Source organism: Carcharodon carcharias, chromosome X (assembly GCF_017639515.1).
Source record: "Carcharodon carcharias isolate sCarCar2 chromosome X, sCarCar2.pri, whole genome shotgun sequence".
Taxonomy (NCBI): Eukaryota; Metazoa; Chordata; class Chondrichthyes; order Lamniformes; family Lamnidae; genus Carcharodon; species Carcharodon carcharias.
The window spans coordinates 22,899,968-23,937,402 of NC_054507.1; the positions used below are offsets into that span (position 1 = coordinate 22,899,968).

General features: G+C 48.2%; 6 protein-coding genes and 1 long non-coding RNA gene across 44 annotated transcripts; 5 read left to right on the forward strand and 2 right to left on the reverse strand.

Moving 5' to 3' along the window:
* Positions 1 to 4,712: 4,712 nt before the first annotated feature.
* LOC121273345 (zinc finger CCCH domain-containing protein 10-like) lies at positions 4,713 to 88,039 on the forward strand. Of its 37 annotated transcripts, none has more exons than XR_005941983.1 (9): positions 38,397 to 38,619; positions 40,564 to 40,777; positions 59,855 to 59,903; positions 60,029 to 60,061; positions 61,563 to 61,641; positions 74,349 to 74,448; positions 75,318 to 75,492; positions 77,391 to 77,471; positions 86,751 to 88,039. XR_005941983.1 is itself a non-coding variant. In XM_041180502.1 (5 exons), exon 5 carries the CDS (start codon positions 65,508 to 65,510, stop codon positions 66,345 to 66,347), a length of 840 nt encoding a protein of 279 aa, XP_041036436.1. In that variant the 5' UTR covers positions 38,385 to 38,619; positions 59,855 to 59,903; positions 60,029 to 60,061; positions 61,563 to 61,641; positions 65,473 to 65,507; the 3' UTR covers positions 66,348 to 69,365. The 37 variants fall into 37 exon arrangements, 15 of the variants coding, with proteins under 15 accessions (XP_041036445.1, XP_041036446.1, XP_041036447.1 ...); XR_005941985.1 differs by having other exon boundaries at positions 38,398 to 38,619; positions 75,363 to 75,492; XR_005941986.1 differs by having other exon boundaries at positions 38,400 to 38,619; positions 75,435 to 75,492.
* A 22,316-nt stretch (positions 88,040 to 110,355) lies between these two features.
* Positions 110,356 to 210,082, forward strand: esyt1a (extended synaptotagmin-like protein 1a). Its single transcript, XM_041180233.1, has 31 exons — positions 110,356 to 111,260; positions 156,932 to 156,973; positions 166,201 to 166,335; positions 167,665 to 167,738; positions 173,592 to 173,664; positions 175,986 to 176,075; positions 178,516 to 178,571; positions 179,142 to 179,262; positions 180,038 to 180,214; positions 181,680 to 181,762; positions 182,736 to 182,784; positions 184,154 to 184,243; positions 186,073 to 186,168; positions 188,886 to 188,957; positions 189,353 to 189,439; positions 190,002 to 190,151; positions 192,259 to 192,456; positions 194,529 to 194,705; positions 195,000 to 195,082; positions 195,677 to 195,725; positions 196,618 to 196,707; positions 197,381 to 197,476; positions 197,906 to 197,977; positions 201,423 to 201,509; positions 201,745 to 201,888; positions 202,112 to 202,359; positions 202,759 to 202,851; positions 204,387 to 204,518; positions 205,163 to 205,259; positions 205,590 to 205,639; positions 206,244 to 210,082. Exons 1-31 carry the CDS (start codon positions 110,934 to 110,936, stop codon positions 206,263 to 206,265), a joined length of 3,360 nt encoding a protein of 1,119 aa, XP_041036167.1. The 5' UTR covers positions 110,356 to 110,933; the 3' UTR covers positions 206,266 to 210,082.
* On the reverse strand, positions 120,874 to 121,029 carry LOC121273220 (ATP synthase subunit epsilon, mitochondrial-like). Its single transcript, XM_041180234.1, is given in 1 exon segment — positions 120,874 to 121,029. A coding segment is annotated over 1 exon segment (156 nt).
* Positions 210,083 to 228,048: 17,966 nt separating the features above from the next.
* LOC121273248 (protein S100-B-like) lies at positions 228,049 to 231,438 on the forward strand. Its single transcript, XM_041180278.1, has 2 exons — positions 228,049 to 228,180; positions 231,295 to 231,438. Exons 1-2 carry the CDS (start codon positions 228,049 to 228,051, stop codon positions 231,436 to 231,438), a joined length of 276 nt encoding a protein of 91 aa, XP_041036212.1.
* An 11,419-nt stretch (positions 231,439 to 242,857) lies between these two features.
* On the reverse strand, positions 242,858 to 838,729 carry LOC121273232 (electroneutral sodium bicarbonate exchanger 1-like). Its single transcript, XM_041180250.1, has 29 exons — positions 838,670 to 838,729; positions 731,615 to 731,699; positions 666,694 to 666,837; positions 653,224 to 653,359; positions 652,477 to 652,637; positions 626,209 to 626,397; positions 623,582 to 623,670; positions 612,227 to 612,384; positions 605,638 to 605,725; positions 596,910 to 597,056; positions 596,461 to 596,561; positions 594,402 to 594,576; positions 580,935 to 581,068; positions 577,175 to 577,420; positions 574,982 to 575,087; positions 572,456 to 572,617; positions 571,603 to 571,716; positions 560,837 to 560,846; positions 361,471 to 361,480; positions 334,058 to 334,064; positions 292,533 to 292,694; positions 291,956 to 292,207; positions 278,973 to 279,041; positions 276,854 to 277,027; positions 259,002 to 259,136; positions 255,384 to 255,481; positions 252,587 to 252,700; positions 250,829 to 250,872; positions 242,858 to 242,990 (listed from the first exon to the last, which is right to left on the reverse strand). The coding sequence occupies exons 1-28, from the start codon at positions 838,712 to 838,714 to the stop codon at positions 250,848 to 250,850; spliced, it is 3,336 nt and encodes a 1,111-aa protein (XP_041036184.1). The 5' UTR covers positions 838,715 to 838,729; the 3' UTR covers positions 242,858 to 242,990; positions 250,829 to 250,847.
* Positions 838,730 to 921,394: 82,665 nt separating this feature from the next.
* LOC121273238 (polypeptide N-acetylgalactosaminyltransferase 6-like) lies at positions 921,395 to 996,063 on the forward strand. Of its 2 annotated transcripts, XM_041180264.1 has the most exons (12): positions 921,395 to 921,619; positions 921,835 to 921,905; positions 954,813 to 955,444; positions 956,901 to 957,073; positions 964,568 to 964,717; positions 971,919 to 972,153; positions 979,442 to 979,559; positions 983,686 to 983,886; positions 985,152 to 985,283; positions 987,582 to 987,683; positions 989,163 to 989,315; positions 991,245 to 996,063. In XM_041180264.1, exons 3-12 carry the CDS (start codon positions 954,954 to 954,956, stop codon positions 991,353 to 991,355), a joined length of 1,866 nt encoding a protein of 621 aa, XP_041036198.1. In that variant the 5' UTR covers positions 921,395 to 921,619; positions 921,835 to 921,905; positions 954,813 to 954,953; the 3' UTR covers positions 991,356 to 996,063. The 2 variants fall into 2 exon arrangements, with proteins under 2 accessions (XP_041036198.1, XP_041036197.1); XM_041180263.1 differs by lacking the exon at positions 921,835 to 921,905.
* Positions 996,064 to 999,622: 3,559 nt separating this feature from the next.
* LOC121273173 lies at positions 999,623 to 1,011,511 on the forward strand. The gene is made up of 3 exons (XR_005941955.1): positions 999,623 to 1,005,066; positions 1,005,357 to 1,005,481; positions 1,010,169 to 1,011,511. It is a non-coding gene; the product is annotated as an uncharacterized LOC121273173 (long non-coding RNA).
* Positions 1,011,512 to 1,037,435: the final 25,924 nt, after the last annotated feature.

A 1,037,435-nucleotide genomic window follows, 5' to 3' on the forward strand; every position in this document is an offset into this window, starting at 1 on the left:
TTCCTCCTCACCCGGAACATAACAAAATTGGGGTCCCGTTCTGGAAGTTTACAAATTGGGGGACTTCGCTTCGTGACTGGTCGTAACAAATTTGGGGCTAGGCGTTGGGATAGTTCCCACAGATGAAACGAAAGTATTAGAATGGCGTAAGTAAATTATTCCTTTGAAACCAATTTTTAAAAAAAAGCACAAAAAGGTTTTCTTGAGTCTGCCCTACTAAAGTGTAAAAATGTCCACATTTGATGCCGGTGTTTTTACAGACGGAAGGGACGTTACTTATGAAGACATAACAGTTCTGTCCCTTGAAGAGTTAAAAGAGCTAGTGAGGCACTTAGGATTAGAATTTTGCCCAAAAGCCAGAAAACCTGAAATTTTAACATGGGTGGCCAACGGTCTACAGGTGGAAATTGAGGACGATGAAATGGATAGAGTAGCAGGAGAGAGATTAAAATTGGAGCAGCGGAAATTAGAATTTCAGGAAAGAGAAAAGGAAAGGGAAAGAGAAAGAGGCAAGGGAAAAAGGGAAAGAGAGAAAGAGGAAAGACAGGAAAGGGCACAGAGCGAAAGAGAGAATTTCAGGAAAGAGATAGGTAAAGGGAGTTTAAACTAAAACAATTGGAGCTGAGGGGCAGGAATCCTACTGTGTCCCTTGAAGACACCAATAGCTCAGACCTAAGGGCTGAGACACTCCGCTTTGCTCATTTAATCCCTAAGTTTAATGAAGCAGAGGTGGAAGACTTCTTTATCTCTTTCGAGCGGTTAGCATAGTAGTTAAAATGGCCAATCCAAAATTGGTCCCTACTACTGCAAAGTAAGCTTTCAGAAAAAGCTCACAAGGTTTACTCCTTCTTGTCTGAGGAAAGTACCACTGACTATGAAGCAGCAAAAAGGCCAATTTTAAGTGCATACCAGTTAGTGCCAATGACGTACCGTTGGAAATTCTGTACCCTCAGGAAATGGCCTGACCAGACGTACCTGGAATTTGAAAGACTTAAGCAACTTGCTTTTGGCCACTTAAAACAGAAGCCACTTACAAAAACCTCTGTGAAATAATCCTCCTTGAGGGGTTTAAAAACTCCATACTCTTCCCAATAAGAACATAGAGGCACATAGGCTAACAGGGGCCAGGCAGGCAGCCACATTGGCTGATGATTATGAGCTGATCCACAAACCCTTGTCCCAGAAGAGTCACCCCCTGCCAACTGGAAGGGATAGAGGTGGAGAGAGTGATAGAAAACTGAGCACCCATGGGAGAGAAAGAAATGCTGGGAGCCCTCCTCAGGACAGAAGGAGTGGTGCTGAGATGAAAAGTGAGGCCAAGAAACCTGTGTGTTTTCAGTGCTTAAAGGTAGGGCACCTCTGGGCCAACTGCTGGAGGTTACAGGAAAAAAACAGTGAGATTTATCGGGGTAGAGAATGGCAGTCAATCAGAGAGCATAGCAGACCAGGCTATGGCTCTGACTGCGGCTGTGAATCCCTGTAGGGGCACTTCTGAGTGTGGATGAGGTTAAACAAATCCCTGAGAGTTACAAAGATTTTGAATCCGAAGGAAGGGTAGCCACATTTCCCCAGGGTGAGGCAAGCAAGCCTATAGTGATACTGAGAGATACAGGGGCCAGCCAAACTGTACTGCTGAGAATAGGCATGACCTTTCCACCAGAGGGTGCAGTAAGTGCCAAGGTGTTGGTAAAGGGGATTGAAGGAGGGTACATGCCCATCCTCTTATACTGGGTGCATCTGGAGTGTAGCCTTGTGTCAGGACCAGTGACCGTGGGAGTCGTCCCCAGTTTGCCTGTGGACCAGGTCGACCTGCTCCTTGGCAATGACCTCGTGGGATCAAAGGTAATAGTATCCTCAGTGGCCTCAGAGAAGCCAACTGAGGTCAGGGAAACAGAACAGCTGCAGGAGAAAGTGCCTGGCATTTTCCCTGACTGTGTGGTAATATGGTCTATGGCCAGACAAGCTCCGTCGGTGGAGGCTGAAGTGGCACTGTAGACAGAAGACCCTATGGTCTAGTTATCTGAAACCTTTATTGGGAGTTTAGAAGACCCTAAGGAGGTAATAAATAGATCTTCCTTGGTAGCGGCCCAGCAAGCCGACCCTCTGTTTAAAAAATTAGCTCAGACTGCCCATACTGAAGCTGAGGCAGAAGCAGTACCCTGAATCCTACTACATTAAAAATGAGGTGCAAATGAAAAAATGGAGACCCCCCTCACAGACCTGCAAACGAGGAGTGGACAGTTGTGACGTCGGGACGCCTGCCCGATGTCACCACACGTCATTTTACATGTCTGCAAGCAGGCCCTGCCGGCATTCACCGACGGGAAAATTATTCCCTTTAGACTCCTTATTCGCCCACCTAAGTGCAGAACAACAAGCCAACTTTACAACACTGCTCACTACATTTAAAGGCTTATGCAGAGACAAGCCAGGCTGCACCACACTAGCTCTGTATGATGTGGATGTGGGAGAAGTCCCTCCCATAAGGCAACATCCCTATCATCTAGGCCCAGAGAAGCTGGCTCAGGTTCGGGAGGAGATTAAATACATGCTGTAGCACCAACTAATAGCGCCTAACAGCAGTAGCTGGAGTTCCCCAGTTGTGCTCGTGCTCAAGCCAGACAGCTCCATAAGGTTCTGCATGGACTACTGAAAAGTTAATGCAGTGACCAGAGTGGACGCCTATCCGATACCCTGCCTGGAAGACTGCACAGATAGGGGAGGTAAAGCAGCCTACATTACAAAGATGGATTTACTCGAGGGAAACTGACAGGTTCCCTTGACTGCCCATACAAAGGACATCTCTGCCTTCATGACTCCGGATGGGTTATACCAGTGTCAAGGCACGCCATTTGGACTCAAAAATGTCCCAGCCACTTTTCAAAGGCTGATAAATCAGGTAGTGGTGGCTTATCCAATTGCGTAGTGTACCTAGAGGACCTCTGAGTGTACAGTGACACCTGGGAAACTCACTTGGAGCAACTGGAAACCCTCTTCCAGAAAGTACAGTCAGCTGACCAATCTGGTCAATCTTGCAAAGAGCAAGTTCGCTGAGGCTCAGGTGACCTATCTAGGACACATAATGCTCAGAGTTGCAAATTTATAAGCGGTAGCACAGTTCCCCATTCCCACAACGAAACGGGAAATCATGAGGTTCTTGGGGATGTGTGGGTTCTACCGCAAGTTCGTCCCAAACTTCAGTACAGTAGGCGCCCCGCTGACAGACCTACTACAGAAAAAAGGAAAGGTAGTATGGACTGAGAAATGCCAGACAGCTTTCTAAAGGTTGAAAGCCATTTTAAAGGCAAGCCTGTGCTTGCAGCTCCGGACTTTAACCAAACATTTAAAGTAGCCATTGATGCGAGTGACGTCAGGGTAGTGACTGCCCTCCTCCATGAAGACGAATCAGGGATAGAGAGGCCAATCAGGCACTTCTCCAAAAAAACTAAACAAGCATCAGAAACAGTAACCACAATGGAGAAGAACCCCTCCGTTTATTACTGGTTCTCAAACACTTTGAGATATATGTCTGAAATGGATACAGAAAGACCACGGTCTATACTGACCACAACCCTTTCACCTTTGTGGAAAAGTTTAAGACGCAGGATGCCGGGTTATTCCATTGGAGTTTGTTTCTCCAACCGTACCACCAGCTAAAAATCACCCACATTGCCGTGAAATCAAATGTGATCACAGATGCCCTGTCCAAAACTTTAAAGATACCCGATTAGAACTGAAGAGATAATATTGATCAAGACTAGGGGAATGAATGTGTGTGTGTGTTTGTTTTTTATATTTTTTTTCCTTTGTAATCAAATTCATTTCATTTGTGGTGTGGGAGAAGTGTCATGAAAAGACGATTACAGCCACAAATTACTTACGGGCATTTTGAACTTTTTAAGGAGACGTGTGTGTTTTTAGAGAAATACAAGCAAGGACACTGAGCAAAAGATGGCTAATAATGCAAAGTGACCACTTTCTGGAAAATTCCTATGTGAATGTCCTGACCTGAAAGAACATCTTCAACAGAGTCATATGGACTCGAAACGTTAACTGCATTCCTCTCCGCAGATGCTGTCAGACCTGCTGAGTTTTTCCAGGTATTTTTATTTTGTTTTTGCCTCACGGACCAAATCAAAGACTGATTTGTGTATCTTTTTTAACTTTTATTTGGACTCCTAACTTCTCATTTCTGATCTGTGTGTATGTGTGTTGCGTTCTTATTATTTTTCTTGGGTTTTGGTAACTTAGGAACTTACTCTTTCTTTGAATCAAGAAAACCTGGTTAAATTGGCTCCTTCTAAAAGTAAATACATTTGAACTGGGAAAAGGTATTGAGAGGTGGAGGGTTCCATTTTAAATTAACCTTGTTGCGATCCACTGAGGGGGTTCAATAAAGAAGGGGAGCCAGCTCATACCTCCTCACCCCGGAGCATAATAAAATTGAGGGATCGGTCGTAACAAGTGGAAGGATTTGACGACTAAATATTCATAAACATCAGCACTCCAGACACAATCCAAATACTTGTTCAGAGATATCAGATGTTTTTTAAAAAAACGGTAGTTATAATTGCAAAAATATTTTATGTAGAGAGTGCTGTGTTTTCTAAATGACGTCTGTCAAAATATCACATTTTAAATCAAAATTGGTGATTTCCATTTGGCAGCTGATGTTTGGTGTTTACTCGTAACCGACATTTTCCATTGTCGAAGTCTCTTGTGTTGCGCCTCTTTCACTCTGGAGTCCCTCTTGACTGGGAGGACCTAGTTTGATGCTCTTTGTCGTGAAGTTACCCTTGACTGGGAGGACTTGCGTTGAGCCTCTTTGTGTCGGAGCTTGTGAGGGAAGGAGCTGTGCTGTGCTGTGCTGTATAGGTAAACCCACCCCTGGTTTGTGAGTTTTAATACATGTTACAGTTTCGGGCTCAGTGAGATTATTACAATATTTTAATGTGCACACGCTGTATGGAGAAGATTCGTGTTTGTTTGCGGGCTGGGGTTTATTTTAATTTGTAACAGGAAGTCGAGGCCTAAAGGCGCCATTACAGCCTGAAATCCAGCGAGCGCGTTTGAGAGGCCCTCGGTTCAACAGCTGTAATCTGGAGGGGCTGGGGCTGCCGAATCACGTTGTTGAGTAATTTGACCGTGAAGTCTAATTCGCAGAATAATAAATGATTTTATTTGCGTTCATTTATCGACTTTGGGTGCAGTTTATTTTCCAAAAGGCCCCTTTCTTAGAATCTTAGAGCAATAGATTCTCACGAGATTCAAGAAAGGAAGCCGGGTCATCAGAGTTGGGTTTATTGTTGATAGCAAAAGTCTACCGAACCTGCTCTTGATATTTTTAGATGAGGACATTCGATTGATGTCTAGGATTTAACAGTTGCTCTCCTTTGGCGTTGCTCATGACATTTTTTAAACAGCCTTACTATAACTGATTTCCACTTCTCTCGTACTCTTTATCTACTTTCTTGCCTTTCACTTTGCCCTTTTTCTTTCTCTTATGTTTGTCTCACAATTACATTGCCTCTGTCCCTTGGCCTTTAATTATATTGTTGCTTGGGCTTTAAAAATAAAGGGTTTAGTACTTTGAATTGTAAAAACCCCTCACCTTGCTTTGGTATTCTCGCTGCCAAGATCTGAGCCCTAACTTATCTCTCTGACTGAAGTGATTGAATTATATGCTTAAACCCACAACTGATCACATCACCCGTACACTATCCTGGCACAGTTTCTAGCCATGTGCTATGGTCCCAGTGTTTCCTGATATAACTATAGTAACTGAGGTAAAATAAAACTTAAATACATTGCCTGCAAAACTAACCATGTCGCACATCGAATGAGTCAGTTTGGTGATTTTTTACTAATTGAGCCTGTTTGCAGACCTTTGATGTGGCTGTTAAGCTTAAGTTCTTCTTTCAGTGGAGGGGCACTAATAGTTATTGTCTAAAATAGTAGATATAAATGGACTACTGTGTACCAATGGAACTAGTAAACAATTCTGTATAGTTTTTAAAGTAATTTTCAGATTTAAAATCAAGCTATTAATTGGTCTAGGCTAATTAAAATAGTTATTTTGTGTTAAACCCATTTTCAGGTGTATTAATAAAACTGCATCACTCCTATATGAAGGAATACTTTTTAATGCAAAAAGCATTACTTTCTAAATTGTTGTCCGATTGCATTGGCTCATAGAAAATTTTGCTTGCTAATGAGTTTGAGTAAGCAAAAAATTCAATTCAGAAAATCAGTCCTATTTGCCTTTGGATCAATGTCCCCAAAGCAAAAAGTATACTCCACTCTCTGCCCTCCCTATTCCATCAAACAGGAACTCTCCCTGACCTTGTGGTGTAGCCCAAGAAATACATATGTAACTTAAAAGATTAACTTGCCTGTATTGATGACATGAATATGTGAAATAATTAGTGTGGCCAAAAGAGTAAACGCATTGAAATTCAGGACCTTTTTATTCCAACCCACCTAACTTGAGTTATGCTGTAGTCATTCCAGAACTTGCAATTTTTTTGCTTACTTGGTTACTTTTGAGTAATAAGCATACATAATACAGTACAAAATATAAAGACTTAAAGTTGTTCCTGCTCATATTCTCCCACACTAACTAGTTTTATTCTTGGTTTTATGTGTTCAGCAGTCTTACAGAACTTTCTGAATATGGTTGTGGGTAATCAGCTAATGTACAAGCTCTTTTTGCTTTCAGAATTACTTAAGAAGTTGGAGTTCACATCATGTCTCTCTTGTACTCAAAAGTGAAATGTTACTTTCTCTGCATAATTGAATAATTCCCTGGGGGGCTTTATTGTGTGCAGTAACTAGCCATCAATACATGGGAGTGGAAGAGAGTTCAGGACTTAGAAACAGCAAATCCAGGCACACACTGGCTGGTCTACTGTTAATCATTTAAAAGCACCTTCCAGAAGCTGTTGCATGATGGGAGTTGTCTGCTGCTTGTGAGTTTCTTTAACCGAGAGTGATGTCTTTCAATGTGAACTTCAGGCTCGGGCTTTTTAGATGTGTAGAACCACAAATGGAAAATATTGTTGGAGGCAATTTGAACAGAAGGTACTATTGTAGTATAGGCAAGTTTAATAACATTATTGGTTTAAATTTTCCTCTTTGTTTATTTATTTCAGTGGTTTGCTGTTGTATGAAACTGAAACTTGAGGCAAACGGGTGTAAGTGTGGTGCAAGATTTTCAAATGGAATACTGATGTGTGAGGTGTGATGGACTAAAGGTGTGCTGAAAGGTGTTAATGTTGATCTGCCAACTGATGTTGCATGCTGTTCCATATGGGGAATCAGATAAAGTCAGATTAGAGCAATGGGAATAATTGAACCAGTGTGTGCAGCTGTTACTCAGTCCCCATTTTAAAGTCAAATTAGGTTCTTACTGAAGGGAATGGAAGAAGGATATGGAAATAGAGCAGGAAAAGGGAGTTGAATGGGATCAGCCATGATATTAGATGGAGGAGTGGGCTCAAGGGCCCCTATAATGTACTGCTGCTCCTTTCTCTTATGTTCTTATTATAAATCCCTGTGCATATTTATAATCAAAACTATTTGTAGTCTTGCTGCATTGTAATTACACCCTCCTATTTTTTGGTGCATAGTGCCTCTACTTGCAGGGAGGTGTAATTTTAGTGACAAATTTTCATAGTTTTGCATTATAAATGTTAACATAGGAATTTTTAATATTAACAAATCAACATACCCATATTGAATATTAATTTTGCATCTACACTTTGTCTAGCAGATCCATTGTAAATTGGTATGTTCGCATTTATAATTGAAACTTTCTCAGTGGCGGCATTGCAATGCCACTACCAGCCAGAGGATCTGGTTACATTGTGGTTTATGTCAACATAACAGATGTGGAAACTTAGAATGGGAATGCAAAAACAAGATCAGAATATACAATTTTAAAATGTGGATTGAATTATGTCTTTGTCCCTTGGCCCAATTATCCCTTTGCCTCTAATCCTGCTTCATCTAAAGAATACACTTTGTCCTGTCTACAAAGCATGACTCAACATTACATACCTACACCAGTTATTTCATTTTTGTGTCCACGGTTACAATAGAAAAATTATACGTAGGCTGGGTCCTGTGTGTGGCTACTAGATTGTACTGTGGTATTTTTCCCTACAAATCCCTCAAAAAAAGCATTTCTTTCCCCCTAACAATTATCTTCAGCTGCTTCATCAAAAACCCTCCCTCTATCTGAAAGTTGGAAGTGAGGCTATCTGTTTGCTAACAAGTATTCACCTGTATTCACAACTCCAATTAATGAAGCAACCAGTGAGCATCTGTAACAAGAAAAAGGCCAACTGATGGCATCACCTCTGCCACAGTCTTCCACTAACAGTGACTCGGTGTAACCATTGATCAGAATTCTAACCAAACCAGTTGTATTAATGCATTGACTACTAGAGCAGGACAGTTGGGGTCTGCTGATTTGAGAGGTGTTTCACCTTCTGAGTCTTCAAAGCTGCTACTTCATCAATAAGGCTCAAATCAGGACGAATGAAATAATTGCTCACCTAGATGGTGGACTCCAACAATTCTGAAGACACCTTCAGACAGGTGTTGACCTATGCTCCTGCCACAGGATTGAATGCACACTGTGGGTGCAATATGTACTTCCATATGATGCATTGCAACAATTCACCAAGTTTTCTTTGACAGCCACCTGTCAACCCTGCAATTTCTGTCACCATGAAGGATAAGAACAGCAATATCATGGTAATGCCATAATTGCCCAGCCCCACTCTTAGTCATGCATCATCCTGACTTGGGCACATATTGTCAAACCTCCATTGTCACTGGGTCAAGATCTTGGAATTTCTAACCCATCATTTGTTGTGGTTATACTTCAAGGAGAAAAGTGATCATGGCAACCAGGGGATGGGCAGATAGGCAATAAATGTGACCTTAACAGCATTGCCCACATGTGAAAAAGAATTTAAATGTGTTCCATCTCAATTCAAATTTCTTATTTGATTGGCTCGTATGTAAAATTTGTTATTTCATTATAACAGTGTGATCCTGATACACGGAGGGAAAAGATAACACTGGGGAGCGAGTGGACAACAAGGTGAGGGCTAACCAAGCTTCGAGGGACTCCTGCTTAGAATGCTGCCTGCTTTCCTTTCCTTCCCCTTTACCCCCTTCCGCTACTATCTTGCATGCATGAGCATACTTAACAATACCAACTAAAAAACAGTTCACCAGCTCAAACATTGGAAATCCTGTCAATGGAAATGTGCAGCATTTTCCACTGTAACACCTTTCCTTACAAATGCATAATTTCTGACTCTGAGCAACACCAATGGAGACCTGCTAGATTGAATTGAACATCTCTGATTAATTTAATTAAGTTTTAAATGCAGTAATTTGTCAAATATAGCTGTAGGCTTGCCTCACCCCTTGTAAATAATGGGATTGGCTTCTTAATAGCAGTAAGAATACAGCATTTTGGAATAAATGATTTATGGGCTAGCTTGGGATGGAGAATGGATTCCAAGCAAAGTTCCTCCATGATCCAGTTGAGTAATATCATTCTACTGGATATCTTATGTGGGTAAGTGACAACTGCATTATTTGAAATTTTTTTTTTTGCCTTGCACGATGATTCGCATTGATACTTGTCCCAAAACAAAGGGAACGAATGTTTACGTGTGAAAGCCATTCTTGCGTGAAAATTGATAATTTTTTGCCTGTCACATTGTTTGCAACAGGAGTATACACTTAAATGTGTTAGTGAATTATGACGTACACTGTTCGTTCAAGCTGAAAAACTGTTTTACCACTTGGAGTGAAACACGAGATGTCAAGCAGGAAGTGATGCAGCTTAATTTGAAATGGCCACTAGATGGAGTCAGTGTACCAATTGGCGTGTTATCACATTTTGGTGCACTGTTGTATTTCATACTGCTTATTTACAATGGCCTCATGTTCAATTGATTTCCCTCAATGGTCATTTGAAATTCTTCAAAGTGGCTGATAATTGCTATTTTGATCTTATTTTCAATAAATTTAAGAATGGTAGCATTATGTAAAATAAGTTGCATTTCTGCTGTTTACATTAGAAATAGCTAGTCTCAGCGCATAAAGACGCATTTGTGTTGTTTACACAGATTAGAAACAACTAGTCTCAGCGCATAAAGACGCATAAAGGCCTTATCAGTCAAGAATTAAACATGCTAAGCATGTGTTTTTTGCAACGTGGCAGGCTGAATGTAACGGGTCAACTTTCTGCAAGTATTAACAAAAATGCAAAAATTTCACTTGCAGTTCTTGCCGTTTTTATGAAAACGTCTCATGATTTTTCTGTCTATATTTTTATGCTCATTTAAAAGTTTAATTTTAAATGATTCATATTCAGGCTTCTATTTAAAGCTGCAAATCTCTTGAATTCTATTTCACTGTAATTCTGCCTCAATATTGATCATCTTATTGATGTTTCCATGTTACAGGGGAACAAACAGAATTGTCCTCAGCTCATTAGATAGGTTCTTTTATTGGCTTATTGCCTTCATAAGCAGTGAAAAAGGTAACATTTCTTGCCTTCTGGGTACTTTTCCACACAGACCTGTTAGTGTTGGACTGTGTTTTGTTAAATTATACTCATGTTCTATCTATGAATTATCACCTCTTGTGTTTGAAAGGTTTCATCATTAGTATGGCTTAGAATGGTTATAGGGTGCTAAAATGGAAAATGTTTCTGGTGGTCTGATGTGTTATGCATCAAAGTGGTTGGTATGTATCTGTTTAATACCTCCATGGCATCACAAAGCATGTATCTGATTGCTTCTAAGGGAGGTGTGGTGAAGGTTCTGATTTTCTCCAGTGGGCAAGTCACTATAGCTTGCTTAGCCATCTTCCAGTGACTGATTAAAGATTAGCACTGGAGTGCTTTGGTTTTGTATTGAGTCCAGTCGACCAACAAGGTTCCCGATTCAATCTCTGACCCTGATTTTTGCTGATCTTAGCTAGAATAGTTGTGAGAACTTTATAACTGGTTTCAATGTTCTTAGGCTATGGGAAAAAAATCAGTCAAATTTCCTGCTTCCAATTAATAGTCAATGATCCCCATTGAATGGCGCATGTGGGTAGACTATTCAATGTGATTTTTTTTTCCAATTTGCATGTAATCCATAGAAGTAAATTGGGGCACTCCCCTGATGACTCAGTTTATTTAGAACACAAGTAGCTGGGCTATTAAGGCTAAAAGTCCCATGTTTTGATCCCTGATATCGGAACATAGGACTTAGGAGCAGGAGTAGGCCATTTGGCACTTCACACCTCTCCCCCCCCCCCCCCCCCCCCCCCCCCCCCCCCCCCCCCCCCACCCACCCATGGCTGATCTGGTTGTGGTCTCAACTCCACTTTCCTGTCTGCCCCCCATAACCCTTGACTCTGTTGTCTAGCAAAAATCTATCTAACTCAGCCTTGAATAAATTTGGTGACCCAGCCTCCACTGCTTTCTGAGGAAGAGAATTCCACATACTAATGAACCTCAGAGAAAAAAATTCTCCTGATTTCCGTCCTAAAAGGGAGACCTCTTACACTTAAACTTTGTCCTCTGGTTCTAGCCTCTCCCACAAGAGGAAACATCCTCCTGGTATGCACCCTATCAAGTCCCCTCAGGATCTTAAGATCACCTCTCATTCTTCTAAACTCAAATGAGTATAGGCCCAGTCTGTTCAACACTTCCTCATAGGGTAAGCTCTTCATCCCTGGAATGAGGAGAGTGAACCTTCTCTGAACTGTTAACACAATCATATATTTTTTTCAAATAAGGAGACCATCTGATAGGCACAATATCAGAAATCTACCAAATCTGGTACATCTGTACTGCCTTTGGGAATGCAGAGAAGAAATTGGGTGGGGGTAGAAAGCTGAAATTCCATTATTCCTTGTATGTACATCCTCGATTAAATCAACAGTGTACTTTAGATTAATGTTTTAATCATTGTGAGATGGGTGAATCAGTTATTTTGTGAATAATTCCCGCTTTCTTTGTAAAGATATGATTTGTTTTTCTTTTGCAGTTCCTTGTTGAGCATCTTGACTGAGCAGCGCTGAATTAATCTATAAAACTGTCAGGTACAGATCATTTAGTCAACAGTGGCAACAGCAAGGCTGCCAATAGCATTGATGACATTTGCTGAGACGTCTTGCGCAACCTCTGCATCTGCGGCAAGCGCTGCAAGTTTTGTCATCCAAACGCTAATGAGTGTTCTGAACTTAGCATTTTGTCTTATGACCTGCCTCTAAATAAAGGCTGGATTACAGTCTTCCACAGCTATCAGAAGGATGGATGTCAGAGGCCCAAATGTAATTTATTGCATGTTAACTGTGATGGGTATAATTATGAAAATTGCTGCATGGAAAGCATGTATTATTGCCAAGTACTTTTTCCCTGTAATGAGTAGATCAGATCCCCATCAAGGAGATATCTATCTGAAGACAATAACGATTCTTGCTGAGATAGGAATATGGCAGCCCAAGTTCACATCCAGTTGTTTTATAATTTCAAGAGAACCTTATTGTGCAAAATTTCAGTAGGGAACTCCCTACAGGTGTCAAACAAATAACAATGGGAATGCTGATCTCCACACTCTTGAAAACAGCTGCGATGCACTTCTCCCAGTAATGGCAGGGAGTGATACTCTGAGAAAGGGTGTGACTAAGGCCTGGCATTTTTTTCTTATCCTTTCTTATGCCTAATAAATAGACCCTGGTTTCATTCTGATCTCAGCAGGTTATCCTGGAGGAGTCTGCATTCAAAAAAACAAGTTTATAAACGAAGCTCATTGTGAACATATACTCATTGTTAACTTTTGTTCACCAAACTTGAAGTTGATCAATTTAGCAGTGGGCAAGTGACAACATAGGGTGCATTGAAGTGTATACTTGTGTTCATTGCATTCATTCCACTTCTAGGCAATTGGTGAAATCTTTCTTTGTACCTATAATGATGGGTTAGTAGGCTTATTTGCTGCAAAACTAGTTGTCTTTTATTAGTTGCTGTTCTCTGGTAGCTTGTTCTTCATCTTGAGCTGCTACCCCAGTAGATTATAATGTTATTTTCAAATATTGTTCTTAACATTAAGTTGAACATAACCATCTGATATTTTCTATTTTTCTTGTTTTTGAAACCAAGTATGTCAGTATATTTTTAAATCATCCTGGAACATATAAATCTCGTGTTGGTTAAATGGAAGGTTTGTTTCTTTAAGTTATTACTAATTTGAATAGAAATGTATATGGTTAGTATAAAAAGGAACTTTGACTTTTAACAGCCTCCAACACATGTTTATAATAGAGCAGCTGTTGTGGACAAGTTCTTGTGCAGAATTGTGAAGTATGCAGGGAGTGTTACCATGTTATAATCGTCACACATTTCTAAATACTCTGTGATTCTGAACATCCAGATTTACTTAAAGCTTTGAACCACCTTCTCACATTGATTATCTATTGACAGTGTTTTCTATTTCCCCTACCCATCCAATTATGCAGGTTAAGGTTTGTAGAAGAGGGATTTGTTTTCATTTATTTTGAAGGATAAAAGTGATTAGATTACTGATTTTTGCATCTGTAGTTTTTGGTTGTTCTTTAAACTTGAGAAAATGCATTAGAGGCAAAGTGCCTTTCCTCATTATAATTTGAGTTAATTTCTTGAAGCAAACAGCTTGATTGTCAGCTGTGTTGACGGTTATAAAAAATAAACATTCTAATGATCCTCGGCCATCAGTGTTCCTCATCTAAATTCAGATTCTTTTCCCAGTGCAAACCAAATGTTTTGTTGATGGCTTGGTTTGAGACACGAGTGGTCATGAAAAGTGCTATATAAATTCAAGTCTTTTAATTATTACAATATTTACATTTTCTTAACCGTGGGAGAGACAGAATCAATCACAAAACACAGTATTCAGTGCTTGCAAAGATTCCTCAAAGTGATGGAAGCGCTGTAAGATGTGAGAGCCCCAAAACATGAATTATCAGGTGCTTGTTGTATTCCTCCCCTCAACTGTCTCTACTGCTTCTGGCATACCAAGCTAAACTTCTGCCTCTTTTGTTCCCTCTCTCACGCGCATGTCCCTGCCGAGCTAATCACTTATTTGAAGCTGAGATCCTTGTGATACACCTCCCACTCCTACAAGCCTAATCCCATTAAACTGCTGATCACCCAACATCCCATATACAAAGGCAAGATACTGTGGATGTGGGGAATATGAAATAAAACTCCCAAGTGCTGCAGGAACTGCTGAGTGTTTCTAGCATTGTCTGTTTTTATTACCCAACTTCCCTTTCTTGCAGTGTGAAGCAGAGACGCATTTGCATCAGAAACCAATCACAAACACAAGTTTACTGTTTAGGGATTTCTTGTGCTTGGCCGCACTGTTTTGTGCCTGAGATCCCTGCACTCACCAGTTTTAGTGTCACAACTGTCCCTCCCCTTACTGTTGACGGAACCATGAATCTGCCGCTAAGTTAAAGCTCACATTCAATTTACAGTTGTGCTTAATCTCGGGTTTGCCTCCCACATTTCTACCATACCCTAGGTTTCCTGTGAATGTTGATACCAGATAAAAGAATCCTCATGCTGCCAAACCTCGACAGCAGTGCTATCAAACTTCAGGACCTCTGCCAGTTCTTCAATGAACTATTCTGCCATGCTGTTCAAGTCAAGGATAATCCCCATGTGCTACCTCAGTACAGCTGCATCCCATTTCTCCTCAGTACTGCTAACGACCAGATACCTATTTCCATTTGTTGCATGTTACCTACCATCTTGCTGTGTATTTTTAGCTTTATAAAAGGCAAGGGCTAAAAATTAAATACTTAAAAATGAATCTCTACAAAATGAAGACCGCTCATTTGCAGTTTTCACAGAATAATAGAATAAGCTATGGAATTTAATCCCTGCAGCACCAGGAAAAATCCCACAACAGCATGCAATAAAAATATAATTTCCCTACACAGTTTAAACAGCCCTATTGTCACAAAATGCAGTAACATCACCAGTGATCCACTGTTAAAGGTTTTGCATTGATTGTATCCACCACCCATCCAAGAATGTGTTGCATTTGCACATAATTTGCTCAGATATATTCATAGACCAACAATAACTTTCAACTGTTCATTGGTAGAATCCCTAACAGCATGGAAAAATCATGGTGTATTGCTCAGTCAACAGTGAAATTGGTTGGGACTTAATAGTTTAGACGTGCATAAAATAGCAATGGTTCTTCTAGTACTGAATAAATCAAAGAATTTGGGAACACTTAAGTTTGCTGATGCAGTTTCTCTCAAAGCAAGTTCGAACGTAAGCATAATCCTTCAGGATTTTCTGATTTTTGACCTCCACTATAAACAATAGCTATACTTGGTGAAATGCTAATAGGACAAAAAGTATAAACTCCTTGGTTATGACAAATATTTCTGGTAAATTTTTCAGTACCTTTTGAGTATTAATAAATCTAAATTTTCACTGAGTATATCGCTAATTATTCTGACCATTGATTGGAGCTTTGTCTGCAATACTGATGCAATGGAAGCTGCTTTCTTTGACTTGACTAAGAGTGCTATGCTTGCCTGTCAAGATCAACATGTATATCTCAAACTATGAAAGCTGTTTTTAAATTTCTGTAAAATAACATTTCCAATCATTTGAAAGTCGGTTTTGTCAACTGTGATGGGGATAGCGTTGAACTTCATAAGGACATAGACATGTTGGTGGATTGGGCAGACAAGTGACAGATGAAATTCAATGCAGAGAAGTGAGGGGTGATTCATTTTGGCAGGAAATCTGTGGTGAGACAGTATGACGTAAAGGGAGAGCCTCTAAAGGAGGTGCAGGAGCAGAGGGACCTCGGTGTATATGTACATTGGTCATTGAAGATGGCAGGGCATGTTGAGAGAGCTGTTAATAAAGCATATAGTATTTTAGGTTTTATTAACATGGGCATTGAGTACAAGAGTAAGGAGGTCATGTTGAACTTGTATATGACACTAGTTAGGCCTCATGTGGAACTGCGTCCAGTTCTGGGCGCCAAACTTGAGAAAGGATGTGAAGGCATTGGAGAGAGTACAGAGGAGATTCACAAGAATGATACCCAGGATGAAGAACTGTGGCTATGAGAATAGATTGGAGAATTTGGGACTGTTTTCCTTGGAGGAAAGAAGGCTGAAAGGAGACTTGATAGAGGTATTCAAGATCCTGAGGGGTATGGACAGGGTAAATAGTGAGAAACTGTTCCCACTCAAGACTACTAGAGGCACAGTTTCAAAATAATTGGCAGAAGGAGTAAATATGATGTGAGGAAAAAAAATTCTCACCTAGAGGGTGGTTGGAGTCTGGAACAAACTTCCTGAAAGGGTGGTGGAGGCAGGTTTGATCGAGGTATTCAAAAAGGAATTGGATTGCTACCTGAAAAGTGTGTGCAAGGTTACAGGGATAAGGGAGGGGAGTGAGACTATTGGAATCCCCTTTAATAGCCAGTGCAGACTTGATGGGCCTAATGGCCACCTCCTGTACTGTAATGATACTGAGAAATGCACCCCATGTCTAAATACATTTATTGACAAGTAAGAAATTGCATTGGTAAAATTGCATAAAAGGTCTGTACTGAAGGAACTGTTGTTGCATTAGTGTTTGTAAATTAGAGATTTCTTTGGAGAGATTTCTTTTGGACTTAAATTCCAAATCCATTAGGATCTTCATGCTGGCTTATACCTTCCGTTCTGATTCTTGGATTCAGGTGGCAACCATCCACTGGAGTACACACTGTTTTAGGGGCTTGTATGATACTTGGGGCCCAGAAAACTAGGTTTTACATGTTGAATTTGTATTGTTCTGAAAATGTACTGATACATTTTTCATAGTTTAAGCTCAACAGTTTATCATATATGTATTATGGGGCTACAGTCCATTTAATTCTCTGCTAGTTTATATTGCTTCTAGTAACACACTCACTTCTGAGTCAGAAGGTTGTGGGTTCAAGTCCTACTCCAGGAACTTGAGCACAAAAATCTAGGCTGACACTTCTATCACCATCAGAGATGCCATCTCTCAGATGAGGTGTTAAACCAAGGCCCCATCTGCCCCCTCAGTTGGACATAAAAGATCCTATTGCACTATTCGGAAGAAGAGCAGGGGAATTCCCCCTGATGTTCTGGCCAATATTTATCCCTCAATCAGGCATTGCCAAAACAGATTATCTAGACATTATCATGGTGCTGTTTATGGGTCTTTTCCATGCCTGATGCATTTCCAACATTACAACCGTGGCTGTACTTCAAAAGTACTTCATTAAGTTGTGAAAGGTACTATGTAAATGTAGGTCTTCCTTTTTTTAACTTGGGTTTTTTCTGTATAAAGTTGACCCTAAAACATTGTCCAATGTTTAGAAACACTGGTTCACTTTCCAGTTTTCTCTACACAGCCAGTCAGCCGAGTTCATGTGCTTACGTGCAGGGAAAGAGCGCAACATCAGATTATTCTAGAACATCTCTTTACAACTGAATTAAGAATAGCATAGGCAGATTCTGTGAACAGGTAAGCTTTCTGCCGCCTTAGTATGGGGAAAGTTGGAGCAAATGTCTTGAATGCAGCTCAGGTATCCTGCATCTAAGGTCAGTAAGATCTGTCTCATTCAAGTTTGTATTTATTAATATAAAATATTACTTAGGAACAGAATTTAATTTATTTTCTAGGAATACACCGTTCAAGTTATTTCCTCTGTTTACCTTTGTATTTTCATTCGTCTTTCTTCTGCCTATCCTGGTGCTGAGAGAGGGGTTGCATAGCCTGCTCCCTGTAGCTACCAACTCTGTCAAAAGCCTGGCCCTGTTTAATGCAGCTCAACTCAGAACATTTTAAGTTTGCCATTAGTACTCCTAATGGTATTCCACATATTTAGTAAAGATGCTGCTCAAGTTTTGTGTTGCTTCCATTTAATAATTTATTTTATGTTTTTAAGACCTAGTTTCTAGATTTTCCTGACCAATTGGGTACAGCAGTTGTCTGGTATTTTTTTAAGTTGACTCTTGCAGAATCAGATCTTGCACCTCAAAGGGTGGGTTTAAGGGTGAAATTTGCATTTGAAGTTGACAGATATCTCAATTTGAAAAGTCCTCTTAGGACTTAAAAATCAATCAGTAAACTTAACATTAATGTTAATTTACAACTTTCTGTTCACCTCTGAAACTAGATTGCGTCTTGTTGGCTTATTGAAAAAGTTTATCTTTGGCCTGTGGATACGCATAAATTGTATGAATCATTTCCAGCCAAAGGCCAGACCATACCTTTTATACCACACTAGGTATATTAGTTTCATTATTAATACCTGAAGCTCTAAATCCCCTGATGGTTTAGTAGGTTAATACATTTCCATTGTGGTACTGAGTCATACACACCCTAGGTTCGATTCCTGGTCTGTGCTGAAGTACCTGATCTCAGCTAGTATGATGCTAGAGGGTACAGTTAGTCTCTTAATATCCAGGTTAATGTGGGTTGAATCCATGACCAACTTCTATCCAGTGACCTGTGATGGAACCTGCACGCACATGGACATTGGATTTAGGAGAGGGAAGAAATCTGGTTTGGTTCTGCCTTCCCAAGTTGAATAGCCTACTGACACTAATTGTTTGGCTCATCAATAAAGAATAAAGATGTCTTGGACAGGTTAGTTGAAGGCTGCTTATGCCTGTGGAATTTGTCTCCTCCTTGGGAGGGGTGGTGGGATGTGAATAATGGAATTTCAAAATGCTACGAATGATGCAATAAATGTACTTCAATTTCAGCTGAATTTCAGTAGAATTATAACTTTGATTTCCAATCTAATCCTATGCTGCTGTTTCTCTAAGCCCTCACTAATTTATTTGTATCTCTGGAGTACTTTGGATAGTGGAATTATACCCCATAGATTGTAAATTCATGTTAATATAAATTCTTAAAATGTGTGTATATATAAATAGTAAAAGCACAGTTGACATCAGTGGGATTAACATTTAGTGAAATAGTCACATGTAGGTTTATGTATGCTGCAAAAGATTACTGGTCTAGATATTGATCAGGAAAATTACTGAAGATGCTTCACCTGGTGCGTGAGAAAGGTTTAATATGCATAATGACACTACATGTGTTATAAAGTGAAACCATCCGTGCTTTCTATGAGATTGCACATGGAATGTTACTTGCCAAGTTGCAATTATTGCTTTCAAAAATGCTATTTTTAATTTCACTCCCCCCCCCCCCCCCCCCCAACCACCCAAAACCCCGACAACCCCCTTCCCTGTCAATAGTAATACAGCTCTTGTCCCCTAAGATCCAGAAATGCATTTATGAATTCTGGTCTCAGATAAGTCACTTGGCTCTAGATTAACAATTACTCTAATTGCAGTAGAAAACCTAGCACATTCTGTGTCTGAATACTTTAGTAGACATATGTCACCACATTGCAATATTTCTTTACAAAACTCTGTAATCTTAGCACTGAAATGCTACAGAATGCAGATAATGCAATTGCAACGCATGGCAATTTTTAAACTAGTTGTCTGCAGCAGAAGTAGTCTTTTGTCGTTTCAGCAAGGTCTACACAATTGTCTTTCTGCCATGTTACTTTTCCTTCAGATTGTCCAAATCCATGAAGAAAGTTTCAGATAGCCAAATACCTGTTTGTGGTGCCAGTTTTACCTCTGATGATGGAACTTGTTTAGCCATTGCTCGGGTCACTACACAAGAAGGAAAAATTCCTGGAACCTTTTCCTGTAACTGCTCTATCTTCTTCACTTCACTTGGTCTTTCCATAACTACTGCTTTCCCTCTGGCTAAATCATTTTCGAGGATTAAGTAAACTCAGTCTACAGGCAAACTGAACAACTCTTACTGTTACCATTCCTGACATTACCTCACACTCCAGGTGCACCTGATACAAAGGTGTGGGTATTTTCTCCCCGCCAATACCATTCACTAAAACCTTGGCATTTAGTGAACTCTCTGGTGGAAAAACTCAGGCCTTTCCCCAGTGACAGAGTTTGGGTAGCCCCTGTATCCCTAAGTATAATTATAAGTTTACCTGCTTCACTTGAGGAATAAGGAGTTACTTTTCCTTCTGACAATTTCCCTGTAGCTTTCAGGTATCTTTTCACTTCACCTGCACACTCAGCAGTGTTCACATTCAGAGTCACAGCTGCCGTTAATATTGCAACTTGATCAGTTGTATTTTCAGTCGGGACTTTTTTCCCTGAATCATCCTTATGTACCTCAATAAGTCCCATGGATTTCGCACGCAACTTCTAGCAATTTTCCCAAATGTGTCCAATGGAAACACTTGGGCCTTTAGACGTCACTTCCACCCTCAGCACTTTCCTTTCTGGCCTGAGATGGAGATTTTAGCACATTCTAAGTTGTCCCTTCTCTTCCCTGGCTACTTGCCTTCCTTTGACCTTCCCACATACTATCCTTCTTGGGTTTGTGGGGGTGATGGAAAAAGGGTTTGGCTTTATGAACAAGCTCGTAATCATCAGCGATCTCCACTGTCTGTCTAGCTGTTGAAACCTCCTGATTCTCTACATGAGTTCTTACTACTGGAGGGAGTGAATTTTTAAATTTCTCCAGGAGAATTATTTCCCTTAGGGTCTCGTACGTGGCCTCCACCTTTAGTGACCGTATCCAACGATCAAAGCTAGTTCTCTTATATTTTGAAATTTTTGCTTGTGTGCCTCAGGGGCCAACTCACATGTACTAACAATAGCCGCCTTTACTGCATCATAATCCATAGACACCTCTTCAGAAAGCGATGCATAAACATTGAGCTCTGGCCACTAACCTATTTTGCAGGAGCAATCTCCAGTTTCCTTTTGGCCACTTCATTTGCTTAGCTACCTTCTGAAACTAAATGAAATATGCCTCTACATCCCTTTCCTCAAACTTTAGAAGGGCATGCACAAATTTAAATATATCCCAACCCAGAGTCCAGTGGAAAAAAGTTCTTCCATCTGCAAAACATTCCCCAGCATCTGGTGTCTCTGTTTTAAATTTCAGCTTTTTAAGCTGGTGTTCCTTTTCTCTTGCCTGAAATTTCAGTTATAGCTGCTTAAATGTTCTTTCTCTTTCTGCTCTTTTCTGTTTTAAGTTTCTCCATTTTTTCATGTTCAAGCTGCTTCATTTGCAACCGAATCCTAGCTAACTCAATTGACTCACCCCCTGGAGAATGTGATCACTCTTGTATCCCTTCCAATTTCAAATGCTGTGCTATTACCTCAACTATGTCTGCTTTCCTCGCCTCTTTGGTTAATTCTAACCTCAATTTATCTGCCAATTCCCTTAGTTTAGCCTTGGGTGGTACTTGTAAACCAATCAGGGATAAGTCTTCCAACTTTAAAAAAAAAAAGTCATAGCAACTTCCAAAGCCATGTCAGTTACCAATGGATCAGAAACCTGGTATCTGTCTTTTTATCCATTTAATAATTATTATTAATCACTCGTCTGCACTTCAAATCCTGTGAGAGATCCCAATCTTATGTTAGGAAACGTGATGGGAGGAGTGCGCAATTAATTCTAGCCCCACTTCTCTGCAGGTCGCAACAATAGTTTAAATGTTAAATTCATCCACAAAACTGGTCAGTTGTTTACCTTTGATACTGTTATTCCTAGCATAAAAATACTCTAACCAGGCTTCTTTCAATAAACACAAAAAAAACATTGATTTATTATAAAACAAACTTTATAAAACTGGTTAACATACAAGTTGTAGTTAAGAAGTGTAACGATTTCCCCCTTTTAAAAAAACACATTCGTATCCCCATACACTTGCACACAAAACAAGACAAAACAAACGCAGTCCCTTGCAGACACTGGAGAATGGGAACATTTCTTTTAAAAGGATAAAATTCAAAAAGATTTCGACGCTGTTGATCTGACAGAATTCTGGTCATAATAGATCTGGAAGTTCCTTCCGATGGATTTTTTGGTGAAACTGTCCTTGACGATTCTTCCTTGTCACAACTTTGCAGACTTTCAAGAAAACACGAGTTATCGTGATGAGATGTTTCTGAGGAAAGTTTAACACAAAGGTGGGGCAGAGAGAGGAAATGTCTTTTTCTTGCAGCCTGCTTCTAAGGCACTGACACCAAGTTTTAAAGACTAAGATGTTGAAAGAATACTTCACTTGGGCCAGTTGTTTTTGACCAATCAGTGGGAGTTTTTAGCCTGGCAACAGCAGTTCTTTGTTAACTTAGATATCTAAAGTATCTCTTCCCTCACTAGGTATTCCCTGCTGGATATCTATTTTGACCCAAGGTTTCTTGGAGAATGGCATGTTCACAGCCCTGAATTAATATTGCAAACTTTTAAATATAAATCAGGAGGAAGAATGTCCAAAATTCAATGTCCTTCAATTTTTCCAAAAACTGGCTCTTCACACTTGGAGCCTTCAATTTTTGAGAATAAATCTTTTTCGATGTGTAATTTATAATCAATTTTAATGAAGTTGACTACAAATAAGCACAGTAAGGATATGAAATTCAGAACAGAAAATGACCATTTGATTCATCGAGCCCTTATTCATTCGTGGTAGCATACTGATCCTTTGATCAGTAATTAGGGTCCGTGTTCCACTGTGACTAAACAAGTCAAATTCTATTTTTATCATGTGGGATTACAGGAATTTTACTAATGTAATGCAATTCTCAAAACATGCTTCTATCAGTTAGGCCTATTGAATTATATTGACCCGAGTCAAATTCTGTCCTGATTAAGGGATCATGGGACTTTGCAGACTAAATGTTTTGAGGCTCAATCCATTTTTATGTGAAAACCGTAAATCAGTAGCTTCATGATGCTGTTAAGCAAATGATAACAAGATTCAATGACTGCCACCAAAAATGACCATTTTTAACACTGCAGTATAATACATAAACTGATGAACCTTTCATAACCAAATGTTGGAGTTGTATAGAACCTTGGTGAGGCCACAGCTGGAGTACTGTGTGCAGTTCTGGTCGCCACATTATAGGAAGGATGTGATTGCACTGGAGGGGGTGCAGAGGAGATTCACCAGGATGTTGCCTGGGATGAAACATTTAAGTAATGAATGATAGACTTGGGTTGTTTTCGTTGGAGCAGAGAATACCGAGGGGCGACCTGATCGAGGTGTACAAGATTATGAGGGGCATGGACAGGGTGGATAGGGAGCAGCTGTTCCCCTTAGTTGAAGGGTCAGTCACAAGGGGGCATAAGTTCAAGGTAAGGGGCAGGAGGTTTAGGGGGGATGTGAGGAAAAATTTATTACCCAGAGGGTGGTGACGGTCTGGAATGCACTGCCTGGGAGGGTGGTGGAGGCGGAGTTGCCTCACATCCTTTAAAATGTACCTGGATGAGCATTTGGCACATCATAACATTCAAGGCTATGGGCCAAGTGCTGGTAAATGAGTTTAGGTAGGTAGGTCAGGTGTTTCTCACGTGTCGGTGCAGACTCGATGGGCTGAAGGGCCTCTTCTGTGCTGTGATTCTGTGATTAATTCTCCATTTATGCAGAAATGGTTGCTTTCTTTTGTAGCCTCACATCCCCAAATCTTTAAAAATTCCATGCATTTCTCCTCCCTCTTCATAATTCTAGTTCATTGAGCAGTAAGTTTTGAAAAAAGCTGACTAACTTAATAGACCATACCAAGGAGTTTATGCACTGTGGGCATGACATGCCCTCAAAAGTTGATACTTTTCATGTTGTCAAGTCCTAGCTTGCACCAGGTTCCATTTACCCAATACCCATGTGCTCACTGACCTATGTTGGCTTCTGGTCTGCCAATGCCTTAATTTAAAATTCTCATTCTTGTTTTCAAATCCCTCTGTGGCCTCACTCCTCCCCTGTAACCTACAGCCCTCAGATATTTGCACTCCTCCAATTCTAGCCTCTTGCACATCTCTGATTTTCTTTGTGCCACCATTGGTGGCTGTGCCCTCAGCGTCCTTGGCCCAAAGCTCTGGAATACACTCCCTAAAGCTCTTTACCTCTTTCTCCTCTCACTCCTTAAAACTTACTCTTTGGCCTCAACTGTCCTGATTATCTCCTTATGTGACTCAAGTGTCAAATCTTGTTTGCGCTCCTGTAACGTACCTTGGGGCATTTTAATACATTAAAGAAGCTATATAAATGTAAATTGTAGTTATGTTGTCAACAAAAGTCAAATCAGTGATTCATAATACACATTTATCTTTGTTTATTGGACTTTTCTAGTAACCATCTGAAGTCTCATCTTGTTTTTGTTTGAACAAATCCTGCATTCTTAAGCCATCTGTTGATGTCTAGTCCTTTTACTGTTTCTTTCAATCTTAAGAATTTGTTCTAATATGCTCATATGGATTTTTAAATGATATACGGTCTACTCTTTTTAAGCCACTTAATTAGAATTACCTGTTAATTCAAATCTGTTCAGAGTACCAAAACGTGCTATATTAATTATTTTGATTTGAATTACTTAATTGTTTTTGCATAAATTTTTGAACGACTTCAAGTTGACAGGAATAGACTACAATTGTAGCTGAAGTAATGCTAAAGTAAAGCTGTAAGAATCTAACTTCAATGTACATAACTTTTTTCATTGAAGTTCAGTTGCTAGAAATTTGAAGATGCTACTAATTTGTTAAAATAGCTTCCATTAACAAACTGTACCTTAATTCCCTACTGGGTGATTTGAAATGTTTCATTGTACTGTTTATGACTTGAGTGCAAAAAAATCCATAATTTACACTTCAGATTTCCCTTTTTTGGGAAATTTATTTTCCAGTCATTTAACTTTTTTTCTTTACAGTAGTGCAGTTAATATTTTTAGTGTTTCAGCCCAGTCCTGATCTGGTGGCTTCCTAGCAAACAGCCTAATTTTTGAAGAAGACCCTTCATTCCTGTGTAAATGTTCCTTTACTTTTCACTGGAGAGAATTTTTTTGCATGTGCTTCGACCTAAACTTGGCTGAGTACCTTTTTAGCGTGACAAATTTTTGTTGTGTGTTTGGGGTCTAGGTGGGATCCCTTGGTTGCTCATTTAAGACTGAGATGAGAAATTTTTTGAGGGTTGAGAGTCTGGAACGCTCTTCCTCAAAAGGCGGTGAAAGCAGAGTCTTTGAATATTTTTAAGGCAGAGCTAGGTAAATTCTTGATTAACAAGGGGGTGAAAGGTTATCGGGGGTAGGCAGGAACCTGGGGTTGAGGTTACATTCAGATCAGCCATGATCTTATTGAATGGCGGAGCAGGCTTGAGGGGCTGAGTGGCCTACTCCTAACTCGTATGTTGTCTATTCTCCCAAAGTATACTGCATGAGACTTGTAGTTTGTTAAAACCATTACTCTTTATTTGCAACTGCTCTATACGTATTGGGACCTGTACACGAGGTTGCTCCCTCCAGATCTCTGTTACTCAATCATGTGATGTTACATTGTCATTACATCATGTGCTTCTGATGTTAACCCTTTACATCACTCCTCAAGTCTTCATCCCAATTATATACATCCTCCTACATCTCCCCAAAGTCTCGGACTTCACAGGGTTAGTCTCTGAGATGCCTTGACCGATCTCCCTGATCTTGTTCTGATCTCTTTCTGAAGTTGAGAACATTCTGCACTCTCCCGACTGTCGGTGTGAATGTCCTTCTCCTGGGTGGCTGTAGAGCTTTGTCTTGTTGCTTCTCTTTCATCTCCGTCAGGATCTAAGTAGTAAGCCCAAGTTTTTATTGGCTTTATTTCCAAGGATTTTAAGGCTCTGCAGTTTCTCCTTATAATTCCCTTATCTGTATCAATCCTGTACGATCTCAGTTGTGAGCTCTTTTGATTATTATACTTTCTGTTGGTCTCGTACTCTCTACCCAAGCTTCAGCACTGATGAGTGTCATGCTCTGTGTTTGAAGTTAAAGTTATGAACCTGCTTGTTTCTCTGTTCTTCTTCATGCTGTTTTACCCTCATGAGGTCGTTTGAGATAATATTGGGTTTTAGTTTAAAACAAGAACAGAATTACCTGGAAAAAAGGTCATGAGGACTGGAAACGTCAACTCTTTTCTTCTCCGCCGATGCTGCCAGACCTGCTGAGTTTTTCCAGTTAATTCTGCTTTTATTTTGGATTTCCAGCATCTGCAGTTTTTTTGTTTTTATCTTTTGGGTTTTAGTTTCTTTTGCAGAGCTGAAAGTTATTCTCAAGTTCCTTCCCATTCACACCTCTAACGGTGAGAAACCATTTTGTTGTGGTGAGGTTCCGTAACTTGAGCTAAATTAAAATCTTATTTCTTCAAGTCTTGATTCATACACCTCTCTCAGCTCCTCCATTTGAGGATAACGAGGTGAGCTAGTTACGTGAATTAATCCGTATTCCGTCATAAAAATTTTGAAATAATTCATTAGCAAATTATGGCCCATTTACCAACACCACAATATCTGGAATGCCGTGTGTTGCATAAATTCTCTTAAGCGATTGAATGACTGGACAACAATATGGTGGAAGCAATCTGTTCACTTCAATCCACCGTAAGTAGTGATCAACGATAAGGAATATTTTGCCTTTAAAATCGAATAAATCTATTCCCAGGTGCTCCCATGGCCTTAATGGAAAAGCTCTTGGCTGTTCACTGCACAAGTAAGACAATTAAAAATATTTTCTTCTATAGGACGAGTAATTTCTGGCCACCAGACTGATTGCTGGGCTCTCGCTCAACATTTTGCTATGCCTAGGTGACCTTGGTGAAGTCTTCGAAGAATATCAAACCGAAGTGTTCTCGGAATGACTATTGTCATTTAAAAACTAGGTGGTCATCATTGATTGATTGAGGTGCTTTCTTTGTTTGAAGTACTGGATTGTTAGAAGTATAGTCTGGCCATACCCCCAGACAGCAATTTCTTATCTGGATACATTTGTCATCTTGTTGCTGTGCTTGTTTTATCCCCTGCAACTTCTTTACTCAACACCTACCAACTGCTGCAGTGAGAGATGCATGCGCTTCCACCTCCTCAATGAAATGCAAATCCTCCAGATTGGTTCCTTAACTGGTACCCTTGATAGTGTATATGCTGTCACCTGGTACTTCCCTTGAATGTACTCTGTTATGGAGTTGTGTCTCATTAATCTTAATCTGAACTGTTGGATTCGAGACGGATTCTTTTCAATCTCTTTCATGTTCAGAAGAGTGACTAGTGGCCTATGGTCTGTTTCACTTTCAAACCACAGTCCCGTTATGTAGTCTGAGAATTTCTCTCACACCCATATTGTTGCCAGTGCTTCCTTCTCAATTGTAACACATCTTTTCTGTGTCTGTGAGTGACCTTGAGGCATAGTAAACTGGTCTATGTTTACTGTTTCTCTGTACTTGAAGTAATACTGCACCCAGACCTGTAGATGATGCATCTGTTGCTACTGCGGTTGGTAGTGCTAAAATTTCAGAGGAAGTTAAAAGATTTTTGATTTTTTGTCAAAAACATTTTGCTGGTCCACATTCTAGCACCTCTGTTGACCCAATCTGAACAGCTATCTTAAAGGCTCATTGACCTCTGCCAAATTTGGTAGGAACTTAGCTATTTGGTTGACCATCCCAAGTTATCTCTGAAGCTCAGTAATGTTCCAGGGTTGTGGAAACTCTGATACCTTTGTTTTTTATGGGTTGACTGTTATTCGGGAGGCTTGTGCATTGTGACCTAGAAATTTAATCATAGGCTTGGCAAGCTCACGTTTTTCATTCAATGTTAGGCTTACAATGTAAGACTCTCAGGACTGTCTATGGTCATGCTCTTCTCTCATGGAGCCCCGTACAAGTATGTCATCTGTATGGCATATTACTTCTTCCATGTCTTCTCGGTTTGAGACATTGTCCTTTGGAAAATTTCAGAAGTGGACACGTTTCTGAAAGGTAATTTAGTAAAGCAGTTACAACTGAATAGTGTTATAAAAATGGTCAGCAATCTGGATTCTTTGTCTAGAGGCAGCTGCCAAAATCTGCTGTTTGCATCTAATTTGGTAAATAGAGTACTCTTGGCTAGCTTGACAAGACTCTCATCCACTGAGGCCATCCGGTGGATCTCATTCCACCGATTTTGTTTAGATGAATTAAATCCACGCAGATTCTAATTGATCCAATTGGTATTTGGCACTGTAACCATTCTTTAACACCACTTTGTTGGCATGGTCACCGATGATATAATTCTTTGCTGTTGCATCTTCTCAATTTCACCCTTGACTTTGTTCAAGAGTGGATAGGGACTTTCCTTGGTGTAAAGAGGCAGGCTGGTTTAACATCAGCTCTTAAGGTGATGTGGTACCCTGTCTTCAGTTTTTCCAAGACTATAAATAACCGTAGAAATTTATTCATAAATGTACTGCTATAAAAGTGATCAGTGACTTTTTCAACTTTACAGATAAGCTTAACTTTTAAGCATGCCTTCCAGCTTGGTAAAGAAGATTCTTGATTCTGGATGACATATGGAGGCTCAATAATTTCTCCATATTTGTACTTCAATTTTGCCATGTGTTGGCCTATGACTTTGCGTAGTCCCATCTGGACCCTGTAACTTGATTGAAGGCTGTAATGTAATATGCTTAATCCATTTTACTTTGTCAGATAAGACAGAAACTTTTGCCGTATCTAATTTAAACTCCATGGGGTGTCCGTGCACTTCAAGTTTAATACTCCAGTATTTATTTTCCATCTCATTTACTTCCCCTAAGAAAATTATTTCCTTTCTCTGGTTCTTCCACTTCTTGTAAGTGGTTTGGCTTTAATAATTTTCCTCCTTTTTGCAGGTTTTTAGTGTTTTTGATTGGCAGACTGTTTTAAAATGTCCTATTTTTCCACAGTTGTAGCACTCTGTTTTCCCTGCTGGGCATTCTTCCCGCTTGTGCAGGTTTTTTCCATCACACAATGTTTCAAGATCGCGGTTGGTGCACTTTTCACCACTTCTGCTTTGGTGCGCTTTCCCTCTTATGGCCTACATACTAAACTACCTCACTCATTCTTTTCCATGGGACCTCACCTTCTCCATGCTCTATTTGGTTTTCTGAGCTCAATTTGTCTCGTCATTTGTACTGTCATGACTAGTGTTAAATTCCCTCTCGGCTGCAAGAAATCTGATAAAGTTTCATCTAAGACCCAGCTACTATTTGATCACTAATCAATTTACCCCTCAATGTTCTGTAGTCGCAATTTTCTGCCAGCCTCCTTAAATCATTGATGAATGAATCCATGTTCTCGTCTGGTCTTTGCTTTTGCTTGTTAAATTTCGCCCCCTTTAATTACATTTTTGCAAATGCTGAAATATGAATCAAGTGCTTGCAGGACTTCTTCGTAAGAAGTTAAGGTCTCTTCGACTCCCTGCCTCACTATTATGTCATCGTCAGTAGCACCAACTGCACAGAGCAATGTACTGACCTGATCGTTTTGTTCTTTTTGGTGCAAGCCAGAAGCACTTCTATACCTGGAAAACCACTTTCTTCAGTTGTCCCAGTGCTGAGCCTGTAGTGAGCATTCAGTGCTCTGGAATGGTTCTGGGAGTGGTAGTGTGGCTTCCATACTTCTACCAAGTCCTGGAATCATTTCTGCTTCACTGGTGTTGCTTGTTAATTCTGGTCTGTGCTCACTTCTGTCTGGACTCCGGTTCTGTGTCTCAGCTTGCATCTGCTGCACCAGTGGTGCTCTTGACTTTTTGGTGAGTTTTGAATCTGCTACTTTTAAGGATCCCTTGACCTGCCAGGTCTGTAGCTGCTACTTAGAGTTTTTTTTTGGGTCTTTTACTCGCTGTCCACTGCCATCATGTTTTGTCGTATGTTCAGGGTCTAGATGGGGTTCCAAAAGTTTAGTGTCTTCAGAGTATATGGGTTCCATACCATTCCCTCACTCTGTTATCAGTCAACTTTGTATAGCATTTCAGACTTTTAATTTTATTCTTTAGTAAAAATATGTGGTTCTGTTTTCCTTGCTGCACATCTCTGTCTGGTCCTTTTTATTGTTTCTTTCACTCTTAAGGATTTGTACTATTTTGCCTTAATGCCAGATCCTGTAGGGCCTTTCTGGAAGAATTATTTGCTATTTCACATATTACCCTGTCCCTTTAGTGATCGTGTTCAACAAATTAATGAGATTTGCTTTGAGTTCTTAATTCAATTAATATATTAATATATTGATCAATAGTTTATCTCGTTTTATGCATAAGTGCTTTGGTCTCTAGTTTCAGATTTATGTCAAGTACAGTCCAGGACTCTTTCCATTGAAGTTGAAAATATCTTAAATAGTCTTCAATAACTGGAAAATGGATACATTCAACTTAATTTTTTATTAGTTGTACCCACAAATCATATCCTTTTTATATTGTTTACACTACCGAGTCAGTTTATTGTAGTAATTATTTAGTTAATTTCCTTCCTGACATTGGCGGCTGTTTCTTGTTCAATACTTTGTAAAATTAGTCTCACCTTTTTTGGGTCAGTTGTAGATTGTAATACATGAAAAACATTTATTTTCAAACGTTGCATTTTTTTCAGCAGGTCAATTTATACGTGCAGCCTCTATGTTGTATGCCAGTGTTCTGTGCTGGTAAACTGCACAGCTTTTAACCAACAGTACTTAAGGGAATCTCTGAGCTGTACCTCAGTTCCTTAGACTTATATAATGCAGTAAATAGAAAACGCACCTGCGTAAGTTTCTCAGTAATTTCGTTTGAAAAGTCGCTAACACGCTAATAGGGTTTTGCACATCAGATTCACGTCTTGCTTTTTATTTTAAAAAATAGGGTGTTTACAAAAGTAATCATCACCTCTAGTGGGTTACTTGTGCTCAGACACCTTATTTAGTATTTTTTATAATTTTTATATTTTTAAATCATTTTTATAAAGTTATTTTCCCTTCAATTCCGTTACAGTCATTATTATAGTTTAGTTTTGTACTACAGTGTAACTTGATAGGACACTCGACCTTAGATGTGGTGGTTGCTATGCTCTTAATTCCCTTGCTTGAAGTGTCTTTGTGTTTGCATGAATGGGGCGGAGGGGGTGGTATTGATGCGCCATTTTAAAATCGGCTTTCCAGCCGCAATTTTTTCGCCTACAAAATGGCGCCTGACACCATCTAAACTGACTGTCGGTTAGCTTAGCCAATGGGAGGTCCGTGTTCCCCGGAAATGCCCGCCCAGGTCGGGCCTTTTGCCGAGCAGTTATTTAATCGTCACTTTCCAAGCGTAGTTTCTCACTGAGTTAGATGTGTCAAGGTGAGATATGGAGTTTTTTTTGTCCTTGGCGCTGTTTCTGGTCACTTGTTTCGGGCAGCAGCCTGGAAACTTGGTGACTGCTCCAGCTCTGCTCCTCACTCTCACCAGTTTATGCGTTCGCCCAGCCTTAAATTACTGTTCTCATGACGGAGATTTTAATCGATGTGGGTTTCACAATGTTGCAAGAGTCAGGAGCAGTCACCAAGCTTGTCTGCTCTCGGCAGAAGTATCATAATTGGCCGGAAACAAGCGCCAAGGACAAAAAAATCCCCATCTCCATTTTCAAAGTCCGTCGCAAAATTAGTAACTGAATACACTACAAACTTCCAGAATTATTTAAATTGTTCTGACCAACATATTGCAATGCCAAAAGTAATCCTATTAATAAGCAAATAGATCAACAAGTGATAGGAACTGATGAGTGAATTGTTTTACATGCTACAGATGGTTAATACGAAATTCTGAAACCTGTAATCCGAATTTTAAGATTTTTATTAGAACGTGTTAGTTTCCTGTTGAGATTTATTATAAATTTAGTTCAACAACCAATTATAAGATTGGTTCCATGGAGCACAAATGTATTAAAATTTCAAGTTAAAACGTTATACTTGTTGCCAGCAGGATTGATGCATGTTGGGAGTCAAAATTACTCCCGACTTGTGTGAAGCAAAAAGAGTAACATTGGTGTAATTGAGCCACACAGATGCAAAGATCCCAGTCCTGGTTACAGAACTGAATGAGCTGATCTCCATAGGCCTGACAAAGGTGTTTAACACCCCTGGACTAGGTAGCAGAGAAAGCAGACAGGTTTCCCAGTACCTCTGACAGCATCTGTGGAGAGAGAGTTGGTATGACCCTTCTTCAGAGCTATAAGAGGATTTTAAAAAGGGGATAAAACAATGATAAATGAATAAAAATAAATATAAAAAAGGGGTTGCGATTGAGGAGAGTTCATGGTCTGAAGTTGTTGAACTCAATGTTAAGTCCGGAAGGTTGTAAAGTACTTAATCGGAAGATGAGGTGGTGTTTGTCCAATTCTTCCATATGGACTTGAAGAGTTAATTCTGTTTCTCTCTCCACAGATGCTGTCAGACCTGCTGAGGTTTTCCAGCATTTTCTGTTTTTATTTGATTTCCAGCATCCACTGTATTTTGCTTTTTTCCCAGTACCTACTTGTTATCCAGTAAACCCTTCCTGAAGTGGGTGTTCAATCTGGTGAGGGGATTGGACTTGGCTGTGGTCTGCTTCTGATGGCATCCTGCCCAACATGCCACTAATTTATTTCTGATTTCCAGCATCCGCCGTATTTTGCTTTTATGCCATTAAATTTGTTTATGTTATGCTCCTCCTCCCATCTTGCTCCTGGTCCACTTCACTCTCCTCTTGGAAATTTACTGTATTCACCCTACCTTAAATGTGAACCTTCTTATGCAAATTGCCATTTATCACCCAAACATTGATTTTTATTATAAAGTTATGGAAGTTGACAGTTATTAAATGACCCGTTTGCTTAAATTCTGACCTGATCTCTCTCTCTGGAGAAAATGCAAGAAGAACATTGGTGTTAAGAATTCAGGCTGCCATAGGTACCTTCTCTGGTTAAGTGGTACCAGTCCTTCCTGAAGGTAGTCCAAGCACCTTGCATTTATGGACATTGACTCCTGCTGCTCTTTATTTAACCTGTATGGTAGGTGAACCTAGGAATATATCCACGAAACTTGGTATTCTCGACTAGCTTTCCATGTTTTAGCATGTACTCCTTCAGTTTCTCTGAAGGCAGGCTGAGTTAACATAGGTGAAGCAAAGTTTGACCTTAAGATAAAAGCAAAAAAACAAAAACAGAAAATGCTGGAAAAACTCAGCAGGTCTAACAGCATCTGTGGAGAGAACAGCGTGAACTCTGTTTTTCCCTCCACAGATGCTGTTAGACCTGAGTTTTTCCAACATTTTCTGTTTTTGTAGGCTGCTTTATTCCAGTGTGGTAAAATGTACAGAGCAAAGGGTCTAATCAGAATAGCTTAGTTCAATTAATAGAACTTATATTGGCATAGTGTTATTGATTTAAGACGACTTTGGTGGGTCATTTTATTTAACCTCTCTACATCCTGTCATACAGCCTTGAAAGCTTTAAACTATAAATTGTTCTAACTTGTGGCATTGTAAAGGTCCTTGGAGATCTTCTAAGCACAGTAGGATTCAAGCATTGTTGCGGCATGTATGATTTTTGCTCTGTCCATTTTATACTTGGAGAAAGTTCAGAGAAGCAATTATCGTTTATGTGCAGAGAGCATTTTGAGCCAAATAACGTAGGGTAATGTATTTTGAACACTTTGTGAGATGAATTAAGAGAAGCATATTGGCTTATATTTTATTTCTTGGTGGATATTACCTATGCAATTTTCTAAATGTATGAATTCATAGCATTCCATTTAATAGGATGGATAGGAGTGATTTTCTGACCATAACTCTGATCTTGTACTAGGGTGACAAGAGCTTTCCCCATCCAAACCTAATGGTTGCCTTTCTCTCCTAGGGCTGCTGCCGTCCAGACCTGGTTACACTGCCTTTGAGCTATCTAGTTCACGCTGATGATTCCTTCATGCATTGACAAATCTCTTGGGTTGCACAGTAATTAGTTTGTGAAAAACTTGCGCCCACTCTCTTCAAATTGTACTTAATGGCTGTGTATCAATCAGGAGTGGAAAGTTGGCTGATTATTCAGTTCCTAACTTGGGGCAAAAGGTCATTTGTAGTGCCTTTGTTATTTCCTAAGGTCAAGATCAGTAAAAACCAGGATCTAACCTCGGATTTCCTTGTCTCTGTATGGCTCAAGCTTTACTTCTGTGCCATTTGGATGGCTTAAAAAGCATTTTGAACTTGCAGTCTTTAATTTTTTAAAAAGGATACTTTTAAGGCCTCTGCATTTTTTTTTAAATTCTAGTGATTTGGGAGTAGCATCCAGTGCCCAGGTGCCAATTCCTTCTGCTTCATCCAGCTTTTGACAGACTGATCATTTGCTAATATATAAGCAGAAGATGCTGGAAATACTCAGCAAACCAAGCAGCATCTGCAGACATAAACTATTAAATTCCAGATTTCCAGTATTCAGTAGTTTGCCTTTTGGTCATTTATTATGTTAGTTGAGCATTTCTGTTCACCTCAGAGCAGAAATGTTGAGTCCCCATGAGCCTGTTGGTGAGACATTCCTCAGTCCAGTTTCTTTATTTGAAGGTGCACTGATATTACATTTGATTGTTTTGGTGCATTTTTGTGCATATCTATCAAACTGAGGGATTATTATTAGTACAAGGAACATTTTCTCTTAGTAAACACCAGACATTTCAAACTTAGGAATGTTATAACCATTTCATACAACCTAGCGCTAACTTGTGGACAGATTTTCTAAATTATGCACAATATACACATATTTGTGCATGTTTTGTGACCACCAGTATGAGAAATGCAAGTCGAATGCAGAGTGGATAATCGCAGCCCCTGGTGTCTGCATCAGGTGCTCTGAAAACAATTACTGCATGGTTTAGATACTACACTGCTCCGAACAAAATGCTTTAACCTCAGCCTTCAAAGTTATTCCATGGCTGCACCAGTATAAATTTTCCCATTTTTCATACTAGCCATTTTATGGCCTTTGATCCATATTTCCATATTATGGGTACTTTAGTGCTATGCACGCATGCTTACTTGAAATGTTTACAACTGCCTGCATTCCTTTAACCAGGTATAAATCAGGAACTCGACTAGTTGATATGAGCTGCATTTCAAATCTCATGCATGAGAAATGGTTAAGTTTGAACTCAATAAAAATCTGGAATTAAAAGTGATGACTCAAACCATTGCCGATTGTCATTAAAAACCCAGCTGGTTCACTAATGTCCCTTAGGGAAGGAAGTCTGCCTTCCTTACCTGGCCTGGCCTACATGTGACTCCAGACCCACAGCAATGTGGTTGACTCTTAAATGCCCTCTGAGCAAGGGCAATTCAGGATGGGCAATAAATGCTGGCAAGCCAACAATGCCCACATCCCTTGAATGAATAAAAATAAAGATAAAATGAGAATGTGCTGGCCCACTGTTCTGCTGACCCTTGACACAGCTTTGAACGGGGACCAGTGTTTTGTCCTTGGAGGGAATACAAAGGAGGGCAACTAAATTGGGTGTGCTGAGCTGTGAGGAAATATGAGTGTTAATAGGAATGCTTGTACTGTATTGGAATAAGGTGGCTTTGAGTTGATATTGAGGCATTTGAGATTTTAATTTTCTATGTTCCTACATTACAACAATGACTACACTTCAGAAGTTCTTCATTGGCTGTAAAGTAATTGGGATTTCCTGAGGTAATGAAAGGTGCTTTTTAATGAGATTTTCTACAGGAGAGAAATCTAATCCAAAAATAGTTAGTGTTAGCACAAGGTTCAGTATAAGAAAATATAGATGCAGGCTTAGATAAGCAAGGAGGTGTAGTTTAGGTGCAACTTTGTGCAAACATGAGATGGTGAAAATGTGGACTAGCTGACCAAAGACCAGACTCTGGAGCTAGCAGCAGAGTTAGAAATGTCAAAAGCACGATGGATATGTTTTTGAAAGACGGGGCGACTGAAGTTGCTATATCTGTGGCCTTGGAGATTAGCCTGATGCATATAAATATTGTTTTCTAGTCCTGTTCAGAGTACAGTGTTCCAAAAGCCATTAGGACATAGCTGGAGGGGGGTGGGGAGAGTTGTAGATAACAATGTATCATGGATAATTTAAGCTTCTGTAAATTACTTGGACCTTTATTTGGGTTTTTGACAAGACAAAAAGTTGGCAGACAGTAGTTTTAGTGTAACAAACTAAGAGGATTTATTAAGTAATACAGCAATACTTAACCTGCCGATAGTTTGAGTCACACACTGCCTTTACTTACCAGAGCAGCTCAGACACAGGTCAACACTAGTTTTGGCCTGGCCTGACTTACTTCTGTTTCTTTCCTTCTCTCTTCTGTCTGATTTGTAAACCTGTACACCTGCGTACTGGACCCTTTCGGAGAGTCCTTTTTTTTTATCCCCCTCTTGCTCTGGTATCCAGGAATTCCCCTACCATAATAATAAAAGCAAAATAGTGCAGATGCTGGAAATCTGGAATAAAAACAAAGTGCTGGAAAAACTTAGGTCTGACAGCATCTGTGGAGAGAAAAACAAGAGTCAATGTTTTGAGTTGAATATAGCTTTTTTGCAAAGAAGAGTAATTTTCGACTTGAAATGCTGACTCTTTTTCGCCACAGATACTGTCAGACCACCTGAGTTTCTCTGACCATGTTTGATAAAAACAGTTGACTTGTTCCATTCATAACACAATCAATATGATTGATACTGCATTCACACTTGCATCAATATACCATTGATATTCCATTCACATTTGGATCAATGGACCATCGATGTACAATCAATAGCTACATTGTGGACTACAATTAATGAAGTCTAAGGCATGCAGGTATTTGGAGTCTAAATTGTTCTTTGGTCACAGTTAATATGCAGACAGAACCATTTAACTGTTTTCCTGACTCTTACCAATAGACTATACGCTCTGCAGATAGACTCTGTTTTCATTTCCATTTAGTTTTGCTGAATTGTTCTAACATCCCACCCTTTGTTTTTATAACTCTCCAGATTCGTGCAATATGCTATCTCTGATGCCTAACTTAACCTATGCAAAAAGTTAATCACATACCAATAGTTAACTCTTTGCTTACCAAAAGCCCACACAAACATTTATAAAGTACAGTACCTAAAGTTCTGGGTTTGAGGGAAAATATATAAAGCCATACTTCATATAATAACCACAGTCTCCCGGAACAAGAGAGAAACTAAGTATAGTTTTCCTTGAAGTTGGCTGCAAGTTTTTCTGTTTGTGTTTCCCAGGAGTTAGCATCGCAATGATTGCGAAAGATTGTGCACCATGGAAAGGATAAGGATTATTACAGATGGGCCTTTCCTAGTTTTGTAAATGGCTTGAAACAGGAGGTTAATTCAAATGACTGCACAGTAATGTTTGTGAATGTAAAGGTGATCACAGAATTGTCAAATTGTTCCTTTTCTAACAATTGAAGTAAAATACTAACGGAAAATGATAAATATTCCACGCTTGAGTATTGTGGAATGGTAGGCGTCCATAACTGAGGCCATAGCTGGTGCCTTTTCAAGTTGTCCTGTTCATTTCATTTGCATTTAAGCACAGCTTATAAGAGAATCTCAATGGCATAGGGAAAGTTAAATCTTTTCCTTCAGTGACACTGGTGTTTACTTGTACTGCTCTGTGAAGGCCAAGTTCCTCCTATAGCAAGTAAGGGAAATCGGTGAACAATCCTTGGTTATGTGCCAGCTCAGGGAGACCTTAGAATAAAACAAAAACAGAATTACCTGGAAAAACTCAGCAGGTCTGGCAGCATCGGCGGAGAAGAAAAGAGTTGACGTTTCGAGTCCTCATGACCCTTTCATGAGGACTTTTCATGAGGGTCATGAGGACTCGAAACGTCAACTCTTTTCTTCTCCGCCGATGCTGCCAGACCTGCTGAGTTTTTCCAGGTAATTCTGTTTTTGTTTTGGATTTCCAGCATCCGCAGTTTTTTTGTTTTTAGACCTTAGAATAAGTTGCCTGCCTGCTTTGACCAGAAATTGTAAATGGCCCTAAGACACTTTAGGGATTAGATTTAAATAAAAACATTTGATAACCTTGTTAAATGTAGTAAACGTTGAAAACAGTGAATCAAATGTTGACTTTTAACAAATAAATGTTGTGACAGTAAATGCCACACGTGCTGTCAAAATGTTAAAAATGACCTTTACGGCAGCAAGAGTGACAGATTGCAGCTAGGCTTGCTTCATCCTCCCTTAAATTGGGCTGCCAAAAGTTACGTTTTTAAAATAAAATTCAGTTTCCATTTTCATGTTTATTCTAGTGGAAGGATTTGACGACTAAATATTCATAAACATCAGCACTCCAGACACAATCCAAATACTTGTTCAGAGATATCAGATCTGTTTTTAAAAAAACGGTAGTTATAATTGCAAAAATATTTTATGTAGAGAGTGCTGTGTTTTCTAAATGACGTCTGTCAAAATATCACATTTTAAATCAAAATTGGTGATTTCCATTTGGCAGCTGATGTTTGGTGTTTACTCGTAACCGACATTTTCCGTTGTCGAAGTCTCTTGTGTTGCGCCTCTTTCACTCTGGAGTCCCTCTTGACTGGGAGGACCTAGTTTGATGCTCTTTGTCGTGAAGTTACCCTTGACTGGGAGGACTTGCGTTGAGCCTCTTTGTGTCGGAGCTTGTGAGGGAAGGAGCTGTGCTGTGCTGTATAGGTAAACCCACCCCTGGTTTGTGAGTTTTAATACATGTTACAGTTTCGGGCTCAGTGAGATTATTACAATATTTTAATGTGCACACGCTGTATGGAGAAGATTCGTGTTTGTTTGCGGGCTGGGGTTTATTTTAATTTGTAACAGGAAGTCGAGGCCTAAAGGCGCCATTACAGCCTGAAATCCAGCGAGCGCGTTTGAGAGGCCCTCGGTTCAACAGCTGTAATCTGGAGGGGCTGGGGCTGCCGAATCACGTTGTTGAGTAATTTGGTTAAAGGTAGATTGGAGACATAAGTATCCGTCGAATAAAGTGCGTTAGTTGGGTGCGTGGCACGCAGGATAAAATCAGCCGCTTGTGTGGGGGAGGGGAGGACAATTCTGTTAAAAGATCGGCTTTTTTACATAAATTACATTCTTTTACCGTATTTAAACGATAGTTTTTCCACAATATTTGGAATAAATTTAACCTTGTTTGAGACGTCTAGAGTTGCAGTTCTCTTGACGCGCTAAGGCGCTCATGTCTGGCGGGGGGTGGGATTTGTTCGTGATTTGGAAGAGCTGAACCGTCTATGCAAACATGTTGCTGTTTTCTGTTGCCTTTACCCGCGACCCACTTCGTTGATTACTTTAACTGTTTAAATGTTCGGGTTGTGTGTTTAATTCTATGTTCTTGTGTATCCAATTGCTTCATGCAGCAGAAAGTTAAGGCCTCTGAGTCTTTAATCTGTAAAGCTATGTTGAAAATGGTTGTGTACGATACGGGAAGTGTAAAAATGACTGGCTCATATGGCAAGTACAGAAAGTGGGGCTGTTACCCACACCTGAAGAGTTAAATACATATTTAGTATTTCAGTATGAGTCAGTGGGAAAAAAATGACCCCCATCCCATGCCATTTTATCAAAGTAATGTACAAAATTAAACTTGGGTGCAAGTATGGTGACCTGAGTTTGGTTTTCCTTGCTGTTGGATGTACTCTGATCAGATTCATCTGAAACAGCTCCGTAGGAAACTGATGAAGCAGTAAGATCAGCCCCAAGAGCCATCCTGCACAGCTTGATGAAATGTTGCGGTAGGGTGGGAAATCTGCACCCCCAAATTTCTGAAATCAGGTGGCTCTTGGGCCATCAGTCTCATGTCATGCCGACTGCTGACTTTCATGGAATCACAAGATATTCTCAATGATCACTCGAGGAGCTTCACAGGGAAACGTGGACTCTCAGGTCTTCATGCTGATAAGATGCTTCACTTTTAAAAAATATTTCACGTTTGAGGCTACATTGCTTGTTTTTTCAATTAGTCTGCGGTGTAAGTTTATAAAAGAACAAAATTCCTGCAATATTAGAACATTCACGTGCATACTGGGCTCATTGATGTTGGTTTTGAGAAGTTAGCTGAGAGTTGCAAAATGATTACCTGGGATGACTTCACAATTTTCCTCTGTAGAAGTGCGCCTACCCTCTGTGCATTGGTACAGTTGAGATTGTAACTTGTGTGGAGGACTACCATTATGATATAGTCTGGCACCATTTGTTTGGATACCGATATATTGCATTACCTTTTTTGAGTGCACTTTTAGAGTTTACCTGTCGTACTCCTTTCAAAAGGAAAAGTTTAAATCAGCGCACCAGGAATCAATCTGTTCTGGCATTGTCCATATAATTTTTAAAAAACGCTACAAATTGGAAAACTTAGATAACCCCAAACACAGAACAGTGTGTATTTTTTGTGCACATCACACTTGTGGATCTCACTGATTCATTTGTGAGCTCTGTGTTTTTTCAGTTGTGCAAACACATATCGCACAGATTTCTTCAGTGCTAATTGTCACTTGATAATGTTGCTGCTGCGACGACTATGAATTCAATGTTTTATGGAATGCGCAATAGTTACTTTGTAAATGAATCGCTCATTCTCTGTAAAGACCTGCCTTTTTTTTTCTTTTGCAGTTGCTTGCGTAGCGCCTTGGCTAAACAGCGCAGAATTAATCTATAAAAATGCCAGATAACGGCACCGAGGAGGCTGGCCCCAGTACAGATGATATTTGCCGTGACTTCCTGCGCAACGTCTGCAACCGCGGTAAGCGCTGCAAGTTCCGCCACCCAGACGCTAATGAGATGTCCACCCTTGGCCTTTTATCTTCTGATCTACCCGTTAATAAAGGTGAGATTCCGATCTGCCACGACTATCAGAAGGGTGACTGTCAAAGAGGGCCCAAATGTAAGTTCCTGCACGTAAAGCGCGACGAGTATGGTTATGAAAACCAAGGTATGGCGCACAGCCAGGTGTTTTCTCCCTTGGCACGCAGATATGACCGCTATGATGACCTCTACTCTAGAGGTTATGATGCTGACCACTACGATGGCTACGACGCCCACATGAAGAGGAGAAGGATGGAGGGCATGGGGTTTGAAGTATACGACTACGGCATGCAGAATCCAGGCGCAGCTGACTACCGGTTTCTGAAGGAAGAGAATCTCATGCTGCAAAAGCGCGTTGAGGATCTCCAAAAACAGGTGTCAAACCTGATGGCCACCAATGAGCTCCTCCTGGAGCAGAATGCAAATCTCCGCAACCAAGTGAAGATGGGAATGATGACTCCCATGACCCCCATGACCTCCATGACACCTATGACCCCCACACCCACTGCAACAGCTGGGAGATTCACCACCCAGTGACATTGGAGTTGATCACCTGAAAGAGGTGTGACTCAACTCCTTAAATACTTGTTTGTCACTTCAGTATACTAATAAAGAAACCTATGTAGTTTGTCAGATCTGAGAATGTTGTGCTGGGACTCTGCTTTACAGATGCAAATTTACAAATTGACCTATGAAAGACCACAAGCTCAATTGATACAAGGCAGTTTTACCATACCACTACCTTGAATTTATAAATGAGGGAGGGGGTGAGGCGAAAAGTAAACAATGGTTATCAGTAGCTTGAGCACTTGTAGCTCAGGTTGCTGTGACACCCTTTCTAACTTTGAGGGGGTGGGTGGGTGTGAAGTAAGAACGATATCAAAAATTATGATATTTGTTCATGATTATACCCCAGTTCCCTGCAGTGAACATTTAAGCCACTTTGTATAATTTGACTTTTTCTCTTCACCTCCATCCTTCCCTCCCATCCAAAAAAAAAATGGGAGAACCTTGAAAATATTTAACAAATGTGTGAGAAGTTGGGTTATAATCCAGCGTTGGGTTTATGCAATTTTCCAAGTGACACATTGTGAAAATTTTACATCCATTGACTGGATTATGGCCATATGTGCACAGATTTGAGAGTATTCTCTCACTGTTTCACACATTTTGCTTTTCGGAAAACCTGTTGAAAGATTTAGGATGTGCCAGTTTGTCTTTGGCAAAACATAGTGGCAGAAGTGAGTTAAGTGGCAAAATTGGCCACTAATTGAGCTACCTGTACTGCAAAGCTTTCCAGTGTGTTATAGTGAGGTGCCTTGGTATGTGTTGCAAGCTGTAACAGTCTTGGGTACTGAAGGGTTGTAAAAGTCTAGATCAATTTTATTGTCCTGATCTATTATGTCAGCTAAATCCAACAAATGGAGTACAGCCTTTAATACACCCAAATCATTTAAATATGTAGCTGCCTCCTATGTATCTGTTGTTCTGTATGTGACTGACTTTTATGAAAACCAAGTCAATCATTTGCAAGCCAATCAACTCTTAACTCAGAACCTGTCTCAAAAGCCACAGAAAATGAGGCATTTTTAATGCTTTGCATAGTAGGTATTGTTGGGTTGGTGGTCCTTTGGTCTATGGAAATCTGTATTGTAGTGAGTTTTTTTTTGCATTGGTGGTGGGAACCCAGGACCACTGCATGGCACCTCATGCAGTTTTTCCTGTTACTCTTCTTGCATTGCTTTCTACTTTAAAACTCAATTTAAAATAGTTGAATGAGTGTAGATATTAGTTGCCATATTTTCACTGATCTCTGGTGAACAGATAATTCTGCCTGCTTTTAGTAATCCCTAGCTACTATGCATAAGTTTTAACTTTTTCTTCTTGCTCTGCTGTTCCCATTGGAGGCCAGACATCTTGGTCCCAAGCCTCTGAAAATCTTGATCTTGCACTTGCTGTTGCAGGAAATAAAGCCTACATAAACCTTCTTCTGATTCTCTTCTCTTCCCCTGTTTGAAGAAGCACCTGGTCTTCACTCAGCAGGTCCAACTGGGAATGATGGACACAGACTAGCCCCTACTGCTACTGTATTTCTAATTTCCTTTTGTCCAGATGCTTCCATTTCCCTCTACATGCCTTCACTCAAGCTCAAGGGATATAATTCAGCATTGTGTTGCAAAATGCAATTCATTGCATTACCACTAGGTATTAGTGATGATGGATATCAAGCTAATACTACAACTACCAGATACTTTTGGAATTCCTCTCTTATAGTCCAGGAATATTAATTATTTTAGTTATAACTGGCACACAGGGATGGATGAATCATAGTTTGGTGTACAGTAGAACCCTGTTTGGTAGATAGGACAAGATAAAAGCTTATTCATCAGACTTGCATAGAAGACTGCTTAAGTCAGTAATGATTTGTCACAGCAGGACTTTGGCAGGACTCTGCTTATTAATGTATCTGATTTAAATTTGCATGGATTTGACTGTACAGCTTCTTTCAGTTCCTCAAACCACAGTGCTTGAAGTATCGCTTGCTCTTGTAGTGTTCATTTTAGATTCTTGCACTGAAACACACTATGATACTATTTATAGTCATAACTGGCATCAGTGGTTTAAGATTCTGGCATCCATCTATCCCTCGTTCTGGTGTTTGTACGTATGATGTGAGTTTAGTTCTTTTCAAGTTAAAGCTTGGGGTCAATATTTTAACAGTTGACATTTCTTCTCCTCCCCACCCCCATATTTACCTAAAATCTTTGGGCACCACCCAAGCTAAAGTTAACTGTCTAGGGGGGGCAGGGGCAGTTATTTGTCTGGCTATTCATCAGTTATTGTTAATCCTTTCCAGTCAAGAAACCAGACATGCAACATTTTTTTTTTCTGGGTTGCGCTAAAACTTCAGACTAGAATGGTTACACCACGATATGTCTAGTGATCTAGAAGGAAAGAAGTAATCAGATTTCTTGGAATAGTATCACAATGAAATTGTTTTTTCACAGCCTACACAGACCCCCATCATAATCATTCACATTTTTTTGTACAAAAGAATTGTGATTGAAGTAGGTTTAATGTGGCCATAGTGAGGTCTGTGCAGCTGGAGAATGTTAATGTTCCAGAAAACATGGGATTATCTTGCAGCACTTGTAATAGTTGATAGTGTACTCATTCTATCTGCCATTGATCTGAACTGAATTTTTGTTCCTTCAGTTTGAATTTTGGCTTTCACTTGATTGCTAACTAGTTTTAATTTTTTATTTCAGTTTTTAATGTTTTATTACTGTGCTACCAAAATACATTGTTTCCTACATTGAACTTAATTTGCAGTGAAATGGTTATCGGGATGGATTACTAAATACTTCGGTTGTCTATCTAGCCATGTCAATAAAATGGAAACCATCGCTGCTTTAGTTGCATCTTCTGGGCTGGAAAGGCTTAATGGTACAGTATATGTATAATGTGTATATATTGATTGCTACATAATTCTTTGCTATGGTTAATGCTTTTCTATGCGATTACATGTAGACTGTTCTTTCCCATGGTTAATCGTTCCACTGATGCAGACCTCCAGGACAACAGAACCTATACAGTCCTAAACTAAGTGTACTTTGTTTAATTGTAGACCTTTTAAAGCAAAAATGTGTTCACCTTCATTTCTATGGAAGTCTGTTGAGTGTATAACAATAAAGCAAATTTTCATTTGTGTATTGTTTTGTATTCCTTGTGTTTATAGTGCACACTTAAATAGCATTGCCTGTTCTGGGATGTGATGGTGCAGTGAGTTAAAATGCTATCCTTACCTCTGGGACATGAGTTTAAACTCAACTCGGCCCAATCTAATAATATTAGAAAGTGGTTCTGAACATTCTGGAAGTGATGGCTCCTGTTGGTAAAACTGCCAGTTTAACTAGCAGGAGGGAGAAAATGGTAGCTGTGGCATTGATAAGAAAAGATTGCCACCTACCTTCTCTGCTACTTATACCCTGAATGCAGTCAGTGGTTTGATGTATTTTTTGTGACCCACTTAGGATGGGGCACTCTTGTTTATGGTTTAAAACCTAGAAATGTATGTTTTTTTTTAATTGAAGCGATGTTCAGGAAGGTTCTATCTTGAAAAAGTATGGAGCAGAAGCAGGTGAGTTGGCTGTTCTTAGCCTGATTTTAAACTGGGGCATTTTCTTCTATTCATTCAAATACAGGTTATGCCAGAGGACTGGAAGATCGCACATGCAATTCCATTGTTCAAAAAAAATCTAATGTCTGTTCATTCAGTGCAAGAGCTTCACAACAAAATTTGATCCTGTCCTTGACACTCATATGCACTTCCATCAAGGGTCATGGGACAGTGTTCAGGATTGGGAACCCTACCTGTTCTCATCCATCCCTGGGTTGCTGAGGCAAGTTGGTGGTGGTGGGAGGTGTGTGTTGGAGTCATTCCACCATAGCTAAAATTAACAAACTCGGTACAGACTAAGCACCATCCCTAAGATGTCTGTAGTCTGTATGGCTCCATAGATAAACTGAATTATCAGGGACCCTGATTGTTACTTAGATGAAAAACAATTTTGTCTATTGGGAATTTGAGCCCTGTTTGCCGTTTTTCCAATTATGCTTAATGAGTTTTATCTTCAGGGAAGAAATTTAAGATAAGCAAATCTCTAGGTAGATGGGTCTGTAAAAAGGTAGATCATGCCTGGTAAGTTTGTTTTTTCACTGTGTATTAGAAGATGTGGCTATTTATCTTGCAGAAAACATTTGAGACAGCAGAGAAGCAGTGATGAGTAATGGATGATCCAGTTGGTTAGAGAAACAGCCTTTTTACTTCTGGGACTAGGCCCAAGTTTCTTTGAGCTTCTAGGTATGAGTATCTGTTAGAAATCTTCATTCTTGGGTTGTAGGTGTCGCTGGCAAGGCTAGCGTTTATTGCCCATTCTTATTTGCGTAACATTTGCAGAATATGTGGCACAGAAATGGGCCATTCCACCCAACTAGTTTGTTGGAATTAATACTCCCACACAAGTCTCTTCACTCATATCTTTCTATTCTCCTTCCTCTCATGTGTTTGCAGAGTTTCCTTTTGAAAGCATCTAAGCTATTTACTACAACTACATCTTGAGGTAAAAACAAAAAAACTGCAGATGCTGGAAATCCAAAACAAAAACAGAATTACCTGGAAAAACTCAGCAGGTCTGGCAGCATCGGCGGAGAAGAAAAGAGTTGACGTTTCGAGTCCTCATGACCCTACACACACACCTTAAACCAGCTTATATTTCAACTCTTTCTTGGACTCGAATGCAAGTTCTGTCGAAGGGTCATGAGAACTCGAAACGTCAACTCTTTTCTTCTCCGCCGATGCTGCCAGACCTGCTGAGTTTTTCCAGGTAATTCTGTTTTTGTTTTACATCTTGTGGTAGATGGCTCCACGTTCTACCACTCGAGTAAAGAAATGTCTATTTCTCTATTGGATTTATTTAAAACTACCTTGTATTTATGGTCCCTAGTTTTGGATTCTGCCATAAATGGAAGCATTCTCTCCACAGCTACCCTGTCTAGTTCAATCATAATTTTCAAGAACACTATCAGGTCTTTTTGATTTTTTTTCCCCCCCGATAGCTATAATCTCTGAGTTCTGGTACCATTCTTGAAATTGTTTTTTTTCCCCCCATTTTCTCTAACTTTAATGTGGCATAGAGACCTGAACTCCGCACAGTACACCCTGACCAGGGTTCTAGTTTAACTTGTATTTACAAATTCTATGCCCATAGGAATAAATCCCAGTGTTTTGTAAGCATTTTAATTGTTTTGTTGACCAGCATTGCTTTTTATGATTTGTTCACCTGTATCCCTAGACCCATTTGTTCCTGTACCTCATTCAATTTCATATTTTCTAAAGTGTAGGTAATTTTTCTGTTTTTCTGAACAAAGTACGTGCCCTCATTTATCCATGTTAAAGTTTGTTTATCACTTAACTGCAAGTTTTCTAATGTCTCATAATTGCATTTTTCCTCAATGTTGACTATACCTCCCCATTTGGTATCATCTGCAAGTTTTGATATTTATTCCTAAATCCAAATCATTGATGTGAATTATAACAGTTGTCTCAGCACTGATCCCTGTAGAACACTGGTTTCTACCTTCCTCCAATCTAAATGACTGCTCTTTACACCATCCTCTGCTTTCTTGAGATGTTGCCCTGAGATATTAACTGAGTACCCTGCTAGGCCACTTCAGATGAACCATGACCATGTGGTACAAGAGTTGCACACAGGCCAGACTGAATAAGGATGACATTTCTTTCTGTAATGGACATAAACCCAGTTGGGATTTTATAGCTGTTAGAAAATTTCATGATACTATTTTCCAAACCTAAATTAAAATTTTGTCATGGTGGGATTTTAGTTCTAATCTCCTTTCTAGTCCTGTAACGTGACTAGCTACTGCACCCACTTTATGAAATTAACATCTATAGACTGATACCAGTTTGTAATGGGAATAGATTCACGGGGTAACTTGCCTGAAATTCAGCACTAAATGAATTATCTGAGGTCACCGTGCAAAATGGAAATGTTATGCCAAATGCCAAGGATTCTCTGCTAAAGATTGGTTTTGACAGAGAGGAAAGGGGAAGCATTGCCCTGTATCTCACTGTTGTACCTGACCTGGAAGTGCTTAATGAGTGCCTAAAATGGAAAGTGCTTCATTCCCCAGCACACATCTTGATGAGAATACAACTCAGTAAATAGGGAAGCTTGTAAGTGCCACTGTGGTTACATTTCTTTAAAAAAAAAGGCTTTGGAACAATTCCAAAAAAGTGGAATAATGCTTAATAATTTGGTGACTGGATATGAGAAAGATGGAATTTCCCTGAACAGGCACTGTTCATGTAGCTAAACTAGTATTTTTGCTTCTTGCAGTGTACTAGGAATTACACTTGAAGATGGAATACAGTTTAATTTCAAATTTCATTTTTTTTCATGCATAAAGGCATGTATTGTTACCACTATATTGATCCTGTGTCACAGAAGGGTGCGTTTGTCTTTTTCCCAACTTTATTTTCTCAACTTTTTCTTGGCAACTGAGAAGTGGTTGTTTTCTCTGCCTCTCAATATTGGCTAGATTGCAGTTCTACAAATGGCAATTGCCTTTCAGTAACTCTCCCAGGTGGTCATTATGTGCAAAACTCAACAGTGGCCTGTAAACCTCAGTTGTTTGGTTAAACATGCCTGCCATTTGGGAAAACAAAAAATGGCTGCCTGCCATCAAAGTATAACTTTGAAGGGGGTGAAGTTTGTTCCAATTACGTTGGCGCTTGTTCTAAATATTGATGGGCAGCAGGGCCAACATTGATGTTGGAGCACAAGCCTTAAAAGTCCTCTGATAGGGTATTGGGCTCCTTCCTATTGCTGATTGCAAGAATTTCTGACTGTAGCCTGTAGTTACCCATGCTGGTTCCAGGTAGCCTGTGAATTGGAGGATACTTTGATCAGCATGGTGCAGAAACAGTTGATAGCATAACCCAAGATTCACTATCTCTAGGAGCTTTTCAGCAAAATGGCAGTCATCTCTGCTCTGATCACAAAACTGGAACTAATCCTAGTAAAGAATTAGCTTTTTTGGTTAAATCTGCAAGACTTTTGGTCTCGATTATTCTGTTGAGTACCTTCTGGCCCTCCAGCCAGTTTTTCTTGCCATACAGGTTGCTCTGTGATTTGGGATGAGTTGAGAGAAGAAATTGTTATGCTCTTTGGTGGCACTTCAGTCCCCAAATAGAATTCATTTAGGACTCTTCACTGCTATTCCTGAAATCATAACTACATGAAAAAGCCATACAGATGTGTCATTCTTTTCCCCTTCAGTCTCCTTTGTAGTTGTTAATTAGGCATGAAAGAGTTTGAATGAATTCACCTATGGTGGATAAACAACAGATGAAATGTGGTCATAAAAACTGCCATGTTGAAAATCATTGCAATGCAGAACCGTTCTTCATTCCCATCAAACAAAATACATTTTCATGAAGTTAGTGTCACTGATAAATGTCAACACTTAATCGCAAATAAGCTGCACAGTCTAGTTCTACCAGAACTCCTGGCTTCAGCCTAATCTTGGCCTTGATACAGATATGGATTTGAGAGCTGAATGCCAGAGTAGCAGCCTTCCACAACAAGGCAGTATTTGAGTAGAGGAGTCTGGACCCTTAGCAAATATGAACTGGGGGCAGAGGGGAAATTGGGGTGAATGGGCTTCAGTTGTACTTGATGCAAAGGAAGTTGGTTGTTAGGCAGACACTGCATCTACAGAACATCACTGCAAGAGGTCTTAAGGGAAGTGTCCTCGACCCACTCATCTTGTCAATGACCTTTCCTCTGCAAAAGCTGAGTGGAGCTGGGTGTTGCTGATTATTAGTGTTCAGCTCCATTCACAACCCCAGATAACGAAGTAGCCTATGTCCAACTAGAGGACCTGCAGAAGATCCAGGCTTGGCACTTGATTGGCTTCTTCCTACTGGTCTTCATACCTACCACCGGTCCACTGTGGCTGCAGATATGTAAGGTGTTCAGAAAGCTTTGAATGCCTCCCTGAGGCTCCTTTCATTGAAAAGGATGAGAACATTAAGAAAATGGGATAACATCACTTTCAAGTTCCCCCCCACATTGCACGCTATTCTGGCTTGAACAGGTATTGTCTCTAAATACATATCCTAATATTCCCTACTTAACATAATTGAGAGAGAACACCACAAGGACTGCGGCATTTGAAGGTCCACCACCTCCGGGCAACCAGGGATGGGCTGCAAATGGTACAGTAGCAGCATTTGCCCGTAATCACAAATTTTTAAAGAAAGTTGAAGACACTTTAGTAAACAGCTGAATCATCTAGCTCTGAAGGCTGTTCACCCACCTAAGGTAAGATGGATTTGTGTATGGAGGCATTGAGGCGCTTCCTAATATGACAAGAACATGGGTATACATTTGGGTAAGCAAGGTGAAGGGTCAAGGCTTCTAGTTGAGGAAACTTTGTCGATTAGGCAAAGACTACTTAAGCCATGAGTCAGTTAATGCCAAACTTGGGATTTAAAAGCCTTTACGTATAAGAAAAAGGAATGAGAAGCCATCTTGATCTCAACCTAGTGAAGATAGATAAATAGCACGTGGGGTTCTATAATGGGATGGGATAAAGGTGAACGTATTAAGATTATGTCAGCAATATAAGGTCACCAAGGGACTGGAGTCTAGAAAGAACTTTTTAATGAACTTTTCATTGCTCCGTTCAAGAATATGAAGATCAAGGTGTAGTGATTGTGCAGTGAGGGCATGCATCTGAAAGAAGTTGGGTGTCAAATGGAATATTGAGTAGTGGATAAGATTTGATATTGAGCAGAATAAGAAATTAATGAGTAGGGTAGAGTGGGAAAGTAAAAAATTAAACCGCCTGAAGGCGAAAGTATAACCTTGTTAGGTATATTTTTCATTTACTGTTGGCCATTTCATCATTTTGTTACGACGAATAAGGTTCTACTGAAAGTTAGGCTCATGCGGCTTTGAAGGAAAGAACGGTCCAGAAAATTCTTCCTTTCAAAAGAATTTATCGAATAGAGACAGTTTTGGGGCTAGGGAAGTTAAAGATCTTGTTCACAGTATTTTGCTGTGTTCCAAAACGGTAGGTCATTAATGCATACTGCATGTGAATTTAGGCTAATAAAATAAGCCCATGGACAGTTTGGTAGTAGATAGTTTTGTAGGTTTATACAAAAGTACTTCAAGGCCAATGCATAAGGAGTTGGTCACACTCATCCAGCAAATCTTCCTATTCTGGTTTTGTTAACCAAAATGTTATAATTTACTTTCTTAGAGCATCCCCGGTATCTGTTTGTATATTTCATCTAAGTTGTTTAATTTTTATTTTATTCGTTCATGGGATGTAGTTGTCGCTGGCTAGGCAAGCATTTATTACCCATCCTTAAATTGCCCTTTTTTCCCCAGAGGGCATTTAAGAGTCAACCATATTGCTGTATTTCTGGAGTCACATGTAGGCTAGACCAGGTAAAGGTGGCAGATTTCCTTCCCTAAAGGACATTAGTGAACCAGATGGGTTTTTACAACAATCGGCAATGGTTTCATGACCATCACGAGACTCTTTAATTCCAGATTTTTATTCAATTTATATTTCACCATCTGCTGTGGTGGGATTCAAATCCAGGTCCCCAGAGCATTTCCCTGGGTCTTTGGAATACCAGTCCGATGAAAATACTCGGATCTAGCAGCATCTGTGGAGAGAGAAACAAGAGTTAAAGTTTCAGGTCGTGACCTTTAATCAGAACTTTTGGAATATGGATGTCAGTTGACAACTAGGATAAACCTTAAAAGGGGTTCTCACTAGTTCTGTTTACTGATCTGTTTTTTTATTCTGTACCTTATCTTTTTTAGATCCTGATCAAAATTGCAAGAAGCAGACAGTGCAACAAATAATTTTGATTTGACAAACCACAATTTTAATTTAAAATAGGGTTTTATGCTGGTGACCAGTTGACAATTTTCTTAGCAGTTGATAACTTCCACATAACTTGCTTTAGATCCAGTGATGGTAGCATCGTGGGTTCCTATGGATTCTACAGCTTAATTCAACTCCAGTACCTACAGAAAAGATTAAATTAGTTGGAGGAGCTTGAAGGAAAATATACTGAACAATTTTATTTTTATGTGGCATTAGTTTGTGTTTTGCAGAGGAATAAACTGGAAAACTATGCCTCAGGTGCTTCTTGAATTCAAAAATATGTATTTCTCTGCAACCCTATTTTTGCATGCAGTCCTCTCCTATGAGAGTCTGTTGTGCTGCTGCTTCTAAACAATTATCCAATGCTTAGGCCCCTCTAGATAGATTTACTAGCCTGTGTTTCAAACTTGCAGTCAACCAGAGCTAGGTTAGAGGCTATACGGAGCAGTGAGTTGCATCATTGGTGCAGGAGTTTTTATTTAACAGTTTAGCTGTTACCTTTTGATGTAGACATTGGGGTCTTCAAAGTCTAAATTCCGATTGAGACATGCAGCAGACTGTGATCAGGTTTCTTTTAGCTGTGGGATAGAAGTACAGAAAAGGCAAATTTTTTTTTGTTTGGGGGTGGTAAACAATTGAACCATGAGGGCATCACTTGTTCTTGTATGCTTACAGTAAATGACAATCAGGCGTGGAACGGATGTTATTAGCACCAGCAGAGGCACAACAATAGCAATTGCCTAGGTTTGTAACATTTTGGAAAATCTAAGACCGGGCAGGTTAAATGTGGGACTGCGGCTCAAGTTCTTATGTTTTGCTGCTAATAATGCATTGAAAATCTTAGTAATCTAATAAGCATAATAATGCTAATACTCCATCAGAAGACGTGAGTGAAAGTAGGGAACTGCAACACATCTTGATTTCAGCACTTTGGGGATGCAAGGAAGGGAAGAACACGTAGAAAAGTGCATCGGACTGTATATTTTCAGGGGAATATTGGCCATTTCAGTAGAGAGAGGTAAGGAAATGCCCAAAGGTGAGAGGGAGATTGGAGGATAGGTGAGAGAGGGATCACCTATCAGATAACAATCTTCAGACGTATTAAACCCAAGGTTCGCCTCAAGTCATCTCTACTACCTCATTTAGCTGTTTTTCTTTCAGCCTTGCTGGTATCTCCAAATTGGCCTTGCCCCTTTACTTTCTTAGTTTTTTTTAAGCAATGGTGTTAGGGGTAATTCACTTTATCTTCATTTTTAGAAAGCTTCAGAAATAACATTTTTAAAAAATGGACTCTGAAACCTATTTGAAGAATTAGGGTGCTCATAGCACCACCCCACTGAATCGTCTTGAGAAGGGAAGGAAACTAAGGGTTTTTTTTTCCCTTTTTAATTCCAAAATTCAATTAAGTCTCCTATTTAGCTGTTTATTTTTCTATAATTCACAAATTGCTACTTTGCATGTAATAATTAATAGTGGGATGATTCCAAATGTTCCTTTTTGTTGGGAGAGGCTTGTTAGCGCCCTTGTGAAGTTACCCTTTGACTGGGAGGTCTTTCTCTCAGCCTCATTGTGTTAGAGCTATGAGAAAAGGTGATGGGTTGTGTTGGTAATCCTGTCCCTGGTTTGTTGATAAAGTTTTAGGCTCAGTGGGATTATTCTAAGACTTTATTGTACATGCGCTGTTTGGAGTGAGTATGTTAAATTGGCTGGGAGTCACTTTGAGTGGTTCTTCATACAGTATACTGGAACTACTGGTATTGCAATTGCTCAGACTCATTGGAAAAAGAAACAAATTAATTTACAAAATAATAATGGCATTTGGTTCAGTACAATTGGATTACTAAATTTATGGCTTTTGAAAACTCTTCCTTGTCAGTTTTTTTGTGATACTTAAATGTTTAGTCACTTTTAAGCAAAGCTCTCATGGCAGCACATCTGTAAATAAATGTTTTTACTGGAATACAATTGGCTTCAGCCCTGCCTAGTTATACACACTGAAGAGTTACAACTTTACTGAATTGATGTGCACATAGGGTGCATCCCCACTCTGACATAGTTATCCCATGAAATTAAACTCTGCAGATCACATTTTACAGTTTTTAAACATAACATTAATAATTGCAAACTGGAAACCATGCTGTAAACTACATGCTTCATTTCAGATGTTGGGAAAGATCAAAATGCGTTACTAAGGGGAAAATTTTGATGCATATATGCAGATTTTCTGAAAGAAAACAACTAGGTTATGGCCACATTCATTGGAACTGGAGTTTCTAAGTTTTTAGTTATTAGCTATAATCAAGCAGAGAATCCTCACTTCTATCCATGTTATTGGCGATACAGAAACTTTTAAATCCCTGCTTAAAAGATTTCAGTCTGGCCTATTCCCCATACTCATCTGAAGTTGTGCAGGTTTCTTCAGCTGTACTTTTGGTTCCCTTATCTCAAATTTAAAGCCAGTTGTGGTACAAAACATGGTTTAATGCCTTACAGCCACATTAATGACTTTTAGTTGCCTAATGGTTCCTCTTGCATGGCTGTGTCAGTTTTGCATCAATGAATTAGCTAAATTTAAATGACCGCAGTATCCATTATTAGTAGAACCTGTTAACATTTCAATGTATCAGGCCTTTGATTTCATGCAGTTCTTATCCATTTCCTGCTACCCTCCCACTGTATTCATCTGTATTGACCATTAGGTCTAAGATATAGCCATCATGCTGTTTACACAGCCTTGTGATGTAGCCCTGGCATTTCATTAACATATTTAGCAAATTCCTGCTGTTGATTCCTGCTGTTGATTATTCTTTAGGGGAAAAAACAATCTCGGATCATCCCCTTTCTTGCTTTCTCTATTTCCACTGCACACAACTCCTGATTACTCAACTACTTCCCCTGCCCCAGTGCTCGCTAGCAAAGTTGATTGCTTCCTTTGTATAGGCACTGTTCCTTATGTCCTCTCAAGCTATTGCTGCAGAACTATTTTCCCTTTCCTCTTCAAGGCCCTTGAATGCATTGCTTTTGAATGCTTAGCTTTACACTTGCCGTTCCCACAATTCTCTTTGAACCCGTTTGGTCTAGATTTTGTTCTCGCAGCATTAAAACCTCTCTTCAAAGCTAATAACAACGCTTGTGTCAATAACATTATCACCTGTCCTCAAACTCTAATGTTTCTTGTTTTACTTGCATAAGTGGGATTTCATGTTCCATATGTGTGCTGATGGCACCCTGCTCTACCTCTCTATTACCACTATTGACTTCAAAACCACTTTAGTATCATGGGACTGCTGGCCTGACATTTAGCTATACATGAGCCGAAACTTTTACCAATTTAAAATCGGGAAGATCAAATATATTTATGCTGTGCCCACCAAAGACCATTAAGACCTCTGACTTAATTCCCCTCCAGCTGAATGCTCAGGTTGAACTATAAGATGCACCATGGCTCTTTGCTTCCACCTCAATAACTTTGCTAGCCTCTGCAGTTAACTCTTCTCCTCCCCCACTGCTGCTGAAATCCGTTTCTGCACTTTAATTACTTCTGGACTCAACTTCACAAATTCTCCCCTTGACAATTTCTCCATGTCCACTCTACATGAGATGTTTTCCAAAACTGCAGTTTGCATCCTATTCCATGCTAAGCACTACTCGCTTATTTGCCACGATCCCTTAAAAAGAAAGGAGTGGAAATGGAAAGAAAACCACTGGGCAAGATTTCACTTTAAACCTTTTACTGTAACAAACCCAACTAAAATCAACATAACTGAAACATTAACAGGTGAAGGATATTTTAAGTAAAATGGTAAATTTTGCTATAGTCAATATGACAAAGATACTCCTCACGTAGTTACAAGTACCCACATCCTGCGTGAATGTGGGACCGCATGCAATCTGTCTTTCCAATTCAGTCTCTGTAGGATTTTTCACTTCCCATCCAATCATTTTGGCTCTTGAGTTGCATCTACCAGCAGCCATATTCCACCTGAACTCCCTGGACATGATTACCATTGACAAGGTGCATGTCTATGAGCCCCCTCTCACCTGGGCTACAACAGTCCTGATGGAACAGAAACCCCAGGGACTCCCTTCTCTGATACCTTTAAATGGCCTGGTGGGCTCTGGCACTGGTGGGTATTGTCCAATCCACCATCTCTCGCTCTTTCTGTCTTCAGCGTTCTGTCCTTTCCAACTGTATAACACACACAGTAGCACAGCCTTTGCTCTATACTCCAAAGATCTGCTTCAATACCAGGATCCATTTGAAAACTGCCAAATAGAAAACTTCCATTCAGAGAGCCTTGCTTGTTTTCTCTTTGGGCAGTTAAAAACACTGGGAATTCGTGCAAAGGGGAAAAAGAATTGGATGACCCCATCCCACTGCAATTAGCTTTCTATTTTCCCTTTGCTTCTTAACTGTTCATCCTATGGTAACCCAAGGTCACATGGACATTTCTTGGAATATAATGATATCCGAATCAGAAAACCAATTAATTATTTCTCAATATACACCCCAACACAATCTGTTCTTGAAGGGAAATTGCACAAAAGACCATGCTGGCTTTCCAGCACATGGGTCATCTCACATCCCCATCATTGTTTACAAATCCTTCATGACCTTACCTATCCTATCTCTAGAACCTCATCCAGCCTTTCTAGCGCTTTTGTCCGAATAGCCTTGATTGTCACTGCATAGCTATTTTGCCATATCACTTGCACAAGCTGCTTCATCTTGTGCTTAATTTCCAGGTAGGTCTCATAATTGTGTTCTAAAAATACTTTCCATAGTGAAGAGTTTATCTTTAAGCTTTCTCCAACTGCATTTTTTCATGCTGGCTGAATTAATGCACATCAACAGAATTAACCTTATTTTCGGTCAAACCTACTACTTTCTGACTTGGTGTGCTTCTGGTGCTTTTGCTTCTGGTGCTTTTGCTTCTTTGTGCTAATAAGTTTACCAGTACTGTTGCATGTCTCATGGAACCAATCTTAGCATCTCCATTCATATGTTCTTGTCTTGGCTTCGTTGTATAGGTGTCCATGTGATAAACTGGACAAGCCACCATGACCTTTAGAAAGTTAAGTCTTTGTTTATAGGCAGACCTAGAATACTCAACAATTTTTGTGTTCCAAAAAATGCAATGTGTGTGTTAATGATACTTGATAGTGGTGATTAAGTTTGCAGAGAGCGTAAAAAGGATGTCCACCCCATTAGTTGGCCTGATAAAACTGATCCACCATTGATTGGAGTACTCTGACAGTCTTAGCAACAACTTACGATTATATAGTACCTTTAACTTTGAAAATGTTACAATGTGCTTCAGAGGTGTTTGAAAAAAGTCAATTAGGATTTTGTGCATGATGGGAAGTGGGCAGTAGAGTTTTGGATAAGCTGGTGTACTGAGCAAGGAGAATGGGAGAGCCGTGGAATAATGGGAGTCCAAAGATAATGAGTTAGAGATGAAGGTTTCAGTAGCAGATGGATTAAAGTAGGCGTAGAGATGGGGAAGTCCATCATTGTAATGGAGAGCATACAAACTCAGAAGCTCATCTCCAGTTGAATTGGATACTGAGGCAGTGAACAATGGAAATAGGAAAAGAAGCTATTTCGGTAGATGCTCTTGGTATAGTGGCTAGGTAAGAGTGGAAGCAAGAAGTGCAAGCCCATCAAGCTAGACAACAGAGAAATGTTGGTGAAGGATGAAGAAGGATAATGCACCTTCACAGTCACAGAGAATGTAAATTGTACCTGTGTTTGAGGATGTTTTAGTGTTGAGAGCAGCCAGGACCATTTCAGAGAGATTCAGGAGGACTTGCAGCAGAAATGGGCATAGATTTTGGAGGCCACAACCCATTTAGTGAATTTGAAGAGCACAGACAGGTGGGAGATAGAGTGGTAGTTTTGAAGGACACAGCTTGAGGTAGGTTTTTTCTTGAAGAGGCGGGGTGATGGCAGACCTTTTCAAAAGGCAGTGGGGAGATATTATCTGAGGCGAGGGAACCAATGCAATGTTAGCTAGTGTGAGACCAGGAAGGGACATTTTAGTGGAAATTTCTATTGTCATCCTCCTGAGCATCACTATGTAAACTCCAGTTTTTTTTCTATCTGTGTCTAATTGTTACTAAGGCCCACACTCAAATTACCTACAGCTCTAATGGCCTGCATCCTCCATTCTTCTGATGCTGGTCTGCTGCCATCTGGTCCTGCCCTGTTCCATTGCATCATTTATGGCAGAATCCTCTAATCACTGCCCTGCACTCTGCAAGGGTATTCCTCCATTTTGCCTCCTCTCTCCCCATTTTCAAAACCTTCATAATTTACCTCTTCTTACTTTTTACCACTACCCTTAAATCTTCTCCAAAACTTCCATCACTGAGCAGTTAAAGCAGGGAAGGAAGCCGAAAGCAATGGCCTTGAAGCTGCTGCAACAAAATAGAACAGAAATTATTCTTTGCACTCTCCCAACAGACTTTTCATGTCCTCAGCATGTATATAATGGGGCATGGCTTTATCTAGGTTTGGGAAATACGAAGTTTACAAAAGTGAATAATTCAGATAATGGTAATGTGATCATATTTAGCTCTGAAATTATTAAATAAGTAGGGTAAGCTGGGAGGCCTAGCCACTTCAGTTAAGTGGATAAGGGGCATCCCAAGTTATTAACACCGATTTATTTTTTTTTTTTTGTGAAGTTGCTAATTTGAATGCTTTTTAATGTTGCTATTTTGAGCATGGTGTAGTTACCAATAGCAAATCGGATCTTGTTTTAAAACAAATGCTGCAAACTGGAAGGTGACAGTACCCGCCTTTTAGTAACTGGGATCTGAAAGACAAATTAGCTTGTATCAAGGCCTGAGATGTGAGATTCACTGCAAAAGCAGGCTTGGGGACTTGAAATACTTATATTTAACGGAAGTGAGTCTTGTAAATTAGATGATGAGTTACCTTGCCAAAGCAAATGGAAAAACTATCTTTTGCTAAGCCCGTCACTTTGCGGCATCAGATAGGAAGGATAGATGGTACAAATAGAATGTGCCATGCAATGATGGAACTTTGGTTCATGCACGGGGCCCCACAATAAATATTTCTAAATTAATGTCCTTTTATATATAGAATCACTATCAGTAAAGAAGTAGTTTTCTAAAACGTTGAAGCTGCTAATACTGTAATAGTAACACAACTTTCTTGAAACCCTAGTCGTAGTCGGGTGCCAAATCTTTCCAATAGTTCCCAGTTTCGGGAGGAAAATTGAAATTGCTAGGTATTTGGTTGGGTAGCTGTGTTTGACAGTGATTCATTCAACGCTTTGACTATTTAATGCAGGGCATTTCTGTCTGACATGCTGCTACCCTTTCCAGCTGATGGAGCTGCATTCAGTTGTAATGCTTTTGTTACCAGCCTAATCGCTAATTGATTAGCAAACAGTACAAACCACGGATAAATCTACTTCCTGGTCTGTGTAGCAATACTTAAGTGTATTTACTCACTGGGAGGCTGCTATTGTGTTTGAAGTTACATTCTGCCAACTTGTGTTTCAAACCGTAAGAAAATTTTGCAGACAAATTTGGTTTAAATATCAATTTATATCTTAAAAATGTTATGTTAATGCTTTTAGGTTTGGCTTCACTTAGTATATTAAGCTGTGGGTACAAGATGCAAAGAACTAGTCAATTTAAACAAAATCATTCAACACATCACAATATTGTGGGTAGATTGGGAAAGGGAATTTCAATACATTGGTAGGTCAGATTTTTCTTCTGCAGGAGAAAGAAATCTTGTGCGTTTACATTTTATTGATCGATACCTTTTAATTGAAAACATTCTAGACTTTCTTCATAGCTGCACAATCTGACTTCTGTCTCATTTAGGCATCATTGCCTAGTAGGAATAAATCCAGATTATCAGCCAACGGAAAACAAGTGTGGACATATCCTTTTAAGAAACACCTGCTTTAGGAAACACAAAATACTCTTTTCCTGTACTGTATAAGGGCACCTTCCTTTTGCTCATGTGCTAGTTCTTTTCCATTGTTGCGCAAAGTGGTACTGCTGTTCAGGAGGTCTAAATTCTTTATCTTTAGATTTTCCTTTTGCAAAACTGTTTTTCACTTTGATGGAGAATGTCTGCTTTCACTAAGTATTTTGTAAAATGTGATTTGGTGTTTGACAGCCACTCCTCATGCTTATTGATGAGATACCATAAAAATGACCCATTGTTATGTACCATGTTTGTGTATCTTTATTAAGCAACACATTATTAATATTGTGCTACATGTATTACTCTTTGTTTTACTTGCTGTGGAAAATTATGCATCAAATGAATGGTGTCACTATAAGGGTACTGGATGGGAAAAGCTTATGGGCAACATCATCAAAGTGAAACGTCCGAAGGGATTGTGTTCATGTAGGTAACCTGTACTCTCTCCTGAGGTATATGAAGGATACTTTTATTTGAAGAAATGAGAAAGACCTTACAATGTAGGTAATGTTATTTCTTTGATTATATTCTGGATTGTATTATAATATATTGTTTCAAGTGAATTATTAACCGTATGTTACACACCTAGGTGGTATAATGTGCCTTTTTTATTACCATGAAAATTAGGTCCAATGGAGCACCTCCAGAGCAATTCTCAGAACTCTGTAATAAAAAAGTAAGTAGATTTTTCAGTTTTGTGGCTCTGCATTCAATTCACTAAGAGGTGCATATACTTATGTCTCATTCAACCTTTATTTTGATTATTCTGGTCACCTTGCCTTTTGATTTTGGTTTGCCTAGCTGGCGCAGAATGAGGAATACTGGCAACAGGTGGTGAGTCCTACAGGTTCTTTAAATGTCTAGAAATCCTGTGCTGCTTTGTCATTTAAAAACAACATAACATGAATTAAGCAAATTCTTATTTAAAAAGAAACTGATCTGGAGTTTATAAATTTGCTAATTGTGATTAGTAGTACACATGGTGCTGCAAGCTCTAATGTCACGTCATTTTAAAAACACAACACTGCTTCTGAAATTTAATTGAAACATTCTCTTGTCCTCAAGTGCTATGTTCCTTTAAATAATGGGCCTGTTTGGAACAGTAGAATTCTCCCGATTGTATCTCTTCAGTGAGCAATGGGGAAAGACTGCAGGGGGACTTGGACTAAAAAATAGGCAGACAAGTGGCAAATGCAACTCGATGTAGAATAGCACACTTTTAAGGAAAGAGGAAGGAAGTACACTGTAAAAAGTCAAATTTTAGCAGGGATAGAAGGACCTTGATGTGTGATACACAGGTCATTGAAGGTAGAAGTCCAGGTGCATAAGGTGATAGATAAGGCACACACAATCCTTGGTCTTTTTTTAAATCTAAAGAGAGGTCAGAAAGTGGATGTTGAACTTGTACAAAACCTTAGGCTGTAGTTAGAGTATTCTGTTCAGTTTTTTTTGGCCATACCATTTATAAGAAGGATTTTGAAAGCAATAGGTGTAACAGATTCACTAGAACGTTACCAGAGATGAGGAGATGTCATCAAGAGAGCCTTAAGAAGTTAAAGCTGTTTTTCATGAGTTCATTGGTCTGTCGTTAAGATTAAAACAGTAATGGGAGAGCACAAATTTAAGATAATCACAGAAACAGAGTTGGGGGGGCGGGGGGTGGTGGAGTTGAACCATTTAAGTGCAAGAATGTTGAATCCTCTTAATGAAGCAGAGTACCTAAATTATTTTAAAAGAAACTTGGGATTGTTGCTTGAAAAAGAGGAATGTTAAAAGATTTGGGGTGCAACAGGAAAATGGGATTAAACCAGGTGAGATATTAAAGAGCATGGTGAATGAGCAAGAATGGGATTAGACTAGGTGGATTGAGGAGAAAAACGTGGGCGCAGACCAAATGGGACCAGTTTCTGTGCTGACACACACGTGGAATTTCTTTTGTACCAATTTATCACCCAAGTAACCAAACTTCAAACCCACAGGGATTTTTATCAGCCTTTTGGCTCTCTCTGCTATTAGGCAAACTGGAAGATGCACATAATTTTATTTGTTTCAAAAACACTAAATTATGCCCTCAGTAAGATAAGAATTTCAGTAGGCTTTAGTCAGATTTATGTAATTTTTCACACTAAATTTATTAAAAACAAAATAACCACATTGCACACTTTCCATTTGTGCATGATTACTGCTAGCATAACTCACGAAGTGTTACACAGAATTCTATGTGTTTTTGGCATGAAATATTCCATGTACTTGATAGCCTGAAACAAATTACTTTCCAGCTTTGCCCTGAAAACTCAGCAGCTTGCAAATAATTCTGCTCTTGTTTTTCTCTCAGTACACCTGATCCTTTTATGGACAGTTGGAGCTTTTTGCCTTCCATAAAAACATAAGGGACTTTGTCTCATCGGACTCTGGTGGGTTCCTTTCAGTATTATTTAAAGTGAAAACCATATTTGATGATGTAATAGACACTGGCTAATGATCTCAAGGAGTTAAGATTTTCATTCAATTTGAAGTGATTTTTGTCAAAATGCAATTTGTACAATGCAAGTGAACATAATACAAATGTTGGATTGTGTGCTAGTGCTTAATAACATAACTTCCTAAACAGTGTGCTAAATCTGTAGTCAAATCTTTTGGCATCCATTTGATCAATTTGTGCTTTAATTCTCAAAACTACATAAGCTGTCATTTGAATCCCTGCTTGCAGTCATACTGAATGTTTGCACTAATGTAACAAATGGAGGAAAGTACATCTTAATTAAAGCCAGATCCTCTGCTGCTGATTGCTGCTTCTGAGAGTGTTAGCCAGGTTCCTTCAGATTTTCATTATGAAAAGTCTTAAGCTTGGCTCCCAATATTATAAGAAAGTACCCTTCCTGTCAACTGGTGCTGTTCTGTGCTGCCTTTAATTTGCTGTATGATGTTCATTTCAGCCTTTGAACGTCAGTTGCTAAATTTCCTTAAGGATAAAGATGCTGGCTTTAAATATGAATCTAGCGTAAAATGGGGTACTTTCAGACTTTCTGGTTTGAAACCTGCATGAAGAGAGGGAGCTGTTCAGGACGATTTACAGAATGCTGAATTTTTGGAGCTGCAGCTTTTATTTCATCATCGTACTGCTATTTAAACTGCAAGCAATGCCTTTTTTTCTCATGGCAAACAACTAACAGGTCTGAAAGCGGCTATGAGCAAAACTATTGCTAGTTCTGGATCGCACAAGTCATGCGCAAAAAAAAAAATTTTAGCATTATCCTGGCAAGTAGCTATTAAACCCATATCAGTGGCTAAGACGCAAAACCAGTGCCAATTCCAGATAGCAGTAGTCATGCGCAAAAAAAGAAGGAATAATTATAGTAATATCCTGGCAGCTATGAGTTACAGTTCCTCTATAAACATACTTGCTCGTCCACTGGTTACTGGCAAAATAAAAACAATACCTCAGTCCAGTGGTGTCAGCGATTGAGTGACCTCAAAAGACAGTTTGTCTGCCATTCTGAGTGAGTGATTATGTGCCTGGTCACATCACTCAACATTTACACCTCTGGGGTTGAATTATGCGAGAATATTCAGTGTTCTGGGTAGGGAATCACTTTCAAAGGAAGCACAGATTGGAGATTGGGCTGCAACTCTTTGGCACTGATTCTTGAACCTGTGCTTCCTTGGACCAGGAGGTTGTGAATTTACCCCATGATTTTTATGTGCAATAAATAAAATGCTCCCATGTGAATGTTATGCATTTATTTTTGTTTGTCTTCATATATTATCATCATATAGAATATAATCTGCAATAAAATGTGCTGCTTCTGGAACATGCTTTACAAAGTGACAGCTTTGATAGTTTACAGAAACTTAGTGTTCTCGTATTGTTTTGCAATCTTTCTTTCTCTGGAGGATTGCTTGTGACACTGTGACATGATTTGATTATTTGCGTGCTGGGCCTGTGACTCAGAAGGTTGTGGGTTTGAGCCCACTCTCGGACTTGAGCACGTAATCTAATCTGACACTTCAGTGCAGTACTGAGGGCATGCTACATTGCCAGGAATGGCTCTTTTGGCTGAGATGTTAAACTGCAGCCCCATATGCCTGTCCAAGCAGGTGTAAAAGACCCTGGCGCAAAATTTGAGGAGCACGGGTGTTATCCCAGTGTCGTGGGCAACAAATATCCCTTGTCAAACACAAAAAACAGATTATCTTGCCACTTATCTCAATTGCTGTTAGTGAAACTTTGCTGTGCGCAAATAGGCTGCAGTGTTTGGCTACAAAACAACAGTGACTGCAATGCAAAAGCAATTCCTTAGTTTTAGGATATCCTGAAAGCACGAAAGGTGCTATTTAAATGTAAGTCCTTTCTCTCAAGGGTGTTATATCATGACTTGGAGAATTATTTCACTAACTAGGTTACAGGGAAATAGTTTTGCTTCTGTGTGTACTGTGATACTCTACACACCTTCCATCAGATTATAAGAATAATTATGTCATTGTTTCAATTGAGAAATAAAAGAAAAATCAACTTTTCAATTTGAAAAATGATGATCGCAGTCGATCAAAATGTGCGCCTGCAGAAAGCATTCTACATCTCTAGCTACTTCCCCAGTTTTTCAGGCATTTATCATTTGCACAGGCCACCCAAGTTTTAACAATTTAAATAACAATTCTTAGAAATGATAACGGATATAAGGCAATAATTCAGTTGAGCAGTTCTTCTGTTGTAGTAAACCAGCAGAGATGGTAAAAGAGTTGTTGACTGCCAGAAGAACCCCTGAGGTTAAATGAAAGTTTTAAAGTTGTCATCAATTATTTGCAGTGGCTCCCCATAACTGAGTGACAGTGCATTGGTGTAACTTTCAGCTTTGACACACTGCCTCTGGACAGTCATACAAGCTATAATCTTCTTACCTTGGAGTTGTGAGATGGAGGTGGTATGCTGAAGGTGAAATATAATGCCAGTACATTGCAGAAAAAAAAATAGTAAGTAATGAATTTAGTCCCATGTTTCTTGAGGTGCTTTCCTTACAGGAAGGCATGAAAGTTATCCTTCTTTGTCAGGAAATGGTGCATGGGGGAGGGAGAAAGGTAACAAAATTAGTCATTACATAGGACCTAGAATTAGCAAGCTTTGTTCAAAAGGTTCCATTTATAAATCCTTATTGTGCTTTGCCGGCAATTTTCCATCTTGGCTGCGTGCCCCCTATTACCTGCAATGGGAAAACAGATCAAATTGGTGCCTTAATGGGCTTTAATTAAGTTTGCTTCCTCTGGGTGCTGTGTTGTGGCCTGCTTTTAGGCTAAGCTATGAACTTTCCCATAATTCTTCCGTGCACCTCCTGACTGCTCCACTGGAGTGGTATTGATTCTGCTGATAAAGTAGTGCATAGACTCTCCAAACTCAAGAGAATAACATGCTTAGGGGAGGAGAAGGAAAGCCATTCAAAATACATCCATATCAATAAGAGTATTGTGTAAGTTATAACTCATAGGGAAGTGTTTTAACATTTTAAAATACTTTGCATATCCTGGGAAAATTCCAGGCTGTCTAGGCTAACCACATCCTTTTAAGTTTTCAGCCTATATATTGTGGTGCTGACTCATACCCTAATATTACAATAATAAGGATAATTAAAAGTCAGTAGTTCATTAATTTAAAAAATTCATAAAACAATTTAACATAGAATATTTTAAAAAATATTTTCACCCTTCGAATTTTAGCTCTTTTTTTCTTTGTCCACACTCCCCCTCAGTTTGCTATTTTTATTTGAATTATTTTCTGTCTAATGCAGCCCATCTTAAACCAAAGTATTGCGCTTAAAATTTAATTAACTTTTGTCTTCTGGACCTTGTCAACTGAGGGCAAATAATCTAAAGGTTAAGATAGTCATAGATATCATCATGTGCGTTTTTGCTGCAATTTTCTGTCAAATTCAATCATATCAACAGCTGGAAAGTGAGATCACACCCCAATCAGACAACTTGGCGCTATAAAAAATGGCTAATACTGGCATATTGAAGCCTCATACAAACACCTTTCTTAATGCTACTGCTTTTACAAAACAAGATGGCTAATAAACATGAGTGCTTACAAATTGAGAGATTTTTTCACACTCTTGGTATAAATCCTCGTTGTGTATCCTCGATTAAGTCACCTTTGCATGGGATTTTTTTTTTTAGAGGGGGTAGCGAAGATGAACCACACTTACTTTGTGGTCGGTCCCTTTTCTCTGACATGATTCATTCTTCTTTTGCAGTTGTTTGTTGAGCAGCGCAGAAATAATCGGTAAAAATGGCAGACAATAATGTTGTTAACAATGGCAAAGACGGGGCTGGCCAGAGCACGGAAGACGTTTGCCGGGACTACCTGCGCAATGTCTGCTATCGCGGCAAGACCTGCAAATACCTCCACCCGGACATAAATGAGGTACATGACCTAGGTGTGAAAAAGAATGAGTTTGTCTTCTGTCATTACTTTATGAATAATGTTTGTACCCGTGCAAAGTGCACATTCATACACGGGACAGCAGAGGATGAGGAATACTACAAAAAAACAGGGGAGCTTCCTTTGCACTTGCGTTCCAAGGTGGCTGAAACCTATGGTCTGTCAGTTTCTGACTTGTCTGCTGATAAAAGTGAGATTCCAGTATGCCGTGACTACCTTAAAGGTGATTGTCAAAGAGGTTCAAAATGTAGATTCCGGCACTTCAAACGTGACAATTCAGAACATGATATCAGACCGTCACGAGACCCCCCACTTTCTCAGCCATTGCGTAGATATGATCGATTGGATAATAACAGTGGTATCAATTGTTATGAGTATGATCACCGCTTGAAGAGGAGAAAATTGGAAGGGTTTGAGTTTGAAGTGTACGAGTATGATCTCACAAGTCGACGGTCAGTTGACTCTGGATACCTGGAAGAGGAGAACCTTATGCTGCGAAACCGGAATGAGGAACTCAAAAAGCAGGTGTCAAATTTGATGGGTAACAATGAGGTGCTTTTGGAGCAGAACGCATTTCTCCGCAACCAAATAAAGGCAGCAATGGTGAACTCTTTGCCCACAACAACAGCTGGGAGATTCGGCCACTGCACTTCTCCAGGAATTAAAACAAGGGGACTTTGGGAGTAAAATTATTTCCAAAAATTGCAAAATCAAAAAGTTAGTCAAATGGTTCTAATGAGCTGACTTCCAAAATTCTTAACATCTCAGCAGTGACCCAAAATGCATCAGACTCTCTGCTTCCTGTGATGTTGGGTGGGGGGGTGGTGGGTGTGGAATATCCTTGACGAATGCTATTCAAATCCTTAAACTGTTGTTTATTGCTTCAGTGTATCCAATCAAGGAACATACCAAGCTTCTTGGCAATTTGAAAAGGCCATGCAGGAAACATCTATGGATTGTAGCTGGATTAGCTTTTGCTTGATGCTGGCAGCAGTTGCTAATTGAAGCCATATTGGGAAAAATTGCTACTTGGAAGAGCAGTTGAAGAGCTAGCACCAATGATAGTTGCGAAAGTATGTCAGCATCATAGGAACTGCAAATCTTTAGCAAACTTTGTTGAAATGCAGTTTGTGTCTTAAGACAATACATAATGCCTAGCAAGGTTAATTTCAAGGTTGTACTCGCTGTACGTGAGGGAGTGTTACCACAGAGTTTTAGTGGTGATTTTGGTTAAAATGTAATTGAAACTAGAATGGTGATGACTATGCTGCCTTTGAACTGAGCTGGACCAGACTCAAGTATACCAACGTTAGTGTTCCAAAAACTCCTCTAAGTGAGTGAGCTGGAACAACTCCTAATATGTGTAAAACAATAACGTAAAACATTACAAAGGAACTCAGATAATGGACAATACCAGTCAAGTGAGTACCCTGAAATATAATGACACAATGCAGCTGCAGTACTTTTTCCCCTGAAGGTATGGTGCCCTGCAAATCAAACAGTGCGTTTGGCATGTAATGAAAAAAAAATTGTGGGTTATCCCTATGTTGTCCAACGTGGACACTCATCTTTTCTGAAGACATAATTGTACTTTTTAAGCAATCTGCACATCTTGATTTGCTAAGAAATTTCCCCTCAGCCCCTTGAAACACTAGAGGATCCTTACTGTACTACTATTTCTGCTTCTTCCCCTCCCTGCAAACCCCCCCCCCCCCCGACACGCACACGCACACGCACACGCACACACGTGCACGCACACACGCACACGCACACGCACACACACACGCACACACACACGCACGCACACGCACACGCACACGCACACGCACACACACACGCACACACACACACACACACACACACACACACACACACTATAAGGTACAAGTAACACTGGGTAATGGTCAAATTGGATATCGGTAACTAAATACGTAGATACCAGGTGCTATGGAATTCCTTTCTATCTTGTTCCAAAAAGGCATGAGAATTTGCAGTTCTAAGGGTGTATAGGAATAAATGTAATTATTGAGTGAAGGAGTCTGTGTAACTGAAATTTGATGTTATTTCTATTCAGTTGCTCTAATATTGTGTACACTGTAGTTGTAATCCAATAATGTTACATAAAATGGTAACTAGTGTTCACAGTTCAGCTGCACAAGATATAGAATCAGCACAAGGCGGTGTCTGTATGTTCCCAGTTCTGTTATGCTAACTAATCTCTCAGCCTCGTTTAAGGAAATACCAGGCTGGGGCAGGAGCAGAACTTGTATGCAAAAAGGCGCATAATGCCATTTCTCGAGAGGTACCTTTTCAGAACTGAAACATTCTTTGGGTCCTTTAGATGCCTTTGGCTGTTTTGAATGTCACGTGTATTAAACCTTTTGCTACTCAACATCAGTACACTGAAATGTTGTCTTTCTCTGTCCCAAATATATTTATTATTACACAACCCTGTGTGAACTTGCTGCATGAGCTTAGTTGTTTGCCTGAGAGTATTCGGGCATAATATTATTAACCCCTTTCCAGCCAAGGAAACCTTGACCTAACCATTGAATATTAAGACTGGCAGTTCCGAAATGTTATTTTTTGATGTTTATATGATAATGACAAAACTTTCCAGGAATATTTTGTTAGCAGATGGTGGTCAACTTAGTATGAGCATCAAGTATACCCAAGGTGCCCTGGAATTCCAATAGGATTAGTTTCATGAAGCACTTACCAAAACAACCACAACACAATTTCTTAAATACATTTGGTGAGTTTAAGAGACCATTAGACTTTTAGTGAGAAAACGGTTGTGATGTTCAATTATTACGACCTTGTGTTTGTGACATACATAGTCTCAATAATGGTATTTTACTTTTCTCTTGCAGCTCTTAGTTACAGTATTGGTAAAGCTTGAAATTTTATACCATGCTAATTGTGATACATTAATCCAAAAAAGAGTTAAGGTCCATGGGTTTAGGCACTTGGACAAATGTGCATTTTTTTAAAAAAAGACTTCCATAATAGTGTTGTAATATTGAATACATATATCTGAGTTATAATAATTAAGCCACATTTATGTCTCTTTTTTGAGTTCAGTTTTTCCTAGTTTGAATTTGTTTTCCTGAAAACATTCGATGTTCTTGAATTTAATTTAAATTCTCTGAAATGGTTAGTAGACTAGTAGATACTGCAAATGGCAAATAGTCTGGATTTCAGAGGTAATAAAATTGTTGAGCTTTGCCTTTATTTTGTGGCTGGAAAGGTTTAATGATACAGTATATGTGTTTTTATATAATACATATATATATATATATATATAAAATATATATATATAAAATATATATATATATTTTTTTTGCTATGGTATTTACTGTCAGTGCTTTCCTATGCGATCACATCAATGTTCTTTCTCAAGGTTAATCTTTCCACAGATAGAAAGACCTTCAGGGCTCCAAATACCTAGTTTTTAATCAACAGGGATTATTCCAGTGTGTAGAGATCCTACATTGAAATCACAGTCCCCGACATTGAAGTTTGGCCACATCATAAAAACATATACCCTTTTAATTTGTTCATGCCTGCCATCTATTAACCTCTGCATTGATACCTAATTGGGAAGACCCCTCTATCCATTTACTGTTAATTGTACACTTTTTAAAAGTAGAAATTTATGAAAGCCTATTAGTGAGTGTAAAACAATAAAATAATTTTTTCACATATTAAGTGCACTGTCTTTTTATTTTTACATTGTGCGCACAGATCACAGGAGGGTAGAATTGGTGTTCAGCTCACCCAGAGCTACTCTTATGCAGACTGGCAGAAACCTGAATACAGATGAACTACCTGCCCTTTTGCCTAAGAAATGCTTAGGGACACTCTTGGGTTAGGAAGGACAAGGGACAAGAAATGTCACTGAAATTAATTTGTTGCACGTACCTGATTGGAAAGGAGATACTTACATAAACCATCTGCCCTGCATAATTAAGAACTCAACATATGATTCTGAGAGGTCACTTTTACGAGAAGATTCTTATGATTTACATATATTTTGAGACTAGTCAAATATTTAGGAAGTTGGATGTGTTTGAAAATATTGCCTTGATTGATGTATCTTAGATGTGACTTATTGTGCTCATCAGGTGGGAGATCTCCCATTCTAGGCACTCGATATTAAGCAGCCCCTCGTCAGTTACAGGTACAAAAGAAAGCTTTTTCTCTTTGAGGTTTTCAAACTTTTCAGTGTAGTGATCTCTTAAAAATATGACACTGCCAAGGCTCACCAGCTCCAAATTTCCCAAAAGAGTGTCAGCTACCCAACGGAAACAGATATCAGTGTAGCAAATTCACTCATTTGTGTTCAGTGATACAAATAATGTACCAGTAAGTCACAAATAGCAAATCTGGTGACCTCATAGAGCTGGTATTACCTTGAAGGCATCTCAGATAGAGGCTGTTCGAAGGTTGGGGCTAACGAGTATACATTTCTCGCACCTAGCCATCCTTTGCATCTTAGTGAGATTGATATTTAATATTAAACTAGGAGCAGTTTGTATTTAGTTCCACACCACCTATCATCTGAGCCGAGATGGGCCAAACTTGTTTTTCATAGAGCTCTTGCAGGCAAAGGAGAGAAAAGACTATCATTCTATCAGTTTGAACTTGATTTAAAACTGGGTTCTGATCCCAGTCCTGCCAAGATCAGAAACCCTCACATGGGAATCATGGGTGAGGACTTGCATCTGAAGACTCCATAGTGTAAAAAGTCAGTGTAATGACAATTTGAAGAAGCTTTAGTTCTCTCTGCCACTTTCCTCCCTTGCTTCCGTAATCTTAGACTCTGTTCAGATGCAATTCCTAATGCACCACATTCTCTATTTACGAGATGCCCATTATTCAAATGTGAGCCTAGATGGTGAGCATTGACAAGCTATTTAATCATGGGGCGAGTATCACAGCCCAATCATATCTCCAACCAACATTCACATATGTAGGATTCCACCATGGATCTCAGGATAGTGAACAATTGCCCTGGATGTTACTCTCCTTAATCAAGACATGTAGATGCCAATTGCAACACCCAACCACTTTGCAGTCAGCGATCAGTTAGCTCAACAAAAGGCGGGGAACAAATCTGATAAATCATAAGAATTAAATTGCAAGATGCAGTGGATTATCATACCTACTTGTGTTTCAGACATAGACCATTAAGCTGTATTGTCTTCACTCTGGCAGGATTCACTGTCATGTTGGTTGTTGCCATTTTTTCTCCCAACAAAAACAATCTGCCTCAGTCTGGCAAATAGCCCCATGCTTAGGTGTTTTTAGACCTCAGTAATCTCTTCTCCTCCTCCTCCTCCTCCTCCTCCTCCTCCTCTCCTCCCCCCCCCCCCCATATTTTGGAATAAATGTTATTCCCATTTAAATATTTGAATCAAAATAACTGAGCCAGCTCATGGTTGCCATTTTGTTATGTAAACATGTAACAAATCAATTCGTAGTGATTTCTTTCTTAGCACTGTCAAATCTACATAAAAATTTTGCACCTCATGGAAAGTCTGTCTATAAGACTTCAAATTTCACATTCACAAAAGCAGCAATCATGAACACATGAATACTGACAAACAAGTACGTGGAACTCCACTGTCTGAAAAAAAAAGTCACTTTTGGGGGAAAAAAGGGACCAAGCACATCCCACAAAAAATGAGAAACTCGATGGATGTTAGATTTTTCCACTTTCCCTATCTTTTAATTCTTGCCCTCAACACACACACCATTTTAGAAACTTTTGGCATGGAAATATTGATTCTCCAACATGCTCTATCTCCTGTGCACTACTTATGTATTTCTTCAGAAACCTCACTGACCTTATCCCTGTCATGAGTCTTCCCTCTCTCACCAATCTCAACCTCTATTTTGCTTAACAGAGCTCTCGTTTTCTTAGGTCTATATTTGCAATATTTTTGCGGCCAGACATGTTAACCTGTGCCATGCAAATTTTCCAGGCCAGGAGGTTTTAGCATCACAGTGTCACTTCTGGTAATCTGCTTTCAGGTGGAGACGACAAAAAGCTAATAGAGTCTCTCCCCAAAAAAAGCAAGCAACAGGACTGAAAAGAAAAAAAGGGAAAATGTAGAGAAGAAAAAAATGAAAATTTAGAGAACAAAATTGTACATTTGGAAAGAAGGGAGAAAAATGAAGCAATACTAGGAAAAAGAAGATTGAGGAATACTGAGCCAAAAAGAACAGCGAAGTAGAAAATAAAAGGATTAAGAAAAGAACAGTAGTAAGCATAGTAGACTGGCAAGTCAAATATAAGTCTGAGCTTAAACTGCCACTTTGATGTATTGACTTTGAGTACACAGTGACAGTATAATTCTGAAGTCAGCGCCTAAACTAAAGCCAAGCACTCAATGATGAAAATAGAAATTGTTGCCTTGATCTTATGATATTGGATAAAGCAAATCGAATTTTAAAATAGCATTAGCCAGCTGAGACTCTGGGGTGACTGAAACATCCTTTGTTCTATGTCTAAAGCACTTGGATGGTTGCATACAATCTTCAGCTTGCTTAATGCAAATACATTTTTTATGGTTATTTCATATCTATGTCTAGTTGGCAAAATGCAGTCCATTATTTATGTGAGATCCTTTATGGTGTATTTCTGTGAATCTCAGTGCGGGTGTCTAAAATGTAATTTCTGTTAATGAGTGTTTAAAAACTGGCCAGGCTGGGAGAGGGAAGACCATTGAAAGGGGATACAGTTCCAAGCCGTTAACTTGTGTACTTTAAGTCTGCTTGAATCTTGTTTGTTGAAGACTATCTTCAGAGCGACTGCTTCTACTCCAATGGAAAAGACATTCCTATAATTCAGGAACTTTCTTGTGGTCTTCAGTCCTCTATTTGTTGCATCTCTCTGTGAAGTCGGCAATAAAGGCTCAAAGAATAATCCTACATATTTACTGGCCATGGCAGTGTGTTTCTAAAGACTTTCTGAGAGGAACTATAAGAACAATGGACACTGTCTTTTCAAGGAGTCAACCCCCCATTTGGCTATGTTGTAAGTTTGATTATTATGCTGTATTGTATCTTGCCACTCTTTGTCTCTATTATATTGTCCTGAAATAAATCTGGGCGAATTGTTTTTGCTCATATGCAGTGGTTTGGTGGTGTGGTAAGTGGTTTACTATGATCAGAGTTAATAGTTAGACCTGGGTAATGCTAATTTGCACAAGGCAGAGTATAAAGATTGGCTTCACAAAAGATTATTTATGGAAATCATCCAGCCATAAAGACAAAAAGATGTCGTTAAAAATACAAACTAGCAATCACCAGGGGCCCATCTTAAACTGCCTGTGCTTGGCAACAGATGGAATATAAATGCAGTCCATGATTATAGTGTCTGCTATTAAACGTCCATTTTTTTTTTATCTTTTTCTTCGTTGGTTAGGTGTCTTTTCTTCATTGGCTGAGTCCAGGAACTACTCAGAAGCATTTTTGACATCTGAGTCGGGCCACTCTTGGAGTGAGAACAAGAAGTCTCAGAGCAAGGCTGCGGTAAAAATAATTTAAAAAAATCTTCATGGAAAGCATCAGTAGAGATCAGGAGTCACGGATTAACTTATTTTGAGGATTGAATATATTTCCCCTTCAGTTGACAAAAGAATGCTGTGAGGGAAATTAAGCTACATAATGACCAGATAGGTTTATGTTGAAACTGGATCTGTCCATAATAATCAATGTAGTGCCAAGATGAGCAGTCTTTCATCTTCAAGTATAGTGTAACTAAAGCAGGAGTTTCCCAAGTTTTTTTTACCTTTGAGCTGCATTGTGGATACCATGGAACCATCATGGGCTGCATATCAAGTTTAAACTAATTCACGTTAATTTGCAGATATACCACGTTGCAGATACTAACAGATATTGGTGTTCTGATTTAGGATTTATCCACCACTGAGGTAACAGCGCTGAAAACGGCTATTTCTAAAACCTGCAGGTATCCAAAATTCAAACAGGACAAACCAACAAGTAAGAAATATTAGCGCAAATAGAGCTGAATTTTGAGGCTGGACTACTAGGGCTTGCAAGTTGCATTTGACCCTCTTGCCATAATTGGTACATCTCAACATTAATGGCTGCTATGATGTTTCTGTTCTAAAAGCAAAACAGAAGGTTGAGTTTTTGTTATGAACTGACATGATTCGGTAAAGACAGGAGTCTTTGTGTCATATACTGAAAGTAACTAATTATCCCAATTTAAATAGTCTTCCTCTACCCTCTTCCCTTTTCTCCTCTCCCTTCCATTTTTTTAATGGTCCCAGGTCAAGATGATGGGCAGGCACTGGCCTCTGCTATTATTAAAGCGGCTACTAGGAGGTGCGCGAAAGCAGGAAGATTCACTTAATTTGTTTTCTTTCTCTCTCCTCCACCCACCCTTGCCCCCACCACCACCATGAACCCAACTGAGATTGTGACGTTTCTTTACATAGTTTTAATTATATTTGCTAATATGCTTTGCTCTAATTATATTGTATAACCCTCACGTGAAAGGTAAGCTGTGGAAAAAATTGCATATGATTCAACATTTGCCATACAAATATATTGGATAGTATATGATTATTAAGCCCTCTTGTAGCACCGCTCATAATAAGCCACTGAGGGAAGCAGGTTAACTGTTGCTCCAAATTTATCTTTCCTTTTTAGGGCGAAAGGCTTGCCTGCTCAGTTAGCCCAACTGAGATCAACAACTTAGCTGTAGGAAATTGAACTGTGGACCCTACCACTCTATAAGAGTGATAACAAGGTGCTCTGCTCTGCCATCCTATTTCTGTATATTAATAATAAAATATTTTGTATTTATAACTTTAAGGACATGCAACACCACTCATTTTATTTCTCCAAAGTGCCAATGCTGCAGCTATTTATAAATTAAGGTGTAAACTCGATAAAGGACTGCCTGATGGTGGTTTCCTGGGCGTACTTTTTAAGGTTGAAGTGTTATGGGTCAGCTTGGATCAGTTGTTAGCACTTTAGCCTGAGTCAGAAGGTTGGTGGTTTGAACCCAACTCAAGTGCACTACAGAGTGGGGTACTGCATTATTGGGAGTGCCGTCCTTTTGATGAGTGTATATTAAAATCCCAAGGCACTATTTGAAAAAGAGTAGGGAGATGGCCTGGCCAACATTCCTCTCTGAACCAACATGACAAAAAAATGAACTGGCTATTTGTTCATTGCTGTTCATGGAATATTGCTGTGCAAAATGGCTGCTACATTTGCTTATATAATAATCACTGCCGTTCAGAGTAATTCATCCGGTTTTGGCGCTATATAAAATGCAACTCTTTATTTAAGCTGATATGCTGAGGTTTAAAAATCACCTCATTATATAACATGCAGCACAGAAACAATGCTGAGATCTCACAAGAATCTTTACTATTGTGATATTGCTATCATATTAATACATATTAAACCATTATGAAACAGTTACTTCTGTGCTGTCTTGTCTTTTTCCTCCTGGTATTCTCCATTTTATCTTAATTTTTTAAAATTTCAATTTAGCTTATCATTTAGTTTTATATAAACTGCAATAGAACAGAACATAGAATTGTTTAGTTATATCTAGTAAATTTACCTGTTTTCCTGTGGCTCTGTGACTTGTCTATTTTGGAGCAGGCACCACACTGTTTAAAATCATCCTAAGGCCGATTTTTTTAGCAGAATGGGAGACAGATCGCTGGAGTCTGATCTGACCGGGTCTGAGTGAAGGATCAAAATTTTGATGTTTTTCAGCTGACTGCTTACGCCAAAAAATGCAAAGCTCCCAGCAAGATATTTATTAGCAGCCAAGGTAAGAGCATGCGCAGAAAGAAAACATTTGATTAGTGGAATTCTGAGGGTTAAGCACGAAGAAATAAACTTGTACACCTAATTTATAGTCACAACTGGAAGACAAATTGCTAGAAAAAAGGGATTAATTTGCTCCTGATTGCAGCTTAAAGCAAATTTAGTGCATTCATTGGCGGCATTGAACTTAAATAGAACACTAAGGTGGTTGGCATGTTGCAAGCTGTTCTGCATAAATCCTTTCACTAAATTAATAGCGATAAGGAAACTCTGAATCTTGAAAGAGCTGCTGGAAGCCATTACCTGAAGGCCAAGTATGAGAAAATGCACTCATTTCCAAAGCTCAGTGCTTGCCACAATTTAGCTTTCAAAAGAATGGTGGCTGCTGCTGACGATATGCAGCCCCAACTAGTGGAACCATCATTTAATGGAATATGATATGTACTCATGCTAAGGTCAGGAGAATTGTGAGAATGCACTAACACATATTGCAGTGAATTCTGCTGCTTGCCACATTGCTTGTGAGGAGTTCCTGGTACCTGCTATCTGCATCATAAAGCCTTTTCAGTTGCTTATTGCTCAGTTAGTGACGATTCCATTTGGGGAGGGAAGGAAGTTTAGCAGGGTTTCAGAGGGTTGTTAGTCCTTGGAATTCTCTTTCATAGAAAGCAGTGGAGACATTGATTATGTTCAAGGCAGAATTAGATTTTTAATTGCTATGGGAGTCGAGGGCTATGGGGGACAGGCAGGAAAGTGGAGTTAAGGCCGCAATCAGATCAGCCATAATCTTATTGAATGGCAGAGCAGGCTCGATGGACTGAATGACCAATTCTGTTGCTATTTCTTATGTTCACTTTGTGGGCTGAATTGGCTCCAAGATAACACACCTGATGATGGAAGATTGGAACCAAGTCAATTGTCTGGTGGATATCTTTGCCAGGCTGGCCAACACTACTCCAGGATACAAATGGTGATTGACTAGCCAGACTGGCTCATTACTGGAACCTGTAGGGTTTGTTGTCTCTGTGGGGTCTATGATGCTTCCCATCCGGCTTCCACAAGCAAATGCTTAATAGACAGGTGATTGAAAGCATACCAGTGTTCCATTCTAGTAAGTTGTGCAGTTTTAGAAACTCCAACAGTGCCCTGCGCACACTAAGGGGGTGCTGAGCCTTGGCTTTTGATAAGCTGTGCTCTTTGGATGTAGGTAAGTGGGATGTATCACCAGATTTTACAGGAAAGCTACTTTAAGAAATTAAGGATCATTTTCCACAACATCTCACCAGTGATGGTAAAATCTAGACCATAAACCCACTTTTGAGGACATCAAATTAATACTAGCAGAGCTCACATGTTACGGGCTTTTTATATGCTAGAAAACACATGGACAATGTACTCTCTTTGGTTTGCTTCTAATTAATCATTTATCTTCCAGATAAGTGAGTTTTTCCGATGGAACTGCTTTTTAACCCCCTATATGCAACCTACCTACCCTCTAATTTATTTTTGTCGTGCGCAGACAATTTAAGTGCGCAGACCCTTTTAAAATTTTTTTTGTGCGTTAACATAAAAGGGCCAACTTCTGCAAGGCCCGCATGGAAACTTAGTCGCGCAGCATAGAGGGAACATTGCCTGTTTATGCTTGTTTTATCTCTCGTCTTAAAATCTGACCATATAAGCTCACCTCATCTGTTTTGCTCTTATTGTTCTGTTCTCCATCTTCGCTTTTCTCAGTTCTCTTTCATCCCTCGATTTGATTATCCACCTCATTTCACTTTTTCATATCAACTTGAAGCATATGCTTTCCTTGCTATTGTACCATTTACCTGCTTCTCGCCACCTTCTTGTACGTGTGTCTTTATATTTACACCCCTGTGTATGAATCTTATTTTTCTTTTCCAGGGCCTTGACTCGTGCTGGGGTACAACTCCATGGCCACTGCCAGCTATCCGGTGCCTTGACCAAATGAGAATGTATGAGATAGTGAGTATTGGCAGGTTAGAAGTATTACAGCAAAAATCAATTCTGTCCTAACCCAATATTTACATACAGAGTCATGGATATCGATAAGCTGGAACCTTGACTCTTGTTTTGCCCCTCTTTAATGCATATTGTGTAAGTTGGCTGTTGTGTTTGCCTGTGTAACAGTAAAACAGTGACTATGCTTCAGAAGTGATCCATTAGTTGTAAAGGCCTTTAAACATGGAAGAGCATAACATAAGAAGCAGGAGTAGGCTACTTAGCCCTTTGAGCCTGCTCCACCATTTAATAAGATCACGTCTGATATTCTACCTCAACTCCACCTTCTTGTGCTATCTCCAAATCCCTTGATTCCTTTATGTATCCAAAAATCTCTTGATCTCTGTCTTGAATATACTCAGTGCTTGAACATCCACACCCAACTGGGATAAAGAATTGCAAAGATTCACACCCCTTTTAATTGAATTTCTTCTCATCTCAGTCCTAAATAGTGAACTCCCTAATTGTAGGCTCCACCAGCCAGGGGAAACAAATTCCCAACAGCTACCCTATTATCCCCACTTAAGAATTTTATATGATTCAATGAGATCACCCCTCATTCTTCTAAACTCAAGGGAATATAGGCCTAATCTACTCAAACTCATCTCCTACAACAATCCCCGTATCCTGGAATCAGTGAAGTGAACTTTCATTGCACTCCCTCTAAGGTAAGTAAATCTTTCCTTGGGTAAGGAGCTCAAACTATACACAGTACTCCAGGTGTGGTCTCACCAAACCCCTATATGATTGCAGTAAGACCTTTTTACTCTGACACCACAATCCCTTTGCAATAAAGGCCAACATACCATTTGCTTTCCATATTGCTTACTGCATCTGCATGTTAACTTTGGTGGCATAGATTACAAAAGTAGGGAGGTCATGTTGGAGTTGTATAGAACCTTGGTGAGGCCACAGCTGGAGTACTGTGTGCAGTTCTGGTCGCCACATTATAGGAAGGATGTGATTGCACTGGAGGGGGTACAGAGGAGATTCACCAGGATGTTGCCTGGGATGAAACATTTAAGTTATGAAGAGAGGTTGGATAGACTTGGGTTGTTTTTGTTGGAGCAGAGAAGACTGAGGGGCGACCTGATCGAGGTGTACAAGATTATGGGGGGCGTGGATAGGGTGGATAGGGAGCAGCTGTTCCCTCTTAGTTGAAGGGTCAGTCACGAGGAGGACATAAGTTCAAGGTGAGGGGCAGGAGGTTTAGGGGGGGGTGTGAGGGAAACCTTTTGTACCCAGAGGGTGGTGACGGTCTGGAATGCACTGCCTGGGAGGGAGGTGGAGGCGGGTTGCCTCACATCCTTTAAAAAGTACCTGGATGAGCACTTGGCATGTCATAACATTCAAGGCTATGGGCCAAGTGCTGGTAAATGGGATTAGGTAGGTAGGTCAGGTGTTTCTCACGTGTCGGTGCAGACTCGAAGGGCCTCTTCTGCACTGAGATTCTGAGATACAAGGACACACAGATCCCTCTGAAAACTACCATTTCCCAATCTCTCTCCATTTAAGAAAATATTCTGCTTTTCTATTTTTCTTTCCAAAATGGATAACTTCACACTTCTCCTCATATTTTATCTGTCATGTTTTTACCCACTTGCTTAACCTGTTGTGTTGACGTGGCAGATGATGAGTGCCAGGCGGACCAAATCCACGAGTGAAATTTGGTCGCGCTATCACAATGGGTTTGCAATTTCTATTTAGAAACTAGGAGCAAGAGTAGGCTGTTCGGCCCTTTGAGTCTGCTTTGCCATTCAATACGATCATGGCTGACCCTCTATCAATGCCATATTCACACTCTCCGTACCCCTAATATCCAGAAATTTATCAATTTCTTTCTTGAATATACTCAGTGACCCGGCCTCCACAGCTTCTGCAGTAGAGAATTCCACAGGTTGACCACCCTCTGAGTGAAGAAATATTTTCTCATCTCAGTCCTAAATGTCCTGTCCCATATCCTGAGACTGTGACCCCCGGTTCTAGACTCCCCAACCATGGGAAACATCCTCCCTGCATCTAGTCTGTCTAGCCCTGTTAGAATTTTATACATTTCAATCAGATCCCCTCTCATTCTTCTAAACTCTAGTGAATACAGGCCCAATGGAACCAATCCCTCCTCATACGACTGTCCTGTCATCCCCAGTATCAGTCTAGTGAACCTTCGCTGCACTCCCTTTATGGCAAGTATATCTTGTCTTAGGTAGGGAGACCAAAACTGCAGGCAATACTCCAGGTGCGGTCTCACCAAGGCCCTGTATAACTGCAGTAAGACATCCCTACTCCTGAACTCAAACCCTCTTGCAATGAAGGCCAACATACCATTTGCCTTCCTAATTGCTTGCTGCACCTGTCTGTTTACTTTCAGTACACCCAGATCTTTGTACATCCACATTTCCCAATATATCACCATTTAAATAATGCTCTGCCTTTGTTTTTCACACCGAAGTGTATAACTTCACATTTATCCACAATATACTGCATCTGCCATGTGTTTGCCCACACACACAACTTGTCTAAATCACCCTGAAGCCTCTTTGCATCCTCTGCACAACCCTGCCCAGTGTTGTGTCATCAGTACACTTGGAAATATTGCATTTGGCTTCCTCATCCAAGTCATATGATCACCAATGCATCCAATATTTCCAGGGCCATTTCCTTTAGTCTTTGTTATTCTTTTTCTCTTCACTTATTTATAGAAGCTTTTACAGTCAGTTTTATGTTCGTTGCAAGTTTACTCTCATACTCCATTTTCCCCTTTTTGATCAATCTTTTTGTTCACTTTTGCTGAATTCTAAACTGCTCCCAATCCTCAGGCTTGCTACTTTTTCTGGCAATTTTATGCGTCTCCTCTTTGGATCTAATATTATTGCTAATTTCTTTGTACTCTGGTTGAGCCACCTTTCCTGTTTTATTTTTGCGTCAGACAGGAATTAATAATTGTTGTAATTCATAGAGTCATAGTTATACAGCACAGAAACAGGCCCTTTGGCCCATCATGTCCATGCTGGCCATCAAGCACCTATCTATTCTAATCCCATTTTCCAGCACTTGGCTTGTAGCCATGTATGCTATGGCATTTCGAGCGCTCATCTAAATACTTCTTAAATGTTGTGAGCGTTCCTGCCTCTACCGCTCCCTCAGGCAGGAGGGGTGGGGATAAACAGGTCTGTTACTCTGTTGGGGATGAGTGGGATCTTGGTTCCTGTAGAACTGAGATACTCGAAAAATTCTCAGGCCTTTCGGCCAAAGAGAAGAACTTTTTACACCGACCTTCCTCTCCCAGAGGGGAATTCACAAGTACTGAAGCTCCGTTTCATAGACACGTGCTTGTGTCCTGGTCAAAATGTTGAGCACCCAACTTACGTTGACAGGCCAACGCACACACATTCACAATGACTGCTTACCTGCCTTCCCAGCTTGTTGTTGTGGAGTCTCATTCTCCCGTGGATGTCTCTCGATGTCTCCCAGGAGTCCAGAAAGTCCCTGGAAAACTTCTCCCCGAATTCGATGTCGTGGTTGCAGTCACCCCGCTCCCAGGAGTCCTGGATGCCAGGGAAACGCTTCTCGGGCTCAGGGATGGAGACAGGGAGACCCTGGGTCAGGGCCTCCACCCGGAGCTGGTGAAGCTTGAAGTGCAGGTTCTGGTCGTCTTCTCTCCGCTTCTGGCCGCAGCCCTTGAGCTTTCCCAGGCTGCAAGCGGTAGCCACCGATTGCAAACATTCCTTAAATATTAGTCATTGCCTATCCACCGTCAACCCTTTTAGTAAGGCTCCCCAATCCATCATTGCCAATTTGTGCCTCTTACCCTTGTAGTTCCCTTTATTTAGATTTTCTGATTCAACTTCTTCACTCTCCATCTTAATTAACAATTCTATCATTTTATGGTCGCTGTTCCCCAAGGGACAATGAGATTGTTAATTAATCCTTTCCCATTGCACAATTCCCAGTCTAGGAAAGCCTGCCCTTAGTTGGTTCCTCAACATATTGGTCTAAAAAAGCCATCACGTGCACACTCCATGAGATCCTCCTCCACAGTATTATTGCTAGTTTGATTTGTCCAATATAGATGTAAAGTCATCCATGATTACACTTGTACCCTTATTGCATATGTCTCTAATTTCCTGTTTAATGCCTTCCCTTACATCTCCATTACTGTTTGGGAGCCTATAGACATCCCCCACCAAGATTTTCTGCCCCTTGGTGTTTCTTATCTCCACTTGAACAGATTCCACATCATGATTTTCCGAGCCAATATCCTTCCTCACTATTGCATTGATTTCCTCCTTTACTAACAATGCTACCCCACCTTCTTTCCCTATTTGTCTGTCCTTCCTAAATATTGAATGCCCCTGGATGTTTAGTTCACATCCTTGGTCACCTTGCAGCCATATCTCCATAATTGCAACTATATCATAACCATTTATATCTATTTGCGCTGTTAATCCATCTCATTTATTATGAATGCTCCATACATTAAGATACAATGCCTTTAGACTTTTTATCTAGATTGTCCTCTTAGCTTTATTTTGTACTATGACTCCATTTGTTTTTCACCCTTGTATTTTCTGCCTTCCACTTTTGCTTCTTACTTTTCTGTCTTTCGTTTCTATTGTTTCCCCCTCCTCTGCCTCCCTGGTCAGGTTCCCATCCCCCTACCATTCAAGTGTAAACCCTCCCCAGGACAGCACTTGCAAACACCACGCCCCCCACCCGAGGACTTTGGTCCCAGTCTTGCACAGATGTAACCCTTCCTGTTTGTACTGGTCCCAATGTCCCAGGAATCTGAATCCCTCCCTTCTACACCATTTCTTCAGCCATGTATTCATCCGATATATCCTTTTCTTGGTCGCATGTGACACTGGTAGTAAGCCTGAGCTTACTACCTTTTTGAAGTCCTACTTTTTTATTTATGTCCTAATCCCCTATATTCAGCTTGTAGGACCTCATCCCTTTTTTTAACCTATGTCGTTGGTACCAATATGTACCACGACCACTGGCTGTTCACCCTCCCCCTTCAGAATGCCCCGTGGCCTCTCAGAGACATCCCTGACCCTGGGACCAGGGAGGCAACATACCATCCTGGAGTCTCTTTTGCAGCCACAGAAATGCCTGTCTGTTCCCCTTACTATTGAATCCCCTATCACTATAGCCCTGCCACTCTTTTTCCTCCCCTCTTATGCAGCAGAGCCACCTGTGGACTCGGCTCCTGCTGCTTTCCCCTGAGAAGTCGTCTCACCCAACAATATCCAAAACAGTATATCTGTTAGAGAGTGGGACGGCCACATGGGACTCCTGCACTACCTGCCTTCCTCTACTCTGCCTGGTGGTTACCCATTCCCTTTCTGCCTGTTCAGTCTTTACCTGTGGTGTGACCACCTCACGGAACGTGCTGTCCACGACAATCTCAGCATCATGGATGCTCCACAGTGAATCCACCCGCAGCTCCAGTTTTGAAATGCGGTTAACCTGTAGTTGCAGCTGGACACACTTGCTCCACACATGGTCACCAGGGACACTGGAAGTGTCCATGACTTCCCTCATTGCGCAGGAGGAGCATATCACGGTTGTGAGCTCTCCTGCCATGACTTCCATTTAGATTAAGCTCGTTAGTCACTCCCTTTCAAGAGTACTAACTACACTAGGGGCCTTATTCCACTCCATACACTCCCACTACAGTCTAAAGTCCTCACCTTATTTTGTTTAAGCTAATGGACTGCAGCAGTTTAATTAGTAGAAAAAGTAGAAGTACTCACCTGACCCTACTTACCAATCAGCTGCCTCCTCTGTGTCGCATCATTTTTTTGAATTGTGACATTACTTTGAACTCCACCGCCTGAAGGTCCTGAGGGTAAGCCTCTCCTCTCCAGTCTTGGCCTCTGTTTTTCATGCCCTTTTATACCGCTCTTGCTGGCCTCTCCGGTCTAAAACTCACCTTCTTCCAACCCTGACAGCAACTTTTAGTTCTTTGCTAAATTAAAGAGAGACTAGACTTTTTAGCTGGAATTTAACCCTTAAACTCCCTCAGCCACCAATCTCCAACTGAAGCTCTCTACTGCAACCAAACACAGCACTCCTATGCAGACTGAGATGTGTGCACTGAATTCAGAAGTAATGAGTCCACCAAGACCTTTTGAGATTTTAAAAAATAAATTTAAATATTTATTAACAAAATAAAAGGTTCACATACATACGACTACAGTTACTACTATAACACTATAACAGATCCTAAAATTCCTAACTGACCTGACTCCCAGTTACAAACCACCTTTAAGGCAACAATCCAAAACACATTTTAGATTTAAAACAAGCTCAGCAAGTTAACACAGTACCCACTTGACAGTGGAATTCCAAATGGGCGTCTCCAACTTCAGTTACTTTGCACAGCAGATTTATGCACAAATAGCTGGAGGCTTCTTGAAGACTGTTGCACACTCCTGTTAGATCTTACATGGCCTTCTCTCACATTGCCTTTCATTCTCCTTTATATATGTTTCTCTATTTTTAATATGTAAATTCTATTGTTCCATATGTCTTTGAAACGGTATCTTCCTCATAACATAAAAACCTCATAACAAAAAACTTTCATATGTTGCCAATGTTGCCAGTAACCTTTGGGGAAAAATAAACACACTGCTTAGCCTTGCTTATCTGGCTAGTTGTAAACAGACTAAGATCCCTTTTGAAATCCAACAATCTATTCATTTATCTAAAAATGCAAATTCTCTTCACACCTTACATGCTAAGCCAACATCCATGTTTACTCATTAGCATGTCAAGCACATTTCTACCCTAGCTGCTTTTGATGATTTCAAGTTTGCAGTCTACTTGACTCCAAATGTAGTTAAATCACACACAACCACCACAATTTCCCCCCCCGTAAACCTACTTCACAATAAACCAGAAAAATATTATGAAAATTATTGCACTCTCGTCACACTGACCATTTCCCTTTGCACCTATTAGTGAGAGTGGTTATATTTTAATCAGTATAAGTAAGACTTAACACATACTAATGTCTGAGTAGTGGTATCAATGCACAGCAGCATTACCATTATGTCCTGAGTAAAAGCACATTCTCCATCTATACACACAATGCAACACCCAAAACTTCTCAAGTTCTGCGCTCAGCGAATTTCCTCTTAAACATTTTTGTGTTTAAAAAAAAAAGTATATGGAGACCAATTTAGTCCAGTCATTACCTCACTCACTTTGAACAGCCCAATTACAAAAGATTTAATGAAACAGTTTGTGCCTGGCCCCAGCCAGATCAAACTCTCAAGACCTTGGTCTCCTTATGTTCAGACTCTTAGCTTGTAAACATTTCAGTGATAAGCTTGAAAAACATGGTGGCCTTGACAACCAGGTGTCTTGTCTAGAATTCAAGGCATTATCGTTTTCTCTGCCGTCTATCTGGGCCTCGAATTCTGCTGAACTGTTTATTTTTTGTTCCTACACAGCAGACTGCCTGTGCACTGTGCTATATTTCTGCTGAAGTTTACCTATTTGCGATTTGGTCAATGAAGGCCCAAACCATAATACCCCATCAAGTTGTCTCAGCCAACTTGATTTTATCCAGAGTGTATCACAAGCGGGAATAAAAGTAATTCAGTATAAAAACATGTGTAACAACAAAACTAAAATAGTGTACAGCCAGACATAGTATTTAAGTTAGTTCTTGTGAATTAGCAAGAAAATCTGAAGCGGGATTCCTCAGAATTCTATACTGGGGCCTAGGCAACTGAAGGCCCAGCCAGCAACAGTAGAACAGTCAAGAGGCCGGAATTAGATGAGTGCCGATATCTCAGGGTTGTGGGGCTGGAAGGGATTGCAGAGATAGGAATAGATTAGGCCATAAAATTTGAGTGCCAGTGTGAACTAATCTGCTTCATAGTCCAGGACAGGTCCAAGGTCAGGAAGTAATTCTTACTCTGAACTTTGAACTAAATTCTTGACCATTTAGTGTTGTTTGCAACAAACACTTTTTTCACTTGTATCAATATGCTAATTTTAGGTAAGATAAATTTATAGCCTGTTAAGAAAACTCAGGCTACATATAGGCAGTTGGTAAGTTTTCACTTTTGGATGGTGTGGAACATAAATTGTCTATAAATATAACCAGACTAATTGATCTTTCATGGTATTACTTAAAGAGGAAATTAAAATCAAAATTGATTCTTCCTGTAACTGCCTGTTGTTTTTCTGCTAATTCATTTAAATTATTCTGTCTTTCTCCACTCATTTTTATCTTTCTATGGATCTCACATTTTTCATTTCATTCTCAATTTGTCTGACTCTTTCTCATTCTCACTCTGAAAGGTTGAGAGAAGTATGAGTGATCAATATACCTTAACTGCCTCAAAAGTGGTACACCTACCTCCCAAGTCAGAAGATATAGGTTCAAAGACCACTACAGGCATCACTTCATAATCTAGGTTGATGCTTCAGTGCTGTGTTTACAAAGTGCTCTAGGCAGCACGCCTTTTAGCTGAGAGATTAAACAAAGGCCTGGTTTGCATGTTTAGGTGAATGCAAAAGATCCCATGGCACTTTATTTTTACAAAGCAAGGATATCTTCCAGTGTCCTCGCCAACAGTTCTCCCCCAGCCAACGCCACCAAAACAGATCTTTTGCAAATTGGATTCTGCATTTGTCCCCACAATTATTATAGTTAATACACTTACCAAGTAGTTTGTTGGCTGTAAACCACTTTTAAATGTCTAAAGAATTTGAGAAGCACTATGCAAATGCAGAATCTTTCTTTATGCAGAATTGCAAATTACCTCTCATTGCTGTACAGCTTGATTGGATAGATTGCTTTGTTAATTTGTAATTATCTATGCAATATATTGAAACCAGTTTTCAGCTGTAGTATCTACATTAAAGACGTATGGTGCTTTATGTCCAGTATGTTGGGTGGTGAAATAGATGCCTGAAGAATATGGACAATGTGGATGCTTTTATTACTATTAAAGTTTCAGGAAATCTAATTCAATATCTCCCCAACTAACAAATTGCTGCAATTTTTAAGCATGCATTGCTCCCAGTGAATGTGCAACCATTGCCAGTAAACCCAGCATACTCTGTTCAAGCACCATGCAAAGTGTACAACTGTTTCAAAAACTATGTTTTGAGTATGTAACTGTTGGTGATTTCATTTTCTCTGTTTTAGCACACTAATCAGATGGTGTTAACCTCGTGCAGACAGAAAGTTAACACAGTTGTTAAACCCTCTCTCATCAGCATTATCCTGGGATTCCATTGCTTGAACACCAGAAGTTGGGGGCGGATGAATTCAATGCCATTCCCAGAGCTCAGCCTTTGAAACTCGTTGCCTGTCAAACGCTCAGCCTTTAGGTTGCATTAAGGAAATAGAAGAGTTGAACACAGGGCTAAAATGGAGTCTGAGCAACATGTCAACATCTTTGCTCTGAGGTTGCATGAAGGGAACGGATGAACTGAACAAAATGATTAATCTACAATTATACAAGAAGTGGAGGCCTAGGAATAAGTAGCCATGGAAATACTGGGGAGGCTAGAAGTGCAGTGGTAAAAAGGTTTGGTGTGATTGAGCTCTGACCGTATTTTCTGATTGGTTAAACACACTTTACACCTATTTACTTAGAAAAATTGATCAGAAGAACTATCCTTCTCTCTGCCCTTTAAATCTGTCTATTCTTCCCCCCTGTAATTCTCTCTCTCTTGTTATTTCTGTCTCTCTTGTTCTCCTCATTTGCATTCTGCTCTTCTCTACATTTTTTACCTTTTAGTGCACACTTAGGACTTGGATTGGGTGAACAGGGAGCACTTGGGGCAGGTAGATGGATGGGTGCGCAAAAGGGCTTGTGAAGCAACTGGTGGAAGTCAGTGGGCCATGAAGCTCTTGAGTGGGCAGGTGTGCAAACAGACAGATGGAACTGTGCATTCAGCTCCCAATACACTGCTCGCAACGCAAGGTTTTCTCACAGTATTGTAAGTACGGAGCCAAACATACCTGAACTGCAGGAAATGTACCCAGGTTGAGATAACTTTGAGATGGGTGGGAATAGTTTAGAGGGGCTCTGATTAGCTGGGTTGGGGAAGACATGGATTGAGGCAGATAGGTGTGCCTGTGCCTGATTAAGAATAACTCTGGGCAGATCAGGACCAGCTGCTGGGTGGAGACAAACTTACTATTCAAAAAAATGAAAGATCTCCCATAGCATTGCTCATGGGTGCCCCAGGACCACAGATAGCAACCTTAGCGGCCTCAGATCACTTAGAGACTAGGCCTCACAGCAAAATTTAGTAGACACATTCTTTATGGGGTAGGCTTTTACACACTGAGTGACTTCTCATGCTCTGTGATTTCAAGCTTTTTATTCATTCATGACATGTGGAATTCATTGGCCAGGCTTGGATTTGTTGCCCGTTCCTAACTGCCCTTGAGAAGGTGGTGGTGAGCCACCTTGAACCACTGCAGTACATGTGTAGGTATGACCGTAGTGCTGTTGGGGAGGGAGTTCCAGTGTTTTGACCTAGCGACAGTGAAGGAATTAATATATTTTCAAGTCAGGATGTGATTTGGAGAGCAACTTGCAGGTGGAGATGTTCCCATGCATCTGAGCCATTGTCCTTCTAGGTGGTAGAGGTCACAGTTTTGAGGGGTGCTGTCGAAGGAGTCTTGGCAAGTTGCTGCAGTGCTTCTTGAAGATAGTGTATGCTGCTGCTATTGTGCATCCATAGCCTTTGCAGTATCCAGTGCATTCAAACGTTTCTTGATATTATGTGGACTAAATTGAATTGGTTGAAGACTGGCATATGTGACCTGGTGGGGGGGAGGGGGAGGCCAGGATGGATCATTCACCCTGCACATCTGGCTGAAGGTGGTGCACATGCTTCAGCCTTGTCTTTTGCACTGATGTGCTGGGCTCCCCCATCAGTGAGGATGGGGATATTTGTGGAGCCTCCTCCTCCATTGAGTTGTTTAATTGTCCATCACCATTCATGACTGGATGTGGCAGGACTGCAGAGCTTAGATCTCCTCTGTTGGTTGTGGGATCACTTAGCTCTGTCTGTTGCCTGCTTTTGCTGTTTGACACGCAAGTAATCCTGTGTTGTAACTTCACCCAGGTTGGCCTGGTGCTGCTCCTGGCATGCTCTCTTGCACTCATTGAACTAACATTGATCCCTTGCCCTGATAGTAATGGTAGAGTGAGAAATATGCTGGGCCACAAAATTCCAAATTGTTATTGAATACAATTCTGCTGATGGCCCACAGTGCCTCATGGATGCCCAGTTTTGAGCTGCCAGATATGTTCTGAATCTATCCCATTTAGCACACTGGTAGTACCACAGAACATGATAGACTGTGTCCTTAGTGTGAAGACTGCATTTCGCCTCCACAAGGACCTTGTGTGGTGATTTCTACCAATACTGTCATGGACAGATGCACTTGCAACAGGTAGATTGGTGAGGATGAGGTCAAATTGATTTTTCCTTGTTGGTGCCCTCAGTAGCTGCTGCGAGCTTAGTCTGGCAGCCATGTCCTTTAGGGTTTGGCCAGATCGGTCATTAGTGATGTTACCAAACCCCTCTCGGTGATAGACATTGAAGTTCGCCACCAAGAGTACATTCTATGCCCTCTCTCCTTTTGGTTCCCTGCACTCCTGTCCTCCCTTCTGTTAGAACCTAATAGGTTCTGTTGATGGATATAAAATACCCAGTAGATTAAGGTAATAAGTTTAACAGGTGTTGGGTATTGATTAGTTAATTATACTCAGGTGCATATATAAAGAAGAGTAAGCCAGTACTTGGGTAGGGGTAGTCAGGGGATTGTTAGAGTGGAGAAGTAAGCTCTGTTAATAGTGTCCATCAAAAGCATCTGAGTCTGTGTCGTCTTCACAACCAGACTTGGGAGTTTCTCTGACATTGGCAGCAGAGAATGGTTGCCTGAAAGTGAAGATTGGAGTCGTCTAAGATTTAATTCCAGACAGAAGGTTAAAATTGGAGTTAATTTTTTTTTTGAGGGAAGATTGTAATTGGAGACTTTTTGAAGAAAGATGACTGAAACCAGGTATAGGGTGGCAGGATATGATTTTCCACCACTGTTTTGTGAAACGGAACCTTATGAATGGAAAAATAGAGTTGATGCATGGACATGGGTAATGTCTCTACCGAAAAGAAAATAAGAGATAGCTCTGGCACTTTTGCTTCTTGCCAGGAGCAAGATCAGCTGTACAGTGTTCTTGGAACTAGGCACTCAGGAACTGGACAATGAAGAAGGTTTGGACATTCTCTTAAAGTTCATGGATAAAATTTATATGAAAAATGACTTATTGAATGCCTATGAGGCTTGGTCGGACTTTGATAAATTTAGAAAAATGGATAATTCTTCCGTGGAAGAATACATCATGGAGTTTAACTTGACTATATACAAGATTGCAGCGATTCCACTTGGCGAATTCCTAAATCAGTACTTGCCTTTAAACATTGGACTGTGCCAGGATATCAAACATGGATAGGCTCCAGGTTTTAACCGGAGTTAGATTCAAAGAGAGAGAGATGCTTTTGGATCAAATGTCCGAAGCTTTTAAAAAAACTTTCTGGGAAAGCATTCATTTCCGGCTGCTTTTATGGTGCAAATGGGCTCTTCAGAAGTGACGCCAAAGATGGAGGATACAATGCTAGTAGCATTTCGAGATTGTCCAAATATAGGGTCCAAACGAAGAAGAATTGTAAACAGAAAGTGAAGACCTTTTGGGAGCTATAACAGGCGGCAGGAGCTGGGCAATTATGGAAGGAAGATGAACCCCAGGAATAACGAAGGGGTGGTCAACAGGTTCTTCAAATGTGACTCCCAAGTATCATTATGCGTTGAATTTTCCAAAGATGAAAAACAGAATTTTTGAGACAACACATGACGTGGAAGGTACAGAAGACTGGGAAGATGATGCCAGCCGATCAGAAGGAACCATATTGGTCATCAGAAGCTTCAGTCTGGTAATGAGTATCCTGGTCGCAAATTCATTTAATTGTGCAATTCTAGATCGTGGGTGTATGTCCAAAGTATATGGAGTGGACTGGCTAAATTGTTGCATGGATCCTTTAAGTAAGAAACACTAAAGTAAAGTCAAAGAATATGACAGTTTTACTTGTTTCAGGTTTGGTGATGGCAACGTGTTGAAATCACTGAAAAGAATAATAATTCAGAGTAAAATAGCAGGGGTAAATTACTTTATCAGTACTGATGTTGTATTGAATGAAATACCTTGACTGTTAAGTAAGCCTTCAATGAAAAAGGCCCGAATAAAGTTGGACATGGAACATGATAAAGCGATTGTTTTTGAGAGATCATTTGGGACGTTACTGTATTCCATTAAAGCTTATCATCTCTAGACAATGTTAGAGATAATAATGGCATTTGGGGACAGGAATTTAAAGGAGAAAAAACCAATTATTACCAAACTACATCGACAATTTATGCATCCCTCTGGTCATAGGTTGGAGATTCTGTTAAAGGATGCAGGGGTACTGGATGAGGAATGCAAGAGACCTATCCAGGATGTTAGTGAAAAATGTGATATTTGGAAGAAGTATAGGAGAACACCAGCATGACCAGTAGTAAGTCTTCCATTGGCGAGAGACTTTAATGAAATCATAGTGATAGACCTCAGAATATGGGGTAAAGAAAAAATAATTTTCTTCTACATTTTGTAAGACATAGTAACAGTAATTTTTAGTAAAGACCAAAAGGTAATTATCGATAAAATAATGGAAAGGGGGATGGGGCAGGGTGGGCACACCAGCTAAATCTTAACGGACAATGGAGGAGAATTTGCCAATGATGAATTCAGGAATATGTCCGAAAATTTGAATATTGTAGCAATGTATACAGCAGCAGAAAGTTCTTTTAGCAGTGGGATATGTGGAAGAAATCATGCCGTGATTGACAAAATGCTCTGAAAATTTTTAGCTGACCAACTGAATTGTAAATTAACTGCTCCAGCATGGGCTGTGCATGCAAAAAACATGCTCAAGATGTTTGAGGGCCACAGCCCCTATCCATCAGTTTATAGCAGGAATCCGAAGATATCTTCAGTAATGTGGGACCATCCCCTGGCTTTGGAGGGGACCACCATTAGTTTAGTTTTTACAGAACATTTGCATGTCATTGCATGCAGGGAGGAGAGCTTTTATTAAGACAGAGGTTTCAGAAAAAAAGCAGGAGAGCTTTGAGGTATTGAATCAGGCCGTCAGAAATGCATTTTAAGCCCAGGGAGAGGCCAAGGAACAGTTATAGGCAGTGATGGCAAAACTATAATCTTACAACATGGTAACCAAACTACATTTCATGCGACTTACTGGCACTGATTACACATTGACCGAACCTGAACAGATGATGGAAACTGAAGATGCACCACGCACTTTGCACACATATATGACCAACCTATACGGACAACAGATTGTGGCAGATAACGGGTTAACTGAGTGTAGACCAAGTGATAGCGAAGATCAGGACAGGGCCATTTATCACAAAGATCAACTACTGAAAATTGGAACTAGGGTGGCAAATATGTCAGAAGGGACCAGTAAGTGGAGGGAAGCCACCATAGTAGGAAGGACAGGAAAGGCCATGTGGAAATACAAAAACTGGCTGAATGTATAAGACAAGGTGCAGAATATCAGATCAATGGATTGGCAGAAGAAAGTAAAAATGTAGAAAGCCAGGAAATGTAGTGTAAGTTTAGACAGCGGGCCTACTGGTGATCACAGCCCAAGGAAAAGATCAAGAACTTGTGAAAGGAAGTCTAGTCACAGGAGGGACAGCTTGAGTAGCAGTCAGATAGGGGCAGGAGATCTAGTAGGGGATGCGGTTTAACAAGAGCAAGGACCAAAGAACAGGTGAGAAAAAACACGAAGTAGGAGCCCATACGATAAGAGAAGCTCTAGTGGCTACTAACAAGTTGGATAGTAAATTGGTAAAATGAGGCAAAACAAAAGATAATTTGACAATTGGAGAGAGTTTGGCGTTTACGTGGAGGTACCAAAGGACAGCCAGCGTTGTCCCATAGGTGGATATGTACAGAGGAAGTACTCCTTGATGGTACACACAAACCTAAGGCCAGACTTGTAGCTCAGGGATTTGAGGAATAATGAGGTGACCAGGAAGTTAGACTTCCCAACAGCAGGAAAAGTAAGCTTCAGGATTTTCCTAGCACTTTTAACGACATACTCATGGGAATGTAAATCTATTGACGTCAAAGCATTTTTGCATGGGGAATAATTTCAGAGAAGTATTCTTAAAGCTACCAAAAGAAGCTGGAGATATAGAAGTGAAATTATGGAGGCTGAACAAGTGTGTTTACAAGCTAAACGATGCATCCATGGTATTTTATTTAGTGAAGTCCATCCTACTAAAAGCTGGTTGTCTTCAGCTAAAAGCAGATCCAGCAATATTTTGTTAGAACTTTTGAAGGAAAACCAGCAGGCATTCTCTTAATGCATGTAGATTTCCTGTTGGCGGGTGGGATCTGCAACATTTGAGAAGTTTATGATAAATAAAATTGCAAAGGAATTCAAAATTGTAAGTCAGCTTTTGGAGCTTTTAAGTAAATAGGGTTGGATATTAGGAACTCACCAGTCTTGCCTACAGAATGTTAATAGGATCCTGATAAATTGGGCCAGATCCTCAAAAGGAAGACTCTACAACCAAGGAAGAAGCAGATCAATTAGAAGCTTAATTAGGCAATCAAACAGGTTATGCACACAAACTAGACCTGATGCGTGCTATGATTTATTAGAATTGAGCACTATGCTGAAATATGCTACTGTTGGGGAAGTGCTAAAAGCAAATAAGACATTGAAGACACTAAGTTTAGAAGAACGTGTGCTCTGATTTCCAAACCTGGGTGATCCAGAAGGGATGAAATTAGACATTTTTTAGTGACGCCTCACACTCTAACCTTCCCGATGATTATTCAAGTACAGTGAGATTCATATTTTAGTGGGAAGAAACAATGAATGTTGCTCATGAGCTTGAGAGTCAAAGAAAATAGAGTAGTTAAAAGCACTTTTGCTGTGGAGACACTTGCACTGGTAGATATGGCCTTGTATTTACCGAGTATTTTAAAGGAACTTGAGGCAACCAGGGGAAAATGTGCATATAGCATGCTATTATCAATAACCGTTCGTTCTGGGACAAAGAGTGTCATGGAAAAGAGGTTGAGGATTGTTCTCATGAGTATAAAAGATGCTGGAAAGGAAAGAGACTTCAAAACTAAAGGGTCGACGCCTGTCACCAGTTGTCGGATTGTTTCACAAAAAGAACTGCTTGTCCAAAGAAATTGTTGGATATCCTTGAAGAGGGACATCTTGTGGTCTAATGAATTATGAGAACATGGAAATTTTCATGTACCTTTTAATTTTTTTTTGTTTTAAGATGAGGGGAGGAATGTGGTGTATGTTGAAGATTGATTGTATAATAATGCATTATCATTTTGTATCATAATTTTTGTTTGTATATCAATTTAAAGAGAAGAGGGGAATCTGTTAGAATCTAATAGCTCCTGTGGATGGATGTAAAATACCCAGTAGTTTAAGGCAATAAGGTGAACAGGTGTTGGGTATTGATGAGTTAATTATACTCGGATGTAAATATAAAGTAGAGTCAGTCAGCACTGGGTGTTTGGTGTTAGGATGGAAAAGTAAATTCTGTGGGGAGCAATAAACAGTCTCTACTTCACAACCAGGCTTGGGAATTTCTCTGACACCTTCCTCCATATAAACGCTCCTATCAATATCTACAATCATCATCTCAATCTTGTCATCTCACTGACCTCTCTATTCCCATCAACTCATTCACAGACAAGGTCATCTCTGAATACTTCCCTGTGTCCCTCTCCATTTACATCCTCTTTCCTAACCCACTTCCTTCTGTATCTGCCCTGGAAAAAACTTCCAAGTCCCTTACAACAGCACTCCCAACTGTTGACCAGCTCAATAATATCTTTACTTTCACCTTTGATGCCCTTGTCCCTAATAAAACCTTTACTCTACCACCCAGCTGTTCCCTGATGTGATCCCCATCTTTGCTCCCTTAAGCCCAAGAGTTGCAGGCTTGGCATATATCATGTGCAACTGGTTTAACCATTCATCGCCAGATTAGGCTGGACTACATCAAACACCAACCTCTCTTATAATTAAACTGCCGACCACCCAATTTTCTTTCTTGGCCCTCATGTTAACTGATATTTGGCTCCCTCTCCTGCCTTTCAAATCTGCCATCATCCCCTCAAAAAAAATCCAACTTTGACCTCTCTGTCCTTGAATCCTACCACACCATCTCCAATCTGCCTTTCTTCTCCCAATTGTTGAATATGTTTCCTCATAAATCCATGTCTATTTTTACTGCAACTCCATATTTCAGCATCTCCAATCTGGATTCTGCCCCTGCCACACCACTAAAATGACCATAATTCAAGTCATAAATGATATCCTATGTGACTTACTGTGGCGCATTATTCCTCATCCTTCTCAAATATCTGCAGCCTTTGAAACAGTTGTTCATGCCATTTTCCTCCAGCGCTTCTCTTCCATTGTCTAGCTGAGTGGGACTGCCCTTGCCTCAATCCAGTCTTACCTATCCATCTGTAGCTAGAGAATTTAATGGCTTCCCTTCCCGCTCCTGTAAGTTTTACCTTTAATGTTCATCGAAGATCTATTTAACCCCAACCCCCCTTTCTATTTTTCATCTGCATGATATCAGCTGAAGACATGACATCAGACTCTATAAGCTGATGACACCCAGCTTTACCTCACCATCACCTCTTTACAACCCTCCCAACATCCTCTGTTGTCAGTCCTTTTTCAACATCCAGTTGTGGATAAGCTAAAATTTCCTCCAATTAAAATTGGAAAACTGAAGCAACTGTCTTCAGTTTGTGCCACAATTTTCTCTCTGCCAATTTTGCTTCCTCCTTGGCCATTGTCCAAGGCTGGATCAGACTGGCTGCAGCCATGTCATCCGACTTGACCCTGAGCTGAGCTTCCAACCCCATATACTCCACCACAAAGACTACCTACTTCAACCTCAGAAACATCCCCTGTTTGCACCCTGAAACCCTTATGCATGATTTTGCTACCTTGAAATCCAACTATTCAAATGTTGTTTTAGCTGGGCTGCCATCTTCTACCCTCCATAAACTTGCACGCATTGAAAACTCTGCTGTGCATACCCTAAATCATACCAAGCCACCCATCATCCCAATGCTCGCTGATGTACAGTGGCTTCTGGTCTACTGATGCCTATAGACTCTAAAATGCACACGTGTTCAAATCCCTCTATTGCCTTGCACTGGCCCTGTCTCCATAGCCACCTCTAGCCTTACATCCCTCCTAAGAACTCTGTTCTAATTCTGACCTATTGTGCATCTCCACTCCCTTTAACCTGCTGGTCATGGCCATACCTTCAGCTGCCTGGTCCCTAAGCTTGGAGTTCCCACCCTAAACCTCTCCACCTCTCTCAACTCCTTGAAACTGTTTATTGCTCACCACAGAACTTACTTTTCCACCCTAACACCAGACTCCTTGAAGCCTACCTCCTCAAACCAAACTTTTAGCCTCTCCTTTGGCTCCTGTGAAGTGCCTTGGGATGTTTTACTATATTAAAGGTGCTATATAAATGTAAGATGTAATAATCTTTACACACATTTCCAGCAGGAGTAATTGGACAGCTATCAGGAACACTGTCCCTGGCTATTCCCCCTTTCTAACTGTGGGGTGCTGAGACCAATTGTAATCCCCTCACTGTTGCCTCAGCCCACTCAGCACAAAGTGGTGATCAAACCTGGGATGATCTTGGTCTGTGTCATTCAGCACTATACAATTAAACCATCAGGGCACTTGCATTTTTTTTAAGGACATAACTTGAGACTGATGCCAGATTGCCCTTTATATTATCTATTTATGATATCCTTTTTGATTCTATGCATATGTATAAAAGCAATGAACTTTTTTTTATTAATGAACAGTTTCTATATTTATACTGTGCTGTTTAAGTTCTTTTGAAAGTAGTAATGTAAAGGTCCCAGGGGCCAACTGATGCACAGCCATGTTAGATAATATTGAGTGGTTGATTTGTATGTACTTTACAATCTTGTGAATGCATAGAAACTGCATTAATGAAATTTCTCTTTTTTTAAGTAAAATTTTCTTTTAAATTTGAGTCCTTATTTTAATCACTTACAACACACTGACTGCATGGCATAACAAAGCACCTACCTTATGATGGCTGTTGAGGCCTCCATGAGATCCTACAGACCAATATCTCAAAATCCTCTTTCGAGTAATCACAGGAGTTTGTAGAGTGTTGTTACCCAAGTAACAATTGAATAAATTGAATAAATAAAGGCTTTGACTCTTGGCAAGGGTGCAGTTCCACAGGTGCTGGTACCTCACTTCATGTGTGAGTCTTGATGGAGCTTCCATCAACTATTCAATTTGGAGAAAATCACAGCTGAAGCTTGACCTCACCTGACGTCAACACAGCTACGCTCCTGCCTGATTTTTTTTTTCCCCCTTCCCTCTCCTCGCCCAGAAGTGCTGAGGTCAATTATCCTATAAGTGTGTTAGCTAAGCTCAACAAACTCAGCGCAGGCCAGGCTTGAGCAGATGCTGGAAGTCTGGAAGCAAAACAGAAAGTGCTATAAATACTCAGGTCTGACAGCACCTGCGGAGAGAAAAACTGTTAACGTTTCAGGTTGATAACCTTTCATCAAAACTGACATTGATATTTGGAGGGTCTAGCAATAGTGTTTGAATCAATTGAGGAAGTAGACTGGTAGGGCTGCTTACTATCAGTATACCTATGGGAGATGAATGCATGCTGGACCATGGATGGACCCCTGGCTTCCACTGGAGGTAACTGCAGGAAAAGAAGGACTTGTGATTAGAGGTGATGTTAATACCTGCACTGTGATAGATACAAGAAGAGCCAAAAGTCAGCAGTGCTCAAAGGAAAGATTAAGAAACATGGAATGGTCAACACATTAGGAATGAGGAGAGACATACAACCATGTTATGGTCACACTGCATGTCATTTGTGACTTTGACCAGTGCAGTTTCAGTGCTGTGGACAATTTTCAACAATGTTAATATAATTTTCTTTTTAACTTTTACTATGTTGGGAGCAAATCCATACAGAAAAGATTGGTTTCTGGTCAACATTGTACTGTGCATCATAAGAACTTAGTGCCAGTGAAATATTTTAATATGGATTCTGATGGGGCATGACGGACTGGGTCACTGGTGGAGGAGAGAGAGGTTTGCTAGATCCTCTCACATTCATAGTGCAAGGGAAAAATGAATATCAGTGCACCCCAGGATGTAAATGATTTCCTTAAGCCACTCCTCTCCTGTCACTATGTCTCTTAACAATAAGTGAAAAGGATTTGTGGAAAATGCTTTCTTTCAAATAATATGGTGTAATGACATTTCACTATTTACTGAACAACTGTCAACAGTATATTGAAATTAAAATCAGCTGCTCTTTTTGTCTGCACGCTTCAGTCTCTTTGTGTACAAAGCACACCTATAAGTCTGTATGACTTCCTTTGTCTCTTAGGAGGAACTAAATACCCTTTAAAAGATGGTAGATACCAAGCAAGAGCAATGTCTAAAAATAGGAATTGAGTGACAACATTTGAATTTCACGTCATTTTGCAAACACTTCTATAATTTAATTAAATCAGACAGGTTTGTTTTTAGATGATGTTGCATTTGACTCAGCCATTACCAAGAGTCACCTGGAACCTTGACCAGACATGAAAATACCTGAGTTAAACTGTGATTGCTGTGGCTCAGGTAGATAACATGGTGTGATCTGATTCCCTAAACACGTTGACCAGCACAAGTAACAGTGCATTGAAATGCATTAGAGCTCCAAAATAACAATGCTCTGGACAGCCATGATGAAGGCTTTAATCCTTCACTCCATGGTACAATCTGTTGGAGCTTTGCCCCATTGAAAAACATTTTGGAGATGAAGATGTTGTGATTTGAACATTGCAAACGCAACAGCCAGTTTCCACATAGGAAGAAGATTTGAAACTGAATATGAAGGTTGTGATCACATAGGCTGTATGACATGAAGGAAATTGGTGACTGCAATTGTCTACAAAAGAATGGATATGATTGGATGTGTATTGAATATCAAGTGAAAAGGAAAATATAGCCCTGAAGAACCTCCGAGTTGACAGAGACATACATTCAGCGATCAAACAAAGCAATTTGAGAAGGAACTTTTTTATTTGTCCATTCATGGATGTGGGTGTTGCTAGCAAAGTCATCCCTAATTGCCCTTGAGAAGGTGCTGGTGACAAGTGAGTGGCTTGTTAGGCCATTTCAAAGGGCGATTAAGAGTCAATCACATTGCTGTGACTGGGGTAAGGATAACAGATTTTTTTTCCCCTGAAAGGCATTAGGCAGATTTTTTTTCCTGACCAAATTAGTTTCATGGTCACCATAACTGATATTGGCTTTTAAATCCAGATTTATTTAATTAACTGAATTTGAATTCCCCAGCTGTCACGGTGGGATTTGAACTCATGTCCCCAGATTATTAGTCCAGGATTACTAGGCTAGCACCATAACCACTGTACTACTGTCCTCTACGACCCTAGCTATAACCTTGTTGGAAGGCCAAATGAGAAGTTACTATTATATGATGCCAGACCCTGATAAATATGCTTTGGAAAATTCTATCAAATAAATCACCAAAGTGTTTCAGAGCAGAACAAAAACAAAAATACCTGGAAAAACTCAACAGGTCTGGCAGCATCTGTGGAGAGGAACACAGTTAACGTTTTGAGTCCGAATGACCTTTCAACAGAACTAAGTAAAAATAGAAGGGAGGTGAAATATATGCTGGTTTAAGGGGGTTTGGGGGGGGGGGGGGGGGTGGTGATGGGGACAAGTAGAGCTGGATAGGGGGCCAGTGATAGATGGAGATAACCAAAAGATGTCACGGACAAAAGGACAAAGCAGTGTTGAAGGTGGTGATATTATCTAAGGAATGTGCTACATAAGGGTAGAAAGCAGGACAAGCAAGGTACAAATAGCCTTGTGGGGGTGGGGTGAAGGAATCAAAAAAGGCAAGAAAGGTAGAGATAAAAGGATGGAAATACATTTAAAAATAATGGAAATAGGTGGGAAAACAAAAATCTATATAAATTATTGGAAAAAAGTGGGGGGGGGGGTGGGTTGGAAATCAGAAAGGGGGGTGGGGATGGAGGAGAGAGTTCATGATCTAAAATTGTTGAACTCAATATTCAATCCGGAAGGCTATAAAGTACCTAGTCGGGAGATGAGGTGCTGTTCCTCCAGTTTGCGTTGAGCTTCACTGGAACATTGCAGCAGGCCAAGGACAGACATGTGGGCAAGAGAGCAGGGTGGAGTGTTAAAATGGCAAGCGACAGGGAGGTCTGGGTAATGCTTGCGGACAGACCGAAGGTGTTCTGCAAAGCGGTCACCCAGTCTGCATTTGGTCTCTCCAATGTAGAGGAAACCGCATTGGGAGCAACGAATGCTGTAGACTAAATTGAAGGAAGTGCAAATGAAATGTTGCTTCACTTGAAAGGAGTATTTGGGCCCTTGGACGGTGAGGAGAGGGGAAGTGAAGGGGCAGGTGTTGCACCTTCTGCGGTTTCATGGGAAGGTGCCGTGGGAGGGGGTTGAGGTATAGGGAGTGATGGAGGAGTGGACCAGGGTGTCCTGGAGGGAATGATCCCTGCGGAATGCCGCCGAGGGGCTGAAGGGAAGATGTGTTTGGTGATGGCATCATGCTGGAGTTGGCGGAAATGGCGGAGGATGATCCTTTGAATGCGGAGGTTGCTGGGGTGATAACTGAGGACAAGGGGGACCCTATCATAGTTCTGGGAGGGAGAAGAAGGTGTGAGGGCGGATGCGCGGGAGATGAGCTGGACACGGTTGAGGGCCCTGTCAACCACCGTGGGTGGAAAACCTCGGTTAAGGAAGAAGGAAGACACGTCAAAGGAACTGTTTTTGAAAGTGGCATAATCAGAACAGATGCGATGGAGGCGAAGGAACTGAGAGAATGGGATGGAGTCCTTACAGGAAGCAGGCTGTAGTTGAGATAGCTGTGGGAATCGGTAGGCTTGTAATGGATATTGATGGACAGTCTATCACCAGAAATTGAGACCAAGAGGTCAAGGAAGGGAAGGGAAATGTCAGAGATGGACCATGTGAAAATGATTGGAAGCAAAATTAATAAATTTTTCCAGGTCCACACGAGAGCATGAAGTAGCAACAAAGTAATCATCGATGTACCGGATAAAGAGTTGTGGGTGGGGGCCGGAGTAGGACTGGAACAAGGAGTGTTCCACATACCCCATAAAGAGACAGGCATAGCTGGGGCCCATGCAGGTACCCATAGCCACACCTTTTATTTGGAGGAAGTGAGAGGAGTTTAAGGAGAAATTGTTCAGTGCGAGAACAAGTTCAGCCAGACAGAGGAGAGTAGTGGTGGATGGGGATTGTTCTGGCCTCTGTTCGAGGAAGAAGCTAAGGGCCCTCAGACCATCCTGGTGGGGGATGGAGGTGTAGAGGGATTGGACGTCCATGGTGAAGAGGAAGCGGTTGGGGTCAGGGAACTGGAAATTGTTGATATGTAGGGTGTCAGAGGAATCACAGATGTAGGTGGGAAGGGACTGGACAAGGGGAGAGAGAAGGGAGTCAAGATAACGAGAAATAAGTTCCATGGGGCAGGAATAGCTGACACGATCGGTCTGCCGGGACAGTCCTGTTTGTGGATTTTGGGTAGGAGGTAGAAGCGGGCCATCCGAGGTTGGGAGACTATCAGGTTGGAAGCTGTGGAAGGAAGATCTCCAGAGGAGATGAGGTCAGTAACAGTCCTGGAAACAATGGCTTGATGTTCAGTGGTGGGGTCATGGTCCAGGGGAGGTAGGAGGAAGTCTGCGAGTTGACGCTCAGCCTCTGCAAGGTAGATGTCAGTGCGCCAGACAACAACAGCACCACCCTTGTCAGCGGGTTTGATGACAATGTCAGGGTTGGACCTGAGAGAATGGAGTGCAGTAAGTTCAGAGAGAGACAGGTTAGAGTGGGTGAGAGGAGCTGAGAAATTGAGACGACTAATGTCACACTGACAGTTCTCAATGAAAAGATCAAGAGAAGGTAAGAATCCAGAGGGAGGGGTCCAGGTGGAGGGAGAATATTGGAGGTGGGTAAAAAGATCCATTGAACAGGGAGAGGACTCCTGCCCAAAGAAGTGAGCCCGGAGACGAAGACGGCGGAAGAAGATAAAAACAAAAAACTGTGGATGCTGGAAATCCAAAACAAAAACAGAATTACCTGGAAAAACTCAGCAGGTCTGGCAGCATCGGCAGAGAAGAAAAGAGTTGATGTTTCGAGTCCTCATGACCCTTCAACAGAACTAGGTGAATCCAAGGAAGGGGTGAAATATAAGCTGGTTTAAGGTGTGTGTGTGTGTGTGTGTGTGTGGGGGGGGGGCGGGGGGGGGGGGGGGGGGGGGGTGGAGAGGGGGGGGGGGTTGGGTAGGGGGAGAGAAGTGGAGGGGGTGGGGTGGTTGTAGGGACAAGCAAGCAGTGATAGAAGCAGATCATCAAAAGATGTCACAGACAAAAGAACATATAGGTGTTGAAGTTGGTGATATTATCTGAACGAATGTGCTAATTAAAAATGGATGGTAGGGCACTCAAGGTATAGCTCTAGTTGGGGTGGGGGGAGCATAAAAGATTTAAAAATAATGGAAATAGGTGGGAAAAGAAAAATCTATATAATTTATTGGAAAAAACAAAAGGAAGGGGGAAGAAACAGAAAGGGGGTGGGGTTGGAGGAGGGAGTTCAAGACCTAAAGTTGTTGAATTCAATATTCAGTCCGGAAGGCTGTAAAGTGCCTAGTCGGAAGATGAGGTGCTGTGCCTTCCTTTTGTTTTTTCCAATAAATTATATAGATTTTTCTTTTCCCACCTATTTCCATTATTTTTAAATATGCTTAAATCTTTTATGCTCCCCCCATCCCCACTAGAGCTAAACCTTGAGTGCCCTACCATCCATTCTTAATTAGCACATTCGTTTAGCTAATATCACCAACTTCAACACCAATGTGTTCTTTTGTTCTTTTGTCTGTGACATCTTTTGATGATCTGCTTCTATCACTGCTTGCTTGTCCCTACAACCACAACCCCCCCTCCACTTCTCCCCCCCACCCCCCCCCCCCCCCCCCCCCCCCCCCCCCCCCCCCCCCCCCCCCCCCCCCCCCCCCCCCCCCCCCCCCACCTTAAACCAGCTTATATTTCACCCCTTCCTTGGATTCACCTAGTTCTGTTGAAGGGTCATGAGGACTCGAAACGTCAACTCTTTTCTTCTCCGCCGATGCTGCCAGACCTGCTGAGTTTTTCCAGGTAATTCTGTTTTTGCAGCGGAAGAAGAGTTCAGCATCGTGCCGAGCCCGAAATTCATTGAGATGAGGGCGTAAGGGTATGAAACTAAGTCCTTTGCTGAGCACTGAACATTCAGCATCGGAGAGGGGAAGGTCAGGGGATATAGTGAATACACGGCTGGGGCTGGGATTGGAAGACGGGATGGGGACAGAGGGACAGGCAGTGGTGGAGGGTCCTGGATGGGTGTTGGTGTCAATGACTTGTTGGAGCTTGCGTTCCTTTGCACCTGAGAGAAAGAGAATAAGTTTCTTGTTGAGGCGTCGGATAAGACGAAGAATAAAATGAAACTGGGAGCACGCGCAGCTTTGAAAAAGGGTGCAGCGGTGCTGCTGGAGGGAGAGGTCGAGTGTGTTCATATGGCGGTGCATGGCACTAAGTGTGGGTCTCAGAATGCGATGAGAACAGCAGTCCAAGGAGCGTTGTATGTCCCAGAGTTACCTGTAATCCTGGGTGGGTTTGAAACATGAGGGATGGAACTTCAGTTGAAATCCACGTGGAGTAAGTCAGAGACAGGACAGTCACTGAGGAAGGAAATATGGCTGTGAAAGCGAGTTTTAGTAAACACTTTGTCAAACACCAGGAGAGAAATGGAAAGCAATGAAGGTGAACAAGGCAAAAGAGAGATACGGATATCCTGTCAGAGAGAAGAGCAATCCTTCTTCAAAGTAGGCATTCCTTGAAGAGAAGTGGCAGTCAATTAAACACTAAGATAAAAGCAAAAAACTGCGGATGCTGAAAATCCAAAACAAAAACAAAAATACCTGGAAATACTCAGCAGGTCTGGCAGCATCTGCGGAGAGGAACACAGTTAACGTTTCGAGTCCAAATGACCCTTCAACAGAACTAAGTAAAAATAGAAGAGAGGTGAAATATAAGCTGGTTGAAGGGAGTGGGGTGGTGGGAAAAGTAGAACTGGATAGAGGGCCAGTGATAGGTGGAGCTAACCAAAAGATGTCACAGACAAAAGGACAAAGAGGTGTTGAAGGTGGTGATATTATCTAAGGGTAGAAAGCAGGACAAGCAAGGTACAGATAGCCCTAGTGGGGGTGGGGTGAAGGGAAGGAATCAAAATCAAAAGAATCATCTTTTTTGATTCCTACACCCCACCCCACCCCCACTAGGGCTATCTGGACCTTGCTCGTCCTGCTTTCTACCCTTAATTAGCACATTCCTTAGATAATATCACCACCTTCAACACCTCTTTGCCCTTTTGTCTGTGACATCTTTTGGTTATCTCCACCTATCACTGGCCCTCTATCCAGTTCTACTTTTCCCACCACCCCACTCCCTTCAACCAGCTTATATTTCACCTCTCTTATATTTTTAATTAGTTCTGTTGAAAGGTCATTTGGACTCGAAATGTTAACTGTGTTCCTCTCCACAGATGCTGCCAGACCTGCTGAGTTTTTCCAGGTATTTTTGTTTTTGTTTTGGATTTCCAGCATCTGCAGTTTTTTTGCTTTTATCTTAGTGTTTGAGAGCAGAGTTTGAAATAATGGGTCATGGGAATGTAGCAGGGGAGGTGAGCTCGCCCTCAGCATCTTGACTTCTGGCTTCTGACTTTGGAACGTGGTCAGAGGCTGGACCACACCCACTGCAGGGCATTCTCTGCAGGCCATTAGGTCCCCGCCAGCAGAGGTCATTGGCCTGGCAGGAGCCCAGGCAGGGGATTCAGTTGGCCCTAGGGGCTCCCCTCGGTACAAGAGCCAACATTCTTGGCAAACTAAGGCAGACCCTAGCCCAGGAGCATAGGCTGAAGCGATCTAGAGGTGGGGCATGAGCTGGCAACACAGGCTGGTGGAGAAGGAGGGATCAGAAGCCTCATGGAGAGGGAGAGAGCGTGGGACTGCAGTCAGAAGCTGGAGCAACAGTTCAAAGCTGGAGTCACTGCATTGAGGAGCTGAGGCCACAAATAGGGCAGACCAAGGCCTCTGATGGTGGCTGGAGAGCTGGGAAGTGGCCGTGGGGTGGCAGCTGCTGGAGACGCAGGTGGATCACCTGGACAGCAACCCTGAGTTTAAGAGACCATGAGGAGAGGAAGACCCTGCATTGTGGCTAGGGGACTGGGTAATCGAGTTCATGTGGTCACGGGAAGTTAGCAAAAGCCAATTGATCTCTGCTATCTGGCTGATTAGAGATCAGGAGTTAAGCTCTCGACAATATTCAGGTAGATCTGGAGCATCGGCCGTGAAAATTCACTGTAAATAGTTTGTTCCTTTAAGTTAAGCTTTCCCTTGAGCGTTTATACAGATTCAATGCCAATGGAATAAAGAATCCCAGTTTTATAATCATCATGCAGCCTGTGTGATTGAATGTCATGTTACATTTTGGTGTCAGGAGTGGGATTCCACAACACAGGCATCGAATCATGATAGATGAAATGGAAATGCACCTGGCCAAGATTGAGTTGATCCTGAAAGAACTGAAACTGGCCCTGTTAGAGAGGGAGGCCAAAGTAACTACAGCTCTCGCTGAGGCACAGACTTCACAGGATGATGTTGAGTCAAAGCAGTGACCAAGAAATGGATTCCAGTGTGCTCTCCTTTAACGTAGCAGGAGAAGGACAGAATATTCCGTCACGGATATTCTACCTACCAATGGGTAGGGAGCTGGGATGTCAAGAGATATACAGGATTGGATAAAGAGAAAAAGGGAGGCTTATGGCAGCCTGCAAGGAGCATAGAATGTGTAGGGAAAAAGGAAATTAGGAGAGCAAAAAGGGGGCATGAAAAAACATTGGCAGGTAAAATAAAGGAAAATCCAAAGTTATTTTACACGTACATTAAAAGTAAGATAATAACTAGGGAAAGAATAGAGCCCATTAAGGACTATAGTGGTAATTTGTGCTTGGAGCCAGAAGATGTAGGTAGGGTTCTAAATGAATACTTTGTGTCGGTGTTCACAAGTGAGAGGGACGACGTGGGTATGGAAATCAGGCAGAAGGACTGTGATATAATTAAAGAAATTAGCATAGAAAGGGAGGAGGTTCTAAGTGGTCTGGCAGGCTTAAAAATAGATAGATCTCCAGGCCAGGATGAAATGTATCCCAGGCTGTTGAGCGATGCAAGGGAGGAGATAGCAGGGGCGCTGGCAATAATTTTCAATACCTCTCTGGCCACAGGAGAGGTGCCAGAGGACTGGAGGACAGCCAATGGGGGACTGTTATTCAAGAAGGGAGGAAGGGATAAACCAGGGAACCACAGGCCAGTCAGTCGAACCTCAGTGGTGGGGAAACTATTGGAAGCAATTCTGAGGGACAGAATTAATCTACACGGAGGGGCAGAGATTAATCAAGGACAGTCAGCATGGTTTTGTTAAGGGGAGGTCATGTCTGACCAATTTGATTGAATTTTTTGAAGAGGTGACCAGGTGTGTAGATGAGGGCAATGCATTTGACGTAGACTACTTGGACTTCAGCAAGGCTTTTGATAAGGCCCCGCATGGGAGACTGATAACGAAGGTAAGAGCCCATGGGATCCAAGGCAATTTGGCAAATTGGATCCAGAATTGGCTGAGTGGCAGGAAGCAGAGGGTGATGATCAAGGGGTGTTTTTGTGATTGGATGCCTGTGTCTAGTGGGGTTCCACAAGGATCGGTGTTGGGTCCCTTGCTGTTTGTGGTATATATGAACGATTTAGACTTGAATGTAGGAGGGTTGATCAGTAAGTTTGCGGATGACACAAAAATTGGTGGGGTGGTAAATAGTGAGGAGGATAGCCTTGGATTACAGGAGGATATAGACGGACTGGTCAGATGGGCTGATCAGTGGCAAATGGAATTTAATCTGGATAAGTGTAAGGTGATGCACTTATGCAGGACAAACAAGGCACGGGAACACACGATGAATGGTAGGACCCTGGACCCTGGGAAGTACCGAGGATCAGAGGGACCTTGGTGTGCATGTCCACCGGTCCCTTAAGGTAGCAGGACAGGTAGATAAGGTGGTTAAGAAGGCATATGGGATACTTGCCTTTATTAGCCGAGGCATAGAATATAAGAGCAGGGAAGTTATGCTGGAACTGCATAAAGCACTGGTTAGGCCACAGCTACAGTATTGCATGCTGAAGAATCGCCTAGCTGAAACGATGAAGGATGAAGACATATGGATTGAGTTGAGGGGACTTAACAGTGACAAACCCTGACTGTCCTTCTTTGATGCATGTGATTACATCATCATCAAGATCATAGAGAAAGACCAGATTACTAAGATCAGAAATGAGGCCACCATCAGGGAGGAGACTCAACACGGGTAGGAATGTAAACATCAAGCTGAAGAGGCAGGCAGAACAGATTTCTGCACTGAAAGCACAAATCCAATCCTTGCTGTCCTATCTCCACAGCAAGCCTCAAGGCTGAGCACGCCCAAGGGATACTCCATAGAGGTGCTGGAATTGTAACAGGGTTAGACACTTCAAATGAAACTGCCCTCAACAACAACAGACATCAGGTATGATGACCCTGACCAGCACAACTCCATTCCTCACCTCTCACCAGAGAAGATACAGGCCCGGCAAAGGTAATGGAAACACTGAGGCCCTCAGATGGAACACTGACCATGGAAGGGAATGCACCTTTGCCGGTTTAGAGAAGATTACTGCTGATGCTATGCCCAGGCCTCAAGCAGATGGCAGCATCCACATTCCAATCCCCTGTGGAGTCTGGGCAAGAAGTCATCAAAGTATCATTTCTGTCCTTATAAGGGAGATCTGGGAGTAGAGCCATGTACAGTTTCACCTTTGCCATCCATCTCAAAACAGGACCTCAGACAGCTTCAACTGGTCGATGAAAACATTGGTAAACTTCACTTCTACTGGAAGATTAAATGTCCACCGACCCAATGCTGCCTAATGAAGGAGTCCAAATGGGTGCATAAACTGTTGGAGTGCTGGAAGAGGATCAGTGAGGAGGGTGGGATTCTCCATTGGCTGGTCCATGACAATGGGAGAGAGGTGAAGCAACTCCTGCTTCCCAGCAGTCTCAAGCTTCAAGTATTGGAAGCAGTCCACAAGCGGATGGGACAGCAAGCATTGGAAAAGGCAGCTGCACTGACAAAAAATTGGTGTTACTGGTCAGGGACGGCTCCTGATATTACCGATTACAGCCAGAACTGAGAGAGGGGCACTTTGGCCAAAACAGGCAAGTGGCTCGACATGATCACACCCACGACATTGAACCCGTAGCTGGAGGTCAACCTTATGAAGACTGTTCCCAGAGGGGAGTGGCTTGATGCTAAAAGTCTGGTAGATGATGTGGGGTCAAGCAGCCCATTTAATACCGTAGCGGAACCTGAAGCGACAGTCAGCAGTGGCCTGAATGAAGAGGAGTCGGATAGCATTGGGGAATACTACAATGTGTGTCAGGGATTCTGGTAGTGCATCCAGTGTGAAGAGGCCGACTCCAGGGCCAGAAGGAGATACCAAGACGTCAGGCAAAGGAGGCTGCAACTGCAACCACCAGTGCTGCTGATCACATGGTCCCTGGAGATGACTCTGTGGCTGACCCATCATAAAGGCTAGTTTCTATTGAAAGTACCAGTTCAGAGGAGGGGCTGAAAAGGTCACCTCAAGCAAACGCTGGATATCATCCCAGTCCTTTCTTTTTCCCCAGTTTGGTGATGCATGAAGAAAATACTGCCACCAATGTGGATTTGAACGTGCTAGCTATCATAGCTCAATCGAACCTGGTGATCATGCGATTGCTTAGTAAACAGTCACTATGTGATATGTGTAGTTACTACGACGACAACTCTCAAACAGGGTGGGGGGAGGTATAGCGGGCCCTTGGTATCCTGACTTCTGGCTTCCGACTTTGAGGCAAAGCCGGAGAGTGAGCCCTGCCCACTGCGGGGCACTAGGTTCCCGGCAGCAGCGGTCGTCAGCTTGGGAGGATGTTGTCTCGTGGAGAGAGAGAGAGAGAGAGAGCAAGATTGTAGTTACATCATCATCAAGGTCATAGGGAAAGACCGGACTACTAAGATCAGAAATGAGGCCACCATCAGGGAGGAGACTCAACACGGGTGGGAATGTAAACATCAAGCTGAAGAGGCAGGCAGAACAGATTTCTGCACTGAAAGCACAAATCCAATCCTTGCTGTCCTATCTCCACAGCAAGCCTCAAGGCTGAGCACACCCACACATCCAGGAGTTGGAGCAGCAGTTCAAAGCTGGTGAGTCACTGTATTGAGGCCACAAATAGGGCTGATGGTGGCTGGAGAGCTGGGCGTGGCAGCAGGGTAGACGAACAACTGCTGGTGAAGTCACCGGACCGCCTGGACAACATCCCTAAGTTCGAGAGGTTACCCCTTCGTGTCTAGGCAAATAGGTAATTGGATTGCCGTGATCAAGAAAGTTAGCAATAGGAGCTCCGTTAATTGATCCCTGCTTTCTGGCTGATTAGCGACAATATCCGGGTGGATCTGGAGCATCGACAATAAATATTAATTGTAAATAATTCAACCCTTTCAGTTACGCTTTCCCTTAAGAGTTTATGCAGATTTGATGCCAGTGGCATTAAGGATCCCTGTTTTATAATCTTTGTGCGGTCCATGTGTTTGAATCACACATTACAGGAAGATTATCAGTGGAATAGCCATACCAGAACTATAAAGAATTAAACCAGAATTTTCAGTGTGATGGTTAATTTGAGCATTAATAATCTTCCTCCTACTTTGTGCAAATTGTCTGTCACGTTTCCTACATTACAACAGTAACTACACTTCAAAAATATTTCATTGGTTGTAAAGTGCTTTGAGACGTCCAGTGGTCATGAAAGTTTTATTTTCCCTATAGCATCAGGAAATGTTGTATTATCATCTGTGCTTTGGCATCACTATACTTTTTGGAAGGATGAGGTTAGGTATCAATTATTAGGAGTGGCGCTCAATTTGGTTTTACAAGGTAATTCATTTTGACAGGTGTCACATAGTAATGAGCATAGTTCCATGTGGGTAGGGGAAAATTCCTCAACTCGTATCAAATCCGAAGCACATTTGGGTTACCATTTCACGGCACACAGCGGTCAGAGGAATTCCTCCCCCTTATATGGGTTTGCTGCTGTGTCACTCCGTTTACGGGGTGTTGACAATTCGCTAGGTGTGCAAAAACCTTAAAATCAGTAATATTTCCCAATGAGTCCATAATAAACCTGGTAACTGCATATGGAAAATAGATTTATTTTTGGTCATGATTGTAAAGGTGACCTTTAACAAGCTGTGTTCGGTGTCGTACCGCGGGCTGTGTCTGAGAAACTGTTGGTTACTTTTTAAAAATAACAAACATGTTTAAGAACAAGATGGTACTTTTAGTTAAAAAAAAATGCGAGAGACTGAACGGATGTGACGGAAGTTTTATTCAGGACTGTGAATGTGGAGGCATGGTCTGGTCTTCACTTTGGGACCAAAGTTTCAGACTCCAAAAAAAATCCCACAACAGATAAGTAACCGTCTCGAAGAAGCTACGCGGATATAGTATGAATTAAGTATATTTTGCTTGACTTTTGAGTGAGTTGAGGGGAAAGGCGTGATTATAAATGGAGTTGAGATTTACAGCCACTTCCAAATTCCCTTAAAAAAAGAGCCGTGAATCTGAGAAAAGTATTTCTTCAGGATGCAGACGCCAGTAACGCCCTCTAGCAAAAGGCTATAAGAGAGAGGGAGGAGAGCTCGGTTTCACTTCTTACTGCTGACAGGCGGTGGGGTAGCATTCGACCGCGATTCCTCCTGCTCAAGTGCGACTCATTTTTAGTAAATCGTGTTTCGACCGAAGGCTTCGCTATTTTCCGGAACCCAGATCGCTGCAGTTAGGGAGGAACCCCAGCCGCTCGCGCCGAGATGATTTGCCGTGCTCTTCACTGATACTGGTCCACTTTTTTTTTCATTTCTTGTGTTTGTTCTGTTGTGTTATTTTATTTTAAAATCCCTTTTTTATCCAAAACAAAAAAAAATCGCCTCATGGATCGAAAGCCCAGCACTCGCGAGGAGGGGGCGTCCGCCTCAGTTGGCGGGACCCCTGAGGAAACCGGGGTTCCGAGCCTGGCCGTCACCGACATGATGGTTCTGTTAACCCGGTTCGGCAAAACGCTCCTGTGGCTCATGCTGATCTATCTGACCGGTTACTTCGGGCTGAGTGTGAGCTTTCTGGTTTTCGGGCTGATGCTGTGGATGGGCTGGAAAATGCGGAGGGAAAACAAGCGGAGTAAACTGAGGGACGCCTTCTACCTCCTGGAAAACGAAGAGATCGTCACCAGGAAGAGAGCAAACAAGAGCCTTCCAGCCTGGGTAAGGGACAGTCAGCAAGAAGTCTCGCTGTGCATCAAGTACAAGAGTTTTTTTTAGTTACAAAGTTTCTGTCTGCATCTGTGGGGAATCGCAATCTCAGTCAGAAATATTGCTGCAGAGGGAGGGATGCGCAGGTCCTAGTGCGAGTGTAATTTTCCTCCCCAGTTTTGCGTTCCTATAAAGAGATCTGCAGCAGTAATGACAATTTTAAAAACATTCAGATGTAAGATGTACGTGCTATAGAGAAATATATCGCGAGTAATGTTAAATTTCGATGTTATTTCACACAATGGCTTAATGTGTATTTTTTTTTACATATAAAACATATCCCTCTTTATGAAAGATGATTTGGCATTATGTTTCTGAGGATAGAGGTTGCCAAGTGGTGGGATAGGAATTCCAATAGGGTGAAGTCATAATATATTTTTTCATGTTGCATGTCTTTATTGACACTATTATTTAATTGTAACAGATTTTAGGATGTTCCTTTGTATAATTTTGACTGGATCTGGTAGAAATTCCTTACTGAAAGGTTGCTGTGCATGAGACACCGAGTGTGGAATGCATCTTTCCTTCCTAGTGCAGAGGTAGTTCTCAAGCAAAAACATGTTTTTAATGTAGTTACAAGTTTTGATACAAGCTTGCAGTTCCATGGAGCATGAAAATCTCCATCCCAGAGATTGCAACCTCTGTTCATTAAAGTAGAGCTATCTGCATCAGTATAGATGTTGAGGTAGTTAATGTGAGCGGGAGGAGAGGTTGGAGACAATAGAGGTTACAATGCCTGTTCCTCCCTCATTATAGGCATCACATATACCATACGGTTGAAAATAATGAAAGATGGGTGCAGAGTCTACGTATTATGGAACACTTGACTTTTGTAGGATTTGGTCTCACTGGATGGCTTTGGTGCACTGAAGCTCTAATTTACTGCATCACAAACAGATGGGATTTGTGTTCCCACCATGATTGTTCAGGGGAAGGAGCTAAGTAAAAGCATTTTGCTACAAGGAGGGAGGGAATAACAGACCTTTCCTACTTCTCCACTCCCCCCGCCCAATGCCTGCCTTCAAAACATGCCCACTGTGCATTCCCCAGTGGCTGAGAAGCAGCTTACCTGCCTGATTTTTCTGCTGGTGGAGGATATGTGGCATGGTGTGACCCAAGTCCAGGGGCAATCAAATAACCTGTAAATCAAACAAAACAGGAGTTTATCTCCTCTCTTGATTCTCCCAGCACCTGAGAATCTGTGTGTAGTAGGCACTTAGCTTTTTTCAGTCCATTCTTTAGGGGCTGCAGTGTATCACACTGATTGATACACTGAAGCTGCATTGCACACGCAATGGCACATTGGGAAAATTGAAGGAAGTGTTGGAACAAAAATGAAATACTGAAGGAACTTGGCATGAATTTAACTTGGTAACTACTATGAAAGGTACGCTGTAAAAATCAGTTCTTTAATGGCTACAAGGGAACAATTCAGTGACATTCTGAAACACTAATATTTGATAATGGAGAATCTGCTGGTAAATTGGAAGCAGTATTGTTAGGGAACAAATACCAGCTCCTTTCAGTGTCTAGGATTAAACAGATGCTGATCAATGTTCTCAATGCAGACACTTATTGATAGAATCAGTGGGCGATATTAATGGACATCAAAATTGGAGCCTTTACCTGACTTAAATCATGGGTCCTTTTAAGTGTTTCATTATTTTCAAGTGAAGGCTGTAACTGAGGAAAATACTTTTTTGTGAATGTAATGCTCATCAGGGCAAGGCATGCTGTTGCTGGGGAATAAAGCATTTCATTGTGGCATCCAGTATTAGCATCAGTCTCTGTTGGGTCAGACACTGGAGAGTGAAGCTTCCTTTGGTTTGCCTCAACAATGTCCCTCAGTCTGCATCCCAGAAGAACACCTCTGGATACATTAGTGAGGTATTTCCATTTAATTACCTTGTGGCCTTTCTGAATAATGTTAATTTAATGAATTGCCCCTGTATGGACAGTTTTGTGTAATGAATTTGTACCCGAAGTCTCGCAGTCTCTGAAATCATATACATTATTATGCTGTGTGAAATTTCTCTTTCAACAATAATGTTTATATTTTTGCAATAAATAACAGGAATGCATGAGTTATGAGAATGCATTTTTGATGACTATTAAGAAAAACAGACTTTCTTCCACTTTGCATCGAGGCATTTCATCCCATTATCTTAACATACACTCCTAGGCCCAGCTGTCTTCAGCTGCTTCATCAATGACCTTCCTTCCATCATAAGGTCAGAAGTGGGGATGTGCAATCATCAGTGAGCAATGTTCAGCACCATTCTCGACACCCCAGATGCTGAAGAAGTCCATGTCCAAATGCAGCAAGACCTAGACAATATCCAGACTTGGGCTGACAAGTGGCAAGTAACATTAGCACCACACGAGTGCCAGGCAATGACCATCTCCAACAAGAGAGAATCTAACCATTGCCCCTTGACGTTCAATGGCATTACCATCACTGAATCCCCCACCGTCAACATCCTGGGGGTTGCTGTTGACCAGAAACTGAACTGGACTAGCCATATAAATACTGTGGCTACGAGAGTAGGTTAGTGGCTAGGAATCCTGTGATGAGTAACTTGCCTCCTGACTCCCCAAAAGCCTGTCCATCATCTACAAGTCAGGAATGTGATGGAATACTCTCCACTTGCCTGGATGAGTACAGCTTCAACAACATTCAAGAAGCTTGACACCATCCAAGACAAAGCAGCTCACGTGATTGGCACCTCATCCACAAATATTCACTCCCTCCAACACTGAAGCATAGTAACAGCAGTGTGTACCATCTACAAGATGCACTGCAGGAACTCACCAAGGATCCTTAGGTAGCACCTTCCAAACCCACGACTGCTACCATCTAGAAGGACAAGGGCAGCAGACGCATGGGAACACCACCACCTGCAAGTTCCCCTCCAAGCAACTCATCATTCTGACTTGGAAATATATTGCTGTTCCTTTCACATTCGCTGGGTCAAAGTCCAGGAACTCCTTCCCTAACAGCACTGAGTGTATCTACAGCACTGGGACTGCAGTGGTTCAAGAAGGCAGCTCACCACCACCTTCTCAAGGGCAACTAGGGAAGGGCAATAAATGCTGTCCTAGCCAGCGATGCTGGTAAATGAATTTTTAGAAATCTCCTTGCTGTATTTATATTTCATTAGCTCTGAATTAACAAGTATTTATGGCTTTGGCATCAGTAAGTCATTTTTTTTCTCCTCTTCCCAAACATTTGCTTATACTGTTGTGAACCAGCTGCTAGAAGGTACCCAAGAGTGGCTTGGGGATAATCCCAGCTACTTCATGAATCGTCGTCCTGGCAACAAGCTGCAGGTCAGGAACCTAGTAAAATGGGGGATCAACGTGTGTTCCACCACCATGGCAGCACCTATTTTCTCAGACTAGTTCACTTTATTTCATCTCTGCTATCTAACCAGTCTTCAGGATGTGTCCCCTTATTTGATCAAAGCTATCAAGTGCTTTAGCATGATTGTTACTTCCCCATTTTAAGCAGAGGACAGCCCTCTCCTTGTTGCTGGTTGAACATCAGCATTTAAAAAAAAAACTACTTACGTTTCTCTCTCTAATAACATTCTGACTCTATTTTACAACTAACTTTGATTTTATCCTATCACTTTTTTCAAGATCCTTTTAATATTCTGGTTCTAATTCATCCATTTGCTCTCACGCTCTTCCCCAACACACATGCCCAAAACCTTTTTCATCAACATGCACTTCTGGGATGTTTTTAACAGAAGTGTATTTTGTGATCTTTTTTACATAGTGTCCAGAGTAAAACAAAAATGGCCCACAATCTAGGCCAGCATTGTGTATGTATGTCCAGTCCTCCCCCACCCTCTGAGCTCCTTGTGAACATGATTACTGTATTTCCAAAAGAGTTCACCTCTTTCACCTTGACTTTCAAACTGCTTCACTCAGTTTAAGAAATCTGACACCCCTCTGTTGAGCATTCTGATTTTCCCATGTATCTCATCATCAGCAACAAACGGTGACACAAGCTGGAATAGCAAATGGCTGCGACAGGAAAGTGGAAATCGTACTCTTTCAAAATGCTTAAATAAACTAATTAATGCCAGAAACACACTAGTGGAGAAAAGCACTTAAGTTTCAATAGAAAGTTATTTGGAGTTAAAAAATACCCTTTTTAAGACTCTTTTAAAAACGGAGGTCAAAACTTGGTGTAATTTTGATTTACATTTCCCATGTAATAAGACCTATGCAGAGGTATTGGGTAAAATTGGAGCAACGTTCATTTTGAATATATTTCTGTACAGCACTTCATCTACCAGATCTCTTCTGCTCCCCACCCTCCAGCACCTCTGTTCTCCATCACCAAGACTATACATAGTAATTGATGCATTAATATAATAAAAATGTTCAGCTAGTTTAAGAGGCACAAGGTAGGGTAAACTACTAGGATGTAAAGACTTGTTTTACTCGATGCAGGAGCAATATGTGTGTAATTGAAAATCAGCTGTGGGAGCAGCTCTTAAATTAATTTTCACCTGATTGCTGCCGTCTGAAGCAATGTTTCACTATTTATGTGACATTAACAGATTGTGACGTACCCAATTTTGGCAAGACTATCATTGAAACATTGATTGTATGTATATATGTTAATGAATACTAAAAATCCCAAGTCACGGACTGAGTAATGTCCTGATGCGTTGAAAGATCATGCAGGGGTGGATTAATGCAGAGGTCGATAGTCTGTGCCCTCTGCAAATGAAGCAGTTTAATTTCAGTGTAGTATAGTGTAATGAGATTTGCTTTATTGTTAATGCCTTGTGTAAACATTCTCGGGCGTATTTCTCGACACATTTGTGCTTTTAATGGATCAGGGTGGTGGGTGTTGTATAAATTGGGTTTGTGGAGGGGCCTTGGATATTCTTAGTGAACCTCCTCACCCCACACACAATTGTCTTGACCGTTCTCTGTTCCCATTTTGAAAAGGGTTCCTGAACATAAAAAGCATCAGCTGAATGGAAGGATGTGGTGGATACAAATTCAGTAGTAGCCTCCAACAAAAGGGAATTTGATAAATTCTTGAAGGAGAACAAAATTGCAGAAATATGGGAAAAGAATGGGACTAACTGGATTGCTCTTTGAACGAGTCCCTGTCGACTTAATAGGCTGAATGGCCTCCTGTGTTGTGCTATTCCATGATTCTATGTCTGAGGAACACTAAAGATTCTAATTCAGATATTGGATTCTGTGCCGTTATTTTCAGATTCAAGCTCTTATTTTTGTGTAGTTAAGGTTGGAAGCAGAAATTATTATTTTTAATGTGATTTTAAGTATTGCTTACAGAATTTGCAGGCTTAAAGTGGAGCGTCATGTTGGATTGGAATGCAAGTCATGGAGGTCAAAAGACATTGTCTGAATACACTGTTCCATGGTTCTTTACAGTGATAATTATCTAAATTATTGCAGCAGTGGAACTTTGAGTTGCCATAAGTGTTCAAACAGAGGATCAGTGACTTGGAAGCCACTGGCTTGAATCCCAGTCTAATTGGCAAAGGTGTGGTGAGATCAGTAGATGGCGGATAATTTTTCTGTGACAAAGATGAATTTGTGCAAAGATGGGTAGAAACCAGCCATGTCCTAACTTGTCTGTCAGAAGTCAAAGAGCAAGCGATCAATGAAATTTGGTAGCAATTGGTTCATGAATGACTGTGAGCCTCACCCAAAATTGATGAACTCAAACGCTGTGCAAGTTGTATAGATTGGTAAGGCATCTGGGAAATGATGGTATCCTCACAGTTATAGATGTGCTGTTGAGCTTATCATCTCGCAGCTAAAGAGGACATTTCAAAAGAAATGGACAGCAGAAGTATGCCATAAGATTTGAAGGATATCCTGCTTATTGTCCTCTTAAGTGTGAGAGATTTGTCAAACTCCAACCATAGTGGCTAGCTTTCTTATCATTTGAAAGATGCTTGTCAGAGTGATCTTGAATGGGATCATTATGATACCTTAATAGATGTTTTGTCCAAGAGTCAGTTGGTTTTCAAGCTAACCATAGCACCACTGACACTTTCTTCACGCTTGCTCAAGTGAAATAGAATGCTATTGAGTAGAATCAAGTTTTGTTAATGATGTTTGTTGACCTAACAAGTGTCCAACACAGTGAACAGGTGAGAGTTGTGGGATACCCTGGCTAAGTTCAGATGGTATGCAATGTTTGTCAGCATTGCCAAGTTTGTCAACATGGCCAAAGGGCACCAAGATCTCGAAATACTTTCCAAGTTAGCAGTGAAGTGAAACAAGGTGATTTTAGAAGTCTTAAACGGCATTTCATGGAATACACAGTTTCTTGATAATCCTGGCATCTGCAGAACAAGTAGCAATCCTTTCAAATTGAATCTGTGGGCATGAGCAAATATCTGTGAAGAGGACATGTCTGCTGTTGGGCACTCCCTGTCAGCTTAGTCAGAGCATGACTTCCAATTCCTTGTGGAAAATTTCTGTTAGCAGCTAGAAATGTACCTTCTGCCACTGGGCTTTACTGTCAGCCCTTACAAAACAGGGGTGACATTTCACCCTGCTCCTGATGATATAACAGGAACCTTAGCATCAAGTTGAAGGCCAACAGCTGAAAACAGATCAGTTCGCCTGTCTTGTTTAGCATTATTACAGCTGGCATTATAACAATGATGATAACTGTGTGATAAAGGCATAAGTTGCATTTGAATGTAGCAGGATTGATTTTTTTGAAAAGCATTACATGAAGCTGTTGATGGAAATCAAGACGTACCAAGTTATGATTCTTGCCACTCTTCTGTACAGCTGAGAGATATGGACTGAAGAACTCAAAAGTATCATCCTGGACCATTACATTGTGGCATGATTACATAAGACACACAAGTTCTCAAATGACAAACACAGGCAGCATACAGTTAATGGCGATGAAGACACCGCTTCAATGGTCAGGTAATGTCATCCAAATGGACAACACAAACTTGCCCAAGTGCTTAACAGCGTAAGCAACTGATGACCAATGAAAGCATTATTAAGATATTTGAAGACAATTCTTAAGTTCTGCAGAACAAACGAGGAAGTAGTAGCCATGGGTCACTGGAGATGGCACAGTCCAGTCCTAGCTGGTATAGTTGACTTCAAGATGATGAATGATATGAAAATTTTAAATGAAAGGGGCAGTTGCAGGGCTTGGCATGGAGCATTAGTGATTTTCTGTCTTTCAAGAATTGCCCACTCTGCCTATATGTTGCAGCAGAAATCAATGTTTAGAATTACAGCTTTTCTAACATTGTTACAGTGTCAGTGATGTGACTTTGATAACTCCATTTTGAGGTTTCACAGGAACACTATCAACATTCATCACAGTCAATTGAACAGTCATCCAACACATTTAACATTGAATAGAACAACTTATTATCCTGGATCAAAAGCTGGCCCAGGCAGTTTTTACTGAGATTCAGAAATGTTGCTATTGTGAGGAAGCCTGTGAACTTGGATAACCACTGCAACAATACTCTGGAGTTTTTGTTTTACAAGGCAACACTGGAGTAGGCTAGTCAGAGAAGACCCTAACTAATTAATTCAGGAATATGGATTGTTACTAGAGGCCTCTGACAGCTGTTTCTGAACATCAGTTGGAAAGCCTGAATGCCAGCAGGCTTCCCTGATGCTGAGCAGTGCCAGGGGATAGGCCTGAACCTTTGTAAATAACCTAAACCTGGAAGCACAAAGAAACTTTGGGTCGTTGCAGACAGAGTGCACTTTCTTCAATGTTTTTAATTCTATTACGAAAGAAAGTACATTTTGTTCCAAGTCAAGGCAATACTGCTGATAAAACAATGAGCTGAGGAGCTCTTTCCTGCCAATGTCAAGCTGTGGTCTCGGGGGGGGGGGGGGGCATTGATTAAAATTAATTGAGAACTTTCATAATTTTAGGAATTAAGGCCCCCACATCTTAGTAAAAGAGTAGACTTTCTGTATTTACAAGAGGCTTTAGGTGACCAGTTTACATTGTCGAAATCTTAAACTGTTGGTGTAAAGGTGGACAGGTGGCAGCTGTCTGGAGCTGCTGTTATTTAATTATTTACACATACAGCTCCATTCATTAAAATTAGCTGAGTGTATTGTTACAATTTGCCTTTATACCATTATTCAGCTAAATAAAATTCTTATGATCAGTCAGTATGCCACTAGCAAAGGTGCTAGGCTGAAGTCAGAAAATGCACTGAGCTTTCCACAGTATGTATTCTGTTAGAAAGGTCTTGCCATTGGAATGAGATCTGGTAGCTGTTGTGGAAGTTCATGATCGTAGGACCTGCTGGTTTTTGTGTACGGATTCCGTTTGGGAGTGAACAAATGAGTATGGGTAGCACTAGTGAGGGAAGTGGTAACATGGGAGTGGGAACTAGTTTAACTAGTCAATACCTTTTTAGGGAACCTGAATTCCTCAGTGAGATTCCCTCAGAGTCTATACTACACACAGACTTGTTCCTGTTGCTTCTCCTTAAAGCTCAGGTGGCTGATGGCAATATCTTTAAGAAGCTACCCCTTTCCCAGTGCCATAATGTCCTTCCTTCAAACTTACTGCAGATGGATAGGACCCTGTACAGGTTCAGTATCTCACCTGTAACTTGTCTGCTAATTCATGTGCTCTACAATCCAAGATCCTGTTTGCTTTATTTACTGTTGCTGTTCGCTTCAACAAGGTAATTTCAACAATCTTTCCACCAACTCCCTGCCCCATCCCCTTTCCTTGTGCTGTACCCTGTCGATATTCCAAATCAATCTCGTGTTTATTCTCCTTCCCTCACCTTATCACTTTGCACTTTGCTGATAATGAATTTCATGTCATTTCTCAGCCTAGCTCCTAATCTACCTGCACCTGATTGCAACCCCTCCTCCACATCAGTATCATCAGCAAAGTTGACAGTGTTGTCTTTAACCATACTTTTTTGAAACATTAAGACAAATCATGGTTAACACTTTTATAAAAACAGAAAATACTGGAAGTAGTCAGGTGTCTCAGCACCTGTGGAGAGCGAAACAGAGTTAATGGTCAGAATTTTACCAGCCCTGTGGTGGCTTGGGATGGCTCCCTGGCACATTTCCGCCACTGGAGAAGTTTCCTAGCAGTGGGCTGGGATGTGGATCAGCTACCCGCACTGTGAGGGTGAATTTTAATATTCAAGGATCCAATTGAGGTCGATTCTGCAGTCCCACGCTGTGTGGGAAGGCCACCAGCTTAATGGAGGAGGCCTCCCTGTGACATTCCGAGGACCATCGGAGCTGGAGGCCCAAACGCTCTCCTGAGTGGGCTTTTCTGTCTGCTCTGAGGGGCCTCAGAATTTTTTTTTTACTTGCCCCTCTGAGGGTCATTTTGAGGCATCCTTGTGGTCCCAGATTGCTGCTGGTGGGGCTGCCGAGGCTCCAGAGCTTCTGGCCTTTTATTTTTAATTAGCATTTGGTCAGTTTTGCAAATACTGCCTTCAAATGGATTCACAATTCCATATTTCAGGTTGATGGGTCAAAGTTCTCACATTCAAAAACTCAGGTCTGTGGAAGCTGCTCATGTCTCTTTCAGCTTGTTGACTTTGACATTTACATCTGCCACTTTCTTTGCCTCTGCTTGGTACTGGGTCTTTAGGGTAGCCCTCACTGCTTGTGAACAGATTCAAGAGTACTGAATGTAGCTGAGGCCGGCCTGCCTCCAGAACGCCACCATCTTTTCTTCGCTCCTTTCACCGCCTCGACCAAGAATTAGGCTGGCAGTATCAGGAGCCTGCCACTGTCCTTAATTGGACAGTGAGGCTGGAGATGGCCAATTAGGAGACTGATTAAAATTGTTGAGCTGGTCCCACTGTCAGCAAGTGTGGGCTTTGGACCCCCTTTTTGTCTTGATGTCAGGGTCCTGAAGCCCACCGTAACCTTTCATGAGAACCTCCGGTTAACTCTTAACTACTTTCTGGTGGCCTAGCAATCCACCCAGTTGAGGGCACCTAAGGATGGGCAGTAAGTGGTGACTTGCCAATGATGGTCATATTCAGAGAATGAATTTTAAAAAAGCAAATGGAATCGATCTTTGGGCCAACCAAGTCATTTCCCATCCCAGCTCCATTCGTGATCGTTCTCCATCTCCTTTGCAGCCCCCTGAAAATCCCCTTAGCCCAGCTATTCTGTGCTTTTTAAAAAATGTTAAGATCTCCTATGTGATACTCTATCAAAAGCCTTACTGAGTTCAGATATCTGTGGAATTTCCTTTAGCAACAAGCTCAAATACATGCTGAAAGAATTCTAACAGGTTTGTCAAGCATGGTTACAAGTGTGTAGATTTCTTTAGTCGATCTCTCCATACAACCTCAACAAGTTGTTTAGTAAATGGCTGACACTACACAAGTGACAGGTAGAGGTGCATGTTTTATTCAGCAATTTTTCCAGTTACATGACCCAACCACACAGTGCAGTAAAAACAGCATAAGCCGGACTGGAATATTCCCTGGAATCATCAGTGACAAGCAACCAGTTAAGTAAGGATCACTTACAGTTGATAAACTGTTTGTTTATCAAGCCCCTCCCTATTCACAGTCTTTTGGATATAAACTGTTTCGAGGTCACTGGGTTTTGGCTCCTGACTACTCCTCTTAAATGCTGTTTTATGGTATTAGCTGGGATTTGGTGTTACATGGATCCAAGCCAGATGGTGAAGCGCAAAACAAGACACAGAGCTTTTCTTTGATAGTAGGTTTATTTGCAGAAAGCAGCATTACAGATCTGTCTCCCAACTACTAACTCATTATCCCAGCCATCCCTCCTTATACTCTTTTGAGTACCAATAAAAATAAACAAATTGACAAATTAGCTAATTGACAGCCCTTTTAAAAGGGCACTGTAACAAAAAGACACAACTTTTAAAGGACCATCCCTTTTTATATGTGCTCTGTCATTAATCCACCAGTGCCCATCACCTGCGTGTCTTTAACAACGTAAATCAACCCATCATTAACATTGTTTCTTTCCTTTAATCTCTCAAACCTGTTTTTGGTAGTTTGGTGAGTGAATGCTCCATGTGCCAATGTAGACAAGAAAGGTCCCAGGTTCAATCCCTAGTCTGTGCTACGTTTGCTGATCTCAGCTGGGGCATTGGAGGGGACATTGCACTTAACCTCAGCACTCGTATGCATGTGAGGGTGAAAGCTTAATAGGTTTCCCGTTCTTGATCGCTACCTAGTTACACTTGCTGGAAAATACACTTGTAGATGTCAAGAGATACTAAAATTGGAACTCTGCTGTGATGTTCAGTAACTGCCTAGGCTCACGCCAGAAGAATGGATGAGGGGCAGGAGGGCTGCTGGTGGAACCATCTTCCAGCTAGAGGCAGCACCATCAGGAGAGGAGGAGAGACCCTGGTGAAGTAAAGCAAATGCACAAAAATCACCCCACTGACTTGAATGGAGCATAAAATTGGGCATCTAGAAACCTGCAGCATTCCCTCTGGGTGAGTTAGGTTAAAATTAGGGCTTGAGTCATATGTGCATTAAACATGTCAGGTATTATGATAGTTGATAATACTGAAGTGCTCCTCATATGCAACTTAGAAGGTACATCTATGGCTTTTTTTGATTCACGGATGTACTACTTTGCTAGAATGGAAGGATCTGTTTGCAAGTGGAGATCCATGTTCTCACAACAGTTCCGACAGCCTCACTGAGATCATGTATGGACATGACAAAAAACAAACTGGTTCCATTTAAGTTGTTGTTTAGACAGCAGTGAGGTTTTGCTTTAGGCACCAAGGTTGGAAATTGTTCTGAAGCGTAGGTGTGGGCTGTGCAAACAGGCTAGGGAACATCTGTTCAATAAGCCACAGAAAAAGAAACCACTTCACCTAAAATTTAGAATGAGAAGCTCTCTTGTTCACCGTTTCTCCATTGCATCCCTCAGATGGAGCACCACTATTTCTGGCAATTGTCTTTGCAATATTTCGAAATGGGGAAAAAGAGGAGACATGTATATTGCATGCTGCCTTTCCAGGGTTGGGGAAGAGTGCCACATCGGTTTTTGTTTTTTAAAGAAACTTAGATCTTTTTTCCCTCCCTACCCCAAGGGACATTGAGGCTTGTTGTACAACTGCTACTGGTGTCGCAGCTGAGATCATTTGACTCCAGAGATTAAACATGGGACTTGGCTAATGTGTAAGATTTGGTCCCATGCTGACCACTTAAAAATCAGGGTTGTTCAGGGAAAAATTGGATATCGTAAGATTAGACAACATCTCCCAAGTGCACCCATGGAACAGCAAATTTTGTTCCTTGGTCAAGGCATCACGTGGGCGCTGACCAGAAACTAGGTGTACCATAATGAGAGGATGAAGAGGGTATGCTGTCTTTTGGTTTGTATTGTACTGGTTTGTTCTGTGGGATTGGTCTTGGTGAAACACATCCATGTTGGGGGAATGGTTGTCACTATACCTGAAAGCCTTTGGGAAATGAGGGACCAAAACTTCACTCTCTTCCGATTGTTGTACCTGAAAACCATCATCTTGTTTTATGGCATTTTTACATAATTCAATGCAAGTTTGGGAGAGCAGCAACTATGCTGGCCTCTTGATACCATTCTTCCCACTTTACAATTCCACATTGAGCCATGGTGCCTGATGGAGAATGCATTCAATGTGTTGGTGGTAGTAGTAAACTGAGGGGGTGGAGGAGGTGGTGGAAGAAAGGTACTTAACACTATTTTAATGAATAAAAGCAAAATACTGCGGATGCTGGAAATATGAAATAAAAACAGAAAATGCTGAAAAAACTCAGTAGGTCTAACAGCATCCGTGGATAGAGTAACGGTTAAAGTTTCAAGTCTGTATTACTCTTCAGAGCTAAAGAGAAGGAGAAATGTGATGGAATTTATACTGTTTTAAGGTTCGGAGGGGGGGGTGGGGGGTGTTGTGGAGCAGGTGAAGCTGGAAAGCGCAGTGATAAGTGGGGACCAAGGAGAGATTGACAAAGATGTCATGCACAAAAAGACGGAGTCTTAATGGTAGTGGTAAAGGCTAAAGGAGGTGCTGACAGTGGCGTTAAGGTAAGAAAGCAGAATGTGTGAATTGCAGAACAAGGGTCAGCACTCTGTGAAAGAACAACATGAAACAAGTAACAGATGGCCCTTTTGGAGGTGGGTGGGGGAGGGAGGTTAGGGGAAAAAGGGATAAAAAGGATTAAACAATGAATAAATGATAAAAATAAGTTTTTAAGAAAAGGGATAAAAAAGGGGGTGAGGATAGAGGAGTTCATGGTCTAATATTGTTGAACTCAATATTCAGTCTGGAAGGTTGTAAAGTGTCTAGTCGGAAGATGAAGTGCTGTTCCTCCAGTTTGTGTTGGGCTTCTCTGGAACATTGCAGCAGGCCAAGGGCAGAAATGTGGACATGAGAGCAGGGTGTTATGTTGAAATGGCAAGCGACAAGAAGGTTGCTTGCCATTTCAACATGGGGGCCCAAACGCTCCTTTCAGGTGAAGCAGCACTTTGCTTGCATCTCCTTCAATTTGGTCTGCTGCATTTGCTGCTCCCAATGTGGCCTCCTCTACAACGAGGGGACCAAACGCCACTTTGGGTGTGGCCACTTTGCGGAACACCTTCGGTCTGTCTGCAAGTATGACCCAGACCTTCCAGTCGCTTGCCTTTTCAACGCTGCACCCTGCTCTCATTTCTATTTCCCTTTAGCTCTGAAGAAGAATCGTATGAACACAAAACGTTAACTCTGTTTCTCTCTCTACAGATGCTGTCAGACCTGCTGAGTTTTTCAGCACTTTTTGTTTCTGTTATGTTTTAATGAATTATCTACTCCTTATGTGATACTCTGAATTTATCCCCTCAAATAATTCCAACCACCAGGAGTGCCCTGTGATGTTATCAGCTTAAAAATCCTCTCCCTTGGTACCACCCAAGTTTGAAGGACAGAAGCTTATAGCTATATTGCTGGGTGTCCAGAAGAAGGGGGCATTACTTTATAATTGGATTGAGGCTATTCAGGTGATGTTAGGAAGCACTTCCTCACAAAAGGGTAGTAGAAATTTGGTTGTTAGAAGTTGGTGCCTATTTAGGAACGTTTGAGGACTCTGGGTCTATACTCAATGGAGTTTAGAAGGATGAGGGGGGATCTGATTGAAACTTACAGAATACTGAAAGGCCTGGATAGAGTGGATGTGGGGAAGGTGTTTCCATTAGGAGAGACTAGGACCCCAGGGCACAGCCTCAGAACAGAGATGAGGAGAAACTTCTTTAGCCAGAGAGTGGTGAGTCTATGGAATTCATTGCCACAGAAGGCTGTGGAGGCCAGGTCATTGCATGTATTTAAGACCGAGATAGATAGGTTCTTGATTGGTAAGGGGATCAAAGGTTACGGGGAGAAGGCAGGAGAATGGGGTTGAGAAACTTATCAGCCATGATTGAATGGTGGAGCAGACTCAATGGGCCGATTGGCCTAATTTCTTATGGTCTTAACTGAGTTTATCTTTTTCTTATGTGAATTCTCACTAACCCATGAATCAAAATAAGGCCTGCCTAATGTTGATGAGTACTGGCAGTAACATTCTTTGTAACACTACAGCATAAATAAGCACAACCTCATGCAAATAAAAATGGAAATTATTCAGACTAATGAGGAGCAGCTGATCCAGGTTAGTCAGTTTCTTATCCATTTGCAGTTTCAATGGAGATCTGAACCCAACAGCTTTATATTATCTTCAGCTTGAGATACCAAGGAGAGTGGTGTTATGACAATCTTGGTGTATTACTCCCCCCCCAGTTATTAATCATCATCTGGCTTCTGACAGGCTTACAGGGAGTGGTGCCAATGTGGGGAGACTTCAGTGGACTTTACAAAGCAGGTACACAGGATCCGATCTCCTGGTTCAGCAGCTCGTCAATGGTGTTATGAGAGACTCCGGATTAAAATCGGGTGACCAATTCCACTGGAATTGTGGAGGTCACACCATTTAAGTTTCATTGTAACCGACAGCAAGAGAATTTCACATCTTCAGTAACAGGTAGAGAGGTGTTAATGAAAGCTGTTGGAGGCTTGTGAAAACTGGAGGCATGGCCAAACTGTCCTGGAACAGCGTCCAAACAAATGCTGCCATCAGGAGCGAGATGGAAACCTGAAGAAAAGTTTTTTTTCCCTTCTGATCCTCCTGAAGGTGCTGACTCTTGCTGGAATATAGTTACACAGATGGCAGCTATTCTCTGGTACTTGACCTATGTGGCCATTTTTCATTTGTGAACCCAGTTGGTAAATGTTGGTAGGCCATTTACCCAAATTCAGGCTTGTATACATCACACACGCACATATCTTCCAACAGGAAACAGTGATCAGATTTGGAACTAGCTGATATTTGCACCATCCACCCCCACCCCCTGAACCCAGTAGGGCTGATGCCATTTGCCTTAGTTCCTAGTGACCACCCAGCTGAGATCAGCTAACCCAACATAAACCTTGGGATTGAATATGGAACCTTTCTTGGCTGTATGGTTTGATTCCAGTGTATTTGAGCCAAGAAGGTAGTGTGGTCAAGTATAAGTATGTATGTGTACAGAATTATATTTAACTTGATGCTGGGTCCTTAAGCACTGACTTACAATAGCAAGTTTAGGAAGCCAGCTGATTTAGAACTTTGTGTTCTTAATACTGCTGCCCTGTGCAAGGACTCCAGCCTTATAACCTTCTGAGATCTCGGTGATGCTTCAATTCTGGTCTCTTGAGCATCCCCAATTTCTATCACTTCACCATTGGTGGCTGTGCCTTCAGCTGCTTGGGCCCTAAGCTCTGGAATTTCCTCCCTACGCCTCTCCACACTCTCTCTTCTCCCTTTAAGATGCTTTTTAAAGATCTCTTTGACCAAGCTTTTGGCCACCTGTTCTTATGTGGCCTGGTGTCAAATTTTGTTTTATAATGTTCCTGTGAAGCACCTTGGAATGTTTCACTGTGTTAAAGGTGATGTTTAAAAAGAAGTTGGTGGTGGTAAAGGGTAGTACTTACATTTAGCTCTTTGGACTTGAAAATCAGAAGCTCGAGCACTGAAATGGACAGAGCCTGACACTGATAATTACATTGAAAATCTGGCACACAATACATCTTTGTGGTCATGTTGCTACTGGCTTCTCGCACTGTTTGAAGATGAAAGCAATGGAAGATTTGAGGAAGCATCTGAGGTTTCTGAGTGACAGATTAAAGCAGATGAATACCCATCAAGTCTGGGAGGAGGTAGCCAGTCTTATTTTAGTTTAGGTTTGGGCTTCAGTAATATCAGTTAAGGAATTTGCAGCATGTTTCTTTTTTTAAAAAAAAAATCCATTTTGATCATCTATTTCTTCCCCTCCTACAAGAAATGCACCATTTTGCAGACCGGAAGATTGCTCTACACCCATCACTACAAGTCTCACTCTCTAACGGTCAAGAGGATGAATGTAGTAGCAGGATCTAACTGTCTAATCTCATTCAATCTCTTGCAGTATTTTTTTTTTGACAAACCTAAGTGAGATGCCATGGATAAATAGTTGTGCTCCTTTCTGAACTGTAACTATCAGTAAGTGAAACCATTACAATTGACAAGTATTCAGAATAGAAGCTGGGGGTGAACTGTTGTTTTCCTCTCTCCATCTCTTGCTGAGATAAAGTGCCAGTCAGGTATTTCACCCAAATGGCCAATCCTCATGTACGACGCTGGACAGTGAATGTTAATGAAGCAATGCCCTGGGTGGTTGAATCAAGTCCTCTTCTACAATGTCCACATATGGATACTTTTTAGTGGGGGTCATTGGACAGCAGGAGCTTTCCCTAATCCAAGGGTGTTGAGGCTTATTGTAGCAATCCAAGGATGTGATAAAGAAGAAAAAACTTGCTTTTGTGTAACATTTTTCACGACCTCAAAACTTCCCAAAGTGCTTCACTGCCAATGAAGGACAGTGTTGTAATATAGGAAAGGTGGCAGGTGATTTGCGCACAGCAAGCTCCCACAAACAGCCATGTGACAATGACCAGATGATCAGTTTTTGTGATGTTGATTGGGGGATAAATATTGGCCAGGATACCAGCGATAACTCCACTGCTCTTCTTTGAAACAAGTGTCATGGGATCTTTTACATCTGCCCAAGCAGGTAGACATAACCTTGGTTTAACGTCTCATCCAAAATATGACACTTTGTACAGTGCTCCACTCCCTAGATATTGCACTGGAGTGTAAAGGTGCCATATAAGTATCACAGAGTGATTGACTGAAAGTAAAATCAACATTATGCTGCCCTTGTTCCACTATGGTGCCTGTGTTTGAAAACTGTGTTCATACTAGATGTCAATGAAGTAGAACTTATTAAAAACCATGCTCATACAGTTTATCCTGTGAGTAAGATGACAAACAAGTACTCCAAAAGGGACCTTGTGGTAAATGTGCTGACTCAGAGTGTTCACTGGGTCAGGCAGGTATCAGGAAAAGCCAAAGCAAAGGCTTCCAAATAAGTACAAGAAAAACCCATGTGAGACTTAGACTGAGTCTGTTAAATACAATTCAACAGCCAAAGCAAGGGTACTGTTTTTAGAGTCTATGCCAGTTAAAACGAGCAGGCTGGCCCCTCTATCTTTGCCTAAAATTAGAACCCAATTGCTTCACCTTTACTATCTGCTTGTTATCTGTTGCCACAAAATACATGTGGAATGTGGTAAGAGGGGACGTGACTCAATTCTCGATGCTGGATGGATGTTTCAAGAGGGTTTCATAGAAATGTACTGGATAGGGAGAAGAGCCAGCAGAACTTAAAAAGGGCATTGTAATTCTATTTGAGACTTTCAATGGTTGGGAACATTCCATCCAGCCAGATGGAGTCAGAAACACTCAACTGACCTGAGCTAGGTCAGTTCCCTTGATTACCCTCAACCAGCACAGTGCCTAGTCCTGGACGACTTTCCACGTGGTCAACATAGGCCATCGCTCATTCACATTGGCCTTTGCCTTCCAGTCATCAACAACACAAGGAAGATGTGATGGAGCTTCCGTAAAGCAGATTTGCCAAAATACAGTGAGACTTTGGGCAGCATCATTGTAACTATACCCACTCATCATATACTTGTGGATGAGACATATAACCACTTCTGTAGTGCTACCCACAAAGCTGTTTGCACAGCCATCCCTCATGGCTGTCGACTCTCATGTGTCCCATACATTGATGCAGAGTGTATAACTCCTAAAGGAATGTGAATCATCTGGTGACCCTGACATAGCAGACCACCTCATCGAGTGTCTCAATATTGCTCGTCGCACCAGATAGGAAACAACAGCTCAATTTTACTCGCTCTAGTTGGAAATGCTGGAGCCTGATTTGCTGTCTTGGAGCAGCCCAAAAATCACCTGTACTAAAGTCATCCATCAGTCAGCCTGAATCAAGTTGCAGTTCCCTGCTCCATGTTGTGAGGAAGCTCGGAAAATAAAATAAAACACATCACCTGTAACGAACTGAAAAAACAATGCCAGCAACATGCAGAATAGATTGGGATGGTGGTCCCAATCCCTCAAGATCACAGAACTGGAGACAGCATTAAGGGACCTGAAATGCAGCAAGGCAGCGGGATATGACAACATTGCACTAGAATTCTTGCAACAAGTCAACCCCTATGCTCATGCCTGGCTGACTCAGTTCTACACAAGAATCATCAGCTGAAACTCACCCCCGAAGATGTGGCATATGGCAAAAATTATTGCTATCCCAAAACCGGAAAAGATCCCAAGCTGGCGGCCAGCCATCAACCGATTTTGCTACTTTGTGTCCTTTAAGGTCTTAAGAGTGTCTTATCCTACAACGCATATCTCTGGAAGTAGAGACCATCCTCTGTTGACCAAGCTGGTTTCCATAAGGGCTGTAGCACATGTGATCAAGTACTGGCACTCACCACCTACCTCAAAAATGGCTTCCAAAAGAAACTGAAGACGGGCATAGTGCTGCTAGACAGTGGCATATCTGTTGTGCCACCCAAGCTCCATCCTCCTGCACTCTGGACCAGACCCTTAACGAAGACATTTCAAAGTTGGCGGACTACTGCAGCACATGGCATCTCTCATTGAATCCAGCCATATCTGGTGTATTCCACCTCCACAATGCTCGTGCTAAAAAAGAATTGCATATCTATATGAATGGCCAGCGATTAAAGCTTGATCCTAACCCAACATACTTGGGAATGACTGTGGAGGGGACCTCGTCCTTCCAGGAACATCTGAAGAAAACAGCAGTAAAAAATCAAAACCAAAAACAACCTACTAACCAAACTTGAACGATCTATGTGGGGCGCTGCTGCTACAACATTTGGGGCAAGTGCTGAGGTCCTATCATACTCCACAGCAGAGTACTGTGCACCTGTCTGGCAAAAGTCATCACACCCATATCTTGTTGACAATCAATTGAACACAACAATGCACATCATAACTCAAGAACCCTCCACTCAACACCCCTCCCCTGGTTTCCTGTCCTCTCAAACATCACCCCCCTATACATCTGCTGACTAATGAAAACCCACAAGCTGGTTGAAACCATCTATGCTGCACTTCACTTACCACTCCATGATGACCTGTTCAACCTACCTCCTGCCTGCCTTCCATCTTGGCACCCCATATGCAGACATCTTGCTGGGCAAGATCCATCAACAAACATCCTTTGAATCAAGAAATAGGAAACGCTATAAGTCACTAACCAGTTCCTTGTGACAAATCCCATCTGTCAAGTGGCAGGCTTTTGATGTGTCAATAAGACATGAAAGAAATCAAAACTGTGTACGTCAAACTTTATTCTTTTTCTTTGCTATTTTAAAATGGACCTTTGCTGACCCAAAAGATGGCTGCTACAGGTCACATGACTATCAGGATTGGTCATCTGTCCTGGAAGCTTCCAACAGGCATTACAAGAACAAAAGAGTTCTCCTCTCACCCTTGTGGAATCTCTCACCCCATTGTAAGGGCATTATAATCACAAAACCAGGGGACTCTCAAAGATCGAAACAGCAATAATGAGTTAACAGACCCATCTCACACCTGGGACTGTCCAGGCCGATTTCAAAAGGGGACCATTGAGGGGAAAATAGATGTCATTTGCATCTTGATGTGCTTACCCTCTAGTGGAGTCATAGGGTCTGTCCAGACAATGGCTTTCTTCGACATGGATGGTGACTCTGTCAGAGGCTAATGACTGGGATATTATAAATCATAAAACAAAAGTTAGTCCCAGACACCAGGTAAACATCCCTTTTGAAATCATTGTGGAGGAAGGACTCGAGTGAACTTTTTGAAATCCCTATATTCAGTTGAGAACTGAGAAACGAGCAGTCTGTGGATTACCTTCACTCTGAAAAGAACAATAGCAGAATTCCCGGCTGACCAAGCAGTGGTCAACACATCTCAACCCCTCGAAGCCTGTTTCATTTTAAAGGCATCTGACCATCACCTGCCAAGCAGTCTATGTACAGAAATCTCATTGTGCTGCATCATCATTCCCTTTAAAGGACTTTTGTGCTGCTGTCTCCAACCAGGGACTCATCTAAACTGAACTCCTCCATGAAGGAAACTCCCTCTGGACTTTAACTTTCTGGACTCTGAAATTCACATGAACTGGTATTAGTTTCTGTGGTTCTTTTACTGTTGTCCATAGTTGTAAAACTCCCCTCTTTTCTATCCCTCTTCCAGAATATGTGTGCATGTGTGGTTGCGTAAACCAAACCCTCTCCTCCCTGGGTTTGAATGTGAAATAACCTAACCTTCCGAATTTATAGTAAAGAGAGTATGCTGCAAGTTACTTATAAAATTAGACCCCACAAACTGAGGGTTTTGGAAAACCCGCCACAGTCTAGTTTTAAAACAATTAAAAACACCTCTCTTCAGGGACAGATGGTGAGACGATGAAGTTCAGTTTTTCCCCCTCCTGTCTGTAACACTTTGAATTACCATGACGAGAATGGTCCTTACTAAACAGGATCAGGACAGGTCAGGGCCCCTGTGCAGCTAACCTCCATTGCTGAGGCCTCAGTGTATCTACAAAAGTGTCACAAACAATACTGCACGTTACTGAGGAGAGTCCCCTCTACAGACTAAGTGATGGAGTGTTCACATTAAACTCAGCAAATGAGGCTATTGCTTGCCTTTGGGGATTTGCATTCACTAAATAAATAAATGGTTGGGCTCAGTTTTCGGAACGATCAGCTCCTAAATGTTGACACATTAGCTGCAAAAAAGACAACTCCAGATGAGATCTGATGAATGTTTGAGCTTTAACATTTTAGCCACAGATGAAATTGGAGGTGTACTTATGAGATTGAAGTATCAGTTGTGCTATTTACATTCCTGGTAAAGTATCCTAGCCAGTATCCCTTTTTAAAGAAACACTCCTTGTTTAAGATAAAAACAAAAAAACTGCGGATGCTGGAAATCCAAAACAAAAACAGAATTACCTGGAAAAACTCAGCAGGTCTTGTTTAAGTGCAGGCTTCAGTAGAGCACCTTGCATGTAACATAATCTAATATGTAATTGGACCCTGACTGAATGAATAATTTACCATAAACCATCAGGACAAGAATAAAATTTGTAATATTATTGACCAGAAAGTCGTCAAAAAACACACTGAACAGCATCAATGTCTAGATATATCTGGAAACCACATGAATCAGGAGATCTCCAAGGATACGAGTGACCTATGACAGTTTTTTTTTGTGCGAGCTAGAGACACATCAGTGGTGCAACATTCTGTTTCTGGGTGGAGTTTGAAATATGTTTTGAAATGAGTCCTGTGAATGCCAACAGTTATGTGAAGGCCAGTGCAGTTTTAGATATTTTTTTTTCAGAGATGGACTCCTCTCTGTTTGTGTAGTTCGCTCCGTCATCTATTCCTCACTTTTAAACAGGAAGCAAAAAAAATAAAATAATTGAAGTTAAGGGCAGGACATCATCAAAATCGAGAAGAGTCAGAGAGAACATGGGTGTTACCTAACTTGGTTTATCCCAATTTGGGCTTCAAAACCATGCAGACTTGAGAAAGGTAAGGAAACTCGCCATACTGAGAGAGAATGAGGTAGAATTGGACAGAACTATCATCTATTATTTTGCAAAAGAAGCTTACATTCCCTCACACTAACAAAGCTGTGCTACAGTGGCTTCCTTCTCTCTTCATTGCTTTGTCGACATCACAGAGAGAGAAGAATCACTTGCATCCAGATTGACTCCATTTATTTTAATGCAAGTCATAACTTTGCACCAATCATAGAAACTTACAGCACAGGTGCGTTGTGCACGTGCTAGCTTTTTGGAAGAGCAGTCATGCTTAAGTCCCTCACCCTTGCTTTTTGTCCGTAACCCTGTAGGCTTCTCATCCTTGAGTATTTTCCAACTCACATCAAAATTATTTATGGAATCCTTTCCACCACTTATTCAGATGGAGCATTCCAGATTCCAACAATTCCCCTCATTCCCCACTTAATCTCCAGGCACTGTTTTTCAATGTATGACCTCTGATCATTGATCCACTTGCTGAGAAATGCCCAGTTCCAGGCAACCGTGGTACTGGCTGTGAGGATACTTCACATTTTCCCTTTCTAATGACAACTGCTCAGAGGCGCTCTTCAGAAAGATATTTGAAAAGCTCTCTGTGACATTACATTGGGCTGCACTCTCCAATTATAACTGATCCTGTTTCCTGTTCATAGAACAGGAGCAGAGTTCTGTGATTATCTAACTGAGCTCCCAGCTGGATAACATCACAGATTCATAGTGAATCCCTGGGAAAACGAGTGGATTTTTCTGTAAAATGATTGGCGCCAGAGATATTTTAAATATGGTAGTATTTCACACCCGCACACACTGAGTGGGTCTATGTCGATGCCAGTTGCTCCATGGAGGGGGTAGGTCTTGTGTTTGGGATTCTTCAAATGGACCTTGTCCAGGTTACCAGAAAGTTGCAGAGCAGAGTTATAGGATTTCCCAATGGGTGAGGAAAAACAACATTCCAGGACCGGCCAAGCTGTACTCTTCATCTCAGCAGTGGTAGAGTCTGGGTGCTGCTCACCCATCCCACCCTGTGGAAATCCTATGGAAACCTGAAGAAGGAGAGCTTAGAAAATCATTGTGTTAGGGGAAATGAAGAGAATTGAGAGGTAAAGTCAGGAATCTGATCTGACTGAAGCGTACAGAATGGGTGGATGTTGAGCAACGGGGATTGTTCCTGTACAGTCTCAAATTTGAAGTTTGGTTCCTAGGAAGTAAATATTGCTTTTGAGATTAATAAGACAATAAAGTGAAACAGAAGTACTATTCAGTTATTCTTTTGTGTTGCATCTTCCCATAGACCTCATGCTTTCAGTTATAAACAAAACTGTCTTTTCGTAGAGAACTGCTTGTAAGCAGCTCTAGAAATTTGCTAATGAAATGTGAAACTTGGCATCTGCTGTGGTCCCAGGAAACTGGCTGCTGAAGATTTTTCAGGAAACTGTACCTTGGGATGACTCATGCTCTCTATGTTAATGACCCTGTTCATCCAAAACAAAAGGTGCTTTTGATTTTCTAATTTTCATCTAGGCCATTAGGTCCATTGTGACTATTCTGGCTCTTGAACAGAGCTATCCAATTAGTCCTATAGTTCTGCAGTTATTTTTCCTTTTCAACTCCATTAAAATTCCTTTGAAAGTTGTTATTGAATCTGTTTACAGCATTGCATTCCAGATCATGATAACTTGCTGCATTAAAAAAAATTCTCCTTATTGCCACTCTGCAATTATCTTAAATCTATATCCTGATGATGATGCTACTGCCACTGGGAACAGTTTGTCCTGATCTATTCCATCAAAAATCCTTCAATACTGAAGACCTCTACTAAATCACCCCTTCTCTTTCATTGTTCTCAGGAGAACAATCCCAGTTTGTGTAGTCATTCTAGATAATCTCAGTACTATTTTTGTAAATCTCCACTGCACCTTTGCCAAGGCCTTGACATCCTTCCTAAAGTGTTTCCCCTCCGTTAATTTTTTAAAATAAAATCATCACCTCCTTTCCATTTTGAGAGTTATTTTTCAGTTTCCTCTGGGTGGGGTGTGGATTCCCCCATGTCTGCTAACACCAGTCTGTGCCGTGCTGAGCTGAAATTACTGAAGTAAATGGACAACCTACAGCAAATTCAAGCCCAGCTGTTAATATTCTTTTGGCTATTAATATGATTGACAACCCTCCTAGATTTTTCTGGAGCTTCCTGGAAATTCCTGCAGACAACCTGAGAAAAAAATGATGGGGATGATTTTTTTAAAAAAATCTGGTTTGGGGAAAAGTTAACAGAGTCTGCTTGTTTTCTTGTTGATACGGAAGGTGGAGCATTAGGAGCTAATGTGATGAAACCTTTTGGAATACCAGAATTTAAAATATTTAGTTATTTTATTAAAGATTAAAAAGTTATTAGAAGATTTTATCATGATGGTCCTGAGCGATTGGCCAAACCATACCGTGCTGCCAAAAGATACTAAGTAGATGCTAAGTTCCCTGGAATGAATGTTTCCATGTTAGTGCTCAGTACTACTTGTTCAAGTTGCTTGCTAGAACATGAATTTGGTTTGCATAGTCATGCAGAGCTGAGTAAGGCAGTGGACATGTTCCAAGTATTTGCCTGAATAGCGAGAGTTGAGAATGTGATCTTTTTAACATGAATTTACTTTTAGGCTCCCTGTTTTTGTCATACAAAGACCATTGATATCCTATGTGACTGTGGTAAAGATAAACTATCCTTCCTAGTCCTTCTGGACCTGTCTGCAGACTTTGACACAATTTACGACACCATTCTCCTTCACTACCTTTCCACTGTCATCTGACTAGGTGGGATTGGAATCACCTGGGGTTTCATTCTTATCACAGACATTGAATTTCATGAATGACTGCTGCTCCTCCTCCTCCTCCTGCTCACACATCATTACCTCTAGTGTCCCCGAAGGATCTATTCTTAACATGTAGATGAGAATTGGATGAGGCTAACTGTTGGCAACAATTGGGGGAGGCAATGGTACAGTTATAATGTCACTGGACTAGTAATCCAGAGGCCTAGGATAATGCCCTGGGGATATGGGTTCAAATCCCACTATGCAGCTGGTGGAATTTAAATTCAATTAATAAATCTGGAATTAAAAGCTAGCCCAAGTAATGGTGACCATAAAGCCATTGTCGTAAAAACCCATTTGGTTCACTAATGTCCTTTAGGGAAGGAAATCTGCTGTCCTTACCTGATCTGGCCTACATGTGACTCCAGACCCACAGCAATGTGGTTATCAAATGCCCTCTGAAATGGCCTAACAAGCCACTTAGTTGTATCAAATCGCTCCAAAGTTAAAAAGGAATGAAACTGGACAGACCACCAGCATCGACCGAGACACCAGAAACCGAATGGCACACCTAGCCCTGTCGACACTGCAAAGTCGTCCTTACATCTGGGGGCTCATGCCAAAATTGGGAGAGCTGTCTCATATACTAGTCAAACAACAGCCTTGCATTGTCATACTTACTGAATCGTACCTTAAAGCCAATGTCCCAGACAACACCATCACCAGTCCTGGGTATGTCCTGTTCCACCGGCAGGACAGACCCAGCAGATGTGGCAGCACAGTGGTAGACAGTCAGGAGGGAGTTGACCTGGGAGTTCTCAACATCGACTCTGGCCCCCATGAAGTCTCATGGCATCAGGTCAAACATGGGCAAGGAAACCTCCTGCTGATTACCCTCCCTTAGCTGATGAATCAGTGCTCCTCCGTGTTGAACATCAATTGGAAGAAGCACCGAGGGTGGCAATGGACACAGAATCTACTCTGGGTGGGGGATAGCTCTGCTACAAACCGAGCTGGCCGAGTCCTAAAGGACTTAGATGCTAGACTGTGTCTGTGGCAGGTGGTAAGGGAACCAACAAGGAGGAAAAACCTGTTCGACCTCGTCCTCACCAATCTACTTGTCGCAGATGTATCTGTCCATAATGTATTGGTAAGAGTGACCATCGCTTGGTCCTTGCGGAAACTAAGTCCTGTTTTCACATTGAGGAAAACCCTCCATTGTGTTGTGTGACACTGTGTATTCAACTACAATAATTCCTCATAGCCTGGCATGTCCCCCACTCCTCCATTGCCATCAAACTGTGGAATCAACCTTGGCTCAATGAAGAGGCAGGAGGGCATGTCAGTAGCAGCACCAGATATACCCAAAAATGAGGTATCAGCCTGTTGAAGCTATAACACAGGACTACTTGCATGCTGAATATTGGAAGCGGCATGCAATAGACAGAGCTAAGTGATCCCACAACCAACGGATCAGATCTGAGCTCTGCAGTCTTGCCACATTCAGTCGTGAATGGTGGTGGACAATTAAACAACTAACTGGAGGAGGAAGATCCACAGAGATTCTCTTCCTCCAATGTTGGGGGAGCCCAGCACATCAATGCAAAAGACAAGGCTGTATCATCTGGCTGGAGGTGGTCGCAAAAGTGCTGAGTGGATGATCCATCCACAAGATTCCACGGTTTTTGAACAAAGAAAAATACATTTTACAAGGGTCAGAAAGATTTTAAAAAAAAGTACAATATCTGTTATTAACCCTGAATATTAGAGTAAATGAGGTACATGTGAATTGACAGGCAAGCTGTGGTCGAACACACCGTGATACACAACAGATGGTAGATGCGACCAAGGCAAAGTCCATGGATTTCTCAACAACCCACCCAGACTTTAGTAAACGCTGAGTTATCCAATCTCACTGAAACTGTGTGTCTCGTGAAAGATTCTAGTCATCACTTTCGAACATCTAACCTGAGAACTCTCTCCAAAGGTCACTCCGACGTGGATGACATCAACAATGGCCCACCTTGCAGGGTTTCAATCTTGCCTGATACTCCTCTCCTCTGGATTTCCGAGTATGCGTTCGAGCACCAACTCAAGCACGACTTCAGATCTTTGGCATCACTGAGCAGAACGCTACTGCTCCAATTACCTTTGCCCAACAACCTGCAACATAGGGTTACCAGCCTTCTGCTGTCATCTTGTATTTTCAGGGCTTCTCCTGAGCCCTCTTCACTTAATGTCTGCTAACCGCAATCTTTTCTCGAATTTTAACTTAACTATGACTTGCTCCTATCCCTGTCCCCTGCCTGGTTCATTTCTTTTGGGACCTCTCCTTGTCCCCTTTCCCTCTTTCCTGCCTGAGACATTTGTTTTCAATGGCATGCTGCTCCCAGTCACGTGACACAGTTTTCACTTTGCTTTCATTTTCCACACAAGTGCGCCTGGGCCCATCCGCAGCCCAAAGAACTCAGAATGCTGAACAGTGCATGTGCAGCCCACTCCCAGTCTGTACATGTAAGGAAACTCTGAGGTCTGTTGGGGTTTGGAGTTCCTGACCTCTGCACTCGACAAGAAGCTTTTATAACAAGCTGCAATGCCAAAGGTGCTTTCGCTTTTACAGAACTGCAGCCTCTCGGCAACATCCATTGGTGTAAATAGCAGGACCTTCAAGGAGCTCTCAGCAGTGCAATATGGATCTAGCAATTTCCCAGAAGATTTTTTTAGATGCTACATCTATTGCCTCACCTTAGTTTCTCAGAGAGCATTAAAGTTATCCACGTATTGTGGGTCTGAAATCACAAGTAGGGTTTGTAGGCCATTAGTTCACTGGTTGGGCTCTTATGATAGTCTGGTAACTTTCATGGTCATAATTTGTGGGCTGGCATCAGAATAATCAGATTTAATTGTTCAGTGTCATATCTTTCCATGATGGGATTCGAACCCATAATTGTTGGGTTACCAGTTAATCAGCATAAAAAAACTCGCTTTTATACAGTGCAGTTCATGACCTCAGGATGTCCAAAAGCATTTTACAACTAACTAAGTGTTTTTTGCAGTGTAGTCAATGTTGGAATGAAGGAAACGCAGCAGCCAATTTGTGCAGAGCAATGTCCCACAAATAGGGATGTGTTAATAACCAGATAATCCACTTTTAGCATTGTTTAATTGAGGAATAAATATTGGCCAGGCCATCAGGGATAATTCTGCTGCTGTTCAAAATGGTGCCATGCGTTCTTCTATGCCCAGCTGAGAGGGCAGATCGGGCTTCGGGTTAGCATCTCTTCTGAAAGGCAGCGCCTTTAACAGTGCAGCAGTCCCTCAGTATTGCACCAGAGAGTTGGCCTAGATTTTTGTACTCAAGTCTCTGGAATGGGACTTGAACCCTCAACTTGGAAACAAGAGTGCTACCCACTGATCTGCAGCTGACACTGATAACCAATCATATCCTTGGGTTAAGGCCACCCTGTTCCACCTAGGTAAATGCCAAGTGCCAAACCCAAAGGACTGCACCCTGGGAGTTCACTCTTACGCAGTGGAATCCAGTGTGCTTATGGAGATTGGCACCTGGTGCTGAGTGTATAAAAAGGCAGGGTCATGTATGCCCCAAGAAACCCAGTAATGGTAAAGTACCTTTACTCTGATGACAAGTGACATGACTAAAGCAGTGCTTTGAGGTAGGGAACCAGTATGTTCATGAAAATGATGCTTTTACAACCTTGGAATGAATTAGGAGCAAAAAAACTTCAAGGAGCTCATGGTGTAGGGGGTAACATATTAACACGGAGAGATTGGTTAGCTAACAGGAAACTGAGATTAGGCATTAATGGTACATTCTTGGCTTGGCAAGATGTGACGAGCAGAGTGCCACAGGAATCAGTGCTGGGGCCTCGGCTATTTACAATCTATATCAATAATTTGGATGAGGGGAGCAAATGTATGGTTACGAAATTTGCTGATGACACAAAGATAGGAAAATAAATTGCGAAGAGAACATAACGAGTCTACAAAGGGACAAAGGTTAAGTGAGTGGGCAAAAATTTGGCAGATGGAGTATAATATGGGAAAATGTAAACTTTGGCAGGAAGAATAGAAAAGCAGCAAGTTATTTAAATGGAGAGAGATTGTAGAACTCTGCAGTACAGAGGGATCTGGATATCCTGATCACATGAATCACGAAAAGTTAGTGTGCAGCAAGTGATTAGGAAGGCAAATTGAAGGGGAAATAGAATACAAAAGTAGGGATGTTTTGTTAGTCATACAGGGTGTTGGTGAGACCACACCTGGAGCACTGTATAGTTTTGGTTGTCTTATTTAAGAAAGGATATAAATGTGTTAGAAGCAGTTCAGAGAAGGTTCACTCGACTGATACCTGGGAAGGGGAGGTTATCTTGTGAGGAAAGGTTGAACAGGCTGGGCCTGTATCCATTCGAGTTTAGAAGGATGAGAGTTGATCTTATTGAAACATATAAGATCCTGAAGGAACTTGACCGGGTGGGTACTGAAAGGATGTCTCCCTTTGTGGGAGAGACTAGAATGAGGGGACAGAGTTTAAAAATAAGGGATCTCCCTTTCAAGACTGGGATGAGGAGGAATTTTTTTCTGAGTGTCATTAGTCTTTGGAACTCTCTTCCCCAGAGAGTGGTGGAGGCAGGCCAATGAATACATTTAAGGCAGAGGTAGATTGATTCCTTTGTTAGTCAAAAATCTAAGGTTATCGGGGATAGTAGGTGGGAATATGGAGTTAAGGCCACAATCGGATCAGCCATGATCTTATTAAATGGCGGAGCAGGCCCAAGGGGCCGAATGGCCTACTCCTGCCCCTAGTTTGTATGTAATGACCTAAATCACAAGCTTTTCAAAAATATTTTTCATGTTGTGTTACTGTGGTAAAAGATTATGTTTGTATGGTGCGCTGGCCCCAAATTAAAAGTTTGCCCAGCACTTTTTTCCTCTAAGGCTTTTGATGGAAAACATCCAAATTGGCCTGCAGAGGAATAGAATTTTTTTTGACGATGAGTCACTTTTAATGGGCAGCTAGCTTTATTACTCATTCTATTCTCCAAACCAGTCATAACTGCATTGAAGCATTTAATCAACATGAAGGAAATTGGATCAAGGAGGTTTCCCCACCACCCAACAGATGAAAGACAAGTTTTCTTGTTAGCAAACTTTTGGAGAGAGGCACGAGAGAAAAAGATGAAACCGAACTGTTAACCAATGCTGCTGTTAAGAATAGCACTTGGTAAATACTTTAATACAGCCCATCCTGCCCCACCCCACACTAAGGAAATGCTCACGCTGTAGAGCTGGTTTCTTGGGATTCGTTTTTCTGGTGGCATTGTCAGTTCATTCAGTTTGTGCTTTCTTTTTTTGTTGCTTTGGTGACCTACTATATTGTAGGACCCTGTTCTGCTCTCTCCAGAATGATACGGTAAATACTGGCACTGTAGCCTGCCCAGTCCCTTTTACTTTCACAAGCTCCTGATAGAGGAAGAATTCTGTTGCATAAAAGCTACAGTTTAAACAAGAAACCATTCTGGGAGGGATTCTAGGACCAAAATTGAATTACTTGACACCATTGACTGTACCATCTACAAGATGCACTGCAGGAATACACCAAGGTTCCTTAGGCAGCACCTTCCAAACACACGACTACCATCTAGAAGGACAAAGGCAGTAGACACTTGGGAACACCACCACCTTGAAGGTCCCCTCCCAGTCACTCACCATCCTGACTTGGAAATATATTACTGTTCCTTCACTGTCGCTGGGTCAAAATCCTGGAACACACTAACAGCACTGTGGGTGTACCTATACCACATGGACTGCAGCGGTTCAAGAAGGCAGGTCACCACCACCTTCTCAAGGCCAACTAGGGATGGGAAATAAATGCTGGCCCAGCCAGCGAAGCCCACATCCTGTGAATGAATTTTTAAAAATCAGTTAAGTTCCGGTTCTTCATTCTGAATTCCAGAATGAGATTAGAATTTTGGATTGACACGCAGTTTTCCATTACTTAGTTTTGAGTCATTATGCAGAGTTTTGAGTCATTATGCAGGCAATGAGGTCAGTGTGAATAACTCTACTAGAAGAGATGGCAAAGGCATCAGCCTGTGTGTGGACTGAAAGCTCTATGGTTCCATGGTTTCCTTTAACCAATGTGAGGGTCTTGGCATTGACACTGACCAGTGTATTGCCTGTTACTGGTGTGCAAGGGGGTGTGCTTCAAACAATTGCATGTTTATTGAGTGACACTAATAACTGACATTCGCTTAAGGGGAAGTAATACTGCATACTGTTTATGCTACCAGCTGATTGCCTGTGGTGTTTCCCATGTGAAGTTTGGGTCTTGAAGTGCAGGTGCTAACAAGGGGCAAAGTGTAAACTAGCCTGGCCCTTGGATGCTAACTGTGAGAAAGAGTTTCAAATGGGCATAGCCTGATAATTGGATGCTAATTGATATTGTTAATTTCTTCATCTGGCTGCTTCTTGACTCCTATCTTGGAGATGGGCCAGATTATCTTGGTCAGAAAAAACAAAGAAATGACTTGCCACACTCTTCATTTTTGCCTACCAATAGTATAAACTTATGATTTCTTCCTATTTTTGACCATGTCATGGACATGTTGCTACCTCCCATAGTGCTGCTCATGGTAACTCAGATGAAATGCTGATGTGTAAGAAAAGCAAGTTATACTATGTACATGTAATGCAGTATCGTGGAGCAGTAGTGACCCCTTAGGGCCATAAAATCTAGTTTTAAGTAAATAAAGCCTCATCAGCGATCAACCGGAGTATAATTGTTTGGTCAGAGGACTTTGCATCATGAATGAACCTAAACACAGGCTGGCAAGGCATGGCCTGTTGGAGGGAAAGAAGGTTTCCGGGAAACAGTGAAAGGAACACTAACAGAATGAAGAATGTTCGGGGCACAGCTAAAGCAAACGGTGCCGGCAAAAAGTAACATGGGAATGACACTGAAGGTTCCTTGAAATGCTAAGTTATCCATGGATCACTATCTGTAATTATTTGTCTACATCCTCAAATAAATGCTACTAAAAAAATGAAATAATGGAAGTGTAGCATCTTGTGTGTGTGACATCTGTGTGACCACTTTTAATATTAAATAATAGATTATAGGTATGAATAGAATGGAGTGCTTTATATCATAAATTGTCAGTATCTATTATAAATGTTCACAGTATGTCGTCTTAATCTATTATACAAATTCTTGTTACAGAGCCATCTAAAATTAAACAATGTGAAAAATCTTAATTATTTATAATAATATTATATGCATCTCTAACCTCCAGTTCCAGTTTTCTGATACATTACAGGCCCATGCAACCAATCAGTCAGACAGGAAAAGTAATTGGTTGTTTAAGAAAAATTATCAGATACAAGGAATAAAGTTCAGTTTCTTTTCAGCCCCCCTGACTGTTCCCTGCTGACAGCTTGGCAAAAGGTGAGTCACCGTCCTAAATCATGCCTACAACGAACCTTCCTCCTTGGAATTCCCAGCTGCATTCCTGCCCTTCTGTATCGTTCACTCTTGGGCCTCCTAATCTGTGATGAGCATTGGTACTTGTCTGGCACTTGCCACTCAAATGTTTGTTCCTACAACAGCACAAGGAATATAATAGCTGGTTTAAAAAGCTGTTAATCATACATGGAGTAATGCTTCAGTCTTGTAAATGATTCAGGAAACTGCAGATGCACATTCCTGATCACCTACAGTTCATTGGACCCTATTTCCTAGGCAGTGAGAGGTGGTGCAAGGGGATGACAAGGAACTAAGACAGTACCAGATTTCTGTCTGCCTGGGGCCAGATGGCGACCAGAATGCCTTGAGAATTCTGTAATTTATATTCCATCTTTTCTTCTCCATATAGTACTGTTGTGTTGTTTTTGTTACAATGTTCTAATAACAAACATTTTGTGCAATTATAGCAACACTGTTTTGTTTGGGTAGCTGGGGCTATTTTTCAGAAGTTGAGGACACTTCTTGGGTTGTGAGGCAATATTTACAGATGGTCCCCAGTGTCATTATTTACAGGAGGCCCCTGAGTGTCAGACTTGACACGGGGGTCCCCAGGGAGTGTTGGTATTTATAGGGGGTCCCTGGAGTGTAAGGATTTACAGGATGTCCCCGGGGAGTGAGTATTTACAGGATGTCCCCGGGGAGTGTCTCAGTACAGAGTGACACTGCCTTCAGAAGAGGAGGGGAAAGGGAAATGTTGGTTTGTCCAGATCACACTTTTTCTTGTCTTACTAATGGCACCCCATGTTCTAATAGAATCCTAGAATCACTTTGAGTGCATAGGGGGATTTGAAATACAGTGCAATATAGGGTGGTGGATACCCATTCAATAGTAGCCTACAAAAGGAAATACATTTTTGAAAGAGAAAAGATTGCAAGAATATGGGGAAAGAGTGGGAGAGTAGAAGTAACTGGATTGCTCTTTGAAAGAGACAGAACAGACCATCTCATATTTATTTAAAAAATTCAGCCCACAAAACTTTGCTTTGTTTACATTAGATAAGGGCCAGAGTCAGAATTGGTAGTTTGAATATCCCTGACTGCGGTCTCAGCTGATTAATTTGATTCAGTTGTAAGGTGATTTGTGTCCTGTGACAACAGCACAGGGAGAGGGAATTGACATTTTTATCTATTTCCTGAACCTCATGGCTGTTCTTTAAAAATTCTATTTTTCAATCCGTCTCCAACATTAAGTGAGAATAACCTTCTCCAGGGCAAATGGGTGTTTGTAATGTGATCTGGACACCAGCCAGATCTGAATCATCACGTCAACGAGCAGCTGCATATCATGTTATGCACCTCGAGCTTTATCCATCAAAATTATGGTATTGTTTTAACTTTGCATAAAAGTAATGCAAAATGGAACTTGTCATTGCCTGTACAAGCCAGTGTTTTAACAAAAACAGAAAATGCTGGAAAATCTCAGCAGGTCTAACAGCATCTGTGGAGAGAAAGAAAGAGTTAACCTTTTGAGTCTGTATGACTCTTCTTCAGTCATACAGACTCGAAACGTTAACTCTCTTTCCCTGCTGAGTTTTTCCAGTATTTTTAGTTTTTGTTTCAGATTTCCAGTATCTGCAGTATTTTGCTTTTATCCCAATGATATCCTTCCCTGGCTAATCAACAGCAGTATCATGTGAGATATAGCACAGTACTATTTTGCAGTACTGTGGTCCCACAGTTCATACAAACCCATTATGTAATTGTGTGGTCCCTCTCAGGACAGCTGTGCTTTTCCATTTTAACAAACCTGCTTTTGAATGCGAATCTTCAATTTTAGAAATATTGATAAAAATGATTTTGCAGTTATTTTTTGTTATTTTTAAGTCAGTTAAAATCAAACACAAAATGTTACTGCTGAAAATTTTGCACAGTTCTATTTACCAGGAAATTTGGCCCAAACCAGCTCGAACTAAATCGAAGGCAAATCAATTCATTGATTAATTAGTACAGGCCTCAAGGAGAATAACTCTGAGAGGAGTTGAATCATTAAAATGATTTACTAAGGAAATGCAGGCAATAGAAGTTCTGCTGAGATCAGCAGCTGTTCCATTGATTGACTTTGGATAGGATGCTGCATTATTATAACAGAATTGATCCATATTATGTCTGCAACTTAGCTCAAGATAACTCAGCATTATCATAAATAAAGCCGGAGTTTCAACTGACGTCAATGTAGAAGCAACAAAATGGAGGGTAATGGAAGCAATAGGAAAGCCATTGAGTGGCATTAATTCTACTCCATGGTTCTTATACCCCTGTTTCCCCCCACTTCCCCCCAACAAACACTCTCTCTCTTTGCCTCTTCTTTCCTGAAGTGTTGTATTTCCTATGATAAATTCAAGCAAGCTTCTGATACCTCCCATGAAACTATTCTCCATGGTTTAGCCCAGTCAGAGTCAATAGCATATAAAGTTGGACAGAATGTAAAACAGGCATCTGACCTGAACCTGACCTGGTCTACAGATAAGATTACGTTAAAATCAGTATGAATAGAATATACAGCACAGAAACAGGCTATTTAGCCCAACTGATCAGAGCAGGTGTTTATATTCCACACGAGTCAACATTGCTATGCACTTCTCAAGAGACCCTCAATGACCTTAAACTGTTAAATTTTTTATCTCATTCAGAAGATCCTTCTGAGGAGCTTTGGTTCAACTTCAGACAGCTACTGTAGAAATGTCAGAAAAGATAATACCTCCATTTTACCAAGTAGTCATCTAAATAAACTTTCTTAAAAGCATCCAGTGCTATAGTTGTTTATTCTTCTGCTTCTGAAGTTAAGGAAACCAATCTCAGTTAGTAGAAGAATAAACTTTATCAGACTATGGCATATGCTATAAACTATTTGGCAAATTTATTGAAACATCGAGCCCAATAGGAAGGACTCTGTTTTCAACCTTTGGGCTTGCTTAACAAGATACTAGGTGAGCTTAACTCTAACCCTGTGAGCAGATTGCAGTCCACACACAGCAAAATGCAGAGCCCAGAGAAACAGCTGTAATGTGTGCAATGCCTACACTGTATTAATACATTCTTTCCTGGTCACTGGGTATGTTGATATATGCAGGAACCCCATTTGTGGGGCTCAGGCAAACAATACTCCCCTTCCTGCTCAGTTATTCATCTGATTCAGCATAGCACTCACGTTCAGACACATCCCAGTGAAGCTTTTTTTAACCACTTCATTTCCCCATATCCATTAATGTTTTTATTTGCTTTTTTTAGGCTCCCCCCTTTTTTTTTATCATGCACTATACCCAAACTGAGAGCACGGGGACGTAGCTGCTTTAATGTCTCCAGCTCTCTCAGGGATGTTCTCAAACTGACCAGTGTAAAGTAAGTAACCCAGGTTGGTTTTGCTTTCCCATCCACCCTGTAGGGGTATCCAGTATCTATTCAGTGCTTGTGCATCTGAGGCCAGGGAACTTGGCACCTGGGGAGTGCACAGTCGGAGCCTCTTGCTTTGATGACTTCTTCATAGTTACAAGACTGTATATTTAGCACTGCACAGTCATTGATACAGGTAAGGGCCAGGTTTGATTCCCCCAGTCTGTGCTAAGTTAATGGGAGTGCCACAGCTGGCCTCAGGCCAGCTGTCATGCCTTGGCAACGCTTGCTGTCTGGACTCCACATGAAGAATAGTCCCTTGTTTGTGGAAACTCCAGCCTGGCAATGGTTGGTGCATTCAGGAGAGGAACAATGGGGAAAAAATGTAGATCCAAAAGCACAAATCTCAAAGCATTATAAAGAGGAAGATGGACAATGTGCTTGTGTGAGGTGTGGCTGCTTAATCAGCTGACTAATTGTCCAGGAATGTATGAGCTGTGTTATAGAGACCAACCTGACATAACACCAAGAACTTAATAAGCAGGGACAGTAATGGAAAAGTTTTTTTAAAAAAAATTGTGAGCCCTTCCTTCTCACTGTCAAGTACTCTAGATAGAATGGGGTCCACTTGTACTGGATACAGATGTGAGGGGTGATTCTCAGCTGGGTGCCATATGTGGATGGAGTTTGGTGCAAAGTTAGGACCACAATACTATAGCCCTGATTCACCAGGCTTCTGTTAAGTGCTGCTGGGGGCACTGAATCACCCCTTGAGCAGACAGTCAGTTACTTTGCCCAAAATTGTGAATCCTAAACCAAAATTTTTAAGCGTTCAATGCTACTGCCATTACTGTTGTATTTGCATGCAATATGAAACAGTCCCAAGGCACTTCACAGCGACATAATCAGAAAAAGTGGAATTCAGCCAAAGAAGGAAATGTTAAGAAGGGCGACAAAAAGCTTGGCCAGATTGGCTTTTAAGGAGGGCCTTAAAAGGAGAGGATGGTGATTCCAGAACTTAGAACCTAAACGACTAATGGCACAGCTGACAATGGTGAAGTAAAGAGAGGGAGGAGGAGGGGATGCACTCGGGACTATAGTCAGAGGGACAGAGTTCAGTGAGGGTAATGGTTCTGGGGGGGTGTGGGTGGATAGTGGTTGGAGTGTTAGCGGAAGTTACTAAGAAGAGGAAGGCCGAGGGCATGAAAGGATTAAAACACAAGTGAACGTTTTAAGTAGAAGGCATTGGGGAATCAAGAGCCAATGTAGACCATTAAGGACAGGAATAATGGGTCAGGGCTTAGTGTGGGAAAGGGTAAGGATAGCAGAATGTTGAATAAGCTGAAGTTTACAGAAGGTGGAGCATGCAAAACCGGCCAGAACAGCATTGGAATAGTCAAGTCTGGCGGTTACAGAGGCATGGATGAGGGTTTTGGCTGAAGTAGGGGCAGAGATGGGCAATGTTACATAGTCAGTTTTTGTGATGGAGGGGATATGGAGTCAGAAGCCCAGCTTGGGTTGAGTAGAATGTTGAGGTTGTAACCAGTTTGAGACAGTGGGCCAAGTAAGAGCGGGAGGGGATGGGGAACGAAATTGGTGAGGAGGGTATGTAGTTTGAGGCAGGCACCAAAGCCCCAATGTTTTCAGTCTTCCCAAAGTTTAATTGGAGGCAATTGTCTGACATCCAGTCTTGGATGGGCTACAAGCAGTCTGACTTCACAAAGGAAGTGGAGGGGTCTAGAGAGGGTGTCATCAGTGTTCATGTGGAAGCTGAACCCATATCTGCTGATGATGTCAGCAGTATGTAGATAAGGAAGAGGGGAGAATGGATAGATCCATTGGGAGCAAACTATGTGGGGCAGGAACAGAAGCTATTTCAGAAGGTTCCCTGGCTATGACAAGATCAGCAAAGAGTGGAACTAGGTAATGACAATCTCATTCAGCTGGACAACAGAGGAAAAACGTTGCAGGAGGATGGTGTGGTTGACCATGTTAACAATGCAGTGAGATCAAGGAGGACAGGGAGGGGTAATGCACCATTGCCACAGTTATTGCGAATGTTATTCGTGACTTTGGTTAGGACTATGGTGGGGTGGAAACCTGATCTGAGAGATTCAGGGATTTGCAGTGAGATGTCAATGATTTGGGAGGCAATAACATTTTCAAGGACTTTGTAGAGGCAAGGGAGGTTATAGATGGGATGGTAATTTGAAAGGGCATAGAGATTGCAAGTGGATTTTTTTTTTGAGCTGGGGGTGATGATGACTATTGTGAAAGGGACGAGGACCATACTTGAGTTGAGGGAACCAGTTGCATTATCAGCTAACATGGAGTGCAGAAAGAGAAGTTGACTGGTTTAATTTTGAACCACTTTTCATTGGTGTTTGAATTTGCAGTTTAACTGTTGCATATTGGGATCAAATGTTCTTTTCCAGTCTCATTGGTGATTGACAAGAAATTGGTTGTTTTTGATGACTTTTCCTGCATCCAGAGTCAGAAATAAATGCACTAATGCATATTTTGGCACAGAGACAGATCAATCACAAGGATTGAGAGAGGCATGTCATCTGCATCAGTTCCCAGCAGGGATGTAAAAGGCAGGAGGTAATTCAATCATTTGGATGGGTACTTATCGATCGACTCTCTTCATGCTACAAAATAAAACAATTTTCATGCTCCCAAGATGAAATGAATTTATTTTGATATGAGACGACCTTGCCATATCTGACTTCAACTCCGTCATTTTGAGATCAGGCACAAAACTTTGCCATCACAAAAAAGTATAAGTGACTTAGCTCCTCCAGTCCCATACAGGATAATGGGTAGCATGATTTTAGAGTAATATTTCTGCAGACATTTAAGAATTCAACAAACACTTGGGGCTGAAAGCTCATCCATTGCTGAAACCCTCATTCGTGCCTTTGTTATCTTTAGACTTGACTATTCCAATGCACTTCTGGCTGGTCTCCCACATTCCACCCTCTGTAAAAGTGAGGTCATCTAAAACTCTGCCCATGTCTTAATTCGCAGGAAGTTCCATTCCCCTATTACCCCTGTGCCCACTGAGCTACATTGACTCCTGGTCAAGCAACACCTTGATTTTAAAATTCTCAATCTTGTTTTCAAATTCCTCCTTCCCTGGCCTTGCCCCTCCCTATCTCTGTAACCTTCTGTAGCCCCCCAACCCTCTGAGATATCAGTGCTCTTCTAATTTTGGGCTGTTGTGCGTCCCCAGTTATAATTGTTCCACCACTGGCAGCTGTGCCTTCAGCTCCCTAGGCCCCAAGCTCTGGAAACAACCCCCCCCCACCTTCACAGCTCTTTAAAGCACGCCTTAAAACCTACCTCTTTGGCCAAGCCTTTGGTCATCTGACCCAATATCGCCTTATGTGGTTCAGTTTCTTGCTTTGTTTTACAGTGCTCCTGTGAAACACCTTGGGATGTTTCATTATGTTAAAGGTGCTATATAAATATAAGTTGTTGTTGTTGAAACACTTCAGGACATGATTCAAGTGTTAATGTCAGGATTGAGCCTGAGAGTATTCTCCATTGCTGAACTCAATGGGGTTTGCAGGGTCAGTAGGAGAACACTTCATTTGCTGAGGGCAAGTGGGTGCAAGTGGCAAGAGCACATTTCTGGTTTCCTCTGTGTGGTCAGAAATGCTGGCACCTTCCCACTGTGGGCCTAGGCCCCCCCTCAGTTGTGGATGTCCCTCCCAGTCCCCTGTGAAAGGGGACCAACTAGCTTTTTATTTTTTTTTTAATTCTGCCATTTCTTCAGGTCAGGGCATGACATAAATGCCAGTTAATTTTGTTTATATGTTGGTGCAAGAACATTGAGCCCTTGAAGGATAAGTTTGAAGATTCATCATTCAGTCTGTTTCCTTTGTTTGTGGGAAGTATGATTTATACCAATTACTGTATTACCATTAGTGAGTAAAAGACTACAGCAAATGCAAGAACTTGTATCTATATAGCACCTTTAATGTAGTAAAATGTCCCAGGGTGCTTCAAAAGAGCATTAGAAACAAAATTTGATACTGAGCCACATAAGGAGATATTGGGGCAGATCAAGATAGGTTTAAGGAACATCATAAGAAAAGGAGGAAAGAGAGGTAGAGGAGCAAAGAAGAATGTCTTAAAGGAGGAAAGAAAGTTAAACAGGGGAAGAGGTTTACGGAGGGAAGTCCAGAGCACAGGGCCATGGCAGCTGAAGGCATAGCAACCAATGATGAAACAATTAAAATCTGGGATGCTCAAGAGCCCAGAATTAGAAGAGCCCAGAGACCTTGGAGGGTTGTGGGGCTGGAGGAGTTACAGAGCTAGGGAAGGATGAGGCCATGGAGCAATTTGAAAACAAGAATGAGAATTTTAAAATAAAAACATTGCTTAACTGGGAGCCAATGTAGGTGAATGAGCACAGGGTTGGTGATTGAATGGAACTTGGTGTGAGTTAGGACATGGGTAGCAGAGTTTTGGATGATCTCAAGTTTATGGAGGGTTTCAGCAGCAGATGAGCTGAGATGAGCGATTGTATGGAGGTGAAAATAGGTGGTCTTGGTGAAGGCATTGGAAGCTTATTGTGGAGTCAAGTATGACACTGAGGTTGCGAACAGTCTGATTCAGCCTCAGACAGTTGCCACGGAGTGGGATGGAGTTGATGGCTAGGGAGTGGAGTTTGTGGCGGGGACTGAAGATAATGGATTCAGCTTTCCCAATATTTAGTTTATTCAACAACTTTTTCCCAGTTCTTGGTTTGTATTTGTTTCCACTAACAACTATCTTCCAAACAGCATTGTGGGTGTACCTACATCACATGGACTGCAGCGGTTCAAGAAGACAGCTCACCACCACCTTCTCAAGGGCAACTAGGGATGGGCAATAAATGCTGGTCCAGCCAGTGAAGCTCACATTCTGTGAATGAATTTTTAAAAAAAAAGTCGGGTCTGAACGTGGGCGAGCCTAAGTGAATGTTCCAGAGATTTTTTTGTTAGGATGTGCTTTGGAATTCAGATTGAATAGGAACACTCAAAAGTTTTCTCTCTTAATAAATTATCTGATAAATTCCAAAAAATGTATTTGCAGCACTTTAATAGGGAATTGCAGATATCTGCTCAGAAGAATGGATAAATTGTTAACTGTAGAAAAGCAACTTGTGTATTATCATCTTAATTTGCATAATCTTAGTGTTGATGCAATGCATTTCAAAGATAAATTGAAGGGAGACTGTAAAGTAAGTCATGCTCAATATAGTAATGTGGTGGATGGAGGGATGTGGCTAAATTTAAGCCAGAAAATAATTGTGTGTGGAACAGTTAATTGCTTTTTAAATTGCTGTTGTTTTGAGTTCAAATTTCCAGGGATTCCGTATCCAACTGCTAATATTCACACAACTAAACCCAGCTTGCTCATTCAGTTTTCCATAGACTAGTGATTTTTGCCACTGGGGTAAGTGTAAACATTGGGATTCAACTCTCAGACACTGGTCTCCTAGGGTCCGAAGCAAAACAGCAGCAGCTTCAGACCGAGGCTTACAATATATGGAGAAGAAATTTGCCCACTTATTGGAACATGTACCATACATACTGTACTCAGGTTTTTCTGTTCTTGCCGCAGCCTAAATGGTGGTTAAGGGGAATGCTGGAGGTTATTAAAAAAAATTGGGTAACTTTATAACTTGCCTACATGTGGATGCCGAAGGAGCAAGTGTTTCTCCTGACTCCACAGCAATCACGAGGGTCGCAGTTGGCTTGTGTTCTCCTCCCATCTTGTTCTTTCCTGCCCCATTCATTCCCCTCTTCTTTCCTCCTATACTCCCCAGGATCTACCAGAGCTGGCCTAAATTGGTGGTGAACTGCCTCTGGATGCCCAATTGACTCACTGAAATTATGAAGAAGAGGCCTGATGGCTAAATTGGGCCTCTGGCTTCTTCACTGCTTCAAGAGTGCCTTCAAATTCAGGCTTGAGAACTGCCCTAATCTAACTTCTAGCCCAAGGAGTCCACTGAAACACATGCTCTGCAACAATTTAAAGAAATCCAAAGTGAAGAAAAGATTGATGCCAGAATGAAGATCTGTCCTAGATATTTTTTGGATGCCTAGAAATAAGATACAATTTAATACTGTCTGTTGTTTGTCATCCCAGATGGCAGAACATTGAGTACTGTACATTCCTCAGCATCTCTCTGCTTCTGCTGTGTCTGATTTTAAATGCCAGTTGATCATTGGACACTTGGGCATGGCCACAGATCTAATGTTGAGGGGCAATATTTTCTTTGTTAGCTCAATACTCTCTCCTCTGGTCCTACGTCACAGACTCCTGGTGAGTGACTATTCCACAGGCAGTAATGGTCATCCATTTGGCCATTCTTTATGAGTGAGTCAGTCCATAGGAAAAGGCATTTCTGTCTGCATAAACCGTTACCAAGTTTCCAGACAAATGGGTCCGTCATCTAAACTGTCACCAGACAATTGTAATGGGCACGTAATTGGCTTCGTCAGATTACAGAGATCCCCCTGCTATTTACACTGATGCAGCCATCAGCAATTTAAATCCCTTGAATAAAACTGATGTTGGATTAAAAAATGTTTCTTTAATTAAGATATGAATGATGCATTCTTGAGTGAGGTTCAGTGTCTTGCATTCAGAGCAGGGAAGGCTGGAATGTGTGGCTTATTGAGTTGACACAGTGGATACTATTCTAACACTGAAACATTAAGGGGATCAAGTGAAAAGCAAGCATTTTATCAGTAACCTTGACCCTGAGATGTGCTACATCCTGGAAACAGTTATTTGATGAGTGTACAAGTGCAGCTTGCAGCATAGCTGTTGCTTGAGTACACTGTGATTTCCAGGAATGTCTTTGAATGGTCATGATTCACATGGAAAATGTAATTGTAGCTTTCTGCATGTTAAAATCTTCTGGTTGAATCATGTGCAAAGAGCCTGCAGAGTAAGTGAGCGACCTTGAATGTTGCCAGTGCTGAGTTTCTATTATGTGGTGGGGTAGTGATGTTGTTTACTCAATTTCAGGGTCAAGTTCTGTTGGTGGTTGCAGGAGCTAACAACAAGCGACAGACCGACACAACTACACGATGTGATGTGAACCGACGTGTTACTGGGTTTTATTTCATTGCTTTTACAGGGAAAAACTCACCCTCTATAATTTTGGTGAAGTAAATTACTTAGCAAATTTTTTTCTGCCCATTGTAGCTCCTCCAGGTACAGGGGCTGGAGGTCCCTCTACCTCTCTCATATCCACTGTTAATACATGTTGAGATGTGCCTAAGAGCAGGAAGTGGCCTGGGATGCCTTGTTCTTCATCCATTTTCTTTGAGCATCTAGTCTCCACCCAGTGTTGATGGGAGGACTGAGACTGGGAACTCAGTGTGCAGGGAGTTATGGGCACAGATTCATATCTTCTAGTTAGATGTGCATAACTCTGAAATAGGAGCATCCTACTCCATTTCAGATGCACAAACCTACTTGCAGACGCTCTCTGTCAGAGGTGTTTAACATCTTAATAACAAAACATTGAACAAATGTTCGATGTGGTTTCCTTTTTGAGTCTGAACCTGACGCTATTGCCACAGTGGCAGCTGTTTATTTTTTGCTATGAGGTTTTTTTGTCATGACTGTGTGCACGCTATCTTATCAACAGTACCAGGCAGCAGTGATGACTCACATCAAAAAGGCTACATTTCCTCAAATAGACAAAAGTATTTCAACGGAAGCTGTAACCATTTTCCATTGAGCTATCAATGCTGACAGGAGTGCTGGATACTCAGAATATCTACAGTAATGTGGGGCACAATATTTAAAAAAAAAAGCATATACATCACAGTGTTGTAAAGTCACAATCTCTTGGTGTCAGATTTACATTCCAAAAATATTGCAGACTCAAATTTGGTCCAATCCCAAAGGAAAGCTACCTCGGAACAGAAGTTCCATTCAGCCCCTTGAATCTGTTCTGCCATTGAATTAAATCATGATCTGCATGCCAATTCCTTTTACCTACCCAACAAAAGTCTAAATTCCAATTGACCCCCAGTGTCCACGACCTTCTTGGAAAGAGAAAGCTTCATAATTGCCTGCAGTTTGATGAATTAGTCTTTTCTAGACTTAAGTTAAATCTTGGCTATTAGAGCCGTACCATATCCATGTGAAAGTTGATGATGGTAACAAGAAGAGGATGAGAGGTATGATAGAAACAAGAATTGGAGACGCGATAGGGTAAACACACTGCTTCCTGTTGTCTGAACTCTGAAAGTTGGGAATAAATATGATCACTTTTTGTCTAACTTCAAAACTGTTGAGTGTGCAGGGTTCAGGAGAATGGTTTGAATTCTGAGGTTTATCTTGCTAATGAGTTAAGTTGATCAAAAACTTTAGTAACTAACATCCACAGACCTTTGGATGCACCCAGATATGGAGAAAAAATTGCATTTCTTATTTGTATAAATTTAGTTTGAAAATGATGTGACAATTCCACACAAAAATTATGCATAACTCTATGGCCTCCCTACTCGCTGTTGGTAGTTCAGAAATTAATGCTGTGAACAAATAACTGGGGATCTCCCTGTCACCGCCTCCTCCTCTCTCCCCCCACTATCCCCCCTCCCCCCCTGCCCCGCCGCCCCCCAAATTTCAAACACACCATTGTTTAAAATCATGGTTGAGGTGGAATTACCTCTTTAATTCGTCCGCCTCTTCCCACAACTTTTACCTTATCTGTTTTCAGCCTTAAATGAGGAAGAGAGCAGTGGACTACATTTTTAAGTAACAGATACATAAATGCCCCAGAATCCTGTGTCAAGTGTTGTGAAAAGTGTACTGTTCTTTGAAAGATTCTAGTTTCAAACACTTACATGTTTTTTAACTGGGATGGGGAAGAGGAAATGCTTTTGATTTGTGCAATGTACTCTGGGAAGGATGCCATAATTGTGGCCATGTGTGCGCAAGCAGATTCTGGAACTTTCCACTGAGTTTTGTCTTGGAATCAGAACAGTTGCTGTTTTTTTAATTGTTTATAACAGCAATAAGATGCAAATCAGTACTGTATTGTCAATTCTTTCCAAATTGCATTGCATTTGTTCTGTGAGCAAAGCCTTTCTAGATGTTTCATGCATATTTTGGGGATGAAATTTGTATAGGGCAGTAGTGCAAAATGGGTGATAGCAAATCAGCTGCCAGCTATCTTAAGAAAATCTCTATTGCCAGTTTTGTGCTACTCCCAGGCCATTAAAATGTTAAAGTTAGCTGAGTATTCTAAAGTTCAGCTTTATTTCTCCTTTTGGGGGCATGGGGTAAAGAGAAGCTTTATAAACCCTTTCCCTGAGAGATTACACTTGTTGGGTAGAATCTCTGGAAGGAATTGGCTCGAGGAGCTGGATAGCTTTTCTCATTCCATGAATTCTTGTGTTTTGAGGCCTCCCTTTATGACCAAGATGATGGGGCAGGGGAGCCTGTTCCAGTGCCATCAATGTGTACGAGAGCTCACTGCCTGTCTTATGTGACAGGCATATGGTATTGTATGAGGTGACATGACATTTGACAAAAATCAAATGGTGATTTACTTACTTTGACTACCAGCTGATTGTTGTTCTATCCAATACTAAGGCCGTTCCTCTGGTAACTTGTAGCAACATTATAAGAGCCTTTTGTGAAGATTTCCACCTTAAAACTCAATGTGTTTATAATGAGAAATATTGGAGACAAAAATTTCCCAGAGTTTATGAGTAAGGGTAGTTTTTATGCAATCCCAGGCAGAATCTTGTTTACTGGGGATCTAAATTATTAGACAGCAAATTGTGTGAGGTACACTGATTTTTATCAATCAGTTTATTAAAAGATTAACAAACTGATGATGCATTCTCTCTTCACAGATTAACTTCCAGGATCTTGAGCGTGCAGACTGGCTAAACAAGGTAGAAACTGTTCTTTAATGACTTCCTTTGAGTTCGAGGAGTTTTTTCTGCTTTTTCAATGGAAGGTTGTTCCTGCAGGGAGGTTGCACAAGGTGCAGTCTGATCCAGTGTTGTCACAGACACCAACTCAAATCTGCAGCAAATGTGGGCAAACATGATGAATGCAGTGGGGGAAGACATGTGTTTAATCTAATTTTCAATTTTTATTGCATATATTTATTTTGTTTCAATCATTAATAAATTGTTTCCTTTTCTCCCTTGATATTGCTCAACATCAAATCCAGTTAACGCTTGCAATTTGCTTACAAATATTTTGAATGCTCACAACTCAGGGGGAGTTTTAAATGGAGCTTTCAACTTTCATGAATTGGGCATGTTGAACGAATCTCTTGTGAGTTATGGATGTTAGTGATGGTGAGCATCCTTTTCTCCAACAAGGCATTCGGTTGAAGACCAAGTTACAAGCCTCTGAGGTATTAGTGGGAGCAGCCTAGGGCAGCACACGCTGGTTCTTGCGCTCTCCATTTGATGCCTCCACAGCGACTTGACTAAGATCGTAAAGCTGGCCATGTGAGCAGTTTGCAGGCATGGACCAATGTCCTACCACTGTATAATTATTGGAACTCCTTTAAAAGAAAATCACAGGACCATGCAGATTTTTCCCCTTACCAATGTTTCCCTCCCTTCTCATGGAAATTCTGCCCATTGTTGGGTCACAGGTTGATGGATGCCAGTTGCTCTCTATTCAGTCTTTCTCTCCCTCCCCCCATAACAACCCTGAGGCCAGTTGTAGCATTCCAAAAACAGCCCCAGCAGAGACCAACAAACTGGGTTCAACTGGGTCTTTGTGGTCTGTATGCCTTTGTACCACATTAAGCAATGCCTTTAGCTACTTAAAGTAACGTAATCCAGCTTCTGTAAAGGTTAAGTGAAGTATAACTGCAGATCTTTGATTTTCAGTTAGGCTATCTTCTGGCACCTTGGCAAATGCAATGCAGCCAACTAACTGAGTGAAGACTTGGAGTTTGGTGGGAGGGGAGTTATGTGTTAATTTTGTTTTAAATTTTGCTCTTAAAATCTATCTAGTCCGTAACTAACAGTAACAGGAAAATGCTATCTAAGCAGGTTAAGGTCTTTCTTTCTTGTAGTTTAGACACTCAGCTATAGGAGCTGAATTAGCTAACTGGGTGAATCTGGTTACTGTAGCCCCAGTTCAGTTTACTATAAATTCATGGATCTTTTGTGTAGCCTTGGCTAATGGAGTGCAGCTGACTAACTGAGTGAAGACTTGGTGTTTGGTGAGAGGGGAGTTCAGTGAAGGGGGAGAAAGAGTTGCTCATTTCCTCTTTCTCACTCCATAGAAATTGGTTTTTGCTCAACTATGGGGAAAAGAGCTAGCTCTTTGGTGAGTATCTGGTAAGTTCTATTCTATTCTATCCCTAAGGTTTAAAATAGTACATAATTTGGTAAAGTTAATAAAATATATAAGAAAGCAACATTAAATAAGTGATTAATATAATTAATTATTTAAAACACATTAAGGATGGCAGGACAGGTGATGTGTCAAGGCTGCAGCATGTGGGAGCTCCTGGATAACATTGTAATCCAGGGCAAACATGTCTGCAGTAAGTGTTTGCGGCTCGAGGAGCTTCGGCTCAGAGTCATTGAGCTGGAGGCCGAGCTGCAGACACTGTGACACATCAGGAAGGGGGAAGGTTACCTGGATGCTTTGGACCAGGAGGCAGTCACACCACTTGGGATAGGGTCTTCTGATTTGGTCAGTGGCCAGGGATAGGAAGATGTGACTGCGAGTGAGGCAGGTAAGGGGACCCAGAGTGCAGGAGTGTGAGCCTCTGCAATTGTCCAACAGGTTTGATGTTCTCTCAGCTTGCTTGGATGAAAATTGGAGGCTGCAGAGTGGATGAGCAAACCGACCATGGCACTGTGGTACAGGAAGCCATTCAAGTGAGGGTAGCAAAAAGGAATGTAGTGGTAGTTGGGGACAGTGTAGTGAGGGGGATTGACACTTCTCTGCAGCAAAGAGCGAGAGTCCAGAAGGCTGTGTTGCCTGGCTAGTGTCAGGATTTGGGAAATTTGCTCAAGGCTGGAGAGGAACTTGCAGTGGGAGGGGGAGGATCCAGTGGTTGTGGTCCATGTAGGTACCAATGACCTGAGGTTCTGAGAGCACACAGAGAATGAGAGAACTCTGTGGCACCTGCCCACTACATTCTGGCAGCAATGACAAGCACCACTGAGGTGCAGGCATCAGTAATGTTTCCAGGGAGTGAGAGGCTGGACCATCACTTTGGTCTGAAGGCTGCACAGAGCACAGGGGAGAGGCCCTGGACTGAGACACCTGCCTTTATCTTGTGCAGAAAGATTTCACACCTGAGTGACAAGAACACTGCTCATCAGAACAAGGAGCCATAGGCAGGTAGACATTCTTGGGAGTTTATTGACAATAGTAAACAGTATGTACAAGTGATTAATACTCGTGCCAGGGCTGTGCCACTAATTCTCCTTAACTATCCTAACCCTGCTGCTACGTCTTGGTGTTCCCTGGGCATTCACAGCGGAGGTGGAGGCAGCCTGCTGACTGTGACACCCTGTCTGTGGTGACTTTGGTGGGCATCCTCTGGAGGGCTGAGACCTGGAGGGCCCCGGCCTGCTTTCAGGGTCCTGCTGTGTGGCAGTGGCACCCTCCTCGGCCTGTGGAGCTGGAGCTGGAGCTGCTGGGGTCACAAGAAGATGGGATTCGGATGGGCAGTCACTCCCAGAGTCACTTGGGTGGATGGCCCCGGAGTGTGCACCTGCTGATCCTCCTCCCTATGAGTGCCTGAGGGACCCTGGCTGACTCCTTGAGGAGAAGGGGTAGCTGGGGTGAGATCGAGTTGCCCAGCACCCCTCTCACGTACACACTGTTGGAGGCCAACTATGGCATCAGCGATGGAGTTAAGCCCGTGTAGCAGTGCAGGAGCAAAGTCCTGGGCCAAGGTCTCCATGGCGGCCGCCATCCTACCAGCGTTGACCTCGGTGCGTTGCAATGCCGGCCCTATCACCTCAGCCTGAAGACGGACAGATTCCTCCATCAAGCCTTGAAATCCGAGGAATGCAGCGGGTATCCCTTCCTGATGTTCCCAAGATTGCCTTTGTAGCTCCAGCAACTGAGACATGACCAAGTCCTGACTTGGACTCAGCAATGTTCTTTCCTCCAGCAGTCCTCCGAGTGCTGGACACCTGGGAAGTCCTTGCCTCCACCTGCTGTGGATCAGTGTGATATGCTCACCAGATTGTGATCCCAGGGCTACTCTAAAGCTAGGTCCCACCGAGGTGTGTGTCTCTGCACTGGTGGAGGGTGTGGGTGAGCACTGTGACGGGACTTCAAGGAGGGTGCCTCCAGATTCCTCTTCAGAGGTTTCTCCAGGGCTTGACTGGAGGTCCTGTGTCTTGGACTCTATCGGCTGTTTCCCAGATGTGCCTGCGAAAGCAAGGGGAGATAATTAGTGCATGGCAGTTGCCTGTGAAAGAGGACACATCAGTCACAGCATGGTTGTCTGATGGATGTTGCACTGCTGGATCCTCACTTGGTAAAGCAGCGCTGACCTCACCACCAGCACAGGACCAGTCCAGATCGAGGCCGGCCAGCTGCTTGGCTCTGTTTTCAAAGCCCGTGAGGACCTTGATTTTGGGCATTCCGCCACCGGTCTGCAACCTCTCTCTCTCTCGTGTGCCAGCTTGTCCTGCATGTGTGCCAACCTCTCTCTCTCTTGTGTGCCAGTTTGTCCTGCATGTGTGCCAACCTCTCTCTCTCTCTCTCTCTCTCTGTGTGCCAGTTTGTCCTGCATGTGTGCCAACCTCTCTCTCGTGTGCTAGCTTGTCCTGCATGTGTGCCAACCTCTCTCTCTCGTGTGCCAGTTTGTCCTGCATGTGTGCCAACCTCTCTCTCTCTGTGCCAGTTTGTCCTGCATGTGTGCCAACCTCTCTCTCTCGTGTGCCAGTTTGTCCTGCATGTGTGCCAACCTCTCTCTCTCTTTCTCTCTCTCATTGTGTGCCAGTTTGTCCTGCATGTGTGCCAACCTCTTTCTCTCTCTCGTGCCAGTTTGTCCTGCATGTGTGCCAACCTCTCTCTCTCTTGTGTGCCAACCTCTCTCTCGTGTGCCGGTTTGTCCTGCACGTGTGTCAACCTCTCTCTCTCTCTCTCTCTCTCACGTGTGCCAGTTTGTCCTGCATGTGTGCCAACTTCTCTCTTTCTCTCTCTTGTGTGCCAGTTTGTCCTGCATGTGTGCCAACCTCTCTCTCTCTCTCGTGTGCCAGTTTGTCCTGCATGTGTGCCAACCTCTCTCTCTCGTGTGCCAGTTTGTCCTGCATGTGTGCCAACCTCTCTGTGCCAGTTTGTCCTGCATGTGTGCCAACCTCTCTCTCTCGTGTGCCAGTTTGTCCTGCATGTGTGCCAACCTCTCGTGTGCCAGTTTGTCCTGCATGTGTGCCAACCTCTCTCTCATTGTGTGCCAGTTTGTCCTGCATGTGTGCCAACCTCTCTCTCTCGTGTGCTAGCTTGTCCTGCATGTGTGCCAACCTCTCTCTCTCTCTCGTGTGCTAGCTTGTCCTGCATGTGTGCCAACCTCTCTCTCTCTTGTGTGCCAGTTTGTCCTGCATGTGTGCCAACCTCTCTCTCTCATGTGCCAGTTTGTCCTGCATGTGTGCCAACCTCTCTCTCTCTTGTGTGCCAGTTTGTCCTGCATGTGTGCCAACCTCTCTCTCTCTCTCTCTCGTGCCAGTTTGTCCTGCATGTGTGCCAACCTCTCTCTCTCTCTTGTGTGCCAACCTCTCTCTCGTGTGCCGGTTTGTCCTGCACGTGTGTCAACCTCTCTCTCTCTCTCTCACGTGTGCCAGTTTGTCCTGCATGTGTGCCAACCTCTCTCTCTCTCGTGCCAGTTTGTCCTGCATGTGTGCCAACCTCTCTCTCTCTTGTGTGCCAACCTCTCTCTCGTGTGCCGGTTTGTCCTGCACGTGTGTCAACCTCTCTCTCTCTCTCACACGTGTGCCAGTTTGTCCTGCATGTGTGCCAACTTCTCTCTCTCTCTCTCTCTCTCTCTCTCTCGTGTGCCAGTTTGTCCTGCATGTGTGCCAACCTCTCTCTTTCGTGTGCCAGCTTGTCCTGCATGTGTGCCAACCTCTCTCTGTGTGCCAGTTTGTCCTGCATGTGTGCCAACTTCTCTCTCTCTCTCTCTCTCTCATGTGCCAGTTTGTCCTGCATGTGTGCCAACCTCTCTCTCTCTTGTGTGCCAACCTCTCTCTCGTGTGCCGGTTTGTCCTGCACGTGTGTCAACCTCTCTCTCTCACGTGTGCCAGTTTGTCCTGCATGTGTGCCAACCTCTCTCTCTCTCTCTCTCTCTCTCTCTCTCTCTCTCTCTCGTGTGCCAGTTTGTCCTGCATGTGTGCCAACCTCTCTCTCTCTCTCTTTCGTGTGCCAGTTTGTCCTGCATGTGTGCCAACCTCTCTCTCTCTTTCGTGTGCCAGTTTGTCCTGCATGTGTGCCAACCTCTCTCTCTCTTGTGTGCCAGTTTGTCCTGCATGTGTGCCAACCTCTCTCTCTCTCGTGTGCCAGTTTGTCCTGCATGTGTGCCAACCTCTCTCGTGTGCCAGTTTGTCCTGCATGTGTGCCAACCTCTCTCGTTGTGTGCCGGTTTGTCCTGCATGTGTGCCAACCTTTCTCTCTCTCTCTCTCTCTCGTGTGCCAGCTTGTCCTGCATGTGTGCCAACCTTTCTCTCTCTCTCGTGTGCCAGTTTGTCCTGCATGGGTACAGATGGAGAGAGTGTAAGTAAGACGTCTGCTGGGCCAGATGATAGATATGCCTGGCCTGTGTGGGTGGTGGGTGGTCCCATGGACAGGATGAGGATATTGATGGTGTGTGTGAGAGAGTGATTGGTGATGTCCCTTGAACTGGCAGTGAGTGAGGGCCCTGTGGGTGTGTGATGGGTTTGAGTGTGAGAGAGTTGAGGGTGATGAGATGAGTGACTTACCCTGGCGGAACAGAGGAGATCATTTATCCTCTTGTGGCACTGGGTGGCTGTCCTCTTTTGAAGGGCATTGGCACTGACCACCACTGCCATCGCCTCCCAAGCTGGATTGGTCATGTTGTTGCCCATCTACAGCCAGAGCTGGGCTACAGGACATCCCAGTGGGCCTCCACAGCATCCAGCAGTCGCTCGAAGGACCCGTCATTAAACCAGGGGGCTGCAGTCTTCTTCTGTTCCAAAGCCATGTCTCCCAGGCAGCAGTGGTGATCTGGAAGCACTGAGATGTGTGCTTATGGCTGGATTTTAAACATGGTGCCCGGCATGATGCAGCGGCAGGGTGATGGCTGGTGGGTGTATGAGAGACCGCCCGCCGTGGAGTGCATAAATAATGAGGCAAGTTCGGGACGATATGGCGTGAAAATCCACCATCGCGGCTGGTGGGTAAAAGGTTGTTTTATGCACCCCCTATCGCACTTAACTGCCTAGTCACTGCTGGAATGCGCCCATGGCTGGAGCGATGGAGTACAAGTTCGAGAGCATATCCACTGTGCATTCTGCTGGACCTGGGTCTCCAAAGATGCCCCCTCCCTTTCACTGCAGGCAGCCAAGCGCTTGCATGCCTGAGTCATGATATCAGACAGAACGTGGAGGAACTCCTTCAGCCTTTGGTCCAGTCTGTGCGTGGCCTCTGGAATTGTTGCCTGATGTTCCCTGGCCTGTTTCTGCATCTGCATGGGACTCAAAAAAAGGCCTGTTCTCCAGCAGTCCTCCCAAGTGTCAAAGACCTTAATTGTCACTTCCTCCATCAGCTGTGGACCCGTGTCAATGATGTGTCCACCAGATTATGAACCTGAGCCTGCTCTGGAACCTGCACCCAGAGGTAAATGTCTCTGCTGATGGAGGATGCAGATGAACGTCATGATTTTGTTTCTTCTGTGGATCCTGAGGCATCATCCTTAGAGGAGCAGGAGCTGTGGTGGATGGCCTTTTCTTTCCTCCCCTTTTCTTGCTGGTACCTGGGGTGGAGGAGAGAAGGATTTAGTGGATGCCTAAGCATCCTTATTAAAATCATGTGTTACTCTGTCAGCGCATCTGACAACTGCAAACTGGAGGCATCCTCACTGGCTTCCTGGGGGAATCCTGTTTATTCTTCGGTGCAGGAATGGTCCTGGTCCTCGCCGGGTTGTTGTTTGGCCCCCTCCTTGAAAGTGGTTAGGACTCCATTATTGGGCATGCCGTGTCAGTCTGGGCCCATTCCCTCCTGTTGTGAGCGTCCTTGTCCTGCAGACAGACGGAAGGATTGAGTGTCATCCCAATGGATGTATGAGTAGTTTAGGAGTTTGCATGTCTATGGCAGCTCCTGAGCCCTCCCCAGTAAGTGATTAATGAGCTCCATGTCCTGCAATTGATAATACATTGACAGCAGGAAATGGCTGGCACTCATTAGTGCACATGGCCCATCTGCTGCTGAGTCCTGCAACCCAACTCCTGTCTGACACCCCTGTGCGCTTGTACACTTAAACTGCCTTAAGCCCTTATGAGTGTTACTTTGAAGTGAGTATATGGTACCACTTACTCTGGCAGAGTGCAGCAAATCAGTCATCTTTTTCCTGCACTGCAGGCTGGTTCTTTTGTGGGCCCCACCCAGGCTGTATTGATCTGACAGGAGGGCCTCCTGCAGCCTTCTTTGGGAAACGAGACCTCCCACCTTTTCTGGAAAGCCTGGAAGAGAACCTGCAGGGAGGCTTCGCTGAACAGTGGGGCCACATGTTGTCTGCTCTGGGACATTCTGGTAAGTGCAGAATCTTAAATGACAGCCAGATTGATGCTCCTGGCTTGCAGTGAGTAAATAGCTGTCTGAGTGCCCTTTAAATATGGCGCCAGGACCTTCAACCCCGAGAGGTAAGGGTGGAGATGGTGACTTCCTGCCCACCCATGCATCAAGATTTGCCATGCTCCTCATACATGCATATGTAATGAGCTGAACAGTGAGATCGCAGAGAGCCGGCCGTCTAGCCCCTCCCCCAAAGCAGAAATGACCCTCATTTTCAGTCCCGCCTCCCAGCTTCTACTCCAGAATGGAAGATGTCACCCTTGATGTGTCCTTTATATAAATAATCAGCATAAAGTATGACAGTAATAATCCTTCTAAAAGGATTAGAGGATTTTGTACAGATCAATAAAGTAATGAGAAACTAAAAGGAACAAGTCTTGAAAAAAACTTAAGAATTAGGAGGTTATATTTTCTTGTGTTAAATAATTGGAATAAGTGAATACTCCAGTTTGCAATATGACCTTGGTTTGGGTGTGGTGCAGAACAAATGGTTTATTTGTACAGAAAAATGTATTTGTGTTTCAAACACATGGCTCCAAGTACTCTCTTCAACTTGGGAGGCCAGGGCTGTCCAGTCTCTGTCATGGCTGCCCTGTGTGTGTGTCTGATAACCACTTCCACAGTAGGGAAGACGTAGCTCATGGTTTGTGTTGTTTTCCTCTGGCTCATTGCCACAACCCACTCCTGTAAGCTGTTGTTTCCTACTAACTGGAGTGTGTTTTTACCCACTCAATATGTAGCCTTGCTACTGTATTCTGGCTATCCATGTGAGGTCATGTTGCTTCCTTCACTTCAATACACAGGAGAATGAACAGTCTACCAGACCCTGGCTCGGGCTATAAAATAGCAGACGTTATTGAATAGATAATGGGTAAATGAACAGTATTGAATGCTACACTAGTTGTAAACTTTACTATTCTACTATTCTTCATGTACCATCAAATATAAAGGTGCTCTGCCTGTGTTAAAATGCAGTATGTCTATGTAAGACTGACCCAAGCCTGCTCCATTACTGCCAGGTGAGTTGGCTTTAATTCCTGGCTACTCAACTCTGGTTAAGCCTGATTAGGTTACTCAGAATTGGATCTGAAATTGCTTATACAGCGAGTGGCTATTCTCTGCTTAGGAAGGGGCTGACCAGATGTCTGCCGTCGCCCCTCTGGGAGAAGAGTAAGTTTGGAGGGCAAGTTTCCATGGGATTGGTCTTGCATATTGTTGAGCAACCAGTTACTGAGCAATCTGGAATTCTAAAATATTTTTGACTGTCCTGTCAACTGGGGAGGATCATATTGCCTAGGGATAGGTGCGATTGTTAGATCCAAGAGTAAATTCATAAATGTAACAATCTAATAGAAAGACTCTTTATTGGTAGGTTCTGCAGCAAGCATGGCCATTTGTTGGTCAGTACCTGGAGAAGCTGTTGGTGAACTCCATTGCTCCCATTATTCGAAGTTCGAACAACCATCTACAGACCTTTGCCTTCACAAAAGTCAGCTTTGGAGTGAAGGTAATTCCATATCTGTGTAAATTAAATGGTGTTTCTCTAACAAGCATTAATTTCCACGTTATTTCAGTCTGAGTTTTTTCAGTGTTTAATACAGTGAATCCCACAGGTACGTTTTTGTTTCATCATCCCCCTAATGAAGGTGCTGACTCGCTGCAGTACAGTTCCATGCACACCCTTGTGTACTTTGCTCAAGTGGTGGTTCTTCTTGTCTGAGCCTTGGCCATGAGTGCCGGCAGGCTGTTTGACTATACAGTCCAAACTTGTCCTTGTTTGACAGCAAATTTGGGTTTTGTATGAAGAGAACATTTTGAGCTGTGTAACACACCGAAGTGACGTACTGGTGGTTTTAGAAAGTACTCAGTCTGATATTCCTCAGTAAACCATATGCAGGATGTGTGTGCCTTCATGACTTCCCCTGCATTATTAACCAGAATAAAAATCTACTGAGGTATTAATGAATGTGTAGATGTAAATGATGAATGTGCCAAATAAGTGACTAATTTCCATCAAAAGAGATGTCATACTGGAATGTGTACCCGAGAACCGTTTATACAACTGAAAACTCACCATGGGTACTGGTCCCTTCAGTACCTTATCATGGTGGATCATGGGCACTGATCACTCTCCTATACCTCATGATGGTGGCCATTATTTGGGTCTGAATCTAGGCAATGAATGGTGGTGGGTTTTTTTTTTGACTATCAGGACCATGACTGCTAAAGCTAACCCTGCCTTCACTTGACATTTACACACGAGCACTTCTTGGTAGGAATCACTGGATAACAATCATCCTGGTCAATATACCCCTCTCTAATGTAGGGTGTTGTGGTCAATTGTTAACACTGACCCATGTCCCAGTGGAAGCTGAGGGGAAGCTGGTGGCGTAGTATTATTGTCACCAGACTGTTAACCTGGAAACTAGAAAAATGCTCTGGGAACCCAGGTTTGAATCCCACCACAGCAGATGGTGGAATATGAATCCAATAAAAATCTGCAATTAAAAGTCTAATGATGACTGTGCTGATTGTTGTAAAAATCCATCTGGTTCACTAATGCCAATCCCATTAGGGAAGGAAATCTGCCACCCTTACCTGGTCTGGCCAACATGTGACTCTAGACCCACGGCAATGTGGCTGACTCTTAATAAGGGGGGAAAAAAAGCAGCTAACTCGGCACTAATCTGGGACCTTCAGCTGCTAAATTTGAGGAGCCATCTAGGGAGCTTTTACTTTAAGCAGCAGGAGTCTTTACTGTGGACCAAACTAACTGAACTAGATTCCAGATATATCAAGGAAGTGCTAGTAATCATACCTCTGAAATGTCTTTCAGCCTCTGAAGGTTCATGGAGTACAGGTGCATACAGGTACAGACAAACGACAGGTCACACTTGACCTGCATATCAGGTAACTGACTTGCTGTTCAATTCCACTTTCCTGCTTAAACTCCATGCTCTTTGCATATAGAAGCACATGCTGGATGTCATATTTGTAATTTATTTGCCTGTTCCTGCTTGAAATATTAATCTAATGCATTTCCCAGTTCCTGTAATCTTGATACTTTGTTTTTCTATTCCTTCACAACTGCTTTCTGAAAAACTGTGGTCTATTGGTGAAATGATGCTACCCCATTTTTAAAAACCACTCCTAGGCCTTTGCCAATGTTGCTGGGGAGGCAGAAGGGCAGTCAGGAGAGACTTGCCTGCCCAACCTTCTCTCTCTCAGCCTGTGTTTTTAGACTAGGGTTCACTGCTTGGGCAAGTGAGGGCCAAACCCATGTTGCCAACAAGCTGCCCCTCAGCTATGCTGTGGGCAGTAAATGGAAAGGTATATGGAATAACTTATAGTATCAGGGATGATACTATACTGTTAGCAGTTTTTAAATCTTGGAGAATGTAGAAAAATATATACAACACCATAACTTACATCTAAAACTCTGTGTAGGAAACTGTTCATCAGTGAGTACTTTGAGATTTGAATTTATCTAGGAGCCTCAGATATGTGCCCTGCATTAGTTTTGGTTACTTTCATTTCCCAAAGTCATTACTATATTATGTTGCAATTACTTTAGACAAGTGTCTCACAAGGATTCTGCTTGATTAATAGTTGCATAATGTTTAACAATGATATAACCTAATAGCTGCATTGCTATTGACTGAATATTACCATTAAATGTAAATGAAATAGTCCTGACTGGTGAGGTAGCTGTTGCATGCTTGTGACCAGAATGGCAATGAACTGAATAGAAAATGGTGAAGAAAAGTGGATAATGGATGCAAGAAGTGCAAAGACCTTGTCAAAGCAACAGCTCATCAGTACCACTTAGAACTTCTTGATTTTTTTTTATTATTGGTAAGTATGTTATGAAACTGCCATGTGGTTATCCAAATTTCTTTTTAGAAAAAGAGGTAGCTTATCATTAAAGTAATTAGTGTGGTCACAGACTGAGGTTGTCTGATGTCAGATGAGTTCGACTGTTGCCTCATTGACTTAGCCTGAAATGTCAGTTTGCCACACTGCACCAACAGCAATAAAAACTAGGACATTACCTTATAGCTAAAAGAGGTTTTAAATATGTTGGACCCCAAAATAAAGGAGCACTTTATATCGAAACCTTCCTTCCCCCACGTGTGCAGTAATGTTCTTTAAGAATAACTGGTCACCAGGTGGTCCACTTGAATATCTATTTGCAGAATGAAAAGTGGTGGGATGCTCCAAGTTGTTGATCTCAGACAGTCTAAATGGGAATGGGGCATTCTAATAGAATTTCCAGGCTTATCTATACAGAAGAAGGAAAATCAAAATGTCACTTATGGGCTGCACATTAGTGTTTCTAAATTAGGGACTCATTGAATGCAGAAAATTGAAGGGCTGCCTCTTGTTTGCCTCTCTGTGCTCCCACTCACCAACAAGTTGACCCCAACCATTACTCAAGTGATGCAGGAGGCATACAGTGTACGTTATGTGATGGATGAAATGATAATGAGGGTACCAGTGTTGTGAATAGTGGTTTTGGGGGAGATGTAGGAGTAATTTGTGGGAATCATTTGGGAGGGAGCGGGTGGTGCCAGGAGTTGTTGTGGGGAGACAGACAGACAGAGAGAGATCAGGATGATCTGGTGAGAAATAAACAAGAGGTTTTGTAGAGGAAAATAACTACATCCCAATGCAAAAGGCATGAAAATGTACCAGCTATTCACTTAAATATTTTGGCATGCATTTTGGGGCTCTAATGAGGCTCTGGCACAAGAACATTAGCAGCTGGCGCAAAATCATGGGCGGAAGGAATTGGACGCAAAGTATGCAGAAGGCCAGATCGTCCAAATGTTTGCTACACCTTGTACAGCTGAGCGCAAAATCTGTCCTACAACAGCCAGATGTGACCAAATAATCATGTGAATTTGTTTTTTTTTTTGACACTGACAAACTCTGGGGTAAATATCAAGGCTCATAGTCAGTACTGTGAACAGAGTGAGACACTCTGGTTGTCACTTCAGCGGTTTAAACAAAACTTATTCAATAAGTAGTGTATCAGACACACGATTCTAAGGGCACTTCCTATTTTTGAGCACTTTCAACTGTCTTTAAGCAGCTTCCTGGCATTTTTTGTAGTGGGTGGTTCAATAGCATTTCTCAGGATTCCTTGCAATGTTCTGAGGAGAAGCAGCTTTTCAGTATCAGCCAATGGATCTGCTGGGTTAGTCAAATGTTTCATATTTACCCCAAAGCAAAACATCCCCTTTGGCATTAGGCCCTGCTTCCTGTAAATGCAGCAGTTCAAGCTGCTTGGAAGGAGATGGCAAATCATGTTAACATAATGGTCAAGATCACTGGACCTTGGAGCAAATGTACAAAATATTTTTCAAGTATTCAAAGACATGGTGCCACCACTCTGCAAGTATTCTTGTTTGACATCTTTCTCACTCTTCTTCTGATGAGGCTACCTCACACACAAAATACCTTTATTATATTCTCTAGGGGATGCAATGTAATTGGCTGTCATTTTCTCTTTTTATATATTCTTCCTAATATGAAGGCCCAGAACCAAGTGACACCATGATCTCTTGCACATCACACCAGGTTGCATCAAGTACTGTCCTCTGCTCTACACCTGTCCAGCTACTTGTTTCAGTTAATTAATTTGAGGAAGGGGTATCTGGTAAAGCACTAAGCACAAGGGAGAAGGAGCAAGTGGAGGGAACAGGAGAAGAGTCTATATCAGAGTGTCTCCTGTCCATGGGCAAAGGATTGCTTTCCTCCTAATTCTGCTTTCAGAAATAGGTTGATGCAAGAGCACAAGGCATTAAGTTTATGTGTCCATGAACAGCATGCAGCAGAGCACCTTTGATTTCCTCTGCAATGCTGTAGGAGGGATTTATTCAAGTGCAAAGTACAAGGAGGTACTTTGTCATCTTCACAGTCCTCTGTAGGGGATCCCTAACCTGTGAGGGGATAAGGAGAGAACTGTGTTCCAAGCTACATCTCAAACCATGGGGATCTGCAGCATCCAGTTTCAGGAGCTGCTGGTTTTCAAATGGCTGGAAAGACGCCTGGCTGAAATAGCATTCAAGACACCCAATGGAGCCAACACTGGGTGTCCACTTGCAGTGCCCATCACCGATGGTATGGTTGCAGAAGAGGTTCGCTTCCTCTCTCAAAGCTCTGATGTTCACCCAGTCCAGCCCCCATAAAAGCCTGAACAAGTGCCTGAGACTGAGACATCTGTAGCTCCTGCATCCAGTTGATCACAGCAGTGACCATTCCAGGAGGCTAGCACCTCCTCCTGTCACCACAGTTGCTTTCCTCACTTGGACAGTACCTCGTGACACTTGAGGTTAAGATATGGCGCTAGCCTGTCTTACACAGTCATCAAGAAAAAGCTTTGTACAGGCACTGAACTAATGAAACTTTATTTTCCCCTTTCTTTGATGTTTCAGAGCTGTTTTTGGTTGAAAGCTGAGAGTGAGGGTAATGATGGGTAACCTGCCAAATCAGCATAGCAACAGGGAATATGCTGTTCCTGTATCTGGCGCTGTGTGAGATATGTTTGGTGAAAGATGGTAGGAGGGAGTAAGTGTTGGTTACCAGGAGTAGTTCTGTAAGAACTTTGGACCACCCTCTCTACCTAAACATCATGACCTTCCACCTCTGCCTCCTTTCTATCTTATGTGGACCTTCATTGGACTACTCCATCTTCCAGCTTCATGCTCATCTCTCTCCAAAACTGTGCAGGCAGTAATAATTTTGTAGACCTTGGGTGGAGTGTACAGCATCTCACCGAACAGAACTGTTGCTTCAATATCCCAATGGCCTGCTCCACAGTGACATGGGCCTCATCATAGTATCTGCTTTGTTTGTGTTTCCAACTGCAGTCAGGTATGGGTACAAAGGGTAACCCTCATCTCTGTAGAGAGCACTCTGATTGTTCTCTTAGTACCTTCAAACAATGCAGATAATGTGGATTGTTGCAGGATTAAAGCATTGTGAGCACTCCATGGGTAATGGCTAATAAGAGATGGCATTGTTGCAGTGGGAAACTACCATGCATATTAATGGAGCGATGCCCCTTCTATGATGGCAGTGGAGTTATTGTGGGGAGTGTTTATGGCTATATAGGTGCCATCTAAGCCTCCCAGATTGTAAATTCCTGTGTCTGCTCCAGTGGCTCTCTCTTTTCTACTGGACAAGCATGGCATCTTCTGTGCAGATGAGTTGCAGCTGGTTAATCTGGTAGATGTCCTTCTATTGTTGTCCTGGAAGGATTAATGTACTAGTAATTTTGGCAGCAACAGGAAGAATGGTCCCAGCTTGTGTCATCCGCTGCAGTCTAATGTGCAGACCTTGCCTGTAAATCAAGCTGCAGTAAAGCAGAGGTGTGGCTCACCTGGCATGCCCAGGTAGGAATGGCATGTGCATAAGTGCCTTTGAGGTACCTTTGGATCTGCAGATGATGTCGTCTCATAGTTGGCACTCCTCATCCAGATCTCTTGTAGTCTGGCAGTAGACACTGAATCCAATCCTGCCAACCTCCCTGGATGCCATTTGTATCACTGCAGCTATATTTACCGCTCGAAATGCAATTTTGTTTTATTCATTCATTGGATCTGGGCATCGCTGGCTAGGCCAGCATTTATTGCCCATCCCTAATTGCCCTTGCAACATTGGTGGTGAGCTGCCTTCTTGAACCGCTGCAGTCTGTTCGAGAAGGCAGCTCACCACCACCTTCTCGAGGGAAATTAGGGATGGGCAATGGATGCTGGCCTAGCCAGCGACACCCACATCCTGTGAAAGAAAAAAATTGCAATGCTGCATGGAAAAAGGGGTGATCGTACACGAATGCAGCATCAGGAAAAAATTGTTTCAAAATGTTCAATGCACTGCCTTCAAAGTTTCCCAGGAACAAAGTGAATTTGAAAATCCAGCCAAAGCAACAAACTTTACACAGACTTATGAAGCAGGCTTGCATTAGCATCATTTTGTCCAGATTTCACACCCCAACATGGATACCAATTTGGTTACTAGAAAGAAAAAACTTTAATTTGCTTATTTCAAAACCTTAGAATATCTCAAAGTGCTTCATTGTCAACGAGGCACTTTTGCCACATCTCCTACATTACAACATTGACTGCACTCCAAAAGTACTACATTGGCTGGGTAGTGCTTTGGGATGCTCGAAATGTAAGCTCATACTTTTTTTTCCCCCCACAGAATTTCTCAAGTTTGATGTGCATACTTCTACATTTAATGTAATATGTCTCACAATTAAGGTGATAAACAATTGATTTTTTTTAATATAACTGGGTTTGGACAGTTTTCAAATTAGCAAAATTTGAGGAAAAGCTGCAATGAATTTAGCTTCTCATCTCAGCACCTTTCCCCAACCCCTCCCAACACCATTGCTACATGAGAGGGCAGTTCGTGTCACACCCCTGGCCTCTGCCAGTGTCGCTCTATAATTGGACTTTGGCAGATGTGACTCCCCTCAGTGCTTCCTTCTAACGATCTGACAAAGAAAATCTGCTAGTGCACTTAACCTTGGGTAACTAGCTACTCTGTATGACATTAGGCCTATGAATCTAGGGACACCTGATCAAACACTGCCTTCAGCTCACTAACTGACGAGCCCGGGGTCACAATTGAATGGATTACCTAAACAATCCCAAAAAAAGACACAGTCTGCCCCATGCTTTTGAAGCCAGTATACTGTACACTTCCAGATTCTCTAAAATGGGGTTTCCTCTGTTGTCTTTCCCTCTGTAGTTACATTGGTGACTGTGAAATCAATGTTGAAGTGAAGAAGTATTTCTGCAAAGCTGGAGTGAATGGTATTCAGGTAGGTAATTTGATGGGAAATAATACAGCTCAGCGCACCTTATAAACTTGTGCCCATTTCATAGCACCTTTATTACAACTGACACTTGAAAAGAAATACCAAACTATTTAAAATGTCACCCTCAATAGCACAGTGGGCTCTGAGCCACACAGACTTGGAAGGTTCCAGGTTTGACCCTTGGCCTGTGCCCAGATCATTGATAGAAGCTACTGTAACAGTGAGGGATGACACCTGGTCTTAATATGCCCTGGCTAGAGAAGGGGAAAACTGGTCAAGGGACTTTTGATGGAAAGCATGTGGGTGTGGAGGTCAGATCAGATATGGTGGTAATGGCTCTCATCATTCACCAAGCCGCCTTTGACAGCCCCTTCCATACCTGCGACCTCCTCCACCTAGAAAGACAAGGACAGCAGACGCATGCACCTGCAAGTTCCCCTCCCAAGTTACACACCATCCTGACTTGGAATAAATCGCTGTTACTTCACTGTCACTGGATCAAAATTCTGGAACACCCTTTCTAACAGCACTGTGGGTGTACCTATACCACATGGCCTGCAGCGGTTCAAGAAGGCAGCTCACCATCACCTCTCAAGGGCAATTAGGATTGGGCAATAAATGGCTGGCCCAGCCAGTGACACCCACATCCCAGGAATAAATATACTTTTAAAAACTGAATAACTATTCAATCCCTTCCTCAGAGCCATTAATTATAGAGAACAGAGAAGCACCAGAGTTGTTAAGACCCTGCATTGACATCAGCTTTCAAATAAAGGAACAAGCAGCACAAGATTGAACCGGAAGAAGTCACTTAGTATTTCCTGTAAGACTGCAGGTTGAATGAATGAATGAATATCAGCATCTTAATGTTTGTAAGCCATTATTGAACAGTGAGTGGGCTGACACTGAACAAGGCAGGCCCTTGTTACTATATATTGACTTCCATATCACTTTTAGTTGAGCAGCAATTTCTGGAGCTTTCTCCTAGATTAAACCTTTCTTAAACATTAGTGCTTCTCAGTATAGAGCTATCATAATCATGAGGAGGTTGCAATATAAACCTGTAGTATCTCATAATACCCTGACAATGCAGTCCCTAGTTGCAGTATTAAGTAACAACCCTGACCACTTTGTCCTTCCAGCCAAAAAGTAGTGAAAAAAGTAATGTGATTGTGAGGGAGTTATGAAATAAGAAAGACTGATTTAAGAAATAAAATTAAATGCTATTACTGCCCCAAAAATAAATTAAAGCAATTCTGTAGAATACAAATAAGGTATCAGGAACAGAACCTTGCACAGGGCTAACATGGCAAACACATACAAGTAGATGTGTGTGAATATAAAGTGTAGATAGCCTCCTGCCTCAGAAGTTTTAAAAGACTGTCCCTAAAATTAGCAATGACTGACAAAATTATGGTAGAAACCACACTCCAGACACAATGAACCCACTCTCATGTCCTACCCATGTGCCTTTTTAGCTCTTATTAACCTTGCTGGCACCCAGGGAATACGCCAGTGCTATCTAATAATGTCATTAGCAGCCAATCTGTAGCCAATTAACAGCAACCAATCTGATAGCATCTGTGGAGAGAAAAACAGAATTAACTTTTCAGGTTGATGACCTTTCATCATATGTTACTTTTGTTTATCTCTCTACAGATACCAGCTGAGCATTTCCAGCATTTTTTGTCTTTTATTTCAGATTTGCAGCAACATCCACAGTATTTTGCTCAAGTACCAGCAGCCAATCTGCAACCAGCCGCCAGCAGCCAATCCGCAGCAGCTAATCCGCAGCCAGCCAATTGCAGCCAATCACTCAGCCAGCATCAGCTAATTTTCAGCAATCAGACTGCTGCCAGCTACTTGTAGCAGGAGGGTTGGTTTCAGACAGCTCAGGTTACAAAAGAATTGGGGTCAGAGAAAGAGCAATGATGGGATGAAAGAATGGAACTACTAGAAGTGGGAGTGGGTGAGGGAACAGAGCTAACGGAATTGTGTATGGAAGGGGAGGAACAGGAGCACTGGTACAGTTGATTTTGACAGTAAGTTTCTAAATAAATACTGAAATATGATAGTAGGAGAAACAGTGAAACACTTCGGAATCAATCAAAATATTGCTGCAGCAGCCGATATTATGTAAATTGCCTGGTTGACATGACTACACCGTGTGAGGCAAGCTTGAGGAGAAAACCGCAAGCTTATAGGTAATCTTGTCCACGAACTTAACTATATTGCATGCAACACATTTCTCCTGAGGTGTCCTGGAGTTTATTATTAGTGTCTGTTCCTTCACTCATTGATTCCTTTGCCCATCTGTCCTGCAGCTCCATGGGATGCTTCGCGTGATCCTTGAGCCCTTGATTGGAAATATGCCTTTAGTGGGAGCAGTGACCCTGTTCTTCGTCCGCCGCCCAGTAAGTGTGTTGTGGAAGCAAAAAAACAAACCACCATTGTAACAGAAGATGAGGGATTAATACAGGACTGTTTAATGAGGGATCAGTGAGATCTTGACTTGAGGTTATTCCAGCTCTTTTGTAAATAATTTTGGGCTGTCCTCTGTAGGAGTGATATACAAGGAGCTAAGTCATGTTGAATGTGTTAATTTCATATTATTTGCTGTTAAATAACTCCCATATCGAATAGCCTGTGGACACTCGCTACCTGACCTTGCGCATGAAGAGTGGCCATTTGGTGAGGTACTGGAGCGCCACCCCAGCAGGGGTCAGTGTTGGTACAAATAAGTGGTAGAGAGAAATTGACAAAAGAAGCAAACACATACCTAATATGGACAACAGTTGGGCTGAGGGTGTATTGCCAACCTATCAATTAAGGGATGGATTACGAATCAGGAAAGGTTGCTGTTAAAAACAGTGATCAGACCCCATTTGGGACCCTTCTCATTAACTAATCATAAGAAATGTATTATTGCATTGGAAAGGTTTGAGATGAGCAATGCAGATAATTCCTGGTATCAAGATTTGAAGTTACATGGAAAGGTTAAGGAGATTGGGGTTGGGAGGTTGGGTGTGTTCTCTTTGAAATTGGCGGTGGGGGGGGGTGGGGGGGGGTGTCGAAGGAGACTTGAAACTGACCTAATTGAGGTTTTCAATATCATGAAGTTGACAACATTGGAAAAATCTTTGGAGTGAGATGATCATAAAAAGTGGCAAAAATTTAAAAACCTTTTAAACCGAACGAGGGTGTGGTTGTGTAGTGGTTACATATGATTACGTAAGAATACATAGGATATGTGGCACAGAAGCAGGCCATTCAGCCCAACCAATCCATGTTTGCATTTATACTGCACTTGAGCCTCCTCCCATCTTTCCTGACTAAATTTATCATCAGAACCCTCATTCCCTTCTCCCTTATATGCTTGTCTAGTTTCTCCTTAAATGCATCTTTACTATTTTCTTCAATCACATTCTCCCCACTATTTGGGTGAAGAAGTTTCTTCTGAATTCCCTATTGGACTTCTTGGTGACTATCTTATATTGACAGTCTCTAGTTATGCTCTTCCCCACAAGAGGAAACACTCTCTCTATATGTGTGCTATCAAAACCTTGCATAATCTTAAAGACCTTTATTAGTTTAGCCCTCAGCTGCCTTTTCCAATAGAAAAGAGACCCAGCCTGTCTATCCTTTCCTGACATATAAACCCACACATTTCTGGTATATCCTTGTAAATCTTCTCTGCACCTTCTCCAGTGCTTCTAGATCCTTTTTATGATATGGCGACCAGAACTGTACGCAGTAACCTATGTGTGGTGTAACCAAGATTCAATACAGCTTTAGCATAACATCCCTACTTTTCAATTCTAACCCTCTAGCAATAGACTAGTGCTTGATTTTTTTCTTATTGTTGCAGACAGGAGAGAGGGAGACAGGCAAACTATATTTATTTCCTTTCACCAACTGTCCGTAAGCAGAAGGTGTTTCGAGTTATTTACGAAGTAAGGCTGTGGCGTGTTTTCCCAAACCCTCCATTTGTGTGATCCGATTTACTAAACTCACTGCAAACTCGTGTTATGATTAACTCAGAAGGTTAATTTATTCCATATTCAAACCCAGAGGAGGAGTGTTTGCAACTTCCCACTTCATGTGGTGATAGAGTGGTATTGTCATTGGACTAGTGTTCCAGAGACCCAGGGTAATGCTCTGGGGTCCAGGGTTCAAATCCCACCATGGGAGATGGTGAAATTTGAATTCAGTAAAAATCTGGAATTAAAGTCTGATGATGACCACAAAGCCATTGCTGTAAAAACCCATCTGGTTCACTAATGTCCTTTAGGAAAGGAAATCTGCCATCCTTACTGGGTCTGGCCTACATGTGACTCCAGACCCACAGCAATGTAGCTGACTCTTAAAATGCTTTCTGAACAAGGGCAACTAGGGATGGGCGATAAATGCTGGCCGAGCCAGTGATGCCCAAATCCCATGAACGAATTAAAAAAACACACTCCCTCTCTCACCCTCCCACTCTTAAGTGGGGAGGATAAAAAAAGAGTTTTACAACTATGGATAGTAACAGTACAAGAGCCACAGAAATGAATATTAGCTCATGATTTTGAAAGTCCAAAGGCTGTTTCCTTCGTGACTGAGTTCAGTCCTGAAGTTTCTGGTTGGAGACAACAACATGAAAATCCTTGAAATGAATGGCACTGCAACACGATAGGCTTTCTATGCTTAGACCACTTGGCAGGTGTTGTTCAAAGACTTTTAAAATCAGACTGGTTTTATGGAATTGAGAGATGGTAACTGTTTGCTCAGCCAAGTGGCTGGAGTCCTGATGCACACTGAATTGAACTACAGTTTGAGATTCTGAAATTGATTTAGACACTTATGCCCTTTCAGGTACTGGACATTAACTGGACGGGACTCACCAACCTGTTGGATATTCCAGGGCTGAGGTATTGATCGTTCATAGGAACAAAACAGAATTAATCCTGAGGATCAAAAATAAAATCAAAGCGTTTGAAAGATTATTCCAAGAATAACATGAATTACATTCTAGAGTTTTGGGTGTTTCTCACCTTTTTTCCAAAAATGTTGTACAATATACAAGCAAAACCAAAGCATATTGGAAAATGTAATCAATGATACAATTTCACAAATATACAGCATTTGAGAGTCACTTGGTTTAATAAGAATTTTAATGTGTGCATAAAAAAAAGATGAGCACAAGGGCCTACTGGGAATCCTGTAAATAAAATAGATCCAAAAGCAGTACATTTGAAAACACTGCAAACAGCCAAAAATGCCAGAGAGTATACCCGAAATGTTTCAGTAAAAAGTAATTATTCTTCAGAGTGCTGACCTCTAGTTACCCTTGTGCCTCTTTTAAATTTATATCCTGTATGTTATATTCCTTTGCAGCTGAAGCCTCTGATAAATGTTTTCTCTCTCTCTATTACACTATTTCCCTCCATCTCTCCCTCACTACTCCCTTGCCTTGCTCTGCCTCTTTTCTCCTTGGACAGCTCGAAGTCTGACACCGTACTTATGGACACCATTGCCTCTTTCCTGGTTTTGCCAAACCGGATCACTTGCCCTCTTGTTGGAGAACTCCACGTGGCTGAGCTCCGTTCTCCCTTGCCTCGGGTAGGTATCACACTGTGTATGTTTTCACCAAATCATTGCCAACAAAATTGTTTCCTGTGGTGGAATTGCTCCAAGGTGGTGCTGTTATCGTAGTGTATAAGCATGAAGCCCACCTATTTACAGCCCAATGTTTAAGCCTTGATATCCTGTTGAGAGCAGTGATGTCCTAATGCAATTGGTAAAAGCTCCTGGCCGGCCAATCATAGTGTTGTGTTTAGTGGTTTGCTTTGTTTGTACTAATAAAACATGGGGAGGGAGAGTTTCATTTTTAACTTCACCACCTGAGCACTAACCAGGTGGAGCAGATTGGACACCCGCTTTGTAGAACCTGGCAATTCTTTGTTGCGTTGGTCTCAATGGGATGAAATCAGGGCAGGTTCTACAAAAGATAGGTAATCTGCTCAGCCAGCTTACTGCCCAAGTGGAGATGAAAATGACCTCTCCCCCACCAGTCTTTTTAATTGATGGAAGTTCCAATGTCCATGAATACCAAGAAACCAGAGTGTCAACTCTTCTGGGAAGCAAACTCCAATCTGGGGATAACTACTAGAAAGGGGGAAATTCCAGTGCTGCTACCATGTGATATGGTGCAGTCCTATTTTGCTCCTGACACCAAGTAACTACAAACTCTTATGCTGCCCAGGTATGTGACTTGTATTAAGCTGTCAGCACTCAGTTAATCTCCACACCTCTCTCTCTGCAGCATTTCAGTGCCCTACATGCAATTACCCACCCCTTCAGAAGGGGAGGTTTGAACTTGTCTATTTATTCTTAGGGAATAGTACGGATCCACCTAATTGAAGCAGCGAGCCTGGAGTCAAAGGACACCTATGTCAAGGGATTCATCAAAGGAAAGTCTGATCCGTATGCAATTGTACGAGTGGGCACACAGGCATTTATGAGCAAGACCATCAGTGAGTCCGTGAATCCCAAGTGGAATGAAATGTATGAGGTGAGTGAATATGACTCTTATGTTTCATTCATTCATCAGAACCTTTAAAGGCCTGGCATCTCTGCTGGTTGAAATATTGGCTCCGTAATTCCCAGGAGCACGGTTTTGTGGTGTAGTGGCTGAAGGAGACTGGGATCTGGAGCAGTGCTCAAATTTGTGCCTGTCAGGAAATCCTGGCATTTTCACCGCATTATGATCATATTCTTGAGGAAGATTCTAGGATGGAATTGCAGCAAAATCTGCCTCCCCCTTCTTTCCCACCTGTCCTCTTCACAGTTAGATAAGAAACTTTAGATATATCAGAACTGTAACTAACATACGAGTTTGTGGCACAGGTATTCTAATAGGTCGAGCAGGTAGGGCTCATCAAACCTTACGTGAAACATTGTCTGGCCTATTTATTTTTAAGGAGATAGATGACCTTTCATTGAAGGTATAAGCCTCTCCTTCTCTCTTGTCCCTCGGAGCCTTACACCATACGTGGTACCTTTGGCGACCTGTGTGTTCTCTACCACTGACACTCTTGGGGGGGAGGGGACGGCGGTAGCATTCTGGCAGGGTGGAACTTCTGTCTAATGCTACGGAAAGGCTTTTCCATCAGCCATGCTTGTTGGTAACTGAGGTGAGAGTAGAGAGCATATGGATACTCCATAGACGGGAGGTAGTGTTGTAGTGGTATTGTCACTGGACTGGTAATCCAGAGATCCAGGGTAATGCTCTGGAGACCTGAGTTTGGATCCCACCACAGCAGATGGTGGAATTTGAATTCAATAAATATCTGGAATTAATTAAAAGTGTAATGATGAATCCATTGTCAATTAATGAAGGAAATCTGCTGTCCTCACCTGGTGTGATTCCAGACCCACAGAAATGTGGCTGACTCTTAAAAATGGGCAATTAGGGATGGGGAATAAATGCTGGCCTAGCCAACGAATATAAAAAAAGTATTTGCTTTGCTGATCAATAATATGTGCACAAGATCCTCTCCTGGATAGCATTTCCTTCCTGCAGTGCCCATCTTTAAATCAGCAATATCATCTACTAATTTAACAAAATCCTTTGCTACTGGCATCAAATTTTGCTTCATTGAGCACATTGCTGACATCTAGTGCTAGAAAGCAATATAGATGAAATAAGTTCAACTTTAGAATCAGATGGATGTATTTTTCTCCATTTGCTAATCTTAGTAAGTGTTATAATCATGCAGTGGGGAAAATCACCCATAGATTTTCAAGCTGTTTCAGACAGCTGGAATTTATCTTTTAAAATTTATTTGTCAGGTTGGATTAGTGTATTACAGAACTGGACTACAATCCTGGAGCAAAAAACCTGAGAAAATCAATTTCTGAGAGATGGAGAATCCATTTAAATAATAAGTTCTTAGAATTTACAGAAAAGGATAGTTTTAAGTAGCAGTGTATCCTGTTTGTTCTCTTTCTGATTTGTGGCTTTCTATGCTCCACAGGTGATTGTCCACGAAGTCCCTGGTCAGCTGTTGGAAATTGAGATGTTTGATAAAGACCCAGATCAGGACGACTTCCTGGGCAGGTGAGAGCACTATGTGTCTGTGTACATGTATGTATCAGCTTGTGTGTAGGAATGCGAGAGTGTATGTGCGTCTGTTTGGCTTTATGTTGATACCTTGTCTCCAATTACTCCTGCCCCCAATTTTCATTATTTTCCTTGCCTATTATACTCAAACTGTTTACTGTCCCCACAAATTCTGACCCAGCACCTCAATACTAAACAACAAATCTGCTTCATTATCATGAAATGAATGGAATGAAAATCAGGCATATTCTATAATGGGCAAGAAAGCCATTCATGCAGATCACTATCCAAGCAATGTAAAACTAAACCAAACCAAAATATACCCTGTTGTGCATTGCATTGTGTAATTCTTCTTATAAAGCAACACATCACCTGTGCCACGGAAGAAACATTAATAATTTTAAAATAACATTTTGAGGGGAAATTGATGAAGTATCGCAAGATGCAGATATCTGAGGCAATGTTTGTGTCCTGTGCTGCTGTAACTAAAACTGTTGCTGTAATACTCAATATATCAGAAGCAAACTCAACAAGGCTCACCTCTGAGGCTATGTTGGTTCTATATCAGGAAAACAGCTCAATGGGTTATAGCGGATTGTGGTATATGGAAGAGTTATATTGAGCTCTCTCAAAAAGAAAAGATTTGATTTGGACATTAAATGTAGCTACTTTTAATTTAAATCAAATGAGATTTAGTAAAATATTATAAACAGATGTACATTCTAATAATACTACAAGCAGGTTTTCTGCTGTTATAGCTCAACAGGAAACCTGTTGAAAATAGTACCCTCTCCCTCTATGCTTTTACACGGCCCCCCCACCATTTACCGTACACTTTATGGTTGACTCCTACAGTCTCCCCATGTTTTATTATTGCTTTTTCTCAGTGTCTCATGTGGCCTTGATTGTTTCTTGCACTGAGGGAACGGGAGTTGAGAAGGTAATATCAGAATTTTTTTTTTGCTTTCAGAATGCAGCTAGACCTTGGGGAAGTGATGAAAAATCAAATAGTGGAAGAGGTAAGGAATTGTGGAGATGCTGAAATAACTGCTGGTCAGGGAAGAAAATTTAAGAGGCACTGTCTTCATGGAAAACTATCAGACAAAAAAAAGAGTAGAAGTTACTTCTGGTGATGATGTCATATGAATGTTTGACGAGATTGTACCATCTTAAAAGAGGCCTTAATTTATTTTGAACAAGTTAACAGCTCCATTAAAATGAAGGAATTTGATCAGAATGCATATGCTAACATCATTCTGTCATTTTTAGCCATACCCTGTTTGAGGAGGGAGGAGAACTGGAAGAGCTGTGCATCATTTGTGGCATGATTATTTCAGCATTGTGTTTTGAGCTTGCAAACAACTGAAACAACGGTTTGGGAAACTTGTTTTGTGAAGACAAGTCATCTTTTAATTTCCAAAATCATTGGCTGTTGCTGATGGCTGTACATTACCAGGCATTATCTTTCTGTGCGTTTGCAATGGTCAGGGTGGCAAGGGAATGGAATGTTTTCTTATTTCAGGCACCCAGTGTCAACATTAAGCACTTCCAGGTTAGGTATAGGACAGTTGCATGCAGATTTTAAAGCTCCTTCTGCTTTGCCCCTAAATAAATGTGGGTTCAGCCCTTGAAAGAATGCTTATGCTGGGAAATTACTGAGTTTAGAAGTATATGTTGATGGGGTGGGAGTAGACATGTGTGGAGCATAAATGCCAACAGAGACCATCTGAGATGAATAGCTTGTTTCTGTATGGCAGGAACCCATTCAAGACATTTAAATGCAGATTAAAGCTTCCTCCATTCTGCCCCACTAATGTCCTTCAGCCCTTAAAAGAATACTTAGGCCAGGAACTTCCTGGAAGTCAATGATGATTATACATTACTGCGCATCATCTCTCCATCAGTTTTGCTGTTTTTGTAGATTTTCCCAGATTTCCATCACTCCACTGTTGCTGGCTGTGCCTTCTGCCAAGGTCCCAAGCTCTTCCTAAATCTCTCTCTAGCTTTCTTTCCTCCTTAAACCTACCTCTTTGACCAAACTTTTGGTCATCTGGCCAAATATCTCCTTATGTGGCTCTGTGTCAAATTTTGTTTAGCTCTCCTATGAAACGCTTTGGAATGTTTTATCATGTGAAAGATGCTGTATAAATACAAGTTGTTGTTATTTATGTCAGACTTTCAACAACGTTATGGTAGCAGAACAGGAACAGCTCTGAGGAAATTTATATTCATTTACTAAAGTTCCTTTTTTTTTTCTATGGTTACATTTAGACCTGATATGTATGAACTATTTTTTGTTGTACCTTGCTTTATAATACTCAGCTCTGGCCTGTCTTGTGATGTTTGCTCTGTGCCTGACCCTAACCCTGTTTCTGTTCTCTTATGTAGTGGTTCACTCTGAAGGATGTGGAGAGAGGAAAAGTTCGTCTGAAACTGGAGTGGTTGTCCCTGTACTCTGACCCAGCAAAACTAGAGCAGGTAATATCAAAGATTAGAGCTCACCTTTGAAATCGCAGTTTGATTGACCATCACCTAATTTGAGATGATACTTTTTTTTCAAATTATTGGATAATTGAATTTTTAGCTCAAAAATAACTTCGAATTTATCAAATCTAGACCAAAAGCATGACTAGGATCACTCTTGAGATATCGTGTAACTCTGCATTGCCTTTGAGATGATAGTTGAGTCATAGTCATAGAGGTCTGCAGCACAGAAAAAGGCCCTTCGGCCCATCGAGTCTGCGCCAGTCAAACAAATACCTAACTATTCTAATCCCATTTTCCAGCACCAGGCCCATAGCCTTGTACGCCATGGCATCGCAAGTACACATCCAAATACTTCTTAAATGTTATAAGGGTTTCTGCCTCTACCACTCTTTCAGGCAGTGAGTTCCAGATTCCCACCACCCTCTGGATGAAAAAATTCTTCCTAACATTCCCTCTAAACCTCCTGCCACATAAATCTATGGCTACTGGTTATTGATCCCTCCACCAAGGGGAAAAATTCCTTCCTGTCTACCCTAGCTATGCCCCTCATAATTTTATACACGGTTGACTCAACATCACCTTCATAACTCTTGTAAAACAGTATTGATATCTTGTGAGATTACAACTGGAATATCACCAGTTAACTGTTGATTGTAAATGAGAGATTGATTCTCTATTTAATGTTACATGTAGAATTGTGGATGATGAGAATGAATGAGCCCTGCAATTTATTCATAAGCTTCAGTGATGTCCTAAGAGAACATAGTTGAAATAAGGTACTTTTTAAATAATTGTACACCCTTATCAGACTTTTACCCCCTTTCCTGAAGGCTCTAGTACCATGCTCAAGTGTCCATTCTTCATGTGAATGTCATAAGGCTATTCCATTGAAGGAGGCATCAGAGCCAAATGTCCTCACTTGACCTCCACACATGCACTTTCCAGCAGGGGTCACTGGATAGCGACCTAAGAGCAGGAACCCTGGCTGATTTTTCTGCTTACTAGTCCTGGAAGGCATAGGGTACTTGGAGCATCCATACCACTGCACACACTGAGATTAGTTATCTTAGCTTGATTAAGATTGATTCTGGGACCTCTGGTCTGTAGAGCTCAGTTGCACACTACCTTTATCATCTAACCCATCGCAGAGCACTAAATGGAATAGTTTTAAATGCCATATGAGTCTTGACTCTCAATCATTTGTATTTTTCTAAATATACACTGTAGTGACAATACAATTACAGCACTATAATGGATAGCCCAAGCTCCACTTAACAGCTTCCTAAAGAGAGTGGAGGGGAGCAAATTAGAGAGCAAGTCATTGTGAGGCCACAATTGCACACCTTTAAGCTCGAGCTTAAGACTAGCACTGGTGGAGGGCTGGAAAGGAGGCTACTCTCCCATGGTCATAACACATGAAAAATACTGGACAGCAAAAAGACCAGCTGGTCAACTGAGTCTGACCCATCACAGTTGTGATGCTTTATGGTTCATGTCTAAGACATTCCCTACCCATTGGGTCCATAGAATCTCCTGGGAAAGGCAAAATAGAGTGAATAAATCCCCAAGGCCAATTAGGGGAAAAGAAATCTGGAAAATTTCTCTGATCCCCTTGGATGATTGAAACTATTCCAGCAGATCATGTTGACCATGACTTATGTTACTTGATACCTGTCCCATGTATGACATGATCTCCACCCTAGCCAGTAACGATGGTGAGTGTATGGTCAGTGACGCATGCAGGAAAAGGGAAAAAAGGGACTGCATCCCCTCAAAAACTGTGATTTAAGAAAAATATTAATTGTGTTTGTTATCTTTAGGCACTTATGGTTAATAGCTCCATCACTGTACAGAACAGTGAGGAACCCTCTGCTGCCATCATGGTTGTTTATGTGGACCAAGCACAGGATCTCCCGGTATGTATAATGGTCATAGGATGCAAAGCTCCGATCAGCAATATGAACTATGAGAATGAGACACCAGCAGTATCTTCAAATCTCAATCCTGGTGTTACACTACACTGCTGAGTTCTGCATTTGGTGGGGGTGTGTTTCAACCTGACAGTAATAATATCTACCAGACGAAACCCTCTTGGTGTCGGGGTCCACCCTGCTGCATGGTCCACCAATGGTGTGAATGCAATAAGGTAATCAGAGGCAGTGTGAATAAATCCCCATTCTGGACGCAACTTCTGTTTTATCTGTGATTCAGCAGTTGATATTTTTAACTACATCTGTTTTGTCTACTGGAGTCAAGTCCTCAGCTGGGCTGACCCTTGCCACCTACACAAGGAAATCAGCACTCACATCATAAAATGATAGATTATTGATTTCCAAAGTTCAACCTGAACATATTTCTTCTTTTCCTCTTTTACTTCCCTTCCCCTCGGGGAGGCGGTGGTGTAGTGGTATTGACACTGACTAGTAATCCAGAGACCCAGGGTAATGCTCTGGGGACCTGCGTTCAAATTCCATCATGGCAGATGCTGAAATTTGAATTAGGTAAAAATCTGGAAGAAAAAGTCTGATGATGACCATGAAACCATTGCCAAATGTTGTAAAAACCCATCTGGTTCATTAATATCTTTTAGGGAAGGAAATCTGCCATTCTTACCTGGTCTGGCTTACATGTGACTCCAGGCCCACAGCTCTCTTAACTGCCAGGCTGATTTGAGTTTTTTGATGTGGTAACAGAGATGACTGACGAAGGTAATGCAGTTAATGTGGTGTACATGAACTTCCAAAAGGCATGATAAAATACCATATTAACAGGCTTGTCAGCAAAGTTCAATCCCATGGAATAAAAGCGACAGCAGCAGTATGGACATAAGGTTGATGAATGACAGGAAACAGAGTGTAGTAATGAACTGTTGTTTTTCAGACTGTAGGATGGTATATAACGGGGTTCCCCAGGGATTGGTATTAGGACCACTGCTTTTCTTGATACATATTAATGACTTAAACTTGGATGTGCATGTCAATGTATCAGTAATTACATTGTCAAGGTCTAATAACTGCTTGTTGACTGAATTACATTAAGATAACTGCTTGTTAAAACAGGTGATGTGCATTGGTTCACCTATAAATGAGTACAGTGGTAACACTCCAGTGTGGAAGGGGCTGGGAGAGTTTGTTACACTGAAGAACTGTCTTGAGAATAAACCAGCTTGGGGTAAAAGACTGGCTTTAGACTCGTTCTTCCACACCAAGCACTTACTGTGTCTAACAGTGCAGGGTGCAATTTTAAAATTTGTGGATGACACAAACTTGGAAATATTGTGAATTGTGAAGAGGACAGTGATAGACTTCAAAAGGAATGGGTGGACAAGTGGCAGATGAAATTTAACACCAAGAAATGTGAAGTGAAATATTTTGGTAGGAAGGGCAAGGACAGGCAATATAAAATAAAGAGTAGAATTCTAAAGTGGATGCGGGAGCAGAGGAACCTGGGCGTATATGTGCCCAAATCATTGAAAGTGTCAGGACAGGTTGAGAGAGCAGTTAATAAGGCATGCTGGATCCTGGACTTTATAAATAGAGGTATAGAGTACAAAAGCACAGAAGTTATGAAGAACCTTTATAAGACACTGGCTCGGCCTCAGCTGGAATGTTGTGTCCAATTCTGGGGCACAACACTTTAGGAATGATGTGAAGGCATTAGAGGGTACAGAAAAGATTCAAGAGAATGGTTCCAGAGATGCGGGGCTTCAGTTACATGGATAGAATGGGGAAGCTGAGGATGTTCTTTATAGAAGAGAAGGTTGAGTGCAGATCTGGAGAGTTATTCAAAATCATGAGTGGTCTGGACAGAGTAGATAGAGAAAAACTGTTCCCAGTGGTGGAAGGGTTAAGAAACAGAGGACACCAACTTAAGGTGATTGGCAAAGCAACCAAAATGACATCATGAAAAACTTTCTTACATAGTGAGTAGTTAGGATCTAGGATGTTTGAAGGAGGCAGATTCAACTGGGATTTTCAAGAGAATTGGATAGGCACCTGAGGAGAAATTTTGCAGGGCTACGGGGGAAAAGGATAGAGAAGTGGGTCCAGCTGATTGCTCTTGCAGGAAGCTGGCACGGATACAATTTGAATGGCCTCCTTCTGTGCTGTAACCATTCTATGATTAAATGCCACCTACCGTCCTCCTGCCCAGAGACCAGTTAAGTGATGGGTCCAGCTACTGGGCCATTTCATGGGGTCCGTGTGATCAGGAGGGGCAAGATCACACAGAGGAGGCCTAAGCTATCCTTGAGAGGCCCAAAGACGCAATCCTTTCCTCTAGGCCCCACGAGGAATGTAAAACCTACCTTGCATAGCTTCTACAGACCCCAGTCTACCTCGCTGGGTCATCATCAGATCTGAAATTCAAATGTTAAAAAGAACGTTGCCAACTTTGGGCAGGTATCCGCAGAAGCTGGTGAAATTCACAGCTGCCAGCTCTTGGCAGCTATGGAGAGGCTAAGTGGCCTAGGCAATTTTAATTGCCCACTTGTCTGGTTTCCATTCTCTCTATATTTCTTTCTGTTCATCTCTGTTTCTCTTTCTGTTTGTCTCACTCTGTTTCTCTCTCAGTTCCTGTATCCACCTTCAGGAGTTGCTGTTTCACTAACTGTTATTTTTCTTTTTGTGCACAGCTAAAGCAAGGGACCAGGGAACCGAATGCACTGGTCCAGGTCTCGTTATTGGACAAAACCTTCGAGAGCAGGGTATGGATGGACACTTGGTCCATTACTTAAGGTCAATACAGTGCAATGTGATATAGAGCAGGGAAGGACTGCCAACATGTTCTCCATTACAGACCTTTGCGCACACCCTCATTGTAATCAGTTACTCACGTGGAACTTGCTTTCCTTCAGATTAGCTGCTGCCCTCATTTACATTATAATTCCTAACAGATACTCTCCAGTATGGCTTACAGTCCATGCACACAATTACTCAGGTATCTAGTCCTCATACATCAGTATTTTACTATCAGAACAAAGTGAGCATCATCATCTTGGATATTTCACGGTGCCATTTATAGTTATTTTTTTAAAACCGAGGAACCAAGTTGATGGGTTTCTGCCTCTCCAAAATGTCAGATTATCATCTCTCCCCACAGACCGTGTATAACACAAACGCCCCAGTTTGGGAGGATGCCTTTACATTCTTTGTTCAGAATCCGAATCAACAAGACCTCGATATACAGGTACCTTTCTTGACCTTTCCAGAGGGATTTTTATTTGTTGACTGTAGCTTAACACCAAACTGGGTTTTGTCCAAATATTGTTATCCTTGCAGGAAGTTTAAATTGTATCTAACAATTTTTCTTTCTCCAAAGAACTCTTGGTTTGGGGTTTGCATTTTCTGTGGGTTTTGTAGTGAACTGCAACCAGTGGATTTCAATATTTACGAATAGGTTAGATAGATGGTTTAAGGAAAGGGAATAAAGGGATGTGGGAACACAGCAAGTACAGAATTTACTATCCCTGTAGGGGATAAACACCAACATGGACTGGTGGGTTTGAACAACCTGTTTTTGTTTTGTCATTTTTAATGTTACTGTACATAATGGGCAGGATGTAACGACCCCAAAAGATTTTTAAAGCAACATTACTAATATATGGTATAGTACGAGAGGGGAGAGCAATAACTGAAAATGGGCTAAAGATAAAATAAGGGAAATTAAGGGTTAGAAATTACATAAACATTAATTACAAGTCCACAGTTTGTGTTTCAATTAAACCTGTTCATTTTACTTTTTCTTCTAGGTTAAGGATGATGACCGTCAGTTGAGTCTGGGGTCATTGTCCATATCTCTGTCACAGTTGCTGATGAGCCCAGATATGAGCTTTGACCAGTGGTTCCCACTAGAACATTCTGGGCCCAATAGCCAGATTTATCTAAAGATCATAATGCGGGTGAGTGAGACCAACAGCTCAGAGATATTGGGCCTTTTATTGTGGCCTGGAACTGAAAGAACAGTGTTGAGACTAACACCAGGAACAATCAGGTGGCCTGACCACTGATTTCAAGGAGAAAAACCAGGAGGCAAACATTGAGGTGCATTTTTATCTTCGCTGCTTGGACAGTAATCTGGTGCTCGCCTTTTATAGAACCCATGTAACACTCATCCCACTGATTACAAAAGAATGAAAATCGGGTGGGTTCTTTAAAAGGTGGGGGTTCCACTCCACTAGATTGATGCCCAGGTGCTAATGGTGAAAATCTGCCCCTTTTGTGTGGGAATGTCAATGTTCCCCTCTTTTAGCTCACTAACTCCCTCTAATTGCATGGCCAAGAAGGGAATATTGCCACATGAGGAATGGAAGACATGAAGTTGCACTTTAGAGTTAGCTGTTCAGTTTTTTTTAATTATCAGAGTTTTTTTTCCAGCCTCTCACTTTCCCTCTGTCTGTCTTCTCCCTTGGACTTCAGGCCATTATTCAGTCTGTTCTGTTGCTGTTTCAGGAACAGTTCAATGTAAAAGCTTTTTGGTATATTGACAGGTTTTAAACCTTAAAAGTAATTGGCATTACTTTTTTGGTCAGTGATAGAATTACACATCACCTAATCTACAAAGAAAGTATCAGGCTCTAATCCATCCTACAACTACAGCAGAAAGGCTGTCATTATAAGCCCAAAGTGTCTAATTGCCTGAAAGGGGCACTTTATATGGCCAGATCACTGTTCCTTGCTTTCTCTGTGATTTGCCTTGTGTCTATTCACCACTTGCTGTTTCTCTCTTGGATCCATTGCAGCTTAATTTCCTCTGACAGCATACTATTTAATCTGTTCTCTTAAAATGATTGTAATGTAATCATTAACTCAATAACTTGATTAGTGTTAAAATTGAACACAGGCATTTTATGCAAACAGACAAAGGAGCATGCTCCCAAATGAAACGCACCCCTCTGTGTATCACCTCCCCTTCTTTCGTACTGTCTCACTTGTACTCTTTCTATCTCTATCATTGGCCTCTTGTGCACATCTGTCTCACGTTCCAGCTAGGTGGTGTGTGCAAGTGAAAAATGCAATGAATTGGAGACAGGATTCACTAGCATTTTCACTGGACAAAAAAAAAAACTGGGCAATAAGCTGACAAATGGAGCATACATGAGTAAGTGTGAAATTGTCCACTTTGGTAGATAGAATGGAAAAGCAGGATTTTTTTAAAAAAGGTGAGACACTAGCAAATGTTGGTATTCAGAGGGATTTGGGTGTCCTTGTACATGAATCATAAAGTTAACATGCAGGTGCTGCAAGTAATCAGGGAAGAAAATTGTATGTTAGTCTTTATTGCAAGGGGTGTTGGAGTATAAGAGTAATGAGGTCTTCCTACAATTATACAGTGCTTTGATGAGATCACACCCTGGAGTACCAAGTGCAATTTTGGTCTCCTTTCCTAAGGGATGATATACTTGCCTTAGAGGGGCACAACAAAGGTTCACTGGTTGATTCCTAGAATAAGAGGGTTGTCCTATGAGGAGAGATTGAGTAGAGTGGGACTATATTCTCTGGAGTTTAGAAGAATGAGAGGTGATCTCATTGAAATATATAAAATGCTTAAAAGGGTAAATGCTGAGAGGCTGTTTCCTTCCGACTGAAGGATTCACAGTCTCAGGATAAGGAGTGAGCCATTTTGGACTGAGATGAGGAGAAATTTCTTCATTCAGGGTTGTGAATCTTTGGAATTCTGTACCCCAGAGGGCTGTGCATGCTCAGCCATTCAGTATATTCAGAACGGAGATCGATAGATTTTTGGACACAGTCAAGGGAGCTGGGGATCGGACAAAAAATGAAATTGATCTAGAAGATCAGCTATGATACTGAATGGTGGAGCAGGCTTGAGGGGTTGTATGGCTTGCTCTTCTATTTCTTATGGCGTTAGATTTGAACTAAGAACCCTTTAAATTCTGGACACAAATCACTTGTTCTTTTGGAGTTTAAAATAAGGCAGAATAAATTGGATGTCACACTGTTTCTCTTCTTGTTTTTACCATGGCTATGTGTTTGTTTCTTTGGCAGATCCTGATTTCTGAAATGGTTGACCTGGAGAAGCTTCCCAGAACTCGGAAATCCACACTGGAACAAAAACAGGGACCAACAAAGTCTGACAAGATCAATATGACTGCAACTAAGTTGATGGAGGCAGCAGGAGTGGGAAGTCTGATCCAAGTTCCCTTACCAACTGAAAGCAGTGCCCCCAGCAGTGTGGGGACTGAGGTACTTGGTCAATTACAAGGCCGCTTTATATTTCCACATGTGTAAGGATTCACCATTGCAGTTGACGTGGATCAAGCTGATAGTTGGCGAAATGCATCATCTATGGCAATAAGATTTGTCACTGTTTTGCTGGTCAGTCATTGATTTTGAATTACAGGGCAACACTAGGGTCAAGGTCATCAAGCATTGCAGGTGTCCCATCAGCAGCTCTAGTGAGCAAGAACGCTTGGAAGACCAAAGTTGGACCCCATTTGTGGAAGTATTGATTCAAACTCCAGTTTGAAATGCTTGAACTGACTGAACGTTCTGTTCTAGCCAAGATCAGGAGCTCAATTCACCTGCCCTGTTTAGAACAGATTCAGTACTTCACACCCATTGCTAGGATTGGATAGCAGTAGCTGTGAGTAACTTGGCAACAGTTGGAAGTGCCACGCATATAAATCCACTTTCTGTACCAAAGACAGAACAGGACTGGTATTAATTTTGGAGATGTGCATGACATATTCAGTGAGACTTTAAGAGCAGGCCTGGCTGAAGTAAGAAAAAGTGAACGTAAAAAGAAAGCTGAGAAGGGTGAAATGAAAAAATGGAGAGTACAGGATTGAATGGGGGGCAGGGGGAGATGGTGTGTTGGACTGTGGAGATGCATTATGGTGATGGATTCTAGGCTGCTTCCACAAGACTCTGAACCTCAGCACTTGCCCTATTGTAGACAGCAGTAGAGTACTGTGCACCTGTCTGACAAAGGTCATCACACACAACATTTGTTGACATTAGTTGAATGCAACAATGCACATCATAATTGGAAACCCCTGCTCAACATCCCTCCCCTGGCTTCCTGTCCTCTCACTCCCCCACACATTTGCCGACTGACATAAACCCACAAGCTGGTTGAAACCATCCATTCTGCACCCCACTTGCCACTCCATGATGACCTGTTCAACTCCCGTCCCATCTCAGTTCCCCATAAGGAGAAACCTTCCTGAGCATGATCTACCAGCAAACAGCCTTTGGATCAAGGAATGGGAAACATGGGAAGTCACTAACAAGCTCCTTGTGACAAATCCCAGCTGTCAAATGGCAGGCTTTGAACTACCATGGCAAGAATGGTCCTTACTAAATAGGTTCAGGACAGGTCAGGGCCCCTGTGCAGCCAACCTCCATTGCTGGGGCCTGAGTGCATTTACAAAGTGTCACAAATGATACTGCATGTTACCGAGGAGAGTCCCCTCTACAGACTAAGTGATGGAGTAATCATCCTAAACTCAGCAAATGAGGCTATTGCTTGCCTTTTGGGATTTGCATTCACTAAATAAATAAATTCTAAGGGTCAAATGTGGCGATTGATGAGAAAGATTGTCTATGGTGACTGAATTTAGGATTCAATTTTCAGTTCATTTCACCTTGTATCTTTTTATGGATTGGTGGGTAGGGATGGATTAGGAAGGGATGAATTGATGGGCAGAATGATTAAGGGGATTTATGGATAACAGGGATTAACTGGTGGAAATTGATGGCAGGGATTGGTTGACTGAGCAGAAAACATTCATATAAAAAACAGAGAGCAATGTAATTTGTGCAAGCTAATCCAGAATGTACCATGCTGTTTTGAAGATGCTGCGCCTTTGATGTTATGCAGGAAGTAAAACAGTCAGACTGTCAAAACTGAAGAATCTGATTCCAATTTGGAGATTTACTTTAAACAATTTGTTTTTGCTGACATCCATTGAAATATAATATTGCCAAGAGATTTTTTTATATAAATCTGAGAGATGAAAAAGTGCACTTTTAAACAAATGATCATTGGGGAGAAACAAAGGTTCTTAAGTGGGTGTGTAGAGGGCCAGTCAAACATTTTTCTGGTCACTACTTTCTAGATGGTGACAAACTAAACTGCAGGAACAAAGATTTGGGAGTCCAAGTTGAAAAATACTTAACTAGTGGATAGGTACAAAAAGCACTCAAACATGGAGTTGAGGTACAGATCAGTAATGATCCAGTTGAATAGTGGAGCAGGCTCAAGGGGCTGAATGGCCTACCTATGTTGCAGTCATTAAATTTTGCTCTTTCAGGGCGTGATACGGATTCATCTGCTAGAAGCTGAGAATCTAATTGCAAAGGACAACTTCATGAAAGGAATGGTGAAAGGAAAGTCGGATCCCTATGTCAAATTGCGAGCAGGAGCCCAAAGCTTCCGGAGCAGAACAATTAAAGAAAACCTTAATCCCAAGTGGCATGAACTATACGAGGTCAGTATGTTCAGATGATGCACTTTGAAACCAAAGGGCAATAAAATAAAAATCCTTTATCCTGCAGGACCATGAAGGGTGCCAGATGGATGGGCCTGGGTAACAAGTGGGCAGGTCCTGTGTCCAGGACCTTCACTGTGCCACCTTTTTCACTCAGTCCTGATCTTGCTTAGTGTTGGATTATTTCACACTTAGGAGCAAACATCTGGCCCTGTTAATCCCTGTTGTTTTTTAATCAGTTGCTACTCTCTTCCTAAGGAAGGTTCTGACCTGTGGTAATCTCTCTCCTCTTAGGTCATTGTAAATCACATTCCAGGCCAGGAGCTGGAGTTTGAGCTCTTTGATAAGGACATAGACAAGGATGATTTCCTTGGAAGGTACGTTGCTCCATCAGAAAATTCAGAAAAGATGTCATAACAATGTTGAGACAGCATTGGAACAAAGAAAATGCCATTCAGTTAGTGCTTTGACCTTCTATAGGACCAGGAACTTGTTCACCCAAAATGATTGAGGAACACCCCCAGGGCAGGTACAGCACGGGGTTAGATACAGAGTAAAGCTCCCTCTACACTGTCCCCATCAGACACCCCCCAGGGCAGGTACAGCACAGGGTTAGATACAGAGTAAAGCCCCCTCTACACTGTCCTCATCAAACACTCCCAGGACAGGTACAGGACAGGGTTAGATACGGGGTAAAGCTCCCTCTACACTGTCCCCATCAAATTCTCCCAGCATGCGATTAGATACAGAGTAAAGCTCCCTCTACAATGGTCTATCAATAAGTAAACAAAACACTATAAACCTGTGAGAAACATAGTTTGAAACTTCTGTGGGTGGTCATGGAAATTCCACTACATTTCTACTTGCAAATGAACTGCTTTTTAGGAAGGTCTATGGTTGGTTGCATTTGCTTGTAATGTAAAAGAATTTTCTTGATGTGCTTGACTTAAATTGTAATCTCTTACATGCAGATTGAAGATCAGCTACAAGGACATCATGAACAGTAAAGTTATGGATGAGGTATTAAAAAATCTGGTTAACTCAAATCATATAATGAGACAGATTTTCCTTTTCCTGCAGCCAGGAGTATTGGATCCCCTGAGTGTGGTAGCCAAGGGTAAATCAGGCAAAGAAGAGGAGTATACATCAGGAAGGGAGCCTTTCTGATTTTTGATCCATTTAAATTAATGTATAGAAATTGGGCAGCTCCAATGAGCTTCTACAAAATTGGAGTTTCTGTTTGGCTGATACAGATCGCTCACACTCTCCCACCACAACACCCCATACTTAACTAAACTTTCAAACACAGGTTGGGGAACCAAGTAGCTTACCAGCAACGAGTGCTTGTCTAGCCAGGGCATTCTATCCATTAGAGTATTGGCTTTCAAGAGTTATCTGGGAGAGAGCAGTAAGAATCCTGGATACATGTTTTCCAGACAGTAAGGCAGCTGAAAATAGTCTCCCTGGTTTGTCAAAATGCCAAGTCAGGCCATTCAACCTGTTTAATCTGTACCACTGTTTCACTCCACATGAAGTCTAGTCTAATCTCACTCCAGCTGTTCCTCTAACTTCTGATGGTGGTAAACTTAATTTTGAGATCCTGATGATTTTGCAGCTGCTGGTCAAGTGTTGATATTTTACTGTAAGCTCCACAATATAAAAAACGCAAACACCCAGAAAACTAGACTTTGGCTGTCAGGTTTCCATTAATGAAATTTCACAGCCAGCCCCAAGAATGGAGTGTCTAACTGAGAGCGATTCAGGTGGCAGTCTTTTCTACAACCAGTAGGTCCAAGGATCATTTGAATACATGACATTATGCAGGCCAATTCCCCATTCAAGTTGGAGAATTAGGTAAACATCATAATTGCTATGCTACCCAATTCTGTTTCTTTTCCTTGTCCAACTGTAGTGGTTCATGCTGAATGATGTCAAATCAGGAAAACTTCATCTCAAGTTAGAATGGTTGCCACCAGGCATGGATTCAGTCATCCTAGAACAGGTGAGATTGGTACCAGTTTTCTTCCTGCTTAGTGTCCAGCTTTAATTTCTCAGGTGATTTTGTCTCGTTGCCTAAGAGGACATGGCACAGTGCCTTACGGGTGTGATTTAGTGTTGGTGGTGCCAGCTGCAGGCTCTCAATGAATTCCAAATAACGGGATGAAAATCTACTACTTCAGGTTGAGTCTGTGTTTAATTGTATGTAGCTGGTTGAGGGGGAGAACAAATAATTTTGGAAGCTGAACATTGTGCTTTCATGTTTCAAAGTCACAAGCGTACACCTTAGTTATTATGTTTGAAGCAGCTGTGCAGACATAGTGGGTTTCAGTCTGATCATAGCCATTGACCTGTCACACCCATGTAGATTAGCAATTACCATCAACAGGTCTAGGGGCTGCTTTTTATTTTAAAGTAATTTTAGCATATACTGCGGAATGAAATTGGGATTGTAAAATTCCTACATATTTCTCAACCTGCACCAGCCTCTAGTATCAAATGAGGGACACTGCGACCAGCCAGACTTGAAGGGAGTCTAGATGAAGGATTTTGCATTGCTGGGTTTTATTCTGTTAATGGAAAATTGTAAAGAAGCTGCTTATCTCTATTTTTCAGTCACTTCCAAGAGCTGGTATTTTAATTTAAATGGTTTTATTCTCCTATCCATCTCTTCTCAGGTCCTTCAGGCTAACAGGACCATCTTCACACAGAACGAGGTGGAACCATCTGCAGCCATCTTGACCGTCTACCTGGACAGGGCACATGAACTTCCTGTAGGCCTCAGGCTTGTTGATTCCCAATAAAATGGCGATTCTATCCCAGCCATAATGTCTGAAGTTGTTTGGTCCCTACTGCTGTATGGGCGAGTCTGCATCTAGGCTTGTTAGAGATATAATTGGAAAGAGAGGGATCTATGTTTCCTAGCAATCTAGCAAGGTTCATGTATTAATTTATACAGGGCATCTTGTCCAAGGCCCTGACTCCAAAAGCAAGACCCAACTAATCATCCAAATAGGGTTTGTGTATGAATGCATGGTATTGTGTTATATTCTAATCTTGGCCATTCAAGACCGATCTTTTCCCAATGGCTGTGGTCAATCTTAATCTCCAAATAGAAAAAGACCATTGACGAGAGTTGAGTTAAGTTGCTAGCTCTTGTTCATTGCTGTGATTGTAATTATGGATCTTACATGTTCACGCAGATGAAGAAAGGGAAGAAGCACCCCAGTCCAATGGTTCAGATAACTGTCAATCGCACCTCGTTTAAAAGTCAGGTAAGAGACTGACCACCTTAATGGTTAATTAGCTTTGGAGCTTCCAAAATGCACATATTTCTGGCATCTGGTGAAAATATTACTCTCCAAGATGAGCCTGTGCCTGAATAAAGGCCAAAGGCATAGAAGGGAGGATTCCCCTGTCTCCATGTCAATGTGTCATCTTAAACGTTGAAGTTAAGGTTGTTTTGTCATTATAAAATATGCCAGATATCATTGCTGGCAAAATCACGAATTCTTCAATAAGCAGACCTTAGGAGTGACGTAATCAGTATTCTGACCCCTGCTGTATCATATTCTGCAAGTAAACTCCGTCATTAGAGTGTACTATAGGCTCCCAAACAGTAATAGAAAAAGAAGAGCAGATATGTAGGCAAATTTCAGAGAAGTGTAAAAATAATAGGGTAGTAATAGTGGTGGATTTCAACTTCCCCAACAATAACTGGGTTAGTCATAGTGTGATAGGTTTAGAGGGAGTGGAATTCTTAAAATGCATCCAGGAGAGCCAGTAGGTAGAAGGTTCTACAAGAGAGGGGGTGGTCCTGGACTTAATTTTTGGGAATGAAGCCGGGCAAGTGGCAGAGGTATCAGTGGGGGAGCATTTTGCAGATAGTGATCATAATTCCATTAGGTTCAAGATTGTTATGGAAAAGGACAAGAATGGGCCAGAAATCAGAGTTCTAAATTGGGGGAAGGCCGATTTTAATAAGATCAGATATGGTTTGGCCAGAGTGGAGTGGGAGCAGCTACTTTTAGGTAAATCTGAGTCAGAACAGTGGGACTCATTCAAGAAGGAAATAGGGAGAGTACAGGGCCATCATATTCCAGTAAAGACAAAGGGTGGGCCCAAGAAATCCAGGGAACCCTGTATTTCAAGGGATACACAGGATTGGATAAAGAGAAAAAGGGAGGCTTATGGCAGATACCGAGGGCTCAAAACAGCAGAAGCCCTAGAGGAGTATAGAATATGTAGGTGGGGAAACTTAAAAAGGAAATTAGGAGAGCAAAAGGGGGGCATGATAAAACACTGGCAGGTAAAATAAAATCCAAAATTATTTTACAAGTACATTAAGAGTAAGAGGATAACTAGGGAAAGAGTAGGCAAGGACCATAGTGGTAATGTGTGTGGAGCCAGAAGACGTGGGTACGGAAATCAGACAGAAGGACTGTGACATAATTAAAGAAATTAGCATAGAAAGGGAGGAGGTTCTAAGTGTTCTGGCAGGCAGAAAAGTAGATAAATCTCCAGGCCCGGATGAAATGTATCCCAGGCTGTTGAGTGAGGCAAGGGAGGAGATAGCAGGTGCACTGACAATAGTTTCCAATACCTCTCTGGCCACAGGAGAGGTGCCAGAGGACTGGAGGACAGCCAATGTGGTACCGTTATTCAAGGGAGGAAGGGATAAACCAGGGAACTACAGGCCACTCAGTCTAACCTCAATGGTGGGAAAACTATTGGAAGCAATTCTGGGGGACAGAATTATTCTACACTTGGAGAGGTAGCATGGTTTTGTTAAGGGGAGGTCATGTCTGACCAAGTTGATTGAATTTTTTGAAGAGGTGACCAGGTGTGTAGATGAGGGCAATGCATTTGACATAGTCTACTTGGACTTCAGCAAGGCTTTTGATAAGGTCCCACATGGGAGACTGATAACGAAGGTAAGAGCCCATGGGATCCAAGGCAATTTGGCAAATTGGATCCAGAATTGGCTGATTGGCAGGAAGCAGAGGGTGATGGTCGAGGGGTGTTTTTGTGACTGGATGCCTGTGTCCAGTGGGGTACCACATGGATCGGTGTTGGGTCCCTTGCTGTTTGTGGTATATATAAAAGATTTAGACTTGAATGTAGGAGGATTGATAAGTAAGTTCTCAGATGTACGAAAATTGGTGGGGTGGTAAACAGCGAGGAGAATAGCCTTATATTACAGGAGGATATAGACAGGCTGGTCAGATGGGCTGATCAGTGGCAAATGGAATTTAATCTGGATAAGTGTGAGGTGATGCACTTGGGCAGGACAAACGAGGCATGGGAATACATGATAAATGGCAGGACCCTGGGAAGTACCGAGGATCAGAGGGACCTTGGTATGCATGTCCACTGGTCCCTCAAGGTAGTGGGACAGGTAGATAAGGTGGTTAAGAAGGCATATGGGATACTTGCCTTTATTAGCTGAGGCATAGAATATAAGAGCTGGGAGGTTATGCTGGAACTGTATAAAATGCTGGTTAGGCCCCAGCTAGAGTATTGCATGCAGTTCTGGAATCTGCATTATAGGAAGGATGTGATTGCACTAGAGAGAGTGCAGAGGAGATTTACCAGGATGTTGCCTGGGCTGGAGAGTTTTAGTTATGAAGAAAGATTGGATAGACTAGGGATGTTTTCTCTGGAGCAGAGGAGATTGAGGGGGGACATGATTGAAGTGTATAAAATTATGAGGGGCATAGATAGGGTAGACAGGAAGGAACTTTTCCCCTTGATGGAGGGATCAATAACCAGGGGGCATAGATTTAAGGTGAGGGGAGGCGAGGAAGAATTTTTTCACCCAGAGGGTGGTGGGAATCTAGAACTCACTGCCTGAAAGGGTGGTAGAGGTAGAAACCTTCATAACATTTAAGAAGTATTTGGATGTGCACTTGCGATGCCATGGCATACAAGGCTATGGGCCTGGTGCTGGAAAATGGGATTAGAATAGTTAGGTACTTGTTTGACCGGTGCAGATTCGATGGGCCAAAGGGCCTTTTTCTGTGCTGTAGACCTCTGACTCTATGACAAACAACCACTCCAACAGCAAAAAACATTTCCTCAGATGGATTCCATTGGACAACTTCCTTATCAGTTCACAACTAAGCCTGCAGCACGATTTAGTATCAATTCTCAGTTCCATTTCACAAACCAACATCTACATGGCGGTGGTGAGAACCACAATAAAGCAGTTACAGTAACAACCTGATAACATATGAAATCATGATCTCACTCCTCATCTGGGTGATATTAATTCTGCACCAATTATTTGCAGCTTGGTCAGAAAGGCTGTAAGGATGGCTGTTAAGGGAGATGGAGATACTCGTGTCACACTAATATGGTATATGGATTTTGAGATTAGGTTGAGGAACATCACAGGACTGAGTAAGGGAACTCTACTCGACTCTAACCCATGTTTTACCTGCCCTGTGAGTGTTTGATTCCATTCCTGATGATGAGACTCCCACTTTTATGACCAGAGAATTAACCTCTCCTCCAGAACCTATTTTAAAGAAGGCAGAAAGAGTATCTTTAAAGCAAAGTGGAACTTAGTATGTTAGAGGGAACTGGATGGTGCAATGGTTAGATTCTACTGTCAGAGTTTTAAGATTGGAGGTTACGTTGCTGAAGCTCCCACTTAATAAACATTTTTGTTCTTTGTACACAATTACAAACTGTTAATGGTGTCCTTCTCTTTTGCAGGTTATTAGTAGCACAGAACTACCCATTTGGGAGGAGTCATTTTCATTCCTTATAGGGAATCCAAACAAGGAATGTTTGGAGGTTCAGGTAAACTGCAGGAATGCCAGAGCATGAAATGCTATTGTTAATCGGCTATTTTACATCTTAGGTTTGCTGAGATGATATAACTAACTCAATGGGACAGGAACACCATACCATTGTAGTAGATTTTATTTTTGTCTTATTTTAAACTACTATATATCTCTCATCCCTTTACTTGATTGCAATGGTTCTAGCATGTGATATTTTCATTTTAAAAAGTATTTTCAAAATTGTTCCCTAGGTTAAGGATGACAGTTATGTCCTGGGGACTCTGACATTTCCACTCTCCCAACTGCTGGCCAGCAAGAATCTGACCTTGGACAAATGGTTTCAGTTGGAAAATTCAGGACCCAATAGTAAAATCATGTTAAAAGTCATGCTGGGGGTAAGATAATATGAATCAAGTATTGACTATTTGGGTGAAAATGCTTTCTATTGTGATTAATGGCCCTTAGCACTTAATGGGGCTTGTGTTGGAGTTGCTCTGATTGTTCTCTTAATCATGAGGCAGCTCCAAGTGTTCTGTTATATGTGGATGCTCTGTTTTAAAGAATGCTCCAACTGTTCGTTATATAATGTCAATGCTCTTTGTTTTTATTATGCCACAGATCCTAGTTTCTGAGCATTCCAGGGAGCTTTTCTCAATTCAGACCGCAGCACAGGAACCAGCTAACTATGAGGTGGAGAATGTATCCTTCTCGCCTTCAGTTAGTGACGAGAGTGAATCGAAACCCATTTCATCATTAGCGAATGATCCCAGCAACCATTCAGTGTCCTCCTTTGCTTCCGAGCACAACATCATTTCAACCAGCGAATCAGCGTCATCTGAACTGGATCTGCGACAGAGAATGAATCGGTAGACAGCAACTTTATATTTTCATACCAATTGCATAAATTCTACACTGGAATTTGCCTATGTTGATGACACTTTGTGTGGCATGACCAAGGGTTAAATCATACAGGCACAGGGCACTTTAGGGGAACAGGGCATTGTGGTAAGAGAATGGAAGCATGTTGTTTTTCTGCCCTTGGTGAACCCCCAGCCCCACGCCTCCCACTACTGCACTTTGCACCGGAAAATCAGGGACGAAATTGGAGTGCAGCTGTGGGCTTCTTAACATTTGAGTTATTGAGGGTCCACACAACTGGAGGGCGAACCGGAGTTGATGGCTAACTTGTTGGCTTAGAAACCATGCTCTGCAGTTGTTGCTTGTCTTTTCATATAACCACAGTTGCTGTCCTCTTTGTGTTTCAGTAAAATGGATGTTTCAGAGTCGCCACAGATCAAGCTGACACTGCAGTACAATGTGCAGCAAAGGAGACTGCTGCTTGTAGTACATTCCTGCAGGTAAGGGTTTGGGAGGCAGTAATTGCATTTTACTAATAAATCATTATACTGTACAAATCATAGTTAAAATCATCTGTGGACAGTTTCATATATCCTGTACTGAATCACCTACACCTTTTAGTCACTCAATGAATGGAATGCCACAGGATATGCACTTTGTATGCTCTTTTTCTCTCCTCCATCAGAATATAATGGCACCTTTATGCAGTAGTTCTAGATTTGGGAATACCGTAGCTGCAGCGTTTAGTCAGATCAATTTCCAAATGTAAGAATGTTCAGATATTGGAACATTTCACTTAGCTGTAGTAAATTATCAAATGTTTTAAGAATGTGCAGATGGTAATTCCTAAATTGAAAATTATGTAATCTAGTGTAGAATCACTTTAATCATTATTGTGCCCCTTCCAAGGTCTGGTGATCCTTCTTCAATAACATGCTACTTCGATCATTTAAAAACACTTCACCCACGATTCCTAGTTTTGTGTAAAATTATCTTCACAGAATAACAGCTTTCATTGTTTAAATGGGAAATCATTTATATAGCATTGACAGGCTGTAGTGACACTGTCTTTACATAAACAGCATAGAAACAGACCATTTGGCTCAATTGGTCAATGCTGGTGTTTATGCTCCAGCTAAGCTGTATCCATATGTCATTCATTTTATTCCTTTCCCTCTCAAGTACTTAGCTAGCTTCCCTCAAATGCACCTACGCTATTCACTTCAACTACTTCGTGGTAGTGATCACTGCTAAATGGTTTATCATGATTCTTAGCAGACTGAATAAGAAATAACAATGGAAAATGCAACGCATCAGTGCAGCACTAGAGCCCTGAGTTTTGATCCCAACCACAGTTACTTCGTTGGTGGAATCAGGACTAATTTTGTGTTGATTTTAGTGGACAATAAGTTTTACTAGATTCCTCTGAGCTTGCAGAACTTAACATGAAAGACGTTCAGGTGCAGCTCCAAGGCAAAAGAGCTACTTGGGAGCATGAGAGATGATTGACTGTGATTCTACCTCATCAGCGATTGCCTTCCCCCCCACACACACACGTGAATGTAATCATTTAGTTGTATGCGGCCCAGGAGACTATTCTGATAATTTTATCCTGTTGCAGATTTTTTAAAAAAGGATAAAACAGTTTAGAGACATTTGTAATAATTAAGAGCAGAGAATGGTGTTACTGTAACAAAAGAAAATGACCTGTATCTTGGGTTTAATTTGCCTCCAAACACTGGCTTCCTATTCCAATAGTTGTGGATACAAGTTACAGCCACCCTTCAGCTAGGAGCAGCAGTAGATAGTGCTTCACAACGTAGAATATTCTGGCTCATGGGGAATGAGGAGAAAAAAAACAAGGGCATAGGGTAGCTACAAGAGTGCCTGTATCCACTGGCATTGGAAAGAGTTATGGAGGAGAGTCAAATGTTGGAGAAGGCAGTTTCCATGAAAGACAGCAGAGATCATGTTCAATCTTACCACACAATATGAACAAAAACTTTGCTAAATATTGATTGGTTGTTTGTTGCAGGAATCTGAAGCTCCATTCCAAGGAGATCCCTGACCCATATGTGTCTCTAATTCTACTCCCTGACAAAAATCGAGTGACAAAGAGAAAAACGAGTGTAAAGAAGAAAACAATCAATCCTGAGTATAATGACAAGTAAGGAGTGAAGAATAGATGAGAAACTGAAGGAAAAGAGATCCAAGGCAAAGTGAATAGAAAACAGGGAAATGGGAACGACCCATACATATCATCAGGATACTTGAGTAGTAGGGGTAACATAGATAGCAGTTCTTTGAACACCCTGTTGTGCTGAACTTTATTTCATTTCAACAGTAAAATCATAAGCACAAAATCCAATCTTTGCATATATTTATGACTTCCAACTATACAGGAGAAATGAGAGATTTAAGAGAGTATGTTAGTGAAATAACAGGTACATAACTTGTATATTGCTATGTTTTACAAATAATAATCCAATTGCCTCCATAGCTGTGAAAATGTTTTTCTACACACTGCCCCCATACATATGCTCTAAGCAGAAGAAATCTGTCCTTTGTTCCCCCCGCGTGTGGAACCTCCCAAATTGCAAAGTTAGGTCTGGGGTCAAAAGGAAGTGGATCAAAATCTGTCGAGAAGGGGGATAATTGGCAACATTGCTTGATTTCTTTTTCCCCTGAACAGGTAGCCTTAAAATAAGAGAACAACAATTAGTACGGGAGGGAGTCTATAATAGAATCAACAGGAGCTGAGCTAATGGGGCTGAATGGCCTTTTCTCATTCTAGACTTCATGTTCTTCCAGATTTGAGTTTGAATTACCATTAGAGGAAGCACAGAAGAGAAAGCTGGACCTTACTGTGAAGAACAATGTTTCCTTCATGTCCAGAGAGATTGGAAAGGTATTGTATGTACTGCACAACTTTCAAAACCCAAAGATACAAAAAAATTCTAATTCATATAACAAATCCAACATTTGCAATTCTACTGCAATTATTTTAAATGATCCTGATTGATCTGGAATAATTGAATATCTACAAATTGTATCAATTGAGAATTTTAAAAAAATCTTTAGGCAAATCATGAACACTGTTGGTAGTTGAGAATGTTCTCGAGGTCGTGATCATTCTAAGCCCCTCTTGTAATTACTTCTGGGTATTTACTTTGTGCCCTGTCATAATTTTACTGAATCTGGGTTCTAACCAGATCCCTTATCTCTGTTTCTCTTCTAGCTCTGTTTTGATCTCTCTCAGCTTAATCTGACTCAGGAGATAACACAGTGGTAAGTGAGCAAGCCATATTGTGGGAGAATAAGACAACATGAGCCAAGCAGTTGTGTGTTATTATCCGTTAACTATTTTCTTACTGGAACTTACCATGTTATCACTAACATAAATCTCCCCATTTTCTTAAATCACACTAGTAGAGATTTCCATTCAGCTGAAGTTTAGAGAATATGGTCCATCATCTCATGGTGAATGTAGGAGATTTAGATTCATGATTTGAGAGAATGAGGGAAATGCAACCCAGACTGATTAGCAGTTTAGTAGAACTTCTTGTCTAAACTTCTCTCAAACAGTAAGGTGCAATTTGATTATCAGAATCTGGTAGGGGGTATTACCATCTAGTCATCACAAGTCTCCCCACTACAAGCTGTGGGCCATTGTATCAGGCTCACAGCTGTGATGTCCTTAACAATTGAAACTTGACATATAACGTATAAACCACTTTTGCGAGGCACTGGAGGGTGGCCAGTTTCTGAAACTGTACCCCAATGAGGAGTCTGTATCTTTAGGAGAGGATGTGAGAAAACATTTTTCTAAAGATATGGTACATATGATTTTACAAAATTGCAAATTAAAATAAAACTTTTCTTCATGTTACAGGTTCGATTTGAAGGAAGAATAGTGGCTCAGTGGCCTTAAGCCCATTTCACAATTGTTTTTGTTCATGAATGGTTTTATTTCCATTGAAGTATTTTATACCGCTTAAAGTATTATGTCACAATTTTTAATGGTATTTTGTATTCAATTACTATGTTTTTGTTTTAATTCACAAAGTTTGAGTATCAAGAGTGCCACATTTTTCATCCACTATTAACAACATTAGGCCCCTCCCATTTGAAAACAGTTTAAGTTTATCTAAACATCTATACAATACCTGTGGTTCTCAGGATCCTTACAATTACTTCCAAAACCTAAGTTCCGATGTGAAAGAAGTTCAGGAGTTTTCAGTGCAATGCTGCCTGTCACTTAACATAAAAACAGACATGTCCCACTGGCACAGCAGAAATTGGAACTAAGCCATGACAGAATTTTATAGTAAGCGTTATGTTGGGTATTACATAACTTAGACCCATAGTAAGTGTGCTGATCTGTGGGGGTGGAAAAGTGTTTCATTTCTGTTCTTTAGACCTGGTGCAAGCATATTGGCCTTGGGCTTCATTAATGTTTTATATGCTGGTGCACCACAATCAGGCTGCCTGCATTACCATGAGCTACTTATTATCTTTACTCCTGTTTTTTTTTCCTGAATTAATGAAAAAATGTGGCTTTCTGATGCTTTGGGCAGGCTGTGTGTGAACAGCTCAGAGTAGAATTGCTCTGGGGTCTGTGAAGTTCCCAAGTGTCAAAACGTGTGAATTGTTAAATTGCATATGTAGCCATTAATGAATTTTGCTGTGTTCAGTGTCTTTTAAAAGCAACCCACTTCTGGAATTCTGCACCGTCCAAAAACTAAGAGGTGTGTCAGAACTGGGAAAACTTGCTCCACTGGAGTGTTTGTTGTGCAAGATCTGGCAGTTTTAGCAGAAGTCTGTTGAGGGGCATAGCCCCACACCTGGCCTCCTATGTTTCTCGTTGCTATGAGCAGTGCCCGAGGCTCCATGGTGAATAAAATTGTATTAAGTGCCAAGTTCAACAATGGGTTGCTTGAAGCCATTGTGTACAGTATTAAGATGCTTTTATAACTAATAGTTTGTAGTTTGGAGGTTTGCATAAATGTACAAACATTTTCTACTACATACCAGGTTTTTCTTTTTATGTGATTAGCTTTGAGAAAGCCTGTACATTTCACGTTCTCAAACATCAAGAGGGTGTGGTGACATGGTGGCTATGTTAGCAGCCTAATAATCCCACAATGAGTGTTTAAATCCAACCTCGCCAGTTGCGGAATTTAAATTAATTAAATAAATGGTGATGATGAACCTACTGTATTGTTGTAAAGGCCCAACTGGTTCACTAATAATGTCTTTTTGCAGAAGGAAACGTGTTGTCCTTACCAGTCTGACTCCAGATCCACAGCAATGTGGTTGTCTCTCGACTACACTCTGAAATGGCATAGCAAGCCAGTCAGTTTATGAAAAACCGCAAGGAGATTGCAGCAACTCAAAAAAACGGCTTTACCAGAAACTGACCTATGAAATTAGTAATATGTTGAAAATATGTACCTGACAATGGAGGCTTTAGGTTCACTCAAAATCACTCCGCCATAGTACCAGCGAGTTAAACACTCCAGTGTAGTTTACCAGTCTGTGCAAACTCTCAGCCAGCTTGGGTGCTACAAGTAGATCCTGTGAAGCGGTACATGCTCTGCTCACTTTTTGCACAATCTGATATTAGCATATTCAAGTGACCTAGTGCCTATTTGAAGCAGGCACTTCAAGTCACTAATTGCAGTACTTTTAGGGTGGGGGGGTGGGCATGCCCAACTACATTTCTCCATTCATTTTGAGCCCAAAAGCTGGAGCAACAAGACCCTGCCCTAAAGTGCTCCAGATTTTTCATGAGAGCAATTTCATGGTCACATGTTGGATCTCCTGGCTGGAAAAGGCCCACTGTGCTCATGTATTCAAGGGGCCTGTATCTAATCAGCTGTCACAGACATGAAATGGGGGTCAGTCTCACCCACCCAAGCATAGCAGACCCAGTATTTAAGCAGAAAGCAAGGATTCAGTACCTATTGTAATTGTAGTTCATCTATATAAACCTAGGTCCTCAGTCAACAAGTTTGTGACCTCTAGAATCTGAGCAGGTCTCGATCAGTGGCTATCACATAAGTAAGATCAGAATCATTCCAATGGTGAAACACCCACACACCCTTCAGTGCAATTGATGTCCAGTCATATTATTTGGGAAACAAAGCTAAGATTTTATAGCCATTTGGTCACTGGCCCATTAAGCTCACTCTATCCAAAGTCCATGAATGATTAGTTGAGCAAGGATTCCCTTCTCCCAGCCCTTGCTGTTACAATCTCTGTGACCCTCAACCATCCGTTTCAATGAGTTAACTGACTTGAGTCAACTACCTCCTTTCTCTAGGAGTCTGTTTTGCATGTTCATCTTTGAGTAGTTGAGTAAAGCTGAGACTGAGGTTTAACGGTTGGGATTTTGGTGACTTCAATACATAATCTCACATTGAAAAGGACAGTTGTTTAACTGCATACACTGCTAAAGAACTTCAAACTATAAGTTTCTAATTCAGAAATGCCCAGACCTATGCTTTTTAATTCAATAAAAAGGTGTTGCTAATAATAACTACGGACTTTAAAACGTTCACTAGTGACAGATTATCATGACTAAATATGTGTTTATCACTAAGAGGTGATGCTGTGCTGCTTCTGAATGTTGGATAGCTTTGTAAATCTACATGCAAAAATCACAAACAATTCTGGCTTCTCAGATTTATATAGCAAAACTATCAATTTGGATTTTTCTTTGTTGCTTTTTTCACTTTCATAAATTTTGAATGCTTTAATTTGGAACTTATATTTTGTATCAACCAACATCACTAAAAACAGATTATCTGCTCATTTGTCTCAATGCTGTTTGTGGGAGCTTGCTGTGTGCAAATTGGCTGCTATGTTTCCCTGCATTATAACAGTGACTACACTTCAAAAACACTATTAGCGGTGAAGCATTTTGGAATGCCCTATGGTTGTGAAAGGTGTTATATAAATATTTTCTTCACTGACATACAGCTTGGATCATGCTGTCCGTGTTTGCCAACCTGACAAAAACCAACGGGTCTAGGTTTGTCTTTAACTCCAATATATCATGTTGCATAACTTTTGTATAATGGTATAGTATATGAAGCAAGGTTTGAAAGGCTGCACCATAAAATATTTGATAAACAGTCGAGTGACCAGTGTAAATCTATAGACATAGTTTATCAAGATAACGTAAACTATTGATAATCAAGCTCAGTTTAGTACTCGCACCTCCAAGTTTTATTTTTTAGGTGGACAAACTGGAGATAAACTTGCTAAACTTGGCTCCAGATCTGACTTTCATGGGCTTCTTCCGACAATCCCTAGATTCAAAGTTGGTGCAATTCAATGGTTTCATTCTGGTTCCTGCTCCTCTTCCTTATATGTCAGAAGTGTGCTACATGGTGAAAAATAACTTCATAATATAAATTTTTACCTTCGATATTTAGAGCATTCCTTTCATATGAATTATGTAGCCATTATTTTGTTTGTTACGTGATAAATAAAACATCGCAATTTTAGTTGGAAATATCGCAACAGTTAAACAGCATAAAATAAACAGCCACATTTATGGTTAAATTTTGCCAAATGATATAGTTCCATAATACTACTATGATTTGGACACTTGATTATGTAGATCACTGTTCATGATGGATATAGTTGAATACTTCTGCATGTACATTTATTGTATTGCTATATATACACAGATATACATAACAATAAAGTAACAAAAATGCAGCTACAGTCTTTTATAGTTTTGATCATTTACTTTCTCTTGTATTAAATGGGGTAGCTTGGCTCAGTGGTAGTGCTCTGGCCTTGGAATCAGAATATTGTGGGTTTAAGCCAAGGACTAAAGTACATAGTTTAAGTTGACATTTCAGTGCAGGACTTGGAGTGTAGCATTGTTGAGTGTGTTATTTTTCAGATGTTATACCTGACCAGACAGGGTTTCAGTTTATGTAGATGATCTTGGGGAAAACTTGGATAAGGCCCAAAAACAGGTGTGTGGATTATGATGCATAATTAACCACAGATGCAGGCAGCAAATAAACTTCTGCTACCTGCTTCTTTACATGATTGCAACATGCAGTCAGCACTGCACGAGTAGTTGCACACCCGAGTAGGGAGGCAAGATCTTGAGGGGCTAGCAGGGGTTCAAGCAAGCCTGCAGCTCTTAAAAGACGGTGCATTTTAGTTTAAGCAGGCATTGAAATTCATTGTAGAAGTAATTTGGACCTGGAAAGAGACAGAAATAGCACAACAAGGCAGAACACAGGCTCCTAGGTACTCTGACAGTCCTGGAGGCCTTGGTGCAATAGATAGAGCAGAGACGTCCTCTATCCACAGGGCGACAGACAACCATTGAGGTCAATGCAAGAAGTGTAGCCCCGAGGACCTGCAGTTCCAAAAGAAATTCAATTATTTTGAATGAGTGATCAAGGTCAGTGAATGTATCTTCAAATGCTGCATTCCATTAGATGCTCACACTGCATTCCATTAGATGCTCACACTGCTCAATGCTCCATACCCCTATCACTCAACTACCAACAATCTCCAATCATGACTCATCTCAATTTCACAGCTTCACTTCACCTGCACGCTAAACACTGCTGCAAATCTCATACCTTTGGCACACACTGCAAGCTGTAGAACCATGACAACCACTTCAGCCAAACGCATTACATGGCTGCATGTCCTCATCTAGTGGAAGAGATGGTGCTTGCCATGACTCAGGCTCTGGCCAGCAGCAAGGTTTAAAAGGATTGACGTTGATATGATGTTCCTACTTAATTCATCCTTCACACATCTCTCAATCTCTTCTGCTTCCCTCACTACAACCCTACCCTTGTGTCCTTCTCCTTTCAAATACCCAAGAACTGCCATCTGGCCAAGCAGCAGTACCAGAGACTGAATGAAACAGTCAATCTGATATTTGTAGTCACCAACTATGACACCGGCATTGCTCATACTTTAGGAGGATAGAGAATCTACACGTGATGAATCATGGGGCACAAGCGGTCGACAGGTAACCACTCCCCAGAGGTAGGTCGGGCCTTCCCTCAGCTGCTACAAGTCCTGTTCTCTTAGCTCCACCGCAACCTGAAAACCTGCCCCAGTCAACAGCTGGCTTGTTATTGAAATAAATATTTCTAAGCACATTGCCCATTTCAAGCTTTGGGAACCGTCCTAGGAGACACAAACCTACAACACATGAAATACAGTGACTTAGTTATTAATAAAATTCATTTGGGATTATAAATAACTGAAATAATTATTCAATAACATTATTTGAAGGATATTTCCAGTACACATACCCAAATAAAATTTGCAACTTCTCTTAATCCCCAGAATTGCCTACAAGGCCATCATTGCACCATGACACAAGGTCATGAGAGATCCAAGAGATGACCTCTTGCATTACAGGAGGCACTGCCTCTTTATCTTTATTCTCTGCGTTTTCAGTGTTGATGATGTCAATTAAAACTAAAGATTCAAAGCTTACTGCAGCCTCAAACAAGACTGCTCCATCTTCTGCTTCCTCGTCTCACTTTAACCTACACCTTTGCAATATGTTGCCTCTTCTCAAATTTTATATTCTGTCTAATTCCATCTGTGATCCTGTAATAAATACCAAGCTGGATGTAGGTTGGATAGGAGGTGGTTTTGGCAGACAGCTTTGGAAAGGACATGGCTGCTGGAGGGTACAAAGGCAGCAATGTTAGTTACCACTGACAAGGACCCACAGGAACAGACCCTGGCAACCAAGTGCATCACACAGTGCAGAAGAGGCCCTTCGGCCCATCAAGTCTGCACCGACACGTGAGAAACACCTGACCTACCTACCTAATCCCATTTACCAGCACTTGGCTCATAGCCTTGAATGTTATGACATGCCAAGTGCTCATCGAGGTACTTTGTAAAGGACATGAGGCAACCCGCCTCCACCACCCTCCCAGGCAGCACATTCCAGGCCATCACCACCCTCGAGGTAAAAAAGTTTTTCCTCACATCCCCCCAAATCTCCTGCCCCTCACCTTGAACTTGTGTCCCCTCGTGACTGACCCTTCGATTAAGGTGAGGGAGTCCCAAATGTGATCAGAGGAGGAGAGATCCAAAGTTTCCTTCTGAGACCCAGAGGATACCTCATCAGACCTGGCCCGTTGCACTGAGGCCAGTCATAGCACCCCCTACGGCAGCTCCATGGAATGTCAGCTAACTAAACATAGACCAGGAATCAACCTGGGACCTTCAAAATTTTAAAACGGAGGTGTTGCTGTATTAGGAGCCATGTAGGTCAGCAGATAGAAAGTAATGAAAAAAAAGGCCAAATCGCATGGACTGCACAGATAGATACTATTTAACCATAGTCCCAGTGATTGATATCACGAACTATTTGACCAACTCATTTTAGATACTTTGCAAATTGCTACTTAAGAGAATGGGGGGTTGAAATTGTTCCATCTGCTGCATATCGGCTGATTATTGATATTAAGATTACAGCTCATAGATTGTCACAAATATTCTAAAAGGTGTCGAAGATTAATCACACCGAGGCATCACTTTGCACGTAGAAACCCCATTTATTACTTGTGCACAAGGGAGAGCAATACAGCGAGAGCTATTGTACTGTCTCAAAGCAGAATACACAAACACTTGCTTAAAAGCATTTTACAGCCAATCAGTAAATTTTGCACATCTCAATCCGCTTATTTGCATATGTTAACTGACCAATCCATGTTTTAGTTCATTTCCATTCCCATCACAACAGACATTGCGGTTACGCAAATGCTTATCACAACTTTAATTACATTCGGCCTGAGAAATAACAACATGGAATGGCTCAGGGCTCATCCTACAGTGGTCAGACAAGATGGTATTGTTCTTCAAGATTGCAGTATTTTTCTTTTAGGCCTAAGCATTTAATTCAATTTTTCCATTAACCTTTTCAGTACTAAGTGGATTCCCTATTTGTCTAGGCCACCACACTTCCCTCCCCTGCTTTGTCCTACAAGGACAATCCACCACCCTTAGCCAAGTACTATGTATCCTAGCTGCCGGGCTTCATCCTCAGTGGAATCCTGATTCCTGAGGAGAGGGAGGGAATAGTTAACTGGCATGCCACCAGCAAGGTGGGCACAGGAACCCAATGGCAACTCACCCACCCAAGTACTACCCTTGGTATAATTTCTCCTGACGCATAGCCATGCCTCTCGTCTCCAAATGGGCGTTTGCTGAACGAGGGCCCCTGTATTACCTAGGGACCATGCGGAATCTGAGGGGAAAGCCAGAAAATGCATCGCAGAGGAGGAGGGGTTAACAGGAAAATGAATACAAATCCAACATTTAGTCCGATTAACTTGCGAGGCTACGGCCTGCATTCGTTGAACTGCAGAATTGGTAGTCCATGTCCCCGCAAGGACCACACAGGTCAAGATCCAAATCAGAGTCAGCATTCTGACGGCTCAGTTAAGGTTCATGCACAAGCACTTCCGTCTGAGGTCAGCGTCCGCTTGATGTGTGATGCATGGATCCACAAGGGATGTCCTTCAACCTTCACGGCCGAATGGGTAGTGAGCAGGACTTGGAAAGGCCCCTCCCATCGAGGTTCCAAACAGTTATTTCTCCTGAAGGTTTTTACCAGGACTAGGTCCCATGGCTGGTATTGATGGCAATCTTCAATGGTGGGCTTTTTCTGAGCTTCTACTACTTGTATTTGCAAGCTCTTGAGAGAATTAGTGAGCGCTATACAGTATGTAATCATTCCCTCATCCAAAGCGTGGATGTCCATTTCCCTAGCAGACAAAGGTAGGGCCACTGGGAGGCACATAGGACGCCCCATTACAACTTCATAAGGAGAAAGGGAGGTGGTACAGTTAGGGTGAGAGCGCATAGTCATGAGCGCCAGGGGTAGAGCTTCAGGCTATTTCAAACTGGTTTCTTCACATAATTTAGCTAGTTTGTTTTTCAGAATACCATTTTGTCTTTCTACCGCCCCAGTAGACTGGGGGTGGTATGGGCATGAAAGGTGATGGTTGCATTGTAAGGCCTTCAACGGTTCCTTTATCACTTTAGCGGTAAAATGAGGCCCATTATCGTTCGACAAAATCTCGGGTATCCCAAATCTGGGTATGTATTCACGCAACAACAATTTTACAATAACTAAAACATAATTATATCCCATATATTTAGGCATTTGTATAAAGTCCATTTGTAGGTGTACAAACGGGCCCCATGGCTGGGGTCCCATACCAGCAGTCACTGTGGGCGTCTTGCCTGGGTTATGTCATTGACATAGGTATGACAGGTATTACTAATACAATGCCTTTTAGCATATTACTATTCACTATACATTCAACATTCATTCTATATACACATGTTAAACCTTTGAGCTGGCAACCGGTCAAGTCATGATTCTTGTCCATAGGTGCTGCATACATCATTTCTGCTCACTTCGTCTGAAATATTTTTCCCTACTTCAATTAATTTATTGATAGTCCCCGCATGACTTTCGGGCACGGTAGCCAGGCTTTGGATTAACCAATGATGGCCCTATATTGAATATCGTAGCGGCATCATTTATCAGGCTGCGCTTAACGCGGTTCCCTCCCAAGCCTGATCGCATCTTGCCATTGAACTGAGCTGCTTCAGTCATCAATTGGTGCATCAGAGCCGTATAGAGTGCTTGGGCATGGGTTGAGCACCACTGGGGCAGGATGACACCGGATACATTCAAGACTATGGGTACCAGCTTGTGGTGTACATTATCATACAAAACTTCTGATTAACCAGTACCAAACCATTCGTTGGTCCTGGATGCATAGTCGGACAAGGTGGGTCAGTCGGTGTGGTTTGGGGCTTCAATTATCTCTACTCGGACTGTGAAAGTAAAGGTGGGAGGTGGCTGGGTAGTGGTGGACCTCCCATGCTCGATCTGAAGCAAACCCTTACTACAATTTGAAAGCACTTGTTCTCCTACTATTACATTTATCATTCCACGTTGCGTGTCGCATTCAGCACTGTCCATGCTGTACCAAAGTTCCTCCTGCGGTGCGGGATGCGCAGTGATGATCCCCGACCTTGTTGCCAGTACTGATACGCCGACGACCAGGATCGTAGATCTGTGGAGACATTAACATAGGCTCTCGTTCTCATATCTACAAGTGCGCATGTATCACCTGTCATAATTACCTCGTATGGTCCATGCCTGTTCACTCCGAGCTCAACCCTGACCATCACCTTATTCCCCACTTGGGGGCCGGGGGGTGGTCCATTGTTGCTCCTTGGATTTGCCTGTTTCCATATCCTTAATCATCTGTCAGTCTCTAACTTCCTCTCGCAACTCATGTTATTGCCTACTTAATTCCCTTACATTGTCCTGTATTTTTCCTTTCTGTGACCCTACACCTCCTACTATAATACCTTCAGGTAATTGCATGGCCCTTACCTGTTATCATTTCAAATGGGGTGAACCTGGCGGTCCTGCTTGGGGTAGCCCACAGCGCATTAGAATATTGGGCTGTTCCCTGTCTCTTGATTGATTTTTTTTTAAAAAGTTCAGTTCATCCTTTCCACCATCCCTGGACTCTGGGGGTGGTAAGGAATATGGAATTTCTGTTTAATCTCCATAAACTTACACACTTCTTTAATGACTCTCCCTGTGAAATGAGTTCCCTGATCTGAATCCATCTGGGTAGGCACTCCCACTCCTTCCAGTTTACTCCCTCCTGCTGCTGTCTCATGACAGACCTCAATTCCTTAAACAACACTACAGTGCACCTTCTTATCATATCTTTCAATGGCTCAGTATCTTCACTCCCAGTGATGGTTCTCTCTGAGAACTGCTTAACTCTGCCTGTCATCAAGGTGCTAATCCTGTGGTCTTACTTTTTGTAGCTCACAGGCACATTGACATAAGCAGTAATACATCTATTTAGCCTTTTTCCAGCTTTCCCTTTACCTGTATCCATCTTGTGGTAAATTGTTGTTAAGTATTATTTCTCCTTACATTTCAATTCCTGAACTACAGATTCCACAGTTTTACCTCTAAGTTTTCTTTCCTGACCATGATCATCCTAAGATTCTCTTGAGTTCAGTTTGTCTTGATTGTTTAAAATGTTTCCTTACTCTTTAGGTCATATTAACTATTCCATTTCAACAGGGATCTCTGTGTCTAGATCTTTGCTTATCTCCCGCTGTGCAGTCCCAATGCCTCAGTTGATGGCCAGATTATCAAATTCATTTCCCTTAAAACAGTTTGTACATTATGTCCTCTTTCCCTAACTCATTCTCCTACTTGCCTCATACCATATTACACTTGCAACAGCTACCATCTTGTTCAGGTTGCCTGGAGAGACTTTAAAATAAAATATTCTCATAACAGTTTTAAAAGCAGAAATTGGTATTGACATGTTTTGCTTCCTTTTCTTCTTCTCAAACATTTTATTGTCTTAAAAGTAACCCACTAAATTGTGTCTGATCTTTTTCTTTTAGAATTATCCCAGATTCATTAACTCGGCCAAAAATTGGATTTCTGCCAAACTTTGCCAAGGTCTTGAGCTTAGCTTCATATTTTGGGAACAGACTTACAAATACAAAAGCTTGCAGCATTTGAATTAGTGCCAATTGTTGTCAAACCTTTTAAAATGAAAATTCCCTTTTGACAACCTTATCAAGAGCCAAACCTCAAATTTTTAAACTTTGTAAGAACTGTAATTTACACTATCAAAATTAAAACAACCACTTTTTCATGTGTAACGATTTGTATCCAAGTTATAATTTCCATATGTTTATCGACACATTCTTTATCTTAAAAAGCATCCTAGTGATTCAAAAGTAACCTGTTAAATTACACTGCACTTTACATCTCAAGATTGTCCCAAATTCAAATTCCAGTGCTTTTTGGAAAGCAGATTGCTTTTAATATTTAATTCATCTCCTCATAAGAAACCCCTTTTTATCCATTGGAACCATCTAGACCTTGTGTTTATGTCTTTTGGTTTTCCTAGAATCCTTCTGAATTTCAAGTAATTTTTTTCTCTCAGAATTTTAGAATACTAACTCGTATGTATCAATTCCAATCAGCTTGGAAGCTGATGATGAGGGTTATTCCCTACTAGTCTGCAAGGGGGTAGTACAAGGGTTGGTTCATCTCAAACAAAGGCAAGCCCTGTTTTATCTTTACACTACCTTCAAATTATGATTTTTGTCAGAAATCTCAACTCAAACCTTATACTCAAAACTTTGGAATATTTGAATAAACTTTTCCTTTAATCTAATATGGGGCTTTCGACTCTAAAGTGCTCAACTATACACACAACAGACAATTCAGGGAAAAAAACACATTAAAGCTCACATACAAATGCTTCATTGCACACAATCAAATATATAAAGGTATGTATCGATACTCCTATAATATTGAACTTAACTCTAAACGAAGCTTCGAGTAGCAGTGGAGGGAATAAAGGGATCTTGAAGGTTCCACCTATAGGGACCTTCAAACTGACGAAAGCTCACATCTTCTCTGCTGCTGCTTGTCAATTGCTTATTAACCCCCTAGGGGTACCCTCCCCCTCTCTCACTTCAGCACAAACAGCTCTTATAACTTAGATCAATTAAATTTTTTAAAAAAAAGTTACCGAAAATTCAGTAGCGGACTATCTACCTCCCTTAAAACATATTATAAGCACTCAATTCTGTCCCGATTAAAAGTTCCAGTTGGTGGGAAGCTCTCTCCTTTACCTTGGGTCCATTTTACCCAATCAGAAACATGTTGGACACTTTCAGACCCATAATGGACATACATGTATGCATTTGGGGTTCCTTTCAAAGGGGGAACCTGGGGTTTCTTTGATACCATATTTCCCATTTTTACTTAATAATATACACAAAAAAAACACAGAAATTACTTATTTTTCACCTCCAGGGGACTCGAACCCCTGGGTATACTACTACTATTTTTCACCTCCAGGGGACTCGAACCCCTGGGTATAATATTACTAACTTTTTCACCTCCGGGGACTCGAACCCCTGGGTATACTACTACTACTACTACTACTACTGAGTACAATAAATTACTGGCCAGACTAATCTCCTAAATACTTAAATAGATGACTTACCCTAAGAGTCAGCCACAGGCAGGCGAAGGCAGATCGCAGGTCAACGAACCCCAGAAGCCCAAATGGGGCTACCGCGGACTGAGTAGTCCTTGAACTGCGAGGTCCTAATGCTGGTGCTCCGTGACTCAACCCCAGGGGTTAGTCATCTCGGTGGAACCTCCAGAAACTGTCGGAGATTAATCACACCAAGATATCATTAACACATAGAAACCCCATTTATTACTTGTGCACAAGGGAGAGCAATACAGCGAGAGCTATTGTACTGTCTCAAAGCAGAATACTCAAACACTTGCTTAAAAGCATTTTGCAGCCAATCAGTAAATTTTGCACATCTCAATCCACTTATTTGCATACATTAACTGACCAATCCATGTTTTAGTTAATTTCCATTCCCATCACAACAGACATTGTGGTTACGCAAATGCTTATCACAACTTTAATTACATTCGGCCTGAGAAAGAACAACATGGAATGTCTCAGGGCTCATCCTACACAGTGGTCAGACAAGATGGTATCGTTCTTCAAGATTGCAGTATTTTTCTCTTAGGCCTAAGCATTTAATTCAATTTCTCCATTAACCCTTTCAGTACTAAGTTTGTCTAGGCCACCACAAAGGGTCATACTATGATTACCAACTATCCAACTAACCATTTGAATTTCATGGCAAACTTTCATTGCATACTTTGCTGTCGCATCGCTTTCCTTTCACAAAAACAACATTGCAAGAACTATTATTTTGTCACGGTAAAAGACTCATGGCGCTATTCAAAAGTTCAGCAGACAAAATCTAATTCCTGGCCAGTATTTATCCCTCAGCCAACATGATAAAAACAGATTATCTGGTTATCATACTGCTGTCTGTGGGAACCGTGCTGTGTGCAAATTGGCTGCTAGGTTTTCTACATTACAACCGTGACTGCACTTCAAAAGTTCTTAACTGGGCGTAAAACATTAAAATGTCGTGAAAGGCACTATATAAGTGCAAGTTCTTCCTTTCTAGTCCAGAGACAGAGAAACTATTTCCTCTACTGGGGGAATGCAGAACAAATAATCTTAGAATTAGAACCAGGAGTGAAATCAGGAAACAAATTTTAACACAAAGGGTAGTGGAAATCTGAAACTCACTCCCCAAGGTATTATAAACGTTGGGTCAAATAAAATTATCACAACTTAAGATCGATATAATTTTGTTGGATAAGGCATCAAGGGATATGAACATATGAATTAGGAGCAAGAGTAGGCCATTTGGCCCCTTGAGCCTGCTCTGCCAAAGAGATCATGGCTGCTTGTATTTCTAATTCCACATTCCCATCTACCCCCAATAACCTTTGATTCCCTTGCCTAACAAGAATCTACCTACCTCTGCTTTAAAAATATTCAATGACCCCGCCTCCACCGCCTTCTGAGGCAGAGTTCCAAAGTTGCACAACGCTCAGAGAGACGATTTCTCCTCATCTCTGTCCAAAAAGGGCGCCCCCTAATTTTAAAAACAGTGCCCCCTAGTTCTGGACTCTCTCACAAAAGGAAACATCTTTTCTGCGTCCACCTTGTCAAGACTGTTCAGGATCTTATATATTTCAATCAAGTCGCCCCTCTTCTAAACTCCAGTGGAAACAAGCTCAGTCTGTCCAACTTATCCTCATAAGACAACCCGCTCATTCTAGGTGTCAATCTAGTAAACCTCCTCAGAATCTCCTCCAACGTATTTACATCCTTTGTTAGAGACCAAAACGGCACACAGTATTCGAAATGCGGTCTCACCAATGCCCTATCTAACTGAAGCATAACATCTTACTTTATGTTCAATTCCTCTTGTAATAAAGGATAGCATTCTGTTAGCCTTCTTAATTACTTGTTGTACCTGCGTGCTAACTTTTTGTGACTCATGCACAAGAACGCCTAGATCCCTCTGCACCTCGGAATTCTGCAGCCATTCTCCGTTTAAGTCATACTCTGCTTTCTTATTCTTCCTGCCAAGTGAACAGCTTCACATTTTCCCATATAAGACTCAAGTTGCCAGATCTTTGGCCACTTAACCTATGTCCATCTGCAACCTCGTGTCCTCTTCACGACACATTTTCCTATGTTTGTGTCATCCGCAAATTTAGCTACCATGCCTTCGCTCCCTCATCTAAGTCATTGATATAAATTGTAAACAGTTGAGGCTCCAGCTGCAGGGCTCCATTTGTTACATCCTGCCAATCAGAAAATTACCCATTAATGTACAGTTTTCTTCCAGCCAGCCAATCTTCTATCCATGCTAATATGTTACTTTCTACACCATGAGCTTTTATTTTCTGCAATAACCTTTGATGTGGCACCTTATCAAATGCCTTCTGGAAATCCAAGTACAGCACGTCTACAGGCTCCCCTTTGTCCATGGTGCATAGTACTCCTTCAAAGAACTCCAATAAATTGGTTAAACATGATTTCCTTTACTAACACAAAACCATGCTGACTCTTCCCAATTACCTTGAGATTTTCTAAGTGCCCAGCTATAACCTCCATGATGATCGATTCTAGCGCCTTCCCCACGACAGATGTCAGGCTAACTGGCCTGTAGTTACCTGTTTTCTGCTTCCCTCCCTTCTTGAACTGCTAATTTTTAACTCTATAACCTAAACTCTACCTGTTCTTGAATCCCTACACACAGACACACACACACATAAGACACAAAAAAACATGGATTTTAAGGATGGGACAAGACAGTTCAATAGCACCAATTCCGGAGTACAGGATTTGATGGGCTGATTTTGAATGCTGTCTTCCAAATTCCTTTCAGTTCTTGTTGATAACACGAGGTGGCCTTCCAGCACTTTCAGTATTTAGTTCACTGGTTGAGCACTGTCTCTAACAGTGATGTTCCCCTTTGCCTCTTGTCATGGGTTTTCAGAGAGCAAATTATAGATATATGAGAAGAAAAGCCAGCTAGCTATTATTGTGGAATTACTGGAATCTTCCACACACGGGAGAAAGAGGTTTTAGGTCATGTTCCTTCCAGGCTAGGAGCTATTCAGCTACATTGTTTCTCACAAAACCTGGTCACCTGGTCAGAAGCCAATTAAAACATTGTTGCCAGGCAGCTCCCTTGGTCCAGGACTCCTTTCCGGCACCATCTTGTCTTTCATGGCACACTCTGTTCCAGGACTGCAACATTGTATATATATCGCATCCTGTTCCAGTGGACATGTCTTTTGACCTGAGGAGAGTGCAAGAGGACCATCCTGGGACAGACAGTCAGCAGCACCTAGATGGGAGAACTCTGGGACAGGCTGTCAGCAACACCTAGAGGAGAGCGCGAGGGGACCGCCTGTTTTTACCTGTCGGAGCCGAAGTGTGACGACAAAGGAAAACAGGTAGGTGATTGCTGGGTATTTCTTCCATGTCTCTTTTGTTTGGCCATGTCGTTTAAATCAGGAGACGTTATTACAGCTGAAGAAATTCACTTTTAAAATATTTAACAGCCAAATTAATTAATTAAATAGAATAGAGATGGCTGGACAGGTCGCTTTGCAGAACACCTGCGGTCTGTCCGCAAGAATGACCCAAACCTCCCTGTCGCTTGCCATTTTAACACTCCACCCTGCTCTCTTGCCCACATGTCTGTCCTTGGCTTGCTGCATTGTTCCAGTGAAGCCCAACGCAAACTGGAGGAACAACACCTCATCTTCCGACTAGGGACTTTACAGCCTTCCGGACTGAATATTGAATTCAACAACTTTAGGTCGTGAGCTCCCTCCCCCATCCCCACCCCCTTTCTGTTTCCCCCTTCCCTTTTTTTTATCCAATAAATTATAAAGATTTTCCTTTTCCCACCTATTTCCATTATATAATAAAAAAAACCCCACTAGACCTATACCTTGAGTGGCCTACCATCCATTCTTAATTAGCACATTCGTTTAGATAATATCACCAACTTTAACTCTAACACCTATGTGTTCTATTGTACTATTGTCGTTGACATCTTTTGATGATCTGCTTCTATCACTGCTTGTTTGTCCTTTCAACCACACCACCACCCCCCCTCCACCTCTCTGTCTCTCTATGTCTCCGCCCCCCACACACACACCTTAAACCAGCTTATATTTCAACTCTTTCTTGGACTCGAACTCAAGTTCTGTCGAAGGGTCATGAGGACTCGAAACGTCAACTCTTTTCTTCTCCGCCGATGCTGCCAGACCTGCTGAGTTTTTCCAGGTAATTCTGTTTTTGTTATGGCTGGACAGGTGATGTGTTACAGCTGTAGTACGTGGTTGCTGGTGGATGCATCTGCAGCAATTGTTGGCTGCTTGAGGAACTTCGGCTCAGAGTTCATAAGCTGGAGTCTGAGCTGCGGACACTACAACACATCAGGGAGGGGGGGTGGAGTTACCTGATAGTGGGGTCTGGGACATTATCTATAAGTTATAATTCCGTGAGGATGACTATGTCAGGCTGTTGCTTAACTAGTCTGAGACAGCTCTCCCAATTTTGGTACTAGTCCCCAGATGTTTGTCAGGAGGGCTTTGCAGGGCCGACAGGGCTGAGTTTGCTGTTGTTGTTTCTGGTGCCTCAGTCGATGCCGGGTGGTCCATTCAGTTTCATTTCTTTTTTGAGACTTTGTAGCGGTTTGATACAACTGAGTGGCTTGCTAGGCCATTTCAGAGGGCATTTAAGAGTCAACCACATTGCTGTGGGCCTGGAGTCACATGTAGGCCAGACCAGGTAAGAATGGCAGATTTCTTTTCCTAAAGGACATTAGTGAACCAGATGGGTTTTTACAACAATCAACAATGGTTTCATGGTCATCATTAGACTTTTTAATTCCAGATTTTTTATTGAATTCAAATTCCACCATCTATCACGGTGGGAAGCAAACCCAGGTCCCCAGACCATTACTCTGGATCTCTGGATAACTTCATGCCCTCTCTGAACTTGCTCACCGATTCCATGTTCCAGTTTCAAGTAAACCCCAGAGTAGTGCTTGCAGGATATGCATAGCAGGAAATTGTGGACACCATGATTACCTGTTATGTGCTCCCTGCTGCAAGTATAAGATTGCAGTCCTTCAGTTCAAATTGCTAAATTCATTTCATTTAGGACTCTTACAATTAGCAGAGAGAATAGACTATTATTGCATTAGTCTGGGCTGGATCTGTGGGGTAAGAGGCAGTGCTCTAATCAACATGCAAACTTACTCCCCTCAAATGTTACTGTCATGTCTGATTCCATTGCACCATCATTCCATACCCAGTATTGTGTCCAGTCCTTGTTCTCAATACTCAATGGATAATTTCAAAACTTTGCTTTGAATAACACGAGGGTATATGCAGCTAGGCATAGAATTCGGCCTAATAGGTCTATGCCAGTGCTTATGTTTCACATGAGCCTCCTCCTATCTTACTTCTTCTCACTCTATTAACATATCCTTCTATTCCTTTCTCCCTCCTGTACTTATCTAATGCATTGATGAAATGCATAGGCTTCTAAGTTTGTTTTGGAAATTGACAGTGACTTAGCAGAAAATGTGCCTAATGCACTTTTACACTAAGTGATCCATTAAAGCATTGAAAGCACAGTATCTAAAACAAATCAAAGGCAATTAGCAGCAAGCCCAGGTCCATTGGTGCTCTACACTTACGAGAAATGTTGACAGTAAAACTTGGTTCTTACAATGCACCAATGAATAATGAAGGATACTATGTTTCAGACTGAGCATGCTCAGAACAAAGATAAGCAAAAAAGGAATCAAAGCTGCTGAGTCCAACTCACTGCATCCAAGCAGCAAGCAAAGATAGACCCAGAAGTAAAATACAAGGTGAGTACAGTACTTCGCACAAAAATATTTCTTCCAAATTGCAATGCTGCAGTTTGGGAAACAATGAATTTCATGATTAATCTTTCAGCATCTTGTTTAGTTCATCTTTGTTAAAAATTAATCACATTAATAATGTCACAGAAATAATAGCTAGAAATGTGGCCATGCAGTGCTTGCATTTAAAAGGCTAAAAGGCCTGCTATTTGGCAGGCAGGAAGCACACGCTCATTACAAGCCAGAGGTGTGCCACCTGCCCTATTGGTAAATGCCAAAAAAGGATGTGTAGTTCCCACAACCGAAACAGATTAATGCCTTTGCAAATGCAAATAAGGTGCTAACATCTGTTTGAGGCCACTTGTCCAAGATTGGTTAACCCTGGGGCAGCTGACGCCAGCACTCAGAAAAAACCAGGCTTATGTAGCCTAACAGGTGTTTAAAGTGACTGCTGTAAGCCACAACCAAAAAGATAAGTTTTAAAAATATGCTGAGCTAATGTGGAGCCAGGAGGAGCAGGAGGTCTCCTACTCACCACACATGGGGTAAACATGGGTTCCCTCAAATATTTTACTGGCAGGTTGTGTCAATGTTGATATTTTATTTTGTAACAAAAGATGAATGCCAGTCCAGTTCCCAGGTACAAATATGGCAAGGGTTGTGTTTCCAAGTGTACAAACAGGGGGATATGATTTAAATTAATGTAGGAGTGTTACTGCATTAGCATAGCTGGGGGAGTGAGATTACATGACCAATGCGGGCCTCACTAAGTGTTTTCATAAGTATAGCAGAGGGATAAGATTGGGTATTTTCATCAAATGAAACTATAACATATTTATTCAATTCAGGAGTTCTTACGCATTCCCTTGTGCACTTTTAGACACAACCAGAAATATAATCAGCCTGGCTACAGTTTTTTGCATTTTATTTAAATAATGTTGCATGTAATTAAGGATGTGCTCACACTACAACTATAGCATCGGTGTGGAGTGACTTTTCTTTGCACCAATAAGCACCTAGTCCCATTTACCCATCACGCATGTTTGTTGATCTACATTGGCTCCTGGTCCAGCGACACCTCAATTTGAATGCTGCTAGGCCTCCTGGGTTTTACCAGCACTTTGTTTTTATTTCCGATTTCCAGCATCCACAGTATTTTGCTTGTGCCTCAATTTTAAAAATCTGTTTCAAATCCCTCCATGGATCATCCCTCCCTCTTCTCTCCATTCAGTGCAGAGGGGGAAGGAGGTGCTGTTTTTCACCTCTAATATTGTAGTGGTTTGTGTTAAAAGTAAATATTTCATTTAATCTACTTATAACTTAAACTAGATCAAGTAATCAGTTAGAAAACTAAAAACTATGAGCTAAGTTGATTACATACAAAATTTTGTTAATAAATGAATAAAACAAGATTAGATAGGGATAGCAGTGCAACTGCAGCATGTGGGAGTTTCTGAAGAACACTGCAAACCCAGACAACCATATCTGTATTAAGTATCTGCACCTCGAGGAACTTAAACTCAGAATTGTTGAGCTGGTGTCCAAGGTGTAAACATTGTAGGGTATCAAGGAGAGGGAGAGTTACATTGACACTTTGATCTAGGAGGCAGTCACACCCCTTAGGTTAGGAAGTGGTAGTGATCATGACAGGAAGGCGTGACCGAGTCAGGCAGATAAGGGGACCCCAGGTGCAATGCTGGAGGAGCCTTGGCCTTTGCCCTTACCCAACAGGTATAAAATTCTTGCTGCCTTCGTAGATGAGAGCAAAGTCTTAAGCGCGGTTGAGCAAGCCAACCATGGCACCATGGTACAGGACGAATAAGGTCCTGCTGAGGAGCTAGGATCCAAATTAATAAGCAAAACCTCAAAGGGTCATCTTTGGATTACCAGCTGACCCATGTGCAAATTCACATAGGGTCAAACAGGTCAGAGAGATGAATGTGTGGCTCAACGAGTGGTGTGGGAGACAAGGTGTTTCAATTCACAGGGCAATGGTACCAGTATTGGGGAAAGAAGAAGTTGTTCCATTGGGACAGGCTCCACTTAAACCAGCCTGGGACCAGTGTTCTTGCAAATCAAATAACTAGGGCTGTAGATTGGGCTTTAAACTAAAAATCTGGGGCTGGGGAAGATGTAGGAACGTGTAAAGGGCAGTTTATAAATCTATAGAGAAAAGTCAAGGCCATGAAGATAAGCAGAGCATGACAGGGAGGAACAAAACATTTAACAGTAATAGTGCATCAGTGAATGAGGTCAAGGCAGGGGAAAATGGTAGGAAGTTAAAATTAAAGGCACTTTATCTAAATGCACAAAGCATTTCTAACAAGATAGATAAATTAATGGCACAAAGATAAATAAATGTGTTTGATCTAATAGGCAATTCAGAAACATGGTTACATGGTGATCAAAAGAGTACTTAATATTTCAAAAAGCCTATCAAATGGAAATGCAGGGACAGGTTGTGTGTAGGGGACAGGGGAGCACTGATCATAAAGGATGACATGAGGATACTGAGAAGGGTCTTGACTCAGAAGACCAGGAAGTTGAATTAGAATAGGTAGAGATAAGGAATAAGGAGGAGCAAAAAAAAAACTAGTGGGAGTGGGTTATAGGCCCCCATAACAGTAGCTATACTGTTGGACAGAATATTAGTTAAGAAATAAGAAGAGCTTGTAACAAAGTCAGTTAGGTTATCATGGGGGAGTTCAATCTTTGTGGAATGGACAAATCAAAAACAAAAGTAGTTTCATGGAATGCATTTGAGACGGCTTCCTAGAGAAATACATCATGGAACCAACCAGGGAAGAGGCTATTTTAGATGTTGTCTTGTTATATGCAAGACAATAGGGGTAATTAGTAATGTCATAGTTTGAGATCCTCTAATATAATGAATTTCACATCAAGTTTGAGTGTGACATAAGTCCAAAGCTAGAGTATTACACTTAAATAAAGCCAGTTCGAGTCTGCTAAGATAGATTGGGAAATTTATGATGGTAGATTGGGAAATTTATGATGGTAGATTGGGAAATTTATGATGGTAGATTGGGAAATTTATGATGGTAGGTAAGCAATGACAAATATTTAAAGAAATATTTCATAATTCTCAATAAACATATATTCTTTTGAGAAATAAAAACTCCATGGGAAAAGCGATCCATCCGTGGCTAACTAAAGAGGTTAAAAGATAGTATTAGATTAAAAGAAACTTATAACATTACCAAGAAGAATAATAAACCCAAGGATTGGGAGGGTTTAGAAAGCAGCAAGAGAGGTCCAAAAATTGATAGAGGGAGTAAAAAGAATAGGAGTCAACTAGCAAGAAATATAAAAACAGATCGCAAGAGCTTCTACAAGTATGTACAAAGGAAGGGAGTAGCAAAGGTAAACATGGGTCCCTTAAGAGGCTGAGACAGGAGACATTATAATGGGGAATAAGGAAATGACAGAGATGTGAAACAAATATTGTTTTGTTTGGTGGATTGATGTGCCAAAGGTCAAAGTATAAAATAGCCCATAATTTGTCCTCCAATTCCAAATTTCTTTCAGACAAACCATTAGGACGGTTGATGTGGGAAATGGGCATAGCATAATGAAGTTTGTTTAAGAAACGGTTGGGGAGCAGTAATGGGGACTTTAATCTTGATTTGAACCTGTTATACATAGCCTTCGAGTGCCTGATTCAAACTCCACATACAAATAGCAAGACAAAATGTTATTTTTCTAGTCTCGTCAAAGTACATATTCATTATCTTCCCATCTACTCTCTTTCTTAACAGGAAAATTGATCGGGCGGAATGTCTGACCTGGAGAATGCATTGATTGCAATCATAAACGTCTTTCACAAGTATACAGAATTCAAGAGAGATAAACTCAAGAAAGCGCAGTTAAAGGCTCTCGTCAACAATGAGTTAAGCCAGTTTATTGAGGTAGAAAAAAATTATAAACAGTTACTAAATATGTAATAACGTGGTTATTTGTGCAGCTTGCCTGGGAATATTGCTCACGTAATGCACTTCTGATATGCTGCTCCAAAAATATACTTCCAGTTTTTACAACTATCTTTCATTGGATTGCAAATTTTCACAGTAATTGAATTTTGTAGATTTATTAGATCCAGAGCTGGACGTAGTGGGAAAATAGTCCAAATAGTATTTTCATTAGCACTAGGTAACATGAAGACTTCACATAAGAGCATAAGAAATTGAAGCAATAGACGACCATACAGCCCCTCCAGCCCGTTCTGCCAATACGGTCATGGCTGATCTTCTGCCTCAACTCCACTTTCCACTCACTCCCCATTTCCCTTGATTCCCTGGAAGACCAAAAATCAATCTGTCTCAGTCTTGAATATACTTGACATTGGAGCATACACAATTCTCTGGGGTAGAGGATTCCAAGGATTCACAATCCTCAGTGAAGAAGTTTCTTCTCATCTCAGTCCTAAACGATCAACAACTTATCCTGAGATCCACTCTCAGTATTTGCCTTGTCAAGCCCCCTCAGAATTTTACATGTATCAATGTGAGTGCCTCCCATTTTTCTAAACATCAGAGTATATGCCCAATTTACGCAATCTCTCCTCATAGGAGAACCCTCTTATCCCAGGAACCAATCCAATGAACTTTCACTGCACTGCCTCCAAGGTAAGTATATCCTTCCTGAGATACGGAGACTAAAGCTACACACAGTGCACCAGGTGTGATCTCACTAAAACCTTACAATTATATTAAGACTCCCTCATTCTTGTACTCCAATCCCCTTCCAATAAAGGGCAATATGCTTTTGCCCTTCTAATTGCTGGTCACAGCTGCATGCTAACTTTCTTTGTTCCTTGTATGTGTGCACCCAACTCTCTCTGAACATCAACATTTGGAGTTCTGCACCTAAAAATGTTTTGCTTTTCTATTCTTACTACCAAAGTCAATGACCTTACTCCTCCCCACATTACACTCCACCTGCTACCTTGTTGCCCACTCATATAGCCTGTCTATATCACTTTTATAGCCTCTGTGTCCTCCTCACTGCTTGCATTCCCACCTAGCTTTGTACATTACTCAGTCTCTTCATCTAAGTCATTAATCTTGTCGTTTTGCATGAACAAAAAAAAAGACGAACCAATTCGTCCACTCAAAACATGCAAAATGTTATAGTACAGACTTGTTAATTAGGGATAGACAATAAACACTGGCCTTGCTAGCAATGCCCACATCCCAAGAGTAAATTTTTAAAAATCATGAGGTTGGTAGAACATTATATAAATAGCAGGTTCTTATGGGTATACACAGATTGCAATTAAAATCTCAATGAAAAGTGGATGAGCAGTTTTTTCTTCTGTAGCTAATAAATCACTAGAGATTGCAGGAATGCATGGCTTTGAAAAATTGTGATTTCTGAGAGTCCGATTTTGTTAGTGAGTTATCAATTACTGAGAAAAGCCATATTTTATTAAAAGAGGAATTTCATCAATGTCCCATCTAAACACTGCCACCACACAGAAATGCAGGGAAGAAACAGACCATGCACAACCAACGTTCCCTTTAAGGTGTGCACAAGCACAGTCATGCAGCAATCTTAAAAGAATCGCACAGTGCAACAAGTAGGCTGCGCACAGTGAAGAGAAATTAGAGGGAACACTGAAATTCACCCTCCATAAAGATTGGCAGAGTTGTGTTCTAGAGTTGATACGTCGTCATGAAATGATAAATTTGCTCACAGTTCTCAGATTTAAAAAAGCAGATAAAACAGTTTCCTATATTTTTTTAAATTTTCCTTTGAGTTTTGACCTGAATTAGATTAATATTTGAAAATAGTGGCCAAAATTCTGTTCAAAAATTTACCAAGTTCTCAGTATTCCTTGTCATTAGAAATTATGCTTAAACCAGGCCTAACTAAAGTCTCATGCTGGTATGACTCAGTTGCTAGTCTTGCTTATTTCTAACCAAATTTCCTGAACAGGTAATGTTCCCTTCTATCAGACAATACATCTCTATACACCGCCCACTACTGTTTTCTCAATGATAAGCTTCAGATTTCCTGCTTCCTTACTTCCTTCCACAGCTCGGAGGCTGAATAATCCAGGCTGTGGACTCTTCCACACCCACTAAGATTGATTGATAGTGCACACAATAGATCTTCCTTATTGATCTTAACCCATATAAAGGAGCAGAAATCGGCAGGCATCGTTTTGGGCATAAAATTGGCACAAAGCATACAAAGTTAGCAATGGGCCGGTCTGCACCCAATCAGGTTCTGCTAAATTCGTGGAGGCCCTTTTTTTAAAAAAAAATGGTGTGCTTGACAGATGACTACTTAATTAATAACATAGCACCCATTTTAAATTAGGGGCTTTTGTTTGTTCAAATTTCATGGAGGATAAGTGGGAAGACATAAGGGAAGTAATGAAAGGTTTGGGGGGGGGGGGAGGGAGAAATTCATGTGGAGCCAGGAGGAGTGGGAGTAGTCTGACTCAACAGGAGTCATAATCATCCCTCCCAGGACTTACCCAAAGACCACAGCCAGCCAGGAAGGTGGCCTGATCATGCCTTTGCTCAGGTTAGCTTCCTGTGGAGGTGTGACCACTACTGGCAGCTTGTGTCGAGAATGCTACAACCAATTCCACTGAACCTTGAGCTTCTTGGTTTGGGTGCATGCTGGTCACATAGCCTACCCTTAATGCTTGCTACATTATAGTTTGAATGGAGTGTCGACATGAAAGGTAAAATAAAGACAGTTTCTCAAACACAAGGGAAACATCTACACTTCACTTGGTATAGAGTCCTATATAGATTTGTATTCCAAATTATTATATTGGATATGAGTCCAATAACAGGCCCAGACCAAAAGTGAACCCAGAATCTCCCTTTTTAGCAACCCAACCAAGAACAAGTGAAATACTCCAATTGTGTTTGACTGAGAGTGAACAAGTTTAAGATTAGATTTGATCTGAGACCAGGCATTGCAGTCTACCATTCCAATTGTTTGTTAGTGCTTATTTGTTTGAATAAAGTGTCTATTTTTTTTTGTCTATCGATCCTACAAAGAATATAAAAGACCAAGAGACTCTGGATACACTCATGCTGGACTTGGATGAAAATGGTGACATGGAAATTGATTTTCAAGAATTTGCCACTTTTGTTGCTATGATTACTTCAGCATGTCATGGCTTCTTTGCTCCTCAGGAGTGAACTTCGGAACCATGAGCAAAAAGTGTACATTGCGTACAGAAATGAGTTGAAGAACCTCAACTAGAACAACTTTTCAAGCAGATAGAAACATAACCATCAGATCAGAACAAAAAGTACTTTGAAGAAGCTTAGGAGGGCCAAGAGTATTCCATTCCTTAAAACTAGCTTTCCACACTCTTGACAAACCCAACAATGTATACAAATATGTTTTAAAATTGAAAGTATTCTAAACTGGGCTTCAGTTGTAAATGCAGCACTTCAAGAAATGTACACATTATGGCTGCCTTTAAATGTTGTTGTCTGTTTTAAAATAACTAAATTGTGTCAGTTATTGATCTTTTGGAAAATCTGAACAGATCAAATGGATGTTGCCCAAATGGAAAGTTTTATTGACTGAATGAATAAAGAGAGTGAAATAAAGGGCAAGATCATTACTGTGGTACATCAGAGCTCCCCAGGCAGCAGGTAGTGTTCTGATAGACTAACGTGTAATATTCTTCAAAGCATCAGTTTAATGATAACAGAGTGCTTCATTCTCTAAACATGTCAACAGCCCATTGCTTGGCACTAGGTACCCAATCTTCTTGCTTCCATGACATGGCAGACTTCAGTCACATGGTCCACCTTTATGCTCACTATAGTTCTTTCTTACTACATGACAGTTTGAGTGGAGTGTAGACATGAAAGGTAAAACAAAAACAGTTCATCAAAATACAAGGGAAGCAGCTGCAACTCACTTGGTATAGTGTCTTATATGGATATGTATTACCAGTTATTCCAAAGTATTATACTGGACAACATTTTAAACAATACATTTTTCCTGGAAAGGTTTCCCAGATTTTGGGTTCCGAGCACTTTGACATCCACAGCAAATTTAAATCAAATAATTTAAAAACTTAAGAGCAAGTGATATTTTATTTTAAAATATTCATCCATTGACCTATTAAAAAGATGCATTTAGTTATGCAACAACTGCAACAATTCCTACAACATACAACATGTAACTTCCAATATCATTACAATTTAGCATATCATCTTTATACATCAGATTGAAATGCTAGAAAACTTCAGAGACAAAGTTATAGGGATTTTGAGTTATGTATGTATGTTATATTTAACAGAAATGGTAGCCAAACCTATACTGATATATAATTCACTTGGCAGCAAAATTCATTAACCTTGCTCAAATTTAGTGATTAATAAAAATTTCAGCTCCACAACTCTATTATGCAAACAGCTGCACCATTTTCTATTAAACTCCTAAAAGCAACATTACTGTTGCTACTTACCAAAATTGACAGTGCTCTAAAGTTATCAAGTCTAAAACTCCTATGACAGGTAGACACCTAATTATCTGCATCTCTAACAGGAACCCCAATTACAACCTTTAAAAAGCGGAGGTGCATGTAGGAAAGTCCATTAAAAGCAAATAAAAAGGGATTTTCTACATTGGGACATCGAATACAAGAGCAAAAGTGGTTTTGAATTTGTACATTATGTCAGTCAGGCCACAGTTGGTGTATTGTGTACAGGTTTAGGAAGGACGTTAGATTCATAAAAAGGACTTAGCGAAGATTCATTAGAATATCAGAAAAGAGGGGGTTATAATTATAACACAAGGCTTAAAAAAGTGTTTTAATGAAAAAGGTCCCTAAAAGTTAGGGGAAATCTAACAGAGATTTTCAAAGTTATGAAAAGTTTTGAGAGTGTAAATGGTAGAAGAGCTTTTCTACTGGCTAATGGGCTGGTAACAAGGAGGTATAAATTCATATGAACAGAAAATGGAACGTGTGATACAACTGTGTGCCCATTTCTAGAAGACATCAATATATTCATGCATGCAAAACTCATGCATCAGGTTTTACAAAAAACAATCCTAAAATATAGATATTAAACACAGTCTTTTTAGCCTATTTTGCAACTAATAGTATCTTCCCATAGGTTACCTTAAAATTATACCAAGCAACTAACAATGCCACAGGAAACATTTGAATTCCAATCTAGACTTGCTTTAAGTGCAAACCATTTCAGGAATTCTACTCCTTCCCAACACTTTGTTTTCGTATTACTTTCTGTTGCTTGCCTGTGCTAATCTTCGAAGGCTTCTTGTCTAACAAGGGCACAATTTGTATCACTGAACAAAAGCACAAAGATATTACAAAAATTACAAACAGAAAAATAGCTCCCTACAGCCTAACACATCACATGACTTACATAAGAAATATAGATACTATAGTTTTAAATAGTATTGGGCACCATGCAACTCAATTGGTTAAGTCGATGAACACCAGGCCAGAAGTCTGGGGCTTGAATCAGAGTAGGATTCTAGTCTTTCTGGAGCATTTTTATATTGCTAAGCACCACCGGCTCGACAAACAACTATACACAGCCAGATTTGCTAGGGCCAGGAGACAAAACTACCCAGCCTTAACAAATCTGGTACGTTAGTTGCTGTTAGAGCTGGCCATTTGAGATGTGCACATTGGGAACTGAAGGCACTAACAAAACATAAAGCTGTTATGATTGGATAAGATCAATACCATATCTTAGAGCATGGGAAGAAAGCAGGAAATTTTGCATGCTGTCATAATATCTGTTCTGAGATACTCCTTAGATATTCGGCACTGGAATTGCAGCTCAGCACTGCATTGTACATAATGGAGATAAATTACAGGCTTGCATGTCAAGCAAAATAAATATAGGTAAGACAAGGAGTGGCACAAGTGATCAGCTGCAGTGAAGTCCGTATACCAATAATTTGGATACAAGCAATTCATTGTGCCAAATTCACACACGGACTGACTGTCAGGCATGCTTTACAAGTCGAGCAGGGTTAGCCGGTAGGTAAACAATTGAAGCGGCAGGAAAGGGGGCGGCACAGGAGGGCGCTTGTGCGCACGAGGCAGCACGTGCGCGCGAGGCGGAGGCCAGGGGGAGAGGGCGCGTACGCGCAACTCGGGGGCAGCGGGAGAGGGCGAATTTACTCATCTGGTGGTCGCTGTTCCAGACATACCTCACTTTACACTGGGCTTTTTTTTGGGGGGGGGGGCAAGAAAATAAAGGAGTCTTTCAGATCTAGACTTAAGGCATTCCACGTTGAATATTATGTTGAATTATGAATTATAATTACGTTGAATTGTGCACGCAATTCTGGCAAGGCTCCATTTATTGCACGTTTCTAGTTGCTCTGGGAATGTATTAGTGAGCCCTTTTCTTTCCCTGCTGCAGTACTTGTGATGGTGCTTTCGCAATAAAGTTAGGTACGAAATAAAATCAAGTCTCAAATTTGGAGGTGATGTTGTTCCCCATATATTGCTGCTCTTGTCCTTCTCTGCGGTTGCTGTTGCAGTCCTGGGAGGCGCTGTTTAAGTCAGTTTGGTGCGTTGCTGCAGTGCTTTCTTGGGGAAAAATGCCCCCTCCCCACAACAATTACGGAAACCCATTTTGCGTCATTTCCCTAGTTTTGACATCAACATATTGGTTACAAATCTAACAGTGAACTGCATTCCAAAATGTTTCAACTTGAATGTTCCTTTGAGGATAAATAATACAAAAATGTAGTCAAATCCTGGGCAACTTCTTGATAAAAGTCAATATTTTCCTGCCTGGAAGACTAAAAATGCCAAGAAAGTAGTAAGATACTTAGATTCTTTCTCTTACCCTGAGGGGACAGCTTCTGAGCACAAGTTTTATCACTAGCAGAAACCATCTCTTGCAGTTTAAGATCGATTGGGGTTAAAGGTACTGTAAAATCTGAAAATTAACAAATCGTAGCTTGAAGTAAATGCTAATCAATATGCTAGTACCTTAAATGAAGCTTCTGGGCGGATCTAATGCAAGCACCCAACACACAAAACTCCATGGATAACACATTCATGATCAAAGTCTGAGTGAAGTATATACTAACTGTATTTAAAGACTAAGAACTTCCAAAAGGTTTCTTCCAATCTCCTGCAGAAATGTAACTAAGATTGATGAAAACACCAGAGAAACAGTGTAAATGGCCATTTTAACCATTTCTGTAGGGTTTCTGCTGAGTCCAAAGTTACAATGGAAGCTAAGGGAACTCCTACCAGAAATTCTGCTCCATAGTCTTGCATTAAAACGTTTCATAATTTATGCAATTGCTTGCTTTTGAAATGCAGAACTGCAATCATGCAGGCAAATTAACAAACATTGTTAAATAAAAAGAGAAAATGCTGGAAATACTAATTTCAGTTAGCATCTGGAGAGAGAGAAACAGTTAATGTTTCAGATCAACAGCCTTTCATCAGAACTAATCAGTTATTTCAGAAAGGTCATTGGCCCCAATTGTTAACTCTTTCTCTTTCCACAGATGCTGCCTGATCTGAGTATTTCCAGCATTTTATGTTTTTATTTCAGATTTCCAGCAGTATTTCGCTTTTATAACAGCATTGTTAACATTTGATACAGTATAATGCTCCACCAAGTATTTGGTAAAACCCAAGTGGAGAACAGGCACTAGCCTATAGGACAAATAAATTACGGATTAATTCATTTTATGTAGCTAGGTCTAGATTAATATTGCAACAGCTGTCTGCCAGCTCTCTGGGCTAGAGACTGTAGGAGGGCACATTAGTAACAAATACACTAATTTGGAGGGGAAAAAAATGAACATTTACCTGAATCCTGGGAATTCAGCATTTTCTCAGCAGTGTCATTGAAAGGCGAGGATGGCACATCTTGATCCCTGTTACCAACTGAAGAATGGAAGAAAAATCAGTTTCATATAAGATCAGCTTTCTCATTTGTAATATTTAGTAGCTTTATGCAAAATTACCTGCTTCCATCATTTCAAAAACTCGGACATCAAACCATTCAAGACCAGATCTTTCAACATCAGGCACCAGATGTAAGGGCGACTCTGGTAACAGAAGTGCAAGCCGATGACTGTATGGAGAGTAATAACTAGAAGCTGTTTGATGAGGCGGTCTGTGCTCCATCTCAAACACTGGAATAGTAAAAAGGCAAAACTATTGGTGTATATCTTAAGAATATGGAATTTGTAACTTGTAATTTTTAAACAGTTTGCTCTTTGAGGTGACAGATATAACAGATGAGAGAAATGCAGTGGATGTGGTAGATATGGTCTTTCAGAGAGCCTTTGATAGGTAAATACCCATCTGGTTCACTAGTGTCCTTTAGGGAAAGAAATCTGCTGTCCTTACCTGGTCTGGCCTGCATGTGACTCCAGACCCACAGCAATGTTGTTGACTCTTAACTGCCCTCTGAACAAGGGCAATTAGGGATGGGCAATAAATGTTGGCCTAGCCAGCAATGCCCACATCCCATGAGTGAAAAAAAAACTAATTCTGGAACACGAGTCTTCAGGACCACTGCTGGGATGTTGTCAGGGGAGCCCATAGCCTTTTTGTATCATGTCGGAGATGACTAGGAGAAATTCACAAAATCTCAGATTGTTTTTGCGCAGGTGGCTGCCATTTGGCCCATCATGTCTGCACCGGCTCTCTGAATGGCACTAAATGAAGTACTCATTCTCCCCGTGCATTCCTTTTCAGATAACTTTCTAATTCCCTTCTGAATACGTCAATTGAACCTACCTCCACCACACTATCAGGCAGTGCATTCCAGACCTTAGCCATTCGCTGCATGAAAAAGTTTCTTCTCATATAACTTTTGCTTCTTTTACCAATTATTTTAAATCTGTGCCCTCTCATTCTCGATCATTTCACAAGAATAGTTTCGCCCTATCTACTCTGTCCCGACCCCTCATGATTTTGAGTACCTCTGTCAAATCTCCCCTCAGCTTTCTTTTCTCCAAGGAAAACAGTCCTAACTTCTCCAATCTATCTTCACAACTGAAATTCCCCATTCCGAGAACCATTCTCATGAATCTTTTCTGCACTCTCTCCAATGCTTTCACATTGGGGGTATGGAATTAGGGGAGGGGCAGAAAATAGGTTAATAACTGATTAGAAGGGAGGAAGCAGAGAGGATGAATTAAGTGCAGTTTAAGCATAGTTGGAATGGGTAGCAGTATCCCAGCGTACTGCTCTGAGACCATGTCTGTTTGCTGTGTACAATAATGATTTTAATATAGGGCCAGATGGTGTGGTGTCCATACTTTCATCACAGCTCATACAGGAAACCATTCAGCCCACAGTGCCTGCATTAAGGATACAGGATAATGCAGGAAAATGGTATTGAAGTATAAGATCAGCCATTATCTTATTGGATGGCAGAGCAGACTTGAAGGGCTGAATGGCCTACTCCTGCTTCGATTTCTTATGTTCTTAAAAACTATCCAATGAGCCCCATTTCCCTGTCCTGTTCCGAGAGCCCTGGAAAATTTTCCCTTTCAAGTATTCACCCAATTCTCCTTTGAAGGTTACTACTTAATCTGTTTCCACCATCCTTTCAGGTCATAACTTTATGTAAAAAAAAATTGATATATTAAAAACTTGTTATTTTGGCAACTATCTTAAATCTGTGTCCTTTGGTTACTAACTCTCCTTACTAGTGAAACAGTTTCTCCCTATTACTCTAGCAAAACCCTTCGTAATTTTGAACACCTCTATCAAATTGCTTCTTAAGCTTCTCTGCTCCAAAGAGAAAATCCATGTAATTGTAGTTCCTCATCCCTGGCACCGTTTAATAAATCTATCTTCATTCTTGATTACCAAAAATATTTTTGGCAATTGCTTCCACTTTTGTAGTCAACTTGCACATCTTGGCTTCATACGGATTGCAGATAACTCAACCTTGGACACAGTTCCTTAGAAGCTAAACCCATAAATTATGAATGGAAATCCATAAAACACTAGAACATAATAATGAAGCCTAATTAGCGTAGCCAACATTGGACAACAAATAAATCCAACCAATTAGACGATTTTTTGCTATCAGGATTATTGATTCGAACAAAATTACATTTTAAAATATAAATAAAAACTACAGCCAGTTTTTCTTCCTCACGTATTCACAGAATCGTACATTTAAAGAGTGAAGTACCTGTAGTATCAGCACAAAAACATAACTAAATCACGTCAGGCGCTTTTCACGCGGCTCCTCCTCGCGCCACCCGCTTTAAACTGAAGCATCGAAAAGCCAAAAATTGCGCGAACAAGGCATGCTAGCGCATGCGCTCCATCTTCAAAGCAAACATCACTGGCGGGACATGAAGAGCTACGGGGTGAGCAGGGCGGAAGTAATAAGGGCGGCGAGGGATGGATTGTACAAGAGAGAGCCCTTTTCTTGTTGTAAATGTCCCGTTTGCATGTAGGTGCAAAAGTTTCTAAACCATCTGACAATATTAAGTGTATCGATCTCCAGTTGGAAACAAAATAAAAAAAGTTAGTAAAGAATAGAGTGAACATCCAGATAAATTATGGGGAAACTAGTGAAATAAGCCCCAATGAATGAAAACCAGAAAATATGACGTCTGGAAGTACTGGCCCCTAGATTCAGGAAGTACTGAGATTTACCTACCTCAGCTGAATAACTGCTACCTAAAAGTGGTGACATTTAATAAACTTCAACGCCATTTTTTTTGTATTCGGGTGCACTACCAAACATGGAAACACTTGATTGCCCTGGCACGCCTTGTTTTATGCAGTACCAGTGATTGGGATGCTTCTGAAAAACATTTCATTGTGGTGCCGCTGGAGGTCGGCTGGCACAGCCATCTTTGGAAAAGGAGCCTCCAAGAACATATGCCAAAGCAAGGAATGTCAGCTCTGCAGATGTGGCAACATAGGCACAGGGAGGATATGTCTTAAGTTCCCCTTTTTCTCTAGCAACACCAACTTGAAAGATTCTTGGTAGCAAACCAGGAGCCAATAGTGGCACCTGAGGCCAAAAAGTACCACAATTTTTTGATGGGAGGTTCTTACAGGAAAATATAGTGGGTCCCAAAGCCAGTGGGTTTATGGTGAAATTGATTTCTGCTGGATTCACCCAAGTTCCAACTGCCCCATTAGTACCCTGGGATGAAAATTACCTCCCAAATTTTTAAACACTCACTTAACAATTGTCTGTTAGGATTTTCAAAGGAGTTTTTTTGTTGTCGTGTTAAATTAAACACTCCCCTGCAAATGCCATACATTTTTGGTCTTTCAATGTACCTTAAATTAAAGAATCATAATTTCAAATAAATAATTGAGTGATTCAAAATGTATTGCAAAGTTCTATAAGTGATATTGTGTTGAGTGATACTTTATTTCTTATGTGCAAAAAAGATGTTATTAATTGTAAATAGTATCAGTCTCTATTGTAGGACTTGAAATATTGCAGACAATATGGTTGTGGTTAAACATTTCCTTTACTCACTATTTCATCAACTGGTTCACATATATGAGTCTTTTCCCTTCAAATTATTTAATTGTGCACATCTGTTTAAAATGTTGTGATGTTTAAGATGTACAAATATTTAAGTATTATACAAATAGATTATTGTAAATTAAGGATTCTTTTGGTCCTCACTTTTAAGTTATTTTCACTTCTTTTTAAATTCTCTCGTACCAGACAACAAATGGGACCAGCTTAAAAGCTCTTCCGGTGCTACTCCAAAGCCAGGTAGCAGTGAGGCTTGGGTGATTCACCTCATTTTCCCTTGTTTCTTGTGAGGAAATACTTAGTTTTAGATGACACGTGTCAGATTGGAAACACGGAATATTGGGAATCACAAGCACAAATGCATGTCCTACCACTCTAAGATTGCATATTAACGGATCATTTCATTATATCACCTGCACTATTTTAAATCAAATCTCTCTTTTGTCAAAGCAATAATCAAATCATTGTATTTTAATCACTTTTATTTCCTTATAGAAATAAATTACAATTGTTCCATTCACATTTACATTATGTAAGTTGACAGAATTCCTGCTCTTGGTCTAAAAAGGCTGCATTTTATGACCTAATGCACGTGGTTAATAAACGTTCATATTAACATTTTGAACAGAAATAAAACATGTTTCATCACATTTATTGATGTTCACAACAGGCAAAGAGGAAAGGAAATTCATTCTAAGTTTTGCAAAATGCAGGCCTATTTAAATAAGAGGAATGTTGTCTCTTTAAAAAGATACATTTCTTCATCTGTTACAGTTTAGATGTACACTTAACTGCATCTCTATTTTCACAGCGAGTGTGCAATAAAACAAAATACAAGATTAAACAACAGTATTACCTGACTGTACAGCACTTTTACACAACAATTCCGCCAGTATATCATAAACAACTTTTACACCCACCTTGAACTGAAACTGCAATTACATTACTCCACTTAAACAATACTGTAAACAAACAATTATATACCTGGGTCTTCACATCTAAATGTCCAGGACTAATAAACAGAAACAAAAATAGCATCACTAAAATATAAGCCACATTGGCTTTTACTATAGGTTTCTATTTCTTAGTTCAAGGGGTCTGTGGTCATCATGTGTATGTCAACTATTAGCCCAACCTTCAGATTTAAGCCAACAAGCTTCTAATTGGTGGACCAGGTGGAATTGATTTCTGCTTTTACTTTTATTTACATTATAAGTGTCATAAGACTATAGGTTTTCTGCAACAAAATAATCTATTAATATATTTCTTTAAGTCTCTTCTAAAATAAAATAACGCGTCTCTATTTCTACATGTAGTCCACTAGAAAGAAGCTATATTAAAAATTTGTGCCTGCACTTTTTAAATTCACTAAGGATATATTTTCATATTTTTATTTTCTTTTGGTATGTATTACATTCAAAATCATAAAATCATGGAAATTGCTTGTTTTGATAGCTGTGTTTCTCCAGGAAATCAGACAAAAACAATGTCCTACAAGTGTGACAGAACAGTACTGGATTCTAAAGTTATGAACTGAAGTATTTGAAGTAATGGGTTTTACCATCAGAATAGAGAGATTTATTTTTATTGCCAGGTGCCCTCAACAGCCTGCAACCAGCACAGTTTCTGTGTAGTCTTAATGGATAATCCTTTGAGGACTGTAGTGGCACTTCAGTCCATAACTTAGGTCTGTCTATCTCAATATTTGCAGAGTGAAGGGATGTTTGCCATGTTCTCCCCCAAAACACCATTTTTTCCCACCCAGACACTATCTTGTCCCCTTTCAGCTAAAACTTTCTTGACTTTTAGGGTTCAGGGGTATATGGTGATTTGCAAGTATATTTGACAATCTCTGCTGACTGTGGATGTTCCCATTCAGCAGCAGACCTTACTTGCTCACCGCTTGTCCTCAACAGCTTATTTTGATTTTGTTCCATTTTTGGATATGATACTATTATAAGAGTAGAATTTGCATTTTTAATTCTCTCCCATCTAATGATTTTCTGATATTTTTCCCTGACACTAAAGAATAAAGAATAAGCATTGTGTATTGCTATATTATTGCACTGGAACCTTCCCATCCTCTCAAAAATAGTGATTTAAGAAACAGTAAACAGTTAATAAACTGTACTTTATGATATAGAAGTGAAATTATCTGACAATATATAGGTAATTTGAAATGTGGCTACAGAAAGTCCTTTGGAGAATTTGGCAGTGGATGCCTTTGGTGGGAGCAACTTAAATCAATGTGCAAGTTAAGGTGTTTTATGTACTTTGTACTTCATTTCATGAGGTATGTTTTTGCAGGTCTTTTTTTAAAATTGTACTTTTTAAAGTAGTTTGGAGTTTTCATATTGTTACTATACAACATTCTAAAATAATTCTTCCCTCCTGGCAAAGTATATTTTACTTCAGCGTAAAAACAAATATTAACCAAATTTTATTTTTCATGTCAATGCCATACAATTGCTCACCACACCCCAACCCTCCCACCCCCAAGGCTCACAATAGGGATATTACTGCCAGCAGGCTGATGAGGGTTTCAAGTGACAGAAGCCTCTCAATTTCTGTTGATAAGGAATTCTTAGAGAGCATTTTCAACATTATTTTTTACTAGCCATGTAGTATGTTAGTAGTGATTTTAATTTGTACAATATATTGCACTGCAAGTTGCTTTATTACTTAGGAAGCTAACACTTAGTGATCAAGGTACATGTAAACATCATTGATAAACAAGAATTTTTTCGTGCAGACATGAAAACATACATTGAAATGTAGAAAGCATATGAAACAGCACTGATAATCACGATAATTGTGATACAGTACATTTTCACAAATCTAATTATTCTTACTGTCTACATGTCAAGCATCTCAAATTATATGCTGGTTAAAGATTAAGGCCTTTCAAAAGGTCTATTTTGTCAGTCAGGCTTTGTATTACAAAACTGAATTTTTTTAAAAATACACAAACTACACTGATTTTCTTTCAAAAGTTCAAACTTCTATTCTGGACAATCTAAACACTTGCAAAAAAAAATTTGACTTAAAAGTTCAGACTTCCCTTTGAAAGGTCTTAATGGGTACTTAAAAAGGACAATGTGCTGCCTTCAATATATTTTATTTTCCAAGGACGTTCCAGGACGCAGTGTGGATGTTTGATTGAAAACCTCTCTGTTTTGGCTCTTCCCTGAGTCAATTACAACTTCATCCTTCTCTGTCAACGTTGGGATTTAAACCTAAGAATAAACAAGAAACATGCATTTATACCATGCTACTTTTATAAAAGAATGTCTTGGATCACTATTTGAGGCAGAAGAGGTGAGGAGGAAGAGAAGACTGAAGGTGTGATTATAGAGATTTTTTTTTAAAAAGGATGCTCTTGAAGGCAGGGAGAGGTAGCAAAGCAGTGACTTTGGAAAAGAGATGCAGAGGACAAAGACAATGTCTGGAAGATGGAATGGAATGGATGGCACGTGGAATGGAGGGGGGCAAGGAACATGTTGCAGTATTGAGTTAAATGAATTTAGGGTGCAAGCTGAGATATACAGCTGAAGAAAATTTTCCAAATAGGATGGGGTGAGGCCATGTAGGGATTCGAAAACTTGGATCATGAAATTAACCTTTTGGGTTACAGGGAATCAGTGGAGTTCAGAGAAGAATTGGGTTACAGATTTACAGATCAGTTGAAGTTTTGTGGAGGCTGGTGAAGACAGCATATTTAAGAAATTGATTCTCCAGGTGACAGCTGCATGGTTAAAGAGTTTTTGCAGCTGACATGAAGTAATGAAATTAGCAGAGAATGTTCTGGAGGTGAAATAGGGTGGTCTTGAGGACAAACCATATGATGGAGGTGGAATTTCAGCTCCAAGCCAAAGGTAGGATTAAAGAGAAGACTGAAGAATATAGTTGATGGTGATGATTCTGGATATCAAGAATTTAAGTTCTGAGGACATGTGAAGTTGGGCTTATGTTATGAAGAGTTTAAAAAGCAGGATAAAATTAAAATTAGGAAGTTGGGAGTAAGATGGGATGTTAGGTAGAACCCTTCCATTAGTAATAAGCTTGTGAAGTAAATCACCATTGAATATCATAAATGAACATATAAATGGTTTCAAGAGACAATGAGGTGTGCTTCTGAAGAGAAAGGATTGAACAATGTGGTGAGGATGTAGGGTTGGATCAAAAAGAGAGGCTTGTTCGACATAATAACTTTTGTTTGTGAAAATTCTTATAGAAAGCAGAAACAAAGAACTAGCATCTTTCATGACCTCAGGGCATTGTTGTTCAAATGTAGGAAATGCAGCAGTCAATATGCACATAGCAAGGTCCCACAAACAGCAATGTAATAATGACCAGATAATCTGTTTTTTTTAGTAGATGTTGGTTGATGCCAGGACACCTGGGAAAACTGTCCTGCTCTTCTTCAAAATAGTGTCATGAGATCTTTTGTATCCATCGAGAGGAGGACCCTGGGACAGGCAGTCAGCAGCACCTAGAGGAGAGTGCAGGAGGACGACCCTGGGACAGGCAGTCAAAACCACCTAGAGGATCTATATCTAGAGAATTTAGCATTCAGTCTGTACTCAAGTAGGAGCAAGGGTAAAATAAAAGCAAGGGTCCATATTCTATTTAGCTAAGATATGTCTGGGGAGCTCAGTCTCGTGATTTGCATATCCTGCGCTATATGGGAAATCCTAGTCACTCCTGGCTGTCTGGATATGCAGGAAGCACCTCCGATTGGAGCAACTCGAGCTCCGGGTTTTGAAGCTTGTGTGGCAGCTGGGGGCACTACGGTGTATTCACAAGGCTGAGGTTCGTGGATAGCACGTTTCAGGATGTGGTCATACCACATCCTGCAGCTTAATGAAGTGCAAGCAGACAGGGAATGGGTGACTGCCAGACAGAAGAGGGGGACCAGGCAGGTAGTGAGGGAATCCCCCGAGTACATCTCGCTCACAAACCGTTTATCAGCCTTGGAAGACAGTGAGAGTGATGGCTCCTCTGTGGAGGCCAGCCAGAGGCAAGGTCATGGCACTGTGGGTGGTCCAGCAGACTTTAGGGAGTTAGGTAGGAAATTTAAAAGCAGGACTTCAAAGGTAGTAATCTCCAGATTACTCCCAGTGCCACACAGTAGTGAGTATAGGAACAGAAGGATAGAGCAGATGAACGTGTGGCTGGACAGTTGGTGCAGGAGGGAGGGCTTTAGATTCCTGGGGTCTTGGGATTGTTTCTAGGGGAGATGGAACCTGTACAAGTTGGACGGGTTACATCTGAACAGGAACAGGACCAACATCCTGACGGGGAGTTTGCTGATGCTGTTGGGGTGGATTTAAACACAATTGGCAGAGGGATAGAATCCTGAAAAGTAGTTCAGAGGGGAGAGAAGCTGAGATGGAATTAGAAGGTAAAACGCTAGTGAGTGAGTCTGGAAGGCAGAGGAAACATAGGCTAGAGAAGAAAGAAGTGAGTTTAGCAAGGCTAAATGGAATATATTTTAATGCAAGGAGCTTGAGGAATAAGACAGACGGGCTGAGGGCACAGAAAGGCACGTGGGATATCATAGCTATGACCGAGACTTGTCTAAAAGTAGGGCAGGATTGGCAGCTCAACATTCCTGGTTATAGAGTATTCAGACTAGATAGAGAGGGGGAGGGTGGAGGGTGGGGGTGGGGGATGGGGGGTCGGGGGGGGTCACATATGGATCAAAGAATCAATTATAGCAGTGAAGAGGGATGATATCCTGGAAGGATCAAATGAGGCCATATGTGTAGAAGTAAAGAACAAAAATGGGGCAAACACGCTGTTGGGTGTACCATGGGCCCCCAAACAGTCAGGTAGAGACAGATGATCAAATATGTAATCAAGTTTCAGAGAAGTATAAGAATAATAAGGCAGTAATTGTTAGGGGATTTTAACTACCCAAATATTAACTGGGATAGTTTTAGTGTGCAAGGTAGGGAAGGAGAAAATTTTTTAAGTTAATCCAGGAGAACTTTTTTAGCCAGTATGTAGAAAGCCGAACAAAGGAGGGGACAGTTCTGGACCTGATATTTGGAAACGAGCCTGGGTAGGCGGAAGGCATAACAGTAGGGGAGCATTTTGGATACAGTGACAATAACTCAGTCAGATTTAGGATAGTTATGGAAAAGGATAAAGTTGGGCCGGGAATAAAAGTTCCAAAATGGGGAAAGGCTAATTTTACTAAGATGAAATACGATTTGGCCCAAGTGGACTGCAGCTACTTGCAAATAAAGTTGTGTCAGAGCAGTGGGAGGCATTCAAGGAGGAAACAGCAAATATGTTCCCGTAAAGATAAAGGAAGGGGGAACCAAGTCCGGCGAACCATGGACGTCAAAGGACATGAAGGTTAGGATTAAGAAAAAAAGAGAAGCTTATGGCAGATACCAAGGGCTCAATACAGCAGAGTCCCTAGAGGAGTATAAAAAGTGCAGGGTGGAACTTAAAAAAGAAATTAGGAAAACTAAGAGAGTGCATGAGAAAGCATTGGTTGGCAGAATAAAGGAAAACCCAAAGGGTTTTTTAAATATATAAAGAGCAAGAGAATAACTAGGGCAAGAGTAGGGCCAATTAGGGACCATAGAGGTAATGTGTGTGTGGACCCAGAAGACGTGGGTACAGAACTCAATGAATACTTTGCATTAGTCTTCACAATGGAAAAGGACAATGCAGGTATAGACATCAGGATGGAAGACTGTGAAATATTAGAGGAAATTAACAGAGAGAGAAAGTGTACTAGCGGGTTTAGCGGCCTTAAAAGTGGATAAATCCGCATGCCCGGATGAGATGTATCCCAGGCTGTTGAGGGAGGCAAGGGAAGAGATATCAGGAGCCCTGGCAGTAATTTTCAAACTCTCTCTGGCCACAGGTAAGGTGCCAGAGGACTGGAGGACTGCTAATGTTGTCCCATTATTAAAAAAGGGAGAAAGGGATGGACCAGGAAATTACAGGCCAGTCAGTCTAACCTCGGTGATGGGAAAGTTACTAGAAAGAATTTTGAGGGACAGAATATATCTGCACTTGGAGAGACATGGATTAATCAGGGATAGTCAGCATGGATTTGTTGAGGGAAGGTCGTATTTGACAAATTTGATCGAATTTTTTGAGGAGGTAACCAGAAGTGTTGATGAGGGTAATGCATTTAATGTGGTCTACATAGACTTTAGCAAGGCTTTTGATAAGGTCCCTCATGGCAGACTGGTCAAGAAAGTAAGAGCCCATGGGATCCAAGGCAAAGTGGCACATTGGGTCCAGAATTGATTGAGAGGCAGGAAGCAGAGGGTGATGGTAGAGGGATGTTTCTGTGACTGGAAATCTGTTTCCAGTGGGGTCCCGCAGGACTCGGTGCTGGGGCTCTTGCTGTTTGTGCTGTACATAAATGATTTGGACTTAAATGTAGTGGATATGATCAAGAAGTTCGCAGATGACAAGAAAATTGGCAAGGCGGTAAATAGTGAAGAGGAAAGCTGTAAACTGCAGGAGGATGTCAATGGATTGGTCAGGCGGGCAGAGCAGTGGCAAATGGAATTCAACCCAGAAAAGTGTGAGGTAATGCACTTGGGGAGGGCTAACAAGGCAAGGGATTACACCATGAATGGTAGGATCCTGGAAAATACAGAAGATCAGAGGGACCTTGGTGTGCATATCCACAGATCCCTGAAGGTAGCAGGGCAAGTAGATAAGGTGGTTAAGAAGGCATATGGGATACTTACCTTTATTAGCTGAGGCATAGAATACGAGAGCAGGGAGGTTATGCTGAAACTGAATAAAATGCTGGTTAGGTGGTTACTGGAGTACTGCGTGTAGCTGTGGTCACCACATTATAGGAAGGATGTGATTGTACTGGAGAGGGTGCAGAGGACATTTACCAGTGCTGGAGGGTCTGAGCTATAAGGAAAAATTGGATAGGCTGGGATTGTTTTCCTTGGAACAGCGAAGGTTCAGAGGGGACCTGATAGAGGTGTATAAGATTGAGGGGCATAGATAGGGTGGATATGAATGCACTTTTTCCATTAGTGGAGGGGTCAATAACCAGGAGGCATAGATTTAAGGTAAGAGGTAGAAGGCTAAGAGGGGAGTTGAGGAGAAATGTTTTCACCCAGAGGGCGGTGGGAGTCTGGAACTTACTGCCTGAAAGGGTGGTTGAGTCAGAAACTCTTGTAACATTTAAAAAGTATTTAGATATTCACTTGTGTTGCCATAGTCTCCAGGGCTATGGGCCAAGTGTTGGAAAATGGGATTAGTGCAGTCAGATATTTGTTAACCGGCATGGACATGAGGGGCCAAATGGCCTCCTTCTGTGCTGTAAATGTCTATGAGTCTATGGGTAAAATGTTTAGCTCAGCGGGTGGGCATGCATCCGACCCGACCATGTGTAAAATGATGTGTAGTGACATCAGGTGTGCGTCTTGACATCATTGCGCAGTCGTGCGATACCTTTGTTGGCAGGTGCATGCCGGAGTTGGCAGCGCGCCTGCCGACAATTAAAAGGCTTATTAAGGCCATTAAAAAGCAATTAACCTAAAATTTTCGTTGCTCGTCCAACCTAACGGTTGGTGGGCAGGCAAAAAGGCCAAGTGGCCTTTGCACTTTTTTGGAAACCTCATCCATGGGCGGGATGAGGTTATTTCCAAAAGCAAATAAAAATCAAATTAAAACTTTATTTTTTCATTAATAACATGTCCCTGCTCATGTGACAGAGTCACATGAGGAGGCATGTTTCATTACATTTATAAAATCTTTAATATTTCTTCTGAAATCAGTTCATCTGCCTGAGGCAGCTCTCTGCCCCAGGGAGATTGTGTAGCGCATACTTGCACTACCCACCCCCCCAACCGCCTGCAGAGGCAGCGCTTGGCGCTGCCACTGGTGTTTCATGCTGGGCGGACCTTAATTGGCTTCCTGCCTGCACCCACCGAGCCCACACGCCAAGGGCAAATTTCTGCCCTACAAGAATCTGAGAGGATTACCGAGTCTCTGTTTAACATATCTGAAATATTTCAGATGACTGCACGATTTTTTTTGAGCTCCTGTGTCAGTGGGAGTGCTTCGTTAGCTGTCAGCCGGTGGTGTTCTTTGATGAGATATGTTCCCTACGGACACCAGGAATTCCAATATGTACTAGCACAGGAAGCCACTCGAGCTGTGTTGGTCTCAATGTCCCAAAAATAATCCTTATGACTTCGCGGAGGTGGATATCTGCCACATTTGTGTGGTGGCTCCTGAGCCAGGTTGAGCAGAAGCACTCTGCTGTTGGGGAGACCAGGGCGAGTAAAGCAGTGCATAGTGTGTTGGTTCTCCCACCCCAGCTGGCACCCACTGGTTTCCTTATGAGATTCACTCTTATCTTGACCTTAGCTCTGGTGTTTTGGAGTGTTGCCGGCGCCAGTGTTCTGGGCATGTTACCGGTAGGTCAATGTACGTTCAAGGGTGATGTCAAGATAATGTGGTGTTGGGACATGGGTGAGTGGTTGGCCACAGAACTGGACACGAAGTTCTTCCCTGGCCTTTGTGTTGACCAGGTGGAAGGCTGAAGTGGCAGTTTTGGCAGTGTTTGGTAGAAGTCTCCATTTTCTGAAGTAGGCTGAAATCCTGTAGTTCCTGGAACGCACTCTACACTCTACAAACTGATGACAGCCCCACCTCTCGATGGCACACTGCCTGGTTGATTGCAAACATCACCAACCCCAAACTGGTAACTGACCTGGTGGTGAAATCCCATGTTTCAACCTTCCACGGAAATCTAAACAACCCTCAGCAGCTTGAGGATGGACCAGGGAAGAGTGGTACAATGGTCCATAGTGTTATATGAAGAACAGCTCAAATTGTGATTGTGGCCTCCAAGTCCATCGCCCACATACTGAACTTCTGCCCCAAGAGATCTATTCCTGGTGGCATCACAACCATTCACACTGTGGAGCTGTTGAATGGATTGTTAATGTTGACATCGAACTATAATTGATTTCCCAAACATACAAATAAAAAAAACTGAAATATGGCACTTTCAACACCTGAAGTTTCAGTCTAAATGATATGCTTTTGGAGTGGGACTTGAACCCACACCCTCAGAAGCAAAGGTGCTCCCCACAGAGCTCTACTGATTAATGAGGGAATTTTTTGCTTCCAACTTAAACTTGTGATCTGGTTTTGAAGTTCAGAATGTTAAGATTTAATTTATCAAAAATTAAGGGGTCAAATTACAAGACCAAAGCAACAATTAAAGGCATTGAAGAAAGGGAGCTAAACACAACTCATCTAGAGAATGAAGGTGTCAACAAACACTCATATTTACATAGTACCTACAGCACTTCATAAAGTGTAATGAAAGAGAAAGATGCAGCCAAAGAAGGAGGTTTTGGGTTTTTTTTGGGGGAGGGGGGGGGCGGTGACCAAAAGCTTGACAAAGGGGTGGTTTTCAGGAGGACCTTAAAGGACAAGAGGGAGGTAGAGATTCAGACAGGTTTAGAGAGAGAATTCAGAGCGGATTATAGGGTCAGAGAAAGTTTAAGATATAGGGATTTAAACACAAGGATTAGAATTTTAAATGTGAGGCATTGCGAGACAGTCTGAGTCACTGAAGACAAGGGTGATGGGTGAGCAGGACTTAGTGAGGATACAATATTGAGTGGATCAGCACAAGCCAGTTGAAAATCGCTCCCATTGGGTTAATAACACTATTCTCTTCATCAGGAATCAGAGTTAAAATCTAGACCAGACTGATAGGATGGAAGTCTCTTCTCTTTGCCAACTGTAAGGGTTGAATGTGAAATCAATTTAGATATTTTGAACCTAATTCATGTGCATATAGGTCTACAGCACAAAAGTGTTCATTTTTGCCAGAAATGGTATCAACTTAAGAGGCTGGTGTGTGAAATGGCAATATCAAACTGGTGCTGAAGCTATTGTTCTGAGACTAGGGTTAATATTACTTGTTGAAGCAGAGTGGAGTGAACTTTAGCTGCAACTGGCTCATGGTGTACCAAACGGACATGATTCATCTTAATGAGCACCAAACTTCACTTTTTTTCCAAATAAAAGAACATGAAGAATGACTCACCTGAACCAGGACTATCAATTTACATTGATTTTTGAATGGAACTGCTGTAAAAAGAAATTAGTATTACTAAGATATCAAACGTGTTCTTTTCAATATTTAGGGGGCAATTTTCATATTGAATGCACATTGGGGAGAGCAATCACACTGTTCACCCAATGGCAATAGCAAGAGGTCTGAACCATTTTCATGCTCAGACCTTACTGGGGTTGGCAAGCTGCCAGTGCTAAACAAGTACTGGTGGATAACTTGCCAATCAGAGTGGGGAAGGGTGAGATCCAGTGACTCCTCTGCAGAGCCAAATGTTTGGGAATAGGAGGACACCCAAGTCACCATCAGTAGGAGAAAAGATTTTGTGAGGCCTGAAGAAGCATTCATATTGCATTCTTTCAATCCCCTCAAAAATCAGTGCCACAGATATTTTGGGTGCATTTTGGAGCTACCTCCTGCAATCCCTTTAAGGACTACTGGTTAGGTGGCTCTAAGCCCGGTACCAAAGGGCAGAGCATGCACACAGTCAGCCCATCAGTATCTGAAAATTGAGTTGGTGTCCTACAACCAGTCTAGGACCTAATTCAAATGTTTTAATAAGGGTGCCACCTGATTCAGGTAGGAGCACTGGCTACCTATTTAGAGCTTCACTCGAAAATTAAGTTGATCATCTGGTTGGCAGCTCTCAGCGGGCAGGACCTCCGCCCCAGGGTCCTTGATTCCGGGAAAGGCCCGCCACTGCCCAGTTAAGTGCATGATTGGCACTTAATGCGGTGGGCCTTCCTGAAGCCACCTGGGGCTCTCGTTGGCTCTCCAGTGAGACCCCCATTTCCTATATTAAATTCTGCCCAATGTTTTTGTTTATCCACCACCCATACTTTAAAATGAATAGAGTGCTAGTTAGATTAAAATTTCCTCTTAGGCTCCAGAGTTAAATGCTATTATCTGATTAAAAAAAAATTATGAAATAACTCAGAAGATTCTCTCGGGAGTGGAGTATGCTACCTGGCATTGTTATATATTGAGGTTAATAACAAAACTGCTGGTTGTTTTTGTATATTTAATAACAGAATACAAATAGAAATAACTAACAAGAATCTATACCTGACAAAACCTGTTGTTAAGTTTCTTCATCCTGAGGATGCTGACTTTTATTGGGGTACACAGTTGTGAAGATGCCAATCGTCCTGAATTAGCCAAGGCAACTTATCATTCACATGTGAACATAAACAGTAAAGGTTGACAAGCTATTTGACCATGAGCTGAGCCGGAGTCTGTCTCTGTGGATGACCACACACTCGTTTTCCAGCAGAGGTTACAAGATAGCAGGCAGCAGTGAGAACCTTTGCTGATCGTTTCTTCTGTAACCACGGCTGAGGTCAATTGAAGGTCCACTCTCCCATCACTTCTGCTACCCTGAGATCAACCAACTCAGCACAGACCAGTGTTGGACCAGACTTCCCAACCTGTATAGTTTGATTATATAATACCTTTATTAACTGAGTCAGCAGGGAGGGGAAATTTGAATCCCTGTCTCAAACACTTGCACTAGGGACAAGTTTGCTCATATAACTGGGTTGTCAGAGGAGGAAAAGGCAAACTAACTGGATGGGGACCTTTTCCTTGTTCAAGAATATTTCCTGGTGAATAAACCAGGAATTACAAACTACAGATTAGCCTACTCTATATTTTTGATCCAATGGGATACAATGGCTATGTGGCTGGAATTATAGAAATGTTAAAGTTGCATTGAATGAACACTAGTTTTACCTTTTTGAAGTTGTGTTATCCTTAGTCTTGTTGCTCTCTGTATTCATACTGAGTGCCTTCCAAACTGTTGATTTAGACATTTCATCAGAGATATTAATTTCAGACGGATCACACCTATAAACAAAGTTTAGGTGCCACAATCAAGAAAGAGGTTATCAAGATTTTAAGCAAAAAACTAACAGATTAACACATGATCACCTCAATTGTGGTTTTTTTCCCATTTTCCCAGAAGAGAATCTTCTCAGCTCAGAGAATGGGCAAGTGAGCTGCAGCTCTGTTTAATGCCACTGCTGCTGCACCTCCTGAGTGGTGGTGTTGACCATGAGCGGTGGCACTGTTTTATTTTCACTACTGGGAAAATTTCCCCTCTCAACGTCAGTTTACAAGACCCTTAATGGAGCATGCATCCAAACTTGGACACTACTGCTTATATTAAATTGCTGAGTTTTTGCAAAACAAAAATAAACTTGTTTTCAATTACACTTTATAAGTTATTTTGATACAGGAATCAGCATGTCTGCGTGACTGAAGTATACCTTTTCACATGATAAAGCCATGACTCACTTCAGTAGGGCACCAATTACTTTATATGTCAGCAGGGAGAAGATTCTTAAACGTTGCGTTAGAAATTCACATCTAGAGTTTCTCCCAATTTATTTTATTTATTTCATAAGCAAAATAAGTGTTAATGTAGAGGAATTTGTATTGCGTGCACTAGTTCAGCATTTGCCAGCTTTTTGCGCTTACTTCAAAATTGCTTCGCTTATCAGCAGTAGTAAGGGAGGTTCTGTGGCCAGATGCAGTCTGTATGATCAGTGTTCTTGCCATTGGACTTATCATTAGCACACTGTGGTTGCAGTATGTACTGCAGCCACTCACTAAGCTTACTGCAATAGCATCTTTCAGCTCCATGACCTTTAGCACCAAGAAGGCCAAGAGCATTAATGTCTTGGGAACAGCATCACCTCCAATTTCCTATTCAAGGCACACATCATCCTGATTTGACATTATGGCCATTGCTTCAACATCACTGGGAGAAATTCCTGGGATTCCTTACCTTCACCAGAACAGCAGCAACAGTTCAAGGAGGAGGCCCATCACCACTTCCTCACGGTAATAAGCAAGCCCTTGTCATTGTGGCAAAATCGCTCCCAAAAAACTGAAGCATAGCACAATGATTGGCCATGCAGAATACTGTCAGGTTATAAACTGAAATTTATTTTATTCTGTATTGTGACTTGTTACACATGATTTTGAAAAATAAGAAAATAAAACTGTAATTATTCCATGACAATGAACATTCCATTCAAGTCTAGTAATACTTCCATGCTTATTTAAATAACTTAGCCGAAAATATTTTTAGAACAAAATGAATTTTGCACCCAAACATTTACCAAGTTCCTAATTTCAGAAGCACAACACATACATTTCCTGTATAACAGTGTAAAATCTTCCACTTCCAACACAGAACTCTTCATGAGGTATGCAATCTGATTTGCTGCTCATTTAAAAATTTACTAACCTGCTCCAGGACTTGGTGGATATGCATGTTGGATCTGTTAATAAGCATCGTCAAATAAGCAACAAGAAGCATTGTTGCAAACCATTTTAAACTTAGGCAGCAACGTTTTATTTACAAAAAAGGTGAAGGATCCGAGCAAATGAAGGGCCTTTAGGATTTCCCACATTTTCAGCTTGTTAACCAGAAGAATGAAAAATAGATCTACGCACACTGTACAGCAGCATTAGCAAAATTTTGCAGATTTCAGCGCATTAAACGCATGGTTAACAGCTTAACAAATGGTGCCGCAGCTTTATTGCAGTGTGATATGGTTGACTCTTCAATTGTGTGCCCATTGCAATGCATTTTACTCTGCAAAAGTTCCATTCAGAAAAATAGCGCAAATCTGCAAGTGAGTTAGATGTCACGGAATTCAAAAGTAATCCAGTTTTCATACATTTTTATCACACATGTCTGGAACATAATTGTAACAGATAATTCGCCGATTCCACAAAAGGCCATAGGCATTTCTCTTCTTTAGAGAGAGACAATTGGTTATATAGGGGCACCACACCGCAAGTGTGGCGCAAAGTGAGGAGGTAGGCCTCCATAAACTACCAATTGTAACATGCGGACAAAGAATTGAGACGATACTAGCCTAGACAGTACTCTTTTGGTGCACGCATTGCACTTTTTGTAATACTGCTAGTATCCAGTGCTTCCAGTACATTCTTGCATTGTTTTACCATAAACATGTTATTTGTCACCAGGCTATGAAGCTGCAAGATATGAAATGTTTTTTTTGAATATATTGGTTGGAGTCATGCCCCAAAATAATAGTGCAGTAATGTGAAGTGTAATCTCACTGATCAGAGAAACCTTTGGATGACAGGTCATTAATTGTGCTGGTCCACCTACATTTAACCAATCCTGCTGCTTTGGTGGTTTGGCATTACTATCATTAATAATAATGGAAAACATCATTTTACCTGGTAGACAAGCGAACTTTAAGAACAAAATACTCAAAAATTGGGAACATATTTATCGGTATTCTCTGTATACTTAGAGAGAATATCTAATCTGATCTATTTACAAATACTGGTATTTTTAGGACGTAAAAATATTCTGTATTAACTAACTAATAAGTTATGTATTCCAGTTTGGCATCTGATATCATTTGGGTAAGAAATGGCTGAAAATGTTCAATGCAAACAGCATGAAAAACATCTATATGGCAACCACTGAAACTGTATGAGATTAATTGTGAAGTATTAGAAGCACTATTGACTAGATTACCTATAAATATTACTCTTTACTGGGCTTTGAAGCAGTTTTCTACTTTCCATTGGTAGTTGCACACCACTGTCCCCTGGTTCCAGCATTTTCTCTGATTCCTAGATTAGAGAGAGAGATACAAACACTGTACTTGATAAAAAAAAACACATCCTGCCCATAATGATTTACTGATCTGCTAAAAATGTTTTCCACAACGTGATACAAATGATGATATGTAGAAATCCAGGATATTATTGTACAGAAACGCAATTAGAGGGTGTATTTTTTCTGTAATATGAGGTAGGTGGTTCTGAGAAATAAAAACCTCATCATGGCAGAATTCCACAGTTTATTCTGCACATTCTATTATCACATGTAGCCCTGAACACTAGAAAATACCAAATTGTTGTTAAGAAAAAAACCAAATGTCCTATCTTATGAAACTTTTCTTTGCCAGCTTTATTCAGAATTTTCTAAATTATACAAAAATGAATTGTACATTTAAATTTTGTAACCACAGAATAGGATGATCTATGAATTCCTTTATCATGTTTCAGAATTTCTAATTATTTATTTCATGGAAAGAAATTGCAAAAGAATTATGTTTAGTATTGTTCTTCAAAAGCAAACTTGCTCAGATTTAAAAAGCCACTGCAGCCACTGAGACAAGAAGGGAATTAATGGATATGGAAGTTAATATGTAGAAGGTCAGTCTTTGCAGTTAGAAGTTATTGAAAAAGAAAGTAAGTGCCAAAAAAAGTAAATCGGCCCACAAAAGGCATGTTGTGTGGATTATTATTCTTTTCTTATTATTTTTCAAAGAGGGACATGAAATTGTACAGAGAAAGTGAGTTTTATTTACAACCATTACTCCATATGCTCACTTGCTATTTGTAAAATAAAACAGTTTAATGATTTGAGTCAGGCTTTGTCTTAATGAAGCGTTTATCAGTTTCTTTCCTGGGAAAGACTAGGGGCAGGATTTTTATCTTGTCAGGCGGGTGCCACGGGCCGACCCGAGAGCAGCTGCGAAACTAACCACCACCTGCGATCGGGCCCCGACTGCAATTTCACACTGGCTAGCCAATTAACAGCCAGCCAGTGTGAAACACACGCTGCAGTACTCAGTGCTACCGGCGCGGGGAGGGGAGTAGGGTAAGCGTGGGTGTGCACACTGAAAGCTCCCTGAAGGCACAGAGCTGCCTCAGGGAACTGAAGATTTATAACATTGCAAATAAAGGTTTAAAAATTATGTCCCCTCATGTAACATGAACGGGGACATGTTATAAATGAGATTTAAACATTTTTATTTTATTTTTAATTCCTGTTGGAAACCACATCCTGCCCATGGATGAGGTTTCATAAAAAATCCAAAGGCTACCTAGTTGATTCGCCTGCCCAACTGTAGGGTTCGACGGGCAGCGAAAAATTGCATTTAATTATTACTTTATTGTCCTTAATAGGCCTGTTAATTGTCGGCAGGCATGCTGCCAACTCCCACACATGCCCGCTGACTGAAGTATCGCACGAGTGCACAATGACATCAGGACACTCGTCATTTTACACTTGAACATATGCCCGCACGCCAAGTAAAAAGTTCTGGCCTTGGGGTAGAATTTTACACTCAGAGTGCAGGCGTACGCCCGACACACTCAAGCGTAAAATAACACATGATGATGTCGGGCGAGCATCCCGATGTCATCGTGCACTTGTGATATTTCAGTTGACAGGCATGCGCAAAGGTCAGCAGCGTGTCCACTGACAACAAGGAGGCCTGTTAAGGACATTAAAGTAGTAATTGACGGCGATTTTTCGCTGCCTGTCCAATGTAATGCAACGGTTGGTGGGTGGATAAATCTGTCTGGCAGACTTTGCCTTTTTGATGAAACTTCATCTAAGGGCAGGATGAGGTTTCCGCTATTAATTAAAAAAATTGTTTGGACACAATTTTCATCCCCTATATTTTCATGTGAGTGAATCTGATGTGTGGACATTATTTTCTGCAGTTTCAAATATTTATTGATTGGTTTTAAATTCTTCAGCTCCCTGAGCATCTGCTTCCAGGGAGCCTTCATTGTGTGCTCCCCTGCGCCCATACAGATTTCAGCACTCGCCCTCCTCCCACCCCCACCCCAGCAGTGCTGAGCCTTGACCGTTAATTGACCAGCCAGCATGAAAATGCAGTTGGGGGCCGATCGCTGTCAACAGTCAGTTCCCCAGCCGCTCCCAGGCCTGCCGGCCTGAAAATTCTATACTCTGTAACTTTAGAAAATGTGATTTGAAGTGTTTGAAAGATACAATTATCTAGTTCAGATTACAAGGAGGTCCTATTCTTACACCCTGGATTACAGTATATAATTAGATATTGGGCAGTATAGGCACACTGCTGGATGTTAAGATGTTCAGATTGTTGAGGGGAATGACCAGTAATTGGTAAGGAGTGTACCAATACAAAACTGCAGTATTGACAAGACATCTATATGAAACTCCTATCAAATAGCCCCCATAGAAAAAGTAACATTTTAACAGCATTTACAGAACAAAAAGTTATGTGATATTAAGGTGTTTCATTAATGCAAACCAGGTGCGATTAGCAACGTAAGCAATGAGCAGTAGTTAGTCTCAGTACCCATGCTAATCATTTCATACCTTCATGTACACCCACAATCTCTAGCTGAAGGTCAAAGATAAAAGCAGGATTAAGAGATCTTTAACCAATACAACCTCATCCTCACAACCTCATTCTCAAGACAAGTCTCTTGTTGTGATCTAAAATAAGGTTTAAATGACCAGTGACTCCAATTATTCCATGCAGTACTTAGTAAGTGGTGTGATGGCACAGCAGTTTTTCATATCAATACACTGTCATGTTGTGGTAGGAAATGTAGTTTTAACTGCAATTCCTCACACTGAATTCAGCTGAAGTCCCCTTGACAGAGGCAGGGAGTAAGGGTAAAGGCAGCAAAATGTATAACAAGCCAACATTTTGATTACTCTTTTGGCTGATTTCAACTTATCATTTGTAAAGCTTAGGGAAGATTGACAAATTGTTTCCATTAGGTGGGGAAGGCAATGGAGTTCAATGAAGGGAAGAAAAGTACATCTAAAAAAAGGGAGAAAAATAGCATATTGACTATTTGCATGAAGTTATATGTAACAGATTTGGTAAATTACTAGTTTAGCACAGACTTGTGCAAAGGCACAATTTTGTGAATGTGCAAAGGGGAACTGTACAGTGTTTAAAATGTTATTAAAATTAGAACTTGTTTACATTAATCAAACATCGACAGCCAACTAATTGAAGGGAAAGATGGTCTAGGGGAGTACTTTTTGTTCAATTTACTGACCCTCCAAATGTAGAATTATATATGCCAGAAATGTTCTTGCTGGTATGGAGACATTTGGGTCCGCAAGCAAATCTCTGGTAAACAACTTTTACTAAAACATCAAAAGAAATTTCTAATGCATGTATATTATTTTCTGAAAAAAGTGAAAACTCATTGAAGGAAAAACACACTCAGACTTTGTCTCCCCTTTAACGAGAGATTAAAATTTGCCAAAAAAGCTGCCCTTTATGTGCACTCTAGTTCTGCACATTCATTCCATATATTGTAGTCTATCGTGATAATCAAATCTTACCCCATCCTCTTTGACTTTTTTGGCATCATCTAGTTTTTTCTTCTTACTCTCAGGCATTAGATCATCAAGCCAGCTTAGTTCACGCTTCAGGAAGCAAAGGTCCATCAATTTTCTAACAAAAACTAGAGCTAACACCTGCAATATATCATCAGAGATTAGATTAAGAAATATTGAAGAGATACACACAACTTCATTTGTTAACAATTAACTCTAATACCTATACTAAAACATACAAAACACTCAGAGGTTTACACAGGTTTTCCTGACAATACAGACTTCTGTAGCCATTTCCCCAGTTGTTTAAAGGGGAATGCATTTTATTTCTTTGCCACAGAGTGGTAAATATAGGAGATATATATAAATAGGCTTCACATTCCTTGTTATATTATCTGTTGCTCAACTAGATTGGGTGTTCTAACATGCACAGAACATAGTTACCAGAGGACCAATGAAAATATTAATATGAACACCTGAATATTAGCCATATGCATATTGCATCAATAAAATTCATAAATGCCAGTGACTAAATAGTATTGAGATTCAACATCAGTTTATAACTAGAAATATCAGAAGTTAGAAGGTGACCCAATGACACAGGGCCGAGAAATTCTTCATTTTGAACTAAGAACACATTGGGCAGAATTTTCCATTCTGGAGACTAAGTGCATTGGCGGGCAGGAAAGTCTGCGTGATTCCTGCTGGGCAGCGAAGCAGATTTTCACACCTGATTTTCTGCTTTCGAGCTCATTAATTATGTATCATTGAGGAACTCACCGATTCTCATGGCAGGGCGGGCAGTGATTCGTCTACCTCGCCATGATCTCATGGGGTTGAAGGTCCTGGCGCCTTACTTAAACGGCACCTTCACTCTCAGGCATTCACTCACTGCAGGCCAGGTGTGTGCCGAAGGTATATATAACAATACCGACCAAATGTACCAAACCCTCTGCTCCACGCTTCAGCGAGGCCTCCCTGGAGATCCTCCTCCAGGCCATCCAGGAAAGGTGGGAGGTACTCCTTCTGAGGGATGGGAGCAGGAGGTCCACCCACTTGAGCACACTGGTACGGAAGGAGGTGGCCAAGGAGGTCAACGCCTGTGGCAAGCTAAAAAGGAGCGCACTGCAGTGCAGGAAGCAAATTAACTTCTCCTCACTCCAAACTCATTTTCATAAGGGCATCAGGCACTCTAAGGTTTAGAGTCCACAGGGATGTCACACACTACCAGCATATTGGACATCTGCACTGAATGTCTGCCAGCCACTTTAAGATCCCCTTCTCATGTAAGATCCTGCACAAACGGCATCTTAATCTCTTACTGGGGAGGGCTCAGCAGGCACCAGGTATTAATGCTTCTGAACTGCTCTTTCACCCACAGTGCTCAGAGTCAATCCATCTGTATTTATACAGGACAAGCTCTCCCATAATCGGCAGGAGAGAGCCAAGACCAGAGGGGTGATCCTGGAGCTGAGGGCATTCTTGTCCCATGACGAGCACGCTGCAGAGCTGGCTGGTAAGGACAGAGATCATTCCTGCGTGGAAGGCGAGATCGGCCTGGCCCAACAAGACTGTGAAGCTCCATGCAGTATACATCGGCCACATGCAGACAATGACTGTAAGTGACCTATAATGTAGAAGCCTGCATAGTCAATCACTAATAATCACTTTTCTCTATTCCAGCCACCAGCAAGAAAAGGCAGAGGAGGAGGTTGAGCAAGCATCTTAGCCCCAGCCCACAGATCATCTCAGATGAGGATCCTGAGGAAGCATCTAATGAAGTCCATCACTGCATTCACTTGCACCCTCCACCAGCGCAGATACACGCACCTCGGTGGGTCCTAGTTCTAGAGCAGTCTTGGGGTCACTATCGGTGATCGCCTTATGGACACGTATCCACGGTAGGTGGAGGCAGTGTCAGCCGAGGTATCTGCCACTCAGAGGACTGCTGGAGACCAGGCCCCTGCAGAGTCTGAGTCTGATGATGAGCCTCTGGAATCAGGCCTGAGAGAAATGTTGGAGATGCAGAGAAAGACAAGAGAACATTAGGCAGAGTTGTCAGAGATTGTCACCAGACTGGAATGAAAGATGGAGGAGTCCTTCCACATTGTCTGGTGTCGTGGCTCCAGCATGCAAGTGCATTGAAGTTTCCATGGGAAGGACAGCGGCCACCTTGGAGACCCAGGTCCAGCAATTTCTGCTGGATTTGCGCTAGGACCTGCACACCATTGCTCTAGCCATAGGTGCGTTCCAACAGTGGCTAAGTGGGAGGGGGATGGGGCACCTCAACCTCCCTCCAGGTGCCCCTTCTCCTCAAGGAGTCAGGGGAGGGTCCCTCGGGCACCCAAATAGAGGAGAAGCGCCAGCCAGACACCTAGGGGCATCCACCCAGGACTTTCCAAGGGTTCCTTCCGTTCCAAGTCCCCTCTACCTGTGACCCCGTCAATTCCAGCAGGTCAGGCTGAGGAGGGTACACCTGCCCCAGAGCAGGAGACCCTTAGCAGGCCGGTGCCATCCATGTTGAGGATCTGGTTGAAAGGACTGCACTATGTGTAGTTCCTTAAAGATATGCACTAGTGAAATGCTTATCCTATTCCACAGCGGCCACATGGTCCCTAGGCTACTGCACCTTCCAAGGATAACCTCATTGTTAGAGTTGAAGGTGACTTGTGCTTCCTCTGTGATCATTGTGAGATTGATGACCTTTTGTGGCCTGTCGAAGATGACAATGAATGTACTGTTTCTCTGCATCAAAGCATGAAGTGAACTGCGCTCATAACAACTTCTCTTCACCTTATTCCTCCTGGAATTTTGTAGCTATGAGGTTGACACGGGCACATCTTCCACATTGTGCCCGTGCAATGGCATCCTCCTGTGCCTTGTCTGAATCCTCGCCCTCTTCAGATCCCGCACCCCCCCTTAACGTCCACCTCGTCCAAGGAGACATGAAGCTCCTCCATGTCTCCCTGTGGCAAAACATCCCCCCTTTGCAGCGCTAGGTTGTGCAGGGTGCAGCAAATAACAATGATGCGGAACATTCTCTGTGGCGAATATTGGAGGGCCCAACCTGATTGGTCCAAACAGCTGAAACACATCTTCAGGAGGCTATTGGTCTGCTCTATCAAGGACCTTGTGGCTGAATGTGCAGCATTGTATCTCTCCTCAGATGCACTCTGTGGATGATGAACGGGCGTCATTAGCCACGTCTTTAGGGGGTACCCCTTATCACCAAGAGCCAACCCTCTGAGCGCCAAACTCCCCTAAATATCTCTGGCACCTGGGAGTGACTCAAAATGTATGAGTCGTGTGAGCTCCCCAGGTACTGAGCACAAACATGCTGGATCTGCTTTCTGTGATCACAAATTCGTTTTACGTTCAGAGAGTGAAATCCTTTGCTATTAATGTATCTCATAGGCTGCTACCAGGGAGCTCTCAAGGCCACATGTGTGCAGTTGATAGCGTCCTGCACTTGCGGAAAGCCTGAGATTGCAGTGAATCCCACAGCTCTGGCATCCTGGCTTGCTTTACCTATGCAGAACTGCACATAATGGTAAGCTTTACTGAAAAGGCCATCGGTCACCTCTCTTACACATTTGCGTATCGCTGATTGTGAGATTCCGCAAGAACCCCAGTGGACCCCTATAAGGATCAACAGACAAAAAGGTTCAGTGCAGTGATAATCTTCAGAGCAACCAGCATTGATATCATCCAAGGTTGTGCGGCGTTGAGTTCCTTACAGAGAATATGGCAAATATGTGCAACCACATACCTAGACAAGCAAAGGCACCTACAGCACTGTCTTTTGTTCATTTCCATGTATGAGCTGCATCTTCTTAGAGCCTTGGTCGTGTCAAATGTCTTTGTGGATTTGGCCCCTCCTTACTAGCATCTGGGTCTTCTTGGGGCCCCACTGGCTCTTGTTCCTCAGGGAGACGGCCTTCCCTGAGCTGTGCCAATTGATGATGGGCCCTTCTTCTCCTCATTCTAATCAAAGCGATCAAGGAGGCAACTTTGCCTGCAATCACCATTCCTCCTTGTTTCTGTGAATGGTTACAATTGAGCAATCAATGTTAGTTCCCACTGAATTAATCTTCCTCTATGTACAAGGCAGGAATGCATTCTCCAGTCCTTGGCTTTCCCTCAGTCTGCACATTGCATACTAAGGTTTCCCCTTGCAGGATGATATCATCCTGGAGGACAACAGTGGCTGAGCTTTCCCCTCAGATGTGAATGCACATTCACAACGAGGGTCTTCATTAGGGTCTTAGCATTTCCAGGCTTCATTTCAGGACTCATTGCTGTCTGCCAGGCCCCCGGAGGATTCAGACCATGTATCAGACAGCCTTCTGTAAGCCTGGGAATGGGGATTGTGGTCTCCGCTGGGGGCACCTCCTCTGAGGAGGAATAGAGGGGCAGAAGGGAGAGGGGGCCAGGTGTCCCAATGCAGCTTCCAGGGGAGGGACCTGTGGGAGGAGAGGCGCAGGGCCAGCAGGAAGTCCAAGGCAGAAGGGACTGCAGAAGATGACCTTGTCCTGCTGCCAGGGTTTACAGGCGGCAATGCAGCTACCTCAATCTGTCCAAGGTGCAATGCCAAAGGAGGATCCATCTCTCAGGGACACAGTGGCCTCCATTTGTCAGATGATCAGGCCTGAGATCAGCTCTGACTGTGTGGGTGGACACCCCATACCAGTGGCTCTGAAGGTCACAGTGGCCCTCAACTTCTATGCCTCCGGCTCTTTCCAGGAGTCAGTGCAGGTCCTTTGTGGAGTGTCCCAATCAGCTGTCCACAGTTGCGTCAAGCTGGTGACTGATGCTCTGTTCAGGCCAGTTTCGACTTTCCTTCATTTCTGTATGAACAAGACCAGCCAAGCTGAGCGACCCAGAGCCTTTGCAGTGATAGCTGGGTTTCCCCACATCCAGGGTGCAATCGACTGCATACATGTGGCCATCAAGGCGCCAGCAGGTCAGCTGGGTGCCTTCGTTAACAGGAAGGGATTCGATTCCATGAACACCCAAATAGTGTGAGACCACAGGACGCAGATTCTAAAAGTCTCTGCAAGATACCCTGGCAGCTCCCATGACAGGTACATCCTGAGGCACTCCCAGGTGCTGAGGCTCTTTAGTGCTCCAGCCCAGCTGGATGGATGACTGCTGAGTTATCCCTTGCAAAGGTGGCTCATGATGCCTCTCCGCCACCCAAGAACAGTGGCAGAGCAGCGGTAGAGCAAGAGCCATGCCTCTACAAGGGCAGTGGTAGAGAGAACCATAGATCTTCTCAAGACGCGCTTCCAATGCCTGGACTGTTCAGGGGGAGCACAACAATACCCCCCCAGAGCGGGTGTCACTGATAGTGGTTACATGTTGCACTCTCCACAATCTGGCACTGGCAAGGGGGGACCAACTGGAGGAAGAGGATCTTGACGCAGCTCCACAGGCCACAGATGATGAATCCAGTAGTGAGTCAGAAGAGGAGCACGGTGAGGAGAACACTGAGGGCATGGAGCCATACATCAGTAACCTCCAGGGAGGCAGGGACACCAAGGACGCCTTGATCCAACACTCCTTTCGGTAGGCTGCCATATAAGCACAACCACCTCATGCCAGGGTTGCAGCCACCATGCCAGATGTCTGAAATGACCCTTTCCATTACCCCCAAGAAACACTCCGTTCCTCTGCAATAAAGTTTTGAGCCAACCACGTCCAGCATGACATACTGGCACACCCTGCACCTACAAAACAAATGAAGCATACTCAGGCCAATAACACAAAAGCAAATTTAATATAATGTTGGCATTCACAGATTATGAACAGAACAATATCAGGTGTTGATGGTCACACCATTAAAGGAATGAAAAAAAATGGCAGAACAGAAGATCACACGTGACCAGTCCTTCTTGTGTTTTTGATGCTTTAAAATTACGTTTACGCGTGCTACGTCTTGGTGTTCCCTCGTTGCTGGCACAGGCATTGGAGACGGCCTGCTGACTCTGGTGTCCTGTTGGCCTTGATGACCTTGGTGGTCGTCTTCTAGGCCGTGGAGCCCGTGCTGGCCCCGCCTGGGAGGGAGCAACCAGTTCAATGGCTGGCATCTCCTCAGTCATCGCAGCCTCATCGGATCCCATGATCACTGGCAGAGGAGCAGAGAAGCTGCTGCCATCATCCAAAGCGCCCTGAGAGGAGTCCACAGAGACGACAGGCAGCTTGTGCGCCAATGTGAGGTCGCTGTGGACCTCCCTGCTTGCCATTGATGGACGGGTACTTAGCTGGGACACTGGGTGCCTCATTCATCACCCAGACACTGACCACCTAAGGTCATTGCCTGTGTGAGGGCTTGCAGGTCCGAGCGCAACCCTAGGAACCCCTGATTCTGTTCCTGGAGCTTCCTCTCCATGAGAGTCGCCACTCTCTCAATGGAGGAGGCAGTGTGCTCAGCCATGAGGGTCAATGCAGTGCTAATATTCCACATGGACTCCTCCATATTGGAGACCATGGATCTCCGCCAGATCCTCCCGCACATCCCACTGGATATTCAGTATTTGCTGCCTAATGGACGACTCCAGAGGCTCATCATTAGCCTTCGACTGAGCATCATCCTAGTCCCCAGCAGTCCTCTGACTGCCGGCACCCTAGGCATACTCTGCCTCCGCCTGCACCTGAAGCGAGTGTAAAGTGCCTTTACCGCTGAGCACCGACATTCTAGCTGAGGATCTAATGCCCACCGAGCTGTTGGTATCTGTGCTGGTGCAGAGAGTGGGTATGATGCAGGTGCATCTGGAGCCTGGTGGTCCTCCGGTGTCAGGGGTGGCTCCTCAGGGTCCTGAGAATGGCTGCTTGGTGGAAAATCTAAGGAAAAACAAGGACATGTCATTAGTTAAAGTCATCACACTGTGACTGTGCATGCCAGGCACCCTGTTGAGACAAGGGACATCTGCATCATGGTGCCATCATCCTTCAATGATCAACAGGGAATCCAGTTTGGGGGCTCCCATCAATGATGAGACTACAGAAGAATGTTTGCACCTACCGATAACTCTCAACTGAATACACTGCATTCTTACCTTTGCCTGACATCCCAGCCTCTCCTTGGCCAGTTGATCGAGGTGCATGGCACCTCTCCAGCTCCAAGGTATCCTGCTCGAATCTGGAGAGGATGAGGTGGTGTGGGGGTCCTCCGCCGGTCTGCGACCTCTCAATGTTGTTATGGGGCGTCTTCTCCTGAAAGGACAGAGCAGCATGGATTAGTCCACTCTCTACCTGCAGTGCCATTGCAGCCTGGTCAACCCCACCCAAGGAATACCACTCAGGGCACATCCGAGTCGTGGCCCTTGAGCCGCATGGCATTCCGTCCAAGCAGCCGGGGCTCACCCCTTTGGTCAGCTCTGGCGTTATTGACAGTTGGCACTCAGATTCTAACACTCTAGAGCTCCATGAGGGGGACACTCAGACCTTAACACTGCAACACACTGACCCATGCCAACATGCTACTCACCCATCCTGAGCGCAACAGGTCATTAAACCTCTTGCGGCACTGGACCCAGGTGCGCCGCACAACATCATGGCTCCTGACCAGCGCTGCCACCTCCTCCCATGCTCTTTTGATGAGGTACGGTGGCCTCCTCCTTCCATCCCTTGGGACAAGGGTGTCCCTCCTAGCAGCCATCACCTCCAGGAGGACAGTGAGGCACTCACCTGAAAAATGGGGGGCTGAGTGTCCAACTGACTTGCTCTCCTGCCTGGCGTCTGCATCTACGCTTGAAGCCATCTCCTTGCAGCAACTCTGTATGACACAGGCAGCCTCCCTGGGGCTGCCTGTGCCATTTTTGAACTGGCAGTCGGGTCGACATTGGCTGACAGGCCCCTGCCCCTGCCCACCCCTTCTTGAACATTCAGCAGCTGTCATTCACGCTCGGCGAGCCTTAATTGGCCCGTTAGAGTGAAATTGCAGTCGCTGCCTGATCACGGGTGGTGGTACATTACGCGGCCACTCCTGCTCGACCCCACACAACGACCGGAAAATCCTGGCCCAGGTATCATTCCAATAAGTTTATCCTGCCCTCCCTCCAAGGCCAATATATCCTTCCTAAGGTGTGATGCCTAGAACTGCTCAGAGTACTTTAGGTCCAACCAGGGCTTTGCATAGCTATAGCATACCTTCCACCCCCAGTGTATTTTAGTCCTCTAGATATAAAAGGCCTTAGTCTCTGATTATTTTCTGTATCTGCTTATGGCATTTTAATGATCTATGTAAATGGACCTCCAAATCTCTTTGGAACTCCACTGTTTCTTTATACTTCAAAGTAAATGAACTAGTGAACTGTGAAAGCAAAACAATGAATATTGACAAGAAAATAATGAAAAGTAGATATGCGCACAATAGGAAATTGCACATGACAAAGGAGGCTGAATAGCTGTAGGCACAAAACCTAACATTAATAAATAATTGAGTAAGTTAACTTTAAACTCGCAGTACTAACAAAGGTAGAGTACTGCCAACATCATAAAGAAAGAGTATTGCAAAATATTGTATAAATACACAGATTCATAGTTGGCAAACATGGTTGTAGTGCAGTGTACTCAATTAATGTTGACAGCCGCAAAAACAAAAAATGCTGGAAAAACTCAGCAGGTCTAACAGCATCTGTGGAGAGAAAGACCGAGTTAACGTTTTGAGTCCGTATGACTCTTCATCAGAGCTAAAGAGAAGTAAAAATGTGGTGAAATTTATACTATTTAAGGGGGAGGGGGGGTGGAGCAAGTGAAGCTAGACAGAAGACCAGCGATAGGTGGAGGCAAAGGAGAGATTGGCAAAGGTGTCATGAACAAAAAGGTCAAAGGGATGTTAATGGTGGTGGTACTGGCTAAAGGAGGTGCTGATGGTGACATTAAGGATAGAAAGCAGAATGTGATAATAGCAGGACAAGGGTAAGCACTCTGGGAAGAACAACATGAACAAGTGACAGATGGCCCTAGTGTGGGTGGGTTGGTGGGGAGGGGATGGTGGTGGGAAAAAAGGTGGAAAATAGGATAAAAGGTGGGGATAAAACAATTAATAAAAATGAAAATAAATAAAAATAAGTGGATAGAAAATAAAAGTTAAAAAAATAAAAATGAATGTTGAAAAAAGGGGATAAAAAGGGTGGGGTTGGAGGAGAGAGTTCATGACCCGAAGTTGTTGAACTCAATGGTAAGTCCAGAAGGCTGTAAAAGTGCCTAACCGGAAGATGAGGTGCTGTTCCTCCAATTTGCTTTGGGCTTCACTAGAACATTGCAGCAGGCCAAGGACAGACATGTGGGCAAGAGAGCAGGATGGTGTGTTGAAATGGCAAGCAACAGGGAGGTCTGGGTCATGCTTGCGGACAGACCGAAGGTGTTCTGCAAAGCAGTCACCCAGTCTTCGTTTAGTCTCTCCAAAGTAGAGGAGACCACAATGGGAGCAGCGAATGCAGTAGACCAAACTGAAGAAGGTGCAAGTGAAATGCTGCTTCACCTGAAAGGAGTATTTGGGCCCTTGGACGGTGAAGAGGGAGGAGGTAAAGGTGCAGGTGTTGCACCTTCTGCAATTGCATGGGAAGGTGCCATGGGAAGGGGATGAGGTGTTGGGGGTGATGGAGAAGCAGACCAGGATGTCCTGGAGGGAACGGTCCCTGCAGAATGCCGACTGGGGGGCGGTGAAGGGAAGATGTGTTTGGTGGTGGCATCATGCTGGAGTTGGCATAAATGGTGGAGGATGATCCTTTGAATGCAGAGGCTGGTGGGGTGAAAAGTGAGGATAAGGGGGACCCTATCATGGTTCTGGGAGGGAGAGGAAGGTGTGAGGGCAGAGGCGCGGGAGATGGGGTGGACACGGTTGAGGTCCCTGTCAACGACCGTGGGTGGAAAACCTCGGTTAAGGAAGACATGTCAGAAGCGCTGTTTTGGAAAGTGGCATCATCGGAATAGATGCAATGAAGACGAAGGAACTGAGAGAATGGCATTGAGTCCTTAGAGGAAGCAGGGTGTGAGGAGCTGTAGTCGAGGAGGCTGTGGGAGTCGGTGGGCTTGTAATGAGTATCGGTGAGCAATCTATAACCAGAAATTGAGACAGAGAGGGTCAAGGAACGGAAGGGAAGTGTCAGAGATGGACCATGTGAAGGTGATGGAGGGGTGGAAATTGGAAGCAAAGTTGATAAATTTTTCCAGGTCCAAACAAGAGCATGAAGCAGCACTGAAACAGTCATCAATGTATCAAAAAAAGAGTTGTGGGAGGGGCCCAGAGTAGGACTGGAACAAACAATGTTCCACATACCCCATAAAGAGACAGGCAGAGCTGGGGCCCATGCAGGTACCCATATCCACACCTTTTATTTGGAGGAAATGAGACAAGTTTAGGGAGAAATTGTTCAGTGAGAGAACAAGTTCAGCCAGACGGAGGAGAACGGTGGTGGATGGGGATTGTTCGGGCCTCTGTTCAAGGAAGAAGTGGAGAGCCCTCAGACCATCCCGGTGGGGGATGGAGGTGTAGAGGGATTGGACGTCCATGATGAAGAGGAGGCGATTAGGGCCAAGGAACTGAAAATTGTTGATATGATGTAGGGTGCCTTTTAGACTTAACATTGAGTTCAACAACTTCAGACCATGAGTTCTCTCCTCCATTCACCCCTTTTTTATCCACTTTTTTCAATATTCATTTTTATTTTTTTATTTTTTATCCATTTATTTTTATTTATTTTCATTTTTATTTATTGTTTTATCACCACCTTTTATCCCATTTTCGATCTTTTTTCCCACCACTGCCCCCTCCCCCTACCCCACCCCAACTAGGGCCATCGGTCACTTGTTCATGTTGTTCTTTGCAGAACGCTTACCCTTATCCAGCTATTATCACATTCTGCTTTCTGACCTTAATGTCACTATCAGCACCTCCTTCAGCCAGTGCCACCACCATTAACAGCCCTTTGTCCTTTTGTCCATGACATCTCTGGCAATCTTTCCTTAGCCTCCACTAGCCTTCTATCCAGCTTCACCTGCTCCACCCCTCCTTAAACAGTATAAATTTCACCACATGTTTACTTCTCTTTAGCTCTGAAGAGTCATATGGACTCGAAATGTTAACCTGGTCTTTCCCTCCACAGATGCTGTTAGACCTGAGCTTTTCCAGAATTTTTTGTTTTTGTTTCAGATTTCCAGCATCCGCAGTATTTTGCCTTTACCTTAATGTTGACAACCATTATCCTTGTAAGGAAAAAGGCATTCACCAGGAGGGACACAACAAGGACTGGTGGTACCCTAAAAAAATGACCCCTTAAAGGAAGTGAGCTACAGATCAGCAAGGCAGGTATAGAAGACAGTGAAGCTGCTGGACAGGACCAAGATACTGGTTGGTTGTTAGCATGATTACATAGCTCAGCATTGCCAATAATTCCTACAATCACTACACAAGACAGTACACCAATAGTAACAGAAATTACATAACAATGTTCCAACGTCTCACCTGACAGCAACCCGATAATCGAGCCTGCCCACACATTGAGAAGGTTGTGCAGGTCAGAAAGGCACTCAATGTTAGAAATATGCCTAATATACATATATATTCAGCTTGGAATAAGATAGGGGATTAGATTGATTCTGTAAGTTTTGTTTTACTAGATATGGCTTAAATTCCATTTCACTAGAAACAAGTGGAATGAGCATTTTGATGTGACAATTGCCCCAGCTGCAAGCAGCCCAAATAAGGGACCATAATTGAATGGTTGCATGAATAAATAGCCCTACTATTGTGTTTTGACTGTCTTTTAACTTTGTTTAACAAAGGTGCTTGCTTAAAATATGCAAGTTATCTAATATCTGAGAATAGAATAGGAAGTGTCTTTGTAAACAGTGGCTAGAATTTTCCGTGCTCCCGGCATGAGTGGACAATACGGCAAGGCGGCCAAAAATCGGTTTCACGATGTCGTGAAACCAGATTGCAATCGTCTCCTCCGTCCACTGATAATGGGCTGCGTTCCCCGTCCTCGGACGTCAGGAGCCTCATTGTAATAAATCAGCTTATCATTATAAGGCCAGCCCGCTGCACTCATCCCCCCTCCACTGGATCGTTCCCCCCACGTTGGCGGAAAAACACGCTGACGTGTTTCACAACAGCACATATAAAGTGTTCACTTGGTGGGCTGCACTTCGCTCAGGACTTCAAGGTTTGTTTGCCTATGTTGCTTCAGTCAACACTTGCAGTCATCAGCGCCAGACTTCATAGACAGCACCACATTACTTTTAGGAGGGTCTCATGCGTAGGTCTCTACCTACCAGATTAGCTCTATGTGGGTGGCTTTTCAATGGCTGCAGGGCAAGGTCTTGCTTGGGGAAGGGGGAGAAGTGTCCTCAGGCATGGGAAGAGGCTGCAGGACGAGAGCTGTACTGGGGAAGGAGGGTATCCCAGGGTGTGTGTGTGGGGGAACATGTTGATCTATGCAAGTGGCCTCAAGATGGTGAGGGCTGAGGAGGCAGTTTTCAGAGGAGATGAGGCCAGATGGGCATGTGAGGGTATATGCGTGAGAATGGGTGGTGATGTCCCTTGAGCTGGCAGTGAGTGAGATGCCAGTGAATGTGAGAAGAGCTTGAGTTTGAGAGTTTAGTGTGATGAGATGGTTGCCATACCCTGGCTGCACAGATGAAATCATTCATCCTCTATCTGCATTGGATGGCCAACCTCTTCTGTGCAATATTGGCACTGATCGCCACTGCCATCGCCTACCAAGCTGAAATGGTAATGTAGCTGCCCCTCCTGCGGCCAGAGCAGGGGTAAAGGACATCACAGCGGGTCTCCACGGCATCCAAAAGGCGCTCCAAGGCTGCAGTCTTTTTGCCTTTCGAGTCCATGTCTTCTTTGCAGCATTCCTGGGCTGGAAGCACTGAGTGCAGCTGTACTTTAAATACAAGGTGCTTGGCGTGATGAAGTGACAAGGTGACGGTGTGGCAGGCAAATCAGAGCCTGCCTGCCATCGGAACGGCTTGTTTCCTGGGAATGTATAAGTAATGTGGTGGGTTTGGGACGATACGGCATGAAAACCTGCCATCATGGCCGGTGGGTAAAACGTTGTTTTACCTGCCCGCTACCGCACTTAGTGAAAATCTGCGATGATTACACCCAGTGAGTCGTTCTGTGGTACAATAATTTGGTTAAGGGAGTGGAACAGACTGGATGACTTGCCTGTGAGCAGCTCTAAACATAAACATCTGATAACAGACAGAAACAAACAATGGGAATGTTGACTAAGTAGGTTTGAAGGCTGGCATGTGTCAAGTGAATTGTGAAATAGATCACGGGGAAACAATCCTTAGCATGCCGCAATGGCACGATAAGGATGGGCTTCTCCACATGGTTTGAACAAAGACCTTGACAAAGTACTGGGCACCTTGTATTAAAGGGGACTGCTATATGCCAATAATGAACTCCTGGTTCACCCCTTAAAAAAGGTATTAAAGGATAAGGTTTGGAAGTGCTCTAGTTGCAATAAGCAGTGCAGAGAAACTTCCAAGGGTGGATCCATGCTCACTTTGGTCTAACACTCTCTGGTAATTTGTGGAGATTTCGAGAAGAAACAAGGTACCAAGAGGTGAGAAAGAGAAAACTTGTTTGTATATGCCAGCTATCCTGTACGATTGGATCCAGTACTTGTTACTTATTATGGTTATATGTTTTTGCCTTATAACTAGTGTGTTATATATCCAGTCTTATCTTCTGATTAAACTCAACATATTCACCATAATGGCTGCAGTCCACTCTGCTTAAATTGAATCCCTAAAATAGGTGATCCAAAATACAATACCGCATGTTATCAGTGATTTTGAGGAGCGGGCACAAGGTGGGTCATAGGGCATAGGTGACCAAAGGGCAGTGTTGATGACCAGAGAAGGACAGCATGATGCAAGTTGATGGTCCATGATGTTGATTGGACCTGCTGTTTCAATCATGATTCATAACTGAGGAGGGCCAGCTTTCAAATGAAGGATGGTGTATTAGCATCAATGTGCACACTAGTCACTGTAATCCTTAACCCATATGCTGGTTATGTGGTCTGGCTAGAGTCTGAAAATGTTAGTTAGATTTTTGCTGATATCCTTATGGGTGCCATAACTGAAGAAGTTGTCTACAGTACACATGACCGGTGACTACTTGGCAACCGCAAAGGAGACCTTCGTGGTGCAGAAAAATCACAGTCACACCATCTCCTAAATGCTATCACTCATGGCGTAAACTTTGATGCACTTGGAAACCAAATTGAGACAAATATCAGGGAAAGACCAGATAATTCATCGCAGTCCAGTGATCTGTGCTTGACCAGATCAGTGGCCTGAGAGAGGTCGTAGCTTTCAGTCAAGACATGCATGCAATTCCACAAAAGCATAAAATTGGCAGGTCTACCACTGTCAGTCCCAGGTTGTCCTGAATGTACCACAATGACAGATGATATCTGTAAAAGGATGCAAACATTGAGTACAAAACAGGACATTCCTGGCACAGATACAAATCCCTCTGGATCACCAGTGCATGGACTTAGAGGCCACTGAAATCATAAGAAGCTTGCAAGAGTTGTCAACCACCAGCTAATCCTTAAAGATTTGCATAGGAACAGTACATGAGCTACTTCAAGTTACACTAGTTCACAGGCATGAAGGGAAAGCAGAGCAAGTAGATCATATCTATTGAAATACTGTCAGGCAAATGAAAAAAAACCTCACAAACCTTGAAATCAGTCTTTTAATATATACAGTATAAATCCAAATAACAGTAGGAATGCCAAGACAATATAAGGATGACAGGTCTAAAGAGGAAAGGTGCAAAAAGCAGGAGATGCTAGTTAACAAATCTGTCCTGCTATGTCAAGTGCAGCTTTATTCTCAGAATAAATCATCATGGTTTATGACAAAGCAGTTGCTCTGCCTGCACGGGCTGCTTTTGCGATGATGGTTCCTGCGTCTTGTATCCCATGATTAATTGCTGCGGCTCAGGCAATGCTTAATCCTGCTCCTATTTTCTACGTTCTATGAAGCTTTTGTCCATAGTGAGATGTGTACTATATGTCACACACAATGACAATATCTGGAAAATTTCTCAGATACATGTTGTAAAGACCCCCACAAATGGTCCAAATGGCTAATATGTGAGCTCCCTCCCTTGGATTGTACCTCATTATAGTTCTGCTCTGCTGAGGATGAGGTACAGGTATGATGAGCCATGGTTGCAGCATGATTGGCTGATGTACAAGTCACGAGTGCTCTCTGGAAAAGGTTACCTGAATGATTTTCAGCCAGTGATTCAACATTCATACAGTAGCAGTCCTTCCTTTCAATTAAAGTGCAAAATTGCGTACAAGTGCACAAACGTCCACATGTACACTTATGATGCCATGTGTCCGAGGAAAGTCAAAATGCATTTGCCTGTTGCTGCTTACTGTCAAAGTTTGCAGGTAGTTGCATGGTGAAATGGAGCGCCCATCACTTGTTTTATTTAGTGGTACACATTAAACTGGCTGATGTCACAGATATTTGCTGTAAATAAATGAAAGCCTCCTGTGGCATACAAGTTGAAGATGATACAGAATTCCATTTTGGCTGATGGTGTAATGCAGATGTTGGATTGTGTCTGCATGTCTGTTCCTTTTAAGATGGCACATCTTAGTGACAACCTCTCCACTGAGCCACGGTCTGCTCAGGCTCTCAACCACTGAGGTCCAGGTAGCCCATGTGTAAGGTTTCGGTGTTTCAAGGTATAAAATCATTTTAATCAAAATCTCTAAGTTCCAAATTCTTAAATTCTAAAAATGGTGTGCTCAGTTGTGCCTGTCCTAACAAGGTATGAATAACTAGTATTTATGAATCAAATAGCATTTATTAAGCAAGATTTTACATATACTTAACAAAAAACAGTGAAGACAACATGGAAGTTTCTCATACTTCAAGGTCCTAGAATTCCTCGAGCATTGCCAGCACAGGTGCTGCCTTTCTTCTCGTCTCTTAAGTGAAGTGATGATAATGTGAGTCAGAAGAATCATATCACAGGAGCCATGGTGAAACTGTGCCAATAAATACACTGATTTTCCAATTTTTATCCCTACTTCTCATAATCCAGAATCCCTTATTTGGAAATAGTCCAAATTCACCTTTTCCATTGGCTTAGGGTGTGGTTCATCTGGTGTCACCCCACCACGGCTGTAACTACAGTCAGGTAGACTGAAGACAAATATCCATCTCTTATTCCTTGGGTGCTCAGAGTTTACATTCCATTGTGAACAAATGACACATCCTTGTAGATACAGAGCAGTTACAAACGAAGTTACATGCTCTTCGACACATTTAACCCAAAACCCACTGATACTAAAGCCATTAAGAACAAATGTTAATTACACTTCCTACCATAATATCAAAAAAGAAAGGTTTCCCTTTAATACATATGTTCTGCCCTACAGATATGGTTAATTAATTAAACCAATACATGATTTTGTTCAAAGATAAGTTTCAAGCTAAGTTCAAGCTACCTTTTAGCCATTTCTTCAAAGCTGATAAAAAGCTCTTAATTGCACCCAATACAATCAAGATAACATCCAACTGATGAACCCAGACCCTCAAGGCACACACCTTCAAATTCATAAAATCCATTAACATCAATTCCTCACAAACCGTTGCCACCTGTTCACAGCCTTAACTGTAAAACGTTCCACTAGCAAGAATTCAAATCGAACTGTTTAAAAAGTCGTTAAAATAAAATCCATAGATGTTACTTCAGACCAAGTTAGAACCCTAAAAATGAATAGTATTATCAAATTCTTACACTTGGTCTCTCAGTTCACCCACTATCCAGCATGCTGGCAGCAGTATGCCTCCTATGCCCACTGTTGCCTCTATTTGTTTATCTACATAGTAATCTATACTCCACCCAGGTAATTAAACATATCAAAGAAAAACTTCCTTCGCTACTGTGATTACTGTCTGCCCTTTACATGCTCGTAGCTCTAAAGGAAGAAAGAACTTGCATTTATATTGTGCCTTTCATGACCTCAGGATGTCCCAAATCATTTTACAACCAATCAATTACTTTTGAAGTATAGTCACTGTTATAATGTAGAAAACACAGTAGCTAATTAGCGCACAGCAAGGCATCACAAACAGCAATGTGATAATGACCAGATCATCTGTTTTTTTTAAAAACAAAAGTGATGTTGATTGAAGGATTAATACTGTCTAGGTCACCAGGGACAACTCCCTGTTCTTCAAAATAGCATCATGGGATCTTTACATCCACGAGAGAGCAGACAGGGCCTCTGTTTAATGTCTCGTCTGAAAGGCGGCACCTCTGACAGTGCAGCACTCCCTCAGTACTACACTGAAGCGTCAGCCTAGATATTCAAGTGCATGAACTTTACATTGTATGAGATGAATGAGAAGTCAAAAGTGAGGGGTTTAACTTGAGTGGAAGTCACCCTAAAAAAGCTAAAGATGACATAATGTTGGCAACATTCATAAAAATTTAAAGTAAAGGCTTTCTTGAGGAAGAAATTTCTGAAAATTCATTAAAAAGAAATGAAAATTGCTCTGGATTTATGCTTGTTTTATGTGAATAAAAAGCTTTACAAACAGAAAATATCAACCTAAAAGCACATTATGAGCTATAGTGGGGCAGGAAAGAATAAGTAAGCATCTATCAAGGCCATTTTTGTATATTTCCTGACAGAAAGTTACAGTGCAACTTTGGCAGGGGCCCCAGATCAGGTCAGCTGCCCACACTTGGGCAGAAGATGGTATGAATCCCAAAGAGACCTAAAGGTGGGAAGAGGAAAATAACTTTAAAATGAAGTAAATACATTTAAAAAGAACATAAATTTTACCATCATAGGAAAGACAATAGCTGCAGGTGAGGCTTTGATGACCCATAGCAGGACCAGACAGGTGAGCTGTATGAGTGTAAAAAGGTGAACTTTGCGCAGAGGCACATGACGCAGGTAGATAAAATCTGGTTGGTGTTTGGCTGGCATCGCAAATAGTTGCAGACGATCAAAGAACTAGAAAAAACAAGATTTAATACAACTTTAAAAAGGTTGGTCATTTTCAAAAGATCAGGTTCATCTACAGTACTCATTACAAATATATATTACATGTTAAATTTGTAAAATCTTTATTTACAATCTGAAATATCAGTTAGAGACAGATTTTAAAATAATTAACAAACAGGAAAATAAAACAAACTACTGTAAATCTTCAGGTATAATATATTTTTCATCTTTCCTAAATTCCTGTGTAAGGGGAGAAATGGATGCCTAAAATATTTGCTGTCCAAGTTGGGGTATGCATTATACTTAGACATATGATACTTGACAAAAAATTTTCGCGCATCCGCCCTCACACCTTCCTCTCCCTCCCAGAACTATGATAGGGTCCCCCTTGTCCTCACTTATCACCCCACCAGCCTCCCATTCAAAGGATCATCCTCTGCCATTTCCGCCAACTCCAGCATGATGCCACCACCAAACACATCTTCCCTTCACCCCCCGGCGGCATTCCGCAGGGATTGTTCCCTCCGGGACACCCTGGTCCACTCCTCCATCACCCCCAACACCTCTACCCCCTCCCACAGCACCTTCCCATGCAACTGCAGAAAGTGCAACACCTGCCCCTTCACTTCTTCTCTCCTCACTGTCCAAGGGCCCAAACACTCCTTTCAAGTGAAGCAGCATTTCACTTGCACTTCCCTCAATTTAGTCTACTGCATTCGTTGCTCCCAATGCGGTTTCCTCTACATTGGAGAGACCAAATGCAGACTGGGTGACCGCTTTGCAGAACACCTTCGGTCTGTCCGCAAGCATGACCCAGACCTCCCTGTTGCTTGCCATTTCAACACTCCACCCTGCTCACACCCACATGTCCGTCCTTGGCCTGCTGCAATGTTCCAGTGAAGCTCAATGCAAACTGGAGGAACAGCACCTCATCTTCCGACTAGGTACTTTACAGCCTTCCGGACTGAATATTGAGTTCAACAATTTTAGATCACGAACTCTCTCCTCCATCCCCACCCACTTTCTGATCCCCCTTTTTCCCAATAATTTATATGGATTTTTCTTTTCCCACCTATTTCCATTATTTTAAAATGTATTTCCATCCATTGTTTTATCCCCACCTTTTAGCCTATTTCGATCCCTTCCCCCCACCCCACCCCCACTAGGGCTATCTGTACCTTGCTCGTCCTGCTTTCTACCCTTAATTAGCACATTCCTTAGATCATATCACCACCTTCAACACCTCTTTGTCCTTTTGGCTATCTCCACCTATCACTGGCCCTCTATCCAGCTCTACTGGTCCCACCGCATCTCCACTCCACCCCGCCCCCCCCCCCCCCCCCCCCCCCCCCCCCCCCACCACCCCCACCCCCACCCCCCCCACCCCCCACCCCCCCACCCCCCCCACCACCCCTTAAACCAGCTTATATTTCACCTCTCTTCTATTTTTACTTGGTTCTGTTGAAGAGTCATACGGACTCAAAACGTCAACTGTGTTCCTCTCCGCAGATGCTGTCAGACCTGCTGAGTTTTTCCAGGTATTTTTATTTTAAAAATTTCCAACTTGTGTGTTTGGTTTTTCCTCTATATTAACTGGGAATTATTCTTTCACAAGGCAGAAGTAAACTCACAATGCCATTTCTAACAATGCTGAATATAGTATATGAAGAAAGTAAGGTTTAGTTCCATTTTCCCTTTGATGTCTGTAAACTTGTTAAATTACATAAAGTTTATAACAATTGAAAACCTACAATTGTACAACTCAGCATTAAATAAGTACATAAAATATATCCAAAGTTGTTTACTTGTTCAACAAGGCAGTTAAAATGTTTTGGGCTCCAGATACATTTTATTTTCTTCATATTATTCAATACCAATACAAATTTCACATGTGATAGGTATAATTCCTATACATGTTGTAGTGGAAAATCTGTTTTATCATTGTACTTCTCACCTGAATTCCTTTCAGTGATGAGGCCCCCATGTAAAGAAAGACTCCGTAAAGCACCGGCATTGGAATGAACTGCAAATATAAAGTGATTTGAAGTGTCACTAAGGAAACCTACACATTATTACTGTTCTAAGTAATTATTGTTTTCCTCTCGCTGCGCACCCCCCACCCCCCCCCCCCACCCACCCCCCCCATTATGTAAAATGATCTGACAAAGAGGATGGGCTATTCGTAATCCTATGCCAAGACTAATTTGCAACTATATAGTAGTTTACCACTTAGAAGGAGCCTACTCATTACATCTGTGACAGCTATTGTTACCTGATAAATCCAGACTGAATTTTTTCCTTCCTCTCTTCCAGCAAAACTTCTTCCCCTTCACTCAGCAGCTTCGCTGATAGTACACTTGAGATTAGGACACTTGAGATTAGGAGCCATTTGGGAAGTCATTCATGCAAACTCATGTACAATTACTTTGTGGCGTAGTGTCCTGGTGCAACACTTTTTAAAATATGTTTCAGTTTAAAAAGATAGGGAATATATGCTAGCAGTTTATTATTAGCTTCATCTTTGTAAAATCATTACTGTTGATTGCATCAGCCTGGGCAAGTGTTGCTGAAACCTAGAAGACAAACTTTTGCTATAGATACACTTGTTTTTAAAAAATGTAAAGATGTTGGGCAGAATTTTACGGTCCTGCTAAAGTCAATAAACTTTTGAACGGCTTGCCACATTTTACGGCCCATTCCTGCCGAAACGAGGCCATAAAAAAAATGCAAAGGGCATAATTTTAAGTTGCCATGTTTGGGGTATCTTTAAAGAGACTTGTTAGTATTTCAGCTCTTTCCTGGACTCGAACTCAAGTTCTGTCGAAGGGTCATGAGGACTCGAAACATCAACTCTTTTCTTCTCCACCGATGCTGCCAGACCTGCTGAGTTTTTCCAGGTAATTCTGTTTTTGTTTTGTTAGCTCTCTGCTTGTAGGAAAAAGACTAGTAGTGTTGAATTGGATGCCACATACACAATGTAATGATTTTAGCAGATTGAACAATTTTGTAGATTCTTGTAGATCACAGCAGTGGATGACTAATATTCATTAATGACTAGTAAATTTCATAGAAGTTGGCACCTTGCTGAATTAAATAAATTGCATCACCAAAAAAACATAAAACAATGATTTTCATGCTGTTAACAAATAAGCCCTTGATTGATTTTTATGAATACAATTAACAGATTAGCATACAAACCTAATGTGAAAGTTTTTTGTGTGATGGTCCAATAGGTCAGAAATTAAGTTGACTTGCTGCAATAGAAAACAATTTGACTGTGCACCCAGACAGAAATGTGTTTTATGCTCTATAATGAGATTTTCAGCCAAATTCCACCCTTACATTTTTTAGGAAATAAAGATAGTTTAAGTAAGTTATATGTATATTTAAGTGCGTTAGGAATAAAGTACATCTTCACATTTAAGTTCAATTGATATTATTTTCTATTTGTGGCTTAAGAGGTGAAACCTGGGATCTAGTTTCATTTTTGAGTGGAGACAGCAGGTCTCAAGCTCTGTTTGTGCACCTGCGTTTCTAATCAGTTTTATGACCCTTGAAGTGGAAAGCTGTGTTATTGGGGATGGTGGATTGTGGTTTAGGAAAGTTAAAACAATGTTTAAAAAACTGTGCTGAAGCCTAGCAACAGGAATCCAGAGAGGGACCCACAGAAACAGAAGAGTGGTTTCAGTTCAGTTGGAAGCAGTTGCCAGCAGAAGCCAGGACTCCAGAGAGGCTGGACAGCAGAGGGACAGATAGCAAGTCCCAAATTAAAGTTGAAACCAGCTGCCAGGAGAAGCTGATCAGGAGAGGAAGCTGCAGAGAAGCAGGTTTCAGAAACTAAAGAAGAAAGTCCCAAAATCCAGGGAAGTGGAACAAGGAAGATCCAAGAGGACAGTCTAGTCAAAGGACAGGAATCTGGAAAAGGTTCTGTTCTGTGGAAGTGAAAGTAAGTAGCAGAGTGGAGGGCTCCAAGCTTAATGAGAACAAAGCTGCAGGATGCAGATTTAAAGTGATAATATGCATGCACGAAGCCAGAATGACCAAGGAGACAGCCAAAGGTCTGCAACTCTTTACTATGGGCACATGAAGCAGCGGTGTTCTGTTGGCATGGCTGAGCATTTTAGAGACCGTGCATGGAAGGAAGTTTGAATGCACATGGTGATCCAGTGGAGAGGAACATCTTAAGGAGAGTTCAAAACCCTGGAGGTGGACCCTTGTGGAAGGCATCTGAGAGAAAACGTTGCTTGGGAGAAGATTCCAAATTGAGTCCTTGGAGGGTGAAGATTGGAAACCCTCGTGTGAAAGACGGGCTCAGTGAGACCAGTTGGCTCACGGTGTGACAAGCGTCTGAGGAAGTTGATGAGGGATCCATCACATCTGTTTGGTTTCAGAGAGCGGTGCCTGACCACAGGTCGCCTATTGGTTTACATGGACTGTATACTTACTGTGGGGAGGTGGTGGTATAGTGGTATTGTCACTGGATTAGTGTTCCAGAGATCCAGGGTATTGCTCTGGGGACCTGGGTTTGAATCCCACCATGGCAGATGGTGAAACTTGAATTCACTAAAAATCTGGAATTAAAGTCTGATGATGACCATTGCTGATTGTTGTAAAAAATCCATCTGGTTCACTAATGTCCTTTAGGGAAGGAAATCTTCTATCCTTACCTGGTCTGACCTACATGTGACTCCAGACCCACAGCAATGTGTTTGACTCTTAACTGCCCTCTGAACAAGGGCAATTAGGGATGGGCAATAAATGCCAGCGACACCCACCCACATCCCATGAGTGAATAAAAAAAAACTTTAGAGTATAAGATAGCTTTCCTTATAAATCTGTAGAGGTATAGTTGTGGGTGAAGGAAATTGTAATATAGTTCATTATTTATTGTGTAATAAATGTTTTATTCTTTTGTTAAAAGTTTATCAGTTGATTCCTGTGACTGTTCAGCAGCCAGTCTCCACGTATCTAAAAAAAGTTAGGGTCTATCAAGCCGGGTTCCACCCTGGGATTTGGGACTTGTCCAGTAATAACATCAGCTGGGATCATAACACATTAAACTATTTATTCTGAGATTCATGTTTGTTGCATTATATTTAAGGTTGGTTTAATTGGTTTAACCGGACTTCAAAGAAATTGAAGTAGATAATAGAAATTTGCCATGATACTTCAATTCATCGAGTTCTAGGGTTCTATAAGGCCAAAGGCCCTCATATACTAACATGAGGCTTTGATAACACAGATCATATTTCAATTCCAATCAGGATATTGAAACTGAAGACAGTACAAAAAGATGAAACACATTTAATTCACTGTGCAAGTATTAAGCAACTTATTATTCAAACAGAAAATCTATTCCATTTCTCCAGAAGTTATAGGAATTGAGGCTGGAGTTTTATGGCCTCCTGGGAGCAGGATGGCAAGCCGGGATAGAGGCAGTGGCAGAGATCGTAAAATTGGGTGCCATGCTAGTGGCACCATTTCTGGCACCTAGATGCCCAACACTGCAATTTTACCAGCAGCAGAGGAGTCATTGGGTGATTCACTTGCCTGTGGGCCAATTAAGGCCCTCCAGTGGCCAATTAAGGGCCTCATCCCATCACCGCTAAGATTTTACCCGCAGCATGGTAGACGATGTTAAGTGTCCAGTTCACCAGGTGAAACCAGGTGCCTCCATTTCAGACCCCAAGCCCATCCAAGGCTTTCACCCAAGGTATTACGCCCTCCCCACTCCACCCTCTCCCATCTGACCCCAGCATTTCCCTTGTCCTTTCCACCCTGGCACCCCACACCCATCCTCTCTGAGAGGGTCAGAAGGCTCACCTCAAGCCAATTAACAGCCCAACAACCATTAAATGGATGCAAGGAGAGCTATCAACTTTTAATCTGGGGGTACCCCACCCCCTGTGTAAAATACCTAGAAAATTAATCCACCACTGACTTTATATTTATGCATTATAATTTTTACTCATTAGTAGCACCTATTGACTTTTGATTTATATTTCCACTTAATCGTAAGTACATATGCATTACTTTAGCTTGTAAAAGCTCTGTTGCATGTGTAATATCCACCAACTCAAAGAGAGAATATAACGTACTATAGTACTAAATTTAATCCAGTACACTGATACTAAAAATTGGACAAATATATCCATGTCCAAATGCAGCAAGACCTGGACAATATTCAGGCTTGGGCTGACAAGTGGCAAGTAACAATTGCGCCATGCAAGTGCCAGGCAATGACCATCTCCAATAAGAGAGAAGGCAACCATTGCCCCATGATGTTCAATGGCATTACCATTGCCAAATCCACAACTATCAACATCCTGGGGGTTACCACTGACCAGAAACTGAACTGAACTAGCCATATAAATACTGTGGCTACAAGAGCAGGTCAGAGGCTAGGAATCCTGCAGTGAGTAACATACCTCTTGACTCCCTAAAGCCTGTCCACTATCTACAAGGCACAAGTCAGGAAAGTGATGGAATACTCTCCATCTGCTTCTATTATTGCAGCTCCAACAACACTCCAAGAAGCTTGACACCACCCAGGACAAAGCAGCCTGCTTGATTGGCACCCCATCTACAAACATTCACTCCCTCCACCACCGACGCACAGTGGTAGCTGTGTATACCATCTACAAGATGCACTGCAAAAACTCACCCAAAGCTCCTTAGACAGCACCTTCCAAACCCACGACCACTACCATCTAAAAGGACAAGCAGATACATGGGAACATCACCAGCTGCAAGTTCCCCTCTAAGTCACTCACCATCCTGACTTGGAAATATAATCATCAGTCCTTCACTGTGGCTGGGTCAAAATCCTGGAACTCCCTCCCTAACAGCACTGTGGGTGTACTTACAGCACATGGATTGCAGCAGTCCAAGAAGGCAACTCACCACCACCTGCTCAAGGGCAATTAGGAATGGGCAATAAATGCTGGCCTAGCCAGTGACGCCTACAGTCCATGAATGAATTAAAAAATGAATCCTTTGATCAACCCCTCAAGAACATATTATTGAAAACAGCAAGTTTCCAAACTGTAAGGTAGTTCTTGCCCCCTACAGCAACTGCTGTGAAATCATTGAGCGAAAGTGGTCATAAAATCCCCAAAATTATTATAAGATAATTTTATTTCAGGTTTCAGCCATGGCTCAGTGTTAACACTCTCTCCTCTGTCAGAAGGTCATGGATTCAAGTTCCGCTTCAGTGACTGAGTACAAAAATCTTGGCCGACACTCCAATGCAGTACTGAGGGAGAAAGCGTTGCACTGTCAGAGATGCTGCCTTTCAGATGGAACATTAAACCAAGGCCTGTCTGCCCCATGTAACAGATCCCAAGGCACTATTTCGAAGAAGAGTACATGAGTTCTCCCTGATGTCCTGGGCCAATAGTTATCCTTCAATCAACATCATTAAAATAGATTATCTGGTCATTATCTAACTTGTTGGTTGTGGAACCTTGCAGTGCTCAAATTGGCTGCCGCATCTCCTACATAACTGTGGCTAATCTTCAAAAATACTTCATTAGCTGTAAAGTGCTTTGGAACATCCCGGGGTTGCTATATAAATGCAAATCTATTTTTCTAAAGTGAATTTAAAAATAAGTTTTACCCAACAGAAATGTGACAAATAAGACGATATCTGTAAACAGAATAGTCAGAAAGTGTGGGTAGGATAGCAGAGAGTACATCAGTGTAAATCAAGTCATTGAGGGGAATTTTAATCCCCAAAATGGAAGGAATTTTAAAATGTTAAAATTCTCAAATTTAACCCCAACCTGCCATTTTAATAGAGGCAGGACAGGAACAGGCAACCATCCTGTTCCCAGGAGGTGGGTCCATCATTGAAATATAAGAACTGCATGCCTCAAATTTAATCTCTATTTTAAATTTAACCCAGCAGCTAAAGGGAGGTGAGGACTGCTGGATTCAGCAGTGTCTTTCCACTTACCTGCTCCCCCCAACACAATCTGACCCCCCTCTCCAAACCAGCCCTGAGTCAAGATCTCCGATCTTCGCGCCCCCCACCACCCCCCGATCCAGTCTTTCCAATCCATCTTTCCTTTTGCTGTGCTCCTTAACTGCAGCCTCCAATCTCAACATTGACTCTTCTGGTTTCCCATCCAATACTTCCCCACCACCAAACTCTGGCCTTCAATCTTGGTCTGGTTGGCTGCAGCCAGGAAACAGAGACAAGAAATGTTAACCAGGTCCTGCGTCACAGTTTCACCTGAGTGAAACACTTTAATCTGGGTTTTCCAACTGCAAAACAGCATACCCACCCCCCCCCCCCCCCCCCCCCCCACCTTGCCCAAAGCTAATACTGGGGCCATTTTATAGTTCAACTGTTTTTAATTTTGAAAATGAAATCTACAGAAATGACTGATTAACTGACCTCACTACACAAAGTTCAGAGTTCCCAATCTCAGTTGCACTGTTATCAGAAGGCACTGAATGGAGACCAGACACATCTCAACCAGTATATGAATTGGAAACTGGAGCACTATTTTAAGCTAAATGTGTTGTTTCTACTTCTGACTAATTCTGAGCTAGATTGTCAGAAGCTTGAGATTACATCAGCTGAACACCTGCTCTCTACTGGGAGGGCAGAGCCCAGCTTTATAAATGTTATTCAACTGTTCCACCAAAAGTATGCAGACAACAGATCATCAATCCTTAATAATTCACTGAATTAATCAATGGAAAATTCATTAAGGCAAGAGGCAACACTCTGGAAGAATTACATATTTATCACTTATCACTTGGTGATTGAGTTATTGAGTACAAGGTTAGGTTCACATTTTAGATTCAAAGGGTGTGTCAGTATTTTATTCCCATTAAAGTAAATTTGTTGTATTCTCCAATCTTGTTTTGAACATTAATCCACAGCAAAAATAAAGTCACTTCAAAACTGCATTTACAATGTGGTTAAAAGGCTGCTCCAGTCTGGAAATGTGCAGAATAGTTGCTTATTGTGGGGGAGGGGGGGGGGTTTATTGTATATATTTGATCTTTCAATAGGCACCCACCTGTAGCATTGTTCCATGATCTGCAGTGTTTTGTTTCAGTTTAACTTTTACTAATGGGGCTGTCCTCATCATGCAAACAATTCCCTTCAACATACACACTCCAAAGAACAGATCTCCTTTTTCCTTTATCAGCTAAAACTCCTATGTAACAAAAGTCTGTGCTCTAAGAGTCAAAGTGAAATGCAGGGAATTACCTATATTTCAAAGCTATGAGTGTTCCTTATGTTCTGTAACAAACCAATATCTGTCTGTTTCCTCCCATAAATAATCTGTACTGTAATGCTGAAAAGCATGTTCTATCTTGCTACAAATTTCCAGTTAATTAAAAGTACTTTTGTTTGCCATAGTAAGGGTTATCACAATAAAATGCTATTGTGGACATTCAGCTGGACCAGTCTTCCCCTCTTAAGCCACAGTAAATACAGATCTACAACACAGAAGTGAGTTCTTTATCTAATTGCTGAAAATTAAGGATAATATGAATGTCAGCAGGTTAGAAGGCTTAAAACTCTGGCAACAGGGCATGAAAAGAGGAATGCAAAAATTAGCAAGTTTCAGTGAAATTGCAAATTAGAAAAATATTTCCTCATGTTTGTAGTAGGTATGTCCAGTAATTTAGCACCAGAAGTTCTGGCACTACAGTGGAGTGTTGTTTATCTGAAAATTTGGTAACGCTTCTGTTTGGCGAGTCAATTGTACATCAACTCCATTTACGGTAACTCCTTGTTTAACATTGCTTCGCTTTAACGTTGGTAAGTTAATGGGGTCTAATCTCATTGAACATCGCAAGATTAGTTTTAACATTGTTTCCCATGTGACCCAATTAGTGCCATTTTGGAGCAGCCTCCCCCGCCGTCCCTGACCTCCACTTCCAGCGAGGCAGGAGCGCTTAAAAAAAAAACATGGATTGTAGCAGCTCCAGCTTGGCACTTCTGCACCACTAGGATTCACACTTCCACAACATTGGAGCTCCAGCTTTGGACTGGATCTGGATCTTCAAGGGAACACAGGTCCAGGAGAGGGAAGAAGCGAGAGGGTGAGTCAGCGAGAAGGCAGGTCGTTTGCCGGGGGGGGGGGGGGGGGGGGGGGGAGGGGGTGAGTGGTGGTGGTTGGGAGGCCACAACTCTGAGGTCGGGGAGGGGAAGGCTGCAACTCGGAGGTCGGGGAGGGAATGGATCTACAGTGACCAGGAGGATCAGGAAGCAGGATTTGTGGTAGGAGGTACTGAAAGTGGAAAGTTACATTTTTCTTTGATATTTTTGAACTTTTTTTTTGAACTTATTTAAAGTTATTTCATTTGGCAATGTAGGGATTTAGCAATGCTTAGAAGGTATAAATGTTTTAATATTTGTTTTTTTTTGATAAGGAAGGTTCTACAGAACCTAACTACAATTTTAACATTGATTGCTACGGCCAGAATTTTATTGGCAGCATTGCCAGTGAGAGTAGTGAGGAGTTTGGTAGATAGTTTGCTGCTGGTTGCTTATTGGTACTTGGCAGCTTCATCTCTGTTGAGGGCTTCATTCTTAGCATTTCCAGGCCTCATTTCAGGACTCACTGGTATCTGTAGGGCCCCCGGAGGATTCAGACTGTGTGGACCCTTCCAGGTATCAGACAGCCTTCCCTTACCCTGTTAATGGGGATTGTGGTCTCCGCTGGTGGCACCTCCTCTGAGGAGGAAGAGAGGGGCAGAAGGGAGAGGAGGTCAGATGTCCTAATGCAACTTCCAGTGGAGGGACCAGTGGGAGGAGAGGCGCAGGCACAAGGGGCGCAGGGCTAGCAGGTAGTCCAAGGTGGAAGGGGCTGCAGAAGACACCACTATCCTGCTGCCAGGGTTTACAGGTGGCGAAGCAGCTACCTCAATATGTCTGAGGAGCAATGCAGAAGGAGGCTCCGACTTTCAAGGAAGACCGTGACCTCCATCTGTCAGATGATTGGACTTGAGATCAGCTCTGACTATGTGGGCGGACACCCCATGCCAATGGCTCTGAAGGTCACAGTAGCCCTCAACTTCTATGCCTCCGGCTTTTTCTAGGTGCCAGCGGGTCAGCTGGGTGCCTTCGTCAACAGGAAGGGATTCCACTCCAAGAATGTGCAGACGGTGTGTGACCACAGGATGCAGATTCTGCAAGTGTGTGCAAGGTAGGCTGGCAGCTCCCATGGCGCTTACATCCTCAGAAACGTCAAGGTGCCGAAGCTCTTCAGTGCTCCAGCCTGACTGGATGGATGGCTGCTGGATGTTGAGAGCTAATCATTGAAAAGGTGGCTCATGATGCCTCTCTGCCACCCAAGAACAGAGGCAGAGCAGCATTACAATATGAGTCATGCCTCCACAGGGCAGTGGTAGAGAGGACCATAGCTCTTCTCAAGATGCACTTCCGATGCCGGGACTGTTCACGGGGAGCACTACAATAACCCCTCAGAGCAGGCATCACTGATTGTGATTGCATGCTGCACTCTCCACAGTCTGGCATTGGCAATGGGGGATGCACTTGAGGAAGGGGATCTTGACACAGCTGCACAGGCCACAGATGATGAGTCCAGTAGGGAGTCAGAAGAGGATCATAGTGAGGAGAATGCTGAGGGAGTGAAGGCAGACCTTGGTAACCTCCAGGGAGGCAGGGACACCAGGGACGCCTTGATCCAATGCTCTTACAGCTAGGCTATCAAAGATCAGCTTCAGCCACCTGCCAAGGCTGCTATCTCCATCCCGGATGTCTGAAATGACCCTTTAATTTGAACACAAAGAACACTCAGTGCCTGTGCCATAAAGTTCAGGGCCACTTACATCCACACTACGTACTGGCGTACCCTGCACCAATAAAATAAAAAGGTGAAGCATACTCAGGCCATGATGACAAAAACAAAATTCATCTCATTTTGACAATTCCAAACTATTTACATAAACTTCTCTGGTCTTCATTCCCAGACCAGTATAGATAAAGTAAACATAAATTAACATAAAATCTCCTGTGTCTTGTCCCTTTTCTGCTCATGGCGCCTTTAATTTACATTTGCGAGTGCTACGTCTTGGTGCCCTCCCATCGCTTGCACCGGCTTTGTAGACAGCCTGCTGACTCTGCTGTTTTGTTGGCCCTGATGACCTTGGCAGATGTTGCCTGGCCAGTGGAGCTTGTGCTGGCCCCGCCTGGGAGGGAGCGGCCAGTGCTATGGCTGGCATCTCACCAGTCACCGCAGCCTCATCAGATGCCACGGTCACTGGCAGAAGGCGGGAGGAGCTGTCATCATCATCCAGAGTGCCCCGAGAGGATCCCACAGAGATGACAAGCAGCTCATGCGCCAATGAGGTCGCTCTGGACTTCCCTGCTCACCATTGATGGACAGGCACCTAGCTGGGATACTAGGTGCCTCATCCAATTCCCACACTTGTACTGAACACCTGAGGTCATGGCCTGTGTGAGGGCTTGCAGGTCCGAGTGCAACACCAGGAACCCCTCATCTATCCTTGGAGCTGCCTCCCCATGAGAGTCACCACTCTCTCAATGGAGGAGGCAGTGCGCTCAGCCATGAGGGTCAACGCAGTGCTGATGCTCCGCACGGACTCCTCCATAACACAGACCATGGCACGCATACCCTCATGGATCTCCACCAGATCCTCCTGCACATCCCGCTGGACATCCAGCACCTGCCGCCTAATAAATGACTTCAGAGGCTCATCATCAGCCTTTGACTGAGCATCGTCCTGGTCCTGAGTAGTCCTCCAACTGCCAGCGCCCTGGGCACTCTCTGCCTCCGCCTGCACCTCAAGTGAAGTGCCTTCACCAATGTGCACCAAGATATTAGCCACCAAACTAATGCCCACTGAGGTACTGGTATCTGCACTGGTGCCTGCTTCAGAGAGCTGGTGTGACGCAGGTGCAACAGTAGCCCGGTGGTCCTCCGATGTCAGGAGTGGCCCTCGGGGTCCGCAGAACAAATACCTGCTGATGAACCTAAAAGGGAGAAGAAGGACATGTCATTATTTAAAGTCATCACACTGTCACTGTGCATGCCAGGCACCCTGGTGAGATAATGGAGATCTGTTTCACAGTACTATCGTCTTTCAATGATCAATGGGGACTCCAGGTTCGATGCTCACGTCAATGAAGACACTACACTAGATTGGTTGCGCAATCAGAAACCTTCACCTCTGTGCACCACTATCTTATCTTCATCTGGCACCCCCGCCTCTCCACGTCTGGTTGCACGTGGAACGTGCTGGCTCTCGAGCTCCAGGACGTCTTGCTCAACCCTGCTGAGCAGCAGGAGGTTGGGCTGCCCTCCATCTGTACTTGCCCTCGCTGCTTGCTTATGGCTTGTCTTCTGAAAGAACAGAGGAGCATTGATTAGTCCAATTTCTACCTGCAGCGCCATTGCAGCCTGGCCAACCCCAGCTGAGGAGCACCTCGAGGATACATCTGAGTTGTGGCCCTCGAGCTGCAAAGTACTCAGTCCAACAGACTCTAGCACCCCTAAGGTCCACAGGGGGATGGCCACACTTTAACACTTCTGCACACTGACCCATGCTAAAGCAGTACTCACCCTTCCTGAGCACAGCAGGTCATTGAAGCGCTTCTGGCACTGCACCCATGTGTGCCTCACCACATCATGGCTGCTCACCATTGCTGCCACCTCTTCCTATGTCCTCTTGGTGAGGTGCGGTGGCCTCCTGCTCCCATCTCTGGGGACAAGGGTGTCCCTCCTGGCAGCCACCTCCTCCAGGAGGATGGCGAGGCACTCATCGGAAAAGCAGGGAGCCAAGTGCCCACCCGACTTGCCCTCCCACTTTCCGTGTCCAGCCGCACTTGACTCCTTTGGGAATGCTGAACACACATCCTTCCGTTGTAGCCTTCCAGGAGCTGCCTGGGCCGTTTTTAAACTGGCCGCCAGGTCGCCATTGGACCTGGTGGATGACAGGCCCCTGCCCCTGCCTGCCCCTTCCTGGCCAGTATGGAGCCGTGTTTCACACTTGGTGGGCCTTAATTGGCCCGCCAATGTGAAATTGTGGTCGGGGGCTGACCATGGGCAGAGGACCATTTCCCGGCCGCTCCAGGGCCCGCCCAACAACCTCAAAATCATGCCCTTTGGGAACCAATGTTTCACTTAAAGTCATGATTTTCAGGAATGCAACTACAGCTTTAAATGAGGACTCCTTGTAGTGTTAATTCAACAAAATATGATGAAATAGTTATCACATAGGTTATACTGGGAAATCTGGCTAGTTGGGATAACCAGTCAACATAAATAAGTGATGCTGGGATGAACTGTTTCCCACTCTATTGATCACTCTTTATGCACGCACATCAATTTCTTTATTTTCAAGTCTTGCACTGCCTGCAGCTAGAGCAAGGTTTTCTGGCCTCTTCCAATGCCACTGCCACTACTGTTTAGAGGTGTCTACTGGGAGGGGCTCAAAAGTGACCCACAGGTGAATCATCCTCAGATTTCCTTGCTCTTTCTTCCCCCTCAGTGTCTTTGCTCGTTACCTACCCTCAACTATGACTGGGAATTTAATCAAGTGGGGGTTGCAAACTGCACCCCACCTCTGGTACATTGGGATGTTATGGCACAACACTGCCTCCATATTGATTATTTGTATGAAAAGAATACGATAAATATCCCATTACAGAGTTAGGGTATGAAAAGTGGTTGTGAATATTGCGATATCTTCAGAAACAGACTGCAATGCAACCAGAATCCTAAATTTGAGAGTTATATCACCTCATGAATTTTCAACTGATTATATTTTTGTAAACGTTAAAATAATTAGAACCTTGCTTATAATTCAATTAAATGTCTGTTTTGCATTCCAAATCTAATCCAAATGAATCCTTCAAATTAGCATTTCCCACTGGAATTTATAGTTGCAAAATGTTGCCTAATGCTTCCACCATTATCTTACCTTTAAGAAAGCAGTCATAAAGACAGAGCAGCCCATAAGAACAAAGATCATGAGACCAGTGACCCGTTGTTCTCTAATGCCAAGGAACTTTGGCTGTTCACCAGGAGCTGAACATTCTGACTCCAGCTTCAAACTGTTCACATGAGAGATGGAGAGAACAGTTGCAGCTACAAACCAGGGCAGTCCCATGACTGAACACACACCCAACATTATAGCTACCATCAGGAGGTCAAGGTGATAGCCACATCCTTTCTGTGGAGAGAAAGAACTAATTACTTGAAACCTCTAAGTTCTGACTGATTAATTTACTACCCTCAAATTTTAGTGCAATGTTACGAACCAAAACAGTTAACTCAAACATACATTGACCATGATGCAGTTTTTATATACATGCTACACTGGTTTTGGATCCATTTGTGGATCCATTTTAAATTTATATATATGGTGCAAAATACTAACTGATTATAGGCCTAAAGTAACTAAAGATATAACTGTATGCAACATAATGTTATTTGCAACATCCATTTTCAACAAAAACTCTTTGGGGTGATTACTAATGATCACGAGGAATTCATACCTTCAGCTTGTGTTCCTTCCTGTTTATAATGACAGCAGTGATCTGTTGGTCCATGAAGATAAGAATGGTGCAGAGTAGAGCTGGGATAACACCAGCAATGACTGTCCACCAGGGATTTGGACCTATAGGGTTAATTAGCCACCCACGATCATCTCTTGTTGGCTGCAAATAAGCACATACATTACGAGCAATTTAAAAGTAGTTCCACAACCAACTGACATCATTGTAATCCTGCAACCTCTCATGAGCCATGTATTTCTAGGACATTATACACTAATGATGTAGTTACTTTTGCACATCTCAATAAACTGAATGCTACAGTTGATCCTCACTTAATAAATACCCAAATCAGAATTATTGACAATCTTTTAAAGTGTAACTGGATTGCAATTATTATTCTGCTGGAGTTAGAATGGCTCTCAATGTAATCTTCAATTAATTATTTGCTTTTACCTTATTGTACAATATCATGCTCAAAATATAAAATATATTCAGTGATGGTATCTATTTTCCTTAATTGAATGAAGCAATGAAACAGAACTACTGTAGTAGTCATTCTCTAGCTTTTAAAAAATATATATTTTCCAAAAAAATACACCCCATTTCTGGATTATCATGCTTAACTAAATGTTAAAATAGTTTAAATATTAAGACTAAGACTAAGGCTGGAATTTTCTGCTCCTGCCAGTGGCGGGAATCGTGACAGGCAGGAACGCAAAATTGGGTGAGAGGCCAAAAGTCGGAGGTTATCTGCCGGCAGGAAAATAAGTTGGAATTCTCCCTTCAAAACTTTCATGGTGATCTAATGGCTGGTCAACTTTCCCACTGATCCATGCCGGGAACCCCATGTGCATGCAATAGCATGTCACGTATATTCATTAAAATCACATCTCGCCGGAATCGCGTTCTCCCTCCTAATTTAGTGCCACGTCAGCGAGTAATTAGACCAGTCTGATTTACGACAGGATCAAAGTGGCATGCACTTCCCACCTTCACATCACTCGTGGCTTCGAGGTGCATATATGCAGCGTTTACCTACCGTTCATTGCGCTTCTGCCATCTCTCGCTGCTGCTCTGGCTTCTGACCACTGGCAAAGCTGCTGTCTCAGGCGAGACCAGGGTGGGGAAGTAGGCTGGCAGGCTGCACTGTACCTGGACAGACTGGTGTGGGGTGCAGGCAGGGCTGCACCATACCCGGAGAGAGTGGTGTGAGGCGCAGACAGGGCTGCACCGTACCCGGAGAGACTGGTGTGGGGCGCAGGCAGGGCTGCACTGTACCTGGACAGACTGGTGTGAGGCGCAGGCAGGGCTGCACTGTACCCAGAGAGACTGGTGTGCGGCGCAGGCAGGGCTGCATTGTACCCAGAGAGACTGGTGTGGGGCACAGACAGGGCTGCATTGTACCCAGAGAGACTGGGGTGGGGCGCAGGCAGGGCTGCATTGTACCCAGAGAGACTGGTGTGGGGTTCAGACAGTGCTGCACTGTAAATGAACAAACTGGTGTGGGGCACAGACAGGGCTGCACTGCACCTGGACAAACTGGTGTGGGGCACAGACAGGGCTGCATTGTACCCAGAGAAACTGGTGTGGGGCGCAGGCAGTGCTGCATTGTACCCAGAGAAACTGGTGTGAGAAGCAAGCAGTGCTGCACTGTACCTCGACAGACTGGTGTGGGACGCAGGCAGGGCTGCACCGTACCCAGAGAGACTGGTGTGGGGCACAGACAGGGTTGCATTGTACCCAGAGAGACTGGTGTGAGGCGCAGGCAGTGCTGCACCGTACCCAGAGAGACCGGTGTGGGGCGCAGGCAGGGCTGCACTCTACCTGGACAGACTGGTGTGGAGCGCAGGCAGGGCTGCACTGTACCTGGACAGACGAGTGTGAGGCGCAGACAGGGCTGCACTGTACCTGGACAGACTGGTGTGCGGCGCAGGCAGGGCTGCACTGTACCTGGACAGATTGGTGTGGGGCGCAGGCAGGGCTGCACTGTACCCAGAGAGACTGGTGTGGGGCGCAGGCAGGGCTGCACCATACCCAGAGAGACTGGTGTGGGGCACAGGCAGGGCTGCACTGTACCCAGAGAGACTGGTGTGGGGCGCAGGCAGGGCTCCATTGTACCGAGAGAGACTGGTGTGGGGCACAGGCAGGGCTGCATTGTACCTGGACAGACTGGTGTGGGGCGCAGACAGGGCTGCACCGTACCCAGAGAGACTGATGTGGGGCGCAGGCAGGGCTGCACTGTACCCAGAGAGACTGGTGTGGGGCGCAGAAAGGGCTGCATTGTACCCAGAGAGACTGGTGTGGGGCGCAGGCAGGGACGCACCACACCCAGAGAGACTGGTGTGGGGCACAGGCAAGGCTGCACTGTACCTGGACAGACTGGTGTGGAGCGCAGGCAAGGCTGCATTTTACTCAGAGAGACTGGTGTGTTGTACAGGCAGGGCTGCATTGTACCCAGAGAGACTGGTGTGAGGCGCAGGCAGTGCTACACTGTACCCAGAGAGACTGGTGTGGGGCGCAGGCAGGCTACACTGTACCTGGACAGACTGGTGTGGGGTGCAGGCAGGGCTGAACCATACCCAGAGAGACTGCTGTGGGGCACAGGCAGGGCTGCATTGTACCTGGACAGACTGGTGTGGGACGCAGGCAGGGCTGCATTGTACCCATAGAGACTGGTGTGAGGCACAGGCAGGGCTGCATTGTACCCAGAGAGTCTGATGTGGGGCGCAGGCAGTGCTGCACCGTACCCAGCGAGACTGGTGTGGGGCGCAGGCAGGGATGCATTGTACCTGGACAGACTGGTGCGGAACGCAGGCAGGGCTGCACCGTACCAAGAGAGACTGGTGTGAGGTGCAGGCAGGGCTGCATTGAACCCAAAGAGACTGGTGTGAGGCGCAGGCAGTGCTGCATTGTACCCAGAGAGACTGGTGTGGGGCACAGGCAGGGCTGCACTGTACCTGGACAGACTGGTGTGGGGCGCAGGCAGGGCTGCACCATACCCAGAGAGACTGGTGTGGGGTGCAGGCAGAGCTGCATTGTACCCAGAGAGACTGCTGTGGGGCGCAGGCAGGGCTGCATTGTACCAGGACAGACTGGTGTGGGGCGCAGGCAGGGCTGCACCGTACCCAGAGAGACTGGTGTGGGGCGCAGGCAGGGCTACACTGTACCTGGACAGACTAGTGTAGGGCGTAGGCAGGGCTGAACCAGACCCAGAGAGACTTGTGTGGGGCACAGGCAGGTCTGCACAGTAACTGGATAGACTGGTGTGGGGCGCAGGCAGGGCTGCACCATACCCAGACTGGTGTGGGGCACAGGCAAGGCTGCATTGTACCCAGAGAGACTTTTGTGGGGCGCAGGCAGGGCTGCATTGTATCCAGAGAGACTGGTGTGAGGCGCAGGCAGGGATGCATTGTACCCAGAGAGACTGGTGTGAGGCACAGACAGGGCTGCATTGTACCCAGTGAGACTGGTGTGGGGCGCAGGCAGGGCTGCATTGTACCTGGACAGACTGGTGTGGGGCGCAGGCAGGCCAGAACCGTACCCAGAGACTGGTGTGGGGCACAGGCAGGACTGCATTGTACCCAGAGAGACTGTCGTGGGGCGCAGGCAGGGCTGCATTGTACCTGGAGAGACTGGTGTGGGGAGCAGGCAGGGCTGCATTGTACCCAGAGAAACTGGTGTGTGGCACAGACAGGGCTGCATTGTACCCAGGGAGACTGGTGTGAGGCGCAGGCAGGGCTGCATTGTACCCAGAGAGGATGGTGTGGGGCACAGACAGGGCTGCATTGTACCTGGACAGACTGGTGTGCGGCACAGACAGGGCTGCATTGTACCCAGAGAGACTGGTGTGGGGCGCAGGCAGGGCAGCATTGTACCCAAAGAGACTGGTGTGCGGCGCAAGCAGCGCTGCACTGTACCCAGAGAGACTGGTGTGGGGCGCAGGCAGGGCTGCATTGTACCCAGAGAGACTGGTGTGGGGCGCAGGCAGGGCTGCATTGTACCCAGACAGACTGGTGTGGAGCGCAGGCAGGGCTGAACTGTACCTGGACAGACTGGTGTGGGGCGTAGGCAGGGCTGCACCATACCCAGAGAGACTGGTGTGGGGCACAGGCAGGGCTGCATTGTACCTGGACAGACTGGTGTGGGGCGCAGGCAGGGCTGAATTGTACCCAGAGAGACTGGTGTGGGGCACAGGCAGGACTGCACCATATCCAGAGATACTGGTGTCAGGCACAGGCAGGACTGCACCGTACCCAGAGAGACTGGTGTGGGGCGCAGGCAGGGCTGCACCATACCCAGAGAGACTGGTGTGGGGCACAGGCAGGGCTGCACCGTACCCAGAGAGACTGGTGTGGGGCACAGACAGGGCTGCACTGTACCGGGACAGAGTGGTGTGGGGCACAAACAGGGCTGCACTGTACCCAGAGAGACTGGTGTGGGGGCGCAGGCAGGGCTGCACTGTACCTGGACAGACTGGTGTGAGGCGCAGGCAGGGCTGCACCGTACCCAGAGAGACTGGTGTGGGGGCGCAGGCAGGGCTGCACTGTACCTGGACAGACTGGTGTGGGGGGCAGGCAGGGCTGCATTGAACCCAAAGAGATTGGTGTGAGGCGCAGGCAGGGCTGCACCGTACCCAGAGAGACTGGTGTGAGGCGCAGACAGGGCTGCACCGTAACCAGAGAGACTGGTGTGAGGCGCAGGCAGGGCTGCATTGTACCCAGAGAGACTGGTGTGGGGCGCAGGCAGGGCAGCACCATACCCAGAGAGACTGGTGTGGGGCACAGAGAGCGCTCCACTGTACCTGGACAGACTGGTGTGGGGCACAGGGAGGGCTGCACCGTACCCAGAGAGACTGGTGTGAGGTGCAGACAGGGCTGCATTGAACCCAAAGAGATTGGTGTGAGGCGCAGGCAGTGCTGCAGTGTACCCAGGGAGACTGGTGTGGGGCACAGACCGGGCTGCACTGTACCTGGACAGAGTGGTGTGGGGCGCAGGCAGGGCTGCACCATACCCAGAGAGACTGGTGTGGGGCACAGACAGGGCTGCACTGTACCTGGACAGACTGGTGTGGGGCACAGACAGGGCTGCATTGTACCCAGACAGACTGGTGTGGGGCGCAGGCAGGTCTGAACTGTACCTGGATAGACTGGTGTGGGGCGCAGGCAGTGCTGCACTGTACCAAGAGAGACTGGTGTGGAGCGCAGGCAGGGCTGCATTGTACCTGGACAGACTGGTGTGGGGCGCAGGCAGGGCTGCACCATATCCAGAGATACTGGTGTCGGGCACAGGCAGGACTGCACCGTACCCAGAGACACTGGTGTGGGGCGCAGGCAGGGCTGCACCGTACCCAGAGAGACTGGTGTGGGGCACAGACAGGGCTGCACTGCACCTGGACAAACTGGTGTGGGGCACAGACAGGGCTGCATTGTACCCAGAGAAACTGGTGTGCGGCGCAGGCAGTGCTGCATTGTACCCAGAGAAACTGGTGTGAGAAGCAAGCAGTGCTGCACTGTAGCTCGACAGACTGGTGTGGGACGCAGGCAGGGCTGCACCGTACCCAGAGAGACTGGTGTGGGGCGCAGGCAGTGTTGCACTGTACCTGGACAAACTGGTGTGGGGTGCAGGCAGGGCTGCACCGTACCCAGAGAGACTGGTGTGGGGCACAGACAGGGTTGCATTGTACCCAGAGAGACTGGTGTGAGGCGCAGGCAGTGCTGCACCGTACCCAGAGAGACTGGTGTGGGGCGCAGGCAGGGCTGCACTCTACCAGGACAGACTGGTGTGGAGCGCAGGCAGGGCTGCACTGTACCTGGACAGACGAGTGTGAGGCGCAGACAGGGCTGCACTGTACCTGGACAGACTGGTGTGGGGCGCAGGCAGGGCTGCACTGTACCTGGACAGACTGGTGTGGGGCGCAGGCAGGGCTGCACTGTACCCAGAGAGACTGGTGTGGGGCGCAGGCAGGGCTGCACCATACCCAGAGAGACTGGTGTGGGGCACAGACAGGGCTGCACTGTACCCAGAGAGACTGGTGTGGGGCGCAGGCGGGGCTCCATTGTACCGAGAGAGACTGGTGTGGGGCACAGGCAGGGCTGCATTGTACCTGGACAGACTGGTGTGGGGCGCAGACAGGGCTGCACCGTACCCAGAGAGACTGGTGTGGGGCGCAGAAAGGGCTGCATTGTACCCAGAGAGACTGGTGTGGGGCGCAGGCAGGGATGCACCACACCCAGAGAGACTGGTGTGGGGCGCAGGCAGGCTACACTGTACCTGGACAGACTGGTGTGGGGCGCAGGCAGGGCTGAACCATACCCAGAGAGACTGCTGTGGGGCACAGGCAGGGCTGCATTGTACCTGGACAGACTGGTGTGGGACGCAGGCAGGGCTGCACCGTACCAAGAGACTGGAGTGGGGCGCAGGCATGGCTGCATTGTACCCATAGAGACTGGTGTGAGGCACAGGCAGGGCTGCATTGTACCCAGAGAGACTGATGTGGGGCGCAGGCAGTGCTGCACCGTACCCAGAGAGACTGGTGTGGGGCGCAGGCAGGGATGCATTGTACCTGGACAGACTGGTGCGGAACGCAGGCAGGGCTGCACCGTACCAAGAGAGACTGGAGTGAGGTGCAGGCAGGGCTGCATTGAACCCAAAGAGACTGGTGTGAGGCGCAGGCAGTGCTGCATTGTACCCAGAGAGACTGGTGTGGGGCACAGGCAGGGCTGCACTGTACCTGGACAGACTGGTGTGGGGCGCAGGCAGGGCTGCACCATACCCAAAGAGACTGGTGTGGGGTGCAGGCAGTGCTGCATTGTACCCAGAGAGACTGGTGTGGGGCACAGGCAGGGCTGCACTGTACCTGGACAGACTGGTGTGGGGCGCAGGCAGGGCTGCATCATACCCAGAGAGACTGGTGTGGGGCACAGGCCGGGCTGCACCATACCCAGAGAGACTGGTGTGGGGCGCAGGCAGTGCTGCACTGTACCCAGAGAGACTGGTGTAGGGCACAGGCAGGGCTGCATTGTACCTGGACAGACTGGTGTGGAGCGCAGGCAGGGCTGCACCGTACCCAGAAAAACTGGTATGAGGCGCAGGCAGGGCTGCATTGTACCCAGAGAGACTGGTGTGGAGCGTAGGCAGGGCTGCACCGTACCCAGAGAGACTGGTGTGAGGCGCAGGCAGTGCTGCACCGTACCCAGACAGACTGGTGTGAGGCGCAGGCAGGGCTGCATTGTACCCAGAGAGACTGGTGTGGGGCGCAGGCAGGGCTGCATTGTACCCAGAGAGACTGGAGTGAGGCGCAGGCAGGGCTGCATTGTACCCAAGAGACTGGTGTGCGGCGCATGAACGGCTGCACAATACCCAGAGAGACTGGTGTGGGGCGCAGGCAGGGCTGCATTGTACCCAGAGAGACTGTTGTGGGGTGCAGGCAGGGCTGCATTGTACCCAGAGAGACTGGTGTGGTGTGCAGGCAGGGCTGCATTGTACCCAGAGAGACTGGTGTGGGGCACAGGCAGGACTGTATTGTACCCAGAGAGACTGTCGTGGGGCGCAGGCAGGGCTGCATTGTACCTGGAGAGACTGGTGTGGGGAGCAGGCAGGGCTGCATTGTACCCAGAGAGACTGGTGTGTGGCACAGACAGGGCTGCATTGTACCCAGGGAGACTGGTGTGAGGCGCAGGCAGGGCTGCATTGTACCCAGAGAGGATGGTGTGGGGCACAGACAGGGCTGCATTGTACCTGGACAGACTGGTGTGCGGCACAGACAGGGCTGCATTGTACCCAGAGAGACTGGTGTGGGGCACAGGCCGGGCTGCACTGTAACCAGAGAGACTGGTGTGGGGCGCAGGCAGGGCAGCATTGTACCCAGAGAGACTGGTGTGCGGCGCAAGCAGCGCTGCACTGTACCCAGAGAGACTGGTGTGGGGCGCAGGCAGGGCTGCATTGTACCCAGAGAGACTGGTGTGGGGCGCAGGCAGGGCTGCATTGTACCCAGACAGACTGGTGTGGGGCGCAGGCAGGGCTGAACTGCACCTGGACATACTGGTGTGGGGCGCAGGCAGTGCTGCACTGTACCCAGAAAGACTGGTGTGGAGCACAGGCAGGGCTGAACTGTACCTGGACAGACTGGTGTGGGGCGTAGGCAGGGCTGCACCGTAACCAGACAGATTGGTGTGGGGCACAGGCAGCGCTGCACTGTACCCAGAGAGACTGGTGTGGGGCGCAGGCAGGGCTGCATTGCACCCAGAGAGACTGGTGTGGGGCACAGGCAGGGCTGCACTGTACTCAGAGAGACTGGTGTGGGGCGCAGGCAGGGCAGCACCGTACCCAGAGAGACTGTTGTGGGGTGCAGGCAGGGCTGCATTGTACCCAGAGAGACTGGTGTGGTGTGCAGGCAGGGCTGCATTGTACCCAGAGAGACTGGTGTGGGGCACAGGCAGGACTGTATTGTACCCAGAGAGACTGGTGTGGGGCGCAGGCAGGGCTGCATTGTACCCAGACAGACTGGTGTGGGGCGCAGGCAGGTCTGAACTGTACCTGGATAGACTGGTGTGGGGCGCAGGCAGTGCTGCACTGTACCAAGAGAGACTGGTGTGGAGCGCAGGCAGGGCTGCATTGTACCTGGACAGACTGGTGTGGGGCGCAGGCAGGGCTGCACCATATCCAGAGATACTGGTGTGGGGCACAGGCAGGGCTGCACTGTACCTGGACAGACTGGTGTGGGGCGCAGGCAGGGCTGCACCATACCCAGAGAGACTGGTGTGGGGCGCAGGCAGTGCTGCACTGTACCTGGACAGACTGGTGTGGGGCACAGGCAGGGCTGCACTGTACCCAGAGAGACTGGTGTGAGGCACAGGCAGGGCTGCACAGTACCTGGACAGACTGGTGTGGGGCGCAGGCAGGGCTGCACCATAACCAGACAGACTGGTGTGGGGCACAGACAGGGCTGCATTGTACCCAGAGAGACTGGTGTGGGGCACAGACAGGGCTGCACTGTACCGGGACAGAGTGGTGTGGGGCACAAACAGGGCTGCATTGTAACCAGAGAGACTTGTTTGGGGCGCAGGCAGGGCAGCATTGTACCCAGAGAGACTGGTGTGAGGCGCAAGCAGTGCTGCACTGTCCCTGGACACACTGGTGTGGGGTGCAGGCAGGGCTGCACGGTAGCCAGAGAGACTGCTGTGGGGCGCAGGCAGTGCTGCACTGTACCTGGACAGACTGGTGTGGGGCGCAGGCAGGGCTGCATTGTACCCAGAGAGACTATGTGGGGTACAGGCAGGGCTGCACTGTACCCAGAGCGTCTGGTGTGGTGCGCAGGGAGTCCTGCACCATACCCAGAGAGACAGGTGAGGGGCACAGACAGGGCTGCACCGTACCCAGAGAGTCTAGAGTGGGGCACAGGCAGTGCTGCACCGTACCCAAAGAGACTGGTGTGAGGCGCAGGCACTGCTGCACCGTACCCAGAGAGACTGGTGTGGGGCGCAGGCAGGGCTGCATTGTACCCAGAGAGACTGTTGTGGGGCACAGGCAGGGCTGCACTGTACCTGGACAGACTGGTGTGGGGCGCAGGCAGGGCTGCACCATACCCAGAGAGACTGGTGTGGGGCGCAGGCAGGGCTGCACTGTACCTGGACAGACTGGTGTGGGGCGCAGGCAGGGCTGCAGCATAACCAGAGAGACTGGTGTGGGGCACAGACAGGGCTGCATTGTACCCAGAGAGACTGCTGTGTGACACAGACAGGGCTGCACTGTACCGGGAGAGAGTGGTGTGGGGCACAAACAGGGCTGCATTGTAACCGGAGAGACTGGTGTGGGGCGCAGGCAGGGCAGCATTGTACCCAGAGAGACTGGTGTGAGGCGCAAGCAGTGCTGCACTGTACCTGGAAACACTTGTGTGGGGCGCAGGCAGGGCTGCACCGTACCCAGAGAGACTGGTGTGGGGCACAGGCAGTGCTGCACTGTACCTGGACAGACTGGTGTGGGGCGCAGGCAGGGCTGCACCGTAGCCAGAGAGACTGGTGTGGGGCGCAGGCAGTGCTGCACTGTACCTGGACAGACTGCTGTGGGGCGCAGGCAGGGCTGCATTGTACCCAGAGAGACTATGTGGGGTACAGGTAGAGCTGCACTGTACCCAGAGCGTCTGGTGTGGTGCGCCGGCAGTCCTGCACCATACCGAGAGAGACAGGTGAGGGGCACAGACAGGGCTGCACCGTACCCAGAGAGACTAGAGAGGGGCACAGGCAGTGCTGCACCGTACCCAAAGAGACTGGTGTGAGGCGCAGGCAATGCTGCACCGTACCCAGAGAGACTGGTGTGAGGCGCAGGAAGGGCTGCATTGTACCCAGAGAGTCTGGTGAGGGGCGCAGGCAGGGCTGCATTGTACTTGGACGGACTGGTGTGGAGCGCACGCAGGGCTGCACCGTACCCAGAGAGACTGGTGTGGGGCGCAGGCAGGGCTACACTGTACCCAGAGATACTGGTGTGAGGTGCAGACAGGGCTGAATTGTACCCAGAGAGACTGGTGTGAGGCGCAGACAGGGCTACACTGTACCCAGAGATACTGGTGTGAGGTGCAGACAAGGCTGAATTGTACCCAGAGAGACTGGTGCGATGCGCAGACAGGGCTGCACTGTACCCAGAGAGACTGGTGTAGGGCGCAGGCAGGGCTGCACTGTACCTGGACAGACTGGTGTGAGGCGCAGACAGGGCTGCATTGTACCCAGAGAGACTGGTGTGGGGCACAGGCAGGGCTGCATTGTACCCAGAGAGATTGTTGTGGGGCGCAGGCAGGGCTGCATTGTACCCAGAGAGACTGGTGTGGGGCGCAGGCAGGGCTGCATTGTATCCAAAGAGACTGGTGTGGGGCGCAGGAAGGGCTGCATTGTACCCAGATAGACTGGAGTGAGGCGCAGCCAGGGCTGCATTGTACACAGAGAGACTGGTTTGGGGCGCATGAAGGGCTGCACCGTACCCAGACAGACTGGTGTGGGGCGCAGGCAGGGCTGCATTGTACCCAGATAGACTGGAGTGAGGCGCAGGCAGGGCTGCATTGTACCGGGACAGAGAGGTGTGGGGCACAGACAGGGCTGCACTGTACCGGGACAGAGAGGTGTGGAGCACAGACAGGGCAGCACTGTAACCAGAGAGACTGGTGTGAGGCGCAAGCAGTGCTGCACTGTACCTGATCACAATGGTGTGAGGCGCAGGCAGGGCTGCACCGTACCCAGAGAGACTGGTGTGGGGCGCAGGCAGTGCTGCACTGTACCTGGACAGACTGGTGTGGGGCACAGGCAGGGCTGCATTGTACCCAGAGAGAGTACGTGGGGAACAGGCAGGGCAGCACTGTACCCAGAGCGACTGGTGTGGTGCGTAGGCAGTCCTGCACCATACCCAGAGAGACTGGTGTGGGGCACAGACAGGGCTGCACCGCACCCAGAGAGACTGGTGTGGGGCACAGGCAGTGCTGCACCGTACCCAGAGAGACTGGTGTGAGGCGCAGGCAGTGCTGCACCGTACCCAGAGAGACTGGTGTGAGGCGCAGGCAGGGCTGCATTGTACCCAGAGAGTCTGGTGAGGGGCGCAGGCAGGGCTGCACTGTACCCAGAGAGACTGGTGTGGGGCGCAGGCAGGGCTGCACCGTACCCAGAGAGACTGGTGTGGGGCGCAGACAGGGCTGAATTGTACGTGGACAGACTGGTGTGAGGTGCAGACAGGGCTGAATTGTACCCAGAGAGACTGGTGTGAGGCGCAGACAGGGCTGCACTGTACCCAGAGAGACTGGTGTAGGGCGCAGGCAGGGCTGCACTGTACCTGGACAGACTGGTGTGAGGCGCAGACAGGGCTGCATTGTACCCAGAGAGACTGGTGTGGGGCGCAGGCAGGGCTGAATTGTATCCAGAGAGACTGGTGTGGGGCACAGGCAGGGCTGCACTGTACCTGGACAGACTGGTGTGGGGCGCAGGCAGGGCAGCATTGTACCCAGAGAGACTGGTGTGAGGCGCAATCAGTGCTGCACTGTACCTGGACACACTGGTGTGGGGCGCAGGCAGGGCTGCACCGTACCCAGAGAGACTGGTGTGGGGTACAGGCAGTGCTGCACTGTACCTGGACAGACTGGTGTGAGGCGCAGACAGGGCTGCATTGTACCTGGACAGACAGGTGTGGGGCGCAGACAGGGCTGCATTGTACCTGGACAGACTGGTGTGGGGCACAGCCAGGGCTGCAACGTACACAGAGAGACTGGTGTGGGGCGCAGGCAGAGCTGCACTGCACCTGGACAGACTGGTGTGGAGCGCAGGCAGTGCTGCACTGTACCTGGACAGACTGGTGTGGTGCGCAGGCAGGGCTGCATTGTACCCAGATAGACTATGTGGGGTACAGGCACGGCTGCACTGTACCCAGAGCGTCTGGTGTGGTGCGCAGGCAGTCCTGCACCATACCCAGAGAGACTGGTGTGGGGCACAGACAGGGCTGCACCATACCCAGAGAGACTGGTGTGGGGCACAGGCAGTGCTGCACAGTACCCAAAGAGACTGGTGTGAGGCGCAGGCTATGCTGCACCGTACCCAGAGAGACGGGTGTGAGGCGCAGGCAGGGCTGCATTGTACCCAGAGAGACTGGTGTGGGACACAGACAGGGCTGCACTGTAGCGGGACAGACTGGTGTGGGGCACAGACAGGGCTGCACTGTACCCAGAGAGACTGGTGTGGGGTGCAGGCAGGACTGCATTGTACCCAGAGAGACTGGTGTGGGGCGCAAGCAGGGCTGCATTGTACCCAGAGAGACTGGTGTGGGGCACAGACAGGGCTGCAGTGTACCTGGACAGACTGGTGTGGGGCGCATGTAGGGCTGCACTGTACCTGGACAGGCTGGTGTGGGGCGCAGGCAGGGCTGCACGGTACCCAGAGAGACTGGTGTGGGGCGCATGCAGGGCTGCACCATACCCAGAGAGACTGGTGTGGGGCGCAGGCAGGGCTGTATTGTACCCAGAGAGACTGTTGTGGGGCGCAGGCAGGTCTGCACTGTACCCAGAGAGACTGGTGTGGGGCGCAGGCAGGGCTGCATTGTACCCAGATAGACTGGAGTGAGGCGCAGGCAGGGCTGCATTGTACCCAGAGAGACTGGTTTGGGGCGCATGAAGGGCTGCACCGTACCCAGACAGACTGGTGTGGGGCGCAGGCAGGGCTGCACCGTACCCAGAGAGACTGCTGTGGGGCACAGACAGGGCTGCACTGTACCGGGACAGAGTAGTGTGGGGCACGGACAGGGCTGCATTGTAACCAGAGAGATTGGTGTGGGGCGCAGGCAGTGCTGCATTGTACCCAGAGAGACTGGTGTGAGGCACAAGCAGTGCTGCACTGTACCTGGACACACTGGTGTGGAGCGCAGGCAGGGCTGCACCGTACCCAGAGAGACTGGTGTGGGGCACAGGAAGTGCTGCACTGTACCTGGACAGACTGGTGTGTGGCGCAGGCAGGGCTGCACCGTACCCAGAGAGACTGGTGTGGGGCACAGGCAGTGCTGCACTGTACCTGGACAGACTGGTGTGGGGGGCAGGCAGGGCTGCATTGTGACTGGACAGACTGGTGTGGGGCACAGGCAGGGCTGCACTGTACCCAGAGAGACTGGTGTGGAGCGCAGGCAGTGCTGCACTGTACCTGGACAGACTGGTGTGGGGCACAGGCAGGGCTGCACTGTACCTGGACAGACCGGTGTGGTGCGCAGGCAGGGCTGCACCATACACAGAGAGACTGGTGTGGGGCACAGACAGGGCTGCACGGTACCAAGAGAGACTGGTGAGGGGCGCAGACAGGGGTGCACCATACCCAGAGAGACTGGTGTGGGACGCAGGCAGGGCTGTATTGTACCCAGAGAGACTGGTGTGGGGCGCAGGCAGGGCTGCACAGTACCCAGAGAGACTGTTGTGAGGCGCATGCAGGGCTGCACCATACACAGAGAGACTGGTGTGGGGCGCAGGCAGGGCTGCACTGTACCCAGAGAGACTGTTGTGAGGCGCAGGCAGGGCTGCATTGTACCCAGAGAGACTGGTGTGGGGCGCAGGCAGGGCTGCATTGTACCCAGATAGACTGGAGTGAGGCGCAGGCAGGCTGCATTGTACCCAGAGAGACTGGTTTGGGGCGCATGAAGGGCTGCACCGTACCCAGACAGACTGGTGTGGGGCGCAGGCAGGGCTGCACCGTACCCAGAGAGACTGCTGTGGGGCACAGACAGGGCTGCACTGTACCGGGACAGAGTGGTGTGGGGCACGGACAGGGCTGCATTGTAACCAGAGAGACTGGTGTGGGGCGCAGGCAGGGCTGCATTGTACCCAGAGAGACTGGTGAGAGGCACAAGCAGTGCTGCACTGTACCTGGACACACTGGTGTGGGGCGCAGGCAGGGCTGCACCGTACCCAGAGAGACTGGTGTGGGGCACAGGAAGTGTTGTACTGTACCTGGACAGAGTGGTGTGGGGCGCAGGCAGGGCTGCACCGTACCCAGAGAGACTGGTGTGGGGCGCAGGCAGTGCTGCACTGTACCTGGACAGACTGGTGTGGGGGGCAGGCAGGGCTGCATTGTGCCTGGACAGACTGGTGTGGGGCACAGGCAGGGCTGAACTGTACCCAGAGAGACTGGTGTGGAGCGCAGGCAGTGCTGCACCGTACCCAGAGTGACTGGTGTGGGGCGCAGGAAGGGATGCACCGTACCCAGAGAGACTGGTGTGGGGCGCAGACAGGGCTGCATTGTACCCAGAGAGACTGGTGTGGGGCGCAGGCAGGGCTGAATTGTACCCAGGGAGACAGGTGTGGGGCACAGGCAGGGCTGCATTGTACCCAGAGAGACTGGTGTGGGGCACAGGCAGGGTTGCACAACACCCAGAGAGACTGGTGTGGGGCACAGACAGGGCTGCACTGTACCTGGACAGACTGGTGTGGGGCGCAGGCAGGGCTGCACAACACCCAGAGTGACTGGTGTGGGGCACAGGCAGGGCTGCACTGTACCTGGACAGACTGGTGTGGGGCGCAGGGAGGGCTGCACCATACCCAGAGAGACTGGTGTGGGGCACAGGCAGGGCTGCATTGTACCCAGAGAAACTGGTGTGGGGCACAGGCAGGGCAGCATTTTACCCAGAGAGACTGGTGTGGGGCACAGGCAGGGCAGCATTTTACCCAGAGAGACTGGTGTGGGGCGCAAGCAGTGCTGCACTGTACCTGGACACACTGGTGTGGGGCGCAGGCAGGGCTGCACCGTACCCAGAGAGACTGGTGTGGGCCACAGGCAGTTCTGCACTGTACCTGGACAGACTGGTGTGGGGCGCAGGCAGTGCTGCACTGTACCTGGACAGACTGGTGTGGGGCGCAGGCAGGGCTGCATTGTACCCAGAGAGACTATGTGGGGTACAGGCAGGGCTGCACTGTACCCAGAGCGTCTGGTGTGGTGCGCAGGCAGTCCTGCACCATACCCAGAGAGACTGGTGTGGTGCGCAGGCAGTCCTGCACCATACCCAGAGAGACTGGTGAGGGGCACAGGCAATGCTGCACCGTACCCAGAGAGAATGGTGTGAGGCGCAGGCAGGGCTGCATTGTACCCAGAAAGACTGGTGTGGGGCGCAGACAGGGCTGCACTGTACTTGGACAGACTTTTGTGGTGCGCAGGCAGGGCTGTATTGTACCCAGAGAGACTGGTGTGAGGCGCAGGCAGGGCTGCAGCATACCCAGAGAGACTGGTGTGGGGCACAGGCAGGGCTGCAATGTACCTGGACAGACTGGTGCGAGGCGCAGGCAGGGCTGCACCATACCCAGAGAGACTGGTGTGGGGCACAGGCAGCGCTGTATTGTACCCAGAGAGACTGTTGTGTGGCGCAGGCAGGGCTGCACTGTACCCAGAGAGACTGGTGTGGGGCGCAGGCAGGGCTGCATTGTACCCAGAGAGACTGGTGTGTGGCGCAGGCAGGGCTGCATTGTACCCAGATAGACTGGAGTGAGGTGCCGGCATGGCTGCATTGTACCCAGAGAAACTGGTTTGGGGCGCATGAAGGGCTGCACCGTACCCAGACAGACTGGTGTGGGGCGCAGGCAGGGCTGCACTGTACCAGGACAGAGTGGTGTGGGGCACAGACAGGGCTGCATTGTAACCAGAGAGACTGGTGTGGGGCGCAGGCAGGGCTGCATTGTACCCAGAGAGACTGGTGTGAGGTGCAAGCAGTGGTGCACTGTACCTGGAGAGACTGGTGTGGGGCGCAGGCAGGGCTGCACCGTACACAGAGAGACTGGTGTGGGGCGCAGGCAGGGCTGCACTGTACCTGGATAGACTGGTGTGGGGCACAGGCAGGGCTGCATTGTACCCAGCGAGACTATGTGGGGCACAGACAGGGCTTCACTGTACCCAGAGCGACTGGTGTGGTGCGCAGGCAGTCCTGCACCATACCCAAAGAGATTGGTGTGGGGCACAGACAGGGCTGCACCGCACCCAAAGAGACTGGTGTGGAGCGCAGGCAGGGCTGCACTGTACCCAGAGAGACTGGTGTGGGGCACAGGCAGGGCTGCACTGTACTCAGAGAGACTGGTGTGGGGCGCAGGCAGGGCTGCAGTGTACCCAGAGAGACGGGTGTGGGGCATAGGCAGGGCTGCACCGTACCCAGAGAGACAGGTGAGGGGCACAGGCAGGGCTGCATTGTACCTGGACAGACTGGTGTGGGGCGCTGGCAGGGCTGAATTGTACCCAGAGAGACTGGTGTGGGGCACAGGCAGGGCTGCACTGTACCCAGAGAGACTGGTGTGGGGCACAGGCAGGGCTGCACTGTACCCGGAGAGACTGGTGTGGGGCACAGGCAGGGCTGCACTGTACCCAGAGAGACTGGTGTGGTGCACAGGCAGGGCTGCACTGTACCCAGAGAGACTGGTGTGGGGCATAGGCAGGGCTGCACGATATCCAGAGATACTGGTGTCGGGCACAGGCAGGACTGCACCGTACCCAGAGAGACTGGTGTGGGGCGCAGGCAGGGCTGCACCATACCCAGAGAGACTGGTGTGAGGCGCAGGCAGGGCTGCACTGTACCTGGACAGACTGGTGTGGGGCGCAGGCAGGGCTGCACCATACCCAGAGAGACTGGTGTAGGGCACAGGCAGGGCTGCATTGTACCCAGAGAGACTGGTGTGGAGTGCAGGCAGGGCTGCATTGTACCCAGAGAGACTGGTGTGGGGCGCAGGCAGTGCTGCATTATACCCAGAGAGACTGGTGTAGGGTGCAGGCAGGGCTGCATTGTACCTGGATAGACTGGTGTGGAGCGCAGGCAGGGCTGCACCGTACCCAGAAAGACTGGTATGAGGCGCAGTCAGGGCTGCATTGTACCCAGACAGACCGGTGTGAGGCGCAGGCAGTGCTGCACCGTACCCAGAGAGACTGGTGTGAGGCGCAGGCAGGGCTGCATTGTACCCAGAGAGACTGGTGTGCGGCGCATGAACGGCTGCACCATACCCAGAGAGACTGGTGTGGGGCGCAGGCAGGGCTGCATTGTACCCAGAGAGACTGTTGAGGGGCGCAGGCAGGGCTGCATTGTACCCAGAGAGACTGGTGTGGGGTGCAGGCAGGGCTGCATTGTACAAAGAGAGACTGGTGTGTGGCACAGACAGGGCTGCATTGTACCCAAGGAGACTGGTGTGAGGCGCAGGCAGGGCTGCATTGTACCCAGAGAGACTGGTGTGGGGCACAGACAGGGCTGCATTGTACCTGGACAGAGTGGTGTGGGGCACAGACAGGGCTGCATTGTACCCAGAGAGACTGGTGTGGGGCACAGGCAGGGCTGCACTGTAACCAGAGAGACTGGTGTGGGGCGCAGGCAGGGCAGCATTGTACCCAGAGAGACTGGTGTGAGGCGCAGGCAGTGCTGCACCGTACCCAAAGAGACTGGTGTGAGGCGCAGGCAGGGCTGCATTGTACCCAGATAGATTGGAGTGAGGCGCAGGCAGGGCTGCATTGTACCCAGAGAGATTGGAAAGGGGCGCATGAAGGGCTGCACTGTACCCAGAGAGACTGGTGTGGGGCGTAAGCAGCACTGCACTGTACCCAGAGAGACTGGTTTGGGGCGCAGGCAGGGCTGCATTGTACCCAGAGAGACTGGTGTGGGGCGCAGGCAGGGCTTCACTGTACCCAGACAGACTGGTGTGGGGCGCAGGCAGGGAAGCACCGTAACCAGTGAGACTGGTGTGGGGCGCAGGCAGGGCTGCACTGTACCCAGACAGACTAGTGTGGGGCGCAGGCAGGGCTGAACTGTACCTGGACAGACTGGTGTGGGGCGCAGGCAGTGCTGCACTGTACCCAGAGAGACTGGTGTGGAGCGCAAGCAGGGCTGAACTGTACCTGGACAGACTGGTGTGGGGCGTAAGCAGGGCTGCATTGTACCCAGAAAGACTATGTGGGGTACAAGCAGGGCTGCACTGTACCCAGAGAGACTGGTGTGGGCCACAGGTAGTTCTGCACTGTACCTGGACACACTGGTGTGGGGCGCAGGCAGGGCTGCACCGTACCCAGAGAGACTGGTGAGGGCCACAGGCAGTTCTGCACTGTACCTGGACAGACTGGTGTGGGGCGCAGCCAGGGCTGCACCGTACCCAGAGAGACTGGTGTGGGGCGCAGGCAGTGCTGCACTGTACCTGGACAGACTGGTGTGGTGCGCAGGCAGGGCTTCATTGTACCCAGAAAGACTATGTGGGGTACAGGCAGGGCTGCACTGTACCCAGAGCGTCTGGTGTGGTGCACAGGCAGTCCTGCACCATACCCAGAGAGACTGGTGAGGGGCACAGACAGGGCTGCACTGTACCCAGGGACACTGGTGTGGGGCACAGGCAGTGCTGCACCATACCCAGAGAGACTGGTGTGAGGCGCAGGCAATGCTGCACCGTACCCAGAGAGACTGGTGTGAGGCGCAGGCAGGGCTGTATTGTACCCAGAAAGACTGCTGTGGGGCGCAGACAGGGCGGCACTGTACCTGGACAGACGGGTGTGGGGCGCAGGCAGGGCTGCACGGTACCCAGAGAGACTGGTGTGGGGCGCAGGCAGGGCTGCACCGTACCCAGAGAGACTGGTGTGGGGCACAGACAGGGCTGCACGGTACCCAGAGAGACTGGTGAGGGGCGCAGGCAGGGGTGCATTGTACTTGGACGGACTGGTGTGGAGTGCAGGCAGGGCTGCACCGTACCTGGACACACTGGTGTGGGGCGCAGGCAGGGCTGCAGCATACCCAGAGAGACTGGTGTGGGCAACAGGCAGTTCTGCACTGTACCTGGACAGACTGGTGTGAGGCGCAGGCAGGGCTGCACCGTACCCAGAGAGACTGGTGAGGGGCGCAGGCAGGGCTGCACCGTACCCAGAGAGACTGGTGAGGGGTGCAGGCAGGGCTGCACCGTACCCAGAGAGACTGGTGTGGGGCGCAGGCAGTGCTGCACTGTACCTGGACAGACTGGTGTGGGGGGCAGGCAGGGCTGCATTGTACCCAGAGAGACTATGTGGGGTACAGGCAGGGCTGCACTGTACCCAGAGCGTCTGGTGTGGTGCGTAGGCAGTCCTGTACCATACCCAGAGAGACTGGTGTGGGGCACAGACAGGGCTGCACCGTACCCAGAGAGACTGGTGTGGGGCACAGGCAGTGCTGCACTATACCCAGAGAGACTGGTGTGAGGCGCAGGCAATGCTGCACCGTACCCAGAGAGACTGGTGTGAGGCACAGGCAGGGCTGCACCGTACCCAGAGAGACTGGTGTGAGACGAAGGCAATGCTGCACCGTACCCAGAGAGACTGGTGTGAGGCGCAGGCAGGGCTGCATTGTACCCAGAAAGACTGGTGTGGGTCGCAGACAGGGCTGCACTGTACCTGGACAGACTGGTGTGAGGCGCAGGCAGGGCGGCACTGTACCTGGACAGACTGGTGTGGGGCACAGACAGGGCTGCACCGTACCTGGACAGACAGTTGTGGGGCGCAGGCAGTGCTGCACGGTACCCAGAGATACTGGTGAGGGGCGCAGGCAGGGGTGCATTGTACTTGGATGGACTGGTGTGGAGTGCAGGCAGGGCTGCAGCATACCCAGAGAGACTGGTGTGGGGCACAGGCAGGGCTGCACTGTACCTGGACAGACTGGTGTTAGGCGCAGGCAAGGCTGCACCATACCCAGAGAGACTGGTGTGGGGCACAGGCAGGGCTGTATTGTACCCAGAGAGACTGTTGTGGGGCGCAGGCAGGGCTGCATTGTACCCAGAGAGACTGTTGTGGGGCGCAGGCAGGGCTGCATTGTACCCAGAGAGACTGGTTTGGGGGCGCAGGCAGGGCTACACTGTACCTGGACAGACTGGTGTGAGGCGCAGACAGGGCTGCACTGTACCCAGAGAGACTGTTGTGGGGCGCAGGCAGGGCTGCATTGTACCCAGAGAGACTGGTGTGGGGCGCAGGCAGGGCTGCATTGTACCTGGACAGACTGGTGTGGGGGGCAGACAGGGCTGCATTGTACCCAGAGAGACTGGTGTGGAGCGTAGGCAGGGCTGCACCATACCCAGAGAGACTGTTGTGGGGCACAGGCAGGGCTGCATTGTACCCAGAGAGACTGGTGTGAGGCGCAGGCAGGGCTGCATTGTACCCAGAGAGACTGGTGTGGGGCGCAGGCAGGGCTGCATTGTACCCAGATAGACTGGAGTGAGGCGCAGGCAGGGCTGCAGTGTACCCAGAGAGACTGGTTTGGGACGCATGAAGGGCTGCACCGTACCCAGACAGACTGGTGTGGGGCGCAGGCAGGGCTGCACCAAACCCAGACAGACTGCTGTGGGGCACAGACAGGGCTGCACTGTGCCAGGACAGAGTGGTGTGGGGCACAGACAGGGCTGCATTGTAACCAGAGAGACTGGTGTGGAGCGCAGGCAGGGAAGCATTGTACCCAGAGAGACTGGTGTGAGGCGCAAGCAGTGCTGCACTGTCCCTGGACACACTGGTGTGGGGCGCAGGCAGGGCTGCACCGTACCCAGAGAGACTGGTGTGGGGCGCAGGCAGTGCTGCACTGTACCTGGACAGACTGGTGTGGGGGGCAGGCAGGGCTGCATTGTGACTGGACAGACTGGTGTGGGGCACAGGCAGGGCTGCACTGTACACAGAGAGACTGGTGTGGGGCGCAGGCAGGGCTGCACTGTGCCTGGATAGACTGGTGTGGGGCACAGGCAGGGCTGCATTGTACCCAGCGAGACTATGTGGGGCACAGACAGGGCTTCACTGTACCCAGAGCGACTGGTGTGGTGCGCAGGCAGTCCTGCACCATACCCAGAGAGACTGGTGTGGGGCACAGACAGGGCTGCACCGCACCCAAAGAGACTGGTGTGGAGCGCAGGCAGGGCTGCACTGTACCCAGAGAGACTGGTGTGGGGCACAGGAAGGGCTGCACTGTACTCAGAGAGACTGGTGTGGGGCGCAGGCAGGGCTGCAGTGTACCCAGAGAGACGGGTGTGGGGCATAGGCAGGGCTGCACCGTACCCAGAGAGACAGGTGAGGGGCACAGGCAGGGCTGCATTGTACCTGGACAGACTGGTGTGGGGCGCAGGCAGGGCTGAATTGTACCCAGAGAGACTGGTGTGGGGCACAGGCAGGGCTGCACTGTACCCAGAGAGACTGGTGTGGGGCACAGGCAGGGCTGCACTGTACCCAGAGAGACTGGTGTGGGGCACAGGCAGGGCTACACTGTACCTGGACAGACTGGTGTGAGGCGCAGACAGGGCTGCATTGTACCCAGAGAGACTGTTGTGGGGCGCAGGCAGGGCTGCATTGTACCCAGAGAGACTGCTGTGGGGCACAGACAGGGCTGTATTGAACCTGGACAGAGTGGTGTGGGGCACAGACAGGGCTGCATTGTAACTAGAGAGACTGGTGTGGGGCGCAGGCAGGGCTGCAATGTACCCACAGAGACTGGTGTGAGGCGCAAGCAGTGCTGCACTGTACCTGGACACACTGGTGTGGGGCGCAGGCAGGGCTGCACCGTACCCAGAGAGACTGGTGTGGGGCACAGACAGGGCTGCATTGTACCCAGAGAGACAGTTGTGGGGCGCAGGCAGGCCTGCCTTGTACCCAGAGAGACTGGTGTGGGGCGCAGGCAGGGCTGCATTGTACCCAGATAGACTGGAGTGAGGCGCAGGCAGGGCTGCATTGTACCCAGAGAGACTGGTTTGGGGCACATGAAGGGCTGCACCGTACCCAGACAGACTGGTGTGGGGCGCAGGCAGGGCTGCACTGTACCCAAAGAGACTGCTGTGGGGCACAGACAGGGCTGCACTGTACCGGGACAGAGTGGTGTGGGGCACAGACAGGGCTGCATTGTAACCAGAGAGACTGGTGTGGGGCGCAGGCAGGGCTGCAATGTACCCAGAGAGACTGATGTGAGGCGCAAGCAGTGCTGCACTGTACCTGGACACACTGGTGTGGGGCGCAGGCAGTGCTGCACCGTTCCCAGAGAGACTGGTGTGAGGCGCAGGCAGGGCTGCATTGTACCCAGAGAGTCTGGTGAGGGGCGCAGGCAGGGCTGCACTGTACCTGGACAGACTGGTGTGAGGCGCAGACAGGGCTACACTGTACATGGACAGACTGGTGTGGGGCGCAGGCAGGGCTGAATGGTACCCAGAGAGACATGTGTGGGGCGCAGGCAGGGTTGCATTGTACCCAGAGAGACTGGTGTGGGGCACAGACAGGGCTGCACTGTACCTGGACAGACTGGTGTGGGGCGCAGGGAGGGCTGCACCGTACCCAGAGAGACTGGTGTGGGGCACAGACAGGGCTGCATTGTACCCAGAGAGACTGGTGTGGGGCACAGGCAGTGCTGCACTGCACCCAGAGAGACTGGATGGGGCACAGGCAGGGCTGCATTGTACCCAGAGAGACTGGTGTGGGGCGCAGGCAGGGCTGCACTGTACCCAGAGAGACTGGTGTGGGGTGGAGGCAGGGTTGCACTGTACCCAGAGTGACGGGTGTGGGGCAAAGACAGGGCTGCATTGTACCCAGAGAGACTGGTGAGAGGCGCATGCAGGACTGCAATGTACCCAGAGAGACTGGCGTGAGGTGCAGGCATGGCTGCATTGTACCCAGAGAGACTGGTGTGGGGCGCAGGCAGGGCAGCACCGTACCCAGAGAGACTCTTGTGGGGCACAGAAAGGGCTGCACTGTACCTGGACAGACTGGTGTGGAGCACAGGCAGGGCTGCATTGTACCCAGAGAGACTGGTGTGAGGCGCAGGCAGTGCTGCACTGTACCCAGAGAGACTGGTGTGGGGCGCAGGCAGGGCTGCACTGTACCCAGAGAGACTGGTTTGGGGAACAGGCAGGGCTGCACTGTACCTGGACAGACTGGTGTGGGGCGCAGCAGGGCTGCACCATACCCAGAGAGACTGGATTGGGGCACAGGCAGGGCTGCACTGTACCTGGACAGACTGGTGTGGGGCGCAGGCAGGGCAGCACCATACCCAGAGAGAATGGCGTGGGACGCAGGCAGGGCTGCATTGTATCAAGAGAGACTGTTGAGGGGCGCAGGCAGGGCTGCATTGTACCCAGAGAGAATGGTGTGGGGCGCAGGCAGGGCTGCATTGTACCCAGAGTGACTGGTGTGGGGCGCAGGCAGGGCTGCATTGTACCCAGAGAGACTGGTGTGGGGCGCATGAAGGGCTGCACCGTACCCAGAGAGACTGGTGTGGGGCACAGGCAGGGCAGCATTGTACCCAGAGAGACTGGTGTGGGGTGCAGGCAGTGCTGCATTGTACCCAGAGAGACTGGTGTAGGGTGCAGGCAGGGCTGCATTGTACCTGGACAGACTGGTGTGGAGCGCAGGCAGGGCTGCACCGTACCCAGAAAGACTGGTGTGAGGCGCAGGCAGGGCTGCATTGTACCCGGAGAGACTGGTGTGACGCGCAGGCAGTGCTGCACCGTACCCAGAGAGATTGGTGTGAGGCGCAGGCAGGGCTGCACTGTACCCAGAGAGACTGGTGTGGGGTGGAGGCAGGGTTGCACTGTACCCAGAGTGACGGGTGTGGGGCACAGACAGGGCTGCATTGTACCCAGAGAGACTGGTGAGAGGCGCATGCAGGACTGCAATGTACCCAGAGAGACTGGCGTGAGGTGCAGGCATGGCTGCATTGTACCCAGAGTGACTGGTGTGGGGAAAAGGCAGGGCTGCACTGTACCTGGACAGACTGGTGTGGGGCGCAGCAGGGCTGCACCATACCCAGAGAGACTGGTTTGGGGCACAGGCAGGGCTGCACTGTACCTGGACAGACTGGTGTGGGGCGCAGGCAGGGCAGCACCATACCCAGAGAGAATGGCGTGGGACGCAGGCAGGGCTGCATTGTATCAAGAGAGACTGTTGAGGGGCGCAGGCAGGGCTGCATTGTACCCAGAGAGAATGGTGTGGGGCGCAGGCAGGGCTGCATTGTACCCAGAGAGACTGGTGTGGGGCGCAGGCAGAGCTGCATTGTACCCAGAGAGAATGGTGTGCGGCGCATGAACGGCTGCACCATACCCAGAGAGACTGGTGTGGGGCGCAGGCAGGGCTGCATTGTACGCAGAGAGACTGTTGTGGGGCGCAGGCAGGGCTGCATTGTACCCAGAGAGACTGGTGTGGGGTGCAGTCAGGGCTGCATTGTACCCAGAGAGACTGGTGTGGGGCACAGGCAGGGCTGCACTGTACCCAGAGAGACTGGTGTGGGGTGCAGGCAGGGCTGCATTGTACCCTGAGAGACTGGTGTGGGGCGCAGGCAGGGCTGCACCACACCCAGAGAGACTGGTGTGGGGCACAGACAGGGCTGCACTGTACCGGGACAGAGTGGTGTGGGGCACAAACAGAGCTGCATTGTAACCAGAGAGACTGGTGTGGGGCGCAGGCAGGGCAGCATTGTACCCAGAGAGACTGGTGTGAGGCGCAAGCAGTGCTGCACTGTACCTGGACACACTGGTTTGGGGCGCAGGCAGGGCTGCACCGTACCCAGAGAGACTGGTGTGGGCCACAGGCAGTTCTGCACTGTACCTGGACAGACTGGTGTGGGGCGCAGGCAGGGCTGCACCGTACCCAGAGAGACTGTTGTGGGGCGCAGGCAGTGCTGCACCGTACCCAGACAGACTGGTGTGAGGCGCAGGCAGCGCTGCATTGTACACAGAGAGACTGGTGTGCGGCGTATGAACGGCTGCACCATACCCAGAGAGACTGGTGTGGGGCGCAGGCAGGGCTGCATTGTACCCAGAGAGACTGTTGTGGGGCGCAGGCAGGGCTGCATTGTACCCAGAGAGACTGTTGTGGGGTGCAGTCAGGGCTGCACTGTACCCAGAGAGACTGGTGTGGGGCACAGGCAGGGCTGCACTGTACCCAGAGAGACTGGTGTGGGGCGCAGGCAGGGCTGCATTGTACCCAGAGAGACTGGTGTGGGGCGCAGGCAGGGCTGCACCACACCCAGAGAGACTGGTGTGGGGCACAGACAGGGCTGCACTGTACCGGGACAGAGTGGTGTGGGACACAAACAGAGCTGCATTGTAACCAGAGAGACTGATGTGGGGCGCAGGCAGGGCAGCATTGTACCCAGAGAGACTGGTGTGAGGCGCAAGCAGTGCTGCACTGTACCTGGACACACTGGTGTGGGGCGCAGGCAGGGCTGCACCGTACCCAGAGAGACTGGTGTGGGCCACAGGCAGTTCTGCACTGTACCTGGACAGACTGGTGTGGGGCGCAGGCAGGGCTGCATTGTACCCAGAAAGACTATGTGGTGTACAGGCAGGGCTGCACTGTACCCAGAGCGTCTGGTGTGGTGCGCAGGCAGTCCTGCACCATACCCAGAGAGACTGGTGAGGGGCACAGACAGGGCTGCACCGTACCCAGGGAGACTGGTGTGAGGCGCAGGCAATGCTGCACCGTACCCAGAGAGACTGGTGTGAGGCGCAGGCAGGGCTGTATTGTACCCAGAAAAAATGGTGTGGGGCGCAGACAGGGCTGCACTGTACCTGGACAGACTGGTGTGGGGCACAGACAGGGCTGCACCGTACCTGGACAGACTGGTGTGGGGTGCAGGCAGGGCTGCACGGTACCCATAGAGACTGGTGAGGGGCGCAGGCAGGGGTGCATTGTACTTCGACGGACTGGTGTGGACTGCAGGCAGGGCTGCAGCATACCCAGAAAGACTGCTGTGGGGCACAGACAGTGCTGCACTGTACCGGGACAGAGTGGTGTGGGGCACAGACAGGGCTGCATTGTAACCAGAGAGACTGGTGTGGGGCGCAGGCAGGGCTGCATTGTACCCAGAGAGACTGGTGTGAGGCGCAAGCAGTGCTGCACTGTACCTGGACAGACTGGTGTGGGGCGCAGGCAGGGCTGCACCGTACCCAGAGAGACTGGTGTGGGGCACAGGAAGTGCTGCACTGTACCTGGACAGACTGGTGTGGGGCGCAGGCAGGGCTGCACCATACCCAGAGAGACTGGTGTGGGGCACAGACAGGGCTGCACTGTACCTGGACAGACTGGTGTGAGGCGCAGACGGGGCTACACTGTACCTGGACAGACTGGTGTGGGGCGCAGGCAGGGCTGCACGGTACCCAGAGAGACTGGTGTGGGGCACAGGCAGGGCTGCACTGTACCTGGACAGACTGGTGTGGGGCGCAGGCAGGGCTGCACCATACCCAGAGAGACTGGTGTGGGGCACAGACAGGGCTGCATTGTACCCAGAGAGACGGGTGTGGGGCACAGGCAGGGCTGCATTGTACCCAGAGAGACTGGTGTGGGGTGCAGGCAGGGCTGCATTGTACAAAGAGAGACTGGTGTGTGGCACAGACAGGGCTGCATTGTACCCAAGGAGACTGGTGTGAGGCGCAGGCAGGGCTGCATTGTACCCAGAGAGACTGGTGTGGGGCACAGACAGGGCTGCATTGTACCTGGACAGAGTGGTGTGGGGCACAGACAGGGCTGCATTGTACCCAGAGAGACTGGTGTGGGGCACAGGCAGGGCTGCACTGTAACCAGAGAGACTGGTGTGGGGCGCAGGCAGGGCAGCATTGTACCCAGAGAGACTGGTGTGAGGCGCAGGCAGTGCTGCACCGTACCCAAAGAGACTGGTGTGAGGCGCAGGCAGGGCTGCATTGTACCCAGATAGATTGGAGTGAGGCGCAGGCAGGGCTGCATTGTACCCAGAGAGATTGGAAAGGGGCGCATGAAGGGCTGCACTGTACCCAGAGAGACTGGTGTGGGGCGTAAGCAGCACTGCACTGTACCCAGAGAGACTGGTTTGGGGCGCAGGCAGGGCTGCATTGTACCCAGAGAGACTGGTGTGGGGCGCAGGCAGGGCTTCACTGTACCCAGACAGACTGGTGTGGGGCGCAGGCAGGGAAGCACCGTAACCAGTGAGACTGGTGTGGGGCGCAGGCAGGGCTGCACTGTACCCAGACAGACTAGTGTGGGGCGCAGGCAGGGCTGAACTGTACCTGGACAGACTGGTGTGGGGCGCAGGCAGTGCTGCACTGTACCCAGAGAGACTGGTGTGGAGCGCAAGCAGGGCTGAACTGTACCTGGACAGACTGGTGTGGGGCATAAGCAGGGCTGCATTGTACCCAGAAAGACTATGTGGGGTACAAGCAGGGCTGCACTGTACCCAGAGAGACTGGTGTGGGCCACAGGTAGTTCTGCACTGTACCTGGACACACTGGTGTGGGGCGCAGGCAGGGCTGCACCGTACCCAGAGAGACTGGTGAGGGCCACAGGCAGTTCTGCACTGTACCTGGACAGACTGGTGTGGGGCGCAGCCAGGGCTGCACCGTACCCAGAGAGACTGGTGTGGGGCGCAGGCAGTGCTGCACTGTACCTGGACAGACTGGTGTGGTGCGCAGGCAGGGCTTCATTGTACCCAGAAAGACTATGTGGGGTACAGGCAGGGCTGCACTGTACCCAGAGCGTCTGGTGTGGTGCACAGGCAGTCCTGCACCATACCCAGAGAGACTGGTGAGGGGCACAGACAGGGCTGCACTGTACCCAGGGACACTGGTGTGGGGCACAGGCAGTGCTGCACCATACCCAGAGAGACTGGTGTGAGGCGCAGGCAATGCTGCACCGTACCCAGAGAGACTGGTGTGAGGCGCAGGCAGGGCTGTATTGTACCCAGAAAGACTGCTGTGGGGCGCAGACAGGGCGGCACTGTACCTGGACAGACGGGTGTGGGGCGCAGGCAGGGCTGCACGGTACCCAGAGAGACTGGTGTGGGGCGCAGGCAGGGCTGCACCGTACCCAGAGAGACTGGTGTGGGGCACAGACAGGGCTGCACGGTACCCAGAGAGACTGGTGAGGGGCGCAGGCAGGGGTGCATTGTACTTGGACGGACTGGTGTGGAGTGCAGGCAGGGCTGCACCGTACCTGGACACACTGGTGTGGGGCGCAGGCAGGGCTGCAGCATACCCAGAGAGACTGGTGTGGGCAACAGGCAGTTCTGCACTGTACCTGGACAGACTGGTGTGAGGCGCAGGCAGGGCTGCACCGTACCCAGAGAGACTGGTGAGGGGCGCAGGCAGGGCTGCACCGTACCCAGAGAGACTGGTGAGGGGTGCAGGCAGGGCTGCACCGTACCCAGAGAGACTGGTGTGGGGCGCAGGCAGTGCTGCACTGTACCTGGACAGACTGGTGTGGGGGGCAGGCAGGGCTGCATTGTACCCAGAGAGACTATGTGGGGTACAGGCAGGGCTGCACTGTACCCAGAGCGTCTGGTGTGGTGCGTAGGCAGTCCTGTACCATACCCAGAGAGACTGGTGTGGGGCACAGACAGGGCTGCACCGTACCCAGAGAGACTGGTGTGGGGCACAGGCAGTGCTGCACTATACCCAGAGAGACTGGTGTGAGGCGCAGGCAATGCTGCACCGTACCCAGAGAGACTGGTGTGAGGCACAGGCAGGGCTGCACCGTACCCAGAGAGACTGGTGTGAGACGAAGGCAATGCTGCACCGTACCCAGAGAGACTGGTGTGAGGCGCAGGCAGGGCTGCATTGTACCCAGAAAGACTGGTGTGGGTCGCAGACAGGGCTGCACTGTACCTGGACAGACTGGTGTGAGGCGCAGGCAGGGCGGCACTGTACCTGGACAGACTGGTGTGGGGCACAGACAGGGCTGCACCGTACCTGGACAGACAGTTGTGGGGCGCAGGCAGTGCTGCACGGTACCCAGAGATACTGGTGAGGGGCGCAGGCAGGGGTGCATTGTACTTGGACGGACTGGTGTGGAGTGCAGGCAGGGCTGCAGCATACCCAGAGAGACTGGTGTGGGGCACAGGCAGGGCTGCACTGTACCTGGACAGACTGGTGTTAGGCGCAGGCAAGGCTGCACCATACCCAGAGAGACTGGTGTGGGGCACAGGCAGGGCTGTATTGTACCCAGAGAGACTGTTGTGGGGCGCAGGCAGGGCTGCATTGTACCCAGAGAGACTGGTTTGGGGGCGCAGGCAGGGCTACACTGTACCTGGACAGACTGGTGTGAGGCGCAGACAGGGCTGCACTGTACCCAGAGAGACTGTTGTGGGGCGCAGGCAGGGCTGCATTGTACCCAGAGAGACTGGTGTGGGGCGCAGGCAGGGCTGCATTGTACCTGGACAGACTGGTGTGGGGGGCAGACAGGGCTGCATTGTACCCAGAGAGACTGGTGTGGAGCGTAGGCAGGGCTGCACCATACCCAGAGAGACTGTTGTGGGGCACAGGCAGGGCTGCATTGTACCCAGAGAGACTGGTGTGAGGCGCAGGCAGGGCTGCATTGTACCCAGAGAGACTGGTGTGGGGCGCAGGCAGGGCTGCATTGTACCCTGATAGACTGGTGTGAGGCGCAGGCAGGGCTGCAGTGTACCCAGAGAGACTGGTTTGGGACGCATGAAGGGCTGCACCGTACCCAGACAGACTGGTGTGGGGCGCAGGCAGGGCTGCACCAAACCCAGACAGACTGCTGTGGGGCACAGACAGGGCTGCACTGTGCCAGGACAGAGTGGTGTGGGGCACAGACAGGGCTGCATTGTAACCAGAGAGACTGGTGTGGAGCGCAGGCAGGGAAGCATTGTACCCAGAGAGACTGGTGTGAGGCGCAAGCAGTGCTGCACTGTCCCTGGACACACTGGTGTGGGGCGCAGGCAGGGCTGCACCGTACCCAGAGAGACTGGTGTGGGGCGCAGGCAGTGCTGCACTGTACCTGGACAGACTGGTGTGGGGGGCAGGCAGGGCTGCATTGTGACTGGACAGACTGGTGTGGGGCACAGGCAGGGCTGCACTGTACCCAGAGAGACTGGTGTGGGGCGCAGGCAGGGCTGCACTGTGCCTGGATAGACTGGTGTGGGGCACAGGCAGGGCTGCATTGTACCCAGCGAGACTATGTGGGGCACAGACAGGGCTTCACTGTACCCAGAGCGACTGGTGTGGTGCGCAGGCAGTCCTGCACCATACCCAGAGAGACTGGTGTGGGGCACAGACAGGGCTGCACCGCACCCAAAGAGACTGGTGTGGAGCGCAGGCAGGGCTGCACTGTACCCAGAGAGACTGGTGTGGGGCACAGGAAGGGCTGCACTGTACTCAGAGAGACTGGTGTGGGGCGCAGGCAGGGCTGCAGTGTACCCAGAGAGACGGGTGTGGGGCATAGGCAGGGCTGCACCGTACCCAGAGAGACAGGTGAGGGGCACAGGCAGGGCTGCATTGTACCTGGACAGACTGGTGTGGGGCGCAGGCAGGGCTGAATTGTACCCAGAGAGACTGGTGTGGGGCACAGGCAGGGCTGCACTGTACCCAGAGAGACTGGTGTGGGGCACAGGCAGGGCTGCACTGTACCCAGAGAGACTGGTGTGGGGCACAGGCAGGGCTACACTGTACCTGGACAGACTGGTGTGAGGCGCAGACAGGGCTGCATTGTACCCAGAGAGACTGTTGTGGGGCGCAGGCAGGGCTGCATTGTACCCAGAGAGACTGCTGTGGGGCACAGACAGGGCTGTATTGAACCTGGACAGAGTGGTGTGGGGCACAGACAGGGCTGCATTGTAACTAGAGAGACTGGTGTGGGGCGCAGGCAGGGCTGCAATGTACCCACAGAGACTGGTGTGAGGCGCAAGCAGTGCTGCACTGTACCTGGACACACTGGTGTGGGGCGCAGGCAGGGCTGCACCGTACCCAGAGAGACTGGTGTGGGGCACAGACAGGGCTGCATTGTACCCAGAGAGACAGTTGTGGGGCGCAGGCAGGGCTGCATTGTACCCAGAGAGACTGGTGTGGGGCGCAGGCAGGGCTGCATTGTACCCAGATAGACTGGAGTGAGGCGCAGGCAGGGCTGCATTGTACCCAGAGAGACTGGTTTGGGGCACATGAAGGGCTGCACCGTACCCAGACAGACTGGTGTGGGGCGCAGGCAGGGCTGCACTGTACCCAAAGAGACTGCTGTGGGGCACAGACAGGGCTGCACTGTACCGGGACAGAGTGGTGTGGGGCACAGACAGGGCTGCATTGTAACCAGAGAGACTGGTGTGGGGCGCAGGCAGGGCTGCAATGTACCCAGAGAGACTGATGTGAGGCGCAAGCAGTGCTGCACTGTACCTGGACACACTGGTGTGGGGCGCAGGCAGTGCTGCACCGTTCCCAGAGAGACTGGTGTGAGGCGCAGGCAGGGCTGCATTGTACCCAGAGAGTCTGGTGAGGGGCGCAGGCAGGGCTGCACTGTACCTGGACAGACTGGTGTGAGGCGCAGACAGGGCTACACTGTACATGGACAGACTGGTGTGGGGCGCAGGCAGGGCTGAATGGTACCCAGAGAGACATGTGTGGGGCGCAGGCAGGGTTGCATTGTACCCAGAGAGACTGGTGTGGGGCACAGACAGGGCTGCACTGTACCTGGACAGACTGGTGTGGGGCGCAGGGAGGGCTGCACCGTACCCAGAGAGACTGGTGTGGGGCACAGACAGGGCTGCATTGTACCCAGAGAGACTGGTGTGGGGCACAGGCAGTGCTGCACTGCACCCAGAGAGACTGGATGGGGCACAGGCAGGGCTGCATTGTACCCAGAGAGACTGGTGTGGGGCGCAGGCAGGGCTGCACTGTACCCAGAGAGAGTGGTGTGGGGTGGAGGCAGGGTTGCACTGTACCCAGAGTGACGGGTGTGGGGCAAAGACAGGGCTGCATTGTACCCAGAGAGACTGGTGAGAGGCGCATGCAGGACTGCAATGTACCCAGAGAGACTGGCGTGAGGTGCAGGCATGGCTGCATTGTACCCAGAGAGACTGGTGTGGGGCGCAGGCAGGGCAGCACCGTACCCAGAGAGACTCTTGTGGGGCACAGAAAGGGCTGCACTGTACCTGGACAGACTGGTGTGGAGCACAGGCAGGGCTGCATTGTACCCAGAGAGACTGGTGTGAGGCGCAGGCAGTGCTGCACTGTACCCAGAGAGACTGGTGTGGGGCGCAGGCAGGGCTGCACTGTACCCAGAGAGACTGGTTTGGGGAACAGGCAGGGCTGCACTGTACCTGGACAGACTGGTGTGGGGCGCAGCAGGGCTGCACCATACCCAGAGAGACTGGACTGGGGCACAGGCAGGGCTGCACTGTACCTGGACAGACTGGTGTGGGGCGCAGGCAGGGCAGCACCATACCCAGAGAGAATGGCGTGGGACGCAGGCAGGGCTGCATTGTATCAAGAGAGACTGTTGAGGGGCGCAGGCAGGGCTGCATTGTACCCAGAGAGAATGGTGTGGGGCGCAGGCAGGGCTGCATTGTACCCAGAGTGACTGGTGTGGGGCGCAGGCAGGGCTGCATTGTACCCAGAGAGACTGGTGTGGGGCGCATGAAGGGCTGCACCGTACCCAGAGAGACTGGTGTGGGGCACAGGCAGGGCAGCATTGTACCCAGAGAGACTGGTGTGGGGTGCAGGCAGTGCTGCATTGTACCCAGAGAGACTGGTGTAGGGTGCAGGCAGGGCTGCATTGTACCTGGACAGACTGGTGTGGAGCGCAGGCAGGGCTGCACCGTACCCAGAAAGACTGGTGTGAGGCGCAGGCAGGGCTGCATTGTACCCGGAGAGACTGGTGTGACGCGCAGGCAGTGCTGCACCGTACCCAGAGAGATTGGTGTGAGGCGCAGGCAGGGCTGCACTGTACCCAGAGAGACTGGTGTGGGGTGGAGGCAGGGTTGCACTGTACCCAGAGTGACGGGTGTGGGGCACAGACAGGGCTGCATTGTACCCAGAGAGACTGGTGAGAGGCGCATGCAGGACTGCAATGTACCCAGAGAGACTGGCGTGAGGTGCAGGCATGGCTGCATTGTACCCAGAGTGACTGGTGTGGGGAAAAGGCAGGGCTGCACTGTACCTGGACAGACTGGTGTGGGGCGCAGGCAGGGCAGCACCATACCCAGAGAGAATGGCGTGGGACGCAGGCAGGGCTGCATTGTATCAAGAGAGACTGTTGAGGGGCGCAGGCAGGGCTGCATTGTACCCAGAGAGAATGGTGTGGGGCGCAGGCAGGGCTGCATTGTACCCAGAGAGACTGGTGTGGGGCGCAGGCAGAGCTGCATTGTACCCAGAGAGAATGGTGTGCGGCGCATGAACGGCTGCACCATACCCAGAGAGACTGGTGTGGGGCGCAGGCAGGGCTGCATTGTACGCAGAGACACTGTTGTGGGGCGCAGGCAGGGCTGCATTGTACCCAGAGAGACTGGTGTGGGGTGCAGTCAGGGCTGCATTGTACCCAGAGAGACTGGTGTGGGGCACAGGCAGGGCTGCACTGTACCCAGAGAGACTGGTGTGGGGTGCAGGCAGGGCTGCATTGTACCCTGAGAGACTGGTGTGGGGCGCAGGCAGGGCTGCACCACACCCAGAGAGACTGGTGTGGGGCACAGACAGGGCTGCACTGTACCGGGACAGACTGGTGTGGGGCACAAACAGAGCTGCATTGTAACCAGAGAGACTGGTGTGGGGCGCAGGCAGGGCAGCATTGTACCCAGAGAGACTGGTGTGAGGCGCAAGCAGTGCTGCACTGTACCTGGACACACTGGTTTGGGGCGCAGGCAGGGCTGCACCGTACCCAGAGAGACTGGTGTGGGCCACAGGCAGTTCTGCACTGTACCTGGACAGACTGGTGTGGGGCGCAGGCAGGGCTGCACCGTACCCAGAGAGACTGTTGTGGGGCGCAGGCAGTGCTGCACCGTACCCAGACAGACTGGTGTGAGGCGCAGGCAGCGCTGCATTGTACACAGAGAGACTGGTGTGCGGCGCATGAACGGCTGCACCATACCCAGAGAGACTGGTGTGGGGCGCAGGCAGGGCTGCATTGTACCCAGAGAGACTGTTGTGGGGCGCAGGCAGGGCTGCATTGTACCCAGAGAGACTGTTGTGGGGTGCAGTCAGGGCTGCACTGTACCCAGAGAGACTGGTGTGGGGCACAGGCAGGGCTGCACTGTACCCAGAGAGACTGGTGTGGGGCGCAGGCAGGGCTGCATTGTACCCAGAGAGACTGGTGTGGGGCGCAGGCAGGGCTGCACCACACCCAGAGAGACTGGTGTGGGGCACAGACAGGGCTGCACTGTACCGGGACAGAGTGGTGTGGGACACAAACAGAGCTGCATTGTAACCAGAGAGACTGATGTGGGGCGCAGGCAGGGCAGCATTGTACCCAGAGAGACTGGTGTGAGGCGCAAGCAGTGCTGCACTGTACCTGGACACACTGGTGTGGGGCGCAGGCAGGGCTGCACCGTACCCAGAGAGACTGGTGTGGGCCACAGGCAGTTCTGCACTGTACCTGGACAGACTGGTGTGGGTCACGGCAGGGCTGCATTGTACCCAGAAAGACTATGTGGTGTACAGGCAGGGCTGCACTGTACCCAGAGCGTCTGGTGTGGTGCGCAGGCAGTCCTGCACCATACCCAGAGAGACTGGTGAGGGGCACAGACAGGGCTGCACCGTACCCAGGGAGACTGGTGTGAGGCGCAGGCAATGCTGCACCGTACCCAGAGAGACTGGTGTGAGGCGCAGGCAGGGCTGTATTGTACCCAGAAAAAATGGTGTGGGGCGCAGACAGGGCTGCACTGTACCTGGACAGACTGGTGTGGGGCACAGACAGGGCTGCACCGTACCTGGACAGACTGGTGTGGGGTGCAGGCAGGGCTGCACGGTACCCATAGAGACTGGTGAGGGGCGCAGGCAGGGGTGCATTGTACTTCGACGGACTGGTGTGGACTGCAGGCAGGGCTGCAGCATACCCAGAAAGACTGCTGTGGGGCACAGACAGTGCTGCACTGTACCGGGACAGAGTGGTGTGGGGCACAGACAGGGCTGCATTGTAACCAGAGAGACTGGTGTGGGGCGCAGGCAGGGCTGCATTGTACCCAGAGAGACTGGTGTGAGGCGCAAGCAGTGCTGCACTGTACCTGGACAGACTGGTGTGGGGCGCAGGCAGGGCTGCACCGTACCCAGAGAGACTGGTGTGGGGCACAGGAAGTGCTGCACTGTACCTGGACAGACTGGTGTGGGGCGCAGGCAGGGCTGCACCATACCCAGAGAGACTGGTGTGGGGCACAGACAGGGCTGCACTGTACCTGGACAGACTGGTGTGAGGCGCAGACGGGGCTACACTGTACCTGGACAGACTGGTGTGGGGCGCAGGCAGGGCTGCACGGTACCCAGAGAGACTGGTGTGGGGCACAGGCAGGGCTGCACTGTACCTGGACAGACTGGTGTGGGGCGCAGGCAGGGCTGCACCATACCCAGAGAGACTGGTGTGGGGCACAGACAGGGCTGCATTGTACCCAGAGAGACGGGTGTGGGGCACAGGCAGTGCTGCACTGTACCCAGAGAGACTGGTGTGGGGCACAGGCAGGGCTGCATTGTACCCAGAGAGACTGGTGTGGGGCGCAGGCAGGGCTGCACTGTACCTGGAGAGACTGGTGTGGGGTGGAGTCAGGGCTGCACTGTACCCAGAGAGACTGGTGTGGGGCACAGACAGGGCTGCATTGTACCCATAGAGACTGGCGTGAGCTGCAGGCAATGCTGCACTGTACCCAGAGAGACTGGTGTGGGGCACAGAAAGGGCTGCACTGTACCTGGACAGACTGGTGTGGAGCACAGACAGGGCTGCACTGTACCGGGACAGACTGGTGTGGGGCACAGACAGGGCTGCACTGTACCGGGACAGAGTGGTGTGGGGCACAAACAGGGCTGCATTGTAACCAGAGAAACTGGTGTGGGGCGCAGGCAGGGCAGCATTGTACCCAGAGAGACTGGTGTGAGGCGCAAGCAGTGCTGCACTGTACCTGGACACACTGGTGTGGGGCGCAGGCAGGGCTGCACCGTACCCAGAGAGACTGGTGTGAGGCGCAAGCAGTGCTGCACTGTACCTGGACACACTGGTGTGGGGCGCAGGCAGGGCTGCACCGTACCCAGAGAGACTGGTGTGAGGCGCAAGCAGTGCTGCACTGTACCTGGACACACTGGTGTGGGGCGCAGGCAGGGCTGCACCGTACCCAGAGAGACTGGTGTGGGGCACAGGCAGGGCTACACTGTACCTGGAGAGACTGGTGCGGGGTGCAGGCAGGGCTGCATTGTACCTGGGCAGACTGGTGTGGGGCGCAGCCAGGGCTGCACTGTACCTGGACAGACTGGTGTGGCGCGCAGGCAGGGCTGCATTGTACCCAGAGAGACCATGTGGGGTACAGGCAGGGCTGCACTGTACCCAGAGCGTCTGGTGTGGTGCGCAGGCAGTCCTGCACCATACCCAGAGAGACTGGTGAGGGGCACAGACAGGGCTGCACCGTACCCAGAGAGACTAGAGTGGGGCACAGGCAGTGCTGCACCGTACCCAAAGAGACTGGTGTGAGGCGCAGGCAATGCTGCACCGTACCCAGAGAGTCTGGTGTGAGGCGCAGGCAGGGCTGCATTGTACTTGGACGGACTGGTGTGGAGCGCACGCAGGGCTGCACCGTACCCAGAGAGACTGGTGTGGGGCGCAGGCAGGGCTGCACTGTACCTGGACAGACTGGTGTGAGGCGCAGGCAGGGCTGCACTGTACCCAGAGAGACTGGTGTGAGGCGCAGACAGGGCTGCACTGTACCCAGAGAGACTGGTTTGGGGGCGCAGGCAGGGCTACACTGTACCTGGACAGACTGCTGTGAGGCGCAGACAGGGCTGCACTGTACCCAGAGAGACTGTTGTGGGGCGCAGGCAGGGCTGCATTGTACCCAGAGAGACTGGTGTGGGGCGCAGGCAGGGCTGCATTGTACCTGGACAGACTGGTGTGGGGGGCAGACAGGGCTGCATTGTACCCAGAGAGACTGGTGTAGAGCGTAGGCAGGGCTGCACCATACCCAGAGAGACTGTTGTGGGGCACAGGCAGGGCTGCATTGTACCCAGAGAGACTGGTGTGAGGCGCAGGCAGGGCTGCATTGTACCCAGAGAGACTGGTGTGGGGCGCAGGCAGGGCTGCATTGTACCCAGATAGACTGGAGTGAGGCGCAGGCAGGGCTGCAGTGTACCCAGAGAGACTGGTTTGGGGCGCATGAAGGGCTGCACCGTACCCAGACAGACTGGTGTGGGGCGCAGGCAGGGCTGCACCATACCCAGACAGACTGCTGTGGGGCACAGACAGGGCTGCACTGTGCCAGGACAGAGTGGTGTGGGGCACAGACAGGGCTGCATTGTAACCAGAGAGACTGGTGTGGAGCGCAGGCAGGGAAGCATTGTACCCAGAGAGACTGGTGTGAGGCGCAAGCAGTGCTGCACTGTCCCTGGACACACTGGTGTGGGGCGCAGGCAGGGCTGCACCGTACCCAGAGAGACTGGTGTGGGGCACAGGAAGTGCTGCACTGTACCTGGACAGACTGGTGTGGGGCGCAGGCAGGGCTGCACCGTACCCAGAGAGACTGGTGTGGGGCACAGGCAGTGCTGCACCGTACCCAGAGAGACTGGTGTGAGGCGCAGGCAGTTCTGCACCGTACCCAGAGAGACTGGTGTGAGGCGCAGGCAGGGCTGCATTGTACCCAGAGAGTCTGGTGAGGGGCGCAGGCAGGGCTGCATTGTACCCAGAGAGACTGGTGTGGGGCGCAGGCAGGGCTGCACCGTACCCAGAGAGACTGGTGTGGGGGGCAGGCAGGGCTGCACTGTACCTGGACAGACTGGTGGGAGGCGCAGACAGGGCTACACGGTACCTGGACAGACTGGTGTGGGGCGCAGGCAGGGTTGCATTTTACCCAGAGAGACTGGTGTGGGGCGCAGGCAGGGTTGCATTGTACCCAGAGAGACTGGTGTGGGGCACAGACAGGGCTGCACTGTACCTGGACAGACTGGTGTGGGGCGCAGGCAGGGCTGCACGGTACCCAGAGAGACTGGTGTGGGGTGCAGGCAGGGTTGCATTGTACCCAGAGAGACTGGTGTGGGGCGCAGGCAGGGTTGCATTGTACCCAGAGAGACTGGTGTGGGGCACAGACAGGGCTGCACTGTACCCAGAGAGACTGGTGTGGGGCACAGGCAGGGCTGCATTGTACCCAGAGAGACTGGTGTGGGGCGCAGGCAGGGCTGCACTGTACCCAGAGAGACTGGTGTGGGGTGGAGGCAGGGCTGCACTGTACCCAGAGAGACTGGTGTGGGGCACAGACAGGGCTGCATTGTACCCAGAGAGACTGGTGTGAGGTGCAGGCATGGCTGCATTGTACCCAGAGAGACTGGTGTGGGGCGCAGGCAGGGCAGCACCATACCCAGAGAGACTGGTGTGGGGCACAGAAAGGGCTGCACTGTACCTGGACAGACTGGTGTGGGGCACAGACAGGGCTGCACTGTACCGGGACAGACTGGTGTGGGGCACAAACAGGGCTGCATTGTAACCAGAGAAACTGGCGTGGGGCGCAGGCAGTGCTGCACTGTACCTGGACAGACTGGTGTGGGGCGCAGGCAGGGCTGCATTGTACCCAGAGAGACCATGTGGGGTACAGGCAGGGCTGCACTGTACCCAGAGCGTCTGGTGTGGTGCGCAGGCAGTCCTGCACCATACCCAGAGAGACAGGTGAGGGGCACAGACAGGGCTGCACCGTACCCAGAGAGACTAGAGTGGGGCACAGGCAGTGCTGCACCGTACCCAAAGAGACTGGTGTGAGGCGCAGGCAATGCTGCACCGTACCCAGAGAGTCTGGTGTGAGGCGCAGGCAGGGCTGCACCGTACCCAGAGAGACTGGTGTGAGGCGCAGGCAGGGCTGCATTGTACCCAGAGAGTCTGGTGAGGGGCGCAGGCAGGGGTGCATTGTACTTGGACGGACTGGTGTGGAGCGCACGCAGGGCTGCACCGTACCCAGAGAGACTGGTTTGGGGGCGCAGGCAGGGCTGCACCCTACCCAGAGAGACTGGTTTGGGGGCGCAGGCAGGGCTACACTGTACCTGGACAGACTGGTGTGAGGCGCAGACAGGGCTGCACTGTACCGAGAGAGACCGGATTGGGGCACAGTCAGGGCTGCACTGTACCCAGAGAGACTGTTGTGGGGCGCAGGCAGGGCTGCATTGTACCCAGAGAGACTGGTGTGGGGCGCAGGCAGGGCTGCACTGTACCCAGAGAGACTGGTGTGGGGGGCAGACAGGGCTGCATTGTACCCAGAGAGACTGGTGTGGAGCGTAGGCAGGGCTGCACCATACCCAGAGTGACTGTTGTGGGGCACAGGCAGGGCTGCATTGTACCCAGAGAGACTGGTGTGAGGCGCAGGCAGGGCTGCATTGTACCCAGAGAGACTGGTGTGGGGCGCAGGCAGGGCTGCATTGTACCCAGATCGACTGGAGTGAGGCGCAGGCAGGGCTGCATTGTACCCAGAGAGACTGGTTTGGGGCGCATGAAGGGCTGCACCGTACCCAGACAGACTGGTGTGGGGCACAGGCAGGGCTGCACCAAACCCAGACAGACTGCTGTGGGGCACAGACAGGGCTGCATTGTAACCAGAGAGACTGGTGTGAGGCGCAAGCAGTGCTGCACTGTAACTGGACACACTGGTGTGGGGCGCAGGCAGGGCTGCACCGTACCCAGAGAGACTGGTGTGGGGCACAGGCAGGGCTGCACTGTACCTGGACAGACTGGTGTGGGGTGCAGGCAGTGCTGCACTGTACCTGGACAGACTGGTGTGGGGCACAGGCAGGGCTGCATTGTAACCAGAGAGACTATGTGGGGCACAGGCAGGGCTGCACTGTACCCAGAGCGACTGGAGTGGTGCGCAGGCAGTCCTGCACCATACCCAGAGAGACTGGTGTGGGGCACAGACAGGGCTGCACCGCACCCAGAGAGACTGGTGTGGGGCACAGGCAGTGTTGCACCGTACCCAGAGAGACTGGTGTGAGGCGCGGGCAGTGCTGCACCGTACCCAGAGAGTCTGGTGTGAGGCGCAGGCAGGGCTGCACCGTACCCAGAGAGACTGGTGTGGGGGGCAGGCAGGGCTACACTGTACCTGGACAGACTGGTGTGGGGCGCAGGCAGGGCTGCACGGTACCCAGAGAGACTGGTGTGGGGTGCAGGCAGGGTTGCATTGTACCCAGAGAGACTGGTGTGGGGCACAGGCAGGGCTGCACCGTGCCCACAGAGACTGATGTGGGGCGCAGCAGGGCTGCACCATACCCAGAGAGACTGGTGTGGGGCGCAGGCAGGGCAGCACCATACCCAGAGAGAATGGCGTGGGACGCAGGCAGGGCTGCATTGTATCAAGAGAGACTGTTGAGGGGCGCAGGCAGGGCTGCATTGTACCCAGAGAGACTGGTGTGGGGCGCAGGCAGGGCTGCATTGTACCCAGAGTGACTGGTGTGGGGCGCAGGCAGGGCTGCATTGTACCCAGAGAGACTGGTGTGGGGCGCATGAAGGGCTGCACCGTACCCAGAGAGACTGGTGTGGGGCACAGGCAGGGCAGCATTGTACCCAGAGAGACTGGTGTGGGGTGCAGGCAGTGTTGCATTGTACCCAGAGAGACTGATGTAGGGCACAGACAGGGCTGCACTGTACCTGGACAAACTGGTGTGAGGCGCAGGCAGGGCTGCATTGTACCTGGACAGACTGGTGTGGAGCGCAGGCAGGGATGCACCGTACCCAGAAAGACTGGTATGAGGCGCAGGCAGGGCTGCATTGTACCCAGAGAGACTGGAGTGAGGCGCAGGCAGGGCTGCATTGTACCCAGAGAGACTGGTGTGCGGCGCATGAACGGCTGCACCATACCCAGAGAGACTGGTGTGGGGCGCAGGCAGGGCTGCACTGTACCCAGACAGAGTGGTGTGGGGCGCAGGCAAGGCTGCATTGTACCCAGAGAGACAGGTGTGGGGCGCAGGCAGGGCTGCACCACACCCAGAGAGACTGGTGTGGGGCGCAGGCAGGGCTGCACTGTACCCAGAGAGACTGGTGTGGGGCACAGGCAGGGCTGCACCGTACCCAGGGAGACTGGTGTGGGGCACAGGCAGTGCTGCACCGTACCCAGAGAGACTGGTGTGAGGCGCAGGCAATGCTGCACCGTACCCAGAGAGACTGGTGTGGGGCGCACGCAGGGCTGCACCGTACGCAGAGACTGGTGTGGGGCGCAGGCAGGGAAGCATTGTACCCAGAGAGACTGGTGTGGGGCGCAGGCAGTGCTGCATTGTACCCAGAGAGACGGGTGTGGGGTGCAGGCAGGGCTGCATTGTACCTAGAGAGACTGGTGTGGGGAGCAGGCAGGGCTGCATTGTACCCAGAGAGACTGGTATGTGGCACAGACAGGGCTGCATTGTACCCAGGGAGACTGGTGTGAGGCGCAGACAGGGCTGCACTATACCTGGACAGACTGGTGTGGGGCGCCGGCAGGGCGGCACTGCACCTGGACAGACTGGTGTGGGGCACAGACAGGGCTGCACCGTACCTGGACAGACTGGTGTGGGGCGCAGCCAGGGCTGCACGGTACCCCGAGATACTGGTGAGGGGCGCAGGCAGGGGTGCATTGTACTTGGATGGACTGGTGTGGTGTGCAGGCAGGGCTGCAGCATACCCAGAGAGACTGGTGTGGGGCACAGGCAGGGCTGCACTGTACCTGGACAGACTGGTGTGAGGCGCAGGCAGGGCTGCAACATACCCAGAGAGACTGGTGTGGGGCACAGGCAGGGCTGTATTGTACCCAGAGAGACTGTTGTGGGGCGCAGGCAGGGCTGCATTATACCCAGAGAGACTGGTGTGGGGCGCAGGCAGGGCTGCATTGTACCCAGAGAGACTGGTGTGGGGCGCAGGCAGGGCTGCATTGTACCCAGATAGACTGGAGTGAGGTGCAGGCAGGGCTTCATTGTACCCAGAGAGACTGGTTTGGGGCGCATGAAGGGCTGCACCGTACCCAGACAGACTGGTGTGGGGCGCAGGCAGGGGTGCACTGTACCCAGAGAGACTGCTGTGGGGCACAGACAGGGCTGCACTGTACCGGGACAGAGTGGTGTGGGGCACAAACAGGGCTGCCTTGTAACCAGAGAGACTGGTGTGGGGCGCAGGCAGGGCTGCACTGTACCTGGACAGACTGGTGTGGGGGACAGGCAGGGCTGCATTGTACCCAGAGAGACTATGTGGGGCACAGGCAGGGCTGCACTGTACCCAGAGAGACTGGTGTGGGGCACAGGCAGTGCTGCACCGTACCCACAGAGACTGGTGTGAGGCGCAGGCAGTGCTGCACCGTACCCAGAGAGACTGGTGTGGGGCGCAGGCAGGGCTGCATTGTACCCAGAGAGTCTGGTGAGGGGCGCAGGCAGGGCTGCACTGTACCTGGACAGACTGGTGTGAGGTGCAGACAGGGCTACACTGTACCAGGACCGACTGGTGTGGGGCGCAGGCAGGGCTGCACGGTACCCAGAGAGACAGGTGTGGGGCGCAGGCAGGGTTGCACTGTACCCAGAGAGACTGGTGTGGGGCACAGATAGGGCTGCACTCTACCTGGACAGACTGGTGTGGGGCGCAGGCAGGGCTGCACCATACCCAGAGAGACTGGTGTGGGGCACAGACAGGGCTGCATTGTACCCAGAGAGACTGGTGTGGGGCACAGGCAGTGCTGCACTGCACCCAGAGAGACTGGTGTGGGGCGTAGGCAGGGCTGCACCAAACCCAGAGAGACTGGTGTGTGGCACAGGCAGGGCTGCACTGTACCTGGACAGACTGGTGTGGGGCACAGGCTGGGCAGCATTGTACCCAGAGAGACTGGTGTGGGGCGCAGGCAGGGCTGCATTGTACCCAGAGACACTGGGGTGGGGCACAGGCAGTGTTGCACCGAACCCAGAGAGACTGGTGTGAGAGGCAGGCAGTGCTGCACCGTACGCAGAGAGACTGGTGTGAGGCGCAGGCAGGGCTGCATTGTACCCAGACAGACTAGTGTGGGGCGCAGGCAGGGCTGAACTGTACCTGGACAGACTGTTGTGGGGCGCAGGCAGTGCTGCACTGTACCCAGAGAGACTGGTGTGGAGCGCAAGCAGGGCTGAACTGTACCTGGACAGACTGGTGTGGGGCGTAGGCAGGGCTGCACCATACCCAGAGAGACTGGTGTGGGGCACAGGCAGGGCTGCATTATACCTGGACAGACTGGTGTGGGGCGCAGGCAGGGCTGAATTGTACCCAGAGAGACTGGTGTGGGGCACAGGCAGGGCTGCATTGTACCCAGAGAGACTGGTGTGGGGCGCAGGCAGGGCTGCATTGTACCCAGAGAGATTGGTGTGGGGCACAGGCAGGGCTGCACCACACCCAGAGAGACTGGTGTGGGGCACAGGCAGGGCTGCACTGTACCTGGACAGACTGGTGTGGGGCACAGGCAGGGCTGAACCATACCTAGAGAGACTGCTGTGGGACATAGACAGGGCTGCACTGTACCGGGACAGACTGGTGTGAGGCGCAGGCAGTGCTGCATTGTAACCAGAGAGACTGGTGTGGGGCGCAGGCAGGGCTGCACTGTACCTGGACAGACTGGTGTGGGGCACAGGCAGGGCTGAACCATACCAAGAGAGACTGGTGTGGGGCGCAGGCAGGGCAGCATTTTACCCAGAGAGACTGGTGTGAGGCGCAAGAAGTGCTGCACTGTACCTGGACACACTGGTGTGGGGCGCAGGCAGGGCTGCACCGTACCCAGAGAGACTGGTGTGGGCCACAGGCAGTTCTGCACTGTACCTGGACAGACTGGTGTGGGGCGCAACCAGGGCTGCACCGTACCCAGAGAGACTGGTGTGGGGCGCAGGCAGTGCTGCACTGTACCTGGACAGACTGGTGTGGGGTGCAGGCAGGGCTGCATTGTACCCAGAGAGACTATGTGGGGTACAGGCAGGGCTGCACTGTACCCAGAGTGTCTGGTGTGGTGCGCAGGCAGTCCTGCACCATACCCAGAGAGACTGGTGGGGGGCACAGACAGGGCTGCACCGTACCCAGAGAGACTGGTGTGGGGCACAGGCAGTGCTGCACCGTACCCAGAGAGACTGGTGTGAGGCGCAGGCAGGGCTGCATTGTACCCAGAAAGACTGGTGTGGGTAGCAGACAGGGCTGCACTGTACCTGGACAGACTGGTGTGAGGCGCAGGCAGGGCGGCACTGTACCTGGACAGACTGGTGTGGGGCGCAGGCAGGGCTGCATTGTACCCAGAGAGACTGGTTTGGGGCGCATGAAGGGCTGCACCGTACCCAGACAGACTGGTGTGGGGCGCAGGCAGGGCTGCACTGTACCCAGAGAGACTGCTGTGGGGCACAGACAGGGCTGCACTGTACCGGGACAGAGAGGTGTGGGGCACAGACAGGGCTGCACTGTACCTGGACAGACTGGTGAGGGGCACAGGCAGGGCTGCACTGTACCCAGAGAGTCTGGTGTGGGCCACAGGCAGTTCTGCACTGTACCTGGACAGACTGGTGTGGGGCACAGGCAGGGCTGCATTGTACCCAGAGAGACTATGTGGGGCACAGGCAGGGCTGCACTGTACCCAGAGCGACTGGTGTGGTGCGCAGGCAGGGCTGCATTGTACCCAGAGAGACTGGTGTGGGGCACAGGCAGTGCTGCACCGTACCCACAGAGACTGGTGTGAGGCGCAGGCAGTGCTGCACCGTACCCAGAGAGACTGGTGTGAGGAGCAGGCAGGGCTGCATTGTACCCAGAGAGTCTGGTGAGGGGCGCAGGCAGGGCAGCACCATACCCAGAGAGACTGGTGTGGGGCACAGGCAGGGCTGCATTGTACCCAGAGAGACTGGTGTGGGGCACAGGCAGGGTTGGACTGTACCCAAAAAGACTGGTGTAGGGTGGAGGCAGGGCTGCACTGTACCCAGAGAGACGGGTGTGGGGCACAGACAGGGCTGCATTGTACCCAGAGAGACTGGTGAGAGGCGCATGCAGGACTGCAATGTACACAGAGAGACTGGCGTGAGGTGCAGGCATGGCTGCAGTGTACCCAGAGAGACTGGTGTGGGGCACAGAGAGGGCTGCACTGTACCTGGACAGACTGGTGTGGGGCCCAGGCAGGGCTGCACCATACCCAGAGAGACTGGTGTGGGACACAGACAGGGCTGCACTGTACCGGGACAGAGTGGTGTGGGGCACAAACAGGGCTGCCTTGTAACCAGAGAGACTGGTGTGGGGCGCAGGCAGGGCTGCACTGTACCTGGACAGACTGGTGTGGGGGACAGGCAGGGCTGCATTGTACCCAGAGAGACTATGTGGGGCACAGGCAGGGCTGCACTGTACCCAGAGAGACTGGTGTGGGGCACAGGCAGTGCTGCACCGTACCCACAGAGACTGGTTTGAGGCGCAGGCAGTGCTGCACCGTACCCAGAGAGACTGGTGTGGGGCGCAGGCAGGGCTGCATTGTACCCAGAGAGTCTGGTGAGGGGCGCAGGCAGGGCTGCACTGTACCTGGACAGACTGGTGTGAGGTGCAGACAGGGCTACACTGTACCAGGACCGACTGGTGTGGGGCGCAGGCAGGGCTGCACGGTACCCAGAGAGACAGGTGTGGGGCGCAGGCAGGGTTGCACTGTACCCAGAGAGACTGGTGTGGGGCACAGATAGGGCTGCACTCTACCTGGACAGACTGGTGTGGGGCGCAGGCAGGGCTGCACCATACCCAGAGAGACTGGTGTGGGGCACAGACAGGGCTGCATTGTACCCAGAGAGACTGGTGTGGGGCACAGGCAGTGCTGCACTGCACCCAGAGAGACTGGTGTGGGGCGTAGGCAGGGCTGCACCAAACCCAGAGAGACTGGTGTGTGGCACAGGCAGGGCTGCACTGTACCTGGACAGACTGGTGTGGGGCACAGGCTGGGCAGCATTGTACCCAGAGAGACTGGTGTGGGGCGCAGGCAGGGCTGCATTGTACCCAGAGACACTGGGGTGGGGCACAGGCAGTGTTGCACCGAACCCAGAGAGACTGGTGTGAGAGGCAGGCAGTGCTGCACCGTACGCACAGAGACTGGTGTGAGGCGCAGGCAGGGCTGCATTGTACCCAGACAGACTAGTGTGGGGCGCAGGCAGGGCTGAACTGTACCTGGACAGACTGTTGTGGGGCGCAGGCAGTGCTGCACTGTACCCAGAGAGACTGGTGTGGAGCGCAAGCAGGGCTGAACTGTACCTGGACAGACTGGTGTGGGGCGTAGGCAGGGCTGCACCATACCCAGAGAGACTGGTGTGGGGCACAGGCAGGGCTGCATTATACCTGGACAGACTGGTGTGGGGCGCAGGCAGGGCTGAATTGTACCCAGAGAGACTGGTGTGGGGCACAGGCAGGGCTGCATTGTACCCAGAGAGACTGGTGTGGGGCGCAGGCAGGGCTGCATTGTACCCAGAGAGATTGGTGTGGGGCACAGGCAGGGCTGCACCACACCCAGAGAGACTGGTGTGGGGCACAGGCAGGGCTGCACTGTACCTGGACAGACTGGTGTGGGGCACAGGCAGGGCTGAACCATACCTAGAGAGACTGCTGTGGGACATAGACAGGGCTGCACTGTACCGGGACAGACTGGTGTGAGGCGCAGGCAGTGCTGCATTGTAACCAGAGAGACTGGTGTGGGGCGCAGGCAGGGCTGCACTGTACCTGGACAGACTGGTGTGGGGCACAGGCAGGGCTGAACCATACCTAGAGAGACTGGTGTGGGGCGCAGGCAGGGCAGCATTTTACCCAGAGAGACTGGTGTGAGGCGCAAGAAGTGCTGCACTGTACCTGGACACACTGGTGTGGGGCGCAGGCAGGGCTGCACCGTACCCAGAGAGACTGGTGTGGGCCACAGGCAGTTCTGCACTGTACCTGGACAGACTGGTGTGGGGCGCAACCAGGGCTGCACCGTACCCAGAGAGACTGGTGTGGGGCGCAGGCAGTGCTGCACTGTACCTGGACAGACTGGTGTGGGGTGCAGGCAGGGCTGCATTGTACCCAGAGAGACTATGTGGGGTACAGGCAGGGCTGCACTGTACCCAGAGTGTCTGGTGTGGTGCGCAGGCAGTCCTGCACCATACCCAGAGAGACTGGTGGGGGGCACAGGCAGTGCTGCACCGTACCCAGAGAGACTGGTGTGAGGCGCAGGCAGGGCTGCATTGTACCCAGAAAGACTGGTGTGGGTAGCAGACAGGGCTGCACTGTACCTGGACAGACTGGTGTGAGGCGCAGGCAGGGCGGCACTGTACCTGGACAGACTGGTGTGGGGCGCAGGCAGGGCTGCATTGTACCCAGAGAGACTGGTTTGGGGCGCATGAAGGGCTGCACCGTACCCAGACAGACTGGTGTGGGGCGCAGGCAGGGCTGCACTGTACCCAGAGAGACTGCTGTGGGGCACAGACAGGGCTGCACTGTACCGGGACAGAGAGGTGTGGGGCACAGACAGGGCTGCACTGTACCTGGACAGACTGGTGAGGGGCACAGGCAGGGCTGCACTGTACCCAGAGAGTCTGGTGTGGGCCACAGGCAGTTCTGCACTGTACCTGGACAGACTGGTGTGGGGCGCAGGCAGGGCTGCACTGTACCTGGACAGACTGGTGTGGGGCACAGGCAGGGCTGCATTGTACCCAGAGAGACTATGTGGGGCACAGGCAGGGCTGCACTGTACCCAGAGCGACTGGTGTGGTGCGCAGGCAGGGCTGCATTGTACCCAGAGAGACTGGTGTGGGGCACAGGCAGTGCTGCACCGTACCCACAGAGACTGGTGTGAGGCGCAGGCAGTGCTGCACCGTACCCAGAGAGACTGGTGTGAGGAGCAGGCAGGGCTGCATTATACCCAGAGAGTCTGGTGAGGGGCGCAGGCAGGGCAGCACCATACCCAGAGAGACTGGTGTGGGGCACAGGCAGGGCTGCATTGTACCCAGAGAGACTGGTGTGGGGCACAGGCAGGGTTGGACTGTACCCAAAAAGACTGGTGTGGGGTGGAGGCAGGGCTGCACTGTACCCAGAGAGACGGGTGTGGGGCACAGACAGGGCTGCATTGTACCCAGAGAGACTGGTGAGAGGCGCATGCAGGACTGCAATGTACACAGAGAGACTGGCGTGAGGTGCAGGCATGGCTGCAGTGTACCCAGAGAGACTGGTGTGGGGCACAGAGAGGGCTGCACTGTACCTGGACAGACTGGTGTGGGGCGCAGGCAGGGCTGCACCATACCCAGAGAGACTGGTGTGGGACACAGACAGGGCTGCATTGTACCCAGAGAGACTGGTGTGGTGTACAGGCAGTGCTGCACTGTACCCAGAGAGACAGGTGTGGGGCACAGGCAGGGCTGCATTGTACCCAGAGAGACTGGTGTGGGGCGCAGGCAGTGCTGCACTGTACCCAGAGAGACTGGTGTGGGGTGGAGGCAGGGCTGCACTGTACCCAGAGAGACTGGTGTGGGGCACAGACAGGGCTGCATTGTACCCAGAGAGACTGGTGAGAGGCGCATGCAGGACTGCACTGTACCCAGAGAGACTGGTGTGGGGCGCAGACAGGGCAGCACCATACCCAGAGAGACTGGTGTGGGGCACAGAAAGGGCTGCACTGTACCTGGACAGACTGGTGTGGAGCACAGGCAGGGCTGCATTGTACCCAGAGAGACTGGTGTGAGGCGCAGGCAGTGCTGCACTGTACCTAGACAGACTGGTGTGGGGCGCAGCAGGGCTGCACCGTACCCAGAGAGACTGGTTTGGGGAACAGGCAGGGCTGCACTGTACCTGGACAGACTGGTGTGTGGCGCAGCAGGGCTGCACCATACCCAGAGAGACTGGTTTGGGGCACAGGCAGGGCTGCACTGTACCTGGACAGACTGGTGTGGGGCGCAGGCAGGGCAGCATTGTATCAAGAGAGACTGTTGAGGGGCGCAGGCAGGGCTGCATTGTACCCAGAGAGAATGGTGTGGGGCGCAGGCAGGGCTGCATTGTACCCAGAGTGACTGGTGTGGGGCGCAGGCAGGGCTGCATTGTACCCAGAGAGACTGGTGTGGGGCGCATGAAGGGCTGCACCGTACCCAGAGAGACTGGTGTGGGGCACAGGCAGGGCAGCATTGCACCCAGAGAGACTGGTGTAGGGTGCAGGCAGTGCTGCATTGTACCTGGACAGACTGGTGTGGAGTGCAGGCAGGGCTGCACCGCACCCAGAAAGACTGGTATGAGGCGCAGGCAGGGCTGCATTGTACCCAGAGAGACTGGTGTGAGGCGCAGGCAGTGCTGCACCGTACCTAGAGAGACTGCTGTGAGGCGCAGGCAGGGCTGCATTGCACCCAGAGAGATTGGTGTGGGGCGCAGGCAGGGCTGCAACACACCCAGAGAGACTGGTGTGCGGCACAGGCAGGTCTGCACTGTACCTGGACAGACTGGTGTGGGGCACAGGCAGGGCTGCACCATACCTAGAGAGACTGGTGTGGGGCACAGAAAGGGCTGCACTGTACCGGGACAGAGTGGTGTGGGGCACAGACAGGGCTGCATTGTAACCAGAGGGACTGGTGTGGGGCGCAGGCAGGGCAGCATTTTACCCAGAGAGACTGGTGTGAGGCGCAAGCAGTGCTGCACTGTACCTGGACACACTGGTGTGGGGCGCAACCAGGGCTGCACCGTACCCAGAGAGACTGGTGTGGGGCGCAGGCAGTGCTGCACTGTACCTGGACAGACTGGTGTGGGGCGCAGGCAGGGCTGCATTGTACCCAGAGAGACTATGTGGGGTACAGGCAGGGCTGCACTGTACCCAGAGCGTCTGGTGTGGTGCGCAGGCAGTCCTGCACCATACCCAGAGACACTGGTGAGGGGCACAGACAGGGCTGCACCGTACCCAGAGAGACTGGTGTGGGGCACAGGCAGTGCTGCACCGTACCCAGAGAGACTGGTGTGAGACGAAGGCAATGCTGCATCGTACCCAGAGAGACTGGTGTGAGGCGCAGGCAGGGCTGCATTGTACCCAGAAAGACTGGTGTGGGTCTCAGACAGGGCTGCACTGTACCTGGACAGACTGGTGTGAGGCGCAGGCAGGGAGGCACATTACCTGGACAGACTGGTGTGGGGCACAGACAGGGCTGCACCGTACCTGGACAGACAGTTGTGGGGCGCAGGCAGGGCTGCACGGTACCCAGAGATACTGGTGAGGGGCGCAGGCAGGGCTGCAGCATACCCAGAGAGACTGGTGTGGGGCACAGGCAGGGCTGCACTGTACCTGGACAGACTGGTGTGGGGCGCAGGCAGGGCTGCACCATACCCAGAGAGACTGGTGTGGGGCACAGGCAGGGCTGTATTGTACCCAGAGAGACTGTGGTGGGGCACAGGCAGGGCTGCACTGTACCCAGAGAGACTGGTGTGGGGCGCAGGCAGGGCTGCATTGTACCCAGAGAGACTGGTGTGGGGCGCAGGCAGGGCTGCATTGTACCCAGATAGACTGGAGTGATCGCAGGCAGGGCTGCATTGTACCCAGAGAGACTGGTTTGGGGCCCCTGAAGGGCTGCACCGTACCCAGACAGACTGGTGTGGGGCGCAGGCAGGGCTGCACTGTACCCAGAGAGACTGCTGTGGGGCACAGACATGGCTGCAGTGTACCGGGACAGAGTGGTGTGGGGCACAGACAGGGCTGCATTGTAACCAGAGAGACTTATGTGGGGCACAGGCAGGGCTGCAATGTACCCAGAGAGACAGGTGTGGGGCGCAGCCAGGGCTGCACTGTACTCAGAGAGACTGGTGTGAGGCGCAAGCAGTGCTGCACTGTACCTGGACACACTGGTGTGGGGCGCAGGCAGGGCTGCACCGTACCCAGAGAGACTGGTGTGGGGCACAGGAAGTGCTGCACTGTACCTGGACAGACTGGTGTGGGGCGCAGGCAGGGCTGCACTGTACCTGGACAGACTGGTGTGGGGCACAGGCAGGGCTGCATTGTACCCAGAGAGACTATGTGGGGCACAGGCAGGGCTGCACTGTACCCAGAGCGACTGGTGTGGTGCGCAGGCAGTCCTGCACCATACCCAGAGAGACTGGTGTGGGGCACAGACAGGGCTGCACCACACCCAGAGAGACTGGTGAGGGGCACAGGCAGTGCTGCACTGTACCCAGAGAGACTGGTGTGAGGCGCAGACAGGGCTGCACTGTACCCAGAGCGACTGGTGTGGTGCGCAGGCAGTCCTGCACCATACCCAGAGAGACTGGTGTGGGGCACAGACAGGGCTGCACCACACCCAGAGAGACTGGTGAGTGGCGCAGGCAGGGCTGCATTGTACCCAGAGAGTCTGGTGAGGGGCGCAGGCAGGGCTGCACTGTACCTGGACAGACTGGTGTGGGGCGCAGGCAGGGCTGCACGGTACCCAGAGAGACTGGTGTGGGGCGCAGGCAGGGTTGCATTGTACCCAGAGAGACTGGTGTGGGGCACAGACAGGGCTGCATTGTACCCAGAGAGACTGGAGTGGGGAGCAGGCAGGGCTGCACTGTACCTGGACAGACTGGTTTGGGGCGCAGGCAGGGCTGCACCATACCCAGAGAGACTGGTGTGGGGCACAGGCAGTGCTGCACTGTACCTGGACAGACTGGTGTGGGGCGCAGGCAGGGCTGCACCATACCCAGAGAGACTGGTGTGGGGCACAGACAGGGCTGCATTGTACCCAGAGAGATTAGTGTGGGGTGGAGGCAGGGCTGCACTGTACCCAGAGAGACGGGTGTGGGGCACAGACAGGGCTGCATTGTACCCAGAGAGACTGGTGAGAGGCGCATGCAGGACTGCAATGTACACAGAGAGACTGGCGTGAGGTGCAGGCATGGCTGCATTGTACCCAGAGAGACTGGTGTGGGGCGCAGGCAGGGCAGCACCGTACCCAGAGAGACTGGTGTGGGGCACAGAAAGGGCTGCACTGTACCTGGACAGACTGGTGTGGGGCGCAGGCAGGGCTGCATTGTACCCAGAGAGACTGGTTTGGGGCACAGGCAGGGCTGCACTGTACCTGAACAGACTGGTGTGGGGCGCAGGCAGGGCAGCACCATACCCAGAGAGACTGGGGTGGGGCGAAGGCAGGGCTGCATTGTATCAAGAGAGACTGTTGAGGGGCGCAGACAGGACTGCATTGTACCCAGAGAAAATGGTGTGGGGCGCAGGCAGGGCTGCATTGTACCCAGAGTGACTGGTGTGGGGCGCAGGCAGGGCAGCATTGTACCCAGAGAGACTGGTGTAGGGTGCAGGCAGGGCTGCATTGTACCTGGACAGACTGGTGTGGAGCGCAGGCAGGGCTGCACCGCACCCAGAAAGACTGGTATGAGGCGCAGGCAGGGCTGCATTGTACCCAGAGAGACTGGTGTGAGGCGCAGGCAGTGCTGCACCGTACCCAGAGATACTGGTGTGAGGCGCAGGCAGCGCTGCATTGTACCCAGAGAGACTGGTGTGGGGTGCAGGCAGGGCTGCATTGTACCCAGAGAGACTGGAGTGATGCGAAGGCAGGGCTGCATTGTACCCAGAGAGACTGGTGTGTGGCGCATGAACGCCTGCACCATACCCAGAGAGACTGGTGTGGGGCGCAGGCAGGGCTGCATTGTACCCAGAGAGACTGTTGTGGGGCGCAGGCAGGGCTGCATTGTACCCAGAGAGACTGGTGTGGGGTGCAGGCAGGGCTGCATTGCACCCAGAGAGACTGGAGTGGGGCACAGGCAGGGCTGCATTGTACCCAGAGAGACTGTTGTGGGGCGCAGGCAGAGCTGCATTGTACCCAGAGAGACTGGTGTGGGGAGCAGGCAGGGCTGCATTGTACCCAGAGAGACTGGTGTGTGGCACAGACAGGGCTGCATTGTACCCAGGGAGACTGGTGTGAGGCGCAGGTAGGGCTGCATTGTACCCAGAGAGACTGGTATGGGGTGCAGGCAGGGCTGCATTGCACCCAGAGAGACTGGAGTGGGGCACAGGCAGGGCTGCATTGTACCCAGAAAGACTGGTGTGGGGCACAGACAGGGCTGCATTGTACCTGGACAGAGTGGTGTGGGGCACAGACAGGGCTGCATTGTACGCAGAGAGACTGGTGTGGGGCACAGGCAGGGCTGCACTGTAACCAGGGAGACTGGTGTGGTGCGCAGGGAGGGCTGCAATGTACCCAGAGAGACTGGTGTGGGGCGCAGGCAGGGCTGCATTGCACCCAGAGAGACTGGAGTGAGGCGCAGGCACGGCTGCATTGTACCCAGAGAGACTGGTGTGCGGCGCATGAACGGCTGCACCATACCCAGAGAGACGGGTGTGAGGCGCAGGCAGGGCTGCATTGTACCTGGACAGACTGGTGTGGGGCACAGGCTGGGCTGCATTGTAACCAGAGAGACTGGTGTGGTGCGCAGGCAGGGCTGCACTGTACCTGGACAGACTGGTGTGGGGCACAGGCAGGGCTGCACTGTACCTGGACACACTGGTGTGGGGCACAGGCAGGGCTGCACCGTACCCAGAGAGACTGGTGTGGGGCGCAGGCAGGGCTGCATTGTACCCAGAGAGACTATGTGGGGCACAGGCAGGGCTGCACCATACCCAGAGAGACTGGTGTGGGGCACAGACAGGGCTGCACCGCACCCAGAGACACTGGTGTGAGGCACAGGCAGTGCTGCACCGTACCCAGAGAGACTGGTGTGAGGCGCAGGCAGTGCTGCACCGTACCCAGAGAGACTGGTGAGAGGCGCAGGCAGGGCTGCATTGTACCCAGATAGACTGGAGTGAGGCGCAGGCAGGGCTGCATTTTACCCAGAGAGAGTGGTGTGGGGCGCATGAAGGGCTGCACCGTACCCAGAGAGACTGGTGTGGGGCGCAAGCAGCGCTGCACTGTACCCAGAGAGACTGGTGTGGGGCGCAGGCAGGGCTGCATTGTACCCAGAGACACTGGTGTGGGGCGCAGGCAGGGCTTCACTGTACCCAGAGAGACTGGTGTGGGGCGCAGGCAGGGAAGCACCGTAACCAGAGAGACTGGTGTGGGGCGCAGGCAGCGCTGAACTGTACCTGGACAGACTGGTGTGGGGCGCAGGCAGTGCTGCACTGTACCCAGAGAGACTGGCGTGGAGCGCAAGCAGCGCTGAACTGTACCTGGACAGACTGGTGTGGGGCGTAGGCAGGGCTGCACCATACCCAGAGAGACTGGTGTGGGGCACAGGCAGGGCTGCAATGTACCTGGACAGACTGGTGTGAGGCGCAGGCAGGGCTGCACCATACCCAGAGAGACTGGTGTGGGGCACAGGCAGGGCTGCATTGTACCCAGAGAGACTGTTGTGGGGCGCAGGCAGGGCTGCACTGTACCCAGAGAGACTGGCGTGGGGCGCAGGCAGGGCTGCATTGTACCCAGATAGACTGGAGTGAGGCGCAGGCAGGGCTGCATTGTACCCAGAGAGACTGGTTTGGGGCGCATGAAGGGCTGCACCGTACCCAGACAGACTGGTGTGGGGCGCAGGCTGGGCTGCACTGTACCCAGAGAGACTGCTGTGGGGCACAGACAGGGCTGCACTGTACCGGGACAGAATGGTGTGGGGCACAGACAGGGCTGCATTGTAACCAGAGAGACTGATGTGGGGCGCAGGCAGGGCTGCATTGTACCCAGAGAGATTGGTGTGAGGCGCAAGCAGTGCTGCACTGTACCTGGAGAGACTGGTGTGGGGCGCAGGCAGGGCTGCACCGTACCCAGACAGACTGGTGTGGTGCACAGGAAGTGCTGCACTGTACCTGGACAGACTGGTGTGGGGCGCAGGCAGGGCTGCACCATACCCAGAGAGACTGGTGTGGGGCGCAGGCAGGGCTGCACTGTACCTGGACAGACTGGTGTGGGGCACACGCAGGGCTGCATTGTACCCAGAGAGACTATGTGGGGCACAGGCAGGGCTGCACTGTACCCAGAGCGACTGGTGTGGTGCGCAGGCAGTCCTGCACCGTACCCAGAGAGACTGGTGTGGGGCACAGAAAGGGCTGCACTGTACCTGGACAGACTGGTGTGGGGCGCAGGCAGGGCTGCATTGTACCCAGAGAGACTGGTTTGGGGCACAGGCAGGGCTGCACTGTACCTGAACAGACTGGTGTGGGGCGCAGGCAGGGCAGCACCATACCCAGAGAGACTGGGGTGGGGCGAAGGCAGGGCTGCATTGTATCAAGAGAGACTGTTGAGGGGCGCAGGCAGGACTGCATTGTACCCAGAGAAAATGGTGTGGGGCGCAGGCAGGGCTGCATTGTACCCAGAGTGACTGGTGTGGGGCGCAGGCAGGGCAGCATTGTACCCAGAGAGACTGGTGTAGGGTGCAGGCAGGGCTGCATTGTACCTGGACAGACTGGTGTGGAGCGCAGGCAGGGCTGCACCGCACCCAGAAAGACTGGTATGAGGCGCAGGCAGGGCTGCATTGTACCCAGAGAGACTGGTGTGAGGCGCAGGCAGTGCTGCACCATACCCAGAGAGACTGGTGTGGGGTGCAGGCAGGGCTGCATTGTACCCAGAGAGACTGGAGTGATGCGAAGGCAGGGCTGCATTGTACCCAGAGAGACTGGTGTGTGGCGCATGAACGCCTGCACCATACCCAGAGAGACTGGTGTGGGGCGCAGGCAGGGCTGCATTGTACCCAGAGAGACTGGTGTGGGGTGCAGGCAGGGCTGCATTGCACCCAGAGAGACTGGAGTGGGGCACAGGCAGGGCTGCATTGTACCCAGAGAGACTGTTGTGGGGCGCAGGCAGAGCTGCATTGTACCTAGAGAGACTGGTGTGGGGAGCAGGCAGGGCTGCATTGTACCCAGAGAGACTGGTGTGTGGCACAGACAGGGCTGCATTGTACCCAGGGAGACTGGTGTGAGGCGCAGGTAGGGCTGCATTGTACCCAGAGAGACTGGTATGGGGTGCAGGCAGGGCTGCATTGCACCCAGAGAGACTGGAGTGGGGCACAGGCAGGGCTGCATTGTACCCAGAAAGACTGGTGTGGGGCACAGACAGGGCTGCATTGTACCTGGACAGAGTGGTGTGGGGCACAGACAGGGCTGCATTGTACGCAGAGAGACTGGTGTGGGGCACAGGCAGGGCTGCACTGTAACCAGGGAGACTGGTGTGGGGCGCAGGGAGGGCTGCAATGTACCCAGAGAGACTGGTGTGGGGCGCAGGCAGGGCTGCATTGCACCCAGAGAGACTGGAGTGAGGCGCAGGCACGGCTGCATTGTACCCAGAGAGACTGGTGTGCGGCGCATGAACGGCTGCACCATACCCAGAGAGACGGGTGTGAGGCGCAGGCAGGGCTGCATTGTACCTGGACAGACTGGTGTGGGGCACAGGCTGGGCTGCATTGTAACCAGAGAGACTGGTGTGGTGCGCAGGCAGGGCTGCACTGTACCTGGACAGACTGGTGTGGGGCACAGGCAGGGCTGCACTGTACCTGGACACACTGGTGTGGGGCGCAGGCAGGGCTGCACCGTACCCAGAGAGACTGGTGTGGGGCGCAGGCAGGGCTGCATTGTACCCAGAGAGACTATGTGGGGCACAGGCAGGGCTGCACCATACCCAGAGAGACTGGTGTGGGGCACAGACAGGGCTGCACCGCACCCAGAGACACTGGTGTGAGGCACAGGCAGTGCTGCACCGTACCCAGAGAGACTGGTGTGAGGCGCAGGCAGTGCTGCACCGTACCCAGAGAGACTGGTGAGAGGCGCAGGCAGGGCTGCATTGTACCCAGATAGACTGGAGTGAGGCGCAGGCAGGGCTGCATTTTACCCAGAGAGACTGGTGTGGGGCACAGAAAGGGCTGCACTGTACCTGGACAGACTGGTGTGGGGCGCAGGCAGGGCTGCATTGTACCCAGAGAGACTGGTTTGGGGCACAGGCAGGGCTGCACTGTACCTGAACAGACTGGTGTGGGGCGCAGGCAGGGCAGCACCATACCCAGAGAGACTGGGGTGGGGCGAAGGCAGGGCTGCATTGTATCAAGAGAGACTGTTGAGGGGCGCAGGCAGGACTGCATTGTACCCAGAGAAAATGGTGTGGGGCGCAGGCAGGGCTGCATTGTACCCAGAGTGACTGGTGTGGGGTGCAGGCAGGGCAGCATTGTACCCAGAGAGACTGGTGTAGGGTGCAGGCAGGGCTGCATTGTACCTGGACAGACTGGTGTGGAGCGCAGGCAGGGCTGCACCGCACCCAGAAAGACTGGTATGAGGCGCAGGCAGGGCTGCATTGTACCCAGAGAGACTGGTGTGAGGCGCAGGCAGTGCTGCACCGTACCCAGAGAGACTGGTGTGAGGCGCAGGCAGCGCTGCATTGTACCCAGAGAGACTGGTGTGGGGTGCAGGCAGGGCTGCATTGTACCCAGAGAGACTGGAGTGATGCGAAGGCAGGGCTGCATTGTACCCAGAGAGACTGGTGTGTGGCGCATGAACGCCTGCACCATACCCAGAGAGACTGGTGTGGGGCGCAGGCAGGGCTGCATTGTACCCAGAGAGACTGTTGTGGGGCGCAGGCAGGGCTGCATTGTACCCAGAGAGACTGGTGTGGGGTGCAGGCAGGGCTGCATTGCACCCAGAGAGACTGGAGTGGGGCACAGGCAGGGCTGCATTGTACCCAGAGAGACTGTTGTGGGGCGCAGGCAGAGCTGCATTGTACCTAGAGAGACTGGTGTGGGGAGCAGGCAGGGCTGCATTGTACCCAGAGAGACTGGTGTGTGGCACAGACAGGGCTGCATTGTACCCAGGGAGACTGGTGTGAGGCGCAGGTAGGGCTGCATTGTACCCAGAGAGACTGGTATGGGGTGCAGGCAGGGCTGCATTGCACCCAGAGAGACTGGAGTGGGGCACAGGCAGGGCTGCATTGTACCCAGAAAGACTGGTGTGGGGCACAGACAGGGCTGCATTGTACCTGGACAGAGTGGTGTGGGGCACAGACAGGGCTGCATTGTACGCAGAGAGACTGGTGTGGGGCACAGGCAGGGCTGCACTGTAACCAGGGAGACTGGTGTGGGGCGCAGGGAGGGCTGCAATGTACCCAGAGAGACTGGTGTGGGGCACAGGCAGGGCTGCATTGCACCCAGAGAGACTGGAGTGAGGCGCAGGCACGGCTGCATTGTACCCAGAGAGACTGGTGTGCGGCGCATGAACGGCTGCACCATACCCAGAGAGACGGGTGTGAGGCGCAGGCAGGGCTGCATTGTACCTGGACAGACTGGTGTGGGGCACAGGCTGGGCTGCATTGTACCCAGAGAGACTGGTGTGGTGCGCAGGCAGGGCTGCACTGTACCTGGACAGACTGGTGTGGGGCACAGGCAGGGCTGCACTGTACCTGGACACACTGGTGTGGGGCACAGGCAGGGCTGCACCGTACCCAGAGAGACTGGTGTGGGGCGCAGGCAGGGCTGCATTGTACCCAGAGAGACTATGTGGGGCACAGGCAGGGCTGCACCATACCCAGAGAGACTGGTGTGGGGCACAGACAGGGCTGCACCGCACCCAGAGACACTGGTGTGAGGCACAGGCAGTGCTGCACCGTACCCAGAGAGACTGGTGTGAGGCGCAGGCAGTGCTGCACCGTACCCAGAGAGACTGGTGAGAGGCGCAGGCAGGGCTGCATTGTACCCAGATAGACTGGTGTGAGGCGCAGGCAGGGCTGCATTTTACCCAGAGAGATTGGTGTGGGGCGCATGAAGGGCTGCACTGTACCCAGAGAGACTGGTGTGGGGCGCAAGCAGCGCTGCACTGTACCCAGAGAGACTGGTGTGGGGCGCAGGCAGGGCTGCATTGTACCCAGAGACACTGGTGTGGGGCGCAGGCAGGGCTTCACTGTACCCAGAGAGACTGGTGTGGGGCGCAGGCAGGGAAGCACCGTAACCAGAGAGACTGGTGTGGGGCGCAGGCAGCGCTGAACTGTACCTGGACAGACTGGTGTGGGGCGCAGGCAGTGCTGCACTGTACCCAGAGAGACTGGCGTGGAGCGCAAGCAGCGCTGAACTGTACCTGGACAGACTGGTGTGGGGCGTAGGCAGGGCTGCACCATACCCAGAGAGACTGGTGTGGGGCACAGGCAGGGCTGCAATGTACCTGGACAGACTGGTGTGAGGCGCAGGCAGGGCTGCACCATACCCAGAGAGACTGGTGTGGGGCACAGGCAGGGCTGCATTGTACCCAGAGAGACTGTTGTGGGGCGCAGGCAGGGCTGCACTGTACCCAGAGAGACTGGCGTGGGGCGCAGGCAGGGCTGCATTGTACCCAGATAGACTGGAGTGAGGCGCAGGCAGGGCTGCATTGTACCCAGAGAGACTGGTTTGGGGCGCATGAAGGGCTGCACCGTACCCAGACAGACTGGTGTGGGGCGCAGGCTGGGCTGCACTGTACCCAGAGAGACTGCTGTGGGGCACAGACAGGGCTGCACTGTACCGGGACAGAATGGTGTGGGGCAAAGACAGGGCTGCATTGTAACCAGAGAGACTGATGTGGGGCGCAGGCAGGGCTGCATTGTACCCAGAGAGATTGGTGTGAGGCGCAAGCAGTGCTGCACTGTACCTGGAGAGACTGGTGTGGGGCGCAGGCAGGGCTGCACCGTACCCAGAGAGACTGGTGTGGTGCACAGGAAGTGCTGCACTGTACCTGGACAGACTGGTGTAGGGCGCAGGCAGGGCTGCACCGTACCCAGAGAGACTGGTGTGGGGCGCAGGCAGGGCTGCACTGTACCTGGACAGACTGGTGTGGGGCACACGCAGGGCTGCATTGTACCCAGAGAGACTATGTGGGGCACAGGCAGGGCTGCACTGTACCCAGAGCGACTGGTGTGGTGCGTAGGCAGTCCTGCACCGTACCCAGAGAGACTGGTGTGGGGCACAGAAAGGGCTGCACTGTACCTGGACAGACTGGTGTGGGGCGCAGGCAGGGCTGCATTGTACCCAGAGAGACTGGTTTGGGGCACAGGCAGGGCTGCACTGTACCTGAACAGACTGGTGTGGGGCGCAGGCAGGGCAGCACCATACCCAGAGAGACTGGGGTGGGGCGAAGGCAGGGCTGCATTGTATCAAGAGAGACTGTTGAGGGGCGCAGGCAGGACTGCATTGTACCCAGAGAAAATGGTGTGGGGCGCAGGCAGGGCTGCATTGTACCCAGAGTGACTGGTGTGGGGCGCAGGCAGGGCAGCATTGTACCCAGAGAGACTGGTGTAGGGTGCAGGCAGGGCTGCATTGTACCTGGACAGACTGGTGTGGAGCGCAGGCAGGGCTGCACCGCACCCAGAAAGACTGGTATGAGGCGCAGGCAGGGCTGCATTGTACCCAGAGAGACTGGTGTGAGGCGCAGGCAGTGCTGCACCGTACCCAGAGAGACTGGTGTGAGGCGCAGGCAGCGCTGCATTGTACCCAGAGAGACTGGTGTGGGGTGCAGGCAGGGCTGCATTGTACCCAGAGAGACTGGAGTGATGCGAAGGCAGGGCTGCATTGTACCCAGAGAGACTGGTGTGTGGCGCATGAACGCCTGCACCATACCCAGAGAGACTGGTGTGGGGCGCAGGCAGGGCTGCATTGTACCCAGAGAGACTGTTGTGGGGCGCAGGCAGGGCTGCATTGTACCCAGAGAGACTGGTGTGGGCTGCAGGCAGGGCTGCATTGCACCCAGAGAGACTGGAGTGGGGCACAGGCAGGGCTGCATTGTACCCAGAGAGACTGTTGTGGGGCGCAGGCAGAGCTGCATTGTACCTAGAGAGACTGGTGTGGGGAGCAGGCAGGGCTGCATTGTACCCAGAGAGACTGGTGTGTGGCACAGACAGGGCTGCATTGTACCCAGGGAGACTGGTGTGAGGCGCAGGTAGGGCTGCATTGTACCCAGAGAGACTGGTATGGGGTGCAGGCAGGGCTGCATTGCACCCAGAGAGACTGGAGTGCGGCACAGGCAGGGCTGCATTGTACCCAGAAAGACTGGTGTGGGGCACAGACAGGGCTGCATTGTACCTGGACAGAGTGGTGTGGGGCACAGACAGGGCTGCATTGTACGCAGAGAGACTGGTGTGGGGCACAGGCAGGGCTGCACTGTAACCAGGGAGACTGGTGTGGGGCGCAGGGAGGGCTGCAATGTACCCAGAGAGACTGGTGTGGGGCGCAGGCAGGGCTGCATTGCACCCAGAGAGACTGGAGTGAGGCGCAGGCACGGCTGCATTGTACCCAGAGAGACTGGTGTGCGGCGCATGAACGGCTGCACCATACCCAGAGAGACGGGTGTGAGGCGCAGGCAGGGCTGCATTGTACCTGGACAGACTGGTGTGGGGCACAGGCTGGGCTGCATTGTAACCAGAGAGACTGGTGTGGTGCGCAGGCAGGGCTGCACTGTACCTGGACAGACTGGTGTGGGGCACAGGCAGGGCTGCACTGTACCTGGACACACTGGTGTGGGGCGCAGGCAGGGCTGCACCGTACCCAGAGAGACTGGTGTGGGGCGCAGGCAGGGCTGCATTGTACCCAGAGAGACTATGTGGGGCACAGGCAGGGCTGCACCATACCCAGAGAGACTGGTGTGGGGCACAGACAGGGCTGCACCGCACCCAGAGACACTGGTGTGAGGCACAGGCAGTGCTGCACCGTACCCAGAGAGACTGGTGTGAGGCGCAGGCAGTGCTGCACCGTACCCAGAGAGACTGGAGTGAGGCGCAGGCAGGGCTGCATTTTACCCAGAGAGACTGGTGTGGGGCACAGAAAGGGCTGCACTGTACCTGGACAGACTGGTGTGGGGCGCAGGCAGGGCTGCATTGTACCCAGAGAGACTGGTTTGGGGCACAGGCAGGGCTGCACTGTACCTGAACAGACTGGTGTGGGGCGCAGGCAGGGCAGCACCATACCCAGAGAGACTGGGGTGGGGCGAAGGCAGGGCTGCATTGTATCAAGAGAGACTGTTGAGGGGCGCAGGCAGGACTGCATTGTACCCAGAGAAAATGGTGTGGGGCGCAGGCAGGGCTGCATTGTACCCAGAGTGACTGGTGTGGGGCGCAGGCAGGGCAGCATTGTACCCAGAGAGACTGGTGTAGGGTGCAGGCAGGGCTGCATTGTACCTGGACAGACTGGTGTGGAGCGCAGGCAGGGCTGCACCGCACCCAGAAAGACTGGTATGAGGCGCAGGCAGGGCTGCATTGTACCCAGAGAGACTGGTGTGAAGCGCAGGCAGTGCTGCACCGTACCCAGAGAGACTGGTGTGAGGCGCAGGCAGCGCTGCATTGTACCCAGAGAGACTGGTGTGGGGTGCAGGCAGGGCTGCATTGTACCCAGAGAGACTGGAGTGATGCGAAGGCAGGGCTGCATTGTACCCAGAGAGACTGGTGTGTGGCGCATGAACGCCTGCACCATACCCAGAGAGACTGGTGTGGGGCGCAGGCAGGGCTGCATTGTACCCAGAGAGACTGTTGTGGGGCGCAGGCAGGGCTGCATTGTACCCAGAGAGACTGGTGTGGGGTGCAGGCAGGGCTGCATTGCACCCAGAGAGACTGGAGTGGGGCACAGGCAGGGCTGCATTGTACCCAGAGAGACTGTTGTGGGGCGCAGGCAGAGCTGCATTGTACCTAGAGAGACTGGTGTGGGGAGCAGGCAGGGCTGCATTGTACCCAGAGAGACTGGTGTGTGGCACAGACAGGGCTGCATTGTACCCAGGGAGACTGGTGTGAGGCGCAGGTAGGGCTGCATTGTACCCAGAGAGACTGGTATGGGGTGCAGGCAGGGCTGCATTGCACCCAGAGAGACTGGAGTGGGGCACAGGCAGGGCTGCATTGTACCCAGAAAGACTGGTGTGGGGCACAGACAGGGCTGCATTGTACCTGGACAGAGTGGTGTGGGGCACAGACAGGGCTGCATTGTACGCAGAGAGACTGGTGTGGGGCACAGGCAGGGCTGCACTGTAACCAGGGAGACTGGTGTGGGGCGCAGGGAGGGCTGCAATGTACCCAGAGAGACTGGTGTGGGGCACAGGCAGGGCTGCATTGCACCCAGAGAGACTGGAGTGAGGCGCAGGCACGGCTGCATTGTACCCAGAGAGACTGGTGTGCGGCGCATGAACGGCTGCACCATACCCAGAGAGACGGGTGTGAGGCGCAGGCAGGGCTGCATTGTACCTGGACAGACTGGTGTGGGGCACAGGCTGGGCTGCATTGTAACCAGAGAGACTGGTGTGGTGCGCAGGCAGGGCTGCACTGTACCTGGACAGACTGGTGTGGGGCACAGGCAGGGCTGCACTGTACCTGGACACACTGGTGTGGGGCACAGGCAGGGCTGCACCGTACCCAGAGAGACTGGTGTGGGGCGCAGGCAGGGCTGCATTGTACCCAGAGAGACTATGTGGGGCACAGGCAGGGCTGCACCATACCCAGAGAGACTGGTGTGGGGCACAGACAGGGCTGCACCGCACCCAGAGACACTGGTGTGAGGCACAGGCAGTGCTGCACCGTACCCAGAGAGACTGGTGTGAGGCGCAGGCAGTGCTGCACCGTACCCAGAGAGACTGGTGAGAGGCGCAGGCAGGGCTGCATTGTACCCAGATAGACTGGAGTGAGGCGCAGGCAGGGCTGCATTTTACCCAGAGAGATTGGTGTGGGGCGCATGAAGGGCTGCACTGTACCCAGAGAGACTGGTGTGGGGCGCAAGCAGCGCTGCACTGTACCCAGAGAGACTGGTGTGGGGCGCAGGCAGGGCTGCATTGTACCCAGAGACACTGGTGTGGGGCGCAGGCAGGGCTTCACTGTACCCAGAGAGACTGGTGTGGGGCGCAGGCAGGGAAGCACCGTAACCAGAGAGACTGGTGTGGGGCGCAGGCAGCGCTGAACTGTACCTGGACAGACTGGTGTGGGGCGCAGGCAGTGCTGCACTGTACCCAGAGAGACTGGCGTGGAGCGCAAGCAGCGCTGAACTGTACCTGGACAGACTGGTGTGGGGCGTAGGCAGGGCTGCACCATACCCAGAGAGACTGGTGTGGGGCACAGGCAGGGCTGCAATGTACCTGGACAGACTGGTGTGAGGCGCAGGCAGGGCTGCACCATACCCAGAGAGACTGGTGTGGGGCACAGGCAGGGCTGCATTGTACCCAGAGAGACTGTTGTGGGGCGCAGGCAGGGCTGCACTGTACCCAGAGAGACTGGCGTGGGGCGCAGGCAGGGCTGCATTGTACCCAGATAGACTGGAGTGAGGCGCAGGCAGGGCTGCATTGTACCCAGAGAGACTGGTTTGGGGCGCATGAAGGGCTGCACCGTACCCAGACAGACTGGTGTGGGGCGCAGGCTGGGCTGCACTGTACCCAGAGAGACTGCTGTGGGGCACAGACAGGGCTGCACTGTACCGGGACAGAATGGTGTGGGGCAAAGACAGGGCTGCATTGTAACCAGAGAGACTGATGTGGGGCGCAGGCAGGGCTGCATTGTACCCAGAGAGATTGGTGTGAGGCGCAAGCAGTGCTGCACTGTACCTGGAGAGACTGGTGTGGGGCGCAGGCAGGGCTGCACCGTACCCAGACAGACTGGTGTGGTGCACAGGAAGTGCTGCACTGTACCTGGACAGACTGGTGTGGGGCGCAGGCAGGGCTGCACCGTACCCAGAGAGACTGGTGTGGGGCGCAGGCAGGGCTGCACTGTACCTGGACAGACTGGTGTGGGGCACACGCAGGGCTGCATTGTACCCAGAGAGACTATGTGGGGCACAGGCAGGGCTGCACTGTACCCAGAGCGACTGGTGTGGTGCGCAGGCAGTCCTGCACCGTACCCAGAGAGACTGGTGTGGGGCACAGAAAGGGCTGCACTGTACCTGGACAGACTGGTGTGGGGCGCAGGCAGGGCTGCATTGTACCCAGAGAGACTGGTTTGGGGCACAGGCAGGGCTGCACTGTACCTGAACAGACTGGTGTGGGGCGCAGGCAGGGCAGCACCATACCCAGAGAGACTGGGGTGGGGCGAAGGCAGGGCTGCATTGTATCAAGAGAGACTGTTGAGGGGCGCAGGCAGGACTGCATTGTACCCAGAGAAAATGGTGTGGGGCGCAGGCAGGGCTGCATTGTACCCAGAGTGACTGGTGTGGGGCGCAGGCAGGGCAGCATTGTACCCAGAGAGACTGGTGTAGGGTGCAGGCAGGGCTGCATTGTACCTGGACAGACTGGTGTGGAGCGCAGGCAGGGCTGCACCGCACCCAGAAAGACTGGTATGAGGCGCAGGCAGGGCTGCATTGTACCCAGAGAGACTGGTGTGAGGCGCAGGCAGTGCTGCACCGTACCCAGAGAGACTGGTGTGAGGCGCAGGCAGCGCTGCATTGTACCCAGAGAGACTGGTGTGGGGTGCAGGCAGGGCTGCATTGTACCCAGAGAGACTGGAGTGATGCGAAGGCAGGGCTGCATTGTACCCAGAGAGACTGGTGTGCGGCGCATGAACGCCTGCACCATACCCAGAGAGACTGGTGTGGGGCGCAGGCAGGGCTGCATTGTACCCAGAGAGACTGTTGTGGGGCGCAGGCAGGGCTGCATTGTACCCAGAGAGACTGGTGTGGGGTGCAGGCAGGGCTGCATTGCACCCAGAGAGACTGGAGTGGGGCACAGGCAGGGCTGCATTGTACCCAGAGAGACTGTTGTGGGGCGCAGGCAGAGCTGCATTGTACCTAGAGAGACTGGTGTGGGGAGCAGGCAGGGCTGCATTGTACTCAGAGAGACTGGTGTGTGGCACAGACAGGGCTGCATTGTACCCAGGGAGACTGGTGTGAGGCGCAGGTAGGGCTGCATTGTACCCAGAGAGACTGGTATGGGGTGCAGGCAGGGCTGCATTGCACCCAGAGAGACTGGAGTGGGGCACAGGCAGGGCTGCATTGTACCCAGAAAGACTGGTGTGGGGCACAGACAGGGCTGCATTGTACCTGGACAGAGTGGTGTGGGGCACAGACAGGGCTGCATTGTACGCAGAGAGACTGGTGTGGGGCACAGGCAGGGCTGCACTGTAACCAGGGAGACTGGTATGGGGCGCAGGGAGGGCTGCAATGTACCCAGAGAGACTGGTGTGGGGCGCAGGCAGGGCTGCATTGCACCCAGAGAGACTGGAGTGAGGCGCAGGCACGGCTGCATTGTACCCAGAGAGACTGGTGTGCGGCGCATGAACGGCTGCACCATACCCAGAGAGACGGGTGTGAGGCGCAGGCAGGGCTGCATTGTACCTGGACAGACTGGTGTGGGGCACAGGCTGGGCTGCATTGTAACCAGAGAGACTGGTGTGGTGCGCAGGCAGGGCTGCACTGTACCTGGACAGACTGGTGTGGGGCACAGGCAGGGCTGCACTGTACCTGGACACACTGGTGTGGGGCGCAGGCAGGGCTGCACCGTACCCAGAGAGACTGGTGTGGGGCGCAGGCAGGGCTGCATTGTACCCAGAGAGACTATGTGGGGCACAGGCAGGGCTGCACCATACCCAGAGAGACTGGTGTGGGGCACAGACAGGGCTGCACCGCACCCAGAGACACTGGTGTGAGGCACAGGCAGTGCTGCACCGTACCCAGAGAGACTGGTGTGAGGCGCAGGCAGTGCTGCACCGTACCCAGAGAGACTGGTGAGAGGCGCAGGCAGGGCTGCATTGTACCCAGATAGACTGGAGTGAGGCGCAGGCAGGGCTGCATTTTACCCAGAGAGATTGGTGTGGGGCGCATGAAGGGCTGCACCGTACCCAGAGAGACTGGTGTGGGGCGCAAGCAGCGCTGCACTGTACCCAGAGAGACTGGTGTGGGGCGCAGGCAGGGCTGCATTGTACCCAGAGACACTGGTGTGGGGCGCAGGCAGGGCTTCACTGTACCCAGAGAGACTGGTGTGGGGCGCAGGCAGGGAAGCACCGTAACCAGAGAGACTGGTGTGGGGCGCAGGCAGCGCTGAACTGTACCTGGACAGACTGGTGTGGGGCGCAGGCAGTGCTGCACTGTACCCAGAGAGACTGGCGTGGAGCGCAAGCAGCGCTGAACTGTACTTGGACAGACTGGTGTGGGGCGTAGGCAGGGCTGCACCATACCCAGAGAGACTGGTGTGGGGCACAGGCAGGGCTGCAATGTACCTGGACAGACTGGTGTGAGGCGCAGGCAGGGCTGCACCATACCCAGAGAGACTGGTGTGGGGCACAGGCAGGGTTGCATTGTACCCAGAGAGACTGTTGTGGGGCGCAGGCAGGGCTGCACTGTACCCAGAGAGACTGGCGTGGGGCGCAGGCAGGGCTGCATTGTACCCAGAGAGACTGGTGTGGGGCGCAGGCAGGGCTGCATTGTACCCAGATAGACTGGAGTGAGGCGCAGGCAGGGCTGCATTGTACCCAGAGAGACTGGTTTGGGGCGCATGAAGGGCTGCACCGTACCCAGACAGACTGGTGTGGGGCGCAGGCTGGGCTGCACTGTACCCAGAGAGACTGCTGTGGGGCACAGACAGGGCTGCACTGTACCGGGACAGAATGGTGTGGGGCACAGACAGGGCTGCATTGTAACCAGAGAGACTGATGTGGGGCGCAGGCAGGGCTGCATTGTACCCAGAGAGATTGGTGTGAGGCGCAAGCAGTGCTGCACTGTACCTGGAGAGACTGGTGTGGGGCGCAGGCAGGGCTGCACCGTACCCAGACAGACTGGTGTGGTGCACTGGAAGTGCTGCACTGTACCTGGACAGACTGGTGTGGGGCGCAGGCAGGGCTGCACCGTACCCAGAGAGACTGGTGTGGGGCGCAGGCAGGGCTGCACTGTACCTGGACAGACTGGTGTGGGGCACACGCAGGGCTGCATTGTACCCAGAGAGACTATGTGGGGCACAGGCAGGGCTGCACTGTACCCAGAGCGACTGGTGTGGTGCGCAGGCAGTCCTGCACCATACCCAGAGAGACTGGTGTGGGGCACAGGCAGGGCTGCACCGTACCCAGAGACACTGGTATGAGGCGCAGGCAGTGCTGCACCGTACCCAGAGAGACTGGTGTGAGGCGGAGGCAGGGCTGCATTGTACCCAGAGAGTCTGGTGAGGGGCGCAGGCAGGGCTGCACTGTACCTGGACAGACTGGTGTGAGGCACAGAGAGGGCTACACTGTACCTGAACAGACTGGTGTGGGGCGCAGGCAGGGCTGCACGGTACCCAGAGAGACTGGTGTGTGGCGCAGGCAGGGTTGCATTGTACCCAGAGAGACTGGTGTGGGGCACAGAGAGGGCTGCACTGTACCTGGACAGACTGGTGTGGGGCGCAGGCAGGGCAGCACCATACCCAGAGAGACTGGTGTGGGGCACAGACAGGGCTGCATTGTACCCAGAGAGACTGGTGTGGGGCACAGGCAGTGCTGCACTGTACGCAGAGAGACAGGTGTGGGGCACAGGCAGGGCTGCATTGTACCCAGAGAGACTGGTGTGGGGCGCAGGCAGTGCTGCACTGTACCCAGAGAGACTGGTGTGGGGTGGAGGCAGGGCTGCACTGTACCCAGAGAGACTGGTGTGGGGCACAGACAGGGCTACACTGTACCCAGAGAGACTGGTGAGAGGCGCATGCAGGACTGCACTGTACCCAGAGAGACTGGTGTGGGGCGCAGGCAGGGCAGCACCATACCCAGAGAGACTGGTGTGGGGCACAGAAAGGGCTGCACTGTACCTGGACAGACTGGTGTAGAGCTCAGGCAGGGCTGCATTGTACCCAGAGAGACTGGTTTGAGGCGCAGGCAGTGCTGCACTGTACCCAGAGAGACTGGTGTGGGGCGCAGGCAGGACTGCACTGTACCCAGAGAGACTGGTTTGGGGAACAGGCAGGGCTGCACTGTACCTGGACAGACTGGTGTGGGGTGCAGGGCTGCATTGACCCCAGAGAGACTGGTGTGGGGCACAGGCAGGGCTGCACTGTACCTGGACAGACTGGTGTGGGGCGCAGGCAGGGCAGCACCATACCCAGAGAGACTGGCGTGGGGCGCAGACAGGGCTGCACGGTACCTGGACAGACTGGTGTGGGGCGCAGGCTGGGCTGCATTGTACCCAGAGAGAATGGTGTGGGGCGCAGGCAGGGCTGTACCACACCCAGAGAGACTGGTGTGGGGCACAGGCAGGGCTGCATTGTACCCAGAGAGACTGGTGTGGGGCGCAGGCAGGGCTGCATTGTACCCAGAGAGACTGGTGTGGGGCACAGGCAGGGCTGCACTGTACCTGGACAGACAGGTGTGGGGCGCAGGCTGGGCTGCACCATACCCAGAGAGACTGGTGTGGGACACAGACAGGGCTGCATTGTACCCAGAGAGACTGGTGTGGGGCATAGACAGGGCTGCACTGTACCGGGACAGACTGGTGTGGGGCACAAACAGAGCTGCATTGTAACCAGAGAGACTGGTGTGGGCCGCAGGCAGTGCTGCACCGTACCCAGAGAGACTGGTGAGGGGCGCAGGCAGGGGTGCATTGTACTTGGACGGACTGGTGTGGAGTGCAGGCAGGGCTGCAGCATACCCAGAGAGACTGGTGTGGGGCACAGGCAGGGCTGCAATGTACCTGGACAGACTGGTGTGAGGCGCAGGCAGGGCTGCACCGTACCCAGAGAGACTGGTGTGGGGCACAGGCAGGGCTGTATTGTACCCAGAGAGACTGGTGTGGGGCGCAGGCAGGGCTGCATTGTACCCAGAGAGACTGGTGTGGGGCGCAGGCAGGCCTGCATTGTACCCAGATAGACTGGAGTGAGGCGCAGCAGGGCTGCATTGTACCCAGAGAGACTGGTCTGGGAGCATGAAGGGCTGCACCGTACCCAGACAGACTGGTGTGGGGCGCAGGCAGGGCTGCACCAAACCCAGACAGACTGCTGTGGGGCACAGACAGGGCTGCACTGTACCGGGACAGAGTGGTGTGGGGCACAGACAGGGCTGCACCGTACCCAGAGAGACTGGTGTGGGGCACAGGAAGTGCTGCACTGTACCTGGACAGACTGGTGTGGGGCGCAGGCAGGGCTGCACCGTACCCAGAGAGACTGGTGTGGGGCGCAGGCAGGGCTGCACTGTACCCAGAGCGACTGGTGTGGTGCGCAGGCAGTCCTGCACCATACCCAGAGAGACTGGTGTGAGGCGCAGGCAGGGCTGCATTGGACCCAGAGAGTCTGGTGAGGGGCGCAGGCAGGGCTGCACTGTACCTGGACAGACTGGTGTGAGGCACAGACAGGGCTACACTGTACCTGGACAGACTGGTGTGGGGCGCAGGCAGGGGTGCACTGTACCCAGAGAGACTGGTGTGGGGCGCAGGCAGGGTTGCATTGTACCCAGAGAGACTGGTGTGGGGTACAGACAGGGCTGCACTGTACCTGGACAGACTGGTGTGGGGCGCAGGCAGGGCTGCACCATACGCAGAGAAACTGGTGTGGGGCACAGACAGGGCTGCATTGTACCCAGAGAGACTGGTGTGGGGCACAGGTAGTGCTGCACTGTACCCAGAGAGACTGGTGTGGGGCGCAGGCAGGGCTGCATTGTACCCAGAGAGACTATGTGTGGTACAGGCAGGGCTGCACTGTACCCAGAGCGTCTGGTGTGGTGCGCAGGCAGTCCTGCACCATACCCAGAGATACTGGTGAGGGGCACAGACAGGGCTGCACCGTACCCAGAGAGACTGGTGTGGGGCACAGGCAGTGCTGCACCGTACCCAGAGAGACTGGTGTGAGACGAAGGCAATGCTGCATCGTACCCAGAGAGACTGGTGTGAGGCGCAGGCAGTGCTGCATTGTACCCAGAAAGACTGGTGTGGGTCGCAGACAGGGCTGCACTGTACCTGGACAGACTGGTGTGAGGCGCAGGCAGGGCGGCACTGTACCTGGACAGACTGGTGTGGGGCACAGACAGGGCTGCACCGTACCTGGACAGACAGTTGTGGAGCGCAGGCAGGGCTGCAAGGTACCCAGAGATACTGGTGAGGGGCGCAGGCAGGGCTGCATTGTACTTGGATGGACTGGTGTGGAGTGCAGGCAGGGCTGCAGCATACCCAGAGAGACTGGTGTGGGGCACAGGCAGGGCTGCACTGTACCTGGACAGACTGGTGTGGGGCGCAGGCAGGGCTGCACCATACCCAGAGAGACTGGTGTGGGGCACAGGCAGGGCTGTATTGTACCCAGAGAGACTGTGGTGGGGCACAGGCAGGGCTGCATTGTACCCAGAGAGACTGGTGTGGGGCGCAGGCAGGGCTGCATTGTACCCAGAGAGACTGGTGTGGGGCACAGACAGGGCTGCATTGTAACCAGAGAGACTGATGTGGGGCGCAGGCAGGGCTGCAATGTACCCAGAGAGACTGGTGTGGGGCGCAGGCAGGGCTGCACTGTACTCAGAGAGACTGGTGTGAGGCGCAAGCAGTGCTGCACTGTACCTGGACAGACTGGTGTGGGGCGCAGGCAGGGCAGCACCATACCCAGAGAGACTGGCGTGGGGCGCAGACAGGGCTGCACTGTACCTGGACAGACTGGTGTGGGGCGCAGGCTGGGCTGCATTGTACCCAGAGAGAATGGTGTGGGGCGCAGGCAGGGCTGTACCACACCCAGAGAGACTGGTGTGGGGCACAGGCAGGGCTGCATTGTACCCAGAGAGACTGGTGTGGGGCGCAGGCAGGGCTGCATTGTACCCAGAGAGACTGGTGTGGGGCACAGGCAGGGCTGCACTGTACCTGGACAGACAGGTGTGGGGCGCAGGCTGGGCTGCACCATACCCAGAGAGACTGGTGTGGGACACAGACAGGGCTGCATTGTACCCAGAGAGACTGGTGTGGGGCATAGACAGGGCTGCACTGTACCGGGACAGACTGGTGTGGGGCACAAACAGAGCTGCATTGTAACCAGAGAGACTGGTGTGGGCCGCAGGCAGTGCTGCACCGTACCCAGAGAGACTGGTGAGGGGCGCAGGCAGGGGTGCATTGTACTTGGACGGACTGGTGTGGAGTGCAGGCAGGGCTGCAGCATACCCAGAGAGACGGGTGTGGGGCACAGGCAGGGCTGCAATGTACCTGGACAGACTGGTGTGAGGCGCAGGCAGGGCTGCACCGTACCCAGAGAGACTGGTGTGGGGCACAGGCAGGGCTGTATTGTACCCAGAGAGACTGGTGTGGGGCGCAGGCAGGGCTGCATTGTACCCAGAGAGACTGGTGTGGGGCGCAGGCAGGCCTGCATTGTACCCAGATAGACTGGAGTGAGGCGCAGCAGGGCTGCATTGTACCCAGAGAGACTGGTCTGGGGCGCATGAAGGGCTGCACCGTACCCAGACAGACTGGTGTGGGGTGCAGGCAGGGCTGCACCGTACCCAGAGAGACTGGTGTGGGGCACAGGAAGTGCTGCACTGTACCTGGACAGACTGGTGTGGGGCGCAGGCAGGGCTGCACCGTACCCAGAGAGACTGGTGTGGGGCGCAGGCAGGGCTGCACTGTACCCAGAGCGACTGGTGTGGTGCGCAGGCAGTCCTGCACCATACCCAGAGAGACTGGTGTGAGGCGCAGGCAGGGCTGCACCATACGCAGAGAAACTGGTGTGGGGCACAGACAGGGCTGCATTGTACCCAGAGAGACTGGTGTGGGGCACAGGTAGTGCTGCACTGTACCCAGAGAGACTGGTGTGGGGCGCAGGCAGGGCTGCATTGTACCCAGAGAGACTATGTGTGGTACAGGCAGGGCTGCACTGTACCCAGAGCGTCTGGTGTGGTGCGCAGGCAGTCCTGCACCATACCCAGAGACACTGGTGAGGGGCACAGACAGGGCTGCACCGTACCCAGAGAGACTGGTGTGGGGCACAGGCAGTGCTGCACCGTACCCAGAGAGACTGGTGTGAGACGAAGGCAATGCTGCATCGTACCCAGAGAGACTGGTGTGAGGCGCAGGCAGTGCTGCATTGTACCCAGAAAGACTGGTGAGGGTCGCAGACAGGGCTGCACCATACCTGGACAGACAGTTGTGGAGCGCAGGCAGGTCTGCAAGGTACCCAGAGATACTGGTGAGGGGCGCAGGCAGGGCTGCATTGTACTTGGATGGACTGGTGTGGAGTGCAGGCAGGGCTGCAGCATACCCAGAGAGACTGGTGTGGGGCACAGGCAGGGCTGCACTGTACCTGGACAGACTGGTGTGGGACGCAGGCAGGGCTGCACCATACCCAGAGAGATTGGTGTGGGGCACAGGCAGGGCTGTATTGTACCCAGAGAGACTGTGGTGGGGCGCAGGCAGGGCTGCATTGTACCCAGAGAGACTGGTGTGGGGCGCAGGCAGGGCTGCATTGTACCCAGAGAGACTGGTGTGGGGCACAGACAGGGCTGCATTGTAACCAGAGAGACTGATGTGGGGCGCAGGCAGGGCTGCAATGTACCCAGAGAGACTGGTGTGGGGCGCAGCCAGGGCTGCACTGTACTCAGAGAGACTGGTGTGAGGCGCAAGCAGTGCTGCACTGTACCTGGACACACTGGTGTGGGGCGCAGGCAGGGCTGCACCGTACCCAGAGAGACTGGTGTGGGGCACAGGAAGTGCTGCACTGTACCTGGACAGACTGGTGTGGGGCACAGGCAGGGCTGCACTGTACCTGGACAGACTGGTGTGGGGCACAGGCAGGGCTGCATTGTACCCAGAGAGACTATGTGGGGCATAGGCAGGGCTGCACTGTACCCAGAGCGACTGGTGTGGTGCGCAGGCAGTCCTGCACCGTACCCAGAGAGACTGGTGCGGGGCACAGGCAGTGCTGCACCGTACCCAGAGAGACTGGTGTGAGACGAAGGCAATGCTGCATCGTACCCAGAGAGACTGGTGTGAGGCGCAGGCAGTGCTGCATTGTACCCAGAAAGACTGGTGTGGGTCGCAGACAGGGCTGCACTGTACCTGGACAGACTGGTGTGAGGCGCAGGCAGGGCGGCACTGTACCTGGACAGACAGTTGTGGGGCGCAGGCAGGGCTGCACAGTACCCAGAGATACTGGTGAGGGGCGCAGGCAGGGCTGCATTGTACTTGGATGGACTGGTGTGAAGTGCAGGCAGGGCTGCAGCATACCCAGAGAGACTGGTGTGGGGCGCAGGCAGGGCTGCATTGTACCCAGAGAGACTGGAGTGGGGAGCAGGCAGGGCTGCACTGTACCTGGACAGACTGGTTTGGGGCGCAGGCAGGGCTGCACCATACCCAGAGAGACTGGTGTGGGGCACAGGCAGTGCTGCACTGTACCTGGACAGACTGGTGTGGGGCGCAGGCAGGGCTGCACCATACCCAGAGAGACTGGTGTGGGGCACAGACAGGGCTGCATTGTACCCAGAGAGATTAGTGTGGGGTGGAGGCAGGGCTGCACTGTACCCAGAGAGACTGGTGTAGGGTGGAGGCAGGGCTGCACTGTACCCAGAGAGACTGGTGTGGGGCACAGACAGGGCTGCATTGTACCCAGAGAGACTGGTGAGAGGCGTATGCAGGACTGCACTGTACCCAGAGAGACTGGTGTGGGGCGCAGGCAGGGCTGCACCATACCCAGAGAGACTGGTGTGGGGTACAGAAAGGGCTGCACTGTACCTGGACAGACTGGTGTGGAGCACAGGCAGGGCTGCATTGTACCCAGAGAGACTGGTTTGAGGCGCAGGCAGTGCTGCACTGTACCCAGAGAGACTGGTTTGGGGCACAGGCAGGGCTGCACTGTACCTGGACAGACTGGTGTGGGGCGCAGGCAGGGCTGCACCATACCCAGAGAGACTGGTGTGGGGCACAGGGAGGGCTGCATTGTACCTGGACAGACTGGTGTGGGGCGCAGGCAGGGCTGAATTGTACCCAGAGAGACTGGTGTGGGCCACAGGCAATTCTGCACTGTACCTGGACAGACTGGTGTGGGGCGCAACCAGGGCTGCACCGTACCCAGAGAGACTGGTTTGGGGCGCAGGCAGTGCTGCACTGTACCTGGACAGACTGGTGTGGGGCGCAGGCAGGGCTGCATTGTACCCAGAGAGACTATGTGGGGTACAGGCAGGGCTGCACTGTACCCAGAGCGTCTGGTGTGGTGCGCAGGCAGTCCTGCACCATACCCAGAGACACTGGTGAGGGGCACAGACAGGGCTGCACCGTACCCAGAGAGACTGGTGTGGGGCACAGGCAGTGCTGCACCGTACCCAGAGAGACTGGTGTGAGACGAAGGCAATGCTGCATCGTACCCAGAGAGACTGGTGTGAGGCGCAGACAGGGCTGCATTGTACCTGGACAGACTGGTGTGAGGCGCAGGCAGGGCGGCACTGTACCTGGACAGACTGGTGTGGGGCACAGACAGGGCTGCACCGTACCTGGACAGACAGTTGTGGGGCGCAGGCAGGGCTGCACAGTACCCAGAGATACTGGTGAGGGGCGCAGGCCGGGCTGCATTGTACTTGGATGGACTGGTGTGAAGTGCAGGCAGGGCTGCAGCATACCCGGAGAGACTGGTGTGGGGCGCAGGCAGGGCTGCACCACACCCAGAGAGACTGGTGTGAGGCGCAGGCAGGGCAGCATTTTACCCAGAGAGACTGGTGTGAGGCGCAAGCAGTGCTGCACTGTACCTGGACACACTGGTGTGGGGCGCAGGCAGGGCTGCACCGTACCCAGAGAGACTGGTGTGGGGCGCAGGCAGTGCTGCACTGTACCTGGACAGACTGGTGTGGGGAGCAGGCAGGGCTGCATTGTACCCAGAGAGACTATGTGGGGTACAGGCAGGGCTGCACTGTACCCAGAGCGTCTGGTGTGGTGCGCAGGCAGTCCTGCACCATACCCAGAGACACTGGTGAGGGGCACAGACAGGGCTGCACCGTACCCAGAGAGACTGGTGCGGGGCACAGGCAGTGCTGCACCGTACCCAGAGAGACTGGTGTGAGACGAAGGCAATGCTGCATCGTACCCAGAGAGACTGGTGTGAGGCGCAGGCAGTGCTGCATTGTACCCAGAAAGACTGGTGTGGGTCGCAGACAGGGCTGCACTGTACCTGGACAGACTGGTGTGAGGCGCAGGCAGGGCGGCACTGTACCTGGACAGACAGTTGTGGGGCGCAGGCAGGGCTGCACAGTACCCAGAGATACTGGTGAGGGGCGCAGGCCGGGCTGCATTGTACTTGGATGGACTGGTGTGAAGTGCAGGCAGGGCTGCAGCATACCCAGAGAGACTGGTGTGGGGCGCAGGCAGGGCTGCATTGTACCCAGAGAGACTGGAGTGGGGAGCAGGCAGGGCTGCACTGTACCTGGACAGACTGGTTTGGGGCGCAGGCAGGGCTGCACCATACCCAGAGAGACTGGTGTGGGGCACAGGCAGTGCTGCACTGTACCTGGACAGACTGGTGTGGGGCGCAGGCAGGGCTGCACCATACCCAGAGAGACTGGTGTGGGGCACAGACAGGGCTGCATTGTACCCAGAGAGATTAGTGTGGGGTGGAGGCAGGGCTGCACTGTACCCAGAGAGACTGGTGTAGGGTGGAGGCAGGGCTGCACTGTACCCAGAGAGACTGGTGTGGGGCACAGACAGGGCTGCATTGTACCCAGAGAGACTGGTGAGAGGCGTATGCAGGACTGCACTGTACCCAGAGAGACTGGTGTGGGGCGCAGGCAGGGCTGCACCATACCCAGAGAGACTGGTGTGGGGTACAGAAAGGGCTGCACTGTACCTGGACAGACTGGTGTGGAGCACAGGCAGGGCTGCATTGTACCCAGAGAGACTGGTTTGAGGCGCAGGCAGTGCTGCACTGTACCCAGAGAGACTGGTTTGGGGCACAGGCAGGGCTGCACTGTACCTGGACAGACTGGTGTGGGGCGCAGGCAGGGCTGCACCATACCCAGAGAGACTGGTGTGGGGCACAGGGAGGGCTGCATTGTACCTGGACAGACTGGTGTGGGGCGCAGGCAGGGCTGAATTGTACCCAGAGAGACTGGTGTGGGCCACAGGCAATTCTGCACTGTACCTGGACAGACTGGTGTGGGGCGCAACCAGGGCTGCACCGTACCCAGAGAGACTGGTTTGGGGCGCAGGCAGTGCTGCACTGTACCTGGACAGACTGGTGTGGGGCGCAGGCAGGGCTGCATTGTACCCAGAGAGACTATGTGGGGTACAGGCAGGGCTGCACTGTACCCAGAGCGTCTGGTGTGGTGCGCAGGCAGTCCTGCACCATACCCAGAGACACTGGTGAGGGGCACAGACAGGGCTGCACCGTACCCAGAGAGACTGGTGTGGGGCACAGGCAGTGCTGCACCGTACCCAGAGAGACTGGTGTGAGACGAAGGCAATGCTGCATCGTACCCAGAGAGACTGGTGTGAGGCGCAGACAGGGCTGCATTGTACCTGGACAGACTGGTGTGAGGCGCAGGCAGGGCGGCACTGTACCTGGACAGACTGGTGTGGGGCACAGACAGGGCTGCACCGTACCTGGACAGACAGTTGTGGGGCGCAGGCAGGGCTGCACAGTACCCAGAGATACTGGTGAGGGGCGCAGGCCAGGCTGCATTGTACTTGGATGGACTGGTGTGAAGTGCAGGCAGGGCTGCAGCATACCCAGAGAGACTGGTGTGGGGCGCAGGCAGGGCTGCACCACACCCAGAGAGACTGGTGTGAGGCGCAGGCAGGGCAGCATTTTACCCAGAGAGACTGGTGTGAGGCGCAAGCAGTGCTGCACTGTACCTGGACACACTGGTGTGGGGCGCAGGCAGGGCTGCACCGTACCCAGAGAGACTGGTGTGGGCCACAGGCAATTCTGCACTGTACCTGGACAGACTGGTGTGGGGCGCAACCAGGGCTGCACCGTACCCAGAGAGACTGGTGTGGGGCACAGGCAGGGCTGCACTGTACCTGGACAGACTGGTGTGGGGCGCAGGCAGGGCTGCACCATACCCAGAGAGACTGGTGTGGGGCACAGGCAGGGCTGTATTGTACCCAGAGAGACTGTGGTGGGGCGCAGGCAGGGCTGCATTGTACCCAGAGAGACTGGTGTGGGGCGCAGGCAGGGCTGCATTGTACCCAGAGAGACTGGTGTGGGGCACAGACAGGGCTGCATTGTAACCAGAGAGACTGATGTGGGGCGCAGGCAGGGCTGCAATGTACCCAGAGAGACTGGTGTGGGGCGCAGCCAGGGCTGCACTGTACTCAGAGAGACTGGTGTGAGGCGCAAGCAGTGCTGCACTGTACCTGGACACACTGGTGTGGGGCGCAGGCAGGGCTGCACCGTACCCAGAGAGACTGGTGTGTGGCACAGGAAGTGCTGCACTGTACCTGGACAGACTGGTGTGGGGCGCAGGCAGGGCTGCACTGTACCTGGACAGACTGGTGTGGGGCACAGGCAGGGCTGCATTGTACCCAGAGAGACTATGTGGGGCACAGGCAGGGCTGCACTGTACCCAGAGCGACTGGTGTGGTGCGCAGGCAGTCCTGCACCATACCCAGAGAGACTGGTGTGGGGCACAGACAGGGCTGCACCACACCCAGAGAGACTGGTGAGGGGCACAGGCAGTGCTGCACTGTACCCAGAGAGACTGGTGTGAGGCGCAGACAGGGCTGCACTGTACCCAGAGCGACTGGTGTGGTGCGCAGGCAGTCCTGCACCATACCCAGAGAGACTGGTGTGGGGCACAGACAGGGCTGCACCACACCCAGAGGGACTGGTGAGGGGCGCAGGCAGGGCTGCATTGTACCCAGAGAGTCGGGTGAGGGGCGCAGGCAGGGCTGCACTGTACCGGGACAGACTGGTGTGCGGCGCAGGCAGTGCTGCACGGTACCCAGAGAGACAGGTGTGGGGCGCAGGCAGGGTTGCATTGTACCCAGAGAGACTGGAGTGGGGAGCAGGCAGGGCTGCACTGTACCTGGACAGACTGGTGTGGGGCACAGGCAGGGCTGCATTGTACCCAGAGAGACTGGAGTGGGGAGCAGGCAGGGCTGCACTGTACCTGGACAGGCTGGTTTGGGGCGCAGGCAGGGCTGCACCATACCCAGAGAGACTGGTGTGGGGCACAGGCAGTGCTGCACTGTACCTGGACAGACTGGGGTGGGGTGCAGGCAGGGCTGCAGCATACCCAGAGAGACTGGTGTGGGGCACAGACAGGGCTGCATTGTACCCAGAGAGATTAGTGTGGGGTGGAGGCAGGGCTGCACTGTACCCAGAGAGACGGGTGTGGGGCACAGACAGGGCTGCATTGTACCCAGAGAGACTGGTGAGAGGCGCATGCAGGACTGCAATGTACACAGAGAGACTGGCGTGAGGTGCAGGCATTGCTGCATTGTACCCAGAGAGACTGGTGTGGGGCGCAGGCAGGGCAGCACCATACCCAGAAAGACTGGTGTGGGGCACAGAAAGGGCTGCACTGTACCTGGACAGACTGGTGTGGGGCGCAGCAGGGCTGCACCATACCCAGAGAGACTGGTTTGGGGCACAGGCAGGGCTGCACTGTACCTGAACAGACTGGTGTGGGGCGCAGGCAGGGCAGCACCATATCCAGAGAGACTGGGGTGGGGCGAAGGCAGGGCTGCATTGTATCAAGAGAGACTGTTGAGGGGCGCAGGCAGGACTGCATTGTACCCAGAGAAAATGGTGTGGGGCGCAGGCAGGGCTGCATTGTACCCAGAGTGACTGGTGTGGGGCGCAGGCAGGGCAGCATTGTACCCAGAGAGACTGGTGTAGGGTGCAGGCAGGGCTGCATTGTACCTGGACAGACTGGAGTGGAGCGCAGGCAGGGCTGCACCGCACCCAGAAAGACTGGTATGAGGCGCAGGCAGGGCTGCATTGTACCCAGAGAGACTGGTGTGAGGCGCAGGCAGTGCTGCACCGTACCCAGAGAGACTGGTGTGAGGCGCAGGCAGCGCTGCATTGTACCCAGAGAGACTGGTGTGTGGTGCAGGCAGGGCTGCATTGTACCCAGAGAGACTGGAGTGAGGCGAAGGCAGGGCTGCATTGTACCCAGAGAGACTGGTGTGCGGCGCATGAACGCCTGCACCATACCCAGAGAGACTGGTGTGGGGCGCAGGCAGGGCTGCATTGTACCCAGAGAGACTGTTGTGGGGCGCAGGCAGGGCTGCATTGTACCCAGAGAGACTGGTGTGGGGTGCAGGCAGGGCTGCATTGCACCCAGAGAGACTGGAGTGGGGCACAGGCAGGGCTGCATTGTACCCAGAGAGACTGTTGTGGGGCGCAGGCAGAGCTGCATTGTACCTAGAGAGACTGGTGTGGGGAGCAGGCAGGGCTGCATTGTACCCAGAGAGACTGGTGTGTGGCACAGACAGGGCTGCATTGTACCCAGGGAGACTGGTGTGAGGCGCAGGTAGGGCTGCATTGTACCCAGAGAGACTGGTGTGGGGCACAGACAGGGCTGCATTGTACCTGGACAGAGTGGTGTGGGGCACAGACAGGGCTGCATTGTACGCAGAGAGACTGGTGTGGGGCACAGGCAGGGCTGCACTGTAACCAGAGAGACTGGTGTGGGGCGCAGGGAGGGCTGCAATGTACCCAGAGAGACTGGTGTGGGGCGCAGGCAGGGCTGCATTGCACCCAGAGAGACTGGAGTGAGGCGCAGGCACGGCTGCATTGTACCCAGAGAGACTGGTGTGCGGCGCATGAACGGCTGCACCATACCCAGAGAGACGGGTGTGAGGCGCAGGCAGGGCTGCATTGTACCTGGACAGACTGGTGTGGGGCACAGGCTGGGCTGCATTGTACCCAGAGAGACTGGTGTGGGGCGCAGGCAGGGCTGCACTGTACCTGGACAGACTGGTGTGGGGCACAGGCAGGGCTGCACTGTACCTGGACACACTGGTGTGGGGCGCAGGCAGGGCTGCACCGTACCCAGAGAGACTGGTGTGGGGCGCAGGCAGGGCTGCACTGTACCTGGACAGACTGGTGTGGGGCACAGGCGGGGCTGCATTGTACACACAGAGACTGGTGTGGGGCGCAGGCAGGGCTGCATTGTACCCAGAGAGACTATGTGGGGCACAGGCAGGGCTGCACTGTACCTGGACAGACTGGTGTGGGACACAGGCTGGGCTGCATTGTACACACAGAGACTGGTGTGGGGCGCAGGCAGGGCTGCATTGTACCCAGAGAGACTATGTGGGGCACAGGCCGGGCTGCACCATACCCAGAGAGACTGGTGTGGGGCACAGACAGGGCTGCACCGCACCCAGAGAGACTGGTGTGAGGCACAGGCAGTGCTGCACCGTACCCAGAGAGACTGGTGTGAGGCGCAGGCAGTGCTGCACCGTACCCAGAGAGACTGGTGAGAGGCGCAGGCAGGGCTGCATTGTACCCAGATACACTGGAGTGAGGCGCAGGCAGGGCTGCATTTTACCCAGAGAGATTGGTGTGGGGCGCATGAAGGGCTGCACCGTACCCAGAGAGACTGGTGTGGGGCGCAAGCAGCGCTGCACTGTACCCAGAGAAACTGGTGTGGGGCGCAGGCAGGGCTGCATTGTACCCAGAGAGACTGGTGTGGGGCGCAGGCAGGGAAGCACCGTAACCAGAGAGACTGGTGTGGGGCGCAGGCAGCGCTGAACTGTACCTGGACAGACTGGCGTGGGGCGCAGGCAGTGCTGCACTGTACCCAGAGAGACTGGCGTGGAGCGCAAGCAGCGCTGAACTGTACCTGGACAGACTGGTGTGGGGCGTAGGCAGGGCTGCACCATACCCAGAGAGACTGGTGTGGGGCACAGGCAGGGCTGCAATGTACCTGGACAGACTGGTGTGAGGCGCAGGCAGGGCTGCACCATACCCAGAGAGACTGGTGTGGGGCACAGGCAGGGCTGCATTGTACCCAGAGAGACTGTTGTGGGGTGCAGGCAGGGCTACACTGTACCCAGAGAGACTGGTGTGGGGCGCAGGCAGGGCTGCACCATACCCAGAGAGACTGGTGTGGGGCACAGACAGGGCTGCATTGTACCCAGAGAGATTAGTGTGGGGTGGAGGCAGGGCTGCACTGTACCCAGAGAGACGGGTGTGGGGCACAGACAGGGCTGCATTGTACCCAGAGAGACTGGTGAGAGGCGCATGCAGGACTGCAATGTACACAGAGAGACTGGCGTGAGGTGCAGGCATTGCTGCATTGTACCCAGAGAGACTGGTGTGGGGCGCAGGCAGGGCAGCACCATACCCAGAGAGACTGGTGTGGGGCACATAAAGGGCTGCACTGTACCTGGACAGACTGGTGTGGGGAGCAGGCAGGGCTGCATTGTACCCAGAGAGACTGGTTTGGGGAACAGGCAGGGCTGCACCGTACCCAGAGAGACTGGTTTGGGGCACAGGCAGGGCTGCATTGTACCCAGAGCGACTGGTTTGGGGCACAGGCAGGGCTGCACTGTACCTGAACAGACTGGTGTGGGGCGAAGGCAGGGCTGCATTGTATCAAGAGAGACTGTTGAGGGGCGCAGGCAGGACTGCATTGTACCCAGAGAAAATGGGGTGGGGTGCACGCAGGGCTGCATTGTACCCAGAGTGACTGGTGTGGGGCGCAGGCAGGGCAGCATTGTACCCAGAGAGACTGGTGTAGGGTGCAGGCAGGGCAGCACCATACCCAGAGAGACTGGCGTGGAGCGCAGGCAGGGCTGCACCGTACCCAGAAAGACTGGTATGAGGCGCAGGCAGGGCTGCATTGTACCCAGAGAGACTGGTGTGAGGCGCAGGCAGGGCTGCATTGTACCCAGAGAGACTGGTGTGCGGCGCATGAACGGCTGCACCATACCCAGAGAGACTGTTGTGGGGCGCAGGCAGGGCTGCATTGTACCCAGAGAGATTGTTGTGGGGCGCAGGCAGGGCTGCATTGTACCCAGAGAGACTGGTGTGGGGTGCAGGCAGGGCTGCATTGTACCCAGAGAGACTGGTGTGTGGCACAGACAGGGCTGCATTGTACCCAAGGAGACTGGTGTGAGGCGCAGGCAGGGCTGCATTGTACCCAGAGAGACTGGTGTGGGGCACAGACAGGGCTGCATTGTACCTGGACAGAGTGGTGTGGGGCACAGACAGGGCTGCATTGTACCCAGAGAGACTGGTGTGGGGCGCAGGCAGGGCAGCACCGTACCCAGAGAGACTGGTGTGTGGCGCAGGCAGGGCTGAATTGTACCCAGAGAGACTGGTGTGGGGCGCAGGCAGGGCTGCACCGTACCCAGAGAGACTGGTGTGGGGCACAGGCAGGGCTGCACTGTACCTGGACAGACTGGTGTGGGGCGCAGGCAGGGCTGCACCGTACGCAGAGAGACTGGTGTGGGGCGCAGGCAGTGCTGCACCGTACCCAGAGAGACTGGTGTGAGGCGCAGGCAGGGCTGCATTGCACCCAGAGAGATTGGTGTGGGGCGCAGGCAGGGCTGCACCACACCCAGAGAGACTGGTGTGAGGCGCAGGCAGGGCAGCATTTTACCCAGAGAGACTGGTGTGAGGCGCAAGCAGTGCTGCACTGTACCTGGACACACTGGTGTGGGGCGCAAGCAGGGCTGCACCGTACCCAGAGAGACTGGTGTGGGCCACAGGCAATTCTGCACTGTACCTGGACAGACTGGTGTGGGGCGCAACCAGGGCTGCACCGTACCCAGAGAGTCTGGTGTGGGGCGCAGGCAGTGCTGCACTGTACCTGGACAGAGTGGTGTGGGGCGCAGGCAGGGCTGCATTGTACCCAGAGAGACTATGTGGGGTACAGGCAGGGCTGCACTGTACCCAGAGCGTCTGGTGTGGTGCGCAGGCAGTCCTGCACCATACCCAGAGACACTGGTGAGGGGCACAGACAGGGCTGCACCGTACCCAGAGAGACTGGTGTGGGGCACAGGCAGTGCTGCACCGTACCCAGAGAGACTGGTGTGAGACGAAGGCAATGCTGCATCGTACCCAGAGAGACTGGTGTGAGGCGCAGGCAGGGCTGCATTGTACCCAGAAAGACTGGTGTGGGTCGCAGACAGGGCTGCACTGTACCTGGACAGACTGGTGTGAGGCGCAGGCAGGGCGGCACTGTACCTGGACAGACTGGTGTGGGGCACAGACAGGGCTGCACCGTACCTGGACAGACAGTTGTGGGGCGCAGGCAAGGCTGCACGGTACCCAGAGATACTGGTGAGGGGCGCAGGCAGGGCTGCATTGTACTTGGATGGACTGGTGTGGAGTGCAGGCAGGGCTGCAGCATACCCAGAGAGACTGGTGTGGGGCACAGGCAGGGATGCACTGTACCTGGACAGACTGGTGTGGGGCGCAGGCAGGGCTGCACCATACCCAGAGAGACTGGTGTGGGGCACAGGCAGGGCTGTATTGTACCCAGAGAGACTGTGGTGGGGCGCAGGCAGGGCTGCATTGTACCCAGAGAGACTGGTGTGGGGCGCAGGCAGGGCTGCATTGTACCCAGAGAGACTGGTGTGGGGCGCAGGCAGGGCTGCATTGTACACAGAGAGACTGGTGTGGGGCGCAGGCAGGGCTGCATTGTACCCAGAGAGACTGGTGTGGGGCGCAGGCAGGGCTGCATTGTACCCAGAGAGACTGGTGTGGGGCGCAGGCAGGGCTGCATTGTACCTAGAGAGACTGGTGTGGGGCACAGACAGGGCTGCATTGTAACCAGAGAGACTGATGTGGGGCGCAGGCAGGGCTGCAATGTACCCAGAGAGACTGGTGTGGGGCGCAGCCAGGGCTGCACTGTACTCAGAGAGACTGGTGTGAGGCGCAAGCAGTGCTGCACTGTACCTGGACACACTGGTGTGGGGCGCAGGCAGGGCTGCACCGTACCCAGAGAGACTGGTGTGGGGCACAGGAAGTGCTGCACTGTACCTGGACAGACTGGTGTGGGGCGCAGGCAGGGCTGCACTGTACCTGGACAGACTGGTGTGGGGCACAGGCAGGGCTGCATTGTACCCAGAGAGACTATGTGGGGCACAGGCAGGGCTGCACTGTACCCAGAGCGACTGGTGTGGTGCGCAGGCAGTCCTGCACCATACCCAGAGAGACTGGTGTGGGGCACAGACAGGGCTGCACCACACCCAGAGAGACTTGTGAGGGGCACAGGCAGTGCTGCACTGTACCCAGAGAGACTGGTGTGAGGCGCAGACAGGGCTGCACTGTACCCAGAGCGACTGGTGTGGTGCGCAGGCAATCCTGCACCATACCCAGAGAGACTGGTGAGGGGCGCAGGCAGGGCTGCATTGTACCCAGAGAGTCAGGTGAGGGGCGCAGGCAGCGCTGCACTGTACCTGGACAGACTGGTGTGGGGCGCAGGCAGGGCTGCACCGTATCCAGAGAGACTGGTGTGGGGCGCAGGCAGGGGTTGCATTGTACCCAGAGAGACTGGTGTGGGGCACAGACAGGGCTGCATTGTACCCAGAGAGACTGGAGTGGGGAGCAGGCAGTGCTGCACTGTAACTGGACAGACTGGTTTGGGGCGCAGGCAGGGATGCACCATACCCAGAGAGACTGGTGTGGGGCACAGGCAGTGCTGCACTGTACCTGGACAGACTGGTGTGGGGCGCAGGCAGGGCTGCACCATACCCAGAGAGACTGGTGTGGGGCACAGACAGGGCTGCATTGTACCCAGAGAGATTAGTGTGGGGTGGAGGCAGGGCTGCACTGTACCCAGAGAGACTGGTGTGGGGCACAGGCAGGGCTGCATTGTACCCAGAGAGACTGGTGTGGGGCGCAGGCAGTGCTGCACTGTACCCAGAGAGACTGGTGTGGGTTGGAGGCAGGGCTGCACTGTACCCAGAGAGACTGGTGTGGGGCACAGACAGGGCTGCATTGTACCCAGAGACTGGTGAGAGGCGTATGCAGGACTGCACTGTACCCAGAGAGACTGGTGTGGGGCGCAGGCAGGGCTGCACCATACCCAGAGAGACTGGTGTGGGGTACAGAAAGGGCTGCACTGTACCTGGACAGACTGGTGTGGAGCACAGGCAGGGCTGCATTGTACCCAGAGAGACTGGTTTGGGGCACAGGCAGGGCTGCACTGTACCTGGACAGACTGGTGTGGGGCGCAGGCAGGGCAGCACCATACCCAGAGAGACTGGCGTGGAGCGCAGGCAGGGCTGCACCGTACCCAGAAAGACTGGTATGAGGCGCAGGCAGGGCTGCATTGTACCCAGAGAGACTGGTGTGAGGCGCAGGCAGTGCTGCACCGTACCCAGAGAGACTGGTGTGAGGCGCAGGCAGGCCTGCATTGTACCCAGAGAGACTGGTGTGCGGCGCATGAACGGCTGCACCATACCTAGAGAGACTGGTGTGGGGCGCAGGCAGGGCTGCATTGTACCCAGAGAGATTGTTGTGGGGCACAGGCAGGGCTGCATTGTACCCAGAGAGACTGGTGTGGGATGCAGGCAGGGCTGCATTGTACCCAGACAGACTGGTGTGGGGCGCAGACAGGGCTGAACTGTACCTGGACAGACTGGTGTGGGGCGCAGGCAGGGCTGCACCGTACCTGGACAGACAGTTGTGGGGCGCAGGCAGGGCTGCACGGTACCCAGAGATACTGGTGAGGGGCGCAGGCAGGGCTGCATTGTACTTGGATGGACTGGTGTGGAGTGCAGGCAGGGCTGCAGCATACCCAGAGAGACTGGTGTGGGGCACAGGTAGGGCTGCACTGTACCTGGACAGACTGGTGTGGGGCGCAGGCAGGGCTGCACCATACCCAGAGAGACTGGTGTGGGGCACAGGCAGGGCTGTATTGTACCCAGAGAGACTGTGGTGGGGCGCAGGCAGGGCTGCATTGTACCCAGAGAGACTGGTGTGCGGCGCATGAACGGCTGCACCATACCCAGAGAGACTGGTGTGGGGCGCAGGCAGGGCTGCATTGTACCCAGAGAGATTGTTGTGGGGCGCAGGCAGGGCTGCATTGTACCCAGAGAGACTGGTGTGGGGTGCAGGCAGGGCTGCATTGTACCCAGAGAGACTGGTGTGTGGCACAGACAGGGCTGCATTGTACCCAAGGAGACTGGTGTGAGGCGCAGGCAGGGCTGCATTGTACCCAGAGAGACTGGTGTGGGGCGCAGGCAGGGCTGCATTGTACCCAGACAGACTGGTGTGGGGCGCAGACAGGGCTGAACTGTACCTGGACAGACTGGTGTGGGGCGCAGGCAGTGCTGCACTGTACCCAGAGAGACCGGTGTGGAATGCAGGCAGGGCTGAACTGTACCTGGACAGACTGGTGTGGGGCGTAGGCAGGGCTGCACCATACCCAGAGAGACTGGTGTGGGGCACAGGCAGGGCTGCATTGTACCTGGACAGACTGGTGTGGGGCGCAGGCAGGGCTGAATTGTACCCAGAGAGACTGGTGTGTGGCGCAGGCAGGGCTGAATTGTACCCAGAGAGACTGGTGTGGGGCGCAGGCAGGGCTGCACCGTACCCAGAGAGACTGGTGTGGGGCACAGACAGGGCTGCACTGTACCTGGACAGACTGGTGTGGGGCGCAGGCAGGGCTGCACCGTACGCAGAGAGACTGGTGTGGGGCGCAGGCAGTGCTGCACCGTACCCGGAGAGACTGGTGTGAGGCGCAGGCAGGGCTGCATTGCACCCAGAGAGATTGGTGTGGGGCGCAGGCAGGGCTGCACCACACCCAGAGAGACTGGTGTGAGGCGCAGGCAGGGCAGCATTTTACCCAGAGAGACTGGTGTGAGGCGCAAGCAGTGCTGCACTGTACCTGGACACACTGGTGTGGGGCGCAGGCAGGGCTGCACCGTACCCAGAGAGACTGGTGTGGGCCACAGGCAATTCTGCACTGTACCTGGACAGACTGGTGTGGGGCGCAACCAGGGCTGCACCGTACCCAGAGAGACTGGTGTGGGGCGCAGGCAGTGCTGCACTGTACCTGGACAGACTGGTGTGGGGCGCAGGCAGGGCTGCATTGTACCCAGAGAGACTATGTGGGGTACAGGCAGGGCTGCACTGTACCCAGAGCGTCTGGTGTGGTGCGCAGGCAGTCCTGCACCATACCCAGAGACACTGGTGAGGGGCACAGACAGGGCTGCACCGTACCCAGAGAGACTGGTGTGGGGCACAGGCAGTGCTGCACCGTACCCAGAGAGACTGGTGTGAGACGAAGGCAATGCTGCATCGTACCCAGAGAGACTGGTGTGAGGCGCAGGCAGGGCTGCATTGTACCCAGAAAGACTGGTGTGGGTCGCAGACAGGGCTGCACTGTACCTGGACAGACTGGTGTGAGGCGCAGGCAGGGCGGCACTGTACCTGGACAGACTGGTGTGGGGCACAGACAGGGCTGCACCGTACCTGGACAGACAGTTGTGGGGCGCAGGCAGGGCTGCACGGTACCCAGAGATACTGGTGAGGGGCGCAGGCAGGGCTGCATTGTACTTGGATGGACTGGTGTGGAGTGCAGGCAGGGATGCAGCATACCCAGAGAGACTGGTGTGGGGCACAGGCAGGGCTGCACTGTACCTGGACAGACTGGTGTGGGGTGCAGGCAGGGCTGCACCATACCCAGAGAGACTGGTGTGGGGCACAGGCAGGGCTGTATTGTACCCAGAGAGACTGTGGTGGGGCGCAGGCAGGGCTGCATTGTACCCAGAGAGACTGGTGTGGGGCGCAGGCAGGGCTGCATTGTACCCAGAGAGACTGGTGTGGGGCACAGACAGGGCTGCATTGTAACCAGAGAGACTGATGTGGGGCACAGGCAGGGCTGCAATGTACCCAGAGAGACTGGTGTGGGGCGCAGCCAGGGCTGCACTGTACTCAGAGAGACTGGTGTGAGGCGCAAGCAGTGCTGCACTGTACCTGGACACACTGGTGTGGGGCGCAGGCAGGGCTGCACCGTACCCAGAGAGACTGGTGTGGGGCACAGGAAGTGCTGCACTGTACCTGGACAGACTGGTGTGGGGCGCAGGCAGGGCTGCACTGTACCTGGACAGACTGGTGTGGGGCACAGGCAGGGCTGCATTGTACCCAGAGAGACTATGTGGGGCACAGGCAGGGCTGCACTGTACCCAGAGCGACTGGTGTGGTGCGCAGGCAGTCCTGCACCATACCCAGAGAGACTGGTGTGGGGCACAGACAGGGCTGCACCACACCCAGAGAGACTGGTGAGGGGCACAGGCAGTGCTGCACTGTACCCAGAGAGACTGGTGTGAGGCGCAGACAGGGCTGCACTGTACCCAGAGCGACTGGTGTGGTGCGCAGGCAGTCCTGCACCATACCCAGAGAGACTGGTGTGGGGCACAGACAGGGCTGCACCACACCCAGAGAGACTGGTGAGGGGCGCAGGCAGGGCTGCATTGTACCCAGAGAGTCGGGTGAGGGGCGCAGGCAGGGCTGCACTGTACCTGGACAGACTGGTGTGGGGCGCAGGCAGGGCTGCACGGTACCCAGAGAGACTGGTGTGGGGCGCAGGCAGGGTTGCATTGTACCCAGAGAGACTGGTGTGGGGCACAGACAGGGCTGCATTGTACCCAGAGAGACTGAAGTGGGGAGCAGGCAGGGCTGCACTGTACCTGGACAGACTGGTTTGGGGCGCAGGCAGGGCTGCACCATACCCAGAGAGACTGGTGTGGGGCACAGGCAGTGCTGCACTGTACCTGGACAGACTGGTGTGGGGCGCAGGCAGGGCTGCACCATACCCAGAGAGACTGGTGTGGGGCACAGACAGGGCTGCATTGTACCCAGAGAGATTAGTGTGGGGTGGAGGCAGGGCTGCACTGTACCCAGAGAGACGGGTGTGGGGCACAGACAGGGCTGCATTGTACCCAGAGAGACTGGTGAGAGGCGCATGCAGGACTGCAATGTACACAGAGAGACTGGTGTGGGGCACAGACAGGGCTGCACTGTACCTGGACAGACTGGTGTGGGGCGCAGCAGGGCTGCACCATACCCAGAGAGACTGGTTTGGGGCACAGGCAGGGCTGCACTGTACCTGAACAGACTGGTGTGGGGCGCAGGCAGGGCAGCACCATACCCAGAGAGACTGGGGTGGGGCGAAGGCAGGGCTGCATTGTATCAAGAGAGACTGTTGAGGGGCGCAGGCAGGACTGCATTGTACCCAGAGAAAATGGTGTGGGGCGCAGGCAGGGCTGCATTGTACCCAGAGTGACTGGTGTAGGGTGCAGGCAGGGCTGCATTGTACCTGGACAGACTGGTGTGGAGCGCAGGCAGGGCTGCACCGCACCCAGAAAGACTGGTATGAGGCGCAGGCAGGGCTGCATTGTACCCAGAGAGACTGGTGTGAGGCGCAGGCAGTGCTGCACCGTACCCAGAGAGACTGGTGTGAGGCGCAGGCAGCGCTGCATTGTACCCAGAGAGACTGGTGTGGGGTGCAGGCAGGGCTGCATTGTACCCAGAGAGACTGGAGTGAGGCGAAGGCAGGGCTGCATTGTACCCAGAGAGACTGGTGTGCGGCGCATGAACGCCTGCACCATACCCAGAGAGACTGGTGTGGGGCGCAGGCAGGGCTGCATTGTACCCAGAGAGACTGTTGTGGGGCGCAGGCAGGGCTGCATTGTACCCAGAGAGACTGGTGTGGGGTGCAGGCAGGGCTGCATTGCACCCAGAGAGACTGGAGTGGGGCACAGGCAGGGCTGCATTGTACCCAGAGAGACTGTTGTGGGGCGCAGGCAGAGCTGCATTGTACCTAGAGAGACTGGTGTGGGGAGCAGGCAGGGCTGCATTGTACCCAGAGAGACTGGTGTGTGGCACAGACAGGGCTGCATTGTACCCAGGGAGACTGGTGTGAGGCGCAGGTAGGGCTGCATTGTACCCAGAGAGACTGGTGTGGGGCACAGACAGGGCTGCATTGTACCTGGACAGAGTGGTGTGGGGCACAGACAGGGCTGCATTGTACGCAGAGAGACTGGTGTGGGGCACAGGCAGGTCTGCACTGTAACCAGAGAGACTGGTGTGGGGCGCAGGGAGGGCTGCAATGTACCCAGAGAGACTGGTGTGGGGCGCAGGCAGGGCTGCATTGCACCCAGAGAGACTGGAGTGAGGCGCAGGCACGGCTGCATTGTACCCAGAGAGACTGGTGTGCGGCGCATGAACGGCTGCACCATACCCAGAAAGACGGGTGTGAGGCGCAGGCAGGGCTGCATTGTACCTGGACAGACTGGTGTGGGGCACAGGCTGGGCTGCATTGTACCCAGAGAGACTGGTGTGGGGCGCAGGCAGGGCTGCACTGTACCTGGACAGACTGGTGTGGGGCACAGGCAGGGCTGCACTGTACCTGGACACACTGGTGTGGGGCGCAGGCAGGGCTGCACCGTACCCAGAGAGACTGGTGTGGGGCGCAGGCAGGGCTGCACTGTACCTGGACAGACTGGTGTGGGGCACAGGCAGGGCTGCACTGTACCTGGACACACTGGTGTGGGGTGCAGGCAGGGCTGCACCGTACCCAGAGAGACTGGTGTGGGGCGCAGGCAGGGCTGCACTGTACCTGGACAGACTGGTGTGGGGCACAGGCTGGGCTGCATTGTACACACAGAGACTGGTGTGGGGCGCAGGCAGGGCTGCATTGTACCCAGAGAGACTATGTGGGGCACAGGCAGGGCTGAACCATACCCAGAGAGACTGGTGTGGGGCACAGACAGGGCTGCACCGCACCCAGAGAGACTGGTGTGAGGCACTGACAGTGCTGCACCGTACCCAGAGAGATGGTGTGAGGCGCAGGCAGTGCTGCACCGTACCCAGAGAGACTGGTGAGAGGCGCAGGCAGGGCTGCATTGTACCCAGATAGACTGGAGTGAGGCGCAGGCAGGGCTGCATTTTACCCAGAGAGATTGGTGTGGGGCGCATGAAGGGCTGCACCGTACCCAGAGAGACTGGTGTGGGGCGCAAGCAGCGCTGCACTGTACCCAGAGAAACTGGTGTGGGGCGCAGGCAGGGCTGCATTGTACCCAGAGAGACTGGTGTGGGGCGCAGGCAGGGAAGCACCGTAACCAGAGAGACTGGTGTGGGGCGCAGGCAGCGCTGAACTGTACCTGGACAGACTGGTGTGGGGCGCAGGCAGTGCTGCACTGTACCCAGAGAGACTGGCGTGGAGCGCAAGCAGCGCTGATCTGTACCTGGACAGACTGGTGTGGGGCGTAGGCAGGGCTGCACCATACCCAGAGAGACTGGTGTGGGGCACAGGCAGGGCTGCAATGTACCTGGACAGACTGGTGTGAGGCGCAGGCAGGGCTGCACCATATCCAGAGAGACTGGTGTGGGGCACAGGCAGGGCTGCATTGTACCCAGAGAGAATGTTGTGGGGCGCAGGCAGGGCTGCACTGTACCCAGAGAGACTGGTGTGGGGCGCAGGCAGGGCTGCACCATACCCAGAGAGACTGGTGTGGGGCACAGACAGGGCTGCATTGTACCCAGAGAGATTAGTGTGGGGTAGAGGCAGGGGCTGCACTGTACCCAGAGAGACGGGTGTGGGGCACAGACAGGGCTGCATTGTACCCAGAGAGACGGGTGAGAGGCGCATGCAGGACTGCAATGTACACAGAGAGACTGGCGTGAGGTGCAGGCATGGCTGCATTGTACCCAGAGAGACTGGTGTGGGGCGCAGGCAGGGCAGCACCATACCCAGAGAGACTGGTGTGGGGCACAGAAAGGGCTGCACTGTACCTGGACAGACTGGTGTGGGGCGCAGGCAGGGCTGCATTGTACCCAGAGAGACTGGTGTGGGGCGCAGGCAGGGCTGCACTGTACCCAGAGAGACTGGTTTGGGGAACAGGCAGGGCTGCACTGTACCTGGACAGACTGGTGTGGGGCGCAGCAGGGCTGCAGCATACCCAGAGAGACTGGTTTGGGGCACAGGCAGGGCTGCACTGTACCTGAACAGACTGGTGTGGGGCGCAGGCAGGGCAGCACCATACCCAGAGAGACTGGGGTGGGGCGAAGGCAGGGCTGCATTGTATCAAGGGAGACTGTTGAGGGGCGCAGGCAGGACTGCATTGTACCCAGAGAAAATGGTGTGGGGCGCAGGCAGGGCTGCATTGTACCCAGAGAGACTGGTGTGGGGCGCAGGCAGGGCAGCATTGTACCCAGAGAGACTGGTGTAGGGTGCAGGCAGGGCTGCATTGTACCTGGACAGACTGGTGTGGAGCGCAGGCAGGGCAGCACCATACCCAGAGAGACTGGGGTGGGGCGAAGGCAGGGCTGCATTGTATCAAGGGAGACTGTTGAGGGGCGCAGGCAGGACTGCATTGTACCAGAGAAAATGGTGTGGGGCGCAGGCAGGGCTGCATTGTACTCAGAGTGACTGGTGTGGGGCGCAGGCAGGCAGCATTGTACCCAGAGAGACTGGTGTAGGGTGCAGGCAGGGCTGCATTGTACCTGGACAGACTGGTGTGGAGCGCAGGCAGGGCTGCACCGCACCCAGAAAGACTGTATGAGGCGCAGGCAGGGCTGCATGTACCCAGAGAGACTGGTGTGAGGCGCAGGCAGTGCTGCACCGTACCCAGAGAGACTGGTGTGAGGCGCAGGCAGGGCTGCATTGTACCCAGAGAGACTGGTGTGGGGCACAGGCAGGGCTGCATTGTACCCAGAGAGACTGGTGTGGGGCGCAGGCAGGGCTGCACTGTACCCAGAGAGACTGGTGTGGGGCGCAGGCAGGGCTGCACCTTACCCAGAGAGACTGGTGTGGGGCGCAGGCAGGGCTGCATTGTACCCAGAGAGACTGGTGTGGGGCGCAGGCAGGGCTGCATTGTACCCAGAGAGACTGGTGTGGGGCGCAGGCAGGGCTGCATTGTACCCAGAGAGACTGGTGTGGGGCGCAGGCAGGGCTGCATTGTACCCAGAGAGACTGGTGTGGGGCGCAGGCAGGGCTGCATTGTACCCAGAGAGACTGGTGTGGGGCGCAGGCAGGGCTGCACTGTACCCAGAGAGACTGGTGTGGGCACAGGCAGGGCTGCATTGTACCAGGAGACTGGTGTGGGGCGCAGGCAGGGCTGCATTGTACCCAGAGAGACTGGTGTGGGGCGCAGGCAGGGCTGCATTGTACCCAGACAGACTGGTGTGGGGCACAGGCAGGGCTGCATTGTACCCAGAGAGACTGGTGTGGGGCACAGGCAGGGCTGCACTGTACCCAGAGAGACTGGTGTGGGGCGCAGGCAGGGCTGCAATGTACCCAGAGAGACTGGTGTGGGGCGCAGGCAGGGCTGCATTGTACCCAGAGAGACTGGTGTGGGGCGCAGGCAGGGCTGCATTGTACCCAGAGAGACTGGTGTGGGGCGCAGGCAGGGCTGCACCATACCCAGAGAGACTGGTGTGTGGGCGCAGGCAGGGCTGCATTGTACCTGGACAGACTGGTGTGGGGCGCAGGCAGGGCTGCATTGTACCCAGAGAGACTGGTGTGGGGCGCAGGCAGGGCTGCACTGTACCCAGACAGACTGGTGTGGGGCGCAGGCAGGGCTGCACTGTACCCAGAGAGACTGGTGTGGGGCGCAGGCAGGGCTGCACCGTACCCAGAGAGACTGGTGTGGGGCGCAGGCAGGGCTGCACTGTACCTGGAGAGACTGGTGTGGGGCGCAGGCAGGGCTGCATTGTACCCAGAGACTGGTGTGGGGCGCAGGCAGGGCTGCATTGTACCCAGAGAGACTGGTGTGGGGCACAGGCAGGGCTGCATTGTACCCAGAGAGACTGGTGTGGGGCACAGGCAGGGCTGCATTGTACCCAGAGAGACTGGTGTGGGGCACAGGCAGGGCTGCACTGTACCCAGAGAGACTGGTGTGGGGCGCAGGCAGGGCTGCACCGTACCCAGAGAGACTGGTGTGGGGCGCAGGCAGGGCTGCATTGTACCAGAGAGACTGGTGTGGGGCGCAGGCAGGGCTGCATTGTACCCAGAGAGACTGGTGTGGGGCGCAGGCAGGGCTGCACCGTACCCAGAGAGACTGGTGTGGGGCGCAGGCAGGGCTGCACTGTACCCAGAGAGACTGGTGTGGGGCGCAGGCAGGGCTGCATTGTACCCAGAGAGACTGGTGTGGGGCGCAGGCAGGGCTGCACCGTACCCAGAGAGACTGGTGTGGGGCGCAGGCAGGGCTGCACTGTACCCAGACAGACTGGTGTGGGGCGCAGGCAGGGCTGCACTGTACCCAGAGAGACTGGTGTGGGGCGCAGGCAGGGCTGCACTGTACCCAGAGAGACTGGTGTGGGGCGCAGGCAGGGCTGCATTGTACCCAGAGAGACTGGTGTGGGGCGCAGGCAGGGCTGCATTGTACCCAGAGAGACTGGTGTGGGGCGCAGGCAGGGCTGCACTGTACCCAGAGAGACTGGTGTGGGGCGCAGGCAGGGCTGCACTGTACCCAGAGAGACTGGTGTGGGGCGCAGGCAGGGCTGCATTGTACCCAGAGAGACTGGTGTGGGGCGGAGGCAGGGCTGCATTGTACCCAGAGAGACTGGTGTGAGGCGCAGGCAGGGCTGCATTGTTACCCAGATGAGACTGGTTGTGCGGCGCATGAACGGCTGCACCATAACCCAGAGAGACTGGTGTGTGGGGCGCAGGCAGGGCTGCATTGTACCCCAGAGAGATTGTGTGGGGCGCAGGCAGGGCTGCATTGTACCCAGAGAGACTGGTGTGGGGTGCAGGCAGGGCTGCATTGTACCCAGGGAGACTGGTGTGTGGCACAGACAGGGCTGCATTGTACCCAAGGAGACCTGGTGTGAGGTGCAGGCAGGGCTGCATTGTACCCAGAGAGACTGGTGTGGGGCACAGACAGGGCTGCATTGTACCTGGCAGAGTGGTGTGAGGCACAGACAGGGCTGCATTGTACCCAGAGAGACTGGTGTGGGCGCAGGCAGGCAGCACCGTACCCAGAGAGACTGGTGTGGGGCGCAGGCAGGGCTGCATTGTACCCAGACAGAATGGTGTGGGCGCAGACAGGGCTGCATTGTACCCAGAGAGACTGGTGTGGGGCGCAGGCAGGGCTGCACTGTACCCAGAGAGACTGGTGTGGGGCGCAGGCAGGGCTGCACACAGACTGGTGTGGGGCGCAGGCAGGGCTGCACCCAGAGAGACTGGTGTGGGGCACAGGCAGGGCTGCATTGTACCCAGAGAGACTGGTGTGGGGCGCAGGCAGGGCTGCATTGTACCCAGAGAGACTGGTGTGGGGCGCAGGCAGGGCTGCATTGTACCTGGACAGACTGGTGTGGGGCGCAGGCAGGGCTGCACTGTACCCAGAGAGACTGGTGTGGGGCGCAGGCAGGGCTGCACTGTACCCAGAGAGACTGGTGTGGGGCGCAGGCAGGGCTGCATTGTAACCAGAGAGACTGGTGTGGGGCGCAGGCAGGGCTGCACCGTACCCAGAGAGACTGGTGTGGGGCGCAGGCAGGGCTGCATTGTACCCAGAGAGACTGGTGTGGGGCGCAGGCAGGGCTGCACTGTACCCAGAGAGACTGGTGTGAGGCGCAAGCAGTGCTGCACTGTACCTGGACACACTGTTGTGGGGCACAGGCAGGGCTGCACCGTACCCAGAGAGACTGGTGTGGGGCACAGGCAGTGCTGCACTGTACCTGGACATACTGGTGTGGGGCGCAGCCAGGGCGGCACCGTACCCAGAGAGACTGGTGTGGGGCGCAGGCAGTGCTGCACTGTACCTGGACAGACTGGTGTGGGGCGCAGGCAGTGCTGCACTGTACCTGGACAGACTGGTGTGGTGCGCAGGCAGTCCTGCACCATACCCAGAGAGACTGGTGAGGGACACAGACAGGGCTGCACCGTACCCAGAGAGACTAGAGTGGGGCACAGGCAGTGCTGCACCGTACCCAAAGAGACTGGTGTGAGGCGCAGGCAATGCTGCACCGTACCCAGAGAGACTGGTGTGAGGCGCAGGCAGGGGTGCATTGTACTTGGACGGACTGGTGTGGAGCGCACGCAGGGCTGCACCATACCCAGATAGACTGGTGTGGAGGAGCAGGAAGGGCTGCATTGTACCCAGAGAGTCTGGTGAGGGGCGCAGGCAGGGCTGCATTGTACCCAGAAAGACTGGTGTGGGGCGCAGACAGGGCTCCACTGTACCTGGACAGACTGGTGTGGGGCGCAGGCAGGGCTGCACTGTACCCAGAGAGACTGGTGTGAGGCGCAGGCAGTGCTGCACCGTACACAGAGAGACTGGTGTGAGGCGCAGGAAGGGCTGCATTGTACCCAGAGAGTCTGGTGAGGGGCGCAGGCAGGGCTGCATTGTACCCAGACAGACTGGTGTGGGGCGCAGACAGGGCTGAACTGTACCTGGACAGACTGGTGTGGGGCGCAGGCAGTGCTGCACTGTACCCAGAGAGACCGGTGTGGAATGCAGGCAGGGCTGAACTGTACCTGGACAGACTGGTGTGGGGCGTAGGCAGGGCTGCACCATACCCAGAGAGACTGGTGTGGGGCACAGGCAGGGCTGCATTGTACCTGGACAGACTGGTGTGGGGCGCAGGCAGGGCTGAATTGTACCCAGAGAGACTGGTGTGTGGCGCAGGCAGGGCTGAATTGTACCCAGAGAGACTGGTGTGGGGCGCAGGCAGGGCTGCACCGTACCCAGAGAGACTGGTGTGGGGCACAGGCAGGGCTGCACTGTACCTGGACAGACTGGTGTGGGGCGCAGGCAGGGCTGCACCGTACGCAGAGAGACTGGTGTGGGGCGCAGGCAGTGCTGCACCGTACCCGGAGAGACTGGTGTGAGGCGCAGGCAGGGCTGCATTGCACCCAGAGAGATTGGTGTGGGGCGCAGGCAGGGCTGCACCACACCCAGAGAGACTGGTGTGTGGCGCAGGCAGGGCAGCATTTTACCCAGAGAGACTGGTGTGAGGCGCAAGCAGTGCTGCACTGTACCTGGACACACTGGTGTGGGGCGCAGGCAGGGCTGCACCGTACCCAGAGAGACTGGTGTGGGCCACAGGCAATTCTGCACTGTACCTGGACAGACTGGTGTGGGGCGCAACCAGGGCTGCACCGTACCCAGAGAGACTGGTGTGGGGCGCAGGCAGTGCTGCACTGTACCTGGAGAGACTGGTGTGGGGCGCAGGCAGGGCTGCATTGTACCCAGAGAGACTATGTGGGGTACAGGCAGGGCTGCACTGTACCCAGAGCGTCTGGTGTGGTGCGCAGGCAGTCCTGCACCATACCCAGAGACACTGGTGAGGGGCACAGACAGGGCTGCACCGTACCCAGAGAGACTGGTGTGGGGCACAGGCAGTGCTGCACCGTACCCAGAGAGACTGGTGTGAGACGAAGGCAATGCTGCATCGTACCCAGAGAGACTGGTGTGAGGCGCAGGCAGGGCTGCATTGTACCCAGAAAGACTGGTGTGGGTCGCAGACAGGGCTGCACTGTACCTGGACAGACTGGTGTGAGGCGCAGGCAGGGCGGCACTGTACCTGGACAGACTGGTGTGGGGCACAGACAGGGCTGCACCGTACCTGGACAGACAGTTGTGGGGCGCAGGCAGGGCTGCACGGTACCCAGAGATACTGGTGAGGGGCGCAGGCAGGGCTGCATTGTACTTGGATGGACTGGTGTGGAGTGCAGGCAGGGATGCAGCATACCCAGAGAGACTGGTGTGGGGCACAGGCAGGGCTGCACTGTACCTGGACAGACTGGTGTGGGGTGCAGGCAGGGCTGCACCATACCCAGAGAGACTGGTGTGGGGCACAGGCAGGGCTGTATTGTACCCAGAGAGACTGTGGTGGGGCGCAGGCAGGGCTGCATTGTACCCAGAGAGACTGGTGTGGGGCGCAGGCAGGGCTGCATTGTACCCAGAGAGACTGGTGTGGGGCACAGACAGGGCTGCATTGTAACCAGAGAGACTGATGTGGGGCACAGGCAGGGCTGCAATGTACCCAGAGAGACTGGTGTGGGGCGCAGCCAGGGCTGCACTGTACTCAGAGAGACTGGTGTGAGGCGCAAGCAGTGCTGCACTGTACCTGGACACACTGGTGTGGGGCGCAGGCAGGGCTGCACCGTACCCAGAGAGACTGGTGTGGGGCACAGGAAGTGCTGCACTGTACCTGGACAGACTGGTGTGGGGCGCAGGCAGGGCTGCACTGTACCTGGACAGACTGGTGTGGGGCACAGGCAGGGCTGCATTGTACCCAGAGAGACTATGTGGGGCACAGGCAGGGCTGCACTGTACCCAGAGCGACTGGTGTGGTGCGCAGGCAGTCCTGCACCATACCCAGAGAGACTGGTGTGGGGCACAGACAGGGCTGCACCACACCCAGAGAGACTGGTGAGGGGCACAGGCAGTGCTGCACTGTACCCAGAGAGACTGGTGTGAGGCGCAGACAGGGCTGCACTGTACCCAGAGCGACTGGTGTGGTGCGCAGGCAGTCCTGCACCATACCCAGAGAGACTGGTGTGGGGCACAGACAGGGCTGCACCACACCCAGAGAGACTGGTGAGGGGCGCAGGCAGGGCTGCATTGTACCCAGAGAGTCGGGTGAGGGGCGCAGGCAGGGCTGCACTGTACCTGGACAGACTGGTGTGGGGCGCAGGCAGGGCTGCACGGTACCCAGAGAGACTGGTGTGGGGCGCAGGCAGGGTTGCATTGTACCCAGAGAGACTGGTGTGGGGCACAGACAGGGCTGCATTGTACCCAGAGAGACTGAAGTGGGGAGCAGGCAGGGCTGCACTGTACCTGGACAGACTGGTTTGGGGCGCAGGCAGGGCTGCACCATACCCAGAGAGACTGGTGTGGGGCACAGGCAGTGCTGCACTGTACCTGGACAGACTGGTGTGGGGCGCAGGCAGGGCTGCACCATACCCAGAGAGACTGGTGTGGGGCACAGACAGGGCTGCATTGTACCCAGAGAGATTAGTGTGGGGTGGAGGCAGGGCTGCACTGTACCCAGAGAGACGGGTGTGGGGCACAGACAGGGCTGCATTGTACCCAGAGAGACTGGTGAGAGGCGCATGCAGGACTGCAATGTACACAGAGAGACTGGTGTGGGGCACAGACAGGGCTGCACTGTACCTGGACAGACTGGTGTGGGGCGCAGCAGGGCTGCACCATACCCAGAGAGACTGGTTTGGGGCACAGGCAGGGCTGCACTGTACCTGAACAGACTGGTGTGGGGCGCAGGCAGGGCAGCACCATACCCAGAGAGACTGGGGTGGGGCGAAGGCAGGGCTGCATTGTATCAAGAGAGACTGTTGAGGGGCGCAGGCAGGACTGCATTGTACCCAGAGAAAATGGTGTGGGGCGCAGGCAGGGCTGCATTGTACCCAGAGTGACTGGTGTAGGGTGCAGGCAGGGCTGCATTGTACCTGGACAGACTGGTGTGGAGCGCAGGCAGGGCTGCACCGCACCCAGAAAGACTGGTATGAGGCGCAGGCAGGGCTGCATTGTACCCAGAGAGACTGGTGTGAGGCGCAGGCAGTGCTGCACCGTACCCAGAGAGACTGGTGTGAGGCGCAGGCAGCGCTGCATTGTACCCAGAGAGACTGGTGTGGGGTGCAGGCAGGGCTGCATTGTACCCAGAGAGACTGGAGTGAGGCGAAGGCAGGGCTGCATTGTACCCAGAGAGACTGGTGTGCGGCGCATGAACGCCTGCACCATACCCAGAGAGACTGGTGTGGGGCGCAGGCAGGGCTGCATTGTACCCAGAGAGACTGTTGTGGGGCGCAGGCAGGGCTGCATTGTACCCAGAGAGACTGGTGTGGGGTGCAGGCAGGGCTGCATTGCACCCAGAGAGACTGGAGTGGGGCACAGGCAGGGCTGCATTGTACCCAGAGAGACTGTTGTGGGGCGCAGGCAGAGCTGCATTGTACCTAGAGAGACTGGTGTGGGGAGCAGGCAGGGCTGCATTGTACCCAGAGAGACTGGTGTGTGGCACAGACAGGGCTGCATTGTACCCAGGGAGACTGGTGTGAGGCGCAGGTAGGGCTGCATTGTACCCAGAGAGACTGGTGTGGGGCACAGACAGGGCTGCATTGTACCTGGACAGAGTGGTGTGGGGCACAGACAGGGCTGCATTGTACGCAGAGAGACTGGTGTGGGGCACAGGCAGGTCTGCACTGTAACCAGAGAGACTGGTGTGGGGCGCAGGGAGGGCTGCAATGTACCCAGAGAGACTGGTGTGGGGCGCAGGCAGGGCTGCATTGCACCCAGAGAGACTGGAGTGAGGCGCAGGCACGGCTGCATTGTACCCAGAGAGACTGGTGTGCGGCGCATGAACGGCTGCACCATACCCAGAAAGACGGGTGTGAGGCGCAGGCAGGGCTGCATTGTACCTGGACAGACTGGTGTGGGGCACAGGCTGGGCTGCATTGTACCCAGAGAGACTGGTGTGGGGCGCAGGCAGGGCTGCACTGTACCTGGACAGACTGGTGTGGGGCACAGGCAGGGCTGCACTGTACCTGGACACACTGGTGTGGGGCGCAGGCAGGGCTGCACCGTACCCAGAGAGACTGGTGTGGGGCGCAGGCAGGGCTGCACTGTACCTGGACAGACTGGTGTGGGGCACAGGCAGGGCTGCACTGTACCTGGACACACTGGTGTGGGGTGCAGGCAGGGCTGCACCGTACCCAGAGAGACTGGTGTGGGGCGCAGGCAGGGCTGCACTGTACCTGGACAGACTGGTGTGGGGCACAGGCTGGGCTGCATTGTACACACAGAGACTGGTGTGGGGCGCAGGCAGGGCTGCATTGTACCCAGAGAGACTATGTGGGGCACAGGCAGGGCTGAACCATACCCAGAGAGACTGGTGTGGGGCACAGACAGGGCTGCACCGCACCCAGAGAGACTGGTGTGAGGCACTGACAGTGCTGCACCGTACCCAGAGAGATTGGTGTGAGGCGCAGGCAGTGCTGCACCGTACCCAGAGAGACTGGTGAGAGGCGCAGGCAGGGCTGCATTGTACCCAGATAGACTGGAGTGAGGCGCAGGCAGGGCTGCATTTTACCCAGAGAGATTGGTGTGGGGCGCATGAAGGGCTGCACCGTACCCAGAGAGACTGGTGTGGGGCGCAAGCAGCGCTGCACTGTACCCAGAGAAACTGGTGTGGGGCGCAGGCAGGGCTGCATTGTACCCAGAGAGACTGGTGTGGGGCGCAGGCAGGGAAGCACCGTAACCAGAGAGACTGGTGTGGGGCGCAGGCAGCGCTGAACTGTACCTGGACAGACTGGTGTGGGGCGCAGGCAGTGCTGCACTGTACCCAGAGAGACTGGCGTGGAGCGCAAGCAGCGCTGATCTGTACCTGGACAGACTGGTGTGGGGCGTAGGCAGGGCTGCACCATACCCAGAGAGACTGGTGTGGGGCACAGGCAGGGCTGCAATGTACCTGGACAGACTGGTGTGAGGCGCAGGCAGGGCTGCACCATATCCAGAGAGACTGGTGTGGGGCACAGGCAGGGCTGCATTGTACCCAGAGAGAATGTTGTGGGGCGCAGGCAGGGCTGCACTGTACCCAGAGAGACTGGTGTGGGGCGCAGGCAGGGCTGCACCATACCCAGAGAGACTGGTGTGGGGCACAGACAGGGCTGCATTGTACCCAGAGAGATTAGTGTGGGGTAGAGGCAGGGCTGCACTGTACCCAGAGAGACGGGTGTGGGGCACAGACAGGGCTGCATTGTACCCAGAGAGACGGGTGAGAGGCGCATGCAGGACTGCAATGTACACAGAGAGACTGGCGTGAGGTGCAGGCATGGCTGCATTGTACCCAGAGAGACTGGTGTGGGGCGCAGGCAGGGCAGCACCATACCCAGAGAGACTGGTGTGGGGCACAGAAAGGGCTGCACTGTACCTGGACAGACTGGTGTGGGGCGCAGGCAGGGCTGCATTGTACCCAGAGAGACTGGTGTGGGGCGCAGGCAGGGCTGCACTGTACCCAGAGAGACTGGTTTGGGGAACAGGCAGGGCTGCACTGTACCTGGACAGACTGGTGTGGGGCGCAGCAGGGCTGCAGCATACCCAGAGAGACTGGTTTGGGGCACAGGCAGGGCTGCACTGTACCTGAACAGACTGGTGTGGGGCGCAGGCAGGGCAGCACCATACCCAGAGAGACTGGGGTGGGGCGAAGGCAGGGCTGCATTGTATCAAGGGAGACTGTTGAGGGGCGCAGGCAGGACTGCATTGTACCCAGAGAAAATGGTGTGGGGCGCAGGCAGGGCTGCATTGTACCCAGAGTGACTGGTGTGGGGCGCAGGCAGGGCAGCATTGTACCCAGAGAGACTGGTGTAGGGTGCAGGCAGGGCTGCATTGTACCTGGACAGACTGGTGTGGAGCGCAGGCAGGGCAGCACCATACCCAGAGAGACTGGGGTGGGGCGAAGGCAGGGCTGCATTGTATCAAGGGAGACTGTTGAGGGGCGCAGGCAGGACTGCATTGTACCCAGAGAAAATGGTGTGGGGCGCAGGCAGGGCTGCATTGTACTCAGAGTGACTGGTGTGGGGCGCAGGCAGGGCAGCATTGTACCCAGAGAGACTGGTGTAGGGTGCAGGCAGGGCTGCATTGTACCTGGACAGACTGGTGTGGAGCGCAGGCAGGGCTGCACCGCACCCAGAAAGACTGGTATGAGGCGCAGGCAGGGCTGCATTGTACCCAGAGAGACTGGTGTGAGGCGCAGGCAGGGCTGCACCGTACCCAGAGAGACTGGTGTGGGGCGCAGGCAGCGCTGCATTGTACCCAGAGAGACTGGTGTGGGGCACAGGCAGGGCTGCATTGTACCCAGAGAGACTGGAGTGAGGCGAAGGCAGGGCTGCATTGTACCCAGAGAGACTGGTGTGCGGCGCATGAACGCCTGCACCATACCCAGAGAGACTGGTGTGGGGCGCAGGCAGGGCTGCATTGTACCCAGAGAGACTGTTGTGGGGCGCAGGCAGGGCTGCATTGTACCCAGAGAGACTGGTGTGGGGAGCAGGCAGGGCTGCATTGCACCCAGAGAGACTGGAGTGGGGCACAGGCAGGGCTGCATTGTACCCAGAGAGACTGTTGTGGGGCGCAGGCAGAGCTGCATTGTACCTAGAGAGACTGGTGTGGGGAGCAGGCAGGGCTGCATTGTACCCAGAGAGACTGGTGTGTGGCACATACAGGGCTGCATTGTACCCAGGGAGACTGGTGTGAGGCGCAGGTAGGGCTGCATTGTACCCAGAGAGACTGGTGTGGGGCACAGACAGGGCTGCATTGTACCTGGACAGAGTCGTGTGGGGCACAGACAGGGCTGCATTGTACGCAGAGAGACTGGTGTGGGGCACAGGCAGGGCTGCACTGTAACCAGAGAGACTGGTGTGGGGCGCAGGGAGGGCTGCAATGTACCCAGAGAGACTGGTGTGGGGCGCAGGCAGGGCTGCATTGCACCCAGAGAGACTGGAGTGAGGCGCAGGCACGGCTGCATTGTACCCAGAGAGACTGGTGTGCGGCGCATGACCGGCTGAACCATACCCAGAGAGACGGGTGTGAGGCGCAGGCAGGGCTGCATTGTACCTGGACAGACTGGTGTGGGGCACAGGCTGGGCTGCATTGTACCCAGAGAGACTGGTGTGGGGCGCAGGCAGGGCTGCACTGTACCTGGACAGACTGGTGTGGGGCACAGGCAGGGCTGCACTGTACCTGGACACACTGGTGTGGGGCGCAGGCAGGGCTGCACCGTACCCAGAGAGACTGGTGTGGGGCGCAGGCAGGGCTGCACTGTACCTGGACAGACTGGTGTGGGGCACAGGCTGGGCTGCATTGTACACACAGAGACTGGTGTGGGGCGCAGGCAGGGCTGCATTGTACCTAGAGAGACTATGTGGGGCACAGGCAGGGCTGCACCATACCCAGAGAGACTGGTGTGGGGCACAGACAGGGCTGCACCGCACCCAGAGAGACTGGTGTGAGGCACAGGCAGTGCTGCACCGTACCCAGAGAGACTGGTGTGAGGCGCAGGCAGTGCTGCACCGTACCCAGAGAGACTGGTGAGAGGCGCAGGCAGGGCTGCATTGTACCCAGATAGACTGGAGTGAGGCGCAGGCAGGGCTGCATTTTACCCAGAGAGATTGGTGTGGGGCGCATGAAGGGCTGCACCGTACCCAGAGAGACTGGTGTGGGGCGCAAGCAGCGCTGCACTGTACCCAGAGAGACTGGTGTGGGGCGCAGGCAGGGCTGCATTGTACCCAGAGAGACTGGTGTAGGGCGCAGGCAGGGAAGCACCGTAACCAGAGAGACTGGTGTGGGGCGCAGGCAGCGCTGAACTGTACCTGGACAGACTGGTGTGGGGCGCAGGCAGTGCTGCACTGTACCCAGAGAGACTGGCGTGGAGCGCAAGCAGCGCTGTACTGTACCTGGACAGACTGGTGTGGGGCGCAGGCAGGGCTGCACCATACCCAGAGAGACTGGTGTGGGGCACAGACAGGGCTGCATTGTACCCAGGGAGACTGGTGTGGGGCACAGGCAGTGCTGCACTGTACCCAGAGAGACAGGTGTGGGGCACAGGCAGGGCTGCATTGTACCCAGAGAGACTGGTGTGGGGCGCAGGCAGTGCTGCACTGTACCCAGAGAGACTGGTGTGGGTTGGAGGCAGGGCTGCACTGTAACCAGAGAGACTGGTGTGGGGCACAGACAGGGCTGCACTGTACCCAGAGAGACTGGTGAGAGGCGCATGCAGGACTGCACTGTACCCAGAGAGACTGGTGTGGGGCGCAGGCAAGGCAGCACCATACCCAGAGAGACTGGTGTGGGGCACAGAAAGGGCTGCACTGTACCTGGACAGACTGGTGTGGAGCACAGGCAGGGCTGCATTGTACCCAGAGAGACTGGTTTGAGGCGCAGGCAGTGCTGCACTGTACCCAGAGAGACGGTTTGGGGAACAGGCAGGGCTGCACTGTACCTGGACAGACTGGTGTGGGGTGCAGCAGGGCTGCATTGACCCCAGAGAGACTGGTTTGGGGCACAGGCAGGGCTGCACTGTACCTGGACAGACTGGTGTGGGGCGCAGGCAGGGCAGCACCATACCCAGAGAGACTGGTGTGGGGCGCAGACAGGGCTGCACTGTACCTGGACAGACTGGTGTGGGGCGCAGGCAGGGCTGCATTGTACCCAGAGAGAATGGTGTGGGGCGCAGGCAGGGCTGCACCACACCCAGAGAGACTGGTGTGGGGCACAGGCAGGGCTGCATTGTACCCAGAGAGACTGGTGTGGGGCTCAGGCAGGGCTGCATTGTACCCAGAGAGACTGGTGTGGGGCACAGGCAGGGCTGCACTGTACCTGGACAGACAGGTGTGGGGCGCAGGCTGGGCTGCACCATACCTAGAGAGACTGGTGTGGGGCATAGACAGGGCTGCACTGTACCGGGACAGACTGGTGTGGGGCACAAACAGAGCTGCATTGTAACCAGAGAGACTGGTGTGGGCCGCAGGCAGTGCTGCACCGTACCCAGAGAGACTGGTGAGGGGCGCAGGCAGGGGTGCATTGTACTTGGACGGACTGGTGTGGAGTGCAGGCAGGGCTGCAGCATACCCAGAGAGACGGGTGTGGGGCACAGGCAGGGCTGCAATGTACCTGGACAGACTGGTGTGAGGCGCAGGCAGGGCTGCACCGTACCCAGAGAGACTGGTGTGGGGCACAGGCAGGGCTGTATTGTACCCAGAGAGACTGGCGTGGAGCGCAAGCAGCGCTGATCTGTACCTGGACAGACTGGTGTGGGGCGTAGGCAGGGCTGCACCATACCCAGAGAGACTGGTGTGGGGCACAGGCAGGGCTGCAATGTACCTGGACAGACTGGTGTGAGGCGCAGGCAGGGCTGCACCATATCCAGAGAGACTGGTGTGGGGCACAGGCAGGGCTGCATTGTACCCAGAGAGAATGTTGTGGGGCGCAGGCAGGGCTTCACTGTACCCAGAGAGACTGGTGTGGGGCGCAGGCAGGGCTGCACCATACCCAGAGAGACTGGTGTGGGGCACAGACAGGGCTGCATTGTACCCAGAGAGATTAGTGTGGGGTGGAGGCAGGGCTGCACTGTACCCAGAGAGACGGGTGTGGGGCACAGACAGGGCTGCATTGTACCCAGAGAGACGGGTGAGAGGCGCATGCAGGACTGCAATGTACACAGAGAGACTGGCGTGAGGTGCAGGCATGGCTGCATTGTACCCAGAGAGACTGGTGTGGGGCGCAGGCAGGGCAGCACCATACCCAGAGAGACTGGTGTGGGGCACAGAAAGGGCTGCACTGTACCTGGACAGACTGGTGTGGGGCGCAGGCAGGGCTGCATTGTACCCAGAGAGACTGGTGTGGGGCGCAGGCAGGGCTGCACTGTACCCAGAGAGACTGGTTTGGGGAACAGGCAGGGCTGCACTGTACCTGGACAGACTGGTGTGGGGCGCAGCAGGGCTGCAGCATACCCAGAGAGACTGGTTTGGGGCACAGGCAGGGCTGCACTGTACCTGAACAGACTGGTGTGGGGCGCAGGCAGGGCAGCACCATACCCAGAGAGACTGGGGTGGGGCGAAGGCAGGGCTGCATTGTATCAAGGGAGACTGTTGAGGGGCGCAGGCAGGACTGCATTGTACCCAGAGAAAATGGTGTGGGGCGCAGGCAGGGCTGCATTGTACCCAGAGTGACTGGTGTGGGGCGCAGGCAGGGCAGCATTGTACCCAGAGAGACTGGTGTAGGGTGCAGGCAGGGCTGCATTGTACCTGGACAGACTGGTGTGGAGCGCAGGCAGGGCAGCACCATACCCAGAGAGACTGGGGTGGGGCGAAGGCAGGGCTGCATTGTATCAAGGGAGACTGTTGAGGGGCGCAGGCAGGACTGCATTGTACCCAGAGAAAATGGTGTGGGGCGCAGGCAGGGCTGCATTGTACTCAGAGTGACTGGTGTGGGGCGCAGGCAGGGCAGCATTGTACCCAGAGAGACTGGTGTAGGGTGCAGGCAGGGCTGCATTGTACCTGGACAGACTGGTGTGGAGCGCAGGCAGGGCTGCACCGCACCCAGAAAGACTGGTATGAGGCGCAGGCAGGGCTGCATTGTACCCAGAGAGACTGGTGTGAGGCGCAGGCAGTGCTGCACCGTACCCAGAGAGACTGGTGTGAGGCGCAGGCAGCGCTGCATTGTACCCAGAGAGACTGGTGTGGGGCACAGGCAGGGCTGCATTGTACCCAGAGAGACTGGAGTGAGGCGAAGGCAGGGCTGCATTGTACCCAGAGAGACTGGTGTGCGGCGCATGAACGCCTGCACCATACCCAGAGAGACTGGTGTGGGGCGCAGGCAGGGCTGCATTGTACCCAGAGAGACTGTTGTGGGGCGCAGGCAGGGCTGCATTGTACCCAGAGAGACTGGTGTGGGGTGCAGGCAGGGCTGCATTGCACCCAGAGAGACTGGAGTGGGGCACAGGCAGGGCTGCATTGTACCCAGAGAGACTGTTGTGGGGCGCAGGCAGAGCTGCATTGTACCTAGAGAGACTGGTGTGGGGAGCAGGCAGGGCTGCATTGTACCCAGAGAGACTGGTGTGTGGCACATACAGGGCTGCATTGTACCCAGGGAGACTGGTGTGAGGCGCAGGTAGGGCTGCATTGTACCCAGAGAGACTGGTGTGGGGCACAGACAGGGCTGCATTGTACCTGGACAGAGTCGTGTGGGGCACAGACAGGGCTGCATTGTACGCAGAGAGACTGGTGTGGGGCACAGGCAGGGCTGCACTGTAACCAGAGAGACTGGTGTGGGGCGCAGGGAGGGCTGCAATGTACCCAGAGAGACTGGTGTGGGGCGCAGGCAGGGCTGCATTGCACCCAGAGAGACTGGAGTGAGGCGCAGGCACGGCTGCATTGTACCCAGAGAGACTGGTGTGCGGCGCATGACCGGCTGAACCATACCCAGAGAGACGGGTGTGAGGCGCAGGCAGGGCTGCATTGTACCTGGACAGACTGGTGTGGGGCACAGGCTGGGCTGCATTGTACCCAGAGAGACTGGTGTGGGGCGCAGGCAGGGCTGCACTGTACCTGGACAGACTGGTGTGGGGCACAGGCAGGGCTGCACTGTACCTGGACACACTGGTGTGGGGCGCAGGCAGGGCTGCACCGTACCCAGAGAGACTGGTGTGGGGCGCAGGCAGGGCTGCACTGTACCTGGACAGACTGGTGTGGGGCACAGGCTGGGCTGCATTGTACACACAGAGACTGGTGTGGGGCGCAGGCAGGGCTGCATTGTACCTAGAGAGACTATGTGGGGCACAGGCAGGGCTGCACCATACCCAGAGAGACTGGTGTGGGGCACAGACAGGGCTGCACCGCACCCAGAGAGACTGGTGTGAGGCACAGGCAGTGCTGCACCGTACCCAGAGAGACTGGTGTGAGGCGCAGGCAGTGCTGCACCGTACCCAGAGAGACTGGTGAGAGGCGCAGGCAGGGCTGCATTGTACCCAGATAGACTGGAGTGAGGCGCAGGCAGGGCTGCATTTTACCCAGAGAGATTGGTGTGGGGCGCATGAAGGGCTGCACCGTACCCAGAGAGACTGGTGTGGGGCGCAAGCAGCGCTGCACTGTACCCAGAGAGACTGGTGTGGGGCGCAGGCAGGGCTGCATTGTACCCAGAGAGACTGGTGTAGGGCGCAGGCAGGGAAGCACCGTAACCAGAGAGACTGGTGTGGGGCGCAGGCAGCGCTGAACTGTACCTGGACAGACTGGTGTGGGGCGCAGGCAGTGCTGCACTGTACCCAGAGAGACTGGCGTGGAGCGCAAGCAGCGCTGTACTGTACCTGGACAGACTGGTGTGGGGCGCAGGCAGGGCTGCACCATACCCAGAGAGACTGGTGTGGGGCACAGACAGGGCTGCATTGTACCCAGGGAGACTGGTGTGGGGCACAGGCAGTGCTGCACTGTACCCAGAGAGACAGGTGTGGGGCACAGGCAGGGCTGCATTGTACCCAGAGAGACTGGTGTGGGGCGCAGGCAGTGCTGCACTGTACCCAGAGAGACTGGTGTGGGTTGGAGGCAGGGCTGCACTGTAACCAGAGAGACTGGTGTGGGGCACAGACAGGGCTGCACTGTACCCAGAGAGACTGGTGAGAGGCGCATGCAGGACTGCACTGTACCCAGAGAGACTGGTGTGGGGCGCAGGCAAGGCAGCACCATACCCAGAGAGACTGGTGTGGGGCACAGAAAGGGCTGCACTGTACCTGGACAGACTGGTGTGGAGCACAGGCAGGGCTGCATTGTACCCAGAGAGACTGGTTTGAGGCGCAGGCAGTGCTGCACTGTACCCAGAGAGACGGTTTGGGGAACAGGCAGGGCTGCACTGTACCTGGACAGACTGGTGTGGGGTGCAGCAGGGCTGCATTGACCCCAGAGAGACTGGTTTGGGGCACAGGCAGGGCTGCACTGTACCTGGACAGACTGGTGTGGGGCGCAGGCAGGGCAGCACCATACCCAGAGAGACTGGTGTGGGGCGCAGACAGGGCTGCACTGTACCTGGACAGACTGGTGTGGGGCGCAGGCAGGGCTGCATTGTACCCAGAGAGAATGGTGTGGGGCGCAGGCAGGGCTGCACCACACCCAGAGAGACTGGTGTGGGGCACAGGCAGGGCTGCATTGTACCCAGAGAGACTGGTGTGGGGCTCAGGCAGGGCTGCATTGTACCCAGAGAGACTGGTGTGGGGCACAGGCAGGGCTGCACTGTACCTGGACAGACAGGTGTGGGGCGCAGGCTGGGCTGCACCATACCTAGAGAGACTGGTGTGGGGCATAGACAGGGCTGCACTGTACCGGGACAGACTGGTGTGGGGCACAAACAGAGCTGCATTGTAACCAGAGAGACTGGTGTGGGCCGCAGGCAGTGCTGCACCGTACCCAGAGAGACTGGTGAGGGGCGCAGGCAGGGGTGCATTGTACTTGGACGGACTGGTGTGGAGTGCAGGCAGGGCTGCAGCATACCCAGAGAGACTGGTGTGGGCACAGGCAGGGCTGCACTGTACCTGGACAGACTGGTGTGTGGCGCAGGCAGGGCTGCACCGTACCCAGAGAGACTGGTGTGGGGCGCAGGCAGGGCTGCACTGTACCCAGAGAGACTGGTGTGGGGCGCAGGCAGGGCTGCATTGTACCCAGAGAGACTGGTGTGGGGCGCAGGCAGGGCTGCATTGTACCCAGATAGACTGGAGTGAGGCGCAGGCAGGGCTGCATTGTACCCAGAGAGACTGGTTTGGGGCGCATGAAGGGCTGCACCGTACCCAGACAGACTGGTGTGGGGCGCAGGCAGGGCTGCACCAAACCCAGACAGACTGCTGTGGGGCACAGACAGGGCTGCACTGTACCGGGACAGAGTGGTGTGGGGCACAGACAGGGCTGCATTGTAACCAGAGAGACTGGTGTGAGGCGCAAGCAGTGCTGCACTGTACCTGGAGAGACTGGTGTGGGGCGCAGGCAGGGCTGCACCGTACCCAGAGAGACTGGTGTGGGGCACAGGAAGTGCTGCACTGTACCTGGACAGACTGGTGTGGGGCGCAGGCAGGGCTGCACCGTACCCAGAGAGACTGGTGTGGGGCGCAGGCAGGGCTGCACCATACCCAGAGAGACTGGTGTGGGGCACAGACAGGGCTGCATTGTACCCAGGGAGACTGGTGTGGGGCACAGGCAGTGCTGCACTGTACCCAGAGAGACAGGTGTGGGGCACAGGCAGGGCTGCATTGTACCCAGAGAGACTGGTGTGGGGCGCAGGCAGTGCTGCACTGTACCCAGAGAGACTGGTGTGGGTTGGAGGCAGGGCTGCACTGTAACCAGAGAGACTGGTGTGGGGCACAGACAGGGCTGCACTGTACCCAGAGAGACTGGTGAGAGGCGCATGCAGGACTGCACTGTACCCAGAGAGACTGGTGTGGGGCGCAGGCAAGGCAGCACCATACCCAGAGAGACTGGTGTGGGGCACAGAAAGGGCTGCACTGTACCTGGACAGACTGGTGTGGAGCACAGGCAGGGCTGCATTGTACCCAGAGAGACTGGTTTGAGGCGCAGGCAGTGCTGCACTGTACCCAGAGAGACGGTTTGGGGAACAGGCAGGGCTGCACTGTACCTGGACAGACTGGTGTGGGGTGCAGCAGGGCTGCATTGACCCCAGAGAGACTGGTTTGGGGCACAGGCAGGGCTGCACTGTACCTGGACAGACTGGTGTGGGGCGCAGGCAGGGCAGCACCATACCCAGAGAGACTGGTGTGGGGCGCAGACAGGGCTGCACTGTACCTGGACAGACTGGTGTGGGGCGCAGGCTGGGCTGCATTGTACCCAGAGAGAATGGTGTGGGGCGCAGGCAGGGCTGCACCACACCCAGAGAGACTGGTGTGGGGCACAGGCAGGGCTGCATTGTACCCAGAGAGACTGGTGTGGGGCGCAGGCAGGGCTGTATTGTACCCAGAGAGACTGGTGTGGGGCACAGGCAGGGCTGCACTGTACCTGGACAGACAGGTGTGGGGCGCAGGCTGGGCTGCACCATACCTAGAGAGACTGGTGTGGGGCATAGACAGGGCTGCACTGTACCGGGACAGACTGGTGTGGGGCACAAACAGAGCTGCATTGTAACCAGAGAGACTGGTGTGGGCCGCAGGCAGTACTGCACCGTACCCAGAGAGACTGGTGAGGGGCGCAGGCAGGGGTGCATTGTACTTGGACGGACTGGTGTGGAGTGCAGGCAGGGCTGCAGCATACCCAGAGAGACTGGTGTGGGCACAGGCAGGGCTGCAATGTACCTGGACAGACTGGTGTGTGGCGCAGGCAGGGCTGCACCGTACCCAGAGAGACTGGTGTGGGGCGCAGGCAGGGCTGCACTGTACCCAGAGAGACTGGTGTGGGGCGCAGGCAGGGCTGCACTGTACCCAGAGAGACTGGTGTGGGGCGCAGGCAGGGCTGCATTGTACCCAGAGAGACTGGTGTGGGGCGCAGGCAGGGCTGCATTGTACCCAGATAGACTGGAGTGAGGCGCAGGCAGGGCTGCATTGTACCCAGAGAGACTGGTTTGGGGCGCATGAAGGGCTGCACCGTACCCAGACAGACTGGTGTGGGGCGCAGGCAGGGCTGCACCAAACCCAGACAGACTGCTGTGGGGCACAGACAGGGCTGCACTGTACCGGGACAGAGTGGTGTGGGGCACAGACAGGGCTGCATTGTAACCAGAGAGACTGGTGTGAGGCGCAAGCAGTGCTGCACTGTACCTGGAGAGACTGGTGTGGGGCGCAGGCAGGGCTGCACCGTACCCAGAGAGACTGGTGTGGGGCACAGGAAGTGCTGCACTGTACCTGGACAGACTGGTGTGGGGCGCAGGCAGGGCTGCACCGTACCCAGAGAGACTGGTGTGGGGCGCAGGCAGGGCTGCACCATACCCAGAGAGACTGGTGTGGGGCACAGACAGGGCTGCATTGTACCCAGGGAGACTGGTGTGGGGCACAGGCAGTGCTGCACTGTACCCAGAGAGACAGGTGTGGGGCACAGGCAGGGCTGCATTGTACCCAGAGAGACTGGTGTGGGGCGCAGGCAGTGCTGCACTGTACCCAGAGAGACTGGTGTGGGTTGGAGGCAGGGCTGCACTGTAACCAGAGAGACTGGTGTGGGGCACAGACAGGGCTGCACTGTACCCAGAGAGACTGGTGAGAGGCGCATGCAGGACTGCACTGTACCCAGAGAGACTGGTGTGGGGCGCAGGCAAGGCAGCACCATACCCAGAGAGACTGGTGTGGGGCACAGAAAGGGCTGCACTGTACCTGGACAGACTGGTGTGGAGCACAGGCAGGGCTGCATTGTACCCAGAGAGACTGGTTTGAGGCGCAGGCAGTGCTGCACTGTACCCAGAGAGACGGTTTGGGGAACAGGCAGGGCTGCACTGTACCTGGACAGACTGGTGTGGGGTGCAGCAGGGCTGCATTGACCCCAGAGAGACTGGTTTGGGGCACAGGCAGGGCTGCACTGTACCTGGACAGACTGGTGTGGGGCGCAGGCAGGGCAGCACCATACCCAGAGAGACTGGTGTGGGGCGCAGACAGGGCTGCACTGTACCTGGACAGACTGGTGTGGGGCGCAGGCTGGGCTGCATTGTACCCAGAGAGAATGGTGTGGGGCGCAGGCAGGGCTGCACCACACCCAGAGAGACTGGTGTGGGGCACAGGCAGGGCTGCATTGTACCCAGAGAGACTGGTGTGGGGCGCAGGCAGGGCTGTATTGTACCCAGAGAGACTGGTGTGGGGCACAGGCAGGGCTGCACTGTACCTGGACAGACAGGTGTGGGGCGCAGGCTGGGCTGCACCATACCTAGAGAGACTGGTGTGGGGCATAGACAGGGCTGCACTGTACCGGGACAGACTGGTGTGGGGCACAAACAGAGCTGCATTGTAACCAGAGAGACTGGTGTGGGCCGCAGGCAGTACTGCACCGTACCCAGAGAGACTGGTGAGGGGCGCAGGCAGGGGTGCATTGTACAAGGACGGACTGGTGTGGAGAGCAGGCAGGGCTGCAGCATACCCAGAGAGACTGGTGTGGGCACAGGCAGGGCTGCAATGTACCTGGACAGACTGGTGTGTGGCGCAGGCAGGGCTGCACCGTACCCAGAGAGACTGGTGTGGGGCGCAGGCAGGGCTGCACTGTACCCAGAGAGACTGGTGTGGGGCGCAGGCAGGGCTGCATTGTACCCAGAGAGACTGGTGTGGGGCGCAGGCAGGGCTGCATTGTACCCAGATAGACTGGAGTGAGGCGCAGGCAGGGCTGCATTGTACCCAGAGAGACTGGTTTGGGGCGCATGAAGGGCTGCACCGTACCCAGACAGACTGGTGTGGGGCGCAGGCAGGGCTGCACCAAACCCAGACAGACTGCTGTGGGGCACAGACAGGGCTGCACTGTACCGGGACAGAGTGGTGTGGGGCACAGACAGGGCTGCATTGTAACCAGAGAGACTGGTGTGAGGTGCAAGCAGTGCTGCACTGTACCTGGAGAGACTGGTGTGGGGCGCAGGCAGGGCTGCATTGTACCCAGAGAGACTGGTGTGGGGCACAGGCAGGGCTTCATTGTACCTGGACAGACTGGTGTGGGGCGCAGGCAGGGCTGCATTGTACCCAGAGAGACTGGTGTGGGGCACAGGTAGTGCTGCACTGTACCCAGAGAGACTGGTGTGGGGCACAGGCAGGGCTGCATTGTACCCAGAGAGACTGGTGTGGGGCGCAGGCAGTGCTGCACTGTACCCAGAGAGACTGGTGTGGGGTGGAGGCAGGGCTGCACTGTACCCAGAGAGACTGGTGTGGGGCACAGTCAGGGCTGCATTGTACCCAGAGAGACTGGTGAGAGGCGTATGCAGGACTGCACTGTACCCAGAGAGACTGGTGTGGGGCGCAGGCAGGGCAGCACCATACCCAGAGAGACTGGTGTGGGGTACAGAAAGGGCTGCACTGTACCTGGACAGACTGGTGTGGAGCACAGGCAGGGCTGCATTGTACCCAGAGAGACTGGTTTGAGGCGCAGGCAGTGCTGCACTGTACCCAGAGAGACTGGTTTGGGGAACAGGCAGGGCTGCACTGTACCTGGACAGACTGGTGTGGGGTGCAGCAGGGCTGCATTGTCCCCAGAGAGACTGGTTTGGGGCACAGGCAGGGCTGCACTGTACCTGGACAGACTGGTGTGGGGCGCAGGCAGGGCAGCACCATACCCAGAGAGACTGGCGTGGAGCGCAGGCAGGGCTGCACCGTACCCAGAAAGACTGGTATGAGGCGCAGGCAGGGCTGCATTGTACCCAGAGAGACTGGTGTGAGGCGCAGGCAGTGCTGCACCGTACCCAGAGAGACTGGTGTGAGGCGCAGGCAGGGCTGCATTGTACCCAGAGAGACTGGTGTGCGGCGCATGAACGGCTGCACCATACCCAGAGAGACTGGTGTGGGGCGCAGGCAGGGCTGCATTGTACCCAGAGAGATTGTTGTGGGGCGCAGGCAGGGCTGCATTGTACCCAAGGAGACTGGTGTGAGGCGCAGGCAGGGCTGCATTGTACCCAGAGAGACTGGTGTGGGGCACAGACAGGGCTGCATTGTACCTGGACAGAGTGGTGTGGGGCACAGACAGGGCTGCATTGTACCCAGAGAGACTGGTGTGGGGCACAGGCAAGGCTGCACTGTACCTGGACAGACAGGTGTGGGGCGCAGGCTGGGCTGCACCATACCTAGAGAGACTGGTGTGGGGCATAGACAGGGCTGCACTGTACCGGGACAGACTGGTGTAGGGCACAAACAGAGCTGCATTGTAACCAGAGAGACTGGTGTGGGCCGCAGGCAGTGCTGCACCGTACCCAGAGAGACTGGTGAGGGGCGCAGGCAGGGGTGCATTGTACTTGGACGGACTGGTGTGGAGTGCAGGCAGGGCTGCAGCATACCCAGAGAGACTGGGGTGGGGCACAGGCAGGGCTGCAATGTACCTGGACAGACTGGTGTGTGGCGCAGGCAGGGCTGCACCGTACCCAGAGAGACTGGTGTGGGGCGCAGGCAGGGCTGCACTGTACCCAGAGAGACTGGTGTGGGGCGCAGGCAGGGTTGCATTGTACCCAGAGAGACTGGTGTGGGGCGCAGGCAGGGAAGCACCGTAACCAGAGAGACTGGTGTGGGGCGCAGGCAGCGCTGAACTGTACCTGGACAGACTGGTGTGGGGCGCAGGCAGTGCTGCACTGTACCCAGAGAGACTGGCGTGGAGCGCAAGCAGCGCTGATCTGTACCTGGACAGACTGGTGTGGGGCGTAGGCAGGGCTGCACCATACCCAGAGAGACTGGTGTGGGGCACAGGCAGGGCTGCAATGTACCTGGACAGACTGGTGTGAGGCGCAGGCAGGGCTGCACCATATCCAGAGAGACTGGTGTGGGGCACAGGCAGGGCTGCATTGTACCCAGAGAGAATGTTGTGGGGCGCAGGCAGGGCTGCACTGTACCCAGAGAGACTGGTGTGGGGCGCAGGCAGGGCTGCACCATACCCAGAGAGACTGGTGTGGGGCACAGACAGGGCTGCATTGTACCCAGAGAGATTAGTGTGGGGTGGAGGCAGGGCTGCACTGTACCCAGAGAGACGGGTGTGGGGCACAGACAGGGCTGCATTGTACCCAGAGAGATTAGTGTGGGGTGGAGGCAGGGCTGCACTGTACCCAGAGAGACGGGTGTGGGGCACAGACAGGGCTGCATTGTACCCAGAGAGACGGGTGAGAGGCGCATGCAGGACTGCAATGTACACAGAGAGACTGGCGTGAGGTGCAGGCATGGCTGCATTGTACCCAGAGAGACTGGTGTGGGGCGCAGGCAGGGCAGCACCATACCCAGAGAGACTGGTGTGGGGCACAGAAAGGGCTGCACTGTACCTGGACAGACTGGTGTGGGGCGCAGGCAGGGCTGCATTGTACCCAGAGAGACTGGTGTGGGGCGCAGGCAGGGCTGCACTGTACCCAGAGAGACTGGTTTGGGGAACAGGCAGGGCTGCACTGTACCTGGACAGACTGGTGTGGGGCGCAGCAGGGCTGCAGCATACCCAGAGAGACTGGTTTGGGGCACAGGCAGGGCTGCACTGTACCTGAACAGACTGGTGTGGGGCGCAGGCAGGGCAGCACCATACCCAGAGAGACTGGGGTGGGGCGAAGGCAGGGCTGCATTGTATCAAGGGAGACTGTTGAGGGGCGCAGGCAGGACTGCATTGTACCCAGAGAAAATGGTGTGGGGCGCAGGCAGGGCTGCATTGTACCCAGAGTGACTGGTGTGGGGCGCAGGCAGGGCAGCATTGTACCCAGAGAGACTGGTGTAGGGTGCAGGCAGGGCTGCATTGTACCTGGACAGACTGGTGTGGAGCGCAGGCAGGGCAGCACCATACCCAGAGAGACTGGGGTGGGGCGAAGGCAGGGCTGCATTGTATCAAGGGAGACTGTTGAGGGGCGCAGGCAGGACTGCATTGTACCCAGAGAAAATGGTGTGGGGCGCAGGCAGGGCTGCATTGTACCCAGAGTGACTGGTGTGGGGCGCAGGCAGGGCAGCATTGTACCCAGAGAGACTGGTGTAGGGTGCAGGCAGGGCTGCATTGTACCTGGACAGACTGGTGTGGAGCGCAGGCAGGGCTGCACCGCACCCAGAAAGACTGGTATGAGGCGCAGGCAGGGCTGCATTGTACCCAGAGAGACTGGTGTGAGGCGCAGGCAGTGCTGCACCGTACCCAGAGAGACTGGTGTGAGGCGCAGGCAGCGCTGCATTGTACCCAGAGAGACTGGTGTGGGGCACAGGCAGGGCTGCATTGTACCCAGAGAGACTGGAGTGAGGCGAAGGCAGGGCTGCATTGTACCCAGAGAGACTGGTGTGCGGCGCATGAACGCCTGCACCATACCCAGAGAGACTGGTGTGGGGCGCAGGCAGGGCTGCATTGTACCCAGAGAGACTGTTGTGGGGCGCAGGCAGGGCTGCATTGTACCCAGAGAGACTGGTGTGGGGAGCAGGCAGGGCTGCATTGCACCCAGAGAGACTGGAGTGGGGCACAGGCAGGGCTGCATTGTACCCAGAGAGACTGTTGTGGGGCGCAGGCAGAGCTGCATTGTACCTAGAGAGACTGGTGTGGGGAGCAGGCAGGGCTGCATTGTACCCAGAGAGACTGGTGTGTGGCACAGACAGGGCTGCATTGTACCCAGGGAGACTGGTGTGAGGCGCAGGCAGGGCTGCATTGTACCCAGAGAGACTGGTGTGGGGCACAGACAGGGCTGCATTGTACCTGGACAGAGTCGTGTGGGGCACAGACAGGGCTGCATTGTACGCAGAGAGACTGGTGTGGGGCACAGGCAGGGCTGCACTGTAACCAGAGAGACTGGTGTGGGGCGCAGGGAGGGCTGCAATGTACCCAGAGAGACTGGTGTGGGGCGCAGGCAGGGCTGCATTGCACCCAGAGAGACTGGAGTGAGGCGCAGGCACGGCTGCATTGTACCCAGAGAGACTGGTGTGCGGCGCATGACCGGCTGAACCATACCCAGAGAGACGGGTGTGAGGCGCAGGCAGGGCTGCATTGTACCTGGACAGACTGGTGTGGGGCACAGGCTGGGCTGCATTGTACCCAGAGAGACTGGTGTGGGGCGCAGGCAGGGCTGCACTGTACCTGGACAGACTGGTGTGGGGCACAGGCAGGGCTGCACTGTACCTGGACACACTGGTGTGGGGCGCAGGCAGGGCTGCACCGTACCCAGAGAGACTGGTGTGGGGCGCAGGCAGGGCTGCACTGTACCTGGACAGACTGGTGTGGGGCACAGGCTGGGCTGCATTGTACACACAGAGACTGGTGTGGGGCGCAGGCAGGGCTGCATTGTACCTAGAGAGACTATGTGGGGCACAGGCAGGGCTGCACCATACCCAGAGAGACTGGTGTGGGGCACAGACAGGGCTGCACCGCACCCAGAGAGACTGGTGTGAGGCACAGGCAGTGCTGCACCGTACCCAGAGAGACTGGTGTGAGGCGCAGGCAGTGCTGCACCGTACCCAGAGAGACTGGTGAGAGGCGCAGGCAGGGCTGCATTGTACCCAGATAGACTGGAGTGAGGCGCAGGCAGGGCTGCATTTTACCCAGAGAGATTGGTGTGGGGCGCATGAAGGGCTGCACCGTACCCAGAGAGACTGGTGTGGGGCGCAAGCAGCGCTGCACTGTACCCAGAGAGACTGGTGTGGGGCGCAGGCAGGGCTGCATTGTACCCAGAGAGACTGGTGTAGGGCGCAGGCAGGGAAGCACCGTAACCAGAGAGACTGGTGTGGGGCGCAGGCAGCGCTGAACTGTACCTGGACAGACTGGTGTGGGGCGCAGGCAGTGCTGCACTGTACCCAGAGAGACTGGCGTGGAGCGCAAGCAGCGCTGTACTGTACCTGGACAGACTGGTGTGGGGCGCAGGCAGGGCTGCACCATACCCAGAGAGACTGGTGTGGGGCACAGACAGGGCTGCATTGTACCCAGGGAGACTGGTGTGGGGCACAGGCAGTGCTGCACTGTACCCAGAGAGACAGGTGTGGGGCACAGGCAGGGCTGCATTGTACCCAGAGAGACTGGTGTGGGGCGCAGGCAGTGCTGCACTGTACCCAGAGAGACTGGTGTGGGTTGGAGGCAGGGCTGCACTGTAACCAGAGAGACTGGTGTGGGGCACAGACAGGGCTGCACTGTACCCAGAGAGACTGGTGAGAGGCGCATGCAGGACTGCACTGTACCCAGAGAGACTGGTGTGGGGCGCAGGCAAGGCAGCACCATACCCAGAGAGACTGGTGTGGGGCACAGAAAGGGCTGCACTGTAGCTGGACAGACTGGTGTGGAGCACAGGCAGGGCTGCATTGTACCCAGAGAGACTGGTTTGAGGCGCAGGCAGTGCTGCACTGTACCCAGAGAGACGGTTTGGGGAACAGGCAGGGCTGCACTGTACCTGGACAGACTGGTGTGGGGTGCAGCAGGGCTGCATTGACCCCAGAGAGACTGGTTTGGGGCACAGGCAGGGCTGCACTGTACCTGGACAGACTGGTGTGGGGCGCAGGCAGGGCAGCACCATACCCAGAGAGACTGGTGTGGGGCGCAGACAGGGCTGCACTGTACCTGGACAGACTGGTGTGGGGCGCAGGCTGGGCTGCATTGTACCCAGAGAGAATGGTGTGGGGCGCAGGCAGGGCTGCACCACACCCAGAGAGACTGGTGTGGGGCACAGGCAGGACTGCATTGTACCCAGAGAGACTGGTGTGGGGCGCAGGCAGGGCTGCATTGTACCCAGAGAGACTGGTGTGGGGCACAGGCAGGGCTGCACTGTACCTGGACAGACAGGTGTGGGGCGCAGGCTGGGCTGCACCATACCTAGAGAGACTGGTGTGGGGCATAGACAGGGCTGCACTGTACCGGGACAGACTGGTGTGGGGCACAAACAGAGCTGCATTGTAACCAGAGAGACTGGTGTGGGCCGCAGGCAGTGCTGCACCGTACCCAGAGAGACTGGTGAGGGGCGCAGGCAGGGGTGCATTGTACTTGGACGGACTGGTGTGGAGTGCAGGCAGGGCTGCAGCATACCCAGAGAGACTGGTGTGGGCACAGGCAGGGCTGCAATGTACCTGGACAGACTGGTGTGTGGCGCAGGCAGGGCTGCACCGTACCCAGAGAGACTGGTGTGGGGCGCAGGCAGGGCTGCACTGTACCCAGAGAGACTGGTGTGGGGCGCAGGCAGGGCTGCATTGTACCCAGAGAGACTGGTGTGGGGCGCAGGCAGGGCTGCATTGTACCCAGATAGACTGGAGTGAGGCGCAGGCAGGGCTGCATTGTACCCAGAGAGACTGGTTTGGGGCGCATGAAGGGCTGCACCGTACCCAGACAGACTGGTGTGGGGCGCAGGCAGGGCTGCACCAAACCCAGACAGACTGCTGTGGGGCACAGACAGGGCTGCACTGTACCGGGACAGAGTGGTGTGGGGCACAGACAGGGCTGCATTGTAACCAGAGAGACTGGTGTGAGGCGCAAGCAGTGCTGCACTGTACCTGGAGAGACTGGAGTGGGGCGCAGGCAGGGCTGCATTGTACCCAGAGAGACTGGTGTGGGGCACAGGCAGGGCTTCATTGTACCTGGACAGACTGGTGTGGGGCGCAGGCAGGGCTGCATTGTACCCAGAGAGACTGGTGTGGGGCACAGGTAGTGCTGCACTGTACCCAGAGAGACTGGTGTGGGGCACAGGCAGGGCTGCATTGTACCCAGAGAGACTGGTGTGGGGCGCAGGCAGTGCTGCACTGTACCCAGAGAGACTGGTGTGGGGTGGAGGCAGGGCTGCACTGTACCCAGAGAGACTGGTGTGGGGCACAGACAGGGCTGCATTGTACCCAGAGAGACTGGTGAGAGGCGTATGCAGGACTGCACTGTACCCAGAGAGACTGGTGTGGGGCGCAGGCAGGGCAGCACCATACCCAGAGAGACTGGTGTGGGGTACAGAAAGGGCTGCACTGTACCTGGACAGACTGGTGTGGAGCACAGGCAGGGCTGCATTGTACCCAGAGAGACTGGTTTGAGGCGCAGGCAGTGCTGCACTGTACCCAGAGAGACTGGTTTGGGGAACAGGCAGGGCTGCACTGTACCTGGACAGACTGGTGTGGGGTGCAGCAGGGCTGCATTGTCCCCAGAGAGACTGGTTTGGGGCACAGGCAGGGCTGCACTGTACCTGGACAGACTGGTGTGGGGCGCAGGCAGGGCAGCACCATACCCAGAGAGACTGGCGTGGAGCGCAGGCAGGGCTGCACCGTACCCAGAAAGACTGGTATGAGGCGCAGGCAGGGCTGCATTGTACCCAGAGAGACTGGTGTGAGGCGCAGGCAGTGCTGCACCGTACCCAGAGAGACTGGTGTGAGGCGCAGGCAGGGCTGCATTGTACCCAGAGAGACTGGTGTGCGGCGCATGAACGGCTGCACCATACCCAGAGAGACTGGTGTGGGGCGCAGGCAGGGCTGCATTGTACCCAGAGAGATTGTTGTGGGGCGCAGGCAGGGCTGCATTGTACCCAAGGAGACTGGTGTGAGGCGCAGGCAGGGCTGCATTGTACCCAGAGAGACTGGTGTGGGGCACAGACAGGGCTGCATTGTACCTGGACAGAGTGGTGTGGGGCACAGACAGGGCTGCATTGTACCCAGAGAGACTGGTGTGGGGCACAGGCAAGGCTGCACTGTACCTGGACAGACAGGTGTGGGGCGCAGGCTGGGCTGCACCATACCTAGAGAGACTGGTGTGGGGCATAGACAGGGCTGCACTGTACCGGGACAGACTGGTGTGGGGCACAAACAGAGCTGCATTGTAACCAGAGAGACTGGTGTGGGCCGCAGGCAGTGCTGCACCGTACCCAGAGAGACTGGTGAGGGGCGCAGGCAGGGGTGCATTGTACTTGGACGGACTGGTGTGGAGTGCAGGCAGGGCTGCAGCATACCCAGAGAGACTGGTGTGGGGCACAGGCAGGGCTGCAATGTACCTGGACAGACTGGTGTGGGGCGCAGGCAGGGCTGCACTGTACCCAGAGAGACTGGTGTGGGGCGCAGGCAGGGCTGCATTGTACCCAGAGAGACTGGTGTGGGGCGCAGGCAGGGCTGCATTGTACCCAGATAGACTGGAGTGAGGCGCAGGCAGGGCTGCATTGTACCCAGAGAGACTGGTTTGGGGCGCATGAAGGGCTGCACCGTACCCAGACAGACTGGTGTGGGGCGCAGTCAGGGCTGCACTGTACCCAGAGAGACTGGTGTGAATCGCAGGCAGGGCTTCATTGTACCTGGACAGACTGGTGTGGGGCGCAGGCAGGGCAGCACCATACCCAGAGAGACTGGCGTGGAGTGCAGGCAGGGCTGCACCGTACCCAGAAAGACTGGTATGAGGCGCAGGCAGGGCTGCATTGTACCCAGAGAGACTGGTGTGAGGCGCAGGCAGTGCTGCACCGTACCCAGAGAGACTGGTGTGAGGCGCAGGCAGGCCTGCATTGTACCCAGAGAGACTGGTGTGCGGCGCATGAACGGCTGCACCATACCCAGAGAGACTGGTGTGGGGCGCAGGCAGGGCTGCATTGTACCCAGAGAGATTGTTGTGGGGCGCAGGCAGGGCTGCATTGTACCCAAGGAGACTGGTGTGTGGCGCAGGCAGGGCTGCATTGTACCCAGAGAGACTGGTGTGGGGCACAGACAGGGCTGCATTGTACCTGGACAGAGTGGTGTGGGGCACAGACAGGGCTGCATTGTACCCAGAGAGACTGGTGTGGGGCACAGGCAAGGCTGCACTGTACCTGGACAGACAGGTGTGGGGCGCAGGCTGGGCTGCACCATACCTAGAGAGACTGGTGTGGGGCATAGACAGGGCTGCACTGTACCGGGACAGACTGGTGTGGGGCACAAACAGAGCTGCATTGTAACCAGAGAGACTGGTGTGGGCCGCAGGCAGTGCTGCACCGTACCCAGAGAGACTGGTGAGGGGCGCAGGCAGGGGTGCATTGTACTTGGACGGACTGGTGTGGAGTGCAGGCAGGGCTGCAGCATACCCAGAGAGACTGGTGTGGGGCACAGGCAGGGCTGCAATGTACCTGGACAGACTGGTGTGTGGCGCAGGCAGGGCTGCACCGTACCCAGAGAGACTGGTGTGGGGCGCAGGCAGGGCTGCACTGTACCCAGAGAGACTGGTGTGGGGCGCAGGCAGGGCTGCATTGTACCCAGAGAGACTAGTGTGGGGCGCAGGCAGGGCTGCATTGTACCCAGATAGACTGGAGTGAGGCGCAGGCAGGGCTGCATTGTACCCAGAGAGACTGGTTTGGGGCGCATGAAGGGCTGCACCGTACCCAGACAGACTGGTGTGGGGCGCAGGCAGGGCTGCACTGTACCCGGACAGACTGGTGTGGGGCGCAGGCAGGGCTGCACTGTACCTGGACATACTGGTGTGAGGCGCAGGCAGTGCTGCACCGTACCCAGAGAGACTGGTGTGAGGCGCAGGCAGGGCTGCATTGTACCCAGAGAGACTGGTGTGCGGCGCATGAACGGCTGCACCATACCCAGAGAGACTGGTGTGGGGCGCAGGCAGGGCTGCATTGTACCCAGAGAGATTGTTGTGGGGCGCAGGCAGGGCTGCATTGTACCCAGAGAGACTGGTGTGGGGTGCAGGCAGGGCTGCATTGTACCCAGTGAGACTGGTGTGTGGCACAGACAGGGCTGCATTGTACCCAAGGAGACTGGTGTGAGGTGCAGGCAGGGCTGCATTGTACCCAGAGAGACTGGTGTGGGGCACAGACAGGGCTGCATTGTACCTGGACAGAGTGGTGTGAGGCACAGACAGGGCTGCATTGTACCCAGAGAGACTGGTGTGGGGCGCAGGCAGGGCAGCACCGTACCCAGAGAGACTGGTGTGGGGCGCAGGCAGGGCTGCATTGTACCCAGACAGACTGGTGTGGGGCGCAGACAGGGCTGAACTGTACCTGGACAGACTGGTGTGGGGCGCAGGCAGTGCTGCACTGTACCCAGAGAGACTGGTGTGGAATGCAGGCAGGGCTGAACTGTACCTGGACAGACTGGTGTGGGGCGTAGGCAGGGCTGCACCATACCCAGAGAGACTGGTGTGGGGCACAGGCAGGGCTGCATTGTACCTGGACAGACTGGTGTGGGGCGAAGGCAGGGCTGAATTGTACCCAGAGAGACTGGTGTGTGGCGCAGGCAGGGCTGAATTGTACCCAGAGAGACTGGTGTGGGGCGCAGGCAGGGCTGCACCGTACCCAGAGAGACTGGTGTGGGGCACAGGCAGGGCTGCACTGTACCTCGACAGACTGGTGTGGGGCGCAGGCAGGGCTGCACCGTACGCAGAGAGACTGGTGTGGGGCGCGGGCAGTCCTGCACCATACCCAGAGAGACAGGTGAGGGGCACAGACAGGGCTGCACCGTACCCAGAGAGACTAGAATGGGGCGCAGGCAGGGCAGCACTGTACCCAGAGAGACTGGTGTGAGGCGCAAGCAGTGCTGCACTGTACCTGGACACACTGTTGTGGGGCACAGGCAGGGCTGCACCGTACCCAGAGAGACTGGTGTGGGGCACAGGCAGTGCTGCACTGTACCTGGACATACTGGTGTGGGGCGCAGCCAGGGCGGCACCGTACCCAGAGAGACTGGTGTGGGGCGCAGGCAGTGCTGCACTGTACCTGGACAGACTGGTGTGGGGCGCAGGCAGTGCTGCACTGTACCTGGACAGACTGGTGTGGTGCGCAGGCAGTCCTGCACCATACCCAGAGAGACTGGTGAGGGACACAGACAGGGCTGCACCGTACCCAGAGAGACTAGAGTGGGGCACAGGCAGTGCTGCACCGTACCCAAAGAGACTGGTGTGAGGCGCAGGCAATGCTGCACCGTACCCAGAGAGACTGGTGTGAGGCGCAGGCAGGGGTGCATTGTACTTGGACGGACTGGTGTGGAGCGCACGCAGGGCTGCACCATACCCAGATAGACTGGTGTGGAGGAGCAGGAAGGGCTGCATTGTACCCAGAGAGTCTGGTGAGGGGCGCAGGCAGGGCTGCATTGTACCCAGAAAGACTGGTGTGGGGCGCAGACAGGGCTCCACTGTACCTGGACAGACTGGTGTGGGGCGCAGGCAGGGCTGCACTGTACCCAGAGAGACTGGTGTGAGGCGCAGGCAGTGCTGCACCGTACACAGAGAGACTGGTGTGAGGCGCAGGAAGGGCTGCATTGTACCCAGAGAGTCTGGTGAGGGGCGCAGGCAGGGCTGCATTGTACCCAGAGAGACTGGTGTGGGGCGCAGGCAGTGCTGCACCGTACCCACAGAGACTGGTGTGGGGCGCAGGCAGGGCTGCACCATACCCAGAGAGACTGGTGTGGGGCGCAGGCAGTGCTGCACCGTACCTACAGAGACTGGTGTGGGGCGCAGGCAGGGCTGCATTGTACCCAGAGAGACTGGTGTGGGGCGCAGGCAGTGCTGCACCGTACCTACAGAGACTGGTGTGGGGCACAGGCAGGGCTGCACTGTACCTGGACAGACTGGTGTGGGGCGCGGGCAAGGCTGCACCATACCCAGAGAGACTGGTGTGGTGCACAGACAGGCCTGCATTGTACCTGGACAGACTGGTGTGGGGCACAGACAGGGCTGCACTGTACCCAGAGAGACTGGTGTGGGGCACAGGCAGTGCTGCACTATACCTGGACAGACTGGTGTGGGGCGCAGGCAGGGCTGCACCGTACCCAGAGAGACTGGTGTGGGGCACAGGCAGTGCCGCACTGTAGCTGGACAGACTGGTGTGGGGCGCAGACAGGGCTGCATTGTACCTGGACAGACTGGTGTGGGGCGCAGCCAGGGCTGCACCGTACCCAGAGAGACTGGTGAGGGGCACAGACAGGGCTGCACCGTAACCAGAGAGACTAGAGTGGGGCGCAGGCAGTGCTGCAACGTACCCAAAGAGACTGGTGTGAAGCGCAGGCAATGCTGCACCGTACCCAGAGAGACTGGTGTGAGGCGCAGGCAGGGCTGCATTGTACCCAGAGAGTCTGGTGAGGGGCGCAGGCAGGGGTGCATTGTACTTGGACAGACTGGTGTGGAGCGCACGTAGGGCTGCACCGTACCCAGAAAGACTGGTGTGAGGCGCAGACAGGGCTGCACTGTACCTGGACAGACTGGTGTGGGGCACAGGCAGGGCTGCATTGTACCCAGAGCGACTGGTGTGGTGCGCAGGCAGTCCTGCACCATACCCAGAGAGACTGGTGTGGGGCACAGAGAGGGCTGCACCGTACCCAGAGAGACTGGTGTGGGGCACAGGCAGTGCTGCACCATACCCAGAGAGACTGGTGTGAGGCGCAGGCAGTGCTGCACCGTACACAGAGAGAATGGTGTGAGGCGCAGGCAGGGCTGCATTGTACCCAGAGAGTCTGGTGAGGGGCGCAGGCAGGGCTGCATTGTACCCAGAGAGACTGGTGTGGGGCGCAGACAGGGCTGCACCGTACCCAGAGAGACTGGTGTGGGGCACAGGCAGGGCTGCACCGTACCCAGAGAGACTGGTGTGGGGCGCAGGCAGGGCTGCACTGTACCTGGACAGACTGGTGTGAGGCGCAGACAAGGCTACACTGTACCTGGACAGACTGGTGTGGGGCGCAGGCAGGGCTGCATGGTACCCAGAGAGACTGGTGTGGGGCGCAGGCAGGGTTGCATTGTACCCAGAGAGACTGGTGTGGGGCGCAGGCAGGGAAGCACCGTAACCAGAGAGACTGGTGTGGGGCGCAGGCAGCGCTGAACTGTACCTGGACAGACTGGTGTGGGGCGCAGGCAGTGCTGCACTGTACCCAGAGAGACTGGCGTGGAGCGCAAGCAGCGCTGAACTGTACCTGGACAGACTGGTGTGGGGCGCAGGCAGGGCTGCACCATACCCAGAGAGACTGGTGTGGGGCACAGGCAGGGCTGCAATGTACCTGGACAGACTGGTGTGAGGTGCAGGCAGGGCTGCACCGTCCCAGAGAGACTGGTGTGGGGCACAGGAAGGGCTGCCTTGTACCCAGAGAGACTGTTGTGGGGCGCAGGCAGGGCTGCACTGTACCCAGAGAGACTGGCGTGGGGCGCAGGCAGGGCTGCATTGTACCCAGAGAGACTGGTGTGGGGCGCAGGCAGGGCTGCATTGTACCCAGATAGACTGGAGTGAGGCGCAGGCAGGGCTGCATTGTACCCAGAGAGACTGGTTTGGGGCGCATGAAGGGCTGCACCGTACCCAGACAGACTGGTGTGGGGCGCAGGCAGGGCTGCACTGTACCCAGAGAGACTGCTGTGGGGCACAGACAGGGCTGCACTGTAACCAGAGAGACTGGTGTGGGGCGCAGGCAGGGCTGCATTGTACGCAGAGAGACTGGTGTGAGGCGCAAGCAGTGCTGCACTGTACCTGGACAGACTGGTGTGGGGCGCAGGCAGGGCTGCACCGTACCCAGAGAGACTGATGTGGTGCACAGGAAGTGCTGCACTGTACCTGGACAGACTGGTGTGGGGCGCAGGCTGGGCTGCACCGTACCCAGAGAGACTGGTGTGGGGCGCAGGCAGGGCTGCACTGTACCTGGACAGACTGGTGTGGGGCACACGCAGGGCTGCATTGTACCCAGAGAGACTATGTGGGGCACAGGCAGGGCTGCACTGTACCCAGAGCGACTTGTGTGGTGCGCAGGCAGTCCTGCACCATACCCAGAGAGACTGGTGTGGGGCACAGGCAGGGCTGCACCGTACCCAGAGACACTGGTATGAGGCGCAGGCAGTGCTGCACCGTACCCAGAGAGACTGGTGTGAGGCGCAGGCAGGGCTGCATTGTACCCAGAGAGTCTGGTGAGGGGCGCAGGCAGGGCTGCACTGTACCTGGACAGACTGGTGTGAAGCACAGACAGGGCTGCATTGTACCCAGAGAGACTGGTGTGGGGCGCAGGCAGGGTTGCATTGTACCCAGAGAGACTGGTGTGGGGCACAGAGAGGGCTGCACTGTACCTGGACAGACTGGTGTGGGGCGCAGGCAGGGCTGCACCATACCCAGAGAGACTGGTGTGGGGCACAGACAGGGCTGCATTGTACCCAGAGAGACTGGTGTGGGGCACAGGCAGTGCTGCACTGTACCCAAAGAGACAGGTGTGGGGCACAGGCAGGGCTGCATTGTACCCAGAGAGACTGGTGTGGGGCGCAGGCAGTGCTGCACTGTACCCAGAGAGACTGGTGTGGGGTGGAGGCAGGGCTGCACTGTACCCAGAGAGACTGGTGTGGGGCGCAGGCAGGGCAGCACCATACCCAGAGACACTGGTTTGGGGCACAGAAAGGGCTGCACTGTACCTTGACAGACTGGTGTGGAGCACAGGCAGGGCTGCATTGTACCCAGAGAGACTGGTTTGAGGCGCAGGCAGTGCAGCACTGTACACAGAGAGACTGGTGTTGGGTGCAGCAGGGCTGCACTGTACCCCAGAGAGACTGGTTTGGGGCACAGGCAGGGCTGCACTGTACCTGGACAGACTGGTGTCGGGCGCAGGCAGGGCAGCATCATACCCAGAGAGACTGGCGTGGGGCGCAGACAGGGCTGCACTGTACCTGGACAGACTGGTGTGGGGCGCAGGCTGGGCTGTATTGTACCCAGAGAGAATGGTGTGGGGCGCAGGCAGGGCTGCACAACACCCAGAGAGACTGGTGTGGGGCACAGGCAGGGCTGCATTGTACCCAGAGAGACTGGTGTGGGGCGCAGGCAGGGCTGCACCACACCCAGAGAGACTGGTGTGGGGCACAGGCAGTGCTGCACTGTACCTGGACAGACAGGTGTGGGGCGCAGGCTGGGCTGCACTATACCTAGAGAGACTGGTGTGGGGCATAGACAGGGCTGCACTGTACCGGGACAGACTGGTGTGGGGCACAAACAGAGCTGCATGGTAACCAGAGAGACTGGTGTGGGCCGCAGGCAGTGCTGCACCGTACCCAGAGAGACTGGTGTGGGGCGCAGGCAGGGTTGCATTGTACCCAGAGAGACTGGTGTGGGGCACAGACAGGGCTGCACTGTACCTGGACAGACTGGTGTGAGGCGCAGGCAGGGCTGCACCGTACCCAGAGAGACTGGTGTGGGGCGCAGGCAGGGCTGCACTGTACCCAGAGAGACTGGTGTGGGGCGCAGGCAGGGCTGCACTGTACCCAGAGAGACTGGCGTGGGGCGCAGGCAGGGCTGCATTGTACCCAGAGAGACTGGTGTGGGGCGCAGGCAGGGCTGCATTGTACCCAGATAGACTGGAGTGAGGCGCAGGCAGGGCTGCATTGTACCCAGAGAGACTGGTTTGGGGCGCATGAAGGGCTGCACCGTACCCAGACAGACTGGTGTGGGGCGCAGGCAGGGCTGCACTGTACCCAGAGAGACTGCTGTGGGGCACAGACAGGGCTGCACTGTAACCAGAGAGACTGGTGTGGGGCGCAGGCAGGGCTGCATTGTACGCAGAGAGACTGGTGTGAGGCGCAAGCAGTGCTGCACTGTACCTGGACAGACTGGTGTGGGGCGCAGGCAGGGCTGCACCGTACCCAGAGAGACTGATGTGGTGCACAGGAAGTGCTGCACTGTACCTGGACAGACTGGTGTGGGGCGCAGGCTGGGCTGCACCGTACCTAGAGAGACTGGTGTGGGGCGCAGGCAGGGCTGCACTGTACCTGGACAGACTGGTGTGGGGCACACGCAGGGCTGCATTGTACCCAGAGAGACTATGTGGGGCACAGGCAGGGCTGCACTGTACCCAGAGCGACTTGTGTTGTGCGCAGGCAGTCCTGCACCATACCCAGAGAGACTGGTGTGGGGCACAGGCAGGGCTGCACCGTACCCAGAGACACTGGTATGAGGCGCAGGCAGTGCTGCACCGTACCCAGAGAGACTGGTGTGAGGCGCAGGCAGGGCTGCATTGTACCCAGAGAGTCTGGTGAGGGGCGCAGGCAGGGCTGCACTGTACCTGGACAGACTGGTGTGAAGCACAGACAGGGCTGCATTGTACCCAGAGAGACTGGTGTGGGGCGCAGGCAGGGTTGCATTGTACCCAGAGAGACTGGTGTGGGGCACAGAGAGGGCTGCACTGTACCTGGACAGACTGGTGTGGGGCGCAGGCAGGGCTGCACCATACCCAGAGAGACTGGTGTGGGGCACAGACAGGGCTGCATTGTACCCAGAGAGACTGGTGTGGGGCACAGGCAGTGCTGCACTGTACCCAAAGAGACAGGTGTGGGGCACAGGCAGGGCTGCATTGTACCCAGAGAGACTGGTGTGGGGCGCAGGCAGTGCTGCACTGTACCCAGAGAGACTGGTGTGGGGTGGAGGCAGGGCTGCACTGTACCCAGAGAGACTGGTGTGGGGCGCAGGCAGGGCAGCACCATACCCAGAGACACTGGTTTGGGGCACAGAAAGGGCTGCACTGTACCTTGACAGACTGGTGTGGAGCACAGGCAGGGCTGCATTGTACCCAGAGAGACTGGTTTGAGGCGCAGGCAGTGCAGCACTGTACACAGAGAGACTGGTGTTGGGTGCAGCAGGGCTGCACTGTACCCCAGAGAGACTGGTTTGGGGCACAGGCAGGGCTGCACTGTACCTGGACAGACTGGTGTCGGGCGCAGGCAGGGCAGCATCATACCCAGAGAGACTGGCGTGGGGCGCAGACAGGGCTGCACTGTACCTGGACAGACTGGTGTGGGGCGCAGGCTGGGCTGTATTGTACCCAGAGAGAATGGTGTGGGGCGCAGGCAGGGCTGCACAACACCCAGAGAGACTGGTGTGGGGCACAGGCAGGGCTGCATTGTACCCAGAGAGACTGGTGTGGGGCGCAGGCAGGGCTGCACCACACCCAGAGAGACTGGTGTGGGGCACAGGCAGTGCTGCACTGTACCTGGACAGACAGGTGTGGGGCGCAGGCTGGGCTGCACTATACCTAGAGAGACTGGTGTGGGGCATAGACAGGGCTGCACTGTACCGGGACAGACTGGTGTGGGGCACAAACAGAGCTGCATGGTAACCAGAGAGACTGGTGTGGGCCGCAGGCAGTGCTGCACCGTACCCAGAGAGACTGGTGTGGGGCGCAGGCAGGGTTGCATTGTACCCAGAGAGACTGGTGTGGGGCACAGACAGGGCTGCACTGTACCTGGACAGACTGGTGTGAGGCGCAGGCAGGGCTGCACCGTACCCAGAGAGACTGGTGTGGGGCGCAGGCAGGGCTGCACTGTACCCAGAGAGACTGGTGTGGGGCGCAGGCAGGGCTGCATTGTACCCAGAGAGACTGGTGTGGGGCGCAGGCAGGGCTGCATTGTACTAAGATAGACTGGAGTGAGGCGCAGAAGGGCTGCATTGTACCCAGAGAGACTGGTTTGGGGCGCATGAAGGGCTGCACCGTACCCAGACAGACTGGTGTGGGGCGCAGGCAGGTCTGCACCAAACCCAGACAGACTGCTGTGGGGCACAGACAGGGCTGCACTGTACCGGGACAGAGTGGTGTGGGGCACAGGCAGGGCTGCACTGTACCTGGACAGACTGGTGAGGGGCGCAGGCAGGGCTGCACGGTACCCAGAGAGACTGGTGTGGGGCACAGGCAGTGCTGCATTGTACCCAGAGAGACTGGTGTGGGGCGCCGACAGGGCTGCACCTTACCCAGAGAGACTGGTGTGGGGCACACGCAGGGCTGCACTGTACCTGGACAGAGTGGTGTGAGGCACAAACAGGGCTGCATTGTAACCAGAGAGACTGGTGTGGGGCGCATGCAGGGCTGCACTGTACCTGGACAGACTGGTGTGGGGCACAGGCAGGGCTGCATTGTACCCAGAGAGACGATGTGGGGCACAGGCAAGGCTGCACTGTACCCAGAGCGACTGGTGTGGTGCGCAGGCAGTCCTGCACCATACCCAGAGAGACTGGTGTGAGGCGCAGGCAGTGCTGCACCGTACCCAGAGAGACTGGTGTGGGGCGCAGGCACGGCTGCATTGTACCCAGAGAGTCTGGTGAGGGGCGCAGGCAGGGCTGCACTGTACCTGGACAGACTGGTGTGGGGCGCAGGCAGGGCTGCACGGTACCCAGAGAGACAGGTGTGGGGCACAGACAGGGCTGCACTGTACCTGGACAGACTGGTGTGGGGCGCAGGCAGGGCTACATCATACCCAGAGAGACTGGTGTGGGGCACAGACAGGGCTGCATTGTACCCAGAGAGACTGGTGTGGGGCACAGGCAGTGCTGCACCGTACCCAGAGAGACTGGTGTGGGGCACAGGCAGTGCTGCACTGTACCCAGAGAGACTGGTGTGAGGCGCTAGCAGTGCTGCACTGTACCCAGAGAGACTGGTGTGGGGCGTAGGCAGGGCTGCACTGTACCTGGACAGACTGGTGTGGGGCGCAGCAGGGCTGCACCAAACCCAGAGAGACTGGTTTGGGGCACAGGCAGGGCTGCACTGTACCTGGACAGACTGGTGTGGGGCGCAGGCAGGGCAGCACCATACCCAGAGAGACTGGCGTGGGGCGCAGGGAGGGCTGCATTGTATCAAGAGAGACTGTTGAGGGGCGCAGGCAGGGCTGCATTGTACCCAGAGAGACTGGTGTGAGGCGCAGGCAGTGCTGCACCGTACTCAGAGAGACTGGTGTGAGGCGCAGGCAGGGCTGCATTGTACCCAGAGAGACTGGTGTGGGGCGAAGGCAGGGCTGCATTGTACACAGAGAGACTGGAGTGAGGCGCAGGCAGGGCTGCATTGTACCCAGAGAGACTGGTGTGAGGGGCAGGCAGGGCTGCACTGTACCTGGACAGACTGGTGTGGGGCACAGGCAGGGCTGCACCATACCCAGAGAGACTGGTGTGGGGCACAGACAGGGCTGCACCGTACCCAGTGAGACTGGTGTGGAGCACAGGCAGGGCTGCACTGTACCTGGACAGACTGGTGTGGAGCACAGGCAGGGCTGCATTGTACCCAGAGAGACTATGTGGGGTACAGGCAGGGCTGCACTGTACCCAGAGCGTCTGGTGTGGTGCGCAGGCAGTCCTGCACCATACCCAGAGACACTGGTGAGGGGCACAGACAGGGCTGCACCGTACCCAGAGAGACTGGTGTGGGGCACAGGCAGTGCTGCACCGTACCCAGAGAGACTGGTGTGAGACGAAGGCAATGCTGCATCGTACCCAGAGAGACTGGTGTGAGGCGCAGGCAGGGCTGCATTGTACCCAGAAAGACTGGTGTGGGTCGCAGACAGGGCTGCACTGTACCTGGACAGACTGGTGTGAGGCGCAGGCAGGGCGGCACTGTACCTGGACAGACTGGTGTGGGGCACAGTCAGGGCTGCACCGTACCTGGACAGACAGTTGTGGGGCGCAGGCAGGGCTGCACGGTACCCAGAGATACTGGTGAGGGGCGCAGGCAGGGCTGCATTGTACTTGGATGGACTGGTGTGGAGTGCAGGCAGGGCTGCAGCATACCCAGAGAGACTGGTGTGGGGCACAGGCAGGGCTGCACTGTACCTGGACAGACTGGTGTGGGGTGCAGGCAGGGCTGCACCATACCCAGAGAGACTGGTGTGGGGCACAGGCAGGGCTGTATTGTACCCAGAGAGACTGTGGTGGGGCGCAGGCAGGGCTGCATTGTACCCAGAGAGACTGGTGTGGGGCGCAGGCAGGGCTGCATTGTACCCAGAGAGACTGGTGTGGGGCACAGACAGGGCTGCATTGTAACCAGAGAGACTGATGTGGGGCACAGGCAGGGCTGCAATGTACCCAGAGAGACTGGTGTGGGGCGCAGCCAGGGCTGCACTGTACTCAGAGAGACTGGTGTGAGGCGCAAGCAGTGCTGCACTGTACCTGGACACACTGGTGTGGGGCGCAGGCAGGGCTGCACCGTACCCAGAGAGACTGGTGTGGGGCACAGGAAGTGCTGCACTGTACCTGGACAGACTGGTGTGGGGCGCAGGCAGGGCTGCACTGTACCTGGACAGACTGGTGTGGGGCACAGGCAGGGCTGCATTGTACCCAGAGAGACTATGTGGGGCACAGGCAGGGCTGCACTGTACCCAGAGCGACTGGTGTGGTGCGCAGGCAGTCCTGCACCATACCCAGAGAGACTGGTGTGGGGCACAGACAGGGCTGCACCACACCCAGAGAGACTGGTGAGGGGCACAGGCAGTGCTGCACTGTACCCAGAGAGACTGGTGTGAGGCGCAGACAGGGCTGCACTGTACCCAGAGCGACTGGTGTGGTGCGCAGGCAGTCCTGCACCATACCCAGAGAGACTGGTGTGGGGCACAGACAGGGCTGCACCACACCCAGAGAGACTGGTGAGGGGCGCAGGCAGGGCTGCATTGTACCCAGAGAGTCGGGTGAGGGGCGCAGGCAGGGCTGCACTGTACCTGGACAGACTGGTGTGGGGCGCAGGCAGGGCTGCACGGTACCCAGAGAGACTGGTGTGGGGCGCAGGCAGGGTTGCATTGTACCCAGAGAGACTGGTGTGGGGCACAGACAGGGCTGCATTGTACCCAGAGAGACTGAAGTGGGGAGCAGGCAGGGCTGCACTGTACCTGGACAGACTGGTTTGGGGCGCAGGCAGGGCTGCACCATACCCAGAGAGACTGGTGTGGGGCACAGGCAGTGCTGCACTGTACCTGGACAGACTGGTGTGGGGCGCAGGCAGGGCTGCACCATACCCAGAGAGACTGGTGTGGGGCACAGACAGGGCTGCATTGTACCCAGAGAGATTAGTGTGGGGTGGAGGCAGGGCTGCACTGTACCCAGAGAGACGGGTGTGGGGCACAGACAGGGCTGCATTGTACCCAGAGAGACTGGTGAGAGGCGCATGCAGGACTGCAATGTACACAGAGAGACTGGTGTGGGGCACAGACAGGGCTGCACTGTACCTGGACAGACTGGTGTGGGGCGCAGCAGGGCTGCACCATACCCAGAGAGACTGGTTTGGGGCACAGGCAGGGCTGCACTGTACCTGAACAGACTGGTGTGGGGCGCAGGCAGGGCAGCACCATACCCAGAGAGACTGGGGTGGGGCGAAGGCAGGGCTGCATTGTATCAAGAGAGACTGTTGAGGGGCGCAGGCAGGACTGCATTGTACCCAGAGAAAATGGTGTGGGGCGCAGGCAGGGCTGCATTGTACCCAGAGTGACTGGTGTGGGGCGCAGGCAGGGCAGCATTGTACCCAGAGAGACTGGTGTAGGGTGCAGGCAGGGCTGCATTGTACCTGGACAGACTGGTGTGGAGCGCAGGCAGGGCTGCACCGCACCCAGAAAGACTGGTATGAGGCGCAGGCAGGGCTGCATTGTACCCAGAGAGACTGGTGTGAGGCGCAGGCAGTGCTGCACCGTACCCAGAGAGACTGGTGTGAGGCGCAGGCAGCGCTGCATTGTACCCAGAGAGACTGGTGTGGGGTGCAGGCAGGGCTGCATTGTACCCAGAGAGACTGGAGTGAGGCGAAGGCAGGGCTGCATTGTACCCAGAGAGACTGGTGTGCGGCGCATGAACGCCTGCACCATACCCAGAGAGACTGGTGTGGGGCGCAGGCAGGGCTGCATTGTACCCAGAGAGACTGTTGTGGGGCGCAGGCAGGGCTGCATTGTACCCAGAGAGACTGGTGTGGGGTGCAGGCAGGGCTGCATTGCACCCAGAGAGACTGGAGTGGGGCACAGGCAGGGCTGCATTGTACCCAGAGAGACTGTTGTGGGGCGCAGGCAGAGCTGCATTGTACCTAGAGAGACTGGTGTGGGGAGCAGGCAGGGCTGCATTGTACCCAGAGAGACTGGTGTGTGGCACAGACAGGGCTGCATTGTACCCAGGGAGACTGGTGTGAGGCGCAGGTAGGGCTGCATTGTACCCAGAGAGACTGGTGTGGGGCACAGACAGGGCTGCATTGTACCTGGACAGAGTGGTGTGGGGCACAGACAGGGCTGCTTTGTACGCAGAGAGACTGGTGTGGGGCACAGGCAGGGCTGCACTGTAACCAGAGAGACTGGTGTGGGGCGCAGGGAGGGCTGCAATGTACCCAGAGAGACTGGTGTGGGGCGCAGGCAGGGCTGCATTGCACCCAGAGAGACTGGAGTGAGGCGCAGGCACGGCTGCATTGTACCCAGAGAGACTGGTGTGCGGCGCATGAACGGCTGCACCATACCCAGAAAGACGGGTGTGAGGCGCAGGCAGGGCTGCATTGTACCTGGACAGAGTGGTGTGGGGCACAGGCTGGGCTGCATTGTACCCAGAGAGACTGGTGTGGGGCGCAGGCAGGGCTGCACTGTACCTGGACAGACTGGTGTGGGGCACAGGCAGGGCTGCACTGTACCTGGACACACTGGTGTGGGGTGCAGGCAGGGCTGCACCGTACCCAGAGAGACTGGTGTGGGGCGCAGGCAGGGCTGCACTGTACCTGGACAGACTGGTGTGGGGCACAGGCTGGGCTGCATTGTACACACAGAGACTGGTGTGGGGCGCAGGCAGGGCTGCATTGTACCCAGAGAGACTATGTGGGGCACAGGCAGGGCTGAACCATACCCAGAGAGACTGGTGTGGGGCACAGACAGGGCTGCACCGCACCCAGAGCGACTGGTGTGAGGCACTGGCAGTGCTGCACCGTACCCAGAGAGATTGGTGTGAGGCGCAGGCAGTGCTGCACCGTACCCAGAGAGACTGGTGAGAGGCGCAGGCAGGGCTGCATTGTACCCAGATAGACTGGAGTGAGGCGCAGGCAGGGCTGCATTTTACCCAGAGAGATTGGTGTGGGGCGCATGAAGGGCTGCACCGTACCCAGAGAGACTGGTGTGGGGCGCAAGCAGCGCTGCACTGTACCCAGAGAAACTGGTGTGGGGCGCAGGCAGGGCTGCATTGTACCCAGAGAGACTGGTGTGGGGCGCAGGCAGGGAAGCACCGTAACCAGAGAGACTGGTGTGGGGCGCAGGCAGCGCTGAACTGTACCTGGACAGACTGGTGTGGGGCGCAGGCAGTGCTGCACTGTACCCAGAGAGACTGGCGTGGAGCGCAAGCAGCGCTGATCTGTACCTGGACAGACTGGTGTGGGGCGTAGGCAGGGCTGCACCATACCCAGAGAGACTGGTGTGGGGCACAGGCAGGGCTGCAATGTACCTGGACAGACTGGTGTGAGGCGCAGGCAGGGCTGCACCATATCCAGAGAGACTGGTGTGGGGCACAGGCAGGGCTGCATTGTACCCAGAGAGAATGTTGTGGGGCGCAGGCAGGGCTGCACTGTACCCAGAGAGACTGGTGTGGGGCGCAGGCAGGGCTGCACCATACCCAGAGAGACTGGTGTGGGGCACAGACAGGGCTGCATTGTACCCAGAGAGATTAGTGTGGGGTGGAGGCAGGGCTGCACTGTACCCAGAGAGACGGGTGTGGGGCACAGACAGGGCTGCATTGTACCCAGAGAGACGGGTGAGAGGCGCATGCAGGACTGCAATGTACACAGAGAGACTGGCGTGAGGTGCAGGCATGGCTGCATTGTACCCAGAGAGACTGGTGTGGGGCGCAGGCAGGGCAGCACCATACCCAGAGAGACTGGTGTGGGGCACAGAAAGGGCTGCACTGTACCTGGACAGACTGGTGTGGGGCGCAGGCAGGGCTGCATTGTACCCAGAGAGACTGGTGTGGGGCGCAGGCAGGGCTGCACTGTACCCAGAGAGACTGGTTTGGGGAACAGGCAGGGCTGCACTGTACCTGGACAGACTGGTGTGGGGCGCAGCAGGGCTGCAGCATACCCAGAGAGACTGGTTTGGGGCACAGGCAGGGCTGCACTGTACCTGAACAGACTGGTGTGGGGCGCAGGCAGGGCAGCACCATACCCAGAGAGACTGGGGTGGGGCGAAGGCAGGGCTGCATTGTATCAAGGGAGACTGTTGAGGGGCGCAGGCAGGACTGCATTGTACCCAGAGAAAATGGTGTGGGGCGCAGGCAGGGCTGCATTGTACCCAGAGTGACTGGTGTGGGGCGCAGGCAGGGCAGCATTGTACCCAGAGAGACTGGTGTAGGGTGCAGGCAGGGCTGCATTGTACCTGGACAGACTGGTGTGGAGCGCAGGCAGGGCAGCACCATACCCAGAGAGACTGGGGTGGGGCGAAGGCAGGGCTGCATTGTATCAAGGGAGACTGTTGAGGGGCGCAGGCAGGACTGCATTGTACCCAGAGAAAATGGTGTGGGGCGCAGGCAGGGCTGCATTGTACCCAGAGTGACTGGTGTGGGGCGCAGGCAGGGCAGCATTGTACCCAGAGAGACTGGTGTAGGGTGCAGGCAGGGCTGCATTGTACCTGGACAGACTGGTGTGGAGCGCAGGCAGGGCTGCACCGCACCCAGAAAGACTGGTATGAGGCGCAGGCAGGGCTGCATTGTACCCAGAGAGACTGGTTTGGGGCGCAGGCAGGGCTGCACCATACCCAGAGAGACTGGTGTGGGGCACAGGCAGTGCTGCACTGTACCTGGACAGACTGGTGTGGGGCGCAGGCAGGGCTGCACCATACCCAGAGAGACTGGTGTGGGGCACAGACAGGGCTGCATTGTACCCAGAGAGATTAGTGTGGGGTGGAGGCAGGGCTGCACTGTACCCAGAGAGACGGGTGTGGGGCACAGACAGGGCTGCATTGTACCCAGAGAGACTGGTGAGAGGCGCATGCAGGACTGCAATGTACACAGAGAGACTGGTGTGGGGCACAGACAGGGCTGCACTGTACCTGGACAGACTGGTGTGGGTCGCAGCAGGGCTGCACCATACCCAGAGAGACTGGTTTGGGGCACAGGCAGGGCTGCACTGTACCTGAACAGACTGGTGTGGGGCGCAGGCAGGGCAGCACCATACCCAGAGAGACTGGGGTGGGGCGAAGGCAGGGCTGCATTGTATCAAGAGAGACTGTTGAGGGGCGCAGGCAGGACTGCATTGTACCCAGAGAAAATGGTGTGGGGCGCAGGCAGGGCTGCATTGTACCCAGAGTGACTGGTGTGGGGCGCAGGCAGGGCAGCATTGTACCCAGAGAGACTGGTGTGCGGCGCATGAACGCCTGCACCATACCCAGAGAGACTGGTGTGGGGCGCAGGCAGGGCTGCATTGTACCCAGAGAGACTGTTGTGGGGCGCAGGCAGGGCTGCATTGTACCCAGAGAGACTGGTGTGGGGTCTAGGCAGGGCTGCATTGCACCCAGAGAGACTGGAGTGGGGCACAGGCAGGGCTGCATTGTACCCAGAGAGACTGTTGTGGGGCGCAGGCAGAGCTGCATTGTACCTAGAGAGACTGGTGTGGGGAGCAGGCAGGGCTGCATTGTACCCAGAGAGACTGGTGTGTGGCACAGACAGGGCTGCATTGTACCCAGGGAGACTGGTGTGAGGCGCAGGCAGGGCTGCATTGTACCCAGAGAGACTGGTGTGGGGCACAGACAGGGCTGCATTGTACCTGGACAGAGTGGTGTGGGGCACAGACAGGGCTGCATTGTACGCAGAGAGACTGGTGTGGGGCACAGGCAGGGCTGCACTGTAACCAGAGAGACTGGTGTGGGGCGCAGGGAGGGCTGCAATGTACCCAGAGAGACTGGTGTGGGGCGCAGGCAGGGCTGCATTGCACCCAGAGAGACTGGAGTGAGGCGCAGGCACGGCTGCATTGTACCCAGAGAGACTGGTGTGCGGCGCATGACCGGCTGAACCATACCCAGAGAGACGGGTGTGAGGCGCAGGCAGGGCTGCATTGTACCTGGACAGACTGGTGTGGGGCACAGGCTGGGCTGCATTGTACCCAGAGAGACTGGTGTGGGGCGCAGGCAGGGCTGCACTGTACCTGGACAGACTGGTGTGGGGCACAGGCAGGGCTGCACTGTACCTGGACACACTGGCGTGGGGCGCAGGCAGGGCTGCACCGTACCCAGAGAGACTGGTGTGGGGCGCAGGCAGGGCTGCACTGTACCTGGACAGACTGGTGTGGGGCACAGGCTGGGCTGCATTGTACACACAGAGACTGGTGTGGGGCGCAGGCAGGGCTGCATTGTACCTAGAGAGACTATGTGGGGCACAGGCAGGGCTGCACCATACCCAGAGAGACTGGTGTGGGGCACAGACAGGGCTGCACCGCACCCAGAGAGACTGGTGTGAGGCACAGGCAGTGCTGCACCGTACCCAGAGAGACTGGTGTGAGGCGCAGGCAGTGCTGCACCGTACCCAGAGAGACTGGTGAGAGGCGCAGGCAGGGCTGCATTGTACCCAGATAGACTGGAGTGAGGCGCAGGCAGGGCTGCATTTTACCCAGAGAGATTGGTGTGGGGCGCATGAAGGGCTGCACCGTACCCAGAGAGACTGGTGTGGGGCGCAAGCAGCGCTGCACTGTACCCAGAGAAACTGGTGTGGGGCGCAGGCAGGGCTGCATTGTACCCAGAGAGACTGGTGTAGGGCGCAGGCAGGGAAGCACCGTAACCAGAGAGACTGGTGTGGGGCGCAGGCAGCGCTGAACTGTACCTGGACAAACTGGTGTGGGGCGCAGGCAGTGCTGCACTGTACCCAGAGAGACTGGCGTGGAGCGCAAGCAGCGCTGTACTGTACCTGGACAGACTGGTGTGGGGCGCAGGCAGGGCTGCACCATACCCAGAGAGACTGGTGTGGGGCACAGACAGGGCTGCATTGTACCCAGGGAGACTGGTGTGGGGCACAGGCAGTGCTGCACTGTACCCAGAGAGACAGGTGTGGGGCACAGGCAGGGCTGCATTGTACCCAGAGAGACTGGTGTGGGGCGCAGGCAGTGCTGCACTGTACCCAGAGAGACTGGTGTGGGTTGGAGGCAGGGCTGCACTGTAACCAGAGAGACTGGTGTGGGGCACAGACAGGGCTGCACTGTACCCAGAGAGACTGGTGAGAGGCGCATGCAGGACTGCACTGTACCCAGAGAGACTGGTGTGGGGCGCAGGCAAGGCAGCACCATACCCAGAGAGACTGGTGTGGGGCACAGAAAGGGCTGCACTGTACCTGGACAGACTGGTGTGGAGCACAGGCAGGGCTGCATTGTACCCAGAGAGACTGGTTTGAGGCGCAGGCAGTGCTGCACTGTACCCAGAGAGACGGTTTGGGGAACAGGCAGGGCTGCACTGTACCTGGACAGACTGGTGTGGGGTGCAGCAGGGCTGCATTGACCCCAGAGAGACTGGTTTGGGGCACAGGCAGGGCTGCACTGTACCTGGACAGACTGGTGTGGGGCGCAGGCAGGGCAGCACCATACCCAGAGAGACTGGTGTGGGGCGCAGTCAGGGCTGCACTGTACCTGGACAGACTGGTGTGGGGCGCAGGCTGGGCTGCATTGTACCCAGAGAGAATGGTGTGGGGCGCAGGCAGGGCTGCACCACACCCAGAGAGACTGGTGTGGGGCACAGGCAGGGCTGCATTGTACCCAGAGAGACTGGTGTGGGGCGCAGGCAGGGCTGTATTGTACCCAGAGAGACTGGTGTGGGGCACAGGCAGGGCTGCACTGTACCTGGACAGACAGGTGTGGGGCGCAGGCTGGGCTGCACCATACCTAGAGAGACTGGTGTGGGGCATAGACAGGGCTGCACTGTACCGGGACAGACTGGTGTGGGGCACAAACAGAGCTGCATTGTAACCAGACAGACTGGTGTGGGCCGCAGGCAGTGCTGCACCGTACCCAGAGAGACTGGTGAGGGGCGCAGGCAGGGGTGCATTGTACTTGGACGGACTGGTGTGGAGTGCAGGCAGGGCTGCAGCATACCCAGAGAGACTGGTGTGGGCACAGGCAGGGCTGCAATGTACCTGGACAGACTGGTGTGTGGCGCAGGCAGGGCTGCACCGTACCCAGAGAGACTGGTGTGGGGCGCAGGCAGGGCTGCACTGTACCCAGAGAGACTGGTGTGGGGCGCAGGCAGGGCTGCATTGTACCCAGAGAGACTGGTGTGGGGCGCAGGCAGGGCTGCATTGTACCCAGATAGACTGGAGTGAGGCGCAGGCAGGGCTGCATTGTACCCAGAGAGACTGGTTTGGGGCGCATGAAGGGCTGCACCGTACCCAGACAGACTGGTGTGGGGCGCAGGCAGGGCTGCACCAAACCCAGACAGACTGCTGTGGGGCACAGACAGGGCTGCACTGTACCGGGACAGAGTGGTGTGGGGCACAGACAGGGCTGCATTGTAACCAGAGAGACTGGTGTGAGGCACAAGCAGTGCTGCACTGTACCTGGAGAGACTGGTGTGGGGCGCAGGCAGGGCTGCATTGTACCCAGAGAGACTGGTGTGGGGCACAGGCAGGGCTTCATTGTACCTGGACAGACTGGTGTGGGGCGCAGGCAGGGCTGCATTGTACCCAGAGAGACTGGTGTGGGGCACAGGTAGTGCTGCACTGTACCCAGAGAGACTGGTGTGGGGCACAGGCAGGGCTGCATTGTACCCAGAGAGACTGGTGTGGGGCGCAGGCAGTGCTGCACTGTACCCAGAGAGACTGGTGTGGGGTGGAGGCAGGGCTGCACTGTACCCAGAGAGACTGGTGTGGGGCACAGACAGGGCTGCATTGTACCCAGAGAGACTGGTGAGAGGCGTATGCAGGACTGCACTGTACCCAGAGAGACTGGTGTGGGGCGCAGGCAGGGCAGCACCATACCCAGAGAGACTGGTGTGGGGTACAGAAAGGGCTGCACTGTACCTGGACAGACTGGTGTGGAGCACAGGCAGGGCTGCATTGTACCCAGAGAGACTGGTTTGAGGCGCAGGCAGTGCTGCACTGTACCCAGAGAGACTGGTTTGGGGAACAGGCAGGGCTGCACTGTACCTGGACAGACTGGTGTGGGGTGCAGCAGGGCTGCATTGTCCCCAGAGAGACTGGTTTGGGGCACAGGCAGGGCTGCACTGTACCTGGACAGACTGGTGTGGGGCGCAGGCAGGGCAGCACCATACCCAGAGAGACTGGCGTGGAGCGCAGGCAGGGCTGCACCGTACCCAGAAAGACTGGTATGAGGCGCAGGCAGGGCTGCATTGTACCCAGAGAGACTGGTGTGAGGCGCAGGCAGTGCTGCACCGTACCCAGAGAGACTGGTGTGAGGCGCAGGCAGGGCTGCATTGTACCCAGAGAGACTGGTGTGCGGCGCATGAACGGCTGCACCATACCCAGAGAGACTGGTGTGGGGCGCAGGCAGGGCTGCATTGTACCCAGAGAGATTGTTGTGGGGCGCAGGCAGGGCTGCATTGTACCCAAGGAGACTGGTGTGAGGCGCAGGCAGGGCTGCATTGTACCCAGAGAGACTGGTGTGGGGCACAGACAGGGCTGCATTGTACCTGGACAGAGTGGTGTGGGGCACAGACAGGGCTGCATTGTACCCAGAGAGACTGGTGTGGGGCACAGGCAAGGCTGCACTGTACCTGGACAGACAGGTGTGGGGCGCAGGCTGGGCTGCACCATACCTAGAGAGACTGGTGTGGGGCATAGACAGGGCTGCATTGTAACCAGAGAGACTGGTGTGGGCCGCAGGCAGTGCTGCACCGTACCCAGAGAGACTGGTGAGGGGCGCAGGCAGGGGTGCATTGTACTTGGACGGACTGGTGTGGAGTGCAGGCAGGGCTGCAGCATACCCAGAGAGACTGGTGTGGGGCACAGGCAGGGCTGCAATGTACCTGGACAGACTGGTGTGTGGCGCAGGCAGGGCTGCACCGTACCCAGAGAGACTGGTGTGGGGCGCAGGCAGGGCTGCACTGTACCCAGAGAGACTGGTGTGGGGCGCAGGCAGGGCTGCATTGTACCCAGAGAGACTGGTGTGGGGCGCAGGCAGGGCTGCATTGTACCCAGATAGACTGGAGTGAGGCGCAGGCAGGGCTGCATTGTACCCAGAGAGACTGGTTTGGGGCGCATGAAGGGCTGCACCGTACCCAGACAGACTGGTGTGGGGCACAGTCAGGGCTGCACTGTACCCAGAGAGACTGGTGTGAATCGCAGGCAGGGCTTCATTGTACCTGGACAGACTGGTGTGGGGCGCAGGCAGGGCAGCACCATACCCAGAGAGACTGGCGTGGAGCGCAGGCAGGGCTGCACCGTACCCAGAAAGACTGGTATGAGGCGCAGGCAGGGCTGCATTGTACCCAGAGAGACTGGTGTGAGGCGCAGGCAGTGCTGCACCGTACCCAGAGAGACTGGTGTGAGGCGCAGGCAGGCCTGCATTGTACCCAGAGAGACTGGTGTGCGGCGCATGAACGGCTGCACCATACCCAGAGAGACTGGTGTGGGGCGCAGGCAGGGCTGCATTGTACCCAGAGAGATTGTTGTGGGGCGCAGGCAGGGCTGCATTGTACCCAAGGAGACTGGTGTGAGGCGCAGGCAGGGCTGCATTGTACCCAGAGAGACTGGTGTGGGGCACAGACAGGGCTGCATTGTACCTGGACAGAGTGGTGTGGGGCACAGACAGGGCTGCATTGTACCCAGAGAGACTGGTGTGGGGCACAGGCAAGGCTGCACTGTACCTGGACAGACAGGTGTGGGGCGCAGGCTGGGCTGCACCATACCCAGAGAGACTGGTGTGGGGCACAGGCAGGGCTGCAATGTACCTGGACAGACTGGTGTGTGGCGCAGGCAGGGCTGCACCGTACCCAGAGAGACTGGTGTGGGGCGCAGGCAGGGCTGCACTGTACCCAGAGAGACTGGTGTGGGGCGCAGGCAGGGCTGCATTGTACCCAGAGAGACTGGTGTGGGGCGCAGGCAGGGCTGCATTGTACCCAGATAGACTGGAGTGAGGCGCAGGCAGGGCTGCATTGTACCCAGAGAGACTGGTTTGGGGCGCATGAAGGGCTGCACCGTACCCAGACAGACTGGTGTGGGGCGCAGGCAGGGCTGCACTGTACCTGGACAGACTGGTGTGGGGCGCAGGCAGGGCTGCACTGTACCTGGACATACTGGTGTGAGGCGCAGGCAGTGCTGCACCGTACCCAGAGAGACTGGTGTGAGGCGCAGGCAGGGCTGCATTGTACCCAGAGAGACTGGTGTGCGGCGCATGAACGGCTGCACCATACCCAGAGAGACTGGTGTGGGGCGCAGGCAGGGCTGCATTGTACCCAGAGAGATTGTTGTGGGGCGCAGGCAGGGCTGCATTGTACCCAGAGAGACTGGTGTGGGGTGCAGGCAGGGCTGCATTGTACCCAGGGAGACTGGTGTGTGGCACAGACAGGGCTGCATTGTACCCAAGGAGACTGGTGTGAGGTGCAGGCAGGGCTGCATTGTACCCAGAGAGACTGGTGTGGGGCACAGACAGGGCTGCATTGTACCTGGACAGAGTGGTGTGAGGCACAGACAGGGCTGCATTGTACCCAGAGAGACTGGTGTGGGGCGCAGGCAGGGCAGCACCGTACCCAGAGAGACTGGTGTGGGGCGCAGGCAGGGCTGCATTGTACCCAGACAGACTGGTGTGGGGCGCAGACAGGGCTGAACTGTACCTGGACAGACTGGTGTGGGGCGCAGGCAGTGCTGCACTGTACCCAGAGAGACTGGTGTGGAATGCAGGCAGGGCTGAACTGTACCTGGACAGACTGGTGTGGGGCGTAGGCAGGGCTGCACCATACCCAGAGAGACTGGTGTGGGGCACAGGCAGGGCTGCATTGTACCTGGACAGACTGGTGTGGGGCGAAGGCAGGGCTGAATTGTACCCAGAGAGACTGGTGTGTGGCGCAGGCAGGGCTGAATTGTACCCAGAGAGACTGGTGTGGGGCGCAGGCAGGGCTGCACCGTACCCAGAGAGACTGGTGTGGGGCACAGGCAGGGCTGCACTGTACCTCGACAGACTGGTGTGGGGCGCAGGCAGGGCTGCACCGTACGCAGAGAGACTGGTGTGGGGCGCGGGCAGTCCTGCACCATACCCAGAGAGACAGGTGAGGGGCACAGACAGGGCTGCACCGTACCCAGAGAGACTAGAATGGGGCGCAGGCAGGGCAGCACTGTACCCAGAGAGACTGGTGTGAGGCGCAAGCAGTGCTGCACTGTACCTGGACACACTGTTGTGGGGCACAGGCAGGGCTGCACCGTACCCAGAGAGACTGGTGTGGGGCACAGGCAGTGCTGCACTGTACCTGGACATACTGGTGTGGGGCGCAGCCAGGGCGGCACCGTACCCAGAGAGACTGGTGTGGGGCGCAGGCAGTGCTGCACTGTACCTGGACAGACTGGTGTGGGGCGCAGGCAGTGCTGCACTGTACCTGGACAGACTGGTGTGGTGCGCAGGCAGTCCTGCACCATACCCAGAGAGACTGGTGAGGGACACAGACAGGGCTGCACCGTACCCAGAGAGACTAGAGTGGGGCACAGGCAGTGCTGCACCGTACCCAAAGAGACTGGTGTGAGGCGCAGGCAATGCTGCACCGTACCCAGAGAGACTGGTGTGAGGCGCAGGCAGGGGTGCATTGTACTTGGACGGACTGGTGTGGAGCGCACGCAGGGCTGCACCATACCCAGATAGACTGGTGTGGAGGAGCAGGAAGGGCTGCATTGTACCCAGAGAGTCTGGTGAGGGGCGCAGGCAGGGCTGCATTGTACCTGGACAGAGTGGTGTGAGGCACAGACAGGGCTGCATTGTACCCAGAGAGACTGGTGTGGGGCGCAGGCAGGGCAGCACCGTACCCAGAGAGACTGGTGTGGGGCGCAGGCAGGGCTGCATTGTACCCAGACAGACTGGTGTGGGGCGCAGACAGGGCTGAACTGTACCTGGACAGACTGGTGTGGGGCGCAGGCAGTGCTGCACTGTACCCAGAGAGACTGGTGTGGAATGCAGGCAGGGCTGAACTGTACCTGGACAGACTGGTGTGGGGCGTAGGCAGGGCTGCACCATACCCAGAGAGACTGGTGTGGGGCACAGGCAGGGCTGCATTGTACCTGGACAGACTGGTGTGGGGCGAAGGCAGGGCTGAATTGTACCCAGAGAGACTGGTGTGTGGCGCAGGCAGGGCTGAATTGTACCCAGAGAGACTGGTGTGGGGCGCAGGCAGGGCTGCACCGTACCCAGAGAGACTGGTGTGGGGCACAGGCAGGGCTGCACTGTACCTCGACAGACTGGTGTGGGGCGCAGGCAGGGCTGCACCGTACGCAGAGAGACTGGTGTGGGGCGCGGGCAGTCCTGCACTATACCCAGAGAGACAGGTGAGGGGCACAGACAGGGCTGCACCGTACCCAGAGAGACTAGAATGGGGCGCAGGCAGGGCAGCACTGTACCCAGAGAGACTGGTGTGAGGCGCAAGCAGTGCTGCACTGTACCTGGACACACTGTTGTGGGGCACAGGCAGGGCTGCACCGTACCCAGAGAGACTGGTGTGGGGCACAGGCAGTGCTGCACTGTACCTGGACATACTGGTGTGGGGCGCAGCCAGGGCGGCACCGTACCCAGAGAGACTGGTGTGGGGCGCAGGCAGTGCTGCACTGTACCTGGACAGACTGGTGTGGGGCGCAGGCAGTGCTGCACTGTACCTGGACAGACTGGTGTGGTGCGCAGGCAGTCCTGCACCATACCCAGAGAGACTGGTGAGGGACACAGACAGGGCTGCACCGTACCCAGAGAGACTAGAGTGGGGCACAGGCAGTGCTGCACCGTACCCAAAGAGACTGGTGTGAGGCGCAGGCAATGCTGCACCGTACCCAGAGAGACTGGTGTGAGGCGCAGGCAGGGGTGCATTGTACTTGGACGGACTGGTGTGGAGCGCACGCAGGGCTGCACCATACCCAGATAGACTGGTGTGGAGGAGCAGGAAGGGCTGCATTGTACCCAGAGAGTCTGGTGAGGGGCGCAGGCAGGGCTGCATTGTACCCAGAAAGACTGGTGTGGGGCGCAGACAGGGCTCCACTGTACCTGGACAGACTGGTGTGGGGCGCAGGCAGGGCTGCACTGTACCCAGAGAGACTGGTGTGAGGCGCAGGCAGTGCTGCACCGTACACAGAGAGACTGGTGTGAGGCGCAGGAAGGGCTGCATTGTACCCAGAGAGTCTGGTGAGGGGCGCAGGCAGGGCTGCATTGTACCCAGAGAGACTGGTGTGGGGCGCAGGCAGTGCTGCACCGTACCCACAGAGACTGGTGTGGGGCGCAGGCAGGGCTGCACCATACCCAGAGAGACTGGTGTGGGGCGCAGGCAGTGCTGCACCGTACCTACAGAGACTGGTGTGGGGCGCAGGCAGGGCTGCATTGTACCCAGAGAGACTGGTGTGGGGCGCAGGCAGTGCTGCACCGTACCTACAGAGACTGGTGTGGGGCACAGGCAGGGCTGCACTGTACCTGGACAGACTGGTGTGGGGCGCGGGCAAGGCTGCACCATACCCAGAGAGACTGGTGTGGTGCACAGACAGGCCTGCATTGTACCTGGACAGACTGGTGTGGGGCACAGACAGGGCTGCACTGTACCCAGAGAGACTGGTGTGGGGCACAGGCAGTGCTGCACTATACCTGGACAGACTGGTGTGGGGCGCAGGCAGGGCTGCACCGTACCCAGAGAGACTGGTGTGGGGCACAGGCAGTGCCGCACTGTAGCTGGACAGACTGGTGTGGGGCGCAGACAGGGCTGCATTGTACCTGGACAGACTGGTGTGGGGCGCAGCCAGGGCTGCACCGTACCCAGAGAGACTGGTGAGGGGCACAGACAGGGCTGCACCGTAACCAGAGAGACTAGAGTGGGGCGCAGGCAGTGCTGCAACGTACCCAAAGAGACTGGTGTGAAGCGCAGGCAATGCTGCACCGTACCCAGAGAGACTGGTGTGAGGCGCAGGCAGGGCTGCATTGTACCCAGAGAGTCTGGTGAGGGGCGCAGGCAGGGGTGCATTGTACTTGGACAGACTGGTGTGGAGCGCACGTAGGGCTGCACCGTACCCAGAAAGACTGGTGTGAGGCGCAGACAGGGCTGCACTGTACCTGGACAGATTGGTGTGGGGCACAGGCAGGGCTGCATTGTACCCAGAGCGACTGGTGTGGTGCGCAGGCAGTCCTGCACCATACCCAGAGAGACTGGTGTGGGGCACAGAGAGGGCTGCACCGTACCCAGAGAGACTGGTGTGGGGCACAGGCAGTGCTGCACCATACCCAGAGAGACTGGTGTGAGGCGCAGGCAGTGCTGCACCGTACACAGAGAGACTGGTGTGAGGCGCAGGCAGGGCTGCATTGTACCCAGAGAGTCTGGTGAGGGGCGCAGGCAGGGCTGCATTGTACCCAGAGAGACTGGTGTGGGGCGCAGACAGGGCTGCACCGTACCCAGAGAGACTGGTGTGGGGCACAGGCAGGGCTGCACCGTACCCAGAGAGACTGGTGTGGGGCGCAGGCAGGGCTGCACTGTACCTGGACAGACTGGTGTGAGGCGCAGACAAGGCTACACTGTACCTGGACAGACTGGTGTGGGGCGCAGGCAGGGCTGCATGGTACCCAGAGAGACTGGTGTGGGGCGCAGGCAGGGTTGCATTGTACCCAGAGAGACTGGTGTGGGGCGCAGGCAGGGAAGCACCGTAACCAGAGAGACTGGTGTGGGGCGCAGGCAGCGCTGAACTGTACCTGGACAGACTGGTGTGGGGCGCAGGCAGTGCTGCACTGTACCCAGAGAGACTGGCGTGGAGCGCAAGCAGCGCTGAACTGTACCTGGACAGACTGGTGTGGGGCGCAGGCAGGGCTGCACCATACCCAGAGAGACTGGTGTGGGGCACAGGCAGGGCTGCAATGTACCTGGACAGACTGGTGTGAGGTGCAGGCAGGGCTGCACCGTCCCAGAGAGACTGGTGTGGGGCACAGGAAGGGCTGCCTTGTACCCAGAGAGACTGTTGTGGGGCGCAGGCAGGGCTGCACTGTACCCAGAGAGACTGGCGTGGGGCGCAGGCAGGGCTGCATTGTACCCAGAGAGACTGGTGTGGGGCGCAGGCAGGGCTGCATTGTACCCAGATAGACTGGAGTGAGGCGCAGGCAGGGCTGCATTGTACCCAGAGAGACTGGTTTGGGGCGCATGAAGGGCTGCACCGTACCCAGACAGACTGGTGTGGGGCGCAGGCAGGGCTGCACTGTACCCAGAGAGACTGCTGTGGGGCACAGACAGGGCTGCACTGTACCGGGACAAAGTGGTGTGGGGCACAGACAAGGCTGCATTGTAACCAGAGAGACTGGTGTGGGGCGCAGGCAGGGCTGCATTGTACGCAGAGAGACTGGTGTGAGGCGCAAGCAGTGCTGCACTGTACCTGGACAGACTGGTGTGGGGCGCAGGCAGGGCTGCACCGTACCCAGAGAGACTGGTGTGGTGCACAGGAAGTGCTGCACTGTACCTGGACAGACTGGTGTGGGGCGCAGGCTGGGCTGCACCGTACCCAGAGAGACTGGTGTGGGGCGCAGGCAGGGCTGCACTGTACCTGGACAGACTGGTGTGGGGCACACGCAGGGCTGCATTGTACCCAGAGAGACTATGTGGGGCACAGGCAGGGCTGCACTGTACCCAGAGCGACTTGTGTGGTGCGCAGGCAGTCCTGCACCATACCCAGAAAGACTGGTGTGGGGCACAGGCAGGGCTGCACCGTACCCAGAGACACTGGTATGAGGCGCAGGCAGTGCTGCACCGTACCCAGAGAGACTGGTGTGAGGCGCAGGCAGGGCTGCATTGTACCCAGAGAGTCTGGTGAGGGGCGCAGGCAGGGCTGCACTGTACCTGGACAGACTGGTGTGAAGCACAGACAGGGCTGCATTGTACCCAGAGAGACTGGTGTGGGGCGCAGGCAGGGTTGCATTGTACCCAGAGAGACTGGTGTGGGGCACAGAGAGGGCTGCACTGTACCTGGACAGACTGGTGTGGGGCGCAGGCAGGGCTGCACCATACCCAGAGAGACTGGTGTGGGGCACAGACAGGGCTGTATTGTACCCAGAGAGACTGGTGTGGGGCACAGGCAGTGCTGCACTGTACCCAAAGAGACAGGTGTGGGGCACAGGCAGGGCTGCATTGTACCCAGAGAGACTGGTGTGGGGCGCAGGCAGTGCTGCACTGTACCCAGAGAGACTGGTGTGGGGTGGAGGCAGGGCTGCACTGTACCCAGAGAGACTGGTGTGGGGCGCAGGCAGGGCAGCACCATACCCAGAGACACTGGTTTGGGGCACAGAAAGGGCTGCACTGTACCTGGACAGACTGGTGTGGAGCACAGGCAGGGCTGCATTGTACCCAGAGAGGCTGGTTTGAGGCGCAGGCAGTGCAGCACTGTACACAGAGAGACTGGTGTTGGGTGCAGCAGGGCTGCACTGTACCCCAGAGAGACTGGTTTGGGGCACAGGCAGGGCTGCACTGTACCTGGACAGACTGGTGTCGGGCGCAGGCAGGGCAGCATCATACCCAGAGAGACTGGCGTGGGGCGCAGACAGGGCTGCACTGTACCTGGACAGACTGGTGTGGGGCGCAGGCTGGGCTGTATTGTACCCAGAGAGAATGGTGTGGGGCGCAGGCAGGGCTGCACAACACCCAGAGAGACTGGTGTGGGGCACAGGCAGGGCTGCATTGTACCCAGAGAGACTGGTGTGGGGCGCAGGCAGGGCTGCACCACACCCAGAGAGACTGGTGTGGGGCACAGGCAGTGCTGCACTGTACCTGGACAGACAGGTGTGGGGCGCAGGCTGGGCTGCACTATACCTAGAGAGACTGGTGTGGGGCATAGACAGGGCTGCACTGTACCGGGACAGACTGGTGTGGGGCACAAACAGAGCTGCATGGTAACCAGAGAGACTGGTGTGGGCCGCAGGCAGTGCTGCACCGTACCCAGAGAGACTGGTGTGGGGCGCAGGCAGGGTTGCATTGTACCCAGAGAGACTGGTGTGGGGCACAGACAGGGCTGCACTGTACCTGGACAGACTGGTGTGAGGCGCAGGCAGGGCTGCACCGTACCCAGAGAGACTGGTGTGGGGCGCAGGCAGGGCTGCACTGTACCCAGAGAGACTGGTGTGGGGCGCAGGCGGGGCTGCATTGTCCCCAGAGAGACTGGTGTGGGGCGCAGGCAGGGCTGCATTGTACTAAGATAGACTGGAGTGAGGCGCAGAAGGGCTGCATTGTACCCAGAGAGACTGGTTTGGGGCGCATGAAGGGCTGCACCGTACCCAGACAGACTGGTGTGGGGCGGAGGCAGGTCTGCACCAAACCCAGACACACTGCTGTGGGGCACAGACAGGGCTGCACTGTACCGGGACAGAGTGGTGTGGGGCACAGGCAGGGCTGCACTGTACCTGGACAGACTGGTGAGGGGCGCAGGCAGGGCTGCACGGTACCCAGAGAGACTGGTGTGGGGCACAGGCAGTGCTGCATTGTACCCAGAGAGACTGGTGTGGGGCGCCGACAGGGCTGCACCTTACCCAGAGAGACTGGTGTGGGGCACACGCAGGGCTGCACTGTACCTGGACAGAGTGGTGTGAGGCACAAACAGGGCTGCATTGTAACCAGAGAGACTGGTGTGGGGCGCATGCAGGGCTGCACTGTACCTGGACAGACTGGTGTGGGGCACAGGCAGGGCTGCATTGTACCCAGAGAGACGATGTGGGGCACAGGCAAGGCTGCACTGTACCCAGAGCGACTGGTGTGGTGCGCAGGCAGTCCTGCACCATACCCAGAGAGACTGGTGTGAGGCGCAGGCAGTGCTGCACCGTACCCAGAGAGACTGGTGTGGGGCGCAGGCACGGCTGCATTGTACCCAGAGAGTCTGGTGAGGGGCGCAGGCAGGGCTGCACTGTACCTGGACAGACTGGTGTGGGGCGCAGGCAGGGCTGCACGGTACCCAGAGAGACAGGTGTGGGGCACAGACAGGGCTGCACTGTACCTGGACAGACTGGTGTGGGGCGCAGGCAGGGCTGCATCATACCCAGAGAGACTGGTGTGGGGCACAGACAGGGCTGCATTGTACCCAGAGAGACTGGTGTGGGGCACAGGCAGTGCTGCACCGTACCCAGAGAGACTGGTGTGGGGCACAGGCAGTGCTGCACTGTACCCAGAGAGACTGGTGTGAGGCGCTAGCAGTGCTGCACTGTACCCAGAGAGACTGGTGTGGGGCGTAGGCAGGGCTGCACTGTACCTGGACAGACTGGTGTGGGGCGCAGCAGGGCTGCACCAAACCCAGAGAGACTGGTTTGGGGCACAGGCAGGGCTGCACTGTACCTGGACAGACTGGTGTGGGGCGCAGGCAGGGCAGCACCATAACCAGAGAGACTGGCGTGGGGCGCAGGGAGGGCTGCATTGTATCAAGAGAGACTGTTGAGGGGCGCAGGCAGGGCTGCATTGTACCCAGAGAGACTGGTGTGAGGCGCAGGCAGTGCTGCACCGTACTCAGAGAGACTGGTGTGAGGCGCAGGCAGGGCTGCATTGTACCCAGAGAGACTGGTGTGGGGCGAAGGCAGGGCTGCATTGTACACAGAGAGACTGGAGTGAGGCGCAGGCAGGGCTGCATTGTACCCAGAGAGACTGGTGTGAGGGGCAGGCAGGGCTGCACTGTACCTGGACAGACTGGTGTGGGGCACAGGCAGGGCTGCACCATACCCAGAGAGACTGGTGTGGGGCACAGACAGGGCTGCACCACACCCAGAGAGACTGGTGTGGGGCACAGGCAGTGCTGCACTGTACCTGGACAGACAGGTGTGGGGCGCAGGCTGGGCTGCACTATACCTAGAGAGACTGGTGTGGGGCATAGACAGGGCTGCACTGTACCGGGACAGACTGGTGTGGGGCACAAACAGAGCTGCATGGTAACCAGAGAGACTGGTGTGGGCCGCAGGCAGTGCTGCACCGTACCCAGAGAGACTGGTGTGGGGCGCAGGCAGGGTTGCATTGTACCCAGAGAGACTGGTGTGGGGCACAGACAGGGCTGCACTGTACCTGGACAGACTGGTGTGAGGCGCAGGCAGGGCTGCACCGTACCCAGAGAGACTGGTGTGGGGCGCAGGCAGGGCTGCACTGTACCCAGAGAGACTGGTGTGGGGCGCAGGCAGGGCTGCATTGTACCCAGAGAGACTGGTGTGGGGCGCAGGCAGGGCTGCATTGTACTAAGATAGACTGGAGTGAGGCGCAGAAGGGCTGCATTGTACCCAGAGAGACTGGTTTGGGGCGCATGAAGGGCTGCACCGTACCCAGACAGACTGGTGTGGGGCGCAGGCAGGTCTGCACCAAACCCAGACAGACTGCTGTGGGGCACAGACAGGGCTGCACTGTACCGGGACAGAGTGGTGTGGGGCACAGGCAGGGCTGCACTGTACCTGGACAGACTGGTGAGGGGCGCAGGCAGGGCTGCACGGTACCCAGAGAGACTGGTGTGGGGCACAGGCAGTGCTGCATTGTACCCAGAGAGACTGGTGTGGGGCGCCGACAGGGCTGCACCTTACCCAGAGAGACTGGTGTGGGGCACACGCAGGGCTGCACTGTACCTGGACAGAGTGGTGTGAGGCACAAACAGGGCTGCATTGTAACCAGAGAGACTGGTGTGGGGCGCATGCAGGGCTGCACTGTACCTGGACAGACTGGTGTGGGGCACAGGCAGGGCTGCATTGTACCCAGAGAGACGATGTGGGGCACAGGCAAGGCTGCACTGTACCCAGAGCGACTGGTGTGGTGCGCAGGCAGTCCTGCACCATACCCAGAGAGACTGGTGTGAGGCGCAGGCAGTGCTGCACCGTACCCAGAGAGACTGGTGTGGGGCGCAGGCACGGCTGCATTGTACCCAGAGAGTCTGGTGAGGGGCGCAGGCAGGGCTGCACTGTACCTGGACAGACTGGTGTGGGGCGCAGGCAGGGCTGCACGGTACCCAGAGAGACAGGTGTGGGGCACAGACAGGGCTGCACTGTACCTGGACAGACTGGTGTGGGGCGCAGGCAGGGCTGCATCATACCCAGAGAGACTGGTGTGGGGCACAGACAGGGCTGCATTGTACCCAGAGAGACTGGTGTGGGGCACAGGCAGTGCTGCACCGTACCCAGAGAGACTGGTGTGGGGCACAGGCAGTGCTGCACTGTACCCAGAGAGACTGGTGTGGGGCGTAGGCAGGGCTGCACTGTACCTGGACAGACTGGTGTGGGGCGCAGCAGGGCTGCACCAAACCCAGAGAGACTGGTTTGGGGCACAGGCAGGGCTGCACTGTACCTGGACAGACTGGTGTGGGGCGCAGGCAGGGCAGCACCATACCCAGAGAGACTGGCGTGGGGCGCAGGGAGGGCTGCATTGTATCAAGAGAGACTGTTGAGGGGCGCAGGCAGGGCTGCATTGTACCCAGAGAGACTGGTGTGAGGCGCAGGCAGTGCTGCACCGTACTCAGAGAGACTGGTGTGAGGCGCAGGCAGGGCTGCATTGTACCCAGAGAGACTGGTGTGGGGCGAAGGCAGGGCTGCATTGTACACAGAGAGACTGGAGTGAGGCGCAGGCAGGGCTGCATTGTACCCAGAGAGACTGGTGTGAGGGGCAGGCAGGGCTGCACTGTACCTGGACAGACTGGTGTGGGGCACAGGCAGGGCTGCACCATACCCAGAGAGACTGGTGTGGGGCACAGACAGGGCTGCACCGTACCCAGTGAGACTGGTGTGGAGCACAGGCAGGGCTGCACTGTACCTGGACAGACTGGTGTGGAGCACAGGCAGGGCTGCATTGTACCCAGAGAGACTATGTGGGGTACAGGCAGGGCTGCACTGTACCCAGAGCGTCTGGTGTGGTGCGCAGGCAGTCCTGCACCATACCCAGAGACACTGGTGAGGGGCACAGACAGGGCTGCACCGTACCCAGAGAGACTGGTGTGGGGCACAGGCAGTGCTGCACCGTACCCAGAGAGACTGGTGTGAGACGAAGGCAATGCTGCATCGTACCCAGAGAGACTGGTGTGAGGCGCAGGCAGGGCTGCATTGTACCCAGAAAGACTGGTGTGGGTCGCAGACAGGGCTGCACTGTACCTGGACAGACTGGTGTGAGGCGCAGGCAGGGCGGCACTGTACCTGGACAGACTGGTGTGGGGCACAGACAGGGCTGCACCGTACCTGGACAGACAGTTGTGGGGCGCAGGCAGGGCTGCACGGTACCCAGAGATACTGGTGAGGGGCGCAGGCAGGGCTGCATTGTACTTGGATGGACTGGTGTGGAGTGCAGGCAGGGCTGCAGCATACCCAGAGAGACTGGTGTGGGGCACAGGCAGGGCTGCACTGTACCTGGACAGACTGGTGTGGGGTGCAGGCAGGGCTGCACCATACCCAGAGAGACTGGTGTGGGGCACAGGCAGGGCTGTATTGTACCCAGAGAGACTGTGGTGGGGCGCAGGCAGGGCTGCATTGTACCCAGAGAAACTGGTGTGGGGCGCAGGCAGGGCTGCATTGTACCCAGAGAGACTGGTGTGGGGCACAGACAGGGCTGCATTGTAACCAGAGAGACTGATGTGGGGCACAGGCAGGGCTGCAATGTACCCAGAGAGACTGGTGTGGGGCGCAGCCAGGGCTGCACTGTACTCAGAGAGACTGGTGTGAGGCGCAAGCAGTGCTGCACTGTACCTGGACACACTGGTGTGGGGCGCAGGCAGGGCTGCACCGTACCCAGAGAGACTGGTGTGGGGCACAGGAAGTGCTGCACTGTACCTGGACAGACTGGTGTGGGGCGCAGGCAGGGCTGCACTGTACCTGGACAGACTGGTGTGGGGCACAGGCAGGGCTGCATTGTACCCAGAGAGACTATGTGGGGCACAGGCAGGGCTGCACTGTACCCAGAGCGACTGGTGTGGTGCGCAGGCAGTCCTGCACCATACCCAGAGAGACTGGTGTGGGGCACAGACAGGGCTGCACCACACCCAGAGAGACTGGTGAGGGGCACAGGCAGTGCTGCACTGTACCCAGAGAGACTGGTGTGAGGCGCAGACAGGGCTGCACTGTACCCAGAGCGACTGGTGTGGTGCGCAGGCAGTCCTGCACCATACCCAGAGAGACTGGTGTGGGGCACAGACAGGGCTGCACCACACCCAGAGAGACTGGTGAGGGGCGCAGGCAGGGCTGTATTGTACCCAGAGAGTCGGGTGAGGGGCGCAGGCAGGGCTGCACTGTACCTGGACAGACTGGTGTGGGGCGCAGGCAGGGCTGCACGGTACCCAGAGAGACTGGTGTGGGGCGCAGGCAGGGTTGCATTGTACCCAGAGAGACTGGTGTGGGGCACAGACAGGGCTGCATTGTACCCAGAGAGACTGAAGTGGGGAGCAGGCAGGGCTGCACTGTACCTGGACAGACTGGTTTGGGGCGCAGGCAGGGCTGCACCATACCCAGAGAGACTGGTGTGGGGCACAGGCAGTGCTGCACTGTACCTGGACAGACTGGTGTGGGGCGCAGGCAGGGCTGCACCATACCCAGAGAGACTGGTGTGGGGCACAGACAGGGCTGCATTGTACCCAGAGAGATTAGTGTGGGGTGGAGGCAGGGCTGCACTGTACCCAGAGAGACGGGTGTGGGGCACAGACAGGGCTGCATTGTACCCAGAGAGACTGGTGAGAGGCGCATGCAGGACTGCAATGTACACAGAGAGACTGGTGTGGGGCACAGACAGGGCTGCACTGTACCTGGACAGACTGGTGTGGGGCGCAGCAGGGCTGCACCATACCCAGAGAGACTGGTTTGGGGCACAGGCAGGGCTGCACTGTACCTGAACAGACTGGTGTGGGGCGCAGGCAGGGCAGCACCATACCCAGAGAGACTGGGGTGGGGCGAAGGCAGGGCTGCATTGTATCAAGAGAGACTGTTGAGGGGCGCAGGCAAGACTGCATTGTACCCAGAGAAAATGGTGTGGGGCGCAGGCAGGGCTGCATTGTACCCAGAGTGACTGGTGTGGGGCGCAGGCAGGGCAGCAATGTACCCAGAGAGACTGGTGTAGGGTGCAGGCAGGGCTGCATTGTACCTGGACAGACTGGTGTGGAGCGCAGGCAGGGCTGCACCGCACCCAGAAAGACTGGTATGAGGCGCAGGCAGGGCTGCATTGTACCCAGAGAGACTGGTGTGAGGCGCAGGCAGTGCTGCACCGTACCCAGAGAGACTGGTGTGAGGCGCAGGCAGCGCTGCATTGTACCCAGAGAGACTGGTGTGGGGTGCAGGCAGGGCTGCATTGTACCCAGAGAGACTGGAGTGAGGCGAAGGCAGGGCTGCATTGTACCCAGAGAGACTGGTGTGCGGCGCATGAACGCCTGCACCATACCCAGAGAGACTGGTGTGGGGCGCAGGCAGGGCTGCATTGTACCCAGAGAGACTGTTGTGGGGCGCAGGCAGGGCTGCATTGTACCCAGAGAGACTGGTGTGGGGTGCAGGCAGGGCTGCATTGCACCCAGAGAGACTGGAGTGGGGCACAGGCAGGGCTGCATTGTACCCAGAGAGACTGTTGTGGGGCGCAGGCAGAGCTGCATTGTACCTAGAGAGACTGGTGTGGGGAGCAGGCAGGGCTGCATTGTACCCAGAGAGACTGGTGTGTGGCACAGACAGGGCTGCATTGTACCCAGGGAGACTGGTGTGAGGCGCAGGTAGGGCTGCATTGTACCCAGAGAGACTGGTGTGGGGCACAGACAGGGCTGCATTGTACCTGGACAGAGTGGTGTGGGGCACAGACAGGGCTGCATTGTACGCAGAGAGACTGGTGTGGGGCACAGGCAGGGCTGCACTGTAACCAGAGAGACTGGTGTGGGGCGCAGGGAGGGCTGCAATGTACCCAGAGAGACTGGTGTGGGGCGCAGGCAGGGCTGCATTGCACCCAGAGAGACTGGAGTGAGGCGCAGGCACGGCTGCATTGTACCCAGAGAGACTGGTGTGCGGCGCATGAACGGCTGCACCATACCCAGAAAGACGGGTGTGAGGCGCAGGCAGGGCTGCATTGTACCTGGACAGACTGGTGTGGGGCACAGGCTGGGCTGCATTGTACCCAGAGAGACTGGTGTGGGGCGCAGGCAGGGCTGCACTGTACCTGGACAGACTGGTGTGGGGCACAGGCAGGGCTGCACTGTACCTGGACACACTGGTGTGGGGTGCAGGCAGGGCTGCACCGTACCCAGAGAGACTGGTGTGGGGCGCAGGCAGGGCTGCACTGTACCTGGACAGACTGGTGTGGGGCACAGGCTGGGCTGCATTGTACACACAGAGACTGGTGTGGGGCGCAGGCAGGGCTGCATTGTACCCAGAGAGACTATGTGGGGCACAGGCAGGGCTGAACCATACCCAGAGAGACTGGTGTGGGGCACAGACAGGGCTGCACCGCACCCAGAGCGACTGGTGTGAGGCACTGGCAGTGCTGCACCGTACCCAGAGAGATTGGTGTGAGGCGCAGGCAGTGCTGCACCGTACCCAGAGAGACTGGTGAGAGGCGCAGGCAGGGCTGCATTGTACCCAGATAGACTGGAGTGAGGCGCAGGCAGGGCTGCATTTTACCCAGAGAGATTGGTGTGGGGCGCATGAAGGGCTGCACCGTACCCAGAGAGACTGGTGTGGGGCGCAAGAAGCGCTGCACTGTACCCAGAGAAACTGGTGTGGGGCGCAGGCAGGGCTGCATTGTACCCAGAGAGACTGGTGTGGGGCGCAGGCAGGGAAGCACCGTAACCAGAGAGACTGGTGTGGGGCGCAGGCAGCGCTGAACTGTACCTGGACAGACTGGTGTGGGGCGCAGGCAGTGCTGCACTGTACCCAGAGAGACTGGCGTGGAGCGCAAGCAGCGCTGATCTGTACCTGGACAGACTGGTGTGGGGCGTAGGCAGGGCTGCACCATACCCAGAGAGACTGGTGTGGGGCACAGGCAGGGCTGCAATGTACCTGGACAGACTGGTGTGAGGCGCAGGCAGGGCTGCACCATATCCAGAGAGACTGGTGTGGGGCACAGGCAGGGCTGCATTGTACCCAGAGAGAATGTTGTGGGGCGCAGGCAGGGCTGCACTGTACCCAGAGAGACTGGTGTGGGGCGCAGGCAGGGCTGCACCATACCCAGAGAGACTGGTGTGGGGCACAGACAGGGCTGCATTGTACCCAGAGAGATTAGTGTGGGGTGGAGGCAGGGCTGCACTGTACCCAGAGAGACGGGTGTGGGGCACAGACAGGGCTGCATTGTACCCAGAGAGACGGGTGAGAGGCGCATGCAGGACTGCAATGTACACAGAGAGACTGGCGTGAGGTGCAGGCATGGCTGCATTGTACCCAGAGAGACTGGTGTGGGGCGCAGGCAGGGCAGCACCATACCCAGAGAGACTGGTGTGGGGCACAGAAAGGGCTGCACTGTACCTGGACAGACTGGTGTGGGGCGCAGGCAGGGCTGCATTGTACCCAGAGAGACTGGTGTGGGGCGCAGGCAGGGCTGCACTGTACCCAGAGAGACTGGTTTGGGGAACAGGCAGGGCTGCACTGTACCTGGACAGACTGGTGTGGGGCGCAGCAGGGCTGCAGCATACCCAGAGAGACTGGTTTGGGGCACAGGCAGGGCTGCACTGTACCTGAACAGACTGGTGTGGGGCGCAGGCAGGGCAGCACCATACCCAGAGAGACTGGGGTGGGGCGAAGGCAGGGCTGCATTGTATCAAGGGAGACTGTTGAGGGGCGCAGGCAGGACTGCATTGTACCCAGAGAAAATGGTGTGGGGCGCAGGCAGGGCTGCATTGTACCCAGAGTGACTGGTGTGGGGCGCAGGCAGGGCAGCATTGTACCCAGAGAGACTGGTGTAGGGTGCAGGCAGGGCTGCATTGTACCTGGACAGACTGGTGTGGAGCGCAGGCAGGGCAGCACCATACCCAGAGAGACTGGGGTGGGGCGAAGGCAGGGCTGCATTGTATCAAGGGAGACTGTTGAGGGGCGCAGGCAGGACTGCATTGTACCCAGAGAAAATGGTGTGGGGCGCAGGCAGGGCTGCATTGTACCCAGAGTGACTGGTGTGGGGCGCAGGCAGGGCAGCATTGTACCCAGAGAGACTGGTGTAGGGTGCAGGCAGGGCTGCATTGTACCTGGACAGACTGGTGTGGAGCGCAGGCAGGGCTGCACCGCACCCAGAAAGACTGGTATGAGGCGCAGGCAGGGCTGCATTGTACCCAGAGAGACTGGTGTGAGGCGCAGGCAGTGCTGCACCGTACCCAGAGAGACTGGTGTGAGGCGCAGGCAGCGCTGCATTGTACCCAGAGAGACTGGTGTGGGGCACAGGCAGGGCTGCATTGTACCCAGAGAGACTGGAGTGAGGCGAAGGCAGGGCTGCATTGTACCCAGAGAGACTGGTGTGCGGCGCATGAACGCCTGCACCATACCCAGAGAGACTGGTGTGGGGCGCAGGCAGGGCTGTATTGTACCCAGAGAGACTGTTGTGGGGCGCAGGCAGGGCTGCATTGTACCCAGAGAGACTGGTGTGGGGTGCAGGCAGGGCTGCATTGCACCCAGAGAGACTGGAGTGGGGCACAGGCAGGGCTGCATTGTACCCAGAGAGACTGTTGTGGGGCGCAGGCAGAGCTGCATTGTACCTAGAGAGACTGGTGTGGGGAGCAGGCAGGGCTGCATTGTACCCAGAGAGACTGGTGTGTGGCACAGACAGGGCTGCATTGTACCCAGGGAGACTGGTGTGAGGCGCAGGCAGGGCTGCATTGTACCCAGAGAGACTGGTGTGGGGCACAGACAGGGCTGCATTGTACCTGGACAGAGTCGTGTGGGGCACAGACAGGGCTGCATTGTACGCAGAGAGACTGGTGTGGGGCACAGGCAGGGCTGCACTGTAACCAGAGAGACTGGTGTGGGGCGCAGGGAGGGCTGCAATGTACCCAGAGAGACTGGTGTGGGGCGCAGGCAGGGCTGCATTGCACCCAGAGAGACTGGAGTGAGGCGCAGGCACGGCTGCATTGTACCCAGAGAGACTGGTGTGCGGCGCATGACCGGCTGAACCATACCCAGAGAGACGGGTGTGAGGCGCAGGCAGGGCTGCATTGTACCTGGACAGACTGGTGTGGGGCACAGGCTGGGCTGCATTGTACCCAGAGAGACTGGTGTGGGGCGCAGGCAGGGCTGCACTGTACCTGGACAGACTGGTGTGGGGCACAGGCAGGGCTGCACTGTACCTGGACACACTGGTGTGGGGCGCAGGCAGGGCTGCACCGTACCCAGAGAGACTGGTGTGGGGCGCAGGCAGGGCTGCACTGTACCTGGACAGACTGGTGTGGGGCACAGGCTGGGCTGCATTGTACACACAGAGACTGGTGTGGGGCGCAGGCAGGGCTGCATTGTACCTAGAGAGACTATGTGGGGCACAGGCAGGGCTGCACCATACCCAGAGAGACTGGTGTGGGGCACAGACAGGGCTGCACCGCACCCAGAGAGACTGGTGTGAGGCACAGGCAGTGCTGCACCGTACCCAGAGAGACTGGTGTGAGGCGCAGGCAGTGCTGCACCGTACCCAGAGAGACTGGTGAGAGGCGCAGGCAGGGCTGCATTGTACCCAGATAGACTGGAGTGAGGCGCAGGCAGGGCTGCATTTTACCCAGAGAGATTGGTGTGGGGCGCATGAAGGGCTGCACCGTACCCAGAGAGACTGGTGTGGGGCGCAAGCAGCGCTGCACTGTACCCAGAGAGACTGGTGTGGGGCGCAGGCAGGGCTGCATTGTACCCAGAGAGACTGGTGTAGGGCGCAGGCAGGGAAGCACCGTAACCAGAGAGACTGGTGTGGGGCGCAGGCAGCGCTGAACTGTACCTGGACAGACTGGTGTGGGGCGCAGGCAGTGCTGCACTGTACCCAGAGAGACTGGCGTGGAGCGCAAGCAGCGCTGTACTGTACCTGGACAGACTGGTGTGTGGCGCAGGCAGGGCTGCACCATACCCAGAGAGACTGGTGAGGGGCGCAGGCAGGGGTGCATTGTACTTGGACGGACTGGTGTGGAGTGCAGGCAGGGCTGCAGCATACCCAGAGAGACTGGTGTGGGGCACAGGCAGGGCTGCAATGTACCTGGACAGACTGGTGTGTGGCGCAGGCAGGGCTGCACCGTACCCAGAGAGACTGGTGTGGGGCGCAGGCAGGGCTGCACTGTACCCAGAGAGACTGGTGTGGGGCGCAGGCAGGGCTGCATTGTACCCAGAGAGACTGGTGTGGGGCGCAGGCAGGGCTGCATTGTACCCAGATAGACTGGAGTGAGGCGCAGGCAGGGCTGCATTGTACCCAGAGAGACTGGTTTGGGGCGCATGAAGGGCTGCACCGTACCCAGACAGACTGGTGTGGGGCGCAGGCAGGGCTGCACTGTACCTGGACAGACTGGTGTGGGGCGCAGGCAGGGCTGCACTGTACCTGGACATACTGGTGTGAGGCGCAGGCAGTGCTGCACCGTACCCAGAGACACTGGTGTGAGGCGCAGGCAGGGCTGCATTGTACCCAGAGAGACTGGTGTGCGGCGCATGAACGGCTGCACCATACCCAGAGAGACTGGTGTGGGGCGCAGGCAGGGCTGCATTGTACCCAGAGAGATTGTTGTGGGGCGCAGGCAGGGCTGCATTGTACCCAGAGAGACTGGTGTGGGGTGCAGGCAGGGCTGCATTGTACCCAGGGAGACTGGTGTGTGGCACAGACAGGGCTGCATTGTACCCAAGGAGACTGGTGTGAGGTGCAGGCAGGGCTGCATTGTACCCAGAGAGACTGGTGTGGGGCACAGACAGGGCTGCATTGTACCTGGACAGAGTGGTGTGAGGCACAGACAGGGCTGCATTGTACCCAGAGAGACTGGTGTGGGGCGCAGGCAGGGCAGCACCGTACCCAGAGAGACTGGTGTGGGGCGCAGGCAGGGCTGCATTGTACCCAGACAGACTGGTGTGGGGCGCAGACAGGGCTGAACTGTACCTGGACAGACTGGTGTGGGGCGCAGGCAGTGCTGCACTGTACCCAGAGAGACTGGTGTGGAATGCAGGCAGGGCTGAACTGTACCTGGACAGACTGGTGTGGGGCGTAGGCAGGGCTGCACCATACCCAGAGAGACTGGTGTGGGGCACAGGCAGGGCTGCATTGTACCTGGACAGACTGGTGTGGGGCGAAGGCAGGGCTGAATTGTACCCAGAGAGACTGGTGTGTGGCGCAGGCAGGGCTGAATTGTACCCAGAGAGACTGGTGTGGGGCGCAGGCAGGGCTGCACCGTACCCAGAGAGACTGGTGTGGGGCACAGGCAGGGCTGCACTGTACCTCGACAGACTGGTGTGGGGCGCAGGCAGGGCTGCACCGTACGCAGAGAGACTGGTGTGGGGCGCGGGCAGTCCTGCACCATACCCAGAGAGACAGGTGAGGGGCACAGACAGGGCTGCACCGTACCCAGAGAGACTAGAATGGGGCGCAGGCAGGGCAGCACTGTACCCAGAGAGACTGGTGTGAGGCGCAAGCAGTGCTGCACTGTACCTGGACACACTGTTGTGGGGCACAGGCAGGGCTGCACCGTACCCAGAGAGACTGGTGTGGGGCACAGGCAGTGCTGCACTGTACCTGGACATACTGGTGTGGGGCGCAGCCAGGGCGGCACCGTACCCAGAGAGACTGGTGTGGGGCGCAGGCAGTGCTGCACTGTACCTGGACAGACTGGTGTGGGGCGCAGGCAGTGCTGCACTGTACCTGGACAGACTGGTGTGGTGCGCAGGCAGTCCTGCACCATACCCAGAGAGACTGGTGAGGGACACAGACAGGGCTGCACCGTACCCAGAGAGACTAGAGTGGGGCACAGGCAGTGCTGCACCGTACCCAAAGAGACTGGTGTGAGGCGCAGGCAATGCTGCACCGTACCCAGAGAGACTGGTGTGAGGCGCAGGCAGGGGTGCATTGTACTTGGACGGACTGGTGTGGAGCGCACGCAGGGCTGCACCATACCCAGATAGACTGGTGTGGAGGAGCAGGAAGGGCTGCATTGTACCCAGAGAGTCTGGTGAGGGGCGCAGGCAGGGCTGCATTGTACCTGGACAGAGTGGTGTGAGGCACAGACAGGGCTGCATTGTACCCAGAGAGACTGGTGTGGGGCGCAGGCAGGGCAGCACCGTACCCGGAGAGACTGGTGTGGGGCGCAGGCAGGGCTGCATTGTACCCAGACAGACTGGTGTGGGGCGCAGACAGGGCTGAACTGTACCTGGACAGACTGGTGTGGGGCGCAGGCAGTGCTGCACTGTACCCAGAGAGACTGGTGTGGAATGCAGGCAGGGCTGAACTGTACCTGGACAGACTGGTGTGGGGCGTAGGCAGGGCTGCACCATACCCAGAGAGACTGGTGTGGGGCACAGGCAGGGCTGCATTGTACCTGGACAGACTGGTGTGGGGCGAAGGCAGGGCTGAATTGTACCCAGAGAGACTGGTGTGTGGCGCAGGCAGGGCTGAATTGTACCCAGAGAGACTGGTGTGGGGCGCAGGCAGGGCTGCACCGTACCCAGAGAGACTGGTGTGGGGCACAGGCAGGGCTGCACTGTACCTCGACAGACTGGTGTGGGGCGCAGGCAGGGCTGCACCGTACGCAGAGAGACTGGTGTGGGGCGCGGGCAGTCCTGCACTATACCCAGAGAGACAGGTGAGGGGCACAGACAGGGCTGCACCGTACCCAGAGAGACTAGAATGGGGCGCAGGCAGGGCAGCACTGTACCCAGAGAGACTGGTGTGAGGCGCAAGCAGTGCTGCACTGTACCTGGACACACTGTTGTGGGGCACAGGCAGGGCTGCACCGTACCCAGAGAGACTGGTGTGGGGCACAGGCAGTGCTGCACTGTACCTGGACATACTGGTGTGGGGCGCAGCCAGGGCGGCACCGTACCCAGAGAGACTGGTGTGGGGCGCAGGCAGTGCTGCACTGTACCTGGACAGACTGGTGTGGGGCGCAGGCAGTGCTGCACTGTACCTGGACAGACTGGTGTGGTGCGCAGGCAGTCCTGCACCATACCCAGAGAGACTGGTGAGGGACACAGACAGGGCTGCACCGTACCCAGAGAGACTAGAGTGGGGCACAGGCAGTGCTGCACCGTACCCAAAGAGACTGGTGTGAGGCGCAGGCAATGCTGCACCGTACCCAGAGAGACTGGTGTGAGGCGCAGGCAGGGGTGCATTGTACTTGGACGGACTGGTGTGGAGCGCACGCAGGGCTGCACCATACCCAGATAGACTGGTGTGGAGGAGCAGGAAGGGCTGCATTGTACCCAGAGAGTCTGGTGAGGGGCGCAGGCAGGGCTGCATTGTACCCAGAAAGACTGGTGTGGGGCGCAGACAGGGCTCCACTGTACCTGGACAGACTGGTGTGGGGCGCAGGCAGGGCTGCACTGTACCCAGAGAGACTGGTGTGAGGCGCAGGCAGTGCTGCACCGTACACAGAGAGACTGGTGTGAGGCGCAGGAAGGGCTGCATTGTACCCAGAGAGTCTGGTGAGGGGCGCAGGCAGGGCTGCATTGTACCCAGAGAGACTGGTGTGGGGCGCAGGCAGTGCTGCACCGTACCCACAGAGACTGGTGTGGGGCGCAGGCAGGGCTGCACCATACCCAGAGAGACTGGTGTGGGGCGCAGGCAGTGCTGCACCGTACCTACAGAGACTGGTGTGGGGCGCAGGCAGGGCTGCATTGTACCCAGAGAGACTGGTGTGGGGCGCAGGCAGTGCTGCACCGTACCTACAGAGACTGGTGTGGGGCACAGGCAGGGCTGCACTGTACCTGGACAGACTGGTGTGGGGCGCGGGCAAGGCTGCACCATACCCAGAGAGACTGGTGTGGTGCACAGACAGGCCTGCATTGTACCTGGACAGACTGGTGTGGGGCACAGACAGGGCTGCACTGTACCCAGAGAGACTGGTGTGGGGCACAGGCAGTGCTGCACTATACCTGGACAGACTGGTGTGGGGCGCAGGCAGGGCTGCACCGTACCCAGAGAGACTGGTGTGGGGCACAGGCAGTGCCGCACTGTAGCTGGACAGACTGGTGTGGGGCGCAGACAGGGCTGCATTGTACCTGGACAGACTGGTGTGGGGCGCAGCCAGGGCTGCACCGTACCCAGAGAGACTGGTGAGGGGCACAGACAGGGCTGCACCGTAACCAGAGAGACTAGAGTGGGGCGCAGGCAGTGCTGCAACGTACCCAAAGAGACTGGTGTGAAGCGCAGGCAATGCTGCACCGTACCCAGAGAGACTGGTGTGAGGCGCAGGCAGGGCTGCATTGTACCCAGAGAGTCTGGTGAGGGGCGCAGGCAGGGGTGCATTGTACTTGGACAGACTGGTGTGGAGCGCACGTAGGGCTGCACCGTACCCAGAAAGACTGGTGTGAGGCGCAGACAGGGCTGCACTGTACCTGGACAGACTGGTGTGGGGCACAGGCAGGGCTGCATTGTACCCAGAGCGACTGGTGTGGTGCGCAGGCAGTCCTGCACCATACCCAGAGAGACTGGTGTGGGGCACAGAGAGGGCTGCACCGTACCCAGAGAGACTGGTGTGGGGCACAGGCAGTGCTGCACCATACCCAGAGAGACTGGTGTGAGGCGCAGGCAGTGCTGCACCGTACACAGAGAGACTGGTGTGAGGCGCAGGCAGGGCTGCATTGTACCCAGAGAGTCTGGTGAGGGGCGCAGGCAGGGCTGCATTGTACCCAGAGAGACTGGTGTGGGGCGCAGACAGGGCTGCACCGTACCCAGAGAGACTGGTGTGGGGCACAGGCAGGGCTGCACCGTACCCAGAGAGACTGGTGTGGGGCGCAGGCAGGGCTGCACTGTACCTGGACAGACTGGTGTGAGGCGCAGACAAGGCTACACTGTACCTGGACAGACTGGTGTGGGGCGCAGGCAGGGCTGCATGGTACCCAGAGAGACTGGTGTGGGGCGCAGGCAGGGTTGCATTGTACCCAGAGAGACTGGTGTGGGGCGCAGGCAGGGAAGCACCGTAACCAGAGAGACTGGTGTGGGGCGCAGGCAGCGCTGAACTGTACCTGGACAGACTGGTGTGGGGCGCAGGCAGTGCTGCACTGTACCCAGAGAGACTGGCGTGGAGCGCAAGCAGCGCTGAACTGTACCTGGACAGACTGGTGTGGGGCGCAGGCAGGGCTGCACCATACCCAGAGAGACTGGTGTGGGGCACAGGCAGGGCTGCAATGTACCTGGACAGACTGGTGTGAGGTGCAGGCAGGGCTGCACCGTCCCAGAGAGACTGGTGTGGGGCACAGGAAGGGCTGCCTTGTACCCAGAGAGACTGTTGTGGGGCGCAGGCAGGGCTGCACTGTACCCAGAGAGACTGGCGTGGGGCGCAGGCAGGGCTGCATTGTACCCAGAGAGACTGGTGTGGGGCGCAGGCAGGGCTGCATTGTACCCAGATAGACTGGAGTGAGGCGCAGGCAGGGCTGCATTGTACCCAGAGAGACTGGTTTGGGGCGCATGAAGGGCTGCACCGTACCCAGACAGACTGGTGTGGGGCGCAGGCAGGGCTGCACTGTACCCAGAGAGACTGCTGTGGGGCACAGACAGGGCTGCACTGTACCGGGACAAAGTGGTGTGGGGCACAGACAAGGCGGCATTGTAACCAGAGAGACTGGTGTGGGGCGCAGGCAGGGCTGCATTGTACGCAGAGAGACTGGTGTGAGGCGCAAGCAGTGCTGCACTGTACCTGGACAGACTGGTGTGGGGCGCAGGCAGGGCTGCACCGTACCCAGAGAGACTGGTGTGGTGCACAGGAAGTGCTGCACTGTACCTGGACAGACTGGTGTGGGGCGCAGGCTGGGCTGCACCGTACCCAGAGAGACTGGTGTGGGGCGCAGGCAGGGCTGCACTGTACCTGGACAGACTGGTGTGGGGCACACGCAGGGCTGCATTGTACCCAGAGAGACTATGTGGGGCACAGGCAGGGCTGCACTGTACCCAGAGCGACTTGTGTGGTGCGCAGGCAGTGCTGCACCATACCCAGAGAGACTGGTGTGGGGCACAGGCAGGGCTGCACCGTACCCAGAGACACTGGTATGAGGCGCAGGCAGTGCTGCACCGTACCCAGAGAGACTGGTGTGAGGCGCAGGCAGGGCTGCATTGTACCCAGAGAGTCTGGTGAGGGGCGCAGGCAGGGCTGCACTGTACCTGGACAGACTGGTGTGAAGCACAGACAGGGCTGCATTGTACCCAGAGAGACTGGTGTGGGGCGCAGGCAGGGTTGCATTGTACCCAGAGAGACTGGTGTGGGGCACAGAGAGGGCTGCACTGTACCTGGACAGACTGGTGTGGGGCGCAGGCAGGGCTGCACCATACCCAGAGAGACTGGTGTGGGGCACAGACAGGGCGCATTGTACCCAGAGAGACTGGTGTGGGGCACAGGCAGTGCTGCACTGTACCCAAAGAGACAGGTGTGGGGCACAGGCAGGGCTGCATTGTACCCAGAGAGACTGGTGTGGGGCGCAGGCAGTGCTGCACTGTACCCAGAGAGACTGGTGTGGGGTGGAGGCAGGGCTGCACTGTACCCAGAGAGACTGGTGTGGGGCGCAGGCAGGGCAGCACCATACCCAGAGACACTGGTTTGGGGCACAGAAAGGGCTGCACTGTACCTGGACAGACTGGTGTGGAGCACAGGCAGGGCTGCATTGTACCCAGAGAGACTGGTTTGAGGCGCAGGCAGTGCAGCACTGTACACAGAGAGACTGGTGTTGGGTGCAGCAGGGCTGCACTGTACCCCAGAGAGACTGGTTTGGGGCACAGGCAGGGCTGCACTGTACCTGGACAGACTGGTGTCGGGCGCAGGCAGGGCAGCATCATACCCAGAGAGACTGGCGTGGGGCGCAGACAGGGCTGCACTGTACCTGGACAGACTGGTGTGGGGCGCAGGCTGGGCTGTATTGTACCCAGAGAGAATGGTGTGGGGCGCAGGCAGGGCTGCACAACACCCAGAGAGACTGGTGTGGGGCACAGGCAGGGCTGCATTGTACCCAGAGAGACTGGTGTGGGGCACAGGCAGTGCTGCACTGTACCTGGACAGACAGGTGTGGGGCGCAGGCTGGGCTGCACTATACCTAGAGAGACTGGTGTGGGGCATAGACAGGGCTGCACTGTACCGGGACAGACTGGTGTGGGGCACAAACAGAGCTGCATGGTAACCAGAGAGACTGGTGTGGGCCGCAGGCAGTGCTGCACCGTACCCAGAGAGACTGGTGTGGGGCGCAGGCAGGGTTGCATTGTACCCAGAGAGACTGGTGTGGGGCACAGACAGGGCTGCACTGTACCTGGACAGACTGGTGTGAGGCGCAGGCAGGGCTGCACCGTACCCAGAGAGACTGGTGTGGGGCGCAGGCAGGGCTGCACTGTACCCAGAGAGACTGGTGTGGGGCGCAGGCAGGGCTGCATTGTACCCAGAGAGACTGGTGTGGGGCGCAGGCAGGGCTGCATTGTACTAAGATAGACTGGAGTGAGGCGCAGAAGGGCTGCATTGTACCCAGAGAGACTGGTTTGGGGCGCATGAAGGGCTGCACCGTACCCAGACAGACTGGTGTGGGGCGCAGGCAGGTCTGCACCAAACCCAGACAGACTGCTGTGGGGCACAGACAGGGCTGCACTGTACCGGGACAGAGTGGTGTGGGGCACAGGCAGGGCTGCACTGTACCTGGACAGACTGGTGAGGGGCGCAGGCAGGGCTGCACGGTACCCAGAGAGACTGGTGTGGGGCACAGGCAGTGCTGCATTGTACCCAGAGAGACTGGTGTGGGGCGCCGACAGGGCTGCACCTTACCCAGAGAGACTGGTGTGGGGCACACGCAGGGCTGCACTGTACCTGGACAGAGTGGTGTGAGGCACAAACAGGGCTGCATTGTAACCAGAGAGACTGGTGTGGGGCGCATGCAGGGCTGCACTGTACCTGGACAGACTGGTGTGGGGCACAGGCAGGGCTGCATTGTACCCAGAGAGACGATGTGGGGCACAGGCAAGGCTGCACTGTACCCAGAGCGACTGGTGTGGTGCGCAGGCAGTCCTGCACCATACCCAGAGAGACTGGTGTGAGGCGCAGGCAGTGCTGCACCGTACCCAGAGAGACTGGTGTGGGGCGCAGGCACGGCTGCATTGTACCCAGAGAGTCTGGTGAGGGGCGCAGGCAGGGCTGCACTGTACCTGGACAGACTGGTGTGGGGCGCAGGCAGGGCTGCACGGTACCCAGAGAGACAGGTGTGGGGCACAGACAGGGCTGCACTGTACCTGGACAGACTGGTGTGGGGCGCAGGCAGGGCTGCATCATACCCAGAGAGACTGGTGTGGGGCACAGACAGGGCTGCATTGTACCCAGAGAGACTGGTGTGGGGCACAGGCAGTGCTGCACCGTACCCAGAGAGACTGGTGTGGGGCACAGGCAGTGCTGCACTGTACCCAGAGAGACTGGTGTGAGGCGCTAGCAGTGCTGCACTGTACCCAGAGAGACTGGTGTGGGGCGTAGGCAGGGCTGCACTGTACCTGGACAGACTGGTGTGGGGCGCAGCAGGGCTGCACCAAACCCAGAGAGACTGGTTTGGGGCACAGGCAGGGCTGCACTGTACCTGGACAGACTGGTGTGGGGCGCAGGCAGGGCAGCACCATACCCAGAGAGACTGGCGTGGGGCGCAGGGAGGGCTGCATTGTATCAAGAGAGACTGTTGAGGGGCGCAGGCAGGGCTGCATTGTACCCAGAGAGACTGGTGTGAGGCGCAGGCAGTGCTGCACCGTACTCAGAGAGACTGGTGTGAGGCGCAGGCAGGGCTGCATTGTACCCAGAGAGACTGGTGTGGGGCGAAGGCAGGGCTGCATTGTACACAGAGAGACTGGAGTGAGGCGCAGGCAGGGCTGCATTGTACCCAGAGAGACTGGTGTGAGGGGCAGGCAGGGCTGCACTGTACCTGGACAGACTGGTGTGGGGCACAGGCAGGGCTGCACCATACCCAGAGAGACTGGTGTGGGGCACAGACAGGGCTGCACCGTACCCAGTGAGACTGGTGTGGAGCACAGGCAGGGCTGCACTGTACCTGGACAGACTGGTGTGGAGCACAGGCAGGGCTGCATTGTACCCAGAGAGACTATGTGGGGTACAGGCAGGGCTGCACTGTACCCAGAGCGTCTGGTGTGGTGCGCAGGCAGTCCTGCACCATACCCAGAGACACTGGTGAGGGGCACAGACAGGGCTGCACCGTACCCAGAGAGACTGGTGTGGGGCACAGGCAGTGCTGCACCGTACCCAGAGAGACTGGTGTGAGACGAAGGCAATGCTGCATCGTACCCAGAGAGACTGGTGTGAGGCGCAGGCAGGGCTGCATTGTACCCAGAAAGACTGGTGTGGGTCGCAGACAGGGCTGCACTGTACCTGGACAGACTGGTGTGAGGCGCAGGCAGGGCGGCACTGTACCTGGACAGACTGGTGTGGGGCACAGACAGGGCTGCACCGTACCTGGACAGACAGTTGTGGGGCGCAGGCAGGGCTGCACGGTACCCAGAGATACTGGTGAGGGGCGCAGGCAGGGCTGCATTGTACTTGGATGGACTGGTGTGGAGTGCAGGCAGGGCTGCAGCATACCCAGAGAGACTGGTGTGGGGCACAGGCAGGGCTGCACTGTACCTGGACAGACTGGTGTGGGGTGCAGGCAGGGCTGCACCATACCCAGAGAGACTGGTGTGGGGCACAGGCAGGGCTGTATTGTACCCAGAGAGACTGTGGTGGGGCGCAGGCAGGGCTGCATTGTACCCAGAGAAACTGGTGTGGGGCGCAGGCAGGGCTGCATTGTACCCAGAGAGACTGGTGTGGGGCACAGACAGGGCTGCATTGTAACCAGAGAGACTGATGTGGGGCACAGGCAGGGCTGCAATGTACCCAGAGAGACTGGTGTGGGGCGCAGCCAGGGCTGCACTGTACTCAGAGAGACTGGTGTGAGGCGCAAGCAGTGCTGCACTGTACCTGGACACACTGGTGTGGGGCGCAGGCAGGGCTGCACCGTACCCAGAGAGACTGGTGTGGGGCACAGGAAGTGCTGCACTGTACCTGGACAGACTGGTGTGGGGCGCAGGCAGGGCTGCACTGTACCTGGACAGACTGGTGTGGGGCACACGCAGGGCTGCATTGTACCCAGAGAGACTATGTGGGGCACAGGCAGGGCTGCACTGTACCCAGAGCGACTGGTGTGGTGCGCAGGCAGTCCTGCACCATACCCAGAGAGACTGGTGTGGGGCACAGACAGGGCTGCACCACACCCAGAGAGACTGGTGAGGGGCACAGGCAGTGCTGCACTGTACCCAGAGAGACTGGTGTGAGGCGCAGACAGGGCTGCACTGTACCCAGAGCGACTGGTGTGGTGCGCAGGCAGTCCTGCACCATACCCAGAGAGACTGGTGTGGGGCACAGACAGGGCTGCACCACACCCAGAGAGACTGGTGAGGGGCGCAGGCAGGGCTGTATTGTACCCAGAGAGTCGGGTGAGGGGCGCAGGCAGGGCTGCACTGTACCTGGACAGACTGGTGTGGGGCGCAGGCAGGGCTGCACGGTACCCAGAGAGACTGGTGTGGGGCGCAGGCAGGGTTGCATTGTACCCAGAGAGACTGGTGTGGGGCACAGACAGGGCTGCATTGTACCCAGAGAGACTGAAGTGGGGAGCAGGCAGGGCTGCACTGTACCTGGACAGACTGGTTTGGGGCGCAGGCAGGGCTGCACCATACCCAGAGAGACTGGTGTGGGGCACAGGCAGTGCTGCACTGTACCTGGACAGACTGGTGTGGGGCGCAGGCAGGGCTGCACCATACCCAGAGAGACTGGTGTGGGGCACAGACAGGGCTGCATTGTACCCAGAGAGATTAGTGTGGGGTGGAGGCAGGGCTGCACTGTACCCAGAGAGACGGGTGTGGGGCACAGACAGGGCTGCATTGTACCCAGAGAGACTGGTGAGAGGCGCATGCAGGACTGCAATGTACACAGAGAGACTGGTGTGGGGCACAGACAGGGCTGCACTGTACCTGGACAGACTGGTGTGGGGCGCAGCAGGGCTGCACCATACCCAGAGAGACTGGTTTGGGGCACAGGCAGGGCTGCACTGTACCTGAACAGACTGGTGTGGGGCGCAGGCAGGGCAGCACCATACCCAGAGAGACTGGGGTGGGGCGAAGGCAGGGCTGCATTGTATCAAGAGAGACTGTTGAGGGGCGCAGGCAGGACTGCATTGTACCCAGAGAAAATGGTGTGGGGCGCAGGCAGGGCTGCATTGTACCCAGAGTGACTGGTGTGGGGCGCAGGCAGGGCAGCATTGTACCCAGAGAGACTGGTGTAGGGTGCAGGCAGGGCTGCATTGTACCTGGACAGACTGGTGTGGAGCGCAGGCAGGGCTGCACCGCACCCAGAAAGACTGGTATGAGGCGCAGGCAGGGCTGCATTGTACCCAGAGAGACTGGTGTGAGGCGCAGGCAGTGCTGCACCGTACCCAGAGAGACTGGTGTGAGGCGCAGGCAGCGCTGCATTATACCCAGAGAGACTGGTGTGGGGTGCAGGCAGGGCTGCATTGTACCCAGAGAGACTGGAGTGAGGCGAAGGCAGGGCTGCATTGTACCCAGAGAGACTGGTGTGCGGCGCATGAACGCCTGCACCATACCCAGAGAGACTGGTGTGGGGCGCAGGCAGGGCTGCATTGTACCCAGAGAGACTGTTGTGGGGCGCAGGCAGGGCTGCATTGTACCCAGAGAGACTGGTGTGGGGTGCAGGCAGGGCTGCATTGCACCCAGAGAGACTGGAGTGGGGCACAGGCAGGGCTGCATTGTACCCAGAGAGACTGTTGTGGGGCGCAGGCAGAGCTGCATTGTACCTAGAGAGACTGGTGTGGGGAGCAGGCAGGGCTGCATTGTACCCAGAGAGACTGGTGTGTGGCACAGACAGGGCTGCATTGTACCCAGGGAGACTGGTGTGAGGCGCAGGTAGGGCTGCATTGTACCCAGAGAGACTGGTGTGGGGCACAGACAGGGCTGCATTGTACCTGGACAGAGTGGTGTGGGGCACAGACAGGGCTGCATTGTACGCAGAGAGACTGGTGTGGGGCACAGGCAGGGCTGCACTGTAACCAGAGAGACTGGTGTGGGGCGCAGGGAGGGCTGCAATGTACCCAGAGAGACTGGTGTGGGGCGCAGGCAGGGCTGCATTGCACCCAGAGAGACTGGAGTGAGGCGCAGGCACGGCTGCATTGTACCCAGAGAGACTGGTGTGCGGCGCATGAACGGCTGCACCATACCCAGAAAGACGGGTGTGAGGCGCAGGCAGGGCTGCATTGTACCTGGACAGACTGGTGTGGGGCACAGGCTGGGCTGCATTGTACCCAGAGAGACTGGTGTGGGGCGCAGGCAGGGCTGCACTGTACCTGGACAGACTGGTGTGGGGCACAGGCAGGGCTGCACTGTACCTGGACACACTGGTGTGGGGTGCAGGCAGGGCTGCACCGTACCCAGAGAGACTGGTGTGGGGCGCAGGCAGGGCTGCACTGTACCTGGACAGACTGGTGTGGGGCACAGGCTGGGCTGCATTGTACACACAGAGACTGGTGTGGGGCGCAGGCAGGGCTGCATTGTACCCAGAGAGACTATGTGGGGCACAGGCAGGGCTGAACCATACCCAGAGAGACTGGTGTGGGGCACAGACAGGGCTGCACCGCACCCAGAGCGACTGGTGTGAGGCACTGGCAGTGCTGCACCGTACCCAGAGAGATTGGTGTGAGGCGCAGGCAGTGCTGCACCGTACCCAGAGAGACTGGTGAGAGGCGCAGGCAGGGCTGCATTGTACCCAGATAGACTGGAGTGAGGCGCAGGCAGGGCTGCATTTTACCCAGAGAGATTGGTGTGGGGCGCATGAAGGGCTGCACCGTACCCAGAGAGACTGGTGTGGGGCGCAAGAAGCGCTGCACTGTACCCAGAGAAACTGGTGTGGGGCGCAGGCAGGGCTGCATTGTACCCAGAGAGACTGGTGTGGGGCGCAGGCAGGGAAGCACCGTAACCAGAGAGACTGGTGTGGGGCGCAGGCAGCGCTGAACTGTACCTGGACAGACTGGTGTGGGGCGCAGGCAGTGCTGCACTGTACCCAGAGAGACTGGCGTGGAGCGCAAGCAGCGCTGATCTGTACCTGGACAGACTGGTGTGGGGCGTAGGCAGGGCTGCACCATACCCAGAGAGACTGGTGTGGGGCACAGGCAGGGCTGCAATGTACCTGGACAGACTGGTGTGAGGCGCAGGCAGGGCTGCACCATATCCAGAGAGACTGGTGTGGGGCACAGGCAGGGCTGCATTGTACCCAGAGAGAATGTTGTGGGGCGCAGGCAGGGCTGCACTGTACCCAGAGAGACTGGTGTGGGGCGCAGGCAGGGCTGCACCATACCCAGAGAGACTGGTGTGGGGCACAGACAGGGCTGCATTGTACCCAGAGAGATTAGTGTGGGGTGGAGGCAGGGCTGCACTGTACCCAGAGAGACGGGTGTGGGGCACAGACAGGGCTGCATTGTACCCAGAGAGACGGGTGAGAGGCGCATGCAGGACTGCAATGTACACAGAGAGACTGGCGTGAGGTGCAGGCATGGCTGCATTGTACCCAGAGAGACTGGTGTGGGGCGCAGGCAGGGCAGCACCATACCCAGAGAGACTGGTGTGGGGCACAGAAAGGGCTGCACTGTACCTGGACAGACTGGTGTGGGGCGCAGGCAGGGCTGCATTGTACCCAGAGAGACTGGTGTGGGGCGCAGGCAGGGCTGCACTGTACCCAGAGAGACTGGTTTGGGGAACAGGCAGGGCTGCACTGTACCTGGACAGACTGGTGTGGGGCGCAGCAGGGCTGCAGCATACCCAGAGAGACTGGTTTGGGGCACAGGCAGGGCTGCACTGTACCTGAACAGACTGGTGTGGGGCGCAGGCAGGGCAGCACCATACCCAGAGAGACTGGGGTGGGGCGAAGGCAGGGCTGCATTGTATCAAGGGAGACTGTTGAGGGGCGCAGGCAGGACTGCATTGTACCCAGAGAAAATGGTGTGGGGCGCAGGCAGGGCTGCATTGTACCCAGAGTGACTGGTGTGGGGCGCAGGCAGGGCAGCATTGTACCCAGAGAGACTGGTGTAGGGTGCAGGCAGGGCTGCATTGTACCTGGACAGACTGGTGTGGAGCGCAGGCAGGGCAGCACCATACCCAGAGAGACTGGGGTGGGGCGAAGGCAGGGCTGCATTGTATCAAGGGAGACTGTTGAGGGGCGCAGGCAGGACTGCATTGTACCCAGAGAAAATGGTGTGGGGCGCAGGCAGGGCTGCATTGTACCCAGAGTGACTGGTGTGGGGCGCAGGCAGGGCAGCATTGTACCCAGAGAGACTGGTGTAGGGTGCAGGCAGGGCTGCATTGTACCTGGACAGACTGGTGTGGAGCGCAGGCAGGGCTGCACCGCACCCAGAGAGACTGGTGTGAGGCGCAGGCAGGGCTGCATTGTACCCAGAGAGACTGGTGTGAGGCGCAGGCAGTGCTGCACCGTACCCAGAGAGACTGGTGTGAGGCGCAGGCAGCGCTGCATTGTACCCAGAGAGACTGGTGTGGGGCACAGGCAGGGCTGCATTGTACCCAGAGAGACTGGAGTGAGGCGAAGGCAGGGCTGCATTGTACCCAGAGAGACTGGTGTGCGGCGCATGAACGCCTGCACCATACCCAGAGAGACTGGTGTGGGGCGCAGGCAGGGCTGCATTGTACCCAGGGAGACTGGTGTGAGGCGCAGGCAGGGCTGCATTGTACCCAGAGAGACTGGTGTGGGGCACAGACAGGGCTGCATTGTACCTGGACAGAGTCGTGTGGGGCACAGGCAGGGCTGCATTGTACGCAGAGAGACTGGTGTGGGGCACAGGCAGGGCTGCACTGTAACCAGAGAGTCTGGTTTGGGGCGCAGGGAGGGCTGCAATGTACCCAGAGAGACTGGTGTGGGGCGCAGGCAGGGCTGCATTGCACCCAGAGAGACTGGAGTGAGGCGCAGGCACGGCTGCATTGTACCCAGAGAGACTGGTGTGCGGCGCATGACCGGCTGAACCATACCCAGAGAGACGGGTGTGAGGCGCAGGCAGGGCTGCATTGTACCTGGACAGACTGGTGTGGGGCACAGGCTGGGCTGCATTGTACCCAGAGAGACTGGTGTGGGGCGCAGGCAGGGCTGCACTGTACCTGGACAGACTGGTGTGGGGCACAGGCAGGGCTGCACTGTACCTGGACACACTGGTGTGGGGCGCAGGCAGGGCTGCACCGTACCCAGAGAGACTGGTGTGGGGCGCAGGCAGGGCTGCACTGTACCTGGACAGACTGGTGTGGGGCACAGGCTGGGCTGCATTGTACACACAGAGACTGGTGTGGGGCGCAGGCAGGGCTGCATTGTACCTAGAGAGACTATGTGGGGCACAGGCAGGGCTGCACCATACCCAGAGAGACTGGTGTGGGGCACAGACAGGGCTGCACCGCACCCAGAGAGACTGGTGTGAGGCACAGGCAGTGCTGCACCGTACCCAGAGAGACTGGTGTGAGGCGCAGGCAGTGCTGCACCGTACCCAGAGAGACTGGTGAGAGGCGCAGGCAGGGCTGCATTGTACCCAGATAGACTGGAGTGAGGCGCAGGCAGGGCTGCATTTTACCCAGAGAGATTGGTGTGGGGCGCATGAAGGGCTGCACCGTACCCAGAGAGACTGGTGTGGGGCGCAAGCAGCGCTGCACTGTACCCAGAGAGACTGGTGTGGGGCGCAGGCAGGGCTGCATTGTACCCAGAGAGACTGGTGTAGGGCGCAGGCAGGGAAGCACCGTAACCAGAGAGACTGGTGTGGGGCGCAGGCAGCGCTGAACTGTACCTGGACAGACTGGTGTGGGGCGCAGGCAGTGCTGCACTGTACCCAGAGAGACTGGCGTGGAGCGCAAGCAGCGCTGTACTGTACCTGGACAGACTGGTGTGGGGCGCAGGCAGGGCTGCACCATACCCAGAGAGACTGGTGAGGGGCGCAGGCAGGGGTGCATTGTACTTGGACGGACTGGTGTGGAGTGCAGGCAGGGCTGCAGCATACCCAGAGAGACTGGTGTGGGGCACAGGCAGGGCTGCAATGTACCTGGACAGACTGGTGTGTGGCGCAGGCAGGGCTGCACCGTACCCAGAGAGACTGGTGTGGGGCGCAGGCAGGGCTGCACTGTACCCAGAGAGACTGGTGTGGGGCGCAGGCAGGGCTGCATTGTACCCAGAGAGACTGGTGTGGGGCGCAGGCAGGGCTGCATTGTACCCAGATAGACTGGAGTGAGGCGCAGGCAGGGCTGCATTGTACCCAGAGAGACTGGTTTGGGGCGCATGAAGGGCTGCACCGTACCCAGACAGACTGGTGTGGGGCGCAGGCAGGGCTGCACTGTACCTGGACAGACTGGTGTGGGGCGCAGGCAGGGCTGCACTGTACCTGGACATACTGGTGTGAGGCGCAGGCAGTGCTGCACCGTACCCAGAGAGACTGGTGTGAGGCGCAGGCAGGGCTGCATTGTACCCAGAGAGACTGGTGTGCGGCGCATGAACGGCTGCACCATACCCAGAGAGACTGGTGTGGGGCGCAGGCAGGGCTGCATTGTACCCAGAGAGATTGTTGTGGGGCGCAGGCAGGGCTGCATTGTACCCAGAGAGACTAGAATGGGGCGCAGGCAGGGCAGCACTGTACCCAGAGAGACTGGTGTGAGGCGCAAGCAGTGCTGCACTGTACCTGGACACACTGTTGTGGGGCACAGGCAGGGCTGCACCGTACCCAGAGAGACTGGTGTGGGGCACAGGCAGTGCTGCACTGTACCTGGACATACTGGTGTGGGGCGCAGCCAGGGCGGCACCGTACCCAGAGAGACTGGTGTGGGGCGCAGGCAGTGCTGCACTGTACCTGGACAGACTGGTGTGGGGCGCAGGCAGTGCTGCACTGTACCTGGACAGACTGGTGTGGTGCGCAGGCAGTCCTGCACCATACCCAGAGAGACTGGTGAGGGACACAGACAGGGCTGCACCGTACCCAGAGAGACTAGAGTGGGGCACAGGCAGTGCTGCACCGTACCCAAAGAGACTGGTGTGAGGCGCAGGCAATGCTGCACCGTACCCAGAGAGACTGGTGTGAGGCGCAGGCAGGGGTGCATTGTACTTGGACGGACTGGTGTGGAGCGCACGCAGGGCTGCACCATACCCAGATAGACTGGTGTGGAGGAGCAGGAAGGGCTGCATTGTACCCAGAGAGTCTGGTGAGGGGCGCAGGCAGGGCTGCATTGTACCTGGACAGAGTGGTGTGAGGCACAGACAGGGCTGCATTGTACCCAGAGAGACTGGTGTGGGGCGCAGGCAGGGCAGCACCGTACCCAGAGAGACTGGTGTGGGGCGCAGGCAGGGCTGCATTGTACCCAGACAGACTGGTGTGGGGCGCAGACAGGGCTGAACTGTACCTGGACAGACTGGTGTGGGGCGCAGGCAGTGCTGCACTGTACCCAGAGAGACTGGTGTGGAATGCAGGCAGGGCTGAACTGTACCTGGACAGACTGGTGTGGGGCGTAGGCAGGGCTGCACCATACCCAGAGAGACTGGTGTGGGGCACAGGCAGGGCTGCATTGTACCTGGACAGACTGGTGTGGGGCGAAGGCAGGGCTGAATTGTACCCAGAGAGACTGGTGTGTGGCGCAGGCAGGGCTGAATTGTACCCAGAGAGACTGGTGTGGGGCGCAGGCAGGGCTGCACCGTACCCAGAGAGACTGGTGTGGGGCACAGGCAGGGCTGCACTGTACCTCGACAGACTGGTGTGGGGCGCAGGCAGGGCTGCACCGTACGCAGAGAGACTGGTGTGGGGCGCGGGCAGTCCTGCACTATACCCAGAGAGACAGGTGAGGGGCACAGACAGGGCTGCACCGTACCCAGAGAGACTAGAATGGGGCGCAGGCAGGGCAGCACTGTACCCAGAGAGACTGGTGTGAGGCGCAAGCAGTGCTGCACTGTACCTGGACACACTGTTGTGGGGCACAGGCAGGGCTGCACCGTACCCAGAGAGACTGGTGTGGGGCACAGGCAGTGCTGCACTGTACCTGGACATACTGGTGTGGGGCGCAGCCAGGGCGGCACCGTACCCAGAGAGACTGGTGTGGGGCGCAGGCAGTGCTGCACTGTACCTGGACAGACTGGTGTGGGGCGCAGGCAGTGCTGCACTGTACCTGGACAGACTGGTGTGGTGCGCAGGCAGTCCTGCACCATACCCAGAGAGACTGGTGAGGGACACAGACAGGGCTGCACCGTACCCAGAGAGACTAGAGTGGGGCACAGGCAGTGCTGCACCGTACCCAAAAAGACTGGTGTGAGGCGCAGGCAATGCTGCACCGTACCCAGAGAGACTGGTGTGAGGCGCAGGCAGGGGTGCATTGTACTTGGACGGACTGGTGTGGAGCGCACGCAGGGCTGCACCATACCCAGATAGACTGGTGTGGAGGAGCAGGAAGGGCTGCATTGTACCCAGAGAGTCTGGTGAGGGGCGCAGGCAGGGCTGCATTGTACCCAGAAAGACTGGTGTGGGGCGCAGACAGGGCTCCACTGTACCTGGACAGACTGGTGTGGGGCGCAGGCAGGGCTGCACTGTACCCAGAGAGACTGGTGTGAGGCGCAGGCAGTGCTGCACCGTACACAGAGAGACTGGTGTGAGGCGCAGGAAGGGCTGCATTGTACCCAGAGAGTCTGGTGAGGGGCGCAGGCAGGGCTGCATTGTACCCAGAGAGACTGGTGTGGGGCGCAGGCAGTGCTGCACCGTACCCACAGAGACTGGTGTGGGGCGCAGGCAGGGCTGCACCATACCCAGAGAGACTGGTGTGGGGCGCAGGCAGTGCTGCACCGTACCTACAGAGACTGGTGTGGGGCGCAGGCAGGGCTGCATTGTACCCAGAGAGACTGGTGTGGGGCGCAGGCAGTGCTGCACCGTACCTACAGAGACTGGTGTGGGGCACAGGCAGGGCTGCACTGTACCTGGACAGACTGGTGTGGGGCGCGGGCAAGGCTGCACCATACCCAGAGAGACTGGTGTGGTGCACAGACAGGCCTGCATTGTACCTGGACAGACTGGTGTGGGGCACAGACAGGGCTGCACTGTACCCAGAGAGACTGGTGTGGGGCACAGGCAGTGCTGCACTATACCTGGACAGACTGGTGTGGGGCGCAGGCAGGGCTGCACCGTACCCAGAGAGACTGGTGTGGGGCACAGGCAGTGCCGCACTGTAGCTGGACAGACTGGTGTGGGGCGCAGACAGGGCTGCATTGTACCTGGACAGACTGGTGTGGGGCGCAGCCAGGGCTGCACCGTACCCAGAGAGACTGGTGAGGGGCACAGACAGGGCTGCACCGTAACCAGAGAGACTAGAGTGGGGCGCAGGCAGTGCTGCAACGTACCCAAAGAGACTGGTGTGAAGCGCAGGCAATGCTGCACCGTACCCAGAGAGACTGGTGTGAGGCGCAGGCAGGGCTGCATTGTACCCAGAGAGTCTGGTGAGGGGCGCAGGCAGGGGTGCATTGTACTTGGACAGACTGGTGTGGAGCGCACGTAGGGCTGCACCGTACCCAGAAAGACTGGTGTGAGGCGCAGACAGGGCTGCACTGTACCTGGACAGACTGGTGTGGGGCACAGGCAGGGCTGCATTGTACCCAGAGCGACTGGTGTGGTGCGCAGGCAGTCCTGCACCATACCCAGAGAGACTGGTGTGGGGCACAGAGAGGGCTGCACCGTACCCAGAGAGACTGGTGTGGGGCACAGGCAGTGCTGCACCATACCCAGAGAGACTGGTGTGAGGCGCAGGCAGTGCTGCACCGTACACAGAGAGACTGGTGTGAGGCGCAGGCAGGGCTGCATTGTACCCAGAGAGTCTGGTGAGGGGCGCAGGCAGGGCTGCATTGTACCCAGAGAGACTGGTGTGGGGCGCAGACAGGGCTGCACCGTACCCAGAGAGACTGGTGTGGGGCACAGGCAGGGCTGCACCGTACCCAGAGAGACTGGTGTGGGGCGCAGGCAGGGCTGCACTGTACCTGGACAGACTGGTGTGAGGCGCAGACAAGGCTACACTGTACCTGGACAGACTGGTGTGGGGCGCAGGCAGGGCTGCATGGTACCCAGAGAGACTGGTGTGGGGCGCAGGCAGGGTTGCATTGTACCCAGAGAGACTGGTGTGGGGCGCAGGCAGGGAAGCACCGTAACCAGAGAGACTGGTGTGGGGCGCAGGCAGCGCTGAACTGTACCCAGATAGACAGGAGTGAGGCGCAGGCAGTGCTGCATTGTACCCAGAGAGACTGGTTTGGGGCGCATGAAGGGCTGCACCGTACCCAGACAGACTGGTGTGGGGCGCAGGCAGGGCTGCACTGTACCCAGAGAGACTGCTGTGGGGCACAGACAGGGCTGCACTGTACCGGGACAAAGTGGTGTGGGGCACAGACAAGGCTGCATTGTAACCAGAGAGACTGGTGTGGGGCGCAGGCAGGGCTGCATTGTACGCAGAGAGACTGGTGTGAGGCGCAAGCAGTGCTGCACTGTACCTGGACAGACTGGTGTGGGGCGCAGGCAGGGCTGCACCGTACCCAGAGAGACTGGTGTGGTGCACAGGAAGTGCTGCACTGTACCTGGACAGACTGGTGTGGGGCGCAGGCTGGGCTGCACCGTACCCAGAGAGACTGGTGTGGGGCGCAGGCAGGGCTGCACTGTACCTGGACAGACTGGTGTGGGGCACACGCAGGGCTGCATTGTACCCAGAGAGACTATGTGGGGCACAGGCAGGGCTGCACTGTACCCAGAGCGACTTGTGTGGTGCGCAGGCAGTCCTGCACCATACCCAGAGAGACTGGTGTGGGGCACAGGCAGGGCTGCACCGTACCCAGAGACACTGGTATGAGGCGCAGGCAGTGCTGCACCGTACCCAGAGAGACTGGTGTGAGGCGCAGGCAGGGCTGCATTGTACCCAGAGAGTCTGGTGAGGGGCGCAGGCAGGGCTGCACTGTACCTGGACAGACTGGTGTGAAGCACAGACAGGGCTGCATTGTACCCAGAGAGACTGGTGTGGGGCGCAGGCAGGGTTGCATTGTACCCAGAGAGACTGGTGTGGGGCACAGAGAGGGCTGCACTGTACCTGGACAGACTGGTGTGGGGCGCAGGCAGGGCTGCACCATACCCAGAGAGACTGGTGTGGGGCACAGACAGGGCTGCATTGTACCCAGAGAGACTGGTGTGGGGCACAGGCAGTGCTGCACTGTACCCAAAGAGACAGGTGTGGGGCACAGGCAGGGCTGCATTGTACCCAGAGAGACTGGTGTGGGGCGCAGGCAGTGCTGCACTGTACCCAGAGAGACTGGTGTGGGGTGGAGGCAGGGCTGCACTGTACCCAGAGAGACTGGTGTGGGGCGCAGGCAGGGCAGCACCATACCCAGAGACACTGGTTTGGGGCACAGAAAGGGCTGCACTGTACCTGGACAGACTGGTGTGGAGCACAGGCAGGGCTGCATTGTACCCAGAGAGACTGGTTTGAGGCGCAGGCAGTGCAGCACTGTACACAGAGAGACTGGTGTTGGGTGCAGCAGGGCTGCACTGTACCCCAGAGAGACTGGTTTGGGGCACAGGCAGGGCTGCACTGTACCTGGACAGACTGGTGTCGGGCGCAGGCAGGGCAGCATCATACCCAGAGAGACTGGCGTGGGGCGCAGACAGGGCTGCACTGTACCTGGACAGACTGGTGTGGGGCGCAGGCTGGGCTGTATTGTACCCAGAGAGAATGGTGTGGGGCGCAGGCAGGGCTGCACAACACCCAGAGAGACTGGTGTGGGGCACAGGCAGGGCTGCATTGTACCCAGAGAGACTGGTGTGGGGCGCAGGCAGGGCTGCACCACACCCAGAGAGACTGGTGTGGGGCACAGGCAGTGCTGCACTGTACCAGGACAGACAGGTGTGGGGCGCAGGCTGGGCTGCACTATACCTAGAGAGACTGGTGTGGGGCATAGACAGGGCTGCACTGTACCGGGACAGACTGGTGTGGGGCACAAACAGAGCTGCATGGTAACCAGAGAGACTGGTGTGGGCCGCAGGCAGTGCTGCACCGTACCCAGAGAGACTGGTGTGGGGCGCAGGCAGGGTTGCATTGTACCCAGAGAGACTGGTGTGGGGCACAGACAGGGCTGCACTGTACCTGGACAGACTGGTGTGAGGCGCAGGCAGGGCTGCACCGTACCCAGAGAGACTGGTGTGGGGCGCAGGCAGGGCTGCACTGTACCCAGAGAGACTGGTGTGGGGCGCAGGCAGGGCTGCACCGCACCCAGAGAGACTGGTGTGAGGCACAGGCAGTGCTGCACCGTACCCAGAGAGACTGGTGTGAGGCGCAGGCAGTGCTGCACCGTACCCAGAGAGACTGGTGAGAGGCGCAGGCAGGGCTGCATTGTACCCAGATAGACTGGAGTGAGGCGCAGGCAGGGCTGCATTTTACCCAGAGAGATTGGTGTGGGGCGCATGAAGGGCTGCACCGTACCCAGAGAGACTGGTGTGGGGCGCAAGCAGCGCTGCACTGTACCCAGAGAGACTGGTGTGGGGCGCAGGCAGGGCTGCATTGTACCCAGAGAGACTGGTGTAGGGCGCAGGCAGGGAAGCACCGTAACCAGAGAGACTGGTGTGGGGCGCAGGCAGCGCTGAACTGTACCTGGACAGACTGGTGTGGGGCGCAGGCAGTGCTGCACTGTACCCAGAGAGACTGGCGTGGAGCGCAAGCAGCGCTGTACTGTACCTGGACAGACTGGTGTGGGGCGCAGGCAGGGCTGCACCATACCCAGAGAGACTGGTGAGGGGCGCAGGCAGGGGTGCATTGTACTTGGACGGACTGGTGTGGAGTGCAGGCAGGGCTGCAGCATACCCAGAGAGACTGGTGTGGGGCACAGGCAGGGCTGCAATGTACCTGGACAGACTGGTGTGTGGCGCAGGCAGGGCTGCACCGTACCCAGAGAGACTGGTGTGGGGCGCAGGCAGGGCTGCACTGTACCCAGAGAGACTGGTGTGGGGCGCAGGCAGGGCTGCATTGTACCCAGAGAGACTGGTGTGGGGCGCAGGCAGGGCTGCATTGTACCCAGATAGACTGGAGTGAGGCGCAGGCAGGGCTGCATTGTACCCAGAGAGACTGGTTTGGGGCGCATGAAGGGCTGCACCGTACCCAGACAGACTGGTGTGGGGCGCAGGCAGGGCTGCACTGTACCTGGACAGACTGGTGTGGGGCGCAGGCAGGGCTGCACTGTACCTGGACATACTGGTGTGAGGCGCAGGCAGTGCTGCACCGTACCCAGAGAGACTGGTGTGAGGCGCAGGCAGGGCTGCATTGTACCCAGAGAGACTGGTGTGCGGCGCATGAACGGCTGCACCATACCCAGAGAGACTGGTGTGGGGCGCAGGCAGGGCTGCATTGTACCCAGAGAGATTGTTGTGGGGCGCAGGCAGGGCTGCATTGTACCCAGAGAGACTAGAATGGGGCGCAGGCAGGGCAGCACTGTACCCAGAGAGACTGGTGTGAGGCGCAAGCAGTGCTGCACTGTACCTGGACACACTGTTGTGGGGCACAGGCAGGGCTGCACCGTACCCAGAGAGACTGGTGTGGGGCACAGGCAGTGCTGCACTGTACCTGGACATACTGGTGTGGGGCGCAGCCAGGGCGGCACCGTACCCAGAGAGACTGGTGTGGGGCGCAGGCAGTGCTGCACTGTACCTGGACAGACTGGTGTGGGGCGCAGGCAGTGCTGCACTGTACCTGGACAGACTGGTGTGGTGCGCAGGCAGTCCTGCACCATACCCAGAGAGACTGGTGAGGGACACAGACAGGGCTGCACCGTACCCAGAGAGACTAGAGTGGGGCACAGGCAGTGCTGCACCGTACCCAAAGAGACTGGTGTGAGGCGCAGGCAATGCTGCACCGTACCCAGAGAGACTGGTGTGAGGCGCAGGCAGGGGTGCATTGTACTTGGACGGACTGGTGTGGAGCGCACGCAGGGCTGCACCATACCCAGATAGACTGGTGTGGAGGAGCAGGAAGGGCTGCATTGTACCCAGAGAGTCTGGTGAGGGGCGCAGGCAGGGCTGCATTGTACCTGGACAGAGTGGTGTGAGGCACAGACAGGGCTGCATTGTACCCAGAGAGACTGGTGTGGGGCGCAGGCAGGGCAGCACCGTACCCAGAGAGACTGGTGTGGGGCGCAGGCAGGGCTGCATTGTACCCAGACAGACTGGTGTGGGGCGCAGACAGGGCTGAACTGTACCTGGACAGACTGGTGTGGGGCGCAGGCAGTGCTGCACTGTACCCAGAGAGACTGGTGTGGAATGCAGGCAGGGCTGAACTGTACCTGGACAGACTGGTGTGGGGCGTAGGCAGGGCTGCACCATACCCAGAGAGACTGGTGTGGGGCACAGGCAGGGCTGCATTGTACCTGGACAGACTGGTGTGGGGCGAAGGCAGGGCTGAATTGTACCCAGAGAGACTGGTGTGTGGCGCAGGCAGGGCTGAATTGTACCCAGAGAGACTGGTGTGGGGCGCAGGCAGGGCTGCACCGTACCCAGAGAGACTGGTGTGGGGCACAGGCAGGGCTGCACTGTACCTCGACAGACTGGTGTGGGGCGCAGGCAGGGCTGCACCGTACGCAGAGAGACTGGTGTGGGGCGCGGGCAGTCCTGCACTATACCCAGAGAGACAGGTGAGGGGCACAGACAGGGCTGCACCGTACCCAGAGAGACTAGAATGGGGCGCAGGCAGGGCAGCACTGTACCCAGAGAGACTGGTGTGAGGCGCAAGCAGTGCTGCACTGTACCTGGACACACTGTTGTGGGGCACAGGCAGGGCTGCACCGTACCCAGAGAGACTGGTGTGGGGCACAGGCAGTGCTGCACTGTACCTGGACATACTGGTGTGGGGCGCAGCCAGGGCGGCACCGTACCCAGAGAGACTGGTGTGGGGCGCAGGCAGTGCTGCACTGTACCTGGACAGACTGGTGTGGGGCGCAGGCAGTGCTGCACTGTACCTGGACAGACTGGTGTGGTGCGCAGGCAGTCCTGCACCATACCCAGAGAGACTGGTGAGGGACACAGACAGGGCTGCACCGTACCCAGAGAGACTAGAGTGGGGCACAGGCAGTGCTGCACCGTACCCAAAGAGACTGGTGTGAGGCGCAGGCAATGCTGCACCGTACCCAGAGAGACTGGTGTGAGGCGCAGGCAGGGGTGCATTGTACTTGGACGGACTGGTGTGGAGCGCACGCAGGGCTGCACCATACCCAGATAGACTGGTGTGGAGGAGCAGGAAGGGCTGCATTGTACCCAGAGAGTCTGGTGAGGGGCGCAGGCAGGGCTGCATTGTACCCAGAAAGACTGGTGTGGGGCGCAGACAGGGCTCCACTGTACCTGGACAGACTGGTGTGGGGCGCAGGCAGGGCTGCACTGTACCCAGAGAGACTGGTGTGAGGCGCAGGCAGTGCTGCACCGTACACAGAGAGACTGGTGTGAGGCGCAGGAAGGGCTGCATTGTACCCAGAGAGTCTGGTGAGGGGCGCAGGCAGGGCTGCATTGTACCCAGAGAGACTGGTGTGGGGCGCAGGCAGTGCTGCACCGTACCCACAGAGACTGGTGTGGGGCGCAGGCAGGGCTGCACCATACCCAGAGAGACTGGTGTGGGGCGCAGGCAGTGCTGCACCGTACCTACAGAGACTGGTGTGGGGCGCAGGCAGGGCTGCATTGTACCCAGAGAGACTGGTGTGGGGCGCAGGCAGTGCTGCACCGTACCTACAGAGACTGGTGTGGGGCACAGGCAGGGCTGCACTGTACCTGGACAGACTGGTGTGGGGCGCGGGCAAGGCTGCACCATACCCAGAGAGACTGGTGTGGTGCACAGACAGGCCTGCATTGTACCTGGACAGACTGGTGTGGGGCACAGACAGGGCTGCACTGTACCCAGAGAGACTGGTGTGGGGCACAGGCAGTGCTGCACTATACCTGGACAGACTGGTGTGGGGCGCAGGCAGGGCTGCACCGTACCCAGAGAGACTGGTGTGGGGCACAGGCAGTGCCGCACTGTAGCTGGACAGACTGGTGTGGGGCGCAGACAGGGCTGCATTGTACCTGGACAGACTGGTGTGGGGCGCAGCCAGGGCTGCACCGTACCCAGAGAGACTGGTGAGGGGCACAGACAGGGCTGCACCGTAACCAGAGAGACTAGAGTGGGGCGCAGGCAGTGCTGCAACGTACCCAAAGAGACTGGTGTGAAGCGCAGGCAATGCTGCACCGTACCCAGAGAGACTGGTGTGAGGCGCAGGCAGGGCTGCATTGTACCCAGAGAGTCTGGTGAGGGGCGCAGGCAGGGGTGCATTGTACTTGGACAGACTGGTGTGGAGCGCACGTAGGGCTGCACCGTACCCAGAAAGACTGGTGTGAGGCGCAGACAGGGCTGCACTGTACCTGGACAGACTGGTGTGGGGCACAGGCAGGGCTGCATTGTACCCAGAGCGACTGGTGTGGTGCGCAGGCAGTCCTGCACCATACCCAGAGAGACTGGTGTGGGGCACAGAGAGGGCTGCACCGTACCCAGAGAGACTGGTGTGGGGCACAGGCAGTGCTGCACCATACCCAGAGAGACTGGTGTGAGGCGCAGGCAGTGCTGCACCGTACACAGAGAGACTGGTGTGAGGCGCAGGCAGGGCTGCATTGTACCCAGAGAGTCTGGTGAGGGGCGCAGGCAGGGCTGCATTGTACCCAGAGAGACTGGTGTGGGGCGCAGACAGGGCTGCACCGTACCCAGAGAGACTGGTGTGGGGCACAGGCAGGGCTGCACCGTACCCAGAGAGACTGGTGTGGGGCGCAGGCAGGGCTGCACTGTACCTGGACAGACTGGTGTGAGGCGCAGACAAGGCTACACTGTACCTGGACAGACTGGTGTGGGGCGCAGGCAGGGCTGCATGGTACCCAGAGAGACTGGTGTGGGGCGCAGGCAGGGTTGCATTGTACCCAGAGAGACTGGTGTGGGGCGCAGGCAGGGAAGCACCGTAACCAGAGAGACTGGTGTGGGGCGCAGGCAGCGCTGAACTGTACCCAGATAGACAGGAGTGAGGCGCAGGCAGTGCTGCATTGTACCCAGAGAGACTGGTTTGGGGCGCATGAAGGGCTGCACCGTACCCAGACAGACTGGTGTGGGGCGCAGGCAGGGCTGCACTGTACCCAGAGAGACTGCTGTGGGGCACAGACAGGGCTGCACTGTACCGGGACAAAGTGGTGTGGGGCACAGACAAGGCTGCATTGTAACCAGAGAGACTGGTGTGGGGCGCAGGCAGGGCTGCATTGTACGCAGAGAGACTGGTGTGAGGCGCAAGCAGTGCTGCACTGTACCTGGACAGACTGGTGTGGGGCGCAGGCAGGGCTGCACCGTACCCAGAGAGACTGGTGTGGTGCACAGGAAGTGCTGCACTGTACCTGGACAGACTGGTGTGGGGCGCAGGCTGGGCTGCACCGTACCCAGAGAGACTGGTGTGGGGCGCAGGCAGGGCTGCACTGTACCTGGACAGACTGGTGTGGGGCACACGCAGGGCTGCATTGTACCCAGAGAGACTATGTGGGGCACAGGCAGGGCTGCACTGTACCCAGAGCGACTTGTGTGGTGCGCAGGCAGTCCTGCACCATACCCAGAGAGACTGGTGTGGGGCACAGGCAGGGCTGCACCGTACCCAGAGACACTGGTATGAGGCGCAGGCAGTGCTGCACCGTACCCAGAGAGACTGGTGTGAGGCGCAGGCAGGGCTGCATTGTACCCAGAGAGTCTGGTGAGGGGCGCAGGCAGGGCTGCACTGTACCTGGACAGACTGGTGTGAAGCACAGACAGGGCTGCATTGTACCCAGAGAGACTGGTGTGGGGCGCAGGCAGGGTTGCATTGTACCCAGAGAGACTGGTGTGGGGCACAGAGAGGGCTGCACTGTACCTGGACAGACTGGTGTGGGGCGCAGGCAGGGCTGCACCATACCCAGAGAGACTGGTGTGGGGCACAGACAGGGCTGCATTGTACCCAGAGAGACTGGTGTGGGGCACAGGCAGTGCTGCACTGTACCCAAAGAGACAGGTGTGGGGCACAGGCAGGGCTGCATTGTACCCAGAGAGACTGGTGTGGGGCGCAGGCAGTGCTGCACTGTACCCAGAGAGACTGGTGTGGGGTGGAGGCAGGGCTGCACTGTACCCAGAGAGACTGGTGTGGGGCGCAGGCAGGGCAGCACCATACCCAGAGACACTGGTTTGGGGCACAGAAAGGGCTGCACTGTACCTGGACAGACTGGTGTGGAGCACAGGCAGGGCTGCATTGTACCCAGAGAGACTGGTTTGAGGCGCAGGCAGTGCAGCACTGTACACAGAGAGACTGGTGTTGGGTGCAGCAGGGCTGCACTGTACCCCAGAGAGACTGGTTTGGGGCACAGGCAGGGCTGCACTGTACCTGGACAGACTGGTGTCGGGCGCAGGCAGGGCAGCATCATACCCAGAGAGACTGGCGTGGGGCGCAGACAGGGCTGCACTGTACCTGGACAGACTGGTGTGGGGCGCAGGCTGGGCTGTATTGTACCCAGAGAGAATGGTGTGGGGCGCAGGCAGGGCTGCACAACACCCAGAGAGACTGGTGTGGGGCACAGGCAGGGCTGCATTGTACCCAGAGAGACTGGTGTGGGGCGCAGGCAGGGCTGCACCACACCCAGAGAGACTGGTGTGGGGCACAGGCAGTGCTGCACTGTACCTGGACAGACAGGTGTGGGGCGCAGGCTGGGCTGCACTATACCTAGAGAGACTGGTGTGGGGCATAGACAGGGCTGCACTGTACCGGGACAGACTGGTGTGGGGCACAAACAGAGCTGCATGGTAACCAGAGAGACTGGTGTGGGCCGCAGGCAGTGCTGCACCGTACCCAGAGAGACTGGTGTGGGGCGCAGGCAGGGTTGCATTGTACCCAGAGAGACTGGTGTGGGGCACAGACAGGGCTGCACTGTACCTGGACAGACTGGTGTGAGGCGCAGGCAGGGCTGCACCGTACCCAGAGAGACTGGTGTGGGGCGCAGGCAGGGCTGCACTGTACCCAGAGAGACTGGTGTGGGGCGCAGGCAGGGCTGCATTGTACCCAGAGAGACTGGTGTGGGGCGCAGGCAGGGCTGCATTGTACTAAGATAGACTGGAGTGAGGCGCAGAAGGGCTGCATTGTACCCAGAGAGACTGGTTTGGGGCGCATGAAGGGCTGCACCGTACCCAGACAGACTGGTGTGGGGCGCAGGCAGGTCTGCACCAAACCCAGACAGACTGCTGTGGGGCACAGACAGGGCTGCACTGTACCGGGACAGAGTGGTGTGGGGCACAGGCAGGGCTGCACTGTACCTGGACAGACTGGTGAGGGGCGCAGGCAGGGCTGCACGGTACCCAGAGAGACTGGTGTGGGGCACAGGCAGTGCTGCATTGTACCCAGAGAGACTGGTGTGGGGCGCCGACAGGGCTGCACCTTACCCAGAGAGACTGGTGTGGGGCACACGCAGGGCTGCACTGTACCTGGACAGAGTGGTGTGAGGCACAAACAGGGCTGCATTGTAACCAGAGAGACTGGTGTGGGGCGCATGCAGGGCTGCACTGTACCTGGACAGACTGGTGTGGGGCACAGGCAGGGCTGCATTGTACCCAGAGAGACGATGTGGGGCACAGGCAAGGCTGCACTGTACCCAGAGCGACTGGTGTGGTGCGCAGGCAGTCCTGCACCATACCCAGAGAGACTGGTGTGAGGCGCAGGCAGTGCTGCACCGTACCCAGAGAGACTGGTGTGGGGCGCAGGCACGGCTGCATTGTACCCAGAGAGTCTGGTGAGGGGCGCAGGCAGGGCTGCACTGTACCTGGACAGACTGGTGTGGGGCGCAGGCAGGGCTGCACGGTACCCAGAGAGACAGGTGTGGGGCACAGACAGGGCTGCACTGTACCTGGACAGACTGGTGTGGGGCGCAGGCAGGGCTGCATCATACCCAGAGAGACTGGTGTGGGGCACAGACAGGGCTGCATTGTACCCAGAGAGACTGGTGTGGGGCACAGGCAGTGCTGCACCGTACCCAGAGAGACTGGTGTGGGGCACAGGCAGTGCTGCACTGTACCCAGAGAGACTGGTGTGAGGCGCTAGCAGTGCTGCACTGTACCCAGAGAGACTGGTGTGGGGCGTAGGCAGGGCTGCACTGTACCTGGACAGACTGGTGTGGGGCGCAGCAGGGCTGCACCAAACCCAGAGAGACTGGTTTGGGGCACAGGCAGGGCTGCACTGTACCTGGACAGACTGGTGTGGGGCGCAGGCAGGGCAGCACCATACCCAGAGAGACTGGCGTGGGGCGCAGGGAGGGCTGCATTGTATCAAGAGAGACTGTTGAGGGGCGCAGGCAGGGCTGCATTGTACCCAGAGAGACTGGTGTGAGGCGCAGGCAGTGCTGCACCGTACTCAGAGAGACTGGTGTGAGGCGCAGGCAGGGCTGCATTGTACCCAGAGAGACTGGTGTGGGGCGAAGGCAGGGCTGCATTGTACACAGAGAGACTGGAGTGAGGCGCAGGCAGGGCTGCATTGTACCCAGAGAGACTGGTGTGAGGGGCAGGCAGGGCTGCACTGTACCTGGACAGACTGGTGTGGGGCACAGGCAGGGCTGCACCATACCCAGAGAGACTGGTGTGGGGCACAGACAGGGCTGCACCACACCCAGAGAGACTGGTGTGGGGCACAGGCAGTGCTGCACTGTACCTGGACAGACAGGTGTGGGGCGCAGGCTGGGCTGCACTATACCTAGAGAGACTGGTGTGGGGCATAGACAGGGCTGCACTGTACCGGGACAGACTGGTGTGGGGCACAAACAGAGCTGCATGGTAACCAGAGAGACTGGTGTGGGCCGCAGGCAGTGCTGCACCGTACCCAGAGAGACTGGTGTGGGGCGCAGGCAGGGTTGCATTGTACCCAGAGAGACTGGTGTGGGGCACAGACAGGGCTGCACTGTACCTGGACAGACTGGTGTGAGGCGCAGGCAGGGCTGCACCGTACCCAGAGAGACTGGTGTGGGGCGCAGGCAGGGCTGCACTGTACCCAGAGAGACTGGTGTGGGGCGCAGGCAGGGCTGCATTGTACCCAGAGAGACTGGTGTGGGGCGCAGGCAGGGCTGCATTGTACTAAGATAGACTGGAGTGAGGCGCAGAAGGGCTGCATTGTACCCAGAGAGACTGGTTTGGGGCGCATGAAGGGCTGCACCGTACCCAGGAAGACTGGTGTGGGGCGCAGGCAGGTCTGCACCAAACCCAGACAGACTGCTGTGGGGCACAGACAGGGCTGCACTGTACCGGGACAGAGTGGTGTGGGGCACAGGCAGGGCTGCACTGTACCTGGACAGACTGGTGAGGGGCGCAGGCAGGGCTGCACGGTACCCAGAGAGACTGGTGTGGGGCACAGGCAGTGCTGCATTGTACCCAGAGAGACTGGTGTGGGGCGCCGACAGGGCTGCACCTTACCCAGAGAGACTGGTGTGGGGCACACGCAGGGCTGCACTGTACCTGGACAGAGTGGTGTGAGGCACAAACAGGGCTGCATTGTAACCAGAGAGACTGGTGTGGGGCGCATGCAGGGCTGCACTGTACCTGGACAGACTGGTGTGGGGCACAGGCAGGGCTGCATTGTACCCAGAGAGACGATGTGGGGCACAGGCAAGGCTGCACTGTACCCAGAGCGACTGGTGTGGTGCGCAGGCAGTCCTGCACCATACCCAGAGAGACTGGTGTGAGGCGCAGGCAGTGCTGCACCGTACCCAGAGAGACTGGTGTGGGGCGCAGGCACGGCTGCATTGTACCCAGAGAGTCTGGTGAGGGGCGCAGGCAGGGCTGCACTGTACCTGGACAGACTGGTGTGGGGCGCAGGCAGGGCTGCACGGTACCCAGAGAGACAGGTGTGGGGCACAGACAGGGCTGCACTGTACCTGGACAGACTGGTGTGGGGCGCAGGCAGGGCTGCATCATACCCAGAGAGACTGGTGTGGGGCACAGACAGGGCTGCATTGTACCCAGAGAGACTGGTGTGGGGCACAGGCAGTGCTGCACCGTACCCAGAGAGACTGGTGTGGGGCACAGGCAGTGCTGCACTGTACCCAGAGAGACTGGTGTGAGGCGCTAGCAGTGCTGCACTGTACCCAGAGAGACTGGTGTGGGGCGTAGGCAGGGCTGCACTGTACCTGGACAGACTGGTGTGGGGCGCAGCAGGGCTGCACCAAACCCAGAGAGACTGGTTTGGGGCACAGGCAGGGCTGCACTGTACCTGGACAGACTGGTGTGGGGCGCAGGCAGGGCAGCACCATACCCAGAGAGACTGGCGTGGGGCGCAGGGAGGGCTGCATTGTATCAAGAGAGACTGTTGAGGGGCGCAGGCAGGGCTGCATTGTACCCAGAGAGACTGGTGTGAGGCGCAGGCAGTGCTGCACCGTACTCAGAGAGACTGGTGTGAGGCGCAGGCAGGGCTGCATTGTACCCAGAGAGACTGGTGTGGGGCGAAGGCAGGGCTGCATTGTACACAGAGAGACTGGAGTGAGGCGCAGGCAGGGCTGCATTGTACCCAGAGAGACTGGTGTGAGGGGCAGGCAGGGCTGCACTGTACCTGGACAGACTGGTGTGGGGCACAGGCAGGGCTGCACCATACCCAGAGAGACTGGTGTGGGGCACAGACAGGGCTGCACCGTACCCAGTGAGACTGGTGTGGAGCACAGGCAGGGCTGCACTGTACCTGGACAGACTGGTGTGGAGCACAGGCAGGGCTGCATTGTACCCAGAGAGACTATGTGGGGTACAGGCAGGGCTGCACTGTACCCAGAGCGTCTGGTGTGGTGCGCAGGCAGTCCTGCACCATACCCAGAGACACTGGTGAGGGGCACAGACAGGGCTGCACCGTACCCAGAGAGACTGGTGTGGGGCACAGGCAGTGCTGCACCGTACCCAGAGAGACTGGTGTGAGACGAAGGCAATGCTGCATCGTACCCAGAGAGACTGGTGTGAGGCGCAGGCAGGGCTGCATTGTACCCAGAAAGACTGGTGTGGGTCGCAGACAGGGCTGCACTGTACCTGGACAGACTGGTGTGAGGCGCAGGCAGGGCGGCACTGTACCTGGACAGACTGGTGTGGGGCACAGACAGGGCTGCACCGTACCTGGACAGACAGTTGTGGGGCGCAGGCAGGGCTGCACGGTACCCAGAGATACTGGTGAGGGGCGCAGGCAGGGCTGCATTGTACTTGGATGGACTGGTGTGGAGTGCAGGCAGGGCTGCAGCATACCCAGAGAGACTGGTGTGGGGCACAGGCAGGGCTGCACTGTACCTGGACAGACTGGTGTGGGGTGCAGGCAGGGCTGCACCATACCCAGAGAGACTGGTGTGGGGCACAGGCAGGGCTGTATTGTACCCAGAGAGACTGTGGTGGGGCGCAGGCAGGGCTGCATTGTACCCAGAGAAACTGGTGTGGGGCGCAGGCAGGGCTGCATTGTACCCAGAGAGACTGGTGTGGGGCACAGACAGGGCTGCATTGTAACCAGAGAGACTGATGTGGGGCACAGGCAGGGCTGCAATGTACCCAGAGAGACTGGTGTGGGGCGCAGCCAGGGCTGCACTGTACTCAGAGAGACTGGTGTGAGGCGCAAGCAGTGCTGCACTGTACCTGGACACACTGGTGTGGGGCGCAGGCAGGGCTGCACCGTACCCAGAGAGACTGGTGTGGGGCACAGGAAGTGCTGCACTGTACCTGGACAGACTGGTGTGGGGCGCAGGCAGGGCTGCACTGTACCTGGACAGACTGGTGTGGGGCACAGGCAGGGCTGCATTGTACCCAGAGAGACTATGTGGGGCACAGGCAGGGCTGCACTGTACCCAGAGCGACTGGTGTGGTGCGCAGGCAGTCCTGCACCATACCCAGAGAGACTGGTGTGGGGCACAGACAGGGCTGCACCACACCCAGAGAGACTGGTGAGGGGCACAGGCAGTGCTGCACTGTACCCAGAGAGACTGGTGTGAGGCGCAGACAGGGCTGCACTGTACCCAGAGCGACTGGTGTGGTGCGCAGGCAGTCCTGCACCATACCCAGAGAGACTGGTGTGGGGCACAGACAGGGCTGCACCACACCCAGAGAGACTGGTGAGGGGCGCAGGCAGGGCTGTATTGTACCCAGAGAGTCGGGTGAGGGGCGCAGGCAGGGCTGCACTGTACCTGGACAGACTGGTGTGGGGCGCAGGCAGGGCTGCACGGTACCCAGAGAGACTGGTGTGGGGCGCAGGCAGGGTTGCATTGTACCCAGAGAGACTGGTGTGGGGCACAGACAGGGCTGCATTGTACCCAGAGAGACTGAAGTGGGGAGCAGGCAGGGCTGCACTGTACCTGGACAGACTGGTTTGGGGCGCAGGCAGGGCTGCACCATACCCAGAGAGACTGGTGTGGGGCACAGGCAGTGCTGCACTGTACCTGGACAGACTGGTGTGGGGCGCAGGCAGGGCTGCACCATACCCAGAGAGACTGGTGTGGGGCACAGACAGGGCTGCATTGTACCCAGAGAGATTAGTGTGGGGTGGAGGCAGGGCTGCACTGTACCCAGAGAGACGGGTGTGGGGCACAGACAGGGCTGCATTGTACCCAGAGAGACTGGTGAGAGGCGCATGCAGGACTGCAATGTACACAGAGAGACTGGTTTGGGGCACAGGCAGGGCTGCACTGTACCTGAACAGACTGGTGTGGGGCGCAGGCAGGGCAGCACCATACCCAGAGAGACTGGGGTGGGGCGAAGGCAGGGCTGCATTGTATCAAGAGAGACTGTTGAGGGGCGCAGGCAGGACTGCATTGTACCCAGAGAAAATGGTGTGGGGCGCAGGCAGGGCTGCATTGTACCCAGAGTGACTGGTGTGGGGCGCAGGCAGGGCAGCATTGTACCCAGAGAGACTGGTGTAGGGTGCAGGCAGGGCTGCATTGTACCTGGACAGACTGGTGTGGAGCGCAGGCAGGGCTGCACCGCACCCAGAAAGACTGGTATGAGGCGCAGGCAGGGCTGCATTGTACCCAGAGAGACTGGTGTGAGGCGCAGGCAGTGCTGCACCGTACCCAGAGAGACTGGTGTGAGGCGCAGGCAGCGCTGCATTGTACCCAGAGAGACTGGTGTGGGGTGCAGGCAGGGCTGCATTGTACCCAGAGAGACTGGAGTGAGGCGAAGGCAGGGCTGCATTGTACCCAGAGAGACTGGTGTGCGGCGCATGAACGCCTGCACCATACCCAGAGAGACTGGTGTGGGGCGCAGGCAGGGCTGCATTGTACCCAGAGAGACTGTTGTGGGGCGCAGGCAGGGCTGCATTGTACCCAGAGAGACTGGTGTGGGGTGCAGGCAGGGCTGCATTGCACCCAGAGAGACTGGAGTGGGGCACAGGCAGGGCTGCATTGTACCCAGAGAGACTGTTGTGGGGCGCAGGCAGAGCTGCATTGTACCTAGAGAGACTGGTGTGGGGAGCAGGCAGGGCTGCATTGTACCCAGAGAGACTGGTGTGTGGCACAGACAGGGCTGCATTGTACCCAGGGAGACTGGTGTGAGGCGCAGGTAGGGCTGCATTGTACCCAGAGAGACTGGTGTGGGGCACAGACAGGGCTGCATTGTACCTGGACAGAGTGGTGTGGGGCACAGACAGGGCTGCATTGTACGCAGAGAGACTGGTGTGGGGCACAGGCAGGGCTGCACTGTAACCAGAGAGACTGGTGTGGGGCGCAGGGAGGGCTGCAATGTACCCAGAGAGACTGGTGTGGGGCGCAGGCAGGGCTGCATTGCACCCAGAGAGACTGGAGTGAGGCGCAGGCACGGCTGCATTGTACCCAGAGAGACTGGTGTGCGGCGCATGAACGGCTGCACCATACCCAGAAAGACGGGTGTGAGGCGCAGGCAGGGCTGCATTGTACCTGGACAGACTGGTGTGGGGCACAGGCTGGGCTGCATTGTACCCAGAGAGACTGGTGTGGGGCGCAGGCAGGGCTGCACTGTACCTGGACAGACTGGTGTGGGGCACAGGCAGGGCTGCACTGTACCTGGACACACTGGTGTGGGGTGCAGGCAGGGCTGCACCGTACCCAGAGAGACTGGTGTGGGGCGCAGGCAGGGCTGCACTGTACCTGGACAGACTGGTGTGGGGCACAGGCTGGGTTGCATTGTACACACAGAGACTGGTGTGGGGCGCAGGCAGGGCTGCATTGTACCCAGAGAGACTATGTGGGGCACAGGCAGGGCTGAACCATACCCAGAGAGACTGGTGTGGGGCACAGACAGGGCTGCACCGCACCCAGAGCGACTGGTGTGAGGCACTGGCAGTGCTGCACCGTACCCAGAGAGATTGGTGTGAGGCGCAGGCAGTGCTGCACCGTACCCAGAGAGACTGGTGAGAGGCGCAGGCAGGGCTGCATTGTACCCAGATAGACTGGAGTGAGGCGCAGGCAGGGCTGCATTTTACCCAGAGAGATTGGTGTGGGGCGCATGAAGGGCTGCACCGTACCCAGAGAGACTGGTGTGGGGCGCAAGAAGCGCTGCACTGTACCCAGAGAAACTGGTGTGGGGCGCAGGCAGGGCTGCATTGTACCCAGAGAGACTGGTGTGGGGCGCAGGCAGGGAAGCACCGTAACCAGAGAGACTGGTGTGGGGCGCAGGCAGCGCTGAACTGTACCTGGACAGACTGGTGTGGGGCGCAGGCAGTGCTGCACTGTACCCAGAGAGACTGGCGTGGAGCGCAAGCAGCGCTGATCTGTACCTGGACAGACTGGTGTGGGGCGTAGGCAGGGCTGCACCATACCCAGAGAGACTGGTGTGGGGCACAGGCAGGGCTGCAATGTACCTGGACAGACTGGTGTGAGGCGCAGGCAGGGCTGCACCATATCCAGAGAGACTGGTGTGGGGCACAGGCAGGGCTGCATTGTACCCAGAGAGAATGTTGTGGGGCGCAGGCAGGGCTGCACTGTACCCAGAGAGACTGGTGTGGGGCGCAGGCAGGGCTGCACCATACCCAGAGAGACTGGTGTGGGGCACAGACAGGGCTGCATTGTACCCAGAGAGATTAGTGTGGGGTGGAGGCAGGGCTGCACTGTACCCAGAGAGACGGGTGTGGGGCACAGACAGGGCTGCATTGTACCCAGAGAGACGGGTGAGAGGCGCATGCAGGACTGCAATGTACACAGAGAGACTGGCGTGAGGTGCAGGCATGGCTGCATTGTACCCAGAGAGACTGGTGTGGGGCGCAGGCAGGGCAGCACCATACCCAGAGAGACTGGTGTGGGGCACAGAAAGGGCTGCACTGTACCTGGACAGACTGGTGTGGGGCGCAGGCAGGGCTGCATTGTACCCAGAGAGACTGGTGTGGGGCGCAGGCAGGGCTGCACTGTACCCAGAGAGACTGGTGTGGGGAACAGGCAGGGCTGCACTGTACCTGGACAGACTGGTGTGGGGCGCAGCAGGGCTGCAGCATACCCAGAGAGACTGGTTTGGGGCACAGGCAGGGCTGCACTGTACCTGAACAGACTGGTGTGGGGCGCAGGCAGGGCAGCACCATACCCAGAGAGACTGGGGTGGGGCGAAGGCAGGGCTGCATTGTATCAAGGGAGACTGTTGAGGGGCGCAGGCAGGACTGCATTGTACCCAGAGACAATGGTGTGGGGCGCAGGCAGGGCTGCATTGTACCCAGAGTGACTGGTGTGGGGCGCAGGCAGGGCAGCATTGTACCCAGAGAGACTGGTGTAGGGTGCAGGCAGGGCTGCATTGTACCTGGACAGACTGGTGTGGAGCGCAGGCAGGGCAGCACCATACCCAGAGAGACTGGGGTGGGGCGAAGGCAGGGCTGCATTGTATCAAGGGAGACTGTTGAGGGGCGCAGGCAGGACTGCATTGTACCCAGAGAAACTGGTGTGGGGCGCAGGCAGGGCTGCATTGTACCCAGAGTGACTGGTGTGGGGCGCAGGCAGGGCAGCATTGTACCCAGAGAGACTGGTGTAGGGTGCAGGCAGGGCTGCATTGTACCTGGACAGACTGGTGTGGAGCGCAGGCAGGGCTGCACCGCACCCAGAAAGACTGGTATGAGGCGCAGGCAGGGCTGCATTGTACCCAGAGAGACTGGTGTGAGGCGCAGGCAGTGCTGCACCGTACCCAGAGAGACTGGTGTGAGGCGCAGGCAGCGCTGCATTGTACCCAGAGAGACTGGTGAGGGGCACAGGCAGGGCTGCATTGTACCCAGAGAGACTGGAGTGAGGCGAAGGCAGGGCTGCATTGTACCCAGAGAGACTGGTGTGCGGCGCATGAACGCCTGCACCATACCCAGAGAGACTGGTGTGGGGTGCAGGCAGGGCTGCATTGCACCCAGAGAGACTGGAGTGGGGCACAGGCAGGGCTGCATTGTACCCAGAGAGACTGTTGTGGGGCGCAGGCAGAGCTGCATTGTACCTAGAGAGACTGGTGTGGGGAGCAGGCAGGGCTGCATTCTACCCAGAGAGACTGGTGTGTGGCACAGACAGGGCTGCATTGTACCCAGGGAGACTGGTGTGAGGCGCAGGCAGGGCTGCATTGTACCCAGAGAGACTGGTGTGGGGCACAGACAGGGCTGCATTGTACCTGGACAGAGTCGTGTGGGGCACAGACAGGGCTGCATTGTACGCAGAGAGACTGGTGTGGGGCACAGGCAGGGCTGCACTGTAACCAGAGAGACTGGTGTGGGGCGCAGGGAGGGCTGCAATGTACCCAGAGAGACTGGTGTGGGGCGCAGGCAGGGCTGCATTGCACCCAGAGAGACTGGAGTGAGGCGCAGGCACGGCTGCATTGTACCCAGAGAGACTGGTGTGCGGCGCATGACCGGCAGAACCATACCCAGAGAGACGGGTGTGAGGCGCAGGCAGGGCTGCATTGTACCTGGACAGACTGGTGTGGGGCACAGGCTGGGCTGCATTGTACCCAGAGAGACTGGTGTGGGGCGCAGGCAGGGCTGCACTGTACCTGGACAGACTGGTGTGGGGCACAGGCAGGGCTGCACTGTACCTGGACACACTGGTGTGGGGCGCAGGCAGGGCTGCACCGTACCCAGAGAGACTGGTGTGGGGCGCAGGCAGGGCTGCACTGTACCTGGACAGACTGGTGTGGGGCACAGGCTGGGCTGCATTGTACACACAGAGACTGGTGTGGGGCGCAGGCAGGGCTGCATTGTACCTAGAGAGACTATGTGGGGCACAGGCAGGGCTGCACCATACCCAGAGAGACTGGTGTGGGGCACAGACAGGGCTGCACCGCACCCAGAGAGACTGGTGTGAGGCACAGGCAGTGCTGCACCGTACCCAGAGAGACTGGTGTGAGGCGCAGGCAGTGCTGCACCGTACCCAGAGAGACTGGTGAGTGGCACAGGCAGGGCTGCATTGTACCCAGATAGACTGGAGTGAGGCGCAGGCAGGGCTGCATTTTACCCAGAGAGATTGGTGTGGGGCGCATGAAGGGCTGCACCGTACCCAGAGAGACTGGTGTGGGGCGCAAGCAGCGCTGCACTGTACCCAGAGAGACTGGTGTGGGGCGCAGGCAGGGCTGCATTGTACCCAGAGAGACTGGTGTAGGGCGCAGGCAGGGAAGCACCGTAACCAGAGAGACTGGTGTGGGGCGCAGGCAGCGCTGAACTGTACCTGGACAGACTGGTGTGGGGCGCAGGCAGTGCTGCACTGTACCCAGAGAGACTGGAGTGGAGCGCAAGCAGCGCTGTACTGTACCTGGACAGACTGGTGTGGGGCGCAGGCAGGGCTGCACCATACCCAGAGAGACTGGTGTGGGGCACAGACAGGGCTGCATTGTACCCAGGGAGACTGGTGTGGGGCACAGGCAGTGCTGCACTGTACCCAGAGAGACAGGTGTGGGGCACAGGCAGGGCTGCATTGTACCCAGAGAGACTGGTGTGGGGCGCAGGCAGTGCTGCACTGTACCCAGAGAGACTGGTGTGGGTTGGAGGCAGGGCTGCACTGTAACCAGAGAGACTGGTGTGGGGCACAGACAGGGCTGCACTGTACCCAGAGAGACTGGTGAGAGGCGCATGCAGGACTGCACTGTACCCAGAGAGACTGGTGTGGGGCGCAGGCAAGGCAGCACCATACCTAGAGAGACTGGTGTGGGGCACAGAAAGGGCTGCACTGTACCTGGACAGACTGGTGTGGAGCACAGGCAGGGCTGCATTGTACCCAGAGAGACTGGTTTGAGGCGCAGGCAGTGCTGCACTGTACCCAGAGAGACGGTTTGGGGAACAGGCAGGGCTGCACTGTACCTGGACAGACTGGTGTGGGGTGCAGCAGGGCTGCATTGACCCCAGAGAGACTGGTTTGGGGCACAGGCAGGGCTGCACCACACCCAGAGAGACTGGTGTGGGGCGCAGGCAGGGCTGCACTGTACCTGGACAGACTGGTGTGGGGCACAGGCAGGGCTGCACTGTACCTGGACACACTGGTGTGGGGCGCAGGCAGGGCTGCACCGTACCCAGAGAGACTGGTGTGGGGCGCAGGCAGGGCAGCACCATACCCAGAGAGACTGGTGTGGGGCGCAGACAGGGCTGCACTGTACCTGGACAGACTGGTGTGGGGCGCAGGCTGGGCTGCATTGTACCCAGAGAGAATGGTGTGGGGCGCAGGCAGGGCTGCACCACACCCAGAGAGACTGGTGTGGGGCACAGGCAGGGCTGCATTGTACCCAGAGAGACTGGTGTGGGGCGCAGACAGGGCTGCATTGTACCCAGAGAGACTGGTGTGGGGCACAGGCAGGGCTGCACTGTACCTGGACAGACAGGTGTGGGGTGCAGGCTGGGCTGCACCATACCTAGAGAGACTGGTGTGGGGCATAGACAGGGCTGCACTGTACCGGGACAGACTGGTGTGGGGCACAAACAGAGCTGCATTGTAACCAGAGAGACTGGTGTGGGCCGCAGGCAGTGCTGCACCGTACCCAGAGAGACTGGTGAGGGGCGCAGGCAGGGGTGCATTGTACTTGGACGGACTGGTGTGGAGTGCAGGCAGGGCTGCAGCATACCCAGAGAGACTGGTGTGGGCACAGGCAGGGCTGCAATGTACCTGGACAGACTGGTGTGTGGCGCAGGCAGGGCTGCACCGTACCCAGAGAGACTGGTGTGGGGCGCAGGCAGGGCTGCACTGTACCCAGAGAGACTGGTGTGGGGCGCAGGCAGGGCTGCATTGTACCCAGAGAGACTGGTGTGGGGCGCAGGCAGGGCTGCATTGTACCCAGATAGACTGGAGTGAGGCGCAGGCAGGGCTGCATTGTACCCAGAGAGACTGGTTTGGGGCGCATGAAGGGCTGCACCGTACCCAGACAGACTGGTGTGGGGCGCAGGCAGGGCTGCACCAAACCCAGACAGACTGCTGTGGGGCACAGACAGGGCTGCACTGTACCGGGACAGAGTGGTGTGGGGCACAGACAGGGCTGCATTGTAACCAGAGAGACTGGTGTGAGGCGCAAGCAGTGCTGCACTGTACCTGGAGAGACTGGTGTGGGGCGCAGGCAGGGCTGCATTGTACCCAGAGAGACTGGTGTGGGGCACAGGCAGGGCTTCATTGTACCTGGACAGACTGGTGTGGGGCGCAGGCAGGGCTGCATTGTACCCAGAGAGACTGGTGTGGGGCACAGGTAGTGCTGCACTGCACCCAGAGAGACTGGTGTGGGGCACAGGCAAGGCTGCATTGTACCCAGAGAGACTGGTGTGGGGCGCAGGCAGTGCTGCACTGTACCCAGAGAGACTGGTGTGGGGTGGAGGCAGGGCTGCACTGTACCCAGAGAGACTGGTGTGGGGCACAGACAGGGCTGCATTGTACCCAGAGAGACTGGTGAGAGGCGTATGCAGGACTGCACTGTACCCAGAGAGACTGGTGTGGGGCGCAGGCAGGGCAGCACCATACCCAGAGAGACTGGTGTGGGGTACAGAAAGGGCTGCACTGTACCTGGACAGACTGGTGTGGAGCACAGGCAGGGCTGCATTGTACCCAGAGAGACTGGTTTGAGGCGCAGGCAGTGCTGCACTGTACCCAGAGAGACTGGTTTGGGGAACAGGCAGGGCTGCACTGTACCTGGACAGACTGGTGTGGGGTGCAGCAGGGCTGCATTGTCCCCAGAGAGACTGGTTTGGGGCACAGGCAGGGCTGCACTGTACCTGGACAGACTGATGTGGGGCGCAGGCAGGGCAGCACCATACCCAGAGAGACTGGCGTGGAGCGCAGGCAGGGCTGCACCGTACCCAGAAAGACTGGTATGAGGCGCAGGCAGGGCTGCATTGTACCCAGAGAGACTGGTGTGAGGCGCAGGCAGTGCTGCACCGTACCCAGAGAGACTGGTGTGAGGCGCAGGCAGGGCTGCATTGTACCCAGAGAGACTGGTGTGCGGCGCATGAACGGCTGCACCATACCCAGAGAGACTGGTGTGGGGCGCAGGCAGGGCTGCATTGTACCCAGAGAGATTGTTGTGGGGCGCAGGCAGGGCTGCATTGTACCCAAGGAGACTGGTGTGAGGCGCAGGCAGGGCTGCATTGTACCCAGAGAGACTGGTGTGGGGCACAGGCAAGGCTGCACTGTACCTGGACAGACAGGTGTGGGGCGCAGGCTGGGCTGCACCATACCTAGAGAGACTGGTGTGGGGCATAGACAGGGCTGCACTGTACCGGGACAGACTGGTGTGGGGCACAAACAGAGCTGCATTGTAACCAGAGAGACTGGTGTGGGCCGCAGGCAGTGCTGCACCGTACCCAGAGAGACTGGTGAGGGGCGCAGGCAGGGGTGCATTGTACTTGGACGGACTGGTGTGGAGTGCAGGCAGGGCTGCAGCATACCCAGAGAGACTGGTGTGGGGCACAGGCAGGGCTGCAATGTACCTGGACAGACTGGTGTGTGGCGCAGGCAGGGCTGCACCGTACCCAGAGAGACTGGTGTGGGGCGCAGGCAGGGCTGCACTGTACCCAGAGAGACTGGTGTGGGGCGCAGGCAGGGCTGCATTGTACCCAGAGAGACTGGTGTGGGGCGCAGGCAGGGCTGCATTGTACCCAGATAGACTGGAGTGAGGCGCAGGCAGGGCTGCATTGTACCCAGAGAGACTGGTTTGGGGCGCATGAAGGGCTGCACCGTACCCAGACAGACTGGTGTGGGGCGCAGTCAGGGCTGCACTGTACCCAGAGAGACTGGTGTGAATCGCAGGCAGGGCTTCATTGTACCTGGACAGACTGGTGTGGGGCGCAGGCAGGGCAGCACCATACCCAGAGAGACTGGCGTGGAGCGCAGGCAGGGCTGCACCGTACCCAGAAAGACTGGTATGAGGCGCAGGCAGGGCTGCATTGTACCCAGAGAGACTGGTGTGAGGCGCAGGCAGGGCTTTATTGTACCTGGACAGACTGGTGTGGGGCGCAGGCAGGGCAGCACCATACCCAGAGAGACTGGCGTGGAGCGCAGGCAGGGCTGCACCGTACCCAGAAAGACTGGTATGAGGCGCAGGCAGGGCTGCATTGTACCCAGAGAGACTGGTGTGAGGCGCAGGCAGTGCTGCACCGTACCCAGAGAGACTGGTGTGAGGCGCAGGCAGGCCTGCATTGTACCCAGAGAGACTGGTGTGCGGCGCATGAACGGCCGCACCATACCCAGAGAGACTGGTGTGGGGCGCAGGCAGGGCTGCATTGTACCCAGAGAGATTGTTGTGGGGCGCAGGCAGGGCTGCATTGTACCCAAGGAGACTGGTGTGAGGCGCAGGCAGGGCTGCATTGTACCCAGAGAGACTGGTGTGGGGCACAGACAGGGCTGCATTGTACCTGGACAGAGTGGTGTGGGGCACAGACAGGGCTGCATTGTACCCAGAGAGACTGGTGTGGGGCACAGGCAAGGCTGCACTGTACCTGGACAGACAGGTGTGGGGCGCAGGCTGGGCTGCACCATACCTAGAGAGACTGGTGTGGGGCATAGACAGGGCTGCACTGTACCGGGACAGACTGGTGTGGGGCACAAACAGAGCTGCATTGTAACCAGAGAGACTGGTGTGGGCCGCAGGCAGTGCTGCACCGTACCCAGAGAGACTGGTGAGGGGCGCAGGCAGGGGTGCATTGTACTTGGACGGACTGGTGTGGAGTGCAGGCAGGGCTGCAGCATACCCAGAGAGACTGGTGTGGGGCACAGGCAGGGCTGCAATGTACCTGGACAGACTGGTGTGTGGCGCAGGCAGGGCTGCACCGTACCCAGAGAGACTGGTGTGGGGCGCAGGCAGGGCTGCACTGTACCCAGAGAGACTGGTGTGGGGCGCAGGCAGGGCTGCATTGTACCCAGAGAGACTGGTGTGGGGCGCAGGCAGGGCTGCATTGTACCCAGATAGACTGGAGTGAGGCGCAGGCAGGGCTGCATTGTACCCAGAGAGACTGGTTTGGGGCGCATGAAGGGCTGCACCGTACCCAGACAGACTGGTGTGGGGTGCAGGCAGGGCTGCACTGTACCTGGACAGACTGGTGTGGGGCGCAGGCAGGGCTGCACTGTACCTGGACATACTGGTGTGAGGCGCAGGCAGTGCTGCACCGTACCCAGAGAGACTGGTGTGAGGCGCAGGCAGGGCTGCATTGTACCCAGAGAGACTGGTGTGCGGCGCATGAACGGCTGCACCATACCCAGAGAGACTGGTGTGGGGCGCAGGCAGGGCTGCATTGTACCCAGAGAGATTGTTGTGGGGCGCAGGCAGGGCTGCATTGTACCCAGAGAGACTGGTGTGGGGTGCAGGCAGGGCTGCATTGTACCCAGGGAGACTGGTGTGTGGCACAGACAGGGCTGCATTGTACCCAAGGAGACTGGTGTGAGGCGCAGGCAGGGCTGCATTGTACCCAGAGAGACTGGTGTGGGGCACAGACAGGGCTGCATTGTACCTGGACAGAGTGGTGTGAGGCACAGACAGGGCTGCATTGTACCCAGAGAGACTGGTGTGGGGCGCAGGCAGGGCAGCAGCGTACCCAGAGAGACTGGTGTGGGGCGCAGGCAGGGCTGCATTGTACCCAGACAGACTGGTGTGGGGCGCAGACAGGGCTGAACTGTACCTGGACAGACTGGTGTGGGGCGCAGGCAGTGCTGCACTGTACCCAGAGAGACTGGTGTGGAATGCAGGCAGGGCTGAACTGTACCTGGACAGACTGGTGTGGGGCGTAGGCAGGGCTGCACCATACCCAGAGAGACTGGTGTGGGGCACAGGCAGGGCTGCATTGTACCTGGACAGACTGGTGTGGGGCGAAGGCAGGGCTGAATTGTACCCAGAGAGACTGGTGTGTGGCGCAGGCAGGGCTGAATTGTACCCAGAGAGACTGGTGTGGGGCGCAGGCAGGGCTGCACAGTACCCAGAGAGACTGGTGTGGGGCACAGGCAGGGCTGCACTGTACCTCGACAGACTGGTGTGGGGCGCAGGCAGGGCTGCACCGTACGCAGAGAGACTGGTGTGGGGCGCGGGCAGTCCTGCACCATACCCAGAGAGACAGGTGAGGGGCACAGACAGGGCTGCACCGTACCCAGAGAGACTAGAATGGGGCGCAGGCAGGGCAGCACTGTACCCAGAGAGACTGGTGTGAGGCGCAAGCAGTGCTGCACTGTACCTGGACACACTGTTGTGGGGCACAGGCAGGGCTGCACCGTACCCAGAGAGACTGGTGTGGGGCACAGGCAGTGCTGCACTGTACCTGGACATACTGGTGTGGGGCGCAGCCAGGGCGGCACCGTACCCAGAGAGACTGGTGTGGGGCGCAGGCAGTGCTGCACTGTACCTGGACAGACTGGTGTGGGGCACAGGCAGTGCTGCACTGTACCTGGACAGACAGGTGTGGGGCGCAGGCTGGGCTGCACTATACCTAGAGAGACTGGTGTGGGGCATAGACAGGGCTGCACTGTACCGGGACAGACTGGTGTGGGGCACAAACAGAGCTGCATGGTAACCAGAGAGACTGGTGTGGGCCGCAGGCAGTGCTGCACCGTACCCAGAGAGACTGGTGTGGGGCGCAGGCAGGGTTGCATTGTACCCAGAGAGACTGGTGTGGGGCACAGACAGGGCTGCACTGTACCTGGACAGACTGGTGTGAGGCGCAGGCAGGGCTGCACCGTACCCAGAGAGACTGGTGTGGGGCGCAGGCAGGGCTGCACTGTACCCAGAGAGACTGGTGTGGGGCGCAGGCAGGGCTGCACTGTACCCAGAGAGACTGGTGTGGGGCGCAGGCAGGGCTGCATTGTACTAAGATAGACTGGAGTGAGGCGCAGAAGGGCTGCATTGTACCCAGAGAGACTGGTTTGGGGCGCATGAAGGGCTGCACCGTACCCAGACAGACTGGTGTGGGGCGCAGGCAGGTCTGCACCAAACCCAGACAGACTGCTGTGGGGCACAGACAGGGCTGCACTGTACCGGGACAGAGTGGTGTGGGGCACAGGCAGGGCTGCACTGTACCTGGACAGACTGGTGAGGGGCGCAGGCAGGGCTGCACGGTACCCAGAGAGACTGGTGTGGGGCACAGGCAGTGCTGCATTGTACCCAGAGAGACTGGTGTGGGGCGCCGACAGGGCTGCACCTTACCCAGAGAGACTGGTGTGGGGCACACGCAGGGCTGCACTGTACCAGGACAGAGTGGTGTGAGGCACAAACAGGGCTGCATTGTAACCAGAGAGACTGGTGTGGGGCGCATGCAGGGCTGCACTGTACCTGGACAGACTGGTGTGGGGCACAGGCAGGGCTGCATTGTACCCAGAGAGACGATGTGGGGCACAGGCAAGGCTGCACTGTACCCAGAGCGACTGGTGTGGTGCGCAGGCAGTCCTGCACCATACCCAGAGAGACTGGTGTGAGGCGCAGGCAGTGCTGCACCGTACCCAGAGAGACTGGTGTGGGGCGCAGGCACGGCTGCATTGTACCCAGAGAGTCTGGTGAGGGGCGCAGGCAGGGCTGCACTGTACCTGGACAGACTGGTGTGGGGCGCAGGCAGGGCTGCACGGTACCCAGAGAGACAGGTGTGGGGCACAGACAGGGCTGCACTGTACCTGGACAGACTGGTGTGGGGCGCAGGCAGGGCTGCATCATACCCAGAGAGACTGGTGTGGGGCACAGACAGGGCTGCATTGTACCCAGAGAGACTGGTGTGGGGCACAGGCAGTGCTGCACCGTACCCAGAGAGACTGGTGTGGGGCACAGGCAGTGCTGCACTGTACCCAGAGAGACTGGTGTGAGGCGCTAGCAGTGCTGCACTGTACCCAGAGAGACTGGTGTGGGGCACAGGCAGGGCTGCACTGTACCCAGAGAGACTGGTGTGGGGCATAGGCAGGGCTGCATTGTACCCAGAGACACTGGTGTGGGGCGCAGTCAAGGCTGCACTGTACCTGGACAGACTGGTGTGGGGTGCAGGCAGGGCTGCATTGTACAAGAGAGACTGGTGTGAGGCGCAGGCAGTGCTGCACCGTACCCAGAGAGACTGGTGCGAGGCCCAGGCAGGGCTGCACTGTACCTGGACAGAGTGGTGTGGGGCGCAGGCAGGGCTGCATTGTACCCCGACAGACTGGTGTGGAGCGCAGGCAGGGCTGCACCGTACCTAGAGAGACTGGTGTGGGGCACAGGCAGGGCTGCATTGTACCCGGAGAGACCGGTGTGGGGCCCAGGCAGGGCTGCACCGTACCCAGAGAGACTGGGGTGGGGCACAGACAGGGCTGCATTGTACCCAGAGAGACTGGTGTGGAGCGCAGGCAGGGCTGCATTGTACCCAGAGAGACTGGTCTGGGGCGCAGGCAGGGCTGCACTGTACCTGGACAGACTGGTGTGGGGCGCAGGCAGGGCTGCATTTTACCCAGACAGACTGCTGTGAGGCACAGGCAGTGCTGCACTGTACCCAGAGAGACTGGAATGGGGAGCAGGCAGGGCTACACTGTACCGGGACAGAGAGGTGTGGGGCAGAGACAGGGCTGCATTGTACCCAGAAAGACTGGTGTGGGGCGCAGGCAGGGCTGCACTGTACCCAGAAAGACTGGTGTGGGGCACAGACAGGGCTGCAAGTTTCCCTGAGAGACTGGTGTGAGGCACAGGCAGGGCTGCATTGTACCCAGAGAGACTGGTGTGAGGCACAGACAGGGCTGCATTGTACCCAGAGAGACTGGTGTGAGGCACAGGAAGTGCTGCACTGTACCCAGAGAGACTGGAGTGGGGCGCAGGCAGGGCTACACTGTACCTGGACAGACTGGTGTGGGGCGCAGGCAGGGCTGTACCATACCCAGAGAGACTGGTGTGGGGCACAGGCAGGGCTGCACAGTACCTGGACAGACTGGTGTGGGGCGCAGGCAGGGCTGCACCATACCCAGAGAGACTGTTGTGGGGCACAGGCAGTGCTGCAATGTACCCAGAGAGACTGGTGTGGGGCGCAGACAGGGCTGCATTGTACACAGGGAGACTGGTGTGAGACGCAGGCAGGGCTGCATTGTACCCAGAGAGACCGGTGTGGGGCGCAGGAAGGGCTGCACCGTACCCAGGGAGACTGGAGTGGGGCGCAGGCAGGGCTGCATTGTACCCAGAGAGACTGGTGAGGGGCACAGGCAGGGCTTCATTGTACCTGGACAGAATGGTGTGGGGCGCAGGCAGGGCTGCACCATACCCAGAGATATTGTTGTGGGGCAAATGCAGGGCTGCATTGTACCCAGACAGACTGGTGTGGGTCGCTGGCAGGGCTGCACTGTACCCAGAGAGACTGGTGTGGGGCGCAGGCAGGGCTGCATTGTACCCAGAGAGACTGGTGTGGGGCACAGGCAGGGCTGCATTGTACCCAGAGACACTGGTGTGGGGCGCAGTCAAGGCTGCACTGTACCTGGACAGACTGGTGTGGGGCACAGACAGGGCTGCACTGTACCTGGACAGACTGGTGTGGGGCGCAGGCAGGGCTGCACTGTATCCAGAGAGACTGGTGTGAGGCACAGGCAGGGCTGCATTGTAGCCAGAGAGACTGGTGTGGGGCGCAGGCAGGGCTGCACTGTATCCAGAGAGACTGGTGTGGGGCACAGGCAGGGCTTCATTGTACCTGGACAGACTGGTGTGGGGCGCAGGCAGGGCTGCACCATACCCAGAGATACTGGTGTGGGGCACAGGCAGGGCTGCACCATACCCAGACAGACTGGTGTGGGGCGCTGGCAGGGCTGCACTGTACCCAGAGAGACTGGTGTGGGGCGCAGGCAGGGCTGCATTGTACCCAGAGAGACTGGTGTGGGGCGCAGGCAGGGCTGCATTGTACCCCGACAGACTGGTGTGGAGCGCAGGCAGGTCTGCACCGTACCTAGAGAGACTGGTTTGGGGCACAGGCACGGCTGCATTGTACCCGGAGAGACCGGTGTGGGGCGCAGGCAGGGCTGCACCGTACCCAGAGAGACTGGGGTGGGGCACAGACAGGGCTGCATTGTACCCAGAGAGATTGGGGGGGGCGCAGGCAGGGCTGCACCGTACCCAGAGAGTCTGGTGTGAGGCCCAGGCAGTGCTGCACTGTACCTGGACAGACAGGTGTGGGGCGCAGGCAGGGTTGCACTGTACCTGGACAGAAGGGTGTGGGCGCAGGCAGGCCTGCACTGTACCTGGACAGACTGGTGTGGGGTGCAGGCAGGGCTGCACTGTACCCAGAGAGACTGGTGTGGGGCGCCGACAGGGCTGCACCTTACCCAGAGAGACTGGTGTGGGGCACACGCAGGGCTGCACTGTATCTGGACAGACTGGTGTCGGGCGCAGGCAGGGCTGTATTGTACCCGGAGAGACTGGTGTGGGGCGCAGGCAGTGCTGCACTGTACCTGGACAGAGAGGTGTGGGGCAGAGACAGGGCTGCATTGTACCCAGAAAGACTGGTGTGGGGCGCAGGCAGGGCTGCACTGTACCCAGAAAGACTGGTGTGGGGCACAGACAGGGCTGCAAGTTTCCCTGAGAGACTGGTGTGAGGCACAGGCAGGGCTGCATTGTACCCAGAGAGACTGGTGTGAGGCACAGACACGGCTGCATTGTACCCAGAGAGACTGGTGTGAGGCACAGGAAGTGCTGCACTGTACCCAGAGAGACTGGAGTGGGGCGCAGGCAGGGCTACACTGTACCTGGACAGACTGGTGTGGGGCGCAGGCAGGGCTGTACCATACCCAGAGAGACTGGTGTGGGGCACAGGCAGGGCTGCACAGTACCTGGACAGACTGGTGTGGGGCGCAGGCAGGGCTGCACCATACCCAGAGAGACTGTTGTGGGGCACAGGCAGTGCTGCAATGTACCCAGAGAGACTGGTGTGGGGCGCAGACAGGGCTGCATTGTACACAGGGAGACTGGTGTGAGGCGCAGGCAGGGCTGCATTGTACCCAGAGAGACAGGTGTGGGGCGCAGGAAGGGCTGCACCGTACCCAGGGAGACTGGAGTGGGGCGCAGGCAGGGCTGCATTGTACCCAGAGAGACTGGTGAGGGGCACAGGCAGGGCTTCATTGTACCTGGACAGAATGGTGTGGGGCGCAGGCAGGGCTGCACCATACCCAGAGATACTGTTGTGGGGCAAAGGCAGGGCTGCATTGTACCCAGACAGACTGGTGTGGGTCGCTGGCAGGGCTGCACTGTACCCAGAGAGACTGGTGTGGGGCGCAGGCAGGGCTGCATTGTACCCAGAGAGACTGGTGTGGGGCACAGGCAGGGCTGCATTGTACCCAGAGACACTGGTGTGGGGCGCAGTCAAGGCTGCACTGTACCTGGACAGAGAGGTGTGGGGTGCAGACAGGGCTGCATTGTACGAGAGAGACTGGTGTGAGGCGCAGGCAGTGCTGCACTGTACCCAGAGAGACTGGTGTGGGGCGCAGGCAGGGCTGCATTGTACCCAGAGAGACTGGTGTGGGGCACAGGCAGGGCTGCACTGTACCCAGAGAGACTGGTGTGAATCGCAGGCAGGGCTTCATTGTACCTGGACAGACTGGTGTGGGGCGCAGGCAGGGCTGCACCATACCCAGAGATACTGGTGTGGGGCACAGGCAGGGCTGCACCATACCCAGACAAACTGGTGTGGGGCGCTGGCAGGGCTGCACTGTACCCAGAGAGACTGGTGTGGGGCGCAGGCAGGGCTGCATTGTACCCAGAGAGACTGGTGTGGGGCACAGGCAGGGCTGCACTATACCCAGAGAGACTGGTGTGGGGCATAGGCAGGGCTGCATTGTACCCAGAGACACTGGTGTGGGGCGCAGTCAAGGCTGCACTGTACCTGGACAGACTGGTGTGGGGTGCAGGCAGGGCTGCATTGTACAAGAGAGACTGGTGTGAGGCGCAGGCAGTGCTGCACCGTACCCAGAGAGACTGGTGCGAGGCCCAGGCAGGGCTGCACTGTACCTGGACAGAGTGGTGTGGGGCGCAGGCAGGGCTGCATTGTACCCCGACAGACTGGTGTGGAGCGCAGGCAGGGCTGCACCGTACCTAGAGAGACTGGTGTGGGGCACAGGCAGGGCTGCATTGTACCCGGAGAGACCGGTGTGGGGCGCAGGCAGGGCTGCACCGTACCCAGAGAGACTGGGGTGGGGCACAGACAGGGCTGCATTGTACCCAGAGAGACTGGTGTGGAGCGCAGGCAGGGCTGCATTGTACCCAGAGAGACTGGTCTGGGGCGCAGGCAGGGCTGCACTGTACCTGGACAGACTGGTGTGGGGCGCAGGCAGGGCTGCATTTTACCCAGAGAGACTGCTGTGAGGCACAGGCAGTGCTGCACTGTACCCAGAGAGACTGGAATGGGGCGCAGGCAGGGCTACACTGTACCGGGACAGACTGGTGTGGGGCGCAGGCAGGGCTGAACCATACCCAGAGAGACTGGTGTGGGGCACAGGCAGGGCTGCACAGTACCTGGACAGACTGGTGTGGGGCGCAGGCAGGGCTGCACCATACCCAGAGAGACTGGTGTGGGGCACAGGCAGGGCTGCATTGTACCCAGAGAGACTGGTGTGGGGCGCAGACAGGGCTGCAATGTACCCAGAGAGACTGGTGTGGGGCGCAGACAGGGCTGCATTGTACCCAGGGAGACTGGTGTGGGGCACAGGAAGGGCTGCATTGTACCCAGAGACACTGGTGTGGGGCGCAGTCAAGGCTGCACTGTACCTGGACAGAGTGGTGTGGGGTGCAGACAGGGCTGCATTGTACGAGAGAGACTGGTGTGAGGCGCAGGCAGTGCTGCACCGTACCCAGAGAGACTGGTGCGAGGCGCAGGCAGGGCTGCATTGTACCTGGACAGACTGGTGTGGGGCGCAGGCAGGGCTTCGTTGTACCCCGACAGACTGGTGTGGAGCGCAGGCAGGGCTGCACCGTACCTAGAGAGACTGGTGTGGGGCACAGGCAGGGCTGCACTGTACCCCGACAGACTGGTGTGGAGCGCAGGCAGGGCTGTATTGTACCCGGAGAGACTGGTGTGGGGCGCAGGCAGGGCTGCACTGTACCCATAGAGAGTGGTGTGGGGCGCAGGCAGTGCTGCATTGTACCCAGAGAGACTGGTGTGAGGCGCAGGCCGCAGGCAGGAATGCACTGTACCTGGACAGACTGGTATGGAGCGCAGGCAGGGCTGCAACGTACCCAGAGAGACTGGTGTGAGGCACAGGCAGGGCTGCATTGTACCCAGAGAGACTGGTGTGGAGCACAGGCAGGGCTGCATTGTACCCAGAGAGACTGGTCTGGGGCGCAGGCAGGGCTGCACTGTACCTGGACAGACTGGTGTGGGGCGCAGGCAGGGCTGCATTTTACCCAGAGAGACTGCTGTGAGGCACAGGCAGTGCTGCACTGTACCCAGAGAGACTGGAGTGGGGCACAGGCAGGGCTGCACAGTACCTGGACAGACTGGTGTGGGGCGCAGGCAGGGCTGCACCATACCCAGAGAGACTGGTCTGGGGCACAGGCAGGGCTGCATTGTACCCAGAGAGACTGGTGTGGGGCGCTGGCAGGGCTGCACTGTACCCAGAGAGACTGGTGTGGGGCGCAGGCAGGGCTGCATTGTACCCAGAGAGACTGCTGTGGGGCACAGGCAGGGCTGCACTGTACCCAGAGAGACTGGTGTGGGGCGCAGTCAAGGCTGCACTGCACCTGGACAGACTGGTGTGGGGCACAGACAGGGCTGCACTGTACCTGGACAGACTGGTGTGGGGCGCAGGCAGGGCTGCACTGTATCCAGAGAGACTGGTGTGAGGCACAGGCAGGGCTGCATTGTACCCAGAGAGACTGGTGTGGGGCGCAGACAGGGCTGCACTGTACCTGGACAGACTGGTGTGGGGCGCAGGCAGGGCTGCACTGTACCTGGACAGACTGGTGTGGGGCGCAGTCAGGGCTGCACTGTACCCAGAGAGACTGGTGTGAGTCGCAGGCAGGGCTTCATTGTACCTGGACAGACTGGTGTGGGGCGCAGGCAGGGCTGCACCATACCCAGAGATACTGGTGTGGGGCACAGGCAGGGCTGCATTGTACCCAGACAGACTGGTGTGGGGCGCTGGCAGGGCTGCACTGTACCCAGAGAGACTGGTGTGGGGCGCAGGCAGGGCTGCATTGTACCCAGAGAGACTGGTGTGGGGCACAGGCAGGGCTTCATTGTACCTGGACAGACTGGTGTGGGGCGCAGGCAGGGCTGCACCATACCCAGAGAGACTGGTGTGGGGCACAGGCAGGGCTGCATTGTACCCAGATAGACTGGTGTGGGGCGCTGGCAGGGCTGTACTGTACCCAGAGAGACTGGTGTGGGGCGCAGGCAGGGCTGCATTGTACCCAGAGAGACTGGTGTGGGGCACAGGCAGGGCTGCATTGTACCCAGAGAGACTGGTGTGGGGCGCAGTCAAGGCTGCACTGTACCTGGACAGACTGGTGTGGGGTGCAGGCAGGGCTGCATTGTACCCAGAGAGACTGGTGTGAGGCGCAGGCAGGACTGCACTGTACCTGGACAGACTGGTGTGGAGCGCAGGCAGGGCTGCAACGTACCCAGAGAGACTGGTGTGAGGCACAGGCAGGGCTGCATTGTACCCAGAGAGACTGGTGTGGAGCGCAGGCAGGGCTGCATTGTACCCAGAGAGACTGGTCTGGGGCGCAGGCAGGTCTGCACTGTACCTGGACAGACTGGTGTGGGGCGCAGGCAGGGCTGCATTGTACCCAGAGAGACTGCTGTGAGGCACAGGCAGTGCTGCACTGTACCCAGAGAGACTGGAGTGGGGCGCAGGCAGGGCTACACTGTACCTGGACAGACTGGTGTGGGGCGCAGGCAGGGCTGAACCATACCCAGAGAGACTGGTGTGGGGCACAGGCAGGGCTGCACAGTACCTGGACAGACTGGTGTGGGGCGCAGGCAGGGCTGCACCATACCCAGAGAGACTGGTGTGGGGCAAAGGGAGGGCTGCATTGTACCCAGAGAGACTGTTGTGGGGCGCAGGCAGGGCTGCATTGTACCCAGAGAGACTGGTGTGGGGCGCAGACAGGGCTGCAATGTACCCAGAGAGACTGGTGTGGGGCGCAGACAGGGCTGCATTGTACCCAGGGAGACTGGTGTTAGGCGCAGGCAGGGCTGCATTGTACCCAGAGAGACAGGTGTGGGGCGCAGGAAGGGCGGCACCGTACCCAGGGAGACTGGAGTGGGGCGCAGGCAGGGCTGCATTGTACCCAGAGAGACTGGTGTGGGGCACAGGCAGGGCTTCATTGCAACTGGACAGACTGGTGTGGGGCGCAGGCAGGGCTGCACAATACCCAGAGATACTGGTGTGGGGCACAGGCAGGGCTGCATTGTACCCAGACAGACTGGTGTGGGGCGCTGGCAGTGCTGCACCGTACCCAGAGAGACTGGTGTGGGGCGCAGGCAGGGCTGCATTGTACCCAGAGAGACTGGTGTGGGGCACAGGCAGGGCTGCACTGTACCCAGAGAGACTGGTGTGGGGCGCAGTCAAGGCTGCACTGTAGCTGGACAGACTGGTGTGGGGCACAGACAGGGCTGCACTGTACCTGGACAGACTGGTGTGGGGCGCAGGCAGGGCTGCATTGTATCCAGAGAGACTGGTGTGAGGCACAGGCAGGGCTGCATTGTACCCAGAGAGACTGGTGTGGGGCGCAGGCAGGGCTGCACTGTACCTGGACAGATTGGTGTGGGGCGCAGGCAGGGCTGCACTGTACCTGGACAGACTGGTGTGGGGCGCAGGCAGGGCTGCACTGTACCCAGAGAGACTGGAGTGAGTCGCAGGCAGGGCTTCATTGTACCTGGACAGACTGGTGTGGGGCGCAGGCAGGGCTGCACCATACCCAGAGATACTGGTGTGGGGCACAGGCAGGGCTGCATTGTACCCAGACAGACTGGTGTGGGGCGCTGGCAGGGCTGCACTGTACCCAGAGAGACTGGTGTGGGGCGCAGGCAGGGCTGCATTGTACCCAGAGAGACTGGTGTGGGGCACAGGCAGGGCTTCATTGTACCTGGACAGACTGGTGTGGGGCACAGGCAGGGCTGCACCATACCCAGATAGACTGGTGTGGGGCGCTGGCAGTGCTGTACTGTACCCAGAGAGACTGGTGTGGGGCGCAGGCAGGGCTGCACTGTACCCGGAGAGACTGGTGTGGGGCACAGGCAGGGCTGCACTGTTCCCAGAGAGACTGGTGTGGGGCACAGGCAGGGCTGCATTGTACCCAGAGAGACTGGTGTGGGGCGCAGTCAAGGCTGCACTGTACCTGGACAGACTGGTTTGGGGTGCAGGCAGGGCTGCATTGTACCCAGAGAGACTGGTGTGAGGCGCAGGCAGGACTGCACTGTACCTGGACAGACTGGTGTGGAGCGCAGGCAGGGCTGCAACGTACCCAGAGAGACTGGTGTGAGGCACAGGCAGGGCTGCATTGTACCCAGAGAGACTGGTCTGGGGCGCAGGCAGGGCTGCACTGTACCTGGACAGACTGGTGTGGGGCACAGGCAGGGCTGCATTGTACCCAGAGAGACTGGTGTGAGGCACAGACAGGGCTGCATTGTACCCAGAGAGACTGGTGTGAGGCACAGGAAGTGCTGCACTGTACCCAGAGAGACTGGAGTGGGGCGCAGGCAGGGCTACACTGTACCTGGAGAGACTGGTGTGGGGCGCAGTCAAGGCTGCACTGTACCTGGACAGACTGGTTTGGGGTGCAGGCAGGGCTGCATTGTACCCAGAGAGACTGGTGTGAGGCGCAGGCAGGACTGCACTGTACCTGGACAGACTGGTGTGGAGCGCAGGCAGGGCTGCAACGTACCCAGAGAGACTGGTGTGAGGCACAGGCAGGGCTGCATTGTACCCAGAGAGACTGGTCTGGGGCGCAGGCAGGTCTGCACTGTACCTGGAAAGACTGGTGTGGGGCACAGGCAGGGCTGCATTGTACCCAGAGAGACTGCTGTGAGGCACAGGCAGTGCTGCACTGTACCCAGAGAGACTGGAGTGGGGCGCAGGCAGGGCTACACTGTACCTGGACAGACTGGTGTGGGGCGCAGGCATGGCTGAACCATACCCAGAGAGACTGGTGTGGGGCACAGGCAGGGCTGCACAGTACCTGGACAGACTGGTGTGGGGCGCAGGCAGGGCTGCACCATACCCAGAGAGACTGGTGTGGGGCAAAGGCAGGGCTGCATTGTACCCAGAGAGACTGTTGTGGGGCGCAGGCAGGGCTGCATTGTACCCAGAGAGACTGGTGTAGGGCGCAGACAGGGCTGCAATGTACCCGGAGAGACTGGTGTGGGGCGCAGACAGGGCTGCATTGGACCCAGGGAGACTGGTGTGAGGCGCAGGCAGGGCTGCATTGTATCCAGAGAGACAGGTGTGGGGCGCAGGAAGGGCTGCACCGTACCCAGGGAGACTGGAGTGGGGCGCAGGCAGGGCTGCATTGTACCCAGAGAGACTGGTGTGGGGCACAGGCAGGGCTGCATTGTACCTGGACAGACTGGTGTGGGGCGCAGGCAGGGCTGCACCATACCCAGAGATACTGGTGTGGGGCACAGGCATGGCTGCATTGTACCCAGACAGACTGGTGTGGGGCGCTGGCAGGGCTGCACTGTACCCAGAGAGACTGATGTGGGGCGCAGGCAGGGCTGCATTGTACCCAGAGAGACTGGTGTGGGGCACAGGCAGGGCTGCACTGTACCCAGAGAGACTGGTGTGGGGCACAGGCAGGGCTGCATTGTACCCAGAGACACTGGTGTGGGGCGCAGGCAAGGCTGCACTGTACCTGGACAGACTGGTGTGGGGCGCAGGCAGGGCTGCACTGTACCTGGACAGACTGGTGTGGGGCGCAGGCAGGGCTGCACTGTATCCAGAGAGACTGGTGTGAGGCACAGGCAGGGCTGTATTGTACCCAGCGAGACTGGCGTGGAGCGCAGGCAGGGCTGCAACGTACCCAGAGAGACTGGTGTGGGGCACAGGGAGGGCTGCACTGTACCTGAACAGACTGGTGTGGGGCGCAGGCAGGGCTGCACTGTACCTGGACAGACTGGTGTGGGGCGTAGCCAGGGCTGCACCATACCCAGAGAGCCTGGTGTGAGTCACAGGCAGGGCTGCATTGTACCCAGAGAGACTGGTGTGGGGCACAGACAGGGCTGCATGTTTCCCAGAGAGACTGGTGTGGGGCGCAGGCAGGACTGCACTGTACCTGGACAGACTGGTGTGGAGCGCAGACAGGGTTGCACTGTACCTGGACAGACTGGTGTGGGGCGCAGGCAGGGCTGCATTGTACCTGGACAGACTGGTGTGGAGCGCAGGCAGGGCTGCACCGTACCCAGAGAGACTGGTGTGGGGCGCAGGCAGGGCTGCACTGTACCTGGACAGACTGGTGTGGAGCGCAGGCAGGGCTGCACTGTATCCAGAGAGACTGGTGTGATGCGCAGACAGGGCTGCACCGTACCCAGAGAGACTGGTGTGAGGCGCAGGCAGTGCTGCACAGTACCCAGAGAGACTGGTGTGGGGCGCAGACAGGGCTGCACCGTACCCAGAGAGACTGGTGGGAGCCGCAGGCAGGGCTGCATTGTACCCAGAGAGACTGGTGTGGGGCGCAGGCAGGGCAGCACCATACCCAGAGAGACTGGTGTGGGGCACAGGCAGGGCTGCACTGTACCTGGACAGACTGGTGTGGGGCGCAGGCAGGGCTGCAACGTACCCAGAGAGACTGGTGTGAGGCACAGGCAGGGCTGCATTGTACCCAGAGAGACTGGTGTGGAGCGCAGGCAGGGCTGCATTGTACCCAGAGAGACTGGTGTGGGGCGCAGGCAGGGCTGCACTGTATACAGAGAGACTGGTGTGGGGCACAGGCAGGGCTGCACTGTACCTGGACAGACTGGTGTGGGGCGCAGGCAGGGCTGCACTGTACCTGGACAGACTGGTGTGGGGCACAGGCAGGGCTGCATTGTACCCAGAGAGACTGGTGTGAGGCACAGACAGGGCTGCATTGTACCCAGAGAGACTGGTGTGAGGCACAGGAAGTGCTGCACTGTACCCAGAGAGACTGGAGTGGGGCGCAGGCAGGGCTACACTGTACCTGGACAGACTGGTGTGGGACGCAGGCAGGGCTGAACCATACCCAGAGAGACTGGTGTGGGGCACAGGCAGGGCTGCACAGTACCTGGACAGACTGGTGTGGGGCGCAGGCAGGGCTGCACCATACCCAGAGAGACTGTTGTGGGGCACAGGCAGTGCTGCAATGTACCCAGAGAGACTGGTGTGGGGCGCAGACAGGGCTGCATTGTACACAGGGAGACTGGTGTGAGGCGCAGGCAGGGCTGCATTGTACCCAGAGAGACTGGTGTGGGGCGCAGGAAGGGCTGCACCGTACCCAGGGAGACTGGAGTGGGGCGCAGGCAGGGCTGCATTGTACCCAGAGAGACTGGTGAGGGGCACAGGCAGGGCTTCATTGTACCTGGACAGAATGGTGTGGGGCGCAGGCAGGGCTGCACCATACCCAGAGATATTGTTGTGGGGCAAAGGCAGGGCTGCATTGTACCCAGACAGACTGGTGTGGGTCGCTGGCAGGGCTGCACTGTACCCAGAGAGACTGGTGTGGGGCGCAGGCAGGGCTGCATTGTACCCAGAGAGACTGGTGTGGGGCACAGACAGGGCTGCATTGTACCCAGAGACACTGGTGTGGGGCGCAGTCAAGGCTGCACTGTACCTGGACAGACTGGTGTGGGGCACAGACAGGGCTGCACTGTACCTGGACAGACTGGTGTGGGGCGCAGGCAGGGCTGCACTGTATCCAGAGAGACTGGTGTGAGGCACAGGCAGGGCTGCATTGTACCCAGAGAGACTGGTGTGGGGCGCAGGCAGGGCTGCACTGTATCCAGAGAGACTGGTGTGGGGCACAGGCAGGGCTGCACTGTACCTGGACAGACTGGTGTGGGGCGCAGGCAGGGCTGCACTGTACCCAGAGAGACTGGAGTGAGTCGCAGGCAGGGCTTCATTGTACCTGGACAGACTGGTGTGGGGCGCAGGCAGGGCTGCACCATACCCAGAGATACTGGTGTGGGGCACAGGCAGGGCTGCATTGTACCCAGACAGACTGGTGTGGGGCGCTGGCAGGGCTGCACTGTACCCAGAGAGACTGGTGTGGGGCGCAGGCAGGGCTGCATTGTACCCAGAGAGACTGGTGTGGGGCACAGGCAGGGCTTCATTGTACCTGGACAGACTGGTGTGGGGCACAGGCAGGGCTGCACCATACCCAGATAGACTGGTGTGGGGCGCTGGCAGGGCTGTACTGTACCCAGAGAGACTGGTGTGGGGCGCAGGCAGGGCTGCACTGTACCCGGAGAGACTGGTGTGGGGCACAGGCAGGGCTGCACTGTTCCCAGAGAGACTGGTGTGGGGCACAGGCAGGGCTGCATTGTACCCAGAGAGACTGGTGTGGGGCGCAGTCAAGGCTGCACTGTACCTGGACAGACTGGTTTGGGGTGCAGGCAGGGCTGCATTGTACCCAGAGAGACTGGTGTGAGGCGCAGGCAGGACTGCACTGTACCTGGACAGACTGGTGTGGAGCGCAGGCAGGGCTGCAACGTACCCAGAGAGACTGGTGTGAGGCACAGGCAGGGCTGCATTGTACCCAGAGAGACTGGTCTGGGGCGCAGGCAGGGCTGCACTGTACCTGGACAGACTGGTGTGGGGCACAGGCAGGGCTGCATTGTACCCAGAGAGACTGGTGTAAGGCACAGACAGGGCTGCATTGTACCCAGAGAGACTGGTGTGAGGCACAGGAAGTGCTGCACTGTACCCAGAGAGACTGGAGTGGGGCGCAGGCAGGGCTACACTGTACCTGGACAGACTGGTGTGGGGCGCAGTCAAGGCTGCACTGTACCTGGACAGACTGGTTTGGGGTGCAGGCAGGGCTGCATTGTACCCAGAGAGACTGGTGTGAGGCGCAGGCAGGACTGCACTGTACCTGGACAGACTGGTGTGGAGCGCAGGCAGGGCTGCAACGTACCCAGAGAGACTGGTGTGAGGCACAGGCAGGGCTGCATTGTACCCAGAGAGACTGGTCTGGGGCGCAGGCAGGTCTGCACTGTACCTGGAAAGACTGGTGTGGGGCGCAGGCAGGGCTGCATTGTACCCAGAGAGACTGCTGTGAGGCACAGGCAGTGCTGCACTGTACCCAGAGAGACTGGAGTGGGGCGCAGGCAGGGCTACACTGTACCTGGACAGACTGGTGTGGGGCGCAGGCATGGCTGAACCATACCCAGAGAGACTGGTGTGGGGCACAGGCAGGGCTGCACAGTACCTGGACAGACTGGTGTGGGGCGCAGGCAGGGCTGCACCATACCCAGAGAGACTGGTGTGGGGCAAAGGCAGGGCTGCATTGTACCCAGAGAGACTGTTGTGGGGCGCAGGCAGGGCTGCATTGTACCCAGAGAGACTGGTGTAGGGCGCAGACAGGGCTGCAATGTACCCGGAGAGACTGGTGTGGGGCGCAGACAGGGCTGCATTGTACCCAGGGAGACTGGTGTGAGGCGCAGGCAGGGCTGCATTGTATCCAGAGAGACAGGTGTGGGGCGCAGGAAGGGCTGCACCGTACCCAGGGAGACTGGAGTGGGGCGCAGGCAGGGCTGCATTGTACCCAGAGAGACTGGTGTGGGGCACAGGCAGGGCTGCATTGTACCTGGACAGACTGGTGTGGGGCGCAGGCAGGGCTGCACCATACCCAGAGATACTGGTGTGGGGCGCAGGCAGGGCTGCATTGTACCCAGAGAGACTGCTGTGGGGCACAGGCAGGGCTGCACTGTACCCAGAGAGACTGGTGTGGGGCGCAGTCAAGGCTGCACTGCACCTGGACAGACTGGTGTGGGGCACAGACAGGGCTGCACTGTACCTGGACAGACTGGTGTGGGGCGCAGGCAGGGCTGCACTGTATCCAGAGAGACTGGTGTGAGGCACAGGCAGGGCTGCATTGTACCCAGAGAGACTGGTGTGGGGCGCAGACAGGGCTGCACTGTACCTGGACAGACTGGTGTGGGGCGCAGGCAGGGCTGCACTGTACCTGGACAGACTGGTGTGGGGCGCAGTCAGGGCTGCACTGTACCCAGAGAGACTGGTGTGAGTCGCAGGCAGGGCTTCATTGTACCTGGACAGACTGGTGTGGGGCGCAGGCAGGGCTGCACCATACCCAGAGATACTGGTGTGGGGCACAGGCAGGGCTGCATTGTACCCAGACAGACTGGTGTGGGGCGCTGGCAGGGCTGCACTGTACCCAGAGAGACTGGTGTGGGGCGCAGGCAGGGCTGCATTGTACCCAGAGAGACTGGTGTGGGGCACAGGCAGGGCTTCATTGTACCTGGACAGACTGGTGTGGGGCGCAGGCAGGGCTGCACCATACCCAGAGAGACTGGTGTGGGGCACAGGCAGGGCTGCATTGTACCCAGATAGACTGGTGTGGGGCGCTGGCAGGGCTGTACTGTACCCAGAGAGACTGGTGTGGGGCGCAGGCAGGGCTGCATTGTACCCAGAGAGACTGGTGTGGGGCACAGGCAGGGCTGCATTGTACCCAGAGAGACTGGTGTGGGGCGCAGTCAAGGCTGCACTGTACCTGGACAGACTGGTGTGGGGTGCAGGCAGGGCTGCATTGTACCCAGAGAGACTGGTGTGAGGCGCAGGCAGGACTGCACTGTACCTGGACAGACTGGTGTGGAGCGCAGGCAGGGCTGCAACGTACCCAGAGAGACTGGTGTGAGGCACAGGCAGGGCTGCATTGTACCCAGAGAGACTGGTGTGGAGCGCAGGCAGGGCTGCATTGTACCCAGAGAGACTGGTCTGGGGCGCAGGCAGGTCTGCACTGTACCTGGACAGACTGGTGTGGGGCGCAGGCAGGGCTGCATTGTACCCAGAGAGACTGCTGTGAGGCACAGGCAGTGCTGCACTGTACCCAGAGAGACTGGAGTGGGGCGCAGGCAGGGCTACACTGTACCTGGACAGACTGGTGTGGGGCGCAGGCAGGGCTGAACCATACCCAGAGAGACTGGTGTGGGGCACAGGCAGGGCTGCACAGTACCTGGACAGACTGGTGTGGGGCGCAGGCAGGGCTGCACCATACCCAGAGAGACTGGTGTGGGGCAAAGGGAGGGCTGCATTGTACCCAGAGAGACTGTTGTGGGGCGCAGGCAGGGCTGCATTGTACCCAGAGAGACTGGTGTGGGGCGCAGACAGGGCTGCAATGTACCCAGAGAGACTGGTGTGGGGCGCAGACAGGGCTGCATTGTACCCAGGGAGACTGGTGTTAGGCGCAGGCAGGGCTGCATTGTACCCAGAGAGACAGGTGTGGGGCGCAGGAAGGGCGGCACCGTACCCAGGGAGACTGGAGTGGGGCGCAGGCAGGGCTGCATTGTACCCAGAGAGACTGGTGTGGGGCACAGGCAGGGCTTCATTGCAACTGGACAGACTGGTGTGGGGCGCAGGCAGGGCTGCACAATACCCAGAGATACTGGTGTGGGGCACAGGCAGGGCTGCATTGTACCCAGACAGACTGGTGTGGGGCGCTGGCAGTGCTGCACCGTACCCAGAGAGACTGGTGTGGGGCGCAGGCAGGGCTGCATTGTACCCAGAGAGACTGGTGTGGGGCACAGGCAGGGCTGCACTGTACCCAGAGAGACTGGTGTGGGGCGCAGTCAAGGCTGCACTGTAGCTGGACAGACTGGTGTGGGGCACAGACAGGGCTGCACTGTACCTGGACAGACTGGTGTGGGGCGCAGGCAGGGCTGCATTGTATCCAGAGAGACTGGTGTGAGGCACAGGCAGGGCTGCATTGTACCCAGAGAGACTGGTGTGGGGCGCAGGCAGGGCTGCACTGTACCTGGACAGATTGGTGTGGGGCGCAGGCAGGGCTGCACTGTACCTGGACAGACTGGTGTGGGGCGCAGGCAGGGCTGCACTGTACCCAGAGAGACTGGAGTGAGTCGCAGGCAGGGCTTCATTGTACCTGGACAGACTGGTGTGGGGCGCAGGCAGGGCTGCACCATACCCAGAGATACTGGTGTGGGGCACAGGCAGGGCTGCATTGTACCCAGACAGACTGGTGTGGGGCGCTGGCAGGGCTGCACTGTACCCAGAGAGACTGGTGTGGGGCGCAGGCAGGGCTGCATTGTACCCAGAGAGACTGGTGTGGGGCACAGGCAGGGCTTCATTGTACCTGGACAGACTGGTGTGGGGCACAGGCAGGGCTGCACCATACCCAGATAGACTGGTGTGGGGCGCTGGCAGGGCTGTACTGTACCCAGAGAGACTGGTGTGGGGCGCAGGCAGGGCTGCACTGTACCCGGAGAGACTGGTGTGGGGCACAGGCAGGGCTGCACTGTTCCCAGAGAGACTGGTGTGGGGCACAGGCAGGGCTGCATTGTACCCAGAGAGACTGGTGTGGGGCGCAGTCAAGGCTGCACTGTACCTGGACAGACTGGTTTGGGGTGCAGGCAGGGCTGCATTGTACCCAGAGAGACTGGTGTGAGGCGCAGGCAGGACTGCACTGTACCTGGACAGACTGGTGTGGAGCGCAGGCAGGGCTGCAACGTACCCAGAGAGACTGGTGTGAGGCACAGGCAGGGCTGCATTGTACCCAGAGAGACTGGTCTGGGGCGCAGGCAGGGCTGCACTGTACCTGGACAGACTGGTGTGGGGCACAGGCAGGGCTGCATTGTACCCAGAGAGACTGGTGTAAGGCACAGACAGGGCTGCATTGTACCCAGAGAGACTGGTGTGAGGCACAGGAAGTGCTGCACTGTACCCAGAGAGACTGGAGTGGGGCGCAGGCAGGGCTACACTGTACCTGGACAGACTGGTGTGGGGCGCAGTCAAGGCTGCACTGTACCTGGACAGACTGGTTTGGGGTGCAGGCAGGGCTGCATTGTACCCAGAGAGACTGGTGTGAGGCGCAGGCAGGACTGCACTGTACCTGGACAGACTGGTGTGGAGCGCAGGCAGGGCTGCAACGTACCCAGAGAGACTGGTGTGAGGCACAGGCAGGGCTGCATTGTACCCAGAGAGACTGGTCTGGGGCGCAGGCAGGTCTGCACTGTACCTGGAAAGACTGGTGTGGGGCGCAGGCAGGGCTGCATTGTACCCAGAGAGACTGCTGTGAGGCACAGGCAGTGCTGCACTGTACCCAGAGAGACTGGAGTGGGGCGCAGGCAGGGCTACACTGTACCTGGACAGACTGGTTTGGGGTGCAGGCAGGGCTGCATTGTACCCAGAGAGACTGGTGTGAGGCGCAGGCAGGACTGCACTGTACCTGGACAGACTGGTGTGGAGCGCAGGCAGGGCTGCAACGTACCCAGAGAGACTGGTGTGGGGCACAGGCAGGGCTGCATTGTACCCAGAGAGACTGGTGTGAGGCACAGACAGGGCTGCATTGTACCCAGAGAGACTGGTGTGAGGCACAGGAAGTGCTGCACTGTACCCAGAGAGACTGGAGTGGGGCGCAGGCAGGGCTACACTGTACCTGGACAGACTGGTGTGGGACGCAGGCAGGGCTGAACCATACCCAGAGAGACTGGTGTGGGGCACAGGCAGGGCTGCACAGTACCTGGACAGACTGGTGTGGGGCGCAGGCAGGGCTGCACCATACCCAGAGAGACTGTTGTGGGGCACAGGCAGTGCTGCAATGTACCCAGAGAGACTGGTGTGGGGCGCAGACAGGGCTGCATTGTACACAGGGAGACTGGTGTGAGGCGCAGGCAGGGCTGCATTGTACCCAGAGAGACTGGTGTGGGGCGCAGGAAGGGCTGCACCGTACCCAGGGAGACTGGAGTGGGGCGCAGGCAGGGCTGCATTGTACCCAGAGAGACTGGTGAGGGGCACAGGCAGGGCTTCATTGTACCTGGACAGAATGGTGTGGGGCGCAGGCAGGGCTGCACCATACCCAGAGATATTGTTGTGGGGCAAAGGCAGGGCTGCATTGTACCCAGACAGACTGGTGTGGGTCGCTGGCAGGGCTGCACTGTACCCAGAGAGACTGGTGTGGGGCGCAGGCAGGGCTGCATTGTACCCAGAGAGACTGGTGTGGGGCACAGACAGGGCTGCATTGTACCCAGAGACACTGGTGTGGGGCGCAGTCAAGGCTGCACTGTACCTGGACAGACTGGTGTGGGGCACAGACAGGGCTGCACTGTACCTGGACAGACTGGTGTGGGGCGCAGGCAGGGCTGCACTGTATCCAGAGAGACTGGTGTGAGGCACAGGCAGGGCTGCATTGTACCCAGAGAGACTGGTGTGGGGCGCAGGCAGGGCTGCACTGTATCCAGAGAGACTGGTGTGGGGCACAGGCAGGGCTGCACTGTACCTGGACAGACTGGTGTGGGGCGCAGGCAGGGCTGCACTGTACCCAGAGAGACTGGAGTGAGTCGCAGGCAGGGCTTCATTGTACCTGGACAGACTGGTGTGGGGCGCAGGCAGGGCTGCACCATACCCAGAGATACTGGTGTGGGGCACAGGCAGGGCTGCATTGTACCCAGACAGACTGGTGTGGGGCGCTGGCAGGGCTGCACTGTACCCAGAGAGACTGGTGTGGGGCGCAGGCAGGGCTGCATTGTACCCAGAGAGACTGGTGTGGGGCACAGGCAGGGCTTCATTGTACCTGGACAGACTGGTGTGGGGCACAGGCAGGGCTGCACCATACCCAGATAGACTGGTGTGGGGCGCTGGCAGGGCTGTACTGTACCCAGAGAGACTGGTGTGGGGCGCAGGCAGGGCTGCACTGTACCCGGAGAGACTGGTGTGGGGCACAGGCAGGGCTGCACTGTTCCCAGAGAGACTGGTGTGGGGCACAGGCAGGGCTGCATTGTACCCAGAGAGACTGGTGTGGGGCGCAGTCAAGGCTGCACTGTACCTGGACAGACTGGTTTGGGGTGCAGGCAGGGCTGCATTGTACCCAGAGAGACTGGTGTGAGGCGCAGGCAGGACTGCACTGTACCTGGACAGACTGGTGTGGAGCGCAGGCAGGGCTGCAACGTACCCAGAGAGACTGGTGTGAGGCACAGGCAGGGCTGCATTGTACCCAGAGAGACTGGTCTGGGGCGCAGGCAGGGCTGCACTGTACCTGGACAGACTGGTGTGGGGCACAGGCAGGGCTGCATTGTACCCAGAGAGACTGGTGTAAGGCACAGACAGGGCTGCATTGTACCCAGAGAGACTGGTGTGAGGCACAGGAAGTGCTGCACTGTACCCAGAGAGACTGGAGTGGGGCGCAGGCAGGGCTACACTGTACCTGGACAGACTGGTGTGGGGCGCAGTCAAGGCTGCACTGTACCTGGACAGACTGGTTTGGGGTGCAGGCAGGGCTGCATTGTACCCAGAGAGACTGGTGTGAGGCGCAGGCAGGACTGCACTGTACCTGGACAGACTGGTGTGGAGCGCAGGCAGGGCTGCAACGTACCCAGAGAGACTGGTGTGAGGCACAGGCAGGGCTGCATTGTACCCAGAGAGACTGGTCTGGGGCGCAGGCAGGTCTGCACTGTACCTGGAAAGACTGGTGTGGGGCGCAGGCAGGGCTGCATTGTACCCAGAGAGACTGCTGTGAGGCACAGGCAGTGCTGCACTGTACCCAGAGAGACTGGAGTGGGGCGCAGGCAGGGCTACACTGTACCTGGACAGACTGGTGTGGGGCGCAGGCATGGCTGAACCATACCCAGAGAGACTGGTGTGGGGCACAGGCAGGGCTGCACAGTACCTGGACAGACTGGTGTGGGGCGCAGGCAGGGCTGCACCATACCCAGAGAGACTGGTGTGGGGCAAAGGCAGGGCTGCATTGTACCCAGAGAGACTGTTGTGGGGCGCAGGCAGGGCTGCATTGTACCCAGAGAGACTGGTGTAGGGCGCAGACAGGGCTGCAATGTACCCGGAGAGACTGGTGTGGGGCGCAGACAGGGCTGCATTGTACCCAGGGAGACTGGTGTGAGGCGCAGGCAGGGCTGCATTGTATCCAGAGAGACAGGTGTGGGGCGCAGGAAGGGCTGCACCGTACCCAGGGAGACTGGAGTGGGGCGCAGGCAGGGCTGCATTGTACCCAGAGAGACTGGTGTGGGGCACAGGCAGGGCTGCATTGTACCTGGACAGACTGGTGTGGGGCGCAGGCAGGGCTGCACCATACCCAGAGATACTGGTGTGGGGCGCAGGCAGGGCTGCATTGTACCCAGAGAGACTGCTGTGGGGCACAGGCAGGGCTGCACTGTACCCAGAGAGACTGGTGTGGGGCGCAGTCAAGGCTGCACTGCACCTGGACAGACTGGTGTGGGGCACAGACAGGGCTGCACTGTACCTGGACAGACTGGTGTGGGGCGCAGGCAGGGCTGCACTGTATCCAGAGAGACTGGTGTGAGGCACAGGCAGGGCTGCATTGTACCCAGAGAGACTGGTGTGGGGCGCAGACAGGGCTGCACTGTACCTGGACAGACTGGTGTGGGGCGCAGGCAGGGCTGCACTGTACCTGGACAGACTGGTGTGGGGCGCAGTCAGGGCTGCACTGTACCCAGAGAGACTGGTGTGAGTCGCAGGCAGGGCTTCATTGTACCTGGACAGACTGGTGTGGGGCGCAGGCAGGGCTGCACCATACCCAGAGATACTGGTGTGGGGCACAGGCAGGGCTGCATTGTACCCAGACAGACTGGTGTGGGGCGCTGGCAGGGCTGCACTGTACCCAGAGAGACTGGTGTGGGGCGCAGGCAGGGCTGCATTGTACCCAGAGAGACTGGTGTGGGGCACAGGCAGGGCTTCATTGTACCTGGACAGACTGGTGTGGGGCGCAGGCAGGGCTGCACCATACCCAGAGAGACTGGTGTGGGGCACAGGCAGGGCTGCATTGTACCCAGATAGACTGGTGTGGGGCGCTGGCAGGGCTGTACTGTACCCAGAGAGACTGGTGTGGGGCGCAGGCAGGGCTGCATTGTACCCAGAGAGACTGGTGTGGGGCACAGGCAGGGCTGCATTGTACCCAGAGAGACTGGTGTGGGGCGCAGTCAAGGCTGCACTGTACCTGGACAGACTGGTGTGGGGTGCAGGCAGGGCTGCATTGTACCCAGAGAGACTGGTGTGAGGCGCAGGCAGGACTGCACTGTACCTGGACAGACTGGTGTGGAGCGCAGGCAGGGCTGCAACGTACCCAGAGAGACTGGTGTGAGGCACAGGCAGGGCTGCATTGTACCCAGAGAGACTGGTGTGGAGCGCAGGCAGGGCTGCATTGTACCCAGAGAGACTGGTCTGGGGCGCAGGCAGGTCTGCACTGTACCTGGACAGACTGGTGTGGGGCGCAGGCAGGGCTGCATTGTACCCAGAGAGACTGCTGTGAGGCACAGGCAGTGCTGCACTGTACCCAGAGAGACTGGAGTGGGGCGCAGGCAGGGCTACACTGTACCTGGACAGACTGGTGTGGGGCGCAGGCAGGGCTGAACCATACCCAGAGAGACTGGTGTGGGGCACAGGCAGGGCTGCACAGTACCTGGACAGACTGGTGTGGGGCGCAGGCAGGGCTGCACCATACCCAGAGAGACTGGTGTGGGGCAAAGGGAGGGCTGCATTGTACCCAGAGAGACTGTTGTGGGGCGCAGGCAGGGCTGCATTGTACCCAGAGAGACTGGTGTGGGGCGCAGACAGGGCTGCAATGTACCCAGAGAGACTGGTGTGGGGCGCAGACAGGGCTGCATTGTACCCAGGGAGACTGGTGTTAGGCGCAGGCAGGGCTGCATTGTACCCAGAGAGACAGGTGTGGGGCGCAGGAAGGGCGGCACCGTACCCAGGGAGACTGGAGTGGGGCGCAGGCAGGGCTGCATTGTACCCAGAGAGACTGGTGTGGGGCACAGGCAGGGCTTCATTGCAACTGGACAGACTGGTGTGGGGCGCAGGCAGGGCTGCACAATACCCAGAGATACTGGTGTGGGGCACAGGCAGGGCTGCATTGTACCCAGACAGACTGGTGTGGGGCGCTGGCAGTGCTGCACCGTACCCAGAGAGACTGGTGTGGGGCGCAGGCAGGGCTGCATTGTACCCAGAGAGACTGGTGTGGGGCACAGGCAGGGCTGCACTGTACCCAGAGAGACTGGTGTGGGGCGCAGTCAAGGCTGCACTGTAGCTGGACAGACTGGTGTGGGGCACAGACAGGGCTGCACTGTACCTGGACAGACTGGTGTGGGGCGCAGGCAGGGCTGCATTGTATCCAGAGAGACTGGTGTGAGGCACAGGCAGGGCTGCATTGTACCCAGAGAGACTGGTGTGGGGCGCAGGCAGGGCTGCACTGTACCTGGACAGATTGGTGTGGGGCGCAGGCAGGGCTGCACTGTACCTGGACAGACTGGTGTGGGGCGCAGGCAGGGCTGCACTGTACCCAGAGAGACTGGAGTGAGTCGCAGGCAGGGCTTCATTGTACCTGGACAGACTGGTGTGGGGCGCAGGCAGGGCTGCACCATACCCAGAGATACTGGTGTGGGGCACAGGCAGGGCTGCATTGTACCCAGACAGACTGGTGTGGGGCGCTGGCAGGGCTGCACTGTACCCAGAGAGACTGGTGTGGGGCGCAGGCAGGGCTGCATTGTACCCAGAGAGACTGGTGTGGGGCACAGGCAGGGCTTCATTGTACCTGGACAGACTGGTGTGGGGCACAGGCAGGGCTGCACCATACCCAGATAGACTGGTGTGGGGCGCTGGCAGGGCTGTACTGTACCCAGAGAGACTGGTGTGGGGCGCAGGCAGGGCTGCACTGTACCCGGAGAGACTGGTGTGGGGCACAGGCAGGGCTGCACTGTTCCCAGAGAGACTGGTGTGGGGCACAGGCAGGGCTGCATTGTACCCAGAGAGACTGGTGTGGGGCGCAGTCAAGGCTGCACTGTACCTGGACAGACTGGTTTGGGGTGCAGGCAGGGCTGCATTGTACCCAGAGAGACTGGTGTGAGGCGCAGGCAGGACTGCACTGTACCTGGACAGACTGGTGTGGAGCGCAGGCAGGGCTGCAACGTACCCAGAGAGACTGGTGTGAGGCACAGGCAGGGCTGCATTGTACCCAGAGAGACTGGTCTGGGGCGCAGGCAGGGCTGCACTGTACCTGGACAGACTGGTGTGGGGCACAGGCAGGGCTGCATTGTACCCAGAGAGACTGGTGTAAGGCACAGACAGGGCTGCATTGTACCCAGAGAGACTGGTGTGAGGCACAGGAAGTGCTGCACTGTACCCAGAGAGACTGGAGTGGGGCGCAGGCAGGGCTACACTGTACCTGGACAGACTGGTGTGGGGCGCAGTCAAGGCTGCACTGTACCTGGACAGACTGGTTTGGGGTGCAGGCAGGGCTGCATTGTACCCAGAGAGACTGGTGTGAGGCGCAGGCAGGACTGCACTGTACCTGGACAGACTGGTGTGGAGCGCAGGCAGGGCTGCAACGTACCCAGAGAGACTGGTGTGAGGCACAGGCAGGGCTGCATTGTACCCAGAGAGACTGGTCTGGGGCGCAGGCAGGTCTGCACTGTACCTGGAAAGACTGGTGTGGGGCGCAGGCAGGGCTGCATTGTACCCAGAGAGACTGCTGTGAGGCACAGGCAGTGCTGCACTGTACCCAGAGAGACTGGAGTGGGGCGCAGGCAGGGCTACACTGTACCTGGACAGACTGGTGTGGGGCGCAGGCATGGCTGAACCATACCCAGAGAGACTGGTGTGGGGCACAGGCAGGGCTGCACAGTACCTGGACAGACTGGTGTGGGGCGCAGGCAGGGCTGCACCATACCCAGAGAGACTGGTGTGGGGCAAAGGCAGGGCTGCATTGTACCCAGAGAGACTGTTGTGGGGCGCAGGCAGGGCTGCATTGTACCCAGAGAGACTGGTGTAGGGCGCAGACAGGGCTGCAATGTACCCGGAGAGACTGGTGTGGGGCGCAGACAGGGCTGCATTGTACCCAGGGAGACTGGTGTGAGGCGCAGGCAGGGCTGCATTGTATCCAGAGAGACAGGTGTGGGGCGCAGGAAGGGCTGCACCGTACCCAGGGAGACTGGAGTGGGGCGCAGGCAGGGCTGCATTGTACCCAGAGAGACTGGTGTGGGGCACAGGCAGGGCTGCATTGTACCTGGACAGACTGGTGTGGGGCGCAGGCAGGGCTGCACCATACCCAGAGATACTGGTGTGGGGCACAGGCATGGCTGCATTGTACCCAGACAGACTGGTGTGGGGCGCTGGCAGGGCTGCACTGTACCCAGAGAGACTGATGTGGGGCGCAGGCAGGGCTGCATTGTACCCAGAGAGACCGGTGTGGGGCACAGGCAGGGCTGCACTGTACCCAGAGAGACTGGTGTGGGGCACAGGCAGGGCTGCATTGTACCCAGAGACACTGGTGTGGGGCGCAGGCAAGGCTGCACTGTACCTGGACAGACTGGTGTGGGGCGCAGGCAGGGCTGCACTGTACCTGGACAGACTGGTGTGGGGCGCAGGCAGGGCTGCACTGTATCCAGAGAGACTGGTGTGAGGCACAGGCAGGGCTGTATTGTACCCAGCGAGACTGGCGTGGAGCGCAGGCAGGGCTGCAACGTACCCAGAGAGACTGGTGTGGGGCACAGGGAGGGCTGCACTGTACCTGAACAGACTGGTGTGGGGCGCAGGCAGGGCTGCACTGTACCTGGACACACTGGTGTGGGGCGTAGCCAGGGCTGCACCATACCCAGAGAGCCTGGTGTGAGTCACAGGCAGGGCTGCATTGTACCCAGAGAGACTGGTGTGGGGCACAGACAGGGCTGCATGTTTCCCAGAGAGACTGGTGTGGGGCGCAGGCAGGACTGCACTGTACCTGGACAGACTGGTGTGGAGCGCAGACAGGGTTGCACTGTACCTGGACAGACTGGTGTGGGGCGCAGGCAGGGCTGCATTGTACCTGGACAGACTGGTGTGGAGCGCAGGCAGGGCTGCACCGTACCCAGAGAGACTGGTGTGGGGCATAGGCAGGGCTGCATTGTACCCAGTGACACTGGTGTGGGGCGCAGTCAAGGCTGCACTGTACCTGGACAGACTGGTGTGGGGTGCAGGCAGGGCTGCATTGTATGAGAGAGACTGGTGCGAGGCCCAGGCCGGGCTGCACTGTACCTGGACAGAGTGGTGTGGGGCGCAGGCAGGGCTGCATTGTACCCCGACAGACTGGTGTGGAGCGCAGGCAGGTCTGCACCGTACCTAGAGAGACTGGTTTGGGGCACAGGCACGGCTGCATTGTACCCGGAGAGACCGGTGTGGGGCGCAGGCAGGGCTGCACCGTACCCAGAGAGACTGGGGTGGGGCACAGACAGGGCTGCATTGTACCCAGAGAGATTGGGGGGGGGCGCAGGCAGGGCTGCACCGTACCCAGAGAGTCTGGTGTGAGGCCCAGGCAGTGCTGCACTGTACCTGGACAGACAGGTGTGGGGCGCAGGCAGGGTTGCACTGTACCTGGACAGAAGGGTGTGGGCGCAGGCAGGGCTGCACTGTACCTGGACAGACTGGTGTGGGGTGCAGGCAGGGCTGCACTGTACCCAGAGAGACTGGTGTGGGGCGCCGACAGGGCTGCACCTTACCCAGAGAGACTGGTGTGGGGCACACGCAGGGCTGCACTGTATCTGGACAGACTGGTGTCGGGCGCAGGCAGGGCTGTATTGTACCCGGAGAGACTGGTGTGGGGCGCAGGCAGTGCTGCACTGTACCTGGACAGAGAGGTGTGGGGCAGAGACAGGGCTGCATTGTACCCAGAAAGACTGGTGTGGGGCGCAGGCAGGGCTGCACTGTACCCAGAAAGACTGGTGTGGGGCACAGACAGGGCTGCAAGTTTCCCTGAGAGACTGGTGTGAGGCACAGGCAGGGCTGCATTGTACCCAGAGAGACTGGTGTGAGGCACAGACAGGGCTGCATTGTACCCAGAGAGACTGGTGTGAGGCACAGGAAGTGCTGCACTGTACCCAGAGAGACTGGAGTGGGGCGCAGGCAGGGCTACACTGTACCTGGACAGACTGGTGTGGGGCGCAGGCAGGGCTGTACCATACCCAGAGAGACTGGTGTGGGGCACAGGCAGGGCTGCACAGTACCTGGACAGACTGGTGTGGGGCGCAGGCAGGGCTGCACCATACCCAGAGAGACTGTTGTGGGGCACAGGCAGTGCTGCAATGTACCCAGAGAGACTGGTGTGGGGCGCAGACAGGGCTGCATTGTACACAGGGAGACTGGTGTGAGGCGCAGGCAGGGCTGCATTGTACCCAGAGAGACAGGTGTGGGGCGCAGGAAGGGCTGCACCGTACCCAGGGAGACTGGAGTGGGGCGCAGGCAGGGCTGCATTGTACCCAGAGAGACTGGTGAGGGGCACAGGCAGGGCTTCATTGTACCTGGACAGAATGGTGTGGGGCGCAGGCAGGGCTGCACCATACCCAGAGATACTGTTGTGGGGCAAAGGCAGGGCTGCATTGTACCCAGACAGACTGGTGTGGGTCGCTGGCAGGGCTGCACTGTACCCAGAGAGACTGGTGTGGGGCGCAGGCAGGGCTGCATTGTACCCAGAGAGACTGGTGTGGGGCACAGGCAGGGCTGCATTGTACCCAGAGACACTGGTGTGGGGCGCAGTCAAGGCTGCACTGTACCTGGACAGAGTGGTGTGGGGTGCAGACAGGGCTGCATTGTACGAGAGAGACTGGTGTGAGGCGCAGGCAGTGCTGCACTGTACCCAGAGAGACTGGTGTGGGGCGCAGGCAGGGCTGCATTGTACCCAGAGAGACTGGTGTGGGGCACAGGCAGGGCTGCACTGTACCCAGAGAGACTGGTGTGGGGCGCAGTCAAGGCTGCACTGTACCTGGACAGACTGGTGTGGGGCACAAACAGGGCTGCACTGTACCTGGACAGACTGGTGTGGGGCGCAGGCAGGGCTGCACTGTATCCAGAGAGACTGGTGTGAGGCACAGGCAGGGCTGCATTGTACCCAGAGAGACTGGTGTGGGGCGCAGGCAGGGCTGCACTGTATCCAGAGAGACTGGTGTGGGGCACAGGCAGGGCTGCACTGTACCTGGACAGACTGGTGTGGGGCGCAGGCAGGGCTGCACTGTACCCAGAGAGACTGGTGTGAATCGCAGGCAGGGCTTCATTGTACCTGGACAGACTGGTGTGGGGCGCAGGCAGGGCTGCACCATACCCAGAGATACTGGTGTGGGGCACAGGCAGGGCTGCACCATACCCAGACAGACTGGTGTGGGGCGCTGGCAGGGCTGCACTGTACCCAGAGAGACTGGTGTGGGGCGCAGGCAGGGCTGCATTGTACCCAGAGAGACTGGTGTGGGGCACAGGCAGGGCTGCACTGTACCCAGAGAGACTGGTGTGGGGCATAGGCAGGGCTGCATTGTACCCAGAGACACTGGTGTGGGGCGCAGTCAAGGCTGCACTGTACCTGGACAGACTGGTGTGGGGTGCAGGCAGGGCTGCATTGTACAAGAGAGACTGGTGTGAGGCGCAGGCAGTGCTGCACCGTACCCAGAGAGACTGGTGCGAGGCCCAGGCAGGGCTGCACTGTACCTGGACAGAGTGGTGTGGGGCGCAGGCAGGGCTGCATTGTACCCCGACAGACTGGTGTGGAGCGCAGGCAGGGCTGCACCGTACCTAGAGAGACTGGTGTGGGGCGCAGGCAGGGCTGCATTGTACCCGGAGAGACCGGTGTGGGGCGCAGGCAGGGCTGCACCGTACCCAGAGAGACTGGGGTGGGGCACAGACAGGGCTGCATTGTACCCAGAGAGACTGGTGTGGAGCGCAGGCAGGGCTGCATTGTACCCAGAGAGACTGGTCTGGGGCGCAGGCAGGGCTGCACTGTACCTGGACAGACTGGTGTGGGGCGCAGGCAGGGCTGCATTTTACCCAGAGAGACTGCTGTGAGGCACAGGCAGTGCTGCACTGTACCCAGAGAGACTGGAATGGGGCGCAGGCAGGGCTACACTGTACCGGGACAGACTGGTGTGGGGCGCAGGCAGGGCTGAACCATACCCAGAGAGACTGGTGTGGGGCACAGGCAGGGCTGCACCATACCCAGAGAGACTGGTGTGGGGCACAGGCAGGGCTGCATTGTACCCAGAGAGACTGGTGTGGGGCGCAGACAGGGCTGCAATGTACCCAGAGAGACTGGTGTGGGGCGCAGACAGGGCTGCATTGTACCCAGGGAGACTGGTGTGGGGCACAGGAAGGGCTGCATTGTACCCAGAGACACTGGTGTGGGGCGCAGTCAAGGCTGCACTGTACCTGGACAGAGTGGTGTGGGGTGCAGACAGGGCTGCATTGTACGAGAGAGACTGGTGTGAGGCGCAGGCAGTGCTGCACCGTACCCAGAGAGACTGGTGCGAGGCGCAGGCAGGGCTGCATTGTACCTGGACAGACTGGTGTGGGGCGCAGGCAGGGCTTCGTTGTACCCCGACAGACTGGTGTGGAGCGCAGGCAGGGCTGCACCGTACCTAGAGAGACTGGTGTGGGGCACAGGCAGGGCTGCACTGTACCCCGACAGACTGGTGTGGAGCGCAGGCAGGGCTGTATTGTACCCGGAGACACTGGTGTGGGGTGCAGGCAGGGCTGCACTGTACCCATAGAGAGTGGTGTGGGGCGCAGGCAGTGCTGCATTGTACCCAGAGAGACTGGTGTGAGGCGCAGGCCGCAGGCAGGAATGCACTGTACCTGGACAGACTGGTATGGAGCGCAGGCAGGGCTGCAACGTACCCAGAGAGACTGGTGTGAGGCACAGGCAGGGCTGCATTGTACCCAGAGAGACTGGTCTGGGGCGCAGGCAGGGCTGCACTGTACCTGGACAGACTGGTGTGGGGCGCAGGCAGGGCTGCATTTTACCCAGAGAGACTGCTGTGAGGCACAGGCAGTGCTGCACTGTACCCAGAGAGACTGGAGTGGGGCACAGGCAGGGCTGCACAGTACCTGGACAGACTGGTGTGGGGCGCAGGCAGGGCTGCACCATACCCAGAGAGACTGGTCTGGGGCACAGGCAGGGCTGCATTGTACCCAGAGAGACTGGTGTGGGGCGCAGGCAGGGCTGCATTGTACCCAGAGAGACTGGTGTGGGGCACAGGCAGGGCTTCATTGTAACTGGACAGACTGGTGTGGGGCGCAGGCAGGGCTGCACCATACCCAGAGTTACTGGTGTGGGGCACAGGCAGGGCTGCATTGTACCCAGACAGACTGGTGTGGGGCGCTGGCAGGGCTGCACTGTACCCAGAGAGACTGGTGTGGGGCGCAGGCAGGGCTGCATTGTACCCAGAGAGACTGCTGTGGGGCACAGGCAGGGCTGCACTGTACCCAGAGAGACTGGTGTGGGGCGCAGTCAAGGCTGCACTGCACCTGGACAGACTGGTGTGGGGCACAGACAGGGCTGCACTGTACCTGGACAGACTGGTGTGGGGCGCAGGCAGGGCTGCATTGTATCCAGAGAGACTGGTGTGAGGCACAGGCAGGGCTGCATTGTACCCAGAGAGACTGGTGTGGGGCGCACACAGGGCTGCACTGTACCTGGACAGACTGGTGTGGGGCGCAGGCAGGGCTGCACTGTACCTGGACAGACTGGTGTGGGGCGCAGTCAGGGCTGCACTGTACCCAGAGAGACTGGTGTGAGTCGCAGGCAGGGCTTCATTGTACCTGGACAGACTGGTGTGGGGCGCAGGCAGGGCTGCACCATACCCAGAGATACTGGTGTGGGGCACAGGCAGGGCTGCATTGTACCCAGACAGACTGGTGTGGGGCGCTGGCAGGGCTGCACTGTACCCAGAGAGACTGGTGTGGGGCGCAGGCAGGGCTGCATTGTACCCAGAGAGACTGGTGTGGGGCACAGGCAGGGCTTCATTGTACCTGGACAGACTGGTGTGGGGCGCAGGCAGGGCTGCACCATACCCAGAGAGACTGGTGTGGGGCACAGGCAGGGCTGCATTGTACCCAGATAGACTGGTGTGGGGCGCTGGCAGGGCTGTACTGTACCCAGAGAGACTGGTGTGGGGCGCAGGCAGGGCTGCATTGTACCCAGAGAGACTGGTGTGGGGCACAGGCAGGGCTGCATTGTACCCAGAGAGACTGGTGTGGGGCGCAGTCAAGGCTGCACTGTACCTGGACAGACTGGTGTGGGGTGCAGGCAGGGCTGCATTGTACCCAGAGAGACTGGTGTGAGGCGCAGGCAGGACTGCACTGTACCTGGACAGACTGGTGTGGAGCGCAGGCAGGGCTGCAACGTACCCAGAGAGACTGGTGTGAGGCACAGGCAGGGCTGCATTGTACCCAGAGAGACTGGTCTGGGGCGCAGGCAGGGCTGCATTGTACCCAGAGAGACTGGTCTGGGGCGCAGGCAGGTCTGCACTGTACCTGGACAGACTGGTGTGGGGCGCAGGCAGGGCTGCATTGTACCCAGAGAGACTGCTGTGAGGCACAGGCAGTGCTGCACTGTACCCAGAGAGACTGGAGTGGGGCGCAGGCAGGGCTACACTGTACCTGGACAGACTGGTGTGGGGCGCAGGCAGGGCTGAACCATACCCAGAGAGACTGGTGTGGGGCACAGGCAGGGCTGCACAGTACCTGGACAGACTGGTGTGGGGCGCAGGCAGGGCTGCACCATACCCAGAGAGACTGGTGTGGGGCAAAGGGAGGGCTGCATTGTACCCAGAGAGACTGTTGTGGGGCGCAGGCAGGGCTGCATTGTACCCAGAGAGACTGGTGTGGGGCGCAGACAGGGCTGCAATGTACCCAGAGAGACTGGTGTGGGGCGCAGACAGGGCTGCATTGTACCCAGGGAGACTGGTGTTAGGCGCAGGCAGGGCTGCATTGTACCCAGAGAGACAGGTGTGGGGCGCAGGAAGGGCGGCACCGTACCCAGGGAGACTGGAGTGGGGCGCAGGCAGGGCTGCATTGTACCCAGAGAGACTGGTGTGGGGCACAGGCAGGGCTTCATTGCAACTGGACAGACTGGTGTGGGGCGCAGGCAGGGCTGCACAATACCCAGAGATACTGGTGTGGGGCACAGGCAGGGCTGCATTGTACCCAGACAGACTGGTGTGGGGCGCTGGCAGTGCTGCACCGTACCCAGAGAGACTGGTGTGGGGCGCAGGCAGGGCTGCATTGTACCCAGAGAGACTGGTGTGGGGCACAGGCAGGGCTGCACTGTACCCAGAGAGACTGGTGTGGGGCGCAGTCAAGGCTGCACTGTAGCTGGACAGACTGGTGTGGGGCACAGACAGGGCTGCACTGTACCTGGACAGACTGGTGTGGGGCGCAGGCAGGGCTGCATTGTATCCAGAGAGACTGGTGTGAGGCACAGGCAGGGCTGCATTGTACCCAGAGAGACTGGTGTGGGGCGCAGGCAGGGCTGCACTGTACCTGGACAGATTGGTGTGGGGCGCAGGCAGGGCTGCACTGTACCTGGACAGACTGGTGTGGGGCGCAGGCAGGGCTGCACTGTACCCAGAGAGACTGGAGTGAGTCGCAGGCAGGGCTTCATTGTACCTGGACAGACTGGTGTGGGGCGCAGGCAGGGCTGCACCATACCCAGAGATACTGGTGTGGGGCACAGGCAGGGCTGCATTGTACCCAGACAGACTGGTGTGGGGCGCTGGCAGGGCTGCACTGTACCCAGAGAGACTGGTGTGGGGCGCAGGCAGGGCTGCATTGTACCCAGAGAGACTGGTGTGGGGCACAGGCAGGGCTTCATTGTACCTGGACAGACTGGTGTGGGGCACAGGCAGGGCTGCACCATACCCAGATAGACTGGTGTGGGGCGCTGGCAGTGCTGTACTGTACCCAGAGAGACTGGTGTGGGGCGCAGGCAGGGCTGCACTGTACCCGGAGAGACTGGTGTGGGGCACAGGCAGGGCTGCACTGTTCCCAGAGAGACTGGTGTGGGGCACAGGCAGGGCTGCATTGTACCCAGAGAGACTGGTGTGGGGCGCAGTCAAGGCTGCACTGTACCTGGACAGACTGGTTTGGGGTGCAGGCAGGGCTGCATTGTACCCAGAGAGACTGGTGTGAGGCGCAGGCAGGACTGCACTGTACCTGGACAGACTGGTGTGGAGCGCAGGCAGGGCTGCAACGTACCCAGAGAGACTGGTGTGAGGCACAGGCAGGGCTGCATTGTACCCAGAGAGACTGGTCTGGGGCGCAGGCAGGGCTGCACTGTACCTGGACAGACTGGTGTGGGGCACAGGCAGGGCTGCATTGTACCCAGAGAGACTGGTGTGAGGCACAGACAGGGCTGCATTGTACCCAGAGAGACTGGTGTGAGGCACAGGAAGTGCTGCACTGTACCCAGAGAGACTGGAGTGGGGCGCAGGCAGGGCTACACTGTACCTGGAGAGACTGGTGTGGGGCGCAGTCAAGGCTGCACTGTACCTGGACAGACTGGTTTGGGGTGCAGGCAGGGCTGCATTGTACCCAGAGAGACTGGTGTGAGGCGCAGGCAGGACTGCACTGTACCTGGACAGACTGGTGTGGAGCGCAGGCAGGGCTGCAACGTACCCAGAGAGACTGGTGTGAGGCACAGGCAGGGCTGCATTGTACCCAGAGAGACTGGTCTGGGGCGCAGGCAGGTCTGCACTGTACCTGGAAAGACTGGTGTGGGGCACAGGCAGGGCTGCATTGTACCCAGAGAGACTGCTGTGAGGCACAGGCAGTGCTGCACTGTACCCAGAGAGACTGGAGTGGGGCGCAGGCAGGGCTACACTGTACCTGGACAGACTGGTGTGGGGCGCAGGCATGGCTGAACCATACCCAGAGAGACTGGTGTGGGGCACAGGCAGGGCTGCACAGTACCTGGACAGACTGGTGTGGGGCGCAGGCAGGGCTGCACCATACCCAGAGAGACTGGTGTGGGGCAAAGGCAGGGCTGCATTGTACCCAGAGAGACTGTTGTGGGGCGCAGGCAGGGCTGCATTGTACCCAGAGAGACTGGTGTAGGGCGCAGACAGGGCTGCAATGTACCCGGAGAGACTGGTGTGGGGCGCAGACAGGGCTGCATTGGACCCAGGGAGACTGGTGTGAGGCGCAGGCAGGGCTGCATTGTATCCAGAGAGACAGGTGTGGGGCGCAGGAAGGGCTGCACCGTACCCAGGGAGACTGGAGTGGGGCGCAGGCAGGGCTGCATTGTACCCAGAGAGACTGGTGTGGGGCACAGGCAGGGCTGCATTGTACCTGGACAGACTGGTGTGGGGCGCAGGCAGGGCTGCACCATACCCAGAGATACTGGTGTGGGGCACAGGCATGGCTGCATTGTACCCAGACAGACTGGTGTGGGGCGCTGGCAGGGCTGCACTGTACCCAGAGAGACTGATGTGGGGCGCAGGCAGGGCTGCATTGTACCCAGAGAGACTGGTGTGGGGCACAGGCAGGGCTGCACTGTACCCAGAGAGACTGGTGTGGGGCACAGGCAGGGCTGCATTGTACCCAGAGACACTGGTGTGGGGCGCAGGCAAGGCTGCACTGTACCTGGACAGACTGGTGTGGGGCGCAGGCAGGGCTGCACTGTACCTGGACAGACTGGTGTGGGGCGCAGGCAGGGCTGCACTGTATCCAGAGAGACTGGTGTGAGGCACAGGCAGGGCTGTATTGTACCCAGCGAGACTGGCGTGGAGCGCAGGCAGGGCTGCAACGTACCCAGAGAGACTGGTGTGGGGCACAGGGAGGGCTGCACTGTACCTGAACAGACTGGTGTGGGGCGCAGGCAGGGCTGCACTGTACCTGGACAGACTGGTGTGGGGCGTAGCCAGGGCTGCACCATACCCAGAGAGCCTGGTGTGAGTCACAGGCAGGGCTGCATTGTACCCAGAGAGACTGGTGTGGGGCACAGACAGGGCTGCATGTTTCCCAGAGAGACTGGTGTGGGGCGCAGGCAGGACTGCACTGTACCTGGACAGACTGGTGTGGAGCGCAGACAGGGTTGCACTGTACCTGGACAGACTGGTGTGGGGCGCAGGCAGGGCTGCATTGTACCTGGACAGACTGGTGTGGAGCGCAGGCAGGGCTGCACCGTACCCAGAGAGACTGGTGTGGGGCGCAGGCAGGGCTGCACTGTACCTGGACAGACTGGTGTGGAGCGCAGGCAGGGCTGCACTGTATCCAGAGAGACTGGTGTGATGCGCAGACAGGGCTGCACCGTACCCAGAGAGACTGGTGTGAGGCGCAGGCAGTGCTGCACAGTACCCAGAGAGACTGGTGTGGGGCGCAGACAGGGCTGCACCGTACCCAGAGAGACTGGTGGGAGCCGCAGGCAGGGCTGCATTGTACCCAGAGAGACTGGTGTGGGGCGCAGGCAGGGCAGCACCATACCCAGAGAGACTGGTGTGGGGCACAGGCAGGGCTGCACTGTACCTGGACAGACTGGTGTGGGGCGCAGGCAGGGCTGCAACGTACCCAGAGAGACTGGTGTGAGGCACAGGCAGGGCTGCATTGTACCCAGAGAGACTGGTGTGGAGCGCAGGCAGGGCTGCATTGTACCCAGAGAGACTGGTGTGGGGCGCAGGCAGGGCTGCACTGTATACAGAGAGACTGGTGTGGGGCACAGGCAGGGCTGCACTGTACCTGGACAGACTGGTGTGGGGCGCAGGCAGGGCTGCACTGTACCTGGACAGACTGGTGTGGGGCACAGGCAGGGCTGCATTGTACCCAGAGAGACTGGTGTGAGGCACAGACAGGGCTGCATTGTACCCAGAGAGACTGGTGTGAGGCACAGGAAGTGCTGCACTGTACCCAGAGAGACTGGAGTGGGGCGCAGGCAGGGCTACACTGTACCTGGACAGACTGGTGTGGGACGCAGGCAGGGCTGAACCATACCCAGAGAGACTGGTGTGGGGCACAGGCAGGGCTGCACAGTACCTGGACAGACTGGTGTGGGGCGCAGGCAGGGCTGCACCATACCCAGAGAGACTGTTGTGGGGCACAGGCAGTGCTGCAATGTACCCAGAGAGACTGGTGTGGGGCGCAGACAGGGCTGCATTGTACACAGGGAGACTGGTGTGAGGCGCAGGCAGGGCTGCATTGTACCCAGAGAGACTGGTGTGGGGCGCAGGAAGGGCTGCACCGTACCCAGGGAGACTGGAGTGGGGCGCAGGCAGGGCTGCATTGTACCCAGAGAGACTGGTGAGGGGCACAGGCAGGGCTTCATTGTACCTGGACAGAATGGTGTGGGGCGCAGGCAGGGCTGCACCATACCCAGAGATATTGTTGTGGGGCAAAGGCAGGGCTGCATTGTACCCAGACAGACTGGTGTGGGTCGCTGGCAGGGCTGCACTGTACCCAGAGAGACTGGTGTGGGGCGCAGGCAGGGCTGCATTGTACCCAGAGAGACTGGTGTGGGGCACAGACAGGGCTGCATTGTACCCAGAGACACTGGTGTGGGGCGCAGTCAAGGCTGCACTGTACCTGGACAGACTGGTGTGGGGCACAGACAGGGCTGCACTGTACCTGGACAGACTGGTGTGGGGCGCAGGCAGGGCTGCACTGTATCCAGAGAGACTGGTGTGAGGCACAGGCAGGGCTGCATTGTACCCAGAGAGACTGGTGTGGGGCGCAGGCAGGGCTGCACTGTATCCAGAGAGACTGGTGTGGGGCACAGGCAGGGCTGCACTGTACCTGGACAGACTGGTGTGGGGCGCAGGCAGGGCTGCACTGTACCCAGAGAGACTGGTGTGAGTCGCAGGCAGGGCTTCATTGTACCTGGACAGACTGGTGTGGGGCGCAGGCAGGGCTGCACCATACCCAGAGTTACTGGTGTGGGGCACAGGCAGGGCTGCACCATACCCAGACAGACTGGTGTGGGGCGCTGGCAGGGTTGCACTGTACCCAGAGAGACTGGTGTGGGGCGCAGGCAGGGCTGCATTGTACCCAGAGAGACTGGTGTGGGGCACAGGCAGGGCTGCACTGTACCCAGAGAGACTGGTTTGGGGCATAGGCAGGGCTGCATTGTACCCAGTGACACTGGTGTGGGGCGCAGTCAAGGCTGCACTGTACCTGGACAGACTGGTGTGGGGTGCAGGCAGGGCTGCATTGTATGAGAGAGACTGGTGCGAGGCCCAGGCAGGGCTGCACTGTACCTGGACAGAGTGGTGTGGGGCGCAGGCAGGGCTGCATTGTACCCCGACAGACTGGTGTGGAGCGCAGGCAGGTCTGCACCGTACCTAGAGAGACTGGTTTGGGGCACAGGCACGGCTGCATTGTACCCGGAGAGACCGGTGTGGGGCGCAGGCAGGGCTGCACCGTACCCAGAGAGACTGGGGTGGGGCACAGACAGGGCTGCATTGTACCCAGAGAGATTGGGGGGGGCGCAGGCAGGGCTGCACCGTACCCAGAGAGTCTGGTGTGAGGCCCAGGCAGTGCTGCACTGTACCTGGACAGACAGGTGTGGGGCGCAGGCAGGGTTGCACTGTACCTGGACAGAATGGTGTGGGCGCAGGCAGGGCTGCACTGTACCTGGACAGACTGGTGTGGGGTGCAGGCAGGGCTGCACTGTACCCAGAGAGACTGGTGTGGGGCGCCGACAGGGCTGCACCTTACCCAGAGAGACTGGTGTGGGGCACACGCAGGGCTGCACTGTATCTGGACAGACTGGTGTCGGGCGCAGGCAGGGCTGTATTGTACCCGGAGAGACTGGTGTGGGGCGCAGGCAGTGCTGCACTGTACCTGGACAGAGAGGTGTGGGGCAGAGACAGGGCTGCATTGTACCCAGAAAGACTGGTGTGGGGCGCAGGCAGGGCTGCACTGTACCCAGAAAGACTGGTGTGGGGCACAGACAGGGCTGCAAGTTTCCCTGAGAGACTGGTGTGAGGCACAGGCAGGGCTGCATTGTACCCAGAGAGACTGGTGTGAGGCACAGACAGGGCTGCATTGTACCCAGAGAGACTGGTGTGAGGCACAGGAAGTGCTGCACTGTACCCAGAGAGACTGGAGTGGGGCGCAGGCAGGGCTACACTGTACCTGGACAGACTGGTGTGGGGCGCAGGCAGGGCTGTACCATACCCAGAGAGACTGGTGTGGGGCACAGGCAGGGCTGCACAGTACCTGGACAGACTGGTGTGGGGCGCAGGCAGGGCTGCACCATACCCAGAGAGACTGTTGTGGGGCACAGGCAGTGCTGCAATGTACCCAGAGAGACTGGTGTGGGGCGCAGACAGGGCTGCATTGTACACAGGGAGACTGGTGTGAGGCGCAGGCAGGGCTGCATTGTACCCAGAGAGACAGGTGTGGGGCGCAGGAAGGGCTGCACCGTACCCAGGGAGACTGGAGTGGGGCGCAGGCAGGGCTGCATTGTACCCAGAGAGACTGGTGAGGGGCACAGGCAGGGCTTCATTGTACCTGGACAGAATGGTGTGGGGCGCAGGCAGGGCTGCACCATACCCAGAGATACTGTTGTGGGGCAAAGGCAGGGCTGCATTGTACCCAGACAGACTGGTGTGGGTCGCTGGCAGGGCTGCACTGTACCCAGAGAGACTGGTGTGGGGCGCAGGCAGGGCTGCATTGTACCCAGAGAGACTGGTGTGGGGCACAGGCAGGGCTGCATTGTACCCAGAGACACTGGTGTGGGGCGCAGTCAAGGCTGCACTGTACCTGGACAGAGTGGTGTGGGGTGCAGACAGGGCTGCATTGTACGAGAGAGACTGGTGTGAGGCGCAGGCAGTGCTGCACTGTACCCAGAGAGACTGGTGTGGGGCGCAGGCAGGGCTGCATTGTACCCAGAGAGACTGGTGTGGGGCACAGGCAGGGCTGCACTGTACCCAGAGAGACTGGTGTGGGGCGCAGTCAAGGCTGCACTGTACCTGGACAGACTGCTGTGGGGCACAGACAGGGCTGCACTGTACCTGGACAGACTGGTGTGGGGCGCAGGCAGGGCTGCACTGTATCCAGAGAGACTGGTGTGAGGCACAGGCAGGGCTGCATTGTACCCAGAGAGACTGGTGTGGGGCGCAGGCAGGGCTGCACTGTATCCAGAGAGACTGGTGTGGGGCACAGGCAGGGCTGCACTGTACCTGGACAGACTGGTGTGGGGCGCAGGCAGGGCTGCACTGTACCCAGAGAGACTGGTGTGAATCGCAGGCAGGGCTTCATTGTACCTGGACAGACTGGTGTGGGGCGCAGGCAGGGCTGCACCATACCCAGAGATACTGGTGTGGGGCACAGGCAGGGCTGCACCATACCCAGACAGACTGGTGTGGGGCGCTGGCAGGGCTGCACTGTACCCAGAGAGACTGGTGTGGGGCGCAGGCAGGGCTGCATTGTACCCAGAGAGACTGGTGTGGGGCACAGGCAGGGCTGCACTGTACCCAGAGAGACTGGTGTGGGGCATAGGCAGGGCTGCATTGTACCCAGAGACACTGGTGTGGGGCGCAGTCAAGGCTGCACTGTACCTGGACAGACTGGTGTGGGGTGCAGGCAGGGCTGCATTGTACGAGAGAGACTGGTGTGAGGCGCAGGCAGTGCTGCACCGTACCCAGAGAGACTGGTGCGAGGCCCAGGCAGGGCTGCACTGTACCTGGACAGAGTGGTGTGGGGCGCAGGCAGGGCTGCATTGTACCCCGACAGACTGGTGTGGTGCGCAGGCAGGGCTGCACCGTACCTAGAGAGACTGGTGTGGGGCACAGGCAGGGCTGCATTGTACCCGGTTAGACCGGTGTGGGGCGCAGGCAGGGCTGCACCGTACCCAGAGAGACTGGGGTGGGGCACAGACAGGGCTGCATTGTACCCCGACAGACTGGTGTGGAGCGCAGGCAGGGCTGCACCGTACCTAGAGAGACTGGTGTGGGGCACAGGCACGGCTGCATTGTACCCGGAGAGACCGGTGTGGGGCGCAGGCAGGGCTGCACCGTACCCAGAGAGACTGGGGTGGGGCACAGACAGGGCTGCATTGTACCCAGAGAGACTGGGGGGGGCGCAGGCAGGGCTGCTCCGTACCCAGAGAGACTGGTGTGAGGCCCAGGCAGTGCTGCACTGTACCTGGACAGACAGGTGTGGGGCGCAGGCAGGGTTGCACTGTACCTGGACAGACAAGTGTGGGCGCAGGCAGGGCTGCACTGTACCTGGACAGACTGGTGTGGGGTGCAGGCAGGGCTGCACTGTACCCAGAGAGACTGGTGTGGGGCGCCGACAGGGCTGCACCTTACCCAGAGAGACTGGTGTGGGGCACACGCAGGGCTGCACTGTATCTGGACAGACTGGTGTCGGGCGCAGGCAGGGCTGTATTGTACCCGGAGAGACTGGTGTGGGGCGCAGGCAGGGCTGCACCGTACCCAGAGAGACTGGTGTGGGGCGCAGGCAGTGCTGCATTGTACCCAGAGAGACTGGTGTGGGGCGCAGGCAGGGCTGCACCGTACCCAGAGAGACTGGTGTAGGGCGCAGGCAGGGCTGCATTGTACCTGGACAGACTGCTGCGGAGCACAGGCAGGGCTGCATTGTACCCAGAGAGACTGGTGTGAGGCACAGGCAGGGCTGCATTTTACACAGAGAGACTGGTGTGGAGCGCAGGCAAGGCTGCACCGTACCCAGAGAGACTGGTGTGGGGCGCAGGCAGGTCTGCAACGTAACCAGAGAGGCTGGTGTGGGGCGCAGGCAGGGCTGCACTGTCCCTGGACAGACTGGTGTGGGGCGCAAGCAGGTCTGTACCATACCCAGAGAGACTGGTGTGGGGCACAGACAGGGCTGCACTGTACCTGGAGAGACTGGTGTGGGGCGCAGGCAGGGCTGCACCGTGCCCAGAGAGACTGGTGTGGGGCACAGACAGGGCTGCACTGTACACAGAGAGACTGGTGTGGGGCGCAGGCAGGGCTGCATTGTACCCAGAGAGACTGGTGTGGGACACAGACAGGGCTGCGCTGTCCCCAGAGAGACTGGTGTAGGGCGCACGCAGGGCTGCATTGTACCCAGAGAGACTGGTGTGGGACACAGACAGGGCTGCACTGTCCACAGAGAGACTGGTGTGGGGCGCACGCAGGGCTGCACTGTAGCTGGACAGACTGGTGTGGGGCGCAGGCAGGGGTGCACCATACCCAGAAGACTGGTGTGGGGCGCAGCCAGTGCTGCATTGTACACAGAGAGACTGGTGTGAGGCGCAAGCAATGCTGCACTGTATCTGGACAGACTGGTGTGGGGCGCAGGCAGGGCTGCACCGTACCCAGAGAGACTGCTGTGGGGCGCAGGCAGTGCTGCACTGTACCTGGACAGAGAGGTGTGGGGCAGAGACAGGGCTGCATTGTACCCAGAAAGACTGGTGTGGGGCGCAGGCAGGGCTGCACTGTACCCAGAGAGACTGGTGTGGGGCGCAGGCAGGGCTGCATTGTACCCAGAGAGACTGGTGTGGGACACAGGCAGGGCTGCACTGTACCCAGAGAGACTGGTGTGGGGCATAGGCAGGGCTGCATTGTACCCAGAGACACTGGTGTGGCGCGCAGTCAAGGCTGCACTGTACCTGGACAGACTGGTGTGGGGTGCAGGCAGGGCTACATTGTACGAGAGAGACTGGTGTGAGGCGCAGGCAGTGCTGCACCGTACCCAGAGAGACTGGTGTGAGGCGCAGGCAGTTCTGCACCGTACCCAGAGAGACTGGTGCGAGGCCCAGGCAGGGCTGCATTGTACCTGGACAGAGTGGTGTGGGGCGCAGGCAGGGCTGCATTGTACCCCGACAGACTGGTGTGGAGCGCAGGCAGGGCTGCACCGTACCTAGAGAGACTGGTGTGGGGCACAGGCAGGGCTGCATTGTACCCGGAGAGACCGGTGTGGGGCGCAGGCAGGGGTGCACCGTACCCAGAGAGAGTGGTGTGGGGCACAGACAGGGCTGCAATGTACCCAGAGAGACTGGGGTGGGGCACAGACAGGGCTGCATTGTACCCAGAGAGACTGGGGGGGGCGCAGGCAGGGCTGCACCGTACCCAGAGAGACTGGTGTGAGGCGCAGGCAGTGCTGCACTGTACCTGGACAGACAGGTGTGGGGCGCAGGCAGGGTTGCACCGTACCTGGACAGACAGGTGTGGGCGCAGGCAGGGCTGCACTGTACCTGGACAGACTGGTGTGGGGTGCAGGCAGGGCTGCACTGTACCCAGAGAGACTGGTGTGGGGCGCCGACAGGGCTGTACCTTACCCAGAGAGACTGGTGTGGGGCGCCGACAGGGCTGCACCTTACCCAGAGAGACTGGTGTGGGGCACACGCAGGGCTGCACTGTATCTGGACAGACTGGTGTCGGGCGCAGGCAGGGCTGTATTGTACCCGGAGAGACTGGTGTGGGGCGCAGGCAGGGCTGCACCGTACCCAGAGAGACTGGTGTGGGGCGCAGGCAGTGCTGCATTGTACCCAGAGAGACTGGTGTGGGGCGCAGGCAGGGCTGCACCGTACCCAGAGAGACTGGTGTAGGGCGCAGGCAGGGCTGCATTGTACCTGGACAGACTGCTGCGGAGCACAGGCAGGGCTGCATTGTACCCAGAGAGACTGGTGTGAGGCACAGGCAGGGCTGCATTTTACACAGAGAGACTGGTGTGGAGCGCAGGCAAGGCTGCACCGTACCCAGAGAGACTGGTGTGGGGCGCAGGCAGGTCTGCAACGTAACCAGAGAGGCTGGTGTGGGGCGCAGGCAGGGCTGCACTGTCCCTGGACAGACTGGTGTGGGGCGCAAGCAGGTCTGTACCATACCCAGAGAGACTGGTGTGGGGCACAGACAGGGCTGCACTGTACCTGGAGAGACTGGTGTGGGGCGCAGGCAGGGCTGCACCGTGCCCAGAGAGACTGGTGTGGGGCACAGACAGGGCTGCACTGTACACAGAGAGACTGGTGTGGGGCGCAGGCAGGGCTGCATTGTACCCAGAGAGACTGGTGTGGGACACAGACAGGGCTGCGCTGTCCCCAGAGAGACTGGTGTAGGGCGCACGCAGGGCTGCATTGTACCCAGAGAGACTGGTGTGGGACACAGACAGGGCTGCACTGTCCACAGAGAGACTGGTGTGGGGCGCACGCAGGGCTGCACTGTAGCTGGACAGACTGGTGTGGGGCGCAAGCAGGTCTGCACCATACCCAGAGAGACTGCTGTGGTGCGCAGGCAGGGGTGCACCATACCCAGAAGACTGGTGTGGGGCGCAGCCAGTGCTGCATTGTACACAGAGAGACTGGTGTGAGGCGCAAGCAATGCTGCACTGTATCTGGACAGACTGGTGTGGGGCGCAGGCAGGGCTGCACCGTACCCAGAGAGACTGCTGTGGGGCGCAGGCAGTGCTGCACTGTACCTGGACAGAGAGGTGTGGGGCAGAGACAGGGCTGCATTGTACCCAGAAAGACTGGTGTGGGGCGCAGGCAGGGCTGCACTGTACCCAGAGAGACTGGTGTGGGGCGCAGGCAGGGCTGCATTGTACCCAGAGAGACTGGTGTGGGACACAGGCAGGGCTGCACTGTACCCAGAGAGACTGGTGTGGGGCATAGGCAGGGCTGCATTGTACCCAGAGACACTGGTGTGGCGCGCAGTCAAGGCTGCACTGTACCTGGACAGACTGGTGTGGGGTGCAGGCAGGGCTACATTGTACGAGAGAGACTGGTGTGAGGCGCAGGCAGTGCTGCACCGTACCCAGAGAGACAGGTGTGAGGCGCAGGCAGTTCTGCACCGTACCCAGAGAGACTGGTGCGAGGCCCAGGCAGGGCTGCATTGTACCTGGACAGAGTGGTGTGGGGCGCAGGCAGGGCTGCATTGTACCCCGACAGACTGGTGTGGAGCGCAGGCAGGGCTGCACCGTACCTAGAGAGACTGGTGTGGGGCACAGGCAGGTCTGCATTGTACCCGGAGAGACCGGTGTGGGGCGCAGGCAGGGGTGCACCGTACCCAGAGAGAGTGGTGTGGGGCACAGACAGGGCTGCAATGTACCCAGAGAGACTGGGGTGGGGCACAGACAGGGCTGCATTGTACCCAGAGAGACTGGGGGGGGCGCAGGCAGGGCTGCACCGTACCCAGAGAGACTGGTGTGAGGCGCAGGCAGTGCTGCACTGTACCTGGACAGACAGGTGTGGGGCGCAGGCAGGGTTGCACCGTACCTGGACAGACAGGTGTGGGCGCAGGCAGGGCTGCACTGTACCTGGACAGACTGGTGTGGGGTGCAGGCAGGGCTGCACTGTACCCAGAGAGACTGGTGTGGGGCGCCGAGAGGGCTGTACCTTACCCAGAGAGACTGGTGTGGGGCACACGCAGGGCTGCACTGTATCTGGACAGACTGGTGTCGGGCGCAGGCAGGGCTGTATTGTACCCGGAGAGACTGGTGTGGGGCGCAGGCAGGGCTGCACCGTACCCAGAGAGACTGGTGTGGGGCGCAGGCAGTGCTGCATTTTACCCAGAGAGACTGGTGTGGGGCGAGGGCAGGGCTGCACCGTACCCAGAGAGACTGGTGTAGGGCGCAGGCAGGGCTGCATTGTACCTGGACAGACTGCTGCGGAGCACAGGCAGGGCTGCATTGTACCCAGAGAGACTGGTGTGAGGCACAGGCAGGGCTGCATTTTACCCAGAGAAACTGGTGTGGAGCGCAGGGAAGGCTGCACCGTACCCAGAGAGACTGGTGTGGGGCGCAGGCAGGGCTGCAACGTAACCAGAGAGGCTGGTGTGGGGCGCAGGCAGGGCTGCACCGTACCCAGAGAGACTGGTGTGGGGCGCAGGCAAGGCTGCACTGTAACTGGACAGACTGGTGTGGGGCGCATGCAGGTCTGTACCATACCCAGGGAGACTGGTGTGGGGCACAGACAGGGCTGCACTGTACTTGGAGAGACTGGTGTGGGGCACAGGCAGGGCTGCACCGTGCCCAGAGAGACTGGTGTGGGGCACAGACAGGGCTGCACTGTACACAGAGAGACTGGTGTGGGGCGCAGGCAGGGCTGCATTGTACCCAGAGAGACTGGTGTGGGACACAAACAGGGCTGCGCTGTCCCCAGAGAGACTGGTGTAGGGCGCACGCAGGGCTGCATTGTACCCAGAGAGACTGGTGTGGGACACAGACAGGGCTGCACTGTCCACAGAGAGACTGGTGTGGGGCGCACGCAGGGCTGCACCATACCCAGAGAGACTGCTGTGGTGCGCAGGCAGGGCTGCACCATACCCAGAAGACTGGTGTGGGGCGCAGCCAGTGCTGCATTGTACACAGAGAGACTGGTGTGAGGCGCAAGCAATGCTGCACTGTACCTGGACAGACTGGTGTGGGGCGCAGGCAGGGCTGCACCGTACCCAGAGAGACTGCTGTGGGGCGCAGGCAGTGCTGCACTGTACCTGGACAGAGAGGTGTGGGGCAGAGACAGGGCTGCATTGTACCCAGAAAGACTGGTGTGGGGCGCAGGCAGGGCTGCACTGTATCCAGAGAGACTGGTGTGGGGCACAGACAGGGCTGCAAGTTTCCCTGAGAGACTGGTGTGAGGCACAGGCAGGGCTGCATTGTACCCAGAGAGACTGGTGTGAGGCACAGACAGGGCTGCATTGTACCCAGAGAGACTGGTGTGAGGCACAGGAAGTGCTGCACTGTACCCAGAGAGACTGGAGTGGGGCGCAGGCAGGGCTACACTGTACCTGGACAGACTGGTGTGGGGCGCAGGCAGGGCTGAACCATACCCAGAGAGACTGGTGTGGGGCACAGGCAGGGCTGCACAGTACCTGGACAGACTGGTGTGGGGTGCAGGCAGGGCTGCACCATACCCAGAGAGACTGTTGTGGGGCACAGGCAGGGCTGCATTGTACCCAGAGAGACTGTTGTGGGGCACAGGCAGTGCTGCAATGTACCCAGAGAGACTGGTGTGGGGCGCAGACAGGGCTGCATTGTGCACAGGGAGACTGGTGTGAGGCGCAGGCAGGGCTGCATTGTACCCAGAGAGACAGGTGTGGGGCGCAGGAAGGGCTGCACCGTACCCAGGGAGACTGGAGTGGGGCGCAGGCAGGGCTGCATTGTACCCAGAGAGACTGGTGAGGGGCACAGGCAGGGCTTCATTGTACCTGGACAGAATGGTGTGGGGCGCAGGCAGGGCTGCACCATACCCAGAGATATTGTTGTGGGGCAAAGGCAGGGCTGCATTGTACCCAGACAGACTGGTGTGGGTCGCTGGCAGGGCTGCACTGTACCCAGAGAGACTGGTGTGGGGCGCAGGCAGGGCTGCATTGTACCCAGAGAGACTGGTGTGGGGCACAGGCAGGGCTGCACTGTACCCAGAGACACTGGTGTGGGGCGCAGTCAAGGCTGCACTGTACCTGGACAGAGTGGTGTGGGGTGCAGACAGGGCTGCATTGTACGAGAGAGACTGGTGTGAGGCGCAGGCAGTGCTGCACCGTACCCAGAGAGACTGGTGCGAGGCGCAGGCAGGGCTGCATTGTACCTGGACAGACTGGTGTGGGGCGCAGGCAGGGCTTCATTGTACCCCGACAGACTGGTGTGGAGCGCAGGCAGGGCTGCACCGTACCTAGAGAGACTGGTGTGGGGCACAGGCAGGGCTGCACTGTACCCCGACAGACTGGTGTGGAGCGCAGGCAGGGCTGTATTGTACCCGGAGAGACTGGTGTGGGGCGCAGGCAGGGCTGCACCGTACCCATAGAGTGGTGTGGGGCGCAGGCAGTGCTGCATTGTACCCAGAGAGACTGGTGTGAGGCGCAGGCCGCAGGCAGGAATGCACTGTACCTGGACAGACTGGTATGGAGCGCAGGCAGGGCTGCAACGTACCCAGAGAGACTGGTGTGAGGCACAGGCAGGGCTGCATTGTACCCAGAGAGACTGGTGTGGAGCGCAGGCAGGGCTGCATTGTACCCAGAGAGACTGGTCTGGGGCGCAGGCAGGGCTGCACTGTACCTGGACAGACTGGTGTGGGGCGCAGGCAGGGCTGCATTGTACCCAGAGAGACTGCTGTGAGGCACAGGCAGTGCTGCACTGTACCCAGAGAGACTGGAATGGGGCGCAGGCAGGGCTACACTGTACCGGGACAGACTGGTGTGGGGCGCAGGCAGGGCTGAACCATACCCAGAGAGACTGGTGTGGGGCACAGGCAGGGCTGCACAGTACCTGGACAGACTGGTGTGGGGCGCAGGCAGGGCTGCACCATACCCAGAGAGACTGGTGTGGGGCACAGGCAGGGCTGCATTGTACCCAGAGAGACTGGTGTGGGGCGCAGACAGGGCTGCAATGTACCCAGAGAGACTGGTGTGGGGCGCAGACAGGGCTGCATTGTACCCAGGGAGACTGGTGTGGGGCACAGGAAGGGCTGCATTGTACCCAGAGACACTGGTGTGGGGCGCAGTCAAGGCTGCACTGTACCTGGACAGAGTGGTGTGGGGTGCAGACAGGGCTGCATTGTACGAGAGAGACTGGTGTGAGGCGCAGGCAGTGCTGCACCGTACCCAGAGAGACTGGTGCGAGGCGCAGGCAGGGCTGCATTGTACCTGGACAGACTGGTGTGGGGCGCAGGCAGGGCTTCATTGTACCCCGACAGACTGGTGTGGAGCGCAGGCAGGGCTGCACCGTACCTAGAGAGACTGGTGTGGGGCACAGGCAGGGCTGCACTGTACCCGACAGACTGGTGTGGAGCGCAGGCAGGGCTGTATTGTACCCGGAGAGACTGGTGTGGGGTGCAGGCAGGGCTGCACTGTACCCATAGAGAGTGGTGTGGGGCGCAGGCAGTGCTGCATTGTACCCAGAGAGACTGGTGTGAGGCGCAGGCCGCAGGCAGGAATGCACTGTACCTGGACAGACTGGTATGGAGCGCAGGCAGGGCTGCAACGTACCCAGAGAGACTGGTGTGAGGCACAGGTAGGGCTGCATTGTACCCAGAGAGACTGGTGTGGAGCGCAGGCAGGGCTGCATTGTACCCAGAGAGACTGGTCTGGGGCGCAGGCAGGGCTGCACTGTACCTGGACAGACTGGTGTGGGGCGCAGGCAGGGCTGCATTTTACCCAGAGAGACTGCTGTGAGGCACAGGCAGTGCTGCACTGTACCCAGAGAGACTGGAGTGGGGCACAGGCAGGGCTGCACAGTACCTGGACAGACTGGTGTGGGGCGCAGGCAGGGCTGCACCATACCCAGAGAGACTGGTCTGGGGCACAGGCAGGGCTGCATTGTACCCAGAGAGACTGGTGTGGGGCGCAGGCAGGGCTGCATTGTACCCAGAGAGACTGGTGTGGGGCACAGGCAGGGCTTCATTGTAACTGGACAGACTGGTGTGGGGCGCAGGCAGGGCTGCACCATACCCAGAGATATTGTTGTGGGGCAAAGGCAGGGCTGCATTGTACCCAGACAGACTGGTGTGGGTCGCTGGCAGGGCTGCACTGTACCCAGAGAGACTGGTGTGGGGCGCAGGCAGGGCTGCATTGTACCCAGAGAGACTGGTGTGGGGCACAGGCAGGGCTGCACTGTACCCAGAGACACTGGTGTGGGGCGCAGTCAAGGCTGCACTGTACCTGGACAGAGTGGTGTGGGGTGCAGACAGGGCTGCATTGTACGAGAGAGACTGGTGTGAGGCGCAGGCAGTGCTGCACCGTACCCAGAGAGACTGGTGCGAGGCGCAGGCAGGGCTGCATTGTACCTGGACAGACTGGTGTGGGGCGCAGGCAGGGCTTCATTGTACCCCGACAGACTGGTGTGGAGCGCAGGCAGGGCTGCACCGTACCTAGAGAGACTGGTGTGGGGCACAGGCAGGGCTGCACTGTACCCCGACAGACTGGTGTGGAGCGCAGGCAGGGCTGTATTGTACCCGGAGAGACTGGTGTGGGGCGCAGGCAGGGCTGCACCGTACCCATAGAGAGTGGTGTGGGGCGCAGGCAGTGCTGCATTGTACCCAGAGAGACTGGTGTGAGGCGCAGGCCGCAGGCAGGAATGCACTGTACCTGGACAGACTGGTATGGAGCGCAGGCAGGGCTGCAACGTACCCAGAGAGACTGGTGTGAGGCACAGGCAGGGCTGCATTGTACCCAGAGAGACTGGTGTGGAGCGCAGGCAGGGCTGCATTGTACCCAGAGAGACTGGTCTGGGGCGCAGGCAGGGCTGCACTGTACCTGGACAGACTGGTGTGGGGCGCAGGCAGGGCTGCATTGTACCCAGAGAGACTGCTGTGAGGCACAGGCAGTGCTGCACTGTACCCAGAGAGACTGGAATGGGGCGCAGGCAGGGCTACACTGTACCGGGACAGACTGGTGTGGGGCGCAGGCAGGGCTGAACCATACCCAGAGAGACTGGTGTGGGGCACAGGCAGGGCTGCACAGTACCTGGACAGACTGGTGTGGGGCGCAGGCAGGGCTGCACCATACCCAGAGAGACTGGTGTGGGGCACAGGCAGGGCTGCATTGTACCCAGAGAGACTGGTGTGGGGCGCAGACAGGGCTGCAATGTACCCAGAGAGACTGGTGTGGGGCGCAGACAGGGCTGCATTGTACCCAGGGAGACTGGTGTGGGGCACAGGAAGGGCTGCATTGTACCCAGAGACACTGGTGTGGGGCGCAGTCAAGGCTGCACTGTACCTGGACAGAGTGGTGTGGGGTGCAGACAGGGCTGCATTGTACGAGAGAGACTGGTGTGAGGCGCAGGCAGTGCTGCACCGTACCCAGAGAGACTGGTGCGAGGCGCAGGCAGGGCTGCATTGTACCTGGACAGACTGGTGTGGGGCGCAGGCAGGGCTTCATTGTACCCCGACAGACTGGTGTGGAGCGCAGGCAGGGCTGCACCGTACCTAGAGAGACTGGTGTGGGGCACAGGCAGGGCTGCACTGTACCCGACAAACTGGTGTGGAGCGCAGGCAGGGCTGTATTGTACCCGGAGAGACTGGTGTGGGGTGCAGGCAGGGCTGCACTGTACCCATAGAGAGTGGTGTGGGGCGCAGGCAGTGCTGCATTGTACCCAGAGAGACTGGTGTGAGGCGCAGGCCGCAGGCAGGAATGCACTGTACCTGGACAGACTGGTATGGAGCGCAGGCAGGGCTGCAACGTACCCAGAGAGACTGGTGTGAGGCACAGGCAGGGCTGCATTGTACCCAGAGAGACTGGTGTGGAGCGCAGGCAGGGCTGCATTGTACCCAGAGAGACTGGTCTGGGGCGCAGGCAGGGCTGCACTGTACCTGGACAGACTGGTGTGGGGCGCAGGCAGGGCTGCATTTTACCCAGAGAGACTGCTGTGAGGCACAGGCAGTGCTGCACTGTACCCAGAGAGACTGGAGTGGGGCACAGGCAGGGCTGCACAGTACCTGGACAGACTGGTGTGGGGCGCAGGCAGGGCTGCACCATACCCAGAGAGACTGGTCTGGGGCACAGGCAGGGCTGCATTGTACCCAGAGAGACTGGTGTGGGGCGCAGGCAGGGCTGCATTGTACCCAGAGAGACTGGTGTGGGGCACAGGCAGGGCTTCATTGTAACTGGACAGACTGGTGTGGGGCGCAGGCAGGGCTGCACCATACCCAGAGATACTGGTGTGGGGCACAGGCAGGGCTGCATTGTACCCAGACAGACTGGTGTGGGGCGCTGGCAGGGCTGCACTGTACCCAGAGAGACTGGTGTGGGGCGCAGGCAGGGCTGCATTGTACCCAGAGAGACTGGTGTGGGGCACAGGCAGGGCTGCACTGTACCCAGAGAGACTGGTGTGGGGCGCAGTCAAGGCTGCACTGCACCTGGACAGACTGGTGTGGGGCACAGACAGGGCTGCACTGTACCTGGACAGACTGGTGTGGGGCGCAGGCAGGGCTGCATTGTATCCAGAGAGACTGGTGTGAGGCACAGGCAGGGCTGCATTGTACCCAGAGAGACTGGTGTGGGGCGCAGACAGGGCTGCACTGTACCTGGACAGACTGGTGTGGGGCGCAGGCAGGGCTGCACTGTACCTGGACAGACTGGTGTGGGGCGCAGTCAGGGCTGCACTGTACCCAGAGAGACTGGTGTGAGTCGCAGGCAGGGCTTCATTGTACCTGGACAGACTGGTGTGGGGCGCAGGCAGGGCTGCACCATACCCAGAGATACTGGTGTGGGGCACAGGCAGGGCTGCATTGTACCCAGACAGACTGGTGTGGGGCGCAGGCAGGGCTGCACTGTACCCAGAGAGACTGGTGTGGGGCGCAGGCAGGGCTGCATTGTACCCAGAGAGACTGGTGTGGGGCGCAGTCAAGGCTGCACTGTACCTGGACAGACTGGTGTGGGGTGCAGGCAGGGCTGCATTGTACCCAGAGAGACTGGTGTGAGGCGCAGGCAGGACTGCACTGTACCTGGACAGACTGGTGTGGAGCGCAGGCAGGGCTGCAACGTACCCAGAGAGACTGGTGTGAGGCACAGGCAGGGCTGCATTGTACCCAGAGAGACTGGTGTGGAGCGCAGGCAGGGCTGCATTGTACCCAGAGAGACTGGTCTGGGGCGCAGGCAGGTCTGCACTGTACCTGGACAGACTGGTGTGGGGCGCAGGCAGGGCTGCACCATACCCAGAGAGACTGGTGTGGGGCAAAGGGAGGGCTGCATTGTACCCAGAGAGACTGTTGTGGGGCGCAGGCAGGGCTGCATTGTACCCAGAGAGACTGGTGTGGGGCGCAGACAGGGCTGCAATGTACCCAGAGAGACTGGTGTGGGGCGCAGACAGGGCTGCATTGTACCCAGGGAGACTGGTGTTAGGCGCAGGGAGGGCTGCATTGTACCCAGAGAGACAGGTGTGGGGCGCAGGAAGGGCGGCACCGTACCCAGGGAGACTGGAGTGGGGCGCAGGCAGGGCTGCATTGTACCCAGAGAGACTGGTGTGGGGCACAGGCAGGGCTTCATTGTAACTGGACAGACTGGTGTGGGGCGCAGGCAGGGCTGCACCATACCCAGAGATACTGGTGTGGGGCACAGGCAGGGCTGCATTGTACCCAGACAGACTGGTGTGGGGCGCTGGCAGTGCTGCACTGTACCCAGAGAGACTGGTGTGGGGCGCAGGCAGGGCTGCATTGTACCCAGAGAGACTGGTGTGGGGCACAGGCAGGGCTGCACTGTACCCAGAGAGACTGGTGTGGGGCGCAGTCAAGGCTGCACTGTAGCTGGACAGACTGGTGTGGGGCACAGACAGGGCTGCACTGTACCTGGACAGACTGGTGTGGGGCGCAGGCAGGGCTGCATTGTATCCAGAGAGACTGGTGTGAGGCACAGGCAGGGCTGCATTGTACCCAGAGAGACTGGTGTGGGGCGCAGGCAGGGCTGCACTGTACCTGGACAGATTGGTGTGGGGCGCAGGCAGGGCTGCACTGTACCTGGACAGACTGGTGTGGGGCGCAGGCAGGGCTGCACTGTACCCAGAGAGACTGGTGTGAGTCGCAGGCAGGGCTTCATTGTACCTGGACAGACTGGTGTGGGGCGCAGGCAGGGCTGCACCATACCCAGAGATACTGGTGTGGGGCACAGGCAGGGCTGCATTGTACCCAGACAGACTGGTGTGGGGCGCTGGCAGGGCTGCACTGTACCCAGAGAGACTGGTGTGGGGCGCAGGCAGGGCTGCATTGTACCCAGAGAGACTGGTGTGGGGCACAGGCAGGGCTTCATTGTACCTGGACAGACTGGTGTGGGGCACAGGCAGGGCTGCACCATACCCAGATAGACTGGTGTGGGGTGCTGGCAGGGCTGTACTGTACCCAGAGAGACTGGTGTGGGGCACAGGCAGGGCTGTATTGTACCCAGCGAGACTGGCGTGGAGCGCAGGCAGGGCTGCAACGTACCCAGAGAGACTGGTGTGGGGCACAGGGAGGGCTGCACTGTACCTGAACAGACTGGTGTGGGGCGCAGGCAGGGCTGCACTGTACCTGGACACACTGGTGTGGGGCGTAGCCAGGGCTGCACCATACCCAGAGAGCCTGGTGTGAGTCACAGGCAGGGCTGCATTGTACCCAGAGAGACTGGTGTGGGGCACAGACAGGGCTGCATGTTTCCCAGAGAGACTGGTGTGGGGCGCAGGCAGGACTGCACTGTACCTGGACAGACTGGTGTGGAGCGCAGACAGGGTTGCACTGTACCTGGACAGACTGGTGTGGGGCGCAGGCAGGGCTGCATTGTACCTGGACAGACTGGTGTGGAGCGCAGGCAGGGCTGCACCGTACCCAGAGAGACTGGTGTGGGGCGCAGGCAGGGCTGCACTGTACCTGGACAGACTGGTGTGGAGCGCAGGCAGGGCTGCACTGTATCCAGAGAGACTGGTGTGATGCGCAGACAGGGCTGCACCGTACCCAGAGAGACTGGTGTGAGGCGCAGGCAGTGCTGCACAGTACCCAGAGAGACTGGTGTGGGGCGCAGACAGGGCTGCACCGTACCCAGAGAGACTGGTGGGAGCCGCAGGCAGGGCAGCATTGTACCCAGAGAGACTGGTGTGGGGCGCAGGCAGGGCAGCACCATACCCAGAGAGACTGGTGTGGGGCACAGGCAGGGCTGCACTGTACCTGGACAGACTGGTGTGGGGCACAGACAGGGCTGCACTGTACCTGGACAGACTGGTGTGGGGCGCAGGCAGGGCTGCAACGTACCCAGAGAGACTGGTGTGAGGCACAGGCAGGGCTGCATTGTACCCAGAGAGACTGGTGTGGAGCGCAGGCAGGGCTGCATTGTACCCAGAGAGACTGGTGTGGGGCGCAGGCAGGGCTGCACTGTACCTGGACAGACTGGTGTGGGGCGCAGGCAGGGCTGCACTGTACCTGGACAGACTGGTGTGGGGCGCAGCCAGGGCTGCACCATACCCAGAGAGACTGGTGTGAGTCGCAGGCAGGGCTGCATTGTACCCAGAGAGACTGGTGTGGGGCACAGACAGGGCTGCATGTTTCCCAGAGGGACTGGTGTGGGGCGCTGGCAGGGTTGCACTGTACCCAGAGAGACTGGTGCGGGGTACTGGCAGGGCTGCACTGTACCTGGACAGACTGGTGTGGGGCGCAGGCAGGGCTGCATTGTACCTGGACAGACTGGTGTGGAGCACAGGCAGGGCTGCACCGTACCCAAAGAGACTGGTGTGGGGCACTGGCAGGTCTGCACTGTACCTGGACAGACTGGTGTGGAGCGCAGGCAGGGCTGCACTGTATCCAGAGACTGGTGTGAGGCGCAGACAGGGCTGCACCGTACCCAGAGAGACTGGTGTGGGGCGCAGACAGGGCTGCACCGTACCCAGAGAGACTGGTGTGGGGCACAGACAGGGCTGCATTGTACCCAAAGAGACTGGTGTGGGGCACAGGCAGGGCTGCATTGTACCCAGAGAGACTGGTGCGAGGCGCAGGCAGGGCTGCACTGTACCTGGACAGACTGGTGTGGAGCGCAGGCAGGGCTGCACCGTACCCAGAGAGACTGGTGTGGGGCGCAGACAGGGCTGCACTGTACCCAGAGAGACTGGTGTGGTACGCAGGTAGGGCTGCACTGTACCCAGGGAGACTGGTGTGGGGCGCAGGCAGTGCTGCATTGTACCAGAGAGACTGGTGTGGGGCGCAGGCAGGGCTGCATTGTACCAGAGAGACTGATTTTGTGCGCATGCAGGGCTGCATTGTACCAGAGAGACTGGTGTGCGGCGCAGGCAGGGCTGCACTGTACCTGGACAGACTGGTGTGGGCGCAGGCAGGGCTGCACCATACCCAGAGAGACTGGTGTGGGGCGCAGGCATGCTGCACTATACCTGGACAGACTGGTGTGGGGCACAGGCAGGGCTGCACCATACCCAGAGATACTGGTGTGGGGCGTAAGCAGGGCTGCATTGTACCCAGAAAGACTAGACTGGAAAAGTGGGGGTGGGGGTGTGCAGGAAATAGGCAGTCATGCGAGGGTGGGAGGTGAGGTGTGGGTTTCTGATGACCAAGAAAGCAAGTGAGGGAGGCAGAGGAATGACTTAGGGGCAGGTGGGGTTATGAGGAACAAGGGAAGGGAGGGCTAGCATACAGAGGAATGACTGGGACTGGGGAACTGGAGCCCAATGTGGAAGGGGTGGACACTGACTCATGAGGGGGGTTGGGTGGGGACTAATTTTTGTTGAGATGGAGGGGCTCCACAATCATTCATGACTGGGGGAGGGAGTGGTTTGATGGAACCAGGATGGTAAGTGACAGTCATTCACGTAGTCACGTCTCTTCGGACTACATTGTCAGGGTGGGAAATCAAAGTCAGTCCTGGGGCTATGTGTGCCATGCCACACCATGGACCCGGTCCAGGGAGGGAGAAGGCCTGTCCACGCTGCAAGGGTGGTGCACAGAATGGTGTGCAGGGTGTGGTCAGTGCCTCACACATGACGGTCCCGGGGTTGCGTTGCACAGTTCTGGGCTGCAGATGGTATTGTCATGGTCAGGGGAGGCATCTGTAGCCTGAGAATGGGGAACGCATAATATAAGGGGGTGGGGGGGCAGACCCAAAGTTCTGGTGGGGGTGGTCTCAGTACATGACGGTACAGACGGCCTCGAGATGGGGAGGGGTGAGGTCCACATGGGACATAGTTTCATTGACAGTGATGAGTTCAGGGGGAAGGGCAGGAATGTCCACAATGATTGCAGTGGACTCTAGGGTTTCTGGGGGCGGCTGCAGGGTGACCGGAGGGAGGTCTACCTGTATATCATGGGGTTCTAGGATGATCGAAGGGACTTCCACGGTGACAAGGGGAGGTTGGAAGCTGGTCTCCAGGTAAAAGTGCAGCATTACCATGTTGACTGCCCAGTGGAATGATGCAGTTAAAAAAGACCCTTAGAAAGAATTGCTAGGGGAGGGGTCAGAGGCAGTGTGAGAGGAGTCGATGGTTGGACTCATGGGCCCATTCAAGAGGCACCCTAATTCTTTGTACATGAGCGCATCACAAGCAAGGCTCAGCTGAAAACAGTCGTGAAGACTTATTGAAAAGGTAATGAATCGGGAACCCTCAATCATGGTATGCTTTGACACGATAACACACTAGGTCTTAGGGTCACATTTGGGTTTGTGTCATTGAGCCTTTTGCTGTCAGAGGAATGTGAGAAGTGAAGAGGGATCACACCATTAAAGGAGTACAGCGGCAGGAAATAAACCATATGCAAGATGCTCCAATGAGACCCTGCACATCGCACTGTGGAATAGACATGGCTTCCAGGGCACAAGGCTTCCAAACATTCAAAATGTGCAAGGCATGGGTGAATTCAAATCAAAATGCAGCAGTCTGACAGTGCCTTGGATGAGTCTGAAATCACATGGCTGTGCTCAACCCTCTCCAACCCTATTTGTGATGGTGCTGTCAAGTTGCTGGGGGGGGATTAATAGACACATATGATCCTTGAGTTAGCTCCTCAGGTGCAAAGGTGGAACTGGGAATGGCACGTATCTAATGAGCACAGCCTAAGGGCTTCACATTGGATTCCAGCCTTGGAGTGGGAAGTTTATCCTTGCAGGCTAAGCTACATTCATGTGTTTGATCTACTTGTCCACAGGAAGGAGGAGGAGTCCAGAATGGAAGCTACAGACAATGCTGCCTTCTTGATAGCTGTGTTCAGAATAAGGAGGAAAAGAAGGGCCCGTTGCTGTCTGGCAGGGATTAGAGAAGACCCTTGGCCTGAGGTGCATGGCCCAGCGGGGCCCCAGGAAGCCCCAGAGGCTGAGGAAGTGAGACCTATGCCATGGAGGCGATTGGCACGAATCAGGCTGTACCAAAGAAGACTGTCATACTTGAAGATGACTGAGAGAGAGTGCCATACATGTCAAGGGATGTGGTGGCTCACATCTGCCACATTCTTAGGGAGGATCTGGCGCCACATTGACTGGGAGGCCATCTTTTGCCAGTGGCTGTAAAGGTGACCGTTGCACTCAAATTTTTTTGCAAGGGGCTCGTTCCAAGGATCCACTGGGTACTTATGCGACATATCTCTGCCCTCCAGGCATAAATGTATGGGGGAAATTATTATGCCCTTTACAGTAAGGCACGTCATTAATCAGTTCACAATGGATGAAGCCAGCCAGGCTGCTGGATTTCAGGGACTTGTGGCGATCTCCAGCTTCACACATGTGCAGGCTGCCACAGATTGCACACGTCGCTTTAAGAGCTCCGTGGCAGCAGCCACTGATTTTCATCAACAGAAAAGGATTCTACTCCCTCAACATGCAGCTGGTATGCAATCTTAAGAAAATCATGCATGTTTATGCCAGATACCTAGGAGTTCTCACGACTCCGACATCCTGAGTCACTCCCAAGTGCCACAGATCTTTGAGGGCCCACGGCACTTACTGGGTTGGCTGCCAGGTGATAAGGGGTACCTGTAGAAGACTTGGCTTATAGGAACATAGGTGCAGGAGCAGGCCATTCAGCCCATTGAGCCTGCTCTGTCATTCAATATGATCATGACTGATCATCCATTTCAATGTCTTTTTCCCCACACTATCCCCATATCCCTTTACATTGGTATTTAGAAGTCTGTCAATCTCTGCTTTAAACATACTCAGTGACTGCACTTCCACAGCCCTCTGGGGTAGAGAATTCCAAAGATTCACAACTCTGAGTAAAAAAATTACTCATCTCAATCCTAAGTGGCTTCCTCTTTATTTTGAAATTGTGTCCCCTGGTTCTAGACTCCTTAACCAGGGGAAACATCTTACCTGCATCTGCCCTGTCTTGCCTTATAAGTATTTTGTAGATCTCAATGAGATCACCTCCCATTCTTCAAAACTCTAGAGAACACAGGCCCAGTTTCCCCAATCTCTCTTCATAGGACAGTCCTGCCATCCCAGGAACAAGTCTGGTGAACCTTCAATGCACTCCCTCTGTGGCAATAGTATCCTTCCTAAGGTAAGGGGACCAAAACTGCACACACTACTCCAGGTACTGTCTAACCAAGCTTCTATACAATTGAAGCAAGACTTCACTATTCCTGTAACTCTTTCGAGTACAAACCTGTTTCCATCTGTTTCAGATGAAGTTACATAGTTTGCCATTGTGAGATTTGAACTCTTGACCTCAGGGTTACAAACCCAGTACCATAACCACTTGGCCATTTAGGCCTCACTATTCCAGTAACTCTTTCGAGTACAAACCTGTTTCCATCTGTTTCAGATGAAGTTACATTGTTTCATAGTTTGCCATTGTGAGATTTGAACTCTTGATCGTTGGGTTATAAACCCAGTACCATAACCACTTGGCTATTTAGGCCAAGCTCTCACTCACTATTCCTGTACTCAAATCCTCTTGTGATAAAGGCTAACATACCATTAGCTTTCCTAATTGCCTGCTGCACCTGCATATTAGCTTTCAATGACTTATTGACGAGGGGACCCAGGTCTACATTTTCTAATCACTTACTGTTTAAGAAATACCCTGCACATCTGTTCCTCCTACCAAAGTGGATAACCTCACATTTTTCCACATTATATTCCACCTGCCATGTTCTTGCTCACTCACTAAGTTTGTCCAAATCCCCTTGAAGCTACTTTGCGTCTTCCTCAGAACACACATTCTCATTTAGCTTTGTGTCATCCGCCAACTTGGAAAATTTCATTTGGCCCCCACATCCAAATCATTGATATATATTGTGAACAGCTGGGGCCCATGTACTGATCCTTGAGGTACCCCACTAGTCACAGCCTGCCAACATGAGAATGATCTGTTTATTCCTACTCTGTTTTCTGCCTGATAACCAATCCTTAATCCATGCCAGTATATTACCCCCTATCCCATGTGCTTTAATCTTGCTAACCAACCTCCTGTAGGGAGGACTTTATCAAAAGCTTTCAGGAAATCCAAGTACACTACGTCCACCAACTCCCCTTTATCAATTCTGTAACATCCTCAAAAAACTCCCAACAGGTTTGTCAAACATGATTTCCCATTCATAAATCCATGTTGACTATGCCCAATCAGATCATTATTATCCAAGTGTCCATTTATCACATCCTTTAGAATAGATTCTAGAATAGAATAGAATAGATTGCATTTTCCCTACTACTGCTGTAAGGTTAACAGGTCTGTAGTTCCCTGTTTTCTCTTTCATTCTCTTCTTAAATAGTGCTTAAATTTGCTACCCTCCAATCTGCAGAAACCGTTCCAGAACTTATAGAATGAAGATGATCACTAATGCATCCATTATCTCCATAACTACCTTTTTCAACACTCTGGGATGTAGAATATCAGGTCCTGAGGACTTTTATCAACCCTCAGTCCCATTAATTTCTCCAATACAACTTTCTTACTAATGCTAATTTCCTTCAACTCCTCATTGCCCCTAGTCCCTTGGATCTCTAATTCTGGGAGATTTCTTGTATCTTCCTCAGTGAAGACAGACACAAAGTAATCATTTAGCTTCTCTGCCATTGCTCTATTCTCCATTATAAATTCTCCTGGCTCTGCCTGTAATGGACCCACATTTGTCTTAGCGAAACCTTTCCTTTTACATATCTACAGAAACATTTACAGTCCATTTTTATGTTTTTACTAGCTTACATTCATATTCTACTCTCCCTTCTTCATCAGTTTCTTGGTCCTCCTTTGCCTGTATTCTAAAATGCTGCCAATCCTCAGGTTTACTACTATTTCTGGCAACTTTATAGGCCTTTTAATCTTATCCAATCCTCAGGTTCCTTAGTTAGCCATGGTTGAATGACTTTTCGTTTTGGATTTTTGTGCTTTGAAGGAATGTATAGTTGCTGTAATAATTCTTTAAAGACTATCCACTGCCTATGTACCGTCATACCTTTTAATGCATTTTACAATCCAACTCAGCCAATTTGCCCCTTATACCTTCATAATTTCCTTTCTTTAAATTTAACATCCTGGCTTCTGATTGAACTATCTCACTTTCAAACATAATGTAAAACTCTATCATATTATGGTCACCCATCCCTAAAGGTTCTTTTACAAGATTATTAATTAACCCTTTCTCGTCACAAAATACTAGATCTAAAAAAGCCTGTTCTCTCGTCAGTTCCTCAAAATACAGCTCTAAAGAACCATCCCGAGCACACTCCAGAAGCTTGTCTTCCAGAACATTAGAGGTCATTAGGTTTACCCAGTCTACATGCAGATTGAAGTCACCCATGCTTACTGTATTACCCTTGCTACGTGCTTCACTAATCTCCAGATGAATACCATGACCCACATTACCACTACTGCTTGGTGGCCTGTAAACAACTCCTACCAATATCTGCTGTTTCTTCGCTCCTTCCAAACAGATTCCACATTTTGTTCTTCTGATCTGAGATCCTCCCTTACTGATGTACTGATCCTATTCCCTTATTAACAGCACAACATCACCTGTCCTTCCTAAATGTTGAAAATCCTTGAATATTGAGTTCCCAGTCTTCATCACGCTGTAGCCACATTTCTGTAATGGCAATTAGATCATACCCATTTACCTCTATTTGTGCCTTTAAATCATTTACCTTGTTGCGAATACTGTGTTCATTCAGGTAGAATGCCCTTAACTTTGTCTTTTTGACATAATTCTGTATTCTAAGCCTAGCTGTCACTCGCCTTTGTTTTGCCTGCCTTCTAATTTTACTTGCTACTTTTCTACTTCCTGTTACCAGCTTTACTTACTTCCAATTTGAGCTACGCCTCAGGCTCCCAATAAGACATAGGAGCAGGAGTAGACCATTCGGCCCATTGAGTCTGCTCTGCCATTCAATGCGATCATGGCCAATCTGATAAGCCTCAACTCCACTTTCCTGCCTTTTCCCCATAACCCTTGATTCTTTTACTGATTAAAAATCTGTGTATCTCAGCCTTGAATATACTTCACAACCCAGCCTCTCCAGCCTTCCGCAGTAAAGAATTCCACAGATTTACTACCCTCAGAGAAATTCCTCCTCATCTCGGTTTTAAATGGGCACCCCCTTACTCTGAGATTATGCCACCCTCATCTGGAGCGCCCTGAGAAGAGCCCACAGAGACGACAGGCAGCTGCTGCGCCGACGTGAGGTCGGTTCGGACCTCCCTGTTCACCATGCATGGATGGGCACCGAGCTGGGAAATTTGGTGCCCAGACCATCTCCCACACTGGCACTGACCAGCTGAGGTCAATGTCGATGTGAGGGCTTGCTGGTCCAAGCGCATCCCCAGGAAGCCCTGATTGGACTCCTGGAGGAGCTTCTCCACGAATGTCGCCACTCTCTCCGTGGAGGACGCATGGAGCTTGGCCATGAGGCTCATTGCTTCGGCGAGCGTCCGCATAGACTCCTCCACCACGGACACCAAGCCAAGCATAGCTTCATGTATCTCCACCAGATGGTTTTGCACACCCGGCCGCAATTCCTGCGTTTGCTGTGTCAGCTGGCATCTCCCCAGTCGTCTAGAGGCACATCATCAGCCACCGACTGAGCATGTGCCTGGTCCCCTGCAGTCCTCTAACTGCTGGCACCATGGGCAATCTCTGTCTCTGCCCGCTCTTCCAGGGACTGTGAAGCGCCCCGGGACACTACCGATGATCTGATTCCCACTGAGGTGCTAGTATCTGCGCTGGTGCCTGCCTGGCAGAGATGGTGTGATGCTGGTGAGTCCGAAACTTCAGAGCCCTCAGGTGTGAGAGGGGGCCTCTGCTGCTCCTCCTCCCGGCCCTGCTCCATTGATGCTGAAAGGAAGAGCAAGGACATTGGATCAGTTAACATGTGGAGACAATGTCCATGTGCATCCCTGTCCCCCGGATCATTATGCGCTCATCCTTCCATAAGCAATGGTCAAGCCATGTTACAAACTTCAATCACTGAACGTTCAGCAGTGCCATGGCTGCTGGGATACTAATGGTGACCTCACTGCTGGGCTAACATACCTGCCCGTAGCACCCCAGCCTCACTGACACCGGTTGGCCTGGGCACATGGCACCTCTCCAGATCTAGGGCCTCCTGCTCGAACAAGGTAAGCATTGCCACCTGGGCCAGCCCTCCGCCAGTCCTCACCTGCTTGGCGGCATTATGTGCATTCTTCTCCTGAAAAAGAGAGAAGAGCATTGATTAGTGCTACTTGTACCTGGACTCTCTTCACAGCTGGCCCACCCCAACCAGAGCGGGGCATTGCAGAGCTCCAGTGCCTCCTCACCCTGCTGCTGCCGAACACTCACACAAAGATGCCAGTTCTGTTCCCCCTCCCCCACCCCCCCTTGGCCACATGTTGCCTCTATCACATGTGGCACTACATGGTCTAATCTTCCATAGCAAGGAGGCGCAAGCACATGGAGCGCAGAGAGCAGCAGATCGATCAGTGCCACGCCACCTTGAAGCTCCCCTCCCAGCATGTCATCACCATGACTTTGACATGTCCTGGAGTTCCAGCACTGTGCCTAGGTGCAAATCCTCCAGGTTGCCCCCAAAACAGTCATGTGGGTCTCAGTGGAGCACAAGCTGCAGGTGTAGAGCCCATCTCTTCACCACCCTCCCAGGGTGAGCTCACATGGGCAATATCTGCAGGCCCACCCAGCGAAGGACACACGCTGTCAATGATTCAATGCAGCCACTACACTCAGAGTGGGAGGGGATGTGGCTAGGGGGGGAAAGCCTACCTGCTGGGTTAAGTGACCAATGCCAACATGGTACTCACCCTTCCAGGGCGCAAAAGGTCATTGAAATGTTTGTGGCACCGGATCCAGGTGCGTTGCACTATGTCGTGGGAACTCACTATCTCCAACACCTCCTCCAAGGCACGTTTGGTCATGTGGGGGGGGGGGGGGGGCCTCCTTCTCCTGTGCTAGGGTACGAGGACCTCCCGCCATGCTGCCACCTCCTCAAGGAAGGCAGCAAGGCAATTGTCCGAAAAACGAGGGGCACAGTGCCCCCCTGCCCTACCCTCCTGTTCCTGCCTGTCCTGTTCACCAGCAGCACTCTCGGGAGCCCTTCCACTGGCCATGACTCACAGCCTTTGAAAGGCTGCAGCAGCTTTTAAAACAGGCCGCCAGGTCGCCATTGGACCCGACAGTCATTGCAGTCCTGCCATCGCCCACCCACTTCCCCTGTCCTCAGGAGCCACAATTCACACTGGGCGGGCCTTAATTGGCCTGCCCGCGTAAAATGGCAGCATGGACCCAATTGCGGGCCGCAATTGGGTCCATGCCCACCTGCACCCGCTCTACCCACCCAACAGGTAGAAAATTCTGCCCTATATATTTAAAGAAGCTCTTACTGTCTGTTCTTATATTACTTGCTAGTTTACAGAACCACAGAATCAGACAGTGCAGAAGAGGCCCTTTGGCCCATTGAGTCTGCACCGACACGTGAGAAACACTTGACCTACCTACCTAATCCTACTTACCAGCACTTGGCCCATAGCCTTGAATGTTATGACGTCTCAAGTGCTCATCCAGGTTTACTATCAAAGTTTATTTCCTCCCTCTTTTTTTTTTGGTCATCTTCTGTTGGTTTTCAGAACTTTCCCAATCCACTGGCTTACCACTAATCTTTGCCACATTGTATGTTTTTTCTTTCAATTTGATATTATCCTTAACTTCCTTGGTTAACCATGGTTGGTTTATCCCTTTCCTACAGTCCTTCTTCCTCACTGGGATATATCTTTGTTGTGAGTCATGAACTCCTTTCTTAAACGTCTGCCATTGTTCATCCTTTCCCAGTCCACTCCAGCCAGCTTTGCCCTCATCCCTTATTTAAGTTTAGCACAGTTGTTTCCGAACTAAGTTTCTTACTCTCAAACTGAATGCTAAATTCCACCATGTTATGGTCACTGTTTCCTAGGGGATCTTTTACTCTGAGATAATTTATTAAACCTGCTTCACTACACATTATCAGATCCAAAATAGCCTGATCCGTGTTTGGATCCACAACATATTGTTCTAGGAAACTGTCCCAAATACAGTTTATGAATTCTTGCTCATGGCTACCTCTGCCTGTTTCATTTTCCCAATCTACATGAAGATTATGATTTTATGATATTAATCCCATGATTAATATACTGCCTTTTTACATGCCCTCATTATTTCCTGAGTTATTCTCTGTCTAACAGCACAGTTAGTTCGAGACTACATTTTTTTTTATTCGTTCATGGGATGTGGGGGTCGCTGGCTAGGCCAGCATTTTTGCCTATCCCCTAAATGCCCTTGTTCAGAGGGCATTTAAGAGTCAACCACATTGCTGTGGTCTGGAGTCACATGTAGGCCAGACTAGGTAAGGACAGCAGATTTCCTTCCCCAAGGGACATTAGTGATTTTTACAACAATCGACAACGGTCATCATTAGGCTTTTAATTCCAGATTTTTATTGAATTCAAATTCCACCATCTGCTGTGGCAGGATTCAAACCCCAATGCATTACCCTGGGTCCCTGGATTACTAGTCCACCAACAATACCACTACGCTAAGGCCTCCCACCAGTGTCTTCTTCCCCTTGTTATTTCTTACCTCCACCCATTTGGATTCTACATCTTCAGATCCAAGATCGTTTCTTGCTATCATACTTATCCATCTCATACTAACTAAGCTACTCCACCACCCTTTCCTTCCTGCCTGTCCTTTCGAAAAGTCACATACTCCTGAATATTTAGTTCCCAGCTTTGATCTCCTTGTAACCTTGTCTCCGTAATGGTGATAAGATCATTCCCATTAACCTCTATTTGTGCCATTAATTCATTTATTTTGTTCTGAATACTACATGCATTTAAGTAAAGAGCCATTAATTTTGCCTTTTTACCATTTTTCCCCCTTTAACCCTATTTGCTGCTGTTTTTTAATGTTTGTACACTCTGTCCCTTCCTGTCACACTCTGGGTATCATTAATTAAGTAGCTGCTCTGCAATGCCACCATATTCTTTTGCTTTGTAAGCCTACTTATCCCCTCTCCAGAATCCTCCCCCGCCATCTCCCTGATAAGCTAGTTTAACCAGTCCCCAACAGCGCCAGCAAATCTCCCTGCGAGGCTGTCATGACCGATGCAGTTGGTACAGCTGAGTTATTTAAAAATCCCAGAGGGAAACTTTAATTGACTGTCATAACCTATAATTTTAAGTGTTATTTTGAGATGCGACTCTAAATTCAGGAATCAGACCACCAGTTCTCGAGGTTTTACATTAAACTAAATGAAACATTTTATTAATTTATGCAGGTTAAAACACATGGCTACAAATGACTACCATCCTAACTTTTAACAAATTCCCAAACTAATCTTCATTAAGGCAACAGCAACCCATAGACTTAACCAGAGACCAAGTAAAGCATTTTCAAATTATGAATTCAAAATGAGGTTCTTTTCACTTTGGTTCCTGTGGAGCCAGTTGGAGGCTTACAGCTGCCTTTTGATCCCACATTGCCTCTGCTCTGCACACCTGAAAACTGAAGTTATACACTACCCATTGAATGTTAATTCTCATTGTAACAACAACCTCTGAACTAAACCTCTCTAACAATAAAACCCCTTTCATAGTACCAATTTTATTAGTAATATAAACATATTGCTTGGTATCTGCTAGATAGGTGTCTGTTTTAACCCCACTTCTTGAATGCTCTATTCAAAAAATGCAAATGCACGCGCTCTCCTCTTACATATCAAAACTAGTGCACATCAAAGCACCCAGACTAGCTGGCTTTAATCCAATTACGACACACCCACAGACTAAATATCTATTTTAAAAGAAAAATATTTTCCAATGATATTATATACATTAATAGCTTCATGACAGAGGATATTAGTCCTGGTGCTGTTAAGGTGTAACCCACCCATCTTGTACAGGTCTCACCTGCCCCAGATCTGGTCCCAATGCCTCAGAAATCTGATGCCCTCCCTTCTATGCCAATTCTCCAGCCACGTTTAAATCAATCAATTCTTCTATTCCCATGCTCACTAGCACATGGCACTGGGAATAATCCTGAGATTACAGTTCTTGAGGTCCTGCTTTTTAATCACCTTAATTCCTAACTCCCCAAAATCTGCTTTCAGGACCTCATTCCTCTTCTTACCTATGTCATCGGTGCCTATGTGGACCATGACCTCCGGCAGTTAACTGGCTGTTCACCAGCAACACCCGTGCATCGTCCTCAAAGTGCCTCGGAGGAGAGATACAATGCGGCGCTTTCTGTGACAAGGTCCATCATAGAGCAAGCCATTGGCATCCTGAAGATGTGCTTCCGATGTTTGCACTGTTCAGGTGGGGCTCTACAGTACTCTCCACTGAAGGGATCCCACATCATTGTGATCTGCTGTGCACTGCACAATCTGGCACTTCAAAGGAGAGGTCACTTGCCAGAGGGAGACACGGAGGAGGCAGAGATTTCCTCGGCGAGGAGGATTTGGAAGGGACAGAACCTGAAGAGGGCCTGGATGGAGACTTTCCATGTGAAGATGTCATTGCAGTGGCACGACGTGGAAGAAGTACTCGTGACACGCTGATTGCCATTAGGTTCCAAGAGGAGTAAGATCCACATAAGGTGACAATTGCACATTCCTCCTGTGCCCTAGAGGCATGGAAATGATCAGGAAGTCCTTTTCAAACATCCACATCTCAAGCAAGCTCATCTTTCAGCCTGGGACCAGTAACCCTCAGGGATCACAAAGGTATCAGCTTTGGAAAGGTCAGCAACCAATGCTTAATGTGGCACCTGCACGATGTGAAAGGCAGCATACCAGCACACAACCTCAGTCAACTGCACATTGTACAGCCTTTGCCACCAGCACGCGACACTTCCAGTGGCCACTTAGATTTTGACTTGGTTGCAGTGAACATAATGCATCCAAGAAGTGTGCTTTCACACTCACAAGGGACACAGCTCAGTCCTAATGTCACAACATTAGATGTCACCCTCTAAGACACAGGAGCATACATTATTCAATTGTGTGCTGCAAGACTTAACGAGCATTTCTGTATCTACATGCACTTTCAGGCTCTGGGTTGACACATCTACCTTAGATGACACAAGGGGCAAGTGACTAACATGACTCTGCTAAATATAACAAGAATCTGAAGGGACATGAAGACAGACCATTGATGAGTGGCATCTTAGATCACCCTTGAAATAAGACAACACAAAATCATATGCAAGAGGCATTCACATCCTGTGACGTTGGGTCATAAAATCAAATTCTATTTACAAAGGTGCATTACATAAACAGTGAATGAGCACCCATACCACCAGTGTCTAATCATAGTTTCTTAACTTTATGTACTCTACCACTACACCTGGGTGCAGCTCTGACATCCGCAGCAGAGGTGGAGACAGCCTGCTGACTGCTATGCCCTGTTGTCTGAGATGACTTTGGCAGCCATTCTCTGGAGGCCCAGGGCCTGGAGGGCCCTGGCTTGCTGTGGGTCTCCTGCTCTGGGGCAGGTGCACCCTCCTCGGCCTGAGCAGCTGGAGCTGATGGGGTCACAAGCAGAGGGGATTGGGAACGGCTTGGAAACATTTGGAGTCTTCTGTGTGGATGGTCCTGGGGTGTCTAGCAATGCTCTTCTACCCTTTGAGTTCCCGAGGGCCCATAACTGACGCTGAAGAGAGGGGGCACCTGGTGGGAGGCTGAGGTACCCTGTCCCCCGCGCCTATGCCTAAAGCGATAAGAGTGCAAGTCTGCATGCAAATCCAGCAGAAACTGGAGTCAGCTCTTGCATTTCAAGGGTTCCCCCACTGGTCTGGGATCTCTCCCTGTTGTTGTGGGCTAGCTTACCTACATGAAGACAGATGGAATGGAATGTGATGCGAACAGGTGGAAGAGAAGTTGGAAACATGCATGGCTGCTGTGTGTAGTGTGCCCTCCCCAGTAAAGGCAGAAGATGTTGAGTGTGCAGGATGATACATGAGAGTGTGGTGATGTTAAAGTGTGTGTGAGACATTCAGTGCAGATCTGCCTTCTGCTAATAGTGTTTGAGATCCATGTGGACTACAACCCTTAGAGCACCTGATGCCCTTATGAGAGTGAGTGTCCAGAGTGAGTAGAAGGTAGACTTACCCTGGCTGAACAGAAAAGATCATTCATCCACTTCCTACATTGCAACATGTTTCTTTTCTCAGTGCTACAGGCATAGGCCTCCCTGGCAACCTCCTCCCAGGCTGACGAGGTCAGGTTGATCGCCCTCCTGCTTCCATTCCTCAGGAAGAGGACATATCAGCGTTCACGCCTGGAGGAGAATCATCAGGAGTTGTGGCTGAATTGAGGCACACAGGGCTTGTTTCTCCTGGAGGACATATCATTTGGCCACACCACACAGCTGGCCTGCAGAGAGTGAATATGTGTTTGGGCGCAGCTTAAATATGGCACGAGGAACTTTGACCCCATGACATAATGGCAGGTGGACGAATCAGCACCCCCCCCCATGAGCTGATGCATTATTAATCGGCTTTCCATCAGAAGATCAGGTGTGAGAACCCACCCCGCCAATCAGCGGGAAATTTGCTGACTATCCTGCATGCCACCACGCTTAGTCTGCAAAATGGAAAATTCTGATCTAAGTTTTCTTTGCCAAAGTTCAGAAAGTACCATGCATTAAAATTGCATATATCCTTTAAGTGTTTTCTCTTCCAAAAATCTATATGTATTCAGTTCCTTCTTGAATCCACCTCCCTGGGCAATTGAATAATCACCACAGTCTGCGTGGAGTAGTTAAATCTAAACTGTCTGTTCTCCTTCTCTGAGCTTCAGTGCATGCCTCATTGTTGAGCAGTGTGACTTGTTTTAAATAGAATGCGTTCAGTTTATCCATACATCTTAAAATCTTGAACACCCCATTAAGATTCCTCTGTTATTTTTTTGTATAATATATATAATAAAATAAAATATAACATCCAATTGTAATCTTCAGGTTTTTCTTCTCATCTTGAAGTCACAAAGTATTTACTTGTTTCTTTGAGTATCTCAAAGTATCCTCCAAATTATGTCTATTTTATTACCTTAAAGACACTAGGAACTTGAAGCTTTGGTGATGGAATTCCCAGGCCATAGTCAATAAGAACCATAGACAAGATAGTCAGGAAAACAGCAAAGTCACTTATCATTGATCGCACCTGCCAATAAATATAGTAAATGAACAGAACAGGGTTAATGTCTCTGTTAGAACAATAAAAGCAAAAGTATTATACAAAGTATTATATTCATTCACCAAGAATGTCAATGGTCAGTTCTAGCTTTCTGTGAAATAAATAGTGTACAAAGCCAGAGGGGGAAAAAAAATCTAGGTAACACAATAGCTTCACCAAAATGAAATTAGGTCCAAAAGAACAAATCTTTTATAACAATAAAATAAAAACAAAATACTGTAGATGCTGGAGATCTGAAATAAAAACAGAGTGCCGGAAAAACTCAGCAGGTCTGGCAGCATCCATGGAAAGAAAAACAGAGTTAATGTTTCAAGTCCAATATGACTCTTCCTCGTTCTGAAGAAGTCATATTTATCTCAAAATGTTAACTCTGTTTCTCTTGCCACAGATGCTGCAGGCCTGCTGAGTTTTTCCAGCATTTTCTGTTTTTATTTCAAACCTTTTATAACAATGGGTGTAGCCCTTTTCCATTAAAACTCCCCACCCAGTGGTCACCCATATTGAGCCAAACCTTTAGATGACATGTTAGCAGGATCTGGGAGCAGGTTGCTACATGCCCTCATACTCAGAGTAGCTTAACATTATACCTGGAAAACTAGATCAAAGATTTTTTTTAAAAAAAGCTTTGTTATCTTACAAAAGCACAACCTGCAAAACTGTAGGAAAAAGTTTTTAAAACAAAGCTGGAAAAACAGATTGCACGTACCTTAGTTGGAAAATAGTGACTTGTTTTAAACTGTTTGAGGAACCCTGACAGGGCAAATGTAGAAAAGAATAGTATAACAGACCAGAAGAGGACATCAGGGGTGTATGGTCCATGGTGTCCACACGAAGGACCAACAAATTCACCATGAAATGTCCTACAGTCCTGGATGATGAAAAGCAGCAAACAGGTTATATTAAAAACGATGCATTGTACTAATTTTCTGGAAAGCCATGATAATAGGCTTCTTCAGTGGATAGTATCCTCCACACACTATTGGAGCAATCTGTACCAGGTTATCACTCTATGGGAAAAGGATCATATTGAGACAACCATCCTTTATGACATTTTGTCACATGATGACATCACTGTCAGAGGTATGCCTACATAATCCTTACCAATCTCACACATCAAAAGACCTGGCCGGACCTTGACCAGCAATTTGTTTCTCCTAACATCAGGATTTAAATCATTCAGTCTTGCACACTGTCACATTTAGATATACTTTTTCTCTCAATCTATAAAAAAAAAATTAATTTATACTTTGTCTATATTGAGAATTCAACTCATTTAAAAAATATACAAATATTGGTGCTTTATAAATGTTATTTGGATTACTTCATAAGGCAACTTCACAAAGGTCATCAATTGGCATCTCATTCAGAGATGCATAGGAAACAGCCATAGCATGAAGGAAATGATCTTTAACCTGCTCTGGGCTTCTGGTTGAAATGGTGGTTGCAAAGTAGGGATACTCTCAACTATCCATTTGTCTGGTCTACTGTTTACTCATTAGTTTGCCTTGGATTCTCGCACTATAGGGAAAAAAATAATCGTTGAGCCTGCCTAAACTGTCCTGCTCAAGAGACATGATAACTCAGAGTTTGGCAAGCATCTATACTGCATAGATGTCAGTTTGACTTGCGTGCTAGGAGTTTAAATGTTGGGATAGAAAACCAAATAAAATTGGGAAGCAATTTCATGTAAAATTCCCATGCAAATCCTGTTGAAATGGCAAATCAATTATGATTGATTAACATTATGGTTTACTAACTATAAACCAAGACAATCATTAAACAGTAATGTTTTTCATTCAGGAAGTGAACTTAAATATTCAAAATATTTAAACAGTTGATACATGAATTTGTAAAGTACTAAATGAAAGCCACGTGAGGAACCAGTGACGAATGGGTACAATTTCCATATAACTTGCATGAAATGAGGCATTAGGCAGGTGTAATCCCCGAGTGAAGAGAATATTGAAAGTTAGTTGAGCAAAAGCTGAAATTGGTGGGCATACATAAAACATACTTTGCTTCAATATTTACAAAAGCATCAATATTTTAAACAATGTAAACCCTGAATCAATAAAGCGAGATAAGATAATAAATAAAAGGAAATCAAAAGATTAATTAATTAAGCTAAAAGACAACAAAGTGCCAAGACCTAATGAAATCCTGTAGGAAAGAGGGAAGAAATATGAGAGGCCTGAAAATGTATAATTGAGGGTTCTGTTGAGAGCTGGAAGACTTGAGGATGGCCAACCTAATGCCCATTTTAAAAAAGGAAATCCGAACTAACGCAGGTAATTACCATACAACCTAAAGAACAAAGCTTCTGCTTTTTTCTTTCTTTTGTACGTTTGCCCTGAAAAGGGCAGCCTGGTAATGTTTTCTGATGGATTCTTGTCCAGTGCCAAACTGTATCAACACCTTAGTCTCCTGGGAAAATGGTAAGAAAGCACAATAACCTGGTCAAGCTGGATAAATTAACAGAATATTTGATACCCTGTCTTTCTAATTTAACCTCCCCCTATAGATTTTGTTCCAAACTTAGTTGACAAGAGGTCCAATGCACAGGGCAAAGAACTTCTAACTGAGGAAAAACAAATTGGTGCAATGGCAGAGATCCTGGGGCTTGCTTGGCACAGGAGGATGCTGAATGAAGAATTAGTCACATTTTCTGATTTCACTTCTAAAATCAACTCAACAAAATCTTTTGCATATTTGTTCATAGTGGTATCCTTTACAGTTTACTTCTTTAGTTTGTTATTTAGTTCATACAAATATTATCCAAAATAGCTACTACTGGAATATCATAAATTTTGTTTCAAAGAATATATATATATATATACTCTCTTCCTACCTGTCAATAGTTTTTGCACAGGTATCCAAATATGTAGCATTTAACCATACCCCTCTGTTGTCATTAATACCAATACAATTAACTGTCCTTTTAGTGGTTTGGAGGACCTGAAAATTATCTTTTATGAAAAGCAAAAATATACAATTTTTCTCTATAATTAGCAGCTTGCGAACAATATTATAATAAGGCACAGGATGAAAACTTAGAATGTGACCCTGGACCCTTGATTTTTTTTTTGGTGCTATTTATTGCTTTCTTCACAGCAGCAGTGGGCCTAATTAAGAGACCATTCACAACCCTCCTTTATCCATATCCATAATCTTGAGCCAGGTTCATTTCCCAAACAAGTAACTAATTGAAAAATCCCTTTTTTTTGTAACTTACACTGACAGTTAGATTTGCCCAAGGAACTGACGATCTTGTAATATTGTGCTTCTCCCAGTGCTCTAGAGTTCTGTTGTTAGGATTACGAGGCTCTGTACATATACAGCTAAAGTGAACAGAAACAGAAAATTAAGCTTAATATATATATTGTAACTGGATGAGCATGTGCCTTTTCAGTTTGAACCAATTCTTTCTGAAGTATTAACAGAGAAAAAAACTAAAATGCACTTCACCTGGTGAAAGTGGTTCATTAGTTTAAATAAAAATAGCTGGTCTACTTATTTAAAATCATTGTTACATATTTGCCTTATTTATACCCCTTTACATTATGGCTTCTCCCCTCATTTTGCACAAACTGCTCAGGCAGAATGGCAAAGAGCAAGAATATCTCATATTACCACAGGTCCAGTTTATCTGCTACAAAATGTGGGCTATCCCTGCTGAAAACTGATGTCATTCAGCAGAAGTGTAGTTGTCAGATTCAAGTGATAAATATTCCATGAAACCTGAACTCTAAACCAGGGCTGTGAGAAATAAGCATGTTCACCATCACACAACCAGATTGTCCTTAATTTTGACACTTAATAGTTTAGTCTTTTTAGATACCATTTCCCTCATCAACACTTGTACCCAAATGAAGAAATCATATTCGGCTTGAAACGTTAACTGTTCTCTCTCCGCAGATGCTGCCAGACCTGTTGAATATTCCCAGCACTTTCTGTTTTTATTTCTAGCATCCCCAATATTTTGCTTTTATCCCAAAGATCTCAAGTTTGATTCCCAGGCCAAGATTTTAAGGCCGCGCTGCGGCAAGCCATTTAAATCTCCATTCAGTTTGGCTGGACCGTAATATCCTGCTTGGGAGGTTGGGGGGGGGGGGGGGGGGGGGGGTTTGTAAAATCCTGGCCCCAATCTGCAAGGAGTTAGCTGATCTCAAGGGATCAAATATAATATTTCCAAGTTTGTTGATGAGACAAAACTAGGTGGGAATGTGATTGTGAGTAGGATGCAAAGAGGCTTCAAAGGGATGTAGACAGGCTAAGTGAGTGGGCAAGAACATGGCAGATGGAATATAATGTGGAAAAATGTGAAGTTATCCACTTTGGTAACAAAAACAGAAATGCAGCCTATTTCTTAAATGGTGAGAGACTGGGAAGTATTGAAGTACAAAGAGATCTGATGTCCTTGTTCATAAGTCACTAAAAGTTGGCATGCAGGTGCAGCAAGCACTTAGGAAGGCAAATGGTATGTTGGCTTTTATTGCAAGAAGACTTGAGTACAGGAGTAAAGAAGTCTTGCTACAATTGTATTGAGCTTTGGTGAGACCACACCTGGGGTATTGTGTACAGCTTTGGTCTCCTTACCTAAGGAAGGATATACTTGTCATAGAGGGAGTGCAGCAAAGGTTCACCAGACTGATCCCTGGGATGGTGGATTGTCCTATGAGGAGAGATTGAGGAGCCTAGGCCTGTATTCTCTACAGTTTAGAAGAATGAGAGGTGATCTCATTGATGCATACAAATTTCATACAGGGTGGATGCAGGTAGGATGCTTCCCCTGTCTGGGAGGTCTAGAACCAGGGGACACAGTCTCAGAATAAGAAGTAAGCCATTTAGGACTGAGATGAGGAAGATTTGCTTCACTCAGAGAGCGGTGAATCTTTGGAATTCTCTATCCCAGAGGGCTATGGAGGCTCAGTCATTGAGTATTTTCAAGACAGAGATCGAGAGATTTCTAGGTATTAAAGATAAGAAGAGAAATGGGGATCCTGCAGAAAAATGGCACTGAGGTAGAAAATCAGCCATGATCTGGTATTCAACCATTCAGGTGGAGCAGGCTTGAGGGACCAAATGGCCAACTTCTGCTCCTATTTCCTATGTTAAGTATATGACAGTCGGAGTGTTAGAATTGACCTCCTTGCCTCTGGGCAAGGGAAGGGAAAATAAGATGGGATTCTTGCTCTTGATAAACATCCAATGACCCCCTGCTGGGAAATGAAATGTGTCAACAGGATCATGTTTGGCTGTGATGCCCCCAGCCACATGGTGAAACAACCTCCTAATAATTAATGTACAGGTTTACATTTCAAAAGGAATCATCTGACTAAGGTATTGGATATCAACCGGTTCCCATAGAATGCTAATGCTGAAGGGGGGAAGAAAGTTGGCAATAAATACAAAGTACAATGCTTACAAGTACTGAGTGAGCTGGTCCAGATTTGTGTGCATGTTGAAAGAATAGATTTCTCCCAAATGGATCAGCTTTTCCAGAGCTTCATAGATGAAAATTATGCAGATGAGAGAGGCAAATGCCTCCTCAGTGAAACGAGTTATGTAACAAACAAGAGAGCTTGCATCAGTGGCAACAAGCAAGATACACAGGAAAGATGTCCAAAGTCCAATATTCGCTCTCAAGGAAAGGTAGGATAAGTCATAGTCCCTATAAAAAGGAGAGAAAATCCAATTAAAGAAATGTAAAATTAGGTCTAGTAAGATGGACATACCTGAATTCTAATGCTAATCTAGAGATCAACATCGGCTGATTAACTTGAGCAGTGCTAATCTTCCCTGCTACAGAAGTGCATTCAAAGCAAAGCCAGTAGCTTTACCAGAATAGAGGAGTGAGAGAAGATGCATTAAAATTGGGCATACAACATAGTATGAACAGTTACAAAGTTTGGATCTGTAATTTTAAACATTTGTGTTGGGGTGTGGCAAATCCATAGGGCAGAATCTTTGGGTCAGCGAGTGGAGGCGGGCTCCGCTCGCCAACGCGTAAAATGACACGTGGTGACATCGGGCGTGCGTCCCGATGTCACCACACGTCATTCAGGTCCTCAGGTCGGCGGGCACGCAGCGGAGTCGGCTGCACATCTGCCGACCTGTCAAAGGCCTATTAAGGCCACTTAGATTCCACTTAAGATAATTAACTAAGCTGCCTGTCCAACCTTAAGGTTGGTGGGCAGGCGAAGAGCCAAGGCGGCCTTCACATTTATCATGAAACCTCATCCACGGGCAGGATGAGGTTCCAAGAAGGGATTATAAATTTTTTTATTAAAATTCATTGACATGCCCCAGCTCATGTGACACTGTCACATGAGGAGACGTCTTAAAAATGTTTTATTTTCTTTATTAAAATTTTTAATAATCAAAATAATCTCCCTGAGGCACGGAGCTGCCTCAGGGAGATTTCTGCACTCCTTCACGCGCATGTGTGAAAGAGCGCAGGCCCCAACTCAGCCTGGTCCCTCTGCCCGCACAGGGACCGCTCAGCCTTAAATTGGGCCGCCCAAATAAAATGGCAGCACCCAGCCGATCGCAGGTGGTGATCTGCTCCGCACTTGCCCACCCCCGCCCAACTTCCCCCGACAGGAAGAAAATTCTCCCCAGACTGAGTGGGGCTCAGCTGAACAGGTTTTGCTGTGATACCATGGCAGCTAATAAATCTTCTAGGTTGCAGAAATGAACATTTCTAACTAGTTTCCTGATTCAAGGATTGAATGTTATAGGATGCTTTGTACTCAAGGCGAAAGATCAGTAATGGGGAGTAGAACACCTTCCATTATCTCTTCTTTTGTATCCCAGTGCCCCAATCTCAGAAAGTCGGCTTTTACTGTGCCAGTATTAAGTTTCCATTTTCTACACTAGCCATCCTTAGGGTTCCCCTAATGATTTTGCTCATTCTGTGTTAAGTATTGTGAACTGGAACTCATTTCAGTTGGGATCCTCCTAGCCAGAGATTTTCATCTCCACAGTCCAAGGTGAATTTGAATCCAGGTGGCAGAGTTGAAAAGTCAGTGTTGAACTGACTGCTTCATCCAGTGCTTGCAGAACTGAAAATTGATGACTAGAACAGTTACTCAACACTTTAACCGGATACTTTGAGAGACTAGGAACTACTAAAAGGAGGAAGGTGGTTATTAAAGCATTTAAGGTTACTCAATACCTGACAATATCAGCTTTAAATATTCCTGAAATGAAACAGTCTGTAAAAACAGATTTTTATTTTGCTGCTTTAAGAAGTTGAGACTTATCTCACTTTATCACAGAACTTGACTGATAACCATACCGTATTTAGTATAATTTCACACATTTTCTTTTTACAAAAGCACTGCCATTGAAACCTTCCTGAAATTAATCAACAATACTTTTAATTTGGTTTCATTAGGTCATGGCCTCCTATAAATCTATAGAACAGTTTTGAAATGGGGTAACTTTTATTAGTTAACAGTTTATTGAATAGCAAGTCTGATTTAAAAATTAAAGTGCTCAAAGGATCATTACATGTTAATTACCTGTTTTTGTTCTAGATATTTTTCAAATACTGTGTTTTGACGGGGACAATGAGGGTGACTAATAGGAGAGGCACAGAATCTGACAATATGAGGAAACCAAAGATATACAGATGAAATGATAAGAGCTGAAGGGTTCATGGTTCTCTATCCACTGATAATTCTATCCCCGTACCTAGTTAGCTTAGTAATTTTTCTATCAGCACTCAATAATACAATAAAACCTTAAAAAAATACCTGAACTGGATAGAAAAAATGTAGCGTTCAAGTTATTCAGTTAATTTAAATAGTTTATCAATGTCAGAACCTGCTTCTTTAAGCCAAAGCTTTTCAAACTGAGGTTCCAGACTCTAGCATTTCAGAAACAAAAACAAAAATACCTGGAAAAACTCAGCATGTCTGACAGCATCTGCAGAGAGGAACACAGTTAACGTTTTGAGTCCGTTTGACTCATCAGAACTAAGGAAATAGAGAAATGAAGTGAAATTATAAACTGGTTGAGGGGGGTGGGACAGGTAGAGCTGGAAAGAGGGCCAGTGATAGGTGGAGGCAAAGACAAAAGGACAAAGGGGTGTTGATGGTGGTGATATTAGCTAAGGAATGTGCTAATGGTGACATTAAGGGTAGAAAGCAGGACGAGCAAGTGACAGATAGCCCTAGTGGGGGTGGGGTAGGGGGAAGGGATCGAAATAGGCTAAAAGGTGGAGAAAAAACAATGGATAGAAATGAATTTAAAAATAATAGAAATAGGTGGGAAAAGAAAAATATGAAAAAATGATAAATTATTGGAAAAAGGGGGATCGGAAAGGGAGTGGGGATGGAGAAGAGAGTTCATGATTTAAAATTGTTGAACTCAATATCCAGTCCGGAAGGCTGTAGGGTGCCTAGTCGGAAGATGAGGTGCTGTTCCTCCAGTTTGCGTTGAGCTTCACTGGAACAATGCAGCAGGCCAAGGATGGACACGTGTGCATGAGAGCAGGGTGGTGTGTTGAAATGGTAAGCGACAGGGAGGTCTGGGTCATGCTTGCGGACAGACCAAAGGTGTTTGGTATCTCCAATATCACCACCGTCAACACCCCTTTGTCCTTTTGTCTTTGACATCTTTGGCAATCTCTTCTTTGCCTCCACCTATCACTGGCCCTCTATCCGGCTTCACCTGTCCCACCCCGCCTCAGCCAGCTTATATTTCACCTCATTTCTATCTTTCCTTAGTTCTGATGAAGAGTCATACGGACTCGAAACGTTAACTGTATTCCTCTCCACAGATGCTGTCAGACCTGCTGAGTTTTTCCAGCTCTTTTTGCTTTTGTTTCAGAGTTCCAGCATCCGCAGTACTTTGCTTTTATCTAGAATTTCAGGGTTTGCAAGAGCATCAGATTTCTGTTCTATTCCATACCATTTGTGTTGACTTACTGGCACGTTATTTTACTTAGTGTATATAATCATCAAAAATATTTTCAACAATGATAGCACTGATTTGCTTTGGTTGCTGGTGTGGTTTTTCAGAAGTTGGGACATGCGAGTGTATCAATATTTGAAGGGGTCCCTCAGAGCTTGCCAATGTTTGCAGGGGATTCCGCGCTCAAAAAAGCACTGCTTGAAGTAGCAAACATCCTCCAGTGCTTTGAAGCTTTATAAACGCTTCTCTTAACAGTAACTTACTTGCAGAATTTGAATAAAATCTTTTCAAATACCAGCACAGGACCTGTACTGCCCAGAATAGTGAGAGGTTGTCCAGCAAAGAGGGAATATGCTATTCCTGTCATGGAAGCTCCAAACAGAGACTCAATCGCACTCTGAAAGAGACCAAAAATAATTGTAACTGTGACTGAAACAATTCAATTCAGTTAGTCCATTGAAAGAAGTGGGAAAAGTCAATAAAGCTGTTTAAGAAAAAACTTGGTGTCCTTGGCTTTATAAATAGTTGCATACAGTACACCAGCAAAGAAGGTATACTACATCTTTAAACATCACTGGCTAGGCCAGTTGGAGTATTGTGTCCAATACTGGGAACTGCATTTTAGGAAGGATGTCAAAACCTTGGAGAGGATGCAGAGGAGATTTACTAGAATGGTGCTGGAAATGTGATACTTTAGTTATGTGGAAAGACTAAAGAAGCTGGGGTTGTTCTCCTGAGGACAGAGAAAATTGAGGGGAGATACAATAGAAGTGTTCAAAATTCTGAGGGGATTTGATAGCATAAATAAGGAAAAACTCTTTCCACTGTCAACCGGGTTAGTAACCAAAGAACACAGAATTAAGACAATTTGCAAAAGAACCAGAGGGGAGATGAGGAAAATATATTTTTTAAAAATGAAAGTTATTATGATCTAGAATGCACTGCCTGAAAGGTGGTGGAAGCACATTCAATCATAACTTTTTGAAGGGGATTGAATATATACATGAAAAGGAGAAATTTGCATGGCTATAGGGCAAAAGCAGGGGGTGTTTTGTTAATTAGATAGCTCTTTCAAAGACCCTGTATAGGCACAATGGGCTGAATGGCCTCATTCTGTATAGTAAGATTCGATGGTTGGTTACAAACAGACTACCAAAAAAAGCTGCATGTGACAGTCAACTGGCTGCTGCACAAGAACACAAGGTAACACATAAGATAGGAGCAGCAGTAGACCATACGGCCCATCGAGCCGGCTTCACCATTCAGCGCAATTATGGCTGAGCTTGGGCTTCAACCACCACTCCCTATATCTTTTGATTCCGAGACACCAAAAATCTGTCTATCCCAGCCTTAATATATTCAATGATGGAGCATCCACAACACTCTGAGGGAGATAGTGGTGCAGTGATAATGTCACTACACTAGTAATCCAGAGGCCCAGGCTAATGTTCTGGGGACGCAGGTTCAGATCCCACTCTGGCAGCTGGTGGAATTTAAATTCAATTAATAAATCTGGAATATAAAGTTAGTCTCAGTAATGGTGACCACGAAACTATCATCAATTGTCATAAAAGCCCATCTGGTTCACTAATGCCCTTTAGGGAAGGAAATCTACCATCCTTATCTGGTCTGGCTTACATGTGACTCCAGACCCCACAGCAATGTGGTTGACTCTTAATTTCCCTCTAAAGTAGCCTAGCAAGCTCTCAGTTAATGGGCAATTAGGGATGAACAACAGATGCTGACCTTGCCAGCAATGCCCACATCCCATGAAAGAATGAATAAAAAAGTTTCCAAAGATTCATAATCTTTTGAGTGAAGTAATTTCTCCTCATCTCATTCCTAAATGATCAGCCCCTTATCCTGAGACTGTGCTCTCATGTTCTAGATTCTCCGACCAGTGGAAACAATCTCTCAGTGTCTACCCCATCTAGCCCCTTCAGAATTTTGTATGTTTCAAAGAGATCACCTCTCATTCTTCTAAACTCCAGAGAATACAGGTTCAATTTGCTCAGCCTCTCACCAAGGCTTACCTAGGTAGACACTGAAGCTATTCTTCCTGCAGATAAATCTCTTTTCATGTTTTCTGCTTTTGTCTAAAGCAATTGCTCATCTTCCTTGAGTCCAGCCACAAAATAAACACTTTGACATGTCCTTTGGTAAGGTAAAGAATACTTCAACTTGAGTTGGATTGCCTATATTTTCTAGGGATCATTGAATGCACTTTTTGAGGCCCACTGGTGGCTGCAACTGAATAAATTGAACTCCACTATTACTGCAAGGGAGATCCAGATTTTATCAGGGTCTTAGGGGTTGCATTCCATCATTCCATCTATTTTTTGTGAAAACCATAAACCAGCGGCCTTGACCTTTGTCTTGACCCACAGAGGCTTTTCTCACTTCTTGCAATGATGTGCACATAGACTCAGAATTTGACATTTGTTTAGTTTTCTCAAGAAGGTGATCACTGGTTAAACAATGAACAGTAGCATTGCTAAGACATACCATGTTCCATGTAGTGTGTAAAAATGGCTTCTGCCTCAATGCTTTGTTTTACCAAAAATGACCTGAGGTCACATGACTATGGCAAACCACACTACTCAAAAAGCAACAGTGCACAAAGGCATTTCTCCAAACACCCCCTTTTCTGTAAAAAGAAAAAAAATAAATTGCATGCACTACCATTTGCAGTTACAAGTTACACCCATCCATGGTCTATAAAGAAGCCATCACGCATGGACAAATAACTGTTTGTTCTTTCAATTATTTTCTGGGATGTCATGAGTGGCTCTTTAGCTTAATGTTCTCTACAAGCACTGCACTGACTGATGTGGTCCTTAATCTCATTGCTCATGTTTGGCCAGTGGAACACTTCTTTTGCCTTCCTCAGACTAGACTCAATTTCTTGATGGATTGCATGGATGCGCGTCAGCATCTCTTTTCTCGTCTCTTTAGGGACAATGACTCTAATCCCTTTGTACAAGATGCCATCTTGGGCAATCACTTCATCTCTGAATACCCAATGCTCTCTTATAGCAACAGGTGAGTCCTTGATGGTTTCAGGCCAACCTTTCATCATTACTTCCTGTAGCAATTGGAGAGTTGTATCCCATTGCATAGTTTGCTTGACCTGAGCAAGATGCTTGTCTGTCAGATTCAATGTCTCTGCTGGGTTGAAGACTTCCAGAGCATGTTGTGCTGTTGCTTCTTGTTGAATCTGGAAAATTTCACATGCTGTACTAGCATCATCAACTCCCTTCAAAGGGAGTGTCTCTCTTGACAGCAGGTCGACGATGTACATTTGCTTCCCTTGCTTGTACTTCATTTCCAAATGATATTGCTGAAAACAAAGTAACATCCTTTGCAGGTGTTTTGGAGTAGATAGAAGTGCTTCGAAAATTGCTTTGAAGTGGCTTGTGGTCAGAATCTACCGTCACTTTCTCTCTCTCTCCCAGGCACTGATTAAAATGTTCACAAGCAAAGACAATAGCCAGGCACTCTTTCTCAATCAGTGCATAACATCATTCTGTTTGCATTAATGTTCTGGATGCAAATGCAACTAGTTGTCCTTGCTACATGAAGGCTACCCCAAGTCTTGTTTTGCTGGTATCACACTGAAGGGTGACTTCATTGTTGACATCATAGCTCAGCACTGGCATTGTTGTCACTAGTTTGATGTGAGTGAAAGCTGCTGCTTGTTCTGTGCCCCAATATCACTGAACATCCTTTGCAGTGAACTTGCATAAAGGTTCATACTTTGATGACAAACTGAGCAAGAACTTTGCTAAATAGTTCACAAGTACAACAAATTGTTACATTGTCTTCACATCTGTTGGCTGCTGCATCTCTTCTACAGCTCAGACCTTATCAGGATCAGGATAAAGTCCTTCCGCTGTCAGCACACGACCTATGTACTTGACTTCAGCCATCTTCAGTTTCAGTTGTTTCTTGTTCAGCTTCAGGTTCATCTGGCGAGCTCTCTCCAGCAGTCACACTATATTCTGATCATGGTCTGCGAAGGCTTCTTCCATTGTACCTCCACATCCATAGACTAGCGGATCATCCACAATCGATTCCACTTCTGGACAATCATTGACTATCTCATGCTGTCTGCGTTGATACTCTTCTGGAACAGTAGAAATGCCAAGCGGCATGCGCAACCATCTGTACCTCCCAAATGGTGTCCAGACTGTAGTTATAAAACTGCTGCTTTCATCCAATTTCACTTGCCAGTATCCATCCTTCACATCTAGGGTGGTAAAGATCTTTGCCTTGGCACGTTGTAGTAAAATTTCTTCAATGGTTGACGTGGTGGCAGTGAGAGCTCTTTATTGAGATCCTTTGGATCTATGCACACACTCAGCTTTCCAGATTTTTTCACTGTTACCATATTGCTAATCCAGTCTGTAGGAGTTATCACTTTCTTGATTACTCCCATCTTTTCCAGCTCCTCTATCTTGTCTTTCAGGCTGGACTTGAGGGCTGCTGGAACTCTCCTTGTAAGATGCCCAGTTGGTCCCACATTCTCATCTACTTCAAGATGATATTCAACAAAAGACATCCAAAGCCTGTGAAAACATGTTTGTAATTTTTTAGGATTTGTTCAGCAGTCAATGGCTAGGTGCCATGTGAAACATTGCAAGTCTCTTCTAGTATATGGAGGGTGACCAGTCCGAGCTTTTAACTTGTTGCAGCTGAGATGAGGGGATTTTGCTTAGTGTCTACTGTCTGGAACTGCACATCTTCTTTCCTCCCATAGCATCAGGTGGGCTCCCAGCTTAGTTTGTCCTCTTGGGGTAAGCATTGTTCCATCATATAGTCTCAAATTTACCTATGACTGCTTCATTTTCAGGTCACCATCTTGAACAACCTCACGCAGGTCTGCGAAGCTCATGATGTTGCACGTAGCACCAGTACCTATCTGACACTTCACATTAACTTGATGCTCTCCTTCTGCAGTCATCGTTCCAATAGTCACAAGCCATTTTTCACCTTGAGACTTGACGGTGCCACCCTGTTCTTGAGTGTAGAGTGATTCATCAGAATCAATCATCGGCTGGGATTTTCCGTGCCCGCCAGCATCGGGCATGTTCAGTGGCGTGAGCAGACAATGACGCACGACTGGTTTCACAACATTGTGAAACTAGTTCGCGATCATCTGCTCAGCCCGCCAACGGCGAGCTGTGTTTCCTGCCATCAGACATTGGGAACCTCACTGTAATACATCTGCATATCATTATTAAGCCAGCCTACCAGAGTCGTTGTCCCCCCCCCCCCACCGCTGGATTGTCCGTCCGCGTCGGCGTGTATTTCACAACAGCACATAAAAGGCATGCACTTGGCGTGCTGCACTTTGAGGGGAATTTGGAGGTAAGTACACAGCAATGATGCGCAGCACTCACCAGTGTCGCCTATTGGACTTGGGGGGGGTGGGGAGAGTGGTCAAGGGTAGCCCTGCCATTGAATATAGCGCACAAGCATTCGGGGTGGAGGGGTAGGGTGGGCGGGGGAAGTGACCATGCACTGGGGAAACCTGTATAAAGTAACCATTCCTCTGCAGATGAGACAGTTTGGGTGCAGCCACATTGGTATGATTGTAGTTGGGCTTCTAGCTTATCTGCGCACTCAAGCAACGCAGAGGCATCAAAGTGCCACCAAGAGCTCCAAAGCTTTTCACCCCCTACTCCCCCCAGCACAGATTGCAAAGTAATGGGCGTTTTAGTGGAATGCAGAACAGTTGGCAACTGCACACGTTGTACAATCTCCTTGCTAAAGCTGGCCATGGAACAGTCACTGGTGAAGGCACTCACAGCCCCTAGCAATGTCAGCATCCGGGTTTGGACCAGTCTCCCCAATGGTTCAAGCTAACAGTGCAGCCTTGCAGGGCGATTTAGGAGAATGCCTGAGCCCGAGCTGAGAGCACAGCATGCAGTCCAGTGGGCAAAGCTGTTGCCAATCGGTTGGGTGGACTGGGGCGGAGGTGGGTGCAATTTCAGGCAACCATGCAGTGCACTAATCTCTGGCCATCCAAGTGATGGCCAGCGCTCTCCAGGAAGCATTAAGGGGCCTTCACTTTTAACCAGGACAGGTTCTTAGTACACCCATGCTAATCATATGTCTCTCTCTTTCATCCTGCAGGAGCAGTACATCAGGATCATGGAGCCTGGTGAACTAGCTGTATGCCTGATAGCCTACAGAGAGCAAAGACAACGAAGGAGATAGCGACTAAGGCTCCTGGCTGCGCAGAGGCAGGAGCAGCAACCTCAGGAAGGGGTGGTTGGGGCTCTTGCGCACACCGCTGAAGAGCCACAGCGAGCTCTTGCTGGTCAGCACCTAGCAACACCCATGGTCTATAGATGCCGCCTTTCATTCCTGCAGATGACCGAGAACCAGTGTCACCGAAGACTGTGCATGTCTAGAGAACTGATCAGTCACATCTGCCACCTGCTGCAGCATTCAGGGACATGGAGCGAATCCACTGCCAGTGGCTGTGAAAGTGACAGTGGTGCTCAATTTCTATGCCAGTGGCTCCTTTTAGGGTTCCACAAATGACCTCTGCGGGATTTCACAATCCACCACCCACAAATCCATCCATGAGGTCAAGGATGCCATCTTTGCAAGGGCACACAATTTTGTGCATTTCACCTGGGACTAGGAGAGCCAGCATGCAAGAGCAATCGGATTCGTCCAGATCTTGGGTTTCCCACAGATGCAGGGTGCAACTGATTACACTCACGTGGCCCTCAGGTCTCCATTGCAACACACGGTGGACTACATCAGCCACAAGGGATTCCACTCACTGAATGAGCAGCTGGTGTGCGACCACCAGAAACGCATCCTGCAGATGTGCGCATGGTTTCCAGGGAGTGCGCATGACTCCTACGTCCTCAGTCGGTCACAGAACCCTGAAGGCTTCCAGGGTCCACAGAAGCTGCAGGGTTGGCTCCTGGGGGACAAAGGCTACCCGAAGAGGCCGTGGCTGATGACACCCGTGTGGTGGCCTCAGACTGCAGCAGAGGTTCATGCCGCAGCTCGCACCTTGGTGGAGCAGACAATCAGGATGCTGAAGATGAGGTTCCGGTGCCTGGACCAGTCTGGTGGAGCCCTGCTATACGGTCCGCAGAGGTGTCATGCATCGTCGTCATCTGCTGCACCCTTTACAACCTGGCGCTGCAAAGGGGAGAGGAGCTGGCTGAGGAGGAGATGGAGGAGCTGCATGTCTCCTCCGATGAGGAGGGGGATGAGGGTGAGGAGGTCCTCTAAGGTGACGATGATGGGATGAAGCCCTCACACTGGGCTGGTGAGGCCGGCGCACTCGGGAGGCCCTCATAGCTGCTAGATTTGTGGAGGATGATGACGACATGCACTGAGGTGACCCCATAGATCCTCACATTGCGTCTGTGAATGTTTGACTGCAGTCTGGCTTATGGCAGTGCCAATATCCTCTGTGATAATGCTGCTGTCATGAGACGCAGTGGAGGCCCTAATTGTTGCTTGATTGCAGGAGGATGACGACAACATGCAGTGAGGACATTCCATAGATCTTCACATAGTCTCTGAGAATGTCTGACTCCTGTCTGGCCGAGGGCAGCTCACTTGTGCTCTGTGATCAGGGTCATATCATAAAAATGCACCAATGAAACTTTAGAAACACCTGATCCTTTGTCTGCTTTCAGCACCTGATCCCTTCAGGAGCACAGCATCACTGGTCACAGATGTTGAAGAGATGGGGGCCAGCCGCACCTTAAAAGGTGCTGAGCGCACACAGAGAAAATGACAGAACTTGTGGCGTCTGCCCACTACATTCTGGCAGGAAGAACCAGCACTGCCAAGGTGCAGGCATCAGTAATGTTTCCAGGCATTGAGAGGCCGGATCATCACTTTGGTCTGAAGGCTGCACAGAACACAGGGAAGAGGCCCTGGACTGAGATACCTGCCTTTAACTTGTGCAGAAAGGTTTCACATCTGAGTGACACAAACACTGCTCATCAGAACAAGGAACGATAGGCAGGGAGACATTCTTGGGAGTTTATTGACAATAGTGAACAGTACATACAAATGATTGACATCAGTGCCCAGGCTGTGCCACTAATTCTCCTTAACTTTTCTAACCCTGCCTCTATGTCTTGGTGCTCCCTGGGCATTCACAGCGGAGGTGGAGATGCAAAGCCCTGTCTGTGATGACCTTGGCAGGTGTCCTCTGGAGGGCCACAGCCTGCTTTCGGAGTCCTGCTGTGTGGCAGTGGCACCCTTCTCGGCTGTAAAGCTGGAGCTGCTGAGGTCACAGGAAGAGGGGTTTCGGATAGGCCGATTACTCCTGGAGTCACATGGGTGGATGGGCCCGGAATAAGCACCTGCTGATCCTCCTCCCTCTGGATGCCTGAGGGCCCCAGGCTGACTCCTTGAGAAGGGGTGGCTGGAGTGAGATTGAGCTGCCCGGCATCCCTCTCATGTACACACTGCTGGAGGCCAAATATGGCATCAGTGATGGAGTTGAGTCCGCGCAGCAATGCAGGAGCGACATCCTGGACCAAGGTCTCCATGTCAGCCACCATCCTATTAATGTTAACCACTGTGCATTGGCATGCCGGCACCATCACCTCAGCCTGAAGATGGACAGACTCCTCCACCGTGCCTTGCAATCTGAGCAGTGCAGCGGGTATCCCTTCCTGATGTTCCCGAGCTTGCCTTTGTAGCTCCAGCAACTGTGACATGACTGAGCTCAGAGGCTCATCACCTGACTTGGACTCAGCAAATTTCTGGCCTCCAGCAGTCCTCCAAGTGCCAGAAACTTGGGAAGTCCCTGCTGCCATCTGTAGTGGATCAGACAGTGTGATGTGCTCACCAGATTGCGATCACAAGGCTATTCTAAAGCTAGGTCCCACCGCGGTGCATGTCTCTGCGCTGGTGGAGGGTGTGGGTGAGTGCTGTGACAGGACTTAAAGGGGGGTGCCTCCAGATTCCTCTTCAGAGGTTTCTTCGAGGCTTGATTGGAGACCCTGGGCCATGGACTCCATCAGCTGTTTCCCAGATGTGCCTGCGGAAGCAAGGGGAGATAATTAAGGCATGGCAGTGGCCTGTGAAAGATGACACATCACTAACAGCATGGTTGCCTGATGGGTGTTGCACCGCTGGACCCTCACTTGGTACAGCACCACTGACCTCACTATCAGCACAGGACCGGATCCGGTCATCGCCGGCCAGCTGGATAGCTCTGTTTTCAAAGTCCTGAGGACCTTGATTTCAGGCATTCCTCCAATGGTGTGCGACCTCTCCCTATTGTTGTGTGCCAGCTTGTCCTGCATGAAGAGATATGGAGAGAATGTAAGCAGGATGCCTGCCAGGCCAGATGATAAGTTTAAAAGCAAAAAACTACGGATGCTGGAAATCCGAAACAAAAATAAAAATACCTGGAAAAACTCAGCAGGTCTGACAGCATCTGCGGAGAGGAACACAGTTAACGTTTCAAGTCCGTATGACTCTTCAACAGAACTAAGGAAAAATAGAAAAGAGGTGAAATATAATCTGGTTTAAGGGGGGGGTGGGACAAGTAGAGCTGGATAGAGGGCCAGTGATAGATGGAGATAACCAAAAGATATCATAGACAAAGAGGTGTTGAAGCTAGTGATATTATCTAAGGAATGTGATAATAAAGGTACAGATAGCCCTAGTAGGAGTGGGGTGGGGGGAAGGGATCGAAATAGGCTAAAAGGCAAAGATGAAACAATGGATGGAAATACATTTAAAAATAATGGAAATAGGTGGGAAAAGAAAAATCTATACAAATTATTGGAAAAAAGGGGGATCGGAAAGGGGGTGGGGATGGAGGAGAGAGTTCATGATCTAAAATTGTTGAACTCAATATTCAGTCTGGAAGGCTGTAAAGTGCCTAGTCGGAAGATGAGGTGCTGTTCTTCCAGTTTGTGTTGAGCTTCACTGGAACAATGCAGCAAGCCAAGGACGGACATGTGGGCATGAGAGCAGGGTGGAGTGTTGAAATGGCAAGCGACAGGGAGGTCTGGGTCATGCTTGTGGACAGACCAAAGGTGTTCCGCAAAGCGGTCACCCAGTCTGCGTTTGGTCTCTCCAATGTAGAGGAAACCACATTGGGAGCAGTGAATGCAGTAGACTAAGTTGAGGGAAGTGCAAGTGAAATGCTGCTTCACTTGAAAGGAGTGTTTGGGCCCTTGGACGGTGAGGAGAGAGGAAGTGAAGGGGCAGGTGTTGCATGGGAAGGTGCCACGGGAGGGGGTTGAGGTGTAGGGGGTGATGGAGGTGTGGACCAGGGTGTCCCGGAGGGAACGCTCCCTGTAGAATGCCGCCGAAGGGGGTGAAGGGAAGATGTGTTTGGTAGTGGCATCATGCCAGAGTTGGTGGAAATGGCGGAGGATAATCCTTTGGATGTGGAGGCTGGTGGGGTGATAAGTGAGGACAAGGGGGACTCTATCATGGTTCTGGGAGAGAGGAGAAGGCGTGAGGGCGGATGCGCGGGAGATGGGCCGGACACGGTTGAGGGCCCTGTCAACCACCATAGGTGGAAAACCTCGGTTAAGGAAGAAGACATGTATGTCAGAGGAACTGTTTTTGAAAGTGGCATCATCAGAACAGATGCGACGGAGGCGAAGGAACTGAGAGAATGGGATGGACTCCTTACAGGAAGCGGGGTGTGAGGAGCTGTATTCGAGGTAGCTGTGGGAGTTGGTAGGCTTGTAATGAATATTGGTGGACAGTCTATCACCAGAAATTGAGACAGAGATGATAAGTTTGCCTGGCGTGTATGGGTGCTGAGTGGTCCCCATGGACAGGATGAGAACAGAGAAGGTGTATGTGAGAGTGTGAATGGTGATGTCCCTTGAACTGGCAGTGAGTGAGGGCACTGTGGATGTGTGATGGGTTTGTGAGTGGGTGTTGAGAATGATGAGAAGATTGACTCACCCTAGCGGAATGGAGAACATCATTCATTCTCTTGCAGCATTTATGGCTATCTTCTTTTGCAGGGCGTTGACGCTGACCACCGCTGCCACTGCCTCCCAAGCCTGGTTGGTCACGCCGCTGCCCATCCTGCAGCCAGAGTGGGGGTAGAGGACATCCTGGCAGGACCCCATGGCATCCAAAAAGTGTCCCAGTGACACGTCGCTGAATCTTGGGGTCTGCAGTCTTTTTGCCTTTCGTGGACATCTTCCCTGCAGCAGTTGTGGGCTGGAAGCACTGAGATGTGTGCATGTGGCTGGACTTTAAATATGGCACCCGGCGTGATGAAGCAGCGAGGTGATGGTGTGCGGGCGAATGAGAGCTCGTCCGCCATGGAAATGACATGCTTCCCGGGAGTGCATAAATAATGTGGCGGGTTTGGGACAAACGGCATGAAAACCCGCCATCGTGGTCGGCAAGTAAAATGTCGTTTTACCCACCCACTACCATACTTAGTGCAAATCTGGGACGATTCCACCCATCATCTGACATCTCACGAGCAACCATCTTTATAGACTTACTTTTCTCCTTTCCAGCAAAACACTTGAGTGCAAAGTGATTCAGTTTCTTGCAGTTAGAATACTGCTTTCCCTATACTGGACATGCTTCCTTTGCTTTTGTGTGATGTCCTCTGCAATATCTACATCCAGTACTCTGACCTTGATCTTTCTGCCGTCCCTTCTGTAAATAGTTCTTCCTTTTTTCCATTGTCTTGTGCTTGGAAGGCATGAAATGCCCCTCAGTATCCTGTAGAGTCTCGTCAGTTCTCCCATTAATACTCTTCAGTTGATGGTTAACAACCTCAGAGCTTCTGCACGTGCTAACAGCTTTCTTGAAAGTAAGTTTCTCTTCTCTTCTCTCAGTAAATGTGCTCTCATGATGGGATCTCTTGTTCCCAAGACAGTCCTATCTCTCATCAGATCAGCCTTCAGCTGCCCAAACTCAAGATTCAGCTAGACATCTTAGTGCAGTCATATACTGATCAATACTTTCCCCGTCTTCCTGAGCTCTCAGGTTGAACATGTAGCGTTCATAAATAACATTTGCGGGGATTCAAAGTGAGTCTTCAAGGCCTCCAAAATTTCACAAGACTGGCTTTTCTGCTCTTCAGTGAGGTCTAGTATGCAATACAGCTTGTCGCACTCTTTCCCCAGCACTGTTAACAGAGTTGCGAATCTTATTTGTTCAGGTTTCATGTTCAATTCAGTGGCACCTTCATGGTTCTGCCATTGAGATTAGAAGAATTTCCAATTCATTTTCAAACCTGCCTTCATCTTCATGGGAGCCAGTACTGGAATATTCAAAGTCATACTGACTCACCCAGCAGTCAATGTCCTGTACAAGGTTGCAGACTGGAATTTTAATTATTCTCTGCTGTTTCTTACAGCAGCTGATTCTCTTACAACTATCAAAATCCATTCAATTTCAGCTGCACACTCCTGATACCATGTGGTATGTAGAAATGGCTTCTGCCTCAATCCTTTGTTTTACCAAAGATGACCTGAGGTCACATGACTAGGGCAAGCCACCATACTCAAAAAGGCAACAGTGCACAAAAGGCATTTCTCCAAACACCACTAGTCTGAGCTAATACAAGTCTCATAATCACTGTCAGCAATACACACTGGACATTAACATGCATAGAATCATAAAGTGGTTATAACACAAGAGGCCATTCAGTCTGTTATGTCCATACTGGATCTTTGCAAGAGCAACTCAGTTAGTTCCCATCCTTAACCCTGTAGCCCTTCAAATTTTCTTTCTTCAGGTGCTTATCCAATTCCCTTTTAAAAATCTGGCTCCACCATCCTCTCAGCACCTTCCAGATCCTAGACACTCGCTACGTAAAAAAGTATTTCCTTGTGTCGCCATTGGTTCTTTTGCCAATCACCTTAAATTGGTGTCCTCTGGTTCTGTATCCTTCCACCAATGGGAATCATTTCTCCCTATCTACTCAGTCTAAACCCCTCATGATTTTGAACACTTCTACCAAACCTCCTCTCAATCTTCTCCTAGAATAACCCCTGTTTCTCCAATCTATCCTCATAACTGAAATCCCTTATCTCTGGAACCATTCTTGCATGCTCTCTAAATCCTTCGCATTCTTCCTAAAGTGTGGTGCTCAGATCTGGACACAATATTCTGGTTGAGGCCAAAGCAGTGTCTTATAAAGGCTGTCTATAAATACTGCATAGAACTGAAGACAGTGAGTAAGACAGAAACACAATTCAGCTACATCTCTCCAAGTATAGTATACACATATTTGTGGCAGGTTTTTAATCTTTACTGGCTGGATGGGTTGCATGCCTGTATCGGACCCTGCCAACTTTTCTATCAATTTAAATGAATGGAAAGAAAATCAAAGAGGCTCAATTGCCAATGTTCAATCCTCCCTGCCTGATTTTCCTCTATGCTCTGCCCAGGCAATATAGATAAAATCTACCCTGCTACAAATAACACATTTAATGATTTAATAACAATACTGAACTCCAAGATGTGCACATAATCAGGATTTGTTTTTTTAAAATCACACTTCTAACATTTGTACTGATGTTGCCTTTTCTTAGGTAATCAGTGGAAAGTTCTCCAATTATCTACACATCTTAAATTTTCAAAAGTTGAAATTTCCATCCCCTGATGCTGCATATTGATTTTTTAATGAAAACAAATCCTCCTGTTTGTGTTACCTGAAGCATTATACTTGTGCAAAATATCAGCCATTAGCAATTTAAATGCACCAACATCCTCAACTTTCTTACTATGCGTCCTTCTGTTGCTTCGCCCAAGAGACCACCAAATGTAATTACAGGAGACATGCAGGCGCAGTACAGGAACAGGAAGGATGCCACACACTGTAAGCTGAAGGCATCCCTGAAGTCACTCCAGAAACAGGGCATCTTCCGTTTGATGTCAAGGATCAAACCCCCAAACAGCCTGGTGAATGGAAATGAATCACTTTAAATAAAATTTTCCACCATGTCAATACATGCAACCATGGTTCTTAAAATGCCACTGATTGCCCATTTAGTACTATTAGTAGTTTATAACAACTTAAGCAGATATGATAAAAGGGTTCATTGTTTTACAAAATATTTATTCCAAATACAGTTTAACATGTTCAGCTTTATAATACTCAACATTAGAAATTTACTAAAACCAATTTCGCTGGCTCTCAAGGCTACGCACTTCAAAGGAAACACAGACCTCAAAAGGATTGGAAATTTGTAGAAATTTGAAATTGGGTAAGTGATGCTAAAGTGAACGGTAATGTTAAAAATAATGCTGGAAATCCACAGCAAGTTGGTCAGCAGAGTGATAATGAACAGCCCCAACCAAAATATTAAACCATCAATCTTTTCCAATTTTCTAATGATAGTTTTTAAATAGAGTGCTTTGTCTAGTTAGACATCTTAAGGACTCAACAACCACAACAACAACTTGCATGTATGTAGCACCTTTAGCACACAGAAACATACCAAGATGCTTCACAGTGGCAAAGTCAAGCAAACATGGACATCGAGCCAAAGAAGAAGCGATTAGGAGGGGCAACCAAAAGCTTGGTCAAAGGGCTTGATTTTAAGGAAGACAAGGTGGTGAAGAGGCAGAGGGGTCTGAGGGAGGGAATTCCAAAGTGCTGGACTTATATTGCTGAAGGCATGGCTGCAACTGGTGGAATGAAGGCTAGAATCAGTGGAATTGAGAGCTTGGGGGTGGGGTGGGGTAGTTGCTGAAGGAGGTGAGGGAAAAGCAAGGCAATAGAGGGATTTGAACACATGGATGACAATCTTAAATGGGGTGCATTGGGGGACCTGAAGGGAATGCAGGTTGACATGAGGGTGGGATTTGGTACAGAATAACCCTTTCACTTCAACATTGAAGTGTTCAGGGTTTGCAGATAGTTTTCAGAAATCTTGTGATTAAGATATGGAAGTGGATCAGCATTTAGGGAGCTTTAAAAATCTGTGACAAAACTTCAAGCTAGGAGAAGACAACAGATTTGCAATGGCCATTTAAAAATCAACTAGAAAATCTCCTCAATCATTTATCTTATGATTTAAACAAGTGATACAAATAAATACATTGCAATGGACTCAGACAGAGTGAGAAATAATTTAGCATGTTCTTTAATGTTGCAATCCACACTGAAATGTAGAATTAAGAGATCCAATATTGTGTACTAACTGAAGCTGTGGGTCTCGTAAAGCTGGATCAAGGTAGGTGGTCACAGCTAGTGTGGTCGCAAAGAGCTGGTATTGCATTTAATACAATGGAAGATTTTGTACTCTATTATTGCTGCCAACATGAATAACAACAACAACAAAAATATTTCTAATGCAGCTTCTCATTGCTAGGTATTGGAATTGTTCCAGATATATAGGTCCTGTACTCTTACAAAAGTTAAATTCAGTTCCTGTCAACAGTGTCTTCTTTTGGAGGGAAAAAAAAGGTTTTTGAATTTCTGGACACCCTGTTGGGTATGAGTATGCATGAGAGTTCTGGATCCAAAACTCAGCAGATGAGTCTGCTTCTCAATCACAAAGGGCAATTAGGGATGGGCAATAAATGGTGGCTTAGCCAGCGACGCCCACATCCCATGAATGAATTTAAAAAACTGAAAACCTACACAGGTTCCAGCAAATATCACACCTATACCATTCACTAAAGCTGTGATCATTTAGCTGAAGTTTAGGTTTGCAAAAAAAGGGAGAAGACAGTAAGAGTCAGAGCATGAGAGTGTTGAGTATGAGTAAGAGTGTGACAGGTCATATTACAAAAGTATATGACCATTTAATAAGTGTTCAATAAACCACAACAAACCTTCCCGTGCGCTGCAGTTCAGGACCACTGTGGCCCACTTGTGGCTCAGGGTCAACATGGCAAGCATTACCATTTGGGATTCCAGGCTGCTTCCGTTTCTCCTATTGTATAAAAGAATGGTATGAATGAAACTGATAGCACAAAGAAACATTTTTACTTTGTGGTTGGTGACTCTGCATGTCTGCAGGAGTTTCGCACCGCTTCAAAGTGATTAGGTGAAAGTGAACTGTTAGCCCTGAATATCACTCTTCAATTGTTAAAATATGTTTAAGGGTAAATGTCTTCCAGCTCACCTTTTGATGGATCAACACTGCTCACTATATCCCACCCATTGTTATAGCACTGTGATTATCATTAAAAATTGTCAGTACCATATGTTGCCAAAAGAACCAGTATCGCGCATGAGTATTGTCTTCAAAGATTTCAGTGATGGCAAGGGAAAGGCATACCTGAGATGGAACATTTTTTGGTGGCTCAATTCGGATGGAGGGGTCCCATTCACCTGGGGGCAGAACAGTCACCTGATCAAGAAATTCATCAATCCCAGCAAGCAAGTCACTCCGATCCTTAGCTTTGTAGGCAACATCATGAAAGATCTGAAATGGAGGCAGAGCAATGATTTTTCTAATTAGTTTGGCACTCTGAAGGAGAAATGCACCTAGTGCAACACCCTGCCTTTTCCCCGGAGTCCTGCAAATCTTCGCCCTTCAGATAATTATCCAATTCTCTTTTGAAAGTCACAATTGAACCTGCCTCCACCACAGTCTCAGGCAGTGCATTCCAGATCTTAACTGTTCCGTATAAAATTTTCCTCATGTCTTCTTTGCTTCTTTTACCAATTACCTTAAATCTATGCCCTCTAGTTCTTGATCCTTCCAATGGGAACAGTTTCTCCCGATCCACTCTGTCTAAACCCCACATGATTTTGAACACCTCTATCAAATCTCCTTTCAACCTTCTCTTCTCCAAGAAGAGCAGCCCCAACCTCTCCAATCTATCCGCATAACTGAAGTTCCTTATCCCTGGGACCATTCTCGTAAATATGGACTATAAACAATAGCAAGAGCATAGGGAGGGTGAAGGGAATTATAAGAATTAACCTTTGTTATTTGAATTAATTTTTGAACAACAGCTATCATTTTTCCATGGGATGAAAGCCACCATTTTATGGGCGACTGGTAGTTGTGTTTTATTTAATAATATTTAATGAAGAGCTTTTCATTTGGCCCCTACACATTGTTGAAGGATCTAATCATCAACAAACCTAGAAATTTGTTTTTATCATTTTAGTATCTCATTTCAGGATCCCATTGGGGAGAAGATGGAATAGTGGTATTGTCGTTGGACTAGTAATCCAGAAACTCAGGATAATACTCTGGGGATCCGGGTTCAAATCCTGCTACAGCAGATGGTGGAATTTGAATTCAATAAAAATCTGGAATTAAAAGTCTAATGTGAAGCAGATGGGTTTTTACAATAATGGTCATCTTGCCTAGACTCCAGACCCACAGCAATGTGGTTGACTCTTAAATGCCCTCTGAATAAGGGACAATTAGGGATGGGCAATAAATGCTAGCCTAGCCAGCAATGCCCACATTTCATGAATACATTTTTTAAAAAGTACTTCATTTAAAAGGAACATCAATACTTCATCACACAGGCCTTGGAGAAAGACACCAATATTAAAAAGTAGAAATTGCAGCCAGCATTGTTATACAAATGCTTATTGCACTCATAAAAAGCTTGTCTCTTTGCTAGTTTAACGGAGGCATTAACCCATTAAAAGCAACACTAGCTGACATTAATTTTTACCCTGTGAGTATGCATGGTGTACATGGAACTCCAGCAATTTATAGTGAAGCTGCATTTAACAGTGGAGGCAATAGAGGGAGCTGTATTCCTTGCCCCCACTTGGCAAACACCAACGGAATTTTAGCCTGCCTTTAGAAGAAAGCAAATACAGAATTGTATTGAAAATAATCCATGGGATTTTGTGAGGCTGACATTCTCTCGAAATATTGTCATGGTGGTACCTGTGCTTCAAAGTACGGTGCAACACAATTGATAGTGAAAGGCAGCCATGTGCAAATTATCTCACTGGAATTACGATATACAAGGAATGAGCAAGCTGAGGTTTTCTTCCATACAGGGATAAGCCTGTTCTACATTCTTCTATATTACAAGGTCAATTGTTTCAATCCATTGTTAGACTAATTTTAGAGTATTTTTGAGATCATCAATTTTCTTGCCACCCTAATCCTACCGAGCAACCGCTTTTCACCTCCAAGGAGGCAAGGAGGGCAAGCTGTAATGCTTTCAGCCTCGCTACCCCTCCCCCTTGTTATATCATTAGTTCAAGAATTCTATTTTAGATTTATAATGGATATAGAACAAGTCACAGCCAGCAGTAGCAGATTACATTTATTGTGGGTCATATTTTGTTTCAAAATGTTCCTAGGAAGCATCTTGCGACATTTTACTGCATTAAAGGTGCTATATAAATTGTTGTCGTCGCTATGAAACTGACAGCAATCCAATTGATGTTATACCCAGTTCACTGCTGGCCCTGACATATCTTTTAAAGAACTTAGCCAGAGACATTAAAAATAGTTTAATCCTAAGTGAGGTAGTGTTCAGGTTTCCAGCTGCAAGAAAACAGCCTCACAATGTTCAGTTCTTCAAATTGCACAGCACAAAAAATCCCTTCAACCATTTTAACGTCTTCATATGCCACATCTCTTATTTCAGTTTTGCCATGCTATTTGGCATACACCTATTGACTTCACTTAAATTACTCAATCTTCCTGAAGTAAAAATTGGCACATAATGTCCACAAGAAGCAGCCAACTGAAGGAGGCATCCTCACCTTTAAACACCTCACACACAAAAGGGACAAGATCAAGGGCTGGCTCCTGGGCAGAAGGTCATGGGGCGAAACTCTACCCTTGCCATGGGAGATGGCAAGCTCAGGGGCTTATTTCCAGCACCAGTATAGCAATTCAATACCTTTATAGATATCCTAGTATACCTGCAAAACATCACACAGACACAAGTTTCCATCCTCCTCTTGGCCATCTTAGTCCTGAGGAAATAACATTCACCTATTCTTGGCATCTGTCCTCTTTTTCTGTAGATCCAACTACAGTAACAGAGAGTATATGAAGAGGAAGGTGATGGAGGAAGAAGACAAAAGGATGATAATAAAGAGGGAAGTGAAGTCAATAAACACAGATCCAAGCTCACCCATGAGCTCCTGCAGAGGCCTCCTGATAAGGGCTCCTCTGGTCCAACTCTCTCCCTGTGTTATTCGCTTCTTCACAACCTTGGCACTTCCAGCCAAGGGGAATTAGATATTGGTGCGAAGGCTTGACACCGGATGACTGCAAGAATATGAAGGAACCAAAGAAGCAGAAAGTGGGCAAGGATGTGGCACCATCCCAGAGGAGGTTGAGGGAAGGGCTGCCCATGGTTCTGGTTCAGTTCAGGCTTTATTGTAATGAAATAGAATATGCATTGGTGTTATGCTTTGTTATTCATGGAGTTTAGATTCATACAGGCAAGGTTGCACTTATTTGGGGCTGACTTATTCACAGGTGATGATTATTGGCATGGCTGGGGAGCATCAAGAGTGATTTTAAAGTGGAAACCCAGCACAGCTTCTCCTTGATTTTTTGGTCACAATGGTTAATTGCCCTGATTATATGGACTAGATATAGATCAAAAACGATGACTAAATTGATCCTGAAGCATCTTATCATTCATTAAGACTAGACTACTTTTTGTTTTCTTTTCATGGTGTTTCCCCCTCTTTTTCCCTTCTCCTAGTGTCCCTACCTCATGTTGCAGTCCAGTTGATAGATAAGTGGCTCACTTCCAGAACTCTGTCAATATCATACAAGCTCTAAATGCAAAACAACGTGCATCCATATATTAGCTTGAATGCAGTTAAAATGCCTAAAGGTGCTTCATAGAGAAGTTATCAAACAAAATTTGACACTGAGTCACATAAGGAGATATTTAGACAGGTGACCAAAAACTTGGTCAAAGAGATAGGTTTGAGAGCGAGAGAGAGAGCGAGAGAGAGAGAGAGAGAGAGAGAGAGTGTGAGAGAGAGAATGTGGGAGCAACAGAGAGAGCGCAAGAGGGAGAGAGAGAGGGCAGAATCATTCCAGATTTGCACAAAGTGTGGTAGCAGTTGGGTAAGAAGGATTTTTACCCGCTGGTCACAATGGCGGCTTTTCACATCGTATCGTCCCATTCTCAGTGCCTCATTAATGATGCATTCCCAGGAAACATGCCAGATTGCTGGCGGGGCAGCCTCTGATTTGCCCACCCTGCCATCACCTCAGGCCTTCAGTAATCCGAGCGCAATATTTAAAGAGTGCCCCTGCACAGAGCTAGTTCTCTCAAAGGCAACAGAAGCTGCTGGAAAGTCATGGCTGCCAAAGGGAAGAAACATGCTGCCCCCAAATTTAGCAACACCTCCCTCTGGTGCCAACTGGATGCTGTGGAGGCCCGCTGTGAAGTCCTCTACCCCCGTTCTGGGTGAAGAACAGCAAGCAAGGTCACCAATCCAGCATGGGAGGCTGTGACAGCGGTGGTCAGCACCAACACCCTGCAAATGAGGGCAGCCACCCAGTGCCACAAGAGGATGAATGATCGTTGTTCCCCCCAGGGTAAGTCACTCTTCTCATCTCTCTCAATGCACACTCTCTCAAACCCATCACGCAACTGCTACCGCACTTCCCAGGTTTCCGGCACTCGGAGGAATGCTGGAGGCCAGAAATCTGCTGAGTCCGAGTCAGATGAGAAGCCTCTGGACTCGGTGATACCTCAGTTGCTGGAGCTGCAAAGGCAAGCTCAGGAACATCAGGAAGGGATGTCCGCTGCACTCCTCAGATTCATGGCATGATGGAGCAGTCAGTCTGCCTTCAGTCTGAGGTCATAGCGCGAGTGTGCCAACGCTGGTAGAATGGCAGCTGCCATGGAGACTTTGGTCCAGGACATCGGTCTTGTATTGCTGCACGGGCTCAACTTCATCACTGACGCCATAGTTGGCCTCTAACAGTGTCAATGGGAGGGGGGTGCAGGGCAGCTTGATCTCACTCCAGCCTCCCCTTCTCCTCAAGGAATCAGCCAGGGGTCCTCAAGCACCCATAGGGAGGAGGATCAGCAGGTGCACGCCCCGGGGGCATTCACCCAGGTGACTCTAGGAGTGTCTGGCCCATCCGAATCCCCTCTTGCTGTGACCCCAACAAGTCCAGCTCCACAGGCCACTGCCACACAGCAAGACCCTGAAAGCCCTTCAGGTCTCTGCCCTCCAGAGGACGCCTGTCAAAGGTCATCACAGACAGGGAGTAGCAGTCAGCAGGCTGTCTCCACCTAAGCTGTGGATGTCGGGGGAGCACCAAGATGCAGCGGCAGGGTTAGGAAGGTTAAGAAAATGTAGGTGCACAGCTTGGGCATGGGTGTTAATCACTTGTCCTTAATGTTCACTATTGTAAATAAACTCCCAAGAATGTCTCCTTGCCTATGGCTCCATGTTATGATGAGCAGTGTTCATGTCACTCAGAGTGAAACCTTGGTTTCTGCACAAGATAAAGGCAGGTGTCTCATTCCAGGGCCTCCTCCCTGTACAGCATTTAACCTTCAAACCAAAGTGATGGTCCGGCCTCTCACTCACTGGACACATTAATGATGCCTGCACCTTGATGGTGCTCGTCATTGCTGCCAGAATGTCGTGGGCAGGCATCACAGAGTTCCGTCTCTGTGTGATAATCCCTGGGAATCGTGCGCTGACTTGGAGGATGTGCTTGTGGTGGTTGCACACCAGATAAAAATTGAGTGAGTGGAAGCCCTTGCGGTTGATGTAGTTGACTGCTTGTTGCCATGGAGATCTAAGCATCACGTGAGTCCAGTCGATGGTACCTTGCACCTGTGGAAAACCTGAGATCTGCGCAAATCCCAGTGCTCTTGCTTCCTGGCTTGCCTGATCTTGGGCGAAATGCACAAAGTTCTGTGCCTTCATGAAGATGGCATCCATGACCTCCTGGAAACACGTGTGTGGAGGCTTGTGAGATCCCGCATGGGTCACCTGTGGAGCCCTGGAAGGAGCCACTGGTGTAAAAACTGAGCACCACGGTCACTTTCCTGGCCACTGGCAGTGGGTGTCTTCCATAGTCTTTGCAGTATCCAGTGCCTTCAGCCATTTCTTGATATCATGCGGAGTGAATTGAAGTGGTTGAAGACTGGCATTTGTGATGCCGGGGACATCCAGAGGAGCCTGAGATGGATCATCTATTCGGCACTTCTGGCTGAAGATTGTTGCAAATGCTTCAGCCTTATCTTTTGCACTGACGTCCTGGCCTCCCCCATCATTGAGAATGGGGATATTTGTGGAGCCTCCTCCTCCAGTGAGTTGTTTAATTGTCAACCACCATTCACAACTGAATGTGGCAGGACTGCAGAGCTTAGATCTGATCCGTTGGTTGTGGAATTGCTTAGCTCTATCACTTGCTGCTTCTGATATTTGGCACGGAAGTAGCCTGGTGTTGTAGCTTCACCAGGTCGACACCTCATTTTTAGGTATGCCTGGTGCTGCTCCTGGCATGACCTCCTGCACTCTTCATTGAAACAGGGTGATCACCTAGTGGTAAAGGTAGAGTGGGTGATATGCAAGGCCATGAGGTTACAGATTATGGTTGAGTACAATTCTGCTGCTACTGATGGTCCACGGTGCCTTATGGTTGCCCAGTTTTGAGTTGCAAGATCTGTTCGAAATCTATCCCATTTAGCATGGTGTTAAGTGCCACACAACACAATGGAGAGTATCCTCAATGTGAAGATGGGACTTCAACTCCACAAAGGACTGTGCGGTGGTCACTCCTAGCAATACTGTCATGAACAGATGCATCTGTGGCAGGTGAGGATGAAGTCAAGTATGTTTGTCCCTCATGTTGGTTCCCTCACCACCTGATATAGACCCAGTCTAGGAGCTATGTCCTTTAGGACTCGGCCAGCTCAGTCTGTAGCAGTGCTACTGAGCCACTCAGTGATGGACATTGAAGCCCCCCACCCAGAGTACATTTTGTGCCCTTGCCACCCTCAGTACTTCCTCCAAGTGGTGTCCAACATGGAGCAGCGCTGATTCATCAGCTGTGGAGGGGGGTGGGTAGGGGCGGTGTGTGGTAATCAGCAGGAGGTTTCCTTGCCCATTTTTGATATGAACTGTGCTGCCACCTTTGTTGAGCCTGTCCTGCTAGTGGGACAGAACATACCAAGGGATGGTGATGGTCGTGTCTGGGACATTATCTGTAAGGTATGATTTTGTGAGGATGACGACATCAGGCTTTTGCTTGATTAGTTTGAGACACCTCTCCCAATTTTGGCCCAGATGTTCATAAGGAGGACTTTGCAAGGTCAACAGGGCTGAATTTGCCATTGTTGTTTCCGGTGCCTAGGTCCATCCAGTTTCAATCTTTTTTATTGACTTTGCAGTGGTTTGATAGAACTGAGTGGCTTGCTAGGCCATTTCACAGGGCATTTAAGATCAATCACATTGCTGTGGGTCTGGAATCACATGTAGGCCAGACCAGGTAAGGATGGCAGCTTTCCTTCCTTAAAGGATATTTGTGAACCAGATGGGTTTTTACAACAATGGTTTCATGGTCACCATTAGACTTTTAATTGCAGATTTTTTTATTGAATTCAAACTTCACTATCTGCTGTGGTGGGATTTGAACCTGGGTCCCCAGAGCATTACCTTGGGTATCCGGTTTACTATTCCAGTGACAGTACCACTGCACCACCACCTCCACATGTGCATGTGTGCGCATGCGTGAGTGAGAGTGTGTGTGTGTGTATGTGAGAGAGAGAGTGTGAGAGTAACTCATCTCCTGACTCCCCAAAACCTGCCCAGCAGCTACAAAGCACAAGCCAGGAGTGTGATGGAATATTCTCCATTTGCCAACAATACTCAAGAAGCTTGACACCATCCAGGACAAAGCAGCCCGCTTGATTGGAACCCCATCCACCACTGACACACAACGGTAGCAGTGTGTGTACCATCTACAAGATGCACTGCAGCAACTCGTCAAGGCTCCTTCAACAGCACCTTCCAAACCCACGAGCTCTACCATCTAGAAGGACAAGTGCTGCAGATACATGGGAACACTACCACCTGCAAGTTCCCCTCCAAGTCACTCACCATCCTGACTTGGAAATATATCGTCCCTTCCTTCACTGTCACTGGGTCAAAATCCTGGAACTCCCTCCCTAACAGCACTGTGGGTGTGCCTATTTCACATGAACTGCAATGGTTCAAGAAGGCAGCTCACCACCACCTTCTCAAGGCTAATTAGGAATGGGCAAGACATGCTGGCCTAGCCAGGGATGCCCACGTCCCATGAATTAACTTTTTAAAAACTTGACTGGAGGTGAGATTTCCACCCATCACTTAGGAGGGAGTCCCACCTCAGACAGCTGCCAGCCAATCTGATTGGTCGAGTGCTCTGTAGTCCCAGCAGCACCACCAGGAGAGGTGGCTACAGCTAGGGCTACAAGCAGTCTCAGAGCCAGGATGGAGGTAAGCGTGGGAGTCTCAGGTGGGTATGGGAATGGAGGCTTGTGGGGGGCAGGGGGGTGTGAAGGGCAGAGCGTGGGAGTACTAACAGTAAGGCCAGGCAGGGAGGGAACAACCTGGTAGGGGTGGCAGACCGTGGGACAGGGGGTGCCCAATGTGGAAAGGGGGCCCAGTGAGGAACGCGCCCCCATCCCACCATTTCCCACTCCAGGCCCGTGCTGGGTCACCTGCAAGACTTCCCCCCATCCCTGACATCCTCTTGCCAACCTCAAAATTGAGGTCGGGTGGGAAGTGGCCCTTAAGTTGAGAGGTAGGGCAGGCCCTTGCCCCCCTGTAAAATTGAGGGCAGGTCAGGGGTGGGCAGGGAGAATATCTGGGAATTTTAACAGCCCCCCCCTCCCCTCACCTTCAATCCTACTGGTGGGACTGGAAAATTCCCCTGAACTTTTTAGCCTTGAAAGGAGGAGATTGAGGAGGCATGAGAAATATACAAGGTATATTACAAAGCAGTAATCTTATTGGTTATTAGCCTTAATAAAAATCACCAAACCAAAAAACAATTGATATAGACACCATCATTCTGAGTACAAACTTACTTCGTCAGTCATTATTGTGGCCATGGACCTGCCAATCTCATGGTATTGCTGTGCTTTTCCAACCGGTCCCAACAAAATGAACAGGAATCTGCAATAGGAGAGATTTCTATTACTAGTGTTGTTTAGCATTTTCTGGTAACCAGAAAAAAATAAACATTCATCGCAAACTGCTCTCACGGATTAGGATCCGTGTCACCATTGGTTCACCTATATAATGTTTTTGGTGTCTCAGAGAACAAAGGGATATGGGGAGCAGGCAAGAAAGTGTGGCGGAGGCAGAAGGTCAGCTTTGATCATATTGAATGGCGGAGCAGGCTCAAAGGCCATGTGGTCTATTCCTGCTCCTATTTCTTTTATTCTTATGAAATCTCTATTGTGCTTGCTACATAACAGCTGGAGAACTTAAAGGTAGAGCACAATTTTCAAATAAATGACAAGAGTACTTAATATAGACTGCACGACAGCATGGTCAACAGTGTATTTCAGGCAGTTAATCAATCCACAGAATCAGTTACATTCAAACGGTTTGACTGAATTATTATCCACTATCACTTGGTAGTACATTAGTTGAATATTGCTGAAATGAGAGACATTTAGTGTACTGCAGCGTCGAGTGCACTATTAGCTATATTAACAGCCAATATAAGATAATCAGTCGAGCTCGTAACGTGGTTCATTTAGAGGTGACAAACATTTATACACAGGGACCCGTTCTTTGCAAATGAAACTCTTTCAAGCCTTGCGCCTTGTTTGAATTGCCCGGGAACATGAGGAGCCTATAGTTCCCCATTTGCTTTCACCATGGCAACACCTCGATCAATCAGAGCTGACTTGCCAACTGCACCCCTATTCTCCTGTAGTATAAATTGTTGTGATTGTTTGAAATTTGACATTCTTCTGTTTGTCCTGATGAGTGCAGATCAAAAGCTTTGGCAACATGTCTCTTTTCAGAAATATTTTCATTATCTTCTATACCTTGGCTAATGGAAAATGGTCTTGAATTTGTTTGCAGAGAGCATTTCTCTTTCTTTATTGGCCTATATTTTTGTTCTGATACATGTTTGTGTGGGCATAGGCTAATCAAGAAATGGTGTGGGTGGTATTTAATGTAGGTGATGGAGGTCTCACCCGCCAGCTGGAGAGCCAGTGAGAGCCCCGCATTCTCTATTTTTGGAAAGGCTGCCGCATTAAGTGCCAATCAGGCACTTAACTGGGCTAAGGTAGGCCTTTCCCGGGATCAAGGGCCCAGGGAATGGGTTGAAATCCCACCCCCAAGAGCTCCTGACCAATTAGAGGTCGGCAGCAATGCATGGCTTAGCAGTGGCACCAAAGACGTGGTGGCCATTACCATTAGTGTACCCACCTGAGGTCCAGGGAAATCGATGGACCCAGGCCACAGGTGAGTGATGGGGAGGGGGGAGGGGGGGGGGGGGGGGGGTGGTGTCAGCACGAGGTCGGCAGTAAAGGGCACAGGTGGCTCTTAGCGGCTCCCCCCACTTCCTGATGCTCGGCTCCTCCATCAGGCATTGAGTGCCTTTGTAGAGGCGATCATCCCCCGTTTTTTGTGGTTACCAGAAAATGCTAAATAACACTGTTTGCTTTTCAGGCCCTCAGCATGGCATGGTGAATACCAATGGCGGCAGGATGATGCGCATTCATTTCCCACTTGAACGCCTTGATTGGCAGCAGGGTGGGAGGGTGATCCATCAGCCTTCCCACCCCAGACCTAATTGGAGCAGAAGCATGAAGTCAACAGGGTCTCCACCTGCCACTCGCCTGCTTGATTAGATGCCCCCTGCCACCAAACTCGCCACAGGGAGGGCATTAAATTCCACCCAGTGAGCCTGGACTCTTTCTCTATTCTGCAAAGAAAAACACCCTCTGACTGCACAGGCTCTGAAGCAACACAGAATTATTTTGACACCACCCTGCAGCTCGTGGACAGCCTTCCTGCCCGAATCGAGGCCCTTAAGTGGGCAATTAATGCCCACTTAAGGGCCTCATCCCACCACTGCTGGTATTCAACCAGCATGGGCAGCGGAGCCCGAAAAGCAAACCCGATAAGGGGGGGGGGGGGGGGTGTGTGTGTGTGTGTGTGGTGGGTAGGTGGAGTGGTGGTGTGTGTGCGCTGCTCCCCTGTTCAAAGGCACTTAGTCCCTCACTTCCACTAGCCAGTGATCCTTTCAGTGCAACCACCATCCCCCCCTGTCATTCACCTGTGGCCTGAGACCTCGATGATCCTAGGCCTCTGGTGAGTGTGTTACCGGCATTATCTCAGATTGGCTGGCTGCTCTCAAGGGTGGGATTTCTGCCCCGAGGTCCGAAATCCAGGGAAGTCCACCCCACTGGCCAGTTAAGTGCCTGATGGGCGCAATTCTGGTGGGCCTTCTCTAACAGAGGTGATGCAGGGCTCTTGCTGGTTGTCCAAACAGAGGCAGGCGACACTCCTATTGCCAGCATTAAGTTCTACCCAATGGAACTAAATATCAGGCACTACATATAACAGGTGGCCGGATTCGATATCATCTATTTAGCACCAACACCCAAAACTCATTTCTCCCTTTGCATTGATTGTGGGAAGAATGCTGGCCAGGTCACAGGGAGAATAGGCCTGCTTCTTTTTAAAGAATAGGGCCATACGATCTTTAATATCCATCTGAACAGGCCTGTTTAATGCCTTGTCTGAAAGACAGCATCTCCAACAATACAGAACTCCCTCAGTGCTGCAGTGAAATATTAGCATTATGTTTATAGTCAAGCCCTAGAATGGGGCTTAAAGACACAATATCTTGATACAAAGGCAAACGTGCTCTAAGTGGCAGCTGTGGTTCAGTTCGTAGCACTCTTGCCTCAATCAGATGGTTGTGGGTTCAAGCTCCATTGCAGGATTTGAAAACAATTTAAGATGACAATGCAGTGCAGTACCAAGAGTTTGCTGCATTGCTGGAGGTGAAATCTTTCAGATAAAATGTTAAACTGGGGCCTCATCTGACATGCCAGGTGGATGTACAAGATCTCATACTCAGAGGAGTAGAGTTCTTCTGGGGTCCTGGCCAGTGTTTCTCCCTCGATCAGCATCAAAACATGGTGCTGGTTATTTATCTCAATTGTGGGTCCTAGATGTGTGCAATTTGCTGTTTTCCTACAAACCAATAGTGAATACACTTGAAAACAATTGAATGTAAAGCAGTTTAGCGCTACATAATGCCAACTGAGCAAAGCTAACACTGTAAATGTTGATGGCTTTAGATTAGCTATACCAAAGGAGCAAGGCAATTACTGATATGTATGGTCACTACCAGTAACTTAAATTTAACGTTAATTTAAACAAGAGGGCCACAAGCATAATTTTAACTTAATTTTGTGTACATTGTATTCTTATCAGTATTGAGAAATGGATTCTCTGCCTTTTCGGGCACTCAGCATCAGCATTGCATACTCCCAAGGACATGTATAGCAATGTCTTAGAATCAGTAAATCTCCTTCAAAAAAACCCTCAATTACAAAGGCGATGGTAATCTGGGATCTGACAGTCTATCATTTAACTTTGTCAGAATTATTAAGGAAATAAATATGTATATAATATGCAGCTAACTATGCAACATAATTCATGATAAATACTGGAAATTTTGTTTTGTCTTTTTACAAGTGTCAAACGAGGGGGTAGCATCTTGGTGCCCAATATAATAGATTAACAGAGTATGGATTGATCCTTCACTCCAGATATGGGAGCCCAGACACTTTTCCACAAGTGATGGTCAACTTATGCTGCACTCCTGGAACAAATTCCCCAAGAACACTTTCAGAAGCAGGAATGATATGTGGGTTGGGAGGTACAAAGAAAAAGGGAAGGGAAAGAGTATCAACTTATCAGGCAATTCCACATCACAGAAGAAGTCTACCAATATCTGAATCCTGTGTTCATCTCACATTAGAAAATCAATGTTTTTATTTGTGCATTCCAAGTTCACATCAGTACATTGCATTTCAACTATATCAAGAAGGCAACATCTTTGCCAACATTAATTATGTCGTTCACACGGAATACTGCCATTAATAATTATTTGGAAATCTGGCTGTAAAATGTGTAATTTCTCTTTGATCACCACTTGAAATGCATAAAAATTTTGTACTTAGCAAACTATAAAGATGCAATAATGTACAGTGCGTACAGCCATCATTAGATTTTCAGTTACAAATCTGTTGACTTCATGCTGTTAGTCATACTATTTACTGTCAAAACCTATTATAAAATTTAAAATTATTTATGATTATTTCCTCTATTTTAGTTTTAGATTATAATGCAGCTCTGATTCATATTTGCACTGTGCATTATCTTTTTACCCACAGTACTTGAATCAATTGGAAATGAAACCTGCACAATATTCCTGTGATTTGATTATTTAATCTAGCCATAAACCTGGCTAATACCTAATCCCACTTCATTTGCCTGAGAACATTCTTCTTGCCATTCTCACTGATTCTTCTTGATTTGTGTTGTATGTTTACATCCATCAATACTTCCATTCATTTTGTAAACACACGATCTATTACTGACATGTGGCTACTCAGTGCCGACTCTCGCTCTTCCAAAATGGTGATAATTCTCCTTTAACATCACAATCTATTTTCAGTGAATCACTAAACTTCACCACTGCCTATTGACCAAATTCTTAACCAATGTAAACAAGGCAAAAGGGTCTTTTACTCTTCTAGCAAGAGACCAAGATAGCTGAAGGGTAAAGATAGCCTGGTTGGGGTGCAACTAGTTCTGGAGCACAAGTCTTCAGTACTATTGCCAGAATATTGTCAGGGCCCATAGCCTTTGCAGTATCCAGTGTCTTCAGCCATTTCTTGATATCACGTGGAGTGAATCGAATTGGCTGAAGACTGGCATCTGTGATGCTGTGGACCTCAGGAGGAGGCCGAGATGGATCATCCATTTGGCACATCAGGCTGAAGATTGTTGCATATACTTCAATCTTGTCTTTTGCACTGATATGCTGGGCACCCCCATCATTGAGGTTAGGGATATTTGTGGAGTCTCCCCCTCCAGTGAGTTGTTTAATTGTCCATCACCATTCATGGCTGGATGTGGCAGGACTGCAGAGGACTGCATTGGTTGTGGGATCGCTTAGTTCTGTCTTTTGCATGCTGCTTCTGCGGTTTGGCATGTGTTATAGCTTCACCAGGTTGACACCTCATTTTTAGTATGACTAGTGCTTTTCTCAGCACGCTCTTCTGCATTCTTCATTGAACCAGGGTTGATACCCTGGCTTGGTAGTAATGGAGGAGTAAAAAATATAGCAGGTCACAAGATTACAGTTTGTGGTTGAATACAATTCTGCTAATGGCCCACATCGCCTCATTAATGCCTAGTTTTGAATTGCTAGATCTTTCCCAAATCAATGTCTGGGACATTTGTAAAGTGCAATTCAGTGAGTATGACTATGTCAGACAGTTGATTGAATAGTCTGTGGCCTAGCTCTCCCAATTTTGCAACAAGTCCTCAGGTGTTAGTGAGGAGGATTTTGCAGGATCGACAGATTGTTGTTTCCGGTGCCTAGGTTGATGCTAGGTGGTCTGTCTGATTTCATTCCTTTTGATTTTTCCATAGCAATTTGGAACAACAGTGTGGCTTGCTGGGCCATTTCAGAGGGCATTTAAGAGTCAACCACATTGCTGTGGGTCTGGAGTCACATCTAGATCAGACGAGGTAAGCACAACAGACTTCCTTCCCTAAAAGACATGAGTGAACCAGATGGGTTTTTACAACAATCGATAATTTTTTGACTAGCTTTTTCAGCTTCTGAAAACAGAAAACTAGACTAGATTTTAACTCCAGATTTGTAAATTGAATTTAAATTCCACCAGCTGTCATAGTAGAATTTGAACCCAGGTCCCCAGAGCTTTAGCCTGGACTACTGGTTCAATGACATTACGACTACATTGTCCTAATGCCACAAGTCATTTGGTTTACATTGGACAAAGGAAAGCTTTGATTTTGGGAGATGGTAAGAGGGTGTCATTGTTTTTTTTTCTAAAATCCATTCACAAGCTATAAATGTTACCCAGCTACTTTTTATAAAAGGTAAGTGAATACACATCTTATATCATCTAACCAAAGGATCCTCATATATACAGGTATACACACAAGTATGCAGACACACACAGGCACCCACACATTGACTTGAGTCCATAACTGAGTCCATAATTAAGTCCATAATGATACTCCAGTGCCGTGTTGAGGGAATGCTGTATTGTCAGAGGTGCTGTCCTTTAGATGTTGCCTGTTACAGTGGTTCAAAAAGATGTTAACAGATACCAGATTTCAAGTGGCTGATTTGGTCAACATTCCTACCTTAACCAATACCACTTACAATCAGGGTAACTGGTGATTCAGCACATGGCTGTTCCATGGAACTTTACTGACCCTACCCACATAGCAGTCACTAGGTTTCATAAAGTTGTTAATTATGTAAATAATTGAGATGTGAAAAGTGCAATATAAATATATATATTATTTTAATAGAAGTCATCCACTACTACATGCCATGCAAAGCAATAGAAAATGGAATTATTAACTGACCTAGTAGGAATTGGAACCTCAGTAAGTCCTGTGAGAAGAATAGCTGGAGAAAGACGCACAAATGCCACAATTGGCCTTTTCAGGAAGTCTAGCTCACCAACCAGAACATTAGAGGCTTCAGCACCAGTTGGGATCTTCTTCATGAAGTGGAGGTCGACCTGCCCAAAAAAAATGTGGTTATTCAGAAATGTTTGCATCAACCACTGGAAACTAAACCATCTAGATTTGAACCTGACTTTCAGAAGTAAAAGGATAGAGTCCCAACCTGAACTATACCTCTTTGCAGGGATGGGCGGCTCCAATTGCTCATTCCTTAAATTCACTCACTGTTTAGTGAGCAGTGAGTGGCTGAGGCATACTTTAATTGGCCTCAGTGCCCTTCAGCTTTGGAGAGAAAATAAATCTGTCAAACTCCTACCATTATCAAATAACCAGTGATGGAAATCGCACATGGGTATCAGGCTGTTCATTAAACACCTAAATCCAAGATCACACTCTGTAACAGTTTCAGATAGGGTTTCTCATTTGTCAGATTTAGGATTTAAAGTAAGGTCCTATTGTCTTACAAGTCAAAATTATTAGAAATCTTCAATTTGTTAATGTGTAATTTGAGGATGGAAGCAAAAATAACCAATTACTGTCTCACTCCTCTCACATAGCTCTAGATCAATCGGAGTTACAGAAATCCTTCTTTCTCTAGGTATAAGATAACTAATACTACCATAAACATTCTTTATAAATGGAAGACAAAGATGGAAGATTTATTAGAAATGCCACGATCTAAAATGATCTTCTGCAAATATTTCACTGCATAGTTTTTCTGAAAAAATTCTAAATGCGGTATCAGCATTTTTCAGATTAAGTTTGAGACACGTCAGTCACACTTCAGACTTTGCATAAAACACCAACAAATTACAGCTAAACAATATTTGAAATTTGCATTCTTCCTAATGAGAGAAGCCAAGCAACTGTCAACCTGCAGAAATGCCAAACAGCAATGGTAATTAGCCCCTAATTGATCTCATAATGTGCCTTGCTAGACTACTTCCCAAAGAAGAGCTTGGCCTAAATAGCCAAGTGGTTATGGTACTGGGTTTGTAACCCCAAGATCAAGAGTTCAAATCTCACAATGGGAAACAATGTAACTTCATCTGAAACAGATAGGAATGGGTTTGTACTCGAAAGAGTTACTTCCCCAGAGAAGGCTTGGCCTAAATAACAAGTGGTTATGGTACTGGGTTTGTAACCCTAAGATCAAGAGGTCAAATCACACAATGGCAAACTATGAAACAACGTAACTTCGTCTGGAAATAAATGGAAATGGGTTTGTACTCAAAAGAGTTACAGCTATTTGCTTGGCCTAGCTAGCCAAGTGGTTATGGTACTGGGTTTGTAACATCAAGAGTTCAAATCTCACAATGGCAAACTATGAAACAACGTAACTTCATCTGAAACAGATGGAAACGTGTTTATACTTGAAAGAGTTACTTACCCAGAGAAATACCTGGGCAATGTCAGGTTAGCAGTTAAATGACACAACTGTGCTCCAGAGCTGAAACTAAACTACAAGATATCAGTTAGTATACAATGTAATATCAGCCTGGATTTTCCTGACTTCAACACAATGATTAAAGAAAGATGTTGGATTCCCAAACTGCTTAGCAAAGGAAAAATGGGTTATGATTAAATGAGTTATAAGGACAACATGATGCAGGGCGGGATCGTCCAGTCCCGTTGGTGGTGGGTGCCATGGCGGTGGCGGGGGTGACAATATTGTGAGAAGGCCAAAAAACGTTGCCACGAAACCAGTTTGCAATTGCCCTCTCCACCCGTCAATGGCAGGCCAGGTTTCCCACCACTGCAATCAGCCCCCCACTTCAAATTTGCCGCCCATGTCAGTGTGACTTCAGGATGGCATGCTTCACGGCTGCCTTGAAAAGGCGTGCACCTGGCGACCTGAACTCTAATCGGAACACGGAGACAAGCGCACACAACCTTGTGCAGCGTTTGTGAACATCGCCCGTGAGATATCAAGGAAGAGGCGCACACAGAGGGGGCACAGGCAAGTTGGTTTATCCCGGCTGGCTTTCAGTGCAGTGCCAGGGCAAGGGCACCAGTGCGGGTCAGGCCGGTGGGGGAAGGGGTGGGGGTGCGAGGCAGCACAGATTGAAGGAAGTGCACAAGCCCATGCCGGGGTTGAGTTGCGGGGAGGAGGCAAGGTAGCAAGACTGAAGGAAGTACATAAGTACATGCCAGGACGGTGGTACAGGGGGTAGGGTGAGGGTGAGGGAGAGGGAGGTGGCCACGCACTTGGAAAAACTGATCAAAAAAGTGAGCATTCTTTCGCAGTTGAGATCGTTCAGCAGCAGCTCCATCAACATGCTTGGAGTCGGGCCTCTGAAGCATCTCTGCTCATGAAATACAAAAGCATGAAAGTGCCATCAAATGCTCCATTACTTTTCACCCCTCGGGTGCAGACTGCAAGTTAATGTGTGTTTTAGAGGACAGCAGAACAATTGGCAGACTGGGCATGTTGCAGAACCCCCTTGTGAAAGGTGGCCATGGCGCAGTCACTGGTGGGGGTGCTTACAGCCCCTTCCAATGTCTTTATTAAGGTTTAGAGCAGTATCCATCATGGTTCAAGCCAACAGTGCAGCCTTGCAGTGCAGGTTAGAAGAATGCCTGCACCTGACTTGAAAGCACAGCATGCAGTCCAATGGCCGAAGCTGTCACCTATTGGAAAAGGTGGAGTGGGGTGGAGGTGGGTAGGGTTTCGGACAGCCATGAAGTGCATTACACACTGACCATCCAAGTGGTGACCCACACTCTTCTGCACGCGTCAAGGGGCCTTCAGACTTAACCAAAAGAGGTTCTTAGTGCACCAATGCTAACCCACGCATCGCTCTCTTTGATCCTGCAGGAGGAGAACATCAGGATCATGGAGCCTAGTGATTTAGCAGAATGCCTCATGGCTTATAGGGAGAAAAGAAGAAGAAGAGTGCAGCAGAGGTGCCTGGCTCAGCAAAGGGAAGAGAATCTCCCTCAAAATGAAGGGGCAGCAGGGCCTGCTACGCACGCAGCTGAAGGTCCACAGAGAGCCTTCGCTTGCAGGCACCTCGCTAGACCCAGGGTCTATTGATGGCGCCTGTCATTCCTGCATATGACTGAGAACTGGTATCGCCGAAAACCACGCATGTCTAGGGAACTGGTCGGTTACATACACTACCTGCTACAGGACTTGATGCCATAAGGACATGGAGGGCATCCACTGCCAGTGGCCGTGAAAGTGACCACGGCACTCAATTTTTACATGAGTGGCTCCTTCCAGGGCTGAACAGGTGACCTATGTGAGATCTTGCAAGCCTCCACGCACAAGTGTATCCAGGAGGTCACGGACGCCATCTTCACGAAGGCACAGAACTTAGTGCATTTTGACTGGGATCAGCAAAGCCAGGAAGCAAGAGCGCTGGGATTTGCACAGATCTCAGGTTTTCCACAGGTGCAGGGTGCCACTGGCTGTGCTCATGTGATGCTTAGATCTCCGTGGCAACAAGCAATCAACTACGTCAACCACAAGGGTTTCCACTCTCTGAAAGCTCAGCTGGTGTGTGACCACCACAAACAGGTCTGTGCACGGTTCCCAAGGAGTGTCCATGATTCCTACATCCTTAGCAGGTCTCAGATCCCTGACATCTTCCAGAGTCCAGAGCGGCTGCAGGGTTGGGTCCTCAGGGACAAAGGCTACCCACAGAGGATGTGGCTGATGACACCCATGCAGTTGTCTCAGACTGCAGCAGAGCGATGGTACAATGAGGCTCATGCCGTGATCCGACTTTGGTGGAGCAAATGATAGGCATTTTGAAAGTGAGGTTTCTGTGCCTTGACAGGTCCAGTGGAGCACTGCAAAACAATCCACCGAGGATGTCACACATCATCGTCACTTGTTGTGTACTACACAACCTGGTGCTGCAACAGGGGGAGGACCTGGCTGAGGAGGTGGTGGAAGAGCTGCACGTCTCTTCCGATGAGAATGTCTAAGGGGACGACGGTGTTGAGGTCCTCGAATGCAAGGATGCCGGGGATGAGGCTACTGCACTGGATAGACGAGGTAGGTGCACTTGGGATCCCCTCTTAGCCACAAGATTCATGGAGAATGATGACGAGATGCAGCGAGGACAGTCCTGACATCCTCACCTTGCATCTGCAAACACTTGACTCCTGTGTGGCTGATGGCAGCACACATACCCTCAGTGCTCAGGCTCACGTCATGGAGATGCAGCAGAGGCCCTAATAGTCGCTAGATTCCAGGAAGATGGTGACGACATGCAGTGAGGACATTCCACAGATCTTCACATAGCCTCTGTGATTATCTGGCTGCTGTCTGACTGAGGGCAGTTCACTTGCGCTCTGTGATCAGGGTCATTTCATGGAGATGCAACCGTGAACCTTTAAATGCACCTGATCCTTTGTCAGCCTTCAGCATCTGACCCCTTCAGCAGCACAGCATCACCGGTCGCAGATGTTGAAGTGATGGGGGCCAGCCCCACCTTAAAGGTGCTGAGAACGAGAGAACTCTGTGATGCCTGCCCATGACATTCTGGCAGCAATGACAAGCACCATTGAGGTGCAGGCATCACTAATGTGTCCAGTGAGTGTGAAGCTGGACCATCACTTTGGTCTGAAGGTTACACATTGCACAGGGATAAGGCCCTGCATGGAGACACCTGCCTTTATCTTGTGCAGGAACCAAGGTTTCACATCTGAGTGACATGAACACAGCTCATCATAACATGGAGCCATGGGCAAGGAGACATTCGTGGGAGTTTATTTATAGTAGTGAATATTATGTACAAATTAACATCCGTGCCCTGGTTGTGCAACTACGTCTTCTTAACCTTCCTAACCCTGCCGCCACGTCTTGGTGCTCCCCCAACATCCATAGCGGAGGTGGAGACAGCTTGCTGACTACGACGCCCTGTCTGTGACGACCTTGGCGGCCGTCCACTGGAGGGCGGTGACCTGGAGGGCCCCAGCCTGCTTGGGCTGTGCTGCTGTGGGGCAGCTGCAACTTCCTCAGCCTGTGGAGCTGGAGCTGTGGGTTCACAGGAAGAGGGGATTCGGATCAGCTGGACATTTTCGGAGCCACCTGGGTGGATGGCCCGGGGTTTTGAGCTGCTGGTCCTCCTCCCTATGGGTGCCTGAAGGCCCCTTGCTGACTCCTTGAGGAGAAGGGGAAGCTGGAGTGAGATCGGGCTGCCCCACACCCCTCTCACGTTGACACTGTTGGAGGCCAACTATGGTATCAGCGATGGAGTCCAGCCCACACAGCAGTGAGGACCGATGTCCTGGACCAAGATCTCCACGGTGACTGCCTTCCTGCCAGCGTTGACCTCGATGCATCAGCATGCTAGTGCTATCACCTCGGACTGAAGGTAGAAAGACTCCTCCATCGTCCCTTGCAAGCTAAGGAGTGCACCAGACATCCCTTCCTCATGTTCCTGTGATTGCCTTTGTAGCTCCACCAATTGATTGAGGACCAAGTCCAGAGACTCAGCAGATTCCTTGACTCCAACAGTCCTCTAAGTGCCGGCGACCTTGGATGTCCCTGCCTCGCCTGCTGTTGAGCAGATTGTGTGGTGTGCTCATGAGATTGTGATCCCGAGGCTACTCTACATCTAGCTCCCACCGAGGTGTGTGTCGCTGCACTGGTGGAAGGTATGGGTGAGCACCGTGACAGGTCTTCAATAATACTGCCCTCAGGGTCCTCATCTGAGATGCTTTTGGCGCTGGGGTCGGGGTCATGGTTACCCAGGGCGACGTGTTAGATGTGCCTAGGAGAAAAAGTGGAGATTATTAGTGCTTGGCAGCTGTGTTGAACACAGAGCAGTGGACCCAGTAGCGTTGACAGAGGGATGATCTGGTGCAGGATCCTTAAGTGGGTGTTCGCCGCTGACATCACCATCGCCATAGAAACAGTCGGACGTCCTCTCTGGCCAGTTCCAAAGCTTGGCTCTCGAATGGAGAGAGGACCTTGATGTCCGGCACGCCACTCCTGGTCTGGGACCTTTCCTGGTGATTGTGCGCGATCTTGTCCTGCATAAAGACAGATGGAGAGAGTGTGAGCAAGGTACATGCCATACCAAATGAGAAGGATGGCTGGCATACGTGTGTATTGAGGATGGGATGAAGAGGCAGTCTCCAGAGGAGATGAGGCCAGATGGAGATGTGAGGGTGTGTGTGAGAGAGTGAGCGGTGATGTCTCTTGAGCTGGCAGCGAGTGAGATGCCAGTGAATGTGTGATGGGCTTGTGAGTGGGAGAGTTGAGATTGATGAGATGGTTGACTTACCCTGGCATCATGGATGAGATCATTTATCTGTTTTCTGCACTGGATGGCCGACCTCTTGTGTGCTGCATTGGCACTGACTACCTCTGCCACCGCCTCCCAAACCGAGTGGTGAGACTAATGTGCCTCCTGCAGCCAGAGCGGCGGTAGAGGACTTCGCGGCGGGCCTCCACAGTATCCAGAAGGTTTCTGGACACATCACGAAATCAAGGGGCTGCAATCTTCCTGGCTTCTGGCTCCATGTTTTCAGTGGAGCAGTCCGGGGCTGCAAGTATCGAGAAGTCTGTGTGCAGCTGTGTTTTAAATATGGCGCCCGGCCTGAAGAAGCGGCTAGGTAATGGTGTGGCAGACCAATTGGAGGCCAGCAGCCAGCGATCCAGTGTGTTTTCCATGACTGCATAACTTACGAGGTGGGAAGAAGACGATACAGCATGAAAACCCACCATTACAGTAAAACAGCATTTTTCACATCTGCTTCCGCACTTAGTGCAAATCTGGGACAAATCCAGCCCAAGGTTTATAATTTTCCATTAATTGCACTCTGATCCCAGCCAAAACATGGGGTAAGGGCATCAATTAGTGTTGAGGCACTTCCTTTCACAATGCAAAGGAAAAGCGGGTAGTAAAGCACATCCTTATGCAACAGTTTGTGCCAATTGCAGAGGTACACGTTGATCTGAGAACAAGTCATTTGTCTGCCCATCTTTGTCACGGCCTAACGCACAGAATGATATGGAGAAGATTTTCTTTGTTCAAAATATGGGTTATCACTAGTTAGCACTCTGTCCTTTTCACCAGCAGAAAGAGTCTTATGTATTGACTTTGAAGAGCCTTAATTTAGTTTGCAGTGGTTGTAGATTTACAGAATGAAATGCCCAGAAATTACCACTAATTGCTACAAATTAGAAGTGTTACTTGAAAATCTTAGAGTACTGCTGAGGAGAAATTGAAATACTACAATGATGTTATAGGGGGTATTTTTCTGGTACCAGAGACAGGTTGGGATTTTCCGGCCCTTCCTGTCACTGGGATTGTCCAGTCCAGCCGAAAGTCAATGGATTTATGGTTGGGCCGCCGAATCTTCCGCAGCCGGCCCCGCCATGGCGGAACCAGAAAATCCCGGCCACAGTAGGGTGCAGGGAGCTTTACTCTGCATCAAGCTTGTATGACACCGGACTCAGAATGTTATGTGCCAGACCCCGAGGGCATCAGCCAGATTTCAAAAATCACAGAACTTTAATGCAGGTATTCCATATCTAAGTTACTATGAGGGTATCTATATTTTTAAATTCAATTTGTATGTTTTTGAGGCAGACGCTACCCCAAAACAGAAACTGAATTGAAAATGAAACTGTAAGGGAGCAAAGGTAAACCTAGAAATGAAACTGAACTTCTAAGGAAACCAAAAAACAAACTGAGGTTGGGAAATCAAAACTGGACTCTGGTTGAAAAATATAAGGACACAGATCAGTCCAAGCCACAATAGTAGCTGTTGAGAGCACTAATGCAGTACAAGCAAGCTAAAGAAGACTGAAGACAGTCCAGATTCAGAAGCTGAGAATAAGTTGCTACAGCTGTTTCCGTTATTGGAAGATAACATTGGTGGGTCTACTCCATCCAGACCGAGTTGAGCAAGTTCTGCACATATGTGCTATTTGTGGTGAAGACCATGCTTGTGGAACTTAGGTTGGTTGTGCGCTGCTGTTGGGTGGAGATCAGGCTAGCTCCTAGGAGAGGAGCTGAAATTCCTCATGAGGACAACAGAGTTTGAAGGACTTTGTGATTGAGTGTGGTTACTAAAATCTGAGTGGACTTCCAAGCCAATTCGTAAGATTTGTCTTTGTTGTATCTGCCATTTAATGTGCAATTTATAGTTTATATTCAACCACAATTTGCCTGTTAATTCATGTTTAACTCACGTTAATTCTGGATGTTCGAGTATAGGATAGTTGGTACTTAGTGTTTGCTTTGCTGACTCTTGCGTTGTAAAAATTCTTCTGTTTTAAACCATGCAATCTTGTGACTTAATTCCTTTAGTAAATAACTGAGATTTCGTATTCCTTCTATTTAAAACAAAGTTATTGGTCTCTACCAAAATCATAATATACTATCTCAAGAAAGCCATGTTAAGAAAGCTAAAGTCCTAAGACAACAGATTCAAAAATCTACTTAATAAAACCAAATTACTGCAGATGGTAGAGATCTGAAATAAACACAGAAAGCTTTTTGGAGTTCCAAAGAAGTCATATTGGAACTCAAAATGTTAAAACATTTCTCTCTCCACAGAAGCTAACAGAACTGCTGAGATTTTCCAGCACTTTGTTTTTATATTTTAAAAAATCAACTTTGTAACCAAACTCTGGTATCTATGCATGAGTGAGCCAGGTTGAGTTGCTCTTGGATTCTGGGTTTTCATTTACTGTTGTAGCACCCTTGTTAACATATTCCCGTGAAAAGATTTTGTTAAACTATTTTGATGCAGTCATTCACCTGTTTATTTTAGCTGGTTCATTATATTAAAATAGCACCCAAAGAAAGTTTAGGTGAACTGATAACCATGTGTTGCCAGAAAATCTTAAATGCTCCAAAGTCTAAGAATGTTAGAAATAGGAGCAGAAGCGAACCATCGAGCCTTTTGCGCCTACTCTGTCATTCAGTAAGATCATGACTGATCTTCTATTTCAACTCCAGTTTTCCACTTTATCCCCATACTTCTTGTTTCAGTTTGTTACCAAAAATCTATCAATCTCTGTTTTGAATACACTCAGCAACTGAGTGTCCACAGCTCTCTGGTGTAGAGAATTTCAAAGATTCACAGCCTTTTGAATGAAGAAACTTTTCATCTCAGTCCTAAATGGCCAACATCTTATTCTGAGGCTGTAACCCTTAGTTGTAGACTCTCCCAGCCAAGTTAAACATCCTCTTAGCATCTATCCTGTCATGCTTCTTAAGAATTTTATGTTTCAATTAGATCATCTCCCATTCTTCTAAACACTATAGGCTGAATGTACTCAATCTCTTGTCCTACTCAATCTCTCCTCATAAGAGAAGCCCCTCAGCCCAGAAATCATTATAGTGAGCCTTTATTGCACTCCCTTTAAAGCAAGTACATCTTTATTTAGGCAAGGAGAACAAAACTATTTACAGTACTTCAGGTATAGTCTCTACTTGAGACAGTAAAATCCCAATGAGTCAAATCCCAAAGGGATTCACTCACAAATTCATGTTAAGTGGGGTTTTGTGATAGCCAAGGAGGCCCCATTCCCATATGAATGCATCTACATGTAACCCGATGTAATGCCTACAAACTATTCAAAGACAACAAATTTGAATACCAAATGGTAACACAGTAAAGCAGTAAATGTGTGAAAAAGTCTTTACTCAATTTGTTCACACCTTACAATGGCCTTGTAAAAGGCTGGAGCTTTGCGTTGAAAAATGTCAAGAGTTAGCTTGGAAAAATTCTGTAATCTTTTTCTGCTTAGTATGCTGTCTTCAGGCATGTGCGATACAGTTCACCATGTTGTCAACGCAGCCAAACATGTTTTCAGTGTTTTTGTGCTGCAGTGAGAAACCCTGGAGCAGCTCTGTGGTCTTTGTGGCATTGGCTAGGGAAACAGGCAGGCGACCTCCAATTGACAACACTTTTAACTTTCTTGCAGGTTTAGCCGTACTCGCAGACTTTGAATGTCCTTTCACAGGGAGATCTCAATATCAAATGATGGCTTGCCCAGTGCTCTGTGATTTCACGCTCTTGTGTGGTCTAACTCTGCTGATTGGTCAGCGCAGTCATATGACAAGCTTGGACAAGTTCAGCTAATCCAAAGTTATCGATGCAGAATTTCAATTTATCAAAAGCACAATTCATGAGATTTGCTATTCTGCCGGTGGGAATTGTTGACGATTTTGACATAAACGGAATTGTGTGTCATCTGAGTTTGACTCATCACGATTTCACTGTAATTGCAGAAAGACTACTCGCCTTTGTAATAAAGGCTGACATTCCATTTGCATTCCTAACTGATGTACCTGCATGTTAACTTTGTGTAATTCATGTACAAGAACTCCAAGATGCCTCAAAATACCAAGTCTCTTATCTTTTACAAAATATTCTGCTTTTCTATTTTTCTTACCAAAGTTGATAACTTCACATTTCTCCATGCTATATTTCACCTGCTATGCTCTTGCCCACTTACTTAACCTGTCTATATCCTTTTGCAGCTTCTTTGTCTCCTCCTCACAGCTTACTTTCCCATCTAGCTTTATATTACATTCAAACTCCCATCTAAGTTATTGATAGATTGTAAGTAGCTTAAGTCTCAGCACTGATCCTTGTGCCACCCCACTAGTTATAGCCTGTCAATCTGAAAATAACACTTTTCTGTTTGTTAATCAATCCCCGCTAATTTATTACCCCCAATTTCATGAGTCCTAATTTTGTGTCATAACCTCTTGTGTGGCACCTTATTGAAGGCTTTTTGAAAATTCAAATACAGTACATTCACTGGGTCCCCCTCATTTACCCTACCAATTACAACTTCAATAAATTAACAAATTTGTCAAACACGATTTCCCTTTCATAAATGAGTACCAACTCTGCCCAATCATATTATGATTTAAGTGCCCTGATTCCATGTCCCTAATAAGATATTCTAGCATCGTCCCTACTTCCAATGTAATCTAACTGGCCTAAAATTTCCAGTTTTCTCTCTCCTCCTTTCTTGAATAATGGGGTTATGTTTGCTACCTTCCAATCTGCAAGGGCTATTCTAAATTCCAGGGAATTCAATGCCTTCCCTAACAGTCCAGCCAATATCACAAAGTTGATGTGTGGACCACATACTTGACCACTCTGCACATCACACATTTGTATACCACTGGACCACCTTAAGAAAAGTTCATAGCTTTACAGTTAGAATTTTGTGTGGCTTGAATATAATGCACAAAAGTCCAATGGGATATATCCTAAATGCAGGAATCACAACCTGACAAACCAAAGCAACTATCTTACCTTGCCCGCCTCAACATTTACATTGTCTTGGTTGACTCCATTTTTAGCTTCAAGATGAGTTGGAAGAAAATGTGGGGACAACATTTGACCTGAGGAGGAAATAAAGAAATAAGCAACTTAAAGAGAAAAAAAAAATTTGGATTAGGAGATATGGAATTGGAAGGGATTTTTATTTTTCAAAAACCCCAAATTAAGCCTATTCACTTTTTAAAAAGTTGGTTCATTATGTGTACCAGAGCTTTGCTCTCTGGCTCTGCCAGAGCTTCCCTGTAACCTCCCCAAGCAGGTTTGCCAAACTAGGCAAACCTGTCATCACAAATAATGGTTCTTCAGACCCATTTGTGAAATCTTCATGCAGCATGTTGGGAATGCAAGTTGCCACCTCGGGAATCATGGCAGCAAATTTACAAACTAGCAATCTTTTGGCATAGTGCATTATATTAATGTGCTGTGCCACTGACTTGCCATCAGTATCTCCTGTAACATTTCTACATTCCCAGTACTGGGCACTGCAGTTTCAATAGGCAAGGCAGCATCAGTACTGGAGTCTGCTGACTAAGCAATGCTACCTTAGGTTAGAGCAACGCTGATCATAATCAATCTTTAAACACTTCAACTCCATAATAAAATACAGCTGTTTTTTTTTATCTGATACTTCACTTGATCCAGAGAGATTTGGAACAGAATCAATATAGTCAGGTTTCAAATTTCAATCATATATCAGAGCACGTGAGCACCTGCTGTCAACATTCAGTATTTGGAATGAGCACTGACAGAAATGATTTTATCAAGTTACTCGGTTTATCGTGATAACACAATTTAATTTGCTTTCATTTTAGACTAACATTAGCTATGATTTGGAATCCAATGAGCACAGTAAGCAAGTCTGGATCATGCAGTCAGTGAAGAAGCAGAGGTATACGCCGCTGACCATGTGAAAGACTACAACCCTGCTTTGGTCGTAGGCTAAAATGGAATTTGATCTTCTGACTGCAGCGTGGATCCATTGGTGGGTGAGGTGGCTAGACAGGCCAAGTGGCATGGTGCATTCCCAGCAAAGCCATGACCTCTCTGACATCATGAGCTGAAGTCATGCCCCTGAAGGTCTGTCTTTAGCTCAATGGCAGTCTCTGAATTAATAGCCCATCTGCAGACCTTTGGTGAGGGGTTTTTAAACATTTTTCTATCTTTGATTTGCAGCTTCCCTCCCCCCACCCCTCCATCACCCCAGGGAAAGTGATCTTTCTCCCCCCGGCCAGTATTATGTTGATATATTTAGGGCTGCTCTTTGCAGGCTTAGAGTTAATGCCCATTAGATCAACAGCTTTCAAGCTCACAGCTCCCAGTGGGCCATCAGCCTGGGCTCCCCAGAGCCCATTCAGGTGCGCTGCAATTTCTGGATTCAAGCATAAAAGTGGGATCCCCCTGATGTGGTAGTGCTGTTGCAGCCGTCAATAGCAGTAAGCTTCTTCTTGCTTACTGCTATTGGGCCTGCAAGATCCAGGCCCTTATTTTGTTATCTGGGGCTGTCACATTACAGCTTCACATTACAGTAAAATATGAAAATGACAAAACTAGCGACACTAACTGCCCCAGATTAAAAGTAGGAGTGTGATTTGCACTCACCACCCATTTGTGCTTCTTATCCACTCAGAAGGAGTGAAAAATGTTTCCCTCCAGTATAGAGCCCTGTCTCAAGTTATCCTGTTATCAACAAGTCCCCAGGAGAGGAGAGATACCCAGCATACCTACATAAAGTAATTCTCAACAAACTTAAAGGATGCTTTTCTTCAATCACCCACCACGCCTCCACACACACAAACCCAATTGTCAGCAGAATTTAATCACCATAGACACACTTCAGAGGCCCAGGCAGGCTAAGTATTTGCTATATGAAGCCAATTAAATATTTTCCAGCATCCCTTGTAACCACTTCAAATACATTTGAAAATGCTGGCGCGTTATAAAACACTAGACAGATAGGAAGTCAAAAACAATGCTGCACTTTCAACTGAACTGCCTCAGTCAGGGGAAAAAAACAACTCAGGTGAGGTACTTTCATTGTTGCCAGGAAGTTAGGTGAGGTCAATCAAGTCAACTAATCTGTTTACACCAGAAAAGACCAAATATCTATTGAAGGCACTTATTGTAATGGGAATAGAAACAGATTTCAGTGCTTAAATTCATTCTTGTTTAGCCAGGATTGTGCAGATGACAAAAACGGAAAAACGGTAGAAGAAACAATGATAAAAGAACTGCTTGTATCGAAGGAAGAAATGCAATAGGATGTGTTTGTACATGGATATATCATGTTGAACAAGGAAAAGCAGAGAAGATGCACATTAGGATCTATTTATTTGGATATTGGTCAAAGAGGATAATCCGACCAAAAAAACTATCCAACAGGTTGCTACACCAGAAAATATAACCAACCTCAAAGATGAGGTCCAAGATGATAAATAAGTCACATTTTGCTACTCCTTGTCCCATTTTCTTTCCTCGTTACACACAGCCACACCCCTTCATGAACAACCATCCAGTCATTTCCGAACAAAATAATACCAAGATAATGCAGAACTTAAAAAATTGTTTTTCTTTTTGATTTAGATTCCAGCTCATATCCTTACCAGTCTTGTCCATGGAATGAGGTTCGGATTGCTTTTTCCCAACCTCAGCAAAAGACCTGACAATTGGAATGAGATTGTTCCTTTTTCTCTCAATCTGATGGTGATGCCTTTTAAGAAGAGCTTCACGCACTTTCACACGAATGTTTTCATCCAGTTCCATGGATGACTCCTGATGGTCAAGAATCATATCTAAAACACAGCAATGAAAGAAAATCACAAGAAATGTCATCACAGAAAGCCTTTACCAATCACTCTGTTCCTTTAGACCCTCCAAGAGCGATATTATACTTGAGTCAATAGGAGAAAAAAATCAAACTCATTGTTGGTAAAAGTGTGAAACAGTATTGTGTTTGTAATACACATGTTTTCCTTTATATATACTGTTGCATATCTGATTTCATAATTCATGTGTTTTAAAGGTATAACTTTTAGTTTTAGGAATTGAATTTAAAGGTAAATAAATGGAAACATCTGATTGAAAAACTGATTTTAAAAACCCTTAAGTGCAATTCAAGCAAACCTGGGGTAAGCTGTGTTTATTTAACAAGATCAGAATTAGAAGTGAGAAAACTTAAACAATGGACGACCTGTCTTTGAGCTTTTGGTAGCGGCAGAAGGTTATTTCATTCAGGGATTTAGATTATTCGTGTAGTTTCCAGATCAAAGAAGATAAAAGCATGCTTGTAAACAAGGGAATTCCTCGGGGGAAACAGGAAGTCTGGAGAGAGGGCCATTAACTCCACTAGAGATATAAATTATTCATGCGAATCCCAGAATCAAAGAGGTTGTTTTGAAGGTAAAATATAATTGGTTTACATTTCGGTTTAGAACATCCCATGTATGTCACATTGCCATGGAGTTGGGCTGTGTGGATTGAGGAGGATTCATTGTTTTAATTCATCTGTGTGTGTTTGCTCACAGGAGGCAGTCAACTTGGAGAAGGGGGGGAAAGAGAGAGAGAGAATGTGTGTGTGAGAGAGAGAGAGAGAGAGAATGTGTGAGAGAGAGAATGAGAGAGAGAGAATGTGAGAGAGAATGAGAGAGAAGAGAATGTGAGAGAGAGAATGAGAGAGAAAGAGAGAGAGAGAATGTGTGTGAGAGAGAGAGAGTGTGTGAGAGAGAGAGAGAGAATGTGTGTGAGAGAGAGAGAGAGAGAGAGAATGTGTGTGAGAGAGAGAGAAAATGTGTATGAGAGAGAGAGAGAGAATGTGTGAGAGAGAGAGAGAATGTGTGTGAGAGAGAGAGAGAGAATGTGTGAGAGAGAGAGAATGTGTGTGTGAGAGAGAGAGAGAGAGAGAGAGAATGTGTGTGTGAGAGAGAGAGAGAGAGAGTGAGGGGCCAGGATTTTCCACGCCTAATCGCGTTTGCATCGTATTATTGTGGCCATACGCCAGATTCACCCCTCCATGTCAAATTTAAAGCCCACGTTGGTGTCATTTTCCAGCAGCTTGATTTTTAAGGCGTGCACTTGGCAACCTGAACTTGGAGGGGAACTTGGAAGTGAGTGCACACAACTTTCTGCAGCGCTCGTCATGATCCCAATGCAAGGAAGCAGTTCCACAGGTTTGGGGTGTCACAAGCAAGTCTCCACAGCGGTTTCTTCGTGGCTGGCTTGTGGTACCAGGGCAAGGGTGACAGTGCCAGGGGGAAGGGAACCTTAGGGTAAGGGTGACAGTAATAGTGGAAGGGGGAGAAGGGAACCTTGGGGCAAGGGCGACAGTGCAAGGGGGTAGGGGGAGAAGGGAACCTCAGGTCAAGGGCAAGGGGGGAAGGGAAGAAGGGAACCTCAGGGCAAGGGCAACAGTGCAAGGGGCGGGAAGGGAAGAAGGGAACCTCGGGGCAAGGACGACAGTGTAAGGGCGGGGGGGAGGGAAGAAGGGAACCTTGGGGCAAGGGCGACAGTGCAAGGGGGGGTTCATAGCAGCACAGGCTGAAGTTTGAACACGAACATATGCTGGAGGTTGGGGGAGAAGGAAACAGCCGGGCAAGTGCCAAAAAATGTCAAAGGTGAGCACTCTTCCGCAGCTGATAGCATTTAGCTTGAGCACAATTGACATGCTTGGTGTCAGGCTAGTCAAACAATTATGCCCACTCAAGCAGCACTAATTCTTGACAGTGCCAATGATTGCTCCTCTATTGTTAATCCCTCGAGTGCACACTTCAAACTCGAATGAGTGTTATGGTGCTGCAGAACCTTTGAGCGACTGAGCAAGCTTGAGGATCCACATGGGAAAGGTGGCCATCGAACAGTGAGGGAGGGGTGTGCTCCTAGTCCTTGACATTAAGTTGAAAAGTCACCCTCATGGTCCAAGCAAACCATGAAGTCTTGGAGTCCAGGTTAGGACAATACCTGCCTCTGAGATGAGAGTTCAGGATGCAGTAGAGTGGCTGAAGCTGTTGCCAATTAGTCATGTAGTGTGGGGGTGGTGCTGGGTGTAGGCATGGTGAGCCATCATGCACACTAAACACTGGGCATCCATGTGGTGGCCTGGACTCTCTGGCATGCATAAAGGGGCCTCGAGGGGCAGCCGCAGGCAATTACTTGACCAAGAGCAATCCTTAAGAGATAATTGCTGACCCTTGTCTCTCTCTCTTTAACACTGCAGTGAGGAGACCATCAGGAACATGGAGCCTGGTGATCCTGCTGCCTGCCTCATTGCTTATAGGCAGGAGAGAAGGAAAAGAATGCAACGGAGGTGCCCAAGGGAAGAGCAGAACCCTGAAGACCAAGGGAGGCACAGCCTCCTCTGCATACAGACGATGAACCCCACAGAGCCATCATTCGTAGGTGCAGTGCTAGACCCAGGGTCTACAGACAGCACATGTGCTACCTTCAGATGAGCGCAAGCCAGTGTTGCTGTGCCTGCGCATGTCAAGGGAACTGGTCACTCACATGTGGCACCTTCTGCGGGATTTGGCATAATGGGGAGTTGGTAGGCATCCACTGCCAGTGGCAGTTAGGGTTACCACCGCGCTCAATCTCTATGGCAGTGGCTCCTTCCAGGGCTCCACTGGGGACCTTTGTGGGATTTCGCAAGCCTCTACCCACAAATGTATCCAGGAAGTCACTGACGCCACTTTTGCCAAGGCATGCAACTTTATCAACTTTGACAGAGATCAGGCAAGCCAGAAAGCAAGAGCATTGGGATTTGCTAAGATTTCCAAATTCCCATAAATGCAGGGTGCCATCACCTGCACTCATGTGGCTCTTAAATCTCCCTGGCAACAAGCAGTCCAGTATATGAGCCATAAAGGCTTCCGTGCTCTCAATGTTCAACTGGTTTGCGACCATAACAAACAGATCATGCAGTTATGTGCAAGGTACCCCAGAAGTGTCCACAACACATATATCCTCAGCAGGTATCAGATCCCTGACATCCTCCAAGACCACGCAGGATGCAGGGTTGGCTCCTCGGGGACAAAGGTTACCCACAAAGGATGTGGCTGATGACACCCATATGGTGGCCTCAGAGGCCAGGTGAGAGAAGGTACAACAAGGCTCATGCCATAACCCGGAGTTTGATTGAGCACACCATTGGCACCCTGAAAAAGAGGCTCCGGTGCCTGGACAGATCTGGCGGAGCACTCCAGTACACTCCCCAGAGGGTGTCATGCATCATAGTAGCTTGCTGCACACTACACAACCTGGCGATGCAAAGGACCTGGATGATGAGGAGGTGCAACAGCTGCATGTCTCCTCCAATGAGGAGGAAGTTGAAGGGGATGAGAGTGATGAGGTCCTGGAAGGCAAGGGTGCAGGCAATGAGGCCATTGCACTGGCCAGACGAGGCAGGCATAGTCATGAGGCCCTCATTGCCACAAGATTCCAGGAGGATGATGATGACATGCAGTGAGGACACTCCTGAGATCTTCACATTGCGTCTGGGAACATCTGACATCTGTCTGGCTGAGTACAGCGCACATATGGTCTGTGAAGAGGCTCATATCATGGAGGCATTGCTCAGATACAGCGAGCACATGGACTTTAAGACAATTTGATCCTTTGGCAGGCTTCATCACCTGTTCCCTTCAGCACCACACCTTCACCTGTCAGGAATAGTGATGAGATTTTTGGAGGGGGGGAAGGTGGGTGGGTTGCAATGGCCCCATCTCAAAGGTACTGAGAGCACACAGAGAACATCACAGAACCCTGTGACTCTTGGGTACAAGATTCCTGCAGCAAACACAAGCCACATGGAGGCACACCCATCACTAATCTGGACAGTGATTTTTTGAAGCCTGAAAATCACTGTATCATTGTGCTCAAAAGGTTACACAGAATGTAGGAGAGGCTCTGGACTGCGACACTGGCCTTTATCTTGTGCAGGAAGCAAGGTTTTACATCTGATTGACACATATACTGCTCATCATAACAAGGAGCCATAGACAGGGAGACATTCTTGGGAGTGTGTTTACAATGGTCAACATTAAGTACAAGTAATTAACACCAGTACCCACATTATGCAACTACATCTGCTTGACGCTTGGCCTAAATAGCCAAGTGGTTATGGTACTGGGTTTGTAACCCCAAGATCAAGAGTTCATATCTCACAATGGCAAACTATGAAACAATGTAACCTCATCTGTATAAACAGATGGAAACGTGTTTGTAGGGGGAGGTGATGGTGTAGTGGTATCATGGCTGGATTAATAATCCAGAGTAATGCTCCAGGGATCTGAGTTCAAATCCTACTTTCAGCAGATGGTGGAATTTGAATTCCATAAAAATCTGCCATTAAAAGCCTAATGATGACCTTGAGCAGAATTTTGCTTGGCCTAAATGGCCAAGTGGTTATGGTACTGGGCTTGTAACCCCAAGATCAAGAGTTCAAATCTCACAATGGCAAACTATGAAACAATGTAACTTCATCTGAAACAGATGGAAACAGGTTTACTCAAAAGAGTATAAAGAGGTCAAATCTCACAATGGTAAACTATGAAACAATGTAATTTCATCTGAAACAGATGGTAATGTGGTTGTACTCGAAAGAGTTACATCTGCTTGACGCTTGGCCTAAATAGCCAAGTGGTTATGGTACTGGGTTTGTAACCCCAAGATCAAGAGTTCAAATCTCACAATGGCCAACTATGAAACAATGTAACTTCATCTGAAACAGATGGAAACGTGTTTGTACTTGAAAGAGTTACAAAGCTGCTTGGCCTAAATAGCCAAGTGGTTATGGTACTGGGTTTGTAACCCCAAGATCAAGAGTTCAAATCTCACAATGGCAAACTATGAAACAATGTAACTTCATCTGAAACAGATGGAAACGTGTTTGTACTCAAAAGAGTTACATCTGCTTGACGCTTGGCCTAAATAGCCAAGTGGTTATGGTACTGGGTTTGTAACCCCAAGATCAAGAGTTCAAATCTCACAATGGCAAACTATGAAACAATGTAATTTTGCTTGGCCTAAATAGCCAAGTGGTTATGGTACTGGGTTTGTAATCCCAAGATCAAAAGTTCAAATCTCACAATGGCAAACAATGTAACTTCATCTGAACAGATGGAAACATGCTTGTACTCAAAAGAGTTACATCTGCTTGACGCTTGGCCTAAATAGCCAAGTGGTTATGGTACTGGGTTTGTAACCCCAAGATCAAGAGTTCAAATCTCACAATGGCAAACTATGAAACAATGTAACTTCATCTGAAACAGATGGAAACAGGTTTACTCAAAAGAGTATCAAGAGGTCAAATCTCACAATGGTAAACTATGAAACAATGTAATTTCATCTGAAACAGATGGTAATGTGGTTGTACTCGAAAGAGTTACATCTGCTTGACGCTTGGCCTAAATAGCCAAGTGGTTATGGTACTGGGTTTGTAACCCCAAGATCAAGAGTTCAAATCTCACAATGGCCAACTATGAAACAATGTAACTTCATCTGAAACAGATGGAAACGTGTTTGTACTTGAAAGAGTTACAAAGCTGCTTGGCCTAAATAGCCAAGTGGTTATGGTACTGGGTTTGTAACCCCAAGATCAAGAGTTCAAATCTCACAATGGCCAACTATGAAACAATGTAACTTCATCTGAAACAGATGGAAACGTGTTTGTACTCAAAAGAGTTACATCTGCTTGACGCTTGGCCTAAATAGCCAAGTGGTTATGGTACTGGGTTTGTAACCCCAAGATCAAGAGTTCAAATCTCCCAATGGCAAAGTATGAAACAATGTAACTTCATCTGAATAGGAACAGATGGAAATGTGTTTGTACGTGAAAGAGTTACATGCAGCTGGTGTGCAACCACAAGGAAAGGTTTATGCAGGTGTCCATCTTATTTGGGCCGGGCATCGGGGTGGTCCTTTCGGCTTACGCCGATGACGTGCTCCTTATGTTTAGTGACCCGGCTGACCTGCGGAGGATGCGCGAGTGCCAGGAGGTCTACTCTGCCGCTTCTTCTGCCAGGATCAACTGGGGTAAGTGTTCTGGACTCCTGGTCGGTCAGTGGCAGATGGATCCCCTACCCGAGGAGCTCAGGCCTTTCACCTGGAGCAGGACCAGCCTCCTCTACCTGGGGGTCCATCTCTGCCCCGCTGAGGAATCCTGGCCGGCAAACTGGCAGGAACTGGAGACGAAAGTCACCGCTCGCCTGCGGCGCTGGACAGGACTGCTCCGAGTGCTATCTTACCGGGGTCGAGTTCTGGTCATAAACCAGCTGATCGCCGCCATGTTGTGGTATCGGCTGGTCACTTTGACCCCTCCCCCGGACTTTGTCACAAGAATCCAGAGATTGTTAGTCGACTTCTTCTGGGACAAAAGATTGCACTGGGTCGCTGCCGAGGTTCTGAGTCTCCCGCTTAGGGAGGGTGGTCAGGCGCTAGTGTGCCTACGCACACAGGTGGCGACTTTCCGCCTTCAGACCCTGCAGCGATACCTCTACGTTGAGCCTCCTCCTAGATGGTGTGCCCTGATGACGTATTTCTTCCGTCAGGTGCACGGCCTGAATTATGACGTGCAGCTCCTGTTTATAGAACAGCTGGGCCTCGGTGGCTCCTTGCAGGCGTTGCCCGTCTTTTACCAGGACCTGATCAAAGTCTGGAAAGTGGTCGCCTCGCGACGCAGCTCTCCCCCGTCAGGAGTAGCGGCTATTGTCAGAGAGCCGCTGCTCAGGAATCCGCCCCTCCGTCCTTTTCAGTGGTTGGCGGAGAGGAGGGCTGTGGCCGCAGGGGTGACCAGGATCGGGGACGTGCTGGGTGGCGGAGGACTGGGCTGGATGCTCCCGCAGGAGTTGGCGCGACGCGCGTCTGTGAGTGTCCAGGTCGCAGCCGATGCCATCCAAGACCTGAGAACGGTCGTGCTCGGACCCGACGTTATTTTGGGTCTTGAGGTGGCCCAGGTGCGCGGTGGTCTTCCGTCTGAGCGTTCCCCTGTTCGGACGGAATTCCACATTGGCCCCAAGCCCCGAACCCTCCCTCGGGTGCTGGTGCCCCGCAATATGAGCCGCCTCGGGGACATGCCCTCTGTGCCTTTTGGCACAGCAAAGAGGGGCTTTTTGTATGGACTGCTGCTGCACACCTTCCATTTTCTCGCCCTTGTCCGTCGACCGGACACGCCCTGGTGTGCCTTGTTGCCGTCCGGCGGCGGAGGCCCTCGATGGGAGGCCCTCTACGGAGGTGTCCTCCCCCTTTCTATCGGGGACCTGGGTTGGAGGGTGTTGCATGCGGCAGTCCCTTATAATAAGAGGATGCATAGGTTCACGGACTCTCAGGACACATGCCCTTTTTGCGGTCTTGTGGAGTCCGTGGACCATGTATACATAGGGTGTTGTAGGCTGCACTCCCTTTTTAGTTATTTGAAAAACCTTTTATTGATGTTTTGTTTGCACTTCAGCCCCACGCTCCTGATCTATGGGCACCCGGTGCGGAAGGGGGTCGGGAAAGAGGAGGACCTCCTCGTGAACCTGCTCCTGGGCCTGGCCAAGTTGGCCATTAACAGGTCCAGGCAGCGGGCGATCGACGGGGGAGTCCCGCCTGATTGTTTGTCCCTCTTCCGCGGCTACGTTCGCTGCCGGATGTCCCTGGAGAAGGAGCACGCGGTGTCTGCTGGCACTCTCGAGGCCTTCCGTGCTCGGTGGGCACCGCGGGGACTGGGGTGTTTTGTTGACCCCCTTAATCACATTTTGATTTAAAGTTTGTAAGTTTCCTTTAAACTTTGTTCTTGGTTTTACAGCTGACCTGAATTAGGGGCTGTGCCTGATTTATCCCAATTTTGTTGATTTGGTTTTCATTTAAAAGATTATCAAGAGTTCAAATCTCACACTGGTAAACTATGAAACAATGTAACTTCATCTGAAACAGATGGAAACGTGTTTGTACTCAAAAGAGTTACATCTGCTTGACGCTTGGCCTAAATAGCCAAGTGGTTATGGTACTGGGTTTGTAACCCCAAGATCAAGAGTTCAAATCGCACAATGGCAAACTATGAAACAATGTAACTTCATCTGAAACAGATGGAAACATGTTTGTACTCGAAAGAGTTACATCTGCTTGACGCTTGGCCTAAATAGCCAAGTGGTTATGGTACTGGGTTTGTAACCCCAAGATCAAGAGTTCAAATCTCACAATGGCAAACTATGAAACAATGTAACTTCATCTGAAACAGGTGGAAATGTGTTTGTAAGCTTGGCCTAAATAGCCAAGTGGTTATGGTACTGGGCTTGTAACCCCAGGATCAAGAGTTCAGATCTCGCAATGGCAAACTATGAAACAATGATTTTGGCTACGTTCGCTGCCGGATGTCCCTGGAGAGGGAGCACGCGGTGTCTGCTGACACTCTCGAGGCCTTCCGTGCTCGGTGGGCACCGCGGGGACTGGGGTGTTTTGTTGACCCCTTTAATCACATTTTGATTTAAAGTTTGTAAGGTTCCTTTAAACTTTGCCCTTGGTTTTACAGCTGACCTGAATTAGGGGCTGTGCCTGATTTATCCCAATTTTGTTGATTTGGTTTTCATTTAAAAGATTATCAAGAGTTCAAATCTCACAATGGCAAACTATGAAACAATGTAACTTCATCTGAAACAGATGGAAACATGTTTATACTCAAAAGAGTTACATCTGCTTGACCTTTCTAACCCTGCCGCTACGTCTTGGTGCTTCCCCAATATCCACAGAAGAGATGGAGGTGGCCTGCTGACTGCTATACCCTGTTGTCTGTGATGAGCTTGGCGGGTTTCCTCTGCAGGGCTGGGACCTGGAGGGCCCTGGCCTGCTTCTGGGGTCCTGCCATGTGACAGTGGCACCCTCCTTGGCCTGCAGAGCTGGAGCTGCTGGGATCACAGGAAGAAGGGATTTGGATAGGCCAGACACTCTTGGAGTCACCTGGGTGGATAGCCCCGGGGCGTGCACCTGCTGATCGTCCTCCCTACGGGTGCCTGAGGGACCCTGGCTGACTCCTTGAGAGGAAGGGGTAGCTGGAGTGAGCTCAAGATGGCCTGCACCCCTCTCCCATTAACACTGATGGATGCCTGCAAGTGCCTCAGCAATACAGTGCAGCTCCAGCAGCAGTGCAGGACCAATGTCCTGGACCAAGGTCTCCATGGCAGCTGGCATTCTACCAGTGTTGACTTCAGTGCATTGGCATGCCGGCGCTATCAACTCAGATTGAAGGTGGACAGATTCCTTCATCATGCCTTGCAATCTGAGGAGTGCAATGGACATCCCTTCCTGATGTTTCTGAGCTTGCCTTTGCAGCTCCAGCAACTGAGGTATGACCAAGTCCAGAGGCTCTTCATCTGGCTCAGGCTCAGCAGGTTTCTGGCCTCCAGCGGTCCTCCGAATGCCGAAGACCTTGGAAGTCCCTGCCCCTGCCTGCTGTGGATCAGACAGTGTGATGTGCTCACCAGATTGTGACCCTGAGGCTGCTCTAGAGCTAGGTCCTACTGAGGTGTGTGCCTCTGCGCTGGTGATGGGTGTGGGTGAGTGCTGTGATGGGTCTTCAATTTCAGTGTCCGCGGATTCCTCTTCCATGGTATCCTCGCTGGAGTTGAGGACCTGGCTCGTGGACCCCTTCAGCTGCTTCACAGATGTGCTTGCAAAAGCAAGGAGAGATAATTAGTGCATGGCAGGGGACTGCGGAACGGGGCAACTCACTCACAGTATGGTTGTCTGTTGGATGTTATACTGCTGGATCCTCACTTGGTAGAGTACCACTGAACTCACTGTCAGCACAGGAGTGATCCAGATCCTCACCGGCCATCTGGATGGCTCTATTTTCAGAGTCTGTGAGGATCTTGATGTCAGGCGTTCTTCCACCAGTCTGGGACCTCTCCCTTTTGTGTGTGCCATCAATACAGATGGAGAGAGTGTAAGCAGGATGCCTGCCAGGCCAGATGAGAAGGATGCCTGGCATGTGTGGGTAGTGAGCGGTGGCCATAGGCGGGATGAGGACACGATCTGCAAAGCAGATGAAGGTGTGTGTGAGAGACTGAATGGTGATGTCCCTTGAACTGGCAGTGAGTGAGATCCCTGTGGATGTGTGATGGGTTTGAGAGTGAGAGTTGGGAGTGACAAGAAGAGTGACTTACCCTGGCTGAATGGAGGAGGTCATTCATCCTATTTTGGCACTGGGTGGCCGTCCTCTTTTGGACGGAATTGGTGCCGCTGGATATTTCACCTTGGATGAGGTTTCTCGCCCAGAGCAGGGGTACAGGACATCACGGCCAACCTCCACTGCATCCAGTAGGCGCTCAAGAAAGGCATTGCTAAATCTCGGGGCATCATGTTTCCTCCCTTTGGCAGCCATCAGTTCCCAGCAGTTTCCTATCCTTTGAAGAGTGCGAGCTCTTTGCAAGGGCAGCCTTTAAATATGGCGCCTGGTTTACTGAAGGCCTGAGGTGATGGTGGGCAGGGGATTCCAAGGCCGCCTCACTAGCAATCTGAAGTAAAACATGTGCCTCTCAAATTTTTAAACAAAGTGGCGCGTGATACAGGGGAAAAGGCCGCCATTGCTGTCGGCGGACAAACACTCGATAACAGACTTGCTGATTTCTGGCGCAATTCCGCCCAGTGCCCGTGTGAGTGTGAGAGAGAGAGTGTGAGTGAGAGAGTGTGAGAGAGAGAGCGAGAGCGTATGTGAGGCAGAGCGGGAGAGAGAGTGAGTGAGAGAGAGAGAGAGGGAAAGACAGATTGAGTGTGAGCAGGAGAGAGAAAAAGAGAGTGTGTGTGAGAGAGAGAGTGAAAGAGAGAGAGAGAGAAAAATCTGCCATGATCTGTTTAAAGCAAGGACAGGGAACCTAGAGGCATTAGGAACCAGGGGTGTTCCTAATTTTTAAATCACTGAGCACAAAGGCAGTGAGGCCCAAGCTTGAGCTGAGAAGTGCGCATTTGTGGGAGGATCAATGCCAAAGGTTAATGGAAGGGCCCCCATGAAATGTCATACCTTGGAGAATAGCTGGAACACGGAGGAGAAATCCAAGTCAATTCTGGAGAGCTGCGGCATACTGGTTTGAATTCCAAAAGGAGAAGCAAATGAACCCTCAAGATCTCATAATGTATAATGAAATTATTGAGTGGAATTAGGAAGTGAAAGGTGAACTGGACTTATACCCTAAATCTTGACAAATTATAATGTGAAGTTAGTAGTGTTTGCTTTGTTTAATTTTTTATATTATATATTATACACAGTAAAGTTTATTTTTTAAAATCATGAAATCTTGTGCGTGCTTCTTTCAGAAAATTGTTGAGAAATTACAGCTGGGGAGTTTGACTGGGGCGATACACCTGTCACACTGTAATGCAGATGTCCTAAGGCGAGGTCAGGAAGGACAGACACCTCTCGTGGAGCAGAAGAGCAAAAGCTTGCTTGATCTTGAATTTCAGTAACGAATATAGACCGTAAAAGCGGGATCTCATGATCCTTCTGAACTTTAGGATTTTGAGCAGGATCACTGAATTTCTCTTTAATCGTTAATGGTCTCTACAGAGATCATAACAATATTTGGAAAATTAATACTTGTGAATGGCTAATGTTGGTAAACATTCATACCATGAAATTGCCTAAATTCTCTCAAATGTAGCAGAACAACTCCTTCAGCAGTCACAAGCAGAATGTGAGTTAGCATTGCCTTTTTCCTTTCTTGCACACAGTCCTACCTGGCATTCTCCATTATTTTCAAAGGCATGACAACACAACAGCAGTGGTTACTCTGGCTGTCATGTTTGAATGGGCGCCAATGGAACAAGGACAGCAGCTACAGTGAATTAGTTACCATAGATCATGGCGTATAGGTCAATCTTAGAAGCCTGGAAAAATTCTTCCAAAATCGGGGGTCGACTTATATGCTGAGTATAAAATGTGAACCGCAGGTGTTGGTATAGATGGTTGCCATTTTGAAATGTGAAAAGAACACTGGTAATTCAAATTAAATCAACATGACATGTTTTATTGAATTAATTAATTCTACAAGGATACCTTTCGCCACAATCAACACATTTTAAAAACGATCAAATTCAGATTTGGCATTTTCGGTTTCAGAATCATCCCTCCACAGTCCACAACAAATCATCTTCCGCTCCACCCACTGAATTAAATATTCCACATTTTCTGAACGATCTGATGACAAGTTTGTGCATTAATAGTATCCCACAACTTGATGATGAAACCACACAAAACACCAAGCAGGGAAGCATGCATATTTCCACTCTTTTTGAAGTTTTTTTCTTCGTCAACCATCCACCTATTCCATTCGGTGTGAACATGATTTTTGAATGGTCTGTTGAAGCACACATCTGAAGGTTGAACTATGGACTTTGCACCCAATTTGCAGTTAGAGGGGGGACTAATTTCTTCACAGGCACCTCTTGATCTCATTGGCTATATGGGATCTGAACATGTCCTACACTAATAAGCTGTGTTCTTTGCATATGCCACTGCAATGCCTATTCCAACAAATCATCAATCCACAACTTCATTCCATCCTCATCCATCCAACTGTCGTAATGGACTTGCACAGAAACTCCTGCAGAAAACTTGATTTTCAGCATGGTTTTACGTTTGAAAATTACCATAGGCTTTAATTTAGTTCCATTGGCCATGCAGGCTAGTACCACAGTGAATTTCGTCTTCTTATGTCCTGTGGTTTTCACTAGAACTGTTTTTTAACCTTTCCACACAACTGTTTGGGTGCAAAATTCATGGGCATTTCATCCATGTGCTGCTGTGTCATAATGTGTACTTGTGTTTTTCACAGAATCACAGTGCAGAAGAGGCCCTTCGGCCCATCGAGTCTGCACCGACACGTGAGAAACACCTGACCTACCTACCTAATCCCACTTACCAGCACTTGGCCCATAGCCTTGAATGTTATGACGTGCCAAGTGATCATCCAGGTACTTTTTAAAGGATGAGAGGCAACCTGCCTCCACCACCCTCCCAGGTAGTGCATTCCAGACCGTCACCACCCTTTGGGTAAAAAAGTTTTTCCTCACATCCCCCCTAAACCTCCTGCCCCTCACCTTGAACTTGTGTCCCCTCGTGACTGACCCTTCAACTAAGGGGAACAGCTGCTCCCTATCCACCCTGTCCATGCCCCTCAATCTTGCACACCTCGATCAGGTCGCCCCTCAGTCTTCTCTGCTCCAACGGAAACAACCCAAGTCTACCCAGCCTCTCTTCATAACTTAAATGTTTCATCCCAGGCAACATCCTGATGAATCTCCTCTGCACCCCCTCCAGTGCAATCACATCTTTCCTATAATGTGGCGACCAGAACTGCACACAGTACTCTAGCTGTGGCCTCACCAAGGTTCTATACAACTCCAACATGACCTCCCTACTTTTGTAATCTATGCCTCAATTGATAAAGGCATGTGTCCCATATGCCTTTTTCACCACCCCACTAATATGCCCCTCTGCCTTCAGAGATACATGCCAAGGTCCCTTTGTTCCTCAGAACTTCCTAGTGTCATGCCATTCATTGAATACTTCCTTGTCAAATTACTCCTTCCAAGTCTATCACCTCACACTTTTCAGGGTTAAATTCCATCTGCCACTTATCTACCCATTTGACCATCCCATCTATATCTTCATGTAGCCCAAGACACTCAACCTCACTGTTAACCACCCGGCCAATCTTTGTGTCATCCACACTGCCACTGTCTGATGATGAATTGCCGGAAATTGGTAATTTTGGCAGAGGTCTTTTGGTAGCCTAAGCGAGATTGTCTTCTGCTGCAAAACTAGACATTTTTGTTCTATAAAGCAGCTACACCAGCTAGCTGTTGCTCTGAAATCTTTGCTAGATTCAGGTTTGAACTGGTCCACTTACATGCATAAATATGCATTTCATTTCTGGTGACGACGTAACCATTCTGACAATTTTCGAGGACCCATTCCAACGCATGTGTCACAGCCAGAGTTTGTGCTTATTGTTGTCCATGAACAAAGCTTTTTTTATTGCGTGCAGTTAGTGTGAATTCTTAGCCTCAGTGGTTTGTCCCAATTTTAATAATTTCCAGCAGCAAGCCATTGTGAATTTAAAAATAAAGATGATTATTTATTATCACACTTTTGCCCCAGGAGGTTTTAATGCAACATCTCACACACGATCTCACACACAAAATATAAATGAAGATAAAAAAACAATACAATTACAAGTTTAAATGATTTCAGTCTCTTTCGTAGCAGGCCTGAATTCTTTTAGCTGAACTGGTGCTGTAGCTGGAGAGGAGGTGAGGTAAAAGCAGAGGATTCTCAGTAAGCTGAGGTTTCTTGTAGTTGAGTTACCAGGAGGTCAACTCTCAGGTGAACTTGAAGGTGGAAGAGGAGGGAGTGGTTCAGGACCGGGCTCGTGGAGGTGTGCCTCCGATTGGCGCCCCCAGTTGGGGGCGCGCCACCACTTTACGTGGGTGGGCCAATTAAGGCCCACCCAGCGTGATGTCCGTAAGGAAGCGCTATGCACACCCTGTGCGGGGGGGGTGGTGTGTGTGTGTGGATTCCCTGAGCCGAGAGTGAGCTCTTTCACACGTGCGCGAAAGAGCGCACTCATCTCCCTGAGGCTAAGTGCTGCCTCAGGGAGATCGGCTCCACATTGTTAAAAATAGGAAATAAAAATTCCCGGACACGTCCCCTCATGTGACACTGTCACATGAGTTGGGGCATGTCCATCGCTTTTATTTACACTTTTATTAGAAACTTAAAAACCTACATGAAACCTCATCCTGCCCATGGATGAGGTTTGATGCTTTTTCTTAAGCCCACCAGGGCTCCCGGCTTGCCATTAAGTACTTTGTCAATGGGTGCATAGCTGGTTTGACTGAGCCCCCGTTGACCTAAAAATTGAAATGAGGTGGGGTGACGTTGGGAGTTCCGCCCGACGTCATCCCGTGTCATTTTACGCATCGGCGAGCGGGCCCTGGCCCTGCCCCCCAACTGGGAAATCCTGGCCATGGTGTTTCTTTGTTCGGATAGCTTCCGCTGTAACTTTTAAAACCAGGTGCAAACATGGCTGCCTTAACCATGTAATCTGGACACCTTTCCCAAATAAGGTAATGGGCTGGGCCAATACACATCAAATGTGAAAGGCCACGACACAGGAAGTGTTTTGAGATGAGAGACTGCCACAATACAATGAAAGGTTGAGGAAACTCATTTCATTTTCGTCTAACATACATTGGGTTTCAACATCTCTACTGTCCATGGTGAGGCAGGAAGATAAGTCAGCTTGTATCATGGCCCTGGTTGTTTACAGTTCATCCTTAACAAAAGGACTTGAGTTTCACAGGTGGCTGGGATTGTTCACATTTAATGAGTTTTTGCTTGGGTTTCAGGTCTTGTCTGGGGCTGTTATTGTCAAAGCGACATAATGTGTTGTCAGCCATTTTATAACTTTTGCGTCCATTTCAAAAAATAGAGCTTTAAAATTTGTTATATCTTCCATGCCTGTAGTAATGGACATGACACATGCTTCTCAATATCAGGCCAGTGGCTGTTTCCTGTTCTCATGGTGCATTTGGTCCAGGGCATTTTCTTCAAGGTGGATTCCTTCTTCTTCCATTCTCGCACCACTTTTTCATCAACGCTGAATTCCCTCGCTGCAGCACAGTTATTTGACAAGTTAGCTAACTTTTAGCTTGAAACCAGCTTCATACTTAATTCTTTTTGCTGGAGAACCCATTTCTGTTCGTCGTTTGCTACACATGATCTGCTTTGTGTGGCCATGTCTTAAATTCCCACGCACCTTCTTGGCAACATCGCATGTATCACCTCCTTGACCCCACACACTGACTTACAAAGTGAGTAAAACATGCATTTCTGAGCTGAAAAATTGAAGCCGACTCCTAATACGAGTATAGAATTGCGTTGCAGAAAAGGTTGGGGGGGGGGGGGGGGGGGGGGGGGTGGGGGGGGGTCAGTGAGCGGCGTGACTTATATACCAAGTATAGGCCTAAACATGATTTTTGGCAACAAAAAAATGGGGCTGTCTTATACACCGCAATCTATGGTAAATACATTGAGCATCTGTTAATATATCTCTTAGAAGCTTATGATGATTCTGGACCAGACCCCCCAAGTTTTTGGTATGATCAGGTTAGTAACAAATAACGTTTTGTTTAAAGTAGACAAAGTTTGAGATCCAAGATGCTTGCTCAGAGAATAAAGCCACAAGATTCCAAGGTTTTTGAACAAACAAAATAAACTTTACGATGCAAGGTCAGGAGAATAAAACAATTCGCAATATCTATCTTATGCTCTAACATTCAAGGTTAATGTGACGGAAATGTGAATTAACAGGCAAACTGTGATCTAACACCCACACTACACATTGAATAGCAAATACAGCCAAGGCAGATCCCACAGATTTCTGAGTAACCCACCCAGACGTCAAATAAACACTGAGTTACACAATCACGTTAAAACTCTGTCTCCCTTATGAGGAATCGCAAGTATTCACTCTTCCCTTTTGAACATCTAGCCTTGGAATTCTCTCCAAAAGTCGCTATGACTTGGACTGCCTCAATGACAGCTCATCTCATATGGTTTCAATTCTCTCTCCCAAGACTCCGTTCCCCTGGATTGCTGAGTCTGCACTTCAGCACCAACTCACAAGCACAACTTCAGCTCTTCAGCTGTGCTGAGCAGGACACCACTGCTCCAAGGGGTTACCTTTGCGCCAACGGCCCGCAGAACAGATTCACCAACATTCTGCTGCCTTTTCAGCTCTCCAGGGCTTCTCCCAAGACCTCACTACTTGAGGCCTGCCAACCTCAGCACTTCTACGGTAGTTCTACAGCTAGAAAGGAGCCTTTTTTTTTGCTCCTCTTCCCAGTGATTCTTACTGATGGGTCTTCTTCTCCTGGTGGCTTCTGTCCCAGTTGTCTCTCTGGGACCTCTTCATGTCCCCTGTCTGGGGCTCCTCTCTGATATGGTGCCCCACTCCTGGGTCACATGGGTTTTTTTGCACTGTTTCGGCCCTTGTCCTCAGCCAAAGGACTTCAAACTCTGTGCTGCGCATGCGCAGCCAGCTACAGCCTACGCATGTGCAGAAACTCACTGAAACTGTTGGGGCTTGTAGTTCCCAACGTCCACTCATGACAAGATGAGTCAGGGTTCTTAGCAACCTTGAAAGACTTTTCTTTCTTCTATCATGTAAAACACCTTTTTTTTTGTTTGGGGCATGAGTGGTGCTTTTGTGTTGGGTTGAGATCACATCTTGGCAGTGTTATTGTGAACAGCTCTTTCTAGCATTTTGGGGAGAGGAATGTTGGAACCCAGTGCTGTGATGGTGTCCTGCACCTGTCCTAACCATGACCTGTCCCAACCCCAACCCACTAAAATAAATTCCTAAACTTAGCACAAATGTTCCCAAAATAGAAATGGGACCACCAGCAAGGCAAAGCCACAATTACCAGCAGTGCTCGAGACACATTCTCTTTTCCCAGGTGGATCTGACATATGCCTGAACTATTATTGAGAAACTGAAAATTAAGCTCAATCTCCCAACAAGAAAAGAAATCTGGCTAAATTTCAAGTTTTGGTGAAGTGTTAACAGAAATTCCCATTAGAGCTGACAGATGCATTGTTGACCTAATTCAGACCAATGTACTATATGAATAGTTCAGTCCCTACTCACTAGTTTCTATCAAATTAACCTTAGGGAAAGGTCATCATCAGTACCCTTTTGAGAGAGAAAAAAGCAAATTGTTAAAAAAACACTATTAAGTTACAAAGCGGGCAAAAGTTCACCAATGAACTGCTGGAATGCCAACTTTACTGGAGCAAGAGAGAGAGCTGAGGTACTAGAATCACAGAACGGTTACAGCACAGGAGGCCATTCAATCCATTGTGTCTGTGCCAGCTCTCTGCAAGATCAATTCAGACAGGCCCACTCCCTGCCTTCCCCCGACCCTCCCAACAGCCCTGCAAATTTTTTCTCTTCAGATAATTATCCAATTCCCTTGTGAAAGCCACGGCTGAATCTGCCTCCACCACAGTCTCAGTAAGTTTGAGCCAATTAATTTTCTTCTTAACTGTTTAACTCTATTTTTCTCCTTTCTATTTGGTTATTTTTTTTGTTATTCACAAATCATGTTACAAAAAACTTTCTTATCCACAATGAAAACAAAGAAATTTTATTTGAAAGATGGATATTTGGGAAAACTAAGGGCGGAATCATCCAGTTTTGTTGACAGTGGGTGATAGCGGACAATATGGCGAGAAGGCCAAAAATCGGTTTCATGCCATCCTGAAAGCAATTTGCAATCGTCCACTCTGCCCGTCAATGGCAGGCTGCGCTTCTGGCCATCCAGCATCGGGAACTTAATTTTAATGCATTTGCATCTCATTATTGTGTCCTCACACCGGAATCATACCCCAACGTAAAATTTACCGCCTACGTCGGCGTGACTTCAGAACAGCTTGCTTTATGACTGCCTTTAAAAGGCACCAGGCGAGCTGAACTTTGAGGGGAACTCGGAGGTGAGTGCACACAACATTGCACCGTGCTTGCGAGCAGCGCCCATAGGACATTAACAAAGAGGTGCTGCGTATTTGTTGGGGGGGTGGGGGGGCTGCACTGGCAAATAGTGTTTTCCCAGCTGGCTTTCAGGTGCGGTTCAAGGGCAAGGGCTCCAATGCGGGTCTGGCTGGGGGTAGGTGTGGCGGGGTGGTGGGGAGGCAAGGCAGCACAGACTGAAGGAGGTACACAGGAACATGCCAGGGCAGGGGGGAATGAACGTGGAAAAACTTGTCAAAAGTCAGCATTCTTCCGCAGCTGAGACCATTCAGCAGCAGCTGCATTGACATGCTTGGAGTTGGGCCTCTGAAACTTTTCTGCCCACTCAAGCAACACAAAAGCCCAGAACTTATCACCCCTCGGGTGCAGACTGCAAATTAATGAGCATTTTAAGGGGCAGCAGAACAATTGGCCGGCTGGGCAAGTTGTAGGATCCCCTTGTGAAAGATGACCATGGCACAGTCACTGGTGGAGACACTCACAGCCCCTTGCAATGTTTTTATTAAGGTTTGGAGCAGTATCCATCATGGTTCAAGCCAACAATGTAGCCTTGCAGTGCAGGTTAGAAGAATCCTGCGCCTGAGCTGAGAGCACAGCATGCAGTCCAATAGACAAAGCTGCCACCAATCAGTCAAGTGGAGTGGGGTGGAGGTGGGTGGGGTTTCAGACAGCCATGAAGTGCACTACACACTAGCCATCCAAGAGGTAGCCAACATTCTGCTGCATGCATCAAGGGGTCGTCAGACTTAACCAAGAGAGCTTCATAGGACACTTTATGCTAACCCACGTGTCTCGGTCTTTCATCCTGCAGGAGGAGAACATTAGAATCATGGAGACTGGTGATTTAGCGGAATGCCTCAATGCCTTACAGGAAGCAGAGAAGAAGAGAGCAGCGGGGGCGCCTGGCTCCTTCAAGATGAAGGGGCGGCAGGGCCAGCTGCGCACACAGCTCGGAAGCGCCTCGCTAGACCCGGGGTCTATGGATGGCGCCTGTCATTCCTGCAAATGACTGAGAACTATTGTCACTGAAGTCTGTGCATGTTTATGGAACTGGTCAATCACACATATGCCACCTACTGCAGGAGTTGGCGCCACAGGGACATGATGGGCATACACTACCAGTGCCATGAAAGTGACTGTGGTGCTCAATTTTTACACCAATGGTTCCTTCCAGGGCTCCACAGGTGACCTGTGTGGGATCTTGCAAGTCTCTACACACTTGTATCCAGGGGGCCATGGACGCCATCTTCACAAAGGCACAGAACTTTGTGCATTTCACCCAGGATCAGGAAAGCCAGGAAGATTGCTGGAATTGGCAGATCTCTGCTCTTCCACAGGTGCAGGGTGCCATCGACTGCATTCACGTGGCACTTAGATCTCCATGGCAACAAGCAGTCAACTATGTCAACCGCAAGAACTTCCACTCGCTGAATGTTCAGCTGGTCTGCAACCATCACAAACAGGCCTACAGGTCTGTGCACGATTTCCAGGGAGCATCCATGACTCCTACATCCTTAGCAGGTCTCAGGGTCCCCAACATCTTCCAGGGTCCAGAGGCTGCAGGGTTGGCTCCTCGGGGACAACGGCTACCCACAGAGTCCATGGCTTATGACCCCTGCGCGACAGCCTCAGACTGCTGCAGAGTGATGGTATAACAAGGCTCAGGCTGCAACCCGGGTTTTGGCTTAACAAATGATAGGCATCTTGAAAATGAGGTTCCGGTTCCTCGACAGGCCTGATGGAGCACTACAATACAGTGCCCAGAGAGTGTCGTGCATCATCGTAGCTTCATAGCTTCCAGCACGTAACACAACCTGTTGCTGCAACGGATTTGGTGGCGGGGTGGGGTGGGGGGGGGTGGTGGTGGAGACACCTGGCTGAGCAGGAGTTGGAAGAACTGCACATCTCCTCCAATGAAGACACCGGCGAAGGGAATTTTAAAAAATTATTCATTTACAGGATGCGGACGTCGCTGGCTCGGCCAATATTTATTGCCCATCCCTAACTGCCTTCGAGAAGATGGTGGTGAGCTGCCTTGAACCACTGCAGTCCATGTGGTGTAGGTACACCCACAGTGCTGTTAGGGAGGGAGTTCCAGAATTTTGACCCAGTGACAGTGAAGGAATGGCGATATATTTCCAAGTCAGGATGCTGAGTGACTTGGAGGGGAACTTCCAGGTGGTGGTATTCCCATATGTCTGCTGCCCTTGTCCTTCTAGATGGTGGCAGTTGGAACGTGCTGTCTAAGGAGATTCTGCAGTGCATCTTGTAGATGGTGCACACTGCTGCTACGGTGGTGGAGGGAGTGAATGTTTGTGGATGTGGTGCCAATCAAGCAGACTGCTTTGTCCTGGATGGTGTCAAGCTTCTTGAGTGTTGTTGGAGCTGCACCCATTCAGGCAAGTGCAGAGCATTCCATATACTCCTGACTTGTGCCTTATAGATGGTGGACAGGCTTTGGGGAGTTACTCGCTGCAGGATTCTTACCTGCTCTTGTAGCCACAGAATTTATATGACTAGTCCAGTTCAGTTTCTGGTCAATGGTAACCCCCAGGATGTTAATAGTGTGGGATTCAGCGGTGGTAATGCCACTAAATGTCAAGGGGTTATGGTTAGATTCTCTCTTATTGGAGATGGTCATTGCCTGGTACTTGTGTGGCATGAATACTACTTGCCACTTGTCAACCCAAGCCTGGATATTGTCTGGGTCTTGCTGCATTTGGACATGGACTGCTTCAGTATCTGAGGAGTTGCGAATGGTGCTGAATATTGTGCAATCATCAGCGACATCCCACTTCTGACCTTATGATGGAAGGAAAGTCATTGATGAAGCAGCTGAAGATGGTTGGGCTGAGAACACTATCCTGAGGAACTCCTTCAGTAATGTCTTGGAGCTGAGATGATTGATCCCCAATAACTACAACCATCTTCCATTGTGCTAGGCATGACTTCAACCAGCGGAGAGTTTTCTCCCTGATCCCCATTGACTCCAGTTTTGCTAGGGCTCCTTGATGCCACACTCAGTCAAATGCTGCCTTGATATCAAGTGCAGTCACTCTCACTTCACCTTCGGAGTTCATCTCTTTTGTCCATGTTTGAACAAAGGCTGTAATGAGGTCAGGTGCTGAGTAACCCTGGTGGAACCCAAACTGAGTGCCAGTGAGGTTTTTGCTAAGCAAGTGCTGTTTGACAGCACTGTTGATGATCCCTTCCATTACTTTATTGATGATCGAGAGTAGACTGATGGGGTGGTAATTGGCAGGGTTGGATTTGTTCTGCCATGTGTGTACAGGACATACCTAGGCAATTTTCCACATAGCTGGGTAGATGCCAGTGCTGTAGCTGTACTGGAACAGCTTGGCTAGGGTCTGGCAAGTTCTGGAGCACAGGTCTTCAGTACTATTGTGGAATATTGTCAGGGCCCATAGCTTTTGCAGCATCCAGTGCCTTCAGCTGTATCTTGATATCATGTGGAGTGAATCGAATTTGCTGAAGACTGGCATCTGTGATGCTGGGGACCTCCGGTGGAGGCTGTGATGGATCATTCACTCAGCACTTCTGACCAAAGATTGTTGCAAATGCTTCAGCCTTATCTTTTGCATGGATATGCCGGGCTCCCCCATCATTGAGGATGGTGATATTTGTGGAACCTCCTCCTCCAGTGAGTTGTTTAATTGTCCACCACCATTTACGACTGGATGTGGCAGGACTGCCGAGCTTAGATCTGATCCGTTGGTTGTGGAATCACTTAGCCTTGTCTATCACTTGCTGCTTATGGTGTTTGGCACGCAAGTAGTCCTGTGTTGTAGCTTCACCAGGTTGACAACTCATTTTTAAGTACGCCTGGTCCTGCTCCTGGCATACCCTCCTGCACTCATCATTGAACCAGGGTTGATCCCCAAGCTTGGTGGTAATGGTAGAGTGGGGGATATGCTGGGCCATGAGGTTACAGATTGTGGTTGAGTGCATTTCTGCTGCTGCTGATGGCCCACAGCACCTCATGGATGCCCAGTCTTGAGATGCTAAATCTGTTTGAAATCTATCCCATTTAGCACGGTGGTACAGCCACACCACATAATGGAGGGTATCCTCAATGTGAAGACGGGGCTTCATCTCCACAAGAACTGTGCGATTGTCACTCCTAGCGACCTGGTCATTGAGAGCTGCATCTGTGCCAGGCAGGTCGCTGAGGATGAGGTCAAGGGTGTTTTTCCCTCTTGCTGGTTCCCCCACCACCTGCCGCAGACCCAGTCCAGCAGCTATGTCCTTTAGGGCTTGGCCAGCTTGTTCTGTGGTGATCATACCGAGCCACTCTTGGTGACGGATATGGAAGTCCCCCAGCCACAGTACATTCTGCGCCCTTGCCACCCTCAACATGGAGTACTGATTCATCAGCTGAGGCGGGGATGGGTGCTATGTGGTAATCAGCAGGAGGTTTCCTTGCCCATGTTTGGCCTGATGCCATGAGACTTCATGGGGGCCACAGTCGATGCTGAGGACTCCCAGGGCAACACCCTGGTGACTGTATACCACTGGTGACTGTGGTGTCTGGGACATGATCTGTAAGATATGATTCCGTAAGCATGACTATGTCAGGCTGTTGCTTGACTAGTCTGTGAGACAGCGCTCCCAATTTTAGCACTAGGCCCTGGATTTTAGTAAGGAGGTCTTTGCAGGATCAACAGGGCTGGGTTTGCTGTTGTCATGGTTGATGCTGGGTGGTCCATCTGGTTTTATTCCCTTTTATTGATTGATACAAATGCTAGGCCATTTAAGAGTCAACCAACATTACTGCAGATCTGGAGTCACTTGTAGGCCAGACCAGGTTAGGACAGCAGATTTCCTTCCCTAAAGGGGACCAAATGGGTTTTCACAACAATCGGCAATGGTTTCATGGTTATAATTAGACTTTTAATTCCAGATTTTTATTGAATTCAAATTCCACCACCTGCCTTGGCTAGATTCAAACCCAGGTCCCCAGAGCATTGCCCTGGATTACCAGTCCAGTGACAATATCACTACGCCACCGCAACCCCTGGATGCCAGTGAACGTGTGATGGGCTTGCAAGTGAGAGAGTTGAGTGATGAGATGGTTGACTTACCCTGGTGGCACGGATGAGATCATTCATCCATTTTCTGCACTGGATGGCCGACCTCTTGTGTGCAGCATTGGCACTGACCACCTCTACAACCAACCACCTCCCAAACTGGAGTGGTGAGACTGATGGGCCTCCTCCGGCCAGAACGGGGATAGAGGACATTGCGCCGGGCCTCCACAGCATCCAGAAGGCGTCCCAGGGACGTGTCACTGAATCGGGGGGCTGCACTCTTCTTGGCATTTGGGGCCATGTCTTCATTGGGGGACTCCTGGGCTCCAAGCGTTGAGAACTGTGCACGCGGCTGCAGTTTAAATATGGCACCCAGTCTGAGGAGGCGGTGAGGTAATGGCGTGGCGGGCAAATTGGAGGCCACCCACCAGCAATCCTTTGATTTCCTTTGACTGCATAACTTATGAGGCGGGAAGGGGACAATATGGGACGAAAACCCACAATTGCAGTCAATGGGTAAAACAAATTTTTTCTTACCAGCTACCGCAACTAGTGCAAATCTGGGACGGTTCCGCCCTAAATGTTCCTCCTTTTCCCCTTCAAGACCAAGGCCTGAATTTCATGCTTGTCATGCGTGCCAATTTGGCGGTCCCAGAAGCGGACGCGAAATGCACTTCCACTCGCGATCAGCCCCCCAAACGCAATTTTATGCTGGCTGGCCAATTAACAGCCAGCCAGCATGAAACACGCGCTGAGAAAGCCTGAGAGAGGGGGCGGGCGCTGACGAAAGTGAGGGTGTGGATGGATGCTTCTAGTGAGCTCCCTGAAGGCAGACAGCTGCTGCGGAGCTGCCTCAGGGTGCTGCAAACCTGTCCAAATTAAATGAGAGGGAAAAAATGCAGCAAACTGTGTCTATGCAGCATATTCAAGCATCTGACAGCAGAACTCAAAAAACATCAGTTCCCAGATATCATTTTTTAAATTATATTTCACCTCAGACATTTCATCCCACCCTTGGATGAGGTTTCATTAAAAATGGGCTGCCCGCTTGCTCAATTTGCTGGTGCGATGAGTGCGAAATCACATGGGCAATGTAAAATATGGACAATAGGGTTTTTAATGGCCTTAATTAGCTCTTTAATTTTCAGTGGGCGTGGCTCCGACTCCCGCGCACCCCTGCCGACCTCAATATTGCTCTCGCATGTGCAATGATATTGGGACGCACGCCCGACGTCATTTTGTGCAATTCCACATGCGGTCCGATTGGGCGTGTGCCCACCTGATCAACGTAAGATTCTGGCCCAAGATTCATCAGTTTGCTACTTTAATTTACCCCTTTCTCAGACTCTGGGTCTCCTCAGTCTTCCATTCTTCCTATAATTTATTGGTTTTTAAAACTCTAAGTTTGGTGTCATCTAATCACGACTTGCTGATCTATCTCGTTTCTTTCACTGTTTCCAACCTTGAAAATTTCTTCACCTTATGCTTTGAAAAAAATAAAGCTACTTTTCCCTCAAGCATTTGTAATAGGAAACTATTAGAAGTGAATTTTACTATGTTTTCCTTTTATTACATTTTCAAAATTAAATAAACACAGTTTAAGTTTCTGAGTCATCTTTGTCTTTGTATTCCAATTACAGAAACTTCTGACTCATCTTGCAGAGGGAAAGTTATTGGAAAAGTTTCCATAGCAACAAAAGGAAAAGTTACACATGAAGATAGGAATTCAGACTACAACCTGCACATAAACTGACTTTTCCCTGGCTTATCATATTTCGCTTCTCTAAATTATTACTGACATTTAATAACAATTTCAACTGTTCAGTGACACTCCTTCACTGTTCCCCACAGTCAATCAAGTCATCAGGTGCATGGTAGGTGAGTCAGAGATGAAAGAATAAATCCCTACTACCTAAAGTATCCAATAACATGCAAAATAATGAAAGCTATATAATACATACAAATCCCATTGTTACTCAAAGCAGGAAACAGAACACAAGAGACAATGAGAACATTTAGACAAGGTAAACAGCCATACATATTGTTCAGGTTCCAGAGGTATGAATTAGATAAATTAAAAGGGTAGCGTCTTCATGAACTACTGGCAACTTGGTTTTTGTTTGAGGAGGAAGGGCAAGTCACAATGGCATTACACAAGTACTACAGTGCACTTTGATGATTTACATCATTATAGTGTGCTTCTAAATAGCAAAGTAATTTAACAAAATGTGTTTTGAAGGCGGCAGTGTCCATGCGTTATTCATACCTGCGATCTCTTGAATGCTGTTTGCTCGCATGTCCAATAAGACCGTACCGTTAATGATACAGCTCCGTAGCTCAAACAGGCTGTGTAACGACAGTGTGGCAACATATGGTTTACTCCAACGGTCTCCACCATCCTCAACATCTTCCTCAAACTTCAACCACCTGCCAAACATTTGTTTCAATTCAAAAATAAGCTTACTATGTTGAGTTATCACAGACATCCCGAGCCACATAACTAATCTGTTAGTTATCAGAAGCTATTGCTAAAGATACCACAGACTGTGAGGCTAAAAGAAGTTTGAACAGATTAGAGTCAACTAAAGCCAAAGATGTAATTATTGCCTTTTTATAGTGCCCATGTTCTTTTTCAACACATGTATTCTGGATTTTGTTTTGGGGTGGCTTTTCTTCAGTACTTGACCTTCTCATTGTTATGAGCAGGTTCGGATAACAGATACAGTCAGTGCACCCCATGTGCTCAATGCATGATCAGATTTACATTGAAGGATTAATAACTGAAGTGATCACAAATATATTCAGTGATGCAAATTCACAGTTCATTTTGAGGAAATACACAATGAAATGGACTAAATAATGCATTACAGTAATTTGTAAAAGCTTTTCTTGACAGCTGATATGAAAGAGGTGAGTGAAGTTTCTTTTTGGTAAGCCTGTTTCTGACTGTTTCTGGGATTGAAGCCCTGAAAACTTCACTGTGTCATTTCCACCGTATAGACATTTCACACACCTGGCAGTCTCCTTCCACTCAGCATCTTCACCCCCACGTACGCAGATTTCATCAAGCTCAGTGAAAAGCTCATGTGGAACATGCTCTTCATCATCCTCAGTTCCCAGAATGAACTGTACTCGCTGGGAAGGGGTGTCTAAAAAGCAGAAGCACAGGAGGTAATTAATGGGCCTTGCTTTGTTATTTCTATCCATATACGCACACATGCAAACACACACATTATACCCACATATACACTATATACACACATGCACAATCACCATGAAGATCTTATGGAGGATATTCAGGTGAGGATGAAAACCTCCATGCATTCTAGATAATCGACTGCATTGAAATGCACAATTAGTCTAACACCAAGCCTGTACAAAATTTAAGTTTTCGTTAAATTTTATTCTTTGTCTCCCGATATTCCTCTATTTCTCTCCACTGAGATTATTTAGCTGTACAGCCTCCATCAGCAGAGGTACCACAAACATCCAGGCTGTGGGTTCACCTTGGGCTGTCCGCAGTGCCTTCCTGAGTTTCCCAAGAGATATTATTGTAGGTGAGCGACAGAAACAGGAATTCCTCCTTCCCCACTGGCAGGAAACTGCTGCCCATGAGATGCTTCACTTAGTGCTCTATGGAGAATAGATGAAGCTAAACATGAGCCAGGGTATAGGGCAAGCCTAAAATGTAAACCCATAACCATTCAGCTGGGACAAATTTCTACCATCTATGGTATTAGGCTGTTACTACTTCTCCATCAGTTTCAAAATACAGGGGTTAACTTCAACCTAACCCACTCGGTGGGAAACTGATGCAATCAGATCAGCTGCTGGCTTTACACCCAGCTTGATTTGACTTTCCATTGAAGTCAACAGAAAACAATATCGTGTGTCGTGCAAAATAGACGGCCTATCTGATTGTATCAGTTTCCCATAGGAAATAGAATCAGAGATCACAGTCGAGAAATTTGTTGGTATAAAACAGGTGCACAAGTGTCCAATATGGCACATGCTCATTCAATGCCAGAAGTGCTTCACCCACCATATTTGATCAGGCTCCATCATAGGCATTCAGGACAAGAGCTGGAAGTATTTAAGGCATTGATTAAAATATTTAAATAAAGACTCTATATGCTTTTCGGGCCTCTTTGTGAAATTGGTTTGCTCAGTACCCGATTCACCGCATGAGAAACTCACTCAGTAACTCGGGGTACGAGCAGGCAACAGGACCCTGCAGCAGCACTATTTAAAGGGCTCATTCACTACTGGTTCATACTTATAGGCATTTTTGGCCTATTTTCTCACTTCTATAATGGATTTATGACTTTTAAGAAGTTTTTGCTGTTGCTCTGTGAGCTCAAAAGACTTTCACTGCTATCAATGTTCTGGTAGGTCTGCTTTTGGGCTGGAAGACGATGTGGAACAGCCAAGAAGACAGGAATTAGCAGGAGCAACTGTGAGAAGAGGAGGGAGGAGGTGGAGAAGGAGGAGAGCACTGCAGAGGAGGTCATACTCGTAGTGGGTTTTCAGGGACCATTTCTCCTACATGAACTTCTTGGGGGGAGCAATGTGTTCAGGTACCTTAGTTTCACAAAATGAGGCTGTCAAGGAGTTATGTCACCTGCTGAAGCCACAGTTTGGGCCTCAAACTGTGGCATGGACAGCACTGCCTGTGGTTGTCAAGGTCACTGTCCCCCTTAAATTTTATGCAACAGGCTCCTTCCAAGTTGCAGCAAGTGACAGTGACATTTCATAGTTTTCTGTTCACTGTTTTATCAGGAAGGTCACCAAGGCTCTCTACACCAAGAGGAATACCTACACCTCCTTCTCAATGGACAGAGCAAAGCAGGGAGAGAGCTTACATAGCAGGCTACCTCAGGGTGGCACCCATATTGACTTGTGTGCTTCACATCACCATTTTGGTATCTTTCTGAATAAAAAGGTACTCTACTTTCAGTTGGGTTGCAAGCACAGGCAACCCTTCATGCAGGTCTATGGAGTTTCCCAGGAGCAGTCATGGCTCATTTATGTTATGCAGTCTTGTATGTCACCTTTATTCCAGCCAGGCGGTCATAGGTTGGCTACTGAGCTGCATGGGATATTCCCTTAGGACGTGGTTCAAAACTCCTGTTAGGAACTCAGGCACAAGTGGCCTACAGTGAGAGCCATGCTGCTGCTAGAAACGTTGAGCAAACAGTCTGTGTCTTCAAATAATGCTTCTGCTGCTGAACAGCTGCGAAAGCAGCTTTTGTGTATAATAGGCAACAGAAATAAATTAAGAATCGCCTTCATGCAACCACTTATCGTCCATCTTCTGTGGTTGTTTACTGATGCTAGTGCTCCTACAAAGCATACCCTCAGTGGCTACAGCTAGGAAGGTGAAAGGCTCATAAACTTCCATTTTGGACACTTCAGATGGCTGTGGTAGGTAACCTCGAGCAGCTCTGGGCCATGAGGGCTCGGCTGAAGAATCTCTGCCTGAGCTGGGGCAGTCTACCCCAGCTGGCTGTGTTGCACTAGGGCATGTTTGGGTGGCTGGCAAGGGAACAGGCATGCTATTTTCATAGGAAAGGGCAGTAGGTTCCCCACTTTCCTGGGATTGCGTCTTGGCACTCCTACGGGTCTGCTCAAGAACAAAGAGTTCCCCCAAACTTCCCTAAAAAGATGACAAGCTGGCCGCACAGTTTTACCTGTCATGCACACCGCATGGCAACAGGCCCACCTGTAGTTGTGCTAATACTAGCGGAAGCAGGTTGAGGTCCTTAAGTGATCACTAAGTGGCCACTTATGGCCTCAATTGGCAGTAGGGTGGGAAGGTCAATCATGGGCCTTCCTGTCCAGAACCTAATTCTGGCAGAGGAGGGAAGGCGACAGGGTTCCGGTATACCACTATCTCGCCTAAGTAAATGTCCTTCTCGCCTCCAAGCTCGCCATTAGCGAGAACACAAATTTCCAGCCTGCATTTTCAGAAAAGTTGGGCTTCTGTTCCTGAAGCTGCACAGGGGCAATCATACATTCAGCATCTGAAATGAAAGAGAGGGGCAAGAGTTAATTTTTAGCATGAAGGGAGAGCAGGGAGAGAAGTGATTGCTGGTAGCAGCCACCAGTTTGTCATGCAGTGTGTGTGGGGTAAGATTGAAGCAGGATGTCTCCTTCAGCATTGCCACTCGCCATGGTCACGACTCTCCTCCTGCCCGTGTAGGCCAGCACATTTCCTTTCATTAGGAGATGTGCTAATGGACTTGACCTCCTCCAGCCATAGCGTCCTGTCAACTTGTGTAAAAGAAAGCAGTATGTTAGTGGCATCCTCATGAGGTGTTTAGTGCATGTACCTGTCATGACTGAATAGATTATATGTAGTGTGACAGGTATGATGTGAGGTATGGGAAGTTGAGGGTTGCAATAGTGGTGAGAGTAGGAAGTGTAGAGTGTGAATAGGAGAAGAAGGTGATAGAGTGAAGGATGGTGCAGTAAATGTAAGAAGTACAGGGGAAGAGCATGTTGAGTACAGAAGCTGAGAGTGGTGTAGGCGTGAGGAGACAGTAATTGAGGTTAGCAGTAAGAGTATTACTATGACAATTCTGCTGAGGTCATTGAACTTGTTTCAACATTGCAGCCATATTCTGGGAGTTAAGCTCCTGGCATTAATCTCTGCAGCAACCGCTTTCCACTGGTGACAGGAGTTGCCTGGAGGGTTTTCTCCCACCAACCCCTCCACCCTGGGGTAAACAGGATTTCCCTCCTCCTGATCAGGGGCTAATGCTGTGTCAGAGAGCTAGAATGCCGTCTCTGGACCTCTTGCAGCTATTTCTCTCTTCACAAGCATTCTCTATCTGCAGCCAGAGTGTACCTCCCTTCAAGAGGTAATGGCTACTTTTAAGCAGCCTCAGTGAAGCTGATTTCCCATGACCATTCCCCCACCCCAATGAATAGCATGGGTAGCGCTGGCTGCCAGCTGGTTCATGATAATGAGCTGCAAGCACCAATTCAGCATGGTTCCTGCAGCCACATGAAGATGCGCATGGAGCACACACATTTTCAGGTGCAATCAAGCTTCTAGATCCTTAATTTTCTGGGTCAGGGCTCGAGAACAGAGCAAATCCTCTCTCCCCTCAATCATTCCCATCAGACATAGGAGCAAACAATTTGTTTCCTTCAGAGTGATTGAAGTGTTGAATGTTTGGACAGCCAGAGATAATCAGCACTATTTAACCAGCTTCTTTAACAAAAGTTGGTTGTTTAACTGGTAGGAAATGGAACTGAAGGACCAGGAATAGATTTAGGCTGAGATGATTAGAGTACAAAACATTCAGTTGTATGCTATTCAGGGTTTGGAAGATGGTTTTGGAGGAAACATATTGTGTTAACTTTTTTTTGGAAGGGTGGGGAAGTTTCCACTGGTCTAAATTCCCTTTCCCAGGAATGTTTGGATCAGGGTGGGCAATGGCTGTGACAGTGTGTAATTGTGCATTGTATTTGAGGGAATGGGCTTGATGGGTCAAATGGCCTATTCTCATTTCCTGGTTTCTTACGCAAGGCTATTTTACTTCCCAACATTGAAACAGTGCTCTTACTGTTGCCTAAATTGACTCTATCCTGGCCTATTCCGTATGTTCCAACTAACTCACAGCAGGAAGGTACTGTTCTATGGATGGCTTCTGTTCTGACTTTCCAGCCCAAAAACATCTACAGGCAAGACATATTTCAGTTTATTACAGAATAAGCAGTTCAAAATGTACTTTCATTTATAAAATATTCTCTGGTGCTTGGTCAACAAGGTGTGAATGTCTGGTTTAAATGATATTAGTTTTCTTTCTAAGCACTTATAGTCATTTAGTAAGAAGCAGAACGTCCTTGAAGACTATAACTGCATCTTTTTCATTATCCTCGAAATATGCAATCTAGATCTTAAATTGCATTTTCCTCAAGTCAACCATTTCTATCAAGTATCAATTAATGTGCAGCACTTAAAAGGAAATCCTCATAGGGCCCTCTGATGTCTCTGTCCATTTTTAATATAACAATGGCCTACTTACATCAATGTTTCATCTCGTGCCTAATCTGCTATTGACCAGTTTGATTAATGTTGATGCCTCAGATCAGATTTAAATTCAATTAATTAATAAATCTCAGTAATTGTGACTATGAAACTATCGGGTTGTCATAAAAACTCATCTGGAAATCTGCCATCCTTACCCCGTCTGGCCTACATGTGACTCCAGACCCACAGCAATGTGGCTGACTCTTAACTGCCCTCCGAAATGGCCTCGCAAACCAATCAGTTCTCAAGGGCAATTAGGATGGGCAATAAATGCAGGCCCAGCAAGCAATGCCCACATACCATGAATTAATTTTTAAAAAACGACAATGGCATACCCTGCCCTGTCGATCCTGAAAAGCCCTCCTTACTAACATCTGAGGGCTTGTGTCAAAATTAGGAGAATTGTTCCAAGTGCTAGTCAAGCAACAGCCTGACATAGTCATAGTCACTGAATCATACCTTCTTGCCAATGTCCCAGACACCACCATCACCACTTCTGGGCGCGTCCTGTCCCACCGGCAGGGACTAACCCACCAACAGTAACAGTGGTATACAGTTGGGAGGGAGTGGCCCTGGGAGTCCTCATCATCTTCTCAAGGGCAATTAGGGATGGGCAACAAATACTGGTTTTGCCAACGATGCCCACATTCCATGAAAGAATAAGAAAAAAAGGGTGGGAGGGTAGAAAATTAGTGGGAGATTAGTAAAAGATAATGGACCAGATACTTTCAGGGAAACTAAATACATGTGAGAGGTTTAAAGGTGTTTCCAGAAATGGTCCTGTAGGATGCAAAGATATTTAACAATCAATTATCCAGTTCTGTTACCACAGAACTACATAAAAACTATGGGCAAAATTTTCCGCTGCAAAGGCTAAGGGAGGTGGCGGGCGGGAAAAGCGCCGCGTTTCCTGTCAGCCATCATGGTATGTTTCCGCGTCAGATCATCCACTTTTAAGCTCATCAAATATGCATGAATGTGAAACACGCCACATCTCGTGGCAGGATGACCTGGGATTCTCCACCCCATTGTTACTTCATCGGATCATCCATTCAGGCACCATATTTAAACCACACCCACAACTCACTGCAGCCCAGGACTTGTCATATCAGACATCAGAATGGCCCTTAAGAGAACCAAGCGCACTGCTCCAAAGTTTAGCAACACCACACTGGCGGTAATCTTCGACGCCGTGGAGGACTGGCGGGAGATACTTCACTCCCATGATGGGAGCCGGAGGTCCACCAAGCCCGCATGGGAACAAGTCTCCAGGGTGGTCAGCACCAATGCACCCCAGAGAGGGCCCCCATACAGTGCAGGAAGAAGATGAATGATCTCATCCATTCTGCCAGGGTAAGTCCACCTTCTCCTCACTCTCAACTCTCACTCTCAGAAGCTGATCAGCCATTCGCAGGCTCACACTCCACAGGAATTTCACATACGACCACAAGGGAAATCACCACTGATCCTCTCGCACACACTTTGACATCTTCATCTCTTCTCACATCCTGTACAAGTTGTGTCCTCAGCCCTTACAGAGCTCCACTGAGCACATGCGGAAGACAGGCATCCTTATCAGCTTTGTCATCCATCCTGCTTGCAATCTGTCTATCTGTCTTCATGAAGGACAAGATCACCCACAACAATAGGGAGAGACCCCAAAATGGAGGGGAGATGTCTGAGCTCAGGTCCCTCACTCAACATGAAGAGCAGGTGGCAGAACTGACTGGCGAGGACCGGAACCGTGTCTGTGCAGAGGGAGAGATTGGTGTCTCCCAAGTCAGTGAGGACCCCTTACCAGCTCTTTGGACACCAGCCAAAACTGTGAGTGCTTTGTTATGTTGGTGACTATGCAACAAATCACTCATTAGGTCTTCTCTCTTGAACAAGCACCAGCAGGAAGAGGAAGAGGAAGAGGCCTACTGACAGCCAGTCCATCAGCACCTTGAATGAGAATACTGAGGACCCACTAGATGTACAGCCGTCGCAGCAGTCACCTGCGCCCCCCACCAGTGCAGACACACACCTCAGTGGGACCTAGTTCTAGAGCAGGTTCAGCGTCACTTTCTGGTGAGCAAAGCACAGATTCTGATCCACAGCAGGCAGAGGCAGGGCCACCCAAGGTCACCAGCACTCGGGGGACTGCTGGAGGCCAGAGTCCTGCTGAGTCCGATGATGAGCCTCTGGGATCAGCCATAACACAGATGTTAGAGCTGCAAAGACAGGCACAGGGACATCAAGCAGGGTTGTCAGATGCCATCACCAAATTGCAATAGACGATGGAGAAGTCCATCCGCATTCAGACTGATGCCAGTGTGGCCATATGCCAGCACATCGAGGTCAACAGTGGTAGGATGGAGACCACCATGAAGGCTTTGGTCCACAACTTTGCACCTGATCTTTGCCAGGACCTGCACTCCATCATTCCAGCCATAGGTGGGGTCTATCAATTGTTAGGCGAGGGGGGGACGGGGCACCTCGACCTCATTCCAGGTGTCCCTTCTTCTCAAGGAGTAAAGCAGGGGCCCTTAGCCTGCCATAGGAAAGAGATCCATCAGCTGGACACCCCGGGGCCATCCACCCATGTGACTCAGTGACACCAGCCACTCCCAATCCCCTCTGCCTGTGATCCCATCAACTCCAGCTCCACAGGCCGAGGAGGGTGCACCTACCCCACAGTAAGAGATCCAAAAAAGGCCGGTGCCCTCTAGAGGCTGCCTGCCAAGGTCATCACAGACAAAAGGGCGTAGTTGTCAGCAGGCTGCCTCCACCTCTGCTGTGGATGTCAAGGATGCACCAAGACGTAGCAGTAGGGTAAGAAAAATTAAGAAATACTAAGAGCACAAAGATAGCACAGGGTCCACAATCTGTAAATGGCACAAGTGCAAATACAATTTGTTTCAGTTTACTTCTCATCTAGTATATGCCTCTTTTCTCTGATATGTTCCATGGTCAATCAAGTGTTGCAGATGCCCCCCTTCCTCCCAGATGTCCCATCGTCTTCCTCAGGTCTATGGGGACTCAAACCATCTCATTACAGGGCCTGACTGTTCTTGATGCAGTACCGACAAGAGTGAAGCCTCTGGCTCTAAGAACTTGGTTGGTCAAGGCATCTCTGAGACCTGCTTCAGAGGTTCATATAATGATGCTTCATGTGTTTAGAAGCTGGTTTAGTCTCCTGATACCTCTGCACTGAAGAGTGCTCAACGTGGATCTTAGAGGGTTGAATGTTGATGCACATTGCAGTCAATCTCAGTCAGGGCATCCTTCATTGCCCTCCATGTAATTCCCCTCAGCCTTAAGTGTGCTTTACTTATAAACCAAAAGTCGGGGCTCTTGTGCACTCCTGGCGGCCTGCAGCGTTATCTCATGTCCGCCTGTATGTCTAAAGATCACCCCAATCTTAGTCCCCCACCTTCCCACCTCCATGATGCAGAGCTATGGACCTCGCTGACACATGTTGAGCCTTGCGATTCCTGCTAGATGGTTAGAACTATGTGAGATAGGGGGTGTGTGTAAAGGCCCCAGATGCTGGACTTTGACATGAGAGGATGTTGTGCTGAGCCAGAAGGTCTGGCTAGCGTTTTGTTACATTAACTCTGTGCCAGCTCTCAGATGGTCATTCGACATTGTAATGTGCTAGTTACAATGGCATTTGCTGTGACTGGTTTCCTTGTGGACATGTCAGACCGGTGGAATGAAAATATGGAGGCCTCACATGGGATCAGAGCAAAGTTCCAGAACATCTGGTGTGTGCTTTTTATAAGCAAAGATTAGAGTATTTAATGCCGAGATGGAGTGTTAACATTTTTGGGGCTACAGATGCCAAGGCTACACTGAATGGTAACTTGGGAGACTCCAAACAGAGCCATGGTCAGTATGGTCAGGAGCGCATGACAGAGAGCAGACCACGTTGCTGCAGCTGAAGCTTTCACAGTCCACTGAAAGGTTAACTGAAGTGCAGGCTCGTTTTCATTACTGATGGTTGCAGATGACTGCTTCCTGAAGAGAGATCTCATGCTGGGAACTCAGTATGATGATGAGTCCTGAAGTCTTGTGCTGCATGAACAATTGCCTGTGCAGAAATACCACAGTGCGGATTCAGATTAGACCTCAAGCATCAAGGCAAGAACCGTTGAGTGAGGATTGTCCTCCTTGAGGCACCTTGCTACACTACAGGCATACTGCCACGAGTGTGCTGAGGATTGCAGTGCTGCTCCTGCCTCTTGAAGGCTCCCATGGGCGATGGGGTGTTGGCGAGATGCTTGAAGAGGCTGCACTATTGCACCACTGCTCACAAAATTCGCTGTTGCAGTAATCATCCCATAACAGAAAGGCCACATGCTCCGGAGGGTGCCTTACATTCCAATAATGAGGATGTTGTGACACAGCAGTGTAACTACTCATTCAAAGTTTGATATGCTTCTTTGAGATGATGAGGATCACAATGACGGTATTAAGTTGGACCCAGCATGGAGGGCACTGGTGAAAGAGGCCTGCAAGAGTCATTCGTTATCATCCTTTCGGAACCTGGTGGCTATAAGCATCTCATGCACACGCCTGCCTGGTCTGGCCCGTGCTATGGCCTCTTCCTTTGGAGCCTCAGCTTCCTCACCTCATCAAGTTCAGCCCTCTCAACATCCTCATCATTGGCGGAAACATGCAGCTCCTCCATCTCTCGTTCAGCCAAGTCAGCCCTCTTTGGAGCACCAGGTTAGAGCGCAGCAAGTCACGATGATATGGGAGACCACCTAGGGAGAATAGTGGAGTGTGCTGCCTGACCTGTCCAAACATTGAAAATACATCTTCAAAATGCCAATGGTCTGCTCAATCAATGAGTGTGTTACAGAGTGGGCAGCATTATACCTTTCCTCTGAGGCATCAACCACGTCTTTTGCAGGTAGCCTTTATCATCAAGGAGCCAACCCTGAATGCGCCGAGGCCCCTGAAGATCTATGGTGCCTGCGAGTGACTCAAGATGTACAAGTTGTGGGAGCTTCCAGGTTATCTCGCACATACCTGCATCATCTGCTTCTGGTGGTTGCAGACCAGCTGTACATTGAGAGAGTTTCCTGTTGATGAAATATTATGGCTGCTGCATAAAGCCACATAAGTGCAGTTGATAGCATCCTGCGCCTGTGGGAAAACAGAGATCATTGCGAAGCCCATTGGTGTGGCAGCCTGGCTGGCTTAATCTAGAGAGAACTGGACGTAATTGTGCACTTTGCTAAACAGGGCATCTGTAACCCCTCAAATGCATTTGTGAGCTGATGCTTGAGAAATCCCACAGAGGTCCCCAGTGGAGCCCTGGAATGAGCCACTCACAAAGTAGTTCAGAGTAGTGGTCACCTTTAGAGCCACTGGCATTGGAGGGCCTCCCAGTCCTTGTGGGGTTAACTCCTCCTGGAGAAGGTGGCAGATGTGATCCACCACATCCCTAAACATATGGAGTCATCTAAGGCACTGTCTCTCGCTCATCTAGGGGTATGAGAAATGTCTTCTGTACACCCTTGGTCTTGCCAGATTCCTCCACTCAAAGGCTCTGTCAGCCTCTGCTTCTGGGTCTTGGGGGACCCGCTGGCCCTTGTGCATCAGGGTGAGGCTCTTGCCCAAGCGTGGCCTGGTGGCAACGGGCCCTTCTCCTCCTCCTTTGTTACCTGATTGGCAGGATGAAGGCAACATTGCCTGCTCCAAACATGAGACAATTGTGCTCGTGTCTGCAGAAACATTGAACAGAAACATGAATAAATATAAGCCTGCAATGGTCACCTTCCAGTCGCTAAATAGGAAGACATAGTGGAGCCCATAGGTCACTTTCGTCCCAGCCATTATATCCCCACTGAGTCCCTGGGATTGCTATTACAGCCTTCTGGAGCACCGGTTGGGGACCCACCCTCACCGCTGCCCACACCAACCTCCCCCACGCCATCCCCGTCAAACGGCATAGGCATGACAGGGCTTTGACACAGGGGCCTGGATCTGACTGAGTTCTGCCAGGCAAGAGAAGCCACACTTAGGGCACTGTCAGGCTGTATCCTTAGGATTACACAACAGCCCCAACTTGCACTCATGTTATGACAGTATTGTGGGGGAAGGGGTCTTCAAAATCTTAAACTGTCAGCTGCAAGGTTTAGAGGTCTTAGGGCCATTAGGTATATGCATTTTGGCTCTTGAGACCTTTTGACCCTCCCACAAGAGGGACAAAGGGTGTTTGGATCCTACAATGGCCCCAGTTGGGTTATACTCTTGCAAGAATGCACACCATGGCCCCTCCTGCACGGCGGGACATTACTGTCCCCCCAACCTGAATGGAGATTTAAATGGTTCACTGCATCTGCGGTGGAGGGGGGAGACATGCTGCAGAAGGGGCAGTAAAATCCTAGCCAATGAGTTAAGGCGTCACATTCCCTAAATTGGCATTTGATTGTTCCTGACATGTCTCAGCTATGCCTTCTTCTCCATTTGGTTAACTGGAAATTAGTTAGGTACCCCTTCAATCAACCCAAGTGCAGTAGTCGACTTCTCCCACAAGCCCTGAGAGCCCTCCCCCAGCAATGTTCTTCGTAACTTGTTTTCAACTGCATCATTAGGTCAGCTTGAAAAATGGTGTTGCTAAGGTACTAGCACAAGACCAGCTTCGAGCCTCCCTGCCCCCGACACCCATGACCATCGAAATCCCTCCCATTGTGCTGAAGGAGTATCATGTTTAGGCTTCCCTCCCTTCAATCATTCTCCTTCCTCCCCCTCAAATCCTTGATCCCATCATAAGAGTGGTTGATATCCCTGTCCCCTCCCCTGAACCATTTGATGCTGATGTCCCGGTGCCCCATATAGGCCTGATCCCTCCCCATCTTGAGGCCCATTATACTGTGACTTACAGAGACGCCCCTCCATGAGACCATCAAGTGCTTCACCCGTGCACCCTCCTCCACTCCCCAGATTACCTGTTTCCCATTTACAGGCTGCAGATGCCTCCTCTGACTGTGACTGTGCCATCTATGGCCCAGTATCAAGCCACCAACGCCTAGGACTGACGTGAGAGGGACTGACCACGCCCTGCACACGACTGACACAGGACTGACAGACCTTCTCCCTCCCTGGGCTGGGACCAGGACAGGTATGCCAAGCAAAACCCCCTAAATTGTGGCACAGATCCACAGGACTGACAATACTTTGTGGCCCCAATTACTTGTTGCACAACTGCTCACCAATGTCCCAGCTTTCTGGCCCCGACTAATTCCTCCCCCTGACCCCAAGTCATGTGTCTCTCTGCTCTCTTACCCAGCCATCTCTTCCCCCCGCCCCCCCCCCATCCCTGCCACCAGTCAAGCCTTTGCTCTCCAGCCTCTTCTCTTGCCTGTCTTGTCTCACCTCCCAACTCAAGCCTTTGTCCTCTGGCTCCTTCCCATGCCTCTGTCTGGTTTTAGCCCCCACCCCCGTTCAAGCCTTTGCCCTCCAGGACCTTCAACCACATCCCCCCACCCCAGGCCTTTCCCACTGGTCTTGCATTGGTTCTGACCCCCACCTCGAGTTCCCACTGGTCTTGCCTGTACAGCCTTGGTACGGATTTGGAGCAGCTGCAAGCAAAGTGCAATGAAAGGTAGGTGAACACACCTCGAGGTCACGAGTGAAGTGGTGCTTGCTGGGTGCACGTCACTTATATCCAATAATAAATCACGCTGGTCTACTTAGCCGCCAGCATAGCCATTTGATCTGGAGTGGGGGCATGATTCTGCTGCCTTTTTAATAAGCATTCATGATATTCAAATCAATGCAAATACTGTTCCTGACATGGTGCGGTGGGCTGCCCAACCTGCCATCAAAGTCGGGAGTGGAAAATTGTGAACTATTTTTACGCCAGCAAAAAACTGACTTTTTGTCATTCTCCACATTTTCTTGTCTCGCCCGTCACTGATGAGCCCTATAACACAGAAATAGGCTGTTTGGTCTAACACCATGTGTCCGTGTTTAGTCCAGTGCTCTCAACAAATTCGCTTTCGTTCACTGCACCGTGTCCATTAGTTGGGGGCCCTGTCCGTTCAGAGCAGAGGAGGTCAGTTGTGTCAAGCAAGAATACTCAAAAATTCCTGGGTACGTGCTATTGAGAACAATAGCCTGCAGGCTTAGCCTTTTCATAATGCCAAGACGTTGCCAAATAACAGCTCAAAATGGTTTAACTGTACTAATGTAGAAACCGAAGAAAAAAATGTTGGATTCTTCTGTAACTTCTAAAACTACAACAAATCTTCAAAAATACTTCCTCCCCATGCGCAATGCACATTCTTCTCCCAGTTTGTGGTTCAAATTTTAGGAAAAATAGCACTTTAGTTATATTTTTGTATTTGTGTACAATATTGATTCACTGCTTTGAAATTTTGATGTAGGAAAATGGGCATTCCACTCAAGTTTTTACAGTGAAAGGAAAAGCTGGATGTATCTCACCGTAAGTGAGACTGTCCTTTCCTTCTTCCTGGACGACACCTTTTACTCTATCTCGCTTCTTGTGCTTTGATCCATGGGTCCTGTGGTGTCGGTGGCTTTGTCTACCCAAAGGCATACGCACACCAACATACAAGGTCCTGTGTCCTATAAGAAAAGGGGAAAAATATAAACATTATACATAAAGCACTCTCAATTCCAAGTACAATGATCACATTGCAAATTAGGCTACAGTTGAACTGTATTGATTGACAGTGATGTGTGGCCCACACATCCTTGCTATACTGCAGACTGCAATTCTCTTCCCAAATCTCTTCATCTCGCTATATCTCTCCCCACTTTCTTAAAACCTTTTTTTTTGACAGTGCTTTTGACTACCTCTCCTAACATTGCTCCTACTCCTGCTCAGGTTTGACCCCATTTTCATCCATTAATATATACCAATAAATGGCCATCAACTAATGAGGGTGACTGTTATCCACATTTTAGTTTCCACTATCCATAGGATGTTTTAGGGCAATCGCCATTATGAAAACCAACATGGAAACCTCCTGCAGTCCTTCCAGAATCATGGGCTCAGCAACAAAGTGGACCCAATCAACACAGCTGATAAGGAAGCAATGCCCATCAAACACTTAAAAGGAGAAAACTAGATGCTGCATGAATTATGCTGGAATAACCAAGGATGAAGTTCAAAGCAATTTTGATGTTTCAGTAGTCTCGGTGTTCAATGTGCATCCAACCAATTCAGAGCGGCAAACAAAGCCAATAAGATGTTGAACTATATAGCCAAAACAAGAGAATACATATAAGAGGAGGTAATGGTTAATGATTAAACTTTTGACTAGAGGTTGCATCCAGTTCTGGTTGCCAACAAATAAGGAAAACATTCAAACATCAGAGACAGTCCACAGAAGAATTCTGCTGAATTCTCTATCCAATAGGGCTGTAGAAGCTCAATTATTGAGTGTGTTCGGAACAGAAATCGATAGATTTCTGGATACTAATGACATCAAGGGATATAGGGATAGTTTGGGAAAATGGTGTTGCGGTAGATGGTCAGCCATGATCTAATTGAATTCAGCTTGATGGGCTGAATGGCCTACTCCTGCTCCAATGTTCCCAAGAGCCACGAGACTTATACCAGTGTTAGGCATCTGTGTTGTAAGGAAACACTGGAGAAACTTGGGCTTTACACACTATAAAGAAGGTGACTGAGAGGTCATCTTAGTGGTGTCTAAGATTGTTAAGTACAATGAAAATGCTAACCCGAAATTAATATTTTAAATTGAGCCATGGGAGTAGAACCAGAGGACAAGGATTCAAACTGGTAAAAGATAACTTTAGGATTGATATCAGGAAGTTCTTCACTCAAAGTGTGATCAAAATGTCGAACAAACTTCCAGATAGTATTGGAGGCAAAAACCTTTGAATCATTTAAGAAACAATTGGTTGTTCCAATGGGGGAAGGGAGATTTAAAATCTCTATGGGTTGATAAGAACATAAGAAATAGGAACAGGAGTAGGCCATTCAGCCCCTCAAGCCTGTCCCACCATTCAATAAGATCATGGCTGATCTGCCCCAGGCCTCAACCCCCCTTTCATGCCAGCTCCTCATAGCCCTCAACTCTCCAAAATTTCAAAAATCCATTTACCTCCTCTTTAAATACTTTCAGTGATTTAACCTCTCTGGGATAGAGAATTCCAGACATTCACTACCATCTGAGAGAAGAAATTCCTTCGCATCTCAGTTTTAAATGAATGTCCCTTATTCTGTAACTATGTCCCCTAGTTCGATATTCCCCCACTAGTGGAAACATGTTCTCAACATCTACCCTGTCAAGCCCACCCTTCATTCTCCTAAACTCTAATGAATAAAGGCCTAACCTGTTTAGCTGTTCTTGGTAAGTCAATGTCTTCACCCCAGGAATCCGCTTAGTGAATCTCTTTTGAGCTGCCTCCAATGCCAGGATATCCTTTCTTAAATACGGGGACCAAAAGTGTACTCCAGGTGCGGCCTCACCAATACCCTATACAGTTGTAACAAGACTTCCCTATTTTTAAACTTCAACACCCTAGAAATACAGGCCAAAATTCAATTTGCCTTCTTAATTACTTGCTGCACCTGTATGCTAACTTCTGTGTTTCATGCACAAGAACACCCGGATCCCTCTGTGCTGCACTTTTTGGGAGTCTCTCTCCATTTAAATAATAGTCTGCCTTTGATTCTTCTACCAAAGTGCATGACCTCACACTTTCCTAGATTAAACTTCATCTGCCAAGTTTTTGCCCATTCAGTCAACCTGTCTATATCCCCTCGCAGATTCCTTATGTCCTCATCACAATATGCCCTCCCACCTATATTTGCATCATCAGCAAATTTGGATACATTACACTCTGCCCCTCCTCCCAGTCATTAATATGGATAATAAATAATTGAGGCCCTAGGATTGATCCTTGTGGCATTCCACTAGTTATGTCTTTTCAACCTGAAAAAGACCCATTAATCCTGACTCCCTGTCTTGTGTGTATTGACCAATCCTCAATCCATGCTAATACATTACCCCCCAATACCATGAGCCCCGAACCTTGCGCAATAACCTTTAATGTGGCACCTTATCGAATGCCTTCTGGAAATCCAAATACACTACATCTAATAGTTCCCCTTTATCAACTCTGCTTGTTATATCCTCAAAGAACGCTAGTAAATTTGTCAAACATGATTTTCCTTTCACAAAACCATGTTGACTCTGTTTGATTGTATTAAGCTTTTCTAAATGTCCTGCTATTTCTTCCTTAATAATAGACTCTAGCATTTTCCCAACGACAGGTGTTAGGCTGACTGGCCCATAGTTTCCTGCTTTTTGTCTCCCTCCCTTCTTGAATAGGGGCATCACATTAGTGGTTTTCCAATCTGCTGGGACCTTCCCGGAATCCAGTGAGTTCTGTAATATTTCAACCAATGCCTGCACTCTCTCTTCAGCCACTTCCTTTAAAACCCTTGGATGCAAGCCATCAGGTCCCGGCAACTTGTCTGCCTTTAGTCCCATTAGTTTGTCAAATACTTTGTCCCTTGTGATAGAGACTGTTACAATATCTTTCCTCTCATTAGCTCTTTGCTTATCTGATATCTTTGGGATGTTTATTGTGTCCTCCATCATGAAGACCAATGCAAAATATTGGTTTAAATTATCTGCCATTTCCCTGTTCCCCGTTATCAATTCTCCAGTTACATCCTCCAAGGGCCCCACACTCACTTTAGCCACTCTCTTTTTAGATACCCGTAGAAGCTCTTGTTGTTTGTTTTTATATTTCTTGCCAATTTACTTTCATAATCAGTTTTTTCCCCTCTTTAATAGCTTTTTAGTCACCCGCTGCTGGTTCCAAAAAAATTCCCAATCCTCTGGCCTTCCACTACTTTTTGCTGCTTTGTATGGCTTAGTTTTTGATTGGATACTCTCCTTGACTGCCTTTGTTAACCACAAGTGGTTCATCCTTCTCATCAAGTCCTTTTTTATGACCGGGATAAATTTTTGCTAAGTGTTATGAAATATCTGCTGAAACGTCTGCCACTGCTCATCCACTGACATTCCCCCGCTTAGTCTATTTTCCCAGCCCACTTGAGACAACTCTTTCTTCATACCACTGTAATGGCCCTTATTTAAGTTGAGAACACTGGTTTGAGACCCAAGTTGCTCACCCTCAAACTGAATTTGAAATTCTACAATGTTGTGATCGCTACCCCCTAGAGGATCCTAAACTATGATATCTCTTATTAATCCCACCTCAGTACACATTACTAGATCTAAAATAATTTGTTCCCAGGTAGGTTTTGCAACATATTGCTCTAAGAAATAATCCCTGATGCACTCTACAAATTCATCTTCCATGTTACCCCTGCCAATCTGATTTGTCCAGTCAATATACAGATTAAAATCACCCATGACAATTGTAGCACCCTTCTGACATGCCTCCATTATTTCCCAATTTATACTTTGTCCTATAGTGAGGCAACTCTTCAAGGGCCGATAGACGACTCCCACCTGCGACTTCTTCCCCTTGCTATTCCTCATTGCCACCCAAACTGATTCTACATCATGATCTATTGTATCTATATCACTACCCACCACTGTACTGATACCTTCCTTTAATAACAAAGCTACCCCACCTCTTTTTCCTTTTTGCTTAGTTTTCCGGAAGGTCGAATACCCTTGAATATTGACTTCCCAATCTTGGTCACCCTGCAACCACATCTCTGTTATAGCTATCAAGTCCTATTTATTTGTTTCTATTTGTGCCATCAACTCATCTATCTTGTTACAAATGCTACGTGCATTCAGAGCCTTAAGCTTTGACTTTTTACCATTATTGCTCATTCTGGTTCTGATTTCTGCTGCACTCTTCTGCTTATATCTTCTGCCCCTTCCTGTCACACTTTGATTATCATTCACCTCTTGACTACCCTGCACCTCTGCTCTCTCGTTTCTTTTTGATTTTTTTAAAACTTCCCTTTAATTGAACCCTCCCTCCAACTAATTAGTTTAAAGTCCTATCTAAAACCCTAATTATATGATTCACCAGGACACTGGTCCCAGCATGGTTCAAATGAAACGTCCCAACGGAAGAGCTCTCTCCTTCCCCAGTACTGGTGCCGGTGCCCCATGAATCAGAACCCATTTCTCCCACACCAATCTTTGAGCCACACATTTATCTCTCTAATCTCATTCACCCTACGCCAATTTGCACGTGGCTCAAGTAGTAATCCAGAGATTATTACCTTTAGGTTCTGCTTTTTAATTTAGCCGAGCTGCTCGTAATCCCTCAGCAGAACTTCTTTCCTAGTCCTATATGTTGTTGGTACCTACATGGACCATGACAACTGGATCCTTCCCCTCCCGCTCCAAGTTCCTCTCCAGCCCAGAAGAGATGTCCTTAACCTTGACACTATGTAGGCAACATAGCCTTCAGGACTCTGTCTTTGCTGCAGAGAACAGTATCTATACCCCTAACTATGCTAGTGTTACTACTACGTTTCTCTTTTCTCCCCCAACTTGAATGGCACTCTGTACCATGGTGCTGTGGTCAGTTCGCTCATCCTCCCTGCAGTCTGTTCCCTCGTCCACACCAGGAGCAAGAATCTCATACCTATTGGACAAGGGCTCTGGCTGAAGCTCCTCCAAAGCAGAATTTTGGATCCCCATACTTGCCTCACTCACAGTCACACCCTTGTCCCTGACCACAGTCCAAATTTGATATAATTAATCTAAGGGGTGTGACTATCTCCTGAAACAGTGTCTAGGTAACTCTCCTGTTCCCTTATGTGTCGCAGTGTCTGCAGCTCAGACTTCAGCTCATCAACTCTGAGCTGAAGCTCCTCAAGCAGACAACACTTGCTGCAGATGTGGTCACCGTGGATCACACCGGCGTCCACCAGCTCCCACGAACTCTCATTACCTGTCCAGCCATCTCTATTGTATTTAATACATTAATTTGGATGTTAGAAAGTTTAAAAGTGAATTTTTTAACTGTACTCTTCAGCTGTAATAACATCTCCTGATTTAAACCACTTGGCCAATCAAAAGAAACATTGAAGAGATTTGTTTTTGGAAAAATATACTTTAGTCATAAAATATCTGAAAAAACATTTCTAAATGGCCATTACAAAAAGTGCAATCATATTCAACCTTTTCCACATGGATCACAAGGTGCTTCAATATAATCAATGAATATTACAGTCATTACAATATGGTCCTTACAGACAGTCAGACAGTGCAATGATATTGGAGCTATTGACATACATCATGTTGCACTTTGACGTGCTTGAATACAATTATAATACATTTAGTATTCACTACATACATTTATTGTGAGTCACACAACCCGAGGGGTCTACACAATTCCCAGCCCCTCGGTGCCCAATGGCAGAAAGGTCTGAGACAGCGACCTTTCCCCGTTGCGCCTTTGCAACCGCTGTCCCAAGCTTTAGTGCATCCCTTGGCACGTAGTCCTGGATCTTGGAATGCGCCAGTCTGCAACACTCGGTCGGCGACAACTCTGCACTGGAAGACCAAAGAGCGTCTTTCACCAAGTCAATGATCCTCCAGCTGCAGTTGATGTTTGTCTCGGTGTGTCCCCCCCTGCGAACAGCCTGGAGAGCACAGAGTCCCGTGTCACAGAACTGCTCGGGATGAACCTCAACAGAAACCACTGCATCTCTCTCCAGACCTTCTTTGCAAAGGCACATTCCACAAGGAGGTGAACAACGGTCTCTTCCCCACCACAGCCACCTCAAGGGCAAAGTGCAGAGGGTGTGAAACTCCTGGCATGTAGGAAGGATCTGATGGGGAGGGCCTTTCTCACCACCAGCCAAGCTACATCTTGGTGCTTGTTGGAAAGTTCTGGCGATGAGGCATTCTGCCAAATGACTTTGACAGTCTGCTCGGGGAACCATCCCACAGGATCCACCCTCTCCTTTTCCCTCAGGGCCTCTAGGACGTTACGTGCCGACCACTGCCTGATGGGCTTGTGGTCAAAAGTGCTTCTCTGCATAAATTTTTCCACGAGGGACAGGTGGTATGGCACAGTCCAACTACTTGGAACGTTCCGCAGCAGCATGGCCAGACCCATCCTTCGCAACACCGGGGACAGGTAGAACCTCAGCACGTAGTGACAATTGGTGTTTGTGTACCGAGGGTCTACACACAGCTTGCTGCAGCCACACACAAAAGGTGGCCATCAGGATGAGGTCGATGTTGGGCATGTTTTTTCCCCCTTTACCTAGAAACCCGTACATGGTGTCCCTGCGAACATGATCCATTTTCGACCTCCAGATAAAGCGAAAGATGGCTCAGGTGATCACCATCGCGCAGGAGTGAAAAATGGGCCAGATATGTGCCACGTACAGCAACAGCAAGAGTGCCTCACACCTGATGACCAGGTTCTTACCCACAATGGAGAGGGAGCGTCGCTCCCACATGCCCAATTTCCTTTTCACCATAACCACTCGCTCATTCCAGTTTCTAACACATGCCCCAGTCCCTCCAAACCATATCCCCAGCACCTTCAGGCCATCTGGCCCGACGGTGAAGGGGACAAAGGATCGGTCAGCCCAGTTCCCAAAGAACATGGCCTCGCTCTTCCCACGATTTACCTTTGTTCCCGAGACCTGAACTGGTCACAGATGTTGATCAGTCTGTGCACCGACAGCAGATCCGAGCAGAAGACGGCGACATCGTCCATGTACTGGGAGGCTTTGACCTGAGTGCCTCCACTGCCTGGGATCGTCACTCCTCTTATGCCCAGATCCGTCCTGATGGACACAGCAAAGGGTTCTACGCAACACACAAACAGGACAGGGGAGAGAGGGCAGCCCTGCCTGACTCCAGATTTAATAGGAAAGCTATCTGATTCCTGCCCATTGATTGAGACTGCGCTACTGATATTCGTGTAGAGCAGTCGGATCCAGTTGCGGGTTCCCTCCCCAAAGCCCATTTTGGAGAGCACATCCACCATGTAGGTGTGCGATATTCTATCAAAGGCCTTCTCCTGATCCAGGCTGATGAGGCAGGTGTCCACACCCCTGTCCTGCACATAGGCAATCGTATCCCTGAGTAGTGCAAGGCTGCCAGAGATCTTCCTGCTGGGCACAGCGCAGGTCTGGTCAGGGTGGATCACCAACTCCAGAGTAGACTTGACCTGATTGGCGATGACCTAGGACAGAATCTTATAGTCCACATTCAACAGTGAAATGGGTGGCCAATTTCTAATTTCCTCCCTTTCTGCTTGTAGATGAGGGAAATGATGCCTTTCCTCATGGATTCTGACATGCTGCCAGCCAGGAGCATACTCTTGTACACTCCTAGCAGGTCTGGGCCCTTCCTGTCCCACAGAGCCGAATACAACTCAGCCGTTAAGCCATTGCTTCCGGGAGTCTTATTCTTCTCGAAGGACTCAAGGGCCTTAGTCAGTTCGTCAAGAATTAGCAGTTTGTCCAGACTCTCCTGTGTACTGTTGTCTAAGACCTCCGTGATAGAGGACAGGAAGGACTGGGAGGCCGTGCTGTCTGTGGGCTTTACGTCATACAATCCGGCATAGAAGGATTTGCTGATCCTCAAAATGTCGGACTGCGATGACTTTACTGAGCCATCTTCTTCCTTCAGGCTGCTGATCATAGAGCTCTCTCTGTGTACCTTTTGGAAGAAGAAACGTGAGCACGTCCATGGAGTGGACTCTGGACTGGATGACGATCTTGGAGGCCTCCGAGGAAAAGGAGGGAGGCTTGCTGGCTCTTCACCTCTTGGAGTTCCTCCTTGACATCAACCCCCATCGACTGCAGCCGAAGCAGGTTCTGCATGTTTTCCTGGAGTCGGGACATTTCCCTCTGTTCCTTTCTAGCTTCCTGGATGCCTTCGAGGATGAAAAACCTCTTGATGTTTTCCTTGATCGCTTCCCACCAGTGTGTCAGGGACTCAAAGAGGGGTCTCAGTTCTCCAACCTTTGTAATCTCTCGGGTTCCTCAATGTTTTCTGGGGTCAGCAGTTGCACGTTCAGCTTCCATGTCCCCCTGCCAACCCTCTGGTCTTCCTGTAAATGACAGTCAGCCAGTAGGAGGCAGTGGTCAGAGAAGAACACCAGCTTGACGTCAGTGGATCTGACTGTGAACGCACGGGACACAAACAGGAAGTCTATCCTGGAATGATGGACCCGTCTGGCCGCAACCATGTTTATCTACGCTGCGCTCCGTCTGCAGGGTTGCTGAAGACGTCGCGCAGCTTGGCATCCTTTACTGTTTCCATCAGGAATTTGGACATGGCGTCCAATTTGCTGTCGGCCCTGCCAGATCGTTCAGCCGCATCGATGATGCAATTGAAGTCACTGCCCAGAATGACCGGCCTGGAGGTCGCCAGCAGCAGTGGGAGCTGCTGAAAGACCTCCAGCTGCTCGCTGTTTTGAGCCGGGGCATACACGTTAATTAACTGGAGTGGACATTTTTGTACGTTACATCTGCTACGAGGAGGCGCCTGCCCACAACCTCCTTAACCTGGGAGACGGTGAAGTTGCCTCCCTGCAGCAGAATACCCAGGCCGGAGGAATGTGAGTCGTTTCCTCCTGACCAAGGCCCATGGGACCACCATCGTGACCATTGCCTGTAGGAGCTGAGGTGCGATATTGCACACTCCTGCGTCAATAGCAGGTCAGCTTTGACCTTGGCAAGGTAATCCAAGGTCACAACACATCGCATAGTAGATTTAATGCTACGCACATTTATGGATACAATCTTTATCCTCATTTTTAAAGTATTTTGTCACTTACCGAACCTATTGTATTTGAGAGTTACAGACCTTTGGTCTGCTCCTGCATACCCTTGGTGTTCACAAATTGTTTCACTTTGGATGGGCTGAGGAAACTGTCCTGAACCACCTCATTTGAGATGTTCCGCTCAGGTGGTATCTGGGGGTTTGTGCAAGGAGTTAGGTTTAAATTGTTCTCTGTTGTAGAAGTCTCTCCGATCCTCTCCCCCTCTGGGGCGTTGCTGCTCCCGGCTCCCGGAGCTGGGGTGCACTGAGCGCTTCACTGCTCCCAGATTCCTGGGGCTGGGGTGCACTGGCCTCTTTGGGTTGTGGGCAAAGTTGGGGGTGTGCTGGTCTCCTCATTGTCTCCAATGTTCTGGAGCTCGGGTGTCTCCTCCTCCAACTCCCTAGAGCTTTGCCGCTTCTTCTGTAGGTGCCGCCCTTGCCCTTCTTCGTCCGAAGAGCAGCTGCCCTTGTTATCCGTGTCGGATGGGAGACACCTCTTGTCACTCATCTGGGAAGTGGCTTGGTCCCTTCTTAGCCCCTTCTTTTTGGCCCTCTTCACCAGCTGCCACTCCCCCCGGTTGATGTTCTGCTGCTTCCTCCTCCATTGATTCACTCTGCTGAGGAGTAGGAGGTTCAGGGGTCAGTGCTGTTGTTTGGCTGTCTGCTGCCTCAATCTTTTCCTTCATCTTGTCTCTCTCCGTGTCCTCTTTTGTCCCATTGTGCTTGCTGGAGGCCTTGGTGGTTGGAGGGTTGCAAGTGTCACTGACCATTTCATCTGATTCCCCCTCGTTGGCTTTGGCCACCTGTGCATAAGTGAGGCAGCATTTGGGGCAAGTCTTGTAGAGATGGCCTGCCTCGCCACACAGGTTGCAGCACTTAGTCTGTTTGCAGTCCTTTGTCTGGTGCCCTTCTTGTTTGCAATTCTTGCAGAGGACGCGCTGCACTTGGCCACCACATGACCAGGCTTGTTGCGTGAGCGGTAAAGTTTGGGCTGCCCAACGTAGACAAGGTAGCCACAGCTTCCCCCAATAGCGAAGCTGGAAGGAGGGTGGAGAATTGCTCCCTTACCATTCTTCTTGAGCATGACCTTGACCTTGCGTTCGTTGGTCCAAATCCTGAAGGCATCTTTAATCTCAGTGCAGCACCCTACCTTGTCAGCGTACCTGGCAAGGAAGGTGAGCACATTGGCGACAGGAACGTAGGGGTTGTAGAGATGCACAGTCACCACACGGTCCCATTGCAACGGCAGAGCAAAGAGCGGCTCCACTGTCAGGATTTTCATCTGTTGCTGGTCTCTCTCCTCCTTGAACACCTTCAGGAACTTGACGCAGGCAGCAATATTCTTGAAGGTCACATCAAAGTATCCAGTGCTGGGGAAGTCCTGCAGGCAGTAGATCTTCGCGGCTTCAAGTCCACACGACTTCAAAAGGATTCACTTGATGAAAAAGGCACGGTCCATGGATGTACCTCCTTCGCCGTCCTTCACTGCCACCCTAACAGTGTTACGTACCCCCTGATTTGGGGCTCGACTGGTCGCAGCCATCATCTCTTCAAGTTCCCGATGTAAAGCACTGAAGCCTGCACATGCAGAAGAAACTGATAAGAACAGATAGTACACTTGATCTTAGCCAAAAGGTCGAGAAGCTCGGGTAAAACTTCAGCACGGAGTGACACTTGGTGTTTGCGTACCGAGGGTCTATGCACAGCTTGATGCATGGAAGAGATTTTTTTTTTGAAAAATATACTTTATTCATAAAATATCTGGAAAAACATTACAAAACATTTCTAAATTGCCATCACAAAAAGTGCAATCAGATTCAACTTTTACACATGTATCACAAGGTGCATCAATACAATCAATGAATATTACAATCATTTCAATATGGTCAATGCAGACAATCAGACAATGGTATTGGAGTTATCAACATACATCATGTTACACTCTGAGGTGCTTCAATACAATTATAATACATTTAGTAGTCAATACATAAATTCATTGTGAGCTGTACAGCCCGAGGGACTCTCAAAAATTTCCAGCCCCTCGGTGCCCTATGGCAGAAAGGTTTTAGACAGCGACCTTTCCCCATTGCGCCTTTGCGGCGGCTGCCCCAGGCTTTAGTGTCCCTCAGCACGTAGTCCTGGACCTTGGAATGTGCCAGTCTGCAATACAGCTTGATGCACGGAAGAGATTTTTTTTTGGAAAAATATACTTTACTCATAAAATATCTGGAAGAACATTCCAAACCATTTCAAAATCACCAACACATAAGTACAATCAGGTTCAACTTTTACAACATGTATCACGAGGTGCATCAATACAATCAATGAATATTACAATCATTTGTAATGTGTCAGTCTGCAACACTCGGTCTGGGACAACTCTTTGCACGGGCAGACCAAAGAGCGTCTTTCACCGAGTTGATGATCCTCCAGCTGCAGTTGATGTTTGTCTCAGTGTGTGTCCCTGGGAACAGCCCGTAGACCACAGAGTCCTGTGTCACAGAACTGCTCGGGATGAACCTCGACAGAAACCACTGCATCTCTCTCCAGAACTTCTTTGCAAAGGCACAATCCACAAGGAGGTGAACAACGGTCTCGTCCCCACCACAGCCACTTCGAGGGCAACGTGCAGAGGGGGTGAGACTCCTGGCGTGTAGGAAGGATCTGATGGGGAGGGCCTTTCTCATCACCAGCCAAGCTATGTCTTGGTGCTTGTTGGAAAGTTCTGGCGATGAGGCATTCTGCCAAATGACTTTGACGGTCTGCTCGGGGAACCATCCCACAGGATCCACCTTCTCCTTTTCCCGCAGAGCCTCTAAGACATTACGTGCCGACAACTGCCTGATGGACTTGTGGTCAAAGCTGTTTCTCTGCATAAATTTTTCCACAAGGGACAGGTGGTACGGCACGGTCCAACTACTTGGAGCATTCCACGGCAGCATGGCCAGACCCATCCTTCGCAACACCGGGGACAGGTAGAACCTCAGCATGTAGTGACACTTGGTGTTTGCGTACCGGGGATCTACGCACAGCTTGATGCAGCCCCACATAGAAGGTGGCCATCAGTATGAGGGCGATGTTGAGCACGTTTTTTCCCCCTTTATCTCGAGGCTTGTACATCGCGTCCCTGTGGATACAATCCATTTTCGACCTCCAGATAAAGCGAAAGATAGCTCGGGTGATCGTCCTCGCACAGGAAGAGATATCCACCAATCACCTACCTGTATTCCTTTGACATCATACTTCAGCTCTGACAGGTAGGAACAGGTCCTCCTCTCGCACTGTCCTCTAGGTGCTGCTGACTGCCTGGCTCAAGGTCCTCCTCTCGTACACTCCTCTAGGTGATGAATCATATGGGCCAAACTGTCTTCCTCATCAAAACTATCTTGTGAATAAGTTCATCCAGTAAAAGTCTGCCAAATTCCTTGCTACATTTGATAATTAACAATTAACTGCATTGTGCCATTGGATCAAGATATGAATTAAATCGAAGGAAACTATTTAGCATTACGTCAACACATCCATGTAAATGTGATACTGAGTGATACTTGCTCATTAAACATCGCACAAAAGGTAAATATTTTCTATAGTTTTCATGCATGACTCTGATAGAAAGTGCAGCAGCAATCTTCCCTTACTTGGGAACAAAGACAAGATAATATATATTCCCAGCCAATTTAGTTTGCCTATTCAACATACAAACCCTGTGATTTTCCTACAGTCAAAAGATTCTCTGCTATTTTTATGAGGTTGATGGGCTCTGAAGACTCTTAAAACATTACACTAGGCAGGACTTTCTATCAAACCACTCGGTGCTAACCACAGACAGCAAAACATATAATTAAGACTCGGCTAAAACAAGTCCACACTATAAGCTGCTTTTGTTTTCACACTCCTAAAGAAGTTTCCACAATGGAGTACAATTAGTATAATTGTGTGAAATGACACAGAACTATTAGAGATAAACTTGTTCCAACATGGAGGAGCTTTATATAGAAACACAGAATCTGTGCTGCAGAAAAGACAGATCTTGTTGGTGTTCTGATGCACTAGGCCCTGGAATGTTAAGATGTGGGTTTACACATTCACAATTTTCTACACACTAATATATGACTGACTTTGGTATCAATGTGCTTCTGAAACTATAAAATAATGAAAGTTTACAATAAATAAGGAGACGACTTGCTAAAGCAATCCAAACTAATCCACTGCCCCACTCTCCCCACAGCACTGCATCTTCCTCTGCTTCAAATATTTATCCAATTTTCATTTAAAAAGAACAATGGCCTCAGCCTTAACTACTTCTGCAGCAAAACATTCTATTTTCAAACAGCCCTGTGTGTTCTCCTCACTTTGAGGATTTCAAATTAATGATCCTTTCTCCCTGCCTCTCAAACCAGATGAAATAGTTATTCCCTATTCAAAATTGTTAACTTCAAAAATCTCTATTAAATCTCCTCTTCACCTTCTCCGTTCCAGAATCTCAATTCTCTCCTCATACCAATAATTTCCCATTCTTGGCATAATCCTGGTGAATTTACACTATACGCCTTTTGTGGCTTTAACATTCTTTCTATTAATGGAGTACCCAAAGCCGGACGCAGTACTCTCCAACTGTAGCCTAAATTACATTTGTACAAATTTATCATTATTTCTTCGCTTTTGTATGCCATTCCCTTATTTATAAAACCTAAAACAAAAACAAAAATAGCTGGAAAAACTCAGCAGGTCTGACAGCATCTGCGGAGAGGAATACAGTTAACGTTTCGAGTCTGTATGACTCTTCAACAGAACTAAGGAAATAGAGAAATGAGGTGAAATATAAGCTGGTGGAGGGGGGTGGGACAGGTAGAGCTGGATAGAGGGCCAGTGAAAGGTGGAGGCAAAGAAGAGATTGTCAAAGATGTCACAGACAAAAGTACAAAGAGGTGTTAACGGTGTTGATATTAGCTAAGAAATGTGCTAATGCTGACAATAATGGTGGAAAGCAGGACGAGCAAGTGACAGATAGCCCTAGTGGGGGTGGGGTAGGGGGGGAAAGGATCGAAATAGGTTAAAAGGTGGAGAAAAAACAATGGATGGAAATAAATTTAAAAATAATGGAAATAGGTGGGAAGAGAAAAATATATTTAAAAAATGATAAATTATTGGAAAAAGGGGGATCGGAAAGGGGGTGGGGATGGAGGAGAGAGTTCATAATCTGAAGTTGTTGAACTCAATATTCAGTCCAGAAGGCTGTAAAGTGCCTAGTCGGAAGATGAGGTGCTGTTCCTCCGGTTTGCGTTGAGTTTCACTGGAACATTGCAGCAAGCCAAAGATGACATATGGGCATGAGAGCAGGGTGGAGTGTTGAAATGGCAAGCGACAGGGAGGTCTGGGTCATGCTTGCGGATAGACCAAAGGTGTTCCACAAAGCGGCCACCCAGTCTGCGTTTGGTCTCTCCAATGTAGAGGAAACTGCATTGGGAGCAGTGAATGCAGTAGACTAAATTGAGGGAAGTGCAAGTGAAGTGCTGCTTCACTTGAAAGTAGTGTTTGGACCCTTGTACGGTGAGGAGGGGGGGGGGGGAAGTAAAGGGGCACCTTCTGCGGTTGCATGGGAAGGGGTTGAGGTGTAGGGGGTGATGGAGGAGTGGACCACGGTGTCCCGGAGGGAACGATCCCTGTGGAATACCGCCCGGGGGCAGGGGTGAAGGGAAGATGTGTTTGGTAGTGGCATCATGCTGGAGTTGGCAGAAATGGTGGAGGATGATCCTTTGCATGCGGAGGTTGGTGGGGTGATAAGTAGGGACAAGGGGAGACCCTATCATGGTTCTGGGGTGGGGGGGGAGAGAGGAAGGTGTGAGAGCGGATGTGCGGGAGATGGGCTACACACGGTTGAGGGCCCTGTCAACCACCGTGGGTGGAAAACCTCGGTTAAGGAAGAAGAAAGACATGTCAAAGGAACTGTTTTGGAAAGTGGCATCATCAGAACAGATGCGACGGAGGCGAAGGAACTAAGAGAATGGGATGGAGTCCTTACATTAAGCGGGGTGTGAGGAGCTGTAGTCGAGGTAGCTGTGGGAGTCTGTAGGCTTGTAATGAATATTGGTGGACAGTCTATCACCAGAAATTGAGACAGAGAGGTCAGGGAAGGGAAGGGAAGTGTCAGAGATGGACCATGTGAAAATGATGGAGGGGTGGAAATTGGAAGCAAAATTAATAAATTTTCCAGGTCCAGACAAGAGCATGAAGCAGCACCAAAGTAATCATCGATGTACTGGAGAAAGAGTTGTGGGAGGGGGCCTGAGTAGGACTGGAACAAGGAATGTTCCACATCCCCCATAAAGAGACAGGCATAACTGGGGCCCATGCAGTACCCATAGCCACACCTTTTATTTGGAGGAAGTGAGAGGAGTTAAAGGAGAAATTGTTCAGTGTGAGAACAAGTTCAGCCAGACGGAGGAGAGTAGTGGTGGATGGGGATTGTTCAGGCCTCTGTTCGAGGAAGAAGCAGAGAGCCATCAGACCATCCCGGTGGGGGATGGAGGTGTAGAGGGATTGGACGTCCATGGTGAAGAGGCGGCGGTTGGGGCCAGGGAACTGGAACTTGTTGATATGATGTAAGGTGTCAGAGGAATCGCGGATGTAGGTGGGAAGAGACTGGATAAGGGGAGAGCGAATGGAGTCAAGATAGCAAGAAATGAGTTCTGTGGGGCAGGAACAGGCTGACACGATCGGTCTGCCGGGACAGTCCTGTTTGTGGATTTTGGGTAGGAGGTAGAAGCGGGCCGTCCGAGGTTGGGAGACTATGAGGTTAGAAGCTGTGGAGGGAAGATCTCCAGAGGAGATGAGGTCAGCAACAGTCCTGGAAACAATTGCTTGATGTTCAGTGGTGGGGTCATGGTCCAGGGGGAGGTAGGAGGAAGTGTCTGCGAGTTGACGCTCAGCCTCTGCGAGGTAGAGGTCAGCATGCCAGACAACAACAGCATAAAATGCTCTTGGCTTTTTTTCCTTGTTTGTCTACTTGCTTTCAAACTTTCAAGGGAAAATGTATTTGAACTCCTTGGTCTCTCTGTTCATCCAAGCTTCAGTGTTTTTCAGCGGTTCTTTCTTCCAAAGTGAATGACCTCATGATTATGTTTGTACCTGTCTGGCCATTACACTAAACTGTTTATGTTTCCCTGAAGTTACAGTCCTTCCTGCAACCCCCAACACTTTTTGCTAAACCTGTTGTTTCTCTGGCAGGAAATGGAGACACCCCCATGTGCAAGTTCAAATCACATTTATACACAGAACAAAAGTGACTGCAGCTCAGACCTCTGGGATGCCCCCACTTAAGCCTTTCTCCAAGCTCAGCAACATCCATTTACTCTGTTTCTTCTAACCATCAACCAACTTTCTATCTGTACTGTTACATTTTCTTTTAAACCATATACCTAAATTTTCCTCACAATGTGCAATGACATTAAAGGATACGGGGATAGTGTGGGAAGAGGGCATTGAGGTCAGCCATAAATGGAGGGGCAGGTTTGAGGGGCCAAATGACCTACTCCTGCTCCTATGTTCCCACACTCCTTAGAAACCACCACATCTACCATATTTCCATTATGTATTTAATCTGTCAGTGGCATGAACACAGAGCTTGCCAGCATAGCTCAGTCTTGTCAAACACCAACCACGCTAAAGTTAGAGACTGTCTTCTGCAAACAGTTTCACATCGCTTGAGCTTCACAGAAGCTATGGTCTTTGCATTGGATTGCACTGCCAGCTCCCATCTCACTTAAATCAAGAAATAACTAAGCTCAGCACCAGTTCTGCTTGGGAAGTTTCAAACCATCTGTTAAATCTTCATGTGCTGTCCTAAGGTTTAACAGATGTTTTGAAACTTCGCAATCAGAACTGGTGTTGAGCTCAGTCATCTCTGATCTGGCAGCTCAACCCCGAGGACCTTGTGTCGATATAAGGATGAGATCCATGCTTGCAAACTGTGGGGTAGTTTAAAACGAAGCAATCAAAGGCCATTCTCATACAGTTTACTTAATGACGAGATGTGTGGCAAGAGGAGACTCAAAAAAGAGGGTAGGTGGCAAAAAACACAAAGGGCAGAACTTTGCCCTTGGCATGCGGGATCAGCGGGGGCAGGAAGGGGCGGTCAGGAAGCCTACTGCCGCCCGCGTTCGGCAGCGCTCCATGATTTCATGCTGGCGGGCCACTTAAGGCCCACCCAGCGTGATACACGAGCGGCAGTGCTGAGCGTTGCTTGTGCAGGTGGGGTGGCGGAAGGCGAGTAGGCCTAGCGCAAACTTCATGCATGCGTGCAGAAGAGCGCTGAATAATCTCCCTGAGGCACAGAGCTCCCTCAGAGAGAAGAAGAGTGTATTGAAAAAATTATTAAAGAGCAGAAAAAATTAATGAAACATGTCCCCTCATGTCACATGAGCAGGGACATGTTTTAAAATAAAACTCAAAGTTTTTATTTCATTTGTATTTGATTTTGGAAACCTTATCTGGCCTGTGGATGGGGTTTCCAAAAAAATGCAAAGGCCGCTTAGCCTTTTTGCCTGCCTGTCAACCGTTAGGTTGAATGGGCAGTGAAAATTTCAGCACAATTGATAGCTTAATGGCCTTAATAGGCCTTTTAGTTGTCGGTGGGCGCACTGCCAACTCCGGCACACACCCGCCGATCAAGCTATCGCACGATGACATTGGCACGCTCAGCCGATGTCATCGCGCATCATTTCATGCTCAGTCAGGTCGGGCGCGCGCCCTCCATGTTAAAAATTCTGCCCAAAATGTCATAAATTACTGTATTGGGCTCCGAGATAAAAAAATGAAGTAGAAACATTAAAGATTCACAGATTCAAGAAAAGTTCAGGAACCATTTTGATTGCTTAGGTTCTTGTGTCTATTCTGCCCTTTGTAAATCTCCAAGATGACATTATTGACTACACTTTAATAAGAAAATGAAACAGAAAAGCAATGTAAGAGGAGTTACCAATACAATGAAAGGACCGATTTTATGACTGGGGCTTAATAAATCTTTACATCTGTGCCACTTCAATCAGCTTCCTCAGCCAACTCCTTCTTCATCCTGTACGTGGTGCACAATTTTTGACAAATGTATCAATGTATTAAGCACTTAAGGCCAGATTTTCGCTCCCAGGTCAGTGCGCAGAGACGGGAGGATTCCTAGCTCCGCGAACCTGACCTCTAAAGATGTCTGCCCGAACTTCTAATTTTCAATCCAAGGGGGCAGCTAGAATAGTAGTCAGGCAGGTGACCCTAAAAGTAGTAAGGGATTGGAAGTGGGCCTGGTGCGGGTTGGGAAACTCAGCGCAGATAAAAAGAGGGCCTTCAGTTTGAGAGGTGCGTCATCAATGCTGAAGTCCCTGTGCCTCAAAGGAGACATCACTGCCTTGTCAGATGAGCGTCCAAGCTATAAATGTTATCCAACTGTTAGCTGACCCTGGAATGAATGGCCCATCGTGGGCTTTCCCTATGGGAGAAGTATCATTGTTGTTGCCTAATTAAAGTGTACTCTGCTGAACCACTGAAAGCATGGAGTGGATCACAAGACAAAACCATGGAGATGGCATCATCTTGCCACCACTACCTGATAAAGATATTCTGCAGTCATGTAGTTATCTGCCAAGACTCAGCGGGTGGATGAATAATGAACAGTGCCATGCTCATTAGCCAATCAACTTGCCCTCTTGTCACTCATCTATCAGGATGTGCTGTTGACCCTTGACCAAGTCCCTCACAGTTGCACACTGTCACAGCATAACAGTGTGACTAACAGTGAGGAAACTAGTAGGGCTGTCAGTGGTCACAGAGCACAGCATGCTACCTTGGAGTCACAGCCATAACTTACATGGGTTGAAGCATTTGCGCAGAAATATTTTCTCCACAAAGCTTATCAGTAATCCTTGATGATATTATGAAACTGGTTAGTGCATGTAAGTACACGAAAGTGAATGAGAGCACTGTAATCTTATGGCTCATGACTCGTCGGCTTACATTTTTATTCATAAAATGTCATACAGAGTAGACACGGGGGAAGGAATGGGTCCAGCTGCCCTACGATTTTTTGATCAGGACCTTCACATTTTGGTGGAAGAGGTCCAGAAGAGGAGACCAATCCTCTACCCTGCTGGCTGCCATAATGCCCCTTCAACAACCAAGGCGGCCGGAATTCAAATTATGGCTGTGGTGAACACAGCAGGAAACCATCAGCTTTCATGAATTCAATGCAGGAAAAGGTTCAACGACCTGCTACGCATTCCAAACAGATGAGTAGCTTGGCTCATCCACACAGAGCTCAGAGGGGAGGGTCACATCTGTGTCCTGCAGCTAAGGTGTGAGACATGACACATACAAGCCTCAGTACTGAAGCAGAAGTATGTGTAAATAGTTCACGTATGTGTGTACAGAACACATGTGAATGAGCACTGTGATGCACTGATGCAGTGAAGAGCAATATCCCACCATGCGCTATAGACCAGGCTAACATAAATTCATGTTGTTGTTGCAGTCTAAAAGGGCAAAGAATGTCACAGAGATGGCCCAGACACCCATTTCATGGGAACTGATGGCCATGGAGATTGCCAGTGTACCTGAACAGGGTGTCTGTTGGCGATGGTGAATCACAGGTGATAAAGATGATGTTGAAATCACCTTGGCACAAGGTGGTAATGGTGGAACTCATGCTGCAACTTCACTCAGTACATGTGGATGATAACATTAGAGGGAGTGCAAGGATGGGGTTGATGGGGTTGCATCATAAAGGCAGCACGAGCATGGTTAAGGCAATAGCGTACATCAGAAATTGCATTCACAATGAGAAGGGCTATATCTAAATAACTCCTTTGTGTTTCACACAAGTCCCAGCTCTGCTTCCTCACCACTGCCCTCCACTCTGGGCCAGGTCAACCCTGGGCATTAAGAGGAGGAAGAGATGTTTGAGGAGGCAATGTCACATCTGACTAGCCCATACTCTGCCAACTCAGATACAAGCACTTTGGAGGGATGTAGCACGCGTGTCGAGTCGATGGCACAAGATGAAAGTCACTGCACTGGAGTGTAAGAGGAAGTGTCAGAGACATCTGTGCACAGTCCCATCTGAGGAGGGAGGAAAGTCACGATGATACTCCAGTGGGCAAGAACGTGCAGCCTCAGGAGTCACCCTTTAGGGCACAGTATTTAGATAATCAGCAAAAGATGTGTGAACATCTGGCGGAGTTCCCAGAGGCAATGGGGACTCTTGAACTGCAAATGGAGGAGTCCAACACCATCATGAGCCCCACATTGTCCCAAGAGGTTCATCCACATTAGCTCAGATTATGAGAGGTTGGCCAATCTCATGGAGAGACACATGCTGCAGCACTTGGGAGTGGATGTAAGAGGAGCGTCTCAGCCAGAAAAGAATGCAAGTCTCCCTCAGTGGCCTGTATCAGTCCGCTCAGAGAGTGAGCATTGACATCCAAGCCTTACATGAGGAGCTGTGTACCCTTAACAGGACAGTCGAACTGTTGGCACAGAGCGGTTGCTGGAATGGACAACTGCTGTGCACCAGCAGCCAGCCCCATCAACTCCACCCGAAGGCCAACCCAGGGCCGTGCAGGTCACTGAGGAGGGTGAAGGCACCGAGAGCTCCTCAGCACCTTCATCCTCCCCCACCTCCCCAGCCCCTCCACCAGAGCCCTCGTCTGCTGAACATGTGCCAGTGACCACAACTGCCCATGCAGAGATGCAGAAGCTGCAATCTGAAGGAGGTCCCCAACGGGTGCCTGCACAACGTGGCAGGCCACCATGCTCCTCATTGCCATTTAGACAGAGAAGCGAGCAGCCTACCTCCACCTCGTCCAAGGCAACACAGGGGGCACTTCGTAGGAGCGTGTGAGAGCAAATGGCGCCATCTCGTCGATAGCTCTAATTAGTTCACCATGGTTACACCTTTCACATTGTATATAGCACATTGGAGCACTTCTTTAACATATTTACTTACACTTACTGACTTGGTATGTGTTTGTGCACTAGAGAACTCAAAAAGAATGGTAACTTTAATGAAGGCAGTTCTTACCAGTAATAATGAGGGCAGCATGCCAAGGTCCATCTTGACATGCTGTCAGCAGGATCAAGGTTGTCAGCTGATTTGCGATGCTTCGGAAGGCTTCTTCCTTCTCTGCTGTATCACATAAGAATCCAGTGTTCAAAAGCTCAAGCGCTGAGATGCTCCTTGTATCTTTCATTTTCCATCCAAACTTGATTTTAAGGGAAGCTCATTGATCAGACTCCACGAACAGATGCCGGGCAACAGGTGAATCACAAGCATGAGTGTTGGGTGCAACACATTCATCTACACTGCAGTGTTACACATTGGCCTGTGTGTAGGCATCGCAGCTCGAGAGGCCATGTATTGTGCAGGTAATATTGGTCATCTGCTGTGCCCACTGCTTTGGCTGCATTTGCATTCCACTTGTCACAGGATGTGCTTTGTGCAGTAAGTAGAGGTATGTGGAAGCCTGGAATGTTGCATGTGACGCCCACATCAGAGACTGGACCATTGGCTGGAATGGATGGGGTGCGAGTTCTTTCAAAGAGCTGTTGTTGCACAGTTATGGTCTCATGTGCAAGATGCTTTATCTGAATGTATGCTACGACGTATAATCCTATCAGCACGTTTGAATTCTGATGTCATGTCACTTTCAGCATTGTGAGTATGGTTTGATAATGAACAATTTGGCAGTATGGGGTCCTCATTTACAGCCATCAACATTCACGCGAGGTGGGCAGGTTGTGAATAACTTGCCGTGTTTGTTTGCAATATGATGAGGCCCATAGTTATGATGGTGAGGGTTTCACGCATATGAATGTAACTGAGTCCAACTCATTCCTAAACAAAAACAGAATTACCTGGAAAACTCAGCAGGTCTGGCAGCATCGGCGGAGAAGAAAAGAGTTGACGTTTCGAGTCCTCATGACCCTTCGACAGAACTTGAGTTTGAGTCCAAGAAAGAGTTGAAATATAAGCTGGTTTAAGGTGTGTGTGTGGGGGGCGGAGAGATAGAGAGACAGAGAGGTGGACGGGGGTGGGGGTGTGGTTGTAGGGACAAACAAGCAGTGATAGAAGCAGATCATCAAAAGATGTCAATGACAATAGTACAATAGAACACATAGGTGTTAAAGTTAAAGTTGGTGATATTATCTAAACGAATGTGCTAATTAAGAATGGATGGTAGGGCACTCAAGGTATAGCTCTAGTGGGGTTTTTTTTCCCAACTCATTCCTGTTTATTCTCTCCCTTGTGAGGGAGGGGCAGTCCCTTGAGTAAGTGTGGGGTCAATAAACAAGGTTCTTTAGGTGGAAGTATGCCACCAGGGACTGGTTGATGATAATTCTGATATGGGATGACCCTATGAGGATCTACTTTGCGATGATCCCTTCCTGCACAGAGTCAGCCCTGGCTACATGGCTATGCTTCCCAGCTGCTTTGCGATTGGCAGCCTCCTCATGCTCATCAGTTTTGGAATCTTTCAAATGGATGGGGGCCTCCTCATCATCTTCCTCCTCCTCAGAGGTTGGAGCTCTGCCCATGGCGTCATCATTGATTTGTATGCCCCTCCACTGTGTAATGTTGTGATGCATGCAGCGCACCACAACTATTCTTGATACCCTTGCTGAGGAAAATTTCAGAGCTCCACTTGCTAAGTGGGCAAAGGCTGTGGCTCTCTGCATCTGACACACCAAGATTATAGAAAGATTAATTTGATTCCCCCACACAAGCAAACAGGCCATTAGTTACAGCCTTAACGCAGCTATATGCTGCTGACTAGGATATATCAGGCAGGTCTCTAGATGAACATGAGGCACAGAAGTTGAGGACAATGGTTACCTTCACAGCCATTGGCAGGGCATGGCAATCAATGGATTGTGGCTCAAGTTGCTGCTGGACCATGTGACGGGTCTGTCACCACCTCACAGCTTAGCCTCCATTATGTTGAAGTAAGATGGCTAGGTCTGTACACACTTCACACAGCGTAATACCTGGTTGTCTCGCCTCTCCTCCTCCTCCTTCCTGGTGCACAGACAGCAGCTTCATCCTCCTGACCTTCTGCCCTCTGACTACTCATCATGACTGGCTATTATGTGCATCTTCTGATATGCCCATCTTCTATGTTCTTTCACACAAAATGCTGTGCATCCTTCTCCAGCACAAATTTCTTCCTGGTGCCTGGGCGCACGAGTTAGTAGGGGCAACAATAATTCCCCTGCAACACCAGGAGCCCCACTCTCCTACTCCCTTGGGTTAAGGGAAGATGGCTGGAATTTGTTTTGTGAGACTTCTGAGGCTGTGAATAAAAGTTTAATGCAAATTCCACAGGGGTACCCTACCTCTCCAAAGAGCTCCCCTAGCTATTCAAAGAAAAATGCCAAGTTCAGACTTGCTCTTACCAGGTCTACTTTGCGCACTTTGGGTTTCACATTCCTAGGCTATCATAATTCGACTTGAGTGGAGGCAGCTGATTTAAATGGCCAGCTGCCTCCATAAAACGTGCATCTGTTAAGCGTGCCCCGCCCCCATGAAAACAGGAAGTGCCATGTTTAGGGGCAGGACTGCTATTTTCCCCACAAGGGGAAACTCTCTGACGTAGTAAAATTCTGAGCTTTAGTTACTACTGTGCTGCTTTGGCCATCTTGGCCATGAATAATTCAAAGCTAGTTTTAAGCTTTTGAAACAGATGTATAGCCTTTGTCTAATCTGATAAACAGCATAACACACAATTCTGAAATAAGAGCAATTGGTCTTTTAGCTGCAATTAATACTGGAGCCCAGCTTGTCCATGCCTGCATGCTGGTGCTTTCTGTCCAGTATCAGTGCTGCATAGTCATCTGGTGAAATGGTTGAGTAATCTTTAGGAAGTGACCAGAAAAATAGCCAGTTGCCCTAAACTCACAAACATGCCCATAGCACATACATTAAAGTATCAAAACTAAAAGAAAATATTTCAGATGCTGGAAATGTGAAATAAAAACAGAAAATGCTAGAAATGTTCAGCAGGTCAGGCAGCATCTGTGAAGAGAGATATGGGGTTAATGGTTCAGGTCAATGACCTTTCATCAGAGCTGAAGCATCAGTTGGTTCTGAAAACCCAAACAGCTTAGGAGGCAGATTGAAGCAGCTATTAAGTAATATGGAAGTAGTTGTATGTGTCCTACAACGGCCAAGGATATAGACCAGGAGTGTCCAACTTTCTCGCGTGAGGGGCCACACTTCAATTTATTTCTCACTCATGGGGCCGGTGAGCAAATTTCAGAAAAATAAGGCATTAGACATTTATCTTGTTATTAATCAAAACAACAAAAAATATCCATTTTATTAACAAGCTTCAAACGAGAAGATTAATTTATTAGCTTACTTTCTCATCACTATATTGAACACTGATTTACTCAGATGTCTGGGATTGTTTTTGCTTGCATAAGTAGTCAATGTCTGCCTGCACACTTGACATAGCAATGCAGAGTATTCCGGATAGGTTAAAAGAGATACACAACAAGCTTAAAGTACCCCAACAAGTATCAAAGACGCGGATTGTAAGTGAATTTGACAAATTTAAAAATACATTTGCAATATTCCGTTTGTCCTGCTTGCAGTGAGAATCAGCTGTCCATGGAAGCTACCTCCTTAGGCAGAGCTCAAATTTAAGTTTCTTTTTATAATTAAAAGCCCAGAGTGACAAAAGTCTCACTAGTTTGTCTAACTGCAAGATTTATTAAGTATGATAGACTTCTCTTTTTCAGTGCTTCAGCTGCTATAATGGTCGGAATGGTGTGTGTGTGTCTTAATTGGATTAAAGGCAGCTGGTCTGAAGGCTTTGATGTAAACATGGAAGTTTATAATGTAAGGTGTAAAAGGACATTTGCACTGTTAAATAAACCAGACTAGATTGTTTTGAAAGGAGGGGTGAAATGTGTCACCTGGCCAGGTGAAGTTAAGAAACAGTGGGCTGAATTTTGCCATTGGCGAGCAGGGGGCGGCATCCCACCCCATTTAAATCTTCAGGAAGGCAGGCCCACAGCAAAATCAGCTGTACGCCTGCTGACCTGTCAATGGCCAATTGAGGCCATTGACAGGATCATTAAAACAATTAAAGGACCTGCCCGTCCGACCTTAAGGTTGGCGGGTCGACCAGGAGCCCCGGCGGGGAATAGAAAAAGCATGAAACCTCATCCACCAGTGGGATGAGGTTTCATGTAGGGTTTTAAAAAGTTTAATAAAGTTTTAGTGAAACTTATTAACATGTCCCATCTCATGTGACATTGTTAAGGATTTTCTTTTCTATTTTTAATGTTTATACAACTATCAGCGATCTCCAAGGCAGCACTTAGCCTTAGGGAGATGTGCACTCTTTCGTGCACATGCGCAAAAGAGTGCACTATCGCATTTGGGGAATCCCCCTGCCCACATAGGAAGTGCATAGCACTTCCCGCCGAGTGTCACACTGGGTGGGCCTTAATTGGACCGCCCACTTAAAATGGCAGCGGGACCCGTTTCTCCGGCGAGGATCGGCTCCCCACCTGCCGGAGATTGGGTCAGGCCCACCCACCCGGTAGGCAGAAAATTCTGCCCAGTGTGTTTATTTTTCACAAATATTACTGGTAAAACTTAGTGCTGCGAGAGATTTTTATTATCAGAAAGATAAAGTCCAAAGACATAGTGAAATAATGGGAATTTGCATTCAAAAGGGAAAATATGTATAAAGGAGTGAAGGCTGTGTGTTAGGGTAGGCAGTCTAAGATTCAACAAGTGTGAATGTATGTACCAAAGCGCTGCCTCCAGCAACTAAAGTTAAGAGATCTCACTTTGAATTCGAATGTTCAGGGTATCGTTCACTTTGCCTGGGCCTTTTAAGATCCATGTGTTTTACTGTTGCCTTAACCAAAGTGTAATTGGGTGTTAAATTAATTAGGGGATTTAGAAGTTGATATAGTAGTAATTTGTAGACATACGTGTATGCTTAAAAATTAATTTTCTTGTAACTAAATGTTTTAATTTTATAAAAATTTCTTAAGACTCGGTGGTCTTGTTATTACAGAATTCAAAGCCCACATCTCGAAATATACAAATTGAAAATTGGTTGTGACAGTTGTTTCAAGTTTCCCTCTGGGATTTGAACTGCTCAGCATTTACCATCTGCTATGTCATAACAGCAGAAAACTATTTGATTCTAAAGAATTAGACCCCAGTCTAATATATGATCCTTCATTTAACTAAGAAATTGCCTTTAATATTTCACAGACCCTGCATGCTTAAATGAAAATTGTTGAACATTAAATAGAACAAAAGTAATAAAAATTGCATTAAAAATATAATTGCTCAAGGGAGGGCACACCCCCCCACAGTTGCAGTAAAATCCATTCCCAGTGCCCCAGTACAAATAAAATGATTGAGAATAACCTGTAAGCAGAACCTCAGCGATAGTGGGAAGTGTACCAGGCCAGTGACTGACAGGCCAAGTAGCCAATGAGAAACAGCGCAGCCAGTCACTGACCTAATGGCCACAACCCTCCGGTCAATAGTGGCTCGACAGTTAGCAAGCTAGGTTGTGGTGTAAACGCCTGCCTCCAGGAGCAGGTGGAAGAGCTCTCACTATGAAGTTTGAAAGTTATGAAACGTTGGCAAGCCAGATAGAAAGCTTTGGTGGGCTGGACTCTGGACCGTGGGCCATATATCGGACAACCCTGATATACACCTAGCATGTGTCTTTCCACTGCATCCTATTGTTGGCTATTTGCTGAACCACTTTTGTTGCGGTTAACTTCGAAAAAGTTTGCATCTACAGTGATTTGGCAGGTTAAATATGGTGTTCTGCACTTCCTTTTCTTATTCAGATCCTATTTCAGTGCCCAGTATTCAGGAGTACTGAATTCTAAGCACATTGTAAATTGACTTACTGACAGCTGCTCTATTCTTTCTCTGGCCAACTTAACCTGAATAACTTGAAGATGTTGGATATGATCATTTCTTGACTGCAGGTTTGCTCATTGGCCAGGTTTCAATGCCATACAGTAGGGTGAATAAGACACTGCTATCATTTTATCTTTGTTTTCTTTACTTTCTCCAGATGTTACCTACTGTTGAAAGCACAAATTGTTTTGCCAACTCTTGCTGATAACTCCAACTCCACTTTCCTGGGATTTAATCAAGTTACCCTACTATTTCTTCCTTTTTATATTAGGTCTGTTATGAGACCATGATTGCTGCTGTGCTGTGCTTTGGACCTCTTGGCCATGAACAATTCAAATATAGTTTTTATCTTTTAAACAGATGTTGCTTTGTCTAAGCTGATAAACAACATAACACACAATGCCAAAATAAGAGGATTTGGTCCTTAGCTGTAATTAATACTGGAACCTGGCTTGTCTATACTTGCATAAGTACTCTCTGATCAACTGGTGGAACCCAAGGAAAGAAATAAATACAACAATACTTCACTTTGTTTGTTGATGATGCACCAGGGATGTGAAAGAGTCTGTCAAATCCCCCACAAATGTCCTTATCTGATCTCTGCTTTCTAAGGTGCACCAAGTATAGAATGCATCCAGATTGGGTGCCAAAATTAATCCACCCAAAAACATCAACCGGATGGTGTTCTACAAAGTGTTAGCATGTCACCCAGTGAACAGAATGCATTGTTTGGATGCTGCAGAGTTGCATTTGTGCTACAAATTAGATTGCAATGTTTTGCTTGCAGTCTTGCACATTTAACATTGCTGAGTATTTCCAGCATTTTCCATTCTTACTGGACTTAAAATACTTGAACCTGGAAAGTCAACAGGGTTCCTCTCGAATTTCTTCCTTTTTTTCAGTGGAAGAGCAGAGCAATAGTGTAATTGGCTTAAAACAGCTGTTTACGTCATTTCTCCAGTGTTTCCATTGGTCTTATGCCAAAGTTACAGCAGACCAAGAGAAACCCATGGAAATTCTCCTCCCTTATCTTCATCCCTCCATCAAATTTCATAATTAATAAGTTTAATTTCATAGGGTAGAACATCCAGTCAGATCTATGCTGTCTTATGTCTACTTAAACGAGTGGCAAGTACATTAGTTAACCTGCAATAAGATAAAAACAAAATACTGCAAATGCTGGAAATCTGAAATAGAAACAGAAAATGCTGGAAAAGCTCAGCAGGTCTGACAGCATCTGTGGAGAAATGGAGTTAACGTTTCGAGTCTGAATGACCTTACTTTAGAGCTCTGAAGAAGGGCCATAGAGATTCGAAACATTAATTCTGTTTCTCTCTTCACAGATGGTGTCAGACCTGCTGAGTTTTTCCAGCATTTTCTGTTTTTATTTTAATTAACCTGCAATGCCTGTTCCTTTGTAACATGCTGCAAGGATCAGAACATGTAGTCAGAGTTCTCTTATTCTGTACCAAGGGAGTAACAGGACCACTCGTTTGCTTTTTTTTTGTTTCTTTAATGCAAAAACTTCACTTTAAAAATCAAATTAATTAACTAATTTTTAGCTTGGAATCAGAAGGTCAGCTATCCAACTATCACTAAACTTTGCAACATCAACTTAAACCTTTCAAAATATATCACAAGACAGTAATCAAGGTGTACAAGATAGTAAACAGTAGAGGAAAGTTAGCCCACAAGACAACTTCAAAATAATCTGACAGTATTACGAAGGACATGGGTTCAAACTGGGAAAAGAAAGAACTTGCATTATGTCGCTACTTTTACATCCTCAGAACATTCCATGATGCTAAAGGACTTAGTCCATGTTTCTTGGTGATCTTTCAAAGTTTAGATTTGGCAGTTCACATCTCATCTAACTTGGTTTTAATAGAAAAGCATATCTGAAAGTAAAATGCGTTCAATTACTGAGAAGGGTATATCCAAATATAGCATATCAATTAATTGTTGGACTGAGACAAAAACTTAATAAGCATGTCATTATTAAGTTCTTGTAGCAGAGCAACAATTAATAACTTTGATGCATTACATAATATGCAGACAAGGCTGTGGAGTTGGCATGTATATCTTAATCCCACAAAACCACAGTTAGATCCAAATAACAACCTCTTCATATATCAGATAGGTTTTCAGCATCTTTCTACTGAGTGATCATCGAATACTGAACAAAGACTCAGTTAATCTCTCTGGAGTGGAAAATGATTCATGTAAATTAATCCATCAATCTGCAAGAAACCTTTCCTTATCCCAATTGAGCTGACTTACTTTTATCAGATGTTAATCTCTAACACTACCAATAAACACATTTCATTATGTTAAATCTTACCTGATTCAGTGGAGTAGAAATATGCCGATCCATTAACTATTTCTTCAAGCTCATCTGTCACTATGAAACATGAATTTTCCTCAGCAGAAGCTCAGCTGGTTCCCCACTGAGTAGCTGTGCAATACAGTGCAATCCCTGATCTGTGCTGAATTAGCTGACTTTAACTGGATTGGGGAGCAACAGTTGGCCTCAGCACACAAGATTTGGGAGAGGGTAGTCAGCTGGAGATCTAGCAAGTATCCAGCTACCCCGCTGACTCTAAGTTTGTGCATGTGGATAGTGGGTGATCAGGTTCAGCAATGATATTTGCTGTGGTCAAATGACATGATGACACTCACTGCAAAAGCCCATGTATGAACAATGGCCATGAGAAAGAAAAGAGAAAAATGCAAAGAGGAAGAGGTAGGTGAGGAAAAAATTCCTGCTAAAAAACACGATCTGGAAAGTGTGTGAAATTGTAGGGCACTTGGAGAAGTCAAAATTGTCAGCCTGTTAACTCTTCTTTAAACTAATTTCTCATTTGATCACTGAGAACTGGCAGCAATCATGAAAAAACTTCCACTGCAACCTATCTAGTTCCATCAGTGGAAAAAGCTAAATCGTGCTAAAAGGGCAAAAAACAAAGTCCGTTTAGTTCATTAATGGTCAAATACAATGTAGATTATCCATTACAATTTTATATTATTCCAGCAGGTGTTTTGGTAAATGCTATAATTGTTATTTTATGTTTCAAGAGAAACAAGGCCATCTTCAAATTTGTTTTGACAGTTCCATTGATTCCTTTGTGGAGATCTGATTGTTCCTTTTTAGAAACAACCTGGTTTGTTCAACATTGTTATGTTGGCAAAAATTAAAGTTGACTGGAGCCTCAAGATGTCCCAATATGCTTTGCATAATTTCTGATTAAGAAAACAAAAGCATTATAGTTCAGCAACATTTATAGAACCCTACCAAAAGGAACGATCATATTGAATGAATGGTCACATTGTTGTGGCTGCACTTCTTCTAATATGTTGGAAAGGCCATTCATTGTGGAAAGTTCCTTTAAGATGCACTGGCCTTATGAAAAAGTGGTTAGCAAACTATATTTTTTGTTTGGGGAGGAAGGGGGTGGAGATGCAAGGGCATCATGCCCTCCTCCTCCAATAATGTCACCTAGCAAGTTGCAAATGATGTATTTTGATGGGATGACAAATGAGAAAAGCTTCAACTAGTACATATTTTGAAATGAAAACTGTGCCCTTTTAAAGCATTCACACTGTGCTTTTAGAAATGTTCTGGATAATGGCAACACCTTAGTATCTTGCAAAAATCTTTTAGCACCTTCATAAAAACATCCCATCACATTTGTTCTTTTATACATTTCAAAAGGAAATACAAATCAGCAGCCATTATCAAAGGGACAAGTCTGAAGCTACCCTTCAGGCACAAGGTCCCGAGAGACAGGTTTGATTCTCATTAACAATGACAGCCCCAGAACTGGAAGACAATGCCTTCACTGCATCTAAGTACACTAATTGTATGAAATATGCAAGTCAGAGTGTTATTCAAAAGCACAAGAGAATACCCAGGTTTTAGAATATGAAATTTTCTATGTATGTTGTGCAATCCTTATTTGGGTGCCTTGGGACATTTTATTACATTAAAAGCAATATATAAATGCAAGTTGTTGTTGTATCACAATTCTGTCACACCTCTAAAGCTACATTTACCACAAGATGCAGATTCATGGGTCTGACTTTTAGGCTTGTCAGGTGAGCATGATCGACGGGACCGGAAGTGGACGTGAAATCTGTTCTCGCCCATGATTGGCTCCTGACAGTGATTACATGTTGGCCGGCCAATTAACTGTCGGCCAGTGTGAAACGTGCACTGAGAGAGGTTGGTATGTTCTGGCATGAAGAGGGGGGACTAATGAAAGCACTTTTCCCCTTACAAGAGAAAAGGAGTCACAATGCACAGGAGCAAGGACAAATGGGCAGTGGTGTCCCTGATCTTCTGATCTTAAGTCAGGTGGAAGAGCAGATACTTGAGATGGTGTGTGAACATGGAGCCAGGTCCACTGGTTGCAGAGAGACAGGTTTCTTGGAGGAGGGTCAGAGTCCAGTTGACAGGGAAGAGATTGGGGGAGGTGTGAAAGATATAGGGCAGTGGTTGTAAGACTGATACGTGAAATCTACTAATCCCCATTGCTCGTCCATTCAGGAGTCTTTTCTCAGCCAGATATCCATTCTGAGAAGCAACTAGACTGCATGCGCTCTGAGTTCGTAATGCTGGTCAAGATTTACAAATATTTTCCTTCCCTCAGATGGAACATCCTCTCGACCCCAGAAGGACACCGAGGATCCTCCCTTGACATCAGAGGATGACCTGTAACCAGATGCACCCGCATCACATTCTCCCTCTGCACCATGTACCAGCACAGATACAGGCACATTGGTGGACATAAGCATTCCGGAGCAGATGGTAGTGCACACTGGGGAAGCCATGTCACACTCACTTGAGGAATTGGCAGAGGAAGAGCGTCCCCAGTGCACCAGCAGTCAGAGGATTACTAGAGACCAGGACGATGATGAGGCCGATAATGTGCTCTGGAGTCGGCTATTAGGTGGCAAATGCTGAATAGCGAGACAGCTGCATGTGAAGATCTGGCAGAGGTCCCTGAGGGTCTGTATGCCACGGTCCCTGTATTGGAGGAGTCCATGTGGAGCGTGAGCACTGATTTGACCCAGAGCTCTGAACTCACATCTTTGTCCATAGAAGTGTGGCGACTCTCATGAGAGGCAGCTCCAGGAATTCAATCAGGGGCTTCTGGGGTTGCGTTCAGACCTACAAGCCCACACACTGGCAGTGACCTCAGCAGGTCATAGCTCTCCTCAGCTGGAGTCCTTGGGTGTCTTAGTGGAGTCATCAGCCACCTTTTCAGCAGATAGCCTTTGTCCCCCAGTAGCCAGCCATCCATCCGTGCTGGTGCAATCAACAGGCTTGGCACCTGGGAATGACACAGGATGCAGGCATCATGGCAGCTTTCTGGATACCTGGAAAAGAACTGCAGTCTCTCACTCTTGTGGTCACACACAATCTGGACGTTTAAGGAGTAGAAGCTCTTTCTATTGACAAAGGCACCCAACTCTTCCTCTGGCGCCTTTATGGGCAAATGCATGCAGTCAATGACTCCCTGAATTCTGAGAAATCCTGCAATTGCAAAGAATCCTCTGGCTCACTCTGCCTGGCTGACCTCATCTATCTTGAAGTGAATGCAGGTGTTCGCTCTTCGAAATGCATCTGTGACCAGCTTGACGCAGCTGTGGGCAGCAGATTGCAAGACCACAGAGATTTCCCATCTACCCCTGGAACAATCCTGAGGCATAAACATTCAGGGCCATTGTCACCTTCAGAGCCACTGGCATTGGGTGGCCACCTACACAGTATGAGGCTATTTCAGGGCTGATCATGTCACAAATAGAGGTGACAATTTCCCTGGAGAGGTGGAGCCTTCTTCAGCACTGAACTTCTGTCATGTCATGGTAGCATGATTGCTGCCTGTACACTGTACCTGCTGGATATTGACACCTTCTCTGGATCCTTCTCCCTTGCAAATCCTGCTGGCCCCTCTGGCTTCATCTCTCAGTTCAGGGGGCAGCCTCCGGGACGATGCCTGCAACAAACTGGCTTCCTCTCCCTTCTGGCCCTCTCCTCCTCTTCTGAGGAGATTTCTCCAGCTGAGTACACAATCCCCATGTGTGTCCCAATGGTTCCACAGGTTTCTGTACTAAAGGGGCCTTTCTGCAGAAAGCCTCTGCAAATATCTAGCAATCCGAGAGTTATCTGAAACAACCAAAGTAAAAACAGAAACTCTCTAAACCAACTGCAGACAACTCAGCAAAACTCCTAACTCCTCACTTTATCAACATCTTCTGGGCTTTTTATCCCACCCTGGATGTAGGATGAATGAAAAATGTGAAGGACACCTGGTCAATTGGCCCGTGTGCCGAGCATAAAAGCACATGGGCCACTAAAAATCACAGTCAATTGGGGATTTAGTGGGCTTAATTGGCCCTTTAACTATCAGCAGGCCTGTTTCCGATTTCCACGTGTATCTGCTGACCAAAATATTGCAAGGTGGCGCAATGATGTCAAGACGCCCTCCTGACATCACCATGCCCCATTTCGCAAAGGGTTGGACCTGCCTCAAGGTGGTGAAATTCTGGCCATATGCTCCAGGTCCCCAAAGCATCACTAATCCATTGAGGAAAATTTGCCTTGCCCTTGACTTTCTGTGGGCAACACCATAGGAGAGATCCATTAGTAGGTTCAGATACAAAGGTGCACATTATAGGAATGTAAAATACTTATGGGATTTAGATGTTGTCAAATTGTGGAAGTAAAGCTTAAGCAGTTTCCAGCTGGAAGTTGTAATATACTCTAAAAATTGCAAAGAAACATATGATGCACACAGATACACATTTACTTTTTTACTTTTAAATGTTGCTGGAGAACGTCTTGAAGAAGTTGACCAATGATTGAAAACTGACAGTAGAGAGAGTTAAATAACAGCAGACTGAGCTCCATAATGTGGGAGTAGATTGACTGTCACTGCAAGGTCTTAACTCAAATAATAATACCACAAAGTGAGGGCTGGATTTTCTTCTCCCCTACTGGCAGCTCTCTAAAGCAAGATTTCCTCCTGAGATGGGAGTGGAAGTCTCACCTTGAAGCAACTATTGCTGTTTCTAGTGTTACATTGCTGAAGGGTAGCCGGCAGGATGGTGGGCAAGCTCATCACTGATATTTTAGCCAGGCAGTTGGGGACCATGGCACTCCATAAAATCCAGCCCCAAAACAAGACAAACCACCCCACTTTGCTCATTATGCATATCTAGTCTATGGTGGGACACTGTTGATTCAATGCCTCCATTACAACGAATCATAGAATGGTTTCAGCACAGAAGGAGGCCACTCAACCCAGAGGAACAACTAATGACAATGCACAAGCGTACCATTAAGAGGCTTGCACAATTTAAAAACTATGTATGCAATGCAAATACAGAGACTAACTAGTAGACCAAACAGCTGTTAAGGATAAGAACAATGGGTGTACAGTGGGGAACTTGGGGAACTCAAAGCTACACATGATCATGCATGCAAATGTTTCTTATGTTCGTTAGGAAAAGGGAGATGTTTGGACCTGGGTAATGTAGTACGGTTGCATTTCAAAACCCAAATATCCCTCTTTTCATAATGAGCAAAAGATCCAAACAAGCTTCAGTGAATTTCCTCATTCTCTGATCCCACATAATACCTTACTATTTCTTATTCTAGAACTTTCTGTCTCTCCCAATTCTTTGTGCACCTTGTTTTTCCTCTCTAATGTTACTGTGTGATTCCCAACCCCTGCAATGTTAGTTTAAAGCTTTCCCAAAAGCACTAGCAAGGACATTGGTCCCGCCTCTGTTCAGGTGCAACCCATCCAGCCTGTTAAGGTCCCATCTCCCCATACCTGATCCAAATGTACCAGGAACCTAAAACCCATCCTTCTGCACTTCTCCAGCCATGCATTTATTGCTCTATCCTCCTATTTCTATACTCACTTAGGGTGTGGCAGTGGGAGTAATTCAGAAATTACGACCTTCAAGGTCCTGTTTGCAAGTTTCTTTTCTAACTCCTTAATATCTGCCTGCAGGACCTTGTCCCTCTTTTTACCTATGTCACTGGCACCAATATGAACCACAACTGTTGGTTGTTCACCCTTTTCCCTCAGAGTGCTTTGCAGCCAGTTACACTCCTGACCAGGAGATAACATACTGTCCTGGATTCATGTCTGCAACCACTGAAACACCTGTCTTTCCTTTAAATATTAAATCCCCTATCACTATTACTTTTCCATATCTTCCTCCAGCCCCTATGTACATGTGAGCCAACTGTGGTGTCGTGGGCTCGGCTCTTGCTGTACTCCCCAACAGGAACCATCACTCTCATCCGCATTCAGAACTGAAAACTGGTTGGAGAGCGAGATGCAATCAGGGTACTCTTGCACGACCTGCCAATTGTCTGGCAGTCACCCATTTCCCTTCTGCTTGCACATCCTTAAGCTGCAGGATGACCATGTCCAGAAATATGCTTTCCCTGAAGCTCTCAGTTTCGTGGATGTACTGCAGTGACACCAACTGCTGCTTAAGCTCCGAAACGATAACCGAGTTGTTCCAGTCGACAGCACTTGCTGCACATGTTGTCTGGGGCACAAGTGTCTTGGAGTCCCCATTTGGACCAGGATGAATATGGGACTGAGATGCTCTGATATGCCTCTATTCATTGGACTATTAACTGTCTTAACAGAAATAAACTTAAGACTTGGATAAATGCTCACCAATCACTACTTCCCTTGTGCTGACGTCATTATTTTATAGAGTTAACTTAAATGTATTTACTTAACTCTTATTATCTATATGTCTCAGATTTTAATTTACTGAAAAATCCAGAACATTTTAACTTTATCCCCTAGATTTGATTAATTAATCGATTGAACACAAACTTTAATCATATGATTAAATTATCAAAATAGCATTAAATTTATACAAATTAATTTTTGAAGATTCATTCATTGGGTGTGGGCGTCACTGGCTAGGCCAGCATTCATTGAGAGGTGGTGGTGAGATGCCTTCTTGAACCACTGCAGTCCATGTGGTGTAGGTACACCCACAGTGCTGTTCAGAAGGGAGTTCCAGGATCTTGACCCAGCGACAGTGAAGGAATGGCGATATAGTTCCAAGTCAGGATGGTGAGTGGCTTAGTGGGATTTTCCAGGTAGTGATGTTACCATGTGTCTGCTGCCCTTGTCCTTCTAGGTGGTAGTGGTTGTGGGTTTGGAAGGTGCTGTCTAAGGAGGCTTGGTGAATTCCTGCAGTGCATCTTGTAGATGGTACACACTGCTGCCACTGTGCATCAGTAGTGGACAAAGTGAGTGTTTGTGGATGCGGTACCAATCAAGCGGGTTGCTTTGTCCTGGATAATGTCAAGCTTCTTGAGTGTTGTTGGAGCTGTACTCATCCAGGCAAGTGGAAAGTATTCCATCACACTCCTGACTTGTGCCTTGTAGATGGTGGACAGGCTTTGGGGAGTCAGGAGGTGAGTTACTCACCACAGGATTCCTAGCCTCTGGCCTGCTCTTGTAGCTACAGCATTTATATGGCTAGTCCAGTTCAGTTTCTGGTCATTGGTAACCCCGAGGATGTTGATAGTGGGGAATTCAGTGATGGCAATACCAGTGAATGTCAAGGGGTGATGGTTAGTTTCTCTTGTTGGAGATGGTCATTGCCTGGTATTTGTGGGGCATAAATGTTACTTGCCACTTGTCAGCCCAAGCCTGGATATTGTCCGGGTCTTGCTACATTTGGACATGCACTGCTTCAGTATCTGAGTCATCACAAATTGTGAACACTGTGCAATCATCAGCAAACAGACCCACTTCTAACCTTATGATGGAAGGAAGGTCACTGATGAAGCTGAAGATGGTTGGGCCTAGGACATACCCTGAGGAACTCCTGCAGTGATATCCTGGAACTGACATGATTGACCTCCAACAACCACAACCATCTTCCTTTGTGCTAGGTATGACTCCAACCAGAGAGTTTTCCCCCTGATTCCCATTGACTCCAGTTTTGCTAGGGTTCCTTGATGCCACACTCGGTCAAATGCTGCCTTGATGTCAAGGGCAGTCACTCTCACCTCACCTCCGGAGTTCAGCTCTTCTGTCAATATTTGAACCAAGGCTGTAATGAGAGGTCAGGAGCTGACTGGCCCTGGCAGAACCCAAACTAAGCGTCAGTGAGCAGGTTACTACTGAGCAAGTGCCGCTTGATAGCGCTGCTGATGACTCCTTCCATCACTTTACTGACAACCGAGCATAGAATGATGGGGCGTTAATTGGCCGGGTTGGATTTGTCCTGCTTTGTGTGTACAGGACATACCTGAGCAATTTTCCACGTAGCCGGGTAGATGCCAGTGTTATAGCTGTACTGGAACAGCTTGGCTAGGGGCACGGCAAGTTCTGGAGCATAAGTCTTCAATACTATTGCCAGAATATTGTCAGGGCCCATAGCCTTTGCAGTATCCAGTGCCATTCTTGATATCATGTGGAGTGAATCAAAATGGCTGAAGATTGGCATCTGTGATGTTGGGAACCTCTGGAAGAGGCCAAGATGGATCATTCACTCGGCACTTCTGGCTGGAGATTGTTGCGAATACTTCAGCCTTATCTTTTGCACTGATGTGCTGGGCTCCTCCATTATTGAGGATGGGGATATTTGTGGAGCCTCCTTCTCCAGCAAGTTGTTTAATTGTGCACCACCATTCATGACTCGGTATGGCTCTGACTCTGCAGAGCTTTGATCTGATCTGTTGGTTGTGGAATCACTTAGCTCTGTCCATCACATGCTGGTTACACTGTTTAGCATGCAAGTAGTCCAATGTTGTAGCTCAGGTTGACACCTCATTTTTAGGTATGCCTAGTGCTGCTCCTGGCATGCCCTCCTGCACTTTTCATTGAACCAGGGTTGATCCCCTGGTTTGATGGTAATGGTAGAATGGGGGATATGCCAGGCCATGAGGTTACAGACTGTGTTCAAGTATAATTCTACTGCTGCTGATGGCCCACAATGCCTCATGGATGCCGAGTTTTGAGTAGCTAGATCAGTTCAAAATCTATCCCATTTAGCACAGTGGTAGTGCCATACAACACGATGGAGGGTATCCTCACTGTGAATACAGGGCTTCGTCTCCACAAGAACTGTATGATGATCACTCCTAGCGATACTGTCATGGACAGATGCATCTGCGGCAAGCAAGTTGTTGAGGATCAGTTCAAGTATGCTTTTCCCTCTTGTTGGTTTCCTCACCACCTGCGCAGACCCAGTCTAGCAGCTATGTCCTTTAGGACTTGGCCAGCTAGGTCGAAAGTGGTGCTACCGAGCCACTTTTGAAGATGGACGTTGAAGCCCCCACCTAGAATACATTCTGCACACTTGCCACCCTCAGTGCTTCCTCCAAGTGGTGTTCAACATGGAGGAGTACTGATTCATCAGCTCAGGGGGCGAGATGGCATGTGGTAATCAGCAGGTTTCCTTGCCGATGTTTGACCTCATGCCATTAGACTTCATGGGGTCCAGAGTCAATGGTGAGGACTCCCAGGGCAACCCCTACTCAACTGTATACCACTGTGCCACAACCTCTGCTGGGGCTGTCCTGCCAGTAGGGCAGGATACAACCAGGGATGGTGATGGTGTCTGGGACATTATCTGTCAGGCATGTTTCTGTGAGTATGGCTATGTCAGGCTGTTGCTTGTCTATTCTGTGAGACAGCTCTCCTAATTCTGGCACAAGCCCCCAGTGCACTTATGACAGATGTCTGGTAGAAAATACAATAGAGAATCAGGCTGAATGTAGAAGGACCAGATGGGAAATGAGAAAACTAATAAGAAAATCAAGGAGAGAGCATGAAAAGAGCCTGGCAGCGAATATAAAAAGGAATCCCAAGGTCTTTCATAAGCATATAAATAATAGAAGAGTGGTAAAAGAAAGAGCAGGGCCAATTATGGATAAAAAAAGGGGACTTGAACGTGGAGACAGGAGAGATAGAGGAGGTATTAAACAAGTACTTTGCATGTGTCTTTACAAAGGAAGAAGCTACCCAGGTTGAGGTGAGAGGGGAGATAACTGGTACACTATAAGAATTTACAATTAAGGAGGACGTGGTTCTAGAAAGGCTAACTTTACTTAAAATTGATAAGGTACCAGGACCGGATGAGATGTATCTAAGGATACTGAGGTAAGTGACAGTGGAAATTTCAGAGGCACTGGTGATAATCTTCCAGTTTTCCTTAGACACAGAGGTGGTGCCTGAGGACTGGAGAATTGTGAATGTTACAGCCTTGTTCAAAAAGGGGTGCAAGGATAAAGCTGGTAACTACAGACCAGTCAGTTTGACTCTAGTGGTGGGGAAATTTCTGGAAACTATAGTTTGGGACAAAATCAATAGCCACTTAGACAAGTGCATGATAACTCAGGAAAGCCAGCAATGATTCATTAAGGAAAAATCATGTTTAACTAACTTGGAGTTTTTTGAGGAGGTAACAGAGAAGGTTGATAAGGGCAACATTGTTGATGTGGTGTATATGGATTTTCAAAAGGCATTTGATACAGTGCCACACAATAGACTTGTGTGCAAAATTCTAGCTCATGGAATAAAAGGGAAAGTAGGCACTTGGATAAGAAATTGGCTGAGTGACAAGAAACAGAGTAGCGGTTAATGGATGTTTTTCTGATTGGAGGAAGGTTTGTAGTGGAGTTCCCCAGGGGTCAGTGTTAGTACCCTTTCTCTTCCTGATATATATTAATGACCTAGAATTTGGTGTTCAGGGCGTGCTTTCAAAATTTGCAGATGATACGAAGATTGGAAACGTTACTGACTGTATGAGGACAGTCTTGAACTTCAAAAGGACATGGACATGTTGGTGGATTGGACAGACAAGTGGCAGGTGAACTTCAATGCAGAGAGGTGTGAGGTGATTCATTTTGACAGGAATAATATGGAGACACGGTATAAAATAAAGGGAGAAACTAAAGGAACTGAGAGACCTCAGTGTATATGTACATAAGTCATTGAAGATGGCAGGGCATGTTGAGAGAGCTGTTAATAAAGCATATAGTATCTTAGATTAATAGAGGTATTGAGTACAAGAGTAAGGAGGTCATGTTGAACTTGTATAAGACACAAGTTAGGTCTCATCTGGAGTATTACATCCAGTTCTGGGCGCTATACTTAAGGATGTGAAGGCATTGGAGAGAGTACAGAGGAGATTCACAAGAATGATTCCAGGGATAAAGAACTATAGCTATGAGGATAGATTGGAGAGGTTGGGACTATTTTCCTTGGAGAAAAGAAGGCTGAGAGGAGATTTGATAGAGGTATTCAAGATCCTGTTGGAGCATGGATAGGGTAAATAGTCCTCCACTCAAGGGAGCATCAAGAACTAGAAGGTAGAGGTTGAAAATAATTGGCAAAGAGTAACAGTGATGTGAGGAATTTTTTTTCCCACCCAGGAGGTTAGTTGGAGAATGGAGCAAACTTCCTGAGAGGGTGGTGGAAGCAGGTTCGATCAAGGTATTCAAATGGGAATTCGATTGCTATCTGAAAAGAAAGAATGCGCAAGGTTATGGGGATAAGGCAGGGGAGTGGGACTAGGTAAAATGCTCTTTTGAGAGCCAGTGCAGACTCGATGTGCCAAATGGCCTCCTTCTGCACTGTAAAGATTCTGTGATTCTACGTTACGGAGGACTTTGCAGGGTCAACAGGGCTCAGTTTGCCATTGTCGTTTCTGGTGTCGAGGTCCAGTTTCATTCCTTCTAGACTTTGTAGCAGTTTGATACAACTCAGTGGCTTGCTAGGCCATTTCTGAGGGCATTTAAGAGTCAACCACATCACTGTGGATCTGGAGCACATGTGGGCAGATTTCCTTTCCTAAAGGGCATCAGTGAACCAGATGGGTTTTTACGACAATCAACAATGTTTTCATGGTCATCATTAAATTTTTAATTCCAGATTTTTTTTATTGATTGAATTCAAAACTGAATTCGAACCCAGGTCCCCAGAGCATTACCCTCGGTCTCTGAATTACTGGTCTAGTGACAATACCATTATGCCACCATCTCCCCTATTGAATTAATCTAGTCTTACTTCATAGTTAAGTACTTTAAATTACTCCAACTGACTCACAATCTCTTTGCTACAAAATAGCAGGGTATTTGTGTTCTATGGGGGAGATTTTTGACAGCTTGTCAGGCATTAGAGACTTTGAGGCAGCCAAGTTGGGGTCCTCAGTTGAAACATCAGCTCAAGATTAGCCTGAGACACCATCTTGCTAAAGGATTTGATGTTTTCACTAAGGATGGTTGCTCAAAGGATCATTAGGCAGCTGATTGTCACTTAAATTGCCTGTCAGCAATATTGTGTGCAGTTTTGGTATCCTTATCTGAGGAAGGATGTACTTGCTATAGCGGGAGTGCAGTGAAGGTTTACCAGCCTGATTCCTGGGGTGGCGGGACTGACATATGAGGAGAGTTTGAGTCGTTTAGGATTATATTTGCTGGAGTTCAGAAGGAGAGTTGGGGGGGGGGGATCTCATAGAAACCTATAAAATTTTAAACAGGACTAGACATGGTAGATGTAGGAAGGATGTTCCCAATGGCGGGGGAGAACCAGGGGTCACAATCTGAGGAAACTGGGAGACCATTTAGGACTGAGATGAGGAGAAATTTCTTCACCCAGAGAGTGGTGAGCCTGTGGGATTCGCTACCACAGAAAGTAGTTGAGACCAAAACATTGTATGTTTTCAAGAAGGAATTAGATATAGCTCTTGGGGTGAAAGGAATCAAAGGATATGGGGAGAAAGCGGGAGGAGGCTGTTGAGTTGGATGATCAGCCATGATCATAATGAATGGCGAAGCAGGCCTGAAGGGCCAAATGGCCTACTTCTGCTCCTATTTTTGATGTATGTTTCTATGTATGTCAGCGCTTATTAAAGTTTTGCATTTTGGTAGTCAAGAATTCACCAACATTCTGTCAATGTTAATTTTGGAGATTGAGGACTTCAGCTAAAAATACAGCGTGTGCTACTTTAGCTTACATGACTCACCACAAGAAACTGAATACTTGGTCATAGGTATCTTGTTCGGGGTACTCCACAATCTGCAAGAGGAATCAGAGGAAGAGGAGGAGCACCAGCTACTGCAGAAGAGAGCAACAGAAGGAAAGGAGAGGTAGACTCTTTTGTCCCATGGGCACAGACCAACTCCCGTCTGGATCTCAGCACTCAGACCTCCAATGCCACGCCATCTGACTTGGACCCTGAGCCATTCTGAAACCTGACGCTGCGCATCAGCTAGCGCACTCCATATCTTCATTGGAAGAGGGTACGTGAAACCCACATATACTGCTCCATGAAAGTTGCATTGAATCAGCACCTGAGTGCTAATCCTGCAGTTGTCTGTTTTAGCACCTCTGGGCAAGTTCAAATTATGGCAATCACCAATTCAAAACAAAACTGTATTATAAAACCAGATTTTCATAAAAGGCACAGTACCCATTTATCACCTTCAGAGGACAAGCCACCAATGACAACACAGGCAGACACTTGGATCAAATGTTCACCATGAGTCAAACAAAATGACGCCTTCCAACAGTCGGTCATAAATGATCTTAATATTGTTGATTTCTCAGTTTATTAACTGAAAGACAACTCTAGTGTCTGGTGGGAGAAGAGGCGTGTTGATATTCTGTGTGTATGTACACTCTTGCCCTCACTGTTCCAGTCAGATGATGGCCTGTACCTGGATATTGGCTTTATCTTTCTTACTCCAGGTGTTGGCAGACCTGTGGTGTATCTAACATTGTGGGTGGAATTTTCCCAGAATTGCACTAAATGCGGTAGCGGACAGGTAAAATGACTGCAGCCCTTCAATGACGAGTCCCTCAAAGAACTGCTGGATGCCATGGAGACCCGCTGGGATGTGCTCTACTCCCGCTCCGGCCGCAGGATAAGTAGCAATGTCACCAACCCGGCTTGGGAGGCGGTGGCAGTAGTGGTCAGCGCAAACGCCCTGAAGAGGAGGATAGTCACTCAGTGCCGCCAAAGGATGAATGATCTCCGTTCCGCCAGGGTAAGTCACTCTTTTCATCACTCCCAACTCACACACTCACAAACCCAGCACACATCCACAGGACTCTCACTCACTGCCAATGCAAGGGACATTACCATTTACTCTTTCACACACACCATCATTTTCTTCATCCCGTCCATGGGACCACTCACCACCCACACAGGCCAGGCATACCTATCATCTGGCCCTGCAGGTGTCCTGATACACTCTTCCCATCTCTATACATGCAGGACAAACTGGCACATAACAGAAGGGAAAGGTCGCAGACAGGTGGAGGGATGCCGGAAATCAAAGTTCTGACAGAATTCGAAAACAAAACCATCCAGCTAGCCGACGATGACCAGGACCGGTCCTGTGCTAACGGTGAGGTGGCTGCTGCTCTACCAAGTGAGGATCCAGCAGTGCAACATCCATCAGACAACCATGCCGTGAGTGATGTGCCCTCTTTCACAGGCCACTGCCATGTACTAATTATCTCTCCTTGCTTTTGCAGGCATATCTGCCAAACAGCCGATAGAGTCCATGACCCAGGGCCGCCAATTGAGCTCCGAAGAAACCTCTGAAGAGGAATCTGAAGTCACCCTCCCTGAAGTCCCATCACACCGCTCACCCACACCCTCCACCAGCGCAGAGAAACACATCTCGGTGGGACCGAGCTTTAGAGTAGCCTCGGGATCACAATCTGGTGAGCACATCACACTTCCTGATCCACAGGAGGTGGAGGCAGGGACTTCCCAGGTCCCTGGCACTCAGAGGATTGCTGGAGGCCAGAGCATTGCTGAGTCTGAGTCAGATGACGAGCCTCCAGACTCGGTCATGTCACAGCTGCTGGAGCTACAAAGACAAGCTCAGGAACATCAGGAAGAGATGTCTGTTGCACTCATCAGATTGCAAGGCACGATGGAGGAGTCCATCCGTCTTCAGGCTGAGGTGATAGCGCTGGCATTGCAATGCATCAAGGTTAACACTGGCAGGGTGGCGGCCGCCATGGAGACCTTGGTGCAGGTTGTTATTCCTGCACTGCTGCGCGGGCTTAACTCCATTGCTGACGCCATAGTTGGCCTTCAACAGTGTGTACATAAGAGGGGTGCTAGGCAGCTCGATCTCACTCCAGCCACCCCTTCCGCTCACGGAGTCAGCCAGGGGCCCTCGGGCACCCATAGGGAGGAGGATCAGCAGGTGCACACTCCGGGGCCATCCACCCAGGTGACTCTGGGAGTAACCGGCCCATCTGACTCCCCTCTTCCTGTGACATCCAGCTTCACAGGCCGAGGAGGGTGCCATTGCCACACAGCAGGACCCCGAAAGCAGGCCAGGGCCCTCCAAGTCTTGGCCCTCCAGAGGATGCCTGCCAAAGTAATCACAGGCAGGGTGTCACAGTCAGCAGGCTGCCTCCACCTCTGCAATATATGTCCGGGGAGCACCAAGACATAGCAGCACAGTTAGGAGAGTTAGGTAAAAGTAGTTGCACAGCCTGGCCATGGGCGTTGATCACTTGTACACACTGTTCACTATTGTCAATAAACTCCTAAGAATGTCACCCTGCCTTGGCTCCTTGTTCTGATGAGCACTGCTCTTGTCACTCAGATGTGAAACCTTTCTGCACAAGATAAATGGGAGGTGTCTCAGTCCAGGGCCTCTTCCCTGTGCTCTGTGCAGCCTTCAGACCACAGTGATGGTCCAGCCTCACATTCCCTGGAAACATTACTGATGCCTGCACCTCAGTAGTGCTGGTCATTGCTGCCAGAATGTAGTGGGCAGGTGCCACAGAGTTCTCTCATTCTCTCTGTGCTCTCAGCACCTTTAAGGTGAGGCTGGCCCCCATCACACCAGCATCTGCGACCAGTGATGTTATGCACCAGCTCCTGAAGGGCTGAGGTGCTGAAGGCAGACACAGCATCAGATGCGTCTAAAGTTTCATAGCTGTGTCTGAGATGGCCCTGACCATGGAGCACAAGCGAGCTGCCCTCAGCCAGACAGGAATCAGACATTCTCAGAGACAATGTGTAGATCTATGGAGTGTCCTCATTGCATGTTGTCATCATCCTCCTGCGATCAAGTGACTATTAGGGCCTCCACTGCATCTCCATGACAGGAGCATCCTCACAGCCAACGTTCACAACTGCACTGTAAGGATCTACGGGGATACCTCACTGCATGTCATCATTATCCTCCACAAACCTGGCAGCTATGAGGGCCTCCTGAGTGTGCCTGACTCGTCTAGCTGGTACTAGAGCCTCATCCCTGTCGTCGACACCACCAAGGACCCCTCACGCTCATTCCCATCAGCATCCTCCTCATCGGAGGAGACATGCAGCTCTTCCATCTCCTCCTCAGCCAGCTCCTCACCCGTTGCAGCACCAGGTTGTAAAGGGCGCAGCAGATGACAACGATGCGTGACACACCCTGCAGTCTGTATTGCAGGGCTCCACCAGACCGGTCCAAGCACCGGAACCACATCTTCAGCACCCTGATGGCCTGTTCCACCAAGCTGCGAACTGCTGCATGAGCCTCATTATAGAGCTGCTCTGCTGCAGTCTGAGGCCACCGCATGGGTGTCATCAGCCACGGCCTCTGCGGGGAACCCTTGTTCCAAAGGAGCCAACCCTGCAGTCTCTGTGGACCCTAGAAGACTGCAGGGATCTGCAAGCAACTCAGGATGAAGGCCTCATGCACACTCTCTGGAAACCGTGCGCACGTCTGCAGGATGCGCTTCTAGTGGTTGTATACCAGCTGCACATTGAGTGGAAACCCTTGCGGTTGATGAAGCCTATTGAGTGTAGCAATGGAGACCTGAGCACCAAATGAGTGCACTCAATCGCACCCTGCACCTGTGGGAATCCAGAGATCAGAGCGAATCCAACAGCCCTTGCGCCCTGGTCCCAGGTGAAATGCACAAAGTTGGTTGTCCTGGAGAAGATGGCATCCTTGACCTCATGGATGCATTCGTAGATGGCGGACTGTGAAATCCCACAGAGGTCACCTGTGGAACCCTGAAAGGAGCCACTGGCATGGAAATTGAGCGCCGTGGTCACTTTCACAGTCACTGGCAGTGGATGCCCTCCATGTCCCCGTGGTGCCAAGTCCTGCAGTAAGTGGTAGATGTGAGCCACCAGGTCCCTAGACATGCGCAGTCATCAGTGGCACTGGTTCTCAGTCATCTTCAGGAATGGCAGGCGGCGTCTGTAGACCCTGGGTGTCACTAGGCGCCGACCAGCCATGGCTCCCTGTCACTCCTGGGCAGCATATGCAGGAGCCCCTGCTGCCCCTTCTTCATGAGGTTGCTGCTCCTGCCTTTGCGTGGCCAGGTGCATCAGTCACTCTCTCCTCCATCTTCTACAGTCTCTGTAGGCCATCAGGCATACAGCTCGGTCACCAGGGTCCATGATCCTGACGTAGTCCTCCTGCAGCATGAAAGAGAGAGAGATGTGGTTATCATGGCTGTACTTAGCACCTTTCCTGGCCTGTGTGACCGCTCCTTTACGCTTCCTGGAGAGTGCTAGTCACCCCTCAGATGGCCAGAGATGAGTGCGCTGTATGGCTGCCCTGTCAACCTGCGACATGGGGGACATTGGTCCATACCAGGATGCTGAGATTGCAAGGGGCTGTGAGTGCCTCCAGCAGTGACTGCTACATGGCTAGCATTGGCGAGGAGATTGTACAACGTGTGCAGTCCAACTGCTCCGTGGTCCGATCAAGTGGCAGTGGACTCGAAGTCTGTGCCGGGGGTGGGGGTTAAGGTATGACTTGGTGGTCCATTGGTGCCTCCACATTGCTTGCAAGGGTGGGCAGGCTAGGAGCCTGATCCCAATCAGATCTCTGGCTGCACCAGATCTGTCTTAGCTGCAGATGCATGATCAGTTTGTACAGGTGTCCCTGATGCGTGGCCACTCCACTCGCTTACCCTGCCCCCCACCTCGATTGCCTCTGTGTGGGATGCAGCACCAGGGCAGCGCTTGACACCACTCCCCACCCCCCTCAGCAGTCACCTACGGGGCTAGGCATCAGTTTCCCCCACCCCACCGGCACCCCTGAAGCCTGTAAACAACAGGCGAGCTGTGGAGAATGCTGCTGCTCGCTCACCTCACTTCCCCCAAGGCAAAGGCAGCCAAGTGTACGTTGCCTGCGTGCTATTGTGAAACATATCAGCATGCTTTCCCGCCGATGTGGATGGACGATACGAGGGGTTCCAAGAGCCTGGTGGGATGGCATTTTAATTATAAGCTAATGTATTACAATTAGCTCCCCACCGACCAATGGCGAGAAATGTGGCCCACCATTGGCGGGCTGAGCAGAAGATCGCGACCCACCTTCACACTGTCATGAAGTGGGTCCCGCCATATTTTCTGCGCACACCGCCTATCACACCCGCTGCCAGCGGGCTCAGAAAATTCTGCCCTGTTTGTTTTTAGTCCATATTTCAAGTATTTGCATCTCTTTTTTGCTTTCCCATGTTTTTTCTCCACTCCATCTATTTTCATGCCCCTTTGTTCCTTTAATGACTTTTCATACTCTGACTGATTTTGCTTTCTTCTAAACATATTCCCCACCACTTTTCGCAAAGCCTGGTTTCTGCCATTTCACTCATTCACTCCTCAGCAATCCAGATATTTTCACTTGGTTCTCTGTTCACTTCTTCCCGTTACATGTCCCCACTCTTCATTTTGTTTAGTCCTGCTCAGGGACTCTCCTGTTTTCTAGTATCCAGTTCTCATGTAGGGGAGCGACATCCAATTTTTTTGCCTGTCACTTCTCCTTTCAGATGTGGCCGTGCATTTCCAGCATCTTCTGCTCCTACTTCACATTGCCAGTATTTGGAAGTTTATCCTTTCTTTTTGCTCTTTAATCTTCTGCCACTTCCCTGCCTGGAAGAAGTTCTATTCCTCTTAAAGTCATGACTTCTGTGCATTTCTTTTATCCTATTCACTGGTTAACTTTTTCTTTTCTTTGTTAACTGTATATTCACCAAAACATTTTTTTTCACAGCCAGGTCCTTCCCCTCGGCAGCTGTTCTTGATGATGTCACATCATCCACTCTCTACCATGAACCATTGCACATACCTTCATGACCTCTCTCTTCAGGAGAATCAGTTCAATGTATATGACAGTTCTTCTGGTTTTCACTTCCACATCATCCCTCGTCTCATCTGTCATTTAAAAGGACCAGAATTACAAGCAGCTGTTGGATGCCAACCAATCCCCAGATCCCTCAGACTCTTGTTAAGTTTGATAATCAAAAATCTGAATGTTGCGTACATGTGTGGGACAGCAAGTCATAAAAAATGGGGATAAAGACAAGAAAAATATATGTCTTGCACATGGCTTTGATAACTCTGATGGATAATCAGGATGGCAGATGATTGGAATGTGAGTAACATTTTGATCATCCTCTTAAAGCAGTGTCTTGATAGGGAAGTGGCCCACCAAAGGAGGGTCAAGACTTACAATCAGGAGCTAGCATAGAAACTATTCCACATTGATCAATTCCACTGATTTTGTTTATTGTTCCCCAGCCACTTCCCCCTGCCCGAGTTCTGATATTTGAGGAGCAGCCCACAAAATAAGCTCTCACCACGATATTTGAAATTAACAGCTTTTGGATTACTGTCTCCTGGGTAACTAGATTATTTGGATAAGGGGTGGAAACAGGCTGACCCAGGGGGTTAAAAGAAAGGATAAGGGCTAATTTCCACTCTGAGAAAGACATTACATTTTGAGGAACAGTGAACTTGTGTGTATGATAGATCATTATAGCTGCCAGGAAGAACTTCTCAGTACATTTAAAGGGCAATTTTAGGAGTGGGAGTCACAAATCCACTTCATTGAATTGATCTACATGCAGGATGGGCTATAATGCATGAAAGCATTACTTAATTGAAAAGTGGCAATTTTAACAGTGGGCATCAACTGCTCTTATAAAACATGTACATTTCTTATGTTTTGTCTGCTAATAGCTATAATTACACAGAGCAAAACTAACATACAGTGCACTTTGTAATCTTCACACACCACCACACACTTCACTAAGTCCCATTTTTCCCATCACCTCCCCCTCTCTTTCTCTCATGCTTTGAAATGTTGCTTGGCAAACACACACCAGCCATACTGCCAGGGATGACAGGGCACTGACTCATACTGCAAGATTGGGGGAGCAGTAGCCGTAACACGATAAACAATATCAAGATTCTGCATCAGTTTTCATCAAATTATAAAAAAACTATCAGCATACGAGAGAACCAGATCCTTGCAGTTCAGACACCATCATAGAATCACAGAACATACAGCACAGGAGGAGGTCATTTGGCCCATCGTGTCTGCCTTGGCTCTCCAATTGAGCATCATGACTTAGTGCCATTCTCCTGTTTTTCTCCCTGTACCCTTGCACATTGTTTCTATTTAAATAATCATCTATTGCCCTCTTGAATGCCTCGATTGAATCTGCCTCCATCACACTTCAAGGCAGTGCATTCCAGATTCGAACCACTTAGTGAAAAAGTTTCTTCTCACATCACATTTACTTCTTTTGCAAATCACTTTAAATCTGTTGTCATGAAAATATAATAATTTTCATAATGTTGTTGGGATTTATTGTAAAGTAGGAATAGTGGAGTCTGGATTGTGTGCGCGTGTGTATGGTGTGTGTGCGCGCGCATGTGTGCGTTAATTGAATTAGAGGCAGCTGGTCTGAAGGCTTTGATGTATCAGAAGAGAAGCTAGATTTGAAATGCTAAATAAGTAAACATGGCTGAAGTTTTGAATGTGAGATGTAAAGGAAAGTTTGCATTTTTAGATGAACCAGAGAAGTCTGAATTTCAAAAGAGAGGGTGAAATATTACACTTAGCCAGAAGAAGCCAAACAGTGTGTTTATTTTTCCCAAAGCTTACTGATAAAATTGATACTATGAAAGATTTATATTATTAGAAAGTAAGGTCCAAAGACATATTGAAACAATAAAATTTGCATTCAAAGAGGAAAATATGTATAAAGGAGAGAAGGCTATGTGTAAGAAGAAGGCATTCTAAGATCTAACAAGTGTGAAAACCCTCCAGTCTCTATGTACTAAGCTGCTACGTCTAGGAACCGAAGCGAAGATAATTCACTGTGAATATCCCTGTCCAGGGTATTGTGCGCTTTGCCTGGGTCTGTTAAAATCTATTTTGTTTTTACTGTTACCTTAACCGGGGTGTAACTTGGAGTCAGATTAATTAGGGGAGCTAGGAGTTTCCATAGTAGTAATTTGTAGACCTATGTATGTGCTTAAAATTATTTCTTTTATTAATAAATATTTCATTTAGTTTTGTAAAACACACTCAAACTCGGTGGACTTATTACTGCTGAATTCAAGGCATGCATCTCAAAATAAAAATACAAATTGCAAAACAGTTGTGGCAGCTGTTTCAATTTTCTCTCTGGGATTTGAGCAGCTGAGCATTAACCATCTGCTATGCCTTAACACAATTTGGGGGCTCATCTGGGATATATTTGAAATTCCTTGATTGGTTTGGAGTTGGTGAATCTTAAGGTTACAAGTACAAGAAGCACTTTGAATTCAGGAGTTGGGGTGAAGTATTAATAAACAATGATGAGGGTGTATAGTCAGGATTATCCACAGGATTGGGATGGGGAGTTCCATTCTTGTTACTTCCTATTAAGGATACTCCTAATGTGTCAATTGGTTTTAGTCCTTTTGAACTAGCTTAAGGTCATGAAGTAAGGGGACCACTGAAATTGATTCAAGAGAAATTGGTGGGTCAAAGTTTGGAAACTATTCTCCTGGATTATGTATCAAACATCAGAAAAAGATTGGACAGAGCAGGTGAGTTATCTAGGGGACATTTAAAGGTATCACAGCAAGTGATGAAAGTGAAGGCAGACAGGAAAGCTACAGCTCGTAGTTTTGTCGCTGGGGAAAAAGTGCTAGTTCTGTTACCAGTACTCGGTGACTCGTTAAAGGCAAGGTTAAGTGGGTCTTACAGGATTGAAAAGAAACTGAGTGAAGTAAATTACTTAATAAATACTCCAGATAGAAGAAAGAAGCAGAGGGTGTCCCCTGTAAATATGCTTAAAAAGTACTGACATGGAAGAGGACCAAAAGGAGGTGTTAGTGATGGTAGATAAAGAGAAAGAGCTAAAAATGCAGGATTCCGAAATTGATTTTCCTCTAATCGAATTCGATAATTGAAAATTTAAATGTGATATTGAGTTCCAGACAAGTGTCAAAGTGATTTGGAGAAGCTACTGCACTCACACAAAGTTATTTGTGGGAATAAGCTGGGGAGGCCAAATTTAGCTATACATGATGTACGTGTAGAAGTTTCGTCTTTGATAAGGCAACATCCTTATAGATCGAATCCGGCAAAGTTATCACAAGTGCAGAAAGAAATTGAATTCATGCTTCAAAATTATATTATTGAACTAGTTGCAGTAATTGGAGTTCGCCTCCCGGTACCGAAACTAGATGGAATACAAAGACTGTGTGAACTATCGAAAGGTGAATGCGGTGACAAAAGCAGATTCATATCCTATATCACAGTTTGTCTCACTTTCTCAATGCAATCTTCAATCAACATTTATCACAAAGATTGACTTGCTAAAAGGATATTGGCAAGTATCATTATCGGAGAGAGCAAAGGCTTTTATGATGCCAGATGGACGATATCAGTTTAAAGTCATGCCATTTGGTATGAAAAATGCACCTGCAAAGTTTCAAAGGCTGACAGACAAAGTAATTGTAGGTCTGAGCAATTGTGCTGTTTATACTGATGACTTGATAGTTTTCAGTCAAACGTGGGAGGGGCATTTACAGCATCTGGAAGAATTGTTTTGTCGATTACAAGAAGCTAATTTGGTGATGAACTTGGCTAGAAGTGAAATTGCAAAAGTGCAACTTACGAATCCAGGCCATACTATTGGACATGGTTAGGTGTCTCTGAGAGATGTGAAAGTCAAGGCTATCATGGATTCCCCCCATGCCTACAACAAAATGAGAATTTTTGAGATTTTTGGGCATGAGTCGGTTTCACTGGAAATTTGTACCAAATTTTAGCAGTGGGTTTGTTCCATTGACTAAACTATTTAAAAAGAAGTTTCAATGGATACAGGAGTGTCAGAAGGCAGTTAACAGTTTGAAAACCGTATTAACTACAACATCTGTTTTGGCAGTATCCATTTATGCCAAGCAATTTAAGTTGGCCATTGACACAAGTGATGTAGGGATTAGGGCCATATTGTTACAAGATGACAACACTGGAATTGAGAAACCGATAGGGTATTTTTCACAGAAGTTTAGTGTACAACAGAGAAGATATTCAATGATCGAAAAGGAAACTCTGGGTCTGGTATTAGCATTGCAGCATTTTGAGATTTATGTGCCAGACAATTCATCAGAAACAATTGGTTATACAGACCACAATCCTTTAAAGTTTCCGGACAAATTTTGAGACAAAAGTGCAAGGCTATTCAGATGGAGTTTATTACTGCAGCCAGGACGGGAGAAGGAGGCCCCCCCACATGACCAAACGTGCCTGGGAGGAGGTGGTGGAGATAGCAAGTCCCCACGACCTGGTGCGGTGCACCTGGATCCAGTGCCGCAAGCATTTCAATGACCTTTTGTGCTCTGGAAGGGTGAGTACCATGTTGGCATTGGTCACTTAATCCAGCAGGTAGGCTTTCCCCCCCCTAGCCACACCCCCTCCCACTCTGAGTGCAGTGGCTGCATTGAATCATTGACAGCGTGTGTCCTTCGCTGGGTGGGCCAGCAGATACTGCCCATGCCGAGGTTACCCTGAGAGGGTGGTGATGAGATGGGTTCTGCCCCTGCAGCATGTGGCACAGTAACACACATATTACTGTTTTGGGGGCAACCTGGAGGATCTGCACCTAGTCGCAGTGCTGGAACTCCAGGACATGTCAAAGTCAGGGTGAAGACATGCTGGGAGGTGAGCTTCAAGCTGGCAGGGCACCAATCCATCTGCTGCCCTCTGCACTCCACGTGCTTGCACCACCTTGCTATGGAAGGTTGGATCGTGTGGGGCCAAATGTGATGTAGGCAGCATGTGGCCAAGGAGGGGTTACAGGCCTGACATCTTTGAGAGTGTGCAGCAGCTGCTGGGTGAGGAGGCACTGGCGCTTTGCAATGCCCCACTCTGGTTGGGGTGGGCCGGCTGTGAAAAGAGTCCAGGTACAAGTAGCACTAATCAATGCTCTTCTCTCCTTTTCAGGAGAAGAATGCACATAATGCCGCCAAGCAGGTGAGGACTGGTGGAGGGCCAGCCCAGGTGGCGATGCTTGCCTTTTTCGAGCAGGAGGCCCTAGATCTGGAGAGGTGCCATGTGCCCAGGTCCACCGGTGTCAGTGAGGCTGGGGTGCTACGGGCAGGTATGTTAGCCCAGCAGTGAGGTCACCATTAGTGTCCCAGCAGCCATGGCACTGCTGAACGTTCAGTGATTGAAGTTTGTAACATGGCTTGACCATTGCTTATGGAAGGATGAGCGCATAGTGATCCGGGGGACAGGGTCGCACATTGACATTATCTCCACGTTAACTGATCCAATGTCCTTGTTCTTCCTTTCAGCATCAGTGAAGCAGGGCCAGGAGAAGCAGCAGCAGAGGTCCCCTCTCACACCTGAGGGCCCTGAAGTCTCTGGCCCACCAGTGTCACACCATCTCTGCCAGGCAGGCACCAGCGCAGATACTAACATATTGGTGGGAATTAGGTCATCAGCTAGTGTCCCAGGGCACAGTGGTGAGGGCACTTCACAGTCACTGGTGGAGACAGAGTGGCCATGGTGCCAACAGTCGGAGGATTGCAGGGGACCAGGCACATGTTCAGTCGGAGTCTGATGATGTGCCTCTGGAGTCGTCCATGAGGCAGCAAACGCTGGAAGTCCAGCAGGGTGTGCGGGATGATCTGGCACAGATACATGAGGCTATGCTTGGCTTGGTGTCCATGGTGGAGGAGTCTACGTCATCACCAATGCAATGAGCCTCATGGCCGAGTCCCATGCGTCCTCCATGGAGTGAGTGGTGACTCTTGTGGAGAGGCTTCTCCAAGAGACCAATCAGGGCTTCCTGGGGATGCCCTCAGACCATCAAGTCCTCACATTGGCATTGACCTCAGCTGGTCAGTGCCAGTGTGGGAGATGGTCTGGGCACCAAGTTTCCCAGCTCGGTGCCCATCCATCCATGGTGAGCAGGGAGGTCTGAAGCGACCTCACGTCGGCGCAGCAGCTGCCTATTGTCTCTACGAGCTCCTCTCAGGGCGCTCCAGACGGGGGCAGCAGCTCCTCTGCCCCTCTCCCAGTGACCGTAGCATCCGATGAGGCTACGACGACTGGGGAGGTGCCAGCTGTGGAAATGGCTGCTCTCCCCCAGGCGGGGCCATCAAATGCTCCATGGGCCAGAGGATGGCCGCCAAGGTCATCGAGGCCAACAGGACAACACAGTGAGCAGGCTGTCTCAGATGCCAGTGCCAGCGAGGGGACAGCACCTGGACATAGCACCCAAAAGCGTAAATTTAAGGCACCTTAGGCACACCACAGGTTTCTGCTTTTGTGTTGCCCCGCAATGAGGTCATGATTAGTTGGTGTGATGTTTAATACCTTTGTCATTTTGTTTCCTTAAGTTCATTTTGTTATATCATTAAATTTTGACATGTGACCCTGGCTGAGGGTGCCTCTTTTCCTCTGCAGATGGATGGTTACCCATGATGTTATGAGTGAGTTGTGTCACATTGAGCTTTATTGACAAGGTCCTTAGTTAATGTTCCTATCCAGGCAGATTTTGCACTCAGTTATCGAGTATGGAACCTGCAGCCCAGGCTTGTCCTGGAGGTCCATCTGTGGTGCGCTCACTGAAGGTTAGCTGCATTAAAGCCTCCCGGGTTTCCCTGCCCCCCTGGAGTATGCCCGGGTCAGCGTCTACCCCCTCAGCATTTCCCTGTGCGTGCTCATCCTCGGACTCACTGCTGGATTCGTGTGCAGCCACAGCATTTACACCTTCGTCCACAGCGTTGCCCCTTTCCAGCGCAAGAATGTGGAGAGCGCAGCATGCAACCACTGTCAGCGACACATGATCTGGGGGCTATTGGAGTGCACCCCCCGAGCAGTCCAGTCATCGGAAGCACATCTCAAGAAGACCGATGGTTCTCTCCACCACAGCCCTTGTGGAGGCGTGGCTCCTATTGTGCTGCTGCTCAGCTTCTGTTCTTGGATTGCAGGGAGGCGTCATGAACCACCTTCTGAGAGGATAGCCCTTGTCACCCAAGCAGCCATCCATCCAGCTGGGCTGGAGCACTGAAGAGCCCTGGCACCTGGGAGTGTCTGAGGATGTAGGCATCGTGGGAGCTGCCTGGGTACCTTGCATTGACTTGTAGAATCTGCAACCTTTGGTCACACACTAACCACATGTTCATGGAGTGGAAGCCGTTCCTGTTGACGAAGGCACCCAGCTCACTCACTGGCGCCTTGGTGGCCACATGTGTGCAGTCGATTGCACCCTGGATGTGGGGGAAGCCAGCAATCGCAGTGAAGCCTCTGGCTCGCTCTGTCTGGCTGGCCTGGACGCAGCGGTCGTGGATAAATGTCAATGCACGCCTAAATAGAGCATCTGTCACCTACTTGACACAAGTGTGGACAGCTGATTGGGAGACACCGCAAAGATCACCCACCGACCCCTGGAAGGAGCCAGAGGCATGGAAGTTGAGAGCAGCTGTGACCTTTAGAGCCACTGGCATGGGGTGTCCACCCACGCAGTTAATGGAGATCTCAGGGTCTATCATCTGACAGATAGAGTTAACTGTCTCCTTTGAGAGATGGAGTATCCTTCGGTACTGCACCTCTGACAAATTGAGGTAGCTGCTTCGCCACCTTTCAACCCTGACAGCAGGATAGTGGCATCTTCTGCGACCCCTTCCGCCTTGGACTTCCTGTTGGCCCTGCGTCCCTTGTGCCTGCGCCTGTCCTCCCAAAGGTGGCTCTCCTGGAGGCTGGATGTGCACTCCTGGCCTCCTCCCCCTTCTGGCCCTCTCTTCCTCAGAGGTAGAGGTGCCTCCAGTGGAGAGCACAGCTCCCATTCCCAGGCTAAGGGAAAGCTTCCTGAAACCTGCAGGCCCCAAAAAGGATCTTCACTGTAGAGTGCTGACCTGAAGGTTGAGAGTCCAGTCCAAGCAGCTGGTATGCATTTAAGTATTGCAACTCACACAGGCAAGTATCAGTAACTTTCCAAATTAAATATCTGACTGAGCACATTCGCAACCCCACTGACCCCTCTTATCCCACCCGCCATGGATGAGGTTTATACAAGTGTGTCCTACCCGCCTACCCATTGCACCCATGCAACGACCTGAAGATCGCACGGGCCCCGAAAAATTGCCATCAATTGGTGTCGCAAGGGCCTTAAGTAGCTTGTTAATTAATGGCGGGCACTCATCGGAGATCATCGCGTTCCCACCCGCTGGAATATCGTGATGGCGTGCGGTGACATCAGGATGCTCGCCCGACATCACCGTGGGTCATTTATGCATCAGCGTGCGGGTCCCGCCCCCACACGCCAATGGGAAAGTTCTACCCTAGGGCGCATTCTCAGCAACACAGCACATGACAGCTCAATGTGGCTTTCAATTGGCAGCTAAGCTATGAAAATGTTCAGGAGTCACGCTTCTTAGCATATGCATATAACCATAATTTTGAAGTTAATTCCAGGAAACTGCACTGTTTTGGTTTAAAAATATGCAAAAACAGACTAATAAAAATTACTAATTTCATCAAGAGTGCAAATTTCCTTTTTGCACTCATCAAGTTTCTGAAACAATGTTAGAACACATTATTCTTCAGTAAGCTTGAGAGTTGTCACCACATGTAATTTATATATAGGCTCTGACAGCTGCCAACTAAAACCTGGAACTTAGGACTGATCGCAATCTGTTTTTTGGATGTCATCTTATAACCAAGCATCTTTAATTAAGATCTATATCCCTACAAAATGCCAATCTTTACTGAATCCTTACTGAAAAGCTACTGTAGCTTCAGCCAAAGGAGGCATGAGGCAGCACCAGCTCAAAAGGAAAAAGGAGAATTACTAAGGTAACAAAGTGTGTTCTGCCAATGGCAAGGTCTACAGCTGATCTTTGGAAGGACCTTGAAGGGAAGAGGTTCAAGGGCACAGTGACTTTGATGGCATGGCGTGGCGACCAGTGCTGAAAGGTGTGGGGTCTTCAACAATGTGGTCACAGATCTCTGTGGCCATCTGCCTGGAGAGACACAGTTTCCTGCGGCACTGGGTCTCAGTAATCTCCAGGTAGCTCCATCTTCAGCGGTAGAAACTGTGTTGCGGGTATGGCCTCTGTATCCTTCCTGTTCCCCTTTCCTCTCCATGACCTCCTGCTGCTCAGAGTTTTGCGGAAGGGGTTGCCCCTCATCGCCACTAGGCCCAAATTTGACAGCCTTCCTTCTGGACAGGTGGCTACCCAATTGTGATTGGCAGACTTGGCCCCTGCTCTTTGGCACCCATGATTTTGAGGGGTGGCAACCCCATTCACTGCCTGTGCACTGAGCGCCCACTCTTTCCACCATCTGCGCAGTTCCATGGGCACTTCCTTTCCATAGGTCGAGTCCTCTTCCTGCCTCTCTGACCCTCTTATGAGCCAGGATAATTCTCTGGGGTAGCCATGACTGGCTCCCCACACTTGTCATGAAAAGCAGATGACAGCCACAAATTACTTACAGGCATAATGAACTTTTCAAGGAAGACCTGTGGTTTTTAAAAGAAATACAAGCAAAGACACTGAGCAAAAGATGGCTGCTAATGTACAGTGACCACATTCTGAAAAATATCTACATGGATTATAGTTGACCGACTGGTCCTGAGAGAACATGGTATGTCACACCTGAGAGGCGTCATGGCCTTCTTCAAGCAGAGACACTTGAAAGAAAGATAAGAGAGATACAAAGGACTGAACTTTAACTTCCTGTGGTTGCAGAGACAAAAGACTGATTACTGTGTCTCAGCAGTCATCTCAAATCCATCTCCTGTCGATTTATATCTCAGAATGTGTAAAATGGTCTGAGATGAAAGAAAACAGACTGGGTGCAAGAAATTTTTTTTTCCCCTTACAGGAATACACAGGGAAAAATTGATTAAAAAGCTAGCTGCAGAGCAGTGCAGTGTGTACTGTGTGAGGGACAACAACAAGAACCACCAGTCACCCCTGCAGAAGCAAGTGAAGTCTCTCTATCTCGCTCTCTGTTGCTAGAGGCAAGGCTGAGCAGAAACCACTATTGAAAGGATAAAGGACAGCCTCTTCAGCTACCTTGCAGAACCAAGTGTCTCCAACTGACGGCAAATCTGCCAAAGTCAGCTCTACTGGAATCAGCTAACTTAACAGCCGCAACGTACCAACATCTACGCCTCATGGACAAGTTTGATTTGTATATTTTTAAACTTTTATTTGAACTTCTAACTTCTCATTTCTGATCTGTGTATATGTGTGTTCGTTTTTATTATTTTTCTCGGATTTTAATAACTAATAAACTTACTCTTTCTTTGACTCAAGAAAGCCTGGTTAAATTGGCTCCTTCTAAAACATAAATACATTTGGACTGGGAAAGGGTGTCCATGGGGGAAGGGATCCCTTTTAAATTAACCTTGTTGCAACTAACCTCCCCACCCAGAGTCATAACAAAATTGGGGTCCCATTCGGAAATTTAACAAATTGGGGGAACATGCCAGGGACCGGTTGTGACAGCCTGTACCCGCTTCTCTACAGCTGGTCAATAACAGTGCATGTAAAATATCTGCATCTCGCAGTTCAATGATGCTCTCTTTTCCAGAGCTGGATAGTAAACTCATTTCCTAACAGACACGGCCTCATAGAGGGCATTTGGTTTCAGCGCCATCATTGGATTCCCCCCGATGCAGGACATCATTGATTGCCATCAAGGTACCTTGGGACTGCCTAATCAGATTCATCAACAGGAAGAGCTTCAGCTCCCTCAACACTTAATTGGTCTGTGGCCACACAAGAGCTTCCTCCATGTGTGCATTCACTTTCCTGGCAGCTGCCATGACTCCTTTGTCCTCTGCCAGTCCAGGCCATCTCTGATCTTCACTCCAAACCCCAAGGTGTGTGGATGGATCCTGAGGGACAAGGGATATCCCGTGAAGAGGTGAATATTCACCCCTCTACAGAAGTCCCAGTCAGAGGTGACACAATCAACGCCACCTGCTCAGTAGAACAACCACTGAGCAGGCCAACAGGCTGAAGATACGATTCCAGTGCCTGGACCGGTCAGGTAGTGCCCTCCAATATCCTCCTGCAAGGATCTCTGTCATTGTGGCAGTTTGTTGCATTCTCCATATCATGGTTCTCCAGAGAAATGTGGACCTTGAGGACTTAAGCCCATGGAAGGAGACAGCTCATCAGGGGAAGAACAGGTGCAGAAGGAAGTGGAGGTGGAGGGAGATGAGACGGAATAGAGAGATGCCCTGGTTCCACAAAGAGGTGACTGGGCATGGCCCAGGGCACAAAGAGTTCATGGGGACACCATGAATGTCAGAGATCTCTTGATTCAGGAATGTTTCAACTGAGCCCCTCTGACCCAGGTTGAGGGGCATGGCATGGAAGGGAGTCTGAGATAAATGCATGGAACACACAGCCTAGTTTGTCTAATCACCTACCATCAATGAAGGAAGCACATCCAAGCAGAGGCTCTGCCCTCACAGTGGAGGATCCTGTTACCACTTTCACTACCTCATACCACATTTCCTGTCACAGCAGGAAATCTGGCATAAAGAGTAATCACTTTTACAGTGCAAAGAGAGTAAAACAGCAGGCAGACACAGTAAGAGCACACACCCCAGTGATTCACTCAGTGCTCCACATGAGTGGCCTCCATGCTCAGCCACTCCTACACTGTGCTCCCCCTGTGGCGTCTGAGGAGGTGGAGGCAGCCTGCTCACTTTTCTCAACTTTTGGTTAAGATGCAAATGGCAGTCAACTTCATTGTGGAAGTGCAAGTGGGGGCACCTCCAGAGGCTGCTGAACCTACATCATTGCAGGGTCAACCTACATCACTGGGCCCTGCCGCACAGAGGCTCCCCACAGTCAGAGGAGCTAAGGAAGACAGGGATGATGAAGGTTGCTCATGGGGGTTGGCACCTTCATCCCTTGCTCGGCACCCAGTGCCTCATACACCCGGTGGATGTCAGCACGCAATTCCAGCATGCACCTTGAGTGCATATGGCTCTCCAAGAGGTTGGCCACTCTCTCTATGGAGGAGCTCATGTGTTCATTGTTCTGAGCCATTGTGGCACACATAAGCTGGATAGACTCCTCCATTCTCAGCTCATGAACCCACACTGCCTTAGGGACCTCTGATATATGGGAACACATCTCCTGCTGATGTTCAAGGTACAGCCATCCTTGCCAGTGACTCCCAAGGCCTTGAGCTATGCCCAGTGAGCAGGGCTGTGTCTGTCCTCCCTCTTCTGAAGGGAACTAACCACTAACCACAGCTCCCTCTGCCTCTGGAACCTCCTCCTGCACACTAGTGATGTGATCATCATGTGCCATTCTATCTACATGCACAAGGACCCAACAAGGTGAGTATACCCGCGCTGGTGGATGGTGCTCTCATAAGCTGCTTCTCCATCTGCTTCGTGCTGGGGGGTGGGGGGGGGTGCGCGCCATAAGTTGGACAACTATGCCTGTGGGCAACACAAGGAAAGATGATGAGAATTAGCCTGGGAGAGTAGAAACCACTGCAGTGCTGAGACCACCCATTGTTGCTTGGTTAGATACTATCAGATGGGGTGGAATGACCTCTTTTCTCTCTGTAATCACCAGGTCCACCAAGAGCTCCCATTTTGCAAGACCCAACTACCTCCTCTTCCACGATCCTAGCTATCTCTGTCACTGTCTGTCCCATTACAGTGATGCAGTTGAAGAAAGCCACCTCTCCTCCCATTTGGGTTCTCTCCAAGATAGTTTGTTCCTCCTGCAAGGAAGAGCAAGATATGACACAGTTGTTCTCTGTCCAATATTATCTGCCCTATTCATTAGAAGCTGCATGTCTCAGTGGTGACAGGTCCTCAGCATCACTACAGCTGAGAGTCATTCTGAGGGGTCAGCAAGTGCACTAGTGTAATTTTTGGAAATTCAGCAGTCAACTTGCACACAGCACAGTCCCAAAAACAGCAACAAAATAAGTGACCAGATCATGTATTTTAGTGAAATAAGAACAAAGTGCTGGAATACTTCTTGAAGACTATTCATATTTGACTCAAAATGTTTTCTGCTCCACAAATGCTGCCAGACATGCTAAATATTTCCAGCACTTTTATTTTTATTTCAAATTTCCAGCATCCGCAGTATTTTGCATTGACATCTACATGGTCTGAATAGCCTCCTTCAGTGCCATATTATTCTATGATTCTATGTTGGTTGAAAGATAAACATTGGCCAGGCCACCAGGGAGAGACCCCCTGCTCTTCTTTCAATAATGTCATGGGAACCTTGACATTCATCTGAGAGGGAAGATGGGACCTCAGTTCAACATTTCAAACAAAAGATGGCACCTCCAAAAGTGCAGCAGGTCTGCAGCACTGTACTCAAGTGTCAAACTAGATTATGTGCTCAAGTCTCTGGAGTGGAGTTGAATCCGCAATCTTCTGACTCAGGTGCCCCCAGTAGCCAAGGTTGACACTTGGGAATGAACCAGAGATCCACCTGGTCTGTAGAACCCAGCTACGCACTATTTTAGCTGAACTTCTGGAGTGTCATACAAGGTGCAATTTTAAAGTCTCATTAAAATGCAGTGATATCAGAACACAAATAGATTTAAATCCTACTTTTGAGCTTTACGGTGTTACTGAGTAGAGATGCGCACTGTAGGGAGAGACAGGGGAGAAAAACTGGAACTGGAGGTCAAAGATAATCCACATGCCATTCTTGCGCTTCTCCTAGTGACTTACAAGTTTATAGATATGGGAGCAGGCTGTCTCAATGTACATATGATTCAGCAGGGAATAATTACAGAATAAATACCTTGACTTTACTCTTGCATGAAGTTTTCTTGCTGTGATTCAAACTCAGGTTGCAAATGGCCAGGATGAGAAAAGTTTTACACTCATTATATTTAGCTTTCTCCTCTAATGCAATATTGTTCAAAGCAGCTGCTCAATAGCAAAGGCATTTGGTGCCCAATGTCATCAGAATATGTGATGGCTTTCACAGTTTGAGTAAAATTCAGTTAAAAAAAATGGAAGCGGCCACTCAAACTGACATTTGTTCCTGCTGGTCAAAATATGATCACACTCAAGCACTCTAATGTTTTCTCCAGGTCCCTCATTTCAAATCCAGTATTATATGAACCACAAGGTAGTGCTAACCAGGGCCTGACTCAGACATGGATACGAAGCTGTAGGGAAGGTTAAAAATAGCTCAGGTGAGGAGCATTAGTCATATAGCTGGCACAAAAGGATCAATTCAACCTGATGGGCTGTAATGTCCTCTTTTCATAGAAGGGGGAACAATTTCCTGATTTCATAAATGTCCCCTGTCCAAAACAGACTGCCTTCTGGCCACCTTAACACATTAACTCTTTCAGACGTGAATTAACTTTTTAAGTACAATTAAAAAAAGTTTAAGTGAAGATTTATTTTAGTATCAATTAAATCCCCCATCCCTCAAGTTTGTTTGTCAGAATTATAAATCCTCACACTCCTAAATAATTAGCAAGATCATTATACATTGCTGGAGCTTCATTTAACTGGCTGATGGTGAATACACAAATTCCCAGACATGTCATTCTGATTGGCCAATGAGAGTAGAATGTAACCTATTTCCACAGCAACTTGGAAGCAAGTGCTCAACTTTAATATCCATCAGCTGACAACAGAATTTTAAAACTTTGAGCAAATAAAATCAACAAAACAAAAATGAACTGTAAACTTGCAGACTGTGCTAGTGTTGGTGAAGAGTACGAAGTCAGGGAGACAAGTACCTCCATAACAAAACTTAAATTAAGGGGAACAGTAGCATAGTGGTAATGATATTGGGCTTGTATTTCAGGGGCCTGGCCTAATACTCCAGAAAGATAAGTTCAAATCTCACCATGGGATTTAATTTAAATTCACTTAATTAATAAAACTGGAATGAAATGCCAGTCTCATTAATAATAATCACAAAAGTACAAGATTGTTGTAAAAGCCCATCATAATGTCTTTCAGGGGAGGAAATCGGTCATCCTAACTCACACGTGATTCCAGATCCACAGCAATGTGGTTGATTCTTAACTGCCCTCTGAAGTGGTGTCACAAGCCACTCAGTTATAACAAACCACTACAGAAAAATACACTGTGGGTTATCTATACTACATGGATTGCAGTGGTTTAAGAAGATGGTTCATCATCACCTTCTCAAGGGAAATTGAGCAATAAATGGTGACCTTGCCAGTGATGCTCACATCCCAAGAACTCGGATAAGAAAAAAGATGCCTAGTAAGAGGCTTTTCCCAAACCATGGCAATTCTCAGTAAGAGGTTTTAACTGTAATGTAAGAATTTAGCGATTCATCCGACTGCACAAAACGTACAATTCAGTTTTTATGGAAATTTTCAAAGCTGAACCTTTGCATAGTGGAAATCTAACGTTTAAGGTACAAACTTTTATTCCTGCACACTTTATCTTGACTTTAGCAATATTTTATTCAGCATTAGCAACTAGACAGTGGCTATATTAAAAACAGTTCCATTAGCACAGCCATAATAAAAACTTCAGGAATCGTACCAGTCTCTTCTCGTGGCATTTACCTTTATATTGTGAATGCATTTGAGATACATGAAATATTAGTCTAATAGTTCTGGCAGCAAGGATGAGAGAAGGTGAAGACAAAAACATCTGAAAATTTTTTGTGACCAAGGAATCATGTACATATTATAGCACAAAGCAGCAAAGTTACTGTAGCATTGAGCGGCCGGAAAAATTATAGCACTTTTTATAATCCCAAGTGAAATGTGAATGCTTCTAGGCCATTTCAAATGGGTAGAAACATTCGTTTGTCCTTTGTTTACCTTCTATTACCAACAAGACTGTGAACCAATGCATTTGTATCAAATCACCAAAGGGACCTCTGCATTTTCAGCATTCAATGCAGTTGGTGCATGTAATCCAGGATGACGTTCGTACTAACAACAGAACATAACCTTGCTGGATTATGTACTGTACATACGAAGTGAAGCAAAAGACCATGGACAGGAGGAGGCGGAGGTCGGAAAAACAATTCAAAGGGCGGAATTCCATAATTGAGAAGTCAGAATTCCTCCAAAAGTGGAAATTTCTCATCCCTGTGGTAGGCGAAGAACTTAACATTTATATAGTGCCTTTCACAGCCCAAAAATGACCCAAACTGCTTCTTAGCCTATGAAGCACAGAAATAATTGACAAAGTGCATCATCAAACATTTCTGTAATAGCAGCTTACATTGAAGTGCTGTGGGAATAGAATGCCCTCTGATCAACAGCAAACGGTCCATTGCTCATTGACAGGTGATGTTTGGAGTTAGGAAACAACATTTCCAAGCGGTTAGGAGTGTCAGCGATTTGTAAAATATACATGCACACACATACCTTCCAGCTCCTCTTTTTCATAATGAATGTTGAGTATTGAACTCGTTCCACCTTGATCTACCACAGCCTCCTCATCGTGCCTCTGCTGGAGATACAGAAAACATTGTATTAAATCACAACATTGCTAGTAAATATATGCCAATGTGTATTATTTAATGCAACAGCCATCCCAATGTACTTTGCAACATAGCCCCGAGTCTGAATCACTCAAAGCGCACCCTGACTCTCTCTTTTCCTAGCCAAGTTCAGATGGAGTGGTGAGCATTGTTGAGTAAAAGCAGCTCAAGACCAGAAAATAGGTTAGATGTCAGGAAAGCAAGCTGCACACATCAATAGGTCCAGTATAAAATTGACAAAAATTATGTATGGTTAATGGAGCAACAATTATTCTAGAAGTCAGGTTTGAAATAGCTCTCACACATTTGGTACACTCTATTCTATACAGTTCTAACAATTAATTTTCATTGCATATTACAATGTTTGTTATACTGTAACAATTCCTAATCTCTGTAGGCTTTTGTATTTGCGTCAACGATCTTATTTTTATTCCTACAGATCGCTTTTATCTACCCACAGTGTGAACTGGGTGCCGCAGTAGATTAGCAACTGCCTTTTCACCTTTGAGAATTTAATTCTCATCCAGGTCCTTGAGGTGAAAGACTGGTGAGTTAAAAATCTCTCTTTATTCTGGGTACCACACCTTAACCAGGATATACTAGTCTTGTAGGGAATGCTGCATGGATTTATTACAATGAAACCTGGACTCCAAGAGTTAAATTACGAGGAAAGATTAAACAAATTTAGGTTCTGGTAGAAGGTCACCAACCTGAAACGTTAACTCTTTCTCTCTCCAGAGATGCTGTTTGACCTGCTCAGTATTTCCAGCATTTTCAGTTCTTATTTCAAATTTTCAGCATCTGTAGTAGTTTGATTTGTATTAGGGCTTTATTCCCTGGAATTTAGAAGGTTAAGGGGCGATTTGATCGAAGTTTAAGATGTTAAGGGGAACAGATAGGGTAGATTGTGAGAAACTATTTGCTAGTTGGGGAGACTAGAGCTAGGAGGCAAGGGCTAAAAGTTAGAGCCAGTCCTTTCAGGGGTGAAATTAAGGAACACTTCTTCACCCAAAGTGTGGTAGGAGTTTGGAACTCTCTTCTGCAAACAGCAATTGATGCTGGATCAATTGCTAGTTTTAAAAAATAGACTGATAAGATATTTGTTAACCAAAAATATGAAAGGATATATGAGGAAAAGACGGGTATATGGAGTTAGGTTGCAGATCACTATGATCTCACTGAATGGTAGAGCAGGCTTAACGGGCTGAATGACCTCCCCCTGTTTCTATGGGCTCCAAGAGTCCCAAGTGAAATGCATATGGACAGTTCTTCGTGGATTCAAGTAAAAGTTTGCAAAACAAAATAATTGTCCTTAACCTGGTACTAAATTAAAAGTCTCAAGACCATAAAGATGACATTTGGGGAAAAGTGGAAAAATTCACACTTGCACAATAGGTGGTGCTGCAAAGTTGGAAAAAAAGAACACTGTGAGGCCAAGAACTTTATTCCTGACTTAAAGAGAACCTAACATCATGAAAGGGGGCAGTGTTCCATTCTGCAGCGCAGACATTCCTCATTTTGATGAGCACACAAAAATAAGAATTTAAAAAAGCTATTTCACCCTTTGCTGCAAATGAGTTAGGACTGTCACATCCACAAAGATGGATAAGATTGTACCTCAGATCGAAAACAAGTGATGTTGACTCTTTCACCTATATTATTTAATTCTACATGCATGCGTGCACGCACACACACAGGTGTTCTTTCATAAAATACATTTTCAACATCTCCTGTGCTAGGTAAGGGTGTACATTGAATTAGAAAGACATGCACCATCTACAAGATTCACTGCAGCAACTTGCCAAGCCTTTTTCCAAACATGCAAGCTCTATCATCTGGAAGAACAAGAGCAGTAGATACATGGGAATGCCACCACCCAGAAGTTCCCCTCCAAGCCACACAATCCTGACTTGGAACTATCTTAGCTTTATTTCACTGTTACTGGGTCAAAATCCTGGAACTCCCTTCCTAACACCACATGGACTGCAAGCAGTTCAAGCTGACAGCTCACTACGAGCTTCTCCAGGTCAGTTAGGGTTGGACAACAAATGCTGGCCTTGCGAGTGCCACTCACAGCCCATGAATGAAGAAAATAAAAGGTTAGTTGGAAATTCACTGAGGGGAGGAAGGGGGTGCTGAAGGAATACTAACAAATCTTTAAATCCTTAGTTAACTTGAACAGAAATTGCCCAAAGAAGTTGAAGGACAAAAATGTCATACACTGAAATAATGCATCTTTGGAATAAGCACCTAAATATGAAGTGACAGGATGTAAAATAGTTTTGACTGTTGTCTACTTCATTCCAAAGGCATATCACCAGCAGCAATACTATCATTCCTGGACCTTCACACTCTTCCCTTGTAAAATAGTATGAATTAGTGGAAGGGTTCGCAGGCTAATTAACAGCCTGGCAGGTCACAATGTAAATATTCCTTTAGCGGCCATATATTGTAATGCCAAATCACTGCAAACAGGAAGCTGCCATATTTGATCTCTGCTTTGTACTGGTTAAGTTGATGTCAGCTAGAGCAGTGATAGATGAATTTGAGAATAGGGATGGGACACACAGATATTTCAGCTTTCAAACACCACACCTGCCAAAGTGAAACTTAAGAGGCGACTGTCTCAATAGATTTTGAGAATTGTGACAGTATGTTTGAGGTCCAGGCAAATTCTCAATTTACAATTCTTCTCATCATTAACTATTAGTGAGTTCACCTATTCTATTGGTTTTTGCACTTACATCATGACCTCTTGTCCTGCGTTCCATTCCCACCCCCGACAACAAAAGTGCAAATAATGTATTATTGGGGTTACTTGTTCAGAGATCTTAATTAATTGTTCTTTCAACAAATAAGTCAACTTGAAATTGGTTCTTCTTTCCTGTATAGGTGTTTCATACCCAATGATATTTTGCCCTTCTATCATAAGTCACTTTTTAAAATAATATTTGAGTTTTTCACAAGCACTCAGAACTAGCATTGGAAATAATGTATTTAGGTACTTCTACAAATAACTGGTTTTGTTGGCTTGTCGCTACCCATGGTGTGTACTGCTTAAACACCATTAAGCAGTATCGTAGAAGTTACCAAGAAGTCTTTATTAACATCACTGAACTATGTACATATTTACAATAGAGGGTACAAGTATGGAGAGGACTCCATGGCATGTTCTTACATGTTGCCACCTAGCTCTACACTGCTGACCTAAGCTCTAGGTCTAAGCCTTCTTACATCACCGGTGGGTGATACTGTACTCAGTCCCAGGTTGACCCTTAATGTACCCGATCTTTCTACTACACCTTCCCCCAATTCTTTATCCTTTGGATATAGACTGACAATAGTTACTTACAGTTTGATTAAAGTCTTGTGTTGTTACTAGGCTAGTGTAGTTAACTTCAGTACTGCAACTATAAATACTCTAACTCTAAATTACTTTGTAATTAACATTAACAGCATACATTAATAGAGTTCATACTACCCCATCTTTCCCCTTCAAGTCTTTGAAATCATGGTTTGAGGTGGTCTGGAGGTCTTTTGTACCCCTGCCACATCTCATTTGCTGTCCAGTTGGAAGAGTGTAGGATCTAGGGGCTGTTGACTTTGGTGGTGGATTGTTAGTTGGAGCTGGCGAGCATTGCCTAGTCAGTCGGGTTGCTGCGGCGTGGTTTGGTACCATGAGTGGTGATGGATTCTTTCAGGGAGGATGGGAGTGGTATCTGCCTTGCTGTCGGTTCTTCTTCTGCCTTTTCTGTATCTGAAAGCCTTTTGGGGTTGATGGGGAGCTGTCCTAAGGATCGGAGCCATCCTATGGATGGGAGAAAAGAGTGTAGAGGTGGCTCATCTTTGTTGAGTATAGTTTGCATTGGGCTGCTGCCTGGTTCTAGTGGACTCTGTGGTTTCCTCACACTGGCTGGTAGTTGCTGGGGCCGTGTGTAGGTCGTCATCTCAACCGAGTGCACCATGGTCGCTGGCGGAGGCAGAAGCTCTTCTGGAAGTTGTTCTGGCTCTGGTGTCACCTCCACTGGGGGTGCTATGGTAACCTCCTGCACGGTGGGTTGGTCTGGCCCTTGGTTCGGTTTGGGGAACTGACAAGGTGAAGAACAGACCAACTCAACAAACAGGGAGGAGAGGTTACAAACAAAGTCAGCATTGCGTTGCTGCTTTGTACTTGGGTTTTCGAGAGGATGAGTGTCTAGCTGTGTGGTTGTCTTCACATCTTCTGCCAGTTGAAGCAGGTCCAGAGCTATGCAGACATCTCTACTGAGGAGTGAAAAGGGCTGATTTCACATGATGTACATAACTTCTGTGATCAGTTTGTCACTGTACCTTAATGGCTCTTGAATCATTCCAATGACCAGGAGTTGAATTCCTGCTGCACCACAGAGTGGGGTATCCGTGGTTCTGACCCAGTGGTCTTGGAGCCATGGTTCTTTATCCGATAAGACAGTCACTCCGGCGCTGGAATCTAAACTGGGAATTAGTTAGATGGTCATTTACTGAGATGTATGTGTTCCAGAAGGAGGGGCTTCATTGTGTGATGTCGCCCAGAAAGAAGTGCTGTCTCTCTTCTGGGTCGGTGGCCTTGACTTCATGGATGACTCTTGGATTGTCTCTGCAGTACGAGAGGTGCAACTGACATAGCCTGAGGTGCCCATTAGTGACAGGAGAAGCATTTAGCAGGGCTGGCCGTTCATTGGTCTTCCCTCTGGGTGCGCATCGCCCCACAGCGCTGGCATGGTCATTCGACAGAGCGGTTGGGGGTTGGCTTACCCTGGCTTCGGATGGTCTCTGTGCTTCTATAGCCAGACGTGGCACACCAAGTTGTGGCTTCTGCCCCATGAAGCGCTCTTATCTCTAAGAATGGTCCGATGTTGGTCTCGCAGCTCGGACAGCCTGGCTAGCTGGACAGCCTCGTAGAGAGTGAGGTCTTCCTTGGCTTGGAGATGGTTGGAGAGCGAATTGTCCGCGACACCCACGATGATTCTTTTCCAGATGAGTTCTGATTTCAGATCTACATATTCACATCCTTCTGCCATGCAGTAGAGGTCATTAATAAAGGAATCGATAGGCTCCCCAGGCTGCTGGACTCTCCTGTTAAATGTGGCGTGTTCCGAGATCTTGTTGGATCTCAGGTTGAAAAAGAGTTCATAAGATTTTAAGACATTTTCAAACGTAGCAATTGAGGTGAGACCGTACCTCGAATACTGTGTGCAGTTTTGGTCTCCTTATTTCAGGAAGGGTGTAAATGCATTGAGGGCAGTTCAAAGGAGGTTTACTAGATTGATACCTGGAATGAGTGGGTTGCCTTATGAAATAGGGTTGGACAGACTGGGCTTGTTTCCACTGGGGTTTAGAAGAGTGAGGGGTGATTTGATTGAAGTATACAAGATCCTGAACGGCCTTGACAAGGTGGATGTTGAAAGGATGTACTCTCTGGTGGGTGAGTCCAGAACTAGGGGGCACTGTTTTAAAATTGGGGGTTGCCCTTTTAGGACACAGATGAGGAGAAATCGTCTCTCTGAGGGTTGTGCGACTTTGGAATTCTCTGCCTCAGAAGGCGGTGGAGGCGGGGTCATTGAATATTTTTACGGCAGAGGTAGATTGATTCCTTTGCCTAACAAGAATCTAAGGTTAAAAGCAAAAAACTGCAGATGCTGGAAATTCAAAACAAAATTAAAAATACTTGGAAAAACTCAGCTGGTCCAGCAGCATCTGCGGAGAACACAGTTAACATTTTCGAGTCCGAATGACCCTTCAACAGACCTAAGTAAAAATAGAAGAGAGGTGAAATATAAGCTGCTTTAGGTCCGGGGGCGGGGGGGGGGGGGGGGGGGGGGGGGACTAGAGCTTCAGCGTTAGATGGGAATGTGGAAATCGAAACACAAGTTGATCAGCCATGTTCTCATTGAATGGTGGAGCAGGCTCAAGGGGCCAAATGGTCTACGCCTGTTCCTATTTCTTATGTTCTTATGATTCATCTATGGCTTGCCTGGCGATTATATCATCTGCAATCAGCCCAACTGAATAAAGTAATATGCTAACTTGTTCTGCATCCAACATTTTATTTAACCCTGCAGCTGTGCTATATCTGAGAAAACATTTTTCCCAATAACTCCAATTGTGAGGTCCGGGCCATAAGCAATGCACGTTTGGGGTGGCAATGAAGAATTGTGATCCATAGTCAAAAAATTTTTAAGAGATCGGAGGATTTCAAAATAGCGGTGCTGGCATGGCCGAGAAGATTTTTCACACGCTTCAGACTTTTGGCATGGCTTTTTAAATGGTGGCAAAGGGACAGGAGGATGAAGACGCTGCAAAATGGCCACGGGTCAGGTCATGACTGTGGGCCAGTAGAATAGCATTGGCTTGCCGCTGATTGGGTCCAGGTCGGGAGGACAGAAGTCTCGCTGGCCGAGGGGCCAAAAATTTTGTGAGACACTCAGGCTTTCATTTAAATGGGGGTTTCTGCACATTCAATGGCTTTTTTTTTGTTGTGCTCCTGACACGGGGGCTACGTGGAGGGAGCACCAAGTCGGAGGTCAGGCTAACAATGAACGTGCAGCTGAGTTTTCTGCCTCACTAATTTTCAAAAGAAATAGTTCATGGGACAGACTTCCCTGGAATTTTTAAAAATGTTGTATCTCACCCTGCAGGCCCCTGGCTGCTAGCTTGGCTTTGTTGAAGCTGCTTCCACAGGAATCCAGTGGAGGCTCTAGCATGAGCTTAACTTCTACCTTTTTTTTTCCTGCTGCCAGGATCTTGTGTCTCTGGAGCTTTCCAGGGGAGTTCTCTCAGTAACTTGCTTCTTGGGTGAGGTTTTTTTCGAGCAGAAATTTGTTGCTGGTATTCTTTTCTTGATTTCTTCAGTTTTTTTAATATAAAGAATATGGATTTTGATCTCCAGCTGCCACCACGTTTTGTTGGGTTGTCGCTACACATGGTGTGTATTGCTTAGACACCATTAAGCAGTCTTGCAGAAGTTACCAAGGAGTCTTATATACATAGTTACAGTAGAGGGTACAGGTATGGAGAGGACTCCATGGCATATCCTTACATGTTGCTACCTAGCTCTAGACTGCCTACCTAAGCTCTAGATCAAGTGTCTTCTTACATTACCAGTGGACGATACTGTACTCAGCCCCAAGTTAACCCTTAGGTATACCGGATCCTTCTACTACACTTTGTGTCTTCATCTGTGACCCTTGGCAACAAAGCTTTGCTTGCAAGTATTCTGTCACTTTCATCTTAAACTGTTGCAATGTAAGTCTATGTAGCAATCTCTTGTAATCTTCCTCAGATTCTACATTTACTTGTGCATCACTTTCCAAGGGTTGAGTGACTATATGGATCCATACAGTGCTCCATTTGAAGTTTGAGGAAGTTACTAGATCTAATCATAAGTATGAACAATACTGTAACCCTAACAGAAATGGAAGGCACAGATCATCTCCTTCCTCAAAGTGCAAATATAGCTTAAAAGTTTATTTTGTTTTTCCCCCCAGAAAGTCAAAAAATGGCCTTTTGTATCCTTCTACTTTCTTCCCTCTCATCTGTTCTAATAGCTGTTGCAAACAATTCCAATGTTGCTTAAACTTTCCACAATCTGTGGAGTCATCAGGAAAGCCTTTGACTTCACTTCAAATATTTGTTTAATGATCTTATGCAGTTTTCCCCACTCTCACATTTACTCAAGAGAGAAGCAGAGAGCGAACCTGGTTGGAGAACGCACAAGAGACAGCGAGTGTATAAAGAGCGCGCAGGGCTCGGGGCCTACACAGAGACAGCTGCTTCAGCTCTAGAACGCTGGGTTTGAAGAGGAAAAAAAATGAAGAGTGATATCACAGGAAAACCATAAGTTCATTGGTTGGTGAGAAACTGCTGTTAGGGAGTGTCTTTAAATAGTTGTAATTTATAAAAGCGTATTACCTTTAAAGAAGTAGCTACTTATTTTTAAGAAACACTTGGAATGGGGGAGTAAAATTAAGTCAGGGCTAGTAAAATAAAGTAATATAAGTAAACCAAAGTACATTAAAGTTAATGTAAGGGAAGTAAAGTTAAGACATGGCAGGGCAGCTCAGTTGTGTAGAATGCGTGCCCTGTAATATGTGGGAAGTTGTGGACACTGCAGGTGTTCTAGATGACCACATGTGCAGGAAGTGTTTCCAACTGTAGAAACTTGAGCTCCTGGTTTCAGAGCTCAAGCGGCGGCCAGAGTCACTGTGGCAAATCCGCAAGGCTGAGAGTTATGTGGATAGCATGTTCAGAGAGGTGGTCATATCACAGGCTAAGAGCATGCAGGCAGTAAGGGAATGGGGGACTGCCAGGCAGTCCAAGAGAACCAGAAAAGGTAGTGCAGGAGTTCCACCCCCCGCCCCCTCTGGTATCCTGCTCACAAATTGGTTTTCTGTTTTGTATACTGGTGAGGGCACTGGTTCCTCAGAGGAGCGCAGTCAGAGCCAAGTTTGTGGCAACACAAGCAGCATGGCTGTACAGGAGGGGAGGAAGAAGAGTGTCAGAGCAATAGCGAAAGGGGATTCATTAGTTAGGGGACCAGACAGGCGTTTCTGTGGCTATAAATGTGACTCCAGGAAGGTATGTTGCTTCCCTGGTACCGGGGTCAAGGGTGTCACCGAGTGGCTGCAGGACATTCTTCTGGGGGAGGGCGATCAGCCACAGGTTGTGGTCCACATTGGTACCAATGACTTAGGTAGGGAGGGGGATGTGTTCCTGCAATCAGAATTTAGGGAGCTTGGTAGAAAATTAACAAGCAGGACCTCTGATGTAGTAATCTCTGGATTACTCCCAATGCCATGTGCAAGTGAGTACAGAAATAAGAGGATAAAGCAGATGAATGTGTGGCTGGAAAGATGGTGCAGGAGGGAGGGCTTTAGATTCCTGGGACACTGGGACTGCTCCGGGGGAGATGGCACATGTAAAAGCCAGATGGGTTGCACCTGAACAGAGCAGGGACTGAGTTCCTTGAGGGGGGCTTTAAACGAACTCGGCAGGGGTGTGGGAACCAGGAGAGAGAGTATTAGAGAGGAATACCAGGGTGCACAAAATACTGGGAGAGAAAGAATAGTATAGGGAATAATAAGTTAATAGGTGGAGTCGGAGTAAGGGAGGAAGTCATGAAGTCTAAATCAGGGTTACAGTGCATATATGTGAATGCATAGAGTATAGTAAATAAAATTGGGGAGCTACAGGCGCTGTTTGTCATGTGGAAATATGATGTTGTGCGATATCAGAGACCTGGTTCAAGGAAGGGCAGGACTGGGTGTTAAATATCCCTGGGTACAAGGCGTTCAGAAAAGATAGGAAAGGAAGAAAAGGAGGAGGGGTGGCGGTATTGGTTAAGGAGAGCATTACAGTCTTGGAGAAAGAGGATGCCCAAGAGGGTTCAAGGACAGAATCAATTTGGCTAGAGCTAAGGAACAAAAAGGATGCAATTACATTGCTCGGTGTCGTCTATAGGCCACCAACCTGGAGAGGATGTAGAGGAATAAACCTGTGGGGAAATTACAGAGAGATGCAAACATTATAGAATAATTATAACGGGGGACTTCAATTACCCGAATGTAGACTGGGACAGTAGTAGTGTAAAGGTGGAGAGGGGGCAAAAGTTCTAAGAGTGTGTACAGAAGAATTTTCTACATCAGTATGTGTCCAGTCCAACAAGAAAGGATGCACTGTTGGACCTGGTTCTTGGAAATGAGGTGGGCCAAGTAGATCAAGTGTCAGTGGGGGAACATTTAAGAGACAGTGATCATTGTATTGTAAAGTTTAGGATGGTGGCAGAAAAGGACAATGTGCAATCCAGAGTATGAATATTTAACAGGGGGAGAGCCGACCTCAATGGGGCAAGAATGGAGCTGGGCCAGATAGACTGGAACCAAAGTTTGGTGGGAAAAACTGTAGCTAAACAATGGGCTACCTTCAAAGAAGAAATGGTTCAGGCACAGTCAAGGTGTATTCCATCAAAAGGGGCAAACAAATCCAGAGCTCCTTGGATGAAAAAAGGGATAGAAATTAAGATAAAAGAAGAAAAAGTACGCTTATGATAGATAGAAAATACAACTGAGAAAGTGGAATACAGAAGATTCAGAGGGAGGTGAAAAAGCAAATAAGAGAAGCAAAGAAGGATCACATTCAAAATCTTCATTCTTTTACTGCCCTCCCAAGCCCCTGGCCAATTTCCTTACCAATATATCTTCCCCTAGCCTCTGCATTGAGCGTCTCCTCATCGTCAGTTACTCTAATTTACATCTAAGCTTCCCAAGTTGCCAGTCTTCCAACATTACTGCCTTCCTATTCTCCTCTATACCTCAACCACTCCTTTGACCCAATAATTCTCAGGGGGGCATTCTATACCCAAGGTCATAATCACTGACAAGATAAGGTCTGACTCCTCAACTCCTTGACCACCCACAACTCCCCTACCCTCTGCCACCCATGGAATAATCACTCGCCAACTCTTTCATATTCTCATCCTCAAACTCCCAATTCCTTCTCCCTATCATAATACTGCTTCTGTTGATCGATAAAGCAGTTCTCTCACTTGTCTTCAAATGATAATGTTCCCTACAATCAATCACTGTCTTTCATCCCTGCCGTTACCTAGCACAGTTCCCACTTAACCTTTTTAAGTCAGAAATCATCAAATATGAGATTTAACTCAACTATCTACACATTATATCTTTTAAAATAATATGTCTGTTAACCATCTCAAAATACTACAATGTTCATAGAGAAGCCTCATCTGCTACACCCAAATTCACTGATCCCTCACTACAACAAACTTTTAACAGATCACACTTGGTAAAACTCTTAAAAAGTCTCTAAAGTATAATCCCAATCTCCACAAAATTTTTTGGTGCAGTGAAATTTTGCAAATTTGAGAGAAAAATCCTGCAATTTCCTTACTAAAAATCAGATCCAGAGCGCATATCAAATCCCTACCATCAGGATGTACATGATGAGCCTCAATAATTATAACAATGTAATTTTTTTCCTAAAATGGATTCACAGCAGAAAGATCACAATGCATTGCTCATAGCACATACAGAATTACATTTTAACATCAACAACATATTTCAGACTTTCATATTTGTGCTTTGTGATAGAACGATGATAGTGATGTGACTTGGGAAAATGTTGACCGCCCAAATGTTTAGAGTACAGTCCATTGACACATACTGTAAGTGTATTTTACTGCTAAAATAGCTTGACATTGTGACCATGGAAACTTGCATTATGCTATTGGAGCAGCTACTGAGGCCCATAAATTTGGCATGTGAACTGTGGAAATAATTGTGGGCTGTCATTTAATTGTGCCTTGTTCATCTCTTGCTTGTTTCCATGAGGAATAGTGATCAAAGTAAAAACTATTTTTAAACTGTCTCTGAATTTAAATTTTTGTAGGTGGTAGGAAAGAAATGTAATGTTATTTGTTATTCTGATCTCCATCAATCTGATATTCATAGCTAAAAATCAAATCTTAAAAGTACTCCTAAAAAACCCCATTGCCAATAAAAACTAACTTTAAAAGCTTTTATGTTGAATTGAAAAGCTTTTAAATTTCTAGTTTAGGTGAATTTTTTGTGCAGGGAATGGAGCACCATCATACTTTGAGTCAATGTCTCAGTAGAGCGCTCCCAGCAGTTCGCCAAACATCAGTCTCATAAACAGACACACCAATGGGCATTTTACCATTTCCTGCACCAGCCACTCCTCTCAACAAGACTGCCCTCGGTGTGGGCTCATGAAACTAGATTTGTGTAAAGGCATAGATCTCTCATAGCTACCAGAGAACAGGAACTTCTATTCTTTCAGTCAAGGCGAATCTCAGAGGTGAAAGAACTGGTGATCTCCCCCACTGTACTACCCATTCCAGTGGCAAATAGGCCTTTAATCTGTTAAAATCCAATTTCTGTAGGTTTAGTGATTGATGAGCGCTGCAGAACTCGCTCCACTTCTAAACAGCCAAACTCTCGAGGGAAATGAATACAATTTCACATTTAAGTTAATATTTCAATATGAATTCCCGAGAGCTTATTTTCCAATGTGCAAATCTACGTCCACCTTAAATACAGAAAACTGGCTGAACTGAAGATGATGAGACTGATGTTTGGCCAACTGCTGGGAGCGCTCTACTGAGACATTGGCTCCCCACACGGCCCAAACCTGCCCATCATTGGGGGTTAAAGTTCCCCCAATAGTTCTTGGAAAGCAAATGCAGAAGTCTAATAACCTGAAAGACCCTAGTTTCCTTTCACAGGTGCCAGTGTTAATTGTATCAATTGAGGTTAAGTACATACTGGTGTAGGTGTAGAATTAGGCTTTCTTTCGTAATTATAGTACTGTTAGAGTTTAGTTGTCATATCTTTAAGTATATCTGTAAAAATTGTATTCTGTATGTGATATCCATCATGCTCTGTGGTTATAAACTCAGTTAAATGTTAAGTAAAGTTTGGTACAACTGATACGAAATATCGAGAAGCGATGTAAAGTTAATTCAATTAATGCAAAAGTTTACTGGAAATGCTTTAAACTGTGGACAGCTTCAGGGAAACCTCCGACCCTTTATCCAGTAAAAGACTGTAAATACACGTGAACCCATAAAGAGCTGTAGAAGCAGAATCTGCACATATTGACACTTTGAAGCTGCCATTGTTAGGTAAGTGGCCACAGAGTCACTGCAGCAGGAGATGTGACCCTTTTAGTCTAAGAGCTGTGAAAGACAAGAGGCACGAGTTGCATCGAGTTAACAGTACCAGGGAAGTGTGAGACTGAAACCCTTGCAAACAACAGAGACACAAATCATGGTCAGGAGGGTCTTGAAATACATGTTAGCTCAACGTATAATCTTGGCAGAACAATTAGGTAATTACTGACCAGATGGTCAGAAAATAAGTTTTACTTTATATGGAACAGAGCCAGGGCTGGAAAAGCATATAAAGTAACAATTTGTAAGACCCCAAAGCATGCTTCATCAAGAAGACAGAGGTAGACTTCAATCAAGAGATAAGCACTGTAGTCAACCAAAAGTCGAGGACTGGTGTTCCACAGTGAATGAGACTGCTACCACTGCCTGTTGTTAAGTATGGACTATGTACAGCAGGCACCTCAAAACTCTGGAGAAGTACCACCAGCGCTGCCTCCACAACCATGTAACACCCATAATCACTTAAGTTTCACTTAAGTTTAGTTGTGCAGAACTCATTGCCAATTGACAAAGGTTTATTTTTAAATATAGCAAAGCAGAAGGCTTCCTGCTTAATATATGTCTTGCATACTGTTCAATGCATAATGCACTGTTAGATCCATATAAATATTTGATAAATTAGAGGCACACTGTAAATAAAGTGCATACAAACACAATACACCACTGCTATGTGTGAACCATTTATGGCTTACTAATCATGAAAATTCTTTGTCCTCATGTGCAACACACAAATGCGAGATCCTTTTACTTTGATGTTCAGTGTAACATTTATAAAAAGGAAGATTTCACCAGCCCATTAGTGAGAGGCACCATTCACAACAAAGCTTAATGCACCAGTTATATGATTTAATCAGCTTAGCAGCAGCGGAGTCACGTCTGCTGAGTGCAGAATCTATGTGCTCACCAATCTCCATTGGGGTCAAATCAAACAATGCAGCCTGCGCTGGTGAATCACTCTGACCTTGTTGAGCAAATTACAATGTGCTGCACCCACATACATAAATGCAGCATCGACATTAAACTGTTGAGTGTTTACTTCAGATTGGGAATAGCCCACCAGAATAAAAAGGTTAAAATAATTTGCTACCTATTGAATTTAAAATAAAATTGTATTTTTAGACACTTTTAAAATATGTATAATATTTGCCATTTCTCCAATTTCCCCCTCTTTAACCCCCACCATGGCCACAACGCAGGCAGGTGAAATGCTTCCCTACCTATCCAACTCAAAGAGTTAGCAAACTGTCAGAGGTAACTGTCTCTCCTTCAGTGCCATCAGAGTAAACAGGGAAAAGGGGATTTGTAGAGAGGTCAAAAGAAGAACCCAGGGCCACAAGCATTCTTTAAAAAAAAACACAAACAAAGCTTGGTTTACTGCATCTAGCCAGTCAGGAAATGTGAATCAGGCTGCAGATAGTTGGGCTGTTAAACCATTAGTTTCCCTTAGTTCAACTCAAAATGGCTGTGGCAAAACTCTTCCACTCCATATTGTGGCAGATTGATGGAGCAAGAACCACAACTGAGATGTACCACAATTTCCAGTGTACCTCTAACAAATTCCACTTAATAGCATTATCCAGTTAGAAAATAGTTAACACATTCATTCTTCTCATTATTTCCCATTTAACTATTGACTGGCTACAGATAAATTTCTATTTTGTGTTCAAATGGATTTTCAGCATTTCAGAAGGTTAATTGAATATGTCACGGGATACGAGCTGCTAATTTCTGGAACACCTTTTGCCCTTGGAGTGATTACCACCTGTTTATTTACATATTTTTAAAAATTGCTGTTTGTTCTCCTGAATTACCAGGGCCAGTCAAGAGCCCCGCTGATCTAAGGCAGGTAACTCTTTCGAGTACAAACCCGTTTCCATCTGTTTCAGATGAAGTTACATTGTGAGATTTGAACTCTTGAGGTTACAAACACAGTACCATAACCACTTGGCTATTTAGGCAGTTGAATCAATTAAAATGAGCATGCTTAGTACTGGCTGATACCTTTTATCAGCAGAAGTATTCCCATGGAAAATGATGTTATACTCATGGAAGCAGGATGAATTATAATACATGTTTATTTCACTCTGATTTTAACATAAATTTTTTTATTCTTTCATAGGATGTGGGCATCGCCCATCCCAATTGCCCTTGAGAAGGTGGGGGTGAGCTGCCTTCTTTAACTGCTGCAGTCCATGCAGTGTAGGTACACCCACAGTGCTGTTAGGAAGGGAATTCTCAGATGTTAACCCAGCGACAATGAAGAAACTGCGATATATTTCCAAGTCAGGATGGTGAGTGGCTTGGAGGGGAACTTGCAGGTGGTGGTATTCCCATGTGTCTGCTGCGCTTGTCCTTCTAGGTGGTAGCAGTCTTGGGTTTGGAAAGTGCTGTTTAAGGAGCTTTGGTGAGTTTATGCAGTGTATCTTGTAGATGGTACACACTGCAGCCACTATGCATCAGTGGTGGAAGGAGTGCCAATCAAGTGGGCTGTTTTGTCCTGGACGGTGTCGAGCTTCTTGAGTATTGTTGAAGCTGCACTCATCCAGGCAAGTGGGGAGTATTCCAACACATTCCTGGCCTGTGCCTTGTAGATGTGGACAGGCTTTGGGGAGTCAGGAGGTGAGTTACTTGCTGCAGGATTCCTAGCCTCTGACCTGCTCTTGTAGCCACAGTATTTATATGGCTAGTCCAGCTCAGTTTCTGGCAACCATCAGGATGTTGATAGTGGGGGATTCAGTGATGGTAATGCCATTGAATGTCAAGGGGGGGATGGTTAGATTCTCCCCTGCTGGAGATGGTCATTGCCTGGCACTTGTGTGGTGTGAATGTTACTTGCCACTCATCAGCCCAAGTCTGGATATTGTCCAGATCTTGCTGCATTTGGCCATGGACTGCTTCAGTATCAGACGCGTCATGAATGGTGCAGAACGCTGACAAATCATCAGCAAACATCCCTGACCTTGTAATGGAAGGAAGGTCGTTGATGAAACAGCTGAAAATAGTTGGGCCGAGGATACTACCCTGAGGAACTCGTGCAGTGTTGTCCTGGAACTGGCATGACACAACCACAACCATCTTCCTTTGTGCTCGGTATGACTCCAACCAGTGGAGAGTTTTCTCCCTGATCCCCATTGACTCCAGTTTTGCTAGGACTCCTTGATGCCACACTCGGTCAAATGCTGCCTTGATGTCAAGGGCAGTTATTCTCACTTCACCTCTGGAGTTCAGCTCTTTCATCCATGTTTGGACCAAGGCTGTAATGAGGTCAGGAGCTGAGTGGCCCTGGCAGAACCCAAACTGAGCATCAGTGAGCAGGTTATTGCTCAGCAAGGGCCACTTGATAGCTCAGTTAATGACCCCTTTCATCACTTTGCTGATGATTGAGAGTAGACTGATGGGGCGGTAATTGGCCGGGATGGATTTGTCCTGCTTATTGTGGATAGGACGTGCCTGGGCAGTTTTCTACATTGTCGGGTAGATGCCAGTGGTGTAGCTGTACTGGAACAGATTGGCTAGGGGTGCAGCAAGTTCTGGGGCACAAGTCCTCAGTACCATTGCCAGAATATTGTCAGGGCCCATAGCCTTTGCAGTATCCAGTGCCTTCAGCTGTTTCTTGTTATCACGTGGGGTGAATCGAAATGGCTGAAGACTGGCATCTATGATTCTGGGGACCTGCGGAGGCAGAGATGGATCATCCGCTTGACACTTCTACTGAAGATTATTGCAAATGCTTCAGCCTTGTCTTTTGCACTAATGTGCCTGGCTTCCCCAGTTAGTTATTTAATGGTCCACCACCATTCATGCCTGGATGTGGCAGGTCTGCGGAGCTTTGATCTGATCCATCAGTTTTTAGATAGCAAAGCTATCTAGAGCACGCTGCTCCTACCGTTTGGCATGCAAGTAGTCCTGTGTTGAAGCTTCACCAAGTTGACATCTCATTTTTAGGTATGCCTGGTGCTGCTCTCGGCATGCCACCCTGCACTCTTCTTTGAGCCAGGGGTGATCCCCCAGCTTGATGGTATGGTAGAGTGAGGAATATACAGGTTGTAGCTGAATACAATTCTGCTGGTCCTGATGGCCCACAGTGCCTCATAGATGCCCAGTTTAAGTTGCTAGATATGTTTGAAATCTATCCCATTTATATTGTTGTAATGCCACACAAAACAATGGAGGGTACCCTCAATGTGAAGACAGAGCCTAGTCTCCAAAAGGAATGTGCAGTGGTCACTCCTAGCAACACAGTCATAGACATATGCATCTGCAACAGGTAGATTGGTTAGGAAGAGGTCAAATATGTTTTTTCCTCTTGTTAGTTCCCTCACCACCTGCCACAGGCCCAGTCTGATAGCTATGGCCTTCAGGACTTGGTCAGCCATGGTACTGCTTGGATTGAAGACATTGAAGTCCCCCACACAGAGTACATTCTGTGCTCTTGCCACCCTCAATGCTTCTTCCAATTGGCATTCAATATGGATGAGAACTAGTACTGATACACCAGCTGAGTTGGCGGTGGAGCGGGGAGACAGGAGGTGGTAATCAGCAGGAGGTTTTCTTGCCCATGTTTGACCTAATGCCATGAGACTTCATGAGTCTGAAGTCAATGTTGGGGACATCCAGGGCAACTCCCTCCTGACTGTATACCACTGTGCTGCCACCTCTGCTAGGGCTGTCCTGCCAGTGGGACAGGACATACTCAGCGATGATGATGGTGGTGTCTAGGACATGGTGTGTAAGGTATGATTCCATGAGGATGACTATTTCAAGCTGTTGCTTGACTAATCTGTGAGACAGCTCTCGCAATTTTGGCACTACCCCACAGATGTTAGCAAGGAGTTTACAGGGTCGAAAGGACTGGGTGTGCAGTTGGCATTTCCACTCCATTGGTCGATGCCAGGTGGTCTGTCCGACTTCATTCCTTTTTGACATTTGGTACATCTGAGTGGCTTGCTTTCAGAGGGTATTTAAGAGTCATTACTGTGGGTCTCTAGTCACTCTGGGCCTGACAAGGTAAGGATGATAGATTTCCTTCCCCAAGGACATTAGTCAACCAGATGGGTTTTTCACAACAATCAATCAATGATAGTTTCATGGTAACCATTACTGGGACTAGATTTTAATTCCAGATTTATTAATTGAATTTAAATTCCACCAGCTGCACAGTGGGATTTGAACCAGTGTCTCCAGAACATTAGCCTGGGATTCTAGATTACTTGTCCAGTGGCATTACCACAATGCCACCACCTCTGCACAATTGCTGTTGAATTGTCACACTACACCTCATGCTGGCTGTCCCAAAGATTTGAAGTTTTGTCTGGTAGCAAGTGCCGTATTAGTTTTTGGAATCTACTGGGAGCAGCTAGAAAGGGCAGTGACTAATGTGCAGCAAGAGTGGTGTTCAAGACAAGATTGCAAATGGGCTGAGGGTGGAATGGATCCCAGGTGGGAAAACACCAAGCAGAAGGCCAAGCTGAGATAGTGAAATACTGCATGGGACGATGAATGGAAGAATGATAACAGGCAATCATGGGAGCTAACAGAGGAAGCAGCATATCAGCAAGAAATTGTGCCAGCTAACTAGGCTGGCTCTGTTAACAAAGTGTTTCTACAGAGAAACAGCAATGGGAGATAGTCCTGCATTTGCTCCAAACATTAACAAGCACAATCACAAGACAAGACTTTTCTGGTACAGATATTACTCCCCATTTGCTCGTCATTGTCCATGGCACCTACCCAATGCAAAATATTTGCATTGAATACCAGCAGTTCAGTTATATTGACTGCATTACTTTCTCTGCTATTCTGTCCACATGTCTGCACTTATGGTCCAAGCATTGAACAAAAACATGGGCCTGAATTTTACCTACCCTGGGGGTGCACCCAAAGTCAGCACAGCTGGAAGCAGCCTCCTCTGGAGGTCCCCAGCATCACAGATGCCAGTCTTCTGCCAATTCAATTCATTCCACATGATATCAAGAAACTGCTGAAAGCACTAGATACTGCAAAGGCTACGGGCCCTGAAAATATTCCGGCAACAGTACTAGAGAGTTGTGCTCCAGAACTAGCCGTGCCCTTAGCCAAGCTATTCCAGTACAGCTACAACACTGGCATCTAATAAGCTATGTGGAAATTTTCCCAGTTACGTCCTGTCCACAAAAAGCAGGACAAATCCAACCCAGCCAATTATCACCCCATCAGTCTACTCTCGATTATCAAAGTAATGGAAGGGATCATCAACGGTGCTATCAAGCGGCACTTGCTTAGCAATAACCTGCTTACAGACGCCCACTTTGGGTTCCACCAGGGCCACTCAGCTCCTGACCTCATTACAGCCTTGGTTCAAACATGGACAAAAGAGCTGAACTCCAGGTGAGGTGAGATTGTCTGCACTTGACATCAAGGCAGCATTTGACGAGTGTGGCATCAAGGGGCCGTAGCAGGACTGGAGTCCATGGGAATCAGGAGGAAAGCTCTCCACTGGTTGGAGTTATACCTAGTACAAAGCAAGATGGCTGTGGTTGTTGGAGGTCAGTCATCTCAGCTCCAGGACATCACTGCAAGAGTTGCTCAGGGTAGTGTCCTTGGCACAACCACCTTCAGCTGCTTCATCAATGATCTTCCTTCCGTCATAAGGTCAGAAGTGGGGATGTTCACTGATGATTGCACAATGTTCAGCACCATTCGCGACTCCTCAGATACTGAAGCAGTCCATGTTCAAATGCAGCAAGACCTGGACAATATCCAGGCTTGGGCTGACAAGTGGCATGTAACATTTGTGCCAGACAAGTATCAGGCAATGACCATCTCCAACAAGAGAGAATCTAACCATCGCCCCTTGAGGTTCAATGGCATTACCATCAATGAATGCCCCACTATCAACATCCTGGTGGTTACCATTGAATAGAAACTGAACTGGACTAGCCATATAAATACTGTGGCTACAAGAGCAGGTCAGAGGTTAGGAATCCTGCAGCATGAAACTTACTTCCTTACTCCCCAAAGCCTGTCCACCATCTACAAAGCACAAATCAGGAGTGTGATGGAATACTCTCCACTTGCCTGGATGAGTGCAGCTCCCACAACACTCAAGAAGCTTGACACCGTATAGGACAAAGCAGCCCGCTTGATTGGCACATCCACAAACATTCACTTCCTCCACCACTGACGCACAGTAGCAGCAGTGTGTACCATCTACAAGATGCACTGCAGAAACCCACCAAAGCTTCTTAGACAGCACTTTCCAAACCCACAATCAACTCGAACGACAAGGGCAGCAGACAGATGGGAACACCACCATCTGGAAGTTCCCCTCCAAGTCAGTCACTCACCATCCTGATTTGGAAATATATTGCTGTTCCTCACTATCGCTGGGTCAAAATCCTGGAACTCATTTCCTAAGAGCACTGAGTGTACCTGCACCACACGGACTGCAGAGGTTCAAGGAGGCAGGATTTTCCCTGTTGCCTTCCTGCCCTTCTTTCCTCTCCCATGCCTTTCTTATGCCAGGCGTTCTGCCCTTCCTGTGGATGGTGTTGCCCCTCATTGTCGCTGTGACAGTTGTTCCTCCATTGCCAGCTGCAGCCTTCCTTCTGGGCAGGTGACTACCCAGTTGTCCTTGGTAGCCTTGCCCCTGTTCTTAAGCACTCATGATACCAAGGAGTACTGACCCCATTCAATGCCTGGGTACTGAGTTCCTATTCTCCCTGCCATCTACCCAGCATCAAAGGCACCCCCTTACCAAGTGCTGAGCCCCTCTTTGTCCCAATGACCATCTTATGGGGCCAAGTGATGCCCTGGTGCAGCCATGACTAGCTTCCCACTCTTTACCCACCTGTCTTCAGCTAATCTGTTCCTGAAGGCATGGGTAACCGGAGCGGCCCTTTAAAACATGAAAAAGATCAGCCTCTGACAAGCTCTTAATGTGCTTCTAAACTGTTTTTTATTCATTCATGGAATGTGGGTGTCACTGGCTAGGCCAGCATTTATTGCCTATTCTTAATTGCCCCTGAGAAGGCAGTGGTGAGCTGACTCAATTGGATTCCTGAACTGCCCTTCCCCTAACACCACCACCACCCCAGCTCCACCCCCCCCCACCCACCCACCCCGTGCTGCTCATTATTGCCAGCGCTGGGATTGGTGCCTTGAAATTGATACGCTGCTCAGCACCAGTATTTTCTGGGCCCTCCATCATCTGTTCCCAATCTTCAGGGGGCCTGAAAATTGAGTCCTAAATGTTAAGCTGCTCTCTTGCCAAGGCCAGGTTGTATGCCCCAAGGAATGCAAATAGCCTGTCTCCCCAGTTTCTCTTGCCATATAATGTTCCAATTTTATAAAATTACCTTTCAAGTTGCTAACTGAACTCCAAGGCTTGAATATTCGTTTCTGGGTCAGGAGCACAGAGTCAGGACAATTCCCAGCTCTGCAAACCCGACCCAGGAAAACGTGCCCCAGAACTTCGGATTTTTGTTCTCGGGGGCTGGGGAGATAGGGCGGGTGCGTTAATGGGAGTCATGGCGACCCCAGAAACAGCGCAGAAGCTTTCGCGTGCAGAGTCTGGGTGGAAGGCCTGCCTTGATGCACCAGCACTTACTCGAAGCAATGAAAATAAACAATAAAAGCCCTCCAGCCCTCATACCCCCAATGCCCCATCCATCCCAACCCATACCACTTCACCCACAGTCCCTCCTATCCTCCATGCCAATCTATACCCCTGACCACCTCCATGGTCTTTTAGGCCCTATGCCAACTTAGTGCCAACTCATGCCACCACCCTTTGCCCTTACACCTACCATGCCAATTCAGCCGGTATCCACCATGGGCAGACTTCAGGAGCCATGTTGAGATTAAATAAAGTCCTTAAGTGTCTATTAATTAATTCACTACTTAAAAAAGACACTCATTGATAAAAACCCATTCACTACATTTAACTTCCTTTAATCATTTATCCCTTTCTTTAATCCCACAAGCATTGGAATTTATAGACCTATTTCAAAGAGTTTCTAACTACGTGGAACTGTCCAACAAACTGAACTGACGGGCACCCCACTGAGATAATGAAAGGTTGTAAAACCAGTCATGCAGCACTAATCCTGTAATAATTAGTAATAAAGCCCTCAGGCTTATGTCAGAGTGAAATAGCAAGCACTGATTTTTAAAAAACACTGCAGACAGTTTTAAAATAGTTAAAGGGCAGGAGTTCTGAATGTCTTAACAGCTCCCTTTGATAGCTCTAAGGAGCTTGACATTTCCAATGAGTTTATGCACTTTTTACACACATTCACATCTACTTTTAATAATTCCAAAGGGCACCTGACCTCTCCCAAAGGTGTCCCGGGACCATATCCAAAAGAGTACCCTACCTCTCCAAAGAACTCTGGCAGCTTTAGATTTTCACCTACCAAGCCTTAAGTGCACAAGTCGTGTTTTGGATATCCCATTAATGAAAACCAATAATGTGCAACTTAGATCCCGCCCCCCTATTCCCCACCCCCCACCCCACTCCCGCGAAAATTGTAGATGCCGTGTTCAGGGACGGGTCTTCCAGATTCAGGCCTCTGCCGCTATTTTCATAATGATGAAGCAGATGTCTTCATGAAAATTCAGGCTCAGGTTGCTTCCCATTTGCTCTTTCATTTCTGTCATTGGCCAGCTTCTCCTATTTTCCAGGTTATTTCTCCTGTCAAAATTTTGTTATTTCCATAACTGAAAGGGCAACTCCTCTGCCGCAATAAATTGTACCACAGAGCAAGCTCCTACAATCTGCACCATACCATCCTTAATCTCTCTTATGCGGAGAATTTTCTCACCATTGGGCAGGCTGGGCGGGAGCAGGCACGCAGTCGATTGCCACCTGCATGTGAAAGAGCACAGAAATCTCCCTGAGGCACAGAGCTGCCTCAGGGGAATTAAGGAAAGTCAAAAATTTGATAAATAATAAAATTATTCAGACATGTCCCCGGACATGCTTATCAATTCACATGAAACAATTTATTAAATTAATAAAGTCTTCATGAAGCCACATCCCACCCAAGGATGAGGTTCCATGAAAAATGCGAAGGCCGCCTGGGCTCTTCGCTTGCCCGCCAACCTTAAGGTTGGGCGGGCAGCCCTGTTAATTACTTCAATTAGTTTTTAAATGGCCTTAAATTGGCCTTTGACAGTTCAGCGGGCGCACAGCCAACTCTGCTGCACACCCGCCAAACTGAAGATCGGAATGGCGCACAGTGACATCGGGAAGCACGCCTGACGTCACTGCGTGTCATTTCACACCTTGGCGAGTAGGGCCCGCCCCTGCATGCTGACCAGAAGATTCAGGCCTATGCAGTTATTCATTATTTCTTGCTTCCAAATTAGTTTTTGAATTGGGTGTTGACAATGCTCTTGGTATAAAGTGATTTAATTACCAGTATTCCAGCTCTTTGGATGACACAGACACAAATACTTGGAGGCTTCCTGGCTACGTTCAGCCTCACTTCTTTAATAAAGTTGAACAAACATTTCTTTGCACATTTCCTTCCATCCTACAGAATCACCTATGTCCATTGGAAGATAACCCATTGAATACTGCCAGATATCAGACATGTGTAGGTTATTTGGGATATAATTTACACTGACTGAAAGAAATCTGTATTCAACTACCTTGGTTCAATTCATAGCATTCCTGCCGCTAAGTCGGAGGGTTGTGGATTCAAGTCCCACTCAAAAACTTGAGTATAATCAAAAATGATGCTTCAGTGCAGTATTGAGGAAATGCTGCATTGTTGGAGATGCCCGTTATGTTTTGGGGGTCTTTACTCTCAATTATATCCTGGGTTTGGCAGCCTCGATCACTCATAAGCAAATCACTCACTGTGTGCCTTTACCCATCCAACATCTAGTAGCTTTTAGCATGCCTAGGGTTGAACAGAAAATCTTTCGTCAATTGTATTTCAAATTACTAGTTGTATTGCATGCTGTCATGATCTTCCTTAACTTCACAAGGCGGCAGAATAAAACAAACATTCTATTAAACTGTGGTTTCACTATAATTGGTCAAACAGATTTATTAACCAGTAAATAAACAAGTGAACAGAAAAAATAATACAGTAGATTTACAGGAGTAAAGGCTTAACTATCACTCCTAAAAGCAGCCATGTCTAGTGTGCTAAATTGTAATGTAAACTGGACCAGACATGGTCCCTGACTTAATTATGCTCAGTATTTTCTGCTAACCTTCCACAGAGTCTCTCTAACCTATCCATCGCTTTCTCACCTCAGAAGGACCACTCCATTGGAACAAGATAGGCCAAGGTATTCTTTCAAAATTTGTCCAGGATGGAGGAAATTTAATTTAGAGTTGACAATCTAATACACATTGAAATAAAATCCACAGGATGCTTGCAATTGAATGACTTGACCCTCCCTTGGATACCTGCCACAGACACAATATCTGATCTGCAGCTATTGTTAATCATTTTCTGAGTGAATCTAGACTGTAACCCATATGTACGATAAGCAAAAGAAAGAAGCCAATACCATGATACAGAAACAACGTTTCACTTTTGGATGAGTTATTAAACTTAAATGTTAACAAAAGTTAAAGCCCTCTCTGTCTGTTTAAATGGAAGTTAAAGTTCCCATGGCCTGATTCGGGGGAGAACAGGGAGATCTGCTGGTGTCCTAGCCGGCATGCTTTCCTCAACCAACATTGCCAGAAAATGATTAACCAGGTCATTCATTTCATTTGCAATTTGTGGGATCTTGTGTGTAAATTGACTGCTGTGTTTGACAACAACAGTAATCCATTGGATGTAATGGTTTGGAATGTCCCAAAAATGTGACAAAGCACTAAATAAATTCATTCCTTTCTTTTGAAGTTTAATGTTATATAATACTTATTAACATGTACTATTCAGGGTCCTTCATGTATTGCAGTAATTGTTATGTGGGAAAACACTGTGCCAGATATTCCACAAACAGCAAGAATGTTGGTCCAGACCGTTGCTCTTCTTTGACTAGTTCCAGGAATTTTAAGCATCAATGAGAATCACCAGGACAGGGCCTTAATTTAATGTCTCATCAGAAGGAAAGCTCTTCAGGCAATACAGCTTCCTCAGTATAGCACTGGAGTGTTGGCCTTAATTACATGTTCAAGTCCTGGTGTCAAGGTAACTTGCAGCCTTCCCAGCTATTAAAATGGCATCACCATCTGCCAATTACCTGCTTGCTGTCTTTTTCTCTATGCCTTGTGGTCATGCTGTGTAATCAGGATGTGCTTCATGGATAACTTGATGTTAATTCAGAAAATTGAAAATCTTGTACAATGTGTGGTTTCAATAGCTGTGAGCCAAGGCAAAGAAAAAATGTAATTTAGTTTAAGGCAATTTCTTTTTAATTCAGAAACACTGCTGCCAAATCAAGAATGATGTGATGAATATTGGAGGAGCGCAAGTACCCAGGGATGATATCAAGGAAGAAAAATAATTGCCACTTTAAATTACACTTGGATTTATTTAAACACTCAATTTTGCTGGATTTTTTTTTTAAGTTTTTTTTGGTATCCTGTGGGTTATCATGGCTAAGTTCTTCAATGTTGCCAGGGAGCATTTGACCAAGGTGAATTAGTTGAGTGATCAGGCTACTGGATCAGGACGAGAGTTGAGGGGAAAAGAGGTGGGATATCAGTCTTATTTTAGGGCTGCAGGGGAAAAGCTACAGCGTTATGGGTGGCAGCAGGGGCAAGGGGACAGTTAAAAAGGTTCAGCTTCATACCCGAAGATCATCTCCAATAAGGTAACACTCACCTCAGTAATGCACTGCAGCATCAACCTAGATTACATGCTTTCGTCCTTGTGTAGAGTTTGAACCCACAATCTTCTTGTCCGGACAAAAGTGTGCTCCCACTGAGCCAAGCACAAAAGACCACAGAAACTCCTTGTGCTGAAAATTCCACAATCTTTTGTGATGGTTTGTGCAAATTGAGATGAATAAACCAGCGCAACAGAGTGGAAACTAAGCCTCGGTGTTTTACTCATTCAGATCTATGGTGTCTTGAAAATTTAAAATCAGAAATATTTATATCTGGTGCAAATCTACAGATGTAATCTGGTCACAGCTGCTTATAAGATGGCCATATATCAGCGAACCACAGCTGCGCACCTCAGGAAAGAAGTCAAGGTGTCTAAAGGTTTACCCAAAAGATTAGCTTCACACAGTTCTAACAAAAAATGTGACAATGTTTCAGAAACTGTATCTGTTTTGCTCAAATGCATCAACCCTCTGAGCAGTGAAAGGTTGTCAATTTAGAGGATAAAACAAGAAGAAATTTCAATGAAATGACAGGCTTTGAAATACTAGGTTGAAACTAATAGAGTAAAACGGATTAAGACGTCAACATCTATGCTCTGAAGTTTTGAGTTACTGCAGAGGAGTTGGAATCTGCAGTCTTAAAGGGACAGCATCTGCATGGAAAAGCCTGAACTTTCAGATGTGATAAAATTTGTGTTAAAGTGTTCTCAAGATCATCTGAATGAAAATAATGCAGGTGTTCTTTGCCTGGGGGGGAAAAAAAACAGGACTTGAAGATAAAAAGTTACTGTTGGTTATTTAGACCTGCTTTGTCAGAGTATACATGATAAGCTATTCAAAGCCAAAGTGGAGCCTGCCTCCTGTGTCCTCCAGAAGCACAAATCTGTCTCTACCAGGAACACTCTATATAAGTAAAAATGGACCATACATCATTTATACATGCCTTTTGATCGAAGATTGTGGGTGAACAGCAGTGTGCAAACTCCTCCCTCACCCTGTAGGTTGTGTGCTATCTTCAACTAAACAAATAGAATTGATAGTCAAGGTCATTCTAACCTGCCAAAGCGGCATCAATTGTGGTAACAGCCCCATTTAAAGCTGCTTTGGCACCACAGTTGAGTAAAAGTTATTTTCCCCACTGATGTAGAGCTAGGAGCCCATTTACTAACAACATCACACAGATACTCATCTTTTCACAAAGGATATCAATTTCAGGAAAACATATCTAGTGTGTTTGCTCCAGAAATCTTCATACCTCTTCAGGTAGCAGCTCTGAGGTCAGGTGCTGCGCCTGTATTTCTGAAATAAGACCACCACTGTTACAAACCTGAATATATTAAACATGGTGTTGGGATAACCACGCATTGGCTAGACTTCCTTAGCTATATGGCCTACACATTGCAAAATACATATTATAACAGAACTGGGAGACTGCAGTCCACTACACAACAGTTGTTAGAAAGTTACTGAAGAACCCTTGATACATAGTCAACATAGTAATAATTTACGAAGAAGGCCTGACCCAATAAAGCACAGCAAAGATTCAAAAACTGTAGGTTATAGTGAAAACCATGAGACGGGATAACAGATATAGTGAGCATCATGAGACAGGATTTGAACTGCATATTACACATCTAATTGTTTCTTAAATTGTTCCAGCTTTTTCATCCTTAATCCTCTGCCTAGGAGTTCAAGAGGATGATCACACTGTATGGAGAAGAACTTTCTGAGATCAGTTCTAAGTTACCTTTTACTAGCTTGAACACATGTCCCCTTTGTCTTACTTGAAGTTTACTTAAAAGTAGCATTCCTGAGCTTTTCCATTCCCGAGCTTTTCCATTCCCTTAACTATCTTAGTTATTTGACAAGCATCAGCTATGGCTCAGTGGTAGCACTCTCACCTATGCATCAAGACCCACTCCAAAGACTTGAGCACATAGCTTACACTAGTGCAATAATGAGAGAGTGCTGCACTGTTGTAAGCACCAGCTTTCAAATGAGATGTTAAACCAAGGCCCCATCTGCCGTCTCAGATGGACTTAAAGAACAGGATAAGCGGAATAGGGAGGTAGACACGTAGCGAAAGGAGTGTTGGGGAAACAGGGTTCCATTTCAGGAGACACTCCACTAGTATTGGAAGAGGAAGGACCTGTACTGTTGGGATGGGCTCAAACTGAACCAAGCTGGGGCCAGCATCCTAATGGAAAGGATAAATAGATTGGTCACGAGGACTGTAAACAAGTAAGCGGGGCGGGGCGGGGGGGGGGGTTAGAATTGGAAACAGTCTAGGTAATAGCTTGAAATCCAACAAAAGGGAAGAGAGTAGAGTAACAATCAGAAATTGTGCTTTGGGCACCACAGGTAAAGGAAAATTAAAAGATGTAAATGAATTAAACTAGGAGAGAGAAATAGGAAAATGTGCAAGGAAAACATTAGAGCAGAACAACAGGTCAAGGTGCATGGCCTACTTGAGCATTCTTTAAAGAAACAAAGTGAAATGAATTGTAGGCGCAAATTCAACTTGCATTGTATGGCATAGTAGCCATAACAGACACCGCTGCAAAATGGACAGGACTGAGAGCTAAATATACCAGGTTATGGGATCTACAGGAAAGATAGACATGGTAGTGGGGGAGAGTAGCCTTAGCGATTAAGGGTCAAATCACTTCAATGGTAGAAGCAGGTATAATGAGAAGTAAGCAGGCAGTGGAGACTTTATGGGTACAATTAAGAAATAGAGAAGTATTTAAGACTATAATAGGAGTTGTGTATCGGCCCCCTGGTAGCAGCTGTGAAGTGGTAAATTGCATAAATGCAGAGATTAGACAAGCATGTAGCAAAGGGAGTGTGGCTTTAATGGTGTATTTTAACTTTCCTATAGAATGGGACAAGGAGACTGGCACATGTCAGAAAGGTAGTGAATTTCTAGTTTTCTGCAGCAATATGTCTGAGAATTAACAATGCCAGATTAGATTTAATAATGAATAATAAGCCAGATTTAGTTAACTGTGTGATGGTGCATGTACATTTATCAAATAGCAATATCATTGGGTTCAACGTAGTGTTTAAAAGGGAGAAACAGAAACCAGCTACTAAGATCTAAATTTAGTTAAGGCTTACTTCAATGGGAGAAGAAAAAGACTGTACACCGTAAACAGGGCAAATTTGTTAATGGGAAAAAACACAGAAGATCAATGAGAGATGTAGGGGAGGCGGTGGCATAGTGGTATGGTCACTAGACTAGTAATCCAGAGACCCAGGGTAATGCTCTGGGGACCAGGGTTTGAATCCTGCCACGGCAGATGGTGGAATTTGAATTTGACAAAAATCTGGAATTAAAAGTCTAATGATGACCATGAAACCATTGTCAATTGTTGTAAAAATCCATCTGGTTAATTGTCCTGGGAGGGAGTGCAGTGCAAGTTTACCAGAATGATACATGGATTCCAAGGGTTAAATTGTGAAGAGAGATTACACAAACTTGGGTTGTATTTCATGGAATTTAAAAGGTTTAAGGGGTGATTTGGTTGAAGTTTAAGATATTAAGGGAACAGATATGGTAGAGAGAAATTATTTCCACTGGTTGGATTCTAGGACTAGGGGGAATAACCTAAAATTTAGAGCCTGATGTTTCAGGAGTGAAATTAGGAAACACTTCATGCAAAGTGTGGTAAAAGTTTAGAACTCCTCTACAAATTTAACTGATGCTAAATCAATTGTAAATGTTATATTCAAGATAGACAGATTGTTATCCAATGGTATTAAGGGATATGGGGCAAAGGTGGGCACATGGAGTGAAATCGCAAGTCAGTCATGATCTCAATTTTTAAAAATCCATTTACGGGATGCGAGCGTCACTGGCTGGGCCCAGCATTTATTGCCCAGCCCTAATTGCCCCTTGAGAAGGTGGTGATGAGCTGCCTTCTTGAACCGCTACAGTCCATGTGGCGTAGGTACACCCAGTGTTGCTAGGGAGGGAGTTCCAGGATTTTGACCCAGCAACAGTGAAGGAACGATGATATATTTCCAAGTCAGGATGTTGTGTGGCTTGGAGGGCAAATTCCAGGTGGTGCTGCTCCCATCTATCTGCTCCCTCGTTCCTCTAGATGGTAGTGTTCATGGGTTTGGAAGGTGCTGTCTAAGGAAGCTTAGTGAGTTCTTGCAGTGAAACTTGTGGATGGTGCACATTGCTGCTACTGTGTGTCAGTGGTGGTGGAGGGAGTGAATGTTTGTGGATGGGGTGCTTTGTCCTGGACAGTGTCAAGCTTCTTGTGGTGTTGGAGCTGCACTCATCCAGGCAAGTGGAGAGTATTCCATCACAATCCTGACTTGTGCCTTGTAGATGGCGGACAGGCTTTGGGGAGTCAGGAAGTGAGTTACTTGCTGCAGGATTCCTAGCCGCTGACCTGCTCTGTAGCCACAGTATTTTTATGGTTAGTCCAGTTCAGTTTCTGGTCAATGGTAACCCCCAGGATGTTGATAGTGGGGGATTCAGTGATGGTAATGCCATTGAACATCAAGGGGCAACGGTTAGATTCTGACTTGTCAGAGATGGTCATTGCCTGGCACTTGTGTGGCACGAATGTTACTTGCCACTTGTCAGCCCAAGCCTGGATATTGTCCAGGTCTTACTGCATTTGGATGTGGACTGCTTCAGTATCTGAGGAGTTGCAAACGGTGCTGAACATTGTGCAATCATCAGTGAACATCCCCACTTCTGACCTTATGATGGAAGGAAGGTCATTGATGAAGCAGCTGAAGGTGGTTGGGCCTAGGACACTACCCTGAGGGACTCCTGCAATGTTGTCCTGGAACAAAGATGATTGACCTCCAATAAACACGACCATCTTCCTTTGTGCTAAGTAGGACTCCAACCAGAGGAGCATCGACACACACACACACACACACACACACACACACACACACACACACACACACACACACACACACACACACACACACACACACACACACAACCCCACCGCCCCCCCCCCACCCCCCCCCCCCCCCCCCCCCCCCCCCCCCCCCCCCCCCCCCACCCCCACAGGATTCCCACTGGTAAAGCATGGCCACTGGGTCCATTTGACAGCATGCCGTATTTCAGCAGGCTGCAAATGTCTGCCACCACCTAACACAAAATATTGATTCTACAAGCTGCACCTCCTTTTTTCACTTCTGTGAAACATCAGGTCTGCAAGGAGTAGAATGTTATGACTACTGCTGGTGCTCTTGTTGGTCTTCATCGGAGACCAAAGTAAAACAGCACCTAAGCTGATCTGATACATCACAACTTCAAAGGACAGGTTTGTACATCTGATCTCAAAAGTTGTGAAACTAACCTCTCAGCACAAGTACTGTGAAAAAAGGGTGTAATTTTCCATTCTGGAGACTAAGCAAAGTGGCGGGCAGGAAAGTTGGCATGATTCCCACTGGACAGTGGGCCTAATTTTCACACCTGATTTTCTTCTTTTCAGCTCATTAATTATGCATTGAGGAGCTCGTGACAGTGGGCAGGGATTCGTTCGTCCCATCGTTACCTCATGGGATCAAAGGCCCTGGCATCATATCTAAATGGCACCTACACACACATATTCACTCACTGCAGGCCAGGTGTGGGCTGAATGACTACATTAACAATGCAACCAAATGTAACAAACCCCCAGCTCAATGGTTCAGTGAGGCCTTCCGGGGGATTCTTCTCCAGACAGTCCAGGAAAGGCAGGAAATGTTCTTCCCGAGGGATGGAAGCAGGAGGTCCTCCCAGCTGACCACACAGGCCTGGGAGGCGGTGGCCAGGGAGGTCAACGCTCTTGGCACACAAAAAAGGACTACCCTGCAGTGCAGGAAATAAATGAATGATCTGATGCACTCCGCCAGGTTAAGTGAAACTTCTCCTCATTCCAAACTCACTCTCACAAGGGTATCAGGCAGTCTAAGGGTTACAGTCCACAGGAATTTCACATACTACCAGCATATTGGACGTCAGCACTGAATGTCTGTCAACAACCTTAAGATCCCCTTCTCATGTAAGATCCTGCACAAACGGCATCTTAATCTCTTACTGGGGAGGGCTCAGCAGGCACCAGGTATGCATGCTTCTGAACTGCTCTTTCATCCATAGTGCTCACAGTCAATCCATCTGTCTTTATGCAGAACAAGATTGCCCACAACCAACAGGTGACAGCAAAGTCAAGAGGGGGGTACCCCAGAGCTCAGGACACTTTCCTCCCACAAGGAGCAAGCAGCAGAGCTCACTGGCAAGGACAGAGATCACTCCTGTGCAGAAGGCGAGATTGGCCTGGCCCAACAAGACTGTGAAGCTCCATGCAGTATACATCAGCCACATGCAGACAATGACTGTAAGTGACCTATAATGTAGAAGCCTGCATAGTCAATCACTAATAATCACTTTTCTCTATTCCAGCCACCAGCCGGATTTCCGCTCAGACCTGCACATCACTCTAACCATGGGTGTGTTCCAGCAGTGGCTAAGCAGGAAGGGGGATGGGGCACCTTGACCCCCCTCCAGATGTCCCTTCTCAAAGAGTCAGGGAGGGGTCCTCAGGTACCAAAAGGGAGGAGCAGCATCAACCAGACACCATGGGGGCATCCACCCAGCACATTCCAAGGGTGTTTTTTGATTTATTCACTCGCTGAGTCAGCATTTATTGCCCATCTCTAGTTGCCCTTGAGAAGGTGGTGGTGAGCTGTCTTCTTGAACCGCTCCAGTCCATGTCGTGTAGGTACACCCACAATGCTGTCAGGGAGGGAATTCCACGATTTTGACCCAATGACAGTGAAGGAACGGTGATGTATTTCCAAGTCAGGATGGTGAGTGACTTGGAGGGAAACTTCCAGGTGGTGGTGTTCCCATGTGTCTGCTGCCCTTGTCCTTCTAGGTGGTAGTGGTCATGGGCTTGGAAGGTGCTTTCAAAGAAGCCTTGGTGAATTCCTGCGGAGCATCATGTAGATGATACACACTGCTGCTACTGTGCGTCGGTGGTGGAAGGAGTGAATGTTTGTGGATGTGTCCCACCGCTCCAAATCCCCTCTGCCTGTGATCTGACCAACTCCAGCAGGTCAGGCCGAGGAGGGTGCACCTGCCCCAGAGCAAGAGACCCTTAGCAGGCCAGGGCCATATTTGCCTTGGAGCATCTCAGACAACAGGGCATAGCAGTCAGCGGCTTGCCTCCACCTCTGCTGAAGGTGCCAGGGCGTAGCAGTAGAGAGGAAAATTAAAAGTTTTGAATACACAATGGTGGCATGGGTTTTCATCCACTGTATGTAATCTGCACCATTGTAAATATATAATTACATTTATCCCTCTCCAACGGCATAATCATTCCAGATTTGCACTAAGTGCGGTAGCATGCAGGTAAAACGTCAGCCGCAATGATGGCTTTCACACTGTATCGTCCCAAACCCGCCATATTAATTGTGCATTCCTGGGAAACATGCCGTTTCCATGACGGGCGGGCTCTCATATGCCCTTCAAGCCATCACCTCACCGCTTCATCACACCAGGCGCCATATTTAGAGTGCAGCCACGTGCACATCTGTGCTTCCAGCTGACGACTGCTACACGGAAGACATGGCCCCAAAAGGCAGCTCCCAGATACAATGACACATCCCTCGAGTGCCTTTTGGACATAGTGGAGGCTTGCTGTGATGTCCTCTATCCCCACTGTGGCCGGAGAATGGGCAGCAACATCACTAACCTGGCTTGGGAGGCGGTGACAGCGGTGGTCAGCGCCAACATCCTGCAGAGGAGGACAGCCACCCAGTGCCGCAAAAGAATGAATAATCTCCTCCATCCCACCAAGGTAAGTCACTCTGCTTATCACTCAACTCTCACAAACACATCACACATCCACAGGGCCCTCGCTCACTGTCCGTTCAAGGAGCATCACCATTCACCATCTCACAATCACCATCGTTGTCCTCATCTAGTCCATAGGACCACTCACCACCCACACATGCCAGGCAAACTTATCATCTGGCCTGGCAGGCATCTGCTTACACTCTCTCCATCTGTAACCATGCAGGACAAGCTGGCACACAAGAAGTCGCAGACTGGTGGAGGAATGCCTGAAATCAAGGTCCTCACGGACTTTGAAAACAAAGCCATCCAGCTGGCCGACGAGGATCTGGACCAGTCTTGTGCTGATGGTGAGGTCGGTGGTGCTCTACCGAATGAGGATCCAGCAGTGCAACATCCATGCTGTGAGTGATGTTTCACAGGCCACTGTCATGCACTAATGTTCTCCCCTTGCTTTCACAGGCACATCTGGGAAACTGCCATGAAAGTCCACGACCCAGAGCCTCCAATCAAGCCCTGAGGGAGGCTAAGAGGAATCCGTTGAAACCCTCCCTGAAGTCCCATCACAGCGTCACCCACACCCTCCACCAGTGCAGAGACACACACCTCGGTGGGATCTAGCTTTAGAGTAGCCTTGGGATCACAATCTGGTGAGCACATCGCACTCTGATCCACAGCAAACGGCGGCAGGGACTTCTCAGGTGTCTGGCACTTAAAGGACAGCTGGAGGTCAAATATCTGCTGAGTCAGAGTCAGGTGACTCTGGACTCGGTCATATCACAGTAGCTGAAGCTGCTAAGGCAAGCTCCAGAACAACAGAAAGGGATGTCAGCTGCACTTCTCAGATTGCAAGGCACAATGGAGCAGTCCGTCCGCCTTCAGGCTAAGGTGATAGTGCCGGTATGCCAAGGTCAACACTGGTAGGATGGCAGCCGCCATAGCGACCTTGGTCCAGGATGTCACTCCTACACTGCTGCGCAGGCTGAACTCCATCGCCGACGCTATAGTTGGCCTCCAACAGTGTGTACACAAGGGGGGTGCGGGACAGCTAAGTCTGACTCCAGCTTCCCCTTCTCAAGGGGACAGCAAGGGGCCCTTGAGCACCCATAGGAGGATCATAAGCAGGTGTACCCCCTGGGGCCATTCATCCAGGTGATCCCAGGAGTGTCTGGCCCAACCAAAAATAAAAAATAAAAATAAGCGGATAAAAAATGAATGTAGAAAAAAGGGGATTTAAAAAAGAGGGTGAGGATGGAGGAGAGAGTTCAAGGTCTGAAGTTGTTGAACTCAATGTTAAGTCCAGAAGGCTGCAAGATGCCTAATTGGAAGATGAGGTGCTGTTCCTCCAGTTTGCATTGAGCTTCACTGGAACAATGCAGCAGGCCAAGGACGGACATGTGGGCATGAGAGCAGGGTGGTGTGTCAAAATGGCAAGCGACAGAAAGGTCTGGGTCATGCTTGCAGATAGACCAAAGGTGTTCCGCAAAGCGGTCACCCAGTCTGCGTTTGGTCCCTCAAATGTAGAAACCACCACATTGGGAGCAGTGGATGCAGTAGACTAAATTGAAGCAGATGCAAGTGAAATGGTGCTTCACCTGAAAAGAGCATTTGGGCCCTCGGACAGTGAAAAGGGAGGAGGTAAAGGAGTAGGTGTTGCACCTTCTGCGATTGCATGGGAAGGGGCCATGGGAAGGGGATGAGATGTTGGGGTGATGGGGAGAGATTGGACCAGGGTGCATCAGAGGGAACAGTCCCTACAGAGCCATTTCAGGGGGGTGAGGGGAAGATGTGTTTGGTGGTGGCATCATGCTGGAGTTGGCAGAAATGGTGGAGGATGATCTTTGAATGTGGAGGCTGGTGGGGTGAAAAGTGAGGACAAGGGAGACATTGTTATGGTTCTGGGAGGCAGGGGAAGGTGTGAGGGCAGAGACACAGGAGATGGATTAGACACAGCTGAGGGCCCTGTCAACCACAGTGGGGGGGAAACCTCAGTTAAGGAAGACTTACTTGCATTCTACATTCATTTTTATTTTTTATCCACTTATTTTTTTTTATTTATTTATGCGTGGTTTTATCCCACCTTCTATTCCATTTTCTATCCTTTTCTTTATCCCACCACTGACACACACACACACACACACACACACACACACACACACACACACACACACACACACACACACACACACACACACACACACACACACACACCACCCCCCCCCCCCCCCCTGTTTCTTGTTCCATGTAGTTCTTTCGCACAATGCTACCCTTGTTCTGCTATTAACACATTCTGCTTTCTTACCTTTATGCCACTATTAGCACCTTTTTTAGCACTAACCACTACCATTAACAATCCTTTTATCCTCTTGTTCATGACATCTTTGTCAATCCCTCCTTTGTCCCCACCTATCACTGACCTTCTATCCAGCTCCACCTGCCCCACCCACCTTAAACAGTATAAATTTCATCACATTTCCACTTGTCTTCAGCTCTGAAGAAGCAGATACTTTTCTGTTTTTGAACAGTTTAACATTTCACCCAAATCACAGTACTTCGATGAGGCAGCATTCCCTCAATATTGTGGGATGAGAATCTCAGCAAGTTTTTAAAAAGTGGCATGAATCAAAATAAAGACTTGCATTTATAATAATGCCTTACATGACCTCTAGAGATCCCAAAATGCTTTACAACTAATGAAGTCCTTCTGAGGAGTAGCCTATTGTCATGAAAGAGGTCATATTTTCAGGTCAGAATGAGTGATCGTCAATGTTGAAGGATCATGCATGGCATGTTTCAAAATGCCGACTAGGGGATCAAGGAAGAAGGGTGAGGTCACCTCCAGCTTACTCACACATTTCATGAAAGGCTAGCATCCATTCCACCTCTTCCACACCACATCCCCTTGGTCATTGGTAGCGTATGACACAAATAGTAAAAGGGAAAGACCAAGAAGGAGCCTCATTCTTTAAGAAAACCAAATGCTACCAATAATCCAGTTTATGATTCAGATACCATGGGTTAAGTCAACATACAGTCATGGGTTAAATCAACCTACAGCTTCAGTCTCATGGATTAAGAAACAACATCAGCACATCACATCAGTGTAGCAACCATGTGCATAGCTAACAGACTGAAAGTGTCACTTAAGGGACAACATCTTCATGAAAACATTTCCTCCATTCTATATCATTGCATTGTGATGTTAAATAATTGCTTTGAACGCGTTGTCTCATCACTTGAGCACAGCAGCTTGCAACACTTTATGCACAACCTCCTCTCATTCCTTGAACAAGAAGAAAGGTTTGATGAACTCTTGCCATGAAGTCAGTGCCCCCTTAACGTCAAGTCAGGTCTCTGCCCCTAGGTTTCCTCTTGAAATACAGGCAAACTGGATTAAATCAGCCCAATATCGCTGCATTAAAGATGAAACTATGATTTCATCAGGTTTGCCCTCCTGTGCCCTGAAAAAATGAAGAGGCTGGAGTTACCATGGCAACACTGTTATGGGGCTATGAAGTAACTAACAAGTCATTTCATAGGCATTAAGTTTTAAAATCAAAAATACATGATAAAATGTTCACCGTCACACACAAAAGGCCCACCTAACCAGGCACTTAAAATTTCCTTGGGACTTGCCTGCTGAGGTTCAATTGTCTTTGAACGGGTAATAATTTTAACTTCCTCTTCTGAGCAAGCAAAAGGGACACCCGGCAGAAGTCACCTTTCAATATGCAGGTTGGGCTCCAATGACATCACTGCAGCCAAGCTGTTATTTTATCCACATGCTTGCATAGGCATACCAGACCAACCCAGCAGGAAGAGGAGCCAGAGCCAGAAGAGGGAAATGTTCTTCTTTTTTCAGTCAGCTTTCTGTGTAGGGTACAGGTGAGCAGAAGTGCTCCTTCCTAATGGATAAAACCTCACCAGTATGACAACTCAATTTTAATCTGGCACTCACCATCCCGACTTGGAAATAGCTCTCCATTCCTTCACTGTCACTGGGTCAAAATCCTGGAAATCCCTCCCTAACAGCACTGTGGGTGTTTCTACACCACATGGACTGCAGCAGTCCAAGAAGGCAGCTCACCACCAGATTGGGATCGGCAATAAATGCTGGCCTAGCCAGTGCGCTTACATCCCATGAACAAATTTTTTTTTTAAAAACGAAGGATGTTGGCACTGGGGAATGGTTCACTTCAGGCACCCAATGTTAGTAATAAGCACAAAGCAATAAGGCCATCAAGCTCAGAATGCATAAGGTTTTGGTGTGTTTTTACTCTATTATATGTTGTAGCATCATGGTTAAACTGCAATTTGAATGTCACCTGTACCACAGCAATATGGATAGAATAAGTTTATTTAAATAAATATTTTTGGTTACAGAGATAGTTGAGGCACATAGGCATATAGGAATAGAGAGCAACATGTAAAGATAAGAGGTACAGGTGGATGAGAAATAGGTCAAGATAGCGAGAAAAACACTGATAAAAACTAGGAGCATTTCCTGATGGACATGTATATATATATATATATATATATAGCTACATGTAATGACAGAGTGAATGCATTCAAAAAGAGAATGGGCACATTGCCCAACATACACTTCTATTAAATACTTTCCAGAAGGCCCCCAGTCAGAGAAATAGAAGAGCAGATATGTAGGCAAATTTCAGAGAAGTGTAAAAATAATAGGGTAGTAATAGTGGAGGATTTCAACTTCCCCAACATTAACTGGGTTAGGTCATAGTGTGATAGATTTAGAGGGAGCGGAATTCTTAAAATGCATCCAGGAGAGCTTTTTAAGCCAGTACGTAGAAGGCCCTACAAGAGAGGGGGTGGTCCTGGACTTAGTTTTAGGGAATGAAGCTGGGCAAGTGGCAGAGGTATCAGTGGGGGAGCATTTTTCAGATAGTGACCATAACTCCGCTAGATTCAAGGTTGTTATGGAAAAGGACAAGAATGGGCCAGAAATCAGAGTTCTAAATTGGGGGAAGGCCGATTTTAATAAGATCAGATATGGTTTGGCCAGAGTGGAGTGGGAGCAGCTACTTTTAGGTAAATCTGCATCAGAACAGTGGGACTCATTCAAGAAGGAAATAGGGAGAGTACAGGGTCATCATATTCCAGTAAAGACAAAGGGTGAGACCAACAAATCCAGGGAACCCTAGGTGTCAAGGGATATACAGGATTGGATAAAGAGAAAAAGGAAGGCTTATGGCAGATACAGAGGGCTCAAAACAGCAGAAGCCCGAGAGGAGTATAGAATGTATAGGGGGGGAAACTTAAAAAGGAAATTAGGAGACCAAAAAGGGGCATGAAAAAACATTGGCAGGTAAAATAAAGGAAAATCCAAAGTTATTTTACAAGTACATTAAGAGTAAGGGGATCACTAGGGAAAGAGTAGGGCCCATTAAGGACCATAGTGGTAATTTGTGTGTGGAGTCGGAAGACGTAGGTAGGGTTCTAAATGAATACTTTGTGTTGGTGTTCACAAGTGAGAGGGATGAGTTGGGTATGGAAATCAGGCAGAAGGACTGTGATATTATTAAAGAAATTAGCATAGAAAGGGAGGAAGTTCTAAGTGGTCTGGCAGGCTTAAAAGTAGATAAATCTGCAGGCCCGGATGAAATGTATCCCAGGCTGTTGACTGAGGCAAGGGAGAAGATAGCAGGGGTGCTGACAATAATTTTCAATACCTCTCTGGCCACAGGAGAGGTACCAGAGGACTGGAGGACAGCCAACGTGGTACCGTTATTCAAGAAGGGAGAAAGGGATAAACCAGGGAACTACAGGTCAATCAGTCTAACTTCAGTCATGGGGAAACTATTGGAAGCAATTCTGAGGGACAGAGTTAATCTACACTTGGAGATGCAGGGATTAATCAAGGACAGTCAGCATGGTTTTGTTAAGGGGAGGTCATGTCTGACCAATTTGATTGACTTTTTCGAAGAGGTGACCAGATGTGTAGATGAGGGCAATGCATTTGACATAGTCTACTTGGATTTCAGCAAGGCTTTTGATAAGGTCCCACATGGGATACTGATAACAAAGGTAAAAGCCCATGGGATCCAAGGCAATTTGGCAAATTGGATCCAGAATTGGCTGAGTGGCAGGAAGCAGAGGGTGATGGTCCAGGAGTGTTTTTCTGACTGGATGCCTGTGTCCAGCGGGGTTCCACAGGGATCGGTGTTGGGTCCCTTGCTGTTTGTAGTATATATAAATGATTTAGACTTGAATGTAGGAGGGTTGATTAGTAAGTTTGCAGATGACAAAAATTGGTGGTGTTAAATAGTGAGGAGGATAGCCTTAGATTACAGGAGGATATAGACGGGCTGGTCAGATGGGCTGATCAGTGGCAAATGGAATAGAAGCTGGATAAGTGTGAGGTGATGCACTTGGGCAGGACAAACAAGTCCCGGGAATACACGATAAATGATAGGACCCTGGGAAGAACCGAGGATCAGAGGGACCTTGGTGTGGCACGTCTATCAGTCCCTTAAGGTAGCAGGACAGGTAGATAAGGTGGTTAAGGCAACATATGGGATACTTGCCTTTATTAGCCGAGGCATAGAATATAAGAGAAGGGAGGTTATGCTGGAACTGCATAAAACGCTGGTTAGGCCACAACCAGAGTATTGCGTGCAGTTCTGGAATCCACATTATAGGAAAGATGTGATTGCACGAGAGAGAGTAAGGAGGAGATTTACCAGGATATTACCTGGGCTGGAGAGTTTTACTTATGAGGAGAGATTGGATAGACTGGGGTTATTTTCCCTGGAGCAGAGGAGATTGAGGGGATAAACGATTGAGGTGTATAAAATTATGAGGGGCATAGATAAGGTAGGCCGGAAGGAACTTTTCCCCATTGGTGGAGGGATCAATAACCAGGGGACATAGATTTAAGGTAAGGGGCAGGAGGTTTAGAGGGGATGTGAGGAAGAATTTTTTCACCCAGAGGGTGGTGGGAATCTGGAACTCACTACCTGAAAAAGGGTGGTAGAGGCAGAAACCCTCATAACATTTAAGTAGTATTTGGATGTGCACTTGGGCCTAGTGCTGGAAAATGGGATTAGAATAGTGAGGTACTTGTTTGACTGGCACAGACTCGATGGGCCAAAGAGCCTTTTTCTGTGCTGTAGACCTCTATGACTGAGTGCATTTTTGCTCATGGACATAGTGTCTGGAGTAAAACCAAAAGTGGCCCACAACCTCAGCCTATTGTGTAAGTATGTCCATCCTTCCCCCAACTTTTGAGCTCAGTGCAAACATGATTATTGCTCTTTTGGATTATACTTTTTTTGGAAGTACAGTAAATGGGAAAAAGGACTTGCATTTATATAGCATTTTTCATGACCACTGACATCTCAAAGCATTTTACAGTACTTTTTGTTTGAAGTGAAGTCACTGTTGTAATGTAGGAAACAATGCAGTTCATTTGCACAGAGCAAGTCCCACAAACAGCAATATGATAATGGCCAGATAATCTGTTTTTATGATGTTAGATGAGGGATAAATATCGGCCTGGCCACCAGGGATAACTCTCCTGTTCTTCGAAGAAGTGCCATGGGATCTTTTACATTCACCCAAGTAGACAGACGGGACCTCGGTTTAACATCTCACCTGAGAAACAATTAACATCAACAATGCAACACTCCCTCAGTACTCCACTGGAGTGCCGGCCTTGACTTTTGTACTCAAGCCCTGGAGTAGGACTTGAATTCAGAGACCTGCCAACTGATCCACAACTAACTGTCACGAAAATATAATAATTTTCATAATATTATTGTGATTTATTCTAAAGGTAGGTTAATAGTGGGGTTTGGATTAGTTTCTGTGTGGATTTTTATGTGTGTGTGGGTTTTAATTGAATTGGAGACAGCTAGTCTGGAGCTTTTGAGTTATCAAAGGGAAAGCTAGGTTTGAAATGCTAAATACATAAACATAGCTGAAGTTTTGGAATGTGAGATGAGGAAAATTTACATTTTCAGATAAATTAGAGTAGTTTGAGTTTCAAAGAGATGGTACGATGTTACACCTAGCTAAAAGAAGCTTAAGCCAAACAGCATGTTTATTTTTCTCCCAAAGGTTAGAAATAAGAAATAGCAAGGGAAAGAAGTCCCTGGTGGGAGTAATCTATAGGTCCCCAAACAATAGTTCAGCGGTAGGGCACAGTATAAACCAGGAAATACAGGGAGCATGCAAGAAAGGCACAGCAATAATCATGGGCGATTTTAATATGTATTAGACTGGACTAATCAAATTGGCAAGGGTAGCCTCGAGGGAGAATTCATAGAGTGTATTAGAGATTGTTTCTTGGAGCAATATATTGTGGAACCAACCAGGGAGCAGGCTATTCTGGATTTAGTTTTGTGTAATGAAATGGGACTAATTAATAATCTCATAGCAAAGGATCCTCAAGGGAAGAGAAGTCATAGCATGCTAGAATTACAAGTTCAGTTTGAGAGCGAGAAACCTGAGTCCCACACTAGTGTTCTGGAGTTAAACAAAGGTAACTACATAGGCATGAGGGCAGATTTGGCCCTAGTGGACTGGGCAGGAAGACTACAAGGTAGGACAGTTGATGAACAGTGGCAGATATTTAAGGAGATATTCAATTCCTCCCAAGTAAAATATATTCCAAGAAAGAAGAAAGATGGTAAGAGGGGGGAAAGCATCTGTGGCTAAGCAAGGAAGTTAAAGATAACATAGACAAAAACTAAGGCATACCAAATTGCAAAGGTCAGTGGCGGGCTGGAAGATTGGGAAACTTTTAAAGATCAACAAAGGGTTACTAAAAAAATAATAAAAAGAGCAAAGGTAAATTATGAAAGAAAACTAGCGCAAAATGTAAAAACTGATAGCAAAAGCTTCTACAAGTATATAAAAGGAAAGAGTAGCTAAAGCGAATGTTGGTGCCTTGGAGGATGAGACTGGGGAGTTAATAGTGGGGAACGCAAAAATGGCAGTGATGCTTAATCAATATCTTACCAAATTTTCACTGCAGAGGACACTTGTGCCACCCCAATAGTAACAGGTAGTGCAGAGGGTATAGAGAAGGAGGAACTTAGAACAATCACCATCACTGGAGAATAAGTACTGAGCAAACTATTGGGATTAAAGGGTGAAAAGTCCCCAGGACCTGATGGCCTACATCAGGGTCTTAAAGGAAGCAGCAGCGGAAAAAGTGGATGCATTGGCGATAATATTCCAAAATTCCCTGGATTCTGGACAGGTTCCAGTGGATTGGAAAAATGCTAATATATTCAAAAATGGGGGGAGGCAGAAAGTAAGAAACTATAGACCAGTTAGTTTAACATCTGTCATTGGGAAATTGTTGGAACCCATTATTAAGGAAGTAGTAATGGGGCATTTGGAAAGTCAAAATACAATCTATCAGAGTCAGCGTGGTTTTATGAAGAGTAAATCATGTTTGACTAATTTGCTAGATTTCTTTGAAGATGTGACAAGCAAAGTGGATAATGGGGATCCTGTAGATGTAGTATATCTGGACTTCCAGAAGACCTTTGATAAGGTACCACACAAAGGATTAATACACAAGATAAGATCACACGGAGTTAGGGGTAATATATTAGCTTGGACAGAGGGTCGGCTAACCAACAGAAAGCAGAGAGTTGGGATAAATGGGTCTTTTTCTGGATGGGATGCCACAGGGTTCGGTCCTTGGGCACCAGCTATTTACAATCTATATTAATGACTTGGATTCAGGGATAGAAGGTACTATCGTCAAATTTGCAGATGACACCAGAATAGATGGGAAAGTAAGTTGCAATGAAGAAATAAGTGGATATGGACAGGTTGGGTGAATGGGCCAAAAATTTGGCAGATGGAGTTTAACGTGGATAAATGTGAGGTTAACCATTTTGGTCAGAAGAATAAAAAGGTGACTTAAGTGGAGAGAAACTTCAGAATGCTTCAGTGCAGAGGGATCTGGGTGTCCTTGTGCATGAATCACTGAAAGCTAGTATGCAGGTACAGCAGGTAATAAAGAAGGCAAATGGAATTTTGGCATTTATTGCTCAAAGAATAGAGTATAAAAATAGGGAAATGTTGTTGCAACTGTACAAGGGATTGGTCAGACCACACCTGGAGTACTGAGGACAGTTTTGGTCCCCTTACTTGAGGTGAGGAAGGATGTAGTTGCACTGGAGGCAGCTCAGAGGAGGTTCACTAGATTGATGCCAGAGATGCGGGGCTTGTCTTATGAGGAGAGACTGAGCAGTTTAGGCCTATACTCGCTAGAGTTTAGAAGGATGAGAAGAGATCTGAGGTATATAAGATGCTAAAGGGGATAGACAAAGTAGGATGTTTCCCCTTGTGGGGCATTCTAGAATGAGAGGCCATAGTTTTAGACTAAGGGGTGGTAGATGTATAGATGAGGAGGAATTACTTTTCTCAAAGGGTCGTGAATCTGTGGAATTCACTACCTTGGGGTGCAGTGGATGCTGGGACACTGAATAAATTTGAGGAGATAGACAGAGTTTTAATTAGTAACAGGTTGAAAGGTAATGGGGAGAGGGTGAGAAATTGGAGTTGAGGCCGAAATAAGATCAGCCATGATCATATCGAATGGCGGGGCAGATTCGAGGGGCTGAATTGCCTACTCCTGCTCTTAGTTCTTATGTTCTTATGTTCCTGATAATATAAATCTTTCACAGTACTAATTTTCTAAGAGTAAAGTTGACAAGGCATATTGGAACAATGGAATTTACTTTTAAAAGGGAGAAACACGTATAAAGGAGATGAGGTTAGGCGTAAGGGGAAAGGCATTCTAAGATCAAACACTAGTGTGAAAAGCCTCCAGCCTCTATATATCAGGTCGCTGTCTGCAGGAACAGGAACTAAGAGAATTCACTTTGAATATCACTGTCCAGGGTATTGTATGCTTTGCCTGGGTCTGTTGAAATCTATTTTGGTTTACTTAACAGAGGTGTAACTGGGAGCCAGAATAATTAGGGGGTTTAGGAGTTATTATAGTAGTATTCTTTCATTAAAAACTGTAATATTTAGTTTGTAAAAAACCTCTAAGTCTCGCTAGACTTAATACTACTGAATTCAAGGCACGCATCTCAAAATAAAATACAAATTACAAAACAGTTGTGGCAGCTGTTTCAAGTTTCCCTCTTGGATTTGAGCAGCTCGACATTTATCATCCGCTGTGCCATAACACTAGCACATCTGCTCTTTCACTTAGGTTTTCACTCAGTTTAAGAAATCTGACACCTCTGTTTGTTGAGCATTCTGATTTCCTCACATATATCATCAGCAACAAACAGTGACATTACTATTCAGTGACACAAGTTGGAATAGCAAATGGCTGCTACAGGAAAATGGAAATCATACTCTTTCAAAATACCTAAATAAAATAATTAATGTCAGAAACATAATATTGGAGAAAAGCACTTAAGATTCAATTAAATGTTATTTGGAGTTTAAAAGTCCTCTTTTAAGACATATTACTTTTTAAACTGAAGTCAAAACCACTCAATGTAATTGTTATTTACATATCCAATGTAATAAGACCTATGCAGAGGTATTGGGTAAGATTGGATCAACGTTCATTTTGAATATATTTCTGTACAGCACTTCATCCACCAGATCTCTTCTGCTCCCCACCCTCCAGCACCTCTGTTCTCCCTCACCGAGACTATACATAGTAATTGATGATGTATATCTCTAATGAATAGTGATTTGACAATAAGACATGAAAGTAATTAAAACTGTGTACATCAAGCTTTATTTTTTTTTGCTATTTTAAAACAGACATTTGTCGAACCAAAAGATTACTGCAGGTCACATGACTCTCAGGATTTGTCATCTATCCTGGAAGCTTCCAACAGGCATGACAAGAACAAGAGTTCTCCTCTCACCCTTGTGGAATCTCACACCCCATTGTAAGGGCATTATAATCACGAAACCAGGGGACTCGCAGAGACCGAAACAGCAATAATGAGTTAAACGACCCATCTCACATCTGGGACTGTCCAGGCCCATTTCAAAAGGGGACCATTGAGGGGAAAATAGATGTCATTTGCATCTTGATGTGCTTACCCTCTAGCAGAGTCATAGGGTCTGTCCAGACAATGGCTCCCTTCAACATGGATGGTGACTCTGTCAGAGGCTAATGACTGGGATATTATAAGCCACAAAGCAAATGCCAGACCCAGACACCAGATTAACATCCCTTTTGAAATCATTGTGAAAGAACGGGATCACATGACTTAAGTGGCTATTTTGAAATCTCTATATTCAGTTGAGAATTGAGAAATAAGCAATCTGTGGATTACCTCCAATCTGAAAATAACAACAGCAGGAATCCCGGCTGACCAAGCAGCCGGCAACAGATCTCAGCTCCTCGAAGTCTGCACATCTGGAAGCCACTGGCTACTGCCTGTCAAACAGAAGAAGTCTCAGAATATCAATCTCATCTTGCTGCACCACCCTAAAGGAACTTTGTGCTGCTGTCCTCAGCCAGGAAACCACCGGAATTGGAGCCTCTCCAAAAAGGGATCCCCCTCTGGAATTTGACTTTCTGCAAACCACGTGAAATCATATTCATTTCTGTGGTTCTTTCACTGTTACTGTCCATAGTTGTAAAACTCAGTCTTTTCTCCCCCCTGTACAGTATATATGCACACGTGTGGTTGTAAACATCTCACCCCCGCCCCCTCCCGCAGTCCCTGCCAGGTTTGAATGTGGGATGAACTAACCTGAGTTAATCATAAGAGAGTTTACTGTGAGTTGCTTATAAAATTGGACCACACAAACTGAGGGTTTGGGGGAACCTGCCACAGTCTAGTTTTAAAACAATTAAAAACACCTCTGCTTGTGGACAGATTGTGAAAGGATTAAGAAGTTCAGTTTGCTTCTCTCTCCTGACCATAACAAAATGTTCAGCTAGTTTGAGAAGCACAAGGTAAGGTAAACTACCAGAATGTAAAGACTTGTTTTACTCGATGCAGGAGCAATATGTGTGTAATTGAAAGTCAGCTGTGGGAGCAGCTTTTAAATTAATTTTCACCTGATTGCTGCCGTCTGAAGCAATGTTTCACTATTTACGTGACATTAACAGATTGTGATGTACCCAACTTTGGCAAGACTATCATTGAAACGTTGATGTATGTATATATGTTAATGAATACTAAAAATCCCAAGTCACGGACTGAGTAATGTCCTGATGCGTTGAAAGATCATGCAGGGGTGGATTAATGCAGAGGTCGATAGTCTGTGCCCTCTGTAAACGAAGCAGTTTAATTTCAGTGTAGTATAGTGTGACAAGATTTGTTTTATTGTTAATGCCTTGTGTAAACATTCTCGGGCATATTTCTCAACTCATTTTACGACATGTTTGTGCTTTTAATGGATCAGGATGGTGGGTGTTGTCTAAATTGGGTTTGTGGAGGGGCCCTGGATATTCTTAGTGAACCTCCCCACCCCACACACAATTGTCTTGACTGCCAAAACAAAAACAGAATTACCTGAAAAAACTCAGCAGGTCTGGCAGCATTGGCGGAGAAGAACAAAGTTGACGTTTCGAGTCCTCATGATCCTTCAACAGAACTGAGTAAAATCAGGAGACGGGTAAAATATAAGTTGGTTTAAGGTGGGGGGGGGGGGTGGGTTTGTAGGGATAAGCAAGCGGTGATAGGAGCAGATAATCAAAGATGTCACAGACAAAAGAACAAAGAGGTGTTGAAGGTGGTGATATTATCTAAAAGAATGTGCTAATTAAGAATGGATGACAGGACACACAAGGTACAGCTCTAGTGGGGGTGGGGTGGAAAGACTAACAGGGCATAAAAGGTATAGATTTAAAAATAATGGAAATAGGTGGGAAAAGAAAAATCTACATAAATTATTGGAAAAAACAAAAGGGAGGGGGAAGAAACGGAAAGGGGGTGGGGATGGAGGAGGGAGTTCAAGATCTAAAGTTGTTGAACTCAATATTCAGTCCGGAAGGCTGTAAAGTGCCTAGTCGGAAGATGAGGTGCTGTTCCTCCAGTTTGCATTGAGCTTCACTGGAACAATGCAGCAAGCCAAGGACAGACATGTGGGCAAGAGAGCAGAGTGGAGTGTTAAAATGGCAAGCGACAGGGAGGTTTGGGTCATTCTTGCGGACAGACCGAAGGTGTTCTGCAAAGCGGTCACCCAGTTTGCGTTTGGTCTCTCCAATGTAGAGGAAACTGCATTGGGAGCAATGATTGCAGTAGACTAAGTTGGGGGAAATGCAAGTGAAATGCTGCTTCACATGAAAGGAGTGTTTGGGCCCTTGGACGGTGCAGAGAGAGGAAGTGAAGGGACAGGTGTTGCATCTTTTGCGTATGCATGGGGAGGTGCCATAGGTGGGGGTTGAGGAGTAGGGGGTGATGGAGGAGCGGACCAGGGTATCCCGGAGGGAACGACATGTTCTTCCTTAACCGAGGTTTTCCACCCACGGTCGTTGACAGGGCCCTCAACTGTGTCCGGCCCATCTCCTGCGCATCCACCCTCACACCTTCCTCTGCCTCCCAGAACCATGATAGGGTCCCCCTTGTCCTCACTTATCACCCCACCAGCCTCCGCATTCAAAGGATCATCCTTCCCCCATTTCCGCCAACTCCAGCATGATGCCACCATCAAACACATCTTCCCTTCCCCCCCCCGGCGGCATTCCATAGGGATTGTTCCCTCCAGGACACCCTGGTCCACTAAATAAATAAAAAAATAGCGCATAAGCTAATTTGATGATCTTTCCCCTCACTCACAACCAAAGCCTGGGATTAAACATCAAAAGGGACTGCAGGCTACAAATCTCAGAGAAACTACAACAAAGACATCCATCACGACTCTCACACATTTACAGAAGAAACATGATACAGATGCAAGGCAGAAAAGAAAAAAAATCCAGAAACAAGCTCAATACTACATAATTTCAAGATCTCAGCTTCTGTAAAGTTACCAGCTTTCTTGAAACCTCAATCCAACCAGCAGTTGACCATCTATAATCCCCATCTTTGCAAAGCTTCATTAACTCCTATCCCTTAATGCAGCAACTTCAAAATCACAGATGAGGGCAAGCCCCTCCCACTTCCATAACCTCCTTCAGCCAAATAATTCAGCACATGCTTGGCTCTTCCTGCAGTGACCTTCTCTACCATCTTGCCACACACTCTGGAATGTTCTTTGTAAACACATTCTCTCATTCTTCAAAAGTCACCTTAAAACCGATATCATTGGCTGTCCCTTGAGTCGAGGGTGATGTCGATGAAGGGCCGCAAGTTTCTGCCACAGGTCTTCATGTGACTGAACAGGCCAATTCTCGACTCGCAGATCTTTGGACAAAGGGGCAGGACATCCCACAGTGCAGTGGGATCTGGAATGCAGCATTTGCTTCCTTTTCTGCCCCTGATCTGCCTCATCATTAAGGCATTTAGGCTCAAAGCGTAATGCAGCTTGATGGATAAATTATTGCCATTTTGAATGATTGGTAGAAAGCTCCTCCCAGTCATTAATATCAATGCTGTCACACTTCAAGGAGAGCTTCAGATTGTCTTTGTAGCATTTTCTTTGTCCTCCCCTGGAACGCTGGCCATTTGAGAGTTGAGAAAACAGGACCTGGCAGGGGAGACACTTTGCGGTCATGCGGTCAGCATCTAGTCCATCGACGTTGATTTTGCTGGAGTTTTGCCTGAATGCTTGTGGATTCAAGAAGGACACTAGTGTTTGTTTGACCATCCTCCCATTGAATCCAGAGGATGCAGCAGAGGCACTGCTGGTGGAATTTCTCTAGTGCTCTTACGTGTTGCTGATACACAGTCCTGGTCTCGCTGCAGTACAGGAGTGTGGTGACGATAACTGCTCTGTACATTAGGACCTTTGTGACTTGCAGAGATCTTTGTTATCAAACACTTGCTGCTGTAGTTTGTAGAAGACTGAGCTGGTGCAGCTGAACCAACATTGGATCTCCACATCAATGGTTACCTTTTGAGAGAAGTGGCTGAAAGATATGGGAAGCACTCAACATATTCCACAGACTCTCCTTTAACATCTATGGGAGGTGGAATATTTGACTGACCAGGTCTGGGTTGATATGAGTTTTGTTTTGGCAACATTCAAGGACAGGCTGAGTCTCTTGTATGTAGGATTGAGGGGAGATGGTGGTATAGTGATAATGTCACTGGATGAGTAATCCAGAGGCCAAGGCTAATGCTCTGGAGACAACGGTTCAAATCCCACCATGGCAGCTGGTGGAATTTCAATTCAATTATCATTAAAAAAAAATCTGGAACTGAAAGTAGTAATGGTGACTATGGCAACTATCATGGGCTTCATTAAAAAACGATCTAATTCGCTAATGCCCTTTACGGAAGAAAATCTGCCATCCTTGACTGGCTGACATGTGACACCAAATCCACAGTAATATGGTTGACTGCCCTCTGAAAATGGCCTAGCAAGGGCAATTAGGGAGGGACAATAAATGCTGGCCTTGCTAGCGACACCCACATCCCATGAAAGAATTAAAAAAAGATAGCGGGCAACAGCACTCCAGGTCACCTGCAAACTGCAGATAATGTATATCTATGGTGCAGTTTGGTTTTGGCACAGAGGTTAAAGAGTTTTCCATCTAGCTGGCACAGTTGATCCATCTGTTTCCATCTGAGCTGGCACAGCTGATCCTGTGTTGGATCTTCTCGTCAATGGTCGCCATTACTGACAAAGACCATGCTGACCTTTGTTCGGCTATTAACGTGTACTCTGGACCAAAGCTTTCGTCTTTAATACTATCATTACCATTCCCTTTGTCTTGTGTTTCATGACATTTTTGTCATTTAATCTCTCCTGCCCTCCAACCTATCCCTGACATTCTATTTTGCTCCACCTACCCCTCACCCCTTGTTCAACAGCATAAAACCCATCACATTTCTACCTCTCTTCAGTTCCAAAGAAAAGTCATATTGGACTCCAAACATTAACTATGTTTCTCTCTCTCTCAAATGCTGCCAGACCTGAGTTTTTCCCGGCACTTTTTTTATTTCAGATTTCCAGCGTCCATGGTATTTTTCTTTAATTTTTAAAAAAGGGCTGGATTGTCTGCTTAGTTGATAGATTGGGAAAGACCAGCAGACGTGCTTTTAAATGATGCAAAAATAGGAATAGTTCTTGGTCGGTTCTTCTCTTTCCAGGGAGCAGTGAGGCTTTGGAATCTGTTGCTAGTTAGAATGATGGGCGCTGACTCTCTGCTTGCATTCAAAAGGGAGCTGGACCAGTTCTTGGCTGGAACAGAGATTGCATCATGGAAGAGAGCTAAATGATTCAAAAATTAAATGTACGTGAGGTCCATGTGATCTCCTGGAACAGTTTCAGTACCTGAGCAGGTCAGAGATGAATGAGAGTTTTTTCCTTCCTTTATTGGCCCGAGTTTTCTTTGTCTCACGCGGGAGATCACATGGGTCATCATTCCCCAGAGAGGCAGTGACAGGCGGAGGGCAAGAGGAGGCAGTGGGACAAGGGGGTGAAGAAAAGGCAGTGTGGCAGAAGGGGGAAAGAGGATGCAGCAGAGGAAGAGAAGCCTGCGGGGGTGGGAAGAGAGATAAACACACTAATAGACAGACTCTATATTGTAATGTTTTATTGTACTATTAACGTACTGAGTCTGCTGGATCTAACAATTTTTTATCATTTGATAGAAGTCATCTGGAACAAAAGGAGGAAGATCCTGTACCAGCAGACGCACCCCTTTAACTGACAATCATAAGATAACTAGGAACAACAGTAGGCCATTCAGCCTGTCAAGTCTGCTCCTCCATTCATTAAAATCATGGCCGATCTGAGTGTGGCCTTAATTCCATTTTCCTGCTACCCCTCGTAATCCTCGACTCCCTTGACAATCAAAACATCTCGAACTCGGTCTTGAATATATTCTTCCACTTCTCTCTGGGGGAGGGATTTCCAAAGACTAACGACCCTCAGAGATATGGAGTTCCTCCTCATCTGTCTTAAATGGAAGACCCCCTGCATTTTATTATTATAGATGTTGTAGTCAGTGATATTATTTTCCTGGAGCTTCCTGTCTACTGCATTCACCTCATACCACAAAATATACAGCGCTTCTTAGAAATCTGGGAGGCCCCAGGCAAAAAAATAAATAAAAATTCAGCTTCAATAATGCAGAAATAATATTTGCAGAATCTCATTCCTCACTCTAAATGAGCATAAAATCATTTAAAATAAAATAAATTCCAAGTTACTTCAGGTAATACCTTTAACAATGTGACAAGAATGGAGCCCATTTAATCGGAGGTTACTTTTAGGATCAAACCCATATTTTCTCTTAGAATGAAAATTAAGAACCCAATGCTGGAGTTTAATCTTCCTTTGTAGATATACATAGACTGAAGTTTCAAACCTAATAAAGCCTCTGTCCAGCAACTGCCTCTGAATGCAGGGCCAATTAAAATGAGACAGTTAATCAAGCATGAAGTCACTTGAAATAGGAAGCACTTTTGATTCTCAAATGACAAACATGAACAAAGTATCAATTAAAAACCCAACAACTGATCAACGAAGTGCTCAATGAGAAACAAAGACACACGAGTGCCTGACCTCACAATCCTGGATTATCCAGTAGAACTGCTAATCATATTACAACTTCTCTGGGTGGAGGGTGTAGTAGATGGGGCTTAGCAACTGTACACAACTAATGTTCATGCAAAAAAAACAATTAATAGAGCTCCAGGAGGAACTATAATGGCAATATCCAAGTGTAGTCCAATTTGAACTCAATACATTTCTTTGAGGTGATGCCAGCTGGTAGAATATAAGTAAGTATTAGTCTTTATTAAGGTATATAACTATAAATACATATTAAACCTCTCACATTACGTATTAACTATCAATGCCATGTGATATTTAATGATCATTTCATCTCCTTCTTACATCCCTCTAACCCCAAGTTGAATTTGTCTCCATTTTGGTGGGCGGTGGGGGGAGGGTAGAGAGAGAAATATTTCAACCAATTCAATATTCACTGCACCTGCTGGCACAATTTTACCTGTCTTAAGTGATTGGTTTTATGAGAGTTAAAATCTTGGCCAATTAAGTTCACACAAAAAAAATAGAAGGATACAGGATTAATTAGGAAGTAGCTGTTAAGTTCTCATCTTATAATCAAGGCCCTGCTTCTGCATGAAAAACAATTTTTATTACAATGCCAATCAAATTTGTGAGTTGACTTTTCATAAACTTCTCATAAATTATTAATTTGTGACAAATGGAAAATTTACTTTAAAAATTCAAAACTTCCAGATTCTTAAATTAATAATTAATTTTTATATCCTTACATAATTAATATGGGGAACTGTACCAAGCTTAACTGTACCAAAAACTTAATAAGTGAAAAGCAGTAAAGGTTGACTCAACGAGAGGCCTCAACCCAGTGTTCTATAGTGCAGAGAAATCCAGTTTTTAATCAATGTCTAATTGTCTTTGGACATTTTTCCACATTAAGGTGGTGCTATATAAAATCATATTGTTGTTGCTAGTAACGTGGCACATCACAATTGACAAAATGTATCTGGGGTTATTCGCCACCTTCAGGAGATTGAGCAAGTGGTATGTTGTCTTGGTTAGGACAAATTATAAAATCTGGCAAAGGAAAGTTGAGTCAAATTGATTTTCCCGGGCTTGTACTCACTTCTGATTTTCATTAGGCAGCCAGTCAAAACTTAAAGAGATAGTGCTACAATTATCCATAAACTGCTCATCTTTCTAACTATAATTACCAAAAAGGTGAAGCATCTCAAGAGAGTTCCTTATAGAAGACAGTAAGGGCCTGTGTCTGCATTAACCAATTAATGGCAACTGTGTGGAATGTGATGGTTCCTCATCTGCTGGGACCATTGAGATGCCATACCAAGGCGGCAAGTATTCAGCATTGTACAATGCAGGATGCAAAGTTAGTTAGTTAGAGTTTTGCTTTTGAAGCAGAGAAAAACTGCATAATCTTTCCTAAAGGGAGTGTGGCTGGGTATGACTCAAAGCGTACATATTCTGTGGAAGTGATGGATTTAATGAGATGAATGGACTTTCCATTCCCTCGTTCCCAATAACTATAACCTTTTATTAAAAAAAAGATTTTCTTCGATTTTCTCAGAGGAAAAAGAAACCCACAGGATTCTTGATGACTTTTTCAGCAGTGCTGCTCTGCACATAGCTGACAGTAGCCATATTTTCTGCTAGATGAGACTCCCTGCCCATTTTTAAAATCTTGAGATGCTTTCTATTGTACGTAGCACTGGAACATGCTTTCGGCATTGTTCAACACACATGAATAATTTTTGAAGGCCCAGTTTGTCCCTTAGAGCTGTTAACAAAAGGTAGTGCCTCAATATTAGGGAGTTGTATGCCAGACCCAGCACCAGGCCTGCTCCCAACTCAGCTTTACAGCCTCGGTGGTTCACCCACATCTAGTGGATTAAATCATTGTAACCCAAACTTACTTGACATGGTTTTTATCTTAATCTTAGTTGAAATTTGTAGCTCAAGATTAGCAACATGTTTTGTACTAACAGATCTCCCCCCTATATATTAAGGCAAGAGCTCTGACACTTGGCTACATCGTTAACTAAGGGAAAATAATCTTTTTAAGGAATAATACAGCTCTGGGTAAACAAGGCAAGTGATGGAATGTGTCATCAATAGAGCTATCAAGCAGCACTTGCTCAGCAATGACTTGCTCACTGACACTCAGTTTGGGTTAATCCAGGGCCACTCAGCTCCTGACCTCATTACAGCCTTGGTTCAAACATGGACAAAAGAGCTGAACTCCAGAGGTGAGGTGAGATTGTCTGCCCTTGACACCAAGGCAGCATGTGGCAGCAAGGAGCCCTAGCAAAACTGGAATCAATGGGAATCTAGAGGGAAAGATGGCTGTGGTTGTTGAAAGTCAATCATCTCAGACCCAGGACATCACTGCAGGAGTTCCTCAGGGTAGTGTCCTCAGCCCAACCATCTTCAGCTACTTCATCAATGACCTCCATCATAAGTTCAGAAGTGGGGATGTTTGCACAATGTTCAGCACCATCCACGACTTCTCAGATACTGAAGCAGCCTGTGCAAAAATGCTGCAAGACCTGGACAATATTCAGGCTTGGGCTGATAAGTGGCAAGTGACATTTGCGCCACACGTGCCGGACAATGACCAGCTCCATCAAGAGAGAATCTAACCATCACCCCATAACATTCAATGGCATTACCATCACTGAATCCCCCACTATCAACATTCTGGGGGTTACCATTGACCAGAAACTGAATTGGACTGAAGCTGGGAATCCTGTGGTGAGTAACTAACCTCCGACTTCCCAAAGCCTGTCAGTCTTCCACAAGGCACAAGTCAGGAATGTGATGGAGTACTCTCCAACTGCCTGGATGAGTGAAGCTCCAATGACACAAGAAGCCTGACACCACCCAGGACAAAGTAGCCCACTTAATTGGCATCCCTCCCCCTCCACAAACACCGACAGCAGTGTGTACAATCTACAAGGTGCACTGCAGAAACTCACCGAGGTGCCTCCGACAGCACCTTCTAAACCCACAGCCTCTACCACCTAGAAGTACAAGGGCAGCAGACACATGGGAACACAACCACCTGGAGGTTCCCCTCCAAGCCACTCACCATCCTGACTTAAAACTATATCGCCATTCCTTCACTGTCGCTGGGTCAAAATCCTAGAACTCCCTCCCTACACCACATGGACTGCAGTGGTTCAAGGTAGCAGCTCACCACTCAAGGGCTATTAGGGAGGGGCAATAAATTCTGGTCTAGTCAGCGATGCCCACATCCCATGAACAAATATAACAAAAAGGAACAGACAGGAAATAGTTGCAGATAGTCTGCAACAGGAAACTAGAGGAGGCTCTAGTGAAGAATTATACCAATATTATCTGAAAACTGACAAGTTAATTTGTTTTTGCAGCTTTCTAAAGCTGTCTAGTCAGTCAACTCATTGTGAATTGATTAAGTGTAATTTATAAACCTTGATCACGTAGCATTGCACTCTACTAAATAAGTGGAAGAACATTCATTAAAACCGAAAGCAGGTCAGCAGATTGAAAGAACCCCAATATGAGATCTGCAGGGTTAATAGTTTAGCCACTACATTGTCAGAATGAGCTGATACTTTGCTTTAGAACTACGTTCCTGTTGCGCATATCTATTTCAATGAAGCAGCTCAAAATACAGATCATCTAATTGATAGTATTGTATCATATATCAAACTATCTGCTCAAATAACACTGGCACTCAGGATCATTGGATGCTATTTTCAGGTCATGCTGATCTCTTACTGGGCTGAATTTTCTGGAAAGGCCTGAGATCCCACTGCCGTAAGGGAGAGCTGTTATTGCACGAGAGGGAGGCGTACTAAAGTCTGCAATTCCATTACAGCCCGCCAGAAGGCAAAGGAGCCAATCACTCAGGCGATGCAAGAACACATCACTTGAAGTGCTGGCAACATATTTAAAGAACTGTCAGTATTCTGTCGAAACAATCCACCCACACAGGGAGCATATATTGAAGCCCTGAAGAATAAGGTGATGCATGGAATGGCTGAAGAATAAAGTAGTCTTGCTACAATGATACAGGGCTTTGGTGAGACTACACCTGGAGTAGTGTGTGTAGTTTTGGTCTCTATAATTAAAGAAAACTACACTTACATTGGAGGCAGTACAGTGAAGGATCACTAGATTGGTCCTTGGGACACGAGGTTTGTCCTATGATGAGAGGCTGAGTAAATTGGGTCTATATTTTCTGGAGTTTAGAAGAATGGGAGGTGATCTCATTGAAACATAAAAGAAGGGCCTGGACAGAGTAGATACTGAGAGGATGCTTGCCCCTGGCTGGAGAATCTAGAACATGGAGGCAGAGTCTTAGGATAAGGAGCCAATCATTTAGGACCAAGATGAAGAGAACTTTCTTCATTCAAAGGATTGTGAATCTTTGGAATTCTCTACCCCAGAGGTTTTTGGATGCTCCGTCATTGACCATATTTAAGGCTGAGATAGACAAATTTTTGGTCTCTCAAGGAAACAGGAATTATGAGGAGCAGACAGGAAGGTGGAGTTGAGGCCCAAGATCAGCCATGATCATGCTAAATGGTGCAGCCGGGTCAATGGGCCATATGGTCCACTCCTATCCTATCCCTTGAAGGATGATCCAGGGTGACCCCACAGTTTACTGATGCATCTCTGCAGGTTCTCCTCCATACTGCTCGGGCAAAGAGGGAGGTCCTATTCCCCCTTCTTCTCTTCTCCCATCCCTGGAGGAAGATACCGGCCTGCCAGGTCAAGCAAGCCTGGATGGAAATCACAGAGGAGGTCTGTATTCCTGAGGTTGTCCCTTGAACTTGTCAAGAATGCCACAAGCTCCCCAATGACATGCAATCTGCCAAGGTGAGTGCAGCACACATTGTTACAGCCTTACAAATGAGTTGACATGAAATCACTGACAACAGAGCCAGGCAGCAATATTGCCTGTCAAAGGTATGTTAGCCTCTCGAGAAGGGCCCCAGTCTGTCAGAATTGACTCCTGCATTGTCACTTCTGAGTGACTGCATGCAGGAGGCATTTCTGTGGTACCATGGACAGTCAGGCTTCCACCAGCATACATGTTGAGCGTGTCTTTGGAAGGCAACAAACAATGGACATTTATCTACTTGGCAGAGAAGACAATGCATAACGTGAAGGAAAAGGCCAAGACGGGTGGCAGCATCCCTTTCCTTGCCATCCTGACATCAATGGAGGAAGAGGTTACAGAACTTGGAGGCCTGCATTTAGGATGGTCCATAGCATATGGTGAGATGGGAATGGAGGGAAAGAGCGTGGCCTAATGGATAGGCACAAGAGAGCCTCTGACAAACACAAGGCATAGTGTACATGTGCCCACTGGCTCCAGAGTTGGAGTGCTGTGAAGGACTTGCTGGAATGTGCATTACCCTCTAAATGATCCTTCCCTCTCTCTCGCAGGTTGAAGACAAGAGCAACCAGCTTCGGTGGATTGGCGGGGGGGGGGGGTTGTTGGCTGCGGCAGCTGGGGGAGCAGCTGTCCACCTCCGAGGAGGGATCTCAAGAAGGTGATCCATCACATCATTCCCCTGTACCTTCCATTGGTGGGTATCTGTTCAGGTATCCGTTTGTGCATAGATTTTGGATCACAACCGGTGAGCACATTACAGATGCACCTGAGTAGATGACGGAAGCATTGACAGCTGAAGCCACTCAAACTTTGGAGGTCTGTGGAAGGCCAGGTGATATTCAGCTTCAGGCCGATGTTGAGCCTCAGGAGTCGTCAACTAAGCAGCAGTTGCTGGACCAGCAGTATGAGGTGCATCAACATCTGGCAGAGCTTTCAGAGGCTATGCACACGTAAGCGGGGGCGACGGAGGAGTCCATTCAGGTCTTGAGTGCTGTTATGCCTGTGGCTTATGCATGCTTGGCTTCTTTGATGGAGAGTGCGCTGACCTTCTTGGAGAGCCACATCCAGCATACCACTCAGTGGGTGCTGGAGATGCACACTGAACTGCATGCCATCACCACCTTCATGAGCTCAATGGAGCAATGACTGTGCATTATGTTTGGACTCACTGCCAGGTTCATGGGCTCCTCAGGTGAGCAGGAGGGATAACTGTGCCCTGAAAGGGTAGAGGAGTGGCTGCCTGATGCACCTGGGGACTTCCCTCAGGGCGCTGCTGATGTGGACGGTGGTTCGACAGCCCCTCAGTCAGTGATAGCAGTGCCACAAGTAGCCACGATGACAGAGGAGGATCTTGTACTTGTGCAACAGGCCCTTAATATGTAGGGGCTCCCTTTGCCTCAGGCAGCCAGAGGACAGCTGCCAAGGTCATCAAAATCCACAGAGCACCAAGGTCAGCAGCCTACCTCCACCTCAGCTGCAAACAGGGGGAGCACCATATAGGAGCGCATGTATGTTATTAAGATCACTTCGCCGCACTTGAGGTTCACATGTTTATTTTGGTTAATACATTCAAATTTGCAATCTTTGTGCTTTTCAATAAATGGGGAATGTTGCAAAAATAATCTTCCATTTCTTGTGGGCCGCTGGGCCTCAGTGCCCTCAAAAGGGTGTGATGGGAAGCACCACACCACACGAGGTCAATGCATCCCCCTTGCAACTGTCTAATGTATTAATGGATGCAGGTAAATGGTAACAGCAATCAAGGAAACACCAACAGGGCTGCAGAATGTGGTAGCTTTATTGGATTACATGGATCTGTCAGTAAGGATCATCTGAAATGTGCCTGAATTAGCGTGTTGTGAACCTCCCTTGCACGTATCTCATTGTGCCTTGCATGCGATCCCCAAGATTTTTCATGATGCTACATTTGGTCAGCATCTTCCTCCATATCCTCATCCTGGAGAAGGCATCATGCTTCATGCAGATGCCATTTAGTTCAAAGGTTCTCCCTTCTGCACAACCAGATTGCATTGCATTGTGCTCTGCACAATATAAATCATGCCACAATGTAACACAAAACCCTTGCAGGAGCAGACAGAAGGGCTCCACCTAAGCATCTGAAACACAACTTGAAAAGCCCTATGACCCACTTGATAGTCACTCAAGTTGTCCCATGATACCATGCAGGCATCAGCAGCCACATCTTCACTGGACAGCCCTAAATTATCCATTATTCATCCTTAAAAGGTGCACGGGGGTAATGAAAAAGCTAGGCATTTAGAACTGCCTCAGTGCGTAGGCGTCACAGCTGCCTCCCAGAAACCATGCACACACCTGAAGGAACAGTTTGCAGTGGCTGCAAACCAGCTGTACATTTAGCAAGTGGTAGCCCTTCCTAACAATGAAGGCCGCTGCCTGATGTGTGGGAGCCTTGATGATCACATTTGTGAAGTAGATGACACCCTGCAACTAGGGGAATCCAGCTACTGAGTCACAGCTTGACTTTCCAGTACAAAAGCACATATATTGGCTGGCCCTCTTAGAGAACGTTGGTGACTACCTTGATGCAGCAATAAGCTGCAGCTGGGAAATCCCACACATATCATATCATCAGATGATCCCTGCAATGACCCGGAAGGATAGAAATTCAATGCCACAGGCATTGGGTGGCTACCATTTCCCATAGGGTTCAACTCATCCTTCGTCACAGCACACAGGTCTGTGGCTGCCTCCCTGGAGAAGCGCAGTCTTCGGCAACACAGCTGCTCCAACATTTCAGGGAGCTTGAGCCTCTGATGGTAGACCTTCTCTGGTGGGTAACCTCTTCTGTGCACAAGAGACTCTGCCCTCCTCCTCCTCCATGGGTCCTCAGAGGCTGCAGCTCTCTCCCTCTCTGGTACTCTTTCTCACTGGAGATCTCGAAGATTGAGTGAATGAGGCACTTGGCAAATAGCTGCACTCAGGTCCCAGGGCCTCCCACACCCATTTGCTTTGTGTATACAAGTGCCATGCCCAAGATGGTACTCAGTATGCACCTGCCATGCTGGCAAGTTTGTTCCTGCTTCTGACTGCAAATGCCCATGCCATTCCACCCTCCTTGCCAAGCCAGACTACCAATCAACGGCTGCCATCTGCAGCCAGGACCAATCTTTTAATTCATCCATGGGATATGGGCATCACTGGCTAGGCCAGCATTTACTGCCCATCCCTATCTGCCCCTGAGATGAATTGTTAGGAAGGGAGTTCCAGGATTTTGACCCAGTGACAGTGAAGGTGTTCTGCTTGCCCACTGCCTCCTTATTCCTGTAGAGGCCCTGAAGTCCTGTAATTCCCATGCACGCATGTAAAAATGAGAAATTCTTAGTAAGATAGGAGTTAATTGCCTGTTTAGCAGGGTTCATTACCTTCCTGCTGCATTTCAGTACAAGGGCCTTGCTCCAGCCCGGCTGCTCTTCATTATATCCAGTTGCGACAAAGACTTCCCTCCCAACCTCTTTCATTGCAGTATTATGACTCGTCCCACCTACCAGCCCATTGCCAGAGTGCTGGTAAAATCCAGCCCGCTCATGTGAATAGACAACTGTCTGCAGAAAAATAACCAAATTGTATAAAATTACTAATTTTATATGGAAATAAAAAGCAAAGAGTCTCTTCTGCAGGAAGATGCTTTTAATCTTGGGAATGCTTTCAGCAGTTTCCCTAACACGTTTTTTTTCAGAGCACTTCCTCCAGCGAGTTGAGTTAAAAGAAATAAACTCTTCTGGCACAAGTCAGTGTTGTTCCGAAAAGGAATTACATTTCTGTAGAGTGGGTTCAGTCTGGACACACACAGTTATTGCCAAAGAATACCCCAATTTGCAATCTGGCATCAATGGAAAAACTCATTCAATTTGGAGTAGGATGAGATTTTGAATAGGATTCAAGGTCACAAGCTATATTTTGTTTTCTCAAAGACAGAAGCAGCAATAAAGATAATTATACTTAGGATTTTTTGCATTGCATCTCAACATAATTATGAAAAATGAAACCTACATCAAGAGAACACAGAGACACAAAAGCCAAACTAAACCAATGCTGTGCATCTTTGCCTTGTCTTCTAGAGTGTAGGCAGAAAGATATTAGTGATAAATCAAGGCTAATTTTGCCTTGTTGAAGGAGGACAACAAAGTCAAAGTCAAAGATCAGAAAGGCTCAACTGAAGCTCATATCTTTGAAGAACATCCCTTTCAGCCCAAATGTCCAACTATGTTGTTAGAAACCCTAAACACTTTCTCTGCTACTCCTCCAGACAGGTTATTCACGCTCATGATCTCTAGCCCTACTAACCCATCTTAAAAATAATACCCTGGATTTATCTTACCTAAAGTATTTCATATACTTCACTAAAGTTCTTCTTTAATGGTCTTCTTCTAGGCTGTATAGAAAGAGTTCCTTAACCTCTACTCGGTCAGTCATTTTTTATATATCTTGACATACCATGACTTTTGTAACCTGTGATGAAGGTAACAGTCCTTAAAATTGACATATTTAAAAATGTAATATTTCAAGAAAAAAAGGTTGCTACTACAACCAGGTTTTGATGGTTAAACTGTGCTTTTCAAAGACAGGAGAAACAAATTTGAGGCCCAAGATAAGCTGGCACAGCACTGTAGCTGTTACAGCCCCGTAATACCAGTAACTCATTTAGACCACCTTAAAAAGGTACAATTTAACAACCAAAATTCATTGACTGCATATTTTTTCCCCCAAACTTTAATGACTTCTGTTAGCGTGTATCATCATAAATCTTCTCAATTTTACTGCATCCATCAATGATTATTGGATGAATTTCCTGTGATTAGTCACTAGATTTACTCATAATCCACCCCTTGTTGCAAGTTGGAGTTAGTACAGAGGTAACTGTTCCTACTGAGAGAGAGAGGGAGAGAGAAAAAAAATCAATCCTAAATGATAGACACAATATTGGCCACTGGTAAAGCAGCAAATTTATAAACAGTGGCACCAATATTTGTCTTGAGCCAATTTGTTCAAACACTTTTGAAGCCATTCTGCTATTTGTCTAACAGTGATAATATTCCTTCTGTATGGTATTCAATGATTCCATTAAATGAGACATTTTATTACTGATGATTATGAAGCTACTGAAAACCAAAATAATCAACTAATAACCATGCTTACTCTGAAGTCTAATTTTGCATTAGGCTGAATTAATAGTCAAGGTCCCAGTAAACCCAACCGTCCAGTGGGGTTTTTTTCATGATAAGTTGCTTATTGCCAAGTATTTCAATCTACTTTATTATAGTAAAGTGAGAATTTTTAAAAGTGTTAAATATTTTGAAAAATATCTGCGTTTTGTCAAATAGGGTGGGTCTGAGCAGACTATAAGGTTACTCCTAGCATGACTGAAGCCTGACTAGCTAAAGCTCACACTAAAGGCATTTCTAGCCTTCTAAAAACAGCAAGGGTCTCATTATCCCCAAAGAGGCACAAATGCCTCCTGTGACTTCAGAAAACAAATTCCAAGGAAATCCACAAAGACCCTTTACACTTCTAAGGGAGAGCTCTGGCCAATGGAGACAATACATCTTTTTTCTTTTATTCATTCATGGAATGTGGGCTTCAATAGCTGGGCCAGCATTTATTGCCCAATCCTAGTTACCCTTGAGAAAGTGGTGGCAAGTTGCCCTCTTGAACCGTTGCAGTCCATGTGGTGCAGGTACACGCACAATGCTGTTAGGAAATGAGTTCCAGGATTTTGACCCAGCGACAGTGAGGGAAGGGTGATATATTTCCAAGTCAGGATGGCGAGTGGCTTGGAGGGGAACTTCCAGGTGATGGTATTCTCTTGTGTCTGCTGCCTTTGTCCTAGGTGGTAGAGATTGTTGGTTTGGAAGGCGCTGTTGAAGGAGGCTTGTTGAGTTCCTGTAGTGCATCTTGTAGATGGCACATGCTGCTGCAACTGTGTGTTGTTAGTGAAGGGAATGGATGTTTTTGTGGATGGGGTGCCAATCAAGTAGGCTGCTTTGTCCTGGATGGTGTCAAGCTTCTTGTGTGGTGTTGGAGCTGCACTCATCCAGGCAAGTGGAGAGTATTCCATCACACTCCTGGTTTGTGCCTTGTTGATGGTGGACAGGCTTTGAGTCAGGAGGCGAGTTACTCACTGCAGGATTCCTAGCCTCTGACCTGCAACCACAGTATTTATATGGCTAGTCCAGTTCAATTTCTGGTTAATGGTAATTCCCAGGATGTTGATGGTGGGGGAATTCAGCAATGGAAATACCATTGAATGTCAAGGGGTGACAGCTAGATTCTCTCTTGTTGGAGATGGTCATTGCCTGGCACTTCTGTGGCATGAATGTTACTTGTCACTTGTCATCCCAAGCCTGGATATTGTCCAGGTCTTGCTGCATTTGGACATGGACTGCTTCAGTATCTGATGGTGCTGAACATGGTACAATCATCAGCGAACATACCCACTTCTGACCTTATGATGGAAGGAAGGTCATCAACGATGCAGTTGAAGATGGTTGGGCTGAGGATACTACCCTTAGGAACTCCTGCAATGATATCCTGAAACAACCATCTTCCTTTGTGCTAGGTATGACTCCAACCAGCAGAGAGTTCTCCAATTCCCATTGACTCCAGTTTTGCTAGGGGTCCTTGATGACAGAGTCAAATGCTGCCTTGATGTCAAGGGCAGTCACTCTCAACTCACCACTGGAGTTCAGCTCTTTTGTCCATGTGTGAACCAAGGCTGTAAGGAGGTAAGGAGCTGAATGGCCTTGGCAGAACCCAAACTGAGTGCCAGTGAGCAGGTTATTGCTAAGCAAGTGCTGCTTGATAGCGCTATTGATGACCCCTTCCATTATTTTACTGATGAGAGTAGACTGATGGGGTGGTAATTGGCCGGGTTGGATTTGTCCTGCATTTTGTGCACAGGACATACCTGGGCAATTTTCCACATGGCTGGGTAGATGCCAGTGTTGTAGCTGTACCAGAACAGCTTGGCTAAGGAAGCGGCAAGTTCTGGAGCACAAGTCAGGGCCCATAGCCTTTGCAGTATCCAGTGCCTTCAGCCATTTCTTGATATCACGTGGAGAGAGTCGAATTGGTTAAAGACTGGCATCTGTGATGCTGGGGACCTCTGGAGGAGGCCAAGGTGGATCATCCACTCGGCACTTCTGGCTAAAGGTTGTTACAAATGCTTCAGCCTTATCTTTTGTACTGATGTGCTGGGCTCCCCAGTCATTGAGGATGGGGATATTTGTAGAGCCTCCTCCTCCAGTGAGTTGTTTAATTGTCCACCACCATTCATGACTGGAGGTGGCAGGATTGCAGAGCTTTGATCTGATCCATTGGTTGTGGGATCACTTAGCTCTGTCTATTGCTTGCTGCTTATGCTGTTTGGTATGGAAGTAGTCCAATGTTGTAGCTCAGGTTGACACTTCATTTTTATGTATGCCTGGTGCTGCTCCTGGCATGCCCTCCTGCACTCTTCATTGAACCAGGGTTGATTCCCTGGCTTAATGGTAATGATAGAATGGGGGATATGCAGGCCACGAGGTTACAGATTGTGGTTGAGTATAATTCTGCTGCTGCTGATGGCCCACAGCGCCTCCTGGATGCCCAGTCTTGAGTTACTAGATCCGTTTGAAATCTATCCCATCTAGCATGGTAGTTGTATCACACAACTCGATGTAGGATATCCTCAATGTGAAGGTGGGGCTTCATCTCCACAAGGATGCGCGGAGGTCGCTCCTACTAATAATGTCATGGACAGATGCATCTGCGGCAGGCAGGTTGATGAGGATGAAGTCAAGTATGTTTTTCCCTCTTGTTTGTTCCCTCACCAGCTGCCACAGACCCATTCTAGCAGCTGTTCTTTAGCTCAGTCTGTAGTGGTGCTACCAAGCTACTCTTGATGATGGAAATTATAGTCCCGCACCCAGAGTACATTCTGCGCCCTTGCCATTCTCAGTGCTTCCTCCAAGTGGTGTTCAACAGAGGAGTGCTGATTCATCAGCTGAGGGTGATGGTGGGGAGGGAGGAGGAGAAAAGTAAAAAAGTGGCATATCTAGTAATCAGGAGGCTTCCTTGCCCATGTTTGACCTGATGCCATGAGACTTCCTGGGTTCCAGAGTCAATGTTGAGGACTCCCAGGGCAACTTCCTGTTTTTTTAAATTCATTCACGGGATGTGGGTTTTGCTGGCTGGGCCAGCATTTATTGCCCATTCCTAGTTGCCCCTGTGCCACCACCTCTGCTGGGTCTGTCCTGCTGATGGGACAGGACATACCCAGGGATAGTGATGGTGGTGTCTGGGACATTATCTGTAAGATATGATTCCATGAGTATGACTACGTCAGGCTGTTGCTTGACTAGTCTGTGAGACAGCTCTCCCAATTTTGGTACTAGTCCCCAGATGTTAGTAAGGACGATGTTGCAGGGTTGATAGGGCTGAGTTTGCCATTGGTCATTTCCGATGCCTAAGTCGATGCTGGATGGTCCGTCCAGTTCCATTCCTTTGAGACTTTTTAACGAATTGATACAACCGAGTGTCTCACTCAGCCATTGCTGTGGATTTGGAGTCACATGTAGGCCAGACCAGGTAAGGATGGCAGTTTTCCTTCTTAAGGACATTAGTGAACCAGATGGGTTTTTACGACAATCGACAATGGTTTCCATGGTCATCAGCAGACTTTTAATTCCAGGTTTTTATTGAATGCAAATTTCACCGTCTGCCATGGTGGGATTCTTCACTATATATTTGTAAATAGTTCTAAGAGTCAATAAAGATTTACAGTTAACCCACATATGACTACAAAGACTTCTTCAGATCTACTGAAAATGTAACCAACAGCCGACAACACTGTGGCAGCTTGTAGAAAAATCCAAACCTTCACAGCAAGTGCATATAAAACTAAAATGCTGGAAGACAGAGGGGAAAAAAATCAGCAAGTAGTGTGACTTGAAAAGAAGCTCCAGAAGCACAGGCACAGAGGAAAAATCACCAAGAAAAAACTCCCAAGAAAGGTTTGGAAGCTGATGGCAGAGATTTAAAATTTCTTCCTGCAGCTGAAGACACCATTGCATCTCCTTTGGAAGTCCAGCTTCAAATCCCAGAGCACAGATTCAGCAGACCTAACAAAGGTGAGCTAATTCTTTGAAAATTCCAGGCCACAGCAAGTCTTGAGAAATCTTTAAAAACTTGAGAGTCAGAAGCGCAGTTTGAAAAAAGCCATTACTAAAACCAAATCCCTGAGTCAGCGCCTTAACACATGGCATCCAAGCTTGATCTGAAAATGTTTATAAATAATTAATCGAATACTCCGGGAGAATCACAACTTTTCAAACCCAGCTAAAAGCAAGCAAAAGCCAGGTCTCTGCAACTTTAAACAGACACTGAGCAAGGAAACTCTGCAGGCAGCCATTCCAGGCAGACATTGTTGAAATTTTTTTTCAAGCTGAGTACGATTGCCATGGTAATGGAGCCCGCCAAAACCTTTGTCTCCATCTTGAAATTCAGAAAGCTGCTACAATGGGGCCACAGCCGCCAGCATAATACATGGTGGCTGAGCTCAACTGAATGAAATATATGTTTTAAAACTGAAGGTAGGGCTCAAAAATTGCCTTCCAGTATATTTTCTCAGATTTAAAAATCCACTAGATGGCCCAGGCTTCTTGTTATAAAAAGTTTTCCTGCAGAGACAATAAGTTTTAAAATATGGCCCCTTCGGCACAACAGATGCCCGCCAAAACCTGATCAGTGTTGGAAGAACGAAGAGAAGAAAAAAAAAACAGCTACTGCGGAGCCATCTTGGAAGAAAAAAATTAAAGAGATACTCAGCTGTAATGAAAAACGGCCATGGATGGTAAATTAAAACTACCAGACCAATTTAGGCTAAGGCAAGTGTCAAAACAGACCAAAATTGGGCATCTTGGAGAAGAGAATGTTTAGATTACAGGAGTGCATCAGGATTAAGTCAGAAGAAGTACAAGTTATGATGTTTTTATACTTATTTGATATATTTGTGGAAGTAGTAATCCTAACGCAAGGCATTGATGAATCCTCAACCAGCTTTGATGAAATATTAAAAGCTTTGGGTGAATATTTTAATCTTCAACTTTGCAGCGCAAAGAGCTTAAAAGAGGGCCAGAATATCCCCAGTAAAACTACGAAAGGGAAAGAGTCACTACACAAGCAAACCACACAAGAGCATCAGAGAGGCAAAAAGCTTTCTGGAAGTCCTGAAAATATATCTTTTTGGGAAGCCCAACAAATTTCCCAAACTGCAACAGCAGGTGACACTGCAGAGCGAGCAGCTGACTGTGAATGAAGGAAAGCTCTCTGATGAAGTCCAAAATATACAAACCCTGCCAAAGGAAAATGAAATAAGGTTGAAAACTGTTTGTATCAAAGCTGAATTAGAAGGTTTGAAAACAAAATTCCAGCCGAGTATATACCTTTGAAAATGCACAATAAACTAAAGTCTTCAATGAACCAAACTGTTCAAAATCCGAACAAACAAATTTCTGAGGCATCACAAAGGTACCAAGAGGAAATAACAACTCTGAATTCCATAGTTGGCAAATCGAAGCAGAAGTTGGGAAAAGTCAACCAGAAGTTTAGCCAGGCGCAACAGCAGGCAGAAAATGTATTCAAAGAAATTGTGCCCTTGAAAGACTCTGAGGAACCAACATGTGCCCCAATTAAAACATGAGGAGTTAAAAAAGTTGAATCCTCCAGAAAAAGCTATGTTGGAACTATCAGTAGTAACAAAGCAACACACTGAACGCAGAGTAAGAAGACAAGGGCCAATAGGTGCAAGAATGAGGCTGCAGCAATAAAGAAAACAGTTGGGCACTTGGAAGAAAACTTGGAAAAACATTACATTTCCAAAGGGATATATGAAGAAATGGAAATCTTCGGAAATAAAGTGTTGTACTTGTGAATCCTGTACACAATCTGTACCAAGTGGTTACAAATCTTGTACATGTCCCTGTGTTGGACATAATGCTGGCTCCAAGTAGGAAAAACACACTTCTGCATCTGACGAGAGCACACGCTCGACTGACACAGGCTGCAATAAAGTAAAAATATCCCACCCTCCTGAACAGATATCCATCACTTGAGGAGTTACTCAACCACAAAAAATTGCAACTAGTTATCCAACTTGTTTCAAGGTCTGCTACACAGAACAGATAAAGTGGACATCGAAATGTGATAGGAAGTCCACCACAAGTCGAGTTTGGTCATCTTCCAGTTAGGTTTTAAGTTATGCTTTTGCAATGTTTGTCAAGATTGTACAATGAATTAATTAACCCAGAAATGCAAAGAAAGCTATCTGGCTATTGTTATCTGTTTGAAACAGGGTAACAAAGTTTTACAAAGCTGTTCTGCATTTAATCACAATTTCATTGTATTCCTTGATGCAAGGTGATGACAGTCTACAATAGTCATATAAATATTATAGTAACTGATTTAAAATACAGCTGTCTGGTGGTGATCTACATAATTCATTCATGACATATATGGTGTCATCCTCAATTGCAAAACTCAATCTTCCTTGATTACATTTATCAAATGTAATGCAAATAGTGATCAACTCTTATTACTGGCTAGAGGTGGTAATGCATTTACCTAGAGCAAGGGACAGCGTAACATGTGTTGTAAAATTGGAATGTAGTGTAGGAGTTACAGTAGTCTTTTAACTATTAATGTTACTACTTCCTTTATGGATCTAGCGTCTATTACATTCCAGCAAAAGTAAACATCACATTCTCCCCCTTACTAGCTCATACCCCCAACCCCACTTTCCAGGTCATGTACTTTTTATGCACATGGACATTTCAGCCCATCGTGTCATTACCAGTGTTAGTTCCACTATGAAACTATCTTCCTTAATTGCATTTCTCTGCCCTTTCCCCCATTACTCAAATCTCTCAATATCTTAATTAAAAAGTAATTTGCTTTTATAAAGCATCTTTCATGTCCCCAGGCTGTCCCAAAGTGCTTCAAAGTTAAAAAATTACTATTGAAATTACAACCAATTTACAAAAAGGAAGGTCCTACAAATTAATGGCTGGATAAACCATTTTTGCTGGTGTTGGATGAGGCCTAAACATTGGCCAGGAGACTGAGAAAACTGCCCTGCTCTTCCTCCAATAGTGAATAGGTGGGTGGAGTTCAATTAATGGCTCACCCATAGGTTGGCACCTCTGGCAGTGTGCAATATTGTACTGAAGTGTAAGTCTAGATTATGTACTAAAGTTTCTAGAGTGAGGCTTGAACCCACAACCACTGGCTCAGAGGCATGAGTGCTAGTACTTCAAAAGCCACTTGTGATACTTCATTCCATATCTTAACTCTTACATTAAAAGGTGTCTTTGATGAACCCCTATATACGCCAATTCAGGACTGTTAGCACCTGTGGAATCATACCAAGCACTAATCCTGATATAACAGGAGCAGGGGAAGAAAACGAGATAGCTCAAAAATGAAGCTATAGAAAAGAATGAACCAATGTGGCACTGTACAACCAATGTGACAATGATTGAAGTGTGCATTCTGTATCAAAATATACATTAGTTAGCTTCCTAAATGTATTCAAAGAATACAGGGTTACCAAAGGAAACTGGTTACACACATTTAATTCCACTTTACAATCACTTGCATTACTGAATTTCAAAGAAAATCAATTTTCCAACATACTGCAGCATAATTAGCGAAATCCTGGAATCTATTGAAAGTACAAAGAGTACTCGGCATTCATAGAAGTCAACTGACACTAAAAAGCCTGGTTTTTAAAATGACACCATCACTAAATGCTCATGTACAAAACATCCTACTTGGTACACACTTGAATTACAGAATGTGCACATACAATGTCTGCAGGGCTATAAGAACTGAAGGTTATACAAGACAGCTCAAGTGCCAGAGGAGCAGTTACTGACATGTGATTTCTAGTTACTGACAGGCTTTTTAATAGGACTGAGAGATGCAAGTAATTTTGTTTTTCCCCTTCTGTGTTACTTAAAGCTGAATGAAGATAACGTACAACTTGGCATGCAGAACACGATAACTAGATGGAGGGAAACTGTGAAAGTACAGTCATATTGTTTTAATTTATGTTATGATATTGTTAGAAAAATAGATTCTACTTTCAACGGATTAACGCAGATACAAAAAACACTTAGAATGTTAATTAGGAATAATAATAATGTCTTTGTGCTCAATTGCTATGGGACGTTCTCATTCTATGGCAGTTTTCACCCAGATGCTAGAATGATCGTTACTCAACATAGCCTTGCAGGGGTTTAGAAAAAGCTGAAGATGCTAGAAATATTCCACAGGTCAGGCAGCATCTGTGGAGACAGAAATAAGAGTTAAGCAAGGGCTAGATGTTTCTGGATGATCAGACTGGAAGAGTTAGAAATGGAATAGGTTTTAAACAAGAGAAGAGGGTGGGGTGGGATGGAGTGGAGAAGAACAACAAAAGGGAAGGTCTGTAAAAAGGGTAGTGGGTAGGAGAGATTAAATGATAAAAGGGCTGGTGGTGCAAGGCCAAAGGGATTGGTAATGGGACAAGTAACGAAAGAAAGATGTGTCTAGAGAAGTTGTGAATAGCAGGAAAATGAACAGCTGCCATCCAAAAGCAAAAACAAGAGGGAAAGAAAAGTTTTAAAAAACCAACAAAGGAGGATGAAACAAAAAGGGGACAGAGGTTACTGTCTGAAATTGTTGAGCTCATTGTTGAGATTGGAAGGCTGTAAAGTGCCTAATCGAAAGGTGAGGTGCTGTTCCTTGAGCTTATATTGAGCTTCACTGGAATAGTGCAGTAGGCAAGGGGCTGAGCGGTCAATGTGAGAGCAAGCTGGAGAATTAAAATTACAGGCAAACAGAAGCTTGGGTCACACTTGAGACTGAACACAGGTGTTCCATAAAGCTGTCACCCAAGCTGTATTTAGTCTTCCAAATGCAGAGCAGGTTGCAATGCAAGCAGAGGATACAGTGTACTAAATTGAAAGTACACACAAATCACTCTTCCACTTGGAAGTAGTTTTTGGGGCCTTACAGTGAAGAGGTAAAAGGGCAGGTATTGCACTTAGAAGGAAATGTGCTGTTGTAAAGGGAGAGGGGGTGATTGAGGAGTGGACTAGTGTGTCACAGAAGAAAAGGTCCCTTTGGAATGCTGAAAGGGGAGGAGAGATGTGTTTGTTGGTGGCATCACACTGGAGGTGGCAGAAATGGCAGAGGTTGATCTGTTGAATACAGAGGCTGGTAAGGTGGAAGGTGAGGACAAGGAGAACCGCATCATGGGTCTAAGAGGGGGGCGGGAAAGGATGAGAGCAGAAGTGCGAGAAAAGGAGACACGGTCGAGGGCCCCTTCAACCAGGGTGGGGGAAGGTGGAAAATCGGATGAGGAGAAAGGAAGACATACCAGAAGCACTGGTTTGAAAGGTTACAGCATCGGAACAGATGAGATGGAGACAGAGAAAATGGGAGACTGGAATGGAATCTTTGCAGGAAGCGGGGTGTGAGGAAGTGCAGTCGAGGTATATGTGGGAGGCAATGGACTTATAGCTTATCACCAGAAACGGAGACAGAAAAGTCAATGAAGGAAAAAGAAGAGTTGGGGACGCACCATGAAGGAGAGAGAAATGTGGAAATTGGAAGCAAAGTTGATGAAATTTTCTAGTTCAAGGTGAGAACAAAAAGCAGCACCAATACAGTCAATGTACCAGAAAAGGAACAAGGAATGTTCCACGGGAGTTTAACTGGACAAACAATCCTGATGCCATTAGCTTCCATAGCAGGACAGCTTTTCATTCAAGGTGGCACTTTGATTGGCAATTCATTACATCAATCCTGGACAGCCAAAGTGAGGGAGGGGGCAGGTGACAGTGGCTCTCTGAGTCTGGGACTATGAGACAGAGAAGAACTGCACACTCTAGTCATTCAGGAAGGCAGAAAAGTTTCCAGACCTAGTTATGAATACATACAAAGGAAGTCAGATGCCAGTTAGCTCAGTGACAACTAATCTGCAAGTTAGTTCAACCCGAGAGTCACAATGTTTGCTTTTTTAAAGGGTACAGGAAGTAATTTCATTGAATCAATGTGGCAAATGTTTTCTGATCATTCATATCTTTCAGGCAAAATTAAATAGTTTTTTGGTTAACAATCAGCCTAGTCTTACCAGAAAGTTTTTCAATCTGCCTTCAGAGAAGATAGAGCACACATGGAAAATCAATGTATCCAGCACATGCAATATTACATTCCCAAGGTCACACTATTGTTCAAGTGGATATTGAGCGATTAAAATGCACGCTAGATTGCGAGAGACACAAGGGGTTGAACTTTCGGGCCATGCCGAGGGACAGGGCCCGAAAATACCAGTGCTGGCCATGTGCCAGTTTTACAGCGCCATTCCTGGCATCGGCAAAGTTCACCATTGTGGGGGCAGGACAGGATCGTGATCCTGGATTAGGGTCAATTCATTTGAAGAGCTCATTAAAGGGTTTGTTAACAAAGGGAGTTGAGAGTTTCATGAGGCGCATGGGCTACACATGCTGTTTGGGGCAAACCAGCTGAAAAGAGTCGGGTGTAGAGTGCCAGCTAGGGCCACCCCAGGGAATAACACCAGAGCCATAAAAGTTTCAATGTTGTGGAGAGGGACTCAAACAGTGCGAAACAGGTGCCCTTGGCACTGCAGAGGTGGTAGGGGGAGTGGGCAGTAAGTGTTCAGCAGTTCATAGAGTTGTCACCCTCCTGGCATCACAGGGACAAAGCAGTCAAGGACAACTCGGCAACTAGCTGATCACAAGGCAGGCAATGGGACACGACTCTCAGATTTTGAGCCAAGCAGCAACAAAGAGCAACACCCTCCGCAACAAGGTCAGAGTCCCAGGCATCAAGGGGGCAAGGGAGAGAAATGAGGGGCAGGAAGCACTCAGAGATCATACCCTTCACAAGGATCTACCACCGAAGATGTAGCTGCTTGAAGATGAGTGAGAGCCAGCGCCACAGGAAACTGTCTTTCCGAGCAGATGGTCACAGACATTGTCGCCAAAGACCTTGCAGCTACTTGCCAGTAGCTGTTAAAGTCACTGTGGCCTTGAACAACTTCACTTCTGGCTCCTTCCAAGATCAACTGCAGACCTTGGTGGCATCTCACAAACAATGGCAGATGTTACAATTCTGTTAGGGGCCGTTAACAGTTAAAGAAGAAATCCAAACACCCAGCAAGAAACCAACAGAACTATGCCACACAATTTCACATTTTCTAACAAAAATAAACTTAAAGAGAAATTAAGTAAAGCAAGCACCACTAATTTAACACTATAGCTTATTAACACATGTTATAAACGCAGTTTTACTTTGACTAGTTGCAAGCGAGAGCAAATTTTCCATCTGCTTTTCCCAAACAAAGCCCAAACTGAACTGAACTGCCTGCTTGTGTCAGCAAACACATAGGTAAATTAAACCAAAGAACTTTCTAACCAAGGCATCACCCTGAATCACTGTCTCTATTGCAATATGGCATGCTTTGGAATAACTCAAACAGAAATGCAAACAAATTGTTTTACCTTCAACACAAGTCTTTGATTCTGCAACCCATATGAATAATTTATATTGCTAATGGATGTAATTGCCCTCTCGCCAGGCTCCCTGGCTCCATTACAAGCTTAGAGATGGATCATTCATTATTCAAGTTTTTCTACCATCAACCCTGACCTTGCAAAACAAATACAGGTGAGCTTTTAACTGTAATTAACTTCAAGCATGCTTGAATTGTATTTACTTCAGGATTGCTCTTCAATGTCTCATCAGATGCCCCCATTTTATACAGTTAAAACATTAATTCCTAAAAGTAAAAGTTATATTCTAAAACATACGAATTGTTTGCAATACAATGCTGATGTCCTATATTCCAGAGCTGGACAATGCATTCATTTCATGACTATGAGGCTTCGCAGGCACAGAGGAAACTGGGTTTCATTGCCATTGGTGGATTCCCCCAGGTGCAGATGATCAATTGCACCCACGTGACCATGGTTGATCTACCTCAACTACACCTTCCCACGCTATCCCCATATCTCTTGGTATCCAAAAAACCTATTGATCTCAGCCTTGAATATATTCAACGGCTGAGTATCCACAGCTCCTGAGGGTTCCAAAGATTCACAACCCTCTGGTGAAGAAATTACTCATCTCAGCCCAGACCGGAAACCTACTTCATGGTGTCGGAAACAGGACTCTTCATGGTGGCAGCCTCGGGATTAAAAACCCCATCCTCACAAGAATGCTGAAAAAATAAAAAAAAGGACACCTTCAACGGATTCTGCACTGAACCTAGCTCCCAACTGAAGCTACAGATGCTGAGAAAATTCACCAGAAAGAAAAAGCTCCAGAGACACAAGAACCCGGAAGCAGACAAGGTAGAAAATTTACTCAATTAGAAGATTCCATTACATTCCCATTGGAAGTCCAGCTTCAGCAAGCAATACTTACAGCCTGCAAGGGCGAGATACATTTCTTAAAATTCCAGGCCAAATAGCCCTCAGAAACCCCTCCAAATCATTCAGTCAGAAGCACCATTTGAAAGCAACCCATCGCTAAACCTGATTCCATTGTGTTCATTAAAAAGCAGTTTTAATTCAGCATGCACTGAACCCATAAATCAGTCCAGGACATCCAAGTATACAGCAGGTAGTGTGAACTCTAATTTCCATGCCCTACACTGTTCCAACGAAGTTCAAGGAATAGCACATCATCTTTCAGTTAGGTTAGAGTCCTCCAGGCACATCAAATTCAGATTATAACTACTGCTCCCATTTATCAGACAACAGATGCTAGTAATAACTCTGTTATTCCCATTTACACTTCCTCTCAACCCAGCCATCGTTTCTTTACTTGTCTCATGACCATCTCCTTTAGTATTGTGCCATCATCCCTTTTGCCATTTACTCACTCCTGTTCTCCATCTGTTCACAGGACTTCCTTTTTGTTCTTCCTTCTGGCTCCTTCCCCTGCCTTTGCTTAAAATATGTTACATCCAGTCATGAATGTGGTGGACAGTTAAACAACTAATCAAAGGAGACAGCTCCCCAAACATCCCATCCTCCAGGAAGAGCACGGCAAAAGTCAAGGGTAAAACATCTGCAATGTCTTCAGCCAGAAGTGCTGAGCGGATGATCCATCTTGGCTTCCTCCCCAAGTCCCCAGCATCATAGATGCCAGTCTTCAGCCAATTCAATTCACTCCACATGTTATCAAGAAACAGCTGAAGGTGCTGGATACTGCAAAGGCAATGGGCCCTGACAACATTCCAGCAATAGTGCTGAAGACGTGCTCCAGAACTAGCCACATACCTAGACAAGCTGTTCCAGTGCAGCTAAAAACACTGGCATCTACCAAACAATGTAGAAATTGCCCAGGCATGCCCTGTCCACAAAAAGCAAGGCAAATCCAATCCGGCTAATTACCACCCCATCAGTCTACTCTCAAATCAGAAAAGTGATGGAAGGTGTCATCAATAGTACTCAGCAATAACCTGCTCACTGATGCTCAATTCGGATTCTACCAGGGCCACTCAGCTCCTGACCTCAGCATTGTTCCAAACTTAGACAACTTCAGAGGTGAGGTGAGAATGACTGCCCCTGACATCAAGGCAGCACTTGACCAAGTGTGGCATCAAGGAGCCCTAGCAGAACTGGAGTCAATGGGAATCAGGGGGAAAACTCTCCACTGGTTGGAGTCATACCTAGCACAAAGGAAGATGGTTGTGGTTGTTGAATGCCAATCATCGCAGCTCAGAACATCATTGGAGTAGTATCCTAAGCCCAACCATCTTCAGCTGCTTCATCAATGGCCTTCCATCATAAGGTCAGAAGTGGGGATGTTCACTTATGATTGCAGCTTTCAGTACCATGCACAACTCCTCAGGTACCAAAACAGTCATTTCCACATGCAGCAAGACCTGGACAGCATTCAGGGTTGAGTTGATAAGTGGCAAATAATATTTGAGCCACACAAATACCAGGTAATGACCATCTCCGACAAGAAATAATCTAAGCATTTCTCCTCGACTTTCAATGGCATTACCATCAGGGGTCAGTTACAAAGGACCAGGATGGTGAAGAGGACAGAGATGCTCTTCATCTACAAAAAGTTCCATCTGGTCAGCATCTCAAGTAGCCTCACCTGATCAAACTCCTACTGCCTGGCTTCATATGCCGATCCCTGTTTAGAACTGTGGGCAGAGGTGTGATGGCAGGTGCTTGGCACCTCTAAACTAGACAACTCTGGGTTGGTAAGGCTCATCAGCATTAATTGACAGTCTACCTCAGAGAAGGTAGCTCTGATTTCAAAACTCCCAGCTATGGGTTAACTAGTAAGGTGCACATCAGCCGAAAGTGCAGGAGATCACAAATAGTGCTAACGGACTGGATGGCAACGTCAAGGGTAGGTGAGGCTCTTCAGCCTGCTCAACAGTTCATCTAGGAGAAGGATAAGTCCAAAATCAAACCTGCATCCTTTCAGCTGCTACATCTGTGACGTGCATTCCACCAGTGTAGCATCAGCTGCCTTGAACAAGGGAGCGGGAGAGGCTCTGCACAAACCTCACCCACTTAAATATACTCAACCTGCAGGTTATTCAGCAAGTCGTCATCAACCAAAACAAATGCACCAGGCCCTGTGGCGATGGGGAATTGATGACTGGGACAGGTAGAGGATGTTACTGGCAGTCTTCAGTCATAACCCTGCACACACAGGCAGCCTCAGTGTGATGGTCAATCTTCACAGATTGGGGCAGATATCCTTCCTCGTATCCTCCTGAGGTGAGAGCACAGACCTTTTCTGGGGAAGGGGAAAGAAAGGAATCCTAAATACAGCCTGCCACATTCGCACCTGCCAGGTTACTGCTCTTGGCTGGTCATCCATTCACTGTGGTCAAAATGTAAAGAGCAAGACTATTAGTCTTGAAGCTCGATTCATGGACTGTCAGAACACTTGTAGGCAACAATACGAGACCAAAGTGCAGAACATCCTTCATAGCCAGAATAGCTGCCCTAAGCGAAACAAGGCTCACTGAGGAGTCTCAACTTGAGGAAATTGGTGCAGGCTACACATTCTACTGGACTGGCCAGTCCAAGGACCAGCTTCAACAGTCAGGTCTGGGCTTTGCTATTCAATCTGAATTGACACACAAGCTTGACCCACTTCCTACAGGGATCAGCAATCGACTCATGGCTCTTCGTTTAAGGCCTACCATTAATCAGCATGCAACACTCATTAGCACCTATGCTCCAACAATGGCACATGCAGATGAGGTCAAAGAAGCATTCTATGATGACCTCAGCAAGATAATTGGAGTACCAACCCACCAGGACAAACTCATTGTTCTTGGTGATTTCAATGCCTAAGTGGGCTCAGATAGTGAAACATGGAGAGGAGTACTAGAACACCATGGTATTGGCAGAGCAAACTCCAATGGCCAGCTCCTTTTCTCTAAGTGTAACGCGTTTGACCTCACCATCACAAAGTCTTCCAGCAAGCAGACAAACTGAAAAGAACATGGATGCCCCCCAAATCCAAACATGGGCACACGCTGGACTACGTTATTGTACAGAGATCTCAAGCACATGCTGTCTACCCACTCCATTAGGAGGTGCCAAATGCTGGTCTGATCATTGGCTTGTTAGAAGTATTGGGTCTTTGGAGATAAAATCTAAGGCACTTCAGCACAGAGTAAAGCCATAAAGGAAGGTTGATGTAACAGTTCTTGAAGACACGGCCAAGAGACAAGAACTGGAACACAATCTAGCCATAGGAATTGCTGTTATCTCGAAGGCCAATATTGACATTGAAGATTCTTGGAAAAAGTTAAAGAGTATTACTTACAGCACACCATCTGAGGTCCTAAGATTCTTTAAATGGAAGCACCAAGACTGGTTCGACGACAACGACCAAAACATAGGCAAGCTTCTAGATGAAGTGCACAGCGCTCACAGATCTTGCATATCTGACAAGAAACGACCAGCAAGGAACGCCAGATGCCATCACACAAAAGACATGCTGCAGACCGAACTGAGAGATGAAGAACCGATGGTAGGAAAACAAGGCTGGTGAGCTTCAAGCAGCTGCTGATAAAAATGACCTGAAGGTTTGACATGAAGATCTGCAATCAGTCTATGGCCCCAAAACTAATGGTGTGACACCCATCCTCTCAGCAAATGGCAATCAGCTCCTAACAAATAAGCATGAGCCTCTTGTTGGGCAGAGCACTTCAGCAATCTCCTTTGCCAACAATCCATACAGCGCAATGATACCACTCAGTCACTTCCACAGCACCTCACTCAATTCTTCTCAAGCAGAAGTCACAAATGCCATAAAGCAGCTTTCTATGGGCAAGTCACTGGGAACATCCCAGCTGAAGTATTCAAGTACGGAGAGACTCACATAGTTAGGAAACTCACTGGTCTCTTCTGCCTAATCCGGAACCAGACTACAAAGCTGCCTCCATAACTCACCTCTACAAGCAGAAAGGGATCAAGTCCATCTGTGACAATCATCGTGGAATACCACTTCTTTCAACAGCAGGGAAAATTCTTTGAGTTATTCTTAATTGGATTGTCACTCACCTCATTGACTTTGTGTACCCAGAATCAGAGTGGCTTCCATACAGGACAGGGAACAGTGGACATGATCTTTGCAGCACATCAAATTCAAGAAACAGAATAAGGACTTCCAATATGACCAAGGCTTTTGACATATTAAACAGGGGAGGCCTTTGGAAGGTGCTGTACAAATTTGGCTGCCCTGAAAAGATGATCAGTGTCATTCGCTCATTTCACATTTGCATAACTCTGGTCATCATGTCAAGTGGCACGTCATCAGATGACTTTCCCGTCACCAATGGCACCAAGCAAAGTTGTGTATTGGCTCCAGCTGTTTGCCATACATTTCCTCAGAAAATGCCTCATCACCAGTACTTTAAAACTAGCAGTAAAACATAGCTTGGCTGGTGGCAAGAAAGGCCCTCCCAGTCAGATCCTTGCGATATGTCCAGCATCTCATCACCCCCACAAGTTACCCTCGAGGTGGCTTCTTGTGGAATGTGCCTTTGCAAGTGGTCTGGAGAAAGACACAGTGGATTTTGTTGAGCTTCATCTCGATCAGCTCTGTGACGCAGGACTCTGTGCTTGCGCAAAGCTTACTGAACAGTTATTGAGTGAACTCTTGTTCGTGAATTACTGCGTTCTCATTGCACATACTCAGGAGGACATTCAACTGCTTGTTGCTCACTTTGCCCTATCCTCAGAACACTTTAGCCTGATAATAAGTCTGAAGAAGTCAGAAATCTTGTATCAACCAGCCCCTAGTCACATACTCTAAGACACCACAGTCACTATCAACAACACACTCCTCCATTCCATATGAAGATTTTGCTATCTTGGGAGTTTCCTCTCCAAAACACGATGCTGAATGACAAAACCAATCATTAGCTGGAAAAAGCAAGCCCAGCGCTTGGCAAGCTCACTCTCAAAATTTGAAAGGAGCATGGAGCTTGTCTCAGAACACAGATCAGAGTCCATCAGGCAGTGGTTCTTACATCACTTCTTTATGGGCGAGAGATTTGAACGACCTACCAGCATCACAGGGCAACTAGAAACATTCCATCTTTGCCATATGAGATCTATTTGCAGCATCAAGTGGCAGGACAAAATCCACAACATGGATGTTTTGCAAAGTGCTGCATACTTGGCATCAAGAGTATGCCCTTCAGAGCTCCACTTCGCTGGGTTGATCATATGGTTCACAAGGTGGATCCCCGCATATCAAAGGTAGTATTGTATAGCCAGCTGGGCACAGGAACCCGCACCACAGAACATCCCAAACTTAGATATAAAGACAATCTGAAAGCCAACCTCAGTTTGCAAGCTGAATCCCAATACATTAGAAAAGAAATAACCTGGGACAGACACAAATGGAGAAGTCTCTGTCATCAAGCAATTTAAGCATTTGAGGAGAACAGAGTCAAGTGTCTTCAGGACAAGCGAGCACAGCGCAAAGCTAATGTCTCCATCCATCCATCCCTCCAACACTGACTTCATATGCAGTATTTGCAATCAGTTATGCAAATCAAGACTTGACCTAAAGTCACACATGAGACAACAAACTAGATTATAAACCAATCCTTTTCTTTTGCTGAATACTCATCTGTTGAGCGACAGGAGAATGAATCCATCCATCACCATCACTGAATCCCCAACCATCAACATCCTGGGGTTTACCATTGTCCAGAAACTGAACTGGACCAACCATATAAATACTGTACTGTAATGACAGGAGCAGGTCAGAGGCTGAGAAATCTGCAGTGAGGAACTGACCTCCTGAATTCCCAAAGCCTGTCCACAAGGCACAAGTCAGGATTGCACTGGAATCAATATAAAACACATCATTAAGTAACTTTTCATTGGAGCTCTTCCTTGCCAGCATTCTGGTACCAGAAGTGTCTACTTGGCTCAGTTGATAACACTATAAAAAGTCATAAGGTGATAGATATATGTCCAACTTCAGGATTTGAGCTCATAATCGCAGCTGACAATTCAGTCAGAGATGCCATCTGCTGCATTGTCAGAGGTGCCATCTTTCATTAACTGTAGCTCCATCTGCCTGTTCAGGTGGACGTAAAAGATTCTTTGCCACTTCTTTTTGAAGAGCCGGGAGTTTACCCAAGTAATTATTACAAATGGATTACCATTGTTTGTATTTCATTTCCAACAGGCAAATAGAGCCCTGCAGAAGATTGTACTACAGGACACCACTGGGAATAGAATTGAAGGTGATTAAAGTCCATTACAAATCACAGTTTATGAACAATAGTGGGTGATTGAGCACCACACAAGCTTTGTATTGCAAGTCACTTCACATTGTAGGTGGGGGGGAGGGGTGTTGGGGTGGGGACAGAAATAAAAGTTACAGCTCTGTCACATTTATCAGTTTGTTTGGTGGGGTGGGATGGCAGTATTTTTCCTCATGTGGTTTGCCCCCAGACAGAAAATGTGCCTCACTAAAAATAAACAAAAATTCACCTAAGTTGACAAACATTAAAAACTTATTTCTATTTTTACTTAGTTCTGTTGAAGGGTCATTCAGACTCGAAACATTAACTGTGTTCCTCTCCGCTGATGCTGCCAGACCTGCTGAGTTTTTCCAGGTATTTTTGTTTTTGTATTAAAAACTTATGTTTGAAACAACCAAACAGGAAGACAAAGAAAGAAACTGCACTTATATAGCACCTTTCATAACCTCAGGACACCCCAAAGTTTTATACAGCCATTTACTTATTTTGTAGACACAAAGCAGCAGCCAATTTACACACAGAAAAGCCCTACAAACGAGAGCTATTGCTCATCATCCCTTGTCACTTAATCGCTCCTGCCCTCCACTCCATCACAGGCCCTTTCCCCAACCTCCCCTCCAACCACATTTTTTCCCTTGGCTCTACTTCTTTATAAACCGTTAAATCTCTGATGTCCTCTAATCTCCAACATCTTCCAATTCTGATGAAAGATCATCCCAAAACTTTCATGCTCTTTTTCCACAAATGCTTCCTGACCTGATGATTTCCAGCTTTTTCTGTTTTGATTTTAGATCTCTAGCATTGGTAATATTTTACTTTTGTCAAAATTGTCTACTTGGAGGGTTTAGGTGATACAATGTCTGGATTTGAATCCATTCGAGACAAATAAAAAGTTTCTTTTCTCCAAATTAGGAGTGTGGCAATTGAGATGTTTTTGTGACAGCCTTAAATTAAGATACCACTGGGCATGCCATTATACAGGACTGGAGAAGACCACTTCAGTCCGTTCGGATGGTCCCAGAGTTCAAAAACAGAATACACAAGTCACTCCCTAGATCCTGTAACTGATTTTCTTGCCCAAGACTTATACAACTCCCTCTTAACATTACTGATGTTTTCAGCTTCAGTTGCCTCCCTGGACAGTCCATTCCAAGCATTCATCAACCTTTTATGGGAATAGTTCGGTCTTAATTTTCCAGTCACCTCCCCCCTTGAAATCCGTCCCACAAACCTTCACCAGTGAACTTCCCAGAATTTAACTAGTCAATACCTTTTAGGGAACCTGAATTCCTCAGTGCGATTCCCTCAGAGTCTATACTACACACAGACTTGTTCCTGTTGCCTGTCCTTAAAGCTCAGGTGGCTGATGGCAATATCTTTAAGAAGCTACCCCTTTCCCAGTGCCATAATGTCCTTCCTTCAAACTTACTGCAGATGGATAGGAACCCTGTACAGGTTCAGTATCTCACCTGTAACTTGTCTGCTAATTCATGTGCTCTACAATCCAAGATCCTGTTTGCTTTATTTACTGTGGCTGTTCACTTCAACAAGGTAATTTCAACAATCTTTCCACCAACTCCCTGCCCCATCCCCTTTCCTTGTGCTGTACCCTGTCGATATTTCAAGTCTATCTCGTGTTTATTCTCCTTCCTTCATCTTATCACTTTGCACTTTGCTGATAATGAATTTCATGTCATTTCTCAGCCTAGCTCCTAATCTACCTGCACCTGATTGCAACCCCTCCTCCACATCAGTATCATCAGCAAAGTTGACAGTGTTGTCTTTAACCATACTTTTGAAACATTCCTTGGCCACCCAACTGATCACTTCCTGCCATCCCAACATAGCTGCATTTATAATGTAGTAAACTAGAGAAATCTTAGTTCATTTGTTGTGAGTGGGAGTGACAGAGAGAGTTAAAGATTGCTTGGCATTGACATGGGAACATATTGGTGTCCACCAACTACATTTGAAAATTCTGCATGGGCATCATCTTGCTGATATAATGGCTGGCGGGCTGGCAGGTCATTTTATCTGGGGTTGCCATCTGGACAGTTTTTTTGAAAACTACCATTGGTTGCCAGTTTTAGCCAACATTTTAAAAAATATATACACAGACCATAGTGAAGGCCTCCACACAGAATATTAAAAACAATGGTCCTCAACCAGCAGCAATACAAAAACTCAGCAGGGGCAGTGAAAAAAAATCATCCAGACAGCAACCCAAATTTATTTTGAAGTTGGGTCTCTGAATAAGATTAGTGTACAATAAGATTAGTGACACAATTATCTTTTTTCATCACTGAACTTATCTCCCACTATAAACTCACAGCTAATTGTCATTTCTGCTCTGCACAAGTTTTCTTGGATGTAAATATGGATGGTTTTAGAGCAGCCAAATCTGCAAGATACCTCCTTTTAAAAAGGATTATTTTTTGCGTCTATTGTGCCAGCAATCGTGCACAAATCACACAAACACTCATCTGTCTCTCCAAATCTACCATAAATCTACCCAGCTGCAGGAAGCCAAGAGCAGCTGCGTTTCATGCTTTAGACAAATCAATTAATATTAAGAAAATTTGCAACAGAGAATGAACGTGCCTATTTCCTGACAAGGGTACTTAGCTAATGACAAAGGCATTGGTGCTGTCAACAGATTCATGTACAGATTCAGAGGTTTAGGAAACATGCAGAAGAGTGTGTGTCTGCAGTTCAATGCATTTATTTAAATGAGTTGATTCAAGCAACAGCACTCGTGGAAAGATAACCACAAGCCTTGTGTGGGGAAAAAAGATTGCATGACGTGAAAGAACCTCATTAGAGGGCAGATAAAAGGATTCAGAACACATCATTGTACTTTAGTGTTTAAACACAGTTCTGCTTGCAGGCTACCAAAAAAACAGAAAAATAATTCTAAAGGTTTCCAATCTTATCAAACATAGCATTTCACATCTTTCTGTTAAGAACTTTAAAAAACTAACACTCTTCTGTGACCCACAAATACACAACAGGGGCTTGTTTTAAAACTGTTGAACAGTTGATCACAACCCATTTCTTAAAGCTAAAAAGGTACAGATGGATTTCAAGTCATATCAAAAGAAGTTACAAAATGAACATGACGATCCAGTGTACCCTGCTGCAAAGCAAGGAAATACAATGAACAGGAAATCAGGCAAAGCCATCCATCTTCAATATAAATAAAAACAAAAAACTGCAGACGCCGGAAATGCAAAACAAAAATAGAAATACCTGGAAAAACTCAGCAGGTCTGGCAGCATCGGCGGAAAAGAACAAAGTTGACATTTCGAGTCCTCGTGACCCTTCAACAGAACTAAGTAGAAATAGGAAAGGGGTGAAATATAAGCTGGTTTACGGGGGAGGGTGGGGCGGGGGAAGAGAGGTTGGTGTGGTTGTAGGGACAAGCAAGCAGTGATAGGAGCAGATAATCAAAAGATGTCACAGACAAAAGAACAAAGCGGTGTTGAAGGTGGTGATATTATCTAAAAGAATGTGCTAATTAAAAGTGGAGAGCAGAACGAGCAAGGTAGCTCTAGTGGGGGTGGGATGAAATAAACCATGGGTGGAATACATTTAAAAATAATGGAAATAAGTGGGAAAAGAAAAATCTATATAAGTTATTGGAAAAAAACAAAAGGGAGGGGGAAGAAATGGGATGGAGGAGGGAGTTCAGGATCTAAAGTTGTTGAACTCAATATTCAGTTCGGAAGGCTGTAAAGTGCCTAGTCGGAAGATGGGGTGCTGTTCCTCCAGTTTGCGTTGAGCTTCACTGGAACAATGCAGCAAGCCAAGGACAGACATGTGGGCAAGAGAGCAGGGTGGAGTGACAGGGAGGTTTGGATCATTCTTGTGGACGGACTGAAGGTGTTCTGCAAAGCGGTCACCCAGTCTGCGTTTGGTCTCTCCAATGTAGAGGAAACCGCATTGGGAGCAACGAATGCTGTAGACTAAGTTGGGGGAAATGCAAGTGAAATGCTGCTTCACTTGAAAGGAGTGTTTGGGCCCTTGGACGGTGTGGAGAGAGGAAGTGAAGGGGCAGGTGTTGCATATTTTGCGTTTGCATGGGAAGGTGCCATAGGTGGGGGTTGAGGAGTAGGGGGTGATGGAGGAGTGGACCAGGGTGTCATGGAGGGAACGATCCCTACGGCATGCCTCCGGGGGGGTGAAGGGAAGATGTGTTTGGTGGTGGCATCATGCTGGAATTGGCGAAAATGGTGGAGGATGGTGGGGTGATAAGTGAGGACAAGGGGGACACTATCATGTTTCTGGGAGGGAGGAGAAGGCGTGAGGGCGGATGCACGGGAGATGGGCTGGACACGGCATCCATCTTCAACGTCTAGTACATTGTGCTTTATTCTCTTAAATACGAAACTACCATACATCTATCACTATAGCAGCCAGCCTTCAGTACCTTGCCTAAAAGGCAATTCCTGATGTGATCTTAACAGTGAATCCAGATAGGCTGTTCATTTAATGCATCACAGTTGATCTTCACCAAATATGTACATGCATATATACACACACTGTAAGAAGAACTCTTGTCCTGTGCAGCAGCACAGAGACCAATTTTATCACCCATATTGCTACCCCAGCTAAGATAGGCTAACTGAGCACAGACCAGGGATTACGTCTGGCACCTTGTATGGCTCACATTACAGTGCATTAATTTAGCTTTCAAGTAAGATTGAAAACAGTCCAAATTCTGTTTCAATGTTAATTGTCCTCAAGCATAAAAACAGCACCTCTGACAGAATTGGATGCATTATCTAGAAACTATAGAAGTCACCCAATACATTTTTTTTTTTTAAACATTTTGTTAACTTCTATTCAAGCTTTGAGAACCAAGAACAGTAATTTTTTTACAAAAACAGAATTACCTGGAAAAACTCAGCAGGTCTGGCAGCATCGGCGGAGAAGAAAAGAGTTGACGTTGAGTCCTCATGACCCTTCAACAGAACAGAACAGAATCAGTTCTGTTGAAGGGTCATGAGGACTCGAAACGTCAACTCTTTTCTTCTCCGCCGATGCTGCCAGACCTGCTGAGTTTTTCCAGGTAATTCTGATTTTGTTTTGGATTTCCAGCATCCGCAGTTTTTTGTTTTTATAACAGTAATTTTTTTTCGTTCATGGAATGTGAGCATCGCTGGAAAGGTCAGCAATTTTTTTGTCTAATATGAACATACGAATTAGGAACAGGGGTAGGCCTCTCAGCCCTTTAAGCCTGCTCCACCATTCTATAAGATCATGGCCGATCTGACTGTAACCTCAACCCCATATTCCTGTCTTCCCCCAATAACCTATCACCCCCTTGTTAATCAAGGATCTATCTAGCTCTGCCTTAAAAATATTCAAAGACTCTGCTTCCACCATCTTTTGAGGAGGAGAGTTTCAAAGACTCATGACCCCCAGAGAAAAAAATTCTCCTCATCTCAGTCTTAAATGAGTGACCCCTTATTTTTAAACAGTGACCCCTAGTTCTAGGTTCTCTCACAAGAAGAGAAGACCCCTCAGGATCTTAAAAGTTACAATCAAGTCACTTCTTCTTCTTCTAAACTCCAGCGGATACAAGCCTAGTCTGTCTAACCTTTCCTCATAAAACAACCCTCCCATTCTAAGTATTAGTCTAGTAAACCTTCTCTGGACTGCTTCCAATGCATTTACATCTTTCCTTAAATGAGACCAGTACTGTACACAGTACTCCAGATGTGGTCTCACCAGTGCCCTGCACAACTGAAGCATAACCTCCCTACTTTTGTATTCAATTCCCCTCACAATAAACAATAACATTCTATTAATTTTCCTAATTACCTGCTGTACCTGCGTACTAACCTTTTGTAATTCATGTACAAGGATCCCCAGATTCCTCTGAATCTAAGCTCTGCAATCTCTCACCATTTAGGTAAGTTTCTTTTGAGCAAGTGGTGACGAGCTACTCTCTTGAACCTCAGTCCATGTGGTGTAGGTACACCAACGATGCGGAGGGAGTTCCAGGATTTTGATCCAACGACAGCAACGGAGTTTATTGAAACTTCATGCAAGTGACAATCATTTCAGAGGCTTATCTTATGAAGATACAAGTCCTTGTACTGACTGGAAGGGGCCCATCAGCATGACCACTGTTTGGGAAGAGACAAAAGACAGGTGGCCATGGTGCAGAATGCAAGACCATGAATAAATCATAAGTGGGCTGTAGAAAAAGCAGGCTTGATGGGATAAGTAGATTTTTTTGCCCTTTCTGGACTTTGTTCCTAGAAGAGCTTACCCCAATACCATTCCAGATTAATCCCATCATCCGACCTGGTTCAAATTTAAGTTCCCAATTGTGAATGGAGCTCGAGAGAGTGAGACACACACACACACAGACACACACACACACACACACACACACACAGACACAGACACAGACACAGACACAGACACAGACACAGACACACACACAGACACACACACAGACACACACACAGACACACACACAGACACACACACAGACACACACACACACAGAGAATTGGAAAATAGTGCTGCATTGGTAGTGCCATAAGGACTTTTCCCTCAATTTGATAAAAGTGATATCTGGTATTAAATTAAGCAAGAATATAGCATCTATCAGGACTGAGCAGAGGCTACTCAAATTCGGGGGGGACGAGTTTACAGGCTCGTCATTGGTAGCTGTTGTTACGCCCAGAAAACAAGACATCATCTAAATTAGTGTATTTACAACCAACAGCAACTGACAAAAACAAGTTTTTGTTAATCTGTTCAGTCTGTCCACCTTCTATTCAACACTGACCAAAAATTCAGATTTGGTTTTATTTTGTTCCTCTGCACCATAGAACCTAAGAAAGGTTTGTACCTCTATTTCCCCCCTGCTCAAATCTGAATTTTTCCACTTTATCATTTTGACTCATGTCACAGGGTTTCTGGTGCACTACTACACAAGTAATGCCAATTGCTCAACATAACCTTTTTACTACATTGAAGAGAAGGGAGGACCTGTATATTTACAAGAAGCAAAGTAGTTCATGATACAGAAGCATGTGAACTACTCAAAGGCAATTCATTCTTCACGAAAGATTTACAACATTCAGTTAGCTCAACTCCATTTCCAAGGTCAGCAGTGGTATTCCAAGTTGGCTTATAGATGAGCTGGTTGCACTACGAAAGATCTTTAGAATCATGGGATTTCTCTTCCCCTTCCCCATAGCTTTACCAGTCTCCTTGGGGTGGTCTGGGATGCTACAATGATAGCAGCAGAGGAATTAGCTGAACAGATGGCTTGGATTGGATACAGTATAAATCAATAAGAGGCAATAGGCTGACTAAGTCCAGCTGCACACTTCTGCCAATATACACCAGATGGAGCTCTGCAAACACTACAAAGCCAAACTAGAAGCAGATGAAAGATTCCTTGCTTCTTGACTGGCAAGATCACCACAGCCCTACCAGAGGGACTATCAAACCAAAAACACCAAGGAACTGGGAGAGGGGTTTTCAGTCTTTTCAGTGACAACAGATTTTCTCCCCAAGGAAAATTATGCAATTATCCAGATTAACAGTTCTCAATTACTTTAAAAAAATAGATTTCTGTTTAACTCAACCATAACCAAAGGATATTAATTTCTCACAGAGATAAAAACAAAAAACTGCAGATGCTGGAAATCCAAAACAAAAACAGAATTACCTGGAAAAACTCAGCAGGTCTGGCAGCATCGGCGGAGAAGAAAAGAGTTTATGTTTCGAGTCCTCATGACCCTTCAACAGAACTCAGTTCTGTTGAAGGATCATGAGGACTCGAAACTTCAACTCTTTTCTTCTCTGCCGATGCTGCCAGACCTGCTGAGTTTTTCCAGGTAATTCTGTTTTTGTTTTGGATATTAATTTCTCATTGTTTTGTTTCTTTATACAACTTTAATTGCACATGCAAACTTGTTTAGAAAAGGTTATTTTGGAAAATAAAAACACATTCATTGCTTTCCCACACCGTCACAGAATAGATTTTTTTAAATGCTCAGATTTAAAAGACTTGCAAGTCTGTGTTTGACTCATACAAATTATAGGATACATCAATCCCTGACTATGCTTGCTGGCAATCAATATGCAAAATGCTGCAAACCACACCAAAAGACTGAAGGAGAAATGGAGCCTGATATTTGATGGCTTATATTGTGTAAAAAGCTCCTGTGTAGTGAACACTACAAACCTCAATAGTGACTTATTTGAATCAAGAACACCTACCACCTACATCCCTTACAAAAGGCAAGAGAGCTTTTTTTCTTTGCCTGCCAGTGCTCTGCATCACACAGACACTGGACAGGACTTTCCCTCTGGAGATGAGAAACAGAGGTCTGGACTGTTTCCAGATCCCGAAGCTGTCCGGGGGCGGGGGGGGGGGGGGAGAAAACAGTCGCTCAATGTGATTTTCACATGGCACCCTCTTAATTGGCCTGGAGGCAGGCTCACCATCCAATTAAGGATGGTGGGTTGGCTCTTCAAGCTGGAGGGTCAGAGGCCTCCCAGCTTGAAAGAAGGAGCAGGCTGTAATAGAGGGCAAGTGAGGGAGAGGGTGCTTCAAAATTGAGGTGCTCTCTCTTCAACATTTTTAAATCATAAATTAAAAAATGGAACTTGCAGCCAGACCTCACCTGCCTGTAGATGGATTGTGCCCCCCTTCCTCCCCCTGTGGGGAGGATGGGAGGAGGAAGGGGGGCACAATCCATCTACAGGCAGCCTATGGCTGCTTGTCTTTTTCATGATTTGAAGAAACTCTTGTTTGTTCACTTCCCTATCTTGATCTGCTTCTGCACCCAAGCAGGCAAGGAGGGCCTCCGGCCTCTAAGGCCTGCCTGAAGCACTGGGCCCTGGTCTGCTGACTGGAAAATCCCAGTCAGCCCCTTTTAATTAGCCTCAATAAGCTCTTAATGAACCATGTCAGCTACCTGTAACATACGGGCAGGTAGCCCTTCGGTCTCCCTCTCATCCCGACTCCCCAAAATTTTCCAGAGGCAGGATGGAGCCTGGGAACCAGCATGCCAGCCAACAGGACTATTTTTAGTTCCCACACACCTCCATTCCCAGCTCTGGTGGGAGCCCAAAATCCTACCCATTATCTCCAGCACAGCATACAAAAAGGTGTGGCAAGTGAATTGCTGCAGCGATTACGATGTCTTCCTGACCAGGCTTCAGTGAGGCTTGCTGCATTTGTGTCTCTGTTCCTACACCCTTCATGGCGACCTTTCTCCCCAGTCATCACATTCTGATGCTGCATCCTTTCTCAGGTTGTTGCCCCTTGAGCCAGCACCATCACTCAATTAAATCACTAATTAGATCACACAACCATCTGCAAGTTCCCCTCCAATCCACTCACCATCCTGACTTCGAAGTATATCACCGTTCCTTCACTGTCTCTAGATCAAAATCCTGGAACTCCCTCCCTAACAACACTGTAGATGTACCTACTCCACATGGACTGCAGCTGTTCAAGGCGGCGGCACACCACCACCTTCTCAACGGACAATTAGGGATGGGCAATAAATGCTGGTCTACCCAGCGATGTCCACATCCCAGGAATGAATTTTTTAAAACTCCATTTATCTGTCTTTGATCTATTCGGTCTTGATGACAGAATCAATTGTTGTCGCGCAGAATGAGGCCATTCGGCCCATCATGTCTGCACCAGCTCTCCGAATGAGTATTATGACTTAGTGCCATTCTCCTGCCTTTTCCCCCATACCCCTTCAACATTGTTTCTATTTAAATAATCATCCAATGCCCTCTTGAATGCCTCAGTTGAACCTGCCTCCACCACACCTCCAGGCAGTGCATTCCAGACCCGAGCCACTGGTTGTGAGAAAAGTTTTTTCACCCATCACATTTGTTTCTTTTGCAAATCACTTTAAATCTGCCTTTTCGTTCTCGATCCTTTTGCAAGCGGGAACAGTTTCTCACCATCTACTCGGTCTAGCCCCTCATGATTTTGAGCACCTCTATCAAATCTCCCCATAGCCTTCTCCTCTCCAAGGAGAACAGTCCCAACTTCTCCAATGTCTCTTCATAACTGAAGTTTCTTATCCCTGGAACCATTCTTGTAAACCTCTTCTGCACTCGCTCCAATGCGCTCACGTCCTTCCGAAAGTGTGGCGCCCAGAACCGTACACAATACTCCAGCTGAGGTCCAACTAGTGTTCTATACAAGTTCAGCATAATCTCCTTGCTCTTAGACTGTATGCCTCTATTAACAAAGCCTAGGATACTGTATGCTTTATTAACTGCTCTCCCCACCTGTCCTGCCACCTTTAATGACTTATGCACATATACACTCAGGTCCCTCTGCTCCTGCACGCCCTTTAGAGTTGTACTCATTTTATATTGTCTCTCCATGTTCTTCCTACCAAAATAAATCACCTCAGACTTCACTGCATTGAACTTCATCTGCTACCTATCTGCTCGCTCCACCAACTTGTCTATGTCCTTTTGAAGTTCTACACTGTCCTCCCCACAGTTTACAGTGCTTCCAAGTTTTGTATTATCTGCAAACTTTGAAATTAACCCTGCAGACCAAGATCGAGATTGTTAATGTATATCAGGAAAAGCAAGGTCCCCCTGGGGAACTTCACTATAAACCATCCTCCAGCCCAAAAAACATTAGTCACTGTTTCCTATTACTCAGCCAATTTTGCATCCACGTTGCTACTGTCCCTTTTATTCCATGAGCTATAACTTTTCTCACAAGTCTGTCATGCGGCACTGTATCGAATGCCTTTTGGAAGTCCATGTACACCATATCAACAGCATCACCCTCATCTACCCTTCCTGTTGCCTCTTCAAAAACTCCAGCAAGTTAGTTAAGCACGATTTTCCCTTTAGAAGTCCATCCAACTTCCTAATCAACCCACATTTTCCATATAACTATAAATTCTATCCCGAATAATTGTTTCCAGAAGCTTCCTCACCACTGAAGTTAAACCGACTGATCTACAATTGCTGGGCTTATCCTTACAACTTTTTTGAACAATGGCATAACGTTTGCAATTCTCCATTCCTCAGGCACTTCCTGAGTCTAGGGAAGGCGGAAAGATTATGGCCAGTGCCCTTGCAATTTCCATTCTCATTTCTTTCAATATCCTTGGATGCATCTCATCCAAATCCAGTGCCTTGTCAACTTTAAGTACCAACAGTTTATCCAACACTTCTTCCTTATCAATTTTGAATCCTTCTAGTGACAGAGTTTCCTCCTCTATCACTATGGCCTGGGTAGCATCTACCTCCATGGTAAAGACAGGTGCAAAGTATTCATTTAACACCTCAGCCATACCCCCTGCCTCCATGTATAAATCTCCTTTTTGATCTAATGGGCCCTACTCCTCCTTTTACCACCCTTTTACTATTTGTGTGCCTATAGAAGACTTTGGAATTCCCCTTTATGTTGGCTGCCTGTCTTTTCTCATGATCCCTCTTTGCTTCTCTTATTTGATTCTTCACCTCCCCTCTGAACCTTCTGTATTCCATTTGGTTCTCAATGGTATTTTCTACCGGATACCTGTCATAAGCACACTTTTTCCTCTTTTCGATCTCCTTTTACATACAGGGAGCTCTGGATTTGTTTGCCCCGCCTTTCACTTTTGATGGAATACATCTCGATTGTGCCTGAACCATTTCTTCTTTGAAGGTAGCCCATTGTTCAGCTACAGTTTTTCCCACCAACCTTTGGTTCCAGTCTATCCGGCCCAGCTCCATTCTTGCCCCATTGAGGTCGGCTCTCCCCCAGTTAATTATTCTTACTCTGGATTGCCCATCATCTTTTCCTATTGTCATCCTAAACCTAATGATGCAATGATCACTGTCTCCTATATGTACCCACACTGACACTTGATGTACTTGGCCCACCTCATTCCAAGAACCAGATCTCGCAGTGCCTCCTTTCTTGTTGGATTGGACACATACTGCTGTAGAAAATTCTCCTGTACACACTCTTAGAAGTCTTGCCCCTATCTGCCCTTTACACTACCACTATCCCAGTCTATATTCGGGTAACTAAAGTCCCCTATTATAACTACTCTATAATGTTTGTACCTCTAATTTCCCTGCAGATTTGTTCCTCTACATCCTTCCCACTAGTCGGTGGTCTATAGACTACACTGAGCAATGTAATTGCACCCTTTTTGTTCCTTAGCTCTAGCCAACTTGATTCTATCCTTGAACCCGCTAGGACATCCTCTTTCTCTAGCACTGCAATGCTCTCTTCAACTAATACACCCACTGCTCCTCCTTTTCTTCCTGCCCTATCTTTCTTGAACACCTGTACCCAGGAATATTTAACATCCAGCCGTGCCCTTCCTTGAGCCAGGTCTCTGTTATCACCACAACATCATAATTCTGCATAGCAACATTCACAGCCTTTGAGGAAAAACATTCCAGATGTGTGAAAAGGTGCTTCTTGACTTCACTCCTGGCCTAGTTCCAATGTTAAGATAATGCCCCGTGTTTGAGAGTCCTTTAGAACAAATAGTTTCTCTGAAGCTATCCGATTGAATCCTTTTATCATTTTAAACATCTCAATTGGATTACCCCTCAGCCACCTAAATTTAAGGAAATGCAAGCCAAGTTTATGTAATCAATTGTCAGAATTTAACTGAGTCCTGGTATCACACTGGTGGATCTGTGATCTTCCATCACAAGGTTTTGATTTTCACTACCTCCGGACTTTCTTTCCAAAAAAAAAAGAGCTGCACTACAATCAAAGTATACAAATTCATGACATAACAAAGACACTTGGCCTAAACCAGTAGTTAGGGCATGCATGAACCTCATTGAATTGGTCATTCTCCAAAAGCATGCAAATGGTAAAGCCATTTATTTCAAAATTTTGCCCAAAAAACAAAATATTTCATTCTTTCACTCCCCCTTAAAAAATGCAATAAAATAGATTCTGGCTGTATTCATATTTATATAGCATATTTATATAGCAAATAACTGCATGTATACTATTATCTCCCATGGTCACACAAAGTACTATTTTCAACAGCAAGTCATCAGCTTGCTGCACGAGATTTTCATCAAGGAGTAATGTTGCTTTGGCCCACAAAAATGATGGTCCAAGGTATCAAATGACTAATCAATCCTGAATCAGTCATTCACAATCCCAAACAATTGATACAGCGGTAAAAAAATTACCTTCATTGCTCGTTAGAAGTGCTTTGAACACTTTGGTGTTGTTTTATTTAATTTTCCACATCTGGCACAAAGCCAACAAGACTACAAGAAACCCTAATCACACAAAAGGATAAATGTCTGCCTGGGGGTAATGACATTAATTCATGGTATTTGCGATCATTGGGAAGAAAGTTAGGCCCTGATGGCTGTGGCCCTTTGTGATTGACAGCTTAATGGATAGAGACTTAATCTTACAAAACTATATTTGGAACCCACAGGCAGTCTAGGTTGAGTGCAGTCAGTGTTTTGAAATTCACAACTGCCAGCTGTAAGGTTGAGTGCCTTCAGCTCAAGCTAGCTTAGTTGTGAAAGAGTCTGTAGTAAGTAGACTTTTCTTTAAAGGTTTATGTTTAGAGAAAAAGTGTATGGCATCTTTGTTGTTTTATATATTGACTGTGTAGAGAAATGTCAAACTGTGCTTCTTTCATTCATCTATCCTACATAAATAACCTATTTGATTCAAAGACTGTGTTGATTTTGGCATGAATTTTTTTCAGTTAATTATTCAGAAAGAGAAGACTATCACAAAGCATGTGATACATTCCAATAGTCAGCAGACACAGCAAAAATGTTCTTTGTTACAAATCTATGGATATTGCAATCGTTTAGCTAAATACTAGGCATGAAAGGAAGCATTCCAGATCATCAGGGCCTTGGGATCCACTTACAGAAATGCTGTATACACTAACTGAGAAAATATCTAGAGTGCAAATCCAAAAAAATAGAAACCAAAAATGGACAAGAGTATTTAATCAATGTTCACTCCCTCAATCTCTACCATCTAAAATTTCTGCATGAGTAGGTGAGAAAGAGAAAAAGAAGCGTCTGATACACTGGGCTGGATTTTTATCCTTGAGGTGGGTAGCGCGAGTTGGGAAAATTCCTGGCTCAGGAGAAAGTATCTGCAAGGATAGGATTTTCATTGTGGGGAGCAGGTATGGGCTCCAGTCAAGCCGGGAAGAAGTTTGAAGGCAGCCACGGGGACTACTGGGTGCAGGGGTGGGCTGTTTAAAAGGCCTGCCTCAGTGCTGTGGGACTTCATCCACTTAAAATAAAAACAGAAATGCCCTCCAGCCCTCACCCCTCATGCACACTGCCCATGCCCCATCATGCTCCCCACCCACCCACTAAGGCCCCTTATGCCTCCCATGCCAAGCTATGCCCCTCAAACACCCCTATGACCCCCAAGACAAGGTATGCCCCCCCAAACAAATATGGCCACTCAAGCTTCCATGCCAAGCAATGGTACTTCCATGCTCATCCACCCACTATACACTGTATCAAGGCAATGAACCCTATAATGACAGTAGGATGTGTTTAAAAAAAAGCTTTACAAAAAAAGCATTGATAATTTTCCACTTCCTTAAAAAACTACTTTACTACAACCCAATAAAATCATCCAGACCCTTTAAAGTATCAATCAGAAACTGCAAGCACTTGAAACTTCTATCTTTGTGTAAATAAACATTGTGAAATTGATCAGAGAGCCAGAGCTGTCAATCAAGCAACATTTTCTCTGCTGCTCAGGTGATTAAATGGTCTAATGGATTTCTGGGTTCTCAGCCAAGCCTCGTTGTGTATTCTTGGCTGAGAGCCCAGACATCCATTAGAGTGCCAAGTCACCTGAGCCCCAGAGAAAACATTGGCTGGCATAGCTTTGCATGGGGGGCATGAGGAAGGCCTTTTGAACTTGCCTTTCAAAAGGTGCCCTCATGCAGACTATGGTTCATGACAACTCCAAAGTGCCATGAACATGACTCTTATAAAAAGCTGGCCCAGCTCCCATGAAAATTGCAGAGGGCTAGGACATGCCTATTCCTGCAATGGAGCCAGCCAGGTCAGGAATGCAGGGTGCGGGCTCTTGATTCAAACCAACCCACAACCTTAAAAGGCACTCCTGAATATTGGAAACCCCGGGAATGGGGTCAGGAATCCTGGAATTGGGTCCATCATTTTTAAAAGGGACTCAGCAAAAATCCAGCTCAGTTTGCTAATTGTGAGAGTGACCACTCCCAAGAAGGCATCAGCAACCAATTATTTCACTGAGACAGCTACTAATCGTAATTTTACATATATAAAAAATATTTACAATAATAATTATTCATAAAAGAGCAGTCAGTTAACCGGAAATAAAAGGTGTTCATAAAGAGCCTGTAGCAGTGGGGCAGGACAGTAGGTATAAACGAGGGAAATGTGGCTGAAAAAAGCACAAGCAGTATGTCAATGGGGCAATGAACTCATATGCAAAAACATACTGGAAGAGGGGTTCAAAAGGACCTTTAAGTTATATTCTGGTCCTCCCAGTCCCTTTCAACATCAATTTCTGGTCTTCCATAATACCACAAAGTTATCAGTAATTATCTGTCCCCTTAAAAATGCCAATAGAATTCCAACAGCAGTGTTACTGGAAGGACCTTATTCCAACAATGAACAGCCAACTTAGAGAAAATCTCTGACCTGCTAAAAGTTAATTGTCATCAGCTTTATTCAAGCCATATTGAAACAAGCAAACTTTTACATAGAATGCAAAATGAATAGTTCTGGAATTTCTTCCAGAAAAGTGTGGGATTTTAAGAGTTTGAATTGTTTTTGAGTTTGGCCCTTGAATGTATATTGCAAACAATCCTCTGTTTAACATCAGACCACTCAAGGAGTTTAACCCTCTGGTATAATGCCTACTGCACAATAAATGTCGTTGCTATGCACGAAGAAAAACTGTATCCAATTTGCCTTATGGTTTCAGTCTCATCAATAGCTATACAGCAGAAGGGGGAGAAATCACAGCTGTTCGAATGATGGAAAAGCAATAAATAATGGCTGAGCATGGAGATAACGGCCTTGCAATAGGCAGTGGTCATAGAAATTCTCGAGCACCCCAAGTCACGTTATTCCTTGACCAGCCTGCATTGATGCCAACATGAACATTAATCTTCAAATCACGATGCATCCACAGTGTTTTTATTGGCAGTTTGTGTCCACAGTGCCACTGGCAGCATTAAAACCAAACCCAAGGCTCACCCTATAGAGAAGAACTGCATTTATACAGTGCCTTTCACAACCTCAAGGTACTCTAAAACACTTTTACAGCCAATTAAGTGCTTTTTGAAGTCACTGGTGTAATGTAGGAAATGCAACAGCTAATTTATGCTCAGCTAAGGTTCCACAAACAGCAACATGATAACAACCAGATAATCTGTTTAAGCAGCATTGGTTGGGGGATAAATATTGGTCAGAACACCAGGAAGAATTCCCCAGTTCCTTTTTGAACTAGTACCATGGAACCTCTTACATCTGCTTATGGATGCAACCATGTACCATAGAGTCATAACGAGAAAGAAGCTCAATGTATTAGAATTGTCTCAGCATTCAGAATTGGTGTACACTTAATGGGGGGAGGAGGAGAAAATGGAGGAAAATCTCAAGCAGGAAGTCTGTTCCAGATTGTTATTCAATGATACTTCGCAGGATATTCCAAGCACATGGATATTCCATGCATGGATATAACTAGAGGACAGGGTCAGGCTCAGCTGTGATGGTCTCTCATTTTTGAATTGCCTCCTACCACTCCCCATGAGCGATCTTAGCTTCATGCAAACATGAAGTATGGAAACTTAGACACAGTACCAGCAGGGGAAAACAGCCGATAGTGAATTGTTTGCTTGTTTTACAGACCATCTGATTTTGTTCTCCATTGACTTTAAATGTCTAACAGGTTTCCAACATGCTATTACCTAACTTGCGCTGCTGCCCCAGAGGAATTTCTACCCCATTGCCTTGAGTTGTGGAACAGAGAAAAAAATTTGGGAGGGGCAGGAGACAGACAAAAGGAAGAGAGGGGATTACCCAACATCCCTGTCACAATCAATTCCCCTTGTCCAATACTCTCAAGGTTCAGCTAGCTTTATAATCCAGAGGCTTTGCTCAGTTCTCTTAATTTCAACCCTTTACTTGCATGTCACAATTTTCTAACATTGTCCATTGCAAGAGTGCTCACTGTACATTTTGTCAATAGTTTAATGAAGTGTGATCAATAATTCTTTTGCTCCAATTTTTTCTCCAATACAAGAATTTAAAAAAATACATACATTCTATCAGACTAAACTTTTAAAGTCTTCAGCTTGGCTGAGGGTACAGGCTGGAAACCTGCAGTCTTGCCAAAGCCTCTGAAGGAGGGGCAACAGTGCTTTCTCCAACTGCCCCAGGAGTTGTCAACTTTCAATCTGATCTCCTTATGGAGGAGTATCTTTCTGGCAATCCACAGATGATGTTGAGATCATCAACTCAAGTGACAGGAAGACTGGTATGCTCCAACAGCATCTTCCAAATGCTGTTGCCATGTTTGGTATCCCAACACAAAAAACTTAAAACTCCATCACACTTTACTCGGAAGATACTATCTCCTGGGTGGGGTGCCCATGAAGTGTTAAAAGGAGATAAGCTGCACCATGACATTTACACGCAATGCCCATAGAAAGAAAGGGAACAAACTTTTGTTTTTCAGTACATATCCAGTCACTTCTGCTGGCCTGTATGTAAATAAGATTAAGAGTCGAAGCAAAGCAAAGATGACAAAAATAGATTTATTTTAAATAGCAGGACAACGATTCAGTGGGCATGTCAATTTACTAAAATGTTATTGTTCACAGTCTCAAGGAATTGTGGAGGGGATGTACACCATAAGACGTAGGAGCAGAAGGAGGCCATTCGGCCCATCAAGTCTGCTCTGCCATTTAATTAGATCATGCATGATCTGATAATCCTCAATTCCACTTCCTTGCCTTTTCCCCATAACCCTTGATTCCCTTACTGATGAAAATTCTGGCTTTCAGCCTTGAATATACTTAACAACCCAGCCCCTACAGCCCTCTGCAGTAAAGAATTCCACAGATTCACTCCCCTCAGAGAAGAAATTCCTCCTCATCTCTGTTTTAAATGGGCAACCCCTTACTCAGAGATTATGCCCTCTGGTCCTAGACTCTCCCAGAAGGGGAAACAACCTCTCAAATCTACCCTGTCAAGCCCCCTAAGAATCTTATAGGTTTCAACAAGGTCGCCTCTCATTCTTCTAAACTCAATGACTCCAGGCCCAACCTACTCAACCTCTCCTCATAAGAAAACCCCTCCATACCCGGGATCAACCTCGTGAACCTTCTCTGGACTGCCTCCAATGTCAGTGTATCCTTCCTTAGATAAAGCGACCAAAACTGTTCACAGTATTCTAGGTGTGGTCTAACTGGTGCCTTGTATAGTTTTAGCAAGGCTCCCCTATTTTTATACTCCATTCCCTTTGAAATAAAGGCCAACATTACATTTGCCTTCCTTACTACCTGCTCAACTTGTATGCTATCTTTTTGTGATTTATGCACGAGGACCCCCAAATCCCTCTGTGCTGCAGCTTTCTACAGTAGTTGATATCAGGTACAAAAACCTGTCTTTATTGCAAAACATTTTTTTTCCTTCTCCCCTGACAGGGGTTTATAGATTTATGGACACCAGCAGCCCTCCAGTACTTCACCCAAATGGGCATTCTTCACATATCTCAGCTTAGACCACAAGTGCTGGCAGGGTATTCAACCATCACAGCCAAGGTCAAAATTCAAATCAGAGTATTGCGTTCAGTTTTGGGCACGACACTTCAGGAAAGGTATATTAGTCTTGGTGGGGGCGCAGCACAGAATGATACCAGGGATTAAAGAATTAAATCATGACAGCAGGTTGTATAAACTTGTATTGTGTTGTCTAGAGTATAGAAGTTTGAGGGGTGATCTAATAGAGGTGATTATGATAAAAGGAGCTGACAAGATAGAGAGAGAGAAAATCTATCCTCTCCAGTGGGAGTCCAGAATGGAGGACACAACCTTAAAATTAAAGTGGAGTCATTCAGGAGTAAAAGCAGAAAACACTTCTATACACAAAGGATAAAAAAAAATTTGGAACTCTCTCCCTCAAAAGGCTTTGAGGGCTGGGGTCACTTGGAGTTTTAAAGGCCGAGGTTGATTGATTAAGTGTATCAAGATGTATCAAAGGCAGGCAAATGGAGTCAAGATACAACTCAGCCATGATTTGAATGGCAAAACAGGCTCAAGGGTTGAATAGCCTATTCTTGTTTGAATGTTCCTCATGTATTTATATTTTACTTTTTTTTGAAAAAAACAGCCCAAGTTCAATTATGACTTGAACACAGCATTACAGCAAACAGTGGAAGATCGTGAGGGCAGTCAAAAACTAGAAGGGTACTAGCAACTGGAGTTCAATCAGCAGATCACAAAGCCAGGTTTCAGCAAATGGACTGAAGCAGAGACATGTGATGTTACAGAGGTGGAAGTACGTGGTCTTTCTGATGGAGCAGATATGGAGTTGGATGCTCAGTACATCTGGACAGGGATGCAGATGCATTGTACACAAACCAGGAGCAGAGCAGGTGTGGATGCATTCTTCAGAAAATCAAAAAAAGTGGCACAATGGAAGTGTATGCTATATGGCACCCAATTTTGGTATTTAGGAATGTTTTTAATACAAAAATTGGATCTGTTTAATACCCTCTCTTGAAGTTCTTCAATTCTCAAAGTCATGAAGTTGAACAGGGCAATGTAGGGGTAAATAGAAAGGATTGGAGTAAAGCACAGGTCTAGTCTAAAAGAAATGGAAACAACTCATTAAGGGAGGGGAATGTTTCCTATGTTTACTATTTGTAGTGGATTATGAAAAGAGATAGGATTTTGCCATAAATAGCACACAGAAAATTTTGCCCCCAAATCTGCATCTCATGAAGAACATCAGCTGAAGAGTGGAAAGAACATCAGGGAATATAGTTAACCTGCTCTGGCTCTGCTCTTGCACTTTAGAGCATTATCTGAACCCCTCAATATGTTACTGCCTTGTAAACATGCTCCAGCCTAAATATTTCCTTCTTTGTAAACACATTGCTAACCATAGTTTGCATTGCATTGATCTCCATTGGGATGCCCATTAAGAGGCTGCCACCGTGGTACTCAGTACAACTGCTATCCATTACATGTGGCAGAAAGATTGCAGCAGCTGAATGTTATCTCACCACAGGATTTTGGAATCTTTAAAACATTTCACTTTTCTGACTCAAGCTACCAGTCTTTAAATTTCTGCATCAAGAGCTGAAATTATATCAAACTATGTGCTCCAAGACAAGAATACATATAGAACATTTTTGGTATCTCCTAGCACCCAGAAGAAAATTTATAGGGTCATTTTTTGTTTCCCTCCCGCACATTACGCATATATAATCTGGGAAAAGCACAGAGGAAAGTTTAGTGGGGAGGTGGAGGAGGATCGAACAGAACCGACAGAATTTCCTACCATTCATTTCAGGGCAGTAAAAGCACCCATTTCACCAATGATACAGCCATGTATAACTACTAAAATTAAGTATCTGGAGACCACGCAAGATCCTTTTGTTTATATGAGAAATAAGCGATCATAAGAAAATGATCAAGTGCCCTCAGCAACAGACTGGAGTCTAGGATGAGCAAACTAAGATCTAATCTGACCCAAATCATACCTGAACAATGGTGCAAGCACACACAGGTGGCCATACAGTCACTTGAGATTGACTTGTTGAACTTAAAGATATTGAATTTGTGTCTCCCTCCACAAGTGACATTATTCTTTAAGCATTATTTTAAAAATCCAGAATACTTTATCTCCTCACACCATGAATAATTTCACTCATGGGATGTAACCCACGTGTAGACTTTGGGTATTGTCCACCTGTACCCAGTTACTAGTAACCAGTGTTAGCTCACTCAGAATTCCCCTCCTGTCTCTGTAGGGAAGTGCCTCATTTCCAGACATTCTAGATTCAAAAGTGATCATGCTCTACCTGGAGCAGAGAGTAGACAATAGGGTGGAATAGTAAAAAACATTTTTCCTAACCTAAATGCACATTAAGTGATTTTAATGGACTGAAATTTTGGTTTGTCTGGGTATTTGAAATTAAACTTTTGAGGGATTGTTGCACTGTCAAAGCTGCCAATCTTTGAAAGCAAAAATGTCTGCATAATCAAAAGAAGTGAAAGATCCCATGGCACTATACAGTGATGAACAGGGAGTCCTCCCAGTGCCTGGCCAACATTTTGCACTCAACTACCAGCAAAACAGCAGCTGAACTGGTCATTCATTTCACTGCTATTTGAGAAATTGATTGTAAAATGGTTGCCACATTTGCCTGCATAATGACAGTTGACAGTGTACTTCATTCAATATTAAATGGTGTGGGACCTCCAGAGTGATAAAGAAAGGCTCTGTAGTTAGGTTGGCTAGGATTTAAACTGTATTTAAAATCAGATGCCTATGATGCATGTTCTATCTTCTGAAGTCCAAACATTTAATCAGAGTCAATAATCAGTGTCCTGTCCGCACCCACCCACAAATTCAGTTATAAATTATGATGAAAATATTCTACACGATGAATGGTAGGACCCTGGACCCTGGGAAGTACCGAGGATCAGAGGGACCTTGGTGTGCATGTCCACCAGTCCCTTAAGGTAGCAGCATAGGTAGAAAAGGTGGTTAAGAAGGCATATGGGATACTTGCCTTTATTAGCCAAGGCACAGAATATAAGAGCAGGGAGGTTATGCTGGAACTGTTTAAAATGCTCATTAGGCCACAACCAGAGTATTGCATGCGGTTCCGGAATCTGCATTATAGGAAGGACGTGATTGCACTAAGAGTGCAGAGGAAGTTTAACAGGATGTTGCCTGGGCTGGAGAGTTTTAGTTATGAGGAGAGATTGGATAGACTGGGGTTATTTTCCCTGGAGCAGAGGAGATTGAGGGGGGAAGTGATTGAGGTGTATAAAATTATGAGGGGCACAGATAGGGTAGACAGGAAGGAACTTTTTCCCCTTGGTGGAGGGATCAGTAACCAGGGGGCATAGATTTAAGGTAAGACACAGGAGGTTTAGAGGGGGTGTGAGGAAGAATTTTTTCACCCAAAGGGTGGTGGGAATCTGGAACTCACTGCCTGAAAGGGTGGTAGAGGCAGAAACCCTCATAACATTTAAGAAGTATTTGGATGAGCACTTGCGATGCCATGGCATACAAGGCTATGGGCCTAGTGCTGGAAAATGGGATTAGAATAGTTAGGTACTTGTTTGACTCGATGGGCTGAAGGGCCTTTTTCTGTGCTGTAGACCTCTATGACTCTTAAGTGATTTAACACACTGATGAAAAAAAGCCAAAAGTCTAAAATAGGATCTTTTAAATATTCACACTAGTTGTTATCATTAGGTGGCTATTAATACCCTTTCTGATTCATAATGATGAGAACACAGAGGTTTGGGAGCAAGTTATTTGTCCACTTTCTTGTGACAAACTGTGTGCTGACCTGATCCGTTATAAAAAGAGGCTTGTAACTGTACAATCAGCTAAATGTGAGTGGTGTCATCAACTCTCAGGCAGCCTTGAAGGTGGCAAAAAAGAGAGGTCTAGAAATCTGGAACTCTCGCTTGGAAAAGGCTGTGGATGCTGGGACAATTGGAACTTTCAAGACCAAGATCTACATATTTTTGATGCTGATGATCCCTAGCATCAGAGGTGTGAGAAATGACTGAGAAAGGAGAAACCCAAGAGCAACTTAATACAAGGACAAATTAGGATTGATATCAGAAAGTAGACATGCATGCCACATCAATGCATGAAATGGCTAGCAATGGGGAGGCTCAAATCCCAGGCCAGAACTTTACGAAGCTTGAGCGGGCACCCGCCTGACCTGAACTCACGTAAAATCGTGAGAGAAGACATCGGGCGCATGCCCCAACGTCATGGCACCGTGTGTTATTTTGGGTGGCAGTCGCACACAGGAGACAGAAACGCCCCCAACGGCAATTAAAAGGCAAATTAAGCCCATTAAGTATGCAATTGTCCCGAATTTTACATGGTCCGTACACTTTTACGCTTGGCGCATGGGCCAATCGGCATTCACATTTTTTTCACCATTCTTGATCCAGGGCGGGATAAAAGGCGCGAATATGTTTGAGGTTTGATGATTCATAAGTATTGCTGTCAGTTGTTCATTGTGGCATTATAGATAGTTTGGGGCATTTTTTGTGTGCTAATATCACTCCAACAATTGTGCAGCTCCCCGAGACATCTTCACAGCAGTTGTCAGCCTTCAGGGAGCTCATGTAATACCGCCTGCCCGCACCCTCACTTGCCTTAGCGCCCACCCTTCCCCATCCCACTGCTGAGCACATTCCACACTGACCAGCAGTTAATTAGTCAGCCTGCATGAAATCGCTGTCAGGAGCCGACAGAGCAGGAGCGGATTTCACACCCACTTCCAGTCCTGCCAATCACACTCCTACAACAAGCGTAAAATTCAGGTACTGGAACCATTTAAGAACCAACTGGATGGTGCAATGAGAATTTTTAGGGTATTTCCGTATAGACAAAGAAAGATGGGCTGAATGACTTCCCTCATCATGTGATTTTGAGAAATAGCCTGCCAGCACTCATTATTCTTGGCATATGAGCTCAGACAGTGTCATTTCAGTAAAATATTGGATCACTGAGACTGTACCCCAACTAGAAGTTCATGCTTTTGGTGGTGGGTGCGTAGGGGGAAGCAGGGTCACAAAAAAAAATCAATGGGGAGGTAAAGAGATTTAGAGGCTGTAATCTAATCTCAGGGGGTTGTTTGAACTGCTCAAAATTAACTAATTCACCTGAACGCTTCCACATCAGTTCTGCCTTATAGCTCATTTCCAGCCATCTGCTATTCTTAAGGCACAGTTTCTAAGTTCTGACTTTACCAACCCCTTTTCCTTGACTTGTATGTGATGGCTGTACAAAAATAAAAAAAAGATAATTGTTTTGAAATTCTCTTTATGGGACAAGATAAATTTCCTCATACAAATGTATTAAAGGCTAAGTAAGAGGGAGAAAGTCAGTCATTAATGTGGTTATAGTTAAAAGATTCTAAATGAATCTTGTTTGGCTACCTAATGGAAAATGGGGAAAGTGGCATCTGTAAAGTGGCAAGTCAAAGAAACCAAAGGGATTGGAAGCTATAAGTCTTCAAATATGTCTCCCAGGTTTTACAGAAATACTGATACAAATACAACTTATATTTATACAGTGCTTTTAGCATAATAAAACATCCCAATAATCCATAAATTAGAATAATTAGCTGCCAGACTAGGAGGTGAACAAACTCCTATTTTGCTGCTAATGAACACAGCCATGATTGAGGGGAAAGAAAGAAATCAAGAATTCAAAAATGGATGTCAGAATTAAACACAACTGGAAGGCTGAAAACCAAGTCATTGGTGTTGCACTATCACATATTTGCCTGCAGGAGACAAAGGCAATTTACTCCATACATGAGGCAGCATAAAATGAGAAGCTTCACAGGTTACAGGGAGGCAGTCAGCATTAAGCATCTTTGCTTTTTTGGTGGTGTTAGTTAAAGATAGGTTCCAAGAATAAAATGAACTGGGGTAGGTGAACTATGGTGAACTTTTGTAGAACTGGTACATTTTGATGTTTTTTGCATCTTTGGCTATTTTCACTTCTTGTCTTTGTTGACATCAAACCTTTTTGTGGAAAATTGAGAGCTTTGATCAAAAACAAAAATTGAATTTGTGAATCTACATAACACATCTATTGAAGAGCTCTCGCTGTCATGTCAGATTTTTATAAACTTACTGGTACAAATAACATGCTGGTCTGGAAGTGCACAGCTGGAAGCCTGAAGGATCAGGTGAGAAAGTCTTTATAAACTCACAAAATTAAGCTCAAAATCTAGCCACCAGTGGTGGGGAGGAGGAGGGGTTTGGTCAGTGGGGTGTGCAGGTGGGGAGACAATCTTGAAAATCTCATGTGAAAATTAAGAATAAGTGTGATGAGTACCCAATAAGACAATTAGGAAAGCATCCTGGACTGTTCTGGTCTGCTTGAACTCAGGAACAGAGTAAACTGCATATCACTTGCTGCATGTTGACTAGATACCAGTAGCACAGGATAACTGCAGCCTTGAGAGACACCATTTTATACAGAGAATATTTTCATTGCAATGTTCCAATGTGAATTGAGTCATCCATCAGGTCAGGGAAAGAAGCTTGCAAACCACTTTCCCTTTAAAACAGCACCACCTCTCTTTTCCAGCTGTCAGGAGTTTTCATTTACAGCATTCAGGAGTGTGGCTAAACCCAAAAACCACAGATGAAGCAGCATCTTTAAGAGCATGCACACTGTCATGCTCAGCCCACACATCCCTCCTGCACAATGCACTGCACACTTTACAGTGACCTACACTCAAAACACTAGGATGTATACTCAGATGTAGATGCATATCACACACAATAACAATGGAAAGGAAAATGTAGAATACTCCCACAGCGATACGGATAGGAAGCGCTTTTGTATCCAATTGGAAAGAGGTAGGAAAAACAGTGAAATAGCAGTATTATAATCGTGTTTTCTGATACTGAATGGCACTGTTTGATAAAACTTTATTAAAATATTTTCATGTTGCAGCAAAACGAAAACATAAAACTCACAAAGCCATAAAAATTCTTCAGGCGACTGACATCTTCGACATGTTCTTGGCCCAGGATTCATCCTCACCGCCTTCAAGGTTAATATTGTAATGTGCAGAGGCTCCAGTGATCGTCTTTCCCTCATCTCCCCTTCCCCGGCTCGATTTAGCGTTCTGAGCGTTTTATCCGGAGCACATTGAGCAGCAGCAGCCGGTACTCAGGAAGGCAGAACATGCACACAGTACACATGACAGAAATATTAAATGTCACTGCCGCATTGACTGGAATAGTTTTACCTTCATACTGAGGAATGAGAAATGCCTTCATACATCGCATACAAGAATCAAGAGAACAGATCAAATATTAAAAAGCGTTCATTATACCTTGGATAAAATGAATTAACCACCTTCGATCCAAGCTCCAATTCTACCATCTGTACATATATTTTTTTTAAAAAAGGAACAAAATACTGAGCGTTAGATGAAGAGATTCAAACACAAACACGACGTGCTCCAGAGGTCAGACACGGTACCTGGTAACTGAGGGCACATTCAGATTCCTGGCTCCCAGCCGGCATGGTTGAAGCTGACAGAAACGCTCCTGATCTTCGCCGCTGACTGATGGCGCGAGCTGCCCGCCGGACAATTGTGCGCCCGGGAGAGTCGGAGCGCGTGCTCAGTCCGCGCTCCACCAGCTGCACCAGCAGCGCGAGCGGCATCAGCACCATCCTTATATCTCCCCTGAGTGGCTAACCGGCTAGCGGAGCCGGCCAATCAGAATCGTTGATCCTTTAATTGATGCATAGGGGAGGGATACTGGAGAAGAGTAGGACGTATTTGAATGATTGACCCAGGATGGACGGAGATTGCTTTTACAAAATGCAGCAATTGTATTAGATTTTTTTTTAAGAAATCCAAATGAAATCTCATTATCAAGTACATTATCTCAATAACCTATTGATTTGGGACATTTCAACTTGATAAAGCACGGTTTTTATATCCCTTCACAAATAGAATCATGCAATAGAATCATACAATAGTTACTGTACAGAAGGATATTTAGCCAATCATCTGTGCCAGCTCCCTGCAAGAGCAACACACCTAGTCCCACTTGCTGTCCTTTCCCCATAACCCTATAAATTTTTGCTCTTCAGATAATTATCCAATTCTCTTTTGAAAGCCACAGTTGAATCTGCCTCCACCACACTTTCAGGCAGTGCATTCCAGATCCTAACCACTCGCTGTGTAAAAAGGTTTCTCCTCGTGTCACCATTGGTTCTTTTGCCATTCAGGTTAAAGCAGTGTCCTCTGGTTCTCAACCTTTCTGCCAACCGGAACAGTTTCTCCCTCTTAAAATATGTAGGTAAATGCAACTCTGTAATGTGCTGCAGGCAACTTGTGGACTGAAAAAGTTTCACATGCTGCAAAATGTGACAATGTAAAGGAAACATATTACACAGGGCAATGCACTATGTACAGGATATGTGAATATGATCATTTCTTAATTAAAGGGAAAATCACCTCCATGAACTGTATCTGGCAACCCATTCTCTCTATTTACAAATACATACAATAATAATGTTATGAACCACATCCCCATGTCAGTTATATGCAATGCTAAGTCAATGTTCTACTGACAATTCTTCTCTCGAAATAGAAACAGTTTGTCAAACACTTATTTAAAAATGGAACATGGTGGCCCACATTCCTTTAAAATGGCCCTTTATTATTCCAAAATAATACCAAAATATGTTCAAATCTAAATAAAGTAAACATCACACTGCTTTGGAGTTTTGATTCTTTACATCCTGCATCATTGTCTTTGTCTTCTCACCTTTGCTATAAACTGTTCGCAGAGAAAGAACAATCTGTTCCTTCTAAATGGATCAATTCAAGATCAGAAGCTTCAGCAGTCTATTACCTCTCATGGTAATCCCCAAGTGGATGTAAAAGTGAGTGAAACACACTTTCTTCAGAATGAGGAGGGAGATGCAACAGTGAAAGTTGTGAAGGAAGACAGTATCCAATAGAACTAAATCAAGCACCAGCTTCTATAGTTTAGCATTAGATTTTCCATATTCAAATTGAAAAAGGGCCAACATCCATGGTACAGAACATCATCAAGTTTGAAAATAAGAGAAGATGGAGTAAATCAGTAGTGAAGTGGAATTTTTAAAAAGTGAATTTTAAAATCCATGTACAGTGTAGAAAGATGGGAAGGTTGAAAGAGGTTGCTGGACTTTAAACATCTGAAGTGATCTGTTGTATGCACATAGGGAATCAATTCTGTCAAAATGGTATCTCATGAGCAGGTAAATATAGACATGGTATAATTGACTGGCAATGACTATAAGGCAGTGCTCTTATTGAAAGATTGCGATCCTGGAGTCGTAACAGTTTACTTCCAAAAGCTGTAAATTATTGTCTGAAGTGGTCAGTGAGATGAATTCCCTCACATTAAAGACTTGGATCAAATAACATGGTTTTGTCTACCTCAAATGATTTCAGAAACAGAATTTTGCTAATGTTCAATGTGACTCCTTAAATGTTAAAACACACACCTAGCTCTTGGCTAGTTTGTTCCTAAATCTGGTTTAATTTTCACACTTTAAAAGGAAGGTAGACCTGAAATGCCATGTAGCATATTAGCATATAAACATTTAACATAACTTGTCTAAAATTCTTTCCTTCCCTACTTTAACCGAGACTTTGGCTGGTTTAAAACTAAATTGATTAAGGTCTCCTTTAAAACAAATAAATTCACTTCATAAAAATAACTGAGATCCAAATTTCAGATAAACACATTAAGCACTCATACCTTAATATCCCATGGCATAATGTCAAGCCCCGCATTCCTTAATTGTCATTGTTGACAATGGAATCACTAATATTGGGATCCTGCCAGTAAAAAATATGGTGGCTTTCACACATGGCACTACACATAGAATCTTGGTTCTCAACTGTTGAGCGCAGAGCAGTCCTTAACCCTTCAAAGTGTGGATGTTGTCATGGAAACATCACACGGAGACCCTTCACCATCAGACTTGTCTCCAGGCTGGAAAAGAAAATCAAATTCTGAGAAAACCCATCCCTACAAACTCCTCAGTGTGCAGGGCTATGATAAGGTGGATTGTTTCCACTGGTCAGTGAGATGGTAAAGAGGACACGAATTGAAGATAAACTCAAAAAAGAGTCAAAGAGGTTAGAAAAAGAATCTTTACACTGAGGATGTTTAGCAGGTGGGATCCTCCACCACAAACTTCTGTTAGTCAAGTCCACAAATTCATTGAAAAGGGAATTAAATAGTTGCTCAGAAAAACAGGATCATGAAAGGTTATAGTGAGGGAATAGGAGAGTAGAATTAAACTAGGTGGCTAATGTGGAGAAAGCATAGACACAAACTTGATGGGCTCAATGGCCTGTTTCTGTGCTGTAACATTCTATATTTTTCTAGAAATAAAATTGCTGCATCAACTGATCAGAAAGTAATAATCTCAACGAGGTCTTCAGAGCTTTCTTTTTACAAGATCTCAATCTTTCAATAAGAGCGCTGCCTTATAGTCATTGCCAGTCAATTATACCATGTCTATATTTACCTGCTCATGAGATACCATTTTGACAGAATTGATTCCCTATGTGCATACAACAGATCACTTCAGATGTTTAAAGTCCAGCAACTATCTTTATTCCTTCCTTTAGGTCACAAAAATCCTGTAATCCACATGTCCCTAGCAACCACATAATACCAATGAAGAAGACACTTAAAATGATCAATTAAAACAGAACCCTCCAGTCACAGCCAGAATTATGACAATTTGTTTAGACTATTTTGAGAAAGTTATGATTTTGACGCCTTCACATTACTACATCCTAAAGCAGGAGTTGATGCCTTTGTCAACATCCCCCCTACAACCAACACCACTTCAAGTTACACTGGTCATTTATTCGATTGTGTTTTGGGGATGATGCCGAAGAGTGGCTGTTGTGTTTGCCAACATAACAGTCACTCCAAAAGAAAATTATGTTTTCATTGGGTAAAGCGATTTTGAGCCATATCAGAGGGAATAAGGCAATATATAAATGCAGATATTATTAGTTTCAGTGATGCTACCCAACAGCCATGTTCAACACGTGCACAGCTCAGCTATGCATCTCTGCTTCGCATTCATATTCTCTGCTATTTTTAGCAAAGGTGTAGACACGAGAATAAAGCGTTGTTCCTGACTTTTTAACCCAACTCTACTTTAGATTGCTAAAATTAGGAAGTGAGGAAAATGCTTTCCAGGATCCTTTAGAAAAGTTAAAAATGCAAGAATTTTAAGAAAGCACAATACCCTGCACAGTAAATTTTTAAATTTGTAAGTATTTAAAATGGTGGAGAGGTGTTTTAACATATATTGATTACATCTGGAACAGATGATATGCTTGAGCATTAACAGATATCTCCTGCAGACAATAACCCAACTGCTGAAGCTTGGAATTTGACCATTGGAGAAATTTAACAATTTTATTGCAAGTCTAGGAAGCTTTCGCAACCTCAGGAAAATGTGGAGCAGGGAAAGGAAGAGGGACTACAGTCATCTTTTGGGCCCCCATGGTAGGTTTTGATTGTGCATTATTCTAACTGCAGGACAAGGGGAAGTGGGTACAAACTGGTAAAATGCAGGGTCCAGACTATTGTTGGGAAGATCTTCAGTCAAAGAGTAATCAATACCTTGAATAGTTTCCTGATAAGGTAGTGGGGCAAAAATCACACCAAAGAAACAATTAGATACCGTGTTACAGGAGATGGGGATTTCTGAAAGGATGAGCTACTTGGAAAAAACAGCCTATCCTATCCGTTATGACCTTTGCAACTGGCCGTGGGGTATCACTGCAGACATAACCCAATCTTCTTAGCTCCAATGAAAAAAGCCCTAAGTTCTTCGGGTTTTTTTGTAACTGTAACCCCTCGCCTCTAGTAACTCGCTATTGAACTTACACTGTGACCTTTCAACTGCTCCGATATCTTTCCTGTAACGGGCTGGGGAAGGGGAAGGGGTTGGGAAAGGATTGGTGAAGTATTGGGTGTATTAAAGCAAGTCAAGTAAACAAAATAACTTCTAAAAGGATTTGGGTACATTCTACTCTCGCTGTTTCTTTCATCCCAGAACCATCATTTTTACCTTTCCCTCTATCCTAAGCCTTTTTCACCTGTCAAAATGTCAACTCCAGCTGGGAGAGAGCAGAATGGTGACAACTGCAAACACCCCTCCGGCCTACGCTGTTCAAGGGATCAACCAGCAGGGGGCGGACAATACCCATAATTATACAGGAGTCAACCTTTCCTTTCAGATTTATTCAAGGGATGAGGACAATGCCTCACAGCTTTTCCACTGATGAACCTTCTTGAGCATCAGCTAAATTTACAGAGAGTGTATTGTAATTACTGTTGAAAAGACCCATTCAGACAGAATCTCAAATGAATGTTTACAATGAGTCCTTATCCTATACCATCCTGAAAGATGCAGTAAAAGTACAGCAAATACATATCATACAAATTAATACATTCTTTGGCACAGTGTTTTTAGTCTATACACAATTTACATTGTGCAGTGACCACTTGTGGTGCCAGAAGGTATTAAAGGTCTTAATACTTAGTGTGAGAGACATTTATAAGGAAGCAAATCCCTGCCATAGTTCTGTACATCTCAGCTGGGCCGACTGAGGAGATACAGTGCTTCTCCATGTGGGAAAATTAGAAGATAAACGAACTTGAAGCCCACTCTCTCAGGCTTCCCATCAGCTTGAAAGACAACTAAGGTTGCCAACCCACCAGGATAATCCTGGAATTTCTTGAAATTAAATATTAATCTTCTGGACACTGCTGTGTGCAAACAGAGGGAAAAATCCTATGGGAATTTAAAAATTAAGTTTTTTAAATTTTCTGAGCATATTTTTGTTTATTAATTATAAAAATATTGGAGCTGGGGACACAGGCTGTTCAACTGGGTGGGACAGTTGGAAGCAGGAGGTCATGTGATGAAATCTCCAGAAGACGATCAACCAGAGTTGGTAACCTTATGGGCAACAGCACTCTTGCAGACTCAGATAAGTAGTAGTTTTCAGTTTTATTAACCTCCCTATGTTTCTGCACACTATTCTGAGGCCATGATACTCCCAGGAGCCCTTATTCTATTTCCCAGTGGGACAAAGCAGTGGTAGACGAGGTACCAACTGTTTCAACATTGAACCAGAAACAGCAGCTGGACATGCAAATTTAGTAAATTAACACACAAACCCCTTATATTTCAACATAAGTTCAGAGGTAAGCTTATTACTTTGAATGCCAAGCCAGATTAAATTAAATTAACATCTGTTTTTAATGCCTAATGGGGGTTTACAGATTTCACTTGATAATGACATTAAGATTTAATTAATAAAATAACTGCATTTGTCTTTGGATGGATCCTGAACAGACCTGGTTTTCATTAAAACGTTTTTGTAGATCATAGGTGAGACCCAATCACATCACATTCCTTTTGTGCAACACTTTGCAACAAAAATGGAGTGACTTTTCCTTTTCTTCCCCATCTTCCCTTCCCAGAAGTAAAAATTTGCTGAAAAATGTTCAAAAGAAAATTGGATGGGCACTTGAGAGAAATAAACTTCCAAGGCTGTGGTGGGGGGGTGGAAATGTGACTGACTCAACTGCTCCACAGAGAACCAGCATGGACATAATGGGCTGAATGGCCTTCTTTTGTGCCATAATAATGATTCTATGAAGCAATCAACCTTCCAGAAAAAATTAAACGCAACTTTAAGATTTCAAAACCTTTGTGCCCTTGAAATCACATTGTACAAATACGACTGGTGAACACCTCCATTAAAAGGTGGCGGGGCAGACAAAATTTAGACAGCCCAACTTCAAGGCAGTATAGTAAAAAAAAAATCACCTAGAGCATCACTTCTGGAATACAGCATCAAGAGTTAAATCTCAACCTAAAATACAGGTTTACCAAACTATGAATATTTAGTGTACAATCTATAATATTAAAATTCTTGCACTTGAATACACTTCCTATTCTCATACATACTGCCTGTGTCATGATTTGTCTCATTTTGCAACAGGTAGTAACACCTGCTAATAATTGTTTTAATGGACAAGGTTATAATACCTGATTTACTACTGTACTTCCCTTTCAGTCCTCCAACTGTTACCATTCCTAATTTGTGTCTCCAAGCTCTCCTCCACAATCGAAGTTATATTATTTTAAAAGCAACTTCTGCTAAAGATTCCATTTAAAATCTCACCCGCTGGATTAAAATTTTCCCCGCTAAAATCCACATAATAAGTCTCACAAAATGGGGGAAAATTACCTCAGGGACAAGCTTTACAATGATGAATCAGAGGGGATAACAAAATTAAACATATCAACCTCAGTTGCATTCATAAAGAATCAGGGGTAATATTAGAAGTCTCAGGCATTGGCACATAAGACTGAATACAGTTAAGTGTAAGGGGTACAGAAATTATGAGTGGCCCTGTACCACGGTGAACGGCCCTGTACTACGGGGAACGGCCCTGTACTACGGGGAACGGCCCTGTACCACGTGAATTGGAGCTATACCACGAGGAATAGCCCTGTAACACAATGAACGGCCCTATACCATGGGGAACGGCCCTATACCACAAGGAACGGCCCTATACCACAATGAATGGCCCTATATCACGGGGAATGGCCCTATACCACAATGAATGGCCCTATACCACAATGAATGGCCCTATACCATGGGAAGTGTCCTATACCACAGGGAAGGGCCCTATACCATAGGGAGGGGCCCTATACCATAGGGAGGGGCCCTATACCATAGGGAGGGGCCCTATACCACAGGGAAGGGCCCTATATCACAGGGAAGGGCCCTATACCACAGGGAATGGCCCTATACCACAGGGAAGGGCCCTATACCATGGGAAGTGTCCTATACCATGGGAAGTGTCCTATACCACAGGGAAGGGCCCTATACCACAGGGAAGGGCACTATACCACAGGGAAGGGCACTATACCACAGGGGATGGCCCTATTCCACAGAGAAGGGCCCTATACCATAGGGAAGGCCCTATACCACGGGGAAGGGCCTATACCACGGGGAAGGGACTATATCACGGGGAATGGCCCTATACCACGGGGAATGGCCCTATACCACGGGGAATGGCCCTATACCATGGGAACGGCCCTATAGCAAATGAACGGCCCTATACCATGGGAAGGGCCCTATATCACGGGAAGGGCCCTATACCACGGGAAGGGCCCGATACCACAGGGAAGGGCCTATACCACAGGGAAGGGCCCTATACCACGGGGAAGGGCCTATACCACGGGGAATGGCCCTATACCACGGGGAATGGCCCTATACCACAATGAACGGCTCTATACCACGGGAAGGGCCCTATACCACAGGGAAGGGCCCTATACCACAGGGAAGGGCCCTATACCACAGGGAAGGGCCCTATACCACAGAGAAGGGCCTATACCACAGGGAAGAGCCTATACCACAGAGAAGGGCCTATACCACAGGGAAGGGCCCTATACCACAGAGAAGGTCCTATACCACAGGGAAGGGCCCTATACCACAGGGAAGGGCCCTATACCACAGGGAAGGGCCCTATACCACAGGGAAAGGCCTATACCACGGGGAATGGCCCTATACCACAGGGAAGGGCCTGTACCACAGGGAAGGGCCCTATACCACAGGGAAGGCCCTATACCACAGGGAAGTGTCCTATACCACAGGGAAGTGTCCTATACCACAGGGAAGGGCCTATACCACAGGGAAGTGTCCTATACCACAGGGAAGGGCCTATACCACAGGGAAGGGCCTATACCACGGGGAAGGGCCCTATACCACGGGGAAGGGCCCAATACCACGGGGAAGGGCCCTAAACCACGGGGAAGGGCCCTATACCACAGGGAAGGGTCCTATACCACGGGGAAGGGTCCTATACCACGGGGAAGGGCCCTATACCACGGAGAAGGGCCCTAAACCACGGGGAAGGGCCCTATACCACAGGGAAGGGCCCTATACCACAGGGAAGGGCCCAATACCACAGGGAAGGGCCTATATCACGGGGAATGGCCCTATACCACGGGGAATGGCCCTATACCATGGAGAAGTGACCTATACCACAGGGAAGGGCCCTATACCACAGGGAAGGGCCCTATACCACGGAGAAGTGTCCGATACCACAGGGAAGGGTCCGATACCACAGGGAAGGGCCTATACCACAGGGAAGGGCCTATACCACAGCGAAGTGTCCTATACCACAGCGAAGTGTCCTATACCACAGCGAAGTGTCCTATACCACAGGGAAGGGCCTATACCACAGGGAAGTGTCCTATACCACAGGGAAGGGCCCTATACCACAGGGAAGTGTCCTATACCACGGGGAAGGGCCCTATACCACGGGAAGGGCCCTAAACCACGGGAAGGGCCCTAAACCACGGGGAAGGGCCCTAAACCACGGGGAAGGGCCCTATACCACGGGGAAGGGCCCTATACCACAGGGAAGGGCCATATACCACAGGGAAGGGCCTATATCACGGGGCATGTCTCTATACCACAGGGAAGGGTCCTATACCACAGGGAAGGGCCCTATACCATGGAGAAGTGACCTATACCACAGGGAAGGGCCCTATACCACAGAAAAGTGACCAATACCACAGGGAATGGCCCTATACCACAGGGAAGGGCCCTATACCACAGGGAAGGGCCCTATACCACAGGGAAGTGTCCTATACCACAGGGAAGGGCCCTATACCACAGGGAAGGGCCCTATACCACAGGGAAGGGCCCTATACCACAGGGAATGGCCCTGTACCACAGGGAAGGGCCTATACCACAGGGAAGGGCCTATACCACAGGGAAGTGTCCTATACCACAGGGAAGTTTCCTATACCACAGGGAAGGCCCTATACCACAGGGAAGTGTCCTATACCACAGGGAAGTGTCCTATACCACAGGGAAGGGCCTATACCACAGGGAAGTGTCCTATACCACAGGGAAGGGCCTATACCACGGGGAAGGGCCTATACCACGGGGAAGGGCCCTATACCACGGGGAAGGGCCCAATACCACGGGGAAGGGCCCTAAACCACGGGGAAGGGCCCTATACCACAGGGAAGGGTCCTATACCACGGGGAAGGGTCCTATACCACAGGGAAGGGCCCTATACCACGGAGAAGGGCCCTAAACCACGGGGAAGGGCCCTAAACCACGGGGAAGGGCCCTATACCACGGGGAAGGGTCCTATACCACAGGGAAGGGCCCTATACCACAGGGAAGGGCCCAATACCACAGGGAAGGGCCTATATCACGGGGAATGGCCCTATACCACGGGGAATGGCCCTATACCATGGAGAAGTGACCTATACCACAGGGAAGGGCCCTATACCACAGGGAAGGGCCCTATACCACGGAGAAGTGTCCGATACCACAGGGAAGGGTCCGATACCACAGGGAAGGGCCTATACCACAGGGAAGGGCCTATACCACAGCGAAGTGTCCTATACCACAGCGAAGTGTCCTATACCACAGCGAAGTGTCCTATACCACAGGGAAGGGCCTATACCACAGGGAAGTGTCCTATACCACAGGGAAGGGCCCTATACCACAGGGAAGGGCCCTATACCACAGGGAAGGGCCCTATACCACAGGGAAGTGTCCTATACCACGGGGAAGGGCCCTATACCACGGGAAGGGCCCTATACCACGGGAAGGGCCCTAAACCACGGGAAGGGCCCTAAACCACGGGGAAGGGCCCTAAACCACGGGGAAGGGCCCTAAACCACGGGGAAGGGCCCTATACCACGGGGAAGGGTCCTATACCACAGGGAAGGGCCCTATACCACAGGGAAGGGCCCAATACCACAGGGAAGGGCCTATATCACGGGGAATGGCCCTATACCACGGGGAATGGCCCTATACCATGGAGAAGTGACCTATACCACAGGGAAGGGCCCTATACCACAGGGAAGGGCCCTATACCACGGAGAAGTGTCCGATACCACAGGGAAGGGTCCGATACCACAGGGAAGGGCCTATACCACAGGGAAGGGCCTATACCACAGCGAAGTGTCCTATACCACAGCGAAGTGTCCTATACCACAGCGAAGTGTCCTATACCACAGGGAAGGGCCTATACCACAGGGAAGTGTCCTATACCACAGGGAAGGGCCCTATACCACAGGGAAGGGCCCTATACCACAGGGAAGGGCCCTATACCACAGGGAAGTGTCCTATACCACGGGGAAGGGCCCTATACCACGGGAAGGGCCCTATACCACGGGAAGGGCCCTAAACCACGGGAAGGGCCCTAAACCACGGGGAAGGGCCCTAAACCACGGGGAAGGGCCCTATACCACGGGGAAGGGCCCTATACCACAGGGAAGGGCCATATACCACAGGGAAGGGCCTATATCACGGGGCATGTCTCTATACCACAGGGAAGGGTCCTATACCACAGGGAAGGGCCCTATACCATGGAGAAGTGACCTATACCACAGGGAAGGGCCCTATACCACAGAGAAGTGACCTATACCACAGGGAAGGGCCCTATACCACAGGGAAGTGTCCTATACCACAGGGAAGGGCCCTATACCACAGGGAAGGGCCCTGTACCACAGGGAAGGGCCTATACCACAGGGAAGTGTCCTATACCACAGGGAAGTGTCCTATACCACATGGAAGGGCCCTATACCACAGAGAAGGGCCTATACCACAGGGAAGGGCCCTATATCACAGGGAAGGGCCCTATACCACAGGGAATGGCCCTATACCACAGGGAAGGGCCCTATACCATGGGAAGTGTCCTATACCATGGGAAGTGTCCTATACCACAGGGAAGGGCCCTATACCACAGGGAAGGGCACTATACCACAGGGAAGGGCACTATACCACAGGGGATGGCCCTATTCCACAGAGAAGGGCCCTATACCACAGGGAAGGCCCTATACCACGGGGAAGGGCCTATACCACGGGGAAGGGACTATATCACGGGGAATGGCCCTATACCACGGGGAATGGCCCTATACCATGGGAACGGCCCTATAGCAAATGAACGGCCCTATACCATGGGAAGGGCCCTATATCACGGGAAGGGCCCTATACCACGGGAAGGGCCCTATACCACAGGGAAGGGCCTATACCACAGGGAAGGGCCCTATACCACGGGGAAGGGCCTATACCACGGGGAATGGCCCTATACCACGGGGAATGGCCCTATACCACAATGAACGGCTCTATACCACGGGAAGGGCCCTATACCACAGGGAAGGGCCCTATACCACAGGGAAGGGCCGTATACCACAGGGAAGGGCCCTATACCACAGGGAAGGGCCCTATACCACAGAGAAGGGCCTATACCACAGGGAAGAACCTATACCACAGAGAAGGGCCTATACCACAGGGAAGGGCCCTATACCACAGAGAAGGTCCTATACCACAGGGAAGGGCCCTATACCACAGGGAAGGGCCCTATACCACAGGGAAGGGCCCTATACCACAGGGAAAGGCCTATACCACGGGGAATGGCCCTATACCACAGGGAAGGGCCTGTACCACAGGGAAGGGCCCTATACCACAGGGAAGGGCCTATACCACAGGGAAGTGGCCTATACCACAGGGAAGTGGCCTATACCACAGGGAAGTAGCCTATACCACAGGGAAGGGCCTATACCACAGGGAAGTGTCCTATACCACAGGGAAGTGTCCTATACCACAGGGAAGGGCCTATACCACAGGGAAGTGTCCTATACCACAGGGAAGGGCCTATACCACAGGGAAGGGCCTATACCACGGGGAAGGGCCCTATACCACGGGGAAGGGCCCTATACCACGGGGAAGGGCCCTATACCACGGGGAAGGGTCCTATACCACAGGGAAGGGCCCTATACCACAGGGAAGGGCCCAATACCACAGGGAAGGGCCCAATACCACAGGGAAGGGCCTATATCACGGGGAAGGGCCCTATACCACGGAGAAGGGCCCTAAACCACGGGGAAGGGCCCTAAACCACGGGGAAGGGCCCTAAACCACGGGGAAGGGCCCTATACCACGGGGAAGGGTCTTATACCACAGGGAAGGGCCCTATACCACAGGGAAGGGCCCAATACCACAGGGAAGGGCCTATACCACAGGGAAGGGCCCTATACCACAGGGAAGGGCCCTATACCACGGAGAAGTGTCCGATACCACAGGGAAGGGTCCGATACCACAGGGAAGGGCTTATACCACAGGGAAGGGCCTATACCACAGAGAAGTGTCCTATACCACAGCGAAGTGTCCTATACCACAGCGAAGTGTCCTATACCACAGGGAAGGGCCTATACCACAGGGAAGTGTCCTATACCACAGGGAAGGGCCCTATACCACGGGAAGGGCCCTATACCACGGGAAGGGCCCTAAACCACGGGGAAGGGCCCTAAACCACGGGGAAGGGCCCTAAACCACAGGGAAGGGCCATATACCACAGGGAAGGGCCTATATCACGGGGCATGTCTCTATACCACAGGGAAGGGTCCTATACCACAGGGAAGGGCCCTATACCATGGAGAAGTGACCTATACCACAGGGAAGGGCCCTATACCACAGAGAAGTGACCTATACCACAGGGAAGGGCCCTATACCACAGGGAAGTGTCCTATACCACAGGGAAGGGCCCTATACCACAGGGAAGGGCCCTGTACCACAGGGAAGGGCCTATACCACAGGGAAGTGTCCTATACCACAGGGAAGTGTCCTATACCACATGGAAGGGCCCTATACCACAGAGAAGGGCCCTATACCACAGAGAAGGCCCTATACCACAGGGAAGGGCCCTATACCACAGGGAAGGGCCCTATACCACAGGGAAGGGCCCAATACCACAGGGAAGGGCCCAATACCACAGGGAAGGACCCAATACCACAGGGAAGGGCCCAATACCACAGGGAAGGGCCTATATCACGGGGAATGGCCCTATACCACGGGGAAGTGTCCTATACCACAGGGAAGGGCCTATATCATGGGGAATGGCCCTATACCACAGGGAAGGGCCTATACCACAGGGAAGGGCCCTATACCACGGGGAAGTGTCCTATACCACAGGGAAGGGCCCTATACCACAGGGAAGGGTCCTATACCACAGGGAAGTGTCCTATACCACAGCGAAGTGTCCTATACCACAGGGAAGGGCCCTATACCACAGGGAAGGGTCCTATACCACAGGGAAGGGCCTATACCACAGGGAAGTGTCCTATACCACAGCGAAGTGTCCTATACCACAGGGAAGGGCCTATATCACGGGGCATGGCTCTATACCACAGGGAAGGGCCCTATACCACAGGGAAGGGCCCTATACTAATTGGAAGGGCCTATATCACGGGTAATGGCCCTATTCCATGGGGAATGGCCCTATACCATGGAGAAGTGACCTATACCACAGGGAAGGGCCCTATACCACAGAGAAGTGACCTATACCACAGGGAATGGCCCTATACCACAGGGAAGGGCCCTATACCACAGGGAAGGGCCCTATACCACAGGGAAGGGCCTATACCACAGGGAAGTGTCCTATACCACGGGGAAGTGTCCTATACCACGGGGAAGGGCCCTATACCACGGGGAAGGGCCCTATACCACGGAGAAGGGCCCTAAACCACGGGGAAGGGCCCTATACCACGGGGAAGGGCCCTATACCACGGGGAAGGGCCCTATACCACAGGGAAGGGTCCTATACCACAGGGAAGGGCCCTATACCACAGGGAAGGGCCCAATACCACAGGGAAGGGCCCAATACCACAGGGAAGGGCCTATATCACGGGGAATGGCCCTATACCACGGGGAATGGACCTATACCATGGAGAAGTGACCTATACCACAGGGAAGGGTCCTATACCACAGGGAAGGGTCCTATACCACAGGGAAGGGCCCTATACCATGGAGAAGTGACCTATACCACAGGGAAGGGCCCTATACCACAGAAAAGTGACCAATACCACAGGGAATGGCCCTATACCACAGGGAAGGGCCCTATACCACAGGGAAGTGTCCTATACCACAGGGAAGGGCCCTATACCACAGGGAAGGGCCCTATACCACAGGGAATGGCCCTGTACCACAGGGAAGGGCCTATACCACAGGGAAGGGCCTATACCACAGGGAAGTGTCCTATACCACAGGGAAGTTTCCTATACCACAGGGAAGTGTCCTATACCACAGGGAAGGGCCCTATACCACAGGGAAGTGCCCTATACCACAGGGAAGGGCCCTATACCACAGGGAAGTGTCCTATACCACAGGGAAGGGCCCAATACCACAGGGAAGGGCCCAATACCACAGGGAAGGGCCTATATCACGGGGAATGGCCCTATACCACGGGGAAGTGTCCTATACCACAGGGAAGGGCCTATATCATGGGGAATGGCCCTATACCACAGGGAAGGGCCTATACCACGGGGAAGGGCCCTATACCACGGGGAAGGGCCCTATACCACGGGGAAGGGCCCTATACCACGGGGAAGGGCCCTATACCACAGGGAAGGGCCCTATACCACAGGGAAGGGCCCTATACCACAGCGAAGTGTCCTATACCACAGGGAAGTGTCCTATACCACAGGGAAGGGCCCTATACCACAGGGAAGGGCCCTATACCACAGGGAATGGCCCTGTACCACAGGGAAGGGCCTATACCACAGGGAAGGGCCTATACCACAGGGAAGTGTCCTATACCACAGGGAAGTTTCCTATACCACAGGGAAGTGTCCTATACCACAGGGAAGGGCCCTATACCACAGGGAAGGGCCCTATACCACAGGGAAGGGCCCTATACCACAGGGAAGTGTCCTATACCACAGGGAAGGGCCCAATACCACAGGGAAGGGCCCAATACCACAGGGAAGGGCCTATATCACGGGGAATGGCCCTATACCACGGGGAAGTGTCCTATACCACAGGGAAGGGCCTATATCATGGGGAATGGCCCTATACCACAGGGAAGGGCCTATACCACGGGGAAGGGCCCTATACCACGGGGAAGGGCCCTATACCACGGGGAAGGGCCCTATACCACGGGGAAGGGCCCTATACCACAGGGAAGGGCCCTATACCACAGGGAAGGGCCCTATACCACAGCGAAGTGTCCTATACCACAGCGAAGTGTCCTATACCACAGGGAAGGGCCTATATCATGTGGAATGGGCCTATACCACAGGGAAGGGCCCTATACCACAGGGAAGGGCCCTATACCACGGGGAAGTGTCCTATACCACAGGGAAGGGCCCTATACCACAGGGAAGGGTCCTATACCACAGGGAAGGGCCTATACCACAGGGAAGTGTCCTATACCACAGCGAAGTGTCCTATACCACAGGGAAGGGCCTATATCATGGGGCATGGCTCTATACCACAGGGAAGGGCCCTATACCACAGGGAAGGGCCTATATCACGGGTAATGGCCCTATTCCACGGGGAATGGCCCTATACCATGGAGAAGTGACCTATACCACAGGGAAGGGCCCTATACCACAGAGAAGTGACCTATACCACAGGGAATGGCCCTATACCACAGGGAAGGGCCCTATACCACAGGGAAGTGTCCTATACCACAGGGAAGGGCCCTATACCACAGGGAAGGGCCCTATACCACAGAGAAGGGTCCTATACCACAGGGAAGGGCCCTATACCACAGAGAAGGGCCTATACCACAGGGAAGGGCCCTATACCACAGGGAAGGGCCCTATACCACAGGGAAGGGCCCAATACCACAGGGAAGGGCCCAATACCACAGGGAAGGGCCTATACCACAGGGAAGGGCCTTATACCACAGGGAAGGGCCCTATACTACAGAGAAGGGCCTATACCACAGGGAAGGGCCTTATACCACAGGGAAGGGCCCTATACTACAGAGAAGGGCCTATACCACAGGGAAGGGCCTTATACCACAGGGAAGGGCCCTATACCACAGAGAAGGGCCTATATCACAGGGAAGGGCCCTATACCACAGAGAAGGGCCTATACCACAGAGAAGGGCCCTATACCACAGGGAAGTGTCATATACCACAGGGAAGGGCCTATACCACAGGGAAGTGTCCTATACCACAGGGAAGTGTCCTTTACCACAGGGAAGGGCCCTATACCACAGGGAAGGGCCCTATACCACAGGGAAGGGCCCTATACCACAGAGAAGGGCCTATACCACAGGGAAGTGACTTATACCACAGGGAAGTGACCTATACCACAGGGAAGCGTCCTATACCACAAGGGATGGCCCTATACCACACCACAAGAATAGTCCTTATATCACACCACAAGGAATATACCATGCTGTACCACACCACTGGAGCGGCGGTGGCGTAGTGGTATTGTCACCAGGCTAATGTTCCGCGGATCTGGGTTCGAATCCCATCATGGGAAACGGTGATTTTGAATTCAATAAAAAAAATCTTGAAGTCTAGTGATGACCATACAACCATCATCGATTGTCATAAAATTTAGGGAAGGAAATCTGCTGTCCTTACCTGGTCTGTGATTCCAGGCCCACAGCAATATGGTTGACTCTTAAATGCCCTCTGAAATGACCTAGCAAGGTACTCAGTTCTCAAGGGCAATTAGGGATGGCCTAGCCACAACAAATTAAAAAAAAAGGAATGGCCCTATAACCACACCACAGGAATAGCGCTATACCATGCCACAAGGAATAGCCCTTTACCACATCACAGGAATAGCCCTATACCACACCACAAGAAATGGCACGATCCCATTCCACAAGTAATGGTGCTATAACTATATAGTTATATACATAACTAAGTTAGTGAAATCAAAGTACACTGCAACAATATTTAGAGGTTAGCATACTAAGCACATCAAAACATTTCCATGCCCACTTGGCATCTCACAATAAGCTCTTTATTGATATCAGCAGTAAACATGTGAGAGGAAGATTCTTTCCCTGCACTATGTGCACAGAATCATAAACCAATAGAAATACATTTGGCTAATCCGGGTCATGCTGGTGTTTACCCTCCATGTGAGAAAACAGTTCCAATCACATTTACCAGTCCTGTTCCCTTTTCCTTCAACTGTCTATCCAATCTTGAATGTTGATATAATGTCTGCCTCAACTACTAACCCTGAAAGTGAATGCCACAGCCTCACATCTCTATGCGAGATGTTTCTCCTGCCCTTTGATCCAAATCTTATACTTAATTCTGTACCCCTCATTTTTGAACCCCCCCCCAACTACTGAAAACACTCTGCTTCTATCTGCTCTATCCCATCCTTTCAGGATTTTGAAGACTTCTATCATATCACCCCGTAATCTGCGTTGTTCTAACAAAAAATATCTAATTTCTAAATTCCTGAATTCTTCAAATTTGTATTTCCTCGTACTTAGCAGAATCTAAGTGAATCTGTGTTAAACTCTCTCTAGAGCTTCACTATACTTCCCATATTGTAGAGACTATTCTGCACACAGTACTCTAATTGAGGTCATTCTTAAGGTTCCTTGTACTTAAGCCTAACTAAACTGACCATAGCACTGTTCAGTTTGATCATTGCTTCCTCTGACTTGTATCCTACTGTTTTGGACATGCAGTTCAACATTCTATTTGCATCCTGGATTGCTGCTCGTATTGGCTGGACCTGTTTTGCATCGAGTCTACTAATTCCCCCAGATTCAACTGTCCCCCACTAAATCTGGTATCACCTGCACATCTGACCAGTTTACATTCAGTTTCAGAATCCAAACTGTTAATGTAAATTAGAAACAGTCAATATTATCATGTAAATTAACCAATGAATATAAATCATTTATATTGTATACTTGTCAGATGTAAAGTGCTTTGCGACTTCTGAGACCCAATGAGACACTGTATAAATGCAAATCTTTCTTTTAAAAATGACTGTAAGTTGCAATTGATGAAGTAACAACAGTGAGACATTCACCTTATAAAAATTTCTGACATCAGTGAAGGGATAGCCAGCAGTGTTGTGCCTTCCAGTAGAGCACTTGCTACCAGTGACAGAACTTGCAGCATGAGAACAAGGACAAGTGAAGGGCAGCACTAAAATTATTTCTTCATTTCCCTCCAGCAGATGGGGCTCAGCACCATTAATTCACAGCACTGAGAACACTGCTTCGTATCCCTCAAGTCTTTGAACAGAACATAGCAACATGGATTAATTAAGCTGTCCCAAGGCCAGCAGCAGCACTTTGCACACTTTAAAATTGAAAAGAATTGCCTCGAGTCTAAAAACACGCATCAAGTTTAAGGGTTTTACTGTGCTGCAGTCACACCTACCAGTAGTCTGATGGTTTTCTAATTAACATGATATGTAGGGAATGACACTACAAACTATGATATCTGTCACTGTCTGACTCAAAGGCAATATAGAGCAAAACCGGCAGCACTTGGATTGAAGGTGCATTTATACAGAAATAACATGAGAGGTGGATGTTTTTGTTTCAGAGCAAACCACTCCTTGAACTGCTAGGGTCAGCTATTTGGATCATTTATTTTTGCATTGATATCAAACAATTCCACATGCGCAGCGGGCACAACTTGAAAGCCAAGTCAGTGACCAACACAGAAGCCAAGCAGTGCAAGACCATTGGTAAACTATAACTGCAGCTCAGTGTGAAGCCAGGTTCACAAAGCAAAGAGTTAGTACAATGAACTTCCTCTGATAGATATAAGACGACAATTTGGTATTGAATTTAAATGGCATTTAGAGATGAATAAAAAATTAGACAAAAGACAGGTGGATTAGTTGTTTTCAGGAATGACTGAATAGAGCAGGATTAGAACACTGGCTCATCACAGAGAACATCCCCTCAACTGCTGCAGCCAATAGTTCTTAATTGAAAGAGCACATACAGGAGAAACCCATGAAATACAGGTCCACTTGATATACAAAGATTAAATAATTCAAACTCTGCCTTGGGATTCCAGGATTTATCCACTATTTTGGGAACAATCACAATCCCAGATTCTATCCTTTCTTCTGTGAAAGCCACAAATCAACGGCCTCAACTGAAACCTTGGCTAAACACCTGCAATGGAGTGTAGAGATACAGAGCAGTATACTTATGGTAGCAGACTGACTCTCTTAATTAATTTGATTGAAAAAAGCTATTAGTATATGTTAAAGAATTACAAAACTTGCAGCTGCTATAAAACTACACCATTATACAAATCCTAATGTTGCTCAAACTGGGTATGCATTCATAACCTTTATTGGTGTTTCACTGCCCCCTGCTGTAATTAATAAGCAACTGCACCAGTCACAACACCCCAGAAGTTCCAGTTGGAATTAATTACCATTTTGATCTCTGGGTTAATATTAATCATAGAACCATTGAATGGTTACAGTATGGAAGGAGGCCATTCAGCCCATTGAGTCCATGTCAGCTCTCTGCCACTCTCCCACTCTTTCCCTGTAGCCCTGTAATTTTTTCCCTTCAGGTGCTGATCCAATTTTCTCTTGAAAGCCACAATTGAACCTGCTGCCACCACACCCTCAAGTGGTGCATTCCAGATCCTAACCACTCGCTACGTAAAAAGGTTTTTCCTCACATTGCTTTTGGTTCTCACTACGTAAAAAGGTTTTTCCTCATATTGCTTTTGGTTCTTTTGCCAATCAATTGGTGTCCTCTGGTTCTCGATCCTTCCATCAATGGGAACAGTTTCTCCCTATCTATTCTGTCCAATCCCCATATGATTTTGAATACCTCGAGCAAATCTCCTCTTAATCTGCTCTTCTCAACAGAGAACAGCCCCAGCTTCCTCAATCCATCTGCATAACTGAAGTTCCTCATCCCTGGAACCATTCTCATAAATCCTTTATGTACCCTTTCTAATGCTTTCACATCCTTCCTAAAGTGTGGTGCCCAGGATTAAGACACAATACTCCAGTTAAGGCTGAATCAGTGATTCATAAAGATTCACCATAATCTCCTTGCTTTTGTGCTCCATGCATCTATTTATAAAGCCTAAGTTACATATGCCTTTTTAATCACTTTCTCAACCTGCCCTGCTACCTTTGACAATTTGTGCACAAATACCCCTATGTGCACGGCTACAATAACAACACTAAAAGGTGTTTTTTAGAATCATAGAATGAAACAGGAGCCCATTCGACACATCGTACCTCTATTAGCTCTTATGAGCCATCCAATTAGACTATTTACCCTGCCTTTTCCCCCCGAGCCAGGCACATTTCTTCCCTTCTTCAAGTATTTATCCAATTCCCTTTGAAAATTACTACTAAATATGCTTCCTTCTGCCTTTCAGGGAATGGATTCTGGATCATAATAACCTGCTGTGTGAAAAAAAAAATTGTGGCACCTCAGGTTCTTTTACCAATTAGATTAAGTCTGTGTCCTCAGGTTACTGGCCCTCTTGCCAATAGAAACAGTTTCTCCTTATTTAGTCTTCAAAACGTTTCATGATTTTGAACACTTCTATTAAATCTCCCCTTAACCATCTCTACTCTAGGGAGAACACCTCAGTTTTCTAGTCCTTGTACGTAAAGTGCTGAGAAACATAACAATGGACTGTATCAACTGTATTTGATTTCTTTCCTTTAAGAAGGACGAAGGAAAACCAACACATGCTATGACTCGAGAAGTAAAACTTGAGTCAGAAAGAGGAAGGTCACAGGTTTGATTTGCAATTGGCAACTGAATTGGAACAGGGGAAAGAGGAGGAGAAAAGTACCTATTTCTATTATTATTTTAAAAATTTATTTCCATTCATTGTTTTATCCCCTCCTTTTAGCCTAATTTGATCTTTTCTCCCACACCATCCCCTCCCCCCACCCCACCCCCACTAGGGCCATCTGGCACTTGCTCATCCTGCTTTCTACTCTTAATATCACCATTAGCACCTCCTTTAGCCAATATCACCACCATCAACACCCCTTCAACCTTTTGTTTATGACATCTTTTGCAACCTCTCCTTTGCCTCCACCTATCACTGGCCTTCTATCCAGCTTCATCTGTCCCACCCCACCTTAAACAGTATATATTTCACCACGTTTCTACTTCTCTTTAGTTCTGAAGAAGAGTCATCTGGACTCAAAAGGTTAACTCTGTCCTTCTCTCCACAGATGCTGTCAGACCTGCTGAATTTTTCCAGCAATTTTTGTTTTTGTGTAGGAGAAAAATAAATCTCAGTGCAGATCAATCTTTAGTGACCCCAACTTGCACGAGATATCGGGTGAGGAGAGGTCAGGATCCAAGTTGGTTCAGGTTATCTTCAGCAGATAAAACTCAAGACGCTATACTCTTTCTGGGCTTCCACCAATAATAGTCACGTGGGCAAGGTACCAGAGACACAGACGCCTGTTGAACCACTGTCCCAGTAAGGGAGTCAATAGGCTGGATTCGCGCTCCCGAAGCAGGAAAAAAAAGTCGGGAAAATTCCCAGCTCGCTGTGCCTGCCTTGGTAGAAAGTGGCCATCAGACCTGATTTTTGCTTGGGAGGGCCAGTGCAAGATGGAATCTGACCCTCCGCCCCCCCAGAAGTGGATTGGAGGTGACCACAGGGACTGCCAAGAGCCAAGGCAGGCTGTTTAAAAAGCCCGCCTCAGCTCTCTGAGACGTTGTTCCAGTTGTTTCCTCAAATTATAGGCCCTCTAGCCCACACCCCTCACTCCCCATCATCACCCTGCCTCCATGCCCCCATGCCAGCTCATGCCAACCCATGACCCCCAGTCACCCCCATAACCCCTTATTAGCCCCCATGCCATAATGCCAACCTATTCCCCCCAGCAACCCCCATGGCCCCTTGTAGCCCCCATGCCAACTCACACAGTCTAAATATCTATTACAGCCTTTACTGTAGTAAAAAAACCACTTCCACCCAAGAAAGCCCATTCAAAACTTTTAAATCCCCTCAAGTACTCCATGCCGTATAAAAACAAACAGACTTGTATTCATAACCCCACATCAAAGACAGGTAATCCTTTAATAACCTCTTGGAGCTGTCAGTCAATCTGTTAACTTAGGACCCCCCCTGCTGGGATAATTGTATGTTGTGCAAAGCAGCCAAGCATTAATAATGACATTATGATAACCCTAAGGGTAATGTCAACAAATAGCTATTGTAACTACTAGATCAGACTTTTTGTAACATCTTACTGACACAGGCAGCCTATTTTTGTAATTTTTAAAGGTTGGGGATTTAAATAACTTCACAGCTTGACAGTTCTACAGATTTTATCCGTCCTTCATGACCATTTAGGTCTACTCTAAAACTTTGTAACTCATACACTGCAGGCTAAGGCCCCTGTTCCAGTGAAAATGGTGTCTGTTTGAACTTAACACCGAGTTCAAATGGCCCTGCTGAGTTTGGGTTTCCCTCATGTGAGTCACATCCCATGCCCTTTTCCCTACCTGCAAAAATGGAATCTGTTGGAAATGGGAGCAGGATTTCCAAATCTGGGTGTCGCCTCCATTTTTAAAAGTCCACAGAGTCTCCACAACTTCGCAAAAATCCGGCTCAATGACTTCAGGATTGGAAGGGAAACATTGAAAGGAATGGTCAAATAAAAGGTGCGAGAGATTCTGTTGAAGAGGTGCAATTGTACATTACATTAAGAAAAACTTGGAGAGGAATTTTATGGTCCTGTCATGGTGGGAGTGGGGCCGTAAAATGTGGAGAGCTGTTCAAAAGTCCATTGACTTAAGTGGAATTGTAAAATCCCGCCGGCATAAAATTCCACCCTTGCATTTTTATAGTGCTTTTCACAACCACCAGATGTCTCAAAAGTGCTGTACAGCCAATGAAATATTTTTGAAGTGTACTCACTGTTGTAAAGCAGGAAATGGGCAGCCAATTTATGCACAGAAAGCTCTCACAAACAACAAGGAAATAACAACCAGATAATCTGCTTTGTTGGGTAAAATACACAGCTAAATAAGGCTGAAGCTGAAGAAGGGGCACCTTTTCAAGTTACTGGCAAGTAGCAAGAAAGCCAGCATGAGGAACAGGGTGCAGGGGCAGAGAAACCTGGGTGTATATGTGCATAAGTCATTGAAGGTGGCAGGACAGGTTGAGAGATCGGTTAATAAAGCATACTGTATCCTATGATTCATTAATAGGCGCATAGAGTATAAGAGCAAAGAGGTTATGTTGAACTTGTATAAAATACTGGATCGGCCTCAGCTGGAGTGTTGCTGGGCACCACACCTTAGGAAAGTTGTGAAGGTATTAGAGAGAGAGTGCAGAAAAGAGTCACAATGAGGAACTTCAGTTATGTAGAAAGGTTGGAGAAGTTGGGACTGTTTTCCTTGAAGAGAAGGTTGAGAGGAAATTTGATAGAGGTATTCAAATTCATGAGGAGAGGGACAGAGTAGATGGGGAAAAACTGTTTTGATCTGTGGAAGGATCAAGAACAAGAGGGCAGAGATTTGAGACTGAAGTTAATCAGCAAAAGAAGCAGTGGCAACATGAGGAAAAACTTTTTCGCACAGTTAAATGATTAGGATCTGGAATGCATTGCCTGAGAGTGTGGTGGAGGCAGGTTCAACTGAGGCATTCAAGAAGGAATTGGATTGTTATCTGAAAAGGAAGAATGTGCAGAGTTAAGGGGAGATGGAGGGGGGTGGTGGCACTAGGTAAATTGATCCTATGGAGAGCTGGTGCAGATATGATAGGCCAAATGGCTTCCTCCTGTGCTGCAACAACTCTGTGAAACATTTATGCGTCTCCAACAGAATGCACACTGAACTATGCAGTGAGAATACTTCCTGTACAAGGGACAGATGGTAAAATGTTGTAACCCTGAATATTGGAAAGGATAGAAAGAAGGAGAAGGCCAGAGTACATTTTGCCTATTCCAGGAGCTGCTGAATGGACACAAGTTTCACAAAAGAGAAATTCAGAGAGAATTCAAAACATAAAATTGTTAAATTGAGAGATTAAGTTTTCAGTCATTCCAAACTATTTTTTTTACACTTGCTAAGATAATTTAACTAGAGGAAGTGAATCAAGAAACAAGATCCAGTGTAGGTATTGTAGAGATGGTCAGTGGGGTAGTGAAGATCAGTGCAACAGAATGTGAGGCAGCAATGAGGGATTATCAAGTGAGTTAGCATCACTTCTTACAAGCCTGTCAATTTCTGTTTTTCAGCTTCATCAATGTTACAAAACAGCTCAGTCTGGCAAGTTGGTGCAAGGAATTTCATATCTATTCAGCTGAATTGAATTTCTTATAGCTGGAGCCTCCTTAATGCTACAAGTTCAACATGGCTAGCATATTGGTCATCAATCTCAGCTGAAGTTTCACCATCAGCTCATCTGTACAGAACTGGGAGAAAAATCACACCACAGCTCAACACCACTGAGCCTTGGAATAAGCTCATTCACTTCCTTTTTGAGAACCAAAAAGCAGATTCATTTCCAGTAACCATCTCAGTTGAAAATCAGATCTGCATTGTCTAATAGAGCTTATCCTCTGAGAGTGGAGGTTAACCCAAGGTTTATGGTGGGCCACAAAGAAAGTGGAAGGAGGAAGACTAGAATTTAGCACTGGGTCGAGAATAGAAGCAGGCCTTACAACAGAGTTTAAAAGAGCAGAAATTTATGATATCTGGATATTAAACTCAAATGTAGTTTACTCAGGGAAGGATACAAAATTAGCACCAGTAAGATCCTCCGCCATGTCTGAAGGCCGATCTTCATACGCTAGCCCATTTCACCATTGTCTGCCTGAAGAGGCCAAGGAAAGCTTGTCCAAGATTGTGCCGGGTGGTGTGATGCCAAAATCATGCTGGTGACCATCAGCAGTTGGGGAAGGACCTGCATCAGGGATGTGCAGAATTTGAAGCTCTGGTGCTGCAGAGGAGCTCTGACTGAAGAGGAGCAAGTACATGACACATAGGCCAAAGGTCACAGAGAGGACTATCCTCTTAACACAGCTACATGCTGTGGAGTAAATGTCAGTGTTAATGAAAACTTTGCTTGTTGGTACATATGTTAATTTTGAAAGAACCCAGGGTTCTTCACAATCCAAGCAGAAGATTGCTTTGACAAGAAAACAGTGGTAAGCTCTGGTTCTGGACTTCCAATGACAAGGCGTCTGTGAGATGGATTGACTGGAGTATGGCACCAATAAAAGGGGTTGTAGCAACTGCCATCCTGTTCAGAAACTGAGCAGAAAAGCTTGAAGAATTTTCGCACCAGACAGCAAGGCCCTGCTACAAACTACTGCAGAAAAAGAGTCAAGAATCAGTGTGCAGCTGCAAGATGGGATCAGGAAGATCACATAACTTTTGCAGGTCTTTTAAAGAGGCAGTCTCTATAATTTCCCCCTGTTGACAAGGGTCTCCATGAGCATAAGTGCAAAACTAATGAAGATTTCAAAATATATTTGTATATCAAGTAGGCTGGTGATCACACTCTCAAATAAAAAGGACTACAGCTCCTTTGAGCATTTTCAGATCTTGGTAGGAAGAACGTGGGACATTTGACTAGTGCTGCTGGATAAATGTAATGAGCGTGAATAGTTTCAATGACCAAATGCAGTTTAAACATCAAACACGTTCTAACTGCCATTTCAAGTCAAATCAAATAATAAGATTATACTCGAGGCCTATAGGGCTGTAAGAGTTTTGACTTTGTAATTGAAAAAAGCAGGGCTCCTCTTAAAATCCAGAGGTAAAGACTTGGCTGAAGGTGCAAACGTATGGCTTCTTAAGAAACTCTTCACTCATGAATCGAGGTTCAACAATGGCTGGCACTTCAATCTACCTGTAGCAAATTTGAATGATTACCTGACTTACTGAGACTAAATGTTTGTACAACTTGTCAAAGGAGACCAGCAATTGCTGATTACATTTGTGCTGTTGGTTTTGCACAGATTTGAAGGACATTAGAGCAATAACACAAAGCTTTTGAAGTTAAAGGCTGTGAAGTCTAAAAATGGATGATGACATCAATAGAAATGATAAGCAAATTGAGTCATGTACTTATGAGGATCACTAGCCCTTTAAGGAGTATATTTTAGTTTAAGCCAGAAGATTGTAATCAAATAGGACTGGGTGAACATTTGCAATGTTAAATTGATTTTTATTTAATTTTTGCTCAATTACATTTAAAGGCTCTGGAAAAAGTGTTAATGTTCTTTCTTTTGGTAATTTATTCCAGGAATTATTCCATCCATCAGAACAACTTAAGAGGGCAATGAAAATTATACCTATCCTAACACAAGAAGACTCAGTCAGCAGATTGGCCATTTTATTCAATTTATTTGAAGAATATATTTTTACATAATTAATAGAAGAGTGAAGAGCTTTGTATTCAAAAGGCAAAACACACAAAGCAGCAAAAAGGTCCCAGGTCCAAATTCACACTGCACTGATCAGGTTATTTATCAGCTGAAAACATAGCAGCCAAGAACCTAGCTGAAAAAAATCAAACACGGCTACTCTCTTCATGAAGCTAACACCAGTTCACTCTCCTGTCCTAAAAGCTGATCTTCAGTTGCACAAGGTACCAGGATTGTTGTGTTAGAACTAACTCTCTCTCTGCTGACTGTTCAGAACCATTTGATGGCAAGTTGAAGCTTTTGTCATTTCATTGTTATACAGAAATTTCAAGTTATGTTTACTTACTATATATATGGAATGTATGTAGACTTATGTGTGCTATTATCTTGGCTTTGCTACCATGTAATTGCTAGTTTCGGCAGATCAGAGGGTGGCAAATATAACCCCACTATTTAGAAAAGGAGGGAGGGAGAAAACAGTGAATTACAACACCATTACTAACATTAGTAGTCGGGAAAATCCTGGAGTCTATTATAAAGGATGTGATAACAGGACACTTAGAAAATATCAACAGGATTAGACAAAGTCAACATGGATTTATGAAAGGGAAATCATGTTTGACAAACCTACTGGAGTTTTTTTGAGGACATAACTAGCAGAATAGATAAGGGAGAACCAGTGGATGTGGTGTATTTGGATTTTCAAACACTTTTGATAAAGTCCCACATAAGAGGTTAGTGTGTAAAATTAAAGCACATGTGATTGGGGGCAATATATTAGCATGGATTGGGAATTGGTTAGCAGACAGGAAACAGAGAGTATGAATAAACGGGTCAGTTTCAGAGTGGCAGATGGTGACTAATGGGGCCCTGCTAGAATCAGTGCTTGTGCCCTGGCTATTCACAATATATATCAATGATTTGGATGAGGGAACCAAATGTAATATTACCAAGTTTGCTGACAACATGAAACTTGGTGGGAATGAGAGTGGTGAGGAGGGTGTTAAGAGGCTTCAAAGCAATTTAGACAGATTGAATGAGTGGGCAAATACATGGCAGATGCAGTATAACGTGGATAAGTGTAAAGTTATCCACTTCGGTAGGAAACACAGAATGGCAGAGTGTTATTTAAAGGTGACAGATTGGGAAATGTTGATGCACAAAGGGACCTGGGTGCCCTTATACACCAATCACTGAATGCAAACATGCAGGTGCAGCAAGCAGTTAAGAAGGCAAATGGGATGTTGGCCTTCATTGCAAAAGGATTTGAGTACAGGAGCAAGGATGTCTTACTGCAGCTGTACAGGGCCTTGGTGAGACTACACTTGGAGTATTGTGTGCAGTTTTGGTCTCCTTACCTAAGAAAATATATACTTGCCATAGAGGGAGTGCAGCGAAGGTTCACCAGACTGATTCCTGGGATGGCAGAATTGTTGTATGAGGAGAGATTGGGCTGACGAGGCCTGTATTCACTGGAGTTTAGAAGAATGAGAGAGGACCTCACTGAAATGTATAAAATTCTGACAGGGATGGACAGACTGGATGCAGGGATGATGTTTCCTCTGGCTGGGGGGGAGGGGGGGGTCTATAGCAAGGGGTCTCAGGATACTGGGTAGGTCATTTAGGACTGAGATGAGGAGAAACCCCTTTACTCAGCGGGTGGTGAACCTGTGGAATTCTCTACCACAGAAGTCTGTGGAGGCCCCAGTCACTGAATATATCTAAGAAGGAAATAGATAGATTTCTGGACTCTGAAGCGTCAGGGGGTTTGGGGAGAGAGCGGGAGTATGGCATTGAGATAGAGGATCAGCCATGATCATATTGAATGGTAGAGCAGGCTTGAAGGGCCAGATGACCTACTCCTGCTCCTATTTTCAATGTGATACACCAAACCACATTTAAAGATAAGAAATATTTTTTTATGAACTCTCCAATTAAAGAGTTCCACATGCCAAACTGCAAAGGCAAATAACTAGACAAGCAAATAAATAACTTGTTAAACTGACTATATCACCATAGGAGGTTACATGACACAATACCATCATATTGGAGGTCACATGACTACCACCACAGTGGAGGTCACATGACACATGTAGTCACATGGAACAGCTGACCTTGAGGTGGAGATACACAAGTCTTTGGAGGTGGCAGGAAGGCCATTGGAAAGGAAAACACGATCCTTGGCTTTATAAATAAAGTAGAACAACAGCAATAAAATACTTCAGTTACCTGGAGAGACTGGAAAAGCTGTGGTTGTTCTCCTTAGAGAAGATTAGGTTAAGAGATGTTTTAATAGAGTCATTCAAAATCATTAAGGATTTTGACAGGTTTTTTTTCTTACCTACTCTGTTTCCAATGGCAGGAGGGCTGATAACAAGAGAAAAGAGAGTTAAAGCGATTGGCAAAAAACCCAAAGGCAACATGAGGAAAAATAATGTAAACAACGAGCAGCTACGATCTGGAACATGTTGCACGAAAGGGCGATGGCAGCAGATTCAATAGTGGCTTTCAAAAGGGAATTGGATAAATATTTGAAGTGGCAAAATAGCTATGGGGAGAGAGCAGGGAAGTGAGACTAGTTGGACAGCTCTTTCAGAGAACTGGCATAGGTACAATGGGCCTACCTTTGTGAAATATGATATCACTGTAATTAACGGAGGCCACATGAAACGTAGTATAATGTTACTATAGTTCATTTTGCAAGTCTACTTGCTATCTATCAGAAACAGCAATGTTACCCTCACTGTTGATGCAGTGATCTGAACCCTTCCCCGGTGAGTTGCTGCTTGGTAACACACTTCTGCTGTGTGTTATTCTATGGATCAAACACTTTTCAGCCATCTGTTCTCTGCACTACATAGAGTATAAAGTGATCTGCTACATAGAAAATTATGTTACTTTCACATTAGTTTAATTACTTCCCCGCCGCCTCCTATCCAAGTGCTGTTTCATGTCTGCTCAGTTTAGTTCAAGTGTCCCCACCCCATTTGCACTCTTTTAGGTGCAAGCACCTTCACCTACACATGGTCTGTCAGCCTCCACTGAATTGAGTACAGTATTGTTCATTGGCCTTTTGCAGTGGTTAGTAAACATTAATCAGATGCCCATAAATGCAGCTACAGGAGTTACTCGCATTCGATATGTCCGGTGAGATGCACCAAGTAATCGTCTCGAGTTGCTGCACCAGCTGGGAATACAGCTTGACAGAATTCACAGACTTGGGAGTTGAGGCTTGATTCAGAGTTCAATGTAGTTTTGCAGCAATCCTCGGGTAAATAATGAGGGCTCCATGAACTCTGCAGCCAAACAGAAACATCATTAATGCTTATCACATAAATGGAACCAGTTTGTGTCATTGAAAAGTTTTTTTTCCCCGAGAAGACTTTGTGTGCTATTGCTCACAGTGAGTCTTAGGGTACAAACAATAAGGCTGATTTCCATTAAATGCACAATGTATTAGCCTGGCCATTAACTTACAGTGACTGAATAAATCAAATTATTTACTGTGCGGTATTCTGGGCTTTTTAAAATCAGTATTTTGAGAATTGAATTGTAAAACTGTAAATTAATTAACACAAAATAATCAAGATCACTAATGAGTGATCTTTATTTTACATACATTCTTTTACCCATCTATTTGCCTTTTACCAATTAACTTTTTAAAGCTGAGGAAACACAACAAAATGGTTTGCAAGATGTACCAGGGTGGAGGTAGATACCTGCTAGTTAGGGGAGTGAAGTGTTGGAATTTGGTGGTACTCGGATAAGGGATGCTGGGGTTTAGTAGCAGTGGGGTGGAAATTGTAGAGAGATATAGCACAGAAGGAGACCATTTGACCCATCATGTCTGTGCTGGCTCTTTTGAAAGATGCTGGGATTTGAAAGGAGTGCACTGGAAAAGTTTTGGTTTGGCAGCATTTTAAACTTATCATTTTAGTCCTCTTTGGTTGTGTGCCAAGATTGGACAGCGCTCACTCAGTTAAGTTGTCTTTTAAGATGGCAATTGGGGTCTGATGTACATCATATAATGCCAAATTGCATATAACTAGGGCCCACCTAGTTATCAGGCAGGTGTCCAGCCACCTAGCGCTAGACTCCTTTATAAATTGTAGCGACTGGAACATCAGCCCTTGAGGGGCAGTAAGTGCTACACAGATAGCTATCACAGTCATCAGGTGGCTCAAATTAAAAACAATGCTTATACTTTTTGCTTAATTTTGAGCTTATTGTTATGATTAAGTGCTGGAAAATGGAACACTTATCCATCGAATGCTAGCATCAAGGACTTTCTGGTGAGGTATAGCACAGGTTGTACACATAATATTTTACATTGCATCAACGCTACCTCATCTCAGGAACGTGATAGGTGAACCATTCGCACCAGCCATATCTGAGTGATTCTAGTCAATTAGTGCTGGGTTCCGGGTGGTTCTATGCTGTGGGCCTGCACCTACTAGGAGCTCTGTTTAAGACGGCCCAGAACCATTTCAAAGTGGGCATCTATATTTAGCAGGGAAAGTAGATTGTCAAACTATCAAACCCAGGACCAGAGGTAGAAGGACAGTGTGACATGCCTCTGTACTTCAAACTCTGGGACCTGAGTTTTAATCCTGCCCAGTCCACAAGGTACAATTTCTTTGCTGACTCATGTGGTGTAACTTCTGACTTCTGAATGCTTTCAAAAGGACCAGACATTCTTATATGTAGATCGTCTTTAGATACAGTATGACATCACCAAACAATATAAAAGTACAGCTTCCTACCTGTTGAGGCCCCCTTATCTTTGGAGGGATGAAAAGTTCAGGTGCAACAGATGCATAGTCTGTAGAATGACAGACAGCGGCCGAGTCCAAACTCCTCGGTACTGGAGCATTTTCTGAAGCACTGAATGTACCGGAGAACTCTTTATCCTTAAAGGGGTAGGCTGACCCTAAAAGTACCACCCCCTCACCCAGGGAGGACCCAGGAATATTCACAGTTGGCTGTTCCAATGCACTCCTGTCTACATTAAGGTTATAAGTGCTTCTGTAGTCGTCATACAAGTTGTTCACAGAACCTTGAACACTTTCGTCAGCTGGAGTTGGAGGTTCTGGTAGATGAAGAGTGTTCAGATGGGGTAATTTTTCTGGTTCACTGACTAAAAATTTGTAATTGTCATTGGTTGGGGGAAACTTAATGTCAAGTTTGGAACAGTACTCAAGTTCCTTGCCGTGGTTTCTGTCCATCACAATATCTGGAGAATCAATAGGAACATTGCAGGCAGCTACCTGGAGGTCTTTCTTCTTCTGTGGTCTGAGGAAGGGTCCTTCAGATTGGTCTGGCTTCCCGGTGTCTGTGCACTGTATTGGCACAGTGAATGGCATATCTGAAAGAAAGCAAGGAGAATCATGGGGCAGAATTTTCTGGATGGTGAAAGGGCGGAGCAGGAGTGGGCCCGATCACCGCTCATGATCGGGTCCGCGCCGCCATTTTACATGGGCGGGCCAATTAAAGCCCGCCAAGTCTACTTTAGGACTCCCGTGCATAGCGGGAGTGGGAGGGCGGCGGTGTGCGCGCTCAGGTCGCCGGATCCAGTGGCGACCCGAAAGCCTGTATAAAGGAAGGCCTGGCAGCCTTGGAAAGGCTTCTCGCAATGGCTGGGTGAAGGGCTCTGCAGAGCGGCAATAGAGGTGACGCAAGTCCAGAGGGTAGGCCATCGGGGCAGGCCAGGCTGAAGGGTGGAGCGGGGGGCCAGTGTGCCCCTTGTTTTTCTGATGAGTGCCTTGCTGCCCTCCTCAAGGAGATGGCAGCACGGCAGGAGGTGCTGGTTCCCCAGGATGGGAGGAGGAGGCCCCCCCACATGGCTAAACGTGCCTGGGAGGAGGTGGCGGAGGTGGTGAGCTCCCGCGTCGTGGTGCGGCGCACCTGGATCCAGTGTCGCAAGCGCATCGACGACTTGTTGCGCTCTGACAGGGTGAGTACCATGTTGGCATTGGTCACTTAACCCAGACCAAGCAGCTGGAATGCGTTTTGAAGTATTGTAGATCACACAGGCACGTTTCAAAAACTTTGAAAAATCGATACTTGAGAGAGCACAGTGAGCCCAGTGAACTGTCTTATCCCACCCGTGGATGAGGTTTATACAAATGCGTCCTACCCGCCTGCCTGTTGTGCCCGTACGCTGACCTGAAGATTGCACAGGCACTGAAAAATCAGCATCAATTGGTGAGTCGAGGGCCTTAAGTGGCCCGTTAAATAATGGTGGGTGCGCAGTGGATATCATCATACACCCGCCCAATGAAATATCACAATGTCGTGTGGTGACATCGGGACGCTCGCCCGACATCACCGCGTATCATTTTGCACGTGGACGTGTGGGGCCCGCCCCTGCACGCCAACAGGAAAATTCTGCCCAAGGGGAAAACAGGAAGGTTTTGACTAAAATGTATTTTGTATCTTGTCTATAGAGGATATGGAAACAGAAAATGGTGGAACTACATAGAAGGTCAATCACTGTCTGAGTGAGAGAAATGGGTTATAATTGACTATGTGGCCATTGGGCCATCAGTTCTTGTCAAGCTATGGGTCCACAAATACTGGGCATCCACTGATACCTTGCTGAAATTATCAATATTCATGTTTGAGCCTTGCTGGTGGCAGGGACATCGCAGCCAAACTTGACCCTGTCACTTTTCAGTGGGGATTTCTGGATGATGATCAATGTCAATTTTCTCTCCGAAACCCAGGGGCACTGAAGCCAATTGTGACCCACAACCCCCCGCCACCGTTAGCTGAGATCAGTTTTCTCGGCCCAGACTGGGAATAAAATCTTGTAGTATAAGGGTATCTGGCATAGCAAGGGTTAAAGTGGGACTGGGAAACAGTGCCATCCATAGCATGGTGTAAAAAAAGACACATGACTTGAAGCTAGGGTCAACTGGACTGAACAGAGACCTGTGTAGAAGCAAGCATGGAATCAGCTCATAGCTTGGGCTATACCTTGTACATATGTACATAGTTATGTGTTATCAATAAACACTTAATGTTCAACTATACAAGACTCAGAACCTCTTCATTAGATCTACTGAAGATACAACATACAACATGGTAACAACTAACAGAAAAACCCAGATCCTCAGAGAAGCTGGAACAGAATTTCAAATGCTGATAAACTAAAGGGACAGCAGTCTAACCTGATTAAAAGCACATGAAGTGAAGACACAGAGGGAGATTGCCTGAAAGAAGCTCTATCGTAGAACTGGAAGCAGAAAGGCAGAAGGTAAAACTCCACTGTGCAGATGAGGACTCCACAAGATCTCATGGAGGTCTATTGTGAATGCCCACAGAATGCAGAGTCAAAGGGCCTAGCAGGGGTGAGCAAAAAATTCAGTTCTAAGCCAGGATTAGTTTAAAAAGCTTCAATGTGGTTGTCATGAAGCTATTAATATATATAATATTTTGGAAATTTTTTTTTCTTAAAATAGAGGTTTAGTCTGCGGGTATGCCTTAATTGGATTAAAGTCAGTTAGTCTGGGTGATATGTAGTAGTTTTGGTATGTAAGGGAGATAGCGTGCGTTTGCATTTTTTTGAATAGACCATTCAAGGAGTGGGGTGAAAATTGACACCTTTCTAGCAGCTACCAAACAATATGTTTATATTCTAATAAAATTGGTGTTATGAAAGGGGTTTCATTGTTAAAAAGTGAAGTTCAAAGAGGTTGTTGATACAATGAGAATTAACATTCAATGGGGCTGGTAGGTATAACTTCAGTAGTTTTCGGGTGTGCAGGCAGAGGCAATGTAAGATCAAAAGGCAACTGCAAGCCTCCAACTGGTTCCACAGTGAAAAGAACCTCGTTCTGAGTTCGTAAGGTGAAAATGCTTTGCCTGGTGTTTGGTGAAGTCTATGGGTGCTGTGGCCTTAATGGAGATTAGTTTGGGAATTTGTTAAAAGTTATGATAGTAGTAATTTGTAGCCATGTGTACATATATATTTTAACCTGTGTAAATTAATAAAATGTTTCACTTAGTTAATGTAAAACCTCAAGAACTGGTGGTCTGACTCCTGAATTTAGAGTCACATCTCAAACATAACACTTAAAAATATGGATTATGACAGTTGTTTAAAGTTTCCCTCTGGGATTTACTTTACTGGGATTACTTTACCAACTGCGTCAGTCATAACAGTGGTAAAAAAGTCAGAGAAGCCCATTTCCGAGAGCATCGTGTCCAGCCCAGGTTCAGAATCGTTGCCATATCACGTGGCAGCCAAGCTTGATGTAAGAAAAAAAAAGCAGAAAGATTAAAAATCTCAGCCAAAGCTGGGAATTGATTGTAAAATGGCCAAAAATCCTCTGATATCAAAGGGAAGACCCCAAATCATTGATTTAACAAATCACTAAAAAAACCAAAACCTCAGAGATCAGGACCACCATCACCACAGGAGCCTGCCAAAATGTGGCAAGTGTGGGAAGACTCTTAGGAAAAAATGGTTACTCCGGCACCAACTTTAAAACCTGCACATCACTTAAAGCTGTACTCACCTAAATTTTAAAGCAACCATGGACAACAAATCAACATTACGACAGTAATTTGGATTGATCCAAAGGCCATACCAGACACAAAATTGGGGACTTTGGTGGAAAAGATTCTTAAGATACACGATAGCTTCAGGATTAGATAAAAAGACAGAAGCTAAAAAAGTGAATATGCTACTTTATTCAGTAGGTCCAATAGCCGATGATATTATTGTGAGACAAGGAATAAACAAATCCTCGGATAAATTTGATGAAGTTCTAAAATAATTTGATACATATTTTAATCTAAGAAGCAACAAACTTTGAGAGAGACCGAAATTCAACAAATGTGTCCAACAGCCTGGAGAACTGGTTGACTCTTTTATAAACAAATTATTCAGATTGGCTGAAGGCTGTGACAAAGGTGAGCTTAAAGTCAGAACTCAAGGGACAAAATTGTTGTCTGATGATGCCCTTTCAGATATCCTACAGGCCAAGGAAGACCCAACTCTAGAAAAGGCCATCCAAATAGTCAGTCTGAAATCTGCCAAGAGCACTGATCTATTATATGGGGCAAAAATAAGCCATGATACAGAGCAACCCCAACTGTCCAGCTAGTGAAACAACAAAGGGGCAGTGAGACTTCAGCCCAAGGAAGAGAATACCCAAACAGACCACAAGCGGGTGGGAGACCATGTCAGTGCTCTGGAGCCAAATGACCGTAGAACCATAAGCCAGAATTCTGAGGTTGGTGGGCGGTGCAGTTGGTGGGCCCGGGAGTGGCCGGGAAATGGCCCACCACCTACAATTGGCCCTCTGACTATGATTTCAAGCTGGCGGGCCAATTAAGGCCCGGCAAGCGTGAACAGTGGCTCCTCACTGGTCGGGAAAGGGCAAGTGCGGGTGGGTGCCTGCCAGGTCCAATGGCGACTCAGCAGCCAGTTTAAAAATAGCCCAGGGAGCCCCTGGAAAGCTGCAATGGAAGAACTTCTCCTCTTCATTGTCAATAATCAAGTTATGGAGTTGCGCGGCTGGACGCGGCAGGTGGGAGGACAGGTCAGGTGGGCACTCAGCCCCCTGCTTATCGGATAAGTGCTTCATGGTCCTCCTGGAGGAGGTGGCAGCCAAGAAGGACACCCTTGTCCCCAGAGATGGGAGGAGAAGGCCACCGCACTTTACAAAGAAGGCATGGGAGGGGTGGCAGCGCTGGATAGTAGCCATGACGTGGTGCAGCGCACATGGGTACAGTACTGGAAGAGGTTCAATGACTTGCTGCACTCAGGAAGAGTGAGTACCGTGTTGGCATGGGTCAGTGTGCAGAAGTGTTAAGGTGTGGCCGTCCCCCTGTGGACCTCAGGGGTGCTAGAGTCTGAGTACGAACTATCAATCACGCCAGAGCTGACCAACAGGGAGAGGCCTGGCTGCTTGGACTGAGTGCCTTACAACTTGAGGGCCACGACTTGGATGTGCTCTGTGAGGTGTTCCTCAGCTGGGGTTGGCCAGGTTGCAATGGTGCTGCAGGTAGAGAGTGGACTAATCAATGCTCCTCTGTCCTTTCAGGAGAAGACAAGCAATAACCAATTGGAGAGGTCACGGACAGGCAGAGGCCCATCCAACCTGCTGATGCTCACCAGGTTCCTGCAGGATGCCCTTGAGCTGGAGAGCCGGCCGCTCCACATGCAACCGGGCGTGGAGAGGCGGGAGTGCCAGACAAAGGTAAGAGTGCAGTACACAAAGGTGAGAGTTTCGGATTGTGCAACCTTCTGGTGTAGTCTCTTCACCGATGGGAGCCTCAAGCCTGGAGTCCCATTGATCATTGAAAGACAATGGTACTGTGATGCAGATCTCCGTTGTCTCACCAGGGTGCCTGGCATGCACAGTGACAGTGTGATGACTTCAACTCACAACATGTCCTTGCTCTCCCTTTTAGGTTCTCCAGCACGCAGTCACTCTCTGGACCCTGAAGAGCCACCCCTGACGGCGGAGGACCACCAGGTTTCATTTGCACCTGCATCACACCCGCTCTTTGAACCAGGCACTAGCGCAGATGCCAGCACCTCGCTAGGCATTAGATTGGCAGCTAGAATGTCGATGCACATTGGTGAGGGCAGTTCACACTCACCTGAGATGCAGGCGGAGGTAGAGAGTGTCCAAGGTGCTGGCAGTCGGAGGACTGCTGGAGACCAGGACGATACTCAGACAAAGACAGATCATGAGCCACTAGAGTCATCCATTAGGCGGCAGATGCTGGATGCCCAGTGGGTTGTGTGGGAGAATCTGGCGGAGATCCATGAGGGTGTGCGTGCCATGGACTCTGTTGTGGAGGAGTCCATGCGGAGCATCAGCACTGTGTTGACCCTCATGGACGAGCGCACTGCCTCCTCCATTGAGGGAGTGGCGACTCTCATGGGGAGGCAGCTCCAGAGACAGAATGAAGGGTTCCTGGAGTTGTGCTCGGACCTGCAAGCCCTCACACAGGCAATGACCTCAGGTGGTCAGTGCCAGTGTGGGAGATGGACGAGACACCCAGTAATCCCAGCTAGGTGCCCGTCCATCAATGGTGAGCAGGGAGGTCCAGAGCAACCTCACATTGGCACACAAGCTGCTTGTCGTCTCTGCAGGCTCCTCTCAGGATGGTCTGGATGAAAACAGCAGCTTCTCCACCAGAGGCCGTGGCATCTGATGAGGCTGCAGTGACTGGGGAGATACCAGCTGTTGTGCTGGTCACTCCCTCCCAGGTGGGGCCAGCACAGGCTCCACTGGCCAAAGGACGACCGCCAAGGTCATCAAGGCCAACAAGACAGCACAGTCAGCAGACTGTCTCCAATGCTGGTGCAGCAAGGGATGGGGCATCAAGATGTAGCACTTGGAAATTTAAGTTAAAGGCACCACGAGCACAGGAGGGACAGGTCACAGGTGATCTTCTGTTCATTTATGTTTGGTTTATATGTCTGCTGGTGTGGACAACAACACCAGTAATGGTAATGTCATTATGCTTTTAATGTGACAATAACATTAAAATTGCTTTGGCTCTGATGGCCTGAGTATGCTTCACCATTTTTCCTTCTGGTGCAGGGGACGCCAGTATGTAATGTTGGACACGAGTGGGTCAATGCTTTATTGCACAGGCTTTGAGCGGACCTTGGGTGTAAATGAAAGGGTAATTTCAGACATCCGGGATGGAGGTGGCAGTCCTGGCAATGAGGTGGAAGCAGATCTTTGGCAGCCTAACTGAAGGAGTGTTGGATCAAGACGTCTGTGGTGTCCTGACTCCCTGGAGGTTACTGAGGTCTGCCTCCACGCCCTCAGCATTCTCCTCTTCTGACTCACTACTGGATTTATCATCTGTGGCCTGTGGAGCTGTGTCAAGATCCTCTTCCTCCAGTTGGTCCCCCCTTGCCAGTGCCAGATTGTGGAGAGTGCAGCATGCACCCACGATCAGTGACACCCACTCTGGGGTGGTATTGTACTGCTCCCCCTGAACAGTTCAGGCATGGGAAGTGCATCTTGAGAAGACCTATGGTCCTCTCTACCACGCCCTTGTGGAGGCATGACTCCGATTGTAACGCTGCTCTGCCTCTGTTCTTGGGTGGTGGAGAGGCGTCATGAGTCACCTTTTCAAGGTCCTCGTCATCCAGCAGCCATCCATCCAGTTGGGCTGGAGCACTGCAGAGCCTAGGCTCCTAGACGTGTCTCAGGATGTACCTGTCATGGGAGCTACCAGGGTACCTTGCACAGACTTGCATCCTGTGGTCACACACGATCTGCACGTTTATTGAATGGAATCCCTTCCTGTTGACGAAAGCACCCGGCTGACCCACTGGCGCCTTGATGGCCACATGTGTGCAGTCGATGGCACCCTGGACGCATGGGAACCCAGTAATTGCTGCAAAGCCTCTGTCTCGCTCAGCCTGGCTGGTCTCGTGCATACGGTTAACAGAGCCTGAACAGAGCTTTTGTCACCAGCTTGATGCAACTGCGGACAGCCGATTGGGAGACTCCACACAGATCCCCCATTGACCCCTGGAAAGAGCCGGAGGCATAGAAGTTGAGGGCCACTGTGACCTTCAGAGCCACTGGCATGGGGTGTCCACGCACTCAATCGGAGCTGATCTCAGACCCAATCATCTGACAAATGGAGGTCACGCTCTCCCTTGAGAGGCGGAGCCTCCTTCAACGTTGCACCTTGGACATATTGAGGTAGCTGCATCACCGCCTGTAAACCCTGGCAGCAGGATAGTGGCGTCTTCTGTGGCCCCTTCCGCCTTGGACTACCTGCTGGCCCTGTGCCCCTTGTGCCTGCGCCTCTCCTCCCACAGGTCCCTCCCCTGGAAGCTGCATTGGGACACCTGGCCTCCTCTCCCTTCTGGCCCTCTCTTCCTCCTCAGAGGAGGTGTCCCCAGCAGAGACCACAATCCCCATTCCCAGGCTTACAGAAGGTTGTCTGATACATGGTCTGAATCCTCCAGGGGCCTGGCAGACAGCAATGAGTCCTGAAATGAAGCCTGGAAATGCTAAGAGTGAAGCCCTGAACAGAGATGAAGCTACCAAGTACCAATAAGCAACCAGCAGCAAACTATCTCCAAAATTCTTCACTCCTCAGACAGGCAGTGCTGCTGACCCTTTTTATCCTGCCCTTGGAGGAGGTTTCTGAAATTGTCGGCTGCCCGCCTGCCTGTTTTGCCCGTGCGATGAGCCTGAAAGCGTATGGGCAATGTAAAACATAGCTTAATTGCCTTTTAAATGGCTTTGACTGCCCTCATAATTGATAGTGGGCGCGGCTCCATCTCCTGCTTATGCCTGCCAAGCGAAATATCTCACAAGTGTGTGATGAAGTCGGGACGTTCACCTGATGTCATTGTGCGCTATTTCACGCTCGAGTGTGTTGGGCGTGCACCTGCACGCCAAGCGAAAAGTTCTGGCCATAGAAAAGTTATGGCACAGAACGAGGCCATTCAGCCCATTGTGTCTGCACTGGCCATAAAGAGAAAAAAGAAACTAGCCGCTTACAACCTCACAGGCGAGATCAGTGTCCAGCAATCTCAGTGCAGTGTTTCAATTGCAACTACCTGGGACACTTTAGAAAGCTGTGCAAAGCTAAGACACCCAAATGGACGGAGGATCCCAAGATAATCCATGAGATTGAGGTACCACACCAAGAAGAGACCCAGCTGGGCTTCTTGGGTAAGGTCAAAGATCCTGGATTCTCTTTTTGGAATGCTGACATCTCAGTAAACAGGGGGGCACCTCACCAATTTCAAATTGGACATGGGAGCCAGTGTTATGGTCCTCTCGGATATGAAGCTGTGGCTGAGACACCTCTGGCTACAAACGACAGACATGCCACTCTACGAGCCTGGTGGAATCAGACTTCCAGTCACAGGCATGATCCTCGAATGACTAAGGTATGGCGACAATCAGATATTCGAAGTCATGTATGTCATCCAAAATCAATCTTTTTCTCTCTTGAACAGAGGTGCCTGCGTTTCTCTTAACCTTCTTAAAATGGCAGAAGACATTAAGATAACCTCTGTCATCAGCTACATGGAGCTGCAAGTTCTTGAGAGGCCCACCAGTAACAAAACTCTCGACTGGGACTTCAGCTCTGAATTGTCTTCACTCTTCGTGGAGCCGGTTTGTCCAATTTCTTTGCAAACAGCAGAAGCTCCTCTTTGTTCCGACCAGCCAAACCTCCTCAAGTGGAAGACATACAGGAAAATGACCAGCAACAGCAGACTTAACCCCAACCCCAGGCTCCAATGGTTGCTGTCACACTACCTGTAAACACTAGGGCACAAACACCACAACCTCCGGCCAATGCGCAAAGCTGCAAGACAATGCTGGAGCAAGAAACTAGCAACCATCAACTGGCCAGAGCACACCTCAGTGAGGCGTGGAGACACATGGAAGATCAGTGTCGCAATAAAAGCCAAACGCAAGGTGAGCCCACTGATGAGGAATATCCAAACGAAAAGATACCTTCAACTCCCACAAAGATCACAGCGGACCACACGGAAAAAGAAAAATCAGGTTCGTACCGTAAATGAACAGAGTGAACACTCTCTCTGGAAAGAACCGGACAAGCTGGTGGCTCCTGAGCAGAGCAGATGGGGAGTTGACAAAGAGAAGTTCAACTCCAAGGAGCAGAAAAATCGTATCAGAAGAAGACAACCAAGTGCCAGAAATGCAGGTTACAACCCAAACCCCGAATCAACAAAGGTTGCTCAAATCAACAGAGCCTACCACTTCTCCAAATGTGACCAGAACGAGATCTGGAAGAATTGTCAAGCCTCTAGACTGTCTGAATTTATAAAGTCTTGAGTGAGGGTCGGGGAGGGTGGTGGGTTGCATGATTTTAATGTAAATGGCTTGGGTGGAGGCGTATAATAAGGGCATCTGGCATAGCAAGGGTTAATGTGGGGCTGGGAAATAGAACTGCCTACAGTGTGACGTAAAGAGACACATGACCTGAGAGTCAGTTGCGGACTGGGCAGAGACCTGTGTAGTAGCAAGCATGGAATTAGCTGATGGCTTGGGTTATGCGTTGTATATACGTACAGCATTGTGTGTCACCAATAAACACTTAACGTTCAACAATACAAGACTCCAAACCTCTTCGCAAGCCCTACTGAACATACAATAAATCTGGAATTTTCCTGCTCTGTATCAATCAGCTGCTCACTGAACAAACTCATCTCGGGGCCTCAGCTACAGCATTTCCTCCATTCACAATCCATGATAACAGATAAGTAGGAGTGTTCCAAGGGTTTAGGTGACACCAACCATATTATAGTAGTTTGGGCAGCTCAGCAATGTCATTGGATGCCAGCTTATGTGGTACTGTATGAGACACCCACCTACATTATGTGGTGTCAACGTGGAAATTCTGACAGTTTGACAAAAATAGGAATTAACATTGGATGATAAATTCTCCCATTAGCAGTATTTCTAACCACGATATAGTGAACAGCACCAATGTAGCTACATGAACCAGCATGTTCACAATATCACAACACATAAAGCAAAACCTTGCATTTATACAGCATCTTTCATGACCACAGGATATCATAAAGCAATTCAAGCTAATGTATTACTTTTGAAGTGTAGTCATTATTGTTACATGGGTAAGTGCAGCAGCTAATTTGTGCATAGCAAGGTCCCACAAACAGTAAGGAGATAAATGACCAATTTGTTTGTGTTTCGGTTGTTTTGGCTGGGGGAGGAATATTGGCCAGGTCACTGGAAGAACTCCCTGCTATGGGGTTTGGGGGCCACAGTATAACCAGGGAATCCAGAACAAGTGGGAAAATCTTGAAATTAGAACTAAGCCATATCAAAGTGAATTCAGAAAACACATTTTCACACAGAGATGATCAGGAATTCACCCCCCTGCCCCACGCAAAAGGCTATGGATGATGGATTAATCAAAATTTTCAAGATCGAGATTGATTGATCTTTGTTGTGTGAGAGAGATCAGGATTGGAGGAAAGGTGGGTAAATGGAATGCAGTCCAGATTGGCCATGATCTAATTGAATGGGGGAACATTTTTGAATGGCTGAATGGCCTCCTCCTGTTCCTATGTCCCTCACTGAAAGCCAGTTTTAGAAGGAAAAGGAAGCTTGCCTGTTAAGGAGTAGCCCTGTTTTGTTGCGCTCTCGTCAATTCTTGCATTACTTCACTTCTGCTCCCCTCAATGAGAAAACTTTGCGACTGAAAACACACACACCAATCCATATTATATTCCAAGTCCTGCGAACTCTTCCTCTAAAATCCCATATAGCATTTGTCCCTTCACAATTTATGCCACTTTATTGATAACACCTCTTGTTAAATAAAAGAACATGTGCATCTTCCATCTCACCATGAACAACACAATTAGACCTGCTGGTCTAGATTGAAAAGCTGCTCTTTACTCACCAGTGATTATTTCTCTCTTCACAGTCAGCTCCTTAATAAGCTCTGCCTGCCTCACACACACAATTTTCAACCGTCTAAACTCCTGGCACAGCAGTCCAAATGCTTCTTCCATCTCCTTAACATTAATGGAAAGCAAGAGTTCAAATGTTAGCCAAGCCAATGCCACTTTGAAATATCAGTTGATAAGTTAAGTCTGAAGCTCTACAAAGTCTAGTTTCCCAACACATTTGCAGATTGATTTCTACTTCATTGAAGGAGCCAGATTATCCTGACCCACACAAAGGGCTGTCCCCATAAATCAATTGGTCGGTCTACACACAAATTTGGGAACCGGGCCATACAGAGCAGGAAAATCCCAGGTTTGGTTGCTGGCTTGAGCTGATCCTACCCAGGGCAGCAAGGTGAGTGAGACAATTGGCCTCATATCTCCAGGCCAGGGAAGGGTGGGGGTAAGTAATTAAGGTTTTGTCCTCCTATTTACAATGCAGGAACTCTTTTTACCAAGTAAACATGTAGATTTGAGGAAGAAGACTGTAGAAGGCACAAAAAGCATCCTAATGATAGCTGAAAATCAAGAGAGAAAAGGGAGGGAGGAACTTCAAATATTCACAATCACTAGGGAAAAGGTACTGGAAAATTTGTTGGGACTAAAGACTGACAAGTCCCCTGTACCTTATGGCCTGCATCCTAAGGTCTTAAAAGAAGTGGCTGTAGAAGTAACGGTTGCATTGGTTGTAATTTTCCAAAATTTTCTTCTGGAAAAGTCCTAGCAGATTGGAAAACCACTAATGTAACACCACTATTCAATAAAGGAAGGAGACAGAAAGCAGGAAACTAAAGGCCAGTTAGCCTAACATCTGTCATATGGAAAATGCTAGAATCCATTATCAAGGAGGTAATAGCACAACATTTAGAAATTCATAATACAATCAGTGTCATGAAGCTATTAATGTATAAAATATTTTGGAACATATTTTTCTTTTAAAATAGAGGTTTAGTCTGCGGGTCTGTCTTAATTAGATTAAAGTCAGTTAGTCTGGGTGCTTTGATATGTACTAGTTTTGATATGGAAGAGAGCTGGCGTGCATTTGCATTTTTTGAATAGAGCATTCAAGAAGTGGGGTGAAAACCTGACGCCTTTCTAACAGCTACTAAGTAATATGTTTATATTACTAATAAAATTGGTACAATGAATGGGGTTTCATTGTTAAAAGATAAAGTACAAAGAGACTGGTGAGGCAGTGGTGGTAGGTATAACTTCAGTAGTTTTTGGGTGTGCAGGGCAGAGGCAATGTAAGATCAAAAGGCAGTTGTAAGCCTCCAACTGGCTCCACAGTGAAAAGAACCTCATTCTGAATTCGCAAGATGAAAATGCTTTGCCTGGTGTTTGGTTAAGTCTGTGGGTTGCTGTTGCCTTAATGGAGATTAGTTTGGGAATTTGTTAAAAGTTATGATAGTAGTAATTTGTAGCCATGTGTATATATATTTATAACTTAGTTAATGTAAAACCTCAAGAACTGATGGTCTGATTCCTGAATTTAGAGCCACATCTCAAACATAACACTTAAAAATATGGATTATGATAGTTGTTTAAAGTTTCCCTCTGGGATTTTTAAATAACTCCACTTTACCAGCTGCTTCAGTCATAACAACCAGGCAGAGCCACCATGGTTTTATGAAAGAGGATTAGAGCTTTTTAAGGATGTAACAAGCAGGGTGGATAATGGGAAACCAGTAGATGTGATGATTTTGGATTTCCAAAAGGTATTCAATAAGGCACGACATAAAAGATTACAGCACAAGATAAGAGCTCATGGTGTTGGGGGTAATGTAATAGCATGGATAGAGGATGGGTTAGCTAACAGGAAGCAGAAAATTGGGATAAATGGGTTGTTTTTCAGGTCGGCAAACTATAACTAGTGGAGCATTACAGAGATCAGTGCTGGGGCCTCAACTATTTACAATCTATATTAACAACTTGGATGAATGGACTGAGTGGTAGCTAAGTTTGCTGATGACACAAAGAGAGGTAGGAAAGCAACTCGTGATGAGAACACAAACAGTCTGCAAAGGGATATAGATAAGTTAAATGAGTGGGCAAAAAATTTGGTAGATGGAGTATAACGTGGGAAAACGTGAGCTTGTCTACTTTGGCAGGAAGAATAGAAAAGCAGAATGTTATTTAAATGGAGAAAAACTACAGAATGCTGCAGTACAGAGGGACTGGGTGTCCTGGTACATTAATCACAAAAAGCTAGCATGAAAGTACAGTAAGTGATTGGGAAGGCAAATGGAATGTTGCCTTTATTGCAAGGAGAATCGAGTATAAAAGAAGAGATGTGTTGCTACAGCTGTACAGGGACTTAGTGAGACCACATGTGGAGTGCTGTGTACAGTTTTGGGTCTCCTTCCTTAAGGAGGGATATAATTGCATTGCAAGCAGTTCAGAGAAGGTTCAGTCAGCGGATTCTTGGGATGAAGGGGTTGTCTTATTAGAAAAGGTTGAGCAGGTTCGACCGATATTCATTGGAGTTTAGAAGAATGAGAGGTGATCTTATTGAAACATATAAAATTCTGAGGGGACTTGACAGGGTAGATGCCGGGAGGATGTTTCCCCTTGTGGGTGTAAAGGGTTAACTCTAACACTATTCTAACAATAGCTACTGAGCATGTGCAGAAAGAGCTAAGTAATAATGATGTCACACAGAAGAGAATGAGGAAAATCTGAGAGCTGAGAAGTGGTTCTGTCCTAGTGTTTTGTAATCCTGTACATGGTTGAGTATGTAAATAAAGGTTACTTGAAAAAGGATTTTTACCTCGAGCCAGATCTTTGATTAGGGTCCAACATCTCCCAAGGCATCCCAATGGCAACAATGTGTTGTGAGCAACGGTGGCTCCAGCAACAACAACAACAGAGTAGGGGAGTCTAGAATTGGGGGAGACAGTTTAAAAATAAGGGGTCACCCATTTAAGACACCAATGAGGAGGATTTTTTTTCTCTCAGACGGTCATTAAGCTTTGGAATTCTCTTCTCCAGGCAACAGTGGAAGCAGAATCATTGAATATATTCGACACAGATTTTAGATCAACAAGGGAGTCAAGGGTTATGAGGAGCAGACAGGAAAGCGGAGTTAAGGCCACAATCAGGTCAGCCAAGATCTTATTGAACAGCAAAGCAGACTCGAGGGGTCTAGTCCTATTCCCATTTCTTAGGATCTTATGAGAGGAGAGAATTATCTTTAAAAGTAGGAATAAGAAGCGATGGTAAAAGTATCTTTGAAACAGATGTGGATCACAGCAACCAAACACACTGCACTAACATTGTACTCTTACTCAGGCTTACGATGGTTCATGCTGTTAACTTTGCCCTCAAAATTGTATTCGTTTGAGATTGTTTCTACAAGACAATCCTGGTTAGATATGATTGATTGCAATGGATTTATGCTCAAGCACAGGAGACATAACAACACAAATTAATGTATTTATTGCTTTATTTATTTCTCACATTCTCAACCTTTTCCCCACCCACGAACACCATTCCTCTGACATGGGAGGGGTAAAATCTGCCAGATTGACACCCCTGATCACACTCCACTGGCTCTAACTGACAAGCACTGTGTCCAACAGACATCTAGTTAGAATAGGAATGGGATCAGCTGAATGAACAGGAAATACTTAACAACGGAAATTATGAGGCTGTACTGCCAGGGTACTGAATCAGATGGGCAGCTTTATAGGTCTAAAAACAAAAAAAAAAACTGCGGATGCTGGAAATCCAAAACAAAAACAGAATTGCCTGGAAAAACTCAGCAGGTCTGGCAGCATCGGCGGAGAAGAAAAGAGTTGACGTTTCGAGTCCTTTCAACAGAACTGATTCTGTTCTGTTCTGTTGAAGGGTCATGAGGACTCGAAACATCAACTCTTTTCTTCTCCGCCGATGCTGCCAGACCTGCTGAGTTTTTCCAGGTAATTCTGTTTTAGCTTTATAGGTCTTCCTGACTTGGAACTATATCGCCATTCCTTCACTGTTGCTGGGTCAAAATCCTGGAACTCCCTTCCTCACAGCACTGCAGGTGTACCTACACCACATGGGCTGTGACGGTTTAGGAAGGCAGCTCACCACCACCTTCTCAAGGGCAATTAGGGATGGGCAATAAATGCTGGCCTAGCCAGCGACACCTACATCATGTGAAAGAATAAAAAACCTCTCCAAACTGTGCTTGCATCTAGCAAGGTCAGCACTGCCATAGGAGTTTATGACTTAGCTACTTTACTGTGGTTAAATGTATAACGTCGATTAGAGGGTCACCAAATACATAAGAAAACCTACCTGATTTGTGCTGATATCTTGGTGATGAGCTTGATACCTGGTCACTTGTTGAAGAACAATTTACAACTTCACTTGACCGCATTTGTTGAGAATCTTCAGGTTGGTTCTGTGGCCTGTGTGGTGGTGGGGAAATTAATTGCTTTAAAACACGTGACTCCACCTGAATAAAACAAATAGATGCATCTTTAAACAAGAGAATCCACCCGCAAAAAGTGAATCCATCTTAAAACAAGCAAAAAAGAAATCCACTATACAACAGGTGGCAAATCCACCTTAAAACAAAAAAAATCACATTCAACACAATAAATTTTAAAGAGGGTGTGGTCATTTGGAGCAAGTCTGGCTGTTAAAAGGTTGGTGGTCCCCTTTAGTAGGGATTTACACAGTGAGGTTTACCTCTATTCTAACGAAGGGTCATCGATCTCAAACATCAATTCCATTTCTCTCCACAAATGCTGTCTGACCTGCTGAGTATTTCCAGCATTTTGTGTTTTTATTTGAGGCTTTCCTCCCTCTCTGCTACAAGTCTCATCAACCAACTGGCAAAATTAATTTTGAATTTATGCAGGGGAGAAAAGCAGCAACATCTTATTGGATTTTGGTGAAAATGTCTCTTGAATTTAATGGTTCTTCACATGTGCAATGGGATACTTCACTGCTCAGATGCAACACAATACCAGCTGGAGTGTTCTCTTCCATGTTTATGTCCTTCTGGTACAACATTGTAATGGTACAATGATCATTAGAACACAAGGGTATGGGGATACAAGGCATTACTGGAAAGAGTGAATTCTCAAGTCTGATGCAACATCTGCCTAGCTTTGCACATGTTAAAAAGCTATCCTTGGTTACTGCCACTAATTGGCCTTCAATTTTGTCTCTCCCTTTTACTTGTTCTTGACTCTCCTCTTTGCTTGAAAGATATTAGAAGTTCCCCAGCAGAACTATCACATTCTGACTCACCACAGCCTCAATGACTTTGTCATTCTCTTTATTTCCCCTTGTGCAGCCCATACTTAAAAACAAAGGAATTGTTGTAATAATTGCTTACATACTAAAGGAAAATAAATATACCCACTGGCGGAGATTGATGTGTCTCATACCATGAATACTGCTCCTGCATCACATCTGAGGGATGAAAATCACTAGTTTGTGGAGTCTTGGTTAAATGTCCAAATCCTGCACCTCTGTTTCACTCACCCTATAATGTTCCAGTTTTAACATCACAACAATCTGCTTGTAGCATATTTTTGGATCACCATCTCTCTCATTTGCCTGGAGATTGTCAGTTTTCCTTATTTAACTCTCCACACTGCATACAGGTCACCTGTCCCACTGAGAACTTCTCTCACTGGTGTTGCTAAAGATTCCATTCCTAATAATGCACTAAGGTGAGTGCATGAAGTGTGGATGGGGGAGGAGGGAGGAAGAAATTAAACTCATGGCAACCATAGCAATAATACATTGTTCTAAAAAGGAGTTTCACTTATGGTTAAGGTTCACAGAAACCTGTAACATTGGTTTCACTGTGTGTCAGCACTGAAATCACTAAACATTCTGTTTATAGTGCAATACACAATGACTTCCCAAATTTAAAACTTATTTAAGGCACCACCAAACTCTTCTATTCATTGCTCCAATTCAACACACTCAATATAAGTAGGCAAGGAGGTGTGAATAAGCACTTTCCGGCAATGTGTGCTGAGGGAAAGAAACTAAAATTAATTCTCATAAATCATCATGAAGGAATGGCCATGGTCCCAGGTTATGGTGGGCAAAATGAGGGATTGTGTGTAAAGACAGAAGTCAAGATTATTTGTGGCATCTTTAATTTAATTTCTTGATACTATTAGCACATTACATTATATAAAAGGGTCTCAGGGGAGAAAAGCTGAAAAGGAAACCATGATCTCCATGCACTCCTCTTCCTGTTTTACTTTCCTTCCTGTTGCTCCTAATCCAGGCCCCAGTCCTGTGATTCCCATTCCTGTAAGGAGGAAACCCACCTCCATGCTTTTAGTTTTAGATGAAGCTTGCCAGACACACATAAACAAGAGTCTCTGATACAGTCCCATATTTGAAAGTCAGGTCCTCTGTATTAAAGAGCATCACTGACATCAGCAGTACTACATTGCAGCAGCTTATAGCAAATATAAGACAAGTGTTCAATGTGTATAATGACGTTTAATGCAAATGGCACTGAGCTTACAAGATTATATTCAGAAATAAGATGGATGAAGGGCTGAAAAGCTTTCTCTTAACCCTTCAGACCTGTGCTACTTGACAACAAAATAAACTGGAGACCAAAGTAATATGTACACATAACAGGGCAGAGAATCAATTATGTTTCCAACTTTGCAACTGAATTTACACTGGTCAATAAAAGAAGTAGGATCGTTAAAAATAAGAACAGTAACCACTGCAAATTTGAAATAAAGGAAGAAAATGCTGGAAGTGCACACAGCACATCAATCAGAATTTGAAAGATTAAAGGTGGCTTGATGAAGCAACAGTTTTAGTAGAAAATTACAAAAGCAAAGTACTACAAATACTGGAAATCTGAAATAATTAAAGGTCATTGGCCTGAAAAGTTAACTTTTGTTTCTCTTGCCACAGATGCTGCCTGACCTGCTGAGTATTTCCAGCATTGTCTCTTTTTATAACAGTTTCAGTAGGAACAATGAAGGTTTCTTGGAACTAATAGAGTAATGGGTTTAGTTAACTATCAACATAGGTAGCATCAAACAAGGGCATTAATACCTAATAGCACCTCTAGAACTCTCAATTCTCTTTCTCAATAGGTATTGATTCAATTCCATTTTAAAGGAACCGATTGATCCAGAATCAATAATTGCAAGGATTTGAACCGTCACTTCCTTACATTCTTGTCGTGGGCACCTAGAGAAGGTTATTTGTTTGCATGATCAATGGTGCCTTGTGAATGACCATGCATGTAAATAAAACAGGCTCCATGAATGGGACGTAACCATGCTCTATTATCTGTGTCATCCACATGGTATCAGTGGGTAGACATCTGAAAAACTCCACAGTCCCTGCTGCTATCTAGCCTTCTCCTCAATGCTATTGTACAGATTAAGGCAGTATTTCCCAGTGCAGTGGTTAGGAAAGCAAAGTTCACTGACAGGGCCCAAAAAAACTCCAGTACATGTTGCACTGATTGCTTCTGGCTGAGAAGTGCCTTTCTGTGGAATTTTAAATGGTTTTCCCTTCATTACTCCCCTTGCTCTCCCCTCTCCTTGGGCCCATATGATAGGAGGAATATAGGACCAGCCTCCTCTACAGTACACAGCCTATGTTTTCATCTCACCATGCAGCTGATTCGAGCTCCTGCTTTATTTTTTCCTCAGGGCAGTTTAGTGTCTTAATGTTACGCACAGGAGAGGGTTTAATTTAAACAGCCCTGATTTCTCCTCTTATCACCAGTCCGTAAACAGAAAAAAGTGTTTTGATTTTGATTTCCCCCTTTTTAAGCAGTGGCGTATTTCCCAACCCCTCAAGTTTTGGTGTGATCCAATTTCTATTAATAACCCCACAGCAAACTTGATATAGGGTAAACTCGGAGGGGTAGTTTATTTTACATACACTCAAATATGAGAGGAAGGTCACAATGTGTCCTCCTTTTTCACCCATACAATAAAAGAGGGGGAAATGGAAAAAGGAAGATTTGCAGGGCAAAGACCACAGAATAAAGATTTATTGTTTCATGTTAGTCCAGAGTACAGAATCAAAATCCAATGGTCTATTCCTACACAGAGGTTGGCAGGTTGAAGACTGCTGCTGGGTAGTTCACTTTTCCAGTAGGGATGACTTCCATGATGGGATAGACAAACAGAGATAAATGAGTCATGTAGATGCTAGTACAAACGTTCCAGTAGAAACAGTGTAGATGGGGTGGGGTGTGGGGGGGTGTGTGTGTGTGTGTGTGTGTGTGTGTGTGTGTGTACAAGCATTCAAACCTGGACCAAACCAGCTGCTGCTTACTAGGTGGAACCTGGCAGACTGATTGGCGGTACAGCAAGACAGTATAACTGGGTTCCTCCAACTAAGGGGTCATGTCACATTACTCCTACCTCTCCATTTTGGCTTTGACAAAGGGTGTATATTCCTTTGTCTGGGTTCCTGAAATGGTTAATGTTCCAAAATAAGAATTTGAAAGAAAGTTGCAAGGCTATTTGTCTTATCAGACTAATAGTCTCCGTTGACCAGGCCTGGCTTAGGAAATGTGGATGGCCTTTGTATAATTCCCTTTGAATTTGGTTTCTGCAGCTCACAGGGTGGTTAGTATCCCTTCAGATATAATGAGGTGTCAGCTTCTCTGATAATGCCAGAAAGTTCCTTTTGTTCAGGGTTACAGGCAGACATAGCTTCAGCCTTTTTAAAGTCTTTGTCCAGTTTTTAAAATTTTAGGAAGTAGTCATGATGTTACATATATATTTCATAAAAACATAGTGTGAGGGCTTAGCTCTGTTACACCTAGTTTTTAATTCTGTTCTTTTGAACCTCAAATTCAAAAGTCTTTTTTTCCTAAACAAAGTTGTTCATACAGGATCTCCACAGAGTCTGAAACGAAACAGAAGTCACAGCTGTTGGTGCAAGTCTATCTCAGCCCTCCCCCACAACTACCAATTGTTCAAATTGGTTTCTAGCAGTCAGGATGTCAACACTGGGCTGTTTCCAAGCGTGAGATTCTCAATCACCAGCCGTATATCTGAGGGGTCCAGGCACGGAACAATTTATCAATTTATGCCAGAAAGTGACAAGCTGCATCCATTACATGGGGCCTTGGGGCAGGTTGGGGGCGGGGAGGTGCCAATCACCACTAACATCTTCATTCTCTTGCCAATCCTTTGTTTTCTCTTCCTGTTCTTTCTCTCCTTGCAGCCCATCTGGCTGTGTGTTTGCAAGTGTTATTTTCTTTCTCTCTTCAACAACCAGAAAGTAAGAAGCAACAGTGCAGACAAGACTATTCCAACATTTGCAGCAGTAATGACAGCCTTCTATTAAAACTTACAGATTTCATATCATAGGGCTGATAGTTTTAACACAGGATCTTCATTAACACGATGGATAGCAGGATAGGTCTCACCACCCTCCACCCCACCAACCACCAACCCCCCAACCACCACCCCCCGCGCCACCAACCCACCCCCTAATCACTACAGCAAACATACAGTAGATTCTGATAGGAAGGCTAGAGAAGACAATCTTATTCCTTGCTCTTTCTGTTATGTAAGAGTCCCTCTGCCTGAAGCATGTGACCTTTGGTTTCGATCAAAGCTTGTGCTCCAATCTCAGCTAGAATGACCCATCAGACTACTCTACTTGTCAAGTTTCTGAAGCAAAGCTCAGACCATGCACCACCTCTGAGCCAGAAAATAAGTGGTGCAAAAACAATATTACAAATGCTGGAATCTGAAATAAGAACAGAAAATACTAGAGATACTCAACAGGTCAGGCTGCATCTGTGGAGAGAGAAACCGGGTTCATGTTTCAGGTCAAAGACCTCTAATTAGAACAGAGGATAAATGGCTTGCTCCTTGGAATCTTTGTCCAGCAAGAAGCGCTAAAAAGACCTGACTCTCAGGTGATAGGATGGCTAGTGGAAGATGGCCAGTGCCAGTATGTCTCAGTATGAATGAAGGCCTTTGGGACAACAAAAAAAAACTGGAAACAAAATGAAAGCAGTTTTAAGTATCTATAACTTAGTGTTTTCACAGGAGTACAAAAGGGCTGTTTGACCTGCTGTTCTTCAAAGGGTGCAATAATGAAAGTGGATCCTTTTTGTTGCATGTACCTCTTCTCTCTTCTCACAACCTCCCACATCTACCCCAACACTCCCGTTAAGTATTCTTTGTGCTTGTGAAAATGCTGACAGTTACAGATGATGCCTTACTAAAATTATCAAGCCACAATACAGAGGCACTGCAATAGCTCAAATTGGGACAACCTTTACACATACTACTTCCAGTTTCAGGCAGCCAAATGGGTTTTTGTAAAAACAGAAGTAAAACAGAACAAATTAAACAAATAAAACAGAACAAACAGAACAGTTATTCAACTGAAAATAAAATTACATGATCAGAATTTCCTGTATTTTTGAGGGGGAAGGGAGTAGCTAAGTTAGAAATGTTCTCAGAAATTCTAGTCCCATTGGGTTAACGAGTGCCATAAAATAGCGCAGAGAAGAATTTCTTCAAATGGGTCCCAATAGGAAACAGCACATAGAAACAGCAATAGAAATAAACCCAATTTTTCTCAACACCACCATAATATTTTTTTTTAACAAGAGGAACATTTCTTATGACACTATTAAAACTGGATCGTGAAGTAGCACAGTGCACTTGCTCAAGTTAGCTGTCCCACTGAGAAAGTAGACTGGTTACTGGATTCCTCTCACACACCTTCCACTCACTGGTTTCGTAGAATCATTGAATGGTTACAACACAGGAGGCCATTTGGCCCTTCGCATCCATGCCAGATCTTTGCAAGAATAACTCACCTAATTCCACACCTCCATCTTTTCCCCGTAGCCCTGATTTTTTTTCTTTTCAGACAATTCTCTTTTGAGGGCTTTATTGAATCTGCCTCCACTAAACTTTCAGGCAAATTCAAACCACTTGCTGTGGAAACAAGTTTTTCCTCATGTTTTTGTTGCTTCTTTTGCCAATGACCTTAAATCAGTGTCATCTGGTTTTCAGTCCTTCCTCCAACAGGACCAGTTTCTCCCTATCTACTCTGTTCAGACCTCTCATGACGTTGAAAACCTCTCTCAAATCTTCTCTTCTCCAAGGAGAATAGCCCCAGCTTCTCCAATCTATCTATGTAACTGAGGAGAATTGGTGGTGATCTAAGTAATCAATCTGATTTTCTTTTCATGAACTCTTTGTCATCCCTAGGTCTAATAGTATTTGGATCATCAACAGAAATAATTACAATTCATAGTAAAATGACGCAAAACTGACTCTTAGATTTCTCGTTCCCAAATGTTCCTTCATTCAAAGTTATCGCATAGCAAGCATTAACATCAAAAAGCACGCTGGTGTACTTATGTTCGCAAACTTACTGGATTTACAGTGCCATCTTCTCGGTGACAATGATCAGGCCTGAAATTGTCTGTCTTCGTGCCAGCTCCCTGCCCAATGTGTCAATTTCACTATATTTGTTCAGAATCTTTATCAGAAGCACACATGCTGACTTCTGGTTTCAGCGGTACTTTCCCAGTAAATGTGTCAAACAACGGTAAAGACAATGGAACAGGAAACATTGAAGTCTGTTCTCTTTTCATTTTAGAGCGCCCTCTATTTTCCCCCAACTCTTCTTCCTTTCAAACACATTAGAAACCTAACAAATTATTTTCTGATGTGGTATCCTTTTCATATTTATAGTCAACATGGGTTCAAACATTACTTTCGGAATCAGGCAATGTCCCTTGCTCTCAACCAGATTCTGCTTTGCTTATTCCAATAACATCAAGCACAACTTTAAAACAACTTCAAGACTCAACTTTTGTATGAATTTAATAGCTAGAATGCTGAGAGGTTGTTTCCCCTTGTGGGAGAGCCTAGGACCAGTGGGCATAATCTCAGAGTAACGGGGCACCCCCTTAAAACAGAGATGAGGAGGAATGTCTTCTCTCAGAGGGTAGTGAATCTGGAATTCTTTACCACAGAGGGCTGTAGAGGCTGGGTCATTAAGTATATTCAAGGTGGAGATTGATTTTTAATCAGTAAGGGAATCAAGGGTTATGGGGAAAAGGCAGGAAAGTGGAGTTGAGGATTTCAGATCAGCCATGATCTCACTGAATGGCAGATCAAACTCGATGGACCGAATGGCCTACTTCTGCTCCTACTTCTTATGGTCCTATGGTAATACCATGTGCTTTAATTTTGCACACTAACCTCTTATGCAGGACTTCATCAAAAGCTTTCTGAAAATCCAAGTACACCACATCTACCGATTCTCCCTTATCTATTCTGCTAGTTATGTCCTCAAAAACGTCAGTTGGTTTGTCAAACATCATTTCCCTTTCATAAATCTATGTTCACTTTGTCTAAACCCATTGATATTTTCTGAGTGTCCTGTTATCACATTCTTTATAATAGACTCGAGCATTTTCCCTACTACTGATGTTAGGCTAACCTGTCTGTAATTCCGTTTTCTCTCTCTTTTTTTAAACAGAGGGGTTACATTTGCCACCCTGCAATCTGCTGAGATTGTTCCAGAATCTACAGAATTTTGGAAGATAACAACCAACGCATCCACTAGTTCCATGGCCACCTCCTTTGGTGCCCTGGGATGTAGATTATCAGGTCGTGGGGATTTATCAGCTTTCAGTCCCATTAATTTCTTCAGCAATATTTTTTTAATAATACTAATTTCCTTCAATTCCTCCTTCTCACTAGACCCTTGGTTCCCTAACATTTCTGGGAAGTTATTTATGTCTTCCTCTGTGAAGACAGAACTAAAGTAGTTGTTTAATTGCTCTGCCATTTCCTTATTCTCTATTATAAATTCTCCTGTTTCGTACTGTAAGAAGTCTTCACTAATTGTTTTTTTTTTCTTTTTACATACTTATAGAAGCTTTTACAGTCTGCTTTTATGTTCCTTGCAAGTTTACCCTCATAGTCTATTTTTCCCCTCTTAACCAATCTTTTGGTCCTCTTTTGCTGAATTCTAAACTGCTCCTAATCCTCAGGCTTGCTACTTTTTCTGGCAACTTTATATGGCTCCTCTTTGGATCGAACACTATCCTTAATTTCTTTTGTTACGATGGTTGGGCCGCTTTTCCTGTTGTGTTTTTGTGCCAGAAAGAAATGTATAACTGTTGCAATGCATATATTTGTTTCTTAAATACTAGCCATTGCCTATGCACCATCATGCCTTTTAATGAAGTTCCCCAATCTATTTTAGCCAACCTATGCCTCATACCTAGCAAGCTTTCTGGAAAGTTCCAAATGAGATTATATTGAACAGGGGTCTCCCTTTAGTGGAGGTGCCTAAACAGCACTTTTCTGTGGAATTTCCCACCTGCTATTATCAAGGCTTCCTCCAAAACACAAGGACAATAAACTCCCAGACTCTCTGACTCCAGATCTGCCATGTAACAAAAGGAGGGCTATCGAGACTGAATATCCACAGTGAAGTGCTAAAGACCACTATCTACCTTCTATTGTATATCAATGGCTTTTGACTGTGACAAACTCCTTCTTCACCATGATTGACCATCATTTGCCTTCCATTGTGCATCAATGGACATTCATCATGAGATTAAAACTGCCCTCCAGTTTTGAAATCCTTTCATCAAAAAACTGAGAGAGTGACCGGGCAGTCTGTAGAACGCTGGCAACAACATCACAGCTGCACAGAAAGGCTGTGCCATCTTTCAAGGCATGTGAGGTTTAAGTCTTTTAAAAGTATCCTCCAAACTCTGAACAGCTCAGAGTTCGCCTGTAAGAAATTGAACCTCGGGTTACAACAGCCATCAGGGCCTGTCTACACGGCCTACTGAACACCGTTTCCCTGCCTCCCCGCCACCCCCCACCCCACCCCCACCCCCCCAACTTCGAAGGAGCCCTACAGTTAATGTAGGTTTGACCCCAGCTACCTGAACTTACCTGAATTTCAATTCCAGAGTGGGAAAAGCTCCCCCCTTCACTGGACTCTCAAAGATACGTGAACAGCTAACAATTATGGTTTTAACATTTGTAGAAGTGCACTATTGTCTTTAATTGTATCTTTCTAGGGTGAGTGTTGCATGATTGACGTAGCGATAGCCCTTTCTGGGTGAGTGTGTGAATAAATAATACTCCTTGTTTAAATACATGAAAGTCTACTGCTGGTGACCTTTGAATTGACTGCACACTCTCGGGTGGTGGTGGGGTGGTTGGGGATGGGGGGGGGGGGGGGGTGGGGAACAGTTTGGGAACACAGATTAGCCTTATAAAAATTAAATTGCACTGATTTCAGACAGAAGGGAAAGGGAATTGGGAGTTCCAGTCCATCTCTCTCCCCTGTCCATAATAATCAGAAGCCCATACCCCACTCCATCAGTTTCATGTTTCCCTTCTCCACACAAGCTATCCTCATAGCCTTTTTGAATGAAATTGCAAATCAAACATCAATTTGAGAGCACTCAATCTTGTAACTGCTGGGAGCCAAATCTTTCCTCAATTAATTTCACCAGGGTCTCTTTTCAGATATCAGAATGGGGGCTTTCATTCAAGCAGTCTTGTCTGGAGTCAAACCTGTCCTTTCCCCTCTGGGACTAGTGTGTGACTGCACCACTCCGAATTATCTATCTCTGGTTATATCTACTGTGGTATCACCAGCGGTTGCACGTTTGTTAGTAACTTAAACTTAGTATTTTCCAAATTGTCAAATTCTAGTAATTATAAACTTAATGGGGATAATTCTGAGCAATTCTTTGAGCAACAGTGTAAAATGGGAGATGTTGATTCAGCCGCCAATTATATATCTCTGGGTCAACGATTTATGTCGATCCTACCTCCGCTCACCCATCAGACTCCCCCAAAGTAATTTCCCCATTGATGTCATGAGAATTCACTGCATGGATAGAAAACAAAATAAACAAATATTCAGACAAAAAAATGTTAAAAAGTTAATTCCAATCGCAAGACTTCTTTAACTTCAGTGAGGACAAGTGGTTACAACCTGGCTTGTAGTATTCAACAAGCAACAAACATTCTTGTTATCATGCAACCACAGATTGATAGCTGTATTTTGCCTGTGGGTTTTTTTTTACACAGTAAGCTAACTGCAAAAAATAACATAAGTACTGATTTAGTGGTTAATTGGCAGGCAGGTTCAAGACTGTAATTCAATCAAGTGATAACATCATAACCCACAAAAGTCACAATGGGATTGAAGTATAGAAGGATTGCCACAAATCATCAAATGCTCTAAAAAACACAAAGGATGGAATTGTCCCAGATTTGCACTAAGTGCGGTAGCGGGCGAGAAAAACAACTTATTTCCTGCTGGCCACAATGGCAGCTTTTCACACCATATCATCCCAAACCCACCACAATAATTATGCGTTCCTGGGATACATGCTGTTTCGATGGCAGGCCAACTCCAATTCGCCTGCCACGCTGTCACCTCACCATTTCATCACGCCAGGTACCACATTTATTGTACAGCCGGGCTCAGTGCTTCCAGTGCAGGATTGCAGCAAAGAAGACATGGACCCGAAAGACAAGAAGATTACAGCACTTGAGCACCTTTTGGAGCCATGGAGGCCCGCTGTGATTTCCTCTACCACAGCTCTGGCCTCAGGAGGGGCAGCTACATTACCACTCTGGCTTGGTGGGCGATGGCAGGGGTGATCAGTACCAATGCTGCACAGAAGAGGTTGGCCATCCAATGCAGATAGAGGATGAATGATCTTATTCATGCAGCCAGGATACGGCAACCATCTCAGCACTTTAAACTCTCAAACTCAAGCCCATCACACATTCACTTGCATCTCACTCACTGCCAGCCCAAGAGACATCACCACCCGTTCTCAAACACATACCCTACATGTCCACCTGGCCTCATCTCCTCTGGAGACTGCCTCCTCAGCCCTCACCACCTTGAGGCCGCTTGCACAGATCAACATGTGCCCCCACATACACCTTGGGATACCCTCCTTCCCCAGTAAAGCTCTTGTCCTGCAGCCTCTTCCCTTGCCTGAAGCCACTTCTCCCCCTTCCCCAAGCAAGCCCTAGCCCTGCAGCCATTGAAAAGCCAGCAACATATGACTGATCTGATCGGTAGAGATTTGCCCGTGAGTCCCCATAAAAGCGATATGGTGCTGTCTGCAAAGCCTGGCGCTGATGACTGCAAGTGCTGACTGAAGCAACATAGGCAGACAAACCATGAAGTCCCGAGTGAAATGCAGCCCACCAAGTGAACACCTTATATATGCTAAAAGCAAAATACTGTGGATGCTGGAAACCTGAAACAAAAACAAAAATAAAAATAGCTGGAAAAACTCAGCAAGTCTGATAGCATTTGTGGAGAGGAATACAGTTAACGTTTCAAGTCCATATGACTCTTCATCAGAACTAAGAAAAATAGAAATGAGGTGAAATATAAGCTGGTTGAGGGGGCGCAGGGGGGGCGGGTGGGACAGGTAGAGCTGGATAGAGGGCCCTCTATCCAGCTGTACTGTCCCACTCCCTCAACCAGCTTATATTTCACCTCATTTCTATTTTTCTTAGTTCTGATGAAGAGTCATACGGACTCGAAACGTTAACATTATATATGCTGTTGTGGAACACATCAGCATGTTTTCCCACCGACATGGTCAGACGATCCAGCAGCGGTGGGGAGTGAGTCTGGCGGGCTGGCCTTATAATGATATGCTGATGTATTACAATGAGGTTCATGACATTGGATGGTGGGTAATGCGGCCCGCCATCAATGAGCTGAGCAGACGATCCCAAATTGGTTTCACGAAGGAAGAGATGCAGTGGCAAATATTTAAGGAGAGATTTCAGAATACACAGTGTAGATACATTCCAACAAATAAGAAAAAGTCCAAAGGGCGGACACACCTTCCATGGTTGACTAGAAAGATTAAAGATAGTATCAAACTTAAAGAAAAAGTATATAATTGTGCAAAGATAGGTGGAAAGCCAGAAGATTGGACATAATGTAAGGAACAGCAAAGGATGACTAAAAGATTAATAATGAGGGAAAAATTAGAGTATGAGAGAAAACTCGCCAGAAATATAAGAAACAGATAATAAGAGCTTCTATTAAATATTTTAAAAAGAAACCAGTTAGCAAAGTGAGTGTTGGTCCTATAGAAAGTGAGTCTGGGGAATTGATAATGGAAAACAAGGAAATGGCAGATGAATTGAACAGGTATTTTGCATCAGTCTTCACTATAGAGGATACAAGTAACATCCCAGAAACAGCTATAAATCAGGAACTGGAAGGGAGGGAGAAACTCAGGAAAATTACAATCACCAGAGAAGTGGTACTGAGTAAATTGTTGGAGCTGCGGGTTGACAAGTGCCTGGGTCCTGACGGATTTCATTTTAGGGTCTTAAACAAAGTGGCTAGTGAGATAGTTGATGCATTGGTCTTAATTTTCCAAAACTCCATAGATTGGAAGATAGCAAATGTAACTCCATTATTCAAAAAGAGAGGGAGACAGAAAGCAGAAAACTACAGGCCAGTTAGCTTAACATCTGTCATAGGGAAAATGTTAGAAGCTATTATTAAAGAAGCTATAGCAGGGCACTTGGATAAGTTCAAGGTAATCAGGCAGAGTCAACATGGTTTTGTGAAAGGGAAATCATGTTTAACCAACTTATTGGAGCTCTTTGAGGAGGTAACATGAACTGCGGATAAAGGGGAACCGGTAGATGTACTGTACTTAGATTTCTATAAGGCATTTGATAAAGTGCCACATCAGAGGTTACTGAAGAAAATAAAAGCTCATTGTATAAGGGGTAACCTATTGGCATGGATAGAACATTGGTTGGCTAACAGGAAGCAGAGAGTAGGCATAAATGGGTCTTTTTCTGTTTTGCAAGATGTAACGAGTGGTGTGCCACAGGGATCAGTGCTGGGACCTCAACATTTAATAATTTATATAAATGACTTGAATGAAGGGATGGATGGGATGGTTGCCAAATTTGCTGATGACACTAAGATAGGTAGCGAAGTAAGTTGTGAAGAGGGCATAAGGAGGCTACAAAAAGATATAGGTAGGCTAAGTGAGTGCGAAAAGATCTGGCAAATGGTGTATAATGTGGGAAAATGTGAAATTGTCCATTTTGACAGTAAGAAAAAAAGAGAAGCATATTGCCTAAATGGTGAGAGATTGCAGAGCTCTGAGATGCAGAGGGACCTGGGTGCATGAAATCTCAAAAGGCTAGTGTGCAGGTACAGCAAGTAATTAGGAAAGCTAATAGAATGTTATCATTTATTGCGAGAGGAGTTGAATACAAAAGTCGGGAGGTTATGCTTCAGTTATATACAACACTAGGGAGACTAAATCTAGAGTACTGTATACAGTATTGGTCACCTTATTTAAGGAAGGATGTAAATGCATTGGAAACAGTTCACATAAGGTTTACCAGACTAATACCTGGAATGGGCAGGTTGTCTTATGAGGAAAGGCTGGACAGGCTAGGCTTGTATCTGCTGGAGTTTAGAAGAGTAAGAGGCAACTTGACTGAAACATATAAGATCCTGAAGGGACTTGACATGGTGGATGTGGTGAGGATGTTTCCTCTTGTGGGAGAATCTAGGACTAGGGATCACTGTTTAAAAATAAGGAGTCGCCCATTTAAAACTGAGAGGAGGCGAAACTTATTTTCTCAGAGGGTCGTGAGTCTTTGGAACTCTCTTCCTGAAAAAGCAGTGGAAGCAGGGTCTTTGAATATTTTTAAGGCAGAGGCGGATAGATTCTTGGTAAACAAGGGGATGGTAGGTTATCAGGGGTAGGCGAGATGCAGATTTGAGGTTACTATCAGATCAGCCATGGCAGAGCAGACTCGAGGGGCTGAATGGCCTACTCCTGCTCCTTGTTTGTATTTCACATAACCCGTGGAACCCACAGCATCCAGTGCAAACTTTCACCTTGAGAAGCCCGGATTGGGGGAAGGGGAGAAACTGGACTTGGAGAATTGAAGAAAGATATAGTGTCACTTTGCAAAAATAAAATAAAGCACCCAACAATCTTCCAAGGTTCCCTATAAGGAGCAGGCCTTTCTTTTGCAAGCCTATGCTTGTTTTAAAAATCTGTTTACAAGCCATCTTGGTGTTTCAGAGGTACCTGTTTCATCTTGGAGCTATACACCAGGAAGGTCCTGAGGTATCCCGACTTGTGTGAAGTTAGCTGGCCAATTGGGGAAAGACAGTTGTCTTAGTTAGGGAGAGGAAAAAAAGAGTCAAATTTCCCACCCTTAGTCACAGTAGAGTGAACCCTTGCTGGTTGTGCATGGTATGTGGACACCAGGACCAGGCTTGGTTGGGAAGTTTCTCTCCACATTTTGTAGTCAAATAGCCCCTTAACACTTCCAATGAATAATGGTCGCTTGAGTGAAGTACTAGAGGGCATGAAACCATACCTCATTGAAGGGAATGAGCTTTCAGAAGAGGAGGAGAAAATTGTAAAAAAAAAGACTGAGAAGGAAAATAAAATTGACAAGATTGGTTTGCTGCACAGGGTTTCTGTTTTCTCACTGCCTTTTCTTCAGTCAAGTTCCCAATCTGAATTTAGTTCCCCTTTCACTGTGTTTGCTTCTTCTCTCAGCTGTTCGACTGGAAATGGGATGATACTCCCTGACACCAGCGAGGACAATTGTGATGAGTGGCATCAAAGCACCAGTACTGATCTCTGCAGGTACACACAATTAATTTGCTACCAAGTGTTGCTTCCTAGTTTATAGTCTGGCACTGCAGTCGAGATACTATCTTAAAAGGAAAGCAAAATGTTCTTCTGTTCCCACTGTTACAATCAGTTTCCTTTTTTTGTGAGTGATTCATGAGGGACAGAGCGTATCCTGTTTATTACAGCCCTGTCAGTGGCACATGGAACCTGTACACAATGTGCTACATAGGGTTAATGATGAAGTTCACCACAGGGTGCGTCATTGATGTCACCCGTGCTCTACCAGAAAGGAGAATAACGGATTAATTTTTCACACATCTCCTGATCAATTACGGAGTGATACTGGCAGATACCTAGGAGGCCTTCTCACTTCAGTGGCAAGTGAGAGATGCAATATTTTAAACCATTTCAACCATTTTCTGAAGCCAGCATGGTAAAGTGTTTCACTAACCAATCTTGACCTGATGAGAGGCTGCTTGCAAAAATGTATAAACTAAATTAGACTATAATGGATAGGATCACAATTTAAATCATGGGACTCCATATATTTGAAATATATATGTGATAGGGCTGAGCATTTTAATTTTGGTTAATGCTTGCTCGGAGGCAATCTCTCAGTTTCTGGTGTCTCTTTCAGTCTTGCTTGCATGTATTGATGGCCAAGACTGCAATGTGTACCCTTTGAAAATATACTTTAAATGCATAGCAATAGAAATGACTAATGCTGACTGTTTACTTTGAAGGCACAGTGGCCAACAGTGGAACAAGAGAGGGTGGAATCTTGTTTCCATCACAGTCAGGTCAGCAGGAGAATTTCTTTCCAAGTGGAAAGTGATTGGTTGATGCTTAACCAATCAGGAAGAAGAAATGGGGCATTACAGACACAAAATATTATGCGACATTGCCTCATAAAGAAAAACAAAACCTTCCATTGCCCAATATAGTCAGCCTGTATTCTTAATTGTGCTGTCATGTGGAGATGGACTGTGAACCAAACACGTCTCTGTATCTGGCAAAGTATAAGTAGGCAAAGTCTCCTGCTTTTTATGCAAGGTATACAATATACACAAGGTATACAATTTAAGAGCTTAGCTGCCATATGAATGATAGGTGCACAAAGTAATATCTGTTTTAAATAATAAGCACGCTATTAATATCTTCTTTGACTTCCTATTTTAATCGAATGAGGTAACTTAACAGACAAGAATGCAGGTCCTCTTTCTAATACAGTTCATATCTCATGTCAGTTAGCTCCTCCATTGCACACTCACCAATTATTGCTTGATTTAACTTTTGCTTTAATGCTCCTTTCTAAGTCAACTTTTGTCATTTCAAGGTCATTGCTCTGACTCACCACTGACGTATTCTGATGTTGTGTGCCAGCTGCGGCTCAATGGGTAGCAATCTTGCTACTATCAGAAGCTGCTGGTTGAAATCCACCCTAGACACTCGGACACAAAAATCTAGCCAATGCTCCAGTGCAGCACTGAATGTGTGCTATACTGTCAGAAGTGCAGTCTTTTGGATGAGATGTTAGACCGAGGCCTTGTCTGCTCTGTCAGGTGGATATCAAAGATCTCAAGGCACTATTTCAAAGAAGAACAGGAAAGTCATCCCTGGTGTCCTGGCCAATACACATCCCTCAAATAACATCACTAAAACAAAAGATAATTTGGTTATCACATTGCTATTTGTGGGAGCTTACTGTGTGCAAATTGGCTGCCATTTTGCTACATTATAACAGTACCTACATTTCAAAAGTACTTCATTAGCTGCAAAGCACTTTGGTATCTCCTGAGGTTGTGAAAGGTGCTTCAAAAATGCAAGTCTTTCTTTCTTTCTGGTGCTTGCCACTTCAGAGACTGGTCAGTTTTCACAATGTGTTGCCCATCAAGCAGAAAAGTTCAGTAGTCCAGCAACCTCTCTGTAGCACCCCATCACATTCAAACATTTTAAAGTATTTTCGCACAATGATTTTTTTTGAGGTGTCCATTATGGAGTAAAGCATGGCAGCCAGTCTGCACCAGTAACATCCCACAAACAGCAGCAAGATGAATGATCAATTGATCTGATTTTGTTAATGGTATTGGTTGAGGGAGGAATTTGGCAGGGTACCAGGAGAGCTCCTTGCTCGTCTTTGAATAGTGTCACTTGACCAGATAGATGGGGCTTATGCTTAAACATGACATCCAAAAAGCATGGGCTTTAAATCCCATTTAATATTTCAGGGAATGGCAAAAGATACTATGGCACACTTTGAAGAGCATGAAGATCTCCTGGTGTCAAGTCAGAGGGAGTGCAGCTGCATTAAGTTTCAGGGGAGTAAGGCAAGGCTGGATGGCCTCTACTTTAATGCCAAAAGTATTACAGGTAAAACGGATAAGTTAAGGATTGACATGTGGAATCGTGACATAGTAGCCATCACAGAGATGTGGTTGAGAGAGGGGCAGGATTGGCAGCTCAACATTCTGGGATATAGAATGTTCACGTGAGACAGGGGAGGGGGTAAAAAAGGAGGAGGCATTGCATTATTAGTTAAGGAGTCCGTTACTGCAGTAAGGAGAGATGATATCTTGGAGGGGGCACCGAACAAAGCTTTGTGGGTAAAGCTTAGGAATAAAAAAGGGGCAGCCACATTGTTAGGTGTTTATTATAGATCCTCAGATAGTCAGCGAGAAATTGAGGAGCAAATATGTGCACAATTTGCAGGAAATTGAGGAGCAAATATGTGCACAATTTGCAGAGGTGTGTAAAAGCAATAATAGGGTATTAGGTGATTTCAACTTTCCCAACATTAATTAGGATAGACATAGTGTTAAGGGCTTGGATGAAATGGATTTCTTGAAACGTGTACAGGAGAATGTTTTAGGTCAATATGTAGAGGGTCCAACATAGACGGCGCATTGCTGGACCTAATTCTGGGGAATGAAGTCAGACAGCTGGCTGAGGTGGTGGTGGGTGAACATTTTAGTGATAGTGACCACAACGTGGTACAGTTTAAGCTTATAGACAAGTTGCAAAAAAAAGTCTTGGATTAAGGGAGAGTGGATTTTAGTAAAGTAAGGCAGGATCTGGCCAAGGTAGACTTGGAACTGCTACAGGTGGGGAAATCTACAGAGGAGCAGTGGGGGGCATTCAAAAAGGAAATGGAGAGGGTACAGGCTCAACATGTTCCCTCTAGGGTGATAGGAAGGAGTAACAAGCCCAGAGAACCATGGATGACCAGAAATATTCAGGATATGTTGAAAAGGAAAAGAAAGGCTTTTAGCAGGTACAAGGGGGGCAAATCAGCAGAGGCATTAGTGGAGTACAGAAAGTGCAAGGTGGAGCTTAAGAAAGCAATTAGGAGAGTAAAGAGGGGATATGAGAAAGCTCTGGCTGGTAAAAGTAGGGAAGATCCCAAGATATTCCATAAGTATATCAATGGGAAGAGGATAACCAGGGAAAGAGTAGGGCCCATTAGGGACCAAGGGGGCAATCTATGGGTGGAGCCAGAGGACATCACTAGAGTGTTGAACAAATATTTCACATCCATCTTCACCCAAGAGAATGAGGATGAAGGTATGGAACTCGGGGAGAGAGACTGTGAAATTCTTGAACAAATTGAAATAGGGAGTGACAAGGCATTGGAGGCGTTGGTAGGCTTAAAAGTGGACAAATCTCCAGGTCCAGATGAGTTGTGTCCCAAACTGCTGAGGGAGGCAAGGGAGGAGATTGCAGGGGCTCTGACCTGAATTTTTAATTCCTCTCTGGCCACGGGGGAGGTGCCAGAGGACTGGAGAACAGCTAATGTGGTTCCACTATTTAAGAAGGGTTGTAGAGAGAAACCAGGGAACTACAGGCCAATGAGTCTCACATGAGTGGTAGGGAAACAATTAGAGAAACTTCTGAAGGAGAGAATCTATCTCCACTTGGAGAGGCAAGGTTTGATCAGGGATAGTCAGATTGGCTTTGTCAGAGGGAGGTCATGCCTAACAAATGTGATTGAATTTTTTGAGGTGGTGACCATGTGTGTAGATGAGGGTAGTGCAGTTGATGTAGTTTATATGGATTTCAGCAAAGCTTTTGACAAGGCTCCACATGGGAGACTTATAAAGAAGGCAAATACACATGGGAAACAGGGTAATTTGATAAGGTGGATTCAAAATTAGCTTAGTTGTAGGAGTCAGAGGGTGATGACAGAAGGCTGCGTCAGTGACTGGAAGCTAGTGTCCAGTGGTGTACCACAGGGATCTGTGCTGGGTCCCCTATTATTCGTCATTTATATAAACGACATAGATGACTATGTGGGGGGTAGGATTAGTAAGCTTGCGGATATCATAAAGATTGGTCGGGTGGTTAACAGTGAGGTTGAGTGTCTTGGGCTACAGGAAGATATAGACGGGATGGTCAAATGGGCAGATAAGTGGCAGATGGAATTTAACCCTGAGAAGTGTGAGGTGATACACTTTGGAAGGAGTAATTTGACAAGGAAGTATTCAATGAACAGCATGACACTAGGAAGTTCTGAGGAACAAAGGGACCTTGGCATGTGTGTCCATAGATCTCTGAAGGCGGAGGGGCATGTTAGTGGGGTGGTGAAAAAGGCATATGGGCCACTTGCCTTTATCAATCGAGGCATAGATTACAAAAGTAGGGAGGTCATGTTGGAGTTGTATAGAACTTTGGTGAGGCCACAGCTGGAGTACTGTGTGCAGTTCTGATCACCACATTATAGGAAGGATGTGATTGCACTGGAGGGGGTGCAGAGGAGATTCACCAGGATATCCTGGGATGAAACAATTAAGTTATGAAGAGAGGCTGGATAGACTTGGGTTGTTTTCGTTGGAGCAGAGAAGACTGAGGGGCGACCTGATCGAGGTGTGCAAGATTATGAGGGGCATGGATAGGGTGGATAGGAAGCAGCTGTTCCCCTTAGTTGAAGGGTCAGTCACGAGGGGACACAAGTCCAAGGTGAGGGGCAGGAGGTTTAGGGGGAATGTGAGGAAACACTTTTTTACCCAGAGGGTGGTGACGGTCTGGAATGCACTGCCTGGGAGGGCGGTGGAGGCGGGTTGCCTCACATCCTTTAAAAAGTACCTGGATGAGCACTTGGCATGTCATAACATTCAAGGCTATGGGCCAAGTGCTGGTAAATGGGATTAGGTAGGTAGGTCAGGTGTTTCTCACGTGTCAGTAAAGACTCGATGGGCCAAAGGGCCTCTTCTGCACTGTGTGATTCTATGACTATGACCGATTGTGACTGTGACTGTCCTGGCCAACATTCATCCCTTAACTGACAGCACCAAAAAACAGGTTAACTGCTCAATGATTTCACTGCAAGATTGCAGTATCTTGCTGTATGCAAAATAAATGCTTAATTTACCTACATAACAGCCACTGCACTTCAGCATTGTTGTATGTTCATTTGGTCTCGCAAAGGGATTCTGAGTCTTGTATGATTGAACATTAAGTGTTTATTGGTAACACATAACTATGTATATATATGAGCTAACTCCATACTAGCTTCTGCTCAGGTCTCTGTCCCGTCCACAACTGACCCTTGTTTCAGTTCATGTGTCTCTTTGCATCACACTGTGGATGGTACTGTTTCCCAGTCCCACGTTAACAAAGTTATGCCAGATACCCTTATGCTACACCTCCCCCCAAACACTTGCTCTTGGTGCGCATCCCAGCACCACTCCTCGCCTTTTTTGAAAAGATGTCACAGGGGTTCTGTGACCTGTGCCAGACTGGGTAGAAATTTCACCGTGCCCAGGAATCTCTGGAAATCTAGAATAGATGTTGGGGTTGGAAACTCGCTGATAATTCATTTTTTGTGGGGCTTCCGTGATGTCTTTGCTGCTGATGATATGTCCTAAGAACCAAATAGAGGTCTTGGAGAACTCTCGTTTCTAGTTTAGTGTCAATCCTGCTTTGTGCAAGTAATCTAAGACCACTGTGAACTTCCTGCCATGTTTCTCCACAGTTGTGTCGTGGACCAAAACATCATCATATGGCAGATGACACCCTCCAGGCCTTGCAAAATGGCTAACATCGTGCGTTGACAAATCTAGGATGCCAAGATAACATCGAATGACAAGCGGTTGAAACAGAATCTGCAAAAAAGGGGCAATAAATGTAGTCAACAATCTCGATTTCTCGTTTAGTGTAAGTTTCCAGAAGCTGCTGAGAGCATCAATTTTTGAAAACACTGCTTTTGGAGAACTTGGTCAGGCCATCGTCCACCAAGGACACTGGGTGGCCTTCTCTCGCCACTGCCTTGTGGAGTTGTGTCAGTTCGACACGGATATGGATGGATCCATTTGGCTTCGGAACTGGGAACATCCCAAAACACCATTCGGTCGGCTCATCATGGGGGAGATCACCCCCATTTTGGTCACCTCATCCAATTGTTGTATTTGCTTCATGAACAGTGCGGTATTTTCCATGGTGTGAATGGGCACATGGGCTTTGCGTCCTCCCTTAATGCAATACTGAATGTGGTCCTCAGCTGGCCCAATCCAGTGTAAAGCTTCGGATGCTTTTTTAAATTTAGAACCAGACCCTTGCTGGTTGACTTCAATTTTCTGAAGGATGTTGAGGTTGGCACAGGCCTTCCTTGATTGTCGACTACAAATGTCACCAGTATTTGTTTATCTTTGTATTGAAATGTTGCATGCAATGGACCTTTAACTGGGAGCTTGACGCCTCCTGCATTGTACAGCTGTGTTGTGGTTGGCATCAGGCACTGTGTCACCACCCATGGTTCCTTGTCCAAGAGGACTGTAACACTGGCTCCCATGTCCAATTTGAAGTTAGTGAGGTGCCCGTTTACTGAGATGTCTGCATTCCAAAAAGAGAATCCAGGGTCCTTGGCCTCACCCAAGGAGCACAGCTGGGTCTTTTGCTGTTGTGATACCTCAAATCTCATGGATTGTCTTGGCATCCTCTGCCCGTCTGGGTGTCTTAGCATTACACAGCTTTCTGAAGTGTCCCAGGCAGCTGCAGTTGAAAAACTGCACTGAGTTTGCTGGACATTGCTCTTGCCTGTGAAGTCGTTTGGCTCCACACTGCACTGAGATTGCAGGACATTGCCCTTGCCTTGAAGTTGTTTGGCTCCAGAGTGCTGACATGGTCTCCCACCTGCTTGTGGTCTGTTTGGGTATTGCCTTCCTTGGCCTGGAGTCTCTCTGCCCCTTTGTTTGATAGTTGGACAGTTGGGTTTGCTCTGAACCATGGCTTACTTTTGCCCCATAAAATTTCAGACTGTCTGACTATTTGGATGGCCTTTTCCAAAGTCGGGTCTTCTTTTGCCTGTAGTATGTCTGAAAGGGCATCATCAGCCACTCTGACAACAATTCTGTCCCTTGAGTTCTGACTTAAGCTCACCTTTAGTCACAGCCTTCAGCCAATCTGTATAATTCGTTTTATAAAAGAGTCTACTGGTTCTCCGGGCTGTTGGACACATTTGTTGAATTTCGCTGTCTCTAAAATTTGTTGCTTCTTAGAGTAAAATATGTATTGAATGATTTTAGAATTTCATCAAATTTACCTGAGGATTTGTTTATTCCTTGTCTCACAATAATATCATCAGCTATCAGACCTACTGAATAAAGTAGCATATTCACTTGTTCAGCTTCTGTCTTTTTATCTAATCCTGAAGCTATCATGTATCTTAAAAACCTTTTCTGCCAAAGGCCCCAATATTGTTTGGTCTGGCCCTTGGATCAGTCCAAATTGCTGTCATAATGTTGATTTGATTTCCATGGTTGCTTTTAAATTCAGGCAAGTACAGCTTTAAGTGCTGTTTTAAGTAATTGTTTTTTCCCCAAAGTGTCTTCAGCGCTGGTCACGTTTTGGTGGACTCCTGCAATGATGGCAGTCGCGACCTCTTTGTCTTTAGTTTTGTGCAGCGACTTAATCAACTATTCTGGACCAACCCTGTGATATCAGAGGATTTTCAGGCATTTTACACTCAATTCCCAGCTTTGGCTGGGGTTTTAATACCTTCCACTTTATTTTTCTTACAACAAGCTCAGCTGCCACGTGATATGGCACCGATTCTGAACCTGGGCTGGATACAATGCTCTTGGAAATGGGCTTCTCTGACCTTTTTGTTAACCACACGGAAGCTTTTTAAACTAGTCCTGGCTTAGAACTAAATTTTCTGTTCACCCCTGCTAGGACCTTTGACTCTGCCTTCTGTGGGCATTCACAATAGACCGCCACAAGATCTTGTGGAGTCCTCAGCTGTACAGCGGAGTTTTATCTTCTGCCTTTCTGCTTCCAGTTCTGAAATGGAGCTTCTTTTAGGTGATATCCCTCTGTGTCTTCACTTCAAGTGCTATCAGTCAGGTCAGACCGCTGTCCCTTTAGTTTTTCAGCATTTGAAATTCTGTTCCAGCTTCTGAGGTACTGGGTTTTTCCATTCGCTTCTACCATGTTGTATGTTCAGTAGGTCTCACAAAGGGGTTCTGAGTATTGTATGACTAACCATCAAGTGTTTATTGATAACACATAACTATGTACATATACAGGGTCTAGCCCAAGCTATGAGCTGACTCTATGCTTACTTCTACACATCTCTATCCAGTCCACAACTGACCTCGTCTCAGGTCACATGTCTTTTTACATCACACTGTGGGTGGTACTGTTTCCCAGTCTCACATCAACCCTTGCTATGCCAGATACCCTTATACTACAAGCACAGTTAATTGTTTATGAAGTACTTTGAGAAGTGATAAGGCACTATATAAATGCAAGTTGTTTCTTTGCTATAATGCTATTCACAACCTTGGTGTCCTATTACTAGCAAGCTAAGCTCCCAAGCCCACATTCTCTCCATCACCAAGGCAACTTCAATCTCCATAGCATTGTCTGACTCTACCCATTTCAGCTCAACTGCTGCTGAAACCTTCATCCATATTGTTACTTCTAGATTTAACTATTCCAATGCACCCCCGACAGCCTCCCACATTCTGCCCTCCATAAACTTGAGCTCATTCATTTCCTGAACCAAGTCCATCACCCTCGTTTGCTGATCGACATCGACTCTTAGTCCAAATTTTACAATTTTCTGCCTCTTGTTCAAATCTCTTCTTGACCTTGCCCTTCCCGACCTATGACAACTCAGAGATATCTGCACTCCTCCAATTAGGTCACTTGTACATTCCCAATTTTAATTGCTTCACCTTTTCCCAAGGTCTCTGACCTCTCTTAACTTTTCTTCTCTCTCCTCTTTTAAGTCACTTACTAAGACCACGCTTTTGCTCTCTTTATGTGGTTCGGTGTCAAACTTTGTCTGGTGATGCTCCTGGGACATTATTTTTTATTCACTGGATGTGGGCGTTTATTTCAGACGGCATTTTAAGAGTCAACCACATGTAGGCAAGGACGGCAGATTTCCTTCCCGTTATCAATCGATAACAAACATCAGACCAGATTTTTATTGAATTCAAATTTCACCATCTGCCGTGGTGGGATTCAAACCCGGGTGTCTGGAATACCAGTGCAGTGACAATGCCTTTATGCCACCACCTCCCTACTATATTAAAGGCACTAAATAAATGCAAGCTGTTGTCGTTGTTGCTAGCCTGCATGGTAGAAATGTAACTATGGGAACATAGAACTTAATAGCAGTTGCCTTATGTAAATACATATTGGGTTACACGTTAATTTTGAATTAATACATGGAATTCTTTTATAGCAAGCTGGTGTTGGCTCCGTCGGTTTTTTCCTTTTAAATACAATGTCACCAGAGGACAAGCGCATTATAAAATGGGGATACATGAATACTTAATTGCTATTTTTGTGGAGAAACACTATCTCTGATGTGATTTACTGTCTGGGGTGTTACTGTAATGTGCCACCCTGTGCCCTTGTTGCCACACCTGTTAACGAGCTGAGGGCCATCATTTCATATTATAGTAACAGTAAACGTAAGGAAGTTAGGAATGGGATTAGAGATTTCAACCATGGTAACACTGGGTAAAAAATGATTGACTACTTTATATAATATAACATTAATCACTATTGGAGAAACTTATATAACCTAATCAAAATGTTCAAAGTCTAGATGTTATCTTGAAATTGAGTTTTTGCAGTAACCGAGAATATCCAAGCTCTCCTGGGAATTAAGGTCAGATCATGTTACAGTGCCACTTTATAATTTATAAGGCATGGATTAAGATAATCATCATCTACTTTTACTCAACTGGTTGAGATGCACAAATACACATGCAACTTAAGTACATTAAAGCAACAGTAAAATACCCTACAAATAAAACCATTATTGGTGAGCTTTTCCCAGTGTGGTACTGAGTCATACAGACCAGGACATTCCCAGGTTCCATCCACATTCTTTGTTGAGTTAGCTGTTCACAGTCTGGGTCATTTTAGCAGCACATAATTAACTACAGGCCAGAGAAAGGGGGAAAAAATTAGCTTGGGTTCCACTCTGATCATGATCTAGTTAGTCCTGTGTGTGCACTGGATTGGATTTGGATCTGAGGGTAAAACAACCCACTGACACTCAGCATGTAGGCTCAAACTTCCTTTCTGAAATTCATTCACAGGATGTGGGTGTCACTGACAAGGCCAGCATTTAGTGCCTATCCCTGTACAACTGAGTGGCTTGCTAGGCCAATTAAGTGTCAATTGCTATGTGTCTGGAGTCACATGTAGGCCGGATATTAGCTTTTTAAGAACTGATTAGCTAGTACTGATACTAGCTTTTTTATCTACAGTTATTTAACTAACTGAATTTAAATTCCCCAGTGGTGGGATTTGAATTCCTGCCTCCAGATCATTAGTCCAATCCTTTGGATTACTAGCCCAGTAACATATCCACTATGATACCGTACCCTTAAAAGAATGAAGGATGGCTGCTCAGGTGAGTTACTGGAGACCAGATAGCAGCCACTGAACCGTGTCCAAATGTGAGTCAGGACATACAAAGAAGAAGGGAAGAAAATACAGGCAGAAAAACAAAGCAGATTCAGTGCTAGTATTGGAAAAAAAATAACAAAACTGTGAGTGGAGAAGGCAACAGCCCTTTAAATTGCAAAACTGTCCTTTGCATCCATGTATCAGAAAGTTACCTGTGGCTATTTTTTAGAATAACAAATACAATAATTTGCATTTATAGAGCACTTCAATGCACAAAAATGTCCCAAGGCACTTCATAGAAGGAAAAATAAGAAAATTTCCAAGAAAGGAGGTCTCTATCTCCAGCCCCTGTAACATGTCACATGGTAAACTCCCTGCATTCACTGCTTATGGGATTGCAATGATTAATTATCAAAAGGATTACCTCTGCATCTAATTGAAAATGTCCGTAACAAGACACTGGTTCTGGAATTACACTAATTCACACTAATTACAGTATTAACTTAATAGCGTCCCATGCGTCAGCATTGTTTATTAATCATGTTATGTATTAAAGCCTTCATGGGTGAACTACTGCTGAACAAAAGAAATTAGGAGACTAACCATACTGATAATTTCCTCCGTGCACTGTATGCTTATCAAGTTGTTCATATTCTGGTCAATCATCATTGAATCTACCTGCTTATTGAACAATTAAACATAAAATACAAACAGAATGCTGGAGATATATAGTAAGTCAGTCAGCATCTGAAAAGACAAAGACTGATTAACATTTGAGGTCCTTACCTGAGGCACTGTTCAGATGCATGATCTTACCTTGAACATTAATCTATCTCTCTCTTTCAGATGCTGAAAGACCAGCTTTCTTTTCTTGGCATATTCTATCTTTGTTCCAGGTTTCCAGCATTAATTTTTCTCTTTGTTAAGGCATGCTATTTACATCAAAAATGATAATGTTTGCAGGTTACAGTCCCATTTAATCTGGATAACATCTGAATAGTAACATCATAAAACGTGAACTTTGGTGCTTGTTATGGCACAGCCAATGGTAAATGCTGAGCTGCTCAAATCCCGAAGGGAAACTTGAAACAACTGCCACAGCTGTTTTGCAATTTGTAGAAATTGAGATGCGCGCCTTGAATTCAGTATTAATAAGACCACTGAGTCTTATAGGTTTCTTACAAAACTAAATTAAACCTCTATCAATAGAAGAAATGATTTAAGCACACACATAGATCTACAAATGATGAAGGAAAACTCCCTCCCTAACAGCACTGCTGGTGTACCTACGCCACATGGACTGCAGCGGCTCACCTTATGGATGGGCAACAAATACTGGCCTAGCCAGTAACACCAGCATCCCATGAAAGAAGTTTTAAAAATTAAAAGGAAAGAAATAGAACGTTATGCTGGTAGGGTGAGACGAAGAGGCGCGGAAGGAAGTTCATGTGGAACATAACACTGGCATGGACCAGTTGGGCTAAATGGCCTGTTTCTGTGCTGTAAATACTATGTAATTGAGATCTCCCTTTACTTGGTGAATCTGTGCTGATCATAATCAGAGATATCTATGGGGAATGGATTGTTGGGGCAGCTTGCAGGGTAGGGGGAGGGGTGGGTGGGGAGGGATGGTTCCATAACCTGGCATGAGCCAGCACCTTCAGGGGAGGTGGGGGAAAAAATAGTGAGCAAACACAATAATGCTACTCACAAAAAGAACATTGTGATTCAACTGAAAGTTGCCTTTGCACTTGACTTTCACCCACTACAGATACTGGAAATTGAAAGCCATATACACAATCATGTGATCATTTTATTCAACTTTTTTTAAAAGCAACAAACTTTGGATATTTACCAATAGGAGGTTTGCAAAGTAATAGCGGGACCTCTGTGTTGGAGCTCCTGATAGAAGTGCATTGTTACCAAGGGCTAATCGTAATCCATTACTATTTCTAGTGAAAAGGTACACAGTAGTATAAAAGCAGGGAACACAAAAAATAATGAGCAGAAATAAATATTTTCCTAAATCCATTATCATGCTCAGTCTCTCAATCTTACACTGGCCTGGGCTGAAATCCAGGCCAGGCTGATGGGATAAAATTCTCTTCTATCCTTATAGCCAAGGGGATCTTATGCAAATTGAGTTTTGCAAAATCTGAAGCCAGTTCCAAGTTTGCGTGGACTCAAAAGGGCTTAACTGCCTTTAATTTAGCAATAACTGAGTGCCTTGAAAACATTGTTCCCTGTAATTTCCTTTTGCTGTGTGCAGTCCATTTATGGCACTGTGCAACCCCTTCAAGATTGCCATTCAGCCATGCACGTACACATCTTAAAAGGAGCCACTGCTTGTGCCTGGCCTTTTTGTCCCCTATGTGGCACATTCTTAATTGCTGCATGGCCCTGTACCGCACGGCTAGAAGAGAATGTTGCATGGGACATTTTTCTGCATCAAAAGAAGCTATATATGTTGTAGTAATTAATAGTTGTAGATTGGTAATCTTGCTCTAAGAGTTCAGATGGCAGTTAGTGTAGCAAATTGAAAAAATGCCACACTGGTACATTTGGAGATATTCTTCTGAGATTGGGGTGGAGGCACACGCTATGCTTCCAATCCATGCTTTAACTGACCTGGAAATACTTGATGCTGAAAAAGGGCAGGAAGACCCCTGCCCTCCATACTGACACCCCCGTCTCCTCCACCTCAATGGGGCCTGCCTGACTGGCCCTGCAAAGGCCGCCCCAACGTACCCTCTCCTCCAGGCCTCTATGGTTGCTCCTTGTCCCAGGCCTCCTGCAGTCTCAACAATGGACACCCGATTGCTGGCAGCTTTTGGAGGCTGGACCCCCATCCTGAATGATCCATAATCCCAATGGCAGGGAGGTAAATGCCTGATTGGGATTTAATCCCATCAGGGCTCCTGGAAGTGGTCATAGTGGGGTTACCACTAACTCTCTGGCAAATGAGCAGGGCTACCTCCACAGCCATTAAACTCAGGTAGATACCAGTGTTGTAGCTGTACTGGAACAGCTTGGCTAGGGGCGCGACAAGTTCTGGAGCACAAGTCTTCAGTACTATTGCTGGAATGTTATCAGGGCCCATACCTTTACAGTATCTTCAGCTGTTTCTTGATATCACATGGAGTGAATCGAATTGGCTGAAGACTGGCATCTGTGATGCTGGGGGCCTCCAGAGGAGGCCAAGATGGATCATCCACTCGGCACTTCTGGCTGAAGATTGTTGCAAATGCTTCAGCCTTATCTTATGCATTGATGTGCTGGGCTCCTCCATCATTGAGGATGGGCACGTTTGTGGACCCTCCTCCTCCAGTTAGTTGTTTAATTATCCACCACCATTCATGACTGGATGTGGGACTGCAGAGCTTAAATCTGATCCATTCTTTGTGGGATTGCTTAGTTGTCTATTGCATGCTGCTTATGCTGTTTGGCATGCAAGTAGTCCTGTGCTGTAGCTTCATCAGGTCGACACCTCATTTTTAGGTATGCCTGGTGCTGCTCCTGGCATGACCTCCTGCACTCTTTGAAATCCCCTGGCCTGGTAGTAATCGTAGACTGGGGGGTATGCCTGGCCATGAGGTTACAGGCTGTGGTTGGGTACAATTCTGCTGCTGATGGCCCACAGCACCTCAAGGATGCCCAGTCTTGAATTGCTTGATCTGTTTGAAATATATCCCATTTAGCACGGTAGTAGTGCCACACAACACAATGGAGAGTGTCCTCTACAAGGACTGTGCAGCGGTCACTCCTACCAATACCATCATGGACAGATGCACCTGCAACAGGTAGAGTGGTGAGGATGAGGTCATGAAGGTTTTTCCTTCTTGTTGGTTCCCTCACTGCTGCAGACCCAGTCTAGCAACTATATCCTTTAGGACTCAGCCAGATCAGTCAGTAGTGGTGCTACCAAGCCACTCTTGGTGATGGACATTGAAATCCCTGTGCTTCTTCAGTGGTTTTCAACATGGATGTGTACTGATTCATCGTCCTGGGGGGAGGGGCGCAGTAGGTGGTAATCAGCAGGTTTCTTTTGCCCATGTTTGACCTAATGCCATGACACTTCATGGGGGTCCGGAGTTGATGTTGAGGACTCCCAGGGCAACTCCCTCCTGGCTGTATACAACTGTGCTGCCACCAACAGGACTAACAAGACAGACCTAGGAATGGGAAGTTGTCTGTAAGGCATGATTCCATGACTCATCTGTGGGACAGCTCTCCCAAGACTCCAGTTGTTCATAAGAAGGAATTTGCAGGGTCAATAAAGCTGGGAGTGTCATTGTTGTTTCTGTTGCATAGATCGATACCTGACCCGGTTTCATTCCTTCTAGACTTCATAGTGGCTTGATACAGCATTTGAGAGAGCATTTAAGAGTCAACCACTTTACTCTGGCTCTAGAGTCACCTTTTAGCTTTTTTAAATTCCAGATAATTTTTTGATTTGAACCCATATTCCCCACAACATTAACCTGGGCCTCTGGATTACTGGTCCAGTGACGTTACCAGTGCGCCACTTCCTCCCCCCTTACCAGTAACATGTCTGTCATGGTATTGGGCCTGGATACGTGAGGCAGCTCAAATGAGTTTGAAGGAGAACTCGGGGCGAGCATCAAATCACTGAGTGTGAAATTATTCCCTTCATTATCTTACTTGATGTATCTGTTCAGCAGCTGTGAGTGCTTCTAGCTGTTCCTGGTCTCTCTGGTCCAAAAACTTTACTCATTTATTCCAAGGATCCACTCTTTTCCTTTGAGAAATTCTGGATAAGCTGAAATAAGACGACTTTAAGGAAGGGGAATTTATCCCAAATTGACAGACCTCAATAATGTCAATTAACCTTTATCGCGTGGCACAATCCAGGTGCAATATTCGAGGCATGAGAAAGGGCTGGGAGATACTTAGGTCATTAAAATGAAAAGTGAGAGTAACGGAATGAACAGAGCTGTCTAATCATATGGCACTTCAATCACAGTTTTAGCATAGCTACATATCATGAGTTAATTTCTCAAACCAGGGTTAATGACCTGATACCGTGTAAATTAACCAGCTGAAGCTCCAAATATTTTGCACCTTGATTTTCACACTGCCACTGCACAGCAGCTGAAACCAAATCCTCACTTTACTTCATATATATGTGTAAAAGGAATTAGCTGATTGACAATGTGACGAGGGGAAATAACACTATTCTGCTGTGAATAATCCCTTCTGATTTAGGCAGGACGTTCGGCAGTGCCAGCAGCCAATTTTCCGTTATTATTCCCAACTAACTCTCAGTGGAGCGCTCCCATCAGAATAATGTACGGAATAACGACCCCCGAGTGACGAGGCGGCAACGTCAGCAGGGAGTATGGCCGATGCTGTCGCCAACCAAAGGATACAAACCATCAAAATTGCTCGATCGGTCAGACATCAAATCGTTTAATTCTAAATAGATTATCGACTCCACCATCAGTCTCCCCGCTTCAGGTGTCAAACACTCCCAGGTCAGGTTGTCATTGTCTCTCCTTTGCGATCAACCAGAATGTCATCTCAGTTTTTGCAGGGTGTTTTTTTTTTTGATGACTAATGAGACCTATTTTTGCTGGAAATGAGCGTTTGTAGATTGAACACTGAATCCCGAGTTGGGATCTGGATTTTTCAGACGAGACTACCTTAGTTGGCCTTCACATTCAGCATCAGTAATGCGACAGGCCTCAGGAGGAGGAGGTACCTTCATGAATGGTTTTTCGCTGTGCTTTCTCACCTTAAACCAGTTGCCCCCACCGACGGATGTCAATGTTACACTTTTTCAGAGTCGCTTATAAGCAGCCTTTTTAGTTATTTTATTGACCTACAAAACTGCTACCTCTTTGTCAGGTACAGCGCAGCAGGCTACAGCGTAAAGCAACCCTGCTTTCTGCAACAACATCATGCCTTCAGCCACATTATGCCTCAGAAGAGCCCGTGACCAGTGGGCCGTTTCTCCAGCCTATTGACCCTCCAAGTCAATTCACCAATGAGTACTGAATTAAGGGCAGTTTTGAGCTTTAGGCTCACATCCACCAGAAACAGGATTGAGATGCACAAACTCATTTCACATGGGACCCTTACAGTCAAAGGACACTTGCATCCCATCAGTATGGACTGGATTTGGCTCTAGATGAAAAGTTAACGTTTAATACAACTCGATTCTTTTGTATACTGATTTAATCTGGTGGATTAACAACCATTTCAAAATAGCACACTTAAATCATTAGTCAGAGCAAAGGAAATAAAACCCCAGTTCTGGCAGTGAGAGAATTGTATGTATTTCATTATTCGTAAAGGATCTATCAGGGAAGAATATAAATAAAGAGCCCATATGGTTGGTATTTACCAAACACTAAGTGGAGAAATGTGTTGTAATGTCTTGGGCCTCGAGTTTGAAAAACAAAACCCGTTTTAATGATACAAACTTGAACATGATACATGAAGGGTCGCAAGATCATTCCAGAAATCAGGTAAGTGTTTGCACAAGGTATGGTTCCAAAAATCACTCAAGGTTAGACCATTGCCAACAGCACCATTTTTCTGGCAAAAACAGCGTAACAGATTGAAATCCATTGGAATAAATAGATTTTGTTTTTACACATTGCAAACCCGTTGAAATGCTAGGTTTTTTTGCAGTCAGACAGAAGCATATTGGGCCTAATCTTGCTGAAGTAGGGCACCTGGCGGTGTGCACTGACTTTTTTCCCCCTGCACTCCTCAGCTCCAAAAAATATTTCTTAATGAAAACGCAAGTTTATAAATGGGCAATGGGGCATGTGGGACCATAATCAGTGAGATTTAAGGATTAAGAAACAGGAACGATGGAAAAAGTCAAATCGGGTAAAGATGGAAGGAAGACTAGATAGAGAGACAAGAGTACAAAAATGTAAAATTTGGCACTCAAATCTCTAAATTACAGACAAATTAGGTTGTTTAAATTGTTCCCTTTCTGGATTGGAAAGATTGACATTAATTCGTTAAAAGTACTTAAGCGATTATGAGCCCTAACTTTATGCAGTAAGTTCAATGGGCAATAACGTACAAGTTCTTCAAAGTAACAGGTAGACTAAGTGCGAAATGCCATTTGTATGAAGCAATATAAATCGACCAGAAAGTTCTAGAAATTCGCAACTCGGCGTATCCCTTAAACTTGTTGACCGATTTGCGCATTAACAATGTGTTCGATTAATACTTATACAGAATTCAGTCCATGACGTTTATCCAATTAGGTCGTAATGCAGCTTGATATCCCAAATGTCCAGTGTGTGTCCCACAAGGTGATGCCAGAATACAGCAGTTTTGCATATAAATCCTAGAAGTGGTAGAAATGCCGGTTGCTGAGCAGATTGGAACAAAGCAATTACTTGCCCTAATTGAGCTATTTCTCCCCGAAAGGTCCTTTGATCTTTGCTTTCTACCATACCCAACAGAAAAATTAGTATCCAAGTCTTAGTTTGTGAGGTCCTGTGGAAGCCAGGACCTTGAGTTACAATGAGTTGCTTCAAAGTGCAATAACTGTAACAGAAATTACAACATAGGACATTTGGGCCAACCAGTCCATGTTGGTGCTTATCCTCCATATGTGCAGTCTCCTAATCCCATTTATCCACCCTATCCCTTCAGCTATGTATCTAACCTATTCTTTAACATTGACATGGTTTTTACTTCAATCGCTACCTCCGGCAATGCATTCCATAGCCCCAGAGTCCGCTGCATAACAACGTTTGCCTGCTCTAAGTTATTTGACTTTGTATCTATGCCTCCCCCTCTTTGTTCCAGGCCCTTCAACTCGAGAGAAACATTGATTCTTCGACCTCCAACATTCACATACGTTCTGAATCTTGGCAGAACAAGTGCAAGAATCAATTAATTAGCTTTTCACCATTATTAGCACAAGTCTGTCCTGTCTACCAATTCTCTATAACACATCCACTTCATTCACTGGGTAGGAAGCAATTAAGTAGTAGGTCAACTTTAGCTTTATTGTGGTGATTATGAGAGCAGTGCCTGAAAGATCACACACCTGAACCAACGCTTAGAAAACCCTAGCAACCACAGGGTCCTAATGCTTGCCTTGTTCGGATGATCCCACTGATGCTACTTGAAGATTTCTTCAATGTGCCACCTGTGAGAAAAATCAGAAATCCACAGGTTCACGAACTGTGCTGAGGAAATCGTCCTCCACTATATATATTATCATCAATGTTGTTTTAAGTGGCTGCAATATTTGATTTCTATAAAGCCAGCTGAGGAAAAAAAAATACTCCAGCGTCAGTTTTTAAAAAAATCTGCAACTGCTGGAACTCTAATAATCCCAATTTCAGCATTAACTCTTTTGAAAAGCATGTGGCACATCAATCCTTTAGCACCCATCCAGTGTTTGGCGCCTGTACCCTAACCCTGTTCAACGAAGAGGAGGAAGTTCTCTTGGTGTCCTGGCCAACATTTCTCCCTCAATATCAGAAAAACAGATGAAATGGTTCTTCATCTCATTTCCATTTGTGGGACTTTGTTATTTACAAAATGGCTGTGACGTTCAATCATGTCGTAACAGTAATTGCCCTTCAAATAAATTCAATGGACGTGAAGCACCTTAGCACCACCTGAGAGACTTCAGAAGGCACTAAAATTCAAATTATTTCTATGGCAAAGCTCAGTGGGGTTACGATTCACTTTTGGCGATCACAAATCTCACACCTAACATTCCCCCAATGTTGACTGTTCTGTCGGCCAATTATGAATTGGACCTTACCACAAACAAACGCTGCTTTTATACACGCGTAAATTTTTCATTATTTTATATTTGGCTTAAGGAAAGAAAGTTGGTATTTTTTTGAGAATAAATGCCTTTGAAATCGTGGCAACGTCCTTCTCCGAGGGAAGGAGCAATCAGATCCTTGGGGCGCTAGGACCCGCCAGAATCTGCGAGCCCTGGAGTAGCTCTACACCTGCTGCAACGGTTCGAGACGCTGTAGTCTGGTTGGCTGTTCCATATATTTAGCAGTGAGGAGGGGCTCACCCCTGTTACTTTAGAAATTCAGGATTATTTTTAGTTGCCCGCCCTTTTCCATTCGCTAAATGCTGGTCTGGTGAATTGTTCCTAGCACGGTTCCAGGATTAGGATAGTCGGAAGTTTTCTGCACTTCCTACATTTGCTGATCGTCCTTTCTTCCGCTCGGATCTAAGGTACTTCAGCTGCTAGCCTTGCGTTCTACCAATTTATCCTCCTAGTTAAGATAGATCGTTAGGTAAATCAGACCGAATTTGTAACAAATTATGTTTTAAAAGTTCCAACTGGGGAGTAAAGCGAAACTGAAATGTGATGGACTCGAGAAATCGGCTTGTGCCAGGATACGTATTTATTGACGATGAACCTTGTTTTTCCCAAATCTTATTTTAAGCAAGGGGAATTGACATTTAAAGGGGAAATGCCTGTGTCATTTCCGTGATGAGTGACACTTCGTTCTCCTCGGTAAGTTCTTTTCATGAAGTTTCCTGAGTGACATGTTTTCCGGAACCTCCCAATATGCTGGCTTTAAAAAAAAGTTACACTCTTGTAACTGATCTTTGGGTTTTGTAGTTGTTTTGCGTTTCTTGTAGATAACGATTCTACATGATAGAGAACACAATTGATGCAATGGGAATGAAATGTTCGAAGCTTTGTATTGGGTGTGTGGAATTGACTTGAGGCTCTCAAAGGGTTGAGATGGCTGTTCCTTTTGAATAATTAAATGTTTGTTGTACAAAATTGTTTGTCAAACTAGTTTAGATGATTTCAGGTGAGTAAGCTGGATTTTTTTTTAAACTAGAGTTTAATGGTTCAACTGCATATTCTTGGCTTTACTGCTCCCTTTTGAAGAGAGACTATATCTCTGTGCCCCTTTTAAAATGCAACATTTGTATAATGAATAATTTAATTGAAACTAATAATGGGCAGGGTGGTACTGTCTTGGAAGCTCTGGGTTCCAAACATACCCAGATTAAAATAATAGTTTTAGCAGATGAACGTCCATGAATGATTAAATTGGTACGTGCAATCGTTACTGTGCAGCTGAGCACTGCAAAGCAGGTTGGCTTCAGATTTGATTTCCAAGACACTTAAGTTAGCTGATATCAGCTGGAGCAGCAGTCAGCATTGCCCCTAGGTTAAGGAGGACAAAATTGTTAAGTTCTGACTCCCACACTATCCAGTGTCTGTGTGGACATTAAGTGAAGTCAAGATCAGGTTTCATGTGCAGAAATAGACAAAAGCATAGGCAGCAATAACGACCTTTCAAATGATAATAAACATGTTATCAAAACTTGTATTTGCATCACACCACTCAAAAGTATCTAAGTACAGACTGAATTTTGTAGGAAAAGTAGGCATTTTGTCCACAGCAAGGTTCCACGAATAATGACAAAGTAGCCTATTTTCATTGGCATTAGATGAAGGGGTCATATGGGCTGGGACAACACCATTGTTCTTCAGACTAGGCCATGGGATCTTTAACATGCACCTAAACAAGCAGGCAAAACCTTGCTTTAATGCTTCAGCAAAGGACATCACCTCTGACAATGCTATGCTTCTGTAGTACAAAAGTGTGTCAGACTAGGTCATGTTGTCACATCCCAAAGTGCATTTGAGCCAACAACCTTTGAACCCAGAAGTGAGGTTGGTGCCAACTAAAGTTAGTTGACTGTCATTTTCTTTCTCCTGTACTCAAAGCATTATTAAGTATGTCAATAACTAGTTTGTGGTTACAACTGTATGCTTGCTGATACTATAAACACTTGGCCCAGCTAGGCTGTTATCTTTTGGGTGTGTGGAGCAAATTCCTTATCCTTCGTGCGTGAGACTTCATATCCATTTGTAACTAGTTTCCGTAAACGCTATAAATTCTATACTTATCAATCTGGTGACACAATAGAAAGGTGTCATAAAGTTACTTATTTTCAGAAGCAACGGTGACTTTTATGTGATCCTTATTTTGAAAGGAATGCCATTTTTAAAAAAAATGTTGAAGATGCAATTTTCAGTTATGGTGTTTCACCATGGTAATTAATTTTCAAGGCAATTTAATGTACTTGTATACAGTGCAAAATATGATTGTGGTACTAATTGTGTTTTAATTTGTTTATAAATCACTTTTTACTACTTTTTATTTATGGACTTTACTGGCATCATTGGGTTTTGCAATCTCAAGCCAGCTTCTCATGGATACGTGCCCACTGCACACAACTACCATGGCGTGTGTGTATATTTCATGGTGTTACTAGGCAGCTGGTTGTGCCTTTAGACACTGAATTAAGAGAGTGGAAAATGCATTGTTACCCCGAGAACTTCACCTTTCAAGGAGAAAACCTGACCAAAAATGGTTGGCAGAAAGACAAGTGTAACAAAATAGGCAACAGGAGACAAAAAGATTCTAAGTCATCACCTTAGTGAGTACAATACGAGAACTACAATTTCACAAGCATGAAAACCAACAGAAACAAGTCAATAGAAATCATAGTGTAATAGTGATTCAAGCACTTTAGCTATACCAGGACATTTTTCAATTAGTGTACTTTCTACAGTGTGAACTTTCACAGGTATTTAAATTGAGTTTTCTGTGCAGGTGGTTTCTGATTTGTAAATTGAGTTTTCAAAGAAACTCCAGAAAAAGCTTACATAACAACAGTAAAGTTCAAGCATCAAGAGGTACGACTTCAGTATTGCTGAAAAAAGAGACATATCTAAGCTTTTCATCTTGTACTCATCAGAACACTTGCATGATTACCAATATGAGGGGGAAAACAACAGTTTATACAGTATGTGAAGAGAGTGCTGATCGGTTGGCAAGTGGTGTTGCCATGGAGAATGCACCACTGATGGTGATTGATAGTTAACTGCCAAGCATTTTGACATTTAAACCAGGCAGCTTGACCCTGATTGGTCAAGACATTACCCTGAGGAATGAGTCAGCAAATGGTTATCACTTATTTTGTTTAGCTGAAACAGGTGCAGTATATGTACATGTTCTTTCTGTCTGCAAAGAACAAGGCTCTGTGTATTAATATAAGTAGCTTCCAGTACACACACATGTGCCACACTGCGAGCCCAACTGACAATCTTAAATTGGTTGTCAGTGAAATTTTTAGCACACTGAGGATTATTTAGCAAATGTTGTCCAATTGTGGAATCACATCTAATGTTGGACATTTGTTTTGAGTTTTGCAAGCATGAGCTGGTCGGGTACGGTCTGTAACCTGCCCATTACGAACAGTAGCTGGGACATGCTGTTTGATATGACCTGCCAGTCTTTGGGATGTATGGCCTACATACAGCCAGTGTGATGCCAGAAATGTAGGCCGTATGTCCCAAAGACTGGCGGATTGCATAAAACAGCATGTCCCAGCCGCTGTTTGCAATGGGCAGGGTATGGACTATGCCCAACCAGCCTGTGCTTGCAAAACTCAAAACACAGTCCAACAATGGATATGATTCCACAATTGAACAATATCTGCTAAATAATCCTCTGTGTTAAGAATTACACTGACAACCAATTTAAGATAGTCAGTTGGGCTTGCAGTGTGGCACATTTGCGTGTACTGGAAGCTACATATATTAATACACAGGGCCCTGTTCTTTGCAGACAGAAAGAATATGTACGTACATTGTGCAGCTCTGAAGAAGAGTAATACGGACCCGAAACATTTACTGTTTCTCTCACCACACGCTGTCAGACCTGCTGAGTTTTTCCAGCATTCTCTGTTTTTATTACATACAAAACAAAATAAGTGACAGTTACTCGCTGACTCATTCCTCAGGGCAATGCCTTGACCAATCAGAGTCAAGGAGTCTGGTCTAAATTTCAAACAATGTTTGGCAGTCAACTGACAGTCACATCACTGGTACATTTTCCATGGCAATGCCACTTGCCAACCAATCAGCACTATCTTCACATACCGTATAAATTGTGGTTTTCCCCTTGTATTGGTATTCTTGAGTGTCCTGACGAGTGCAAGATGGAAAGTTTAGACATGTCTTTTTTTCCAGCAATATTCAAGTTCTGTACTACCAAACCACTATAGGTGCTACTCACTCGTGGAATAAATATTCTTCTGATGCATTAAAATGTCTAACGCATCATTTGAGCATCACACGTTGCACAATTCATTGCTTGTTGGAAGTCTAATCACTGTTGTATAACCAGACATGATAGCCATTCTATGCTAAGGAGCATGCCACAAATAGCAATAAGATTAATGACTAGTGAATCTCTCTTTTCAGTAATGGTAAGGGAGGAATATTAACTTGGGGCACTCTCTGATTGTCATATAGTGCCATGGAGTCATGAGTATCTATTGGCGCAAGCAGGGTGTTGGTTTAACATGTCTGTTAATGGGTGGGACTTCTCCAACACCCTGTACTTGTGTAAGAGGTCTGGTGACAGGTTTTGTAAACTGACAGCACCTCCTTCAAACTGAAACTGATGCCTTTTGCTCTTCTCTAGGCCAGGGCTAACAATTAACACGAATCCTGGTTTTAAAAAAAAAACATGTAGGATGCCCACTATTGTCTTGTCTATCCCAAAAGTTGAAAATGCAACAATATGAGACTAATTTGTACAAGTTAACTGATGGGTTTCGTTTCTCCTATCGGTCAACAGTTGGTGGCCACTTGACTTTTAAGAAAGGTGGGTGAAAAAACAATTTGGTATGCTCAAAGACCCTGGTGAATTGTGTCAAGCTGGTAGGATGCAGATTTGAAACAACGATCAATGTGAATGGGGGCAATGTTATTTTTTAAAAAAATTCATTGTTCTTGAATTATGGAGAGTGATTGATATTAATGAAATTACATACTGGAATGCAATCAAAATAGGGTGCCTGACTTTGTGTTCACGTTCAATGTGAATGGATGAGACACTTAACCTCATTAAAGCAGAAGAAAGCTCACTGACCAATTTTATAGTCCAGCCAGTAGAAATGAACCAGTTATGCCGCCACATGCTCAGGTACATTGTGACAATAATTCGAACTTCAAAGTAGATGCCCATTGCACGAATTTCCATCAGTCTTATTCATATGTTGAAGGCTGGTCTCCTGTCTATCTGTGACACTTCCTTAAGAGGGTAGGTTCCTTTTGACTATAAATGAACTGAAAGGCCAGTAATCATTTGTGATCAGGGTTTGTGACCGGTCATTGGACAGAAAGAACAGTTTTCTGGAATTGGGTGGCATGGTGTGGAGACTGTTTCCCCCTGAAAGTAGCATAAAGACAAAACATTGGGATTGTGTGATAAAACTGGAAGTTAGCTGAGCTGAACCTCGTGTCACATTGGATTTGACTGCTGTAAATCAAGATGGAGCAGAGAGAAGTCTAAATTTTTGGGTTTTTAATATTTAAAAAAAGCAATTTGGAGTGTAAACTCATGGCAGGATTGTGTAGCTGTAATGGCTGTGTGGTTATATAGTGGGTTGTAATTGAGAGGCAGCTTGATTGTAGGATTCAGTCTATGAGCTCATTCTTCAGTTAAGCTTTCACAACACCCACTGTGCTCCCACTGATGCTTTAAAAAAATGACACCGTATGTCTTCTCAAAAGACACATTCAAAGCCAGTTCTGAGTCATTTTAAAGCCTTTTTAAATGAATAAAAGCTTTTTTATAGCTGGTGAATATTTTGCTCAAGATGAAAAGTGTTAGAGCTGGGAAATGGAAACACTCCCAGCACCAGCACAGGTACAACACAGGTTTGATACAGTAAAGCCCCCTCTATATTGCCCCAAATTGTGTTTGTTTCCAACTCAAAAGAGTTGCAGCATGGCAGAATTTTCTGTTTCCCACACCAGCTATCCTGTGGGCTGCATGCAATTTGTGCTAAGTTAGTGCCTTTCTTTTGTCATGTTTTTGAACTTTCCTAGCTGATGGCATCATCAAGAACCTGAGTGGGAGTCCATTGGTGTATAGGAGGTGAACTGACACATGTCATTGAAATTAACATCTAATTGAAAACTAGAACTTTTATTGAGCGCATTGCCAAACTTTAGACTGGAATGTTAACTCTCTGCAGCACTTTCCATTTAATCTAACACTTTTTAAAAAAATGTACAGGCAGAAAATTATTCCCTTTATTACAATACCAGGTGTGGCCAGTGTAGGTATGATGCAAGCCAACCAGTTAATCATCTTTGTTAGAATAGGTGTGGCATTAGCCCTGGGGTAAAAACTGACTTCACTAATTTACTAAGGAGGCAAGGAATGGATGCATTACTTGAAAACAATTATCTGGCCAAACTGGAAATTGGGATGTCCAGATACAATATTTTAAATAATTCCTGGTATGTTTTTAGTTTTCAATGTGCATCAAGTTAGGTCAAACTGGTTCAACCACAAATGACCCAAATTGCAGCTGTTGCTGTACCAGAACAACGACTCGGTGTTGTCATTAAAAACCTTTTCAGTAAATGTACTTGTCGTCAGAGAAGTTGGAGAAATTTGCTATAGACAGCATCTTTTAAAGGCTTCATATGTAGGTCCTGCCGCTATCCTTGCAGTAAGTAGTATCTGTGCGATATCGCCCTAATGCCCTCAATAATCTCTTGGGTGAGAACTCATTGTGTGGAAAAATATGGGTCAGAATTTATTTTTTGTCACGATGGTATTATGTATGCTGACACAACACACTGTGCACTATACTATTTTGGCAAGATTCTAGTGTTTTCTCCTGGACTTTCTGAATCATAACGTTTGTGCAGTAACTTTTTTTTAAACTCTACCTACCCCATGGGGTAGAATCAGGTACAGGACTAATATGGGATTGATGCAGCTTTACAATTCAAGATACTTTCCAGTACTTTTGTTTTTACTTTCTCTGAGAAAGTTAGTTTCTCCTAGACAATCCCATGCTTCCTTTGAACTGAAACTTGACCCTATGTGTAATAACTGAAATATTGTGCCATGGGTTAATGATAAACCTTTTTTATATTACTGGAGTATGCACAGCAAATAGGACAGGATGTCAATGTACTCCTGATCTTGACAAATTAGCAGAAATACATCATGCTGACAGACCCTGTGGATCAGGCTAAACTGCTAGCAGAAGTTTATTACAAGAAGTGAAACCATGCAGAGACAAGAATAAATCTGCAGATTAACATAAATACAGTGACTTTAATAATCTGTTAACAAATTCAAAGTCTACTTCAATAGCTTTTCAATCGGCCCATAATAGAATTTTTTTTGCATAAAAGTTGTTTCAGAGAGCTTTTAATCCACCCAATTTGGTGTATATAATGCATGGGCCCATGACTGGCCCCACCCAAAAATGGTAAAACTGGCCATAACACAGAAAATTATACAACCTCTGGTTCAAAATATGTTAACACTTAAAAATGTAGGCTGAAAGGGGCAAAGCAGAATTTGTGTTTTTAATATGTCATGAGGGGAGGTGGGTGGGTGAGGTGTGGAAGAATGCAAAGGGGCCCCAAATACCTTCAGTACTTGGTATGGGAGGGAGGCAAAAAACTTTCTTTGTTCTTCCCCCACCCACCCAATACATATCGCAACGCATTGGAGTAGAAAATCTGAAGAGCGAGAGGCGCCAGTCTGGTCCTATGTTATGTCTAAGTTGGCACAAATGAATCCTTTTGCAATTAATCAAACTGTTCCAGTTCCAATTACCTTTTGTAATGCAAGATCAGAGGCAAAAAGAACTGCAGATGGAAACATCATTAGAAACTTGGCCCTAGCCAAAAGGGATTTGACTCGATTTGGATCCCTCGGGTGGGACAGCTATTCCAGATAGAGTTCTGACTCTTTTTCTCAAAGTAGAAATTCAATTTGGTATTTTCCATTTGTCCTGAAGAGACTACAACTATCTACCCAAGCTATCAATATAAATGAAGGTGAATCATTTTTGTTTGAAATAGGTGTTTGCACTCAAAATAAGACTTGTCTATCTTTACCCAAAGACAATTCTAGTTTTACATCTGTCACACTACATGACCTAATTCATCTAACAAAAGCTTGAATTGAAACAATGGGAATTAGGATCTGTCACTGTTCTGATCTAGAATGCACTCGGGGTCAAGGGTTTGGATGAACTGCTCCTAGCTTCTGCAGCTCCATAACCAGCCTCTTTGGGTTTTCCCTTGCAGTAGGCAGAACAATCAGCTTCCTTTGCACTGCTCTTTTGTGACAGCACGGCAAGATTGGGATCTTGGCGTGTAGAAGAATTGGCATGAGTCCATGGCTTACTATTCTGATACAGCAAGTTGTTACATCAGAATTAGGTATTGTCAGAGTTCAGCTTTGTGTTCTGAATGATGCATAAATGTCATTACACCCATTTTGACATAACCTTTGCCCCACAAGAAAGGGCATATTATATGCTAGGCACCTAGGCAATTTTATTTCTGTTTTTCCAGCTCCATAAAATTTTATTGATGAAAAACATATTCTTTTATCATGACCAAAGTTATTGGTCATCCTCTAGGGAAGAATGGTCATAATATGATAGAATTTCACATTCAGTCCAAGGGTGGGAAACTTGGGTCTGAAACTGATGTCTTAAACGTAAGCAAGAGCAATTACAAAGGTATGACAATGGAGTTGGCTAAAGTAGACTGGGAAAATAAGTTAAAAGGTAAGACGGTAGATAAACAGGGGCAGACAATTAAGGAGATATTTTATCACACTTAAAGATATACTCCATTGAGAAAGAGAGACTCTTCAAGAAGGATAAACCATCTGTGGCTAACCTGGGAAGTTAAGGATGGTATCAAATTGAAAAGTGCACAGGTGCTGTTAAGATTGGTGGTAGGCCAGAAGATTGGGAACATTATTGTTTTTTCAGTCATCCTTGCTGGTTTCTATAAAGGGAGAAATTAGAATATGAGGGTAAACTAGCAAACTTAAATAAAAAGACATAGAAAAAACCTTACTCAGCATATCAAGAGTAGCTAAAGTAAGCATTGGTCCCTTAGTGGATGAGACTGGGCAATTAATAATGGGAAACGAGGAAATGGCAGAGACTTTGAACAAGTATTTTGTATCTGTCTTCATGGTAAGCAGATACTAAAAGCATCCCAATAATTATAGAAAATCAAAAGGGAGAGAGAAACTTAGAACAATCACTATCAGTAGAGGAAAAGTACGAGGAAAACTAATGGGACTAGTTCCCTGGACCTGATGGCCTGCATCCTAAAACTCTAAAAGAAATGGCTGCAGCGATAGTGGATGCATTAGTTATACTCTTCTAGAATCTAGGGAATTTCAGAAAGATCCCAGCGAATTGGAAAACTGCAGGTGTAACACCTCTATTCAAGAAAGGAGGGAGACGGGAAGCAGACAACCATAGGCAGTTAGTCTAACATCTGTCTTGAGGGAAAGTGCTAGACTCCATTATTAAGGAAGTAGTAGCAGGACATTTAGAAAATCATAATGCAATCAAGCAGAGTCAACATAGAGGAAAATAACGTTTGACAAATTTATTCAAGTTCTTTGAGGATGTAACAAGCAGGGTGGATGAAAGGGAACCAATAGATGTAGTGTATTTGGATTTCCAAAAGGCATTTGATAAGGTACTGCATAAAAGGTTAGGGCACAAAATAAAAGCTCAATGTGTTAGGAGTAATATATTAGCATGGATAGAGGGTTGGCTAACTAACAGAAAGCAGAGTAAGAATAAATGGTCCATTTTCAGGTTAGCAAACTAAACTTGTATGACGGGACAAAGTGTAGCAAAATTTGCTGATGATACAAGAAAAACAAGTTGTGAGGACTACAGAGTCTGCAAAGGGATAGAGATAGGTTAAGTGAGTGGGCAAAAATTTGGCAGATGGAGTATAATGTGAGGGGTATATAAAGAAGAGTGCACTGAGCTAAAGCAACCATTTCCAGCAAATGTGGCCTGATACTGAGTCTTGGGAAGTGGTTGCATTCTGAGCCATGACTTTGAAAGCTGCTCACACGTTACTCTTGTGGTTTTATGAAGTCATTTCCTGCCTCTTATTTTGCTGCCAACTACTTCTTCTCCTGCAGGCAGCTTTTTTGAATGGCAACATTACCAAAAGACTTGTTAAAGCTCCAGTGGGGTAAAATCAGGCGCTGCAATATTTAATGTATCAATGTGCTGGTAAGACATTTCCTTTGCAATTTCCTCTGACCCTGATTTTAATTGGTGTTGGAGGTCACAAGAATTTCAATTAAATTGAGCATTAGATGCTCATATCATACATTGAATGACCTCCAAGAGAGTGAAATCACAATGATGCAGGATATTCAAGACTGCATTCATGGATGTCAGGAAAAGTTTTCTGAAAACCTTTATGTTTTGCGTTATTAGTTTTAACGAAAGTGTGATTCGGAGGCCCCTTTCTATGCAGGTTGGATCTTCAAAACCAGTCTCGTTAAAATATCCCAAACACTTCAATCAGGTTCCTAGTGCATATTTAATTGCACTAATAAGCCCAATGTACCAATCTGTTCTGCTCCTGTGAATGTGGTGTAAGAAAACCATATAACAGCTTCATCAAAATAGATGCCTGTATTCATCTTGAAGGTAAGGTTTAAAAACAACTTCAATTACAATAGTGAATTGAGCTTTGGCAAAGAGAGTAAATAACTTTGCAAGTAGGAGAAGGATAGGGAACTGGTACAGGAGGAGCTAAGTTAATAGCTATTTCACAGGGCAATAAAATTAGTCTCTCCTCTAGTCTTGCCATCTCATGGTTCCACTCCTGCCTGCCCCAGAATTGTCAGCACACTTCTTGCAATGTTGTCTTATCCTCTACCTGCATGGTCACCTCCAGTATGCCCCAAGGTTCCATTCTTGCTCCCCTCCTATTCCTTACGAATATGTTTTCCCCTCATATCTACACTGGCAATACCCAGATGTAACTGGCTACAGCCACGTTTGGTTCCGTGACCTTTGCTGTACTCGAGAACTGCCTGTCTGACATCATATGTGGACGATGGGTCAAAAACCTGGAACTCTCCCTAACAACACTGTGGGTGTCCCTACGCCACATGGACTGCAGCTGTTCAAAAAGGTGGTTCGCCACCCCCTTCTCGAGCAATTAGGGAGAGGCAAAAAATGCTGGCCAAGCCAGTGACGTTCACATCCCATGGATGCATTTTAAAAATGCTAATTTGTTTACAATTCAATGTTGGCAAAACCAAAGCCATCCTGTTCACCCCCTACCAGAAATTGTGTCTAGCCCTTGGACTCCCCTCTCCACCACTGTGCATACCCCACCCCCACCAACACCCCCTTCCCCTGATGGTACTTGGAGTCCAACCTGATGCTAGGAAAACTGTCTCAAACCTAGTTCATCACCAAGACTGTTTACTTTTACCTCTAGTCTGCCATTAGTTCCTTGACACAGTAGGCCATAATTGATGTCTACAAAGGACACTGGTTTTGGTTCTTAATCTTTGAGTTGCCTTTTTACTGTGACTTGAATTATAAATGTTGAGGGAAGCATGAAGTGTAACCATTATCTAGGCAAATTTAGCAGCTGTTTTGGGCCCCAACAAGTGCCACAAAGAGTATTGAGGTGACAGTCCAGTTAAGCTGTATTTGGTGTTGGCTGTTCAGGAAGGAATGTGGCCTAAACGTAAGGAGAAGTCTTTGCTTCTCTTCAAATAGTACTGTGGGATCTTTTAAGGTTCACCTGAATCACAAGAATAGACAAATGAGGAATGACCCCTCTGATTTGGGACTCCTTAAGTACTGCACTGAAAATATGCATCCAGATCCTATGTTTGAGTTCTGTTACCAAAGAATGGGTACAGGTCCTGACATTTCTATGTTGGCTCACTTTTTGCAGAAGCAATTTCTTGGTTGGTAGTGTGCACAGATCCTGGTTATAAGATAACTCGCCGTTTGCTGTGAAGTTTGTATTTGCACATTTGCCATTATCTTGGTTTTGATGCTGGGCCACAGATTTGAATCTGCATGTAAAAGCCCATGGAAACAAAGAATGGGCTGTGTTTTGGATAGCTGCATGCAAATATAAAAACTATATTTAGATCAGATGAATATGTTGATGAATGTTAATTGCAGCATGCTAGCCATGTGTATTTGCCCTCCACACTGATTTTCTTGCCACAGAACAAAGGAAGTGTCACATACATAAACCCCATAATGGCTGGCTGATGTAACATTTCCTATAGATTTATATGAGCTTTTTGATATCATACAAAATCAAAAGCAAAACATTCCTATTCTTTGTCACCATTTAATTTCCTGCTGATCTCCCAATCATGCTCCCAAGTTTTCTTTTTGGGGTGAAGGGAGAGAGGAGAGGAGGAGTGAAATGCCCTCAATGTTTCATTCAATAATAGTCGGAGTCCTGATATGGCCCAACAGCCATTTGCAGCCTGCCTCTCCTCCACTAGTGACATTTGCCACTCTTGTGTTTCTGGGCCTAAATTCCCGCTGTGTTCAGCTGGGGGAGGTTGGCTTGAGCTGGGATTTAGTGTTTCAGCTTGCACTCCAGCAAAAGGTGGCAAGGGTTATCCCAGTTTCTGCACAGCAGGTGAAAGGGCCCTGTTAAAGTAGACTTGATTCTGTAACTTTCCCTCTCTTCGGATGGGAGAGAGTCTGATCTCCACATGGCAACCGTCCATGGTGGAAAGATGGAATTGAGCTTAGTTTGTGGGGAATCACAAGGCACAGACTATGTCTCCTAGTTCAGTGCTGCAGTGTCCCCGAGAAATGATCTTAACAAGACCATGACTTAAAGTGGTGTTATACAATATGTTAACCATTAACCACAAGTGACTTGTATTTCTAATGAAATACAAATTGAATAATAGATACCATTATTAGGCCTGTGATCTACATACTCGTACTGTATGGTTTCTGCATGTGGACTTTAACCTTTGTATGTTTTGTTTAAGTACTTATAATTGTTTCACTAAATGCGATTGTAAGTAAAATGATAAGATAAAAAAAAAGTAGTGAGTATTTTTGAGTGTTTTTACTCCTTTTGTATACTGAATGGTGGTAGATGTTTGAGAAAATATACTCCTGTGAACTATATTTACCTGTATTGTATAAGTGAAAGTAATATGTTTTCCACTAAATTAGTGCATGGGGCTAAAATGGTGTCACCACAGCCACACTTGTGATTTCTGTTGGGCAACACTGGTTTAGAATGTGTCCCTTGAGCAGAGCATTGAGTAATTTTGCCTTTGGACATAGGGACATAGAGACTTAGGGACATAGGAGCAGGCCATTCAGTCCATTTAGCCTGCTCTGCCATTCAGTATGATCATGGCTGATCATCCATTTCAATGCCTTCTTCCCCACACTATCCCCATATCCCTTTACAGTGATGTTTAGAAATCTGTCAATCTTTACTTTAAATGTGCTCAATGACTGAGCTTCCACAGCCCTCTGGGGTAGAGAATTCCAAAGATTCACAACCCTCTGGGGGGGATAGAAAAATTCTCCTCATCTTGGTCCTAAGTTGAAATTGTGTCCCCTGGTTCTAGACTCTCCAAACAGGGGAAATATAAGGCTAGACAGGGTAGATGCAGGCAAGATAAGTATTTTGTAGATTTCAATGAGACCACCTCTCATTCTTCGAAACTCTAGAGAACACAGGCCCAGTTTCCCCAATCTCTCTTCATAGGACAGTCCTGCCAGGGAACAAGTCTGGTGAACCTTCGTTGCACTCCCTCTATGGCAATAGTATCCTTCCTAAGGTAAGGGGACCAAAACAGCACCTGGAGTACTTTGTGCAGTCTAACCAAGGTTCTATACAATTGAAGCAAGACTTCACTATTCCTGCACTCAAATCCTCTTGCGATAAAGGCCAACATACCATTAGCCTTCCGAATTGCCTGCTGCACCTGCATGTTAGCTTTCAGTGACTTATTGATGAGGACACCCCCAGTCCTTTTGTACATCTACACTTTCTAGTCTCTTACCATTTAGGAAATACTCTGCACATCTGTTCCTCCTACCAAATTGGGTAACCTCACAATTTTCCACATCATATTCCACCTGCCATGTTCTTGCTCGCTCACTAAGTTTGTCCAAATTCCCTTGAAGCCACCTTGCATCTTCCTCACAACACACATTCCCACTTAGCTTTGTATCATCCACAAAATTGGAAATATTACATTTGGTCCCCACATCCAAATCTTTGATATATATTAGGGGAGGTGGTGGCTTAGTGACTAGTATTTCAGAGACTCAGGGTAATGCTCTGGGGACCTGGGTTCAAATCCCACTATGGCAGATGGTGAAATTTGAATTCAATAATAAAAATCTGGAATTCAAAGGCTGATGACGACCATGAAACCATTGCCGATTGTCATAAAAACCCATCTGGTTCACTAATGTTCTTTAGGGAAGGAAATCTACGGAATTATCTGGTCTGGCCTACGTGTGACTCCAGATCCACCCAATGTGGTTGACTCTTAAATGCCCTCTGAACAAGGGCAATTAGGGACAGGCAATAAATGCTGGCCTAGCCAGCGACGCCCACATCCCATGAATAAATATTTTAAAAAAAAAATATATTGTGAACAGCTGGGGCTGAGTTCCAAGTACTGAGCCATGCAGTACCCCACTAGTCAAAGCCTGCCAATGTGAGAATGACCAGTTTATTCCTACTCTCTGTTCTCTACATGTTAACCAATCTTTAATCGACAGAGAAATGCTTGAAGCATTTGGAAGCGGGACTTGCTTGTTCTGAGGTGTTAATATTCCAGTTGCTCCAGAATTCCTGGCTCTGACACGCCTTTTACTTGTCAAATTAATGTACAGAACTGCTTGCGTGACATCACCTGAAGACAAAAGGCAGCTCAGAGTATGTGGGGAAAGCTACACTAATCAATTGAATGATTAATTCCTCATGCTGATTTTTAGATACTTGAGAGTTCTGTGTTTTGAAAGGGTACTGCATCTGTCTTCCATTTCCATATATTTATAATCAAGACCATTACACTGATCGATGATACAAAATCTAGCATCTTTAAGTTACAGTGCTGTGCCAGAGCTGGCCTGTATACCTGAGTCGGTATAGATGAAGTGCTGCCAGTGGCCCGACAAGCACAGCCAGCTAGCTCGGAAAATAGGAGCAGAAGTAGGCCATTCGGCCCCTCGAGCCTGCGCTACCATTCAATCAGGTCATGACTGATCTGTTTGTTTGTTTCGAATTCCACATTCCCATCTAACCCCGATAACTTTATGCTCTTGTTAGGCAAGGGAATCAATCTACCTCCGTCTTAAAAATATTCAATGACCCCACCTTCACTACCTTCCGAGGCAGAGAGTTCCAAAGTGTCACAACCCTCCAAGAGAGAGAAATTTCACCTCATCCCTGTCCTAAAAGGGCGACCCCTAATTTTAAAACAGTGCCCCCTAATTCTGGACTCACGTCCACCTTGTCAACATCCTTTCCACATCCACCTTGTCAAGACCTTTCAGAATCTTTTATACTCCAATCAAGTCACCCCCTCACTCTTCTAAACTCCAGTGGAAATAAGCCCAGTCTGTCTAATCTTTCCTCATAAGACAACTCATTCATTCCAGGTATCAATCTAGTAAACCTCCTCTGAATCACCTCCAACACATTTACATCCTTCCTTGAATACTGTGTGCAGTTTTGGTTTCCTTATTTAAGATGAAGTCTCACCAATGCCCTGTATAACTGAAGCATAACATCCTTACTTTTATATTCAATTCCTCTCGTAATAAAGGATAGCATTCCATTAGCCGCCTTAATTACTTGCTGTACCTGCATACTAATTTTTTGTGACTCATGCATTAGAACATGTAGATCCCTCTGCACCTCAGAATTCTGCAGTTGTTCATTTAAGTAATGCTCTGCTTTGTTATTCTTCCTGCCAAAGTGAACAGCTTCGCATTTTCCTACAATATGTTCCATCTGCCAGATTTTTGTCCACTCACTCAATCTATCTATATCTGTCTGCAGTCTCCTTATGTCCTCTTCACAACATACTTTCCCACCTATCTCTTTGTCGTCTGTAAATTTAGTTACCATGCCTTCGCTCCCCTCATCTAAGTCATTGATATAGATTGTAAACAGTTGAAGCCCCAGCACAGACCCCTGCGGGACTCCACACAGCACATCCTGCCAAACAGAAAAAGACCCATTTATGCATACTCTCAAGCTTCTATCCATGCTAATATGTTACCCCTTACACCATGAGCTGTTATTTTCTGCAATAACCTTTGATGTGGCACCTTATCAAATGCCTTTTGGAAATCCAAGTACAGCACGTCTACAGGCTCCCCTTTATCCACAGTGTATGTTAGTCCTTCAAAGAACTCCGATAAATTGCTTAGACATGATTTCCCTTTCACAAAACCATGCTGTCTTTTCCGATTACCTTGAGTTTCTCTAAGTGTCCAGCTATAACCTCCTTAGTGATTGGAACTAACACCTTCCCCACAACAAACATCAAGCTAACTGGTCTATAGTTTCCTGTTTTCTGCCTCCCTCACTCACTTTACTTTTTTCCTTTTTAAATACCTGGACAAACTCTTGCAATCCATTTTTACATTTTAAGCTAACTTCCTCTTTCACTCTAATTTTTTTCTCCTGATCAACCTTTTAGACATTCTTTGCCATTCTTTATATTCTGACCTGTCACTCAATTTTGCGCAGTTATATGCTTTTTTTCCCTCAAATTTGATGCTTTCCTTAACTACTTTAATTAACCACAGATGGTGGGTCCTCCCCTTTTTTTATAGTAGGAATATACTTTATTCTGAGTTTTTTTTTAAATCTTCCTTAAGTGTCTGCCACTGCTTTTCTATCGATCTATGTTCTAGACCAGTATCCCAACTCACTTCAGCTAGCTCAGCTTTCATGCCTGCATAGTTGCCCTTATTTAAGTTTAAAATATTAGTCTCAGACCCACTCTTCTCCCTTTCAAAGTGGATGTAAACTTCAATCATATTGTGGTCGCTGCTGTCTAGGGGTGCCTTTGCTCTGAGGTAATTAATTAATCCTGTCACACTACACAATACCAAGCTGTCTGGTTGCTTCCAGAATGTGCTGCTCTAAGAAACTATCTCGAGCATTCTATGAACTCTTCATCCAGGGTACTGCTGCCAATCTGATTTTTCCACTTTATATTTAGATTAAAATCACCCATGAATATTTCTGTCCCTTGATCACAAGCACCCAGTATTTATTCTTGTATACTTTGTCCTACATTATGGTTACTGTTAGGGGGCCTGTAGACCATTCCCACTAGTGACTTTTTTCCCCTATTATTCCTCATGTCCACCCAAACCAATTTTACATCCTGATCTCCTGAACCAAGGTCATCTCTAACTATTGCACCGATCCCATTCTTGATTAACAGTGCTACCCCTCCACTTTTACCTAGCTTCCTTTTTTTTCCTTGAATGTCATACACCCCTCAATATTTAGGACCCAATCTTTGTTATCTTGCAGCCACGTCTCAGTAATGGCTATTAAATCATGTTTATTTACTTCAATGTGCGCTATCAATTCATTGACTTTGTTATGAATGCATGTAATATTCATAACAGTGCCTTTAGTTTTTATCTTTGTAACATCTAGTCTTGACTGCTGTGTTTTTTTTTCTCTCTGTCCCTTCCTGCCATTCTCGGACCCTCATTTCCCATGTTACTATTTTGCTCTCCTGCCTTGACTCTACCCCTTGATTTGCTATGTCTACCCAAGCTTGATCCCTCACCAGCACCCCCACCCCCTTGTTTAGTTTAAAGCCCTCTCTACTTCCCTAGTTATGCAGCTCGCTAGAACACTGGTCCGGGCATGGTTCAGGTGTAGATCATCCCAATGGTACAGCCCCCACTTTCCCCAATACTGATGCCAGTGCCCTACGAACTGGGACCCACTTCTCCCACACCAGTCTTTGAGCCACGCATTCATCTTGCTAATCTTATTTGCCCTATGCCCAATTTGCACGTGGCTCAGGTAATAATCCAGAGGTTATTACCTTTTGAGGTTCTGCTTCTTAATTTGATACCTAACTCCTCATACTGACTATGCAGAACCTCTTTCCTTGTTCTACCTATGTCGTTGGTACCTACGTGGATCACGACAACTGGATCCTCCCCCTCCCACTGTAAGTTTCTCTCCAGCCCTGAGCAGTTGTCACGAACCCTGGCACTGGGCAGGTAACACAGCCTTCTGGACTCTTGCTCATTGCTGCACAGAACAATGTCAACCCCCCCTCACTATACTGTCCCCTAATACCACTACGTTTCTCTTTGCTCCCCCTGCTTCAATGGCTTCCTGTACCATGATGCCATGGCCAGCCGGCTTATCCACCTCAGAGACCTCACTTTCATCTACATAGGTTCTGAGCACCTCAAATCTGTTTGACGATTGCAAAGCCTGAGGTTCTGGCATTAGTTCTGCTCTGTCTCTTTACCTACTTCACTCACGGTCACATCCTCCTGTCCCTCACCACTGACCAATACAGATGACCCTATTCTAAGGAGTGTGACCATCTTCTGGAACAAAGCGTCCAGGTATTTTTCCCCCTCCCTTATGTTGTGCAGTGTCTGCAGCTTTGCGTCCAGATCAATAATCCTGATCTAGAATTCCTCTAGCTGCTTTACACTTTCTGCAAATGTGTGTGTCATGGATCGCCTTAGTGTCCAAAAGCCCCACATTCCACAGCTGCAACGTAACACTTGTCCTGCCATTGTTACTTATGTTATTTAGTTAATTAAGAAGGTAATTTAATTAAGTTAACATGGAATAATTCCTACATATACTACACCTCTTACCCTTGTGCACCGAATTCCCATGTGAACCTAATTCGCTACTCACTGTCTCCGTGTCTCAGTTGATTGACAGCTGCTACTACCAGGCAGTTCCCTGTTTAAAACAAGCTAGTCTAACTTAATTGAGGGATGTTTGTTCTATTCAGAGCTTGATTCTTGATCTATATTTAAACCTGAAAAATGACTTACCAGCAGTTACCATGTGAACCTAATTCACTACTCACCTGGTCTCCGTCTCGCTGAGGCGTAGTCTCCTGTCTCCTCACATGCCCCTTAGCTTTTTCATTTTTTAATTAATCTTTCATTCTCCTGTTAGAGGCACAGTCACCGCTATGAATCGGGATGAGGTCTTGGTTGTCTTGTACAGGCCAGGATTGTGTTTTGTTTTATTTGTTGACAGCCTGAGCAATCAATCTTCCTTCCGATGTGGGGAAGTTCCATGACCAGAAACTGACAGGCACAAATTCAACAGCTTGGCTCGTGCAAGCTTACAGACACGTATTTGTACTTGTTTCTGTCGATTCCACCCAAGTGTGTTAACTGGGCAGAATCAAGAACTGAAATAAATAGAAGCAATTCTAAGCACAGCATCATATTGCGGTTTTGTATTAAAACTGTTAGTCTGAGACAACCTGATAAATGGGCCTTTTGGATACAACTTGACCTTGAGTAGGTTCCTGAATCAGGACTGGCAGCTCACCAGGTGAAGTGACTCAGTGTGCAGTGCAACATTCTGGACCAATCCTCTGAATGTCTAGTGTCATTTTGCTTTAAAAATCTGCTTTGTTTCTTTGTTTGTGTTAGGGGAAGTGGGTGCAAATGAGTGAAAGGGAACAAAATTCCTGTCCTCGGGTATAAAATAAAGAAACATGTGGACAGCAAATCTATAATGTGGTGCTTCATAGGAACCATTCCACCTTAAGTAGAAGAAAAGTAGGGTGTAGCCTGTTTCAGTATTTCTCAATCTCGGAACACTTAATAAATAATCTTGTTCCCAGTACTGCCTTATCATTTTGTGTACACCGTTATCAAACAAATTTCAAAGTAGATTATCTGATTAAGGTTAGATGAGTCCTCATCGGTGCTCAGTACAGTTAAATTTTTATCCTCCGCCTTATGTTTAAAAAAAATCATGACTTAGAATCAGCTCTTATGTTTCACAGGAAGTGTACTGTGGAGTCCCTAAAGCTCTATGCATCTGATAGATGCTGCAGAACATATTTTCATTGGCTAGGGAAGGGTTGAATTTGGAAGCTGGCCCTGAGCAGACTGTCAGTCATTTGGCTCGTCAGAACTTTCCAACAAGCACCAAGGTGTAGCTTGGCTGGTGGTGAGGAAGGCCCTCCCCGTCAGATCCTTCCTACATGCCAGGAGTCTCACCCCCTCCACACGTTGCCCTCAAGGTGGCTGTGGTGGGGAAGAGGCTATTGTTCACCACCTTGTGGAATGTGCTTTTGCAAAGAAGGTCTGGAGAGAAATGCAGTGGTTTCTGTCGAGGTTTATCCCGAGCAGTTCTGTGACACAGGACTCTGTGCTCTCCAGGCTGTTCCCAGGGACACACACCGAGACAAACATCAACTGCAGCTGGAGTATCATCAACTTGGTGAAAGACCCTCTTTGGTCTGCCCGTAACTTGTTGGTCTTCCAAAGCAAAGAGTTGTCCCTGACGGAGTGTTGCAGACTGGCACATTCCAAGGTCCAGGACTACGTGCTGAGGAACGCACTAAAAGCTTGGGGCAGCCGCCGCTAGGGTGCAATGGGGAAAGGTTGCTGTCTAAGACCTTTCTGCCATAGTGCACCGAGGGGCTGGGAATTGTATAGACCCCTCGGGCTGTATGACTCACATTGAATGTATTCAGTGAAAACTACACGTGTCGCGATTGTATTGAAGCATCTCCGAGTGCAAACATGATCTATGTAGATAACTTAACAGACAGTGCTGTGCAATGGTATTCATGACCATGTTGAAATGTCTGTAATGTTCATAGATCATGAGGTGCTTCATACAGTCTATGTGGAAAACTTGAATATGATTGCACTTTTTGTGATGGCCATTTTGTAATGTTCTTTCAGATATTTTATGAATAAAGTATACCTTTCCAAAATAAAGCTGGCTAACACCATGACTGCCCACTGTGCATAGATACAGGAGGTTGGTGCATGTAACTTGCCCTGCCCAAGATTTGGATTCTGTGCTCTCCACAATATGAAAAGCACCTTCTGAATGGAATGAGGATCTAATCTACCCCAGGTCCTTACTTCAGAGGAGTAGTCTTACCGCTGCAAGTTTAAAGTTCCCATCCTTGAATTCAAATTTCTCCACAGCTTTGCCCCTCCATATCTATGAAACTCTTCTCTACAACCCTCAAAGAACTCTGTTCCTCCAATTCTTCTCTCTCTCTCTCCCTTCAAGAAGGGAGGAGGCAGAAAATGGGCCAGTTAGCTTGGTGTCTGTCATGGGGAAGGTGTTAGAATCAATCATTAAGGAGGTTATGGCTGGGCACTTAAAAAAAACTCAAGGCAATCGGGAAGAGTCAGCATGGCTGAAATCCTGCTTAACCAATTTATTGGAATTCTTTGATGGAGTAACATGCTGTGGCTAATAGGGAGCCTGTAGACCTACTGTACTTGGGTTTCCAGAAGGCATTTGATAAGGTGCCACATCAAAGGTTATTGCAGAAAATAAAAACTCATGGTGTAGGGGGTAACACGTTAGCATGGATAGAAGATTGAGAGTATGCATAAATGCATCTTTTTCTGATTGGCAGGATGTGACAAGTGGACTCCCGCAGGTGTCTGTGCTGGGGCCTCAACTTTTTACAATATACCTCAATGTTTTAGATGAGGGGAGCGAAGGCATAGCAACTAAATTTGCAGATGACACAAAGATAGGTAGGAAAGTTTGTTGTGAAGAGGACATAAGGAGGTTGTAGCCAGATGTAGATAAGTTGAGTGAGTCGGCAAAAATCTGGCAGACTGAGTATAATGTAGGAAAATGTGAAGCTGTTCACTTTGGTAGAAAGAATAAAAAAGCAGGGTATTGCTTAAACAGAGAATGGCTGCAGAATTCTGAGGTGTAGGGGAATCTAGATGTTCCAGTGCATGAGTCACAAAGTTAGTATGCAGGTATAGCAAGTAATTAAGAAGGCTAATGGAATGCAATCCTTTATTAGAAGAGGAACTGAGCATGAAAGTAAGGGTGTTATGCTTCAGTTATACAGGGCATTGGTGAGACACATCTCAAAAATTGTGTGGTTTCGGTTCCTTTATTTAAGGAAGGATGCAAGTGTGTTGGAGGTAGTTCGGAGGAGGTTTACTAGATTGATACCTGGAATGAGCAGGTTGTCTTATGAGGAAAGGTTCAACTGACTGGTCTTGTTTCCAGTGGAGTTTAGAAGAGTGAGGGGGTGTCTTGATTGAAGTGTATAAGATCCCGAGCAGTATTGACAAGGTGGATGTGGAAAGGATATTTCCTCTTGTGGGTGAGTCTGAACCAAGTGGGCACAGTTTTAAAATTAGGGGTTGCCCTTTTAGGACAGAGGTGAGAAATCTTTTCTCTCAGAGGGTTGTGTGACTTTGGAATTCTTTGCCTCAGAAGGCAGTGGAGACGGGGTCTTGAATATTTTTAAGGCAGAGATAGATTCTTGTTGGGCGAGGAATCAAAGGTTATCGGGGGTAGATAGGAATGTGAGATTTGAAACGCAAACAGATCAGCCATCATATTGAATGCCAGAGCAGGCTCAAGGATACAAGTGGCCGCCTCCTGCTCCTATTTCGTATGTCCGTATTGTCAATTTAATTTTCCCCACTTCTCTCCCCCAACCCAAACCGCGCCCCCCCCACCCCACCACACACACACACACACACACACACACACACACACACACACACCTTAAACCAGCCTATATTTCACCGCTTCCTTGGATTCACCTAGTTCTGTTGAAGGGTCATGAGGACTCGAAACGTCAACTCTTTTCTTCTCCGCCGATGCTGCCAGACCTGCTGAGTTTTTCCAGGTAATTCTGTTTTTGTTTTGTCAATTTAATATTGGTTAGTGGCAGTTTTGTTTTTTTTATTATTCTTTCATGGGATAAGTGTGTCACTGGCAAGCCCAACATTTGTTGCCCATCCCTAATTGCCCTCGAAGTTAGTGTTGAGCCTCTTTCTCAAACCGCTGCTGTTCCTGTGGTGTAGGTACATCCATAGAGCTGTACAGAGGAAGTTCAAGGATTTTGACCCAGTGACAATGAAGGAACAGCAAGATAGTTCCAAGTCAGGATGACATATGAGTTGGAGAGGAACTTGCAGATGATGGAGTTCTTGCTGTCTTTATCCTTCCAGGTGGTAGAAGCTGCAGGTTTTAAAGGTGCTTTCAAAGGAGGCTTGGCAAGTTGCTGTGGACTTACTTCTATGATCTAGAGTAGGGCTGCCCATCTTGCGTCTAAGCCAGCAGGGAATGGAGACTTTAATACCGCCTGGGCTGAAGTTGAGCCTTGGTCCCAAACAGCAAGTAACATGTACTAGTCCACTGCACCACCAAATTCCTGAATTTGTACCTTTTGTATATTGATGCAGAGAAGCTGCTGCTGCCTTTAAAGAGTTAATAATATGCTGAGAAATTTCTGGCAGGACCATGTTCCAGCTTTTGCATCCTGCAACAAAAATGATTCCAGTCCTTGCCCAAGGATACAGACATTACTAATGGGAAAAGGTGAATGTATGTTGCTGAAACTGAGGATATATTTTTTTTAAAAAGCCAGAACTAGAAAGGAAAAAGGATGTCAGTTTGGGGCCAGAGTTCAGTCTGCAAGAGGCCCAGGGCAGCCTGCGCATGCTGATATGTCTAATAGCAACTTGTAAACCTGCAAATTGGATCTGGTAAGAATCCTCTTGATTTACACTTTTTATCTATGTTTTGTAATGAAGTTACAGATCTGGTGGCTGACAGCAGCCTTTGAGAAATTGACCAACAGACCAATTGAACAGATAACACTTTTAAATCCCCCTTTTCCTGCTGTATTAGTAAATTTTCAAATGCCATAATGCCTTCATTTTAATTTGATCGGCCACATGATTATTTATGCCTTTTTTGACAATCTTGGAAGGAGGAGATACTTAAAAGGGATTTTGCCATGACTTTACAGTGTAATCTGGATGAAAGTCTTCAGAGTATTGCACCATGTTAAATGGGTATTGTACATAAACTATTGTAGTGGAAATCCATGAAGGGTTTAACTTGCATTCTCTACCAATTATTATGGGCCTGTTTTTTTTTTTCTCAATATTTTGAAGTTGTGACAAGGCTCCTTTTTAATCTGGTTAGTTGTATGGCAGGCAGACTGAGTCATTAAGTGGGTTACACTAAGTTACTTCATTCTGTTTTGGAAACTTTATTGCACCTTTCAAGGTCCAATGTTTTGTGTAAAATGGGGCTGGTTTTCTAGTATAGCTCAGGCCATTTCCCTGCATACTGTACAATTCCACTGTGGTTGTCAGGCAGGATAAAAGGGATTATTTTATTTTCTGTTTGCACAGGGGAACAGCAGAAGTATTTCTTTTAAGAAACATGTTCTACATACTCCATTTTGTACACAATCAGAATTGGCAGCAGGAATTGATCAGAAAGAAATGAGTCTCTGCTTTATTCATCACTTTGTGTAGCAATTCTTCCAGAATATTTCATTTGCTGCTCAATTTTTTAACATTCTTTGATTTCAATGTAACTATCTCAAGTGTGCTGAAGTGTTTAATTTCTAGTGTAGAAGTGTGGTGCCTCTGTTCATCGTAGGTGAGTGCAGTTCACTGGATCTTAAGTCAAGTGTTGCTAGTGCTGTACTTCTGAACAGGATCTCCTGAACTCAGTTGTATTGTCCCCTGTTGGCTTTGTAGGCATTGCTAACGTGGAATAGCAGCATCCCATCCGCACCAATATACACGTGATGTGGTATTGAACCATACACGCCAGCTATATTTCCATTATGGTTCCCTGGTCTCTGCTGAATAAGGGATTTCATCCTGTGCAGTAGCAGAAATGCTTTAGTAGGTCACCAGGTCAGTGGTTAAGGAGGGGAGCAAAATCAGTCAGGATTCTCACTCCTTGATGCTATATACTAACTCCTGCTGGAAGGTGCAAACTAAGAGAAAATCTGCCTTTTGCAGTGGAACAGTCCATAACATACACCTCCCCCACCCCCCCACTCTAGGTGCAGATGAAGATTGATCATTCAGATGAGGTATTGCTGAATTGCTGGCACAGATGGAACTGTACCATAGCACAAGGTGGCACCCCTGGGAAAGCATGAAAGTGAAAAGTTGAAAGACAGTAAGGGTACAAGTGCTGCTCCTTTGGCAGCCAGTCAACCTGCTGTTACAACTCTCCAGATCAGCATTGTGTTACGTCATAAACATGCTACTATAAAGGTTGTGATCTTCAGTACCTGAATGTAGGACACTGGAGCTTGTGCCAAGCCCGAGAGGGAACCATAAGCCATCTTGCATCAGGATATGGTGAAAGATATTACCCTGTTTAAATTCTGAGGTTGAATGACATATTACCCCATCCACAGTAGTTCCCTGATTGTTCTGCTGGAAAGTATCAGAGGCTTTGCAGTAGACGACAGCAGGTTTCTGGTTGCCTTATGTCAAAGGCTGCATCCTTTATAACTGGTTCCAATCATTTGTAGTGTTCAGCGTGGTATTGGCAATTTAAAAAAAAAAATCCATGAAATAACTGTTTCCCTGGGTATAAATGAAATATGAATTTAACTATCCAGAGGACTAAATGAGAGAGAGCATGTGCAATGGGGAAAGGGTCAGTTAGCCTGCTGCTTCCGCAGTCCATTGATGTGATCAACCTTTGCAGAATCTTTTCTCAGGAAATGCAAAGTTTCTACCTCTCCCCTAGGAACACAAGAATACTTGGTGTTCCTTGCTATGTTATATGTCCAAGGTCAGTGGGTTTCCTTGACAGACATCAACATACAAGTAGCACAGGAGCCATTGAGTTGCTACACAGCAATATTCAATTGGAACAAGAATAAAAGCAAAGTACAGATGCTGGAAATCTGAAATAAAATGCTAGAAATACTCAGCATTAACTCTATTTGTCCTTTCACAGATGATGCCAAACCTCCTGAGTATTTCCAGCATTTTCTGTTTTATTCTATTGGAACTGCTGGGAGGAGGAATTCATACCATGTTGGTATGGTAATGTAGTGGATGTGGCATTGGACTAGCAACCCAGAGGTTGGAAGTTGAACTTTCACCATGGTAAATTATGAAATTGAATTAGTAATTTGTGGACTGATGCCAGGAAACAAAAATCACGATGAAGCTGTTGGGTTGTTATGAAAAACCAACTGATCTATCTTTCACAAATGCTTACAGATTTATCTTCTGATTTGTTTTACAACTGCAACCCCCCCACCCCCCAAAACACCACTCAGGTTATTTTTGGTTCAAACCTGTACTAGGCCCCAATCTCCAGCTCTTCTTATGGTTCTTCAGTCAATATTATTGGGACTGCTCTTGTCTTGATTCCAGGAAGTTCTGTTGCCAAAGAATGAGAGCTGGTCTTGCGATATTGAATGCAGCTTTTTGCTAAAATGGTGCTGTGAGGAGTTATTCATTGTGGATCAGCAAATGATGTCATAATAGTTCCAATTCTGAATCTTGGCTGTGGTGCGAGAAAGCAGGAGAAAGGACTGTGTTGAGTGTTGCTGCAGAAAGAACTCTCTTCACTTCTGTTCTGCTTAACACTTCACCGAGTTTGTTTCCCACAAGTGGTAAATGACTGGTCTCTGCACAGTCATTCCATCCCGGGGCTCACCAATATCAAACTGCTTGAAATTTGCTCTTGTGGTTTGTAATTTAACTAAACTTGGATTGCAGACTTGTAACTTGTTCATCAGTAACTCTTAAGCCTGTCTTACCTCTGAGGTACACAGATGTGATGTGATATTTTTTCATTAAAAGGCTTGCTTCCTTTCATTTTAAAGCTCACCAATCACCATTCAGATTTTTTTCTAAACACCAGTTTCCTGTGTGTCCTGCTGTCTAAAATACAAACACCAAAAAAGATGCCAATCCTTCCCACCTTTTCCATTGGATCTGATTCTCTACTGAGAGAAGTATGATAAATTCATGATTATGCAGTTTTTCATCCTGCCTGCCCCTCCTCCCTACATAAAGGAAACCATTCCTTTGGGGTCAGCTGCACATTATATAGGTGATGTCCTCTCAGGAGTCTGGTGTTCCATTCAGGCTAACATAGAAAACTAGCGAAAGTTGACCAATTGTTTCAAAGAAAAAAGCTGACTGCTCCTTTCACATTGAGGATACCTTCCATCATGTGTGGCACTACCATTGTGATAGATGGGATAGATTTTGATCTAGTAGCTCAAAACTGGGCATCCCTGAGGCGCTGTGGGCCATCAGCAGCAGCAGAATTGTATTCAACCACTGTCTGTAACCTCGTGGCCTGGCATATCTCCCACTCTACCATCAAGCTGGGGGAATCAACCCTGGTTCAATGAAGAGTGCAGGAGGAGCAGCATCAGGCATACCTAAAAATGAGGTGTCAACCAGGCAAAGCTACAACACAGGACTACTTGCGTGCCAAACAACGAAAGCAGTATGCAATAGACAGAGCCAAATGATCTGACAACCACCGGAACAGTTCTAAGCTCTGCAGTCCTGTCACATCGTCGTGAATGGTGGTGGACAATTAAGCAACTAATTGGAGGAGAAGGATCCCCAAATATTCCCATCCTCAATGATGGAGGAGCCCTGCATATCAGCGCAAAAGACTAGGCTGAAGCATTTGCAACCATCTTCAGCCAGAAATGCTGAGTGGATGACCCATCTCGACCTTCTCCAGAGGTCTCCAGCATCACAAATGCCAGTCTTCAGACAATGTGGTTCACTCCACATGATATCAAGAAACGGCTGAAGGCACTGGATGCTGCAAAGACTATGGGCCCTGAAACATTCCGGCAATAGTACTGAAGGATTTGCAGTGCTCCAGAACTTGCTGCGCCCCTAGCCAAGCTGTTTCAATACAACTACAACACTGGCATTATCCGACAATGTGGAAAATGGCCCAGGCGTGTCCTGTCTACAAAAAGCAGGACAAATCCAATCCGGTCAATTACTGCACAGTTGGTGTACTCTCGATTATCGGCAAAGTGATAGAAGCTGTCATCGACAGTGCTATCAAGTGACACTTGCTTAGCAATAACCTGCTCACTGCTCAGTTTGGGCTCTACCAGGGCCATTCAGCTCCTGACCTCCTTACAGCCTTAGTCCAAACATGGACAAAAGAGCTGACCTTGGTGCAGCAAGAGTGACTGCCCTTGACGTCAAGGCAGCAATTGACTAAGCTTGGCATCAACGAGCCCGAGGAAAACCTAAAGCCGATTGGAATTGGAGGGTGGGGGGCAAACTCTTTACTGGTTGGACTCCTACCTAGCACAAAGGAAGATGGTTGTGGTTGTTGGAGGTCAATCATCTCATTCCCAAGGCATCACTGCAGGAGTTCCTCAGAGTAATGTCCTAGGTTCAACCATCTTCAGCTGCTTCATCAATGACCTTCACTCCATCATAAGGTCAGAAGTGGGGATGTTTGCACAACGTTCAGCACCATTCACAATTCTTCAGATAGTGAAGCAGTCTGTGTCCATATGCAGCAAGACCCTGATAATATTAGGGTTTGGGCTGATAAGTGGCAAGTGACATTCGCGCTACACAAGTGCCAGGCAATGATCATCTCCATCGAGAGAACACCGAATCATCTCCCCTTGCCATTCAATAGCATTACAATTGCTGAATCCTCCACTATCAACATCCTTGGGGTTACCATTGACCAGAAATTGAACTGGACCAACCATATAAATACTATGGATACAAGAGCAGGTCAGAGGCTGAGAATTCTGCAGTGAGTAACTCGCCTCCTGACTCCCCAGAGCCTATTCGCCATCTCCGAGGCACAAGTTGGGAATGTAATGGAATACTCTCCACTTGCCTGGATGAGTGCAGCTCCAGCAACACTGAAGAAGCTGGACACCATCCAAGACAAAGCAACCCACTTGATTGGCACCACATCTACAAACATTCACTCCTTTCACCTCTGATGCACAGTGGCAGCAGTGTGTACCATCTATTCACCAAGGCTCCTTCGACAGCACCTTCCAAACCCGTGACCTCTACAACCTAGAAGGACAAGGGCAGCAAATGCACGGGAACAGCGTCCCTGCTGTTCCTTCACTGTCGCTGGGACAAAATCCTGGAATTCCTTTCCTAACAGCACTGTGGGTGTTCCTACAACACTTGGACTGCAGTGGTTCGAGAAGGCAACTCGCCACCACCTTCTCAAGGACATTTGGGGATGGGCAATTGATACTGGCCTAGCCAGCAATGCCATCATCCCATAAACAAATAAATAAAGAAATGGGTCCATATGTAGCTACTCAGCAAATACCTTGGTGCCATAAATGTAAGCTGCAGAAACTCTAGTCCATCAGATGCATAGGAAAATTGTGACAAAAGTACTCAAACTGCCACCACAAAGTTCACAGATATTTTTCATCCCCCCCTCAGTTCATGCTAGTGGTCTTCTGCATCTCATTCCCTCTTCCTCACTTGACTTCCTCTGTGCATTATAGTTGAAAACTGCTGATCGAACAAAGCTGTTTCCAGCCCACAGCATGCAATAAGAGTTAATCTGTGTGCCTGCTCTCCTTTCCCCCAATAGCAGCAGCAGTATCAGGGAGGGATGCAGCCAGGTGCAGTACTGAACATCATTTGCAAAAGTGGGCACTGACTCCAAAATACTGACTTGCAGACCTTTGGCATTCCATATTTTAACTGGAGGCTTTAACCCAAGACCAGTCTACACCTCTGCTAAATGACAGAGGAATGTCATACAAGCATGCTAAGTACATATTCATCAATATTGCCAACAGTACTTCTTCTGCTAATGAGATAACCCTGCAAAAAAATAGACAGGTGTCCAATTTCTGAATGCTGCTTTAAAAGGACACAGTTTACATGTAAGCAGGTCCATTTTGTGCACTGAGCTTTCGTATGCCATTATTTCATCTTTTCCTGCTCTTATTACAGAAATGTCCCAGGTTTTATAAGCCTGTGCTGATTATCCCCAATGAGGGTGGAGAGTGGTTTGGTCAGGAAAAGACTCTCTTTTGTAAACCTGCCAACCTCTTTTAAGGTTTTTTTTTTAATCATTCTCCAGATTGCTGGCACATATTGCCCATCTATAGTTTTCATTAGAAGGTGGTGGTGAGCTGCCTTCTTGAACCACTGCTGTCCATGTGGTGAAGGTGCGCCCTTGTTGTTGGGTAGACAATGGTAGGATTTTTGACCCAGTGTCAATGAAGGATTGGCAATGGGTATCCAAGTCAGAATGGTGAGAAGTGTGGATGTGATGTTCCCATGCACCTGTTGCCCTTGTTCTTCTAGGGGATCTATGCTTCTAAACTGAATTTAATCTCCTCTCCAGTAGTGATGCTTGCTGCTATACAGTTATAGAGATACCAGCAGCCCTCCAGTATCCAATGACCATTTTTCATGTGTGAACTTGGACAGAGTGTCCACAAACTATTCAACCCCAAGAGGCCCATCCTTGCCTGGTGGGATCCAAACACGCCCTTTTCCAGCAGGAATGGTTGTAGTGATTGGGAGCAGTCAATTCCACAATAGGAAGTCCACTTAGCAAAGGGACCTTTTTTTAAATGAAAAATGTAGGTGAAAAGATTTGTTTTCATAGTCATTAACTTTTGATCAATGCTTGTACTTAATTCTTTATAAACATTTTGAATTGAATAAATAATCTCTTGGATTTGTTAATTTAAAAGGGTAGCTGGTAACCCTTTCTAGGTGCATAACCACAATAAATCAACACACCATTCAGATACTTTTTGTGTGTGGGTCTTTTACAGGGGCAGTGTCTTCTTGCAGAAGTGCCTCACAACTCTGAGTGTGGGGGGAGGTGAAAAGATTATTAGAACTACAGTAATGCTTATTGTATGTCAAGGAGGGAAAAGTTTTTTAAAATTACTTTAAATAGTTTGAGTAACATGGATTAAAGTTGGCTTTGGGAGTTTCTTGGTCTTTGTAACTGGGCTAGCTAATATCTAAATCTGCCTACAGATATTCACATTTCCACAAGGGTCATCTGGCCTAGCTGGTTTCTGTTGCTTGGTGTTGCCTGTATTTGCAGGTGAATTGTGTCCAGAAGATTATTTAACGACTTTTGAAATGCTAATGTTTGCAGAGTGATGAAAGTCGACAAAATGTATATCACTGAACCATCAAGCAAGCATCACTAAGTGCAGTTCAAATATGCATTGCCTTGGACCTTGGGAGGGATGATGTGCATCAAACTGTGGCCTAGTATGCCTTGCAATTCCTTTCTGTAGTGGCTTTGATCTTGGGTGATGAATCTAGTTTTGGGAATCCTTTTTAACAAAAAATATTGAGTTGTGGGATTTTTCTGAAACCTGTAGGTGTCTGCTTCATATTGCCTGAGATGGCTAAGTGGCAAGTAGCTACGTAATGCTTTATCAGAGTCTCATGGTGAAAAGTTAAGATTTGGACTTTTGAAACCATTTCATATTATACGAGCCAAGAATACTACTTGTTTTTGCTACATTCTGTTTCTGTCTAATTGCCTTGTAAACGAATTGGACTTTTGGTTTTAGTCTTATGTAATGGTCCAACTGTGATATTTACTGTCTATTAGGCAAGAAACCCTGGTGGACAACCCCCTGTTGTTTCTGGAGTGTAGTATTGTGATAAAGGAGGAATATAGTTCTGAGAGATGCTGTCCCACTCTCAGCATTCAAGTTTCAAGTAATCGGAGGCTCTCATCTGCTTATGGAAAATTTCTTTTACTTCAGTGTTAGGAGGCAACAGTCATGTGATGAGTTCACACATCCTGAATAGGATTTGCATCGCTATATTTGCCTGTTTTATAAATCGACCATTACCTTTCACCCTCTGGAACCTGGATTTGATTTCATCCCAAATGGATGGGCTGCATTGTCAACTATGAGTGTGCTAATCGAAAAGAGTGAGGCAGACTCATTCCTAGTGGATGCAATTCCACATTGCTTGACATAATGGATTTATTCAATTATTCATTCATTGAGGATCACTTTATTCTCTGCCCACAAGTAAAATTTACTGTGGATACTTATAGGTGTCCAGATTTAGTTGAGTTAGCTGATCTCAGCCTAACACAGACAGAGGTCAACCTCTGTTCTGGGCTAGGGAAGTGGGGAGAAGTTTCAGAATTTCCACTACCCTGATTAAGATCCTAACTAGAAATTGCATGTCAAGTGAGGATAGATTCGGGCTCTGCTTCAATACTCTCCTTGGATGAGCAGCCCCTGATGCATTGTCTAGACTTGCAAGATCAGGTAATGGGCAGCTGGCACCTGTGCCCAAAGTCAGTGAAGTATGCTCATGAGCAGAAGGAAAGCTGGACGCAATGAGGGAAGAATATGAAATAATTGTGAAATTGTGCTCTAGACGAAGCCTAATTAAACCACAAGTATGACTAGAGCATTAGACCTCTACTTTGAAGAGTATACACATTCTGTCTATCATCTCATACACCTTATAAGATCCCAGGTTTTTTGCTCATCTATTAACCGTGACCTTGCTGCAGCTGCTGTCACCATTGTTTCTATGTAAGTTAATTATTTCCTGTAATATGCTATCATTTTTGGTAAGGAGTGCTGGATGGAAAGTAAATACAGTAGTTTATTTCCTGTTATGGATGTGGCCTAGCATGCAGTTCTTTTTACAGTTTTTATTTTTCACAACTTGATGTGGAGCCAGGAGGAACAGGAGTGCTCCTCTTGCTCCACCTCACTGAGGAGGGCAATGAGCAGCCCTCCTTTAGTTGGTTGACTCACTGTCCCCCAGCACCACAATGGAACGGCAAAGAGGGCCTATGCCGGTGAGGCACGCAACCCGGAATTCTTCATGTTGAAATGGGCAAGCAGCTTCTTAAGAAACTGGCACCAGCAGTTCACACGAATGATTGAAATGTGGCCTAATTTCAGGTGAACCTCAGGCCTTGCAGTTGGGGCATGTCTCTGCTGAATCTGGTTATGTACCTGAAAACAGGCCATAACAGAGTTCTACCCCTTGGTGTATATGCCATCTGAGGCAGGACTCTTCCAAATATACTACTGATTTAGTCACAAGTCCCTGTTGGATGAGTTGGTAGAGATGCTGTCAATTGTGGCACCGAGCCACTTTTAAATCCCAGGTTCAATCCCCAGTCAGCACAACTGGAGCAGCGGTCAAGGTGGTCCAATTATCTTTAGTATGCCTGTGCTGTGAAAGAGGGAAATCAATCCTCCAGTAAAAGCCATTGGATAGTACATGTCCAGACATTGGGAGAGGATGGGATGGATTTGGTTGTGATGTCTACATAATGGAGTAGATTGTTGATACTCTGTTGCTATTTACGTGAACAAAAACACATGGAAACACTGGAGGGCAACCGACACTTGGGAAGTGTCTATACCATCAAGGCAGGAGGGGAGAAGATGGGGGGGGTTGGGAAGATTATTGACGACTCATTTAAATATCATTCTTCTTCCAGGTCCCTGCATTAGAGCTTTGGGGGAAAAAAATGGAGTGGCCTTCTGCTGTGCAAGCTTCACTATGAATAAAACTGATCAGCTTTAAAGGAAATCTGGAAACCTCAGCATTGCTACTATTTAGTAGCATTTAACCAGCAACCATGAGGTTGTTTTTTAGGAAACGCTTTGGTCCAGTCAAACTTGCCATGGTCAGTATAATATTCATGATCTTTATATTCATACTTCAAAGAGATATTGTTAAACGAAGCCCAAAGGATGACTCTTGGTTCAAAGACTTGTCAGGCGGAAAAGACCGTATGCTGGGAATTATGTTTGGTGCAGTGAACAATATCCGAGATTCGATGCCCAAGTTTCAGATCATTGCTCCAGATCGAGGTCAAGAGCTTGTTGACGACAGCAAGTCCTGTTTACCAGGGTTTTACACCGGAGCAGAACTGAAGATCTTTCTTCCTCGCCCTCCTGAGGATCCCAACGCGCCTGGTGCTGATGCAAAGGCATTCCATACGGACAATCTCACTCCAGAACAACAGGAGGAGAAAACACGTGGCATTGACAAGCACTGTTTCAATGCCTACGCCAGTGACCGCATCTCCTTGCACAGGACCCTTGGACCAGACACACGGCCTCCAGAGTAGGAGATCAATATTTTCGTTTGATAAAGTTGTTGAGATTGGGGTTCTTGGGTTTTGATTGGTAAATTTTTGTATTCATTAGCATGAAGAATATTGGTGCTGGGAAATGAGAAATGTTCCCATTTCGGGTATCCAGACTCTGCTTTAAGCACTCTGAGGTACAAAAGCTCCCTCTATAACATCTGGGCTTTTTAAGTGGCCTCTAGTGCAATAATACTCGCACCAACTATCCTTCAAACCCCTGAGGTGAGATTTCCATTTCAGCATGAAATAAGGTTGGTTTACTGTTATCGATGCATTGCCAATCAGGAACTGGTTTCAGACTACCCAAGCTCTTTTCCTGTTGGGCCCCTACAGCCATCTGCCTAGGCTGACCCTGTAGCTGTCTGTCGGAGCTTGTGCAGGTAGAGGCAAGGTGATTCTCCTTTCTTTAGGGGAAATGCTTGGGAGCCATCTCTTGGGAGAATGACCTGTTTGCTACTATGGGTGTAAAGCCAGAATGCCTGCCAATGCATCTCCCACATCTTTTAGTTTTTGTTTGGTTAAATTCTTCTGCTTCACATAGTGGAGATGTGGTACAACCTCAAAGCAAGAGAAAACCATTTCTTTCATTCCATGTAGTGTTGGGACACTATAAAAGCCACTCTGCTGATCAAAATGGGGTTGTAATCAGTCCATTCAATACTTTGCATTGTACTGCACCCAGTTGCAATGGAAGTCGCCATTTAAATAGTTAATTTTCCATTTGTTGTTTTAAAGTCTAGGTAGAATCCTTTTATGGGGCTTGAAAAATAAACTCTAGGTTTACTGTTCTACCAATTGAGTCGCCTTACATTCAGACTTCCTCTGGTGACATTGTTGACCAGATGGATCTGTGTCCTGGGGAAGTTCTGTTGGTTTAATGTAAGGGGGAGGCAGACTTTCAGTCAGTCTAAAAATCATCTAGTCAACCCCCAGAAAACACTGCTGCTAGGTATTGTGTGCCGAGCTTTGGTCATCTTGAGCTCAATAGTTTGTGGGTTCAAGCTTTACTCCACGACTGGAGCAGCTGATCTAGGCTGATGACTCCCATGTAAAACTGGAGTAAGGTACCATCCTTTGGCTGAGACATTAAAGTAAGGCCCATCTGTCTCTGTGTGTTTGTGTAGACCCAATGGCACCGTGACAGTTCTGCTTTTCCATATGCTGTGTCTGACTGTGATGTTGACACTCTGACCTAGATTTTCCAATTGGTGTCATTCTAATGCTTGTGTTCATTTGTTTTTAAATTAATGGGTTAACACTGGTGTTTAAAATATCACCAATTTGGAAAATCTAGACTTGGTACATGAGATGGAAAGTGCTCAATTTTCCAGCACTAATATCTCTCTCCTGGGTGTAAAATTCACAAAAGAAAACAGGATCTCTTGCGAAATATTGACAGGGTCTCTCAAATATTTGGATTGCCTTATACAGGTGTATTGAACAAAGATTCAAGCGTTGCCCTCCTCTACCTTCAACTAGTGTGATTATAGTATTCCACAATGAGGCCTGGTCCACTTTGCTGAGGACAGTGTACAGTGTGATGCATAGCTCTCCAGCCATACTCCTAAAGGAGATCCTATTAGTGGATGATGCCAGCACAGATGGTGAGTGTTTAGCAATTCAAGAACACTGCTGTATTTAAGTACCTTGTATTCAAGGTCAACACAGAGAACTTTTTTTTCCCCCCAAATGGAATATTAACCTTTACTGCATTCAGTTGCTCATATCTGGTCTATCATAGTCTTATGCAAAATTGAATCAGCATACAAGTTAGTCTGGGGAAGAGAATTCCACAGACTAATGACCCTCTTGAGAGAAGAAAAATTCTCCTCATCTCCTCAAATGGGAGACCCCTTATTCTTAAACTGTCCCCAAGTTCTGGTCTCTCCCACAAGGGAAAACATCATTTCAGCATCCACCCTTTAAAATAAAAGCAAAAAACTGCAGATGCTGGAAATCCAAAACAAAAACAAAAATACCTGGAAAAACTCAGCAGGTCTGACAGCATCTGTGGAGAGGAACACAGTTAACGTTTCGAATCCGAATGACTCTTCAACAGAACTAAGGAAAAATAGAAGAGAGGTGAAATATAAGCTGGTTTAAGGGGGGGTGGGACAAGTAGAGCTGGATAAAGGGCCAGTGATAGGTGGAGATTGCCAAAAGAGGTCATAGACAAAAGGACAAAGAGGGGTTGACGGTGGTGATATTAGCTAAGAAATGTGCTAATAGGTGACATTAAGGGTAGAAAGCAGGACGAGCAAGGTACAGATAGCCCTAGTGGGGGTGGGGTGGGTGGAAGGGATTGAAATAGGCTAAAAGGTAGAGATAAAACAAGGGATGGAAATACATGTAAAAATAATGGAAATAGGTGGGAAAAGAATAATCTATATAAATTATTGGAAAAAAAGGGGGTGGGGATGGAGCAGAGAGTTCATGATCTAAAATCGTTGAACTCAATATTCAGTCCGGAAGGCTGTAAAGTGCCTAGTCGGAAGATGAGGTGCTGTTCCTCCAGTTTGCGTTGAGCTTCACTGGAACAATGCAGCAGGCCAAAGACGGACATGTGGGCATGAGAGCAGGGTGGAGTGTTCAAATTGCAAGCGACAGGGAGGTCTGGGTCATGCTTACAGACAGACCGAAGGTGTTCCACAAAGCGGTCATCCAGTCTGTGTTTGACCTCTCCAATGTATAGGAAACCGCATTGGGAGCAGCGAATGCAGTCGACTAAATTGAGAGAAGTGCAAGTGAAATGCTGCTTCACTTGAAAGGAGTGTTTGGGCCCTTGGACGGTGAGGAGAGGGGAAGTAAAGGGGCAGGTGTTGCACCTTCTGCGGTTGCATGGGAAGGTGCCGTAGGAGGGGGTTGAGGTGTAGGGAGTGATGGAGGAGTGGACCAGGGTGTCCCGGAGGGAACAATCCATGCAGAATGCCGCCGGGAGGGTGAAGGGAAGATGTGTTTGGTGGTGGCATCATGCTGGAGTTGGCGGAAATGGCAGAGGATGATCGTTTGAATGCGGAGGCTGGTGAGGTGATAAGTGAGGACAAGGGGGACCCTATCATGGTTCTGGGAGGGAGAAGGTGTGAGGGTGGATGCGTGGGAGATGGGCCGGACATGGTTGAGGGCCCTGTCAACCACCATGGGTGGAAAACCTTGGGTAGGGAAGAAAGAGGACATGTCAGAGGAACTGTTTTTGAAGGTAGCATCATCAGAACAGATGCGACGGAGGCGAAGGAACTTAGAGAATGGGATGGAGTCCTTACAGGAAGCGGGGTGTGAGGAGCTGTAGTCAAGGTAGCTGTGGGAGTCGGTAGACTTGTAATGAATATTGGTGGACAGTCTATCACCAGAAATTGAGACAGAGAGGTGGAGGAAGGGAAGGGAAGTGTCAGAGATGGACCATGTGAAAATGATGGAGGGGTGGAAATTGGAAGCAAAATTAATAAATTTTTCCAGGTCCAGACGAGAGCATGAAGCAGCACCGAAGCAATCATCGATATACCGGAGAAAGAGTTGTGGGAGGGGGCCGGAGTTGGACTGGAACAAGGAATGTTCCACATACCCCATAAAGAGACAGGCATAACTGGGGCCCATGCGGGTACCCATAGCCACACCTTTTATTTGGAGGCAGTGAGAGGAGTTGAAGGAGAAATTGTTCAGTGCGAGAACAAGTTCAGCCAGACGGAGGAGAGTAGTGGTGGATGGGGATTGTTCGGGCCTCTGTTCGAGGAAGAAACGGAGAGCCATCAGACCATCCCAGTGGGGGATGGAGGTGTAGAGGGATTGGACGTCCATGGTGAAGAGGAGGCGGTTGGGGCCAGGGAACTGGAAATTGTTGATATGACGTAGGGTGTCAGAGGAATCGCGGGTGTAGGTGGGAAGGGACTGGACAAGGGGAGAGAGAATGGAGTCAAGATAGCAAGAAATGAGTTCCGTGGGGCAGGAACAGGCTGATACAATCGGCATCGTATCAGCATGTTCCTGCCCTACAGAACTCATTTCTTGCTATCTTGACTCCATTCTCTCTCCCCTTGTCCAGTCCCTTCCCACCTACACCCGCGATTCCTCTGACACCCTACGTCATATCAACAATTTCCAGTTCCCTGGCCCCAACCGTCTCCTCTTCACCGTGGACGTCCAATCCCTCTACACCTCCATCCCCCACTGGAATGGTCCATTGGCTCTCCGCTTCTTCCTCCAACAGAGGCCCGAACAATCCCCATCCACCACTACTCTCCTCCGTCTGGCTGAACTTGTTCTCACACTGAACAATTTCTCCTTAAACTCCTCTCACTGCCTCCAAATAAAAGGTGTGGCTATGGGTACCCGCATGGGCCCCAGTTATGCCTGTCTCTTTATGGGGTATGTGGAACATTCCTTGTTCCAGTCCAACTCCGGCCCCCTCCCACAACTTTCTCCGGTATATCGATGACTGCTTCGGTGCTGCTTCATGCTCTCGTCTGGACCTGGAAAAATTTATTAATTTTGCTTCCAATTTCCACCCCTCCATCATTTTCACATGGTCCATCTCTGACACTTCCCTTCCTCGACCTCTCTGTCTCAATTTCTGGTGATAGACTGTCCACCAATACTCATTACAAGCCTACCGACTCCCACAGCTACCTTGACTACAGCTTCTCACACCCCGCTTCCTGTAAGTACTCCATTCCATTCTCTAAGTTCCTTCGCCTCCGTCGCATCTGTTCTGATGATACTTTCAAAAACAGTTCCTCTGACATGTCTTCCTTCTTCCTTAACCAAGGTTTTCCACCCATGGTGGTTGACGGGGCCCTCAACCGTGTCCAGCCCATCTCCCGCGCATCCGCCCTCACACCTTCCTCTGCCTCCCAGAAACATGATAGGGTCCCCCTTGTCCTCACTTATCACCCCACCAGCCCTGGCATTCAAAGGATCATCCTCCGCCATTTCCGCCAATTCCAGCATGATGCCACCACCAAACACATCTTCCCTTCACCCCCCCGGCAGCATTCCGCATGGATCATTCCCTTCGGGACACCCTGGTCCACTCCTCCATCACCCCCTACACATTAACCCCCTCCCATGGCACCTTCCCATGCAACCGCAGAAGGTGCAACACCTGCCCCTTTACTTCCCCTCTCCTCACCGTCCAAAGGCCCAAACACTCCTTTCAAGTAAAGCAGCATTTCACTTGCACTTCCCTCAATTTAGTCGACTGCATTCGCTGCTCCCAATGCGGTTTCCTCTACATTGGAGAGACCAAATGCAGACTGGATGAGCGCTTTGCAGAACACCTTCGGTCTGTCTGCAAGCATGACTCAGACCTCCCTGTCGCTTGCAATTTCAACACTCCACCCTGCTCTCATGCCCACGTATCTGTCCTTGGCCTTCTGCAATGTTCCACTGAAGCTCGACGCAAACTGGAGGAACAGCACCTCATCTTCTGACTAGACGCTTTACAACCTTCCAGACTGAATATTGAGTTCAACAACTTTAGATCATGAACTCTCTCCTCCATCCCCACCCCCTTTTTTTCCAATAATTTATATAGATTATTCTTTTCCCACCTATTTCCATTATTTTTAAATGTATTTCCATCCATTGTTTTATCTCTACTTTTTAGTCTATTTCAATCCCTTCCACCCACCCCACCCCATCCCCACTAGGGCTATCTGTACCTTGCTCGTCCTGCTTTCTACCCTTAATGTCACCTATTAGCACATTTCTTAGCTAATATCACCACTGTCAACATCTCTTCGTCCTTTTGTCTATGACATCTTTTGGCAATCTCCACCTATCACTGGCCCCCTATCCAGCTCTACTTGTCCCACCCCCCCTTAAACCAGCTTATATTTCACCTCTCTTCTATTTTTCCTTAGTTCTATTGAAGAGTCATTTGGACTCAACGTTAACTGTGTTCCTCTCCACAGATGCTGTCAGACCTGCTGAGTTTTTCCAGGTATTTTTGTTTTTGTTGTTTTTGTCCACCCTGTTAAGTCCCCCTCAGGATCTTTTATGTTTCAATAAGATCACCTCTCATTCTTCCAAACTCCAATGGGTACAAGTCTAACCTTTCCTCAGAAGACAACTCCTCATCCCAGGAATCAGTCAAATGAACCACCTTTGAACTGTTTCTAATGCATTTATATCCTTTCTTAAATAAAAGACCAAAACTGTACGTAGTACTCCAGATGTGGCCTCACCAATGCCCTATTCAACTGTAGCAAAGCTTCCTTACTTTTATATTCCAATGAACAACAACATTCCATTTATCTTCCGAGTCACTTGCTGTACCTGTATGCTCAGATCATGGCACCTGCAATGTTTCAGTGCCAAAAACTCCACTCAGTACTCCAGCTGCAGTCTGATTAAGGTCTGTACAAGTTCAACATCATTTACTGTTTGTTCTACCTGGGACAGCCTGGATGAACAGAGGGTCTTCTCCTGTCTGTGAAACGCCTGCATTCTTTATAGTTTACATAGGAAACCAAAGAGTCTGCCTGCCTGTTTTATTGCTGTATCTACTTCTGCTGACTCCTTAATAATGGCTTGTACATCTGCTCTTCCTTTCCATTTAAAATCTTAACATGTTCGGTCTACTTCCTTTCCTTACTCTTGCTTCCAAAAATGCCCTTGGACTTCTATCTTCATTTGAGGAAATACTGCAGACTGATCAAGAAGCGTTTTGGGCTAAATGGCTTCTTTCTTCTCGTGTATTTTCCTGAATTGCCCTTAATGCTAACAGTAGCTGCAAAAATGGAACAGCGTTCTATTCCCGAGCATTGACTTCACTGTCCTTGACACGCACAGAATCTGCCACATAGTTGGCACTGCTGTGGGGTCATAATGCCTGACAGAGGAGTCCCAGATATCAGAGGAATTTTCAGTGAGCACAGAAAAACTCTGCTTGAAACTTACTGTGCACAATATCCCCTAGAGATGTACATGAAACATTTAAAAGGTACACTGGAGTAAAAGATTGATCGGGTGCTGGGAGTCGTGTGTCACCTAAGCTCAGAATAGCCCAGAGCGCTATGGGCTTCGCATCCGATTAGCATTGGATGGAGAATAGGAGTTAATACAGATGGGGAAGAAGAACTGAACCTTTCCTGCCCCTTCCCTCCCACTTCTCAATGAACAATGCACTTGGACCTCAGATGTAATGTGTCTCACATCCTTGGCCGTTATGCAAATAATGTGGGCAGCCAGAAATGCTCGGGTGACTTCACAGTTTAAGCAATAAAGGCCACATTTCTATCCCCGTTCAGAGTTAGATGAAGCCGGAGCTCTGGCTCACTCGTTGCACTTTGAGTGAATAGGGGAAGTGATTGCTAGGACTGATCTCCAGCTCCACCCACGGCCCAGCTGCTTTCCTGTTCACTTGCCGAAATAACGTAACGTCTTGCCAGTTAAATGCGTCTTCGAGTTCCAAATATAGTAACACAAAGTACTGTGGTTGGTTGAAACCTGTTGCCGTGCCCAAGATGATCTTGCTCAGTTCATCATGCAAATGTACCCTACTCCCTGTCGGGTGACAGGCTGGGGGGTGGTGGCAAGGAGAGATTACAAGGTTCTTGTGATAGTTGCCTTTTTAGCCTTGGGTTTGTGTGTCATGAGCTGCATGCAGTGAATCTTTTGTTAATCAAAGGGATGTTTGTGCTGGGGAATGAAACATTTTCTGTTTCAACCAACCAGGATCTGGATTAAACACTCCCGGGGCAGGTACAGCACGAATTCCATATAATAAAGATCTCTCTATACTCCCATCAAATGCTCCCAGGGCAGATACAGGTAACAGAAGGAGGCCATTCAGCTCATTATGCCTGTGTCTGCTCCCTGAAAGACTTTGCTCCTGGCCCCAATACTTTTCAAGTATTTATCTGCTTTACTTTGAAAAGCTATAATAGATTCTGCTTGTGCCATGTTTATCGTAGAGCATCTTGTGTGCCAAGAACCCACTGCATTTAAAGAAAAAATCTCCAAACCTCTCTGCACCCCCACTTCGTTCTTTTTGGGATTAATTTTAAATGTGCTGTGCTTGACTGGAGTGATGCAACAGCAGTGTAAAAGAAACCTTCCATTATTTTTAAATCTTGTGACTGCTAAACTGAATTTTTAAACTGTTTAAATAAGTTCAGTTTTATTGATTATATACAATGATTCCTATTATTAGAACACAAACTGCTGCAGAGGGAGTTGAAAATATTTCTCTGTTTATATGCTTCATTAATCCGATTACATGGTTAGAGTTTATTTAACCTACCTTTTTGTCACTTCTGTTATTCTTGTTGGACGAATCTCTGGTGGCTAATTTATAAATGACTTGTACATTTTGATTAGATTGCACTTTAATTGTCACATTTCATAATTAAAGGAATAGTTTTAAAATGTTCAACAAACTTTCCACCACCAACCTATTCGCTGAATGTGTTGAGTATTATTGGGCGACAGTTTAACAGACTCTGGTCCTCTTGGGTATCTTGTCCAACGCCTGTTCTTATGAGGTTAGATGTTGAGTGTTGATGAGCTATTCCACTGTGGATAGCATCACACCCAAGTCTGTTCTCTCCCAATGTCAGTATAAATGCACTTTCCAATAAGGATTTTTGTGTAGCAATCGGGGCAGGAAATTATTTTCTTTTCCCCTCCTCCAACTAGCTCTGGGATACTGAGGCCAATTGCTGCACCCCAACTATTGCGTGGGGCTGAGATAAGCTAATAGCATAGCAGGGCTTGGATCTGGGAACTTCTGGCCTATATAGCTCAGCACTGCAGTGGGTGGTGCCTGTACCCACTGGGCCATTGATGGAGTGAGCAAAACATATTTTGGTTGCAAACATATATAAGCATTATTCAAAATCACGTTGATGTGTCACATTGGTTATGATTTATAGTGACAATTGACATCCTCCTTATGTGCTTGATCACCATTGAATGTTAAAGTAGCTGCAATCAAAAATTGGCTAAGTAAACACTTAATGATCCGCTAGCCGCTCTTTATTTTAATTGTGGTGCCTACACCCACCCCAGAACCAGGTAACATCATGAGCTACGGTTTTGAATAGTGAATAAAATTATTCTGTCTTAAATTATTGAAATGTACTGGATTTTGATTTTGCCAGACTATTTAAAAGAACAGCTGGATGAATATGTAAAGCAGTTCCGGATAGTGAAGGTTGTCCGACAACTGGAAAGGACGGGATTGATAACTGCAAGAATCTTGGGGGCTCGTGAGGCCACTGGAGAAGTGCTGACCTTTCTTGACGCTCACTGTAAGTATATTCATACATTTCTCCCATGCATCAAATGGGCAGTCGTGCAACTCTCTGTGCTCAGAGAAAGTGGAAAATGAATGAAAATCCTTTGGAAATTGCTTTATGACTAAAAGTTATGCCACTCTTTTTCAAAAAAAACCTGTCCTTGTTGCAGTTGAATCCAGCTGCATCCTGATTTTTGTGGGGTTTTTAAAAAAAAATTTTATTGCCCCATTCCCATCCACATGGTGACCCAAATGCTTCACAGTCAATGGATACTGTTTGAAGTGTAGTCACTGTTTGTATTGTAGGCAAACGTAGCAGCCAATTTTCATGCAGCAAGGTCCCACAAACAGCAATGAGATAAATGACCAGATAGCGCCCTGTTTTTGTGGTGTTGGTTGAGGAGTCAATATTCGCCTTTGGACACCAGATAAACCCCTGCTGCTGTGTGAATAGTGCTGTGGGATCTTCAGGGTCTGACTGAATAGCTTTAATGTTTCACCTGTGTTGTAGGGTGGCCGAGTTGTACTATTAATGATAGAGTTGGTCTGCAGACACTTCTTGGGTGGAAACTTTTATTTTATTTACAATATACAGTTTATTAACAATATACTCAGCAGCAACTACACGTGTTCTTTCAATTCCAACTCTATCTCTACACTGACTGCTAAGGTAACCTGCGCTACTCTCCTATTGGTTACTACTGTTCATGTATTATTCTTAAAGGTACATTACACTAAATAAAAACATAATTACTTCATTCTTCCCCCTTTAACTCATTATACTTATAAGTACAGATTGTTCAAGACATATAATACTTACACTGGGTATAGAATTTACAAGTTCAGTCTTTCAGGTGGTTTCCTGATACGTGTGGAATGTTGCAGCTCCACAGCTTCAGATTCTTTGTCAGGAACCTCCTCTGCCGGAGTTGCCTGAACATCAGGTGCTTCGGTGGGCACTTGCAGTTCTGTATCCTCAAATCTTATAGGAACATCAGTCCTGGATTGAGTATCCTCAACAGGAGACGTGGAAATGCAGACCCAGTCACCAGTGGAACCAAATCTTGGTGGTTTATTTTTTATTCATTCATGGGATGTGGGCATCACCGGCTAGGCCAGCATTTATTGCCCATTCCTAATTGCCTCTGTTCAGAGGGCAACCACATTGCTGTGGGTCTGGAGTCATATGTCAGCCATACGGCATTAGTGAACCAGATGGGTTTTTAAAAACAAGCGACAATAATTCCAGGTTTTTTGCCGTGGTGGAATTCAAACCCGGGTCCCCAGAGCATTACCCTGGGTCTCTGGAATACCAGTCAGTGACAATACCACTATGCCACCACCTTCCCATTTGTCTCACTCTTCCTTAAATCATCCACATGTTTACGGATGATCTGGCCTTCCACCTCCATGTGGTAAGACAGAGGACCGGACCGCTGCACTTATTTCACCCAGGTAACCGCTTTGGTTCTTCCCTGAAGTTTTTCACATATACCAGCTTTCCCTTGGTAAATTTCCTCTTGCAACTATCCCAGTCGTGTCTAGTTTTCTGGCTTCCCTGACTCCTTTCCACCATCCCCTCTGAATTCAGCATTATTAAGCTCAATCTCATCCTGAGACGGCATTTCAACATTAACTCCACAGGTGTGACACCTATTGTTGTGTGAGGGATAGTCCTAGAGAAACAACCACACCAACCCCCTCCACTTCTCTCTCCGCCCCCCCCCCACACACCTTAAACCAGCTTATATTTCAACTCTTTCTTGGACTCGAACTCAAGTTCTGTCGAAGGGTCATGAGGACTCGAAACGTCAACTCTTTTCTTCTCCGCCGATGCTGCCAGACCTGCTGAGTTTTTCCAGGTAATTCTGTTTTTGTTCTAGAGAAAGCGTGCTAGCTTGGTTACGAAGGAATCACCAGTTACCTTTCTCATGCCTGCCTTGAACATTTGAACTGCCTTTCGGTCAGCCTATTTTGAGGAAGGGTGGTACAGTTCACTTTTCATGAATGATACCGCTGAGGCTGATAAACCGTTGAAACTCAGCACTCGTAAATGCTGTGCCATTATCAGAAACGACTGCTTCTGATAGTCCATGAATGGCAAAACTCTGACATAGTTTCTCAATTGTAGTCCGATGTTGGCGACTTCACCTCATACATCCAAACATTTTGAATGGGCATCGATAATGAGCAGAAACATTGACTATGTTGGATCTTTCCTGGGAACAATGTGTAACTGCACCCAGGGTCTACCTGGCCACTCCCATGGGTGTAATGGAGCTGTCACTGACAACTTTTGCAGTTGCTGACATTGCACACAATGCTTTACTAAACTCTATTTCGCCATCCAATTCTGGCTACCATAGAAAGCTGCTCGCTATGGTCTTCATTCAGGAAATTCCTGGATGGGCATTGTATAGTTCAATTAAAAGTGGCTCCCTTCCCTTTGGAGGACCTATCACTCGTGTCCCCCACAATAAGATGCCATCCTGGCTGGTTATTTCATGACTTCTGTTGAAGTACGGTTTCATTCAGTCAGATACGGGCTCCTGTGATCAACCATGTAGCACTTGTTCTCGTATCTGAGATAGGACTGGGTCCTGACTTGTCCAGTCTCTGATCTGTTCATCCGTACCCGGCGAGGAATCTAAGAAACTTAAAACAAGTTCCTGTGAAATTGGGATGTGCTCATCATTTTCTTGTAAAGGCAAATGACTAAGGGCGTCGGCGTCTGTGATTTGATTGCCAGGCTTGTGTATGAAAGTGTATTTGTTTGCTGCCAGAATTAAGGCACCAATAGTATTTCTGTATCTTTGAGTGCCGCTGCCTTTCTAGCGCAGACTTTAGTCTTGGCCTTTTTCACTTCACTGTTGACCAGACTTCTCTCAGATGCCAGCTCAACTTGTCGGAGCTCAGTGGCTGAGTCTCCCAAAATTTCAGTATCTTTCTGCTTCTTGGAAAATTCTGTAACTTTTGCTTCTAAAGCCTCTTTGGCTTCATTTAGCTGATGCTCCATCTCTTCCGTATCTTTTTTTGTATTTGTTTGCTGCCTCCTGGAAAATTGAACATTGTTGTGTCTTCTCTGTCAACTCATTCTCCAGTTTGCTTAGATAAGTGCTGAATTATTTCTGTTTCTCTTCACAATTTTCCAGAGGTACAAACTTTGACCTGAGGGAATCTTGTAGTGTGTCAAGGTCTTTCAACAGGTTTTCTTTTTCCCTTCGAAAGCTGCTCACCTCATTTCGAACTCTGTCACCAAGCAGGGTCTCTTCCAGTTTCTTCTTTTATTCTTCCAGGTTTTGGCTTAAGACAGCCTGCGTTTCTTCAGGTTGTTGAGTCCTTGTACACTCCTTTTTCAAAACCGGAACACTTCCTTTTGGAATCCCAGTGGCCAAACCTGAACATCTGAATCATGACATGTTCCCCAATTACTGTAATGGAAGCTCCCATGTCTACTTCAATTTTAATAGGTTTGCCATTTACTTTCATTGTGACAAATATTGGCTCTGTCTTTCAAATTTTCAGATTAATCAATGAGTAAATGCCTGAATTTGTTGTTTCAGGCTCTTCTCCATTGTAGATTTTCATCGGGCGGCTTCTTTTGTTTACAAGCCTGCTCGAATCTTTCCTTGCACTGTCTCATCTTATGTCCATTTCTGTGACAATAGTAGCATTCGATTTTTTTTTTTAAACTGCCAATCGCTAAAAGACTGCTTGTTTCCACCTCTATTAACATTATTCTTCAATTTCACCTTTATTTTTTGGTTAGCCTTTCAGCAGAGTCTCACCTTTTTGTGCCACTTTCGGCTGAGGTTTCCCGCCTGATGTGGAGGACGGTGCCATTTTGCGCACCCTGTATTGCTTTTGAATTTCTTACTGCGCTTTCCATGGCCAGCATTATCTCTAGCGCCTTCTTGAAATCCAGATTCACTGCGGACAATAATCTTTTCTGAATAGTGTCCTCTTTTCACATCACACAGAGTCTCTGAGCATGTCGTTCAGAGTCGTACCGAACTTACAATGTTCCATTAGCTGCTTCAAATTTTCTACATAGCATGCAATTGCCTCACTTGGGGCTCTATTTCACGAATTAAACCTGAACATCTGAATCATGACTGAGGGCTTGGGTTGAACATGTGTCTTCATGAGGTCCAATTCATTGAAATTCTTCAAATCTGGGCACTGTGTGCCATCAAACTTTGAATCAAACCATAGGTTTTGCTCCCACAAGTACTCAAGAGGATTGCTTGCCTCTTCTCTTCCCCTGTAATCTTGTTCGCTTGAAAAAAGAACGTGAGTTATTCTATGTAATGAGACTAATCATCTGTGGCTGGTTCAAAAGGATCAATTCTCCCAAATTGTGGCATTTTGAGTGAGGATAACCTCTTCAATTTTAACAGAGCTTGCTACTTAACAATCAGTGGACGAGGTACAGTGCCAATTTCTTTCTAACTTGATTTCTTCTGTTCAATCCTGATTTATCCTCTTCGCCAGCTTGTTGTAGGGTGGCCGAGCTGTACTATTAATGATAGAGTTGATCTGCAGACATTTATTAGGTGGAAATGTTACTTTTTTACATTATACTCAGCAGCAACTACACATGTGCTTTCAACTCCAACTCTATCTCTACACTGACTGCTAAGGTAGCCTGCGCTACTCTCCTGTTGGTTACTACAGATCATGTGATCTTCCTTAACGAGTATTATTCTTAAAGGTACATTACACATTAAATAAAACCATAATTACTACAACCTGAAAGATGGCACCTTCAGGAAAGTAGCACTCCCTCACTAAATTGTCTGCCTAAGTTTTTTTTTGTGAGGCCTGAAATCCGATTTGAATCCAGCACCTTCTGACTTGGAACTGAAAGTGCTACCAACTGAGTCAAATTGGCACTTTCACATTAACCAATTAGGACAGGGATTGAAAGAAAGGTTGGTGAAGAAAGGCCATTCAAAGCTAATCCATCTCATGCCCTAACTTATACAATTCTCAAAGCTTGAAATGACTCTTCAGTAATCATCAGTCCAGACAGAACATGAGAAAAAGAAGAATAGGAGTTTGGGAAATGAGAAAGATTTCCATATCATAAAGTTTGAATAAAACCAGTGTCAGTTCCATATACTTATGTTCAAAGTAAAAAGCTGGAAAGTGAATCTGACCACAAGTTTTAAATAGAAGCCGCAATTGGGAATAAGCTAATGCTGGATAAATCCATGTAACTGCTGGCGTTAATCACCAGGAGCCAACTGGTAAGAGTTGAGGGCTTTCTTATCAGAACTGGTGAGTGAACTGGCAAGTAATGATAGATAAAAACCCAATACCCTTTGCATATCAGGATAAGGCAATGAATTGGAGACCTCTTGTGAAATGCTTTGGGACCTCTGGAGGTTGTGAAAGACATTATTCTTTCTTCTCTGCCTGCCTCCCCCTAAAATCAGCAGTGCTGATGAAACTTTTCCCCAAAGGCTGAGTTTAATTGTGTGGTAAGGTCAGTCCCAATCTTCAACACATGGTAACCTCCTAATCTCTGTTGGAGGTCAATTATGGGGGGAGGGATGAATTCAGTAGATGTAAGAAACAATCTTCCAGGAAGAACAGATTTCGCCAAGACTTGGGAGCAGGTGCTTAGCTTGCTAGTTAGGGATTGATTTGTGCCACTCGAAGGCCTAAAGAATGTGAGAAAGCCTCTTCAAAAACGATAAACTGGAATTTGGTTACTTTTTAATTTTAAAATCCTGAAATTATTCTGCACTATTCTGTTACTTAAATAGCTATTGAATCCTGAATTCGTTCAAAATACCGGCTGCCATTTATTTCAAGCTGAACAGATGAACACTTGTTACTGGGAATGATTGATTACTGATTGGTGCACGTGCACTTCTTTAAAGTTTAAAAATGACAGGCTGGACCCCGCAAAGCAGGTCAATATGCAAGTTTGCTTTTCTTTTCCTGAGGAGGTCTCAAATTTGGGTTGTGACCTGTAAGTGCATCAATATATAATATTTAGAACCCTCTTAAAATTTCTGTTGGCTATTCAAACCCTGAATTGCACGCTACTGTCTTGTGGAGAAACCCAGTTTGTGTTTTTTTCCTTCAGTGAGCCACAGTTGCTTTCTCCATGTAATTCATTCTGGAGAAGTCCTTGCCCCAACTGGTATCTGTTCTGCAGCTCTACTGCAAATCTTTCCCACTGAATTTTCTCTCCCCTTATCCTAAAGGTGGTAAGTTGTACTGGGATATGATTCCATGATTAATGGCAGCTCTCCATTACCATGTCACCCAAGAAGCCAGTTTTTTTTTAATATAAACTAGCCTGAACAGTAACTGTCAGCAGCCCATCCGACCATGTGTAGCATCATTTGGGGTGTTAGAAGCCCGATCCTTGATTTCACCTGGGCTTTCCAGCAGCTGGCAATCCTGAATGGGGAACCTGCCTGATCTAGGAATACTGAGACCAATTGTATTTGTCTCTTAGTAATGGAGCATAGATAAAAATCCAAGTGGGGTAATTTCCTGCTGTGTACTGCTCAGCAGCAGAGCACGCAATGCATTTACCCACTAAGCCCTTGAGGGATTTTACTCTTATTAATAAAAGTGAATGTTTTTACTGAACCAAATAATTTCTGTGCTTAATTTTGTTTTAAATGTTAATTCATTTCACACTCAACAGGAAATGAAACAAGCCATATCTCTTTATTCTAACTTAGATCTAGGGCATTGTTACCAATGTGGGTCATGGTACAAGTAGCAGAATGTGCTGGGAGTTGAATACGAAATGTCTGGTGCAGCAATGTCTCAATGAAGGAGAGCTGGTCTAGCTGCACTGAAACCAATGTGAGGACTGAACACTGATCAGATCACCCAGGGCTAAAGAATTGAAGATGTAGAGTAGTAAAAATATGGAACTATCTGCCTGAGGAGGGCAGAAACTATTGAGCGTATCAAAGAAAACTGTAAATCTACCTAGGAAATAAGTGTATTAGAGGAAAGGCAGGGGATTAGGGTAATGGAGCAAAGAGTGGCTAACAACAATCGCAAAATAGGCTGGTTGGGGGAAATCACTTGTTTCTGTTGCTGTACTATATGGCTTGGCTTATTGGACAAGCTGAACCACTGCCTTTTGGAAGAGAAATAATGGGAGAAGGGGAAATTCATTTTTTGTCCAAGCTTTAGCTAAAACCATGTCTTTTTCTAATCTATGAAATATTTAGGTGAGTGCTTCAATGGCTGGCTGGAACCTTTACTGGGAAGAATAGCTGAAAATTACACTGCCGTGGTAAGCCCTGACATCACTACCATTGATCTCAATACCTTTGAGGTAACCAAACCTGTCCGGTATGGAAGGCAGCACAATCGGGGTAATTTTGACTGGAGTTTGTCATTTGGCTGGGAGGCCATTCCAGCTCATGAGATAGAAAGAAGAAAAGATGAAACCTATCCCATCAAGTGAGTATCTTTGTGTTTGGTGATTTTATTGAATTTATGCTCAACAACACTGGCTAAGAAATAGAATGGGACATCCAAGGATTGACTACCTAAGTGAAACATCCTTGGGTCAGTTATAGTACACGCACCTGTGTAGTAAAATCATAAGATTGACCCAATTGTTTGCATTCCCATCTTGGAAATCTCAAGCCCAAAGAATTGCTCAAGAATGCCAAATTGAGGGGGTATTTTTGCTCTGTAAACTGGGTTGGGGTTGCCCAACCCCTTTTTCCCATAGGACTCTTGCAATTGTGTACTTGAATTCAGTAAATCTGGACATTTGTGGGTTGGTACCAGAACAACGACCATGCAAAGTGCCACTGGATTAGTTTTTTGTTGGTGGGGGGAGCACAACTGCTTAATGAATGGACAGGAACCTGCCAGCCATACTTGGACTGGTCTATTCATGACTCCAATCCCACACTGTGGATGAATCTTGATGCCTTCCAGCTAGCTGGAGCTGGGCAATAAATGCTGCCTTAGCAGTATTGCCAACATCCAAAGAACTTTTTTTTAAAAAAAGATGTTCTTCCCATCAGTGGCTTCATAACAGAACACAATTTAAACCCAGGTCCTAGAGATATGTGCTAACCCACTGTACCACTGAGGTTCATTGATACATCTATATAAAATATTGAGGATGTTAATGTGCAGGAATGTTTCAGTTGGATACAAAGCCACACTGTAGAGGCTAGCTTAGTGGACTCAATGTCCTATTATTTCACTCAATGACGAAAAAAAATTCTCCTTTCCTGATCAGCCAGGAAGAGGTAATTTCTTTTGAGTTTGTTTTTTGGCAACCCAAGTGGCTCAGGTTTTGTGATTGACCAGATCAGTATGCTTCCTCTTGCACTAAGAATTCTTACTTCCACGACAAGTTTCTGGGTCCTTCACAGCTCATATCCTAACTGTTATGCATGCCTGATGAAACTGGTGCAGCAGCTTTCTTGAGTTTTAATAGTTCCTGTGTAGTGTTGTCCTGTCATTGATTTTTTTTTCCTAAATTTCTAAAGCATGGGCCAGTGCTTTCCACTGGATAAAGCTCCTCCACCTTATTCTCAATGCTCACAATGCTGGTAGATCCCACTCTGCACTAGTGCTCAAGAGTTATCCAGTCGCCACAGTCTGCAGACAACTGAATTTTATGAATGCCCTGTTTATTTTAGTTTTATAAATCTGCAGCTAATGTTTTACATCAATCATTATCCATTCCTTTGCACCCATTTATTACAAAACCGCATTTGCAAATATATACTCTGTTCAGGGGCTTCTCTTCTCCCCCTCTCCCCTCCAAATGGCACAGCTAGTTAGGACAGTCGATAGCTGAGCACTGGAGACCAGAAAGTCTCAGCTTCAATCTTGGGTCTTTGCTCAATTTGTTGAACTCGGCCAGGATGGTGGCAGGTGCCCCTGGGTTTTTTGGGGAGTTGGGGGTGGGGCTGGGGGGGAAGAGGAGAGGAGGAATTGGCATCACTTGAAGTAATTATGGTGTTGAGTTTATATTTACCATAGTGGAATAGGCTGTTAACATTGTATCTAGAGTCATGCATAAAGATTGGCTATTTTGGTAAGATACTGGGTGGGGTAGGGGGGCACCTGGCCACATCAAACCATAGCCCAGGCCTTCCAAAAAGCAAAATAGGAGAAATTGGCAAAAAATAAGAGGGGAAGTACATGAATTGTCTTAACCTCTTGTAGATTCCACATAATTTACAATTACACTATGGACTTTTCAATATGGCAGCTGAGGTAGCCAAGAATTTGACCCTGTGGCGGGTTTGTGGTCGAAGCTTGCTTGATGTTTAACCTCTGTGGGTTTTTCATAGTTTCTAGCGAAATGGATGGAGTATTGACACTTCCTCCCCACCCATAGATTACAGACTATAATTATCAGAATCATTACTGTACTGAAGAAGTGCAGCTGTGACGTTGCTAGGGTAAAATTACACCCTAGTCGTCTCTTACTCCTATTAAATATTGTAATTATATATTTTTGTGTATAACCTATTTTTTCTCTCTTGCTTAAGACAACTGTCTTTATTATAATTGTATATAATCCAAAAAGGATGTCTTCTCCATAATGGTGGATCTTTAGTTTGATTCCAATTGAACATTATAGCTGGAGGCACAAAAGCAAATGCTGGATGGTTTTTGATGTAGAATGTGTGAGGAGGCTACTGGACTGGCCAAAAAGACAAAGTAACTAATGCTAAAATAATGAGAAGCAATGGTCAATGAAGATTGCAGTACACAGGGCAAGTGTGCCATGTAGTTGACGGAGTGCATCCCAGTTGTGAAGTTCAAAGCTGAGGTGATGAAAAAATGTACTGGAAGACTTGAATTGGGGGGGAAAATGATCAGCCGACAACTATATGATCTAGCAAAGAGGCAAGCAAATTATTGACGCCTTATGACATCTATGACAAGCTTGGCTATAATGACTGTCCAGTTGACCAGGAGCTTCAATACTGGCATCTGCGCATAACGTGCTATGTTATGAGGCCCAAGGTGCGTTTCTGTTTCCTGTCATTTCCCTTGTTTGCAAGGTCAACTGACAGTGATATCATATTGATAGCATTTTCCCTAATTTTTTGCTTTCAGGAATCTCACTTTTTTTTATTAGTTAACTGAAGATTTTCACCTGTAGGTCTGAATTTGGCAGAAAATTGCACAATAAAAATGATGCATTAACAGCATGCAATATTATTAATATGTGAATGTGCCGGGAAGTAATGGAGTGAGTGAAATATGCCATCTTTTGCATTGCAGCATAATTTGGGCTATTTGCGTCACCCTTCTGCCAATAGCCTTGCCTAAGCTGCTCAAACCACCACTGCAGCCAATAGCGATTGCCAATTATTGTGTGATACAGCTGACTGAAAAATAATAGTGTGAGCAACCTGGTACTGATATGGTTTATGGTCCTTGCATGACTCTCATGCAAGCCACCAACAGAGAGACAATTAAAGCTGTGGAGCCTCACGCCAACAGTCTGGAAGTTGTTCTTTCTTGAGTTTCCTTTTTCTAATTCTCTCAGTTTTAACAATCTTTTCTTGCCAGTTTTGTCACCTAGTCTCATCATCATGTGTGCCCTGCCTGAAGGCAGGTCTTTGGCTTATTGTCTGCTGATGCTTCACTCTGAGCCATTTTCTTGGCAGCTTTTGTCAGTGGTGGCTTGCTATTGTCTTCCACTTGTTAGTGTCTAAAGGCAATTAATTGCAGAACATGTTAGGCCATGGCAATGCTTTCTCCTTCCTATCTACTGAGCATTCCACCATTCATTACCGACCTGGAGGTAAAGTGGGTATGACACTTGAGGCACCATCGCCTGAACCACTTTTGCCACTCCTCCATGCCCCAGGAAAGTGTACAGGGAATAAATGTCAATTCAGGCACTGCCGGAGGAGCTGTGTGTACACAGGTCATGCTTTGCCAGGGAGCAAGACCTGGAACTGCAGTCCATCTCCCACAGGGCCTTGACAGTGGCAATGAAGGTGACAACAGCCCTCTATTTCAATGGTTTCTACTCCTTCCAGTCTGACTCTGGAGACCTATGTAACAACATCAGCGAAGGAGCTTCATTCAACAGGTGACTGATGCCCTCTTTCATAGGGCATCCAACTTCACTTAAATATGATATTCCATGCACAACGAAGAGATTGGTTAATCAAATTCCACAGGATTGCTGGCTTCCTCAGGGTGCAGGGGCTATCGATGCAACCAACTTTCTCCCACTAAGCAACCAGTCACCAGACTGCTGGTCTGAATACTGGTGACGCCAATCATTGAACATCAGTACTGTTCTTATCTATTTTATGATTGCTTTGATGGAATGTTTAGTTCGGACACCGTTTTGATCCCCTCTCTTGCCTGTCCTTTTCATCAACAGGAAGGGTTAACACTCAAATGTACTAGTTGTCTGTGATGTCCAGCTGAGGAACCTGAATGTTAACTCGGAATCAGACATGACGCCTTTGTCCTTTATTGTTCCGCCATGAATTATTTAGCAAGGAAGGGCAAGGTGGATGGGATGCTGGGGTCAAAAGTTTTACAATCTTTTTAAATCTTCCTGCAGCATTTCTGGAAAAAAGGAAAGAGCAGACGCACATGATTTTTAAAAACTTAATAAAAGGCTGCAAGAAGTAAACATTTTAAAATTGATTTCAGAAGTTCCAGCTTGTTTATCTCCCATCGCCATTCTTCAATCTGGGTTAGTGTCTGCTCGCTGCTTTTTATAGTGCCATGCAGTTAATCTGCGGGGTAAGCCATGACTGCAGCGTGCATGAGGTCCTTGATGCATCACTGACCTTGCCAGACTGATTGTTAAGCACATTACAGCGCAAGTATAAAGCGGCATGGATGGAGAGCGCAAATATCTGCTAACGGCAAGCGTCATCATACACTGCACTGCAGCAAATCCAGGCCCAATAACATTTCCTCTCCGAGAACATGACACTAAAGGGTTTTGTTCATTGCAGTTCTTTAATCATGAGTTCTTTTGTTCCATTTAAAAATCCAGATGGCTGGTGATTACAGCAATTAGTGGCCATTAAGCCCAAGCTTCTGAATCTGAAGTCCAGTCAAAGTCCCATGCAGTGTATCAGAAGTCCAGTTTTGAATTAGAAGAGTCAAAGTGAAGAAACCCATCGGCCCGCTGGTGTACCCAGGCATGGTATAATTTCTAAAAGGCACTTGTGACATTAATTGCCAAACATTCAGTACTGTGCCTATCTCTTAAGTTTGTTTTGATGGGCAGTTTGATTTGGTCAATGTTTTGATCCCTTTCTGATTGGCATGTCAACCTGCTTTTAGACACCTGGCTGAATCTAATACTGGGTAGAACAGCCCATATAATTCAGAAACCTGAACTGAAATTCAACCCAGAAGTGAGACTTGACAGATCCCATTGGTTACTAATCTCCCACGTTTGTCTATGAGTGAGAATTGTAGTAAATAGGATTGGAAATATCAGGCTGATGTAGGAATGGATTGCTGTTCTGACGCTAGAGATGGAGTGCATGGTTAAAATAGAGAGAGCTCCGATCTATACAGTACCTGACTCTAGAGTGCTTGAGGATGTCACTGCATGCAAGGAGGAACAGGATAATTTTCACTTTGAGACAAAGTACAATTTTAAAACCAAATTCAGGTAAGTTAAGGTGTGTGGCATTTTTGGTTTCTATATAAATGAGGTTAATTTAGAATGGTCTCTGATCATTCAACAGATCTGTAAGCCTGGTGAGAGTCCATTAACAGTGAAAACTTGTTTTTTTTTAAAATTCATTTACAGGATGTGGGTGTTGCTGGCTAGGCCAGCATTTATTGTCCATCCCTAATTGCCCTTGGGAAGGTGGTGGTGAGCTGCCTCCTTCGACCACTGCAGTCCATGTGGTGTAGGTACACCCACAGTGCTGTTAGGGAGGGAGTTCCAGGATTTTGACTCAGTGACAGTGAAGGAACGGCAATATATTTCCAAGTCAGGATGGTGAGTGGCTTGGAGGGGAACTTCCAGGTGGTAGTGTTCCCATCTATTTGCTGCCCTTGTCCTTCTAGGTGGTAGTGGTCATGGGTTTGGAAGGTGCTACCTAAGGAGCCTTGGTGAATTTCTGCAGTGCATCTTGTAGATGGTGTACACTGCTGCTACTGTGTGTTGGTGATGGAGGGAGTGAATGTGGAAGGGATGCCAATCAAGTGGGTTGCTTTGTCTTGGATGGTGTCCAGCTTCTTGAGTGTTGTTGGAGCTGCACTCATCCAGGCAATTGGAGAGTATTCCATCACATTCCTGATTTGTGCCTTGTAGATGGTGGGCAGGCTTTCGGGAGTCAGGACATGAGTTACTCGCCACAGGATTCCTCTGACCTATTCTTGTAGCCACAGTATTTGTATGGCTGGTCCAGTTCAGTTTCTGGTCAATGGTAACCCCCAAGATGTTAGTGGGGGATTCAGTGATGGTAATGTCATTGAATGTCAAAGGGTGATGGTTAGGCTCTCTCTTGTTGGAGATGGTCATTGCCTGGCACTTGTGTGGCATGAATGTTACTTACCACTTGTCAGCCCAAGCCTGGATATTGTCCAAGTCTTGCTGCATTTGGACATGAACTGTTATAATTAGTTAAAAGCTAGTGTTCAAGGATGGGGTCAGCCGAAGTTTACTTATTCGGCCCGAATCAGTGTTTCAAATATTATTATTTTCATGACCGTATTTTTTTGAAAATTGGGGCCCACGTGTAACAAAAAGCAACAGAACAAACAAGAACATTAATTTGTTTTCACAAAGCCTACCTGGGGTAACAGAAAATGGTCTTTCTAGATTTAAGTCAATTTTCCCTATTCAAATGGTTTTTACCTGGAATTTGAATGCAGCATCACTGGATGAAGGGGGAAATAAAATGGAGGCTGTCTTGAGACTGCTTCTGCTAAAGTGGATAAATAGCTGAGGGAGGTTTGTTTTCTTTGAGCTTAGAACTGTCTTGAAATGCTCTCACCATGTTTCTATCCATGTTGAAGCTGCTCAGTTATATCATCTGGTTCCAGTTAAGGGCTGAAGAATTCAACTCCTGAGCAAGGGACATTCCCGTATAATCCTAGTACGGCTTCAGAAGTCAGCTCATGGGAAAGCTTTTACGTTATTGTGGGTACTTGCCTTGAGCTGTCAACACCACTACTTCATGGGACATGGTAGATTATGTTGGCGTTTAAGGTCCTGGAGATGTCCCTGTCTTAACTTCATGCCACCCATATCAGTGGGCCCCCGAGGTTATATTACTTTAGGTAATGTACAACTGGTTTCATACGTGTAGCTAAGAACAGAAATTATTGTACCAATAGGATTTGTAAGAACATTATTGTACCTGCTGTGAAAACACTATCAGCGCACAGACTGCAGCAGTTCATGATCAAGGTCCACCACCACTTCTTCCTCAGCAACTGGGGGTGGGAAATAAATGTGGCCTTGCCATTATTGCCCATATCCTGAGAACAAATAACAGAAAATCCTGTTGCACAAGAGACAGTAGATATGTACTGAGGCATTTACTGGCCACCCAAGTCTTGCATTGCTCAATAAATGTAAGAATTTGCTCCATATGAGGTAAAATTTATCAGCTGTTTGAAAACAATATGAATATTGTGGTCTTCTCTCTAGAGAGTGAATCTCTCATTGGTCATATGGGTGAGCTTCAATTCGGCACAAAATGAAACTATGCAATCTCTCTCCGGCCAAGTCAGTTGATATTTAGTTTATTTTCAGGACTCCCACGTTTGCCGGTGGCCTCTTTGCGATCTCCAAAGCTTACTTTGAACTGATTGGAACATACGACAACCAGATGGAAATATGGGGAGGAGAGAATGTGGAAATGTCATTCAGGGTAAACGCAAATGCTTATGTTTATAATGCTCACGCCTTGGTTGTGTCTGTTGATAAGCTTTAAATATGAATGAGGCCTTGTGGTCTAATGTGCAAAGGTGTTGCCTGTTGTGGTAGCAAGCTACCCAGGCCAGGAAAGCCCCTGAATCAATTCCTGGTGTGTGTTGTTAGTTGATCTCCACCAGGACACCAGTTAAGGCACCTCAATTGGCCTCACACAGCTTCTGTACTAATGAGGTGGGGGGGAAAATCAGCTATTGTTCCCACTCTTGATCGCAATCCAGTGAGCTCTGCTGGAAAGTCGGTGGATGTTTGATCACATGTGGCTCTGATGCCCTCTAGGAGCAAAACCCAGGTTTGCGCATAACAGAATGCCTTTTGGTACCTCATCCTAGCCACTTTCAGATATTTACCCCATCATAGTTTTTCTTCCAAAGCCACAAACTTGGTGTTTTTGCCATGTCAAGTTTAATATTCTGGATCCTTTTACATTAAAAGTATTTGCAGTGCACTGGCAAGCTATAATTATTGACTAATCTTGATATTACCATTTAAGCAGTTGACACAACTGAATGTCCTTTTGACCTTTTCAGTGAGACTCACTGGTATCATTTTGGTTCTAGAGTGTGGTAGCCCAAACTTATTTTAGTTTGAGGTTCTTGAAGACATTTCTGATCGACCTGGGTGGGATTTGAGCCCATGTTCCAAAAACTGAAAAAGTAGCCTTCTGATGGCTGTCATACCCAGTACCCAAATTAGAACCATAGAAAAGTTGTGTAGAAAGAGGCCATTCAGCCCATCTATAAATTCTTAAATATATATAAAAAAAAAAGTGGATGTAAATCTTCTATTATAACTGTTCGGAGTTGAGTGTGTAGCTTAGAAATACATTTTTAAAAATGCCATTGCTTGGCTGTATTTGGTACTGAGGAGCCATAAGCCTCGAATGGCATTGTCTTTTATTGGTTTATAAAAGATTCATTTTGACTTCACCAATGAACATCTTAAAAATGAAAATCATTTTTAAATCCAGTAATGTAATCTCCATGCTTTGTGTCTAATGAATGCAGGTAGATTATCAAGACAAAAATTGACAGGGGTCAGCCTTGGCTCAGTAGTAACAGTGCAGTCAGAAGCTTCTGGGCTCAAGCTCCACTTCAGGACTTCAGCTCATAATCCAGGCTAACACTCTAGTGCAGTACTGACAGAGTGCTGCACTGTTGGTGCCATCTTTCTGTTAAAACATTAAATGGAGGCACTTTGTGTACTCCCTTGGGTGGACATAAAAAATCCCACAGCATTATTCAAAAAAGGACAGGCAAATTTTCCTGGTGTCGTGGTCAAATTTATCCCTCAACCAATACCTAAAACAGGTGCCATCTGATCTGTTCATTTATTTCATCGCTGTTTGTGGGAGCTTGCTGTGCGCAAATTGATTTTTGCCTACATTTCAACATCTATTACACTTCAGAATTACTTAATTGGCTGAAAGGAATTTGGGACATCCTGAGGTCATGAAAGGTTCTATATAAATGTCTCTCATGGGAAAATGAAATTATTGCTAATTTATATATTTTAAGAGTAAGTCTCATGTTATCCTGGTAGATCCTATCCTTTCTTTGTCACGTTGTTCATTTCTGTCTGATTACTCTCCTGAGAAGTTCTTTTGGATGTTTTTCTCTGTTCAAGACACAACATCTTTTTAAAAATTCTTTCATGGGATGTGGGCAACACTGGCAAGGCCAGCATTTGTTGTCCATCCTCATTGCTCTTGATTTGACTGGCAGTTACGAGTCAACCACGTTGCTGTGGGTATGGAGTTACATGTAGGGCTTATCAGGTAAGGATGGCAGATTTCCTTCACTGAAGGACATTCGTGAACCGACATAAATGCAGAAGAAATCTTTCCCAGCTGTTTGTCGGGCACTTTTCAGGTGTGCTACATTTTGGTAACACAACCCCAGCCGTTCCTTCACTCTTGAATCAGTTTAACCCATTTTGTTCTTGAAACATCCCAGTTTCAGCCTGTCCAATAATCACACTCAAGTCCAGCAAACAAAGCATCATTTAACTGAGTGAGAATGGTCCTGAGCTCCCTTTTTGGGAAGATTCTGGAATGTTTGGTAATTCTACAACATCAGTAAGTGTCCCTTCCAAGATTGTTTAGAAGAGAAATATAAGGGAGCTGTCATTTAAATGGCCGAGTTCTATTTTTGTGGAGAGATATTGAGGAGAAATCTAAAGGAAGAGCATTTAATCCCGTGTTAACTGATATTTTGAAAAGGAAGTGGATCCTTATCTCTTTTGTAATAAGGATTGAAAATCGCACAAATACTAATATTATATTGATGATATGAAGGGAGTGCAGATCTTGACTGAGAGTTGCAACTGAAGGGAAATGAGGCCGTATTTGCAGTAGCATTGCTTAGACTGTGGAAGGGCTCGACTGGCTCACTTGAATTTGTCTTTTTCTAAGCTTGCATGTGAATGTGGAATGTACTTAATCTTGTGAAATATTATGTAAGCATTGACATATGCTTTTTGAATCTGAAAAATAATTCATTTTGGGTAGCAGCACTCCTAACCACTTAGACCTACATGGAATGTCTGGGTTAATTGACGGAACTGGTGCTTTAGGTTAGATGTTTATGGAGTTGAAGTAAGATCCACCAAATGGTGATGCAGTAGGGCAATGTCATTAAAGTCATAGTGAGTCATTCCAAAGAATATATTTTTTGAACTTGACTGCATAGCTGAATTTAAGTTTTTAATGCCTATATTAGCTGATGGACTGGATCAGTGTCTATTCTGTAAAATATGCAAGAATTTACTCCTTCAGGACACTCCAGGAACTTGAGAGTGCGGGCTGACGCTTTAGTGCAGTACTGAAGGGATGTTGTATTACATGCCATTTTTCAAATGAGACATTAGCCCAAGGCCCCACCTGCCCCCTTGGGTGGATGTAAAAGATCTCTCAGCATTTTTCAAAGAAGAAAGGGGAGTTCTCCACAGTATCCTGACCAATATATATCCCTGAACCGATTATTTGGTCACTCTGTCTGTAGGTGTTTGCTGTGCGCAAATTGACTGCTGTGTTTCCTCCATGAGTGACTATGCTTCCAAAGTATTTCATTGGCTGTGAATTGCTTTGAGACATCCTGAAGTTGTGAAAGGCATGATTTAAATGCAAACTCTTTCTATCTATCATTTAAACATTCAAAACTGTGATGGATGGATGGGTGGGTTATGGTAGAAGACAGTTTGTAGTTTCTTTTGGATGGTAAAGTAAGATGAGTTAAATAGCCTTCCTCATCTGTGCTGATTTTATAAACGGCAAACAACTGAAGAATAAAGGCAGTTTTTTAAAAAGCCGAGCACAAATCATCTCCAATGGGAACAAGATCAAGTTAAGAAGGTATAAAACGTAAAGAAATATAAGCTGAGGAAAGCTATTTTACGATGTTCAACATATGTATTTGGGATGGGGTGGGAAGAGGAGGGTGCATAGGAGATGAATATTCACACTAAATTCGGCTCCAGCACCAAAGTTGGAAACTAGTTTTCTGTGAAACTATATAGGTTTGGATGAAGGGCTGGTGTATGAGATGAGAGCAGAAACAACAGTACAATTGGAGAGTTGAAATTGAGAGCACTCAACACAGTCATGGGGAAGCTAACTTGGTTGAACCTAGAAGCATGAAGAAGCTGAAGATACATTGTTAATCCACAGTGCTGTAAACAATCTGTACCTGTACTGATGGTCTAATTCCGTCACTGCCTGAGTCCATAACTCCTCACGGTCAGTTCCCTCAGATCGTACTGTCTTTAAGCACTATTCAAACAAGAATATATATTTAAACTGGATGTTACATGATGACAATCTTAATGAGGTCCATTTTTGTCAAAGGAATCCAGATGAAGGGATTCCCTCTTTAAATTAAAAGATATTCAAATATCTTTTCCCACGTTTTACTGCAGCATGGAGAGGGTTAATAACCCAACATTACTGGGAATTAACGATGGTATGTGTGCTCAATAAAGGAAATTCTGTATCAAATTAAAATCTTATGTAGCCTTTTTTATTGGCATTGGCTAATGGCCATGTTGTCTAACTTGCTTTGTTTTAGGTCTGGCAATGTGGTGGGCAGTTGGAAATCATTCCCTGCTCGGTGGTGGGCCATGTGTTCCGTACCAAGAGCCCTCACAGCTTCCCGAAAGGTGTGCAGGTAATTGCCCGCAACCAAGTGCGCCTGGCTGAGGTCTGGATGGATGGCTACAAGGAGCTGTTTTACAGGAGGAACCAGCAAGCACAGAAGATGGCCCAAGAGGTGGGTGAAATGCAGTTCATTCTTTTAAAATCATATAAGTTGTCATAGTTTTAATTCTACCCCCACCATCCAACCCCTCCCCCATATGCTTGGTTAACAGGGTCTGTTCACTGGAACCCTTGTTCCCTGCATTCCGGTTTCTTTCCTAACAGAGGTTTGTATCCCTAGGAGTCAGTTATTCTCAATTGCAACAAATTACTTATTGAATTTAACATGGTCTCGCATTGCACTGCAAGACACCTTTCAGAGTATTAAACAGGTAATCTTTTGACAGATTGCAGCAACTAATATCTTTATTCATAGTGAGTAAATATGAAGCTAACAATATCTCTCAAATATGAGAAAGTCCATAATGCATTTTATTATTCTTTTTATCAGAGTAGCTACTTAAATATAACTTTTTTTCTCATGGTTGACCTATCAAATCCTGAGGAAAATCTAATTCAACAGGGGTCACTTTCAGTAGCATTCAACAGCACAGTTAAAAGTGGAGTGAGAAACAGTCTATTGATGACATGACAGAATTCTGAAAAAAGCACTGAACTGTTTGAGGATTTTGTTCCCATCAATCTATTGATCAACCAATGAAATGATTTTTGAGATCAAAAGATCATTTTTAATCTCAAATGCAATAAGTAAATCTACATCGTGTTATCACATTTTTCTCTTCTGTCACTCCCTCATCCTTTCTTTTCTCCCTCTTTCTTCCCTACCCCCACCCCTCCTGGTGGGCTCATGAACTAAACTTGTCATCTTGCTGTGACAGCCAATCTGGATTGGCACCCTCCATTGTCTTCCAGTCCATGACAACTGTCATGTGCCCCATGCAATACACTGAGGTAACCACTATGTGGGAGTAGAATTTAGCAAAACCACAGCATTGTGGTCAGAATATACTAATAAAAATACAGTTGGAATCTCTGCACAATGTTTTCTCTCAGTACAGCACCTTTCGTGGATATAGTTTCTCTGGCCCAGCTCGGTCCAGTTTTAAATAAGTTGTGAAGTATATTTTATTTACTTTTTTCTTCACCTCCCCCAAACTCACCAACTCAGCAAGCCATCAAGACTCACCTTCCAGAGCAAACTAAGTTTAATTGTCAGTTACATTGCAACTTGTTGCTGTCCCAGGAAACCTATTTTTGAATTTAAATTATCTATAAGATGTTCTGCCCACTCACAATCGCAGCTGAATCAACTGCTGACTCGCCTCAACATAAAATATACTAGTGGATTTGGTATTCATCTCTTGCTCTTTTTTTTAGAAAACTTATGGAGATCTTTCTGAAAGGTTTCAGCTGAAGGAGCATTTAAAATGCAAGAACTTTACATGGTATCTGCAAAATGTGTATCCTGAAATCTTTATACCTGACTTTTCTCCAGTGCATTACGGGGCGGTAAGTAAAATGTATTAAATAAGGCTGCGTTTCCTGCCAATGTGGTGCACGCACAGTTGTACCGCTTAACTCCGTGACATCATTGCAAACAATGGAGATCAGAACTCTACGCATTCCCCCAACCTCAGTGTGATACTCATCCTCTCCACTTAGTTTCTCATGCTTTTTTTTAGTATATTGGAACCAGAAAGGGCTATTTTATTCAGAACAAAATACAATACCCATTTTCACCTCTGGAATTTCCTTTAGCTTTCTCTGTGGCATGCACCTATTTCAAACAAGTGAGCATGTACATAGAGGCTAGAGATTTCAAACTCCCTTGAAAATCTGCCCTATTGCATTTTAATGTTCCTGCTTCTGAAGCCACTGAAACATCAGGACACAGCCACAAAGATTAAAAATGGATTGGGAAATTGGCTGGCTCCCTTATATGTATGTGATCCTCCTCAACCGATTTTTCTCAATGCTCTGTACCAGGATGATTCAATATGCCCAAGTTAGGAACACAAAATCTATACCAATTTTTAAAAAATGAATGAGAATGCTAAATATATAGATTGTCTTTTATCTAACCTCAAATTCTGAGTGGCAACCTAAATTTGTGCATCTGTTTTCCATTGTAAGCAAGATTCAGCTTTAGGTTTTCTGTGCATGCTCAGACAAGTACACATGGCAGATGGGTGTCGGTGGCCATTTGCAAGAGACACCATATTTTAAAAAAAACAAGCTTTGAACTGTTTAAAGCAAAATCGATTTGAAGCTCTGACATTTTCTAAACCATTTTGAAACCTTTTTTTCGAAACATTAATGGGCTTTGAAATTATGTCTCAGATTGCAAGTACGTGAATGCCTTAGTGCATTGGCTTGAATTTCCCCGCTCGCCTTTAGCAGATGTGTTAATCCGTTTTCAATTAACAGAGAGGTCTTCAGAGATCTGTATTAAGCATTCGCATGCGAGGAACCCACAGCAAAATGTCAAAATCCCTTTAAGTATCCTGCAGCACTCCCTGCATAAATACGAAGAGCCAAAGCATCGATAGGGTTGAACATACTCGTCTTTTGAGACAACAAATGGAGGGCTAACTAACATGTTCTGTGCACTTCTCAAGTTGTCATTTTCTGAACCTAATTATAATTGTCCCTACTTACACTTTTAAAAAAATCCATGGAATAGATTTGCCTGTGTTGGCACGAGCATGTGCATCCATAGTTACTGACCCTCGGGACCCTTTTTAACTATAACGCCAAATTATTTTTAATTGTTTCTTTAATCTTTTGTATTTCTTATTTAATGCAAATTTATTCTAAACTGGGGAAATCTCTACTCAGTGACTGTTCAAACTGCACCCTCTAGATTTTTTTTTTCCTTTTGCACCTCTCTCCCGGCCTTCTAAAGTCTCCCCAATATTTCTTTCTTTCACCCCCTCATCCCTTTCTCCTTCCTACTTGGTGCCCACTTTGCTAACAGCTGCCTATACAACGCTAGGTACCTTTCTCAATGCAATGAATGCTACAGAAATGTATGTTCAATTAGTGAGCCTGAGATCCATGTTTAGAAATGACTGTGTTAATGATAGTGGTGGACAAACCCAGATCAGGTTATTGCAGTTAGTTGCATAATAAATTTCTACTATACCATAACGTTCTAACACAAAAGGGTAGTGGAAATTTAGAATTCTTTTCCCCTCAAAAGGCTGTGGTTGCTGGAACAATTGGAATGTTCAAGAATGACATTGATCGATAGATCTATATTGGATAGAGGCATCAAGAGATATGGCATTTAAGGTGAGTAAATTGAGTTGAGGTACATATCAGCTATGTTGGTGGAACATGTTGGAGGGGCTTAATAGCTTCATCCTGTTCCTAAATGTGTTATAGTCTCAGTCCCTACTGTGTCAGTGTTATAATTTCATAACTGCTCCAAATTTAACATAGGATATCTGGTTTCCCAGAAGGAAATGATACAGTAAAAACTGGGAAATACAAGTACTGATCCAAACAGTTTTTTCCTTCTGGGTTGTACTGTGGATCCTTGGGCACAGGGTTAAGACTACCCAACTGATAACACAAAGGATTCTTCCCATTTTCAGACAGAGGAAACTTTCATCCTATCAATATGAGCTGTATTTTCCCAGGCAATGCTGATTTTCATTTCAATATCAATGCACTGACTACCTTTGCAATCACTCCTCACTCTCTACATTTCTTCTTATTCAACGATTTTGCAATTTGATTTTTTTGTAGATCATAAAAAGCAACAACTGCTGAACTTTTGATGAGTTACATATTATTTTACAGATTAAAAACCAGGGAGCAGGAAATTGCCTGGATGTTGGGGAAAACAATCACGGTGGGAAACCTCTGATAATGTACCCATGCCATGGAATGGGAGGCAATCAGGTACTAGGCAATGGTCATTTGAACATGCTGGCAGCGTTCATCCTGCACATGTCTGTGTTCCTTTTTTTGGTGTGGCATACCTTTAATGAGATTGTCTATTTGCAACCATGGAGGATAAACTAGTCAACTTTACAAGCAATACCAACCTTGTACGTGGGGGAAGGAGGAAAAAGCTAATTTGAAAATTGGGTAGAATAAATAAATAGACCAACCAGTGGCAGATGAAATTTAATATGGCTCGGTATAAAAGTGTTGCAAATAGGTAGAAGTATGGATGATGTAATGCTCTATGCTATGTGCCATGTTAGCTAAGAATAAAGTTGAGAGATCTGAGGCTGTTAGACTTTTTATTCATTCACAGGATGTGACCTTAAATGACCTTGAAGTTGGTGATGCGTTACCTTCTTGAACCATTGCAGTCTGTGTGGTGAAGGTACTCCCACAGTGCTGATAGTTAGAGAGCTCCAGGATTTTGTCCTAGTGAAAATGAGGGAGCAGCGATATAGTTCTAAGGCAGGATGGTGAAAGAAATTGCAGGTGAATGATGTTCCCATGCGTCTGCTGCCCTTGTCTTTCTAGGCAATAGTATTTGTGGTTTGGAAGCTGTCAAAGAAGTCATGGCGAGTTGCATGATGATTAATGACTAGATTATTAACGCTTAAACAGCTTTTGCGAGTTTCTGCACAATGATTAATGACCGAGTGATTTAATGTTCGAGAACAGCTATTAACAAAGCAAATAGAATGCTGAACTTTTATAGCCAAGATAGTGGAGTGTAAGTTGGAGGAAGTCATGATCTGACCTTGAGTAGCTGTGTCCAATTGTAGTTACCAATACACTGATACATTCAAGGCCTGCATGTGGTGTAGAGAATGTTTTTTGAAACTGATTCCTTGCAACTAAGTTAGAAAGATAGAGATGAGTGGAAATATATAACTGATTTAAGCGGGGGAGGAAAAAATGTAATGACTGCTTCTATGTGGTTCGCCTAGTTAAGGCAGTGTGTAGATGAGTCATACAGACCAGGAAAGTCCTAGGTTTAATGCCCAGTCTATTGAGAAAATTGGGCAAATTTCTGTCTGAAATCCCCGCTCATGATTCTTATCAGATGATTCCTACTGGAATTAAATGTGAGCAGGATTGAGCTTGGATGTGAAGTCTTCTCTTTCTCTCCCCAACTACAAGGTGATCAAATAGTATACCAACAATTGCTGTCTAGGCTCACAGCTGGAGAACAGCTACTTGGGCGAGATACCAGAGGGTGTCTGGTGCCTGTGGTAGAACCATATCTCAGCAAGGAAGTCAATACCTTCAGAAAAGACGGGGAGAAAAATTGGTGGAAGGAGGAGGACAAAAGTCATGTAGGTTGGCTTGTAATAAATGCTATTATAATGGATTCTGTGCTCAGAGGGAGGCAGAGGGAGATCAGACATGTCTGTTGTTTTGATATAACGCCCTTTTTTCCATTTAAATTTTCAGTATTTCGAGTACACAACCCAGTCTGAAATACGCCACAACATCGGGAAGCAGTTGTGTCTTCATGCTGTGTATGGTCCAGTTCGTTTAGAGCCATGTAAATACAAAGGGAAGGATACACGAGTGCCAGGAGAGGAACGCTGGGAACTTTTAAATGTAAGTGTTGTATCTGGATAGAGAAGTGTTTTGTGGGAGGCGGGTGGGAGTTTAGCAACTTTCTCCCCTCACATTCTAAAAGTATTAACTTGTTTCTAGTGTGCAGTACCATGGCTGCCTTCCATTATCTTGAACGTGGTCATTCTTCATGTGAATCTTGATCGTGACTATTGGCAGGTTATTCCCCCATTACTGACCCTGTCCTCATCCAAACTTTGCAAACACATCTCCAGCAGGCATCACTGACTGACTAAGAACCTGAGTGGGAACCTGAGCTCACTTTCCTTTCCTTAGCCCAGGGGTAGTGAGACCAATCGTGCCTTCCACTGTCGCCTAGGCTTAACATTAGTAACTCGCCACATTCAGGGAATCAAACCTAGCACCTTCCCTAATGGCTTTGTTACTCACTGGACAAAACTTGCAGACTCATCGAGGAAGCTGTTTTTCTAACTATTTGAAACAGATTTCACCTGAGATAGAAGTTGAAGATAAGGTGTCCCTAAGATAAGGGAAACTTGTAAACATTGACTAAGTAGCCATTGCTTTGACTAACTTTTCTCATCTTTTTCTATTGGTAGTTACCCTCCTCCTCTAATCCCTTCTAAGCTACAAATACATTGACCTGCATCATCCTTGTGTTGAAATCAAGACTCCCCAATAGTTTCCAACTCAAATTTATTATTTCGCAAAACCTCGAAACAAAGAATTCTTTACCATTCTCTATTTCCCATCATCCTGTAATCTGTAGGGCTTTGAAAGCTAAGCTTGGTGCTAAACCCCATCTACTTGATTTACCTTCTTGCCATGTTGTGTTTTTCAACTTTGATAGTGTCCTGCATTGCAGGCCTTGGCCGTTCACCTTATTTCTCATTTTTTTAAAACTGGCTGGTTTTGAATAGGAAGGAGGTAGGGAGACTATATTTTATTTTATGAACTAATTATCTTGTCATTATCACATTTCAGTTTGTGGGAACTTGCTGTGTGCAAATTACCTGCTGCATTTCCTGCACTACAGTAATGGTGACACTTCAAAAAGTAATTAATTGGCTGTAAATTGCTTTGCAACATCCTGAGCTTCTGAAAGATGCTTTATAAAATGCTAGATTTTCTTTCTTTCTTTCATTTGACCTCCATGCTCTGGATGATCAAAGGGAAAAATCGGCAACATTTTCTATTCTAGGTCATTATCCCATTACCCCTAAAGGAAAATGGAAGTGTCTTGCTGTTAGGTGAAATCAGGCCCAGCCATGATTTCTCTGATCCCTCTGAACACCGCCCCGCCCCCACACCACCACACAATGGGTGAACAGAATGCCCCGACTCGCTGTCTCTGATTACACCTGATGAATGACCACTTGGCTGATGTAGGGGTGGGTTGTCAGCACAGGTAGAACCATATTCTATCATGCAGCATAGATCTTGGGAAATGAGGGGAATACATTCGGAGGAGGAGTCTCTGACTTCCACATAAAGAAATGTGGTAATCTAATGTTCATTAGATCACTCTGGTAAGTTGTGTACAGTCTGATACATTCAAGGGACAGTCATTCATCCTGTGCTCATCGGCAAAATTATTTTTATACCAGACCTGTGGTACCAAATGTGTTCATTTTAAAGTAGTATATATTCTGGACTCGTCAGCTGTGTTCCTAGGATTTGTTTGTTTACAGGCAAATTAAAGATCTTTTTAAAGAAGATATATAGCCCCTGAGCGTGGTGGATTAGTAAGGTGTCATTTCATCTCCGAGAATTGAATACTAAATTGACGCTCTTGCTCAGAGACACTCTGGCTGATTGACTGCTTAAATGAAATGGCAGACAGCAGCCGTACAAAGGTGTAAATTAGCAAATTCAGGAGATGATGGGGAAATTTGAGGGGGGTTGGGGGGGAAGCACAGTTTTTTAACTTGTGAATTTTGTGTTTTTAAGGGCAATCTAAAAAATTCTGCCACAAATCAGTGCTTGACTGCATCAGGCCAGAACCCAGCCATAGCCCTGTGCAACTCTGCAGACCCTTACCAGCAGTGGTCTTTCATCTAGTGCCACCAAGGGAGGAGCTGCCCCTGAGGAAGCATTCGAATCGTTCTGAGTGGACAACACTGAAGTGGCCTGATTTAAAAGCCAGCCTTTCGCTATTAAACCTTCGTGTGATTGTGGATTTTGCCTCTGTCAAGAGCAAATCACTCATTCGTGGTCTTTTAAAGAAATCTCGTGGATTGAAAGAATTTCTGCAATATTTTTTCAAGTTTGAAAAATTTTGTCCAATTTGCTCTGGAATTGCAGCAGTTATCCCCTTCTAAGTATTTTGTATTTTTAAAATTTATCTTCCCCACCGCCCTTTAAAATTTATTTTCCTCACCGCCCCTATCTTTAAAAAATAATTTCATTTGCACTAGAAAGAGTGCATTATTAGTTTTCGGGAACCTCCCCATATTCAGGAAAACGTAAATGTCAGATTTAGCTGGATTTTGACATAAATTGAATCGGTTCTATTTACCACTTTTATTCTGCATGTGACCCAAAACAGGGCAGTAACAAAGTCTGATACCATCTGAGCAATGCACTTTCATCTTTTAGGTGGCAAGAAGTGAATGGGAATGAATTGGACTGTCAGCTCAATGTGGTCCAATTCATTTACTTCTGAACCTGTTAATGGGGAAAAAGGGAGTTGGGAGATTGTTATCTGAAATCATGTCTTGATATTTTCCTTGGCCAAATGTGGCTGAAAATTCCTGTTGAGATTGAAATTCCTCAAATTTTGGTGTGGGGAATTATTTCAAACATAATCATTCAAAATTAATTCAAATTTGGTGAAGTTCATTATCTTTGAATAGTCTCAACCATTCCATGCTGCCTGGCACCTCAATAAATTCCTTAAACACCATGAAATACTGAGTGCAGCACCAGGAATATAATTATGTGGGATTCCTGGTGCTAGATGCTGCATAAGTTAAATAGAGTTTGCTAGTAAATGGAAAATGTGCCAGTCAGTTCCCTGAATGGTGAATGCTCAACCCCAGCCAGGCTGCCAGAGAGACAAATGCAAGGAAGGGGTTTCTCCCAAAGAGGAGAAGGATTGGGAAGGGGAATCCATTGCTCCTGGAACAGAGTACTGAAAATTTGGGCTTGGATCTTGATCTGGTCTGTATATCCTTGGCTTAGAATGGTACACTTTTTAGATTGGAACAGTGGTAAATTCAAAACCAGTTTGTCAGTTTGGCTCTGAAGGTTGTGGGTTCAACCTGCTCCAGGGCCTTTAGTAAATAATCTAGTTTGACAGTGCAGCACTCCCTCAGTACTACTGGGGGTGCTGTTTTTTGGGTGAGATCTTAAACTGAGGCCCCATCTGCCCTCTCGAATCCATGTAAAGGGTCCTATTATTTGGTCATTTATCTCGTTGCTGTTTGTGGGAGTTTGCTGCATACAAATTAGCTATTTTATGGCAGTGATGACACTTCAAATGTAACTTATCGGTTGTGAAATTTTTTTTGATGTGAAAAGTGCCATATATAAATGCAAGTTTGTTCATTCCATTTGGAGCTCAACTATGATGAGGTATCAACATCTATCATCACAGTATGTTTGTGAAAATCCAAGTTTTGAAGTTGGCAATTTGGCACAGTATATCTATATGCCAGGGCACCACCCTGTAAGATGGCAGGCAATAACTATTTTCCTGCGAGGTTATAAAGCCCCTCAAACATTCACCAGGGAGACATATGAACTGGAAAGGCATTTCTCCTGGAGGCAGCGGGTAAGAGTGTGTCGCCTTGGAAAATTGTAAGCAAGGGAATGATGTTGGCACAAGGGTTGTAGAGGGCAGAAGGACCATGCTAAAGGGGACCAGAAGAAACATTAAAGTTCCTTGAATCACTTTTTTTATCCAGGTGAAGCTCCACCAGCAGAAATTTGGTGACACGGGTGTTTTGGTTTTTGATAGTTTTCAATTAGTACAAATTATGAATCTGCTAAAAGATAATCTATCAAATGAGAAGGAAGTATTAAAGGAGAAAGTATAACCCTAAACAATGATTGAGTTCTTTGTCTAGGTCTTGTGAATGGGCAGCTCTGATGCTGTTGTAGGTGTCAGAATTTGCCTATAGATCACTGCTGCCCTTGAACTGTGTGCGCTGCGTTGTTGTCATGTTCAGATGGTACTAGGTTGCTTCTTGGAGGGAACTTCCTTACTCCAGTACTTTCTTCATTATGGTTGACATGAAATGTTTGTAACAAAGGACTGTAACTTGTGGTTACATCACCACATCTGGAAGATTTATACCAATGCAAATGTGCATTGTTCTCACTACGATCTAGGCTGCATGCTCCCCACACTGACTGACTCAGCAAGTGGGTCCAGTGAGCAGTCCCAGGTTTGTATCTTTGTTGGGGTGGCAATAGGAGCACTACAATTGAGCTGAATGCTTCAGGCTTGAAATATCCGCAATTCCCGCTTCTGATCCCAACTAAATGATCTGCACAAGTGTGGGCAGAATCAGGATTAGCACCAGTGAAACAGCCTGCCAACACTCACCATCCAGACTTGGACATAATTTCTACTTATATGAGATGTCAGAGGGTGGCTGGTGCCTGCGGAACATGCCCCAGCGTGGGAGTCAAGACCTAATAGAAGGGCTGGAAAGGAAACTGGCAGGGGAAAATTAAAATCAAAAGTGTGCATTTAAAATCTGTGCCCAGTCACGATGCACTGACCAACAAATGAGCACGATGGAGCATGACAGCAACCTAGTTCACTGTTGCAATTGGATTTGTGTTTGAGCATAGTTGACATTGTATCTTGAATATAACCGGATGTGAGGCAGCTTTAACATTAAATTATTGTAGGCACGTTACAATCAGTGTCTTCTCAAAGCTACAGTACTGCTCCGGAATGTCTAGGTCTTTTCCAACCAATCGGTCCATGAAGAGTTCTGGCATTGTCAAAAGTGTTCTGTCTGAGAAAAGCATCTGAACCAACTTTACGGGTAAACACGGACTGTTTTTTTCTTGAGTTACATTGCACCCAGCTGCATTTCCACAGATGAGCGAGATCAGCAAAAGTGGGTCTGTATATGAGAGTTGTATAACTTAAGATAATTGAAATACTTACAATCAATTTTGCACATTGAGCTGTATATGTGTGTTAACAGCACAGTTGCAATGGGTTTCAGGTTCACTTTGGATTACTGTATCTAAAATCCCTAAGCTGTAATAATTGAGGATTTGCAAAGGTAGCTGTGCTGAGCCCAATTAACTGCAAGAGGCTGTTTTGACTCTCGGTTAGGGATTTCCCATTTTAACTTTTTCATATTTTGGATTGATAAACTGTATATTTTTCTAATCTTTTTCAATTTTCGAATACTCTTACTTGTAGAATGCTTTGCTGTGTGGTTGCACTTCTGCACATGTGGCAATGCTATCTCACCAGTAAGCAAGCACCAAAGAACCTCTGTCCTCACCCTACAGTATCATGCTAGTAATAAGTCATGAGGGTGATCATCCTATACCACAGTGAGCCTAAAGTTACTCTTCCTGGACTAACTTGCAATATACCCAACAACACTGCAATCAATGGTCAATCTAATCATCTATCCCATGGGCTGTTTATATTCTACTTAGTTTGCTTTATACGAAATAATTGGTGGTGGTATCTGGCTTAGATGTCAAATATACTTAGTTCTTGATCCTGGCCTATTCAGACAGGATTTGGAAGATCTCCAAAGGGCAGAATGTTGCTATTGCACCAATCTTCACCACCCCACCATCACCTCATGCTGATTTTCAGTTGAATACTGCTTTTGGATGTCTGGATGATATTCTAATTCCTAAATCTGAGATCTAACTCAGTAGAACTTTAACCCTATTTTCTTTTTAGTTCTAAAGAATTCATTCTACACTTCACTGCAGGCAGCTCTCTAATTGTTCTTGCTGTATGCTTATTGTGCAGACCACTGTCTGCAGCAAAGTATAGACCATTCTTTTAAAAATGTAGGAAAGGGGGTTAAATAATTAGAAAATTTAGTAAATTGTCAGGTTGATTTGCTACATTAAGAAATTCTTTTAAAGGAGCAAGGCAATGCCCCAAAGACTCGGTGAATAAATGTGCTACCCACTGCAGTCGAGTCATAAAGATCAGGAAAGGCCTGAGTTCAATTCCCACTTTGTGCTTCATGAGCTGGGTCAAGAGTCAGGGCACTATGATTAATTTCAGTGGACAAGGGAGAGGAAAATCGCCCTGGATCCCTGCTCTTCACTGATGTCCTGGCTAATACTTATCCTTTAATCAACACCTAAAATAGATCTCTGGTCATTCATTGTATTGCTGTTTGTGCGACCTTGCTGTGTGCATATTGGTTGCCACATTTCTTACATTCCAACAATGGTCACACCTCAAAAGTAATTAATTGACTGTAAAGCACTTTGACCAGACAGTGAAATGAAAGTTTAGTGAGCCCTGCTGGAAGCATTGCATTTATTCCAGAGTGATGAGTATGGATATTTGAGCGTTCCCATTGGCACCCATTGATCCATATTCCAGCATAAGTCACTATTGGGCTATGGGGAGAAAATTGGAGGAAGAAAAAGCACAGAACTGGAATTGAACTTTTCCCTAAAGGCTTCTTTCTTAATTAGCAGCTGTAACTGTTCCTGTTAAATACTGTTTCCTACTATCAAGCACTTCTGAACATTGTTTTTTTGCCTTATCTAATTTTGAACAAAATTTAATGCGAAAATAAAATCAATGCTCCAATTGTGGGAGTGCTGTTGGTTATTTCCTTGTCTTTTCCTAATCCATTAGTTTGATACAAATAGTGTAATGACTGCTGCCTATCACAGGGGTGCTTAAATGTGGAGCAAAAGAAATCCCTTCAGAGCTGTGAGTCTCTTCAGTTATTAATCTATAACCTCACGGTAAAGGCGCCTCTAGGTGACAGCAATCACCATGTGATAGAATTTCACATTCCATTTGAAGGTGAGAAGTGTGGGTTTAAGACTAGTGTCTTAAACCTAAATAAAGGTTAAGTGAACTGAGAAACCAGGTTTAAAAAGTAGGACAGTAAAGATGCAGTCGCAGACTTTTAAGGAGATATTTAATAACTCTCGGCAAAGATTTATCCCAGGTAGAAAGAAAGACTGAGAAGGATGCATCATCCGTGGCTAAATAAGGAAGTTAGTATCAAATTGAAACAAACACTCTACAATTCTGCAAAGATTAATGGCAGGTCAGAAGATTGGACAGATTTTCAGAACCAACAAAGAATGACTAAAATAATAGAGGGAGAAATTAGAGTATGAGAGAAAGCTAGTTAGAAATATTAAAAACAGTAAGAGTTTGTACAAGTATTTTAAAAAGGAAAATAGTAACTAAAGTGAGTGCTGGCCCTCTAAGTCTGGGGAATTCTTTTTACTTTTTTCCCTTTTATTTCTGTTAAATTTTAACAACAATCATAATGGGTAACAATACAGAAAATAGCTTACAGTACAGCAATTTAATAAGCTTACATTTGGAAGGAAAGGGAAAGAAGTAGGAGGAAGAAGTAAAAAGGAAAGATGAAAAAACCCTCCCCAGCCCCCAAAATTAAATAAATAAAATCAACAACAATCATAGGACAGATATAGGTTCACATAATATATACAATTAGGGTAGTTATATGAAAATAGAGAGCTGTAGTTCCTCAAAATAATCCAGGAAAGGTTGCCATGTACATAAAATCCATCAAAGAAGCCTCTTATAGTGTACTTTATTGTACTTTATTTTCTTGAGTTTAAGGTTCTACATAAGATCATGTATCTAATTAGTAAAAGAGGGTAGAGTAGACTCCAATTTAATGGAATAATGCGTCTAGCCAATAATGTTGAAAAGGCAAGTGCATCAGTCTGAATTTTTGTAAGAGGGATGCCATTTGCTTCCACTCCAAAGAGTGCTGTATTAGGAGAGGATTCAATGTTGCTATTGAAAAATGTGAGAGTGATGTAAAAACTTTTGTCCAAAGCACAGCCAATTTAGGACACAACCAGTACATATAAATTAGAGGGGCTGGGGCAGTATGGCATTTATCACGGGTTGGATCAAAATTTGGATAAATCTTTGATAATTTAACTCTGGATAGATGGATACGATGTAAGATTTTAAATTGTAGCAACCCATGTCTTGCATATACAGATGAGGAATGTACAGGAGAGAGAATAGACTTCCAGTCATCTTCTCAAATCTGATTCAAAATATTGCTCCCAAAGAGTTTTTAAGGTAGAAAGCAAAGGGCAATGTAGAGAAAAGATTAGAGAATATAATTTGGAAATGAACCCCCTAATGAAGGGATTTAGTTCTAAAATAATATCTATCGGTGATTTAGGGGGCAATAAAGGAAACTAACTGATTTTTTTGCGCACAAAATCTCTGATTTGTAAGTAGCAAAAAGAAGTGTGTGGAGAGCAGGTCGTATTTCCGAGAGAGAAAGTTTAAAAAAAAACAAAAACGTTAGCAAGGATTTTGATGCCTCGTGTGCCAGACTTGAAAGGCAGAATCTCCTAATGAAGGCAGAAATAAATGATTTGCATCAATAGGGCTGCATAAAGAGAGAGATTGTAGCTCAAAGTGTGTTCTGAACTGGGTCCAAATCTTAAGCGATTGCCTAATGACAGGGTTTGAAGAAAGGTAACTGGTTGAGAAAGGAATAGAGGAGCACAACCATGCAGGCAGAGAGTGGATTTGCAGGAGGCTGCTTCCAGTTGCACCCATGGAGTCTGGGGAATTAATAATGGAAAACCAGGAAAAGGTGGAAGTGTTGAACAGGTATTGTGTGTTTGTCTTCACTATAGAAGACTTAGAAAACTTCCCAAAGACACTTGAAAATCAAGAGGTGAATGGAAGGGAGGAACTTAAAATAATCACCATCACTAGGGAAACGGTTTCGGGAAAAGTATTAGAAGTAAAGTCTGACAAGTCCCCAGGACCTGATGGCCTGCATCCTGGGCTCTTAAAAGAAGTGGCTGCAGAAACAGTAAAAGCACTGATCATAATCTTCCAAGATTCCTTAGGTTCTGCAAGGCTCCCAGCAGATTGGAAAATAGCAAATGCAACATCTTTATTCGAGAATGGAAGGAGAGAAAAAACAGGAGACTATAGGCCAGCTAGCCTAGCATCTGTCATAGGGAAATTGCTAGAATCCATGATTAAGAAGGTTATAGCAGGATAATTTTAAAAAATCATATTACAATCAGGCAGAGTCAACATGGTTTTGTGAAAGGGAAATCATGTTTGACTAATTTATTAGAGTTCTTTTCAAGCAACATTGGATAAAGGGGAACCTATGGATGTGCTGTACTTAGATTTCCAAAAGGCATTTGATAAGGTGTCACATCAAAGGTTACTACACAAAATAAATGCTCATGGTGTAGGGGGTAACCTATTAGAATAGATAAAGGATTGGTTAGCTAACAGGAAGCAGAGAGTGGGGATAAATGGATCATTTCCAGGTTGGCAAGCTGTAACTAGTGGAGTGCTACAATGGAGGGGCCTCAACTATTTACAATCTATATCAATAACTTGGATGAAGAGACCGAATGTATAGTAGCTAAATTTACTGATGACTAGGAAAGTAAGTTCTAAAGAGGAGGTAAAGAGTCTACAAAGGGATATAGATAGGTTAAGTCAGTGGGAAAAAAATTTGGCAGATGGACTATAACGTGAGAGGAAGAATGAAAAAGCAGTGTATTATTTGAATGGAGTGAGACTGCAGAACTCAGTGGCACAGAGGGATCTGGATGTCCTGGTATGTGAATCACAAAAAGTTAGTATGCAGGTACAGCAAGTGATTAGGAAGGGAAATGGAATGTTTATCGCAAGTGGAATGGAATATAAAAGCAGGGACGTTTTAGGACAGGTGTACAGGGCATTGGTGAGATCATATCTGGAATAATATATACAGTTTTGGTCTCATTTGAAAAAGGATGTAATTGTTAGAAGTTGTTTAGAGAAGGTTCACACAACTCATTCCTGGGATGAAGGGCTCACCCTATGAAGAAAGGTTGGGCCTTTATCCATTGGAGTTTAGAAGAATGAGAGATGATATTGAAACATATAAGATCCTGAGGGGACTTGATAGGGTGGATACGGTAAGATGTTTCCTCTTGTGGGAGAGACTAGAAGTAGAGTACACAGTTTAAAAATAAGAGGTCTCCCTTTTAAAATGGAAATAAGAAGAATTTTTTTCTGAGGGTCATTAGTCTGTGGAATTCTCTTCCCCAGAAAGCAGTGGAGGCTGGGTCATTGAACTTATTCAATGCTGAGTTATACAGATTTTTGATAGACCAGGGGTGTGTGGAACTGACAGGAAAATGGAGCTGAGACCACAATCAGATCAGCCATGATCTTATCGAAAAGCAGAGCAGGCGCAAAGGGTCAAATGGCCTACTCCTGCTTGAGGTCCTATGTTTTTCCTGGCCTCTTCCAAAACCTAAATGTTCTACAGTCAAACACTGCCCTTAACTACTTCCTCCCCCTTGCTGAGGAATAAATTCATGAGGTTTGAGGAACAGACATCCCTTAGCTCTTAAACCTGTAACTGGTTTTTGGGATAATTGTGCAAAAATCTGTTTCCTTTCCCCAGACATGTTGTATACATTGAATTTAGAATGTCCCAGTGGAGCCCACCAGATGGTTTAGTATGTAAATACATCACCTAGTGTACTACCAAGCTCTACATCAAGCAGGGAGATCCCACGTTTGATAACTTACCTTGCTAATCTGTGTGTATGGGGTTGCATGCTACACGTGGCCTTTGTGTTGGGCTATCAAGGAGAAAGTCAGTTAGTTCTCATTTCTAATCATTGTTCAGTAACTGTTGCCACAAAGCGGATGGGTGTCAGAAGAATAGCAGATTAGCTTCTGACGCATGGTTCCCAGCAACCTGATAACACTTGCTGTCTAGCCTCGCCATGAACTATCACTTGGGTGAGCTCCTAGAGTGCAGCAGGTGCTTCTCGAACTGTACCCCAGCAAGAGTCAGCACGTAATGAAAAACACAATCCCCAATGTGCTCCAGTTCAAGTATTAGTCAGTCAAAACAAAATGGAAAATAGAGAAAGAGGAGCCATGTGCAAACTACATTGTGCTCCCATATCATTTCCTCTATACTAAAGACTGTTCCTGTAGTTCTCATATAAGTTGCTGATCTTATACCTGTGTGGACCTATAAAGGAACACATCAGATAATTGCTAGCTTTTAGACTTTTAAAGCATTAAAACTTGTACGTTTATTTATAACTTGCATGCATATGCTAATATTATCACTTGTGTTGCATCCCTAGCTTGAGTTCTCATTTTAACTTCCAGAAATGAGGCAGTCATTTTGGAGCCCAGTGGAAAAACAATGGTCTTCAAATCTTATTGATCTAGCTCGGCTGCCATTTTGCCATCCAATATCCAACATATATGATTTTCTTCCTATAAAATACAGGAATCCCAATGGATATCAGAGCACTGACTACCCCTCAAGCAGATGCTGATTTAAAAATTTACACATGCGTGCACACAAACACAAAGGGTAGAATTTTACAGCCCTTACCACCGGCAGGATTTTCCAGTTCTGCTGAAGTCAATGGACTTTTGAACAGCTCGCTGCATTTTACAGCCCTGCCCCGCACTGACAGGGCCATAAAATTCCGCCCAAAGTACAGGCTTGGCCACCATATTGAAATGGTATTGCTTCTCTGAATGTGTACAGAATGATGGAGAACTCTTTCTAGACTTGAATGCAATCAAAGAATGTTGATGGAAGCTCAAACACTTTACAGACATTTTCAGGGTTTCTCCATTATTACAAATTTGTCTCTAATACTTGTTATTTGCAATAAGAACAGAAAATGCTGGAAAAGCTCAGTGGGTCAGGCAGCATGTGTGGAAGAAGAGAAACAGAGTTGATGTTTCAGGTCAATGTCTGTTCATCTGAACTGGGAAGGGTTAGAGAAGTAGCAGGTTTTAACTAAGTCCAAAGGCAGAGAAAATGGGGGAGGGAGGAAAGATCAAAAGGAAGGTCTGTGATAGGGTGGGAGGCAGGAGTGAGTAAATGACAAAAAGGTTGATGGTGTCAGGAAAAAGCTGGTAATGGAGCAAGTGGAGAAACAAAAAATGGGTCTACAGGAGGTGCGAATGTGAAAGTAGAATCATCACTAATATCTGAAAAAAATGGGAGTGGTGGTTACGATTTGTTGTTCAACTCAATGTTGAGTCCAGAAGGCTATAAAGTGCCTATTCAAAAGATGACATGTTCCTCAAATTTGCATTGAGCTTCATGGGAACACTGCAGTCAGGTAAGGAAAGAGAGTGGAGAATGAAAATTACAGGCAACTGGAAGCTTGAGGTCATGCTTGTGGACTAAATGGAGGTGTTCCACAAAGCAGTCACCCAATCTCCGTTTAGTCTCCCCAATGTAGGGACACTGCAGTGTGAGCAGCGAAAGAGTGTACAAAATTGAATGTATGAGTAAATTGCTGTTTCACCTGGTAGGAGGAGTGTTTGGAGACCTGGATGGTGGAAAGGGAGGAGATAAAAGGCTAGGTGTTGCATCTCCTGCACTTTAGTGGGAAGGGGAGAGAGTGTTGGGAATGGTTGAGGAATGGGCTAGGCTGTCACAGAGGGAATGGTCCCTTTGGAATGCTGAAAGAGGAGGGAAAGATATGTTTGGTGGTGACATCAAGCTGGAGATGGGGGAGGACGATCTGTTGAATGTGGAGGCTGGTAGGATGGAAAGTGAGGACAGGGGGAACCATATCGTGGTTCTGTGGGGGAAGGGGAAGGGATGAGACCAGAAGTGCAAAAAATGGCACAGATGCGTTCGAGAGCCCAGTCAGCTATGGTATGGGGGGACGGAATCCTCAGTTGAAGAAAAAAATAAGTCATATCAAAAGCATTGGTATGGACTGTGGCATCATCAGAACAGATGCAACAGAGATGGAGAAACTGGGAGAATGGAATAGAGTCAGTGCAGGAAGTGGGTGGGAGGAGATGTAGTCTACATAACTGTGGGAGTTAGTTGGCTTATAGTGTATATTGGTCGATAGCCTATCTCCTGAAATGGAGACAGAGAAGTCGAGGAAGAGAAAAAGTCAGAGATTGACCATGTGAAGGTGAGGGAAGGGTTGAAATTCGAAATAAATCTGATGGAACTTTCCAGTTCAGGGTGAAAGCAGTTAATGGTACCGATACAGTCATCAATGTACTGGAAAAAGAAATGAGGGAGGGGACCTTGTTATTAACACTGCTTAACATACATTACAAATAACTCTTGCTTTATTGCCGACTTCAGTTGCTCTCATTGTTTAAAATACTGTACTCAGTTCACAGTTTAGCAGTCCAGACAGCATGATCCTATTTTCACTTGCATCAACTAAAAGAAGTTAATTAAGAGAGGACAACCAAATACACGTGATTAGAAAGAAAGAACTTGCATCTATATAGTACTGTTCATGTCCTGTGCACAGAAAAGCCAATTTGTACATAGCAGGTTCCCAAAAACAGTAAAAGATAAATGATGAGATAATCTGTTTTGGGTGCAGGATAAATGCTGATTGGAATTGTTTTTATTATTCATTTACGGCGTGTGGGCTTTACTAGCTAGGCCAGCATTTATTGCCCATCCCTAATTGTCCTTGAGAAGGGTCAACTATCCTGATCTCTCTGAATGGTGCTGAAGAATCTTCTATGTCCATCTGAGAGAGCAGACAGGTCCTTGGTTTAACATCACACCCAAAAGGTAGAACCTCCAAGACGGCCGCACTCCCTCAATAGTGCAATAAACTTTCAGCTTAGATTATGTGTTCAAACCCTAGAGTGTGCCTTGTCAGAGCTAAGAGTACTACCACTGAACCAAGGCTGACAGCTCATTGGGTGACCTCAGCCAGAGTAGCAGTGGTATAATTGACTTCAGCGACCATGAGTTAAGGAGAGAAATATCATTCAGGCTCCCCACTCCTGGCCACTATCCAGCAGTCCCTGGATAAAACTGTAATGCCCCATGCAATCAAATAATTTGTGACATTCATTGCCCAGATTCACATGTAAATACCAGTCACCTGAGCACTGTACGAGAGGGTGACAGGTAGCATTAGAACCATACCTGAGCGAGAAGCCAGCAACTTTGTGGTGGAGGAGGGGAAGATAAAATTTCAAATTGTTGATTTATTTTTCAAATCAGCTGGAATTTTTCACACATTAACAGCGATATCACAAAAACTAATGATGCATATTACAACATGTACAGTCACTGTCTTTCCCACAGTTAATAGATTAATTGGCATGTCACTAACAATTCTTTAGATTAGAAAAGAGTATTTGAGTGAAATCACGCAGCTAGAACGGTTGCTGCACACAACCAGCAGAACTACCAAAATGTTAAGAGTGGTAATCTTGGTAAGCCTGGCTTCGCATGGTGAGTAGAAACATTTGTATCTTACAGTATAACTGGATGTTGAGCAGGCATTGATTTGGTCAATATGGATCCAATCTGGTCAGTGTGATCTGGACTCCTCTGTCTCATTTTACATGAACTTCAAAATCCCCTGTATGTTCACACAGATCTACAATAGAGGATTCTCCACATAAGAGCCTATCTTTTGAAGTAACTCCAAGAGAAAGTATGTCTACTGTGTGGATCACTTCCCTGCTATACAAGGATACAGATGGTCCCAGCCACACCAGAGGGTTGTAGTTTTACTCATTCTCTGATAGAAGAAACTTTTGGGGGACAGTGATCTAAAGTGCTCCTCCCGAGACATAAGCATGTAATGTAGGCTGACACTTCAGTGCAATACTGAGAGAATGCTGCATGTTGAAGTTGCCCATCTTTCAGTTAAACTGAAGACCACTCTGACCTCTCAGGCGGATATTAAAGATCCAATGGCACTATTGTTAACTGAGCAATGAGGTCTTCTGGAGTTCTGGCCAACATTTATTCCTCAACCGACATCATTAAAACATTGAAGATCTAATCTTTTATCTTACAGCCGTTTGTATGACTTATTGTGCGCATATTGGCTGCCATGTTTGCCTACAAAACAACAGTGACTATACTTCAAAAGTACTTTATTAGCTGTGAAGTGCTTTATATCCTTTCTCCTTCATGAGTACTTGCTGTATCTATCCTTATCAAAAATCCAATGGAATTTTGATTAACTTCACACAGTATTTATAACATCTTTTTAGGGCTTTGTAGGCCTTACTTATTGTTTTCTTTCTTCAGAGAGAATCTGTCCATAGAAATAGTTTAAATTCGCAACAACAAAAGCTTTACAACTGATGACCAGGTGGCGTTTGCTGCATAAAATAAGTGAGGGGGGGTTCCACAGACCTTCAATGTGCAGTGCCATGGAATGGTATAAGATGGGCTGTCCAACTCAAGAGTTGCCTAAGGACATGCACAATGTCCTTGTGATATTGTGTTAAACTGAGGGAAGCTGTTTCCCCATTAGGTGGAAAGATCAAGGACTGGTTACATTAATGCACCTCTAAGTAAGTAGATCTGACAAAAACCTGGAAGTAGACTGTCAATCAATCCACTCATCCACAGCTGATGCATGGTTCAAGGAAACCAGTAAAGAATAGAAAGCAGCAAAAATATTCTGGAAAATGATTGAGCACTGTGCATAGCCAAAAAATCACCCAAGAAAACAGAAAATGAACACTTTCTGATGAACAGTTATGAAGAATAACAGAACAGTAATCACCGGAATGCTTTCCTCACTTTCCCTAATCCTGGTAGGACTTATGCTTCTTTCCTGCTCTCTGATTTTACAAACTGGAAAATATAAATCATTGTGTATACACTTAGTCCTTTTATATTATCCTTCATGCAGATCTTGTTGTATTTTTGTCTTGTTTTTACCAAGATGAAGCCCTCAAAACTATTTGGAAGTTTAATGTCACCAAACATCCTGGGCCATTTTTAACTGTGTACATGAATGGGTTTTGAGTGAGTCAAAATCACATCCCTTGGTTGACCTTATTTTGCTTTGAAATGGCTTACAATTTCTTTCTTTGATAAACAGGCCAGGTTTGATATACCGTTGGCGCTGGGTGACCACAACATTTATGTGACGGAAGGTCCTGAACGGTACATATCAGTTGATAAAGTTGTGCTGAATAAGCAGTGATGCGCAGACCTTTCCATTGGGTAAGTGTAATATATGGCAAATTGGCATTACCTTTTGAGTAATGTAATAATAATCAAAAGTTCTCATGTGAATACCAAATATATGCAATAGGTATGCTTGAGAAGTCGGAAATATTTCCTGATCAATCTGATAGCCAGGGGTCAAGTATTTGTGAGTGGGTTACCAGACTCAAGTCACAAGTATGTAAAAAAAAAATTAGTGACGACAAATGTAGGTCCCTTACGGAACGAAACAGGAGAATTTATAATAGAGAACAAGGAAACGGCAGAGCAATTAAACAATTACTTTAATTCTGTCTTCGCAGAGGAAGACACAAATAACTTCCCAGAAATGCTAGGGAACCAAGGGTCTAGTGAGAAGGAGGAATCGAAGGGAATTAGTATTAGTAAAAAATAGTGCTGGAGAAATGAATGGGACTAAAAGCCAATAAATCCCCACAGCCTGATAATCTCCGTCCCGGGGTACTAAACGAGGTGGCCATGGAAATAATGCATGTGTTGGTTATCATCTTCCAAAACTGTAGATTCTGGAACAGTCCCAGCAGTTTGGAGGACAGGAAACAGAGGGTAGGAATAAACAGGTGTTTTTCAGAGTGGAAGGTGGTGACGAGCAGGGTACTGCAGGGATCAGTGCTTGGGCCCCAGCTATATCAATGATTTGGATGAGGGAACCAAATATAATATTTCCAAGTTTGCTGAATCTTGGTGGGAATGTGAGCAGTGAGGAGGGTGTTAAGAGGCTTCAAGGCAATTAGATAGATTGAGCGAGTGGGCAAATACATGGCAGATGCAGTATAACGTGGATAAGTGTGAAGTTATCCCCTTTGGCAGGAAAAACAGAGTGGCAGAGTATTATTTAAATGGTGATAGAGTGGGAAATGTTGATGTACAAATGGACCTGGGTGCCTTTGTACACCAGTGACTGAAAGCAAGCATGCAGGTGCAGCAAGCAGTTAAAAAGGCAAATGGTATGTTGGCCTTCATTGTGAGAGGACTTGAGTACAACAGCAAGGATATCTTACTTTCTCGGACTGCTGTTCCCGTCGCATTCCGAGATCCACACTCAGTGCTATGCGCCGCCATATGAACACGCTCAACCTCTCCCTCCAGCAGCACCACCGCACCCTTTTTCAAAGCTGCGCGTGCCCCCAGTTTCATTTTATTCTTCGTCTCATCCGACGCCTCAACAAGAAACTTTTTCTCTTTCTCTCAAGTGCTAAGGAACGCAAGCTCCAACAACTCATCGACACCAACACCCATCTAGGGCCCTCCACCCCTGCCTGTCCCTCCGTCCCCACCCCATCTTCCAATCCCAGCCCTGGCCGTGTATTCACTATATCCCCTGACCTTCCCCTCTCCGACGCTGAACGTTCAGTGCTCAGCAAAGGACTTAGTTTCATACCCTTACGCCCTCATCTCAATGAATTTCGGGCTCGACACGATGCTGTACTCTTCTTCCGCCGTCTTCGTCTCCGTGCTCACTTCTTTGGGCAGGAGTCCTCTCCCCGTTCAACAGATCCTTTTACCCACCTCCAATATTCTCCCTTCACCTGGACCCCTCCCTCTGGATTCTTACCTTCCCTTGATCTTTTCATTGAGAACTGTCGGCGTGACATTAGTCGTCTCAATTTCTCTGCTCCTCTCACCCATTCTAATCTGTCTCTCTCTGAACTTACGGCACTCCGTTCTCTCAGGTCCAATCCCAACATTGTCATCAAACCCGCTGACAAGGATGGTGCTGTTGTTGTCTGGCGCACTGACATCTACCTCGCGGAGACTGAGCGTCAACTCGCAGACACTTCCTCCTACTTCTCCCTGGACCATGACCCCACCACTGAACATCAAGCCATTATTTCCAGGACTGTCACTGACCTCATCTCCTCTGGAGATCTTCCTTCCACAGATTCCAACCTGATAGTCGCCCAACCTCGGACAGCCCTTTTCTACCTCCTACCCAAAATCCACAAACACAACTGTCCCAGCAGACCGATTGTGTCAGCCTGTTCCTACCCCATGGAACTCACTTCTCGTTATCTTGACTCCCTTCTCTCTCCGCTTGTCCAGTCCCTTCCCACCTACATCCATGATTCCTCTGACGCCTTACGTCACATCAACAATTTCCAGTTCCCTGGCTCCAACCACTTCCACTTCACCATGGACATCCAATCCCTCTACACCTCCATCCCCCACCAGGATGGTCTGAGGGCCCTTAGCTTCTTCCTCGAACAGAGGCCCGAACAATCCCCATCCACCACTACTCTCCTCCGTCTGGCTGAACTTGTTCTCACACTGAACAATTTCTCCTTCAACTCCTCTCACTTCCTCCAAATAAAAGGTGTGGCTATAGGTACCCGCATGGGCCCCAGCTATGCCTGTCTCTTTATGGGGTATGTGGAACATTCCTTGTTCCAGTCCTACTCCGGCCCCCTCCCACGACTCTTTCTCTGGTACATCGATGATTACTTCGGTGCTGCTTCATGTTCTTGTCGGGACCTGGAAAAATTTATTAATTTTGCTTTCAATTTCCACCCCTCCATCATTTTCACATGGTCCATCTCTGATACTTCCCTCCCCTTCCTTGACCCCTCTGTCTCAATTTCTGGTGATAGACTGCCACCAATATCCATTACAAGCCTACCGACTCCCACAGCTACCTCGACTACAGCTCCTCACACCCTGCTTCCTTTAAGGACTCCATCCCATTCTCTAAGTTCCTTCGCCTCCGTCGCATCTGTTCTGATGATGCTACCTTCAAAAACATTTCCTCTGACATGTCCTCCGTCTTCCTTAACCGAGGTTTTCCACCCACGTTCGTTGACAGGGTCCTCAACTGTGTCCAGCCCATCTCCCGTGCATCCGCCCTCACGCCTTCTCCTCCCTCCCAGAAACATGATAGGGTCCCCCTTGTCCTCACTTAATACCCCACCAGCCTCCACATTCAAAGGATTGTCCTCCGCCATTTTCGCCAACTCCAGCATGATGCCACCACCAAACACATCTTCCCTTCACCTCCCCTATCGGCATTCCGTAGGCCCACCTATGGCACCTCCCTATGCCCACGCAAAAGATGCAACACCTGCCCCTTCACTTCCTCTCTCCTCACCGTCCAAGGGCCCAAACACTCCTTTCAAGTGAAGCAGCATTTCACTTGCATTTCCCCTAACTTAGTCTACTGCAATCGTTGCTCCCAATGCGGTCTTCCCCTACATTGGAGAGACCAAACGTAAACTGGGCGACCGCTTTGCAGAATACCTTCGGTCTGTCCACAAGAAAGACCCAAACCTCCCTGTTGCTTGCCATTTTAACACTCCACCCTGCTCTCTTGCCCACATGTCTGTCCTTGGCTTGCTGCATTGTTCCAGTGAAGCCCAACGCAAACTGGAGGAACAGCACCTCATCTTCCGACTAGGCGCTTTACAGCCTTCCGAACTGAATATTGAGTTCAACAACTTTAGATCTTGAACTCCCTCCTCCATCCCCACCCCCTTTCCGTATTTTCCTCCTTCCTTTTGTTTTTTCCAATAATTTATATAGATTTTTCTTTTCCCAGCTATTTCCATTATTTTTAAATCTATACCTTTTATGCCCTGTTAGTCTTTCCACCCCACCCCCACTAGAGCTGTACCTTGTGTGTCCTGCCATCCATTCTTAATTAGCACATTCATTTAGATAATATCACCACATTCAACACCTCTTTGTTCTTTTGTCTGTGACATCTTTTGATTATCTGCTCCTATCACTGCTTGCTTGTCCCTACAACCACACCCCCCCCACTTCTCTCCCCCCACCACCCCCTCACCTTAAACCAGCTTATATTTCACCCCTCTCCTAATATTACTCAGTTCTGTTGAAGGGTCATGAGGACTCGAAACGTCAACTCTTTTCTTCTCCGCCGATGCTGCCAGAGTTTTTCCAGGTAATTCTCTTTTTGTTTTGAATATCTTACTGCAGCTGTACAAGGCCTTGGTGAGACCACACCTGGAGTATTGTGTGTAGTTTTGGTCTCCTTACCTAAGAAAGGATAGAACAAGGGGTAAACCAGGATACAGAGTAGACCATTTAGGACTGAGATGAGGAGAAACCCCTTCACTCAGAGAGTGGAGAACCTATGATATTCTTTACCATAGAAGGCTGTGGAGGCCAAGTCACTGAATATATTTAAGAAGGAAATAGATAGATTTCTGGACTCTAAAGGCGTCAAGGGGTTTGGGGAGAGAACAGGAGTATGGTGTTGAGATAGAGGATCAGCCATGATCATAGTGAATGGCAGAGCAGGCTCGAAGAGCTGAATGACCTACTCCTGCTCCTACTTTCTATGTTTCTATGAGCAGTATTTCATAACCATCTTGTTGTCCAGGTGCATAAAAAAAATTATATAGCTGGACACATGGCTGCAATAAAATTTAGTTCAATCTGAAGCAGGATAACGGCAGCTAACTTTAATATCAGACCACAAACGAGATCCTCACAATGGAGTAATTGTATATTTTACTCCAGTTACATATCTTGTCCTTAAAAAGGAAATGGTCTACACAACGAAAAGCTCTGGGCTCTTGGTTTAGTTTACAGAGCCTCTAATGTGGTGGTGTGTAAATCCATTTTTATCATTAGCTAGAATAGTCAGTTTTGGATATATGTCACGTTCTGTTATTAATTAAAACATTGAAAAGCTTTTTATGTTATGTAGGCATGACATCGCAATGGTTCGTCTTGTTCAAAAAGCAGTTCTCAATGACAAAATTCAGCTTGGATTACTGCCACCAAAGGGAGAGATTCTGCCAAATGACTACCTGTGCTATGCCACTGGGTGGGGTTACACTTTTAATATGTGTTTTTGGTTCTATGCTTGAAAATTCTTCTCATAGTATTATAGAAATTATAATTATAAGAAGACCATTTGACCAATCATATCTGTATTGGAGATTGGCTCTTCAACTTAAGCTAGTCATGTTAGTTAGGTGAAACATGAGCTTCATAATGAAAAGCCCCAATGTTCAATTGAAGAACAGCAAGCAATGCAATATTTTGTCTGAAAATAATTTCCACCTGGGAATTGGGAAGAAGCAAGAGGCAGACAAAGCAGACAGAGACTCATTTTTAAGAGGCTTCATGTTGAACCAATGCTGAGCGCAAGATCAAAACAAATCATTCTTAGGATAGTTGCTGCGCTAATTTCATATGTTCTCCTTTCATCACTACGGCCTTGTGTGATGAAAGTATAATAATTTTCAGAATATTTTTCTGGATTATTGTGAAGTAGGTTTATTGGGGTAAGTATAGTTGGGTCTGTATGTGATTTAATTATAGTTTGTAGTCAAGTAGACTGCAAGCTTTAAATCATCAAAAGAAGCTAGGTGCTTCACATACTAATGAGTAAACATGGAAGCTGGCTTAGCATGTATGGTGTGAAGGGAATTCGCATTTTTAAATAAATTAAGAGACTTGGATTTCAAAGGGATCTTACTCTGTTTACAACTAGCCAGATAAGCAAGGCTAAGGAATGTGTGTATTTTTCCCAAAGGTTGCTGAAAATATATATTGGTAACATGAAAGTTTTATATTACAGGGAAGATACAGTTTCAAAGACATATGGAACAATGTTGGTGCAGACTCGATGGGCCGAAGGGTCTCTTCTGCACTGTGTGATTCTGTGATTGCATAGAATTTATATATTAAAAAAGAGAAACATATATAAAGGAGAATGAAAGGCTAGGTGTCAGAAGGCCATGTAAGATCGAACAAGAGTGTGTGAAATAGTCTTAACGAAGCCGCCAGCATTTGTGCATAAGTCTGCTATATAACAAAACTGAAGCTGGGGAAAATCCTTTTGGAATTCCACTGTCCAGGGTATTGTTTTAACTTGCTGAGTTAAATCTAAAATCTATTTTGGACCATTGCCTTAAAGAGAGTGTAACTGGAGGTCAGGTTAATTAGGAATTTTAGCAGTTAATATCATAGTAAGTAATTTGTAGTCTTGTGTATGTGCTTAAAATTTTTTACATTTTGTTAATAAATATCTTAATTTAATTTTTAAAATCTTTAAAGATCTTGGTGGACTTAGTTTTTCTGAATTCAGTGCACACATCTTATAATAAATACAAATTGCAAAACCGTTGCAATAACGCAACCAAGTTTCCCTTGTGGATTTTGTCTACCTGGCACACATCATCTGCCACGTCATAACACCTTGGTTTAAATTTAGCCCAGACTAGTAGGATGACAGTCATCCGTGTCTATTGGTTGTAAGGGTCCAAAATGAAATGACATTGTGGCAGTCTCAATCCAGTTCTGAGGGGGGGGTGGCGCTAATCCATAGCACAAAACTGCCCTGATCCAGACTAATTAATATTCAAAAGTCATCATTTTTGTCCAGAGATTCATAGGTGCAAGCCTAGCAGTTGGGTCCCGTCAAATGTTCTTCAATCTGCTTATTGGTATTAATATTTATGGAGGAACCTACCAAGATTGAGAAGAGTTGGAAAAAGGAGAGATAAATCAAGAAGCAGTAATTAGTTGGATGTCAAGCTTTAGTTTGGAAAGTCAGTAGAAATGCAGAACAAAAGCTTTGGGAGGCAAGATTAAAGTTCTTGGGGAAGAACTTACTTAGAATAGGAAACAATGCAATGTTCCTTGGTTTCAATGCCACAATGTTGCAGGTTCAGGGAAGAGAGCATAGGAAAGTTTACGTAGTTTAAGGGAAATAAGAGTGACAAAATTCAGATTGCAATGATCATAGAATAAACATGGACCAGACGGAGATGCATTTAAAAAAAGGAAACATAGCATTCATTGGATGTTGTTCCTTGATGTAGATGGTACTATTCACCTAAACTTAATAGTTTATGTTAAGAAATATGGCTCTCTCTCGTCAATGCTAGAAGAAACTTCAATAAAGGTGAAATAAATCCTTGACTGGTACCAACTGATCTACAGGGTTCAAAGATCTATTGTGAGCTCCTTATGTTAATTCAGTGGAGAACCCAGTAATGAAAATTTGAACCAATATTTTTAATTAGCATTAATTCATATATCAAAAATAAAAACCATGAGGGGATTATGTGGTGCAATGAGTCAGCAGGCTGGCCTTCCACACCATAAACCTGGATTTGAATCCAGCCCAGATCTATGAGGTGAAATTCTCCTCTCTGCCAATTATAAAAGTGCAAATGTGAAATACGTTTAGGTAGCCTGAACTAAATGACCTGTCACACTGAGACAGGTGTGACAACACAAAAGTTCAGTAGTGCTCTTGTGGCTGTTCTGAGATTTGTGTTAAGGCACACTAGTATGGTGGTATCCAGGAATCTGGATCGAACCACAGCCATATCTACCAATCTGGAATACTCAAAGAAGCTGACAGACTTCAAAATAAAACAACCGACAGCTCATAAATAGCCCTTTATAGACCTGTGATCAATGCCAGTGCTTTAAGGAGGCTGAATGAGATAAATTTCATTGTGCTGCGCAGGATTTGGTGCTTTTTACCAATGTTTTGGGAATCATTTTATTCAATTTGGTTTGTCTTTTTAAGAAAACCATAATCTAATGACTTTATCTATAAGAAATGAAGAGGAATAGTTCAACTTAAAGTGCAGTAGGACATGAATTTGTAATGTAAGCTGCAGCTATAAATCCGATGTTCACTTACCTGTATTGCGGGGGGAAAGCTATTAGTATACAAAAAGGTACTTTTTGGAATGACAGACTTAGAAATATCTGATGAAAATGTGAAGATGGAGATTTATTTCCGGGGCTGGAGGGAGTTGGGTCGGGGGCTGTTCCTGGCAAATGTTAATTTTTTACATTTTTGATGCATTTTCCAGGATTTTAGCACGTGCTTTAATTCTCCTATTGAAGTCAAAAATGGTAAGTTTAGCATACAAGATCCCACGAAGAGTCCAACAACAGCACAATATCTATTGCAAAAAGATATGCTGCAATACTTTCAGAAATGCACAGTAAAGACATACTGGGACCATATAGGATGTGAGACAACAATCTTGTCTGACTCCTCTTTTGGGGAAAGTAGGCTCATGGAGTCTCTCATCTATCCTATGTGGTGCTGAATCTTGGAGCTGGAGAACACATCCACATCCAAGAGCTTCCTGCTTTCTCATGCAGATTACTGAAGGCACTAGAATTAGAGGCCTCCGAAAATCAATGAACCCACTGTAAGACGGTTTCCCTAAGCTTTACACCTTGTTCTACAACATTTCTCATGAGAGGAAAATGTAGACTATTCCCTTCTGTGTACTCTGTGGTGCGCCCCCCACCCCCCCCCCCCAGAGCTTTTCATATGCATGCCTTGACAAATTTAAAAGCCACTGAGATTCTAGTGGCTTTGGGGCTCACTAAGATCCCCCTTACTGTGGATAAAAACCATAACTGTGCTCTGGAACTCTGAGGATCTGTGTGACTGAAATCAAATCCTATTCATCAACCTTAAAAAAGGACAGCTCCAATGGGTCCTAGTGCTGTTTTTCTTGCTATTCCCCTTTCTCTTGCTGTAGCTCAGAAGTGAAACACTGAATGATATTTATTATCTTTTGGACAGTACATTTTACATCACTCTCTACAGTATATTTTTCATCATTCTCTCCAATATTCTTTGCATTAGTACATAAATCTGTTGCATGTCCTTGCTTTATTATATCTTAATTTTTAGTATCTGGAGTGTGTGGATGGTGGGTAGATGATTTTATCTTAAAGAATTGAAGCACTTGCACACCTCTGGGTCTCATTTCATCACATGTCAACGCAAGAGCTGTATGTACATACAAGTGCCAAATGGGCAGGCACATATGCATACAATTTACATGGCTGCATATGTACTGGAATTGAATCAATATGTAATGGCAGCTTCAGCACAATGGCTAAGATGGTGTTTTTTTTGTCAGCAAGCGCTAATAGGTGGATGGGATGTAAATAAAAACTGTCAGCATGAACTGCTGATGGTGACCCGTATGGAAATTTGTTGTTTTTAAAAAAAACTTTTGCCAACTCTGCCTTGGTTAAAAGCTGATCCAACTGCTAAAATGCTGGGGCAATGTTTCCTTTGCCAATACTTGTCTGATGTTTCAAACTGCCAGAGATGCAGTGCAAGAAGCATCTGGTCACACTGCTGCTGATGTGCGCAAGTTCCACATGGCTATGCATTCAGAAAATATTTTGGGAATACTCTGGCGCAATCTAAATGGACCAAGAATAGTAAATTATGCATTGGGCGAAAGCTGGTAAACAAAGAGAACCTGGAAATGCTTGCTAATGCTAATCTGTATGCCTGCTATACCTGACTTAGAGTGCTCAATAATAAAAACAAATAATGCTGAAAATACTCAGCAGGCCTAGCAGCACCTGTGGAGAGAGAAACAGAGTTAACGTTTCAGGTCTGTAACACTTTGTCAGAATATCATCAACATGAAGGACATCAGCCTGAAACCCCTCTGTTTCTCTCTCCACAAATTATGAGGGAGTATTAATAAAGAACCTTCTCTCAGGAAATTAGATGGGCAGGATAGCATCTATGACTGGGTAGATTGTACATGCTGTGTGGAATTAAAATGGGCTAGATGGGTCAATGAACGAATCTGTGCCATGATTCGAACAGAGAAAATGGTATTTAGAAGAACAGAATGGCAATGGGATTTTTCTCTTTTTTTCTCTCATGGGGAGATTCTGGTGGTCCTCAGAACATCCCACCCTGCTCACAGTTCAATGTCCACGGAGTGACCAGCTTTATCTATGCAGGAGGATGCAGGTTCTATATGAAACCAACGATGTGGACTCATGTCTCAGCTGAGATAGATTGGATCAATGAGGTGAGTCAAGATTGTAAATTCTTGTAACAATATTTCAACATACAACAGTACTTTTTAAAATAAAATATATATTTCCTTTAAAAAAAATGATCCAGTTGAGGTTTAAATCACCTATAATTCTAAATCTTTAACTTCAATTACATTTTAAAACTATTTGGACCACATTAACAATGGCCAGGCAAGAAGGACAATTTTCTAGAAGCTAGACTCACCTCAATCTTCACCTCGAGGCACCACCGGGTAGAATCATCCGGTCCATTGGCAGCGGGCGTCATGGTGGACATGAGCAGATAATATGGCCAGAAGGCCAAAAATCAGTTCCACGCCGTTGTGAAACAAGTTTATGATCGTCTGCTCCACCCATCAATGACACTTCCTGCCGCTGCACGTTGGGAACCTAATTTCAATACTTTAGCATCTCATTATATAAATCCTGCTCACCGGAATCATCCCCCCCACGCTGGATAATTTGGGCACGCTGACATGTTTCACAACTGTACATAAGTGACATGCACCTGGCGAGCTGCACTTCACTCGGGAATATCTTGCTTCAGGCAGCACTCGCGGTCATCAACGCCAGGTTTCGCAGGCAGTACCATATCACATTTAGCGGGGTCTCTACCTACACCAGCTGTAAGGCAGGGGTGGCTTTTCAACAGCTGAAGGGCTTAGGCTTGCTTGGGGAAGGGGAAGAAGTGGCCTCAGGCAAGGGAAAAGGCTTCAGGGCCAGGGCTGCACTGGGGAAGGGGGGTATCCCAGGTTGTTTGTGGGGGCATATGTTGATCTGTGGAAGTGGCCTCAAGATGGTGAGGGCTGAAGATGCAGTCTCCAGAGGAGATGAGGCCAGATGGAGATGTGAGGGTGCGTATGAGAGAGCGAGTGGTGATGTCCCTTGAGCTGGCAGTGAGTGAGATGCCAGTGAATGTGTGATGGGCTTGTGAGTGTGTGAGTTTAGAGTGATGATATGGTTGCCTTACCCTGGCAGCACAGATAAGATCATTCATCCTCTTTCTGTACTGGAAGGCCAACCTCTTGTGTGCAGCGTTGGCACTGACCACCGCTGCCACCGCCTCCCAAGCTGGAGTGCTGAGACTGATGGGCCTCCTGCAGCCGGGGTAGATGACATCGTGGCAGGCCTCCACAGTATCCAGAAGGCATCACTGAATCAGGGGGCTGCACTCTTCTTGGCTTTTGGGCCATGTCTTCACCAGAGCAGTCCTGAGCTGCAAGCATTGAGAACAGTGCGCGTGGCTGCATTTTAAATATGGTGCCCGGCCTGAGGAAGCGGCAAGGTTTGCGCTCACTCCCACCTGCCCCCACACAACCCCCCCCAACGGGGGGAAATTTCTGCCCTATATTTAAATTAATTGTGTTGCATATCCCACTAAAGTCAAGTGGGGTGTGGTTATCAGTGGCAGTCTATCGAATCAAACACAACTGGAAGGACAAAGGTTGACAAAACAATGAATGTGTCTTCGATAATCGTGGGCAGAATTTCTACCTCGTTGGGCAGGCCCACGATCAGGCCCCGACTGCAGTTTCACGCTGACTAGCCAATTAATGGCCAGCCAGCATGAATCGCATGCCTGGGTTGGGTGGAGGGGTGAGCATAGAAGTCAGCAAGGGTGCAGGGGAGCGCACAGTGAAAGCTCCCTGAAGGCAGAGAGCTGCCTCAGGGGGCTGAGGATTCCTAACATTCAAAATAAACATTTTAAAATTAAGGTAAACGTATCCTCTCACGTGACTCTGTCACATGAGCAGGGACATGTGAAAAATGAGATTTAAAATTAATTTTTTTTTTTTTAAATTAACATCGGAAACCTCATCCCACCCCTGGATGGGGTTTCCTCAAAAATCCAAAGGCCACTTGGCATTTTCACCCACTCGCCAACCATAAGGTTGGGCAGGCAGGGAAAAATTCAGTTTAACTGATTTGTTAGTGGGCTTAATAGCCCTCTTAACTGTCGGCGGGCGTGCTGCCGACTCCCGCACATACCCGCCGACCGAAATATTGCGTGAGTGCGTGTTGACGCTGGGATGTTCGCCTGAAATCATCGTGCGCTATTTTACGCGCGTGTGTGTCGGGTGCGCGCCCACACGCCGAGCTGAAAATCCAGCCCCATGTTTTATTTTTCAGGTCATCACTAAAGGTTGATCGTTGAAGTGTGCTGATTCATACCAGGGATCTGGAGATTCACTATGTCAATATCAAGTTCCATCAATAAAATACATTTCATCCAAAAGAAATGCTCTTTTCTTATTTTTGCCTCTCAATGTGAATGTATTTTGTGGCTGATAATGCGGTCCAGTCACAACAGGCGTGGAACTGTTGCTCTTCAGATGCTGTTGCAATCTTAATTTAAATGTAATTGTTCTGTACTCCTGGCACATAGCATATGGTACGCTGGAAGCATGCGTGGGACAGGGGGAAGGTTATCCAGCAGCAGCTCTTAAAAAGGCTGTTGATCTTCTTTAAAAAGAAGCTGGCTGCAAATTTAAAACATGGCGGAAGCAAAGCACAAAGGGCTTTGGAAGTGTTATTTAGAAGGATTAAACTTTTTTGAGAAAATGGGGGGTTTTCCAGACAAGAATACTGCAAGGGCAGCCTGGATGGAGGTGATCAGGTGAGTCACTGTTATCTGACCTGTGGCCCAAAACTGGAGGCAGGTGAAGAAGAATTTGCTGGTCTATGCAAAGCTCCCAAAGGTTGCTGACCCTTTCCATAAGGAAGAGAGCTGTCTTACAAGCATCTTAACAAAATTTCAATGTAAGCATCAGAAATAGATTATTCCCAGCTCTTTAGCAACTGCTCATCTGCTTTCCAAAACCCCACGGGCAGAATGTTCCCATTGGCATGCGGGGGCAGGACCCACACGCCAACACATAAAACGACACGCGGTGACATCAGGCTAGCGTCTCGACATTACTGTGCGCCATAGCGATATTACATTGGGTGGGTGCGCGATGATATCCGATGCGCACCCGCCAATAATTAACAGACCATTTAAGGCCCTTGAGGCACCAATTGACCAATTTTTTGGCACCCATACAATCTTCGAGTCGTCGCACAGGCACAATGGGCAGGAGACATTTGTATAAACCTCATCCACGGGTGGGATAAGAGGGCTCAGTGGGGTCGCGAGTTTGCTCTGTCAAATATTTAATTTGCAAAGCTGCTGATACTTGCCTGTGTGAGCTGCAAAACTTCAAAACGCATACCAGCTGCTTGGTCTGGACTCACAACCTTCAGGCCAACACTCTGCAGAGAGGAATCTTTTGGGCCTGCAGGTTTCAGGAAGCCCTCCCTTAGCCTGGGAATGGGAGCTGAACTCTCCACTGGAGGCACCTCCTCTGAGGAGGAAGGGAAGGCTAGAAGGGGGAGGAGGCTAGGAGTACACATTCAGCCTCCAGGGGAGCCACCTTTGGGAGGAGAGGCACAGCCATAAGGGGAGCAGGGCCAAGAGGTAGTTCAAGGCGGAAGGAGCTGCAGAAGATGCCACTATCCTGCTGCCAGGGTATACAGACGGCGAAGCAGCTACCTCAATATGTCTGAAGTGCAGTGCTGAAGGAGGCTCCGTTTCTCAAGGGAGACAGTCCTGACATATCTGTCAGGTGATTGGGCCTGAGATCTCCGCTAACTGTGTGGGTAGACACCCCATGCCAGTGGCTCTAAAGGTCACAACTACCCTCAACTTCTATGCATCTGGCTCCTTCCAGGGGTCGGTGGGTGATCTTTGCGGTATCTCCCAATCAGTTGTCCACACTTGTGTCAAGCAGGTTACAGACGCTCTGTTCAGACGGGCATTGACCTTCATCCACTTCCGCTGTGACCAGGCAAGTCAGACAGAGCGAGTCAGAGGCTTCGCGGCCATTGCTGGTTTCCCCTGTGTTCAGGGTGCTATAGACTGTACACATGTGGCCATCAAGGCACCAGCAGGTGAGCCCGGTGTCTTCAGCAACAGGAAGGGATTCCACTCCATGAACGTGCAGATAGTGTGTGATCACAGGATGCTGATTTTACAAGTCTGTGCAGGGTACCCAGGCAGCTCCCACGATGCCTACATCCTCAGACACTCCCAGGTCCCGGGGCTCTTCAGTGCTCCAGCCCGGCTGGATGGATGGCTGCTGGGTAACAAGGGCTATCCCCTCAGAGCGTGGCTCATGACGCCTCTCCACCATCCAAGAACAGAAGCGGAGCAGTGGTATAATAGAAGGCACATCTCCACAAGGGCTGTTGTGGAGAGAGCCATTGGTCTTCTCAAGATGCGCTTCTGATGCCTGGACCACTCAGGAGGCGCACTCCAGTACCCCCCAGATCGTGTGTTGGTGATAGTGGTTGCATGCTGCGCTCTCCACAATCTTGCGCTGGAAAGGGGGGGATGCTGTGGACGAAGATGTAGACGCAGTGGCTGCGGCTGCACACGATGAGTCCAGCAGTGAGTCCGAGGATGAGCACGCACAGGGAAAAGCTGAAGGGGTAGACGCTGACCCGGGCATACTCCAGGGGGGCAGGGAAACCCGGGAGGCTTTAATCCAACTAACCTTCAGCAAGCACACCATATATGGACCTCCAGGACAAGCCTGGTCTGCAGGCTCCATACTTGGTACCTGAGTGCTAAATCTACCTGGATAGGAACAATCACTAAGGGCCTTGTCAATAAAGCTGAATGTCCCACAAATCACTCATAACATTATTGGTAACCATCCACCTGCAGAAGAAAAGAGGCACCCTCAACCATGGTAACATGTCTGAATTTAATGGTATAACAAAAGGAACTGAAGAGAACAAAATGACAAAAGGTGTTAAACATCACACCAACTCATAAAGACCTCATTGCGGGCCAACACAAAAGCACCAGTGATAAACCCTTGTGGTGTGCCTAAGGTGTCTTATGTTTCCAGGTGCTACATCTTGGTGCTGCCCCCTCACTGGGACCGGCATCTGAGACAGCTGCTGAATTTGCTGTCCTGTTGGCCTCGATGACCTTGGCAGCCCTCCTCTGGCCCGTGGAGCCTGTGCTGGCCCCGCCTGGGAGAGAGCTGCCATTTCCACAGCTGGCATCTCCCCAGTCATTGCAACGTCATCGGATGCCACGATCATTGGCAGAGGGGCGGAGGAGCTGCCGCCCTCATCCGGAGCGCCCCGAGAGGAGCCCGCAGAGACGACAGGCAGCTGCTGCGCCGATGTGAGGTCGCTTCAGACCTCCCTGCTCACCATGGATGATTGGGCACCGAGCTGGGAAACTTGGTGCCCAGACCATCTCCCACTCTGGCACTGACCAGCTGAGATCAATGTCGATGTGAGGGCTTGATGGTCCGAGGGCATCCCCAGGAAGCCCTGATGGGTCTCCTGGAGCAGCCTCTCCACGAATGTCGCCACTCTCTCCATGGAGGACGCATGGCACTCGGCCATGAGGCTCACTGCAGCGGCAATGGTCCACCACCACGGACACCAAGCCAAGCATAGCCTCATGTATCTCCACCAGATGCTCCCGCACACCCGGCCGCATTTCCTGCGTTTGCTGTGTCACGGACGACTCCAGAGGCACATCATCAGGCACCGACTGAGCATGTGCCTGGTCCCCTGCAGTCCTCCGACTGCTGGCACCATGGACACTCTCTGTCTCTGCCCGCTCCTCCAGTGACTGTGAAGTGCCCCGGGACACTAGCCGATGATCTGATTCCCACTGAGGTGCTAGTATCTGCGCTGGTGCCTGCCTGGCAGAGATGGTGTGATGGTGGTCATTCAGGGCCCTCAGGTGTGAGAGGGGGCCTCTGCTGCTCCTTCTCCCGGCCCTGCTCCACTGATAATCTTTTAAATGAAAACCAAATCAACAAAATTGGGATAAATCAGGCACAGCCCCTAATTCAGGTCAGCTGTAAAACCAAGAACAAAGTTTAAAGGAAACTTACAAACTTTAAATCAAAATGTGATTAAAGGGGTCAACAAAACACCCCAGTCCCCGCGGTGCCCACCGAGCACGGAAGGCCTCGAGAGTGCCAGCAGACACCGCGTGCTCCTTCTCCAGGGACATCCGGCAGCGAACGTAGCCGCGGAAGAGGGACAAACAATCGGGCGGGACTCCCCCGTCGATCGCCCGCTGCCTGGACCTGTTAATGGCCAACTTGGCCAGGCCCAGGAGCAGGTTCACGAGGAGGTCCTCCTCCTTCCCGACCCCCTTCCGCACCGGGTGCCCATAGATCAGGAGCGTGGGGCTGAAGTGCAAACAAAACATCAATAAAAGGTTTTTCAAATAACTAAAAAGGGAGTGCAGCCTACAACACCCTATGTATACATGGTCCACGGACTCCACAAGACCGCAAAAAGGGCACGTGTCCTGAGAGTCCGTGAACCTATGCATCCTCTTATTATAAGGGACTGCTGCATGCAACACCCTCCAACCCAGGTCCCCGATAGAAAGGGGGAGGACACCTCCGTAGAGGGCCTCCCATCGAGGGCCTCCGCCGCCGGACGGCAACAAGGCACGCCAGGGCGTGTCCGGTCGACGGACAAGGGCGAGAAAATGGAAGGTGTGCAGCAGCAGTCCATACAAAAAGCCCCTCTTTGCTGTGCCAAAAGGCACAGAGGGCATGTCCCCGAGGCGGCTCATATTGCGGGGCACCAGCACCTGAGGGAGGGTTCGGGGCTTGGGGCCAATGTGGAATTCCGTCCGAACAGGGGAACGCTCAGACGGAAGACCACCGCGCACCTGGGCCACCTCAAGACCCAAAATAACGTCGGGTCCGAGCACGACCGTTCTCAGGTCTTGGATGGCATCGGCTGCGACTGCTCCACTGATGCTGAAGGGAAGAACAAGGACATTCAATTAGTTAACATGTGGAGACAATGTCCATGTGCAGCCCTGTCCCCCGGATCATTATGCGCTCATCCCTCCATAAGCAATGGTCAAGCCATGTCACAAACTTCAATCACTGAACGTTCAGCAGTGCCATGGCTGCTGGGACACTAATGGTGACCTCACTGCTGGGCAAACATACCTGCCCGTAGCACCCCAGCCTCACCGACACCGGTGGACCTGGGCACATGGCACCTCTCCAGATCTAGGGCCTCCTGCTCGAACAAGGTAAGCATCGCCACCTGGGCCGGCCCTCCACCAGTCCTCACCTGCTTGGCGGCATTATGTGCATTCTTCTCCTAAAAAGGACAGAAGAGCATTGATTAGTGCTACTTGTACCTGGACTCTCTTCACAGCTGGCCCACCCCAACCAGAGCGGGGCATTGCAGAGCTCCAGTGCCTCCTCACCCAGCAGCTGCTGCACACTCTCAAAGACGTCAGGCCTGTAACCCCTCCTTGGCCACATGCTGCCTACATCACATTTGGCCCCACACGGTCCAACCTTGCAAAGCAAGGAGGCACAAGCACGTGGAGCACAGAGGGCAGCAGATGGATCGGTGCCCTGCCACCTTGAAGCTCACCTCCCAGCATGTCTTCACCCTGACTTTGACATGTCCTGGAGTTCCAGCACTGCGGCTAGGTACAGATCCTCCAGGTTGCCCCCAAAACAGTAATATGTGTGTCACTGTGCCACATGCTGCAGGGGCAGAACCCATCTCATCACCACCCTCTCAGGGTGACCTCAGCATGGACAATATCTGCTGGCCCACCCAGCGAAGGACACACGCTGTCAATGATTCAATGCAGCCACTACACTCAGAGTGGGAGGGGGTGTGGCTAGGGGGGGAAAGCCTACCTGCTGGATTAAGTGACAATTGCCAACATGGTACTCACCCGTCCAGAGTGCAAAAGGTCATTGAAATGCTTGCGGCACTGGATCCAGGTGCGTTGCACCAGGTCGCGGGGACTCACTATCTCCACCACCTCCTCCCAGGCACATTTGGTCATGTGGGGGGGGGGGTCCGCCCCTCCTGTCCCTGGAAATGAGGACCTCCCACCGTTATGCCACCTCCTAGAGGAAGGCAGCAAGGCAATCATCTGAGAAACGAGGGGCACAGTGTCCTCCTGCCCTACCCTCCTGCCTGTCCTGTTCACCAGCAGCGCTCTGGGGAGCCCTTCCATCGGCCATGTTTGTCAGCCTTTGAAAGGCTGCAGCAGCTTTTTAAAACAGGCCACCAGGTCGCCATTAGACCCGGCAGTCATTGCAGTCCTGCCACTGCCCACCCACTCCCACTGTCCTCATTGGCCCACCCACATAAAATGGCAGCGCAGACCCAATCATGGGCGGGGATGGGGTCTGTGCCTGCTCCCGCTCTGCCCACCCGCCAGAAAATTCTGCCCATGTTTCACTGGTGGACTCTGCATTGCTGCCATTTAAGTGCATTTGCCTTGTGGTCAATGAAATGTGGCAAGAAATAAATATCAAACACACATGCATACTGCATGTTCACACAATCTCATAAAATGGCTGCCTCTGGATACTTGGGTCACAAACGTCTCATATATTCCCTGATTTAAGAATATCAACTATACCAACACCGCAGTGCATTACTGTGGGAGAGTTGATTTGTCAGAAGTCTTATCTTTCAGATGAGACGTTAGACATCTGTCTATTCAGGTGGATTGTAAAAGATCCTATTCCGTTATCTGAAGAAAAACAAGAAGTGCTCCCAGTGCCTTGACCAACATTCCTCCCCCAACCAAGCCTGACTCACAGAAGAAGGGGGTACACAACGAGTATGACTGAATGAAGATCGGAATGGTTCAACTAAGCTGCAAATCAGTGGCTTCCCTCCAACTTCATGGCTAGCATCATTGCTTGCTTTTCATTATTTCTTGCATGCATGCACTCACTCATTCACTCCCTCACACAAAGACATACACTGCATCCAATGTCATGTTGTGGAAAGCTGTGTTTTACTGCTGGTGCTTTACTAACATCTTATTGCCAACACTTGCAAATATGCTCTTGTTCTGTTCCTCTAGGTGTCCAAAGGAAGGCAGTGTCAGACTACAATGATCTGCCTCAACCAAGCACCTCACAATACTCTGCATCACTTCATAATGGTCCTCAGTGGGTTCCCAAAGAAACCATTTACTGAATCACAGGATGGAGCACTTTCTCAGGCCCACAGCATGAGTGAAGAGGTGCACTATAGATGGAGCTAGAGGCAACATCACCCTCTGTCCTGAAGGTCATCTTGAGGGCACCTGCAGCTGTTGAGCCCAGGAATTTGGGCATCGCAGGGCCTGTCTACAAATGCAGTTTGGTAACTCTGTACCAAACTTTGCACAGTTGGGGATATCAATAGAGGATTCCATTGCCTGCATCTGTGCAGTGCTGCTTGGCCAACTGCCCAAGTTACCCTAATCACAGTTGCAGTCTCTGTAACTGTGGTGCATTATCCTCCTTATCCTCCTCAACCTCCCAGCAGCCTTTGAAATAGTTGACCACAGCATCCTCCTCCAATCACATCACTTCTATTGTCTAGTTCCATAGGACTATCCTCGCTTAGTTCCACCCATATTTATCCAATTGTAACCACAGCATCCCAAACAATGGCTTCCCTTCCCAATGTTTAGGTGGAGGAAATTGGAAGTCAAAAACTAATGTCCACCACCACAATCTTTTTGTGCTTGCCAATAACTCCATCGCCTCCCCAGCCACTCTCTCAGGCTGAATCAGGCTGTTTGCAATCTCAACATTGTATTTTCCCCCAGGGAGATCTTGTGGCTTAGTAGGTAGTCTCTGAGCCAGAAGCTCCCAGATCATGTCCCACTTGAGCACTTGTTGGACACGGAAGGAGTTTTCATGATGTGGTTCAACAGGTTGATAATCAGCCTGCTAATACTTCCAACACTTCCCCATTATTCCCCAAAGGGAAAAAGGATGCATGAAGAAAGGAAACAAACATTCATCCCCAAGCTAGGCTTCTGACCCTATATATGTGTTGTGAGACAACCTTTTGGTAAAGCTGAGTTATTTAAAAATCCCAGAAGGAAACTTTAAGCAGCTGTCATAACCTATATTTTTTAAGTGGTATGTTTGACATGCAACTCTAAATTCAGGAATCAGACCACCAGTTCGAGATGTTTTATATTAAACTAAATTAAACATTTTATTAATTTACACAAGTTAAATATATACACATGGCTACAAAATACTACTATCATAACTTTTCACAAATTCCCAAACTAATCTCCATTTAAGGCAACAACAACCCAAAGACTTAACCAGACACCAGGCAAAGCATTTTCACCTTACAAATTCAAAGTGAGGATCCTTTCACTTTGGTTCCTGTGGAGACAGCTGTAGACTTACAACTGCTTTGATCTTACATTGCCTCTGTTCCACACACACAAAACTGCTATCCTTATACCTAGCACAGCTCATTGAATGTAAATTCTCATTGTATCACCAGCCTCTCCTAACAATAAAACCACTTTCATAGTACCAATTTTATTAGTAATATAAACATATTGCTTGGTCTCTGCTTGCTAGGTGCTAGATTTTACCCCACTTCTTGAATGTTCTATTCAAAAAATGCAAATGCTTTCTACCTCTCTTCCATCTCAAAACTAGTACACATCAAAGCACCCAGACTAGCTGGCTTTAATCCAATTAAGACACACCCACAGACTAAACCTCCATTTTAAAAGAAAAATATTTTCCAATATTTCCAAATATATACATCAATAACTTCGTGAAAATCCGCTCCATCACAAAGACCATCTACTTCAACTTCCATAATGTCACAAACTCAACTACCTATATCCTATCCCACACCCTAGCTAGTTAATCTATCATCCTAGTCCCTGCTAACCTACATTGGCTCCTGGTCCCTCAGTACCTCAAATTTAAAACATTCCTTCTCATGTTTAAATAGATTCATGGCCTTGCCCTTCCCTATCTCTGTAACATTCCCCAGCCCTACAAGCCTAACAACTCCACCACCCAACAAACTCTCTCCAATTCTGACACTGGCCTCCAGTGCAAACCCCCTTCATCCCAGTGTGTTACACAAAGGCACCACCCAGACTTGCCTGTGTCACACAAAGGATAGCACACAGCCTGGTATATATTTCAAAGGAACATAAGAAATAGGAGCAGAGGTAGGCCATTTTTCCCCTTGAGCCTGCTCCGCCGTTCAATAAGATCATGGCTAATATTTGACCTTGACTCCAATTTCCTGCCTGATCCCCATGTCCCTTGATTCTCAGAGTCCAAAAATCTATTGATCTCAGCCTTGTATATACTGAGCATTCACAATCCCCTGGACAAATGAATTCCAAAGATTCACAACCCTCTAAGTGAAGAAATTTCTCTTCGCCTCAATCTGAAATGGCCGACCCCTTATCCTGAGACTTTGATCCCTCGTTCTAGAATCCTCAGCCAGGAGAAACACAGTCTCTCAGCGTCTGCTTGGAATTTTGTATGTTTCAAGAGTTCACCTTTCATTCTTTTAAACTCCAGAGATAGGTCCATTCTATTCAAGCTCTCCTCATAGGACAGGCCTCTCATCACAGGAATCAATCAATCATTGCATCCCTTCTAAGGAAAGCATATTGTTCCTTAGGTACGGAGACCAAAACTGTACGCAGTACTCCAGATGTGGTCTTACTGACGCCCTGTACAATTGCAGCAAGACTTAATTACACTTGTCCTCTAATCCCCTTGCAATAAAGGCAAATAACCTTTGTCTTCATAATTGTTTGTTGTACCCTATATGTTAACTTTCCAAGTACAACAGAGGAACATAGGACTTGGGAGCAAAAGTAGGCCATTCGGCACTTCGAGCTTGCTCTGCCATTCGATAAGATCACAGCTGATCTGGTTATGGTCTCAATTCCACTTTCCTGTCCCCACCCCGCCCTCCCACCCAACCCTCCCGTCCCCCATAACCCTTGACTCCCTTGTCTATCAAAAATCTGTCTAACTCAGCCCTGAATAAATTCAATGACCCAGCCTCCACTGCTCTCTGGGGAAGAGAATTCCACAGACTAACGACCCTCAGAGAAAATATTTCTCCTCATCTCCATTTTAAGAGGGACACCTCTTATTTTTAAACTGTGTCCCCTATGTCTAGTCTCCCCCACAAGAGGAAACATTTTTCCAGTATCCACCCTATCAAGTCCCCTCAGGATCTTATTTCTTTCAATCAGTTCACTTCTTATTCTTCTGAACTCCAATGGATAAAGACCCAACTTATTCAATCTTTCTTCATAAGATAAGCCCTTCATCCCAGGAATGAGTCACATGAACCTTCTCTGAACTGCTTCTAACGCAATTATATCCTTTATCAAATAAGGAGACCAAAACTGTACACAGTATATACTCCACATGTGGTCTCACCAAGGCCCTGTACAGCTGTAGTAAAACATCCCTACTTATATATTCCATTCCCCTTGCAATAAACACCAACTTTCCATTTGCCTTCCTAATCACTTTCTGTACCTGCATACTAAAGGTGGAATCATCCCAGATTTGCACTAAGTGCAGTAGTGGGTGGGAAAAATGGTGGCTTTTCGCACCATATCATCCCATTCCCACCTTATTAATTATGCAGCCACAGGAAATACACCGTCTCGCTGGCAGGCTGCCTCCAATTTGTCCGCCACCCCATTACCTTGCTGCTTCCTCACGCAGGACACCATATTTAACCTGCAGCTGCACGTACACTTCTCAATGCTTGCAGTCCCAGAGGGCACCGGTAAAGACATGGCCCCAAAAGCCAAGAATAGTGCAGCCTCCCGATTCAGTGACGCATCTCTGGGACGCCTTCTGGACACCGTGGAGGCCCTCTACTCCCGCTCTGGCCACAGGAGGCCGAATAGTCTCACCACTCCGGCCAGGGAGGCAATGGCAGAGGTGGTCAGTGCCAATGCTGCACCCGTGAGGTTGGCTATCCAGTGCAGAAAGCAGGTAAATGATTTTATTTGTGCTGCCAGGGTAAGGCAACCATCTTATCACTCTAAACTCACACACTCAAGGCCATCACACATTCACTGGCGTCTCACTCACTGCCAGCTCAAGGGACATCACCACTCACTCTCTCACACACACCCTCACAATTCCATCTGGCCTCATCTCCTCTGGAGACTGCCTCCTCAGCCCTCGCTATCTTGAGGCTACTTGCACAGATCAACATGTGCCCCCACACACAACCGGAGATAACCCCCCCATCCCTTTCCCAGTGCAGCTCTCGCCCTGCAGCCTCTTCCCTTGCCTGAGGTCACTTCTCCCCCTTCCCCAAGCAAGCCCTAGTCCTGCAGCCATTGAAAAGCCACCCCGCATCTTACAGCTGGTCTGGTAGGTAGAGACCTGCACATGAGCCCCCCTAAAAGTGATGTGGTGCTACATGTGAAGCCTGGTGCTGATGATTGCGAGTGCTGCCTGAAGAAAAGTAGTAAACAAACCTCAAAATCCTGAGCAAAGTGCAGCTCGCCAGGTGCACATCGCTTCTGTACGGTTGAGAATCACATTAACATCATTGTAGCCCAGATGATCCAGCGGAGGGGATGATTCCACCAAGCAGGGCTTATAATGATATACAGATGTATTTACATGAAATTCCCGACGTCCGGCGATGAGAAAGACAGTTCACCATTGACAGGCAGAGCAGCTGATCTCAAACTGGTATTACGACAGTGTGAAACTGATTTTTGGCCTTCCCAGCACATTGTTCGCTCGTGTCCGCCATGACATCAATGCCAATGTGCATGGAAAATTCCGCCCTAACTTTTTGTGATTCATGTACCAGATTACCCAGATCCCTCTGTACCACTGAGTTCTGCAATCTCTCTCCATTTAAATAGTATACTGCTTTTCTATCATCCTGCCAAAGTGAACAAGTTCACATTTTCCCACATTATAGTCCATCTGCCAGTTCTTTTCCCACTCACTTAACCTATCTATATTCCTTTGTAGACTCTTTACCTCCTCTTGACTATTTACTTTCCTACATATTTTGGTGTCGTCAACAAATTTAGCTGCCATACATTCGTCCAAGTTATTGATATTGATTATAAATAGTTGAGGGACGGCACTGATCCCTGTGACAGTCCACTAGTTACAGCTTGCCAACCAGAAAAATGACCCATTTGTCCCCACTCTTTGCTTCCTGTTAGCTTAAACAGTCCTTTATCTACGCTAATATGTTACCCCCTACACCATGAGCTCTTATTTTGTGTAGTAACCTTTGATTTGGCACCTTCTCAAATGCCTTTTGGAAATCCAAGTACACCATATCTACAGGTTCCCCTTTATCCACCTTGAATGTTATTTCCTCAAAGAACTTTAATAAAATATTTAAACATGATTTCCCTTGCAAAATACTATGTTGACTCTGCTTGATTGTATTATGATTTTCAAAGTATCCTGCTATAACCCCCTTAATAATGGATTCCAGCAATTTCCCTTTGACACATGTTAGGCTAACTGCTTTTTCTCTCCCTCATTTATTGAATAAAGGTGTTACATTTGCTATTTTCTAATCCACTGGGACCCTTACAGAATCTAAGGAATTCTGGAAGATTATAACCAATGCATCTACTATCTCTGCAGCCACTTCTTTTAAGACTTTAGGATGCAGGCCATCTGGTCCTGGGGACTTGTCAGACTTTACTTCTAATACTTTTCCCCAGCACCTTTTCCCTAGTGATGGTGATTGTTTCAAGTTCCTCCCTCCCTTTTCCCTCTTGATTTTCAAGTATCTTTGGGAAGTTTTCTAAGTCTTCTCCAGTGAAGACAGACACAAAATGTTCAACACTTCTGCCATTTCTTTGTTTTCCATTATTAATTCCCCAGACTCGCGCTCTAGAGGACCAACACTCATTTTAGTTATTCTTTTCCTTCTTGAATACTTGTAGAAACTCTTACCAACATGTCATGAAAATATAATAATTTTCATAATATTATTGTGATTTATTGTAAAGGTAGGTTAATGGTGAGGTTTGGATTAGTGTGTGTATGTGTGTGTGTGTGAGAGATTCAATTCAATTGGAGACAGCTGGTCTGGAGGCTTTTGAGTTATCAACAAGAAGCTAGGTTTGAAATGCTAAATACATAAACATGGCTGAAGTTTTAGCATGTGAGATGTGAGGAAAATTTGCATTTTTAGATAAATTAGAGTAGTTTGAATTTCAAAGAGATGGTAAGATGTTACACCCAACCAGAAGAAGCTAAGCCAAACAGTTTGTTAATTTTTCCCAAAGGTTACTGATAATAAAAAAATCTTTTATTGTACTAATTTTATGAGAAAAGTAAAGTTACAAAAACATGTAGGAACAATAGAATTTGCATTAAAAAGGGAGAAACATGTATAAAGGAGATGAGGCTATGTGTCAGGAGGGAAGGCATTCTATGATCTAACACAAGTGTGAAAAGCCTCCAGCCTCTGTGCATCAGGTTGCTGTCTACAGGAACTGAAGCTGAGAAAACTAGCTTTGAATATCACTGTCCAGGGTATCATGTTGCTTTACCTGGGTCTGTTTAAATCTATTTGTTTTTACTGTTGCCTTAACAGAGGTGTAACTTGAAGCCAGGTTAATTAGGGGTTTTAGGAGTTATTATAGTAGTAATTTGTGGACCTATGTATGTGCTTGAAATCTTTTCTTTTGTTATTAAATGATTAATTTAGTTTTCTAAAAAACCTCTGAAGTCATAGTAGTCTTATTATTTCTGAATTCAGGGCACGGTTCTTGAAATAAAATACAAATTGCAAAACAGTTGTGGCCATGTGATCAAGTTTCCCTCGTTGATTTGATCTGCCTGGCACACATCATCTGTCATGTCATAACAAACAGTTTTTATATTTCTAGCCAGCTTTCTTTCATACTCTAATTTCTCCCCTTTTATTATTATTTTAGTCATTCTTTGTCGGTTCTTAAAATCTGTCCAATCTTCTGACCTACTACTAATTTCTGCAGATTTGTACAGTGTTTCTTTCAATTTGATACTATCTTTAACTTCCTTATTTAAACACAGATGATGATCCTTCTCAAAGAGTCTTTCTTTCACACTGGGATAAATCTTTGCTGAGAGTTATTAAATATCTCCTTCAAAGTCTGCCACTGCATCTCTACTGTCCTGCCTTTTAACCTACTTTCCCAGTTCACTTTAGCCAACTCTGCCTTCATACCCTTATAATTACCTTTATTTAGGTTTAAAACACTAGTCTTAAAACCACTTCTCACCTTCACATGGAATGTGAAATTTCATCGTTATGTCGCCTAGATGCTCCTTTATTACAAGGTTATTGATTAACCCTTTCTCATCACACATTGCTGGGTCTAGACTAGTCTGCTCCCTGGCTGGCACTAGAACATACTGCTCTCTGAAACTGTCCTGAATATACTCTATGAACTCATTTTCCAAGCTACTTTTGCCAATCTGATTCATCCAATCTACAAGTAGATTAAAGTCACCCATGATTATTGCAGTACCTTACACATCCCACTTATTGCTTCCTGTATACACTGTCCTGCCATATAATTACTATTAGGGGGTCTATAAACTACTCACCCAAATGACCTCTTAATCTTCCTACTTCTGATCTCCACCCAAACTGATTCTACATTTTACTCTTTCAAGCTAATGTCATCTCTTGCTACTGTACTGTCATCCTTAATTAACAGAGCTACCCCACCACCTTTTTCTAGCTTCCTGTATTTCAATGTCAAATACCTTTCAATATTCAGGTCCCAGCCTTGGTCACCTTGTAACCATATCTCCATAATGGCTATCAGGTCATACAAGGACTCCCAAATCCCTCTGAACACTAGCATTTAATAGTTTCTCTCCATTTAAAAATATTCTGCTTTTCAATTATCCCTAACAAAGTGAATACCCTCACATTTCCCCATATTATATTCCATCTGCCACATTCTTGTCCAGTCATTAATCTGTCTTTATCGCCTTGCAGATTTTTTTGAGTCCTCCTCACAGCTTTCCCATCTAGCTTTGTATCATCAGAAAACTTGGATACATTATTCTCAGTCCCTTCATCTAAGTCATGTATATGGATTATAAATCGCTGAGGTCCTGGCATGGATTCTTCCAGCATCCCATTATTAACAGCCTGCCAACCTGAAAATGACCCATTTATTCCTACTCTCTGATTTCTGATATATTGCCCCCAATCCCATGTGCCCTTATCATGTGTAACACTTTACTTTGGCACCTCATCAAACGCCTTTTGAAAATCCAAACATACTGGTTCCTGTTTATCTATCCTGTTAGTAAAACTCGTAGATCTGTCAAATACAATTTCCCTTTCATAAAACCATATTGATCTGCCTAATTATATTATGTTTTTTTTTTTAAAAGTGCCCTGTTATCGCTTCCTTAATAATGGATTTCAGCATTTTCTTGAGAACCGATATTAGATTAACTGGCCTGCAGTTCCCCGTTTTCTCTCTTCCTCCCTTCTTGAACAGCAGGGTTACATTTGCTACCTTTTAATCCACTGGAATTGTTCCCAAATCTTGGGAATTTTGGAAGATCACAACCAATGCGTCCATCATGTCGACAGCCAACTCTTTTCAAACCCCAAGATGTAAGCGTTTGTCTTTTAGTCCCATTAATTTTTCCAGTACTTTTCTTTATTAACATTAATTACTTTGGTCAATTAATTCAGTTGGCTAGATGGCTAGCATGTGATTCAGAATACTAAGTCCATGGGTTTAATTCCTGTTCTGGCTGAGGTAGGCTTGGGACCTGCCTCCTCACCTACCCCATGCTTAATGCGGAGTGGTGTCCTTCAAGCTATATAACCAATTGACTCTCTCTCTCTAATGGAGGAGAGATGCCTATGGTCCCTCGTGGACTATGGCTAATTACCTATCAATTACTTTAAATTAGAGTGGATGATTCATACTGTCTTTCAGCCTTAAGGTCACCTTTGACTCTTTGTTCCCCACTGTTTCTATTTTTTTTTTGTGTCTTCTATTGTGAAGACTGGTACTAAATAAGTTTCAAGGATAGTGCACAAGCATGCACATTAGACGAGGACAGGATTATCCTTGTAGTGGTGCTTTCAGTCAGATACTGTGGCGATATTTATTTGGCTTATTATGAAAGATGGTCATTCTGGTGAGTTAACAGAGGGCAATCCTCCAAAGAAATGTACCCTAGCAAGGGATAGCAATTGCAGAAGAGGAAGGGAGAACAAAGCTGAAAAATTACAATTTAAAAAGTTAAAATTAATACACTGGTTCCACCTAGTGTCCATTATGCAGAGTGCTTTCACTTTCCTGCACTGCACTGTCACAGTTGATTTTTTAATTAAGTTCATACAAATCACCATCTGAGTCCCCTAATCCAATGATCCATTATTATAATTATGGAAATATGATTAGGGCACAGCCGTTGATTCTTACTCTAGACAGCAAATAAACTCTATTTTTGGAAGTTCAAGAAAGAAGCACCATCACATTTTAGGCTAGGCTGAAGTCCTGCAACAGCCACAAACAGCCTGTCCTGAAAATTCAATTTCAAAGCCATCATCAATATTTCTAAAGTTTGGGTATGGGTTAGATATCAAGTAACGTTCCTTCAAAACTGTCCCAACAATGGGGGCCTTAGCAGCAACTTTAAAAAGAGGGCCTCCTACTCCACCAGAAAGGCATTTCTCCAATTTTGGCCTTTTGTAGGGAGATTGCCCACTTAGTTATATTACAACTAGATATTAGGGCAATATTGTTTCCACGCACATTTTAATTTTTTCATAGGATATTGCTGAAGAATGAGTCCTTTGATCTTACTTCAAGGTTCTGCGCAGACCACTCACTCCCAGATATGGGTGCAGTTGTTTCTATCCCCCTTGGCCTGCAACATGACAGAGAGAATGAACAGAGGTGACAAAGAGGAGTTCAAGCTGCTTGACAAGGGAGGAGAAGGGGAGGGGCCCTCAGCAGGAGGTCTTCAGGGAGCAATTCTGCTACCTCAACGTCAGTGAGGAACATTAGAACATCTTGCAGCTCATGATCCGCTGTTGTATAAGAGTGATGCTCTCTATGCAGAGAGGGGACTACATTGCATTCTCTTTCCGGAGAGAGGCAGGCAGTGAACATGTGACTTCCCCAGGATAGCCAGTTTCCCAATAATGCTGGTTACCAGTGACTGCCACTAAATTCAGAGATGTACCACAAGCACATTGGGTTCCATTCCTCACTCCCTCAATATCCAGTTGATGTGTAAACATCCTCAGGTGCACCATGCTGATCAATGCTGATATTCTGAAAGCAGTCATGACAACTTTATTCTGCACCAGCCTGATATCCCATCAACATTTGAGCCACCATAGGAAACCAGCGGCTGCTGACTGGGTGACAAGGGCTATCCACTGATCACCTGACTTATGATTCTGGTACGTAACATCTTGCTCTGTGTTTAATAATGTGCGTGCCGGGACAGGCAAAAAATTTTAAGGGACTATGTATGCCCCAAAAATATGGGACTATGTATGCACCGGCTACACACAACTAAATTTTAAAGGGAACGTTGCTCACCGTCAGGTATATGGCGAGTAGCTGAGGAGGAGGAGGATGAGAAGAAGAGGATGAGAAGGAAGGGAGGAGGCAACCATCATATCTCCCTTTTGGCCAGCTAACCGTGATCATCACATGTGACTGCAGGACCAGTGAACACAACCCCAATTCCCCATTCACCCATAGTCCCACACCTTACCTTCCCTCTGTCACTGAACGTCACAGTGTGCACTTGACCACAATGCAAAAGTAAAAGCTGCCACAAAATAAACATTCCAAACCAACTTTATCAATCAAACCGTCCAATCTTCCATATAAAAATCAACTTATCACCCTTGTGCATTCCCTTAGTGTGTCTTCCATGTGCCTTTGCTTGTCCTAGTGTTTTATGCAGTGCTACCTCAGTGGCCACTGCATGGCTGGTGGAAGGCTGCTGATTTTTAGCGGAGGACACTACAGATGGCCTTGGAGGATGACCTCGAGCAGCTTTGCCTTAGAATGCTCAACTTTGGACTGCACCACCTCAGCAAGGGCTGAGGCCGCCTGGCTGACAAGCAACAGGGTCAAAGGTGGAGTGACAGTGGGAGAGCACAAACCCGCTGTCATCCTGAGAGAGGGCAGCGGTGCTCCATGGAGCCACTGCTACTCCCCCAAGATGTCATCTCAGCTATTCTAGTTATCTGCTGGGACACAGATTGCTGGACTGCTGTGATACTCTGCATGCCCCTTTGAGCACTGGTATCTGCAGCCATGATGGCAGCAATCTGGCAACAAGCTGTTTTCATGCCCTCAGTCTGAGCTTTCACTGTAGTACTCAGACATTAGATAGCTTCTGCTTATGCAATGGGAGCTGAGACAATGGCCATCAGATGCTGCATCATAGTCAGGTCCACAATGAGTGCCAAATTCTTCCAATCTCCTTGACAGAAATCACAGACTTTCTGCCAGGCTTGCTAATGTACCATGCATTTCATTGTGTGTACCCATAACCTTTTTTTGTACAGTGCCTCATTGAAGTCCTCAAATGAGTCCTCTGCTGCAGAACTCATGTGAGATCTCGTCCTCTGGTAGGCTGCCACAAGCCCTACCCTTTCCCCCCTACAATGGCTGCATGCCACTTACGCCCAGTATCTCCTAATGTGCAAATCCTGCCTCTAAGCTATCCGCTGAGGTACGCACAGTGTCAGTATTTGAGCTGGTAGCTACGAGTGTGAGATTGAGTGATGATGTTTCTTCATCAGTCTCTTCTTCCCATTCCACCACTTGCTGCTGCATCACTGCCTGACCAGGTTGCAGTTCCTGGGTATCTGAAAAGAGAAAGGCACAAGGGTAGGGTTGGAGTGAGGTAAGTTGGGGAAGCAAGAGTTGCATGCTGACACCATATGCAGCTTGTAAGGAAGAGATTATCGAATGAGGGGAAGTTGGATGTGAAAAGGAGGATTAGGTATGAGTATTCCATTATTTTAGATTCTATCAGCCCTGTTTCTGGCCACAGCCTGAGTCATGACTGATTCAATGATGGGGATGAGGACATGCAGCTGTCCCTCCCACCCTGCCAGTTAGGTGCTGCCACCTGGAGTTGTGCACTGCCTTGCCCTGCAAGCAAGGGGGAAGCATGTCAACGAGTCTAATGCAATTTGCTTGGGTGATATGCTTGTCATGGTTGAATAGCAAACTGTGAGATGTGGGTGTGAGGCTTGCAACAGTACTACGTGTGCAAGGTTGAGGTGAACCATAATATGAATGTAAGGTATGAGTCATTGTTGACAGCGACGGTTGGTGTATGAGTGAAGAGGCAGTGGTGAACTGAGCAGTGGATGAGGCTAGTGGTCCATTTGTAAGGATATGGCATTTGATGATGCAGTCACTGATCACAGAATTGTTACAGCACAGAAGGCCATTCATGTCTGCACTGGCTCTCTAAATGAGCAATTCACTTAGTGCCACTCCCCCACCTTCATCCCCATAACCCTCCACATTCATCCTTTTCTCAACCATTCGTGTGAAATCATTGAACTTAGACCATAAGACGTAGGAGCAAAAGTAGGCCTTTCGGCCAATTGAGTCTGCTCTGCCATTCAATGAGATCATGATGGCTGATCTAATAATCCTCAACTCCACTTTCCTGTCTTTTCCCCATAACCCTTGATTCCCTTACTGATTAAAAATCTGTCTGTTTGAGCATTGAATATACTTAACAAGCCTCTACAGCCCTCTGCAGTAAACAATTCCACAGATTCACTACCCTCAGAAAAGAAAGTCCTCCTCATCTCTGTTTTAAATGGGTGACCCCTTACTCTTAGATTATGCCTTCTGATCCTAGACTATCCCACAAGGGGAAACAACCTCTCAGCATCTACCCTGTCAAGCCCCCTAAGAATCTTATATGTTTCAATAAGGTCGCCTCTCATTTTTCTAAACTCCAATCAATACAGGCCCAACCCACTCAACCTCTCCTCAAAAGAAAATCCCTCCAACCCCAGGATCAACCTAATGAACCTTCTCTGGACTGTCTCCGATGCCAGTATATCTTTCCTTAGATAAGGGGACCAAAACTGTTCACAGTATTCTAGGTGTGGTCTAACTAGTGCCTTGTATAGTTTTAGCAAGACATCCCTATTTTTATACTCCATTCCCTTTGAAATAAAGGCCAACGTTCCATTTGCCTTACCTATTACCTGCTGAACTTGTATGTTAGCTTTTTGGGATTCATACATGAGGACTCCCAAA

Coding starts and splice junctions, on each gene's coding strand:
- LOC121273345 (XM_041180502.1), top strand. CDS start 65,508: ATGGCAGACAATAATGTTGTTAACAATGGCAAAGACGGGGCTGGCCAG.
- esyt1a (XM_041180233.1), top strand. CDS start 110,934: ATGGATCGAAAGCCCAGCACTCGCGAGGAGGGGGCGTCCGCCTCAGTT. Junction 181,763..182,735: donor CAGGACGACTTCCTGGGCAG/GTGAGAGCACTA, acceptor TTTTGCTTTCAG/AATGCAGCTAGACCTTGGGG. Junction 188,958..189,352: donor ACAAAACCTTCGAGAGCAGG/GTATGGATGGAC, acceptor CTCTCCCCACAG/ACCGTGTATAACACAAACGC.
- LOC121273248 (XM_041180278.1), top strand. CDS start 228,049: ATGTCTGACCTGGAGAATGCATTGATTGCAATCATAAACGTCTTTCAC. Junction 228,181..231,294: donor AGTTAAGCCAGTTTATTGAG/GTAGAAAAAAAT, acceptor GATCCTACAAAG/AATATAAAAGACCAAGAGAC.
- LOC121273232 (XM_041180250.1), bottom strand. CDS start 838,714: ATGCCGGCTGGGAGCCAGGAATCTGAATGTGCCCTCAGTTACCAG. Junction 652,638..653,223: donor GAGTGGAAGGAGACTGCCAG/GTGTGTGAAATG, acceptor AATGTTTGGCAG/GTGGTTGAAGTTTGAGGAAG. Junction 292,208..292,532: donor GGAAGGAACACAAGCTGAAG/GTATGAATTCCT, acceptor TTCTCTCCACAG/AAAGGATGTGGCTATCACCT.
- LOC121273238 (XM_041180264.1), top strand. CDS start 954,954: ATGAGGTTGTTTTTTAGGAAACGCTTTGGTCCAGTCAAACTTGCCATG. Junction 972,154..979,441: donor GATGAAACCTATCCCATCAA/GTGAGTATCTTT, acceptor GTTTATTTTCAG/GACTCCCACGTTTGCCGGTG. Junction 985,284..987,581: donor CTCCAGTGCATTACGGGGCG/GTAAGTAAAATG, acceptor ATTATTTTACAG/ATTAAAAACCAGGGAGCAGG.